At 37.4% G+C, this 1,153,433-nt stretch overlaps 2 protein-coding genes across 17 annotated transcripts; both read right to left on the bottom strand.

Annotated features, from left to right (window-relative positions):
* Nucleotides 1-20,910: 20,910 nt before the first annotated feature.
* LOC120526008 (peroxidasin) lies at nt 20,911-242,304 on the bottom strand. 2 transcript variants are annotated; one of them, XM_039748809.1, is made up of 23 exons: nt 241,994-242,304; nt 168,816-168,887; nt 137,492-137,563; nt 122,197-122,268; nt 95,058-95,129; nt 93,674-93,745; nt 91,763-91,932; nt 84,944-85,061; nt 80,011-80,180; nt 77,275-77,547; nt 76,183-76,299; nt 73,789-73,947; nt 68,328-68,440; nt 65,341-65,497; nt 64,222-64,330; nt 59,985-60,142; nt 53,381-54,887; nt 49,733-49,867; nt 45,122-45,330; nt 38,402-38,513; nt 34,793-34,934; nt 33,607-33,720; nt 20,911-23,087 (listed from the first exon to the last, which is right to left on the bottom strand). In XM_039748809.1, exons 1-23 carry the CDS (start codon nt 242,188-242,190, stop codon nt 22,962-22,964), a joined length of 4,446 nt encoding a protein of 1,481 aa, XP_039604743.1. In that variant the 5' UTR covers nt 242,191-242,304; the 3' UTR covers nt 20,911-22,961. The 2 variants fall into 2 exon arrangements, with proteins under 2 accessions (XP_039604743.1, XP_039604744.1); XM_039748810.1 differs by lacking the exon at nt 122,197-122,268.
* Nucleotides 242,305-280,289: 37,985 nt separating this feature from the next.
* LOC120526013 (myelin transcription factor 1-like protein) lies at nt 280,290-894,914 on the bottom strand. 15 transcript variants are annotated; one of them, XM_039748823.1, is made up of 26 exons: nt 894,769-894,914; nt 795,732-795,847; nt 714,369-714,448; nt 616,397-616,451; nt 616,110-616,143; nt 614,254-614,316; nt 527,700-528,094; nt 515,471-516,463; nt 454,844-454,978; nt 432,653-432,743; nt 375,545-375,652; nt 372,597-372,808; nt 360,335-360,591; nt 356,417-356,647; nt 343,239-343,360; nt 342,740-342,802; nt 342,137-342,205; nt 329,774-329,836; nt 313,786-313,869; nt 311,916-312,137; nt 303,357-303,448; nt 301,241-301,344; nt 295,742-295,819; nt 289,898-290,041; nt 284,002-284,064; nt 280,290-282,781 (listed from the first exon to the last, which is right to left on the bottom strand). In XM_039748823.1, exons 4-26 carry the CDS (start codon nt 616,449-616,451, stop codon nt 282,641-282,643), a joined length of 3,819 nt encoding a protein of 1,272 aa, XP_039604757.1. In that variant the 5' UTR covers nt 714,369-714,448; nt 795,732-795,847; nt 894,769-894,914; the 3' UTR covers nt 280,290-282,640. The 15 variants fall into 15 exon arrangements, with proteins under 15 accessions (XP_039604757.1, XP_039604753.1, XP_039604762.1 ...); XM_039748819.1 differs by lacking the exon at nt 894,769-894,914 and adding an exon at nt 894,352-894,464; XM_039748828.1 differs by lacking the exon at nt 894,769-894,914 and adding an exon at nt 893,937-894,074 and having other exon boundaries at nt 289,994-290,041.
* Between the last annotated feature and the right edge of the window lie 258,519 nt (nt 894,915-1,153,433).

Genomic DNA, 1,153,433 nt, shown 5'->3' on the forward strand with positions numbered 1-1,153,433 from the left:
TTATCTCTTGTGCTGGACAGGGATAGACTGACATTCTGACCATGATGGTTGCTACTCCCTTGCTTGGTCCAGTCCACTGGATGCCAGTATCTCTCTGACATACTATACCATAGTATCATTTAGACACACGCAGGGCCATTTGGGTGCCGTAATTCCACAGCGTGGCCTTGGTGGGATACTTGGGAGTCACTATGGGGTACTGTTGGGAAGAGACTGCCCTGTTGGTTGGAAGTTCCACCTGACTTAGAAATGTTTCTGGGGTGCAATGTTGTAGCACCATATGTTCTCCCAGGTCTGGTATAAAGGAGCTGATCCATCTCACCTGAGCAAGACAGAGCCAAAATAACCTGGCAGAAGAGGAGGAAGAAAAAGAAAGAAGAGTTGTTTATTGTGAAGAGACCTGTATGTAGGTATTTTGTTTAATAAAAACAGTTTTCTGAACCTGGGACTGAATCAGTGCAGTTGTATCTGATGTTTAGGGCTCTGAGATGGCCCCTACAAGTCACATTGACTCAATGAAAACAAGATACTGAAAACTTTTCTTGACCAACACTACACACAACATGGAGTAAAGTAGCAAATTTATAAACAATCACTTTTATGAGTAATCCTTTAACATGCTTCAGACTTAGTCCAGAGTTTTGCAATCTAGCTGTCATGCTCCTAGCTGACATCCCGACCAGAGGAAGGGATGGTTCGTTACCCAGACCGAAGGTTCTGAACAGGGAGATGGGCATCCCAACCATGAGGGAGGAAGGAGCCAGACTCGGAAGTGATGGCCAGAAAAGATGGAGGGCAGCTGTAATAGAAGGATTTTTCTAAAGAATCAGGAGAGCAGATGGGCGTTGGTCGCTCTGCACGAAACCCAGCTGCATTACTAATGTTTTGGGAGAAACAGCCGGGAATGTTCTAAAGATACAGCCAAGGTTATGCTGACTTGTTTTTCACTTCGAGGGGCTTCACTATTTTTGTGTGCCTTTTGGTACCAGACGCCGTCTCCATCAGGATAAAGGGGCATGCTGACTTGTTTTTCACTTTGAGGGGCTTCACTACGCAATTCTTATTTTTGTGTGCCGTTTGGTACCAGGTGTCGTCATCATCAGGACCAAGTGCAAAACAACACCGCGTCCCGTGGAAAGGTGTGTGTGCTGAAACTAATCACTTCAGTATACACTGCTTGCACGTAAGCCGCTTTGGGCAAGGACGCTCAATTAGTATATAAGGGAAGGTTTCGCCCTCAGTTTCTTTGGAGGCTCAACCGTGGGGACAGCGCGCACTGCCCGGTATTTGAAAGGCAAAATGAGTTGGTCCTCTGACAAGACTGACAAGCGGGCCCCCTCAGTCTACTGGTCTGGGATGATAGCTCTGTGTCTTTTTATATGTCTGTAAGTATTGTTTTGTTTTGTATGTCTGCATTATATGTGTTTGATTATTATAGTTGATTAAGTAAATAAAATAGAAGTATTGGACCTCTTCTCTCTGATTCTTTGCCTACTTATGTTCTAATCCCTTGAACCATTTTCCCAAATCAAAACAGCAGCCTACCAGAAGAAGAAGCTGTTGGGGACTATTTATCAAACCAAGGACACTAGATGGCAGAGGAACTGGATATCGGTGACCAGTATGGAACCAGTAGGGCATGCTGGGAAGTGTAGTCCAGCAACACAGCCCTGTTGGGGTCCCTGGGTGCTGCAGGGAGATGCGCTCCCTACAATAGGACTTCTCTATGACCCAGAAGTACTTCCATCGGGCAGTCACCCTGGCACCAGAAGTACTCTTGGGTCCTCAATCAAAGGGACCGCACTCCCTTGTCCAGGTGAGTTTGAGCTGGGAGGAATGAAGGCATCACGTAATTGGAGGAGGGCAGTGCAATGGTAAGAGTATTGTGGAGAGACGAATTGTGGATTGTAGAGAGAGCTAGATCATGTGTGCTTTTGCTACTTGTGGAGGATTGGGTGATTAAATCATCCTTTATTTGAACCCAGGACTCTGTGTGTGTTCGTGTTGGGGGTTTGGGGCCACTGCCGCCCCTGGTTTCCATCATAATTGGCATATTTGGCAGGACTTTCTGGCTGACTGCTTGGCAGAAAATCTGTTTTTATAAATTTTATTTTGATTGGGACACCCCTACATTTTTCTTGTATTTTTTTCCGTGGCTGTTTTACCTCTTGGGATGTGGAAAAAATCTGGCAAAAAGAATGGGAGAATACTATGGGGCCTGCCACTGGATGACACAGCTCATCTATGGACTTACCTGGTAGGAACCAAGGAGGACAGAATGGTGATACAACACACAGATCCCCAACAGTATCGAAGAAAGGATTGTCAACAGGAGAGAGACACAACGGACAACCTCTGCAATGAATATGAGGAAAGATTGGGGCTAGAGGTACATGCCACTACTGTGTTGAGGTCGGCAGATAAATGTTTTAATTATTTTTCAGATTCCTGCCTCTTCCAGCACTGAGAGAGCATCTTTTAACTCACTGCCTTACAGTCCACCTGGACAAGTTGGCGACAACGAGCAGTTCAGCCAATCCCTTCTCAATAATCTTGGGACTCTATTCGACGGGAACAGTCACGTGGATCCTACTGGGGCAAGCTGGGAAAACCAAGATGGCAACTATGGAAACAACAAGCTGCCGGAGTTGGACGAAAGCCCAGCCAAACCCCAAAGAAGGAAAAGATGGGTGAGTTGCTCGCTGAATTTTAATAGGGTCAATCAGATGGAGTAGGACAAATATACCGGTCCAGGCAACAAATGTATATTGCTGGGATGGATCAGTCCTGTCTGCGATCGTCTGGGCCTACTCTCCTCACCAATTTTACCAGAAGCATGTGCGGAGCCTCAACCGGATGTTGCCGTCACATCTGACTCCCGGGTAGTAGATGGAGATACCTGAAGTTCTTGCCGACAATTGTCAAAAAAAACAGAAAAGCCTATCGACCTGGACAGGCTTGAGAAATTGGTAGAGCCACTGTTGATGCTGTAAATTGTCCTCAGCAACATAGAAATGGCAATCATGGAGGTTGAAAAGCTCGCAGAAAACCTATTTAAGGCCGCTCAACAGTACCTTTGGCAGATTGGCTTAAAAGTAATAAATAAAATTGATTCGGCCATACAGGTGAGTGAATTCTGTGTAGTAAATCATAAGGGAGTGCAGGGAGTACCCTGATCCAAGTGAAGGGAGTCAAGTAACACTCACTCTGACAACTATGTCATGTGCCTCTGATGAGTTTACCCAACTTGAACCACGGGTCTCAGAGACTGCTACTCAGACTGTCAAGGTCAGGATGGGAAAAAATAAGGGACGCAGTGCAAAATGGACTCTGATAATACTGAGGAGATCCACTAAAGACTCATTCCTACAGCAGTAGGCGAAACTGTAGAGGTGTTTCCCAAGCTGGAGCCTATAATCAAGGAGACATTTCCCCTGATTAATGTGGAATGGGAAAAGTAAAAAAGACTCCATCCAAAGGGACCACAGATAACCTGATAGGGTGTTGAGTAGGATGGGCTCCCACTAAACACCAAGAAAAATGTATTTTTAAGGCCACACAGTAATGGGCCTCCCATTAATCAGTAGAGGGTCCCAGGCTGTTTGAAGGCTGTATAAAAAAATTGGCGGTTGTTCAGCAGGAAATGACATGCCTGATAAACTGGTGACAGCTGCCAATCAAAGCTGCCAGTCCATACCATACGCGAGTTTGTGTCCCTGTCTAGGTCACGTATATTGACGAATGAGCCGTCCAATCAAGGGGACTCACGGGGGTATAATGGACAGGAGAGGATGGGGCCTATCCAGTTTTCCACCTGTTTTGTAAGTCATTGAGGATGGTGTTTTTTGTGTTACAAGATGGGGCACCGATGAAGATTGTCCAACACAACACTGTCGTGTGTGAACCACTTCAGGGACAATTAAGACCGTCAAGTGCTCCCACAGATTCTTTTTGTTTATTTTCCAGAGGTTGAACAGTGGACATGGACTCTGGACGTGTGCCTCTGCACTGTATTTACCCCCTCATGGGACTGGACGCTGCGCCATGTAGGTCTCAGTTGAAGGGGGGATATGTAAATGCCACAGGGGTTGAACAGGCATCCCAACCAGAGAAGAGAATGGTTCCTTACCCAGGCAGGAGGTTCCAAACAGGTAGATGGTCATCCCAACCACGAGAGAGGAAGGAGCCAGACCCAGAAGTGATGGCCGGAGAAGATAAACAGGCACCATACCAGAAGCAGACATCGTTGGGGACTCTTCATTCTCCTAGGATGCTAGATTGCAGCAGCCCCAGATTTCGGTGCCCAGTATGGAACCAGTAGTGCATGCTGGGAAGTGTAGTCTGGCAACACAGCCCTGCTAGTGTCCCTGGGTGCCACAATGGGGAGCTGCGCTCTCTACAATAGGACTTCTGTATTGTTATGTGCACGCAGCCCTGCTGCGCAACACATCCTGCTTCAATGGCGACAGTGCATCTTCTCAGCCATATAAAGTTCATCACCACCGACTTCGCCAAACCCCGTTGCGCAGCGCATCTCTTAGCCATAGACAGATCTTCACTGCGACAACGCAGCCCCGCCACGCAATGCGTCTGCTGGCCAGGGGCTGATCGCTGACCCTTGGGGTACTTTAATTTGGCCAATGGCCTAGCCCACTTTCTCTTTGTCTCATTTTCTCCAGGATGATCCGATCCCAGTCACGGATCTGCAGCTGCAGGACCAACCTGCCGAGGAAGGTTATCAGTACCTGAACTGAAGGAGGGAGCCGAGGCAGAATGATTAATGAAGTCATTGCTTGTTTGCTGTGTTTGTGTGTCAAGGAGTGGTAGCTCCTGCTTCAATAAATATGCTTGCTGTTTGAAGTTAATTAATAAAGGTGGTCATTCTGAAGCCTAAGACTGAGCTTCATTTTTAGGGTGCAGGACACCCACGAATCACATTATGACTTGGTAGTACTTCCATCTGGTACTTCTGGGTCCTCAATAAAAGGAGTCGGAGTGATTCGGAGCTGGGAAGGAAGGCAACACTTAACTGGAAAAGGGCAGTGCCATGGTAAGAGTATTGTGGAGAGAGGAAGTGTGGATTGTAGAGAGAGATATCACTTGTGCTTTTGCTACTTGTGGGGGATTGGGCGAATAAACCATCCTTTACTTGAATCCGGGTGCCCTTGGTTTCCATCACACCAACAATTATTAAATTTCAATATATTCAAATGTAGCTTAAATATTCTGGAATATTTTACATCTTCATGAAGATTTGTAATGAAGATATTCAGGGAACTAGTGAAGACAATGAAAATCTGCAGTGAAGGTTACAGTTAAGACATGAAGTGAAGGTGCTCAATGAACTAATGACAACACTTAATATACTAAAGGTGTACAGTAAAAACATGCTTGTAAAGGAATACTTCACCCAAAAATGACAGTGTATTTTATTATATGCTACTTACACCATGTAGTTTGTAGTGATGGTTGAGAGAAAATTGTTATGTCATGTTTTCATGCAGAATGGAAGTAAAAAAAAAATTCTGATAGAAAAGAAGTCAATAGTTACTAACATTGGACAACATCAAACATGAAAAAAATCTGACATTAATCATGTTGCAAAATCCACTTGCAAAGTCATCTTGTTGTATGCTCACAATAACGTAAATACATTGTTTTATTAAAATATTAAGTAAACCATTTCTGGAAAAAACTCTTGCAAACTAAAATGGAATGCGCTCAGATGCATTTGAATTTGAAGTCAGTCAGTCAGTCATTACCCAACCTGCTATATCCTAACTACAGGCTCACAGGGGTCTGCTGGAGCCAATCCCACCCAACACAGGGCGCAAGGCAGGAACAAACCCAGGTAGAGCGCCAGCCCACTGCAGTGAATTTGAAGTCTTTCAACATTATTAACACTTTAACCAATGAATGTGGAGCTGCTGTATGGCAGTAGTACTCAACACTGCCCATTCATCCTTCTTTACAAAACCATCCATTATTCCATTTTCTGAACCTGATAATAAATTACAGGGTCATGAAAAGAGTATCTCTACATTAGAAACCTAAAAGCATGAAATAAACTTAAACAGGATATTAATCCATCAAATTGCACACTTGCTACTTACACATAACAGACCAATTTAGGTGTTCCTATAAACCTAAGAGCATGTCTTTGAAAAGTGGGAGGAAAATGAAATGCAAATTAACTATTCACTTTTTTTAAACATGCTCTTCACTTCCTTATACTTTCATTAATGATAGCAAAATGTAGTGTAACATATGTAATAGTTTTAAATATGTGTTTTTCATAAAATTTCTTCTATAACCTGGTAGTGAAATGACCTTCAAAATGAGTTCACTGGCTAGCCAGGAAGTCCTGTGAAATCCTAAAATCAATTGAAACGCCAGATTCTGAAAAGCATCTATTTCCAAGTCTAAATTCCTTATAATATATCATGTTATTTACAATTAATATTTTTGAACTTTAATGTTCATTATATGTAAAGTGCCAATTTTTTTGAATAATGAATATATACTGAGCATTACTTAACTGATTTGTCAAGATTTTACTTATGGGAATCTTAGCTAAGCTAACAGGGAATTGTAAGTCATTCAAGCAAAATGTGCATTTTACAAGCTCATGAATTCCTATGGGGAACACTACAAGCCTGTGGTTAACCCAATGACATTTCATGATATCAAAATTAAAGACATTAACCATATGCAAAAGTAATTTACTGTGGCCAGCTTTACATTTGGAACAGCATTTGTTTCCTTCCTCATGCAGAGTTTACAATGTTTATGAAATTAACTGGCCAAAATTCCTCTGTGTAGCACATGGGATTATATATTTTATCATAATAGCATCATTTTACACTGAAGACACTTAAACGTTTATCAAGAAAGATGCTGTAATAAAGCAGCTATTACAGTAAAATAGTAGTCAGTAGTTAATTATGTATGGTTAAAGGACTGGACAAAGGCAGACCTAGACATAGACATTTTTTTCACTGGTTAAAAAGTAGGAAATAGCATCTGAAAATATTATTCATCTAAACCAGTGATGAGATGGAATATCTTTGGAGTCAATCTTTTGGGATAGAAGAATTAACCTGAGGGTTATATCTTCATTCATCTTTTTATAAGTTAATCTCTCACCTAAATCATGTCGTAGTTTATACTACAATCACCTAAATAATAACACTTATATTTATCTGTAAATGTATTAGGGTGTGTGGCATATGATGTCATTTGGAATATTGGCTAAAGGTTGGCTCAAAGGTTCCATGAGCATCCGATATTAGTGATGCTCCGATTGATTGGCTGCCGATCTAAATTGGGCCAATTTTAACTACAAAAGACTTGACTGATCATAAAAAATGATCTTTTCAGACATTGCTTTTCTATGCTTTATGCTAATTTAGTATGAGGTTGGGTTTTTTTTTTTTTGCAGCCAGGTGGAGGAGACTCTGGAAAGGTGAAGATATGATCTAGAGAGGAGAGGAATGAATGTCAGTATGAACAAGAAAGAATACATGTGTGTAAAAGAGAGGGAGGTCAGTGGAATGGTGAGGATGCAAAAAGTACAGTTGGTGAAGGTGGATGAGTTTAAATTCTTGGGATCAACAGTACAGAGTAACAGTGATTGTGGAAGAGAGGTGAAGAAGAGAGTGCAGGCATGGTGGAATGGGTGGAGAAGAGTGTCAGGAGTGATTTGTAACAGACGGTTATCAGCAAGAGTGAAATGGAAGGTCAACAGGACCTCTCTATGTTAGCAGAGTTAAAGATGCTAAGATGCTAAGATTGCTAAAGATGCTAAGATTTGCACTGGATGTAACAAGAATGGATAGGATTAGGAACAAGTACATTAGAGGGTCAGGTCAAGTTGGACAGTTGGGAGACAAAGTCAGAGAGGTGAGATTGCGTTGGTTTGGACATGTGCAGAGGAGAGATGCTGAGTATATTGGGAGAAGGATGTTAGGGATAGAGCTGCCAGGAAAGAGGAAAAGAGGAAGACCTAAGAGGTTTATGGCTGTGATGAAAGAGGGCATGCAGGTGCTGGGTGTCACAGAGCAAGATGTAGAGGGCAGGAAGATATGGAAAAAGATGATCTGCTGTGGCAACAACTAACGGGAGCAGCCGAAAGAAGAATACATATATATATATTCTCTATATATATTTACTGTATGTGTATAAGGTTTTCAATAAAAGGGACCGTACTGCCTCATAAAAGCGAGTGAAAGCTGGGAGAAAGACGAGCAACACTCGACTTGAGGAGGGCAGTGTGGTGGGGAGAGGAGAAATGTTGGGAGGAGAAGTAAATTGTACTTAGTACTTTTTTGAGGTATTTATTTAATAAACACCCATTTATTTTAATATGGGACTGTCTGGTGTGTTTGTGTTGAAGTTTGGAGCTTTCCGACATCCCCTTGCCTTCACAATATAAAAGTATTTACACTATATAAACATACTAGGAGTGATGAAAAGTTTTGCTCCAGGCTTTAAGAGAAACAATTAAAACCAAATTTTAATTTTTCAATATACTGCTTGTGAATCCAGTGTTTTGCAGAATATTCGTTGAAGCCAATCTAGGGTCACAGGGGCCAGAGCCTATCCTGTTGATAATACTTTTAACCTTATTTGGACAAAAGTGTCTCACATCATAACTTAATGCTTCCTGTGTTTAGCCCAATTTTGCAACCACTTTCACACATTTGCCTTTTATTTCCACTTAAAACGTACAGCATACTTAAGTGCATACAGTATGGCATATCAGTGACAACATCTGTCCCTAAAGGAATGTAAACTGGGACATGGACGTTAACTAATGCAACAGAGGATCAGTGGAACAGAAGATAGAGGCAAACTCAAGAAGTGCAGCTATAAACCTACCAGATTTGGAGAGTAAGTAAATACATTCATAGTTAAAATAGTTCAAGGACATATTGTACTTAATAATTAGTGAAAAAATTGTCCATTAAAATTACAACAAAAAGAAAAATTAACACAATAAATCTCACAACTCATATCTTCCTGTTACCATCAATTTCTAAACAGTTTGCAAACTCCTGTGCAGTAGTAACAAGTATACCCACATTAGGAAATTAGGAAAAAATTATGAAGGCAAAACTAAGTGAATACCTGCTCTTGCTTGCCACAAGGAATGGCACCTCACCCTGCACCTTCTAGGCAAACCAACCATCCATGCTATGAAGCTGCATTGTCCAATGCACAATGGCACAGTCATGCACTCCTGCTGCTGCTTGAGGAAAAGCTGACAATAAGAACCCAAGCTCACAACACAAACTACAGGCCTTTGGCCTATGAGCTGGTGTGCTCCTCCTTTCCCAATAACACACAATGACACTACTGAGTGCCAGCCCCTGATATCTACAAAAAAGACATTAAAACTGAAAAAACAATGAGTTTGAAATAGGTCTTTTAACTCACTAAATTCCACACCTTGTTTAGGGAAAGTAAAAACAACCAAGTATTCCTTCATAATGTGTGTGAAAATATCACACAGTGTTACTTTGTGTCTTTTTGCATGTGTTTTAATAATTGTAACTTATTAATAATACTTGAAAGTGGAATAAGCTGAGTTGAATTGAATATGTTTTGTTTTTGTTCAGCAAGCTATTTGGTGGTTGCATTACTTATTTCCTTTATTTTCGTTTCCAGCTGGCTCTCTCTTGTTATGTTTTTCAGGGGTTCTGTCTGTCTGAAGCCCAGGTAAAAATGTTTTCCTGTTTCTGCTTGTCCTTGCACCTGCTAAACACAATTAGCTAGCTGTTTCCGTCTTCTGTTTGTTTGTGTGGCTGGCCAACCCTCGTCATCAGTGACTGCAGTATTTGTTCTTCTTCCTTTCTGTAACTGTATTGCTCACAACAATATTGCATCTTGTTTGTCTGTGCCACTGGATTTTCCTTGTAAATGTTAGCCACCTTCTAAGTCCAATATCTGCCCGTTCCTACTTGTGAGTGATGATTATTAGTCTAATCCTGTGGTTCCCAAACTCAGTCCTTGAGACCCACTGTGGCTACAGGTTTCTGTTCCAACCAGATTCACAATCAGCGATAGCAATTGATCTCATATATCTCATATAATTAGCTGGTCTTCTCTTCTTTTTTATTCTCTTCTTTTATGCTGCATTCAGAAAAGCACAGTATTTTTCAATTTGTTCATCTATAAGACATTTAGAAATATTTATATTTTTGCTATAGCTTTAAAAGGTTATCTCTTTTATGTTGTTTTCTTATTATTTTGCCATATTCTGTGTAGTTTGCTCCCTTCAGTGTATCCTAATAATGAAAATTAAAACCAATCAGAGCAGACACCCAGGCAAACAATACTGAATGATGAAAACCTACAACTACTTCAACATCAAACTTAGTAATCTACATCTACAAAACTGTGGTGAGAGATGACATGCAGGTGCTCTCATGTTTATCATTTTTGTGTTTACTGCTTTATTGGAATTCTTTTGTATTTGTAGTATTAATCATTTTTGTCATTTAGTATTATCAATATGCACACAACTTTATTATAACACAGTAAGTTTTATAAAAACTACACACTGTCATGTGGACACCACACATCGTGGGAGCCAGCCTCACACACCTGATTTTATCATGCAGTTATCATACTATCTCATGTTTCTTGTACTTTTATGTACCTTATGTAGTGCAGTAAACTTAGAATTTACAGTAATTATGGGCCCAAAATATTTTCATTTTCATTTTGCGTTTGCAACAGGCCTACACCCGTTTGATGCAGCTCAAAGTGCTTTACAAGATGAAGAAAGAAAAAAGAAAAATAGGCAATACTAAGTAACAAAGAATAAAGTAAGGTCTGATGGCCAGGATGACAGAAAAACAAACAAAAAAAAAAAACACAAGAACAGCCAGCCAGACCCCACTGGGCATTCTACCTAATATAAATAATCTAAATCAGTCCTCATGTTTTTCAGGTTTCACGTGGAAGAATTACATGATGATGGTCATGTGGACATCTATCCTTCAATCCATCAATGTAGGGACTGCATGGTGCCTTGATCAGGTGGTGGTGGCGCAGAAAAAGAGAAAAAGAACAGCAGAGAAAGTAGTATGGATTGCAGAGTCATGATAAAAATGATAATTAAATGCATATACATAATATCAGGGTTACACATATTAAAATACTGTAATGGGTTTTTAGCAGTAAAATTCTCCATTAGGGAGGGGATTTATATAGTCAATACCCCTGCTAGACACAAAGGGGCCTTGTAGAGTCCAAATAAAAGATTTACTTTTGACAAAAATGATCTGTAGCACAAGAAGCTTTGTGGAGCACAAAAATAAATTAAAAGGCAATCCAAGGCAAAAACAGTCACAATACAAAATCCAAAATGATCTCAAAAACACATTACAGGTTAAAAAATCAAGTAATCACAAAAGACACAGCAAAACACACTCTAGCACATTTGAAACTGCCAGGAACTATGGAGACCTTCCAAATTTATAGTACAGAGGACAGTTTCTGTCAGTAATCAGTGGGTAACCCTGCCTTTTAGGGGACCAACCACAAAATGCATTAGTCATAAACAAGGCATTGATAAATAGACCCTGGCTGAAACATGATGGCCTACCTATTGAGTCTCGAACCAGGCTAAATTTCTTTCTAGGCTTCATCTGGAACCTCAAGGCCTAGTTTGGAAGTAAAGTCTCATTTTGAGATTGGCGAGCCAGCAGAGTCATAACACTTAATTAATCTTTTTGATTATATGGGTAACATGCTCTGGCCTTCTGTGTCTTTGTGGTTTGGACTCTGGCATGTCCCATGATTTACAGTTTTGATTTCACCCAGCCTTTGTAAATCACTCCTTATTTAACTTCACTGAGCCAGGTGTATAATATATTTACACCCGGAAACAAACCATGAGTGAACTTTACCTAAATGTAGGAGGGAACAATTAATTAATTCCGTCTTGCATTTCTAAACCAATCCAAATACTATCAAATGTGGAGCTCAAAGTAGGGGCAGTGGTTTTAAACAACAAAGAGCAATGGGGGTCTTGTTAACATTGTCCGACTGACGTTAGGCATGTGGTTACAATGGAAAAATCTCCTATGGCTGAAAAGTCTCTGAATGTATAATGTTTGTCATGTGTGCAAAAGGCACATTATATGTGTTAAAAATAAATATAACCTGCTACAAGAGAAATATCTTTCAGTAAAAGAAGATAATAACTTGAGCATAAAAAGACATCATTACACTAGTGCTAAAGGTGAAGTTTGCATTGCCACCGACTATGTGTGGCCTTTTTTTACAATGATATAGTTGGAATCAATGTGAAGTTTCAAAAATTTGTCAGTCTTTGTGAAAAGATGAATTGTAAAATATGAATCTTCTCGTTTGATTTCTTAGGAGACTGTGTTTATTTAATTGGGTAGTGACATCCTTTACATGTTCTATAATTATAGCCAGTGTGATTTTCTATGCTGTGGTGTGCTGGGTTGATAACATCAGTTCAATAGAGCCCCATCGAATCAACAAGCTAATTAAAAGGGCAGGATTGATTATTGGACACACTCTGGAACTCCTGGAGGTAATAGCAAAGGAGAGACTAAAAACAAAACTCAGTGACATTATAAACAATGCTGCGCATCTTCCCTCTAACCTAATAACATTAAGGACTTTCAGCCAATGAATTATTAAGCAGAAGTGTGTCAGGAAACACTGCTTGGGTGCCTTTATACGAACAGCAATATGCCAGTATTTTATTTTATTTTTAGTCATGTGCAATTAGTGTGTGAATGTATTTGTTTAAAGAGTTCTATCTATCTATCTATCTATCTATCTATCTATCTATCTATCTATCTATCTATCTATCTATCTATCTCTTCATATAAAGTATCTATCTATCTATCTATCTAGTGTGATTTATTGTCATGTCATTTTTTTATATTTTTACCATGATGTCTGGGAAGCTTTTTTTGGTGTCATAGTTCCTGTATACCACATGCCAATGGAAAAACAATGTATGATGTTGTTGGGCTTCCACTATAAAATGGTGGAGCCCAGAACCTCAGATATCCCTTGATGGATCAAAGAAATACTAATAAAAGTCTTTTAAGAATACTGTAGTTAAGAGAAAAAAGAAACTCCAGGAATGCTGTCTTTTGCTTATTGAATCCTTTTTTGTTATTCCTAGCTATGCATTTGTTTTTTCTATTTTGGTTTTAATTCTAGTTATCACTTATGCTTCACCTCACAATAATTCAGGACACATCTATGCTGTCAACAACATACCAAGGGATGATGAGGGACCATGAGATGAAAGGGTGTTTTCACAGATAAATCCCCTAGCAAAAGACCAGAAGACAATAAGTCAGTGACTTTAGTGCAACACATCATTATAGAAATCACCATATACAGCAGTGTATTGAAGCTTTAAGTAATGCATCAGTATTTGTCCTGTCTGCTGCAGCTTCCCATGAACCCCAAAGACCCTATCCACAGAGGTTCTTGGAAGATTCTAATAAATTCTAAGGATTATCAATCAGTGCAAGTAAATTTTTTATCAAAAGCCACAGACTTACTTGACTGATTGTGCCAAGGTAGCTTTTTTATTATATTGCTTATTGATAAATCACTAGACTTGTCTCAGCATTATCCACTAGTAAACATCCTTGTATATTTAATCTTGAGGTGTTTGTTAAAAAGTTTGAATCGAAGGAAACTAGAAACCCTACTCAAGTGTGTAAATAGGGAAGCCAAGTCTGTAAGCCAATTCAAGTCGATAACATCTAAAACATAAAAGTGACCTGATACTTTTACTGTCTTACTGTTTTAGTTTCCAGGTACTGTTATCATAAATGCAACATACTGTAGATACTATTATAGTGATTTCAGATGTGCTTTGACAAAATAATGCTCAATGAGCAAGTAGAAACAGAAGAAGAAGAAGAAGAAACAAATCCCCGGGCTGAAATGCCCAACAGGCCTAGAATTTGCAGGTAAGGAAGTATTAGCCCCGCCATTGCCAACAGATCTATCCATAGTGAATAAGCAATCCTCTGAGGTAAGCATAATATAATTCCAAACACTTACAACCTTACACTGTTTGGAAAATCAATCAATTTTTCTATGCACAGGTGTTAAAAGTATAAGTGGTTTTAATACAACGCAGCTATAGAAACTATTTTATTCAAAACATGCAGCTGTGCAACTGACGAGCAAACCACATTTATGAACATGAACTATAGAACTGTCTTGATTAGAATGAGAGTACCTCTGTTGTCAACAGTAATCTTCTTTTATCCTTGACTAATTATTGGATTAGATTAATAGATTAGATAAATGCTATTAATCTCAAGGGGAAACGCAGATGCATACAGTAGCAGAAACATGAAAAACAAGGATACATAATTACAAGACAAATAACACAGCCAATCAATCAATAAGTAAATAAACAAATAATACATAAATGTATATTGTGAAGAAATTTCAAAATCAAATTTAAAAGCATTTTGTATGTTGGGAAGAAGCACTGAATTTCCTTATAGCAGGAAAAGAAAACACCCCCAGAGGCACTTCTTAGCACACCAAGCTGGAATGAGCCCTTGGCTAAAATCATTATTATAGACTCTGTAGTACTAGGGTGTTGTACCGTGTCAGCCATTATGAATATAGAGAAAAGCCAAGCAAAATGACACCTTTTATTGACTAACTAAAAAGATTACAATATGCAAGCTTTCGAGGCAACTCAGGCCCCTTGTTACCTTGCAAGTTTGCATATTGTAATCCATTTAGTTAGCCAATAAAAGGTGTCATTTTGCTTGGCTTTTCTTTATAGACTCTATTAAATTGTAAGCCTCTGTGTTTACATAACCTCAGTTTATGTTCTAAGTGGATTGTTGAAAAAAGTTGAATTATAGTTTCAACAATACATTATTTTTTTCTCCATTTAATATTTGTATACTTGGTTTTCATGATGATACCTCAGAACAGGGGTCCTCAAACTTTTTAAACAGGGGGCCAGTTCACAGTGCCTCAGACTGTTTGGGGGCCAGACTATAGTTTGAAAAAAAAAAAACATGAACGAACTCCCATGCACACTGCACATATCTTATTTGTAGTGCAAAAAACATCAAAGAACAATACAATATTTAAAATGAAGAAAAATTTTATCCAACATAAACTTAAAAGTATTTCAATGAGAATTGTGGGCCTGCTTTTGGCTGATGAGATAGTCAATGTCCGGTTCCACGTTTGTCACTGCCAGTTGTAACAAGTGATGCAAGTGTGCATCAGTTGGTCTGGATCTGGTTGGAGATTTCAGATGTTTCATTCGGGAAAAAGTCTGTTGACAGACATAGGTGCTGCCAAAGATGGTTGCTCTTTTAGGTGCATGGTTCCTGAGATTAAGATATTTCTCAGAGGGGAGAGATGCATAGAAATTAGTAAGGCTGCTTGACTTGAATGCGTCTTTCAAACAGTCACAATTCTGTAGTTTGGCCAATTCCATTTGGTAAATCGGATCAACAATTTCAATGTCCAAATAATTATATTCATTAACCTGATCAGAAACGCAGCCAAAATTGATAATTTTCTTTTGTTTTATAAACACATTTAGTCCTTTATGGGCTGCGAAATAAAAGTATCCATTTTTTTCCATCCCCAAAGTAAGACACTGAAGATTTTTGGTATTACCACTGGCAGCTGCACCACCTAATTACATGGTTTCAACATATCTAGAGCAAATGCCTGGATGAAAACTAAACTGACACTTTATTTACAGGCTTCTTTTACTGCATTGCACATAACACACTCTTTACTTCTTGGCTGTGTAATGGAGTCCTGCAAAGGACTGGCATCCCCCATGTTTACTTCTTGCCTTACATCCAGTGTTTGCTGCTATAGTCATTGGCTCCATATAAACCTAAAACTGGGCAAATTAAATTTACTCCTCAGCACATGCAGGTTTAAAACTATACTGTAAGTTGTGTTCAGTTGTTTTCACTCATTTGCACATTACTCACACACCCAACCTCATTCTTATTATCTGCCACCAGATGGCTAGCACACACATGCACATTGTAATCGAATAATCCTAATACTTCTGTGAAATAATGTAGTTAATTTTTTGCTTTTGGAGTGTTGGGAATGTGGATCAGTTTTAACACATGTCTACTTTTTTTTTTTTTTTTAAATAAAACTGATATTTTGGTACTCAGTACCATTGAATGAAGTAACAAGTAGGATTGACAAAAGAGTTTGGGTCTACAATGCAAATATTTTTTTGTCACTTTGGCAGTGATTAGATTCTCCCAGAGCCAATTTATGATTAAATAATTTTTATAATCCATATTAGAGTGCACACGTGTATGTTCTACCCATACTAACACTGCTGATGACACTTTTAGTTTTTTTTCCCCCTTTTTACTTTTAGAGATTGTTTTTCACATTGGAAACTAGTTTGTTCCTTTTTATTAGGTGAGCAAAGATTTATTCATTTTTTATTTTTCCACTTGGCCAATGACAGGAAGCACAAAAAGAGTTTCTCATATTAGACTTGGATCAGTTTTGTAGCCAATCACCAAAGGGGGACAAAACAATGTACACCACCTGCTTGGATAAATGAAGCATTGGCAGCAGGCTTTGAGGCTTTCCTTCTGCCTTACACCCACCTAGCCACTCATGCACTCCCACCCCTCATAATTTAAAGTCTGCAGTATTGTATGAAGCAGTCGGGAGTGGCACAGAAGTACGTAAGAGTTGTACAGGATATGTACGAGGGAAGTGTGACAGTGGTGAGGTCTGCGGTAGGAGTGACGGATGCATTCAAGTTGGAGGTGGGATTACATCAGGGATTGACTCTGAGCCCTTTCTTATTTGCAATGGTGATTGACAGGTCGATAGACAAGATTAGACAGGAGTCCCCATCGACTATGATGTCTGCTGATGACATTGTGATCTGTAGCGATAGTAGGGAGAATGTTGAGGAAACCCTAGAGAGGTGGAGATATGCTCTAAAGAGGAGAGGAATGAAGATCAGTAGGAACAAGACAGAATACATGTGTGTGAATGAGAGGGAGGTCATTGGAATGGTGAGGATGCAGGGAGTAGAGCTGGCGAAGGCAGATGAGTTTAATTACTTGAAGTCAACAGTACAGAGTAATGGGGACTGTGGAAGAGAGGTGAAAAAGAGAGTGCTGGCAGGGTGGAATGGGCGAAGAAGAGTGTCAGGATTGATTTGTGACAGACGGTTATCAGCCAGAATGAAAGGGAAGGTCTACAGGACGGTAGTGAAATCAGCTATGTTATATGGGTTGGAGACGGTGGCACTGACCAGAAAGCAGGAGACAGAGCTGGAGGTGGCAGAGTTAAAGATGTTAGGATTTGCCTAAAATGGTAACAAAACCACAATATTATGACTTGTGCTATTTAGACCAGGCTGCACATCTGATGCATTTCTCTTTGTATTTTTGTTGTTACTGTTATTCCATTTTATTGTTATTTTTGTTGTGGACCACTGATCATGTTGCATTGCAGCGTCCATTATACAGAATGTGCCGATTTTTAACATTGTTATGAATGCTGCTGTGCAAAATGTGTGTGCTGCTCAGCTTACATCATGCAACTTACTGTATCTACTTGTGACCACTTTTTGTGGTATGGCTATCCCAATATGTTTATCTATTGCTAACAGAAGGCTGTAGTTTTAAGGATGTTCAAAGCTAGCCAATTTGAAATCAAAAACTTCACTTATGATGTCCCTCATAAATAATATGCATTAATGATTGTTGTGCAGTGGGTGAATAGTTTACTGCCCACCAGGTTGCTACCTGGGCCCACTATCTTTACCACATCTGGCCTCACCCATGGTATGACCCATATCATAGTTTATTTTGATCAATGCCCCAATTCAGGATTAGAGTATAATCAATCTTTGCAATAGTTTTTATAACACAGACAGGTGTAGCATTTTAAAAGTATAATTAAAAGTACCTTCATCCATTCATATTCAGACTTGCAGGTATATATAATGTTTCAAAGGCAGCCAAGTAAAACACAAACACATACATATACACAAACTATAAATTCCTTTTGTTTCTTGAAAAAAGAGACATTTGTAGAAATGCATTCACTTATCCATTTTCATTAAACATTTTGATGATGCTAAAACCTCCATACATACACTTTAGAAGTGTGCCAGCTTCACTCAGTGGACATCTAGACAATAATTTATTTACACCACCTCTTATTTTATAACTGAATCTCTGAGATTTAAAACAGTTGCTTTACTTTTCAACTCAATAAGCTCATGCAACTTTTTTCTAACCTTATAAAACTATACAAGACTTTGTACAAAACTTGGCAACTGTCTAACCGACCATTCATGAAAACTAAACCAAAAACCACAGCATTCTTTCAACTGCAACAGGAATTCTAAAAGTCAGCCTATGAAAAATAACATTTTCCACTATGTTCAACATTGCCACCTGCTGAAATATAACAAGCATAAAACCAAACACAGACACCTGCATTCATATTTACAATGAAAGGATCTGTGCTGAGATGTGCCTTTTACAGAATTGCCTGGTAGGATCATTTACAGGGCTTTCTGGTTTAAGCAAATTTCTACATTCTTCTTCTGGTTTTTTGAGTTCTTTCAAAAAGTTCTGCAGCTGTTTTAATATAATCTTGAACAACAAGGGAGTGCACTGGTAAACAAAATAAACCAAAGTCCAGCTGTGAGGTAGCAAGCATACATTTAAGATTGAAGGAACTATAGAAAGACACAGCTGAGTACATTTCATTTACAATAAAATGTACTGCGTTTTAAAATAAAATTGTTTTAGGGACATTACTAAAGTTATTTTCTTGCTTACTCAGTTCAGAGTCATTTGGACATTTGTAGCACACTGCAAATGGCATTCCTGAAGAGGGAATAAACAGGTTTGGAAATTAATGAATGGATTATTAAAATACAGATACATTAAATATTACTTTATATCAGAATTATTGCTTAAGATAGATTGTCTAAAGAAGAACTTTTATACATTTAAATTCATGACTCGCTTGCTCTGTTATATGTTCACAAGGAACCAAAGCCCACCATGGTAGCAGTAGATGTAGACTCTGAGTAGCAATTTTACTATTACTGTACCAATTAAATATAATGACAATAATAATAATAATGATATTTATAATAACAATAATAACTTTATTTATATAGCACTATTCATACATGCATCTCAAAATTCTTTCCCCTGGATTGCAAAAATGAATATAGCAATAAAAAAGACAGTAAAAATTATAAAATCAAACATTATATAAAAGTGACATATACTAAAATATAATGAATAAAACAAAATCAACATCAAGTCAAAAAAATCATTAACCAAACTTGTGTATCTATAAATAGAGGATAACGCCAATATCCTCTAGAAAAACCTCACATAAACACAAGGAGAGCATGCAAATCTCATACACATGATGACCAGTCAAAGAATTTGAATGGTGAGGGAGAAACACTAAACACTAATATCACACTTCCCACTGGAAATTAAGTATTATGCAGTTAGTCTGCTTGTCTAATCTGTACAAAAACACACATCTTCTCAGCTGCATACTCATAACACTTTGTATTATTTGGAAGATACTGTAAAACATATCTATGATCTGCTTCTCACAACTGAGAAGCTGACTGGCCGACTAATCACCTAAATAATGTAATTGCGATTCAGACTCAAGAATGTAAAAGTCCGATCAAATAAGCAAACCAGCCACTGTGAACATCAGAGGCTTTGCCTCAGGCACTGACGTCCAAAGTTTGATCCCCGTAAGGGGATGCAAAAGTGCCTACTCCTGACTAGCCCCAATATATGTGAAACATGTGTCATGTACTCTTTGTATTATTTGGCAGATACTGTATAACATACAGTATACTGTATATATAAAAATGAGTATTCTATTTACTTTAACTGCTAAAGAAAGCTGCAGAGATTACTACATTCTTTATGACTGTAACTCCTACACTTTCTGAATCCACTTTAAGTGATCTAATTTAGCAAGACTTGCAGGAGGTTGTACTAAAAAGTAAGCTGTCATTCAAAGTAATTTTGAAGTGGACATCCTATAAATTTCATCCAACAGATGTGATATTATTAGTAATGAAGTTTGGATCTGTTATGAAGAGTAATATATTATGAGCATATACTTTCTGTTCACTTCTTTGCATCATGATGCCTTTTATTTATATTCCTGAAGACAGATAACCAGGGGTTCTATAGCAATGGCAAACAGCAATGAGGGCAAAGGGCAGGCCTGTCTGGTACTGCACTCTAACACAAACGTTTTACTTGTTCACATGAAGAAAATGCTCTAGGCTGGAATACAGTAATCTGATCCAAGCAAATATATAGGGTCTAATCCCAGTTTTGTGCTGTAAACAGATATCCCTGTCCCATTTTGTCAGAAGCGTTTTGCATCCAGGGTTAATAGTATCTTTATGCACTGACATGCTAATGATACGGCACCTGAGTGGTACTGTAGTGGACTGGACTGGCTCTCTGTCCAGCACTGCTTCATAAATTGTGCGTGATGCTGCCAGGACTGTCTCTATCAGCCATCCACTGTGACCCTGAACTGAATTAGGTGTGTTTGAAAATGTCCCTTATGTAAATAATGGGCAGATCAAAAAGGTATCCAAAGATTAGAGAGGGAGACAATACAATATTTTTTAAGGCAATGTGACAAAACTCAGATTGAAGACCTTGTGCAAAGCGACAGCTTTCATTGTTGGTAGTTTGTTAAGGCTATAGTTTATCCACATTTCATCCTCAATAGACACAAAAATGAATTCATGATAGAAAAATGCATATTATTTACTTTGACTACAAACACACAATTAGATATCAGACAAAATACACACACTTTCCTTTAAAAGTGGCCTTTTATTTTTGAGAGGCACTACAGTGCAAACATCTTTGGCAAATTGTTTTATAATACAATATCAAAAGTAATTCTTTTTTAGTCTTTTAACACAGTGTAGCTAACACATGTTCAGTTTGGCACAACAGTGCGTTCTTTAGTGACTGGGCAGAGAACAGGTCATTGGTATAAAAGCCCTGAATAAACAGCCTACGCATAACATATTGAGTCTTTTCAGATCACCTGGTACTGTACTGAAAAAAGCATGTGGCAGTGTACAATTAACAAAATGAAAGTGAATATTACCCAATTTTCTGATTAGGTTTTAAAATGCAAACATTTGCTACAACAAATATAAGCCGATACCCGACTTAACATGACAAGGAACTATACTGTAGAGGTAGATGATGATTACTCTGAGAGAGAGAGACTGGAATAGAAGAAAAACAAAATACTTCCAGTCCTGCAAATTGGGGAAAAAACACGCCCACAGGAACAACAGTTGAGCAGTTATCATTTGAAATTATTCATACAAACATTTGTAAATAAATGGGAAATAATATAGTAAAAGGTAAAACATGATGTTACAGTATAAAAACTCATTCATTATTGCTAAATGAACCTACAGGTAAAATACGACAGTTTCTCACTAGGCAAACTTCCACAGGCACTTACTATAGGTTTAATATTTACATATTTTTGTTCTAACCCTGGCATTCCTAACATTTGTAATTGAAGGGGAACCCTTTACTTCATATTACTTAAACAAAACCATATTCACTGCAAGACAGTACACATTTAAGATTACAGGTGTAACAATTGCATCTGTATCCCTTTCCACACATCTAGTTTGCACTAACTCCCTTACACCCCCCTTCACTTCCTGCTGTGTTTAAAAAAAAAAAGCAAATATGAGTGAGATTGTTATGGCTACTGCTAGAATGATGACGCAGAATAATGAATAAAGAGAATATAATGTGCATGATCAGGACCTGGGTGGTCACGTGAACATTTCATTCCAGAGCTTTTTGAGAGCCACAGAGTAGCCTGTTCTGAGGTATCGATACTTTTCTTCAAATAAACTGAAACTCTTTTAGCAAACATCACTCACAGCACTTACATTTATCTCTCAATACTGTTTTGGTATTTCAGTTATTTTGCAATTTGGCAAATGTGCACAATGTTGTAACTCTCTAGCTTTGAAATGGCACATAGTGACACCTTTCCATTTCTTTTTTTAATCATTATTTCTGTAATAGAGTTAAGCATGGTTAATTAAATATGGCCACAGTTAAAATGCTCCATAACCAAATCATATTGAAAAATAATTGAACAAAATCAGTTATTATCAATTAAAAATATTAACTGATCGTTTGAAGATAAAATGTACACTAAGGAGAAAAAAAATCAGTAGACTTTTTTTTGCATACAATATGTTTGTTTTTTCACATTTTCATCATACTTAAGCAGATAATACAAAGAATAATGTCAAAGAAGCTCCAAGTGATTGAAGGTCCTGCTTCCATAATATGTGTTCAGATTAATTCAAATATTTTTTCAAATGCAATTTTTAGATTAAAGGCACATGATGAATATATTTGTAAGGATGAACTTAGCTACACTGTTAATTATGTAAAATGTAAAAAAGAAAAAAAAAAACAACAACACATAGCACCAATATTTGGTAGTTCTAACCTGAGAAAGCTTTTAACAATATAAAATATTGCAGACAAAATTTAAAATCACCCTGTCAATGTAAGTATTCACTTCCCTTTAATACCATTTACAGTGTGATTCTCTCTTTTATGACCATGTGTGTAGGTAAAGCGAAGACAGACACCTTGGAATTGTAGGAGTCCCATGACACTGAATCTTGAGGGCTTAAGGCAGAGTCAGATGCATTTCTGTTGGTTACAGGTACATCATTTCTACTTTTGTCCACTCAAAAAAACTGGCAATTGTTCTGGAACACTTGTATTTTGTGGGCTGGTTAATTTATTTTATTACTGAATAAAAAGAGCTATTTTGTTTAGGGCTTGTTGCCATTTCTGGCTTTACACATTTGTGGCATGGTGTGCTGATGAGTTCTGGCAGACTGGACAACAAGCTCCTTTATGCTTCACTGGCTTTTCACATTCCACCTTTGGACAAGACTCTACAAAACAAGTGACTTGACTTTCCTGTAAAACACAATTTGAAAAGTAAATGAACAAAATGAGGATGGCATGGTGTAATGAGCAAGAAGCCATTTGATATTATTAATTCCAGAGAAATGAAGAAGAAAGCATAGTCGATAATTTAAACTTAACATCTGAGAAAAAAATACAAATATTAACAAACCAAAAAAAAAAAAAAGAAATTAATGACTTTTACTATAAACATAATATAAAAAAATGATAAAATCTGTATGAAAGAACAAATCCAGGTGTAATTTGTGTATTGTTTGCTCGTTGATTATTTACAATTCTGAATTTACAGTTCAGCTATTTTGCAGAGCTTGAATTTCATATGTGACAGAGGGGGAAACACCTACCCCTATTCAACAGGAAATGGGGGGGGGGGTTCTACTGACTTAGGGGCTCATAAAGAATGAATGTGATCACCATGGACTCCCTTATTTAACATGTGCAGGCACTAAATTTATTCAATGATATATTCTCTCCAGTTAACTAAAAAATAAATCCTCCCTAAAATCAATACCATCCATTTTCTAACCCGCTGAATCCAAATAGGGTCAAGGGGGTCTGCTGGAGCCAATCCCAGGGCACAAGGCAGGAATCAATCCTGGGCAGGGTGCCAACCCACCGCAGGACACACACAAACACACCCACACACCAAGCACACACTAGGGCCAATTTAGAATCGCCAATCCACCTAACCTGCATGTCTTTGGATTGTGGGAGGAAACCCGGAGCGCCCGGAGGAAACCCACGCGAGACACGGGAGAACATGCAAACTCCACGCAGGGAGGACCTGGGAAGCGAACCCGGGCCTCCTAACTGCGAGGCAGCAGCGCTACCATTGCGCCACCGTGCCGCCCTAAAATCAATACCAAAAATCAAATTTCAAATATTACTATCTCATTGTCATATTATTTACCGAATAAGAAGACAATTGAGTATATTTTCATTTACACAAACTCTTTTCTAAGAATACACATTTCATACCTGGTTTGGTAGAAAAATCACTTTGCCAGGTTTGTGATATTTGCAGTTGTAAGATTTATGTTATCATTTGTAAATGGAGGATGGTTAGAGGACCATAATGTGCAATTGTTTCAAAAACCTGATGTTTTAAATCTTTCCATTGTTTTTTGAATTCCTTTGTGAAGCCATTTTGTCCATTTTAATTTTATTGTTATTCCACAAAAAACACCCTTTGTTCTCTTGTTTACAAGCCAACTCAAATGAATGATTAGACTTTACTGCTGCTTATATCTGTGTATTAATGCAGGGAAAGTTCAGAAAATTAGTCGTGATTGGAGACAGCATCACAATCACTCTGGTGTCATTCAAATAAGAGTCATATATGCTTCAGTCAAATTTTATTTTTTATACTAATAAACTAATGAACATTACTTTGGTTTCAAAAAGCCCAGTGAAAACTATTAATTTAGTGTTTCTTGATTTGCTTTCAGGAATTAAGCATGCAATTTTATTTGCCACACTAATTGTAAGTCTCTACGATTAAGCGCTTCCGTTAAATGATAAGTTCAACATTTTTCAAGTAATTTCCCCACAAACACAGTATATATGCATTTGCCATACGTAACTGTTTTCTAAAGGTATGCACTTTCTATAAATTAAAAAAAATATATTTTGTCTGAACTGGTGATTTACAGTGGTGGGTATTGGGCACACAGGAAAAGCTTAAAAACTTACCAGATACTTCCATTTCAAGCCAAGACAGTTGTTGAGTATTGGCTGCCTCTTCTGTGTTTCTGACATGTTTCTGACAAAAACTGATCTGGAAATAATGATTTTGTTGCATGTTTCTGCTGCTGTATTTCTTGTGGTAAGGATACATTTCTATTCCTTTGTCTGCATTTCCACATAAATATAGAAGTAAATCAAAATAAAACTAACCACATGGCACGAAACATTTACTGTGATTTGGTCTTTCAAGAGGTCTTTCCCAGAGGGAAGGTTGTTACACAGGGATATTAAGTGATGAGCTATAGCGTGCAACTGGTTTTCTTTTAAGATGGCTGAATCTCATAATATTGTTTTTTTTATTCTAAAAAGACTTGTATTTTATAATGTGTGTATAATTGTAAAATGTAGATCAATACTCAGCAAACATCTTGGCTTGAAAAAAATGACTTATTTAGTTCATATTTAGGCTTTTCCTCTATTCCTCATGTTAAACATCAGTGTGTACAAGGTAGTTTTATTTAGCCTATAGAATGCGCTTAACTTTGGGACACAACTTCACATGGCAAATGCACTTATGCTGTGTTTGTAAAGAAATACGTTTGACATGAAAAATACTTATCCTTTAACGCATCATATATAGTGTATGACTGAAAAAATTTGCCTTGTCCTTCAAAACATTAATAAATATCTAGCCAAAGCAGAAGTTTCAAAGCACTAACTATACTTTAGAAAGATGTGTAGTCAGATGTGTGTGAGGTTGGTGTCCCCATCCAAGGTTGGATCTTGGGTTGAGCTTCGTGGAACAGGAATAAGCACTGACTTCCAGTGACTGAAAAACTAAAAATCCTAGTCTGAAAATGCACGTTTGAATGTACAATTGTAGCCATATTCACAAAATCCAAGGATAAACATGAAGGTTCTGTGTCTTTATAGTGGCTATGTATGACACTGTATTAAAAAGCGAATAATCTCACCACTTGCTCACTCGTCTGTCAGTTGACTGGTCAGAACATCACACTCTCCAAGCATGCATACATCATGTATTTTTATTTTACAACACTCTCGTTAATGGTATGATAGTGACAAAGATTATCTTTTTTTTGCTTTGAAAGTGCTGTGGGATTTTTCTGCTTTATTAAGTTAAACCACACTGAATTTTTAACAAATAGGTGGGATACTCTGACTGCGGTGGGCTGGCATCATGCCCAGGGTTTGTTCCTGCCTTGTGCCCTGTGTTGGCTGGGATTGGCTCCAGAAGGCCCCTGTGACCATGTGTTAAGATATAGTGGGTTGGATGGGATACTCAGAATCGCTTGCTGAAAAATTCAAACCCTATAGTGATTTGTCACAATTGCCTTTTCGGCAACTTTTATCAGTTTTACAAACCTCACATTTTTTATCTGAGTTACCATATCTTATTGTTTCTCAAAAGGTACAATGTACTGTCATAGTTTTAGTCACACAGGAAAATGCTCATTTTAATTAATTTTTCATTCTCTTTTTTACACCATTACTTTTTTATTGTTAGAAGTTTCTTGCAATTTAACGATGAATAAAACACCCAGTTTTCATTGACGAAGACATAAATATTAGTATAAAACATATAAATACAGCATTACAATTTAAAAACCTATATTTAGTATGCAACTCATTTTCACTTCATTTTTTAACTGGATTTTCTTATGAGCCCTGTTGTAGCAACATGGTGAGCAGGACAGAGCAGGCATTTCTGTGTTTAGCAACTTTAGCCAGCTTTTCCTGGGTAATTCATAGATGTGCCAAGGCCAGCTAAGAAATATAAAAATAGTGCTAAACTGCTAAACCTTCTTTTCCCAATGACTCATTAGGACTGGTGCAAAACCCTCTTATACGATTTTAAATGCATCCATTTTTTTCTAAACTTTGTGTAAGTAGACAGTTCCCTTCAAAGTTATGCCAGTATACTTTATAGTCAAAAAATGTCTTGACAATTTCTATGCTGGACCCGTATTTCAGCTAATGCTTTTTTTTTTTTGATTAGTCTTCAAAAGAGATATTACGTTAATGTCCTAGAAAATTAAGGTCTAGAATGTAAAAGAATATCAAAAAGTAGTTACTGCTACATTTGTCAAATAAAGAGTGAAAGGTTTCAGGAAATGTATATCAGTAGGAACAGGAACATCTATTGTTTGTGTTCTTTCTTTGATTGAAATCCTCTCTCCTGGTGGTGCCTCCATGCTCTTCTTGTTATGTCTGAAAGACATGTACTTTATTTGGCTTTATATAAACTGACATGAGGGTTGTATGACGAGGCAGTGGATTGGGTTGTTGCCTCATTACTGAAGCTACCCTTTGTGTTAAATAAAATCTCCTCTACAGGTTTGATGTTTTGATGTTTGCTTGCAGTTGAAAGACATGTTGTCTAACGAAGTGAAAACTCTAACAACCTCAGCTTGAATACTTGTGAGATAATGTTTGTGTGTGCCTTGCGATGAACTGGTTTGTCTGGCTAGGCTGCAGATCTCCACAATATGGTTTGAGTGGTTTAAAGAAAGATGAAAGCGTATACACTTCTATCATTTGGACTTAAGAAACTTTCCATATATAGCAAGTGACAGTGCTATAAAATACATGAATGTTACCAAATCTATATAAATAACATCTTAAGCTGTTTGATTGCCCGTTTGTATGTCTGTTTGTTTGCCACCTCTGAGATGGTATCAAATCTCAGTTCAGATTTCATGTGGAGTTCCTGGCTGGTAAAATGAGCTGTCCATTTCCATTTGAAACTATGACCCTCTCAGTGTGTTCAAGAAGTATTTATTGTTTAGTGAATTTCTGTCTAACTGATACTGGCTCTTAGTTTTTGTAAATTTGTTACTTGTAACTTGCGTGCTCCTAACCTCTCTCTCTCTTTCGTAACTTGTATTTTGTTCTGGGCCCTTCACTTGTGATGATCAATTCTGTAACCTTGTCCTGTTACACTTGTTCCCGAACAGTCCCCAGAGAGATGTTACTTGATTATGTTGACCTCTTTTGTGAGTTGATACCAACCAGTCTGGCTTGAAGTGGAACCACTTAAACGAGATGGGTCTACTGACTGTGGTCGGCCAGCTACACCGTGCTAGAGCTACCAACTTGTCATCAATGGCGATTCTCCTAGATCTCTCTTCTGCCTTTGACATGGTCAACTATAACATACGTTTTGCCACCCTCTCTGGCCTTGGCATCACTGAGACTGCTCTGAGATGGTTTGAGTCCTGCATCTTGGGCAAATCCTATGTTTTGGTAAGTAGAGTTGTCATGCACTGGTGTACCCTCAGGATCGGTGCTGGGTCCTCTACTCTTCTCTCTGTACACCACTTCACTGTGCTCCATCATCCAACCGCATAGGTTCTCTTATCAGTGCTATCCCGATGATAAGCAGCTGTACCTGTCGTCCCGTCCCCCCCCCCAGAGTACAATACGATATCGGCTAGAGTCTCTGCATGTCCTACTGATATTTCAACCTGGATGAAGGACCACCACCTTCAGCTCAACCTGGCAAAAACCAAGCTTCTTGTGATTCTGGCCAGCCACACTGTTTAACTCCTCATCTCTGTACAGCTTGGCTCACTGGCGCTAACACCCGCAAGGTCAGTTTGCAACCTTGGGGTGGTGATTCTTGGGCACCTATATATTTTCTGACCACATTCCTACTGTTTCTCGTTCTTGCAGGTTTGTGCTGTACAACATCTGCAAGATCAGACCCATTCTGACAGAGTATGCAGCACAACTTCTCCATGCTTTGGTCTCGTCATGTCTGGACTACTGCAACACGCTTCTGGCACGAGTACCCACATGTGTTAACAAGCCACTGCAGATGATCCAGAATGCAGCAGCCAGTCTTGTATTTATCCAGCTGAGATGGGCACATGTTATTCCTCTCTCCAGGTTGCTACATTGGCTTTCTGTAGCAGCATGCATTAAGTTCAAATCCCTGATGTTAGCCTACAGAGTAGTCAATGGATCAGCACCTGAGTATATGGTGTCACTGGTGAAGTACTATATTCCTTCTCACCCACACAGGTCTGCCACAGAAGAGCATCTTGTGATGCCACCTCTACGTGGCATCAAGTCTCAATCCAGATAATTTTCCTGAGTGGTTTGGAATTGGTGGAATGGGCTGCCTACCTCCAAATACTACCGACTCCCTTAATGTATTTAAGAGGCGATTGAAGACCCATCTGTTCTGTGATTACCTCTCTAATTGAAAAGAAAAAAAAAACTTTGCACTGCAATACTTTATATTCTTGGTTACTTGGTTAATTTTAATTGCTTTATTGATTGTAATCTATGATTGTAAATGCATGAGATATTACATCTCACTTGTGGCAACCTTGTTATCTATCCTATTACACTTGCTGAACAAACAGGCCCTAGCCTAATGTTACTTGATTGTTTACCTCTTTTGTAAGTCACTTTGGATAAAAGCATCTGAACTGATTTTCACAAAATTTTGCATGTGTATTATGATTGGTACAACTTATAATATAAGGTATACGGCGTATCGGGAAGAGCAGTTGTATTGTGGGGGGGCAACATAAAAACGAGAGTTGACATGGGGACTACAGCAGGAGTGTGCTGGGGCTCGTGGGAGGACAATGCTATCTTTGTATACAAAATTTTCTGTTGGCCAAAGCAGATCTGATCAAAGACTGCAGATATTCCATCCATCCATCCATCTTTTTATCTGAGGTCGGGTCGCAGGGGCAGCAGCTTAAGCAGAGATGCCAAGACTTCCCTCTCCCTGGCCACTTCTTCTAGCTCTTCCGGGAGAATCCCAAGGTGTTCCCAGGCCAACCGGGAGACAGTCCCTCCAGCGTGTCCTGGGTCTTCCCCCAGGCCTCCTCCCGGTTGGACGTGCCCGGAACACATAACCAGGGAGGTGTCCAGGAGGCATCCTGATCAGATGCCTGCCACCTCATCTGACTCCTCTCGATGCGAAGGAGCAGTGGCTCTACTCTGAGCCCCTCCCAGATGACTGAGCTTCTCACCCTATATTTAAGGGAAAGCACAGACACCCTGCGGATGCCGCACCGATCCGCCTGTCGATCTCACGCTCCATTCTTCCCTCACTCATGAACAAGACCCCGAGATACTTGAACTCCTACACTTGGGGCAGGATCTCGCCTCCAACCCTGAGAGGGAACTCCACCCTTTTCCGGCTGAGGACCATGGTCTCGGATTTGGAGGTGCTGATTCCAATCCCAGCCGCTTCACACTCAGCTGAGAACCGATTCAGAGAAAGCTGAAGATCCCGGCCTGATGAAACAAACAGGACAACATCATCTGCAAAAAGCAGTGACCCAATCCTGAGTCCACCAAACTGGACCCCCTCAACACCCTGGCTACGCCTAGAAATGCTGTCCATAAAAGTTGTGAACAGAATCAGTGACAAAGGGCAGCCCTGGCAGAGTCCAACTCTCACTGGAAACGGGTTCGACTTACTGCCAGCAATGCAGACCAAGCTCTGACACCGGTTGTACAGGGACCGAACAGCCCTTATCAAGGGGTCCGGTACCCCATACTCCCGAGCACCCCACAGGATTCCCGAGGACACGGTCAAACGCCTTTTCCAAGTTCACAAAACACATGTAGACTGGTTGGGCAAACTCCCATGCACCCTCCAGGACTCTGCTAAGGGTGTAGAGCTGGTCCACTGTTCTGCGAGCAGAACGAAAATCACACTGTTCCTCCTGAATCCGAGGTTCGACTATCCGATGGACCCTCCTCTCCAGAACCTCCGAATAGACTTTTTTCCAGGGAGGCTGAGGAGTGCGATCCCTCTATAGTTGGAACACACCTTCCGGTCCCCCTTTAAAGAGGGGACCACCACCCGTCTGCCAATCCAGAGGCACTGTCCCGATGTCCATGCGATGTTGCAGAGGCATGTCAAACAAGACAGTCCAACAACATCCAGAGCCTTGAGGAACTCCAGGCGTATCTCATCCACCCGGGGCCCTGCCACCAAGGAGTTTTTTGACCACCTTGGTGACCTCAGTCCCAGAGATGGGAAGCCCACCTCAGAGTCCCCAGGCTCTGCTTCCTCATTGGAAAGCATGTTGGTGGGATTGAGGAGGTCTTCGAAGTACTCCCCCCACCGACCCCAGCGTCCAGTGAGGTCAGCAGCGCACCATCCCCACCATATACGTTGTTGACACTGCACTGCTTCCCCCTCCTGAGACACCGGACGGTGGACCAGAATCTCCTCGAAGCCGTCCGAAAGTCGTTCTCCATGGCCTCCCCAAACTCATCCCATGCCGAGTTTTTGCCTCAGCAACCACTGAAGCCGCATTCTGCTTGGCCTGTTGGTACCTATTAGCTGCCTCCAGAGTCCCACAGGACAAAAGGGTCCAGTAGGACTCCTTCTTCAGCTTGACGGCATTCCTCAACGCCGGTGTCCACCAACGGGTTCGGGGATTGCCGCCACGACAGGCACCGGCCACAGCTCTGGTCAGCCGCCTCAACAATAGAGGCACGGAACATGGCCCATTCGGACTCAATGTCCCCACCTCCCTCAGGGCGTGGTGAAGTTCTGCGGAGGTGGGAGTTGAAGCTACTACTGACAGGGGACTCTGCCAGACGTTCCCAGCAGACCCGCACAACTTGTTTGGGCCTACCAGGCCTGAGCGGCATCCTCCCCCACCATCGAAGCCAACTCACCACCAGGTGTTGAACAGTTGACAACTCTGTCCCTCTCTTCACCTGAGTGTCCAAGACATGTGGCCGCAAGTCCGACAACACAACCACTAAGTTGATCATCAAACTGAGTCCTAGGGTGTCCTGGTGCCAAGTGTACATATGAACACCCCTATGCTTGAACATGGTGTTCGTTATGGAAATCTGTGACAAGCACAAATGTCCAATAACAAAACACCGCTTGGGTTCAGATCGGGGCAGCCATTCCTCCCAATCACTCCCTTCCAGGTCTCACTGTCATTGCCCACGTGAGCATTGAAGTCTTGCAGCAGTATGAGGGAGTCCCCAAAAGGTATGCCCTCTAGCACCCCCTCTAGGGACTCCAAAAAGGGTGGGTACTCCAGACTGCTGTTCGATGCATACGCACAAACAACAGTTAGGACCCATCCCCCCACCTGAAGGCGGAGGGAGGCTACCCTCTCGTCCACCGGGGTAAACCCCAATGTACAGTCTCCAAGTCAGGGCGCAATAAGTATGCCCACACCCGCTCGGCGCCTCTTACCGGGAGCAACTCCAGAATGGTAGACAGTCCAGCCCCCCTCAAGGAGATTAGTTCCAGAGTCCAAGCTGTGCGTCGAGGTTAGCCCGACTATATCTAGCCGGAACCTCTCTATCTCGCACACTAGCTCAGGCTCCTTCCCATTCAGAGAGGTGACATTCCATGTCCCAACAGCCAGCTTTTGTAGCCGAGGATCGGACCGCCAACTCACACTGCACCCGACCTCCTTGGCCCATCCCATAGGTTGGTGAGCCCATGGGAAGGGGGACTGCAGAGATTGCTCTTTTTTAATTATACAGATAAGAATTTAATTTTCTTGCTATACTACATTTTTGTCTAAAAGGTCATTTTTTGTCTCATTGTGGGTTGTGATTAGCTATGTGGAATTTTCAAAAGACAATTTTTCACTGTTTATTTTCATTCAAACCCTTTTCTGAAATATACAGTGGTGGAAAGAGGTATACAATATTGCCAAAACCTTTAGGAGGAAATTTTCCTGTCATTCAACCCTGACAAAAGTTTTTTTTTTAACTAAAACACCGTTTTTAATAAGTTTCATGTCTGCAAAATTGCATATGAACCGAAGTTTGGCATTAATTTTGTGAAAGGAAACTCAACTGTTTCTGTCATTACTCCTATTATTTTGTGATGTTATTTTAAACATAACCAATTTAAGGTCGATCTGCCAGAAAAAAAACGTGGTGGCCTGCTTTGTGTTGGTCAAATGTGAAGACAGAGATTTCACTGCACTGTGTACAGGTGACAATAACACTGAAATAAACTAATGACACTACATTGAAAAAGTCAATAATATTGTGCAAATTCATAACATCACTACATGCAATAGAAAGAAGTCATAATAAAACAGAATTTAATGCAATATGCATGCCAAGTCACTGTTCAGCATATGGTTGAAAGAGAACAACTAAAATTGCATTATTAACTTTTACTTTTTCTTGATGGTAAATTATTTCTTCCAGTTCATTTTATGATGGGGCAATTGTAATTGTAGGCTTTGATGCCAATATAGCATCTTGATTTGTAGCAATCTTAAATCATATCATTGAACAAATCAACTTTGAATCATCTTTATAACATTACTGAATAAGGCCACTGGTAATGGCTTCAGTGATGTCTATGGACTCCAATCCTCCCTGCCCTCATACTGTAGATGCTTTCCACTATCCATGGATTAAATTATTCTTCAAGCCATCCAGAGTACTGATGTAGGATTAAATAAAAGTAGCTTTAATTGTTCCAACCTAACAAGGAGTTATAGCAACTATGAAATCCAGTCACACACAAAAAAAAAATTCTCAACTTATGAAAGCAAAGAAATTGATGGTTATCAGAAGTGCAAGTGTAGATGAAGGGGACACCTGCATTTCAACTAGCAACGACAAAGGGTCAACATTTACAAAACACATAAACATTTGTTTTCTTACCTTAACCCATTGTACAAATACAGGTATACATGGGCAACACCAGGTACGTCCACTAGTTATTACTAAATTTATTAAGTAAAATTACATAGAGAATTTTATTCTATGTAATTATTCTATCAAGTATTTCAGATGTTTATGCTGGGTCAGATTTTTTACTCACTCTGCATTCACATGTGGTACAAGAGTCCTTTTTCCATTTTTCTGTGTTAGTACGCTCTCTCCCACTCTCATCAGTGCAGTCAGTTTTACTCAAACGAGTTTCAAGTTTCTTAATCTGGTCAAAATGTATGAGAAACAAAAGAATTAGAAAAGTGAACAACACACTAACTTTTTCCATATTAAAGGTGTGAGAATTAACTACCCTCTGCTACTAAGATTTCATCCTGCATTAGGATATATGGTAAAAACAAGTAATATTTATGGTTTCTGTGAAGCTATAATATAAAAACTTTCTTTCAAATAGACTAGAAACCCATTGTGCAAGTAAGATCTTCTTGCAAATGTCACTCTAGGCATGCACCTCAAATTTTATTTTCTTTGCGAAATGCTTGAATATAGTACATAATAGAAGAATACTAGAATAAGACCACCCAGAATTAATATTATACTTGTCTTCTTTATAAATAAAAATGAGAGCATCTGAATATTTGAAAAACAAATAAAATTACTTTTTGTTTCTACTGCCAGTATGATATCTGCTTTTTAGTTTCTTTCCAATAATGTCATAATTGCTTTTCTTTAATGGCAAAAACCAGCCAAAAAGATTAAGAGCCTCCAAATGAATTCCAAAGAATTACTTTAGGAATGTGAAATTAGTTCTACTTTGTTATAAGTTGTAGTCTGTATTAGGCACTGGTATAACAAATAAAAGAGATTCATTCCAATTTAAAGTTTCAGCTTTTGACATTTTTATAGCAGCTTTCTCCTGATACATATAAAAATATAAGGATGACAATCATCTTGTTGGAATGATTGTGAATTTAATTTCAGTTGATACTGTATTCACTACATTGGACAAAACAAACTTCTTCCAAGCAGACATAATACAGTAAATACAAGTCATTATTGACCAATGTACGACAGGAAGCCATGAAACAGATGTAATAACAACCAAGACAAAAGAAGAAAGTTCAGAAATTGTTTTATCTTAGTGATCATTCTTCATAAAGAATAAAAAGGATATAATTTGTGAAATACATTATTTTACAATAATATATTTTTTAGGAATAAAGAACAAGCTTCTCATGAATAAACTGCTAAATATGTCTGGAAAACCAAAAGTGGGTGTTTTTTTAATATAATAATAATAATAATAATAATAATAATAATAATAATGTAAAACTCACTTGCTTTCGAAGACTGGTTATAGTCTTCTGCATTTCTAGTACAAATTCTTGAAAATCATTAAAGTCATTTCCAGTCTTGGTTTTTATTGGATTTTCAGACAGTGATTCATTCCTGATTGTGTTTATGTCACTTGTGTTTGAACTGTAGAAATAAAAATTACATTTTTAATTTATATATTAAAGAACAGCAATATAAATGCTATACCCTAGTTACCACTAGTCCACGCCATAAACAATATAAAAAGTGTACCTAATGGGGGCTTAAAACCACCTGTAACAAATTTCCATTCCAAAATATTTCATAAAAACTTTCTGACAAAACATAAAAGCAAGAATTATCTTTATCATGTTAAACAAATCACATTAAATATTGTTTGTTTATGAAAGTTATCTTTTCCCTGCAAAATAGTAGTACTGTATGAAGAGTATCTACCCACCAGTTAAACACAGTTCAGGATAGCAGAGGATTCCACTAATTTGGTGAATACTGGCCATCAGTAATTGAAGATTAACTTCAACCAGTCCTTGAAATTTTCCTCTGTGTAGCCCCCTCAGTTGCCCCCTCAGTTGATCATCACTTACAGACACATCACATTGATGGTCAGAGATGGCGATATCAGTTAAAATGGTAGGAATAAAACACGTACGGAAAGCTGGTGACGTAGTAGAGACGCTTTCATCTAAATCTATAGGTGTCCTGCTTGATTCACATTTAAATGTGATTACACTATGCTAAACACATTTTCTCCTCCTTGTATACTTTATGAATAAAATTTTACATAATGTTTTGTGATGGGAGTCAGCATTTGCAATACAATAATAATTCATCAATTAATTAGATAATCAGAATACTTAATAAAATTTTTATATACCAAAAAACTAGCATGGCAAAATAAAATTAACCTTTAAACTTTAAAATGTTCCAGTTGGGTATAGCTATATTTAAAATATGTGCAATAATGTAAGTTTTTTTCAAAATACCCTTTCATTTATATAAACGACATTAAAAACATGCACCTGGAAAATCTGAATAATGACAGTGTGTTAAGGAATGGAACATGGAGTTTGGCAGAAATGAAGAACTGTGAATAGACAATGGTTCTATTAATACTACAGGAAGCTGGCTGGACTTATTTTCAGAAAGGTAAGAGACATTTTTAGTGGACCACAAACACCGGTAGTGTATCGCTATTTGATGGTGGATGTGCCACATAAAATCTAACTCATTACTAGCAGTGAACTTGAAAAACAGGTGTCGCTATTCTGAAAATAGTTTAATGATATGGCCATACTTTACACCTTTTTTTCAGTTATTACTATCAAAAGAAAAATTGGACAGCAGTAAAAGATCTGTACTATTACTGATCTGGGAATTATTTTTTTAAATTAAAGTGTACTGTATATAATCTGCTTCTGGTTAATAAACTGTTTTTAATGTCAGTTTTTGAAAAAACTGTTTAATGACTGAGTCCAACACATGTACAATAGTAATGGTTAGTCTGTGCAGTGTTTCTTTTCAATCAGGGTGGTGTTCAAGTGAAGGTCTTGCACAAACATTTTTAAGCAGATATAGGATACTGGGCATTATTCTGCATTGTAAGTCATCAGGTCAGACTGACAATTCTTAAGCCATTTTTTTTCCTCTTCTTGTATTAGGATATGAACATGATTATCAGTCTAGTGCTGGACCAAGGTGACACAGGCTATAGGTCTCTTTCTTTTTGCTTTCTTGTATAGGTCTGTATAAATCTTTCATGCTTTTTGTTTACATGCATAAACTAAACAGCAGTATACTATACATGTTTTAACTGATAGACAGATAGACAGACAGACAGAATTTTATTTGTCCCCAGGAGGAAATTTGGCTTTTTACAGAAGCTCTTTAAATAAATAAATAAATAAATAGATAGATAGATAGATAGATAGATAGATAAGTAAATAAAAAATATATACAGACACACATCAGAATGACTACAAAGCAAGAAGATTAAAAATAAAAAATGTTGATATCTGTAAAAGCCTTTGCGCTATATCCACTCTCAATGTAAAGTTATTCAGTGTTGAAATCCATCTCGCATCACGCTTCTTTGTGTGCCTGCAAAAAGCCCTTGTGTCATGTATAAGCCCAACGTTTTCTCATAAATTATTTCAGTAGTTCAAAGTTAAGGCTGTGAAGAAATATCAGTTATAGGAATTGACATATCCTGTTGTACTGTAATTTTGTGAAAATTAAAAACATTAACAGAAGTGGATATGAGACACTTACTCTGCCAAGAAGGAGGTCTTTTTTATGCCACTGACATATAAAAGCAGTCATTGAAAATGTAGTGCTGATCTTCAATATATTGTTAAAATAATGATAACCAGTGGGGTCATTTGTGAATTTCTCTTCACCAGACCTTTGTCAAAAAGGTACAAAGTATTAAAAACCAAAATGGTCAAAAAAAGGTTGGTGAAAAAGGTGAAGCTTCTCTTTGACTAAAGCTGGTTTCAATTTGTAATACAAGTATGTATCCCTTTTCTCTTCAATGCAATGTAATACCTTATTAGTGAAATCCATATTTCACAAAAAAAGATACTAGTGTTAAGACAATTCAAATATAAGATTATTCAGTTTGACACAAAACAAAACAATGATTTCCATACTGTACTTATAATCATATTAAATCATACAACTACAAATAAAATATTAATGTATAACACACAATCAAAGTGTTCCTAAAATGAATAAATACAAAATTAGAAAAGTGAAATATGTATATTTTGTTAAAATACTACCCTAAGCATACAGTAGGTAATAAAGGAACCTTTTCAATTACTTTGCTTTCCTAGTGATAAAACATTTTTTTATTTCTAATGCAAATAAATTACAATAAATATGAAACATCATACAAAATATTAAACATTTTTCTTCATATAACAAAAAATTCCAATCCCATTACTGTAAATAATAATAATAATTTTGCTAAGTTTTGTTTAAGAAATGTATGAAACTATGGGTTAATGAAATATTAAATTTCAAGTTAGGCTTTACAAATACTGCTAAGTAGAACATAACTTAAGATGCACAGTAGAGTGATTTGGCATCTCTTTGAGGACAGAAAGTACTCTATAATTATACCTAATTTACTACATTTCCTATAATCTATGACACAGAAATGTACATTTCATACCAAATGACAAGGCTTAACTAAAGGAAAAACAATAATTGCAACTGATTTTGACTAGCTGAATTTTGTACCGTAGGTGAGTTTACTCTTGCAGAGCCAAGATAATAAGAGCTGTCACACCATTTAAATAAACTGAAAACATGTGACAGCCACTACTAGCCAAGACAGATGTAAAACACTAGCTCCTTCCACAGAGACATGTGTAACAAGGAGGTCAGAATGGAATTAGCGTTTTCAGTATTATGGAATTATTACCACAGTATCTTCAGTTTCTTATGTTGATTTAATAATTGTTTTCAAATACATTTTTTTAATAATAATATTTTTCATATGTGCCTTCCCAATCATATACAGTACATGAATAAACACATATTGTAAAATGACCCCATTACATTTTAGGTATCCCATCTAATACGCCTAAAGCACACAAACCACTTACCTAGAAAACATATTCACTTTAACTGGAGCCTCTTCAAGAAGACTGTGTTCTACAGAACGTCTCCCACGGAAATGATAAGAGAGGGCATTAAACTGTCCTTTAGTTCTGCAATCTAAAATCAGAATACAGCTATCAGCATATCTGAAAAAAAAACTGTAAGGTAAACTAATATACAAAATATGCATTTAAATCTATGAACATAAACATATTTACAGATCCTGGAAAGCAATAACTTATAAAGATAAAAGTAGCATTGTTCTGTTTATAGCTTTTCATTATTTACAGTGTGCTGAGAATTCAAATTGGATGATTTAAACTTTCCAATAAATGTCTGCCAAACAATGCATGTCTTAGTTTGCTGACATGCTAAGAGGTTAAAGTAGATGGAAGGCTGATTGAAACCCATTATTAAAAGAATGCCTAAAGTAAAAAAGAAATATGAGAAATTAAATGGCGCAGCATTCCTGAAGTAAATCCCCTCCAGCATTTTGAAGTTACATCCTTTCATTACGTTAGATTATAAAAAGCCATAAAATTTTATACATAATTATCTTTTCTTTCATCATTACATTTTTAAAACTTTTCCATAGGCCAGGTTAGTAGAAACTTGTTTTTATTCTCTTTTTTGTTTTTGTAGTTAAACAAAGCAGTTAAAACAAGGCACTTCTTTTTTTATTTTGATGTACATTTTCCTTTAAGTATGTAATAACAAAAGGATTTTTGACATGTTTGAGTAACAAAACACGGATATTCCTTCATTTTAAAGGTAATCTGCAAATGCTAGACATAATAATCTTAAAATGTTCAGACTTACTCAGTATGTTTATTACCCTGATGAATGGGAATATCACATAAACCAGATTGCATTTTATCTTTCAGGATAAAGAAAAAAGTGCTCAGAGAAACAAAAACAATATTAAATATTCTCTCAGAATGCACATCACAGCTTACTGCTCTGTGGAAATATTGAAGACACAGCTTGACATTCAGTAACATGGTATAATTCTTAGATTTCGTTTTTTCTAAAACAAATGGCTACTCAGATTAAATGAGCACAGTAGTCAGCAGGGAACTTCAGCCTAAACATTTCTCTATCATCTAATCTGCTCATCGCAATACAGGGTCACTGGATGCTGGCACCTATCCCTGTGCATTAGGATCAGGACAGGAATCATCCCTGAACAGGTCAACAGTTCATCTCAGAGCACATTCACACAAACACCCAAATCACTCCCTCCAGGCCAAGAATAGTAGTTGTTGATCTGTGGATGCAAACCAGTGTATCAGGAGGAAAAGCAATCGCAAGTCCATTTCTTAAACCCTTTATCTATAATTTCTGAGTCCAAATCCATTTAGTTTTCATGTGGAATGCTCAATAAAAACATGAGAGATCAGCAGATGCAACATCATTCTTCTAGTATAGCAAAGAGACACAAATTAATTTATTTGATGTAGTAGTTCATTTCTGTTGTCTTGTGCCATTTGAATCTACTTTATTTAGGACAAGATTTTTTTCTCTAAACAATAACTCATTAAGCCATTTCCATTGTTGGACAACAATGTTTAGCTTTGGCACTGGATCATTATTTATTAATATAACTCATGTTAAAAAAGAGTGGTTGGTAATGCAGGTACCACTGCATAGATGTTACATTATAATTACTAAACTGTAAGCAAAGGCAGTAAAACTAACACATTTTGTCAGACTTGAATATTACTTTCTCATGCTACTGCTTTAAATGTCTACTGTTTGAAAAATAAAATATTTTGGCTGACTGTACCCCTTGACTTGACATGGACATGACAATTCATGTGGTTTCCATTACTGAAGGCATTTTATTTAATTAAACACTACAAGGAAGGATAACGTGCTGGGGGTAAACAAAAAAGACATACTGAATAAAACATTAACACCTGTCTGCTGTATCTGGGCCGAACTCCAGCAGATGCAAGGGTGCTTGCAAATAACCTGGTTTTCACTCAAGGATTTTCTTACCTCTTAGATGTCCTACTCTTTCTTTCTATTTGTTCCTTTTTCTCCTTCCTCTTTCTGGAGATTAGAAAGAGGTGACCCTTATACGTTTCCTAAAAGGTTCACTTCCAGGATTCTTTAGGGAATCACTTTTAGGGTTGGGGAGAACCATAAAAGTAAAGAGAACTATAGGTGACAGCACCCTCTTGGTGTCACAGATACTCATCTATCCTTTATCCTCGTTATTTTCGGAACCCAGGCTGGGCTGCTGGACCAGTTGAGAAGAGGCCTTTAGTACCATATTCGGCAAACTTTGGCCTCAAGTTACTTGCATGTGGAAAACAGCTTGACTTTACTGGAGCTCCCACTACTTCTACATATTGTCTAGTGAACCCAGAAATGAACAAAACTTAAATAAAAACAGAAGCTTTTGTAGTTTTTGAAAAAAAAGATCCTGTAATTTCATGTGTTTCTGCATCAGTTACAGGTGTGATAAACCAGCCCGGATACCAACAGACAGACAATGGCAGTTCCAAACTACACCCGGTTTATTTACAGAATTGTGCTGCACACAACACATTGCCTCCTGCACCAAACACCTATCCAAAGTCCGGGCCTCTCAATGGTCCTTCCTTCACCACCTCTGCTCCTCTCTCCCGAGCTTTGTCCTCTTCCTCCCAACTCTGATTCCCAACTGGAGGAAGGCGGCATCTTTTATATCCACCCGGATGTGCTCCAGGTGTGCTCTGACGATCTTTCTGCGGCACTTTCTGGTGAGCCAGAAGTGCCACATGAGCACCCAGAAGCACCTCAGATGTTCCTGCTATTCCTTCTGGCAGTACTTCTGGGTGTTGGTGGAAGTGCTGACATCCAGGGCTCCTCAATGATCCGGGTGCCCCCTTGTGGTGGTCACAGGCCCCAGTAAGGTTGAGCATCCATGCTTGGTTCCCGTGGCCCCCATACAGACTAGGGCAGCTGCCCTCTCGTGGCCCAGTGGAGGTATAATCCTTCTGCCGGCCCATCCAGGCATCCTCACTGGGCATAAGCCCCCAGCCGACCGCCACACAGGGTAAAGTGCATATCTGGGATTTGTTTTGAGTCTGTATTCTTTAGTAAGTTGAATGAGCTCCCTGATTACTATGGTGGTGGATATACCACATATAGGCTGTTTGTCTTGCATTAACACCCATAAATGTCTTTAACAACTCTGTAACTAAGAAATGTGAATGTTGGGGAAAGTCAAGCGTATTATATTTTACTAACCAAGCAACCTGATATAGAATAATTTAAAAATATTTGCTATCTCTTGCCTTACATTAACCTTTCCTCTTTTTTCACGTGTGTGCATGGTCCTGTAAAGTCCTCCTATCAGATTCTGTTGTTATTTTCAAAATGCCTTTCTCACCTGCTGTTTGGTTTTACACTTCTCGTTTTTGAAGATAACTGTCTCATTGTGTCTCCTAAGCTGTTTCTGCTATTTGTAAGTCTAACACTTGCACTTCAAAAGTCAAACTGACCAATCACACCAAAGCCATAATGAAAAATTGTGCAACTAAAAGGGACTGGAATCACATCCAGACCTTAGTGTTTTATTATATAGTAGATCTGAACAAAGGTTATTAATAAAATTACAAAATATCAATTACCTACAGTAAATAAAGAATCTAAGTGATTTTATAAAAACTAATTTTAGCATGAATAATTTGTTGTTACTTGATTCTTTATTGGGACTGAACATGAAAGTAAAGTTTGACTTTCAACAGAAATAACCTTTTGCCTAATTTTAGACATCCATTCCACCTTCCATACTTTGCTGTTGTAGGAGTCAAATGCAAAAGCAGCAAAATGTGACAGACTTGGAGGTAACATTATGCTTCAATCGGCCACCAATTTAAATAAGCTGATTTCTACTAAAAATGATTAAATCGGTGATAAGTAAATTGTCAGATCATAAAATCCAATCTTTTCAGCCCTTGAATTTGTAAGATTTACAGAAATTTAGTTGCAGTGCTCCTTTACGTAAGGTACAGGTAGTCCCCAGGTCACGGACATCCGACCTACAACTTACGAATGGGGCGGCAGCTGCGACGCATGCGCCTCAGTAACTGCTGCTTCATCATATTCGGCCTGGGGACGCTATAAGTGGTGGCTGGACGGAGGCTCAAGGGGGGCAATTTTGTTGCTCGGGCAGCTTCCAGCGGCAAGCAGTGACCCGTGTTCCATAGTCACTAGGGCCACAGCTATCGCTCGTGTGCAGGACAGAGGCTTGATGGAGCGGAGGGGGACGTTTCACATGTTCATTTTCGGTGGGCGGACGCTGCAGGCAGCATACTGAGGTGACTGTGTGGTGGGCGAATGGTGAACCACCCCTCACGCCCCCATTCATTCTTAATAGCAAGCCTGCTTGTACTATTACACACATAGCAGGAAGTTGTCTCTCATTCAGTACATCAGACGTGCTGAGAACGGGTGCCTTCCTGCTGTGACAGCGTGTACAGTGCTGTGCAGAAGAGCTCATCTTAACCTTTTGTCTTCACCCTTCAAGAATGTCTCTGAAACACAAATCTGATGCAAGTGCTGGTGATACAGTAAAGAAGAGAAAAAACATCATCATTAAAAATAAAGTTGAAAAAATAAAAAGGTCAGAGTGAGGTGAAACTCCATCATTCACTGGTAGAGCACTTGGTTACAGTCGGTCAGCAACAGCAATTATTAAAATAATGTACCTGTTCCGACTTACACACAAATTCAACTTAAGTTCAAACCTACAGTCCTTATCTTGTACGCAACCCGGGGACTGCCTATATTCTTTTTTTTTTTTGCAGCAAACACCCTGCTGTGTAAACAAGGAGCAATCAAGGCATGTTTTATCAGATAGTTTAGCCTTTATGTTAAAAAAGTGGAATAATATACTGAAAAAGTGGAATTGGAGAAGTCGTCCTAGGATTTTGGACAAAGAAATAGAAAAACTACTTTAAATAATTCAGACCTTTTTATTTTCTCCTTTAAATTAAAGAGGACACTGTTTCAGTTTGTACAATGAGATTGTTTTAAGTGCAGCAGCTTACATTTTTAATTGGAAAAAGAATAGATAAAGAAGAATTTGAAACTGCTGCTAAGTAAATGATAGGCATATTAGCTTAACAGCAAAATTTGTCTTTTACTTATGAACTTGTTAAGCACGTTAGTCTTGTGTCTTCTTGGTAAACATCTTATGTCCATTTGATACATTTGTGGCTATTTTTAAACATTCATACTGTGTTTACTATTTATTTCTGTGTGTCATACAGTACATGTTTTAGTAAGAAACAATTACTACAAAATTAAAATGGTAATACATATTTTATAATTACACCTCAGGAATTATGAATATCTAGCAGATACACTGATGAACAAAAACACACACCTTTTTAAATACAGTAAATGTATACTTTAACAGTAAAAAAAGCTGCAGTGCAATTAATGATTGAAAATAATGAAAGCCTATAAGTACTGGGCAGCAAAACATTCAGTCGTGTGAAGGATTTGAGCACACACGGATCCAGGGTCTCAATGCATATAAAGAACAATACATTATAAATGAAACGTCGATGACTAAGCAAAGAATAAAGCAGCGTGGAGAAAAGAGACTCAAAAGCGTTGGAGAGAAAAGTAAAAATAATCTAGGTGCAAATTCAGAAAATAAGGAACGTAATTATCAGCCCGTAAAAAGTGGAATTGAAACAAAGCACGTCCAATCGGGCTCAGAATTAAAAGACAGAGTAAAAGACAAAGTAGAACTTCATAAAGAAGTTCACAAACGTTGGCGCTATACACATGCAGAGCAGGTTAGAGATTAAGAAAGCAGTGGAATTCGAAAGGCTCAAAAAAAAAGATGGAGAAAGTTAAAGAATATGAAAGTAGGAAAATTAGAAAGTATAAAAAAAAGTAAAGATCGCAGTAGCGCAAACAAATGGAAATTATTACTCGAAAAATGGAAAATAATCACCACAGACCAGGTGTCATTGAAAAAAGAGCAGGACAAAGTAAGGTCAGAAATAAAAGATAAAAGATAAATAAAATAAAAGTAGAAAACAAAGTAAACATCATAAAGTGTTTATAAAACAAGGGGGCCAAACACATGCAGAGTAGGTTAGAGATAATGAAAACTGGAATTCAAAAGACTCAAAAAAAACGTAGGCGCCAAACACATGCAGAGCAAGACACAGAATATGAAAGCAAAAAAAACAACAGTGTCAAAACAAAGAAAGTAAACATCGCATTTGCGCAAACAAAGAGAAATTATTACTCTAAGAAATAATGAAAAGGCGAATAGAGATCGAATATATTGACATGTCAGAAGTATAAATATTGTAAGGCTTTGATGTTTAAGTCAGAGAATTTCAAAAACGTGGTTTACCTCACATGCATTTATTGGTTACTTTGCAAAAAAAATTCTTAACTGCTGATGATGCAGATCGCTTTGTCTGTGCTGAAATTCCAAACAGAGAAACCTATCCTGAATTATGGTGCAAAGTCATTAAACACATGTCTCACTGACCTCATTTAAAAGATTCAGCATATTGGGACACGAAAGATTCCAAATATTGTTTTTACAGAAGTTTTGAAATAAAAGTGAAACTAAAGAAATAGCAACAATTCCAAGAAAACAAAAATCTTAAAAGTGTGTATCTGGAAAACCAAACACAGGGGTTGGCAAGCGAAGCGAGCAGGGGGCAAAGCCTCCTAGTGACTATAAAAAGACTTACCTTCACAGCAATCTTGCCACATTCTCAAGTCCATTTTGGGAATTTCGTCACAACTGATGTATTCATGAGGGAACTCAGCCACCTTGAAGACATCAGGTTGCACCCTGGTAATGTTGTCGCTATTCTCACAGATGACTCGTGTAAGGGAAGTCTGCTTGATTTGTGTCAGTTGGCTTGGAGTGAAAACACCAGGATTTTCATACCAGAACCTGTTACCTCAGAGAAACAGAAGTGAAGGATCAGCCATTACACTTAAGATTAATATAGAAAAAAAATAAAAGTTGAAGGAATTATTTAATACATACTGCAAATTGGTGTGTACTTCTAACTTGTGGTACATGATACAATGGTAGATACAACACACTGGTAAAAATTTGTCAACTGGGAAAATTTTTTACAACACATCAGGAAGCCACCATTGTAACTTGATACAAAAATGATAGATGTGTTACAGGAGCTTGGTCAGAAGTGGGCATTTCACTACCTTTTCACACAATATGGCATATGGCAGTACAACTGTAAAGATGGAGAAAGAATGCAAAAGCAAAACAACTGAGGCTGCCTCACATTGACATAACAAACAGAATGAAAAGCTGATTAGGCAAAAAGGTGTATGCTCTGTCCACACAGGCTTTAACTTGCTATGCCCAGAGTTGGCTGAAACTTTTTTGCTGCCCCAGGCAAAGTTGTAAATGGCACTCCAACACCTTCTTTGCTTTGAATAGAATCATCGCCACCAGACCTGTACATTAAAACCTGGACACAGAACTGGGGACAGCCAGGTATGGAGGGACTGGATATAAAACAGTGAAGCTACAAATTGAGAATGTTGAAGGAGGTGGCTGATTAGTTATAGCAACATCTGCTTACAAGACTGTCACAGGAAAATATGCTCTTGAAGAGTGTTATTACATTTAATGTTTATCTAAAAGAAAAAGAAACTTTTGGCACAAATGGGATCATATAAACTACAGTTATGCATCCTATAAGTCTCGGTTTAAACCTTCAGTCAAACATGCACCTTACTGTGATGGTAATATTCTAGTTTAAATCTAACCAAGGCAGTTCTGTAACAAATACATGCTATTTAAATCAATAAAATAAATCAACAAACTTAATAAGTATAATGACTATCTTAAACATTTGCCCACTATTCCTATTTACTGTCTCCTCATGGATGCAAATGATGCAGTCTAACTATCCAGTCTATGAATGACCTCACAGAGTTTTAATCTCTATAGAAAGTATTAGAATAAACTGAAACTAAACTAAAAAATTGAATGATATACTCCTTCCTTTGCCTACTGATCCCTTTATTAGGAGACGTAGTGAATGGCTAATTCAGAATGATAATGGCTGTCTAGAACACTTCGGCTTCCATTTTCTTGTTGCAGAATCTCAAGCCAGCACTTGCTTACATATACTACATCTGTAAGCTTCTTAACATGATAAACATGTGTGACCGACCGGAACATCCCTATAATGTAAGTTCCAGGAAAGAGAGCATATCCAGACCATTACCTCCCATGGAGCCCTAGAGGGCAGCCCCCCGGCATGCAGCAGTGCCACGGGTTGGAAGCATAGAAACTCAGCCATGCAGGGGCCTGTGGCCAATGCCAGAGGGCATCTGGAGAACTGCTGAGCCATTGTTTACAGCACGTCTGCCACACCCAGAAGTGCTGCCAGAAGTAGGTCAACGAGCACCTCCGGGTGCCTTATAAAAGGAGGCAGTGGCTACTATTCCAAGAGCCAGAGTTGGGAGGAAGTGGACGAAGCTTGAAGGAGGAGTGAAATTGGAAGAAAGCAAGCAGAAGGAGAGAGAGAGAGAGAGAGAGAAGGACTGTGAATCGTGCACTTTGGTGCTCTGTACAGCGCTGTGCTCTGGGGAGTGAAGAAAAGCGCTTCCCGAGTCTTGAATAAATGTGTGATGTGCAACACTTGTGTCTCCGCCTGTCTGTGTCGGGGTTGGGGTTGCTGGAGCGCCTTGAATTCCACACAAGATAAGCTCATATCTAAGCAAATTGGTTAAAAGATACGCTTATATCAATGTTCTGTCTTCAATTCATGTAGTATATGAATATATGCTATCAGTGTAGGCTGAAACAGATTTAATCTTGCACATGTTAGTACTTGTCTCATAAACTTGCTTACTGTAACAGGAGGTTTGGACTGAAACTCCGATCTAGGAACAAACAGAACCTTCAGCTTTGCCCTTTAAAATTTGAACAAAAATAATCTGATTATACACTTTATGTTTACAAGGAAAACATCATGAAAACAGATCTAAAATGTATGTCTGAGTATGATGGTATCTACTACTAAAATGCCCACAATACTAAAGGCCTTATGGCTTCAAAACCTATTATGACCTGTCTTGTTAACTTCTGTGTTCATCCTGTTACGTCACAGTCAGTCATGGTCTTCATTAACTTTGGTTTAAATGAAACAGAAATGGTTATCCATTATATCTTGTGATGGGTTAATATTTCTATGTTGCACTGCTTTTGCGTAGCTTTACATTGTACTCTTGTTTTCTTTTTTTTTGTAATATTACTTTTACAGGTGATCTATGTATGTGAAAGACATTGTATAAAAGATATTGATTAAAACACTAAATCGAGGACACTAGGATTGAAAAATGGTAAGAAGCAAACCTTTTTAATATTGTATCATTACAAGTAATGCTGCTGTTGGAAGTATCGTGCCCAAAATTTTATGATTTACCTGAATGTACTTCAGGTACTTTAGCTTAATAAAACCAAACAAAATAAGTATACAGTTTTAGAAACAGTAAAGCCAGGGCTGTCTCAAGTGGTAAGCTATGCCCAGGTGTGGGAATGGTGTTGTGAGGGGTGGGGTGGTGGGCTTCATATGTAAAAAAGTGGTTGTACTAAGTAGCATTGAGGTGAGGAAATTGGTTGTTGTTAATACTATATAATACTTTCAAGTATCTTCAGTGGACTCACTAGTATCCTTTTCATCGAGGTCATGTCATGCTGAGCTTGCCCACAGCAGGCGCTTCCTCCTTGGATCTGGGTCACTGATAGTCATGATCTGAGATGGACTAAGGTGATTCACATAACAACAAAGGTGGTGTAAAATGTGTATTGTGCATTTACTCAAAGCAGTGTCCAAGAATAAATAAAATTGCAGGGCTTCCCTCATCAAATACATACATAATCCCATAAAAATAGTGCCCGTGTAAATTAAAATCAGATTAAATAAGTAATCCAAATTGGATAAAATCAAGCATTAAAACACAGTCAGGATCAGTCCTTTAAAAAAAAATCATGAGCCTCGGTGCATTCTTCCAATTCTACCGTCTCCTCTATTCACCCTTAAGGTATCTTCAGCAGCAGGAGATGTCAGGTGACAGGCACTGTCAACCCTTTACTGGCTCGTGTCTACACCCCATCCCTTGGCAACAGTGGGAACCCCACGAGCACTGCTCCCTTCTCTTTCCACCATTTCTTGGCATCCACAGGACCTGTCAGAGCAGATGGCTGCTGCTGTTCCACTTCATTACTCAGCATGAGCAACCTTTTCCCAGGAGCGCCACTGCTAAGCACATGGCTTCTTCCTTGACTGCCATGCCTCCTCAGAGCTGCACTAGCTCTGCCACGATCCTGACTTCTTCCTTCACTCTCTGTCTTCTTTGATTGTACCATGTTTCTCCCCTTGTAGGCTCCTTTAAACCCTTGTAGGTGCAGGTTCTCTGCCTGAAGACCTGCTGAATTTTAATGGAACGCAACTAAGTTGATCGCACCTGAACATAGCCAGCAATCAGCTCACCTCTCCATTGAACACCCCACGACAGCATTGCTTCACAGCAGAAGCTCTCCTGCACAAGCCTGACCTGCTGTATTGTCTTTATAACTAAAAACACACATTGTCAAAGACTCCTTCATGACCTTTACCACAGATTACTTTGAGATTTACAATGGACATTTTAAGGTAACCTTTAAGTGACAAACTTCCATTTCTTTGTGCTACCTTTTTCTATTATTGCACTCATGTAGTCATTTTTCCCTATCTCTGCTTGTGCTTACCATTTTGTTTACTAGCTAATTTCTTTTCCAAGATAACTTAGTAATACTGCACGTTTAGCTAAGTTAGCATGGTGCAAATGTGTCTCTAGTTTTAAATAACACAAGTGCTCTACCACAAATTTGAATGTAAACAAAACGGAAGAGATTAGCTGCCATTAATAATAATTAAACATCTACTGTATGTATTTATATTTTTATGTGTGTTTAAAGAGGGATCGTGTATTTGGTAGTATGGTAGGTTACCAAGCACAGGGCCCTTCAAAACCTGGCCCTGGGCAGCTATCTGCTTTGAATTTAAACCATCCCTAATCAAGACAGTTCTAACTGTAAAATATATTAACAGGATTTAATATTGTAGATCTATTAATTCTTCACACCTTATGTTACAAAATAGTTTGTCATCATTTTTGAACTTTATTTAACCAAGCATGTTTCATCACAACTGGCATTCTGTCTGTGGTTAGTTCCTGCCTTGTGTAGAGTGCAGACTGCATAGACTGGATAGATTTTTACAACATCACTCTGATCAGAATAAATCTGTATAACATAAACATCACTTTACCTGTCTCCATCTCTTAGTCTTTTAAACTGCACAGCAAGCAGACATGTTAGAGTTGGGCCAAGTCTACTACCTGGAACCAAATCTTCCACCATTAAAGCTGGAAATAAATCAATATTCAGAGGGCTGCCGTAAAGCCTGTGGAGAAAAACACAAAAAAGAAGAATTAGGGGTTAAGTACAATGTGTCACATAAGATTGTTCTGTACATAAGTGTACATTAATAAGTTATTAATAAGTCTTAAAAAAATGTCTGGTTTGTATGGGATAAAAAGTATTCTGTGAAGTTCATTAGAAATACTTAGTTTTCTGGAAAAGTTTATTTTTTTCATAAAAATCTACAAATGTATCCTTTAAAAGAGTATAGAAAATTAATTACTACATTCACTTTCCTAAGAAACACCAGGCTTTTATTTAAAGTTTATCAATCTTTTTATTTTTTCCAGCATTCTTGTGGTTTATCTATCCATCAAGTTAAAATTTTGTGCAATTTTGATGTATGCATATTTACTTCTACAGATGCTGTTTCTAGTGATTTTTGGGTGTCACAAAAAGGATTGTTATATAGTACATATGTCACAAACTGTTCTTCTCTATGGCTCTTTAAATGTCTTAATTCAGTTCCTTTGCAGTACTTGTTTCTTTTAATGCTTTGTAAAATTTTTTCTAAACACTGTTACTGAATTAAACTTTGCTTGCTAAAAGACACAAGTTCATTCCATGCAAGTAAAGTTCTTTCTTTCCAAAAATTAAAGAAACAAAATGTAAAGAAACATTATATGTTTACCTATAAAACTAGAATAAATATCATATACATTTTTAGTTAAAATATCAACAAATCATTACATGAAATTATAAAAATGTGCATTAAAGTATACAGGACCAAGCAATGTTTTTTACAAATGCATTTGTGAGAGCAATTTTAGGGACCTGTGTTAACCATTGATAAATATACACAATATTTTAAAATTATATCTTATAATAGATTTGATAACAAATGTTTTTTATTGGTCTGGGGAAAAAGTAAAATACCATTACATAATGTAATAAATAACCTGTTCTAAAATATTGCCTGTCTGACAGACTTCAGGGAGATTTATGCCCAAATGCACTTAAAATTAGAATTAGAGTGTATGGCAATAAAAAGCTGTCTGAAAAAATATAAAGTAACTAAAGGAATATCCTCTATAAGCATGTCTTGCATGCAGTGAATTTTCAAATTACACTAATTTATTTCAATATATTTTCAAAGGAAGCTACAGTACTTCTACATATTTTAAATTAAAAGAAAAGGCTTTAGTTAAATATTTTCTCTTTCCAGCCTCTTACCCATTTTTAAACTTGTAGGACTGCTGATAGTCAGAATCTATCTACTCTCGCGGTGATTCTCAAATGAGAATACATATCTGGTGACAACCCATTAAAAAGTGTGATGTGACTAGTGGCGAAATACTGCTCTGCAAAGGCTACACCCACAGGGCTTTTCCTAAAACACCCACCCCCAATTCCTCCAGTCCATGCATTTTAAACCACTGCCTGGGTTTCAGAGAGAAAGCAAAAGATACTGAACAAAAGACTTGATGCTGAAAGAAAATAAAAAGCAAAAAATGCTGTTATCCATTCAGGAGCTCCTGTGCAAATAGAGTATTTAAAAATTATTGTGGTCTATGGATATACAACGTGTTAAAACACTGCAACCATTTTGTCATGGCATGTTTGCATATTCCACTAGACAGTAATGTTACATTTCTTAAGCTATTTATTTAGACATGCACTCAGAAGGTGGATGTTGTGCAGCCTTCTCTGTGCATCTACTGCTGTTGTTAGGCAGATTTGTTGATTCTGGTGTTTTCCCGTGGTTCCTTGGTATCAGCTCTCTTAACAGCAGTCCTTTTGACAGCTTTGTGACACATTGTTTACTTTGAATGCATATTTTGCAGCATATATTTTTATGACTATAGATGCCAGTTTTTTCAAGGTAACATTAACTCTTACACTTTTGTCGTAGTGCTGAACAACAGAAAGCACACACAGTACCTGCAGCAATGTATAATCTGATTCTAAATGAAAACTTGTCCCTTGCATCAGGTTATATGTATTTCCAAAATATGCAATGTGCTTTATACACGCACACAACACACATTTATATATCTAAAAGGGCTTTTTTAGGAGACTTTTCGACTGTAAACAGGTCATCATAAACAGAAGCTTATTCTCTATCAGACTTGGTTAATAAGATCACCTCTAATCTTTGCAGTTCAAAATCACTGTCCCTACTTAGAGCGTCACCTTATGAGGCATTGGATTGGTTTAGAAATGTGATACTCAGTAAACCGTCTAATTGTTTCCACCCAGTTTTATGCAAATTTCACTTATGGTTGTCTCCAGATGTATATACGCCTGGCTTCAGCGAGACAAAGAATCTTATCAGGACAAGAACATGCACGCTGGGCAGATTTTAAGTTGTTGATTATCCTGACACTGTAACTTTAAATCTGAGGTATATGTAGACTCCCCAGGGTCAAATACAGTGAACATGGGCAAGCATTACAAACTCAAGTTGAAAAGCACCCAGCTTGCAGAACAAGCGAGTCAGCTAGAAGGGGAGTAAAAAGAAAAGCTTGAGAGAGTGAGAGAGAGAGGGCTGCTTATCTTGATAAACAGAAGCGCGAGTTGGCTTGAAGGGGAGTAAAAAGAAAGAACGGACGAGAGAGAGAGAGAGAGCGAGCGAGAGCGCGCATGGATAAAGTGGCTGAAGCAGGCAGAGCGAAGGTCAGCTGCAAGTAGGGCGACTCCCCAGTTGGGAAGCAGGCATCGGGCTTCTTGTTTTTTTTTAAAGAATGCTTCCTGTTCCTGCTGTATTTTAACTTCGTTGTTTTTAAGAAGACATTTTTCTATTGTTTTTAACCTCCACATTTCACTTCTGATTTTATGGATTATTTATTGCAACTTTGGAGACTGCACTTTAATTTGAACACCTTGTTTTGTTAATTGTTTTAATAAAAGCACTTTGCACTTTTTCACAATCCCCTTGCTTTGTTGTTACCGATGAGGTTAGCAGTGAGGCACATTACCGACGGTGTAGGATTCAAGGGTTCCCCGGCAACAAATGGGAGCATACAGCAAACCTGCATCGTCACAACGTGATTTTGTTTTTTTTCATGTAAATTTGAATTGATTGTTGAAAAGTATGAAGGTGGCATGCGTATCGGGGACATAGCTGTTGCATACCATTTGTCGAGAACGACGGTATCTACGATTGTGAAAAACAAAGATGTTATTAAAAAGTAAAGTGAGGTAAAATTTTCATTTATTTCATCTAATTGCTTTTGTATTTTAGTATTAAGCAGTGTTTAAATTATTTTATACAACCCCATCAATGTATAATATACCAATAGCAATAGGATTTTTTTTTTTAATGGGAACGGATTAATCATTTTCCCATTATTTCTTATAGGAAACATTTGTTTGGTATACGTCCTGTTTGGTAAGTCAAAGGGTCTGGAACAGATTAAGGACGTATACCAAGGTTCCAATGTATATCTTTTTTCTATTATGGCCCTTTAATGTTTAACTTTTTTCATTTACACCAATATAAAACCCAAACAAAGACTGCCTCTAATACAGTGAGACATTACACATTTTTACGTACCTTTCAAGTTTTTGCCTTATTGTGGAATTTTTTATTTCGTTCTTTAGATCATCAAATGTATGTGCCGATGACAAATTGCAGAACACCCTGTAATCATTATATGGAGGAATTCCATGGTCTCTGCCTCTCTGGATATTCATAGCTGCAAGGTCTAGTGCAACTGCATGAGCCATTGAGAAAAGTCTTTCTGTAAGTTCCTTGTTCAGAAGTTGAGAAGGGACCCTCATTTTTGCTGGAACTGCAAAAAGACCTCGCAAAAGTGGGTCAATTCCCCCTTCATTAACAATCCTAAATGGGGAAAAAAATGCTTTGTGAAGTGGAATATGACCATGAGGAATAGCTTCAAAATGTTCATCAAGTCGGTAAAGTGTAGGATTAATCATTGTGTGACCAAAACGAAAGGCGGCTGTTGCAAAGGCATTGAAAATTCCTGCATTAATATTAGGATCATAGCCTTTGTACTCTCCCATCATTTTCATCCCAACTTCTCCAAAGATTTTAGGAAGCCAATGGCTGTAAGTAATGTGTTGCATTTGGGCACCAACAATTTTTCGTGTCTCGTGATAGATGGTGTCACCATCCCAATGGGGGTTGAGCCTGAGCAGCTCAGTAGCTATACGATTATGCTCTCTAAACCACAGAGTATGCATGGCTGTCAAGCAAAGCTGTTCATTAGCTCGAAAATCCCCAGCTAAGAAACATGGAATAGGACTCTCGTTCTCATCCCGCATGCACTCAGTTGGAGGACCAGTAGCAAATGGTAAAAGAGGCTTTCCTGAGCGTTGGACAATGCCTTGCCGAAGTAGTCCGCGTTGACTGGCTAAATCACGAATTTCTTCTGATTCATGGTCAGAACTTCCATATACATTTGATGCATCAATATAGGAGGTAAGCTGGTTAATCTGTTCTCTGGGATAAACGGAGTTCATTAAAAGGGAAGTCATACCACTGCCACACACAGGGCTAGAGCGGACAAAGAACATGCAACGGGCTCCATTTCTAAGTGTCCTTGGATCATTAGGAGGAAACATAATTGGGAAACAAGGAGGATCATTAGTGCATACTGAACTGCAATGTTGTCCATCAGAAAACCTTGACTGACTTAGGGCGGCCACTGTGGAGTCAAGATCATGGTCAAGAAATTGCCCCCACTGCATAAGCATGTGAGTATATTTTTCTTCAGGAGTTATAGTTTCTGTCCCAATCATAGAGGTAGAAACGAAGCGTGGAAGTGGCAAAGGATGGCTGTTATTCTGTCTCTCACTGTAGACTCCTCGGGGTAAGTTAAATCCATTGTCATAGACAGGTTTGAGGAGCCTTTCAAAGGCTGTAAGTGAAGCTCCCCACATTGGGTGTTGAAGGTTGTTGCAGGTGCCATCGTGACTTCGATATTTCTGATGAAAACAGATATCGGAGCAGTTATTTATCCGCCTGTGTGCCGTACAGCCAGACAAGTTGGCAATCATATTCAAGAATCTTGGCGACACTAGGTCATTGTAGCGAAAAGCTGAAAAATACAAAAAAAAAAAACAAACTAAACTTTACATAAAAGCTAAATGAAAATTTTCTTGAGAGTAACAGCACAAATGTATATTGGCTACAGTCTGGATAATTCAGCAAAGTTCATGAAAAGTTGCTTTATTGAGAGTTTGCTACACATGATTACATTCCACATGGGGAGTAAAACAAAAGTGGTACGTTTGACTCACTATGCAAATACAAAAACAATGAGATTGTGAATTAGATAAGTAAAAATGCATGGAGGAAAATAGTTTTGACATTTTCCGCAACTGTAAATACCAAAGCATGTATTTTGTTGGTTAGGTGAAATTATGCATGCATTCTGAGCAAAAGGAAAAGCATAAAAAATGCTTAAAATTTACAGGAAAATGTTATTTATTTCAGATAAATATTTACTATATGAATTAAACTGACCATATATTGAATGTCAATAACTGCACAAGTACTATGACAGATGCAGAAAAATCCAGAATGCTAGAAAATAACGTAAAGTAGCAATTTTGACAGATGAAATATTCTTTGTTCTATTAAATATGATCATAAAAATAATGTCCTTTTTGTCAGAAAATGATTTATTGATCTTCACCGTTTGAAGGATATTGGCATATAATTAAACACAATGTAGACAGCAAAAAACAACACCACAGTCACTTAATTTAAAATATTGTAAGGTTTCTAAACTCTTTTGGGACTCCCCCCAATGGGACGAAATGCCAAAGATCATCCCGAAGCATGATCGTCGTTTCTGTGAAAGAGCCTAACAGTTGCTGGGACCCCTATAAGTGCCTGTCGTCGATGGGTGATACAAGGAACATTATAAATGCAGGAAAGGAGAGTGGCATATCCCGCTACAATAAATAACCCTGCTGTTCCTGTTTCAAGCTGAATAAAGCTGGTTTTGTTAAAGTACTGAGACTCAGCCTTGTGTTTTGGGGTGCAAGACAGGGACTTGCAAGTCACAACACTCATACCTAAACCCACTTTAATAGAAGTAAAAGGGTATAAAATGTCTATGTTTAACAAGTGGCTGTTTTAAATTTGGTCAATGTATGCTTTATCTCTCTAAATTGTGGAGTATCAAGTGTGCCACATATACGTGTTTGATGTTTGCCCATTTTACTCTGATTTCCTTCCACAGATTTTGTGTGCACTACAAACATGGTATTTTGTGCATTTCACCTTATTTAAATGTCTGCTATTGTACTTTAACAAATAGCAATAATTAATAATCTATACTAATAAAAGGCAAAGCCCTCACTGACTCACTCACTCACTCACTCACTCTATTGAACTTTCCAACGTCACTAATTCTCCAACTTCCCGTGTAGGTAGAAGACTGAAATTTGGCATGCTCATTCCTTACAGCTTACTTACAAAAATTAAGCAGGTTTCATTTCGAAATTCTATGTGTAACGGTCATAACGGTCAACAACGTCCACCATGTTGAACTTTCTTATTTATGGCCCCATCTTCACGAAATTTGGTAGGCGGCTTCCCTGCGCTAACCGAAACCAATGTAAATACTTATTTCGGTGGTATGACGCCACTGTCAGCCACAATATTGAACTTTCCAACGTCACTAATTCTCCAACTTCCCGTGTAGGTAGAAGGCTGAAATTTGGCAGGCTTATTCCTTACAGCTTACTTACAAAAGTTAATCAGGTTTCATTTCGAAATTCTACGCGTAACGGTCATAATGGTTGACAACGTTCGCCATGTTGAACTTTCTTATTTATGGCCCCATCTTCACGAAATTTGGTAGGTGGCTTCCCTGCGCTAACCAAAACCAATGTACATACTTATTTCGGTGGTATGATGCCACTGTCGGCTGCCATATTGAACTTTCCAACGGTTTTTGTTACTTATGGGCCCATCTTCAAGAAATTTGCTACGCGGGTTCCCAACGCTAACTGAATCCTACTTACGTACATATATACATCCATAGCCTGCAGCTCGGTCACCGTGTGAGGTGGCGTTGGGCCCCCCATCCCAACGTCTCCCACGTTGTTGGCTGCCTGCCTATATGAGGCCGTCCGTCGCTCCGGTCTCTACATTCCCTTCCTTGCTTCGCCACGGGATTCACGTCTCCCTGCTGATAACTACAGCCTTTTTATTTAATCCACGGCTTCTCCGCTGTTTTATTGTTCGTTTGTTACGATTATAGTTATTGTGTAGTTATTTTAGACTTACTTTACATTGTTGAGGTACCCATTTCCTTTATCATTCCAACCGTACCCCATTAACATGTCTATCGAGGTGATCACCATCAATCAAAGAACTTCACTTACCGAGTGGTTTCCATGCCTGGAGATGTCACCTACCTTTTCCATTCTCTTTGTTACATATTGCACGGCCATATCAGGCTCACTCTTGATATCCGGAGGAACATTGTGTCTTATGTATTGAATGACTGGGACAAGTTCAAGGTGTGGACTGATGACAGTACAGGAGATAATTATACTACACAGGAGCACTATAAGAGTGAAATGCTTAAGCCCTTCACCAATGGTTTTGCATGTGAGTTGATGGCGGTCGCTGAATTGTTCATTTGTCGCTTTCAAGTGTACCGAAATGGCCAAATATTTTACACCTTTCGACAACTGCCAGTGCCTCTTAAACATCTTAGATTTACAGGTGACGATTTCAGTAGTGGACATTTTGATGTTTATGAATGTTTAAACTCTCAAAAGCTGGATGTGAAGTTATCGGTGAAACCAGTTGTATGCTTACAACGCTTGACAGATGCCGAAAGTCACTTCAACACAAGTCCTGCAAATACTGTCGTAATTGAAACAACCCATGAAACTCAAACCGATTATGACAGCAGCAATCCAAGCTGTGAGATTTGAAACAAGATTACTGCTCACATGGCCAACTGTACGTTGCATGGTCAAGAGTAAGCTTAGCGCACAGCTTGGTCATTTTACAACCGGAGGGCCGGACTCACAATGTGGTATACAAAGAGATCCTTAACAAATAATTATTGGTATATTTTCCCTCAGTTTAAAAAGGTTTAATTTTCTTCTTAATAAAATTTTAAGGCAGTACTTTGCCGCTGCGAAGCGCGGGTATTTTGCTATCTAATATATAAAGCAGAGTCGATGTATGTACAGTATGTGTGTATGTATGTTTGTTTGTCCGCCATACAAATCTCCACCGAGCGTCCGATCGGCACCAAACTGGGGATGGGGCTCCTTTGTGACCAGGAGGAGTTCATGTGGTATGTTTGGTTGGGAAAAATGTTCGTGGTGAAGCGCAGGGCACCTTTTCACCTACACAACGTTCGGGGCACACGTCCCTATACTTATCATCGACAAGATGACCGCACTTTGCAACAGACGTTCATCGGGATGCCATGTAGCGGCAGCTTTGGTCTCTGTGCATCACTCTTTACCCATGTTTCTTTAAATTGCCAAGAGATGGTGGAAGTGTCTATGTATGAGAAGGCCAACTACTTTGATCAGGTGAAGGGGAACTGCCATATGGATGTAAAACGTGAACGACCCAGTGCCCGTGACCAGCTGACACACCCGTGTTTCATCACGGGTCACATTCCCACACGCACTGGTAGTGCTGTATTTCATTTGCCAACGTCCGTTATATACAATCACATTTGAACAGAGACATGCCTTAAAAACACAGCATCCTTCCCCCACCATTTTCCCCAGACGCAGCAGCAGTTGTATGTCACTTCTCTCTGTAGTTGCCATCACCAACGTCCGTTAGATGGCACCACGGTTCAACACAGACGCTCCTTACAAACAGACTGATTCATCTCACGGTGGTGCTTATTCCATATGTAATACCATGTAACACATTATAATTGTTCTGCTTTTTGTTAATATACCCATGCCACCGAAAAAAAAGACGTAGAATTGAAAGGTCCACTTCAGATGCCAGAAGAAAGTCTATTTCAAAGTCGTCTGAAACGCCACAGCAGGCAGAACTTACAATAAACTGTCAATCAGAAAACTGTTTGTTCTATGTCTATGTTCTGTTTCTTTCATTTGTCAAATTCACCGGTTATACATTTCCGGGCAACGCCGGTACTCCTGATAGTTAAAAATAAAATGTACTTTTCAATCAGAAAAAAAATTGGGAAAGCACATTCATTATATTTTTCCAACAATGTAGACATAAAATAAAGCAATTTAATGAAGCACAATAAATGCCATACCTGGTTTGAGTAGTTTTCATTGCTATACTATACTCATCATAAGATGAATTTCAAAGAAGATGTATTTTGATTGGATCAATACATAAAATAACATACATTTCTTACAGTAGAGTTTTTACTAATAATGTCACATGACAAATGTACTGTATATTTTGATGTGATTTACACACAAGCTTGTTTTGTGTTAGTAAAGGGAAAATGTTAAGCATACATAGGAAGCAATAATACCGTAAGTAATGTACAAATTGAGGAAGTGTATGCTCACTGAACGACGAGTGTTTGGTGTTGGCATAAATAACAAGCACACAGAAACGTGTATGCCCTGAGGGAAACTTACATAGTTTCACAAACTCTGGCCACCCTCTCATTCTCTTAACCTGCACAATCTAAAACAGGATCAGCTGAGTGGAAGTCTGTGCTAGCAGCACTGGTTATGAGGCAAGAATCAGGAAGAAAGGGCTGCGACTCAGTCAGAAGGAGCATATACTTTGTCAACTCATGACAATTTAGTTACCAGAAAGAAAATGACAACAAGGACAAAGCATGCATACTGCACTCTAACAATGACTGAACTGGGAACTGAACTTTCACTTGTATGTGTACCACCAGCACTGCTAAATCTCCTAAAAAGATAGTGACTAAAATTTTAAGAGGTTAGTAATCTAGTATGGAATAACCCAAGCATTGTATTTTATATGCAAGTTGGTGCTAACTCTGCTTTCAATGTTCTGAAACGCATTATAAGGAAATGAGATAAACAATGGCAACATACTGCATTTTTCTGCATATGAATAAAACTATATTTGTTGTGCAAGTACAAAAAGCAAAACAGAACTCTAATAAAAAAAATATGAAAAAATGGTTATTGAAGCATGTAAGATTTATGGTATCTACTGTTTTACTTACCCGTTCCATTCATGTCAACCATTAAACCTTTATTAACATGCTCCTGAATTAACTGCAAAGTCCGCTCAAATATTTCTCCAGCTCTTGCCTGCTCAACTGTATAAGGATCTCTTGGGTAGCGGAACAAGGCCAGAAGATCACTAGGTGTTCGTGGATTGCTTTAGTGCATAAATGGACAAATAATAAATAAGATTAACATTTTTACAGGGTAAAAGAATGACAATATTTTATCTTACAAAATAAAATAATACTGCTAAAACTGAACTCTTTCTATTCTACTTCTTAACTGAAATATAATTATCTTAAGCTTGAACACCAATTGCATCCAAATGCATTTTTCTTTAGAGCTTCAGCTGTGCTAAATAAACAAAGCAGACTAATTCTTTGTATGAAACAATAGAAAAACAATCCACATCTTCTATGTGGTACAGCTATAAACCAATAACGTAAATGCAAGACAAATGCATTTATAGACTGCATTGTTAACAGTTACTTTATTGAATAATCTTTTTCCAGTTATGTGCAAAAATAAAATGTTCTTATATTTAAAAAAGAAAACATGATACTCATAATCATCCCCTTGGAGGTTTTTACATTTTACTTTTATACCAAAATTGAATCACAGAGAATTTAATTATGCTCTTTTGACTTTGACTAACACAAAAAAGTGGTCTTGATTATATAATGGTTTTCAAAATATATGAAACTATAAAGCAAAGTTTTTGTGATTAAGTTACACTTGAAAACCTTAAGATACATTAAAGATTCTAAATCCATATCAAGCTCTATTCATGGTTGGAAAGCGGTGGGTGTTATTTAGTTCACAACACAAGAAGGACTAATTGTAATTTGGTAAATCAAAAAGGATTACTGACACATTTCCAGAAATCAGTGTGAGAAACAGATCAACCTTTGCAGTTAATCACACATATTGATATCAATTAATCTGCAAATTCATAGTGAGAGCGTGAAAACTCCATGCAGGCCCTGACCAACCTACCAGTCAAACCTGCATTGCACACTGTGCTCTGACCATGTGAAAACATGTGTACTAGTCTTGTTAAACCATAACCTGATTAAAGCTAAATATACTGTATACCTAAAATATCTGTTCAGTTATTTTCCCTTGATTGCATACTACATACTGGGGTGTTCCACAAATTAATGCCAAGAGTTGATATTTGTAGAATAATTTCTTTTCAAGCATTATTGTTTTTTATTATGCATAGCTTGCTTCCCTGTGAAATTCTGGCCTGATTGTGAAACATTTAGAGCTCGTTCCATTCTGAACATTTCATTTGTATTGGTACTACGTATGTACTCTTGTGCAGGGGTCATAACTGGCTGAATGATTGATAAACAGTTAAAAAAAGAGAGAGAGAATAACAGTAAGTGGAATTTTCAAGAACATTCTAGTAGTAAATAGAAATTTCTATTTCAGCCCTTTTTCATGATAGTTTCAGTAGAAACAAAGTAAAAGATGGTGCAAAGCCTGCGGTGGCCACCATTATTCCTCAGTGAATCTGAACACTGAATCTGAAAAGCTGAAGTTGGAGAATCTGGTAACAGAAAGAACACCATCCTTCTTTCTGTCCTTATGGAAAACGGTAAGGAAGGGTCCCAGTCATTTCTCGAGAAACCACTAGAACAGTGGACAGATGATCCAATCTGCAACTAATCTTGTGAACTGTTGGCATGCATGTTGATAGTCATCGGCACAGCTGAAAGAGGAATAAGTCTCATCGAAAAGTACAATGATATACTGACAAAGAACAGAAAAGGTTTTTTTTTGACTGGTCTTCATCAAAAGTAGTGTTAATGTTTCCACTTACAAGTGTGGAACAGTTGTCTGCATTTCAGTTCAGGTGACATACAAACTGCCACATGGAGTGACCTCTAAATGTTCTTTATTTTCATTAATGTTTTGTGTTTGTTATAAATATAAAGAATAAAACAAACCTTGTTAAGAATCTTTTTTTTTAGATGGCCATATTATGCTTCTACTGAATCTCTCTTAATAGCTGCTACTAAACATCCACACATGCAATTAGGATTTTTCTGCTTATATGTACATGCTATTTAATGGAAAGTGAAAGGTCTCAGTTCACTAAAACACTGACCACTTTCTTGATATTTTATTTCACAATAAAAACTGAATTTAAATGTGCAGGGCAAAGAATAATAGAGACAGAAGTCAAGTTGGCATCTCTAAAAGGTGCTGCATGTTTGAAAATTATGGCATCATTCATTTTTAGACTGAATCTTGTATTGTCTATCAAAGATGCACTGGAATACCCTTATTACTGCTAAAGGAACTCGCTGAGGTTTTTTAGGGTTTCGAATTTTCTTTAAGGATTGGCTAAATTCCTCTCCATAATAAAGTGGTTTATTAAGAATGCAAAGGTACATCCTAGTCTAATCAGGGTTGAGATCACTCTGTTGATCAAACACAGTAAAGGTCCTAAAGCTACATACTTTCACTAGAATTAAGACTGAACTCTTATATAGGAAACTGATTCACCAGGACCAAACTGGCATTATCCAAAAATATCAGGTGTTGGATAACATATTCAGAATTTTGTAATTTGCTGATGCAGCCTATAATCTAAATTCTCTACAAGCCCTTCTCTCCCTTCATTTTGAGATGGAGTTTGATCAGTTTGCTTTACTTTTAGACATTCCTGCAAAAAAGGCTTTGGCGACAGTTTTATTAACAAGTTCAAAACTTCTGCCAAACAGGAGGAATATAAGGAAATGTCAGCATCTCCTGCTTTTTTCAATGCAGAGGGACTCCTGTTAAGGTTATTCCTTACTGCACCTTTTCATTACCTCCTACCTCAAGTCATTTACCACAGCAATCCATACTTTCACATCATATTTCTCCTCCTCTTCTAAACTTATGCTGTCTTTGTTTAAGAAGATGACATTCTTTTATATAATGATATTTGATACATTCACCACTATCTCTAGATGATTAGTCCGAATCATTGTTACTTCTTCTTAACATCCTCAGCCAGTCAGAAAACCTCAATTCTGACATCCCCAGTGCCTGTCATTTAGGTTATCTTGCTATTAATATTCATCCCACATTGAATTCAAGTGTATCCCACAATTAACAACATATTTTTTAATAATCTGATAACTTTCTGAGTTTCTAGATCAAACTGAACTTTTGCCTACCAGAATGTGTTTACCTGTGAGAATGAATAAAGGTTGCTTTTCTAGATTTCATTAGCTCAATGAAGTCTTCTCTAGAAAAAAAAAAATCAGATGTCTAAATTCCAAACTTATCTGTAATGATGTTAGGCTCCAGATGAAATTTGTTGCACAAACCGATTCCAGGGTTAATTGATGTTCTTCCTTTCTATATTTTCAGTTATATTATATTTCTGCACCCATTAATTTATGGCATAATCTATGCACTTATACCAGTTAACGTTTCATTGAATCTTCTCTAATGGTTTCTCACTCCCTGCCAAATTTTGCAAATCTTATCATGCAACAATATAAACACTCAGTTATATTTACTTCCACTACAGGTCTAAGCACATTTCAAGATCTCTGTCCCCAGTTATGTATTCTGGCTTCTTTCTCTTACTTATTCCTCCAAATAGACTTAAAATTTGAAAGTCATTGATGCTCATCTCTTACTAAAATCTCCTTATCACCCACTGTTATCTTCTTTTTTCTCCTCTTTCTACTACTTTAAATATCCTATCTCTACACTATACCCTCACATGGTCAAATTCCCTATCATTTCCATCAGAATACATGTGAATGTTATATTTTAGACAAACATTTAAATAGAGATTTTATTTTTAAGAGTATATTCCAGTGCTCCCAAAGATAGGATTTGTTTGACTCTTAAAAAGTATATACTTTGTAAGCCTTTTTATCTACCTTCTTTATTTATTATATGATGGTTTTGTTTTTTTCTGATCATAACCTTGGGTTTGTGGGGGGAGGTACTTATTATTGATTTTGTTTTATTTAATAAATTAATTTAAAAACAAAGAAATGATAGTATCTAGTGTAGCAATAAAAGAAAGAAAATCCTATTTTGAATTCACATTGATACGATGCATTGATACAATAAAATATGAATAGTCTCAAAAGGTTGAAAGGGGTAGTAATCTTGAGTTAAAGTCCATCTTTCAAATGTCACCTTGTGTTGCTCACAAAAAGGACAGAAATACATTTTTATTCAGTACATTTCAGCTATAAAATGAAACCATACCCGTCAAAGAGATTCCTACGTGTGGAGTCAATTGCACTGTCAATAGAATCTATTGCAGCTCTAATCGAAGTTGCCACAAAAGGATCTCCATTTCGACTTATTTCTGGAACTGTAAAAGGAGAAAAAAATACAGAATTAAACACACTTTCAAATACATCTTTCATAAAAGAATTTTTAAAAACTCACTATAGTCATTCTCAATAAATGTAATCATAAAAATGTTATGTATAGAACATCTACCTCAGACAGACATACAGCATCTACTAAAAGTTACTGCAAATAACAGAATTGGCAATATAAAACTCTGTTCTGACAAAAAGCTTTATAAAAAGCTTATCACTCAAAACTCAAATGATGAGAAAGAAAGAAAAATTTAGAACACATCAGCCATAGTAATGAGAGCCCTCTCAAACTGCTTTGTAAAATGCCATCATAGTTATGGCTAGTTCTTCACACAGGCCTAAGGGCAGCAAAACCCCCCCTTGAGACCCCGGTTTCTGGAATGTAGGCCAACTCCCTCTCCCCTCCTCATCAATTTCATATGCACAAGGGGGCTGATCTTCAAGGGGAGCAGCTCATTTGTCAACTTCAGTTATGGATCCAACTGTGCAGATCTAAAAGGGACAACCTTTTGGACGTCTCTGTGTGGGCACTTTCAACCAGCACTGCCAAGGGATGCAATGTACCCTTGATCCAGCCCTGATCATAAGGATGCATATTACACCAAGTGTAAGATCAGTTTTAATTTGGGGAAACAGTTAACAATACTGTTATTCAAAATGTAAAATCATTTGGTTTATCACAAATTTCAAACTAATACTGGACCAAAACAATTAATGTACTTTGAAATGAATGCACTCCTCTATGGCATATGATTCATACGCCATCAATGATTACTTCGGTGTCTGTAGCAGTGAATTTCTGAAATACAATTTAGTCATACAATTTATTAAATACTTGCATGTAGTAATTTTAGCAATTAAATAAAAGAAAACATCAAAATAGTAAAATAATTTTGTTTCCTTTATTCAGAAGCAAAACTAATTAATCAACAATCAGGCACTATAAATATTTTCATGTTCAGTAAACATAGTATATAAAGATATATTTATATCCTACCCAAAACAGTTAGAACCATACTAGCTGAGGAATATCCAATAGTATTTCTGGCAATACATTCATAGCGACCTTGATCTGCAGGGCCAGCATCTTGAATTACAAGAAAACCATCAGGGCTAATATGAAATTTCCCACTTTGTGTTACTTGTACGCCATCCTGTAAATATTAAAAGCAAAAAGATTTATATAGTACATATGATTAGAAAAAAGAAGGTAACATTTTCAAACCAAATTAATTTAATGCAAAGTCATGGGGGTTGTTTCTGTTAGTGCTGGGTGTAGAGGTAACAACACTCATCAGGGTACCAGTCCATAACATGGTCCACTCATGCACACATCAACACTCACACAGGGCCCAGTGCAGAACTCAGAGTTAATGTAACCTTCATGATGTCTGGTGTGATGGATGGCCGGGTCCCTGTCCCGGCTGGGAGGCAGTCATAAAGGAAGGACTGGGAGAACTGATGTACACTGGGCACTGCCTCCCCCAGAGTGTTAGATGGCAGTCTCCATGGGTTGCAGCGGCACCTTAGATCCCTGCAGGAATCCATGGGAGTTGGACTTGGTTCTGTGGGAGTTGTTGGGGGAACTGCAGAGTCCTATTTTTGGTTTTCTGTCACACCTGGGAGTACTTCCAGACAATACTGAATTACCACCTGAAGTGCTTCCAGGTGCAGCATAAAAATGACTGCCTCACTTTACTTGAGGAACCAGAGTCGGGAGGAAGAGGATGAAGCTTGTCAAAGGAGTAGTGGAGGCAGAAGACAAATGACAGAGAGAGAGAGAAGATGAGAAGCGTTTATATCCTTGTGTGTTGTACTGTGTGCTGGGACTGTGCAGGGGGAAACAATTTGGGAAGCATTTTCCCACACTTAAATAAACATGTGTTGTGCTGGACTTGTGCCAAGTGTATGTGTTGGGTTTGGCGAGCAGGTGTGCCCCCTAGTGGCCACAATGGAGAAAAACCTACATGAAACTCCACAATGAAAACGATGGGGTAGCCTAACAGGGCCAAAACACTGGATCCATAAGCCCACAGTAATAATCACTGTGTCACTGAAACTAAAAAGGTGGCTTCCTCAGTTTTTCCAAACATATACAGTATAAGCTGCTATTAGAGTATCACAATAATTATTTTCTTTGGCTACTTAAGGTAAAACTTTCAAGTGACCCAATCAGTCAGTCCTGAGGTTTACTGCACTCCATCTTTCATCATTCTTATATTCCATGTTTTACACAAATATTTGACTCTGTTATCTTTGTTTATCGTGTACTTCTACCCATTTTAAGCATATGCAGTTTCATCTTATTTTAAGACTCCGTGTGACAAAACGAACACTCTACCAATATGTCTAGTGGCGGTTTTAAAACACACATGTTTAAAAATGAATTGTGAATTGGGGAGACAAGGCCTTCAGCTATATAGTGCCCAGACTTTGGAATGACTTCCCTAAATTAATTAGATCAGCTGACTCCATTTGTTCTTTTAAAAAACAACTTAAAACCCATCTGTTCAGGAAGGCTTTTAACTTAACCTGCCTCCTCTTTCAGTCTTCCTGTCTCTCTAGATGCTTGGTATAATTTGTGGGTATGTTTTACCACACATTATGTCATTTGCTAGGCTTTCTTTTAGTATTGAATTTAGTATTTTACTCTGAGTTAATGACTTTTATTCTGTTTAATGGCTTTGTATATTCTGTATCTATCTGTTTTAATGTTCTATTCAGGAAACATCTGTATCCAATGTTACATATATCTGTTGTTTCTTTATGAGACTCTGTGAAGCACCTTGAGAATGGGAAAAGCACTATATAAATAAAATGTATTATTATTATTATTATTATAATTACAAGTTGCCAATAAAAGTGTCATCCTAATAAGGAATGATTTTTCTTCTGTGCATTTAACAATAAGCAGTGGGTAGCGCTGCTGCCTCGCAGTTTGGAGATCCGGGTTCGCGCCCTGCCCGGGGTTTGTTTCCTGCCTTGTGCCCTGTGGTGGCTGGGATTGGCTACAGCAGACCCCCCGTGACCCTGTAGTTAGGATATAGCGGGTTGGATAATGGATGGATGGATAGAACAATAACTAAGTACTATTATAGTCCTCTACATGTGGAATTATCTAAAGCATAAAGAGGTGAATGTCTATTCTTAATTTATCAGTTACCATTAATAAACACACTTTTATATATGTGTCACCTATGATTTACAAAAACCAAATTTTATAAACTCAATTTTCAAAATATGGTTGTGCTTTATTACAATATCAGCTCAAACCCTTCAAAATAATCTGTATACTCTTAAGTGCTGAAGTAAACAAATGACAGCATTTAAAAGTAAATAATAAACAGAACACATGGCACTTCATTAGTAAGCTTGGCACTTTTTTTTACTGCCTTTTATAACTTTTTATAAATAACTGTTCTTTAGTTTATTTTTGCTCTTCTTTTGTCTTTCATTATTATTATTGTAAATCACTTTTAAGCTACACTGATGTATGAAAATACATCATAAAGCATAAAGAAGAGGGATGCCTCACGCCTGGACAAACTGGTGAGAAAGGCAGGCTCTATTGTAAGCACAGAAATGGACAGTTTGACATTCGTGGCAGAGTGACGGGCACCGAGCAGGCGCCTGTCAATAATGGAAAATCCACTGCATCCACTGAACAGTGTCATCTCCAGACAGAGGAGCAGCTTCAGCGACAGACTGCTGTCACTGTCCTGCTCCACTGACAGACTGAGGAGATCGGTCCTCCCCCAACACTACTATGTGACTCTTCAATTCCACACGGGGGGTAAACGTTAATATTACACAAAATTATGGTCTGTCTGTTATACTTTCATTGTTATCAATCTTTTGTTTAATATTGTTTTTATCAGTATGCTGCTGCTGCTGGAGTATGTAAATTTCCCCTTGGGATTAATAAAGTATCTATCTATAAATAAATAAATGTTTTTTGAATGTTTACTGGTAACATCTACTTACTTTGTTCCATGTAATTACTGGTTCTGGTTCTCCATGAGCAGTGCATGGAATCTGCGCATTACTCCCTGACTCCACCGTCATATCCCTTGGTGTACTGGCAAAAACAGGCGTTACTAAAGATTCAAAAATGGGCATTAATAATAAGATCAATCAATTGGCAAAGAGAGTAAGTTGAGTATAGAGAAAATGTTATGTTTTTACTTCTTTATGCTAATAAACATCAAACAACTTTCTTATTGCAGTAAGTAAAGTGTTTAAAGTAATCAATGCCACCAATTTAAAAAAGAAACAGCCAAATATCAGTGAGTATAAAGCAAAACAATACAAAACCTCGTTCAGAGCTAACCAAGAAAAAATATATATGGTGCTGATGATTTTTTTAAATTCTTTTTTAGATGTTAGAGCCATTATAAATAATACACACTTCAGTGATTTGCATGAAAAATAAGTTAATAGAGCAACATTTTAATGTGGTGCACAAAGAGAGTAGTACTTGATTGATGGTTGATAAGGGTGAGTAGAGCTTTGAATTTACAAAACAAAAGAATGAAAAGGCTAAGAAGTCACATGCTGCTTTTTAAAAATGTCTGTTTTCAAAAGGTAACTGAATTTCATTAAAATTTAAGTACAAACCGGATTCCAAAAAAGTTGGGACACTATACAAATCGTGAATAAAAACTGAATGCAATGATGTGGAGGTGCCAACTTCTAATATTTTATTCAGAATAGAACATAAATCACGGAACAAAAGTTTAAACTGAGAAAATGTATCATTTTAAGGGAAAAATATGTTGATTCAGAATTTCATGGTGTCAACTAATCCCAAAAAAGTTGGGACAAGGCCATTTTCACCACTGTGTGGCATCTCCCCTTCTTCTTACAACACTCAACAGACGTCTGGGGACCGAGGAGACCAGTTTCTCAAGTTTAGAAATAGGAATGCTCTCCCATTCTTGTCTAATACAGGCCTCTAACTGTTCAATCGTCTTGGGCCTTCTTTGTCGCACCTTCCTCTTTATGATGCGCCAAATGTTCTCTATAGGTGAAAGATCTGGACTGCAGACTGGCCATTTCATCTCCTACGCAGTCATGATGTTGTGATTGATGCAGAATGTGGTCTGGCATTATCTTGTTGAAAAATGCAGGGTCTTCCCTGAAAGAGATGACGTCTGGATGGGAGCATATGTTGTTCTAGAACCTTAATATATTTTTCTGCATTGATGGTGCCTTTCCAGACATGCAAGCTGCCCATGCCACACGCACTCATGCAACCCCATACCCATCAGAGATGCAGGCTTCTGAACTGAGCGTTGATAACAACTTGGGTTGTCCTTGTCCTCTTTGGTCCAGATGACATGGCTTCGAATCGTGACTCGTCTGACCACAGAACAGTCTTCCATTTTGCCACACTCCATTTTAAATGATCCCTGGCCCAGTGACAACGCCTGAGCTTGTGGATCTTGCTTAGAAATGGCTTCTTCTTTGCACTGTAGAGTTTCAGCTGGCAACGGCAGATGGCACGGTGGATTGTGTTCACTGACAATGGTTTCTGGAAGTATTCCTGAGCCCATTCTGTGATGTCCTTTACAGTAGCATTCCTGTTTGTGGTGCAGTGTCGTTTAAGGGCCCGGAGATCACTGGCATCCAGTATGGTTTTACGGCCTTGACCCTTACGCACAGAGATTGTTCCGGATTCTCTGAATCTTCGGATGATGTTATGCACAGTTGATGATGATAGATGCAAAGTCTTTGCAATTTTTCGCTGGGTAACACCTTTCTGATATTGCTCCACTATCTTTCTGCACAACATTGTGGGAATTAGTGATCCTCTACCCATCTTGGCTTCTGAGAGACACTGCCACTCTGAGAAGCTCTTTTTATACCCAATCATGTTGCCAATTGACCTAATTAGTGTTTATTGGTCTTCCAGCTCTTCGTTATGCTCAAATTTACTTTTTCCAGCCTCTTATTGCTACTTGTCCCAACTTTTTTGGGATTTGTTGACACCGTGAAATTTTGAATCACCATTTTTTTCCTTTAAAATAATACATTTACTTGGATTAAACGTTTGATCTGTCGTCCACGTTCCATTACAAATAAAATATTGACATTTGCCATCTCCACATCATTGCATTCAGTTTTTATTCACAATTTGTTTAGTGTCCCAACTTTTTTGGAATCCGGTTTGTAGTTTGGGTGGTCATGAGAAGCTCAAACTGCAAACTGGGAAAGTACACTTTTACCACACCTGGCGAGAGCAGACCCATTTTCAATAGCAGTATGAATTATAGCTCATGATTGCTACTCAATACAAAATGCCACACTCAAAATGAAAGGCAGTTTTATCAGTATGATACTTTTTATCCTTTATAGTATATACTGTAGTTTTATTTAAGTTTAATAGAAAGAATGAAAATCTATTAAGACAGCATCAAGTGTACCCCTTGTATGATGTTTTATCTAACCAGACTGATATACAGTTTAACCTACAACCTGTGACCCTGTAGTTAGGATATAGTGGGTTGGATAATAGATGGATGGATTCTACTGTATACTGTTCATCTTTATATACACATATTTTTGGGATGTGCCATTTTAATTTTAAATGGATAATCAAATTAGCCACAGTATAGCTTCTTTAAGACTTTGTCTTTCTCCATTCTGCTCTTCGTTTCTAGGCTTGTATATCTAATAAATGCAAAATCTACATATCTAGGTATCTGCTGGCAACTACTCATCTGACCATTCATTTTTAAAGTCAGCTTTCAAGAGTTTTATTAATTATCACTGTTGGTCTCCTTAGCTGCGCATTTGTTGTTTAACACTTGCTGAAAACCATTTTAAAGCCTCTCACTTCAGAACAGAACTGCACAAAGAAAGGAGAGAATTCACCTCATACCTGTGTACCCTAGCTGAAATGGACAAAAAAAACTACATGAAGGGGGACAAGCAACAGATAAATAACATTTCTATTTAGTAACAGAGTAATAACGACAGATCATTACATCAACTGAACATGTCTTTATAATCCTATTAAGAAACTTTATCAGCCAACCAAAAGATTTTCCAAATCCAGAATTGAATTGAAATTATGAAAAACACATGCAAGAAAACCACAACAGGAGTGAAAATACTGCTGTCTTCCCCATAAATTTTGGAAATGCTTGGAAAAAGTGTAAAAACACACAAAATAGAAAATAAGAAGTATAAATATATATGTGTTCAATACAGACCGAGTATTCATAATCCAAAGTATGTGAGACCAGAAGTATTTCAAATTTCAAATATTTCTGGGTTTTGGAATATTTGCATATATGTAATGAAATATCATGGAAATGTATGATGGATCATAGTGTCCGTGGGTCAGACATGATTCCCAAACGAGAATACATGTCTGGAGAGAACCTGTTGAAAAGTGTGTAGTGAATAGCGGCAAAATCCTATGCTGCAAAGGTGGGCTTCTTCTTAAAACACCCCCAGTCTGTGCATTTTAAACTGCCGCCAGAGTTTAGGGAGAAAGCAAAAAGATACTGATCAAATGACTTGATACTGATAGAAAATAAGAAGTTAAGATTGCTGTTTTTCCAGGAGCTTAGTAGGAAAAAGTAACTGAAACTTAATTAATTTGCACGTTGTTGTGAGTGCTGTGACAGTGGGGACAAACTGACACACACACAGACCACCACAGCTAATGCGCTCTACACTTTTGACAAGTGCCTTTGTCTGCTATGATATCTTTCTATTATTTTATCTATTGCAGCATTATATGACATAACGAGAGCAAACAGAGTTTAGATAAGCATTGTGGTCTATGGATATACGACGTGTTAATACTTCACAGTTACTTTTTCATGGCATGTTTACATCTCCAGTTAGAGAGTAATGTAAAATTTCATTAGTTATTCTTTCAGACGTGCAGTCAGAAGGTGGGTGCATCTACCAGGGTTGTTTGGCAGATTTGTTGATTCGGGTGTTTTGAGTACTGAAAACGACATCTCCTGTGGTTCTTGGTATTCAAGTTTTTTTAACGGCAGTCCTTTTGACAGAGTGCGATACACTATTTACTTCGAATGAAAATTTAGCAGTTCAGATTTTGGTCAGAAAAGCTGCAAAATCATTCAAGTTTACATCGACTCCTACGCTATCATTATAACGCTGATTAACAGGGAGCACCTACAGCTCCTGCGATGACATATTGTGCACATTTACCATTTGTCCATTGATGCTGTTGAATGCTAATGTACAACCTGATGTTGCAAAAAGGTTTTTCCTTGCCTCAGGTTAAGTTTATTTTTAAAACATGCAAAGTGCTCTCTGTCCACACAACACACATTTTACTGTCTGGGGTCATTTAGGTGACTTTTCAACTGTATGTGGTTCCTCGTAAACAGAAGCTCGCTGTCTATTGGACCAGGTTAGCGAGAGCACAGCTGCTCTTTGCTATTTGAAATCACTGCTCCTACTCCGAGTGCCTCCTTCATGAGGCCTTGGATTGGTTTAGAAATGTGACATTCAATGAACTGTCTACTTGTTCCCATTTAACTTTAAAAAAATGAACTTGTGGTTGTCTGGCCTCAATGAGACCAGGGGCACAGTGAAAATAATTCTCAATTTTACTCGATCAGCAACTGCTAGAGAAGATACAAGCATGGAAAAAAAAGAAAAAGAAAATAGTCTCCCAAACTACCATCATTAAATCAGATAAAATTTGGTATTTTAACAGTTTGAAAGCATTTTAAGTTCAATTTTATAGGTCTGAATAATAATTTATATATATGTACAGACACAGGAGAATTCCCATTCCCATATATGCACTTTTAAGTCTTATATTAAAACTGGTGATTTTGCTGTTTAGAGCAAACCCAGGGCCTTAACATACTTCAGCACAGAATACATATATTTATTATACACTAGCAGCCATGTGTTTATCAAGGACTGAGAGAAACATTTAAAACTATATGCACAGGAAAAATGTTTTGAGTCTGTTTTCAAATATTGTACTATTAAACGATACCATAATTAAATCTTCATGAAAATGAAAAAAGAAAAAAATCCTTCCCTTCTATCTTCTGAACTCATACATCTACCCTTTTTCTTATCTTGTTTAGTCCAATACAGGCTCTTCAAAATTTATGGGGAATGACAACAATCATGTGCTCCCCTATTAGACTGCCTAGTAAGGAGGTAATTTTGTGCAACTGTGGCCAACAGACATACTGTACCTGGAACTATCACTGCCAGTTTTGAAGAATTTGTGAGAGAGTAAGAAAATGTCCAAAGACACCATTGCTAAAGCATCTATTCTTCAAGGAAAATTTAAATATCAAGGTTAGCATTTCATATAAACTGAAATAATAAGGATTGGGCTGACACAAAATTGATTCAAAATATTCAACTATTGTTGGATTAATTTGAACATTTTTAGTACATTGTTGGTTTAAAAAAAAAGTAAAATCAATACCTTTGTGTTGCACAGAGAGCTGCACTGCAGTCCTAACAGAACCAACAATATTAACAGCTTGACATTCATACTGTCCTTGGTCATGTGGAGCAACCCCAGAAATTCGCAGTGATCCACTAGAAAGAACTATATGTCTCCTGTCATTTGGCAATGGGCTGCCTAAAGGAAAGATACAAATTATGTTTGCACACCCATTCTCTTTTAATTTATTTATATTATTTAGAGCAAAACATATTAATAAAATCCGATCAAATCCAGAAAATTATAACAATATGTTCTGCTCTTAACATAAATCATGAAACACAGCACTCGACTCAACAACAGCATGAGTGCTCCACCTACAATGGTTTTTCCTTTAGAATGAAACTGTAGATTAGATGAAAGGTTTAGCAGAAGTCTGGTGTGCATATTTGCTTACAGTTACATTATAAGAAGAATTTTATTTTTGGCAATTTGAAATTATACAAAACATTGCCTTCTCATCAAGTTACAGAAAGTGGATTAAGATTCTTCTAGCTGTGTAAAATCATTCTTTGTTTAACCAGTGTGCTATAGGATGTCCAAACCCATTTTTCATAGCACAAAATTATCCCATCTGGTAGATATTGCTGTTAAAGGATTAGGAGTGATTGTAGATTGAAGACTGAGAGAGATATGAAAACTTTTGCCTAAAATAGCTTGAGTGTAGAACATTCCAGAAATGTGACCCCGTGATGCAGACGTTTGATGGCATTGCTTACAGGTTGTATTTAGCCCTGGAAACATTTTAGACAATTTTATATATGTGTGAACAATGAATAATTTTTAGTTTGATTTTTTGGCGCATATTGAATTAGAATGCATTTTCTGAATAGCTGAATTCCATTCCTTTTCTCAAAATCAAACTTTAGCTGAAAGATCCCTTTATTATCATTTACTGAGATCATCAGAATATAAATATTTTTTTGATATACTCTGAATAGCATCTTGAGAGACTAGTCAGTATCTCCTTATCCATGAGTGAGTAGAACACAGCAGTGTCAGAAATATTTCAGTGTTCTTGTAGTTAATTTAAAACAATTCAGGGATGTCACTTTGGTCTCATCCAGCCAAGAACAAAACAGCACAAGCAGGCTACGCTGTGAATCAATACCTGGCTATTTTCTGTAGTCATTCCATCACTTCAGTGATTTTAGAAGGCATAGAAATGTAAAAATGCAGACAGAGGATTTTATTATGTGTGTGCTGCTCAAACTTGAAAATGAAAGTAAAAACTGTAATGAAGTTTGAAAATCCTATGTAAACTATACACAGACTTGACTGCTTTCATCCACACGTACCATATGAAAGAAAAATTAAAACACTGCTAATGACTTCTTCTCTTGTATAGTTGTCCCAACTGATACCATGCAATTAAAAACAATGTGCAAGTCAGGTAATTAATTAATGTAAACTATATCAAAACATATTTGATGTTAAAAACATTAATAACCAGGCACAAATTAAGATTTAGAACAATATACCAAAACCAAACGAATAACTTATTTTAAAATGAGCCACAAGTTATGCTGCTAATATTTGAACATTTCCTCAGAAAGGCTAAGAAATCACGTTACACACCACACAAAGCTGAAAATTTAACAATAAGAATAAGATACCTAAAGTAACAGGTTTTGTGAAATACTGAACCAGGAGAGTAACTTTTTTGTGGACATGTTTCAGTCTTTTCTTCCCCATATTTTTCAAACACTAATAAACAAGTTACAGTTAACCAGGGCACCAAACTTGTGTGTGTTTCTTTTAGGAGCTCTAGCCTTCCCATATGGATGAATGGTATGGTTTACAAAAAATACAAAAGCTTAGAAAAAGAAAAAGAAAATCGAACATTAAATTTAAATGCAAAGTGCTGGTTTTTTCTAATTTATTCCATTTGGAAAGTGTAGGGGCAAAATACAGTATAATATTTCCAAAGGTTTTCAGAAACTGGGCACTCTACAACTTCCTTGTCTTATTTTAACAAGTAAAGACAGATGAATCAGGGCTGAAATACATACAAATGTGAAAAATATTTATCGATAGAGGTACACTATGTTTATTAATTACTTGATTTAATTAATGTATTAGACTGTAATATGAGAAATACTATAATATATGAATACAACAAAGTGATTATTTATCTATTGCTGTAAATAAGGAGAAAGAGATGGAACACTATAACTTTAGTTAAACACCAATATTTCTATTTTTAAAACTCATGATGAAAGAATACATTTGAAATTAGCAGCAGGATTACAGATCCAAGGTTAATACTACAATAACAGTAAAATGGCATTTACCCAATATCTGTAATGTAATGCAAAACGACAAAGGCAGGAAAGTGCTAGAATCTAACTAAAAAGTTATACTCTTCCTTACCACCCCTTGTCCAGGCTATCACTGGGCGAGGATATCCTTGTGCTTCACAGGCAAAGTCAACAGTTACTCCCTCCAGTGCTGTTTGGTCTTGGGGAAAAACTGTGAATTGAGGTGTTGCTGCAAACAACCACAGAAGTCAACACATTTAAAAATAAATGTTACACCATGCCATGTTTTCCACAAAAAATATTGCATTCTAACATGATTGAAATCTAGAAATACCATATCTATGTGACAATACACTGTAGAAAAAAGTATTTCTGTATTTTCTTAAAAAAATGAAAACAAGGTAACAAAGAATGTTCTATTAGTAGCAGCAACTGGTCGTTCATTAAGAAAGTGATCAAAACAAAAACTTTGAGCTAGTGCAGAACTCCATGATCTGAGTTTTACACCCTGCCCGATATTAAATACCATTTATACACACCCTGTTCCTTTGAGAGACTATACTAATCATTGTAAAATGAGAACTGTTACAACTGTAGATCATTTTCAGCAAGAAAGAAGTAATAATTTCTCTCTTTTTCACTGGAGGACGTAAAAATGCAACAAGTAGAGACTTTTATTATGGGTGTATTAATTGACATATTACATTGCACGTAAGCATTAAAGAAACACAGTAAGAACTGTACTTTGTTCTGCTTCAAATTACACTTACTCTTGCAAAAAGTTTTAGCTTTTACTTTTATATAACATCTGACATTAAAAAAGAAAAAACTTTTTTTTTTAGAAATGCACTGCCAAAATATAATACGCGGAATCACTGAGACTTTTAGTATATTTTAAATCAGTTTAAAAATGAGTTTTTTGAAAAAAAAAAAAAGTTTAACATTCATGAAACAAATATAACAAAGTCTGAGTAGATTAGGTACTGTATATGTATTTTTATTATTATAGACACATTTTATAATAAATGCATATATTAAATATGGTGGACTTCCCATTTATGTTATATACTGAATGGGTATATACAGGATATACAAAAAAACTAGTTTCTTTTTCATGTGCTTTACATGTAAATAATGTATATTCAATAAGATGATGTAATTAAACTGGACTTGGATCACATTTGAAACATTTGATTACATTTACCTTGTACAATAATGTAGGCTGTAGCTTGGATAGTATCAGCATTATTGCTTGCAAAACAAATATATTGTCCTCCGTCTGCCTGGTTGACATTCTGGATGTAGAGACCCCCAGAGTTTGTGATGGTTATGCGGTCATCATTAGACAAGGGAGTTCGGTCTCCTTTGGTCCAAGAAATCCGGGGATGAGGTTGGCCTGTTGCACTACATTCTAGCGTCACACTCTCTCCCACTAACACTTCTGTGTTCTGAGGCTGAATTACAAAACTTGGTCTTGCTGTAAAAAAAAAGAAATAAAAACAACTGACAGAGAATAATCTGCATATATAAAAAGTAACTAGTTAAGCTAACAAAATTTACTTTGCCAAAGGCTATGCTCTCTGTTTTGAAATAAAAATTGCATTTATAAATTTAACTTTTTTCATTTTGCAATTCTTCTGCTTACTTTATTCTGGAAAAGTGTAATGATCTGAGAAATTATTTTATTTCATGGCTGGCTTAATACAAAGTCTGCCACTGGTGGTTACGGCTCTCAAAAGCACGTCAATGGATAGATGACACATATGAGGCATACTTTACACCAGCTGATGTTTTCAGTCGCATCTCTTTTATCTTTTAATTTGTTTCTCTTTTTACACCTCTCTCAGACCATGCTCTGCAATATTGAGAAGCGCCATGGTAACCAATGAACCAGTTATTACTAGGTAGAACTCCTGACCAATTAATGAGGAGGGAGGTGTGTCTTCAATTTAAAGGCTCACATCTCACTTATGCATGGTAGGATTTTTTAACAGTACTTTAACAAATATGCACATTGTTACCATGAATACATATGATTTAAAAATGTTCTTCAACCATCTCTGCAAACAACATGGGGTAAGTAACAGATGCAAAAATGATAATTTTTGGGTGGAGAATTCCTTTAAGGCAAAAAGTTTATCTAAATAAGAGTCAAACAAGAAATTATGATAAAGAAGGGACTGGTCGTCATCCATAATTTTGCCCTCAAACACTGTCATCGATTCCCTACTGACACTATAAACATATAATGATACATACAAAAATTCTGATGCCATTTTATTGTATGAGGAAAATGGTGGCAGATAGTTTATAAAAGCAGTGCAATTTTTTTTATTTCAAAATATTTTTTAAATATATAATGATTCATAAAAAATTGACAAATATTAGGGCCAGGGTGTAATACCATAACAAGGCACACATGTGAAAATAAAACACACAATTTATTATTTTACTTACTTATATTAAATGTATGTTTACATTTGTTTTAATTTTGTTATATGCGTATGATTTCATTCTGGTGAAATTAATGGCACTGCCAGCGCATATGGGCATGTGTGTGCACTAAATTCCAAACTGGCTTATTAGGAAACATTGATATATATAAACTTATGGCTTCCAAATAGTTGTCCTTGATCTTTGCCATTCTACTGGCAAAAATTGGGTTTGTATAGCCTTCAATCCTGTTGAAGAATTTAGGTTTAGAAAAACAAGCTCTTGCCTGTGCAGCCTAAAAAAATAGAATAATTAATTTAAAAACATTACTGAACAACTCTAAAAAATGTCAGTGAAAACTAAAGTGCTGTAATTGTGTATGTTTCAAAAGTGTCATAGTCATTTTTCACAGCCAATTAAAACATGCTTTTTGTGTTGTTTAGTCATGACTGTTTTGCAGACTTGCTTTATTCTGCCATTGTTTATGTTTCTTTACATATAATATTTTGTTCTTAATATCTGAGGAGGCTTAAAGGAGTGTTCTATTGTTTTATTTTGAGTTTTTTTTTTAAAGCAACAGTGTTTTTTAATGAAATCAAGGAACTGTCAATGCTTTTGTCTAGTGTACATTCAGAAAATTTTTTTTGAAATGTATAATGTTCGTCTTTTTCTAGCGTATATGTCATCCAATTATGAAACTTGCATCCTTCTAAGTGGTTAAAATGTTTGTTTTTTTGCCACAAGTACTATATTTTTAATTCTAATAACTAATACTACAAGCTGTACTAACACTTTGAAAAGCACCTGCTCACAGTGTCATTGTTCATGATGGAAGCTACTGCTTTAAATAATGATTAGCCCGGTATTGTCTGAAATCTACAGTATGGTCTGATGTGTTCACACAATTTGTTTCACTTTGGTTCTGGTGAACAACAATGTTATAACGTTTTTATTACCGATGCAATGATAAAAGTGCATTTTCTGTCTTTATTTTTACTATGCTTAGAAAGATTACATTATAGGTACAGCAAGTATCATTTCAAATACATCACTTTAAAGAAAATTACATAATTTATTCTGATGTAAAAAATATTCTTGCTTCATTATGGTAGACAATAGTTGCCTACTGCCTATCTTTAGTTTAGTTCTTTGACAATGGAGTCTTCTGCTCCAGACATGATTATTCTTTTGTGTGCTGAAAGTGTCTGATTCCAATAACAACTCTCTGCCCAAAGGCTGCCAGAAAAGAAGAATGAGCTGAGTATTACAAGGATTATGCAATAAGGCAATTAGTATATTACTGAACAAAACGTCTTCAAAAATGAAAAGCAGTATTCTCCTAAATTTCAAATTTCTGTCTCAACTTTGTACTCTCTTTTGCCTTTCGTTAAAAGAATCTGGCTCCTAAGTCATAGCATAAAGATTTTTTTCTACTCTTTTCTGTTTCTTTCACTACAGCAGTTTTAAAATTCCTTTTTTTAATCAAGATTACGTTCACTCTACTCACATGGTGCACCAAAGTAACGAAGGGTAACTTCAGGGGTTTTCACTTTCCCTGCAACATTTTTTGCCATGCATTGATAAACTCCTTGATCAGTCTCCTGGGTGTTCTGAATCATTAATGTCCCATCCTCAAGCAAATTTAAACGTTCATCATGCTTCATGTCCAGCTCATTACTAGAAAATACACAAAAAATATATAATCCAATAATCAGAACATACAGATTGCTTTATATTAGTGGTTAAACTACACAAAACAAGCACACACTAGATAAAACCTCTCTGAGAAATTCTTAGTACATATCTTATAAAATGTACAAATAAAACAACACAAAAGGAACAAAAATTATGTGTGCCAGGTAGAGGTGTATGGTATACCAGTAAAAATGAGACACCAGTAGAAATCTGTCAACCGGTACAAATTTTCATATAGCATTTTTATCATGGCTGAAGACATCAGGAAGCTTCCTTTGTTACTTGTCACAAAAGAGACAGTACATGGTGGAGAGGGGGCATTCTGTTATCTTCTGAAAGAGCCAGCACTTTTCAGAACCACAAGCAAGAGGACTCCCATCCCTCCTCCTGATCACCCGTCTCCCCACCCATGAAATTATTATTCCCCAGTTCCATGAAAACAGATTCCCTCTCTGAGGAACAATGTTTCACTTCAAACATTGATGATAATAATAATAAAGTAGCCTTGAATTAACCATTGTGCAAAATAAGCACATGTTAAAATCAGCAAAGGAAAAGGACCAGTACTCACTCTTTAAAAAGTTAGGAGAAAATTATAAGTAGGTAACAATAAGAATTATTTTACATCTTCTGATTCATACATATTGAAATGCTGTATATTTTCAAAGTTAGAAAGCAATGAAATGGGAGATTTTTTTTTCATACAAATAATGATGCACTCTTTCTAAAAAACTGTCCACCAACAACAATTTCTGTTGAAAGAGGATTTTGAAGCTCAGTCATGTGACAAGTAAGAATTCTTTCTTCACTACACTGGATTTTACAGTTTGGATTGCTAGGCTCTGATGTGGCAATATTCAGTCAATGGAGATCTAAATTTTCTTTGGTTTGCCTTTTAAATATGACTTGAAAGGAAATGTTAAAGTCTAACTGGGATTGGTTGTTTTTGTTCAATGGAAAACCAAAAGATTTGGAAAGAATAGCTTTTTGAATATATATTTTTTATTGTCGATCTTGGTTCTTTTTTTACTCTATAGTCTATACAGTACACATTTTCAAAGATTCTGTGCCTTTTTATCAGTAAGTGGAACAGTGGTGGTTTGTAACATGGGATATATCTCCCCCTCCATATACTTTACAAAATCTACTTATATTAAGTCGCTAAAGTAAAATAATCATGAAATAAATTTGTTTATTTGCACAATGCGCCGGGTGTCAACACATGTCAACATTCATTAAAAATTGATTACACTTATTTAATTTATGTGTGAATATCTATTTCCTAAGTGAAGGGTGCTGGCCAAATGAGAGTGTGTGTAAGTCCTTGATCATTTGGTAAGTACGTGACCTGAGGATTCCCTTTAATTGTTTGCTTTCAGATTTTGCCTGGCACGCAGTACTCTGTGCCCCGACATGTATTGGCAGCGAATTAGTACTGATTTAGGTTTTTTTAATGTAATGTGATTAGACAATTGTCAACGCCCTATTTCAAGTTTATGTCAATGCCTCTCTGTTCCCACCTGCCATTAATGTAACTACTGATTAGCAAGCATGACTTTACAGAGGTGGCAACTTCAAGTGAAACTTCAGAAATCAAAGAAAATTTGGTTATTTCTTTAAACACCCCTTCATAAATCATTCACTTGAAGAAGAAAAAAAGAAGATAAAGGAGCTTGGACTGGAATGACCTGACTTAAGAATTCAGCAGTAGGCGAGTGATCAAGTATGAGCCTACACATAGATGTTTTCCGCTCCTGTTATGACCAACAGAGTTGGTTAACTGAATGTGATGTAAGTAATACTTTTGTGTATTCCCTGTTTTCTTCTTCAAAGTGTCAAAGTGTTAAAGTGTTGTGAACAATGATGGGCTTATGAGACCTAAAACATCTTTCTAAAAAAATGCAGATGGCATGAAAGTAGCTGTAGTTATCTAGAGCAGTGTTTTTCAATCCGTGTTGCAGTACAGTGGTACACCATGAGAATTACTCAGGTGTGCTGTGGAAATAATAGTGTAGCACACTAGGGTCTGGAACTGAGAGGGACAATCTCCGCAGGTGGTCGAGACATGTCTTAGAAGGTCAGGACTACCTGAAGAAGCTGACATAAAAGCAGCTCCATGATCACTATGCTGCAGACACAGCACTTCAAGCAGTTCAGATGCATCTCCAGGCCACTATCTGCCCTGGGTATGTGGTCGCCAGCAAGCCTCACGGCGTTGGTGGATAGTGGGCATATGAGTTGCCTCTGAGAGGGGCGAGCAAAAGCACAAAGCAGCTTGGAGATGCCACCAAAGTAGTCACTAAGTGCTGTGTCTGCAAACGCTGATCTCAGAGATGCTTTTTTACCGTCTTCTCCAGTAGTCCTGTCCCTTTGGACAATTAGGCACATGTATCAGATAGAATGTGTTTGTGGTTAGTAAGACAGTAGTGTGCTTTGGGATGATTTTGTTTACAAAAAGTGTGCCATTAATGAAAAAAAGGTTTGGAAACACGGATATAGACAATAGTATAAGGCTTTGTGAAATGACTCAATTTAATCAGAAATGTTCAGGTCCAAAGGAAAGCAAAATCTATGTTCAAGGAAATATAGGTATCCTAATTGTAAAGGCAGAATAAGATTTAGGTTGGACTTGTCCTGTAGGTGTTGTACAAGACAAGTTGGGGGTGGTGACGTAGGTTTTAAGATGTGGGGTCTATGGATGTTACAATGTGAATTGGTGAGGTAAGCCTGGCAAACCTGCAAGTGTTAAAATTAGGGTGGAAATTACTCTATGGTTGTACTAAATGATAAACTGGGATGCAAGAATTCACAGAAATCAGAGGAATAGTGATTGTATGATGTGGCTTTACGGAATACAGTGGAAATGACCAAGGACTGGGGAATCTATTAGCAAAGGCAGAATAAGATTTGGATTGAACGTACATTATGGATATGTTATATGACAGATGGAAGTACACATTATTGGAAGATTACGGAGGTGGGTGTGCGAATAAAAAAGTGCGGGTTTTAGCAGAATGGGGAACTGGGCAAGTTGACAGAGGACTGGGCAGTTTGGAGACAGGTCTAGTATAAAACTTGGCTAGCAGGTGCACCTGTTCCTTTCCACATCTATAGGGTAAATTATGGGAAGAATAAGAAGACTATGGATGTCATGGACTGTGGTTTTGGAGCACAGTAGAAATGGGAAAGCTGGCATCAGATTGGGCAGCAGGGTGGAATGAGTATAATACATTTTAGCCTGGATTTGTTCTATGGGTCTGGTATTGGACAGGCACTCTGACGAGGACCACAAGAGGGCTGCTTCCAAAAACTGCACCCCTAACCAAATTATGATTCACTAGCCACCACTGATGTGCAATATATGTTTATTTAGTTCTTGTTCAGTTATTATTTTTTATTTTAACCAGTAAATGTATTTTGAATATAAATCAGCTGACATGTCATTCTGTTAAAAAAACACAACTTAAAACTCATTTGTTCAGGAAGGCATTTAATTTGACCAGGCATTCTGATACTTCCAGTTGCTCAGGATGACTTGTGTTTGTATCACAAAATCTGTTGTTTGTTCAGGGATTTATAGTAGGATTTGTATTTTCTGTTCTTTATTGTCTGTTATTCTTATTCAAAGCTTTGTGTTTCACGTGTTTATCTTTATTTACTGTTTTATGCTGATACGAGAGGGCATTCAAGTGGTATCTGCACCTTTTTTTAACTCTTATTTATTAAACATTTCAAAAACAAATTACATCACTTTTCTACATAGTCACCTTCATTTGCAAAGCAATTTTTTCAGCGTCATACCAACTTTTTAATGCTTAATTACTACTCCTCCTTCCTTCACCGTTTCCAATGAAAATATAAAAGTGCAGAAACTTTTTGAAGATCCCTCATATTATTTTGGATCCAATATTGTATATTTGATCTTTTTTTCTGCTATTTCCCAGTTGTCAATTCTGAAATTCTATGAAGCACTTTTAGCATGGGAAAGGCACTATGTAATTATAATGTGTTATTACTTTTACATTATTACTGTAGTTGATTAAAATGGTCCTTATAAAAAGAAACATCAAGGTAAAACTACATACTGTTAACCTAAAATTATGTCAACAGAAGCACCTAAACTAGACACTGGCTGAAACTTATATGCACAAAGATTATACTGTGATATATACCGTAAGTGTGATCCTTTTTTTATTATATAGTGATATACATTTTTGAGCAATCAGAATACTTGGCTTACCCATAATCCATACATACAGTATTTTAAACCACTGAATGCATAAACAAGAGAGGCAAATTACTGGAGTGAAGAAATCTTTACCATTAACCTACCTGGCAAATAATTAAAATGATGATTATTTCAGAAATAACTTGAGACTATAGTATGGTAGGAACATAATAAAACAATGTGTTTGAGGGAGAAGATATTTAGGGGAGCAATTATTGTCTGAAGCATTATGTTGAATTGGTCGACCAAACAGCACATTTTTTTGTACTTAGATCAGATTAGTAACAGAAAAGACCATCAAAAATACAGATCCATCAGGAAAATTGAATGAAGAGGCTTTGAAATGATTGGTAGTATCAACATGGGCAGGAGGCTCAGCTCATGAGGACAGGCTCAGTTACTCTGCCCTAACTACATTTCTTTGAATGCGCACCTGTGTTTTACTGGTCTGCAAAGTGCTTTGGAATGTTGTTGACTATTACAAAAAAACAGTAAAATGTATTGAAAATTGACTTACTTATTACGTAGCCAGATAATTTCAGGTTTTGGGTTGCCTTCTGCTCTGCAGGTGAAGTAGACTGTGTTTCCTGAGATAACATCCACATCTTGGGGCTCTGAAGTGATTCTTGGAACTTCTACAAAAACAGGATGCTGAAAATGAGGGACAACCTTGTCACAAATTCCCTCCCATTGATCAGTTAGACAGGCATTGTAGAAATGTACAATATACTGTTGTACTTTTTTAACAAACAGATAAAATGCATAAATTATACAGTATGTTTATAAACAAAATTGTTTTAAGTTCTAGTAGATTACTTTAACTGCATATTTTAAAAAAGTATGTGCTTAGGCTGGTAAGCCAATCTTAACTCTTTAGAATTATTATGACATTCTTCAATATTGTGAAAAACTACTCTTGATCGCAGTCCTGATATCAGACTAACATAAGGCAGACTACTTTACACAACATTATACTCAAAATGAATAAAACATACATAAGGTACTGTAACTATAGAATGGATGGTTTTTTTTTTTTTTTACTTTGAAAGTCTAAAAGGTATATCTGTTGAGAAAGGGGAGGCCTATATCAGTAAAGCTAGCATCATAAATGAGATTAGTCAATTGAACTGTAGGAAAGATTGACAGTTTTGTGTGTGCCCTGACCTTGGATTTCGGATAACAACTTCTTGTGTTCAGAGATTTGCAAAAATTGTGACCAGTTTCTTGCACTATTTAAGTAAAAAATGTGGTGGTTTCTTCTTACATGATACACCAAAGGATTGTAAAACAAGACTTAACTAAGTTGTTTTCACATACTAAGATGACAGGATTTCAGTACATGACCTATGTTTATTTTTTTAATACTTGACTATATATCTTCCTATCTATACTAATAAAAGGCAAAGCCCTCACTCACTCACTCACTCACTGAATCACTCACTCACTTACTCATCACTAATTCTCCAACTTCCCGTGTAGGTAGAAGGCTGAAATTTGGCAGGCGTATTCCTTACAGCTTACTTACAAAAGTTGGGCAGGTTTCATTTCGAAATTCTACGCATAAGGGTCATAACTGGAAGCTATTTTTCCCCATATAATGTAATGGAGTCTTGAGTTGGAGATGGCCGTGGGGGGCGGAGTTTCGTGTGACATCATCACGCCTCCACGTAAGTGCGTAGATAACAAGGAAGAACTCCAAACAGCGATCAGCACAAAACGCCATTTCACAATTGAGAATGCAGAAAAACATTATGAAGCAAATGATGCATATGCGGAAACAAAGCACGGCGTGAACCGTAAGTTTATATTAAATTAAGTTCATAGACAGGCTGCCACTAGCGTTTGTAATTTAGTGCCTGCCCATATAAGGCCGTCCATCAGCGGCAATCCAATACAAACACTGCCGCTAAATATTCACGTGTGAAGGACTGTGCTTATGCAGAGGAAGATGAGATGGTCAGGGTGGTGTTTGGCACAAACTCATTGAAACTGCGAGAGAAACTTTTAAGTGCCGGGTCTTAGCTGACATTACACGAGATGGCACCAGTACAGCTGGGAACCTTCGATGCAAGAACACCAAGCGGCTCACGTGAACTGACGCAGTGCACAGACAAAAGCAACAGTTCCAAAGAGTGCTGAACAAAACCGAATTACACAATTGAGAAGGCAGCAAAAAAATATGAAGCGTCTTATACATACAATCATATTCATAAGTGCAGCTACTGCGGAAACAAAGCACACGGTGGAAAAAGTGAATGTCCGCTAAAGGAAGACAGCGTAAAAAAAACCCGTGCATGCAGTTTGTCACATCACAGATAAAAGGAAGACGAGCTGTTTATTGATGCAGTAAGGAACTAATCGATGAATGAAACCTCTTATCTTTACAACGATTGACAAACACGGAATGTAACTTGAACACATCCTACAAATACGAGCCTGATTGAAAGAAATAATGATAATCAAATCCTTGATGACAGCAACATTCAATAACACTCACAAAACAATTACTGTATATTGACAATCATGTTACGTTATTTTTAAAATGTTCCCTTTTCATAACTTCTACTTCTCCACTGCGATACACGGGTATATATATATAAATGTATATATATACCCGATCTACAATACATACTTTAGCATAGAAAGCCACACGCTGTGGCTAATTGTAGAGTCTTCGCCTCTAACGCCGACATTCGAGGTTCGATTCCGAGAGGGGTGTACTGAGTATGTACGCGCTACCGATTCATTTTACCTTCGATCTCCTTGGTTTGGGACGTATGAAAAATATTAGGTTAACGCAGAATCATGTTACGTTATTTTTAAAATTTTCCCTTTCTTAGCACAAGCACAGCTGAGAAGCTTCGATGCATGTACTCCATAACGCGTTAAAAATAACGATTTAATCACACTTTCAATTCCAAGCAAACGGAACTTTTGTCAATGCATGATTTCCTGGTACATCCATTACACTGATGCACACATCACAGCTACAAAAATGTTAGAGTCGGAATAAAGCGCGTTCCTACGACTGATCATTTCGACTACCCGAAGCCTTGATAAAAGCATGGTTTTGTGCACACTGAAAAGCAAGCAAAATTAGATGCATTACAGAAAGCGGACTTTGTGGCTCTTACTGGGGATCATTGGACTTCCGTGACCGTTAGTAATTCTAAATACATCTAATTACAAAATGTTCAATGATCACACTGTTTTAGCCTAATGTACAAAATAATTTTGGCTAATGTTACTCAGAGTTTAAAGAGTAAGCTGGTCAAATTACCTTTTATGTTTCTGACTTATTTTTTAAGAAGAAAAACTGCACTTTATGGTGAAATTTTGGTTATTATTATTTAAAGACAATACTATTCTGAAAATGTACTTAAAGTACTTAAACTACCACTTTATTTTTAAGTCTGCCCAATTTTAACCAGGGATGATATTTTTGTTTCTGTTTTGAATTCAAATGCAGTTTAAAAGCTTTTTTCAGAAATTTAAAACAGCTTCAGTTTACAATATTCATGTCCATGTCTATTATTTGATTCTGTCGCCCACTAAAACCGTTTTAAATTAAAAAAAAAACATTTGCGATTTGGGGCAAATTTCGTGTCGATTACATACGATTAATCAAGATTAATTCTTACACAGCCTCTAATTAATTGGATTAATTTTTTAATCGAGTCCCACCCTAATATATATATGTAGATATATATATGTAGATTTGTATATATATGTGTATATACAGTATATATGTAGATATGTATATGTTGTATATACAGTATGTATACATATGTATGTGTGTGTATGTGTATATATATATATATATATATATATATATATATATATGCCAGCAACACTCATGACAATGACAAAACAATTACATTGTCAATCATGTTACGTTATTATTAAAATGTTTCCTTTTCTTTTTACTTCTCCGCTGCCAATCGCAGGTATTTTGCTATATATATATATAAATAGATAGATATGACAACAACACTCGTATCAATGACAAAACAATTACATTAACAATCATCTTACATTATATTTAAAATGTTTGCTTTTCTTTTTCATAACTTCTTTAACACACTACTTCTCCGCTGCGAAGCGCGGGTATTCTGCTAGTTATAGTTATATATGTTTATAAGAAAAGTTTTATCTATACATTTGTTATTTGCACCAAACTATGTAAGGGTATAATACTTCAATATTAGCAGATTTCTAAATCAGTTATATACCACACCCAGAATAAATCAGATAATTGCATTATTTAACTCAACTTATGTTTTGCACTTTTTGTTTTATTAGGCACCGTTTTAACATACACAGTGGATTTATATTATCTGGGATCCACAGATCCATTTATCAAAATTCTGTACTTTCAGGTTATGTCTAAGGCCATACATGCATAACAAGATCCAGGGATTTGGAAGATTAAAGCCTCCCAAAAAAGTGAAGCCTGCTTTAATTCAAAATGCCCCTTTCACAAACCACTGATCTTCCAATAACAATTATTTGTAATGGGCGGGAATGGTAATACTGTACAGGCCAATATATTCAATTCAGAGCTTTGGAGCAAAGTCTAAATAGCCAAGAAACAGGTCTAGACAGGGCACCAGTCCATCTAGGGGTGTCAGAAGAACCAATACTTTGTTATAAAGTTGAAACACTGTTCCAAAAATGTAACAGCAATAGCTTATCTTATAGCATCAATAGTACTGAATTAAAATCAGTACCGTACTTGTGCATGACTGCACCTAGACAAAGGAATAATAATACATGAGAAAAATGTGAGTATGAGCTACATATGAAAATGGACTCACAGTGGGAATGCCATAGCACCACATTAGCACATGTTGCAGGAGAACTTCAGCACATGATTACAAGAATTGTGCGTATTATTTAAAAAAAAATCCAAAACACACACACACACACATGCATTCGTTATTGCCACTTTTATCGCATTATGGAGTTAGTCCAGAAATAGATTCATGCATGCCTTGAAAGCACAATAAAGTGTGAATAAAGTGGGGTGCATTTCCTGAAAGCTTTGTAGCACTAATTACTTTATCTCATAGTAAATATTGTTTGTTAATTAGCAAGTGTTTCTCGAAACCCTTTATAACTAAAGTAATACTTAATCTCATTCATACATTAAGGACTGACCCATCCCACTTGTTATTTTTAACGTTCTTTATATTGACTTTTGCCTGTGTTTCTGTTTCTGAAAGACAGAGGTCACATTAAGTAGATTACAAAAAACACACTGATGCTCTTACAATCAATTGCAACTTCAACAACAACAATAATAATAAATTATCATTATTTATTGTTATTATTATTATTATTATAGGTTAATGTTGCAATATAGCCATCAAATTATATGTAGATTATAAATTAGCGCAAAATAGGAGCTTTCTAACTTTGATGAATTAACTAATGGAAACGCTGCTCTGTAATCCGTCACATCCTTTAAAGTGAGAAAATGAATTGCCCTTTAGAACGATCAATGATATGAAACTTGTGCTGGTCAACTGGAGGCACCGTTTCAGACTATACTGCCCGAGGAAGTCAAAGCGCAGGTCTATATACTCTGCATGCTCTTTTTCTCTCATTCTCCCAGTCTCTTGAATCCCATCTACACGTATCAAAAAGGATTTTCAGGGCTCATGTCAAGGTGATATGCATCCAATCATCAGGGGCTTTTTGCAGACATTGTGGCAAAGCAGCCTGGGATTGCCCATGATGCTTATATCTGGTCTAGCTCTGGAGTGTGTCAAATGACAAGAGATGGTGCATTTTCTAATGGGAGGGTCCTAGGAGAAAATTCCATGTCCTCTTCGTGAATACCTGCTAATTAAAATGCTGAATCTCAAAATCATGGATGGTGTGACACCAAAGCACACACACTGTTGTACAGCGCAGTCTGGGCATATGGAAGATACCATTCTGGTGCTGCAAAGAGCGATCCTTGTGGGCTTCAACAAGTCTTGGAAAACATTTATTTCCTCCATAAGTTGTTTTAACTCCTGTTTTGCAAAGTGTTGCTTTCTTTTCCTATTGCTGCTAACCACTGTTCTTTATAGTGAGGAAGTCGCATCACATTTTAAGCCTGTTTATAGATTTTCATTTTACAAAGAGATATTCCTTCAGCAGAGGAGAATAGATAGGCTGAGGTCTGTAGTGGCAAACTGGGATGCTTTCTGAGCAAGGTTTTACCTGTTGCCCCAATATATAGTTAAAAATAAAACTGGAAGATGGACTGATGGTTTCATTAGGGGAGAACCAGCTCCAAGATAAAGATGCATAAAGATAAATGTCTCAGAATTTTTATAATATATCCGTGCCTCCTTTTAATGATATTCTGCACAAGTAATATATAGAAACAATTCTTATCTAAGTCAAAAAGCAAAATTCTAGTTGCAAAGGGCAATTTAGTGAAACCTGCCTTTCACAAGGGGACATCCATAGCCTTACACTCAAACTCTCTCCTGAGAAATTTGGTCTAAACTTCTTTCAACTGTAGTTGGTTGAAGAAAATGTTCACTAATATTAGTAGTCATATTAATACAACCCAGCAAAAAAGTGCACAAAGGATCTAATAACTAGGAAACAGCATTGCAGCTACAATGACCCCTAATTTAATGGTGTCATTTTCTATTTGCCCAATGGCAAAGCTAATTGTAAATTAAGTAAAATAATCTTTTCCAAGGTATCTCTATTGTAGATGAAAGGTATATGTGGCTAGGAAGTAATTACATTGTTTAAGCACAACTACAAGATTACTTGTTGTTAAAAAAGCTTCTGATCAAATGAGGAGCTGAGAAAAAAGAAATAAATTTGCACTATTAAAAAGTATTTGCAGTTTTAAAACAGCAAAGATAATTAAATATAGCACACATGGCCTTCATTTGATGTGTAATTCTCCTGTATTTCCCAAAAACATTCTCACATCTGAAAAAACAGACAATCCTCTCAAAATATTCCATGAGCTAGTTTCCCAAGCTCTTCCTGCTTCTGAGTGAGGCCTCTTGAATTCAGTAACTGATATACGGATGACTGTAATAATTACGCTGTAGCGTCAGATGGATAAAATAAGAATCACTAGTCCATCGAATAATCTAGCAATGGGTATTCCTTGTTTTTTCTCCGTTGTACAAATCAAGATAATCCCTTTTTTGTTTCTAGTATTCATATTTTAATCACTTTCTCTCTATACTTTCTCTCACAGTTTCTGTGACTGTTCTGTCACTACTGACATCTGCATGAAATAACAGATATCATTGTAAATCTGCTACAAGCCCAGATTGGAGATGGTCGTGCTGGTGATAAAAGGCCTTACCACAGTTCAGCTCCTCAGCTGTCAAAGTGGCAACTGATCTCCCTTGCAGTCTCCTGGGGTATTCACAGGTAGCTGCAGCCTGTGCATTTCCAGACTCCGCATATTGCTTCAGTAGGTCAGCGAGCCAGAGAAGGTCACAGTCACAGTTCAAAGCATTAGAGTCCAATCGGCTAAAAGTAAGACAGACAACAAATGAAGTGCATGAACCAAAATAATTAATAACTGCCAGCGTGCTCTTAGTATGTTAACAATTAAGTAAATAGAGTGATTGGATTATGTGATTAGTTTTATTACTACCTTAGCTTTTTTTTGTTTTCTATTTTATTAAAGGAATTCAGGCTGGATACTTAATTAATATATTGTACAGATATGGCAACTAATTTAACAAACATCGTTTATGTAACCTTTTTAGTGCTGTAGTATTAACAAGATGAATGTTTTATTTCACATTCAAGTCACAGTAGTTACAGTATAGATGTAGTATCATAAGGAAAGAAAAATGCTAATAATTTCAATTGTTTGTATTAATTTATTTTGTGTGATGTTTGCCAACATATTCCAATTTAAAAAGAGGCAATATTGAGAAAGAAAATCATCTGGAAATTTGGTGATAAAATTTGAATTTAAAAGCCAAAATGTCCTTAGAAAGAGAGATTGTTCATTAATGTGGAGAACCTATTGTCATAAGAAAAAATGTCTACAAAAGAACATGCATGAGGTCATAAGTCTCAAATTCAGTAATTCTTGTTTTAATTTTTATTATTGATTTAATATATAGAAATTAAAATTTGAATCCAATTTTAATGTAATTCAATCATTTATTTTTAATGTGTTTTATACAGATTATCATTTGTTATTCATTTACTCATATCAACAAATGCAAAATGGAATTCCCACTTCTTCTACATCTTCCCTCTATTGATATACTGTATTAACACATCATGATTTTTTCTGAAGATTATATAATAACTGTTTTATATCACACAAACAAGCCAATTATAAATTTTCTATGTATTTATCCTATAATAAGGTAATATGATAGAGTAGTGACTAGTGATTAGTGTTCATACAGTATTTGAGTCCCACACTCTCGCTGTCTGTGAAGAGTTTCTCCAAAGGTGTGGCTGGGAAATCTCTGGGTACTTTTCCACCATACACCTCAGACATGCATTTAGCTTGATGGGTGACTCTAAATTGACCTGTATTGGATTGTGGGAGTTTTCATGAGTGTGCCCTACACCTCGGTACCTTAGTTATAAAGCTGCCAAATTAGGTAACAGCTCCTGGTGTCCATGTATTAAATTGTGTCAATTCATAAATTGGATGGAAGGATGGGGGATGGGTTCCCATATTATAAACTGAAACAAAGCTACATGAATCTGTTTCATAAATTATTGTGTAGTTGTAGTACTGCAGCAGTTTTCTAATGCAATACTATACTGCCTCGTAAAATAAGAAGGAAATTTATTTGTAAACAGACAATAATATGTACTAGGACTGTAGAATATAATGTATGATTCAATGTTCCAGGGTATCATGGATTACTGTTATTCAGAAGAAATGACTTTTAGCATAGATAACATGGTAGTGTTAGTACACAGGATTGCACTGCTACTTCACAGATCCAGAACCCTGGGTTCACATCTTGCACTCTGTGGTTTTCTGGGTTGAGTATTTATGTTCTCATGTAACTGTTTTTCCCTCCAATTAGGTAAACAGCAGTTTGGTGTGGCTCTGGGTGTATTACCCGCGGCTGCTTTCTGTTTTGCAATCAATGCTGCCAGGATAGGCATCTTCTTTCCCTCAAATAAATTAAGCAGGATTTGAAAATATGATGTTAATGTTGTGTTCTCCACTATCATAAGAAGGTACAAAACCATAACAGTTTACAAAATAACCCAGATTACTTACAGTCTTTTCATTGACTGTAACTGTGAAAAAGTCCCCAACTCAACATGAGTAATCCGGTTGTTGTGCAAAAACCTGTTGAACAAAGAAAAAGTACTCTTATTAATACTGGTACAAAGCACAGTTACTACAGTATAATCAGTGTAGAAGTCACATGTTTTCATATACAAGTTGACATTCAAAAATCCAGTCATCGATAATCCGGTTCCTTCAGATTTCCGGCATGGATTTTGGAGCGAAATTTCAAATTTACAACGTTGGCGTGCCACTATTTTCTGTATGTTTTGATGGCACTGTAGTCGATAATCAGTTGTTGGGTTTTGTTTGCACCCGCTAACAGGCATTCCTGCTCATTCCTTCTCATCTTATCATATATTTGCTGCTGTATTGCCCCATTATAGATTCAGCAAAGAAAAGAGGCAGTGTAAAACGTAAACATCTTGCACTGTCGATCGCAGAGAAAGTGAAAGTGCTAAATAAACTTGGTAACGCCATGTCTGTACAAACTATTTGCTTTTCATTTAGTATTTTCTTTCTTTAAAGGACTGTACAGGTAGTCATTGTCTGTTAAATATATACAGCATATATAACCATCCAAAATCCGGCACTCCTCAGGTCCAGAAGTTGCCGGATTTTTGAATGTCAACCTGTAGTATATACACTTTGTGGTAATTTAACAGTGAGAAGTCAAGAAAATTTAACAGTGAAAGTTTTGATATACTGGAGTACTGATTTATAGATAGTAACTATTTGGTTCAGCTATAAAATATAGCATATAACATGATGAATTATACTATCAATCTTTTTACTTGCTTTGCCAAAAAGAGTTAACAAAAGCAGATCATTCAGTCAATTAGTTTGCCAATCCCTGTTCACTAAACTGTTCCAAATTATGGCTGATATTTGTACATGAATCTAAGACTTGTAAATGGGGATTTCTTGCTTGAAGACACAGGTCTACTGTATTTCTTTTAGATGTACCAAGGCTTTTTACACATTCTGTGTTAGAAAATGTAGGCACTCAATTAAGTAATCACATTTATAATAATGAAATACAGTTTCACTGAAATGGCTTATCATTCACAGTTAATATATTATGTTGTACATTTTAGCCAGAATTGTTTCCATTTCCTCCATGACTCCAAACTCTGTAAGCATAAAGCATTATTACTATGAAACCATAATACAATATCAAAATAACTGATGGGCCTATGTTCTGAAGTGAATTTTTAAAATGTGTTCAGATAGTGTAATCTTTTGAATTAGTACCATGTATATAAATTCAACACATGATAAAATATCTCTAACAAATTAGCAAATCTTGTATAATCTTTTGAAATTCCCAGTAATGAAACACTGAAATATTTTATAACAAGAAAAAACTTACAGTCTTTCAAGCTTTGGCAAGTATGAAAAGGATTCAGGCTCTAAACTTTCAATCTGATTGAAATGAAGATACCTGCAAAAGAATGTAAAGTTTACATTTCAGATTTGTGTCAAAGGAAGCTGAGCTATAAAAAGAATGTTCTCTGAAAATTCAAAATGACAGCATTTTTTATTCCTTGAAAAATAGATGAATTCCAAGAACCGTGTCTTTTGGTGACATTATTTGGGTTTTCAGTGTTTTACAAATTAACCTTACCACCTGTATGATGGAAATAACCATAAGCCCAGGCAAAATTGTGCATACTCATTCTGAGTATGTACCAACATCTGTTTTACATCATTCTCCTTATAGTATAAAGCAGTTAACACTAGCATTACCAAAGCCTATGAAAAAACTCGTAATCCCGGCCCACCTTAAATTTATTCACACCTCTCCATCAGCGTCTTTTGTTTTGTAAATGTGTTTATACGCAAAAGCAGCCTGCTATTCCATCCCCCCACCGCTGCAGGAAGGGCAAAAAGCTCTCCCAGCTCAAGCCTTGTTTATCTCAGAGTGAGGTACCTGGAGCTGTATAGGGTAAATAATATATCGTTATTTGGAACACATGCATTTCATGTATGTTCCATTACTAAAAAGATATATGTTAAGTATAGGATGACAGGAAATGCAAGAAATGTTGAACACAAACCTAAATGACAAACTTTTTTCATGTTTTAGTACTAACAACAAAATTTTGACATGATGTGTATAATGTGTGAAGACTGAAATCCAAATATCAAATAAGCACTTTCATAATAGGTACAAGTATAACAAAATAAGTGTGCTTTTATTCAAGACTATAACCGGTAAGAACTGCTGACTCATAATTAAGAGGTCATAGGTTCAAGCCTTGCTGTGTCCCAAAAATAAACATTTTGAGTAGTGAGCTGCTCTTATTGTTACTATTATACAATAAAAACATACATTTAATTTGTATCTGTAACAGCCGGTATAAATGTATGGTACTGGTAAAGGTTAGAGTTTCTTTTTTTTTTTTTTATTCAGTTTTATTCCCTCAGTCGCATTCACACTTCCCCTGATCTGATACTGCTGTTTTCAAATAAAGACGTGCGATAACAAAGGTGAACTCAGATGAGGATGAGGGTTCTACATCAGAGAAAGAGAACAGAAGCCCTCCCCGCAAGGAACGTCCACTCACATATAAGAACAACGCAGCTGCACCAGGCATAAAGGTGAAAGATGGCACCGTTTGTATGTAGCAAGAGGTCGGGCGTCATCCTGCCAGTCAGTCTGCCCCACACCTGTCCTTCAATGAAACTTCACGGCTTACAGAGCTTGTCAAGGTATCGTGCAAAGTCCAGTTTGTGATTATGTTTTGTGATGGTCTTTATATAATAATACTAGCAGAATACCCGCGCTTCGCAGCGGAGAAGTAGTGTGTTAAAGAAGTTATGAAAAAGAAAAGCAAACATTTTAAAAATAACGTAAGAGGATTGTTAATGTAATTGTTTTGTCATTGATATGAGTGTTGTTGTCATATCTATCTATTTATATTATATATATATATATAGCAAAATACCTGCGATTGGCAGCGGAGAAGTAAAAAGAAAAGGAAACATTTTAATAATAACGTAACATGATTGACAATGTAATTGTTTTGTCATTGTCATGAGTGTTGCTGGAATATATATATATATAGCAGAATACCCGCGCTTCGCAGCGGAGAAGTAGTGTGTTAAAGAAGGTACGAAAAAGAAAAGGAAAAATTTGAAAAACAACGTAACTTGATTGTTAATGTAATTGTTTTGTCATTGATATGAGTGTTGTTCTCATATCTATCTATCTATCTATATATATATATATATGTTGTTCTCATATCTATCTATATATATATATATATATATATGTTGTTCTCATATCTATCTATATATATATATATATGTTGTTTTCATATCTATCTATCTATCTATCTATCTATCTATCTATCTATCTATCTATCTATCTATATATATATATATATATATATATATATATATATATATATATATATATATATATATATATATATATATATATATATATATATACCCGCAGCAGCGAGAAGTAGTGTGTTAAAGAAGGAAAGAGAAAGAAAAGGAAACATTTTGAAAATAACGTAACATGATTGTGAATGTAATTGTTTTGTCACTGTTATGAGTGTCGCTGTGATATATATATATATATAGCAAAATACCGCTTCATGCGATGTCATGTGTTAAAGAAGTTATGAAAAGAAAAGGAAACATTTTAAAAATAATGTAACATGATTGTCAAAGTAATTGTTTTGTGTATTTGGCAGCGTCACAAAGTTTTTTTTGTCTAGCTGCATCAGAAAATGTACCACGACGTCTGACACGCCTCCTTTTTAGTGTTTTCTCACAGCTTGGATTGCTGCTGTCATATATATACACACACACACACACACACAAACACACACACACACATACATACATATATATACACATACATATCTTCATATCTACATATCTATATACATATCTACATATACACATATATATATATATATATATATATATATATATATATATATATATATATATATATATATATATATATATATATATATATATATATACTATACATATATATACATACATACATACATACACACACAAATTATATATATGTGTGTATGTATGTATGTATGTATGTGTGTATATATATATACACATAGATATACTTGTGTGTATGTTTGTATGTGTCTATATGTGTGTGTATAGCTTTGGTCACTGAGTGCAAGGGAAAAATAATAAAATATAGTCTATAAGTTATTAAACAGTAAAACATTAACGTTTTAAGAAGTACAGGTACATTGAGCACTACTGGAGTGGTTTGGGTAAACTACATTTTAAAGACGGTGTAACACAACAGGTAAGTAACTAACAGCAGCTAAAATGTGTATGGATCATCTCTCGGTAGTAGATCCCTTTTGAAAGGCGCTACACGACGGCTGTGGTATAGAAATTACATTTTCTATGTGAACGCTCAAATTTGTGCCTCTGGTAATGTGCCTTACCGGCAATTAAAGAAAATTAGTTTTGTGTCCTCTGCAGTGTTAAGAGAGAAAGGCTTTGGTTTGGGATAAAAGGAAAAAAGGTGTAAAGAAAGGAAAATTGCCTTTTTCTTTTATATAGTATAGAGAGATGTGTTCGCTGACGGTATGATCGGCTTTTGGGGACAGTCGTGGTGGGTCTTGTGTAGACTGGTGAGACGTCCCCGCCATTAATCGGCTGTGATGGCACTGTCAGTCCTGCACTCGTGTGCGTGAATTCATAATCCGAGCTGACGACCTCATAATCGTATACGTGCAAAAGAAAGTGTGAATCGCCTTAATATTATTTTGCCGTGGTGTATAAAAGGGGTCCCGTGTTTGCACTTGTCTGGGCTATAGCGCAGGGGGAGGATGAAAAAAATTAAAAGTGCTCACTTTGACTTAAGGCAGAAGCGCAGTCAGCCTCAAAGGCCGGCACAGCTATGCACGCGCTGGCTGCTCGACTTTTGCTGGGCAGGAGACCACAGTTTTGCAGACACGTTCATGATATCAAAAGTCTCAGCGCTCTTTGGAGGTCATTCATATATTATATATATAGCAAAATCCCCGCGTCTCGCAGCGGAGAAGTAGTGTGTTAAAGAAGTAATGAAAAAGAAAAGGAAACATTTTAATAATAACGTAACATGATTGACATTGTCATGAGTGTTGCTGTCATATATATGCCTGCCTAAATAAGTCACCCTCGCTTTGCTCTTACTTTATTTACCGCTCATTTAATCATGGCTATTGGCGGAAAAATTATAAAATGGAAGGAGGATGGCTTTACCAAAACAATTATTGATGGCTTAATCGATTATTCATAAAGCTTGAATTGGTGATCTGTTTTTCTGTGTTAACCTCATTTTTTTTCAGACTTCTTCTCAAACTAAGGTGGTGCGAGGGTAAAATGAATCGGGATGCGCTGATCAATGTAATCGTGTACAGTACCAGGAAATCATGCATTGACAAAAGCTCCCTTTGCTTGTAATGCAAAGTGTGATTAAATGCATTATTTTTAACGCGTTATGGAGCACATGCATCGAAGCTTCTCAGCTGTGCTTGTGCTAAGAAAAGGAAAGATTTTAAAAATAACGTAACACGATTGTCAATGTGACCTTTTGTAAGTAGTGCCTGGAGGATTCAGTGTGGAGAAACTCTATAGAGACAGCGTGTGTATTAACTTGTGGATTTTTCTGTGAGTATTTGGTGGCAGTCTGACAAAGTTGCTTCGGAAGACGGCATTAGCCGCGGAGCTCAGCTCAGACCGAAATTAGATGAATGGGAGGGGAGATGATGACGTGACTCCCCCACCCGCCTTAACTGTCAATCCCCCACAAACACAGTCTCGAATTTGCATAAGCACACCCCTTCACCTACAATTTTAACTTAGTTACAAAGTGATCAAAACTCTCGTTTATATCCTGCGTCCTCTCATTAAACTTGTATCCCGCATTACCTGTGGGCATGTGAAACGCCAGCGGCAGCCTGTCTATGAACTTAATTTAAAGTTTAGGTTTACACCTTGCTTTCTTTCCGAGGCAGCAACACTCATGAATATGGTAGTATATGTCACTCGCTCGCTTCTTATTGTTTTTCGCTGCCTTCTCAATTATATAATGCATGTTTTCTTAAGCGCTTTTTGGAGGTCTTCCTGGTTTTCTACGCACTGCGTTGACAATCAGTTCACGTGATTACGTGGGAGGCGTGATGATGTCACACGAAACTCCGCCCTTCCAGCTCAACTCCATTACAGTTAATGGAGAAAAATACCTTCCAGTTATGACCATTAGGCGTAGAATTTCGAAATGAAACCTGCCCAACTTTTGTAAGTAAGCTGTAAGGAATGAGCCTGCCAAATTTCAGCCTTCTACCTACACGGGAAGTTGGAGAATTAGTGATGAGTGAGTGAGTGAGTGAGTGAGTGAGTGAGTGAGGGCTTTGCCTTTTATTAGTATAGATTTATTACTATATTATTATTTGTTACTTATATAAAAGCCAGATTGAATGTTATTTACCTTGATTTATTTATGTATCTTCCTACAGTGTAAAGTCACAAGTAAACTACAAAGCTTCCTTTGTTTGATCAACATGAGCATGCTCACAAAGTATATGTGTACTGAAGTGACTTTAGCTGCAGGTGGAAGCTCCACGCAACTGTTGTTATGTTTCTGCCTTTGTCCAGAAACAGTTTCATAAGCTTTATGACAGTCACGGAAAGTCTTTCTCTCGTGGGGCGACTGGGATCTTTTCCTGAATAAGATCAAACAAAGTTACATAAGGTGTGACAGGAGCGTGAACACGACCAAGAGAATAAAACTGAATAATAAAAAAAATAACCTTTACAAGTCCCATACATTTACACCAGCTGTTACAGAGTCAAATTAAATGTATGTTTTTATTGCATAATAGTAACAATAAGAGCAGCTCACTACTCAAAACGTTTATTTTGGGACACAGCAAGGCATGTTGATCGACACATTTACAACACAAAAGACGCTGACAGAGAGGTGCAAATGAATTTAAGGTGGCCTGAGATTACAAGTTTTTTCATAGGCTTTGGTAATGCTAGTGTTAAATAGATCTCCAGTCAAGGCAATTTTGAAGCTGTTTTATACATTAGCACCATTTTATCCCCATGGAACAACTGTCTATACTATAAGAGGCATGATTTTTCCCTGGCAGGCAAATTCAGTGTTGGACTGACTACTCTCTGATGAGGCAGGCAAAGGAAGGGGCCACAAAAAGAGCCCCTACTCTTTCCAGATCTGTAGCTTAAGAAGTGGTCTCAGCCAACTCTTGTTTTGTTAGCAGGCCAATGATGGTGAATTCAAAATGAAAAATATTATAGAATCATGAAAACATATTTAATTTCATTTGAATTTCACCCTATAACAATATTTAAACAAAGAGAGATTTGAATGTTGCATGGAAACAATACCAGCATGGAATCCATCTAATGGTTCAACTAAACTTTGTTCTGCAATCAAGGACCCCATTACCACTCCGCAGCATAGGCACCCTTTAAAACAGGGCACAATTCCCAAACAAATGTCCTAATTTCTGTCCAGTCTCCTAAGTTAACTCGTAAACTGCAGTCTAAATTACTGGCCAGAGGTTTACCATCTGTTATTCACAAGTTCATCCAGCTGGGAAAAAAGTGGTTTTATTAGAGTCCTCCAAGCAGCAGTCAATGGTTGAGTTATAAACTGAAGTTGAAAGTGGATGTCCCCTCCCATGGCCCCTATCACGGGTGCTGCTTCAGTTAAACAGTGTACTGTCTCTATTTTGCTGCTGCTAAACTCAGTTTGCAGCCTCCAAACATTTGGCCCTTAATCACAAATGTGTTAGGTATACCACAAATGGGTTCCTGTCCAGTGTGACAAATGTCTATGCCCATTTTTTAAAACCAAGCCTTTTTCATTGGAAGTAGCCATATTACTTTCTAGCCTTGAGTCTGGGATCCACTGGTGATGTTTTTCATAAAACTGGCCGCCAATAATTCTAGTCACTATTAACTAACTTTTTTATCTCATTTTCTATGTTTTCTTTTATTTACAGCTTAAATTGTTCTTAAAATGTTTCAGTTTCATCAGCTATTCCATCTCAGCCTTTACATAATCTCTAATACTTTCCTTTCCACACCCAGTAAGCAGTGTCAGCTTTATAAACTGCATTATGTAAAGCCAAAATGTTCACATAAATCAGCGTATTGCTTTAAAAAAGTTGATGTTTGTTGGAGTACTTTTAGAAATAGCTGTCTTATAGAAACTGCCAAATGATTCCAGCAAACATGCGTGAACTCTGCTATGGAACTTATTCAGACCTTTCCATCTCAGATATAGAGTTTGTGGTTTGAAGTCGTGTTCACAGCATATGTGCCAGTAAAGTGGAGACATGCTGCCTGTTGATTTGCAAACACAAGTAAAAATGCCACTGTACTCTGTGGATAATAATAACCGTATAAACCTATATAACTTACCCCTTAATTAGGAAAAAGGAATAAACTTCAAATTTTTTTTTTTCATTTATAAAGTGCTATTATGTTAATCTTTACCCTAAATAACTGTTCATGGTTTCAGACTAGTAATTGACTGGGCTTTGAATTATGCTGCATGGAAGTTTTGTCCTCCAGTTAGTCTGCTGCTCTAGACCTTTGACTTCTATTGTAGAAATCCTAGCAATGAAAAACTAAATGACCAGACTGGAAAGTGTAGTTTCCTATTGTACTGTATACAGGCATTTCCCTAGGTTAAGGAAATGATCGTTATATTTTATACTTAATTCTCTATACTGTATAAAGTATCTGTTCTCAGTGGCAAGTTTTCCTGGGAATGGTAATGATAGCTTTACTATCAATAGTGAGGATCCCATATATTTTATCATCATGTCAAACGAAAGCTGCTTTGTTCTGTGTTATATAAGAACAGTACTGCAGCCTCTTAAAAGAGTACACTCTGAATTAAAGGTCTGAAAGTAGAACGTAGACAATTGTCTATTTGAACATCAGAGCACAATGATGAGACATAATAGAAGTACAGCTTGGTATTAATATGGATTGCAGTGCAGTGGTGAGTGCAAGTTCAAATCACAGCCCAGTTAGTGTTTGTATGGTGTTTGTATTTTTTCTTTCAGTCTGTGCGAGGTTTTCTCTGGGTACTGCAGTTGTCCTTCCTGCATCCCTTTGATAACTGTGTTAGCTTAACTTGTAACTGTAAATGGGCTTTGTGTCAGTGTATACAGTAATGGATGGGTGCCTTATTGAAGTCTATTCCATTTCTTCTGCCAGATACTGAGAGGATATGCTCCTCACTACACAAAGCTAAAATTGGTTTGTTATTCCAATATATGGACGATTGAATTAAAAAGCAGTAGAACAAATAAAGACAACTGAAAACCATTTCCATATTAAATGAAATAATTAATTCCTGGTGTTAGAGGTGTGCACATTACTTTAGAACTGTGGTGGTCGGCTGGGGGCTATGCCCAGTCACGACACCTGGACGGACCAGGAGAGGGCAGCCGCCCTAGTTGGTGTGGAAGTCACAGGAATGGAGCATGAAAGCTCAACCCTATAGGGGCCCGTGGTCACCGCCAGAGGGCACCCGAACAAGTAAGGAGCCCTGGACGTCAGCATTTCCGCCACACCCAGAGGTGCTGGCGGAGGAGAGGAGTGGAGGCGGTGAAGGCAGGACTTTTGGAAGGCCCGGACTTGAGGGTGTTTGGTGATTGAGACACTGGGTTGTGTGTAGGACTTTATTTATTGTAAATACTGTAAATAAACATGTGTGGTTTTGAACCATCAGTGTTTGCCTGTCTGTGCCGGGACTGATTCTCCACAAACATTAAAACATTACAGCAGCTATGACAAGAACAGGCCATTTGGCCCAGCAAACATGCTATTCCTATTCACCTAGACTGTCCAAAATAACATCAAATTGAAATATGAATGTCCCTAAAGTACCACCTCTACCACGCTGCATGGTAATTTATTCAATGTGTCTATTTCTATTTGTGTGAAGAAAAACTTTGTAACATTTGTGAGAAATCAGTCCTTAACAAGTTTGCATCCATTCCCCTTAATCTTGTTGAATAATTTATTTTAAAGTAACAGCTGGGATCTACTGTACTAACTTCTTTCATAATTTTAAAAACTTAGTTAATGTTGCCTCTTAATACCCATTTACCTAAACTGAAAAGGTGAAACTCATTTAATCTCTTCCCAAGTCCAAAACCGTACACTGTACTCCAGAAGAAGTTTCACCAGTGAGTTACTGTATACAAGTTGAGCATAACTTCACTTGACTTGTGCTCTGCAAATCATGATATATAACCTTACATCCTGCTGGCCATCTTAATCACTTGTATGCCATCTTGTTGTAGATAGTGATGAGTCCACAATGACTCCTAGGTCCTTCTCATAAGGTTCAACTTTCAAGTTTCAGACCTCCCATTTGTATTCGTATCTTATACAGAGTGAGCCAAAATGAGCTACCACATTTCTCAAGTTCATTGAGCGAGGTAGAGGCAGCTGAGTGGGTTGGGGTGGGGTTCATTTGTTAGTCGATCCCTTGTAGTTTTCAGTCGGCAACATGCCTTGGTCTGGTGCACTGCATGCTTTTTCTGTCGAAGCGTTCTTCAAAAACAACAAATCCATTATCACTAAGAAACACGCCTTCGAATCGCACTTCCTCCTAATGGTGACATCCCAAATCGGGAAACAATTCTTCAGTGGGTAGCTAAATTTAGACAGACTGGTACAACATTGAACAGAAAATCTCCAAGTCATCATTAGACTGTACGAACGGCTGAAATCATCCAAGCTGTAACGGCATCAATTTTGCAGTCTCCTAGACATTCAGCGTGCAAACATGCTTCTGCCTTGGGCATTTCTAACACATCTTTAAGTAGGATTTTGCATGAAGACCTTAATTTCCATTCTTATAAAATAATGGTATCGCAGGAAGTCACTGAGGGAGACTGGGAAAGCCGCAGAGAGTTGTTCATGAACATTCTGATGATGCGTATTTCCATTTGAAAGGTTGTGTAATTAAACAAACCTTTCGCTATTGGGCTGAAACCAACCCTCACAAACTTCATCAGAGACCCCTGCACAGTGAGCATGTTACAGTTTGGTGCGCCTTTACAGAATTTGGTATTGTAGGCCCTTACTTTTTTGAAGAGGGTGGAGCAATGATCACCATCACTTCAGAATGTTACATTGAAATGCTGGAGAACTTTTTGCAGCCCCAAGAAGAAATGGATGTGGTGGATGCCTGAGTTTTAACAGGATGGAGCAACAGCTTATACTGTGCGGATGTCCATGCAAGTTTTGTGGACATGTTTACAGAGAAGCTGATCTACCTGCTCAGCAATGTCAGGTGTCCTTCCACGTTTGTCTGATCTTGCTCCATGCGATTTCTTCTTGTGGGGCTAATTCAAGTCGAACGTATACACACACTGACCTAAAAACCCTCAAGGACATTATTTGCCATGAATTCACTACTATTCCCCTTGAAATGGCTGAATGAGTCATGCAAGCGTTCAGAAATCGTCTCGAAGAGTGTATCACTAATGATGGCCACCACCTTGAAGACATCATTTTTAAAATACAGTAAAAAAAATCTGCTTTGTATAACCTTTCTTGTGTCATAATGAAATTTATTTTATCTTGTAGCGTTTTGCTAGAATAAACATTTGAAATGTGGTACTTCCTTTTGGATCACCCTATATATTCAAATCACACATGTACAGGGTGGTCCAGATCTAATTATGCAGATCCAGATCGTTTGGATGACTTTGATTTATGCGGGGACGATTCCAGTTCGGCACAAAGACGATTCTTCATGTCGTCAGTTCACACAATTCTCAATGATCCAGGATTTTTCAGGTGATTTTCTTTGTAATAAACTTAATAAGTTATAGTGTAATGAAAATTGCATAATTAGATCTGGACCACCCTATACTACTTTACATTTAATTACACTGAATTTCAACTGCTGTAAATCTGCTCAAATCTGTAAGCTGTCCAGGTGCCTTTGTAACATCTGCCCTGCCCATGGTTTCTTCTGCCTACTTAACCAGCTTATTGATTATATTCTTGTCCAAACCATTTATGTACTGTATATTAAAAACAGTAGTGCCCCCAGCACTGATCCATGAGAGACATCACTTTTAACACCATCTAATTCTGAGAAAGTTCTCCTCACCATAACCATTTGCTTTCTGTGTGCGCGCTAATTTTTTACCATCCTACACAATGCACCTTAAATTCCCAGTTGTTGCAGTTTCATCACTAACTTTTCATGTGGTACCTTATCAAAAGCCTTCTGAAAATTAAGATAAATTTTAATGTGCCCCACTTTTTGTCATATACTTTTGCTGCTTCCTCACAGAATCCAGCATACTGTATTAGTGAAACAGGACCTTCCCTGTCTGAACCCATACTGACTATTTGTAATACACTTGTTCTTTACAGGTGCTTCTTGATCTTGTCCTAAAGATTTGTGTCCATTAATTGACCTATAATGCACGTTTATGCTTACTGACTTATAGTCACTTGGAAAAGTCCAATCATCTGTTTATATAATGTGATAACATCTGGTAGCTTACAATCTTTAGGAATTTGAAAACATTGTGCAGAGATTTTCGATAAATCTAGGTTAACTGTTTATATATGTAATTACTAACTTCCTTAAGCTCACTGGGATAAATGTTATGTTTTTCTGGCAGCTTGTCAGATTTTGACCTATTTAATCTAATCACTACTTCTCACTCTTCAATCTCCAAATCCTAAATCCATAGTAGTCGCTGTTACTTTTGGAAGGTAATTGATGTTGTCACACATATACTTTTCAATAAAAGGCAACTTTAAAGCATTTGCTAGATCATATTTACCATTCCTAATACTTTTCACCTTTTCTTGGCCATTCTTTTACCGGTAAATTATTGAAAAAATCTGTTACGGCCACCTTTTGCCTTTTCTGCAATTTTTCTCTCCAACTGCCTATTAGGTTTCCTAATATCCCTTTTAAATATTGCTCTCACAATCTCATTCATATTCAGTACAGTTAGTGCTTATTAGTGTTATACCACACACAGCATACTGTTTTTTCCTTTATAACTACAGTACTTTATTAGCTCTATATTTATCCACCAGAGACTTCTATGTCATTTCTTACATCTAAATTTTGGTATACATTTGTCCTGCATTATACATGAAACACTATTAAACCTGACCCACAGCTCATCGACAGTCCCAATATTTAAAAGCTTATCCCAGTTTATCCAATTTAACCCTTGCCCTATGTGCTTAAAATTTGTCCTGCTAAAATGTTTGAATATGCACACTGCCAAAACACTATGAAGTCTACTACACTGTGGTCAGTAGACCGTAATGGTTCAATCATATCTATCCCCACATTTATTACCTGAATCCTATCCTGGTTATTACAGAATACTACATCAAGACAAGTTTCCCTACTTGTTTGTGCTTTAACATATTATTTTAACAATCATTGACTTCCTCCAAAAACTTCTGTTCTTCTTGCATGCTTTCTTATTTGTAAGTCTAGACCAGTTAATATACAATTACTGATAAGTTATAAAGTCTCTGCAACTTGTTTACTGTTGTGAACATGTTAGCAGATTAAATATGGCCACAATCAGTAAGCTACCAGACATCTGCTTGTAACTGCAATCCTACTTCTGTTCTATTAGTAAGATAAGCCTCACCATAAAAACAGTGTTTTCTGGAGAAACAGAGAGCTACACTGTGCTTGAAGGGGCAAAAACAGCCGATAGAAAAATAAAGGTAGATCCATCTTTGTAATTCTTATTGCCACAAAAAGTACAGGTTTACATAACAACTAGCAAAAGTATGTAGCTAGAAATCAAAAAGTTAAAAAGGCAAGTAATGTCACAAGGCCCAATCGTATACATGCAACACCAATTCAAAGTAGGTTTGATGCCTATCTCTACCTTACATGTAATACTATCACTGAGCCTTGAATTTGTTTGGTCTTTACTGTCCCATGGTTAGATATAAGAATCCTCCATTGTGTCCCTTAACTCTCTAGGAGGGATTCTCTTTGCATCACTGAAGTCTAAGTCCTATAGGAACAACTCTATTAGGTCAGTACTCCCCCTAATATTCAATATACAATTAATCACAAAAAAGTCAATAAAGATTGTGGTCACAAAGCAGCCATGAAGCCAATTACTGACATTAGAACATTAAAGCAGGCCAGATGAGAACAGGCCATTCAGCCCAACAAAGCTCACCAGTCCTATCGACTCAATTCTTCCAAAAAAACATCAAGTCTACTTTTGAAGGTCCCTAAAGTCTACCACACTAATTGGTAACATATGCCATGTGTCTATGGTTCTCTGTGTGAATTTCAATTTTCAGACCTCCCATTGTTTCTTCAAACCTAACAATTTTACTTCCTTACAAACAAGGATTATTAATATGAAGCAGCCATTGTCAACCAAAAAAACATATTACTTCATGTATTCATTTTCAACCCTGTTAAATCTAACTCAGGATCGCCCAAGAAAAAGACCATTTCAACATAACTGAACACATGACAAGAACCGGCCAGGACACACTTGGCCACACCAACCAAATTTAAATTCACAAATAAATTAAATTCCATGTTCTGCTGATGTGGTTGGTACACCATAACACTCGTAGAAACCAATGTAGAACCACGGAGCATACCAGGATTTCAACTCAGTCGCCTGGAGTTGAAAGGCAGCAGCATTAACTACTATGGTACAACGCAAAACATCATATGGATGGAAACAACAGACCCGTCACACTAAAACTTAAGTTAGTAAATAAAGTAAAATAACTAAAAACAAAATACATTACACAGAGATGAAACTTCATCCTGGAAAGACGTCAAAAGCTCAAGCAATAAGGACTCAGGCAATGTGTCCTGAATGAACTCAATATGCTGCCTAAACATACAAGCCCTCTGTAACATATGACTGCCCAGAATAACTCTTGCCAGGGCACCACAAAGTGTTTGGTAGAGGCATTTCAGGGCATACAAATGGAAGTGTGTAGGGAGGAGACATAACCCTTTAGCACATTAATTAATCAGTCAGTCTTTACTTAATGTAACATTCTTTACAGAACACACCATTATAGAGTACTGTAGCATAAAAGATGAAGCACAGTATGTTTTATTTAGTATATAATGATTTACAAAATAATGACCCTAAAAACAACACAAACTGACAGTGGAGATTGACTTGTCAGTTAATTTACAAATGAGCCAATAAGAAAATTATCAGTGACAGATACAGACAATTAAAATGTGGTCATGATTTAAATAGTAACATTGATGAAGTTTTACACAGAGACCTAATAGGAGTATTGAATAGAGAAAGGACGATAAATCTAAATAAGCATTCCCCAAGAGTTGCATAATAAGGCTTTGAAAAAATCAGAAGGCAGGTGTCTGAGGATCTCAGGTCTTTTATAGACCATTATAAAACAGTCAACAATCACAGGATGTGCTGATGTAAGTAGATTAGTATTAGTAAATTTCATTGTGAAAGAAAAAGTAAACAGAACTACACCAACTAAGGAATGATGAAGGCACAACATAGCATTTGTGCACCATTCCTAAAAAGACAAGCAATCTACTACTGTTAAGAATGACTCCTAGGCTGGAGGGAAAGTAAGTGAGTGAAGTTTGTAAGACCTATGATCCGGTAAAAAGGAGTTAAGCTAGTGGTCTTAAAATTCAGCTTTGTCAGTTAATTTCATTTACAGGAACTTACCAGACATCCTTACATTGATATCAGTGAGACATGCAGTGAGTTTGTCTACATTTTATGCATTTGGGAGTGACTTATATATACAATATGAAGGTAGAACATAAGAAGTGGCTGAAAATCAAGTAAACCCAATGGCAACATACAAACATTGAACAGAAGTGAACCTTAAGCCATATAACACAGACAACATCTTGAAGCAACATGTTCCAAAAACTCCAGCATATTGTAATTCTTTTGTCACTTGAACAGTATATCAGAGACAGCAGTGTGATGATTAAACAGCAATGTAGAGGGTATTCTAGCATCAACAATGCATGACATAATACAGTTTTTTTCAATGCTGTGGTGAAGATACAATTAATGCAAGAAAGATCAAAAAGGGGACTTATATACTAAGATAAACAATATATTCTACACCAATGGTGCAATGGAATAATGGAAGAAGTAAGAACTAAACTGAAAACGGTAGGCGTTCTTAATAGACTAGGAGATCATACACAGACAGAAGCAGGCAAAACTCCAGTCTTATTAGAACATTAGAACAATCTAGAAGAGAACAAACCAGTCAGCCCAACAAAGCTTGATAGTCATATCCACTTAATTCTTCCAAAATAATTTCAAGTATAGTTTTGAAGTTCCCTAAATTTCTACTGGCTACCACACTACTTGGTAACTAATTCCATCTGTCTATGGTTCTATAAGTTATTAAAAATCTAAGCTATGTGCAAAATTTACCCTTAACAAGTTTCCAACTGTGTCCCCGTGTTCTTGATGAACTTATTTCTAACAGTCTTGATCAACTATACTAATTCTTTTCACAATTTTATTCATTTATTCATTCATGTCTCCTCTTAATCTTCTTTTGCTTAAACTGAAAAGGCTCAGCTCTTTTTTAATTTTTCCATAGAATTCATCCCTTTACAATCCTGGAATCAGCCTAGTTGCTCCTCTAAAACTGCACACATTACTCCAGATGAGGTGTTACCAGTGCGTTAAAAAGCCGAAGCATAACCTGCCAAAAAAAATATATATATATATATATATTGTGAGCTCGGGTGCTCATCGCACCCCTAGAGGATACAGATGCTCCTTGGAAAACCCCTCCTAAAAACAAGTGCATCTTGGTGATGACATCTTTACCAACTGAACCATCATTAAGGCAAATTGCATTAATATGGACCTTGCTTCAAGCTAAGCTATATACATAAATAATAAAACTGAAACTTGCATTTATAATATTATTTGTGGTATAGCCCTACGGAATCGTATTAGGACAATGGTGAAGAAAAAAAAATACGGACACAGTGAAAAAAAAAAAACTGTATGTCGAGAATAAAGTCAAAATGTCGACATTATTCTTGTCATAAGCATCAAGATTAAAGTGGAAATGTCAAGAATAAATTCATTTCATCACACTATTGCACAGTACCCAGGTACATTGCAAAGTATTGAAAAAAAATATGAAACAAGTACAACTTGGCTTGCAGTATTATCCAGTAGTATAGAAACAGTATTCACACATGTGAACATAATGGTCCACATCCGACCTTTTAAAAACAAAGAAAGAGACGTTCTCCACGAGGGGAGAATAAAGAAAATTTTAGCCCTGTGTGCTTTGAACTTGTGCCCTACATCTGTCTGTGTCAGGGCTGCCCTTTACAATATACAGTACATACATATATACTGTATACATATATATACAGTACAGGTAAACTTCCATTACAACAAACTGCCAGGGACCTAAAAAGTATTTCGTTGTAATGAAAATTTCAGATTCTGTATTTGTCACTATAGTGCTTACTTTAACTTGCATCCAGGATTTTGCAATCATTTCAACAGCTTCTTTCGCATTACTTTTAATCTTCTCCTGTCTACAAGTCATGCCAATGGCTGAAGCACTGCTGTGCAATTGGGTGCGAGGAATTCAACGCGAACATTATCTAAATGCGGAAGCATGTTTTGGGCAGCACAGTTATCAATCAGTAGCCGAATCATCCTTTTCTTCTTCCTCATATTGTGAGGTTTCTCAACTGAACGAGCATCACTAAACCACATAAAAACAGCTTTTTTAATGTCTTCAAATGCAGCAGGTCGCATATGTTTGCAACCCGAAATTTTCCTTCTTTTTTTGCTCAGTCTTTTTTAAGAAAGTTGACAGTATCAAGGGCGAAATTTTGAATTCACTCGCAACGTCTTTTTTCTTTTTGTCAGAATCGAGAGCTGCAAAAATGTAAAGTTTTTTTCCCTAATATGAATTGTTAATCGTTTATTCGTGTCTGGCATTCCTATAGGAGGGTGACAATGAGTTAAATTCCAATAGATGTTTTTCAAATGTTGATGAGCAAGAGGCAAAAGGTGTCACTGAAAACCACCAAAAACAAAAACAGCAAAAAAAAAAAGTACAAGGAAAGTACGAAGAAAGAACATTTTTTTACAATGTTTCTGTTTAGGGATTGTTGTGCACAACTGAGCTGCGACCACAGAACTAACTACTCTGTGGATGATTCATTCAAGCATTTGGAAGTCTTTTGGGCATTTCGTTGTAATGAAAATATCTGCTGAATGGATTTCGTAGTAACGAGATTTCTATAAACTCATGTCATATGGGGAAACTGTCAGGACCATAAAAATACTTTGTTGTAATGAAAATTTCGTTGTAATGGAATTTTACCTGTGTGTGTATATATATATATATATATATATATATACTAGCAAAATGCCTGCGCTTCACAGCGGAGAAGTAGTGTGTTAAAGAAGTAATGAAAAAGAAAAGGAAACATTTTAATAACGTAACATGATTGTTAATGTAATTGTTTTGTCTTTGACATGAGTGTTGTTGTCATATCTATATATCTATATAAATAAATCTATACTAATAAAAGGCAAAGCCCTCACTGACTGACTCACTGACTCACTCACTGACTCATCACTAATTCTCCAACTTCCCGTATAGGTAGAAGGCTCAAATTTGGCAGGCTCATTCCTTACAGCTTACTTACAAAAGTTGGGCAGGTTTCATTTGGAAATTCTACGCGTAATGGTCATAACTGGAAGCTATTTTTCTCCATATACTGTAATGGAGTTGAGCTGGATGGCCGTGGGGGGGCGGAGTTTCGTGTGACATCATCACGCCTTCCAATGTAATCATGTGAACTGACTATCAACGCAGTACGTAGAAAACCAGGAAGAGCTCCAAAAAGCGCTGAAGAAAACATGCATTATATAATTGAGAAGGCAGCGAAACAATAAGAAGCGAGCGACTGACATTTACAACCATATTCATGAGTGCTGCTACTTCGGAAACAAAGCACTGTGTAAACCTAAAGTTTAAATTGAGTTCATAGACAGGCTGCCGCTCCCAGTTTTGACTTTATATATTCTGACGCCAACTTTATATATTCACAAAATCAATTTATTTGCCTGTTTGGCACCCCATAGTATATGTGTGTGTGTATATATGTACACATGTATGTATGTATATATTTATATATATATATATACTTTGTATATGCCAGCAACACTCATGACAATGACAAAACAATTACATTGTCAATCATGTTACGTTATTATTACAAGTTACAAAGTGATCAAAACTCTCGTTTATATCCTGCGTCTTCTCATTAAATTTGTATCCCGCATTAGCTGTGGGCATGACAAACGCCAGTGGCAGCCTGTCTATGAACTTAATTTAAACTTTAGGTTTACACCGTGCTTTGTTTTCGAAGTAGTTGCACTCATGAATATGCTTGTATGTGTTTGACCGATGTTGACTTACTAATTTTGGTCCTGAAGCCAGTCATTTCATCAGGTTTGGGCTGTCGACACCTTTTGTTGGTACTCAAACTGCTATTGCTAGTGCTAACAGCAAACACAGTTTTGCTGTAACATGTTTTGTATTTAGATGGTACCATAAGATTGAAATGCTAATGCATGTTTTCTTCAGCGCTTTTTGGAGCTCTTCCTTGTTTTCTACGTACTGCGTTGACAGTCAGTTCACGTGATTACATAGGAGGCGTGATGATGTCACACGAAACTCCGCCCCCCGCGGCCATCCAGCTCAACTCCATTACAGTATATGGAGATAAATAGCTTCCAGTTATGACCATTACGCGTAGAATTTCGAAATGAAACCTGCCCAACTTTTGTAAGGAAGCTGTAAGGAATGAGCCTGCCAAATTTCAGCCTTCTACCTATACGGGAAGTTGGAGAATTAGTGATGAGTCAGTGAGTCAGTCAGTCAGTCAGTGAGGGCTTTGCCTTTTATTAGTATATATATATATATATATTGTGGCACATGGCTGGGGGTGGTACTCAGCCAGGACGCCCAAGAGGACCGGAGGAGGGCTTACGCCTCCTCCAGACCACGAGGGGGCGACCACCCTGGTTGTGTTGGGGACCACGGGTGCAACCCTGTAGGGGCCCGTGGTCACCGCCAGGGGGCGCGCCAATGCCTGGAGAACCCTGGACCGCAGCACTTCCGCCACACCCTGAAGTGTGCTGGGGGGAAGAGTATCAGGGGCACCCACAGGGGAGTGCCAGCGGAAGATTACTGGAGGGCACCTGGAGCACATCCGGGTAGATATAAAAGGGGCCGCCTCCCTCCACTTGAGGCTGGAGTCAGGTGGAAGTGGACAGAGCTTGTGAAGAGAGGCAGGAGGCAGCCTGAAGAAAGGACAGGGCATTAAGGAAGAGGCCTGGACTTTTGGGGTGATTGGTGCTGAGGCACTGGGTTGTGCACTTTATTGTAAATATATTGTAAATAAACATGTGTGTGGTGATCTCAAACGATGTCCGTCTGTCTGTGTCCAGGTCAGGTTCCACAATATATATGTTACCGGCAAAGTTTGAAAGCCAGTATTCTATAGAATGCCTAGGCATTGTATATAATGCCCAAAACTAGCCGGCAATGTATGAAACGATTAATATTTCACACATTTCCTAGGCATTCTATAGAATGCCAAATGAGAAACCGGCAAAGTATGAAATACATCTCTGATTCGTTTTGAATATCAAGTGGCAAGGCACGTGACTTTTAACGTGCGCCTCAGGCTTAGAATTTGTCAGTTGCACTTTGCGTTTTGTTCGGGAGTGTCAAAATATGCAATTTTACTTAAATTAGTTAAAAAAAAATTTGTTTTTTTACTGTGCTCCATGAAGGTGATTCACGCAATATATTGGCAGTTGTAATGAGTGTGACAGAGGATGGTTTCTACTGACTTGGAACTTCTGAAGGAATTTTAAAACAAGTATATGCGAAATCACAATTCACTTTATGCCCTAAGAACTTGCTTAGAATTGAAGATATTCCTGACCATGAATTCCTCTCCGGTCAGTTGCAATTGCTCAGTCCAGTGGAAGCGGCCAAGGAATCGTCAAATGTGTGTGTAAAACAAAGTGCCAAAATATGGAATGTCATTGCTTAAAAAATGTAATGAAATGTAATTCAAAATGTCATTCAAGCCTACCATATTGCAACAAGTAGGTTAATTTTAATTTCTTATTTTTTATATGAAAATTTTGTTTCCCTTAATAAAAAAGGCATAAATTTTGTTTTGTACAACTTTCATTTTTCTTTACGTATTTTGAATATTTTTTTTTTAATTGCACTCTCATTATTTTTTTCAGAGTAACATTTGTATTTTTGAGGAATGCACGTCAATTATATAATAGCCTTATCAGGACCTTTTTTCATACTTTGCCTAAATAGCATTTGTCATTCTATAGAATGCCTAGGTATTATATACAATGCCTAGGGAAAGTGTGTAATAATTCTCATATTTCATACATTGCCTAAAAATTCCAGCCATTATATACAATGCCTAGGTATTCTATAGAATGCCAGCTTTTCATACTTTGCCAGTAACATATATATTATTAAAGGAACACTTTTTAATCAGAGTATAGTATCATGTCAATAAAACCTCTAGGATATTGATCCGGTAAGTTAAGTAGCAGAGGGGGTTGTTCATCAGTTTCAGCTGCTTTGGTGTTAATGAAATTAACCACAGGTGCACTAGAGGGGCAACAATGAGACGACCCCCAAAACAGGAATGGTTTAACAGGTGGAGGCCACTGACATTTTTCCTTCCTCATCTTTTCTGACTGTTTTTTCACTAGTTTTGCATTTGGCTACTGTCAGTGTCACTACTGGTAGTATGAGGTGATACCTGGACCCTACAGAGGTTGCACAGAAAGTGTGACTTCTCCAGGATGGCACATCAATACGTGCCATTGCCAGAAGGTTTGCTGTGTCTCCCAGCACAGTCTCAAAAGCATTGAGGAGATTCCAGGAGACAGGAAGTTAACTCTAGGAGAGCTGGACAGGGCCGTAGAAGGTCCTTAACCCATCAGCAGGACCGGTATCTGCTCCTTTGGGCAAGCAGGAACAGGATAAGCACTGTCAGAGCCCTACAAAATGGCCTCCAGCAGGCCACTGGTGTGAATGTCTCTGACAAAACAATCAGAAACAGACTTCATGAGGGTGGCCTGAGGGCCCAATGTCCTCTAATCAGCCATGTGATCACTGCCCGGTGCGCTGGACCTCGACTGGCATTTGCCATAGAATACCAGAATTGGCAGGTCCACCACTGGCACCCTGTGCTTTTCACAGATGAGAACAGGTTCACCCTAAGCACATGTTACAAATGTGAAAGGCTCCTGAGAAGACATGGAGATTGTTATGCTGCCTGTACATGATTCAGCATGACAGGTTTGGTGGTGGGTCAGTGATGTCTGGGGAGGAAATATCTATGTTTTGGTCTATTCAATGCTGCTAGGTTGCACCTCAGACTGTTCAGGAGTTCAGTGCCCTGGTCCAGATCTGGGAGGAGATCTATATTTTTATTTTTGGCCTCTGATCTTCATTATTGAATTACATTTAGGCTCACTTAGGCTAGGCATTTTGATTAAACCTCTTACAGAGGCTTGTATAAAGTTACCAAAAAGATATGATGGAGAAAAAAAAAAAAGAAGAAAAATCGGATAATATGTTTTTCAATAACAAACAATATATACATGCCACATGAATATTTTATTAGCCTATACAAAAAAATTACATTTTTTATGTTATGTCTATTTATTTACAGTATGTAAAACTTGTAAATAGAAAAATTAAGAAATTTAAGCTAAATCATATATCTGTGATCAGGCATTAAAGTCCAATAATCATGAAATTCAATTATATTATGCAGAATAAATGTCTATTTTTAAAGGTGTTTTTCCTGGCCCAGTTCTGCACTACATACAGTATAATTACTCTGCCAAAGTCAGCTAAAGAAATAATGAAATGGACAGAATACAATCTGGTATGGCTGAATAAAACAAAGTAGGAATCATGGAAAAGTCGTATAATTGCCCATGTGTGTGCCATACAGACATTTACTAACACCAAGTTCCCTTAAATTAATGTAGGCATACAACTTACGTTATGTTAGTCATGTAACAAAAAACAGATGTGAAGTGATGTCATTCTTTAAGGAAAACAAGATACTGAAAATATAGCGTTTAGGAGTGCATGTCAGTTAAGTATTTAAAAAAATAAAAAAATATATTTTTATTATTAATGTGATTTAATCACTAAGATACAACCTGCATCTCATCTATCATAGTGCTGATTGTGGCTGTGTATTCAACTGCAAATGCCTTTGCAGTTTTGCTGACCTCATAAAGGCAAGCAGGACTCACCCAACTTAGTGCAGCTGTTACTAGGTTGATATCTTTAATGTAAAAAAATGACAGGCCATGGCAACAGTTTATCCAGTGCCTTTAATTATCTGGCAGGATGAATAATGATGTACTTCACAGGTGTTATTTACAAAAATGATACAAGTGATATGCCATTTCAATTTTCAGGAGTAAAATGGGACACAGTATATTTGTTATGAATTCTTAAGAGACAGAAAAGAAGTGTGTTTGGGAAGCATTCTTAACTAAATGTATTGTTTAATAATAGCCTCTTACTTAAAACACTATTGAGCTGGTAAAAGATGTATACTTTTAGGTTTTAGTGATATTTTAATTTGGGCATGAGGCAGCAATGCACTGTTTATAAGAAGCAAAATAAAATTCTTCTTCTTCTTCCTCTTCATCTTTTCCCACTTATGTGAGGTTGATATCCTGGATCAACCTTCTTCATTTAGCTCGGTCCTGTACCTCCTTGCCAATCAAGGCCTTTTACATTAGATATTCTTTTACTTTATCCATCCACCTCCACTTTGGCCTCCCTCACTTTCTTTTCCCCTGTATTTCCATTCCCAACAATCTTTTGCCTTTTGCTGACATATTCATTGTCTCTTCTCGTCAAATCCATACCACTTCAATCTGGTTTCCTGTACTTTCTTAAATATTTCTCCCACTTTACAGTAGTTCAAATTCTATGAGCTGTCTCAATGCAAGGACTGCATCACTTGTAACTTTCCCTGGTATAAAACTAAATTGCTCCTCCCTATGGTGGTCTCTTCCCTTAACCTTTTCTCTATAACCCTTTCCCAAATTTTCATTTTATGTGACATCAGCTTTATCCCTTTATAGTTTCTACAGTTCTGGAGATTGTTCTTCTCCTTATAAACGGTTACAATCACACTGTTCCTCCACTCCTTTGGCATTCTCTCTTGTTTATAGACCTTCTACATTAGGCCTCAAAATAAATTAAAATATACACACATATTGCCTGTGATTTCACTAAATGACCTATCACACTAATCAAATCTTGTAAATAAGCTCACAAGTTCTCAGTAACGCAACCATGTTGATCAAGTGATCTGTTCAAACTTTTAAGCATCTTTCTTTTCTGTACTGCATTTCCTGCCTTATAATTCAGATGGAACTGGAACCTCCTCATAACTGTACACATTTCTATATATATCTACTCTCTCTCTATATAAAATCCTAAGCCTAAAAGTACAAGATTTTGTGCAACAATATTATGTGATGTTTTTTGTCACACTTTAAATAGGGCTTATTTTAAAACCTACATATAAATGTTTTGTATCATTCTTTTCAGAATTTTTTCAGAACTTTAATGTGATGTTGTTAGATTTTCAGATTCTTATTCCGTTTTTAAATTATAAGCTAGAAAATATCAGGAACTCACATCTCACGAGATGAGCCTTAACCAAGAGTGCCAAAAGATTTAACCATGCCCGGGGATGGAAATAAAAGACAAAGAGTAGGACAGCTGCTGTACAGGCTTTTAAATGTTCAAAGCGCCGCACAAGATGCAGATCATGCGGTACAGCAGCAGCAGCAATCCAGCAGCTGTCTGAGCAAAGAGGAGGTAAAAAAATACTGTATTTGTTTGCCATTGTATCACCATTTAAGAGGGGGTTTCAGAGGAGCGACCGCGTCTCCTTGGGGTGCGTTCAGCCCCCCTCTTCACAGCGTGAGTGGCAGACTGGCTGCATCTGGGGGTTGGGCACCAAAGGTGCCAGGGGGGCTTGCCCCTCTAGTATATATACAGTATATGTGTGTGCGTGTGTGTTTAAACTTTTATCCGGGTATTTCACTGTTTTTGAAAAACAATATAAATGAATGGGTAGTTTGCAACAATTTTATCTTTTCTCTATTCACAGGTACTTTTAGCTTGCAAATAACAGGAAAAAATACAGTATTAGTTATACCTTTCATTATTTACATGTTGGCACCATTGTTGGTTCTGACCTGTTCACTATGAAAAGCAATGTTGCATTGTATTGCAGAAACCCCATATTTACAACTTGTCTAGATACATGAAATAAAACTGTGCGTCAACTCTACTACATATCCAAACACATAAGACAGACTGAACTGCATGACCTGATTTTCTCAACAATGTGGTGGTCTTAAAGGTTGCACCAATCATAACTATAACTTAAAAAAAATGAAATGTACGACTAGGAACAGTGACAATAAACATTTCTACTTAATAATTCTGAGTCTAGTTGTAACAGTATGTCAACAAGTACATGCCTTTCCTAACGAAAATGTGATTATGTCACATCACCGCATGCTATGCTGGGACATACTATTGAACATACAAGAAAACACTCATTTTGGCTTAGCCAGATTGTACTTCACTGTTGTTATCAGCTAATGCATGCTGAATATCTGCTTCTAAACGATTTTCTTTTATGATACCATAGTTACAAAACAAATTGAAACATAAAATTGCACATTATAGTATTATAATATATCTTTTTTCACAGACTCAATCCCCTAAATAGAGTAGGTGCATTATGATGGGATAATTGTAAAAAACTGCATGCTGCTTCTTCTTATTAGCAGCTGGCTGCCAAACTGGAAATACCTCCTGCCAAGCTGACTGTCACAGTGATCTAATGAGCAGACTGCGGGATTCAGGCCCTTGCACTTCTTTCCATTTAGAAGTTATTGACATGATTTACAGTAAACAGGCAGTGTGAAGAGAGGTCAAGACTAAAAGCAGTGAGACATCACCCCACAATCACAAAAATCTGAATCATTATCTGACTCAGCCTAACAATCTGTGCCTGTAGTCACTCTAAGCTAATGATTTTATATTCTAAAAATAAGTAACATAAAACATAACCCAAACAGTTCTAAACAAAAGAAAGAATTTCCACTATACAATAAAAAAGAAAGCAAAAGGAAATTCTAACACTTTGAAGGGTATAAACAATTAAACTATAAAGCGAAATACTTATTTCAGGAAATTGACAGTATATTGCAAAAGTATACTTTGAATTACACAGATGATAAAACATTTGTTTTTTACATTTTAACACATTTGTCAATGTCCTAAGTTCATAAACACCACATTTGTCACCGAATATACACTTGTAAGGGTTACTGAAGTATTGTAAGAGTTCATTTAAAACTGCCAGTTTTTCAGTGTATACAACTCTTTTTACAGTTGTTAATTTTCATTCATATCAAAATTTCTCTTTAATTTTTTGGTTTATATATATTAGGGGTAAAGCCCAAAAATTGGATAAACCAAGCATTACTCAGGTAAAGCTTGCATTTTCCAGAAGACCTGGGTAAAGCTGGAATAACATATGAATTTCTAACTATACCTGGGTAATATCTTTGAGTACTGCCAGGTTTATCCAATTTCTGGCTTTACCTGTAACATATACGCTCAAAAGCTAATGTTTTATGTATTCTTTTTTAGTTTCTGAAATAGAAAAGTGCTTTTTGTACATGAGGAATGCACATGCTTTAAGAAATAGAATAAACAACTTATTACAAAGTATGATTAGATGATGCTTCTGCGTCACAGCCCCAGGTTGGAATAGAGCAATGGGCACCCTCTGTGTATTGTTTTCTTAATATCTGTCCATCTAAAGACGAACAGGTTATGTTCTATAAATTAACTCGCTATGTATGAATATAGGCGTTTAGGTGTGCTCTGGAATACACTGGCACTGTGGCTACAGTCAGTGTAAGCCTTGAATGGAACAACACTGGAGCAAGCTAGCCTCCCAGCATCCAAGATTAGCTCAAGCAGGTCAGAAAATAAGTAAATTAACTGAACTGAATACAAACATTACAAACATTTGTATTTGGAGAGTGCAGTGGTAATAGTTTGTGGAACTTGGCAAAGCAGTATAAAGATTTTAATTATGAACTGTATACTTATTGATGCTGGTGACAAAGGCATTTTTCAGACAAAAATAAATAATTAAGTACTGTATGCAAAGAAATAAAACATATTGTGAAGGGCTTATTTCATGTGGCGTGCAGTGTCAATGAATAAAACAATTGAAGAAACAATTAAATAAAGAAATGCACAACAAAATGCACATATTTAGTGACATTTAATTATTTACACTCTCATATCATTTTGTTGCTCTTCCTCTATTGTCACATTTCACAATAAATTTATTCATTTGTATTTTTACTTAATTAATTTTGTCCACAATATTAATCCATAGTTTAAACCTAAGCAAGTGACAAATATAGTGGCTAGGGTAACTAAGTTGTACAAGATCTACGTTCCAAATTTGAAATGATAATTTCTTTAAAAGCTTTGTTATCTGCGTATTGTAATGATCAAAACTGAATACAATTTTGATCCATTTTTAGGCTATAAATTTATGACAAATGTTTCTGTACTTTGGGATGATTGGATTCCACAGGCAAATACAAGGATTTACTTATAACTAGAAACACACCAGAGCCTTACGTGTTGTCAGACAACGACTGCACATCAGTCTTGATCATATTTTTTGTTTGGGGGCTGATGTTACACTGGGATGTCTCCTCTGTCCTATTCTTTTTAGACTCTTCTGCTTATAGTCTGAGGATGTGTTTGTTACCTTACTGCATGCAGCAGGGCTAAGAATGAGTCATAAGCAAGAGAAGGAATAAAAGTTAGATAATAAAAAGCACTGTAAACCATGTTACTTATTGCTTCTGAAAGCATAAATGAACACGGAAATTGGAATACCCTGCTAATATGAAAATAAATTATATTTAATAGTTATCAGTTATTTTTTTTTTCCTTACATTGGTCTCATATTTTAATTGATACATTCAATTCATTCCTCAGAACCTTGTAAAAAACAACCAAATAATTTCTATCATTAAATTGGAACAAACAAACTAAAAGCATTCGCAAGCCAGTGTAGCACTTGAGGAGAAATCATAGAATTACTGTGAAATATGCTCCCTAAAATGTCACATATGGAGTACTTGCAAGAAAAGCACATCTTATCTTAACAGGCAGACATGCAGACATAAACAACACAATCTATGGTGCAAAGGGTAGGCATTAGGACACAGAAGGCAAAAAGCACTTACAGTTGCTCTAGAGAGACAAGTCCCTTAAATGCTTGCCTGTCAATTGATTGGATTTCATTCTTGTACAAATAGCTGAAACAAGAAATAATCAGTAATGTTAGTAACAAAAAAGGGGCTGAAATAGGGGAGGGAAAACAGATTTAAAGTGGGCAAAAGGATGTTAAGTTTATTAATTATAAACATGTTACTGTTAGATCGCAGGAAGGACAATCAAACTGCTCCTGAAAGGCTTTGCACTGTGCCACTCAGAAGTCCAGTTTTATGTTTTGCTCTCTTTATATAAAATTATAAACATTTCTATTTTTTTATTTTTTTGTTTCTATGAGAAAATGTTTATTTTCAAACTTACAACACACAATGTTCACTTTAAATGATTTTATTAGTTATCTGTGGAGAATCAAACTTTAGAAAATTACTTCATGAGGTGTATAAATAAAGAGAAGGACAAAGAAGCAGATGACCAATGTGGGAGAAACCTGAGTCACCAATTAACCTAACCTAAAAGTGAGAGGGAACTGATATTAACATACAAAAATTTACAAAATGCACACAGCTACAGAACAGGCTGGGACTTAAACCCTGGACTCAGAAACACCAGGCAAAAAATTATGAAGTAAAAATGAAATAAAATGCTGCCATATTTTTGCAAAAATGGTTATTATGAAATAAGATTTCATTCTAATGTATTATGTATAATGTAATAATTTTTTCATACACCTTATTATTTTTTGTTTGTGCATCATATTCACCATGTGAATCTAAGAACCAATTTATAATGCTTTCATGCTATGACGGTAACATTCAGCATTCACCATTTTGAGATTCCATGTTGCAGTTCGTATTTATATTTGTAAATATTTGTCCATTTTATTTACCTGTTGTTAGGCTGGTTGCTGTCATATAATATTTGTTGATGTGACTTATGATGTCATCACTGATCAACTTTTTAGGAGAGCAATTTGGAATGTTTGATATCCTAGTCTTGGGATGATATCAAAAGAATCAAACATTTTGTGAGGGCACATTTCTTGTTAGTTTGGCTTCTGAACCTAAGCCTGAATCATTAGACATTGATTCTCAAAACTTCAGGCAGTTGTGAAAAGACAATATTGTTTTCTTTGGTTTAAATGTAAACAGATCTAGTGATTATGGAGAAGATAAAGTAAAAACAAAGGCTTTTAACACAGAAACATAACAGTGAAAACATGCTGTACGTACAAGAAACCGAGGATAACGTTCATGTTTACATACACTAGGAGAGACAGTGATTCATTTAGAATAAAGCCCAAAACCACAGGCAGACGAAGAGAGACTCAAAAATACTGTCTTCCCAGTAAATACATTAATTTATTATTATAATGTACATACAAATATGGTAATAGGTTTATATGGTTATTATTTTCTTTGTCTACAGAATACAGTGAAATTCCTACTTGCATACTCTAACGTGTGACACATCATTCTCCTATGTAAAGTTAGTATACTTTAAATAATGACTAGTTTCAGCTTCTCCGAGGGATGTTCAAAAAGTTTCCACACTTTAACTCTATTTAATAAGAATTTCAAAAACAAATTGCATCACTTTTCTACATAGTCACCTTCTTTTGTGACACCAACTTTGTAATGCCCAATTACTATTCCTCCCGCCATCACTGTTTCCAACGAAAATATACTGTAAAAGTGAGGAAACATTTTGAATGTCCCTCGTATATACATAAAGAGACGATGAACTATCTATTTGGTTGATTACAATTACAATTACTGAACTGTGACAGCTACCAAAGATTTGTAAAACTCCATAACTGCATGTAAGTAGACACCAATAACCAGTATAAACACCTGTGTAGGTCAGGGTGTCTAAAGTGTCTTAGTGCCAGTTAAATTTAATCATAGATATTCAGAATTGGCGTAGCGTTGTTTATACTCTCCCAGATGTCTTCCTGACAAGAGGAGTATAGCTTTGTTATGAGGATTGACTTTCTAAACCACCCAGTAGTGAACTATAGGCAGCACAACTGCAACAGTGACACCGAGCCCCAGGGAACTGCATGGATGATGTTTCACAAGACTTTATTATTAAAATGCTTGCCTAATAGGCATTGAAAATGAAAAGGTTAATGTTTATTATTTCCATAAAGCTTAATTTTGACAAAAGGAATTTTCTGTAGCTAATAGGGTTGATCTCATTAAGAATGCGCATTTTTATTGGATTTAATTTAATTTGCAAGGTTCTACTTCTTTATTTACTTTTTTATTTTATTTATTTTTTTTTTTGCATTAGCACCACTTGGTTTTGCCACTGAACAAACTGTTTCTTAAGTTACGGTTACAGTGCTGTAGGTCAGAAGGGAAATGTCAAAAAACAGAAAACAAGGCTTGTCAGTTTAGTTAACATTTATATATTAAACTGCTGTTCAGGCAGACTGCTGATTCAGCATTCATAAAGTGGCAGTACCTAACAGTAATATAGATGAACCACTGATAAATCTAGTCGGTTATGAATGACTGTATGGATTGAAACAAGGGATATGAAAAAAATAAAAAAATAAATACTTAGTCAATTTGAGGTTGAAAACTACTTAAGAAATAAAAAAATAGTTAGCATCTAAGCCCCATTACCTTCTACCCCACTCCACTTCCAATATATGCTGAACACAGAAATTAAGATTTCGACAGCCTCCTTCTCAAATTTCAGGTTGACTCTATAAATCGAATTTGTGCAGCTGAATCAGATTGTAACAAAGCAACACCGATAGACCCAGATAAAAAGGGTTTTGGAAGCCTTCCTCACCAACCCTTCTGTTTTTGTGTACTCCAAAGATATGTAAGATGAAAACTTATACAGTATGCGTTCCTGCACTGTTACACATTTTATAATACAGGTAAAGAAGACAGAGTGAGGTTATAGTGAAGCGGCAAGCAAACAATTTTGAGAAAAAAGGCATGTTAGTGAGATTGAGATACTGGAGTGTATAGTATGGGCACAGCATACTACAAAGTGAGAGAGAGACGGAGAGTATAAGAATGGGAAAAAGGGAAAGGCTTCATAACGTGAAACAGGAGAACGTACATTTCAAACCACATCTCCCAACATTTAAGCAGCAACCAGTACCAATAAGTATAAAACGTAATTAGAGTTTTTGTGTTGAGAAAGTCTAGAGGCATAGTGCAGTCCATGTGTCCTTCCAGTGCTCAGCAAAATGCACCAAAAATAAACAGAATATTAAAATCTGCCAATTTAAAGTTGCTGTAATATGAGATTAACTTCAGCTTTTTGTGTAAACATTTAAATGTTTATGATTCTTTATACAAAAAATTTACCAAATTTCTTGAATTTTAGCATCCCTACTTGAAATGGCTTTTTTCTTTGGCTTTGTTCCTCACTTCTGTCTCCTTGATATAACATGTGAGAGACCACAGGTCTGATTGGGGCTTTTATAAGCCTAGTTTGGAGGAGGGCATAGGCAGCAGTTAATGGAGAGTTTCTGTTTTTTATTTCTAATTATTCTCTTGCTTTTTTCTTCTATATTTCTTGCTCTGGACACACATAGCTGCTCTATATTTATTTTTTAAGACTGGAATTTACAAACTACAGAACCAACAATAGTCAACAACGTATAGTGAATAAGGCCTTAGAGTTTTGGACAAAAGTTATTTACACAAACAAACTGGGCAATCCATTTCTGTACTGTACCTAATGTTTTAAATACAGGTCAGGTCAGGTTGTGGGGGTCAGTGCATTGCCGCACCCACCACATGACCAAACAGTTCAGGATCCTGGTTGGAAACCTCCCAGGCAGACTCGCAATCCAGTCCTACCATCTGGAAATGACCCTCTATCTGCCACAGCCAAGTGTTACGTGGGTGTCCCCTTGGCCTGGTCCAGCAACTCAGGTCTTCAACAATGATGACCCTGCAAGCTGGATCACCCTCTGGGAATTGCATCACATGGCCGTAGTTCATTCAGGTATGGTATAGCAGGTCCGTGGCTCTAAATGAATGGCCAGTTTTTAAAATAAATAATCACCGCACTCGCGGCTTAAGGAGGGGGCGTGGTAGTGTGGCTGGAGCAGTTCCCGGGCTTGATACGGGTGTAGACATTTCCGCACTGAACTGCACAGGTGCGGGGTCACCTGTGTCAGTAATTGATGCCAGGAGCTGCTAATGGCCACACATGTGCCATGTCCCCATTATAAAAATGAGAAACATGAGTGCAGAGGGGAAAAAAAAGGAAACAAAGAGATCGAAAAAAGAGTGGAAGTTAGAGGAAGAAGAAGGTGGCAGGAGTGCCAGTGTAGGAATGACAAAGCGAGCAAGCGACAGACAGAGAAGAGAGAGAACATACTCGCTGGTTAATGCAGACAGCTGGGAGTAGAGCCCCGGAAGGAGTGTTTGGTCAACACTTGTGGGCAGTAAGAAGAAGTTGCTCCAGCTGAGCAATTGTAAGGAGCTGCAGTGACCAAGAAGGTGGTTGGCATTCCGCGTTAGGCCGCAGGAGTCAGGCAGGCTTGGGAGAGTGAACCCCAGTGTGAGCACCCTGGTTGCTGGAGAACGAGTCTCGGTCCAGTGGATAAGCTGTATGGAGCCAGGGGATGGAAAGCATGCGGACAAAAGTAAAGTCAGCTGCCCCTGCAGATAGAATTACTCTCTAATTGCAGGGCCTGTACGGAAGAAGCAGGGGAGATTAAATGGAGAATGGACTAGGTTTTTAAAAAAGGGACAGCTTCTAGCCTCTTGATTTTAACTTTGTTTTAAGGGATTTATTTATTTTGGATTTTTAACTTCCCCCTTTATTTAATTGTTTTTATGGTTTATTTATTTATTAACTTTGAATCACTGCACTTTCTTCTTGGACACTGTTTGTTTGAGTATCTATACTAATAAAAGGCAAAGCCCTCACTGACTGACTGACTCATCACTAATTCTCCAACTTCCCATGTAGGTAGAAGGCTGAAATTTGGCAGGCTCATTCCTTACAGCTTACTTACAAAAGTTAGGCAGGTTTCATTTCGAAATTGTACACGTAATGGTCATAACTGGAACCTACTTACGTACATATATACGACCATAGCCTACAGCTCGGTCGCCGTGTGAGGCGGAGTTGCGTCCCTCATCATCACACCTCCCACGTAATTGAATGCCTGCCCATATAAGTCCATCCGTCAGCAGCTATCCAATAGACACGCTGCTGCGAAATATTCGCAGGTGAAGGACTGTGCTTATGCAAACGAAGATGAGATGGTCAGGGATAGACTAGTGTTTTGTCTTAGCTAACATTAAATAAAGCCATGGACATGGCAAGATCGTACGACATAGCACAAGCACAGCTGAGAACCTTCAATGCATGTACTCCGAGCGGCTCACGTGAACTGACTTTGCAGGACTGGGAAAAGGTAAGCCCGTGCATGCAGTGTGTGATGTCTCAGATAAAGAGGAAGACTAGCTGTTTATTGATGCAGTAGGAAAGGAACAACCCTCTGACACTGAACAAGCCTTTGTAGACATATCAATAGGAAAGCAAGGTGTAAAGCTTAAGTTTAAATTACGTTCATAGACATGCTGCCGCTAAATATTTGCAGGCAAATCCACAACTTAATACCGGGAATGTCTGTTAAACATCTTAGATTCACGAGTACCGATTTGGGTAGTGAACACTTCGATGAATGAAACTTGTTCAAAAAACGCATTACACAATTGAGAAGGCAGCAAAAGAATATGAAGCGAGTGACACATACAAGCATATTCATAAGTGCAGCTACTGCGGAAACAAAGCACGGTGTAAACCTTAAGTTTAAATTAAGTTCATAGACAGGCTGCCGCTGGCGTTTGTCATGCCTACGACGAATACAATATTCGCGAGATACAAGTTTAATGAGAAAATGCAGGGTATAAACAAGACTTTTGATCACTTTGTAACAGAGTTAAAATTGCTGTAACGGAGTTAAAATTGCTGGTGAAGGACTGTGCTTATGCAAACGAATAGGAAAGCAGGGTGTAAAGCTTAACTTTAAATTAGGTTCATGGACACGCTGCCGCTGGCGTTTGTCTTGCCTAAGACGAATACAATATTCGCAAGATACAAGTTTAATGAGAGCACACAGGGTATAAAGGAGACTTTTCATCACTTTGTAACGGAGTTAAAATTGCTGGTGAAGGACTGTGCTTATGCAAACGAAGATGAAATGGTCAGGGATAGAATAGTGTTTGGCACAAACTCAGCCAAAGTGAGAGAGAAACTTTTAAGTGCCAGGTCTGAGCTAACATTAAATAAAGCCGTGGACATCGCAAGATCGCACGAGATAGCACAAGCACAGCTGAGAACCTTCGATGCATGTACTCCGAGTGGCTCACGTGAACTGACTTTGCAGGACTGGGAAAGGTAAACCTGTGCATGCAGTGTGTGATGTCTCAGATAAAGAGGAAGATGAGCTGATATTCGCAGGCAAATCCACAACTTAATAGCGGGAATGCGTTAAACATCTTAGATTCACGAGTACCGATTTGGGTAGTGAACACTTTGATGAATGAAACCTGTTATCTTTGCAACGGTTGACAAACACGGAATATAACTTGAACATAACACATCCTCCACATACGAACCAGGAGGATCCCCTTGCTACCAGTGTTATTTGTCCTTATTGCACAGTTCTTCCAGTTACATTACAAGCAGTTTTGGGTTCGAGAGCTTCCAAATTTGGAAGAGGGAGCGTGAAGCAGGACCCACACTGTCACATCGGGACTCCATAAGTAACTGCTCAATCGACATAGTGTCAAACCAGAGCTACCCAAGAATTCACAGAAGAGACACAGTACCAAAGGAGTCCAGTCTTCATCTCAGGTCACTGGATAGCGTCCATGTCTCTGAACCATATAGCAAGACAGGAAGCATCTGTAATCTAAAGACTTGGACCTTCGTCCTTTTACATAAATATCAGGAGTGCTACACACCCCTTTCCAGCGAACTCATGACCCCCCCATGCTCTCCCAACCCATTTACAGACTTAATTGGAAAAGTCACCAGAGATATGAATGTCACTACCAAGGTAAGTAAACCTCTCCATAAGGTCAACACTCTCTCCATTCTAATTAAAGGCCTAGATTTTGGTTTTTATCCAGGACACTTGCAAGCCCAGAGACTCAGACTCCTCGCTCAGTCTATCAAGAGCCCCAATCAGAGTCTCTGTTGACTCCGCAAACATCACAGCATCGTCAGCAAAGTCAAGATCAGTGAATCTTTCTTCACCAACAGATGCCCCGCAGCAAGCAAGGACCTTACCCGGCACCAAGAGCAGTGTTATCCCCCTATACAGTAGTTGCCACAACCCAGGCGATCACTGTTCCCTTTCCAGATAGGGACAACGGACAAGTCTCATTTTCCAGTTAGTTGGGATGATGCCAGTCTCCCAAATGGAGGCAAAGATTGCTTGCAATGCCAAAAGAACAACCTTACCACCAGCCTGGAGAAATTCACCCCGGATATCACAGATCCCTGCAGACTTCCTTGCCCTCAACTGGTTCAGCATCTGTGTAATCTTAATTTTAAATACAAATGAATAAATAAAAATCTATTGTACACTCAGCAACCAAACAAAAAAAAATGAATATATTACAGAACACAACACAAACTATTGGTTTTTTAAAGGCTGCAAGTCACTGCAAGATGAACAGAACTCTCACGTCTTTCTCAAAGCTTTTATGGTGGCTCACTGCTCACTGCTTACTCATGCAGTAACATACACGGAGGAGCTTCCACTCCCTTTCCATCTTTCTCTCTGTCTCACCAGGGGCTGAGAATAAGTCCAAACAAAAAAAGGCTGCTTGTGCAGGTGGAATAAAACCACTTTGATTACTTTCTATACCTCAGTATATAAACACTACAATGTGTTCAGAATTATTATTAATTTCAGTAAAGCAAAAATGTATTTTAAGATGGTACTGGTGCATATTCTTAAATTTTCCACATTTTATTTGGATTATATCTTTTTTTAGTTTAATGCAAAATTTTAAGGACAGTTTATGAGTTATATTTCATGTGTATCAAAGTATCAAATCTGAAAACATCTGTTCAAAAATGACTACTTTTTTATTTTTGCTATAACTAAAACTCAACTGAAAATCTACAGGGCATACAACCAAAAATGAAAGCATGATAAATCTTTCAAAACTAATTTTAAACAAAATGATGCTAATGCCAAAAATAAGCCTCATTCATGTTTTATTTTAACAAAATTTGACAAGGACCAAATAAGCTTTTTTGGAATGTAAGACAAAATAAAATCTTGAGGGGTTCCTTTCTTGAACATAAGTTGTAGCTTCTGAAGTGTGGAGATAAGTTCAGAGTTGGCCACTTTTTCCAGTCAGTTGGGATGTCAGTCAGTCAGGCCATCATAGTGCTAGTGAGTGCATTTTCTGTTATATCGTAACAAAGAGTTCAGTTGTTGACTGGATCCCTATAGTGTCGGGGTTCCCAGCCCTTTATTTTTACTTGGCAAGTGACAACAGTATATGATAGGACTGTATACACAAAAGCAAAAATGCTTTCTGAAGAATAACAACATTTTTGGCAAAGTTTAGAGTATATTTTGCACTCTCCTACACCTAAAACATCTGCAAAGCAGCTGAGCAAAGAATCTCACAAGAGAAATTAAAACTACAAAACTGTTCTACATTAAATACAAGTACATCTTTGGAGCAAATGCTACAATAATGAACATATAAGTATATATATATATATATATATATATATATATATATATATATAAGTTTGCGTGTTCTCTTTTACTGTGTATACGTATTTCTTTGGATACAACAGTTTTCCTCTACATCTGAATGTAGAGGCACAGGATAGCCTGACTAGGTGCTCTGGATTGGCATAGCAGTGAGTAAGTGTAACTTGTCAGAAAATGATGTCCACTTCAAGTCTAGTTCCAGCTACAGGAAAGGCATGATCATACTGTGCCCCAAAAGTGTAACATACAAGTTGAAAAATGACTAATACATTACAAGTAATATTACTGGTAGGCATTAAACCTGCTTTTCTAGTACATGGTCATGGGAGAAGGACATCTTGCTGCAGCAGCACTGGATGGAAGTAGCTTTAGATAGGCTGCTAGTCCAGTACAGACTACAATCACTTACACACCTATACTTATATACACCAGAAAAATTCAGACCGACCATGTAACCTTCCAATGCAAATAAGAGAAAATCAGAGTACCTGAAAAAAAAATCAAAGGGAAAACATGCAAAAACCATAAAAACTGTGAGCCAGCAATAAATGAAAACAGGCCCTTGGAACTGTAAGGCCTGAGCTTTAAAAACCTGCACCACTTCATTCCCAACATTCATGTTGGTCCATAATCCAAACTAATTCGGGTATTTCAAAAAATTCGCAGCAAATGCTGACACAAGTATCTGTATACTGCACTATGCATCTGTGCTGTCTTTAATGTTCAGGTTTGTAAATTACTGTTTTTACTAGCAGGTACAAACTACACCTTAAACTACCATTCAGATTTGTTTAGATGATCTCTGCACTTAACAATGTCAATATGACTAAGTCACTAATAAATAGCTACATAAATAAAAACATTAATTTTCAATATGTTACAAATAAATTAGATCAGCTACTCTTTACTAAAACGTTGTGAGTATTAGCTGCAGTTTGGTTAACTAATAGTGATTCTGAGACTGGTGACATTAATGACACTTAATATAAAATACTAATGGTGAATCTAGAGCACATCTGCTATGTCTTCACCTCTCCTTTAACCATGCAGCACTACCCAAAGAGACTGTAGATCAGAGAATCAATTTGTGTGATGATGCTGGTCCCCTACAGACTCCCTCATCCCACATGGGAGTCTGCTGAACCGACACCGTCGATGAGCTGACAGTGACAATTCACTGATGAGACCACATGATGGTGGAAAAAGTGCTCAAGTGCCTTTATTAAAAACCAGTCAAAACAAAGGTAAAACCAACAAAAGTGTCAATTGTACAGCTAACACTCCTTCAAGGGACCCCAGCTCGTGCTGTCTCCTCCTTCCAGGTGGCCAGATCGTCGTTCCTCAGCCTGCCTTTCACGTACTTTAACCTCCTTCACTTTCGATCCTTTTTCCCCTCTTTGATTTCTTTCTTCTTTGATTTCCTTCCATCTTTTTTGATTTTCTACCACTTTCCTTGTGCCAACCCGTATATATATACACTCACATCTCTGAGGGTGCAGCGCCTTAATCACACGCTGCAGGAAGCCAATGAAGCAACTGACAACGATTGTACCCGCACGTGCAGGTGCGACTCACTCCAACTACCTCATTAACTCCCCGCGGTTGTGCAGTCACGCACACGGAGAACAACATGGCTCTATGGAATTAAAACTGGCCCTTTTTTTTTTGAAGCCGCGGACCCGCTATACCACAGTTTGTACCACTAATTGCATGTACCAACACTAAGTACCTTAGAAAAAGGTTACTACACTGCATCAAATATACAAACTGATTAAAATCCAGTCTTGCTAATATAAGCAAAACTAAACCAGGCATCATACCAGAGAAACAAATTTTAAGAACAAGAGCAAATGGCAGACACTTAATAAATCAAGCACACCTACAATATAAAACAACAAGGTAGGATGGAACACAGTAATTGTTCAAGTGACAAAGAACACATAACACATTGATAAATTTAAGGTAGGCCTTGCAAAACTAGCATGGCAAGTTACTATATAGTCAGTAGTATTCCAGTGAAGAGGGGAGCTGCTAAAATTTTAAAATCTAGAGCAAATAGGAGTAGATACAGCCACACAAACAGAAATAGCAAGAGAATCCAAAAGAGTGTGGGAGCCATAAAGTTGAATAAGTGTTGAGTAACCAAGGTTTAAATGGCACAATGTGTATATATACTGTTTACTAGGTATATATAGTGTGATCAATGCAGACATGTATTCTGGAGTTTTGGAACAAATATTCAGTAGCAAAGTTTTGAAGATGCTTTGGCATCCAATATGAAGCTGGTGTAGACAAGCTAGCCAATGGGTCTTGTCTTCAACAAATCAAAGTCTTTTATTATTCAGAAACTTAGACTTCAGTCACCATAACATATCAACAAAATAATACAATGGAGATGTCAACATAAATACATTGTAACTGTATATATTTAACAACCACATCACTTCCTGTATTAATGATTTTCTTAGAGCCACACAGTAAGTCAGACCTGGAGAATAAACCAACAACTTTGTGATTTAGCATCCAATCAACACATGAATAACACACTGGAAAGAGACCACCAATAGTAAAAGCATCAAACAGAATATAAAACAGTAAACAAATGTTTACTTGTGTGAAGACTAATGTAAAAACTGATAAAGAGCAAAGCAAAGCAAAGCCAGCATCAACATCAGTAGCATTTCTGCTTTTAAAGGGGGGGCAACCCCACCAAATGTTCTGTAAAGTGAGAGCAATCAGTAAGTAATTTAACATATCGGTATTACTAAGATACTTACAACAGCTTTGTCGTCTTAAACATTTTTTCCAATTTTCTGTCACACGCTGTATGTAATTTCTTACCTAGTAAAATATTTCTTTTTGTGGTTTGTGAACGTGTCTTTATGCTATGTGCTGCAACACTGTTTTTGTCTCAAGGGCTGGACCGATTGGCCCTGTAGTGTTCTGTATACCACTGGTTGCGTGTGTGCATTTGCTGTCTGAATTTTTCAGTTCAAGCAAGTACCTGGACTTGAAGGTCATCACCCATATCAAAAATAGACTATCAATTTTTTTTTTTTTTATTTGTAAGTTTCCACTTTGAGGTTTTCCCAGATGAAGGCTCTGCAGCACATAACAGCAAAGAGGTACAAAAAGTTCTGCATTATTTATTTCTTTAAAGGTAGCCACAGTAGTTTGAAAAGAAAAAGCAGATCAATATCAGGAATGCATTTTTTACTAGATGTTCTACCGTCCTCTCCGACTTTCACCCACCGCGTGTTTTGAATGTGTGCAGACTGCATATGTGACATTTAAGAAATTCTTAGCCAATGCATTTTTCTGAGTAGCAAGTGGTTGCATGTCTCAAACTTTTTTAAAACATTTAAGTCTATACAGCATGGCTGTATTTTTTCAGTTAATACTGATGGTCAGAGGATATCACAGTGATCTGATGCCAGTTGAAATTGATCATGCACCAGCATCATAATGATTGATTTCTTGTTACATGAAATGTGCTTGCATGTTTTACTAATAATTAGCAAATGAAGAGCAGATACTACGGTATAAGGAAAGGTAAGTTAATGTTTATGTTAGAGAAGTCCGTACACATACAGAACACTCAGGTATGGCCCCACAACAATTGTAATGACAAAAATGCCACCATTGAACAAAATACTGTAAATTCAAAGCAATACGTTTTCAGTTAATAAGATTTGTGCTGCGTGTTATGTTTAATTCTTCCAACCACAAGCGTTAGCCTAATCAATTTCTTGCTTCTCTAGATTCACTTGAGGAAATGCAAGCTACTTGTGAACTTGTCCATAAGGCTACCTCTTTTGGTTCTTATAGTATGTTAGTGAAAGGGCAGTTTCAGTTTCTTGCTTCATCATTTTTTGGGAGTACTTGGTGCCATTGTTTATTTCTAGCGCAGAGGAGTTAGTTTTAGCCATAATCCTTGCTGTGTTTTGAATAAAATACACATTAACAATCAAATAATTTGAACAGCCAAAAAAGAAAGCGTTGCAGTCGTCAATTTTACTTGACATAAATTAACTAGCTGTGTAAGACTCTGCATATTAAGAAATTGCCTTAATTTTGCAAAATTTGTAAAGCAGAGGAAGCAATTTTTAGTACAGGTGAAAGTGGGATAACAAATATGGAGGTCTGTGCCAGAGGTACATAACACTTGAACTGGGTATTCAATCCACTCTGATTAAGAGTCATTTGTAGAATTAACAAAAGAACAAACAAGCGATAACATTTAAAGTGCTATGGTGCTTTTTTCACACTGCTTCCCATTTAAGAAAAAAACATTTTGCATTAGAGAGAATCTGCACATTCGCCAACAAGTGCTGTTTTAATTAGTATGTGGTAATACTTGATCATATTGTTGGTGTAATGAATCTGTGAGTTATCATTTGGAGACCTGTACTATTGGCCACATCAGTAACATTCCATGAATGAAAAAATAAAATAAATAAATGAATAAAGAAACCTGAAAAACCTTCATAAATGAGTAACAGTAATTCCACTTTAAAATATTTCCTTTCTTGAGAAATTTAAGGGTTGCAGATAAAGTGGATGGTTGCAAATAATGTTCATTTGCAAAGTGCAAAGGAAGAAACTGTGTCTCTTTAATTTTCTAAGGCACAGGAAGTGTGACTAATGGCTAGGACATTATACTGTAAACTACCAGGCTGCTGGTTCAACTTTCATCTCTGACTGACCCCGCAGCTCTCAGCAACACCGCTAACTCACCTGTGCTCCTACTGCAGAAAATTATGGAACATTTATAATACATCTTGATCTGTAAGATACTTTGCTAAAGGTGTTTGCTAACCAACTAATAAAAAAGCTGATGGGTTCTTTTTTTTTGTTAACAAAATTGATGAAGAATCCTCATCTTTGGTGCAAGGGACATTCTGTCAAATGTATACTGAACTTTTTATGCTAAACCTGGTTCACAAATACCTCATTTGATTGAACGATTAAAAGATCGAAAGATAGATTTTCAAATGACATTTGGCCAGAAAATACATGCTAAGCATAAAACTTTGTGTTGGCTCAGCAAATCTAAAAGTGAATTACACTACGGTGTGATTATGGTGTATCCAAGATCAGACCAGCATTGATTTTTTCCTTCTTTGATCTCAAAAAAATGGTCAAGATCCGCTCTGCTCCTGGAGAACAGAAGGCCTTATAATTAAGGAATGTGAATCACTAAGTGCCCACTGCATCACAATTACAGCACAATAGAGGCTTTTACACATCGCTTCACAGACTTAAATTTCTCACAGACTAAGACAGGATGTCTGATTCACCTCATGACACTAGTCACAAGTCAGGAACAAGATCAACAAAAATCACAGAAGTGAGCTGAGACAAGGCATGAGAACAACTATATTTAACCAAAGCATGCACTGAAAAGCTTGATTTATTGCAAATTAACAGTCTAGACAAGTTGCTTAATCAGTCGTTTATAAAGAGGCAGTCCAGACTAAACATTTAACTCTGTACATTACATTATAAGTAATTAAAAATATTCTATTTACTGCATTTCTATTGTCTGCTTTTTCAGTCTTCTGTTATGAAATATCAAAAATATCATGGAAAGAAAGAATTCTCCAACATGAAAGAAATCCAGTTTCTAATTCCCAAAAGCTTGATTAAGACATAATAATGACAGCCCAGTGTTGTGAATGAAATGTTTCTAAGGCAACAGAAACATGGGACAGCTGAAAGTCATTTTTAGTGCATTTACCAACACCATGTTCTACATGCCAGAGGATGTGGGGTATCAAGTCACAGTTATTGTGTAATGGTTTGAGGATTACTGAGCAAATTCACATTGCAAAAAAGGATAGCTACTACAGAATTAGTGCCTGGGAATGGGGGCAGCATCCTACCTAAAAAACATGAATGAGCTTAGTCTCTTTAGATTTTCACTGGCTCCTCATCCAGGTGCCCAATGAAAGCAACAAAGTGAAAATCAGATTTTATCAAGGAAAATAATCACACAAAAACACCAGAGCGCTTATTATAAACATGGCTGTATAAACTGCCCTGTAGTGGAAACCAAATATCCTGCTTGCGTTTAGGAGCAAGTGCATGATGTTACTGCACTAAATATTATCAGTCACCTAAATATGCAAAACTGAGTAAATGGTTCATTTTTATTATTAAATTGTTACATTTGCCCATTTTTTCTAAGCTGATTGTCCTATTTCGAAAGTCAGCTTTGGAATATGAAATTACTGGGGTATGGCACAAACTTTACACATGGAATAAACCTCCAGGTGTTATTGAAAGAAACTGATTGCATCACTGCCACCATCACCTAACAGTGAACTGCTCAGCTCAGATTCAAGACCTGTTCACACTCAAGATTCAGTAAGCACCACTGAGCTTTCCATACCCCATGTATTGCACAACAAAATGGGCAAACATAACAACGAGCCACTAAGAAGAAACAGAAAGCTAAGGGATAAAGGGTAATATATATGTACTGCATTTACATGAGTACACTACATACACATGTACATACTTGCATACATATATATATATGATAGTTTTAGTGTTCCACTCACAGATATTTAAGGTTTTCCAAATCTTCAAATGCACTTCTTGGGATTCTTCGAATTAGATTATTGTTCAGAAGCCTGCAAATAAAGGATAGAGAAAAAATTACAAAAATGTATATCCACTGGAGGATTGTTTTCTAATTCAATTCATTTTCTAAGGAAAAATGAGAAAATAAACAAATTTTTTATCAGCATTTTTACATTCATATATCAGTTATATCAGGAGAGCTACAGTACAGTACATCTCAAATTCAATGTGAATTCCAGTTTACACAATTTGCAGAGTGGCACACATGATTAAAGAGACCACACTAGCACAAAGTATGCTAATCACTACCTGATAAGTCTTAACTTTGTTAATTATCAAATATACGTCAAACGCTTAATTAAACTGACCAGCTGAATACAGTCAAAAGTGCTATTATTACACTGAAATTTATTGTGGATCTGAAGCTATACCAGCACCTACATGCCTTTGGACCAAAGAGAGAGGAGACGATGGGAGCATGCACTGATACAGTGCATTTGCACACTGTGGTGTTATGGGTCCACAGCTCGCTGAGCAAAGGCCATTTTTTAAAATAAATAATCACCGCTTTTGCAGCGGGTTAGCGAGGGGGCGTTGGGCCATAGCAAGCCACGGGTCAATCTGCGGTGTGGGCGTTTCTCACCAAGTGCCCACATCCGTGATTGTTCCCGTGGCTAATGTGCAGCAGCTGCTATGGCCCCTCACTATATAAAAGAAGCACGAGGGAGAAAAGGAAAGATCGGTAAAAGAACAGAAGTAAACGGAGGTTGGAGCAGGAAGCAGTGAGGAGGGAGAGAGCAAGTCGGTGCAGCAGGAAGCAGGCGAGCAAACGCTCGCAGGCAGCTGAGGCAGCCTAGGTGTTTGGCCAACACCTGGGAGAAGTTGTGGTCGCTCCCGTAGAGTAAGATATGAAGGGCGGGAGTGATCGGAAGGTGAAGGACTCTCTGCATGAGGTAGTGAGAGTCGGGACTTGGGACGTGGTGTTCCCTGCGTGAGAGCCTTGGTCATGGGGAATTCCCAAGTCGCTGTCTGGAGGAGCCGACCGGAGCCAAGGATTGGTAAGGCAACTGACAGCAGATGCAGGTATAAAGAAGGTCAGCTGCAAAGTGAGCGTCTCACTTGTTGCACGGCTTAGACGGGTGAAGCAGGAGAGACGCTGGAGTGAAAGACACCGGGCTTGCTAATGATTTTAAAGACTGTTTCCTCTTGAATGTTTTAACCTCGTTGTTTTAAGAAGATTTTCTTTTTATTGATTTTTAAACCTCCACGTTTTTCTTTTTATGGATTATTTATTTAATGATTGAACTTTGGAACTGCACAGCACTTTATTTATTGAACACTTTGTTTTTGATTGTTTTTTAATAAAAGCACTATGCACCTTTTTGAACCATCCCCTTGCTCAAATGTTGTCTCACTGTCTAGCTCATCTCGGTGACATTATCAACGGCGTTGGGTTGAAGGGCTCCTGAACAGCGATGGGAGCGTGGAGCCGAACCCACATCGTCACACACACCCACCACACGACAAAACACCTCAGGATACCAAGTTAGGAACTGAGCACAGCCATGCAAAGGGTGACACCTCAGTGTCACTGTGTGAGGCTGAGGTGTCACCCTTTGCATGGCAAATGGAATGGAACAGTGTGAGTTTTTTTACAGTGGCTGAAGTGCCATGTAAATACCAAGAGATATCTAATGATCATGATTGATGAAGAATCACAATACCTGTATTTCTATAACAAAAGACCCCTTCATTTCTAAGGACAAACTATCTGGTTTTGTTTATATAATGAAATTCAAGTGCTAATGGTACCTCATTTCCTTTTCAATACTAATATAATATAATATCTAATCTAAGTAAAAATGTTAGCGCTGCACAATTCCTGAATGCCTAAGTATGTGGATACAACTTAAAACACTTGCTTGATTTCCTTTGAATTATATGTTGGTTTATGGTTACAAAATGTTTTTCTGGATTTTAAGTATCTCTTTTGGTTAGCATCTTGGCTCTTTTCACAAAGAAGGTTTTGGACTCTATTTCAACATCCTTAGCTACAGTTTTGGTTTCCCATTCTGAACTTGTTTCCTCGATTCTTGATCTACCTGTTTTGACATTGGCTGGTTTATTTTGCCCACTCCTATCTCCTGATTCCATTCTTATTTCAGACTGTTGCCATTTAGTGCAGTCAGTACAGTCATGTATCCCAGATAAAATAATCAAAATTTTACAAAAACATTTAAATCGTCACATTGTGTAGCTAATGTCTCTATCTTACTCTTCATTTTTAGGAAAAATACATAGCATATCTAAATATAAAATAATGAATACTTAATAATTATTAATTAATAACTTCATTGTGTTTGATAAATGTCATAAAAACACAATCTATCTCATTATGGTAATAATGAAGATAATTTATAATAAAAAGCCAAAAAATAATAACAGCTCCAAAAACAGAATACAGCACAGTTTATTTATTTATTTATTTGTTTGTTTGTTTCTCTGTTTGTTTATTGTGTAAATACTGACATTCTTTAATACAAATCTATACTAATAAAAGGCAAAGCCCTCACTCACTCACTCACTCACTCACTCACTGACTCATCACTAATTCTCCAACTTCCCGTGTGGGTGGAAGGCTGAAATTTGGCAGGTTCATTCCTTACAGCTTCCTTACAAAAGTTGGGCAGGTTTTATATCGAAATTCTACGCGTAATGGTCATAACTGGAAGCAGTTTTTCTCCATTTACTGTAATGGAGATGAGCTTCAACGCCGTGGGGGCGGAGTTTCGTGTGACATCATCACGCCTCCCACGTAATCACGCAGTACATAGAAAACCAGGAAGACCTAAAAAAAGGGCTGAAGAAAACATGCATTATATAATTGAGAAGGCAGCGAAACAATAAGAAGCGAGCGAGTGACATATACAACCATATTCATGAGTTCTGCTACTTCGGAAACAAAGCACGATGTAAACCTACACTTTAAATTAAGTTCATAGACAGGCTGCGCTGGCGTTTGTAATTTAGTGCCTGCCCATATAAGGCCGTCCGTCCGCGGCAATCCAATAGCAAACTCCCACTAAATATTCACGGGTGAAGGACTGTGCTTATGGAGAGGAAGATGAGATGGTCAGGGTGGTGTTTGACACAAACTCAGCGAAACTGCGAGAGAAAGTTTTAAGTGCCAGGACTAAGGTAACATTAAATACAGCCATGGACATAGCACGAGATGGCACCAGCACAGCTGGGAAACTTCGATGCATGTACACCGAGCGGCTCACGTGAACTGGCGAGTGCACAGATAAAAGCAACAGTTCCAAAGAGCTGAACAAAACCGAATTACACAATTGAAAAGGCAGCAAAAATATGAAGCGTCTGATACATACAAGCATATTCATAAATCCAAAACAAAGCACACGTTGGAAAAAGTCAATGTCCCGCTAAAGGAAGACAGTGTAAAAAACCGTGCATGCAGTGTGTCAGGTCTCAGATAAAGAAGAAGACGAGCTGTTTATTGATGCAGTAAGAAACGAATCGATGAATGAAACCTGTCATCTTTACAACGATTGACAAACACGGAATGTAACTTGAACACAACACATCCTACAAATACGAACCTGATTGAAAGAAATAATGATAATCAAATCCTTGATGACAGCAACACTCAGTAACACTCACAAAACAAATACTGTATATTGACAGTCATGTTACGTTATTTTTAAAATGTTCCCTTTTCTTTTCTAGCTTTTTAACACACTACTTCTCGCTGCGATACGCGGGTATATATATATATATATATATATATATATATATATATATCCCGATCTACATACTCGAATAATGGATACTTTATTCGCCATCAATGATTGTTTTGGTAAAGCCATACTCAGTGTATTCATTAGATGAGCGGTAAAAAGTAAGAGCGAGGAAGGATGACTTATTGAGGCATGCAGGCTGTAGTCTTGCGTCAACTCTATCTGAATTCGCGATCACATTTGAAAAAATATATCTTTTCAAGTTCTATTTAGTCCATATGTGTCAAACTCAAGGGCGGGCCACATCCGCCCGGTGTAATTATATCCGCCCCGAGATCATTTTATATACTGTATTATTGTTATTAAAGCCGGGTATATGAAGCGCTGGTAACACAATAAACTACAGATCCCATAATGCAGCGCTTCAGCTGCCTTGCCAACACTTACCGAGTTAATCAAGTTATTGCGAAGCTAGCTCACACGATGCTGAAGAGAAAAGTTGATTCTGAAAATAGAGCCTTTAAAACCGATGGGAGGCTGAGTATATGTTTACTGAACCCGTGTGTCTCATTTGTGGAGCTAATGTGGCTGTAATTACAGAATTTAATCTAAGGCGGCACTATGAGACAAAACATCAGGTTAACCTGAATGCAATGCAGAAGATACAGAAAGCAGCATAATTAAATAAGAATCTGACACTTCAGCGGACGTTTTAACCCGTGCACAATCACAAAGTGATTTCAAGTGAAGCTGCTTTTATGGGAGACACAAATGCACCAGTGCACCTTGCCTCACTTTCCCTGTTGCCAAGTAATGTTAAACCAAGTCGTCACTACGGTGTTCCCAAATCGCACTTTGCTGATAAACTGGCGCACTGAGTTTGCACGGCGCTTTGGTGACTTTGAAGAACAAAAAGTCCGTCTACATGCGGCTCGAACCTTGTGCATGTTTGGTAGCACATATCTGTGTGAGAAGCTCTTCTCAGTGATAAAGACTAACAAAACAGCACACAGGAGTCGCCTCACTGATGAGCACCTGCAATCCATCCTGAGAATCTCCACAACACAGAACCTCACACCAAACAGAAACGAACCTGTTGCCAAAAAAAGATGCCAGGCGTCCAGCTCTAAAATGACATATGAGCAAAGACAACTGAATGATTTGATTTGTTATTGCTGAAAATAACACATTTCATTTATATTTCTAGGTTTTGTTATGCAGCATGTTCATATTTGAATTTGTATCATTTTGACAGGATATATTTTTATGGAGAGCAAAATCTTTTGGGATATTTAAAATCTAAGTTTATTTTTATATAAAATTACATAAGAGTAAAGAAATGTGAATGTTTGTTCTTTTAACGTTTACTTTATTTCTAACTTGTATAATTTAGACAGGATAAATTTTTATGGAGAGCAAAATATTATAAGTTGTTTAAGGTTTGAGTTGATTTATTCACGAATAATATTCCTGTCTGTTTTTACCATTCCTACCAAAGATATTTCTGTCGACTAAATAAAAATTCCTTCTATTTAAAATTTAAATAGAACTTGAACTTGATAGTTCATAATATCCACGCAGACTTGCACGTAAGAGCGGGTGTCATCCGTTTTAACAAACAGCGTATTGCACTGATACTGAAATAGCTGTGTGTGTATATATGTAGATATGTATGTATATGTATATATATGTTTATATATGTGTGTGTATGTATGTATATATATATGTATTTGTGTGTGTATGTATGTATGTGTGTATGTATTTATGTGTGTGTGTATATGTATGTGTATATATGTAGATATATATATGTATATATATATGTGTGTATATGTATAGATATGTATATATATATATATGTTTATGTATGTGTGTGTAAATATATATATATATATGACAACAACACTCATCACTCACAACAGTGACAAAACAATTACATTGACAATCATGTTACGTTATTTTCAAAATGTTTCCTTTTCTTTTTCATTGCTTCTTTAACACACTACTTCTCCACTGCGAAGCGCGGGTATTTTGCTAGTACTACATAAAAATCAATGTGAGAGATATGTGTTGGGAGTGAAGTTCGCTTTTTTCTGAAATAAAGGGGGCACACGATTAATGTTAAATTGAATTCCTCTCCATTAACAAGCATAAAAAAGGAAAGCTAAGTCTAGCACAGACTGCCTATAGACTTTGATGGCACTGTTTAACTTTCTCAACTTAATGCAAGAACAACCATTTTTAAAGAATCCTTCCTCACCTAATTCTTTTTCTGCAGTGACTTTTTATTATCTTTAGGGCATTTTTGGATATATTATTCTATTTATTTTTGTTTCTTTTGTTGTCATTTTTTGGTGTCTTCACCACTTTAAGGTTTGCTTGATGGGGCCCCTCCATTTTGTGAATGAGTTGCACAGGCACTACCATATATTTTTCCTTTTTTTTAGCAATGACCCAAGCTGCTAGTTACATGTCTTGTGACCTTACAATAATATCACACTTTGTCTATAAAAGACAACACCCTGTAGTAACAAGTAACCAATCCTGTGAATGAATTTCAACACTGATGCAGATGCTGGATAGCTTTAAGTAAAGATATGGCTGTTGGCAGGTTTAAAACTTCTGACTTGTTTATTTCGACTCTGATTTGTTTTGTTTCATTGTTAGAATTTTTAAAATCTGTTAATTTTGGTACTGATCTTTACCTGAGTTCTGGTAATTCTTTTATATCTTCCTTTAACAACAATTTGGTAAGCTCATCTCTTTGACCTCTTAGGTTTGCAAACTTGGCATTTTCACCATTCGCAAAATAAAAACATATTGACAGAACCCAGTGGCAAATTAGTTTAAACCCACTGAAAAGAGCTGTAAATTTTTTATTTGATGGTATTTAATTAGATTGCAGTAGGAAATAACAAAAATGATTTTACTTCTATGAATAACAGATTGATAAAAACAAAATACAATTTATTTTTCAACAGTTGTCAACTCCAGTCCAAAATAAAGTTAAATAAATTTATTTTTATATAGTGTGGCACACGGCTGGGGGTGGTACCCAACTGGGACGCCCATTAGGACCAGAGGTGGGCTTAAGCCCCCTCCAGACAACAAGGGGGCGACCGCCCTGGTTGTGTTGGGGACCACAGCTGCAGAGCTCTGAAGCTCAACCCTGTAGGGGCCCGTGGTCACCGCCAGGGGGTGCCCCAATGCCTGGAGAGCCCTGGACCGGGTGTGGCGGAAGTGCTGGGGAGGGAAGAGTATCGGGGACACCCGGAGTGCTTCCGGGTACACAGCTGGTACTTCCGCCACACAGGGGAGTGCCGGCAGAAGATTACTGGAGGACACCTGGAGCACATCCAGGTGGATATAAAAGGGGCCGCCTCCCTCCACTCGAGGCTGGAGTCGGGTGGAAGTAAACAGAGTTCAGGAGGAGAGGCAGGAGGAGGCCTGAAGAAAGGACAAGGTATTTGGAAGAGGCCTGGACTTTGGGGTGATTGGTGCTGAGGCACTGGGTTGTGCACTTATTATTGTAAATATTGTAAATAAACGTGTGTTGGATGACTTTAAATGATGTCCGTCTGTCTGTGTCCGGGCCAGGTTCCACAATAGATTATAATGCTATAATTCCAAAATTCTTCTCATTCCAAAATTGAAACATTTTAGAGGTGAACACCATCCCAAAGATCTTAATACACAAAGTATAACTGTTCACAAATTTCACAGAACCACTTTAGTAAAGTTCATATTAGGAGAATATGTGAGGTAATAGTACAATGCAATGTGAACACTGTAGTCAGAAAACTAACCATTTATTTAATTACAGCCTAGCATATAGGTAACTGATTCATTACTAAATAGTCCTTCTTGCTGTCAAAGGTCATGAACTGTATTGCTGAAATTGAATATTTGCAATGTTTTCAAGTGTGAAAGCATGGGTGTCCCATGCGATGGATTAGTGTCCCAGTCAGAGATGATTGTAGAGCGAGAGGGAAGTATACAACTTGTTTATTTCAAAAAGGCATTCAAATATTACAGATTCTGACAACACAAGTGTATTTCATGTTCTTGTTCAGTAGTGTTACATCAAAGTCACGAAACCATCTCAAACTGATCCTTAATGAGTATGTTAGATTACCCTTACATAAAGGACATAATTTGAATATGCAATGAAGACTTAATAAATCATTCTTATTTACCAAAATAATTCTCAAGACATTTTTATATGTATACCACCATTTATGAAAAATATATTTTTAGCAAACATACACTTGGATATATGGGGCCTCATGTATAAACGGTGCGTACGCACAGAAATGTTGCGTAAGAACTTTTCCACGTTCAAATCGCGATGTATAAAACCTACACTTGGCGTAAAGCCACGCACTTTTCCACGGTACCTCATGCCTTGTCGTGCGCAAGTTCTCCGCTCGGTTTTGCAAACTGGCGGCACCCAGCGTCAAAGCAATGGTACTGTTCTTGTGTGATTACTCATTATTTTCATGGCGGCTTTATAAATACACAGAAACTAACCGCATATTGTTTATTAGTGTAATGCATCTGATTGTAATTAACTTCGTAACAATATAATGGTCCAGGGAACAGCCATAGTATTCCAAATACCATAACTGCTTTAGCGTTGTTACTCTCACTTCTTCTTCTTCTTCTTCTTCTTCTTTCAGCTCCTCCCGTTAGGAGTTGCCACAGCGGATCATCTTTTTCCATATTACTCTCACTGCGACTCGAGTATTTATATCACTGTATCTGAGTGTGAATCACAGCAGCAGCTGATCGGAAGAAATTATCGGTATACAGCTTTAAGGACACGCTGTCTCAGCCACTGCAAAACGTTTTAAAGCCTTTCCTGTACGGACCTCGCGGTTCAGAAACAGTTTAATCCCAAGAACTTTAAATGCACTCAATCAATTGCTCCTTGTAGAACGGTTTGTACTTATAAGTACAATCACCCCACTGTAAACTTGCACTACAGTTATAATATCTCACAACCTGGGCCACTTTATAAAGCGTATTTACATATGATGCGATATCATTTTAAGGTGAAATGCAGCAAAATATGTTTGTTAAATTATACACATAAAACTTTAACTTCATTTAAATAATCTATATTCTTCACTGGGAGTGTCGTGAAGGATAGAATAATTAAACATGTACTACGAAGATATTTCAATGTTCTTTAAGCGTTTTGAAGAATCGGGCTAAGCTTACAGATGGCTTAACGTCTATTACAGAGCTGATTGTGTGGCGATCGGTTACTTGGGAAAGAAAAGCAAGGACTCTTGGGCGCTACGCCAATATATATTGAATATAAAACAGAAAGAAAATAACAACACAGCTAAAAGCAGCGACAAATTTCGACAAAAGATAAATGCTTGTCATGAGCACGAGGCTCATGAAACACATGTTTAATAATGTGCTTTAGCTCCTATCATCATGAAAATGACATCACGTATACATCTCAGTATTTTAGTTATTCAGAGAGCTGTAATATCACAAATGTAATGGACTCTGTGTCCAGTTGGAGGAAGAGAGCCAGTTTAAGAAGCAAGTAGTGATTCACACACATAGATCACATACAGTAGAAGATCAAATACAAAACAAAGCATTTAGCGTGCTACTTTAATTACGATGTAATTTGAGAAACTGGTTAATTAAACGATTTTAAGATGAAGTTTATAATGTTCTACTAAATGACAAAATAAACTACGTGATTAAAGTGGAAAATTCGAGATTAAAGTTGACATTTAGTGCTTTTCCCCACCGTGTGCCTTTTTCTCTGTACCTAATAAACTTTCATATGACACTCAGACAGTGGGCTTACAACTCTTCTTTTCACGGCAACTTTGATATGTGACTTCTTTTTTATTTCCGGCACTGTGCGATTTTGTGAATGTGAGCTTTCAAGTTTCTCCAACACGCTATGTCACTCGATCAACTTCATTTTGTTGATTATACCACGGTTTATTTGAACAAATAGTATGTTTTCCTTTGCCTCCACTTGGTATTAGCTGAAATTCTTATATTTTCCCGTGCTTTTCCCATTGTCTTTTCACAGAAGGCTGCGCTTAAGGCGATTTATATTGATTTGCATATTCAAATAGGCGTAATTCTGGGAGGATTTGGGGCGTTACAAAATCTTGGCGTGCGGCGTTAGTTTTCACGCTGATCGGGATTTATGTAGCGGAAGAGCGTGGAAGTTAGATGCGCACAGATTCCTGCATCTGGATTTTTCTGTGCGTAAGCACATTTCGACTTTTGTGCTTACGCCATGTTATAGTCGAGTTCTACGCGGCGTTATACATAAGATGGCACAGTGGTTGACTCCTACTTACAAATACTATGCCCTGGGTTCAAGTTCCACAACTGGACACTTTCTGTGCAGAGTTTTTTTATGCCATAGCTCCCAATTTCCAAAGATGTCAAAAATTGGTTTAAATCACCTTTCTAAATGGCTCTTTCTAAATGTGGGTGTGTGACAAGTACATATTGTGTAGGGCTAGGAATTGATTAAGTGAGTTTGGGAATGTTATGATACACTGAGTCATATCCATTTTTGCTTTGCAAAGCACCTTGTGATGGCTTGCTCTGTAAAGGGTGCCATACAAAATGAACAGTGACTGAGGATTTTATCTACTATCTGTATCTATCTCAGTGTGCCTTCCCTTTCCAGGATTTATGAAAGGACATGGCAGTGCTACAGGGATTTATTTGAGCATGTGGCACACAGTAAGAATTTTTCAAACCTACTTAAGTGTCTTCAATTAGTAAAAATGAAAAAAACATAACTAAATATCACTGAATCATTCTTATAATGGCATATTAACAAAGCCCAACTTTGTGGACATCAAATGTAATGCTATGCTTCCAAAAAACAAATGAACCTTAATGAAATTTCACTTGTCTCCTACCACCTCCATGCCTGGGAAGTGACAAACACACCAAACAGTAGGAGATGGTGTCATCTGCTATTAATTAAAATACAGAGAATAATGCAATCAAACCTATTAATCCTGACAGTAAAAAAAAAACAACTTTCAGTTCAGGAGGGTATGTGGCATTATCTTTGCACAACCAATATGACAATGCCAAAGAAATTCTGTGTTAAATTTGTTTGTAATAATTTACCTTCAGGGAAAAAAATGTGTTTGGCAGAGTAGTGGCGTCAGGATGTTATATTACTATCAATCGCAATTTCCTTTCTGGCTAATAAAAGACCAAACTGTTACTTGTTTTCCACCCAGGCTCTAAATCTTCACAGACCTGAGGAAGTAGCTGTTTAGATGAGCCTTCAAAATTATCTTAGGTTATACACAAACAAAATATGAAAACTGCCAGAATTTTATTTAGTATGTCCTGCCACAAAAACTAATACAAAAATTCAAGAACCATTGAAAAGGAAATTTCTTTTCCTATATAAAAGCTTGCTTGAGCCTATAGATAAGTAACAAACTAAAGAAATACTGTTTTGATTTACATTCAACTTGGTAAATTATGTTAATAAAAATTATACTGATACCAATTGTCTTATTTATTTATTCTGAAGAGAAGATTTACTGTGCTATATACTGTACAAAGTTTTACTACACAAATTTATTTCTGTTGGCCTTGGTGTAACTGTGTGAAACTGTGGATACTGGACGCATAAGCAGCAATGCACATGCATGTTAAACTTTAAAAGTACTATAATATTTGTAGTTTAAAATTCAACTTTTATATATGACTTTGAAAAAAGTTCCATGTTATTATTCCTTTTAAATCAAATCGGTGCCAAAATAAGCTACCCTGATTTAATTCTAATAGATGCTCTTTATAGATGCAAGCCACTTATTAAATGGTTCTCTGGGAGTTTGGAAGAGGTGCAGCTATACTTAGATCCCTACTAGGCAGACAAATAAACTCAGTGTCTAGTGCTGTAAGACTACTTCCATGTACTGTATGAGCCAAGGATGAATCACCAAAAGAACGAGCTGGCATTACATCTATAGCAGGATGCCTATAAAAAGGGCAACTCCGCACAGTTACAGGTGCTTTTTACAGCTAACATGGCAAAACCCAAGCAGTCCTTTTAAGGATAGTAAGTTGCCTCAAAGAGCCACGTAAAGAGCAGAGAATCTATCTGTTGTGGAACTCATGGTTGCGAGTGTCCTGCATAAAAACCAAGATCCAGGCCTTTAATGACCTCTTAGGCACAGCCATCAGTAGTGTGTCTGTTTGTGGAGAGAGTGTCAACCTTGTTGAGAGGTTTACTTACCTCAGAAGTGACATTCATGAAGTCAGTAGACGGATTGGGAGAGCATGGGAGGTCATGCGGTCACTGGAAAGGGGTGTGTGGCGCTCCCAGTACCTATGCAAAAGGATGAAGGTCCAAGACTTTAGAGCCCTGGTGCTTCCTATCTTGCTGTATGTTTGTGAGACATGGACACTATCCAGTGACCTGAGACGAAGACTGGACTTCTTTGGTATTGTGTCTCTTCTGTGAATACTTGGGTACTGCTGGTTTGACTTTGTGTTGAATGAACAGTTGCTCATGGAGTCCCAAATGAGGCACATTAGCATTGTGAGGGAGCGTCAGTTACGGCACTACAGCCATGTGGCGTGATTTCCTGAAGGTGATCTGGCTCACAGGATCCTTATTGTTGAGGGCCCAAGTGGCTGGACCAAGCCAAGGGGATGCCCACATAACACCTGGCTGCGGCAGATAGATGGTCATTTCCGGAGGGTTGGTCTGGACTGCGTGTCTGGCTGTGGGTTGCCAACCAGGATCCTGAGCTGTTTCATCGCGTGGTGAGTGCATTAACACACTATACCAGTGTATGGTTCCCAGCCTAACCTGACCTTCCAAGTACCCATAACTCAAAAAAAGGGAGTGAGAGTACCCTGAAAGTGCAAAACTATTAGAGACACTCCTAGTGCTGTGCCTAAGACAGACAGACAGTATTAAATTCACATTAAGATGAATTTGCCCAAGTTGATGTTATGCTGTATATTCAGTGATTTAAATCCTTTATCTCCATGTTAGTAGATACAAGGGCTGTTGCCTTTTAACTCCAGGGAAGTGTGTCTGTGTACAGTGTGCATGGCCTCCTCTTCTTCATTTCTGAAAGTGACTGTTAAGATAAAATGTACAGTTTGTTATGTGCATGATCAGATATCCTGCAAGTCTGTGGTTTAAAAAGCAGGTTAAGAAAATTGATGGATTGATAACAATCGCTTCAGTGACACACTGGTGGAGTGATTAGCACTGCTGGCTCTGCAGCTTTAACCAGTCTCCTTCTGTTTTTATAAGATTTATACAGCTAAGCTTAACAGTATTTCCACATTCAAAACACACAGTTTTCGGATTAGTTGGTCAATCTAAAGAGTGAGTGGTCTGCTAACAGTGAACGTCACTGTGTTAGTTCTTGCCTTCTAGATAATGCTGTTGGAGTAGGCTTCAGTTTCCTGCAATCCTGAATTGAAAATAACAATTTCAGAAAGGAGAGAAATGAAAAAAAATCAATGAACGATAGAACCCACTTAATCATAATCAGTCTATAACACTAAAGGGGCACTTTAGCTAAGTTATTTTCTAATATGGATGTGTGTCAATTGTAAATGCTAACTGTACTGGATTTTTGTCTCCAATGTTTCAAGTAAAAGGAGTGTAGAGACAGGGATTGGGTAAGCTATTTTGTATTTTCCATTGAAAATGAACTGATGCATTTTAACAAATTCTTCTTTATTATGATGCATGAGAATGACGATATGTTGTATATTGGTCAGAAATACAAGTAGGAATTGTACTATATACTGTGACAATATGTACTGTGACTATACAAGTAGTACAACAACTACCTCTACTTCTACATGTTTGGTGAATATACATGTTATTCACTGACAACAAATTTATTTTCCATAATAATGCAATGATTTCAAATTTTGAAACTAGAAAATAAAATGGTAAATCAAATGTTGAGTTGTATTTGAAAACCAGTCAATGAATATGACTTCCAGGCTTCATAACATACTAGTGTGACCCACTTCTCACAGTACTGCGTGCAATTTCTGTCACCTCAAACAGAAAATGTAAAAATCAAATGGTAGCACTGATAGTTTATAAAAGTTGTATTTTACCATGCAGTTTTCATTTTTAAAATGAAACTTAATTTTAAAAAGTAGTATTAGGTGTCACTCTAAATAACTTAATTCTATTAACATGCAACATGTGATTTACTATTTTCCTGTACACTTAATTATATTTTATGAGCACTGCTAACCCAACGACTGCCATCATAATTTCTACCATCTGTTGGCATGCTTTCCAAGTCACCTTGATAAACACAGGAGTCTTTGTTAAGCATTCAAAACCACTGTTGGCTTCTCAATCACACCCCTGGTTGTCAGTCCAGCATTTCCGTAATTAATATCACCATTCATCTAGATAAAGCCAGCACAGAGAATAGGAAATTGGCAGCATGAAAAACACATGGCTTAAATTATTATTTAATTCTTTATTTAGTTAATGTCCTAATCCAAGGCACTTATGAAAATAAGCTAGTACATACAGTATACAGTTCGTGTCATCCATCCATTTAATGACCTTATTTTGTACTCAAGTAACCTGTCTACAATAAAGGCCAATAGAGGACACAATTCCATGTGGGACACATTCAACTCTGATATAAGAGCAATCGTAAGTAGTCAGTCTAAAGACTTCCAGTTGTGGGAAGAACTATGCAATGTACAGTTTTGAGTTCTGTTAGACCACATCTTACACAAACTGGAAAAGAGTCTTTTTTAAGTCTTTTTTCAAAGACTGACTTACTTAGGCAAAAAAAAAAAAATAAAATAAGTGAAAGGTCATATTCCTCATATTGTCTGTCATTATCTGGAGGTATATTCATTTGAAAACACTGGTATGGTTTCAAAATGCTACATATGTCTTTATCTTAGCTAAAAAAAAAAAACACAATAATTTGTGAAGCAGATATTGAAGAAAGGTTACTAAAGGTGGTAACGTTTCTTTATCAAAGTCTCTAAACTACATGTAGTACAAAAAATCTTTTGATAAAAGATTATATTTTGTTTGTAGGTATTGAAAAAATGCAAATATGTTGTCACTATACAAATCTATGAAGTGATGTGTACTTTAGGGATGGTGGACACAGTAACTGTCCAATAAGAATTCCATTCATTCAATTGTCACATCTCATTCTTACAGTGTCTCCTCCACAGGTAGTATATTCCAAGTGAGTGCTGAAATACCAGGGGCCTCATGTATAATGTCATGGGTAGAATTCACACTAAAACATGGTGTACGGACAAAAACAGTAATGTGTGTATGCACAAAAAAATCCAGATACATAAATCTGTGCGTACGCCAACTTCAACGTTCTTCTGCTACATTAATCTCTGTCAGTGTGAAATGTAACGCATGTGCACACGCCTGCTGCCCCACTGCGACTCCTCCCAGAATTACGGGAACAGAGAAAAAAAAATAGGGACACTGTAGAAAAAAAAGGTTGAAATGTCAACTTTAATCTAAAAGTTTCTGCTTAATCACGTAGTTTATTTTGTCATTAAAGTAGAATGTCTTAAACTAAACCTTAAAACTGTTTAATTTACTAGTTTCTCAAATAGCATCGTAACTAAAGTAGCACCTTAAATGCTTCTTCGTATTCTTTGTGTTCTTCTATACTCAGCAAAAAAAGAAACGTCCCTTTTTCAGGACTGTGTATTTCAACAATAATGTTTTAAAAATCCAAATAACTTTACAGATCTTCATTGTAAAGGGTTTAAACAATGTTTTCCATGCATGTTCAATTAACCATAATCAATTAATTAACATGCACCTGTGGAATGGTCGTTAAGACCTTAACAGCTTACAGAAAGTAGGCATTTAAGGTCACAGTTCTAAAAACGCAGGACACTAAAGAGACTTGTCTATCGACTGTGAAAAACACCCAAAGAAAGATGCCCAGGGTCCCTGCTCATCTGCGTGAACGTGCATTAGGCATGCTGCAGGGAGGCATGAGGGACTGCTGATGTGGCTAGGGCAATAAATTGCCATGTCCGCACTGTGAGACGCCTAAGACAGCGCTACAGGGAGACAGGAAGGACAGGTGATCATCCTCGCAGTGGAAGACCACGTGTAACAACACCTGCACAGGATCGGTACATCCGAATATCACACCTGCGTGACAGGTACAGGATTCCAATGGCCACAACAACTGCCTGAGTCACACCAGGAACACACATTCCCTCCATCAGTGCTCAGACTGTCCGCAATAGGCTGAGAGAGGCTGGACTGAGGGCTTGTAGGCCTGTTGTAAGGCAGGTCCTTACCAGACATCACCAGCAACAACGCCGCCTATGGGCACAAACCCACCTTCGCTGGACCAGACAGGAGTGGCAAAAAGTGCTCTTCACTGATGAGTCACGGTTTTGTCTCACCAGGGGTGAATGACGGATTTGTGTTTATCGTTGAAGGAATTGAGCACGTCTGAGACCTGTTGGATCGCAGGGTGAGGGCTAGGGCCATTCCCCCCAGAAATGTCCAGGAACTTGCAGGTGCCTTGGTGGAAGAGTGGGGTAACATCTCACAGCAAGAACTGACAAATCTGGTCCAGTCCATGAGGAGGAGATGCACTGCAGTACTTCAAGCAGCTGGTGGCCACACCAGATACTGACTGGTACTTTTGATTTTGAGCCTCCCTTCATTCAGGGACACATTGTGAAACATTTTTAGTTTATGTCTTATGGTGTTGACTCTTTTAGTGTTCATACAAATATTTACACATTAAGTTTACTGAAAGTAAAAACAGTTGAAAGTCAGAGGACGTTTCTTTTTTGCTGAGTATATGTGCTCTATGTGTGTGAATCACTGCATGCTTCTTAAACAGGCTCTCTCTTTTGCCAACAGGACACAGAATACATTACATTCATTATATTACAGCTCTCTGAACAATTTAAATACTAAGATGTATACTTGATATCATTTTCATGATGGTAGGAATTGAAGCATGTATTAAACATGGGGGCACGGTGGCAATGTGGTAACGACAAACTGGTGCCCCGTCCAGAGATTGTTCAAGCCTCCCACAAGATGCTTGCTGAGCCGTGCGTGACTCTCAGTGGAATAATTTATTGCAGCAGTACTGTCTCTTTCAAACATACTAAACCCTAATTCCCGCCCTTCCTTTTTTTCTCCACTTAACCAATCGCCACACAAGCTCTATAATAAATGTCAAGCCATCAATTAGCTTAGAACTACCATTCTTTCAAATTTTTAAGGAACATTGAAATCTCTTCATAATACATGTTTAACTATTCCATCCATCTGTCCATCCAGAGTCACGCCATTCCCAGCAAGCATATAGCGCGAGGCAGGAACAGTCCCTGAATGGGGCACCAGCTCATCATTACTGCTGCACCTCCATGCCCACACGTTTAATTATCAACAGTATACTGGCAGTCTCCTGGTTACATACGAGATAGGGACTGTAGGTTTGTTCTGTACTGTAAGTCGGAACAGGTACATTATTTTAATAAATGCTATTGTTGACCGACTGTAACCAAGTGCTCTGCCAATGAATGATGGAGTTTCACCTCTCTCTGACCTTTTTGTTATTTCTAATTTATTTTCCATGGTGATGGTTTTTCTCTTCTTTACTGTATCACCAGCACTTGCATCATATTTGTGTTTCAGAGACATTCTTGAAGGGTGAAGAAAAAAGGTTAAGTTGAACTCTTCTGCACAACACAGTTCATGCTATCACAGCAGCACGTCTGGTGTACTGAATGAGAGACAACTTCCTGCTATGTACAACAGTACAAGCAGGCTTGCTATTGAGAATGAATGGGAGCGGCGAGGGGGCGATTCACCATTCTCCTACCACACAGTCACCTCCACTTGCATACAGGATGCTGCAGCATCTGCTCACCGAGAACGAACAGGGTGCGGCCAAAGGCAGGTAGTGAATCACCCACCACCGCCCCCCCATTCAACAAGCAACCGCCTGAGGCACACTATACAATGCTGCCCCCTGCCACCCCATTCACCCTCAATGGCCTCTGTTCAGCCACAACTGGGTCACTGCTTGTAGCATCACAAGCCGTCCACCAAGAACTAACGGGGCAGTCAGGAGCAGTAGCAGCAGCGATGTGGTGGACGGGCAGCGAACCGCCCCATCAAGTCTCCGTCTTGAACACGAGTGGCAGCAGGGGCCTCAGCGACTATGGACCCCGGGTCACCACTTAACGCACACCCAGCCGCCCACTGAGAATGAATAGGGTACGGCTCCCACCACCCCATTTGTCAACCAGAGCCGCCCGAAGGACATTACACTGCATGAGCAGCAAAATCACCCCCTCTAGCCTCCGCTTGCAGCGTCCCCAGGTCGAAGATGATGGAGCGGCAGTTACTGAGGAGACTGCATCGCATACCCCAGACAATTGAAGAAGCAGCTGCGGCCCTGTTTGTAAGTCGAATGTCGTATATCCGTAACTTGGGGACTACCTATATATTATTTAAAAATTATCTGTATAATGTAATATATATACATTACTGCATTTCACCTTAAAATGATATCAAGAGCTCCAAAAAGATAGCACTTGGAAATCTAAATCGATTTAGGAGCCAGTCATCATCATATGTAAATATGCGCTTTCTTCTATTGAATTGAATTGAATTCCTTTACTGTTATTGTATGGTACAATGAGATTCAATATACAAATTCTCCATAAACTTATTTTCCTATAAAATGATGAAATAACAGTTATAACAATAATAATACTAATAATCTATATATATAATTCTCTAAGGGCACACAAGCGCAAGCAAGACAGAGAGCGCATGCAAGACAGACAGCCACACCCGCCCGCCAACTCTAATTAAGGGCAAGCAAGACAGAGAGCCATGCCCGCCAACTCACAGAGCCCTGCCCGCCATCTCTAATCCTACATCCGCGTCCACTGTCGCTCTCAATCAAACAGCAATAATTAGCAAACAAACAAAGATAACTGGCAGTAACAGTGCAAAATTCATAATTGGTATGCTAGTTTGAAAAGATAAGTTTTGAGGGTAGTTTTAAAATGTGTTATTGAATATATATGTATATGAGAGAGAAGAGAATTCCCGAGTTGAAGAGCACTATGAGAGATAGCTCCCATAGCACAGAGTTTGATGTGTGGTACAGAAAGTAAAGCTGCAGATGAGAATCTGAGTCAACGAGACAAGTGTCACTCTGTAGGAGATCAGTGAGGTTGTGGAGAGCTTTAAATGTTAAGAGTTGTATTTAGTATTGTATTCTGTAGTTAACAGGGAGCCAGTGAAGTTGAGAGACAATAGGTGTAGTATGTTCAGTGGATTTAGAACAGCAGGTTATTATACTGGCAGCAGAGTTTTGAATAAATTGTAAGTGATGGATACGCTTTTGTGGGATGACAAATAAAATACCATTACAGTAATCTATACGTCAGGTGACTCTCTCATTAACGAATACTTTAGTACTGTGCTGCGTAAGAACAGGACGAAGTCTTGAAATGTTTCAGAGATGGAAGAAAGCAGTCTGAGAAATGTTACTTATACGGGAGGAACTATTTAATAATTGCCATTATTAGTGTATAAATGGATATAAATAATTGCATGTAAACGATTCGCCAAAAATCTGTTGTATGTAAACGATACTGTTTAAAACGTTATTGTTTTTTCATCAGAAAACCCGGTTTCCACGTCTACCTGTATTAGTTTAAATGGCACTTTTACCACTCGCAATACAGAGGACGCGCTGACTTATCGTATCAACTGGGCAACACAGTGAATGCGGCATCTATCTATATATGTCTATGTTTTCTGTAGCCTGCTACAGGAAGGTACTCTCTCGACCATTGGCAATGGTTTCACTCCTTGCTATTTTCGTTATACTGCGACGGTGGTTTCCTAAGCCTTTGTTATACTGAATTCCTTTCTCACCGTTTTCCATTCCTATTCTTACACTGCTGTATGCTACGGTGGGCTTTGGCTAGTAAGATAAAAAAACAATTAAAAATATACAATATGAAGCATAAGTACAATATACATGTACATATAGTGCAGATAGTGAAATGGTTCAAAAAGTGGTTCAGGTTGTGCAATATGACAATTGTAGTGCAAGTTTACAGTAAGGTAATTGTACTTATAAGTACAAACAGTTCTACCATGAGCACTTGATGGACTGATTGAGTGTGTTTAGAGCTCTTGGGATGAAACTGTTTCTGAACCATGAGGTCCCTACAGGAAAGGCTCTGAAACGTTTGTTGTATGTGAATCTAAAAAAGAAGAGGAAACCACACAGTAGCACTGCTTTGACGTGGGGTGCTGCCAGTTTGCAAAACCGAGCTGAAAACTTGCGTACGCAATGGATTGAGCTGGCATGAGAATGTGCGTACGTAACATTTTTGTGCATACGCACCGTTTATACATGAGACCCCTGGTCTTTGCTTAGTTTGTAAAAATAATTGCAAACAAGGAGGAATTAGAGAAGGATTTCCTCTCCATGATAAGGCAAGTATGCAAAAATCTATTTCTGTCTTACTACTTTATTAGTTTTATATTACATATATTTGCAACCAATTTAATTATAGTTAAATTAGTCTTACAGTACAAAATAAAAATTGGTGTTAAAGGTTAAAGCACCAATGTGGAGTGAAGCCTGTCTGGTGTCACGCACGCGCGAGTAGGAGGCCGCGGACGGATTCGAGCGCACCTGGGAACGTATTCGCCGGCAGGGAATGGCGGGGTACTAACTTTCTCCCTCTGCTTCCTCATAGGAAAAAAGACCTTCCTCCACCATAGCCGACTGTTGACCGCAGTGCGGCACTTCCGCCCTTCCTCCGCCATCTTGCCCTGACGTCATCCATCCCGTCCTCCCTCACGGTCCTTCCCAGCATTCCTCCACTTCCGGCTCCTCCCCTATAAAATGGCCACGGACGCCATGGTTCGGCGTCACGCTTATGGACTTTATGTTTATTAAACTGACCTGTTTTTGTTCTTTTGTCTGTAGTGGATTCCAGACAATATACGGGGCCGGAGAACCCCAAACCTTTGTGCTGTCTCCTGCTCCATTTGTTACACTGGATTTATTATTTTGTAATAATCAGGATAAAATTGAGGTTGTAGAGGTGGTTGAACCACTATGGTCAAGTGACCATAATGTAATACAATTGTCTGTGTTTTGTAAGAGTGCGGATGCAAAGATTAAAATTCTTAAGTTAAACTTTGGTGTGGCAAATTTTGAACAGATGTGACAAAGTCGAAGGAGGACAGACTGGGATAAGCTTTTAAAGGTGGAGACAGTTGAGGAAGAGTAAAACAGGCTCAAAGTATTTTACATGTAATGCAGGACAGGTACATACCTAAATTTAGAATTAATAGGACATTTTAAAAACCCCACAGTGGGTTAATAAAGAGTTAAAAAAGAAGCTGCAAAGGAAAAAACAGCTGTACAAGGCGACTACTAAGGAATTTCTGAGTGATTTAGCAATTGTAGAGGGAGAAATACTGCTCAGATTAAATAGGCTGACAAACAAATCACTAGGACCAAATAATATTTACCCTTGAGTTCTTAAGAAGGCTAGTGAGTACAAATGAGGACAATGCAAGGGCCACTTTGATTTTTAATATATATAAATGATTTAGATAGGAATATAAGTAACAAGCTGGTTAATTTTCCAGATGATACCAAGATAGGTAGATTGGAAGATAGTATGAAATCTGTTACATCATTACAGAAGGATTAGGACAGCATACAGGCTTGGGCAGATTTGTGGCAGATGAAATCTAATGTCAGTAAATGTAAAGTATTACACATAGGAAGTAAAAATGTTAGGGTTAGAATGCACAATGTTAAGTCTGAAAATTGAGAGTACACCTTATGAGAGGGATTTATGAGTCATAATGGACTTTATGCTATCAATTTAGAGACAGTGTTCAAAAGCCATTAAGAAGGAAAACAGAATATTAGGTTATATAGCACGATGTATGGAGTACAAGTCTAAGGAGGTTATGCTCAAGGTTTATAATGCACTGGTGAGGCCTCATCTGGAGTACTGTGTGCAGTTTTGGTCTTCAGGCAACAAAAAGGACATAGCAGCGCTAGAAAATGTCCTGAGAGGAGCAACTATACTGATTGCAGAGCTACAGGGGATGGATTAGGAAGAAAGATTAAAAGAGCTGAGCCTTTTTAGTTTAAGCAAAGGAAGATTAAGAGATGACATGACTGAAGGGTTTAAAATTATGAACAGAGAAATACAATGGATTGAGACAGTTTTTTTTAAAATGAGTTCATCAAGGACACAGACATACAGTTGAAAATGTGTTAAGGGTAAATTTCACACACACATTAGGAAGTTTTTCTTTACACAGAGAACCATGGACACCTGGAATAAGCTATGAAGTAGTGTGGTAGTCAGTAAGATTAAAGGGACTTTCAAAACTAGGCTTGATGTTTTTTAGAAGAATTAAAGTGGATAGGACTGACGAGCTTTGCTGGGCTGAATGGCCTCTTCTCGTCTAGATTGTTTTAATGTTCTAAAGTTTATAATGCAGTTTCATATTGGGGCAGTGGTTAGCGCTGTTTCCTCACAGATCCAGTGTCACAGCTCACAGTCAGCAATAGCTCCTACCAGCTTACATATACATATAAAAGATTTCCATGATACATTTACTGGAAACCCTAAATTGGCATGGCATAGATATAGATGTGTACAAAATTGTGTGAAAGTAAAGGCATCCTGCACTAGGTTATCACCATCTTTGGATTATCTGTAGCAATTATAGACAACTACTCAGTGCGACATGAATAACAATAACATTAAGCTGCTATTTGGTAATTTTTATGTCATTAGTTTAATTAAATTCAATAGCAATCTCTTGTGTAAAAGGCTAAACTAGAATAATTAAAACAAGGCAGTTTCAAGAGAAGCCTAGAGCACCCCTAATGTAGTAATATTTTAAAGTATAGTTGTCAGATTTTGCTTTGTAAATACTTAAAATACTCTCATTCAGACATTAATATAGAAATCTCTTTAAATAAAGTGTTAATTTGATTAATCTCAAGAAAAGCAGAACAAATATACATCTCTTAATTTTTCAACTGCCTCTTCAATACTGAATATGGCTTTACAGTATACTGAACCTGTTTCATTCTCTGCTGTCAAACTACTTTTTCTCTGTACTCAACAGCAACACTGACTGATTTGCCACTTCACACTGAAGCATACTGCCTATCAGTGGGGTTAAAAATAATACATGTAAGTAAAATTTTTATTATTTTAAGAGTCATAAAAATACATTAGCATTATACTGTTGTTGACATTTTTAAGCATTGTACTTAATTCACTTGCTGACAAAATTACGAAATATTAAGGCTGCCTTTGAAAGAAATCAGTATTGCCCCTTTCTGCCATCTTGGATCTGAACTCGGAGGCAGGCAACCACAAAAAACCATCAAGTTTTGAGAAATTATACTGCATATAAAAGAGCACAGAGGCTGGAATCTTGAGAGAAACAACTGTGCTGTGCTTAACAGAATACAGCTTTCTTAAATTCACTTCCATCTGACCTAAAAGACCATATGTGAATTTGAGCCAAAATACTATTCACTATACCAAGGCACTGCATGCTAAAAAGGGTATGGTGTAAGGAAATTAAAAGCTTACCTGCAGCACTACAGTCAGTCAGTCATTATCCAACCTGCTATATCCTAACACAGGGTCACGGGGGTCTGCTGGAGCCAATCCCAGCCAACACAGGGCGCAAGGCAGGAAACAAACCCCGGGCAGGGCGGCAGCCCCCCACAGGCAGCATTACAGCAAAATATAAAATTATTTATTCTTGTAAAAGTCTGGTGCTTTTCACAAAGCACCATCTCATCACGAATTTCATATAATTTTTTTTTTAATTTGTAAAACTGCACAAAGCTTTTTTCTGTGACCAGTTTACATGCTTATGGTGCCTATTCCTGGACTCATGCAGACTGTATTTTAACTATTACAGTACACTATACAGTTTATTTTACCTTGCCTTTCACACACTACAGAAGGTAAATTATGTGAGTACTGTTTATCAAACTGTACAGTGTTTGTAGCCGGCCTTTTCCACATGTAAACACATAACTCCTCATTCCAATCATTCTAATACTGCCCCACTGAGCACATGTGCTTTTGGTTTTGATTCAAATGAAGAATGCCATTCCAAACCAGTTAATTTATATCAGGTCTATTTTTAAATAAATAACTTTATTATAATTTCGACAAGCTGTTTACTTTCAAACTCCAATTCCAAGTATGGTGGCAGGAACTTGGCACTGTCTGCCTCCGGTGTATCGTTCAACCTTGTTACTTTGAGGCTCCCGCACATCAGTGAATTCTGACTAGCAGTGCACACCCTCTGCTTCCTTTCTGATCTTTCCTGGCACTGATATTTTAATTCTCACCAAGGCTGCTCTTATAATGTATTAGCATTATTGTGTTTACATTCTGCTCTATTTTCATTATCCCGATAAAACTGGCATTCCAACTGTTGCATATATTTAATGAACAGCCTACTTATTATACAAATGGTGGAGAAAATGCATCTTAAATTCTCTAGCATTTCTTACTTTCTTGCATAATAAACTATTTAACAAATGATTACAGTGGAACCTCGGTTCGCAACCATAATTCGTTCCAAAACTCTAGTCGTAAACCGATTTGGTCGTGAACCTAAGTAATTTCCCACATAGGATTTATGTAAAAACAATTAATCCATTCCAGACCATACGAACTATATGTAAATTTATCTATCTAAATATTTCTTTTTTAAAGATATTTAAGCACAAATATAGTTAATTATACCATAGAATGCACAGTGTAATAGTAAACTAAAAAAATATTGAATAACACTGAGAAAACCTTGAACAACAGAGAAAACTAACACTACAAGAGTTTGGGCTGTACCGCTATGAAAGCTAAAAACATTTTTTTAATGAGTTTTAAGTACAGGGAAAAAAATGAACATTTGAAAAATCCTTAATTTAATAAACCACCAAGAAAAGTAACATTGCAACAATGTGTGACGATGCGGGTTCAACTCCATGCTCCTATTGCTGTTCAGGAGCCCTAGAACCCAACACCGTCGATAATGTCACCGAGATGAGCTGACACATAGGGACAAATCTCTCAAGGCCAGGGGATATTCCATAAAGTGCTTTTATTCAAAAACAACCAAATCAAAAAAAGTGCAAAGTGCAGTGTCAAAGTTCAATAAATAAATCCATAAAAATCAAGTGCCAGTGGGGTTAAAACCATCAACAATAAATAAATCCTTTAAAATCTGAGGCTTAAAATGTAGGAGTTAAAAACGCAGTCTCACACCCTTCTTGTCCTCTGGCCCACCTCCATCACTCTCTCCCCAGCTCACCATTACTCGCAGCCGCGGAGACCAACAGTCACAAGCTCCTTCTGTCAACCTCCGTCTTGGCCTCCAAACGGACGTCACTGCCAGACCGAGGAGGTTGGCTCTCCTCCCATGATCTTTTGCGCACCCATAGTCGCTCCTCAGATCCAGCTGGATGACACCTCTCCTGCTCACCCCAATCGCTAGTTGTCAGTGGGGCGAACTAGCCCCCTAGAGCACCTCCATCTAACGCTCCTTCGCGGGGCCCCTGCTCGTTCTGTCTCTCTCTTTTAAGGTGACCAGATCATCCAGCCTAGACTGCCATTGCCGTACTTTAACCTCCTTCCATTTCTCTCTTTTTCCTCCCGATTAATCTCTTTTTTTTTCCACGATTCCCGATTTATCCCCCCCTCTGGTGTACCTTCGCTTATATATACACACCTCTCTCTGCCTCAGTGGGCACAGCGTCTTAATTACACACCGCAGGAAGCCAATGAGGCAAACAAGAGCGACCGCAACCTCACGTGCAGTTGCGACTCGCTCCAATCACTCCATTAACTCCCCGCGGTTGTGCAATAGCGCCCACGCAGAACGACACGGCCATACGGATTTAAAAAACCTGACTTTGTTCGGAAGCCGCGGACCCGCTATACCACACAATGCACACTACGAACCGATCGCTGTAAACAGAAGTGAAGGTTAAAATCCAACAGAAAAAAGTCTTCATTAAATACAATGAGGTTAAAACAATGCTCGGATCTGTCTCTTTAAAAACAAGCCTTATGCGTCCAGCCGTCTCTCTCTCACGTGTGTCTCTCTCTCTCACGCACGCATTTGTGTGTGTCTCTCTCTCTCTCTCGCTGCACAGAGAATGCACAGGGAGAGACTGAACACGTGCGGAAATCATTGGCGCGCACAAACCGAAAGGGAAACTGGCTTGTTCGTATACCGAGTCTGTGGTCGTAAACAGATGCAAAAATTTGCCAAACTTTTTGGTCTTAAACCGATTTGTACGTGAGGTTCCACTGTATATGAAAAAGTTGATCAAATTGAAAAATCATTTTATGTTCTGTCCATCCTGAATGGTTAACTTAATGAATCCCAAAAAATGTGCTACATTACAGGCATTTAGAACAAGAGTCACATGAAAATGGTGAAAGGTTACCAGGGTATTTGTTAATGTTTATGTCTCCATGTAGGATTCTCCTGTTCATTTTGTTCCTGTTTATGACCATTTGTCATTCTACTCTTAGTTTGTCAACTATACCTCTGATTTTTCTGTCTGTCCCTCTCCCTTATTGAATTAATGTTTCAAATAAAAATTATAAACTCTATTCACTTAATGCCTGAGTGACTCGTTTGAATTTAGTAAATATATGGACAGCCCTGGGTAAGTGCAAGTAGTCAATAGAAGGTGAGGACCCAATAGTTTCCTACTCAGTAGTTAATATTTCACTGGTTCTGTTGTACATTCACTGCATACAACATCCCATATAGTTGTTTCAGATTCTTGAAATAGGGATTACATGGTGCACTGATCTCTTTTATTTTAGTTATATTATATCTGCACAAGCAATCTAAGCATTTACTCATTGAAAGAAGGAGATGTTGGGATGCACTGATATGGTGCATTGTTGCACCCACCACACAATGAACCACCTCAGGATCCCAAATTAAGACCCGAGCACAGCTGTGCAATAGGTGACACCTCAGCACTACACTAGTTTGAATGGAATGGAAAGGTGTGAGGTTTTTTACGATGGCTGGAGTGCCAATCCTGGCACCAACCCCCAAGTTTTCCCTGCAAGTTGGAGGACCTGCTTGCTTCATACCCAGGATGAAGCAATTGCAGGTTAAGGGCTTTCCTCAAGGGCCCAACAGAGTGAAATCACTTCTGGCATTTACAGGATTCAAATCAGCAACTCTCTCTACCTCAGAGCCACCACTTCAGACTCATTGAAAACATCTCTATAAACATAAACTTACTTGAACTTGCTTGAATAAAAAAAAAACTATTAAAACAAGATTATCTAAGAAAATCAAGCAAGGCTTTTAATGTATTCCAATTAAATTAAGTCCATCTTCTTCTTCTTCTTCTTGTTCTTTTGGCTGCTCCCGTTAGGGTTTGCCACAGTGGATCGTCTTCTTCCATATCACCCTGTCTTCCGCATCCTTCTCTGTTATACCCACCACATGCATGTCCTCTCTCACCACATCCATAAACCTTTTCTTAAGGCTTCCTCTTTTCTGGCAGCTCTATCGTTAACATTCTTATCCCAATATACCCAGCATCTCTCCTCTGCACATGTCCAACCAACGCAATCTAACCTCTCTGACTTTGTCTTCCCACCCTTCCAGCCTGAGCCAACCCTCTAACATACTCATTTCTAATCCTGTCCTTCCTCATCACACTCAATGCAAATCTTAACATCTTTAACTCTGCCACCTCCAGCTCTGTCTCCTGCTTATGGTCAGTGCCACAGTCTCCAACCCATATACTGGAACATAGCTGGTCTCACTACCATCCTGTAGACCTTCCCTTTCACTCTTGCTGATATCCGTCTGTCACAAATCACTCCTGACACTGTTCTCCACCCATTCCACCCTGCCTGCATTCTCTTTTTCGACTCACTTCCACAATCCCAATCCCCGAATTGTTAATCCCAGGTATTTAAACTCGTCCACCTTCAAAAGTTCTACTCCCTGCATCCTCACTATTCCTCTGACCTCCCTCTCATTCACATAAATGTATTCTGTCTTGTTCTTACTGACCTTCATTCCTCTCCTCTCTAGAACAAACCTTCAACTCTCCAGGGTCTCCTCGACCTGCTCCCGACTCTCGCTACAGATCACAATGCCATCAGCAAACATCATAGTCCATGGAGACTCCTGTCTAATCTCATCTGTCAACCTGTCCATTACCATTGCAAATAAAAAAGGGCTCAGAGCCGATCCCTGATATAATCCCATCTCCACTTTGAATACATCCGTCTATACTACTGCAGTTCTCACCACTGTCATACTTCCCTGTACAACTCTTACATACTTCTCTGCCACTCCCGACTTCCTCATACAATACCACAACTCCTCTTGAGGCACCCTGCCATATGCTTTCTCCAAGTCCACAAAGACACAATGCAACTCCTTCTGGGCTTCGCTATACTTCTCCATCAACACCCTCAGAGCAAACATTGCATCTGTGGTGCTCTTTCCTGGCATGAAACCATACTGCTGCTCACTAATTATCACCTCCTTTCTTAACCTAGCTTCCACTTCTCTTTCCCATAACTTCCTGCTATGGCTCATCAATTTTTCCCCCTGTAGTTAATACAGCTTTGCACATCCCCCTTGTTGGTACCAAGTTGGTACCAGTACACTTCTTCCCCACTCCTCAGGCATCCACTCACTTTCTAAGATTCCATTAAATAATCTGGTTAAAAGCTCCACTGTCATCTCTCCTAAACACCTCCATGCTTCCACAGGTATATCATCTGGACCAAAGGTCTTCCAATTCTTCATCCTCTTCATAGCTGTCCTTACTTCCTCCTTGCTAATCCGTTGCACTTCCTGATTCACTGTCTCCACATCATCCAGCTTTCTCTCTCTCTCATACTCTTCATTCATCAGCCTCTCAAAGTACTCTCTCCATCTGCTCAACACACCCTCCTCACTTGTGAGTACATTTCCATCCGTATCCTTTACCACCCTATCCTGCTGCACATCTTTCCCAGCTTGGTCCCTCTGTGTAGCCAATCAGTACAGGTCCTTTTCTCCCTCCTTAGTGTCCAGCCTCTCATACAACTCATCATATGCCTTTTCTTTAGCCTTCCCCACCTCTCTCTTCACCTTGCACCTTATCTCCTTGTACTCCTGTCTAAATCTCTCTGACTATCCCACTACTTCATTGCCATCCTCTTCCTCTGTATACTCTCCTGTACTTCCCCATTCCACCACCATGTTTCCTTTTCCTCCTCCTTCTGTCCAGATGTCACGCCAAGCACCCTTCTTGCTGTCACTCTTACTACTTCTACTGTAGTTGCCCAGTTGTCTGGCAACTCTTCACTGCCACCCACTGCCTGTCTTATTTCCTCCCAAAACTCAACATTGCAGTCTTCCTTTTTCAGTTTCCACCATCTGATCCTTTGCTCTGCCCTCCCTCTCTTCCGCTTCCACTTGATTTCCAACATCATCCTACAGATCACCATCCTATGCTACCTAACTACATTTTCCCTCGTCACCAATTTGCAGTCTTTAATCTCCTTCGAGATTGACTCCTGCATAGGATATAATCTACCTGTGTGCATCTTCCTCCACTCTTGTACATCACCCTATGTTCCTCCCTCTTCTTAAAATACAAATTCACCACAGCCATGCCCATCCTTTTTGCAAAATCCACTATCCTCCAACCTTTTTCATTCCTCTCTTTGACACCATACCTACCCATCACCTCCTCATCTCTTCTGTTCCCTTCACCAACATGTCCATTGAAATCCACTCCAATCACCACTTTATGTCCCTTGAAACACTTCATCCAACTCACTCCAGAAATCTTCTTTCTCATCCATTGAACACCCAACTTGCAGGGCATATGCACTAACAACATTCACCTTTAGTTTCCAGCTTCATAATCACTACTCTGTCTGACACTCTTCTCACCTCCAAAACACTCTTGACATACTGCTCCTTTAGAATAATCCCTACCCCATTTCTCTTCCCATCCATGCCATGTCAGAACAATTTAAATCCATCTCCTAAATTCCAGTCCATTGTTTATATGTTGCTGAGACTTTGAATGGGATTGCACTAAAATTGAATGCACTCATTTTCTGTACCTTGCTTGCTCATTTGTAATCAGTTCACTCATATATGCAAATCTAACATAAAAAAAACTATTTCATGTTTATTTCTAAATTGCTTACATAAGGATATATCTTATTATGTCGACTATTAATTGTCTCTTCTGGATTAGGAACAAAATTTCACAATGAGTTGGCACCACCTCAAAACAGTTGATTAAATATGTTAATAAAAATTTCTTTCAAGCAAAATTATGATTTAAACTCAAGCTTCCTTATTAAATCATACTTTAGTGTTCCTTTTGGGAAGCATAAACAGTCTGACAGGCATTCTACTGTATTTCAACCAAAAATTTAATTCTCAGACAGCTTCCTGAACTTTTAACATTTTTATCACTTAACCAAAACAATGCCCCCAAAAATAAAATTTCTGCTTTAAAGTTAAAAATGTGTTATGCAGCAGTTGCCCCTGTATTCTGCCATGTAAAAATCAGATCAGTTATAATTTATGTTGTTTGCTGGTAGTTCTAACTACAATAAAACAAGACAACTGAAGCTAAAGGAACATTCTCCCTTAACTTGTGTGTGCATTCAGTGCATGGCTTTACTTGTATTGAAGTCACAGGATATGTAAGATAAAAATGGAAAAAGATATGTAAATGGGAAAATACAGGAATAAGCTTTTGTGACTGATATGTAAATAACTTAATACCTCTTTAAAAACTGTCAGATTAAAAAAAATAATAATATATGTCTATTCCCAAATAAACGTAACATGCCATGTTTTCATACTTTACATATATATATTTTTTCTTTTACACTAAGATGGAAAAGAACAGACACTTTAGGGGTGTAACTAGTAAAATCACTCTACAGATACCTCATGAGAAAAACATTTTGATCTGGATCCTGAGTATCTACACAATCTGAATTGCATTTGGCAGTGTAATCACTCTGAGCACCTCATGATCATCTCAGCCTTATCACGGCAGCCATGGGCACGCATCATGAAGTGTGCTCTGCTCTTCGCCTGTCAGATATGCAGGTGTTCAAACCAGGGAAACAGTAAAATAGTTAAAAGTTGGCAGTTATTTGAAATGATTAACATAAAACATTTTTTGCTGATTTTTTACAGAGCCCTAGGTAATTTCACACTATATTCAATTTATAGTCATTATTATAATAAGACATGGATGTCACTGTGTCTAATTGAAAAATGGAACACAGGTTTAGATTTAAACATGTAATTTAAGATAGGCATGTTGTTTATTACTAAACATTCATTTTTAATTTATGTAACTAAATCCTAATTAAATCCAGTTTTAAGACTTCCAGTACTTACAGCGTATTGAGATTTTTGAGCCTCCTAAACGAACCAGGTTGAATGTCTTTTATTCTGTTAAATCTTAAGTCCCTTAAAAAAGAAACAAGGAGAAAAATATCAGTTTTACTATTATTTTATAAATTGTATAATCCTTAAGCATAGTAAAGTGACATTGCATACATTTAATAAGTAACTCATATTTTATTGCACACTTTTCACAATTTTAAAATTAAATTCAGTTAGAAGAAATGCAAACCTTTCATTATGCTTTCTTTTGCTTCATTATTTTAGAAAAATGACCAATATCTGCATTAAAAACTTTAAAAAGAAATTGTACTCAAAATAGTTTAGAATATCTAATAAAATTATGCTCTTTGTTTGCTGCAACACTCAGGCCTACATTTGAAAAAACGCTTTTTTTCAGCTTTTGACACACATTTATTTTTTTTTTTACTTTCACAGATACATAATAAAACTGTCTCTTTGGCAATGCCTTACAGCTTGTCATACACAATCTTGTTTAAAACAGGCTGATTTGAGATGGTATTTTATCTGTATGGCATATAACCATGAAAGACATTTAAAATCAGTACCTACTAAGCACAATGTTTAAATGCGTTTTCCCCTGGCTTAAGCAATTTCCGTATTAGCCAAAGCAATGTGTATTATAATGTTCCACTTGGTTATTTATAAAGATCTGCTTGCTTGACACCAACCAAAAAGAGAATATAATGACAATATGACCCTAGGGGTTACAGGTGTGAAAACTAGTTAACCACAAGGTGTTGCCTCTGGCAACTCACCTTGAACTGCTGACTTTGCTGTATTTTTGTTATTGTCTTAAATCATCTACACTAAAAAAATAATAAGAAAAAGAAAACAAAAGTAAACAAAACAACATTCATACAGTAAGTATATCTTAAAAACTATAATATCTTCTTCTAAGCCTTCAACCATCCACTTATCCTGGCACATATCCCAGTGACACAAAGCACAGATGCCACTATACCCACGAACAGAGTTGTAACTGTACCCACAGGAACAGTCCCAAGGCTCTCCAGAGGAACTTTGAGATGTTTCCAGGCTAATGGGACCAGCCAGATTCACCTCTGTGTTAGGCACCACATCCAGACCACTTGAGGCTGAGCCCTGCACAGGTGCCTCATTTTGCCCTTTTGTAATCACAATTCAATTCTTTTAGACTCTTTAACAGAGAGTTTGTTATGTACAGGTGAAGAGGGTGATGTAAACTGACCAGTAAAAACAAAAGGTTAATTTATGAATTTACTGTACTCGACTTACCACCAAATCCTAGTAAAACTTTTGCAAATGCTCTTCTGCCACACCTTTAGCCAATTTCACAATAGTCTCCTCTGTCACACGTCACAAAGACCTTGAGGTATTTGAACTCTTCCTTTCAATGCAGTTGCCCCCCACAAAATTCAAAGAAATGAGTTGTCATTTTCACATTTGTAGTTTGAATATATCTGAATGTACATTACATTTCAGAAATCCTCCACTCAGCGTTATTTTACACCAGCCATTTTCTAAATCTCTAATTACTATAAATTTCATGCTACTGTAGTTTTCTGAAAGTAGAAAAAAAAAGAAAAAAGAAAAATAACGAGGCAATTGATCAGTGAGATCAATTAGAGTGAGAATGGTGCAGTGATTAAGACACTGGTTTGTACAAAAAATGAAGCCATTGGAAGCCCGCAGCAGTGTACAGTAAACACAACTGTTCAGATGAGCATTGTAGTAGTAGTAGCAGTAGTACTGTCATGTGTACAAGTATGGTGAAATTCCTGGATTTACATCAGAACCAAAATGCAACATGTCACCACTGTATATCACTTTCAAGTTTTGGTTAGATATAGTAGTTATTATTGCCTTCAATGAATCAGACAACTTTCATCCATGCCGGTGCTCTTTCATGTTTACTCTCATACTTATATGTCTTGTGATGCACTGGCATCCCAAATCACTTTTAACACTTCAATTAAAAAGAGCATCACCAACTGAGACTCAGATTACAAGATCACATATTACTCACAAACACTTGTAATTTTGAATAAAATGTTCTGAGAAATCAGAATTATATGCTTTTCATTACGTTTGGCATTTTTTTAAATCAAAACAAAGCCACCCTAAATGTTAGAAAATTCAGATGTCTTTTTTATTGTTAGAGAAAAAAAAAATTTTCAACGGAAAAAAAGATAACGCAGTTTCAGTTGCGCACTGTTATGTGTTACACAGTTAGGTCTTCTTCTGCTGTATATGTATACTACTTACCTGATACAGTATTTATTTTTATTTAATTCACACTTGTACAATGCAAGCCCCACCCGATGATACAATCAGTGTTAACAAAACCCTTATGTCTGTGGAATTTACAGCCACGTAGTAAAATAATCTTTAATCAATTCCTTTGCTGCTTCTTTGGCTTTGATGAACACTTTCGGCAAAGCAAATTAAAAAAATGATTTTTTACATGCTTCACACTTTCACATGAAGTCTGCAGCAGAGCTGTTTATGTTCCACAAAAATTCAATAACTGACATTGCATTACAATTTCCTGATTCATAAACGTTTAGATCATGTACTGCACTCCGCACACATTATAGTGCAGTAAACTTGTCACAAAGTCACATTTTGATATAATATTATACAGCAACTTTCTGTACATACTGCTATTCTCATTTTATACAAAATGAAAAGGACTTATTCCTCCTTGGGATAGTCTGACTGCTCAAGTGATGTGCTCAAGGTCATGGAGTGATATCTAAACCAGAAACCTTGTGGTTTTCAATTACCCGAGTGCACTGTAACACACTTTCTCATATTTATAGACTGCCTCACTGTAGAGAATTTAATATTCTGTATAAAGTTTAACTAAGAGCAACACAGTTTTGGCAATGTGAAGAATTAACAGGAATATTAAGCAAAGAGGTGTTTATAATGTGTTTGATCTAGTTCATGTTTTTAAGTAAAATAACAAAATGAAAAAGGATAGAAATATAGAACATAAATCATTTTGATCCTTTTCCACTTAAACTGGCACACTAATTGGATTTCATGTCCAGTGTAGTGCACTTTAAAAGCAATGCAATATATGAGTTGTGTTTTATTTTCTAGCCAGCAAAAAGAGCTCAAATACTGCAGTATATTGAAGCTGAGAGTTCCGTTGGCTCTTTTTCACACTGGATAATTAATGGAAAACTTTTGTGACACTGAGAACTTGTTATTTGCCAGAACAAGAGCATGGCGGTATGAGATTAAATACAGACTGCGCACACAGATTTTTTTGTTCTGTCTCACAGAACATTTTCTTTATATAGTTGCAGACAAGGCATCTGCAATTATGCCTTACTGACAGCAAACTGTATAATATGTTCAAGAGAAACAAACTAGCAAACCTTTATTTTACATGGCTCCTTCCCAAAGTGAGCACCAATCCGAGGTGATTTACAATCACGGCCTTATAGTACAATTATTTTACCATTTTTTCACAGTTAGAGCAACCACTGGTTAAGCAATTTGCTCCTGCTCCTACAGCGTGACCTGGGCATGGATTAAGCCACCACACATAATTTAAAACTCAGTGGATCTGCCAATAGACCATACTGATAGTGAGAGAGAGAGAGTCAATGAAGCTGTTTCATCCATACTACAGTATAGTTACGTTTGCATATTGTCACAACACAGTTGAACACAAAGGCGTTGGCACACCAATCACCGTCATATATATGTCATATTCTAACTTTCTCCCCATCCTTCTCATTAGTGTTGCACAAGGCATAGTGCCAGTGGAAAAGATAAGTACTGTAAATAAATAAGAGTGAGCCATCTGCACCACTACATCTGTCAGCTTGAGGTGGATGGGCCCTTTCATACAAGGTCAGCATTTAATACCATAACCACACGCTCCAGGTGAGGTGAATTTCAAGATAAAATAACCGTTTTTATGGAGGAATGTTTTAAAAACTTCTACAGAAAAAAAGAAAATCAAAAATAGCACAAAGCGACAGGGTGCTAAGGCAATGAATCCATGTTTCCATGCAAATGTCTAAACCTGTAATGAATTCTGAAGTAATAATATATGCAAACGCTCACTCACTGTCCCCTTAATTACTAGTTCAATCGTGAGATGTTCTTTGATAAGAGTTGGTATCTCCTGCTTTGCCCCTGTTAATACTGAAGCCCTGAGATAGCTTGTCACACTGGGGACCTACGGGCACACACAGAGGGCATCAACAAGTAAAAAGCGCCTCAACAGACCACCTAAGTTACTTTTTCTAGAAGGCAACTGTCGACTACTTTAATCTTTCTCTGTTGCTATGTGAACATTCAACATGATGATTTTCAATCAACGTTTTCGTGCGTTTTAAAAGAATTGCAGTTCCACTGTATGATCCAGGGGCCAAGACATAGAACTTCCTGTCTGCATGTTTAATGCATTATAAAGTACAAGACTGATAATATTACCAGATACTCAAGCAAAAAAAGAAAAAATAACATCTTGCATTTCTATAGTTGTATCCAATGATTTGTCTAAGTGAGATCGTTATTTCCTCAATTGTTATTGTGCTCCAAAGAGAAAACAACAGGAGAAGTTTACAAAGGCGTATGCAGCAACATAAAACCTATTTTTATCTGATTGCTGGAATTTGTTTCTCATAAAATTAATGCTGCCCACCTCTGTGTCATATGATTCAGAACACTACATGGACAGAGTTTGTTCTGAGGCACAATCCTTTTGTGTGTGTTTTGTTTTTCCTCCTGCAGTCTCTGGGATGACTGCCAAATTTAATCCCTCACTGCCATTTCATACATGCCCAAAAAAAGCAACTGGTCACTTCATTGACATGCTGGCACCTCCCGCTGTAATCACTTTTAATATCCAGGACAATGGCTACCCTCAGTAGTGAGTCTATATCAGGTGTGAAAATAAAAGCATGTCAGAAATTTAACATCCAGCACAAAAAGTGGATATATTCTGCATGACATTCCTTTGATTGTTTGTGGGAGATTCCTTGCCTTGGTACCCAGAGGGCACTGGCACCATGGTCTCTGCCTTAATGCCCAGACTGCTGGATAGAGGCACAGACCCTTTGTCTCTGCTGCTGGTGCCAAGCTGTCCTCCTTCTGGTAAAGAAATGCAGCATCTCACTCCAGAGCTCTGCCTTTTGCCATTTTCCAGCTCTTATACCAAAAGCTTGAGTTAGAAGATTTGCTCATGAAGCTCTGGCACTCTGCCTTAGTGGAAACTTTAATCCCCATCCTCATCACCCTGTCCACGTTTATTCATAAGGATGGCCATAGCATCACAAAGTACCCACAAGATTTGTCCTTTCAGCACAAAGGCTAGGTAGACCGTCATTATTTCACACAACCAACCTTTAAACTATTTGTCCACCCCAAATTTACTTAAGTCTTTCACTGCAAAGTACTATCAGATCTCTAAATTTGCTATCCACTTGGATTGCTGGCACCTTCATGCCTGTCAGAATCCATGTCACTACTTCTGAAACCAATGTTATCAAACCTGAAGAATGAACTTTAGAACAGTGGCTAAGAACTGTTAAACGTGTGTTTCTTGCTGAAATTGTTTTGCCAAGTCACCTTCACTGTGTCTACCATCCAGCTACACCAATCCAAGAACCAAGTATCTGTTTTTTGTATATGGTGCACCCTTTCAAAACAAATAATACAGAGAAAGGACAGTTTAAAGGGAAAGGAATTCAAGAAGTTAAAAAGAATGTACACTGGTAATCGATAATAGAATTCACTGAACATGCCAAGGTAGCACCCACACTACAACCAACAAACAATCCTGAACAAATGTACACTACAATAGAAGTTGCACCCGGAGGTATTAAATCACACTATATCAGTCTATCCAATTTCTAATCCATTTGTTCATTTGGGGATGTCTGTAACCAGAAACTTATACTGGGAGCTAAGAGGACAACATGGGTCATTGTAAGGCACACTCACAAAAATATGGATGTCACAACAAACAATACTTCAGTAACAAGTCGATATCAGAATTCCACAAACTTATTGGTACTAGTTTTTTTTTTTTACAGTATAGAGTAGAGTAGTACACAGTGATAGTCACTGCAAGTAGAAAGCACAACAATATGTGAGAGAAAAAGTGTTTATGAAAATGGCTCAAAACGGTCACATCAGAGAATTCTTTGTGTTTGGGGCAGGAAAATTTAAGCATGTGATTAAAAGAATTGTGCCTATTATTTGAAAATAAAGAAGTCAACACACACACACGCATATTCACTTTTGTTATGGACGCTTTTATCTCATTTTTGAATTTGCTCAAAAATAGATCGGATGTGGTCAATCAGATGTGAGCTGTGATTATTTAATTTGTAGTGTCATGAAATTGTAAGAGGAGCTGAAATGTGGGTGAGATTAATCACTTTTTAATACAGTGTCCTGTACAGTCCCAGTAAAAGAATGGAGGCTTTGCATTCATTCTTAAATTGTAGCGATCACCTCTACAGACGTATGTACAAGCAATTATTCATTTTCTAACTGGAGCATAAAGTTCAGGGTCACAGGGGAAACCTCACATGCACCCACAAATACGCAATAGCACCGTGGGACAGGGGAGGTAACTTCACACTAATAATGCTAACAACAGTTGTAGCAAGTGAAAATCAAGCTATATTTCAAGTGAAGTTGTGGTTTGGCTTGTCTACACCAATGACATTTGTTAATACCAAAATAATATTCACCTGTTCTTTCAATGCTTCACAGCTCAAAGAACCTCTCACTATTAATAAGACATGGACTGTGTTACCAGAAATGCATAACTGCTGAAACAGCGGAGTTAGCTGGACTGGCAAAACAGCATACTTCATGGCTGAATACAAATACACAAATGCTAATTTAGTGGCCATTGTTAGGTTGAAGGCAAACTAATGTTCACAAGTATAAGCCCCAAAATGTTCTGAACATAGTAAATGAACATACATAATGTTATATATATATGAATGGTTAAGATTAACTGACTACAGGTAACATCAGTCCAGTTAATGTTTTAATTGTGGATTTGTGAACAGGATAAGCAATAAAGTTTAGGCACCCAAATACGATACTTTGAAAACAGCACAACAGAGGGTGTTTTACAAGAGTTCTGAAAATACGGATTAATATAAAACTGACACGCTTGGTTTCACATACAAAGCCTTCAGGTTTAGACAAAGGTAAATAAAGGAAGGACAAATTTGAACAATTAAAGCACCAGGAGTCTGTGACATTTGAAATTTCAATTAGTTTGACTCATATGTTAAATATTACACTTTATTTAATCTTACAATAGGAAGCGTTACAAATCTAACAGACAACCCAGATTTGAAAAGAATGTTACAAAATCAGTTTTAAAGAGTTTATCTAAATGAAAATACCCTGAATTCACTAATTTAACAGTAAAAACATAATAACATTTGAATTTTCATTTTTAGTATTGAAACAGCATTTTTTAGTTGCTGGAGAGAAAATGTCGAAATAAATTTAGAATGTGCTCATGGTACATGTGTAACCTGGCAGGATCTAATCAATAATATTTTAGAATAAGCTCTTAAAGCACTGAGGAAGTAGATTCTCTCCCCATTTCTTTTTCTTCTCCATGTATCTGTATCACCTAATAAACTCATCAATTTATTCATTTTTACTATTTTTAAGTTTTAGTCCGTTGCCAGGCTCTGTTTCTCAGGGTTGGGGGTGGATTTGTTTTCAATCCTATTTTTTTTTTTTTGTAAAAATTGATCTATTTGTATGGAATGATTACAATAAACTCAATAAAACTAAAAAAAAAAAAAAAGAATGTGCACATGGTAAAATAAATCAGATGTTCCCGATGATATAATTTTTTATAAACTCAATGCTGAAATCCTCTGAAGATTATAATATAGCCACTAGGGATTCCCCCGTCTACCACACATTACAATTCATGACCTAGATTGTATTTTGATATTTATGAATGCCAATGCTGGTTTGCATAAATGATAGTTGGTTACCAGTATTTCAAAGCTGTTGTTACTATTAGTGGATATGTACTGAATATTTGACACTCTATTATGGAAAAGGGCAAAATATGGTTCACTTGATAATGGAGGTACCTTTAATAAAAAGCCACTGAATGGGATTACTGTTTTTGCGTTGTTATTGAACAGGTATCGTAAAATTTCCTTTGTATTGGTATTGAACACAAACACTCTGCTATCATGACATCCCTACTCGCACTTATTTATTCTCACTCATACTGGGACAGTTTCGAGTCATCAACATGCTCTTTTCTCACTTATTCAGACAGCAGGTCTGACCCAACTTCAATAACCATAAAAACAAAGAGAAGTTGCTTCTCATATGCAAAACAGTTGACATTTCATCATCATGTGTTTCATATGTACAGTAATTCTGTGTCAGATAATGGATATTAATTAAATAATTAGGTGATTTGATTTTACCTTTGGGAATCAACAGATAGAAGGATTTATTTAAAAAATAGAGTTTGTTCCTTAAGATGAAAGAAAAAATGTTAATGAAAACAGTGTTTCCTAACATTCTGAAAGACCATTTCTCATACTGAGGGTTTTCAGAAGCACCTGGAAAATTGTTGGGTGTTACCGCACAAGCAAATAATGCCAAATAAAAGCTTTTATCCTACATGTGTAGTGCCTATGCCTTCAACATAAAGCCTAAACAAGGATAGTCCTTGTGTTAAGAAAGAATATTAGAAACTGTTTTGACAACAGGCCAAGCAATACATGCCCATTCATATACAGAACACTGAGCTACTCAAAAAACAAAAGCTAAGATGCAAAATATTTTCCATTAAAAAGCTAGATAACTTTTTTTTCTTTATACTTGTATCCTAATTATTATTATACTACATTTAACAGACATTACTCTGAAGAAGTTATACAATGGCAATTATTGTTAGTATTTAACACAGATTTCAGGGAACTAAAACATCCATCAAAAACAAACCAGCTATGGGTATACACTGTATATGAATCGATTCACAGCAGGAAGACAAAAAAAAAGAAAAAATATGGACAAATGAAAATATGAAACATGCAAAACACTAACCTATGTGGCCAATATATATTTTATATGAATTAAATGTGAAACTTGCTCTAGGCTGTTGACTACATGTACTGTCCAAAGCTGTGTCTTTATCGATGTTTTTAAGCTATATGAAAAAAGAATAAGGCATCCAGCAATGGTGCAGCAGTACTTCTGTTATGCATAGGATATGTCAAACATAGGCAGGAGCAGGATATTCTAAAATAGCAGCTCTCTAGGCACGAGTCTAGTGTTTAAGGTGTTGGACTGTAACTATCTTGTTGCTGGTGGCACAATGTGTGACCCTAAAGAAGTCACTACATCTACCCAGGCCTCAGTTCTGAAACATAAACCGTATACTGTCAAGCACACTGCAGTTCTGTATTAATAAAACATTCTGGGATGAAAGTCACCATAGATGACATAAATTTGAAGTGTTCAGCCACTCTTTAAGTGCTGAGACTGACATGTCATCCTGGACATTTGTTGGCAGATCCCATTTCACATTTCACCCATATTCCGATTACTCAGTGCTTTCATAGAATGGGTAGTTTTACATCCACCAAAGACCCTTTCAAAGATGACCCACAGAAGAGCAGTTTAACATCTAATTTCTCTCTAGTAGGTAGAATTACATTTGTCATTGGTATGGCAAAATGCCACTAGTAACAGAGACACAAAAGGCTGACTCCATTATTATTTTCAAATAAGTACAGTATGTTACTTCAACTTTAATATTTATTTGAGAACAAATCCATTTCCTCCCCAAAATGGACAAGAGATCTTCTAGTAACCTTTACAGAATATATTGTTGGATTTAGTAGAGCCTGAATAGAAATACTGCAACAAATGAAAGTCTCTATCATTACATTCACATGGATTTCAATGTAGAAGGATCATGTCATTTTAAAAACAACTTTGGTATTCAATTGCTACAATTAAAGGATATTTGACTATTACAATTCTTAGCTGATTATGATTTATATTATCCACTTCTGGAAACAACAAATCTCTATCAGCTCATTGGTGTTCATAAAGCAGATGATGATTTTCCATCAAGCAGTAAGTATGGTGGTCTGATAGTACTTACAGATAAAAACCTACAACTTCTTTACAGATATTTTCTAGATGTATTTTTATAATTCAACTTCAAGATTACTAGCATGTGCACTTTCACACTCACAAGTATACAGTAATATACAAGTACTAGTGCATAGCAGAATAAAACTTTTACTTGCATGTGTCCACAGTATAGTGGAAGTTAAAAACTACCAACAAAAAGACACACCTGTACACAAAAAAATTAAAGAATTACAATTCAATTACAATACAATATACTGCTCAAAAAGAGTACAGCATCAAGACAGTGAAACCTCTAGGATATTGATCTGATCAGTTAAGTAGCAGTAACAATTTCAGCTGCTTTGGTGTTAATGAAATTAACAACAGATGCACTAGAGGGGCAACAATGAGATGCCCCCCAAAACAGGAATGGTTTAACAGGTGGAGGCCACTGACATTTTTCCCTTCTCATCTTTTCTGACTGCTTTTTTCACTAGTTTTGCATTTGGCTACGGTCAGTGTCACTACTGGTAGCATGAGGTGATACCCTACAAAATGATCTCCAGTAGGCATTGGTGTGAATGTCTCTGATGAATCAGAAACAGACATTATGAGGGTGGCCTGAGGGCTCGACATCCTCTAGTGGGCCCTGTGCTCACTGCCCGGCACCATGGAACTCGATTGACATTTGCCATAGAATACCAGAATTGGCAGGTCCACCACTGGCACCCTGTGCTTTTCATAGATGAGAGCAGGTTCACCCTGAGCACATGTGACAGATGTGAAAGAGTCTGGAGAAGCCATGGAGAATGTTATGCTGCCTGTAACATCGTTCAGCATGACTGGTTTGGTGGTGGGTCAGTGATGGTCTGGGGAGACATGTCCATGGAGGGACGCACAGTCCTCTACAGGCTAGACAACGGCACCTTGACTGCCATTAGGTAGCAAGATGACCCATTGTCAGACCCTATGCTGGTGCAGTGGGTCCTGGATTCCTCCTGGTGCACGACAATGCCTGGTCTCATGTGGCAAGAATATGCAGGCAATTCCTGGAGGATGAAGGAATTCATAACATTGACTGGCCCCCAATAGAACACCTCTGGGACATTATGTTTTGGTCCATCTGACAAGGCCAGGTTGCACGTCAGACTATCCAGGAGCTCAGTGATGCCCTGGTCCAGGTCTGGGAGGAGATCCCCCAGGACACCATCCGTCATCTCATTAGGAGCACACCCATGCATACAAGCACATGGGCACCATAGAAACTACTGAGTACGATTTTGAGTTGCTGCACTGAAATTTTGGCAAATTGGACTAGCCTGCTGCATCATTTTTTTCACTTTGATTTTCGGGTGTCTTTGAATTCAGCCCTCTGTAGCTTGATAATTTTCATTTTGATGTGGCATCCTTTCATTCCTAACACATTACATGTCAGTAAAGATATGTGTTTTCAAAGTGTTCCTTTAATTTTTTTGAGCAGTTACTGTATATACAGTATATATACTGTATATATATTTATATATAAAAAGACTGGCGAAATCAAGTAATGTTTACATGTGATATTTTCATGCAACACTCATTTTTCTTCAAAAACGCATAAAAAAATGCATAAACATTCAACTGACAACAAAATCATGACTGGTGATCATGCAGGAGAAATCATATTCCTTCCTAAGTTAGATACAGTGGAACCTCGGTTCACAACCATAATTCGTTCCAAAACTCTGGTCGTAACCCAATTTGGTCATGAACCGAAATAATTTTCCCCGTAGGATTGTATGTAAATACAATTAATTCATTCCAGACTGTACAAACTGTATGTAAATATATTTTTTTAAAGATTTTTAAGCATAAATATAGTTAATTACACCATAGAATGCACAGTGTAATAGTAAACTAAATGTAAAAACATTGCATAACACTAAGAAAACCTTGAACAACAGAGAAAAATAATTTAAAGTAATTTAATAAACAACCAAGAAAAGTAACATTGCAACAATGCACACTACGAACCGATCGCTGTAAACAGAAGTGAAGTGGAGGTTAAAATCCAATAGAAAAAAAGTATTGCTTAAATACAATGAGGTTAAAACAATGCTCAGATCGGTCTCTTTAAAAACAAGCCTGGTGCATTCTTTAACTGCCTTCTCGGCCTTATGCGTACAGCCGTCTCTCTCTTTCTCTCTCTCTTGTGTGTGTGTCTGTGTGTGTGTGTCTCTCTCGCGCTCGCTGCACAGAGAATGCACAGGGAGAGACTGAACACGTGCGTAAATCATTGGCACGCACAAACCGAAAGGGAAACTGGCTTGTTCGTGTACCGAGTCTGTGATCGTGAACAGATGCAAAATTTTGGCGAACTTTTTGATCGTAAACCGATTTGTACGTGTTCCGAGACGTTCGTAAATCGAGGTTCCACTGTACTTGCGATACTTTAGCAAGTAGATTATCATTCATCTTGCATAGACACCAATTTTCAATAGTTTTAGTATTTGCTAGAACTATAAATCCCAGGGCCAGAGTTTTGACCATGTTGTTCATCCTAAATGTGTTTGATGGGGTTGAGATCAGGTCTCTAAACTCATCTAACCATCTCTTTATGGATCTTGCTTTGTGCACTGGGACACAGTCATCCTCGAATAGAAAAAGACTTTCCACAAATTGTTTCCACAAATTTGGAAGCATAGTGTGGTCCAAAATGTCATAGTATACTAAAGCATTAAGATTGCCCTTCATTGGAAGTAAGGGGCATAGCTCAAACCCTGAAAAAACCAAAACTTTACAGTTGGCACATTGCAGTCAGGTAGGTAACAATCTCCCAACATCTGACAAACCCAGACTCGCCCATCTGACTGCCAAACAAAGAAGTGTGATTTGTTACTCTATAGAACACATTTCCACCATTCCATCCAATGCTTGGCATTGGACTTGTTGATGTGAGGCTTGCATGCAGCAGCTCAGCCATAAAAACCCATTCCATGATGCTCCCGCCTCACTTTTTTTGGGCTACAATTAATGCCAATGGATGTTTGGAACTCTTAAGCTAGGGAATCAGCAGAGCATTGGGAATTTTTACGCACTATGCACCTTAGCAGTTACTGACCCCACTCTGCGACTTTACGTGGTCTTCTGCTTCGTGGGTAAGTTACTGTTGTTCCTAAATGCTTCCATTTTACAAAAATACCACTTTTTGTTGACCATGAAATATCTAGCAGGGATGAAATTTCATGAATCATCTTATTGCAAAGATGCCATCCTATCACACGCTTGAAGTCACTGTGTTCTTCAGAACAACTATTTTATTTCACAAATGTTTGTAAATGAAGACTGCATGGGTAGGTGCTTGATTTTCTACACCTGTGGCAATGGGTCTGATTGAAACACCTAAATTTAATACTTAAGAGGTGTGTCCCAATACTTTTGACCATATAATGTATAGTGTTGGGATGTACATCAGTTCACAAGTTATCTAGTTTAAGTCGATATCCTGAAAACTTTTAAAATTCTAGAATGACTTAACTATCGTACAACCGAAGCAGCTTGATGGACTGAGTGGACTCTTCTTAAGTAATCTCCTACTTACATCTTTATTGCCCTATCAGCATTAATTAATATATTTAATTGAAACTACACATTACTTATCAAATAAACTCCTTTTAGGCCTACAACAGAACACCACAACTTTTGTTGGTTCATTGTGCAAACAAATTCTGCACACAAATATTTCAATACAATACACCATTTATACAGAAAGTCTCTAACCACTGTAATGGAAAACAGACTATCTGGGTAAACTACAGGAAAGGACACATCTCAGATGGAATGTCATTACCCAGCCAGAATGCTCAGCTAAATGGTCCTCAGCTGGGGACATATTACAAAAGTGTAGGAATTCCCAGAGATGGTAGTGGGCAGCAGAAACATTTAGCTACAGTGCCTAACCTCCTGCAGAGACTCCTGGAAAGTGTGTTTTTTGGAGGAGGCCCTGTGACATGGGGAGTGAACCCAGAAGTGTTTCCTGAAATGACACCAGAAGTACTCCTTGATGTAATGTAGCCATATAAGAACCTTAATCTCTGTAGTCAAATGAGTTTGGAGTCTGCATAGGGCAAAGACTCCCCTGGTGTGAAACAGAAAGAGGAGGAAGAAGAGAAATGTGAGAAGGAGGCCAAGTGAGTTGTGGAAAATGAAGGCTGGGAAGTTGGAAAAATCTCATTCTTTTTATTAGTTGGCTAGTCAACCATTTTCCTTGAGTTCACTTGAGTTCCTTCCATTTCACTCTGGATGGTATATTTTATGAGGTACAATAAATTTACATTTCCTGAACTGGTATCTTACTGGGACTACTTCACATTACTACAATCCTGTCACACCATCAATTAAGCATTTATCATAACTATTGTATCTCTTAAACTGAAACAAAATATTTTCCTCTACTGTTTGAATTGCTAAGCATTCACTTCCATTTATACAAACAGTCGAGAAGAACCAAACAAACTGTAGAATGGATGGTCACAGGAGCAGGTGTAAGTGCACCTGGAGCTAATGAAATAAGGGGGCTCTGGCTTCATCATTACTTCAACTGGCTCCCACCAATTGTTTCTGCAAGCTGAGTAACCTTTGTGCAGTATACAGAATGATTTCCTTCTGAAATTAATTATTTTATACATTTAGTTTTGTTCTATTTGGAATTACTTTTTTGTGATGCCAACTTAAAGTAGCCCACATCGTGGATAATGCTATTTTTTTATATTCTTGCATACTGTACAATTGATAACATCTACTGTATTTATAAAAGGTGCATATTTCAAATATAAATAGAAGGTTTAAAATAGATTAGTCATATTTATTGAAGAAACTGATCTCAAGAATAGTGCTGTAACTTAGGATAGCACAGAGTGTGCTGTTAGTAGTTGTCTCACTTTTTTTGCAAATTCCTTGAAGAAAGTGAGAACATTACTAACCAAGCAGGCTTGGCATCTCATTTTAGGTTAAAACTCCTCATCTGCACTCCATACAATGTCAACTTGATTTGATGGACTACAGCTACAAGACACCAAAGACAAGGAAAAGTACTGTAGATGACCAAATGATTTCATTTAAGGCACAGTGCTAAAATCTGCACCACTATAAATACCTGCCTGGTTCAAAAAAGACAAAAACATCAATGAATTGATTATAAACTGATACATTTTTCTTTATAGAAAACCTGCAAATACAATAATCACACCATCAACTCAAGGATGCAAGAAGTATAAAGATAGACTGCATCATTAAACTAGATGCTGGAGTTTATCTAAAAATCAGTAAAAAGCAATGCAGTTTTTCATTTTGCAAGTTTAATCAAAACACAACAAAAAAGTAACACAGATGATGTATGGAAACACACAAAAATTATTATAATCGTCATAATAAGCATCATAAATTCATGAAGAATTAGGGCTTCATGAATTTATGAAACTTAATACTTTGGCCACTTGATACAATGATGAAATAAATATTAAACAACCAAGATGGGCATTAAGCCATTTTAAGCCTTTCATAGAAAGAAAAGCGCACCCAGCAATGCTAATGTCAACTGACAGGTCTACTTTGCAATACATTTATAATGAAGAAAACTAAGTCCTAAAGGTGTAAAAAGAAACCATTTACTCACACTGATATCATATTTTATTAATGCTAACAAATGTTTTTTTTTCTTCTGAAGCTTATAAATTCCTTTTGACTTTATCCAAAAAGAAAATAACACCAGTGAATCACTTCGAAACTCATCCCAGCTGAATCAAAATCTGATTGGCGACAGTAAAAAGGGAGACAAATTCCTTAGGTTTTTAGTTTGTCTCAGGCATTATACACCAAAGCCAACAGCATGAAAACTGACTACAAAATGACTACAATTCTTATCTGAAATGAAATTGTAAACTGACTAAAATGTATCCATATTCAGAAATATTTAATACCCACAGAATCCCTTGAATCATTTCAAGAAGTGTAAGTTGGCCCTTGAGATGCACAGTCAGTCGCTCAAGTGATATACATGCTTCCACTGGCTTTCAGCCCTAGGTGATTCCTTGCACTAAATGTGCCGGACTTAAATATAGGAGGTCAAAGGTTCACTCGCTGTGTCACCCTGAGCAAGTTATGTAAAGCACCTGTGTTCCTTTTACAATAACACTAGGCACTATATCACTGAATTTATAAACATGTTTTTGACATGTGTTTCACAGTGAAAGATAACATAAAAATCAAATGCACCCTACTCCACAATACACGCGTATGCTACTGGCATAAAGCAGATGACAATGGCATCACCTGTGATACGTACAGCATCAGAGCAGCAAATATTTCCATCATAATTAAATAAAACAAATTGGACTATATTATACTAAAGACCACTGAGAGGTGAGGCAAAGTCGCCTGCTGGCCCAAATCAACAGAGTCTGACATGCCTTTCCTTAAGGAGAATGGACTGCAGAGGTTTATGTTCCTCTGGTGTCTACACCCAGAATTCAATTTTCCTTGCTCATCTCTGTTGCCTTAGGTTAGCTTGGTTTATCTTAATATATTGTATATTACATTACAGCTTACTAAAATTATCTTTAGCCATAAACTTCACGAATCCAAAATAATTCAAATAACTCCTCTGCCTAAATATTTTAAGGAATATGTCCTTATGTGTATTTGTAAGTAAAGATTACATGTGGTATTGTAAGTTTCTGTTGGTATAGTGGTGAAGTGGTTACCACTGCGGTTTCATGCATCTAGTGCTGTCAGCTAAAATCTCACATACTGGTCATTGTCTGGAGGACTTTCACATTCCACAGTGTTTTTTGTTATTTCAAACCACATTTCATGTTGGCTGTGGTGTCACTGAAATAAATAAATGAAGAAATAATCAAATACACAATGAAATAAGCAGCATATACAGTATATTTTATGACACATTTAATTATGTATGCTCACATATAATTTTGTTATTTACTGTCAAATTTCACAGAACATTTATTTATTTTTGTTCAACATATTCCTCCACTCCAGGGATGTGTATGTTAACTAAACATAAGCAGGATACGGAGATGAGCAGATTGATGAATTCTAAATTGGCTCCTGTGAGTGAGTGTGTCTGTCTGCTTCAGAAATCCCTGAAATGGACTGGCATCCTGTACTGCAGAGGACTGTTACCTGCGCTGTTTGAGAGACCCAAAATTGGGTTAAAAGGTTTCAAGAATGTTGTTACATGGAAAGTTATTTTCCATTTTATTTCAGATCTCTTAAAGATCAGTAACCTTCAAGTACAATTATTTACTCATCATATGCTTATGTTTTTCTGAATAAAAAAAACTGCCCACAAAAAAAGAAAAAAAAAAAACAAGCGGACATTTAGTAATTGTGTTATCCATCTGAATGAGCACTCGCCAATAGCAGATGTACTACTGGGTACATAATTGAGCATTTGTTCAAATAACTATGCTGTACCTAATATTTTGCCGTCTGAAAATGTGTTTGAACAAGGTGTGTAAAACAAAACTCAACTGACCTGACAGTTTTTATATTTTTGAAGGAAAAGTACATCACCACATAGAAGGAAAAGCAAATGAGCTATTAGGTGAAGATACCGACTGTGAAAATAATTATGTACAAGATTTCTGAATACATATAAAAATATCTGAATGACGGTTACTATAAAAATGTTAAATTGTAAAGATTTCCAGATTATTCTGAGTGCCGTCAGGAAAAAAAATATAATTATCTGGAAGTGTTTCGATACAACCTCACTTCATGAGACTTTATTACTTTCTCTTGCCATCTCCAGACAGGCTTAAATTAAAGAGAATAAAAAACAATCACAAGGCAGGAGGTGTTTTTTCACATTTTGCTCATTGCAACATGCAGATGGTATGGGCCAACAGCTTGTGTCCTCGAAGTAAATTACGTGAAATAGGAGCTTCTCAATGGGCAAAATATTTTCTTTTTTTTCACTTACTTTTGGGTAGAACTAGTATTTTACCATGCACATCTGCCATCACTACAATGTGATGCCTAGCATTTAAAAACCTCAACATGAGTAACCAGTTGATTTGTTATCTCAAAAAAAATTACTAGGTTGAATTATTCCGGGGTCCACCACAAAGAACACCCCAGCCACTTACCACATTTTGAAATCATAAATTCTGGCTGCTGCTCAGTGATTCAACTTTGCCCTCCATACGCACAGCTTTTTCGCACTGCTTCCAGCATCAACCATCAAAAGTGAATGTGGCTCCTTCACCAGCACACTTAACAGTACAAAGCAACATTCTGTCTACTGAGTATGTGCCTAATTTTAAGATCACAACATGTTACATTATGCACACTTTTATAATAACCTTTCATTTCAGTTTTCCAACACTTTATGAAAATCTTCAGTACAGATAAGGGATATTCTGTGAGGTTTCTTGATCTTCTAAAATTATATATTATTTAGTAATACTGATAAAAAACAATGTAATTTTTCATTGTTTTGAGGTATAGCAGAAGTGATAGAAAAATTTATCACAAAGAGCGTGGCGACCTAATATTTAATGAAAAAAAACTAGCTCTACCATTACATCACTCGTGAGAGTCTGAGGATGGGTGAGGCTAATTGAGCTCTTCATCAGATGATAATACTTTTGCCTGTAACTGTCCAAATTTGTTTTCTCCTTTTATGGTTTCCCTTTGAATTTTTAAGGCATTTTTTCTGGTTTTAATTTATAAGACACTGATGCCCAAAAGGCAATGGCAACTAAATTTTACATTTAAGTTGACTATTTCAGCTGATGTATAGACAATCTGGCTAGCAATATAATGAAAGTATAAATCCGTAAAGTGAACTCCAGCTATGCTTCATTGCACTTAATGTAGTAAGACTGTTATTTAAGGAATATGTTATTTCCACTAGTTTGTGTCAACTAATAAAATACAATACAGTATATATTTTAACAATACAGGCAGTAAACATATTATTGCAGTGATGTCTCTACTACTGCGGTGGGTTGGCACCCTGCCCAGGATTGGTTCCTGCCTTGTGCCCTGTGTTGGCTGGGATTGGCTCCAGCAGACCCCCGTGACCCTGTATTCGGATTCAGCGGGTTAGAAAATGGATGGATGGATGGATGTCTCTACTATGCCAAGGCCATTAAAACTTAACATTTACTTTTAGTTCTTGTTACAAAATAAACAACTAGTGATTGCTAGTAAAATCTTTCAGTTCATTCTATGATGACATATTGAGATGACACTGCATTTTCTACAGGATGGCATAATAACTTAGTGGTTACTTACACCACCTTTCCTTCTGTGGGCTATGTTATGTTTTCTATATGGAGTTTCACCATCCTTCTTGCAATTGTGTAGATTTCCGCTCAGGATTCTCTTTTCTCCACTTCCAGCTGGTCTTGCGGTGCAAGTGATGCTGCTTTTATCTGCTATGGGAAGTTTTGGAGACAACTCAAGTGATATCTCATCATCACACTTGATTGCATTCATTTGAATATACAGTACAGTCAATGTTTGAGGTAAATTTGAGGTTCCTGCTGATTTCTCCACACAAAAAGCAACTAATGATAAACTCTTCAGGAGAAGACAAAATGGAATGATGTATTTTATATTCTAGTAAAGGCCAATATGTATTTGTTGGATAAATGCAATATTGTTAGGATGCTGTTATTTATATTTCTTTGCAACAATTGCTGCTTTCTTTTTGTTAAAGTAAATATTTTTATATACAACTCTATATATATAAATCCAAAGTCTATCTGTATGTCGGTCTGCGCCAGCCTCCATTTGAGTCGCTGTACCTCTCGCCACGTGTTGAAGCGTAACCACCCCCCACTAGCTAGTGGGGGACAGCCAGTTGTTAATATAAAAATGATTTCCTTTTTTGTACTCCACAAGCTGGAAAGCCAGCAGGTATACCTGGCACAATACAAATAAAAGAGATGAATGCAATCAACATGTAGGCATCATACTTTGCCGCATAGCACAAAAAGAGAAGGCAATTGTCAGAAATAAATTAAATCTGCATTCATTGTTTTTCAGAAATGCAGTTTTAACTGACTAACATCTTCATTTAGAAAATTTCTTGTCAGCACTTGTACCTGTTGCTTGGTATTGTAAAAATTGCCCATTCAACCATTGATGACCTTTAACAATTGACTGAGCATTATTATATGGTACATTTAATCTATTCTCAAGAATGTGTTTATGTATTTGATCTTTCACAAGAGGTTTTATACTGCTGAATACACAAATATAGAGTATCTAAATGTACTATTGCAAAGATTAAGATTAACTATAACATACTGCAACAATATCAAACTCACATACTACAATCCAGGGTTGTGGGGGAACAGAGCCTTACCAAGTAGTGTTCAAGCATATGGCCGGAGCAAACCCTGGCTGATCCATCAAAGAATCTATGTGTGCTCAATCACACTCCACTCACACTGGACTAACTTGGAAGGGACAATTAAGCTATCAAAAACATCTCTGGGTTGTGACTGTTTAAACAGTTTTTCTAAATGAAGTAAATGTGTTCAACAGATGCAACTTTTTTTGGACAAAATTCACCCATTGGCACCTTTGAGCCCAATTCCTAACAGGAGAATTTTTATATGACATCTGTAAATCGCAGAGACACATTAAAAATTGCAAGGCATTGGGCATTCATGATAGCAGTGTGTAATCTAGTATACTTTTATTATGTTTATAGAATGTAAAACTTCAAAGAACAGGATATGCGACTGATTAAAACTGCAGATAAATTAAGTATTTTTGTAACTGTAAGCATCATTCACAGGCCCTGAAATTTGCTGCATTACTGTAAATCATAATAAATGCAAAGTACAACCATAAACAATCTTCTAACAAAAAAATACTTTAATAAAATTGTGTACTGTAAGACAGTTCAGAGATTGCGGCCTCAGTCTTTGCGGAGTTTTACTTAGAACCTAACTAATAATTGTTTGCGGAAATCGCAAATATTCTCCGCAATATTTTTATGGCTTTTTTCGTGGAAATACTCTACTGTAGAGAGAACACAAAGCAACTGTAGAGGAAAAAGCGCCTTGGGATGTGAAATACCCCTCTTCTCTGAGGCAGGAGGTTTGAAAGTAGCCAATCCAAGAGCGTTATTCATTTCTCCTTCCTGCTGATTGGCTACTGCCCTATGACACATCTCTGGCAGATGCAGCCCAGCATTCCCGCATCATAACAGTTTACCACATGTAGCTATCGCGAGTGTTTCGCTGAGTGTTCTCGTGTTTTTCACTTTGTTCTTCTTAAAGCACTAGGATGCCCAAGCGCCTGAAGAAATGATGCCACCCGAGGAGTTGTAAATTTCTCTGCTTTGCTGTGCAGTCATTATCTTCATTACATACCTTCATCTTACTGCACAGCTAATTCATCATCATTACCTTCAATCAATATCATTCATTACTAGTGAGTACCCATACATATTACTGCATTTTTATTAAATTAAATTATTACTGTATTTACCCTACTTATACCAAAGAAAAGAAAACGCACTTGCATGAATTACAGTACATATAGCGGTAACAACGGTATTTTACATTCTAGCACTGAGGGAGACATAGCAGTACAGTACTGTGCAGTATACGGGTTTACTGTTACATTCTTTTTTTTAGGGTAATGTATCAAGCTGAGTTTGAAATTAAATTAAAGCGTTAAAGGGCATATTTAGGGTCTAAACTATAAAAATAGACATTTATAGGCATTTTTGGACCACATCCAAAATTCATGGTTTTTCACAATTCGTGGGTGCTCTAGGAACATAACCCCCATGAATTTCGGGGGTTGACTGTGTATATATATATATATATATATATATATATATATATATATATATATATATATATATATATATATATATATATATGTATATATCACTCATGACTCAAGGAAACCATGTCCCACTTCAGGTGACCCTGAACTCAGTTCAGAAATTTGTATATTTACTGTTAATAATCAGTCAGAGATTTGTATTTGTACTCAAGATGTAGACATTAGCATTTCACTAATAGAAATGAATTTTCAGTGCCAAAGTCTCCCTCATGCATATGAAAATTACTAAACTGACTCTTGACGACATCTTGCCTGAAGAAGGGGCCTGAGTTGCCTCAAAAGCTTGCATATTGTAATCTTTTTATTTAGCCAATACAAAGTGTCATTTTACTTGACTTCTCACTACATTCATAATGACTAACATGGTACAACACCATAGTACTATAAACTAACTCTTAAACTTTTAAAAATTATACTATATGCCACATTCTATATATTGTATTTTAACCAATTCAATCTTTAAGAGTGCATTTCAAATACTACTCAAAATTACCTTGAGGCCAATGACAAAATCCTAAATGATTATAATAACAGAAAGAAACAAGGAACTGCAGGTACAAACCGGACTTAACATTTTAACTGTAATCAAATCCTAGAGCTCTCCCTGAAAGTAAAAAAATAAAAACATGGCAAATCCAAGGCTCCATTCATGCTCATCCATTGTGAACACTCACCTCTTCCTGTTCAAGTTCATTTTCAATTTAAAACAGAGCAGTGCGATAGTGTATGTATGCTGTAAAATGTGAGGCTGGAGCTAGAGATGTAGAATGCAACCCTAGACATCATAGAGGTCCATCACAGGGTTCACTTAAGAATCCATTCGCACCTATTCATAGAGTCAATTCACACTTGCCACTTAGCCTAACCCCCATGCCTTAAGATGTTCGACAAAAGACAATACCCATGCAATACGTGTTAAAATATTAAACTCCAATTTTAATTAATTGTAGTTATCTCTAAAAATAAAACTTATTTTCTAAAAATATGCTTGTTCAAGACCTTAAATTACACTAAATTTTCTCAGGAAAATACAACTGCTTACAACTTTTTATGGCATTATGCCCCATATTCTCTTCCTCAACAAAACATATTGGTTAGAGCATTTTGGCAAATGTAAAAAACACTTCCAATTTGTTTACTCCTTTGTAAAGTTTACAACAGTAAAGATGTTACTGGAAACCTGGCCATTTAATTACTCAGTTCTTCACAAATAAAAGCAAGTCACCCTTCAAGTTGTGGTTTCAGTGTCCTGGATGGCTTACTGAACTTAATGTTAAGTGATGCAGAGCTACTGGCTTTTCACAGCACAAACCTCCTCTGATCAAAGGACAAATCTGTAATTAAATTACCATAACTCTGTACAGTTATCATTAAATAGTTTATTTCTAAGGTATGGTGGCACAGAACAGTGGTAGTGGGCACTTGTGCCACATTGGTCCATAAAGTAATAAAAATGTATAAATACAAAACTTGCTTGATAGATCAATAATGTGTGTAATCCACCCTGTTTTCTTTTACAGAAAATCCTAAAATCAAGTTTAATGGTTACATTGTGCCAGAGGCTATCTTCCTAGTAACTGGCACCAGGGCCAATTCCAAAACAGCACACACTCAAGCACATATCACGCTTGACCACACCAGGCCAATTTACATTAAATAGAAGGATCAAATAACTAGAAGGAAAAATAGCCAGAAGTAAAACTATTGGAGAGCTCACAAGTAAAAACACTTATGAGTGACAGTTTTGGATTCCATTCACTATAATGAATACAGTCAGGGAAATATCAATATTGAATTGCATAGCAATAATTTTCCTTGTAATATGTCACAAATATACAGTACAAAAAAAAGTACAGAAATGTCTTTTACACCATCTTTGAGAATGTGGCCACAATGCATTTCATTATTTCATACATCACAAAATAAATAGCTTCCACATTCTGTAGTGATAACATTAGCACTGCAGTAGAAAAATCCTCAGCAGAAACCACTCGTCACATTTGGCTATTGTGTCCATACGCGCACAGAGAGCAGTTTGCTAACCTCACCATGATTAGCCAGTTCTTATGTCCCTGAATATCTAAGCCTGAGCTACAACAAACTCTTTAACCAAAAAAGGAAAGGTTCCTAAAACAAAAATGAAGCAGAAGACTGATCATTTCAGAATGTTTTCCCCATAGCCAATTAACACTTCATTTTTTATTTTTTGAAACCTAAACATCTTCCAATAGGTTTTGCTGTGTGTGAAAGTTTAATAAATAATTTTTAATAAAAAACAGCATAGTTGTATGTAGCCTACAGAATTTCAAATGCATTTTCATATACACTCTCCAGCCACTTTAATAGGCACACTTTGCTAATAGCAGGTTGGACCAAGGTTAATATAGTTTTGCCTTTTTATATGAGTTTTTATTTCTATACTTTTTCTGACCTTACCTGGAAATTCAGTTTAGTTTTAGTTTTCCATCATCATGTATTTTTAGTTTTATTTAGTTTTTATTTCACAAAGACATTTCTATGTTATTTTTATATCTATTAGTTTCAGTTTTAGTAATTACTAGCTGTCCCCCACAGTTCCACCCACGTAGTAGTGAAACAGGACCAACTTTAAAATCAATAAAAACAATTTTAAAAATGTAATTTGTTTTGAAGAATTTATATTGATACCTTTCATATCCAAGGGCCTCTTCATATACAATATTTTTTGTTTTGCTATCACGGTTCAAGAATGTAGCTGTGATCTCTTTGCCAAAAATGTAAAAACGTTGGCAAGGGATCTCTGGCCAAGCAGAAGGTAAGGTACTCTCCAACGTCAAACATTGCCACTGTATTTGATCGTTTTCAGCTCTAATGGGAGAGTGTCCCCCGTGTGGGGAGAAGAGCATTTGGCCGTGATATCTCTTGCTATCAGCAGCTACCCTCTAAAACACACGTAGCTGTGATCTTTCTCTCAAAAGCATCAAAGGTTACTCCTTAACAATCACTAGATGATAATGTCTGCTGAACAAACAGATATCACTAGCTAAGCGGAGGCCAGGTACACTCCAACACGTGGTGAGTGGCAGACCGATTTGAACGGTGGCTGGCACATGAGTGAGGAGGGCCCCGCCTAACTCCCTACTGCTGAGGTCCCGCTTCCCCCTCCCCTCGGCCCACAGCCTTTCTCTTGGATTTGCGCAAATAAATCACTGCAGCTCACAAAATCAGTCGGAATGTTCCAGCAAATTACAGAAAAAAACCTGATCTAAATCCATTTAGCAGTTGTCTTGTGAAAAGTGGATGGACATAAAGACAGACAAACGTTGGATTTTATATAGAGAGAGTTGGTATGGTTAAAAAAGCTATTATGGATTTTAGTTTTGTGTCACAATCAGACAGAACTGTAGAATTCAAAGATTTGGATATGTTAGTGGAAGCTTACTAAACTACATGGTTTACTATCTGGTTTTGTTTTTGTCTGATAAAAACAAGCATAATCAAAACCACATATTGAATATGAACAATTTTATCATTTTTAAAATATTTTCTATGTCATTTATGCTGAACAAATGTGCACTGCTTGTTGGCACTTTTTATCATTTCCTTTTATTGCCCTGTATGTGACTGCTGAGATACCTGAAATCCTTTTCCACATTTTGGGACAGATTTTTTATTAGGTATTATATTTACATTTTTGAATTTTGAATATTATGTCTGCACGGTCTTTATTCAGATAAAAAGGGAATAAAATTCAATTGTATTGCAGTACATAAACAAACACAATCGCATTGTATTGTGGCTCAAAATTCATAATAAAATAATAATTCTGGTGTCCCTCGTGGTCCTCACCACTAATAATGAATTGAATAAACTACACAAGTGAATGTCAACTTCCCCGTGTTTTGATATGGATTTACTGTACATTAAGCAACCATCCAATATACAATATAGCTATATGGTTGCGAGACATAGACGCTATCCAGTGACCTGAGACGAAGACTGAACTCTTTTGGTACTTTCTTTTTTCGGAGAATCCTTGGGTACTTTGTGACAAATCAACGGTTGCTCATGAAATTCTAAATGAGGCACATTACCTGCATTAGGAGAAAGCGTCAGTTACAGCACTATGGCCATGTAGTATGATTTCCAGAGGGTGATCCGGCTCGCAGGTTCCTTATTGTCGAGGACCCTAGTGGCTTCACTAGGTCAAGAGGACACCCACGTAACACCTGGCTGTGGCAGATAGAGGGTCATTTCCGGAGGGTGGGACTGGACCACATGTCTGCCTGGAGGGTTGCTAACCAGGATCCCGAGCTGTTTTGTCATGTGGTGGGTGCGGCAACACGCTGTACCAGTGCATGCTCCCCAACCTAACCTGACCTGACCTTACCTTAAGCAGCAATAATAAATAAAATATGTAGACAAAGATTTTGTTTGTGTTGTTCTACTTATATCTAAAACAAAAAGAAAAAGGCATCAATGTGTATAAGGTGCACTGAGTAGCTACTTTATTAGGTGCACTTGCCTTTCAAATATAACTGTATGTTTACTTAGTGATAACATTCAATATGTAAAGTTATTTAAAATACATAAGGAGGTATCAATTGACTGAGTGTATTTGTGTGTGTATGTGAGTGTGTCTGCACATTTCAGAAAGGCAAATACCAAGACTAAAGTTTTAAAGGAGAGGCACCCCCGCTGTTTTTTTAACATAGACCAGCACTATAAAAGCTCCTGGATCACCACCCAAAATCATCTAATAGGTCCTTAATGAAAGGACTAGTTCAGAGAAGCAGATAGACTTCAGTTACCATAGAGCTGAGGACAAGAGTGGTGGCACATGCAAACGTATGCAGCCAACAAACCAATCTAGGTCAAATGCCAATAGTGACAAATAAGAAGGCACAAGCAGGTTAAGTAACACAAACAGTGGAGGCTGGAGGATAAAAAAAAAACTGCAGGGAGCAATACATCCTCTCTCCTATGGCACCTAGGTTATAGTCTGTGTGGAGTTTGCCAAGTCTTTTCCAAGTATCGTTCTTCAGTGCACTCAAATTTTCTCAGGCATGCATAAACCCATATACAGAACAGGTTGTGCCTTGTGTATTATAAAGTGGTATTTCATCCAGAGCTGGTACTCGCTTTGCATGAAGAGCTACAAGTACAACATAAGTTGTGGCACTCTGTGACCATTTAAAAACTTGAAAAAATAAAAATTAGCAGTAATCTCACAAAAAATAACACTGTAAAGGAAAATGAATGCAAAATGGTATCGGTTTCAGCTTTACATTGATGAATATCTTATTTTAAGAGACTACACACAATTTTCCTTATCTGCAGAGTGCATGCTGAAAACTGTACATCTTATAATAATAAACAATGCAATTAGGACAACATTCCAAGTCTGGAATACAGCAAATGCATTTTTCTTGTGCTGTCAAAATCCAGCATTCCTTGAAACAAACACACCATTTAGGAAATGACAAATTGTGTGTGTGTGTGAGCCTGTACCTTCTCTTTAAATGATACCAATTAAGCAGATATTTAAAAACTGACTTAGTACTTATACAGTAGTACATAAAACCTGTTAAGTTAGTTTTAACTATAGCATAAGTGAGGATCTGTATATACAAGCACACACATCATATATATGTTATTATGTGAAAGACAATAAAATCCATAGACAGAGGTAAGCCTGTCCCTTTAGAAATACATAAACCAAAATAACTAATTTACCAGTATTTTTAAGAAATTCTTGGCACAAATCTGTTTCTTACATTCTTTATGAGGATGGCAAGGTGTTCCAATGGATAGTGTTAATTCCTCAGTTTGAAACAAACATGCAATGGATATTTGCATTGAATTTTCATATTCTCCCCATGTTTGTGTAGTCTTTTCTTCGATATTCTCAAAATTGGTGAGGATGTTAGGTTAAATGTCAATTCTAAATTGGCTTGTGTGTGGTTACGTGTACACCCAGTAATGATGTGGTGCCCCATCCTGGGCCAGTTTTGCATTAGCCCAAAACACTATGATCCTGAACTGATTAAGTGGGTTGAAAAATGGATGTCTGGACTATGGATATTTGTTACAATACAGTCAGCAGACCCATAACTAATTTGTACAGGGTCTACCTTCTCATGCAACATCACTCTTTGATTCCCCTTTACAATTTGCTCCTCACAGGTGAAATGTTCTTATATAGTAAATGGCAAAACACTAGCCAGACCTTGTCATATTTCAGAAGTATCCTGCCATGATGGAGCTCTACAGACCTGCTACTATCTAGGGCACATGAAGACATCTGATTCTGGTACATACAGACAAAATGACAATGAGTGTATTAAAAATATAACAGCACAAACTTGATTTTTGTCTTTTGTCATCCATGTTGACTTCATTCTTAACAAGGAATATACACTACAAACCACGAATGCTGGACATTTTAGTCATGCACATTTTAGTGCAAAGGAGGTTTTAGCTAGTTAAAAATAAATACTGTATAGTGTTAGTATAGTGTATTAATATTCTTTAATATTAAGCAAATCAAAACAATTTTCAATTGCTGTACGTTTAATGCCATTAAGCCAAAACCCATATAAAAAGCTTGTAGTTCCAGACCAACCTTTACAGCTTAGTTTTTAAATAATAAAGCAGACTAGACGCTAAATTCAGATACCTGTAATGCAGGTTCTTAGATTGTACCATTTTTATTACTAACTTACTAATCCAGAGAAATTCAGAATTGAAAACAACATAAAAAGATACAAACTTAAAATATCATTAAAGTGCACAAATAAAGCAAGCCAGGAATAAGAAAGATAGTATGTAAATGACTAAATATATATATATATATATATATATATATATATATATATATATATATATACATACACATACTGTATATATACTGTATATATATATATATATATATATATATATATATATATATATATATATATAGGGATCGGTTTTAACAGTGGTGCAGCTGTTTAATTCATGGTAAGTGATATTGATTTATCCCTCACAGTTTATCTAACCCTGAATCTTCCTGCACAAAGCTTTGGGGATTTCAGGCTTTGCATTCCACACTTCCACAATGAATCAAAGCTTGACAGCAGCAAATTCCACACAATACTTCTGCACAACTAAAGAGTGTGTTTGAAGAGTTTTCACTTTACACTACCAAATTTTTTGATGCTATTTATAAAGAGGGGTTGCTGAACACTGTTGATATCCAACATTGAGAGACTGGACTAGAGGGCCTGTATGGATTTTGCTTGTTTTACATAAATTTTTGTAAGTTTTCGATTACCCAGGTGACTTATGAGAATGAATTATAAATTTGCGAGGATGTGTTTTTCTCTTACTTTTGAAAGATTGGACACATTGCAAACGGTATGACTTTGCTTAAAAAAACAGCACTGTGCTGAGTCACACCTTATTCCAACAAGGCAAACAAGATTCTACTTGAAGCTTGCACTCTGGATCATTTGTAATGTTACATTTTTTGCCATAACTATATGTTATATTTAATTTAATTTATTTTATTTTATACTTTATTTCCTATTATTATATTGGTATTTCTTTCATTAATTATATACACAATTTGGCTACATCTTGGCTAATTGGTTACCAAAAAGTAAACAGCTATTGACAGTATGTTTAAGTTATTATATTGAAATTTCTTCCATTAATTATAAGCACACTTTAGCTTCCACAAAGCAACCAGCTATTGACTTTTTGTTAAATTTTAATTGTGTAACCTGCTTATTACAGTGTATTTATAATTTTTTTTCTCTTTTTTTTAACAACATACCTTTGGTTTATTATATTTGAACTGTTTAAGATCATATCCTTAGTTTACTGAATTTGGACTGTACCGTCAGAAGATACCTCCGTTTTTAATCTACTCTAGACCACTGCTGGGGGGACTGTTTCACACTAGATATGCTCTGTCTCTTGGTAAGTCAGAGGAATGGGACTTTGCGAAGTGTGTTTTGTCTCACCCATTGAGGCACAATTGGGGTGGCAGTTGGGGAGAAAGAGAGCAACGCCATTTCTCTTTTTCCCCCCCTTTCTCCCCAATAACCGCTCTTTCACTTGGGAAGATATGAGGTCTACGTCAAAACTATTATGGTTAACAATATATACTACCTTAACCTAACACTACAAAATGTCAACAAAAGTTCAGAAGCAAAATTTCTATGACCAAATAGTGAACATTGTTAGCTGCAATGTCAAGGGTCTCAATCATGAATTAAAGAGAAAGAAAGTACTTTCGTACTTAACAAGTCTAAATACCAAGATAATATTTTTACAGGAGACCCACCTACTAAGTAAAGACCAGTTTCGGTTGCAAAGAGAGTGGTCTGGCCAAATTTTTCACTCCTACTATACAAAGAAAAATGTAAAAGGTATGGTAATCTTAATACACAGAACTGGTAATCTTAATACACAGAACTGGTAATCTTAATCTACAGAACTATTCCATTTATAGTGTCAGATGCAATATCAGACTCTGAAGTCATGGTGACAGGCAATCTATCCAATACTAAAATGATTTTGATTAATATACTGTATATGCACCTAACATAGATAATAGAGCTTTCTTCCAAAATGTATTTGCATCTCTCACTAATGTGAACTCTCATAAAATTATAATGGCCAGACACTTAAATTGCGTTTTAAATCCAGATCTGAATAGGCTCACAAGTCACCAACAGGTGGCATGTGAATGTTTAAATGAAACATTATTAAACTGGAACAAAATGAACCCCAATTGTCATGCTTTAATTATTCAAAAAATCAAGTTTACCACTGGGTTCAACCTGCCATGTCACAGTCATAATTTGGAAAGTGAGAAATACTTCTGTTATTTTGCTGCTAGTTTCCAAATTTTCAGCAACATTTTGTCATTGACCTCTCACCTCACATATGTTATTATACAAGGCTGCCGTACGTGTTAAGTCTGTTTAGCAACTGGTCTTTGACTGTGAACAGTTTAAAAAAATTCCTAGGCAATATACAAAAATTAAAATCATGCTTACTGATATTATTTCAAGTTGATGAAAAATAAGCATGCTATCTATATTGCCAAATTTTTGCTATGGTATTACAACAATACACTGATGATATTCAGTGAGACGATACTGTATGATTGAATGGTATTGGAGCTGTTTTTAATTATTAAGAGTAAAACATAATTATTCAAAAGGTTTTAAAAACCACCTCTACCCACACTAGTTATTCAATTTCTGCAAAGATGATTTTTTGTCTCTTCTGCTTCACTTTGATTTTCCACTCATGGTCACTAAACAGTAGCAAAAGAAGCTGCCATTTTAGATCTTCAAAATTTAGGAATCTTGAGTTACACTTAAAAGTGTGTTGCTTTATAGCAGTGTTTCTCAAATAGTGGGGCGCGCCTCCTGTGGCTCCGTCAAGGGGGGTACGTTTGACCTCGGGGAACATGCTTTTTTATTTTTCTTTTAAATTTTTTTTGAATTTAGAATGCACTTTAAATCTTTTCTGTTACATTTAATAAAGCTATTCTTTGTTGTAAATTGGTCCATACTTCTTTCTTTTTTTATTCTCTTATACGTTAATAAGGATACAGTGTTATGCAGAGGTGTACTTATAACAATTTTATAGACAAATGATACTATTTATAGTCGCGCGGGGGGCGCGAGATGTTTTCTTCTTCTTCCTGGGGGGGCATGACAGAAAATAATTGAGAAGCACTGCTTTATAGTAACTGCAAAGCAATCAAGTGTTGTTTCTGATTAATATCTGCACATGATCCAATTTCATTTATACAGGTTGAGAATCCCTAAATCGAAACGTCAAAATCTGACAGCTTTCACACACCGACATGATGCCACCTTTGTTACTGCTGATCAGATTTGAATAACAGATTCCAAAAAGAGTAGTGTTGTCCACCATGAAGGTAGGGGACACAGTCAATGACTGTTGGTTTGGGTTTTGAAGTTCTGCAAAGCTGAATAAATTCTGTGTGGCAGTTTCAATATGCTGAGTGGTTGTTTTGAGAGTGAAACGCTAACACCCATGCTATGTGTTAATGGAATATCATTGCTTACAGTTAACAAAAGCAGCTTCATTCTCACTAGGTGCCCTTATTGTAATATGAGTGCAGTAAAATGCTCCAATTACATTAGGAGAACGAGGCACTGCTGCAAATTGACTTTATATATTGACAAAAATATGCTATGTTTTACGCATGTTTCACACCCACACCACACAAAAACTGGATGTAACTCCTCCTCATTCAGCTAATGGTTTCCAGCACAGTAAGCATGACGGAGTGAAGCTTGGCTGAGATATTACTGACCTGTCAGCCAGCTCCCTGAAAAGTGACAACAGGTAGCTGATACAAAATGGCTAAAAACTAAAAAAAAAATTGTTCTGTGCAAATACACAAAGTTGGTCTTCTTAAAAGGGAGTTAAAATACAGTTTATGTATAATATTCATTGCTTTTCACATTTAACATGTTTGTCACATCAATGTATATTATAATAGCAGCTCGGTGATATGAATTATTATACACGTGAGTCATCATTTAGCTGGTTTGACTGCACTTCCCTAGTGAATCACGTGTGTCTCCAAGATATCTCATTATGCATATGCACATTTTCCAAAATCTAAAAAAAATCCAAAATTCCTCTAGTCCTAGGCATTTTGGATTGGAGTTACTCAGCCTCAAATTTAACTTTAAGGGAATTTATATGAGTATTCATTGGTACATGATTTTGTAAGAAGAATTTTTATGTTTTTGGGCACAGGCCAAGGAGTATGTCAGGGTGTTCCAAGTTATTTTTATCCTTGGAATGACTATGTAAGAACTAAACAAGATCCTAGAAAAATGAGTTTTATCTAATCTGGACAGTAGCAAAGACTGCATCCATACTAACACTACAATGTTAATAATCCTGATTAAATTGAACAAAACAAATTATCATAACATCCTAAGAAATTTTACATTTAAACTGAAAATTAGTAAATTAATAAAACAAGTACATATTTGCAGTAGAAATTACATGGAAATGTAAAGAAATTAAAAATGGCTGTTTGTGTAGAACAAATAATAGAAATCATTTCTATTAAACAAATCATAAACAAAAGATATGTCCATGCAAGAAATCAAAATACATAAATAAAATATGCATAAGGCAATGGAAAATAATAACGGTGGCAAATAAAAGTCTTGTGGTTGGCAAGAAATACATTGACACAAAGAAATAACAAATTGCAATTGCAATAGCTCTGTGAAAGCAGCCTAAGATTATAATACAAATGAACAGAAAACATGATGGATGTTGCTTAACAAAAGTTGGATTAATTGATCGAATTAAAATCTTCAATCTGCCACCATCTAGACAATGAGATTATGTTTGCAGAACAAAGATGGTAACTGGCCATAAATGAACTATGTATTCATAGATGTGTTCATGTTTTACTGTAAACAGAGAAACAGCATGAAAAAATAATTCACCAAGATTCAAGTGTTACAAAATGTGTGCACTACATAATGAACGATTACAACTTTATGGATAAACATTAACCTAGTCCTAACTTTAGCTAATTGAGAAAAGACACACCATATTTGTGGAGCGGCAGCAATGTGGTGCAATGGTCAGAGCTACTGCCTCATGAAGCTAGCATTCTGTGTTCTGAGTTTATGCTTTTTACCCTGGACTACATGGGGGGTTCTTTTTGGACAATTTAATCTTAGCATCCAAAATACAAGCAAGTTAAGTTAACCTGTAACCTCAATTTTGCTCCCTGTATGTTGTGTGTGCATGACTAGCAACACATCCACAGTTTCTACCTTGTGTTACCCAAGACTCAGATTTGGCTCAAGCTAGTGTGAGAATACTATGTCTGTAGTAGTGATAAGCAAACTTTGCTGAATTTGCTTCACCTTGAGATTGGCAAAATCACTGAAAGGTTCAGGAATTTCTGTGAACTTGGTGAAATGTATTTTGTTGGTGGGGAAGGAGAAACTGAACTAGTTTTGAGTGGATTACAATGGCGCAAGTTGACAGTTGGTTAACCATCAGAGACACTTGAAGTCTTTAAAGCGTCCCTGAGGCCTAGCCAGCTTCCATCTATACTGGACTGATTATTGTGGCCAACAATGTCACCTGAGTTGTGAGGCAGCATTGCTGTAGGGCCTTCTGTGATAAAATTATGTCACAGTGTTACTTTCTAAAGCCAGTTCAGTTACAGAGAAAACACTTTCACACATACAGAAGTCAAAGAGATGCTGGATTTGTGAAATTCTTGACCCAAAAAATAACAATTCATAGAATTAAAATGTCAAAACAGTAAAATTTCTTGTAGACAGTGGCAACAGGAGCAGGAAGCATGAAATCACTGAGGCTTTGTCCTCACAGATACACCAGAGATAACATTGATAGAATTTAAGAACAGAACAGTAAAATTAATGCAAACAACAGGAGCAGGAAGCATGAATTCACTGAGGCTTGGCCCTCAAAACCCCACTGCACATAACCCAGAAGGAGAGATATTGGGAGGGACAGATGAGGAACCCATGGAATGGAGGCCATGGAATTAGCAATATGGGACTGGAAATTTCATTTTATCTCTGACAGTTGGGGATGATAAAATTCGACAAGGGAGTAGCTGAAAAAACACCAAGTTTGCCAGGCGCCCTTTTAGACACTGGATTTGGGAATGGCTGGGCAGAAGGGTCTTCTTACACTCCAACATCTGGGAGACGGAGGACTGGTCCTGTACAATGAGGGGTATTGGAGAATGTGGAGGAGCAGGAGCTGTACACTGATCATCTGTGGTTGTAAGCCTCTTCTCTATGTACTGTGGCTGAGGAGTGGCTTCCACTGGCAGACTCTGAGCCTGTGATACAAGGGATCAGTTTTACATACTTGTATCCCATCCAACACTGGGATAAGCACTGCCATTTCATTTTACTCCCTTTCTTCTCATTTCTAAATGCTTTTCCTTTTAAAAAATAAATAATCCTTCTATATAAAAGCAGTCGGGATTGTCCTTTCGTCCCGTGAGTGCTACGCAAGCGCGAAGTTTCACACACGCCCTGTCCATTTTGCAATGCACGATGGGATTTGTAGTTTTGTTTTTCCTGGTAAAAGATGATTTTCTACTCCAGACTGTGCGATATCTTCTTCTTCTTTCTTACTATATAAAAGCGGTCGGGATTGTCCATCCGTCCCGTGAGTGGAAAGCGTAGCGGTATTCCGCTTATCACAGACTTACTACTTGCAGCTTTCGGTACGAAGCGACATGATGTGAGCAGAGTTCTGGTGCTCCCATTGTTCCCTTGCTTTTGTGCGCAATGCGCTGGAAAAATAGACAAAATTATGTCTCTGGAAATAATTAATGTTGATGGAGTACAAATGCCTCACCGCGTAGTAAATATCAGGGGGGTTTAAAAGGGTGACCGCAATATAGAAAAAAAGTTAAAATTTCATCACAAAAATAATAGAAACTACGAGTATTAAAGTAATACCGCTCAAATGCAATATAACCAAATTAATGAGTTTGTATAAAATATCAGATTGATCTACATATTGAATTGCCTTAAGAAGTGGTCAACTTAAAAGTCAGTCGCCTTAAAAGCGGGTCAGCCTAGTAACACAATAAATGTTTACCAGTATATGCACATATCTTATATCTTGCATCTACTGCAGTTTGCATCAGACACAATTCAAAGGCCCCCTTTCTTGTTAAATAAGTATAACATACTCAGAACAATTCAATGCTCAGAATCCAATTCAAGGTTACAGAAAACTGGAGAACGCAATGGTGCAGGGCATTAAACTGCCTGTTCATCACAGCATTTTTTGATATACGCTGTATAAATATCACTGGCTAATATTTTGCTTGAGCTGTGCATTTACAGACCTGATGAATACAGATATTTTTTCTTTATGTTTTGTTGCTTTTGTAGCAATATAATTCAAACATTTTATAGAAAGTAAAATTCAGTAACATGAACACCTTTGGCTTGATATGTCCTTTTCTCTTTTCTGCCTAATAAACAAATCTGTGGCTTGAAAAATCCCATCAACCTCCACCACCCTCCTTACATTCATGCATTGAGACATCTGACCATAGTGTTTTCACTGACATCATTGTGCCGTCAGGGATACTGGTGAAAGCTGTTGTAAATGTCTGCACTTGACAGCTCTGTGCTGTGTCTACCCTTAGATTTTAAGCATTGTAATTTGTTTAATTTTCAAAAAATATGTTTTATTTAAGCTATTTGCTTCAAAATAATCAGACAAACAAAAAACTGACAACTATAAAAGTGAGTGCTGCAATCTGTGAGGTCCATGGAAAAGAAATATGGGGAGTAGGGTTATCAAAATATCGATAAATACTAATTTTAACATTTTAAAACCACTTCTATACTCATTTTTCATAGTATCAATTCTGGGATGAAAGAACACAAGATAACACACACACCTATATGCAAGGTTTTCTATTGCACAATACTAAATACAGAGGATAACACAATCAGTTTTGTGAAACACTCAAAGGCAGTTACAGTCAAAGCCCACACAGAACTCTAGACGGAGTGGTATCTCTCTGGGTCTGGGGCGCATGCCCCTCAACTTACCTAAACAGCACCCTACCGATGACACCGCCTAGGTCGCCTAATGGGTTGCCTGGCTTTGCTTAAAGGACCATCATGCAAGTCAATACAAAGAATTTTAAGAGGCACCTTATTTCTAAATTATGGAAACATTAATAAGTATAAACCTGTAAACTGTTGTGTTTGAAGTAGGGATGTGATGTTAATGTATTTCTAAAGGTTAAAACGTTTTATTTTTGTACTCAGTTAAACGTTTACCAAATTAAGACCAGAATCTCCACCTGTGGGCCTGTTTTATTCTCTGCTGTTCATTCAGGGGCAACAGTCTTTAGAGCTGGGGATCCTTCACTCCCTTTGTTTTCAAACTGCTGTTGCTAAACGTGCTGCTGTAGCGCATTACTTTTTAAACTTGTACTTTGTATTTACCATATAATGTAACATAAGGCGCTATACTGTATGTTTTCAGTGCACAACTGCATAAACTTCAGTGCCACTCCTCTGGGTGTTCATATACTTACAGGTGGGCTTCAGAGCATGTATTTAGTATGTCGAGGCCCAACAAACGCATACCATAGCCTCATCTAGTGCATGCGGACAGGCTAGTCTTTCTAGCAAAAAATGAGTAGTTTATTTACACAAAGATGCAATATGCACCGTTTGCATTTGTGCATTTAAATGTGTTAAAGGTCTGTGTATGACTTCTCTAAACAATTGTTTAAAAAAGACCACATTAATATTATTTTGATTTGAATGTTTATTTAATGTTTGTTTTAATATTTTTAACTATATTGTTTACAAAATATTGCAATACATATTCAATCAACATATAATGACAATAATTGGTAACAATTCATTGTATTACATCGGTAACAGTATTTGTTTTCACCAATGTAAAAAACTGTTGACTAGATTTACACTTCATTATTGGCTTGCAAAGCTTTACTCTTACTGTACCTTGAAGTACTGCATGTGCATTTAATGACTACAATTTTTATTTTCGCTTTCATCAATGTAGCTATTTCAATGCATACAGAATCACAGTTTATTTAAATAAGTGTTATTATTGAGTTTCATAATATACTGTATTGTATCAAGCTTCAATACTTTTCTTAGTATCATACTGAAGTTCAAACTTTTGTATCGTAACAAGTAATCTCTTTGTAAAATTACACCAAGAGTACTTACTGTATGTTCTTAGCTGGAAGACCGCGTGGCCTCTGGTTGCAGATGGAGGCCTGCATTTGGTAGATGTACTGTCTATTACTTCTCCTCTCTCCCAATTCAAAATTTCCACAATCATTCACAAAATATTGAGAACTTGCCCCTCATTCAGAAGATGTCATCTACTTTCCTTAAATCACACTATGAACCTTCCAGACCAGTGAAAATGGTTCTCTGAACTGAAGTTGTGAAAATCATTACAGCAATGACGGACACCCTTTTGGAAAATATAAAGTCCTTTGTGTCTGAACTGTTTACCACCACACGACTTTTTCAAATAGGGCTTAAGCTCTAAAGAGGAGGTTGGCTCTCTGTAAGCACACCTGGCTGCAGTGAGCACTGAGCATTCAGCTCTTTCTCATAATGTCGGTAAATTAATGAACAACCTGGGCAAACATGATAAACAGATCTGGTCCCTGAGGAAGGCAGTGTAGTGTCTTTAAGTGCTAATTTGTCTCAGCTAAAAGACAGGCATAGTCTCTGCAGTGTGTGTGTTTTATTGGGTTCTAGGAGAATACTAAAGGCAGAGAAAACCGTGGAAGATAATGTGCCCTTCTCTGCATATTTCATATTTTTTCATATTTCACATGAGTTTATTTTTCATGCCAAAATCTACTTTTTTATGAATTACAACCACTGCAAGCGGCTCTTTCAAGAAGCTATGAAAAACTTTCAATCATTCATACGAAGGCCATCATATCCATTTTTTTACTGTCTACTCTTCTGAAACTGCAACAGAAGGAAGGCTATGCAACCAGCAATAAAAAGTGCAAGTGTTGCAGGGCTACGTTCTTTTTCTTCTTTACCCTGATGAGCTTTTGCTGCTCCATACTGCACTGAGCATTACCTTTGACTAAATGAAACAGTTATTTAGACCACAGAGACCTTTCAACTGAGTGGACCATCCCTTTCATAACCAGTGTCATCATACCAGGAGCTTTATGTTTGCCAGCAAACTGCATCCCAGTTTCACTATTCTGGAATGTTGTCATTTATATTTCTGTTTTGAGTAAAGGTACATTTCTTATTCAGGGTAAATTTCCCAATAATTCATCAGGTACTTCATCATGAGTCACTGGATGGTTTAAACAGGGTGCTGCCTCACTCCATATTTGACTTAGCACACACTAGCCAAGTACGTGGAGGTGAGGGATCAGCTGCTTTTGTTTTCATGAAAATTTACTTCTTTGCTCAATGTTTGTCAGTGTTACTTCTATATTATATGTTGATAAGATTGTGCTGGCAGTTAAAGCAATTTGTGATTTCATGATTGTGTACTCCACAAATCTGTAGCGGACACAAAGACAAACCATAAATGGTCTGAAAGTACAGGGAGATTCACTCAAAAGAGGCCCTGAATATTCTGTTGTAGCTCCCGTTAGGATGAAGCAATCTGAACCAAAAAAAATACTCTATACACCTTGACATATGTGTAATCGATTGCATTACATGTGTGGCTGGAACTGGTTTCTATTTTCTGCCAGACACATTTCGACGCGGTGCTCCATGTTACTGAGCATATTGGCAAGTGTCTTTGGGGGAATAGCAGCAATTTCACACTGGATGTTTTCCTTCAAATCTTCCACAATTGAGAGACTCAATTTCTACCATGCTCCTTGCCAATGTATGACACGTTGCGCCATCTTGCCAGAAGTAAGCTTCCATTAACTCACGATCAGTTGATTCAGACATCGCTTAAACGAATTGGTGACCCAGTAGTTTTGCACCATGAAGATGCACTGCTCAATGCTATATACCACCATCCTGATGAGAAGTCGAGTGACTCAGTGAAGGGGTACAGAAAGTATGGCTGTCACAACAGCTGTCCGGCGCCAACCTCATCACTCCAATGCAGGGGCATTCCGGCTTCTTCGAAACTCCATATACCGAGAAGCAAATTACACACTGTTTTGAGTGAATCTCGTTGTACATCTCAGGCATATAGAGGAACAACAATATACTAAAGTGGACGAGCTTTAGGTTACTTATATCAGATCTTCATTAAATGCTCTTTTTCAGAAAGCAGAATACAGCTTACATACGTGTAGAACACATGCAAAATATTCTTCAGGTGCAAAGCCCTCAGACTTGGCAGATGTAAGGAATTTACTGCTACAGCAGCTGTTAAAAATAAATCTGAAACTGTTGTTACCAAGCCCCTATAAATAAACAACTGCATTGTGGAATTGTTTTCCTACCTACTACAAGCCAATATGGAATGCTTCTTGTGAATAATGAGCCTGCCATTTCCCTTATTATCTGCTGAAGATATTGTTATGCTTGATGCTTTGCTGATTGTCAATGAGCTGAAGGAGATACAGACGTATGTGAAAACGGGTCTTTTAAGATTTTGGGATCAGCAGTTGCTGATCTCAATATCTTAATCTATGCTACTCTAAATCTCTACCAGTAAACTAAACCCCACTGTAAGAGCCAATCTTAGAAAGTTAAAGTTTTGAGTTAAACTCACATTGATGTTTGCTTAATTTGAATAGAATATTAATGTCTTTCATAGTCATAGCTTATGGTATAGTCTTTTCCCCCTATAAGTTAGCAAGAGATAGAACCTTCTTACTATAACTGAATAACAGTGTGATAATAAGCTCAGTTTGTTTGGAACAAGTCCCAGTAAAGAAGGACTTGAAAGACCCATTTAAGCTTAGAAATGGGATAAGCATACAGTTTTCTGACCGTTTTGAAATGGTTCAGAAATGTTAAGTGAGAAGTAACGATTTGTGATGTAACAAGATTAAGCTTAGAATTGAACTTTTCTTAACATTAATCTTTTCTTTTTGTGTGAACTGTTTTACTTTAAAACTTAACTAAACTTACAAAAAACCAAGATATTTTGTCTGTGGAATCATTTCTACGCGTCAGGCTTTTGTTGAATCCCACTTTTTTTGAGTTGAAGCTACAGAACTGGTAATTTTGGGAAAACGCAGCTACAAATTCGTCAGAAAACTTGCTATCTAAGGCCTGAACTGGAATCTACCAATCGAGAACAGAAGACACTTCTGCTACAGAACTCGTCAACGAAGGAAAAGAACTGAATCATTCAGAAGGTACTGTGATATTATCTACTATCTTCGCATGATCATTAATGAAAGCAAGGTCGCCGTACCTTAAGAAGATTTGAGAGACTGTGATATTATTAAATGACGTCTTGGAAAAAGACATTTTGGATGATTGGATGTGCCTTTGCTTGAGTCATTGGAACCTTGTTTCAAGAAAGTAATCTGCCTTGTTGGAACGTCCCTATTGTGACGAAACTGCTGTCAGGAAACGTCCTGTCATTTTATTGAACAGTTGTCATGGCGATGTCTAAACAGAGCTCAAGTGAGATCGGCAGTGATCTGAGTTCAGACTCGAAGTCAGAAAATATAATTAGAGATCTTAAAGATCACATAAGTCAGAGAGAAGATAAGCTTCATGTGTTCATAGCTGAGATCGAAAGTCTTAAAACATTCCAGAAAACCGCTGATGGTGGCAAAAGATTTGAAGATTTTCGTCGACACACAGAGAGCTAGAAGAACTACATGAAAAGCTACTTTGTATATTAAATAAGGAGGGAGCGATTCAGAAACAGAAAACGACATTCGCCGAACGCTTTAAGAAATGGAATGAATTCACTGTCGCTACTACTGCTTGGTTAGAAGACGCAAATAGACTGTTAGCACATAAAGTTGATGAACAGCTAGTAAATCAGTTCAAGAGATGCAATTTCAAGAACGGGTTCGTTTAAAGCCAAAAAAACGAAAGACGTCACCTCAATTAAAACATACTCTTGATGTTAGACTTGACTCTTTAGCTCAGAAAGCCACATCATCACCTTCTACGTCAGTGCTGATTGAACAATCGACACTTGATAGAATCCTACAAAGGTTAGATGAACTAGAGTCTGAAAGGCAAATACGGTCACTAACTACCTCGGCACAGCCTCAATTGTACGGACACGGTCTTATGGATTTCTTAGCGCAGAAACAAGCTGAATGTAGTAAGGCAATTACCGAAATGGCCAAATCGTTAACTGATCAAAAGACAACGCCTGCTCCAGCACCCCCAGCTCCGCGTGGTGAAGTACCTCACAGGCAGGTCCCTTTATTTTCAGGAGACCCATTAGCTTATGCAGATTTTATCAGAGCCTTTGATAATGCTATTGGGGATGTGCTACAAAATCCTCAAGATAAATTAGATTATTTAATCCAATTACAAGAGGTCCTGCTCAGGATTTAGTTAAAGGCTGTGTGCGACTGCCATCGAGTCTGGGTTATGAAAAGGCCAGAAAGCAACTTGAAATTTATTTTGGTGATGAAGTATTCATAGCTGATGCATACATGGAAAAGGCATTGAAATGGCCTCAAATAAAGCAAAATGATAGCGCAGCTCTGAGAGAATATGCATCCTTTCTTGATAGTTGCAAAGACGCAATGACAAGTGCAGGAAGTCAGATACATTCAGTAACAACCCAAATATTCGTATAATAATCTCTAAGCTCCCATACACTTTACGAGACAAGTGGAGAAGCTGGGCTTTTGAATTTAAAGAAAAGGAAAGTAGAAGGGCAGGCATTGATGAATTGATTATCTTTCTACATCGCCAGGTGAGGATGATGATGGATCCCTTTTATGGAGATGTTACACAAGGTAACATGGAGAAAAAGGAAAAAACTGACAAAAGTAGGTCTCCTCAGAAGTACGGACAGAGATCAGGAAGTATTTTCACCACCAATATTTCTGATGTAGCCGAAAAGGAGACTCAAGAAAGCTTTGTCAAAAATATTGTTAATGATACATGTGCATTTTGCAGTAACCAGCATATTCTCGAATGTAAAAAATCAAAGAATTGCCACATAAAGAAAGAATAGACTTTTAAAATCTAAAGGTTTATGTTTTCGCTGTCTCAAACAGGGTCATCTAAGTAAGAATTGTAAAGAGAGAATGAAATGTCAGACATGTTCTTTACAGCACCCAGATATCCTGCACATTCAAAGGAACAGTGGAGCAGTATTTAAAGCTAGCCAGTGTGGCAACATCTACTGAAACGGAAACCGAGACTGGAACTTGTATCTTTATAGGGGCTGGAGAAGAATGCACTACAAGTAGTTCCTGTTAAGGTAAAATCCAAAAAAGTGAAAGGTATGTAGAAACATACGCCTTTATAGACCTCGCAGTACAGTAACAATTTGTACTGAAAGGCTCCAGAGACAACTGAGCCTTCAAGGAAAAGGACGCAAGTATTCCTCAAAACTATGAGTAATTATGATGATGATTCAAAAATGCTAACCCAATGTTCTGTTTTATCAGATTTACAAGTCTGTGGTCTCAATGATGTTGAATATATTGATTTGCCAAAGGTCTTCACACAGGTCTCCATTCCAGTGAACAGAGAAAGCATTCCACTACAAGAAGATCTCGATAAGTGGGCATATCTTAAAGAGGTACGTCTATCTCGTATTGACTCTGAAGTTGATCTTTTAATAGGAATCAACTATCCAGAAATCTTCAAGCAGTCACGAATCATACCTAGCCAAGGAGGTGGACCTCATGCTATGAAGACTGCACTTGGATGGGTAGTTGGTGGACCATACAAAGAGAAAGACGACCTCGCAAAACAAAGTGGTAAGATGCCTAAACATTCAATCAATCGTGTCTCAATAACAGAGATTGAAGATATGTTGCTGCAACAGTATAACACAGATTTTCCAGAGCGCAATTGTGAAGAAAAGGAGGAAATGTCACAAGAAGACATCAAGTTCATGCGCATAGCTTCAGAATCTGCAAGACTGGTAGGTGGCCACTATTGTTTAAATTTGCCTTTGAAGGATGAATCACTTAAAATGCCGAACAACCGCTGCATTGCTGAACAGCGTGCTATTGGACTCAAAAGAAAATTGAGCAAAATTCAGGTTTCCACAAAGACTATAAAGCCTTCATGAAAGATATTATAGACAATGGCTATGCTGTTAAAGTACCCAAAAAAAGCCTGAATTGCAATGAAGGCAGAGTGTGGTACATTCCACATCACGGTGTGTATCATCCAAAGAAAAATAAGATTCGAGTAGTCTTTGACTGCACTGCCACCTACCAGGGGATTTCACTTAACGAACAATTACTAAAAGGCCCTGACCTAACTAACACACTCATTGGCGTCCTTACAAGATTCAGAAAGGAGCCAGTAGCCTTAATGGCAGACATTAAGTCAATGTTCTACCAAGTTAAGATACCAGTCAAAGACACAGATCTTTTACGTTTTCTATGGTGGCCTGAAGGTAATCTAAGTAAAGACCTAGAAGAATTCAAAATGACAGTACATCTTTTGGCGCTACTTCTTCACCCAGTTGTGCCTCTTATGCTTTGAGAAGAACAGCCTGAAGATGCCAGAGAGACATTTCCTGAAGAAGCTGTTAACACCATTCTCAACAACTTCTACGTGGATGACTGTTTAAGGTCAGTGACTACAGAAGAACAAGCAATAAAGCTGGCTAAGGACCTCCAAGCTCTATGCCTCAAAGGGGGATTCCATTTGACTAAGTGGGTGAGTAACAACAGAGCAGTTTTATTGTCCATACCTGAAGAAGACAGAGCTCATGAACAAAAGGACTTAGATTTGAGCCACAGTCTCCTTCCCACAGAGCGTGCCCTGGGCATCCAGTGGTGCACAGAAACTGACAGTTTCAAATTTCAGATTAAGTTGCAAAACAAGCCCGCTACAAGGCGTGGTATCCTGTCTGTTGTTAGCTCAGTTTATGATCCACTTGGCTTTCTAGCACCTGCGTTACTGCCAGCAAAGCTTATTCTAAGAGACTTATGTAAAGAGAAACGTGGGTGGGATGAAGAAGTAGAAGTCAAACACATTCAGAAATGGAAAAAATGGATGGAAGATTTGAAGTTACTTACAGACTATAAAGTGAACAGATGCTTCAAACCTACTGGGTTTGGAACCATAAAGACAGCACAAATGCACCATTTTGCAGATGCTAGTGAAGATGGATATGGCACTGTCACCTACCTTGTTTTAACAAATGAAGAGGGCAAAGGGCATTGTTCATTCCTGATGGGCAAGTCAAGAGTCGCACCATTGAAACAGGTCACAATTCCAAGAATGGAGCTGACAGCAGCAGTTGTGGCAGTTAAAATGGACAAAATGCTTAAAGGTGAGCTTCAAATGCCCTTACGAGAATCTACATTTTGGACTGACAGCACCACGGTGCTAAAATACATCTCAAACGAAAGCACTAGATTCAAGACCTTTGTTGCAAACAGAATCTCCGTGATCAGAGATCATTCACAACCTTCACAGTGGAGGTATGTCACATCTGTCCTTAATCCGGCTGATCAAGCCTCTAGAGGGCTGAGCATAGAAAACTTTCTCAAGAACACCACATGGTCACATGGTCCAAGTTTCTTATTGAAGTCAGAATGTGAGTGGCCAAAAAGACCAGACCAACTGAATGAGTCATTGTTTGAAGATGATCCAGAAACTAAAATTTGTGTAGTTAACATGACGAGAGTAGAGGAGGTGACCGAACCCATCAACAAACTAATCACTTACTTTTCAGATTGGCATCGCTTGAAGAAAGCGGTAGCTTGGTTTCTCAAGTTTAAAGACTTATTGCTGCACTTAAGAAATGAAAGAAAAACATTTCAACTAGAAGCCAGTAAGATTAAAGGTAATCCAAAAGAACAAGAATCACTAATCACAAAACACATGAAAAATATAAACAGACTTTAAAACCAAGTACAATTTCTTTAGATGACTTAGTTAAAGCTGAAACCGAGCTTATCCGTCTAAGTCAACAGCAAGAATTTCCAGAAGAATTAAAAGCTCTAAAGAAAAAGACTTGTGTTAAAAAGAACAGTAAAATCTATAAACTCGACCCGATCATACAAGATGGAATATTAAGAGTTGGAGGAAGACTCTGTAAAGCTGCAATGCCCGAAGAAGCTAAACATCCTGCAATTTACACAAGCATTCACATGTTGCTTCTCTCATATTGCAGCATATTCATAAACGATCGGACATTGTGGCGAACTACGTGCTCGCACAATTACGCCAGAAATACTGGATACCTCAAGCAAATTCAGCTATCAGAAAAATAATTTCAAAGTGCACAACATGCAGAAGATACAATGCGAAAGCAGGTGAGCAAAAAATGGCAGATTTGCCAGAAGATCGCCTAGCATCAAACCAACCACCGTTCACTAATGTTGGAGTTGATTATTTTGGTCCCTTCCAAGTCAAAAGAGGAAGAAGTCTTGTCAAGAGGTACGGAGTAATCTTCACATGTCTAACAACCAGAGCCGCACATAGAGATTGCACATAGCTTAGACACTGATTCTTGTATCCAAGCCATACTCCGATTTACAGATAGAAGAGGACAAGTTAAAATCATGCGCTCAGACAATGGAACAAATTTCGTTGGAGCAGAAAGAGAACTACGAGAAGCTATTAAAAAACTGGAACACAAAAAAATCAGTGACGCTATGATGCAAGAACAAATCAAATGGATTTTTAATCCACCATCAGCCTCTCACCAAGGTGGAGTGTGGGAAAGACAAATCAGAAGCATAAGAAAGATTTTAAATTCAACACTAAATCAACAAACACTTGATGATGAAAACCTCCCTACAATGATGTGTAGAGTGGAATCAATACTCAATAACAGACCCCTTACGAAGACATCAGATGACCCAAATGATTTAGAACCACTCACACCCAATCACTTGTTATTATTGAAGACAAAACCTGAAATACCACCTAAACTCATTTCAGAAAATGAACCATACCCAAGAAGACGCTGGAAACAAATTCAATACATGGCCGATTTGTTTTGGAAAAGATGGACAAAAGAGTATTTGCCAATACTTCAAAACGTCAAAAGTGGCTTGCACCAAGAAGAAATTTTGAACCAGGGGACGTTGTTCTAATTGTAGATAAAGCTACACCTCGCAATTCCTGGGTAATGGGTCGAGTCATCAAGACAATGCCAGATGCTAAAGGTGCAGTCAGAAGAGTTTGTGTGCAGACCAAAACCAGCACACTGGACAGACCGTGAATAAACTGTGCCTACTTCAAGAAACAGCCAATGTTTAAAATATGAAATTTAAAAAAAAAAAAAAATGTTTGTTTGCAGTGTTATTGCTAATGATTTGAGACGAATAGTTAATATAAAAGTAATTGGCTCATATTGAAGTAAAGTAAAGTAATTGTCTCAGCTCCTGCATAGCCAATTAGGGGCCGGAAATGTAAGAGCCAATCTTAGAAAGTTAAAGTTTTGAGTTAAACTCACATTGATGTTTGCTTAATTTGAATAGAATATTAATGTCTTTCATAGTCATAGCTTATGGTATAGTCTTTTCCCCCTATAAGTTAGCAAGAGATAGAACCTTCTTACTATAACTGAATAACAGTGTGATAATAAGCTCAGTTTGTTTGGAACAAGTCCCAGTAAAGAAGGACTTGAAAGACCCATTTAAGCTTAGAAATGGGATAAGCATACAGTTTTCTGACCGTTTTGAAATGGTTCAGAAATGTTAAGTGAGAAGTAACGATTTGTGATGTAACAAGATTAAGCTTAGAATTGAACTTTTCTTAACATTAATCTTTTCTTTTTGTGTGAACTGTTTTACTTCAAAACTTAACTAAACTTACAAAAAACCAAGATATTTTGTCTGTGGAATCATTTCTACGCGTCAGGCTTTTGTTGAATCCCACTTTTTTTGAGTTGAAGCTACAGAACTGGTAATTTTGGGAAAACGCAGCTACACCCACAATTACCTCAGCCCTAATTATTTAACTATTAAAACAGGGCAAAGATTTAAATGACTGCTCCAACTACCACCCAATTTCTTTGATGAATTTTGATATCAAGCTGCTAGCAAAGCTACTTGCAAGATGGGTACAGTGAGTTATTCATAAATTGATTCATTTATATCAGTCAGGGCTCATCCATCATGGTGCAGATAATGTTAGGAGGCTATTGCATTTCTTAGATATCTAACAGCCCCAACGTTGTCTCATCTGATCTTTTGTCTCACTGTAAACACTGAAAAAGCATTCAACTTTATGATCTGTATAGCCAGTGTTGATTCACATGGGTTTTGGAACTCGCTTCATAAATATAGTTAAAACACTGCACTCCTCACATATGGCATTTATCCTTCTTAACAAAAATATTGCCGTTAATTTTTCTACTTTAACATTTAATTGAATTTATTTAACATCTTAAAACATTCCATTAAAGCAAGTCAAGTTTTACAAAACTAGCTTTGAAAAAAATCAACCCCCACCCATCAGAAAGAGTGCTAGGCCAAAAGAGTAAAACTTTAATAGTAGGATAAATAAATTATTTAATAAAAATAGGAAAAAAGGGAATAGAATCGCTTCCTCAATTTAAATGCTTATTTTAAAATGTTATTGATTAGATCCTACCAGGTTTTGAAAAAGTTCTGTACAGATCCTCTAAGTGAGAATTAGATTTTTTCCAGTTTCAAATAATATATAACATCAGTTACCCAATGACTGAAAAGAAGTGAGTTAGGATTCTTCTAGTTGAGCAAGATAAGTCTACATGCCAAAAGTGTAGTAAAGGCAATTACAGTTTATTTGTCCTTCTCCACTTTAGGCTCATCTGGAAGTACAAGCACAGCTGTTAATGTCCTAGAAGGGATTGTGACATCAAGGCTGTCTGAAAGGCATTTAAAGATTTTGGTCCAAAGTGATGATAATTTGGTGCAGGCCTAAAACATGTGGCCCAGTGAGGCTGGAACTTGTTTGCACCATTCACAGGTTGTATCTTGCCCAATTTTAAACGAGACAGATGCAGATGAATAATTGTATGCTTTACGCATATGAAGCTCGAGTGAATTCTGTGCATTGCTACCTTCCACTCCTTTTCTGAAATATTAAGTGAGATCATTTTCCCCACTGTACTCTGGGATCTTTGAAAGGGAGGAAATTTAAAATGTGTTTATATATTACAGAAATGCTGCCTGACTTCTCAAGACTGTTCAATATTTTTTCTGGAATAAAGGTAGGTGGTAGGTGAAGAAAATTGGGCAGGTTTTGTTTAGTAAAGTTTCCAATTTGGAGGTAGTGAAAGAAATGTGTTGCTGGAAAGTTAAATTTGGAGTGTAATTATTTGTAGGATGTGAAGACGTTGTCTATGTACAGATCTCTAAGTGATTTAATCCTGAATGATTTCCAGACATTAAAAACTGCGTACGTTTGAGAGGGTGGAAAAAAGTGGTTATCATGCAGAGGTTCCATACATAAAAGCTGTCTTGAAGTACTTCCTGCATTGTTTCCATATTCTAAGTCAATGAAGCACAATTGGGTTATTAGTATACTGGCAATGACTTGTATTTATTGGGGTACAAAGCAAGGAATATAATAACGTACTACAAGATTTTATTTCTATTGCGGACCAAGCCTGTGTACTGTATGTTCATGTATTTATGTCAATGTCCAGGTTTTTATAGCTTGTATATTTGCCACCCAGTAATAAAATTGAAAGTTAAGTAGAGCATGGGTGCCCAATGCATCGATCGTGATCGACCGGTAGATCGCAAAGGTAGTGCAGGTAGATTGCGTTGCATTCAAAAAAATTTGTTTTAAACGTTTGTCTATCATATATCCTCCCTATGGCATTTGCCACTTGATTAACATACAGGGCAGCCAGTCTGAGATCTCCTTTCTTCTAACACGCTGATCATCCCGCACGCACGGTCAAACACGCAAGCTACTGCAAAACTCCGGCTATGATGTAGTTAGCCTTCCAATTTATATCAACTAAAGAAGGGATTTAAAAAAAAATGTTTGGGGCGGGTATGGGCTTTATGTGGAATTAGAAGATGATTTTTTTCTCTCACAATGTCACAATCGAAGAGCGTTTGTCTGATCTGTCAATGTATCAACAAAACTGACTTCCTTCAGAAAACCGATCTGAGAAAAAGAAAGGAAAGGGAACTAAAATCGCAGTAAATCGGACAGCCGTCATTTTTCACTCGGCTGAATTCAAAAGCTCCTTGACTGCATTATTCTACTTATTTATGCAAGTCAGTCTTTTCCCACATGACAATTATTTAATCCAAATACTGTAGTGTCTATAAATGTATTGAATTGTTATTGTGTCATAAAGGTTATTCAGTTATGCAAGGTACGACAACATATATTTTATGTATAAAGTGTACTCAGTATGTGTATATATATATAATTTTTAATGTAGGTAGATCATTTCGACCTGGTCATTTTAAAAGTAGCTCGCAAGCCGAAAAAGTGTGGGCACCCCTGATGTAGAGCCATGCCACCTTCTGCCTTAGGTCTTTGTAGGGTCGCCCTTTGGATACATAGATGTTTTGAATTCCAAATAAATGACGTTATGATAGAATCTAACTTCTTAAATAATGATTTTTTTCATGTGTTTTGGAGTGTTTTGGAATGTTTTGAAATGGAAAACGAAGCTTAGGAAGGATATTCATCTTAACAATGTTAATTCTTCCAGCTAAAGTGAGATGAAGGGTGGACCATCTGTGCAAATCTTGCTTAATTTTTTCTATGCAGACAGCAAACTTTTGTTGATAAAGAGCTTTATGTTTACTTGTGCTGTTTACCCCGAGGTATTTAAACTGATCTGCTATGATAAAAGGGAAGGTGTTCAATCTAATATTGTGTTCATGAGAGTTCACTGGAAAGAGAATTGATTCTGAGACCAGAAATCTTTTGAAATTCTGTTAGTGGTGTTAGGACTGCAGGCACAGTATTTTGTAGATCTGATATATACAGTACCATAGCATCTGCATATAGAGAAATTTTCTGTTCCAGTCCTTCTTTGATAATTCCCTTTATCTCATAAACATTTCGATAGTGAATTGCCAGTGGCTCAATGGCGATTGCAAAAGGCAGTGGTGACAAGGGGCATCCTTGACTAGTACCATGTTCTAGTTTGAAGTAGTCTGAAATAATGTTGTTAATACCTACTTAATTTGTCTATTTTTAAAGGTGCCAGGCAGTGCTGTGTGCTACCCACTTTGCTATTTAATCTTATATTAGAGGTCCTTATCATGGGTCTAAATGTCAATGACTTAATTACTTTATAAGGCGTATAAGACTAATACTTACAGCACTAACCATAAGGCATATGAGAGCAATGGATAAAAGGGGTATTAGGAAAGCTAAAAGAGAATTGGGAAAAATATTGCAGCCACAGGGATGCACACACCAGTGTGTTTCTTCGTGCCAGTCCCAAGCCCGGATAAATGGGGAGGGTTACGTCAGGAAGGGCATCTGGTGTAAAATTTTGCCAAATCAATATGCGGACAACAATACAAATTTCCATACTAGCCCCGGGTTAACAACGACCGCCACCAGTACTGTTAGCCAACAGGGTGTTGGTAGAAATTGGGCTACTGTTGGCCGAAGAAGAAGAAGGAGAAGAAGGGGGGTTACGTGTCCGGAGGCAGGAGGAGAGGAGGAAAGTAAAGAGAGTGGGACTGAGGGTAGGAACTTTGAATGTTGGCAGTATGACTGGTAAGGGGAGAGAGTTAGCAGATATGATGGAGAGAAGGAAGGTTGATATATTGTGTGTGCAAGAGACTAAATGGAAGGGGAGTAAGGCCAGGTGGATTGGAGGTGAATTCAAATAGTTTTATCATGGTGTGGATGGGAGGAGAAATGGGGTAAGAGTTATTCTGAAGAAACAGTATGTCAAGAGTGTTTTGGAGGTGAAAAGAGTGTCAGGCAGAGTAATGATTATGAAGCTGGAAATTGGAGGTGTGATGATGAATGTTGCTTGTGCATATACACCGCAAGTTGGGTGTGCAACGGGTGAGAAAGAAGATTTTTAGAGTGAGTTGGATGAAGTGATGAACAGTGTAATCAAGGGACAGAAAGTAGTGATTGGAGCGGATTTGAATGGGCATGTTGGTGAAGGGAACAGTGGAGACGAGGAAGTGATAGAGAGGCGAGATTGCGTTGGTTTGGACATGTGCAAAGGAGAGATGCTGGGTATATTGGGGGAAGGATGCTAAGGATAGAGCTACCAGGGAAGAGGAAAAGAGGAAGGCCTAAGCGAAGGTTTATGGATGTGGTGAGAGAGGACATGCAGGTGATGGGTGCAGAGGACAGAAAGATATGGAAGAAGATGATCTGCTGTGGCAACAACTAACGGGAGCAGCCGAAAGATGAAGAAGATTGCAGAAAAGACCCAAATACAGTAGTTCCTTTCAATATTCTAGTATTCAGTATAAAAATAATCAAGGAGAAGTGGATTAGTAACAGTAAAGGCTAGCTACAATGTATAGAAAGTGAAACAGCAAATGCTTGAATTTGCATTTTTCATAAGTTTAAATATGCAAAGAAGTTGATAGCCACCTCAAATTAACAGAACCTACTAAGTAGGTACTTAAGAGTTTTGAATATTGTTTAGGGAGATGTACTGCTTAGATTAATAAGGTTGAAATGTAACAAATCACAAGAACCACACATTTATCCTCTGCTTGAGAAAGTTAATGAGTAAATATATAAACCTTAGATGCATAAATTTCAAAAATCTCTGCACAATGCAGAAATTCCTAAAGACTTGAAGCTAGCAAATATTACCCTGTTGTATAAAAATGATGACTGGGTTGATCCAAGCAACTATTGGCCAGTAAGCTTAAAGAGCGTGACATTAAAATTAACAGAAGAAATTGTTAAGGAAACGATCGAGCAGCACATCTCTAGAACAAGTGCTTTTACAAATAGTCAGCATGGGTTTAGACTAATATACTGGAATTCTGTAGTTAATGAACATAGCATATAGTAAGAGAGAAAAATGATATTATTTAACTTGGTTTTCAAATGGAGGTGAAAAGATATCACATGAAATATTAGTAATCAAACGAAAAGAAGTAGGAATTCAGGGAGCAGTTTGCAGGTGGGTGCACAAGTTGGCTTAAACACAAGAAGTACAGTGAGGGGAATTTTTTAGAATTAAGGGATGTTAAAAGAGGTGTACCTCAGGGATGAGTGCTAGGGCAGCTGCTGTTTTTATATACATACATGGTTTAGACAATAATATTTGGTAAATGATGCCATACTAAGAGGAAGGGATAAAAATGTAGAGTCAACTAAATCATTTCAGAGGGACATGGACAGCATACAGGCTTGAGAAAATTTGTGGCTGATGACATTTCATGAAAAATAAATGGAAGGTATCCTTCTTTATGTAACGTATTTGTATACACTGTTCTGTTTACACTTTGTCTGCATTTGGTTGTTTTGCCCTTTAATAAACAAATGATCACAAAAAAGAGTATGTTCAAAGTAGATTCATGAAATGATGCTGTTTGCCTCGCTGTAAATTCATTCAGCTCATATTCAATCAGTGTTACACAGGAATGTGCAAGAAATACAGGACCAGAAACTGAACCTGGACTCTGCCCATTTGGATGTCCCCTCGCCATTTTAAAATGTGCTATAAAAGTAATTAACACCTCTAAGTTGCCTCATTGCCTTCTACAGAAGAGAATTTGAATTCTACCAGTCACTTTGCTGTACTTGGGTAAGCAGTAAAACAAAAGTAAACTTTTTAGTGCAACTTTTGAGTGAATAGAAAAATCTCAATATTATCATTCTGACATTTTGACTTTAATTTCAAACAAGTATGATCTTCCTCTGTACAAAGCAGTGATGAAAAAGACAAATCAGAAGCAAAATTGCAGCAAATCATCTGAGTAATCAGCACATCTTACCCTAAAAGTTATGCAAGGCAGCAAACAAAGGCTGGTTGGGGCTTTAAAATGTTCCCCACTGTAAGTATCTACATTCCAGATAAAATGCAAGCTATTTTCTACAAATTCTACATTGTTTTGTTTTTGACAACCTTGAATGAAATTCCAGGATCCAAGATGGCCATATCATTACATGCATATGGAGTTGTTTTTTTTCCAAAAACAACAGACCCCTGTAGCAGTCTGAAAACAAGGTCAAAAGTCAGCCATACACGGAGGCTGTGAAGATTTATTCTATCTCCAGGTCCTGGGTAGTTAAGCAAGGTCTGTATAACTAATTTACTCCTAGTCAGCCATAATACATCAAAAGCAGAAAAAAAGACGAAACAAAAAAGAAAAAAAACAATACATGAAAAATTTACAAAATATCCCTAATGCTAAAAAGTAGGACTCTCAATGCACAACAGAAGCAAAAAACAACAGCAGCAGTAAAAGCTGGCATACAGGTTTGTAATACATATCAGAGGAGTTCATAATCTTTACTTTGTTGTGGCCTTTTTTTACATTAAGGGAGAATTGGCAGCTGAACCCACTTGATCACAACCCCATAACCTCATGATGTAGCAGCCATCTTGCTCAAAACAGGGCAGGTCAACAAACATAATAAAAATACAAGATAAAGGATATAAATGGTAACCAACATAAAATGTGCCCAACTTGCTTACTCCCCTGACAATACAAAAGATCATTGACTTCTGATTTCTTTATTTCTTTATTTTTAAGAAAAGCTCTATAGGGACATCATAGCTTCATCCCATCTCTTTTTCAGTTAACCACTTCCCTAAAATCTGCCATTACATTAATATGGATCATTCTTATCCGGGAAAGTGAAAGAAGGAGGTTGACATGCAATTACATAATTAAAAAAGAAAATGAGAAATGAAATAACTGGAATGAATGTAATAGATGTAAGTGGCTAATTTACCATATTTCACTTGTTAACATGTTTTCATACATACCAATAACTGGCTAAATCAACAGCATAATTAAATGTATGTATGATGTTGTGGGATTCTGCTCATTCATACTCTTCAACATGCCTCCCGCTTATAGATGTCCAACAACAACATTTACTCTTCTGCCACCAAAAGCCCATTTTAAGCTTGATTATTTTATTTTTTAAGCAGTGTCCTGTTTCTAGCCCAGCACTCTTTTACTGGTTTACTTTGTTATTTTCATTGTCTTCGGTTAGACCATTTTCTCCCCTTTTTTGGTTTTAAACTTCACTCTTTGGGTGGTTCCACTATAACATTCGTCTTGTTTCTTATGAGACAGGTCACCAATTTATTTTTTTATTTTTTTGCATGCTCCTCTTTTTACCTGCTGCTGTGTTCCTGTTTTTGCTTGAAGGAGATGATAACCTTTGCATGTCTGATCATAAAACCCACCTCAAAACTTTGAATCAATTGTAAATCAGACAGTTCATTCACTGAGAAGTAGCTCATTGAGGAAAGCAGCAGAAAATCCTCAGGGCTATGTCCACACTACTATACTTCCATTTACAAATGGTTCATTTAAACAAAAACAATCTCTGTCCACACTAGCATTTATACATAGTATACAAAAGTAACTCCATCCATGCTAAAATGACCAAAAACACATATGACATAGTTGTCTGCATACACTGGGCATGCATGCAACACAAAACTGGCGATCTTTAAAGGGATAGTAACACCACCAGCTTTGTAATTTATTGCAGAACTGTAGTGGTCAGTAAATTATTTACCTTTGACACATGTATGCACCATTCAAACTGTACAAAACACAATTAGATGCACGCATAAGAAGGAGAAGAAGAGGGGAGAGACGTGTCTGGAGGCAGAAGGACAGGAGGAAGGTAAAGAGAGTGATACTGAGGGTTGGAACTTTGAATATGTGCTGAGAGAGGACATGCAAGTGGTGGGTGTAACAGAGCAAGATGCAGAAGACGGGACAATATGGAAGAAGATGATCCACTGTGGCAACCCCTAACAGGAACAGCCGAAAGAAGAATCACCACAAGTGCCATGGTAAACAAGTCCTCAATGTCGCTTTGTTGGAATACAGTTTTCTTCCGTAAAGAGTGACCAATCAGAGAATGTAAAGAGCAGAATCCAAGCAGGGAAGGGACTCGTAATGAGCATGAATAAATCAGAGTGAGATTAGAGTCTGTGTTTTCAAAAACATTTTCTATTCTCATCAGAACACTGAGGCTCCATTTTCATAATTCTCCATTTTTGAAGGTTTCAAATGCCAGGGTGGTGAAAACGAAAATTAAAAATGGAGGCTGATGTCTACATTTTTAAACAAAAACCAAGTAGTTTGGACAGTGCCTCAGCATCAGCCATGGCACCTAATACCAGAGGCAATAGAGTCTTATGAAAGTCAACAAACCTATTCACCCGACTCCATTTTAATTTAAGTAAATTTAGGAGTTTTCTGAAAAGCTTAAAAAAAGCTAAAAGACACAAGACCTGGTTACTTACAGTTTTGCTAATACATCAGCATCACTCAGCATATGACCTGTTCTCTGCAGTGTGAAAATATGAGTGAACGGGTAGACAAATTAATCTTGTGAAAAGAAACTGATCTACCTCATTAGGACTGACATGAGACGCAAGGAGGCTATAGGGTGGACACTCATGAAACTTATGACAATAACTCAATTAACTTTCGGTCATTATTCTAGACGTGCAATTTTGTTCATGAAACTGGGCTTATCGGTGCCAGTTTGGATTCCTCCAAATATGATTAGGGCAAATCACACTTGGTAACTGAGTCGCAAACTAAATGTCTTATCTTCTCCTGGTCCATACTAGGGCTGCACATTGTCACATGGTCATTTGGGCACATCGACAGTGTACCATGCCATTGGCCTTGGACATTGGAGAGACACAGTGATGCTTGTGGATTATGAATAATTAGCTGCTGCACTCATGTACCACGAAAAGTATCTACACTGGCACTGTGGAGGTGGCGCTAAGGGAATGGTGCGCGGATATTTTAGATCTGGATGCTATCATTTTTTTTTGGCAGCAACACAACACACATAGTGGTATTTGGTAATGTTGTTATGATGATTCAAAGGGGATTCATTTCAAGCTTAGTTAAAGTTGCTGTAAGTCACAATAACATATTGGCACGTAAATCAAAAATTAGATCTGTCTCATGATAAAATGGATTTGAATAAACGTCTACAAACTGGACATTGTTCTCCACATGTCACCGTGGGTTTCCTCCGGTTGCTCCGGTTTCTTCCCAAAGTCCAAAGACATGCAGGTTAGGTGCATTGGCAATCCTAAATTGTCCCCTAGTGTGTGCTTGGTGTGTGGGTGTGTGTGCCCTGCCCGCGATTTGTTCCTGCCTTGCGCCCTGTGCTGGCTGGGATTGGCTCCAGCAGACCCCCATGACCCTGTGTTATGATACAGCAGGTTGGATAATGGATGGATAGATGGATGGAAACTAGAAATTTAAAAAAAAAAAAAAAAAGCAAGAAGTTACTAATTATTTCTACTCAATCAAAAATGACATCCTCAGTTGTTCTCTTTCAACCATCTTCTGACCAAGAAAAGTGACTCGAGATGCATTATACAAAAAATAATCATGCGTGCAAACAGCACTCCACAAAAAGCACATCAACCTGACCTTTGATTAGTACTGTAATGCCTTGCAGTAGGATAACACCTCTGTCTTTTTAAAAAATATAAGGTGCTGTGATGTTTATTGTAATCAGTTTATTTTGGTTTATTATCTTGTGTACACAGTACAATTAAATAATTCCCATTGTAGCAACCTGCCATGTGGATAGAGGAGAAAGGAAGACAACATTATTGTGGAAGCAGAAAAAAATGTGAAAGGTATATTCTTCTTTAAGGTTACAGTAAAGATGACAACAGGAACAGTCCCTTTAAGTGATGTTGCAGTAAGAAAAGGCAGAAGCTATAACTATTTCCATCCATGTCTGACACTTTCCATTGTCATTGCAAAGGAGACTATCCTGACTACTGCTCTGATGTTTCATTCGTCCCCAAAGCATAGTGTCTTGCTATTGTTACTTGTGCACTTTTGCTCCTTTTAGTCCCGTTCATTACTTGTTGACACTTCCAACTTGTGTAGCCATTTTTAACACACGTTTGTCTTTGCATTGAGAGCCACATGGGGCCCTCTCCTTTGGCTGCAGTGAGCTTGGTGAGTTCTGCCCTCAGATAGACAGACAGACAGACAGACAGACAGACAGACAGACAGACAGACAGACAGACAGATAGATAGATAGATAGATAGATAGATAGATAGATAGATAGATAGATAGATGTGAAAGGTGCTATATGATAGATAGATAGATAGATAGATAGATAGATAGATAGATAGATAGATAGATAGATAGATAGATAGATAGATAGATAGATACTTTATTAATCCCAAGGGGAAATTCACATAATCCAGCAGCAGTATACTGATACAAAAAAACAATATTAAATTAAATAGTAATAAAAATGAAAAGAATTAAAATTAAATTAATGTTCGCATTTACTGGAATTGAAGAGTTGCATAGTGTGGGGGAGGAATGATCTCCTCAGTCTGTCAGTGGAGCAGGACAGTGACAAAAGTCTGTCACTGAAGCTACTCCTCTGTCTGGAGATGACACTGTTCAGTGGATGCAGTGGATTATTCATGATTGATAGGAGTTTGCTTAATGCCCGTCGCTCTGCCACAGATGTTAAACTGTCCAACTTTAATCCTACAATAGAGCCTGCCTTCTTAACAAGTTTGTCCAGGCGTGAGGCGTCTTTCATCTTTATGCTGCCACCCCAGCACACCACCGCGTAGAAGAGGGCACTCGCCACAACCGTCTGGTAGAACACCTGCAGTTTCTTTCAGTGGTTTTAATTTGCATAGGGTGAGGTTTGCTGACCTTTGTAAAGGCTGGTGCCAAAAACAAATGGTGAGTCAGCCACTTAAGCTTATTGATGTGCCACTTCACAGCCAAGAGACACTAAACTATTTGCCTACAATCAGTGCTTTATGTGTAACCAAATTACTTTCAGTACTCTGTTTAGTTAACATCTTTTCCTTATCCTAATCTGTTATTACTTTTACATGATGGGAAGGGGGCTTCCCCTTTGAGGTCAGAGTATGTGTATATTAGTATATGATATCAAAGGCATGGGAGGTCCCCTCCAAGCTAACATCACAGTGGCACAATACTACAAATATACCTTCACTCCCCACATTCATGTTCGTGACGCACTGATCAGGCTGCCTTCAATCAGGTACAGCACACTTGTGTTAAACTAGTTAAGCAAAGGAATCTCACTTGCCTCCTGCCGAGAATATGAATGCCTGACATTCTTGTGAGGCATGCAAGATTAAAAAAAAAGTGACAGCTACAGTTTGGCACTTTGAGGAAATGTCTGAAGCCAGACAACAATGTTTATTTCCATCAATGATGCGTCCAGCCTACTGGCAATAGACAATATTATCGACCTTCAGCTCAGCACTAGTCCATTCCAGATTAAAGATGAAGCTTATAGTAATGTAAAGTACAAGATAAAATCATGCTTTAAGACCTTGGTGTGCTCCTTTCATCACATACTAGCAAGAACTTATAAACCACCTGTCAAAATGATGAGTAGAAAAAAAAGCCTCTTATAATTTTTAGGTGCTATCTCAAACTGCTACTTGGATAGCCCCCCTGGGTTGCAATGGCACCTCAGATTGCCACGGGGCTGTATGGGAATTACTATTTGTTGGCACAGCCCTATTGGGCTCCATGGATGCCACCAAGTGAAGCTGTGAGTGCTGCAGAGCCCTCCTTGGGCTTTCACCACAAATGGGAGTAATTCTAGACCCCTCTATCGAGCCACTTGGAATGCTCCTGGGTGCAGCTTAAAATCGAGCCAGTTGCCTCGTAGAGACAAGCCAGAGTTGGGAAGAAAAGGGATGATGAAGCTTGTCAGTGGAGAAGTCGTGTTGTGTCATGTCATGTTGAGTCGATTCGGAAAGAAAGAAAGAAAGAAAGAAAGAAAGAAAGAAAGAAAGAAAGAAAGAAAGAAAGTGTGCTGCATTCTTGGGCTGTACTGTAACTGGTGCTAGTGGGAAATGGGTGGAAAATGTTTCCTACTGAATAAAAGCCTTTCATTTTATGGCACTTGTCTCTGTGTCTGTTGTGTTAGGTGTTTGGGTGGCTGGTGCGCCCCCTGGTGATTCACAGTCCATTGTACAATAGTAATGAGTAACATATACTACAGTTTTTCTTACAACAAAAATATCATTCTCACAATCGTTCACCAAATCCTCACAGCAACAATGCATGTTGTCATGGCACACTCACATTTTTTATTTATTCGTTTATTTTTTTTAAACAAACAGCAAATGCTTAGGCACATATTGGCCAACTCTAAACACATTCTTCATTGCATAGTGCATTTCTCATTCAAATCTAAGAAACTTATCATAATGGTTTAAACATACATCAGTCAACTCAAAAACCTCAAAAAGCTGTCAATGACAGCATATAAAACAATTCAGACATGCAGCTTTTAATATGTATTCCCACAGAACAAAGCTGATGAGAAGAAGCGTAGAGTAAATGTTTCTACTGGCGTTTCTTCTGTGTCAGACAACTGAAAGCACATGCCATCAGGTCAGCCTCTCTCACAGATGCATGTCCTTGGATTCATTTATTCCCTTTGTGAGTTACTGCAGTGTGTGGTGCTACATGCTGTCACACAGGGACAAGGCATGTTGAGTGGAAGGGATCCGAGAACACACAGGGTGAAGGGGACAGAGAAGAGAGAGAGGGAAGAGTGGATGATGGAACACCAGAGTAGGTCCATAAATAAGAGCCACAATTGTTGATCGTGTAGTCAAGCATGGTCTACACAAGGCTGAGGCAGGGTGATGGGCACAAGTTCAGGTGAGGCGGTCAACTACAGTATACCATCTATACTGCGGATACTTGAGAATAAGAAGAGGTACTGAAAATGCTGTACATTTATGTTCAATGCTACACCAATATTGTACCAATTCACTACTACATTTGCACATACTGTAATTGCCATAGAGTATTGAAAAGTATGTCATAGTGAGTAGAATGATCTATTGTCTATCATCGCAGATATTACTGAATAATCTATGGCTTTTGTCCTTTATATGTAACTGGTTGGCTACATCCCTTATTGCCCGAGTTGAACAACTGCCCCATGCTGTCGGAAGAACCTCTGTATTTACTGCTGACCAAAAATTGGAAGTAATAAATGTGGCGAGGGCAAATAATGCCATTACTCTCTGGGACAGTAAAAGTAAAAGCTTGGTTTGATGCCCATCTAAGGATGTTCAACTTGTTTCTGCCCCCACATTTACCATTTCTTAACCGAAATAAAGAGTTTTTTTTTTTTCTGTATGGAGGCAGAAGAGCACAAGCACCAGTCCCATAACCAAATGTCAGTGCCACAGGAAATGAGGGCTAGGTGTGAAGACATAACACCTAAAGCATATCGTGGATGGGTGTGACATGCAAAAAGATTTTTCCCCCTGTGCCTTGAAAGACAAACTATAAGGTGTGATGTGGATCCAGTTCTGTGGCCTGAAGCCAAAGAAAGAAGGGATAGCGCATAAGCGGGTCTGTTGATACTGTTTCATTTTCAGGATATTTTTCCATGTAGTATTTTCCTCAGTTCAAACAGATTTGTTTTTACAGAACATTTCCATTTCCTGTATCATTTTACTACAATTATTTTTACTTGATGGACAAATGTATGTGTACAGTATATACTGTAAATTCAGTAAATGTCTTCTACAGTTACATCGTTGTACAGTATTTTATTGGTTTCACCTTTGTTGTGACAGCAGTATTCCAAATGTTAAGTTTTGATGAACAGATAAAGAATATTGTGGTATAAGTCTCTGTAAATGACAAGCATTGTGTAACTATTTGGTCATAGTGTTGTAGAAATCATCTACTTTGTGCATGTTTTGTTTTGGGAAATGCTTCCACAGTTGTGAGAAAGGCTTTTTTGGTGTGAGAAACGTTTCAAACTGATTAAGAAAACAGTGAACAGATTCAACTGCACACTTAAATAATTATTATTTTCATAATAGTCTATATTTTTTTACTAGTAAGATACTAAAAATACAAAATGTTTTATAATTAAGGATATGGCAGCAAAATAGAAACGCTCATTATAAAAATTGTCAAGTCTGGTCTGTTACTGGTGACAAAGATTTTCATACAGATGTTTGTGGTTACATTCAGGGCATAAAGTGGTAAGTGAATATTTGTTAAATAACCAATATAACCAGCATCTCTCCTCTGCACATGTCCAAACCAATCTCGCCTCCCTGACTTTGTCTCCTAACCGTCCAACTTGAGCTGACCCTCTAATGTACTCATTTCTAATCCTATTCATCCTCGTCACACCCAGTGTAAATCTTAGCATCTTTAACTCTGCTACCTCCAGCTCAGTCTCCTGCTTTATGGTCAGTGCCACCGTCTCCAACCCATATAACATAGCTGGTCTCACTACCGTGCTGTAGACCTTCCCTTTCACTCTTGCTGATACCCGTCTGTAACAAATCACTCCTGACACTCTTCTGCACCCATTCCAACCTGCCTGCACTCTCTTTTTCACCTCACTTCCACAATCCCCATTACTCTGTACTGTTGATCCCAAGTATTTAAACTCATCCACCTTCGCCAACTCTACTCCTTGCATCCTCACCATTCCACTGACCTCCCTCTCATTTACACACATGTATTCTGTCTTGTTCCTACTGATCTTCATTCCTCTCCTCTCTAGAGCATATCTCCACCTCTCCATGGTCTCCTCAACCTGCTCCCTACTATCGCTACAGATCTCAATGTCATCAGCAAACATCATAGTCCACGGGGACTCCTGTCTAATCTCTTCTGTCAACCTGCCCATCACCATTGCAAATAAGAAAGGGCTCAGACCCGATCCCTCATGTAATCCCACCTCCACATTGAATGCATCTGTCACTTCTACCGCAGACCTCACCATGGTCACACTTCCCTCGTACATATCCTGTACAACTCTTACGTACTTCTCTGCCACTCCCGACTTCCTCATACAATACCACAACTGCTGTCGAGGCACCCTGTCATATGCTTTCTCCAGGTTCACAAAGACGCAATGCAACTCATTCTGACCTTCCCTATACTTCTCCATCAACATCCTCAGAGCAAACATCACATCTGTGGTGCTCTTTCTTGGCATGAAACCATACTGCTGCTCACTAATCATCACCTCACTTCTTAACCTAGCTTCCCCTACTCTTTCCCATAACTTCATGCTGTGGCTCATCAAATTTTTCATTAGAGACTGAATATATTAAATGCAAATCATTCATAGCACCAATGCACAGGTCAGTACTTTTAAATGACACTGACCATTTGTACTGAGAAAACACACATCTGAAGAGAGCAGACTCCTTCAGCAGGAGTGACATTGGAACATCACACTAGTGGCTGAATCTAGACCTTTTATGTGTTTGCTTTTACCTAATGTACTGTTCCAGTAATTCTGAAGTAAGTACAAGATGTTCTTATATATAATATTCAATTGTTGCCTAATGTGCTTCATATTACTGTTGAATACTCACCTGTTTAAAGAGTTGAGTATGATGTCTACCATCAAACTAGGCAATGCAAAAAAAACTTTAAACAAAAGCAGAATGATTCCATTACTATTTAATTATGCAATATACAACTTCAGAACTGTAGTGTACTTCAACATTGGTCTACCATGGATTGCAACATCTCGATTCCTTCATTGTATTTTGTGTTATTAAAGATCAACTATTATTTCTTGATCAAATTCTAAAAAGACCACCACTGCCTCTGTTACATGTCTTTCTCCTTTATGACAATTAAAACTCTAAACATTTCCAAGCTGTTCCATAATACATCATTCATCTCCTCAGTTTCATGCTTAAAGTAAGAAGTAACTAATCTGCAGGTACTGCATTCTCCTCTGTGTTTTCCAAGCTATGATTGGTGTTATCGATGATTGGTTGTTAGGGCTGCTTAAATTTCACAAGTGCGTTCATAATCGTGGATTGCCAAAACCCATCTTAAGTTAATAAGAGACACTTTGCATTTCTGGAACTGACTGAGCCTTGATAGGAAAACAAGGCTTATTCAAGTGAGGTTTACAGAGCTAAGTTTCGATTTCATAAGCGTGTTTCTTGGAATACACCCTGGTATGTGTATACAAGTTATCACATTGAGTAAAATACAAAATTTCATCAGACATTTAAAACTGAGTTTTCTTGTGTTTCTAATATTCTGGTTGCAAACCTACATGTTTGACTTAATCCAACTACTTGCTGCTTAAAGGTATAAACTGCCGAAATTAAAATCCTCTTGTCAAAACTTGTAGACAGACGCTTATATTTAGCAATAAAAGAGTCAATCATCTTTTTGAATGCTTCCTTATTATTTCCTGCAGTATTCTTAGCATAACAAAATTACAATTAAAAGATAAGCCTGAAGGCCTTCAGCATCAGGAAGAGAGGTCATAAATGGCCAAATATACAGATGTACTACTCCATAGTATGCCAAATCTGATTAAAAGAGTTAAAAATATGAAGAAAAATCTAGTAGTCGTGTATAGCACAATAAAGACAAATAATCTGTTCAGCTGACACCTCAAAGATAGACAGACAGACAGATAGACAGATAGATAGATAGATAGATAGATAGATAGATAGATAGATAGATAGATAGATAGATAGATAGATAGATAGATAGATAGATAGATAGATAGATAGATAGATAGATACTTTATTAATCTTCTCAGGGAAATTCAGGGACGCAGAACCTTCAATATGCTGTGTACCAGGATGGCTCACGCCTTAGGTATTAAACTTTGACCACAAACGGCTGCAGTGTAGCTTGTTTCTTAATAAGACACTAATCTGTAAGTAAGACTGAGCTCATGTTTTGGTCTCAAGTTTTAAATTCACAGCAATAATTATGAAAAAGTTAACAGCTTAACCTTTCTGTGCTATTTAAGAAAAATTGAGTTCCTGTCAGGAATTTTAGTTTACCAAATCATACTTGAGGCTTTTTTTAATATTTTGCTCAGTATCATAAAGTGTGTGAATTGTATTAGGCAGCCTGTTGTACAGTACATTGGCCGGTAATACTAAACTGGCTTGGCGTAAGAGATTGTGGGAATGTGGGCAACTGTACTCTCCAATGAACTGACATCATGTTTGCGGCTCCTGCCTATTTCTTGATGCTTCTGGGATAAAATGCAGCTTTCTGGAACACTGAGTTGTACTAAAATTCCTTGCATGCATATTTTTCACAGAGTGAGAACATTTTCAAAAATTGTAAATGAAGCATAATTCCTTTCAAAGGAACAATGTCCATCTCGAATCAGCCCACTTGGACTTGTGAAATTTTTGAATAAGGAGTGTGTTTTGTGCTTTATTAAACAGTCGAATAATTGTGTCACTGCATTATGTTATGTTTAAAATCTCCTTGTAATGCTTCAGTAATACTAAAAAGGACAGTTACATTAAAATGGATTCAATGAAAATGTTTCTATTCAGGAGGGTAAGAAGAAACAAATGGAAAGCTGCATGTTATTTACGTACAAAGTACTGCTTGTCAGGGGAGATGCAACGATTCTCAACAATATCTGCAAGATCATTTATCATGACTTTGGTATGTGCCTATAGGGAGATGTTTTCCATTAAGTTCTGGTCAAACATTCTGCAAACAATTTTCTTTTAAGGAGTCCCAGGTGTAAAGTATTTCCTCACTCCACATAAAATAATGCGGCAGAGTAAAACTAAATATTGTATATTCCAAAAGCATTAAATTCTACTTCTTAGGAAAATGAACACCATACATGCATTCATTTTGGGACCTGCTGAATCTCGGGAGATGATTGCAGCTGGAGGTAGTAAAGCAGACAATACTCCCCTAATAAAGGAATGTTACGCTGTCTATGTGAGTGTACCGTATGCATGGCTTCGCCCCATGTGTGCTTATTGACACACCGACAGCACGCACAGCAGATAGTGCTGCTGCCTCCTGCCTTCACAGACCTGACTGTGACTTGGTCCTCATCAAATCACTGACCAAGTGCAGGTTGTATTTTCTTCCCTTGTCCACATGGACATCCTCCTATCACCCAGTTTCACAAATTAGCACATGTAAAATTCAATTCTGTCTCAGAACTATCCCTGTGTTAATGAATATGAGTGTGCTTCTGAATACGTTCGAAAGACTGCTGTTCCATCCCTCGTTAGTTGTTACATTGCACCAGAAGGTGCAGATCCTCATGATCCTGTCATGAAAATTACGTTTATCTATACTGTATATATATATATATACTCAAATATCTCAAGTATACAAAACACTTGTGTAACTTGATCTACTTTAATTCATTCTGAATTTTGAGGTACATAATACGTAAAATACACAAGTGCATTTCCTCCAGGTACTTCTCTTGCCTTCCAAAGCCCAAAGATATATGCATTTTAGTTAACCGATGGCTCTAAGTTGTCCTGTGTAATCAGCATGGGTATCTTAATTCTGGCATCCTGCAGTGGATTAGTAATCCATGTGGGGATGTCTCTGGCTCCTCATGGGCTCAAAGAATGAGTGGATCAATTTAACTATTCTATATAGTGAATATAAGAATTAGGAAAAGATATGAATGGAAACAACTATCAGAATATGGAGCGCACCAAGGACATGGGTATGTCGATAGAAGAAAGAGACCATTTAAAAAAATGTTTGCAGCTCTACAGAAACTAAATACTTCTGGAATTTAAAAAAACAACAACAACAACAACGGGTTCAAAGCTTTCATGTCTCCAATCAAGAACACAAAGCAATCCCGTGGCTCAATGAGCTGTGGACTCTGCCAGATCTATTTTTCCAGATGGGATGAATTGAAAGCCATGGAAACCTGCCGCCTCCACCAATGACTACAAAATTCTACTAAGCTTCTAGGATGACTTTGTGTAATCACAGCCTTCACTTTGTTCCCATGAAAGAGAGACTCATGTAAACCACGTGTTTCTAAACCTCTATAAATTACACTCTAAAGTACTCCAGTAAGCTAACCTCCAATTTCAGCATTACAGTTGAAAAAGATCATTTCATCATCTCTAGTGCCTGTCAAAGGGTGTAAGAACTTATTTTAATCTAAACGTAGGCAGAATTAACTCTGCTAATGGTGACAAACAGCCCTTTTTCATAAAGGACAACTTCATAAAGTCTGCAAAATGCTAACAAATTCTGCCTCACTACTCCATCCTCTGTTGTCTCACATCAAAACACTTTACTACAAAAGAGATCAAATTCATACTATGTACAGTACTAAATGGCCCATGCCAAAGACCATTATAGATCTGATCTTTTTTAGGAGAGTCCAGAAGCACATCAAGATACCACTCAGTTTATAAACTGAACTCATATCAACAAAACATAACATTCTCAGATATGTTCAATCTAATTTAAAGTCTTATATGATGAGACTTCTACTCGTGGGGTCTGTCAGAAGTGCTGGCTGCAGTTTGCTGACCTTCCAGCACAATCAAGCTTGCCTTTTTCTCTGACAGCCAATTGTGAGTTGCCTGATTAGCGTTAACAGGTAAGACCCCTTTTTCTACTCTGTCATGACATGTAAAACACCAGACATCAGACAGGTCAGCTTCCCTTCTGTCTGTGAGGTCCAAAGCGCTTGTGTTCCTTATTCCTGCATTATATACATTGTACTTCTGGATGGCCCTTCATTGGTCTGTCAGCTCTCATACACAGAGAGCTCACCCCTGCGACTAAGAACAAATCAAACCGGCTGGAATTTGTTGAAACAAGTTATGGACGAGATAGAGTAAGTCACAGGGTATGTCACTTTACAAAACCAGCTTCACAGGAGTGTACCACTAACTGCCCCCAATTCTCTAAGATTATGTATATGAAGGCTATGACTGAAAATCATGGAAAAGTTACGTAATGTGAAATGGCCTTTAGGGGCCTAGAGTCTATCCCAGCAGCACCAACTGGAAGGCAGGAGTCAGCCCTAACACTGACATCTTTAGGATATCAAAGAAAAATCCACACAGTGTCCACAAAAACATCAACCAGATGTTGAATCCATGATGCAGCAGCACCACCCATGGCACCAATGTGCTGCCCTCTAATTCAAATCAGTTATAACTGAGACTCTTCTAGAGCCGCAGGCCGAGTCTCTGTAGAAATCCTGACACAGCACTGGAGCCAGAATACCTGAGGCGCACGACTAAAGTTTCAAAACTGCCACTGGGTCATCAGTCATTAACAATAGAAGCCCGTTCTCAGGCCCTCTTTTTTTGTCTGCTCCTGGGGGAAACACAAAGGACAAATAGCTTAATAACTCTGATCTCAGATAGGCCATGTTCTACTGTATACGTATTATAGCAATACATGTGAGGAAGAACTTCGATGAGGCTGTGTTAAATTAGCTACAATTGGCACCAGATGTGTCTTTAAAATCTGCACAATGTCCTCTTCAGCACACCTCACTCATAAAGTAAATATATGTTTATGATATTTAACAATGAAAAAAACAAAGATATCACTGTAAAAAAAATGGCTGAATAAAAGTCATTTTTGAAGAAAACATGTGAAGTGTCAATTGCCTGAAAACGTTCCTTTATGGGCCAAGTGCGGCTAAATGCATGTTTTCCCCAAAAGAACAAAGCCGATGCATTCAGACCTACCACTGTGGTTGCATGCGGCGGCGGTCATACTAAAGGGGTATTATATCTGGAATAGTTAAAAGTACCATTTAGAGCAGATACACATAAACAATATCTCTTAAAAGAGACCTGCAGACAGATTTGGCATTAATTCAACAGATAAGAATTGTAACAAAAGTTAAAATGTATCCACAGCAATTATCTTGAGTGTCAAGAAAATAAAAAAATATAAAAAAAATGACTGCTTGTGTCTAATAAAAACATTTCATTACCGGATACAAATGGAATGTTTGACTACCAGGCTTCATGGAAAGAATGTTAAATTCAGCAGAGATTTAAAAGCTTCCTTCTAGCCTGCTCCTCTCGATCCTGCTATACACCCAGTAAAACATGTATGCCCTGAACAGCCATGCAGGTTTGCAGTTTCAGACACTCTGCCAACTTTGATTTCCCAAACATATCAATCAAAACACCTTTTGGCATTTTTCATATTAAAACACAGTATGGCTGCTTTTGTATCAGGCCGAGTACTTTAGATAACAAATGACAGTGGCCAAAGTCCACAGGAAATCGAGTCAGATAGGGACTGATGGCGTAGATGAATCAGTCTATGATAAGCAACATGGCGAATGGCAGTAAACACAACACAAACACTACAAACAGCAGGACTGGCAGTATTAAGTAAGACAAGCTGTGATCTTGGCAGTAAATTGTAGTGAACATTTGAGACTTTCTTCTCTTTTATTTAGTATTGTTTCACACTCTGCTTGCGTTTTCATTTACCTTTCTTCAGGTATCTTCCAAAAACTGTTTTTTTTACAATGAAAATATGTCTCATAATTTTAAAAAAATGTACAAGGGACGTTCAATAAGTTTCCACACTTGGATATTTTTCGTTGGAAACGGTGAAGACGGGAGGAGTACTAATTAGGCATTAAAAAGTTGGTACAATGCTGGGAAAATCGCAAAAGAAGGTGACTATGTAGAAAAGTGATGTCATTTGCTTTTGAAATTCTTAATTAATAAATAGAGTTTAAAAAAGTGCGGAAACATTTCGAACATCCCTCGTATATGTAAGGCACTAGATATGAACGTAATTATCAAAGTTCATACTTAACGCTCCTTTGTTTGCAGAATCAAGCAAACGCAGTATTAGGTTAAGCTGTTATCTTGGCAGTAAAACCTCCTGTCATTAAATATGGGTGGGCATGCCATGAGTGAACATTTGAGACTTTTTTGTCTTTTATTTAGTATTGGTTCACACTCTGCTTACGTTTTCATTTACCTTTCTTCAGGTATCTTCCAAAAAAACATTATTACCTGCCGGTCATTATAAGTCTATCTATTATATTTTCCAAAATGTCTGTGCAGAGGTGATGTCAGGCCTGTTGAAGACAAATCTCTGCATGCCCTCCCAGCTAGAGCAATGCCAGGACTTTCCACCTAAATGTTTAAACTGCAAGACTTACCTAGAGGAATACCTCTTCCAGATTATGGCAGTCTGAGTTTCAAAACAGTCGATGTGCTAAACTGAAGCTGAGACTTCTGAACACATAACTGCTGTGCAAGTGTCTCAAGGGTCTTTGTGAAGAAACACAATCGCAACACCATGAGGGTGTAGCCCACCCCTAATCAACTAACAGACACAAATCACAGTTCAACTCAAGTGAGGCCATCTTCCTTGGTGGACACATCTTCAGCCAATGGTGTGCCCTTCTACTTTCCTAATCCCAGTAAAAGGTCATGAGGAGTAAAAGACGCCACAGCATCAGACACTATTTAGCAGCCAACAGTAAACAGGAGGACATTTTAATGCACACAGATGAGCACACACCCATTCACCCCACACCATCAGCGTGTTATCTTTGTATGGATGGTATCAGTCCAGTAGGAACAGGCTGGTAAGCGATTAGTTTAGGGTGTTCCTTATCAGTGACTGAACGACTGATAAGAATGCCCATACAAATTGAGAGGGAGTACACATGTAGGGAATTATAAGAGGCAGCAACTGACAACTACTCTCACAATTAGAACTTGTAATCTTAACCCAGACATTCATTTAAACACTTTACAACATTCATTATATTTGAGAAAACTCTCTTTACGTGAAGATGGAAACCTGTACCCTTTCTTTGTGTGTCAGCCTAATGACTTGAAACCACAAGCTTCCAGGTTCCATCCCTGTTTCTGATTCATTGTGTGAGCCTGAGCGAGGGGCCTGACCTGACTGTACTGCAAGCACTAAATCCTCACAAACACATCAAGTAACCACTGCAAAAGCTGTACAAGTATATTAATAATTGTAACGAATAAATTGCAACGCTCTCATTTTATTACTGCTGTTACAGCATGATGCATGAATAAAATGATTACTTAATTATTCAGCTCTCACCGTAACCATGGTTGAAAATACAACACATTTTAAAAAAAAAAGGAAAATGTTGTGGATATTAATCAGCCTTTCTTAAAATTGCCATTCACTTACACCTGCGCATGCAAGAAAAGGCCCTTCAGCATGTGTGTATGGCGGCTATCAAAGAGCTTGATATTAACATGAATGAGCACTGCTGTCACCAACTGAATCACTCATAGCAAACCTCCTCAACCTTCAAGCAGGAGCCATAGATGGCAAAGGGCCTGAACACTGATAACACCCATTCAAAGGAGGGAGGAAAGTGATCTAATTGTCTGCACTAAAATGGCCAGCATTAAACTGAAAATAAGGTCCCAATGCAACAAACTCTGACTCTGACAACAAAGCAAGATGATCCGAATACTCTTTTCATTGTAGTTCTCTTTAGTCCAATTTAAAATACTCTCTAATCAGCCTTTAAACACAACGCACAACAGACCATATCGCTAACTAAAACTATTGATATATTGCAATTAGGCAATGTAAGGCTAGAATTGTAGAGAAAAGACATTTACAAAAGTCTAACTTTCTAACTTTAATACAATGAACAGCTGAGAAACAGCTGCAGCTTATTCCTTAATCTTCACTTTAACCAATAAGAAATCATTTATCCACTGGGCTTTTCTCTTGCTTCCTTACAGTTTTGCTCATTATGCTGCTGTTAAAACTTCCATTATAAGAAACTGAACCCAAACATAACACACATACTGTATTCGGCTAGTGGTTACTCATCTCTAAAACTTGTAAATACAATGGAATAAAATCACTGCAAGGCTCATACTAAAGGAAGGCAGGAAAAGACGGTTCACTCAAATGAATAAGAGCAGTAGTTTTTAAAATAGTTATGCATGTTCAAAAGCAGAGAAAGACAGACAAACTGAGATAGATAGATAGATAGATAGATAGATAGATAGATAGATAGATAGATAGATAGATAGATAGATAGATAGATAGATAGATAGATAGATAGATAGATAGAAATTGTTAAGGCCATTGCTTCATTATGTATACCAGAAGTAATTGTGCAATGACTTTTATATTTTTCTTATTTTTATTTTAATTTAGATTCTCAGTAGATTTTTTTTATTTTAAAAACCTTAATCTTGTGTCAGAAGGCATGCTATTCTGTAGATAAAAAAAAAAAAAAAAATGTATTGAAGTGAATGAACAATTAATAAAATGATTTCGGTTGTCTAGCTTTGAAAATAAAAACCGTATAGTGACCAATGACTGTAACCTTAACACAAAGAAATAAATACAGTAATTAAAAGTACGACTGTAGTGACTGCCGGTACCACTAGCTGCCCTTTTATTGCTAAGACACTCTTGATAAATCGCTACTATAGCGCTGTTTTTGTTTCCCTGTCATTTTTAGGGTTTGAATTAAACAAAAGGATCTGCCTCTCTAATTACCACCCTGTTCATTTCAAAAAGACCACCGCTGCCAACGGCCTGACACGGACCTCTCTGCCCCCATCAGTCGCCTCGTGTCACCACATAACATCAGTCGATGGCTTCGTGTTTTGCATAAACGGGCCACAGCCACGCGTGGCGACCTTTGTCGTGACTTCTTTACAACACAAGGGACAAAGCTGCGTGTTTGCTGAATAATACGGCGATGTCTCTAATAATTGGAAGTCCGGTTTCCGAAGCGAACACTTATAACATTACCGCGTAACATTTATTTGACAGCTAATTTTGTTCGTTATTATGATTTTTATTTGTAACGGTTGATATGCACAGCATTCACGACTTTAACTCTTGTACTACTTGGCTCTTTTAGCGAAGCACAGCAGTTCATAGCTGGACATGCGCTTCTTTTTGTCATTGTGTATAAAACAACAAATTCCACGCATGAGGGGTGACAGATTTCATTTACTCAATCCGACTTCAAGCCCTCTGGTTGACGCGGGGAACGCGATCGAAATCCGCCATAAAGTTTGCTGGAATTTCTTGCGCGACTTCGTTCAATACAGAATGTGCAACTTGTGTTACTAGCGGATTAGCGAGTTAGAAGTCACGGTGCAGTCTGCCGCTTTTCTAGCCCACGGGATGGAATTTCGGAAGGTCCGAAAACAAAGCTCATCAACTAGCCGAACAACACCTCCTCTGAAGCGGAACTGGTGCCACCCGGCAAAAGGAAAATGAAAAATAGACATCGTTTCCATAAGGTAGGAGTGGATACCTCATGAGCAAAAGAAATCAAATATTAAATTTGTTCCCTAAATGAATCAAGTCTGGAGTTGCTGTCACTTACGGATGTCTTTCAACGTCTCCTAAAAACTCACATTAATCTCTCACATTAATGTCACTTTTATATGCACGTTAGTCATTTCCAAGTTATCACAGATCGCTCATTTCTTACCATTTTCAACAGTTACTGCCACTCTGCCAAAACTTTTTCCTGCTCTTCCTATGAACACTGACGCCCCCTTCCCCCAATAACCAAGAAAAAAGACTTACAAGATCGTAGTCTGAGGAGATACTGCAGGTACATTTTCCAGCATTAAATGCATACATCTGACGGTGGTCCGAAAACAAAGGCATCGACTCGGACACGGAGCAACAGGCTGAGGCAGAAAGGCGCAAAAGAGAATTCCTAGTGCGGGCACGAGAAGGGAAAAAGAAGAGTACGATGCGGCGGCATTCCGGAGCGCCATTGTGAGGGGGTCCGCGGCGCCGAACAGCACTCAAGCAGCCCTCCGCTCGCTCGCTCACTCGTTGCCTCACTGACAAGCTCCGGTCGAGATTTGGGGAAAGCCCACCCGAGCAAGTCAGTCCTCTAGCCCTCCTCGCCCCCCGTCTTCCTCTCCTCCTCCTCCTCCTCCTCCTCCTTCGCGTTTTGCTGCGCAGCACAAGTAGGGCAGTGTTACAGACTGTTACAGTCAATCAACAACAAAACAGTCCGTGGAGTGGAGCACAGGACGTGTTCGTGCCCACACATTAAACGTCTCAGCTATGACGAAGACGATTCTGCTCAGAATGCCTTATTTAAAAATAAAAGGTCTTGCTTTTGTGAGTACAAAAAATAATTGAATACACCACGTAAATCAATCGGTGTTCATATTATATAGCGCCCGTTGTAGCTCATTCATCAACTTGTCCTTCATGTAAACGATAAAAAAAATAAGCCAATGAGCGAGAGCCTGAAAAGGAGTAAATCCCAGAATCTGAAATTCTCCCAGTCCCCGTGGTGGCCGTGGCAACGGGAGTGGAAAAATCCTCCATATTCACATATGGAAAGAATAGCAAATGGATAATAAATTATTAAAGCAGGGTCTGGATTTGCAGTTCCTCGAGTAACTGAGCAGTGCCGCTCTCGCTTTGTTGCTTTCAGTTGTCGCGTACCTAAATATGAACACACTGCAGAATTTCTGTATGCCCCCGATAAGACGGATCAAGCAGGAACACTACCAGCCCTTTTTAAAGAAGGGGCCAGTCATTTTATTGTACACTTCGTTCCTGAAGGGGGCTTTGTTCCCACTGTGTCAGACCATCACGAAGCTCTGAAGTTAGAAGGCTTTGGGGAGACTGCGTGAAACCCCTGGCATTGCTCATTAGGACTGATAGTTGTTTTTGTTTTCTATTTGATGTGAAAGCAATACATCCATTCTTCTGACACTGAATAATTACGTTGTTTCCTTGTTTTATCGTGTGACATTTTAGGTAGCTTGGGAAGCTTATTTCCTCTTTGAACAATGTGCATTGTCTAATTGGCAGACATTTATGTGTTTATTTACCTGGTAACAGCAGAACATTAGGGTGTATCTGTAATCCTTAAAAAACAGAAACATAAGTAGATCTAAACATTTATGGTGGAGTATCCCTTCATACTATTTACAGTATATTCATAAGTATGCACATAGATTATTTTTAGAAGTGAGTACAAAACAGTGTTAGACCCGATGGGTGACGCTCCTAGCTTCCAGCCCCAACAAGCTGAGTCAGGCTCCTAGCCCGAGCATTGTCATTGTGGACTTTCTTTGTTCTTCCTGTCCATTCATGGGTCTTTTTTCTTCAGAGTACTTTAGTTCTCACACCCCAGCAACATGCAGCTGGTGTTGACTGGTGAATCTGGCCTCGTATGTTTGAGTGTGCGTGAATGTCCCCTCCCATGCACCAGACATTAGAACATTCTAGATGAGAACAGGCCATTCAGCCCAACAAAGCTTGCCAGTCCTATCCGCTTATTTCTTCCAAAACAACATCAAGTCGAGTTGTGAAAGTCCCTAACATCTTACTGTCTACCACACTATATGGTAGTTTATTCCAAGTGTCTATGGTCCTTTGTGTAAAGAAAAACTTCCTAATGTTTGTGCGAAATGTACCCTTAATAAGTTTCCAACTGTTTCCACCATTAGCTTGTTCCTACTGTCCTGTCAGGGTGAGGCCAGCCTGTTAATATTGCCACTTGTAGCAATAACCCCCCTTTAATATTAAGGTCTGGAGCCTGGGCTGTACCCCTATATATAACCCAACTAGGCTTCAGATAATACACATAATCCACATAGAATACGTGCTATGATTTAGGCTTCACGTTACAATCATCCCCAATGTGGCACATCCTCAGGAAAAGAGATAAAAATGCATAAATAATATCATTCTAAGAAAACTAGAGGGCTCTGCCCAATGCTCGCTTGCTCACCAACCCGGCGGGTGCTACACACAAGCCACTTCGCAGCCCTGCCACTCGCATATGGGAAACAGATTTAAACAGATTATTAGTTTCATGAGAATTGTTACATATGCATAATAGAATTAACTATTTTACATTACAGCGAGTAATTAACTATAGTAGAAAATAGTAAAATGTAATAAATTGAAAGAAAATTATTTCATGTTGCGTTTGAGGTATTTGTTGCGTTATATGTTTTCTTTCTTTTTGGCTTTGAAATTAACACAGAAACTTCAGTAAAATCAATATTTGGAATTAACCTTTCGTCAGTATCACTTTGAATTTTGAGTCTGTGTTTGGATTTACATCGTGACAACACTGCCCGTGAGTGAATATTCTCTCTAATAAATAACCCGACTTTTTCAAATGTTTCTCCCTGTGATTTGTTAATTGTCAATGGCAAAAGCTATTCTAACGGGAAACTCTAAACGTTTTAATACTAATGGCATATCAAGATCTCTTTTGGTGTCTAATATGTACTACATTACCTTTCTTGTCGCCTGTTAAAATTTTACATGTCAGAATTGTTCGACCAATTTTGAATACAACTAATCTTGTTCGATTGCATAGCCCATCACTCATACTGTACATAAATTATGCAATAACATTATGATACATCCTTCTTTCAATAGTAATTCGGTGGTTGGATGACCGGACAATGTTAACGCTTGTAGATATTCCACGGGATATTGTAATTTGACGTTTTCATCTTCCGCACAATCACCACCAACTGTTTCAGCATAATCTATTGATACGCATTTAACCAATTTACAGTGTAACCGATTGACAATTTTGACGCTAATTTGTTTGACTTCATTGTTTCTCGGTGCTAGGATTGTCCGTATACTCATTTCTTCTGCTGATAGCCCTTCAGGATGAAATTCTTCAATAAGATCTGGACATAATAAGTCTTCTTTTATTGGGAACTTAAAGCGAGGAAAATGTAAACATTTATAAGAGCTGAGAGCACAGGAACTGTGTCTGACAAAGGCATTCTCACAAATGAGAGGTGAGAGGACTGTGGGCGTGGTTGAAAATGGTTGAGAGGAGGGCGGGGCTTGAAAAAATCTTTTGGCAAAAGTCTCGTCTCAAGATTAGCTTTATAAAATTAAAACATTCAAAGCAGGCATAAGAACAATAAAAGTGTGTACATTCTTTACCACTTGTTTGAATCTCCCCCACAAATGAATGTGTTTTCTGATTGTTCGCTCATCTTCCATGCTTCTCTAAATACCCTGGCAGTTTCAAAACTCTCTGCTGTAAGCTAAAAGACACCTGCCCTTTTTAAGTAAACTCACCTGCGCAAACAGAACAGACATTAAACAGAAATTGTACATGTACCAGAATTCCTAAATGATTCAGAAATTGGCAAAAGTTTACTAAATTACATAATCAGCATGTGCACAATAGAATATGTGAAAATCGAGACAATAAATGCCCATATCATGCACTGGTATTCTGCAGCATCACAATGTACATGTGCTGTTTTCTGCTTTGGTGCAAACTGCATTAAATGAAACTGGGAACTTTTACAATGAAAATATGTCTCATAATTTAAAAAAATTTGTACGAGGAACGTTCAAAAAGTTTCCACACTTTTGTATTTTCACTGGAAGTAGTGAAGATGGGAGTAGTAAATAAGCATTGAAAAGTTGGTACGACACTGGGAAAATTGCATCAAAAAAGAAGGTGACTATGTAGAAATGTAATTTAATTTATTTTTGAAATTCTTAATAAATAGAGTTTAAAAAAGTGCAGAAACTTTTTGAACATCCCTTGTATATTTAAGGCACTAGATATGTACAGTATGTAATTATCAAAGTTCACACTTAGCTCTCCTTTCTTTGTATTTTGTTGTATATATTGTTGCATGAAAACGCCACCCTTACCAGTGTGCCACCTGAGGTGACTGTCTCATTGCTTCACGGATCAGGAGGATGAAAAAGCACAACACGTGCCAGGAGCAGATATCTTGAAATTTTACAATACAAAGCATGATGACAAGGTAATTCAGTTGACTCATCAGATAATTTAAATAACTGAAAAACAAAAATGAAAGAGATGAAATAACAGCAAATTATTTTTATTCTAAACAAGAAAATGTAAGGAAAGATCAAAGCATATGAAATGAACAACATTTACATTAAAACTTGTGCTGGGCTGTGAAATGGACTGCCACCCATCCAGGTCATTTTCCTGCTTTGTGCCCAGTGCTGCCATGATAGGCTTTAATCCTAAATGGATTAAGCAGGTTTAAGAACAAGATGGGATAAACTTCTACTTGATAAGGAAGGAGTAGCACTGTCCATTTCAAAGCCAGCTCAGTTCTCTACAGCATGAAAAGATAACTGGAATTGAATTCAATGTATTTCAGTTCAGTTTATCTTTGTATAGTGCTCTTCATGGAGTGCAGGCACAGAGCAATGAGACACATTCACGGGCAGATAACAAATACAACTTGACAAATTACATAATAAGTACACCTGTGATGGACTGACTGGTGCCCTACCCTGGCTATTGATTCTGCCTTGTGCCCTATGCTTGCTTGAATAGGCGCCACCCGCTGCAACCCTGCTCAGGAATTGGTGAGCTTAGAAGATTGTATGGTGTGGTATGGTATGGTTCAAGACTTCTTTTTCTTCTTTTTCCTCTTCATCTTTTCTTAATTCTATGTGGGGGTTGATGTGCTTGATCAATGTTCTCCAAACATCTTGGTCCTGTACCTCATCCCCAGACAGACCCTTTTCCGTCAGATCTTCTTTTACTTTATCTTTCCAATTTCATTTTGACCTACCACACTCTCTCTTCCCCTGTACTTCCATTCCCATCACTCTTTTATCCACATATTTATTGTCTCTCCTCATCACATGCCCATACCACTTCAACCAAATCTAGCTACCAGGGTGGCAAACCTGCCCAACTTGGTGCCAGTCCCAAACCCAAGTAAATAGAGAGGGTTAGCCAAAACCTTAATGTTGAAATCATTTCAACCAGCTTCAGAAAATTGGTTCAAAACTGATTAACGTAAATGGAGCCCAGCACCATCGGCCCATTAACTAACCATTGAACTATGGCCAATTGACAACAGAGGAGAGAAAAAAAAAATAGTCAGCAGTATCCCTCGAGAAAATAGACTACGGTTAGTTATACCAGAGACAGTACAAAGACAAAGGCAGACACAGTCATAATCCAGCAGGCCTGACCAAGTCTTAGGCAATTGAAGATATTCATTTTCTGGTGCATTTGCATATAATGCGAATCACCATGCCTCTGTCTGTCTGTCTGTCTGTCCACATGAAACAACTTGGGTCCCAGCAGACCATTACTTACTCTTCAATGAAATATGCTAGAGAAAGTGTAGGTTTTGTTGTGCTATCTTGAATACAGCACCCTGTACACATTTTTAAAATGTCTACATTTCCCATTGCAAAGCTTTCACAACTTTGCAGACTCCTGTGTGTCAAAACAGAGTAACATTCTGTGTGATTTCAATTACAGATTTGCTTACTGCTTTAAATGTACCCAGAGAGGGGTCACTTAAGCTTGTGTATTTTCCTCCTTTGCTTTTCTTCCAGCTACCCCGTGAGAGCAAACAGATCTCCAGTGCAGATTAGTGAAGCACGGGGAAGGCACATATACACCAGCCGCTTGTTCATCTGGCTCCTGTTACTTGAGGTAAAATAAATACAAAATAATAGAAGGTGTCATCTATCTTAAAATGAATGCATGAGGAAAGGAATTATGCAAGCATTACTGTGTAAGCACAAAGTAGGCAAATTTGTACTCAGTATTTACAGTACGCAACAATAAAAGCAGCTGCATTACCTACAATTTAGATCATAAGGGTTCAGCATTTGTCTGACACTGTAATTTATCGGTGTGGAACAGAGTGACTTACAGAGACCCAAAAAGAGTTGAAGTGCCAGCCCAGCCACCCTGTTTAATTGAGAGGTAACAGAAAAATCAATCACGTTCAACGAAATAAATGGGTGCTACAACACAAAGCTGCGTTTCCACAATAAGTGATCTGACTGGGAGCTCCATTCTGTTGAAGGCACGGGATGGTTGGTTTTATATGCTCCAGAGCAGAGGGGCAAGACTTTTGGAGGTGATAAGGTATGGTGAGCTGGCCTTCTTGGGGATCTCATTTGAAATTGTGGGGGGAAGAGACAGAACAGTTAGCGACAGCGCCCCCTCTCCCCTTGGGGTGGTAACGTATATCTGATCAGAGCGTAAGACGTGCATACGTATACAGTATGACAAAAGAAAGCTCCAGGCCTGCTCTCCATTATGCTCTGAAATAGGCAACAATTTAAACTTGAGAGTTCAACAGATTTTAAATCTTTGGGCACATCTTTCAAAACTGTTGTGTTTAAAAAATCTGAAGAACAATTAGTCATTGACCTTCCACAACCAACAACATTAATCAATGCTTTCTTTAGTTGGACTCTGCAGTGTATGAAAGCTGTTGAGCCACCACACGCCTATTTAGGCTACACTTTTAAGAACATGAAGTTCTGTTAAAATGCATGTAGTTAATGCAGTCTCCTATCATATGTAATTACATTGTATCATCACTGAAAATATTTAATCAACAAAAAGTGGTAACCAACTCTTTGATGTAACAAAAAACTTTCAAATCAGTTAACTTAGTTCCAGAATATACCTGAATGTTATATGTGTTGCATGCATATATTTTCTAACTTAATTTATTCTGTTGCATCAGCCTTTCTATATTTTACCTTGTGAACTGGACACTATATAGCACCCGACCCGACCCGGCTTACACAGAGGCATATGTAAAAACTCAAAGACTTTATTTCTTTCTTCAGCTGCAGGACACGTCTTCCCCGTGAACCCCCCAGCCACAACACAGTCCTAGGTACTAAGCACAACACAAATCACAACCCTTCTTCTGGCACCACCACTCCTCCCAGGCAACCTCATCCTCTTCCTCCCGATTCTGACCTTGAGTGGTGGTGGCGGTCCTTTATAGCCCACACAGAAGTGCTGCGGGTGCTTGATCACCTGTTCCTGATTGCACTTCTGGGCGGGACTGTAGAGTTGTCCAGGCTGGTTCCGGGATCCATGCAGCACCCCCTGGTGGCCACCCCAGTTTCCCACAGGGTTGTGGAGAACTCCATCGAATCCCATGGAACCATGCGGGAAACTGAGGCACCATCGTCAGCCAGGAGGCTGCCACTAAGCGTCCCGGGAGAGGTACTGAGGAGCCCATGGCCGCTCCCCCGGAACATAAGTAGAAGGGGCGTCCCAGGCGGGCATGGGGCCTGGTCACCCGCGACAACCTTTATATCAGTAAGTATTTGCTCAAAAGAGTTCTTCTTTACAATGATCATGTACATAATGTTTGGTATTTTAATGTACTGGGATTGAGGCATTGGTGTGGTGCTGGGCTTGTGCGCTTCAATGATTATCAGAGCAGTGTCCTCTGGCAGGATTACCCGTGACAAACAGGTCTAAGGAGAGAGACAGACGAAGGACAATCCATTAATGGTCACCCTTGTATTGTAGATTCATTTAAAGATTCAGTAAAGGAAAACTAGAATATTACTGTACTCTCTGCATGTGACAATAATGACCATATACCCCCTCCTCCTAGAGAGCCAAATTGGTGTGCATTGGAGAATGCCTGGTGTCTGAGTGACCCATCAGTTGGACTTTGTCTGAAAAAGTCAAGCAGGGTCACCATGTGGGCTCATCACCTGCAGCACAATAGTGGGACAGAGCAGAAAATGGTACACCTTGGCAATTGAAACTAGCACTTGGGACACTGCTATGCCCTCAGTGACCACAGCATTGGCATTACCTGTTTCCTGATACATCTTTATAGTCATACACCATGGATAGATCAGGGCATTGAGGACGCAAACAACAAGACTGTTGTAAAAAGTGCTTAGTGGAGTTTATTCAAACAAACCAGTGGCCAAAAGTGCAGTGCAAATTCTGTAATAAATAAATAAATACAATGTCAAAACAAGTACTCCCAAGGATGATAAAACCAATAAATAAACAGATCCAAAAATTGGTTAAAATCAAGTCTAAAACACAGCATTAAAATTGGGTTCCCTTTCTTCTCTATATTGTCTGTCACTCTGTCTGAGTCTCAATGCGCCTCTCACCCACTTAGGTCTACAACGCCAGCAAGAGTGGTCCTCTGTCATCGTGTTTTGCCCCAGGCGCTTTTTTAGTAGCCCACTATGATACCTATTGTCCCACCACCATCCATCATTCTCCATGAGACGACCCTCAAAGCCTTTGACTGTTCTTGCTCTTTCCATTGCTCAGCAGGAGCAACCCACCCCTGGACTGTCATTCCCTTCACTCACTGCAGGGCCACCCGACCACCTTGCTTTGTTTACAGAGGATTACATATCTCTCAGTCTTCCTTGATTGTCTCCACTTTTCTTTTTCTTCTTTTATCTTTCTTGTCTCAGATTCCTTATACAGTTTGAGGCATTGTAGGTTTCTTCTGAAATATTCATTTTCTCCCTGTGACCTCCTGTGGACAAAGCAGGTTAAGAAAATTAAAGAATTTTGAACATGCCGTGAACCCGAAGCCAGAACTCTGTCATCATACGAGGCAACATTGCTGTGTTACTGTCACATAGATGACTGCACACAACCAATGACTGTCTGGATAGGAGACCCATTTCTTTTGACAATTTCAGAGTCCATGTACTGATACTGAACACAAAGGCTGGGGTGAATTTAAGGTGCAATTTGTGTTAAAATGTTTGTGGATTAGGATATTTAATTCCTTTGGAATATTGAAGACTGCGGTGGGCTGGCGCAGGTTTGTTCCTGCCTTGCACCCTGTGTTGGCTCGGATTGGCTCCAGCAGACCCCGTGACCCTGTGTTAGGATAATGGATGGATGGAATATGGAAGACTAAAGATATTATTTTTAAAAGTGTAACACAGACCACATACTGTAGAAGTTATACTCCAGAATATCCAAACCTCAAAGAAAAAGATGAGATGTGGATTGTGCAGAACTTCACCAAGACTGCTCTTTCTGTGTCTTGGGTATGTATATTTAGCCACGTTCTCTACCTTATTTTGATACATCTCCACCACAGAAAGTTGCTTGCCAAACGTAGAATAAAACCATTGCTTACTGTATGTAGCATTCATATAAGAAATAATAACTACTGTATATACTCGCGTTTAAGTTCTCCCGCGGATAAGTCGGGGCTTGATTTTACCATATAATTTCTGGTATTACTTAATGTTGGTCGTATAAGTCAAATGCAGGAAACTCACACTATTGGTCCAAGAGATTAGGATTTGTTAACGCCCACCTGAGAGAGTAAGAGCACACTGCCTTTGTTTTTCTATGTATTGTCCTACATGACCACACGGTAAAACCCAAACTATTCCAAAGCGACGTTTGCACTGATTTGTGTTTTTTGTATCTCACACACTCATACACCTTTATCGAAAGAGCATCCCGTATCTACAATGGAGCGTTCGATCAGAAGAAAATATGAAGCAGGTTTTAAATTAAAAGTCGCTGAAGTGGTGAAAGAAATTGGTAACTGCGCTGCTGCAACAAAATTCGATGTGTCTGAGAAACTGGTGTGAGACTGGAGGAAGTAAGAAGATGTAAAAAAAAATGAAGTGTCATATTTTTGAACGGCCGTTTAAGTCGGGGTCTGATTTTATAATCAATTTTTCTGGTTTCAAGACCCAGCTTATGCACAAGTATATATGGTACATTTTAAAATATTAGTGGTTTAGTCAACTTGGAAATATAAACAGCATTTTTGCTTTGTATTGGTATGCATATCAGAATAAAGCATTGAAAGAAAAATATAAATATTTAAAATTTCCAATATTCTCAAAAAAACAAATAGTATATTCACTAATTTTAATAGACACTGGCACAGGAAGGCAGGCCCAACTCATGTTGTTCCATCACAATTTATGAATAAATGCACATTGAGATTTGAGGAATGAATACTTTCACTAGTAGTGAAGCTGTGAATTCTGAAGCTCTCTCTGAAATGACCTGCCTGTCGTGAAGTAGACTGACCCAAACAATGGAGGTAATTCATTTGAATCTTTTAAGCAATATTTCTTCTGGGTGATTCACCTGCCTGATGGATTTGCTGATAGCATCAATGGTGTGATTAAACTCATTTTATTGTTTCTTCATTGCTCCCCAAACAGTTTGTAATATCACTGAATGAGTACTGTTTCAAGCCATCATTTATAGTACAGGATAGCATTCTCAGACCCTCCTAATCCTTTTCAGAGTTGCAGTAGAATTACAAAGCCTTCATACGACTTTTCTCCCCCACACTATGCGACTCTTCAGTTCCACCCGGGGGTTAGGTGGGGTAAACGTTAATATTATACAAAATAATTTTCTGTCTGTTATACTTTCATTGTTATCACTCTTTAATTTAAATATTGTTCTTTATCAGTATACTGCTGCTGGATTATGTGAATTTCCCTTGGGATTAATATCTAATCTATCTATCTATCTATCTATCTATCTATCTATCTATCTATCTATCTATCTATCTATCTATCTATCTATCTATCTTTGTCTGTCTGTCTGACTGTCAATCTGCCTGATATATTGCCTTTCCCATTTATCTCTCAGTTTATTTTTATCGCGTTACTTTTCATACTCATCTTTCTCTAACTTCCTTCCTGTTCACTCTCTGCACACTTTACTGTGTTGTAGATGTAATTTCAAATGGATAAATCTGCGCTCAATAACCCATAATGACAAAGTGAAAACACGTTTTGAGAAAGGTTTGCAAATTTATTAAATATCAAAAACTGAAATCTTTCATTTAAATACAGTAAATATTTAGAGCCTTTGCTGTGGATCTGTAAATTGTGGTCAAGTTCATCCTATTTGCTTTAATTATCCTTGAGTTGTATCTCCAAATTGATTGGAGTCCACCTGCAGCAAACTAAATTGCAAGGAGTTTAGAGGGGAACACCCCCGTGTATATAAGGTCCCACTACTCAAACTACATGTCAGGTCAAAAACCAAGCTAAGAGGTCCAAGAAACTCTCTGAAGATCTCCACAACCATACTGAGGTGAGGCAAGGATTAGAGCGAGGGTATAAAACAACTTCTAAAGCTTTGAGTGTTCCCAGGAGCATCATGGCCTTACTAAATGTGAAAGTAAAGAAGTTTGGAACTACCAGGACTCTTCTTAGAGTTGGCCATCTGGCCAAATGGAATGCTGGACAAGAAAGGCCTTAGTCAGGGTGGTGACCAAGAACCCAGTGGTCACTCTTACAGAGCTTCAGAAATCCTCTGCTGCAGTGGGAGAACCTGTTGACAGCAGCACTCCATCAGTCAGGCATTTATGATAAATAGAAGACACTCTTCAGTATAAGGCAGTTTGGAGTTTTCTAATCCAAGGACTCTGGTCTGATGAGACAAAAACTGAACTCTTTGGGTAAAACTCCAAGTACTACGTCTGGCAGAAACCAGGCACCGCTTATTACCTGTCTAATACTATACCTATGGGGAGCATGATGGCGTCAGCCATGTTATCAGGGTGCCTCACAGTGGCAGGGACAGGAGGATTTGTCAGAATCGAGGGAAGGTTGTGCTTGAGAGTGCAACCTCATACTGGGTTAACAGTTGACCGTTCAGCACAGCAATGACTGGAGAATACAGGCAAGACAACGTTGGAGTGGAATTGGGACAAGACTTTCCTTGAGTGGCCCAGCCAAAACCCAAACTTAAACTCCACAGAGCGTCTGTGATGAGATCTGAAGATGGCAGTTTATGGACTCTACCAGCCAATCCAATGCAGGGTAAACTTTCCAAAACCAGATGTGTAAGACCTGTAGAGACTCTCCTATGAAGACTCAAATTGCTGCCAAAGAGGCTTCTGCAAAGTCCTGAATGAAGGGTCTGACTATTTATATGAATAAGAGATTTCCATTTTTTTGTTTTTGAAATTTGTAAATTTCTCTAAAAACATGTTATCATATTGTCATTATGGATTACTGAGTGTAGATTGATGAGCAAAAACAGAAAACAAATCAATTTAAAATAAACACATAATAAAGTTTGCACAATGTGAAAGGGTCTGAATTCCTTCTGAATCTACTATATAGGGTCAAATGCCATTATATGGAAAAAAGCAGGTAGAGGAAAGAAGGAGGTTTGTGTTTGTAGCTCATGGTATCAGCTAATCAAGAGATCATTTCCATTGTTTGTACAGATTACCAAAAGGACTCACTATTGTCACATGTCATACAATGAAATCCGTACTTGCTTATACTAATCAACGTGCGCCACATCACCGCCCTTCAGCACCATAAGTGAGCAGAACTGCTGCTTTAAAGCTTCTGTCTGCCTTACCTGAAAAAACGGAGACCACATTTGTCATGATTGTCATGAAAATTTTACTTTTGAGTTTGCGCTTCTATAAAAATGACAAGAGTGGGATGTTGGCGAGGAAAGGTGTGCCTGATGCCAAATATTATTGCTTATTGAAGGTATTTGTCAAACATAACAAATCCCCAGTTTCTGTTCTTCAACATCTGTCTTGCCAGTCATTTAAGTGCCATTCCCGTTTAATTTTAGGTGCTGGTTATCCAACAAACTCCTTCAAGCTCATTTTGCCCCATAAGCCTGCACCCTGGAGCAGCGCCTTTAATATTATTATACAGTGGTGCAAGACACTCAGATGGCGCACAATAACTGCCAGCTTGGCTCCAGTATTGCAAAAGCAAACTCATGAAAGCCTAGTCTGGTAGATGTGGGGCTTTAGTCCAGTTTAACATTTCTTGTTGGACAGTACAGTAATGGTTCACCAATTACTGTTTTGCTGCTTATGAATGTTCCAGCAGGACATGTGCTTCTGTCATGGCCACCCATGATGCTTCAAGGAGCTTGATGTAGTAGAAGATTAACCCCAGCTTCCAAACATGTGCTTGCAGTAGATATCATGAACCTGTATTGTATGCAGAAATTGGATGGCCTGACTCTTAGTCAATAAACATCCACAAAACAGCAACTTGCTGTGAAGTGTTTTTGAAAAGAACGAAACTGCCATTTACAGATTAATGATTAATTATGTGCAAATAAATGAGTTCTGAAAACTTACTTTTGCTCGTCTGCACTAAGTTAGCGTTAGTGATTTTGCTGCAGGCAGCTTATGAGATTTCGTGGTGGCACAAAGAACCCTCCACACTTCCCACCAGGTCTCTCAAGTCGTACCCTGCTGAGGGCTTGGATGACTTCTGTTGACAGCATGGAAACGTATGGAGTAGACGAGGCCCCCTCAAAAGCAGGAGCAGCCAACCAAATATGGCTCACTACTTGTCATACAAAAGGGTATAAAGTAGTATGAGAATAATGGGATTATTCATCCATCCATTTTCTGAACGCCCTTTTCCCTTTCAGGGTCACAGAACAATAGTTTTGTTATAAAGAAATGAGAGGAGAAGAATGGGCATCCAACAGTAGAAGAAAGCCAAAGCTGGTGGGGCCCAAGATCTTGTCTTCTGGTGCACAATGTGTTGTACTGGGCGGAGGGTGACACATGTATGTCTGGTCGAGGTAATATTCTTTTTTTTAGTTTAAAAACTGGTTTTGCTCACCTCTGATGAAAGGCACCAGTGATGGAGCAAGAAATGCTACTGTGTGTTGCATAAACATGAGCAGTATATACCTGATGACAGGTTTTTATTAATTTCCTTTGTCAGTAAAGTTATTATTTTTAAATATACCAACCATGGACAAATAAATGTTTAAAGATATAATAGCACATTTTGTCAAGACGGGGGCTACATTCTCTGTATTGCTGTTGCTCCAAGGTGCTTTGCCTCCTAACACGAGATTTCTTCTTGTATGGGTTGACATCCACCATGTACTTTGTCACGGATGTCATGGATTTGTTGATAATTCCATAACTGGCCAGGAGGCCTTTAGAATGAAAGGACAGTGGAAGATGTCCACCCTGAGATGGGTGGTACCCTAAGTGACAGCACCCCCTGTTGAAGCTCCCATTTGTGGACCTGCAGGGCAGCTTGGAAACTATAGTCCCAATTGGAAGCCCTGTTGGAGTACTCGGGTGCCGCCAGGGGGAGCTGTTGAAGGGACACTCCTCTGTCCTGGGGAGACTATGTCTGAATCAGAAGTCCTACCTGGTGGCAGCCGCTGTTGTAATGGAAGTACTCCTGGGTCAGGGTGGAAAAGGAGCTGCTGTGCCCTCCTCAGGGGAGTCTCAGAGTGGGAGCAGAGTCAGGCAAAGCTCCTGTGGGAGTGGAGGAGAAGCAAAAGAAAACAAAAGAATTGTTTATCCTTTATTCTGGAGAGAGAAGAGACCTACTGAATATAAGGTATTTGTGAGAAATAAAAAATACTTTATTTTGACCCCGGGACTTGTGTATCTGGGTGTTCGGGGCTCTGCTTACGCCCCTGCCTATTTTTAAGACTGCACAATGCTCAATGCTGCCTTCTGGTCGCTACTTCTGTGTAGGTTTTTTTTTTTTTCTCTCCATGTCCATGTGTCCTTTTTTCTGGGGTTTGCTCCCACATCTTAAAGATGTGCATGATAAGTTAGGTTACATTAGAAATTCCTTCCATATACAGTATGGGCCCTGTAATGGATTAGCGACCAGTTGACAGCTCCTGCTTTGGACTTGATCCTGCCAGGATTAGCTCCTTCCCACATAATCAATAATTGGATTTAGCAATGGAGTGATAGATGGATGGATATTATTATGGTATCATGGACTGGGGTGGTGGCGGGGCCTAACAGAAATTGAACTCTACTAAATGACCAACCTTTATTTCGTGTAACACCAGTCTCTAGTGAAATGATACACATGTATGTTTTACAATTGGCACAGCGGCAGGGGGTATGAATTGAATACTGCCTGGGGTCTTACCACACTTTGGTCCTTCCACAACATCCATACATTAGCCTGCTAGAGAAAAGTTTCCCTATTCTAGTGATGTTTGCTGAACAAATGAATCCATAAAATGAAAAATGTAAAGGTTGATAAGGCAAACATATGAGACTACATCAGGAGTACTGTGTGCAGTTCTGGGCAAAACATGTTCATGTTAGTGTCCATCTGGGGTTGTGGTTCACCTCCACAGTCCAGGCACAAGCCAATGGCTTGATTGGCGACTCTGAAATGACCCAGCATATGGGAGGGCAATAACCAAAACACTATGGCCCCCTGTTCATGGGTGGCAGGTCTATTCCACTTTTCCGTTTGTGGGCAGGTGGGCTCAGGAGTGAACTTCTAGTCTAGAATATGGATGGAGGCTTATTTCATTTTTATTTCTTTTATACTGTAGCTGGGATTGTTTCTTCGAGGCCTCAATATGGACCCTAGCCATGGGCCTTCTCGTCTGCTTTAAAGAACAGTTTAAATGTAATGGCACACGAGAAAGAATCTGTTATTATTATTTGATATGTCAACATGTTTACTTTTAACAAATATATCACATGACGTTCATGACTGAATAGAGAAAGTATGACATAAAGAGCTCACTGAGAATATTAAAAAAAAACAAAACATAACCCTGTAAAGTACGTGACATGGCCCCCCGTGATCTGGACTGCTTAGTAGACTGAAATGGTTGGCACTTAAAAGTGACAGAAGCAGCGACTGACTACGCAGTAATTAGTCACCTTTATGTCAGCTTAGAGTACATGCTGACTCATTGTGCTTTTTGGAACAAATTAACAAAACATCTGGATAATACATCAGGACCACTATGAGCTAAGGAACTGCTTTAGTTCTTTGAGCTGCTTCTTTACTCAACATCTGGAGCCACTGGTCCAGGCCTTTGGTCCTCTTTGAAGTTACTTCTGGGCTGCAAATTGTCAACATTTAGACCACTGAGTCCTTGAGTCTGCACATAGTCCGGACAAACTCTTTCATGGGGGCTTCAAAGAATTTTGCAAATAGGGTCTCCCATTCTGTTCCTTTAGTCTTTTAAAGCTTGGGGCTACAAGCTTGTATTTGGGACTACATTCTTGGCCTGTGTTCCTGCCTTGCAGACATAGCACCAAGAACCAAATCTGTGGCTCTGTGCTTTACAGACATCCAGCAAATGTGTTTCTTTATTGAATTTTGGATTCAGTTGTATTATGAATCCATCTATTATTACAAATATAATCTGAAAAAAAAACACAACAAATGCAAAGTATAATGTCGAAACAGCATCACACAATACATATAGCACTATACAAATATAAACATGATGGTTTTAAGTCCAAATTTCAAGTATCTTATGTCAGCTGCATTCTGTAAAGGATCATTTGTTAGGTAAATAACTGCAGTTCCATTTGTTTTTTAAGTAATCCTAGCCTCCATGTTTAGAAAGAGAACAAAACATTTAGTGATGATTGTGCTTAATGGTGGGTGGCATGCTGGCCTCGCGCCCCCAGGGCCCTGGGCTTTCCTTCACAGTCGGGTGACTCACTGTCTGCGTGGAGGTCGACATTCTCACCATACAATCCTCCTCACACATCTCCCCATGTGCACTTCGGTTAGCACTGCCTAGTGTGTCCAGCGACGGGCTGGAGAGGCTCCCAGCAATGCTGTAATGGGAAAAACAGACGCAGGAAATCGTTAGCTGTTATTAATGACAATTATTAGAACCGACTGAAAGGGCTTCAAACTACTTGTTGGTTTTTCTTCTTATTTCAAGTAGTGCTAGGTTTTTCATTGCTTTGTTCATTTCATTTACAGAGACAGCTGAAAACGAAAAGGTTCTATCTATCTATCTATCTATCTATCTATCTATCTATCTATCTATCTATCTATCTATCTATCTATCTTTGTCTGTCTGTCTGACTGTCAATCTGCCTGATATATTGCCTTTCCCATTTATCTCTGAGTTTATTTTTATCACGTTACTTTTCATACTTATCTTTCTCTAACTTCCTTCCTGTTTCTATGTCTGTCTTTCTACTTTTTTATTTCTATTACTTTATCTCCCCCTTCCCTGCATTATGAATATTGTTCCAGATGTTTTATGTTCAGTTTCAAAACACCTTAACGGAAGGAACCAAGGATTCTGTTTGATCATCTCTGCTCTTACAGCTCAGCCATACGGGTGTTTTCTGACTTTGTGCCCACAGACATAACATAACGGAGATAGTTTTGCAAGTCTGAGCGTTGATTGTGCTTACAGGATCCCAGCTGTGGATTCCTTCAAGTTCTTCCTTTCAGTAGCACCGTACAGCGTCATTCATCTGTTGTTTTTTCTTTTTTTGATTGAGGGAGTTAGTTTCCAGATATGCTGTGACGGGGTGATGAATCCGACGTTACTCTGTTAAGAAGGAGATTTGAGCTGCATTTTTCTCAGACAGTGACTTTAATATGTGAACGTGTAACAGATCATATAGTACCAGACAGGAAACAATTTGTAAAATGGCTATTCTCTTAGTGCACCCCATTTAAACTTCCAAGCTCTTCTCAACATACAGTACGCTTGCTTTCATTGGGTCAACTTGGGATTATTTATAGAATACTGATGTGAAAAGGAATGAGAATTCTTAGGAAGTATACAGCTGACTTCAACTCCAAGAACATCTGGAAGAGAGCAGGGAGTCCTGTCTCCACAAAGTTGTGGGGGAAATTCTTATAAATGTTCCTGGATCTACTAATTCATGATAGTTAATACATGCCGACCAATCAAGGAGTCAAGTACTGAGCAAGATTATTGCATAACTTACAAAAGTGCATTAACTTCAATGTCATGTTTAGCTATGGCAAGAGTTTTCATCAGATTAATTCTTAAATGAAGTTGATTAGTGTCTTACAAACAAATTAAATAAACAAATAGATGAAAAAATCAAACAACCCTGCCGTGAAAAACTGGGATAAGAAACTGGATTGTGTGCTGATAAATAAAGTAAAACGACACAAGATACTAAAAGTATAACTGAAAATTCCAATATACTGATTCAATATTTAATTATATAAAAATTCAGCCCGTATTCCTGAAGATGGGAAAAATCTTCCAGTTTGTTTGTTTTATTCTGCAGAAAACCAAACCTCATCTTAGCAAAACAACTTTGTCTCCATCTTGTGGCAAAACATCTGAACTACAAATTCATTTTCATCCTGTTGCATTAAGTTTGTTATTAAGTAAAGTTAAAACCTTTGCAAGACTGTCAAGATAATCCCTCACTCAAATGTTAACTTAAGAGAAGATGTGATTATATAAGTCGTTAAATCAGACCGGCCCAACAAACACATTGCTGTATTTCAAAATATTAGCCGACCGGTGCTCATCTCTGTTTGGTCTCAACCCAAGTGTGAGTTTTTTAAGTTATGCCGAGTGGGTTGAGGCGGGGGTTGGGTGGGGGGGGAGTGGGTTGAGGCGGGGGTTTTTGCTTTTTTTGGGGCGGGGGGGGGGTATCTTGAAAGGCTCTGACTCTGACAAGCCAACTTTTGATTCCCATAGATAAGGAGTATGAAAGTGGGCTGAGCACAGTGAGTGGGCCTGATTTGTGATTATCTCGCCACTTATATCCTCATCTCCCAATCGTGATAAACAAATTCAAAAATCAACGCTACTCTTTTGTACAGCTTGTTTATATTTCAGTCATTTCAAGTGTTTTTTAGACTGATTCATTATTTGCACCTTGATTTATGATAAGCACAAACTCACATTGTATTTTACCAGTTTAGGACTAAAGGCAGGCCCGTGGCAACAGTGCTTTGTACTTTCACCCTGGATTTTGAAAGTTCTTCTGGCTGTTAGGTCCAAGGATGAGATGAATCAAAGCAGCTTTCTTAAGTACAGTATTTATCAAATATTGATTCAGTCCAATTGATTATTTGTGTGCAGCGCTCTTCACTCAGTGCACATTCAGAGTTCTGTAACGAGTTCTTACAGTATCTCAAATACAATTAGCACTAGTGATGAAAGTTTAGTTATGATACCAAGGTTTTAATTTATGAAATATGCCCTATAAGGCCTAAAAGTTACATACCTTTTGAAGAGTTGAAAAGTCACCTACTTGTCCATTTCTGCAGCCCACTGCCTTTAATGTGTACCAGGAACCATCTTTGGATGACCACACTCTTGTCACTTGTCATCCACATATTTGAACGCAGAGGAAATCCATGCAAATGTGAAGACGACATGGTGCCATGGCACACACTATAAGATGGCGATAGAAAGAAACTGCGGGGACAACCAAGATGTTTTGCGGTGCTCACCAGACTTATTTTATTTATGATGTACCCAGTATACAGTGCAGAAGGCACCAACGCCTCTCCTCTGGTGATGTGCGTCTCTGTTGAAGTGCACATTCAGTAGAACCAGCAGAGCAGGTCGTTTCTTCTTCCTCTTCCTAGATAGCTGAAAAGCTTCATGGTTGCGTGCTCGAGGTCTGGTGAGCTGAATAGTTTAAAATCATGCTTATGTATAAAATGTTACATACATAAGGAAAACGTTTAATCTTATGTAATTCATCTGTGAACTGTATGTGTAATACAGTAAATCAACATTTATTTCAGTGACTGTGTTACATGGAGCAGACACTTGTTGATTTGTCATCTGCTTGGTTCAGAATACTAAAAAATATGGACTTAAGGCATCATGCAAACAGGTCAGTCGATAAGTTAAGAAAGTCCAGACAAGTTGAGTGGCAGGCTCAGGGGATTTCTCACTGTTTCTCCACAGTCACTTGCACATTTAGTTTTTCTTTATCTATACTAATAAAATGCAAAGCCCTCACTCACTCACTCACTCACTCACTCACTCACTGACTCATCACTAATTCTCCAACTTCCCGTGTAGGTAGAAGGCTGAAATTTGGCAGGCTTATTCCTTACAGCTTACTTACAAAAGTTGGGCAGGTTTCATTTCGAAATTCTACGCGTAAGGGTCATAACTGGAACCTATTTTTCTCCATATAATGTAATGGAGTTGAGTTGGAGATGGCCGTGGGGGCGGAGTTTCGTGTGACATCATCACGCCTCCTACGTAAGTACGTAGAGAACAAGGAAGAACTCCAAACAGCGATGAGCACAAAACGCCATTTCACAATTGAGAAGGCAGAAAAACATTATGAAGCAAATGATGCATACAAGCATATTCATAAGTACAGCTACTGCGGAAACAAAGCACGGCGTGAACCGTAAGTTTATATTAAATTAAGTTCATAGACAGGCTGCCACTAGCGTTTGTAATTTAGTGCCTGCCCATATAAGGCCGTCCATCAGCGGCAATCCAATACAAACACTGCCGGTAAATATTCACGGTGAAGGACTGTGCTTATGCAGAGGAAGATGAGATGGTCAGGGTGGTGTTTGGCACAAACTCATTGAAACTGCGAGAGAAACTTTTAAGTGCCGGGTCTTAGCTGACATTACACGAGATGGCACCAGCACAGCTGGGAACCTTCGATGCAAGAACACCAAGCGGCTCACGTGAACTGACGCAGTGCACAGACAAAAAGCAACAGTTCCAAAGAGTGCTGAACAAAACCGAATTACACAATTGAGAAGGCAGCAAAAAATATGAAGCGTCTGATACATACAATCATATTCATAAGTGCAGCTACTGCGGAAACAAAGCACACGGTGGAAAAAGTGAATGTCCTGCTAAAGGAAGACAGTGTAAAAAAACCTGTGCATGCAGTTTGTCACATCTCAGATAAAGAGGAAGACGAGCTGTTTATTGATGCAGTAAGAAACTAATCGATGAATGAAACCTCTTATCTTTACAACGATTGACAAACACGGAATGTAACTTGAACACAATACATCGTACAAATACGACCCTGATTGAAACAAATAATGATAATCAAATCCTTGATGACAGCAACATTCAATAACACTCACAAAACAATTACTGTATATTGACAATCATGTTACGTTATTTTTAAAATGTTCCCTTTTCTTTTTCATAACTTCTACTTCTCCACTGCGATACGCGGTATATATATAAATGTATATATATACCCCGATCTACATACATACTCTCGCATAGACAAGCCACACGCTGTGGCGCAATTGTAGAGTCTTCGCCTCTAACGCCGACATTCGAGGTTCGATTCCTGAGAGGGGATGCACTGACTATGTACGTGCGCTACCCGATTCATTTTACCTTCGCATTTCCTTGGTTTGGGACGTATGAAAAATATTAGGTTAACGCAGAATCATGTTACGTTATTTTTAAAATTTTTCCCTTTCTTAGCACAAGCACAGCTGAGAAGCTTCGATGCATGTACTCCATAACGCGTTAAAAAATAACGCATTTAATCACACTTTCAATTCCAAGCAAACGGGAACTTTTGTCAATGCATGATTTCCTGGTACATCCATTACACTGATGCACACATCACAGCTACAAAAATGTTAGAGTCGGAATAAAGCGCGTTCCTACGACTGATCATTTCGACTACCCGAGCGAAGCCTTGATAAAAGCATGGTTTTGTGCACACTGAAAAGCAAGCAAAATTAGATGCATTACAGAAAGCAGTCATTGGACTTCTGTGACCGTTAGTAATTCTAAATACATCTAATTACAAAATGTTCAATGATCACACTGTTTTAGCCTAATGTACAAAATAATTTTGGCTAAGGTTACTCAGAGTTTAAAGATTAAGTTGGTCAAATTACCTTTTATGTTTCTGACTTATTTTTTTAAGAAGAAAACTGCACTTTATGTTGAAATTTTGGTTATTATTATTTAAAGACAATACTATTCTGAAAATGTACTTAAAGTACTTAAACTACCACTTTATTTTTAAGTCTGCCCAATTTTAACCAGGGATGATATTTTTGTTTCTGTTTTGAATTCAAATGCAGTTTAAAAGCTTTTTTTTTTTCAGAAATTAAAACAGCTTCAGTTTACAATATTCATGTCCATGTCTATTATTTGATTCTGTCGCCCACTAAAACCCTTTTAAATTAAAAAAAACATTTGCGATTTGGGGCAAATTTACGTGTGCGATTACATACGATTAATCAAGATTAATTCTTACACAGCCTCTAATTAATTGGATTAATTTTTTTGATCGAGTCCCCACCCCTAATATATATATGTAGATTTGTATATATATGTGTATATACAGTATGTATATATGTGTGTGTGTGTATATATATATGTATATGTATATATATGTATGTGTGTATATGTATATATATATGTTTATATATGTGTCTCTGTGTGTATATATATATGCCAGCAACACTCATGACAATGACAAATGGCGGTGTATGTAATGAGATAAACTCCATAGAGAGCCAAAGGTTTGCGGCGTATTTTGATGGATTCCTATAAGATAAAGCTGCTAAGTCAAATAATAGCTTACTATGCCTATAAGAATAAAATAATAATGAAACAACACCCGAAGACTGCCAGGCTCTGACAGGGTGATCCGTTAACAGTGACATAACATTCTCAGTTCCAATAGGGTGAAGCCTACTCTGGTAGCATCACATGTACGGCAGGAACCAACTCTGGATTGACCAGTTGTCCACTTTTAATGTCCACTCATACAAATGCAGGACCAGTTTGTAATCCTCAGTAAGTTTAAAGGAATACTCCACTCACAAATGATATATTTTTTAAATGCTACTTAACCCATGTAGTTTGTAGTGGCCAAGAAAAAAGTTTAATCTCATGTTTTCATGGAGAAATTAATTATTGAATATTTAAACTCAACAGGGTTGATAGGTGACGAGTGCTATACACTGCCAAACACTTTGAAAAAAGTCCATGGAAAAAAAATATAATTCTCACGTAATTCATGTTGTATAATCCAAATCTTTGGTATCCAATTGTATGTGCAAAATGTGTAATTTTTTGCTAAAATATTGTTTATTGCTTGTAAACCTAATAAAGACAGGCTCTTGTCATTACGGACATTCATAAATACAGTACATTACATTTAAATAACATTTGTTCTCATGAATAGCTCAACACAATCTGTGAAATGACAGAGTCTAATGATAACTTCACTGTTAAACGTCTAGCTATTTTTCTCCTTATTAGGAACTCTTTTGTGTATTTTATTTACTCTTTAAGACAGAGAAAGATACACAAAACCTGAGGCATTATAAAATCTTAGTTAATTCTTTTTAAAAGTGGTCACATAACTCATGGGCTTTTATATTCCAATTATAGTTCAAAAACAAGATCATATATTAAAGAACCCAGAGATTTGACCTATATAACATTTTTCTCATATTATGTTATTGTCTTGTCGATTTTATTAATTACTGGTTTAAAATCACTGAATAACAATGAATGTTCTATTAAACTAGGAGAAATAAGTCACTGTCTTGCCTGGTTAATAACAAAATATATCTGACCTATTTCTCTATTAAATATTGTTAGGAACAGTCTGAAAGATGTTAGACTTCAATTATATGACCAGAAAGTGTTTATCAAGAGCAGGCACTTGTTACTCTCTGTTTCCCATTTTCACTGAGCATCCAAAGGAACAAGCTCAAAAAGATTCCAAACATTCTTTTTATAAATTTGTAAAGAACTTCTTACTTTCTGCTTTACTGGATGATTTCAGCTCCAAAATCTTAATGTTACAGTTTTCTCCTCCTTTCATGTGATGTCTGAGTCAGAAACACAGGGAAAGCTGAGGAACTCCTGCTAACTAAAAGCATCCTCTTTTCTCTTTTCAGAGGAGAGCAAAGTCATCAACAAAGAAGACCATAAAGAAGTCAGATGTACCCGAGAGCAGAGAGAGAGAGCCTTGTGTGGACAGGAGCCATAGCTGCTGTCGTCATGTGAGCAAGAAGAGCGGGATGAACAACTGCTCATTCACATCCAGATGTTAAAGAAGGAGCAGCAGTTAGCTAAGCACTTATGTTTTTATATTTAAGTAAGACATGGCTATCCTCTCTCTTCTTTTGTTTTCCATCGCTTTTGAGTCCTTTACATCTGTGTATGAATTCATATTAAGGTCATAGAAATGAAAAATACAATGCAGTACAAATATTTTACATTTATTCAGATGATATGTAACTCCATCCTGTGTTACAGATAATAGATTCTAATGGCCTACCACGATTGTATGACCGTCATAAGGTTTGTGTAACTTCAAACTCCTATGGTTAATAAATAAACTTGATAAAGAGGAGAGGATTTTAAGGCCAAGATTAACCTAATAGTTTAGAGAAATCCACCTGACCACCCATTCAACTAAATTGATTGCAACAGAAAAATGTTTGAATTTTGATTATATTGTCACAACCCCCAAAATATATACAATATAGTCAGTCAGTCATTGTCCAACCCGCTATATCCTAACACAGGGCCACAGGGCATAAGGCAGGAACAAACCCCGGGCAAGGTGCCAGCCCACCATAGGGCATATACAATAAACAAACACAAAAAATAACAACTGCAGTGAGGTGGCGCCCTGCCTGGGGTTTGTTTCCTGCCTTGCACCCTGTGTTGGCTGGGATTGGCTCCAGCAGACCCACGTTACTAGGGAATCCATTCCCAGATGGGTTTATCCATTCCCGGGAATTCAGGAATCCCGCATGTCATTCCCGGTAATCGCGGGCTTCCGGGGATGACACAGTGCACGGGCATCTCACATGTGAACGGTTTTAGAATGACCGACATTTATTTTTAATAAAACTACTGCAATATGTTGACACCAATAAAAGGCTAACCTTATCTACAAGCAGTTCATGCTGTCATATAAATACATGTATCTAGTTCAGGGGTGCCCACACTTTTTCGACTTGCGAGCTACTTTTAAAATGACCAGGTCGAAATGATCTACCTGCATTAAAAATGATATATACAGTGGTGTGAAAATCATTTTAAATCATCATTTAAAAACTGCATTTTGTGTTTTCTTGTGTTATATTTGACTAATGGTTAAATGTGTTTGATGATCAGAAACATTTTGTGTGACAAACATGCAAAAGAATAAGAAATCAGGAAGGGGGCAAATAGTTTTTCACACCACTGTGTATATATATATATATATATATATATATATATAGCATAGTTTTACTGTCAAATAATGCAAAGAGTACACGACACGTGTTTCACCCTTTACGCTGTGCCATGGCATATGGTTTGTTTATTTGACAGCATGTCATGGCATTTGTAGTCTGAATCACAAAGTGATAGTATGGGTGCGTGTGGGATGACCAGTGTGTTAGAAGGAAAGAGATCTCAGACTGGCCGCCCTGTATGTCAATCAAGTGGCAAATGCCATAGGGAGGATATATGATAGACTAACGTTTAAAAAAATTCTTTTTGGATACAACGTGATCTACCTGATCAGATACTGATACACTTGTTCTAAACAACGCCCGCGCTTGCCGTTGCTCTGAAACACCGCCATTTCAGCTTTTACTGATGCATCCAGTTTCTTGTCATCTTTCTGTGATGGCAAGTTTCTTGGCACAGATAATGCGAATGCAACAGACTGACGCATTGCAATTTCAATTTGCTGTTCAAAGCTGTTGTCTGACAGACGTCAATGAAGTCTGCCCTGTCCCGGCATTCGTGAGCTGCCGAGTGCTGACTCCTCCCAGTCCACTATACTCAGTCTTAGTCGGAGCCGGGTGACTGACGACTGCTGGTCTGTTGTGACTGAATTAATCGGCAACACACTACACCGTGGGCCAAAAAACCGTGCCACTTAATTATTTTCAACTATAACTCTGTTATTTCTTGATCGATTTTTACACTTTTACATGCTACATAGTGAATGTGAGCTTGGCCACTCCTGGTTTCCCGGGAATTACAGCAATTTCATTCCCGGGAATGGATTCCCTACCGGTGACCCTGTAGTTAGGATATATCCGGTTAAATAATGGATGGATGGATGGAAAAATAAACAAACGTGAACACTAAAGTCCCAAAGTCCATTCTCGTAAAAGGTTAAAGGATAAGTTTGGTATTTTTTCAAGTCAAAGTTGTTTCTTCACAAACATGGCGTATGTTATGGCGTAATATGCATTTGCCACACAAAATTATGTTCTTTAATATCAGTCAAGATGTAAACAAGTGCTTAATAAGGAGGAGACTCCAGTTCCTCTAGCAAAGCAGCTTCACAGAACAGAAGTAAGCATCTGTCTTACCTGCAGGCTCCAAAGTTCAGTTCTACTTCTGAGTGTTCCTCTTCCACAAGACGGGCAATCATGGGCACGTAAGGCAATAAGGAATTTACAGTTCCTCATTGATTGGAGCAGGACTGGTTCTGGGGCACTGATGTATTGTTTTGACCTTCCCTTTTTTGAGTTAGAATGTGAATAAAGCCCCAAAGCCCAGCAGCCATCACCATTGCTTTACTGTACATAGTAGAACAGCAAATGATCTGCACTTTCTTTCGTTCTTGAATGTTTGCGCTTTTCCCTGGCGTTTGATGTTGATCTTGTTGATAGATCAGTTCATTTCTTATGTTGGTCCGTTAACATAAAAACTAACAGTTTCTTGATCTGAGTCATTAGAAATTAGAGCTCATAAATTTAAATTTGAAAGGTTTCCTTAAACTGTCTCATTAATTTATGTATTTGGGCTCACCATCAACAAACCTTTAAAGTTTTGTTTAAATAAAATTTGAATTCTCTTTTGGAACATGTTTAGCAGGGTTTTTATTTTACTTTAAGAAAATAACATTGCATTCAATCAAGTCAAACTAATACACAAAAAGACGTCATATTCAAACTAGGGAGATAAAAACATCAGAAAGTTAAAAAAAAGAAAGGATTAAAAAGAGATGAGACCTAACAAAACAGAACTCAAGGCAGATTTTTCTGACTGGCTATTCACCTGCAGTAGGAAGGGGCGGATTAATGCAGTTCATGTTTCTTCCCACATTCCCACATGTCATGAGATTGGATCGAAGCATCCATTTTGTCGAGCATGTGGTGTGAATGGCACGGATCAGCTAATGTGAAATTTTAAGGGGAAACGCTCAAGAGTGGTCAGCGATGGAATCCAAAAGGTCAGTGCGCAAAACTTGAGGTTACAGTAAATGGGCAACGTGCAAAAAAAGACAAACGGACTAAACAGAGAAGCAACCATGCTAACACACATTAAAAATAAAAAATAACAGCACAGAGAAAGCCTCGTAACTGTTGTCAGCTCATTAACGAGAGATTCCAGACAAACTCCTTTCAACGTATTCCAGCGTATATACAAGTAAATATGCATCTTAAATGTGGTCATATGCTCAGTTTTTGGAAATGAGAAATTCCCCATTTTGAAAACAAATCTCTCCTCTAAGATCTCAAACTGAGAGAGGTTTGGTGCCACAAACTGTCAAGCGTCCCGATTTTTTACCTTTACTATCACTTTCACTTTTTAAAAACTGCGCTTCCAATGTGACTTTTATTAAACACTAGCTAACATGGCTGAAATACTCGGTGTTGCCCGGGAGGAATATACATTTAAATAATTTACAAACAATGAAGACTCACTAATGTGCTTGTCTTGCGGTTTTGTATGTATGTTATCATCTAGTTGACGCTCAGAACCGGCCAACTCTATTTAATTTGAAAAGCCACAGGGGCGTGCAGTAGTGGCACTCAAACATAAAGAATGCTGGCAGTCGCCTCCAGTTCACCCTCTGGTGGTTGTTCCGAGTGTCAACTTGATGATAACATGCATACAAGATCGCAAGACCACCCTCCAGTTCACCGACAAAAGTGCGATAGACATATGAGCCCCGAAAAAACCGTACCGGACAAATGAGCACCAACAAACTCGCTAACTGGTTTTGACAAATGTGCGCCGACAAAATCGCCACAACAAAATTGCGAGAGAGGCCAAGAGAGTGGGACGCGTACGCGCATTATGTACACATAATGTGCTAGGTTATAACTGTTATAACTGCTGATGGCATGCCACGAACAAATAACTCAGTCGAGGGTTGGCATAACACGTCGTATACAAAGCGGAGTTACCAGCAGTCAGGCAGCCAGCAAGTCTAAATACGCTCAACTATCAAGACGTCTTGCTGCAATTCTTCCTACATATGCAGGGCATGATCTTAAGGACTATCTACGTACCGTGCTGATGGCATGCCACGTCTCATAATATTGACTTCTAAAATAAACATTATTATATATGTTTTAAGCTAGTAATTCATATTTAATGAAACTTTTGCGATTTTGTTGGTGTGATTTTGACGTCGCATTTTAATCTGCGCTATTTTGTCGGCACTCATATGTCTATCACGCAAATGTCGGGAAGAGAAAAAATGTATATATTAGCATAAATAGCCATAAAAGCAATTAAAAGCTTCTGAAACATTAGATTAAGCATAAATTAGAATGTCAAGCAAATGGTTAACTACAAAATCAGTCATATTGCATTATTTTTTGAAGCTTGAGGCAGAATTGTTAGTGTGGGAAAGAAGGACAGGACAGGACAGGAATGACGCATAGAAACCGCCCAGGACAGGGGAAGGAGGTGTGTGTGTGTGTGTGTGTGTGTGCGCACCTGTGGTCGACAAGATAAGAAGCTAAGGAAAGGGTGGCCTTGGTAGACATGTGAGAAACCAGCTGGAATGGTGAATCAGCAGAAAGACAGCAAAAGGCTTTGCTATAAACAAGGTCAAAATGATGTAATGCATGAAAGTAAAATTAGTATATTCAGGCACTAGCATAAATAAATATAGAAGAATATATTAGAAATTAACTTTAGCGCAGAAATTAAGGCAAGTATGCCGAGCACATGATTCAATTCTTTGATTTTTTTTTTTAAATGTACATCAAACTTCCAATATGACTCTGAGTCCTGCCACGTGCAAAAGTTCGCTGATGACACTGCTATTGTGGGCTGCATCAGGAGTGGGCAGGAGGAGGAGTACAGAAAGTTAATCAAAGACTTTGTTAAATGGTGCGACTCAAACCACTTACACCTTAACACCAGCAAGACCAAGGAGCTGGTGGTGGATTTTAGGAGGCCCAGGCCCCTCATGGACCCTGTGATCATCAGAGGTGACTGTGTGCAGAGGGTGCAGACCTATAAATATCTGGGAGTGCAGCTGGATGACAAATTGGACTGGACTGCCAATACTGATGCTCTATGTAAGAAAGGTCAAAGCAGACTATACTTTCTGAGAAGGTTGGCATCCTTCAACATCTGCAGTAAGATGCTGCAGATGTTCTACCAGACGGTTGTGGCGAGTGCCCTCTTCTACGCGGTGGTGTGCTGGGGTGGCAGCATAAAGATGAAAGACGCCTCACGCCTGGACAATCTTGTTAAGAAGGCAGGCTCTATTATAGGAGTAAAGTTGGACAGTTTAACATCTGTGGCAGAGCGACGGGCACTAAGCAAACTCCTGTCAATCATGAAGAATCCACTGCATCCACTTAACAGTGTCATCTCCAGGCAGAGGAGTAGCTCCACTGACAGACTGCTATCACTGTCCTGCTCCACTGACAGACTGAGGAGATCATTCCTCCCCCACACTATGCGACTCTTCAATTCCACCTGGGGGAGTAAATGCTAACATTACTCAAAGTTATTGTCTGCTTTTACATGCATTTTTATTACTATTTAATTTAATATTGTTTTTTGTATCAGTATACTGCTGCTGGATTATGTGAATTTCCTCTTGGGATTAATAAAGTATCTATCTATCTATCTATCTATCTATCTATCTATCTATCTATCTATCTATCTATCTATCTATCTATCTATCTATCTATCTATCTGCATATGCCATATTTCTTTTTAATTAAAGCTTAGCTTTGGGCATCAGACAAACCAGCTTAAAAGTCCGAGAATGCAGAAATGACGAGAGGAAAGCCTACAAATGGAAGACAGAGAATGTCTGTCCTGGCCTTGGCCAGTGAAAGAAATAAGCAAAAACCGAAACTAGAGATGAACAATGGACAGTGAGGACAGGTGCAGAATGAGCTAAATGAACGAGGTCGGAGTGATAAGAAATTACTATATAAGTTTTGAGTTTTGAACTGTTCGGGGCTCAATCTGATTTGGCCGAGTTGGGTTGAGTCCGTGTTGTTGTTTTATTGCAATAAAGCTTTAAAACTCTGTTTGCCTATCCTGAGTCCTAATAGCCATTATTTTCAGGTAAAAAGCCTTCTGGTGACTATTTTTCGGCACGACAATTTCACCCAACAGTATTTTTAGTTGACCAATGAGAAACATGTGTACCAAGTTTCATGAAAATCACTCCAGCCGTTCAGAAGTGATGCTGGAACAAACATACATACACACATACATTGACTTTTATATACAGTATATAGATTAGGTGCCACTTAAAAAAATCTAAAGTGCATTAAAGCAGTTTATAATTTACAGGGCAATCATCTGAAATGGGAAATTTCATTTCATGCAGCAGCAGTTCCACTCCAACTCCTCTGATTCCATTTGGATCTTCTGTACTTTTGCATACGTTTCGACAATGTCAACTAACTCAGCTCAGCTCAGCGACAGGACATTAACTGAGCCACACACATTTGTTTGGACTATTTTAGTTTCTATATCTCATTATTAATCATCAATTATTATTATTATTATTATTTTTGTTATGAAATATGAAGTTGGTAGTTAATATACCCCCGTGACCCTGTGTTTCGATTCAGCGGGTTAGACAATGGATGGATGGATGGATAGTTAATATACCAGCTGTCATTTTGTTAATTTCAGCCATTTTGTGGTTTGTTTTGGAATCAGTGGCCATTTTATGGTTAGCAGCGTCCTCCTGTTGCTGTGATGTGACTCCAGGGTCTTCTACACATGCAAGATATTAGGGACGTTGCGGCGCTTTTTCTGGTGTCCAAGATTTCGGATTCTCCCAAAACAAAACTTTCAAAATGATAGGCAGGTGCAAAAGAACTTTTGGTGCAACCAATTTTTTTGCATATTATTTTGATGTTGACTAACATTTTATTTTATTCTAATGTCTTTGTGTCCTTGAAACCTATTCTGAGTTAGATTGTGTTTTCTTGTATTAACTGTTTTTTTCTTAAAATGATTTTCCCTGTCTTTATCCTTTATAGCAGAACAACTTCCCCTTATAATTACACTTGTGTAGTGTAACATTCAGATGATAACATAGATTTTAAGTAAGAAATACTGGGATGGTAAAAGCTTGCCGTTCATCTTACTTGCACTGTAATAAAATGATAATTGTCTGTGTATCTGTGTGCCTGTCTGGTGGACGTGTCTCTGACATTCCAACAGATGGTGCTTCACACACATTTGTAGTAATGCTTCGCCTTTTCCCAGACAATGCCACTATAAGTCACCATAGTTTCGGTGATCCCAATAGCAGGTCACCACTAAACCATCCTCAGACCCCTTCCTGCGATACTAATAGAATAAATAATATAATTAAAATAATATCAACAAAACGACAAGGAGTAACACTCAAAGGGGAGAACAAATGTATTAAATCAATTATATAAAAACACACAATCATAACTGGCAGTAGCTGAATCTGTAAAACGCCACCCCCAGACCAACATATCCAGTACGCAAATAACGTGAAAGGAAAAATCTCCTCCGTCTGCCCAATTCACCTGCCTTGTCCTTCCACTTGACTTGAGGTGCTTAGGTGCTGACAGGATCTACACTGAGAATGAGACACACCAGAAAAGACTTTAGGTGGCAGTGCTACAATAAAATAGATAGATAGATAGATAGATAGATAGATAGATAGATAGATAGATAGATAGATAGATAGATACTTTATTAATCCCAAGGGGAAATTCACATAATCCAGCAGCAGTATACTGATACAAAGAAACAATATTAAATTAAATAGAAAAAAAAAAAAAAAATGACATTAAGTTTACTCCTACAATAGAGCCTGCCTTCTTAACAAGTTTGAAGAGGGCACTCGCCACAACCGTCTGGTAGAACATCTGCAGCATCTTACTGCAGATGTTGAAGGATGCCAACCTTCTCAGAAAGTATAGTCTGCTCTGACCTTTCTTACATATGCATTGCATTAGTCATTTCAACAGATGGCACATCACAAACATTAACGCTGCTTTTATGAATCCCATACCAAATGGCATATAACAGAGATATATGTATTGCATTTGTCATTCTAACAGATTTTATTGCTGCAAATGTTATTCTGTTAGAATGCAATGAATGTATTTTATTACTTCATACATTCCAATAGATGTTGATTACTTACATTTAGATGGGTGGCACAGCTAGTAGACACCTGATTGGTGAAGTGTTACCGTTATCAGAAAACGCCCTGCATGCCCTACGCCTGATACTGGTGGGTTAGTTTGCAGTTTTCTGAGTCCTTACAATGGACTACGGAAGTGAATTCCTGGATGACTGGCCACTTGTCAGCCTTAACCAATGTTTGGTACTAATGTGCAGGATGAAGCTGTGCCAGGACTGAAATAAAAAAGCAGACTGCAGCCCAGCCGGTCATAACGTATGTGTGATTGCCCAAATGGCATGTCGAAACTCCCATGAGCCCACTCGAGCAGGATTTGTTTAGGTGAACTTGTATGCGCTGGCGTGCCACACTGTTTGCTATGCGTTTCCTTTCCTATAATCAGATTGTTTTATTCAGTGATGATGATGAAAAGCGGCCATGCCACTGCGGTGATGTATTTGATTTAGAACATGAAATAAACTCAAGCGGCGGAGTCACTGAACAATGTGATTAGAAGATGTGCTTTCATAACAGTGTCTGGAAAGAGAAGAAAGGCTAGTATGTCCTTATAGCAATAATAACTTTACTGCACAAATTAATCAAGTGTCATTAATTGTCCCATTACAGATGTGAATCAAAGCCATGTCACTTAGCTATGTGCTGGACAATCAAGTGGGGCTGACATTTTCGCACTGTGACTCTGCGCTTCTGGTGCTGCTTTTGAACGTTTGCCATGCAGTGTTAACATCTCGCTCCAGAAAGACAAAATTCCGAAAGGCATATAAAAATATGTTTACAAAAACTGTTTGAAATTTGTATTGCTAACAAATTAGAATTTTGTTTCTTTTAAAGTCAGGGGAGCCCACGCTGGGAGTTGTGTTCTGGATCCATTCAAGGACAGCCTTCAGGACCAGCAGGTCACAGGAGTGCTCACACAATCTCTGACACTTGAATGTTAATTTATAATCTAGTTACAAAAATGTGATCGATTTAATTTTTGTTTTGTCTGCTCTGATAAATCTTCATAATCAGAGAAGGAACTCTATTAGAGGACACATGGTGCATTTCAGGACCTTTGCTGCCCTCAAACTTTGGTGAAAGGCAGAGAAGGTCAGTGGTGATCCAGCAAGCCCTGCTTCTCTGTGCGTCATGGAGCCTCAGGTGTGCCCCCGGAGACGGCTGGTGCTTTGTGTCTTTTCTGTGCAGCTCATTCCATCTGCACCATCACTCTGATGGCCTTGGCATTGTGGCAGACACCATTATCCTCCTATGAAGACCCTGCCCTTCCCTGACTGACCTCAGCTGTATCATTCCAGTGTGGCACAAATGTCAGCAAGTTCTCACAGGGTGGTCTTCTTATTAGGGTCCTCTCATCCAGGTGAGGATTGTGTGACGTTTTCCTCCAAGTCAGGGAGGAGTGACACTGCAGTGGATGGAAGAATTCATTGGTAGGGTTCTCGGTGTGAAGGGGACTACTTTCATTTCACAGAGGTATTTATTCCACAATACTTTAGGCAAAGACAACACACATTTCTTCCCACTGTGCACATATGATTGGATGACTTCATTTGTGGATTGTGTGGCACGAGTTTGACATTGTGTGCTGTTTGTCCACACTCTGTCAGAAACATCGTTACATTCATTCTCAATGAAACATGAGGTTAAATATCCAATTCCTCGAATGCCAATCAAACCTCAAAATCAGTGACGTTTCACGATCAGGGCCTGCACAGAAATCAATACTAGAAATCGCCCTTCTCTGCGGATCACGACAAGGTCCAAATTCTACTCTCTTGAATAAAAAAGTTAAAAAAAAAAACAAAAAAAGTCTTTCCGAATGCCCCTCCTGCAGCATTAGGGAGCCCCCAAGAGTGCATTCGCAGGTCATAATGGTGCTTGCAACGCTCGATCCTTTTAATGTGCCTTTACAGCTTGTCACACACACGCGATTTGCAGTCATATTAATGCCTATCTCTCTTCCTTACCAAAAAACCTGAAGATCTGAGGTCTGAAAATGTGTAAAAGGATGTTCTGAAGATGAGCCAACGCACTTCGGCATCGCTTACTGCCCTCCTGTGATGACTTCATCCCAGGTCCCTTACTGATGTCCTCACTTCCGGCTCCTGTGATGACGTCGCCTCCGTCCCACTCCGTTTATGTCCCCTTCGCTTCCTTCCTCCCTCTGTCAACTACGCCTTGTCTTTTGTGCAGTTTGTTTGCCAACAACCAGCGGCTCAGCGTTGTTTTCACTGCCTGAGTTGCTTACAGGTAGACCGCGACGGTTGCCCAACCCTTAATCTGTTTCTGTCCGTATTTTGCCCTTCACAACATAAAATAAATACCATTTCCAGTGTTTTCTAACACATTTTTTGTCCCTGTGGCTTTGTTCTCCAGTGTACAGCATGCAGAGATGATCGCTAGTGGAGGGGAGCAGGACGATTCACCTGTGATAAGGAATAAGAAATAAATCAGTTCAATCGTGTTATGTGTCTCATAATATAAAAGCAATGCACATTCACATGAACTCAAACTGGGCAGGTCATCACATTTGGTCGCCCCCCATAACTCAATGTACTCTAAGCCATGACGTACAATAAAAGGAGCAAAGCTTAACTTTAACAGAAACTAAAGGGGAGACCAAAACTAATGGGTGGGTCGTCACGTGTGGTCCCGTCTATTATTAATGTTGGTTTAGAAACCAAAAGGTTTTGACAGATTTAAAATCTTGTGTCAAGCACCCTGGAAAAGGTCTTTTAATTTTATTTTAGTTGCCTTCCAGTAGAATTTCTCTGTTGAATTTTGAGCGATTATAACGTATTTAAATTTGTACTTCAGGTGTTGTTTTTTAAGTCCTAGGGTGTTGTACCGTGTTAGCCATTATGAATGTAGTGAGAAGTCAAGCAAAATGACACCTTTTATTGACGAACTAAAAAGATTACAATATGGAAATATGCAAGAAGGAGAACAGGCATCACGGCCAAGAAGGAGGATAATTTCATACCCAGAGCAGAAGGACAGATGGGTTGGTCAGCTGGGCGAAGAAACAACTTTGTGCCCAACTGTAGAAACGTAACGCACTGACCAGCACAAGTCGAAGGCTGGGAGCAGTCATCCCCCATAAGGTAAGTGCCAGTGGTCCTCTGGTGGCATCCCAGTTTGGACATGCACAGGGCTGCTTGGACATTGGAGTCCGGAAGTGCAACCCTGTTTGGGTCCCTGGGTGCCACCTGGGGTTGGCTAATTGCTGTCCATGTCACCTGGAAGTGAAGACATGCTGTGGCACCAGAAACATTCCCAAGACCAGCTTTAAAAGGACTCCACCACCTCATATCAGAGAGTCAGAGCCAGGAGGCAGTGGGCGACGCTCAAAGGAGGAGCAGAAGGAGAGAATAGAGAGACACTTGTGCCAATTACAATTGTGGTCGGTCCATGCTGTACATTTGCCCAGTTGTGGTCACATTAGAAAACTGGTAATTCCATCATCCTTCTCTCTTATTCTTGGATTATCACTTTAGTAGGGCAGGTCTTGAGAAGGATCCCAAAAACATTCAGATCCTAATAGTATTACTAAAACTGTTTCTTGGCTTTGATAACTAGTCTCATCAATTTATGAGGAATTTGAGTTCCTTCATTGCTCCTGCCTTTGCATAACTAAGAAATCCTTCGAAACATTTGTTGGACTGAGATGCACAAAAGGCTTTGGATGTTTTAAAAAGAAGCGTTTACCTCAGCTACCATACTTAGACGTTCAGCTGTCAGGTAGGGGCCTAGTATGGGGTGGGGGCAGTTTTGTCACAACCTTTTCTGGATAATAAGTTTCAATTGTGTGCTTATTTTTCCAGGAAATTATTAGCTTATGAACATAATTATGATGTAAGTGACAGAGATATGCTGGCCAGAAGACTGGCATTAGAACTGTAGTGGCATTGGTTGGAGGGGGCAGCTCACCCTTTTATGATTTTTACAGATAACAAAAAGATCATTTATTTGAAGATGGCTAAATGATTTAATACTCAATCGACTAGATGTGTTACCACAGTTGGTATTCAGGTTAAAACCACTTTGGATTATCAATGGAGTGTAATGGTCAAACTGAAAGGGTTCATCAGCCTGGAGATGTTTGATATGCTCCCTCTAACAGAATTTGTCAGGAACACCTTGCATAACACCACCATTAAAATGTCCCTGTTTCAATCCCAGTGTGGTTTTCTTCCTTTGGTTCTGTGGTTGCATTAACTAGCTTCTTCAATTCCATGTCTTCCCAAACTTATAAATAATTTACAGGACACTTAGCTTTTACTGTTCAGAGGCATCTGCTGATGGCAGGAAGAAAACTGCCTCGCTTTAAGACTGGGTAGAAGTTGTGTCTTGGAACTTGCGACTTTAGAACATTTGAACCATCTAGATGAGAACAGGCCATTCAGCCCAACAAAGCTTGTTGTTCCTATCAACCTAATTCTTCTAAAATAACATCAAGTGTAGTTTTGAAAGTCCCTAATGTCTTACTGTCTACCACACTACTTGGTACCTTATTTCATGGGTCTATGGTTCTCTGTGTAAAGAAAATCTTCCTAATGTTTGTGTGAAATTTACCCTTAAGAAGTTTCCAACCATGTCCATGTGTTCTTGTTGAACTCATTTTAAAATCACAGTCTTGATCCACTGTACTAATTTCCTTCATAATTTGAATCACTTCAGTCAGGTCTCCTCTTAATCTTCTTTTGCTTACACTGTAAAGGCTCAGCTCCCTCTGTCTCACCTCATAAATCATACGCTGTGGTCCTAGACTCGGCCTAGTAGCTCTTCTCCGGACATTTTCTAAAGCTTCTATGTTTTTTAGAGCCCAAAGACCAAAGCTTCTAGTAGTCCTCCAGTTGAGGCTTCACCCGTTTGTCCTGAAGATCAAATGTAAAAACCTCCCTCGTCTTACTCTCTGCACTATCTGTTACTCTCTAAGTAACTTAAAGCCTAACATCCTTGTTCATTTTTTTTGCACTTTGTGTAGATGTTTATGACTCACAGGTACTTCTGAAGTTTCATGACCTCCTATTTTCTGTTCAGACCTAATATTTTTACTTCCTACGTTTATTACTTCACATTTACTGACATTAAATTTCATCTGCCACAAATCTGCCCAAGCCTGTATGCTGTCCAAGTCCCTCTGTGATGATTCAACAGATTCCTGATTATCTGCCAGTCCACCTATCTTGGGATCATCCACAAACATAAGCAGCTTGTTACTTATATTCTTCTTCAGATCATTTATATATTGTATATTAATAGAAGCGAGGACACCTGAGGGAGAAACAACAGTTAACATCACACAATTTTGCACCCAGCAAGTCCTGAATGCCCACTTCTTTAACTGTGATACCCAGCCTCTCGTGTGGGACTTCCATCTGAAACTGTCATCCTGTAAATTGGCTAAAGGCCGGATTACTTATCATTTCCTGTAAGCATTGTGAGACTCAAATGTGAGATAAAGCTGTCAAAATAGGTACAGTTCCTTGAATAGCTTAGCAGACCCTTTCTAAAACCTGTATAATCCAGTTCCAGGTCACCTAGAGTCTTACGGCGGGCACAGGGTAGGACACCAGGCCACAACAAGGCCTACTAACACAGGATCGCCAGTAATCGAGCATGATGAGCACGTCTGTGGAATTGAGGGCCTCAGACGGGGTCAGGACGTGCCAAGTGACTCGAGCTCAGGACGCCGGAGCACTGCAGGAGGTCGCTGCATTTAAAGATAAGATGTGGACAAACATCTCTAATGTGAAGGACAGTTAACATGTGGCAGTTCTGACGGTCACATCTGTAGCGCGTATCGAATCCCCCCTTTTCTTATATAGTGCCCTTTAATAGGCCCAGAGCGCTTTGACGCTTTTAAAATAAAGCGTAACATAAAATGTAAAATAATCTTTTGTCAAAGCTTAAAGAAGCCGCCTTGACTGTCAACGCTCCCACGCTGCACAGAGATCTACCATGCGACAAAGTGTGGCAACACAATTTTTTTTTCTTTATTCAGAGTAAGATGTGTCAACATCCAGCATGACAAAATTGTACAAAGTTCACAATTTAAAAATGAATTATCACAGCAACTTGTGATTTCACACATTTATAGCAAAATTAAAATGTCAACAAATTCATGCCGTGTAGTACAAAAATAAATTAAACTTCAGTTCCACAGAGAGCACAATAGTTTATACAAAATCCTGTATTAATAAATGATTACTTAAATTAACTAAGAAATGAATAAGTTATAATAAATAAAACTCTTGATGAATTCACAATAATTCTTATGAAAATTCAGCATTCTAATATGTGACACCATTGTGTTCCCTATGTAAATAGTCACAGATAACTTCTGATTTGATATTATGTACCAACAGTAGATGAGCAGCAGATTTGTGCTTAAAATCCCTTTCCATTGTACTGATAACAATAATAAATTCAAAAACCGATACTAGCTATTACTCTACTGAAAGCATTACTATATTGGCAAAAAGCTGCAGACACGATGCAGTGGGGAAAGGCAGATGCAGTCATGTAGAATGGAGCCCTGAAGCAGGACGGAAAGTACAATATATGAGAGAAGATGAACAACAAGCACCTCGCGTTAGCTCTTGAAAAGGCAATTCTGAACATGATCGCTACAACTAATAGCACAACAGAAAGTGGGGCCACACAGACATGGCGCCGCAGAGACCCACACTAATTACAGAATTTTTCCCAGCTAGTTATTAAGTCCATTGGGAAAACTGGCAAATTTTTGTACAGTGATTAAATATAAAGTGCTGCTGGGATATTGTCTTCATATATAATATACCAAAATGAAATAAGAGATCATCGTATTGTCATTTATTTATTTTTTTTTTAATCCCTGTAGATTCCATCGGTGATATTGTTAAACTCGCCATAGTGGCTCCAAGCAATTATTATTTCTTCTGATTTTGTGTCACGTGACTAATGACACTGGAAAAATTGCACACCTCCGTATATTACGCGACATATAGGATAAGTGCAAATAGTCTACTGGCACATTTGTGGGGACAGTGACCCTGTAAGTCCCGCTCTGATATATATATAATTTTTTTTTTTTTTCTTTACAAAACCCATCTCTTCATATTTAGGCTTTCAAGTACAGCTCTAGTTTATGTAAAAACATCAAAACATGGAAACGAAGGTGTTCCTGTGCAAACTTGTAGATAAATAAAGTAAACTCATATAAGAATCTTTAGCTTCTAAACTGAAGGTTGATGTCATTTTTTAATGCTTTTGTATTAAAAGATTCATATAAAAATTAATATTTTACATATAGTAAAAAGATTTCTTTTCCACTATGTTATAAATAAGAAATTGCATATACCCAAACTGTTACTGTAGATTGCATCCCATTTCTATTCAAATACGTGATTTACCCTTTATTATATATTGCTAAAACATTAACGGACTCAAACTAGGAAGGTTTTGACACTGAAAGGAAACGAATGCAAAGAGATGTAGCCTAATTACTCTATTGCCATTGCACATCGCGGCGTGTCTGGTTGGTCTAAGCACAGAGAATGGAGAGTTGTTTAATTCAGAGTCGTGCTTTCGAAATGTTGGGACTTCCACCATCAAGTTTCCGTGTCCTGATGTTTACAATTAAACTGAAACATTCATTTACTCACTCGTCTTGTCTTTTCCTTTTCACTCTCAGTTCAATCCTCTTCTTCTTTAAATGCCCCCACCCACCACCTAACCAACAAAAGCCATTTGAAAACAAAAGTGAAAAATTTTCAAGCATTGTTCAAAAATAAAGCATTTTACAACCAATTCTTACTATTAAACAATCTGAGCACAAAACATTTTTTAAAATTCCATAAAATCCTCCAATGAGGAAAAAAGAGAACAATTAAAAAGTGGTTGCTTGATGCAATTTTTACTCTAACCTCTGATTTTTTTTTTCTTCTTCTTCTTTTTTTATCGTCCAGTCCAGTACTTAATACTAAAATGTTTCTTCACTAAAGCATTAAAAAGAACTTAATGTCCTATTTTTGTTCAGCTTACTGTTCAGAAATATACAGTCAAAAATGTGCATACATTAGCAGCTATAAACATTACATGGCATATCACACTATGTTAGCTCATATGAAAACGTACAAAATGTGAATGTCTCCAAAAACTATTCTGCCGTTAACTATTAATAAAGCAAGACAAAAAAATCATTATGAAGTCTTGTAAGCATAACACTTTTGTAACAGAAATAAATATTTAACATTGTTTGATAAGTTACAGCAGCAAAACACGAGGCATCCCTTTATATTTTTGTTTTTGTCAAGCAAGTCTTCCACTTGCCATGTTGCTAGACTTGAATCCCTTGGACTGCTTGCTTAATGTTTTCCAGCAGGGCCTTGTTCTCCGGACTCTGGTACCGGTCCTGGTTGGTGTACATGTCTGTCAGTGTGGTCACGTACGCGTCAAAGTTCTGTTCGTTAATCGGCTCCTGCAAGAGAAACATGGACACATGGCGGGCATCAATAAAAGGCAATAAAGAGCTCTGGGCAGTTTAAGAGGAGCCCTGAAATGCTAGGTTGACTCTGCCATTGCTAAGCTATGCACATGTTAAGCAGAACTGTTACAATTAACTTCTAGCCAAACAGAAGAGTAACACATCCATCCCATTAAGCTATTTGACATTCTTCCTATGTCATCTAATATTTTAAAAACAGAAAACAAACGTATACATTTTGTAGCACATGAAACTGGATGTAGCTATTGATTTAATTTTCTGAAAGGGAGGGGGAAATAAACAGAATAGTTTTAATCACAAAATAACCAACACATTTAGATGTCATGCAATGGAACTCAAAAGCAGGAATTACTCAACCTATTTTGGAGATTTCACACAATCTGGGTCACACGTATCATGCTTAAGCAACAGAAAAAATAAAAACCAACAATAACTGAAAACAGAAATACAAACTGGGCCAAATAAGGGGAATGTGAACACGGACAGTACTATTAAGTCAGGTATTCTGGTGAGTGCAGTACCACCTACTCTTATCCATTATCACCATTGTTAATCAATGAAGCCCAATTTATAATTGTTCATGTGTTCTATTAATATTTGTAGCATATACAGAAGCATTAGAAGAGTCAAAAGCTTAACATTGGGGATCACCTTTGTGGATGAGAGCTCAAGTCATTGACCAATTTAGAATTTGAACTACTGTATATATTACAGCCCTCCTTTAAAATTGTGCAAACTGTTTTGTAAATGCCAGCCGAGTTGACATTCAGATTTTTAAAAGCCACTTTCATAAAGTACTTGAGCATTTTGTGGCACTGTAATTCTCAACCGAACCAGTCAAAGGCGGACTGCTTCAATAGAACTCAGTCCAAATGTTGCTAAGCAGACCCGTAGCAAATGGCAACAATGAACTTTGGATGTTGGTAGGCCCCAGAATTGCACAGGTGAGGTGTACAAATACAACATTACCAAATCATATACTGGGTATCTCTGGCAGGAGGGGCAGTGCTAAAAATGGCAAGAGCCTTTAACAACAACTGGGAATGGAGCTTTAAAGCACATTGAAGAATGAGGGAACATCTATGAAAAAAAACAAAATTAAATATGGAAACAAACAAAAATAGAAGAAAGAGATTAAAGAGAAATAAAGACGGGAAAAAAGGATAATCAGACTATGAAAATTATTCTCTTACTCTCTGATGCAACGGTAAACAGCTGTAATTTCTAAGGGGAGCCTCTTTTTGTTGCGGTGGTTTCTAAGGGGAAAGGTGTAAACAACATTCTATTAGCCTTATAAATCACTTTGGTGCCCATTTCAAAGGCATTCCAGGGTTTATTAAAAAAAAAGTAAACAAAATAAGTGTTGTATGCATTTAAGAAAACAATAAACAAACAAAAGACAACATCCAAAAAAGTAATCAAACCAATAAAAAGACATACATGAATAATAACAAATAATAAGATAAATAAGATAAAGAAAGCCACTCCCGGGCGTGCGCATCGGACTCAATATCTGGGCTGTTGCCAATTGGCTCCTGGCACTGAATCCAGCTCACCACACACCAACACGTTTAAGGTGGCCAGTAGGCTTAGCTTCCAAAAAGGCCAGACCAAGAGTTATTCTGGAATTGTTGACCTTCTTTCTTTTACAATGTTGGGCATTGGTTTAGTTGCACCCAAAACAAAACAAGAATCTTATTTAGTTCATTTTTAACCCAACATATAGCAAAGCAAAAAAGCAAAAAAAAAAAAAAAAGCAAAAAAAAAAAAAAAAAGAAAAGAAAAACAAAAAAAGAAAAGAAAATCACGTTGCTTTTTAAAATCCTCACTAGCTATAAAGTAAATTTCCCTTCATGAATTTCTGCAGTATTTCAACCTCTATTGATTGATGTTACAGAAAATATTTAGTTTGGTGTTTGGGTGGGGACGGGTTGTGATTCTGAGTAGGGAATAAAACTTTTTTTTATTATTTCGGTAAAGCTTCTGTCTATGAATATATGGTGAAAAACAAATTGAGGAAAAAGTTTGTAACAACTTCTGTACAGCACTTCCTTTAAAGTGATCTTCACGATGTACAGTTCAGCCACAAGAATCCAGTCACTACAGTATAATAACAGAATTGTGTGCACATTTAAAAGATACGTTCAGAAGGTTTCAAGCCAAACCTGTTTCTTCACAAACATGGTATATATGCATTTGTCATTTAAACGTAAATAGTTTCTGTAATGTTAAAAAACATCTTGCCTACACTGGCACTTAATAATGTAGGGAACTGGGCTTGGAGCACCACCAGAAACTAAAAGCCTAAAACCTAAAAGTGGCAAAAGTTTTCATATGAGAAAGCAGGAATGCCATATTTCCAACACATGTTTCTGACTGCAAAAGGGAACTGGAAATAATAATTTTCTCGCATAATCAGCATTTTTTCACTTAAGAAACATAGCAAAAGTTAGACCTCTTATATCACTGAAAGATGCTGAGAAATTAATTCACGCTTTTGTTTTCAGTCGACTAGATTACTGTAACGCACTCCTCTCAGGACTACCCAAAAAAGACATACATCTATTGCAACGGGTGCAGAATGCAGCTGCTAGAATCCTAACTAGGAAAAGAAAATCCGAACACATTTCTCCAGTTTTGATGTCACTACACTGGTTACCTGTGTCATTCAGGATTGACTTTAAAATTCTGCTTATGGTTTATAAAGCCTTAAATAATCTCGCCCCATCTTATATATCGGAATGTCTGACACCTTATATTCCAAATCATAACCTTAGATCTTCAAATGAGTGTCTCCTTAGAATTCCAAAAGCAAAACTTAGAAGAAGTGGTGAGGTGGCCTTCTGCTGTTATGCACCTAAAATCTGGAATAGCCTGCCAATAAGAATTCGCCAGGCTAATACAGCGGAGCACTTTAAAAAACTGCTGAAAACACATTACTTTAACATGGCCTTCACTGTAATTTAATCCTGAAACTCTGTGTATTCAATTCATCATAATAACTATTCATGGTGGCTTTAAAATCTGTACTAACCCCAACTCTCTCCTCTGTTTCTTTTTCTGGTGTCCTTTTGGTGGTGGCAATCTGCACCACCACCATCTACTCAAAGCACCGTGATGTTCCTACATTGATGGATTAAAAGCCAGAAGTCTGCATGACCATCAACATCAAGTCCTTCCGTGAGAACCCTAAATCCAAAGAGGACTGTTTCATTGATGTAGGGTAGAATGCCCAGAGGGGACTGGGAGGTCTCGTGGCCTGGAACCCCTGCAGATTTTATTTTTTTCTCCAGCTTTCTGGAGTTTTTTTTGTTTTTTCTGTCCTCCCTGGCCATCGGACCTTACTCTTTTTCTATGTTAACTAATGTTGTCTTATTTTAATTTCTTATTTTGTCTTTTATTTTTCTTCATTATGTAAAGCACTTTGAGCTACTTTTTGTATGAAAATGTGCTATATAAATAAATGTTGTTGTTGTTCTTGGTATTTCTCAAGGCAATAATGCATTCCCTATTTGCATGTGTATTAAGAGGAGGAAATCTCACATAAATATGGAAGTAAATCAAAATGATACCAAACACGTGGCAGGGTAGGAGTACAGTAATTTGCTCTTTCGAGAGGAAACACGGGGTGTTTAAAGATTATTGCAAAAGGAAGACAAGCACTGAGGGAATGCACACAGCTAGGCATCGTTAAAAAAAGATGGAATCTCATAATACTGTTTTTTTTGGTTAAAAATGATATGTAAAAACTAATTTACAATGTGTTTGTAATCTCAACATGCTAATCAATACTTGATAACTTTCCTGTCTTGAAACATTGTCATATTTGGAAAGTTTAAAGCTTTTACCTTCTGGTGGTGCCTTGTGCCCCATTGACTCCATTATAAAGCTCCAGTGTGAGCAAGATGTTTTTTAATATTTATAGAAAACACTTAACTGAACTTAACAGAATTTCATGTGGCTAATGTATATATACCATATTTGTAAATAAATAACTTTGACTTGAAAATTACTGAACTTTTTCCTTTAAGGCTTTTCCTGAGGATATGCATTTTAAAAAAATGACTCCAGCATAAAATTTAGGAAAAAAAGCAAAATGGCAACTTCCAGTATTTCATATTTCTGGACCTTAATTATGGCGGACCTTAATTTAGAATTCATATAGTCATTGCACAGATCTGACACATACAATGTTAAAAATCTTCAAGGTATGTGCCAAAGGGGGAGATACCATAAAACAGTGGTTCCCATTATAATTACAAATCGATACTGGATTTGAAAGTAGAGTGTGGAATGCCTTTACCTGTATTATCAATAGAATTCCAATGCATATGACAACTGTAACCGTCAACCCTTTGAAAGTTTGGAATTACTGAGAGGAATCAGCATTAAGCATTCACACAGGTGACTGTACAGCACACATTATGTACTGCAGCAAAGGTTTTGATAATTCTGAAAAACAATTGTAGATTAGGAACTGCAAATTTCCATTGTAACTACTGTATTGTACTTTCATTCATAAATGTCTTAATTACAAAATGAATTCTCACAATAGTAGTTTTGTTTCCAAGTACTGAACTTTGCAGACTAAGGGAGATTATTTAGAATTATTTATACAATGTATACATGATTTTCAGGTAAATGAACATGGACACATTTGTTGGTACCCTGCCACAAAAAATTAAAACCCACAAATATTTAACTTGAGACTGACAAAAGTAATTAACACCCATCATTGTTCATTCTGTATTTCACAGAAATCACATTGCTTTAGAGTTTTGATTCAACAGAATATTTTAAATAATAACACAAATGAAAATGGCATTTGCCAATATTTTGTTGAACAACCTTTAGCGACAATCGCTGCAAACAAGCGGCTCCTGAAGTTTTCAATGAAACGTTTGCACCTACAACTTGTAGTTTGGCCTGCTGTTCCTGAGCAAACTAAGCCAACTATGATAGGCTTGAAGGGGGCCTTCTCCAAACTTCATGTTTCCGTTATTTCAATTGATGCTTAAAAGGATTCAAATAAGGGCTCATAGAAGGTCACTTCAGAGTAGTCCAATGTTTAGGTCCGAGTCATTCTTGGGTGCTGCTGTGTGTTTTGGGTCATTATAATACTGTTGGAGGATCCATAACCGGGGCCAGAGATAGAGCTTTGTGACACTGGGCAGTATGTTTTGCTCCAGAATGTCTTTATAGTCTTGAGATTTCACTGTCCAATGCACAGACTCAAGGCACCCCATGCCAGATGCAGTACAGCAGCCCCAAAACATAACTGAGCCTCCTCCATGTTTCACAGTAGATATGGTGTTCTTTTTTTTTTGAAAGCTTTATTTTTTCATCTGTGGATATAGAGCTATTGTGACTTGCCAAAAACTCCAGTTTTTTCGCACCTGTCCAAAGGATATTTTCCAAGAAGCTTTGTGACTTGTCAATATGCCTTATGGTAAATTATAGTCTGTCTTTTTTATGTGTTTCTTTAAACAGACCTCCTAGGGCTGATGGACCTTGACCTTGGAGTTCATCTTGTATCTCTTTGGAAGTTGTCCTTGGCTTTTTCTCTACCATTCTTACTATCTTTGTGCTGAATCTGGGGTCAATTCTCCTCTTGCACTTGTGTGTAGGGACTAGCCACAGTCCCTTGGACCTTAAACTTCTTAATAAATTTTGCAACTGTTGTCACAGTAACATCAAGCTGCTAGGAGATGGTCTTATAGCCTTTGACTTTAACATGCCTGTTTATAATTTTCTTTTTCATCTTCTCAAGCAACTTTCTCCATTGCTTTCTCTGGAGCTTGTTCATTGTGGGACACTCAATACTTCCAAACAGCAGAATGACTATTTGCCTCCATTTAAATACGCTTAATGCATGATAAAAGACATTTGTGGTATTAAATAAAGAAAACAGCTAGTTTGAAAAATTCAGGGGTACTAACAAATGTATCCAGGCCATTTCAGAATGTCTTTGTAGAAAAAGCAACACTTTATCTCTTTTCACTCTTGCTTTGGTTTACTCGTTGACATATCAACGGCATGCAGATATGCAGTACATGGGACGATTGCTTTTCATTTAATCACTTTTCAGGAGGCATACAGCACTTTTTCAATGAGCTCTATGGTTACCAACATATTTGGCCATGTACAGGCCAAATGTATTAGATCTGGACAGTGGTCCAGATCTAATTACGCAGACCCAGATAATCTAGATGACTTTGATTTATGCTGGGATGATTCCAGTTTGGTGCAAAGGCAATTCTTCATGTCGTCAGTTCGCACACTTCTCGATGGTCTGGGATTTTTCAGGTAATTTTCTATGTAATAAACTTAACATGTTATAGCATAATGAAAATTGCATAATTAGATCTGGACCACCCTATAATGTACATATCAGAGGTCAGCAGCATAACAAAGAAATCATTAATAACATTAATAACAATTTAATCCATCTATTTTTTCATTAGGGACAAAACAGCCATATATTCATAGAAAGTTAGTCATTTAAATCTTTTTAATTAGTTGCAAATAATAGCTTATAGATTTATAAGGACTGAGTATCTGATTTTGGACAGTCTCACTGAGAGGTTAGCTATGAGTGTTACATTAATCATACCTAAGCTAGAGAACAGAATCAGTTCACAGGTTTAGGCCCATATTGTAGCATGTGAAGTACTGTATAGTGAATTCAATGTGAACAGGATATTGTGTCATAAAGTGCCTGGATTCTTCTGGCATCACAGGGTTAAGTCTGCATAATATTTGAAAACACATAAATTATTTTAATTCTCCTGGTATAAATGACTGCCTCTAAATTATTTTATAAGATAAATAAAAATAATTTCAGTAATGACATGTGTATCATAATTTTGCTTCTAGATATTAAAAATAGATCTCCCCTGCTCATTTTTATAAAATCCTCAAACTAAAAAAATAATATTGGGAAAACAAAAATTTATTTTTATTTGATAACAGCAGCTTTACTTTGCCATATAGCATGCATTAGCACAAAGACTATTTTTAATAACAGCTTTGGCATAGGTTCTTTTGCATTACAGAGCGTTTTGCATTCCCATTCTCTGTGGCCCTTACCATATGTGGGAGCTGGATATTAGCTAAACTGTTTATCAGTGACTGGCTGAGGTTGGCCAGCTCATGCAGGAGAGACTCATTTTGCTGTTCAATCACCTTGTTTTCTTCCTCTATAGACTTCAGATTAGTCTCCATTGTGGTAATCTAAAGAGGTGTAAACATAAGTACATTATCCACTGGAGCACAAAATATTAAATAATGCCCAAGATTTACAACTTGCCTTTCATCTCCTCATTATAGCTGTTCAAATGTCATATGTTTTAGTTTATTTCAGAAAGAACTAAGCATATAAACTTATTCAAAGTAACAGCACCACATCATATACACAGTCTCACAAAAGGAATACTCCCCTCCCTTATCTGGCGTGAAAAAGGCAAGATGCTCTTTACCAGTCTAACAAGCTATGCACTTCTTTTTACTTGCAACTGATTCATAAAATTTTAAGTGAATCTGCAGAAAAATTTGCATTTATCAATTATTATTTAACTTGAACCACATTTGTACAGCAGAAGTAGCTATAGTAAATAATATTCATTTTAATGCATGCCTTCAGACATTTTCTGCAGATACCATATACTCTGTTTTAATGTAAATTTATACAGTATTGTCTTGTTAAAACACATGCTCACATAATAACTTGTCTGAAATCTTTATCAATTGGGATTCCAAGAATCCTATTATAATTTCAAAGGTATTTTTAGACATTTTTATTCTACTTAGGAAACACTTTGCTAAAATGTAACAAATTTGGCAAATGTGTAGAATATTGTGAGATCACAGTAAACCAAGGTATACATTAGAAAAGTTTGAGGCAGCAATTAAAAGGACCATGCAGCTAAAGAATATAATGAAAATTTGGCATGATTTCAGCACAGCTCACATGATAACATTTGGCAAAATGAAAAAAAAAAAATACAGTGGATTTAGAAAATATCCACAACCTTTTACTTTCTGCACACTTTCTGTATTATACTGTAGATTCCATTTTTTAATGGATAAATATGGCATTTTTATACTAAATAACCCATAATGACAAAATAAAATCATGTTTTAGGAAAGGTTTGCAAATTTATAAAAATCAAAATTTAAAATCTCTCATTCATGTAAGTATTCAGACCCTTAATTCAATACTTTGCTGATGTCCTTTTGGCAGCATTTATAGCTTTGAGTCTTCTTGGGTAAGTACACCAGGATTGGGGCAGTTTATCCCATTCTTGCTGGTAGATCCTAAGAAAATATTATTAGATTAGACTGGAAGTGTCTGTAAACTGCCATCTTCAAGTCTCAAAAAATGTTCTATGTGGTTTAAGTCTGGGCTTTAGCTGGGCCACTCAAGGAGAATCAGTGGCTTGTCCTGAAGCCACTCTTACGTTGTCTTGGCTGTATGCTTTGGGTTATTGTTGTGGTGAAAGGTGAATCATCGGAGGTTGTGTGCGCTCTAGTGCAGGTTTTCTTCAAGGACCTCTCTGTTGCATTTATCCTTTCTGAGAAGCACCCATAGAGCATGATGCTGCCACCATCATGCTTCATTTTGGAATGGTATTAGACTGGTGATGAATGGTTCCTGGACTTTGGCAGACATAGGGCTTGGAGTTCTGCTCAAATAGTTACAATTTTGTCTTATCAGACTGGAGTCCTTTAAATGCTAGTGGGCTGTCATATGTCTTTTACTCAAAAGTGGCTTCCATCTACTGTAGTCACTCTACCATAAGCGCCTGATTGATGGAGTGTTGCTAAGATGGTTGTCTTTCTGACAGGGTCATCTATCTCAGCAAAGGAATGATGAAGCTCTGTTATAGTGATCCGTAAGTTCTTAGTTACCACCCTGACCAAGGTCCTTACTACTTCCACACTTCTTCTGTTTCAAACTTAATGAGGCAAATGTGCTCTTGGGAACACTCAAAGTTTTAGAAATGGTTTTATACCCTTGCCATAATCTATGCCTCACCACAGTTTGGTCACAGAGGTCTGCTGAGAGTTCCTTGGACTTCATTGCTTGGTATTTCACATGACATGTAGTTTGAATTGTTGGACCTTATGTACACAGCTATGTGATTTTCTAAACAATGTCCAATTAGTTCAGTTTGCCACAGGTGGACTCCAATCAGGTTTTAGACACATCACAAGAATAAAAAAGCAGACAGTAGGCACCTCACCACAATTTGGAGTGCCATGGTAAAGAGTTTGCATATTTATGTAAATGAGAGATTTTAGTTTTTGGTTTTTAATAAATTTACAGACCTTTTTGAGTCCGTTCTTGTTTTTATTTGTCTTTATGGGTTATTAAGTGTAGATTGATGACAAATGTATCAATTTAAAGTTAAATCTACAATACAACAAAGTGTGCAGAAAGTGAAAGGGTCTGAATATTTTCTGAATGCACTGTGTCTCTGAGTCAATGTGTACATTTACCATTCATTAATGGTTTTTTTCCTGTACAGCAACCCATAATGTGTGTGTGCATATATGGTATACATAAATGTGCCTTTATATAATGAGCCTAAATATATTATTAAAGGATACACTAGATACAGAGGCAATTCCAGGGAGAAGAGCATCACCAAGGTGGCACAATGTATAGATAAGATATCGTTATATAAAGAATCTTGCTAAGATCATGCCACACTACATTGTTTTGTTTCTGTCCTTTTCATTATTTAACAATATGTTTCCGGCCAAAGTATTTCATTACTATTTTGTATGTGCTAGAAACTGTTTTTGTTCTGAAAGCAAAACATATTGTGCCAGCAGAAACAAGTAAGTGCTACTGTATAATGCTAGATGCAACTGATTGTATGACAGCTCGAAGGGAATATGTATAAATTAAAGCACCCAGTTTACTGTATTTCCAAATACTATCAGCATGTCTAATATGTATAAATGTTTGTGTCACACTGGATCCACTGACCAGTGTCAAATTTTCTGCTTCACCTACAGGAAAGCTGAAAGACTGAATTGGTTTCAGCCTTTACTAGAGTATAATAGCAGGTTTTATTTGATTAGTATACTGATTTACTAAACAATTTAATGTTTCTACTTGCATCATTCATTAATGTTCAGCTTCTTACAGATGATATTACAAGAGTAAAACCTGGGTAATATGCACACGATAGATTGTAAACTGCATAAATTCATTGGTCTATTGTAGCCTTTTTAATCTGTACAGTCTGTTGATGAAAGTCTAATGGTGTGGAAAATATTGCCTTGGTACACATTAAATATCTTAATACTAACTGAGTGTCATTTCAGTTTCACAGAATAGCTAAGCTTTGTTGTTGACCATGTGCATCACATTATGTTTTCAGTTAACTCTTTTTTCCAACAGGATAATGCAACATGTCTCAAAGCATCCAACATCCCATGCTAGTTCAATGAATGTGACAGTGATTTGAGTTTTCTCCATTGTTCTGCAGTGTCACCAAAACTCAATCCAATAAAGGAGCTTTGGGTTGATGACAATGTGGTCAAAAACTGTGGGAAATGCTAGAAGCTATTCACAAGAATCCCTAAGAAATGTTTTCATCACAATGTTAAATCCATGACTCACAGAATTCAGGATCATCGTAGGCAAAGGGGAGTCCTTCCTAGTACCTAATAAAGTGGCCAGTGAGGGTTAAGAAAATGTGCTCTTTTATTCACTCCAGGAAATGAAAAATCTTTTTTGTATGTAATGTGATGTTTTCCTCATTCTATGTATTAAATATACTAATGCTAAAGCTAGTTCTAAATGTTGCTTCTTGGCAATAGCCTCAAAAATACCAAAATCATGCTTTACTGGCCTTATAATAAATTGTTACATTATTATAAGACCAAAAAAAATGTTTTTGGGTGGACAAAACCATGGATTTTCATTTTCTTGACTTTTTCATATCAAACACACACGACTCACTACTGTCAACTGACTAATGATTCTCCATGGTATTTTTATTAAGTATTTCATCTTTAGAATTTGGTACTATATATCAAGTGTAAAGTACAAGCCCTTTTTTAGAAATTTTTTCATATGTGAAAATATCATTTAAACATAAATAATACAACAAAATCATTTATTTTGTTCAAGAACACAAGCTTTGACCAAACCATTTTATTAGTACAGTATGTTGTGTAAGAAAAAAAATTTAAATTATTACCCCTGGTATCAATCTAAGATTCTTTTGAATCAACTGACTTGCACCATATACTAGCCATATAATTTGATAGAAAAGCAAGTTGTTGAAAATGAGTGGCAAACAATCTAAATATGAATTTTAAAACAATATGTTTTTAGTAAAGTAAGACAAGTGCATGACCCAGAAAACAAATAGCCTACTTGAAGTGACTATGACTACTTGATGATAGCATTATTTATGTCAAGAAGGACATTTTCTGCTTCAGTGATCAGTATATTTGTCAGGACAGTCAAGGAAGCCTATGTTATGAAGGAGAGGTCAAATTACTAGTTGCAATGAACTTTATGACAGTTATATCATTTAGAAAATAACACACTAGAACTTATTAATCTATAGCTATTTTTACTGGTACCATATTTCTGAAATAAATATTATTATTAGTCTTTCGGAAAATAACACCTTGTTAGTGGTTACTTTCACTGGATATTTGTATTCAGATTTGAACACAGATCATATACTGCAGAAATAAATTAACTCTAATTTTACATAAAAATAATTGTAAAATGATCTTCAGCAATATGTAAAACTATTGATATTAGGTACTGGCTCAAGAGGGCTTTAAACCCCAATTCCCTTAAGCTGCTGAATCATGCCTAAGATCTCTTGCTAAAGGGACAAAAGGCTAGAATGCTCCCTACCAGATCCTATTGTCCTCGTAGCCCTGAACCCTATGCAGCCTTTAAAGAGCCAATTTTTTCCCAGCGAGCTCTCAGGCAGTCTTCCATTAGGAAACAGTGCACTGTCACTTAATAGGCTGGAAGTTAATTATTACCCTCCTGCAAATCCTTTCTGACCTCACACTTACTGTACATAAGGGCAGCAGTGCCACAGTTCTCTTGACATGGGACCATGTGCAGTCATCAATCAGTCATAAGGTGTTTTAACTTCTAACTACACCTCTGCTTACTCTCTCTCTCTCCCTCTCTCTTTCTCCAGTGTACTTAGGAAGAGCAATTGCTGTTTGGTGCCACCATTTCCCCCTTGGCAACTTAGAAAGTAAATTAAAAAAAAAAAAACAGAAGCAGAAGTACATGAAAGAGAGGCATGATTTCAATCAGAAAGAGAAAGTGCAAGGATGTACCATAATAAAATATTTGGCAGACACCATTGCCTAAGGCAGCTTATAAGATTACAAAAAAATATACTGTGTTTCTATTGTTTAAATCAACTAGAGCACAATCAGATTAAGTGACTTGCTCAAGGTCAAACCACATGTCATACCTGTGGACTGAACAATGTCATTTAAAGGCCCATGCCTTAGCCTCTTCAACACATCGCATCTGCAGTACACTTATACTTATTCATTACTGCATTCCCCCGGTAACTTCTTTTCATATGTAGACAGTAAAAATTCACACACTCACAAAACCAAATATGACTCACATAGAACTGCCTTTTATTTTATTTTATTGATTTATTTATCTTAATTTTGTAAATCTTAATATGGGCCTTTAATCCGAAAATAAGTCTGTGGTACCCCTACTATGCAGGATACAGTTAAATACAATTCAGCACAGTATGGGCTTGTCTCATCTTATGTATTCTTTTGTTTTACAGATTTGATCCCAAACAGGCAAAGAGATAGAGGTCCAAAAATGCTGAACAATTAACTTTGAACCTTTGGTGCTGACCCTTCACCAGCAAAAAAACAGAACATCTTTGTAGCCTTTACTACCTTAAGACTGCAGCTGGGTGGATAAACCTCATTGGTAGGGCAGGAAGGAGCTCCCAAGAGAAGGTGAATGGTTTTCCTCTGTATTTAAAAAGGAAAAAAAGTATCTTAGTGGCTCTCTAGTGACATTACTTAGTGCATGTCCCTGTTTTATTTTTTAATATTTTTTCCTGCATGGTAGGTGGTACTGTAGAATATCAGTTATTCTTGGCCCTTTTGATTGGTGCGTCTAAGCAAAGTAGATGAATCAATAAAAAATAATGCTAAACATTTACCATATTAGATTACTTACATGTTCCCACACATACAGTGGCTATAAAAAGTATTGAATCTGTTGGAAGCTTTTGAGTTTTATTGTTATACAACATTGCATATTAGTAGATTTAATGAGATTTCTTGACACTAATCAGGAGAAATAGACTACTTAATGTTAAAATGAAAACATATCTCTAAAAAAAATCATATAAATTAATTAAAAATATAAAAAACAAAATAATTGATCACATAAATATTCACCCTGTTGAATACGACACACCTAAATAATTAAAGGTGTAGCCAGTTGGTTTTACATATCACATAATTAGTTCAATAAAGATAATCTGTCTGTAGTCAAGGAGTTTCAATTGATTGTAGTGTAAATGCACCTTATCTGGTCAGTCCAACTTGTGGGTGTCAGTATTGTGGCCTAACCTACACAATAAAGATAAAAGAACACAAGCAACTCTAGGAAAATGTGATTGAAAAGCAAAAGCAAGCGGATGACATAAGAAAAATCCAAGTCACTGTATATCACCTGGAGCACAATTAAATCAGACATTAAGAAGTGGAAATAGTATGGCACAGTTGTAAATGTAAAAGCTGTAGAGTAGGACAGCCGTAAAAACTAAGTACTCATACAAGAAGAAGTCTAGTGAGGGAGGCTGCCAAGACACACATGATAACTCTGATGAAGTTACAAGCTACAATACTTAAGATTGGAGAGACTGTGGCTACAAAAACTGTTACTGGGTACTTTGTTAGCCTAGGCTTTTTGAGAGAGTGGCAAAGTGAAAGCCACTGCTAAAAAAGGATGATTCAAGAGGAAAACTTGATGCAGAAATCTTCACTTTGAGAAATGTTTTTTTTCAGCAAACCCCAAGCATAATGCCAAAGCTATAGGTGAATGGCTTAAAAAAAGGTCAGAGCTCAGATTGTAATCCAATTTAGAATTTGTGGCTGGACTTGAAAAAGGCTGTTTACTCCCAATCCCCATTCAGCCTGACAGAGCTTGACTAGTTTTACAAAGAACATTTGAGAAAACATACAATGTCCAGATGTCCACACAGACACAAGGCTTTCATGGCTGCCAAAGGTGCATCTACTAAATATTGACTTGAAAGTGTGAATACTTATGTGATCAATTATTTTGAGATTAAAGTTTGTAATTAATTTGGCTACTTTGCAGAGGACTGTTTTCATTTTGTGTTGATGACTGTCAAAGAGCCAGATTAAATACATAATGATTCAATGTTATATAATGATAAAATATGGAATCTTCCAATGGAAGAATACTTTTTATAGGCACAGTACATATAGTATCTACATATAATTTAGTAAATACAATCATATCCATATGAAAATTCAAGAAAACCAATGTAATAAAACATAATGACAATTATTCTGTTTCTATATACTATTAAAATAAAATTTCACAACATATGAAATTTTAAAAATGAAAGGATTGTGTTTGATCCAGTTGGCTAATAACTGAGTTGACCTAAGACTTTGTCAAGCCACTTTTTAAAAACTGTAAGAATTTGTCCATTAACTATATTACTATGTTGCTTGTTCTAGTTTGTTCAAGGCTAAATAGGTTTAATTACTTTTGCCTGTCAGAATAAGCCCTTGGTTACTCTTCCCTGCACAGCTTCTTGTGCTGTTATGTCCTTTTTACAGTGTGGTGATAATGTGATATTGCCAATGCTCTACTTTTATAACTAAAAAATATACATTAACAGCTGTTACCTTCATACTTTATTGAACTAAACAAATATTACAGCCCAGCTAAGTGTGTTTAATTCTGGTCACCATGTTGCTATATATGTTTCTTTTTCTTTTATAGCCATTTATTAAGCATTTTTATATTATTTACTTTAGAATACTTTTGTACAATGATAATCCCCTAAGCAACAGAAGTATTTCAACATTCATTTGTCTATTACCACAGCTACTCATCTGTCAGCAAAAGCTCATTCACCTTTTCTGGCCCTATTAATCAAGTCTTAGCTGCATGAAGCTTCTTCAAATGCAGGTCAAAAATACACAATACCACTACATTTCATTTAAAATAATGTATTTATTTTTTCAGATATTTGTGGTTGGGCCCTTTGTGTTTCTCACCACAGCAATTGTGCAGCTCACCACAGCACAAACATTTACAAAAGTTTAAATTATGATGTATTACATAAAGTCTGAATATCTACAAAGTGAATCATTGTGATTGTTGTCACAAAATTACAGGAGTGATATAGGGTTGCTAGGGGCTTGAAGGTCACAAAGGTGTCAGAGGACAGGGATCACATAAAATATGGGGAATCCACAATAGAATTTTTAAATCTTTTATAGAAATTAGTTCATCACATTTACTCTTCTCGTAGCATATTAAAATAGTACTGAAAAATGGAGTACACAACCCAGTCTGGTCTATCAGCAGCAGCAACAACTACAAGGCTATAGTAATTCCATGGACAACTTTATAATTTGGACAAAAGGAATCCTATTTAATCAGGGTGCTTTAGTGGCAAGCAGCCTGGTGTAGTGGCTAAGGCACTAGAGGTTAAACACCAAGGTGTCACTGCGGTTGACCCTGAACGTGTCTTTGACCCACTCATGCTTCAGCTATAAAAAATAACAGTAAACAGTTGGAACATACAGTATCCCAGTCTTGTAAGTTGCCTTGGATAAAGGTGTCAATCAGATATGTATGAATTAATAATACTTTTCTTGTAAACTAATGGCATTTTATTTAGTTTCCTCATCCACCCTTATGAAGAGAAGTCATAGTAAAAAAACTACAGTAACTTTATAAGTATTTGAAATATCACAATTGAATAAAAAATAAATGCATAGATACTAATGTTGTTGCATAGGAAAGAGTTAAAACTCTTTGGGGAGAAATAACATCTGTAGAGTGTTCAAGTGCTTCTGAGGTATGAAATACTTAGAGCAAGTGAGTACAGCACGATCGTTATCAGGACCTGAGTTAAACACTTTCCTATTCTGTGTTGTGCTTGGTCCGAAGTCATGAAAAAATATAAATTCAGGAATCTGGCAAGTTTATTTCACCTTATAAGCTGTCTCTTGGGAGAGTTAACAATGGGTTATTCTGCCCACCAGGGTGTACGGAACATAATTACTGCCCAGCTTTGAGCAAGCAAGTAGTCTAGTTTTTTGTAAAAAGCTGTTATTATGGACTTATCGCAGCAGGTGTCATTATCATTTGCACTGAAGAGATCCTGTATGTGCATATTGTACTATTTATTTTACTAGAAGGATGACATGAAACATACAAACAAAAATTAAAGCCAAATTGAAATTCTGGAAAAAATTCAAACATTCACGTATAAGAAGTAAGACAAATAAATTTAGCAGAATTTTCTAGCCATCTTATCAAAGACTTCATGTGGTGTTCCAAATTATCTTTCTCTAAGGAAAAGTTTTTTAAAACAATATAAACTTGTTTAGCAGAACTCATATTTATTTTATTCATGTAATTAAAGTGTGTTTGACCTGATGCACAGTATGATTTAATTAGGCTTATATCTTAACCTTTTTTATTTGTTTCATCAAATATATTGATATGGTTCTAACTATGCAATATAAAATAAAAATGAATTCACATTTAAAAATGCACACATTTATTAGTTATAAATGTATCCTTCTGCTGGAAGACTGTCGACATATTATAATAATCCTATATATGAACATGCTATAGTAAGGAGAGCTAGAGATTCTTCTTTTACATATTTAAACAGTATGCAATAAGAACAATGTAATAGAAGTTTAAAGATATTTGTTGTACAAAGTATCTATTTAAGTAGGCAAAATGCAAAAAATACATTTTCAATATAATATTGGGACTAGGATTGGCACTGCTGCCTATTATCAGACCATCCAAAGGTAATTCTAATTCAGAATTTTATAACATACCTAGAAGCAAACTGCATCTGTGGGGTGTTTACATTCTGTTGACACACAGTTATATGTATACTTGAGGTAAATTAATTTTGGAATAATATCTTATGTATCTAATTGAACTTAATTGATCTCAGTCAATTAGATTTGAAAAGGTAATTACCCTAAATATTAATGAATTTAAATAAACATGAGGGCATTTTCAGATGCTACATGCCCAAGGATGTTCTTTTAAAGTCATAATATTTTATGGTTTCCAGTGTCATGGTGAGCATCTCGATTGAGAATAAACTAATACTTGTTGATCTCCTAAAATTGTTAAAAAATGTTCATTTTTAAAATATGTTCAAATGCCATTTGAGAGTTGGCCCTGATGCAATAAAAGACATTTCCGAAATACCTAGGCTTAATGGACATCATAACATATCTGGACATTTTTTAACTTGTTTTTATTGTTTACATGATGATTTTTAAATGTTCCAAAAACTCTTCAATATATAAAATAAAAATACTGTGTGCTTCAGTTATATTTTATAGTGGCTATTAGTAATTGTCTGTTCAACTAAGTACTGTACATGACATATATTTTATGTTAAATTTATCTGCTGATATTGGCGCCCCCTAGTGTGTGCTTGGTGTGTGGGTGTGTTTGTGTGTGTCCTGCGGTGGGTTGGCACCTTGCTCGGGATTGGTTCCTGCCTTGTGCCCTGTGTTGGCTGGGATTGGCTCCAGCAGACCCCCGTGACCCTGTGTTCGGATTCAGCGGGTTGGAAAATGGATAGATGGATTGATATTGGAGCCCTCTCCAAGGAGTGTCCCTGCTTTGTGCCTATTGCTTTCCGGGGTACTAGCTCAAAGTTTTCAGGTCCCTCCTCAGGATAAGTCAGTTTAAATACAGATGGTTTTATTAATCTGTTGACTAATATTCAAACAGGCATTTTAATGATAAACAGTAGTTCATGAATACAAATAAAATGTATCAGCATTCTATGAATACAATTATTCAAAGAAACTTTTCAAAGTTATTGATTGAAGTCCTAAATTCAGGAAATGATACCACATTTGAAGTTCATTGCCATGTGTACAGAGCACAGTGAAACTGAAAGTATATCCAGAGTATGTGTACAGTATATGCCAATTTTATCATAATTCTGACTGTGCAGTGTAAAGCAAATTTAACACCACACTTACTACTGTATATTAAACACCACCCATTGTATATTGCATTGTTTTACTTATGTCTTAACAAGTTAACAACTGTTTAATACACACATTTTCACATTTACACTTTAATAATTACACAGAAACTTTATAATGAATGTAACTTACCTGAGTTCTAAGTCTAATCATGTCTGCTTCCACTTGAGAATTGGAGTCATTTAGTTCTTTGATTTCTTCATCCAGCTGTTTAATTTCTTCATCATTCTCAATGCCTGAAAAATATTAAATAAATTCAATTGATAAACTGACTTTCACTAATATTCATGCCCAGAAATAAAACAAAAATAGGTTTAACATAGCACAGTTCCAAATTAACATAATATAATAGGTGTTTATGACAGTTAAAGTAAGCATTATAGCAATATTTCAAAGGCAATGCCTTGTGCTGGCTCTAAAACGTCTGAATCCATGCTTTAATGGTACAGTTTATACTTGGAGAGGACCCAAATAAACTAAAACTTGCTTATAATTGTCCAGTTTTGAGAAACCAATTAACTTGAGAAGAAAATGAAATGCATATGTAACAGAGAATCTGCAAACTTCACATAAAGTGACCAACCAGGAGATCAAATCCTGGTCCATTGACTGGTTAGGCAACAGCTTTTAGTAGCGCTCCAATGTGTTCTCCAATGTATGTATAATGTTTGTTAGAAATAAAATTCTCTTCCAGAATTAAAGGACATTCTAGGGTTAGTTTGTTGCAGCTGTGATGCCAGTTTATATTACATTTCACTTTCAGACAATTCCTCTGACTTCTGTTCTGTGTACTACAGATTTATGTTCTTTGGTCATGAGTTTAAATTGTTTTTGGAAATTTTTCATGCTAATATTTTTGTTGTTGGGGCCTGACTCCTTCTACAATAAAAATAATTGTTCTATTTTATTTTTTAACACTTTAATATAGACCAATGGACTGGAGTCCCTATCAGTGTATGTTAAGGAACTTAGGTTTGCTATCGCTGGGATAGTCTACGTGATTCCTCTTTTTGCTTCATTTTTTATTTTGTTGCTACATATTAAATAATGCATTTAAAAGGGTAAAGTGATGATCTGAAATTGTAAACAAGATGACATTTACACAGCTCTATGTCACCATTCAAAAACTAAAATGTGACTCACAATCCCTCCTAACCCATTAACAGCTGTGTTTGGGGTTCTTCCAGAGGGTCTTAAGGTGGAGAAAGACAAACAAATTGTGATTGCATTCACTACACTTTTGGCACGCAGACTTATTCTGATAAACTGGAAGAACCCAAACTCTCCTCTTTTAAGTCAGTGGGAAACTGATGTGTTATATTATTTAAAATTGGAAAAAATCAAATACTCAGTTAGAGGATCTGTACAGACTTTTTTCAAAACATGGCAGGATCTAATCAGTAATATTTTAAAATAAGTTTATAAAGCACAGAGAATTTATTAATTTAGGTATTTTTACAAGCCTAAAATTTTACACCGTTTGGCTTGCTCTCTCTCTCAAGGGTGGGGATCGATCTGTTCTTAACATAATTCTTTTTTTTGTAAAAACTTGATTGCTATATATTGATTGTAATAAAATTAATAAATAAAAATTAAAAAAAAAACAAAAAAAAAACTAAAATGTGTTAAAGTCACAACTTTTGTCATGAAATAAATCAATTTGTACTTTTTATTTAATAGTCTGTTCTTCATGTTTTCTTAATTTGCGTTGACTTTACTCCAAATTGTTTAACAAGTGTCCTTAGTTTAAATACTGAGTCTGTATATTGTCTATTTGGAGCCTGCATGTTCCCTTTTGTTTCTCAATGGGTTTTCTACCACATTTCGTGAGATGTGCTGGGTAGGTTAATTTGGGATTTCAAATTAGTCTTGTGTTTATGATATAGTGGACTAGCACCTTTTTCTTGCTTTGTGCTAAGTTTGGCCTGGGTTAGCCGCGACCCCCAGACCATGAATTGAATCTATGAAAAATAGCTAGAAAACTGTTTGACTGGGGAAAAGAGTAATTAGCAAACATTTGATCAATATAATATAATATGCAAATGATTTAAGTTGCTCAAGTGTACAATACCAAAAACAAGAACCAACTAACTGGTTATAAAGAAATTATTACTTTGAGAGTCATTTCCATCTTCCAAACTAACAATTATACTCTGAAATACAAAAAAATATATGGCAAGCAATGGGAAATAAAGGTTTTAGTATTGTCTATTTAAAAAACATTACTTGTAAAGAGCATATTAATTACCATTGCTGGCTCGCTGTTTAATCGTTAGCATTTCCTCCCCAGACAATCTAGCTTTCTTCATGGCTGATGTAGCTCTGGGACACCCTGACAGACTAAAACATAAAGCAAAAGCAAAAATATCCCAGTAGGTTAGAACAACATTTAAGTTTTAAGAACATTTAAAAGTCTGCTTAGTATATAATAACAACTGAATACAGTGCCTATAAAAGGTATTTATCAATTGCAAGTTTTTGCATTTTATTGCAATACAACACTGAATCACATTCACTTAAATTTGACTCTTTTGTCACCGATCAACAGAAAAAGACTCATTAATGTCATACTGTAAATGAACACTGCATAGTTATCTCAATTGATTATAAATATAAAAATACAAAATAACTGCACAAATATTCACCGCCCAAACATGACTCATCACTAGTGTAGCCAATTGGTTTATGAAATAACATAATTAGTTAAACGGAGATCATCTATTATATGTAGATTATCTTGAGGCACAACGTGAGCTACCAAAGCTATGCTGATGACACACAACTGTATTTATCAATAGCACCCAATGACCCAGATGCTGTTAATTCACTAACAATCTCTTACTTTTGTCTCTAATTGGATGAATAGTAATTTTCTCAAGCTAAACAAAGTGAAAACAGAAATCTTAGTGATTTGCAATAATGGAGACCATGAGATTATTAGAAATAAACTTGATGCATTAGGATTAAAAGTCAAGACGGAGGTAAAGAACTTAGGGGTAACTGCTGACTGTAACCTAAATTTTAAATCGCATATTAATCAGATCACTAGGACAACATTTTTTCACTTAAGAAACATAGCAAAAGTTAGACCTCTTATATCATTGAAAAATGCTGAGAAATTAGTTCACACTTTTGTTTTCAGTCGTCTAGATTACTGTAACGCACTCCTCTCAGGACTACCCAAAAAAGACATAAATCTTTTGCAACTAGTGCAGAATGCAGCTGCTAGAATCCTAACTAGGAAAAGAAAATCTGAGCACATTTTTCCAGTTTTGATGTCACTACACTGGTTACCTGTGTCATTCAGAATTGACTTTAAAATGCTGCTTATGGTTTACAAAGCCTTAAATAATCTTGCTCCATCTTATATACAGTGGGATGCAAAAGTTTGGGCAACCTTGTTAATAGTCATTATTTTTCTGTATAAATCGTTGGTTGTTACGATAAAAAATGTCAGTTAAATATATCATATAGGAGACACACACAGTGATATTTGAGAAGTAAAATGAAGTTTATTGGATTTACAGAAAGTGTGCAATAATTGTTCAAACAAAATCAGGCAGGTGCATAAATTTGGGCACCACAAAAAAGAAATGAAATCAATATTTAGTAGATCCGCCTTTTGCAGAAATTACAGCCTCTAAACACTTCCTGTAGGTTCCAATGAGAGTCTGGATTGTGGTTGAAGGTATTTTGGACCATTCCTCTTTACAAAACATCTCTAGTTCATTCAGGTTTGATGGCTTCCGAGCATGGACAGCTCTCTTTAACTCACACCACAGATTTTCAATTATATTCAGGTCTGGGGACTGAGATGGCCATTCCAGAACGTTGTACTTGTTCCTCTGCATGAATGCCTTAGTGGATTTTGAGCAGTGTTTCAGGTCGTTGTCTTGTTGAAAGATCCAGCCCGGCGCAGCTTCAGCTTTGTCACTGATTCCTGGACATTGGTCTCCAGAATCTGCTGATACTGAGTGGAATCCATGCGTCCCTCAACTTTGACAAGATTCCCAGTCCCTGCACTGGCCACACAGCCCCACAGCATGATGGAACCACCACCATATTTTACTGTAGGTAGCAGGTGTTTTTCTTGGAATGCTGTGTTCTTTTTCCTCCATGCATAACGCCCCTTGTTATGCCCAAATAACTCAATTTTAGTTTCATCAGTTCACAGCACCTTATTCCAAAATGAAGCTGGCTTGTCCAAATGTGCTTGAGTATACCTCAAGCGCCTCTGTTTGTGCTGTGGGCAGAGAAAAGGCTCTCGCATACAGCATCTCCTTGTGTAAAGTGCGCCGAATGGTTGAACGATGCACAGTGACTCCATCTGCTGCAAGATGATGTTGTAGGTCTTTGGTGCTGGTCTGTGGGTTGACTCTGACTGTTCTCACCATTTGTCACTTCTGTCTATCCGAAATCTTTCTTGGTCTGCCACTTCGAGCCTTAACTTGAACTGAGCCTGTGGTCTTCCATTTCCTCAATATGTTCCTAACTGTGGAAACAGACAGCTTAAATCTCTGGGACAGCTTTCTGTATCCTTCCCCTAAACCATGATGGTGAACAATCTTTGTCTTCAGGTCATTTGAGAGTTGTTTTGTGACCCCCATGTTGCTACTCTTCAGAGAAAATTAAAGGAGGAGGGAAACTTACAATTGACCCCCTTAAATACTCTTTCTCATTATAGGATTCACCTGTGTATGTAGGTCAGGGGTCACTGAGCTTACCAAGCCAATTTGAGTTCCAATAATTAGTTCTAAAAGTTTTGGAATCAATAAAATGATAACGGTGCCCAAATTTATGTACCTGCCTGATTTTGTTTGAACAATTATTGCACACTTTCTGTAAATCCAATAAACTTCATTTCACTTCTCAAATATCACTGTGTGTGTCTCCTATATGATATTAACTGACATTTTTATCGTAACAACCAATGACTTATACAGGAAAATAATAACTATTAACAAGGTTGCCCAAACTTTTGCATCCCACTGTATCGGAGTGTCTGACACCTTATATTCCAAATCCTCAGATCCTCAAATGAGTGTCTGCTTAGAATTCCAAGAGCAAAACTTAAAAGAAGTGGTGAGGTGGCCTTCTGCTGTTATGTACCTAAAATCTGGAATAGCCTGCCAATAGGAACTCACCAGGCTGATACAGTTGGAACACTTTAAAAAAACTGCTGAAAACACATTACTTTAACATGGGTTTCTGATAACTTGACCTTCATTTAATACTGATACTCTGTATATTCAATTCATCATAATAACTATTTATGGTGGCTTTAAAATCCGTACTGACTCCAACTTTCTCATCTGTTTCTTTTCCATGTTTTCTGTGGTGGCGATCTGCGCCATCACCACCTAATCAAAGCACCGTGATGTCCTATATTGATGAATTAAAAGCCAGAAGTCTACATGACCACCATCATCAAGTCCTTCCAAGAGAATCCTAAATACAAAGAGGACTGTTTCATTTATGTTAGGTAGAATGCCCAGAGGGGACTGGGCGGTCCCGTGGCCTGGAACCCCTGCAGATTTTTTTTTTTTTTCTCCGGCCGTCTGGAGTTTTTTTTGTTTTTTCTGGCCTCCTTGGCCATCAGACCTTACTCTTATTCTGTGTTAATGAGTGTTGTCTTATTCTAATTCTTACTTTGTCTTTTATTTCTCTTTTCTTCATCATGTAAAGCACTTTGAGCTACGTTATTTGTATGAAAATGTGCTATATAAATAAATGTTGTTGTTGTAGTCATGGGGTTAAATCGACTAAAGTATAAATGGACCTTATCTGGAAGATCCAACTTGGGGTTAGTCAATACTGGGGCCTTACATACACAATGAAGACAAAAAAAAGATACTGTTAAAAAGTGGTTAAAAAGCGCAAGTCAGTGTATGGATACAAGAAAATATCAAAGTCACTGAATATCCCTTACAATATAGTACACAAAAACTGAGTGACAGAAAGAAGTGAGATATGTCACCAGGAGACCTATGATAACTGAAAATGTTACAAGCTACTGTAGATTGACTATATGTACAGCAACTGCTGCCTGTGTGTTTTACCAGTCACAGCTTTAGGGCTGAATGTTAAGGAGAAACCTACTGGTAATAAAAGCAAGACATTCTGGCAAGAGTTTGCCAGAAGGCACACAAGAGACTCTGAAGTCAGCTGGAAGAAGGTCCTATGGTCTGATGAGATGGCTTTTTGGCCATCAGACTGAACACTATGTTTGAACTTTGTGCATTATCAAAAACACACCATTGTCAATTGTAAAGCATGGTGTTATCACCATCATGCTGTGAGGAGTACTTCTCTGCAGTAGGCCCTGTAAGACTTGTGAGGGTATAGGATAAAATGAATGCAAGTCAGATTCCTGGTCTCAATCCAACTGGGTTTTGGGTTTTGACTTAAAAAGGCTACTTACTCATGATTCCCCATGCAAACTAATAGAGGTTGAGCAGTTTTGTGGAGAAGAATGGGAAAATCTACAATGTTCAGATATGCAAAGCTGACAGACCTCTCCACATAGACTCAAGGCTGCCATGGCTCCCAAAGGTGCATCTACTAAATACTGACTTGAATGGAATACTTACATCATCAAATATTTTTGGTTTTATATTTGTCATTAATTTAACCCTGCATCTTCTAGACATCTATTTTCATTTTGATATTATAGAGTATTTTTCTGCTTATCAGGTTCAAAAATTGCTATTGAAATACATTGCAATTTACTGTTGTATAATAATAAAATATAATACTTTTCTTAAGCACTGCAAAAATATATTATAATATTAGTGAGCCTATTTTGTACAGAGAAAAATACAGTACATAGTAATAAATGTAACTGCTAAAATATGTAATTTCTATTCTTCTAAATGTATTTTCACTATAATTAAATATTTAACACCAGCTGATAAAAAGAAATGCAAGAAGCCAACCATTTACTCTAAATATTAAAATGTTGCAAAATTGAAAACAAATATTACAAAAGATGTCTAAAAGATACATAAATACAGCTATTTTTGTCCCGGGGTAAATTTCAATTTTTTTAAAAATATTTTTTAATGTTTGTTTAAATCAAATAACACTCCATACACATACAATTTTGATTTTTAAAGAAGTTCTTTAAATATATAAGTAAATTGATAAATAAATATTTATTGATGGAGCAAGTTGAGAGGCACTATATAAATTAAAATGTAGTATTATTATTATTAACACTGATTTGATGCAACAACTACAATATACAGGTACTATATATAGCTTAACAGTTACTGTTTATCTCGTCACTAGGTGGCAGTGTATTATTGCAGTTTGCTGGAAAATTGTGGAATGTTCCTACTTTTCTTTTTGTTGTATATCCTGCTAATAAATAATAAAAAGAGGCATGGTAGTCTGCAGCAATGGTTAGCTAAATGATTATGACTGTATCACTTTATGTTCTGTTTAAAGATTTTCCAATATGTATATGAAGAAGAAAGAAGCACAAGGCTACAGCAGTGTTTCCCAGGCTTGGTCCTGGGGAACCCCAGGATTTTGTCCAACCAGCTTCTGTTTTTAATTGAACTCCTGGGCTAATTAAGTGAACTGATGTTTCCCAAGTTCTGTGTTTAGGGAACGATATAGAAATTAGAAAGCTAAGTTTGCTTAAAAAAAAATATTAAAATGTACCAAGCAGTTATATAGGAATAATGTATTTTTTACATTTTAACAGTATTTTCATCTTGATTTTCATTCTACTTTTCAAGATGTTCTAATTGTTTAATTAATCCATTATTTACTAATTAGTGGGTCTGACTCTAAAGTATTTGCAGCTTTTGATTATTCTGTGTTGTTTGCCTGGGTGTCTGATTTGCTTGTTTTAAATTGTCACTAATAAGATGCAACGAAGGGGGAAAAAACTTCAAAGAGAAAGTGCAAAGGGTTGGGTTTGGGGGGTTGAGCACATCCGTAAAACGAAACCTACAACTCTGCATTTCAATTTTTTTTCTGACGATTTCAATAGTTTTTAGAAGCCTGGCCCGTTTTACAGCACGGGCTTACACAGCTAATATATATATATATATATACAGTATATACAGTATATATATATATATATACTATATATATATATATATATATATATATATATATATATATATACACATACATACATACATACAGGGGTGTGCAAAAGTAGGTTTACAGTTGACCATATGGAAAAAGACATTCAGGTTATGATTATTACAATAGGTTTATTAACTGAAAAGAATGCCACAATGGCACACTGCACTTAAGATACAGGTTGTTTGTAACAAATAAATAAAAATTAATACAGCAATAAACTCTGTATTTTACATACTCACAACTATAAACCTACTTTTGCCCATATATATATATATATATATATAGTGGAAAGCATACCCCCAGACACAGACAGACAGACAGCAGAGTGTCCAAAACACACTTCTTTATTTTTCCTTTACACCACAATGCCTTCCTCTACTCTTTTTTTCTCTTCTTCTGTCCTCCACTCCCCTCCTCACAAGCTCTGTCTCCTTCCTCCCAACTCTGGCTCGTCTACTGGAGGGAAGGGGGGCCCCTTATATAATGACCCGGATGAAATCCAGGTGCTCCATCTGACGACACTTCCTGGTGTGGCAGAAGTGTCAGGAGAGCCCCTGGAAGCACTCTGGGTGCCCCTGGGATTTCTTCCGGCAGCACTTCCTGGTGTGATGAGCATCCCAGCTCCGTTCCTGTGGCCCAAAAGCAGACCCGGGCAGTTGCCCTCTCGTGGTCCAAGGGAGGTATCGTCCCAGTCATCTGGAACTATATATATATATATATATATATATATACACACACACACACCAGAGCGCACACCTGAGCGCACACCATAAAATTAAAATGAGAGAAAACGTTTGACTTGGCAGTCACAGTCTCGGTGAAGCATTATGCAGGCGTATTGCTGTTGTTATAAAAGAGCTCCACTAGTGTTTCTTGATGCACTTTTACTGAATGTACCCAGTGTTAGTGTGTCAGTGTTGTTTTAATTCTCTCCTTTACTATTGCCTCCAGGGAGTCCAGAGTGCATCCCATAACTGAGCCTGCCCATTTAATTAGCTTGTTGATTCGGTGGGCCTCTTTTGACGTGACCAGCCCATCATACTACAACATAGAAAATTACACTGGCCATCACAGAGTTGCAGAAGATGTAAATGATGTCATTACCAACATTAATGGAACATAATCTTCTAAGAAAAAAGAGCCTGGTGTGCCTTTTCTTATATATTTCCTCTATGTTATGAGACCAGTCCAACCTGTCATTGATGTAGACCCCCAAGTACTTATAGGAGTGCATCACCTCTACGTATCTATTCCCTAAATATTGACTGGACACAGAGGCACCTTGATGGGGTGATGGTCAATAATCAGTTCCTTGATTTTACTTACGTTAAGCTGCAGACAAATCTATCTGCACCAATGCACAAAGTTGTCCACCTGACTCCTATACTCTGAAGAGAAAAGTAGACAGGGATGTTCATTGTGGTGTTCCAGTGTTGTATCAGTATCAGAGACACAGTCCATGAGTCTTACAAACCACAGTCTGCCCAACAGATAGTCCATTATCCAGGACACCATATGCTAATCCACCTGCATATTTCTGACCTTACACTGATGGCTGGATGGCATTGAAGGCACTGGAGAAATCAAAAAAATAAACCTCACAGTGCTATCAGCTTTTTCTAGATGAGAATCTGCCTTGTGCAGCAGATAGACAGTTACATCCTCCAGTCCAAACTGTAGAAGGTCCAGGTGGTCTTCCACAAGAGTACTCATATAGTCCAGGACAAGCCTGTCAAAGGTTTTCATGATGTTTGACATATGTGCCACCTGTCCACAGTCATTAAGTGAAGAAGATCCTGCCTTGTTTGAAACAGAAACAATGCAGAATGTTTTCCAAGCAGCTGACTTTCTGGAGTTTAGGGGCAGCATGAAAAAGTAACAGATGGCACCACAAAGCTGGACAACATAGGCCTTAAGAAATCAAGGACTGACTACATCTGGTTTCGTGGCTTTTCCTGTGTTTAGGTTCCTCAGTTGTCTCCTTACTTGATCTTCAGTTATGGACAGTCTGTACTGATGGTCATTGATGGACTCGACACTGGCCATCCCAAGTGATGTGGTAAGAGTTGTTGACGTAATATAGATGGTAGGGAGGGGACTGGTCATTGGAAGAAGGTGGTAGTGGGAGTGTTAAACAATGGCATTAGCTAATCTTTGCAAACCTAATTTATTATTTAACTGAAAATCATATTACATAAGACATGTAGGTTAGGTGAATTGGCAATTCTAAATTGTCCCTAGTGTGTGCTTGGTGTGTGTGTTTGTGTGTGTGCGCGCCCTGCCCGGGGTTTGTTTCCTGCCTTGTGCCCTGTGTTGGTTGGGATTGGATCCAGCAGACCCCCGTGACCCTGTAGTTAGGATATAGTGGGTTGGATAATGGAAAGATATTATAGTAACTTGAATGCTGGGATATATTTTTTCTTAATTCAAGCAGTAGTATGTGGTAGCCTGTAATACGTTAATATGTTTACATTAAATTACATTTCTCTTCTTTGCAATAAATTTGAACATGGACTAACATGTCTGTATGGAAAGAAAAATACTGCAGTATTTGTGCTAATGTGACTCTGCTGTTTATTTTAAAACAGCACAGTATCTCTCCTTCTGAACATTACTACTACATATAGACATACTCTCTTCAAGATGATAGTAGCACTTTAAAATATTACTTTATCTTTGAAGTCACAAATATATAATGACCTACCTCCGATGTGTTAAAAAGCTTCCACTGACATGGCCTGAACCATCACAACCAGGTGTTGGACATGACATGCCATCTGTTTTCCCTGATTTCCAAGAAAACTGAGAGCCATTCAAATAACCATCCTTTTGCCGTTTTGCAGCTAGAGGACAACCTGATGCACTACGATGAGAGGCATACTTGCCGGTCACGTGACCCTGTCCATCACAACCAGGAACTGGACATCTTCATATAACAAGAAAATTAAAAAAACAGAATAAATTATGAACATTAGACATTGTTTCTTACAAATTGATAGTGCAGACAAGATTATGTGGTGATAGCACTGTATGAGTACACACTAAATTGTATTATTCACCAAAGTTTATTCCATTCTTCCTTACATAGGTTTGATAATGCATTTTACTTTTTTAATATACTGCAATACAATAACTGTGAGGAGTCTCCTGACAAATGTTATCATAACACTTACTTGATGACAGAATGTCTTAACAACACCATGTGATTGATTTTAATTAGTTTTATAATTATAATTATATAATCAGCATCTTGCATGAAGTTAACAAAAAATGTGGAAGTTATCCAAATTTCTGTAAAGGCATTTATAATATTCACTGTTACAAATGGGCATACATGATGGAATAACCAAATACATGTTAAGACAGAATAAATTAGTTGTTTCTTTAAGATTAAAATTAAGAGGTGACATGATTTTTAAAATTATGAAAGGAATTAGTACAGTGGATCCATGCCATTCCTTTAACATACTCTTGAACATATTGAATCATATATCATGAATGCAAAAACAAGAAAAATAGTTGGCTTTCTTTTCATATCTATGACTCTGCCATAAAAACCTGTCTATCTGTGTGTGTATGTAATTCAGTACATGCACCAACATTTCAATATACAGCTGTACTCAAATCATTCTTTTTTTCCTAAAAGGCAACTCGGAACTTTTAAGTGGTAACCTTCTTTCCCCTGATGGAACAGGAAACAACTTGACGAAAAAAGTTATCAGTCTATGACAGTTTTTCCAGTTTTTTTATTTGATTTATAATACAAAGGCCATTACCTCAAACTCTAATGAATCTTTGCACTGTGCTCATTTCTTTCACCACACTACGGTGTTTCATTACATTATATACTAAAATATCACACTGTTCATGCTGATTACCCATTTCAGTTCAAAAGAATACACTTTCCTGTAATATTTTGTTTTGTAATTACCATCAGCAAAAGCCAAGTTACTAGGAAAAGCAGAAAAAATCAGGAATTGAGCTAATTCAGGAATGTTTTCCTTAGTGACCTTTATATATTACTATTACTACATCTTTTTTTGATTGATGCATTTATCCAAGAAAATTTACCACATATGAGATACAATTGGTAATTTTTCTTTTGTTTTTGTAATTGGAGAACAGGCAGGTGAAATGATATGCCCATGAACACACAGTGTCAGTAGATTTGAATCCACAAACTCAGGGTTTGATGTTCTAGGTCCAAAACCTTAAACACTACAACATAGTGCCTGCTAATAATATTAGCACTTAGTAAAAAATACATATATTACAGTATATACAGAAATGTATTTGGTTGGTAACATAGTACTTCTGATACACCTGATTAACCAACAGCACTGTAACTGACATTGTCTTACAAAATTTCCCAGGGAAAGCCAGGTAACACAGCTAGTACTCTAATATTATTAATTTATTTTCAAAATTTTCTTATCTCAACTGTAAAATTGAAGGGAACTAGAACAATATACAGGTGGTGTGACAATAGATATTAAATTACACAATTTTTATAATGTTTTATATTACCCAAAAAAACAGCATTAACAAAGAAACAACTACATTCAATTTAGTACCTTATTGGTTCCTGGTCTTCTTTATCCTCTTTACTATGTGCAATCTTGATACCACTTTTCTTTGCTCTTGGGCAACCGGACAAGCTGGATAAGTAAGTAAAACATATCATAGTTTAACAAGAGACAGCAAAGGACTATTAAAGAATTTATATTAATAATTCACTACACCATCTTCATGCCTCCTTTTTCAAGCTTTACTAACATAAATACAGTATCATAGGTTTCTGTCAGATGTATGTGACTTCATGACAAAATGTAAAACAGAAAATATTAACTAGAAATTTGTAAGTAATACTAATGACTTTGCAGTTTAAGTTAACGTGACTCATTATCACGGATACTGTAAAAACCTGTGATGTACAAAAATTTTAAATGAAAACAAAAATACATTTAAAATATAGAAATACATAATAACAAATACAAAATAAGCAGAGTAAAATCAGTTCCTGTACATTAAGTACTATAATATCTCCTTAGCAAGACACATTTTTTTCTTTTTTTACATTAACTTATGTGATGATATTGTTAGGTCTTTTTTTGTAGCAGATACACATTTTAATTAACATTGTATTACTTCCAGTTTGTTTCTTATAATCCATAATGAATATATGCAAGTAGTTTATAAATATTGCAAGTAACATACAGTATGATTTGGCCATAACCCATAGCTTATGGAAATAAGTGATGATGTAGTTTGATCAATTAACTGAAAAATTTGTTAAAAATCTAGATCCCCATCACCACCTCCATCCAGTTCAATGCTAGTAGTACTGTGCTGATCTACTAATCTACCTCACAATCACTTGTAGCCTCAATCACAGTCACTAACAAAACTTCAGGCCAAGTGAACTCCATTACCTAGAGCAGTTGTCCTCCTCTGCAAAATACATACCACTCTTGCCCAGTAAAGAACAATGATGTTTCTTTAAGAGATGATGATTCTCATTTAAACCATGAGAACATCTGACTGTGATCTACTCCAGTGCATAGTTCACAGTCAGAAATTTAAAGAAATTCAGAGTAATACCAGCCATTTCTGCCAAAAGGATACTCTTTGAGCTTTGGTTGCACTATTATATTCTATCCATTAAAATGAGACACAAGAGTTAGAGTCAAGGCACACCATTGGTGGAGTCTGTTGTAATGCCCAAGGCATTATTTGCATTGTTTCTTTTGAATCCAAGTTGTTACTTTTAAAGTTTCTAGTATCCTATCATAGACTTTCCCAATGAAGCTGAGGAGTCTAATCCCTCATTAACAGGAATATTTTTCAAAAAATGTTTACAACACGGGTTGCACCAGGTCATCCATACAAGCTTAGCTGATGTCGATTTAAGTCACTTTCTTTCTTTTTCAAGTAGTCTTCTAACAACATGAAAGTAGGTAGACTGGCTATTTCAAATTGGGTAATTTGTAATTGGGTGTAGATGAGTGTGGTTGTGAAGGCAGCATACCCTTAAATAGACTGGCATATTACCAAAAATTTGTTCATGATTTAAATCTGATGCAAAAAAAGACAGCCATCATTAAAATAAGATAAACTGAATTTCTATGACATAGAAATAAGATAAGGAAAGGAGCAGACCAATAAATATATAATAATATGCCACCATTATTTCTTAGTATCCCATTACCGGTTTGTTGTACCAAAATATTTATGTTTGAAAAGTATTTTTTTTGCAGTCTATGTTTTAAATATGTATATGTGTATACAGCATTGACCTACAATTGAAAGCTGCTCCATTACTGAGAAATGGACTATATTATCCTTGAAAAAAGGGCAGTCCTGAAACTTGTTGAACAGCAAGACTGCCTGAGGCAGTGACTCTTTTTTTGGTCTCCTTTTTAGTTAGATTTATGAGCAGAGAGGATTTAGGCATCCAATCCTTAATCTGCAGCACAATATTGTTTATTTGGAGAATTTGTGGGATCGGTACCTTGGTGCAAATATTTCATTATATATTATCCTTCCACAAACACTCTGGATTAATTTGGTACCACTACCCTTAGTATTTTTTATATTACTGTTGCCAAGAGTGTATTGAATCATTCTTAACTTTGAAGCTAGCTGACTCGCTGTTGTGTACTGACATGTATTATTATTAGTGTATTAAGTGGGCAGATCTGTTAGTGAATTGTGTATGGTTACATTTTTGGGTAAATCCTACATCTAATGGTACAATATACTGGGACTGGACACACAATGAATTATGCATCTATTGTCAAAAAAGATTTTCAAGTTTGTAGGTGTTTGGTAGAGGCCTTATTCCTATTATCATTAATTTAATTATACTGTATATTAATTACACATTTTCTCTATTCATTGAAACAAATGACTTTTGTATAACTTGCTAGATTTATCTTTAGTATTATATACTCTGTATTAAGGTTGGTTATAGTTGGTATGTTTTGATCTCACATGTTGTTAGTTTTAAATTATAGAATATATATTGAATATACAGTATATTGGGTATAAATAAAGATTTTCATAATGCAATGAATAAGTATTAAAAAGGAAGTAAAACTATGTAACAATATTTAAAATATAGTAAGCAGATAGTAAAGTAGTATGTCAATATATAATATTGACCATTGTTTCCTCACAAACATAATTCTTTCTGCCACAAAAATGTCTATAGCTTATCTTTATATATCTGGTTACACTTCAGGACGATCTTCTATGTTTTTCTTAGCTCCCTCAGGTGTACAGTACATGTACTGTATGATTGATTTCCAATTGTCACATACAGTCAGCTGGTTACATAAAACAAAAACATTTTTCTTAATTATGTAATTGTTTTTTAATGCTATTATTACATGGTTATAGTTGGTATGTTTTGATCTCACATGTTGTTAGTTTTAAATTATACCTAGATTGGTTTAATAGTCCATATGATAGTTTAATCCATGAATATATATTGGGTGTAAATCAAAATGTTCATAATGCAATGAATAAGTAACTCCAGTCAGCTCCATCAAAGCCTTTTCCCGCATCCAGAAATGTCAAGACATCAGGAAGCTCTATTTCTACTAGGATATATATTATGTTGAATATATGTCAAAATCTGAAAGTATCTGTCCACCTTTAGCAAATCTAACTTGATCTTATGAAACAAGTGACACTTTATTTTCTACACTTCATACTTTTTAGTAACTGTTGTTATTTAAAGTGGTAGGTTTTGAGTTTCAACGGAAAACAGCACTTTCTCCTACTTGTATTTAACTGTTGAATAGTTTCACATGGTACACCCTACCATCAGTGATATCTTGAAATAATGAACTCTGTTGATAAAAAGAAGGAAGCCGAGAATAGCTTCCCTACTTCATTTCATATCTTGCTTTCCAAAACAATTTTTTTTTGAAGATTTCAGTGCTGAAATTAGTGAAAAATACATATCTGGTTTCTTTCAGAGTAAAGCACATATGAGTTATACAGAAATCAGTTTCCTCAGTAGCCTTTTCAAGAATTTGGGTGACGACTGCCATTTTCTTGACTTCCGGAATCGCAGTGATTATTATATTCATTCCAAATACCCCACTTAGTAATTTCTAATGCTGTATCTTTGTAACTAGACTCAACTGAAGTTTCCTCCATTTTTTCAATATGGGATATTAACATTATTTTTATTTATTCCTTGTGTGCACTAATTGTGTACAATCACTCTTGTTCTGAAGTTACACTCTTCTACTAAGTCCAAATATCAGGTCTATCAGTTCCATATTATACTCCACCCTGTATTCTGCATTACCATTGTGACAGATAGGGGGCGCTGTCGTCGCCTTGAACCCTCAGCTGAAACGCCACACACCAGGTAAAAGTCCAATAATTATTTTTATTTAGACTATACAGTGCACAAAGCACCCTCCACTCCACTATACTCATATAAATCAAACAATACACAGTGAACCCTCGTTTATCACGGTTAATCCGTTTCAGACTCTACCGTGATAAATGAATTTTCGCGAAGTAGGATTCTTTATTTATAAATCGAATATTTTCGCAGTTAGAGTATAGAAAACCTGTTTACGACCTTCTAAATACGTTTTTTAACATTATTAGAGCCCTCTAGACATGAAATAACACCCTTTAGTCACCATTACACTCGTATTACCCAATATATTAGACAAAATAAGAGAAAATAAGACGTATTAGACGTTACAAATATCATATTACTAGGCGCACTCGCCTTTTAAGGCGACTGACTTTTATCCTCAATTTTTGTGCGCTCCATGTGTACATCAGGCATGTAAGTGTAGGGAATGAAAACATCAAAGTGCCCATTCATAACATCTCCCGAAAACCTACGTTTTTTTTTTAACCCCTCAAGTGCCTGTCCAAAGTCGTACAATGTCAGCCCGAATCTGTACCGCTAAAGACGGAGTTTCATGCACTAAATAAGCTATAGATGAGAATAAGCAAGCACCATCTCCCCTGATATTTACTACGCGGTGAGGCATTCGTACTCCATCAACATTAATTATTTCCAGAGACATAATTTTGTCTATTTTTCCAGCACATCGCGCACAAAAGCAAGGGAACGATGAGAGCACCAGAACTCTGCTCACATCGCGTCGCTTCGTACCTCAAGCCGCAAGTAGTAAGTCTGTAATAAGCGGAATACCGCTACGCTTTGCACTCACGGGACGGAAGGACAATCCCGAACGCTTTTATATAGTAGATTATTGCACTGTACATTTAATTGCACACAACCACTAACCTATGAAGGCACGACCTCAGTAGGAGAGTCTTCAGAGGTGGTGCAGTATCTTCAGCAGGTGCGTTGTTGTCTTCAGTGAAGAAGTACTAGGAGTAGGCAGTGGGTGTCTGGGTGCGCAGCTGAAGAACATCTTGAAAGGCAGTTGCTGGCGCTGTCTTTTCATATGCGTGAGGAGGCTTTTGTAGGGTACTGCCATCTTTAATCATATCCAAGAGTTTCGCCTTCTCCTGGATAGTAAGCATATTCCTCCGGCGCTTAGTTTTATTGTCAGAAGCTTAGAAAAAGCAGCACGTTTAGGAGCCATCGTAGAGCTTAGATAAAAGTTCTCAGAAAGCGCATGCGTAGTGACGTAAGCGTGTATGAGAAAAAAATCGCAATAGAGTGAAGCCGCGAAAGTCGAAGCGTGATATAGCGAGGGATCACTGTACAATCAATAATCAATTCTCCTCTCCCAGACGCGCTGTCCCTCTGCCACCCGACGCAGCTCATCCGTCTGGGATTTCCCATAGTCCTTTATAGTCCATAACCCGGAAGTGCTTCAGAACCCTCGGTCCAGGTGACTTCCTAGCACTTTCAGTCAGATCAAAAGCTCTTCTTTTTCATCCTGGAAGTACGTCATTTCCTCTGTCCCTGTGACCAGGACGTACTTCCGGGTTATAGGGCAAATAAAAGTCTCTTAGCCTCCCTGCAGCGCCCCCTTGCGGCCCCCATGGTATCCAGCAGGGCTGTGAAGGTAAACTCCAATGTCCATGATGCCCTACTGGAATTTGGGCACCTCCATGCTGCCGGAAGGGCTCCATCTAGCGGCGTGGGGGTATTGGCTGGAATGAACGGCCAGCCATATCTCACACCATTTATATTATATTCGTCAAGGATGAGTATGATAAATTAATCATTGATGCTGGGTACAGTGATGAGGACAGGCTGTAAAGTAAGTTTACAGTTCTACTAGAGCTAAGTTTGATGTGTGTTGCACAGGGCTTGTCTTTTGGTTATCCATCAGGCTCAATAAGGCCTGGTGTAATGCCTACATCCATTCCATTATGCTCCATCCCTGAAAGTCTGGATTGTGATTTGCCTCTTTAATTAAGGCTGGTCTTTCAGCACTTACGTTTGAGGAATTACAAGAATCTAGAAGTATTTCCATGTGGAACATTCAAATGAAATTTGGCAAGCAGTACACTATGTTGGCGTAAAGATATCCGATTACATACAGTGCATCTGGAAAGTATTCACAGCGCATCACTTTTTCAACATTTTGTTATGTTACAGCCTTATTCCAAAATGGATTAAATTCATTTTTTTCCTCAGAATTCTACACACAGCACCCCATAATGACAACGTGAAAAAAGTTTACTTGAGATCGTTGCAAATTTATTAAAAATAAAAAAATTGAGAAAGCACATGTACATAAATATTCACAGCCTTTGCCATGAAGCTCAAAATTGAGCTCAGGTGCATCCCGTTTCCATTAATCATCCTTGAGATGTTTCTGCAGCTTAATTGGAGTCCACCTGTGGTAAATTCAGTTGATTGGACATGATTTGGAAAGGCACAAACCTGTCTATATAAGGTCCCACAGTTGACAGTTCATGTCATAGCACAAACCAAGCATGAAGTCAAAGGAATTGTCCATAGACCTCCGAGACAGGATTGTCTCGAGGCACAAATCTGGGAAAGGTTACAGAAAAATTTCTGCTGCTTTGAAGGTCCCAATGAGCACAGTGGCCTCCATCATCCGTAAGTGGAAGAAGTTTGAAACCACCAGGACTCTTCCTAGATCTGGCCGGCCATCTAAACTGAGCGATCAGGAGAGAAGGGCCTTAGTCAGGGAGGTGACCAAGAACCCGTTGGTCACTCTGTCACAGCTCCAGAGGTCCTCTGTGGAGAGAGGAGAACCTTCCAGAAGGACAACCATCTCTGCAACAATCCACCAGTCAGGCCTTTATGGTAGAATAGCTAGATGGAAGCCACTCCTTAGTAAAAGGCACATGGCAGCCCTCCCTTAGTTTGCCAAAATGCACCTGAAGGACTCTCAGACCATGAGAAACAAAATTCTCTGGTCTGATGAGACAAAGATTAAACTCTTTGGTGTGAATGCCAGGCGTCACGTTTGGAGGAAACCAGGCACCACTCATCACCAGGCCAATACCATCCCTACAGTGAAGCATGGTGTTGGCAGCATCATGCTGTGGGGATGTTTTTCAATGGCAGGAACTGGGAAACTAGTCAGGATGAAAGGAAAGATGACTGCAACAATGTACAGAGACATCCTGGATGAAAACCTGCTCCAGAGTGCTCTTGACCTCAGACTGGGGCGATGGTTCATCTTTTAGCTGGACAACAACGCTAAGCACACAGCCAAGATATCAAAGGAGTGGCTTCAAGACAACTCTGTGTATGTCCTTGAGTGGCCCAGCCAGAGCCCAGACTTGAATCCGATTGAACATCTCTGGAGAGATCTTAAAATGGATGTGCACCGACGCTTCCCATCCAACCTGATGGAGTTTGAGAGGTGCTGCAAAGAGGAATGGGCGAAACTGGCCAAGGATAGGTGCGCCAAGCTTGTGGCATCATATTCAAAAAGACTCGAGGCTGTAATTGCTGCCAAAGGTACATCGACAGAGTATTGAGCAAAGGCTGTGAATACTTATGTACATGTGATTTCTCAGTTTTTTTTTTTTTAATAAATTTGCAAAAACCTCAAGAGAACTTTTTTCACGTTGTCATTCTGGGGTGTTGTTTGTAGAATTCTGAGGAAAAAAATGAATTTAATCCATTATGGAATAAGGCTGTAACATAAAATGTGGAAAAAGTGATGCGCTGTGAATACTTTCCGGATGGACTGTATCTTGGAAATGCAGGAAATGTTGATTCCTTTCTGCTTTTTAGCACAATTTGTGAGCTTGACACATTTTTGACAGCCAATCACCATGATATCCATCATGGCCTACAGAAAGGCATAATCATATATAAACAAGCTACAGACAAGTCTTATTAACAAAAAGGAGACAATTACATGAAACAGGAATTTTGCAAAAGCAACAATAAAAGTTAAGCACAAACCACTAATCAAATGAATTAAGTAGCAATTACAACCAGTAGACAAAAATACAACAATCAACATTTAACAACCATAGCCAAACCTAATAGGGTAGCTACTTAACAGAAGTAGAACATGAAATAGACTGGGAAGAAGTAAATGCAAATTAGGCCTGTATTACTGATAGGGTGAGTGACTGTATGAATGTCTTCTAGGTATCATGAGTTCAGCTGCACTCTTGGCCTGTCTTTTTTCTTTTCTCTTTCTGTTGTGGTATAACAGACACAAGACATTGAGCAAACAACCCTCTATTTTATTTGATATGACCAAAATAAAAGTTTTTCTTCTTTCCTTGTGATCACATCATGTGTATTGTATTTCCAACTGAGGTCTCATTGGTTGTCAATTCTCACAAACAAAGGGACACACCTCTAAATTGCTGGGGATGTCACACTACACAACTGTAGATTTACAATTGAAAAATCACAGGAAATGTTGTGTAGTGTGATGGAGGATTAAGACAAAAAAGTAATACTATAATGGGAGACAATAGAGGTAAAACCAACTTCAAAAGAAGTGCTTTTGTGAAAGAAATTAGAAATTAATTATGTGAAATTAGATATCTCACATAATTAATTCAAACTCTGGAGTTTACTGCTGCCTGATATAACAATGACAGTTTATCAAGTGAATAGAAAGAAATGGACACAACATACAGTTTTTTTTGAGCATATCCAATATTTTATTAGTATTTGTATTTTTAAAATCATTGTTAATTTGTCACTTAATTGATTTCAAAGAATATTTATCTGAATTACCTTAGACTCCCTTTAATTATGAAATAATATCATAATCTATATAAGATGTATAAGTACAGTGTTTATAGGTTACTTTGTTTTTACAGTATAGGTGGGCATGGGAAATTTTAATCTAAGTATGTGTTAAAATATAATTTTAAATCTATGTTAAAACTACTGCAAAATGATTGAGAAACTGAAACCTTTCATACTTAAATTTCAGCAAATGATATTCAGCATATGCTACATTTTTCACTTTCTTGAGGTGTTATGCAAGTTACTAAAGGTGCATGTTTGTCTAACAATACTTGACCGTGAAAACACCAGAATGTCGCATCTTGTTGTATGTTGGTCTGACATGCATTTCAGAATTTCACTGTACCAGTGCATATGAATCTAAATTTTAGTTTAAAATAAGATAGCGAAGGTTGGTTGAGGAAAACTATACACATATACCCACAATGCCCTCAGGTGAAAATTGATTAAATTCTACAAAAGGTAAAAAAAAAAATATCTGAAGAGAGACAGAGAAGATTCCTTTTCTTTTTGTGGTGAATTTGGGACGGGGTCTGGTTTGCATGAATGAATTGATAGTTAGTAATCCTTCCCTTGGACTTTGAGGTATGGTTTGGAAAAATCCTCTCATGGGCATTAAAGGATTTTTCTTTTTACTTACGGTAAACATATTGTATTATTGCTGTGCAGTGCATTAGTCACGGATTTGTTACTTGTTTTGTATTGTAATTTGTGTACTGAAGGGTACGCTTCAGTGTGAGTTTTTGTAAGCAGTTGAAATTTTGTAGTTTGTAATTTCTGTATTTACAATGATAACTTTCTTAAGATTCTTTCAATTACTTCTTTTTGGCGTACTCTGTATATTTAATGTGGGTAGTAGCAAACTAGTGGAGGTCAGTTACATTTCTGGGTCATTTATTTATTCATTAATTTATTGCTGCCACTCTTAATGAAAGATCAATATATATATATGGATTTTTTTTTGGTTTTGTCTCTGATTAAAGATGCATGTTAAGTTACTTAGCAAAACTGAATAATATGAACACATGTAACTGTGCCCAGCAGTGAATTGGTTGGCTTCACATGACCAAGTTTTATAAAAAACAGGAGCAAAAAACAAATTAAGTATTATTTTCTATATTTCTGCATAAATATGACCTCAAACATCATCAGATTTTCACTCAAGTCCTAAATGTAGATAAAGAGAAACCAGTTAAACAAATGAGACAAAAATATTATACTTGGTCCTTTATTTATTGAACGATAATTATCAAATATTACTTATTTTTGTGTGGCAAAAGTATGTGAACCTCTAGGATTAGCAGTTATTTTAAGGTGAAATTAGAGTCAGGTGTCCACGGTGGGCTGAGTGCTAAGGCTAAAGCTAATCCATGCAGAACGCCATTACCATTGATCTTGGTGGCAAATATCCGCTCACTGGAGAATAAATTAGACTACATTCGGATGGATTTAACATCGAAGTGGGAGATTAAGAATTGCTGTGCTTTTGTCTTTACGGAGTCCTGGCTCACCGACTCCATAACCGACATTGCTATCAGCCTAGCGGGGCTAACTATCCACCGGGCAGATAGGTGCAGCAGTCTCAGCGGCAAAACACGGGGCGGAGGTATCATCGTCTACATAAACAACAGATGGTGTGTTGACTCAAAAAAAATCCACACATGTTGCTCTCTGGACATTGAGTTTTTGGTAGTTAAATGCAGGCCTTTTTATCTGCCATGGGAATTTTTCGTTGTACTTATAGTAGCTATGTATATTCCCCCCGACGCTGACACCAAGGCAGCCATTGACACACTCTGCTACTACATCAACGATCTGCAATCCACACATCCAGAGGGAGTAGTCATTGTTGCTGGGGATTTTAACCAGGAAAACATGAAGAGAGGTTTACCCCATTTTTATCAACATGTGGATTTTGCAACTCGGGGAACCAATATATTGGATCATGTCTACACCAACATCAAAGGAGCATTCAAAGCATCCCCACGCCCCCATCTTGGCTCATCAGACCACATCTCTATTATGCTAATCCCAGCATATAGATCTGTGCTCATCAGATCAAAACCATCACTCAAACAGGTGAGAGTTTGGCCAGAAGAAGCCATGAACGCACTACAGGATTGTTTTGAGTGCACCGACTGGTCTGTGTTCATGTAAAATGTAGAAGGTAAAAACGCATTCTCTCACACCCTTCTTGTTCTCTGGCCCACCTCCATCACTCTCTTCCCGGCTCACCATTACTCGCAGCCGCGGAGACCAACAGTCACGAGCTCCTTCTGTCAACCTCCGTCTTGGCCTCCAAACGGACGTCACTGCCAGACCGACGAGGTTGGCTCTCCTCCTGTGATCTTTCGCGCACCCGTAGTCGCTCCTCAGATCCAGCGGGATGACACCTCTCCTGCTCACCCCACTAGCTAGTTGTCAGTGGGGCGAACTAGCCCCCTAGAGCGCCTCCATCTAACGCTCCTTCGCTCGTTCTGTCTCTCTCTTAAGGAGGCCAGATCATCCAGCCTAGACTGCCATTGCCGCACTTTAACCTCCTTCTCACATCGTTCTACCTCCTTCCATTTCTTTCCCCGATTTATCTCTTTTTTTCCTGATTTATCCCCCCCTCTGGTGTACCTTCGCTTATATATACACCTCTCTGCCTCCGTGGGCACAGCGTCTTAATTACACACCGCAGGAAGCCAATGAGGCAAACAAGAGCGACCCCAACCTCACGTGCAGTTGCGACTCACTCCAATCACCCCATTAACTCCCCGCGGTTGTGCAATCGCGCCCACAGAGAACGACACGGCCATACGGATTTAAAAAACCTGACTTTGTTCGGAAGCCGCGGACCCGCTATACCACACAGTGAATTAGAGGTGGACACTAAAATGGAAGACTTCTGGTTAAAAAGTCCAGTGCCTTAGCCAATACACCACACATGTCATATAATAGATGATGAATGGTGTAGGCTCAAGAGCGGCCTACATGCTGAGATAAATAAATAGTGAACATTAACAGAAAAACGTCTCTACTGTTCTCCCCATTCCTTCTTCCAGACTGTACGGAAAAAGAGCCAAAACTTTTTTTTAATTGCTGAGCAGAACAAAAGTATTTCAGCAACCTGTACCATCTTCCAAAACTTGACTGGTTAATCTGATGACAGCTATGTTAACTAAATTAAGATCACATCTTTGCCATACCAAGACATTCATTTGCAACCTGATTGTTTGCCTACACTAATGAGCATGTTCAGATATCTATCAGCTTCAGTAAGGTAAAATTTGACTGGTATGTAGAAGTGAAGTTAGATGAAATCAACAAAAGCTGCACCTTCCGTAAAACATGGGTTGATATCTTTCTGCTCTTTTCTGAGCTCTACCTTTGCTGTACATTCTAATGTCTGTGTGTCGAAAGTGTTATGATCCAAAAACCTCTTAAGTCTGTTCAAGCGGCACAACCCAAATGACTGTCTGTAGAGCCTTACAGTACTTCACAAAGAAAATCTTAGTGGCTACACTGTGCAAAGTAGGAGACAACTGTATCACACATTAGCTTGTTTCCACATAAACAATTTCACTTCCTTCGCGAAATTACGTAAGATTGTACAATCTAAAATAAGGTGAGATAAATAGACCATGGACAGAAAAAATGAAAAATTTAGCAAAGATAAATAAGGACACCTCATTGCTATTAAAATTCTTCGTTAGAACCTGGATTAAAGATAATGTCTAAAACTTTAGGTAATATTAAACTGCTTTAAACAGCTGGTAAAATGCCTACGCATTCAAAAAACAGAACCCCTCTGTATCTGAACAAAACAGAAAATCAGAAAATCTCTAAACATTCTAAGAACAGCCTTTTCTATGTTAAACTTGATTTGTCTTATCTATTTTGTGTTCTCCCTTTCCTGCCTAAATAGAATTATTCTCTCTATAATTTTTATGTTTATCAATAACTCAGAATATCATTTTTTAAGTTTTTTATGTATTATTTTAATGTATTAGTTTTTTATAAATTATTTTGTGCAGACAATTTTACAATAAAATAGAAGTAGAAGTAGAAAGCCAGTGGCTTGTGTTAGAGCGGCCAAGACAGAGAGATGATGCACAGGGCAAAGCTGTGTAACAGTGACCACATCTGTGGTTTTCCTAGAGGAAGTTTCCCTTTAATATAGAGGAAGAACTGGCAAAATTGTAATCCCAACACTGAGAGTTGCATCTTAACTGTTCTGAGAACAGGAAGCTCAAGATACAGAGGGAGTGGGAAAGGCAACCCTTGGCGATTCCTTACCCAGTGATACATTCATACATTCCTTACTAAGAACGAAAGAAATATAAAATTTAGATGATTCCCAGTTCATTAGATGGGAATGCTGTGTCCCTAATCTTAACAAAACAGACTGGTGACTGGGCAAGCCAAAGAGTTGTGAGCAATGAGGGACAGATGGATATCTGAAAAATATTGCATAGAATATAAATAGAGCTGTTTGGAGGAACAAAGAATATAGAATCGTGTAATCTGTGCCAAAGGACAGTAGTGCAGCTTAAATTTGAGAAGGATAAAGAAAATGAGAAGGAACTTGGAGAATACTGTAAGGAAAACAGCAACTACTTCACCAGACCAGGGGCCTCATGTATAATGCCGTGCGTAGAACTCGCACTATAACATGGCGTAAGCACAAAAGCCGAAATGTGCTTACGCACAGAAAAATCCAGATGCAGGAATCTGTGCGCACTCCAACTTCCACGTTCTTCCGCTACATAAATCCCGATCAGCGTGAAAACTAACGCCGGCACGCGCGCATTTTGTAACGCCCCAAATCCTCCCAGAATTATGCCTATTTGAATATGCAAATCAATATAAATCGCCCTTAAGCGCAGCCTTCTGTGAAAAGACATTGGGAAAAGCACAGGGAAAATATAAGAATTTCAGCGAATACCAAGTGGAGGCAAAGGAAAAACATACTATTTGTTCAAATAAACCGTGGTATAATCAACAAAATGAAGTTGATCGAGTGACATAGCGTGTTGGAGAAACTTGAAAGCTCACATTCACAAAATCGCACAGTGCCGGAAATAAAAAAGAAGTCACATATCAAAGTTGCCGTGAAAAGAAGAGTTGTAAGCCCACTGTCTGAGTGTCATATGAAAGCTTATTAGGGTACAGAGAAAAAAGGCACACGGTGGGGAAAAAGCACGAAATGTCAACTTTAATCTCGATTTTCCACTTTAATCACGTAGTTTATTTTGTCATTTAGTAGAACATTATAAACTTCATCTTAAAATCGTTTAATTAACCAGTTTCTCAAAATTACATCGTAATTAAAGTAGCACGTTAAATGCTTTGTTTTGTATTTGATCTTCTACTGTATGTGATCTATGTGTGTGAATCACTACTTGCTTCTTAAACTGGCTCTCTTCCTCCAACTGGACACAGAGTCCATTACATTTGTGATATTACAGCTCTCTGAATAACTAAAATACTGAGATGTATACGTGATGTCATTTTCATGATGATAGGAGCTAAAGCACATTATTAAACATGTGTTTCATGAGCCTCGTGCTCATGACAAGCATTTATCTTTTGTCGAAATTTGTCGCATGCTTTTAGCTGTGTTGTTATTTTCTCTTTCTGTTTTATATTCAATTGGCGTGGCTGCCCCAAGAGTCCTTGCTTTTCTTTCCCCAAGTAACCGATCGCCACACAATCAGCTCTGTAATAGAAGTTAAGCCATCTGTAAGCTTAGCGCCAATTCTTCAAAACGCTTAAAGAACATTGAAATATCTTCGTAGTACATGTTTAATTATTCTATCCTTCACAACACTCCCAGTGAAGAATATAGATTATTTAAATGAAGTTAAAGTTTTATGTGTATAATTTAACAAACATATTTTGCTGCATTTCACCTTAAAAATGATATCGCATCATATGTAAATACGCGCTTTATAAAGTGGCCCAGGTTGTGAGATATTATAACTGTAGTGCAAGTTTACAGTGGGGTGATTGTACTTATAAGTACAAACCGTTCTACAAGGAGCAATTGATTGAGTGCATTTAAAGTTCTTGGGATTAAACTGTTTCTGAACCGCAAGGTCTGTACAGGAAAGGCTTTAAAACATTTTGCAGTGGCTGAGACAGCGTGTCCTTAAAGCTGTATACCGATAATTCTCTTTCCGATCAGCTGCTGCTGTGATTCACACTCAGATACAGTGATATAAATACTCCGAGTCGTGCAGTGAGAGTAATATGGAAAAAGATGATCTGCTGTGGCAACTCCTAACGGGAGGAGTTGAAAGAAGAAGAAGAAGAAGAAGAAGAAGAAGAAGAAGAAGAAGAAGTGAGAGTAACAACGCTAAAGCAGTTATGGTATTTGGAATACTATGGCTGTTCCCTGGACCATTATATTGTTATGAGTTAATTACAATCAGATGCATTACACTAATAAACAATATGCGGTTAGTTTCTGTGTATTTATAAAGCCGCGTCATGAAAATAATGAGTAATCACACAAGAACAGTACCATTGCTTTGACGCTGGGTGCCACCAGTTTGCAAAACCGAGTGGAGAACTTGCATACGACAAGGCATGAGGTACCGTGGAAAAGTGCGTGGCTTTACGCCAAGTGTAGGTTTTATACATCGCGATTTGAACATGGAAAAGTTCTTACGCAACATTTCTGTGCGTACGCACCGTTTATACATGAGGCCCCAAGACCTTCATCTAAGACAGTCTCACAGCTCTTAGTTTTACACAAAACAAGCACTGCTCAAAATGGTTATAAAAAATAAAACATTTATATGGTGGCATTCTTGTTTGAGAAGTTTGATTAGTTTACTTCCCACATTTCAAGAACTATCAGATTGATTTTTGAGTGTAAATTATTCTGCTCTGAGTGAATGTGGAATACTGCATGACTTTATTTTCAAGACTCATGCCTAGTGCTGTCATGAGATTTAAAATAATTAGTAATATTCCTGTGAATAAACTCACATATTATATCATCTTTAAAATGAATTATATCATAAAAGTCATTTGTCATTTTCAGAAAAAATTAGCATGCTTCACAGAAAATAAAGATTTGAAAATTCAGATTTTGTTTAATTATGTTGCTTTAAACAGACTGGGCTTCAGAGACATCAACATTGAAGTACTGGCCATGGTTACATAGCAACATTTTTCCTCATTTTGCTTGACAATTGCTAAGCAAGCACCAGATTTTTATGTTCTGCCCATTAGTACTGTAGACCATATAATTAACCAGTATAGTATGCTCATCAAATTATTATAGTGCAAATGTAAAGCTATAAGTACATTAAACTAATATAACGCTTTCAGAGACACAGCTTTTTAAATGACAAATTTGATTTGCTACAACATTGTGATATGACGTGGCTACTACATACCTTCTGTGTGAGGCATAGTTTCCTGTTATATGTCCTGAACCGTCACAGCCTGGTGTTGGACACCTGAAAAACAGTTTCATTAAAATATTAAATGTGTTGAAATAAACAAGCAGGAACATTGTTATATTATTTATTCATCAGGGTAAATATTGAACAAGAAAATATAATGTAGGTTAAATGGTTATAATGAATGTATGTATGTTGTGATGAGGATGGACTTTTGAACTCTGAGTTAAACTTATTAACCATTGTTTGATGTATCAGTTTTCATATTGTAATAGACAACTTACTAAAATTTGTTTCGGTGATAAACTATATTAAAAGAATAATTAGGCTTTAAAGAAAACTGTAACTTGTCATTTATTATATATATTATTTTATAGTATTGCTCTTCTCATCGTGTAACAGGTCAGAACCAGTTAAAAGAGGAATATGGGGTTGTCTAAGTTGACATATTTAACCAGAGTTTTAGAGGCTGCAAGAAACTTTTCATTGGCCCACAGACATACTGTAGGTAGAACACTGTTGGAAGAAGGTTCAAGAACATAGGTTGTGTCTAGCCAGAATTGGTTCAGAGGTGTACGGCCATGGCACACCAATGTAGCTGGGCCCTAAACAATGACACCCCATTGGTCCAAAGATTACAGTAAGGTAGAGCAAGACCAGTTTAAATATGGGGCATCCCAGCAGTCGCTTGTTTCTGCACTTCCATCAACATCCAGAGACCACTTCAGATCAAAGACTCAACAGCTCTGAAATGTAAGTATAAAAGAGCCACCTGATGTATAGGCAATTGGATGCCTTGACATTCTAGCAAGAACAGTTGTAATTCATCCAGGTTGTATTGTAACATCCACTTGATGTGATTCTGCACATTTAAGAACTATAATTTAGAGAATTTTATTTTAGACTGAGTGAATAAACTTTTGAACTTGCTTCTCTGCTGCACCTTGAATTCTTTCTAATAAACCATCCTGGGCATAGAGATAAGAGAAGGGAGAAAAAAATTTAACCATAGACGTAGTCAATAGTAGATTCTGATGGTGATCACAAGTGGAGTTGCAGACAACAGCTGCATCTGCTTCAGGGCAGGTTGGTTAATAGCTTAATAGAGCAACAGTCAAAGATTTTGGATACTCATGTCTACATAAAATGTCCTAAGGCAATGACAAAACATATGTGTAAGGAATACCTGTAACAAGCAAAAGGAAAAGTTATAATGTACCATATTATTATTCAAATAATGGAAAATACACAATTAATGTGTCTCTGAAATTCATTGTATTTTATTTTGTCAGTGAGCTAAACTAGTATTCCAGATGCATTTCAAATATCTACTTAATCAGTTCAATGAGTGTTCTGAAATAACCTAACCAGAATGTTTAAACAAGTAAGCATAGCCAGCAAGGGAAAATGCTTGAGTTGTTCTGGATGATACTTAATTTCAGACACTCATCATCTGGTTTTGCTAAATGGTAGTTCAAGCATTTGGTTGCTCAATGTGTTCTCAATAAATGTTTAAAATACAGTTAGGCTGGAAACTGTAATTGATTTTAAATGGAGACAGAGAGAGAGATAAATGGCATTTCTTTGGGCATAATACTGTGATAAAATTGACTAGGTAGTCAATGCAGCCCATGATGCTGGATCCATGAAGAAGCTACGTTAACCATTGTGCTACCATGTTGCCCTGCAGTAATAATTTTAGAAAATGCAAAAAGCTAAACCTCAAATATTGTTTCTGTTTGGATTCGGTTGACTACATAGACCAGCTTGTCCAATTTATAATTTTGTAGCATTAAATATCTAAATATGTAACCTGTCCACCAAATATCATTATTTAATATATTATGTAATATTTTATAAGTACAAAGTTCTGCGCTACTCAATAACAGACAATTAAATCAACAGAAAAAGTTAGTTTGCAATCAGTAGATATACAGATTTTATGAATGGTTCAAGCATAGCATTCATTGGTTCCAAGAACCCTTACTTGAAAAGTGAAGCAATTCATTTTTAATTCTTTTACTAAATGGCTACTGAAGGTTTCTGAGATTTTTAGGTTTCCATTTAGTGTAACTGGATAATGGAACCTAACCCCTCATCAGCACGTAAAAAGCAAAAGATGCATCAAAATGTAACACCAATTAACAAAAAAGTTCAAACAGATACAGACACGGACACAAACACACACACACACATACAGGATACATTTAGAAAAGCCAGTTTACCTCTGCACCTTAGTAATATCAAAATATATTTAATCTCATTAAGATTCTTGAACAAAACAATATGCTACCTCTCTAACTACAAAGTGTCAAAATACTGTATATACAGGTTATTATAACTTAAAATGCATGGAAAAAGTAATTACACTATGTATTGCAAGTTTGGTCAATGTAAATGCAAATGTAACTCTCCACATCTTTAGATCTTAGGTTAATACCCAAAGTCTTATTGTTTTAATTATGAAATGTCTCATCCACAACAGTTTTACTTTTACTTATTCATTTTGGATGGGAGAAAGTAAATTGTACAAGTTGTTTAAAAACCTTCATTTTTTCTGAGGTGCCCCTTTTGCAGGACCCAATCAATTTAGGAGCAGTACTGGGATTCAAATTAATTAAAAAAGGGCTGGCTTATTTTCTAAGGTGTGTCCTCTGGAATTTTATTTCTATTTTCAATCTTTATTTCTTGGGAAAATATTTAGTAGAACTTGAGAGCATAGCTTTTATCAGTGCATTACTGTACAACAGTCAATTATTTTAGAGACTAGTTTTCATATTTGCATGTTGTGCAAAATTAACTAATTATCAAACCTCTTCAAATTCCTTTTGCCATATAAAGTGTTATAAAAAACATAAACGTGCAGTGGTAGCGCTGCTGCCTCACAGTTAGGAGACCCAGGTTCACTTCCTGGGTCCTCCCTGCATGGAGTTTGCATGTTCTCCCCGTGTCTGTGTGGGTTTTCTCCGGGTACTCCGGTTTCCTCCCACAGTCCAAAGACATGCAGGTTAGGTGGATTGGCGATTCTAAATTGTCCCTAGTGTGTGCTTGATGTGTGAGTGTGGGTGTGTGTGTCCTGCAGTGGGTTGGCGCCCCGCCTGGGATTAGTTCTTGCCTTGCGCCCTGTGTTGGCTGGGATTGGCTCCAGCAGACCCCCATGACACTGTGTTTGGATTCAACAGGTTGGAAAATGGATGGATGGATAAACTATCAGAATTCTGTATATTAGGAAGGCCTCTTTGCAGCAAGTTGCTATTAACTCATTATTTACATTTGCCTCATTTCTAATTATTGACAAAAAATTGATGAACAGAAATCTAATATAATATGAAAATACATTTAGAAATAATGAACATGTAACAAACAATGACATCATAAATGAAAAGTATAACAGTAAACAAAGAAATGAAAATGCAAGTAAAAATAATGGTAACACAAAGTAAAATGAATATTAAAACAAAATATTAAGATGGAAATGTTTAAGTACAATGTTATTCAATAAATAAATGCTTTACATTGAGATGTTAAATTATCCAAATAAATCAGTCTTTTTAAAGTGGTCCAATTATAAGGCCAAACATAATTTGCAATTCATATTCACAGACGATAATATTTTCCAATAGTGTTGATGGTTGAATATTTTATCAAGGGTTCATTATGTGAGTTTCTGTTACTTTGATATCTTGAGTGTGACATTAAAAATTTGACTGAAAGCACATACAGGAGACAAGCATAAAGACCTGCAAATATGGCAAAGAGGGTGTTTTAGCTTATGGATTATGAAGGGTGGGAGGCCAAAACAAATAAAAGTTTACTCATTTAGTGCTTTAGTACTACAGTAGTTGCTTTTTAAAACACTTCACATTGTTCATCTATTAATTAATTTATGATTTATTCATTTTAGAGATACATGGGGCTGGAGTGTTCTGGTAGCATCAGGTGCAAGGAAAAAACAAATCTGTAATTGACAGCAGACCATATTAAAGCCTGGTATTGCACAAATCTGTAATCACTCACTTTAGGCCAATTTAAAGTGTCCCGCTAATTGATTGGTTTGTGGGAGGGAAAGAAGAGTATCTTCTTTACAATATTTAAAAAATATTTATTTGTTGTTAATGTAGTCATTTTTTTGGGCTGTTAATTCTGTTCAACATCGTTGGCTGCTTTACCGGAATACCACTCAATATTTTTTGCATGTAAGATTTTATGACGCAGAATTTTAAAAAATAATTTTGTAATCTAAAAGTGCATTTGTAACAGGCAATCACCATATATTTATTGTACAACAGGACATAACAATTATCCTTGCTAGACTACGAATATGAAGGGTCTCCCTTTTAAGGAGCACCTAGTTTAAGCGTCCTTTAACATATCAAGTAGAAATTAAAACATTACTTGAATTGAAGTCTTAAACATATGAACAACACATTATTGATAATTTTACAAAAATTAAAAATGTATATTGTAACTTATATGCAGCATATAAGAAATGGGTACCAATGTTGTGAACTGTGGTTGTCAAACTCAGTCTGAGTGGTCATCATAACAAAGTTGTGTGGAGTTGCCATGTCGATTCAATAAATCCAAGATGAGGGGTAACAATTCCAGTGTGATGCCAATCAAAACACTGTTATGGGTTGGGAAAGATATAGACATACTATATCTTGGTAAATGACATTGGGTCTTGAGATCTGTGTGACGGTGTGGGTTGGCTCCTTGCTCCCTCTTCATTTTTTGGAGCCTCTTGCACTTGATAGTCTTGACCAGGATGAGCTGAGCAGATGAGGACAAACACACTAAGCAAGGACATGGTGAAAAGTGCTACTGCTTTTATTAACAACAATTCACGAAAAACACGGTGTCCAAAAAGGTGCAGTGCTCCAAAATGTCAATAAATAAATAATCCATAAAGTAAAGGTGCCCAATGGAGGTTAAAATCCAATAAATAAATCCAAACAAATGATGAGGTTAAAATCCAGACACAGTTTATAAAAACAGTGAGCCCCAATGCTACTCTCCATTTATCATGTTTAGACCTTGCAATGTAAGGAGACACCCGCTGGCAAGTGCAGTCAGTTTTCTTAACGGGGCTTAGTTCCCTGCTGCCCTTCCTTTAGCCTCTGCAAGACAACCCGACGAGCCCCACATGTCTATCCTGCCACTCACCATTGGCCCTTGCGGTTAGACACAGTCACTCAAGTCACTCCTACTCCCCAAGAAAGTGCTCAGTAGGAGCGTCCCAATCATCACCTCCGGTTTCCATGGCCCTGAGGCTCACTCCCGACCACCTGCTTCACTTGTGCTCTCTCCATCTCTGTCTCTCTTCCATTTCACTTTCAACCTCATGGTCACTGGCCAGTCAGTTTTCCTCTGATCTGGTTGATTGTTCTGTTTGTTTTTATAGATTTTCTCTTCGTCCTACACTCGCGCCTACCTTTTTAAAGTGGGGATGTGGCACAGCTGCAGCAATCAGCAGCTCCTGCCGCCAATTGGGGTCGCAGGAGATGCTAGATCTGTGCAATAAGTGCAGGGCCATCCGCTCCCGCATTGGGAACCATTCTCGCCATGCTACCATGTCCCCCCATACAAAGACGCGAGTGCGGCGGTTATTTATTTAGAAACTGCGGACCTCGCTTTACCACAATGTGAAGCATTACTTAAGCATCTTTAATTGTCTATGTCTCAAATTAAATCTTAAAACAATCAATTTCTTCTATTATGTGCAAAACAGAAATTGTGTTACAAGATACTAAGTTTTACTAATCATTGCTCAATATTGTTTGTAGAAATTATACAACCTTAAATAAACCGTAAATAAGATGTATGCAGTATTTATACAATCAGTGACTCTCTTTCAATAAATACCCTCTGGCAGTGTTAGGGAACATTACTTTTAAAAGTAACTTAAATTACTCATAACTCACAAAAAGTAATTAAATATGTTATTTAATTATTATTAAATGACATATGTTCCAAACAGTCCATTACTTTGCTGTTACTTTTTCTTCTTTCGTATGAAAAACTGCACATTTCACTAGCCAGTATTTATTTTTGAATCTTATGCACATATATGAACCTTCATGAAACTGACCATAAACACAGCTAAATTTAGTAACTTTCAAGAATTTTATAAATACATTTAGTCCTTCATCTACTGTGAAGTAAACAACATCCATGCTCTTTTTGTATCCTCACCCTGAACCCTTGAAGATTCTGAGTATTAACATTGGCTGCTGTGTCACCTGATCATACTGTTTCAAAATATCCATAGGAAATAGTTGGGTTAAAACTATCCTGACATTTTATTTATAGGTATATGTTACTGGATTGCATGCAGTACAAGCAAAGGAATGTTGTACCATCCACCATGTTTGCTTCTTGACACAGTGGCACTGTGGTAATCATAGGCTCGCTATGGTCCTAAACTGGGCCAATTAAATTTACCGCTCAGCACAGACAATATTAAAGGTCCACTTATAAATTCTGTTTAATTATTTTTGCTTGATTGTGTGCTATGCACGTGCTTAATCTTTCTCTCAAATGTCACTAGATGCCCAGAGTGCACGCATGCAATGTTATACCAAAAACAGCAGAAAAAAGTCTTTGCAAATAAAGCCAATAATTCTGTAAAATAATTTATTTTTAGAGTGGCGTGAATAAGATTCCATAGTAATGCAGTAACAACTATCTGCTTTTTTTTAAAGTAATGCACGTTACTTTTATCTTGTTACCCCTAACTCTGTCCTCAGGTAACCTTTTAGATGCTTCGGCATATTTAAGTGATAACTATATATTGGACCATTTGATTTCATAGTTCTCCAAAAGGGCTGGGGATGATGTTAAAATTGAACTTGATATAAAACATGGTAATTCTGAATGTGCTCAATTATTATACATTCAATTTTATATACTGTAGCTAATGAAAGGGAAAAAATATTAAATAAGTTTGGCCTATAGGGTTAGTTCTGGAACCAAGGTACTTAGCTGAGGATGGAAGTGCCTTGGGCAGGTCTAGGGATACTTACAAGTCACCAGCTGGGGATTGTACATTTGACTATAGAGTATGCCACAATGTGATTTTCAGTTGAAAACTTGTTTGTTTTTGTGCATTTATCTAAAATTTATTTACACTGTTCTTTTTAGAAACTCTGGATTAATTGTTTGAAAAAAATCCCACTTATTGCTTATAGTTGTACTGAAGGGCTTCAGTGCTTAAAAGGGGAATGACAAAGTTGGATGGAGAGATGTAACTGGAAGGAATGACATATCTGATCTGATTCTGCAGTGTAATTTATTTGTTTTCTGTGCTATTCATAGATTGTCCATAATAAACATTATGTTCAAAAACTAGGTTGTTCCTAAGCATACCTAGTACAGCGGTACCCAGGGTGAAAGGTCAATCATCAGCTTTGTAGTTGTGTTGTCTGATCTAACTTTGTATGTAAAGTATAAAAAGAGGCTCTGAAATGGCTCATATGACCAGAGAGTCTGTTTGGTAAACAGGATGTACTGGAAATGGCAAAGAGAGGCCTCTGTTTGGGATCATTTTAACTATCAGTTTCAGTTTTACCTTGAGAGCGGTTACAAAAATTTGTGCATTTTGCATGTTTTCTCTTTTACTTGTCTGACTGCTGTTTGTATCCCTAATACAATGCCAGGAAAGAGATACACATGCGCAAGCAGCTCATACAGTAGTACCCTTCTGTTGCTGCTATAGGTAAGTTAACCACAAAAGTACTAAAAAATGTCACATGTCTGAAAATGAATGGGAGAGAAAAGCAATTATGTAAGTTTCAATAAGACTATCTTCAGATCATTATTGAAAAGAATGGAATTTATCAACATGCCTCTTAACAATGAACTAATTAATTAAACAGGAAAGATGCAGCTCTCTAAGTGATATAAATATAGGAAGTGTTTAGAAAGGGAGCTGCAGTTGATCTATAGGCTAAAGGTCGAAGCTGCTGGGCATGCAGCAAAGACTGTGCTGTGCTATACAGTTTGTACAATGCACAAAAAGTTTGATTTTACAGCAAATAGCAAGAACAGGGCAGGATTAAAGCTTGCATGTGCTGAAAGAGTTACTTAGTGGTATACGTTACAGCACACTGAGCAGGGGATATGGCTTATCAATGTTTAAAGAGTTGCTTTTGCTTCTGAGTATCATTGGTCTGGAACTAAAATCTTTAAGATAAATGTCATCTTTGATGTTGCTAATATACAAGAAATCAATTACTTTCCAAATTCCTAGTCTCTCTATTATAAAAGAAAATCTTGAGACGAGATTAGACTATTGCCAAGAGATTTTTTCAAGTTAGTAGAGGGGGTCCCGCCTCTTATAAATTTTTACCTTTTTCTCACTTTAAGTTCCCAATGATTACACAGACAATCCTAGCACTGAGAAACGATGAAGTCAAACGAATTAACGTGAAAATTGTTGATCAGTTACACGGCAAATTGGTTAAATGCGTATCAATAGATTATGCTGAAACAGTTGGTGGTCACAACTTACAAGTTACAATATCCTGTAGAATATCTACAACCATTAAAACCACCCGATCTTCCACTGGCCGAATTACTGTTGAAAGAAGGATGTATCATAATGTTATTTTGTAATTTATGTATGAGTGATGGGCTATGCAATAGGACAAGATTAGTTGTATTCAAATTGGTTGAACAATTCTGACATGTAAAATTTTAACAGGCGACAAGAAAGGTAATGTAGTACATCTTCCACATATAATATTAGGCACCAAAGGAGATCTTGATATGCCATTCGAAATTAAAACGTTTAGAGTTTCCTGTTAGAATAGCTTTTGCTATGACAATTAACAAATCACAGGGAGAAACATTCAAAAAAGTCAGTTTATTTATTAAAGAGAAAGAAATGATATTCACTTATGGGCAGTTATACGTTGCGTTGTCACGATGTAAGTACAAACACAGAATCAAAATTCAATGCGATATTGACCAAAAGTTAATTCCAAATATGTTTTTACTGAAATTTTACAGTAAAAGTGTAAGTTTAAAAAGTATTTGCCTGTTAATTTCAAAGCCAAACATAATGAAAACATATAACACAACAAATACCTCTAACGCAACATGAAACATAATTTTCTTTCAATTTATTACATTTTACTATTTTTTACTATGGTTAACTGCTCGCTGTAATGTAAAATAGTTAGGTTTATTATGCATATCTAACAATTCCTATGAAAATAACAATCTGTTTAAATCGTGCATCTGCTTCCCCATACGCAGACGGCAGAGCCGCGAAGTGGCTAGCGTGTAGCGCCCGCCTGGGGGTTGGCGAGCATAGCGAGCCCCCTAGTTATTTAAAAAATAATGGTTTTAAGTAATTTTAAGTAAGTATGTAGTTTAATTAATTAATTGGTTCTTATAATATTAATACTGTAGCTAAATGGGAAACTTATTTCAGTTGCTTTTCTGTTTTTATAGGGTAATACTGATAGTGATTTTGTACTGTTCATTATTATAGTTATTTTTTGGTATTTTCACAATATTGTCTATATGAGTTGCCATTTAGTGGGTAATTTACTGGTGTGAAATTGTTACTACGGTGGAGAAAGGTAGGACTGCACTATATGCCTATTGGATGGTTATTGGAATTTTTACCTTTTTTGAATCCAAAAAATTGCAAAAATCTTATATTAAATTAACAGTGAAAATTCTATGGCACTACAATTTATCAGTAAAGCTCCAGTTCTATTCTCTGGAAATTTTACTTTTAACTTCAACTGAGATCTTAACTCTTTATTGGGTACTTTCAAAAAAGGTCATGTTTAAGAAAACTGAACAACAGTTAGTCACAGATGCTTCACCAGTAATGCACATCAACCAGTGCCATTTTTACATCACTTGAATTGGAATCAGCTATCTATGACAGCTATTCAGCTACAACAAGAATAGTTAGGTTACATTTTTAACTATATGACATTGTAAAGTACTTTTAAAAAGCATGAATTTAATGTAGGCTTCCTACACATGCAATAACATTCTGTTATCACTTTTATTTTTTAAAATGACTCATTGCCATAAAAATATATAAAAAAAACTGACTCAAACTAAAAAAATCGCAAAATATACTCATAAGTTAATTTTGCTTGATTTGTGGAATTTGAGAGAATGATATTCAAAACCTTTAAAATGTAAAACTGTCAGATCATCAAACTTATTTTTCTTACTAAAAATAAAGAACTTTTGGTCTTTTATTAAAACTGATGAATCTTTCTGAAGTTCTCCTGTAAGTGAATGCAGATGAATAACATCATGTGTAAAATTCAAATGTCTCATTTAATTTAAATAGTTTTTTCATATAGAAAATGAGAAATTCTAATAAAGGATAATTATTAAAATACATATATAATAGTATTATGTTATATTACTAGCAAAATACCCACGCTTCGCAGTGGAGAAGTAGTGTGTTAAAGAAGTTATAAAAAATAAAAGGAAACATTTTAAAAATAACGTAACATGATTGTCAATATAATTGTTTTGTCACTGTTATGAGTGTTGCTGTCATCAAGGATTTGATTATCATTATTTCTTTCAATCAGGTTCGTATTTGGAGGATGTTTTGTGTTCAAGTTATATTCCGTGTTTGTCAACCGTTGTAAAGATAACAGGTTTCATTCATCGAAGTGTTCACTACCCAAATCGGTACTCGTGAATCTAAGATGTTTAACAGGTATTCCCGGTATTAAGTTGTGGATTTGCCTGCGAATATTTAGCGGCAGCGTGTCTATGAACTTAATTTAAACTTAAGCTTTACACCTTGCTTTCCTATTGATATGTCTACAAAGGCTTGTTCAGATTCAGAGGGTTGTTCCTTTCTTACTGCATCAATAAATAGCTCGTTTTCCTCTTTATCAGAGACATCAAAAACTCATGCACTGGTTTACCTTTCCCAGTCCTGCAAAGTCAGTTCACGTGAGCCGCACGGAGTACATGCATCGAAGGTTCTCAGCTGTGCTTGTGCTATCTCATGCGATGTTGCGATGTCCACGGCTTTATTTAATGTTAGCTCAGAACCGGCACCTAAAAGTTTCTCTCTCACTTTTGCTGAGTTTGTGCCAAACACTATTCTATCCCTGACCATCTCATCTTCGTTTGCATAAGCACAGTCCTAAACCAGCAATTTTAACTCCGTTACAAAGTGATCAAAAGTCTCGTTTATACCCTGCATCTTCTCATTAAACTTGTATCTCGCGAATATCGTATTCGTCGTAGGCATGACAAATGCCAGCAGCAGCCTGTCTATGAACTTAATTTAAAGTTAAGGTTTATACCGAGCTTTGTTTCCGCCGTAGCTGCACTTATGAATATGCTTGTATGCGTCAATCGCTTCATATTCTTTTGATGCCTTCTCAATTGTGTAATGCTTTTTTTGTACAGTGCTCTTTGGAGCTCTTCCTTGTTCTCTGCGTACTGCGTTCACAGTCAGTTCACGTGAGCCGCTCGGAGTACATGTATCGAAGGTTCTCAGCTATGCTTGTGCTATCTTGTGCGATCTTGCCATGTCCATGGCTTTATTTAATGTTAGCTAAGACCCGGCACTGAAAAGTTTCTCTCGTGCTTTCGCTGAGTTTGTGCCAAACACTAGTCTATCCCTGACTATCTCATCTTCATTTGCATAAACACAGTCCTTCACCCGCGGATATTTAGCGGCAGCATGTCTATTGAATTGCTGCCGACTGACGGCCTTATATGGGCAGGCACTCAATTACATGGGAGGCGTGTCGATGAGGGACGCAACTCTGCCTCACACGGCGACCAAGCTGCAGGCTGAGGCCGTATATATGTACATAAGTAGGTTCCAGTTATGACCGTTACGCATAGAATTTCGAAATGATACCTGCCTAACTTTTGTAAGTAAGCTGTAAGGAATGAGCCTGCCAAATTTCAGCCTTCTACCTACACGGGAAGTTGGAGAATTAGTGATGAGTCAGTGGGGGCTTTGCATTTTATTAGTATAGGTTAAATATAATAGTCCAGTCAATTGTATAATTACTTTTAGTGATAATTTTCATTTCTTTTTATATAGGTGCACAGATATGTCTATAAAATTTGGTAAGTAGTAACAAGGCTGGAGCCATGAAAACATATGTATTTTCATTGCCCAACTGTTGACTTACACCTGTATATTAAAAATGAAAGCATTTTATTTACATGAATACCGAGATTCAGGTACCAACTTTACTAAATAAAAAAGAAGATCATCTATCAGGCTTAATCTTTATCATATAACTAATCATAATGCATAAATATGTACTGTAAACTATGTTATATACTAAACAATAAGCATGTGTATATATAAATAAGGAGTTTAAATCTTACTTGAGCTCTTGTGAGTTGGTTGCCATCATGCTTCGTATACTTTTGTCAGCTAAGGGACAGCCAGACAGACTGGAAAATATGTCAGGACACTGATATTAGCTACATGAAATCCATTTCCACCTTATACAAAATTAGGACAAAATAGACAATAAAATAATAGTAATATTTAAGAACATAACAGAACAAAACAAAAAGAAGCATGTGCAAGAAAGCGATGGTGCAAGTGCTGAATACTGGGTTGTTTAAATCATAGTTAACCCTCTGAATAGTATAAAGATTATTTAAAATAAAACATGTTTTACTTATATTTTAATGTACACTTTGATTTTAAATTCTATTAAATATTATATACAATTTTCAGTGCCAGGGTTAACCATTTCAAAAGTTTAAACAACAGGTAGAAAAATGATGCACTCCAAAACAGACTCGCAATCAAACACATTTACTATACATAACTGATTTAGCATGCTTCCAATTTTACAACATCTATTACTCAAAGGGTTAACAGTGAGAATTAACACTATTGTTTGACAGCATTATTGAGGTAAGCTGAAAACAATAAATCGAAAAGACAGAATCCACCATGAAAAAATGAAGTCACACCTTCTATGTGAGGCGTAATTACCAGTCACATGACCACTCCCATCACACCCTGGTGTTGGACATCTGCCACCAACAAAAAAAAAAAAAAAAAAACAAACAAAAAGAAAAAAAAAACACAACAACCAAAAGAGTAAGTATGTTTAAAAAGAGTTTTCCATAGTTTCATTGTTTCCAGTTTAGCTTCACTGTCTGCAATGGGTTCATAAGCAAATTTACAGAAAGCTGCAATATGAATTACATGAAAGTGATGTTTTATTACAATAAAGCATCTGAAATAATAAAAAGCCAATACACATTAGCTAACAAGTTAGGTAAATGGGAGACTGCAACAGTAAAATGCTGCATATGTAAGCATGCTATTTGTGCAAAAGAGAGATAATATTGTCATTTTAAAGCAAAACAACAAGAGGGCAAATAAATATATATACATATGTAAATTTATATGTTGTATACAAGCACATCATTATATTTATAACAGTGCACCTCCCAAAATGCTTACGTTATCAAATCCTTTTTGCTTTCTTTGCATTGTGCATATTTTGGCTTGGGACTGGGGATTGTAACTTCTCCAGGGTATCTCCGTTCTTCTAAAGTGTCTTGGAAAGGATCTAAATCTTCAGGCTAGAGGCAAATGATAACATGGCTTTTAATTGCATAATTAAAATAATTCAGTAGAAGCTTTTCTGCAAGTTTACATATTAATGTCCTGTTTTTAAATCTAACATCACCTTTTCTTAGTTTTGAAGGGATACCATCATTGCCAACTTGAAAACCTCTGTTGTGCAAATTTTTGCCAAGATACTCAAAAATCGTAATGTTATAAGTAGTTAAGACAATTAATATTTGCAAACACAATATAACACAATGTTATATATTCTTATTATTTTTAAAAATGGCAGAAAGATGTAAGGACTGACTCCCCATGATTCTAAAGAGCTATACCTTTAGTATTTTTTGATTCTTTCATCAGTTCTTTTGTAATTTTGACTCAGATTAAATGAGGTGCTTTGGTGTGCACCCAGATGCTTTTAGTTATACAGCCTGCTTATCTATAATATAAACGTATATTCATACAACTTTTCATTTATTGTCTAAACTTACTCTATTGAATACTGGGTAAACAAGAACTGGAAAATATCAGGGCAGCTTCCAGCAACCAAACCTTGGCAGAACCTCTAAAAAGAGGAGAAGGATGGGGTAAGGCACCTACTGTGGGACACTGCCTCCCCCAGAATACTAGATGGTGATTTCCCTACAGCGTATCGGTGCCCCGGATTCCCACAGGACACCATGGGATCTGGAGTTCGGCAGGGGAACCTGGGGACTCATAGTTTTTACATAGCCTGGAAGTACTATCAAGTCACAGGGAAAGAAATTCTGAAGTACTTCTGGGCTGACAGAAAACTCAACTTCTCCATCTTATCTGGAAGTGCAGGAAAATCACATGGACAGAAGAACCGAAGCACTTCTGGGTCAGACACTGTTTGAGACCCAGCAAATGAGCCATAGTCAGGAGGAGTAGGACAGACCATGCTGGGAGGTATGGAGAAGAGATTTGTGTTGGTTTATTGTATTTAGTATTATTGTATTGCCAGTTTATGGTGGCGGAGGTGCTTCAGGGCACGACAACCAGTAAAAAAATTATTAAAAAACCTTCTTGGTGATTTTACTCTGTGTTCAGTTTTTGTGTCTGTTGGGTTGAAAGGGGCAACAGCAACCCCTAGTGTCTTACAATGTATATCAAAAAGCAGTCTCCATGAGGGAAGTGTGCAGAGACACATTTGGCTGTCACTGAATTTACATGTATACAGTGTTTTTTTTATTTTTAATCATTTTATTGAATTTATTAAAATCAAACAACATTTCAAACTAGCAACTCAAATTATACAAAAGTAGGTTCAAATAAAGACAACCCCCACCCATGAGAGAGCTAGATCAACAGAGTGAAACTTTAATAGTAGAAAAGATCAGTAAGTAAATAAATAGAATAAAAAGGGGAAGAGCACTCACTTCCTCAATTTAAATGCTTATTCTAAATTATTATTAGTTAGATCTTGGCAGGTTTTAAAAAAGTTTTGCACAGATCCTCTAAGTGAGTATTTAATTTTTTCCAATTTCAAGTAGTATATAACATTGGTTACCCAATGACTGAAAAGAGGTGAGTTAGGATTCTTCCAGTTGAGCAAGATAAGTCTATGTGCCAGTAGTGAAGTAAAGGCAATTACAGTTTGTTTGTCCTTCTCCACTTTAAGCCCATCTACAGGTACACCAAACACAGATGTTAATGGATTAGGAGGGATTGTGACACCAAAGCATTTAAAGATTTTGGTCTAAAATTGTTAAATTGGCACATGCCCAAAACATATGACTCAATGAGTCTGGAACTTGATTGCAACATTTGCAGGTTGTATCTTGCCCTGGAAACATTTTGGACAATTTTAAACGAGACAGATGTGCTTGATAGATGATTTTAAGTTGAATAATTGTATGTACCATAGAAAATGGTTTTGAAGATAAAAAGAATAATTGTGTTTGCATGTCGAATAGTTGGAGAATGAGGTCTTATAGTCTGCCATTTACATTTTATAACAATTATGAATATGCCATCCAAATTGGCCCAGAATGAGTGAAAGTGTGTGAGTATGCCCTACAATTGTAGGTAGCTTGTGAAACATTTACTCCCTCTTTATGCCCAAAGCTACTCTGTCCCTTTTTAAACCTGCACTGGAATAAGCAGATACAGAAAAAAAATTAACAGAAATGTAATACATTTCTTGCTCTATAAAGTCAAATTACAGAATAACCTGAGGCTATGGATGATGCTGTTTGCCTGCAACTTCCATTGGACAGCAAAGACATTTTTCACAAGAAGTGTAAGCCACTAAATTCATTATTCTATTTAAAATATCAGAGCATAATAAAATGTAGTAAAAAGTAATACAAAAAAAAGCACAATCTAAAATGCGATGTTCTTGAATAGATAATTTGCTATTCTGCCTTGCCATTATAACTAACTGCGTTGAAGGGTGAGTTAGCACTGAGAGTGTCACAGGGTGATACAGAGAGAGGATGTGTGCAGTAGGATTAATGATCGGATGAGCGGTAGGAGGGGTCAAGGCTGAATATCACACAACCGAAAACTTTTCTAATATAATAGAGGCATTTACTAGTTGTATCGAGCAGTCAGTGGGTAAGTGGGCCTACGGTACATATACCAATCAGCCACAACATTAAAACCACCTGCCTAATATTGTATCGGTTCCCCTTGTGCCACCAAAACAGCTCTAACCCATTGAGTTATTGACTCCATAAGAAATCTGAATGTGCCCTGTGGCGAAAGGCATTAAAACATAAGCAGCAGATATTTTAAGTCTTGTAAGTTGAGATGGGACATCCATGGATCGGACTTGTTTTGCCAGAACATCCCACAGATGGTCAATCAAATACTATAAACATCTGGGGAATCTGGAGGCCAAGTCAACACCTTGATCTAGTCGCCATGTTCCTCAAACTATTCCTAAGAAATTTCTGCAGTGAATACTGTTGCCATGAAGGGGTGTATCTGGTCTGTAAAAATCTTTGGGTAGTTTATATGTGTCAATGTAACATTCAGTGAATGCCAGGACCCAAGGTTTCTTATTAGAACATTGGTCAGGGGATCACAGTGCCTCAACCGGCTTGCCTTTTTCCCATAGTGCATTCTGCAGTCATCTCTTCCCCAGGAAATTATGCACACATACCCGGCTGTCCACATGACCTAAAAGAAAACATAATTCATCAAACTAGTCTACTTTCTTCCATTACTCCAGGGTGCAGTTTTAACACTCATGTGCCCATTGTAGGCACTTTTGGTGGTGGACTGGGGCCAGCATAGGCACTCTGATAGATCTGCAGCTACACAGTCCCATACACAGTAAGCTGTGATGCACAGTGTGTTCTAACACGATGGTCAACATTACACGTTTCAGCTATCTGTGCTACAGTAGCTCTTCTGTGGGACTGGGCCGGATAGACTAGCTTTTGCTCACCATGCACATCAATGAGCCTTGTACACCCATGACTCGGTCACTGGTTCACTGATTTTCCTTGCTTGGACCACTGCATATCATGGAACACTCCACAAGATCTGCTGTTTTGGAGATGCTCTGACCCAGTGGTCTAACTATCACATTTTGGCCTCTGTCAGAGTGGCTTAGATGCTTATACTTGCCCAGTTTTCCTACTTCCAGAACATCACCTTCAAGAACAGACTGTCCAACCCTTGACAGGTGCCATTGTAACAAGATATTGTTATTAATTTCAGTTGTTAATAGTTTTCACGTTATGGGATCAGTTGTAACAATTTATCCTGTAACATTATGGTACTGATAAGTCTGAACAAAATTTGTTCATGGGAATTTCTGATTTACTAGCATTTCTTTTTTATTAAAAAGGAATTGGACACTTACTAAAGTGGAACTTCAATTTCAGTTTTGAAAAAAAAAAAGTTGGGAATAAAAATAGATTTTTTTTTCTTTTAGGTTTGAAATTCCTAATCAATTTTTGAGCAATAAAAGAAGCCATCAAATCATTAGAGACAAGGACTGGCATATCCTATCCATCATCAGCTTCTTACACTTAATGGATGTTTAATATCATATATACTTATGTAAAGTTAGCCCTAGTGTTGGTTTAAATATTCATAAATTTTGACCATGAAGTATAGATTTGCAGGAAACAATCAATACATTGAGAAACTTTAATGATTGCCTGGGCAACATTTTTTGTAAGTAGTGTTGTGTGTTGCGCAATATATATTTTTAAAACAATTTGCTTTAGACATACTTCTGTTATATACCATATATTAATTTAGATATTTTAAGTTGATCAGTGATTTTAAGTTAGAGAAGAAGTCCCAACAGCATTTCTAAGAAGTTTTGCAGTACATATTAAGCAATAACAATAAAGATTTTTAAACATCAAATAATAAACAAAATTAACTAGGAATGAAAGTTTTATCACAATTCTAGTCAACTCCTTTAAATGATAAATTATTAATTAAAAAGATTAATAACACCAACAATTAAATAAGGATATATTTCTCTAAAAAGGTTTTACTTTTGCATTATGCATGTAAGAATTTATTTGTTACGTGAGTATGTATAACCAACTGTTCCTTTTAGCTTACTGTACAGTGTTTCATGAAATTTTTTATTGAGGCACAGAATTATATCGACACACTCAATAGTCATTTGTGTATACAGCCTGTTAACTGTGCCTTGTGTATACACAACCTGTCAAAATGGTTAGAAAGACGCCCTGTGTTTGGCAGAGAAATACTGCCCTATGCAATGTCATTCACTAACCTCAATAATCTGGTGTTTCAAGCACTCCCACCTACAATCCTACCACTCTGATTAGTTGCATCTTTCTCCTGAATGTCACAGTTAAATTAATTAGTTTGATTTCTATTCATTTTCTTATGTATAAAATCTCACATGCATAGGAAGTTAAACAGTTATATTAAATTGTAATAATGATTCATATAATTAGTAGACCTAAAGGTATATTTAAAAGCACTCCAGTGTACACACATCTTGAGGCATATTATTATTATGTGGTATTCAAAGGTGTTATCACTTAAAGTAAAAAATATTCTAAGTTTATATGGATGTCTTTTCACATGCACAGTTTACCAAAAGACATGAGATAAAATGTGCACTGGGGCTGATTATTTTGTCTAAATTCTTAGACAGCATTCTGTACAATGCCCCAGACTGAAGTAAGATTTGTCTGGGTCTGGTGTGACCTGCCACCTGCTGTAATGCCTTGCAAGAAGAATCTGAACAGTGCATATACTGTATGTAGACTTTCTATAATATAGCTGTGGCAAATGGTAAGTGCTTGTATGGAACAGCAAATGGTCCTGTTTACCCCACAGTAGTTGATAAAATGGAAGCCAAAGCTGAACACACCATTCTGGGTGAACTCCTGCTCTAGAAGTTCCAAAGTGAAATAGCTGCAACTGCTCACTTGCTCACAATTCAAATGTCCAGCATTGTTGCCATGAAAAAATATGTGTCTAATAGTTAAAACATGTCAAAGACATAGATTTAAAATAGCTGCTGTTTAACACCCCACTGCCTGAGGCAGGTATAACAAGCCAGAGACAGAAGATACTCCATTCTTGTTTCATTTATAACCCTAGGAGAAGCAAGTACACACAAGATTAAATGAGAAGCCATTAAATAAGATGAGAGTCAACCTCCCAACAAATTCTAATCACTAGTGGTCTGTGGATATAGCTGAGAGGCTAAAAGGTACCAGCTAGTAAAGAAGAATATGGCATACATCAAGTCAAAAGCTTATGTATTGGAGGATATGCAAAATGACAAATAGAATGGCCTTGAATATGTTTAGTAAACAATTCTTTAAACTAAAAGTAGCAAATGATAAGGGGCATTTAAAGATATTAAAAGTTGATGTGTGGCAAATCATGAATATATCTGACTATTTCTGCATTTTATTTGATGTAGAAATGTTGGTAACGACAACTAAAAAGTTAAATATGCTAAAAAGCATATTGTTAAAATTATATTTTAATTCTCCTGCAGCCTCAAAGTTTCCTAATATTCTAAACATTCAGTCTGATTGTAATACTTGGCTTAATATGGTTTGTGATGTAAAAAGTAAGGTGACGGGTGCAGCTGACTGACATAGTAGCCTTTAAAAAAATTAAGAAGACCTCCAGCACTAAAATACCTTGAAAGACTCAAAGATCTAAAGACAAAATACTGGAGATTGTCTAAGCACTGCAGATGTTAAACCCCTGCTCAAGAAAAGTTATCTTAAGACACCTCTGTCTCTGACAACTTTAGGCTTATTTCTAACCTGTCTTTCTTAAGTAAAATTATTGAAAAAAGCAGTTTGTAAGCAATTAAATGATTACCTTAACAAATATTCTATTCTTGATAAGTTTCAGGCAGTTTTAGAATAAACAATAATACAGAAACTGCACTGGTTAAAGTAGTAAATGATTTAAGGGTCAATGTGTACAGAGGCCACATACAGTATCTGTTCTTGTTCTTTTAGACTTCAGTGCAGCATTTCACACCACAGACCTCAGTAGTTTTATCTGATTGCCTTAGACAATGGGTGAGTCACTCTGGTAGTCGCTTAAATTGGTTTCATTCTTATTTAACAGGTAGAAAATTCTGGTGACTGTAATTTTGAGGTCCGTGATATTGTATATGGTGTACAACAAGTATATATTTTGGGCCTGCTGCTTTTTTCAAATGGCATGTTTCCATTAGGCCAAAATATTTTTAAACCCAAGGTGAACTACCACAGCTATGCAGGTGATACACAACTTTATTTATCTACTGTATAATACCTGATGTCCCTGACTCTCTGGGCTCTCTAATCCAACATCTTGCTTGCATTTCTTATTGGATGAGTAGTAACATTCTCAAATTAAATTAGGAAAAAACAGAAATGTTAGTGGTTAGCAAAAATTGAAATAATGAGGGTATCAGAAATAAACTTGATTCCTTAGCATGGAAAGTCAAGGCAGAGGTAAAACATTTCAGTGTAATCATGGACTCTGACCTAAACTTTAAATCCCACATTAACCAGATTATCAGGACTGCAGTTTTTCACTTAAGGAACATTGCAAAAGTTAGACCTTTTACAACATTTCAAGATGCTGGGAGAGTAGTTCAGACTTTTGTTTTAAGCACATCTCCTCTGTTTTAGCATGGTTACACTGGTTACCCATGTCCTTTAGAATAGAATTTTAAATACTGCTAATGATAGCTTTAAATGAACTTGCTTCTTCCTATATCTTGGAATGCTTGTCCCCCTAAAATTCAAGTCGTAACATTAGATCTTTAAATAATTGCCTTCTTATTATCCCAAAGAATAAAAGAAGTGGTGAGGAAGTCATTTGCACCAAACATCTGGATAAATTTGCCAACAGAGGCTGGGCAGGCTAACACAGTGGAACATTTTTTAAATCTCCTAAAACCCCACTTATTTAAATTGTCTTTATCATGGCTAACTTTTAGTTGTACTCTTAATTGACTATATATGTTGTGGCCACCAAGGGGTGCTCCAGCTCCTCAAACACCCAATACAAAGGTTCAGGACAAAAGTTGTCAATAAACAAGAAGATTTGTGGGAAACTCCTACCCCACAGTCACAATTACATTTTAAAACAGCATACTCCGAAGGTTCCTGGTCATCCCTTACAATGCAAAGAATTACCATATTCTTTATGGATTTGCAATCTTTACTAATCTCTACTTTCCTTTGCCTTTTGTTCCGGTTTGCACCACTACCACCTGATCGAAGTATTATGCAGCCACCTGTGAAGGTTGAATGAAGGTGGGTGTCCCATCCATACATCTGTCTATTTTCTGAAACTACTTTTTCTATCACTAGGCAATAGATTCTAATCAATCAGTATCAGACATAATGTAGGCCCCACAGTTATGTATTTTGTGGAAGGAAAATAGTGTACACGTGGACAACCCCATACAGATACTCACTGGATCGAGAAGTGAACACCAGCACTTGAAGATGTGAGATGGAAATGCTACTGACTTTGAAAATGACAGGAAAAGAAATGTATGTTAAGTACAAAACATGGGGGAATGGTGTTTATTCTTAATTATTGGACATTATCTAAAACAACTGTCAAGTAAATGAGGCATAACTGAGTTGCAGAAAACAGTGAAACCATATATAATTAAATAGTTTATTGGTGGTAAACGAGAAGCCTTTAACTTGTTAATATTCTTCACTGGGTTTATGTGGGTTCTGCTTGGTATGTTAGTCAATCAGTTAGTGAGTGAGGAATCATTCAGTGAGTAAATTTACTGTTTCTATGACTTTTAAAGAAACCAATACTTGATTTTTGATAATATTAATACCATACAAAAGGCAAGAGCTACCACCTTTATTATCACCAACGTTATTTAATGTACAATGACCTCCAATACAAATCACAAAGCTCCAGCAAACAGTAGTGTTGTATTTAATTGGATATCTCATGTTTACTGTATAATGAACTGAGAGTTAATGTTGAGAATAGGAGTCTAAATTCAGATTAATTGTCAAAGTGTTATTAGAATTACTGTATATGAACATAACAATAAAGTCCGTAGAGTGTTGCTTCTGACTACAAATGGTACCATTATAAAACTGAAAGATACGATAAGATAAGATTTTTGTGGTTTGTTTTTTTATAATTTTTACTTTGCTTTTTAAAATTACACACTGGATATTGATTTTTTTCCTGTTATTACGAAGATCTAAATTGTGTTAACGGTATTCTTATAGGTCTGACAAAAAAAACTGATTAAGAGGAAATATATATAACCACTGTACAGTAGTTAATAGATGGTGATGAAGCCAAAATTTGTTTCTTCGTTGATATAGCCATCTGCTCAAAGCATCATTCCATACCACATTGGTCACAACACAACTTAATCAAACAGCATAAGGAAGGCATACTTCATATTGAACCACAAGTTATGTTTACCATTTTATAGCCTTAAACTAAAAGTTCAGTTTTTGTAAAAGCACATCTGAAATTCTAGTAGCAAATAATAAATTTGAAGACATTTTATTAGAAAAGAAAACTATAAAGAAAATATTAGATTGTCATGATTAATGTGCTTTTTAAATGCTACCTCTAAGGGACATCTTTAAAAAGGTATAATGAAAGATGCGTGAATTAGAGGTAGAGGTGTTTGGTTCAGGCCTTAAAGATCGAAAAACGGGGAACATAAACCAGTGGACCATAAGCCCTAGTCCATTAATGGGCTTCACCCATCCCTTGCACACTTATTATTCTACAAGATAAACCAGGCTTTATCAGGAACTTGCAAGGAGAGTTCACTCAGTAGTTCAGTCATTCATTTCTTTCATCTGTTTGTTGCACCACTCAGTTTTTAGACTGGATTAATACAGATTCCATTTTTTAAAACAGTAGAGTAGATTTTACCATTGTACAAACATTTTATGGGTAACAGAAACAATCTTATCTACATTTATTTTATGCATATGGAGAAGGTTAATACCATATCATTTCACTTGGAATGCAAGAATGTGGCAGGACTGTTGGACATCACTTGGACTCTGTATCTGTAGGTGGAAAGCTTCTTGACATTACATCAACTTCATTCAAGATGGTTATTGTCATGTGCCTTTAGCCTCCACTCATGAGTAATATTTGGTAATTAAACATCACGGATGAGTCAAGGCTTGAAAAGTATATACAGTGAACCCACGTTTATCGCGGTTAATCCGTTCCAGACTCTACCGCGATAAATAAATTTCTGCGAAATAGGATTCTTGATTTATAAATCGAATATTTTCGCAGTTAGAGCATAGAAAACCTGTTTACAACCTTCTAAATACGTTTTTTAACATTATTAGAGCCCTCTAGACATGAAATAACACCCTTTAGTCAAAAGTTTAAACTGTGTCCCATGACAAGACAGAGATGACAGTTCAGTCTCACAATTAAAAGAATGCAAACATATCTTCCTCTTCAAAGGAGTGCGCGTCAGGAGCAGACAATGTCAGAGAGAGTGAGAGAGAGAGAGAGAGAAGCAAAAAATCAAAAATCAATAGGGCTGTTTGGGCTTTTAAGTATGTAAAGCACTGCCGGACAAAGCAGCTGCAAGAAAGGGAGCAATGTGAAGGTAGTATTTCAGCATTTTTTAGAGGAGCGTCCGTATCCTCTAGGCCAGTGTGCGAACAGCCCCTCTATTCACACCCCCTCCGTCAAGAGCAGAGAATGTCAGAGAGAGTGAGAGAGACAGAGAAAAGCAAACAATCAAAAATCAATACGTGCTGTTCGGGCTTTCAAATATGAGAAGCACCACGCTGAAAGTATATCGTATATCATTGAGGAGTTTTATTTAATACGTAATACGTGCTCTGATTTGGGTAGCTTCTCAGCCATCCGCCAATAGTGTCCCTTGTATGAAATCAACTGGGCAAACCAACTGAGGAAGCATGTACCATAAATTAAAAGACCCACTGTCCGCAGAAATTCACGAACCAACGAAAAATCCGTGATATATATTTAGATATGCTTATAGTACATTTAAAATCCGCGAAAGTCGAAGTGCTATATAGCGAGGGATCACTGTAGTCCTTAGGCCCAATAGTAGTATATGTATATACATAAAGGTTATCTTCTCAACCTCATCTGAATGTGATTACCAAGGTATGACTGAACCATTGAAAGTATGATATGATGATATCAGGATGAACTCAAAACTTCAAATCTAAAGTTTTTCTCTCATGGTAAGAGCGTAACACCAGCTAAACTGTTTTATCAAAAGGATATGTTTGAAGCTATAAGTAGGTTGTCTAGCTTGGTAAAAATTTAGGAATGCTGTCACTGTAAATCTAATGGGGTAAATGAAGCAGCATAGACATCTGGTGAGTATACCTTTGGTTACTACAGCAGCTGTCATCTTCATAAGCTGTGTACAAAATGGACAAATAGATGAATGGAAATGGTCTATTTTTTCCAAGTTTGGGAAGGACAATGTGTTTTCTGTTAAAGGCAATAGTTCACAATTTAGGTTTCTTCTTTTCAAATGTCTGTTACAGATTGGGTATTTATGTATGAGAAAACATATATAAAATAATTTTTTACATATTTTTTTAAAATAATTATTTCTTATAAAGTGATTATGTTGCATTTTGACTACTCATTTTAGTACAGAAGCATAGTTTTAATTTACAACCATATACAGTAACAGACATTACTTTAAATATCCCAGTGCCAGTCTCCCCTCATTAAAGTCCTTTTTTGTTTAGAGTAGTGAGAAGTCAAGCAAAATGACATCTTTTATTGGCTAAATAAAAAAAGATTACAATATGCAAGGTTTCAAGGCCCTTCTTCAGGCAAGATGTCATTATGTTTAAAGTCAAATATTTAGTAAATGAGAAGAAAGATAAGTAAGTTTGTTGACCACACTGATATGCTTCTCTTTGTTTGATTACACTAATTTTTATCAGATGACAGGGTGCACATTATATGTCATGCATTAGTCGTTTTGGCAAATGTTCCTGATTTGTCATGAATTTAATTTGGTTTTAAAGAAAGATATTTTTACTTTTATGCTTAAATATCTACATTATACTACTCTTCTGTAATAAATGCAATAAAACAAATTCTGAAATTTGTTACAATAGTTTCTAAAGGCTTAGATTGAGGTACAATGCTTAGGTATTCTGATCCACACATTTAGATTCCAATTCTTCCCATGTCCCAATATTCTTCCCATATTCTAGATTCATGTAGGTTAGGTTGACTATTAGTGTGTACATGAGTGTGACCTGGGGTGAAACAGCATTATTGATCATTTCCTGTCTTACATCAAATGCTATTGCTTCACAGCCATCTTTAAAAAAAAAACAGATTTACAAAATAAACCAATTAATTCTTTGTTAACATTGTCATTTAACCATTGTAGACTATTATGAAAAATCTTCTGTCTGTTTGATACAGTGGAATGGCTAACAACGCTTCAGAGTGTAATTTGATTTCCAGCTGGAGTGCCTTCCTTTTGTTTTGCAGATTCTCTGTATGTGTATGTTTGTGTGCAGGTTTTCTCTGTGGACTCTGGCTTCCAAATACAATTCTTAGGTTAATTAAAAAATGTAAACTAACTCTGCATAAGTGAATGTGGGTGGGTGGATGTACTTTAAGATGGACAGGTATGCAATCCATAGGTAGTTCTTGTATTGCATGATTCATTACTGAGTTAATCAAGATGGATGAATTAGTATTCTCTCTGTCTTACATTGCCTTATTGTACTGTTAAACATACTGACAGGTAACATTTAAGTGAACTTATGTGTGTGAGTGTGGCCTGCAATGGACTGGTGCTGCATTTCAAGGTTAGTTCATGCATTGCACCCAGTGTTGCACCACCCTGAAATGAATTAAATCAGTACAGGAATTGATCAACTGTATTCATTTTTATTTTTGATCTTTCTTATTTGGATTTGGGTAGTTATGAAAATACAGCATAATATTAAACAGACAGTTACTGAAGGTATTTTACCTACACTTGATTTTTAAAAAATATTTCAAATATGCAAAGCATTCATTCTAGCTCTTTATTATTCAGCTCCTTACAAAAATTCTTTAAGAAAACTGCACTCTTAAATATTTTACCAGATAAATAATAAGCATTAAAAGGCTGCAGCCAATCCGTTCTTACTAATAATTTCCACTAGGTGGCAAACTGGTATAGAGAAAATAAGCATTTTCTTCTGTAAAACATTGATGATTAGATTTAGAGAATTTTTGCAAATTTCTGGGAATGGTATTGCTGAAAAAAAAACAACTCATATTCTCTTTAAATATATGGATAAAGAACAATTTGTTTAAACATTAGATTTGTAATGCAGATCTGATAGGCTATTTGCTACTTCATTTGTTTTTTTCTTTAAAAAAATGGAACAGATATCACATATTATGCATTATAACTAGAAAATGACTGCAGTATAAATACATACTTTCTATATTAACACCAAGGCTTTCTGCTTATTTATTAAAGGTTAACTTAACTTTAAAATGTAACACGGTTTCACACACTAGTTTTATTTGTTGCTGTAAACTGAATGACATTTTTCAATGTGCAATTATATTTCTTTATATACCTCTTTGGAATCATCCTCATCGATCCTTGTAGGTTTTAATTTGGTGTAATCAACAGGTAGATCCCAGCAGTCTGTCTCGTTCATTTGGTAGCACCTACTGTTCATCATGGCTTGTCTCTGTGGAGACATTGGCTCCAGAGGAGTCAGTATGGCACAGCTACCATCTCGCCCTTTCTGCTTGTTCATACTTAGGTCAAGGGTTCCATTTTCATCCACTTCAATGTCTGGATTCTGCCAAGAAGGGAACAAACTATAAAACATTACGTTTTTTTTAAGCCTGTGTTCTACTGGACACGACTAGTAGCTAGCAGAAGTAACCATGTTTATTTAAATTAATGCTGTTTTAGCCAAAGAATACAATGAAATGCACTGTATTTAAAATTATTTGAAATAAAAAAGAAAAATGTGAATATATGCAAGAAGAGAAAATTTAAACAGCTTGTCTAAAATTACCGAAATATAATTCGCTATGATCACTTCATCTTCTGAAGACTTTGTCAAAATATTACTTTTAAATATTGCCACATCACTGCTTAATCAAATAAAATTGCAATTTGTGTAAATTAAGTAAAACTGGAATGTAAGAAGATATTTGTATAATGTCAACTTTATATAAACCCACCATATTACAGCTTAAAATAACTATTTCAACTTGAAGCTGCAGACAATCATTCAGATATTGAAAAATGTGTAAAAATACTTGTCAAGCAAAAATTTTACTACTGCTTACTATCCTTAAGTCATAAGATTTTGCCTTTTGTCATTATTGCACTAAAGAATTTTCTTAATTAGGCAGATAATGTTTTTCAAAGGGTCAGAAATAGAAAGGATTTCTCAATTAAGAGCACTGCTGGCTGAATACTAACTTAATACAATAAATAAGATAACACATAACATTCTCTGACCTGCTTAATTTAATTCAGGGACATGGGGCCAAAAACTCTATCCCATCAGCAGGTTATTCAAATGAAATAGATCTTGAATTTGGAATAAAATGGTTTAATTGGGTTTTAGTTGCATTTGGATAATATTAGATTGTAAAGGAAATATTCTATTTTTAACCCATATACCCAATTCAACTGTAAATCAACTTTTAAAAGACAAGCATATTAACTGTACATGTTATGCCTGGAGGTTGTTGTTTGACAGTGGCGCAATGGTCTAAGCTAAATTATCTTTAGGATTTTATGATTTTTAATGCCACTAATTAAATAGCCGGTTGAAAGGTACTATGTCCAACTGCACTGAGTTAATATTTATAGACTGAAAACTAAAAGAAGAAATTAAAATCACTATAGCAACAAAAACAAAAAATGCTACTGAAAGAATGAAATATTCACAAGCACATTAGTCAGTCATCTTTGTGTTTTTTACAATGGGTTAATTAAAAAAAAAATATTTGTTAAATGTGAGTGTTACTTGCAATGACTGACAATAGAATTTATGACAGGATCCTGCCTTTAACATGATGCTGGTAAGCTAAGGTAAACTCAAGGAAACAGGGAGTCTGTGTTTGGAAAGAAAATGGAAACATTATATTAGACTATATTATAAATTCAAATTATTTCAGTATATTACAAGAATAATGTCTTTGATGTGTTATGAATGTAATTGTGAATGCTTTATAAGAAATATATTTTCTAGTATTTAACAGTGCATATTCAACCAAATATCATAATTACTATCTAGTAATTGGGGAAAAAACAAAGTTTGATTAGTTAAGCTTTATACTGATGAACACATTTTTTTAACCACACACTAAATATACCTGTTAAGTTTCTAATTTTCTTGCTGTATAATGCACTTCTTCTTTATATTAAGCCTAAATGCAGTGTAGATTTTAATCTGAATTCCCTAGTGTATGATAAAGAGAATCCATAGAAGTAAAACTGTTATGCCTTTTTACATGAGGTCATAATGAATTATGTAGTCTTCACTTTTGATTGAACACAACACAACTGCTCCCAACTGTGTCCTTTAATTACATATTAGAGGACAGAAAATATACAGTATACATCTAGCATAAATTACAGATCATTTTAAATGTAAATTGGTAATACCTGAAAAAAATGCACTAACCAAGAGAGCTGTTTTTTTTTTACTTAATAATTAATTATACTTCCTCTGAATTACACCTAATTGAAATACCCTATATTTCAATGCATCTTTTCTGAACAAGTGTAAATTAAATTAGCCTATAACAGCCAGCCCATCATTTGCTTGTAATAAACCATTGAGAGAGACTGCTAGAGTGAACAGATATTCAGTAACTTCAGCTGTCTGCAGGAAAACACGCTAGACAGGTGTCAGTAGAAATTCCTTGGAGGGAATATTTTTATTAGCTCTAATTAACAGTAAGCAGGGCAGCCAATGGCTTGAGCTCTAAAATACATTGTTAGTCCAGGATCACGCTTACCCTTGGATTTCTCTATTTTTTGTCTCTCTCCTTTAGTTTATTATTCTATTTTTTCTATTCTATATACTAGTGATATGAGGCTCTCTACTCAGTCCTTCATTCACATCACATTAATCTAACACCCTGTGCTCCAACTACAGCCAATCCCAGCAAATAAGAAATAACTCAATAAAATGAACACCGACCCAAGGTCACATTTTAATCAGGGAATGTCCTCCGTTTACTGATAATGAGTCATTTCACCTACTGCAGAATTACTGTGCTCATATTTGTCTTTAACAATAAGATCAGCTGTCATATATGACTGCTTATAATATCTCCAAAGGTACCAGTCTTAGAAGTGGTAAAATGTACTGAAAAACAGTAATTCTGTTTACACATAATATATAAAATCATATTGGCATGATCTATCTATCAATCTATCAATCTATCTATTTACAAGATCACAAGTTGTTACCTTCTGGGAAGAATCCTACCCTTGTGTTTAATTAAAAGAATTCAAAGTCCAAAACATTAGATAAGCATTTTAATAAAGCAACGATTAATTTAAGTTTTTATCTAGGATAAAATTATTAAGGAAAATTGTTAATATATAGATGTTAGTACAATTAACTAAAATAAACTAATGAAAAACATTAATGCATAGTCTCTTTTCTGTAAAGAAATTCAAATATGTATAATATAGTAACTTTTTTCTCAAAAAAATAATAAGGTGGTACCATCAACTACCTTTTTGGCAGGGCTTTCCTTCTTTAGAGGCCAGTGACTGAATATTAAGACAGACCAAAAAAACAAGTCAAGGAAATTCCTTGCTTGAAGAGGCCTTTCACTTTGCAATTATAGGATTACATTTTCTGAAATCAACATTAACTGTTGCTGGACAGTACTCTCATCATCAGCACAAAAAAGTGAAATAAAGCAATGTATGGCTATTTTGCTGAATAACTCTGTGTGATCCTTCAATGAGCTATCCTTGTTGCATCCTACTTTTATAATCTATTTTTAGATGTTGCACTTCATATGTAAATATTAAATGAAGAATGCCACCAGAAGAAAAAAATGTGAAGTACTACTCACAGGACTTCCTATTTCCTAGGTAATAATTATCTCTCAGTTTCTGTTATGTTGTTTAATTCTGCTAACAATGAAACCATATAAAAATGCCAATACTTATCCTAGTTCCTTTTAAAGAAATTGTAAAGACATATAAGCTGCATTTCTTTGCTATCAAAAATGATTATTTTCTTGGACATCAAAATTGTGGCAAAATTTATTTAATTCCAAACATTATAAAGTAAAATATATTACACATCCTTCCACTATACTGTATGACAGAACACGCAGAACTCAAATTGTCTGCCTTTCTCTTTTCTCTGTTTCTCTTGCCCTGCTGCATGTCAGACATAACTGAAGTATTTCTTCCTAACTGAAGTCAATCTCTCCCTCCACAGAAAGAAAAGGGTAGCTCCCTTAGGTGCAGTAAATGGGTTAACAAAGTTTACCCTTGAGCAGAGATCCTGGGGCTTGGTAGACAGGTTCTGAGGCATCTCACGGCATCTTGTAGACAGGTTGAGGATGGCAGTGGCAGCCATGTGGGCTGCCTCCATATCATGGGTGTAGTCAAAGCTGCTCTTGCTGCAGGTGCTGCTGGCACTACTGCCTCCTCCACAACTCATGCTGCTGCTACTGCTGCTGCTGCTGGGAGCATAACTGCTCGTTGTGCTGCTTGCTGAACTCGAATTTTTACAGTACCGCTTGGCTGGAAGAAAAGAAAAGGCAACACACATACTGCATTCAGATAGACAGCATCTATCCATCTATCTGCTGGCCTACCTACACAAGCTAAAAAAAGAAATATACTAGATGATTAAAAAGTGGTATTGAGCAAAAACATTCAGAGAGATAGATAGATAGATAGATAGATAGATAGATAGATAGATAGATAGATAGATAGATAGATAGATAGATAGATAACACAGGTCTCTATCCGTTTATCTAAAATTATAATCTTCAGTGTAGAGTAACAGACAAAAATATAAAAAGCTGGCATTAAAATTTTACCAGAAGTGTTTCCCTATTAAACAAGTAAGTTCCTCTTCTATAGTTAATATCAGAGATTTTTTTTAAAGTAGATTCTAATTAGCCTTTTTTTTACTTGTTATCTTCACAGCATGCATGCTTTTTGTTCACACCACATACAGTAAAAATCTGTCTACAACATGCAATAACACAATTAACACCATAAAAAGCAAAGAAAAAAACGTGAGTGCTTGGGTAGCATTATGCACACTTTGTAGCTGAAATTCTTAAAGAAAACGTCAACAATAAAATGTAACTGTATACTTTGCTATTGTTTGAATAAATATTAAACAATCTTTAAAACAAATGTATATTATACAGTAATATTCCATTCTATGAAAACAAGTAAAATTATATATTTTATATTTATTCAGAAAGCATTTTGTAAACTTATCTCAAATTAATTGTTATATATGAAAGAAGCAAAAAAATCCCTTAGCCCCGACTTCAGTGCTGAGGTTGCTAGGATACATAAGACAACTGCATGTGGGTTTCCAGGCAATAGTCGACAAAGATACATTATAGTGCAATATCTGAACAAACCTTAACAAACGCATTTCTGAAGAAAAGAATTCTACTAAATTTTTATAGTTCTTATCGCATTGATATATACTGCGGTATCCTTACAGAATAGGGCAGCATGAAGCTTGAATACCTAAGAGTACTTGGACTCTGTCCGTCCTTTAGAATGATTTTTTTTTGCTTTGTGTTCAGCGGTGTTTTCTTAAAATATTTCTAAGAAAGGCTGTTTAGTAACCTAGGAGCTCTAAATTAACTTATTGTAGATAAGAGCTGTTAATATCTGAATTGTGAATATGTTTGTGTGTGCCCTAAACAAACTGTATTCTTTGTCAGACTCAGTTCCTGCAATATTTTGGAATCACAAAAACAGATCAATTTTAAAATACAGGTCTCTTTGTGTGATAGGGATTCATTTTACATCTGTTGCTTTTTCAAAAAAATGGCTGTGCATTGTACTTTAATTGTCACGATGAACCACTTCTTATTAAAAACGTTGTTTTGGTTAAAAGCAATGAAAACAGAACCTATTTCAGATCAATTTGTTTAAGTAATTTACTCTATATGTTGACTGTTGGAAGATGAAATTTCCTGAAAGTTTTGTGATGTTTTAACTAGATGTTATTATAAAATAATGCCCGCAATATTTATCTAAATTTTCAGTAGGTTTTTTATTATGCCTCACATGAGGGACTTGTGATAAAACTAAAAGAACTGGGTTTTTCAAGTTTCAAGGATTAATGCTAGGACTTCTGCTCTTTCAACAATATTATACCATAATATGTTTTATTCTAATATATTATACTGCATGATACTACACTAGGTGGAATAGCAGATTATCTTCAATCAGCCAAATTATTACAGGCAGACCTACTCAGAATTCAGACTTGGGTAAATCTGTGGCAGATTAAATTTAATGTGAGTAAATTTAAATCATTACACATAGGAGTACAAATATCAGATTTAATTACACAATGGGAGGTTTGAAACTTGAGGAGAAGAACCTAGGATCTGTAGTGGACTCTTCGCTTTCAGACAGTGTATAGAAACCATTAAAGAGCCTAATGTATTTTAAGTTATATAGCCCAGTGTGTGGAATACAAATTAAGGAAATTTATATAGCTACAGTATATAATGAACTTGTGTGGTGTTACTGGAATATGGTATAAAGTTTTGCCCTCCATAATAAAAAATGACATAGTAACACTACACAAAGTGCAGAGAAGTATGTGGGATATGAGTTACAGTATGAGGACAGGTTGAAAGAGCTGAACATTTTCAGTTTAAGCAAGCCGATGTTAAGAGATGAAATGATTAAAGTGTGCAAAATTATAAAGGAAATTAGTACATTGGATCCCAAATGTTATTTTTAACTTTACTTCTCCAAAATGAACATGGAAACAAAGACAGTAACAGTTAAAAAAAAGTTAATCCAGTGAACCATATTAATATGGTTTACTGTACATTATCAATATTATCAATATAATATTGTAGACTGTAGTACTTTGGGGACCTTCAAAACCTAACTAAATGTTATTTTGGAAAAATTAGGAGAAGAGGATTGCCAAACTTTGTTGGGATGAACAGTCTGTTCTCATCTTATTTTCGTTCTAAAACAATGTGCTGATGTACACATTGCGGTATTCAATAGTCTGGGGGTGTGATTTTCTACTATCTGCTCCTCTTGACTGGCACCTGTTTTTTTAAGAACATTACTCAAAAGCTCAAATTGCCTACACATCCAGTTCAAATTTGTACATTGGTTGTATCTCACTCCAGTTCTACTGTGGGCCTTAATAAGGATTCCCTTTGTTTTTAATGTTCATCTAAATCCCTAGCCAAGTTTTTTACATATGTATTGGGAGTCTCACTCAGTCTTAGCCTTTCTTCTGTCTTTTCCTACAATATCCCTTTTATTTCTCAAGCCTTCACTCCCCTGGACTTTTCTGCTACTTCTCTGTCCTTCTTACAGTGGGGACAGTTGCTACAAAGTTAGCCCTAGATTCTGACTATCCATCCTTCAATTTTTGGAAAGCCTGTTTCTACAAACTTACTGTTTGCTACTTGAATTATCTGCCGCATGAATTAATAGTGTAGCCAGCTGTAGTGTTTCAGAAGTGTCTCGGGGTGGGTGGTGTTTGGGTGTCTTAGGGTAGATATTCTTACCTAGTAATGTTTTTTGGTTTTCTTATTGTTTTGCAATAATCTGTATTTAAGGAGCATATAAAGAGTACAAAAGCCATAACAATCAGGAACATTAAAACAAGGCAAGCCCGTGATTGCAAGCTAAAGAGAAGAAATCAGTCAACAATTAAGCAGAACAAGAACAAGAGAGCTAGCCAGAATCAATTTAAAAAATATATAAGGAGAGAAGTCGGCAGTATAAACAGCCACGGGAGTTAAAAAAGCAAACAAACAAGTGTGAGTGTAGGTGATTGAGTGTCAGGTTAGAACACTTGCCTGTCTAGCAGTAGAAGAGTTAGACAAAAAGAAACATGGCTATATATGGGACCATTAGCAAACTTAAACATTGACCTCTCCTCAAAGAGTGACCTCCTTCGCACTAAGTAAGAAGATGTGGTTGGAGATGTGAAAAAGAACAGTTTGTCCACAATAATGGATGGGATCTGTAGGACAATAAAGCCTAAAAACTGTTGTCATGCTGACAACATAAAGGTGTAGATTATAGGGAAGGTTTCCTAACAACCCATCAGTGGATCTTTGCAACCCATCATCAAATTAGCAATGTCCTAAAATTTCAAAATGGCTAAATAAAATAACTTCTTTAATGAAACATTGCTGGAGAAAAAAACAAATATAAAAAAAATTCATAATATTTCAAAAATTCCCATAAAAATGTAACCACAGGAAAAAAAATTAGCAAAATAAAGCACAACAAACCATTTCATAACAATTATATGTCTTTATCTGAGCTATCCACTCTGTCTTCAAATAAAACCTGATACAAATTTCACTGTTATTCTCAAAAAGGTTTTGACACAGAAATTTAGAAACAACTACATTCAAAGTAGAGTCATTGATAATAAATACAGTGGAAGGCATTATATTTTCTGCCACTTAACGATAAGCAAGATTGAATGTTGCATTAATATGTACTGCCAATAAAATGATATAGGCCATCTTAGTGGCAGAAGAATTAGGAGCATAATGTAAACACAGAAAACATTGTGAACACATTTCTCTGAGCAACATAAAATACATTTTATTTAACCAAAAGAGAAAGTTCTTTGAGTGCAGAAATTTCCAGTTAACATTTTACCTAAAAGGCTTAATGATAACTTGCAACAGGCATGAGAAACTGCTGTTTTTGACATGATTTGATCTAATGCTATTAATCAGTTTCCCTAAATGTTCCCCCCGCCACATATCATAATATTCACCTATGAGAAGACTCATGAATTATTATCAACTGCTCAAGCTCAAGGAGTACATGGATGTCACAATATATATTACATGTGGTCAATGACAGCAGTTTAATGTGGATACAGTAACAGGAAAAATGCAACTTTAATATCAAGTAACCCTAAGTAGCCAAAACTTATTTTAAAAGTTTCCTAGGTGACTGAAGTTAAGTGAATGAACAGTGTATATTAATTGTTTGTGATATACTACATATCATATCACATGTATGTAATATAGTAGGGAGTATAAAATCTCAAAAAAATATTTATATTTTGTCATACTGAAAGGCAGCAAAAAATGCAATGGTTATTAAATAACCTTCAGTTGTTTTAGCCTCCACTACTTCCAAAAGCTTCATTTACCTGTACAGTTATTATTCTAATATGGTCTTCATAGGTGTTTGTAGGTGTGCTATGTGTGACAAACACCATTTTAATAGTGCGGGATTACCTTACGAGTCAAAGTCATTTGCATCTATACATGTAACCCAGATGATACCAAAGCTTCATTATGAAAGAAAAATGAAAAACTTATTTCAACTGCATGCATACATGATGACTGTAACAAAAAAAAATGTATGTTTATGCGTTATGTCACCAGCTTTTTTAAGTAAGACAGTTTATACAGAAGGATAAACCTCTAAATTGCATTTCTGAATGTCATATAAAAATATTCTGGTTATCTAGCTGATTCAGCATTTCAGTCTTTTAATTGTCTGAAACTTGAGGATTCCTGCAGCTATCCAAAAATTCTGATGTATAAAAACACACAGTCTTGATTTTGACTTCAGTGTCCCTTATATGTACTTTTTCTTTTTGTCTTGTTGATTGTTGAAGAAATCTTATTTTATGTTGCTTGATCACTAGTTGTTTTATGTCTCTGATGCAATTTGCTTCTAGTTTATACACTCCTTCATTCTGTTGACTTTCTGCATTCATCTTCAATTTTCACGCCCCCTAAATGTCTGGATATGTTTTTACTCTCATCTGGCTATTATTTGTCTCACTGCAAAATTTGCACTTCTGTTCTAAACACTAGATATCTCTCTAACACAACATTTCATTTGCTTCCTTTACCAGTTTCTTATATTTCTCTATCATCCTAAAATTCTTTTCTCCACTTCATTTCCATATCCATTTGCCAAATGTAAAACACGCTAATTTCTAACAGCATGGTTTCCTGATTTCTTAGAGTTCCCCGTCACTTATGGAAATACTGGCACCTGGAAGTGCTTTGATGTTACTTTTGTCATATGTGAACAAAAATGAAACTGTCCAACAGCTTCCTCTCATACCATTTGTTTGGATCCTTATGAGATGGATATTGTAGTGCTTGAGTTTTTTAGGACTGCTACCTGTTTCTTTTAGTGGTGTAGCTCTGCACAACAATTTAGGCGTGTGCAGGTAGCTCAATAAACCTAGCAGTTTCTTTAGCCTTTAAAAGATTTAACTTTAATGTTTTCCAGCATTGGAAAGGGATCCTTCTCTTGACATAGGCAAAATTACATGATCCATTCCTTCCAAAGAATATATAATACTCTTACACTCTTATACATTTAGGTTTTGGCTTTGCTCTGTTGTTAGCAGACATTACTAACCAAACCTTTGTGCCAGCTCAGGCCAAATATACAAAACAGTTTCATTTGGGTCTGAGTGACACATTATCTTACAGAATTTTTGAAAGTCCAAAACAATGGCAAATTTTGGGTGACACTATAACTGATAAAATATCTCCAGAATGTGAAGAACAACACAGGAATCAGAACTGTAACGTCTTAACAGACCCTTAGATTTTACACTGAATAACAATTACTGTACATTCAAGGCTTGCCAGACAGTTTAAAACGTTTTATAAAAAAAAAAAAAGGCTGGTATAATACTAGATCAAGTAAGTTGAAAAGCAGATGCACTATAATAAAAAAAATGTTGCAGATGGGTTTTATACTGCAGTGACATTCATTAGAAAAATATACCAAAGGTATGTTTTTACTTATTTTCATCAGTTTAAATTTGTATCTATAGATACAGAGACAAGACCAGGGTAGGGATGGGGAACACTGTGTATTGTGATAATTTACGCAAAGTGAAGTTCCAGTTTCAGGCTCGATAGGGAAGAAATCAGGGGCCAGGTATTCTCACACTTTACAGAAACTTAAGAGGCACTGATCATTGAGAGGGAGATGTGTTGTGGGCCTCTAAAGAGGCAATAGTATATTCCTAAGCTTGTGTGTGGCAGCAGCTATTACCAGGTAGAAATTGTCAGGTGTCTGACGTTCTCTTGCAGACTAAGGCCAGATACACCTCAGGATGTTATATATTGTAATAGACTTTAAGCTTAGGATCATCAATTGGCAGGTCCTTGCCTCTAAGTCATTCTTTGCCTCCTCCAGTACCTTTATTGGGTGCTAAATTCACATTAATCAGGCATACAAGAGGCAGGAGAAGTTTATTAGCAAAGTTAAATAATTTACTCCACCTTTTAACACTTCAATTTTAGTCCACGCCTTACAATTGCAAAACAAGATAATTGAGTAAATACTTCATGTTTTGCTGTTTTTAATATAAATTCAGTGCCTATAGATGGGGCAAGCAGGAAGGCTCCCCTTCAAAGAGATATATCGACCTGCAGAGTCACAGTACCACACTTCACTGCGTGTCTTGACCTCCAATTTCATAACAAACATTTATAGGTTACCGGAAATCAAATTGATTGACATGCTCTCCACAATAAAACTAACCCCTAACATTAACCCCTTATACTACATGCTAACCATATTAACCCCAACCTCAACTTCTTCCTTATACAGTAACTGCTGGTCTAGAACTGCCGGCATAGACCTGCGGTGATGTGTGCTGCTCTGGCTCTGAAGTTGGATATTATTGCCTTCAAAAGCAAGGAGCATAAAGATACCCTCAAACTCATAACCACATATGTGTGCTGTTCCTCGCAGAATTATGCCTATTCAAAATAGCAGACATTAACACACAATTGTGGCAAGTCTGTTTTGTATATTGATTCAGCAATGGTTTGGGAATATATGATCAACCTGATTGACATCATCTAGTGTATTACCTGAATTTTAATGTATTCTCTGCCAAGACATTAACACAACATACAGTAGTGCACTGACAGAAGAATTAGCTTAAAATTATCCATTGACTTATCACTAGTAATTATAAAGACATACTTCTTGTCCATTTAGTTATTGTAAGGACGTGTACTGACTAGCAGCTAATCAATATTAATTTTTATAAAAGGACTGGGAGATACTGCGGTGGGCTGGCGCCCTGCCCAGGGTTTGTTTCCTGCCTTGCGCCCTGTGTTGGCTGGGATTGGCTCCAGCAGACCCCCGTGACCCTATAGTTGGGATATAGCAGGTTGGATAATGGATGGATGGATGGATGGATTGATGCACTGGGAGATAACCATAGTTAGGAAAAGAAAGCGGTGTTGATACTGGATGATCAAAGAAAATCTTTTGTCATAACCAAAACAAAAACCAAAGGAACAGCAGTCAAACAAGAATTACAGGGTGCAATAACAAAGTCATAAAGAAAGTTACACAAGTTGCTAAGTTTTTATCCAGTCCCTACTGGTGGTTGTCCTTTATACTGTGCAACATGATGTCATCGATTATGCACTCACCAAAGAACTGTGGGGAAATTGCCATGGCAACAGAGCTAAACTCTGAAAAATGGCAATGTTCTTTAAGGAATCAGCACATTGTCAGAAATGACCCTAAAAAATGATTAACTTTTAAATAATGCAGTAAATTAATAGCAATAGAATTAAATTTCTAAAGCTAAAAAACATAAATCAAAAATAAAGATCATAAATCATAACATGATGATTCTAGACAATGGTTTTCCTCTTAAGACATTTTGACTGAAACATTTTTGCTGGCCAACTTGTTTTTATAGCTAACTTGCAACATGAATTTTGAATGTTATTTTCAGGCTGATCAATAAAGGTTATGTGATTAGGTCAAATCAGTGAGGATTTTCTTGAGAAATACTAGGGGGCTTGCCCCCTGCTTGCTTCACTCGCCGACCCCCTGTCCTGTGCTACGCACCAGCCACTTTGCGTTTCTGCTGCTCACATATGTGGATTTCACTTTTACCAAACAACAAATCTTTTAATTCTCACGGATACGCCTCTTCATTGGGAAGAAACACTACTTTTCCCTGATGGCAGCACAAATAAGACGATATACAAGTGTCCGACTTAAAGTTTAAATCCGAACAATATATTCCATCTTTCGCTGTTCCATTATTTCACTGAGTAATATTTTCAGTTTGTTTGTGTTAATGTGATCTTTACTATCATTTTTTTGAGACTTTCAAATTTTAGTACTTTCATTATCTCCAACCTGCTCTGCATGTGTATCGTGCCAATGTTTTTGAACCTCTTTATGACATTCTACTTTGTCACCTACTCTTTGTTATTTATTTCCGGCCCCGGTGTGGTTAAATCTCTTGGCACAAAGTCTCGTCTCACAGGACTTGAAAGTATCTCTCTGAAAAAGTTTAGTCTCATCTTAAGATTTTTTTATATAATATAGAGAAATTAAGTGACATGTACCTATATAATTGTAGATTCCTTATCTTACATAGATATAAATTTGTCAGGTTTGAACTGACTTTGTATGGGTGTAATTTGAATTAGTGGGTGTCTGCATTAGAGTATCTGTGGCTAAATTGGGAAGTGTCTCTCTTAAAGCACTGTTTCTTAACCACTTTTGGGTTATGGGTTGCAGTGGGTGGCAGTCATGACCTCCAACATTCTGGCAAAATGATCAACAGTGTCGTACTATATTTTTCCCTGTTTCTAATTGCACTCATTTAATCAAGGATAAAGCTTTACTAATCATGCTTGTTTCACCAAGGAGGACTCTACTCTTAAACAGTTGTCTGTGGGTCTCCAAATGAAATTAAAAAGGCAGAACTGGGTCCTGAGGCAATATAGGTTGAGAAACACCGTTTTAAAGTGTTTAATGTGGGGGACAGGGGCTGTTTAGGTAAGGCTAGTTATGGTGGTGCCTACTTACAAAGTACAGTCATATGAAAAAGTTTGGGACCCCTCTGAGCCTGCATAATAATTTACTCTACTTTCAACAAAAAAGATGACAGTGGTATGTCTTTCATTTCCTAGGAGCATCTGAGTACTGCAGTGATCTTTAGTGAAACAGTATTTAGTTGTATGAAATGAAATCAAATGTGAAAAACGTTCTGTGCAAGAATTTGGGTACCCTTGTAATTTTGCTGATTTAAATGCATGTAACTGCTCAATACTGATTACTTGCAACACCAAATTGGTTGGATTAGCTTGTTAAGCCTTGAACTTCATAGACAGATGTGTCCAATCATGATAAAAAGGTATTTAAGGTGGTCAGTTGCAAGTTGTGCTTCCCTTTGACTCTCCTCTGAAGAGTGACAGCATGGGATCCTCAAAGAAACTTTAAAAAGATCTGAAAATAAAGATTGTTCAGTATCATGGTTTAAGGGAAGGCTACAAAAAGCTACCTCAGAGGTTTAAACAGTCAGTTTCAACTGTAAGCATCATGATGCACCAACATTGATGGACTGAAAGCCAGAAGTTACCATCATCATCAGGTCCTTCCACGAAAACCCTAAATACAAAGAGGACTGTTTGATTTATGTTAGGTAGATTGCCCAGAGGGGACTGGGCGGTCTCGTGGTCTGGAACCCCTACAGATTTTATTTTTTTTCTCCAGCCTTTGGAGTTTTTTTTTTGTTTTTCTGTCCACCCTGGCCATCGGACCTTACTTATTCTATGTTAATTAATGTTGACTTATGTTTATTTTTTATTGTGTCTTCTATTTTTCTATTCATTTTGTAAAGCACTTTGAGCTACATTTTTTTGTATGAAAATGTGCTATACAAATAAATGTTGATTGATTGATTGTAAGGAATGTAATCAGAAAATGGGAGGCCACAGGCACAGTTGCTGTTAAACTTAGATCTGGCAGGCCAAGAAAAATACAGGAGCAGCATTGCGCAGGATTGTGAGAATGGTTATAGACAACCCACAGATCACCTCCAAATGCCTGCAAGAACATCTTGCTGCAGATGGTGTATCTGTACATCGTTCTACAATTCAGTGCAATTTGCACAAAGAACATCTGTATGGCAGGGTGATGAGAAAGAAGCCCTTTCTGCACTCACGCCACAAACAGAGTCGCTTGTTGTATGCAAATGCTCATTTAGACAAGCCAGATTCATTTTGGTACAAAGTGCTTTTGACTGATGAGACAAAAATTGAGTTATTTGGTCATAACAAAAAGCGCTTTGCATGGCGGAAGAAGAACACTGCAGTCCAAGAAAAACACCTGCTACCTACTGTCAAATTTGGTGGAGGTTCCATCATGCTGTGGGGCTGTGTGGCTAGTTCAGGGACTGGGGCCCTTGTTAAAGTCAAGGGTCGAATGAATTCAATCAAATATCAACAAATTATTCAGGATAATGTTCAAGCATCAGTCACAAAGTTGAAGTTATGCAGGGTTGGATATTCCAACAAGGCAATGACCCAAAACACAGTTCGAAATCTACAAAGGCATTCATGCAGAGGGCGAAGTACAATGTTCTGGAATGGCCGTCACGATCCCTTGACTTGAATATCATCAAAATTTATGGGATGGTTTGAAGCAGGCTGTCCATGCTCGACAGCAATCAAATTTAACTGGAGAGATTTTGTATGGAAGAATGGTCAAAAATACCTCCATCCAGAATCCAGACACTCATCAAAGGCTGTGGGAGGCGTCTAGAGGCTGGTATATTTGCAAAAGGAGGCTCAACTAAATATTGATATAATGTCTCTGTTGGGGTACCCAAATTTATGCCCCTGTCTAATTTTGTTATGAAGCATGTTGCATATTTTCTGTTAATCCAAAAAACTTAATGTCACTGCTGAAACACTACTGTTTCCATAAGGCATGTCATATATTAAAAGGAAGTTGCTACTTTGAAAGCTCAGCCAATGATGAACAAAAATCCAAAGAATTAACAGGGGTTCCCAAACTTTTTCATATGACTGTATTTGCTTTTTGTGATGAATTTTGCTATTAGCTTTTAGCTATACAGGGAAACCAGAGAATAGTGAAGAAATAATGGTGCCATAAAGACTAAAAAAAGAAAGCTAGATATGAGTAGGTGTTTTGGAGACAGATAAATGGGTATGCATTTCACTTTCATATGTAGGGCAATTATTTTACTGACAACTTCACAGATGATTTGAAGTGCTTGCTTTTTATTTGGTCCTATATAGTTATTCTCTTTTTTCACCGCTCCTATGACCTAATTTAAAAAAAATTTCGGTCCTTACTCCTGGTTGCAGCACCTGGTGATAAAAAAGTATGATCACAAAGATACAGTATTACTGTACATAGGCAGCAGCCACGTAATGGGTATACTTAACACAGAGATGCAGATCTTCACACTAGGACCATTTAAAATCACCAAGGCCACCAGACACTTCTGAGGAATCACATGTGAACACATGGTGTTTCAAAAATAGAGGCCACACAACCTGGAAACTGAACTCAACTGAGCTAGTCCTTTCTCCATCATAAAACTGCTATATGTATAGGTAGCTAAATGAACACAATTCCAGGTGTTAATAAATCAATAAATGAAGAGTTTTTAAAATAAAGAATCTACAACAGTAACTGGATAAATAGCTTACTTTTGTTAAAAATAACAATAATAATAAAGTTACTTTTCATACCATCATAAGCTTTGGGCGATGAATCCCTGCCTTGGACCTTTGGTGCAATGGCTCGTTTTCCATAGACGTGGTTGTCATAATTGTTATAGTCAAATGTTGTCTTGGAATACTTCTCTAGTTCCTTTGCCAGGTTGGAACGAGGTGTTGTGGTTGAGACGTTGTTTTTAAAACCATATTGTGGAATTTCCAACTGCTTTACAAAGCACATAGGCCTGTAATTAAATCATATGATGAATTATAAAATTAATTGTTATAGTCATGAACATAACATAACATAACAAAAATGTAAACAGATATATCCATCATAGCTTGATAATTAATTTAGTTACTTCTTTAAACGGGGGATTATGTTATGTACATTTATGCTTTTAAAACTAGTTTTTAATGCTTCTTTAAATGTGACTAGAGGACAATTTGCCTGACAGTTTTACACTGATAACATTTTTAGGAAACTAAAGGTAGCCCCATCAGCTTGAAAGATTTCATGCACAAAGAACACAGGCATATCAAAGAACAAGGATGAACTAAAATCCAACCCCATGCTGAGTAACTGCAGGCTTAATGAACTTTTTTGGCAAGAGTCTGTTTCTGAAATGTGACTGGTTTTACTTAATCTAGAGCGCTTTCTGTCTTAAAAATGTGCATCACTGGCTTTTTGCCTCTCTTTCTATGGTCTTTTTAAGTTGCACTCAGTTTTCAAAAGAAAATATATCATGCATACAAGACATCCCTCTTTTCTGTATACGTAGCATAACAATACTACTTCTACTACTACTGCTGAAAATCCATCTCTAATTTGCAGACATAAGGAAGTTTGACGCCACTTATGCCAGTCTTTTTTCTGGCAAAAAATCTTTTTTCCATAACCCTCTAAGGAGAAGCTTTATTCATGGTGTCATCCATGATAAGGTATGGTATTTCACATCAATGTAATTCTAAACTCATACTTACACAGGAGTAAAATGACACACTCCCAAAAGCTGCCTGTATGGCAACTCCTTTGCATTTTTATCAAAAGGTGTCTTGCTTAGCATCATCACATACTTCAACAGAAAGGGGATGAAATGAGTACAAAGTCTTGCATTTGCCAAATTTTACATTTTCATTCCTGCTTTATTTTTAAGGGTTGCAGAGCACCATCTCTTAATGAACCCTACTCAATCCCAATAAGAGTTTCAGAGGACAGAGCCAATCATAGCCACATAAGGCTGCAAAGCAGGAATCAGCCTTAGAGGAGGATGCCAGTCAATTAAGTAGCATACTCATGCACTCACCCACACATACACGCATATGGGGCCATTTTAGAATCACCAATTAACTTAATGTGGTGGTCTTTGGATGTGGGATGAAAACAGGAGTACTTGGAGAAAAACTCAGACATGAGAATAATATGCAAACTCCACACAGACAGCATTGTTTTGACTAACATCACATACTATAACATGCCAATCACAAACCGGCAGTTTTTGGGTGCCCCAGAACTGATGTCAGCAGCACTGGGCACAAGAAAAGAATCAGCTCTGGTGAGGAAATAAGTTTACTACAGGCCTCACCCACACTAACACTGTGGACAATTTTCAGTCATTACTTCACCTAACACCTAACCTGCATTCTTTTTAAGAATGTGAGAGGAACTCCAAAGTACCTGGAGAAATTTTTGAACCTCTCCTATTTTAATTCTTTCCAACTGATATGAAAAGTTACTGATTTTTTAGTAGGAGCAGTAGAAGTATTTTAAAAAATAGAAATCAAACCTGCTCAAAAGAAAATACATTTTTTAATTAAGGTATACTGTAAACCATCATTCTCATTATATTGCTAGTACTGAATATACAATTCATTGCATTCTCTCTATTTTTAAGCAAAAACAACAATGTTGCAAGCGGTTAGAGCAAAAATTACTAAAGCCTCACATTCTCTTTATTTATCTTTATAAAAGTAGTAATAAAAAAGCATATAAGGTTGAACTGTTCATGGAAATAATGCAGGTTCAGTATAGAAATGTTACTTGGGCTATGTATTCTATTAAAAATATTCAGATCTATGTTGGACATAATCAATTCAATCATATGAATTATATCTTGCATATGTTCTTTACTGTTATGTCTATTTAAGAAATATTTATAAATTTGAACCTGTTTTAAGAAATTCCTCTGTGATATTCTGGGAAAAGGAAGCCTACAAAGACTTTATTTAAATGTTTAATTCTTCTGCCATTACATATATTTTCAATACTGACTTTACATTGCCATTTTAGGATTGTGAAGAAAGCAAGAGTAGAGTTTGAGTTTAGCAATGACTCCTATAAAATTAAACTGCTTGTCCTTAAATTGATCTTGTGCACATAATCTTAATGTCTCTTAATTACTGATCTCATTTATTCAGAGTCATTTTGCTGCCAGATTTTGGGTACCAGACAGTGTGAAAAGCAAGCACAAGGGACATCACTTGTGCTTACCAAATGTGCTCAATTTGATATTTTACACAAACCAAAAGCAGCTTTGTAAATTTTGTTTAGATTTTATTAATTGTCAGCCATATTACTCTGTAATATCTCAAAATATTCCTGTCCCCACTGTTGCTTAAGAAGTGAGAATTAAACATGTACCCTGCAATTACATAAATTGGCATATGGTAGTTCCCATGTAACCAGCTTATATCTTAAATTATGTATATATTCAAAGATTTACCACCCTGTCATAAAAGTAAAAAGATACATATTTTGATTGCATCTTATTGTTGTTGTGGTCTCCACCATAACTTTCTAATTAAATGTAATATTCATTATTATAGTTATACTATATAGGCTATAAAAAGAAGTAAAAATAGATTTAACAGGCTACAAATAGATTTATGAAGCTGAATATTCCCTTTAAATAATACAAATAACTGAACATTTTGTCTTCAAAGATGGTGAACTATAGAACTATATAGAAAACATTCAGTACCTTAAAACACGGTCAGATGCTTGGTTTGTTTTTGTTCCGTCGCAGGTCTGATGCTTTTCTTGAGCCTTAGCCAGCTTCTCTGCCGCAGCAATAGGACACCCAGAGAGGCTGCATAAGCATTAAAGCAATTGAAGATTGTTGGCAAAGGGACAAGTGTGCAAATCATTTTTCAGTTACTATACATTTTTACATTTCTAATAATTTAATTTTATTAAAGCTAAACATCAGTGATTTTTACATATAGGTATATCTTAAGATGAATCAAAATTGTATACCAATTACTTATAAAACAATTACAACATCAAATTTACTGGCATTTTTATATACTATATATATATATATATATATATATATATATATATATATATATATATATATATACAGTATATATAAACAATTTAGTTATTATTGTTTCAGGTCAGTACACAGTAGATTGTGTTTTTGCTAGTTGCAGTATTAGCTAGTACTTTTAGGAAATATCACATTCCATCTTCCTCTTTTAAACATAAAACAAACGTTTGTCAGATTTCAGTGAACTGGATTATTGCCATCACTTGCAAGCTTCTATAGTTTCTGCCAAGAGAAAATTCCAGTCATTTCAAAGAGGTGATGCCTATCTGAGTCAATGGAAAAAAAGAATGTAAGATCTGTTCATCCCATGGAGTTTACGCAGATCCCTGTGGAATTTCTTTTCTTCCATGCTTTTATGTTTTATACAGTTTTGTGGGCTTTACTGTAAAGCAGTTTACACAAATTTTTTATATGTCCAGAATTTAAGAGAAAAAGGCTATATTAAACTGAGTTCATTCAAAGCTAAGGTAAATTCCTTTAGGTCTTCTAACCAAATCATTAGAAAATTGTATGTGATAGCAAACTTTAATCTGTAAAGAAGAATAATGGTACTGCAGATTTTAATGATGAAGCATTATGGAAAATAAATATAGCAAGCCCAAAGAATACTCTTGCACCTGGGTACACTATCTTTAATAAGAATGAGAGGGAAATAGTTTAAATTAACAACAATTAATTACAAATATAAAAGAAGAGAGGATAATGGTTGTATGAGTTAAATGGCTTGCGCAGAACTCATTTTCTTTCAAATGCAAACATTTTAATGTACAGTAATGCATTTCTTTTTCAAATACCTCAATGAAAACAGTCATCTTTTTTCTATCACTATTTTTCCTTTTTTGAATTAATAAGAAATGTTATATAGTTCATAACATCTGAGCACAAAAAAAACATCTTTTTTACTGCATCAGTGATAGACCACATGTTGGGTTAATTCTTATATGATAACATTCTCATACTTGTATGGTTAACTTAATACAGGGCTGTGAAAAGGGCAGAGCTATCTCAGCAGTGTTGCCAACAAGGCCAAAACATCCTTAGACAGGGTACTGGTCTATCGCAGGGCCCAAACCCACACTGGATGACACATTTCCAATGGCCTACCATAGAATTACCAAGCAACATAACATGCATGTATTTGGGCATGTGGGATGAAAATGAAAGTACCTGGAGTAAAACTCCATACTGTGAACAACTGTGTGCTGGATTTTTATGTAGGATGCTAGAGCTATGAGACAGCAGTGTCAAGTAGTGTGCCACCACGCAGCCTTGAAATGAATGAACACCAACACAGCCATTCTTTAAATTCTTTAATTTAATAAATTAGATTTATCCTTAAAATTTTCAGTTTGAACATTCCATTCTTATATTGTTAAACAAAAACAATCATCTTTCCCCCTTGTTATTTAACATTATTTTATGAAAACTGGCCTATTGTGAAATGTGTGTTTACGTAAATTATTATTGTTTTAACAAATTCTAATTAATGTATGTTTAAAAACTCAACTTTACTTAAAACAGCAAATGCAAAGCCTTCAACAAAATGCTAAACCAACTACAATAAATTAGTGTTCTTTGTAGTTCCATAAAAAGACTCTTATTTCCCACTGTCAAGAAACCATCAGGAAACTATTTTTTCTAACATATCTGCAGGTATTTATTTTCTTCTTTTTGGACGGACCAAATGAAAATACATAATTATAGAATTTGACAGTAAATACACGAGCAACAGAAAACACTGCACTAAAATGAAAACATAACAATTACTTTAAATGTCCAGTCAGACTAACATTTCTATTAACAACTTTCCGTTGACAGTGTAAGTGACTCATAATTAATATCTAGAGTTGGTCTCCCTAAAGAAATGGATAAATGTTGAAAAATTGATATTTGTTGCTTTATGCTCTGTACTAATCCTGTACAGCATGTTAAGAGGTACCCTTTATAGATGAAAGATGTCATCTAGTACATTTTTATTCTAGGGACTGGAAACCACCTTTGATGATTTTGAAGTTTCAAGTTTTATTCCCCAGAGGCAAACTAGAAACAGAATTAGGCAACCAAGCACAACAGCAATGACCTACATACAAATTTCAGAGCTAACAGCAAATCCTTCCTTAATCTCCTGTATTTCCAGTTCACCTGATGTTGTTATGTAGCAAAGATGTATTGTCAAAGATCATTTAAATCATTTCTGATTTTAGTCTAGCAAGCACCAAAAAAAAGACATGGGAATATTTAAATATCATTTACCAGCTACAGTATCATACATGGTACTTTCTTTTCTATCAAAATTAGTTTTCATATTTCCTATACCTCTACCAGTAGTGCACTTGCCATGTGCATCCTTGGCTGAATTAGTAAGTGCCCATGTCTTCAATGTTTTTTTAGCTTCCACTATTACTAAGAAGAACATGAAAAAGACAGTCTTTTGAAAGTAATTTCATCCAAAACATTAAGACCGTTTAGTGAGTTGTTTTATATTTATTATTGCAATAATGTTTTCTATTTTTCTCCTTCTTTACTATCCATCCATTTTCCTCATCCACTTATCCAGAGCAGGCTCATAGGACAGCTGAAGCCTATCCCATCAGTCACAAGATGCAAGGCAAGAAGAACAGCCCAGAGTGCCAGCCATTTGCAGGGTGAACATTAACCTACAAATACATTCACTAGGCCCAGTTTAGCCTTGCCAATTCACCTAACCTAACATCCTCTACAGAGTTAACTACATAGCACTGTACATTCTGGATTTTTAAGTTTAGTCATTGTTAATAGGGCCAATAGCTGATTAAACTAGAAAAGATACACTAACACCTGCTTCTTATAATTCATAGTCTGAGATATCTATAGTGACAATCATAAATTCATAACCTTACTGTATGTCTTCATTTTGGTCTGTTGAAAAATGTATATTAAAGCAAATGTTATGTTTGTTGTTCAATTTTATTCATTTTTTATTTAGAATTCACTAATATCCATTTTGATGATATATCTAGAAAGAACATCAGAAGCAATGTATGTAAGGCAAAACTTGATTCTAAATGTAATGTCAGCCCATGACACAGTGCATATACAAAAACCTGCCCTCACTCATACTAGAACAAATCACCGTCATTAATAAGAAGTAGTAGTAGAAAACCCAAGTGCCTTTGAATATCCTTGCTGACACAGCAATGGATAGGCATCATACTTATAAAAATAATACACATACAACCTTTTGAGAAACTATAAAAATCTGAAATAGTACTGTTATGCATGTATAAGATAGCCCATTTACCAGAAGGTATGAAGAAACATTAATTTGCTCAGTAACAAATATACCAGTTGATAAATGTAATTGTAATTATACTGTGTAATTTATACCTATTAAAGTAATACAAAAAAAGTAACAGAGTGCAAATAAAGTATAAAGATACCATAGCTACAAAAAGAGACTTTATTATATAACATTTTTTTTTTATTTTTGTAATTTATTAGTGGGATACACGGTGCTGCTTGGAGTAGAATAAAGTGCAGGTGTGATCACTAAATAAATTCCCTTAAGGAAAGATTTTGGCCTCAAACAAAAATTTCACTGACTAAACCTACACTGGAGAGCAACTTTGAATAGATGTGCCTAAAAACAGGTCCTAGCGGCACTTCAGTGCTAAATTGCAGATACTTTTCTTTGTGGTGCTAGATCCTAGCTTTTATTTCATGGGGTGGCATCATATTGGGTATTTTTATGAGTGCTGCTCATTTTTGTTTCTAGTGTTTTCTTGTTATAATTCTACAGTAGGTGGTTTAAAGGCCTCATGATCCATGACATTATTATAGACATGGTAAGCCTCTAATGTTAGAAAAGAATCAGTTTCTGCCTTTGATATAATTATTTCCTGAAAAACTTAATTATTGATCTATGAAAAACTTTCATTCATCCTATATTCCTTTGCTTTGCACTTCAAAGAAAAAACAAAAATGCAGACCTCTGCCACTTACCTTAACTGTTATTCAAAAGACTACTATTTAGTTCTTGCAATTTTGACATTTATCATAATTTATTAAGAAAAAAAATGTATATATATATATAAATATACACACACTGTATATATACATATGCTCAATGCATAACGGCGTGCATAGAATTCACACTAAAACATGGTGTAAGGACAAAAGCGGAAAAGTGTGTACGCACAAAACATCCAGGTGCATAAATCTGTGTGTTCACCAACTTCCACGTTCTTCTGCTCCAAAAATCCTGGTAAGTGTAAATCCTGAAGTGTTTGCCGTATGAAAGCAGTTCAATAGACAGCATGGCTGAGGAAGCGTGTGCTTGATGCTGTATACTGATAATTCTGTTTCCGATCAGCTGCTGTGCAGCTATGATTCCCCACTCAGATGCAGTGATATAAATACTCTGAGTGGTGCAGTGAGAGTAATATGGAATAAGATGATCCACTGTGGCAACCCCTAACGGGAACAGCTGAAAGAAGAAGAACAAGGTGCAGTGAGAGTAACAACGCTAAAGCAGCTATGGTATTTATAATAGTTTGACCATTTTGTGGACCATTATATTGTTACAGGTTAATTACAATCAGATGCATTAAACTAATAACAATATGCGGTTAATTTCAGTGTGTTTATAAAGCCGCATCAGGGATCTAAAAAAGAAAGGGAAACCACAATGGAACAGTAGCACTGCTGTTCCGAGCAGAAAACTTGTGTACGCCAAGCATTTAGCTACCGTAAAAATGTGGGTGGCTTTATGCCAAGTTTAGTTTAATACATCACGATGAGCGTGGAAACGGGCTTATGCAACATTTTTGTGTGCACGCACCGTTTATACATGAGGCCCCAGGGCTGCAATACAATTATTATTTTTTTTAATTTTATTGCAGTCATTCCATACAAATCAATCAATTTTTACAAAAAGTAGGATTGAGAACAAGTCGACCTCCACCCCTGAGAGAGAGAGCAAGGCCAACGGAGTAAAACTTAAGGCTTGTAAACATACCTAAATTGATAAGTTTGATAAGCCAATATAGATGAATGGAGAAGAAAAAGAAATAAAGAAATAATTGCTTCCTCTGTGCTTTAAGAGCTTATTCTACAATATTACTAATTAGATTCTGCCATGTTTTGAAAAATATCTGTACACATCCTCTAACTGAGTATTTTATTTTTTTCAATTTCAAATAGTATAAAACATCGGTTTCCCACTGACTTAAAAGAGGAGAGTTAGGATTCTTCCAGTTTAGCAAAATAAGTCTGCGTGCCAAAAGTGTAGTGAATGCAATCACAGTTTGTTTGTCCATCTCCACTTGAAACCATCTGGAAGAACCCCAAACACAGCTGTTAATGGGTTAGGAGGGATTGTGAGACCAAGGCTGTCTGAAAGGTAATTAAAAATTTTGGTCCAGAACTATGTTAATTTGGTGTAGGCCCAAAACATGTGACCCAGTGAGGCTGGGACGATTGCAGCATTCGCAGGTTGGATCTTGCCCTGGAAGCATTTTGTAGAGTTTTAGGTGAGACAGATGTGCGCGATATATAATTTTGAGTTGAATAATTGTATGCTTTGCGCATATGAAACTCGAATGAAATCTCTGCATTACTATTTTCCACTCCTTTTCTGATATATTAATTGAAAGATCTTTTTCCCAGTGTTCTCTTGGATCTTTGAAATGGAGGGACTGTAAAATACTTTTATATATTGCAGAGATGGTGTCTGAGTCCTTGAAATTGAGCAATATTTTTTCTAGCATGGATGAGGGTGCAAGATGAGGAAAATCGGGAAGGTTCTGTTTACCAAAGTTCCTAATTTGAAGATAGTGAAAGAAATGTGTAGCTAGAATATTAAATTTGGAATGTAACTGTTCATAGGATGCAAAAACGTTGTCTATATAAAGATCTCTAAGCAAGTTAATCCCACATTTTTTCCAGATATTAAAAACTGCATATGTTTGCGAAGGTTGATACAGGTGGTTCTCTTGCAGAGGTGCCACAGATAAAAGATTCTCCCTCTTAAAATGCTTTCTACATTGGTTCCATATTCTGAGTGAGTGAAGCACAATTGGGTTGTTAGTATATTGCCGATAACTTGCATTTATTGGGGCACAGAGCAGGGAATATAAAGAAGTACTGCAGGATTTTACTTCTATTGCGGACCAAGCCTGTGTATGTTCATCTATTTGTGTTCAGGTTTTTATAACTTGTATGTTTGCTGCCCAGTAATAAAACTGGAAGTTAGGCAGAGCCATGCCAACTTCTACTTTTTGTCTTTGTAGGGTCGCTCTTTGGATATGTGGATGTTTTGAGTTCCAAATATATTTTGGGTTATTGTTGAATCTAATTGCTTTAAAAATGATTTATTGATGTATATTGGAATGTTACGAAATAAAAAAGGAGCTTAAGAAGAATATTCATCTTAACAGTGTTAATTCTTCCAGCTAGAGTGAGATGAAGGGTTGACCATCTATGCAAGTCTTGCTTAATTTTTTCCATGCAGACGGCAAAATTTTGTTGATAAAGAGCGTTATGTTACTTGTGATGTTTACCCCTTGGTATTTAAACTGTTATGCAATGATAAAAGGTAGGGTGTCTAATCTAATATTATATGCTTGAGAGTTCACTGGAAAGAGTACACTTTTATTCAGATTAATTCTGAGACCAGAGATCTTTTTAAATTCTGTGAGTGCTGTTAAGACTGCAGGCACAGAATTTTGTGGGTCTGATATATACAGTACCATATCATCTGCATATAGAGAAATTTTCTGTTCCACTCCTTCTCTGATAATCCCCTTTATCTGATCAGTATTTCGACAGTGTATTGCCAGTGGTTCAATGGCGATTGCAAACAGTAGTGGTGACAGGGGGCATCCTTGTCTGGTACCACGTTCTAGTTTAAAGTAGTCTGAACAAATGTTGTTCATACAAATTGAAGCTTCACATTGAAGCAGTACAATTATTTATCGGAAAAAAGATAGAAAGAAAATTACAGAGAGTCTGCTGAACTGAAGTCCAAGTGACAGGTAAATGTTAAAAAATTAAGGCTGATTGAAAGGGAAATGCTGATCTTCAATAGAAGTATAGCATCATGGTCAAGGCAGGCGTCATGTAACCAAAATCTTTGCCAATAGATACCAAAGCCTGATATAAATTAATAAATAATAGATACAGTAAATAAACAAACAGACCCTTTTATGAGGAGCTTTTTCACAGTAACACAAGCACAGTTGATAGGAAATACTGCCATATGTGTCACAGAGAGAAAATGGGGATTTGTGGTTTAGAACCATTGAAATAAACAGAAACAGTGGAGAATGAGACATCCATCCATCCATCCATTGTCTAACCCGCTGAATCCGAATAGGGTCACGGGGGTCTGCTGGAGCCAATCCCAGCCAACACAGGGCACGAACCAATCCTGGGCAGGGTGCCAACCCACCGCAGGACACACACAAACACACCCACACACCAAGCCAATTTAGAAACACCAATCCACCTAACCTGCATGTCTTTGGATTGTGGGAGGAAACCGGAGCGCCCGGAGGAAACCCACGCAGACACGGGAGAACATGCAAACTCCACGCAGGGAGGACCCGGGAAGCAAACCCGGGTCTCCTAACTGCGAGGCAGCAACGCTACCACTGCGCCACCGTGCCGCCAGAATGAGACATATATATAAAAAAAACATGAGCTATAAATCTGGTTTTATTTTGCTGAACAAGTAAATTATTACTATTAATTATTTAATATTGTGAATAGCACAATTTATATAAAATTAAAAATGCTGCTGTGTTTGACTTGCTCACACATTTAATATGTTGATTTTAGTTAAAGAATACTAAAATACAAACTTTTAATTGCCATTTGTCTTGTAAATATTTAAGGTGAACTGCATATAAAAATAATCTGTTACATCCACCACTAAAAAAACAACAAAAAGACTGGAGAGAGTTGTGTAGTTATTATGATGTACAGTATTAACTTATACGTTTTACTGAATACTGTGAACATATTTTAAAAAGTTCTTAGTTTTTATGCCTTGATTACTAGACACCAAGAGCCTCATGCATAACGTCGTGTGTAAAACTCACACTAAAACTTGGTGTATGGACAAAAGTGGAAATGTGCGTATGCAAAAAAAAATTCAGATGCACAAAACCGCGCAAGCCAATTTCCAACCACTTCAGCTCCATAAATCTTGGTCAGCATGAACAATCATGCATGTTCACGCACCTGCAGTCCCACCCTGACTATTTTAATATGCAAATTAGTATAAATATCACCTTCCCCATTCAGTGTTTTGTTAAAAGACAATGGCAAAAGCGCATGAAAAAACAGAATTTCAACAAATGCGAATTGGAGGCAAGGAAAAATGTACTATTTGTTGGCTTAAGTAATGGTATAAACAACAAAAGGAAGTTGATCGAGAGATACATAGTGGCGGAGACACTCGACAGGTCAAGTTCAAAAAGTTGCATAATGCTCGAAATAAAAAAAGAAGTGGTCAGATATCAAAGTCACTATGAAAAGGCGACTCATAGCCCACTGTCTTAGTGTCATATGGAAGCATATTATGGTACAGAAAAATAGGGACACAGTGCAGAAAAAAAGGAATTGTCGACTTTAATTTTGAAATTTCTACTTTAATCTATTATTTTGTCATTAAAGTAGAACGCTGTAAACGTCATCTTAAAATCAATATTTAATTTACTAGAGTTTATCAGATCCTATCGTAACTAAAGTAGCATGTTAAATACTTCATATTATGTGTTTAATGTGTGTGAATCACTACATGCTTCTTAAATGAGCTTTCTCTTATGGCACTGATCTCCACTTATAGTACATTACATTCATGATGTTACAGTTCTCTGAACATTTTAGAATTCTAAGATGTATACTTATCATGATGAAATGCACTGCAGCATATATTAATAATGGGGGCACGGTAGCGCAGTGGTAGCGATGAGCTGGAATCCTGTCCATGGATTATTCTTGGCCCACCTCAAGATGCTTGCTGGGATGTGTGCAACCCTTGATGAAATAATTTATTGCAGCAGTACTGTGTCTGTCAAAATTCCTGTCCTTCCTTTTCTTTCTCCACATAACCAATTGCCACAATAAGCTCTGAAATGTCAAACCAGCTGTAAGTTAGTTTCAGTGTATTTTGCTGTTGAGCTGTGATTCCACGCTCAGATACAATGGGTTAAAATACTTTGAGTGGTGCACTGAGAGTAACAATGCTAAAACAGCTGTGGTATTTGGAATAGTTTGGCCATTTCGTGAACCATAATATTGTTACAGGTTGATTACAATCAGATGCCTTAAATTTATAAATGATATGCAGTTAATTTCAATGTATTTGATAAGGCCGCATCAGGGATGTGACTCTAAAAACGAATGAGAGACCACACAGGAACAGTAGCACCGTTTTGACATTTGCAAAAACTGACTGGAAACTTGAGTATGTACTGGGTAAGGCTGGTGTGAGAATGTGTGTAGCTTTAAGAGAAGTTTAGTTTTTATACGTCACGCTCCAGGTTCTCACAGTGGAAATTACACATTTACGTTTTGTCTTAATCTGCATGTAATTGTACAAAGTATACAAATACAAATATAAATAATACAAACATCTGTACTATACAGACAGTACTGCTCCTAGACAAACTAAGAAGAATCTTCTTCTTGGACACCCACAACCTCAAACTTCTTACTCCAACCCTTCCTGAATCCACAGCCTTAGTATTTCTTATAACAGCTTTAATTTGAACAAAACATATATAAATAAGTAATAAATAAACAAAGAAGCACATATCACAAGCTTAACTCTTAACTTTTAAGCATCAAATAAAAATATATTTTTTTAATATAATTGAAACTTGAAAATGGATGTTTATGGGTTTTTATAATAATAATAATAATAAAAATACCACTACTACTAATAATAATTTATATAAAATACTACTTCTACTCCTAAAAAAATAATATAAAAATCAACAACTACTATTATTACTAATATATAAATACTACTACTACTAATAGTAATAAAAATAATTAAATCTAAACTACTAATACTAATACTAATCAAACTTATTTAGTGCAGTAAATAAACAGTCAAAATTAAATTACATATTTTAAAAAATGAATATGTGAATATATATCAGCTTCACTTATGAATTTATCTAAAATTCATTTTGTCTTTCCGATGACAGCAGAAAGCAATAAGGCATTATCTAAATTAATAATGTTAGATACCAATAAAATTAGCCAACAACTGAAGTTAACTTGAGCTAATTGCTCTTTTTGTAGATCAAAGTTGCTTGTGTGGTGCTATTCCACAATTCAGGCAGTAACAAACTAGTAAACAAGAGAGCCTGTATGTTAGTGAAGGTCGACTAATGTTAGCAGCCTTTAACAAGGTTCATAGACCTATACAGTGATAATTATTAATCCATTATAATGTGTCAGTTAGGTACTGTAATACCAGATAATTTTTGTTAAAAACTACTATACATTTTGCTATTGTTATTCCATTTTATTTCAGTAAATAATTAGCTTATACAAAATTATATACAAAATGTACATGTAGGTGTAACCACTGTCAAGATAAAATTGAAATAGTTAAATAATTTGAGGTTGCACAGAATGTTTCTCTGTTTTAAGACTGATTAGTTTCCTGATTTGCCAATGCTTTACAATAGGCTTTTTTTAATATACAAACTTTGCACAGTGCAATCTGTTTGAAATATGTCAACAAAAACTGAATGGTCTCGATAAATTTCTTTCAAGAATAAGTGGCCAAGTTTCAACAAAATGAGTCCATGGTGGGCCAAGTTGTTTCATGCAAACAATGAGACAGACAGATGGACAGATATGGATATCACAGAAGGTATTTCTGGCATTATATGAAAATATTTCAAAAAAAGGCATTGGGCCAGTGTGCCTATTTGCGTTGTGGATTAAGGAGTACTTTCATCTTATATTTTAACACATTTTATTTATTGATTTTATTGTTTTACATGAAATTTCCTTACTTAAACAAAACTATAAAATTTTAAATATACAGTAAATTAATACAATGTGTGAAGTGATCATTTTATCTTAAAAATCACAGCATCATTTTTCCAATAAAAAGTAGTGGTTACAATATAGAACAATGCATATGAAATTGATAATGCTATTGTGTTTCTGCTATTATTTACAAGTAAATCTAGTATACGTCTGGCTTTCACAAAGTAAATATGATACTTATATTCTAGAAAAAATAAATGAAGAAACTCATGTAGCTTACTTTTCTCTCTTTTAGACATTATGTAAGACTGTTATTACTGTTATTATTTAAAATATCAAAATGTGTTGTAAATTATCAATATGTGTCCAGTACTATGCCGAAAATGAGCAACATACTTAGCCAACAGAGCCACAGCATGAGAAAAATGTTAGACCAGAGATGAGTTATACCCCATGTAACTGGTATGAAAAAAGAAGACTGCCTTAAAGGTACATTAAAGACAGACATTTTTCTAAGAATTTTAAATTAGTGGTATTCATAACATAACATTCTGAAACCCACTAAATCCAATTCAGGGTTACAGAGATTCAAAGCCTGTTGCAGTATTACTTGACAGAACAGAAGAAACCACCTTGGACAGGAGAAAGTCCTGCAGAGAGCCATTTTAGAGGTACTGTACTTGTTACACTAAAATTTATTTTACTTTCATGGACATTTTAGTCATAAATGTTGTCATATAATAAAAATAAGTAATACAATATGTATTCTTGTTGACAACTTTGTCACAATTTAGTCATAATTTAAATAATTTATGTCTCCTTATTTCACACTAATATGATACTTTTTCACGTTATTTAATAAGAAACCATAAGTTAATATTGACTAGTTTGAAGTGCAGTCGTTATGGATAGCACCGACAAAAAATTGCCTTTTACAGTTACTTTGCCAATATGAAAAGCGTGTAGTTCTACTAAAAATGTCAGCTATACTGTATGAAATAAAGTCACATCAAGTATTCTCCCCTTGTGAGTGTGGGTATGCATGTAAGTGAACCCTGCAATGGACCAGTGCTGTCCAGGGTTGTTTTCTCTCATGTGTTCAGTCCCACCAAGTTAGGTTCCAACTACTTGAGACCCAGAAGTAGCTAGGCAGGTTAAACAATTTGCATTTTAATAGTATTTCGCCATATTTAACAATAGATGCTGTATCAAAAAAACTATAAATATTGCTATGGTTTTCCATGCAAAATCAAATTTAAAATGTTCCTATCTACACATTTTCTAAGGTGTTTCATTTTTAAATCCCTCATCTCAATCATCTAAGTATCAGTCAATATGAGAGTTTTATTAGTCAGGTAAGTAAGCATGTATTTCCGGTACCTCTGTGTCAAACAGATACTACATACAGTATGGTCTAAGTGCTAGCTTACTACTGCTTAGTGTGTGTTATCCATGTTGCATCATGCCTTAACATATACTGTATGTTCATGTAGTGTGAGCACTGTACGAACAAATGCATTAAACTTGTCTATGCACAGAAGTAGATGTCTTTGTGGAAAATTCATTTGCATTAAGTTAACTTGGTTGCCGCTGGAAATGAGCACAGCTCCGAAAAATCAGTAGTTATCACACTACAACCATACATCTTGAAAACAGCAACAGTTTTTCCAAAATAGCATCTCCAGTATTAGCCTAAAATAAGCATTTTATTGTGAATGATGGATAAAAAGTTTGGAATTCCATTTCATGTTTCTACTTTGTTATTCAATGTGATGCATAAAGTATGGTGCATTCAGTTGTTTGCTTTGCCCACCAGTCATTTATTATTTTAACAATCGTTTTAGCAATTTTATTTATTGTAGTTAGGCAGTACTACTTGGCATGATTGTTTTTGTTGGTTGGTTTCATTCAGTCAAACACTGTTCCAAGAGAAATTAATAGAAAAGTCTGACAATATTTTTACTTAGAACATAGTTAACTGGGAAATATTTGGTTAATCCTGAAATTAAAAGGCAACAGTGGCTTAAATAAATGTACCGCCAGCACTTTCAAAATAGAATGACAATGGGAAAGCACAGTGAGCAACATCCATAACCCCCTGCCTTAAGTAATTCTTTGCAGTTCGATGACACCTCACATTATGTGTGGTGTGGGCTTAACTACTTATAGGTGCCTGTGATGCAAAAGGCAAGTATCCATTGGGTCAATTTGACCTACGATATAGTATATGGGATACAATATCCCTAAGAGGTAGTTATCAGGAAACAACAGGAAATGCTGACAAATGAACATGGAAAGGGCCGTAAACAAAAAGACAATAACAAACTACAGTAATCTGCCATTCCAAAATCAGCCACTACTGATTAGAATTTTGACAAGAAATGTGTTATAAATTAAAAACTGAAGTTTCAGAAGATAATAAAATCTAGCCTTAGACAATTCATTATTGGGCTTTAACAATGACATCAAATACTGAACAACATTTTCTTGAATAAAAAAATCAAACATTAAAATGAATTTAGGGGAACATACGAAATATTTTCTGAATAAAAGAAGTAGTTGTTAGACTTAAAAATATAAGTTTGTGAATGGATAGTCAAGATTGAGAAACATGGGTTTTCTCATCACTGCACAAGTATAAAAAGGAAAACAACTTTCTGCTTTTTACTAGTCATGTAACATTAAATCATTAGTTTGGCTGGAAAAATCACTGACTAAGTAAATAAGTGTTATGAATTCATATTGCAGCAAGAAGACAATGCCATATGTTTCATACAAAAAACACAAGCAAAAGATCTTACACACAGGATAATATAATATAAAAAAACTAACTACAATCATTTTAAGCAAAACTGGAGCACAACTTTTATCCCCAGGTAAATGAACTTGCAGTGTATTAAGACTTGACTAGACCAGCACTGTTGTCATTGGTGTAGAAGAGCATTTAAATTCTTCTTTCCTTGGCCATGCTCCTAACCTATTCAAAATATATACTAATGATTATGGTGAAGATTCCTCTGAATCCTTAAACTAGTATCAGGAATTTATTAACCATTTTACCAGTTTACAAGCTTCTCTTTGGTTTATTGTCAATAGTATCTACCCTAACCTACCATTTCTTTACATCAGTCTCTCTACCAACTTTCTAGGACTTAATGTCTTTGTTTATTCAATGTCAACTGACTCAGCAATTACCTTCTCTACAACATCTTCCATCCCATGAACACTTTTTTCCTTTTTTTCTCACGTTTGTTAGAATCCTCACCCCCGCAGCAATGAAGCAGAAGCATACAGAATGTCTCTTCATCGACAAACGATTCATGTTTCATATTGGGTGCAGTACTTTCAACCAAGCCAGACTTCATAACATCCAACAAAACAGGAACACTTGAAATTAAAACTGACATTATCTTTGTCCATAATATCCAACAGCTTGCAGATTGTCTAAGAGAGCATGTCCAAGGTTTTACGGTGCAACAAAGACTATTGTACAACAAATCTGTTAATCTTATCCACACTCAGCTCACTGCTTTTATTTTTTCATAGATTTCAAAGACACCTTTCAAATAAAACTAGAAGAACCAAAGCTCATTTTCAGTCCTGGTTCACACATTTCTCTAGGACTAAATGACTGACTCATTTTCAATCTCTTTCTTAATCCTTTATAATGGCTGTTATTCACACCCTTCCATCATGTACATATAACATGTTTTTTTTCTAGTCACAAGCGTGATGAAGGCTATACAGCTGGTATGGTGTATTAGACTTCTTTTCTAATTTTGTTTCAACTTGGTAGTAACCTTTACCTTTTTTAAATAGTGATTTTACCAAGTCAATAATATATATACTGTTAATGTAAAATTGTTTATATTTTTCCTTTTAATCTAAGAATAGATTAACACTGTGAGATGATTATCTGGAATTTGGACAAAGAATGACTTCTTACAGCATCATAGTAGAAAAGGTTGTGAGAAACAAATCAAATAGAAAAAGAAAGCAATGTTTAAAGTAGCAATTATTGATTTTTAATACTTTTGAAATCAAGAATGTTTACAGCATAATATGTGGGCTGAGTAAAATGTTCAAAGTTGTGTTATGAACAATAAAGGTACAATTGTTCATAGTAACTCAGATGCTTTTCTGTTTCAGGATAATTTTCAATGACATGATACACATATAAATTCCACAAAGAAGCATAAGTAATCAATGCTTTATAACTTGTATAATTAAGGTGTATGGTGATCTGCACAGTTCTGGCTTTCAATCCAGGTGGTACAATAATATACAGTACATCCAGTATATTCTCCGGTCAGACTCCTCAACTTTCTTAAATGATAAATGTATTTGCATTTTTAGAATAAATTACTGTTACATTCACATTGGATCAAACATTGCTAAGACTGTTGATGATATCATTAAATTGATTGGCACTTTATCTAACCAACAGTTCTGTGAAAATCTTTAAAACAGACCATTAAATGGTGTCACTGCAATGTGCCTTCTGAGTTACTGCAGTATCAACTAAAATATCATTTGTAAGCAATAAAGTGACATGTGTGCAATATACTGTATACAAGACACCCCAATGCAAACAGTACCCATTAAACATCATTAAGCATTGGGCACAAGATGGAAAATTACTGCATTCACACAAATCTAATTTAAAGACAAGGGTAACAATGAAACACACAGACAAAACCCAAAAGAACACAGAGGAGCACACACATTTTATACACACAGTGACTGAACAGGGAAGCTCTGAACTTAATGATTTCAATGGAAGAGGAAGAAGAGCTGCATGTCAAGATTAACCCCACACGAAACTTTGAATAATATGCTTCATCTAGAAAACTAAAGCAAAGATAAATTTATTTCATTAAACAGAGATAGCACCACTAGTATATGGATTTCCCAAATTGCAAATTTCCAGTAGTAACCACTGATGAATTTATGATACAACAGTTGTACTACCGGGACATGACATACTGTACACTTTTATTTACCTACAAATTAGATAAAAGACTGGATGTTTCTAAATACAGAATACATGATTGAAAACACAACTTAAGTCACAATAGTCTTTGGAGTTTGCATGTTCTCCCCGTGTCTGTGTGGGTTTCCTCCGGGTCCTCCGGTTTCCTCCCACAGTCCAAAGACATGCAGGTTAGGTGGATTGGTGATTCTAAATTGGCTCTAGTGTGTACTTGATGTGTGGGTGTGTTTGTGTGTGTCCTGCGGTGTGTTGGCACCCTGCCCGGGATTGATTCCTGCCTTGTGCCCTGTGTTGGCTGGGATTGGCTCCAGCAGACCCCCGTGACCCTGTGTTTAGATTCAGCGGGTTGGAATATGGATGGATGGATTTATAGGACTAGTAAAGAGTATCTACAGTATTTATTAAAAGTATATAGAACATAAACAAGGTTTTTGTTACATACCAGTAAGTGAGTTATAGATGCCTTCTAGGTTTTTCCACATTTTAAAGTTTTGTCGCTGGTTGTTTTTAAGTCATATTAAGAGCAAATAAAGCATTTGTTAAAGTCTTATTAAACAGCAGTAGCCTTATCAATGCACTTACTGAAGGTAGTTCCTATTTAAAATTTTCCCATAATTGGATTATAATGTATAATGAAATTATCACTGTATTTTTGTTATTTGTTTATATCTGAGGTTCTAATCACAATACTTTCTTTACTCAATGCAGTAACTGACATACTCCTCATCATTATTTAAAGTTGGCAGTAATAATACAATTAGTTAAATAATCTTTCAGGAGCCTAAAAACACTTCTGGTTTTCATGAAGAAAGTCATCAGGAAGAATGCAGTAACTGTCATCTAGTCATTTCTGGACTCATTACAGACTATAATACAGTGTAACATTAGTGTGATATGTATACAATATGACATCTGTCCTGCATAGGTAACATCATCATTTTAAGGTTCTGAGAATGGGAAACGTGCTATATAAATAAAATGTTTATTATTATTATTATGAGAGTTTTGGAACTATAAACATGGCATTAAAAACAAGCTGTAATCTGCCACAGTTACAAGCTTTTGTTCAAATAGAGTGTGGAAAACTATAAAGGACATCTGCGAGACTCTTTAATACAAATTAATGTTCTTTCTTTCTTTCTTATTTTTCTACATGTATAATCTTGCTTTAAAATGCCAGGCAAATTACAAAACAGAATTTTTTAATGACTTTTATTGAATTTATTAAAAGCATGTAACATTCCATACAATCAAGTAAAACTTTAAAAAAACTAAATTCAATTCAACCTCCACCCATGAGAAAGAGAGGAAAACATTGAGAGTAGTAAAGAGGGAATGAAGATCTTATCAATATAAATGCTTACTCTAAAATGTTATTGATTAGATCCTGCCAGGTTTAAAAAAGTTTTGAACAGATACTTTAAGTGAGAATTTGATTTTTTCCAATTTCAAATAGTATATAACATCAGTTACCCACTGACTTAAAAGAGATGGACTAGAATTCTTCCAGCTGAGCAACATAAGTCTACGTGGTAATAGTGAAGTAATGGTAATTACAGTTTGTTTGTCCTTCTCCACTTTCAAGCCCACCTGGGAGTACACCAAACACAGCTGCTGTCTGATAGGCATTTACGATTTTTTGTCCAGGAAGATATTATTTTGCTACACACCCAGAACATGTGGCCTATTGATACATTCACAGGTTGGATTTTATCCAAAGCACGAGATAGATGTGCTCGATAAAAGATTTTAAGTTCAATAATTTAATGCTTTGCACATAGGGAGCTAGAGTGAATTCTGCGCATGGCTGCACCTTCCACTCCTTTTCTGAAATGTTGTGTGAAAGATCATTTTCCCAATGTACTCTGGAATCTTTAAAAGAAATAGACTTTAAAATGGTTTTATATATTATAGAAATGAAGTCTGAGTCTTCAAGACTCATCAATATTTCTTCTGGAATAGAAATAAGTGGGAGGTGAGGAAAACTGGGCAGATTTCGTTAGCAAAGTTTCTAATTTGGAGATAGTGGAAAAATTGAGTTGATGGAAAGCTAAACTTGGAGCGTAATTGTCTGTAGGATACAAATACATTATTTATATACAAACCTCTAAATGATTTAATCCCATAAGTTTTCCAAACATTAAAAACTGTGTAAGTTTGAGAGGGTGGAAAAAGGTTGTTATCATGTAGAGGTGCCACAGATAAAATATTCTCTAACTTGAAGTGCTTCCTACATTTATTCCATATTCTGAGTGAATGAATGACAATTGGGTTGTTGGGAGGATATTCATCTTGATAGTATTAATTCTCCATGCTAAATTCTTTTTCAAGTTTTCCAAAGCAGACAACAAAATTTTGTTGAAAAAGAGCTATATTATTACTTACGATGTTTACCCCTAGGGATCTGTAATGATAAAAGAGAAGGTTTCCATTCTAATGTTGTTTGTTGGAGAATTCGCTGCAAAAAGCACACTTTTGTGCAAATTAACTTTGAGTCCAGATATCTTTTCAAATTCTGCTAGTACAGTAAGAGCTGCAGGCAGAAAATTTTGTGGGTACCATATCATCTGCATATAGTGATATTTTCTGTTCAAGTCCTTCTCTGAAAATCCCCTTTATCTCTGATGAATTTTGAAAGTGAATAGACAGTGGCTTAATGGCGATTGCAAATAACAGTGGGCATCCTTGTCTAGTACTGTGTTCTAATCTGAAGTAGTCTGAAATAATGTTGTTAATATAAATTGAAGCTTTTGGACTGGTATACAATAGTTTGATCTATGCACATATGTCCAGGCCAAACACAAATTTATGCAATGTGGTGAATAGGTAGTCCAGTGAAACCATATCAAATGATTTTTCTGCATCCAAAGATAATTAGATCTCCACAGTCTTAGACTTTGTGGGTGAATATATTACATTAAATAGGTGTTGAAGAGTGGAAGCTAAGTGAATAACCTTTAATAAATCCGGTTTGTTCATAGTAATGATGTCATGATTTAGAAATGAGTTGTTCCATTTCTTTTGTTGTCAAGAGGTTGAGTTCTGATCGCAAAGCCTGTGTTTTCCTAAAAAATGCCTCATTTGGAGACCTGGCGTGTTCTTGATATGTTCCGGTAATTTCACTGATTAACTCTGAGGACTTCTTAGTTTCTGATTTATTTTTGTGGGAGAGATATGAGATAATCTGTCCTCTTAAAAATGCCTTCAGAGTTTCCCCGAGTATTCCTGCGGGAACCTCTGAGGATGCATTTGTCCCTAAAAAAAGAATCAATATGCTTGAATATAAATTCTGTACAGTTCTTGTCAGCTAATAGCAGGGAGATAAGAGGCCAGCTGCCAGCAAGAATATGTGGAACATAGTGATATGAGCTCTATGATCAAAGGGGCATGGTCAGAGATAGCAATAGCGTCGTACTTGCAAGATTTGATTGTGGGCAAGAAATTGTTATCTATAAAAAAATAATCAGTTCTTGAGTAGCAATGATGTACTAATTAGAAATAGGAATATGCTCTTAAGTATGGATTTAGGAATCTCCATGGGTCTGATAAGTTACAATCAGTTGAGAACTGCGTGATTATTTTTGCAATTTTAGATGTTATTGCCCCTGTACTTGTAGACCTATCCAGGTCTGAATTTAAAACACAGTTAAAGTCCCTGGCCCTTATAATGAGTGTTCAAGTTAGGAATGGATGCAAATATGTTTCAGATTAAGTCTCTATCATCCACATTGGGTACATAAGATATTTATGAAAATCACTTTACAATTAAATAAATTACCCATCACAATCACATATTACCCTTCAGGATCAGATACTACATCTGATATTGCAACTGAAATTGTTCTTTGAATTAAGATACCTCTAGTTTCCTTTGTATAGCTGGAGTGGAATATTTGGCCCGTCTAGTCTCTTTGCAACCAAAAATGATCCTTGCTGATTAAGTGAGTCTTCTGTAAAAATACTATCTTGGTGTTTCGACCTGTTAGGTGAGAGAATACTTTCTTCCTCTTTAATTTGTGATTGAGACCTTTGACATTCCAGCTCACAAAGTTCACTGTTTGGTCATAGAGAGATTGCTTCTGAATTTTTGTTGTCATTTTATAGTCTTAAATTAAGATATAGGTATATTATTACATATGATAGCTTTAACCTTAATTTCCAATATTGCTAGAAGTTATGGCCTATTGTTGTGTTGGTACTTACAATTGCAGAGATAAAAAGGACAGATCAGAAACAGCTTGCTCTCTTTCTCTCCTCCCCAGATAAAATATAAATATATATATATATATGTATAATTATAATCATAATTAAAACTTTAAAGTAGCAAGGAAGGAAATAGAATGTATAATCACGGCAAAAGTGTCATTGCAGATAGGCTAAATTGCAGGTGAAATCTTCTTTGCCTTGCCAGGACTCGATGCAACTTACGATCATATTTCAAAAAGTGTCGGGATAATTTTTGTATTTTTTTTCTGCTTTATCAGGAGAAATAAAAATGTAGAACTTGCCTTGATTATCCACTCTCAATTTAGCAGGACACAAGAAGCTGTATCTGATTTCAGCTTTCCGTAACAGCTGTTTAGTGTAGTAAAATGCAGCATGTTTAGCAGCTGTTGAAGTTGAAAAATCAGGGAAAATGCAAATGCAGTTGTTTTCAAATATAATATCGCTGAGAAGTGACATCAGATTTAGTTTATATTGTAATTCAATGAAACGCTCAATGAGGCTTCAAGATTTTGAGGCATTCGATCCAAGTATGCGGTAAGCTGCTGATATCCTGGTGTCTGATTTGATGTCCTCTCCAGTTATTTGAGAGAATAGTTCAGCAATGAATTTCACTGGATTTGGGCTTTCATGGTTTTCAGGGAGACATTCAATTCTGATATTATTTCTTCTATGTCCATTTTCCAGCGCAGCTAGTCTGTCTCCAAGCACTTTGCAAACAAATTTTGTAGATGTTGCTTTTTCATCAGCAGTAGAAGCCAATTGTTCAACTATTTCAATACGAGTCATGAACATTTGCTTAACGTCTTCAAGCTAAGCACCAAGTGCTCTAAATTTATTTTCAAACTTGCTCATATTTTCCTGTATTTTTTCTAAATTTTTCTAGCATACCTTATAAGTTTGCCTCAAAATCGATTACTGAAATGTTTCTCCAAGTCTTTAATATCCTGAAGTTGCTTCTCATTTGTAATGTTTATGCCATTTATATTTTTTCTTATATTCTTCGTAATCTTCTTTATATTACTCTTTATCTCATTTATGTCTCCCTTGAGTGCAGTAGTTTTTGTGGTGGTAATAGCAGTGATCGTTACCTTCAGCTTCAAGCCCAGTTGACAGCGTGGAAAGTAAGGCCATTTTCAGTTTCGATGAAACTTCTGGAATCAACAAATTATCCTGGCACAACTCATTTGCACTTTCGCTCCTACTTTTGCTCTTGGCTGGAGGCAATTCTGCAGCGTCAGGTCCCAGGAGATCTGTGCTTTCTCCTATCTGTTCCATGTCAGTCTCTGAAAGGCCATACCTTGAACCTGAACCTGAGGCCTGTGTACATTTGTTTAAGCTTGGATAAAGCTTTAGCTGTCTTTTCTATTTATGAGTCTTTTTTCTGCTACTCATGCTTAAAATACTTGCATATACTGTAATTGAAGCCCCTCAGGTTGAGTAAATGCAGGATACCTCAGGATGATAAACAAATAAAAGGAAAAATATTGCTGCTAATGGAGTTTCTTCTCAGACTTCCATCTCTGGAAATGGATGTGAACAAATACCACAAAAACAGAAATGAACCACTGCAATGCTGATGAAAACTGAAAAGACAAGCAATTTAGTTCTGGTCAGGGAAGCACCATGGACTTATGTATGCCTAAAACAGGACTGACAGGTCAAAGGGTATGACATCTGAATCAGGGAAGTGCCCTGCACTATGATGTCCCATTGGTCGGGAGATCAATCAAGAAGCTAAAAGACCACCATAAATTAAAGCGAATAAATACATTTGAGATCTCCCCTCATTTCATCACTGACAGACTGGGCTGGACAGAGACATCAGAGACCATGCATCAGCTTCACTGCAAGATTTAACCATACAACCCAGAATGACACCCTTTTTGACAATGTTGCTATGTGTGTAAGCTTTTTGGCTTTATAGCAAGGGTTCATTTTGTTTAGGATTATATACACAGCCACCTCCACAATTATAGGCACTGCTGGGGAAGATGTGTAAAAGAGTTAAAAATTCACCTTTTGGTGAATTAAATTAGTCTTAAACAAAAAAATAAATAAAGAAAACCAACATCTAACTGAAGTATATTTATCCTGAGAAAAAAATAATTCATCATCAAGAAAGAATTCTCTTTAATAAAGCCACATGGAACTCAATTAATTTCACCTCCACAGTTAATACATTGTACAATTCCTGTTTGACAATGAAACAACAATGAGTCCTCTCCTCTAAGGTTAGAGAATACAGAGCAGGTAGTCTGAGACCATTCCTCTTTATAGAATTCCTCCAGATTATTTAGGTTATGTCTTGTGCAATCTCCTCTTGACCTCACCTCACAGGTGTTCAATGGGGTTTAGGCCAGGGATTGCTAGATTCTTTTTCTATGTCCCTTTCATTAGTTTATGATAATGCAAATTCAACACCATTCCTAACATACTGTATAGGAAGGGCTATGGAATGGAATGAAAAAGACAACACATAGGGGTTGCCACTTAAAGAAACTGAAGTATGTAAATGGTTTCCAGAGATACAGCATGCTTATTTAAGGATGCCCACATTTAGGCACCTAATATTGTTATGATGCATATTCCATATTTTCTGTTAATCCAATAAACTTAATGCCACTGCTGAAATACTACTGTTTCCATAAGGCATGTCATATATTAAAAGGAAGTTGCTACTTTGAAAGCTCAACCAATGATAAACAAACCTCCAAAGAATTAAAAGGGGTTCATATGACTGTAGTTAAGAATTCTGTAGTTATATTATTTAACTATTAATTAAGTTTTATTTAATACAAGATGTCCTTTGCCCACGTTGTTATAAAAGGTGGACTAAAATTATTTACAACCGAGTAAAATTAGGCAATGAGTGAGTCATTACCCCGTGACCCTGTGTTAGGATATAGCGGATTGGACAATGGATAGATAAATGGTGAGTCATTAAGTGTAAAATGTTACAACACACATTACACAATACAATTCCATCATTTCTGGTTCCAATACTGTCTAATACGTAAAGATTTTTGCAAATATATCCTGAGCATGGAACAGTCAAAAACATGGTCAAATGTGGCAGGGACCTGAAAACATTGTTCACAATTACAGACCTGCCCTGGGTACATTGTACAGAGCCTAAATGAAAAAATGGTGTGCAGTTAGCTGAATTACATCAAACTTTGGACAAATTGAGGAGGATCATATTTTGTCAATGGTTGATTTCAGTTCTTTTTCTGAAATATTCAATAAAATATCTATTTCCCAATACTGCATCAAGTCATAATATTGATTATATTATCATTATTGAAACATATACTGTATATAGTTTCTGTTACTTACAGGAGGAATACACAAATTTGGTAGGTGTTGTTTAGCAAACTTTATGACTTTCATAAAACAGAAGAAATGCTGATTAAATTTAAGACACAGATGTTCTAAAGGTCCAAAATTATTATCAAAATATGAATTTGTGAGGCTTTCAATGTCAAGAATATTCCATGTACTGAAACGTTCCAATTTAAAGATAATTGAAAAGCATGATAATATTGAATATGTGTAATTGATATTAATAATTACTTAATATGATTGTTACTTGATATTGCTGGGAATAACAATACGGTTTTATTTGTTAATCTGAAAACTGGAAACTCTATTAAATTTATCTAATGAACTTAATATATTTGGTAATGATGAATTAGAATGACTTCTAGATTGAATTATTGCTCTTTATGTGCATTTATATTTTTCAGTTATAAGTGAAATACTGTGGGTGGCCCTTTTCCCATTGTATTATGTTAAGTGGGTTAATTGTCTTTCAGCTAAGAAAGATAACATGATATGCTAGCAGTGTACTACAAGTCATCAGAATAAATTGTTCTTTCAGTTATACTGTCCATATGGTATTAACCCAATCAGTGCTGTGAGTGAATCTGCCATTATTATAAACCCAAAGCTGACAAATAATATAATATTTATCGAAGACATTAACAGATCATATAATCAGAGTCAGGCAACTCTGTTCACATTCTTGATATTAATTCATCTTAGATGGTTACAGCCAAAAAAAGACGTTTGCAATGTTCAATAATATGCTGGACTATACAATATTTTGCTTAAACTGACAGTTTATTTTAATGATGACTGACTTCCATTCATTGAAAATCTTATTTTCAAGTTATTTTCCGAAAACATGCTCAGATTACCCATTGGGTTATTCTTTTTAACACATCGGTTCAGCTTAAAGGTAATACTTTTATTTTTAGTAGAGCTAAAAAGTAAAATTTCTGCAGTGGATATTGATGAAAGGTTAGAATATTTCTTAATTTACACATATCAAAAGCAATGTTTAGGTGACAGATCCATCTGTGCAGAAGAGTCCCTGGACAGGAAAGTAAGTATCAATTAATACAAGAATTTTATTAGGTAGGTAAGTATGTATCAATCAATGCAAGGGTTTTACTAAGTAGGTAATTAAGTATGTATGGTCTAAGTGCTAGCTTGCTACTGATCATTTTGAGGCATTTAGGTGTATGTACAGTATATATATACAGTGGAACCTTGGTTCACGAACGTCTCAGTACATGTACAACTCGGTTTACAACCAAAAAGTTCGCCAAACTTTTGCCTCGGTTTATGACCACACACTCGGTATACGAACAAGCCAGTTTCCCTTTTGGTTTGTGCGTGCCGGTGATTTCCGCACGTGTTGCATTGTTCTTGGTCAGATGTGCCTGCCTGCCTGCGCGTACGTGTGTGCCTGCCTGCCTGCCCATGCGTGCCTGCCTGCAAAAGAAACCCAAGAAATCACAACAGAGAAAACACCCCTCCATCACAGAGCTGGACTCTTCCCTCAAAACTGTAACCTCCTCTCCACCCAGTTCCTCCTCACTTCATGCCAGAACTCGACTCATGCAAGGTTAGTTTTCTTGGTGGTTTATAGTTTTTGTATTATGGATTTTTCAAAAGTTAATTTTTCACTTTGTAGCGTGAATTGTTGCAATGTTACTTTTTTCTTTTTTCAAATGTTACGTTTTTTATTTCCTGTGCTTAAAACTCATTTTAAAAAAAGTGTTTACTGTACAGTACAGCAATCGGGCTGTAAGGCTATTAGCCTGAACTCCTGTTTTTAAATTAAAGTTCGGATTTGTTCAAATGTTCCTCTCTGTTCTGAGAGAGAGAGAGAGAGCAAGCCTGCTCGTGCAGCTGAGCAGGGAGCCTGGGTGCTGCTGAGAGAGAGGGGGAGGGTGCATGCTGTTGAGAGAGAGGGGGAGGGTGCGTGCTGCTGAGAGAGAGAGAGAGAGAGAGAGAGAGAGAGAGCGAGCAAGCGAGCCTGCTCGTGCAGCTGAGCAGGGAGCCTGAGTGTTTTGTGTCAGTGTTATTCAATGTTTTTACATTAGTTTACTATTACACTGTGCATTCTATGGTGTAATTTATTATATTTGTGCTTAATCTTTAAAAAATATATTTACATACAGTTAAATACGGTCTGGAATGGATTAATTGTATTTACATACAATCCTATGGGGGAAATTGCTTCAGTTCACAACCAACTCGGTTTACGACCAGAGTTTTGGAACGAATTATGGCCGTGAACCGAGGTTCCACTGTGTGTGTGTATATATACGCGCGAGTAGGAGACCGCGGACGGACCTTAACACGCTTCGGAAGACATTCGCCGGCATAAAGTGGCGGGGTACTAACCTTTCTCCTTTGCTTTCTTGCAGAAAAAAAGACGCTCCGCCACCATAAGCCTCATTTTCCTGCAGCACGTTACTTCCGCCCTTCCTCCGCCATTGTTCCTGACGTCATCAATCCCATCTTCCCTCACGGTTCCTTCCCAGCATTCCTCCACTTCCGGCTCCTCCTCCATAAAATGGCCGCCGAAGCCATCTTCAGCTTTGCGCATATGAACAATTTGTGTTTATATATTTTGACCTTGTTTTGTTTCTTTAATTGTGGATATTTCTACAGTATACAGGGCCGGAAACACCAAACCTTTATGCTGTCTGCTTTTGAATCTTTTACAGTGGCGTAGTCGGCAGGATACTGCTCCGAGAGAGATGACTGAAGGGGAGGACCTCAACACAGTGCTGCAGGGGATGAATGCCCAGATCCTGTCCCTGCAGCAAGCGCAAGCCGCTACCACCTGGGAGTTGGAGGCAACGAAGGCCAGGTTGGCAGAAGCCCAGAGGGTAAGACCAGACCCACCTCGACCAATGCCTCCGCCTCTAGTGCCGATGGCGGAAGCGGACGACATCGAGTCGTACTTGGGCATATTTGAAAGGACGGCCACCCGGAACGAGTGGCAGTGGTCCGAGTGGGTGTCCATTCTGGCACCCTACCTGAAGGGACCAGCGCAGCAGGCTTAATACGATCTCCCGAGGAGATCCTGGCATGCTACGGCATTATGCCGGGCCAGCAGGCGAGTGAATGGCGGAGCTGGCAGTTTGACCCCGAGAAGCCGGCCCGAGCACAGGCCTTCGACTTCTGGGGAAAAATGGGGCGTTGGCTACGGCTCGAGGGTCCCCAAGCCCGGAAGGTCGTGAAGCAGGTGGCCTGTGAGGGCCTGGTTAATGCCATGCCTAGCTCCCTCGCCCAGCAGGTCCGGCGCCACCCTTATAAGGACATGCCAGGACTCCTGGAAGTCCTGGAACGTCAGCTCGCGGTCTTCCGAGCTGGGGGGTCAGAAAGGCAAGCTCGTGGTAACCGACAGGGACGGGCGGCCACCCCCGAGCCCTCTCGACACGCTGCGGAAGCGCCGCAGAGACCCAAAGAAAAGCCGGCCTCTCCGCGCTGTTACAAGTGCGGTGAGACCGGCCACCTACTGTCGACCTGTCCGTTGAACACAGCCACGGAGCCAATGGACTGCACCTGGGCCACCGCAGAGGGGTACTGTACCCCGTCGCATCCCTTGGTGAGTCCGAACACGGGAGTGGTGTTATTGAATGGGCATTTGGTGGTGGCTCTGTTTGACTCCGGCAGCAACATAACCATTGTCGCTCGCCGTTATGTATTACCGCGACAGTGGCTTAAGCAACATTTGCAAGTCACTTGCGTGCATGGGGAGACCAAGTCATATCGTTCCGCACAGTGCTACATCACCTGGAAGGGGGAATTGTCTAAGTTGTCGCGGTGTTGCCCGAACCCCCCTATCCAGTGATTTTGGGACAAGACTGGTCACACAAAAAATGCGGTAAGACACACACTGCTCCCGGAGCCTCACTGGGTCTGGCTATGAGGGGGCGAGGCACCCTTCCCACGGTCTCCACGCCGTGCTCTGGGGTAGGCCCTAATGGCGCAGGCACATCAGGGGACGCTTTCCCGGTGACGGACCCTGACCCGGAAGTATCCGCCGGAGAAGGGACGAGCCAGGAAACACTTCCGCTGACCAGCTCAAAAGACCCCCTGAGTAACTTGGACCATCAATTCCGGTCCACGCCTGCCTCATTTAAGAGGGAGCAGTGGAATGATGATTCCCTGCGGTTTGCCCGGAATGCGGTTGTTCTTCCAGGCAGCTCACAAGCTGACGGATCCATACATCCATAAAATGATCTGCTGTATCGGGTGGCGACCCACGAGGGTGAGGTGCGGAAGCTGCTGCTAGTTCCGCGTACCTTCTGGCGGTAAGTATGTGAACTAGCTCACGCTCACCTCCTAGGCGCCCACCTCGGGGCCGAAAAAACCTTAGAAAGGATAAGACTCCGCTTTCACTGGCCCGGGATCAACGGGGAGGTCCGGCGTTTCTGTCAATCCTGTCCGGAATATCAGATTCGCCAGATTCCTAGGAGGGACCGCGCTCCTCTCGTCCCTATACCCCTGATAGATATTCCCTTTGACAGAATAGGGGTGGACTTAGTAGGACCCCTGGAACCCTCAAACCGTGGCCATAAGTACATATTGGTCATGGTGGATTACGCTACCCGATACCCAGAGGCGGTTCCCCTGCGCTCCGCTAACACAAAAAACATTGCACGGGAATTAGTCACCTTATTTTCTAGAGTGGGCATACCCAAAGAAGTCCTCACGGACCAGGGTACACCCTTCACCTCGGATACGTTCAGGGAGGTCGCCAAATTACTCCGGATAAAGCACCTGAAGACGTCTGTCTATCACCCGCAAACAGACGGGCTGGTAGAGCGGTTTAATCAGACGCTTAAACAGATGCTCCGCAAAGTAGTCAATGCCGATGGCTCCTACCACTCGTGCTTTTTGCCTACTGGGAAGTGCCCCTGGCCTCTACGGGTTCTCCCCTTTTGAGTTGTTGTATGGGCGACAACTCCGAGGAATTTTGGACATACTAAAAGAGGGCTGGGAGGCTGAGGCGCTTCCCTCCTCCAATATACTGGAGTATGTGGCGCAACTGCGCGACAGGCTCACGAAAATCAGGCCGCTTCTAAAAGACCACGTGACTCGTGCGCAGGCAGCTCAGGCCCGGTGTTACAATCGCAACTCCGTCCTCTGGGAGTTCCACCCGGGGGATCGAGTGATGGTGCTCGTTCCTACCTCCCATTCCAAGTTACTAGCTCACTGGCAAGGGCCATGCGAGGTTAAGGAAAGAAAGGGGCTCGTTGACTATTTGGTTAAACAGCCTAATCGTCAGCCGAGTGAGAGGATCTACCACGTTAATTTATTAAAACACTGGAAGGACAGGGAGGAGAATCCCGATACACGTAGATCCCTCTCCCTATTCACAAGCACGTCTGCCCTTAACCTCGGTGACGAGCTGACACCCCTACAGCGGCAGGAGATAACCCAGGCAATCCGGGCCGCACCCGAAGTAGTGAGCGAGTCACCAGGCCGGACCTCGCTGATTGCGCACGACATAGTCATAGACCCCGGAGTAATTGTCCGGGAGAGACCCTGTAGACTCCCGGAGGCAAAAACGTGCTGAAGTGGAACTGGAGGTGCAACGGATGTTGGATATGGACATTATTGAGGAAAGCCATAGTCCCTGGTCTAGTACTATCGTCCTCGTTTCCAAGCCGTACGGCTCCTGGAGGTTCTGTAATGACTTCAGATGTCTGAATCAGGTCTCCAAATTCGATGCCTACCCGATGCCCCGCATTGATGACCTACTTGAACGGCTGGGTACGACTCGATACTTGACTACTCTTGATATGACGAAAGGGTATTGGCAAATTCCCTTAACGGCATCTGCAAAAGAGAAAACGGCCTTTAGCAACCCTAGCGGACATTGGCAATACAAGGTCCTCCCATTTGGGCTGCACGGGGGCCCCCGCGACCTTTCAAAGTCTGGTGGATAGAGTGCTGAAGCCCCACCAGTCCTATAGTGCCGCCTACCTGGATGACGTAGTCATCTATACCGGCACCTGGAAGGAGCATCTATTGCAGGTCTCTGCTGTCCTCGCGACACTAGCTAAAGCCGGCCTCTGCATAAACCCCCGTAAGTGTTTTTTTGGCTTGAAGGAGGCCAAATATTTAGGCTACCTTGTGGGACGAGGACAGGTGAGACCACAATGTTAAAAATTAAAGACATTTTGGAATGGCCCCGTCTGAATACGAAGAGACAGGTGCAGGCTTTCTTGGGGTTGGTGGGGTACTACCGCCGGTTCGTACCCCGCTTCTCCGAAAGGGCAGCACCCTTGACTAATTTAACAAAGAAGGGCGCTCCCTTATACGTGGTATGGAACGATAAGGCGGAACACGCATTCAGTGACCTAAAAAAGGCCCTAACGTCGGCACCTGTATTAAGGACACCCGATTTTGGGCACCCTTTTATTCTCCAGACCGACGCTTCGGACACAGGCCTAGGCGCTGTGTTGAGCCAAACACCCCGTGATGTACTTAAGCCGGAAACTGCTGGACCGAGAGACCAGGTATGCGGCAGTGGAGAGGGAAGCCTTGGCCATTAAGTGGGCAGTAACTCATCTCCGTTACTACCTGTTGGGTTGCGAATTCACTCTGGTGACTGATCACGCTGCGCTTCAGTGGATGTCCCTACACAAGGAGTCGAATCCGCGGGTCACCAGGTGGTTTCTGGACTTGCAACCCTATAAGTTCACTGTCACTTATCGTCACGGCAACCTTCAGGCCAATGCCGATGCCCTCTCTCGTATCCATGACCTCTTGGTTAGGTCCGCCCGACCTGACGGTCTTGGGCTGAGGAGGGGGTCGTGTCACACACGCAAGAGTAGGAGACCGTGGACGGGCCTTAACACGCTTCGGAAGACGTTCGCCGGCAGGGAGTCCTTTCTCCTTTGCTTTCTTGCAGAAAAAAAGACGCTCCGCCACCATAAGCCTCATTTTCTCGCAGCACGTTACTTCTGCCCTTCCTCCGCCATTGTTCCTGACATCATCAATCCCATCTTCCCTCACGGTTCCTTCACAGCATTCCTCCACTTCCAGCTCCTCCTTCATAAAATGGCCGCCGACGCCATCTTCCGCATCGCGCATATGAACAATTTGTGTTTATATATTTTGACCTTGTTTTGTTTGTTTAATTGTGGATATTTCTACAGTATACGGGGCCGGAAACCCCAAACCTTTATGCTGTCTGCTTTTGAATCTTTTACAATATATATACAGTGGTGTGAAAAACTATTTGCTCCCTTCCTGATTTCTTATTCTTTTGCATGTTTGTCACACAAAATGTTTCTGATCATCAAACACATTTAACCATTAGTCAAATATAACACAAGTAAACACAAAATGCAGTTTTTAAATGATGGTTTTTATTATTTAGGGGGAAAAAATCCAAATCTACATGGCCCTGTGTGAAAATGTAATTGCCCCCTTGTTAAAAAATAACCTAACTGTGGTGTATCACACCTGAGTTCAATTTCCGTAGCCACCCCAGGCCTGATTACTGCCACACCTGTTTCAATCAAGAAATCACTTAAATAGGAGCTGCCTGACACAGAGAAGTAGACCAAAAGCACCTCAAAAGCTAGACATCATGCCAAGATCCAAAGAAATTCAGGAACAAATGAGAACAGAAGTAATTGAGATCTATCAGTCTGGTAAAGGTTATAAAGACATTTCTAAAGCTTTGGGACTCCAGCGAACCACAGTGAGAGCCATTATCCACAAATGGCAAAAACATTGAACAGTGGTGAACCCTCCCAGCAGTGGCCGGCCGACCAAAATTACCCCAAGAGCGCAGAGACGACTCATCCAAGAGGTCACAAAAGACCCCAGGACAACGTCTAAAGAACTGCAGGCCTCACTTGCCTCAATTAAGGTCAGTGTTCACGACTCCACCATAAGAAAGAGACTGGGCAAAAACGGACTGCATGGCAGATTTCCAAGACACAAACCACTGTTAAGCAAAAGAACATTAGGGCTCGTCTCAATTTTGCTAAGAAACATCTCAATGATTGCCAAGACTTTTGGGAAAATACCTTGTGGACTGATGAGACAAAAGTTGAACTTTTGGAAGGCAAACGTCCCGTTATATCTGGCGTAAAAGGAACACAGCATTTCAGAAAAAGAACATCATACCAACAGTAAAATATGGTGGTGGTAGTGTGATGGTCTGGGGTTGTTTTGCTGCTTCAGGACTTGGAAGGCTTGCTGTGATAGATGGAACCATGAATTCTAGTGTCTACCAAAAAATCCTGAAGGAGAATGTCCGGCCATCTGTTCATCAACTCAAGCTGAAGCGATCTTGGGTGCTGCAACAGGACAATGACCCAAACACACCAGCAAATCCACCTCTGAATGGCTGAAGAAAAACAAAATGAAGACTTTGGAGTGGCCTAGTCAAAGTCCTGACCTGAATCCAATTGAGATGCTATGGCATGACCTTAAAAAGGCGGTTCAGGCTAGAAAAACCTAAAATAAAGCTGAATTACAACAATTCTGCAAAGATGAGTGGGCCAAAATTCCTCCAGAGCACTGTAAAAGACTCATTGCAAGTTATCGCAAATGCTTGATTGCAGTTATTGCTGCTAAGGGTGGCCCAACCAGTTATTAGGTTCAGGGGGCAATTACTTTTTCACACAGGGCCATGTAGGTTTGGATTTTTTCTCCCTAAATAATAAAACCATCATTTAAAAACTGCATTTTGTGTTTACTTGTGTTATATTTGACTAATGGTTAAATGAGTATGATGATCAGAAACATTTTGTGTGACAAACATGCAAAAGAATAAGAAATCAGGAAGGGGGCAAATAGTTTTTCACACCACTGTGTATATATATATATATATATATATATATATATATATATATATATATATATATACAGTGGAACCTCGGTTTACGAGTGTTTTGCAAGACTAGCAAAAATTTTTAATAAATTTTGACTTGATAAATGAGCGATGTCTTGCAATACGAGTAGTATGGATACACTTTGTCTGCTGAGCGTTATGTGATCACAACTGAGCTGATGGTTCTTCTCTCTCTTTCCTTATCTCGCTCGCTCGCCCAGCACGTCTCTCTCTCTCTCCTTATCTTGCTCACACAGCGCGTCTTTCTCTCTTTTTCCTCATCTCGATCGCCCAGCACATCTCTCTCTCTCCTTATCTCACTTGCTTGCTTGCCCAGCGTGTCTCTCTCTCTCTCCTTATCTATCTTGCTCGCCCGCAGCGCGTCTCTCTCTCTCTCTCTCTGGCAATCGTCTCCTATTCTCCGTCTGAGTCTGTGTGCCTCACTCATATAGTCACATCTGTTTACTACAGCATTGTGACTGTGTGTGTGCGCGCTGTGAAGTGCAAGTCCCCATCTTGCTCCCCAAAACACGAAGCTGAGTCTTAGTACTTTAACACCAGCTTTATTCAGCTTGAAACAGCAACAGCGCTGTTATTTATTGTACTGGGATCTTTATAATGTTCCTTGTATGACCCGTTGACGACAGGCGCTTATAGCATGTCTGCGATCTTTTTGGATGCGCTTTTACGGTGAACTGCTACAGCGCTGGGAGACTGCGATTGCTTTGGGACGCTCTTCCGGGTGTTGACCCGTTGGGTGGAATCCCACATGAGTTTAGAAACTCACACCAGCCATGATTCTTTATAAAGGTAAAGTGCAGGTTAATTTGTATTATGTATTTTACTTTATATTTTGTATTAATCATTTTTATATGAATAGTTTTGGGTTGTGAAATGAATCATGAGTTTCCATTATTTCTTATGGGGAAATTCGCTTTGTTATACGAGTGCTTTGGATTGCAAGCATGTTTCCGGAACGAATTATGCTCGCAAACCAAGGTTCCACTGTATATATATATATATATATATATATATATATACACACACACACACACACTCGCTTCGGTCGCCAACCCACCTTTTCTGTGCTACACGCCTGCCACTTCGCGTCTCTGCCACTGGTGTTATGAAGAGGGGGGGCTGAATGCACCCCAAGGAGACACAGTCACTCCTCCAAAACCACCCTCTTAAATGGTGATACAATGGGAAACAAATAGTTTTTTTTTTACCTCCTTCTTGCTCGATCAGTAGCTGGTTTGCTGCTGCTGCCATGTTGTGTGATCTGCCTCTCGCACAGTGCTTCGAACATTTAAAAGGCTGTACAGCAGCTGTCCTACTCTTTGTCTTTTATTTCCGGCCCCAGGCATGGTTAAATCTTTTGGCACTTTTGGTTAAGTCTTGTCTCATAGGATGTGAGTTCTTGATATTTTTTAGTTTATAATTTAAAAACGGAATAAGAATCTGAAAATCTAACAACATATAGTTCGATAAATTCTTCTGAAAAGAATGATAGCAAACATATATATGTTGGTTTTAAAGTAAGCACGATTTAAAACATCACATAAAATCATTGCACATTTAGGCTTAGGATCATATATATATATATATATATATATATATATATATATATATATATATATATATATATATATATATATACTGCTCAAAAATTAAAGGAACACTTTTTAATCAGAGTATAGCATCAAGTCAATGAAACTTCTGGGATATTGATTTGGTCAGTTAAGTAGCACAGGAGGTTGTTAATCAGTTTCAGCTGCTTTGCTGTTAATGAAATTAACAACAGGTGCACTAGAGGGGCAACAATGAGATGACCCCAAAACAGGAATGGTTTAACAGGTGGAAGCCACTGACATTTTCCCTTCTCATCTTTTCTGACTGTTTTTTTCACTAGTTTTGCATTTCGCTATGGTCAGTGTAACTACTGGTAGCATGAGGAAACCTGGACCCTACAGAGGTTGCACAGGAAATCCAACTTCTCCAGGATGGCACATCAATGTGTGTCATTGCCAGAAGGTTTGCTGTGTCTCCCAGCACTGTCTCAAGGGCATGGAGGAGATTCAGGAGACAGGCAGTTAGTCTAGGAGAGCTGGACAGGACCATAGAAGGTCCTTAACCCATCAGCAGGACTGGTATCTGCTCCTTTGGACAAGGACAAACAGGATGAGCATTTCCAGAGCTCTACAAAATGACCTCCAGCAGGCCACTGGTGTGAATGTCTCTGACCAAACAATCAGAAACAGACTTCTTGAGGGTGGTCCGAGGGCCCAACGTCCTCTAGTGGGCCCTGTGCTCACAACCCAGCGCAGTGGAGCTCGATCGGCATTTACCATAGAATACCAGAATTGTCAGGTCCACCAATGGCACCCTGTGTTTTCACAGATGAGAGCAGGTTCACCCTGAGCACATGTGACAGACGTTGAAGGGTCTGCAGAAGCCATGGAGAATGTTATGCTGTCTGTAACATCATTCGGCATGACCAGTTTGGTGGTGGGTCAGTGATGGTCTGGGGAGGCATATCCATGGAGGGACGCACAGACTTCTACAAGCTAGACAAAGACACCTTGACTGCCATTAGGTATCAGGATGAAATCCTTGGACCCATTGTCAGACCCTACGCTGGTGCAGTAGGTCCTGGTTTCCTCCTAATGCACGACAATGCCTGGCCTCATGTGGCAAGAGTATGCAGGCAGTACCTGGAGGATGAAGGAATTGAAACAATTGAATGGCCTTCACGATCCCCTGACTTAAACCCAATAGAACATCTGTGGGACATTATGTTTCGTCCATTAGGCGCCGCCAGGTTGCTCCTCAGACTGTACAACAGCTCAGGGATGCCCTCATACAGATCTGGGAGGAAATGCCACAAGACACCATCCATCGTCTCATTAGGAGCATGCCCGACGTTGTCAAGCATGCATACAAGCTTGTGGGGGCCACACAAGATACTGAAAAGCATTTTGAGTAGCAGAAATTAAGTTTTTGAAAAATGGACTAGCCTGCCACATCTTCATTTCACTCTGATTTTAGGGTGTCTACACAATTGAGCCCTCTGTAGGCAGAAAACTTTTATTTCCATTAAAAGACTTGGCATCCTTTTGTTCCTAAGACATTGCCCTGTCATTATTTGTATAGATATCCAACTTCATATTGAGATCTGATGTATCTAATGTGTTTCTTTAAAGTGTTCCTTTAATTTTTGTGAGCAGTGTATATACAGTATATATATATATACAGTATTTATATATACATATACAGTAATCCCTCGCTATATCGCGCTTCGACTTTCGCGGCTTCACTCTATCGCGGATTTTAAATGTAAGCATATTTAAATACATATCACGGATTTTACGCTGGTTCGCGGATTTCTGCGGACAATGGGTCTTTTAATTTATGGTACACGCTTCCTCAGTTTGTTTGCCCAGTTGATTTCATACAAGGGACGCTATTGGCAGATGGCTGAGAAGCTACCCAATCAGAGCACGTATTACATATTAAATAAAACTCCTCGATGATATACGTTCGCACATTTCAAACCTCTAACAGCCCGTATTGATTTTCGATTGTTTGCTTTTCTCTGCGCCTGATGGAGGGGGTGTAAGCAGAGGGGCTGTTTGCACAGAGGCTGTTTGCTTAGAAGATACGGACGCTCCTCTAAAAAATGCTGAAAAGACTACCTTCACATTGATCCCTTCACTGCAGTGGCTTTATCACGGTGATTCGTTTACTTAAAAGCACAACGGCCCTATTGATTTTTGTTTACTTTTCTCTCTCTCTGATATTCTCTGTTCCTGATGGCGCTCCTTTGAAGAGAAGATATCTTTGCATTCTTTTAATTGTGAGAAAGAACTGTCATCTCTGTCTTGTCATGGAGCACAGTTTAAACTTTTGACTAAAGAGTGTTATTTCATGTCTAGAGGGCTCTAATAATGTTTAAATCGTATTTAGAAAGTTGTGAACTGGTTTTCTATGCTCTAACTGCAAAAATATTTATAAATAAAGATTTATAAATAAAGAATCCTACTTCGTGGAAATTCATTTATCTGTCAGGAGCGGATTAACCGCGATAAACAAGGGTTTACTGTATAACTTGTACAGAGAATATTTATAAACAGTGTGGGAGAGTTTCTAAGGGCTTAAAATATATAAAAATAACCATACAAACATATGGTTTCTACTTCGCGGATTTTCACCTATCGCTTAGGGTTTGGGGGGGATGGAGGGCCAGGGGTCTGGAACGCAGTTGGAGAGTTGGATGTTAGTGTGGAAAAAATAATTAGCATTAAATAAATTTGGCTGATGGGGGTAAAGAATACAGCTCACAACAGTCATGTGTCAGGAGTAATGACACTACAACAACAAATTCTTTAGGAAACAATAGTTTTCTTAAATAGCACCACTATTTCTCAAACTGAAAATAGCCCTTCAATGTTAATAATCAATTAGTCACTTGCAATTCCATTTGATTTTCTACTTTAATTTTTTAATATAATGTGATGCATGTATGATGAATTTAGTTGCTTGCTTTGTACAACAGTCATTTTCATATTAGTATTATTGATTTCACAATTTAACTTACTGTATTTAGGTGGTAGTCCATAGCGTGATTGTTTTGTTGGTGGTTCTGCATAAAAAGGTTATATGGCTTTCATTCAGAAAGACACCATCATAAGAAATTAGTACAACAGTTTGGTAGTATTTTGCTTAAAATGTAGTTTATTGGGAAAGTGTTTAGTTAGTCTTGAAACTAATAGCCAGAGTGGCTTAAATAAATGTACCACCGGTACCTACAATGTAGGAGGGCTGAGTATGGACCACATCCTTTGCCCTGACTTTACTTTGCAAATAGCTGACACCTCTATAATTCATTACTCAAAATCATCATGCATTATTCGTGGTATGGACTCAACTAGTCATAAGTAAGGCACAACTGTTCAAAGAATTGTCAATATATAGATCTCTTAAGGTTCCAGTAACACTCGCATTCCATATATTAAATGTTGTTTATGGAATGGTGGAAATATGATTGCAACATCTGAGTGTTAATATGCCCTTTGAATTGGTACCATATTCTAAATAAATGCAGAATCACCACATTTCTACTTAGCTGACAGGAAATTCTGTAACAATACAATGCATATAAGGAGAAATGAGGATAGGAGTTACAGTACATCATATGGCTAAGCATGTCAGTAAACATTTCTTTTTGATAGTTTTCATAATCTCTAATATGTATATTCAAAAGTCTGGAGTACAATTGGACATTTGGAACCACATTGTTCCCCTTTGTTCCTAATCTGAAAGAATGCTCAGTTTACTTAAATTAGCAAAGTTACATCCAGTTTTGTAAACTATCATTTGTATACTGAAATGCACACAGAAAAACATAGCAAAATTTTGGACGGATATCCATTTTATCAATTTTAATTCTCACAGTGAATGTAAGATGATATCCAAATAATATACTCTTGGTCAAATTAATCTTCAACTACAACTTTCTAAAGAACTCTTCCTTTTTATTTAGTACATATGGAAGTGGTAAGTGTAGGTCAGCAATATAAACATGTCTTCTGAATATAGAGGCATTTATTATTTAAATTCTCTTACAGATCTCTGAACCTACGACTGCTTACATAAGTAGATGGCTTCTAATGGTTATTGCAATTGTAACTGCTAGCAAAGAACACCTGTGTCTGATTACACCTTCTAGGGTATTATTTACACAAAATGTTGCTTCTCAGGAGGATTATAATACTGTACTTTAATCCATATATATATATATATATATATATATATATATACTGTATATGTTGTGTAACAAACCTTGTTTATATAATATGAAGAATAAGTAATCCCATTTAACTCTGTCAAATGGTATACATCTAGAGAAAACAAGACCTCTGAAAAACTAATTTCGTGCAGTGGTATGCCATATATTACATTTAACATATAAGAATGTTTTTAAAATAACTAAAAATAATCTAGTTATATCTTGCAAAATAACAGTCTTAACATTGTTGCTCATTTCAGGAATTTGTCAGTTGGAAGTCCATTTTAAATTTATTTTTATGTTTTTTGAAGGACATATAAACTGATGCCTTGCACAGTGTTTTTAAGTTTTACCTACTTTCCATAAATTCAGCTAACAGTAAGATATTTTTGTTGTTGTTTTTATTTTTTAAATTCTGCTGCATAGCCATCTGTTCTGGAGGTTTTGTAGACATTTAATGGCATTGAGGATCTTGGATATTGATAAAGATCTATGCTGTTTATCTATACATGATGCCTAGAGCAATGGTATTTTTGTTTAATTACAAATTTTAATATTTTAATGTAATATTTTTGTTTATTACAAATGGTTTATAAAATAGTATTTATGAGTGAAACATTTACATTACGTATGCGTTATTTTTTCTCTTTTCATTGACTTTGATTCCACCTACCTAGTTAATTTCTTTCATAGCATTTCGAGTTTCTTTGTTATACATAAGACCAAAGTGTTTCCTGACTTTTGCAAACACTGTTTGATGCCACACTTTTTCATTATGCACATTCATTATTTATTCAGTTTTCAAATTGTTATTCAAGATCTTATCACCTTCATCAGGTTTGTTAAACATACATGTTTGATCTCCAATCATCACTTTCAGTCAGCTGGATACATATTCCATTGGGTATTCCTGCCTTGTGTAGTCATTGTTAAAATGAGGGAAAATACTGATTTGCTTGTCTTCATACACCACTGTATTTTTCTTCCTAAAGCATCAGAGTACTTTTTCTTTATTGTGAATTTTCAGGAATTTAACAATGAAAGTTCTTGGGAAATGTTTACCTGGTAAGTGATCTATTGTTTTATTTTTTAGGCTTTCCTCAATCTTTTTAAAATATTTTTTGCAAAAAACCCTGACATGAATTTAAATGGAATTTCCATCTTCAATCACCTTGCAAACCTTAATTATTCTCAGTTTCTTCTTGTGAGCCTTGTTTTGAAAATCTCTTTATATTTCCCTGTAAAGTGTTGTTACTGATTTCTAAAGCAGTGACCTTGTTGCTTGTCTCAATTGCTGTCTGTTCCAGTTCTTCTATGTGTAACTTTAACATTTCTTTTTATGTCTTTCAGCGAGGCAATAATCTTGTTAATTTTTAACCCAAATTATTTTATTTTACACTCTGTGTGAGCTATGTGATAATGCTCAGCTGCTTAATTCTCTCTCTCAGTCTGATTATTGAAAGATCCACATTTTAGTCTGTATTACTTTTCATATAATGTTCTGCTGGCATATTATTTCCAGTCGATTTTAAAAATGAGAATAAGAGATGAATCACTGTTTTTTGTTTAATATGGTGATATATCCTGGCTGTTCAATGTGCTTGCTGCTAATCAAGTGTGGGCTTGTTGTTTGGTCCTTTTCTGCTACGGTGACACCTGCATTCTGCCACATTGTCCTTGGGATCTGCTTGTAATTGGCCTGACTGATCCACTGTCCTCTTTGGTTTGTTCTTCTTTAGTAAAACTATGTAAGTAGTGTTGTCAGGTAAATATCACCACAAGCTTCCATGTCTGACATCTAGATAAAACTAACTCATATTATTTTTATGTTAGTTTTTCAAACAGATTTTTCAATAAGCATGACTATGATTTTGTGTTTATTAAACAACTTAAATACTTTTTATCTTATGACAATTTAATATTATGCAACACTTGCCATGAGGAAGTTGCTTAACAAGAAGGGTAGTTTTTACTTTTTAATATACATTGTATAATTCAGTGTATTAATTTATACTTACAAAAATGTGTGTGACTGAATATCTTACAACATGTGTAAAACTCCACTCTGACTGGCTGTATATAAAATTTTGAATCCTTGTAAATCTGCTGGTATCCACCCAAGTATAGATACGTTTGAGCTGTATTTCTGGCATTTCAGTGGAGCCCTATGGACAGTACACAACTATTTACTTTCCTAGCAATGGATTTTAGAAGAGGACAGAAAAAACATCCAAATGAAGTACAATAGCATTTAAATTATGGGTGCAGAGAAATTACTGTTGTTCAGTTAATGTCAGTGTGGATTATTACAGATAGTGTAGAATAAAGGCTAAAGTAATGTCTCAGGCTCACTCTCTGACACTGAACAAGTCACTTAACTTTCCTCTCCACAAATTGTAAAAATACATATATACAATTCTAATGTATTATGACCTTGTAAACTGCCTTGCATAAATGTCTTCGTCCAATTTATAATGATAATAGTAATGGAAGATGAAGAAAGATAAAAATACGTTTCATCAGTGTTCACAGTTACTCCTTTAGCTTTAAATAATATATGTCAAAGTTTACAAGCATTTTATTTAGTTCATCTACTTTATGCAGACATGGAAGTGGTGAAAAATCCTCTGCACAATTTGCTGCTGCATGTACGAAATAACAAATAGGGTTGTAGATGTGCTAAAGAGTATTTCAGGTTGAAATGGAACCTGATTAAGGAATGTACTGTTCCCTACAAATCAACAATCGTTTATATCTGCTAATGTGATTTTTCTCACCATCATAAAAGAAAGTTTGAGCAACACTAAAACATGGATTGTGATGACTGATAAGTTAAGAGAATTTAATTCTACCCACCACAATTTTCTTAGTGTATTCTTTTCTCATCACCATTTCTTAGTCTATTGTGAAAAAGCATGGCATGTAAGACATGAATGATAAAATTTTACAATTAAAACTATACAGCATGCAGTATGTTAATATTTTAAATAATTAATACTCAATGGACAAAATTACAAAACTATTGTTGTCCTGTTATGCCACCCTTGTTATATGGCATTAAATGACTTTTTAACATACAGGTAATGGCAGTGCATTAGCCTTTGAAATCTAAGGAAAATTTCTTTCTTCTCAGAAAGCTAAATATATTTTAAAAGCTATTTTATTACAAGACTTTACTCATACAAACTATTGGTAAGGTAAATATATTTTCACACAACATATTGCAATTTATATTTTTGATTTTTCACCATAAATTGTCTTATTTTTTTAATATTCTTAGGAGACAGAAAAGTTACACATACAGTTACAATTCATACAGGTTTGCTACATGTCATTCTATTACTTGACTACCTTCATCCTACGCAATCTAGAAACAGATACTGTTTTATTATCCAAAAATACTGCAAATATTCAGGTTCAGGGAATCTTTCCTTCAGGGACACTCAATTTAAGCAATTTTAGCCTTTCAATTTTTTTCTAGAGGTTCCAGTGGGTATATTCATATTTGATATAATCACCATTTCATGTGACAAGTCTTTAAAAATAAGCCTCAATAATACTTTACTTTAAGAACGCACATTAGAAGTTTAAGAGAAAAGATGGTTTTAATATTAAACATTACATTGATGAATATCCTTCTAAATGTAGCATAATCTATTATATCATCACATATATTTTAAAAGATTCGATTTAGGTTGTTGGAAATTGAGACCACTTTTTAAAAATATATATCTGATACAAAGAAAATTCAGGACAGTAAAGAGTGTTAGACTGTTAGAGTATACAGTTAATACTAATAATTTAGAACGCAAAGGGGCCACAAATGCTTAACAAAGAAAACACTGAATAAGCAATAAAATGTGAATAGTCTTACCATTTATGTTGACTGGAGATCATCAGAGAATTGCTTTTATGCCAACAGGAACACACTTACTGCAATTCAACACAGCATTTGAGACAGAATCGCAGTTGCTACCATTTAACAATATTTGTCTAAGAAACAATATAGCGGGGTCACCCCTTTAACTTTAGGCTTAACATTCAGTTTTTCTTTCCTGTTTTAATTCAATCAATTGCAATTCAGAAAGAATGTCTACAGGGAGATGTTCCACTTATCGCTGCCTACAGCTACATCTATTAGTATATGAGCTTTTAGGATATAGCCTAGCCAACCATTGCCAATCACTGCCAAGTCCTAAATCAGCAGCAGACACTTGGGACTTTTCAGACCTGCCTCTAACTCCTCCTTTGGTACTCTATGTAGAAATGCTAATAACTCTCAATGTGCTTAGACCCTCTGCACCTCTCTAAACAAAAACAATTTGTCTTACAGTACATGCAAAAAGTAGAGTCTTTTTCAGCTCTTGCTGCTAGAGTCTGAATTAACTACTTAACTACTTAAGAAGTGAAAACTTGAGAGCTGGAATGAATAGCTCAGCATTTTCTTATGTTTAAAGAAACTATTTATACAAAAACATCCTACTATTAAAGTTTTACTCTCTTTCTCAAGGGTGGGGATTGATTTGACTTCAACTTATTTCTGTAAAATGTGACTTATTTGTATGGAATGTTATTTGCTTTAAATAAAATCAATAAAATGTAAAAAAAAATAGAAATATACTGAAATACTGATTTCTGCTGTTTGTTTAATCCTCAAAATTGTTTCATCCCAATGAAAACACCAAATATAATACACATAAAATAATCAGAACAATGGCTATTGAGACAAAAAATAAAGTTTCTTTCAAATATTTCTCCACTGAGAAATGCTTTGATTGCAAACAATTACTAAAGAAATTAAATACCACAGTCAATTCCTCATGTCCATTTTATATAGTATAATTTATACTAAACAATATTTTAAAGCTCAGTTGGGATGCATATAATTAAGTTTTACCATATGTAGGTAAAATAAACTAGAATTTAAATCATGTAGTCTTTAGGTGCTGTAATAAATAAACAATAAAACACATATTTTGTATAAATCTCAGTAAGTACAAGACAGACAACATAAACAATGTTCTAGAGAGATATAGTGTATTTGCATATAATGTGCTGTAAATATGGACAACAGAAGCAAGATGGGACAGGCTAGATAGAAAGAATGTATTCTTTTTTTAATCTGTGAGGCATCATTCATATATCGATTTTCTAATCCTGCTTAATTCTGAACAGAGTTGCATGGAAGCTGAAGCCTATCACAGCAAGCATAGGGTGAAAGGCAGAAACAACCTCAGGGCCATGGTGCCAGTTAACACACATACACACAGACATATCAGCAGCCAATTTAGCATCAAACAATCCACCTAACCTGCATGTCATTATAATGTGGGTGGAAACATAGCACCTGGAGGGAACCCACACAGACATGGGGGAACATGCAAGCTCCTTACAGGAAAGACTGGGAAAAGTAACTCTGGCATCCTTGTTTACAAGAGAGAAGCACTACCACTATGCCACCTGACACTCAGGTATCATACAGATAGATATAACTGCTAAGACAGGATACTATTTGTTCATGGAAGTATTTCTCTATAAATATTTACTAGATATAGATATTTACTGCATACAGTTTGTAAAGGAATTTGATGATGAAAACATATACAAATATGTTAAAACTTTCACATTCAAAATCTAATTTACTTTCATTTTTCATATTCTAATAAATGTACATGTGTATTTTCAGTATTTCAATGTGACCAGAGTACTATATATTCGATGGTTATGACATTTTGCATATACTGTAGCATTATTTATTACTAAAATAATGGAACTGTAAAGAGTGTAACAGGCCCATCATCTCACTCATTAAGCTAATACTATCATTTAAATCTCACACGTGCCTTGATTCTTTTTTACAGTTAGGTGGGTTTGGAAAAATTTGTAACAATGAAGATGAGTAGACTGTAAATTGTCACACAATAGTATACATTTATACATTACTGCATTGCAGCATTATGTATACAGTAAATATATCGTATTGCATTAAACTAAAAATAATTAATGAAGCAGAGACGTACAGATGTTACATAGCCCTATGGGCGGCTATGGCCGTTACCTGACCGGGAGACAAGGCATCTGCAAGGCCCTACCTCCCCCGGGACATTAGAGGGTAGCCCTTCTGGGCAGCTGTGGCACCATGGATTTCTGCACGGCACAATGGGAGTTAGAGTTTGGCACAACCCTGTTGGGTTCCGTGGGGGCTGCCAGGGGTACCTGCACAGCCCTACTGTGGGCTTTCAACACACCTGGGAGTGATTCCAGGTCTGATCAATGAGCCACCTGGAACACTCTCAGGACCAGCTTTAAAGGAGCAGCCTCACTCTAATTGGGGAGCTTGAGTTAGGTGGAAGATGACAACATCTTGCTCAAGGAGGAGTAGAGGCGAGAGAAAAAAAGGAAAGAAAAGTGTCGACTATGCTTTAAACTGTGCTGTACTTTGGGGAGTGAGGAAAACAGTGTCTGCTCTCTGTAAATAAAAGTGTGTTGGCCTCTGTGTCTGTCTATATTAGGTTAGGGCGGCTGTAAGTGCCCCGGTGTTCCATGATGGATGGAAAGAACTTTATTTGTGCCCAGGGTGAAATATTGCTATTTACAGAAGCTCTTTAAATAAATACAAACACTAGAATGAATATACAGCAAGAAAATTAAAAATAAAGGAAAGTTCTGACTTGTATGTCACAATCACAGTGAAGCATTATGCAATTACTGGTAAAAAGGAGACCCAGTAGTGTTTCTTGACAAACTTCTGCTGAATAATTCATTGGATGAAAGTCCTCCGTATTAGTGTGTTAGAGAGAGGATGTGCAACGATGTTCATGATGGCACTCAATTTTGTTTTAATTCTCTCCTTTGTTAGTACCAATGGGGGGTCCAGAGTGTGTCCCATAACTGATCCTGCCCTTTTAATTAGCTTGTTGGTGGGCCTCTCTTGAAGTGATGTTACCAGTCCAGCACACCACAGCACAAAAAATCAAGAGCCATTACAAAGTTCTAGAAGATGTGAAGGATTTCATTTCCCACATTAAAGGAATGCAGTCTCCCAAGTAAAAGGAGCCTGCTCTACCCATTCTTATATAGCTCCTTTGTGTTCTGAGACCAGTCCAACTTGTCATTAATGTGCATCCTCAAGTACTTGTAGGAGTGGACCTCCTCTACATCCACTCCTTGAATAGTGACTGGACATAGTGGCTGTTATTTCCAGCGAAAGTCAATAACCAGTTCCATGGTTTTGCTGATGTTAAGGTGTAGATAGTTCTCTTTGCACCAGGAAAAAAGTTCATCTAACTCCTATACTTAGTGTCATTCCTTTTATCAATACACCTACCCCCTAAGTGCAGAATAATCAGAGAATTCCTGCAAGTGACATGACCTGGCATTATATTTATAGTGGGAGGGGGTAAATGTGAAAACTTCACCCACAGCTGCTGCTACGAGCAGACAAGCATACAGGAATTGTATCCTTACCTCAAGGAAAAGTACCAAGAATCTTAAATACAGTATGCTTTTGTTGTCACAAGAACTGTTATGCCTCAGAAATGTGAAAGGCAGTTTTCTTGAACTGAAACATTTGCTGCTTTAAAATGGATTTATTCTTTAAGTTTTACATTTTTTGTTTTCACATTTGGTCCCTGGCTCCTTCATCTTCATTTTAGTATGTATGATGATATTGAAGAGATAACTTTGACTTCAAAAATACCAAGCCTATCCTTTAACAATGAGTGTGTAGTTGTGAGGTCACTGCGACAAAGAGTCATTTGTCAGGGAAGTAGTGCAGCCAGATTTTTGGACAGAAAAAGTGAGATTTTGGGAGCTTTGATGCACAGTAATTGAAATTGGGAAAGTCACCTCACTATGCAGAAATGGACATCGTATAGCCACATCCAGTAGGACAGTTCAAATTTGTTTTCTGTTCTGCCTTGTTTTACCATTAGTACTTAACTTTGGTCAACCGTTTCCTGTGTCTGTGTTTTTAAGTCCTTCTGAATCCTTTAGCTCATCATTCTCCAGGCTGGGTGATAACATTTACATGCTTCCATTAAAAAAGACATCAAAACGAAGATACTGTTTAGAGTAATAGTATTACTTTTAGGAAGGTGAAGCATTATTTAACTAGTGATAGATGCCAGTTTTTGGCTTTGTCAGAACTAGGCTGACAAGCGGAATTTCAGTAATGTTCTTGATTGTGTAACTATTGTGTAGGCATAGCACAGTATATTCAATAATCATCTGATAATCAATTGAGGCTAAAGATCAGTCATCCAAAAATGTGCTTATGCAAAGGGAAGAAACAGGATTCAGCAGAATTCCTTAATATTCTTGAAAAACTGAATCAAGCAAAGTTAATACAGAATAAATATATTTTCAGATCAAACTATGACTAACCATTTTGACAGAGCTCATGTGTATATATCTGAAGAAGATAATCTATTTAATGTGTTGATCTATTCAGTCAAATAACTACATTTAATTTAATACATAATTAATTCAAATTGGCTGAATAACATTTTTCCCAAAAACTACTATTCAGCATTCCAAATTTGAAATCATACTAATAGAAATAAACCCATTTGTCTTATTTTTTCAGACCTTGCAGTACTAACTCTCTTTATGTGAGCTTATCTATATAGTATGATTGTTAGAAGGTTATTTCCTAATGTTAAAATCTATTTTTTTCAAGTACCAAGTTCACTAGCACAAATATTACAATAAATTGAGCACAGTGTGTACTAATACACAAAAAAGAGATAATAGAATTTATTGTGAAATTAGTGCATAGCCAGTTACATGGGTCTTTTCATATAAAAATTTTTAAGAGACTATTTTTAGAATGAGAAATAAGTGGAGTGCATTTCTCTATGAAAATATTTTTTCTCCCTCAAACTGAATTACATATTTATATTATTAATTCAATCCAATATTTTATTAATTTTTTATTGAATTTATTAAAATGATGTAACAATCCATAAAAAATGGGTCAAACTTAAAAAAAAACTAAATTCAGTTAAACCCCTACCCAAGAGAAAGAGAGGAAGGCCAATAGCCAGAGTAAAACTTTAACAGAAGAAAAGAGGGAAATAAATTATCATCCCTAATATAAATGCTTATTCTAAAATGTTATTGATTAGATCCTACCAGGTTTTAAAGAAGTTTTGAACAGATCCTTTAAATTAGATTTTTTCAATTTTCAAATAGTATATAACATCATTTACCCACTGACTTAAAAGAGGAGAGCTAGGATTCTTCCAATTATTCCAAAAATGTTAATAATAAAGGCAATTATAATTTGTTTGTCTTCTCCACTTTAATCCTGTCTGGGAGTACACCAAACACAGCTATTAATGGATTAAGAGTGATTGTGATACCAAGGCTCTCTGATAGCCATTTAAAGATTTGGGTCCAAAATGATGTTAATTTGGTACACACCCAAAACATGTGGCCCAGTGAGGCTGGAGCTCAAATGCAACGTTTACAGGTTGAATCTTGCCCTGGAAACATTTTGGACAATTCTAAACAACACAGATGTGCTCCATAAAAGATTAATAATTGTATGCTTTGCACATATGGAGCTAGAGTGAATTCTGTGCATGGCTGTCTTGCACTCCTTTTCTGAAATGTTCAGCAAGAGATCCTTTTCCCACTGAAAGGAAGTGACTTTAAAATGTTTTTATATATTATAAGACTGATCAATATTTCTTATGGAATAGGTGGGGGTGAAATAAATTGGGCAGATTTTGTTTAGCAAAGTTTCTAATCCAAAATTTGAAGCATGAACAAATGTCATTACTACCCAAGATGCCTTTCACTTTCTCAGATACTGCACTAAAATCTTTGCATTTCAAACACCATCAATTTCCAAGAGAGCAAAACCCAGTCACATAAGTAGGCATTCACTAAAAATTATTCTGTATATTAAAAGTGTTAAAAAAAGAATGTAGCACTTGTTCCTGAATCCTAAAAAGTGAGGCTTACAAAGCACTGGAGATCTATTCACAAAACACCAGGCACTATAACAAAAGCCCAGTCACCAGGGCAAAACTTCTATCAGTTGAAAGGAATATAGTATATACACCCTGTACATTATAATTATGAGAGCTGGAACTACAAAAAATTGAACACTGAAAGAGAAATCCTTGGAATTCTGTGCAGTTTCACTTTATTTATTCAACGATTGGAATTTCTGGCATTTTAATTTCACAACTAGGTAACCGGAAGAAGGCCAAAACTGACTATGCACCAGAAGTACAGCATCCAATGAAATAGCCCCTTTGTTTTTCATAAAGATGTCTGAATTCAAGGAACAATTACAAATAGTTGGTACATGGCCTCAGTTTATAGTATAACCAGTTTTCTGAAAGAGCCTAAAACCATGATATGTAGAAAAACTATATATGCTTTTAGCCACCTTATGACATATTATGAATTCCAGCTCAGAACTCCAACTTTATTTAGTGCTAGGAGTTTGACTTAATGCACATGAATTTAAGCCCATAACTCATAAATAACTTTTGGGATGCTCAAGGGGTGGCTACTAAAGACAGTGTCACAACATATTGAAGGACATGACTGTTGTTAATGTTCCCAGCTGTTATAGGTGTTTTGCTCTTTTGTAGTTATACTCTTTAGTTTGCCTGTTTGTTGTCTATTGTAAGTTTGCCAGTGAAGGTTGAAATTTCAGTAAAACAACAAGTGTGTTTGTTTTGTCTATCAGTACATATACTGATACTGGAAATGGTAATTCATCCCATGCTATGTGTGTATGTCTTCACCCTTCAGTGGATTGGTGCCCCGTCCAGGGACTGTTCCTGCCTGAACCCATTGCTTTTTGGGAAATGTTCCAACTGCCCTCTGCACTGAATAAGCAGGTTTTGAAGATGGATGGATCAACAAATATTATAATCTGTTCTTCCCAAAGCAACTCTCTCTTGAACATCCCACATGCTTAAAACAGATAGAAAAATACTCTGTACAATTCCAATTACAGATTTGTTTACTGTTTCTGATTTATCTTGAGAGAGGTTACTTCAACTTGTATATTTTGTTTTCAGTATTTATCTCTTTTAAATTAAAAAAAAAACAACATTTTACATAATTTAAGTATTGTTAATAGCATTTGGATACTTTTTCGAAATTATGATGTTTTATATGAGTGAATGTTAGACATACATTTATGCTACAAACAATTTACCACATTTATCAAGGGATGTGATGTACAGTAAATATCTACCAGTGCAGCTGTGACTCTAAAAAATTTAATTATTCATATGGTTAATCTGCCCTACAGCCTAAATGTCAAACTCTGTGGAGATAATTAAGAGTACATTGCACATAGCATTTTAACAAAAAATTAAAAAACAAGTAACTTGAAAATTCGAAAATGAATAATGTACAATTTACATATAAATCCATCCATTCATTAATTATCTAAATATTGGTGTTCTGAGACGTAAATACTAAGCCTAAGATTTCACTGACTTAAACATCAATATATGTCTTGACTTGCAGACTTGCTAAGAAAATTATGTTTTTTTCTTTCTATCATAAGCCGGTTTAGGATTATACTAACTGCAAGTCAAAATTATAAGACAGAATTAAATCTTATATATTTACATGGCCAAAAAGGCAGAATAAGCTTACTGCAAAAGGTTGCCAACAGAATTTGAGAAACTTTTATTTCCTCTTTTCTAGGTGAATAGTAAGCACTGTTGAGAAAAAAAATCGTTAAGACATACTGTACTAAATAACAAAATATTTTATTATAGTTGTTATTGTTTGTGGCCCAACGGAAATCATGTTGTGACAATCATGAAATGTCAGAATTATTAACAATAAGTATGTCAATGGACTATTGGGGGAAATTAGATATAATTAGAAAAGGCTTCACCTCTGTTTATAATGCCTTGGCAAAAAATATATTAGCAATAATATGTAATTTGTCTGTTGCTGACATATGCATGACTCTGCATTATATAATTATTGTACTGGTTTTTTTTTCATTCTATTCTTGTATGTATGAAAAAGTCACTTACACATATTCCTGTCAATTTTTACAATTTTATGAATTAGTGTTTTATAATTTTAAGAACATTGGGATGGTTTGCACCGTTAAAGTTGTAAAACTGTGATTAACTTCGTACTTTAAAATGCTGATTAATTTTACTGTTCTTGGGAAGTATTTATGGCTCCTACTCTTTGGAACTCGCTCCCAACAAGTACATTTTTTGTGAAGTTTCATCTTGATACTTAAGTTTAGACCAAACAGACTTTTCAAATGCTATCCCTTCATCTTTTAATTTTCATGGCTCCTAGGACTTAATGACATTACACTGTCACTAATCTACTGTATAATGCTAACATGATCTGCTAGCCATGAAAGCTTACCAGTTTTTTTATCAAGTCTTCCACTTGTACTGTATTATTTTAGTTTTTCGTTATCAGTACTGTATATCCCAAATTCTTATTGTTAGTATATCTGAATATCTCCTTTTGCGACTGTTACTTTAACTATTGCTGTAACAATTACAATGCACTCTTCTATGTCTTAATGCAGTAGTTGTAAATGTATACAGATCATTTCACACTTTTCATAAAACCTGTATTGATAGTTTCTTATTAGTTCTGATTTTCTTCCACAGTCAAATGACATATAATATTATAGTTTAAATTAAAGGAAAAATTTGTAGTACAAGGTAGAGACAGCACAGAAGGACAGTGAATACTGCTACTGCTTCACTGCTCCAGAGGTCTTAGTTCAAATATTTACCTGGTCAGTACCTGTGTGGCGTCTGCACACTTGGACAGAGGCAGTGGTGCTGTAAGAATTATGTTTTTGGACTTCTCTAGCGCCTTCAACACCATCCAACCTCTGCTCCATAGAGACAAGCTTACCGAGATGGGAGTAGCCTCACACCTGGTGGCATGGATTGTGGACTATCTTATAGACAGACCTCAATATGTGCGTCTTGGGAACTGCAGGTGTGACATTGTGTTCAGCAATACAGGGGCGCCGCAGGGGACTGTACTTTCTCCGGTCCTGTTCAATCTATATACATCAGACTTCCAATATGACTCGGAGTCCTGCCACGTGCAAAAGTTCGCTGATGACACTGCTATTGTGGGCTGTATCAGGAGTGGGCAGGAGGAGGAGTACAGGAAGCTAATCAAAGACTTTGTTAAATGGTGCGACTCAAACCACTTACATCTTAACACCAGCAAAACCAAGGAGCTGGTGGTGGATTTTAGGAGGCCCAGGCCCCTCATGGACCCTGTGATCATCAGAGGTGACTGTGTGCAGAGGGTGCAGACCTATAAATATCTGGGAGTGCAGCTGGATGACAAATTGGACTGGACTGCCAATACTGATGCTCTATGTAAGAAAGGTCAGAGCAGACTATACTTTCTGAGAAGGTTGGCCTCCTTCAACATCTGCAGTAAGATGCTGCAGATGTTCTACCAGACGGTTGTGGCGAGTGCCCTCTTCTACGCGGTGGTGTGCTGGGGTGGCAGCATAAAGATGAAAGACGCCTCACGCCTGGACAAACTTGTTAAGAAGGCAGGCTCTATTGTAGGAGTAAAGTTGGACAGTTTAACATCTGTGGCAGAGCGATGGGCATTAAGCAAACTCCTGTCAATCATGAAGAATCCACTGCATCCACTGAACAGTGTCATCTCCAGGCAGAGGAGTAGCTTCAGTGACAGACTTTTGTCACTGTCCTGCTCCACTGACAGACTTAGGAGATCGTTCCTCCCCCACACTATGCGACTCTTCAATTCCACCCGGGGGAGTAAATGCTAACATTACTCAGTTATTGTCTGCTTTTTTTATTTAAATTTTTTTCATTTTTATTACTATTTAATTTAATATTGTTTCTTTGTATCAGTATACTGCTGCTGTGATTTTCCCCTTGGGATTAATAAAGTATCTATCTATCTATCTATCTATCTATCTATCTATCTATCTATCTATCTATCTATCTATCTATCTAGGTTTCTCTAGTTACTCTGCTTCTCTCCCGTATTATTTAATTATAAATGCTAGGCTGATTAACTATATTTTGGCCTGGCGAGAGTGAATGTGTTTTGTAATTGAATGATTCCTAAAAACCCAATCCATGTTTCTGTCCTGTATTACACCAAGAAAGGCTACTTGTGAATTTTGATTTGAAAGTATAACTGGAAAATGAATATAAGAAAAGTTTTGTACATATTTAATGAATGTATTACAGTTAACTGGTGTACCATGCATAGCTTTGTTTTACTTAGGAACTACTGTACAAATGCAGTTTTAACATACTATAAAAGACACATGCTCACTAAAAGAGATGATAACCTATTGGAAGTATCAGTGAAACCTTTGAATAAAAATGCAAACAATACTGAGATATAGCAGATAGCATGGTTGCCTTTCAAAGTTTGGATCCTACATTGATTTGTGGCTGTGATATTCACATACCTAATTTTGTTTGCCTGAATTTCACCTGTGCTCCCCCATATAACCCAAAGACATTAAGTTACAAAGATTGGTGTATAAAAACCGTCCCAGAGTAAGACTGTTAGTGAGTCTGTGAGAGTAACAATCTTCTATTGACAATGTTTGTTAAGACAGTGGATGGTAGAAAGGATTTTTAATATTTTGTTGTAAAAATATAATTCAAATATACTCAATTTAACTTTTTGTCTTTTTCATTTAGCTTTTCTTTTATTTATTTATTTTTGCATATTTCTTTATTATTTGTTTTTCTTTCATTAAGAGCTACAGTAATTCCAGCATATTACTTTTTTCTTACAATTTAGTGCTCATTATTACCACAATATGTAGGAATATTTCGGACAAAATAAAATAAATAAATAAACAACTGCACAAATAAATAAAAGACTACAATTAAACTATTTTGAAAACCTCAAAGAACTGGTGTAACAGACTAGGATACAGGCCAGTTCAGGTGCCAAAGTTACCTGCCCTGGACGCCTATCCTTTACTACTGATTAGAGATGTAAAGTTATTTGAAAAAGTAACTGTGACTATGCACCTGACTTTAGATTAAAAAAAGGTCAGATATTCAGTTCAATATATTAGTTGGCGCCGCTTTGGGTTTTCTGTGTCAAAGTGTCTAAACCGATAAAGGTGCAGCTCACCATATCCCACACTGTCTCATATGCCTTGTGATCATCATCTCTGATACATCATACTGTATAGATCTGCAATCTGTCATACTTTTAAACTGTATAAAAGAAAGTGTTCTATTGACTCAGCTGGAATGTGAAAGGATGGGCGCCCAAGGCAGGTAAGTTTGACATCTGAACTGACGTGTCGCCTTGTCTATTGCACCAGTTCTTCAATGTTTTCAAAAATAGTTTAATTGATATTGTATTCTAAAAGGGCCTCCAACATTGTAATTTCTACTGATAAATCTTCAATTTTATCTTTGAAATAATGTGATAACTTTGGCAGAATCCATTTCATTGGCAGTAGTAAGCATTTTTCAAATTAATTCTTGTGCTCTCTCATTTACTACCATCTCACGTACTGGCATATTTAACTAGACATGAGCAATCTGCAGAAGACGATTCACCAATCAAAACACAGTATGTGCTAGAGCCCACACTCTCAACCTTGACGAGTGAAAGTGATAGTTTTATTTCAAGCCATATTTCATGATGCATTTGGAGGAATATTACGGACAAAATTAAGTAAATAAATAAGCAACAAAACACATATTTCATGACACATTTCCTTATTTATGCTCACATTTCATAACACATTTACTTTTGCTCATATTTCACAGAACTTTTATTTATTTAATTTTATTAAAAATATTCCTCCATACCATAACACGTGTAACTATTTTACTAATAGTGGAAATGGTGCATCTTGTCTTTTCTCTTTTTCAAGGTTTTCATAGACTGGATATCAATGCACAGCTGAGGTTTGGACTGTATACAGTATATTTTGGGAACCTAAACCTAAGTGTGGCCTCTCTGTTGTTTTAAAGATGATGTTACCCTCTAATCATATCCCCAGAACAATGGTTTGTTTTCTTTAGTTAAGTGTTGTACAGCTATTCCAACTGGAAAAGTTTAAGTACCTGGAGAACTTGCTCCTAAGAGGTGTAGAAGTTGTTACTAATGAGTCAGTGCAGTGGCAGCAGTTTTGCTGACTTGTACCGGATCATGGAAATGCTTGAGAGAAGCGTTTGATTCACTTGTCATTTTATATTTCCAGCCTCAGCCATGGTCAAAAAACTTGACCCTTAAAGGTCATGTGTATTCAAGACAATAAAAGACCCTGGGTTTCGTTGTGGGGTATACACAGGTCTGAGGGAGATAATAAGCATTAACAAGTATAAGAAGAATAACACACACAAAATGTATTACTTAGGGAAATTTTTCTGTCATTGTCATACTTAACTAAAACAAAATATACACTAATACAAAATTTGAATCTAAGGGAATCTGTCCATTCATTTTCTTAAGCACTACACTTTTTCCTTCCTTACACTTCTGTAATTTAGAGAGTATATCCATCAGCACTAGATATCTATTTTACACATATAAAATTAAATTACTGTCTACCCATTAGATTGTTACATAAAAACCATTGCACCTATTTCTACAAAACTTTTAAGTTTTTTCCCAGTATAGTCTAACTTAAAATATAAGCCAATAAAACTTAGATTTTCTACATATAAATAAAAAAACTGACAAACTTCAACAAACGTTGCAGTTATGAGCTGAAATAATACTAAATTAATTGCACTACATATGCTAAAAATGACATGTATGTCTGCTGTTATGATGAAGTCAAAAATATCAAATATTCTTTTTATCTATTTTGCACGGTAGCGCAGTGGTAGTGCTGCTGCCTCGCAGTTAGGAGTCCCGGGTTCGCTTCCTGGATCCTCCCTGCGTGGAGTTTGCATGTTCTCACCGTGTCTGCGTGGGTTTCCTCCAGGTGCTCCGGTTTCCTCCCACAGTCCAAAGACATGCAGGTTAGGTGGATTGGCGATTCTAAATTGGCCCTAGTGTGTGCTTGGTGTATGGGTGGGTTGGCACCCTGCCCGGGATTGGTTCCTGCCTTGTGCCCTGTGTTGGCTGAGATTGGCTCCAGCAGACCCCCATGACCTTGTGTTCGGATTCAGCAGGTTGGAAAATGGATGGATGGATCTATTTTGCGCATGTAATGTAGATTTTATGACTCTTGTGGGCAAACCCAGTTAGGACAGCTAGTATAAATAATGGGTATCTGTAAATTAATAGGTAAGCAAAATGCATTAATATGTAGGTAAATATTTAAATAAATAATCAGGTATATGTACCACATATAAGTAAAAATACTAAATCATAAGATGAATACACAATAAGTTAATACAAAAAAGATGACATTTCTTTTAAAAAAAACTGTCATTGAATATATTATAATAATAAAATAAACATATAGTCGCAAGGAAACATAGAAGAATATACAGTACGTGAAGCATATAAACGGTCATTCACACTCTCAGTCAAAAAGGTCAATTTGCTTTTGTCTTTTCCATTACGAGAGGATTTTAACTTAACATTTTAATTTTCATGTAATTTTCAATATTTAGAGCATTAGCACAGTCTCACTGCATCTATTTTGTTACAGTTCATGTTTTATTTTCAGCTACTTAACATAAATATATGCAGGGCTGGCATTTTGTTCAAGAAGGCATTTTAGAAGAATATAAAATTTTGGTGTATGGGAGGTCAGAAGCTGTTTTAATTACCAAAAGGCCAAGTAATTACAGGAAAAAGGATAAAAAGAATTGATGATGACTATAAAAGTATTATTAACTTTTTTGATTATATAATTTTGAATCCTTTTTATGTACAGTACTGGGGTTGAGGGAAGCTAACAAAGAGAAATCTGTCACCAGTAGTGGAACTGGAAAAACGATTTTCTGGTGCATATGTCAGCTTCCAGAGATGTGCTTGGTTTTAACACAACAGACTAACAGCTTATTTAAAACTAGTATGTCTGACTGAGGCTGTTATAATGTAGTAGACCTTCAGACACATTTTGGTTACACATACTATAGATAGTATAATATTACTAAATGTTTGACTAATAATAGAAATGTTTAATACTCTACTTTGATTCGCATGGTATGATATCACTGAGCAAATTAATTTTAAAAGTTTTTGTATCATGCTCCAAACCAATCCATTATCTAGTACACTGCTTCATTCAAAAGTTGGAGCATGTGTTAAGACAATTTGCATGTTGGCACAGCAAAAAAAAAAAAAAAAGTATATGTAGAAAGCTCCTGTAATTTCAGTTTGTGTTCCCTTAAACAATCATCTTTAAAAATAATACTACAAGCTAAAGACTAATTACAGGATGACATCGGGAATAACTCAGGAAATGTGGACCCAGATTGTTCTATGCTGCAACATTTTTGGTAGAGTAAAATGAATTAAACACATGACGGAAATGCATATAGCCATATCTGTTAAATTTACACAGCCAAAAAAGCATGCAATATCCTTTCCAATCTGATTACTTAATGTGTGCTCCTTTATAAACTGTGTCAGATAATGATGCTAATACTGTCTATCACTCACCTTCGGTGGGAGTTCCTGTTGCTATTTACATGGCCTCGTCCTGTGCAGCCTGGTGTAGGACACTTAAGAACATTTTCATGCATGGCAAGAACTTGACAAGAAAGAGTGAAAGATAAAAAGTACAGAATAATGGAAGGTCAGGAGTCCCAGAGCATAATAATTTAAACATATTAGTAAAACTATTGCTTTTATTGCATAAGGGAAAGGGTCATGCAGGACTGAAACCTAAATTTAGTTATTCCTAAATGGTTAAAATAAATTATGATTAAAGTTATCTATCAACAACTGTCAACAATCTGAGTGATCATACTGTATACAGCCACTCTGATATTGTATATTCAAGACATCAACATGACACTATTAAAATATGAAGATGGTCTGGTTTTGAACAATAACAAAGGCATTAGGCACAATTAGACATTTGGCAATAATAATTATAACATGTGAAAAATGTGCATTGTAGCAAAACTAAAATTAACAATTATGAATTAATTTAAACAACACATTTATGACAACATGCAGAAAATGTGCTTTATAGAACCACTAAATTTAAAAAAAAATGAACTAATTTAAAATACATTTAAAACTGCAAGAAGAAGGGCATTTTTTTAATTGTAAAGATCAATTTAATTCTGAGGTATGTCAGTTGGAAAGACAGCTCATTTCACTTCAATTGAATCATGCTGTGCTATATACTTATGCCCACTGAATTAGGAATGTCGTGCCATTTTTCAAATTAGTGAAAGTTCATTACCCTTTCAGCTGATATGCTGAAAAACTTAAAATACACCAGGACACTCTGTTGATCTTTTGGAATTTGCCTATTTCCTTACTGAATCCTGTTGCTGTACTTTGGATTTCTTTCAAATTCTTAACTGTTTTAATATGAAGACATTTAGTCTTGCTTCTACATATTTTAATATTGCCATGCTCTTTATTTAATACTGCATCTATTATTCCTTCAGGTGAACAAGATATGCCAAACTGCTGAAAGTGGCTATGCCATAATTTCATTATGAATAGCAAATCTATATTGTTATGAGTAACAGCAAAGACATACTTAATACTCTACCGCATCTGAAGTCTGCCAGTGACTTAAATAATTTACTGTAGATGACTATGTTTAGTATTGGAGCTTCAAAAATGTATACAGTAAATATTTTGGTAGACTACTGTATGTGATGACATGCTGTATGTTACAAATGCAAATAATTAATCTAAATGCATAAATACACTGAAAGAAAATGTACACTGTTTCTGTGACTGAAAACTAAAAGTTTCTAAATACATATAATTACAATAAGCAGGATCTATAAAATAATTATTCATTTAAAATACAAGATACATAATAAAAATAAGGGAAGTGAAAAAATGAAAAATTCTCTAAAACAAAAATGCTTATTCCAATTAGATATTTTCTTTATATAAAGCTGGAAAATTTTCATTCATTTTATATTTTATACAGAGTTTGTAAGATAGGCAATTACCTTGAATTCACTGTTAAATTACACACACACACACACATATATATATATATATATACACACACACACACACATATATATATATATATATATATATATATACACACACACACACACACATATATTTGTATACCGTATATGTATGAGCATTAATTAATATGGCAATATTTCTCAGCATTTACAACAAAGGATATTTTACCATAATTAAATTTATCCAGAGTTACTGTACTACAAGTGAACTATATTAAAAGAAATTTGAAAAAAAAAAAAACAGAAAGAAAGGTGAAGCATCTTTATACTTCCTGAAAAGAGTCCCAAACTATAACTGCACCATGCATAAAAAATCTTACAGAAGGTGGACTCACAAATCGAGAATATGTTAACATAAACAAAAGGTTTTCTTTTCTACTGTATATACCTTCTATTAAAATACTTCCCTTATCAAAATAAAAACAAAGAAAAAAGAAGCATCTTAGTATGTTGCAAACAAAAAACAAATACCCACCTTACCTACAGCTTTAATAATCATAAAATTGTCTAATTAGCAATTACTGATAATCTTCCTGTATTGTAATTTTTCCAGATTTGCTGGTTTTGTTTAGCCTCTTAAAAAATGTCTTCTACAAATCTGAATGTTTTACTGCCAACAAAATGTAAAATATACACATTGGTTATATGAATAATATAAAACAAACAATATTCAAATTATTACAGGCGCACCCAATTGATCTAAAACTGCATTTTTTATATGAATCTATATCTATCTATACCTACTATGATATACACCTTAAATGCTGTTAAAATTTAGAAAAACACAAATTTAAAATTTCTGAATTGATATTGCGCTTTATACACATTAGCTGTTTCCATACAAGATTGTTTCTTTACAACTGTCAGGCAATAGGTAAAATTTTCCTAAAGATCAGAGTGTGTTAGAAAAGGAGCAGTGCTGCAAATTGGATAATTTATTAATTTAGTCTAGATTTTTTTTTCTGATAAAACTAGTGAGACAATGAATGTATATTGTTATGACAATAAAACAATATTCAGCATACAGTGATCCCTCGCTATATCGCGCTTCAACTTTCGCGGCTTCACACTATCGCGGATTTTAAATGTAAGCATATCTAAATATATATCACGGATTTTCCGCTGGTTTGCGGATTTCTACGGACAATGGGTCTTTTAAATTATGGTACATGCTTCCTCAGTTTGTTTGCCCATTTGATTTCATACAAGGGGCGCTATTGGCGGATGGCTTAGAAGCTACCCAATCAGAGCATGTATTACGTATTAACTAAAACTCCTCAATGATATATGATATGCTTCCCACACGGTGCTTGATTGTTTGCTTTTCTCTGTCTCTCTCACTCTCTCTGACATTCTCTGTGCCTGATGGAGGGGGCGTGAGCAGAGGGGCTGTTTTCACAGAGACTGTTTGCCTAGAGGATACGGACGCTCCTCTAAAAAATGCCGCTTTATTGCGGTGCTTTGGCATACTTAAAAGCCCAAAAGCACGTATTGATTTTTTGATTGTTTGCTTTTCTCTCGCTCTCACTCTCTCTGACATTCTCTGCTCCTGACACGCATTCCTTTGAAGAGAACATATATTTGCATTCTTTTAATTGTGAGAAAGAACTGTCATCTCTGTCTTGTCATGGAGCACAGTTTAAACTTTTAAAGGGTGTTATTTCATGTCTAGAGGGCTCTAATGTTAACAGTGTGGGAGAGTTTATAAGGATTTAAAATATATAAAAATAACCATACAAGCATATGGTTTCTACTTCGCGGATTTTAATCTATCATGGGGGGTTCTGGAACGCAACCCCCGCGATCGAGGAGGGATTACTGTAATAGTATTTCTTACAGTGGTTAGACATGTATTTACCATTTTTCTCACCAGTTGGTCACTAAAACTCTAACCACTGTGGTTCTCAAGAGTTATCCATTGGGTGGCCATTGCTCTGTTAAAGTATATATAAGGTTTATTGTTTTGTCATTTTTTGTTTCAGTAGTATTATTTACTATAGTATGAGTTTGCCATTATAAATTCTCATGGAGGTAACACAATAAATTTTCCAATGGTTGAAAAATTAAGTATATAGATCTTCTCAAATTTATAATAGCTATTTATAATGTAACACTAGCATAAGATGATGATCATTATGTGATTAAAGGGTAGATTTTAGGCTTTAAGTGGTTTACCAAAAATTATCGTATGAGCTGCTTAGGAATGACAGACATTTTTCTGCATAGCCCCACCCCCCATTTCCAAATGCTCTAAAGTATTTGGATATTTGACTGACAAGCTGTTCCATAGACAGGTGGTGGCAGGTCCCTTGTTATTTCATTAAATATTAAGCAAGTAAAAGGTCTGGAATTGATTCCAAGTGTGGAATCTGCATTTGAAAGCTGTCACTGTGAACTCTCAATATGAGGTCCAAACAGCTGTCTGTGGAAGTAAAAACAGTCAATCATTAGGCTGAGGAAACAAAACAAACCCTTTAGAAAGATAGCAGAAACACAAGGAGTGGTCAAATCAACCATTTGGTACATTCTTAACAAGAAAGAAAACACTGGTGAACTCAGCAAAACCTGAAGGTCTAGAAAACCACAGAAGACAACTCTGCTGGATGATTGCAGAATTCTGTTCTTGGTGAAGAATAACACCTTCATAACATTTAAGTATACCAAGAACACTATTCAGGAGGTAGACCTTTCATTCCTAAAGTCTAAATCAAGAGAGGACTTCATGAAAGTAAAGACAGAGAGTTTATCACAAGGTACAAACCACTGGTAAACCTCAAGTGTGGGAAGGATAAATTAGACTTTGCCAGAAAGTAATTTTTAAAAGACTATCCAGTTTTGAAACAATTTTTTGAAGAAAGGAACCTAAGATCAATATATACCAGAATGCTAGAAAAAGAACAGTAGAAGAGAAGAAATGGCTCATGATATGATGAATACCACATCATCTATAAAACAGGGTGGAGTTTTATGGCACGATCATGCATAGCTGTAAATGAAAGTCATTCACTATTGTTTATTAATGATATGACTGCTTACAGAAGTAGCAGGATGAATTCTGAAGTGTACAGGGCTATACTATCTGCTCAGATTCAGCCAAATGCTGTAAAACATATAGAATGTTGCTTTACAGTACAGATGGAGAATGAGCCGAAACATCCTGTGAAAGCAAACCAAGTGCTGTTCAATGCAATGTAGTGGAGTATTCTTCAAAGGCCAAGTCAATCAACTGACCTCAACCCAATTGGACGTGCATTTCACTTGCTGACAATACTGATGGCAGAAAATACAATGGACAAGCAGCAACTGAGGACAGCTGCAGTAAAGGTTTGGCAAAGTATCACTAGGGTGGAAAGTTCCAGACGTCAGGCAGTCATTGACACTAAAGGATTTTCAACCAAATACTGTACTGAAAATAATCATTTTATTTATGATTGTTAGTTATACTTTTGAACCCCTGTAAAAAGGCAGACCATGTATAAAAATGTTGGTATTTTCAAAACAGCTCATACAATATTTTATTAAATACCTTGAATTAAAACTGAAAGTCTTCTATACTTCAATCACATCTTAACTGCTTTGATTCAAATCCATTGTGGTGGTGTACAGGGCCAAAATTATGAAAATTATGTTACGGTTTGAATACTGATGCATATATTGTCATCAAAATGGAATCTGGCCAAAAGGTTGGACTTCTAACTCCCATAATTTTGATTATTGTAAAGTTCTATTAAGCTCAACTGATATTTAGATTAGATTGGCTGAAATGCATTGTTAATTATGTCATTGTTCTCATGTACTGTTGTTTACTCCTTATTTACTGTGAATCTCAAAATATTTTTTTATAATACTAGGGTTCTAAGTGTCAATCATCTACACGAGAATATGGTAAACCTTTTCAATATCACAGATTCACATTTAGCTATAATCCAGGAATCACACATACTGACCTTTGATGTCACCATTGTGAGAACAAATAATATAGGATCACATCTTCTTTCTCTAAGAAATGTGATGTTCTTATTGTCATCTGGATCAGTCTTCAGGTCATTGTGATTAATGTAGGCAAATATGAAGTCAGCCATTTGGTTACCTTTAAGTGGATTTGATGGTGTTACACAAGCCATACAAGGCTGTTTTTATCCTCTTCCCAATAAGCCCATACTAAGCTCTAGAAGCACTGTAGAATTAGAATCCAAATCCAATTTTTTGGAAAGAATATGCAGCCTTCTAGCTAACAAGAAGCATGAGCCCAATATTAAAATTGAGCTTAATACCCTAATGAGTCAAAGGACAGAAATTCAGATTTACTGCACAAGTTACCATTGTTATATATCTGGTTCAAAGCCAAGAAAAATGTTGGTATTAAGACTAAGAAAAATAATGTATTTGCTTCAATCTGTGGCATTAAAATTAAATTTGGTACGATTTCCAATGATCTCCGAATAGTTAATAAAGAATTGTAAGACTGTTATATCAAATTGTACTGTAATTTCTTCAATGCTCCTCTCACTGAGTTTAAGATATTTTTGAAGTCCTGGACCCTCACACTCACACAAGAAGGAGAAGCTCTGGTCTTGGATGCCCTCATTGCTAAAATTCTGTTAAAAGAGTCTTTGGGCTCCATGAAAATAGACATTCCAGGGCTAGATTGCTTTTCTCCTGAACCAATTTTTTTCAATTGGAAGTAATTATTTCTTCTTCTGTTTGAAATGATTATGCAGGTGTCTTCTTTTAGAAATCTAAATTAAGGAGTCAATAGTATGATTATTATGTTGCTTTTAAAGCAAGAAAGGACCTAAATTATATGTAAGCTTTCCTTTATTAGGAACAATAATGCAAATTTCCAACTAAAGTCTGTGTTGCTTACGGAACATTATTCATAAGTTAAACCATCCATTAAAACCATATTTATTTGTTCTGAGCTAACTAATGACAAGTTTAGGATGCTGATTCACGTCACTGACTTAAACTCTGCTTACCCTACCTACCAGTGTTGCTGCCACATGATGCCAAGGAAGCATTTGCTGATAGGACATAACCCAAATGAAATGAAGTAGAGGTGAATAAACTCACAAATCTCTACTTATTTCCTATGCCGTTGTCCAGACCAATTCTTCAATCTCTTATCCCTTTTTATCACGAAATGATCCATGTAGGCATGTCAACATTCTCCCGTCCATTCTAATCCATCTCTTGAAATGTTATTGAAGTAATTTACAATTGTTGAATTTAGTTTTGAAAATATATTAAGGTCTATCAGAAAAAAAATATTCTGTATACAGAAAATGTTACCCTTTATTTAGGTTATGGGGTAATGGACACCTTTCATATTCTAGATCTGATTACGACATATGAAATACCCTTTCTGGTTGTAAAATCAACTCCATCAAATTTTCTTAATAAGTTGCATCTCAAGGCCCATTTTATTGCTTTCAACCTCATCAATAAAGCTTTAGATACAGTATCTTGGAGTAGACATTTTTGCTTCAGTCTGTGTCATTTCTTCTTCCTCCATACATGATTCTAACTTTAATGAAGTCTGTGCTTCTGCCATTTACAGGTCCAAGGTTGTTCTTTTCTTCCATTCATGCCTGGCCATTATTAAAGTGAATATTGCTCTTCATCTTTAACATAGTAACTTCCTTTGGATGGCTTATTAAGAACAGGGAGCTGGTTGTGTGGGATTCGGGACTTACGAATGTGGGATACTTAGCTTGTTCAGCCATTATTTTGTTGATGTTTTAATAAATGTTCAGCAGAGAACTGGAGAAAATTGTTGAGATGAGACAGTGTGCCTTTCTATGTGGGAGGAGACTCCAATTCAGAGAGGAACAGACAGGTGGATCAGTATTAAATTAAGTGCAGAGTAAAAGCTGCACACTGTCAAGGAACATAAAACCTAGAAGTGTCCAACCATTTTGAGCATAATAATAATAGTCTAAAAAGTGAAAATAAAGAGGACATATAATAATGACAGTCTAAAACCTCTTATAAGTGCTATGAAATAAATAAAGTTGTATGTAACTGCAAATAAACATATAGTGTTTAAAGAAAACTGTCAAATTCCTTGAGCATTGTATACTTAATTGATTCACATTATTTATAAAGGACTGGAAGATGTAACAGAGAATATGTGGGTACAGTACATGCATAAAGACAGAATAAAAAAAATAAAATGAAAGGCAGGTTACATCTTAGAATATATAGGTTACATTAGAAAGCAGTAAGAGTAGAGAGATATGGCAATGGAAATGCATTATAGACTTGTTAAAAAGAGTAATATTAGTTATCTTTATAACAATATCAATAAAACAACACTGGAGGAGGTTACATACACTATATAAATATAATGTATTATTATTATTACTACTACTAGTAATGAGCAACTTTAATTACTCACGTATATTACTTTGTAATATGTACATATCACAATACTACTACTGCTACTACTAAACTAGGAAACTCAAAAAATATTTTATTAGAGATAAGGAATTTGTACATTCAATTAAATATTTTGCAACTCACTCTTTCAAAGAACCAAGAAGAGAAAATGCCTATCTATACTTACAATTTTGGAATAATTAAAATGGAATCTAAAATACACTAATTAAACTGTTAGGGCCCGATGATCTTAATATTTTTGTGACAAATATATTAATTAAAATCAAACAAGAAAAGGAACAGTAATAATAAGTACTGTATTTGTCAAAATAACAATAAAAAGTAATGAAAAAAGATCAAACTCCTTTGGTGCCCTCCCACCCTTCTTCACTCTACCTCACCCTCCTCTTATCCTTAAACTTGAGGATCTAGAATTATTAAAGCCTGTATAGACAGAAGACAGATAATAATAATACTAATAATAGTAATAATAATAATAATAATAGTTATTATTTTATTATTATTATTTTCTATGTCAGAAATGGCAGGCCCCAGTAAAAAAGAGAAAGCAGAAGAATAAGAAACAAAAAACACACAAAAAGGGACACATCAGAGATTAACAGTACATTCACAATGATGAGCCAACCAGTTAGGCTCTGCTGGATAAAAGCAGGACAAAGAGGTAATGTCTTTGAGGGGGAATATATAAGGTAAGAAACAAATATTAATAGAAAAGAAGGAAGCCATGTCAGAGAAAACAGGCCAGAAATCAGAAACTGGGATACCATCTCAGATCTTCTGAAGAAATTTGCCAGTGAAAGAGATGACAACTAGCATCTGTAACCAGATGCAAGCATAAAGGCTACGTAAGGTAAACTATAGATAGTGTACAAATTTAAAATGAATATACTGGTCGTTTGGGTTGTTAGAGAATAAAGATATGTTATTACAGGTCATTTTCTTTGGAAGGAGAAGAAGGGAGGTCATACTATAATATGTAAAGTATTAGTAAGAGTTTAGGAGAAGTCTATCACAGAGCTGAGTGAAAGCTGGGATTGATTTTAAATTTGGAAATAGCAAACATAATTACAGAGAGGGTGGAATGAAAGTGGAAAGGATAATTAGACCTCTTTCACTTTAAGGAGTGATCTGAGTTGTTCATAGAAAAAGAAGGAAGAACATCTCTACCTCAGTAAATGTACCTGTGGAACCCTAGGCTTTGAACCCATGGCACAACCTTAATAGTAAGACTCCTAGCAGTTCGTAACCAAACTGAAACCAGAGGTACATGAGAAAAAAGGCACCTAGATTCTTAAAAAATACAAAAAAAATGTCCTTTACAACAAATAAAATTACTGTACCAGTGAAAAACCATAAAAGTTGAAGGTCGTGAACAAAAACAAACTTGTATCCACACCCAATCTGCTGAGAAATCCAAAATTGCAATAAATACTCGAGGTGGAAAATTGAGATGCTATTTACAATATATACAAGTTCTGTACTATGAAATCTGAAGATTGAAACAAAACCAAAAAAATTTTAAATAAAAGGGTTAGGGTTAGGGTTTCCTTAATCCCAATATAAGAAAATCTTTCACATGTGAAATCAAACGGCAAAAAAAAAAAAAAAATCACAAAGTTCCTGCCTTCCCACTCTTTCTTTCTTCACCAGCAACCTCCACATCGTATATAATCGAAGGGTTCTTTCTGCGTGCCTTCTCGCTATCTGTATTGCCATCAACTAACACCACAATGCAGATTCAGCCCCAAGACAGACGTCCTCTAGCTTCCATTCCACCTCTTTATATGGCCGTAGGTTCCTTAGCGGTCAATCATATGTGACGCTCCAGAATATCATCCTATCCCAGTTTACGTAGCGTATCTAGCTATATCCACGTGTCTTGGGCCTTCCCAGAAACTCGTATAAAGTTAGTTATTTTCACATGCGCTCCCACGATATCTACAGCACTATCTCCACGCTCATAGCACAGCGGCTTTTTCTTCCAGAGGGGCCTTCCTCTTTCCAGCCGGCTTCTCATTTACTTGCTTGTCAGCTTCATGGCTGCTGCTTTGCCAAGGCAACTGTATCTGGCACTCTGTGTTAAGTTTGGTCTCATGGTAATGCTTCTTTCAAGAACTGTAGTCGGCAAAGCTTTTACCGCCGCCCTTAGATGCTGGTGATGCTTTCAGCACATCTTGTGCACTCACACACATGCTACAACGAGAAAAAAAGGTATGTGCACCGTTTCAACTATTTGTATGAGAACATGCTGGATATAAATAGATGTACTTTTTTTGTTGACTGCTTTTACTTTGGCATAGCGCTAAGGCTCTACACTACAAGATCTTTCCAAGCCTGGAGTTGTTATTAGTGATGTGCAGTGAACAAACACACTAGTTCTTTTGTACTTGTCTTGGGTCTCTAATCGAACGTACTGGTTCACCGACATTAAAGAATACATTTTTTTGAGGTATGTGCAGTGTGTGCTACGTTTTATATAGCATTCCACGACAGTCTGCAGTTATCATCTTAATATCACTTAAATGACTTCTGTCTTTGGCAAATAGCCTGCTATTTTGGCAAATGGCAAACTATTTCAGCAATATGGATATGACAACAGCTAGTCAGTGACCGACTTGGTAGAAGACACCAAGCACCTCCCATTGATCACTTCACTCTGAATGAGTGACTATGACTGTCTCAGTACGTACACTGACTGATTGAATGAAGCAGTATGTCCCCTACTGATCTGAAGAACCATTGCAAGCTTAACGCGAACTGCAGACAAGAGACTTGCAGTACAGTACACTGAACTAGTTCACCGAAAGAATCAGTTTGTGGACTGCAGTCAAGACACTCGCACTATATTGAATCACAGTTCAAATCACTGATGATATATGTATGGCAGATTGCATCAGAATGGATGGGATATAAAAGAAGGAAATCGCAGGAGATTAATCCAAAACTGAAAATAATTTTATTTTGTCATTTTTCAATGTTCTCAAAGTATTATCATGATGTCTGCACTATTCTAAGGTTCTATTTTTACAATTGTTTTTTATTTTATTTCTTGTGGAAATTTTATTTATTGTCAAAATTCAATAAAGAGAATTATTATTATTATTATTATTATTATTATTATTATTATTATTATTATGTGTGAAGTACTTACTTTGTTGGTTGCTTTTTATATTTTTTGTATTGTTTGGTGGTTAAAGTTGTTACACAGTTACACAGATACTATTCTAAATTTTAAACTAGAATATAACTTGTGTTTTTGAAGTGAATGAATCAATGATTCAGAGATTCAAATCATTTGGTAAACTGAATGAAATTAAATCAACCACTAAAAAGAATAATTTTGAACTTGACTAGTTGTTATAAGCAGCACTCTACATGTCCAGGATGGAAAAGAGACAGGGCTGTCAATAATGAAATAATTCACATTATGGAAATTGGTTGTATGTTTATGCCAAACTGGGCAAACACCAAGATATTCATCAACCTTGCACCAAGTTACGAGGGCATATGACATTTAGAGATCTAAACCTGGAGAATGAGATTTTAAATTCAAGGAAATAAAGGAAGAAACAGAAAGTAATCTGGGAGAGACCATATTATTATACAGTGGATCAACAGGGGTCCTGCCAACTCCAAATCAGGAAAAGTTTAAGCATACAATGATACAGTTCTAAGCCCAGCAGAGACACCCTTTCTAACCCAGATGGATTAATGAAGGGTCTTTCACTGTCCACCAAAAAAATAAAATAAACAAAATCCAGAAAATTTATTAGGAAAACAAGCAGTCCACATGATTAGGTTCATTTGGTAATTTCTAATTAACAGAGAAATGAAGGGAGAAAAGGACACAAGGAAAGGGACTCTTTAATTCTCTTGAATACACTGGTATTTGCATATTAGTGTGAACTTCAAAAAGTAGAGAGCTCAATAACCAGATATTTTATCAAACTTGTTAGATGGATGTAAAGAGAAATAAAACAGATTAATAACAAAGGTAATAGATGAAAAGCAGATTTAGAATAGCTGATTCTGGAGACTGGCAGTCTCAAAACACCAAACAAATTAAAGATGTCACAGAAACTGCTGGGAGCAACAAAAATAAACACAGTATCTGCATCTAAAGAAATTTTACAGTCGGAGTGATAAGAAATAATTAGAATGAATGGGTCTAGGTTGAGATGAGTGATGGTACCTTTATGAATCTGAACGGGTATTGAGATATTTCCACCATTGGGCAGGAGCACATTTTAAACAATATTATAACCTTCATTTAGGCATAGTGACCACAAGATCTGCCAGAAAAAACGTCTAATCCATGGGGTCAAAAGCATTCTCCATGAAAGAAGGGCTGCAAGGTGAAACAAAGTGGAAGGTACATCTATAATACATAGAAGACAATATGTTGTCAATTACAAGAATTCATGAAACTACTCTAGTCAGGATGCTGCTCCATCACTTCATCTTGTTCCAGGACTAAAGGAGCAAACCACCATTGAAGGCGGTTCCCGGCTTATAACCCTGCTGCCAGCACAATGGCACCATTGGAAGTGCATTAGCCAAAAATACCCACCAGGTGGAGTCACGTGTCATTATATAATTGTGAATGACCAGCTGCAATGACTTTGACAAGTTTCGCATCATTATTGATCAAAGAAACTGAGAAATAGATTGAGCAATCTAATGGTTCTTCGCTTTGTTTTTAAATGAGGGAGATCACTGTTGAATTAACTAAAGTGCATGTCGTGGAGGAGAAAATAGCAGAATTAACATTTGTATAAGATGGAACAAGCTGTTTCCAAAAAATCAGAAAGGAATTTAGGTAGTAGGTACTCAGGCCTCTGCAATTTTCCATGCTCAAACACAGTTGAGCCTCCTTAAGCAGAATTTAGAGGGATGCAAGCTTTCTAAGGAAGAATTATTTTTTTACTGGAAAGATTGTTTGGAGAAAGGAAGAGTTAAGCCTCCAATGAGAAGCACATGAAAAGTACAACAGAAAATGATACTATTACAATGCACATTTATTGCCCTACAAAGGACATTTCAAGAAAATCAAGAGGAGAAGTGAGCAACTGAGAGATAAAAGTTTATTACTGGTGAGAAAATAATGAAAACACTTCATCAGAAGGATTCAAGAACTGAAAGAACTGAAAAGATTTAAATCATAAATAAATTACTCTGTGTGGTAGTCAGTTAGAGAACATGCTAGGAAAGGGCTAGCTAACCTTTTATCTAGCATTGCATTTTTAAAACACAAAATACCCAAAATAATGCTACAGGCTTTCAAAATTCAGATTTGATTATATTAATATGGAATAAAATCAGACTGATGGGGTGTTGGTGTATAAATACAACATAGCACTACCTTCCATCTCAATCAGCACATAACAGAACCTACCGGAGTCATCCAAATTTAAGCAAAATGTTTTAATCTGCAATTTTTGCTCCAGGAAAATACTCCTAAAAGTTTCCTAAAGTTAGCTAATGCAGAGGCGTAAATGGAGTAGGACTTGTTACAAAAGTTTGGTATGACTTTAGACATAGGGAACAGTCTGGATTCCTGTAGAAATGCAACAATAACTATTTTATGCCACAGGCAAATAATTAACAATTACTTGTCTGACACTCTAATTAAGGTCCTGAACATACTACTACCCAACTGAGAGATAAGCCATAAGCAGAGTAAAGAAGAGAATCGAAGGAGTGAAAAGAGAATATACAAAAAGAACGATTATCCAGGATATATCTGTGTTCCTGTGAGGTACAAGTATGCAAAGGATATTACATGCCTTCCCACCAAAAACCTAACCCAAACATTTCTGAGTTTTCAGCAACCAATAGCTCTTCCTCCATCCTCCCTTCCCTACCTACATATAAACAACCATGCTGGGCTAAAACAATTATTTGATACTGCTGATAATAAACATTTATTAACAAAGGTTTCTACTTCTATAGAGGCATAACTATAGAATAGGATCAAGATAAAAAATAACAACAATTGCAGAAATTTAAAAAAGAAACAAAGTGAGGGAAAATTTCATTAAAAGAAAAGATGAAACCACAACATAAGGATTTATCCAAGGCAGATCTAACATTACATGGTAGTAAAACATGCATACTTCAGCATCTGAAAAGAAAAAAAAAATCCTTGTGTGGAATAAACCCCTGTAGTAGGCTAAGTAGAATAAGTTTTCCCATCTGTACCAAGTTTTTAAATGTAGAACTGGAGTAACTACATAACAGAAATACAAAAGTCTGGCTAGCAATTAAGGTTACTACTAACAAATTCAAAACAAAATTTTCATTACTAAATAAGAAGTTTTGGAAATGCCTTTAATTTATTTTACAATTTAAAAGTAACACAAACTCCCACTCCTTTGTCTATTAGTATAAGGTTTACCAGAGTTCAGTTAACCTGAAAGCATATTTGTGGTTTGCTTAATCCTAACCCTGCGGATAGCAGTTTTTTCAAAAACAGGAAAAACAAAATGTCAGTCTACCAAAATTAAAAATACGCCACTTTGAAAAATTGTTCCTTTAAAGGAGGTTCTGTATTTTTCAAAGTTATTTCTTCACAATTAATGTATATATTAATTAGTATATTTTTATATTAATTTGCCACATAACATTGTGCTCTAAAGTGAAACATTTCTTTTATACATTATAAAAATACTTTATTGTTGCAGCTTACCATGGGCTAATGGGGACACGGGTCCATAGCTGAATCAAACAGACCTAAAACTTATCAAGTATGTTCACGATGAAACAGCAAAGGTTTTGATCAAAGAAAAAATGCCTTCCACATTTACAGTATGAGGCATCCTTCTGATAATGATAATTTGTTCTGTCTTCTTGAGGTAAAAATGTATTTCCTGTTCACTCATTTCCTCACAGTCACCATCAGGAGTGGAGTTATGACAGCTCCACCGCCCCATACCCAAGATAAATTAATAACCTCCTTTTCCTTCTGCATTTCTGTTTCTTCCGTGGTTTTGTTCTGCCATGGCTTGAAACGGCAGACAGATGTGTGCTTAAATCATATGATTGTATTTTCCTAAGCGGCACAGACATTTCACTCATTACATTCTGGGTTGTTATCTCACATAGCCTACAGGGCAAGAAATTATACTAAAAAGTGGCATAGTGAAAAAAACATATATGAGTTTCATAGTACTCTGTACACATGACAGTAAATTTGAATTGAACTAATTACACTGCATTGTATTTTTAATAAAAGCCTTAGATATTTGAGAGAGCCAAACCACACTTTATAAGGAGCTATGACTAAGTAGCTAACTTTGACCTCATCAATGTGTTGCTCTTGCTGACATGATAATAAAAGAATTGAGGAGAACGTATTTAAATAAGTAAACTCAACTGAGACTCCCTCATACAAATCAATATGTAAAACACAAAGAGAACATGGAAAACTTATGCAGATCATAGGGCTGTGAGGCAGGAATGACAGCTCTGCGCTATCATTGTGCCCATGTTAAAATATAAGTACCGAACTACCTTAACTTCACCCTGGTTAAACTTAGGTAAATTGCTGTTGCTAATTGACCCAAGCCTGTGTGGGTTCACCCTGCAATGACCTGACGCTGTGCCCAGATATCATTCCTGTCTTGCTACTTTCTTGTGATCCTGTACTCATGGATGGATGTAAGCCTATAATGGAAATTTGATGTGGACTTATTAATTCTTACAGGCATCTGATCTAAAAGGAGAATCCTGAAGACTATTCAGCTTCATATACTTATAACTATGTACTCCAATCTCCTTTGGGGGATTAAATGTTATCTAAAATTAATATTACACTGTGAAAATGACCAAGACGCCAACAACACAGAGTATTGCCAGTAATTTGGTTCCACTTCAGACTTTGCATATAACGTCAATGCAGTTCTTATTGCATGTTATGGACCTGCTCAATATTTTCTATCCATTGTAGCATATGTGTACATAATTAATCCAGCAGCTGTATATATTTGCAAAATAATGAAAGTGGATGGATGGATAGATGAAATAAGCTTCTGTATAGTGAAAGAATAAAAGCAATTTCAACATGTGACTTTTTAGGTTATTATTGTCTATCTGTCCAGAGAACAGAGACTGTATTTCATGTCTGAATAATGTCAACGGTACTTTACTTCCAGGGTGAATCCACGCCCCTTGGACTGAAAGGTTGCTGTGGAGGAGGATGAAGTAAAGAAAATTTAATTGCACCGCTAGCCTCCTTTAAAAATGGCCAAATTTGTAGACAATATTTTTCATTTTTCCTGTTTTAAAACCACATGGATGCACAGTTTTGAGATGTATTTGATAAGTTTTCAAGGTTTATCTATCTATGGGCCCATGTTCCCATTAGCGCTATTGTACGCTACATGAACAAACAAGGTTTTTTTTTAATTTATAAAAAACAGTTTATTGTAGAACACAATTTCATATCAAATACACAATATTAAATTAATATATATACCATGATTTTGAAGAAATAACTTTGACCTGAAAAATACCAAACCTATCATTTAACAATTAGCAGCTCACCCTCTTGTAACAGAACACAGATTTGGTTGCTTATACTAAAAACAAATATATCTTCTTGTATATGTATTCATGTAAACTACCCAAATGTAAAGCTAATTTTATGAAATGAAAATATGATCAGAATCGAGCATAGGGTTTGAAAGAGATAAGTGATACTATTGCAGAAAGAGATATAATCTATTGTACATTTTTTATTTATTATTGTTCATTACTGCAGCTTTCAACAGCAACAAAAATAAAACAAACAAAAAAACAAACAAGAATGTTTCTCTGCACCTATACAGAAGACCTCTGCTCATGAAGGAAGCCTCAAATATGACATGGCACACTAACCTATTTAAGTTCAATATGGGATTTTCTGAGACCTCAGCTGCCATGTTTGATCCGAAAATATTGATTTCCTGCTGAGTTCACATTTGGCGTTCAAAGTACTTATTTGAATCTTGTTTTATTTAATGTATTTTTTATACTTTATTGTAATCTTTATATTGAATTTTATGTATGAAAAAAGAATAACCCTCTTTCTTAAATTTAAAAGTTAAATAGAAAGTAGTAAAAAGTAAGATGTTGTTGTAAGCTTTGTATTTCTAATTATTTAATAAAGATGTATAAGTATCAAATAATGCCAAACAATAATTGTCACAGCCATTTAAATTAAGAAACAATAATTGCTAGTTAAGCTGATTAATTACTTTATTATTTTAATCAAGTCAATTATCAAAATATACATTTGCTGCAGCTATACAACCATGTAAACAAAGCAAAAGAACCTACACTTTACAGATTACAGCTCAGCCACTGCCCAACCCAGTCCATGCGAAGCGAAATCATTGATCAAGGCAGCAATGCTGGGGTCTCCCACAACCCTCTAAAACCACAGAGATAAGAATAACATGCCATAAAACATCTCCCAACTTTTAACATTATTTCTGGTCATTAGATATTATCTATAGCGCAGAAAGTATTAAGAGCATTCATGGCTTGCTTTGAGTTCAAAGTCCACATATCTTAAGGCATGTAATATAGTAAGGAAAATGCAGTGTGGTGTAGTGATTAAGGCTTTGGACTTCAAATCATCAGGATGTGGGGTCAAATCCCACTACTGACACTGTGTGATGATGAGCAACTCACTTGACCTGCCTCTGCTGTAATAGGAAAACGAAAGGAAATATAACCAATTGTATCACAAATGTTGTAAGTCGCTTTAGATAAACAGTGTTATTCAAGTACGTAAATGTAAAATCGAATGTCAGAGAAATGGTTCAGTGAAGCAGCTGAGTTCTTGGCTTCATCAACTGACAACCTGAAATCAGGAAAGTAAAGAATTTGATAAATATTTAAATTAAGAGCTTTTCATCGCTGAGCAAGTACAGTTTGACAATTGCTACAGCTTAAAAATAGTAAATTTTAAAGGTATCAGTTGAAATGAATTACATTGAGGTGTAGGTGGCACATGGGATGGATGGTTATCCCGACAAGGAGTTAGGAAGTTACCTTACCCCGATGGGAAGCTCCGAGTGGACAGAAAGCCATCCTGGCTGAGAGAGGGAAGGATGTCGTATCTGGACCAAGCTCCCCAAATGGATGGACAGACATCCCAACTAACAGAGAAGATGGTTCCTTACACATAAACCCCACATAAATGGACAGGCACCCCAACCGGAAATATGTGTAGAACCATCCCTGACCAGGGTAGTAGAGCAGGTTAGGAAAGGACTGTCTCTATTTATTTCCACAGTCACTGGATGGCAGTGGCTGTTGATATTAGCACTGATTCAAGAAACAACAGGGAATGCTGCGAATTGTAGTCTTGTAATGCAGCCTTGCTGGGGTCTGGGGGTACCGCAAGAGGGTACTGCGGGGAGATACACTCCCTACTGTTTGAGACTGCCATGTGACCTGGAAATACTTCCAATGGACAACAGCCCTGTCACCAGAAGTACTCCTGTGTCTTCAAACAAAGGGACTGCACTGCCTTGTCCAGGTGAGTTACAGCTGGTAGGAAGGAAGGCAACACTTGAATGGAGGAGGGAAGTGCGCTGGTGAGAGAGAGAGGAAGGAGTGATGACTTATGGTTTTTTTGCTTGGTGTGTTCCGGTTTGGGGCTCTCTGGCGCACACTAGCCTTCACAGTGTATTGAGTTTCAGCACCTCTAGACTACAGGAAAGTAGTCATGGGAGAAAGAAAATATGACAGGAATATAACTTGTAATAGTTTTGCAGGAAATCTGGATGAGAATGTTATTTCTATAGTTTCTGTCCTTCATCTCTGTAAGTAATCTGTTTAACTTAATGTTCTGCCAGTGTGTTCAGGTATGGCCTCTTTCCTTATGGAAAGAATGCTTTTCAGAGCTGGAGACTTCAGAATAGGGCCTTCTCATCTCAAATGGCACCTCAGTTCATAAAAGAGCAATTCAGATTTAGGCATAATGCAGTTGAGGGCTGATATGATTAGAAAAAGGATGTAAAAGTAAATGTTTCTGAAGAGCCAACTGCACATATTTGCATCCACCACCAAAGATCAGAAGGCCTCCCCAGTGTCCACCACATTGCAAGTTTCACAGTGTTTTGTCAATGTATCACACTCTTTTTTTATTTCAATTCAGAAAGGCAACCTTCAAGATGAAAAAGAAGTTGCTGAAGAAAAGACAACTACATAATGTATACAAGATAAACAGCAAGAATATGTAAAAAGTATATAATTCACTTCTTAGCACAGCTAAAACTGTTAATAGTTAAAGATTTGAAAAAGGTCTTCTGACACTATGCATTTACTACCTTTTTAAAAAGATTTTATTGATTTTATTGTTTGCTGTTTTTGCTATGTTTGCTGAGCTATGTTGTGGGATGATTGTAGACTTCACGATCAGGAGAGATGTTGTTTGTTAAAATGGGGTGAAAAGATCACTGGCTACTAACTTAGGCCTACTTCAGACTCAAAATAAAATCATATTTCCAGTTTACAGAGTAACCATGACATCTGGCCACATGGACCTACAGGCCAGTATAGCAATGCATATGTAATAGCTAAGTCTCTATGTTTAGTCTACACCAGGCAGCTAATGACACCATTTCTATGGGATGCCTTTTAACTGATGATTTTATCTTTGAGTTTTGAAAGTACTGTTCCTCAGATTTTACACTACTTTCATATCCACATACCTGTATTCTGAATTTCCCTTAACTGACTGCTGTGGCTATTTGTTTAATTGGCTTTAGCCTATTTTGTCTCACAATGTCTTTATTCTTTGTGCTGCTCACATTTTACTTTACCTACATTACATTTTTACTTATGTTTTCCAAAACGTTAAAAACTGTGTAAAATGTAAATGAAAAAAATCAGTGATTTGCAAAAGCAAAACATTTAATCCCTATATTTAACTGAAAATAGTACAAAGACATCTTTTTCAGGGAGGCCCTTTCTGATTTCAGCAAGACAATGCCAAACCACATTCTGCTTGTATCACAACAGCATATAAAAGTAAAAGAATTTCGGTGCTAAACTGACCTGACTGTAGTCCAAACCTGCAACCCAGAAATCTGGCACAATATGAAATGAAAAATATGACAAATCAGACCTTGAACTGTTAAGCAGCTAGAATCCTATAGCAAGCAAGAATGGGACAACTTTTTACTTTCGAAACTACAGCAATTGGTCACCTCAGATCTCAAGCGTTTTACAAGAGGAAATGTGACATAGTGGTATACATGGCCTGTTCCAACTTTCTTCAAACACTTTGCTGGTATCAAATTAAAAGTGAACACATATTGTTCACAAAACAAGACATTTTCTCAGTTTCAGCATTTGATATGTTGTTTTCGTACTATTTTCAGTTAAATATAGAGTTTAAAATAATTTGCAAATCATCACATTCAGTTTTTATTTACATTTTACCAAAATGTTTTTGGAAATTGGGTTGCACCTTTACCACTAATAATCATGGCGTAACTTGTCACATCCTAGATATTAGTGCCTGTACTTTATGTTTCTGCATGTTAATATTCCTACATGTGTGTATATTCCCGTATATTGCTGTATGTAAGTATACCTACTTACAGTTCTGTAAAGTTGTACTGGAAAGAACAAAATCTAATAAATATATTTATGAAATGTGATATAAAAGATTTAAATTCAGGCTGTGGGTCAAATAATAAATAAATAAAAAAATAGAAATTATAAGGTATACTTGAAATCTAGTGTGTGCGGCTACACAATACAATATAATATGCTCAGATCTCCTTAATCCAATGCAGGGTTGCATAGGGCTGGAGCCAAGTGGCATCAAGTGCAAAAGCAGAAACCAGCTCTGAAGAGGGTGTCTGTCCATCACAGGGTCCATTCAAGTCACACAGTGGTAATTTAGAATCACCATTTAAACTAACCTACATATGTCTAGGGAAGCTGGATAAAAATTGGACTACCCAGACAAAAATGAATGCAGGCAATAAGTGACCCATGATTCAGAAACTGATGACTGTACCACTCTAATCCTGAATAATATCTACTAAATATATTCAGAATGCTGACTAGTGTATTAGCATTAATAATCTAAACATAATAAAATACTCAAAAAAAAGAAAACAAAAAAGTTACTCTTCTTAAACATGCTCAGAATAAAAGATACTTAAAATGTTTTCTGTCTACAGATGGTATTTTTGTGAAGCAGAACGTGTTTTTTTTTTTTTGCTTTAATTTACATTTTTGTAAAAAATACAAATACCATATTTAAGATTGTTACTCAATAAAAAATAAATATATCATTTAATGGCATATCTATATTTTAGTTGAAGAGGTGATTTAATCTGCTATGACTTTGGATTTGAGCTTTCAGCCTAGTGTGAAACAAAGCTTAAGGGCATAAGTAACATCATACTGCTTAGCCTCATAACACCTGACTCTTATACCTAATATGCTTAATGTGAAGGAAGCCAAATGGATCCTAACATAGCTGACTTAGAAAATGTATCTGTCCAAGTCTTTATAGGTCTTCATGCATACATTTTGCCATTAGTTGAATAAGGAACATTTTTGGATGCAATATAAAGATTATGCCTACTTTACTTAAAAGCACAAAAATAGCTCAAAATGTTTTATTTTTCATCTAAAGTGACACAGACATGGATATCTATATAATTATATATATATTGTAAATTGTCACATTTTTATACTTTTTTAAGATGTTATTCATTACTTTTTGCTAAAGCTTAAACTGTATCTGAAATACATAACAAAATAACAACTACATAAATACTTTGGAATGCATCTAAATTCATGGTGCTTTTTGCGACACCTTATGGTCTTTCACTAATATTTTAACATCAAAACTGTATTATTTTGAAAAGAATGTTTTTGTGCTCGTTCTTCTTGCATAACACTTAATCAGAAAATTGATGTGAAAATTATAGGATGTTCCAAAGTCTGAAATTACATTTCTATACAGGAAAATGGCAAAAAAAAAAAAAATGAAATTCACAAACTATATGCAAATAAAGGTACAAAATTAACAAAGACATAAAATCTTTAATGATAAACTTGAAATGAAAACACTTTTCATAATGTGGTAAACACACAGCTTTTAAAAATTTAAATAATATCTAATTTTGAATAAAGTCAAGAAAAAATACAATATTACCAATATCGTAAACTAGACCAATAATAAAAAATGAATTATGATACAAATCTATTTTAAAAAATGTATTTTAATTTGAAAGACTACACACTGGCTGCTTACTTTCTGGAGGTACCCTGTCTTTATGCGGACATCCTGATAAGCTTCGATGGTGAGGATATAGTCCAGTCACATGACCTGTTCCATCACACCCAGGGGTCGGACATTTGCTTTCTTTCTTTTCCGCTCGTGATGAATCTATAAAATAAGACAGAGTGAACAACCATCAGCACATTCAATAAGCATACATAACCATGCATTAATATGTATAATGAGGGTTGGTCAGTTTTCTAACTCATTTTTTATTGATTGTAATTTAGTATAAAATTGTTTAAATGTACAGACAGGACAACTAGATAAGTACTTTGCAGCCAAAAGAATGTGGACACCTCTCCAAATTATTGAGATCAGATATTTCAGCTGCCCCCATTGTTGCATAAAATCAAGCTCACAGATATTTAATGTCCACTGACAAACACTGGAACTAGAATGGGCCATACTTTAGAGTTCAGAGACTTTTAATGTGGAATTATCATAGGTTGCCATCTTTGGTACAAGGATATGAAATTTCTGCTCTGCTAGATTTGCCCCAGTGAACTTTGTTATTGTTGTGAAGTGGAATGGAATAGAACTAACAACAACTCAGCCATCAAGTGGAAGACCATTCAAACTCATTCAGCAGGGCTACCAAATGCTGAAGTCAAAAAATTAAAAATTGAATATTCTCTGTTGCTTTACTCAAAACAGAGTTCCACACTACATCTTGAAGCAACATCAGTACAAGAACTGTACGCCGGAAGCTTCATTAAATGGGTCTTAATGACCAAAAAGCTGCACACAATCTTAAGATCGCTATACACAATGACAAGCGTAGAATGGAGTGGTGTAAAGCATACTGCCATTTCTTTTTTTTTGTGATGAACTTTTTATTGAACAAAAACAACTTGACAGGAATAAAAGGACATAACATACAAAGTAACCCATAACCAACCCACTCCCACCCAAACCTGAGCCAAGGGATTATTAAAAAAAGGAGGACTGCCAGTTGTTGACAATGACACATTCAAGTGCCTTCTAGTGGAAGGCAATAATTAGTTTGGCTGAAGGGTACCCAAAAAGAAATATGTGTGTTCAGAGAATTTGAGCGAAAGCCTAGAAAGGTCCAAAAGAAGAAAGATTTGAAGTAACAGAGGGATACTGCAGGAAAGAAAGGACAGGAGGAGACATACATGTGTCCAAAAAGAAAAGACAGGGGGACAATGCCGGAACATGTGGAGAAAAGTGCAATAAAGGAACATAAATGACAGAGAGGATCAGCAGTGAGGCCCATGAGGATCCACTTGCAGGGGGAAGAATAGAGTCTGTGTAGAAGTTTGAACTGAGTGTGCTGGTAGTTTGGGTTTCTAGAACAAAGCCTTACATTGGAGCGAACTGTGTCCCTTGAAAGGGGTGAAGGAAGAGGATAAGGGACTCTGGACAAGAGAGAAATGAAGGGCAGAGATTCATAGGATGCTTTACAAAGTAAAGAGTAGAGGGTAGAGACAGTTTTTTTTTCTTTAGAAAGAAAGAACAATACCAAGAGTATAATGAGTGATTTGGTGGGGGTAGTTAGGGAAATTCCACATATCCTGAGCACTGATCAGAACTGAAGACAGAAAAAGAAACTGGAACCAGGAAGATTAAAATGTGCTTGTAAAGACTGGAATGTCATAAGCCCTGAACTATTAAATAGATCTCCCAGCACAATAATTCCAGCATGCTGCCAAGGAGGAAATACACAGGGCTATTACCTACTGAAAAAGTTATGAAATATAGGAGTGAGGGAGTGCCATTTTCCAGAGGGTGCAAGTAACTTTTCCACACAATGCCAGATGTTGATGGCGTATGGCAAAATAGGTCCCAAGGCAACTTTGGTGGCTTTAGACTTCAAGGAGGTAAACAGGTCAAGTTGAAGTGAAAGTGGGAAAGCAAGGGATGATGCTATAGGGAGCCATGTAGGGGAATGAGGTGGATGACACAGTCATAACAAAATAGTGCGGAGGGTGAAAGCCCAATGGTATAGTTCTATTTCAGTTATTGCTATACCTGCACTCAGTCTGTCTCTAACCAGGGTTGAATGTCTAAGGTTTGGTCGCTTGCCATTCCAGAGGAACTTTAAGATCGGTGACCTAACTTCGGACCAATATTTAGTAGGAGGTGGAATTGGCAGCTGAAGTGGGGTACGATATTCATTTTGAATACAACGAGACTGAAAAGAGAGGGCAAATTTGACCAGGTGTTTATAGAGGCTTTCGCATCAGCAAAGATACAGCGATAGTTATTAGAGCAGGGGTGCCCACACATATTTGGCTTGAGAGCTACTTTTAAAATGACCAGGTCAAAATGACATTAAAAATGATAATTTTATATATGATCCGTGTGTTAAAAGAGAAGAGATCTCAGACTGGCCGCCCTGAATGTCAATCAATTGGCAAATGCCATAGGGAGGATAGACGATAAACTAACATCTAAAAATTTTTTTTTGAATGCAACATGATCTACCTGCACTACCTTTCTGATCTACTGGTCGATCGCAATCGACCAATTGGTCACCCTTTAATTAGATGATATGTCTGACATTGAGGCAGTAATATTAACTCCCAAATATCTTGTACTACTAGATACAGGGATGATCGAAGGTAGGAGGCAATGACAGCACATATCATTAAGAGACAAGAGAGATGATTTAGACCAATTAATTTTGTAATCGGACATTTCTTCGAAACACCTAAACAGTTCTAGCACGCAAGGGATGTCAATAAGGGCATTACCTAGGTAGAGGAGGATGTCGTTTGCATATAAGGATATTATATTACTGGAATTTCCAGTAGGCAGGACAAGGCAGGAACCAATCCTGGGCAGGGTGCCAACCCACCGCAGGACACACACAAACACACCCACACACCAAGCACACACTAGGGCCAATTTAGAATCGCCAATCCACCTAACCTGCATGTCTTTGGATTGTGGGAGGAAACCGGAGCGCCCGGAGGAAACCCACACAGACACGGGGAGAACATGCAAACTCCACGCAGGGAGGACCTGGGAAGCGAACCCGGGTCTCCTAACTGCGAGGCAGCAGCGCTACCACTGCGCCACCGTGCCGCCCATTACTGGAATTTGAAATTGTAATAGGATTTAGGAGCTGGGAATTACGGATTGCAATTGCAAGCGGTTCAAGAGATAAGTTAAAGAGTAAAGGAGACAAAGGACAGCCTTGCTCCCCAATTAATAGAGAAGGGATGTGAGATATTTGAATTAGACAGGAGAACTGCACAGGGAGAGGAGTGAAGAGTTTTCACCAGATTTCTCAAACTTGGAACAAAACCCATTCTGTCCATGACTTGCCATAAACATTGCCAAGTCATGCGATTAAAAGCCTTTTCGGCATCCAGGGTAAGGAGTGCAGCAGGGCTGGGAAGGGAAGGAGATGAATAAATGGCATGCAGAAGTCTTCTCATGTTATCCAAGGCCAACTGTGAATGTATGAAACCAGAGTGGTCAAGGTGGATTAATTTGCTAATGTCTTTCTGTAAGCAGCAGACCAGAACTTTAGCTAGCAGTTTTGTATCCATATTAATGAGTGAGAGGGGTCTGTAACTATGCCACAAAGTAGGGTCTTTACCTTGCTTCAAAAGTAACGTAATAACTGCAACATTATTACTAGGATTTAGATGGCCAGAGGAAGATGCTGCACTGATTATCTCAAAAAGGGGAAAGGATAAGTGTTTCAAGAATACAGAAATTACCTCAGGCGGAAGCCCATCCATCCCTGGGGCCTTTCCTGCACTCATTGTGTCTAGTGCCTCTTTAAGTTCAGGCAAAGAGATGGGAGCATATAGAAGAGAATCCTCTGCCTTAGTGAGACAAAGGAATGGAAGGGTACTAAGGAATGATTTGATATCTGAGGGGATAGTATAAGTAAATAGTTTAGCATAGTAATCTACAAATTTATTATTTATTATCAGGAGATCATTAGAAATCGAGACAGATGTGGTATGGATAGAACGAAAAAAAATTTCTTAATCCTAGCCGCAGGAAGTCTGCTTGGACTGTCCCCAGATATATAACATACTGCCATTTCTTTGGAGCACTAGAAATGTGTTCTCTAGGGTGATGATTAACACTGTGTTATCTGGCAGTTTGATGGACAAATCTAGGTTTCACTGATGTCAGGAGAACATTACCTTCCAGACTACACAGTGCTTACTGTAAAGTTTGGTGGATGTGGTATAATGGTCTTGGGCTGTTTTTCAGGGTTTGGGCTAGGCACCTTGGTTCCAGTAAAGGGTACTGTTAATGCCACAGCATAGAAAGACATACTGCATTTCCAACTTTGAGGCGACAATTTGGGGAAGGTCCCTTTTCTCTTCTAGCATGACTGTATTATAATGCACAAAGCCAGGTCCATAAAGACATGGTTTCATGAGTTTGTTGTGGAGGAATTTAATTGACCTGCACAAAGCCCTGGGGCTTCATGTATAACGCCGTGCATAGAATTCGCACTATAACATGGCGTAAGCACAAAAGCAGAAATGTGCTTACGCACAGAAAAATCCAGATGCAGGAATCTGTGCGTACTCCAACTTATATGCTCTTATGCTACATAAATCCCGGTCAGCGTGAAAACTAACGCTCGTGCACGTGCCTTATGTGCCGCCCCAACTCCTCCCAGAATTACGCCTCCATGAATATGCAAACTAATATAAATAGCCCTTAAGCCCAGCCATCTGTGAAAGACAATGGGAAAAGTACGGGGGAAAATATAAGAATTTCAGTGAATACCAAGTGAAGGCAAAGGAAAAACATACTATTTGTTTAATCAAACCATGGAATAATCAACAAAAGGAAGTTGATCAAGTGACATAGCGTGTTGGAGAAACTTGAAAGCTCAGATATCAGTCGCCATGAAAAGGCGAGTCGTAGCCCACCATCTGAGTGTCATATGAAAGCTTATTAGAATACAGAGAAAAAAAAGGCACACAGTGGGGAAAAAAGCACGAAATGTCAACTTTAATCTCGGAATTTCCACTTTAATCATGTAGTTTATTTTGTCATTAAAGTAGAACATCATAAACATCATCTTAAAATTGTTTAAGTAACCAGTTTCTCAAATCACATCGTAATTAAAGTAGCACGTTAAATGCTTTGTTTTGTATGTGATCTTCTATGTGCTCTATGTGTGTGAATCACTACTTGCTTCTTAACTGGCTCTCTTCCTCCGACTGGACACAGAAGCCATTTCATTTGTGATATTACAGCTCTCTGAATAACTAAAATACTGAGATTAATACGTGATATAATTTTCATGATGATAGGAGTTAAAGCACGCTATCAAACATGGGTTTCATGGCGCAGTGATTGTGCACGACCTTCGATGAAATTATTTATTGCAGCAGTACTCATGGGCAACTCTAGGCTTGTGGCAGCCCTGGGCAGAGAAAGAATCGGTTGCTCCTTTGCCCGCCAATGTCAATATAGTATCTTATGCACGATGGATGGCCACGTATGTTGCAGACATGCATAGCCGCCTCGTTCTTAAGCATTTAACTTTTGTTGAAATTTGTCGCTGCGTTTTATTTTCTCTTTCTGTTTTATATTCAGTATATATTCGCGTGGCCGCCCCTGCAGTCCTTGCTTTTCTTTCTCCAAGTAACACATCGCCACACAATCAGCTCCGTAATAGATGTTAAGCCAATTGTAAGCTTAGAGCGCCGTTTCTTCAAAACGTTTAAGGAACATTGAACTATCTTCGTAGTACATGTTTAATTATTCTATCCTTCACGCCAGTCCTAGTGAAGAATATATATTATTTAAATGAAGTTTAAGTTTTACCTGTATAATATAATAAGCATATTTTGCTGCATTTCATCTTAAAAATGATATTGTCATCATATGTAAATACGCGCTATATAAAGTGGCTCAGGTTGTCCAATATTATAACTGTAGTGCAAGTTTACAGTGAGGTAATTCTACTTATAAGTACAGATAGTTCTACAAGGAGCAATTGATTGAGAGCGTTTAAAGTTCTTGGGATGAAACTGTTTCTAAACCGCGAGGTCCATACAGGAAAGGCTGTGGTAGCATGTGCTTGATGCTATAATACCGATAATTCTCTTTCAGATCTGTTGCTGCTGTGATTCACACTTAGATACAGTCATATAAATACTCCGAGTGGTGCAGTGAGAGTAATATGAAAAAAGATGATCCGCTGTGGCAACTCCTAATGGGAGCAGCTGAAAGAAGAAGAAGAAGAAGGTGCAGTGAGAGTAACAACGCTAAAGCAGTTATGGTATTTGCAATACTATGGCTATTCCCTGGACCATTATATTGTTACCAGTTAATTACAATCAGATGCATTACACTAATAAACAATATGCAGTTAGTTTCCATGTATTTATAAAGCTGCACCAGGAAAATAAAAGAGTAACCACACAGGAACAGAACCACTGCTTTGACGCTGGGTGCCGCCAGTCTGCAAAACCGAGCAGAGAACTTGCGTACGACAAGGTACCGTGGAAAAGTGCGTGGCTTTACGCCAAGTGTAGATTTTATACATCGCGATTTGAACGTGGAAAAGTTCTTACGCAACATTTCTGTGCGTACGCACCGTTTATACATGAGGCCCCTGATCTCAATATTTTTGACACCTTGGGATTAATTTGAAAACAATGCAGCTGTTTATATACTGTATCAATATAAATGCAGCCATTTTCATACAAAACATCGAGTCATGGGATAAAAGACCAATCCCCATGGTGCATGCTTTTTGCATGCATGCACTTCACTCTGTGTTGTGTAGAACCAGAAAAGAGAAAGTGGGGAGGAAGTTGAAAGAATACAGAAGAGCTTTGGAAAATAGAGAGTTGAAGTTAAATAGGAAGAAGGCAACAGAGTATATGAGGTTCAATTATGGTCAGGATTCAGACATTAGCCTGTAGGGAGAGCTATTGAAAAGAGTGGATAAATTTAAATATCTAGGATCAGTGGCAGCCCAAGATGGAAAACTAGATGCAAAGATAACCCACAGAGTGCAGTGAAGAAGGAACAACTGGAAAAAAGTATCAGAAGTATTTTGTAATTGAAGAATTAAGGGTAATGTTAAAGGTAAGGTGTAAAGACAGTGATTAAACCAGCAACAATTTATTGAAAGAATCGAGCCCCTCTCAAGGAAGTTTGTTCCAAAGTCCAAGCTGTGCGTCGAGGGCAGCCCGACTATTTCTAGCCGGAACCTCTCAACCTTGCGCACTAGCTCAGGCTCCTTCCCCTTCAGAGAGGTGACATTCCATGTCCCAAGTGCCAGTTTCTGTAGCCAAAGATCAGACCGCCAAGGTCCCCGCCTTCGGCCACCACCCAACTCACACTGCACCCAACCTCCTTGGCCCCTCCTATAGGTGGTGAGCCCATGGGAAGGGGGACCCACGTTGTCTCTTCGGCGGTGCCCGGCCGAGCCCCATGGGTGCAGGTACGGCCACCAGGCACTCACCATCGAGTCCCACCTCTAGGCCTGGCTCCAGAGGGGGGCCCCGGTGATCCGCGCCCGGGCGAGGGAAAACATCATCCAAGGTTTTTGCTCTTCACAGGAGCTTTGGTTGAACCGCTCTTTGTCTCATCCCTCGCCTAGGACCAGTTTGCCTTGGGTGACCCTACCAGGGGCATAAAGCCCCAGACAACAGAGCTCCTAGGATCATTGGGACACGCAAACCCCTCCACCATGATAAGGTGGTGGTTCAAGGAGAAGAACTACAGAGGGATCACACTCCTCAGCCTCCCTGGAAAAGTCTATTCGGGGGTTCTGGAGAGGAGGGTCTGTTGGATAGTCGAACCTCGGATTCAGGAGGAACAGTGTGGTGTTCATCCTGGTCGCGTAACAGTGGACCAGCTCTACACCCTTAGCAGGGTCCTGGAGGGTGCACAGGAGTTTGCCCAACCAGTCTACATGTGTTTTGTGGATTTGGAAAAGGCATTTGACCGTGTCCCTCAGGGAATCCTGTGGGGGGTGCTCTGGGAGTATGGGGTACCTGACCCCCTGATAAGGGCTGTTTGGCCTCTGTACAACTGGTGTCAGAGCTTGGTCTGCATTGGCGGCAGTAAGTCCAACCCATTTCCAGTGAGAGCTGGACTCTGCCAGGGCTGCCCTTTGTCACAGATTCTGTTAATAACTTTTATAGACAGAATTTCTAGGTGCAGCCAGGGTGTTGAGGGGGTCCGGTTTGGTGGACTCAGTATTGCGTCACTGCTTTTTGCAGATGATGTTGTCCTGTTTGCATCATCAGGCCGTGATCTTTAGCTCTCTCTGCATTGGTTCGCAGCTGAGTGTGAAGCAGCTGGGATGGGAATCAGCACCTCCAAATCCGAGACCATGATCCTCAGCCGGAAAAGGGTGGAGTGCCCTCTCAGGGTTGGGAGCGAGATCCTGCCCCAAGTGGAGGAGTTCAATTATCTTGGGGTCTTATTCACGAGTGAGGGAAGAATGGAGCGCGAGATCGACAGGCGGATCGGTGCGGCATCTACAGTGATGCGGCTCTGCATTGGTCTGTCGTGGTGAAAAAGGAGCTGAGCCGCAAGGCAAAGCTCTTAATTTACCAGTCGATCTACGTTCCTACCCTCACCTATGGTCATGAGCTATGGGTAGTGACCGAAAGAACAAGATTGTGAATACAAGAGGCTGAAATGAGTTTCCTCTGCAGGGTGCCTGGGCTTTCCCTTAAAGATAGGGTGAGAAGCTCAATCATCCGGGAGAGGCTCTGAGTAGAGCAGCTGCTCCTCTGCATCGAGAGGAGTCAGATGAGGTGGCTCGGGCATCTGATCAGGATGCCTCCTGGACGCCTCCCTGGCGAAGTGTTCCGGTCATGTCCAACCAAGAGGAGGCCCCGGGGAAGACCCAGGACACTCTGGAGGGACTATGTCTCCCAGCTGGCCTGGGAATGCCTCAGGATTCTCCGGGAAGAGCTAGAAGAAGTGGCCAGGGAGAAGGAAGTCTGGACATCTCTGCTCAAGCTGCTGCCCCCGCGACCCGACCTCGGATAAGCGAAAGAGGATGGATAGATGATTTATTGAGCTGAGACATGGACAGTAAAGGGAACACAGGGGAAGTTACATGTGCCAGAAATGAGAATATTGGGATGGATATGTGGAGTTACAAAAAAGGACTGAATTAGAAATGAGACAATCAGAGGCACAACAAAAGTGGGAAAGATATCTAAGAAAGTACAGGAAATTAGGTTGAAGTGGTATGGACATTTGATGAGGAGAGACAGCGAGTAGTGGGCAAATGAGTGATGGGAATGGAAGTACAGGAAAAGAGAAAGCGAGGGAGGCCAGAGCAGAGGGGATGTATAAAGTAAAAGAAGATATGAAAGAAAAGGCTTGACTGGTGAGGAAGTACATTACTGAGAAGTGAGAAAAGATGAGGAGGAAGTAGATAAAGATTATTTTGTGGATTAATCTCTGTCAGCGAAAGGTTTTTACAAATTCCTTTCCCTTGCCAGGCATTTTTATATTTTGAGACAAAGAATATTTTTGAGGATTAAATTCCCTTTGAGTCTGCAAGTCCCAAAGCAGGCCAGTATATTTTGGACATTTAAGGACCTTCCTGGCCTGTTTTGGTTTGTGAAGGCTCTTGGAGGTCTCACATCCTATTTGCTTCAACACCAAAACATGACAAATCTGCCCAAGTGCTTATGATGGTATCCAGCAGGACTGAGCTGTTGGTCAATGAAATTGTCCATGGATGATAGGCTGGACTGTTTTTCACCTGTCCCAACATTTTTGGAACTGGGCATGTGTGTATGCGTATATATATATATAAAGAGGGATTATTCTGACAATAAGTGAAAATGAATCTGAAAAAAATGCAATTATTAATAAGTGAAGAGTGCTATACAGAAAAAAACAAACTGAGTAAGATAATATTATACATTTTACTGAAATGTAAATTGCTTCCTTAACCTAAACAAAAAGTGCTGAGTCTTTTTCATATACTGAAATTCGTTTAGATTAACATTCACAGGATCTAGAAAATCAGCATGGTTTGTAGTCATTAGTACTAATTCTCTGTACCTCCTGAGATTGAATCCAAACCTTGGCAATTTATTTGCGGTATTTTTGTGTTTCCCCTGTGTCTCTGCTGATTTTTCTAACCCATATTACAATGATATGCATGTTAGTATAATTCACACTTCTAAATTGTTTTAGGGTGGGGGCTTCCATGAATGTATCTTGCAATGGACTGTTGCTCAACTTGTGTTTGTTCCTGATCATGGGAAATGGTTTTCAAGATGGTGCAGTTATATAATAATCTAAGAGAAATTTAATGTGAAATTTATTAGACCTTAAAATGAGATAATTATAGATTCTATCTTCTGTAGCAAATTTTACAGAAGGTATCCAGAGGTGGATTGTCAGTAATAGGTAATGGGCAGCACATCAATATTAGCATTAGTATGGTTGTTACACAGATTCAGTTTTAAATATGTTAAATAAAGAGAATAATTAAGTAAAGTTTAGGATTTGTTTTTTCCATTACAATAAATCATTTTTTAGTAAAAATAAAAGTAAATGAATAAATGATGTGACTGAAATAATGAAAATTGACAGGTACATCTGTGCGATATTTTACTTTTCCTGTTGACAATTTGCCTTTAAAAAAGAAAATTGTGATTACTGATGTATCAGCAGGACCTCCAACTTACAGGGAAAATTTGGGGGTTGGTGGCAGGATTCCCACTCCAGCCACTGTAAAAACCTCACACTGTGAGGTTGCAGTGTGGTGCTGAGGTGTCTTCTGCTGCACTTGGGTCCTAATCCAGGTGTTTCAGTGTATGGTGGGTACGGCAACTCGCTATCAGGTCTTACTCCCAACCTCTCTTGGACACACTACTTGTGCTTGTGTCTCCTCCAGACCGCGAGGGGGCGTCCGTCCTGGTTATGTTGGGGGCCTCGGGTACAGGGCTTGGAAGCCCAGCCCTGTAGGGACCCGTGGCCACCGCCAGGCGGCGCCCCGATGCCTGAGTATCCCGTGTGGGACCCGGTCGGGGCTGGAGCCCGGCCGGGACGCCCAGGAGGACCAGAGGAGGGCTTGTGCCTCCTCCAAACCGCAAGGGGGCGATCGCCCTGGTTGTATTGGGGGCCACGGGTAGGGGGCTTAGAAGCCCAACCCTGTAGGGGCCCGTGGCCACCACCAGGCGGCACCCTGGTGCCTGAGGAACTCTGGAGCCCAGCACTTCCGCCACACCAGGAAGTGCTGGGGAAGACGACAGGGGACACCCGGATGGCTTCCGGGTGCGCAGCGGCACTTCCGCCACACTGGGGTGTGGCCAGGACTGATTGCCGGAAGCAGCTGGAGCCCATCCAGGTTCCCATTTAAGGGGCCGCCTCCCTCCAGTCAGCAGTGGATGTCGGGTGGAAGAGGACAGAGCTGGAGAGAGGACGGGAGGCGGCCAAGAGAAAGGCACTGAAAGAGTGAGGCCTGGACATTGGGGGAATTGGTGCTGGAGGCACTGGGGTGTGTGAGTGCACAAATTTATATATAATAGTTGTAAAATAAACAGTGTGTGGTGGAACTATGTTGTCCATCTGCCTGTGTCCGGGTCCCAGTCCACATAGGGATGCCATGAAATGCAGAATGGAAAAAGAAGCCATACTACCATGTGCTTAGCAAACTATTTAGTAAGTATCAAATGATAAATGTAAAGGCATCCTTCACATCCAAAGGTTGAGCACTGAGTTCTAGTGGATGGAGCTGTACCTGATCCAACTCCAAACCCTGGACTTTTGGTTCTGCAAATGACCTTCTTGCTTTTGTAGGTAAGTTTAACAAGACCTTTGCGTTGATTGCAGAAATAAGTTCATTTTCTTCAGTTGGTTCAGCCCAGTCTTTCTTTAGTCTATTTCTGTGTTATATAATTCTGACAGGTAACTTGTAAGATTGTGGGATTTGCATAATTCGTGTATGCATTAAGAAAGTGATTATGTGATCATCTCTGTATCTGTGATACTGCTAGTGATTCAATACGCAATGTGGAAACGAAAGCAAATAATCACTGATAGACAGTTAGTGGGGCTGTTAAAAAAACACACTTTGAGACTATCAAAAAATCAGCAAATGCTAAATTTGCATTGGTGGTTGGGGTTTTAAAGCCAAATAAAATTAGATTAGAGTAGATAAACTTTATTAATCCAGGGGGCAAATTCAAACAAATTCATAACTAATGTTAATTCCATATCCTTAACTTAATTCATTTTACAAAGTAACATTTTTAGAGTTGGTATCTGCTTGTAAACGTGTGCTGTGTTCGATTCTGAACTATTGTTCCAAGCATTAAAGAAACCTGTTTGCAAACTGGAATATTTCCATTTTATGAACATTTTGCACATTCAGTTTATTTGCAATATCCTTCTGCCAATGCTTAAATTGACACTTTTATTTGATCACATCCAAACTACAGTAATTCCCTTTATAGTAACATTCTTAACAGTTTGTTACACAACCTTCAGATAGTTTGAAATTATATACACACACTGTTGTGAGAAATTGTTATTCCAATATTGTTTCAATTATACTGGCCCTCCATTGATCAATGGGTACAATTTTAAATCTTAATGTTGACTTTACTTGGTTCACCTGTTTACTGAATTTATCAGTCATTATGTGTAAAAATGAATTCTCCGCTCTACATTATGTGGAAATAAACCCTGATCACGGCTCTGTGCAAAAAGAAGCCTCATTACCTAATATTGCTCTGTTTAACTCGAGATCTCTTAATGGCAAAGCATCGGTACTGTCAGAACTCATCACTGACACTAAACTTGATATACTGTGTTTAACGGAGACTTGGCAAAAACCGAACAAATTTACGTCTCTCACGGAGGCAACTCCACCTGGTTTCACTTTCCACACAGAACCTCGCAGCTCTAGACAAGGCGGTGGGCTAGCAGTAATTATCAGAGCAGGCTTAAATATCAAACGAATCCCAATTGACTGTCCATTGTCTTTTGAGTAACTGGCTCTTAAACTAATAACGGAATCAGGTCCTGTCTCACTCATTGTTCTTTATCATCCCCCAAAATACAATGCATCCTTCTTATCTGATCTGATTGAACTTTTAACCCACCTAAGCTCTTATTCTCAGAGAATTATCCTTCTCGGTGATTTCAAATTCCATTTTGAGATTACTACAAAGTACATCTAAACTGAGAAATGAATTCCTTTCCTTACTGGACTTTTGACTTGACACAACATGTTGATTTACCCACCCACACTGGTGGTCATATATTGGATCTGATCTGCACTTTCTCTTGCCAACATCTAAAGCACTGATTTGGGACTCTCTGACCATAAAGCAGTATTTTTCACTGTCTCACTGCCTTTCCCTCCTCTTACCTGTAAATGACAAATTTCTTACAGAAACCTTTAAATATCTGTCCCTCTATCCTTTCTGGATCCATTTCTGATCTTTTACTGTCTGCACCTATTCCGTCAACACTAGATAGTCTTGTTGACCACTATAACTCAGCCCTTCATTCAGCATTAGATAAAACAGCTCCTTTAAAACATAAGGAGGTTTCCTTTAAACGTTCAGCTCCTTGGTATAATTCAGAATTGCGATCTATGAAAGCAGCTGGCTGACGCCTTGAGAGAATGTCACGTAAGACTGGCCTCACCGTGCGCATCCAGGCTTTCTCTGACCACCAAAGAGCCTTACAGAGAAGCAATAACTGCTGCTAAGAACACCCACTATGGCAGAATAATAGAAAGTGGCCACAATAACCCAAGGGTTTTGTTTTCTGTCGTTAATAAACTACTCCAACCTACATCTGGCCCAACTACCTATTCTACTGAAGTATGTGAGGAATTCCTCCACTTTTCCGTAACAAAATTAAAGATCTAAATAATTCAACTAACATAAATACATCATCTGTTTATATCTCTCCCTGTTTTCCCACTCCATCCAGCTCCTTCTCTAAGTTCTCACCAGTCACATCTGCGTTTGTTAATAACCTGCTTTGTAAGATGAGGCCGACTACTTGTGTACTGGACCCCATCCCCAGCACACTACTTAAATCCTGCCTTCATGCCATAATCCCGACTGTTACAACAATAATAAACTCATCCCTTGACACTGGCTCTGTGCTGCTCACTGTTAAAAAAATGCTTCTGTAACCCCAATGTTAAAAAAGTCTGGTCTTGATGCTGACAATCTTAACAATTTCCGGCCTATTTCCCACTTACCTTTCCTGTCAAAAGCTCTTGAGCGTGTTGTAGCCTCCCAGCTCACCAATTACTTAACCACTAATAATTTGATGGAACCCTTTCAGTCTGGTTTCAGGGTGCAGCACAGCTGTGAAACTGCTCTGCTACAGGTAACCAATGATTTGCTTATGGCAGCAGACTCTGGACAAACCAGCATATTAATTCTATTAGACCTCAGTGCAGCATTTGACACTGTCAGACATGACATTCTACTGTCCAGAATGGAGAACATGCTGGGTATCTCTGGCACTGCCCTCCAGTGGTTCAAGTCCTATCTGACTGATAGGCAAGAGTTTGTTAGTCTTGGCAACAGCAGATCCAGCTCAGTGCCTGAGATCCTCAGGGCTCTGTCCTCGGCCCTCTTCTCTTCTGTATTTATATGCTTCCCTTGGCCATATTATTCAGCTATGGACTGGGCTATCATTTTATGCAGATGATACTCAACTCTACTTCAATGTTAAAAGTGGAACTTCATCAGAGCTTTCTCAGCTCACAACCTGCCTTAGTGAAATTAAAACCTGGATGGAGCAGAACTCTTTAAAATTAAATTGCAACAAAACTGAACTCCTGCAAATTGGGACTAAAATGCAGCTTAATAAAATGAGCTCCTTCCCAGTCCATCTTGGTGGTGATCTCATCAGACCTGCCTCTACTGCAAAGAATCTTGGTGTCATTTTTGATTCCTCCCTTTCTTATTCTGCCCACATTAATCACTTTCTTACTTTCACCTCCGTAACATATCCCATGTTCGCTCTTTTCTCTCCTTTTCTAATGCTGAGAAACTTGTCCATGCTTTTATCACATCCGCATAGATTATTGTAACTCGCTGTTGGCAGGTGCCCTTCTAATCTTATATCACAGCTCCAGCTTATTCAAAACTCAGCTGCAAGAGTCCTTACTCGAACCAGCAGCAGTGAGCACATCACACCCATCCTGCTCCGTCTTCACTGGCTCCCTGTGTCTTACAGAATCGAATATAAAATCCTACTAATAACCTACAAAGCCTTAAATAACCTCGCGCCAAACTACATCAGTGACCTTCTCCATCACTATGTGCCTGCCCGCCCACTAAGGTCCTCTGATTCTGGCAATCTTGTTGTGCCCCACACTAATCTTCACTCCATGGGTGACAGGGCCTTCAGCTGTATAGCCCAGACTCTGGAATGACATACGAAATTAATCAGATCAGCTGACTGATCATGAATTCTTTTAAAAAACAACTTAAAACTCATCTGTCTTTTAGCTCTACTTGACCTTATTACCCTTTTCTCTGTCAAGATGCTCATATAACCTGTATGTGTGTGTGCTAGACCATCAATTGTGTTGTCTGTTAGGCTTTTCTCAGAATTTACTGTCTTAATCTTCTTTATTTATTTATTTGGTTTGTACAATGCTATATACTGTATACCCTGCCGTTCTCTCTTAAACTCTGTGAAGTGCCTTGAGCATGGGAAAGGCGCTATATAAATAAAATGTATTATTATTTTTTATTATTGCTGATGCCCATCTTTTTCCACTCAAACTTATATGAGCCTGACTTAACAAGCGATTGAGGTGCTTAGATTAGAAGTGAGTCTGGCATAGGATTTAAAGTGATTTCAGGGAAGAGACTCAGTGAGTTTGAAGTCTGAAGAGGAGACTGGATTGGAATCTCAATGGAGTAAGGAACAAGTAAGGGTTGAGAGAAATCGTATTTTGCTTTTCTGTTTCATTTTCTCTTTACCTTTAATCTGGGAATGGAGAAATGTAAGGAATTTGCTCTCCTTTAACTCAGCATTCCCCTTTGCTTTTTTGCTTCTATATAAGTTTTCTATTTTATTATATTCTTTATTAACTGCTCTTTCTTTTTGTCATCTGTACTACATCAAAGCAAGTCAAGACATCCTTGGCACTACCTCTTGTACCTTCCTGGACACCAGTTCTATCATTATTATTATCCTTAAAGAAACCTTAACCTCAATGGTTTAACATTCCTGTCGCTACTTTGATCGATCTTAATACTTCTGTGTGCATTGACTCCAACCATCCATTAATTCATCCATCCATCCTTCCATTTCCTATGCCTCTGAGGTAGTATAGACTTAACTAACTTAAATTTAAATGTACTTTTGTAAAATGTATATTCTTTATTTGATGTTTTACTTATATTTGCCTCACAACAAGGTTCACATTTTCTGAAGCAAATAATCAAATCACATCATATTACATTAATTTTAACCTCATCCATAATATTTCTTTTCTAACATTTTCTCAACCATCTGTACTGCCTGCTAATGTATGAACACTCAGGACATTGCACAATTAAACTAAGCAATCTTTGCTTAGTATAAAACAACAAACAAAATTTTTTCCCAATCCTCCTTTCTTTCCCAAATAAAGTTACATTGGGATAACATCCTTCAACTAAAAGACATTTAGTAACTCTTCAGAATTTATCAGACCACCCCATGTAAAGTTCTTATTTAGCAGCTTCATATTCTACAAACCATTTCCAAAATCGTCATTTGAGAACTGAACAGTCAATTCAGTTTCAGTTTTCCAAAAACCAACATAATAATTTTATCCAGTCACAAACTCTTGTTTACAAACAAACATTTTCTACTACAATTCTACTGTTCTCTTTACGCCATCATATTCAGATACCACTAGCCATTTACATTGAATCACTGAACCTTACTCTTAATTGTATTAAAACTTAATCCTCACAGTTCATACTGTATCTAATATGTGCTTGTTTATCTGCGAGTTGGATTATAAGATACACTTTTACAGAAGTTTTTAATAAAAATATTCAAACGATAGATGGGTTTCATTAAAAATTTCATTCACATATTATTTATGATGGAAAGATGGTTTATAATGCATTTACTGTATGTATAGGCTGTTGATGCTTTTCATCACATATACAATAAAGGTAACAGAAAAGCAAAATGATCAATCCTTCTGAATCACGTTTCCAGAAAGTAGTAATTGGTTCAATACTTGGCCTAGTCAACTCTTGAGTGGAATTTGCCCATCCTCTAAATGGGTAATGCTATAGAAACCATGTATAAATGGTGCATACGCACAAAAATATTGTGTAAGAACGTTTCCATGTTCAAATCGCGATGTATAAAACCTAAACTTGGCATAAAGCCACGCACATTTCAATGGTACCTCATACCATGTCGTACGCAAGTTCTCCGCACGGTTTTGCCTACTCGCGGCACCCAGCGTCAAAGCAGTGCTACTGTTCCTGCGTGGTTACCCTTTCTTTTTTTAGATGCACATTCCTGATGTGGCTTTATAAATACACTGAAAGTAACTGCATATTGTTTATTAGTGTAATGCATCTTATTGTAATTAACCTGTAACAATATAATGGTCCAGGGAATAGCCATAGTATTCCAAATACCATAAATGCTTTAGCGTTGTTACTCTCACTGCACCTTCTTCTTCTGCTTTCAGCTGCTCCCGTTAGGGGTTGCCACAGCAGATCATCTTTTTCCATATTACTCTCACTCCACCACTCGGAATATTTATTTTCACTGCATCTGAGTGGTGAATCACAGCAGCAGCTGATCAGAAAGAGAATTATCAGGATACAGCATCAAGCACACACTGCCTCAGCCATGGCAAAACGCTTCAGAGTCTTTCCTGTATGGACCATGTGGTTCAGAAAAAGTTTCATCTCAAGAACTTTAAACACAGTCAATCAGTCCATCAAGTACTCCTTGTAGAACTGTTTGTACTTATAAGTACAATTAGCTCACTGTAAACTTGCACTTCAGTTATAATATTGCACAAACTGCGCCACTTTATAAAGCGTATATTTACATATGATGACGATATCATTTTTAAGATGAAATGCAGCAAGATATGTTGATTATATTATACAGATAAAACTAACTTCATTTAAATAATCTGTATTGTTAATACAGATTCACAGATTGACCCTGATTGATTGCTGTATGCTGGAAGGATAGATGGATCGAATAATTAAACACGTACTACGAAGATATTTCAAAGGTCCTTAAAAGTTTTGAGGAAAGTTTTGAAGATGGTTTAACGTCTATTACAGAGCTGATTGTGTGGCGATTGGGTATTTGGAGAAAGAAAAGTAAGGACAGGAGTTGGGGGTTAGTACGTTTGAAAGAGACAGTACCGCCACCGTGTTCCCATGTTTAATAACATGCTTTCATTCCTATCATCATGAAAAAGATATCACGTATACATCTCAGTATTTTAATTATTCAGACAGCTATAATATCATGAATGTAATGGATTCTGTATCCTGTCAGAGGAAGAGAAAGCCGGTTTAAGAACCATGTAGTGATTCACACACAGAGCACAAAGAAGATCAAATGCAAAACAAAGCATTTAATGTGTTACTTTAGTTACGATGCAATTTGAGAAACAAGTAAATTAATCGATTTTAAGATGAAGTTTATGATGTTCTACTTTAATGACAAAATAAACTATGTGATAAAAGTGGAACTTTCGAGATTAAAGTTGACATTTCCTGCTTTTTCCCCACTGTGTGCCTTTTTTTTTTCTCTGTACCCTAATAAGCTTTCATATGACACTCAGATGTTGGGCTAAGACTCGCCTTTTCAAGGCAACTTGGATATGTGACAACTTCTTTTTTATTTTGGGTACTGTGAGACTTTGTGGACTTGAGCTTTCGAGTTTCTCTGTCACTCGATCAAGTTCTTTTTGTTGATTATACCACTGTTTAAACCAACAAATAGTAAGTTTTTCCTTGCCTCCACTTGGTATTCGCTGAAATTCTTATATTTTCCCCCGTGCTTTTCCCATTGTCTTTTCACAGAAGGCTGAGCTTAAGGGCTATTTATATTGATTTGCATATTCATAGAGGCGTAATTCTGGGAGAAGTTAGGGAGGGACAGAAGGCGCGTGCACGAGTGTTACTTTTCACACTGACTGGGATTTAAGTAGCGGAAGAACGTGGAAGTTGAAGTAAGCACAGATTCCTCCATCTAGATTTTTCTGTGTGTAAGCACATTTCAGCTTTTGTGCTTACATCATGTTATAGTACGAATTCTACGCATGGCATTATGCATGAGGCCCCAGGTGTATGCAGTCAATATGTGTAGTTATGTCTGTGATGGACTGACAAAAACACCTTAAGAGTATTTTAAACCTTTCATTTATTGTTACTGGCGTCTCTACCTTCTTTCTGCTCTGAATTGCAACCGGCTGAAAAAGTGGATGGATTAATGGATAGCCACATTATATTATTAGAAATGGAGACTAACAAAATAAATTATAAGCTTGCTTATTTTTATTTTAACACTGATATTTAAAAAAGTGTAGAAAACAATATTCTTGTTTATTATAGCTTTTCTTTACTTGCAGAAAAACCTAATAATACACACTAAGGTAACTATAAAATGACAAGGAAATTATACTAGCTTAAACACTAACAACCAATGTGGACTTAATCCAAAGTGTCTTCAATCAACTTTAGTCCAATCTTAGCCTAGACCATTCAACATCAAAACGCAAAACTATATTGGTGGTGTGGAAGACGAATGTTCTCTTCGTTCCCTTGTACTAATTCATGTCTGAGAAGTAAGCTTTACGAAACCATGTAAAAGCATGCTTTGTTTTAGCAAACAGAAAAATATTTGGGCAAAGGACTCAAGGTCTGAGCATTCCACACATGAGTCTGCCTTATCACGTTTTCCCTTAGCTTACATCTGAACGCCATAACAAAAGGAGCCAAGAAATCAAGTTTTACAAGGGACGTTAAAGGGGCTCAAGGTTTGTGTATAATAAATGTGTTGACTGTTACATTTTATAATGATATTAAATCACGCATTCTAGGGGTATAAAACTGGACCCCACCCAACAGACGAGGTTCAGATGAGCCCTGACGCTGTCATGTATATTTGATTGTCTGCTTTTCTGAAACTCTTCTCACTGTGACTCTGCAAAAATAAAGCTGCTTTATAATTCCACCTGCTGTCTGGTCTGAAGCCTTCAGCCACAGTGGACACAAAACACAGTATAGTGTTGGACATAGCACACCAAACACAACATTTTTATAGACATTAGGGTTGGGTGATGTCTAAAATTCTCAGGTCAATCAATCGTCCCCTTAAACACCACCAACTGAATATGCCATCAAATTGGAGCAGTGGCAGTGTACAACATTTTTGCAAATCATGTAATTTTCAATTTGGTCACAGGGTAGCAAGGTGCACTGTAACAAGGTATCCTTGTTAAGTAAAGTAAAACACAGATGGGCAATGGGTGCCTAAGAAGAAGTCAACCTCACCTTTTCGTTAACAGTTTGGATTCAAAGCACTTGAGCATGGTGAGCCAAACAATTTAACCAAAGTTATTTGTTGCTTAAGAAGGAAGGCTGTTGTTGTGAAATATTCACAATTAAGTTCTATAGTCATTTGCACATACCTGTACAGCACCCAGCAGACTACACAAGTTTAGTCGAAGCTATTAGCAAAAAGCCATTAATTACTGGTGTTTCTGGATTTAGAAAAAGCACAACATATAAGCAAAGCAGTGCAAGGTAGATAAAGCTGTACATGTTTTCTTTGCATGTTCTTCTCCAATGTGTCTCTTTAAAAGCATAAAAAGTATTTTTCTTGCTAAGCCACATTTATCAGCCTTCAAATCTTCTAAAGTGGCACCCCGTATACAAAATGGTCAGTTTTAGCCTGGAGTTTAATTTAGTCTATTTTTTTTTATAATAGTTGTCGCTCATTAGTGTTTCTTATTTAAAAATGCTTGGAAGTCTACTAGCGAAGTTCACCTTTTATTAAATTACAGTTATAATGTTATACATTAGATTATATACACAGACACTGAGCAACTTCTGCCAGTTACTAGCAAAATAACTGATGACCTTTGTAGGACAAAGTAGGCTCTGTACATTCTGCTAGGCTTTAAGTGGAGCAACAGGCCTGCTAAGACAGCAGATTTACCAGGAATGCAGAAATGAGTCTTCCCCTTTCCTTAATTTGCATTCCAAAGTAAGTGAATAAACTCCATTTTATACCAATTTCAGACTGTACTTCATTTGATAATAAAGATATGTATCAGAGTTGACCTGGCATCTTTGCAGAGAGCCCTTTAAAATCTAAAAGGTGCCAAATGGATACTAGAACTCAGGCAAAGAGCAATACTGCAACCAATGACAACTATGATGGAGAAAATAACATGCCAATGAGAAGGCACTGATTTTGTAATGGGAAGTGACTTTAATCCAATCGTGAGAGGTCACAGATTCCATTAAAAACTAGCTGCATTTCGGCATGGCGGAACCCTCTGGGCACACAAGCTAGGCCAGTAGAGAAGACTAATAAAGAGCTGTTACTGCAAGAAGGGAACAGCATCTAAACTTTTGTGCCAAAAATAGTAATACTTTTCCTATAAAGATGCAGAATGTCACAGTAAAAACCTTAAATTGAAGAAAACACAGCATGCCACACACAAAGGACTACGAAGAAAAGAGAATGAGTGCACTCCGACGCAAGAAGGATTCTCCACTTGAATCTAGAGCAACAACAGCAACAACTCCACACAACACTGGATACCATCCTAAAAGACTTGATATCATAAAACTGTTTGTGCAAAGATAGGTTAGAACTCTAAATAGCCAGTAAACAACCAGCCTCTTCTGTGTTACGTGTTTGTCTGTCTTGTCTTATTGCATCCTGCCTTATATGTCAATATATACAAGCAGTTATCAATATTTTTGTAATCCTTGTTTTTATCGATGTTTGTTAAAACTGCTTCAGTTACCTTGATATAAGTCTAACAGCCGGAGACTGCCTTCTACAATTAGACAACGGCAACTATCAGTAATGTGAGCCATAAATATAACAAAAAATAAATTACTGAATACATGCTCAGTACAACTATATAGACTGACATCACCTTAGAAACTAGGGATTGTTTCATGGTTATGGATAATTAAACATAGGTTTCTCAAACCCCTTTCATCCAGTTTAGGGTTACAGTAGCCTTGAGCCCATCTCAGTAGAACTGGGTGTAAGGTAGGAACAACTGGGTGTAAGGTAGGAACCAATGTGGTAACAGTCCTTTAAAGGGCTACCTCAAATATAGATAACTAGCAAAATACCCGCGCTTCGCAGCGGAGAAGTAGTGTGTTAAAGAAGCAATGAAAAGAAAAGGAAACACTTTGAAAATAACGTAACCTGATTGTCAATGTAATTGTTTTGTCACTGTTGTGAGTGATGAGTGTTGTTGTCATATATATATATATATATATATATATATATATATATACACACACATACATATATACACACACATATATACACACAAATACATATATATATATACATACATACACACACATATATAAACATATATATACATATACATACATATCTACATATATACACACACAGCTATTTCAGATCAGTGCAATACGCTGTTTGTTAAAACGGTTGACTCCGCTCTTACGTGCAATAACAAATCAAATCATTCAGTTGTCTTTGCTCATATGTCATTTTAGAGCTGGACGCCTGGCATCTTTTTGGCCACAAGTTCGTTTCTGTTTGGTGTGAGGTTCTGTGTTGTGGAGATTCTCAGGATGGATTGCAGGTGCTCATCAGTGAGGCGACTCCTGTGTGCTGTTTTGTTAGTCTTTATCACTGAGAAGAGCTTCTCACACAGATATGTGCTACCAAACATGCACAAGGTTCGAGCCGCATGTAGACGGACTTTTTTTGTTCTTCAAAGTCACCAAAGCGCCGTGCAAACTCAGTGCCAATAACTCTAGCTTCGCAATAACTTGCAGCATCATAAGGTAGACTTGATTAACACGGTAAGTGTTCGGCAAGGCAGCTGAAGCGCTGCATTATGGGATCTGTAGTTTATTGTGTTACCAGCGCTCATATACCCGGCCATTAATAACAATAATACAGTATATAAAATGATCTCGTGCCAGATATAATTACACGGGCGGATGTGGCCCGCGCCCTTGAGTTTGACACATATGGACTAAATAGAACTTGAAAAGATATGTTTTTTCAAATGTGATCGCAATTCAGATAGAGTTGACGCAAGACTACAGCCTGCATGCCTCAATGAGTCATCCTCCCTCGCTCTTACTTTTTACCGCTCATCTAATGAATACACTGAGTATGGCTTTACCAAAACAATCATTGATGGCGAATAAATTATCCATTATTCGAGTATGTAGAGCGGGATATATATATATATATATATATACCCGCGTATCGCAGCAGAGAAGTAGTGTGTTAAAAAGGTAGAAAAGAAAAGGGAACATTTTAAAAATAACGTAACATGACTGTCAATATACAGTATTTGTTTTACAAGTGTTACTGAGTGTTGCTGTCATCAAGGATTTGATTATCATTATTTCTTTCAATCAGGTTCGTATTTGTAGGATGTGTTGTGTTCAAGTTACATTCCGTGTTTGTCAATCGTTGTAAAGATGACAGGTTTCATTCATCGATTCGTTTCTTACTGCATCAATAAACAGCTCGTCTTCTTCTATATCCGAGACCTGACACACTGCATGCACGGGTTTTTTACACTGTCTTCCTTTAGCGGACATTGACTTTTTCCACCGGTGCTTTGTTTCCACAGTAGCTGCATTTATGAATATGCTTATCAGACGCTTCATATTTTTGCTGCCTTTTCAATTGTGTAATTCGGTTTTGTTCAGCTCTTTGGAACTGTTGCTTTTATCTGTGCACTGCGTCAGTTCACATGAGCCACTCGGTGTACTTGCATCGAAGGTTCCCAGCTGTGCTGGTGCCATCTCGTGCTATGTCCATAGCTTTATTTAATGTTACCTTAGTCCTGGCACTTAAAACTTTCTCTCGCAGTTTCGCTGAGTTTGTGTCAAACACCACCCTGACCATCTCATCTTCCTCTCCATAAGCACAGTCCTTCACCCGTGAATATTTACCCGTGGCAGTTTGCTATTGGATTGCCGCTGACGGACGGCCTTATATGGGCAGGCACTAAATTACAAACGCCAGCGGCAGCCTGTCTATGAACTTAATTTAAAGTGTAGGTTTACATCGTGCTTTGTTTCCAAGTAGCAGAACTCATGAATATGGTTGTATATGTCACTCGCACGCTTCTTATTGTTTCGCTGCCTTCTCAATTATATAATGCATGTTTTCTTGAGCGCTTTTTTTTTTTTTATTTATTTATTAATTTTATTACAATCAATACATAGCAATCAAGTTTTTACAAAAAAAAAAGAATTATGCTAAGAACAGATCGATCCCCACCCTTGAGAGAGAGAGCAAGCCAAACGTGTAAAATTTAAGGCTTTTAAAAATACCTAAATCAACAAATTCTCTGTGCTTTATAAAATCATTTCAAAATATTACCGATTAGATCCTGCCATGTTTTGAAAAAATCTGCACAGATCCTCTAACTGAGTATTTGATTTTTTCCAATTTTAAATAATATAACACATCAGTTTCCCACTGACTTAAAAGAGGAGAGTTTGGGTTCTTCCAGTTTATCAGAATAAGTCTGCGTGCCAACAGTGTAGTGAATGCAATCACAATTTGTTTGTCTTTCTCCACTTTAAGACCCTCTGGAAGAACCCCAAACACAGCTGTTAATGGGTTAGGAGGGATTGTGAGTCCAAGACTGTCTGAGAGGTAATTAAAAATTTTTGTCCAGAATAATGTTAATTTGGAGCAGGCCCAGAACATGTGACCTAGTGAGGCTGGGGCTTGGTTGCAACGTTCGCAGGTTGGATCATGTCCTGGAAACATTTTGGAGAGTTTTAGTCGAAACAGATGTGCTCGATATATAATTTTGAGTTGTATAATTGTATGCTTTGCGCATATGGAGCTTGAGTGAATTCTCTGCATTGCTACTTTCCACTCCTTTTCTGATATATTAATTGAGAGGTCATTTTCCCAGTGTCCTCTTGGATCTTTGAAAGGAAGGGATTGTAAAAGGATTTTATATATTGTAGAGATGGAGTCTAACTCCTTGAAATTGAGCATTAATTTTTCCAGCGTGGATGAGGGTGCAAGATGAGGAAAATCTGGAAGGTTCTGTTTAACAAAGTTCCTGATTTGAAGATAGTGAAAGAAATTTGTAGCTGGAATGTAAAATTTCTTGAGCGCTTTTTTGAGGTCTTCCTGGTTTTCTATGTACTGCGTGATTACGTGGGAGGCGTGATGATGTCACACAAAACTCTGCCCCCACGCCGTTGAAGCTCATCTCCATTACAGTAAATGGAGAAAAACTGCTTCCAGTTATGACCATTACGCGTAGAATTTCGAAATGAAACTTGCCCAACTTTTGTAAGGAAGCTGTAAGGAATGAACCTGCCAAATTTCAGCCTTCTACCCACACGGGAAGTTGGAGAATTAGTGATGAGTCAGTGAGTGAGTGAGTCAGTGAGTGAGTGAGTGAGTGAGTGAGGGCTTTGCCTTTTATTAGTATAGTCATTGGAAAATAACAGTGTACCCAAACAAAAGGCAATGCAGGAACAGAAATGACATACCAGATTCACAGAGATAGCAACTGGGCATTGGACTCAAATCCATCAATTTACCCAATCAGACCCTGATTAATTTTATGAAAGTTTAAAGCAGGTGAAGAACTATACTTTAATTTTTACATATAGTATTTCTCCCCTAAACTGAGTTTAGTTTTAAAAAATAAACCAGATGGCAATGATAAAAAAAATGGCAAAGAGTTCTCTAGGAGCAGGACTCAGATCCAGTAATTCAGGCTCAGGCTGAGGTCAGGCTCCATTTTGATTTATGTTATATAACATTACATAATTAAAATAAAAGTTATGTCTTATGCATAACCAATGATAAAAGAAGGTTATATATTCTGTTTCTTAGATTTCATATATAAATATACATTTTTTAATAGTAGGATAGATCTAAATTATTTCAGCCATTAATGAGTCAGTTCCTGAGAAACTGGGTCATCAAGATTCTGAAACCATGTACCTATGGGTAGCTAACGGTATTACAAGAGAAAAACAAAAAAAAACTAAAAACAAAAGTGTGAAATGCATATATGGTAAAACTTTTATTTATCTTCATTTTGATCATTTGTTATAAATAACCTCGTACAGAAGATTGAAAATTGAATCTCATTAACATTTAAATGAAAAAAATATTATCCATTAACCTGCTATACTAAATAGCACATAGTCTTCTAGGACCAGAGATCAAAACATAGTGATTTCGACATTTTGGCTCATTTCTGCTTTGTGTCATACAATACCACCTATCCACATCACCATGCCACATTTATGACAATTGGCTATTTGATGAGCACTCTGTTTTGTTGTAATTTTTTAGTTACAAATTTATTTACATTGTGTAAAATATAAAGTGACTTTGGAACAGAATGAGTAAGAGCATCATCATTATTTGGAGGGTATCTGCAGGTCATTACCAGCAAATCTGATTATTCAGGTTTTCATATTAGGCTGTGAAGTAGTTGGCAATGCAATGTACTGTGAACCAAAATGATAGGAAGTTTAATATTACAAATTTGTTTTAACAATTTTATATCGAGATTCCAGTCTACTCACAAATGTTATTCTGTTTTATCTAGTGACTCTAAAAAGGCCCCATATAAGCAATCATGGTTGTGTGAGTTAGTGAGTGTTGGTGTGGTCTGGCTTAGCTTCCTTCCCTTGGTTCAATTTTGCCTAGTACTCTCATGAGCAACATTTTGGCATGGTTCCCTGAAACCAACAAATAGAAAAAACAGGCATGAAAAATGATTGAATAAATCTTATAGTATCTCATACCTAAAAAAATGTTCTTTTGGATGAAAAAATAAGTCTATGGTGAAATTCTCTTCAAATTCAATAATATATAAAGGAAAATATCTGTTACTGTTGGTGTCAGAGCATTCCAGCAAAAGGAATGATAATTGATTTAAAGTGACACTAACACATTTTCTGTAAAGCATCTTCAGATTTATACTAATTAAAATATACTGTGTGTTTATGATTGGTTGTTGGACATAAGAAACATAGAATAAAGGCACAAAGTGGATCTTGATATAATGAACTTTATAGGATTGACTCCAAACACAAATGGCAGACTTTTTAAAGGTCCAGCTGTTTTCTGAACCCATACTTTTTGTTATAGATGCTAAAAAAGTTATACTCGTCCTACTTATATTAATTGATTCAATATACTTTCTAGAAAGAAAATATCAGAGATATTGATAAAAATACCTTCCAAAGTCCAAAATAAATTTGCTATTCAGTGCAATAAACATTTAGAAACAGCTGTGAAAGATAAAGCAAGGTGTTTTAAAGGCAACATTTATTAACTGCCTAGTTACAATTTTGACACATTGTCCACAGCAGATGTGCAACATTTTTAAGAAGTGACTGAATTGCTTTATGTAATACGTTAACCTGCTAATTGGCCAGCCAGAGAATGTTGGGTGGAATTCATGGCCTCTTTTTGTCTGAAAACTTGTTCCAATGTGAAGGGAATAGAACTAAATTGAAATCTGTGGATGGAAGTTACCCTCATTCATCCAATCAGCATGTGTCATTTGTGATGATGGTATTTACAGAGAGGGAATGGAGACATTTAATAGGCACTCAAAAACACATATTTCTTCTTGAGTGTCCGATGCAATATACTTTTTTCCATATGTATCATCAAGTTTACACCTTCAAATAAATCTATAGGTAAATAATGCCTCACGTTTTGGGAGTGTATCACCTTTTAGGAAGATAGGCAGACCAGGTTCAGAGAGTAAGAAACAAAGAAACATAAACATGTAAGCATACATTTATCAATAGTGAAATTCAGATATTAGAAATTTTGAAATTCAAAAGCAACTCATGAAACAGGCTAAAATGATCATTAGAGGGATAATTAACTACATCCTTGATTACATGCAACTCAAATGCTACCAAAATATCTTTGAAATTGATTTTTTTTTTTTAAACTTAACATAATGTTTAAAAATGGAAGTGTTGTAACAAGAAGAATTAGTATCACTAAGTTTTGATATAAAAAAAAAATTGCATAAAAAAATTGCTTAAAAGCGACCAGTACAATCTTCTTATTATTATCATATTATTTTGGAATTGCACTGTTATGCCTAGCATAATGTAAAGTAAATCACTCACAACAATTCTCTTCATATCACAGATTTTGTTTTACAACTTTGTGCTTCTGTTTACGGCTCTCAGACAGCAACAATATTGAATTTCTCAACTACAAGGAATGAGAAACACCTACAAAATATGGTTCAGCACTTAAGATGTTCAAAAATGAAAGGGTTCCTTAGCAATTGCTTTCAAAAGTAAACACCAAAACCCACATGTTAAATGAAATGTTCCAGCTTTAACAGTGGACTAGCTTCTTTTTGCATTTTCAAAATATTTTGATAATTCAACAACTTGTTTCTAGGTAACACAACTTACTGTCTTTTGCAAGTGAATAAACCTCCTTAACTATGTTTTTTCACTCTGAAATCACAGATTTGTAATGGTTTTGAACACACTTGTCATAATGGAATGCAATGCATACAAATTGTAGATGGTATGAATACAAACAACTTAGATGAATGACAAACAGATGCATTTAACTTTGTACTACATTGTATAACCAGCATTTATATTCAATGTCTTAAAAAAGTAGATATATTCTTAAAAATTCAATATTCTCAGAACAGTACTGAAAGATGGGGCATTGCATTTTTATATAAAATTATATTTGATGCCATGTTTATCTGTGAACGTTTATGAAACAATTACTGCATACATTATGAATCTCCTGCGGTGGGCTGGCGCCCAGCCCAGGGTTTGTTCCTGCCTTGTGCCCTGTGTTGGCTGGGATTGGCTCCAGCAGACCCCTGTGACCCTGTAGTTAGGATGTAGAGGGCTGGATAATGGATTGAAGGATTATGAATCTCAAAGACATACTTTTGACTCTAAAATATGTCAGTTATGGAGAGCTGAGGTGGAGAGCTGAGGTGTATGTGTGCAGAGAGCAGTAACTGAGGCACATGAACACCTCCTTCTTCCATGCATCACACCTCTCTGTGATCCGCATGACTGCATCCCAATGGCCCTCCATTAGAAGACTCCTCAAGTTGTGTGTGATCAAAGGCACCAAATGAAAAAATGATCCAGGACCACCACTGTGTGTGTGTGTGTGTGCACAGTGCTGTTAGGATATGGAGTTTTTTCCCAACGACCCTGAACTGGATAAATGAAAAAACAAAAATGAATGAAGGTGTGTGGAGACAGAGAAAGTGACTGCCTTTTATTGGACTTTTGTGAAAAGCTCAACTCATTTGCAAAAATTAACACTATCAAAAAGATTTTCTCAAGATGAAGCAGGCACTTTCATAGAGTTTTATAGATAGACAGATAGATAGATAGATAGATAGATAGATAGATAGATAGATAGATAGATAGATAGATATCTGAGTGTCATACGGAAGCATATTAGGGCCACACAAAAAAAAGAAATAGAAAAAAAGGTCTGTGTCGAGATTAAAGTCAAAATGTTCAATTTAATCTTGAAATTTCCACTTTAATCTCACAGTTTGTTTTGTCATTAAAGTAGAAAGTTGTAAACATCATCTTAAAATCAATGTTTAATTGAATAGAACTTCTCAAATTCCATTGTAACTAAAATATCACGTTAAATGCTTTTTATTCCCCGACCCAGTCATTTACTGCTACATGCTTCTTAAATGGGCTTTCTCTTACACCAGCAGTAATCGTCACACAGAATACATTATATTCATGATATTACAGATCTTTGAACATTTTACAATACTAATATATACACTTGATATAATATTCATGATGAAATGCATTAAAGCATGTATTAAACATGTGGGGCCTTTGTGGTACAGCAGTAACGATGAAGGATAATGGAATAATTTATTGCAGCAGTACTGTTTCTGTCAAACATACCAACTTTCAATTCCTGTCCTTCCATGTTCTTTCTTCATGTAAAAAATTGCCACAGAATAAGCATCTGTCGGATTTTCAACAAATTATTAGGGTTGTGTGAAGTTGCCTTATGCTTCAAACTTTCCACTATCACACCAGTCTCCAAAAAATCCAGTATAACAGGACTGAATGACTACAGACCTGTTGCTCTGATATCTGTGGTCATGAAGACCTTTCAAAGACTGGTGTTAGCTCACTTGAAGGACATTACAGCTCCCTTGTTGGACCCCCTTCAGTTTGATTGCTGAGAGAACCATCATTGGATGATGCAGTCAACATAGGTTTGCACTGCATCCTGCAACATTTTGACAATCCAGGGATTTATGCAAGGATTCTGTTTGTGGACTTCAGCTCTGCTTTCAACACAATAATCCTAGAGCCCCTCCCCTCGAAACTCACCCTGCTTTCCATCCTTGCCTCCACTTGTCAATGGATCACCAGTTTCCTGACCAATAGAAAATAGCAAGTGAAACTGTGGAAACTCTAGCTATTGTACCACCAACACAGGTGCCCCAGAGGGATGTGTGCTCTCACCAGTGCTCTTCTTCCCCTACACTAATGGCTGCACCTCTAAGTGCCCATCTGTCAAACTTATCAAATATGCAGACAACACAACCATTATTGGGCAATGGAATGGAATATCAGGAATGGTGAAGAGTCTGCATATAGATGGTAGGTTGAGCAGCTGGCCCTTTGATGTAATCATAACAATCTGGAGCTAAACACTCTCAAAACTGTGGAGATGACAGTGGATTTTAGGAGAGGTCCCATAATATTATCCCCTCTCTTCATACTTAATACTGCTGTGAAAGATGGGGAAACCTTCACGTTTCTGGAATGTATAATCCCCCGGAACCTGAAATGGGAGACCAATGTAGGATCCATCATAAAAAGGACACAATAGTGAATGTACTTCCTGTGACAGTTGAGCAAGTTCAACCTGCCACAGGAGCTGCTGACTCAGTTTTATACAGCAGTCACTAAGTCTGTTCTCAGCTCATCCATAACAGTGTGTTTGGGATCATTGACTAAATATGACCAAAACAGTCTACATCAAATAATCATATCTGATGAAAAAATCATTAGTGCTAATCTGTCCAACTCACAGGACCTGTGTTATTCCAGATTCATGAAACATACTAGGGAAATCATTACTGACCCCTCACACCCAGGCCACAACCTTTTTAAAGCTTCTTCTATCAGCCAGGTGGTATAGATTAACATACGTCAAAACAAACAAATGTTAATAACAGTTTTTACCCCACAGGCCAACAAGCTCACAAATGGTTAGTTTCAACCTCCAGGCCTTACCGGGTCTTGCAATACTGTTCACATATTGTTAGTACTTGTTTTTTTTCTTCAGTGTTTATTTCAGCATTTTTACACTGAGTTTCACTCTGTACTTTGTATGCATGTATATTGTGATACAACACAGACATCATAAAGATTTGGGGCAGCCACCCGTATATTGTTTTCCCGGCTGCAAAAGCACGATGTGCATAGAACAGAGTCCACAACAGAACTGATCACAATAGACAAAGACGGAGGTTTTAAAGGCCCGTAGAGGAAGTGACGTCATCAAAAGGGCCAGAACCAGAAGTGATGTTGTCTGGACCAGAAGTGACGTCAGCAATGGGACCGGTGCAGAAAGTAACGCCAGCAAAGGGACCGGCTTCGGCAGTGACATCAGCAAAGGGGCCAGCTCTGGAAGTGATGTCTTCTGAGGCGCTGGAACCGTGCAGAATTTCCCGGGAAAGGTCTGTAGGGAACTGAGAAAGACAGTCAGCGCACTCCACCCCTGGTGGGATGTTTTATTACAATTACTCAGACCCTTTAGCTGCCTCCTGCTCGCACATGTATGACAAGGCCCCCCCCACCTCAGCCCAGACCCATTGGGTCAGGCGTCCTGCATCGAGAGGTCATGGGCACAAGAGAGAGCATCAGTGTTGGCATGGAGAGAGCCCTAACGATGAATTAGCGAAAACTTGTAAGGTTGGAAGTGAAGAAACCACCTAGTGACCTTTGGATTCAACTCTTTGTGAAGGGCCATCCACTGTAAGGGAGCATGATTCGTCACCAGAGTGAACTCCTGGCCCAAGAGGCAACTGCGCAATCGGCCATTTAATCGCAAGGGCCTCCCTTTCCACCGCTGCATACCTGGTCTCCCGATTCAACAGTTTCCGGCTCAGGTACATGACGGGGTGTTCAACACCATTGACGCTTTGACGTGTCCGAAGCGTCTGTCTGGAGGATAAAAGGGAGAGAAAAATTAGGAGCTTTTAATATTGGTGCTGAAGTAAGAGCCTGTTTTAAGTCACAGAATGCAGCGTTTGTCTTGTCAGTCCATACCACAAGATTAGGAACCCTCTTTTTTGTTAGCAAAGTCTAGGGTGCCCTTCTCTCTGAAAACCTAGGTATGAACCGGCGTAATACCCGGCCAATCCGAGAAATGCTTGGACTTACCATTTGGTACGCAGATGGGACCTTTTAAAAACGGCATCTATTTTTGAACACTGTGGTTTCACTGTATCCTGATCCACCAGGTAGCCCAAATATTTAGCCTCTTTCAGTCCAAAGAAACATTTCTTTGGATTGATACGAAGCCCAGCTTCTCCTAGTGCCTGCAATACAGCAGTGATCTGCTGTATGCGTTCCTTCCATGTGCTGGAATAGATGACGACGTCATCCAGATAGGCAGCGCTATACGCATTATGGGGTTGGAGCACTTTGTCCACCAGATGCTGGAAAGTCGCAGGAGCCCGTGTAACCGGAATGGAATTACACGATACTGCCAGTGTCTGCTAGGGGTGCTAAATGCCGTCTTGATCTTTGCAGAGTACATTAAAGGAATCTGCCAATACCCCTTTGTCATGTCAAGTGTGGTCAAACATTCTGCTTGGGCAAGCCTCTCGAGGAGGTCATCCATGTGAGGCATGGGATAAGCATCAAATATGGAGATCTGGTTAAGCTGACGGAAGTCATTACAAAACCACCAGCTGCCATCAGGCTTACTAAGCAAGACGATTGGGCTGGACCAGAAACTATAACTTTCCTCTATCACTCCTGGTTCCAGCATTCGCTTGATTCCCTGCTTTACTTCTGCTTTCTTTGCCTCAGGAAGTCTATAAGGGTGCTCTCAGACTATAACCCCCGGTTCAGTCACTATGTCGTCCGCAATCAGAAAAGTCCTCCCGGGTTTTTTACTCACCACCTCAGAGACGGACAGGATAGCTGATTCCAGCTTCCATCTTTGTGTATAAGTTAATTCCTTGCCGAATTTAAGGGTTTCAATGTGAGCAAAGAATAAGCAGGGCTGAGCGGAGGAGGGATCTGACTCCCTCTCCTTCCACAGCTTCAGCAAGTTCATATGATAAACCCACTCGCTTGGTCTACAATTGGGTTGTTTCACCAAATAGTCGGCCAATCGTTTTCTCTCCTTAATTTCGTAAGGGCCTTGCCAATGGGCGAGTAATTTAGAATGGGAGGTGGGAACTAATACCATGACATGATCCCCCGGATGGAATTCTCGGAGTGTCGTGCCACAGTCATAATAACGGGCCTGTGCTGCTTGTGCCTCTTCCACATGACTTTTAAGAGTAGGTCAGATGTTTCCGAAATCTATCGCATGATTGGCGATATATTCCAAAATATTTGTAGAGGGAACAGCCTCTCCTTCCCAACCTTCTTTCAAAATATTCAATATACCTCAGGGTTGTCATCCGTATACTAATTCAAAAGGTGAGAACCCCATGGAGGTTTGTGGGACTTCCCGATAGCCAAAGAGAATGAGAGGGAGGAGTTGATCTCAATTCCTCCCATTCCCACTGACCACCTTGCGAAGCATCTGCTTGAGAGTCTGATCAAACCTCTCCATTAGACCGTCGGTTTGAGGATGATATACCGCGGTCTTTAAGTGTTTTATTTTCAGTAACTTGGCTGTTTCGCTGAACGTCTCTAAGGTAAAAGACGTCTCTTGGTCCGTTAGGACTTCTTTAGGAATGACAACACGTGCAAAGACCCCTACTAGTTCCTGTGCGATTGCTTTAGATGTAGCTGAGCGTAAGGAAACAGCTTCCGGATATCGGTTTGCATAATCCATGAGGACTAATATATATTTATGTCCTTGGGCTGAGGGCTCTAAGGGTACTACAATATCGACCCCGATTCTTTCAAAGGGGACATCAACTAAGGAAAGGGGAACGAGAGGAGCACGGTTCCTCCTAGGAATTTGCCCCAAAACTGACATTCCAGAACAAGGAATACAAAAATGGTGAACCTCCTCGTTAATTACCAGACAATAAAATCTGAGCTTGATCCTCTTTAAAGTTTTTTCGGAGCCTAAATGGACTCCAAGGAGGTGGGCGTGTGCTAATTCACAAACCTGCCACCGGTAGGTTTGTGGGATTAACAATATTTTCCGGACCTCCGCCCCATGTTCCTCAACCCGATATAATAGATAATTTTCTATTACAAAGTCAGGTCCTTGTGGCATGGACTGGTGTGTGCGTTGGCCGTTGATAAGGACTACTACAATTTTTGCAAATTTTAGGGAGTCATCATTTCACTGCTCCCTTTTAAAAGAAACCGGTGTTTTTCTACACTGAAAGTGTATATTGGAAAGAGGATACGGTCTGACCTCAAGGGGCACGGATTCCTCCTGACTTGTCGAGGCGCGGGTGGATGACGTATTTGCCTGCAACGGTCCAGGAATCTCCCCGTCTTCCTCGTGGGCTTCCGTATCTCTCTCCGCCAGATGTGTACATGGCGTGGAGACAGCTTGAGACGAGTTATCCCCATCTATAACGAGGCCTAAGTTTGTATCGGGAGTATCATTTACTGCATTTATTATCCACCCCAGAATCGCTGGAAAAGGTGGATTAGGGTGGACCGCCATAGGGAATTTTTTTAGCAATCCTTCCTGACTCACAAAACATAGGGTGGTATTGTACATTGTCTCTGTGAATACATTGAATACTCGTCTTTTCTTGAATTCATTGTCACGGTAAGACATATCGGCAATCAACAATGGAAATGCTGCTGATGGAATCAAGCAAGGCATTGAGTTTGTAACCATTAATGACTGCGGGTCCCGTATTCGATAACGTCAGTGGATTGGCAAGAGCGCACAAACCATATCCTCCCCTCCACCTACATCCCCCCTTGTTCCTGGGTAGGTCGCACACCCGGCAGCCCAGGAACTCAGAAACAGGCTCTGACTTATGTGGAAGAGACTAATTTTGTAAGACGTAATTTTTAGGAAATCAACTAAAGGACTGTTTTGCTCTCCCAGATTTCAAGACCGGCATGGGTGTTTTTATGAGCTGTATAAGCTTTTCCATAGAATGGAAATCTCCCCAGTCCGGCTGGGCAAAGTTTTTTGGGAGGCTCTTTAGAAAAATAAAGCAGGCTACCTGCTGCAATATTTGGCAGGTGGTCAGATCAAATGGCCTTAGCCATAAGGCAAACTGATCCCAGAGGGTCATAGCCTGCCCCTGGATTGATCTCTCTGGATCAAATTCCCAATTTTTTATTATTCTTGCCTGCTGGACTGGGAATAGCCCATATTTAACTGGGACCTCAGCCCCAGTGGGCGGCTCAGCTCTCTCCTCCGAGAGAGCATAATAAGCCTTTTTGTTTCATACCCAGAAACCAGCCTATGTCTGTGTGTTCCTTTCACACTCTCCACTTGGTAAGTTATAAGCCTGGGGTTGTATTTGGGGAGCGGAGCCTGTACTGAGTCCTTCCTGACCCCTAAACCCACTCCCCCCAAGAAACTCGGCCCCGGTACTTTCCTACCTGGTTTGTTTCATGTTCGTGCCGCGGTTTCTTTTGGTACTTCATCCTGCTGACTAAGCCACTGTGATAATAATACAACACAGATATCATAAAGATTTGGGGCAGCCACCCGTATATTGTTTTCCCGGCTGTGAAAGTTAAGATTTTTAAGCATGAAGTGCATAGAACAGAGTCCAAAACAGAAATGATCACAATAGACAAAGATGGAGGCTTTAAAGGCCCATAGAAGTGACGTAATCAAAAGGGCTGGAAACAGAAGTGATGTCATCTGGACCGGAAGTGACATCAGCAAAGGGACCAACTTCGATAGTGATGTCAGCAAAGGGGCCAGCTCCGGAAGTGATGTCTTCTGAGGCACAGCAACCCTGGAGGAATTCCTGGGAAAGGTCTGTAGGGAACTGAAAAAGAGAATCAACGTACTCTGCCACGCCTTGGATGTTTTATTACAATTACTCAGACCCTTTAGCTTCCTTTTACTCGCACGTGTATGACAAGATATATATATATATATATATATATATATATATATATATATATATATATATATATATAAAAATCGCAGAAGGAGACGAAACATGGTTGTCTCAAAGACACTTTCACATCCTGCGAGACGAGTCTACGTGCCAAGCGATGTAACCACGTCTGGGGATGGAATTGCCGCGAGACAAGCGCTTATGCAAAGAGATTTGGAAAAGTCCTGCGTGGTTATGTCAGACACATTTCTTGTAGAGAGAAACAAACGATATTCACTCACGAGCAGTTATATGTTGCATTGTCATGATGTAATTCCAAACACGGAATCAAAATTCAATGTTATATTGATTAAAATGTAAAAGCGACAAGAAATGTAATATATGGACATAGGTGACATAAGAGAATTGTGCCGCGCGAAATAAAGATTACCCAGCACAACAGCAGCAGCAGCAGATCGAGCAAAGAGGAGGCAAAAAAAAATGTATGTGTTTCCCATTGTATCACAATTTAAGAGGGGGTGTCAGAGGAGTGATCGCGTCTCCTTGGGGTGTGTTCAGCCCCCCTCTTCACAACGCAAGTGGCAGAGATACAACGTGTTTGGCGCATAGCACAGGCGAGGGAGAAGCCCCCGAGTGTGTGTATATATATATATATATATATATATATATATATATATATATATATATATATATATATATATATATATATATATATATACTGTATTTCACATTCTCTGTCTTGTTTTTTTTTTTAATCTCAGGTGTTTCTTAACTGTTGTTTGTATGTCAATTATGTAATTTATAATTGGTGAGTCACATTGAGTCAGATTCTTTTGGCCAATAATTCTGATTCTGATTCTAAAACCACCTATAGGTTTAGAACGCCGAATCTTCAAAATGTTAAAGGAACATGGAAAAATCTTTTTAATGCATGTTTAATCATTCCATCCATCCATTTGCACTACTTCAAGCAAGCATAGGGGGTGAGGCAAGAACAATCCCTGGACAGGTAGCCAGCTCATTGCAACCGCTGCACTGTAAAATGTAATATACATACTTTAATGCATTTCATCATAAAAATGATATCAAGTATACATCCTTGTATTCTAACAGCAAACAGCTCCAATGTAAATTGACTTAGAAGCCAGTTATAATTATCTGTAAATACTCGCTCTCATCTATTGAATTGAATTAAATCCCTTTATTGTCATTGTATGGTACATTGAGATAAAATATGCAGCTCCTCCATATACTTATTTGCCTATGAAATGATACAAATAGTAATAATAATGTGATAAAAAACAATGGAAATATACAATATGAAAGCATAAGTACAATATACATGTACATATAAATATAGTGGAGACAGTGCAAATGCTTCATAAATTTGCTTAGGTTGTGCAGTATTACAATTGTAATGGAAGTTTACAGTGAGGTAATTGCAAATAAAAGTACAAACAGTTCTACCAGGTGCACATGATGGACTGATTGAGTGCATTTATAGTTGTTAGGATGAAACTGTTTCTGTGCCTCAAGGTCCATGTAAAAAAGGCTCTGAAGCATTTGCTGGCTTTGGTGAGTGGAATCCTTGCGGATGCTGGTGGCTTTCCTGAGCCAGCGTGTGCTATAAATGTCCTCCAGGGATAGAAGCTATATTCTGATAATCTTCTGCGCTCTTGACACAACCAGATGTAGAGCTTTCTGATCAGCTGCTGTGCAGTTGTGATACCAGTACCACACACAAATACAGTGGGTTAAAATACTCTGAGTGGTGAACTGTGAGTAACAACACTAAAGCAGCTATAGTATTTGGAATAGTTTGGCCATTCCGTTGACCATTATATTGTTACAGAATTACTACAATCAAGTGCCTTAAACATGTAAATGATATGCAATTAAATTTAACTGACTGACTGACTGACTGATAAAGTCCATGTCATTGATGTGAATCTAAAAAAGAAAGGGAGACAACACAAAAACAGTAGCACTGCTTTACACTGGGTACTGTGAGTTTGTAAAACCAAGAAGAAAAACGTGTGTACGTATGGTGTGAGGCGGCCATAAAAGAAGGTGTATGCAACACTTTTGTGTGTACGCACTGTTTATACATGAGGGTCCAGATTTGAATACCCTCTTTTTCAAATTTGGATGCTTTTAGCTCCTTAGTATTGCAGTCTTTGAGAGTACCACAGTGGCCACACAAAAGTTAATATAGTCTATGAAGCATTGATTTAGTCCCTCAAAATCATCCCCATGTGACCTGCAAATCATTTCCCAGTCTGTCATATGGAAGCTTCTGAAAGAGAGACATTTCAGCCTCCAGACTCCACTTCTTCACTATTCTGGTGGTAACAGGTTCTTATCTAATAACTGGCTTGTAGCAGGGAACAAGATGAATCAGATTGTGGTCAGATCTGCCTAAAGGAGTCAGTAGTTTACAATTAAAGGCGTCTTCAATATTTGAAGAGAGCAGGTCCAGCTTGTCATTTCCTCAAGTGGAACAAGACAAAACTTTATATAAATCTGTCATAGTTCCTATCAAAGCGACCATATATTATAACTACAGACTGGATACTTGGAAAGGAGCTACGTCTCTGACAAGAAATCTTTTTCTTTTTATATTTTTGCTAAGAAGCTAAGTAACTGGACCACCTGGAACATCTTGCTGATATAGCCTTAACCCAGGTTGTATAATTCTTTGTAGTCCTTATACTTACTGTTATTTGCTTTTATGTAGATAAATCTAACTTTAAAGTCAAAGCTTAAATCAACGTATCTATCAGAATGCTATTAGCGAGCTGAGAAACTAGATTGATCATTTCTTATCTAGTAGTGGTCCTTTAAGGGCTCAACATGACATTCTTGTGAAGCTGTCTATTTGTAGAAAAACTGGGTTACAGTAAAATATTGAAAGTAAAAAGTGCCTCCAAAGACACCTCTTTATAGAAATCCTTAAGGTTGAATATGTGGGGTATAGAGGACACAGATAACAGCTGTGCAACTGATTTTGAGATTTCCTCCTATCCCACATTATGAAAATAACCTAAAATGTTAGTTAGTACTTTTTGTGTTAGGTTCATCTGATAATATGATTAAACATTTCCAGTTACTAGTATATTACAGTATATCACTACTATACCAGCAGCAACAGATAATACTCAATGCATATTATAATACAGAATATTAAACTATATAGTTAAAAAATGATGCACAAACATTAAACAAGAAAATAAATACATTGCCTGGGGCCAACAACATTTATTCTGGCGCTTTAAAAGAAGTTAATGATTGTATGCAGAAACACATAACTATCAGTTTAGGGTATTAAAACCAAGAAAAGATACTAAGCATTTGAAGCCAACCACTTAAGTCAAAAAGCACCTGCCACAAATGGCTGATCCAAAAAGTTGGGTCTTCTAACGCTGCCTCTTATTTATATATTTGGCAGAAGCAGTGACCAGTACATAAAGTCATCTGCTACTCCCAAGTACTCTGACAGCCCTTACCTTGCCTGTTGAGCAGGTTTTTGTTTTGCAGAAAAAAGGTGTTTCATCATTTCTTTTTCTACTCAAATAGCTGCCTACTCCTCACAGAGTTAATAAATGAGTTCAGCAACTGGTGATGGTTTACAGTCATCACATGCTAACAAAGGCAGTGACATTCATCTACTCTATATACTGTATAAAATTCTAAGCCTAAAAGTGCAACGATTTTATGTCACTTTTTTGTCATGCTTTAAATCGGGCTTATTTTAAAACCTACTGTACATATATGTTTCGTATCATTGTTTTCAGAATTTATCGAACTTTATTGTGATGTTGTTAGATTTTCAGATTATTATTCTGTTTTTAAATTATAAACCAAAAAATATCAAGAACTCACATCCTGCGAGACAAGACTTAACCAAGAGTGCCAAGAGATTTAACCACGTCCGGGGCAGTAAATAAAAGACAAAGAGTAGGACAGCTGCTGTACAATTAAATGTTCAAAGAGCCGCCTAAGATGCAGATCATGCAACATGGCAGCAGCAGGAAGCCAGCAAGCCAGTAGCAGATTGAGCAAAGAGTAGGTAAAAAAAAAAACTGTATTTGTTTCCCATTGTATTACCATTTAAGAGAGGATTTTGGAGGAGCAACAGCATTTCTTTGGGGTGTGTTCAGCCCTCCTCTTCACAGTGCAAGCGGCAGACTGGCCACAACTGGGGGTTGGGCGCCCTAGTATTTCAATAGGCCACAACAAGAGTTGATCTTTTTCATGAATAGTCTACTTCCTTCAATATAGCCATGTGCTCAAACATAAATCTGCATGATGTTTCTAAGGATGAAAAGGGCTGAAAATATTTCTAAAAGCTGTTATTTACAATAAAATAAAGTGGTAACATTTCATAATGACTTTCATTAATAAAGTATTAACAAGTATAATGTAATGTTTAACAGATCATGAGTTCATGTTCATTCAAACGGTTATAAATGTCATTAAATTATAATTCATACATGAGGTAATGTGCTTTTAAACATTTAAGGTATGTAAGATATTTCTTTACCATTTGTTAGCACATTACTCAAATTGATAGAGCATTTACTAATGTCCAGCTGATTGGTGGCAAATATCTTTACATGTTAGTTACACATGTTTTATTTATCATATGTAAGTGTGTTGTTCATGAGTTGTACAGTCTGTAAAACTGGTTATATCATGTTCTGTGCTGCTTGTAACACTAAAAGATTTTTTTTTTGCTTTCACACTTGTTTTCAAATTATTTATTTATTAGTTGTAAATGTTATTGCAGTATGCAATCTCAAGTTGAAACTCTTTGTGCATTATACAGGTTTGAACATGTTTATAAACCATTTTATTCATTAGTTGTTGAGGTTTTTGCTGTGGCTAATCTAAACTTGTAACTCTTCATTCATTATAAAGGTATTTAAATGGGTAATTAATAACATTAATGGGCACTGGACAACAACATGACCAGGTCTGAGCCCTGGTGAAGAAAGCAATGTGATTTAAGGAATAGTTTATTGAACAGTTTAGTTGTATCCTTGTAATAGAAATTAATGGCAGGAACAACACAGTTTGAATCAAAACATCATGTTTATTGCCTTAATAACAGATTTATGATAAACATTACACTACTGTGGTATCAACAAGTAATTATTTTCTAGCAATGGTATTTTACAACTTTTCCTCAATCTTGAATATTTTATTCAATTTATCAAAATCACAAGGAACAGCAAATACAATTTAAAAAAAATTTTCAATGTTTTATTTTTCCTAAAAATATTTAACATTTATACTAACACACAAACACATGCATATACAAATAAAAAAGGCAAAATCATTATTATTATTAATTATTTATAAGTAGTGTTTTACTAGTCTATGAAATACTATTACTTTGGTGAAAATGGGCAAAAAAATATATCAAAAAGTGTATAGAATATATTGGTTTAAGGATCAACAAGCTATTCCCCAGACAACTACAGCAAAAAAATTGATGCATTTAATCCTTACTAGTATTGTCTTGAAATGCCATGAAATAGTCTGTCAAGTGTTCTTTTACAATACATAATATATTACCTAATGTACTGTATGAATTATGGCATTTATAACTATTTCAGAGAACATGATCATTAACTTTTAAACATTACATAATGCTAGTTAATGCTTTATTAATGAAAGTTATTATAAAGTGTTACCAATAAAGTTATTATGATTAATTTATTTAGGTAAACCTCACCATGTCGCAGATGTTGTTAAAGGTCTCACCTTGCTTATAAATACGTATTTCACTTAGAGAATAACAAGAAGAAGCAATACTTTTCTAGATATTTCATAATGCATCCGGTATATAAAATGGTAGTTTTAGGTGGTTACTGTATGACATCTTATATTCTCAGTTTGCCAGTTCAGCTCATAACTGTCCTCGATTGTGTATGCCACCATGCCTCATATTTCAAAAATATAACTTAGAAAATTTAAAATAGATAGTAGTGATTTGCAAATCCCACAGAGTTCACTTCGCTGTATGTTTGACAAAAATCTCGAAAATGTTCAAGAACTCCACAAAATGCATTGAAGTCAATGAAAAAGGAAAAACTGAACTAGTCTTGAGTGGATTATAATGGTGCAGTGATCTTTTGGCTAAAAATGTGCAGATGCATCATATTTTTTCTTTCCATCAAGTAGAAAATAACACATTGTGAACAGTAAGACATCTTTTTACTATTATTTCACAGGGTCTCCTTTGTTTTTTGAGAAGGGCAGGGCTCATGGCTAATTATGCATGTGGTGCTGAAATGCCAGTGCACATTATGGTCAGCTAATGTAGTCCTCAAATGCAAAAAGTTGTTTTTTTATTATTTCTCAGCAAACACAGCATATTCTCTGTCAAAAACACTTTGCCAAATTTTGACAAAAGATACACAAGAAACAAAAAAGACTGGCCAGCCGCACCCAGAGCCACTACTTTAAATAAGCCAGACCCATGCATAGTTGGCAGATGCTCCCTAGTCTTCAGGGACACTTAAGAGACCATTGCACCACTATAATCCACTCAGAACTAGTTCAGTTCCTCATTCACCACTGACTTCAATTCATTTTGCGGAGTCCAATGAAGTCTATGAATTTTTCCATGATCTTTCAACACTGAGGCAAACTCTATGGAGTTTGCTTTATCAGTGGTGTTTACCTTTTCTATGCCAATTTTACAGTCAAAATTAAATACGATAAACCTCCCCAACTTATAGCTCTTTATGATCTTTCTAATTATTCAATTAACACATTCTTGTAACACTTTAGATAAAGTGAACATAAAAATCATTGCACATGAGCACTTCTACTGTCAAATACTTTCCTGTTTATCAGTTTTGGAAAACTGAAGTATTAATTTTTAATTTGCCTACCAAAATTACATATTTGTTTAAGAGTAAAATATGATTTCTCTTACTGTATCACCTTATAGGTTAAAACAATTTCAGTAGTGAGCACTATTATGAAGTTTTTCAACATAAAAGTTGAAGATTTTTATGTTTAGTTTGATGTATGACTAGTAAGAATTATTTTGAATGCAGTAAGTGAAAAGTTATTGTAAAACTATGCTCATATATATTTTGCCTTGGTTTTGAATTTCCTTTTGCTTGTTCCTCTTTAAAATATGTTTACTATTTTTAACGATTTTACCCAATAAAATTTGCTTCGTAATATTTAAATTTTATCTTTATATCTCAAAATATTTATTATCAGCCTTGCACAAGTTCATACTTTTCATTTTAAACACAGCTTTTTCCACAAGAAGTACTTTTCTTATTGCATTTCAGATTTCTCTATGTAGCAACTAGGCAGAATGACTCTGCAAAATCATACAAAACCAGTGAGGTGGAAAACATATTACAAATGAATAAACACTGAAATCCAGATAAGGCCTTGACTTGCATAGCAAATGTTTTTTTTCCATTACCTTACCATGTTAGGATAATTAATGTGCAGTCAGATTCATTGTCATTCATTATCAGTCATTTTAAAACTCTTCAATTTGTATCTAGCATTTTTATTTTAGGCATGACGTACATCAATAACTGCCATACCATGATAATTTTATAAATCATGAAGCCATTCATCCCAATCAATGTGTATGCACTAACAGTAAACAATGACTGTAGGCATGGCTCTTGAAAAATGAATGTCAATTTATTCCCTGTTTATACAGTAGTTAAGCCCAGAGCCACCTCTTCCTATATGCACATGATGCAATCTTCATGTGGCTTGTGATCAAAGGTCTGATGTGAGGTGGCCCATTAAGGTTTTGCAGACATCCATAATTAAGGAGCTCCTCTGGACAGCCAATTGGACTTTTTTCACTACACTTTCTTGACTGGTAGTCATAGTGTTAGTGGAACTCTGGAGGTTTGCAGCTTAACTCTTCTGGGGTTATTGCTGTTTCATGAATCTTCAAATTATTGCTGATGACAGTCACCTGTTGTGATAATTTTACATTAATGAGCAAACAGATGGCTTCAAGTCCTCACCAGTCAGGAGCGCAGAAAAGAAAAAAAAATGAAAGCATGAAGAAGCAGAGAAGCAGCTTGTGCTGCATTTGCAGTTGTGTTTAGACATCTAAGTATGTCCAACTTCCACACATTGCATTAACTGCCACTGCACTAAAGCTAGTGGTTTACTAAAGTAACAATGGAGTAGCATTATGTATACAGTAATCCCCCGCTCTATCGCGGTTCAGCTATTGCGCCCCCGCTACTTCGTTGATTTATTAATACTATTATTATCATTAGGGGGCTCCGTCCCCTGCTTGCTTCGCTCGTCCACCCCCTCGTTTGGTTTACCGGATAAACAATTTAAAGAGATTGTTATTTTCATGGGAATTGTTACATATGCATTATTTTCATTTTTACTTTAAAACGTTTGTAAAAACAATATTTGTCCTTTATTTCCTGCACCGGTCGTGGTTAAATCTCTTTCTCGCAGCACTTATAATGCTCTCCGTGTTCTGAAGAGTGGGGTCTGAGCATATGCTAAACAGAAGTGGACAGATCAGCTACTGGCTTTGTGCTGCTTCTGCCAAGATTGCTGTTCTTTTTGCTCTGTGCGTTCTGAAGGAGGAGGAGGAGGAGGAGATGTGTGACGGCTGAACGCACACTAAGTAGAAGTGCTGGTGTCTGGTCACGATCGCTTCGATTCAAACCGCCTCCCCTGCCGGAGGCGTGCTACGGTAGCTGAAAGCAGGCTAAGGAGAAGTGGACTTTGTGTTGGCTCTGTGCTGCGTCTGCCAAGATGCTTTTTCAGCTTGTCGCTCTGCGTGTCAATCATTTAAAAGCCTGTACAGCAGCTCTTATCCTGTCTCACTGCTTTGTCTCACTATGTGAAGTTAAAATGTTTTTAAAAAATCTAAATATCAGTATCATTTTGACCCTGTATTTTCTACATTAAATAATTTTATTAAGCACATACAGTAGTAGTAATAGTAGTAGATAAAGCTTTATTTGTCCCCAGGGAGAGTTTTGGCTTTTCACAGAAGCTCTTTAAAAAAATAAATAATAAATAGGTAGATAAATCTATATATATATAAAAGTCAATGTGTGTATGGATGTATGTTCCAACATCACTTCCGAACGGCTAGAGTGATTTCCATGAAACTTGGTACACATGTTTCTCAATGGTCACCTAAAAATACTGTAGGGTGAAATCAACCCTAACCCACCCCCTACTGGGTAGGGTGGGGGTGATCTTGCGCTCATGTATGCATGTTATCATCCATTTGACAATCAGAACGACCACCAGAGGGCATAATGGAGGTGACTGCCAGCATTCGTTACGTTTGAGCACCACCACTGCACGCCCCTGTTGCTTTTGAAATTAAATAGAGTTCTACACGTGCAAGTGTGTGTACCTGTCCAGCTCAGAAGTGAGACGTAGAGTCGGAGTGAGGGCTCCAGCTCCAAGGATATGCAAGCGAGGCTAGCACACCGGCAAAAGGAAACCTCCTAAGAAAGAAAGTCGCTTAGCTGCTAAAGCACAAACGATGTGAGCATGTCAGCAACACAAATCCTCAAAGCAGAGAGATGCCCAGAGTAGTTCTGACGATTTCAATACTTTCTAGGATCCTGTGCTGTTACACAGTATATAGCAGGTGATTGCCAGCATCCTTTGTTTGAGCACCACTGCACCCCTGTTGCTTTTCAAATTAAATAGAGTTGTCCGGTTCTGAGCATCAACTGGATGATAACATACATACAAGACTGCAAAACAAGCACATTAGTGAGTCTTTATTGTTTGTCAATTTATTTTTATTTTTAAAGTTGTGTTTTTTTTATTTTGCTTTTCTCAAATATTTAAAAAAAACACTTTATTTTCCTCCCGGGCAACGCTGGGTATTTCAGCTAGTAGTAAATAAATAAGTACACAAACACATTGGTCTGAACACACACCTGAATGACTATAAAGCAATACAATTAAAAAGGATAAAAGATCTGACTTGGCTGTCACAGTCACAGTGAGGCATTATACATATGTATCGTTAGTGGTATAAAGAAGCCCCAGTAGTGTTATATTTTACACACTTCTGCTGAATAATTTGTTGGCTGAAAGAGCAGCATAGAGAGGATGTGTAGATTTTTTCATAATGGCACTCAGTTTATTTTAATTCTCTTCTCCTCTACTATTTCTAGAGGGTCCAGAGCGCATCCTATATCTGACCTTGCCCTATTAATTAGATTGTTGATTTGGTGGACTTCTCTTGAAGTGATGCTACCAGCCAAGCACACCACAGCATTGAAAATCACAATAGCTATCACAGAGTTATAGTAGATATAAAGGATGTCACTTCCCACATTGAAGGACTGCAGTTTCCTAGGGAGAGTGAGCATCCTCTTCCCTTCCTTATATAGTTCATCTGTGTTCCAAGACCAGTCCTATCTGTCATTAATATGGACTCCCAAGTACTTACGAGTGGACCACCTCTACATCCACTCCTCGAATAGTGACTAGACAAAGAGGCTCTTTGTTGTGACGAAAGTCAATAACGTTTTCCTCGGTTTTGCTGATGTTAAGAAACAAAGTTCTTCACCTGACTTCTATACTCAGTCTCATCCCCTTTATCAATAACCCATAAGTGCAGAATCTGAGAATTTCTGCAGGTGACATAACCTGGTGTTATATATGCAGTCAGAGGTATATTGAGTAAAGAGAAAAGGACAAGACTGTTCCTTTTGGTGATCCAGTGTTGCTCACATTCATATCAGAAACACAGTCCTTGTGTCTCACAAACTGCACGTGCCCTATGCATGCATAATTAGCTAAGTCGTGATAAAAACAAACCTTGAAGGAACCTGACGCCCCCCACCAAACACAGGAAACTCTATGAAATAATAATAATAATGAAAGATTTATTACTATTTACAAGATGTTTCTATCTTTTGGATAGAAGAAAAAGTACAAAGCAATCACACAGAACGAGTCAGCCTCTTCACTCATGACACCCCACTTTGAATTTTCTGCCTTTAAAAGACCTATGTATTTTTTCTGACTATTGACTAAAATTTTGGCATTTCTGCTTTGTTTTGATGGAATATATGATTACATATATCTGACTTTTTCTTCTTTGATCTCGCAGAGACACAGTAGTGCACTTTATGGCATTGCTGCTGCACAGCTCAGTTCACCTTTTTGGCCTAAATAATTCAGTCCAGTATAGTTGGCAGATGTTTCCCTAGCCCTCAGAGACACTTTAAAGAAGATTGCACCATTATAATCCAGTGAAATCTAGCTCAGTTGGTCCTTCCCCTATGACTTAAATGCAGTTTGCAGAGTTTGGCGATATTTGCAAACATGTCATTTTTCCAAAATTGAGGCAAAGCAAACACAGTTGAGTTCACAGTGATACATTTGGCTATATTAAGTAACAAAGAGTAACAGCACACTGATACCCTGGACCATTATTATTACTAATTAGGCTTTCATTTATAAAAGAAACAAATCAATTGGTATGGTCATTGTCAAATCTATGGGCTTCCCTATGGATTGCAGCAACCCTCCCAGCTACTAGTTTTCAAAATTATCAAGACATACTCGAGGTCATCCATGGCACTACAACATATAAGCAGCTTGGGCATCATCAGCATCAGCTTAGACATTGTGTAGAAGTTGTTGTGTGATGACTTAATAGATGACTTTGCCTTAAGAAAATGCAGACATGTACTGTGGAGATAAGCAACAAAGAGACTGAAAAAAAACCCTAATCATTCACTTTAAATTTTTGATTATTTAAAAAAAAGTACTTGCATTTGATGTTAAATTTTATAATTAAGTTTGTTTGTTTATTTATTTTTTTATATTTTTATTGTTCAAATTAAACCTGTTATAAGAAATTCTAATGTAGTGGATTCAGGGAGGAGCGCAGTGCGATGCCCCACAAAAAGTCTGCTTAAGGCCCCAGTTTGGCTATGGGCAGCACTGATTCCGCCTGTTCTGCTTTGTATAAGGTTAACTTTTCTTCTTTTATACCAACATTTTTACACATCTGATGAAAACACTTTGTTTCCTTTTGTACATATTTGGTTTGGATCAGTACGGAATTAGACTAAAATAGAATCCATACTAACCATACTTAAATAGAGGACAAGGCTCCAATCTATATATTAAGTAAAATTATTTTATGTTAATAAGACATCACTGTATTTCTGCTAAAATATTTTATGATGTTGTTGCATGGCACAAGGAAACTGGCATTAAGTATGTGTAGTGTTTGCCATATTCATATTGGGTCTTTATTAGTTGTATCAGTATACTGCTGCTGGATTATGTGAATTTCCCCTTGGGATTAATAAAGTATCTATCTATCTATCTATCTATCTATCTATCTATCTATCTATCTATCTATCTATCTATCTATCTATCTATCTATCTATCTATCTATCCTAACAAGTAAGAACCAATTTTAACTGAAAAGAGACGGCAACAGCCAAATCTTTGATTATAATAAGAAAACTAGAGGTGTGGGAATTTTACTCCATAAAGCAATGCCACTTATAGCAACAAATGTTGTATGCAATCCTGAACAACAACAACAACATTTATTTATATAGCACATTTTCATACAAATGATGTAGCTCAAAGTGCTTTACGTGATAAAGAATTAGAAAAAAGAAAATAAATAAGAAAATAAAATTAGGGAACACTAATTAACATAGAATAAAAGTAAAGGTCTGATGACCAGGGAGGCCAGAAAAAACAAAAAAAAAAAAAAACAAAAATCCAGACGGCTGGAGAAAAAAAAAATCAAAATCTGCCAGAGTTCCAAGGCCATAAGACCAACCAGCCCCTCTAGGTATTCTATCTAACATTAATGACCTAAGTCAGTCCTTATTGTATTCAGAGTTCACATGGAAGAATTTGATGATGACAGTCATGTGGACTTCTGGCCTTTAATCCATTAATGTAGGGACATCATGGTGCTTTGATCGGGTGGTGGTGGCACAGATCGCCAAAGGGCACTTTGCCATGGTGGTCTGGAATTATTTCAAATCCAAAGTAATTTGGGTAAACATATATGTACCTAATTTTTGACAATAGTGACTTTATGCAAAATGTATTTTCATTGGTTCCAAACATTAGCATAAAATTATAATGCCTAGTGATTAAATTGCATTTTGAATTCAAACTTGGATAGGTGCCCAGCTACAGCAACTATAACTTCTAAAACTGCAAAGATAGTTACACACTTTATTACAGATCACTATCTAACAGACAAAGATAGATTTTTATATTCATATTCACAAAAGTATCTTTTCTTCTTAGTATAACATCACAGTTATTCAACAAATCAATTATTTCTTCATTGATAAAATTCTGTTCTTTCTCAAATGTTATAAGTACGATGCTACTGTCACCTCTGACCACAATGCACTTACTTTGGAGTTTACATCATCATGCCCTTGATATTCATCTTGCAACTGGCGCCTTAACCTTCTGTCACTGAAAACTTTAAATAATACTATAAATCTTAACAGTGCTCTCAGTGTAAAGAAGATGATACACAAACTAAGCAGGTTTTTGATAATATACAAATTCCTCAACTGGATATTTTTAGTGCTGAAGAATTTCCCAAATCTCACTCTTTCAGAATTATTGGATCATAAACCAAGATGATACAGTGTGGAATTTTATAAAATATTTTCTATTAAGGTAGCTCCATTATTATAAACAATGTTCATAAAAAGCTAGAGAAAATGAAAATGTACACCCAAAGAATCTAAAAGTATTAGTTACATTTTTTTCAAAGGAAAATAAAGACTTGCTACAACTGGCATCTTACAGACCAGTTTCACTCTTGAATAATAAAGATAAGATACTACCAAATGTCTTAGCTGGAAGGATTGAGAAAGTGCTTTCCTTAGTAATATCAATATCACTGGGCCAAACAAGATTTACAAAAGGCAGGCACAGCCTCAAACCTTCAACATCTGTTTAATGTAGAAAACTAACTCACAAAATCTGACTTACCAGAAGTCTTGATATCTTTGAATTCACAAAAAAGCATTTGTAAGAGTTGAATGGAAGTAAATCTGTTTACTACATTGCACAAATTCGAGTTTATGCCTCAAAATATCCTCATAGATTAAACTACTTTATATCAGTCCAGAAGCCATGATGGATGAGGAGGTGAGGCCAAGGGAAAGACATAGTTAAAGTGATGTTAGAAGATATGGAAAGAATGGATCTCTCCCTAAAAGATGCTCAGGAGAACAGATACTGGAGAAAAAAGATTAATTTAGCTAGCCACTGATCCAAGTAAACTCAACAAACATTAGTTACAAACCACATTACTGGTGGTAATACTATAAAAGATAAATAATGAAAATTTTGAAGACCAGTTGATTCTATTTTTAGAAAACCTTAGTGATATTAGAGAAACCTTTTATCAAGATATCGTCACCATGACACTAATGCAGTCCAGGTGTGTTGGTGAACTGCTACACATCGGAAAAGGATGTTATACTGACAATATATATTAAAAAAATCATCAGTTACATCTTAGGTACAGTAATTGTTAGTTATTATATTTCATTAAACTAAATATTTTTACAACATAAATCTATGATTCACTTAAACTTGGCACAATCTGGAAGCATTTTTTTTAAATCTCAATTTAAATACTTCATATAATTTTAGGCATGTGACAGAAAGAATATTATTTTATTTTCTATTATTATTTTTGAAACATAACTCTTATATTAACATATACCAATCTCAAAGTAAATATATTCTTTGCCTACCAGAGGCAATTTTTGTTATGTATACACATGATTACGATTCAGGGAAAAACACTGTAATAATTAAATGAATGCTCAAGTAAAATTTATAACCTAAGGACCTTTAGATTGGATGGTTTAAAAATAATCTAAATATTATGCCAACAAAATATTTGTTGCTTATATTCTGGAAATGTTTTCTATATATAGCAACTTATGGGCCAAATGTCTATTTATTTTAATCAGTATGTAGGCCCAAGTACTTTATACAGTACTACAGAGAAAACAGTTCTGCATTTTCATTTTTACATTTAAATGTGTGTTTAATGCTTACTGAAAATTAAAATATATTCAGTTTTAACACTTTTTAACAATACTCATAATATTAAATTAGCTTTTATCTTCTTGATTCTAACCTTATATAAACATTTTCAAATATTGATCCATTGCATGAGAAAACTAGCTTTCACAAAATATGAATTTTACTGACTGCAATTTAATTTACTAGTTTAAGAAATATTCTAATTAGATATTTGAACAGTGGCAAATAAATGTGCTCTCTGAAGAAACATGTAAAATAAACTAGTGACAAATTACCTTTCACCACAGTAGTGCATAACTTGCACTAGCTCTTTAAAATTATAACATTTATTATACTTTTATAATAGGAGATGTAGTGATGAAAAGGTTTGCACTGAGATTTTACATGTCTTCCATGTTTCTGAGTTGTTTTTCTCTCTGGTATCCACCAATACATATGAAAGATGTGTACAATCTATGAATCACTGACATTAAACTGGCCCACGATTAGTGATTTGGATGTACAAGTGAGTATTAACTTAATGGAAAGGCTTTCATTTAAAAATTGGTTCCTGCCTAATTTTGCTGGAAAATTGTCTAGATCTCTGAAACACTGCAGTGGAAAAAGTGGGACTGGAATCCTTGTTTTAATAATGATGTTAAGAAATTTTGGATTTTAATATGTAACAAAAAACAATCCTTTCTTCACTATCAAAGCAGTTTCATTTGCAGTAGGAACTGGTACATTTAGAAGAAAATGACTTCACAATTGTTGTAAACATCATCATCTACAATTCTCTCTAATTTAGAATAATGATTCTGTCTCTATTATCTTTCCCATTACTAAAAACAGTTCATCTTTAATGGAATGAATGATATCTGTACATTGTTTTGTAACAACCAAATTTATTAATCCAGCTGGCTAGCAGTTCACACACCAGTCAGTTACAACATTAAAACTACCTGCCTAATATTGTGTAGGTCCCTCTTGTGCTGCCAAAACAGCTATAACCCATCAAGACATTGACTCCACAAGACCTCTGAATTTATCCTATGGTACCTGGAACAAAGATTTTAGAAAAAAATCTTTTAAGTCCTGTAAGTTGCAAGGTAGGGCATCTATGTATCAGACTTGTATTTCCAGCACATCCCACAGATTTTCAATCAAATTGAGATCTGGAGAACACACCTTGAACTCCTTGCCATTTAACTCAAACCATTCCTGAACAATTTTTCAATGTGGCAAGGTGCATTATCTAGCTGAAAGAGGCCATAGCTTTTAGGGAATTTATGGTCTATAACAATCTTTAGGTGGGTGGTATGTGTCAAAGTAGCATCCACATGAATGGCATGACCCAAGTTTTCCCTAGCAGAACATTGCCCAGAACATCACTCTGCCTCTGCCAACTTGCCTTCTTCCCACAGTGCATCCTGCTGCCATTTCTTCCCTAGAAAAATGATGCATATACACACAGTCATCCACATGATCTAAAGGAAAATGTAATTTATCAAACCACACCACCTTTTTCCATTGCTCAGTGGCCACTGTAGATGCTTTCAACCGTGGACTGGGGTCAGCATGGGCACTCTGACCTGTCTGCAGCTACACAGCAAGCTGTAATTCACTATGTGTTCTGACACCTTCTGATGTCTTCCTCTCATGGCCAGTATTACATTCTTTAGCAATTTATGCTACAGTAGATCTTCAGTAGGATTGAACAAGACGGACTAGTCTTTGCTCCCCATACACTTCAACATGTGCTTTAGGCACCCATGACCCTGTCACCAGTTCACTGGTTGTCTTTTGTTGAACCACTTTTGGTAGACACTAAGCACTGCATACTGGGAACATCCCACAAGACCTGCCGTTTTGGACATACTTTGACCCAGTTGTCTAGCAATCACAATTTGGCCCATGTTAGAGCTACTCATATCCTTACGTTTGTCCAGTTTTCCTATTTCCATATAACCTTCAAGAACTGACTTCCCTTGCTATGTAATATAACCCAACTTTGACAAGTGTCATTGCAATGAGATCATCAATATTATTCACTTTACCGGCCAGTGGTTTTAATGTTGTAGCGTATTGGTGTATGTCTAGCCTACAAAAGCTCAGGATGATTATGGATGCAGGCCAACAATCATTTTTAGAGAGCAGCAGCTATGCTTTGTTAGATACAGAATGTGAATAGAACAATATAACATTTTTTTCAAATATATCAGTGCTGGGCTGAAATAATTGTAGCTTACTATAACTCTAAGCACACCTCACACTTACTTTAACCTTCTTCATACCTGATTACTTATCATTACATTTTTAACTTTTATAATCTGCAAATATGAAAAATAACAAGACACCAAAACCCCTTCAGAAATATAAACTGATTGAGAAATCATGAGCTGTAACCATTCTCTTCAATAGTTTTGTACTAATATCATTGATAAGGAAAAAAAATGCTGTGCTTAAGAGCTCATCAGTACTGTAAATTCTGAAGTATGCCATCCTACTCAGGGTTTATATTAACAAGAGTAATGTGCCAAATTTGCACTGTATTGAAATACATTTCGGCAATGAACCATTCTGCAGTGAGCTTTCTTTATCTAACACTGCCATGCTTAACAGCTCATCAATAGTAAAGCATTATCTGATTAATTGTAGACTGCAATCTGGATATGTCATGCAAAAATACAAAGAAAATAAAAACCTGAGACGTTTGCATTTCACATGTAACTGAAAAACAGTACAGTACTTAAAATCAATACTAAAATAAAAATTGAAACAATATTATATGTATACTGTTGAATTACTGAATTATGAAATAATTTAGGATATTCAATGTAAACATACTCTTTAAAGCTGTTTTATAAAAACATGGTTTTCAAATATGTTCTGTCAGATGATTTCTCTTTTAGGTTTCAAACAATTGCTATTGTGATATTTATATTTGCATCAGTAGCTGGTAAAAAAATGACTAAACAATAATGTTTATTGTTTAATGTTACAAACACCTGCTACTTTAATTTTCCTAATCTGGCCCTTTTTTAATTTGCCCCAACTTCAAGGCTTCCTATGCAAAATCATACCTGTCAGTTTTACAATAATCCTTTATTCAGGAACTCCTGTAAAAAACAGAGTTTGTTGTGCTGTTTTCAAAGCATCATATATGAGCTGTCAGACTTTAGTATTGCATACCCTGTGTAAAAATCAAGAATAAGCTAACTAATTAGACTGGTATTACCTATACTCAATTAATTGAGAGACTGCATTGCATTCCTCAATGTATCATTCGACACCATGATATGCTCCATTGTTTTTATTTTATTCATCATATTAGGCATTATACTCATGATCATTAGCTTGCCTTCAAAAAGCAAAAGACTGATATAAATTTAGCATTTGTAGATTCAAAGTTTGCTTGCTATAACTCTATGTCTCCGTGATGCTTTTCTGTTAACACAGCACATGTATTTAAAGCATCAAAACACTAAATACATTTTACTTTGGTGTTAACAAATGGAGTAGCTCATTTCATTGCTGGTGTAAATAAGCAAAATAGCTGCTTAATGTGAAACTTGGGTTGATTTTTATTTGCTACAGCTATTGTTAGCACTGCAGCCGTGCAGTTTTCTCCTACATTCTACAGTCCTATCTGCATGATTCTGGAGGCAGGTGAAGTTTTCCCGTTTAAAAATACAGTAGATGGATGCTCAGGCAGATATCTGTAATGAATTTAAAGCCTCTGTTTCTTTATCAGGACACTGTAGGATGTGGTATTAAAAAGCAGTTAATATCACCATCTACAAGTTAAACAATAACAACTCATATCTAATCTGTGACAACTTGCACTCTCAAAGCAGGCACAAATCCATTTTTAAGCTAATTCCATAACGGGTATTTTGCCCTGTTTTTTGAAAAACACATTTGTTTTTCTTTTTGAAAAATGTTCATGTGGTGCCAAAGCACTGTGAGGCATTTTCATATGTAGTTTTACTCACACTTTTATCAGATATTATTGTGCCTTCCAAAATAATATATCTGCTTGCAGTCACTCATCTGTGCAGTACCGGCTTTCACTTGACACAATTAAACTGTATAAGAGCTAGTACTTTCTCAGCATTTTGTTATCGACTTGGTATGGAAGTATTGGTTCTAGAGACATCTATAGTCCAGAAACAAAGCAAAAAGTTGAACCATTTTTTTTTAATACCCATCACTATCAATACAAAACATTTGAAGTACAGAATCTCAAAACTAAGATACTCTGTGCTGCACCCTAGGATCTTACTCAGTGTATGCACCATTGTAACTATGCACAAGAGGGCTACACACATAACAGAAAAACCTCACAAAATGGTGGCATGCTAATATAACCATTGTATCATTAAAAGTAATTCACAGGCATAAAGACATAAAAAACTACACACAACAAAATAGGAAAATAAATCCTTTGTGCCAAAAAACTCAGATTCATAATGGGTATATTAAGATATTATAGCTGTAGGGGAAGTACAGTTAGTATAATAACAGTTCAGTCAGAAACTTAAAGTAATGGTGGTAGTTCAACTTTGACAAGTTTAAATTTATGAGATTAATGTAAGAAGGGAACATTCATTGCAAGGTGTCACAAAACAAATTATCATAAAAAGTATATGTCATTCTACTGAAACTTCTAAAGTTCAACTATAGTCATAAGGCAGGCATATTTTAAAGTTTAAAGATTATAGTTTAAAGATGCTAAAAATTAACCATTGATCAATTAACTTTGTCAATAGTTTAAACTGATTAATCTTATCAATTATAAAATGAATTTAAATTTGTGCTGTGAAGTTTACTTTCCTTGCTGTATGGTTAAGCCTTAAACCAGTGTAATCCTTTTCTTAATCGGTGACCAGTTTTTGCTGTTAATTAACTCCTTTTCCTTTCATTTTAATTGACTTGTTTTTTTAGGATTTGTTTCCCTGAATTTCCTCTTTGTTCCACTGAAATGCTTAAAAAAACAGAAATGAAAGTAAGTGAGCCAACAGAAGACCAACTAAGTCAAGGCCTTAAACTCCAACCAATTTCACTCCAACCAGTTAATTAGGCACTGATTCTTGTTGTTAATTAAACCTGTTCTTTAATTCCATGCCTTGTTGCTGCTCTCAGCATGCGATAGCATACATTTCTGAAATTGCTGATTTTCTCTTTTCTAAGAGTACTGCTAAAATGTTTTGGGGACCTGAACAATCCAGAGACCTTCATCTTTCTTAATTTTCCGATACTGCATGATGGACACAGTTTTCTGGTCATGGTTTGGCTCATTTTGTATCTCATTTTTGTTTGGCTGCTAATTAAGGAAAAATAAACAATTAAGGGGTCCGAGTCTTCAAAAACAAGTCAATTAAAATTAATTCAAAAGAAGTTAATTTGTGCAAAAACAGGCCACTAATTAAAAAAGGATTATAATGAAAACTTGCAGCCACTGCGGTCCTCCAGGACCAGATTTAAGTACCCCTGCCTTAAACAGACATCCCGCTCCTTTAACAGACACATTAGGGCAGTATTTAAGTTAGGCGTTAATTTTTTAGATCTGGAAGTACAATAAATGCCTTTAGCCAAAATGATGGGTGCTACCGGTAAATATAAATTGGGAGGATTTTGAACAAAATGGTAATGAACTGTTCTGCAAAATGTGCAACACTGCAATGAAATACAAAAACAGCACATCTTAAAAGACACATTACAAAAATAGTCATATTACTCATGAGTTTGGATTGCAGTTTCCTACCATAGAAGCACTACAATGAAAAACTGTGCTGTCCAGTGGTCCAAAGAAATTATTGAAAAAAGACTAAACAAATACCACTTCTTGCTGACTTGCATTATCATTTTTTTGTATTCGAAAGGTGTTCAAATGAACTATCAACCAAGATGATCATATTTCTAATCTCCCCCATAGCAGATGAACCCACCATAAGCTAAAGCTCACAACTGACTTTTGGACTGCATTATAAGTCAAGACTTATAACACCACATTTCACCACTACAAAGATCAAAAATGATATATAATATCAGTGAGTGCACAACGCCATAATTTCCAAGCCAGGCAAAAAACTGACAACCTTGCTGAGAAGTTACTTTACAGAACCCTGTGAACAGCTCAATATTTTGTTTATACACCATAACTTTTAATCAATAACATATTTAAACTGTGTCTCAACTCAACTAGCAAAGGGTTTCTCATACTTACTCACAAAATTGGACTTAAGATAGTTAACAGACTGTGCAAGTGATTGATTCCTGGGCACAAAGGTATGCTTCTACTACTGTTCAAAAATGCATAATACAATTTTCTGGGATAGTAAGAGGCAAAATAAGTTCTTCCAAGCATAATGCATTAATAGATTTTTTTACAGAAAATGTTTTCTAGCATTTTTTTTGTATTATAAAGCTAGGTGTCAATATTTAACAATTAATAGTCATTAATTCATCAAAGGATGTCTACTGACAGTTTTAAAATGTAATCCAGATTTACATCTCTAATATAGATAAAATGTACAGTAAATGTGACAAACATTATGGCTAATAGCAGGGGTTCCCACACTTTTTCGGCTTGCGAGCTACTTTTAAAGTGACTAGGTAAAATGATCTACCTACATTAAAAATGCTATATATATATATATATATATATACATATATTTATACAGAGTATCAGAGGTGGGTAGTAACGAGTTACATTTACTTTAGTAACTTTTTAAAAAAATTGTACTTCTAAGAGTAGTTTTACTGCACCATACTTTTTACTTTAACTTGAGTAAATTTGAGAAGAAGAAACGCTACTCTTTCTCTGCTACATTGGGCAACACTCGAATCGTTACTTTTTTTCCATTATATAAAGTCTGACAGACAATTTTCAATCTGCTCTGTAGCGTATACTGTCAAGTTGCGCACATGCCTTCCATTACGTCTCAACTGCAATTTTAGTTCCCTCTCCTTTCTCTTTCTCAGATTGCTTTTTGGAAGGAAGTCAGTTTCGTACTTTTTATGAACAGTTCGAAAGTGCCTTTCCACATTTTCCTTCTTTGGAATAGCAATGATAGATTTTCAGATCAGACAAACACACTTCGATTGTGACATTGTGAGAAAAAAAAATCCTCTTCCAATTCCACATCCAGCCCATAAATAACAAATTTTTTTTTAAATACTTTCTTTAGTCGATATAAATTGGAAGGCTAACTAGATCACATAGATAGCCAGAGTTTTAAAGTAGCTTGCACGTTTGACCGAGAGATCTCAGACTGGCCACCCTGTATGTCAATCAAGTGGCAAATGCCATAGGGAAGATATATGATAGACTAACATTTAAAAAAAATTTTTTTTCAATGCAACACGATCTACCTGCACTCCCTTTGCAATCTACCGGTCGATCGCGATCGACGCATTGGGCACCCCTGGCTAATAGGCTAAAGAAGTCACTGTCTCTATCCCTACACTCTTGACTTATACTGAGTAGATTACTCAAATATACATCTTTTTATCCAAAGTATTGTGTTATTATTGATGTATTTCCATATTTAGCATTTGCATAATTAGTTTATTTTAGTTTAATCAGAACAATGGATGCTGTAGGTATTGGATGCAGATGATATATGAGTCCTACAATGAAGAACTACAGTATGCACTGTTCGCTTTACAATCCAAAGATCTGGCCATTTTTGTCACTGCGTGAAAAGCACTGCCATTGAACAACGGTTTTTGCCACCAAAATGTTTGGGAGTCTAAAAGCTAACTGAAGTCCCTATAGAATATACCTTCAGCATTCATTATAAGTTGTGTATGTGTATCTCTCTTCTATTTCAACTAACATAAAGTTTTTTTGTGCAAACTAAAGAGTGGCAGTTAATATCACATAGAGAATCTAATTACTACTTAGTAAGTTCACTTTTCACGATGTACATTCAAGTTCAGAACATAGACTGCCTAAATAAAATATTTACATAGACATACATTCATACACAACATTTCAGACTATTGTTAAATATTTTTTTAAATATTGATAAATAGTAATTTTGCATTTTGATTATGAACAGTTTTACAGTTAACTACAAGGACAGAATTATTGTTCATTGTCTAAAAATATCAACTAAACGCAATTAGAAAATTATCTAATAGCACAGTCAGCTTTGCCATAAACCTGATATTGGAAGTCAAAAAGAGGTCAGAGAATAAGACAATGCTCACTTTGTCATTTTGGGAGATAAAGCCAGTATAAATCAAATGATCTTTGAAAGACAGTCCAAACTGCATTAGAAAGGAACGTAATTTTGAAAAATTCACCAACAAATAAGAGTGCTTCAATGAAAGGTATACTTCATTGCAAAGCCAGAAGAAAGATACTGTAAAAGAAGAGTGGTTAAGACATAATAGTACCAAAAAGCTTAGGTTTGAATCTTGTAGTTTAGTAGTAGGACAGAATTACTTCCACAGGTTCAAGGCTGCCTGGAATAGGTGGAGCCCTGTTGTAACCTTCCATGTCTGTTACTTGTGAAGGGTATAACCTTCCATGTCTGTTACTTGTGAAGTGTAGTTCAGGTTCAAGGGTGCTGAGACACCATGAACTGTTGGGTTGCACTATATCCTGGGGCTCCAGCAACCCCAGTCCATGACAATGTCAGCAATTTCAGTTAATCTGGTAATATTGAGATATATTTTGAAAACATATTTGTAAATATTACAGAGTTATTAATTTAGATTTTGTTGTCGTAAATGGAAAATACAAATAAGAAAAGGTCATTTTTGGTTGAAAACCAAGCCAAATTAAACTGTCTAAGCAAAGGTATAGGATATTTTGAATGCAACACAACTTCTTAGATAAGTGTACTTTAAGAAACTTACAACAAGAAAAGGGTTATGATTACTTTAACTTATGTCATCCAAATTAAGTATAAGAACGCACACAGAACACCTTATTAGCAAAAAGTATTACTGATATGTTTAATAGCCACAATGACATATGTACTTAGGTATTTTCTATAATAGTACTTATCTGAATATAAATCTAACGTATTTAATTTTTTGGCTTCATATACCACTTTGATCAGTTTAGCAGTTACCTTTTGGATTGTATGGCTTCTTCATGTGGCTGTCATGAAGTCTAGGTTTCCGCTCATCCCCATAGTGCTGCCTTGGAATATTTTCATCATGTGTTTGAATATTGTCTCTTAATGAATCCTCGATAGCCATTTTGTCCCTCATGGCTTTGGCCCTCTCTGATTCAAGAGCAATTGCCTTTTCCAGCAAAGTCAGATTGCCCTTGGTCATATCAAAAACCTCCTCAGAGCGGTCAGAAGTAACAGAGGTTGTATCTTCATCTCTGTCTTGGCATATCTCTTCCCGTGCACAACTAGAAAAGGTCTTGGTTCTGGGGCTCAGTTGTTCTTCCAATTTCATTAAGTTTACCATATCCGAGTAGTTTCGGTCCAGCGTCCTCCCCATTCCCTCATCCTCAATGCTCATCTGCTGACAGTCTGCATACACAGGCTGCTGTTGCAATTGATGATTTCTGTCTGGTATCTGTGTCTCACTTAGCTTCCTTGCCAAGTCAAAACACTGGTTTCGCAAGCATTCCAAGCTACTAAGGCATACTTCCTCATCACTCTCTTCCACCTGTCCATTACTTGTGGGCTTGCCCTGCATGCCCATTTCTGCGTTCCTGCCACAGCTGTTATTGTTATTGCTCTCTGGAATTGTCCCATCCAGAAAGCCTCTACCATTTAAATTGTCTGCTAAGACTACTCCATGTCCTTGTGCCAGAAGCTTCAATGAGTCCACTGTTTCTCGCACTACATCACTATCCACATCTAAGCTAAGTTCATTTCTCCTCAAATTCTTATCATTTTCATCTTCTTCTTCCTCCATGCTATTGGAAGAGTTGCTGTTCATCTCTGATTCAGTCATTGCTCTATAAGCAGCATCCTCTGCAATTTTACCTAGGTTAAGCAAAGATTTAGCAACCAGTTCATCGTAGTTATCATACTCATCATTGTTGTTGTCATCCTTTTCAGATAATTGGTTGGATTTGGAATAGATGCAATCCATCTGACGATCTGTAGTTGAAAGATAAACAAAGTTATTTTTTTCAGAAGCAAACACAATTTTGGGGATTTCCTAACCATGTATATGCAGTCGTGTAAATACAATTGTAAGATAAAAAGGTAATTTTTTCAGAAGCAAAAAAGTTTGGACATTTCTTAGCCATACAACGGCCTATTATTTACTTATAAGAACCGTGTGAATAACCTTGATGATTATTATGCGCAAAAATTATACATTAAAGGAAAAATACATATTAATGATCTCTATTCCAATATATAGTACACTGCAAATACAAAATAATCTTCAAGCTTTGTGTTTACTTTTTCTTTTTATTGTTAACAATACATGACTTGCATGACTGTTTAATATTTACCAGTGTTCATTACATGCAAAAGGATTATACTATGTCAATGACTTATGATTTATTTACAATTAAACCTATGATAGCCATTAAAAAGTATGATAATGCTATATGCATTATGGTTTACAATTTCTATACTATATTTCAGAACTGTTTCTTAACATATATGATGTAACAAATAACCGTGTTGTGTATTATACAGATTTCCTTCTTCTGTTATGTTTTAACATAACATAACTTATTAAATGAAATGATAGCTGGTTTAATAATTTCTTTAAAATCAGTTGTTATCATTATATTTTATGTAATTTCTTAAGACATTCAGGGGTTTGGCATCAGTTCAACCTTACCTCTATAGAGTCTGCATATTATGTTTGTGCCCACTTGAATTTTAAAGAGAAAAGTCAATTTCCTTTCACATCCTAATAATATTCAAGTATAAATGACAAGATGAATGTGGCTTATAGTGGACTGATATCCAGCATTTACACCTATTTTTTTCGGGCAGGCTTAGGGCAGGCTCCTAAGTTAAAAATTTGATGGAATTAGATTTCCTAATATATTTTTTTTTGTTTAAATCTATGAGTTTTAGTGTGATAGCAACTTGTCTTTAATACAACTAGTGTAGCAAAAAAGAATCATGTATATTTTATATATGCATAAAGCTAAAAGGTGACTTAGGTTACAATTTTAGAGTATAAGCCCAAGAAAATTATGGTTACATAAATTTTACATTTAAAAATAAAATCTAAAGTCTGGAAGGCTGTGATACAAATTTCTATAATATTATTGATTATTATTCATAATAATAATAATGTTGATTGCAAGTGAACAAAAATTAAATTACTAATATTTAATTTTACATCAAATCATGACTCAAAAGGCTGTTAAGTTAAATGGAAAATGATTTTAATTCATAAACTTTAGTACTGAACCCTATACTGGGTTATTAAAAGATTTCAGGGTTATTTAAAAAAAGGCAATATATGTACCTCCTTATTAAAAAAGTACCTTAAAAATAAATAAGCATATCTACCATACAGACTTTTTAGATTACCTGAAACATCTGATAATCTCTATAATTTTCAGCAATACATTTTCGAAATGCGGAAGTAGGGGTGCTTAAAATGTCCAAAAAACAGTACAGGTCATTAATTCCAGGACACTAAGGTGAACTACAAAAGGTTCCTCAGTTTACCTGAAACTCATAGCTATATTTATTCAAACAGCCTGTCTTCCATGAATGATTTTTACTAGAATATGTTTTGCAGTTGGTAACAGTAATAAAGTAATTTGTTCTATGTATTCATTGCTTCATATACAGACACCTGAATTCTCCACTAATAGGGAAAAACTTTCTTCATAATCCCTCAAAATGAGATGCCCATAGCATTTACCATATATACTCACGTATAAGTCGGGTCTTGAAACGAGAAAAATGCTCCATCATAGATAAGGGATACTCTTACAATAAAGCTGTATGAGGGAGTGAGATAAAAAAAAACACTAAACAGTGCAAACGTCGCTTCGGAATAGTTCGGGTATTGCCGTGTGGTCAAGTAGGAACAATGCATACAAAAAAAAGGCAGTGTACACCATGGTTACTCTCTCAGGAGGGCGTTAGCATATCATAATCTCTCGGACCAATAGTGTGAGTTTTCCGCATTTGACTTATACGACCGACATTATAAAATACGAGAAATTAGCCCGACTTATCCGTGGAGGAACTTAAATACAAGAATATACGGTATGTAAGTACAAAGTATTATTCAACTTTAAAGGAAATGGTAACAATGGAAAACTGCCCGGTAACTACAGTTCATTACACAGGAGATTGTTTCTCAAACATAATAAAAAAAATCTCAATTAAAATATAATAATGTTGTGATTAAAAGCTAGAGCATGATGCCATCATTTTACAGTGTGCTATATGTAGTCTTCTTTAATATTTTCAGGTCCTAACAACAAAATATGGATCTGCTATCCAAGGAAATACCATTTGAGAAACTACCAATTACTTCTTTTCCTTTCCTGATCTATATTTCTGAACTTAAGCTAGGATCCTTCCCTTCTATTTATTGGAATCCCACTTCCATTAACTTTGTGATATGAAAATGCAAAAATACCATCTGCTTTTCTATATATTGTATGACTCGATTTTGACATAGTCATGAATCTCATAGGTGACATTAATAAGACTATGTATGTTTTAGAGGAGTCTGAAATGCTGGACCACTACACTAATTTAAGTACAGTATGCAGTTCTCTTGAATTTAGCAACTGAAAGCTGAATATACAATAATAATAATATAATAATACATTTTATTTGTATTGCATTTCATATTTTAGGAATCTCAAAGTGCTACAGAGTAAAAACAAAGTAATAAACAAATCTATAAAATACTTTAACATAATGTCTTTGTAAAAAGATGAGTTTTTAAGTTTCGTTTAAAAGCATCAGTTGACTGTGGGGCTCTCAGGTAGTAAGGGAGGGCGTTCCACAGCCTCGGCACCACAGATGAAAAAACCCTATCACCCATGCTGCTGAGCTTGGTTCTAGGGACTTGGAGAGTGTAAGCGTGTACAGAGCGGAGGGAGCGCGAGGAGGTATGAGTGGTGAGGAGTTCCTGTAAGTAAAGGGGGGCATGTCCATGAATGCACTGTTGGGTGAGGAGACAGACCTTGTACTCTATTCTGAGAGGGAGAGGGAGCCAGTGAAGAGTTTTCAGGATGGGATGATGTGGTCATGCTTTCGCACCCTCATCAGGATCCTGGCAGCGCTGTGCTGTTCAACAAAATACTTTTTATGAAACGTCCAATTACCGTTCATAGTTAATGAAAATAAATCCATGTTCACAGTTCCTTAAATTTAAATAATACAATCACATAAATGTGCTAAATACTGTAATTATGATATTTTGCTGGGCTCTATGTTTTCATGGTGTTTACAGCTTAAAGTGTGCTTGCTGAAATAATGCAGTTTAATATATCAAATACAAAATTAAATTAAAAACTGCTAAACGTTTCTCAACTTGAACAATTAATTTTAATTAAAAATTAGTAAACAATACTTATCATTGGACATGCATGGAACATAGTAGTTGAGGTTTTACATTATATTTCTTTTAGTAACATCAGAGGGCACTGTTTCTTCATTCAGTCATCATTAAAGCTGTCATAAATTAATGAAGTGTAAATACATCAGATACCAAATCTGTGGCTTTATGTTCCTCATAAACATTTTCATAAGGGCAATAAAATACAAACATATTAAACTCATGTAATAATAGAAAACAGGGTGGGTGGTAAGTATAAATGGAATTGGCTGATGGGTAAAAAAATTAACTCAAATGGCTATCAAACGAGAGAAAAAAAGAAACTATATTAAAAAAAAACAAATAAGTTGTCTATGATGACAAACATCTTTTCAATAAAATATACATAAAACCTACCTCTTCAGAAGACATGCAGGGGAAAATACTGTATGCACCTTACATAATTTGCTATAAATTAAGGACTGATTGTTATTAAATAAATGTAAAGACAATTGATAATTAACATTACAATGAACAAAGAATAATGTAGGCATCATTTGAAAATTTCAAATTTCTGCACAATATAAATTTTGTTCTTTATTTATTTACTTATTGATTTATTGCCTGTATTATCTGTTCTGTGTGTCTGTATGCTGCTGTATGCATCTTAATTTCCCCTCAGGATTAATAAAGTGTATCTTATTTGGATGTTCTTGCAGCGCCTATTCTAAACATTATCAATAGTTCATTATTGCATGGCACAGTACCTGATGCACTAAAAGTGTCAGTCATTAAACCATTACTTAAAAAGTCAGACCTAGACCCACACATACTAAATAATTATAGGCCTTTTTCAAATTTACCCTTTCTCTCTAAAATACTAGAAAAAATAGTCTCCAATCAGCTTCAGTCACACCTTACACATTACAATTTATTTGAGAAATTCCAGTCTGGTTTCCACACTGGTCATAGTACAGAAACGGCACTAACGCGTGTTGTAAATGACATTCTGATATCCTCTGATGAAGGAAACTCCACTCTAATTATGTTGTTAGACTTAAGTGCAGCATTTCACACCACTGACCATTCTATTTTACTGCACAGGCTAGAAAATGATGTTGGGCTTACAGGCACTGTGCTCACTTGGTTTAGTTCTTATTTATCAAATCGATTCCAATATGTACAGAAATGTGCTGACAGTACTCATTATACACAAAAGTGAGATATGGTGTCCCGCAGGCCTCAGTACTGGGACCTTTATTGTTTTCACTTTACATGCTTCCACTGGGATCTATCATTAGGAAACATAATGTTAATTTTCACTCGTATGCAGATGACACCCAGTTATACCTTTCATTTAGATCAAATGAAGTTTCTCCTATGTTGTCTTTAATTAGTTGTGTCAGTGAATTAAAGGAGTGGATGGATGAGAACTACTAGTCTTTAAATACAGATAAAACAGAGATGTTAATTGTTGGAGGGAATGACGCTCATCACAACAATATTTTGTCATCATTTAACTCAGTTGGAATCACCATTAATTTTACTGAATCAGCCCGCAATCTAGGAGTTATCTTTGACTCTAGCATGTCATTTAAAGCGCATATTACAAAGTTGTCCAAATCATTTTTCTTCCATCTTAAAAATGTTGGGAAATAAAGGCGCTTTCTAAATAAACAGGATTCTGAGAAATGAATTCATGCATTTATTTCTAGTAGGACTGACTACTGCAATGCGGTGTTCAGTGGATGTTCAAACTGTTCTTTATACAGCCTCCACTTAATCCAAAATGCTGCTGCAAGAATTATTACAAGAACAAGAAAATATGAACACATAACTCCAATTCTTAAATCCAAGCATACACGTCTTGGCAATAGGACACCAAGCAATTAAGCATTACAGGTGTTATTTCGACCCATTCTTCCTGCAAACATGTCTTAACATGTGCAACAGTAGGGGGTCGTCATTGTTGTATTTTTTGGTTCATAATTTTCCACACATTCTGTGCTGCAGAATGATGGGCTTTTTATTTACATAAGCAAATTCATTCTGTGATGATACTTTTATAGCGTAGCGATGGCACCGAATGCCACAATGGACCGATTCTCTGCTCTTTACTTTGAGGTGACTCACTATCCTTAAAAAGACAGCTTGCGTTTTGTCGCATTAGTTGTAAAAAGCACCTGTGACTGTGCGGAGCTGCCGTTTTTTTAGGCTCTCCAGTTATCTATGATGTAATTTCAGCTCATTCATTTGGTGATTCATCCCTGGCTGAAGAAACATGTCCGACGTCGCTGTAATAGCAATATGCATGAACCATAAACACTTGGAATAAGCTATCAAGTAGTGTGGTAGACAGTAAGCTTTAAGGGACTTTCAAAACTAGACTTGATATTTTTGTAGAAGAATGAAGTAGATAGCAGTCGCATGATGAGGGGGAGATAGTAAATCAGGAAGTGCAACTGATTAGCAATGAGGAAGTAAGGACAGCTATGAAGAGGATAAAAAATGGAAAGGCTGTTGGTCCAGATGACATACCTGTGGAAGCTGGAAGGTGTTTAGGAGAGATGACAGTGGAGTTTTTAACCAGTTTTTAAGCCTGAGGATTGGAAATGAAGAATAAAAGAATAAGGGGGATGTGCAGAGCTGTAGTAACTGCAGTGGGATAAAATTGATGTGCCACAGCATGAAGGTATGGGAAAGAGAAGTGGAAGCTAGGTTACGAAGGGAGGTGATGATTAGTGAGCAGCACTATGTTTTCATGCCAAGAAAGAGCACTACAGGTGCAATGTTTGCTCTGAGGGTGTTGATGAAGAAGTATTGAGAAGGTCAGAAGGAGTTGCATTGCGTCTTTGTGGACCTGGAGAAAGCATATGACAGGGTGCCTCGAGAGGAGTTGTGGTATTGTATGAGGAAGTCGGGAGTGACAGAGAAGTATGTAAGAGTTGTACAGGATATGTATGAGGGAAGTGTGACAGTGGTGAGGTCTGCAATAGGAGTGACAGATGCATTCAATGTGGAGGTGGGATTACATGAGGGATCGGGTCTGAGCCCTTTCTTATTTGTAATGTTGATGGACAGGATGAAAGACAAGATTAGACAGGAGTCCCTGATGACTGATGACATTGTGATCTGTAGTGAGAGTAGGGGGCAGGTCGAGGAAACACTGGAGAGGTGGAGATATGCTCTAGAGAGGAAAGGATCAAAGGTCAGTAGGAATAAGACAGAATACATGTGTGTGAATGAAAGGGAGGTCAGTGGAATGGTGAGGATGCAGGGAGTAGAGTTGGTAAAGATGGATGAGTTTAAATACTTGGGATCAACAGTACAGAGCAACAGGGATTGTGGAAGAGAAGTGAAAAAGAGAGTGCAAGCAGGGTGGAATGGGTGGAGAAGAGTTTCAGGAGTAATTTGTGACAGCAAGTGTTAAAGGCAAGGACTACAGGACGGTAGTGAGACAAGCTATGTTATATAAGCTGGAGACGGTGACACTGACCAGAAAGCAAGAGACAGAGCTGGAGGTCGCAGAGTTAAAGATGCTAAGATTTGCATTGGGTGTGAGGGTGTGACGAGGATGGACAGGAGTAGAAATGAGAACATTAGAGGATCAACTCAGGTTGGACTGTTGGGAGATAAAGTCAGAGAGGCGAGATTGCGTTGATTTGGACAAGTGCAGAGGAGAGATCCTAGGTATATTGGGAAAAGGATGCTAAGGACAGAGCTGCCAGGCAGCAGGAAAACAGGAAGGCCTAAGTGAAGGTTTATGGATGTGGTGACAGAGGACATGCAGGTGATGGGTATAATAGAGCAAGATGCATACAGTACTAAGTAGTTTGAAAACTATATTACTTGAAACCATGCAAAAAGTATCTGAATCTGAATTGCATTAATATTGAGTTTAAAGAGGGAGGTGCCACAACTGCCTTGATGTTGCATTTGCAAAATAGCCTAAAAACTCACCCTACCAAATCTATATTTTTATCCCTACTAAACGGTTTTAAAATTAGCCCAATTTCCTGGAAGAACCACATATCTAGTAACCCAGATTTTGACATCTAGCCTTCACCTACATGGGCCTACAAAAATTACAATACGTAAATAATTCAATCTTAACAGTAAGTTGGGGGACTGGATTTTCATTGGGTGGTGCATGATTACAATACAAATGAAGCTTACATTATTTTCAGTTCCTAACAGAATACAGCAAACAGAACTTCATTATGGATAATGCCAACACTGCAGGATTGCACTGTAACAAGCCAAACACAGGCTGGATCATTCACACAAATGAAAGTTGGTACTGGTAGTTTTTGCTTTTCCAATATTTGTTCAAAGTTCATTTATAATTGTATTGCCTCTATTGGATGAGTTCCTGACTAGTGCATTCGTTACCAAAGACTTGTACAAAGCATTTTGAGATGCCTTCTTTGGGTGTATTTTTAACACTGTTTGGCGAAACTCAACATCAGTTGTTGTGATACTGAAGATACTGCTGCACAAGAAATACTCTTTGGGTTCACACTATTTTTTGTATTAATGTAGTTAATCTTACACATTTTCTAACCACTTCAAAGACTAATGAAAGTATTTAAAAAAATAAATATACTAATGTAAGCTAAATTTCAATTATATTTTTGAATCAATTAAATAAATTAACTATGTTAATTTGAGCATGCCTATGTCTATATTTATTTTAAAAATGATAATAGTAAGAAGTTATCTTAAAGTTTTTTTATTTGTGTATTTGAACAAAGCTCATTAAGATTATATATATGGGCATGAAAATTTCCCAAATGTATTATATATGGTAGTTATATAACATTAGCATGGTGAGACCTTATGTTACCATTTACAGTAAGTATTTGAGGTAACTGTGGCTTATAGGTCACGTCACACTGTGTGTAACAGAGTTCAGTCAACATTTCTTTTCTAGTTTTGGATAATTTTCTAGTATTGGACATTCACCCAGTGAATCAAGTTCACTTCATTTGCTTCTTGCAGAAGTTACGATTAGAACAAAGGAGATATTTTCAAGCTTCCGTGATGATTGTCCCACTTAACTACTTGTATAGGAGGGAAGTCTTCCTTCTCTTCACTTTAGCCACTCATTGTATACCTGATACAAAAAACAGAAGTCAAAGTCCAACCATAATTACCCTCCACACCACACCCCAATTAATTTTAATTAACACGTAAGATAAAATGGGAATAGTGACTCCCATTCAAGCACTTGCCTCTTGGCAAATACACATTAATACTATTTTAATATAAAACAACCCCAGCCAAAACATTTAATGTTTGACCCTAGGGATCTGCACTTGTAATCAGAAGGTTGCCGGTTCAAATCCTGTAAATGTGCCCGTTCAAAAATGCGACGTTTAATTTTTGTTTTTTTAATATCTTCCTGCCTCTTCCAAACTCGTCCCAGTTTCTCAGGCACATCAAAGTTTGTTGCAGCAGCACAGTTACCAATTTCTTTCACTACTTAAATGACGTTTAATTTAAAACCAGCTTCATATTTTCTTCTGATCGAACGCTCCATGTTACGATAATGGTGTATGAGGGTGTGAGATACAAAAAACACAAATCAGTGCAAACGTTGCTTCAGAATAGTTTGGGTATTACTGTGTGGTCATGTAGGTACAATACATAGAAAAAAAGCAGTGTGCTCCGTAGATACTCTTTCAGGTGGGTGTTAGCATATCATAATCTCTTGGACCAATAGCGTGAGTTTTCCACATTCGACTTATACGACCGACATTATAAAATACCAGAAATTATACGTTAAAATCAACTTATCCGTGGGAGAACATATCCGCGAGTATATATGGTATATTAAAGTAAAAAGAATGATTTGCGAATTTATGTTAATGCAACAAAGATGTATCCACTCTCAGATACCATGACATGATGCCTTCCTTAACAACTGAGCAGTGTGTCCTAGCAATTCACCACCAAATTGCTGAGCTCTAAAATGGCAGTGACGCACTTAATAAAAAATGAATGTTTCTTAGACTACAGAATTAAAACAAAAACACACATATGCTCACGTTCTTTAAAAAATAAGCTTTAAAAATTTTTTACAACAAATGAACTGAAAAAAATGTATCTAAAACAAAAAAAAGTTCAGTGAGATGTTTGACGCTTACCAATTTTTACCACAATGGAGCAATAACGTTTTGTATGTTTTGTTATTTTGATTATTTTTCCATTAAAATTTAGTCAATTTCTCCATAAACTGAGTTATATAAGCAAGCATACAAGTTACATGATAGTACAGCAAATATTAGCAACACTTATTTGCAGAACACCATAAGTTGATTACTGTAATACAATGGCTTCTGATTTTTTGTCTAGCATTTGCAGATATAAGTAGATATGATGTTTGCACTAATTGTCCAACTCATGGCAAATACTAATAGTAAACCACAGCCACTATAATATATATATTATTTAAGTTTGAACAGTTTTCCCTTCAATTCCTGAATTGCCACGATCAGTTTCATCTAGCATATGATCATATGAGAACTATTGGTATTGGGTACTAGGTACCCAGTGAGGCACCAGTTTAACTATGTCTATGAACAGAAGTGACACACATATGTTTAATTAAATAGCATTACGTAATTCTATAATGTGTACTAATTATAAACAAAAATTAGATTATATGCTTGTGACAGTTTTTAAGTATTTGTAATATCAACTGGTTTAGAAAACCAAATAAAGAGTAAAGGATGATTTTGACAAAATTTACAAATAAAACAGTAAATAGCTGTATATTTGTTTTTAATGTTAGAAATCAATTTATATATATGTATATATATATGTGTGTGTGTGTGTGTGGGTATAAAATATATAATATTATATCTATATATAAAAAAGAAAGATCTTTTAACTATGGCAAAAATCATAAAAATTAAAGGCATTGCTAAAATGTTAATTTTCTACTCTCAATCAGGAAAAACTTTGGCAGCAGCCTGTCTTGTATTTAATCAGAGGAGACAGGCATATGCCAATCCCCTGTTCAGTTGCTACATTGGCTCCCTGTTGCAGCACAGATTCAAATCCCTGATGCTTGCCTACAGAGTAGTCAGCGGGTCAGCACCTGTGTATATGGAGACACTGGTGAGGTGCTATGCTCCTTCTCACCCACTCAGGTCAGCCAGTGAACAGCGTGTGGTGATGCTACCTCTGTGTGGTATCAAGTCTCAGTCCAGACTCTTTCCCTGTGTGGTTCCCAGTTCGTGGAACAGGCTTCCCACCTCCATCTGCACTGCTGACTCCCTAAATATATTTAAGAAGCAATCCATCTATTGTGCGAATATCTGTCTAATTGATTAAAGGAAAAAATATGCCTTGTGATCAATTATTGTTAGTTATTTGTTAATTTTAATTTCCTTATCGATTATAATCTATTATTGTAAATGATTAGTTATTACATCTGTTCACTTATGGCAATCAACTTTTGTTACCTATCCTATTATACTTGCTGAATAAACAGGCCCTAGCCTAATGTTACTTGATTATGTTTACCTCTGTTGTAAGTCACTTTGGACAAAATCATCTGCTGAGGAAATACTGTACATAGAAATGTAATGTAAATGTTTATTGTTAATCAATGTAAATATTAGAAGTATACAATTACAAAAGCTCCTTTTACAAACTGCACACTATAAAATGAAGTAGTGTAGAAAAACAGACACATATTATAATGTATTTTTATGTCATTTCATATTTCTTAATTAGCTATTAAATGTGTGAAAATTATTCCATAAAAACATTGCAATGCATGTATAGAACACCCTTTCCAATATGTCTCGCTACAAATTAAGAAAATTATAATTAAATCACCTTGTTCATGACACTGATCTTCATCCTCATCCTCTTCCTCATCATCTTCATCCTCATCTTCCTCCTCATCCTCCTCACATTCCTCACCATCTTCCTCTTCATCTACCACTTCCTCATCCTCTTCTTCATCCTCTTCCTCTTCATCAACTCTGTCTACTTCTTCCTCCTCAACCTGCTCCTCATTGTCTTCTGAATATTCTTCATCCTCCTCCTCTTCATCATCATCATCTTCATCCTCCTCTTTGTCATCTAAATCCTCTGTTCCATCAGTTTCATAGCAGCCATCCACCGACGAGTTGTCTGTTCTTGCCAACGGCATCTTCCTCTTGGCAGCAGGCTCCTGTGATTGCCTGTCCTGTGTTTTTCTCTTTTTTGCCAGAGGACAGCCATAGACGCTGCATTACAAAAATATTCATTAAAATTTAAGAAGTAAATACATTTTAAACATAATGGATAACAGGCTGTACAAGACATAATATCATAAAATAAATCCACTGAATCACAATATGACAGTAAAAACAATCTCTGTGTGACCTTCTTGCATAACAGCATTTAAATGGAAGAAACAAAATATAAGAAAATGTAAAATTACATTTGACACATTGTCTGAATATAGAATTGTTTGGTTTTGCAGTGATTAAAAAAAAAGCTAAAAGCACAATGTGATTTTAATTGATTCAAACCATGGAAAAATTAATATATCCAATAACCTGTATATATAGCACCCATTCTAAATCCACGAAAAAAAAAAAACATGGAAAAAAGACAATACCAGATGTGCTTTGTAAGTAAATCAGGTTCATTTTCACAGTCTGTGTCAGTGACACCATGATATGTTTCACACGGTTAGTTTGAAGTTATTCAGCTGTGAAATGTTTTAGACTCTGATCCTTACAGGGTAACAATGTTTATTCTTTTTCACTCAAAGAAAGAGAGGACCTAATTTGTACAAATAAATGGAATTAGGTCTTATGACTGGATCTGCAAAATGGAAGCAATTCTTTTTCTTCACACTGCATGAAATGTCTACGTATTTTAAGGAACATAAGTATATTTCTAATGGTTGTACTTCACAGCTGTTGCTTAAAACACATTCAGAAATTGTTTGGGACAGATACAATTATGAGGCCTATTTTCAGTTAAAATATACTGTTTTAACTTTGCTTTGACAGCATATGTACTTAGTCACTTCAACTTTTCCTACATTTTAAATTTATCAAGCATAACCATATAAACACATCAACAGTTAGGATGAATATGAGAAGTAGGAAAAAATGTGTTAGCAGTCCAATTCAACCAACAGAAACCTTAGAAAAATCATATTGAGACCGAGCTAAAGGCAGTCTGATAAAAATAAAAAGTGACTTCTTTAGATCATTACCGTCTCATGTAGCCTTCTAACTTATTGTTCATGTTGTACATGTTGACCACAAAATAATAATTCTGTAGATTATGTCTACAGCTCTGGTTTTCCCCCATTTTACACATTACAATAACTACATTGCTGTAAACTGAAGTAAATGCACCAGCTGGAAGTGTTAACTTAGCTGGTTCATAAAAATGAACTCTCTAACAGGTTTTGCACAAGGGCCCTGGAGCATTTGAAGTATGTATGTACATATATATATATTAGCCATCCCCGTGGCTCTGCCCACGTAGTAGTGAAACAGGACAGACTTTAAAAATCAATAAACAAACAGTATTGCTAGCTAAGCTGAGGCAAGTTCCACTCCAAAACATGGCCAGAGGTATAGCGATTTGAATGGAGGTTGGTGCGTGAGTTAGGAGGGCACTGCCCAGCTCCCCACTCATGATGTCCCCTCGGCCCGCAGCCTCTATCTCGGATTAGCGAGAATAAATCATTCCTGTAAGCGAACTATGATAAAAAGCGGGCTGAGAGAAGTTGCAAAATCAACCAGAATGTTCAAGCAAATTATAGAAAAAAATCCGAACTAAATCCGTTAAGTAGTTCTCTCATGTAAAGCGGAGAGACAGGCAGATGTACTTTGGATTATATATATACTAGCAGAATACCCGCGCTTCGCAGCGGAGAAGTAGTGTGTTAAAGAAGTTATGAAAAAGAAAAGCAAACATTTTAAAAATAACGTAAGATGACTGTTAATGTAATTGTTTTGTCATTGATATGAGTGTTGTTGTCATATCTATCTATTTATATTATATATATATATATATATATATATAGCAAAATACCTGCGATTGGCAGCGGAGAAGTAAAAAGAAAAACATTTTAATAATAACGTAACATGATTGACAATGTAATTGTTTTGTCATTGTCATGAGTGTTGCTATATATATATATATATATATATATATATACACATCTATACACATATATATATACAGTTATATATATACATATACACACATACATATATACATATACATATACACACACACATATATACATACTGTATATACAACATATACAAATCTACATATATATATATATCTACATATATATATATTAGGGGTGGGACTCGATTAAAAAAATTAATCCAATTAATTAGAGGCTGTGTAAGAATTAATCTTGATTAATCGTATGTAATCGCACACGTAAATTTGCCCCAAATCGCAAATGTTTTTTTTTAATTTAAAACGGTTTTAGTAGGCTGACAGAATCAAATAATAGACATGGACATGAATATTGTAAACTGAAGCTGTTTTAATTTCTGAAAAAAGCTTTTAAACTGCATTTGAATTCAAAACAGAAACAAAAATATCATCCCTGGTTAAAATTGGGCAGACTTAAAAATAAAGTGGTAGTTTAAGTACTTTAAGTACATTTTCAGAATAGTATTGTCTTTAAATAATAATAACCAAAATTTCAACATAAAGTGCAGTTTTTCTTCTTAAAAAAATAAGTCAGAAACATAAAAGGTAATTTGACCAACTTAATCTTTAAACTCTGAGTAACATTAGCCAAAATTATTTTGTACATTAGGCTAAAACAGTGTGATCATTGAACATTTTGTAATTAGATGTAATCAGAATTACTAGCGGTCACGGAAGTCCAATGATCCCCAGTAAGAGCCACAAAGTCCGCTTTCTGTAATGCATGTAATTTTGCTTGCTTTTCAGTGTGCACAAAACCATGCTTTTATCAAGGCTTCGCTCGGGTAGTCGAAATGATCAGTCGTAGGAACGCGCTTTATTCCGACTCTAACATTTTGTAGCTGTGATGTGTGCATCAGTATAATGGATGTACCAGGAAATCATGCATTGACAAAAGTTCCCGTTTGCTTGGAATTGAAAGTGTGATTAAATGCGTTATTTTTAACGCTATGGAGTACATGCATCGAAGCTTCTCAGCTGTGCTTGTGCTAAGAAAGGAAAATTTTTTAAAATAACGTAACATGATTCTGCGTTAACCTAATATTTTTCATACATCCCAAACCAAGGAGATGCGAAGGTAAAATGAATCGGTAGCGCGTACATAGTCAGTACACCCTCTCGAATCGAACCTCGAATGTCGGCGTTAGAGGCAAAGACTCTACAATTAGCCACAGCGTGTGGCTTGTCTATGCTAAAGTATGTATTGTAGATCGGGGTATATATATACATTTATATATATACCCGTGTACCGCAGTGGAGAAGTAGAAGTTATGAAAAAGAAAAGGGAACATTTTAAAAATAACGTAACATGATTGTCAATATACAGTAATTGTTTTGTGAGTGTTATTGAATGTTGCTGTCATCAAGGATTTGATTATCATTATTTCTTTCAATCAGGCTCGTATTTGTAGGATGTGTTCAAGTTACATTCCCTGTTTGTCAATCGTTGTAAAGATAAGAGGTTTCATTCATCGATTAGTTCCTTACTGCATCAATAAACAGCTCGTCTTCCTTTTATCTGTGATGTGACAAACTGCATGCACGGGTTTTTTTTACACTGTCTTTCTTTAGCAGGACATTCACTTTTCCACCGTGTGCTTTGTTTCCGCAGTAGCTGCACTTATGAATATGATTGTATGTATAAGACGCCTCATATTTTTTGCTGCCTTCTCAATTGTGTAATTCGGTTTTTGTTCAGCACTCTTTGGAACTGTTGCTTTTTGTCTGCGCATTGCGTCAGTTCACGTGAGCCGCTTGGTGTTCTTGCATCGAAGGTTCCCAGCTGTACTGGTGCCATCTCGTAATGTCAGCTAAGACCCGCACTTAAAAGTTTCTCTCGCAGTTTCAATGAGTTTGTGCCAAACACCACCCTGACCATCTCATCTTCCTCTGCATAAGCACAGTCCTTCACCGTGAACATTTACCGGCAGTGTTTGTATTGGATTGCCGCTGATGGACGGCCTTATATGGGCAGGCACTAAATTACAAACGCTAGTGGCAGCCTGTCTATGAACTTAATTTAATATAAACTTACGGTTCACGCGTGCTTTGTTTCCGCAGTAGCTGTACTTATGAATATGCTTGTATGCATCATTTGCTTCATAATGTTTTTCTGCCTTCTCAATTGTGAAATGGCGCTTTGTGCTGATCGCTGTTTGGAGTTCTTCCTTGTTATCTACGCACTTACGTAGGAGGCGTGATGATGTCACACGAAACTCCGCCCCCCGAGGCCATCTCCAACTCAAGACTCCATTACATTATATGGAGAAAAATAGCTTCCAGTTATGACCCTTATGCGTAGAATTTCGAAATGAAACCTGCCCAACTTTTGTAAGTAAGCTGTAAGGAATAAGCCTGCCAAATTTCAGCCTTCTACCTACACGGGAAGTTGGAGAATTAGTGATGAGTCAGTCAGTGAGTGAGTGAGGGCTTTGCCTTTTATTAGTATATATATATATATATATATATATATATATATATATATATATATATATATATATATATATATATATAGTGGCAAAGGCTTTTTAACCATTTTAACGGCGACCATTGAAGGTGGCTGAGAATTGCAGCTGGAAGAAATGCTGCCGTACATTTTTCACTGCTAAATGTTCTATGGCACTCTGACTGTTCTTTAGGATAGTCAACCTTATTAGATACCCTATTAGACTGACATTAAAAAGCAAATAAGATCACTTTGAGCCTGGCTATCTAAATATTACAGGTTAAGAGTTCGTAGCAACAAAAGGGTATCAATAAAAAACAAAACAGAATGCATTCATCCAGTGACACAAAAAGATGTACTCTGCATCAACAGCTTTCCTTAAAGAGGCATAGGTGTGTGCTCATTTCTTTTATGTCAAGTAACACATTATTATTACTGCCATGGAAAAAAAGTTACACTTTGCTTTTACTTTTTGATTGCATTTTAGATTCCAGTTACTTTTGTTAGCTGTAGTGGTGTAATCAATAAATTAACTGTCTGAAATACCTGTATTTCCTTTGTTGGCTAAAGATCTAATCAGATTGAATTTGTTTAGATTTTAGAAGACTGTATGTCACAAAGTTAAGTCTGCTTGTTTTGCTAAGAACTAATAGTGTTTGTGATCAAACATCTGAGGATCATATTAAAAATATTAAAAAGGCAATAATTATATTGATTTTCTTTAAATAAATAAGATGGTGCTGTGCTCTGGTCTTTTACATGTTATATAAACTAACATTTCTTTCACAGTGTTACTGCTAAGGCATACATTTCCTTTTTAAATTAGAAGTTACTATTTTCTGACTGTAAATTTGCTTTAAAAAAACACTAGAATACTATATATACAGAGATCAGAACCTTTAAATATCAGCTGTACAGCAATAATGATATCTCTTTTGATAACTTATGTTTTAGCTTCTATTGATACAAAACAAAGATAAAAAGTAGTAATTTAAAAAAATACACTGTACTGCGCGTGCACCTGTTTGACAAAACCAAGCTAGTTGACAAAACTACAGGTATATGTTATCAGTGACATCTTGTACACTAGCAGCCTGCAAATGACCATTCACTGCCTGGATTTTGCACACAGTTACATGATATTGTGAATTTTATTTTCAAAGGACCTGTATTTGACACAGGATGCAGGTAAATTATTTTCGTTAAAACTTAATTAACTAACAGACTGTTCTGATTGTTTCTACTGGGATTTACAACCCTTCCTGCATACCTCTTTATTTTGAGTTAGAATTTCATTTTTGACACAACAGTGCTGAAAAATTACTATTAGCATGTATACAACAAAGAAATGCTAGCCTCTGTCAATCATCAAAATAAGAAAACCTATGAGGTAACATCTAGCATATTTTTACTAACTCACACTAACTTAAACTAATACAAATGATTTTCATTTCATGAGCTATAGTCCTCACTTAAACCTGCATGCCCCATGATCCTGTGTGGGGATCCTGCTGTTTCAGAAATGGTGTCTTGGACATGGATGCATATTACCTTGTGTCAAATGCTGCTCCTGTTTTGTTTTTGTGTACTACATTGACTATGATGTAACAATTACAAATAGTTCCAGCAATATTTGAACAAGTATTTTTTTTACCCACCCATCCATTTTCTGGAACCATTTTCATCCAATCCAAGGTGTCACATAGCAGAACCTTACTTCAGCAGCATCAAGCAGCACAGCAAGCTCCATTCTATTGCTGGGTGCACATAACCCTATACCCTATCACCCTAAATTCACCCCCATGCCTCAACCTTCTATGATACTACAATGTAAGTCATGAGCTGAAGTTAAATATTTCGGCAAGCATTTACATCAACATTGAGAGTTATAAGCAAGCCAATGTCCATTTAAAGGAGTACATATTGGTGTCTGTGTGACAATGGAAGGAAAACCCACAGAGAACAAGCAAACACCACACAGAGAACAACCAGAACCGAAATTCAACTGGAGAAGGGACAACCACTGTTCTTTTTATTTTCTAAAATATCTGCAGTGTAACTGATTTGCAGCCATGCAAAACAAAAAGAAAACAAAAAGATAATACTTTAATCAGTTTTTCAACCATCTGCATGCATTGTGTTATATTAGTCTATTACCCATAACTACTATTAGGAATGTCAAAATGCTTCCAAAACAATCACTTGAGATATATTTTAACTGCTTGGCAACAAAATTTCATATTAATATTACTATCAAAAAGTATTGAATTATTGAATCAGTTTTTCAGCAAGTGGTGTTCTTACTACTGTACAGTACTTATTAGAAAAGTGTAAAACATACAGTAACATTTTATTAAGTTCACAATATAAACTTTACGATGTTATATCAAGCACATTAAAACCATTACCCAGATTATTGTAAATTACTAGTTTAAAGACTTTGATAGATGAAATATTTATGAAGATGATGACATTCAGTGGTGTAAATTTTCACAGAGCATGTGGGTAATGTTTTACTACTGTCTAGTTATATATTTTATGATTTTACCTTTTAATGTGCCTTTGAATGTCTTAAGAAAGCACAATTCAATAATCTAGTGTCAATTTTAACTCCAGCAAAATAAAAAAGAGTGTTACATTGAAATATATTACAAAACTGAATTGAATTACTTATATTCTCCAAAACATGTAAAAAATGTATTAGCAGTCTTAGAGTTTTCACCCCAGTATTGATTATGACACTATTTATTTAAACTGTATAACAACAGAGTTGGGGTAGTTTCTCAAAGAAAACAATCAATTAGAAATTATTAATTACTTGGCACAAATTGTAATGAGATTACTTTATTAATTACTTCCTGAAAAAAGTAAACACATTATTAATTGCACTATTTTTATGTTACTCTCTATGTCCATGCAAATACAGTATGTGTCATTTTAAAAATACTAGAATAACATCCAGTATCCTTTCAGTACTTCAATAAAAAGAAAAAAACAATAACAATGAACGTGATTTCATTATTTAAATAACTAAATGACTTAGACATGTGTTATTTCATTTATATAAAGTTGACAGTATATGCCTCCAATTCTTCAAGAAATCTTGATAATTAAAAATAAATGTGACTTATCTATCAAAATTTTTGCAAGTGTGCAATCGGTAAACAGTAAAATCATTGCTAGTGTAGCTGCCAGCATTCACTAAAAATTAAGGTAAAGATTTAGTTACCTTACTTAGTTCGACAGATTGCTCTATTTTCTCTGAAACTTTGAAGAGAATTAATGAAGAAATTAAACTCCATGTTGGGATGTGCCAGTACATTTTATGAAACATGATGCATACAGCTTTTTCATTTAATTAGATGTTCAAGACATTTTTGCCTAGCAAAAAGTTCACATTTGGAATTTGGCTGAATGACTAAAATAAATGAATTCTTTGATCTTATATGTGACACTGTTTTTGTTATTCTCTTGGTTATATTGCAGCGAAACAGGTGCATGGGTGATATGTTACTGTGCATTGTGGGGCATGGATGCCATCTTTAGAGGATTGAATTAGTTTACTTATAACAACGAACGCTAGTTGTAGTGAGGAACTGCACTACTCTTGTAATGAATAACTTAATTCATGTATATATTGCCATTATGCACTACGGTATATCATTGCTAGTTTAAAAGTTAAAAATCATTGGACACACACAAACCGTTAATTACTGGCGGAGTGCAAGATCGCCACCTACATTATTATACTAGGTAGTTTAAACTAGGGAAAATGTACAATGGTTAATGGACTCATTGAACATAATGTTGAATCAACTTTTGGTATTTGCAAAACTAGATTTTGACACTGTTTTCATTCATTTATTCATGTATATATTTTCAGTTCAGTTTATTTATATGCCCTCTTTAAAAACATTGATTTCAGTAATAAAAGGATTTTTCATTCAATTTCAATTTCAATAAAAAAAAAAAAAATTGAAACAGATTTAATTTGGACCTTATGCAATGCTACAAAAATAGGCAAAAATAAACACAAAAAGGTACTTGATATTTAGATTTTGGCCTGGTGTTTTCGGAAATTCAGTTTTAGTTTCAGCCCTAGAATTTCAATTTTGGTGTATCAGTAGTTTAAACAGTAGTTGTGCTTATTTAAGTAGCAGATTTTTTTAACTTATGACTGAAAATATTACTAGGGATTAAAATATTTTACAGGTTTGTTAAAAATTATAATTTCCTGATCAAAATTCTTTGGACATGTTTTTGATATTTTGTGTTATTCGATGCATAGATTAATTCTTATTCAGGGGATGCTACATATTGTATTATTTTATAGTCAAAAATTGCTTGACAATCTAAATCAGCAAAATAAGTTGATTAAGAAATTGCACTAAAAATTATATGTGTAACGTGCAAAGGCAATAGTGAAGAGTATTTGGAACTGAGTCTCTAACTTGATGAGAGTTGAATGATGAGCATGGAAAGGTTATTCTGAAAATCTCTGTGGAAATCATAAAGTACAATCCAAAGATGTTACTGACAATGATCCTAATCACCGATTTAAGTTTCCTAAGTGGCTTCAGAACAAGGCAGCTGAGGATGCCTACTTCATCAACCTGATTATTAGGTCTGATTGAGCAACCTATATGCTCAGTGGTACTCAGGCCCTGAGTACCCTCATCTCCAGAGAATCCAAATATTCATGTAGAAAAACTAATACATTAGCCAGGAGTTGCAATTTTCTATTTTTTGTGCTCACTTGGTATTACAGGACCATTTTATTTAAAAAAAAAGACTACTGTTGCAGGTTTTCTCATCTTGTGGTAGGTACTCATTTAATATTTGTCCATTAGACATAGAAAGATGAAATTCTTCATTGCCAGTAAAACAGGGTGCATTCTAATTTCAAAACAGATGATGGAGCCTTTTTGATGATGGCTTTTAAACTGGTGCAAAGGACAAAAACTTTGTCTTGAGAAATGCACAAATTCATTGTGTCAAACTTTTACTAAGGAGGTTAGATACACAGTAATAGTTTTTGTTAGACTATTGTTTCACACGCAAAATTCCGGTTATCTGGAATTGTGTGTAAAAGGGGCCATTAAGTGGACTTTTAAAAACAAGTTAGGCTTAATTACGTATTTCATAATTTGTTTCTATTACCTAATTACCTTTTCTTTTCTTGTAACTTTCTCTTTGCCATCTTGTAAATCACTTTGAGCTATAGTACATTGTTGTACATTATGTAAATGTGCTATATAAATAAATGTTGTTGTTCACCTAAGGCATCATAACCCACAAATGTAATCTATTCTGGGTAAACACCAAGACCTTGGAGATACCAGTTCGCAATCCAGTAGCATTACTGTTTCAATGCAGGGTAGAAATGATTAGCAGATAAAGCCAAAAGGACAATATCTCCTGGAAACAGGAATAATGTAAACCTCAGGTACCACTGCTGGTTTTTTTGAGCTTTGACTACACCTTCATATCCCATTTCCAATAATTAAAAAGAACAGAGGGGATGCACATCTTGAGTATTAAAGGCAATCTCCCTAAATGCCAACTATGGAATCACAGCTCTAACTGTACAAATACACAGCTTTAATTAAATGTATTTTTTTTTCCTCTAATCAAATCATTTCTTCAGTGAGGTTATTCACAACTAAACATAAAGCAAACACCTCCCTCTTGGGAATGACTTTGACAAATATAACTATAATCTACATGTGGTTATTCATTCAGTTTTGAACCTTAAAACTGAACATATTACACCTATTCTCTCTCAGCTTCACTAGCTCCTTGTTAACTACAGAATACCATACAAAATACTGCTCTTAAACATTTAAATCCACAACCTTGCTCCCCCGTACCTCACTGATCTCCTCCAGACTGACACTCCTATCGCTTACTCAGATCCTCATCTGCAGCTCTGCTTTCTGTACCACACATCAAACTCTGTTCTATGGGAGCTCGAGCATCTCTCCTAGTGCTCCTCAACTCTGGATTTCTCTTTCCTCTCATATTCGTCAGCTTGATTCAATAGCACAGTTTAAAACTGCCTTCAAAAATTATCTTTTCAAGCTGGCATATCAATTGTGAATTCTACACTGTTACTGCCTGTCATATTTGTTTGTTTGCTAATTATTGATTTATGATTTATTATTCTCTTGTTTTTATTTTACTAGTTGTTGTTTAAGTTTATTGTAAGGTGACCTTGAGTGATAAGAAAGGTGCCTATTAAATAAAATGTATTATTATTATTATTATTAAAACAATTCCACAGATATTGGTATGACATTCGTTTGATAACATGTTATCCCTTTTATGATAATTAACTAATCAGCCCATAATTTTGCTCAATAAAAGGACTTATTTAATTGATACAATTAAGTTGAATAGTTCTAACTAAAATGCAATAACCTTAGCCATTTTTGTAAAAAATAAAATGGAAGGGAAATTATTTAAGTTTGAGCTCTTAATTGTTTCTTTAAGCAGATATATAATGACCTGCTTTCTCTGCTTTTTATGAGCTAGTTGCTTTTTTGAAAACCATTTTAGTAAAATCTATTTATTCAGATCTAATCTAATAGTGAATATCAGTTGACCCTTTGTAAAAGTATCCTTTCAAGAAGGTACCTTAGCTCAGACACATGTTGTAGTATTTTTTAAATTAGTAGTCTTTATGCAAAATAAGTTCATGTGAAAGGTAACCATGAAAAAATACTTGGTTAATTAGAACATCTATAGAATGAGATGTAAACCTACCATGTCCAGAATTTCATTAACACCTTAGCTTAGTGCATACAAAACCAGATGCTCCCCTCTACCCAATAATAAAAAAACAACTAATTTTAGTTCATTAATTCCTTAAAGCCTACATTTACAAACAGAAAGCCAGAAAGACAAAGGGCAAGTTTTCTAAAAGCATCATAGCACTGTAAACATTATATTGATGTTCAGTTATGGGGACCCCTATGGCTAGAGGATTTTTATTCCAATCAATGTATCAGTGCATCATTTTTATTTTTAATTGGTCTCATTATTTAGCAAGCTTTCCTTTTTCATTTTCTTACTGCAAGAAATTTCTGAAATGTTTTGTTGCTAAAACATTAAATAGTTAGGTTTCCTTTTTCATTTATATTTGCCCTTTTCTATAGAGTTGTTTCCCTTGTATCCAAATATTTACATCACAGAATGCTAACTTGTAGCAATGACTTCAGAGAAACATTACTTGGTCATTTGAAATGAGCAGACACATGCAGGGAAGTAACAGTTTCCCTTTAGCATTCAACATTTGATGCTATTTGCACCTTTGCCTGCAGTGCTGTTTGCTCGTCATCAGATTTTAGATACAGTTAAGAAATGGGTAAATAAAAGAGAAAATGAGAAAAAGCATTCAAAGATATGTCACAGAATACCTATATGTATACATTTCTTATAAATTAAAAATAAAGCACATTTTACAGTACAAAGGGCATAAAGTACTGTTATCATATACTGTATATATATAAATACAGAGAGAGAGAGTAACTAATTTGTAAATAATGAATATTCACAATATTTACAATCTAAAAACATTCTCATTGATAATAAGTCTTCACATTGAATTAAAATGGGCCCTTATCCATCTGGGACATCTCTGAAATGAAAGTACTGGGGGAGATTGCGAAGCCTTACTTTGTTGGGCTTTTGCCTCACCTGGAAGTGCTTCTACACCACGCTAATGGGCCACCAGAGGTACTACTGGGTACAGCATAAAAGAAGAAAGAAAGAAAGAAAGAAAGAAAGAAAGAAAGAAAGAAAGAAAGAAAGAAAAAGACAAAAAGGTGTTTAACTGTATATTGTGCTTCGTGGTTCTTTGTGCTGTGCTGTGCTGGTGGGAAACCTGGGAAATGTTTTCCAGACCTAAATATAAGACAATTTGTTGCAGAGACTTGAGTCCGTGTCTGTCTGTGTCGGGAATGGGGAGCTGGTGCTCACCTGGTAGCCACAACATGTAATACTTTCAATATTATAATTTTGAATCACTGCTTATCAAATTGTTATTTGCAATATAAATATCCGCATTAGATGAATTGGTGTGATAAGTGGTTATAGGTTGACATGATGATTGCACATTTCTTTAAAAAAAAATTAATTATGGTTGCTTGTGGTGCTTACTTTTATCTCTATTAGAATTTTTGACAGTGATGTGGTTAGTGTCCCGAGTTTACTCTGTAATCCTGATTTGGATAAGTGGGTTCAATAAAGGATGAATGGATTTCTCTGTGTCAAATGAGCATCAATAAATCTCCAAATTAATGAAACTGAAACAAACTAACTGAAATCAAACACAAAAAACAGCACAACCATCAAAAATTACTACAAAAATGAAATAATACAAAACAAGTCATCCTATCTCCTCCCCTAAATTTGTGCCACATGTATAACACTTTCAGTTTGCATTCTGCACCATTAATTCAGAGAGTAATGAAAATATATAATCATGAGTTACATATTAAAAATTGAATTAAGTGAGGTACTGTAATTGGTACTTCATTATACAGTACAGGGAGGAAAAAAGATTGAACTACTCAAAACTGAAATCTAAGCAGAAGCTGGATGACACTTTCTTTTTGATCAGCACACCTGCATGCCTTTTTCAGCAATGATTTCATTCCATAGATATTTTTCTTTTACTTGTCATTTGTAGACATTAGCTCCTATATGTCAGTCTACAGAAAAATGTGTTTCATTTCATTGGACTTTATTAAAAAAAATATGAAATTAAGCGAATTTCTGAATAGTCAAAATCTCAGACTGAGAAAAAAAATGTCATTGCACAAACACTGACAAAAATTAAGAAATCTTTGAAAATTCTAGGCAAAATACATACAAAACATGAGAAAGTAATTCTACATATGAAACAATAACTGAAGTTCTTCAAACAGAATTCTTATCAATTAAAAAACATGGAAATGTTTGGTCTGGAGTTGAAAAGAACACTCATATTGCAAAAATGCAATAACATACCATTTACACTGTAGTGTTAATGTCAGTAATGACCACAAAAGCAATGTAGAACACAAAACATGGAAAGTCTAAATATTTTAAAAAGCATATACTATAATTTCTAATGAGCAGTCAAAATGTGCCTGCTTCGTGTGCTTAGTATATAAAAAAGGGCACATCCACTTTGTAAATAGTTTAGCTATTTTCTTTCAATCTGAGGTAATTAGACAAATACTAAATTGAATGATTTCTATAATATATTTACAGCTTATTTATTAATAATTCTTACATTTGCCACTTTTGAATTAATATTTGAGTAAAGTCATTCAGTTTTCATGGACAAGATATAAAGGCAGAGTTTGCTGGCCTTAGAATTGTGTCACTGTTTTTTGCAGATAACATGGTCCTGTTAGCATCATCAGGCTGTGAACTCCAGCATGCATTGGGATTATTTGTGTCCGAATGTGAAGCAGCAGGGATAAGGATCAGCACCTCCAAATTTCAGGCAATTGTCCTCCTTAAAAAAAGGTGAACTCTATTCTCCGAGTGATATTTGATATTCTGACTCAAGTGGAGCATAATTATCTTGGGGTCTTATTCATGAGTGAGTGGAAAAGGGATGGTAAGATCAACAGACAGATTGTAGCAGTAAGTGCAGTTATGCGGTTGCTATACAGCTCCGCAGTAGTGAAGAAGGATCTGAGCCAAGTCTGGTATCTCTGCAGCCTTAAGCCTCCACCCTGGAGCTCTAAGTAGGTGGACCTGACTTAATGGACACTGTTGCATTTTTCAAGTCAGACAACCCTCCCAGAACTCTAATCTTAATCGTACTGTAACTATGTGGAGCTCTGGAGGTCTGAAGCTAGACTCTATTGGCGCACACTGAAGCAAGCTCCATATAGTTGGAACTCCAGCATGGAGGCAGTAGGGGTATATCCTTGGCTCATCCAGAAGGCAAAGCTCTCAGTTTACCAGTCAATCTACACCCCTACCATTACCTATGGTCATGATCTTTAGGTAACAACTGAAAGGACGAAATAGTGGGTAAAAAGTTTGCTGAAACAAATTTTCTGTGCAGGGTGGCTGAGTTCTCCCTTTGAGGTGAAAAGTTCAGACAATCTGGAGAGGCTAGGACTAGAACCACTAACCCTCTGCATCAAGAAGAGCTAATTGAGGTGGTTTTGGGCTTCTGATATGAATTACTACGTAACACTTCTCTGTGGAGGGCATCTTTTATGGGCATGACCAGCTGTAAGGAGACCCCAGGGAAACCCCAGGACTCTCTGCCAGGATTACATCTCCCAGGTGGATTGGGAATGACTTGGGATTCCACAGCAAGAGGTGGTTGGGAAAAGGGATGAATGGGCCTCAATGCTAAGACTGTTGGCCCTTCGAACTGATCCCAGATAAGCTGAAAGACACTAACAGAAACTGTAAAATCCATGATCATGCAGCTCATCTCTTGATAACCTGATTGCAAATGTTAATCTCTTCCCCATTTGCAGTAATATCAAAAGGTATAAATCAAATACATTTTTATATTTATAGCACACTTTCATTTGCAAGGCAAGAAATTAAGCTGCAGACTTAAGCAAAATAAATGTAGAATATGCCATTCTGTACTTCACTGATAAAAGTAAAATAATATACAGTGCAGTGTAAAAGTGTTTGCCCACTTTCTGAATTTGTCTATTTTTGGTTATTCATAACACTTAGTTGTTTCTGATTTCCAAAAAAATTAATATAATACAAAAGACAACCTGAGTAAACACAACACACAGTTTTCAAATGATTTGATTTATTGTAGGAAAAAAGTTCACTAACATCTATACTACCCATGCGACAAAGTAATTGTTGTGCCACCTTTATCAGCAAAAACTGTAATTAAATGCTTTTGGGAACATGAGATCAGTCTTTAGCATTGCTGTGGAGAAGTCTGCTCTACAGAATTATTTTAATTTAGCCACATTGGAGGGTTTAGACTATGAACCGCTGCCAACATCTCAGTCGGGTCAAGTCAGAACTTTGACCATTTTTGCAACCTTAGTCACAACAGTATAAAGTTATTGACAAAAAGTGTAATTTAAAATGACAATTCTATACAGTGCGTGAACCAAAAATCAGAATCAAATAAGCATATTAACATTTCTATTAAATCAAGAACCAGAATATCAAAGCAAGGTCTCTTTTAGAAATATATCCACAATCTTGAATTGTGATAGAACATCAGAGCTGACACATAGATGACATCACATTCTGTGCTCTTCCAGGTCATTTACAGTACATGAAAACAGGGCTTCCAAATTGCATGGACAAAGTCGGAAAAAGTATAAAAAAGCTCTTTATAGCCCACTCACACTACTATTCTAGATTAATAAATAACAACAGTTAATAATACATGTTTACTCTTCAAATGATAATTCTTATAACTACAATGCTAAATACTTACAGACATTAGCAGTGCAGACTTTATGGAGTTCTACTATAATGATAAAACTGACATTATGAAATCCCAGATTTCAGCATCAGCTTGCAAGCCTTATACTAGACTGGCAAACCCTATCATACCCTACACACCACTTTAGTAATTTTAATTTGGTAACAGAACAGGAAGTCATAACTTTAAAGTGTAACCTACTACATGGGCCTTAGACTCAATCTTAACAAAATTACTAAAAAATTGGATGGATAAAACATGGATGTTCTGCCAGCATTATCAACAGTTCATTACTAAATTGCATAGTTCTAAATGCACTAAAAATGTCAGTTATCAGACCACTATTAAAAAGCCAAAGCTAAAGCCCTACATGCTTTATAATTATAGACCCATTTCAAATTTACCCTTTTTAAAATAAATGAAAAAGTAGTTGCCACTCAGTTCACTCTAACCCTACATAGCAAAGTTTTTTTTGAGAAATTCTAGTGTGGCTCCCACACTATTCTGAGTACCAAAACAGCACTGAGTCATGTTATAAATTACATTCTAATGTCCCCTGATGAAGGAAATTGCACAGTAATTACGCTGTTAGATTTAAGCACAATGTTTGATATATCAAATCAATTCCAGAACGTACAGCAATATCGTGACAGTAGTTCATTATTATACTCAGAAGTTAAACATGTTGTCCCACAGGTCTCAGTACTGGGATTTCACATGCTTCCATTGGGAACTATGTTTAAAAAACAAAACATTATTTTCACTCGTATTCAGATGACACACAGTTATACCTTACTTTTAGACCAAATGTTGTTTTTCTGATGCTGTCCTTAATTAGTTGCGTCAGTGAGTTAAAGGAGTGGATGGATGAGAACTACTTGTCTCTGAATAAAGAAAAAACAGAAATGTTATTTATTGGGGGAATGATGCTGACTGCAGCAACATTCAGTCACTTTGTTTTTACTCAGTAGGAATTACTATTAGTTTTACTGAATCAACTTGTAATTTAGACATCTTTGACACTAATATGTGCTTTAAAACACACATTACAAAACTATACAAAAACATGTTTTTTCCATGTTAAAAATGTTGGAAAATTAAGGAATTTTATAAATATGCAAGATTCTGGTAAATTAATTCATGCATTTATTTCTAGTAGGATTGACTAGTACTATGTGTTGTTCACTAGCTGTACTAATCGTTCTTTGTGCAACTTTCAGTGAATTCAAAATGCTGTTGCAAAAATTGTTACAAGAACAAGAAAGTACAAAGACATAACTAGAGTTCTGAAGTCCTTGTACTAGCTCCCAGTTAAGCTCTGGGCTGATTTCAAAATCCTCTTTTTAAAAAGTAAAGCCTTAAATAGCTCAGGCTCTGCTTACTTAACTGAACTTATCATTACTTACAAACCAAAGCTCACATTAAGATCTTAAGATGCCAACCTACTTAAGATTCCAACAATTAATAATATAGTCAAATATTGAGCTTTCAGTTATAAACTTAGCTGTGGAATGATCTGCCTGTTAATATAAGAGATGCCCCTTCAGTCTCAGCTTTTAAATCCATGCTGAACACTCTATACTGTAGTCTAGCATACCCTGACGAGAGATGTTGATTAACTCTGCATACTGCATCACTGTCTGTTAGCCATTTGCACAAAAATACAAGTAATACAAAATTTACCATCCATTACTAACCTTCCTTTACTCTACTCGTGCTCTACTGCTGTTCTCCTACCCATGAAAAAAATCATCTGAGATAAAGGAGAATTACAATCATCAAATTAAAATTTTCTTTTACCAGATTGGACAGCCCAGCACAGACTCTACTACAGAGTTAGAACAGGAAGGTTTGAGAGGCTAGTTGGCCGAGGTCTCCTGGACAGTGATGGTCAACGACTTAATCTGTGATTTTCTGTATTACAATTTTCATTCCTTCTGTCGTTAACACCTATTGCTAAACAGTTAATAGACACAACAGTTAACAGACAGAAACTGTTGGCTTCCACTTATGTTAATCAGTTTCTACTTTGCCTTCTGTTTGTTCTGACAAATCTGTATCTTTATATGTACTAATTCTGTATTTAGTAATTATCATAATCTATACTTGAATTTACCTGAAAATTTGTCACTGTGCTCAGCTCCTGCACTCAGTAAAGGGCACTATACAAAATACATTTCACTGTATTATAAACTGAGCTGAGCAATATCTGTCCATTAATTAATTATTGAACTATGACCAGCAATTAATAAATGAGCTGATATATTGCGCTAATATGATAAAAATAGGGCATTCCTTTGTGCCTTTGGGTTATACATATGGTATGAATTAATTTACACTTTGCAAAATTTATATGGAATAAAGAGTAACTCACAACTGTTTTTCTGCTGGTGAACCTAAAGCTGCAAAAGATGGCATTTAGAATGCATGATCGAATAGCATTTGTCGCATTAAAACCATCAAAACATAGGATCAGAATGATCAAAAATTATCAAAACCCACGCAGACACAATGAGAACAGGCAAACCTCACACACTGACCAAGGTGTAGATTTGAACATTGACACCTACTGTATAGCATTAAGTAAGTGAGTAAGTATTACCTGCTAAGCTGATACTACATATACATATATGCTGGTTTGATTGTGTGTGTGGGGGGCCAAACAGCAAGGTATGACTCTATCATGTTACTGTGTGTAAAAGATTTTTTTTTTCATTATTTTGATTGATTTCTCTTTTAATGTCATTTACAAACATCCAGACTATATTTATATGTGAATTAATCTTGCACAGTTGTGCCTTGCGATGTACTTGTATTTTGGAAGCTGCTTCCTGCTTGGTGCTGTGCAAACTAGAAAAATCTTTTAATTTCATTGAGTTTGTGAAGTGCTTACTGAGGCCAGTTCTTGTACATAAGTTTTTTAAGCAGTTTATTTTTATGTTAGTGCACAGTACTAAATGAAAGTAAGATTATAAAACAGATTACAAGGTGCAATTCTGTTTAGAGAACATCAATAAAATGAAAAATGTATCCCTTAAAAGTTTTACAAAATAAACCTTGTACTTTAAAGTTCTGTTCATGTAAGGAATGGAAGTGCACAGAGCTACAAATCAAAACCAGTCAGGAAAAACTCATTCAGTATAACTCTTCAGCAAACAATCAACTTACAGTAGGTCCAGATTCTTGTTTTGATTCACTTTTATTTTTTCAACTTTAGCAACAACTCTTTGGTGATCAATCTAATGTTGTGTGTATCAGCCTCTGCACATGACTTTGACAATTCTATTCCTGACCTCTAAAAGAAAGATTTTACTTGATCTCTGTCACTCCAATTATACATATACTATAATGACATGCATTTTAGTTTTAGCACACTGCTTATCCATTCAGCTTCTACATTTCTAATATGGATATCCATTTCCTTTCCTTGTGAAACAAGCATGGTCCAATAAATACTCAAAGACACCCGTAGTTGTTGTTGACATATATGCAAAATTTTCTCAATGCTGCAAAAGTTGATTGCTGCCAGGATCGAATTAGACCATGTCCTGATTAATGTTATTAATTTTTTTGCAACTTTCCTGCAGCTGTGCACCACTTCGAGGTGTAGCACAGCTTGTAACATACCTTGTTAAATGGCTAGTTGGAAGGATTACCTACTGTAGCTTCTAGTATAACTAGTAACATACTTTATACAAGGGAGTACCTTCTTTCATTACGAAAGACAGCACATGGCGTCAAATATAGTCCTCTGGAGTTGAAGTAGCCATACTTTTCCCACCATTGCAGAGGCAGTTTTGCTCCTCAGCATTGCAGCATCATTGACAACATTGCTGCGATATCTGCTACACTGGGTCCCATTCCCCCACTCTTAAAAGCAGATGAGGTGAGGATGCAGCTGAGGAGACTACGCTCTGGAAAGGCAGCTAGTCCAAATGGCATGTGCACAAAACTGCTGAACGAGTATGCAGATCAACTCTTCAAAGTCTTCAAAGTGGGAGGGTCCCAGCTCTGTGGAAAACATCATGTCTTTTGCTGGTTCCCAAAACTGAGCGACGACCTGAAATAAATGACTACAGACCAGTGGTCCTCACATCACACATCATGAAGACACTGGAGTGGCTGCTTCTGCATCGCCTCAGACAATATGCACTGGTCCCCCTACAGTTTGCATGCCAGGAGCACATTGTTGTTGAGGGTGCAGTCTTCTATGTTACACCAGACCAAATCCTTTTTGGGTGGTTATATGAAGTTTTCTAGTGCATTCAACAGAATCCAACCCTCCATTGTTAAAAATAATAACTGGAGCAAAAGAGCTAACTGATTCTGAGCACAACAAAGACCAAGGAGATGATTGTAAATATATGCAAGTCTAAGCCCCCTCTTCGGCCAGTTATCATCAGAGTGAAGGACATTGAGGTGGTAGAGACTTATAAATACTAGGTGTCCACTTTAATGACAAACTGGACAGGTTTGTGAACACAGATGTCCTCTACATGAAGGTGTAGAGCAGGCTGTTTTTCTTCAGAAGACTCAAATCATTCAGCATGTGTAGTGAAATTTTGTCTTTGTTCTATCAGACAGTTGTTGCCGGTGTCCTCATCTTTGCTGCCGTGGGTTGGGGAGACAGTATGACAGATAAGAACCTGAAGAGGCTGGACAAGCTGGTGAAGAAGGCTTGCTCAGTGCTAGATAGAACTGTGGACTGGTGGTGGAAAGTAGTACTGTAGTAGTAATCTATCGTATCTGTTTTGTTCTTTATTTAACAGTTCCAAATTTTGGAAGGTTGTGATTCATTTAAAATAATTTTTGTTGTTATTTTTTTTAAGCATTCATCATTATGTTTCTTGGGAGCCATGATAATGTTGACGGCAAGCATGCTTATTTCCAGCCAACAGAGCAGACAGTGGTGCAAGGCTTGATATCAGTGTTCCGCCACTGTAAAAATGAGTGGGTCACACATGCACCTGTTTGCACTTTGTTTGCATTTTGAATCACAAAAGAAAATGGCCAAAATGTAGTTTTGGTAAAGTAATATTAAGAGAAAACCAAATAATTGAAAGGTTTAATGTGATTTTGACTATGACTCACTCTGACCATGATTTCTGCCTGTGTTATTAAACAGGAGGTTTATTTTATTAATTCATGGTTACTAATGAATAAAAGAGGGTGATCTATCGATTCCAAAATGTGAAAAAATGTGCAATCCTAGAGATGTTTAAGCCTAACACAGTAAGAAGATAATTCCAAAGTTGGCTGTTGTAAAGTGTCTGTTATTAAATATGCACAGTTGTGTCTGGAACCGCACATATAGCATTATTCTTGCGTGACAGTATTTCCATTTCCAGTTATTACTGTAAAACTTTGCATTTTTGCTCAGATAGCATTTCTAAAAAAACTTTAGACATGCTTTTAATTTTACCTTCACTTCTGTACAATTTGAACAGAAAATAACACATGCTTTCCCTCTAAAACTTAACTCTTTACTTGTGTTCCAATTCAGATGAAGCAAAAGCTTATGTAGCAGTGTACTTTGTCACAAGAAGTCATAAAGAGTCTATAATATTAAGAATTCCCTGAATACCTAACAACATAATTTGCTTGTGTATTCCTGGAATGGAACCCATTTTTTGCATTGCTATCAACCCAAATAGGTCATAAATGTTATCACTGAGTGTCCTTTTAAATTTATTTTTAACATAATCTTTATAAAATTATATAAAATAAATTTATAATTAAGGTGACATTTACACTATCTTTAATTTTTTCCACGTTATCACAAACCCTGGCATGATAGATCCTCCTAGGCATAGGAACTAGTGGAGAAACACACCAAATCAGTCTTTTGAATTACACTCAGATCTTCTACTTGCTTAAGTTTCCTTCTTTTTTCATACACTAATTCACACACTTTGGACTGTTTAGACAATAAGCATGGTACTCAACAACTTACTCATTACTAAATTAATCAAATATCATATCCGCTTAATTTATTTAAGGACCACCGAGGCTAGTGGCTGGATGGATTACATTATATTCTGTTAGTAAGACATATTCACACACATATTGAGCCATTCATATTGTGCAATTATAAAGTCACCAATTAAGCTAGCAAGCACATTTTTTCAAAAAGAGGGTAGGGTGGGGACCTGAATACTTGGAGATTAACTCCAAGATGGAAGGAGATAATTGGGAGCCTTGGTGTCACAATCCCTCCTAACCCATTAACAGCTGTGTTTGGTGTACTCCCAGATGGGCTTAAAGAGGAGAAGGACAAACAAACTGTGATTGCCTTAACTATACTATTGGCACGCAGACTTATCTTGCTAAACTGGAAGAATCCTAACTCTTCTCTTTTAAGTCAGTGGGTAACTGATGTTATATATTATTTAAAATTGGAAAAAATAAAATTCTCACTTAGAGGATCTGTGCAGAAATTTTTCAAAACCTGGCAGGATCTAATCAATAACATTCTAGAATAAGCTTTTAAAGCACTGAGGAAGCAGATTCTCTCCCCATTTTCTTTTTCTTCTCCATTTATCTATATTCACTTATTAATGTATCTATTTACTTATTTTTACAAGGTTTAAGTTTTATTCTGCTGCTCATGCTCTCTTTCTCAGGGGCTGGGGTGGGGACTGATTTGTTTTCAATTCTATTCTTGTAAAATTGATTACTTTGTACAGAATGTTGTATGATTTCAATAAAATCAATTAAATTTAAAAAAGGAAGTAGACAATTTGTAAACTTCACAGAAAAGAATGAGGTATTAGCAGTAACCACTATATTATAATGCCGCTCTTTCAAACATGAAAATAGAACCTTAGCTTAAAGCCATTTAATATACCCATTTCTTTTAAAATCTTCTGTTTAGATTTCGTCACTCCTGTAAATGCTTCTGTAGCATCTACTTGAATGAAGGCATAGTTGTAAAGCTATAACAGCATTCTAACCCAAAACAGATATCTGTATGTTTTTTAAAACTAAAAACTCAGAATCCACTCTTACTGAGATCCATAAACTAAGCCTTTTTATAGACTCATTACCAAGAGATAGTACTTTCTATGCTTCATACAGTGTATAGTAAATACGTGTCACGTGCTATACTGGTGATAGCAAAGTAATTTTCCTCAGCCAAACACCAGCAAACTACCCTAATCTTCCACAAGTTGCACTAATAACTTGCAAGTATGCAAGCTTGTCCAGAAAATTAAAAACAGTTACACTGAAAACAAAACATGGATGAATGTAAGTTACATCCATAAGTATTTGGGCATTGATAAAGTTATTGTTATTTTGGTTTTTAACCAAGTAATATTTATGTTGAAGTATATAATGAATGTGAGAAAAAGGTGCAGAATGCCAGCTTTAATTTGAGGGTATTTAAATACAAATTGCATAAAGGGTTCAGGAATTACAGCAATTTGTATATGTCATCCCCTCCTTATCAATGTGCATCATACAGACCAATTTCACTTCTATATAATGATGTTAAGATACTCTCCGAAGCTATAGGAAAAAGGATTGAGAAAATGGTTCCTTCTGTAATATCATATGTCCAAACCAGATTCAATAAAGGCAGACAACTTTAAACCTTCGGTGTATGTTTAATGTAGCATACTCACCAATGAAATCTAACACACCAGAAATGTTATTATTTTTGAATGCAGAACACAACCCAAGTGCTTTTCAAGGCAAAGAAGTGGTATATTCTACAATGGCAGAGTCTATCGCCTCACCTCAAACTAGCTGAAAAAGCATTTCACTTGCTGAAAACAATAGTGAAGACAGAAATACCAATAAACAAGTAGCAAAAGAAGACAGGTGTAGTAAAGGCCTGGCAAAACATCAGTAGGTAGTGCACCCAGCCTTTGGTAATTCTCATGTGATCTAGACATTTAAGTAATCATCGACTGCAAAGGATTTTCAAGAGTATTGAAAATGACGATTATAGGCAGATTTTGTTAGATCTGTCCAATTGCTTTTGAGCCTCTGAAAATGTGAAGGTATGTGTATGAAAATGTAAGTCTTTCCTAAATGGCTAACACAATATTTGTGTTAAATCATTTTTATTTAAGCTGAAAGTCTACATTTCAATCATATCTTGATTACTTCATTACAAAGCCACTGCATTGCATAAACCAATGTCACTTTCCAAATCTTTATAGACCTAAATATACATCGTATAAAACCCTCTTTTGGAAATTAGAAAGTTGATAATTAGGGTCAAAGTGTCAAATTACTTTACCATCTTGTTATTCTGGTGGTATAAGAAAGGACAGCTCATGATCTGAAACATATTATCTGATGTACTATGTATCCCTTTAGCAACTTGGCTTCCAGAAGTGGTATGGTCTCTGGAGGCAGAAAAAGCTTATCATAGAGTAGAATGGGGATAGTTCTTTACTAAATTGTGGATATTTGGGTTTTGTTGAATTATTTGAGCCTGGCTCAAGTTACTTTACTGAAGCCTAGGAACCTCTGCACAAGTAAACTAGATAAATTCAGCTTATTTCATACTACAGTATGTCTGAGGTTCCATTATAGAATAATTGTGATTCCAAGCCCCATTCAGTTATACAGTATTTATTTCATGTAAGTTATTAGGTATTTCAGACTTTAGAGATCTTTATATTTATAATTTGTTTGCCCCTTTTAATCAGCTCTCTCTCTCAACAAGCACATATTTTTTTTTCTATTTGCAAAACATGAACTTAATTTTTCTGACTTTCCGAATCCTCCATCAATGGTCTTGCTTAATAATATTTAACTGATAAGAATATTGGTAGTATTTCCAGACTTTATCAATGTCACGGTGCTCACTGCTAGACGATGTAAGGCAACATTGGGAAAGAGACTGATCTACCTATCTCAGGTAAGGAGTGGAATTCAATTATTTATAATATTAACTCTTCACCAGTTTGTGCAAAGCATGTTGTAACTCACATTAAAATGTACAATAGACACACTTCTCCAGATTAAAATGGTCTAAATGATATTTGGTATTGGACCCTTATTGTGAATGATGTTGTACAGCTTTAAAACAATTTAATATAAAATTGAAAACAATTTTGGGCCCATATATTTGTTCATCTAGCAGGCAGAACTGAATTTGCTGTATCGAGTTATACTGAATGCAACTACACCATCTAATGTTAAACTCACATGATTTCTTATACTACTGTACATTGTTAATATGTCAAATAATATGCCAACTTGCTCAACTGGAAGAATTCTAATGTACCCCAAATGCAAACGTCAACAGGTAAATGTGATCTTATATTATCTAAAACTAGAAAAAATGTTATTTGTGCGGGACTGTGTAGATCTTCTCTAGAGTATGGCAAAAATTTATTCAAAAGTCTGATCAGCTCCAGACAATGTTTCTGCTTAATCCCTGTTGTATTAATCAATCTAAAGCACTATAACATCATTGGCATTTGTTACTAAAAACCTCCTCTACGTATTGGGTCAGACTGGGGTTTTAGTGCAAAATAAGATTAACAAGTCATATACTTATTCTGTGATTGTATTTTTGATTTGACTAATTGTTGTGATGAGAGATTTTACATATAAGTTGATAAATATTTTGTATGTCTTTATTTGTAACTTAGGCAAAGCAATGTAATATTAGTGTTATATTAGTGAGAAGCATTCATATTTACAACACCACCACCTCTGTCAGAAATGGGTCTATTTGAAATTTACAACAGATTTTGGGGGACGTGTCTTAAACAAGTTTGGCTAATATTTCTCTGAAGTCTCTCTCAACCCCCCTCAGGAAAGCCAGACTGCCTAACTGCCAGGTTTTACCTTAACATATGGTTTTGGGGTATGGCAGGTGTTAAGATGTTTTCTGTTCACCCATTGGTCTGAAGTATGGCTGTTTGGAACTGGCTTCTATCAGAAGCCTTTAAGTACCATGACGAGCTATTGGCTCTAGGGGTTGGACAGGACATCTATAAATTTGTTCACTCCCTCACTCTCTCTCTCTTACCAAACTGATGAATGACCATGTCACACACCATGAACTGAAAAGGGCAACACAATGAAGAGCACAGCTTGGCAGCCATATTGAGAGAGGCATGCGGCCTGTTCTGAAGAAAGCTGACCAGAAATGATGCCTTAACTAGAGATATTTGTAAGTAACAAGTCAACAAGTCTGTGTGCCGCCTGAACTACATATCACCATTTATCAGGTTGTATGTTTGCCAATATTCAAATGTACTTCACATATTGTTATTATTTATGAATATTACCAATAATACATTGTTTAAATTGTAACTTAACTCCTGATTGTCTTTAACTACACCTAATTGCCTGAGGTTATAGATGTAGAAGGGAAGGTGGGGAGAAGTTATATACTATAATCTATGCTAATAAAAGGCAAAGCCCTCACTGACTGACTCACTCACTCACTCATCACTAATTCTCCAACTTCCCGTGTAGGTGGAAGGTTGAAATTTGGCAGGATCATTCCTTACAGCTTACTTACAAAAGTTGGGCAGGTTTCATTTCAAAATTCTACACGTAACGGTCATAACTGTAACCTAATTTCGTCCATATACTGTAACAGCCTGCAGCTCGGTCGCCATGTGAGGAGGAGTTGCGTCTCGCATCATCACGCCTCCCACATAATTGAGTGCCTGCCCATATAAGGTCAATATTTGCGGGTAAAGGACTGTGCTTAGCATATTCATAAAAGCAGCTACTGCGGAAACCCTCCCTCAGCAAAAATGCGACAGAAACTTTTAAGTGCCGGGTCTGAGCTAAAATTAAATAAAGCCGTGGACATCGCAAGATCGCACAAGATATTCACGAAATACAAGTTTAATCCAATGGTTGTGCTGCTTCCAGACATGTATTTTTGTATTAAAGCATTTAACCAATCACATTTCAGCCATCATTTGTTGCCAGGCAGAGAGGCCTTGACAATCCATTCTGCAGGCCCTCTAACAAAGAATAAATGTTGATTAAACTGTTGCTTCAACCAATCAGATTTTGAATTGGTGTCAGTAGGGCCCTCTAGCAGGCGTACGGCAACGTCACCGTATTCAGACCCATTGATTGGATAGAAGCCGATATGAGGAACTCTACAAGCCCACTGAACGCACCGCAGGTGCTCTGAGCGCAAGATCCTCGCGCGCACTATGGCCAACTCCATGGCAGGATTCTGGACAATATTATTTGGCAGACATAGACCAGAAAAACGAAAAACTGATGTTCGTCCTCAACCCCCAGAGGTTTTGGGAATACAAGAAAAATTTTCCGCATGCAGTCTTCTCCAGTTTAACACAAGAGCCACACAGCAGTTTTTGATCTGTCTTGGCTAAAAACAGAACTGACTGTAATGTATGCCATGAATGATTTTGCAGGAAAATCTCCCACTGATCTCCTTGACTTCTTTCATCAGAAAATTATGAATGAGAGCATGGGGCAGCGGTACACATTGTTACATTTGTCGGTGACTATTCCCGTGTACACTGCTTCTGTCGAGTGGACATTTTCAGCCATAAAGCGAATTAAAACTTATGCCAGAAATACGACAGGGCAGGTTCGACTTTCAGCATTAGCTTCGATGGCAATAGAAAGGGACTTTTTGATGGAACTGATGGAACATTTATTGTGGCTACAGGAGTTATCTATCTGCGATGCAGCAGCTCTTTATACTGTATTTCTGCATATTACAATAGTTTTTATAACCATAAATTAGTTTAGGGGCGGGTTGATTCAGATGGAGCACTACTAAAAGCCTAGTTGTGAAATGCACGGTCCGCCAGTGGACCAGATGATACATAAATTTGATGAACATTACAACCCGAAAATAAACGAAACTTGGCTGGAATGCCAAATGGGATGCCAAATACACAAAACAATTACTTTGACAATCATGTTACATTATTTTTAAAATGTTTCCTTTTCTTTTTCATAACTTCTTTAACACATGACATCGCTGCGAAGCGCGGGTATTTTGCTATATATATATCACAGCGACACTCATAACAGTGACAAAACAATTACATTGACAATCATGTTACGTTATTTTTAAAATGTTTCCTTTTCTTTTTCATTAATTCTTTAACACACTACTTCTCCGCTACGAAGTGCGGGTATTTTGCTAGTACCTTATAAACAGTGGTAAGTCTGTAAGGCATTCTGACAAAGGGTACAAATTAATAATACAAAAGGGGAAAGTAGAACAATATATTACTCTACAAAGACAAAACACTAATATATATATATATATTTAACATTTTATTGATTTTATTGCAATTGCACAACATTACATACAGATAGATCCATTTTTAAAAAGATAGGATTGAAAACAAATCAACCCCCACCCCTGAGAAAGAGAGCATGGCCAACAGAGTCAAACTTAAAGCTAGTAAAAATACGTAAATCGATGAATTAATAAGCGGATAAAGATAAATGGAGAAGAAAAAGAAATGGAGAGAGAATCTTCTTTCTTAGTACTTTAAGAGCTTAATTTAAAATGTTATTAATTAGATCCTGCATTTAAAAATTTTGTTTCAGAATAATGTTAATTTGGCGCACGCCCAAAACATGTGGCCCAATGAGGCTGGAACTTAATTGCAGGATTCGCAGGTTGGATCTTGCCCTGGAAACATTTTGAACAATTTTAAACGAGACAGATGTGCTCGATATATAATTTTGAGTTGAATAATTGTATGTTTTGCACATATGGATTTGACTAATATTTTATGTTTTGTTCATTACAGTGAATATTTATATGTTTAATTACAGCCCCCGATTCCAAAATATTTGGGAGAGTATTGAAATACTAATAGAAAAAGACAGGATTGATCTTAAATTTTATTCACCCTGTACTATACTGAAAACAGTATCACAACACATGATTTAACATTTTACCTATAGAATTGTGTTCTTTATTTAAAAATACAAACTTATATCATATCTGATGATTGTAATACACACAAAAATGTTAGGATAGTTGGATGTTTACCACTGTGTAGCCTCACAATTTCTTTTAATAACATTTATTAAGTGTTTGGGCACTGGAAACACAAGTTGGTTGAGTTTAATAATTCTATTCTTCCCCCATTCATCCATTAATCAGATTATCAAACTGCACATTTGTATGAGGGGCCCACTTCACTCCTGATACATTGGCAAAGAGTCCTGTCTTCAATACAAAAATTATTTAGAAACAAATTACAAATTCTTACTAACACATGCTAAAATAAATTTAACAAAACTTTCACAAAAACACTATGAATGTATAAATGTTGTATCTAGCATGTTGCATTCATCAAATCTCATCTTTATAATTGTCTTTTAGAGATTTTTTTTTAACAGTATTACCCATAATTTAACAAAGGAGCACAGGCAGGCATTAGTCAGTCAATGATGGGAGATGGGAGAGCGGATTGAGAAAGCTGAGAAATGTATTGAACCAATTTTCTATCCTAACTCAGTCAACTTCTGAAATTGTGAACTAGTAAACATCCATCCATCCATTATCCAACCCGCTATATCCTAACTACAGGGTCACGGGGGTCTGCTGAAACCAATTCCAGCCAACACAGGGCGCAAAACAGGAAACAAACCCCGGGCAGGGCGCCAGCCCACTGCAGACTAATAAACATGCAAAAAATATTTTAAATAAGTATTAAAAGAGCAGAGTAACCTGACTTAATACTTTCAAACCCATTTATCCAATTCAGGTCATGGAGTGAACCCTATCCTGACATCACATGGAACAAGGCAGCAACCCTGGCAAATTTAATGTCACACACCTTGTAAAAAAACTCTTGTGAGGAAAACAACTAAGGAATGCTTTAATCTACTGCAGGTACTGCAGTTAGTTAAATATTGTCTCCAAATTAAGTGTATGCATGGGCCTTTTGTCAGAATATTGTCATTCTCTGGTTTAAATTCTAAATTATACCAAATACCCCTCCAAACTATGAATGGATAAAGCTTGTTCACTAACCTGACAGATATAAAGCACACTGCAGAAGAGGCAACACAGAACTCTGGGCTACTTGTGTTATATCAGGATGTATGTTGAAGCCTGTATTCTTTTTTCTGGTTTGACTGTATTAAAAGCCTTGAAATACATGCTTCATGTTTAAAATAAAGAACTAATCTGTACTTCTTTCTCTGCAGAATGAATAGCAAAACTTCAGCAAAATTCTTATCTCCTGAAATTCCAACAGGAAATTCATATCTACGAAATGATGAGGGCAGGTGAGATATCACATGTGGCACCTCAGAAAATTCTCATAGCATGAGAACACAGTAAGTAGCAAGTGGATTTATTAAAGCAAAAACTTGAAGACAGACTGCAATTGAGTTTTGAGGCAGAAAGACATTTTGCTCTTAATAAATGGGTTGGCTGCCTTCTACCCAGAACAATGCCAAATTTGCCAAAATATTGTAGAATACATCATTTATTAAATAAATAAAATACTGTACAAAGAAAGGAGATGAACACAGGAAGAGCACAAGGTTACAAATAAACATAGTATAAGAAACAATACAATTGAGAGTTTCTCATATCTTGACTATACTGGTGTAAAACTGTCTGTTTGGCAGGGTACTTTGTCCATGTGCTTACCTATAGTTAACTCTGATTACTTCTCTTTCTCTCTCTCTCTCCCCCATCCGTGACTGTAGACTTACACCAGTAGAACACCCTATGTACCTCCTGAGTGTAGACTTAATGAGCCTGAGTTTAAGCAAAGTTACATGATGTCCCAGGTTTTTTAGGGAACCTTACAATGTCAAGGGAGATCCTTCATTTGCAACAAGGAACCTAATTTAGAACTTCTAGTAGCTGCCCTGGGATAGCAACATCTCCTGTGCTGCTCTTTTGCAGCTGCTCACTAAAAGGGCAAGCACGTGATTATCTGTATCAAACAGGAGGTCTTTTAACCATCCCAAAGACTGCCAGAGCCTCAATCCCTCATTACAAGGATGCTCGGGCAATGCATATAAAGTTGAACTAATTTCTTATGAAATCTTTTTCATACAGGTTGCCTAGACCAAGGCATTGCCTCCCTCTTCATGCAAGGGCCTTGCTGGGCAATCTCTTTTCAGTGCCATACTTTACTGGCTGCATCCCCACTTTTCATTGAGCCCCCCATATTAAAATATATTTTAAATTTATATTACTTATGAAATTATAATTTCTCAAAGTGCCACTCACAGGAGAAAATTTAATCATTATAAAAGCAAGTATATCTTAATGTTTTTCCTTTACTTAACTATATTTTTATTTAATACAATTTTGTATTTTGAATTTTGATAAGATATTCCTTAACATTGTAACTACACAGGTTTAAAGCAATTAAATCAATCCGGTATTACTATATATCCACAGCTTATGTAAAAAGACCTGCATTGTCATGTGACATGTGATTTTGTTACTGCTGATCAACACTATAACAGGTCAGATAGAAGGGTGAGGTAACAGTAATTAGTATGTGTGCAGTCACTCAGTCACGTTTTCAAGGAACAGACGGTATAGTTGAAGAGGTTTAGTCAGATGCTAGGACACTAAAGAGAGAAACAAATGTTTAAATCTATGAAATGTCCCATCCAAATACAAGTACAAAACAGGTGTTTTGCTGCTGAATTTAGATATCAAATAGGTCTGCTGTATCCTTACAAAGGACAGACATACAGCAGGACAGACAGATAGCTAGATAGTACCTTATTTGTCCCAATAGGGAAATATAGAGTTTACAGGTGAAATGTAGAAATATAGAAACATACAGTGCCTATAAAAAGTAACCCATTGGAAGTTTCCTCATTTCACTGTTATACAACAATGAATCACAGTGGATTTAATGTGGATCATTTGACCCTGACCTACAGAAAAAGACAATTTAATGTAACTGCAAAGTCATCTACTGACACTGACCTACAGATAAATACTCTGTAATGTTAAAGATCACTGAAAACTCATTTAATGTAATTATAAATATAAAACACAAAATAATTGTACACAAAAGTATTCATCCCCTTTAATATGACATAATTAAATCATCACTAATGCAGCCAATTGGTGTTGGTTCAATAGAGATCACCTGTCTGTAGTCATGGGGTTTAAATTAAAGTAGTATAAATGCACTTGTACTTGCAAGGTCCAGTTTGTGGAGAGTCAGTATTAGGACCTAACCTAACAGAGAATACAAAAGGATACAGCAAGCAACTCCAAGAAAGGGTGATTGAAAAAAACAAATCAGGGATTAAAGAAAAGTCGACAAATATCCCTTGGAATACAGTTAAATCATTCATTAATAAATGGAAAGAGTATGGAATAGTTGTAAATATGCCTAGAGGTTATCATCTATAAAAACTCAGTTATTTTGGAAGAAGAAGACTATTTACGGAGGACACAAAGATACCTTTGATTACTCTGAAAAAGTTACAATCTGCACTGGTTTAGATTGGAGAGACTGTGCATACAACTGTTGCCATGTGCTTTAACCACTGATGCATAATGTGAAAGAGGTAAAGAGAAAATCTGTATAACAAAATGCTCATGACACCATGGCTAGGATTTGCGGGAAAGCATGTGGGAGATTCTAAACTCAGCCAGAAGGTCCTTTGGGTTGAGCAGACTAAAATTGAGTTTGTTGGACATCAGAGTAAATTTCATATTTGCCATAATCAAACACTATACAGTACTTTATAAAATACACCACCTCCATCGTGAAGCATGGTGGTGGCAGCATCATATTTGGATATGCTTTTCTGCAGCAGGCCATTGCAGGTATGTACGTTTAGAGGTAAAATGAATGCTGCAAAATAAAGGGAAATCCTGGAGAAAAGCTTGATGCAGTCTGCAAAAAATCTGGCACATTGGAAGAATTGTTTTTTTCAGGCAGACAATGACCCCAAGTACATAGCAAAGCTAAACAGAAATGGCTTAAAACAGCAAATTTATTTGTCCTGGAGTGCCCAAGTCTGAGTCCATACCTCAGTCCAATTTAGAATTTTTTTGCTGGGCTTGAAAAATGACGTTCATTCATAATCCTCATACAGTCCAACAATGCTGGAAAAGTTTGAAAAAAGAAAAATGGTAGCATCTAGATATGCAAAGCTGATAGAGACCTGGCCACACAAACTCAAGACAGTAAATGCTGCCAAAGATGCATCCATTGTATTCTAACTTGCACGGGTATGGACATTTATGCTCTCAATTATTTTGTGATTTATATTTATAATTAATGTAGATCACTTGGCAGAAATTTGTTTTCACTCCTTTCACAAAAGGAATGCCGCAATGGGCTTTAACAAGCCCTATTTTTTGACAGCACATCCAGCCTTGACTCCCTAAGAAGACAAGAGCTTCTTCCCCAAAAAAGACCCTTGCAGGGAAAAAAAAGAAAGAAATCTTAGGAAAGGCAATTCAGAGAGAGATTCCTTTTCAGGTAGGGTGAGCATACAATGGATGTCAAAAATGGGGTAAATACAATACACAAAACAAAACACAACCAATCCCCTTTACATTGCTAGATAGCCAACCTATCATTGCTCATTTTAAATTAACTGAAAGCTTTATAAAGAACAGTTTGAACAACCTGTAAACACCGTATTGCAGTAGTCAATCCTACTAGACTATGTGCCTAGAATGTGGGCCTATTCAGTAAAACTAATGGTGGTGACTCTAAATGAGTTCAATAATGAGAAAATAGTGTTCATCATTATTCCCTCCAATAATTAACACTTCTGTTTTACCTGTTTTCAAAGACAAGTAGTTCTCATCCTTTTATTTACTAACACATCTAATTACGGACAACACTGGGAAAACATCATTTGGTCTAAAAGAAATATATAACTGGGTGTTATCTGCATACAAATGAAAATTAACATGTTTTCTAATGATAGATACCAACAGAAGCATGTAAAGTGAAAACAGTAAAGGTCCCAGTACTAAGACCTATGTGACACAATATCTCACTTCTGTGTATAATGATGGAAGTACTCTCAACACATTCCTGTACATGCCGGAATCAATTTGATAAATAAGAACTAAACCAGGCAAGGACATTGCCTGTAAGCCCAATGTCAGTTTTCAGGTCAATGGCATCAAATGCAGTGCTTAAATCTAACAAGATAATTACAGTGGAATTTCCTTCATCTGAGAATTTTAGAATGTCATTTACAATAAATGTCAGTGCCGTTTCTGTACTATGACCAGTTTGGAAACCAGCCTGGAGTTTCTCAAATAAATTGTGATGTGTAAGGTGATTGAATGATTGGTGACTACTTTTTTAAGTATTTTAGAGAGAGGGTAAATTTCAAATGTGTCTCTAATTATTAAGTATGTATGGGACTAGGTCTGACTTTTTAAGTAATGGTTTGATAACTGACATTTTTAGTGCATCAGGTACTGCACAATACAATAATAAGCTATTAATAATAGGCATTGCAAGAACACCCATTGCACTTTTTACTAGTTTGGCACTGGATCTAGGGAACAAGTAGTAAGTTTCATTGTAGAAATTAAAGTTAAGACCTCCTGTTCTGTTACAAGATAAAAATTTCTAAAGTGCTGAATGCATGGAAAGACAGGGTTTGCAAGGCCATTAAATAATTTTTTACTTTTGATTGGTGTTATGCCTCATTGACAAGTCTGCCAGATAGTGGAAATATAAGACAAGCAGAGAACTGAAACAAGAAAAGCAGTCCTTTCTTTCAACTGTGCTAAATCATAAAACAAGAATCATAAAGAGGAAAATCAAAGAAAAAGTCAAGAACCAGGAAATGTGAACAGCAAAACAAAAGTACACATAATGGTTGCTTGTTTTTCAGACAACCTTTTATCATGTCAAGTCCATGACGTCAGGCTTTGCAACCTCTGAAGCCATGCCCCCAGAAACTGGGAATGTATCCTAAACATGGGAGTCAGAAAATGATGATGTGCCTGAAAATCAAGACAACTTTGGAAAAGATGACAAAAGATGCATAACTATTATAAAATAAAATTACAGAAACAAAACCAATGTGAGAACTGAATTTTGGGCCCCCTAAAAAACTGTAATTACTAATAGACAGAAAAAATAGGCTCAGAAGAACTTATGAAAAAATAATAAAATAAAACTATCACTGTCAAAAGAGCCAAATTAAATCCACTGTGATGCATTGTGGCATAAGGAGGTGAATACTTTTAATAGGCACTGTGTGTGTGCGCTTGTGTATAGATAAATATCCTACAACACATTCCAGCTAAAACAAATATTACAGATCTTACCCTTTCTGGTTAGGCTTCCAGTTGTACACAATTACTTTGTTGATAAAACAATAGACTTCAGAAAGATGCAGGTGGAAGTCTTTTTCAGTCAGAAAGCAGTGCTCCACAACCCCAATCTGAATTTCATGTGGACAAAAGGCTGAAAATTATTTGAGGTAAATTAACACCTACACCATCAGCACAGAACTGGAGACCAGTCTTCAGTTAGTTTTAGGTGACATTTTTGAATATCAAGTAGCACCTGGAAGGACATGCATTATAATTTTTATAAGAGAGGAAATTTTGGCAATTTGTGTGATGTTTGCAAATAAAGTCAAGATTTGAGGCTGAACCAGGAGTTAAACGTAATTTGGAAAAAATGAGTCAAAGTTGGGAGATCAATAATAATAATGAGCATTGTGAAATATGGCCGGCCATTCATCCCGGCCAATACCCCTAGGCTGCAAGATGGAGCTCTCCTTGCAGCATGGAGGGGCCCCGAAGACCAGCAGGGAATTCTGAACAATCCACAGTCCTGCTGGATACCAGGGGGGCCATTAGGAGACGCTGCAGGGAGGAACAATGTTTATTTGCCATACGCCCCGGAAGTACGTCCGAGTCACATGGACAAGGGGAATGACGTGCTTCCGGGGTAAAGAAAAGGACTTTTGATCTGACCCCGAAGTGATAGGAGATCACATGGACTGGGGATTGGAACACTTCCGGGTCAGGGAATATAAAAGGACTGTGGGAGCTCCCAGACGGTGAGCTGAGCTGGGTGGAAGGGTGGCACATGTCTGGGAGAGGTGGAGAGTTTATTATTGTGATTATTGGTTTGTTGAATTAGTATTGTGGAGAGGAGGGTGCTTTGTGCACTACTGTTAATGAATAAAGTCTACCTTTGGACTTTTATCTGGTGTCTGGCGTCTTGGACAAGGGTTCAAGGGAGCAATAGCGCCTCCTATCTGTCACAGCGTGTTCCCAGCTTGGGGTACCCACACTCCCATGGGATACGATATTTCAGGGCTTGTGACAAATAGGAAGACAGTTTCACAATTTGCCAAAACTGAGTGAGGTGCGTGATGCAAATTTATCATTGTGCAAAATGTGCTTTGCAGTGTCCTATCATTTATAAGTCATTTATTAGTTTATGCTCCTGTTCTATGATGTGAAAAGAATCAAGCATTAGGCGTGCAATTGTCACCTGTAAATGAGACACAGGAATGCGTATTCTTGTGGATTCTCTGCTGTGGGTGAAGCATTCAAAAAAGGCAAAAACCTTTTTTTTAAGAGTGGAATTCATACCTTGTAATGATCTGTAGTGAAAGGCAAGGTCTAGTATTGTCAATCGAGTGTCTAAGCTTCATGGGGGACACATTTACATGATTATTGAGTGTTATAAAGGTAAATTGTTCAAATTATATTTCAGTTTTATGCACTGAGTTAAAAGAATATTTTTTGAGTTCAGTTTGTTCAGCCACACTACTATATGAGGTTCAATTTGAGGATCAGAAATATGAAATTTAACTACTTCATTTTCAAATGTAATATTAATTTTGTAGGTGGTGCAAACATAAATCAAACACTTTTTGGTGCAGGGCATAGGAAGGTTGGTAGCCACTGGTCTAAGCCAAAAGGTGAGAAAATTTGCAGTCAATAAATAGAAATCAAACACAGAAAAGTTATCAAAAGCAGTGGTTTGGGTAATGAATCCATAGCTTGGATAAGGAAGATTTTTCATGGGTGACCTTTTGTCCCAAAATGGTGGATGAAGTGGTTCAAAATATATTTCGTAATTAAAATGAAACTTTTTTCCTCTGGTTAGGTGCATTGGTGATCCTAAAATTGTCCCTAGTGTGTGCTTGGTGTGTAGGTGTGTGTTCCTTGTGGTGGGCTGGCGCCCTGCCTAGGATTTGTTCCTGCCTTGTGCCCTTTGTTGGCTGTGATTCACTCCAGCAGACCCCCGTGACCCTGTGTTAGGATATAGCGGGTTGGACGATGACTGACTGGATACTAGAATAAAGTTCAGAGACCCCAAAAAAACACCAAAGTGAGTGTAAAATTACCTGAATTAATACAGGATCTCCTATAAAGTTAGAAAAATGGAACAAACTCCTAACAATCTGAAGGTCAAAGAAACATTGGGTATTAGAAATAAACTCTGTTAGAATCAACAAGATTGGCTTTCTCTTAAAATGGTGTAAAGGTGTGAGGCTTCTCAAATGCTGCACAAGCAAGCCCACACTTTCATAGATCTCCCCATAAATAACCATACCCCATTCTGCCAGTCCCCAATTACTAACTGCTTTGGCCTGCAAAGACCAAAAATGGGAAGCTATCTTTTAAAGTTCAAAAAGATTTAAAATGTTCAAAAATATACCAAATATTTGTAAGATAATTAGAAATAAACCTTTCAATAGAAAGGGTAACCATAAGCCTCTGGCATGTTGAGACAGCAAAAAAGCATCTTTATAAATTAAGAATTTATTTACAGAAAGCAAAAAGATTAGTGGGTCCACAGCTCAGATCAAAGGCCACTTTTTAAATAAATAATCAGCATCCTCGCGGCTTAGAGAGGGGGCATGGTAGTGTGGCCGGAGCGGTTCCCGGGTGATTCGTGATGCGGACAGTCCTCGCTTAAGTGCACAGGTGAGGAGTCATCCGCATCCGTAATTGTTGCCGGGAGCTGATCCACGTCCCCGTAATAAATAATAGAAGCGTGAGGCAGATAGGAAAGGGAGAGAAGGAAAAAAAGAACGTGAAGGGAGGTTAAGGTTGAAGAAGACGGCAGGAAGCAGGATGGAGAAAGCCGGTGAGGGAGAATGAACGAGCGAGCAAAGCGAGCACAGGCTCATGCTGATTGTAGGCAGCTGGGAGAGGCGAGCCCGAGTGGGGTGTTTGGCCGGCACCCGAGGGCCGATGGTAGTGGTCGCTCCTGCTGAGCACTTATGTAGAGCAGGAGTGACCGGGAGAAGGTTAGCTCGCCGCAGCGAAGGCAGTGGGAGTTGGGGACTTGGGAAGTGGAAGCCCCAGCATGAATGTCCTGGTCACTGGGGAGCCCAAATCTCGGTCTGGGTGAGCAGAACCGGAGCCAGGGATCGGAAAGGCCACCAGACCAGTACAATGAAGAAGGTCAGCTGTATGTAGGGTGACTCCCCTGGTGCATAGCCTGGATGGGAGAAGTAGGGTAGTCACCAGTAAAAAGAAGGCAATGGGCTATGTTTTAAAAGACTGCTTCCAGCCATTACTTTAACCTCGGTTTTAAAAGGATTTTGCTATTGTGTTTTTAACCTCCACCAGTTCACTCATTTTTATTGGATTATTTATTTATTGACCTTTGAGAGATACTGCACTATTATTTGAACACTGTTTTGATTTTGTTACTGTTTTAATAAAAGGACTTTGCACTTTTTGCACCATCCCCTTGCTTCATTTTCGTGCCTCACTGTCCAGCTCATCAGTGACATTACCGACGGTGTCGGGTTCGAGAGTTCCCAGAAGCTGGATGGGAGCATGGAGCAGAACCCGCATCGTCACACAAGGCTAACAAGTACTAATACAAAATTCACAAGAACAATCCAACAACAGAAACACAAATGAAAAATCCATAACTAGAAAATATCAAAGAAAACAATACTCACACACAATCAATCAATCCCAAATGATGAACTGCTGGAACCCTCTCTCTGACCTCAGTATGAAGACAAAGAGAGGACTCTGCAGCAGTAAAGTCAGAGTGACCCTGCCTCCTGAGGTTTTACCCAGAAAACAATACATAAATACGAATAAGAAGAAAACCTAGCAGAAATTGCACAGAAACACGAAAAATTATAATTTAAAAATAACAGAAACAACAATAAAACAGAAAATAAACATAAACCAGGGAATAAACTCAACATCTAGGTACTATGGAAGAGCCAGTGTTCCATCGCTGGGTTCAAGCACATTTTCATTCTAGGTTTTTCTTGTTTTGCCATTTAAAAACTTTTTCCATAATTTTGCTTGTGTTTTCTATGTATTTTATTATTTCTTTGTGAATTTTGTGGGTAAACTTTTTTAATTCCATTTTTTAAATTATTTTTGCATTGCTTTTTGTCTCTAAAAACCTTGGGAAATAAACCTTTTTAAGAAATACTGTTTTTTGTTTTTCGTGGTACAAGGTTTTTTTACATTTTCCCCTCCCATTTTCAGCCTTGGTTTCATTTTGGTCTGTACAGGTTGTGAAGCCTGCTGTTCGAGGTTTGGGCCAAGCTGATTTTGGTTCTAGACCTCACACTAAATCCTACAGCCGGATTTTTGTGTTGGAGCCTTTTATGGGTTTTGTAGAGCCCAACAGTCAGATAGATAGATAGATAGATAGATAGATAGATAGATAGATAGATAGATAGATAGATACGTCCAAACTGTGCCTTTATGCCGCTGATGCAATTCAAGATGCACTATATTACATATGAGCTTGGTGCCAGAATTACACCTCTTTCTATTAAGTGACTGAAGACAAAGTGATCAGAGAAATACCACACTAAGCACACCAACAAATAAACTGCATGATAAAGACAAGTAAGTGCACCATTTTCAAACTGCTTTATCTGTACCACAGTAAACTAGGACTCGAAATAATAGGTAGCCAACCCAAATATTCCTGTCTCATGTTTAACTGTTAGTGTGTAACATGGTATTAAATGTAGTAGGTTATTTACAAACTTTGGTCTAAATAACAAGAAAGACAGCTCTGTGTTACAGCCTATCATCAAGTCCTTCTCCTTCACCTACGGCAGTACATTAGCATGAACACAAAAATAAACCATAGAAAAAAAAAACTTGATACAACAAAATACTGTCTGATTTTTTTTTGGTTATGTTATATACCTCTAAAGATATTTTTTTTCAGTTTATTGGTTGGTCTCCATCTCCTCCTCACCTCTGATCATGAGGTATGAATAAGACAAATTATAAAGGAAAAGTGGCTAAGAGGAGTTTTCTGGACAGGGTTGCTGTATTTAATCTCCATAACAAGGTTATGAATTCAACAGTACTGTAGGAGCACTGTTTCTTAGGTTCTTATTTGGGGTCATTCTCCTTGACAACACACTGATGGGATATAGCACTGATGTTTTTACTGTATTTTTAATTCTCCATGAGCAGATTTCAGTATCACGAGACTCCCAGTTAGTTTCAAGATTACATTGTCTGGATCATTGCAAACAGAACAGAAAAAGAGGCTCAGTTATTAAAAAGAAAATATCCTCCTTATGCAAAGTGCCCACTGCTAAATTAACTCGTTTATTACAATATTCCACAAGCCCTGTGTCAACAGGCAACCTTTTTCAGTGGGTGGAAGTCTAATAGTCTCCAGCTCCATCTTACTAATAAATATACTGAAGAAAATAAAACATTTACATTATTGTGCCTTAGAAGATGAACCATTTATAGGGATCTCAACATATACTTTTTTAAAAAGTCAAGCAAGAGTACATCAAAAGCAAAACGTCTAGTGCAAATTTTCAAAGGAAACTGGATGACTTCTATTGAATAACCAACAGCTAGGTTGGCTAGCTTATAGGACTGCTTGAAAAAGTAAAATCAAGGAACTTATAATCCAGGTAGTTTTTGCTGCCATCAATTTTAAATTGAATACGTAATCCCCTATATCATAATTTCCTTCCCTTACCTTGAGTTAGTACATATAGACTTTATGTCAGAGGCATTAAACATTAAGTGAATTTCACCTAAACATTGTCAGTCTTAGGCAAAAACACAGCAAGGGCAGGCCCAGTCATTTCTACATATCACTGCTTGTCCATTACAAACATCTGCATTGTCTTTTGCAGGGCTTCAACTTACACTTTTAAATGAGCCCTGTCAAGCCCTTTTCCCTAGTTGGGAGAAGAACAGAGGTACTAAAAGAAAACAGTAGTACTAGATACTATGCTGCAATGTCTTCCTGCAAAAACAGGAAAACGTACTCCACAGTCTATAGATGAGCTAGCAAGAGCTTACACCAAACTAGCACTGTGCAAGTAGGACTTAAGATCCTGGCTATTATATCTGTCTTTTAAAAGCAAAACTAAAAGAAAAATTCATGGACAGAACAGATGAACACTAAAATCCCTAAAATCCAAACATAAGAAGAAAATCTAAGCCACAAGGGCACATAAAACCAATCGTCATAATGGTAAAACAGTCATAAGTAACAATATGATTGTTTTTTTGGGTACTGTATTAGACTTGACAACTTAACTTGTGACAAGATCGTATTTATGAAAATGTTGCTGGCAATCCAACAAATTGCCACCTGTTACTGTTTCAGTCTATTTTTCTAATAAAAGTTTCATTACTTGAAGAAGCAACAGGGATATGATCACCAGCTGCAATCCTACAAATCTATAAATTCAATTACATGATCATGGCCTGTAGTAATAGATTTGAACTGTACCACTGTAATCTGTGAAGTTTATTTCAGACCCATTATTTTATAGCTAAAAGCACGCAAATAAGTGGACACAGACAATGTGACAGAAAGGTGGACAAAAACAGGTGGAAGATGACTCAGGCTAGTTGCTCTAGCTGGTTATATAGCCAGGGGTCTCCGTCTTTTATTTATAGTTCTCCCTTTTAACAATCCCAGGGATAGTTGTTTTCAGGCAGAGGCCATAAGTAAAGGTGCACTGTGTGCTAGCTGGGTCTCAGAAGAACACAGTCCATATATAACATAACCAAACCTGAGTTTCCTCAAAACAGCTCAATGAATATGCAAATATGTAAGTATTTATACTGGCAAGGATCCATCAAGAAAGTAGAAGCTGTCCAAATGCTGCCACCACTCTGCTGGAAAAGGTACATGTAGTTGTCAGCAATCCCCACTGAAGAACTGGATGACAACTGCACATTCCATTGGCTTCTCTCTGGTATGTATAAATGATTATGCTGCAATGTAATTTAGTGGTGGAAGGTACATTTTAAACCAAGTTAAATGGATCCAGTATATCTTTCTGTACCATATTTCTCTGATTTGATTGTTTCCACTATATAGGTATAGGTAAAGGCTCATGTTTGTCTTTACTCAAGAAAGAATATGATCAAAGGAAGCAAGCACCCCTTGCTGGAAACATGGCCCCCACAAAATTTACAAGAAAAACTAATACTAAGAGAAACTAAGAGAAAAATGTAGGATGACTGCTGAAATGCATATTACACAATTTATTAATAAAATGTTAAATCATACTACCTATAAAAGATAAAATGGGATATAGGTATGCACATTTGTTAAAGAGTTTTATCATGCTGCCTTTAGCATATCCCTAGAAGCATTAAACTGGCAAGTCCTTCAAAGTTAGATACTGTAAATAAAATGTCTTTTTTGACTGTAAACAAGGCCAGATACTTAAAGACTACCAGAATCAACTAAAAAAGGTCTGTGCTTTATTGTGAAAGTTAATTTGTTATGCACTGAGCCTAGATACTGATTTTATGGAAAGAAATAATATCATGATATACATAAGATCGCTGTAATACCTGTCTTCACTATGCAAAGTCTTAGTGAATCCCTCAGTAGCTGAGTTCAGGTGCCTCTTGGCTTCCAGTTTTTGTCCTAAATCATTTCATCTCTTAATTGGAATCCTACTTTAATTAAGAAAGACCTTATTTTCCAGTTTCTATGTTTTTTACAACTATCCAGGAATTACAAACTGGCTATGCTAGGTTTTTATTGCATGAAGCAGGAATGTATATGTTTTAGATGGGTACAAATTAATTTCTACTTGGTGCCTGCTCAGCTCAACATTAATTTTCTGTATTCAGATATGATTAAGACAGTAAACCTCACAGAAAAATTGAATTTAAAAAAAGTGCATTTAAAGATTGAGAAAAATAAAAATATGTCTTAATTTATATATATAAAAGGCAATGTATGTGTGTATGTACAGTATGTATGTTCCAGCATCACTTCCAAATGGCTGGAGCGATTTTCATGAAACTTGGTACACATGTTTCTCATTGCAATTTTAAGGCTGCTTTGTTAATAAAATGTTTAATAATTACTAAATTATAAATGACTAAATTACTAAATTGAAGTTGTTAATTTTGCATTAATACTTCCAAATTCCTTCAAAACAGCCTTTGTTTTGATGTTTTTAAACTTCCTCACATACCTGATTAGACTTTGCTGTTACTAATTCTTAATCAGAATTTGACACTGAACTGGAGAGGAATAATTACTTGTAACTGGGGACAGTGTCAAATTCACTCCTGTACTATGCCAGGTGCTTTTACCACAATTGACACATTTCAGTTGTTATAGTTTTAAGCATTATTTTGATTTCAAGAACACAACAAATGAAATATATTCAGTGTTTTATGTGTTCAGTATTCTGTTTTTGCAGTCCACCTAACTTTGTGTCTTCCAAGTTATGCTCAACCTTTAACAGATTACATATCAATAGAGATTAGTCATGTGCTTCAAGGCTTTATGGGCTGAGCCACACAAATATCTACATGTTTTGAAACACTAACTAAATACATTTTATTTTGGAATGAACATAGGGAGTTGATTTTGTTACTGTTATAGATGGACATGTGCGAGGGAAATACCCCATCCAATAGAAGAATTTCCCCTTGGGATTAATAAAGTATCTATCTATCTATCTAGATCAAAGATGTTTTTTGTTTATTTAACCTTGGTGCTGTTTTTCAAATATCATCTTCCATGTTATGTTGTCAGTTCTGTTTTTGGCATTTATATTTATGTAATATTGTGTTTATTAATTGCTTTGTACTGTATTTATGTATCATACTTATGTACTGTATGGGGTCCAGTTCCAGCAGCATTTATGCTAAAGCTGTTGATGAACTGGCAGCTTTGGCACTGCATTTGTGTTCTTTGATTCACGTTTCTGATTTGTGCTTTTTGTGCCCATTAGGATTCCCTGACTTTCATCCCCTGCATTTTTTTGAAGGTATTGTTTTTTTTCTGTTTACTGGATGTTAGCCCTTTTTGCCAACCTTAAAGTGGGCAGGTCTAGCAGCCTTTTCTGTGTAATTTGTGCTTTGTGAATCAATCAGAACCTCCATTCATTTATCAGGGCTATGAATACATTAAGATTTGGTGAAATATAAAAATGTATTTCTCTTCATTGTACTTGAAGATTTTGAACTCCAAGAAAGAGATTTTCCAGGTCACCACTTCATAGTCTTATTGTCAAAAAGTAGCCACTGGTTGTTAGGAGCATGGAAATTATGTAACAATCCTTTACATCAGTGATGCTGTAAATACTGGTGTTGCACATCCTTGATTGTTGGTTAACACACACACAAAAAAACTTTCATTCTCTTTGACAAAGCATCTTAAAATGCTGTTTTTCCTTTTCAGCTTGACATCTATGATATGATACTACATTAAATAATAAAATCCAATTAATCTGGCCCTCACTGCAACTACTATATTGAACTGCACAACTGTGCAAGTTGTAATGACAACAAATGAGAGCAGACTGGTCACATCATCGTATTTTGTCAATTCTATACACACAAAAAAGTGTTAAAAGTGGAAGTATTTTTTTTTTTGCTTTGAAAAGGCAGCAGGATTTTTTGCTTCTTGAGAACCACTGCCTTAGAGTATAATATTTTAGCATTTTATTTGTACATCATTACAGTATACTCATTATCATGATCATTTTCTTTTTGCTGTTTCTTCTGTGTGTCATGTCAGAAACATAATGAGCTGGTTTAAATAGACATCCTCGTTCACTGCAATGTTCGCCATACTCAGGAGAATGGAGTTCTATACAATAAGGTCTGCAAAAGTGATCCACGGCTAAGCAAGCCTGTAGGGCAGATACTGAGATAGATGTTTTCTCTCAATGGGCAACATATACTGTATATTTCTGTTATAGAGAATCCTCTAGATATTATTGTAAAGAAAGGAACTACAGGTATATCAACTTCAGTTTTGATTGTGTGAGTGATTATTCATTGCGATCTTTAAATATGTCAAAACTTCTATATATACTCTTATCGCATTAGCAGTATTACCAGCCATATAGTAGTTGAAGATTTCAATTTAATTTGTTAGGAAGAACAAGCCGCCATAAATCCATCCATTAACTATTATGCTCCATTTCTGCACTTACATGTAAAGCAAGCAATTGCTTATTAATGTGCATAATTTTGAATTATTTCACAAACTTTAATTGAAAAATTAAACTTCACTAATATTGTTTAAATGCATATTTATTGTAAATATTTCTGAAAAAAATGTATATATACCGATAACGTGCAGTGAGTATATTTGACTTGAGCATTCATAGTTTTCATACTCTTTCTCTATACATTTAGCATTAGTATGCTCAGAGGTTAATGCACTTGCTGCTTCGTGAGCAGCTCTTCTTTTCTCTACCCTAGTGGGCCGCTTCTTCTCTTCTTTCGCTGGCATCTTTTCATGTTAAAACTGATCAAGTTAATGTTTGTGTTGCAATTACTTAGTACGTTTTCCTTAATTTTTCACTTAAGCTGGCACTTAAGTCTTCAATCTTCCTCAAGAATGATTTAAGATATGAAGAGGTAGGGGAATTGATGGCAAAAGTGATAGGGATGAGAACAGTGCTGGTACGCAAGCATCGCACAGCCGCCCTGCTGGCCACTGCCGAGAGTTGATTGTACAATAAAATAAAATAAAAATAAGAAGACGAATAACCTTGGAGGTCAATCATCACCCCGAAAGCGGATAGTAGACGTCATGTAGTATATGTGTACCAAATTTCAGGTGAATAGTTCAAATGGTTTGCGAGCTACAGGTGATTTAAAATCCTGGACAGACAAACGCACATCCATGGTAGTGTATTATATAAGAAGATTCTTTTTAGCGATGCAGCACTTTATGTACATTATTTCCAACTGAATCTGTTAGTGCAAGCCATCAGTAATAAAATCACAGTTCACTAATTTTATCGTTTTATTTTAATTAATTTAAAAATAATAGGGACTATAGCCTACATGGACAGATGTAACTTGTGGCAGGAAAGGTACTGATTATAAATAGTTATATCGTGCTCTAAGCCTTTTAAAAGTATCCTCAATTATTTGGGGAAAAAAAAATTCTTTTGTAAAGTAACCATGGGTATAAAAAAACAGGACCATGTGTACAGTTATCGTCCTGCCTTCTTAATGTTCAGTGGCTCTGTGTAGAAAGCTTATTGGTTGTGTCTCAGTGAACTACATTTTACATAATTGTGCATATTGTGTCTCTGAAAATGCTCAAATTTAAATAATACCGGTTTATGTGAACAAGCTGCTTTGATTAAAATTAAAGTAAACATATAGCCATGCTTACTTGGTGGTAGGTATTTTCACGTTTGATTCCTAACTTTTAAAAACTGTCCTCAATAGTTGAATTTGTACATTATTTGCTGAATAGAACAAGATCAACAAAAATGGTATCAAACTGCCTGACACAGCAGAGTTAAAAAAGAGAAGCACAGTGTAAAATATAGAAATTTGCAACATATACAACATATAATGAAGAATAACAAAACTCAGCAATCAGCAAAAAGTATACTGCCCAGAGAAAAATAAGTACATGTGTAGATTATAATTGTATATGCATTGATTTTATCCTAGAAGAAAACCAAAAAATCTACCATTAGTTTGTCGCTATAAACTAAGAAAAAAAGACCTTTACATATTTAAATTGTTATCTTAATGAACGAAAAAGTGAAAATTGTCATTTTTGAGGTAAAGCAGCATCACTGACCAAAACATACTAAATTCAATAAACGTTATTTTCATGTTTCTCCACATTCCGTTGTGACACAGTCATACTGAAAATTATATTCATGTTCAGCTTGAATAACCACAAATTTCTCAGGAAGCAAAATAGTCATAGGTAGAATCTCAGCATGTTTCACTGATATCACAACACAGATGTAAGAAAACCGTTTCCAGCTCAAACTTTTAAAAACAGAGCTCCTTATTGACCCATCACGTACTTTAACACCCTGTCTCTGTACAGCTTAGCTTATTATCACTAACATCTACCAAGTCTGTACATAATTTCTGGGGTGGTGATCTATGACCAGCTACGCTTCACTTACTACAAATGCAGTGGTCTCTAATTCATGCAGATTCATTCTGCATAACATCTGCAAGATAAGGGCATATCTGATGGAATATGCAGCACAACTTCTGGTTTTGCATTAGCATTGGTCTTGACAAGTCTTGACTGCTGAAATTCCTTATTGGTAGGAGTACCAACATGCATTGCCAAGCCACTGCATATTATTGAAAATGCAGTGGCATGTCTTGTTTTCAACCAGCTATGACAGGCCATTGTCACTCCTCTTTTCGGGTAACTCATCTGACTTAAGTTGCAGCATAAATCAATTTCACATCCTTGATGGTTGCCTCTTTATATACTGTACGGAAGCACTAATGAAGTTCCTTGCTCCTTATCACCCACTCAGGTCTGCTACTGAATGAGGTCAGGTGATTCCACCTCTGATGTGGCATCAAATTGCATTTCAGTCCCAAGTCTTTTCATGTGTAGATCCTAGTTGGTGGAATTAGCTGCCTACATCAATCTAAGCACTAACTCCCTCACTGTGCTTAAGAAGTTCTCGAAGACTAAAATATTTCTAATTGGCCCTTTGTTTTGATGCTAGGTAGTTTGTAGCTAAGAAAAGAGTAATTTGTCTTGTATTTTTCTGTTTGTTTTAGTGCTTTTCAATTTTTTTGGTCAATTTTGTAACCTTTTTCTGCAACACTCGTTAAAAAACTGACCTTTGGCTTATGTTTACTTGACTATTGTGACCCCTTTTGTAAGTCACTTTGGATAAAAGTGTCTGCTAAATGAATAAATGTAAATATAACTACAATATAATTATTTAATCACCAATTAAGGATATGCATATAAATAAGAACAAAATCAGTGAATTATTGTTTCTAAAATGGACATAAAAATATGATGGACCTACAGCATAATGGAAATCCACATTTTTATTAAATAAGAGTTTTTTTTGATAACAAGAGTATTGTTCTTTGCAAGGGAATGTTGCAGCTTTTTCAGCAGTGAGAAGTAATAAAAATGGGATGAGGCTGCAAATAGAAAAAGCACTTGTACATCATAACCTAGTTTTATTCTCCTTTCAAACACACAGACACAACCTGGAAAACTTGTAGGTACTGCAATATGTAAAGTTAGTATATATATTTAATTTATATAATCCGTTATTTTTTACTCAGTTTTTAAATGAAAAATTAGTAAATTAAATTATGTACATAATTCCTCAACTTTTATGGTCTTGTGACCCAGTTAATCCTTCTTAAGTTTCTTTCAACCCACAAGCAGGGGTGCGGAATTCCCCCCTTTGTGAAATGTCCACTAATGTCAGAGGGGAACTATGGATCCACCCTAGGTGAAACTAGGGCAAATGTCAGAGTTTGCCCTTGGTGAAACAAGTTTGTCAAAGCTTTGCCCCCCATCATGAAGCAAAGCAGATACAAACAGGGATAAATACTTGTATAACCAAAAACAGTTACCGACAACCCACTGGAGGCACTCTGGTGGTTCAGAAACACTGCCCTACAGTAAATATGTGATGAAACTGCTATAGCCTTCTTTTGTAATACCAGGTGTTTTATCAGGTAAAGGTGTTTACAAGAGATACATTAACCTTTAAAGTTCTGTTTATATTGATGGACAAGTGAATTCTGAAAAGGTTTAAATTATCAGCCTTGATTTATGTATACACCCCACAATAACTACCTCTTTAACATTTAATCATCACTCATTCTCATCACAGGCAGCAATGGCAATGAATGGCTACCTAAGCTTCAAAATCTCAGCAAAAGCTGAGAAAAGCTACCTTAGTTTTAATACCTAAATGAGGCTATGATTGAATCTAATTTCTTAAAGTACGATTTGTTAATATATATGGGGATGCTCTGAAATAGAAATAGCAGCTTAGGAAGGATGTTCATCTTGACAGCATTGATTCTCCCTGCTAATGTGAGGTAAAGGGTAGACTATCTGTTCATGTCTCGTTTAATTTTTTCATGCAGACAGCAAAATTTTGTTGAAAAAGACCTTTATATTTACTTGTGATGATTATCTCTAGGTATCTGAACTGACCTGCTAAAATAAATGGTAAGGTGTCCGGTCTAATATTGTGTGTTAGAGAGTTCATTGGAAAAAGCACACTTTTATTTAAGTCAATTTTGAGTCCTGATATATTTTGAAACTCTGCTAATTCATTGAGGACTGCTGGTACGGAAGTTTGTGGGTCTGTACTATATCATCTGCATATAGTGATATTTTCTGTTCAAGTCCTTCTGTGGTAATCCCCTTTATCTCTGATGCATTTCAAAAGTGTATATATTTTTCAATATTGACTCAATGGCAATTGCAAAGACAAATGGTGATAGGGGGCATCCTTGTCGAATACCACATTCTAGCTTGAAGTACAGTAAAACCTCAATTATCCGTTACTTGATTAACCATCAGTCTTCATTAACTGTCAGGTCAAAAAAAAAAAATTGTGCCCACCAGCACCTACCTATTACTACTGCTGCATGGTATGCTGCAAGCTATGTACATTGGAACAATTGAATCTTATGCTAGTACATAGCACTGTTCCCCAGCACAATGTGTCATGCTACATTTTGAAATCACAGTGTAAGTTACGTACCTTCCGTTTTAATAGTGTTTCATAGTTTTTCTCTTTTGTTATAATTAAACTACTATGCATTGTTTTGTCTAATAAACAAAGGCGGGAAGTGTTAGAATTGTCACAAAAAAATTACTAAATGTTTAAAAAACAGTAAAGTGCTTCAAGTATTGCTTCAATTTACAGAGTAAGAAGAACAGGATTGAACAATATAAAGCGTGATGCCAACAAAATTGAAAAACATGTCAAAAATTGCAACCACTGATGGTAATGTTATTCTGTATTAATGTTAATGTTCTGAATTGTAATTTTCTTCTTAAACTCTGTTGTATTATGTTTTGTTAATATATGTTAACGTGCAGGCAGCTTGTGATGTGCTGTGCGGGAGCAGAAAGGGTGGAATGAATGCTGTAAGTGTTGGGATTGGGTGAAGAGCTTCTGTTCTGTAAGGACCGGACACATCTCTTAGGAGATGAGTGACAGGAAAAGTTAGGAGAAAAAAGAAGGTGCAGCGGAAGGAAGTTTTGAGTAGGTAGTGTTTGAGTTATAGAGAAGGACATAGCTTGAGTGGCAGGAGATAAACTGATTGGTAGGAAATCTTTCTTTTATCGTTTTTGAGATGTGCTCCATAACACAAATAATGGAGTATAATACAGGGACCCATTTGTTACAGAACGAAGACTCCAAGTAAAATGTAGAAAATTCCAGTACTTCTGAGTTGTATTTCCTAATTATGCTGGTCATTGCAATATTATATGAATGAATTAATTTTGTTAATATAGCTTTATTTTGCAAACAAATCAGACTATTTGCTAAACTAATCTACTGTATATCACTTTTAAAGTAGCTCTTCTGTTATCCATCTTTTCTTTTAGACATCTCAGCCTCAGCTTTGACCCCTGTTGCATAATAAAGGTTTTACTGTACTTTTAAATAATATTGTTAATACAAACAGAGGCTTCTGGACTGGTTTGGTGTAGTTTGATTCATGCACATTCTGTATATTCTGGCCAAACTCCCATTCCCAGTCCCATTCAACTCTGTCATAAGGCTTTTTTTGCATCCAAATTTCATAATCTCTGGTGTGTTAGATTTTATGGGCAAGTATATTATATTAAACAAATGTTGAAGATGAGAAGCTAAGTATCCGCCTTTAATAAATCCGGTTTGGTCTTGTGATATTACAAAGGGAAGCACTTACTCTCCAATGTTCTATCTAGAATAATTGAGAATCTGAACATTATTATTAAGAAGTGAAACTGGTTTGCCTGCTGAATATTGTAATAATCCTTATTTTTCTATACAAAGATGGTAATTAATGCTTTGCAAAAAGTTTGAAGTAGAATTTTGTTGTCTCTAGCCTCTATATACGCTGCTAATAGTAGTAGAGATAACTTATTTGAAAACTTTTTATAAAATTCCACTGGGTAACTATCAGAGCCTGCTATATTCCCATATTGGATTGAGTTTATAGTGTCTAGTAATTCTGAGAGTGTCAGAGGTTTATCCTGTTCCTCTGTACTAAGAGTATGTAGCTGTGGTATTTTTAATGTGTCAAAAAAAAACAAACCAATAGCATGTGTCTTATTATCTTTAAGCTGGGTGGAATAAAAGGACTTATAATACTCTCTAAATATGTGAGTTATATTTTAATGATAATTGATTTTATCTCCATCTGTGTTGGTAATTTCTCGTATTGCGTTGCAAACTTCCTGCATGTGGATATTTGAGATAGGATCTTATTAGCCTTCTCTCTGTGTTCATAGTATTGATGTCACAATTTAAAGATGAGCTGTTCCATTTCGTTTGTTGTGAAGAAGTTAAATTCTGATGGCAAAACCTGTCTTTTCCTAAAAAGTGCCTCATTTGGAGACCAGGCATATTTTTGATCTATTCTGGTAATTTCATTGTTTAGCTGTGACTCCTTCTTGGTTTACAATTTATTTTTGTGGGAAAGATATGAAATAATCTGTCCTCTTAAGAAAGCTTTAGGAGCGTCCCAGATTACTCTTGCAGAGACCTCTGAGGATGAAAAACAATGAGGATGGGGGTGTGCATGTGTGGAAGCTGGAACGTGAGTGAGAGAATAAAACTGAAAAAAAAAACTTTGACAAGTACTATAAATTTACAGATGCAAATCAAATGTATGTTTTTATTGTATTATATAAACAATAAGAGCAGCTCACTACTCAAAATGGTAAATTTGGAAAGCAGTTGATATCGAAACTGCGACCTCTTGATTGAAAGGCATCAGTTTTTAGTATTGCACCAAGCAAGCTGTCGTATCAGCCACCTACTGTAACCTGCTTTCTTTTTTCTTCAGTTAAATTCTTGAATAAAAGTGCACTTGTTTTTTTATACTTGTACCTTTTGTAAAAGTGCTTATTTCATATTTGTATTTCAGGCTTCACACATTATACATTTCATGTCTATATTTTGTCAATTATTACTATACATGAAAATCGTTTCTATGTTAACAATGTTTTCACAGAGATTGTTGATGACAATGAACACACATGAAATGTATGTATTCCAAATGACGATGTACTTTTTTACCCTATAAAGCTCCAGCACTTCACTCGAAGATAAACACTGAGCACTGAGAAACTTCTTTGCAAACTGAACTGCGGCGGTGGGTGGGGGGATGGAATAGTAGGCTGTGTGCTGCTTATCAGCACATTTACAGGACAAAAGACGCTGAGGGAGAGGTGCGAACGGATCTACAAGTTTTTTCGTAGGCTCTGGTAATTCTAGTGTTAAGCCATAGAATCTGTAGGAAATTCATGTTGACATGAGGAGAACAAAGATAATCATATGGCTAACAACTGAAACCAAGTCCTTGGAGCTATGACCCAGTAACATTACCCACTACATTAACATACCATTATTTTCCTAGCGGTGTATACAGAATAAAATATATAATATATAAAGGGCAGGTTCACTGGTTCTGCTGTTGCCTCATAAATCCAGAACCATGTATTCAAATTCTCATTATTTCTGTGAGGCATTTGCATGTTTTTCCCCCATGATGGCATGGGTTATCTTTTCGCATTTCAAGATCTGTTCACACTGGCCCTATGCTAGTGTGTCTCCAAGAATGATTGGTACTATTCCTCGGGTGGGTTTCCACCCTATGCCTGGTGCTCCCTTGCAACCTAAATTGGATTAAGTAGCTTTGAGAAAATTATGTTACATGAAGTTTTTTTTATTTGTTTTTTACAGTTTATGTTTAGAAATCTGTTTTATACCATACATGGTATTAATTGATGTGATCTTAAGCTGTATGACCTGAAACCAAACTTGTTTTACGATTTACTTGTTACTGCTGCCAGTATATTCTCTTATGCAAAAACTGTATTACATTGTACCAATATTATTGGAGTTACCTCGACATGTCAGGCTGTGGCTATCGAGTATAGTCAGTTGCTAAAGTCATAACCTATTTGCTATTTCCTTGATTACTATCAATTTAAACGTTTAGAGGTGAATGTTTAACTTTAAACTCTGTTTCAATAACGCATTTTTGATGAATAAATGTTTGATCTTTCCTTGTTGCATAACTTTGATTTTTGTTGAGCCCTAAAAAATAACTTACTTACCAGTTAGTGTACTGTCAACATTTCTGTCTTCTGCTGAGTAATCCATGTCCAATTCAATCCAAGAAAATCCAATGCTGCAGAGAGAAGTAGTTCGGCACCGCATGAAAATAAGACCGGAGTTAATCTAGCACTGAAGGCCCAAACAGATGTGTGGATTATCCTCTTAAGTAGAATATTCAAATACGTCAGGTGAAATTTCTCTTTATGCCTTGCATATGTATGTGGAAACACCCAATTTTAATATCTAAAAACAAGGTTGCTAGATTCACTACACAAGTAAGAACAAATACTATATGATAAATGACATTTTTATGCGAAATACAAAAAATATGTTTTTGAAGAAGGTTGATATAAAAACCATTTGAAATAATCATGCACTGACAAGTTCTTTCCTGTACTTTAATGTAGCCTTTAGAAATGCTCTGAAACATTAACACTCTTTAAAAACTGTTCTAAAAAACACCTTTTGTCAGAATTTTCACTTAAACAAAAAAGAGCTATTCTACAATGTGAAGCTAAACAGATAATTCTTTGGCCATGCTTGTTTTGCACAGTAGAAGGTTAATCATTAATAGTGGCATGTTAAGTTTCACTGGAACTACAATAATGTATCAGGTAGTGTCACTGCCTCACAGCATGAATTCTGTGTATGTTTCCCAGTTAGGGTATCTTCAATGCTGTATACATGTTCTCACACAGTTTCCAGTAGTTTCTTACTAAGTCCAAACAGACAGTGTTACGTTAATTAGAATCCATGCATGCAGTGAATGAACATAATCGATTCTATTGGACTACTTACTACTTTCTCTCCTTTTGTGCTATAGTATGACCTTTAAATTCCCCCACTATTTTGAATAAGAAACACAACATATAAAGAGTACCGAAAAATTATTATTAGAGTAACTTGTTGGCTATTATTGTATGCTCAATGCTGAATGTGAAAGTAGTACAGGCTATACTACAGGACTGCTTCAATTTGTAAAATAGGGCATTTTTAGAGAATAATGATATACAGATGAATATGCAAACATCATAACAGGGTTTAGCAAAAAAAAATGTGTGGATGACTGTGTGCCTATGAAAACATATTTCCTAATAAGATACTGTGGATCAATTCTGACATCAGGAATTTACTGAAGACACACAGTAATAAATTTCAAAACAATGATATGGAAATATACAAGTAATGCAAAAACAAACTCAGAAAAGCATTCAAATCAGCTAAACATCAGTATGAGAGTAAATTTGGGATGGAATGCTGCAGCAGCAACAATATGTGTAATCTTTGGCAGGGATTAAGGTTGTTTAACCTAATTCAATCTCATCTGCATTTTCCCTTCCTGATCAATGAAACACTTTCTATACTTGTTTTCATTGTGACAACAAGCAGACTGTCATTTGACTACCTGTAGCACAACATGAGTCACCCTTCTTTGTTTCTGTACAACACGTAAGAGCATTTTTTAAAATAAGTTAACGTCCACAGGAATGGGATTTCAGGGCCAGTTTTAAAAACCCACCACAACCAACTAGCTGACATCTTCAGTGATGTCTAATATTTTGCTATGAGAATCTGCATACCCACCTGCCTGAAATGGACAACTATTATCCCTCTACCCAACAACACAAAAGTGTAACAATTACCTCCAGTTTACCTGTCATCAAAACCGGTCCATAGAAGATGCCTTATCCCATGCACTTTATTCCAACGTGACAAATTTTCATGATAAAAACTGTTATGGCAGAGACTGCTGTACCAGAAAGATTAACCCTCCGATCACCTCAGTTTAGGACTTAGAACCCTCTGCAACTAGATTTTGGACTTCATAACCAAAAGACCTCAGCATATGTGGATTGACAGCATCACACCCTCTATGCTAATTCTCAACAAAGGCACCCAAGTGTAGTTTACTGAGTCTTGTTCTATTCTCCTTTTTTCAACTTTTTCTGGTTGTAGGACCAGACACTGTTTTAAATTCATCATTAAATTTGATGATGGCACCTCCACGAAAATTGTGTAACTTCTGTCTGTCACATTGCACCCTATCTATTTGCCCAGAAACTTTCCGTGATTTTCCTTTATAATCATGTACTGTATATTCTCCAAATTTTATTTTGGGCACGTTTAACCAGTGTTCTCTGAACAAAATTTTTTACCAGTATGTCATTTGCTTAATCTTGTCACAACAAAGTGCTTGACTAGTGGTATGGGAACATCAAATGTGGTAATGAATCTATAATAAAGCTGGTGCTGGTTTCATCAGATCATAACTGTGTCCATCTTTATAAAATCTATACATCTGTATTTAAAAGAGATAAGCAGGAAATTAAACAAATAAAAACTTGGAATGAGGATTCTTCAGAGTGTTTGCATGGCTGTTTTGAATGCACTAACTGGTCAGTTCTTAAAGAATCCTGTGCTGCCATTGATGAACTTACAGTCATTGTAAGCAGTTATATAAAATTTTATGAGGACATCAAAAGTCCCAAGAAATCAGTCAAAATATTCCCTAACAACAAGTCAAAGATTAACAGAGAAGTGATAACCAGAAAAACAACAGGCATGTCAATATAGAACATTAACTGAATAGAAAGAAAAGCAGAAGGAGGTGAAGCATAATATCAAACTGGCAAAGCTGAAGTGTAAGGGAAGAGTAGAGAACAAACTGCAGACTAATAACTTGGGTTTGTTGTGGACAATCGGGTTGAGCTGGCTGAGATTAAAACTGAATAACAGTTGGCTAAAAAGTTTAAGTTTTATTCAAGATATGAGACAAAGTTTTTTGCTTTGGGAATTTAATCAGCAAAAGAACAAGCTGAGGACTGGAATCAGGAGACAGACTTTCTTTGACTGGAATGATGTCAGAAAAGTCCTTAAACAAACTAAAATAAAAAAAATCTTGGGTCTGGACAAAAAAATAAATATCTGCTTCACTCCTGTGCAGAGAAGCTGTCTCCAATAGTCTACTCCTTATTTAAGATGTCTTTGGACCCAACTTACGAAAACAGGTATATCATTAAATCCTTTGTGAATTTAATTAAGAGTCAACTATTGAACAAAATCAATTTGAACAAAGAGTAAAGAGAGGTATGGAGGATGCCACAATAACACTTCTGAATTTATTGTATTAGCATTTAGAAGGATAAAAAACACACACTCTGTAATGCCATGTATAGATTTTCTCATCAGCTTTTAAAGTAATCTAGCCTCATATTTTAATTAACAAACTGACTGATCAGCTTTGTTAGAACCCTAACTTGGTGGTGGATTTTGAACTTTTTGACAAACACAACACAGAAAAAGTGTTAATGGCTGTTTTTCTGATATAAATATCTGTTGGTACCCCCATGGGTTGCTGTTTATCACTTCTTTTGTTTATCTTATATACAAATGACTGCAGGAGTTCATACAAGGACAGGCATCATGAAATTTGCAGATGACTCTGTCATTGTGAGTCTTTTACAAGATAAGGAAGACAGCCATGGGCCTGTTGTAGATGAGTTTGTGTGATCATTCCTTTTTACAGCTAAAGCTAAATATTTCAAATCAACTTTAATTAAAGGAGAGACAGTGGAGATGGTAGAGCACTACAAATACCTGGGGACAATCATTGATAACAGACTAAACTTAACAGATCTTAACACAGAACAGATTTGAAGGAAACTCAACTGTTTTAAAAAGGACAAAACCAAAATGACACTGTTTTACAAGTCAATTATTTAATTTATTGTTATAATTTCTTTTATATGGTGTTTAGCAACTTCAGCATTAAGAATATAAACTGTCATAACAACATTGTAAATATCGCTGTAAAATCATTGGTTTGCAGCAGACCTCTTACATAGAGCTATATTACAAACAGGTTAGAAAGAAGGCTGACTCAGTTCTTTTCCTGAATTTCAGTTGGTGCTATTAGGCTATAGATTTAGGTTTGTGAGGGTAAACAGCAGCAGCTTTAAGACCATTTTTATTATATTAGCATTCTGAATTCTTTTACTTGTAGGGATGCTGCTAAATGTTACATTATGAAGTCTTGCTTTGTGTACAGCTGAATGTAATTATTCTCTTTTGTACCAACCTTGAGTGTGTGTAGATACAGTAACACTGGTTGTGAGAAGTTGAACCTTTGTTTATTTTAACTGATCTGTGTAGCAAAGACTTATATTTTTGTACTTTCCTGCTGCACACAAATTTCCTTCAGGGGTAATAAAGTCTACCTAACCTAACCATACAGGTAAACCTGATCAATATCAATGACAAGACAGTTTACAGGAAAGAGAAGTCAGTGGTGCCACAGAAATAATAATACCCTTATTGATAGCAAAACCAAGGAGCTGGTCATAGACTCACAAAGCAGAACATACTTCTGTGTACATTGGGTGGGGGATGATGTTAAAGGGATAACTACCACTGATGGGCTGAAATGGACAAAATACATTTTGGCTCTTGTCAAAAAGGCACAACAGCACCTCTACTTCCTCAGATATCTGAGGACACCTCACATTTCTCTATCTGTTCTCATGAGCTTTAAGAGGTGCGCAGCATCCATCCTCACTGGCTGCATTACATCCTGGTATGGTACCTGCTCGGCTCAAGAACATAAAGCACTTCAGAGGGTGGTAAAGATAGTACAGAATATAACCAGCATGCAACAACCTTTAAGACATGCACAACCCTCACTGTCTTATAAGACAAACAGTATAATTAAAGACCTCAGCCATCTTGCATAGCTGTTTTTCTCACTCCTTTCTGCTGGCACAGGGCACAGTGCCAGTGGCACTTGCACCTGTAGATTTAGAGACAGTTTCTACCCACCAGCTGTGAGGCTGTTGGTCAATCATAAAAACAAATATTGTCATAAGACATGTTAAACTGCAAACCAGATGGGCCCAGAAAAAGCATAAGGTTTTGTGTCAGGTTCAGGCCAATATTTAGTAATAAACATTGGGCTTGGGCTGGGTTCTGATGTTTCATACAAGCTTTTTTTTTTTAACAGCCCCCTTTTTCATTTTCTCTGTGTAACTTTGCATACCACAACTGCCAACCTGCATCTTATTCACTCTCATGGATGTGTTTAACCTGAGTGATAACTACATCTTAGTAATGGATGAAATATAGCATAAATTTGCAAATGGAGAACTACTCAAAATGCCAAATGAGTTGGGAATGACATCATTAAGGAACAATTATGACCTTGTTGTAATAAATGAAATAACTCTGTTATGTACAGTGTAAAAGTGCTTCATTTCGACAGCATGTACAAGCATTTAGAGACAAATGTCCATGTCACAGTATTTATTTGCACCTATCAGAGCAGAGTCAGAAACAGTTCCTGTCAAAGCAAATATTTCTGTTAAGTGAGCATACTTTTGCTCTTGGGATATTAGACCTTTTGTCATGGTAGCAGGAAAGGTTTTATTCATCTAGCACAGGAATGTGATAAACTTGGGAGCTAGCCATGGTCAAGTTTCAGCTGAAAATGTGTTACTGGATCCTACTACCATCTCTCGTACTTGTAACGATTGCAACAATGAAAACACAGGATGTTGTCAGAGAAATATCAAAAGGTCAGTTACAAGACAATTACCTGCCACTATATCACACCAGTATACAGTACAAGCTTAAAAGCAGAGTGCTTACTACTACAGTATTCCCCCTCGAAGAATCAAAAACAGGTGAGAAAATACTGACAGATTTAAATCAACAACTTGTACATGAGCTTGGATTTGATGCTGTTGTTATGAAGAATGTCATCTAGGGAACTGATCAAGGACCAAACCTCATTTCTACGCTTGCACCCTACTGTCATCTGGACTGTCAGGATCATGTATAAAACACTGTTCTTAACCATGCACTAAATGTTAACGAACTTTCAGATATTGTCCCAGAAATTGCAGAAACATTTTTCAATTTTATCGAGTGGTGGTGGACAGTTTAATAGTGTAGGGAATGTTTCCTTGCCACACATTAGGCCTCTTAAAATCAACTGAACCCAAATGTCAGTGTGCTTATATATTGTTCCATTAGCACGTGTATCCCTTTTTCAATACAGTTTCTCCTTGTTAAACCTACTGAATAACACTCCATGTCATGAAGCAAACATTATCTCAAGGTGGTTCCATGAAATTTCAATTTACCTGGCACATCTCCCAAGATCTGAGAGAGCACCTTTGGGATGAGGTTTAACATGGAGTTTGAAGCATGAAAATGTAGTTACAAAAATCAGAAAAAACTGCTGGAACTGCAGGATATTTTCAAGTCAGTGTCTCCCAAAATCCCAAAGGAATGTTGTCGGCGTATTGTTACAGGGTGCTCATGAGGTAAAATAGGGTCTTACTCGGTGCTAGATAGGTGTAATTAATAAAAAGGCCACAGAGTTTAATTAGAATTTATGATCCATTTCGTTTGATGAAATTAATATGATTATTGTTTGCTTTCTGTCATTGCAGTAAAAGATACTTAGGATTGTACCAAAGTGAGCTTTCATCTTCTTATTCTAAAAACCTTCTTAAGTAATCAAAAATATATGTCTGCTGAATATGTGACCCCAAATTCAGAATGGCACCTCTTACTTTATACAATCAAGCACTCTTTAAGTTTAAGACTAGTACAGACCTTGCAATGTAGGGAACTGTGGGAGCTAAGAAAAGGCTCTACGATCTAGCTGTGTTATTCATTAGTTTTAAATCCATTTCTTCATGCTTTCATCAGCTACACACGTCTAAATAAAAATGCTTAAATACAAAGCTATTTTATGGAAATGCTTTCATTTTTCTTCAATGAAATCCTGTTAAAGTCAGGGTTACTGATGCTCCTCACTTACTGTAAATTAGAGACAGCGGCAAAAAGGCAAAACTTAGTTTGCAGGTCAAAACACTTCATGTTTAATCAAGCAAACACTTCTGCAAAACCATTTTAGTGTGTAAATGTCTTAGCAAAAACTAAAAAGAAATACATTGGCAAGAACTGTATTGTCATTTTGAGAAAGAGGACGCAGCTAAAATTAGGCAACATATCATTTAGTCACACTACCTTTAAGGATGAAATTTAAACACAAGTCTTCTTTTAGCTAAGTTTTAAATTGTTAGGCTTAAAGTTGCAACCTTGAGTGCAGATAACGTATGGACTTCTATTTTCATTTCATAGAGTGAAGATAATAACTTCAAAGGTAATTTGAATAATAAAACACCTTTTGACCAAATCAACATTGTGGAATGGAAAGTAAACATCTACAGGCTACCTGAAATGTTTAGCGACTAGGCTGCTTAATGGCAGAGTATAGCTCAGAAATAATTGAAAGGTATATATTGTTTATGAAGTGAATATTTTTCCTTCCTTCCATATCTTCCAGTATATTTTCTATTAATTATTTTTATGAAATTATAATGCATACAACCAGTTGAACATTCCATTCACAGATAAAAAAAGTTCACCTTAAAATTAACCACAGCTTTTACATTTGTTGGAAGAGGACAGAATTTTTAACTTAATTGATTAACTATCGGTTTTGCCTTTGACAATGCTGGTAATTAATTAAATAACTTGATAACATTCCTGTGTTATTTACCTTACCTGCCTCTGTTGTAGGAGGGAGTCTCCCGCTATTAGAGTTATATCAAGGTAACTGAAACACAATACACAATAAAAAACAGAATAATACAATTTATTGAGAAACACAAGGATTGCAGAAATGTGATAACTGCATAGATATTGACATAGAAGACATTACTCTTTCTGGCAATAATAAGTAATAGCTGCTTCTCAGTCTTCTAAGACTGGGGTCAGTCACTGGCACAGAGCTGGGCTTGACATAGTGGGCCTAAACTTTCAGGTCCACAAAGAAAAGAGATTGTCAGTGTTCAGCTTCCCAAAAGACAGAGCAGCTAAGTGGCTTTATTGTTCCAGAGAGAGAGATCCTCAGCATTCAAAAATAGTCCAAGCAAGAAAAGAGATTAATGCAGCTAGTTTTAAAGGAAGGTGTAAGTTCTGGTTATGGAATCAAGGTCACATCCAGTTCCTGAATCAGTGCCTGCTCACGGATGCGTTATTTTGTCCATCATAGTTGCTATTCACTTTGTTCTTTATTCAAACTCAGGTGCCCATGTGGGAATCTTTAGGTCTGAAGGATGTTGGTTTAACTCTGATTTACACCTTTGCTATCAGATGAAGTACAAGGCTGACCAAGAATTTTACAAGCTACAGTTAAGGCATTTTTTCAGAAATGCAGGTTGAGGGTAAAGCTGGATTTCTGTATCCCTGTTAAATCTACTGTCTTAACAGGCCTTGTGTGCTACTAAAAACCTAACAAAACTGGCAAAGCCCACTTTGTCCTACAAAGAGGTGCACATGATGCAGTGTAATAATAGAACATTTTCTCTGTGATGCCACACACCTCATCTAATTCTGATGACACTCGACTTTCCTTTTGAATACAAATTGACATTGACATTTGCATCAGTATTCATATATACTCATACAGCACATTATGTAGACCAAGATGTGTGGCTTAGAAGTCAATATCCTACATTTTAAATGTTAAAGAGCAAAGTATAGAGGTTAGTATAATAATATGCTGTTTTTTTAATTTTTTTTTTCTTGGATAGTGGGGTTCATGGAAGATGATATGCACTGTAAATTTCATGTATCCATTTTCAATTCTATTATTCAATTTTAGGATAATGGGTAGCTGTATTATAAAATAATATAATATTATAATATATATAATTATATAATTATAATTATCTGCAGTGGGCTGGCGCCCTGCCCAGGGTTTGTTTCCTGCCTTGCGTCCTGTGCTGGCTGGTACTGGCTCCAGCAGACCCCTGTGACCCTGTAGTTAGGATATAGCAGGTTGGATAATGGATGGATGGATTATAATTATATAATATCATAGTATTACATAATGTGCTGTCAGACATACTGCACATCAAGAATACATTTCCTGAAGTCAAGAATTCACCAAATATTACTTCCTTCATCCTATCTTACCTCAAAGCTGTGGATAGTTGATAATGCTGTAGTCAAATAGACAACTATAAATTAAAAATGTTAATGGAGAACTGCATATTAATGTAAAACAAAGTCCTGAAGTACCTTACCATTAAAACACAAATGTGAACTTTAATATCCCTGTCAAAAGCTAATTTACAGCATATACAGTATGTATATATATATATATATATATATATATATATATATATATATATATATATATATATATATATATATATATATATTGTCAGAGATGGCCGGGGTGGCGATGCGGTTGGGACGCCCAGGAGGGCTGGAGGAGGGCTTACGCCTTCCCCAGACCATGTGGGGGTGACCGCCTGGCCAGAAGAGAAAGGTATTGTGAGAAGGCCTGGACATGAGGGGTGATTGGTGCTGTGGCACTGGGTTTGTGCTCACTTATTGTACATAAATATTGTAAATAAACGTGTGTGGTGCTAAAAACATCATGTCTACCTGCCTGTGTCCAGGCTGTACCCCACTATATATTGTGTACTCTATGTCTATAAAGATATCAGATAAATATCAGTATATACTTTATATGCACATCTGCAGTCTGTATGTAATACTGCAAAAGATATATTCAGTATTACCCTGTTATTCAGAGGAATATTTAAGCTTAAATAAATACAGCACAGCTGAACGTGAAGCAAGGAATGTGTAATGAGTACCCCTACAGTGCAGCATTCCTCATAGCAGCCCTCTCTTAATTGGATAGTTTGGCAGATCCTGCAACGTGATGCCCTCGTCCATGCACTGTTTCTTTCTTCCTGTGTTATTTCTAGTACCTTGCTCTTACATATGTACAAAGTAATCAATATGAAAATAAAAATAAATGCAATTAAAAATGGTAATAAACTTTTAAAGGGAAATGTGCTTAATGATTTTGTTGGATTTTATTTGGATTTCTCATGAAAACCTGATTTTGAAAAGAATTTGTGAGCACCTTGTCTTTGAGGTGCAGTACTCCACTATCTCCATACCACTACCTGGCTTAGTTCCAATGCTTTTAGTGAGTGCTATCTGTCAAGGCATGAATAATACAGCCCCTAGGCTGTCGGCAGAATCCAAATGAGGCATACATCAGGAAGAAAGCACTCGACTTTAGCTCCAGAACACGCGCCTGTGAAGACAGGCAATTATTCACCCACAGCTGCAGCCATGGCAATCAAAACTGCAGGGTGAGGATGTATATATAAAAGAAAGGAAAAATTTGAATACAAATGGTAAAAAATAAGAAAGTGAGAAATTGAGAGCTTTCAGACATTTATGTTTGAACAAAAAAGAGGAACTTCATTTAATTGTGATAATTTTAACGAATAATTCCCCAACCCCCAAAATTCCATTTCGTAAGGAATATTTATATCTACAATGTGTAGTTCAAAATCACCACTAACTCCACAGCTTACTAATTTATGTTAATGTGCCATATGATTTGCATGTCAGGGCTTTAGTCATTGAATAAGTGACCTTAGAAATTAATTCTGAAGCAGTGCACACTGGAGTTAAAATATGAGACACTGGGTTATAGCACATCTGTAGTAGGACACTGCTATCATAACGACATTAGACAACAGTATTTTAACACAAAGCAAAACATTTTCTCAGCGTAAAAAGTGTATAGTGTAAAACTGTACATAAAGATATTTACAAGAGCTATGCAATAAGTTAGACTAAGAAAGGGTACATAACTTATTTATTCCTTTCACATAATGCTGACAAACTGCATACATTGTTTTTTGAAAAAATTTGCAGCAACATAAGGGTGCATTTACACTGCACTACACAACTCACACTACATTAAAAACATATTTTTTGACCGTGTTTAAGATTATCAGGAATGCCCAGATAGGATTGGGTCAATCACTTTCACACACAGGAGATTCCAAATCAAGTAATGTAAACATGACCTCAATTAATATTCTACTGTTAGTTGTTGGTTGTGGAGGACCAATGACTAACTGTAGTTCAACTTTCTTAAACATGAAATTTTTGAAATATGTACCAAAACTATTTAAGTCTCAAGGTAATATTGTTGGTTGCTTCAGACCATGACGGAAAAAAGATCTGGAGCTTTGCCAATAAATTAAAGTGTCAGTGAAATACTGCATTATCATAATGTGCAGATAATGCAGCCATGACATTGGTTGTAGTGTTACATACTGTAAATACTGAGTGCACTTTTGTTTACTCTGTGCTTACAGTGCAAAACATAATTCCTTTTCTCTTACATTCATTTCAAGAGATGTAACGTTTGATTTTTTTTTTTTTAACATCCAACTTACCACAAGCAGCAAGAGGAGTGAGCTGGCGTACCTGTGGCTTGCACCTCTCCTGCCATTTGACTACCTTGTATTGGGGATCTGTCTTGCATTCAGGAGTAACTGTGAGTTGTTTAATGCTGACAGAGAGACTTAGTGATAGCAATATACAAACACACCTAAAACTTAGCTAGATTATTTCAAAATTTGCAGCTCAAATAGTTCAGTCCTTGTAAAACAACACAACATGCAAATAAATATTGATTTGATTGATAATGCTGTAGTCAAAGAGACAACTATAAATTAAAAATGTTAATGGAGAACTGAATATTAATGTAAAACAAAGTCCTGAAGTACCTTACCATTAAAACACAAATGCGAACTTTAATATCCCTGTCAAAAGCTAATTTACAGCATATACAGTATGTATATATATATATTGTCGGAGATGGCTGGGGTGGCGATGCGGCTGGGACGCCCAGGAGGGCCAGAGGAGGGCCTCTTGCATTCAGGAGTAACTGTGAGTTGTTTAATGCAGACAGAGAGACTTAGCGATAGCAATATACAAACACACCTAAAACTTAATAGAAACTAGATAATTTCTAAATTTGCAGCTCAAATAGTTCAGTCCTTATAAAACAACACAACATGCAAATAAATATTGATTTGCCTATGCATTAAATCTGAGCTTTTGAATGTGAAACTTTGAATTTGAATGGTAACTGTAATTGAGTAACCAAGTACTTGGTGAGAATGATCCCTAATGTAAATTTGATCAGTGTATTAGTTGCCATTAGTAGTCATTTCCACATTGCTAATTTATTTTTGAGATATATAGAGTAAATTTTAACTTTATAGACTATTCTGTTTCCCTATGCGAAGTGTGAAAAATATAAATGAATTAAATACTAAGGAAAGAAAAGTTGCATCATCCAGAAGCAATATACTAACATTTGTGTACTGGTGAGAGTAGTGACAATCAATTCTGAAAAGAGTGTTAATAATATGGCATGTGTAGAGTTCGTAACAGTTCAGAAAATATTCACTTTTTTCACTTGGTATGCTGGCAACCTGGTCTACCTACAAGTTGAATATATATAACTACGTGACCATCATCATCAGGTCCTTCCATGAAAACCTTAAATACAAAGAGGACTGTTTGACTTATGTTAGGTAGATTGCCCAGAGGGGACTGGGCGGTCTCTTGGTCTGGAACCCCTACAGATTTTATTTTTTTCTCCAGCCTTGGAGTTTTTTTTGTTTTTTCTGTCCACCCTGGCCATCGGACCTTACTCTTATTCTATGTTAATTAATGTTGACTTATGTTTATCTTTTATTGTGTCTTCTATTTCTCTATTCATTTTGTAAAGCACTTTGAGCTACATTTTTTTGTATGAATATGTGCTATATAAATAAATGTTGATTGATTGATTGAACTAACTGCACTGAAATTTCACTACTCTTCAATTTCCTGTCTTACAATCTTTAACGTTATAAAAAAGACCCTGGTTTTAGAAAGGGAAAAAATGCAATTTATGGCAGTGTCCAAAGTGGATTTGGGCTTTAGGTAAGTTTGGACTTGCCAGACAGATTGAATTAGAAATGGCATCAAAGACATTTTGGTTCACATTTGATGAGGCGGCAAGTGCACTTTATATCCTCAGAAATATTGGGGATGCTTTAACGTTGACTGAGGACATTGTCAAGAGGTGGATCTAGAAAACATCTGTGAAAGGATCTGGGCACAATCCTGAATTCATTACAAATTAGTCTTTCTTTTTGCGGCATGTCAGAATATTTGACTGATAAAATTTTGCGGACTACATATTTCACATTAAAATATTTCTTGCTGTAACATTATGAAAATAAATCTGCTTCATAGATTGGTACACTTACAAATGGTACAAAAAAAGAAAAAATAGTGTCAAAAAATCTGATACATGCATTTTGTGTATTGATAATAATATCAAGATATAAAAACTTCAATACTCAATATGTCCACCACCTCTAATGTGCACCACACCACATCAGTTTTACACTGTGATTAAACCAAATTGTTTAACATAATTTAAACCTAATCTATCATCTATGAACACAAATCCAGAACTGCTCCTAGCAGACACTTCAGTCAATTTCAAGGCTTAAAAACTGCATGCACACCCGCCTCACATATCAAGTTAAATGCACATTCAACAACTAAAGTATGATAATGTCTTTAAAAGTGCAAAACAAACAGACTAAGAGTTCTAGAATGAAACTCGGGGAAATATGCCAGTTCCAGAGACGCCACATCCTACAGTAGAATGCAGCTAGAACCAGGTACTGTAAAGTGTTACTGTCTCAGACTTCTCCTCTGCTCCATTCAAGACTGACTAAAAGATAAGGTCATTGCCCCTTGATTTTTTATAAGTCTATGTGGATATAGATAGTAAAATAAACTCTAAGCAAGAACAAGCGAGACACAACGGAAGAGTAGTGGTGGTGTTTCATCACAGATCCAGTGAACTGGGTATAAATAACAACCTTAACATTGTTGTCCTCCAGTTTTTCCCAACACATCCCCAATATACCTATGTTAGGGATAACAGGTATCTGTAAAATGGTGCAGTATGAGTGATTGAGTGTGGGTATGAGCAATTAACATCCTAAAATGGAAAATGGAGCTTAAATAACAAATTGAAAAAGAAAGAAAATGAAGTAATTAAATTACTGAAATGTTGATGCCTAAGGAATTGTCTCCAAAGCATGGGAAAAAGCATCAGTATGATTTAAAACACAAATTTGGTGTTAATAAGGATAAGAAAAGTATTGTATTACTTATTATATAATATTTAGTGTGGTACAGTGTTGCAGTAATTAGCAAAGCTGCCTCAGAGATGGAATATCCTGGGTTAAATCCTGCTTCTATTGTTCATTGTGTAGAATTTGCATAAAATTCCTATATCTGCAGTGTTTTTTTTATAGCTACTGTGGTTTTCCGTCATTATCCTACGATATTCTGGGCAGATTGTTTAATGATTCCAGCTTTACCCTGTGTAAGGATTTAAGTGAGGGAATTCTGCAATGGACTGGTGCCCCATCCAGGGCTTTTTCCTGCCTAGTGTTCAGTGCTGCCCTAATAGTGTTTGCCCAACCATGAGCTTAAGTCAGGGTGGGAAATGTATTTCTGTATGTACATATTACTTTCTTCTGCTACATATACATGGGCAGTTTAGAAATTTAAATAAACTATAAAGCACAGTGAGGAATATTATGCACAATGAAAACCTATAACTGTACTGCACTGGTTTTCAGAGAGTAGAGGCTTATACCATGAAATTTTCAAATCTAAATGACACTAAAGGACAACTGACAAATGTTTAATCATCATGAGATTGATTTTTCCAAAGGTTATATACTGGCTTACTTAGTTAGTGGAGGCATATATTGTAATGCAATAAAATTAAACTATCAGGAGATAAAGACACTGTGGTTTTTGGGAGGAGGCTTTCATTTGTTGTTTTATGTTTTTTCTTGTCTTTTTAAAACCTTTTTGGGGTTTTGAAATGTGCTGATTTCAGTTTTGCTTTTGTCTTTAAACTGTATTTAAAGTAGGTTAAACATTTTTGTGTCCTGCTCTATCTTGTTTTTATAGCTGTTTCCACTTAGTCATGGTATCTGTATTCTTGCTATGCTCAAGTATTAGACCAAAAGAAAGAGACAGACTGTTGTATAATTTCCAGTGTTGGGCAGTCTGGCCGAGGCTCAGTGAGAGTGGAGGCACGACATCACACAGTGCTCCACCAAGCATCCACATGGGAACTTAGGTCATGTAAGGATACTGTACTGCTTCTTAAAGTTTTCTTTGCAATGACCAAAAGAGATGAGAAACCGCGTCAGTTTATACAGAAAATAAAAACAATTCTCATCTAACGTTTCATTTTCATTTTGTATTCATACCTATATTTCTATAAAAAAAGGTACATCTAATGTTTCATTTTCAAATAAAATATTTATTTGCAGTTTAAGAAGCGCTATTTTTTTTATACAGGTATTGTCAAGCTTGGGCTACAGAGTTACATGAGAGACAGGAAGATGAGTCCAGGTCAAAGCCTGCTGTTAAATGTTTTAAACACTGTGCCACAAGCACTTTATGTGGTAAACCTGATCCTGCAGAGGACAACCAATTACTTTACTCTTGGTTTACTGTTAACCAGACGCAGCAGAGAAGCTACGGAGCTGTCCTTGCGCCACTGCCATTAGAGATGGCGAATTCCTGAACAGATGAGTTTTAAGTTGTTTTTTAAAAGAATGAAAGGAGTCAGCTGCTCTAATTAATTTAGGGAGATCATTCTAAAATCTGGTTACTATACAGCTAAAGGCCCTGCCACCCACAGAGTGCAAGTTAGTGTGGGGCACAAGTTTACCAGAATCAGAGGAGCTTAGTGGGTGAACAGGACCTTAGTGATGGAGAAGGTCACTGATGTAGTCTGGTGCAAGGCTATTTAAAGCTTTGGCAATTATTAACAGAACTTTATATTCAATCATGTAAGACACATGGAGTCAGTGGAGGCAAAGGTGTTATGTGCTTGCTATTGCTGGTCTGTGTTAGGACTCTTGCAGCAGAGTTTTGAATCAATTGGAGCTGTGACATAAGATTAGAAGCATCGCCTGCTAGTAGGGAGTTACAATAATTGATGTGGGATGTGAGTGAACATGATGAGAAATGAGCATACATTGGATCTATTATGGAGGTGAAAGTAGGAAAGTTTCTTAATGTGGTTTATGTGGGTGGATAAAGAAAGGGAGGAATCAAAAATGACACCAAGATTCCTTGCACCAGAAGAAGGTCTGATAAGATCACCACCAAGAGAAGCCTGACTGATAAGGGCTCATTTTCTTAAGTTGCACTTTTATGCTAATTTCCAGGAGTTCAGTTTTGTTGCAAATTAATTTTAAAGAGTTCTGCTCCATCCAGTTTTTAATTTCACTGAGGCAAATAGTTAGCTGAGAAAGCCCTGATGAAGTTTCACTTTTAACATTGAAATACAGGCCATAGTTATGAATGATATGGCCAAGAGGAAACATTTAGACAAAGAAGAACAAAGGGCCAATGACAGAACCCTGAGGAGCCCCTTGTGACTGGCAAAGAACTGGATGTACTGTTGCTAAGACTAACAAACTCTTGCCTGTCATTCAGATAGAACTTAAACCACTGGATGGCAGTGCCAGAGAAGCCCAGGACATTCTCAATTCTGGACAGAAGAATGTCATATCTAACAGAATTAATATGCTGGTTTGTCCAGAGTCTGCTGCCATAAGCAAATCCTTTGTTACCCCAAAGCAGAGCGGTTTCAGAGCTGTGCTGTGCCCTGAAACCAGTCTGAAAGGGTTCCGTGAAATTATTAGAAGTTAAGTGACTGGTGTGTTGGGAGGCTACAACACACTCAAGAACTTTTGGCAGAAAAAGTATGTGAGAAATAGGCCGAAAACTGTTAAGACTGTCAACAATAAGACCAGATGTTTTTAACATTGGGGTTACTGAAGTGATTTTAAAAATGGCTGGCACAAAGGCAGCATCAAAGGATGCATTTATTATTGTTGTAACAGTCAGGATTATGGCATTAAGGCAGGATTTAAGAAATGTGGTCAGGATGGGGTCCAGTACACAGATAGTGGGCCTCATCCTACAAAGCAGGTCATTAACAAATGCAGATGAAATTTTGCAGGTGAAAATTTAGAGCTGGATGGAGTGGGAAGACAGGGAGAGATATAAATGGATGATGGATTTCTGTTAGTTGAATTATTCAGATCTTTATTCATTTATTGCAGAAAAAGTGGGGGAATTTTTCACATACTTCAGTAGAGGAGGTAATTGGGCCAGATGCAGGTAGAAGTAGTTTATTAACAAAACAGAACCCTTGGGTTATCATGGCCACTCTCTATTGCTCTACCATAATGTGTGGTCTTAGCTGCAGTTAGTGCATCCCTGGATGTGTATGGTGAGGCCAGTCTTACGTGACATTCTCTCAAGGCGTTGGCCAGTTGCTTTCACAGACCGAAACTTTGAATTGTACCATGGGGCTGAGAGCTTTTAGGAAACCTCCTTATGCTTTGAAGGAGCTCTTTTATCTAGTGCTGAAAGAAGGGCTGTATTATAGAGATCAATAAGATTATTTTGTGTTGATGGAATAGGTGAAGACAGATAAAGATCAGAAATGGAACAAGCAAGGATAGAAGGACAGATATTTTGAAGGTTTCTAAAAGAAATTTGACGTTTACAAGTAAGAGGAGAGAGAGGTAACAAGACAATGAAAAGTACTGCTTTATGAGAGTCCCAAATCACTGCTATAAGTGTTACTGATAGATTAACCACATGTGCAGATCAAATCCAATATATGACCATCAGAGTGAGTAGGAAAATCAACATGTTGCACCAAGTTAAAACAGTTAAGTAAGGATAGGAATTCATTTCTCAGCTTACATGTAGCAATGCAAATATGGATGTTGAAATTGCCAAGAAGAATGCCTCTCTGCGAAAAGGAACTTGGGTTAATAATTCAGTCAGATCACATAAAAAATATGCATTGCAATTTGGAGGATGATTGAGAATAATGAGTAAGACAGGACCTGATTTCGTTATTAGCTTAAGAGCCAGACACTCAAAAGACAATGGACAGTCAATTGGGATTCTTTTGAGGTTTACTTCCGTTCTAACATTTCCTTTGACTTGTCTTCAGCTGCAAGACTCTGCAAAGTAAATGTATCCGGATGGTGTCGCCTCCATGACAGACGTAAAATCATTTGCTTTTTGTCAGGTTTCTGTTAGGCATAGCATGTCAATTTTGGAGTCTGCAATGAATTCTGATAGCAACAGCATTTTACCATTAAGAGAACTTCAGTTAAACAAAGAATAATTTGCTGACATGTTCACTGTGGACAGATCCGTGATCACAGTTTATTTTAACAAATCTGGCACTGACCCTCCCATTTCCAAAGCCATGAACAGGATGGTGTATTCCTGAGCAAATGCTGCTGTTGAAGTTTTGAATCACAGCCCGGCAGTGGCAGAGACCATCTGATGTAAATATTTCAGGCAACGCATAATACCAGTGTCTTTTAGGACATTCCAGTCTGACAATTTGCTTTAGACATATTGTTTAATATGAAGGATTTTGTCACAAGAGTATTTTAGCATAGTACAGAGCAACACTTATCTGATAGAAGCAGAGGAGAAGCAGCACAGCACAACAGAGAGGGTGAGACAGGTGGGGAGGGGTGGCATGGATGAGCGGCAATAGTAAGTAGCAGGACAAGCATAGTAGGAGATATTATAAGATGCACATAAAGATACCAGAATTTGGAGGCTCCAATATACAGCCACATATATATAATGCTGGGTATTACATGCGTGATTGCCTCAGAGCCACAAGCCAGGCAGGTGTAAAATCAGATAATTTCTCAGTCATTAAGTACATATAGAAGGAATTGATAGCAATCCAATATATCCATTATAATCAACAAGACAGACCATCCCCGGTTCCTAGATTACCATGGTGCAAAGAAATGTTCATAGGACTTGTCCTGTGAACTTTAGAGATTCAGTTGTCCCCAAGGCAAAATCCATGAAGTCTATAAAAATAAATCCAAATCAGTACAGTACGTGTCACTTGCATCCATGAACTATATATACAATAAAAAAAGGCAAATGACGTGTAAGAAGTGCAAATTTAATGCAAATTTTAATGAATAGTGTTGTTAACAGGGAGGAGAGGCTGCAACATGCGTGCGCCAGTGTCCCTTCCCTGTAAAAGTAGATCATAGATCAATACCATGGCATCAGGATTCCGCCTGTGTTCAAGCCCTCAACATAACTATTAACTATGAATACTCACAAGATTTTACTTTCATCTAAGATTACTCAACTTTCAAAGAATGACATTTTCTTAAAATTAAATTATTGTGTCTCTTTTGGTTTGTCTGAATGTAAATTACAAAATTATTTAGGAAAATAACGACGTCCCCTATTTAATAATTACACACGGGGTGGGGGCTGGGACAGCACAGTGGTGGTGCTGTAGCGCTGCTGCCACGCAGGGAGTCACGTCCCTGGTGTTCCCTGCCTGTAGTTTGCATGTTTTCCAGGTGGGTTTCCACAGTGTGCTCCAGTTTCCTTCCAAAGACATGCAGGTCTGGAGATTTGTTGATGCTAAAATGATGCTAGTGTGTGTGTGCTTGTATTCACCTTGTGATGAGCTGATACCCCATCCAGGGATTGTTTTTGCCTTGTGTCCGATGCTTGCTGGAAAAAGATGCATCCAGGGATTGATAGATGTAATCATTAAGCATCCGTCCTTTTCAGACATATTGTGGCAAGGTATCTGCAGAATTTAATGGGTGTTTCAGGCAATTCACAGCACAGCAAAGCAGAACGTTTTCTCACCGTGATGATATCTTGCACTGCCACCTGGTGGAATCTTCTACCTTTATGTAAAGTCCATGCACCAGTATAAACAGTGATTATATGAGATTATATCTCCCAGATGACCAGGGAACCCCTTGGGATTCCACAGAATGAGTGGGCAAGTTGGAGAAAAGGAGGTGTGAGCCTCAATGCTAAGACTGTTGCCCCTGTGACCCAGATAAGCAGTGGAAAACGTGTATTGTGAAAAATAACTATATGCAAATTAAATAAATAAAACCTATTTTTTGCGCACAACTGCTGTATCAAGCACGAGATCTACTGATTTAAGTCTTAGGTTGTTTTGTTGGCTTACTCAGGCAGGCCTTTTCTGCAACCATTTTCAGGTACTGTCTTCTTTTGTGTGTGAAATGCTTTCTTAATCGGATTTAAATCAGGAGACAGGATTGGTCATCCAGAGATTTTAAATGCTTCCCCTGCATCAGGTTTCTATAAGTATTGTACTTTAGTTCAGTGTCTTCTTGCATGGTGACCTTCAGCCAATGCGTCTGACATTATTTCTTGTTCAGAGACAGACAATATGTTTTTGTTCCTTTTGAAGTAATGTATGGCTACAAAAATCATTCATGTCATCAATAATAACGAGGGAACCAGGGTTAAAGGAAGTGAAGCTTACACAAACAGTTAATATTATCCAGATCAGAAGGTATGCTTTTGATCATCTGTTTATTTGTATCGCCAAAATTGTACCTTTTTGGTTTGGTAGAATTACCCTTCTCTCATATGTCCTTGTTTCAGAACTCTTCTTTTCACTTTTACACTTTTTGTAGTAAGTTCTAGTCAGGCATTTCATTTTTTGGTTCTCATGATAAGTTACAAACTTTCAACATGTATTGTCTTTATAATTCTGCTGTCATATTTACAGTAATATAAGCTGCCTTCTTCCCTAAAGTGGAGTTAATGGGTAGTTTTAGCATCAGTAGATTAAGGGTTCTTCTATGTTGACACTTCTTCTTTAGTGTCGTTTCTTGTGACTGAAGACAGAGAGATATAACTAAAGAAGATTTTTTTTGATGATTTTAGTACCACTTGCAGTTGTTGTTTGGTCACACTTTCTGTATTTCAATTATTAAGAATTTATGATAAAGAATCCCTCTGGCGGAACAGAGATGGAGATTAAGAGTGACAATGTATGAGGTGAGACACAAAAAAAAAAACGGACTGGAATTGAGGCTTTCCTGGAAAACCGTCTGGAGGTTGGCCAGATGTGAATCATAGAACTATATCTCCTTCTACACAGCCTCTCAAACCGCCAACCTCCTAGGTACAGTGGGATGCAAAAGTTTGGGCAACCTTGTAAATAATCATTATTTTCCTGTATAAACCCCTGACCTACATACACAGGTGAATCCTATAATGAGAAAGAGTATTTAAGGGGTCAATTGTAAGTTTCCCTCCTCCTTTAATTTTCTCTGAAGAGTAGCATCATGGGGGTCACAAAACAACTCTCAAATGACCTGAAGACAAAGATTGTTCACCATCATGGTTTAGGGGAAGGATACAGAAAGCTGTCCCAGAGATTTAAGCTGTCTGTTTCCACAGTTAGGAACATATTGAGGAAATGGAAGACCACAGGCTCAGTTCAAGTTAAGGCTCGAAGTGGCAGACCAAGAAAGATTTCGGATAGACAGAAGCGACGAATGATGAGAACAGTCAGAGTCAACCCACAGACCAGCACCATAGACCTACAACATCATCTTGCAGCAGATGGAGTCACTGTGCATCGTTCAACCATTCGGCGCACTTTACACAAGGAGATGCTGTATGCGCAAACACAAACAGAGCCGCTTGAGGTATGCTCAAGCACATTTGGACAAGCCAGCTTAATTTTGGAATAAGGTGCTGTGGACTGATGAAACTAAAATTGAGTTATTTGGGCATAACAAGGGGCATTATGCATGGAGGAAAAAGAACACAGCATTCCAAGAAAAACACCTGCTACCTACAGTAAAATATGGTGTGGGGCTGTGTGGCCAGTGCAGGGACTGGGAATCTTGTCAAAGTTGAGGGAAGCATGGATTCCACTCAGTATCAATAGATTCTGGAGACCAATGTCCAGGAATCAGTGACAAAGCTGAAGCTGCTCTGGGGTTGGATCTTTCAACAAGACAACAACCCGAAACACTGCTCAAAATTCACTAAGGCATTCATGCAGAGGAACAAGTACAACGTTCTGGAATGGCCATCTCAGTCCCCAGACCTGAATATAACTGAAAATCTGTGGTGTGAGTTAAAGAGAGCTGTCTCGGAAGCCATCAAAACTGAATGAACTAGAGATGTTTTGTAAAGAGGAATGGTCCAAAATACCTTCAACCACAATCCAGACTCTCATTGGAACCTACAGGAAGCGTTTAGAGGCTGTAATTTCTGCAAAAGGTGGATCTACTAAATATTGATTTAATTTCTTTTTTGTGGTGCCCAAATTTATGCACCTGCCTGATTTTGTTTGAACAATTATTGCACACTTTCTGTAAATCCAATAAACTTCATTTCACTTCTCAAATATCACTGTGTGTGTCTTCTATATGATATATTTAATTGACATTTTTTATCGTAACAACCAACGATGCATAAAGGAAAATAATGACTATTAACAAGGTTGCCCAAACTTTTGCATCCCACTGTATATCCTGTGAATAGACAGTCAGTATTTGCACAACAATCGCTGCACGTGTTGCTGCAATAATGTTGAGTGAAAAAAATCGAACAGTGAATCAACATCACATTTCTTGCTAACTCTCTCTTTTTCCGTAAAGCAGTTTTTGACTGACAAAAACATTCCTGTCTTTGATCATCTTCCCTATTCGCCCGATTTAGCTCCCTGTGATTTTTACTTGTTCCCGAAAATCAAAAGTGACCTGAAGGGAACACATTTTTCTTCAATGGATGAAGTGAAGACAAAAACGGAAAGCCTGTTGAAGAGCCTCAAGTAAGAAGCATTCCAGCACTGTTTCAATCAATGGAAGATACGTATGGAGTAGTGTAGACATCAGGAGGGGGGATATATAGAAGGTGACAATGTTTAGAATGCTGTGATTCATCAATAAATATTTTTTTTTTTTACCAATCTGGTTATTTTTGTGTCTCACCTCATACGGCAATCAGAGAAGTGAAGCTATCCAGGAAGCAGTGTTTCACTGTTTATGCATGATAAGAAGAGTGTTCTACCAGATGACGATATTCAAATTTCGAGAAAAATGGCAAAAAAATCAATTAGAACTGGGAGTGTGCACAGAACTAAACTGAGATATATACATTTGACAGACATGTAGTAATTTCTTATTCTATGTTTTGAATTTTGAATAAAAACATAAAGGTACAGCTTGGTTAGTGTTTTTAACATGGTACATAACCACTAAATATAAATGCTAGATTAGACAAATTTCCTTCTAAACCAAACCATGTAAACAAAAGGAAGCCACACTCATAAGCTAAAGCACACAAAGATCAAGGTCCAATTACCAAAATAAACACCAAAGTTTTTTTTATTTCAAATCCTAAATGTCCCTTTTGCACCAGACATTATAGTTGTTCAGACCTTCTATTTAATCCTTTCCTTGCATATTTTTGAACTGTAAATGTCCCCTTACTCACATCACATTTTACTTACAAAAGGGTATATGTGATGCAACACACCTAATTATGGAACATGCAGATTTACAACTGCAGTGCTCATGGCATTTCCAAGTTATTTCATTGGTCTGTGTAAAGAAAACTACAAAACACTAAAAACATCAAAATCATACACCTAGGTATTGACAAGAGCAATAACTACTAAAAATGCTTTCACAATTAAAGCATTTATATTAAAATTATATATCAAAAAATTCTTTAGTTTTACTTCATCCTGTTAAGGAAGGCTTCTGTAAAAGACTTACGCTACAGAAAAGTCCATCCACTCATCAATCCATCCACTATCCAATTTGCAGACTCTGATTTAGAGTTAGTCGGGATGGAATACATTATAATAGCATTTGGGGAAAGGCAGAAATTAATTCAGGATATGGAAGTACTTTATTGAAATGCTCAATTACTGTATGAACACACTCATTCTATTAATATGGGAACAATTTCAACAAATTAAATAACATACGTACAAAACATAAGTTTTTGGTCTGAGGGAAAATACTGAAAAATTCATAGAAAAACAATGACGAATGATCTCAATTGAGATTCTGTAAATAAAACATTCATTCCATAACAATTTTGATAAATACAATGTGTAATTTGAAATTACAATAATAGGAAATTTGATTTTAAAGAGAAAAATACACACTTTTTTTACTCTTCTTAGACCATATAAAACAATACATTCTGCCACCTTCAGTTGTGTCTCACTAAATTTTGTTAACAGCTCTATTGTAGAGCAACTCCTTTCCATTCTTTACTACCTTAGCACTGAAAAAATTAAGCAAACATTAAAAATGCTGTGGAGCCGACCCGGACACAGACAGGCGGACATGTTGTTACTCACCACCACACGTTTATTATTTACAATATTTACAACAATTGTAATGGTCACACAGACCCAGTTCAGTTCAAATAGTGCACAAACCCCAAACACACACAGTCCTGGCCACAAATGACTTCTTCTCAGGCCGCCTCCACTCTCCTTTCTTGCCTTGTCCTTCTTCCACCCGACTCTAGCGCTAAATGAATGGAGACGGCCCCTTTTAAACCCCGGGTGAGCCCCAGGTGTTCCCGGCATTCCTCCTCTGGCCATGCCCCAGCGTGGCGGAAGTGCCAGCTGTCCTCCCGGCAGCTCTCCGGGTGCCGTCCTAAATCTTCCCCCCAGAACTTCCTGGTGTGGCGGAAGTGCTGGGGTAACAGGTCCCCAAGGCATTGGGGCGCCTCCTGGCTCTGACCACGGGCCCCTACAGGGTGGAGCTTCCATGCCCTGTACCCGTGGCCCCCAGAGCAACCAGGAAGGCGGCCCCCACATGATCCAGGGTGGGCTCTGACTCTCTTCCGGTCCCTCACGGCGTCCCGGCCGGGTCGTTGCCTCTGGCATCCCTGACAATGCATTAAATTAAAGTTGTACACTTGCTTATAATAAAATACTCATGTTTAACAGATGACTGTTTCCTGAAATAAGCTTATCATATATCAAGTCGAGTTTATGTTTCAACATTGCTTTTGTTATTTTCGAATCATTATTTTCATATTTTTAGTTTTTTTTAGATTATGTTTGTAACTATGTTCTGTTTTTTTAAATGTGCCCCCATTCCATGTGCTTTGTGGGTGGTTTCCCAAGAGGCATTTCCACCATAATGCCTAGCAAATGAAATTAATTTCGTCTCTCCTGTACTCTTCAGGGTTGCAGTTATAACAGTACATCCTATTAAATGTAAGGTGCTTTGGTATATTGATCGGCACTGAACTGTGCTTAGTGAAGAAGGAGTGGGACCCTGTGACATGTGTCTTACAGTACTTTATTTTTTTACTAATAAACTAACTTTTAATAGTTTTCCCAGACAAATTTTGGGAGATTTAAATACATTGGCAAAAGCAATAAAAAACAAATCCCCTCTTTTATGAACATGCCTGCCTGTTGTCCTCTAGCAACAATTCTCCTCATCTAACTAAAATTACCCTCTCTCATCCTCCTACAGAAAACATCAGAACACACTATTTGAATAGTGAGTTTAATGCCATGTTGGAGCCCTTCTCTTAAAACACTGTCAATCACAATGAATGTTTTAATACCCAGCAGATCCTTGTCTCATGCTGTGCCATCTGCATGAACTTTTTGCATCTGGCAAGCATTTTCCAGCCAGGCAGTCCATTACAGTAGCCAAAAGTAGATTTTTAATCACCTGCAGAATTCTTTGGAAGATCTTTGCTCTCCTGATTACATACAGTAAGTCATGGTCTACGCTCTTCTCATATTCAAGCCTTTTATTCTCATCGGTTAGTTGCTTACAGGAACATACTGCAAACAAGGGTAGCTGTATCCCAACTGTTAAAACTCTAGTTATCTACAAACTTTAAAGAAAAATTTACCAAGCTAGAATTTACTTTTTGGATTAAGGTTACGTAAAACGAAACAAATTAAATAAGCATTTCTGCTGCATCCTAGCATTAGAATTGTTTGGCACACATCCGAAACATTAAACAATTGATTTACCTTTTTTCTAATCTTGAACTCTATCCTTTACTTGACTTCAGAACATGGAGTGCTCGATCATTAACTGAGACACGTGTAGCTTTCACTATATTAATCACATAGTAAGGTTAATACAGTATTTCCCAAACGTTATATTTACAATCTTGACCCTTGTGGCTTCTTTTTGAAATGCACTAGTCCCAAACTATACATACTTTTTTTTTTGTTTTATGTGAAAAGTGAGATGCAAAGTAATATGAAATGAGGCTCCTATTTGAATCTAGCTTGACAATTCACAATTCAGATGTTTGTATGACATATGCCAAACTCACTAAAGCAAAACTGGACTGATATAAACTGAACTGTAGGGCAGACTTCAATTTGCAAGTTCTCTGGCCAAATAACACACTTCTTATCTACATATTGAACAACTCATTGATGTGCTGTTCACCCACTACTACAATGTTTATTTTGAATTTCTTTTCATGTTCCAATTTCTCAGAAAGAGCTTGCGGATACCTCTAAACATATTCTAAAATGTCTCAGATATTTAGGTTTTTTGATTTTGCAAATTTTTATATTGACTTCCCTTACCCTTTCTGTGAAAAAGCTCTTTCAGTGCCTATGACATTCTATGCCTTAACTCTCATACAGCCTGGTTCCAGGAAGTGTGAGGAAACAACATTAGCTACTATACCAATATTTTTCCATGTACACACAAGCTCTGTCACACGCACATAAGAGGTGTATCTAATTACATGTATATGTAAAGTAGGTTTTCAAGATGTATCAAATTACATACTGTATATAGGGGTACCCTTAAGGTGATATAAAATTAAAATACTGACAAGGAGGCCAAAATGCCAAAAACATTTATTATGGAAGCATTAAGAAAGAGGTTTGAAGATGAGGTATAAATTAAAATGAACATAAATAGCAGAAATCCTTTTTCCCTTGCAGACCTGTCCAAAAGGTCCTGAATCTTCTAGCTTGCTGCTTATCCTATTTAGTGTTATAAAAGCACTCCCCATATCTCCTCTGCATCTTGTTCTCAAAATCGAGGACTTTCTTCCTCCCAATACATGAGGTCTTATGTTACTCACCTCCTAACTCCAACACCATTTGTGTAATGACTGAAAGTGATTGTTACATCCTAGGAAAGGATCATGTCCAGCTAAACCACTTCCAACTTTAGTAATGCCACCTGGAACCTTAAGGCCAACCATTTAAATCTACCCTCTGAACATATACAGTATGTACTATATATGTATAGATGGGAGCTATATAAACAGTCATATGAAAAAGTTTGGTAACCCCTCTCAGCCTGCATAATAATTTACTTTACTTTCAACAAAACAGATAACAGTGGTATGTCTTTAATTTCCTAGGAACATCTGAGTACTGGGGTGCTTTCTGAACAAAGATTTTTAGTAAAGCAGTAATTAGTTGTATGAAATTAAATCAAATTTGAAAAAAATTTGTTTTTGGCAATGTATTTGTAGGCTTGTGCACTATTTTGATGCATGATCTGTACCTTCTGATAATCCGTGATGATAACAAAGTGTTTGTCAGGTGGGACTGGGTTGTGGTTGAGGTTGGAATTGATTGTTTGCTGTGGTCTCTGGCTTCTCTTATGTGGGTATTGTCTGATGAATGTATTTGGGTTGATGTGAACAGTTGGAAAAGATAGTGCTTTTCATTCTTTTTGACTTTCTTGGTATTGTAATGGGTGTGAATTCTTCTGAACACAATGCTGTTTATACGATGATGGGTGATTGCTAGCAAAGTGTAATATTTTGTATGCATATCACTCCTGATGATAAACACCTGTAATCAGGGTGGCATTATTACCTCTTTCAATTAATAGGTCCAGGAAATTGATGCTTCGGTTTATTTCTTTTTCATACTAGACTGGATTGCTGGGAATATTGTGTTGATGTGGTTGTGGAAATCATTCAGCCAGTCACTTTTTAATATGATGAATGTGTCGTCAACATAGCATATCCAAAGTGTAGTTGTGTGCTGAGTTAGATCCACATGCTATCTTTTTGTCTGTAGTATTTCCCATTAAAATGAAAGTGAGTTTTCTGGCAAAGTGAAATTAGATGCATTATATCTTTTGGTGCCAGCTTCATTCAGGTCATGTCAATACGGTGGAGTCGTTGTTTAGCTTTGTAATGTCAGGAAGCATGACATTCATCCTTCATTATTATTTATGCTTTTTGAAAGCGTTAATCATGAAAATACAAAATTTTAAAGTGTGAATCACCTGTATGTCACACCTCACAGCCATCAGGTTATGGGACTGGCTATTGATCCTTACTGACATCTTTTGTTCCTTAAATTCCCATGGAACTTTTCCTGCTTTGGGATTGCCACCTCCATACCACCTCCTCTTTCCTGTTTCTTGCTCTGTGGTTTGTGATTCTATATCAGTTATTTCCTCAACTGATGTTATCCTGTCACCTCATATCTTTCTTCTCCTGGACCCACAGCTTTGCCTTCAATTCTATTCAGTAAAGGCTATTTTCCCTGGATATGAATGATGCTAAATGAGCTCTGGTGTCTTACTAGTGATCTCCCATTTCTCTTTCTCTTAACTTCTGTAAATCCTCTTTCTTTAACTTAGTCCTACATATGCTTTCTGTGATACAGATGAATGGGTCATTTGGATTCAATATAGGAAGTGTCAATCTGCTGTGCATTTAGTTGGGAGCCAGATGACTGGGAGTCAGTAATGTGTTGGTCTCTTAATTCTTAAAACTTTCAGTTTTTCACACATTTTTATTTTTCTCTTTTTCTGTCAGGCTTATTCTCTGAGCCTCTCCCTTCTATGGGTGTATAGGCATGTCTAATTTTAAATCTTTTTTTCTGACCTCTTTTTTTTACATTTATCTTTTAGACTATATATCAGTTGTTATTGTTCCTTTCCTCTCTCTGCTTTGATAAAAAAAATATCAAAATGATACATTTTGATAAATTGAAAACCATTTTTAGGTTTTTCCAAATGCTTTTAGATTTAACAATATTAGATCCTTCTTTTCCTGAGGTACTGTTTTTCAGAATAAATATCAAAAAGGCTACTGAAGCTATTTTAAAGTAGATATGAAGTTATTTTACAACATTTATCTTGAGATGTCTGAAATAAATTTTAAGATATCTCTAAGTGGTTTTCTGGCTATGAATTTTGAGGAAGGAATTTTTATGGGAAGGGATTGTGAACTATCTTAAAATACATGAAATATCATTTTGAAGATATGTTGGATATATTTGAGATATTTCAAAATGAGTTGCACATATCTGAAAACAGACAAATATTAAGATGTTAAAAAATTAATTTTATAAACTAAAAAATTTTTTAAAATGTCATCAAATATTTAATTGGCTCATCATAGTATAGGAGTAACAGCACAAAAAAACATATAAAGACATATCCTCCTGAAAAGCTAAATGTACTTTTGATATAATAGGTTGTGATGTTCAAATCTAGGCTTGGGTACTTTCTTTTTGCACATTCATCGAGTGTCAGATTGCATTTCCCTGTGAACCCTGCTTTCTCCTCACATCTCAAAAACAGAGGTTGTAGGTTAGGCTGATTAGTGGCTCCAAAATTTTGGTGTGGTAATTTGCAATAAACTAGTGAATGGTCTTGAGTTTTTTCCTACCTTGCATCAGATGCACTACTCTAAATTGGAATAAGAGGTACAACTTTCTAGTAGTAATATTGCCACATGTACAGACTACAATGGTATTCTTACTTGCATGTCTAATAGACATACAACATGTTCTGAAAATGAACAAATGAAATAAATAATAAGATGAGATTTGCTGGGCAGTGTTTGCACATTTTGCAAAAAATAGTACTCCTGTGTCTTCCTAAGTGTGCACTCAAGAGTATATTTAGTACATAACAGCACAACAATTTCAGAAATCATGTAATCTCAAACACACTAAAGAACAGCATGCAGGAAGAACAAAGCACAAAAACTCATCAAACTCATCAAAAATGTTTCTAATCAGATTTCATCAGAATGTATCCTGCCTCATTAGAGAAGACAGTTATTTTGGACCATGTTAACGCCAACATCATTGAGGCTTACAAAGCCATCCCCCTCTCCAACTTAGGACAGTCTGATCATCTCTCTTTGTTCCTGCTCCCAATGTACTTATCATTTATTAAGTGTGTAAAACCAACAACAAGGACAATTAAAGTGCGGCCTTAGGGTGCTGTCTCCACACTGCTGGATCGTTTGCAACTTACAGACTGGAATACATTTCCCACTCAAGCCACCCTGGATCCCCATATAGACCTACATGTTTCTTCACTGCTGGACTACATTAACTCTTGTATTGATGGTGTCATGACTCTGAAACAGATAAGAACCTGTTCTAATCAGAAGCCATGAGTAAAAGGAACACAATGCCTAATTTAAGCCTTTAGATCTGACAGTGTGAAAGCCTATAGCTCATTTAGAGTTAACCTAAAGAGTGGAATCTTTAGTTACTTTAAAAAAAAACAAGTCAGGCCCTTGTCACATGTGTCAGGGTTTCCAAACTATGGTGGACTATAAATCTAATATCACAACCCTCTTTACCAGCTACACATTCCTCCCAGATGAGGTTAGCAACTTCTGTGTTTCTTTTGACAACCACAATATGGAAATACCCATTAAACTGATCTAATCCCCAGATGAGCAGCCTCTTACACTCTCCACCACAAAAATATGTGCTGCACTGAGCAGGATGAATATGCATAAGGTTGCCGGCACTAAGTATGTCCCTGGCCAAGTGCTCTGGGGTTGTGCAGAGCATTTGGAATGTGTTTTCACTGGCATTTTCAATCTGACTCTAGTCAACGCTGTTGTTCCAGTTTGCCTCAAGATGATAATACTTTGAGTCTGCACAATGGATGTCCATCAGTTTGCATATTGTCCAAACAGATCATATGGAGTAATTACAGAGTACGTACTGTTGTCACGTATGAGCACATAGGGAGCGGCTTGAGGACCCAACGAGCACCGCAAAATCTCGTGTCAAGGGACAATGGCAGGGTACTAACCTTTCTCACTTTGTTCCCTTAGGGAAAAACGAAGCAACTCCGCGGTGAATTCACCCGGACTCAATAAAATTCAAGACACTTCCAGGTTCCCTCCTTCCCTCTGGTCCCCATCTGATGACGTCACTATCACCCATCTACCACCGCGGCTCCTTCCCAGCATTCTGTGTCCACTTCTGTTCCCACCCCATAAATTGTCCACCTGTCATTTGTTTCTCTGTCTATATTTAATGACCCAATCTAAAAGAGTTTTCTACAGTATACGGGGACAGAAACCCCAAACTTTTATACTCTTTGTATTTTCTTTACACTGTATACACTGTGCATATTGTATTTAAACTCTCAATAATCATTTTGTATATGCTATTGACTAACTCTTGGTTGTACAATCCCTCAATGCTGTATCTATTTATGTTTATCAGATTACTTTCAATTAACTTCTATTTCCACTTCTGGTTAGACGCAAAACTGCATTTTGTATTCATAGTACTTGTACTGTGCTCAATGACAATAAAGTTGAACCTAATGTATCTGTAAAACAAAATATATCCAGTTCTGTTAAAATTTTAAATGCAACACATTAGTAACATTGTCGTTAGAAATGATTAATCTCTTTCTAAATTTGCTTTTTCTTATGGAATTATATATCAGGGAGGGCAGCTCTGACTCTTAACAGTAATGAAAATGCTTGTCACCATCAGATGGCACAAACATAAGTTTGCACATAAATGTGTCAGAGCAAATAAATATTTTGCAGCAGTTTTTTACTGGCCTCAGTGTATATTAACTCCACACAATGCAAAAACATTAACACACAAAGGGCAAACTCTTTGAAACAGAAATGGACATACCTACAAAAAAATCTGTTCTAAATACAAAGCAAAAATCCATCCATTTCCTGAAGAACTACAGCCCAGAAACTTTGTTCCAATGTCCAAATTTGAAACTTAACTTTTTTCCACTTTTACTCAACAAGTTGATCTTGTCAATTATCAGGATGTACTTTAGAAACCTTATACAGTAAAAAGGTACCTAAGTCTCAATTACACAGTCCTTGCCAGTACTATTAAAATAGCATATTGTATCAGGGCCATGCCACACCCACAGCACATCAGTCAAGTCACATATCACAAAACCAAAAGTGCTATCTTGCTGAACAAAAGGATGACTGGATAGCAAAGACAGCTAAAGGTAACTTCTTAACTTTCTTGAACATTAACTCAATAATTTCATGCTGACCAGCCCAGCAGAAAACAAATAGTTTGAACAAGATCATTCTGCAGTTATGCTGATGTGTTGTTAAGTCATATGTTCAGATCCAGAGGGGATCAGACATTTAGCAGGGGTGACAATAACCTGGTTTACTGTATTTTATTTCCATTTTCAGAATTTACCATTTTATAGTTAAATGTGAAGTATGGCTTGTTATGGTGTACATTCATCTTTGTTTTCACATGAAAACACCAGCCAGATAATATTCCATTATTGCTAACTCATCTTCTAATTTAGGCATATACAAGATCCTTTGTCCTTTCTGCAGAATACTTAGAAAAATCCACAAGTGTATAGACTAAACTAATTTTGTTGGAATTTACTTTACTAAATGTTTAGTTTTCTCAGTTTAACTGTTCAAACTTGTCTACTCTTGCTAAATCATTAATATTTACAATAGAATATGATTTAATCATTAATTTCTCAATCTGAAAAAACAATGACAAACTTAAATTAATATGAAATTAATACATGAAATGCAAAAATAATCACTAATACTGTCCTTTTGATTCAAAGTTAAATTAAGGTTGCTGGTTAAAAAAATCTGAGAAATATTCATATATTATTGGGCTATTTTAAAATGGTTTTATTGTGAGCAAAATATATATTTTTTATATTAAACTGATTCTTTAACACAGACAAATGGCCGAAGCAACAGTTAAGCGATTAAGTAATTACCTTCTGTGCCTTGCATATTTGCCACTGACATGCCCGCTGCCATCACAGCCTGGAGTGGGACAACTAAAGAAAACAGAGCATAACAGTGCTGTGATTTTATACAACCCTTTACTAGATACAATTTGAGATTTATTACTGTAAATCTCAATAAGACAACTTGCTTTAAAAGAGTTAAATACATAAAGTAAAACAATTTAGTAAAAAAACTCATTTGTGATGATTTTAGATTAATTTGGTTATGTAAAGTTTACAAAATAAGAAATGAATATCTGAAATGTGCAGGGCATGTTATATGCTGTACAGGATGTTTGCTAATGTTGTGCAGAGTGCATTAGTGTTCTCAGTGTTCTACAAAGGGCAAAATATAAAAAAAATGCATTTTTTGTGCAATTAGTAACTAATCTCCAGCACAAGGTTTTGAAAGAATTATGCTATGAAAATAAAATAATGTGTCAAATCCATGCAATAAACATTTGCCTCATAATGATATTACAGTGCTATATTCACAGGTTTCTACCTAATTCCAAATACTTACAACCTTGTAGGTTCAAAATTATTATACAGTACCTAAGGAATAAATGTGTAAGTCATGTACAACATATAATAAAAGGAAACCACTTTCCCTCCCATTTTTCCTCTTACTCTTTCAGAAATGCTATTGAATAATAAAATGACATACATACTTATTAGTAACTTTCTTATTATGAGTACTGCTGTGCATAAGGGAGAAACAACTGCATCTTAACTTTTACAGATATTCACTCAAGTCACTAACAGCTTTATATTTGTCAGTTGTTCAACTTAAAGCAAGATATTACATTAAAATATATATAACAAATTAACTTTACTTACACCCTTTTCTGAATGGAATACTCCATAAAATCCTGTAACTTAACAGTTGTTGGTTCTAGTTTTTGGATACTAAATGTCATCTTTTTCTGTTAAACCAAACTGTGCTTATGACCTTAAGCCCTTTTAAATATACATATAGACTTGTTGAGTTTTACACACAAATACTAAATTAATGGATTTTACTGTGATATGTGGCACTACTGTTCATGATTTATGCAAGCACTCCTCTTTTAAATCTGAGACATAATAGGAACATGGCAAATTAATACCATGAATATAAATAATAATAATATAAATAATATAAGCTCATGATTTAAATAGCTTCGTAGCGCATTTTCTGTATACTCTACATTTCGATATTTCGATATTACATATTGATATTTACACTTTTACAAGAGAACATTGTAGTTGAAAAAAAGAATCTCAGATCATGAATTTGGAATGAATGGCAGAAGTCATTACAATTTACTGTACTCATGTTAGTTAAATGTTTGTGGCATTTACCAGTGCTTGAGCATTAAAGTAAAACCTCCATTTATCCTTTAATGATTTGCCTATTTTATAAAGAGCATTCAGAAACTTTAGATATTTATACATTAGTGCCTCATCAAGGAATGACTGTCAGACATTTCATCTGCATGAATTACACAACTTTTTTCTGCCAGAATTTTTAGGATACAAGAAATACCTAATAGCTTTAAAGATAGTCTGAATAAACACCATGTAGATTCCCAGATGAAAACACAATACACAAAAAAAGAGAGACAAAGGGAAAGTATAGGTGTCTGTGAAAAAGAGCAATGTTCACACACAGCCACTGACAATAGCAGAAGAAAAGATGTCAAGCATATTTTTTATAAAAGTCTCCAGAGAGCTAATTTCATCAGAACATCAGGGTACAGATAAAGCACAGTAATGAAACAGAAAGTGCATTATACCCATTAGCATGCTTGAAATTTCCCTAGCTCTAATGGTGATGCATTTTAAACTCTAAATATACTAACCTGAACAGCTCTTGTATTACGGGTTCCACGGGCACTGTGAAGACAGAGAATACAAAAAAAAAAAAAAAAAAAAAAGATAAACAGAATTAAAAAAAGTCAAGTTTAATTAGGTACTTTTCATGAACTTGAAAAATTAATATATAAAAACAAAGGAAACATAAAATGAAATACACAGTAATTTTGTTCAGAATGTGCGAGGGGTCAGTATGCAATGTACACAGAGACAGTAGAGGATGAAGGTCACCCTGAATGGTGCACTGAGTGATTTAGTAAAGCAGGAGACGTACCTCGGATACCTTTGGAGCGTGTGCGATGGCGTTTCTCGTCTGCATCCACCTCCATCTGGGAATAGATTAGCAGGCAGTCAGTGCCCTTATCCTACATGACCAGACTACCAATGTCCAACATGATAGCATGCCTTTTTCATTACACTCCTTTCCAGACTCTGTTCCTTTACAGAAACCTGCTTAAAAAGTATCAAAGCATATGCATACCCAATTAAGATAATTATTTCTCAAGGCACAATTTAACAGTTAACATTAGTTTCTAAAGTTAAAGCAGGATATCTGATAACTTTCTCATTTAAAAGATAAATTTTTCAAAATTTACAAAAACTACAAAACTATTTGTAGTTTTACAGAATGTCCTAAAAACCTCTTATTGTTGCATCTGATTACATCTGTGGCATATTAAATTACAATTTTTCAACCATACTGCACAATACATAACTGTTAACTCTAACAAAATATTTTTTGTCTTTTTAATTATTGCCTTTTTATTACTTTAGTAAAACACTGGACCACAGGAGACATATACATATTTGTGTAAAGTTCAGCTCATCTGCTAAATGATAAGGCTGTGTCTTTAATTAAAATAATGCCAGTAGTGAAAACAAATTACATTTACTTTCATTACATTATTTCAGCAGATTATGTTGGGAATTGTACTTTTTAAAGAATTTTCAAATGCAAATATTTCTACTCTTTAACAAGTATAATATTTAATAATGTAATATTATTTAACAATATTTTTTGGAAATGATGCAATGACCATGTAGTGGTCTCTTGTTGTGTACCAATATATTAAGGTATAACAGCCCAGAGTGTTTGCTAAGAAAAGAAGCAGCCTAATTATGTGATTTGTACTCCACTTCCCAAAAGCAGTGGAGATATTGGCAAAAATTAACATTTCCTCAAACGTATGAAAACATATGAAAGTATGCTGATTTTTATACTACCAGAGTGTTTAAAATAATGCATCCTAAATCATGAAAAACATGGTTGATGATATTGAAAGATTAATACTAACACTACAATTCTGATATCCATATATTGTTTATTGTTGTGACCGAAGCAGTGCCCTGCTATCCAAAAGGATAAGCTACAATAATAGGAAGCATCATTTTAAAGAAGATGTTCCCCTTCAGTGCATAATAAATTGGGTAAAGTACATTTAGCAGATATATCATTTCCTAATTGTATGTACATTTTATTAATGTTCATTGGTAAGCGTAGCATATCTACTAATTTTCTGTATAAGATTATAAGCACTTGCATAGTTTTTTCGCCAAAACCTTTAAGCACATGTGTATAACAGACTCCTGCAAAAAAGTTCCCCAGTGAGTATTATGATGCCGAAGACATGTTCACGTGGCTCCTAAGAACTGGTAGCATGGAGGGCTGTTGGCAACAACTGCATTCTTTTACAAGAAACATATTTATACCACAGACTACCAGCAGCAGACACAGGGTCATGCTAATCTAAGGACATATTTCAAGAAACAGTTGACAAAATACAGAAAATGTGTACACGGTCAATACTACAGATCAACAATGATCAACAGCCATTGTCTGCCCTACCTCTGTACTTACTGTGTATACATTTTTTATACAGTTTCACATACCAAAGAATTTGAGTTTTTAAATTTGCTTCCTGATTGTACTTAAATAATTTCAACATGATTAAAAGCCTTTCAGCTTTTGGATATTATCACCATTTTATGGATCTCCCACTGCACTTTCTTTGCAAAACTGTAAGCTTTCTTTTTTTCTCCACTGAAGTCTTTGCAATCTCAAATAAGATATTATAACTGATAACTCCAGACTACAGTATTCAGTGATAATTTTGAATTATTCTGATTTCTTGCTGGCCATATATTTGCTAGGAGGGTACAATAATAATTACAGTTTGAAATTGAATTGCCATATAAAGTACACATTTTCTATTTGTAAGTATGTGCCTGTGTTTATCCTGTGTGTCATTAATATGTGTTGTGATAAACAAAATCTGTTGTATTTCTATGGACTGACAATCTGTCCAGATATTCTACCTGCCATACGCCCTAAGCTTGCTGAATGGGCTTCAGGTTCCCCACAACCCTGCCCTGAATAAGCGGGTTTATGAAAATGGGTGGAAGGATAGATGAAATTCTATGTATATTCTGCTTATGCCCTCCAAAGCACAGCATGGACATCTAGTTTTTTTTTTTCGAAATTAACTTAATTGTACTTTAAGCCTACATTTTCACTTTTAAGTGAATAGTTTCAACATGATATACTTTACTTACCCTCAGTTAATAATGGACTAAGTTATAATGTTTCTACTTAGGTAGAATTTAAGTTCTCTTCGCAGTGCTCTGAATAATTTCTTATTTTTGGCAATAGCTGTTTTTTATTCATGGTTGTCCTTGAAATTAAATTTTGGGATTTCATTTTTGGAGATTTGCTTTAAACACTAAGACAAAACTGTTACAACAGATCCCTCATAAAACTCAAACAATATTAATGCCATCAGTTGTTGTAAGATTTTATCTAAACCACAACCTGATGTAAAGACCAGTTTGTGGTATAGTGGGTCTGCGACTTAAAAAGCAGTGGCCCAATTTAAATAAATAATTGTGCCCAGAGAATATGCAGGCTCCAATCAGGTGCAGGTGTGTGTGAGTGTGTTTCGCTCTGCAGTTAATTGGTGAACTGGCTGACTGCGCTGCATACACGTGCGGAGGCATGCAGCTCAGTCAGACACCTCAATGATGCTGCAGCAGAGAGGTTTCAGTTTTAAAAGGAAGGTCCCAGGGCTCATAATTGTAAAGGACAGTTTCCTATCTGTGTTTTTAACCTTGTTTTTAATGGATTCTTATTTATTGGGTTGTTTTTTAACCTCCACTTTACACCGTTTTTATGGATCATTTATTCATTGACTGAAGGTGGACTGCACTGTGTTGGGCACAATGTTTGGATTGATTTTAATAAAGCACTAATCACTTTCCATCTACCCCTTGTTATGTTTGTGTGTTTTGTCATCATCTACTGGCTCTTCCTCAGGTACAGTGCATCCGGAAAGTATTCACAGCGCATCACTTTTTCCACATTTTGTTATGTTACAGCCTTATTCCAAAATGGATTAAATTCATTTTTTTCCTCAGAATTCTACACACAACACACCATAATGACAATGTGAAAAAGGTTTACTTGAGATTTTTGCAAATGTATTAAAAATAAAAAAATTGAGAACGCACATGTACATAAGTATTCACTGCCTTTGCCATGAAGCTCAAAATTGAGCTCAGGTGCATCCTGTTTCCCCTGATAATCCTTGAGATGTTTCTGCAGCTTAATTGGAGTCCACTTGTGGTAAATTCAGTTGATTGGACAGGATTTGGAAAGACACACACCTGTCTATATAAGGACCCACAGTTGGCAGTTCATGTCAGAGCACAAACCAAGCATGACGTCAAAGGAATTGTCTGTAAACCTCCAAGACAGGATTGTCTCAAGGCACAAATCTGGGGAAGGTTACAGAAAAATTTCTGCTGCTTTGAAGGTCCCAATGAGCACAGTGGCCTCCATCATCCGTAAGTGGACTGTTTTTCCAGTATCACTTCTGTGCATGTCGGTTTTCACCGCAAAATGCATGGGAATCATGGAAGAATAAGAAGAGTTCTTTTTGTTTTCATTTGTTTTCTAAATCTATGAATTCTCACTATAGCAGGAAAAGAGCATGTAGCTGAAGATAAACAAACCCAATTAGTGTGTTTTGTCTGGCATTTCAGTTAACTGAATCATGACAGAAATCATATAGCCTGATACAGTGCTGCGTAGATTATGCACCTTTTTATCTACAGTATATGCAAATATATATTTGTGGTTTGTCATGGTGTGCTAATGTATGCCACTTACACTGTATTATATTTAAAATTATATCTAAATATTAAAATATTTAAAAAGTCCTACTTAAGCACACACATTTAGCAGTTCTTGTACTAAAAGCACTAGTCTCCTTTTTTCTTCTGCTGTTGACAAAAAGTGTGTAACACTGCATATTATTTTTGCATTTTTCAATGTTTCCTCTTCAATTAATACCCAGGGATGTAATCAATTTTCAGCACACTTGAAATTATCTGTTTTATCATGCTAACTATGCTGCATTATGAAAACAGGTGAATTACATGAACTTACGATGCTATGATAAGGCAAAGTGTTATTAAGATTTTAAGATGTCTTTTTGTATTATCACATATTTTTAAATCATTAGTGATACCTGAAAATGATTTGAAAATACATTAAAAACATTGCAAATGATATCTTTAAATAAGAAGAAAGAAATTTTAAAATATCTGTAATTCATTTAAAAAGTTTTAGAACTCATTTAAAGTTGTCTTACTTTAAACTACACATATTTGTAAATGATTTGAAACACTTGCTTTTTATATATACCGAAATGAAATTCAGATATTTTAGAATGACTTTTTGTTAAAAAATATCTTCAAAAGAATTACACATATCTTTAATGAATTTCCTCTTTATTGGAAGATAACCTTAAATGAGTCTGATAACTTTAAATTACTTCCACCATAGTATTTAAAGATATCTATAAAAATAATTACAAATATTTTTTAAGGACTTCTTTTATTAAACATACAATGAGCAGGAGCGTCTCCTGAACTATTCAGTCAGAATTAGATCGAGCGGTTTTGAGAATATTGTTTGTTATGATATTCAAAAGTTCACAAACACAAACCCCAAAATATCCCAAAAAATGCTCACATATTACCATCAAAACCCTGCTAGTAATAATTGCAAGAACATAATCTTCACAAAATATATGATTTATGAACAACAACATTTATTTATATAGCACATTTTCATACAAATAATGTAGCTCAAAGTGCTTTACATGATGAAAAACAACAATACTCTGTAATAAAACAAAGCTTGGTGTAGCACAAACAAGCAAAAAGCAGTTGCCATCAAAGGCAATCCAAGGCAAACAAAGTCCCAATATGAAATCCAAACAGTGGTCAGCAATAGAGTAAAAAGGGAAAAATCCAATAAATCACAAAAGCATAGCAAAATCTAAAAGAAAGGCAAGTGCCAAGCTCATTTTAATGTACCTCACAGAGCTGTGGGTTGACCCTACAATTATATGACTGAGGGCAATCCCTTGCTGTGATGGGCAGGTGGCCCCACCACTTGACAAATCACCCACAAAACACAAGAAATGTAAATGAGACATACAGTGCACATACAGACACAATCAAAAACAAAGAATAATGAAAACAGTTAACAAATGCAGCATTAACAAAAATGAATAACTCAAAATTGAACAAACAGGAATTAGAAACGCAGTCAAAAGAAAAACACTTAGCTGTAATATAACAATGTTAATGTATGTTAAGCATTTCAAGTAATAAAAACTATATTTGGAACCCTAGTATACTATTTTGTTAAGTATGTCCAAGTTTACAAACTGAAATAATATAAAGAAATCTTGTTATTCTGCAGCAAGAGCCCTTACAAGGAAAAAGTAGAGCTCATATTATGCTCTTTTAAGGCTATTGTTTAGGCGAAATGGGATTAAAGAAAAAAGTGTGTTTACTGTTGTACACCACAGGGTAGAACCATGGGCAGGCACATTTCTTGTTTATTTTTAAATAAAAAGGAAGTGACTTAAAGATATCTGTAATTGATTAAATAACTCTAACATACCTGTAATTCATTTAACAATATATGCTACTCACTTAATGAGATATTTAAATCATTTCAAAATATCTTTAAATATGTTCATCTTTTAACAATACTTGTAATTTTTTTTTAATGTTCTCTGTAATTTAGTTGATATCTTAAATTGCAGCTCACCTTTTAAAAATATCCACATATTATTGAAATAAATGCTCAACTGGCTAAAGACAGGAATACACCATTCAATATCAAACTGAAATAAAAATGTGCCAAGAGAAATTATCTTTTAGAGATATCTTTAAATGATCTGCAGATACCTTTAAATGACTTAAACATATTTGTCAATGATGTTATAATTTTTCATATTAGCAATGTATTAAGTCTTAAATCTGCAATAGACAAAAAAATCACAGATTGCTGAAGTCATCCATTTAAACTTTAATATAGTATTTCACTGTAACTTACATTCATGCAGCAAAGGAAACAATACAGTACTATAACTCTGTACAGACATTACAGTAGCTGAATTATTTGAAAAAGCTCACTTTATGGTGTCGTAATCGGCACTCTGGGCATCGTATATACTGTAGCTACAAAAAAGATGCTATTACAGTAATCCCTCGCTATATCGCGCTTCGACTTTCGCGGCTTCACTCTATCGCAGATTTTAAATGTAAGCACATCTAAATATATATCACGGATTTTTCGCTGGTTCGCGGATTTCTGCGGACAATGGGTCTTTTAATTTATGCTACACGTTTCCTCAGTTTGTTTGCCCAGTTGATTTCATACAAGGGAAGCTATTGGTGGATGGCTTAGAAGCTACCCAATCAGAGCATGTATTACATATTAACTAAAACTCCTCAATGACATACGATGTGCTTCCCGCGCGGTGCTTGAGATTGTTTGCTTCTCTCTATCTTTCTCACTCTCTCTGCCTGACGGAGGGGGTGTGAGCAGAGGGACTGTTTGCACAGAGGACACGGACGCTCCTCTACAAAATGCTGCTTTATCGCGGTGCTTCTGTATACTTAAAAGCACGTATTGATTTTTGATTGTTTGCTTTTCTTAGCGAGCGCTCTCTCTGACATTCTCTGCTCCTGATGGCGCTCCTTTGAAGATAAGATATGTTTGCATTCTTTTAATTGTGAGAAAAAACTGTCATCTTGTAATGGAGTACAGTTTAAACGTTTGACTAAAGGGTGTTATTTCATGTCTAGAGGGCTCTAATAATGTTAACAGGGTGGGAGAGTTTATAAGGGCTTAAAATATATAAAAATAACCATACAAACATATGGTTTCTACTTCGCAGATTTTCACCTATAGCGGGGGGGTCTGGAACGCAACCCCCGCGATCGAGGAAGGATTACTGTATACCAAACTGCTACTGTTCTGCATGGGATATAAAAGGCACACAAGAGATTTTAAAGTGGACCAGGAGATAGCTGTGACCAAAAATAAAAGTCAAAATTCAAGTGGGGGTCTATACCAAAGTCATTTTTTATCAAGGAGTTTTAAGCCAAACATACGAATCAAAGGGCTAGCAGACAGCCATACTAGGGTTCCTGAAACACCAATAAAAACACTGATAATTGTTTAAGAAAGTTTTCAACATATCTAGAGTCTTGGACAATAGGAAGTGTGCAGTACTGACCGTTATACCACTGCACCACTTCCAATTGTTCCAGACTAGCAACCAGCTACCAATGATAGATAACATGAACAAAATGGCAGCACTGAAAGAAAACTAAGAAGAATCACCATTCAAAACTCATGCAGGGAAAAAAACAAGAAAACCCATTGAGAAATGAAAATTAAAAATGTACCAAAATTACAACAGCTGGAAATGTTGAAGAGGAAACGAGAGACTAAGAATGAGTGCAGGCACCAGTTCTTTTTTATATACAGTGCTCTTGGGAATTTTAACTCAGAAACATAATAATTCAAGACATTTCATAAAATTAAATTACTACTCTACAGTAATTCAAATAATTGTGGCAAGGATTATAACTAGAACTCGTAAGCACAATAATATGAATATATCAATAGTTCTTAAATTTGGCTTACTGTTTACTGCATGAAATTTACTCATTTTATAATAGACACTGTATTCTAAACAATCTAAGCACAATACTACTGTAGATATTTTTAGCTACAGGCCCCTGAATCTCTGGAATGAATAACCTGCCATGCAGTGCAGCATAAAAGTCAAGCCTAAAGGCACATTAACCAAATGCAATACCTTATCTTAGAGATATTTATTAGGGGGTTCAAATTGAGTCTTAATAATTAAAACAATCTTCGTGATTGGCTGTTACTAATTTTTCCCCATTGTACTTCTCTTCCCGGTATCCTCTAACAGTACCTAAAGTCACTGCCACTTTGATCAAGACAGCCCTCTTACGAAGAACATTTTGAAACAAGTAACCGGTTCCACTAGCTAAAACAAACTTAACAACATCTGAAATCTATTCCAAAATATATTGATAAAAGATAGGAACTAACTGAAAGACCTGAATACACGTCATTTTTAGACATCTGAAATACAGTACAGTGGAACCTCGGTTTACGAGTGTTTTGCAAGATGAGCAAAATTTTTTTATAAATTTTGACTTGATAAACGAGAGATGTCTTGCAATACGAGTAGTATGGATACACTTTGTCTGCTGAGCGTCATGTGATCACAACTGAGCTGATGGTTCTTCTCTCTCTCTATCTCTCTCTTTCTCTCCCTCTCCTTATCTCTCTCGCTCGCTCGCTCGCATCATGTCTCTCTCTCTCTCTCTCCTTATCTCTCTTGCTCGCCCGCGTCTCTCTCTCTCCTTATCTCGCTCACTGGCGCGCACATCTCTATCTCTCTCTTTCTCTTCTCTTGAGGGCAATCGTCTCCTATTCTCCGTCTGTGTCTGTGTGCCTCACTCATATAGTCAACATCCGTATGAGCGTATGCTGTTTACTACAGCATTGTGACTGCGTGTGTGTGCACGCTCGCACGCACATGTATGCTGTGAAGTGCGAGTCCCCATCTTGTGCCCCAAAACACGAAGCTGAGTCTCAGTACTTTAACAACACCAGCTTTATTCAGCTTGAAACAGCAACAGCACTGTTATTTATTGTAGCGGGATCTTTATAATGTTCCTTGTATCACCCATCGACGGCAGGTGCTTATAGCATGTCTGCGATCTTTTTGGATGCACTTATACGGCGAACTGCTGCAGCGCTGGGAGACTGCGATTGCTTTGGGACACTCTTCCGCGTGTCGTCCCGTTGGGTGGAATCCCACATGAGTCTAGAAACTCACTCACACCAGCCATGATTCTTTTTAAAGGTAAAGTGCAGGTTAATTTGTTTTATGTATGTTTACTTTATATTTTGTATTAATCATTTTTATCTATATATATAATTCACTAAGGCAAGACAACCATGAAAAGCACGCCGGAAGGGGCGTGGATTCACTAAGCCGCCGACAAGTGAGACACCTATGGCGCACGAAGGAAGGAGCCACGCCCACCAACTCCATTGGATACGGCGACAACTCGCAGGGCCACGCCCACCAAGTCGGACGCGAGGACACAGAAAAAGTGGCGTCATTTATATTCGTCTGTCGAGGAGGCCACATGCGGTGCAGGGCAGGTTAATGTCATGCACCTCCGAGCTACGTTGACTGTTCATAGAGGCGAGTTTCTCGCGGAGGTGAATCGCCATATGCAGCAGGTGAGGGGTATCTCATGGGATCTTTAAAACAATCCTTTACAACTGAGGTTAAAACACAATGAAGTAAGCAGTCTTTAAAAAACAATTTTTCGGTTACAACGCATGACCGCTTGCACCATAGCAAACTGTTTTACACACTACATACAGATTCGCATCCGCGACAAACATGCGTCTTCTTAGATGCTCCTGCAGGAACACGGAAGACGTTTTCCTACCCACCAACACTCCTTTTCACCGGCCCGTGTCCCCTCGCTCTCTAGGCATTCACACTGCCTGCCCATGTGCCCGGACGCAAAAACTCACCAACCACCCACTTAGCCTCTTTTGTCTTTGCTAGGAGTCCACATGCACGTCTAAGCCACGTTGACTTTTCATTATTCTTTTTGGTTTCGACACCATGAAAAACCATGCGAAAGGAACAACGAAGCCCCGCCCAGAAATTCTACCCCTCCTCCCACGTGCTCAGGAACGCACATCAGACCACTGCCCGCCAAATCAAACAGCTCATCAAACACATACTCACTCGCTTTGGTCTGTGCTCAGGTCCAAACTCAGCTGTGAGCCACGTTGACTATTCTTTTGCCCTCCATGGCTGCCGCTTCAAATGTATTTCATGGAAACAACAATTCTTTCAATGTTATGGAAATTCCTGCTTCAGGTAAATGTTTGTTTCTGTCAGTCGGGTTTTTTTTTGAAGAAATGTCATTGACGAAACTGTTGCTCTCAAACTTCGTGACATGGCTCTTAGCTTTGTTTGCCAACATTGGGATAACTTTGGTGACGTGGTGTCCGTTGTTCTTAGTCACAGAGGCATTATTATACAGTCTGCTCAACAATACGCTGATTACATGAATACGTCCGGACTCTATGGTGCAGCGTGTCAAACGGTTTGCGAGGGGTATCCCATGGGATCCTTAAAACAATCCTTTACAACTGAGGTTAAAACACAATGAAGTGAGCAGTCTTTAAAAACTAAGTTTTCGGTTACGACGCTCCACCACGTGCTCCATGGCAAACTGTTTTACACGCTACATACAGCAATTCGCATCCGCGACAAACATGCGTCTTCTTAGATGCTCCTGCACTTTGTTCACACCCCTCCCACCTCGCTACTACCGTGGTCAGGTGTCTTGGTGGATTATATATAGAAAGGCAGCCGAAACCGCACAGAGCAATGAAAAGTCTACAGTTCCATCTTTTCATTCACTTTCTGTTGTATCCTCAAACCCTCCCTTTTTAGACAACGGTGTCTTTCCAGAAGTGTTTAGCATTCAATAAATAATTATGCATGACATTGACCGTGTGTCTACCCGGCGTGGGTAAGCCGTTGAGCCCCATTCGGCTGCAAACCGTGGAATTCCCACTAAGTGCAACTCATACGCTCCCCAGGGCCGATCCTGGCGACGGGCAAAAGCGTGCCCGCACGTGGCGGCCAAACTCAAAGGCGGCCGTTGAGGAGGCGATGCAGCAGCCGGCGACGCTGCGACCGGCGGCTGTCCGCCTTTGAATTTTAAAGTCTGAGCGCGCCGGCGACTATAGCAGCGGCGTTTGCAGTGAGCAAAGTTTGACAAAGTGGCGTGTATTGTAGTCGATGCGTTGATGCCTATTAGGGACTCCACATACATAGCGATTTGCTCGCGCGAGCGGGGCAAAAGCCTTTGATGGTCGCCGGCTCATCGCACGCTCTGTCTGAACGGTTCCATTGCTTACCATGTGTTTACGCACGCTCTCTAAATGTGTGTAGTCCCTTAGTCAACGTTCAACTTGCATATTTCATAGTTGCGTCGCGGCGATAGATTTCATGTGAGACGCGACGTTCCTCAACGGGATTGCGAGTCAAGAGAAGCGGCAAAAGACAGCGGAGCTGCGGCGATCTCTGAATTGACTGTCACTGTGTGCAGCTGCCTGTCGCTTAGAACGATTAAATAAACCGGCTTTCTAATCTAGGCTGGTTTGATTTGAAATTAATCGTTTGAAATTAAATTTTATTTATACATCCCGACTCTAACCCTAACACCGTCATAATCCTGTTTGAAGTAGTACATCTAATAGTAATATCCGTCATATCATAATAGAAAATAGGTACGTAGGGCGGCGAAACCACATTCGCACAAAGGCGCCGTCTACCCGGATCGGTCCTGACGCTCCCACTGGTTGCGTCCACGACAAACGCGCGTCTTCTTAGATGCTCCTGCACTTTCTACGCACCCCCTCCCACCTCGCTACTACCGTGGTCAGGTGTCTTGGTGGATTATATATAGAAAAGCGGCCAAAACCGCACAGAGCAATGAAAAGTCCACGTCAGTCACATGTGCATCTGGACTGTGTAAAGACGACGACACAAGTGACAAGTTGGAGGTGGGCACGTGACCGGGCAGTACATACTGAACGAGAAATCAGCAGACTAGCATGACGGACGGAGCTGAATGGACGTCCTTCTCTCCTCCCGTTCCACTCTCCGTGCCGTGAACCCCCATCCCTCTGTCTGGCAGCAGAAGGCGCGAGGACGATCCGCCGGTTTTCAGTCACGGACGATTGTGTGTTGGTTCGTTCCGTACATTGTTACAATGTTGCTTTTCTTGCTGATTTATTACATTACCGGTGTTTCAAATGTTAATTTTCTCCCTGTGCTTAAAATTCAATAAAAAACCGGCCTGATTATGCGGCGTATGGTACGCCGCGGGTTGGCTAGTATGAATAGTTTTGGGTTGTGGAACGAATCATCTTAGTTTCCATTATTTGTTATGGGGAAATTCACTTTGATATACGAGTGCTTTGAATTGCGAGCACGTTTCCGGAACGAATTATGCTCGCAAACCGAGGTTCCACTGTATATCCAATTATCTTAAAATAGCTTCTAAAATTATTCTCTACATTTTTATTTTTATGTTTTGCTCAATCCCAACAAGATGAATTCAGATGTAGGACACTTGTATAGGCATTATAATAAAACATTCATATCCTCTTCCCTTACATTTCACTTTTATAACAGTTGTTCACAGCATAGTGCTAAAATGGTTTTACAGTCTGGGAAAGGAAGAGTGAACTGATACTTTAGGATATTGATTACTTTATGGATGGACATCTGAGACAACAATTTGGTTTACAGTCTGGGAAAAGATAGATCAAAGAGTTTGAGCAAAATTCATCCATCATATTGACAGCCATGTGTTGTGAAACCACAGCATGAAACTTTATTATAAATATGCCTCATTTGAAAGCAACGTCAGAAGAACAGAAACAGCGACAACGGAAGAGCGATGTCAGAGAAAAAAAAAAAAAAACATGTAAGCAGCTTTCATCCGATCGTCCGCTAACCGCATTTTCATGAACATTGATTGCTAAATCATATGCCGCCCTGGAACATTCATCCTTGTCACCTGTAACTTTTTCGTAAGCTTTATTCTAAAGACTATATATATATCCAGACTTTTCTATCAGTCTTACTTTCTATTATTTTTTGTTCCAGTGGTATTATTATTATCCCTGAAATAAATACCATGATACTTTAAAGTTTCTATGCTTTGTCTTAATGTCTATAGAGTGATTGAAGTATTTATTTGCCATTACCTCTGCGCTGCAAGGTTTATTTAGGCTGCAAGTGAGAGCTCCACTCAATAGTAGGGAACAGTATGCAAAGTAAGGCATTCTTGGCTGATAAATGGCCTATAGTGAAGAGTGCTGAGCCTTTGTATGTTTAAATGTATTCTTGTAGACCAAAAGTAATATTTAGGTCTGAGATATCATTAAAACATTGTATGCAGTTCGTGCCGATAATAAGTAACTCTCTTGAAGTGCTGAGTGACAGGTTGTGTTATTCCTAAAGCACTTGTGTGGTTTAAAGTGCTAAAGGTTAATCAGTGTGTGTGTGTCATTCATGGGGCACTGTTCTGGTTAGGGTCTGTGTGTATGCATATAGCTTTATATGTGCGTGTTCATCTTAAAGTGCAACAGTAGACCAACCCGACAACGAACTTGATGAGTACACTTACCCTTGAGAAAACAGGTAAAGGATAAGTAAAGGGAAATACTATGATAATACACTGACCATACCAGGAGAGCCATTTGTACCCTGGCAATGATGGATTGAGTTGTTCAAATTATATTTGGTGGCCCTTGATGATAAAGAAATGGCAGATGCTAATTTGGCAGTTCTACTATTACACTGCTTGGGATCAGAGGGCCAGCATTTCTTCTCCATGCTTCAACTGGACAAACATACACATGCAGCAGCATAGTCAGTGTTAGTGGGAAATTTTGGCATGGGTCAAGCATCCTCATGCACCAGTATCATTTTAATCAAAGAGCCCAGTGGCAACATGATTCTATCACTCATTATGTTTCTATGTTTCTACTCTACACAGTCTAGTCCAGTATTACCAATTTAGTTCTTTACAAAATGTAATGCTCTACAACAAAATCATGGAAAAGTCTGCTTCTTGAGTCCAATAACCTCACTTTAGAAAAAACTGCATCAGTCATTCGTAAAGCAAACAGGAAATGCTGTGGCAGATGCACAGATGTTATAGGGGTTCTGATACCTTAAATCCAATCCTACTGCACAAGGTCACAGTTGTGGTTATATTGCCACACTGCTCAAACTGTGGGTCAAATCAGCTCAATACAAAGGCGTCCATATATTCTGCACAGTTAGTGATGCTGCCAATATAGCAAATTAAATCATTTTGCAGACTAGAGACTGTCATCTCCTGTTCCTGCACACAAGCAGATGTTCCTGCACATGAATATGGACATGATCATTCACCACAGGCTATGAACATTGTGCATTTGGACACACAATTCTTGATACACTGTATTTTTCAAGATGGATAGTGTGAAAATTCCATTCTTTCTTTGTTTACTTACCTTTGAGAGATTGCTTTTCTCACCTGTCTTTAAAATCTGTAACTGTTCAAGTCACAGAATATGACCACACTCCTATAAAAGGCCTCAGTACATCTTTACTGTGAGTTATAAAAGGGTTTATTACTTCAGCAGTGTCTTCCCACATCACAACAGGGGAAGCCAACATCATTGGACTGGACCTTTACCATGCATTGTATTTTACAGTCTCAGATTTTAGGCCTCCAAATTTCTGTAAATGGCTAACTCATGGCTACAGAGACTTATAGACTTATTTAGAAACCTTAGCCACATTTCTGACTATATCTACAAGCCAACAGTTAATCCAGATATTGCTCAAGTGATCCAACTGTTGCACAAAATTCAACTGTAACTGCAGCTCCCTCCATCAAGCCAATTGATTCTTCATCACGTGTTATCAAACCATATTATTAAACAAAATAACAAAAAATTTGTCTCTCTGTGGATTTGAGAAAAGTTAATAAAGTCATCATTCCTGACAAATGTCCATTGTCATTAGAGAAGATGACAACACATTTCAGCAAACTGGACCTTAGTAGGGATGGGTATTGATGTGTTGGCTTCTTTTTAAGAGATTATTTAACTATACATCAGGAAAATTAATGTGACAAATTTCAGTTACACTTTAGTTGAAGGATGTCTTCATAGTGCTTTCATAACATATGCATAAGCATGGAAAGACACTTAATAAAAAATACTTGATTAGTAATAAACAGTACAGATCAGTATTTAGAAGGAACAAAATATTATTGCTCCTTTTTTTAATACAATGCAATGGCAACTACTTTATAAAACATCTATATCACCTTGTGAATACTATTATTATAAAATGATCAAATATTGCTTCTTAAATAATAAATGTTATTCAATAACATATTCATGTGCTATGAATCTCCATGTAGACACAATTCAACTAAACTGTTAGCCAAATTTAGTACCATATTCAACATTTAAAAAAATCTTGAATTAGTCGAGATTAAAGATATAGTGGGAAAACACGTCTTTTTATATAATTCTACAAGTTACACATATCTTCAGTTGCTCACGTGTAGCAGTCACGTTAAGTAGTCTTGAAAATGTGCCCTCACAGTTCCTTCTCAAAAAAAGGAAGTGTTTTAAATTGAGGATCTAGTGCTGATCTAGTGCTCTCCAGTGTAGATTGTTTAGGCTCTACTCATTTGGATGTTGACATTTATGGGTGATATCCTTCACATTCTCCAACACCATCCACCAGCCATAAAAGACAGAGTGGTGGAGGTGATGTTGATACCTCACAAGTCTTGGCATCTTCTGACAGCAGTTTTTTTTATTAAGCCGTTAGCACAAAAAGACACAGAATTCTAGGGAAGCAAGAAAAAATGTATTGTATGTTACTAATTTTATTTTGTGTACTGCATTTTATGGATAATTTCATGGTTTTCGTAATATGAATATATATTATCAGAAGTAATGTTTATACAGATCTATACAGAAAAGTATGTTTTGAGTATTCTCTAGTGAAAGATTACAAATTTTGATGGCCGGGGAACTAACCCCCTATTTCCCATAGGCTCAATATATTAACATCTTAGCATCTCTGATTATCGCACCTCTTTCTAGCAACACTACCCCTGCGAAAGTATAGTCTTGACTGTTTATCGGCTCATATAAGATATATATCTATATGACTATTAGAGAAAAAATTTGAAATTAAGTCCGCTGCCTCACAGTTTCTCGGTTCTTTGTGTCCTGGGCACTATCTGTGTAGACTTTACATATTCTCGTATCTACTTGGATTTCCTCTCATTAATCTAATTTTCATCCACTGTCATGTTTGTTGGGATGGGTAAAGTGCTTAATTATTGACCATTTCCATTTTACAGACTGTTGTTGTGTTCAGATATACTGTACATGCTTTGTGATGTTTGTCCTTCCTAAGCTGCCTTACAGGGGGGCGTCCCGATGTAGGTAATGTATCTGCCACAAACACATATAGCGAAATTCATCCTGCCTGTTTAATCCTTTGGTAGCATAGCTGGTAAGTTCATATTTGCAAAATGTTACTTCTCTGTACAGCTACTTATGGTTTAAAGCTGTTATCAAACTATTTGTTATTTGCATGCTGAATATTATATTTCTTTACTTGTAGTTTCACATCTGCTCTTTATTAATAAACTGGAAATTTGTACACCTCATGTCAAGTCAGTCTCCGAGATGTCATATTGATAAAGGGAGGAGTTTAGCTGACTGAATATCTATTACAACGTAATAGTGAGATCAGAACATCTATATCCAAAGAAATTTACATTACATTGACTTACAAGCCTAAATCAGGTTTCGTTTAGTAAGTGTAGAAGTGTAAGTGTACCCTTTCCAGGTTTGGTTCCTTTTCTGGGACAAGCAAATCAAAAAATGCTTAAATGAATGAATGAATGTATATTAGAAATTGGTAATAGAGCAACAATCATTATAATAACCTTGAAATGCATATATAATGATCCAGTAAAGCAGCTGAGCTTTACTTTGTTGGTTATCTCCACTTATTATTAGTCCTTTGTGATTATTCACAAAAGAACACTTTTCCTACGAAGCATCTTCAAAATACATATGGGCAAAAAGAATACTATCATATACATTTTTTTCCTAAAAATAATATTAAGACATTTTTAGACCAACTAAATTCTATAAAACTATATTTACAGGACTTACAGGCATTCAATTCTGTCTTTAAAATTAATGCACATTATTTTCTATCTTAGTAAAAAGAAAGTAAAATTAAAGCCTGCTGTTTTTCGGTTGTGTTCATTTCAGTACTTCATTATGACTTTTTATAATCATTTGTACAGAAATGCGAGCTGAAGGGAATTCCTGCAAATTACATTGGTACCACCTCGGTTTTCCCATTAAGTCCTGTTTTCTATAAACAGCTATTTCTGCATGTTGATCTGGCTGCAATACATTTCTTCTTATTGTATCTCAGTTAGACTTCTACCTTCCTAATTTAAACAGCTCCTAAAATACAATTTACAATTTAATTTAAAATAAGTCCTCAATAAGTAATATGTCTACAAATCTGATTGCATTTAAATGAGTTACATTTATCCTTCATGCAGAGTCTTCCTTGAAAAAACACCTTAGGATCATTAGGTTAAAATTTAAAAACAAATCTCAAAATAAAAAAACTGGAAAACACAGTTCTTCAAAATATTCAACAGGTTCAAAAAATAAAAGTCCAGTTTGAGGCTCCTCAAGGTTGTAAACATACACAGAAAAATTCCTGTTCCTACAGATGTACAACCTAGTCTATTTTAATATTAACCAGTTATTTAAAAGTAACTAAACTGTTCATTTTTGAACATGTTTATTAAACTTCAGAATGACTAGACTGGCAGACCTTTGTGCAAAGCAGTAATAAACTTGGATGGTGCAACAGTTACAGTTCAAACACAAACACACACACTCAGAACTCGCCAATTTTATATAATCAGCAAGTCTGAAATATGTATCTTCAGAATTGATAAGCAAAACTATCTGTGCATACCACGAAAACATTCAGACTTTACACAGTGACTGAACAAGATATCACACCCTGTCTCCTGGAGCTGTTAAATACTTATGCTGCCTACTAGACAATAAAGCATTAAGAGTTGCACAATAAAGCAGAATCTTCCATGTTCACTCCTGGATGGCTGAAGTGGCAGCAGATTTTTATTCCACCTCAACTGCTTAATTGCAGATAATTGAATTTATCTCATTTTATGTCTGGTTAGTGTTTTCATCCTCCCACATCACCTCATACTTCTTTTGCATGGTAAGGTTTTCCTTTCCCAGGATATCATCCAAATGCTTTATAGCCTTATGCAGATTAGTATTTCTCAATCCTTAACCTCTCTCTCTCTTCCATTTTTTCCATATGTTTCATTAAAATGAAAACATCATGATATACAAAGACCTGTGTAAATAGGACCAAGCTAGATGCTGAAATGTTGATCCATTTGTCATTTGCAACTCATTCAAAAATAGCAAATGAGTAATGTTTTCAGACTAAAAGAAGACATTAAAGGTTAGGAATCTTAACAAACAAGTTAAATAAAATAAAGAACAAAAATGAAGTCATAACAGTGTCAGCAGCACGAATAGCTTCTAATTAACAGATTGCACTTTAAAAAACACCCACTGCCTCTATAGCCCTCCAGGACTGAACTTGGGAATACCTACAACAAAGAATTAACAGGTTAAAAATGAAGTTGTCTCAAAAGATCTTTCTGCCACAATTTCAGTTAGCAAACTGGGCTGTGTCAGGTCCTAGATTCAAAGCCATTCTATAAAGTTAGGGTTACACCATGCTGCCATTATAAAATATGGTGTATTCAAAAATAATTTAAAAGAAAACATTTAAGAATATATTAAGTAGCAATAATACAACTATGCAGTAGATGAATAACAGCCAACTGAAATTGCTTGCACTTAGTATCTTAGTATAAATATATCTACAAGACAAAACATTTCCTTCTTTTATTGTTATGTCATTAATTGCCTCCTGTTTTACTTATATAGGGTTTAATGTGTTGGGCAAAATATGCAGCAGAAACCAACCTACAGTATGGGAAGAAAATCAAGTAAGGAACATTAGATTTATACTACCCACACTATCCTGTAGTTAGCAAACTTTAAACAAATTAGAAAATATACACTTGGCATAATATTCAAGTACACTGAGGGACTTATTTAATCAATAAAATCAGGAGTATTTTACATGTTTTAGCTAATTCTTCAAAGAGTCCTTTATCACGTTTTTGGTTATTAATACTTTTGTAGCAGTGAGTCATGTTTAAAAAGAACATAAATAACAGAATGCAATTATATGCATTAGTAGACTACATTACATGCATTCTTTTTAACAATACTTTACGTTATGTACAGTAGTTAAAAACATAACATAAATAACATTTCATGAACAGCAATGTAAACATGGCATAACTGATGTCCTGTTGTTAGTTGTTGGTTGTGAGGGTCTGTGATTAACTGTAATTCAACTATCTTAAATATAACATTTTTGAAAGATGTACCTTATGGAAAGTTAAAATCTCTGCTGAAGTCTCACAAAATTGTTGGCAGCTTCAGACCATGATGGAGAGCACATCTGAAGTTTAGCTGATAAATTTCATGTCAGGGTAATACTGAATTATTATAATGTACAGATAATGCAGGCATGAAGTTGTTTATGGCAATGCAAATACTGAGTACATATTTCTTCACTCTGTGCTTACAGAATGTCATTTATATTATTCTTTCCCTCTTATATAAATTTTTTGATTTTTTTGCTATTTTACTTTTATGGTAAATTACCTCAAGCAGCAGGAGAAGTGAGCTTGTGTACTTGCGACTTGCACATCTGTGTCTCCATGGTGCTTCAATAACTTGTTTTGTGGATCTGTTTTACAATCAGTAGCAGGTGTCAAACAAGAAAAATACACAAAACACAGGATAAATTGACCTCTGTCAAGGTAAACTTGAAACATTTTCAAAAGGAGAGTTTAAAATTTCTTAAATTTGAAGTGCACACTCTATTTGAGATATGGCAATGAAAATAAAGCTTTCCCAATAAATTTCCATGAAGAGTACATGTAACAAATTTCAACAAAATATTTCCACTGAGACAGACAGACATGGCAACAGCAGTAGGTGCTTTCCACATAATAAATGGTGTTGTAGCTGTAACATACTGTACATCTAATAGACTAGTTTTAATCCATAGATCCAATTACTGGCATTGTGAGAATTTCCTTTGGATACTCTGGTATTCCTCTCACATCCCTGTGTTAAAAGGAGCCTGAGTTATTGTGGGTATGTGCATGAGTGTGCCAGGTAATGGACTGATATCTAATCCTTATGTTTGATCTTGCTGATATATGCTTTTTCTTCTCGTAATTCACTTTTTTTCTCAACATGATTTCAAAGCACAAAAGCAAATAAAACATAAGATTTTCTATTAGAACAGGCAAAGTATTACTTCCATTACATTGACCTACTTGCCTGGAAAGCAAGCTAAGAAATCTCCCCTTCAAGCCTAGCACTTAAGTTTGAAGTTCTTTAATAAGCAAGACTTGAACTCTAGCTTGATATCCATCTGGTTATTAGTGACAAACATGTTAACAAAAACACACCAATATGCTAATTGCAAATTTAATTTGATTTGAACCTTGCAGTGGATATCATATGATTTATGCTACACAGCACTAGCTAGACATGGAAAAGAAGTTATGAAGAAAGAAAGATGCCAGTGCATGTTCCTGGGTATATTTATGCTATACGAACATTACAGTTGTGAGCTGGACTGTTTTTTAACCTTTTTCTCACAGAAACAATGGCTGCACCCATCCACTGCACAATAAATTAAAGCCCATTAACAGAGAGTAAACAATTTTAAAATTAAAATTTTAAATGTAGACCTGCATTTTTTCAACATTAGAACACCCAATTTTACACAGGCCCAACCTAAAATCTATTCGTGGCTAAACCTCTGTTGTAATGCCCATATTGCCTACTGCTGACATACTTCTTCTTCAACTCGGGACATAAATAGTTGTAAACCTGAGGATGGAGGGGGCAATGAGGACACAATATAACATGTAAGTTCATATGTGCAAGTATGCTTTTGATTTTAGCAATCAAAAAAAGGCAATGTGTAAATAAATACAGTAATCCAATAAAAACAATACCCAGTGATCAGGTTAAATCCCAATAAATACTGATTGTAAATAATCCATTAAAATCAAGGATAAAATCAAGTGGGATTGGCTGTTATCCTCATACTGGTGCTGAACAATCTCCCTTTCTCTTGTCAAGCCCCACTCATTCATCTCTCAGGCATAATGAATGGGGCAAAGTCTCTGGAAACTGACTTACTGACAGCCTATCTCAGTCATCTTCCTTCAGCATCCACTAAGATGTGCAGAGCCCAACTCCATCTTCCTGATGCGTATGCTAAAGTCCGTGGGAATCCTCGGAGCAACTGAATGCTCCCGCTTTTAACTACACAGTAGGAGCAATCTGGGCTTCCCTTGGTGCATCTCTCACCATTCCATTGTGAGGCTCCCCATGACTGCTTTGCTGCCTTCTGCAAAACGCTGCCTCTCCTCTCCTTAATCAAACTTTTTTCAAGTTTTTTCTTAACCCTAACCCAAACCCCAAGAGACTCATTTTATTTCCTTGCAACTTTTCTCTAATACACCTACATTCACGGGGTCTGCGCTGCCCCACAGTTTTTTTTTTTTCAAAAAATGCATACTGCTACACACCTCTTTATCATTTCACCACCGGCCATCACTAAAAAAATAGATGCAGTAGCTAACATTTAAAAAAATATATACTTTTTGGATGGGGTTTTCCTTTAAAAAACAGCAATGTGGTCTTATCCATGATTAAAACTGTACAGAATAATTTTAACTAAACTTTCATTTTTTGATAAGTATGCATAAAACCAGTTGAATAAAAGTACTGAAAGGAAACACAACAGTGGAATTTATGTACAATACTGTCAGCTGGCTATAGCTTGCCAATATACTGCTTATCTACTTTACTAGTTCAATTAAATTATAAAAATAAATACATTTTTTTTATTTTAGATATGGTACTTTTTTATTCACATAAAATGCCAGATACACTAAAATTACTTTTTGGATAGTTTAGGATTGTTTGATAACACAAATGTTATGGAATGTGATGCCCTTCGAAAAAAAGGGAATGCATCTTTGTCTGCATTTGAATTGCAAATATACTTTAACATCATTTGCACCACACAGATTGCATATCAAAACTATTGCTTCTTCTCCATTGAGAAAATTAGTTACAGAACTCAAAAGTCTTCATTACAAGAAAATTTGTAGCCTTCTAATAAAACTATTGTCAAGATAGATAGATATATAGATAGATAGATAGATACTTTATTAATCCCAAGGGGAAATTCACATAATCCAGCAGCAGTATACTGATACAAAGAAACAATATTAAATTAAATAGTAATAAAATGAAAAAATTAAAATAAAATTAATGTTAGCATTTACTCCCCCGGGTGGAATTGAAGAGTCGCATAGTGTGGGGGAGGAACGATCTCCTCAGTCTGTCAGTGGAGCAGGACAGTGACAAAAGTCTGTCACTGAAGCTACTCCTCTGTCTGGAGATGACACTGTTAAGTGGATGCAGTGGATTATTCATGATTGACAGGAGTTTGCTTAGTGCCCGTCGCTCTGCCACAGATGTTAAACTGTCCAACTTTAATCCTACAATAGAGCCTGCCTTCTTAACAAGTTTGTCCAGGCGTGAGGCGTCTTTCATCTTTATGCTGCCACCCCAGCACACCACCGCGTAGAAGAGGGCACTCGCCACAACCGTCTGGTAGAACACCTGCAGCATCTTACTGCAGATGTTGAAGGATGCCAACCTTCTCAGAAAGTATAGTCTGCTCTGACCTTTCTTACATAGAGCATAAGTATTGGCAGTCCAGTCCAATTTGTCATCCAGTTACACTCCCAGATATTTAAAGGTCTGCACCCTCTGCACACAGTCACCTCTGATGATCACAGGATCCATGAGGGGCCTAGGCCTCCAAAAATCCACCACCAGCTCCTTGGTCTTGCTGGTGTTAAGGTGTAAGTGGTTTGATATATATAAATATAGAAATACAGAGTAAATTTCTTTGTAAGCTAATTACTAGTAATTCCAATCCTTATGCCACTTAATATAGTTTCATCATTGTTTTCCAACAGTGTCTTTTGTTCCATACATCTATAGAAAAAAACTATTTCAGATCCAGGCACAAATTTAGTCAATGCTCTTTATAGCTACAACACAACTATAGCATTAAACCATGATTATATTTTATACAATTTCATCTTTCAGGAGGGCATCAGCAAATGCTGAAATGAAATGTGAAGAATCAAATTGTTCCATAGAAAACAAAAGCAAAGTTAAAACCATTCTTCATTTGTAACTAACTGTATACTATATGCCTTGTATCAATGTGCAATCTTTAAAACATATTTGCCCTATATCACTCATTTATCTAGGTTTCAGTATCTCATGAGGGCAAAAAATTGATAAATATATAACCACTTCAAAATCATAACTACCAATTTATACTCAGTAGAAATCAAGTTTTTTCTCTTTTCTGTCTTAAATGAATTTCCCTTTTTATTCTGTTTCTGTGCTGAAATCTATCTATCCATCCAATTTTAGAAAACACATCTTACATAACAAAGTTATCATATCCTTGGGCAATCCTGGCAGAAAAAGGTGCAAGCTAGAAATAACCTCTCAACAATCAATCACAGGTCAAAAATGTTTTTGCTTAATACTGACCAAATTCACATGTACTAGTTATCCTAAAATACACACTTCTAAAACTGGTGAAAAATCTAGTGAAAATCTAATAGACATTAAGAGAACATTCAAATGCCCCCTCACAAACAATGACCTGGGGCCTCATGTATAACGCCATGCGTAGAACTCACACTATAACATGGCGTTAGCACAAAAGCGGGAATGTGTGTAGGTATATAAAAATCCAGATGCAGGAATCTGTACGTACACAAAATTCCACGTTCTTCCACTACATAAATCACGATCAGCATGAAAAGTAACGCACATGCACGCGCCTGCTGTCCTGCCCCAACTCCTCCCAGAGTTATGCCTCTTTGAATATGTAAATCAATATAAATATCCCTTAAGCTCAGAATTCTGTGAAAAGACAATGGCAAAACCACGAGGAAAAAGAGAACAATTTCAGTGAATACCAAGTGGAGTCAAGGAAAAATGTACTATTTGTTAGTTTAAACAGTGGTATAAACAAGAAAAGGAAGCTGATCGAGTGACATAGCGTATCGGAGAAACTCAAAAGCTCAACCTCACAAAGTCGCATAGTGCCCGAAATAAAAAAGAAGTCGCATATCAAAGACGCCATGAAAAGGCAAGTCGTAGCCTATCGTCTGAGTGTCATATGAAAGCTTATTAGGGTACAGAGAAAAAAAAAGGCACACAGTGGGGAAAAAGCATGAAATGTCAACTTTAATCTCGAAATTTCCACTTTAATCACGTAGTTTATTTTGTCATTAAAGTAGATCATAAACTTAATCTTAAAATTGTTCAAATTACTAGTTTCTCAAATCCCATCATAACTAAAGTAGTATGTTAAATGCTTTGTTTTGTATTTGATCATGTGCTCTATGTGTGTGAATCACTACGTGCTTCTTAAACCGGCTTTCTCTACTCCCAACAGGACACAGAATCCATTACTGAGATGTATACGTGATATCATTTTTATGATGATAGGAGTTAAAGAATGTTATTAAACATGGGAACATGGTGGCGCAGTGATTGTGCGCGACCTTTCATAAAATAATTTATTGCAGTAGTACTGTCTCTTTCAAACATACTAACCTCCAATTCCTGTCCTTCCTTTTCTTTCTCCACATACCCAATTGCCACACAATCAGCTCTGTAATAGACGTTAAGCCATCTGTAAGCTTAGAACGAAGATTCTTCAAAACTTTTAAGGAACATTGAAATATCTTCGTAGTACATGTTATTCTATCCTTCAAGCCAGTCCCAGTGAAGCATACAGTGCGAGGCAGGAACAATCTGTGAACGGAGCACCAGATCCTTGCTAGTGTAGCAATACCATGTCATTTAATTATTAACAATATAGATTATTTAAATAAAGTTAAAGTTTTATCTGTATAATAAAATAAACATATTTTGCTGCATTTCATCTTAAAAATGATATCGTCATCATATGTAAATATGCGCTTTATAAAGTGGCTCAGGTTGTGCAATATTATAACTGCATCGCAAGTTTACAGTGAGGTAATTGTACTTATAAGTACAAACACTTCTACAAGGAGCAGTTGATTGATTGCGTTTAGAGCTCTTGGGATGAAACTGTTTCTGAACCGCGAGGTCCATACAGTAAAGGTTTTGAAGAGTTGGCCATGTGAGAAGCAGTTCAAATTGGAAGCATGGCTAAGGCAGCGTATGCTCGATGCTGTACCGATAATTCTCTTTCCGATCTGCTGCTCCGAGTGGTGCAGTGAGAATAAAATGGAAAAAGATGATCCACTGTGGCAAACCTTAATGGGAGCAGCTGAAAGAAGAAGAAGAAGGTGCAGTGAGAGTAACAACACTAAAGCAGCTATGGTATTTAGAATAGTTTGACCATTCTGTTGACCATTAATTTGTTACAGGTTAAATTACAATCAGATCCATTAAACTAAATAATAAACAATATGCGGTTAATTTCAGTGTATTTATAAAGCCATGTCAGGGATGTGGATCTGAAAAAGAAAGATAAACCATACAGGCACAGAAGCACTGCTTTGATGCAGGGTGCCGCCAGTCTGCAAAACCGAACAGAGAACTTGCGTATGACAGGGTATGAGGTACCGTGGAAATGTACATAGCTTTACACCAAGTTTAGGTTTTACACATCGCGATTTGAATGTGGAAACGTTCGTACGCAACATTTCTGTGCGTAAGCACCATTTATACATTAGGCCCCAGGACAGGAATAGAACCAAGATCCTGGAGCTATAAAGCTGCTACCACTATCCACTGCACCACTATACGTTCACTTAAGATAGATATATTACAATGTGGTTTAAATTAATGAGGTTTTACACTGAGCCTGTCCTTGTAAAACTGATGTAGTATATGATGCCCTGTAATAAAGTAGAGTATAATTTGACCTATGCTTTCCTTTAATGGAAATCCTAAAAGAATACTAATCAGAAGTGAATTTCCTGACTCACTAATCACTAAGTGCTTCTTAATGTGGCTAAATCTTGTAGCAACCTTACCAAAAGTGACCCTCATACAGAACACATTAAATTCTTATTGTGATAAATCTTCAAACTCTTCTTAGTAATAATGCTATATGTTATTTATATAGCACAATTTCAAAGAGCAAAGCTGTTCACATATTCAGAAAAATACAATAGGAACAGAAGCACTGTAAAAGGTCAACTAAATAACACTGGATATACACAATCTAATATCACACAATACACACCAAATAAAAGATAAATACATGAATTGCAAAGTTCCAAATTGCAATAAGAAACAAACAATTCTCTTAAAATTAAGTAAACTTAGATTTATAAGGTCATCAAAGCAATGTTGACAGTTAAAAATAAAATATGGATATGTTGATAATATTCCCATCTTTTTTAAAAGTTTTGAAGTATCTGTGATCTAAAGTTGCACATAGCTTTACTTTGATAGATACAACTTCCCTATTGAAACTAGGTATGGAGAGAAGATAGAAGAAAGTAAACAGAAGGATTAGAATTGGATGTTGATATGTATAGGGAGAAATAGAATGACTACAATAAAGGAAACCTACCAGAAGAATATCAATTGAATTTCATGTCTACATCTCAGACTAGCATTTCACAAACCCAAGACTTACATATGAATTAAGTTAAATCACTGGGCTATAGTAGATATCCATTTATATAACCAGCCTCATGGAGCCTAGTCATCAATATTGGAAATTTTCCCTGCATTGAACATGGTAGTGATTTGCAATCAATAAAGATTTGTACAAATTTTGTGGCAAAGTGGCTTTATAACACCCAAAATGTCCATAACTAGACCAATTCAGCAGTGTGTCAGATGAAAAGAAGACGTGAAAAGTTTTGTGGAGGATTGCTACTGGGTGACAATAGATATCCCCTTTGTGCAAACCTGTTGATATCTGTAAATGATCCCCAGATAAACCTACAGAGTGTTGGAATGTAATATACAGTAAAACTTAGGAGTGTGCGATATGTACCATCTACGATATCTTAATTGTTGTTTTAACGAAGTATGAGCTGAAATTATCAAGTATGTCATTCACTTTGCAAAAAACAATCAAAAACACGCCTTGAGATTCCACACATTTGCTGTCTCATGTAACCTAATAGGATAGACTACTGTTTGTGCACAAAGCAAGCGCATAAGCGTACACATTCAGTGCACCACAACTTAAGCTAGCAAAGCTGCCTAAAATGAGTGAGCAAAAAGTGCCGGGGGATAAAACAGTCTTGCAATCAACATTGTTAGATTTAATTGCAAGATATGGATCATCCTCACTGGTGTGGAGGTGGTTTGGCTTTAAAAAGACTGCAAACTATGTCAGATATTGATTGCTATGAAGGGCAGATCGACAACTAATTTGTTTCACCATATGCAAAGTAACCACTGCAAAGAATATGAAGAATATGAAAAGCTTCAGGAGTCAGTTGTCCACAACAGTTCTAAATTAACCAAAGTACAAGCACAAAAACACATTCAGCAAAGTTTAGTGGAATCATTCTGCAAAAAATGCCATACGACAAGAAAAGCAACAGACGGCATGACATAACCATCACCAATTATATCGCAAAAGATATGGTGACAGTTCAAGTGGTTGAGAGGGATGGTTTCAAACAATTAGGCCTAAGACACACACTGCCTAAATTGTATGACTCGTGTTGCCAAACTCTGACTCATAAACTGCAGAAGATTTCACATTTTGCCACAACAAAGGATTTATAGTCAAGCCGAACATCCAAGCCATAGCTCTCCTTGACAGTGCACTTCATCGACAAAACCTGGCAACTGCAAAGCTACTGTTTGCAAACATTTTACTTCCCAGAAGACCACACAGGTGACATCGTTGATCAAGGTCTGAGAGATGTGCTGCCAACATGGTCACTGTGAGATTGATATTCTTTAAGGATTTGTATGACAACACAGCGTGGCTAATGTTGTGAGAACAAACATACCACAGATCAGTGAAAACAACAAAGAAGGAATGGAGTTTGGAAATGTCAACATTCCTTGATATTACAGCAAATGTTGTGAATCATGCTGGTATGGAGGCTAGGCAGACTTTCATCACTACCATTTTAACATTTTTAATACACGTGACATGACCTGGTGTTATAGTCATAGCCTGAGGTGTGCAGGATGAAGAAGAAATAAGACAAGACTGTTCCTTGTGGTGCTCCAATTTTGGTCACATTCACATCAGACACACAGTCAGTCAGCCATTATCCAGGAGATCATAGGCTCATTCAACTGCATATCTCTGAGCTTAATAGTGGTACTGAAGGCACTTGAGATATCAAAAAACCCTCACAGTGCTGCCATTTTTTTCCAGAAGGAAATAAACCTTGTGAAGTTGATAGATAATTTCATCTTCCACACACATCTTTTTTGGATCACGAAACTGTACTGGATCTGAATGGTCTTTCATAAGAGGCCTTATAAAGTGCAGGACCAGCCTCTCAAAAGTCTTCATGATGTAGGATATAAAGGCCACCGATTTGTATTCATAAGGTGAAGACGTATTTCTTTAGATATAGAGAAATATAGGATTTTTTCCAAAGCAACTATACTTTCTGGAGCCTTAGTGAACAGGTACCAAAAGATACCACAATGCAGGTCAGCACACCCTTTAAGTATTCAAGGACTGACTTAATCTGGTCTTGTGGCTTTTTCTGAGTTTCCTCAGTTGTCACTTGGCTATTAGTTATGGACTGCCCATAATGATAATCCCTGAAGGACTCATCACTGTCCATACCATTTGAAGTGGTAGGGGTTTTGAAGCATTAAAGATGGTGCAAAGGCACTGGTCATTGGAGTAATATGGTGTTGGAAGTGAAGCTAAATCTATTTAAAAATTGGTACAGTGAATTAGCTTTGTCAACATTCCCATCTAGTATGTGAGGCCTGAATTGCATGCGTTCAGTAATTAGGCCCAGTCCATTCATAACTTCTTTTATGTTACTCTCAGTGAGTTTGTTTTCTATTTTAGCTCTATAAGCTTCTTTTCCTTCACTCAGCTTTTTCCTCAGCACTCGTTGTATACAATTTAGAGCCTAAATGCTACAAGATTCTAATGCTCTATTATTCTGATTCAGTACACTTTTTAGTTCCTTAGTAATCCACGGTTTAATGTTTGGAAAGATACATAATGTTTTGACCATACAGGTTGGAGGTTATTGCCATCTAATAAGAGACTTGGAGGTGGAAGTAAAATGGATCAAATTGTGATTAGATCTACTAAAAGATGACACTAATTTATATTTAAAGGAATCACTACTATTTAAATACAGCAGGACCAGGTTGTTACATACTGATAGACCTTTGTCACTTTTCATTGCAAAATCACAAGGTTGAAATCACCACAAATAATATAATTTAATCAGGTACGTGCGGTCAGGGGAGGCATCATGAAAAGTAAAAAAAAAAAATAATAGTGATAACATGAAATAAATGCATCTACTGGTCTGTGTAATAAATTTGTTTTCTGTATAATTCCAATCATTTTGATAATTTTTATAGTCAAAATCGCTGAATTTGTGCATTTCCTGTTCAAATACAGGGCAGAACCGCAAGGTGCGGCAGCAACGAGCTGAGCCTCACCTCAGACTGCGCTATCCTACACACTCTGAGTTAATGCATGCAATTGATGCGTGCCTGTATGTTGCCGATATGTCTGCAGACATGTTTTTTATACACCCAGACTTTCCACCGTCTGGCTAATATCTTTAATGAATGTGTGTGACATATTTAGTCTTGCTGATCGGACACAAAACCGCAGACAGTACTGTGCCACTCCAAAGGGGGCAGATGTGAGCCCAACAGGTGCTTGTTGCTGCTGTTCTTCTACGCAGAGACTGTAGGTACCACTAAGTTAGCCATATCAGAGAGTCAAGTACACTGCAGCGATCCACTTATTTTTATTTTTTGTTCTGACTGACTGCCAAAATGGAAGATTAAGATTTTTAAAACTGAAGAAGGAGGACTTTTATAAGAAAGTGAAGGATAGGTGCATGGACTTCATTTACAAATAAAGGTAAGAACATAACAGTTTTCAATGTTATAAAAAAATAGACTAAGAAAAAAACAATCCAATATTTGAAAACTAAATTTTGACCTTAACTAAATTATTCTGTTGTGTTCCTTGTGATCCTTTTATTGAACAGTCTGTATTAAAATTGATTAAAACATCAGAATTAAAAGCTTTTAAAAACAACTAAATATTTTAATTTATGTCAAAATTTAAATCTGTTTTTTGTACACCACTCAATACTTTCATTTCCATTGAATAAGTATGAATTGTGGAATTGGAACAGCAAATTTAGAACACATGGGAGAGTGAAGAGCAAATGTGCTCTCTCTGCTCTTTCTCACCAATACAAATGTAACGTTCTTTCTTAGCCAAATGTGTACCTTACCTATGTGTGTGTGTAAAGAGTGTCAATGAGATATGAAACATAACCAGTAGTTAATGTGAATGCTGGCTGACAACTGAATAGTGAATAAGCTACTCTTTTGGGTTCATATATTTGTAAATCTGACTCTGAAGTAGTCAGTGCCGCACCAGCCATGAACCACACCTCAGGGAAAGACTGTTTTATTATTATAAAGTTGGTAACAGAGTGATTCTTTTTGTTGCTTAGTCAAAATTTGCAAAGGGAGGAACATGAACATCAATAAAGATGAAGCAACTTATCTCCCTAGGCAAATAACGTGGACAAATTCTGGCAACCAGTATTTCGATGTCTGGATTACAAATATTAGTTTGATTGTAATATGCTCCCTTTTATACCATTTCCCATTCACATAGATGACAGGACCCCCTGCAGCTTTTTTCAACACCACACTGGGTCTCTGTCTGCGGGAATATGATGGAATTCATCCAAAATTAAAGCAACGTCAGACATACAGTATCAGGCTTAAGTCAGCTCTCCGTAATACACAAAATGCCACAGTAAATATAAGTGCCTGAATCCACAATGAGAACAGACAAGACAATTCATCCATCTTATTTGAGAATGATCAAAAATTCCCAGTTACAATAGCTTGTAGCATAGTTCAGAATCATTTCCGCTTTGCTCGTATTCTAGCTCTAGGTCTTCAACTTTTACGGAGTTTATAGCTTCTCTGCAAGGAAGTTGAGATGAGCTGGCACTCGGGTTTGCAAGGGCAGCAACAGGTCATTAGTAAATTGAAAACCTCTTTATACAATTTCTACTGGCTACATGCAGTGACAAGCCAGAAGCTGGGTCAAATCTAATCTTAAAATGAATCAGAACTAGTAACTACCATAAATAAGTTTAAAAACAAAAGAATAAGAGAACACATAACTTCTATAAAAGGCTGCTGTCTGCCCAGAAAAATAAATTATTAAATAATGATGTCATATTTACTTCACAACATGACCACACAGTGTAAATATTACTGCCTCTGTATTTAACCTGAAAGCTGAAAATGTTACAAATAATAGCACAGTTTTACAAATAAAATCAGTTAAAAAGGGTATAAGAGATGCATTGGTGTAATGCCATCTCTATATATACTCTTCATTAGGATCTTGATCTTTGTTTGTCCGCGAATGAATTAGAAGAAGAAGCACTAGATGGCAGTAGAGAGACAGCTAAAACATAGGCATTGCATTAAGACTCTCCTCCAGGCTTATACTACTGAAGACTGTAATACTCCAGTCACACCTCAAAACACAGACATTCAAACTAAACAAATTGTTGTGCTTTAAATTAACTAAAGAGATCTTCATTTAGATCTTGATCTTTGTTTGTCTGCAAATTCCACGCATGCGTAGACCACCTCCCAGTTTAGTACGTTGTTGTTACTCACAGATGACAACAATGTGCCGGAATAACGAAAGGGGTGATGGACAGTGTTACGCTATTTAGCTCCTGAGGCCTGGTTAGAGAATGAGATTGCCGAAGATAAAAGGTATGTGCCTACGTAACATATGAATGAAAGAAAGACAGTGGGTAAAATGAATGACAACGTAACAGCACGTTCCAGAAATTATTATTGTTACGTTGTAGCCGGCGAGTGCTGCGCATCTCACAGTTGTACCGTGGCTTGCTCACATGTCAGTGAAGTGATCCCTATTTATGCTTTAAAGAGCCTGGATACCTATGTGTCCCCCTTTTATAACCATTGCTTTGTGTATATTGCCTTACTCTTTGGATTGCCACAAAGCAACCTGCGAGATTGGAGAAAGGTTGAGAAGACATCCTGAGAGGAAACGATAGCGTCGTGAAAATGAGACGGACTGTGAATAGACAGAAGCAGAAATGCTCCTACACCACATAATTACTGTTCGGACAGTGATTCCGAGTAGGCCGTTCCTATCGAATCAATGTCCAAGGGTTTTCTTTTGTAATTTTGTTTCCCTTATAAAAAATCATAATGCTGTGCGACGAAGGGCCCAGTTCACGACTGGCAGCCGCGTTTAAACAGGGAGCCCTTCACAGACAACTTTAACACGTGCAACGTAGTTGGGCGCACATGGCTAGTTCATAATAATGGTTTAAGCAAGATGACATCTCTTAGTTTACACTATAAGGTGAATAAATAAGTTGCTTGTCTGCAGTTATCATTAACTTTAATAAATTATATTACAGACCCCATCACTGGTCAACAGCATACTGAATGACTTTCTTTGTCACCATCCAGCTTGGTTAACAAAAATAAAAAATAAATATAATACTTCTTTCATGCCTACTGGCTATTATTTGGCATTGCAGAAGTTAAACATTTGAACACTTGTCAGAAACAAGGCAAGGTTTGGTAACTAGTAAATCTTTTTTAAGAAATGAGGCGTTCAAAAGATGTAATAAAAACTGTCAGTCAGACAAAAGCCAGGCTCAAAATCATAAGTACACAAAAGGTCAGGACATTTTAAACTATGAAGAAATCAGAATATGAATCAAAGTAAGTGTCAGGATCAGATATAGAATGCAATATATTGATAGCCACCGTCTTTTGAATAAATGAAGGATATCATGGCAGCAAAACAGCCATTGCCTAGTTTAAATTGGCTGGCTGAACTAACAAATAAAATCATGGCAGAAATAAGACAGCTACTGGTTATGTCCAGAATTGTCCAGCTGAAGAGGCAAGCAGAATATAGAGCAGGTGCAGGCATGGTTACAAGTTTCTTAGCTGCACAGATAAGACATTAACAGAGTAGTTGACCATTATGTGGTACAACCAACTGCACAGACAAAGAATATAAGGCACTTGGGTTTCAGAATGGATGGTTTCTCTTTATCTCCTGTTTGTATAAGCTCTCTTACCTGTGTCAGTTGTTATGCTATTCTAAGTATGAAGGATGCAGATGGTGGAAAGGACATGAGAAATAAAAAAGGGAACCTCGATGATGTAATTGCTGTAGCACTGAGCACTGTGTCATCACTGGAAAATTACTACACAGTGAAAAAGGAAAGTTATGTCAGTGTATATTTTCAAGTAAAATAAACTAAGATTCTGTGGTGGGCTGGCACCCTGACCGGGGTTTGTTTCCTGCCTTGCGCCCTGTGTTGGCTTTGATTGGCTCAAGAGCGGACCCCCGTGACCCTGTAATTAGGAGATAGCGGGTTAGATAATGGATGGATGGATGGATAAACTAAGATTTCTAAATTGGTACACTTAATAATTTTGAGTTTTTTAGACTTAATATTTAAATACTTGCCTTAAAAATGATTTGTTTAGTTAGCGAATACACATTTTTGATCGACTACGAAGTGCTATGGGATTTTCTAAAACAGAAAGAAGATTTGTTTCATGTTTCCAGCAGGATTTTTTTCCCTGACAGCAATTCTGCTTTAATGTAAGAAACTAAGGTGAAATTCTACAAAAGTTTTAATTTGCCATTTGTTTTATGTGTGGGATTAACATTTTCAAAGTTATTCATAAAAATGAGCAGTGATTTTGATTGCACTGACACATTCATGATTTGAATATGCTTGTATAATAAATGAAACATGAATGGAATGATACTATATGCTGATGTGTTAGCTGACAATACTAAATAGCCTACTTGATTTGATAATAATAGTTACCATACAGTATGTATATTTTTTAATCTGCTAGTATTTGGTTAATCATATCTTGTCACATATAGCATTAGTTTATATATGGCATTTAAATCACGCATTGTATACTTCTTAAAGGTTTGTCAACATTTTGGCCTAATGCAATGTAAAAATTGAAAATTTTCACATTCTAATCCGGAGATCCGGCTAAAACATTACAGACTTTGTCACAGTCAAGGTCATCAGGAAAAAAATGTATGCAGATTTTGTTTGTACCTTCAAGACATCAGCTGTTTTAAAATCACATATTACATGCTGTCACACACTCTAATGCAACTTTTTAATGTGAGCTGTGTGAGTACAAAACTGTTTGCAGGGAAAACAGTTTTTTTAATCATCTTGGAGGACATTTAAGAAGATACAGTAAGATGTCATTTTACAAGCGGTGAATATACTGTAAAGCTAACAAGCCTGCAAACGCAACTCTCCATAAAAGTCAGAAACATAAAACACACACAGAGTTAAGAACATTACTAATTACTGAGACTATCAACATTGAGAGATTTGATAATCAGGTTGATACAGATGCAGGGCAATCCTCACACACTGTCCAAGCAATGAAAGTACTAGACTGTGAAGTTCAGAGAGTGGATATTTCAACTCAAGTAAGCTTTGGTCAAACAAAAATTTGATGCAGATGTCAGTGTAACTGAAGGAATTTCCTGTGTCATTTTTGCAACCAAGTCCCTTCTCCTGGCCACATCTGAAAAGGGAAGTTTGTCAACTGATCACAGGAGGAACTTGTATTTGTGAGAACGTTTTTCGTTGTAAAACCAACAGAATACCTCTTTGACAGGACTCAGAAAAATCTCTTTTGTTTATGTGTCCTTATGTCAAGTGCTTCAACAATTATTGATTAATCCTCATTTTTTCAAATCTGCTAGTTTTCAGTCATCAATATCCCCCTGGATATTTTGAGTCATTTCAAAATGACCATTACTTTAAAGAGAATAGACTTTTAGGTGACCTAGCAATTGCTCTAGTTTTATATATTGATGAATTTGAAGTTTGAAATCCTTTGAGCACATCTAGGAAAATACATAAGTCAGTCACTGTATGTTGAGTAATTCTGAATTTGCTGTCAAAATTGTGGTCTAGCCTTCATTCCATTCAGCTTGCTCTCCTTGCAAAGTGAGAGGATGTGTGATTTTTCTGGATAAAAGAAGTTTCTTGACCCAATTGTCAAACATCTGAAGTCTTTGGAATAAACAGGTGTTTTTTTCCCCTGCACTAAGTATGCACTTGAATGGAACAGTCTTTTGCATCTCTCCTAATAATCTTGGTGTCCACAGTCTGGTTTGATGTTAGGAAAGCTTTAATATTGACCATTTGTACAGACTTTATTTAATTAGGAGGAGTGACCTTAAGTCTGCTGAGATAAGTGATTTCAAGTTAAGAAGACCAAACCAAAGTAATTCTTTTGTGGATAAATTGTAGCCTAGTGACAGATTATCTGTGATGTAAATCGGGAATGTGTGCTGAGCAAGCACTTATTATAATGCCATCTAATAACTGACTTCCCTCCAGATATTATATATGATTTTTGTGGGTATTGCTGCAATTGAACTGTCTGTTTGTCTAAAGAATTCGATTTCCAAAAAATAATTTTGCTTGATGAGCTTAACCGCTGTATGAAGCTTCTTAAGCAAAGATTGAGGCAAGGTTAACAAACCAAAGTTAATCGCTATGTGTAGTTTTTCCAAGGGTACATTCAGTGGGAATGCACAAAAGAACTGGGCATTATTGAGAATTCTTCCTCTCAATTTTGGCAAAATGATCACAGAAGATGAGAGAGATTATTTTGGATTTGAAGATAATAGTTAAACTGGTTGTTTCAACAAACTTTTCGGAGGAAACAGTTTATTAATTGGAGAGCAATATTACAAACTACCATAATTTACTAAAAACTAATTTTTGCCAACTTAACTCTTCAGCCAAAGCATCACTTTGTTGATCATTCATTGTCTTAAGTCTGGTTTCCCTGTGGATTATGAACTCTGAACAAAGTACAGTTACTAAAAAAAAATTGTGCATGATACTTATAACTTTAAGAATATACTCCTTACCCTTGCAACAAAGCATCAAGAAATGGTGGCATACTGTATGCATGAGTTTTTCACACGGTCACCACATAAACATAGTGCAAAACTGTTCCCCATCAGCTCTTTGGAAGCTAAAGTCAGTGATCGAAAACAAGTACATATCCAAACGCAAGCTCGTTTTTCTCTGATGTTCACTTGCATGGAGTTGGATACATGACTGGAATGATCATCTCTGCAGGACAATGCAGTGGCTTGCCAGAGTTTTACAAGATTTTAAACTGTTTTGTGTTCTCCAATAAAGTGTCATTCATTCACACTAAACTCTCAGCTTGGTATCTTGAGCATTTTAGGTCTTTCAAGATTCAAAATATCAAACTTTGTGACATTCATCTGCTTGATCCTGATATGTGTAAGGATTTCCATCCACTGTCAACTTACTAAATTGGTTCAAAAGTGCTTGTAACTCCAAAGGTTTTTTAGTTTATTAAATGTATCATCTTTGTAAATCATCTTCAAATCCAATGATGAGTTGATATCTGGCAAGACTCTTTGCAGTGTCTTGCATATAGCAGCTGTTTACTAGTTTGTGGCACATTTAATCAATTTTTTGATGAAGATTTGTTAAGTATATTCTCCTGGGTATGATGCTAATCTGCAACCTGCCCTGCATGTAGGCCCTCCAACCTGCAGGGAAAAAACCTGGGGGTTGGTGGCAGAATTGGCACTCCAGCTGCCATAAAAAACCTCACACTGTTCCATTCCATCTGAACTTGTGTGGTGCTGAGGTGTCACCCATTGCATCGCTGCACTCAAGTCCTAATCTGGGATCCTGAGTTGGTTTGTCATGTGGTGGGTGCGGCAATGCGCTATATCAGTGTCTGCTCCTAACCTCTCTCTTGTGTGGTGCTTGGATACCTAATGAGTTTAACAAAAGCATAAAAATGAACTTTATTTGTTTTTATGTTGTCATTTACATCAGAAAATGGATTCAGATTCCACCTTTGAAAATCAGAAACCTTCAGCTTTCCAGCAATCCAGAATCTGTGGACCACTTAAAGTCTTTCCTTGAAGAAAAGCTACAACTGAAAGCAGGATTCTTGTTGCTGTCTGATGTCCATTATTTTGGGAATGAACTTGACATGCATGACATTAATAAGATGGCAGCTGAAAAGGCAGTATTAAATGTTCTGTGGGAGGAAGGGCCATCATTACTGGAGTCATTTGATACAGACTTGATGTCTTCCTTTGATACTGCAAGTTTGTCAAGCTCTTCAAGTCCATACCAAAGCCTTTTAAATGATTTATCAGCAAACCTTCAAAATGTTTCAGAGTGCCCTTTCTCTTTGTAAATACCAACTTTTTCACTTGATCTGGAAGTCCCACTGCAAAGACAATGAGGTTTATAATCAGCCTTAAAAGCCCCTGAATGTTTCACAAGTCATTGATTCTGATCAAAATTGCCTGTTGTGAGAGATGGACGTCTGAAGCGAAACTCCATTAGTGGCAGCATTCATTTTTCTCTTATTTTTATTATCCCGCAGTATCCTGTATTCACACAACTCGAGGAGGTTCTATTACAGTATATGCAAGCATATATAAGCATAAGAGATAAGAAAGAGGCTCAGAAAGAAACGGAAAAGAAAACCAAAGTTACACCCAAGCCTAGACAGGCATCAAGTCCAAGTTCAACCTCAAGGTATGGCCTTACAGAGACTGACCTGGAGCAGACAGGAGAAAGCGCAGCATCTCCCGGGACCCCGGGCCACTTCATCGTATCCAGTTGAGAGTGAAAGTGGGAATGAATGTGGAAGTGATGCAGGTCACGATAACTCATCAATTCCAGAAGATCCATTGAAAGCGCCTTCCATCCGTGTTTTCATCTATTCCTCGCGAGCCGGGTGCATCGGCTGTAATAGGGCTTGTCACTTCACCTGCGGAGCATGAAGGCCGAAACGATCTGTCCGAACTGAAGGTAATGATCAGTGCAACGGTCACGGCCATGTCCACCATGGCCACCACTCAAGACATAAAGGAGCTCAAGAAAGATATCAAGAAATGATACTGTTGTGCTAGGACATGATAAGTGTTTAATAGAATCTTCCGTTAAAGTGCACAACATTAATACTGTAATAAGCAATCTCAATGCACGTAGAAAATCTAGGAAACACGGCATAAACTTCAATAATCTAATTAAAATTACTATTTTAGAGGAACAATATATTAAAACTATAAAAACAGATCACAGATTAAACAAAAATACACACAGAGCGGCTAATAAAATAATTTAGTTCCTATTCCAAATATCAATAACGCACATAGTATTCATCTCTGCACCTCCGAAACATTAAATATGGCATTATTAAATGTTAGAGCTTTACGTAACAAAACGTCTTTTATCAATGATCTTATTAGTGATAAAAAAATAGATTTTATTGCACTAAGTGAAACGTGGCATAACTCAGACGACGCGGCTGTTTTAATTGAATCTGCACCTCCGGATTACAGTTTTACTCGTGCAGACCGCCAGGGAAAACGGGGAGGCAGTTTGGCGAACATTTACTCGAGCCGATTAAAATGTAAAGATGTCAGTTTTGGTAAGTTCAAGTCCTTTGAGTATCTACGTTGTTATCATGGAGATTCTCAAGTTCTAGTATTATCCGTGTATAGACCTCCAAATATAAGCGTCTTTTTGAGGAATTCTCTGACTTAATGTCAATTTTAATTACTAACTATGACACTCTCTTAATAGTTGGCGACTTTAATTTTCATATAGATAATCAGTGTGATCTAAAAGTAAAAGAATTTATGAACCTCCTGGATTCTTTTGATTTGAGACAGCTCATAAATCAGCCTACACATAAAGCAGGTCATACGTTAGACTTAGTGATTACTAAAGGACTGAAAGTTGATATAAAACAGATCATTGATATTGGTCTATCAGACCATTTTCTTCTACTTTTAATATAGAAATAATGATAAAAACACTCATGAGAAGCATATTGTTAAAAAACGCTTCTTTGACTCAGCAGCAGCTTTAAAACTTACAAACATTCTAAGCAATCAGTCCGTTTATAGTGCCAGCTATAATAGCGAGGATAATGTAAATAGTAAGGTGGAAAGATTTAATACTAAAGTGAGAGCTGCTGTTGACATAGTTGCACCTGAAAAGACAGTGAAAAAATCTTCTAGCATTGTTATACCATGGAAGACCCAAAGAGTGTCTGATTTAAAGAGAACATGCCAGAGCTGGCGTCAATGGAGGAAGACTAAACTTACTATCCACTATGAAATATTAAAAGTCAAAATAACAGAATACAATAACACTGTCCGTCTTGAGAGCGCTGCTATTTCTCAAGATTATAAATAACAATGCTAGTAATCCCAGAGTCTTATTTTCACAATTGATCGCCTACTAAACCCAGGTAACTCAAAGGAATGCCTCCTAAGTACTTCCAGTGAAACCTGTGAGGCTATCGCTGTATTTTTCAATCAAAAAATTAATGATATTAGAAATAACATAGTATATCCCTCCAACACTAAGGATCCTCCTAAACCCCAGCATCCTGTTATAAACAAATTAAACTCTTTCACTAGGATAGATTTACCTGATTTACAAAAATAATATCTCAATTAAAACCTCCACCTCGTCCTTGACCCAATACCAACAAGGTTTTTCAAAGAAGTATCAGGCGTGCTAATTGATAATGTTCTGACATAGTAAATTCGTCATTAGATACGGGGTCTTCCCAGACTGTCTTAAGACTGCTGTAGTTAAACCCCTACTTAAGAAACATAATCTCGACCCCTCGCTCTTGAAAATTTTAGACCCATCTCTAACCTGCCTTTCTTAAGTAAAGTTCTGGAGAAGGCAGTCATTATGCAGTTAAATGACCACCTAAATAAACATGCTATTCTTGATAAATTTCAGTCGGGTTTTAGAACAAATCACAGCACAGAAACTGCACTTGTTAAAGTAGTAAATGACTTGCGGGTAAATGCAGACAGAGGCCATTTATCTGTTCTCATCCTCTTAGATCTGAGTGCTGCATTTGACACCATTGATCACAATATTCTTAGAAATCGCCTTAGTCAATGGGTGGGCCTCTCTGGCAGTGTCTTAAATTGGTTTGAATCCTACCTGACAGGGAGAAAATATTTTGTTAGTTGTGGTAATTACAACTCGAAGACACATGATATCCGATATGGTGTTCCACAAGGCTCTATCCTGGGTCCGCTGTTATCTCAATCTACATGCTTCCGTTAGGTCAGATTATCTCAGGGCACAACGTGAGCTACCACAGCTATGCTGATGACACACAGCTGTACTTATCAATAGCACCTGATGACCCGATTCTATTGATTCACTAACACAATGTCTGACTTGTATCTCAGAATGGATGAATAGTAACTTTCTCAAGTTAAATAAAGAAAACTGAAATCTTAGTGATTAGCAATAATGGATACAATGAGGCTATTAGAAATAAACTGGATACATTAGGATTAAAAGTCAAGACGGAGGTAAAAAGCTTAGGGGTAATTGTTGACTGTAATCTGAATTTTAAATCACATATTAATCAGATCACTAGGACAGCATTTTTCACTTAAGAAACATAAGTAAAGTTAGACCTCTTATATCACTGAAAGATGCTGAGAAATTAGTTCACGCGTTTGTTTTCAGTCGACTAGATTACTGTAACGCACTCCTCTCAGGACTACCCAAGAAAGACATAAATCGTTTGCAACTAGTGCAGAATGCAGCTGCTAGAATCCTAACTAAGAAAAGAAAATCCGAGCACATTTCTCCAGTTTTAATGTCACTACACTGGTTACCTGTGTCATTCAGGATTGACTTTAAAATTCTGCTTATGGTTTATAAAGCCTTAAATAATCTCGCCCCATCTTATATATCGGAATGTCTGACACCTTATATTCCAAATCGTAACCTCAGATCCTCAAATGAGTGTCTCCTTAGAATTCCAAGAACAAAACTTAAAAGAAGTGGTGAGGCGGCCTTCTGCTGCTATGCACCTAAAATCTGGAATAGCCTGCCAATAGGAATTCGCCAGGCTGATACAGTAGAGCACTTTAAAACACTGCTGAAAACACATTACTTTAACATGGCCTTTTTATAACTTCAATAATAATGATATTATTATCATTGGATGTAGAAAATGTATTTGACATGGTTGAATGGAACTACCTTTTCACTACATTGGAGGAATTTGGGTTTGGCCTGAACATTTGTGCATGGATCAAATTACTGTATACCAATCCAGAAGCTTCAGTTTGTATTATCAACATCAATTCAGACTACTTTAAACTACAACGTTGTACCAGACAAGGATGCCCCTTGTCACCCCTGCTTTTTGCAATCGCCATTGAGCCACTCGCAAATCACTGTTGAAATGCTATTGAGATAAAGGGGATTATCAGAGAAGGACTGGAACAGAAAGTTTCTCTATATGCAGATGATATTGTACTGTATATATCAGACCTAAAAAGTACTGTGCCTGCAGTCCTAACAGCACTAACAGAATTTCAAAAGATTTCTGATCTCAGAAATTATTTAAATAAAAGTGTGCTCTTCCCAGTGAATTCTCAAGCATGCAATATTAGACTGGACATCTTTCCTGTTATCATCACAGATTAGTTTAAATACCTAGGGATAAACATCACAAGTAAATATAAAGCTCTTTGTCAACAAAATTTTGCAGTCTGTATGGAAAAAATTAAACAAGACTTGCATAGATGGTCAACCATTCATCTCACTTTAGCTGGAAGAATTAATATTGTTAAGATGAATATTCTTCCTAAGCTTCTCTTTTTATTTCAAATAGATATTATCAATTATCAATAGAAAAAAAAATAGAAAAATAGAAAAAGAAATTAGACTCAACAATAACATCATTTATTTATAATTCAAAACATCCACGTATCCAAAGGGCAACCCCTACAAAGACCTAAGGCGGAAGTCGGTATGACTCTACCTAACTTTCAATTTCATTACTTTCCTCCGGGCGCTCCGGTTTCCTCCCACAATCCAAAAGACATTCAGGTTAGGTGGATTGGCGATTCTAAATTGGCCCTAGTGTGTGCTTGGTGTGTGGGTGTGTTTGTGTGTGTCCTGCGGTGGGTTGGCACCCTGCCCGGGATTGGTTCCTGCCTTGTGCCCTGTGTTGGCTGGGATTGGCTCTAGCAGACCCCCGTGACCCTGTATTCGGATTCAGCGGGTTAGAAAATGGATGGATGGATGGATGGACATTGGAAAGTTTAATATGGCGAACGACAGTGGCGTCATACCATCGAAATAAGTAAGTACATCAGTTTCGGTTAGCGCATTATGAAGATGGGGCCATGAATAAGAAAGTTCAACATTACCATTACGTGTAGAATTTCGAAATGAAACCTGCTTAACTTTTGTAAGTAAGCTGTAAGGAATAAGCCTGCCAAATTTCAGCTTTCTACCTACATGGGAAGTTGGAGAATTAGTGATGAGTCAGTGAGTCAGTCAGTCAGTCAGTGAGTCAATCAGTGAGGGCTTTGCCTTTTATTATTATAGTTTCAAATTAGTAAAACAAGGTAGTTAAATGCCTGGCAGATGTTAAAAACAATTTAACATTGTCATTAAGGTTACTGACATAGTAGTACAAAGGCAGAGAACAGCTCTTGAGGAAATGCACTTTTTTGCAGGAAGAGCCATCAGGCTTACATAGGACATGTCTAGAAAATTACATTCTCCTTATACATCACATATCTTAAAGTATTTTGATGCCATATTAACACACATTTGCTTTTTGAACACTTAGCTTATAGACTTCCATGTGTTAGCAATTACCCTACTGGAGAAGGCTATGAAAGTGTTCCTTTGTGAATTGGGCATTAGCTGCAGGAAAACAAATGGTTAGTAAAATAAGCAACACAGTGATCATCCTGGAAGAGGGTGTTGTTCATCAGGATATCGCTAACCTTCCAAAAGCATTTGTATGCTTGGCCTCTTGCACACATTTAACATGGAATATCCCAAAGAACTCAAATATACCTTTGAGGTAGTACAAAAAATTTTTATGGGTCTTGGAGATATCTGTTCCGCAGGGGTCAGGCATTAAAGAACAAGCATGCTGCTCTAAGCCCTTCTTAGGGTAGCACTTCATGCTTTGTTCTAATGTCACAGAAATGTTCCTTTGGACCATAATTTTTTCTTTTTTATGGATACACCTGTTGGTTGCCATGCTTTCACAGACTTTGGATTTTATGATTAAATAACAAGGACTAAACTTTGATAAATATATTTATAAATATTTTTGTTTCAAATGGTTCATGTAGCACTATACAAAAGTTCACCTGTTTTTTGCCATGCTTTCATCAGACATTCATTTTGATTATGGACCCTTTTTCAGATTTTTGAAATTCAGCTTAAACATCCATTTTTGTTTGTGTGTGTGTTTTTAATTAACTGTGCTTGACCTTTTTGAAATTTTTTGAATAACTTTTATTTGTAAATTTTGCCTGCCATGATCATCTGATTGTGTACTCTGGAATTCTTTTAAGGATCATGGAGTTCTGCTTTTTTGCTATTTGTCATGAGTCTCACCCTCTTTCAGGTCACCTGAATGCTAGCAACTACCGTATTCCCAGTTGACAGGGAGCCCAACCTGCTCACTGTTCTCAAAACATAGCATTTTCATCTAGGGAGTTGCATCTTGTGAGACACAAATTTAAGAAGGCAACTATCTTTGAAAGCATGGCTGCATGGAAAGATCTTGACAAATGTGGAAAAATAAAAATCAGTTATTGATTTAATCTGGTGTGCGTGACAAGGGCCACGAGAAGTCTGTCTTGCGACAAGTGCAGCTTCTGTTTTCTGTAACGAACAAGAAGTTACAAGTGCCCAACTGATGACCTTTAAAATTGTGTAACTGCTGATCCAAACAAAACTATTGTAAAGATGTAATGTCTTGAAATTCTTGTGCAACTAAAGTCATAAGGTCAAATTTTGCTTAGCATTATAAAAGATTTAGGACACCGACACCTGGGCGCAGATGAAGGGCAGGTGTCCTAGGACTGTGCTTCTCTGTCATTCTTACCTTTGCCTGGTGTGTATTAATAAAATATTTTTTACTAATTTTAATTATATCTCTCTGTCTTCAGTCACGAGAAACGACAATAGAGAAAAAGCGTCCACAGATTTCTGGCGCCCAACGTGGGGCAGGAGACGGCCGGCTGACTCCTCGAGCGGGAAGATCTCAGCAATCTGTCTTCTTGAAGCAGACTGCCGCAACTGTGTGCACCGGCAGCAGAGTAAGCAGCTCCGATAAAGTTAGGACTGCCCTGTCCTGAGGCGACTCCTGCGTGAGAGTCCCCGGTCTCCTTCTGGTACAACCACGGTGACTGAGAAGGATTTTCCTGACAGAGCTGACTAACACCCAGGCTGGGGTAAGTAACCCGGAGGTTTCCGTAAAAAGATAAGCTGGGGGCGGGCTTGCTGTAGAGTATAAAAAGTGACCGGGAATAGTAAATGGAAAAGAAATACCTTGTTTTAGGTCACTCCTGTTGGGAAAGATAGTATAGAACACTATCCTCTGGGAATTAAAAAAGGGGGATTTAGGACGGGATCCGGTGCGTGGCACACCCATAAACCCGGACAAATCTATTGGACAGAGGATAGAGCATAGAATAGAAGAATAACAGGTTAAAAAACAAGGGGAGTAATAAAAAGTACATTACTAGAAATAAATATTTGCTTTCACCGTGCACTGTGACAGTAACGTAGGAAATAGTGTAGTATACTTCCCCTGGGAATATTAAAGAGAACGTTGGGGCGGGTGAGTGGCACACTCAGCATTCCAATAGTTCATCGGACAGGGGACGAGTAGGACAAGGATAGAAAGATAAATCTGGCACAGGGCTGGGGAAAAGCAAAGGAAAAAATGGGAATACATAACAGCAAGCCTGCCAACCGGCGCCGGGGTTCAAGTCTTTATGCTGGAAGGATTGTTTTCGGAGGATCAGCAGGCGCCGCACAAAAAGGGTCACCTAGAAAGTTAATAGAGAAAACACAGGATTGGATTTTAAAAGGGCATGTAAAAAATGGAATAAGCAGAGCGGTGGGCGTTGGCCATTAGAAGGGACAGGAGATGCAAGTGAGATACAGGAAATAAGAAAGATTTTATGTAGAAATACACAAGGTTGTTGTAATGGAGGACCGTATCGAATGGATATGTTTGATCGGTGGGAGTTAGTTATTAAAGACAGGAATTTGGAAGCAGTACAGAAACAGAATGAATTGCTAAAAACAAATGAGGGTAAATCTAAGAAAGAAAGAGAGGAACTGCTAATTGCGCTACAGAAAGTGCAGACAGATCCGGGACCACAGATAACCAAAAGTAAGAAAAGAATAATACTAGTGAAGATTCCTTATACCCTGTCATCTGCTCCTCTCCACCTCACCCACAACCTCCACCCCCTTACCCTTCACCTTCACCCCAAGTAAGTGTGGAGCCAGGTCTCTCCGATGACGATATGGAAGCGGAACATTCAGTTTTCAATTCTCAGTCCCCCGTGTCTCACCATACGAGGAGTCAGTCCTATGGGAAGGACCGACAAATGGCACCTGTTTTAGCCCTCCTTTCCCAAAACTTAGAAACACCCCCATGGTTACCTTTTCGTGCCCTTTAATTGAGGTTCCCAATCCCCATTATGATCACACCCAGGCTATAGGAGCCCAAAATTCCCCTACTGTAATGATCCACCGTAACTGGGACATTCAAGAATTAAATGAAGTAGTCGCTGCTTTGCCCGATCCTAAAATTGTTGGAGGGAAAAAGTTTGTTGCTGAACTGACTATGTATGACGGCATGTATAAACCAAATGCCGCAGAATGGACTCAGGTACTGAGACGGAAACTTGGTACTACCTGGGCAACCGTTAATCACGGGACTATTAACGGGCAACAGTGGACTTGGGATGAGATGTGTCACGAAGAGATGGTCCCGTGGAAGCGCAGTTTTGATCAACAGTGGCAGGCACTGAAAAATGCCATAGAAGAGAAATATAAAAAGGCACTGACTGGTCCCTCATTTCGCTGCGAAGCAAAAGAAAGACGAAACAGTTGATGAATGGGCACACAGAATTCAGGATTTAATGGCTAACCACTCTGGGCTAGAGAATGCCGAAGATCGCACCCGTGCTGCAGTTCCCCCTTTTGTCTCAGGACTGAGATCTGACATACAGACCAAAGTGCGGACTTCCTGCATCGGGTGGGAGTCAGCCACACTTGAGGAAGTCCTGCGCCACGCCGAACATGCGGAAAAACAGACCAAGCAAAAAGACTCTGATATTCAAACTAAGCTACTAGCTGCCCAGATGAACTATTATACAGGAGCAGCTTTAGCAAGAGGACGAAGAGCTGGCTTCGCGGACGAGGGAGAGGAAGGGGCGAGGACGAGGTGTCGGAGACTTCACTGCTGGACAACCCACAAACCACTTTACATACTTTCCTTCTTATTCTAATGCCTGTTATAACTGTGGCGAGACTGGACATTTCCGGGGACTGTCCCCAGAAGCCGCAACAATTCTTGCCACCCCTCCTCAGCCTGTTTTTTCTGATGTATCGACCAACAGCATTGGGCATAGGAATACGCAGGGACCCCCAGCCACTCACTTCAGTTACCCCTAATTACTCATAGCCCAGAGACTGATCCTTTATTGACTTTACTTGTTAATGGCACTGAAATTGCCTTTCTTGTTGACACTGGGGCCACTCGGTCCACCCTCTCGCTGGCAAAGGTCCCTACCTCGAAAGAAATTGTTACTGTGCTCACTGCCTCAGGACAGCCCCATCAACTCCAAGTCTCTAAACCTCTTGTAGTCCAGTCTCACCCAGGTGGACCTGCCTTGCAGCACCGGTTTCTTCTGAACCAACTTTGCCCTGTAAACCTCCTGGGACGGGATTTGATGACAAAGCTCTCCTTTTCCATCTCTATGACTGATCAAGGATTTTTCTGTTCCTCCCCCAAGATACTATGCCAAGCCGCCCTCCACCCCAAACCCTCTTTTGCAGCCTGGACTTTAAATGTTTCCCCACATACCATCCTCCTCAAAGCCCTACACTCTTTTCCCTCATGTCTTTTTCCCCACTTACAGGTCCCTGACACTTTACACTGTACTGCCCAATATTTCCCTGCAGAAGTAGACACCCCTTGGCTAGAATCTTTTCTTTCTTCAGGAACCTGCCCTGAAACCCTTCACATCCCCTGCATTTTCATTTCCTCCACAAAAGCGGCCGCACTTGTACATCTTACATGTGCACAGAGTATCTTTTATCTCGGGGGATCAGTGTCTCATATTTCTTTAGCTAAATCAAGCACTGTCCATTGGGTGGAAATCGGACCATGGGTAGAACAATGTCTTAATAGAACAGACTGGGTACATGTTGCTTCAGGTGTTTTGATACCTCAGACCATTTAATAACTAAAGTTGTGCTTCAAACTGATTTTTAGTACATCGTACATTATGCTGCACTTCCCTTTCTGCGTTGTCATTGCAAACTACTTCCCCTTCTTGGCTCTCAGCGCTTCCTGACTCTTTGTGGTCTCAGGGTAAAAATGATTATGGAAGGATAGCCCATTGTGAGCCTCTGGTGATCTACCCTAAATCTTCTTTCCGTCCGCACCGTGCCCAGTATCCTCTGTCTCCTGAAGCAGAGGCTGGCATCTCCGCCGTACATTCCGATCTTGTGAACGCGTGCGATTATTCCAATTAAATATTCTCCAGTTAATTCTCCCATTTTACCTATAAAAAAGGCTGACGGTTCATGGCGTTTTGTACAAGACTTACGACAAGTGAATGCTGCAATCTTTCCTAGAGCTCCTATTGTACCTAATCCTTCCACTATTCTTTCTGCAATCCCTCCCTCTGCTCGTTATTTTTCAGTAATTGATTTAGCCAATGCTTTTTTCTCTATCCCTGTACACCCTGACTCGCAATTCTGGTTTGCTTTTACTTTCCAAAGCCGCCGTTGGACATGGACTGTTATGCCTCAGGGATATACTGAAGCCCCTTGTGTGTATGGACAAGCGCTTGCTCAAAATTTAGAAGGGTTCTGGCCAGACCGGGGTAGTACATTAATACAGTATGTAGATGATATTATGTTATGCAGTACTACTGAAGAAGATTGTGCGCAAGATACTAAAAAACTACTGCAGTTTCTGGGGGACAATGGACATAAAGTTTCAAAGGCTAAATTGCAATTAATTCAAACAACTGTAAAATATTTAGGTCATGACATCACAAATGGAACAAGAGCTCTCTCTAGCGATCGCATTAACACCATTCAAAATCTTCCCAGACCTGTCACAAAACAACAGGTTATGTCTGTATTGGGCATTCTGGGTTACTGCCGGCAATGGATTTTGAATTTCACTGAAAGAGCACAGCCGTTACAAGATTTAGCAAACACCCCTGGCCTTCCTCTTTCTGGTCAGGTGCAATGGACCGAGCAGGCTGAGAAGGCTCTCTGTGACTTAAAAAATGCACTTTCGGTGGCACCAGCCTTGGGCCTTCCGGACTTTTCTCGTCCCTTTACTCTGTTCGTGGACGAAAAGGGGGGATATATGACTGCAGTTTTAACACAATTACATGGGGATAAACAAAGGCCAATAGCTTATTTTTCGAAAAAATTGGATCCTGTGGCCGCAGCACTTCCGCCTTGCCTTAGGGCTGTGGCTGCCACAACAGAAGCTGTGTTAGCCAGTACAGATATAGTGCTCATGAGCCCCCTAACAGTAAAGGTGCCTCACGCTGTACATTCCATTTTAGTACAGGCTAAGACCTCCCATCTCACTACTGCTAGGGCAATACACTATCAGAATGTACTCTGTACTTTGTCAAACGTCACAATTGAAAGATGCTCCACTTTAAATCCAGCCACCCTGTTGCCAACAAATAACGACGGCGAACGCATAATTGCCATACAGAAATAGCAAAGGTTGTAAAGCCTCGAGTAGATCTACAGGAAACACCTTTAGAAATTGGAGAAAATATTTTTGTAGACGGATGTTCTTTGCGATTGGAAAACGGAGCACCCTCAACTAGTTACGCAGTGGTCCAAGGGGACCGCCTGCTGGAAGCAAATCGAATTTCATCAAGTTTAAGTGCACAAGCAGCTGAATTAATAGCGCTCACCCGAGCATGTCAGCTGTCCAAAGGAAAAATCATAACAATTTATACAGATTCCAGATATGCCTTTGGAGTCTGCCATGATCATGGGGCATTATGGAAATTAAGGGGATTTAAGACCAGTACTGGCAAGCCCATCCAACATCAAAAGTTAATCGAATCCCTCTTGGAAGCCATAACTAAACCATCAAAGCTAGCGATTGTTAAATGTCAAGCTCACACAGGAAAACAGGACCTTGTCAGTAAAGGAAATGAATTGGCAGATTACTTTGCTAAAAAGGCTGCATACAGTAACACACCAATCTCTTTATTCCAACAGAGAAATGACAAGGACCCTGATAATCAAATTATTTCTTTACAGAGTGCAGCCACGGACATTGAAAAGAAAAAGTGGTCCAAAGAAGGATCCCTCTCTGATGGAGTCTGGACTCATCAGCAAACTAACAAACCTTTTCTCCCAAAAGCTTCTTTTCCAGGTATGGCAAAAATAGCCCATGGCCTCGACCATGCTGGGAAAGATGACATGGTTCAAGATGTTGAAAAACATTGGGAAGCTGTAGGCTTCTCTACATATGCAGAGCAATTCTGTAGACGCTGTGCATTATGTCAAAGGTTTAATGTAGGAAAAGGCACTCAGTCTTACAGGCCTCCGAGCGTCCCTGAAGGAAGTCCACGAGCAGGTTAATCAGGCTTGGAGAACCAGCCCTCCATCTAAGGACTCGCCGATTCCCTTGGGCACCTGGATCCTGGTTCGAGACACCCGGAGGAAACATTGGCATCAGCCTAGGTGGAGAGGACCGTTCCAAGTTCTTTTGTCCACACCACACGCTGTAAAGGTTGAAGGATTGCCCGCCTGGATTCACGCTTCGCAATGCAAAAGATGGCACCCATAATATACATACTCTTGTTGTTTTTTCTTCCATTATCCACTTCACGGGTGACACTGACTTTCCAGGTTGAGGAAACTGCCTCATTCCAGGTTGACTTTTGTGCAATTGTTCCCTGTACTGGCAGACAGGAGCAATGGGAATGGCCTGACAAATATGTCTGTGTGAGCTACCCGGTTTATGACTCTGACTCAAGTTTTGCTTCATCTGACTCTGAATGTGGCTTCTGGAGTGATGTGTTTGCAAACACAGGACCAAATGACTGGGGTTATGAACCCTGGCAGGCTACTCAGTATGGCCTAAAGACTCGATTCTCTATTTTAAAGGGACATGCCTCTCATGAGTGTGCTAAGAATCAGTGTAACCCATTAATCATTACTCTAAAGAATCCTTCTTTGCATGATTCAGGAACTTATGTCTTAGCTGCATATGCAAGTGGTCATGATCCCGAGGACTTTTCAAATTAAGGTCAAGGCACCTGCTCCCTCTCCTCTGTCCCCCTTTCCTACTCAGTTTTTCACTACTGCATCCGCGAGTGAGGAAAAACCCCTAGTTCAGGCATTGGATCTAACCACCTTAACAAGCACGTTCTCAGTAGAAACTGGTTATGGGGACCAGAATAGATGGTTGCAGTGGGTAATCTATTCAGCAAAACAGGTTAACCGTTCACATTGCTACGCTTGCAGCTGCTGCGTTCTTCTCTAGCAACAGTCCCTTTCCCACTATCTAACATTTCTGACCCTACTGGTCTGCCTTGTCTTCTCTACTTATTTACTACGTCCAAAACTTCTATTGATTCCAATTGCGTCGCTTTATCTGTTCTTTTTCCCCCCATTCGTCATATGACTACCCCCATGTTTCAGTCCCATGAAGGAAATTTCACATGTTTTAAATCAAATGGAACTGCTTGGGTAGGAGAATTACCTTCTTCCTTCTGCGCCCAAACCTTCCATGTCAATTCCACCTCATTTAATTCCACTCTTTCAAAATTTTTGCTTTCCCAAACTACCCCTAGATCTGATATTTGGTGGATGTGCCGCAGGTCAAAACTGTTTGATATCTTGCCTTTCGATTGGTCTGGCACTTGTGCCCTGTACAGCTAGTTATGCCCTTTCGATTATTATCCCTACCCTCTTCACACTCTCTGTATCACCCCCCTAATTCCCAGCTCTCCACTTCCTTCCGCCGAACCCGTTCCCTCCCAGACTCTTCCTCCAGCTTCTCCCTGCACGGCCCAGGAGTATATATTGATTCTATAGGAGTTCCCAGAGGAGTCCCAGATAAGTTTAAAGCAAGGGATCAGGTAGCAGCTGGATTTGAATCTATCATACCTCAGATTGCCATTAATAAAAACGTTGACTGGATTAATTACTTATATTATAACCAGCAGCGTTTCCTTAATTTTACTAGAAATGCTATAGAAGGTATTCATGAACAATTAGATCGTACCTCCCTAATGACTTGGCAAAATCGTTTGGCCCTAGATATGTTACTTGCCGAGAAAGGTGGAGTATGTGCTATGTTTGGTGATGCTTGTTGTACATATATCCCTAATAATACTGCACCTGATGGGTCCATTACTCGAGCACTAGCCAGCCTAACATCTCTTTCCAATGAACTTGCCACTAACTCAGGCATTTCTGACCCTTGGGATCAATGGTTCATATCCACCTTTGGGTCATGGGGCCAAAGGCTAAAATCAGTATTTATTTCTTTGGCAGTAGTATTCATTGTCCTTTTACTTATCGGATGTTGCATTGTTCCTCTTATTCGCTATATAATATCCAAATATTTCACTGCTTCTATAGCCAAGGCCTATATGCTACGAGGAACATATGCTCCAAATTGCCTCTTCAGTTTCCTCATCCCTTTCCCCCTCTCCTCCTCCTTCCCCATCCCTTACCTCCGCCTTCTGAATTTTCTTCACTATTTTATCATGCCCAGATTGATAAAAGGGGGGAATGTGGAAAATAAAAATCAGTTATTGATTTAATCTGGTGTGCGTGACAAGGGCCACGAGAAGTCTGTCTTGCGACAAGTGCAGCTTCTGTTTTCTGTAACGAACAAGAAGTTACAAGTGCCCAACTGATGACCTTTAAAATTGTGTAACTGCTGATCCAAACAAAACTATTGTAAAGATGTAATGTCTTGAAATTCTTGTGCAACTAAGGTCATAAGGTAAAATTTTGCGCTTAGCATTATAAAAGATTTAGGACACCGACACCTGGGCGCAGATGAAGGGCAGGTGTCCTAGGACTGTGCTTCTCTGTCATTCTTACCATTGCCTGGTGTGTATTAATAAAATATTTTTTACTAATTTTAATTATATCTCTCTGTCTTCAGTCACGAGAAACGACAATAGAGAAAAAGCGTCCACACAAACTACACAGTTAGAAAAGACAAAGGCACAGCTTTCTATAAGCACTGGTTGAAGAGACAAACAAAACAGCAATATCACTTTGCTGGATAAAAAGTCAGAGAAAGTAAAAAAAAATTCACTGCATTGAGTTGACTTTCTGAAATTTATTATAGCTGACTTAACAGGAACATCACATCGCCACTTCTCTGTACAAGATAAATGTGCTTCATGAAGTTGTAGCAAGCATCGAACAACATAACACAGTAAATTACAGCTCACACTCTAAAAGTGAAATGGTGAGCTTAACAGAGCTGGTTATCCATTGCTGGGTCAGACATGGATAAGCAGGAGGGGAATGGAATCAAAGCTAAACAAAATGCCCTTAAACACACTTCATTCAGAGTGTTGGTTCCTTAATATTAGCAAAAAAGAACAAAACAGAAGATTTTCTCTTACATTAAACAAAAAAAAACTGCTTTTCATCTTGCTCTCTCCACTCTAAGCACCAACCCCAGTTCTGCACTTATCACATGGATTTATAGCCATGGCACCAATGACATCAAGACGGATGTAAGATCCAATTGAATTCACCACACCTTCAAAATACAACACAATTAACACCAAACACAATAAAGCCAGACAGCAGAAAAGGGCACAACCGTCTGCCCCCAAACAAATCTTTAAACACCAAAAAAAAAAAAAACTTTAAAAACAGATATGACAAGCTATAAGGTACATACATTGATTAAACATATGAGAAGTATTTTACATAAAGTCTTAGAACAGATTTCTTGTGTTCTCATTTTTATTTACATAGTTACTTGATCAGGTGTAATAGGGGCCACAAGTATTATATAGCAGTTTGACATTTTTTAGTATGATTGCTGATCTGTATGCCATGCCTCACAAATGGCAGAAAAAATAAAATGTGTAGCTAGTAAGTCAAGAGCTATGAGTGAATGTTGTAAGGAAGCTTCCTTGTATATTTATATAGAAAGCATGTGACCATAAATCACTGAAGTTGAGAATAAGAAACATGTATTAAGAAATAAATCATGTAGATTTTGAAGGTGGACAAATAAGAGAAAACTTATTAGCTAGGTCAAAATTTTGTGTATGTTGCTCTGACAAGTTTTGGGACTTTTGTGTTTTCCGAGGAATGTGTAATAAGCACAGTGAGCTACATAATGCTTACTTCCTACATAATATGAAAAATATAGTAGTAGAATTTAGATTGGCCTTTTGATAAATGTCTTTACTGGAGGGTTAAGACTACTACATCTTGTTGCTTTCAGTTGGACTATCTGTTTGTAAGTAGTAGGCACCATTATTTAATCACTACTTGGTTTGGAAATACAGCATAATTAGAGTAAAAGGCTAGATAAAAAAAGAAAAATTGGGAACAGATATTATAACTGGAGTTCTTCAGCCCTACAAAAAGGATTCTTTATACTTGAGCTCTATGGAAGCTAATAAGAGGGAAGATTCTATATCAAGAGAATTAACTCAGTTCATTCATTGAATCACAATTCAAAGTATGGTTTGCCTTTTCTCACTTATAAAGGTTGTAGAAATTAAGATATCAAAAGGGAGCAAGTAGTTAACATTTTCCTAGAGTTCTGTTCGGAGAGCAGGGATTCAGAGGCTTTTCAACAAACAAATCACATTTTACAACAAAGAGTAAAAACAAATTTCAGCAGTGAACAGAATTTAAAAATGTCTCATAATAAACCTCAAATAATACTATGGAGAGTGGGTGGAATGTTATGGCCATTTATTTCCGTCAATTTGTTTTTGCTCAATAAAAAGTTGATCATAAAACAAAAAAATTCTATGCACTGTAATTGTAACATCACAATGTATTTTTTCTAAAAAGTAGTCTAAAGCTAATGTTTTCTTTTAAAGTTTCTTAACCTCGTGAACCTTGAGATGGCATAAGGGTGGTCACGGATAGAATGTTGGAAACGTGTGTTACTGCAATTAAACAGAAATCCGCTTAAATGTAAAATCCCTGTATGCTGCCTTATTACATCTTGTGCTGTAAATTGGGGTTTGCCTTTAAACAATGCATTCTGCTAAAAAGAAAAAAAAAATGATCTAACTACTATTTTGCAGGAATTCATCACAAAAGAAAATGAGTATAAAAATCTGCCCAATATTAGCATATTTATAATAATACATTAGAAAATTAGAGATGAGTACATTAGAGGGTCAGCTCAGGTTAGACAGTTGGGAGACAAAGTCAGAGAGGCGAGATTGCATTGGGTTGGACATATGCAGAGGAGAGATGCTGAGTAAATTTGGAGCTGCCAGTTAAGAGTAAAAGAGGGAAGCCTAAGAGTAGGTTTATGGATGTGGTGAGAGAGTACATGCAGATGATGGGTGTAACAGAACAAGATGGAGAGTACAGAAAGATATTGAAAAAATATGATCCGCTATGGCAACCCCTAACCAGAGCAGCCAAAAGAAGAAGAAGAAGATTCTTCACTGAATTAAAATCCATTTTCAGTATTCAATATTTTGTCTATATTGTAAATCAATCAATTGATCAATCATTATTTTATACTCTCTCATTTACAGTATAAACCAACACAAAGTGCTTTGCTATGAAAATGATACAAGGAGTTCTGCAGCTATGAAATAAGAGACTACAACCCATAACAGAACATTCTCAAACCTCCATTCTTATTTTTGAATTCTATTGTATTTTGCTTTATAAAATGTAACTAAATTAGATGTAATTACTTGTACTATGTATTAAAGTGTACAGTAAACCTTCAATATGTACAATTTCATCAAAATTCATAAATATTCAATTTCAAAAAAATCATTGCAAGCATGACTTTCATTTTTTATTTCTAATTCATGGGCAATACAAAGTTGGACTATTTAGATTTTGTGAAAATGATCACATACATGCTTCCACTATCTTTTCCTTTAATAAAACACACTCATTTTTTAAACAAAAACGTCAACAAGAAGTAAAACACAAAATGTACACTATGTGAATGATGCATAGTATAAGAAATTTAAACACAGGCTAAAATCACTATTAGTTTATGGAATCACTACTTTTCATTGCATCTTGGACATGACAGTTGATCTTGCAAATGTAGTAACTGTTTTCCAACTGCTCAGACAGCTGCTGCTGTAGTTTTCCATATTGGGCACAGTACGGCATAATAGTAACTTGAAATGATTTAATTTCAAGTTCTTTTTATTGTCTTTCTGGGAAAAAAGTAACTTGCATAGGAAGTTATTACAGTATATAAAATACAAATGTAGACTATGTCCTGATATATCACATTAAATAATGTTATGTTTTCTTTAGAAAAAACATTTCAGCATTCACATTAACCATATTAATAATTAATAATCAAATAATTAATGTTCTAACACAACGGAAAGGTATGCAGATTAGTGTCTCTAATTTGGCAGGAATAAGTGTTAATTTATTGTGTAATAAATCATAATTTGATCCATGGCTGGCCTCACATTTGCATCCAGCATTGTCAGTATGGGCTCAAGCTTCCCATGTTTCTGACATGAATTGAACACATTTGAGAAAAGGATTGATTTTCATTGCTATTTTGATTACAGGGTTGTAAAGCACTATATAGTACACTTCCTGAAGAAAGTGCTGGTTTCTGTACAACTTTTAGGAAATCAAATTAATACAAAAACATATGACAAACTTTCACTCCATAGCTTTCTAATTACAGCTTCTAATTGATTTCAACTACAAGACTATTCATATTGTATGCAAAACTTAACTAGATGTTTACTTAATGTGTTTAGTTTATACTAAGAACTACAGAAGTGCAGCTATAACACAGATTAATCAGTTTTTCTAAACACACTAGCATTTGGTTTTGAGGCTTTCTATTGGTTTACATTAATAAGATAAATATTTTATTTTCTGAGTTCACACATATGAAATCAAAAAATATTAAATTAGTATCATATACAGACAAATAATTCAGATTAATTCAGATATTAATTTAATTGTAGTGTTTGATTACCAAGATTACCAATATTTTGTCTGTACAGTGGATTCAGTAAGTATTCATACCCCTTTACTTTCTGTACATTTTATTTTGTTTAGATTTCATTTTAAATGAATACATTTGCCATTTTTAACATTTCTGGAAATAGTTTAGAAAGGCACACACCTGTTTATATAAGGTCCCATAATTCAAACTGCATGTAAGGACAAAAGCCATTAAGTACATGGAACTCTCCTTAGACCTCAGCAATTAAATTGTGGTAAGGCATAGATCAGGGAAAAGGTATAAAAACATTTTAAAACTTTTGAGTGTTTCCATGCGCACAATGGCCTCAATAATTGTGAAATGGAAGATGTTTGGAAACACCAGGATTCTTCCTACAGTTAGCCATCCAACTAAACTGAGTAACCGCACAAGAAGGGTTTTGGTCAAGAACGTGACATAGAACTTAACTGTCACTCTAAAAGATCCACAGAAGACATGTACTGAGAAGGAAGGATGAGTATCTCAGTAACACTCCATCAATCATGTGTATATATTAAAGCGGCTAGACAGAAGGCACTCTAGAGTAAAAGGCACATGATAACCTGCTTGAAGTTTGCCAGATAACATTTAAAGAACTCAGAGAGTATTAGGAAAAATGATTCTCTGGTCTGATGAGAAAACACCATGTATTATGTCTAGTGAAAACCAGGCACTGCCAATCACCTGCCTAGTACAGTCACTACAATGAAGCATGGTGGTGGCTGCTTCATGTTATGAGGGTGCTTCTCAGTAGTAGGGACAGCAGGAGACTGATCATAATTGAGAGATGGATGAATGTGTACAAATAAAGTGAGGTCCTTGAAGAAAACCTCTTCCAGAGCGCAGGCAACCTCAGATTGGGGTGATAGTTTACCTTTCAGCCTACCATACAGTCAAAATAACGTTGAAGTGAATTTGGAACAAGTTTCTGATTGTACTTGACTGGCCCAGCCAAAGACCAGATTTAAATCCCAAAGAACAACTGTGGACAGAACGGAAGATGGTATTTTAGAGAGCATGAGAGGATTTGTTAGGAATAATGGGATAAACTGCCCAAAACCTGGTGTGTAAAGGTTGTAGACAATTTCCCAAGAAGACTCAAAGCTGTAATTGCTGCCAAATGAACTTCTACAAAGTATTGAATTAAGGGTTTATATACTTATTGTACATGAATAAGAGTTTTAGTTTTAATTTTTTTAATATATTTTCAAACCTTTCTGAAAATATTTTTATCACATGATCATTATGGGTTATTGTTAGATTGATGGGCAAAAATTGCAAGTTTATCTATTTAAAATCAAATCTTCAATACAAGAAAGTGTGCAGAAAGTTGAAGGGGTCTGAATATTTTCTGAATCCCCTGCATATGCATAAAGAACATTAGAACAATTTAAATGAGAACAGGCCATTCAGCCCAACAAAGCTTGCTAGTCCTATCCACTTAATTCTTCTAAAATAACATCAAGCCTAGTTTTGAAAGTCTCTTGACTGTCCACCACACTACTTCGTAGCTTCTTCCATGTGTCTGTGTTTCACTGTGTAAAGAAAAAAATCCTGTTTATGTGAAATTTACCCTTAACAAGATTTCAACTGTCTCTCTGTCCTTGATTAATTCATTTTAAAATAACAGTCTCAATCCACTGTACAAATTCCCTTCATAATTTTAAACACATCAATCATGTCATCTTCTTTTGCCTAAACTTAAAAGGCTCAGCTCTTTTAATCTTCCCTCATAATTCAACCCCTGTAGCCCTGGATCAGCCTAGTCGCTCTTCTCTGGACTTTTTCTAGAGCTGCTATTTCCTTTCTATAGCATGGAGAACAAAACTGCACACAGTACTCAAGATGAGGCCTCAGCAGTGTGTTATAATGGTTGAGCATAACCTTCAGGGCCGTGTACTACACACAAAGTGTTATACAGTATAACCTAACGTTCTGTTAGCCTTCTTAGTTGCTTCTGAACACTGTCTGACAGTTGATAGTGTCGAGTTCACTACGACTCCTAAATACTTCTCATAAATATTTATAAGTTGTGCTTTCAAATTTCAGACCTCTTTTATGAGAAAGGGATAAACAAATCTTTTTGAATTACTGTCTGTTTTTCCCTAGGTTCATCATGTAGTATACTGGTTTGTGCTGTTCCGGGCTTGAAGGTACTGAGTTTGAACTCTTATCAGTTTGAAGTCTACAAGTTGTCAACATTTCCATGTAATTTTTCTCCAGCTTCATCACACTTTCCAAAGACATGCATAATAAGTTAACTGGAAACACTACATGTGCCTGGTGAGAAAAAGTTTAGGTGTGTGAATATGTTCTGTGAAGGACTGTTGTCACATTAAGTCATTGATTCCTCCTTAGTGCCTATTCGCTACGATTTTCCTTTGACACGTGTGGACTGTTAGAATGTTATGTCAAGTGAATAGTTTCATTTACAATCGATTCCTAAATGAGAACCCATTTTTTCCCTATTTCATTTTAATTGATTATAGCTGCAACTGTAGTTTTTAATTTGAGCTTTCAGTTTCAACTGTATAGATCCTGAATTTATAGAACTTCTGTCTCACAAAGTTACTTCACACCACTATATTATTAATGCATGCTTATTAACATAAACTTGTGTACATTTGTTTCTTTGTAATATGAAGTAATGATCAATCTTGTGTTTTATCCTCTTAGTGTGAATTGTATCCTTGTTTGCTAAATGCCCTTTTATACTGTGCTCTGTGAATGTAATTTTTGCCTGAGGCACTGTATATTGAGCAAAATAATTTAGTATTAGTTATCTTAAGTATTATAATCATACATTTAGTACAATTTTAATTTAATTTAGGAAGTATGCATCACCAATGTAGTTTATTTATATAAAATATCAATTGACATATTATGAACTATAAATAATAAAGAAAAATCAAAGCAATAAAAATGAAAAAGAAAAAACTGTAGCAATAGTACTTATAGTTAGGCAATTATTTATGATTTACAGTATTTATGATACTTATCATTTTTAATTAAAATAGAAAAAAACAACAAAATATCATTTGTGTTAGTCAGTGTGAAAAAACAATAAAGCATTCAGGCAAGGCCTTGCATATTTATACCTTAGCAGTAATGGTTTCCATGGCAATGAGTGGAAATCCTACCTCAGGAAAAACTAACAACTTATCAATCTCACACCATGGAGGCATGCCTCCTGATGGTTGATACAGACAGCGACATTTGGTGTAACACTGAAAACAGGAACATATAATAAAATAAATCCTATTATACAGATGACAGCATCAAAACCCAACATCCATTTCTCATTTGCACTGCAGATACTAATTATGTTTCTCTCAAAACCAAAAAATATAAACATTTCTTTTAGGGAGATGAAAAACATTTAGGAATGAATTTCAAAATATTTCACCCACTAAAATATTAAAAAGCAAAATACATTTTCATGGTCATACTTACCTAGATACTCATCCTTGAATAACTTGTTATGTAATATGTTTAAATGTAAATTTTATATTGATAATTTCTTCAAAATATCAAATGTATTGTCTGACATTCTGTAGAAAACATACAGAATTAGTCTACAGTTAAACTGTTACTACTGCAGTATTATAGTCTCATTGATTTTGGAAATACTTCCATTTAGTTTAAGTAAAAAATATATTGTTAAAAGGACCATATCAATAAATGCATGAAGCCTTTTTCATAAAAGAGTGGAATAAAAATATTTTAAAAGCAAAATTTACTATAAATAGTTCACAGAAACCTAAGAAGAATGCCATGAAATAATAATTCCAAAATTGCTCCATCATTAAGGAAAAAATATTGCTATGACTTCAAAGGCCATTAAAAATTTCATTTTCAAAATGTGGTCTAAATTTGTAGTCTAATCAGTAGTGCACAAATTTCCACCAGTTCTTCATAATGCAGCAAAGATAAAACTTTTCTTACTGTATCTTAGACTAAACACAACGAGAAAACAAAATTGAGAAAATATTCAAAAGTTACTGCATAATAAAAAGGTAAATAGGCTGCATTTTGATTACAAGTCAGGAAACAAAGGAAGTTACACAGCCATCTTTAGCTAACTAATGCATATTCATGAGTAGACTGTGCATATCCCTTTCAGTGGCAACACAGAAAACAACTTGGTGGAGTATTCTCTCTGGGTCACCTTGTAAAGGCTTAACTCAACAGTAGGCGGTACATCACACAGACGGTTTGAATCCTGATGTTAGTTGTTATGCACCCACTGAGAGATGAGAAATAAAACCGTCATAAAGCTGGATTTCACCACCTTCTCTAACCAGACAACAAAAACACCTTAGAAGCCTTTCTCCCGATACTTGCCACTACATCTCCAGCAGACATGAAAGTCCCTCTGCTGATGGCCTTTGGAGCCATATTACATCTTCTAACATCATGATTCTGTACTTAGCTCAGATGCTCTCTCAACAGTATGACTCAAATATACATTCTTCCTAAAACCTAACATATTTTTTTTATTGTTCTTGGGCTTGTCCTAGCCACTATTTAATTAAACTGGTGATTGAAAATTTCAGTTTAAACAGTACTTAAAAGAAAATCACTTATTATTTCAATCATGTAATTTAATTGAAATAATTTAATTCCATCAACTGCTGTGAGATTCAAGGTATACAACTGTCAAGAAAAAGAACAGCAAGGATATAAAAGCAATTGTGCAAACTAGAGGACAGAATACTGAATTTAGACTAAGTAAGTAAACTGTAGTTCATAAAGGAAACCTACAAATACATGGGAAATCATTTAAACTTCCCATCTTTAGAATAAAGGCAAGCAGAAACTGCAACTGTTAAATCATGAATGAGTATTTATGTGTGATTTTAAATGTGCCTACAATGTTTATCAAATTCACCTTTAAGTGTAGTATCTTTCCCTTACAAACACTGTTTTTAACAGAACTGAAGCTTTTTAAAATGCGGTGGTAGAGATATGTCAAAAAAGGTATACCAAATAGAAAAGAGATCCTGTCTTATACTGTAGATAGGTACATAAGCAGTGTCTTGTGCACAGAACTATTTTCATTATAGTTTACTGTTTATAATTTCATTATTGTGGTGATTCACCAAATGTTTAAATCAGTTGCTAAATTGTTATAATTAATATTATTTTGTATAGTGCTAATCAGGGTAATTTAAAAAAAAAATCTATTTCATTTTACCAATTTTTAACATTAACAATAAACTACAATAAAACAAGCAAATAAGTTAACAAATAATACATAACAATAAATAAGCACAAAAAGGAATTTACAACAGAAAAAATAGTTTCTCTGAATAAATAAATATCACAGTTTAGCTGAGACGGCATCATAAAACTGAATAATGGACCTAAGTACAGCTGCGCATTCAAAAGAAATCATTCCTTGCAGGCGAGATTAAAATTGTAGCCCTGTCCATGTTTGTGGGTAACTCCCCCATTCCCTCCGTATTTAGGTAGGTTTTAACAAGTGCCCCCTACATACAAACACACTTTCAATCAGTGCGCACTATACACTGTTAATTTGATGTAGAGTCAATTTGGATATGGATCAGAATAGGATTTTTTGAGGAGCAATTTTTTTCCTTACTGACAGAAATAAAGAGCATTTCATAAATACATAGGAGCACTTTTTATTTAAAAAAAAACAAAAACAAAATTAGTGTAGGGATTCTCCAATTGATCGGCTGCCAACTGAAATCAGACGATTTTCACTAAGAAAAGACTCGATTGGTCATTGGTAAAAAGGTTGATCACAAAAAATTATATTTTCAGTCCCTGCTTTTCTAAGCTTTACAGTAATTTAGTTGCAGTGTACACAGCCCCTGAGGGGACAAGGTGTAAATTTTTTTTCGGGAAACTATCTCAAGCTCACCACTTAGTATCTCATGATCACTGCTTACTACAAAACCTTGGTAAATTCGATTTATTTTTTGTTGTGCCTTTTAAATATCACAGTTTGTTCTGCACAGTGCAACGGATGATCCAGGTGTGCCATATCTCTTGTCAGAAAACGGTGACAATTAAAGAGGCATAATTAGATTTTACTCTTTAAGTGCATGTTAAATACCAAAGTTCATTGGTATAGATAAGAGAGTGTGCTGTGGTTACCAGAGAATTAAATTAGTTTACCTGCAATGGGCTGCACAAACTTCACATGCAATCTGTATGTGGAATATGAATTGCTTTCATTACTTGTGGGAGTAAGAAGCCAGCTGTGAGCTAGTAAGTAGCTGTGAGTAGATAGCTAGTGAATGTCATTTCCTTTACACAGTAGTGCAGTGCTTAGCGGTGCTGCTTTGTGGATCCAATGTCCTGAGCTTGAATCTATGGCCTACTTTTATAAACTTGCCAATATCCATTTCTGTGAAGTGTAACTGTGTACGCAACAGCAAATTGTTAACCGATATGTCTAGTTCACAGAAAATGATGTACAGTCATATGTAGTGGTATTTGGAGCTCATTTAATTGTATGCTACGCACATGCAATAATAGCTGGTGCGACCTTAAAGGACCCGGTGCACAGGCTATAGTAAGTGGTGATCATGAGATAGTTTCTCCAAAAAAAATTGTATACCATGTCCCCTCAGGGGCTCCGTAGCAGTGCTCCTTTGCTCAAGGTATTACAGTAGTTGAGCCTGTTTTATTTTTTGCAGCAAACTTCCTGCAGTGTAAATAAAGAGCACTGAGTGAAAGCTTGTTTTATCAGTGAACAAGCAGTGATTAGTATATTATTCTTTACATTAAAGAAAGTGGAGTAATAAAGTGAAAAAAAGGTAATTGGAGAAGTTGTCCTATGCAACTAGACAAACTACAAGAAAAGCTACTTTAATGAATTCAGACCTCTTTATTTTGTCCTTAAAATTAAAACTGACACCACTTGAGTTCAAGAGCGAGCTTGTTTAAAATGCAACAGTATACTCTTAATTGGAAAAAGAAAAGATAAAGACAAATTTGAAATTTTTTTTTAGTAAACAATAGGCTTTTTTAAAAGTTGTGTACAGTGTTTATTATTTGTTGCTATGTGTCATCCTTATTTTATAATTACACCTTAAAGAATTACGAATGTCTACTAAAAAACACACCTCTATAAATATAGTAATTGTATATTTTAACAGCAAAAAGCTGTACTGCAATTAATGATTTAAAATTGAAATGCCATTACAACATGTGAGGTAATACACAGATAAACACATTTCCTCACCTTTCTACATGCGGTAATGTTAAAGCAAGCTGCATTAATGCAAATCAGTAGTTTTCCTGGTGTTGTTGGAATGGTTGATGGCACTCATGAACAGATTGTTTACTCAGATGTGATGAGCATGCATATATGAATCGCAAGTAATATCATATTATCAACACACAGGTGGTCATGGGTGCAAACTGTATTGTAGAAGAGTGAAAGTGACTTCAGAAACCACACTGCAGCTAGTTTCAGTGTAACCATTACTGTACAAGGCATTTCCCTGGCAAGGGTCAGGGAGAAGCTATAGCCTATCCCAGGATGCAAAGGGCACAAGGCAGGAACAATCCCTGGAGCATTCATAATTAAACCTACTAATAGCATGTTTATTTAACAATTATTCAATGTGTGTGTATTGGTCTTTCTATCTCACTGTGCTTTTTAATGTATTATTCTTGATGCTGTATCAAACTGGCAACAATTATGTGCAGGTTAATGCAGACTTATAACTTATTATGTTTTGCTACTATAATTACCATTGTGATGCAGTCTTGACATTTGCATCAGAAAATCACAAAACTTCATCATGAGTTCCAGTTTGGGAATTGGGGTGTCATGAAGTCATGATGTAATTCATTCTAAAACCTGAGCTCTTGCTCCTGGCAGGAAGTGCATCTAAGATTACTCAGAGGTACGACAAATTCTTATCCTAGTATGAATCTAAGTGCAATGTATAGAAATAATTCTGAGATGCTTGATAAATATGAGCCCTGCTCTTTTGTTGCTATTCTGTTATTCTGCATTCAGGAAATTACAGCAGTACAAGATTTACATTTTTTGAATTTTAAATTTTTTTGTTATTTTGCTATAGTTTCAAATGCATTATTCTTCTTCTTTGTCATTTTCCTACTAATTAACCATTTTTTTTACCACTTTGACAAGAGGTAGGGGTCCAGAGCGAAGCATAAAGAATTGTTGGCTTACCAAACCCATAGCCTCATTTAATTATAGCAAAAGGAAAAAAAGGGTGTACAAGTGCACAACAGAAAAGACGCTGACCAGAAAATCAGCCTACACACTGTTCTCTGCCTTTTTCTTTCGATCTTGTATCTCGCACGGGAGCACCTAATGTTATCGAGTGCTGGTTGTGAGTGACACACCAAATTCTGGGGCTATCCTTTTTTATGCCATCCTCACCGGAAAGGGGCAAGGCCTGCTCTGGGCATCACTGTTGGGGTTGGGCGCCCTCACTGAGTGTCTTCTCGATGCTGTGGGAGACAGAGAAGATACCATTAGTGACAGTGTCCCCTCTCAGCCCGGAATGGTATCGCTTACCTCAGTCGAGCCCAGAAGACAATCCCCAGTTGAACAGGGGGCATGCATACTGTTTTTGAAGCTCTTCAAGCATTAGAAAGATTAAATAAAATGTATTATTATTATTATTCCTTTAGTTCATTTACACTTCTTCTAGTTTTTTAATTTATTGGGTCATTGTGAATTTTCTCCACTGGCAAGAAAGTCAGAATCTGCTCCATGATTGTAGTTTTAGACCAGTTTTCACTTCCTCATGGACCTGTTAAGTGCACTTTGTAGCTCAGATGTCGGAGAGCCTCCTGGATTTTTTACATAAATACTATATAATGAATTGATGTACATAAGTAATTTAAAACTCATTTTGTATTGCAGTCCACTTGTTTCAAGCTTGACCACATTTGAAAACAGCTGTTACAAGTTTCTAACCTGCTTAGCTTACGCAATGTTGTAGGTAACAATAGTCAACCCAAATAAATTAACGTATTCATAAACTATCATGAGAAAAATTAAACATTGCTCACCATATGCAGATATGATATGCTTGGTTTCAAGGTGTATATGAGTGAGAGACAGTTCAGCCAGTGTCACCAAGAAGCAGTCTACTTTGCACTGCTTACAGACAAATAATTAATGAAAGTGGAGTTTTCCTTTAGTTAACTTTATAATGAAGCTGATTCGGAGGGTCCTTGCAATCCAGTCATCACATATTCATGGCTGACCACAGGCAGTGCAAAATGTGCAACCAGCGATGGATCATGATGTAATTTCATGACACTACAGATGGAATCACACCATGATTCCATCTGTAAACCATGATTCGACAGATGGAGTGTCAAAGTCGAATTTTAGTGATAGTAATAGTCATATGTGCTAAATAATTACAAATATTGCGTGCATTTGTGCCCTTTGCCCCCAAGTATTTCAGACATTATTGTTGATGTGCTCTGGGCCCTGCTTGTGCTCAATACTGGTACAGTACCCTCTTCGCAAAAATGTTATTAAGGAAAATGGGTTCATAAAATGAATTCATGAACTTTTAATACATTCTGACTTTACTAATAAGAGGTTTAATTCAGAATCCTTAAGATACAGTAAACATTTGAAATGCATCACATGTTGTATACTTATTGGAATATGTCTCTCCTAGGGTACGAAGAGGAAGCGGAAGCAGAAGCAGACAATGGCCGACAGTGAAAAGAACTCCAGGCACTCGACAAACAGATTCAGAAACTCCTGTCCAGATGAAGGTACCTTAGGGATTTGAAGGCTTGGCTGCAGGATAAACCATCCTCGACATCTTAAGTCAACATAACATCAACCCCGCGTCGTGCCGCTCACTTCCAAGGACAAGTAAGCTTCACCACCATGCCTCATAGGAACGACGACGACACCGATGCCGATAAAGACCTTGGCGTGTTTCAGCTATGCAGGCGGGGGTTCAAGGCTAGAATACCTCCATCAGCACAGGCGAGCATCTCGACCCAGAAGAGGTTCGATCCTCTCCACATCCCCACTTTGCCTTCAACCCCGAGTGATGTAATCATGGTAGGCGATTCGATTGTACGAAACCTCAATATCATATGCCCTAATCAAAAATGTTTTGTTTCTTGTTTTCCCGGTGCTCGAGTCCAAGGTGTGATGAGACGTGCGCCGACCATCTACGAGAAGCACAAGAGGGCAGTTGGATCCATTGTATTACATGCCGGCGTAAACGACATAAGGCACAGACAGTCGGAGATTCTCAAGGCTGACTTCGCAGCACTAATTAAAGACACGAAGGAGAGGAGCCCATCGGCAAAGATCTTCATCACGGGTCCACTACCTCCTATCAGATGTACCAAATGAATACTACAGTGATCTGCTGGGATTAAACAACTGGCTGAAAGGCTTCTGCGAGAATCAAGACATCGAGTTCATCGACAACTGGGTCCTATTTTGGGAAAGGCCACGTTTCTTCAAGCGGGACGGCTTGCATCCGAATAGATTCGGCGCCCAGGTCCTCTCCAAAAACATCGCTAAGGTAATTCGTCTATCTTGACTGTCTATTTCTACTTTAAACTCCTTCCATAATGCTACTGCATTACTAGGACATGATAATGGCTTAACAAAGTCTTCCGTAAAAGTGCACAACATTAATACTCTAATAACCAATCTTAATTCACATAAAAAATCTAGGCAGTGTGGCATTAACATCAATAATTTAATTGCAATTACTACTTTAGATGAACAATGTATTAAAACTATAAAACAGATTATAGATTACATAAAAATACACACAGAGCGGCTAACAAAAATAACCTAGTTTCTGTTCAAATATCAATAGCATATAGAATTCAGCCCTGCCCCTCGAAACATTAAATATGGCACTATTAAATGTTAGAGCTTTAACTAACAAGACGTTTTTTATCAATGATCTTATTAGTGATAGAAAATTTGATTTTATTGCACTAAGTGAAACGTGGCTTAGCTCAGACAGCTCAGCTATTTTAATCGAAGCTGCGCCTCCGGATTACAGTTTTACTCGTGCGGACCACCAGGAAAAAGGCGGCTTGGCAAACATTTACTCGAGCCGGTTAAAATGTAAAGATGTCAGTTTTGGTAAATTCAAGTCCTTTGAGTATCTCGCCATTGTTATTCATGGAGATTCTCACGTTCTAGTTTTATCCGTGTTAGACCTCCTAAATTTAACGCCACTTTCTTTGAGGAATTCTCAGACTTAATGTCAATTTTAATTACGAACTATGACACACTCTTAATAGTTGGTGACTTTAACTTTCATAGCGATAATCAGTGTGACCTAAAAGTAAAGGAATTCATGAACCTCCTGGACTCTTTTGATTTGAGACAGTTCGCCAGTCAGCCTACACATAAAGCAGGTCATACGTTAGAGTTAGTAATTACCAAAGGACTAAAAGTTAATGTGATCTATCAGACCATTTTCTTTTACTATTTAATATAGAAATAATGATAGAAAACATTCATGAGAAGCATATTGTTAAAAACACTTCTTTGACTCATCAGCAGCTTTAAAACTTACAGACATTCTAAGCAGTCAGTCAGTTTATAGTGCCAACTATAATAGCGAGGATAATGTAAATAGTAAGGTGGAAAAATTTAATACTAAAGTGAGAGCTGCTGTTGACATAGTTGCACCTGAAAAGACAGTTAAAAAATCTTCTAGCATTGTTATTCCGTGGAAGATCCAAAGAGTGTCTGATTTAAAAGAACATGTCGTAGAGTTGAGCGTAAATGGAGAAAAACTAAACTAACTATCCATTATGAGATATTGAAGGTTAAAATAACAGAATACAATAACACAGTCCGTCTTGAGAGGTGCTGCTATTTCTCTAAGATTATAAATAACAATGCTAGTAATCCCAGAGTCTTATTTTCTACGATTGATCGTCTGCTAAACCCAGGTAACACAAAGGAATACTTCCAGTGAAACCTGTGAGGCTATTGCTGTATTTTTCAATCAAAAAATTAATGATATTAGAAATAACATAGTATATCTCCCCAACACTACAGATCCTCCTAAGCCCCTGTACTCCATTATAAACAAATTAAATTCTTTCACCAGGATAGATTTACCTGATTTACATAGAATAATCTCTCAACTGAAACCCTCCACCTGTCCTTGACCCAATACCAACAAGGTTTTTCAAAGAAGTATCAGGGTGCTAATTGATAATATTCTTGACATAGTAAATTCGTCATTAGATACGGGGGTCTTCCCAGACTGTCTTAAGACTGCTGTAGTTAAACCCCTACTCAAGAAAAATAATCTTGACCCCTCTGCTTTTGAAAATTTTAGACCCATCTTTAACCTGCCTTTCTTAAGTAAAATTCTAGAGAAGGCAGTCATTATGCAGTTAAATGACCACCTCAAAAACATGCTATTCTTGATAAATTTCAGTCAGGTTTTAGAACAAATCACAGCACAGAAACTGCACTCGTTAAAGTAGTAAATGACTTGCGGGTAAATGCAGACAGAGGCCATTTATCTGTTCTCATCCTCTTAGATCTGAGTGCTGCATTTGACACCATTGATCACAATATTCTTAGAAATCGCCTTAGTCAATGGGTGGGCCTCTCTGGCAGTGTCTAAAATTGGTTTGAATCCTACCTGGCAGGGAGAAAATTCTTTGTTAGTTGTGGTAATCACAACTCAAAGACACATGATATCCTATATGGTGTTCCACAAGGCTCTATCCTCGGGCCGCTGCTCTTCTCAATCTATATGCTTCCGTTAGGTCAGATTATCTCAGGGCACAACGTGAGCTACCACAGCTATGCTGATGACACACAGCTGTACTTATCAATAGCACCTGATGACACCGACTCTCTCGATTCACTAACACAATGTCTTACTTGTATTTCTGAATGGATGAATAGTAATTTTCTCTAAATAGAGAACTGAAATTTTAGTAATTGGCAATAATGGATTCAATGAGGTTATCAGAAATAAACTTGATGAATTAGGATTAAAAGTCAAGAGAGTAAAAACTTAGGGGTAACTGTTGACTGTAATCTGAATTTTAAATGCATATTCATCAGACCACTAGGACAGCATTTTTCACTTAAGAAACATAGCAAAAGTTAGACCTCTTATATCATTGAAAGATGCTGAGAAATTAATTCACGCTTTTGTTTTCAGTCGACTAGATTACTGTAACACACTCCTCTCAGGACTACCTAAAAAAGACATAAATCATTTGCAACAAGTGCAGAATGCAGCTGCTAGAATCCTAACTAGGAAAAGAAAATCCGAACACATTTCTCCAGTTTTGATGTCACTACACTGGTTACCTGTGTCATTCAGAATTGACTTTAAAATTCTGCTTATGGTTTATAAAGCCTTAAATAATCTCGCTCCATCTTATATATCGGAATGTCTGACACCCTATATTCCAAATCGTAACCTTAGATCCTCAAATGAGTGTCTCCTTAGAATTCCAAAAGCAAAACTTAAAAGAAGTGGTGAGGCGGCCTTCTGCTGTTATGCACCTAAAATCTGGAATAGCCTGCCAATAGGAATTCGCCAGGCTAATACAGTGGAGCACTTTAAAAAACTGCTGAAAACACATTACTTTAACATGGCCTTCTCATAACTTCACTTTAATTTAATCCTGATACTCTGTATGTTCAATTCATTATAATAACTATTCATGGTGGCTCTAAAATCCGTACTGACCGCTACTCTCTCTTCTGTTTCTTTTCCGGTTTCTTTGTGGTGGCGGCCTGTGCCACCACCACCTACTCAAAGCATCATGATGCTCCAACATTGATGGACTAAAAGCCAGAAGTCTGCATGACCATCATCATCAAGTCCTTCCGTGAGAACCCTAAATACAAAGAGGACTGTTTCATTTATGTTAGGTAGAATGCCCAGAGGGGACTGGGCGGTCTCATGGTCTGGAATCCCTGCAGATTTTATTTTTTCTCCAGCTGTCTGGAGTTTTTTTTTTTTTCTGTCCTCCCTGGCCATCGGACCTTACTCTTATTCTATGCTAATTAATGTTGACTTATTTTTCTTACTGTGTCTTTTATTTTTCTATTCTTCATTATGTAAAGCACTTTGAGCTACATTTTTTGTATGAAAATGTGCTATATAAATAAATGTTATTGTTGTTGGATGGATGCAATTTATATTGATTATATTGATAATCTGAGAGTGATTAATGGTAACATTTCCGGTATTCATTCTAATAACTGCTAATCTTCAAGAGTTGCAGACTCCCAGTCATACCAATCAATTCATGTAGGTAACAGGAAAACATGCCGAGTTCATACAGACTCTGACCAGGCTGACAGCCAAGCCTGAGCATCTGACACTCAACTCTGCATCAATGTTCTGGCCATGTTAAAATTAATTGTACTAAATGATATGATTAAAACAAAATCTTTATAATATTGGTTTGTTTCTTTAACCTGATTGCAGGCTTGATGACTTTAGCTTTTACTTGAGAAATACTTTTTAAAGTACCAGTACTTTAATTTGTGTACCGGTTTGGCCAATTCTACCCACCTTTGAAAATGAATTTTACATCCTTCATCCAATGTGGAGTTGGATTGACTTATTAACTATTAAGCCATCATCCTGGCTCCATACTGAATATTATTTGGCCCCAACTGTCCCAATACACAAAAGTAACTGTGGAATTCATATATCTTATATCTTGAGGTGGAATAGTGTTGAGAAACACCTAGACTACTGCCAAGGCTAGCACTCACAAACTCCAATCTTTTATAACAAGACATCAAGTTGGTGGTTACCTTAGTTCCTTTCCACACATAAATCACTGGGGGATCAACATACTTGGAGTTATTATTAGATTATTCCAGTCTCTAAGATCCAAGTTCTATATCCCTTATTTCCACCTTCTTCCTCCAGCTATGGACAATCCTTAAGATATGTTGAGTGTCTTTGTGTGTTATGAAGTTGTACCTATGTCCAGGATTACGTTTTGTTTATTATTCATTTATTTAGGAGGATTTTGAAATATTGGTACTGTTTAGAAAATGTTTTTATTACTTATCCTGCCACAATTTTGTTTTTGTGGGTGAAGCAATTTTTGCACTGTTTTAGAATGGACATGTTTTCTAGCAATGATTCCTGCTGCTGATCTTGAGGGGATGATGAATGCAATATGGGCAGGAATTATAACATCATCACATATCTGCTATTTTAGTTTATGGCACACAACATATTGCATCCAAGTCCTAAACTTTTTACTAAAATAAAGAATTTTTCATTAGCACAGGTGGAAGCTAATACTGTATGTATTTCTGACCTTTGTTTGGAACTTGACTTTCTACCTTTTTTTTCGCTGATAATCTTTCATGATTAGTATAGTTTGTCTTTTATAAGTATTCTTATTTTTTGCCTGTTTCTAGCAAGTCTCTGCCTTATCCTTCTGGTTATCTTTTGTCCGTGTCTTTTATTTTTAGATTGTGTCCTGGTATATACCACCCATATTTAATCCTTAATATTATGTTTTAAACTCCCATTCCTCCATCTTTTTGATTTCTCTTGTTTGCTGTTTCCCATACAAAGACAGTCTCTGCTCTGAATGTGGCTATAGATAAAGCTGCCTATATGTCTTTACAGATATACTCAATTTGGAAGTGTAACCTACCATTCTCTCCACTGCTGCCCTGGAATACTATTTTAAAAAATATTTTGCCTTGCTCTATCAGTTATAAAAAACACAAAACAAGTGAAAATCAAAATATATTGAGAGTAGGTTAAAAATTCTGTACATATTTGTTTCATTACTATTAATATTTTGCATTGAAGTCCTTAATACTGTTAGGCGGCGTGGTGGCTCTGAGGCTAGGGATCTGCACTGGCAATCGGAAGGTTGCCAGTTCAAATCCTGTAAATACCAATAGGGATTCTGCTCTGTTGGGCCCTTGAGCAAGGCCCTTAACCTGCAATTGCTGAGCGCTTTGAGTAGTGAGAAAAGCACTATATAAATGCAAAGAATCATCATTAATACTCATGCACTGATGCAGTCTTCAAAAGAAAGTTATACTTAAAAACACAGTTCTTTACAAAAGTGTTTTTTTTTTGTATATAGAATATGACATGATTGAAAGAAAAAAGCTGATCTGGGATACCTCACATGCCTGTAATGTATATATAAAACTCAGACAAAATCATTTAAATACGTTAAATGCAATCATTTTTTCATTTCGTTTCTGCAAGGTATGATGTTGACATAAATGTGTAAATAAAGGTATTTGGTTATATATGAAATTGTTACCTTCTTATTACCAGTATTGTGCACAGGAATCATATAAAAACATGTTATTGGAGTGTTAACCATCTTATCCAGATTCAGTTTTTCACAGAAGGAAATTTAAAAAGTGTGGTAATGAATATATAGTGCATATAACAAACTCATATACTGTATATAAAATGGTCCAATATTTGAATGTGTAATAAATAAATTACATTTTTCAAAAGCTTTTGTACTCAACCAGAAAGCAATCTTCACACAAAGAGTCATGGAAATATAAAACAAACTAACAAGAACTGTAGGCAAAGCAAAGATCCTGACATCTAGCAAACATACCCTGAAATACTACAACAATTTAACTATTAGCTGACCAAAAATGTATTTGATAGGCTACTTAGACTTCTCTTAAATGTAAATTTTTTGTTTTATTATTGGAATTACTTGTTGAACCAATCTGAAAAATTGTCACAATCAGTTATGTAAATTACTTTGTTTTTATTTTTTTTATATGTTATTTTTGTCTAAACAGTGGAGGCATATCCTGGTTATCAAAATGAATATGCTGAGGAAATTGTTATCTTTCATTTAAATTTTTCGACAAATCTGTTTGATGCCTGTTTCAAGCAGGACAATGTTTAAGCATACAAGAGTACCATGTGTCAGAAAGTATGTCACCCATACCTCCCTGCCCCCCAATGCATTCCTTGGCCAGATATCCACTGCAGTCAACTCCACAGGTTTTATGCTCTACCACCTGAAAAAAACTGCTGCCTTATTCTTACCAGGATATGCAACAGGACTTAATAACCTTATGTTACAATATATAATGTGTGATAAATATGGGGCATCTCACAGTTTTACTCCAGGAAAGACTATTTTTATTAGGGCACACTATCTTTCATAGTCTCAAGTTAAAGCACTCCTAATAATCATTTTAATAGGCAAAACGGCAACTACCTATAGTTTTCTTTTTCCTCCTCCTTTCCAGGGAAATGTTGTCCTCCTCCACTACCCGCTATGATTCTGGCTCACACAGCTGTGCTGGAAGGACTTCTTTTCAAGCCTGACTCAGGAGTACATCTGCTACAGTAGTTCTTCTACCAGAAAGCAGTTCCAGGTCAGGCTGAACCTGGAATGAAACAAAGGAGCATCCTACCACCAGTTTCTTCTAGCAGCACTTAAAGACCCCAGCATAGCTGCCTATTGGAACCACAACTATCATGCATCCCTGCATGTATGCAAATGAGATCTCCACTGCTGCCATCCAGAATATTGGGGGAACACATGCTCCCAGTCTCTCACTCTACTTCTGTTTTTTTGGCCTCCTGACTAGGAAAGGTAATAGCAACCATACAAGATGGGACCATCTACCTATCCATCACAAACGACTTATATAACTAAAGACGTAGGTTTACCCAGTACTAACAAAACTCATATATAATCTGATTCCAGACTACTAGTTCATTGATTTTCTCTGATTTTAGAATATTTTGTATTCACACATCTAAAATTCTATGTCCTGGTTTTCACTCAAAAATTCCCAGTGTTTATACAAGTAGTTTTTGTCATTATTGAAGAAACAATACATAATTCTCTGTTAAAGCCATATATTCTCTGATGCCAAAGGTATAAAAAATGAATAGATGTGAAATAAACAAAGATTTAAACTTCTTTCATAAAGGTTTGATTAAGATTTTAGGTGAATCATAGGAAAAAAGTGGCTTTTAGGTGGTGTTATGACCTGTTCCAACTGATTTATTCTGAATACTCTGATACTGAGTAGGTGGCTAATTGTATCATTTCTACATAACTAAGCTTTCATTTTATTGTCTTTGGCCAACTTAAATAAAGAAAATCTTTAAATTATTTAGAAAGACAATTATACTAATGGGGCAGCACGGTGGAGCAGCGCTGCTACTTCGCAGGTAGGAGACCCGGAGTTTGCATGTTCTCCCCATGTCTGCGTGGGTTTCCTCCGGGTGCTCCGGTTTCCTCCCACAGTCCAAAGACATGCAGGTTAGGTGCATTGGCGATCCTAAATTGTCCCTAGTGTGTGCTGTGGGTGTGTGTGTGTGTGTGTGTCCTGAGGTGGGCTGGCGCCCTGCTTGGGGTTTGATTACTGCCTTGCGTCCTGTGTTGGCTGGGATTGGCTCCAACAGACCCCCGTGACCCTGTAGTTAGGATATAGTGGGTTGGATAATGGATGGATGGATTATACTAATGAAGGCAGAACCCTAGATTGAATTAATTTTACTTGCTATCGCAAATTATTTGATACATAAGTGTCAGACACTGCAACTTGAAAGAGAAAGTAAGAATTAAATTTTCAGCAGGTCATGTTTGATGAATTTGCCGTTTGGAATGTATGAACATGCATATATTAAAAAGAAATATTAAAACAACCCTCTTTCCGGGTAGTTTGGAAAAAGGTACCCACGGAACAGGTTGAGTTAGGAATATATGGTAAAGAAATGAAAAGGTACCTGGAGTATAGATGTTTCTAGTTTCTGTACTAGTACAGTGTTTCTGATGCTAGGAAGGAATGTAGTAAATGTGAAGTTTTTCACTTTTTCATTTTTTTCTTTCTGGTTCAGAACTGCTTCTAAATATGATAAAGATGCATGCTGTGTTGATATGAATGAATACTGACCAGCTATTTCTGGTTTAATAGTATTGTTAATCCAAAGTTTATGAACTAGTGTTGAGGTCTTACATGATGAATTTAAAAAAGCAAACCACAAAACAGTTATTGCCTGTTTAAAGAAATTTGTAGAATTATGTGTGTTTTTTATGAAATTAGCAAATTTATAAAGTTTATATTTGCATTTTATGTGAGAACTTGAAATAAGAAATAAGAAGAAATTAATTGACATTAATCAAATAAGAAATTTGTAGAATTACAGTTATTTATAAAATTAAGTGAAATGGTTAATCAAGGACAAGGTACTATAAATTAATTGTGCACCAAATCCATATTTTATTGTGTTTACAAGTAATAATATAACCAGACAGCACACATATCAATGAAAAATGCTGAGATTATGCATATGATTTCATAAAAATGTCTGTTGCTCAGTGTTTCATTGTTTAAGTTGAGTGGAATCACCAGAAAAAGTTGATTAAGAATTATTATTAGTATAAGCAAGCCTTTAGAAAGACATGATTTTAATTAATGCAAGAACATCCATGGTCCATTATTCACATTACATTAGAAAAAGCTTTAACTAACTGAATTTGTTAACCATTCACAGTGTAACATGTAAACTGCAAGATGGAAAATACAGCTTAAAGAAACATCATAATAGTTGTACGGTATCATCTGCAAAAATTCTATTCAGTATAATGTTTTACGTCAGATGCCAGGAATCAGCCATTTGACTATTGGTAATATAGGAGCTAGCAATCATGCACAGCTGTAAAAAGGTACCGGGGTTATAGGGCAAGATCATATATGGTTTTATTTCAATGAAAGTATATTAGTAGTTACATTTGTGAATTGCATTTTATAAGTGAAATTCCATTTTTAATCATCACTGTATTAATATCTCTATTAATTCCTATTTATTTGTTTGTTTGTTGTAATTGTGTGACAAGAGTAAGTACGTTCCTCTACCATAGTGTCCCTGAAGAAACAGACTGCAAAAAATTAAGTAGTTATAGCAAACTAAACAAATTTGCAGGAATATAAGGGTTTAACATTGAAGAGTAATATTACTCGTACTCTCGAACATTTTGGAAATGACTTGCTCACTTCAACACTGTTATACATAAATAATGTTTTTGGTTAAAGGCTAATGTTCAAATGCAAGCTTTGATGTATGACCTAATAAAATGTTTTCAAATAAATAGAAATTTCTTTTTTATAATTCTTAATGGGGCAACACGGTGGCGCAGTGGGTAGCGCTGCTGCCTCGTAGTTAGGAGACCCAGGTTCACATGTTCTCCCAGTGTCTGCGTGGGTTTCCTCCAGGTGCTCCACTTTCCTCCCAAAGTCCAAACACATGCAGGTTAGGTGCATTGGCAATTCTAAATTGTCCCTAGTGTGTGCTTGGTGTGGGTGTGTGTATGTGTGTATACGCCCTGCGGTGGGCTGGCATCCTGCCCAAGGTTTGTTTCCTGCCTTGCGCCCTGTGTTGGCTGGGATTGGCTCCAGCACACTCCCGTGACCCTGTAGTTAGGATATAGCGGGTTGGATAATGGATGGATGGATGGATAATTCTTCATAGTAAATACAGTTATTTATCTAGAGGTGAATTCAGACAGTGTGTTGCCTCCAGCAGATTGCATTAGACATTACATTTCAGAAACTTACAGTAATGTGAATTCTTTAATATGTACAACCACCAGGTGGAACAGTGAAAGTTTTAAAATACTTGTGAAACATTTAATATCCAACCAGAAAAGAACTGAGCTTAAATACTGGTCAAGGATGTGCATAAATCGTTTTACAATTACAGAATTTAAAAACTGTACACTATTCAGACTTTTACTGATTATAAATCGCTATCATACAGTAACTTGTGAATGTCATGTACATTTTTCAGTCTTATATCCACACTGAGAAAATTCTGAGTAAATTTTAGCTGTAAATAATAAAAATGGCAGTAAAACATTTTACTAAATTGTGTCTTTCCAAACAATGAATAACATATTACAAGATGAAAACATACACATACATAACACTATAGCTAGATAATCTATGAAAATGTTTAAAAAAGTGTTCCCTCCTCTTCAAAAATATTTTATGCATAAAAGGCTTTAACATTGTGGGTTAGCGTAAAGACTAATGTGCTTGAGCTGATATTATAAAGTTTTAGGAAATGTGTATGGTGTGAGAAGAACTGATTGATTGATTCTGTTCAATCAGTGATTTATCAGTCAAATTAATTAAAAAAAAAATTAGTACAACACTCACCCAGGGACACCATATTAATGTAGAAAATGTGAGGATATTACCTTCTGCCATTCCAAGGTTCACTGTATCACCTTCCAGCCATGACATCAGAAACATGAAGAGATATATACAATTTTTGAACAATGTTCATAAATTGACAAAAATCTATATATAAATAGCTTTTGCTTTCTCTTTTTTGATCCAAAAGTAGTAGTTCAGGTCAGATTGGGGAGCATGCACTGGTACAGCACGTTGCTGCACCCACCACATGACGAAACAGGTTAAAATCCCAGTTGTCAATCCCCAAGGCAGATACGTGATCCAGCCCCACCCTCTGGAAGTGATCATCTCTCTTCCGCAGCCAGCTGTTGCATAGATGTCCACTTGGCCTGGTCCAGCCACTCGGGTCATCATCAATGAGGATCCTGTGAGCCGGATCATCCTTGGGGAATCGCGAAACATCGCCATTGAGCCGTAACTGACGCTTTCTCACAATGCAGGTAATGTGCCTCATCCGGGACTCTGTGAGTAACTGCTCACTCAACACAAAGTTAAACCAGCGGTACCCAATGATTCTCCAAAGAAACATAGTACCAAAGAAGTCCAGTCTTCATCTCAAGTCACTGGATAGCGTTCATGTCTTGCAACCATATAGCAAAACAGGAAGTAGTGATAGATTGTTTTCAATAAATAATCCAAACACTCTTGAAGCAATAAACCAAATAATACACTTTATTTACAACATAACTGAATATAAATGTGTGCAAGTATATATACATGTAATATATACAATACAGTAGAACATTAAAACCACCTGCTTAATATTATGTAATTTCCCCTCGTGCCAACAAAACAGCTCTGATTCATTGAAGCATGGACAACAAAACCTCTGAAGGTGCCCTGTAGTATTTGGCACCAAGACATAAGCAGCATATCCTTAGCACAGTAATCCCTCCTCGATCGCAGGGGTTGCGTTCCAGAGGTGAAAATCCGCGAAGTAGAAACCATATTTTTGTATGGTTATCTATACTAATAAAAGGCAAAGCACTCACTGACTCACTCACTCACTCACTCACTCACTCAGTCATCATTAATTCTCCAACTTCCCATGTAGGTAGAAGGCTGAAATTTGGCAGGCTTATTCCTTACAGCTTACTTAGAAAAGTTTAGCAGATTAATTTTAAGGTTTATTTCAATCCATACAAAGCAATCAAGTTTTTACAAAAAGAAAAACCGAGTTAAGAACAGATCGATCCCCACCCTGAGAGAGAGAGCAAGCCAAACGGCGTTAAATTTAAGGCTTGTAAACATACCTAAATTAATAAATTCTCTGTGCTTTATGAACTTATTTTAAAATATTACTGATTAGATCCTGACATGTTTTCAAAAAAGTCTGTACAGATCCTCTAACTGAGTATTTGATTTTTCCAACTTCAAATAATATAACACATCGGTTTCCCACTGACTTAAAAGAGGAGAGTTTGGGTTCTTCCAGTTTATCAGAATAAGTCTGTGTGCCAAAGTGTAGTGAATGCAATCACAATTTGTTTGTCTTTCTCCACTTTAAGCCCTCTGGAAGAACCCCAAACACAGCTGTTAATGGGTTAGGAGGGATTGTGAGTCCAAGGCTGTCTGAAGGTAATTAAAATTTTGTCCAGAATAATGTTAATTTGGTGCAGGCCCAGAACATGTGACCCAGTGAGGCTGGGACTTGGTTGCAACGTTCGCAGGTTGGATCATGCCCTGGAAACATTTTGGAGAGTTTTAGTGAGACAGATGTGCTCGATATATAATTTTAAGTTGTATAATTGTATGCTTTGCGCATATGGAGCTCGAGTGAATTCTCTGCATTGCTACTTTCCACTCCTTTTCTGATATATTAATTGAGAGATCTTTTTCCCAGTGTCCTCTTGGATCTTTGAAAGGGAGGGATTGTAAAATGATTTTATATATTGTAGAGATGGAGTCTAAGTCCTTGAGATTGAGCAATATTTTTTCCAGCATGGATGAGGGTGCAAGATGAGGAAAATCTGGAAGGTTCTGTTTAACAAAGTTCCTGATTTGAAGATAGTGAAAGAAATGTGTAGCTGGAATGTTAAATTTGGAATGTAATTGTTCATAGGATGCAAAGACGTCTGTCTATCTCTAAGCAAGTTAATTCCAAATTTTTCCAGATATTAAAAACTGCATATGTTTGTGAAGGTTGAAAGAGGTGGTTCTCTTGCAGAGGTGCCACAGATAGAAGCTTCTCCGTCTTAAAATGCTTTCTACATTGGTTCCAGATTCTAAGTGAGTGGAGCACAATTGGGTTATTTGTATATTGCCGATAGCGTGTGTTTATTGGAGCACAGAGCAAGGAATACAAAGAAGTACTGCAGGATTTTACTTCTATTGCGGTCCAAGCCTGTGTATGTTCTTCTATTTGTGTCCAGGTTCTTATCGCCTGTATATTTGCTGCCCAGTAATAAAACTGGAAGTTAGGTAGAGCCATGCCGCCTTCTGCCTTTTGTCTTTGTAGGGTCGCTCTTTTGATGCGTGGATGTTTTGAATTCCAAATAAATGAGGTTATTGTTGAATCTAATTGCCTAAAGAATGATTTATTAATGTATATTGGGATGTTTTGAAATAAAAAAGGAGCTTAGGAAGAATATTCATCTTAACAGTGTTAATTCTTCCAGCTAGTGTGAGATGAAGGGTTGACCATCTATGCAAGTCTTGTTTAATTTTTTCCATGCAGACGAAATTTTGTTGATATAGAGCTTTATGTTTACTTGTGATGTTTACCCTAGGTATTTAAACTGTTCTGCAATGATAAAAGGTAGGGTATCTAATCTAATATTATATGCTTGAGAATTCACTGGAAAGAGTACACTTTTATTCAGATTAATTCTGAGACCAGAGATCTTTTGAAATTCTGTGAGTGCTGCTAAGACTGCAGGCACAGAATTTTCTGGGTCTGATATATACAGTACCATGTCATCTGCATATAATGAGATTTTCTGTTCCAGTCCTTCTCTGCTAATCCCCTTTATCTGATCAGTATTTCGACAATGTATTGCCAGTGGTTCAATGGCAATGCAAAAGCAGCGGTGACAAGGGCATCCTTGTCTAGTGCCACGTTCTAGTTTAAAGTAGTCTGAGCAAATGTTGATGCAAACTGAAGCTTCTGGGTTAGTATACAGTAATTTAATCCATGCACAAATGTTGGGCCAAACCCAAACTTCTCCAATGTAGTAAAAGGTATTTCCATTCAATCATGTCGAATGCTTTTCTGCATCCAATGATAATAATATTTCTGGGGTGTTTGATTTAGTTGGTGAGTATATTACATTAAACAGGCGTCAAAGATTTAAAGATAAGTGCGCCCCTAATAAATCCAGTTTGGTCTTGTGATATTACCGAGGGGAGCACTTTCTCCATCCTTCTGGCTATGATTTTAGAGAGTATTTTAACGTCGTTATTCAGAAGTGAAATTGGTCTGTATGATGCACATTGTAATAAGTCCTTATTTTGTTTTGGAAAGACAGTGATTAGTGCTTGGCAAAGGTTTGTGGAAGAGATTGGTTATCTCTAGCTTCTGTAAATGTTGCTAATAGGAGGGAGCTAGCTGAGCGGAGAATTTCTTGTAAAATTCTGCAGGGTAGCCATCAGGGCCTGCTGCTTTCCCCTTGGAGTGACTTTATAGCATCTAGTAATTCTGATAATGCAGAGGTTTATCAAGTTCCTCCACAATAGAAGCGTCTATTTGTGGTATCTGTAATGTATCCAGAAATGCATTAGATTGTGTATTGTCTTCTTTAAACTCAGTAGTATATAGGGATTTATAGTAGTCTCTGAAAGTGTGCATTATATTTTTGTGTTCGATGATTTTATCTCCGTTCGTGTTAGTGATTACCGAGATTACGTTGCGCACTTCCTGCTTGTGAATTTGTTGAGCAAAAAGCTTATTAGCTTTCTCCCCATGTTCATATTAATGATGTCTGGATTTGTATATTAGTTGTTCAGTTTCTTTAGTTGTGAAGAGGTTTAATTCCGAATGTAGAGCCTGCCTTCTCCTTTGTAGAGTCTCGCTTGGTAGTCTGGCGTGTTCTTCATCTATTTTAATAATTTCGCTTTTTATCTCTGCTACTTTCTTGGCCTCGGATTTATTTCTGTGGGAAAGATATGAGATAATCTGTCCTCTTAAGAAGGCCTTAAGAGTTTCCCAGAGTATTCCTGCAGAGATCTCGGGGATGTATTTGTCTCTAGAAAGAATTTGATTTGTTTGGATATAAATTCAGTACAATTCTCGTCAGCTAATAGAAGCGGGTTGAGGCCATCTGGGGTGAGTGTATGGGGCTTAGTAATTTTAGCTCCAAGATCATAGGTGCATGGTCATTAATAACAATAGCATTGTATTTGCAAGATTTAATCTTAGGCAAAAAGTTATTGTCTATAAAGAAGTAATCGATCAAAACCAATGTATATACTTATTTCGGTGGTATGACGCCACTGTCAGCCGCCATATTGAACTTTCCAACAACACTAATTCTCCAACTTCCCTGTGACGATGTGGGTTCAGGCTCCACACTCCCTTTGATGTTTGGGAACCCTTGAACCCAACACCGTCGATAATGTAACCGAGTGAGCTAGTCAATGGAGGCAAATTACTGAGCAAGGGGAAGGTAGAAAGTGCAAAAGTGCTTTTATTAAAAACCAACAAAACAAGTGTTCATAAATAGTGCAGATCTTCATATTCATTAAATAAATAATCCATAAAACGAACGTGGAGTAAAACCAATAAATAGAAACACAACAATCCTTTAAAAACGAAGGTTAAAATCTTCTCCTGGAAGCAGTCTTTAAAACAAAAACAAATCCGTGTTTTTCTGTATGCGTCTCACCTGCTTATCCCGTGCACGGGCTTAGCAGCAGGCAAGACGCTCTCTGCAGCTGCCCTCCTACTTCACACGCCGAGACTGAGACCTCCCGATCCCTGGCTCGGTATGGCACTCATCTCAGTCCCCGAGACTTGATTACCCCAATAGCCAGGTCGCTCATATTGGGGACTCCACCACCAAGCCTCCCGACTTCCGCTGCCTTTCCGCGGCCTTCTGCGGCTCGTCGCTTTCACCTTGTCACTCCCGCTACCAGATCGCTCAGCGGGAGCGACATCTACACAAACACCTGGGTGTCGGCCTAACACCCAGCTTCCTCGCAGCTGCCCACGGCTTCGATCGCGCTCACCACACGCTCCGCGTGTCCGTCTCTCTCCTGCACCGCTTGCTTCCATGCTCCCTGTAACCTCCGTCCTCTCCTTTCCTTTCTCTCCGATCGATTCTCTCTCTTCCCGAACGTTTCTTTTCTTCTCCCGATCGATTCTCTCTCCGAACGTTTCTTTCTTTCTAATCGATTCTCCCTCTTCCCGAACGTTTCTTTTCTCTTCTTCCCCTAAAACCGACTCGCGCTTCTTTTTAAAATGACGAGGGCCACAGCAGCTGCAGCATTAGCCGCGGGACAATCATGAATGTGGGCAGTTCCTCACCTGTGCACTAGGTGAGAAACGCCCACACCCTACGGATCGTCCCACGGCCCACTATGGCCCAACGTCCCCTCACTAAGCCGCGAGCACATTGATTATTTATTTAAAAATGGCCTTTACTCAACGAGCTGTGGACCCATAACACCACATTCCCATTTAGGTAGAAGGCTGAAATTTGGCACGCTTTTCCAGGAGTCATAATGCAGGAATTTCAGGGAATTCCATTCAACCTAGAAGTGCTTCAACGGACAATGTCCTAGCATTGTAAGTACTCCCAGGTCAGCCAGGCGAGTTAGAGTCATTAGAGAAGTTAGACAACACTTGCCTGGGAGGAGTCGATGAAAAAGGAGAATAAAACATTTCATTTGCTGTGCTGTATTGTGCTGTATTAAAAGGAAGAAACCTGTTGAAGTTATATTTCAGCCTCTTTCGTTTTTTTGTTTAGGAGGTCTTCCTCTTCTCCCCTTCCATGGATCATAACCTCTGGTTGTAGGCAGTACTGCAGTTTTTTTATCAAGGTTTGTACATATAGTGTCCTTGGTTGCTAGCAAAGTTACACCTGCAGGGGCAGCTGGTGATCAGTCAGCTCCCATCTTTAGCAAGATGAACTTATTGTTTTTATATACATTTTTTCTCTGCTCTTGCAATTTCTATTCCTCAGCAAGGTTTGGACTAGATGCACTCTCATTCGACTCCAAAAAATAAAAAATAAAACAAGTCTTCCACCCTTCCAGTCTAGAACTTTTGCACTTTGGAGTAAAAGGGATTGCATCAGCTTATATTATGGCAACACCCTATGGGCAATCAGGTCCTGTAAAAGTTATAGCCAGGTTAAATGCTGTGAGCTTGATGAAGACAGCACAGATTTAGGGTGTGCAAGGGTTTTTAAAAGACAGAACAGACATATAGCTATTGATTTTTTGGATGCACATAAGCCCATTCTTTTTAGATGACTAATGGGGCAAAGTTTCCTCTATCAAGGTTTCCAATCATAGAGTTATGGTTCTTTGTTTGAGTTGAATGTTTAACTGGTTCCACGAGGAGAAAGTTTTAGGATGTCACTTGGAGACTAAGCATTTTATCAGATAAGGTGCAGAGGCTGCATTCCAGACAGGCTCAGATAAGAAGAAGCCACAGGCTTGTGTTCCATACATAGGAAAGATGAATAATGCCAGTCTTTTCTAGAAAGCATATATTCTGCATTTCAAAAACAGCTATTGCATGGTAGTTTATCCTTTTCTAAGGATATATACTGTACAATAATATGACACTAGCAATACTACTTACTGTTATTGTAGAAAAGGTACTGATTTAATGCATTATATTACTAATACTATCATTATTATTAATTATGCACCTAAATTAACACATCTGGCTGTTATGAAGACATTTTGACATTCTGTTTCTTTTTTTCTTTCAAGAGCTTACAGGTGCCGGTCATAAAATTAGAAAATCATGACAAAGTTGATTTATTTCAGTAATTCCATTCAAAAAGTGAAACTTGTATATTAGATTCATTCATTACACACAGACTGATGTATTTCAAATGTTTATTTCTTTTAATTTTGATGATTATAACTGACAACTAATGAAAGTCCCAAGTTCAGTATCGCGGAAAATTAGAATATCAATTAAGACCAATGAAAAAAAGGATTTTTAGAAATGTTAGTCAACTGAAAGGTATGAACATAAAAAGTATGAGCATGTACAGCACTCAATATTTAGTTGGGGCTCCTTTGGCCTGGATTACTGCAGCAAGACAGCGTGGCATGGAGTCGATCAGTCTGTGGCACTGCCCAGGTGTTATGAGAGCCCATGTTGCTCTGATAGTGGCCTTCAGCTCTTCTGAATTGTTGGGTCTGGCATATTGCGTCTTCCTCTTCACAATACCCAATAGATCTTCTATGGGGTTAAGGTCAGGCGAGTTTGCTGGCCAATCAAGAACAGGGATACCATGGTCCTTAAACCAGGTACTGGTAGTTTTGGCACTTTGTGCAGGTGCCAGGTCCTGTTGGAAAATAAAATCTGCATCTCCATAAAGTTTGTCAGCAGCAGGAAGCATGAAGTGCTCTAAAACTTCCTGGTAGATGGCTGCGTTGACCTTGGACCTCAGAAAACACAATGGACCAACACCAGCAGATGACATGGCACCCCAAACCATCACTGACTGTGGAAACTTTACCCTGGACCTCAAGCAACGTGGATTCTGTGCCTATCCTCTCTTCCTCCAGACTCTGGGACCTTGATTTCCAAAGGAAATTCAAAATTTACTTTCATCAGAGAACATAACTTTGGACTACTCAGCAGCAGTTTTGTCTTTAGCCCAGGCGAGACGCTTCTGACGCTGTCTCTTGTTCAAGAGTGGCTTGACATAATGAATGCGACAGCTGAAACCCATGTCTTGCATACGTCTGTGCGTGGTGGTTCTTGAAGCACCTACTCTAGCTGCAGTCCACTCTTTGTGAATCTCCCCCACAGTTTTAAATAGGTTTTGTTTCACAATCCTCTCCAGGGTGCGGTTATCCCTATTGTTTGTACACTTTTTTCTACGACATCTTGTCCTTCCTTCGCCTCTCTATTAATGTGCTTGGACACAGAGCTCTGTGAACAGCCAGCCTCTTTAGCAATGACCTTTTGTGTCTTGCCCTCCTTGTTCAAGGTGTCAATGGTCGTCTTTTGGACAACTGTCAAGTCAGCAGTCTTCCCCATGATTGTGTAGCCTACAGAACTAGACTGAGAGACCATTTAAAGGCTTTTGCAGGTGTTATGAGTTAATTAGCTGATTAGAGTGTGGCACCAGGTGTCTTCAATATTGAACCTTTTCACAATATTCTAATTTTCCAAGATACAGAATTTGGGACTTTCATTAGTTGTCAGTTATAATCATTAAAATTAAAAGAAATAAACATTTGAAACACATCAGTCTTTGTGTAATGAATGAATCTAATATACAAGTTTCACTTTTTGAATGGAATTACTGAAATAAATCAACTTTGTCATGATATTCTAATTTTATGACCGGCACCTGTATATTGTCATTATAGTGGTAATGGATAATAGACTAATAAACTGCACTCAGGTGGTCCGAAGCCAATTCAGATTAGTAGAATAAGAGTGAAAGTCTATTTTTTAATTATTATTGTGTTAATATCTCTGTTATTTCCTTTTATTTATGTTGTTGTGCAACAGCATTACTATCTTTTTGTTTCTTAAACAGCTGTAAATTACTGTACTTTAATAGCAAACATCTTGAAAATTGAAGTGAGCGATGATTTGAACTGCTTTGTTTAATTCCCAAGCACTGTCATTTTAAGGAATTGACAAGTTCTCTGAACTTCTATGTGCATTTTCGTCGCACTTGCATAAAGACACACTTTAGTGCTTCATTAAACGGATTCTGATTCCACCTGGGCTTATAAGCCTTATTTTGGTCTCAGAGAAAGTGGAAACATGTCTGTAAATAATAGTGTTATAGTGCAGAGATAAGTATTCCCAGCAACATAATCTAGCTTGCCAGCACTTCCTGAATAGTTTTTTAGCCCTGTGTAACCTTGTGCCCTGCTTCAATGGATTCAAAAAATGGGTGAATGGAATATAATAGTTAATAAAATAATGAAAAAACACTCGTTGAACTCATTCATAATTGCTACTTTAGTATACAATTAATATACAAAAACAGAAAGTGAAAGCCTCAATGGACACAAGATAAGAAACTTCACCTGACAGAGCGCCAGTGACACAAAGACTCTCTTTAGAGTGCCTTAAAAGGGGACTGCAGTGCATGTGACAGTAACTTTGAAAGTTAATTTAATTTAAGTTAGTGTGTGTTTGCAAAAATGTTTTTAAATTGTTACTTTATTTATCTTTTCTTTAATTTTTGATGAAGATAGCATTGCCTTGTTCTGTAGTTTCTAACTGTAATTATTTAGCATCACATTTATATTTTGTTTATTAGCTTTCAAATAAAGAGAAAAAAGAAAACAAAAATAACATAATACAATGGCAAAGTCAGAGTCATCACAGTAATTTGCCTTATATTAAACAGTCATACACAACTACAATGCTACTGAACGTTTATCATCAGCCCCACAAGGAAGACTGTCTACTCAACATCGAATGACCCACACAGCAGGTTATGCTTAACAGTCTTGCAGCTTAGAGCTCAGTTGCAGAAAACAGCAAAAAAACAGTTTCAAAGTGTTATTTTTTAAATTGTAATTTACATTATAAAGAAGAACTGAAAATGTTCTTTTTTGATTATATTGAGTCATAGTTATTCACCATTTGTACAGTTGTGAGACTTGCACATTGATGCACATAGTATGTATTTTTTTATTATTTTGAATAAATTCAATTAGCAATTCTAGATGGCGCAGTGTATTACGGTGGGCAGTGGTAGCGCTGCTGCCTCGCAGTTAGGAGACTCAGGTTCGCCTCCCGGGTCCTCCCTGCGTGGAGTTTGCATGTTCTCCCCGTGTCTGTGTGGGTTTCCTCCGGGCGCTCCGGTTTCCTCCCACAATCCAAAGACTTGCAGGTTAGGTGGCTTGGCGATTCTAAATTGGCCCTAGTGTGTGCTTGGTGTATTTGTGTGTGTCCTGTGGTGGGTTGACACCCTGCCCAGGATTGGTTCCTGCCACAATTGAGAAGGCAGCAAAAGAATATGAAGCGAGTGACGCATACAAGCATATTCATGAGTGCAGCTACTTCGGAAACAAAGCACGGTGTGAACCTAAAGTTTAAATTAAGTTCATAGACAGGCTACCGCTGGCGTTTGTCATTTCCACGACGAATACGATATTCGCGAGATAGAAGTTTAATGAGAAAACGCAGTGTTTAAACGACACTTTTGATCACTTTGTAACAGAGTTAAAATTGCTGTAACGGAGTTTAAATTGCTTCTATGCCAGGTCTGAGCTAACATTAAATAAAGCCGAGAACATCGCGAGATCACACAAGACAGCACAAGCACAGCTGAGAAGCTTTGATACATGTACTCTAAGCAGCTCACGTGAACTGACTTTGCAGGACTGGGAAAGGTTAAATTAAGTTCATAGACACGCTACCGCTAAATATTCGCAGGCAAATTCACAATTTAATACTGGGAATGCCTGTTAAACATCTTAGATTCACGAGTACCGATTTGGGTAGTGAACACTTCGATGAATGAAACCTGTTATCTTTACAACAGTTGACAAACACGGAATATAACTTGAACGCAACACATCCTCCAAATACGAACCTGATTGAAAGAAATAATGATAATCAAATCTTTGATGACAGCAACACTAATAACAGTGACAAAACTATTACATTGGTATATATATATTTATATGTAGATATGAGGACTGCCTGCGTGGGTTTCCTCCGGCCGCTCCGGTTTCCTCCCACAGTCCAAAGACATGCAGGTTAGGTGGACTGGCGATTCTAAATTGGCCCTGGTGTGTGGTTGTGTTTGTGCATGTCCTGCAGTGGTTTGGCACTCTGCCCAGGATTGGTTCCTGCCTTGTGCCCTGTGTTGGCTGGGATTGGCTCCAGCAGACCCCCGTGACCCTGTGTTCGGATTCAGCGGATTGGAAAATAAATGGATGGATGGATGTACGTATATGTGTATATATATATATATATATATATATATATATATATATATATATATACTGTATATGTAAGTATGTGTGTGTATATATATATGTGTGTGTGTGTATGTACAGTGCATCCAGAAAGTATTCACAGCCATTCTTTTTCCACATTTTGTTATGTTACAGCCTTATTCCAAAATGGATTAAATTCATTTTTTCCTCAGAATTCTACACACAACACCCCATAATGACAACGTGAAAAAAGTTTACTTGAGATTTTTGCAAATTTATTAAAGATAAAAAAATTGAGAAAGCACATGTACATAAGTATTCACAGCCTTTGCCATGAAGCTCAAAATTGAGCTCAGGTGCACCCTGTTTCCCCTGATCATCCTTGAGATCTTTCTGCAGCTTAATTGGAGTCCACCTGTGGTAAATTCAGTTGATTGGGCATGATTTGGAAAGGCACACACCTGTCTATATAAGGTCCCACAGTTGACAGTTCATGTCAGAGCACAAACCAAGCATGAAGTCAAAGGAATTGTTTGTAGACCTCCAAGACAGGATTGTCTCGAGGCACAAATCTGGGGAAGGTTACAGAAAAATTTCTGCTGCTTTGAAGGTCCCAATGAGCACAGTGGCCTCCTTCATACGTAAGTGTAAGAAATTCGAAACCACTAGGACTCTTCCTAGAGTTGGCCGGCCATCTAAACTGAGCTCCAGAGGTCCTCTGTGGAGAGAGGAGAACCTTCCAGAAGGACAACCATCTCTGCAGCAATCCACCAATCAGGCCTGTAGGTAGAGTGGCCAGACGGAAGCCACTCCTTAGTAAAAGGCACATGGCAGCCCCGCTGGAGTTTGCCAAAAGGCACCTGAAGGACTCTCAGACCATGAGAAACAAAATTCTCTGGTCTGATGAGACAAAGATTGAAGTTTTTGGTGTGAATGCCAGGCGTCACGTTTGGAGGAAACCAGGCACCGTTCATCACCAGGCCAATACCATCCCTACAGTGAAGCATGGTGGTGGCAGCATCATGCTGTGGGGATGTTTTTCAGCGGCAGGAACTGGGAGGCTAGCCAGGATAAATGGAAAGATGACTGCAGCAATGTACAGAGACATACTGGATGAAAACCTGCTCCAGAGCACTCTTGACCTCAGACTGCGGCGACGGTTCATCTTTCAGCAGGACAATGACCCTAAGCACACAGCCAAGATATTAAAGGAGTGGCTTCAGGGCAACTCTGTGAATGTTAAGTGGCCCAGCCAGAGCCCAGACTTGAATCCAATTGGACATCTCTGGAGAGATCTTAAAATGGCTGTGCATCGACGCTTCCCATCCAACCTGATGGAGCTTGAGAGGTGCTACAAAGAGGAATGGGCGAAACTGGCCAAGGATAGGTGTGCCAAGCCTGTGGCATCATATTCAAAAAGACTTGAGCCTGTAATTGCTGCCAAAGGTGCATCGATAAAGTATTGAGCAAAGGCTGTGAATACTTATGTACATGTGATTTCTCAGTTTTTTTATTTTTAATAAATTTGCAAAAACCTCAAGTAAACTTTTTTCATGTTGTCATTATGGGGTGTTGTGTGTAGAATTCTGAGAAAAAAAATGTATTTAATTCATTTTGGAATAAGGCTGTAACATAACAAAATGTGGAAAAAGTGATGCGCTGTGAATACTTTCTGGATGCACTGTATATATATGTATGTGAGTGTATGCCTTCCTGGTTGCTTTGGGGGCCACGGGTTAAGGTCATGGAAGCCCCACCCTGCAGGGGCCCGTGGTCACCGCCAGGAGGCGCCCCAATGCCTTGGGGACCTGTTCCCTCAGCACTTCCGCCACACCAGGAAATGCTGGGGGGAAGATTAGGAAGGACAACCGGAGAGCTGCCGAGAGAACAGCCAGCAGTTCCGCCATGCTGGGGCATGGCCAACGAGGGAATGCCGGGAGCCACATGGAGCTCATCCGGGAGAGAATAAGAGGGGCCGTCTCCCTTCATTCGAGGCTAGAGTCGGGTGGAAGAAGGACAAGGCAAGAAAGGAGAGGGGAGGCGGCCCGAGAAGAAGGCATTTGTGGCCAGGACTGTGTTTGGGGTTTGTGCACTGGACTTTATATTTGTAAATATTGTAAATAAAATACGTGTGGTGGTGACAAACAACATGTCCACCTGTCTGTGTCCGGGTGGGCAACCTTGTTAATAGTCATTATTTTCCTGTATAAATCATTGGTTGTTATGATAAAAAATGTCAGTTAAATATATCATATAGGAGACACACACAGTGATATTTGAGAAGTGAAATAAAGTTTATTGGATTTACAGAAAGTGTGCAATAATTGTTCAAACAAAATCAGGCAGGTGCATAAATTTGGGCACCACAAAAAAGAAATGAAATTAATATTTAGTAGATCCGTCTTTTGCAGAAATGACAGCCTCTAAACGCTTCCTGTAGGTTCCAATGAGAGTCTGGATTGTGGTTGAAGGTATTTTGGACCATTCATCTTTACAAAACATCTCTAGTTCATTCAGGTTTGATGGCTTCTGAGCATGGACAGCTCTCTTTAACTTAACACCACAGATTTTCAATTATATTCAGGTCTGGGGACTGAGATGGCCATTCCAGAACGTTGTACTTGTTCCTCTGCATGAATGCCTTAGTGGATTTTGAGCAGTGTTTCGGGTCGTTGTCTTGTTGAAAGATCCAGCCCTGGCGCAGCTTCAGATTTGTCACTGATTCCTGGACATTGGTCTCCAGAATCTGCTAATACTGAGTGGAATCCATGCGTCCCTTAACTTTGACAAGATTCCCAGTCCCTGCACTGGCCACACAGCCCCACAGCATGATGGAACCACCACCATATTTTACTGTAGGTAGCAGGTGTTTTTCTTGGAATGCTGTGTTCTTTTTCCTCCATGCATAACGCCCCTTGTTATGCCCAAATAACTCAATTTTAGTTTCATCAGTCCACAGCACCTTATTCCAACATGAAGCTGGCTTGTCCAAATGTGCTTGAGCATACCTCAAACGGCTCTGTTTGTGCTGTGGGCGGAGAAAAGGCTTCCTCTGCATCACTCTCGCATACAGCATCTCCTTGTGTAAAGTGCGCTGAATGGTTGAACGATGCACAGTGACTCCATCTGCTGCAAGATGATGTTGTAGGTCTTTGGTGCTGGTCTGTGGGTTGATTCTGACTGTTCTCACCATTCGCCACTTCTGTCTATCCGAAATCTTTCTTGGTCTGCCACTTCGAGCCTTAACTTGAACTGAGCCTGTGGTCTTCCATTTCCTCAATATGTTCCTAACTGTGGAAACAGACAGCTCTGGGACAGCTTTCTGTATCCTTCCCCTAAACCATGATGGTGAACAATCTTTGTCTTCAGGTCATTTGAGAGTTGTTTTGTGACCCCCATGATGCTACTCTTTCGAGAAAATTAAAGGAGGAGGGAAACTTACAATTGACCCTCTTAAATACTCTTTCTCATTATAGGATTCACCTGTGTATGTAGGTCAGGGGTCACTGAGCTTACCAAGCCAATTTGAGTTCCAATAATTAGTTCTAAAAGTTTTGGAATCAATAAAATGACAACGGTGCCCAAATTTATGCACCTGCCTGATTTTGTTTGAACAATTATTGCACACTTTCTGTAAATCCAATAAACTTCATTTCACTTCTCAAACATCACTGTGTGTGTCTCCTATATATTTAATTGACATTTTTTATCGTAACAACCACGATTTATACAGGAAAATAATGACTATTAACAAGGTTGCCCAAACTTTTGCATCCCACTGTATGTATGTGTATATGTATATATGTAGATATGTATGTATATGTGTATATGTATATATATATATGTTTATGTGTGTGTGTGTGTATATATATATATATATACAGTGGTGTGAAAAACTATTTGCCCCCTTCCTGATTTCTTATTCTTTTGCATGTTTGTCACACAAAATGTTTCTGATCATCAAACACATTTAACCATTAGTCAAATATAACACAAGTAAACACAAAATGCAGTTTTTAAATGATGGTTTTTATTGTTTAGGAAGAAAAAAAATCCAAACCTACATGGCCCTGTGTGAAAAAGTAATTGCCCCTGAACCTAATAACTGGTTGGGCCACCCTTAGCAGCAATAACTGCAATCAAGCGTTTGCGATAACTTGCAATGAGTCTTTTACAGCGCTCTGGAGGAATTTTGGCCCACTCATCTTTGCAGAATTGTTGTAATTCAGCTTTATTTGAGGGTTTTCTAGCATGAACCACCTTTTTAAGGTCATGCCATAGCATCTCAATTGGATTCAGGTCAGGACTTTGACTAGGCCACTCCAAAGTCTTCATTTTGTTTTTCTTCAGCCATTCAGAGGTGGATTTGCTGGTGTGTTTTGGGTCATTGTCCTGTTGCAGCACCCAAGATCGCTTCAGCTTGAGTTGACGAACAGATGGCCGGACATTCTCCTTCAGGATTTTTTGGTAGACAGTAGAATTCATGGTTCCATCTATCACAGCAAGCCTTCCAGGTCCTGAAGCAGCAAAACAACCCCAGACCATCACACTACCACCACCATATTTTTCTGTTGGTATGATGTTCTTTTTCTGAAATGCTGTGTTCCTTTTACGCCAGATGTACGGGACATTTGCCTTCCAAAAGTTCAACTTTTGTCTCATCAGTCAACAAGGTATTTTCCCAAAAGTCTTGGCAATCATTGAGATGTTTCTTAGCAAAATTGAGACGAGCCCTAATGTTCTTTTTGCTTAACAGTGGTTTGCGTCTTGGAAATCTGCCATGCGGGCGTTTTGCCCAGTCTCTTTCTTATGGTAGAGTCGTGAACACTGACCTTAATTGAGGCAAGTGAGGCCTGCAGTTCTTTAGACGTTGTCCTGGGGTCTTTTTGACCTCTCGGATGAGTCGTCTCTGCGCTCTTGGGGTAATTTTGGTCGGCCGGCCACTCCTGGGAAGGTTCACCACTGTTCCATGTTTTTGCCATTTGTGGATAATGGCTCTCACTGTGGTTCGCTGGAGTCCCAAAGCTTTAGAAATGGCTTTATAACCTTTACCAGACTGATAGATCTCAATTACTTCTTTTCTCATTTGTTCCTGAATTTCTTTGGATCTTGGCATGATGTCTAGCTTTTGAGGTGCTTTTGGTCTACTTCTCTGTGTCAGGCAGCTCCTATTTAAGTGATTTCTTGATTGAAACAGGTGTGGCAGTAATCAGGCCTGGGGTGGCTACGGAAATTGAACTCGGTGTGATACACCACAGTTAGGTGATTTTTAACAAGGGGCAATTACTTTTTCACACAGGGCCATGTAGGTTTGGATTTTTTCTCCTAAATAATAAAAGCATCATTTAAAACTGCATTTTGTGTTTACTTGTGTTATATTTAACTAATGGTTAAATGTGTTTGATGATCAGAAACGTTTTGTGTGACAAACATGCAAAAGAATAAGAAATCAGGAAGGGGGCAAATAGTTTTTCACACCACTGTATATATATATATATATATATATATATGACAGCAACACTCATAACAGTGACAAAACAATTACATTGTCAAACATGTTACGTTATTTTTTAAATGTTTCCTTTTCTTTTTCATTACTTCTTTAACACACTACTTCTCCGCTGCGAAGTGCAAGTATTTTCCTAGTAAACATAATAAAATTCATAATAACTATAAAACATCAAATTTAAAAAACATGTATAAATGCATTTTACAATATGTAAAAACCTTAAATCATGATGAAAAACAGTATATTTACAAATATAGTGGGGAAAGTGAAGGGGGGAGTTTTTGGAGGTGAGTGGAAGAGTTTTCAGTGCTGGTGAAATTATGTTTGGGTGGTGCCCAAGTGGTTGAGCCACTCGATTTAACAGTTACAGACTAGATCCTGCCTGCCAATGCCTATGAGGCAATGTGGCAGCTAGAGTTTGTTGTCTTTTATGTGTTCATCTTTGATCATCCCGTCCTTGTCTCTGTTTTGTTAAAAAAAATCAATTATGTATGATTAAGATTGGAATTGTGTTACTTTTTGTTCATATTAAGGTGGCACACAGAAGTGTCCTTATCACTGTATATATACTGGAACTGTTGTCATTGATTGAAGTTTAACGAAACACTAACCAGTATAAACAACAAAAGAAAATGTTTCCATATCGTAAATGAATTCCTTATGTCAATGCTTTAGTAAAAGTCATAACAAACTATTACAGAAAAAATTGATTTTAAAGTGAGACATGTCTCCTTAGAAATCTAATAACCTTGTTCATGTCTCTGGAGGAGGCAAATGTTCGTTGCATCATAAAATGATTAAAACATATGCACAATGATTAAATTCATGCACTAATTACTAGAGATTAATTCAAAATTGTCCATAAAAAAAAAACTTGCTGCTGATTGACCATATACTTCAATCAGAAGAAGTTAGAACGTATGGGAAAGAACAATAATAAATAAATAGAAATAAAGCACAAAATAAAATAAATTAAGTACAGTCAAGTCACAAACGCATGTTAGAGAATTTTTTCACAAAGGAGGCATAACATTGCAATTGAAAGGCTAGTGGCATAAGGTAAATGACATTGGGTGCTCTAAAACAAGTAATTTGATAAGATGAACCCAATTTAACTGAAGTGTTTTAATTTAGGAAGTGTTTATCTTAATGCTTAATGCTTTTGCACTAGCCTTTGGTCAATGGATCATTTATCATCAGAATGAATTATCTAAGTTTATAAAAGCATTTATTCATGAAAACCCACTCTCTGTTCTTACTTGTTTTGTTTTAAAGAACATTTAAATTTACTGATATTAAAGTTATACATATGTTTCCCAAGCTGATCATAAAATCATAATTATAAAAATGTATTAATAAGATTACAAAAGTAGTTGATGAAAAGTGAACATTTGTAAAAAAAAAAGATTTTTTTTTATCAAAACAAATTTTCTGCTGTTAAATTCATGTGTTTTTCTTTTTAAAATGGGCAATAATAAAATGGTAATTAAAATATAGGTTTAGACCCCCTTTTTAACTAAAATACTTCATTGTTTCAATTTCATTTTCTTATTTGTTTTTTTCTTAACTGTTTTAAGAAAAATTGTACTTGAATGATTATTAAACATTGTCAGCATTTAATACAGTATATATCATGATAATATATTGTGGAGGACTGCCGGCTTCTCATGCTGGTCCTCACCCCCAGGCCGCCAGGAGGAGCCCTCCCAACAGCAGGATTGTGCCCCGAGGTCCAGCAGGGCCTCATGGACTTTGTAGTATTTATACACAGCCCTGCTGGATACCTTGGGGCCACCAGGAGTCGCTGTGAGGGGGCTTATGGGCTCTTTTGTGCCTTATGACCCAGGGGTACGTCACGGTCATGTGACGGGAAGGAACTAGCGTGCTCCCGGGTTGAAGAAAAAGACTGATTGCCCTGACCCGGAAGGAAAAAGGAACTGTGGACTGTTGGGACAGAAACACCTCCGGGTCAGGGGCTATAAAGGGCAGTGCCTCGCTCCAGACAATGAGCTGAGCTGGGAGGTAGAGGAGCAAGTGTCTGGGCGAGGAGGAGAGAGAAAGAGAGATTATAGTGTTGTGTGGAAAAGAGTGTATTGTATATGAGTAGTGTGGAGGGTGCTTTGTGCACATTGTGTGAAGAAATAAAAAAGTATTGGACTTTTACCTGGTGTCGGGAATTCTACCTTAGGGTTCAAGGGAGCACTAGCGCCCCCTACTGCCACATATATATATATATATATATATATATATATATATATATATATATATATATATATATATATATACAGTGGATCCAGAAGGTATTAAGACTCTTTCACTTTCTGCACACTTTGTTGTGTTGTAGATTTAATCATAAATGGATACAGTTGCCATTTTTACCTATCTGTCTATACTCAATAATGCATAATGAGAAACTGAAAACATGTTTTCAGAAAGATTTGCAAATTCATTCAAAATTAAAAACTGGTACATAATTTTGTATATAATGCCCCAAAATTCATTCTGTATGTCAAGACAAAAACTAAGCCATTAAAACCAAGAAATTCTCCCTAGATCCCTGCAAGAGAACTATGGTTAGGAATATATCAGGACAAGGGTATAAAATCATTTTTCTAAGGTTTTAAGTATTACCAGGAGCACAATGGCCATAACAATTGTAAAACTGAAAAAATTTGGAACTAACCAGGCAAGAAGGGCCTTAGTCAAAGAGATGACCAAGAACCCAATGGCCACTTTAACAGAGCTACAAAAGTCCTCTGCTGAAATGGGAGAACTTACTGGAAGGATGACAATCTCAGTAGAACTCCTCAATCGGGCATACAGTATATGGCAGAGTGGCTAACTTCCACTTGGAGTTTCCAACCGCATTTGAAGAAGCTACCCAAACAAACCCAAAGCAGTAATTTCTTCCAAAGTGGCTTCTATTAATGGAAATTTTATCAATTTAAAATTAAATCAAAGCACGACACAGTGTGCAGAAAGTGAAAGGGCCTAAATACAATAGGAATCCAATGTAGGGACAAATTAACATATAGAATCATATAGAACTCCCAACTAATATATGTGTTCTAAGCCATATTTTATATGCTGTAGATGTTTTCAAATCTTAACTTACATTGGTAATGACAAATGTGTTCTGATACCTTTTAGGTTAGGAAGATAAAAGTATTGAGGTAAGGTGATTATTTTCACTAATCATGGAGTTACTGGAGCTGTATTTTTGGCAATTTTTATTTTTAAATTTTGATATACTCTGTAAGTATGGTATGCTAATACAGATACCTTCTCTGAGTAAGCTTTTTCGCTCTTACCTTAATGCCACAGCATGCTTTTTTATATTTATACTAATAGCTGCCCTGTTTTCATGTTGTATTTTTACATTCAGCAAAGTAACAGTGTGCTCATTAAGGCCTTTTTAACCAGTAATGTATCCCAAAATACTAAATAGGTGATTATATCTGATTATATTCTGCAATACAAAAACTCTATTGAAAAACTGTAATTTTTTTCTTTAATACCTGGCAATTACAGATTACATCCAGGGTTGGTTTCTGCCTGCACCAGTTGCTGCCCGGATACACTCCGGCTGCCCGTGACCCTGTGAATGAAAAAGCCAGTTCAGAAAAGAAATGGAGGAATACTTAGTTGAAATCATTAAAACTAAAAAAATCCTTAAGAGCAAAATAAATGAAAAGGAAAAACACATAAAGAACTAAAAACTTGCAGGGACAACAGAAATTAAAATATAATGAATCATTAATCAAAATATAAAACTTACACAAAAAGTTACATTAAAAATAATAATACAAAAAATCTGAATTTATTTCTTATTCTTAACTTCTCTTCACTTTTCCTGGGTTGTGGTGGTAATACACAGAGTCGATTCAACGTTACTTCCCAACCCTAGCATAAGCTCCTCCTCATAAATCCCTTAGCACTCCCAGGCCAAAAAGATGCAAGATCCTCTCCCTCGTGTGTACTGGGTCTGCCCTTAGGTCTCCTCCAAGTTTGCCATGCTACTGAATCTAGGGGAGAACATCCCATTTTCCCTAAAGTATTCTTACATTGTCAAACATTTCACATTATTATGGAATGTAAGCCTAGCAGGAACATTATTTCAGTGTGTTGTTTGGACTCAGTTTTTTATTTTTATTTTAATCACTACTCAAAGTTTGTGTTATTTGGTGTGGATGGGGACTTAAGTTAACTGGAATATTTGCCTGAGGATTTAGCTTCCATTTCACACCATCACCATCTAAAAAACAAATTGTTACTGCAACCATGTCATTCACCAAGCTACAATCTAATCAGGTGCACACTTGACATCACCATCCAATACAACCATGAGGGCATCGTTCCAAAATAGTAAACCTATAGCACTCAGATGCACTAAGTTCATAATCTCAGATTTGTCTGTACCTTAATACAGTGGAACCTCGGGTCACGGCCAAAATTTGTTCCAAAACTCTGGTCGTAACCCGATTTTCCCCCATAGGATTGTATGTAAATACAATTAATCCGTTCCAGACTGTACAAACTGTATGTAAATTTATTTTCTTTAAAGATTTTTAAGCAAAAATAGTTAATTATACCATTGAATGCACAGTGTAATAGTAAACTAAACGTAAAAACATTGAATAACACTGAGACAAACACCCAGGCTCCCTGCTCAGCAGCTCGTTCGCTCACAGAGGCACGCGAGCCTGTGCTCACTTGCTCTCTCTCTCGTGCACTCGCTCTATCTCTCTCACACTCTATCTCTCTCACGCTCTCTCTCTCTCGCGCTCGCTCTCTCTCATGCGCTCTCTCGCGTTCTAGCTCTCTCTCCTGCACCAGCTTTCTCCTCCTGCTTCCTATCTTCTCCTGCAACCTCCTGTTCTTTCCTGTTCTCTTCTTTTTTCTTTTAGCCGACTCACACTTCTATTTATGAAGAGGCCTGGTAGTCATGGCAATCAGCAAGTCCTTGGGAACAATTACGGATGCGGACCGCTTCTCACCTGTGCACTTAAGTGAGAAACGCCCACATCACAAACTCCTCAGGAACCGCTTCGGCCACACACCACCACGCCCTCTTGCTAAGCTGCGAGTGCAGTGATTATTTATTAAGACTGTCCTTTTTGACGGAAGCTGTGGACCCGCTATACCACAGGAGGAAGCTGGGTTGAGAGGAGGTTACAGTTTTGAGGGAGAGTCCCACTGCTGTGTAAAAATATCAAGTCACTAATTAATTCAGATATATGTTTTGATAATATAGTCCTGTTTATATTATGTTATATATCCTTTTATATTATGTTATATATCCTTTAAATCCTGCATCTTAACTCCATGAAATTCAGAGCTAAAATATTTTTGAAAAATGACAAATCTCAAATAATTTGAGTACAGTAGTCAGTGTCCAAATTTAGATTCAAAGCCACTGCAGTTTCAGAAAGTATGCTACGAAATTGAGCACCATGTGCTCAAAAATAACAAAATCGGGCACAACTTTCATCTGCAAGGGCATGTAATGTATCCTTGTAAACTTAATGAGAATTCAAATTTTCAAAAACATTGTGAAATGCTACAACTATGCTATGTCCTACTAATGTGTAATTATTTGAATGAACTAGTAGTCCAAAGGTTTTATGCAGTAATAGAGTTATTTAAGATGTCAGAGGAGTGCCATAGAGTACAGTCAAGATTGAGAAAAACATGCTCAAATGAAAACTCATGTTCAAATGGCATATTGTTTTCAAATAGTGAAGTTTTCATGTATGAATGTGTATGTGTGTGCGAGAAAGGCAGAGACAGATTCAATCTCGATTGAGTGATTACTGGAATATAAAATAAACACTTTCACAAAGGTATAACAAAACAAGTGTGCATTAATTCAAGAATGAAAATAACAAAAAATTCAAGTGACAACAAGATACCAAGAAGATATGATTCACCAGTGTTTGTAACTCTGCTTACACACCTTCAACGATATCTTTTACAGGTAGCAAAACTTTACACCGGCTGTTACAGAGTCAAATCAAATGCTTTTCTTTTTGGGTGCATACACCATCATTTATGACACTGCTAGATCTAAACATTAGCGTGACAAATTGCTTGTGTACTAAAGTGACTTTAGATGTAGGTGGAAGTCCCATTTTACTTTATTGTGCCAAGCAGAGTTGTGATGCGATGCAGCAGTCTATTAGTCAGCAAAAGCGCTGGGAAGAAGTTGTCTGTTGTTACGGTCCTGCCTTTGTCCAGTCTGATAGTTGTCACAGGACATCACATCTTTGATTGCCAGTAAAACAAATAGTTCTGAGCAGGTATCAGCCACAGCACCCACTGTGGTCATCGTTGCTCTTGTGTAAAGAATGGAGATAAATGGCAACAACTCATAGAGGGAGAGGCAAGTTCGTTGTACTATGTGAGCATCACTGAGAGAATAAAACTGAATAATAAAAAAACAAGCGCTAACTTTTACAAGTACCCAAAATTTACAATTTGTTTTACAGACTCAAATTAAATGTATGTTTTTATTATATTATAGTAATAATAACAGCAGTTCACTACTCAAAACACAGAGTACCCATCTCGAACCTGGGACCATTTGGTTATAAGGCAGTGGTTCTCTACTCTACACCATTCAAGAACACGTGTAAAGGCCCTGTTGATTGACATTTGAGCTTGGATTATGATCTCATTGCCAGCAACATGTAAATCAAATTCTTTTTTTTTCTTTGGTTTTATTCTTTAGTAAAAGTGCACGTGTTTATTTGATATTAGGACTAAAGTCTTCACACATTATACACTTCATGTCATTATTCGTATAACATGGAAAAAGTTTCTGCTTTAAGTACGTAAATCAAATGCATTTTTATCTTTGGTTATCTTCTTAAATAAAAGTGCACTTGTTTATTTGATATATAGACTAAATTCTTCACACATTATATCATTATGTTACGTATTATATCACGTCATTATTAGTATAATATGGGAAAAGGTTCTACTTTATGTATGTGTTCAGCATTTCTTGCCTTACATTTCCTTTCATTCTACACTTACCCAGATCTTTGTAGACACGGAACACGCATCTCCGTCTTTCAGCTGCTCCCATTAGGAGTTGCCACAGCAGATCATCTTCTTCCATATCTTTCTGTCCTTTGCATATTGTTCTGTTACACCCATCACCTGCATGTCCTCTGTCACCACATACATAAACCTTCCCTTAGGCCTTCCTCTTTTCCTCTTCCCTGGCAGCTCTATTCTTAGCATCCTTCTCCCAATATACCTAGCATCTCTCCTCTGCACATGTCCAAACCAACCCATTCTCGCCTCTCTGACTTTGTCTCCCAACCGTCCAACTTGAGCTGCCCCTCTAATGTACTCATTTCTAATCCTATTCATCCTCATCACACCCAAAGCAAATCTTAGCATCTTTAACTCTGCCACCTCCAGCTCTGTCTCCTGCTTTCTGGTCAGTGCCACCGTCTCCAACCCATATAACATAGCTGGTCTAACTACCATCGTGTAGACCTTCCCTTTCACTCTTGCTGATACCCATCTGTCACAAATTACTCCTGACACTCTTCTCCACCAACTCCAACCTGCCTGCACTCTCTTTTTCACCTCTCTTCCACAATCCCCATTACTCTGTACTTTAAATACTCTGATCCTAAGTATTTAAACTCATTCACCTTCACCAACTCTACTCCTTGCATCCTCACCATTCCACTGACCTCCCTCCTATTTACACATATGTATTCTGTCTTGTTCCTACTGACCTTCATTCCTCTCCTCTCTAGAGCATATCTCCATATCATCAACAAACATCATAGTCCATAGGGACTCCTGTCTAATCTCTTCTGTCAACCTGTCCATCACCATTGCAAATAAGAAAGGGCTCAGAGCCAATCCCTGATGTAATCCCACCTCCATCTTGAATGCATCCGTCACTCCTACCGCAGACCTCACCACTGTCACACTTCCATCGTACATATCCTGTACAACTCTTACGTACTTCTGTGCCACTCCCGACTTCCTCATAAATACCACAGCTCCTCTTGAGGCACCCTGTCATATGCTTTCTCCAGGTCCACAAAGACGCAATGCAACTCCTTCTGGCCTTCTCTAAAGTTCTCCATCAACATCCTCTGAGCAAACATTGCATCTGTGGTCTTCTTTCTTGGCATGAAACCATACTGCTGCTCACTCATTATCACCTCAATTCTTAACCTAGCTCCCACTACTCTTTCCCATAACTTCATGCTGTGGCTCATCAATTTTATTCCCTTGTAGTTACTGCAGTCCTGCACATCCCCCTTATTCTTAAATATCGGCACCAGTACACTTCTTCTCCACTCCTCAGGCATCCTTTTACTTTCCAAGATTTCACTAAACAATCTGGTTAAAAACTCCACTGCTATCTCTCCTAAACACCTCCATGCTTCCATAGGTATGTCATCTGGACCAATGGCCTTTCCATTTTTCATCCTCTTCAAAGCTGTCCTTACTTCCTCCTTGCTAATCCATTGCACTTCCTGATTCAGTATCTTCACATCATCCAACCTCTTCTCTCTCTCGTTCTCTTCATTCTTCAGCCTCTCAAAGTACTCTCTCCATCTGCTCAACACACTCTCCTTAATTGTGAATATGTTTCCATCATTATCCTTTATCACCCTAACCTGCTGCACATCTTTCCCAGCCTCGGTCCCTCTGTCTAGCCAATTGGTACAGGTCCTTTTCTCCCTCCAACCTCTCATACAACTCATCATACGCCTTTTCTTTAGCCATCGCCACCTCTCTCTTCACCTTGTGCCTTATCTCCTTGTACTCTTGTCTACTTTCTGCATCTCTCTGACTATCCCACTTCTTCTTTGCCATCCTCTTCCTCTGTATACTCTCCTGTATTTCCTCATTCCACCACCAGGTTTCCTTTTCCTCCTTCCTCTTTCCAGATGTCACACCAAGCACCCTTCTTGCTGTCACCCTTACTACATCTGCTGTAGTCTCCCAGCTGTCTGGTAACTCTTCACTGCCACCCAGTGCCTGTCTCACCTCCTCCCTAAACTCAACCTTGTAGTCTTCCTTTTTCAACTTCCACCATTTGATCCTTGGCTCCACCCTCACTCTCTTCCTCTTCTTGATCTCCAATGTCATCCTACAGACCACCATCCTATGCTGCTTAACTACACTTTCCCCTGCCACCACTTTGTAGCCTTCAATCTCCTTCAGATTAACTCTTCTGCATAGGATGTAATCTACCTATATGCATCTTCCTCCACTCTTATACGTAACCCTATGTTCCTCCCTCTTCTTAAAATACGTATTCACCACAGCCATGTCCATCCTTTTGGCAAAATCACTATCCTTTGACCTTCTTCATTCCTCTCCTTGACACCATTCCTACCCATCACCTCCTCGTCTCCACTGTTCCCTTCACTAACATGCCCATTGAAATCCGCTCCAATCACCACTTTCTGCCCCTTGGGTAAACTGTTCATCACTTCATCCAACTCACTCCAAAAATCTTCTTTCTCACCCATTGCACACCCAACTTGTGGTGCAAATGCACCAACAACATTTATCATCACACCTCCAATTTCCAGCTTCATAATCATTACTCTGCCTGACACTCTTTTCACCTCCAAAACACTCTTGACATACTGTTCCTTCAGAATAACTCCTGCCCCATTTCTCTTCCCATTCACACCATGATAGAAAAATTTTAATCCACCTCCAATCCACCTGGCCTTACTCCCCTTCCATTTAGTCTCTTGTACACACAATATATCAGCCTTCCTTTACTCCATCATATCTGATAACTCTCTCCCTTACCAGTCATACTGCCAACATTCAAAGTTCTTACCCTCAGTTACACTCTCTTTACTTTCCTCCTCTCCTCCTGCCTCCGGACACGTCTCCCCCCTCTTCTTCTCCTTCTTCTTCTTCGGCCAACAGTAGCCCAATTTCCGCCAGCACCCTGTTGGCTAATAGTACTGGTGGTGGTCGTTGTTAACTCGGGTCTCGACCGATCCGGTATGGAAATTTGTAATGCTGTCCACATATTGATTTGGCAAAATTGTACACTGGATGCCCTTGCTGACGTAACCCTCCCCATTTGTCCGGGATTGGGACCGGCACAAAGAAACACACTGGTTTCATGCAATGCATGTATTCCAAATAACAAAATACTGTATTATTTACCCTATACAACTCCAGGAACCTCACATGGAGATAAGGTGCCTTGGCTTGAGTTGGGAGAACTTAATGCCCGAGTTGATCTCCGTCAAGGCAAGGGATGGGACAGCAGCCTGCCTGCTGCTTGTGCTAATCGACACATTTACAAAACAAAAGACGCTGATGGAGAGGTGCAAAGGGATTCAAGGTGGGCCGAGATTACACGTTTTTTCATAAGCTTCTAGTGTTAATTGAAATAAATGTAAGTTTATACAAGCATGAATAACAGAAAAATGGGCTCAGAAAGAAATAGAAAAGACAGCTAAAACTTCATGTAAGTCTAAATAAGCCTCATGTTCAAATTCAAGATACAACCTCCCAGGAACTGAGCTGGAACTGATAGGCAAAAGAATCTCTCAGGACCTGCCGCTCCAGCATTGCCTCCAGCCTAGAGCAAAAGTGGAAGCGAAAGTGCAATGAGTTGGGCCAGGTGAACTCGTTGATTCTAGGAGGCTCACTGAAACTGAAAATGGCATTACTATCCACACTGTCAACTATCCCCTGTAAGTCAGCGGCTCTGACTCCAACTGGGCTTGCTACTCCACCCGCAAAGCACAGAGTAGAAGAAAACAAAACGTCCGAACTGAAAATAATGATCACTGCAATGATTACTGCAAAAACTATCACACACTTGGGCATAAACGAGATAAAGTATAATATAAAGAAGGCTACAAATGATATAAGGAAAGATAGAAAAGAAATAAACATGACAAATTAGAAGCTGCTTCAGGATATTAAAGACTTGGAGAAACATTTAAGTAATCACATTGAGACAACCTTTAAAGGTATACTAGAAAAGAACTGAGGAAAAAATACAAGAAGATTCAAGTAAGTTTGAGAATAAGTTTAAAGCACTTGGTGCTCAGCTTGAAGACATTAATCAAACATTCACGACTCGTATTTAAATAGTTGAACAACTGGCATCTACCACTAACGGGAAAGCAACAGCTGCAAATTCCGAATGCAAAGTGCTTAGAGACAGACTAGCTGCACTGGAAGAGGAAGACAGAAGAAATAATATCAGAATCGAAGGTCTCTGTGAAAACAGTGAAAGTTCAAATCCTTTGAAATTCATAGCTGAACTATTCTCTAAAATAATTGGAGAGGACTTCAAATCATACACGAAGATATCAGCAGCTTACCGCACATGTGGATTGACAGCCTCAAAACCTAGTAGCCTCATTGTATGTTTCAACAAATTACAATCTAAATTAAATGTGATGTCACTTCTCAGACTGAAACAAGAGATCATATTTGAAAATAATCACATTCGTATTTTCGCCGTGTTTATCACCTTCAACAGCTGCTAAACGTGCTGCATTTTACAGCATTGAACAGCGCTGATTGAAAATCAGATACAGCCTGTTGAAAGTTGATATTCAAGGCAAGTTCTACATTTTTAGTTCCCCGGATGAAGCAGAAAAAGAACTAAGAAAATTGATCCAGACACTTTTTGAAATATGATTATAAGTTGTGGAGAATTGACGGCTTCTTACTCTGGCCCTCACCCCCAGGCCGCCAGGAGGAGCTCTCCTGACAGCATGATCGTGCCCCAAGATCCAGCAGGGCCTCATGGACTATATAGTGTTTATACACAGCCCTGCTGGATACCTTGGGGACCACCGGGAGTCGCTGTAGGGGGGCTCGTGGGCCCTTATGTGCCCTATAACCCGGGAGTACGTCATGGTCATGTGACAGGAAAGAACGACGTGCTCCCGGGTTGAAGAAAAGGACTGTTTACCCTGACCCGGAAGGAATAAGGAACTGTAGACTGATTGGGAAGGAACACCTCTGGGTCAAGGTGTATAAAAGGACTGTGGGAAAGCCGGGAGGAAGGGTGGCTAAGTGTCTGGGTGTTGGAGGATTGTGTGTTTATTGAGAAGAGAGGAGTGGCGGTGCTTGGTGCACATTATTAGTATAATAAATAATAATTGTGGACTTTTTACCTGGTGTTTGGAGTGGTACCTGAGGGTTCGAGAGGTGGATTAGAACCTCTAAGCCGACACAGTCAAATCATGTCCTGACAAAGCAAATAAGATTTTACCTGGCAATCAAGTTTTTACAAAAAAAAAAAAGAATTATGCTAAGAACAGATCGATCCCCACCCTTGAGAGAGAGAGCAAGCCAAACGGTGTAAAATTTAAGGCTTGTAAAAATACCTAAATCAACAAATTCTCTGTGCTTTATAAACTCATTTCAAAATATTACTAATTAGATCCTGCCATGTTTTGTAAAAAGTCTGCACAGATCCTCTAACTGAGTATTTGATTTTTCCAATTTTAAATAATATAACACATCAGTTTCCCACTGACTTAAAAGAGAAGAGTTTGGGTTCTTCCAGTTTATCAGAATAAGTCTGCGTGCCAACAGTGTAGTGAATGCAATCACAATTTGTTTGTCTTTCTCCACTTTAAGACCCTCTGGAAGAACCCCAAACACAGCTGTTAATGGGTTAGGAGGGATTGTGAGTCCAAGGCTGTCTGAGAGGTAATTAAAATTTTTGTCCAGAATAATGTTAATTTGGTGCAGGCCCAGAACATGTGACCTAGTGAGGCTGGGGCTTGGTTGCAACGTCGCAGGTTGGATCATGCCCTGGAAACATTTTGGAGAGTTTTAGTCGAGACAGATGTGCTCGATATATAATTTTGAGTTGTATAATTGTATGCTTTGCGCATATGAAGCTCGAGTGAATTCTCTGCATTGCTACTTTCCACTCCTTTTCTGATATATTAATTGAGAGGTCATTTTCCCAGTGTCCTCTTGGATCTTTGAAAGGAAGGGATTGTAAAAGGATTTTATATATTGTAGAGATGGAGTCTAACTCCTTGAAATTGAGCAATAATTTTTCCAGCGTGGATGAGGGTGCAAGATGAGGAAAATCTGGAAGGTTCTGTTTAACAAAGTTCCTGATTTGAAGATAGTGAAAGAAATTTGTAGCTGGAATGTTAAATTTGGAATTAATTGTTCATAGGATGCAAAGACCTTGTCTATATAAAGATCTCTAAGCAAGTTAATTCCAAATTTTTTCCAGATATTAAAAACTGCATATGTTTGTGAGGGTTGAAAGAGGTGGTTCTTTTGCAGGGGTGCCACAGAAAGAAGCTTCTCCGTCTTAAAATGCTTTCTACATTGGTTCCAGATTCTAAGTGAGTGGAGCACAATTGGGTTATTAGTGTATTGCCGATAACGTGTGTTTATTGGAGCGCAGAGCAGGGAATACAAAGACGTACTGCAGGATTTTACTTCTATTGCGGTCCATGCCTGTATATGTTCTTCTATTTGTGTCCAGGTTCTTATCGACTGTATATTTGCCCCAGTAATAAAACTGGAAGTTAGGTAGAGCCATGCCGCCTTCTGCCTTTTGTCTTTGTAGGGTCGCTCTTTTGATGCGTGGATGTTTAGAATTCCAAATAAATGAGGTTATTGTTGAATTTAATTGCTTAAAGAACGATTTATTAATGTATATTGGTATGTTTTGAAATAAAAAAAGGAGCTTAGGAAGAATATTCATCTTAACAGTGTTAATTCTTCCAGCTAGTGTGAGATGAAGGGTTGACCATCTATGCAAGTATTGTTACATTTTAATTACAATTATACATTTCTTTTCTCTGAAGAGGGGACTGTTTAACATCATACCATTGGTTTATTGTATTAGGAATATACTATCACACGTTATCTGTTACATTATCTCCTTATCCATGGCTACTGTTTAACATCATTCCCTGGGTTTACTCTTTCAGGACTGTTTAAGATTATATTCTAGGTTTATAGTATTTGGACCGTACTGTCAACAGATATCTCTACTTTAATATTCTACACTGCAGCTGGGGGGATTGTTTTGTTTTGGACAGGCTCTATCTCTAGGTATGTCAAAGGACTGGGACTTCCTGAAGTGTTGTCTAGCCTCATGTGGGGAGGGAAAATGGGGGGGGGTAGAGTGGGGGCAGGGGCCTGGGGGTGTTAAGAAAGAGAGCAAGCTATTTCTGGTCTATCCTTTAAACCCTTACAACTGTAAGTGCCAACATAACAATAGGCTTCACACCAATAACTCTGGGCAAAACTGGAAATTAAGCTTAAAGCTATCTTATGTAATAATGTACTAGCTTCATTTAAGACAACAAAATGTCAATAAAAGTTCAGAAGCAATGTCTCTATGACCAAAAAGTGAACTTTGTGAGCTGGAATGTTAATGGTCTCAATCATAAATTAAAGAGAAAGAAAGTATTCACTCAACTAACACGTCTAAATGCCAAGATAGTATTTTTAAAGAAGCCCATTTATTAAGCATTGATCAGTTTTGGTTGCAAAAAAATTGGACTTGAGTAACCACTCCAACTATAAAAAGAAAACTGCAGGTGAGGGAATTTTAATACATAGAACAATATTATTTGTAGTATCAGATGTAGTATCTGATTCTGAAAAGCAATAGATAGATAGACAATATGTGACTGTCATGTGTAATTTATTTAATTGTAAAGTGATTTTAATAAATATCTACGCATCCAATGTCGATGATAGAGACTTCATCCAAAACTTATTTGAATCCATTTCCAATGTGAACACTCATAAAATTATAATGGCCAGAGAATTTAATTTTGTTTTAAAACCATACATGGATAGGTCTTCTGCCACAGGGACGATAACATTTAACACTGCAAAAACAATTACACAGTTTGTAATTGATCACAACTTGTCAGACCTTTGGAGATTTCTAAATCCAAACTCAAGATCATATTACTTCTTCTCACCAGTACATCACTGTTACTCAAGAATTGATTATTTCTTTATAGATAACAATTTTTTGCCCACGATCAAATCTTGCAAGAACAACACTACTGTTATCTTCAACCACGCCCCTCTGACCATGAAGCTCAAATCATTATGCCCTTCATACTCATCTTGCAGCTGGCGTTTTAACCCACTTTTACTAGCTGATGAGAACTGTACAAAGTTTATATCTAAGCAAACTGATTTTTTTTCCTCTGCAAGAATACGCTAGGAAACTCTACATTCAGAACTCAACCTCTTGAAAACAAAAGAAATGGAACTACTTATTTTTAAATTGCGACCATCATTACTATGAACAAGGAGAGAAGGATAATAAGATCTTAGCTGAACAAATCCACAAGCAGGAGGTTCGCAATGCAATACCTGTAATTACCAACACAGATGGAGAAAAATCATTGACCATAAAAAATATGCACACATTTAGAGACTACTATAAGTCCTTATATTCTACTCAGTTTAAAGAAGACACAACTGAATGTGGTTTTCAATGCATTACTAAGATACCAGACCCTGATACTTTCAGTCTAGAGGAACTGGATATACTGTACTTCTGACACTCTAAGAATTTCTAGATGCTGTAAACTTACTTCAGAGTGGGAAAGCAGCAAGCCATGATGGATACCCTGCTTAAGTTTATAAAACAAATTTAATTAAGATAGCTCCCCTTTTATTAGCAACATTTATAGAAGTCATTGGCAATACAATTCTACCTCAAACTTTTTACAAAGCATTAATTACCATCTTTCCTAAAAAAATAAGGACGTATTAAAATGTGCATCATACAGACCAGTCTCACTTCTGAATACTGATGTTAAGATACTCTTCAATGTTCTATCTTATAAGGATTGAGAAAGTGCTTCCTTCAGTAATATCACAAAACCAAAGCGGATTTATTAAAGGCCGACACTCAGCCTCCAATCTTCAACGTCTGTTTGATGTAATACTTTTACCCACAAAGTCTAACACCCCAGAGATCTTATTATCATTGGATGCAGAAAAAGCACTTGATATGATTGAATGGGACTACCTATTCACTACATTGTACAAATTTGGTTTAGCCTGAACATATGTGCATGGATCAAACTACCAGTCCAGAAGCTTCAGCTTGTGCAGTATTAGCAACACTGCTTCAGACTACTTCAAACTAGAATGTGATACTAGACAAGGACGCCCCCTGTCACGACTGCTATTTGCATTTGCCATTGAGCCATTGGCAGTTCAATTTTGGACAGAAAATATCACTATATGCAGATGATATGGTACTATATATATCAGGTGCACAAAATACTGTGCCTACAGTCCTAACAGCAGTAGCAGAATTTCAAAGATATCTGCTCTTTCCAGTGAACTCTCTACCACTTAATATTAGATTGGACACCTCCCTTTAATCATCGCAGATCAGTTCCGATACCTAGGGGTAAACATCACAAGTAAACATAAAGCTCTTTTTCAACAAATTTTTGCAGTCTGTATAGAAATACTTAAGCTATACTTGCACAGATAAGATACCTAAGCTTCCTTTCCTATTTCAAAGCATCCACAAACACATTAACAAATAATTTTTTAAGAAATTAGATTCAATCATAAACCTCAATTATTTGAAAATCAAAACAACTACGCATCCAAAGTGTGACCCTACAAAGACCTAAGGCAGAAGGTGGCATGGCTTTACGTATATTCATTTTTATTATTGGCAGCAAATATACAAGCTATAAAATACTGGACATTGGCACAAACAGATGAACACACATATGCTTGGTCCACAACAGACATAAAATCCTGTAGTACTTCTTTATATTCCTTGCTTTGTACCCCAGTAAATACAAGTTATCAAAATACTAACAACCCAATTGTGCTTCATTCACTCAGTATATGGAACCAATGTAGGAAATACTTCAAGACTAAGAAGCTTTTATCTGTGGCACCTGTACACGATAACCACCCTCTCAAACTTATACAGTTTTTAATGGAATGGAATGATGGAAAAGATAAGGGATTAAATCCCTTAGAGATCTGTACATAGATAACGTCTTTGCATCCGACAAACAATTAACTCCAAATGTACCTTTCCATCAACACAATTTTTCCACTATTTCCAAGTTAGAAACTTTGCTAAACAAAATCTGTCAAATTTTCCTCACCTCCCACCTACTTCTATTCCATAAGAAATATTGATTATTCTTGAGGATTCAGACAGCATTTCTATAATATATAAAAACATTTTAAAATCCCTTCCTTTCAAAGATCTCAGAGTACAGTGGGAAATGGGTCTCTTACTCAACTCTTAAGAAAAGGAGTGGAAGGCAGTTATGCACAGAATTCATTCTAGCTCCATTTGCGCAAAGCATACTATTATTCACCTTTTATCAAGCACACCTATCTAGTTTAAAATTGTCAAAAATGTTACCAAGACAAGATCCAACCTGTGAACATTGCAATCGAGCTCCAGCATCACTGGGCCATATGTTTTGGGCATGTACTGTATCAAATTGACCAAAATCTTTAAATGCCTATCAGACAGCCTTAGTGTCACAATCACTCCTAATCCATTAACAGCTGTGTTTGGGGTACTCCCAGATGGGCTTAAAGTGGAGAAGGACAAACAAACGGCGATTGCCTTTACTTCACTATTATCATGTAGATTTATGTTGCTCAACTGGAAGAATCCCACCCCACCTCTTTTAAGTCAGTGGGTAACTGATGTTATATACTATTTGAAATTAGAAAAAATCTAATTCTCACTTAGAGAATCTGTTGAAAATGTTTTTTAAAACCTGGGAGGATCTAATCAATAATATTTTAGAATAAGCTTTTTTTACTGGGGAAAAGGATTCTCTTCCCTTGTTTCTATTCTTAAAGTTTTATTCTGGCTGTTGACCTTCCTCTTTTTCTCATGGGTGGGGATTGTATTGAATTTAGTCTTTTTAAGTTTGACTTATTTGTATGGAATACTACTGGCTTTAATAAATTCAATAAAATTAAAAAAAAAAATGACAAAGACTCAGCCATTGATATAATGCAGAAAATATTGTCAATGCAGTGAAGCTTTTTGGAGTTATGAAGAATCGTATTCTTTGTTTTGTAACCAAACCCTCAACCTAGCCCACGGGCTGCTTTGAATATGACAGCTATTTAATGACAGTTATATTAAATAAGTTTCTTTCACCATAGTAACGTAGTCAATCAATGAACTTAAAGCAAAGTTACTAGATCTACTGACACACAAGTTCCCAAATGATGTTGTCACCAGAAGTAACAGTAAATTGCAGATGTTGGAATTGCTCATTCAACTAAGTACTAAGTACTAAGTAAAGGGCGTGGATACTTATTTCAATGTAATATTTCAGTTTTTTGTCTTTAATAAATTTCCAAAAATGTTTAAAATCCTGGGGTATTCAGTGCTAAGGAAAAATTAGTTTAAATGACATTAGCATAAGGCTGTAACATAACAAAAAATGAAGTGGTCTGAATACTTTAAAGGCACTGTATAAGTAGAATTAGGGGTGAGAAAGATTATACAAATTTACAATCAAGCTTAAGATGTATGAGGGCGGCACGGTGGCGCAGTGGTAGCACTGCTACCTCGCAGTTAGGAGACCCGGTTCGCTTCCCGGGTCCTCCCTGCGTGGAGTTTGCATGTTCTCCCGTGTCTGCGTGGGTTTCCTCCGGGCGCTCGGTTTCCTCCCACAATCCAAAGACATGCAGGTTAGGTGGATTGGCGATTCTAAATTGGCCCTAGTGTGTGCTTGGTGTGTTTGTGTGTGTCCTGCGGTGGGTTGGCACCCTGCCCAGGATTGGTTCCTGCCTTGTGCCCTGTGTTGGCTGGGATTGGCTCCAGCAGACCCCTGTGTTCGGATTCAGCGGGTTAGAAAATGGATGGATGGATGGATGTATGAGAATAAAAAAAATATATAAATTTTTTTTTCTTTTGAAAAACTGACATTTCTTTTTTCAGCATTAAGAATGTGGTTGTGCAGGATGCACTATTCTCAGGCAGAAGAAAGATGACCACTATGTTAGACCTGATCAAATGAATGATGTTCTTGCTCCACTCTGGTGGGCAAAAGATTCATGTGTACTTGCTGATCTTTTTGAATCAACAAATATCAGTAACAAAATAAACTGAGGGACCAAGAAGAAAATGTGACAACATACATAGGAGAGACAACCTGTGCCATTCTCAGCAAATAAAATTAAGTGGTGGAAGGTGCAGTGCGCAGAATTTAACCTTTAACTGAAAAGGGTTTTCTTAACAAGTAGAGAAATTGCCACTATGCAAAGAGTTGCCTACATCTTGAAAATGAAGATTTGATTCTCCTCTTGAACAAAAACCATGCAGTCTTCATGAAGCATTATTATAGCTGAGATTGAGATAGCTAGAATTCCAAAATCAACAGGATCTACTTATTTTACATTATATTTTAAAGATAAAAGCTGACAATAAATACAGTAAGCTTGTTGCTCACATTTGTGTTTAACTGTTACTGATTTTTGCATGTTTAGACTTAAAATTAAAAATTTGAAAAAAGTGGTGTTCATTTAAGTTTCTACACACTTAAGGCACTTATTTTTTTTAAGGCAGTATTCTACAGCAACAGTGTTTTTTATTTATATTTGTTAAATAAAAAAGTCATGTTGAGCTATACTTTGAGTCTCATTTTCATTGTATTATTTGAGCTTTTTGACAACATATTTTATTGCAACACTAGTGAGTAGCCGACTGAAGAGATCACAGCAACAATTCTCCTACATAGGTATATCAAAATTCAAATGTCACTTGGGTAATTTTTTAATAACCTTAAAAATTATTTGTAAACCTCCATGCATTGTATGCTGTATCCCCTAGGTTATCTTTCATGAAGCCTGGAGATAGAATTAAAACCTTCATCACACACTAATTCTAACTACTATATATACTGTAAATTCTTACAGGAAGTAATGCACAAGAGCCTTTTTGGTTCACATTGTGGACAGAATTCTTAGCTATTAATTGCTTTTCTTCCTTAAATACAACTGATTTAAAACCAAACATTTTTACATATGATTTTTTGTGTCTTCTTCACAAAAACACATACAATATTTTGAAACACATGGACAAAAGTGAATAACTGACAGATTCAGGTTGTTTCAAAACATTTTGTTAATTTCTTTTCAGGTGATTAAAATTAAATACTTCTATGAATTTCTGATCATACAGAACGAGAACAGGACCCACTTACACAGGGTCTATGTGGAATTGCCAAATAAGATAACATGTATATTTTGGGGGATGTGAGAACAAATTTGAAGTATGCTAAGGAAAACCCAAGTCCACAAAGGAAGAACTTACAAGCACCACACAGACAACACCTGGGTTGATATTTTAAACCAGGATGTTGTATCCATAAAGTATCAGCATTACGCAATGTGCCATCCATTTGCCCCTTGAATTAATGTGATAAATAAAAAGGATAAGCTCAAATTTATATAAAATGACAAACAGATCTCAATGCCAAATAAATTAAAATGAAAAGTCATTCTAGCAAAACTGCTATTGTAAAGTAAACCTATTGTTAATTTTCATCTTTTCACAGGAAAACATTGAAAGCAGGCCTATTTCTTCCTTTATTATAGGGGGATGTATGTAATCATCACTGTTTTTCTCATCAAAGAAAACTAAAACTAAAATAACACAAAAAATCAAAAATAAAACCAAAATTCTCTATAATGTGCATGAATAGATATTAATATTGTTTTCTTATTATTGTTTATTTAGCAGATAATTTTATCCAAGTCAGCGCACAAGGATACAATATACACAATAATGATTAGAAGGTGCAAGCATCAAAATCAACAGATAACAAGATAAAAACCAAGTAACAGAGAGTAGTACTAGTACTATATAATTATACTTGCAACTAGACTATGACATAAATTTTGCATCCTAAGCTGTTTGCCAGTACAACAGCAGCTATCCTGCACAAGAGAAACTAAGCAGATCCAAAATATATAATGAAAAGGTACATTTTCAAAAGAATATCTTCAAAAGAAGCCTAAACATGAGTAAACTGGCTACAGTTTGAATAGACAAAGGGACATCATTCCACAGTTTTGGAACAACAACAAAGAAGCTTTATCTATTTCTGAAATCTGCCTAAAAAAGTACTTTTAAAAAACCCATAAGATATTCTGTGACAAAGAAACTGGAACTTGGACTGACATTTGTTTTTCAAATTATCTAAAGAAAATTATTTCACTAGTAGCAGCGTGCCTAGCTTTAAAAATATGACCTATCATGAAGATTTTAAATATGTGTTTAGGACGCAGAAATCATTGGAAATTGTGTCCTCTGAAAAGTATGACTGCTCTTTTGAACTTGTATCTAATGCACCATCACCTAAAAGGAAAATTTACATTTAGGAGAATTTAGATAATAGTTATATTAAATCATCCAACAGACTAGTGGTCAAAGGATTCTTTATTGTTGAGAAAAAAAGATGGAGCTTAATGCCCATGCATTAATTATTGGAATTTATAATTATACCTTCCCTCTGATTTTTACCTTGTTAAAAAAGTGAAATGTTCCACTATATTCAATAAATTAGATCTCCAAAGTACTTATATGATATGAATTTAAAAAGTGGTTGAGTTGAAAACCCCATTAAAACATCCACATGTCATTATCAACATTCCATATTATTTGGCAAATGCTTCAGTTATAGTTAAGCCCTTTATCAACAATATTTTTCAGGATGTTCTGGGTTTATTCATTTTAGTATATGTTGGTGACATTCTTGTTTTTACTAAAAGTGTGGGCATTCATAATAAAAACATCTCACTGAGGTTCTTACATTGATTTGAAGAAATAATCCAGTTGTAAAAATAGTGAAATATTAATTTGGTAAGTCTTCAGTTTTGTTCTTGGGATATGAAATCCCTTGCTCTAGTTTAAGTATGGACAAATCAAAAGCAGTCTCAATCCTAAACTGGTGATATCTTGAAAGCCTCAAACAAGACAACATTTCAATGGTTTTGCTTTTTATTGTAGATTTATTAAAGATCTCAATTCATTAATTTTGTCACCACAGACTAAAAAAAGTATATTCAAAAATTAATTTGGACATCTTGGGTACAAGCTTCTTAGAATTATTAAAACCGCTGTGTGGCACATCCCCAATTTTTTGCACATCGTGAAACATCTCTTCAATTTGAAGTTGAAGTATATGCCTCAACAAATATACTGTCAATTTCCATATATAAGGGACATCCACCTATGTGCTTACTTTTAAGATTTAGACCTACAGTGAACAAAATTATGATGTTAGTATTAGGGTTTGTTAGCTATAAAATTAGTGTTAGAAGAGGGGGGTCATTAGCTTAATGCAGCCCAATTTCCATTTATTATTTATAGTGACCACATGAGTTTAATGTTTCTAAAATCTGCCAAAAGAGTAAATGCAAAAAACGACAGATGGACCTTATTTTTTAGTTGGCTTGCCTTTGTTATTTCTAAGGCAGATACATTCTTTTTAAACCAGACTAGATGCCTTGAAAATCCTTCTAGCCACTATAATGTATTACCTAAGTGACTTATAAAGTTTCACAGTTACATCAAAATATACAGACAAATGTTCCTGCAGGTAAACTATGTGTCTTCTGATCTAGGAAGGGAGTTTCTGGTTGAGGCTCACTCCTGTAAAATTTTTGGTCACCTAGGAATTACTCAACTCTTCAGCTAATAAAATTAATAAGGTGCTGGCTGGCTTAAATTTTATTCTGTGGCAGAGTTTGCAGTTATGTTAGGCATGACAACACAGTGCAATCAATTACATGTACACAAACTTGTGACACATTGTCTTTTCCAGCTTAATCTTAATTTACCGTAATTTAGAAATGAGACTGAGATCAGAAAAAAAAGAAATAAAGCCGTTTTTTTGAATTTGTAAGTCGATTATGAACCGTAAGTGATAAGAACCAACATTCTTATGTGAACAGATTTTTCTTACAGGCCTTAACCACATGTTGAGACCATCTTCTTTAATCAATCCTTGTAATAAGTATGTAAAATCAAACTTCCTTTCCAAAATCCATACCATTGGGTTGCCAAGAAATATTATCAGCAATACAAAACAAATGACAGAGAAGATAAAAAAAAACTTTAAACAAGAAAAAAAAAACAAGTTTCTGAAATTAATTCAAAACACCTGAGGCAGATAACAATAAAATCCATAAGTTAAACAGCCAACACTGCTCTTTAAGTCCTTTCTCACTCTTCCCTTCCTTTTTAGCCCAAGCTTCTGTCCTGAACAGCATATATACACACACCTGTGGCATTATTCCCAATCATTAGGTGACAATTATACCAAAACTAAACAAAGGAGACCAATGGAATTCTTATACAACTAAAATCCTCAGAAATGTATAGCCTGCCATCCTTAAGTTAACAGGGCAAATATATAACAATATCGTGGCATACTAGTAACACTCAATAGCCACTGATAATTTCACCTTTTGAATTTCATCTCTCACTCCTGTCTGACAAATCAGGACTACCATTCAACAACTAAAATTTACACCATGCTTGCGCATAAACGCATAAGCACTGCCAACTGATAAAACAAAGCACCACAAGATAATGTTCTGCTTTCACTGCTGCAAAAATTGCTCTGTATTGTAAAGATTTTTCTTCTTTATAAATCGACTTCACTAAGATTAAAAAAGAATCACTTGGCAAAAGTTTAGCAAATATAATAGTCTACTCCATATGGGGACAATAATCACATTCCTTAAAAAATACTGGTAATCTTGATACTGCCAGTATTATACAAAATGCAACAATGACCTCTACCTGATTAAGTACAGGTTGACTAGGCAAGACCTCTTGCCAGGATCATAACTCTAACAGGGCCACATGCAACACACACCGCTACCTGGGGTCTTCTACCATTTTGCCAGGATCTACATCATATTATGTTCTCATACCTGAAAGACCATGTAAGTTGTATAATCTAAAGGTAATGTAAATGAAACATGCCAATTACAAATTAAAAAACAGCAGAATCAGTAAAAGGTATGCATAAACCATTTCCAAAGTCAATTTTCTGTCAGAGCCAGACAAAATTCTTCAATAGCCAAACAAAACAAAACCTATATTTCGCACAGAGTATCACACCAAAATGGAAAATGTATAGACAAGAGTATAATATTGTTGTCTAATGTGGAATGAAGATGATAATATGTAAATTCATGAATACAGTTTAAAGAAAGTAAACTTCTCAATTGTTTAAACTTGCCATATCTTTAGGCAGTAAAAACACTGGGGTACATTAACAGATGCCTTTAGTTTTTCATAAACGGAATGATGCAGTAGCACTTTAATAGATGTATTTTTGCAGTTCCTAAACTACTTATTTAGCCTTACTCTATGTAATAAGACCTGAACAAATGCTTCTTTTGGTGTTTATAACATTTACATATCAGCAGTAGATAGGTTATTCATCTTTGTGCAGTGTGGCATATTGACATTATGGTTAATTTATAGTAATTTTACAGTAAACTAAAATGTTACCAAAAGTGCTAATTCAAACAGATTAATATAAAAATTGTTAAACTGTTAAATTCTGGTAGAAACTACAGAATTGTGTTAAACAAAACCGCACAAAAATAAATGGACTACATAGCATTAGGTAACTCTCTACTGAAAGCTCCAGCCTTTATACTTATGTATGACTGCAAGCAGACAAATTACACCTGAGGGGACAGTAATACATGAGTAAAAACTACATATGAAAATGGCTCACAGTGGTGATGATACAGCACCGCAGCAAAACAAAAAAGAAAGGTAGCAGAAGTAATTTCTGGAAATGCTTTGTATCTTAGGCAGGAGCTATCAGTGCATGATTATTGGAATTGTGCTTGATATTATAAAAAAATGTCAAAACATACTAACATAGGCTTCTTTATTGCCCTTTTGATCCCAATATGGAGTTATTTAAGAAACAGATCTGTGTGTGCTTTGAGAGCACAAAGATGTGACTGATCAGATATAACTTATGGTGTCATTTTTTGTAAGAGTAGATGGAATGATTGTAAAATTAATCACATTTTAATACATTGTCCTAAACAATTTCAGATGCTTCAGTTTCACTCTCTGATTACAAAGAGCTTATCTACAGATGTCTGTTTAAGCATCCATTTTCTAACTGGTTTATACAGTACAGGTTCACAGGTGAAACCTCACATGTGCCCACTCTTGTGTAAATAGGACTGTGGAATGTGAGAGTAAACGACACACTTGCTGTACTAACAACAGCTATAGCATGTACAAATCAAGGAAAGCTTCAGACAAAGTAGGTATCTGGCTTGTCTACAACAACAATGAAATAAGTTGCTCCATTTGTTAATACCAAAAATAAAATGTATGTATTGTCCAAAGCACTGTGTTTATTTTAGCAGGATGGGAAAAACAGTATACTTCATTGCTAAATACAAATATGCAAATACTAAATTTGTCTCATTCACTGGGTTTTTGAAGGCACACTTTTCTCCATTAGTATAACCCCTATAACGTGACAAATGTGAATACATACATATCATATATATGAAACGTACGTTGAAGAATGTAATGCAGTCTATCAGTTACACTACAGGTAATGCCAGTCAATGTAATATTAATTACTGGATTGTACACAGGGTAAGCAGTAACAAAGTGTTATCAGTCATGTAAGATACTTTGAAAACAGAACAACGAAATGTGTTTACTGGAGTACTGAAACAATGGATTAATGTAAAACTGATCAGTTCGATTTCACATTGGAAACCTTAAAGTTTGAACAAATATAATAAAATACAAGAATTGACAGATTTGCAAAAATTAAAGCAAGAGGAGTTTGTGAGATTGACCTGTTACACTTCAGTATGCTTTTAACCAGCTAATGATACAAACATAATCCTTATAAAAGCAAATGTTACAAACCTAACAGAGTGATTCCATGACAAGCCGATTTTAAAATCATGCTGTTACAAGAACAACATTAAAGAGTTTAAGTTAAAATATTCTGAATTATCTTGAAATTCACTATTTCAACAATACTTATTTAATCTAATTTTTTATTTTTTGCATTGATTTTAAGCAGTATTTTTAGATTACTGCAGAGAAAATGTCAAAGAATAAATTTGGAATGTGGACATGGTGAGATAAATCAGGTAGCTCATGATGATATCATCCTTTATAAACCTAATGTTGAATCCCCCACGCACCACCACCACAATTTTATAAAATATGCCCCATTTGTTGCTACACTTCTGAGAATTCCCATATCTACACACCTTAAAATTCAAGGCCTGCGCTGTACTTTGATATTTATAATTGCCAATATTAGATTATTTAAATGATATTTGGGTAAACGCTTGATACATATAACACCACCTAAAAGTTGTTGTTACTATTAGTATTTATATATTTTATATTCTGTAACAGAAAAAGACATGACGTTGTTCACTTGAATAAATGAGGTGCTTTAATAAAAAGCCATTAAATGGTATGGATTTGTGTTTTTGCCATGGTTTCCAATAGATATTGAGTATCATGAAATTTAACTAGTTTTGTTATCAAATATACAAGTTGTCGTTATAATGACATCTCTAGTCTGGCATACTAAAGGTGTAGTTAGTGGCAGGCTGTTTTTGGACAAGCTTTTTTGTGCAATTCAAAACAGTGTTGTTACCAAACTATAATTACATTATTTCAGAAAACTATTATATTATCTAAGCAAAAGTGTTGTTTGAATGCATGCAGCTGGTAGCATAACGTGTGTGATATATGTACAAATTTAGTATTAATTAATATAAAATAAGGCAACACAGTTGCACCATGGCTATTGCCTCAAAATTCCAGAGGCTTAACTTTAAATTCAGTCTGGTCACATTGTATGGGTGGTTTACATATTCATTCTGTATAATGTAGGTTGATTGGTTTGTGAGTATAACTGAGCCAAATGCTGGGCTAGTGTAATACAGTGCTTGATTTTACTTTGCACCCCATATGAAAATTAAATCACCTGGAAACTCTAAATTTGGCCTATGCAAATAAGTGTTTTTATGTGGATAACGGTGCTCTGTGACGCAACTGCAGCCAGTCTAATGCTGGTTCTTTTTTTGTTCCAATGCTGTCAGTGATCAAAACATCAACCAAGCATGCACAGTAATAACCAAACAGGCAACTGCACTTACCAACTAGTCTTCATACACTAGTCTTGATACATTAAGTAAAGGAATGGGAACAAAATGTCAAACAACTTTAGTGTGGTTTCTTCCAGTTACCTGTGGTAAAACATCTGTCAACTTGGAAATTTGCTGTAACAATCCTGAATCTTGGCTTACTTAATGTATCAAGACTAGTGTGAAGTGAGCATGAAACCCAAATCAGTCCTCCATTGAAAACACATTTTTGACTCAAGCAAATAAAAAAGGTGCTTTTCTATCTCCATGTGGTTAGCAGGACCTGAACATTATGCTTATTTATAGCTTTCCTAAAATAAGTTCAATCTAAACAGTGCAGTTTTTGTGTTGCTTGAGTGGTAGAGATTATCTTAAAAGAATTAGACAGAGATGAGTCAACATGTAAGCAGGTTCGTTACACTAAGAGAGATTTAAGTGTCAAAATCAAGAAAGAAAAACATATTTGAATAAACAGGCACATATTGAAACCAAAATCCGAATTGTAATTAATTGCTCAAGAACATTAAGGTTCTTTTGCTAAGCCTTCTTTCATAAAAAAAACAAAGTTCAGATAATGACAGAGCACATGGCTAGGTCTTAAATAGTACTGCTGCTATAACGGCACAAGCAATTAACAGCTATGCGTGGTGGAAGTATGACAAATAAAATACAAAAATAAATTTAAAAACATTACTTTCTTTTTAAAATTTTTACACAGATAAAAAAGAAATCAATAGAAGAATGACAAAAAAGTTACAAAGACTACTGGTCCTGACTCTCTAAAGAAAGTCTACCTACCTATCTACCATGGTCTGTTGATTTTTTTTTTTTATTTTATTTTCTGAGATTTGTATTTCAGGAAACAGCTGTTTACCATTTATGAGTATAATGTTTGAAAAATGTATATTGGCTAATATAGATTAGAGCTGTTAGACCAACTGTTCACAACATTTTCAAAGATGGTAGTGCAAGATTTTATTCAGAGAACAACAAGAGGCATGTCACAAAGATTACTAATCAAAGCTTGTGACTATGCAGGCTGGCTCCACTCTGCTTGTTCCTTCTGGGAGCTCATGTTACCAAGATTTTTTAAATGTAAAAGGAGTAACACATTAAAAATAGCTTGCTTTAATGCTAGAAGTATCAAAAATAAGGTAAGTGAGTTGGAGTTGTATGTAGCAGAGCATAATTATGATATTATAGCAATAACGGAAACCTGGTTAAATAACAAAGATGGGGATGAGGGTAACATTGAGGGATACACATTTTTTAGAAAGGATAGACAGAACAGAAAAGGAGATGGGGTTGCTGTTTATGCCAAACAGAATTTAAATGCATGTCCTCTTCAGTTGGATGATGAGTCCCATCGTAGTGAGGGAATGTGGCTTCGCCTGGAAAATATTAGGTCAAGAGGTCTTATTTACTGTAAGGAGTGTGTTATTGACCACCCAATTCAGACAGTAATTTCAACACACATCTTTTTAGTAATATCAAAAAGGAAAGTTTACAGGGAGATATTATAGTCATCTGCGGTGGGTTGGCACCCTGCCCAGGATTGGTTCCTGCCTTGTCCCTTTGTTGGCTGGGATTGGCTCCAGCAGACCCCCGTCACCCTGTGTTTGGATTCAGCGGGTTGGATGGATGGATGGATGGATGGATATTATAGTCATGGGGGACTTTAATTATCCAAATATTAACTCAGATAACCTTGCAGATGGTTTTTAGAAGTAATCAGCGACTGTTTTTTAACACAGCATGTTAAAGCACCAACACAAAGTGAAGCCAGTCTGGATATAGTATTTTGTAACAAGAGGTGATTGAACCACTAGGGTCAAGTGACCATCATATAATACAATTCTCAGTATTTTGTAAGGGGGCAGATGCAAAGACTAAAATTGTTAAGTTGAACTTTGGTAGGGCAATTTTTGATCAGATGTGACAAACTCTGAGTAGGATACACTGGGATAAGCTTTTAAGTGTGGAGGCAGTCGAGGAGCAGTGGAATAAGTTTAAAAATTTTTTACATATAATGCAGGACAGATACATACCTAAATTTGGAATTAATAGGACATTAAAAAACTCCACAGTGGATTAATAAAGATTTAAAAAAGAAGTTGCAAAGGAAAAACTGCTTCATAAGGCATATAAGACTAATGACTGCAAAGTGAATCATAGAGCGTATGAGAACATGAAGGCAACCATTAAGAAGGATATCGGGGAGGCTAAAAGACATTTGGAGAGGAAAATAGCAGATAAGGCGAAAGAAGACCTTAAGAGATTCTTTCAGTATTTTAATAGTAAAAGAACAGTCAAGGAGGAGGTCAAGTGCATTCGAAATAGTAAAGGGGAATTAAAAGATGCAGACAATGAAATAGCTGATGCCCTAAACTTACATTTTTCTGAGGTGTTTACAAGTGAGCAAGTGGATAACCTCCAGCGGTAAACGCAACTACTAAGGAGGTACTGAGGGATTGGGAAATTGTAGATGGAAGAGTGCTGCTCAAATTAAATAAGCTGAAATCAAACAAATCACCAGGGGCCTCATGTATATACGGTGCGTATGCGCAGAAATGTTGCGTAAGGACGTTTCCACATTCAAATCGCGATGTATAAAACCTAAACTTAGCGTAAAGCCACACACATTTCCATGGTACCTCATACCCTGTCGTACGCAAGTTCTGCGCTCGGTTTTGCAGACTGGTGGCACCCAGCATCAAAGCAGTGCTACTGTTCCTGTGTGGTTACCCTTCATTTCTTAGATCCACATTCCTGACGCAGCTTTATAAATACGCTGAAACTAACCGCATATTGTTTATTAGTCTAATGCATCTGATTGTAATTAACCTGTAACAATATAATGGTCCGGGGAATAGCCATAGTAGTCCAAATACCATAACTGCTTTAGATTTCTTCTTTCAGCTGCTTCCTTTAAGGGTTGCCACAGCGGATCATCTTTTTCCATATTACTCTCACTGCACTACTCGGAGTATTTATATCTGTATATGTATCTGAGTGGGGATTCACAGCAGTAGCTGATCGGAAAGAGAATTATCAGTATACAGCATCAAGCACACGCTGCCTCAGCCACAGCAAAACGTTTCAAAGCCTTTCCTGTACGGACCGTGCAGTTCAGAAACAGTTTCATCCCAAGAACTATAAACACACTCAATCAATTGCTCCTTTTAGAACTGTTTGCATTTATTAGTACAATTACCCCACTGTAAACTTGCACTACAGTTATAATATTGCACAACCTGCGCCACTTTATAAAGCGCGTATTTACATACTGTATGATGAAGATATCATTTTTAAGATGAAATGCAGCAAAATATGTTGATTATATTATACAGATAAAACTTTAACTTCATTTAAATAATCTGTATTGTTAATGTTTAAACATGTGGGGACACGGTGCCGCAGCTCTAGCAAGTTCTAGTATTGTTCCTGCCTTGCGCTGTATATTTACTGAGTCTGGCACGACACTGGAAGGATAGACGGATAGAACAATTAAACACGTACTATGAAAATATTTCAATGTTCCATAAAGGTTTTGAAGAATCGTCGTTGTAAGCTTACAGATGGCTTATTCTATTCTATTAGTCTATTACAGAGCTGATTATGTGGCAACTGGGTATTTGAGGAAGGAAAAGTAAGGACAGGAATTGGAGGTTAATACATTTGAAAGAGACAGTACTGCTACAATAAATTATTTCATCGAAGGTCGCGCATGGCACAGCAGCATCTTCTGTGAGACATGAACAATCACTGCGGCATCATGTTCCCATGTTTAATAACATGCTTTCATTCCAATCATCATGAAAATGATATCACATATACATCTCAGTATTTTATTTATTCAGAGAGCTGTAATATCACGAATGTAATGAATTCTGTGTCCTGTCGGAGAAAGAGAAAGAACGGAAGCACGTAGTGATTCACACACATAGAGCACATTGAAGATCAAATACAAAACAAAGCATTTAACATGCTAATTTAGTTACGATGGAATTTGAGAAACTAGTAAATTAAATGATTTTAAGATGAAGTTTATGATGTTCTACTTTAATGACAAAATAAACTATGTAATTAAAGTGGAAATTTCGAGATTAAAGTTACAAGCGCAATCGTTGTGTTAGATTTGTACCTTCTGTGAAAATATTTCTTTGATATTTGGACTTCAGGCTTAATACATTATATAGCTTATGTCTACATTTTGTCATCTACTACTAGAATATAAAAAACGTTTCTGTTTTAACAATGTGTTTACACAGATTACAGTAGAAACGGAACAGACATGAAATGCGTGTGTTCCAAACAACAATCTATTATTTCCACTCTAAAACTCCACTTCACTCCCAGAAAATCAATCAAGGCATGAGCTGGGAGAAGTCTGTGCACGTTCTAAGTCAGTGGAGGGGATGGAATAGCCGGCTACTTGCAGCTTTTCTTTTATCAGCACATTTAGATTAACAAAAGACGCTGGCGGAGAGGTGAGAACGGTTTTAAGAAGCGATTTAAGGTGGGACGGATTTACGAGTTTTTTCGTAGGCTCTGGTAATTCTAGTGTTAAGGGCTATTTATATTGATTTGCATATTCAAAGAGTCGTAATTCTGGGAGGAATTGGGGCAGGACAGTAGGCGTGTGCACATGAGTTACTTTTCACGGTGACAGGGATTTATGTAGCGGAAGAACGTGGAAGTTGGAGTATGCACAAATTCCTGCATCTGGACTTTTCTGTGCGTAAGCACATTTCAAGTTTTGTGCTTACGTCATGTTATAGTGCAAATTCTACGTACGGCGTTATGCATGAGGCCCCAGGATCAGATAATGTTTACCCTTGAGTTCTTAAGGAGGATAGTGAGTACATATATAAACCCTAGACAAATACTTTTAGGAAGTCACTGTGCACTGGAGAGATTTCGAAGGACTGGAAAATGGCAAATATCATCCCATCATATAAAAAGGGTGACAGGGCAGATCCAAGCCACTATAGGCCAATAAGCTTTAACATGCATCACAGGAAAATTAATGGAAGGAATTATTAAGGATAAGATTGAGTCACACCTGGAAAGAACAGAGTTATTCTGAACAGTCAGCATGGGATCAGAAGAGCGAGGTCGTGTTTTACTAACATGCTGGAATTCTATGAGGAGGCAACAAAAGTATACCATCAAAGTGGAGCATTTGATATTATTTATCTTGACTTTCAGAAAGCATTTGATAAGGTGCCACATGAGAGGTTGGGTATCAAATTAAAAGAAGTGGGAGTTCAGGGTGATGTTTTTAGATGAGTGTAGAATTGGCTCAGACACAGGAAGTGGAGGGTGATGCTGCGAGGAACCTCATCAGAATTGGCCGATGATAAGAGTGGTGTTGTACAGGGATCAGTGCTAGGGCTGCTGCTATTTTTAATATATATAAATGATTTAGATAGGAATATAAGTAACAAGTTGGTTAAGTTTGCAGATGATACCAAGATAGGTGGATTATCAGATAAGTTGGAATCCATTATATCATTACAGATAGACTTGGATAGCATACAGGCTTGGGCAGCTTTGTGGCAGATGAAATTTAATGTCAGTAAATGTAAAGTATTCCACATAGGAACTAACAATGTTAGCTTTGAATACACAATGGGTGATCGGAAAATCAAGAGAACACCTTATGAGAAGGATTTAGGAGTCATAGTGGACTCTAAGCTAGCGACTTCCCGACAGTGGTCAGAAGCCTTTAAGAAGGCTAACAGAATGTTAGGTTATATAGCATGGTGTGTGGAGTACAAGTCCAAGGAGGTTATGTTCAACCTTTATAATGCACTGGTGAGGCCTCATCTGAAGTACTGTGTGCAGTTTTGGTCTCCAGGATACAAAAAGGACAGAGCAGCACTAAAAAAGGTCCAGAGAAGACCAACTAGGCTGATTTCAGGGATACAGTGGTTGAATTATGAGGAAAGATTAAAAGAGCTGAGCCTATACAGTTACATTTAGCAAAAGAAGATTAAGAGGTAACATGATTGAAGTGTTTAAAATTATGAAGGGAATTAGTACAGTGGATCGAGACTACTATTTTAAAATGAGTTCATCAAGAACAAGGGGATACAGTTGGAAACTTGTTAAGGGTAAATTTTGCACAAACATTAGGAAGTTTTTCTTTACATAAAGAGCGATAGACACTTGGAATAAGCTACCAAGTAGTGTGGTAGACAGTAAGACTTTATGTTTTTTGGAAGAAATAAGTGGATAGGAGTGGCGAGCTTTGTTGGGCTGAATGACCTGTTCTCATCTAGAGTGTTCTAATATTCTAATGAGCCGGGCAAATACACATAGCAAGAGGTAGGTGCAAAAAGGTGAACAGTGCTTTAATTAAAAGCCATCAAAACTAAAGTCTTCTATAAATTAATAAATAATCAAATAAAAATTAAGTGCTCAGTGGACGTAAAAATATCGATTTAAATAAATATCAATAAACATGATGTTAAAAACACAGATAGGAATCATTTAAAACTCAGTCCTCAGTGCATCCCTCTAAAAACTAACGTATCCATTGCTAACCATAAACGAGATCTTGCAACAGAGGAGACCCCTATCTGACAACAGCCAACTAACTTCACTATGTTCAGGTCCCTATTGTTCCATGGCTTCCGGTAGGGGCCTGCATTGAACCTCATCTCTCCAAGGCCTGGGTCCCTGTAGCCGTCTGTGGCCCCGGCTGCACACCACATCTAGCCTCTTTGATCCAGTTGCCTCCCCCAAACTTGTATGGGAGCAAGCACCACATCACTCCAGCTTCCACAGTCACTCAGCTGGAGCAATCCACAACAGCAGCCCTGAGCATCGGCCTTACACTCCCCAAGGGATTTTTCTCCCAGCTGTCTGCCTTCTCTCTCTCTCTCTCATTCACTCACTCGCACTGGCTCTCTCCCATTCCTGCCTTTCTATTCTCTCTACTTTAACCTCTATTTTTTCTTTCCTTGTCTCCACAGGCACAGTGCCTCAATCACAAACCACAAAAAACCAATGGAACAATCAAAACAGACCACACCCTCCCATGTGGGGTGCTCTGTTTCAACTACGCCACCAACTTCTTCAAGTCACACGAACACACACACCAACATAGATTGAGCTGGCTATTTAATTATTCATTTATCTGCTAAGCTGTGAACCCTCCATACCACAAAGCTTTACTTGTACTCCCATTTTGTGCACCTAGGCTATGCGGTGCTACTAAATGGTACAAGACAGACAACCACACTTAGGAAATTGTGCCCAATACTATACTACAGTAGAGTATAGTATACTATATTTGAATACCAAATGCCATTTTTTAATATTTTACTCAAAATGAAGTGAGCCAACTTCAAGGCATGCGTCCTAATGTAAGCCATTGAGAAATCACTACCTTTCACAATTTTATATTGTTGAAATGTTCAAATGTACTTATCACATACAACAAATAAAACTGAAAATCTACTTATTTATGGTAAGGGTAATTAAGCACAATGTATTTAGCTAGCTAAACAGCTTTAATTTTAAGAAAAGCTTTCAAAAATAATCAATGTTATTCAATTAAATTCAACACACATTCCAACTTATAAATTGAGCTCTCTGTGCTCAGTTACAAATATACATTACATTGTTAACCTAGCTTAATGGGATTCGTTGGATCCTGTGTTTAGTTAAAATAAAACACTAAATCACATGCAATAAATACAAAATGCATGTTATATTCAAAAATTATGTTAATTTTCTTTACATATAAATAAATGTAAAATCAACATGAATAGTACATAATTTAAATATATATTAACCGATTTTTAATACAATTTAAGCTCATAAAGCATTTAAACATTAACAAGTAAAAGAAAAAAAAAATAATTCTCCAAGATTCCAACTAAGATAGGTCATCTAGCTGCTTAGTGTTTTCTAAAGGAGTTTTGACAATTCTGTCAGAAGGCAACCAAAACCTGAGACTGAGTTCACAAGGTACAATAGCACATTCACTCCAGGGCCCTGTTTTAAAATAAAGATAAGATAGTTACCTTTTAAGCTGAAGCAGAACAAAAATGCCAAAACTCGGCATTTAACAATTATTCTAAAATTATTCCAACAACTATTCTAAAGCACAAACACAACTTACTTCCTACTTTTCTCCCAGCAAACAGACTAAAAACAATTGGATAGTAGCTTATAAATGGATGGACTGCAGCTTACTATTTAACAGCATGTCCACTCTATTCAAGAGATATTTGTAAATATTTTTCCAGCAACAGAACTGCTAGTGATCTCCAGCATACCTAGTAGTATACCATTCTGTAAGTATGGTAATTAATTAAAGCATTCATTGAATTTTGGATTTATGTGCACAATACAAACAGAAAAAAACTTTGCTATTTTCTTTGTTCAGATCAGGTCAGTTCTGACTTGCAGCATGCTCTGTTAGTCACTGTGGAATTACCTGGAATTTCTCTAATCTATATTCTCCTCACCCAATCCTGACACTAATTCTTGTGGGTGTTTTCACATTCATAGTCAATTTACTTTATGTCAAGTCAGGAAATTATTAGTTATTTTGTTTAAACATCCAGTTAGTTTGATTGGATTTCACACAACAAACATAGCAATAAACACCCCATGGCTGACTTCTTTCACTGGACAGAAACAATTCTTTCCCAATAAAAACTATAACGAAGGATTGAGAAGAACTGCATATGTGCACTGACAAATTTGCATTAACTATGTGTTTTGCTTACCAAACACAAATCTGTGAGCAGAATGCCTTAATAACTAGAATAACGAGGGTAATAACTAGAGTACATGAAAATTACGGGTACTCTGCATGCTAAAGAAGGACACATTTTATCCAGATGACCCTATAGAAGATGGTAAGCTCTTCTAAGGGCAATTTTATTTAAACAGTAGCTAGATCATGAGAGTGTATTTTTGTTGTATAATGGTGCACATTTACTATCTAGTACAATACTATATGAATATAACCTCTATTTAGTTTATCTTAAATTATATGTCTTCTATCTTTAGGCTTGTAAATATTGTTAATAATGTTTATTTTGGAATGTTTTATTAACACTTACTACATAGTGTGAAAGCTAAAGTGCATCCAGTGTTCACATCACTCCTGAAGAGCAAATGAGATTACGGGGTATATTACTCCATTAAATGAAGTTATTTCCGATCACTACTTAATTACATTTGATTTAGTTCAGCCCTTGTCAACGCACTCACAGATTAAAACAAAGACAGTGCGACATCTAGATTGTAATTCTGCTTCAAAATCTGTAGATACTTTGAGTAAGTCGAGAGTAATTGTGGAAAACCATCTAGATCAGTTAACATCAAATGTAAGTATGGAAAACAATTTAGATCAGCTAACATCAGATTATAATGTGACCTTGAGAGATGCTCTGGACACATTGGCTCCCCTTAAAACAAAAGTGATCAAAGCACATAGAAACTGTCCCTGGTTTAATGAAAACACTCGAGCTCTTAAATTAGAGTGTCGAAAACTGGAGCACAGATGGAGAACAACAAAGCTACATGTCTTTCAAATTGCATGGACAGAGAGTGTTAATAAATATAAAAAACTCTCTTTAAAGCTCGCTCAGAATACTATTCTACAATAATAGATAGCAATAATAAAAATCCTCGGGTACTGTTTAGAACAGTGGCTAAATTAACAAATGGGAATTCAGATCTACAGTGCAAAATACCAACAGATATTAGCAGTACAGACTTTATGAACTTCTTCAATGAGAAAATTAAAAATATAAGATCCCAGATCTCAGCATCACAGTACAAACCAAATACTAGCTTAGCAGACCCTGTCTCACATTGCATTCAGCACTTTAGTAATTTTAATCCTGTAACTGAGCAGGAAGTCTTAACTTTAATTTCTAAAATGAAGCCCACTACTTGTTCCCTAGATCCAGTGCCAACAAAACTAGTAAAAAGTGCCATGGATGTTCTTGCAATGGCTATTCTAAATATTATCAATAGTTCATTATTACATGGCACAGTACCTGATGCACTAAAAGTGTCAGTCATTAAACCATTACTTAAAAAGTCAGACCTAGACCCACACATACTAAATAATTATAGGCCTATTTCAAATTTACCCTTTCTCTCTAAAATACTAGAAAAATAGTAAGCCAATCAGCTTCAGTCACACATTACGCATTACAATTTATTTGAGAAATTCCAGTCTGGTTCCCGCACTGGTCATAGTACAGAAACGGCACTAAACGGGTTGTAAATGACATTCTGATATCCTCTGATGAAGGAAACTCCACTGTAATTATGTTGTTAGACTTAAGTGCAGCATTTGACACCATTGACCATTCTATTTTACTGCACAGGCTAGAAAATGATGTTGGGCTTACAGGCCCCGTGCTCGCTTGGTTTAGTTCTTATTTATCAAATCGATTCCAATATGTACAGAAATGTGCTGACAGTACTCCATCATTATACACAGAAGTTCAATATGGTGTCCCAGGGCTCAGTACTGGGACCTTTACTGTTTTCACTTTACATGCTTCCACTGGGATCTATCATTAGGAAACATAATGTTAATTTTCACTCGTATGCAGATGACACCCAGTTATACCTTTCATTTAAATCAAATGAAGTTTCTCCAATGTTGTCTTTAATTAGTTGTGTTAGTGAATTAAAGAAGTGGATGGATGAGAACTACTTGTCTTTAAATACAGATAAAACAGAGATGTTAATTGTTGGAGGGAATGACGCTGATCACAGCAATATTTTGTCATCATTTAACTCAGTTGGAATCCCCATTAATTTCACTGAATCAGCCCAAAAACTCTGAGTTATCTTTGACTCTAGCATGTCATTTAAAGCACATATTACAAAGTTGTCCAAATCATGTTTCTTCCATCTAATGTTGGCAAATTAAGGAGCTTTCTAAATGAACAGGAAATGATTTCATGGATTTTATTTCTAGTAGGACTGACTACTGCAATGCGGTGTTCACTGGATGTTCAAACTGTTCTTTTTACAGCCTCCAGTTAATCCAAAATGCTGCTGAAAGATATTTTTACAAGAACAAGAAATTATGAACACATAACCCCAATTCTTAAATCCTTACACTGGCTCCCAGTTAAGTTTAGGGCAGATTTCAAAATCCTCCTTTTAACATATAAAGCATTAAATGGCCAAGGTCCGGCTTACTTGTCTGAACTTATCATGACTTACAAACCAGAGCACATTAAGATCTCAAGATGCCGGTCTATTCATGATTCCAATGATTAATAAAATAACAGTGGGAGTTCGATCTTTTAGTTACAGGGCCCCTAAACTGTGGAATGGTCTGCCTGCTACTATAAGAGATGCCCCTTCGGTCTCAGCTTTTAAATCCTGGCTGAAGACTCACTACTTCAGTTTAGCATATCCTGACTAGAGCTGCTGATTAACTGTACAGACTGCATCTCTGTTGTTAGTCATTAGCACTAAAACATAAGTAACATGATAGTTATAATTGGATACTAACCCTCACCTATTCTGTTTCTCTTCTCGGTACTCAAATGTGGCACTTGGTGCCACGGCCCATCTGCTAAGTTGTTTTGCCTGCCTAAGGTAAAGTCATCTTTGATGGAGGATCGCAGGAATCGTGGGAAAGAGAGGTCCTTTCATCAGATTGGCTGGCCCAGCACTGTTTCAGCTGTGGAATGGCCAAAAGGGGGAGGCAGCTAGATGGATGAGGTCACTAGGACTCAAAACAAATCCAAATCCTATTATGTGATATCATCTACTGTTAAATTCTGCTACGTACTTCTAAAATTTGTATTTGTATACTGTATTGAGGATTTGTTCTGTTCTGTGTATTGTATTGTATTGATCCCCTTCTTTTTGACACCCACTGCACGCCCAACCTACCTGGAAAGGGTCTCTCTTTGAACTGCCTTTCCCGAGGTTTCTTTCATTTTTTCCCTACTGGGGTTTTTTTGGGAGTTTTTCCTTGTCTTCTTAGAGAGTCAAGGCTGGGGGGCTGTCAAGAGGCAGGGCCTGTTAAAGCCCATTGCGGCACTCCTTGTGTGATTTTGGGCTATACAGAAATAAATTGTATTGTATTGTATCATCATTTGCACAGGATACTGCTACTCCTTTCCCACCACCTCTGTATGTGCTGATTAAGTGGTATTTGTGCAAGCTTTTAGATGCGAACTGTGGTACATTTTCATGTATGTGTATATTTATTTTAATGCTGAGACTGCCCAGTTACTGACAGAAATGGCAAAGTGGGACTACCACAGCACACACAAATTTTAGCCATAATACACAGATACTCAAGGAAAACTCTACAAGGTTTGCTTAGTGTTTATTTCTAAAGATTCTCAGTCCAGCTATTTTGGTCCGTAATAGTGTCTGACTGGCATGTTCACATCTACCTAAACAAACCATAGTATGGGGTACATTGTTCCAGTGTTCAAATGTTCCAAAAAAACTAGGTGTGAAAAAAGTTTAAAAGATATGCAAAACCATGCTATTAAGTCTCCAGTAGACTGCTTTCTCAGCACACTACCTATAATTAGTTAAGGACAGCAGAAAGAAAAATGAGAGTAAAATGAACATATAAGAGGTGTTGTTAAACAGACTATTTCTGCAGGAGTACCACAGGTCACAGATATACTATTAAATGGTGCATATATGACCAAATCTTGTTGAAACATAATTAAACAAAAAAAAATCAAACATGCAACACTCTGAATCTGAGAATTAGACATACCAGAATGATGAAAATCTTTAACCAATCAGAGTACTGTAAACACTTCTATGCACATTACAGAACAGCAAAAAAAAATGCACAGAATCAGCTCCTGATTCTGGTGACTAATAGGAAACATTGTCTTTTTATTTTAAGGCCACCCTGAGTGGTCTGAAGTATGCATTATAAATTCATTGTTGGCATCTAGGGTATCTTATAGGCATTGAAGCTCAAAATATTTAATGGCACAATTTTTAAAGTTACACTTCGCATAATGTGACAGGTTTTTTTTTTCTAGCCAGCTGTTGTGGGAAATATAAAGGATGTACTCAACCTAAAGTCACAAATCAGTTAATTAAAGCTAATCTGCCCCATGGTAAATATACCTCAGTTAATATCACAACGGTACTGCACTCTTTATGCAGCCTGCCAAAAACTGAGCTATCTGAGGTGTGGTGTTAGGATAGAACATGGAATCACAAAGTTCAATTTGCTGTTTACATAATAGCCGCCAGCACAGTATTCACTAAATTTGAAGTTAAGTTTAAAGGTTTCAGTAACAAGTACAGAAACACTAAAATAAAAGTTACTAAAGATTAACAGTGTAACAGCAAAAAGACATTTTGCATTGACTGAGTCAAAACTTAGTAGCAGGCACAATAAAATAAAGAAGCATTTTCTTTTGTCGCCATCAAGCTGCAACCTGCAGGTGCGTACAAGTAAGTCTGTACACATCGCCGTCTTAACAGAATTATAGGCTCCCGGACAAAGCAGTGCACTGGGGCCCCTGCCTACATAACCACTCATCAAGTCACAACATACATAAATTAGCATGGGGCCCCTATGCTCATGGGGCCCCCGGGCAATTGCCCAGCATGCCCATAAGTTAAGATGGCCCTGTCTGTACATAGATATCAAAGAGCTTGATCAGACAGACCTGTACTTCACAACACTCAATAGTAGGCCAATTTTCCCAGAGGTTTCTGAAAAGCTGAATAAAGAGATGTATCTGCCTGAATGAGGCTTGATGCTACAGAGAGGCAAAAGGGGGGTCTCGCCCACTCAACAGAACTGTGCAGCCCAGTCAGTTTTGGACAAAAGGATTTTTGAACAATCCTCCTACTGAATCCTCCTACTGTCCTCAAAATATATTTATTTTATTCGGTGGTCAGATAACTACAGTGAACAGTAATTCATGCCAAAAGCAAAATGCTGGCACAATGTAAGCCATTATCCATCTAGTTCACACCAATTTCTTAACCTACAAGTAGGCCTAAAAACAGCAGCCTCCGCAGTTTCCAAAGAGTCTTTTGCAGTAATTTTTCAATGTTCATATGTCACTTAGGGTAAAGTGCATTAATATCAAGTTTATTTTCATTCGGCATCTGTTTTGTTTGTTTAGGAAATAAATTAAGCTTCTGAATTAAAATAGTTGTGGATATTCTATGTAAAACACATTCATATTGCACTATAATTTATAAATACATTGTCCTGACAATAATAAGGCAGTTGTGTGTTTCAAGGAAATACATTTTTTTTTCAGTTGTCAGCTTATTAAGTGAATAATTAAATATCAAAAATCTGGATGATTTTATTACATGTATTTGTTGTTACGTCCCTGTTTATTTGGACTAAAAGTGAAAGTAAAGTTCCACTTAGGTAGTTACTAAGACATTTCAACCAATTGAGGAGCAATTATCACGTAATCGACAATTGGCCCATAGACATGTAACTCTACTTACACGTTCATTTTCATTTATCAACATAATTAAGTAAATATCAGTCTCAGGGGCTGTTTAGGAGTAAGTGTTACAGGACACATTATAAATTGACAATGACAAAACAAAGATTTTAGAACATACAAAATAGGTTTTTGTAACCAAGGAACTGTAACTAACAGCTAACATCATTTAGGCAGTAATGCATAGAACATAAGTGTCTTCAAACTCTTCTTAAACACATTGAGGGAATCAGAAGATTGGATGGAGGTGGGTGGCTTATTCCACCAGCTAGGAGCTACACATGAAAAGTGTCTGGATTAAGATTTGATGCCACACACGAGTGGCATAACCAGATGTCATTCATCAGCCACACTTGAATGGCTAAGAAGGAGCACAGGACCTCATATTTGTCTCCATTTGGATAGATTCTGGCCTAGTGGCTACTCTGTAGGCAAAGCATCAAGGATTTTAACTTAAAAGGTGCCACTACAGTGAGTCTAGATGTGACAAAACGAAAGTCTGTACCAGGAATTGAGCTTTACACTCTGCCAGATACACCTGGTGTTGTGGATGCTGTATATACTGTATGTTGTGGGCTGTTGATGAACTTGATTGACTTTATCTAGCACACTATACCCATAACAGTGTCAGCTATACAAAATGTGTCACTACTGCTACTGTTATGAATTGTGTGCTATGCAACTGTGAAAAACATGTGAGCTATTCCCCATATATACTGAAACTGTAAGTTAGTGTAGAAAGTTATTTAACTGTCCACGAAAGACAATCTTGTTTCACACTGCATTCGATGTGTATGTTAGTGCCTGTGTAGTTATTTAGGATGTTAGAAACTACCTTTTTGGACAGAAACTTTATGTTCGGTGCTTGCTTTTATAATACATTACAAGCTATGATAGAATAAACAAAGTCCTTTTATGGTAACTGTATAGTGACTATTTTTTTATTTCACAATTATGACATACCCATTCCAGTCCATAATACCATAATACTGTATAAAGCACTTATCCAGAATTTATATGAAAACCTGTCAGTTTTCACAGTATCTTTTACCTCACTGATGGCTGCCGCACAATACGCAAAACAGACTTTATAAATGCTCCTTGTTTTCCAGAAGCTGACCATTATTTTTAGGGCTGTATTTTTCATTTCACATTTTTTACAAGTTGCACATATGCCAAAAAAAATTCCTTAAGTGTGAACCTTGCCCTCATAGGCTATATGCCTGGTGCTTTACGTTTGTGCAAGCCATAAGATGTGGTGGGCAAGTGTGTTTCCATAATTTCATTATAAGAATAAGTTGTGGAGTTAATTTGGGGGTAATATACTAAACTATCGAGGAAATATCTTATTACCATATATAAATAAACCTGGTGTTTCACTGCAATTCAAGCTCACTGTGTCAGTTCACGGCATCGTTGTATTTTAATATTACACTCAGTTCATACTGTACATTACATATTAAACATTTTTGCCAAGTAAAACGTTGCCTGCCAGTATTTGCTCTCATATTATTTAAATTTACCTGGCATTCCTGTGTTACGTCTGCTATCAAATTAACCAGCATGTTCAATATCTTCCTTTAAGACTTCGCGCTCATGCTTGCGGCGTTTCCAAGTTTGCTAATGAGACTTCGCAAACCGCGCCTTCCCTTACATTACTAGTACGCATGCTCAGTGCTGCCGCAGCGAATTGGTTGCCCTTGGCAGCAAACGTAACATCGCCACTACACTTGTGGACAAACTCTCTGTCTCCGTCGTGGTTCACTTAACATCGTAAATGGCACATCAAAATATACATGTAATCACTCTTTCCAGATGTATTTATACCAACAGTAACGTGAACTTGTTTTTGAAAGAGGGTAGAAAAATCATAGCTAATGCAGCGCATAGAATATGCGGGAAGGGTTAGTATTTTGTTCCGCAATGAGAGAATCTCGAGGGCATGACCCCTCACTCCAACAGATAGGGGTGAACAAGTGTAATTCTGCAAGAGTGATCTCGTACAATGACGTTTATAATGTGAAAAAAAATCACCTTAAGCCAATTATTTTCTGCTCAAGAAAACGAATAGTAAGTGCATTTAAAAAAAAATTAACGCCTCCAAATCAAGTTTATCAGGCTTTGAAGTCAGTCTAAACATACGTGGAGCCAGTTAACTGGCATGTAGTGTTTGTATTTTCATTACTCAGCTGATGTTATTTTTGTTCTTTAAAACAATAAAGCATAACATTTTATGGTAGAGTACTTAAGATATATTTAACTTTATTATCTTATAAACAATATAGACAGTATGTTTAATATTTACTATTTGGGTCTTTCCATGACAAATCAACCAATGGCCCACGCACTTTGGACTCAAAAAATTCTGGAAAAATTACCAAGTCTACCCATTTTAGTCAGGAGACGCCCTGTAATTTTTTTTTTTATGTAAGATCAATACCTTTCAAGATACAGGCAGTTAACAGCGAGTTGGGCGGTTGGGGAGGGGTGGTGTCGATTTTACCCAGCCTTATTTTCCCATCAAAATTGACAAGTACTAAGCTACAGAGCATTCTCCGACTTTGCACACGGGTATATTAATTGGTATAGTATTTGACAACATTAAAACATTTGGTCCAGATGACCCTGCATCGTCAAAGAAGCCCCTTGAAACTGACCAAAATTTTATCTTGAGTTTTTAGCTTAGCTGTGTTTAGGCCTCAGAAACACATATTTGTAACTATATAGGCATTATGAAAAAGCAATAAACAGAAAGGTAACTATCAGAGTTTAAATAGCAGATCTCACAAATCGAAAACATCATTTTGGATTTAATTTTCAGAGCACCCTAATGGCATGTGGGAATGTGCAGATACATCTTTAAATATTTTTAATTTATTCTACACTGTCTCTTCTTTCTCAAAACGCAAACCTTACTTTTCTTATGCAAATCCTTCATGTTTATTTTCCATCCTAAACATAGGCTGAATGTGCCATACGTCAGTAAAGGTAATCACTGAATTTTCAATCAGTAAGTTATCAAAAATGTCAAACTTTTTTTCATATCAAATGACACTGAACAGAGAATGTGATTCTCCATGGCCAAAAGATTACCTGGTTCTTGAGAATACCACTGTTACATCCCTACAAAAGATTGCAAACTCAAAGTCAGCTGGGTGTCTGGTGAAGATAGTCAATTGACTATTGTCTAAGCAGCAGGAGAGATCCTGCCTTCTCACAATCACACTCCTGGTGGATCAGATGTGTTACTCACATTACACCATTGTCCTTTTAGAGGCTATCTTGGGTACACGTATGATGAAAAATGTGGGATCAGTGTGATTTGTGAAAAGAATGAAATGGAATCAGACATCCTGGTATATTTCATGCAACCAAACTATCCTGCACAATCTTTCCATTGGCCACCTAGAAACAATATTTGTTGGGTGCCATAACAGTGTGCTTACTGCACCTACAACGGTCAGTGGGAGGCAGTACCATCTTCATCTCAAAGACAAAGATGTCCTACACTCTGTACTTCGATTGAAACAGAAATTAAATTAATCACATTCCAGCTGCTGCAATACGAAGATTTTAACATTTAATTGTAACTAGTGTTGTACTTAATGATAAATCAAGCAGCTGTTTTTCATATGTTGTACTTAATGTGCCTTTGTTGATATTTTTTTTTTCCAATAATCCTATACTCAAGTTACTTAGGAAAAACTTGATGATTATCATTAAAGACAAATGGTGAGTTTAACCCATGTTTAGAATTGCAAATAAAAATGAAAGACCCACATAAGAAAAGTAAGACTTGGTTTTTGAGAAAGAAGGGACCATGTAGGATACAGGAAAAATATTTTCAAAAATGTTTAGATATTCCCACAGTGCATTAAGCTGGTCTGAAAATTAGACCCAAAATGATTTTTTTCACATGTGAGAGGTGTGCTGGTCAAATCCTAATGTAGTTTCTTGTTTGTTTTTAACCTTTTAAAGAGCCCCATGTAGGTATCTAAATATGGAAAAAAATTAGCAGGCTATATAACTTAGAAGTGTGCTTTCTGAAAGCCTAAACATGGGAAAGCCAAAGACAAAAAAAACTTTTTTTTTTCATTTCTGAAGTTCTGCTCTTACCAAGTGGTGTCATCTGGACCAAACATTTTGATTTCATTGCGTACTATACCTATAAATGTACCAATATGCAAAAATTTAGCCTGCTAGGTGGTTTATTTATTGAAATATGGTCTTGTGATATTGATCAAAAAATAAAACCTTGTCAAATTTGACACCCCTCTTTGCTCACAGAATTGGATATATCTTAGATAGTATTTATCTTGTATCACAATAATTTTACAGGGTGTATCCTCATTAACATGGGTACACCTGGTATTTATTCAGAACTTTTTGAGACTGAAGTACATAGGACTTTACATGTATCAATGAAAGTGCTTTTTCTTATGATAATATACATTTTTATGTAGAAATCAATAATAATAAACACATAGGTGGAATATGCCATATTAACCTTGAACAGATGGAATGGACAAAGTTTACATACAGTGTTATATTGAAATAATATAATAAGCCCAGCCCATAAAGGACAAATTCATAGAATCTACACCAGAAGAAGAACAGAGTTTGAGAGTGTGTGCACTGAAAATGTATTTTAAACACTTTATGCATGCATACTGTGCGTCCATAAACATCAGAGCATTTCCTCTTTCTGTTACTAGCAGCAACCTCAAAAGATGAAAACAAATGTTTGATCTAAAAATCCACTAACACATCCCTATGTGGGGCAGCCTGGTGGTAGCGCTGCTGCCTCGCAGTTAGGAGACCCGGGTTCGCTTCCTGGGTCCTCCCTGCGTGGAGTTTGCATGTTCTCCCCGTGTCTGCGTGGGTTTGCTCCGGTTTCCTCCCACAATCCAAAGACATGCAGGTTAGGTGGATTGGCGATTCTACATTGGCCCTAGTGTGTGTTTGTGTGTGTCCTGCGGTGGGTTGGCACCCTGCCCAAGATTGGTTCCTGCCTTGTGCCCTGTGTTGGCTGGGATTGGCTCCGGCAGACCCCTGTGACCCTGTATTCGGATTCAGCGGGTTAGAAAATAGATGGATGGACATCCCTATGTGTCTCCTCACACAAATATAGACTTATATTGTGACAAACAGACACATTCAATTTATCAACAAACAGGTAGTTTCAAGTAACACAAAAAATACAAAAAAAATAACTAAAAAAGGCAATATTCAAAATAAGCCTCCACCCATTAGTCCCAATACCAGGACACATTCACACCAGGCAGCATTGATTAGTGGTGGTAGGTAAACACAACCCCCAACCATTTAACTTCAACAGGACACTCCCATTGCCAAAAGCTAATAACTAAAACTAAACACAATTGTTTGAAACCCAACATGAAAGATATCTTAATTAACAGTCTAATTTTAGGTGCAGCACTGCAGAGCCCCCTGGGACGTCAGCACTGTCCAGCACTGAAAATCTGTTAAAACAGGCAGGAATTGGTTGTCCATTGCTGGTTCAACTTCAAGTTTACAGGCTCACCACGTAACGTGTCTGTCACCGGATGGTTGATGCAAGGAACATATTAAAACTGGCTGCTGGCTGTGTGCTCACTTTCTGTTGTCTCTCCTCCAGAATGAACCTGCTTGATGAAGGAGGCTATCTGTTCCTTTAATCTGAAGATGGGAGCTAATGCAGGATGGCTGCATACTTGCTGTGTGTTCAAGTGCTGATGTGTCTGCTTAAGTTTGGTTAAATGCTTAAGATTGTTCCTGCCTTCACAACAATAAAGGTGATTTTCTCTGAAACCTGGACTCGCCTCCTTCTCACTTATCCAAGTCTGTGACCCACACATCACAATATTTATGTATATATAAATAACTTCAGGTTCTGGAGTTAGTAGTCCTGTAGCAGCGGTATTCTGTTCACAATGGCTGCAGAGGCAGGCATCAAAAAATCATAAGTGACAATTACTTGCCCAGCTATTGAAGGAAGAGTTCTCTTCTCTGAAACCTTTCTGTACTCCAGTTTGGGTTCAGTGCCATACAGATAACAAATGCATTATAAGGGAAGAAAAGTGTGATATTGAAAAATATTACAAATGGCCACTGTAAGGTTCTTCTTTTGTAGCTGTAGACACTCGTCAACTTATCCAAGTTATGTACTCCTACTTTTGTAGCATGTTAATCCATAATGATTTCCAGTTTATGGATGGATGAATGCGTGGATGGATGATATTTTATTTGTCCCCAAGGGAATACTAAAAACTTTGCAGAAACTCAAAATATTAATATTCTAATAAAACAAAACAACAGCTTTCCCTCCCAGATACAAATAAGAACTTCTGGCTTGTATAATAGAGAAATGTCGCTGTCAATATCAGGATTGTAGGTGGGAGTACAATGTCGTCAGTCCTGCTCAGAATGTACTGTAGACTTATATTTTGAGGCATTGACATTTGATTAGAGCAGGTCCAACTTGTTCTTTCTTTAGAAAGGAACATGCTGATAGAAGTTTCCTTGTTTGAAGTTACCAGCATTCAGAATGATTCATCACCAGCTTTGTGTCGGCTGTGAATTGAAACTTACTTGAATTGACAGGCTTATTCATTTTACTGGGGTAGGAGCTCTGGCTTGTTTTTTCTTATTGTTTCTGCCATGGTCAGCTTTCCATTTAGGAGTTCCTGTTGCAACATATGCAATGTAAAAAAATTGTCATATGTGATATTGTAACCATGGAGTTCCTGTGTCATGTCCAGAACAACATCTCTTAATTTTTCTCAGGGGCTACACCGTCAGGCTCCTCAGCATACTCCTCAGGCAGCTTCAAAGTTCTTGACTCATTATTTTTTATGTTTAGTTTAGACAGTATGTATTGCCTGAAGGAGTAGCTGACCCTAAGTGTCATAATTTGCTAATCAAGAGTATTGTTGGGGCCAGCATTATAGCACAGGGGAAGGTATTCCACGCACTAGTTCCACACTGATCCAATTGCAGCTGGCTTGTCTCTCTGTCATAAAGAAGGCCTGGCTTCTGTGGATTTTCCATTGGATCTGAAAATACCAGCAAGTATAAAAACCCCAAAGTACGCATGTAAATTGTTTGGGTTAACTTCTAACCACCTCTATCTAAAAACCCACCTCCTCTTCAAATCAGTGCATTTCAGAATGATTTACTGGATGGTGTTTGGAATAAAAAGTTTAAAACAAAACCTGATGTCTTGCACTTGAGTAATTGCCATCTGCATTGGCCCCGGTTTTATCTTTACATTGACAGCAAAGCAGGGTGACTCCTTTCTTGGCCAAGAATACCCTTCACTTTCAGCATTTTTTGACATCCATATTTCTTCTCCTGTCCGAGAGTCAATCCTATCCTATCTATCCGCTTCTTTAAATTCACTGTTAGACTCCAAATTGGCAGAAAAGTGACCCTCATTTTCTGAAATTTCATGATCTTCCAAAATGAGTGCTCCTTCCATTCTGGCTTCTCTCTTTTCTAAAATGATTTCTAATGCCATCTGAGCAGAGATTTTCTTTGCCATAATAGTTAGTATTTGGAAAGGAGTCACACACAGAGAATTATTTATTTATTGTGTCCCTCCATTTCATTTTCAAAAAAAAAAAAAGGAATGATTGGTCTGATTTGACTAAATAATGTGAGTGAAAGGGAAATGAATTGTTGGTTAATGCTAATGTAAATGACTGTTCTGATGTGCCCCACAAGTGATGTTATTGTTTACAGACTTGCATTGCTTCCTGGCCTAGCTGACCCAAACACTACTGATGTAATGAAAATGTGTTTGGGTGGGTTGGTTTTAACAGTGTGTAACTGATAGAAATTTGTCCCTTAGCATATTCTTCAAAGAAAATGTGCCAAGGAAATTGAATTTCAGGTTGAAAAAATTATTTATTAATAAAATTATTATTAAAGAAAAGGAGAGAAAAGTTATTTTTTAAGAAAGTTTTGTTTAAGGGTTACTTATATTTTGTTTCATGTTTCTCTAAGTTTGGTCATACAGTTGTACTTTCAAATGTTCATATCAAAACAGTCACCAATCTCCTATTTGCAAACGTATTGAATAGTTCATGTTTGTCAAATCTGACAATTTCCTAACTAGCTTAATTAACACTCTGTTTTACAGATATAGCAACGATCGTTCTAATTCACATAAACTTATAGGGGGTAAAAGATTATAACCCAGTTTCCAGTGCCTGTGAGGTATTTGTACTAACTAGTCTACCACTCCTGCCACTTCAGGTCTTAGGCAGTTGATGGCTGACAGGAGGGGGGAGCTGGGTGGGAGTTGCCTAGAGCCTATCCAGTTGTGAAGGGTCAAAGGAACGAAGTAGCTCTGGACAAATCACCAGTCCATTGTAAGTTCCACTCACGTGTACAACTACATTCACTCTCTCACTGGGGCTTAATATAGAGTTTCCAATTAATCTAACACACACATATATATAAGAACAGTCTGTGTAACTTGAGGAAAACCTCTGCAGACATGGGGAAAATATGCAAACACCACAGACAAAGACCATGCACGAGATATGAACCTCAGACAATGAATCCATGATGTGTCTGAACTAAATGCTGCACCATTTACAAACATGATTTGCTCAAATGTGATTCCTTTTCATGCAGTTTTAATATAAACACGTAAAACCCATTTAGTTAGCGATTTCCTGAAAACGAATAAGGAAAAACAAAATACAATAAAACATACACTTCTTCTGTATTTTATTTTACAGAGTTGTGTTTGGCGAGTAGCTCGTTTAGCCTGGCGTTCAACAACCTGTTTAGGTGTCAGATTGGAGCACCATAGCTGTCAGACCGGACTTTCACGATCCTGTCAATTGTAAGCCTTTTGGACTTTCCCAGGTAACCTGTAGCTTTTGGTACCCATTAAAGTCACTTTGAAAAATATTTAGAAAATTGGTTCTGTAAAATTGAAAGAAAAAATAATCTCTTTTGTTTTCTACTTTCAGTAATCAGCAGGTTCAATAAGGTATTCATTTGATACAGGGCAATAAGATATTGCTTCTCAACTGATCGTCTTAGCTGTCTTTTTGAAATTTTTTTCATGTTTGCCATGAAATCAGAAAAATGGGTGATGTTCATAAATAATGGTACAGTCATAACAAAGAAAAATTATATATATATTAATTTAGAGACTGCAGACAAAGAACTAAGGCACTTCAGTTCATTAAACAAAATGTTCCTTATTGGAAGAGTTGGCTTCTGATTAAAAAATGGATGGAACTAAAGCCCTCTGCCAATGCCATTATTCAGAAACTAAGTTTGAGATCCTTATTCTTGGCAAATTTTGTTTTCAAATCATTTGATACTTTACATTTCATTGACTGACACAATGCTAATAAATTATATTATTTATTTTTAATTACATTTGCTTCTTGTTTTATCTTTGTGTTTAAAATGTTTTGTAAATATTATAAACATTCATAATACAAACACATTTTTCTGCTTTGTGAAGGTCATTTTTTAAATATATTTTTCAGAATTTCCCTTTCATTACACTGTTCGAAAATTTGTCTTTCTTTTCTAAAATCATTTTCCAGGCTACTGTCATATGGTCTCTAAAACCCAAAAGCATTTATAATATTGTCTTCTGCATGAAAATAATAAAACAGGAGTACAGACTAACATAAACTATATTTAAAAGAAGTATATACGTTTTGTTATGCTGTAATTACTTTGTAGAGCACATTCATTAAGCATTGAATATTTTTACGCTGTGGGCTCCCCCAACATTTTAGTAATACTGCAGTATTTTAATGAAATTATATTAAAGTTAATTTTAACTTTGAATACAAATATTGTATTCTCAATTTTATTTTAATATTTTTCAAAATAACTTTCAAGTTAATTTAGAATTGAATCTAAAAGCCTTGCTCTGATTTTTTTTGTGTTACAACATTTTCAAAATAAATTACAAAGTAAGTTCCTAAGTACAGACAGTTATTGGTGTAAAAAGTGTTGCAAACATAACACCCCAAAATATAGGTATCACAGAAATAGCAAATAAGCAAAGAATTATTTTTTTTCTCCTTTGTAGAGTATGTTTCTGTTCCAACCACAAATAATCCTTTCAAAGAACAGCTAGAGAGACTTTTGTCCAAATAACATTCCATATACAGTAAATTCATGCTACCAGTTATCTCACTGTTTTTTTATCCAGATGTGTTCAACACTAGAATCCCTGAAGCCTATGAAAAAACTAGTAATCCACCTTAAATCCTTCGCTCCTCTCCATTAGTGTCTTTTGTTTTGTAAACATGTCGATCAGCACAAGCAGCCCCAGCTCAAGTCTGTTTATCTCAGTGTGAGGTGCATGGAGTTGTATAGAGTAAATAATATATTGTTATTTGGAACACATGCATTACTTGTGTGTTCCGTGTCTACAACAACCTATGTAAATGTAGGATGACAGGAACTGCAAGAAATGTTGAATACATACCTAATACAAACTTTTTTCATATTATAGTACTAACTAGACATTAAGCCCGTTACAATAATGGGCGCTAGAACAGTATTGCATAAACATTAGTAGGAGTAGTCTATATTAAATGGCAAGGGACCTTGACCTCATTCTGTTTGTTGTCTTCATTTTTTTTTTTGTTAAAAATATTTTTGCAAGAAGCCTAAAGTAAAATAATATTAAAATAAAATAGAAATGTATATGACAATACAGTAAGTATAATTAATATTGCCTTAGTGTAAAACTTTGTAACAATCTGTAATACACAATATCTGAAGAAGATATTTAGGAAAAAGTTTTTATTTTTTTACCTTTTCTATAAAATTTCATTATCATCATTTTTTGTAAATACTCTGTCTGAGTTTAGCAACAATTTGCCTTGTTCAGGACCATCTACAACGCTGACAACAACATCTGTAAAACTTCTAACTCTTGATAATGCAATATATAACTGACCGTGGCTGAATACTGGTTCTGGCAAGTAAATGCCAACTTTTTGTAAGGTTTGCCCTTGAGCTTTATTAATTGTTATGGCAAAGGCTAATGCAACTGGAAATTGTCACCTTCTTAAGGTAATGGGTAAATTAGTAGAGGATGGAGCCAAACCAATACGGGGAATATTCTGACGCTCATTTTCTTTTTCTTCAGTCAATCTATTTGCTCGTATTGTTCTTTGTCTTTCAGCTTTTCTTTTGTTGATGGTTACTTGCTGAGCTGACCGTTCTTCCAGGAGATGTTGCTTATATACGATTTGAGTGTCTATGTCTTTTGTCCTACTTGACGTGTCCTTTTTTTTTTTGGGTGGCATGTTGTTAGTAGATAGTTAGTTAGTAAACATGCGTGGGGCAGTATGTATGGCGTCTCCCCAACAACGGATTTTATGTGCGCGGCCGTGACTACCCAATCAGCACTCTCCCCATCAATGATGTCCTTTATTTTCTTATCATGCGCGGCCGCAGCTACGCCATTCACTGTGTGCCCAGCTTCCAGTGTGTGTGTGCACCCACGGTGCCGGTTCACCAGAAGACACACACACACGGACACCTGGATGCACACAGGGGTTTTATTAAAGAGGATGACTAAATTTTGATATGAAGTGAATAATATGTGAAGACTGAAGTACAAATATCAAATAAACACTTTTACAAAAGGTACACATATAACAAAACAAGTGCGCTTTTATTCAAGAATATTACTGAAGAAAAAAAATTGGGTTAGGGTACAGTGCTGACATGACCGCTTGGGTAGTGCAGCGGTAAGAACTGCTGACTCATAAACAAGAGGTCACGGGTTTGATTACTACCGCTTTTCAGAATTACCATTTTGAGTAGTGAGCTACTTTAATCATTACTATTATATAATAAAAAGCATACATTTGATTTGAGTCTGTAAAAACCTGTGTAAATTTATGGTACTTGTAAAGGTTAGCTTTTTTTTTTTTTATTCAGTTTTATTCTCTCAGTCACATTCATGCTCCACCTGATCTGACACTGCTGTTTTCACATAAAGACATACTATAACAGAGGTAAACTCAAATGAGGATGAGAGTTCTACGTTGGAGAAAGAGAATGCATGTCACTCTGTTTGTGATTACGTTTTGTTATGGTCTTTATATGAAAAACATTTACTGTATATGTCACTTATACCGTATAAAAGCCAAATCGGATGTTATTTACCTATTTACCTTAATTTATTTACTTATCTTCCTACAACATAAAGTCACAAGTAGACTGCAGAGCTTCCTGTGTTTGATCGACATAGGCCTGCTGACAAAGTACATGTGCAATGCTACTTCAGTATGTGAATGATTTTAGCTGCAGGTGAAGCTCCTGTTGCACTTTACACAACTGTTGTTATGATTCTTCCTTTGTCCAGAAATGGCTCAATAAGCTTTATGACCTTAGTCTCGGAAAGTCTTTCTCCAGTGGGACAACTGGAATCTTTTCCTGAATAAGGTGCAGCATTGCTTAGGGGTTCTAGTGTTGCTTCAGAGATTCTAGTGTTAATGGACTAATGAGTATTAAGCTGCTTAAATACAATGCTTAATTTATATTGGCAGTTTTTCCCTCAAATGATTGAAGTCAGTAATGGTACAAAGCTAGTTACCCTTTCAGTTTTTATAGCCTTTTTAAAACTTGCTTAGTTTCTACTTATTTGCCTCTGCGTGTGTTTCTTTCTACTATTAATTCTATCCATCCATTTTCTAACATGCTTATTCAGCTCACGGTTGAATGATGTGACACAAGCTCATTTATAAGAACAAAAAGTATCTAATAAAACTGAACCCTTCTTACTTTTATTTATTGGAATGAAAACCCTGTATTCTAGCAACTGTTTCTTTGATTATATTGTACTGTATTGCAGCTACTATCATACTCCATGTTAATGTAATCTTATTGACAAGTTACAAAAGCAATCAAACCTTAATTTGCCTTAGGTTTATTTTATGGCAGTCATCTATAGATTTTAGCAAGAAACACACAGACACAAGTACAGTATACTGAATATTGTTGTAGTGCATGGTTTTCGTCTGACCCCTAAAGAGGACATTGTCACAGATACACTAGACAATACAAGAATTAAAATAAAAATACAGAATGGAGGCTGTAACATGGCATGCATCACAATAGAAGAATACCAAAAAAAATATGTAACTTTCCTATATCTTGCTACACTTTATAAGTACCGGTAACCTTCCCATTTTAGGAGGTCATTTGGTCTGTCTACTTAATTCCTCAGTTTCATTATTCTCTTTTCAGTAATACTGTATATCTATCTCTGTTGCCTATACAATTTGGGAAGTACCCCAACTTTTTCCTGTTGTCAATATCTTCCCAGCTCCAAAATGTTCTGACTCTCACAGGTGTTGGCCATTTAAATTCACCTAATGGTTATAAGATGTTTCTGGGATAAGAATGACATTGTCATTTATGGTGGCCATACTGCTTCCTATTGGTTTGTGGTGCTCTTTCCTGAAAAATCTGTCTATACATTAAAAAGCACAAAAAAGGTTTTTGGTTGCACTTTGTATTTAGTGCCTATTGTAACATGTATGCTACTAACTACCTAAAACAAAGAACATAACAGTAAAATGTAGAAGCAATGTATATTGCTGGCTGCAAATTCAAAAGAATTGTTTCTGGCTAAAATAAACTGACCATCTCTATAGACACCCTTCACATCTCCAACATTAGTGCCACTCTGAATGGCAGAATTGGAAACCCAGATTGGTCACTCAATTTGGTCGTGACCCAAAGTAATTTCCCCTATAGGATTGTATGTAAATACAATTAATCTATTCATGACTGTACAAACTGTATGTAAATATATTTTTTTAAAGATTTTAAAGCACAAAAATGGTTAATTATATCATAGAATGCACAGTGTAATAGTAAGCTAAATGTAGAAACATTGAATAACACTGAGAAAACCTTGAACAGAGAAAACTAACATTGCAAGAGTTCACACTATAGCCTTATGAACCGTTCACAATAAACACTTTTTATTAATGAGTTTTAAGCACAGGGAAAAAAACGAACATTTGAAAAATCCTTCATTTATACAAAAACTAACCATAAACAACCAAGAAAACTAACCTTGCATGAGTCAATTTCTGGCATAAAGGAAGTGAGGAGGAACTGGGTGGAGAGGAGATTACAGTTTTGAGGTAAAGTCTGTGACGATGCGGGTTTGCTGCATGCTCCCATCTCGCTTCCGGGAGCCCTTAAACCCTTCACCGTTGGTAATGTTACCGATGAGCACAACAGTAAGGCACTACAGTGGAGAAAGGGGATGGTGCAAAAAGTGCCATGTGCTTTTATTAAAATCAACAAAACAATAATCAGAAACAAAGTACAAATTAAATAAAGTGCAGTGCTTTCAGAATCCTTCAATAAATAAATAATCCCATAAAAACAGAAGTGGAGGTTAAAATCCAATAGAAAAAAGTCTTCATTAAATACGAAGAGGTTAAAACAATGCTGGAAGCGGTCTCTTTAAAAACAAGACGTTTGAGACGTTTGTGGCCCAAGGTTCCACTGTGCAGTGGCAGTTTTTGATATGGGCGACATGGGCCATTGCCCAGTGCGGCATCATGGGCATTGGCAAAAAAAAAAAAGCATTTATTTATTTTATTTTTTTTCACATGCCCATGCTTGCCCAAAATCATGCCAGTGCATATTTGGGATTGTATGGGCACTGATCGGTTTTCTATTGCCCATTTGCAGGGAGTAAGGGCGCCTTCCATTTGCGGGGTGCACCTGCTGCTTGCTGCTTGCCGCACAGGGAAGAGAGGGACGGGGCGGCGGGGGATTCTCTGGCTGGCTGGAGCGGCATCTAATAACCAGCTTGCAAAATAAAACAAAATAAAAACAAACAAGCAAACACAAAAGCACCAGACATTATGATATAGACTTATAATTTGTACCGATGTGTTTTCTAAATTCTATCACGCCCATATGTGCGGGAAGTGAGCGCGAGGGCCCTCTGTGCGCCTGCTTGCTGCTGCTGCTGTGCTGAAGTCTCACACACAACCTGTCGAAAGGGGAGGGGGGCAGGGTGCTTCCAAATAAAGCACATTTCATTTAATAATATTGTCAATCCAAGCCCATTATGTCACAATTAATTTTTCCTGGGTTGTGCGAAATCGCAGAGAAAAAACCCTATAAAAAAACGAATCTGCGCACTAAGGTGTAGGTCTATTAGTTTACATTGTGGTGATTCTCGGGTTGGGGGATGGGTGTTGATACTGGAGTGCAAAATTAACACCGATGGAAGATGGACAAGAAAAGGTCAAAGCCATCAGGTGCTCAGTTTAGAAAAAGAGAAAAGGAGAGGAGGAGAAACAAGCAAAAGATAAAGGTAAGCAGATGTGTCATTGGATAATGGCAGGTATTATGCATGACATGTATAGACTATGATAGTAAACAGTAGACAGACAGTAGACACTGATGTGGCTTATTGAATCTTTTGGACCGTGTTCAGCATAATATTAATTAGCCATTAATTGGAAGAGGTGTATTATTGATTTGTCTCCTATTCTCAATGTATGACGAATTATAATGGCTGTTTGTTAAACGTTTGCATACTATGCTACGCTAAAACCGGGCGATAGTATTCTGTTGTAGTCTAGCTGACTCAGCAAAAAAAATTCCTTACACTATTAGGCTACATTATTTAGGAAAGTTATCTTACTGTAATTACAGAGTAATGCATTACTTCCAACCACTAATGTTGTGATAGCCTATTTAATAAAATGCTTGTTATACATATAATTCTGAATATTTGATAAATTGGGCAAAATTATATGTTTGTTTTAATTATGAAAATGATGCATGCATGTATTTTATATTGGGTTTCTATTCAGGGGCACTTTTGAAATATTTTGGAGCACCCTCTGCCTTTGCCACTGCCCAAGATGAGGAGCTGTCCACCTCTTCAGCCACATGTGTCTCCACAAATGTCTGATCCGGAGGATGAAGACCCAACTGTGGCCACATCAGGTGTGATTGTGTGTAGCCTGAGTGTGTGTGTGTGTGTGTGTGTGTTGCATAATATCTTGCAAAGACTGTTCTGCCACTATGAATGCTGTGTATTCAAATAACTTGTGTATACTAATGCAAATGTATGCTCATAGAAATGCCTGGAGCTGAACCCTCTGAGGATGAGCCCCTGCCTACAGACCCTGCAAACTGGCCTTCAGATATCACTGACAGCATTCGAATACAGCTGGTTTGCAAAGGATCAAATAAGGCAGCACCTGACTTTGTTTTCCCTAGAAATGAGGGTGATGGAAGAAGTTGCCACCACCAGTATTTTAAGAAAACACTAGTTAGCGGTGAAAAGTGCCTAGAAGCTGGCTAGTATATTCTGAGAAAAACAACAGCCTTTTTGCTTCTGCTGCAAGCTGTTTTCTAAAAGACACATCAATTTAACAAGTTCTGGACTGACAGATTGGAAGCATGCCAACTCTCTTCTCACCTCACATAACAATTGTCCTGAACACCATAACTCCATGAAAGCATGCAAAGAACTGGTAGTGAGGATTAAAAAAGGTGAAACAATTGACAAACAAGAGATGGCACTTTTGCAGGCTGAGAAAATAAGATGAAGAGCGGTGCTGACTCATCTTACTGCTATCATTCAGTCTCTCGCAATCAGAAATTTAGCACTAAGGGGACACACAGAAACATTGTTTTCTCCATCAAATGGCAATTTTCTAAAAGAAGTTGAACTCATGGTAAAGTTTGATCCCATAATGCAAGAGCACATTAACTGTGTCCAGAAAGGCAATTGAAGTCACACCTGCTATCTTGGTCACCATGTACAAAACAAGCTCATTGATTTGTTGAGTAGCAAGATCACTTCAACAATGGTTGATGATATCAGCTGGCAAAGTTTTTCTCCATAATTCTAGATTGCACTCCAGATATTAGCCACACTGAACAGCTGTCAGTTGTGATTCGGATTGTGTCATTACAAGAGAAGCCCTATATTAAGGAGTATTTTATGGGTTTTTTGGAAGCTGATGAATCCACAGGGAAACATTTCACATCCATGATTTTAAACAGGCTGGAAGAGCTAAAAATTCCCTTTGAGGACTGCAGAGGTCAGTCATATGACAATGGGGCCAACATGAGGGGAAAAAGCAAGGGCATTCAAGCCAGGCTCCAGGAACTGAATCCTAGAGCTCTCTTTGCTCCCTGTGGAGCTCATGCACTGAATTTGGTTGTGGCTGATGCTGCAAAGGGATCTATTTATGCCACAAGTTACTTTGGGATTTTGCAAAAACTTTACAATTTGTTTTCAGCCTCCACTCAGAGATGTGCCATCCTGAAAAAACATGCTAACATTACACTGAAGATGTGGTCTGAAACAAGGTGGGAAAGTAAGATCAACAGCGTTGAGCCCCTGAGGTACCAAGCATCTGCAGTGAGAAAGGCTGAGATTGAGGTGAGAGACCACGCCAAAGACTCAGTCATAAAGATTGAGGCCCAGTCTTTGTCTGAGGAGGTGGGATCATACAGATTCAGCATTTGTACAGTGGTGTGGTATGACATCTTGAACCAAACCCACCATGTGAGCAAGCTCATGCAGTCTTCTAACATGCATGTGGATGTAGCAGTCAATCTCCTCAAAAAGACAAAGAGGTCTCCGCAACTACAGGGCAACAGGCTTTGCATCTGCACAAATGTCAGCCAAGGATATGTGTGAGGACAAGAACGTAGAGGCTGTTCTGCAACAGAAAAGACTGAGATCTACAAAGTGGCACTTCTCTTATGAATCATTTGATGAGCAATTGAGTGATGCCCTAAAGAAGCTGGAGGTGACCTTTTAATGTTGATGTTGATGCTGCAGTGTCTTCCATCCAAGAGAGATTCACCACATTGGAAAATGTGGGAGAGAAATTTGGAGTACTGACACAATTTCCAAATCTCTCAAATGATGACCTCTCTGAACAGTGTAAGGCCCTCAGTACTACTTTGCTTTTTCAGGACCAATCAGACTTGGATGCCAGAGAGCTTGCACAGGAGATTAAGAATTTGACTTATCATCAAAATCTATGACCTCTTTTGAGCTTCTGAACTTTGTGCATGTCAGTGAACTCTCAGAAATATACCCAAATTTGTGGACTGCTCTGAAAATTGCAGTTACTCTACCTGTAACTGTGGCTTCAGCAGAGAGGAGCTTTTCAAAGCTAAAACTTGTGAAGACGTATCTGAGGTCCACTATGTCTCAGGAAGGCCTCACTGGCCTTGCCATCATCAGCATCAATCATGCAATTGCTGACCAGATTTCATATGATGACATTATTGATGACTTTGCATCAAGGAAGGCAAGAAAGGTCCTGATTTAGATGACAATTATTTCATATCAGTATGTGTTGTGCGAAGTGCAATCATGTTAGTTGTACAATTTAAGAATGCCTTATTTTAATTGTATCTGCCTTTTATACTTATTTAATATAATAATTGTTATAATATTTTGACTTCTGTGTGTGCTTGTTTTATATTTAAAGTTCTATTTCTTCCAATTTATATGTAAGTTATTACACCAGAGGGTGTGTTCACCCAGGGCATCAAACAGGCTAGGACCGCCCCGCCACTGTATATATATATATATATATATATATATATATATATATATATATATATATATATATATATATATATATATATATATATATATACACTTACTTACTAGGGGTTTCCCCATTGCTCGCTTCATTTGCCAACCCCCCTGCCTGCGGTATGCACCAGCCACTTTGCGTCTCTGCTGCAGGTGTTGAGAAGAGGGGGGTTGAACACACCCCATGGAGACGCGGCCGTTCTTCCGAAACCCCCTCTTAAACGGTGATACAATGAGAAACAAATAGTTTTTTTTTTACCTCCACTTTGCTCGATCAGCTGCTGACTTTCTGCTGCTGCTGCCGTGCCTCATGATCTGCATCCCTCATGGTGCTTCGGACATTTAAAAACCTATACAGCAGCTGTCCTACTCTTTGTCTTTTATTTCCAGCTCCAGGCATGGTTAAATCTTTTGGCACAAAGTCTTGTCTCGTGGGACGTGAGTTCTTGATATTTTTTAGTTTTTTAGTTATATTTTAGTTTAGTGTTTTAGTTAGTGATATTCTTATTAAGAATAAGAATCTGAAAATCTAACATCACATTAAAGTTCAACAAATTCTTTAAAGAATGATACCAAACATATATATGTAGGCTTTACAATAAGCCCGATTTAAAGCCTGGTAAAAAATGTGACATAAAAATAACACATAAAATCGTTGCACTTTTAGGCTTAGGATTTTATATATATATATACTCTCACCTAAAGGATTATTAGGAACACCTGTTCAATTTCTCATTAATGCCATTATCTAATCAACCAATCACATGGCAGTTGCTTCAATGCATTTAGGGTTGTGGTCCTGGTCAAGACAATCTCCTGAACTACAAACTGAATATCAGAATGGGTAAGAAAGGTGATTTAAGCAATTTTGAGCGTGTCATGGTTGTTGGTGCCAGACGGGCCGGTCTGAGTATTTTACAATCTGCTCAGTTACTGGGATTTTCATGCACAACCATTTCTAGGGTTTACAAAGAATGGTGTGAAAAGGGAAAAACATTCAGTATGCGGCAGTCCTGTGGGCGAAAATGCCTTGTTGATGCTAGAGGTCAGAGGAGAATAGGCCGACTGATTCAAGCTGATAGAAGAGCAACTTTGACTGAAATAACCACTCGTTACAACCAAGGTATGCAGCAAAGCATTTGTGAAGCCACAACACGCACAACCTTGAGCCGTGCTGGATGGCTACTTCCAGCAGGATAATGCACCATGTCACAAAGCTCGAATCATTTCAAATTGGTTTCTTGAACATGACAATGAGTTCACTGTACTAAAATGGCCCCCACAGTCACCAGATCTCAACCCAATAGAGCATCTTTGGGATGTGGTGGAACGGGAGCTTCGTGCCCTGGATGTGCATCCTACAAATCTCCATCAACTGCAAGATGCTATCCTGTCAATATGGGCCAACATTTCTAAAGAATGCTTTCAGCACCTTGTTGAATCAATGCCAAGTAGAATTAAGGCAGTTCTGAAGGCAAAAGGGGGTCAAACACCGTATTAGTATGGTGTTCCTAATACTCGAGGTTTGCCGACTATTTGAAGCCACGAGTGAGAGGATCTATCATGTCAACCTGTTAAAGCCCAAGCTTCCCAGCCCCGTAGGTCACTCTCCCTTTCACAAGCACAACTGCCCTTAACCTCGGAGCTGACCCCAAGCAGCGGCAGGAGGCTCCGAGCCATCCCGAGGTAGTGAGCGAGTCACCCCGGAGCTGATTGAGGATAAGTGCCATCGTCCAGGCCCTACCGTCGGAGGCAAAAGCGCAGAGGTCGAACTGGAGGTCGTATGTTTGGACATAATTGAAGAGAGCCATAGTCCCTGGTCCAGCCCTATTGTCCTCGCTCCAAGCCAGACGGCTCCTGGAGGTTCTGTAATGACTTTAGACGCCTGAATCAGATCTGTTCGATGCCTACCCCAAACCTCCTTGAGCGGCTGGGTACGGCTGATATCTGACTACCCTTGACATGACAAAAGGGTATTGGCAAATTCCTTTAACGGCATCCGCAAAGGAGAAAACGGCCTTTCTAGCGGGCACTGGCAGTACAAGGTCCTCCCATTTGGGCTAGACCTTCCAACGCTGGTAGATAGAGTGCTGAGCCCACCAGTCCTATGCTACCTGGATGTCATCTATTGGCACCTGGGAGGAGCATCTACTGCAGGTCGCAGCTGTCCTCCTAACACTGGCTAAAGCCGCCTCCGCATAAACCCCGGAAGTGTTTTTGGATTAAAGGAGGCCAAATATTTAGGACCTCGTGGGACAAGGACAGGTGCCACAGAGCTCCTAAAGACATCTTAGAATGGCCCCGTCCTACCAAGAAACAGGTGCAGGCTTTCTTGGGGCTTGCGGGTTACTACCGCCGGTTTGTTCCCGCTTCTCCAAAGAGCAGCACCCTTGACTGACCTATCAGTGATATAACGCCGGCACCTGTGTTACGGACGCCCGATTTTGGGCTCGCTTATTCTCCAGACCGACGCCGGACACAGGCCTGGGTGCCGTGCTGAGCCAAAGCGCGATGGTGTCGAGCACCCTGTGATGTACCTTGGAACTGATGGAATGCAGTGGAGAGGGATGGCCATTAAGTATTACTACCTGCTGGGGCAGTTCGCTCTGGTGACTGATCACGCTGCACTTCAGTGGATGTCCCTGCACAAAGAGTCGAAAGGGGTGACCCTTCAGGTGTATAGACCTTCCTATATATATATATATATATATATATATTGTGGTCCGAGGGCTTGTGCCTCCTCCAATATATATATATATATATATATATATATATATATATATATATATATATATAGACCGTGAGGGGCATCCGTCCTGGTTATGTTGGGGGCCTCGGGTACAGGGCTTGGAAGCCCAGCTCTGTAGGGACCCGTGGCCACCGCCAGGCGGCGCCCCGATGCTGGAGTTTCCCGTGTGGGACCCGGTCGGGGCTGGAGCCCGGCCAGTACACCCAGGAGGACCAGAGGAGGGCTTGTGCCTCCTCCAGACCGCAAGGGGGCGATCGCCCTGGTTGTGTAGGGGGCTTGGAAGCCCAACCCTGTAGGGGCCTGTGACCACCGCCAGGCGGCGCCCTGGTGCCTGAGGAACCCTGGAGGAACCCGCCACACCAGGAAGTGCTGGGGGGAAGACGACAGGGGACACCCGGATGGCTTCCGGGTGCGCAGCCGGCACTTCCGCCACAATGGGGTGTGGCCAGGACTGATTGCCGGGAAGCAGCTGGAGCCCATCTGGGTTCCCATTTAAGGGGCCACCTCCCTCCAGTCAGCAGTGGATGTCGGGTGGAAGAGGACAGAGCTCGGGAGAGGACGGGAGGCGGTCGAAAGAGAGGCACAGTGACTGGAAGTGTGTAGCCTGGACATTGGGGGAATCGGTGCTGGAGGCACTTGGGTTGTGAGTGCACGTAATTTGTGTAAATAGTAGTGTAAATAAACAGTGTGTGGTGGAACTATGTTGTCCATCTGCCTGTGTCCGGGTCCCAATCTACAATATATATATATTAGATATATACATATCCAGGTTGTTCTTTAGAGATTCAACAATAAAATCATTTATTCTGTTTCTTCTTGCAATAAAATGCCAGGGGTGTTCAGGAATGTTGTCAGATGGTTTAGGTTTAAAAGTCATCAGTACTGTGACTTTATCTAATTTTGACTTTAACCTTGTCCATTATAACTGAATATGGACACTCAAAAGTTTATTTTCTTCAGCAGTGTTGCTGAGAGGAGTTTCTCGATTCCTCCACCCCATTGTCAACTGGCCATATGTCTGTTTTAATCTTAAATGATTTTATATTATAATGATTTGTTTATGTTACTTGTTCTGTTTTACTTTGTTTTTAATATAAATTTTGTGTTGAAGTATGCTGAGCCTCTACACAGTATAGAGCATTATACTAGGCCAAGCATAAACATTATGACCAGTCTATGGTATGCAGGACAGACAAAACAAACTTGCCTTGAAAACAAATTCAATTCAGTTTAGAATAGGTCTTTGAACAATGGAAAAACATCAAGAGTAGACAGAGGAAAAATCATATGAACTTTGAAAAGAAAAAATCAACACATGTTGAGCTCTAGCTAGGAATCAAATCAAATACTATGATTATTCTACCAGTCAGGCCACGTTAAAAGACAGAAGCATAATTTACCTTATTCTTTATAAAAAGGCTGATTTTGAAGAGACAAGAATAACACCTGCTGCTGTAACATGTGTTGGTGTAGTGCATGCTGACCTTACCTGGCATGTATCAGAGCTAGGCAAATAATGTTACTGAAGTGTGAAATGATTTAAATAGCTGCAGTATATCAGATAGGTATTATGATTATTTTACCAATATTAGATTGATCCATTTGCTAACTTCTACCAGTATAGTGTCTGAATTTGTGTCACCCACTATTGGAATGAGATAATTTGGAAAACTGTTGAATGACAGGTTTAATAGTAAAGTCTTTTAAAAAATGTTTATTACCCACTAAAGAAACATCAGCTATAGAATAACAAGAAAAGTCATGCATGCATGTCAAACGTACACCAAAGTTATGTGGTAGTTTGTAGTAGTGTGCTTAATGAGAATTGCTGTGCAAGTTTTAAAGCTTATATACTTACATACCAAGTGTAGTTCTTTTGGTCTGGTCAGTTGTAGAAACAATGACTTCATTGCTATAATATGTATGTAATATTTTATCAAGATATTCTCTTATTCGGTTGGAATTTTTGGGAAGAATAGTTATGATTATTAGGTTAATTGGTGACTGTGAACGTGATCTGTGATCTATGCTGTAGACTGGCACTTTTCCCATGGTTCTTTGCTGGTTCCCATGGTTGCACAACAATCAACCAAATTAATCAGGCATGAGAACTGATTGTTATTATTATTGGTTTTACTATTATTGAGCCATCATTTGGCTTTTTAATTTTCGGCTGACATTTAAATTAATATTGCTCATTAAAAACATTTAATTTATTTGATGTCTATATGTACATTTTTTTTATTTTTACAAATTCATCCAAAAGGTGGGGGAAGATACAAGAAATATGGGCCAAGCTGTTCAATGTAATCATGTCCAGGTGTGTCATCACCATCTCAAGAATGTACATCTAATGGGGCTCCTCTTGAAGTTAGCAACTGTGTAAATTGCAGGCAGCATACTGTTTATTGCTACTTGTATTGTGAACAATATCTATATGTTCATGCCATTTTTACATTGTTTTCTTGTATTTTGCAGAATAGCCCCATTTAGAGAATGACAAGAAAACAAAAATGTGACTGATTTTCTTTACTGGCTTTAGAGGCATTAAGCAATATCACACTTTTATCTATTTAAGAAATTACATACTGGATTAATATTGCCAAAGTATTGTTGGGCTTGCTAAAAGATATAAATCAATACTGAGAAAGTTATGGATGTAATGGGTATAAACTATACATTCTAATGTTAAGGAGATGATGGCTTCTGTTGACTATGCAGGTAAATATAATCAGGAACATGAACAGGAAAGAACCCTTAGCTAGTGAAGAACAGTTGCTGAGAAAACGGCTGGGAATCAGACCATTGAACTACAATGGCCATTTTGAACTTGCAGCAGACAGTTTCTATTGGTCCAGTTTTCTGACACAGTATACTGCAAAAGAACAGGCTATCCTATGAAGGTCTGTGAAGAAATCAGCTAAAAGCATATTGGTGACATTAACAGTAAAATGTAACTTAATAACAATGAGTAAACTTGTTGACCTTTTCATTCCATTGGAATTAAGGGAAACCTTCTTTAATTACTGAAATATATTACATGATGCTTCATGGCTCAGAAATTATGTCTTTGTGTTCTACATACAGGACATCTGAAACTAAAATGTTATAGTCAAGTCACTGGAAAGATTTTTTCAGTTTCAAAGAAATGACTAAATTCTTTACCAAGGTAAATCTTCTCCTAACTAAACGAATCAAAATTAATTGTGTAGTTACCTCTCATTTTTAAAGTATCTTATATTCTTATAATCCCATAATAAAAACCCAACCTATATTATAAAATATAATTATTTACTGTTATGGACATTTAAATATAATCTTTTAAGGTTTAGTATATTATTTAATGTATGCATTATAATGTGACATAATAGCCTTCTTGGTTCCATTATTCATAAACAACATAAATTGTTTTTCTTTTTATTTCCATTTTATTTTTCTTAATCTTTTTACAAGTAGTATGACTAAGAAGTGACCCCTAAAAATGCAGTTCAAATCTTATTAATGGCACCCTAGATAATTCAGTCATTTTGTATTCTTTTGCTATAAATATAAAAACTATAGAATGTGTTCACCATGAAAGATGTTATGAAAAACACTGAAGAACTGTATATTATGATTATAATTATTCTAGCACTATATATTACAGTATAGGCATCATGACCTTGCTTCCATTTGATGTATAGATCAGATCAAGTATGAATTATATATGAATAGCAGAAGGCATCACATTGCCTTTTTCTTTGCATTTTCTTTTATAGTTTACTTGTGCATTATTTAAAAAATGACTGACCATTTCTTGTCTTTTTCTTGACTGATTCAGGATCTCTCTCTTTTTTTTTTTGCTTACTGTTCAGTATTCCAAAATCAACTGTTGGAATACATTTTCCCTTTCTCTTGATATCCAATCCAGTACTCCACAACGCTGCTCTGTGATAAAATCAGGCCAGTGAGAATTGAACTTGATGGGCAGGTTGCTCCTACTACTAAGGAACACAGGTTTGGGATGTATATAAATAAAAGTGCTTCCATATAGTGCTTATAGGCAGCACCTTGAAAATGACTCAAAAACAGGGTGTTCTACAGTTGTAAATTCAAAAGCTTTTCTCTCTGCTTATTTTTGACTGCATAAGATCATCTATTTCCAAATCTATATAAATATAAATAAATAAATATACAGTGTGGACAAACCAGGCTGGCACTGCCACCTGAACCCTACACAGACAAGCGTGGGACACAAGTTCAAGGCACACACTTATTTTTTCTTTTTACCTTATGGGTAATGCCTTTCCTGTTCCCACAAGCTCAACAGAGTCCAGCACAAGCACAGCACACCAACAATTCTCTTTCTCTCTTTTCTCCTCTACTCCTTTGGTCAAGCTTAATCTTCCTCCTGTCGACACTGGCTTCCCGAGTAGTGGCTGCTGGCTCCTTTTATAAGGCACCCGGAAGTGCTCCAGGTGCTTGATTACTCATTTCCGGCAGCACATCTGGTTGTGGTGGAAGAACTGCCCATGAGGGCTCAGCTGCTCCAACTCCCATGAAGCCTTGCGGGAGTCCGAGGCACAGCTGCAACACAGGGGGGTTGCCATCTAGCGTCCCAGGGAGGTAACACTCTGGCCACGCCTGCTCCCCCAGACCTCCCAGCGTGGAGGTGTCCCGGCCGGGTAAGGGCTCCGGCTTTAAGCTACAACAGTTTTACATTTTCTTTTCGCTCTTCACACCTTTAATGAAAAAGTAGGATGGTATGGTATATTACAATATGTTTGTTCTTTAACAAAGTCAGTATCCTGGGCATTGGGTGACATTCAACAGGACCTAGGACCTTTGAAAGTTAAATGTTGTATGGGTTTTATTCATTCATTTTTATGGAATATTTTATTAATCAGTAGATTTTTGGGAGGAATTAACACTCTGCTTGTCACTTTTATTTTATCTAAATTGTAACTTTGCTGCTGTGGGGATCTGTAAGGAAAGTGTCAAATAAGAAATTATTTGAAGTGCTAATCTTAAATTCAATGGGAAAGATGTAAATTAAAATCCAGTTTGAAGACTGTACCTTTACTGCAGTGGATCAGACAATTACAATTTTATATTGCTGCCATTCAAAGTTAAGAGACATGTTCAGGGTCATATGGTGAGTCATTGGTGGAACTGAAATGTCAGTCTTCTCGGTTGCAATCTCATGTGTTAGCCACTAGGCCACACTGCCTAGTTAATTTGATTTATCTCCTTTTGTTCAGGGTTATAGTGAAATGAATTCTGTACAATGCAGTAAGCAAAAGGCAAGTGGGACATCAAGAAACCAAATCTGAAAAAAAAATGTACAGGAAAGATGTGTACAGCTGTAAGACTATCTTGGAATTAGACAATGACTCTTGTATCAAAAGTTAAACTGGACACAATTATACTCTGCGGTCAGTGTTGTTAAGGCCTGGAAACCTATGAAAGTTACTGTATGGTTATCTGTAGATTGGTAGTAAATGCTTTGTACAACACTTTTTTAGTCTAAATCTTCACTTAGCTGAAAAGCCAGACTATGCTGTAAACATCCCTTATTCATTTCAAAGAGTATAATAGAATGTTTAATGTGCTTAGAATCATCAAAAAAACAGACATACCCTGCAGCACAGGTTTCCTTTCACTGTACAGAAATTGTTCATTCAGAGTAAATACTGGTCCATAGTGGCCTACTATCAGATCTTCAGGAGCAGCCATTTCTTTCCATGGATAAATGCCCCCAAGGCCTGGCCATACTCTGATTGAGAAGATCAGGCTACAAATGGAATTGGGCTTTCACAAATGTCGTTAGCATACATTTTATTTTTCTAAAACAATATACATTTTTTGAAACATTTTAATTTCTTTACAGTACTTCAGTATTGCAGTCCCTATTCTTTCTTTAGATTTTAATGTCAATGTCAATTTTTTTACATAGCACATTTAAAACAGCATAGGAATGTTGTGGCCAAAGTGCTTTACAATAATAGAATAAAAGAAAACATACAAATAATATAAATAGAAATAAAATATATGAACATAAATAAAATAAATAATAAATAGAAGTAGTGTTACATAATCACAATGAGGAAACCATCAGTATTACTGAAGGTCACGGAATGCAAGTGAATAGAAATGAGTCTTTAATCTTGTTTTGAACAGTTCAATTGTAGACGATTCCTTTATATGATGAGGTAGAGTTCCACAGGTGAAGAGCAGCAGCTGCAAAAAGCCCTGTCCCCCTTAGGTTTACACTTAGTGTGAGGGACAACAAGAGACAACTGACCAGAAGATCTAAGCAATCTAGGCTGGTGTAAAACACACATTTCAAATGTAAAGAAGCTAAAATTGGAGAAACAGAGTCATACTTTCTTGCCCTAACCAGGAAGCAAGCGACAGCATTCTGGACCAACTGTAACCTATGTATCAGGGATTTGCTAATCCAAGAATACAGCGAGTTGCAGTAATCAAGGCGAGAAAAAATAAAAGCATGAGTAGCATTCTCAAGAATTCCTAGAAGATAAAAAAGGCTTGATCTTACCTAATAGACGAAGCTGGAAAAAGCAACTCTTGACTACAGAATTTACTTGTTTCTCAAAAGACAGGTTACTTTCAAAGATAACACCTAGATTGCGGACTTGAGGTTTGCAAAAGACAGAGAAAGAGCCGAGAAGTTCAAGACCAATTTGGGCTTTAGCTGATGGACCCACTATGGCATCAGCAATAGCCATATACTCCATATGGCTTTTGTATTATATTCTTTATTGCATTTCTGAAATATAGAAGGCACAACTGTGGTCATTTGCTGCCTGTAAACACAATGGGTAACTTGGAAAAGTTACACATAAATCAATATACAAGCAAATGCTCACTAGAGTTGATCCAGTTGGAATTTTAAAAAGGCACTAATACATAACAGAACAGCCAACTGAATATGAAAATAAAAATACCATCTCTGTCACACAATGTACTGTATTATCATTTAGAAACTCATGGTAGTTTTAAAAGGGTAAATTTCCATCTCTGTTATTTCCCGTTTTACCATGATACACATTGGCTACTGAAAGAAATAGAAAACTTAATAACATTTCTGACGATTGAGTAGAACCCAAAATGCATGAAGAACATTTCTGGCTAATCTATATCTAAATGATATGCAGTATTTATCCAATCTGGTTTCTGAAGCTGCTTGGTTTCACATTGCAAAGAGTTAGGAACTAAATCTGGAGAAGGTGTCAGTCTATTGCAAGGCCACAATATATTTAACACTGCTTTATACACCTAGTTTTAGACTACAAACTTGAGTTTTAAAGACTCAGAAGCAATCCTATGACACTTAGACAGGAACAAGACTAGATTATATTATATTTATGCTTAAACAAAATGATAATCTGTGCCTGTATTTATTAGGAAAACAGTCCTAACAGGCTCACAAATCTCAGAGTGTTGCAAATTCAGCCCTACTCTTAGGAGTAGGAGTAAAAGCATTCTATCAGTTTGCTTAATTTAGGAAACCACTCTTAACTTCACAAGAATTTAGGACAGCTCAGACGCTGTCCTAAATCTCTAGGCATTCTCTTAGAGATCAACACAGAGATACTGGGAAAGGTGGAATGTTCTGGAAATGCTGGACAACAATGAACTCATAAAAAGATATTAACTTTACAAAGATAGAATAATATTCATAAACAATCTTGTACATTACATGATAGCTCCTCCTACGCAGAGAAGCATATCTTGCACTAAACTTTGAATGCCATTACAAAGTAATATGCATATTTGTACATTTACCCAGCACTCCACGTGAGATAATGTTAAAGTGAACTGCATTTATGCAAATCACCAAGCACACAAATATCATTGCATCAGTGTAAATGAGCACATGTATGTGTATCTCAAGGGATAATACGGTATCAATACACAGGTGGTCAAAGATACAAACTGTATTGTAATAGCCAGCCTAGTACCCTGAAAATAAGCGGGGCAGGATGGGTAATTGAGAGCAAAATGTCATATACATATACTGAGTTCTGCATTCCACAAACCACTGAGTTGTTTTTGTTACACTTTATAAGTGCTGGAAGGTTAAGTATGGCAAGTTCAGACTTCTGGTCCATTGAATAACTAGAGTTTCATAGTAGATAATGGGGGATCAGAAGTGACATACACATTGGAGGAGTGAATGTAACTTATAGCGGTGATTAGTTTCAGTATAACTACTACTCAAGGAGGCTCTTCCCTTGGCCATAACAATGGGATGGTGATTTCTCCTGAAAGGATGGCTGTTGATCATTCATTGTTAAATAAACATGCCTGTGTCTCAGGCTTTCCATCTTCTTGCTCATTACAGTATTATTTATGATACTGTTGGAAAGTGGAAACATTTATGTGCAGCTTACCACAATACCTACCCTATTATGCTTTCTTTCTTCTATTTTTAATTATCATTATTATTATTATTATATTATTATTTGTGGTGAAGCCATAGAAAACTATGAAACATCATCATGATTTCCAAAGAAGCTACAAAATGTCATCATTAGTACCGCCTTGCAGTTCAGGCTGCCATAAAATCGTGATATCATCCATTTTCAAAGGCATACTCTTACTCTTCTCTGAGAGCAAGAGTAGGATTCCTCATAAATAGTTCTCATGTCCTGCTCTGAGGTTGGGAAAATTCTTAACCTAGTTCAACTTTAAGTGCAATTCGCAGACACTTCATAAGTACAGGTTCTAAATGTACTTCATTAATGTGAATGTGCAGATATGGCTGGTGGAGTTGTCAATGTTTCTAAATGTAAAATAACAAAAAGGACTTCTGTTTTTTTAATGCTTGTTTTACATTTATAGGAAATTTATTGAGTTTCAAAAGCTTCCTCTTTGGTATTGTTTTTAGTCTTAGTCTGTCTTCCTAATTATTTTTCAGCTAAGGAATTTCAATTTACTAACTGTAGAATGTGGGAATACTGCAGTATCAGTCGGTTGAGTGCCTTATAGTCCCAGAAACCTTTATTTGATTTACTTCCCAACTGAACCTTTTCCCCCTGTGGTCTCATACCCCATGTTTGTATTCTTATTGTCACTCAAATGCCTTTAAATATGCATCTATCATTCAATTTATTTTACAAACTCTCATTTTCCACTACATGCTTATAGGAAGCCTGATCTCATCCTGCCAATACTTAAAATAATCTATTAATAAATCATTAAGGAAATCCACAAACTTAAATACTGTATTCATTGTTAATGTAAAAATCTGAGGCAGCAGGCAGAGCTGATCAGCAGCACCTAAAACCACAGAATTACGTGTTATGAGTGTAAGTGTGCCACGGTATTTGTTTAGGGTTAGCTCCTACTATGAACTTAATCCTGCAGGGTAGTGTTGATTGTTGAAATTTGCAAAAGTAATTTTTGCAACGAATTTGCTGGTTTTTGCCAGTGATTGATTTTTTTCCAAAATATTTTGTTGGAAATTCACTGTGCAACTGGCTTAGAAAAACGTTCTTTTTCCCAGTGTACCAGGATGCATTTTGATGTCAGTGTAACATCATAGAGCTGTACCAGTCCTCCTGAGTATATTATGCTGATCCTAATAGTGGGTGGTATACTGGATCAATTGCAATACCAGGTGAAATTCTTCTGGATGGATTTAATAAGAACTGTGTTACTGGTATGTGGGTAAGTGCATGCAGAAGGAAACTGTAAATTTATTTGTGTCTTAAAGGTAATGTCTTTTTATAAGGATTACCCAGAATGCTGTTCAATTGATGCATACAGGAAGGAGTGAAGAAACCATGCTCTTTGATGTTGTGCTTATTTAGTAGCAGCAGCAGTGAGCGATCAAGCATTTCAGGGAAAAAACCAAACTGTATATACAGTTTGAGTGAGGTGAGTACCTGTGAGGGACAGGCCTTAATGAACTTAGGCTTTATTTTCCTGTTGCTACAGTCTGCAAGAGATTTTACTGTTCTCATATTTAATTCTATTAATTTTATAACTAGAAGGCAATGTGGCACAGCTGCCTCACATTGCAGTTTACTATTTGGTCACAATAATCAGTCCAACATAGACGTCAAATGCTGAGGAACACTTAAAATACCATTGCACAATTATAATTCACTCAAAAATAGTTCCGTTTCTCCTTCCCGACTGACTTCAATGCATTTTGCCAAGTTGGGTGTAGTTCCCAAACTATTCCATGATTTCACTTTACTTGAGGTGAAGCAAATTCAGACTCACTACTGCAGAGATATTCTTTGACTCCCTGTAGCTCAGTACTGTAATAAGCAACCTCAGAAGCTCTAGGATGGAAAGATGGAGAGGTGCTTAAGAGAGCAAATGCAGAGGGTTTATTGCACTGCAGTTCAAGAGTTTGTTGTTATTGCAGTGCGTTAGGAAGGAAAAGCCTGCCAACCGTCCACTGTTCTATATTTAATTGTAGAACTTTATGTGAGGAGGTTTATGAATTCTGCCAGATGTCTATTTTTGTTGTTTTTTATGGTGAAGCATGAGGCAGTTATTATGCTATTTATTCTTAGCATTTGAAAAATGAGTCTGCAGTACTCTTCTATTTTGAAGAACTTTTTGCTATATTGACTGTTGGCATTGCTGCATTTTTTTATAATGCATAGTACAGATTTATTTTTCAGTCATTATATAACAATGTCTTCTAGAAGGATCCTTCTTAAGCAGGTAGTTGGCCACTGACTTTAGATTTTTAGAACATAGGCTTTATAAGAGTGATTGCTTGCTTAGTAGCAATTGGGAACTTCAAGTATTTTGGAGTGACATCAAAGTAAAAAGATCGACAGTGTATTGGGTCACATTAACTTTTACAGAAGAATAAGTGGGCATCTTTTATGGAAAGAAAGAAGGTGAGAGGTGACTACAAAACATTTTTGGGGAAAATTGAGTCATCCAGTTATTTATTGAACAGAGACAACATACTCTGAACATTAAAGGAAAGGTAAAGTCACAGACAATAATTCATTTCCATAAAAATTGCTGTCCTAAAATTCAAAAAAAGAAATGTATTGTATAACAAGACAAACAAAAAAAATGTATAGCAGTATACTGTTTGTAGCTGTACAACAAGTGGAGAAGAAAGACAAAACCTATTCAAATTTAGTACTGCATCATATTGTAGAATTCACCTCATAGTTTTTTTACAATATGGTGGCATTCAATAAAAATAAAAATAAAAGCTGTCTTATGTCAAAATGCCATCAAGAACACATTAAAACACAAGTCTTATTTTCCAGAAAGACCTCTGAATATAACAAATAAAAAGCCCACTCTGTCACATCTCGAAGTTTAGGTGTGCCCACTTTTAAAAAAAATACTGTAATGTCATGCATATTTGTAATCTGTCTTTCAGTCATTTTTTTCAGATTCTGTTTCTGGTGACAGAAAGGGCAGTATCATTGGTAGGCTAACATTTATATTTTGATCATTAAAATGAAAATAAATGAGAACATCTACACTTACTCATTCCTTCAATGAATTCAATAATACTTACTATGACTGCTATGAAAAACAGTCAACTGTCATGCAATACACCGATTTGTCTATCATCTGTATATCTGCTGTTAACAGTTAAAATATTATTGAGTTAGCTAAAGTCAAATCTTCTGCTTAGCTTAAAGGTCCGGTTTCTTTTTTGTCCTCACAGTCACAGTTGCTTACTTCTAACTTGTCATGTAATGATACATTCATGACCACACTCTCCAAACTCAAAACAAATTTCAAAATATTAATTAACCTGATATCTAAATCTGGAAGGGGCATCAGGAGTCTTATGAGAACACACATGTTAAGAAAGGCAGCTTAAGGGAATTTCACATAAAGTTTCAAGAACTGGCAGCTCTTTTTACCAATGTACATCATTTGTTAAAGGACAAATATTCAGTGAAAACATGCAACATACTCTGTTTGAAACTAACAGTTTGCACAACCACCTGAAACACAAAGCGTATTTGTTAGTGACTTTAATATAATTTTTCAGCTACAGGCTTACAGGTTGCTTTGATGGACCTACCAGTGACTAAGTTCTGCAAGCGTAAAATAGGGACACAAATGCATCCACAATATGTAACAAAAATTCTTAGAGAATTACATCTTTAACAAAACATAGCCAACTCTAATTCTTCATCACACTTCTTCCACAAAAAGAAACACTTGTCAAAAGTAAACTAAAGTACTTGCCTATTACATCAACCACCTCAGGCACAGACTACAAACATTCAGAATATGTATTTATGACTGAAGGTTCACGTTGATACAGAACACTTGAAATGTACATTAGATTCACTGTACTGGCCTCACTCCTAAAATGCAATAGCATTAACACAAGCTGTCATCAAGGAATCGTAATAAATTGCAAGGCAAACCTTGAAAATTCATATGTAAATGAAAATAAGAAACATGCAACTTTTTCTTAATACCAGACGAAACAGACACAGTTGTACAGTGCAGTATATTTTTCTGTGACACATTGAACATCAGGTATCTAAAACCATACCCGAGTTAATTGAATTGTTCTGTTAATCTGAAACACTCACCATAAAAGAGAACAAGTTAAAGTATTCACTTTGACACTGGCTACAAAATGGATGCAACACTTTGAATTAATGACAAATATGACCTGTAAATGACATTTCAGAGGCAACCCTACCCACATTAATAAATAATAAACTCCCAGTCTAAGAAATCGTTTGATATTCCAAGAAACTGCTGTGACATCAAGCTAAAAACAGAAAAAATCATTACCTCTCAAGCTTCCATTTTCAGACCAGAGCTTTTCTCTTTCTTCCAATCCACGTATTCCATCACCATAAGCATTATGCCATGGAACTGGAATATTAAGATGTATAGGATGGGCCATAAATTGGAGAGCAGATGACTCAAGTTGTTGGGTAAAGGCACGCTCAACCCAGTCTACTCCAGATCTTCACCTCTAGTGAAGCATTTGGGTATATCCCCTTCATTAATGTGAGGCTATTTTGAGAACTGAAAACTTTGTTGAACATGAAAGTAGTTCAGTAGCTAGTAGCAATATTAAAATGTGGATTCATAGATGAGAGTGTCTGGCACCCTGAGATTATATGTTCAAAGCAAGGAAAATTTTAGTAAGTTAAATGTTTAATATAAAATTCAAAGCTGTAGGTGTGGACATACTCAAAAATAGTTGAATGCAGCACATGCAAAACCAGGGGCTATGTCTCAGCAGATAAAAAATAAGCAGAAGCGAAAATCTCATAAATCTGTTTTAAACAAAGCAAAAATGAAGGAATCAAAGAGAACACACTGAATAAGGCCAAAGTAAGTTAAAAATTAATATTAATATTTTCCTGTCAACAGGCAACAATAGATATAAGGCACAAATGAAAACCAGTTGGAGTTCCTAAAGTCAAAGCATAACACAGAGATAGGTAAGCCAGATCGAAAGTATGAATTATTGCACAGCCTACAAGTAACCAATGAATGAACAAAAGGAACGAGCAAATTATATAAGTGAAATATAAGGTCTGCCTCACAGCAGCCCCCGTGACCCTGTAGTTAGTATATAGCGGGTTGGATAATGGATGGATGAAATATAAGGTCAAAACCCTAGAATACAAATATTCGTGAAACGGAAAACAATAAGACACAAGATACTAAATACAAAATTATGATACATCTAGCGATCATTTACAGTTATTCAAGTACCTGACTAGTTAATTTATTAAAAACACTTTTCTCTTAGCAACAAGATGATATAAACAATAGCAAATGAAAGCAAGCAGTGAGAAAAAGTTCACAGTGCCCTGTTTTCAAGACAAAACTTCCAGACTCGTCCAGACCAGAATAGCTATTGTCAAAGCAAAACTCAGGTCTAAAACAAAATCTAAGGGAATCCAGTAATGGTGTCTCTGGCTTATTCAGCAAAATATTTTGAAAGTGTGCTTAGTTGGCTCTCATCTCTAGTGTTGAATTTTAAACCACATAGTAACCCTGAGTTACTCATATCCCTCCTATAAAAATGTGTAAAATATTACAATGCATCCAGGTCTTGGTAAAATAATTGGTTATATCTTTCTTTAGTATTATAGTCAGTATCTTAGTTGACACTACAGCTTTTCTCTCTGGTGATTTTCACACAAAATGGAACTTTTATTGAAAGAAAGTGATATTCCCATAATACACATTTCCAGGAATCCAAACAGCACTTGTCCTTGAACACTGGCATAACACAAAATTGATGCTACCCCAGTTATAATGGAGGTGGGATTCCCACCCTCAAAAATAATTTATAGTACAACTCTGATTTGACATTCCCATTTTTAATATTTTTGGATGTTGTTGTTTTAAAAAGCAGTCTTTGTCTGAAGAAGTCTTTTAAGGCTATATTCATCCTGCAGCCAAAAGTTGCCCTATCTTTATTTTTGCCTCATATGTGATATTTTTGACTACTTCAATTAGATATACATCTGATCCAAATCTGATATGAGTACAGTCTATTCTGAATGTGCCCCATATGTGCAAAATGAATTTAACAATTTTGTGAAACAGAAGCATACTAATAGATGCTGGTTGCTGCATTACTTCACATTGCTCTAGTGCAGAATGTCTACAAATTTTAAGCTTGTAATGGTAAGGATGAGAATTAGAAATGAAAATATCACTATATGCAGATGACATAGTACTGTATATATCAGACCCACAAAATTCAGTGCCTGCAGCTCTAACTGTACTAGCAAAAATAATTAATTTGAACAAAAGTATGCTTTTTCCAGTGAATTCTGTAGCAAACAGCATTAGATTGGACACCTTCCCTTTTATCATTGCAGATTAGTTTAAATATCTAAACATCACAAGTAAATATAAAGCTCTTTTTAAGCAAAATTTTGCTGTTTGTATGGACAAAATTAAACAAGACCTGCATAAATGGTCTACTCTTCATCTTACTTTAGTAGGGAGAATTAACACTATCAAGATGAATATCTTCCCTAAGCTTCTGTTTCTATTTCAACACATCCCCATATACATTAACAAATATTTTTTTAAGAAATTGGATTCAATCATAATCTCATTTATTTGGGATTCAAAATATCCATGCAATCCAAAGGGCAACCTTACAACTACCTAAATCAGAAGGAGGAATGGCTTTACCTAAAGTTCAATTTTATTACTGGGCGGCAAACATACAAGCTATACAAACCTGGACGCTGACAAAAAAAGATGAACACACACAGGTCTGCAATCAAAATGAAATCTTGCAGTACTTCTTTATATTCCTTGCTTTGTATACCAGTAAATACAAAGCATCGTCAATATACTATATGCAAATGTTAAAGATGCATACAGCGCCACCCCACTGCCTGTGGTTGGGAAAGCAGATCATAACCTGGTTCTTCTTCAGCCTCACTACAAACCAAGAGTGAGGGAGCTACCTACAACCACACACTCATTCAGGAAGTGGTCCCCTGAGGCAGAGCAGGGGAGAGATTGCTTTGGAACTACCGGCTGGGATATCCTGCAGGGGTCACATAGTGAGAACATTGAGGAGGTTGTTGACTGCACTACTGACTACATCAACTTCTGTATGGACATTGTAGTTCCAGTAAGAACAGTACGCTGCTATGCTAACAACAAGCCATGAATTACAAGTGACATCAAGGGCCTTTTGAACCAGAAGAAAAGGGCTTTTAAAGACGGTGATCAGCATGAACTCAAGCGCATGCTGAAGGAACTCCTAGTCCAGCCCAGGGAGGCGAAGGAGCAGTACAGGAGAAAGCTGGAGCAGAAGTTGCAGAATAACAGCATGAAGGAAGTGTGGGATGAGATGCAGATCATCAATGGCTGCAGCTCGAAGCGGGGTGTCACCATCGAAAGAGACATGGAGAGAGCAAACCTGATGAACAACTTCTTTAACAGGTTTGACCACTCTAACACTCTCTCACCTCAGAGTACTGCATCCTCCACCCATCCTTCTGCTGATACCAGCATAGGAGAGAGTAACCCCCCACACTTACAGCAGCCCAGGTAAGCAGAGAGCTGAGGAGACTTAGTGCCATCAAAGCAATGGGTCCAGAAGGAGTATCACCATGACAGCTGAAGGCCTGTGCGTTGGAGCTGGGGAGTCCTCTATAGCGCATCTTCAACCTGAGCTTGGAACAGGGGAGAGTCCCGAGGCTTTGGAAAACATCTTGCATCACCCAAGTCCCAAAGTTATCACGTCCTGGTGAGCTGAATGATTTCCGGCCTGTCGCTTTGAAGTCACATGTGATGAAGACCATGGAGTGGCTGCTGCTTCACCACATGAGGCCACAGGTCCGCTCTGCAGTTTTCATACCAGGAGAAGGTGGGAGCAGAGGACGCCATCATCTATATGCTACACCGATCCCTCTCCCACTTGGACAGAGGCAGTGTTTCTGGACTTCTCTAGCGCCTTCAACACCATCCAACCTCTGCTCCTTAGGGACAAGCCGACAGACATGGGAATAGATTCATACCTCGTGGCATGGATTATGGACTATCTTATAGATAGACCTCAGTATGTGCGTCTCGGGAACTGCAGGTCTGGCATTGTGGTCAGCAGCACAGGATCGCTGCAGGGGACTGTGCTTTCTCCAGTCCTGTTCAGCATATATACATCGGACTTCCAATACAATTCGGAGTCCTGCCACATGCAAAAGTTCACTGATGACACTGCTATCGTGGGCTGCATCAGGAGTGGGCAGGAGGAGGAGTATAGGAACCTAATCAAGGACTTTGTTAAATGGTGCGACTCAAACCACCTACACCTGAACACCAGCAAAACCAAGGAGCTGGTGGTGGATTTTAGGAGGCCCAGGCCCCTCCCGGACCCTGTGATTATCAGAGGTGACTATGTGCAGAGAGTGCAGACCTATAAATACCTGGGAGTGCAGCTGGATGATAAATTGGATTGGACTGCCAATACTGATGCTCTGTGCAAGATAGGACAGAGCCGACTATACTTCCATAGAAGGCTGGCATCCTTCAACATCTGCAATAAGATGCTGCAGATGTTCTATCAGATGGTTGAGGCGAGCGTTCTCTTCTACGCAGTGGTGTGCTGGGGAGTCAGCATAAAGAACAGGGATACCTCAATGGGCGCTAGGCAGGCTCCAGTCAATCATGAAGAATCCAATGCATCCACTGATCATTCCTCTCCCATTGCGACTCTATCTATCTATCTATCTATCTATCTATCTATCTATCATATCTATCTATCTATCTATCTATCTATCTATCTATCTATCTATCAACAACCCAATTCTCCTTCATTCACTCAGAATATGGAATCAATATAGGAACCACTTCAAGTTAGAAAATATTTTATTTTACTATGATAACCACCTTTTTCCACCCTCTCAAACTTACACAGTTTTTAATGAGTGGAAAACTTATTGGATTAAATCATTTAGAGATTTGTATATAAATAATGTCTTTGCATCCCATCTACATTTACACTGTAAATTTAGTTTCCCATCAACACAAATTTTCCATCATCTCCAAGTTAGAAACTTTGCTAAACAAAATCAGCCCAATTTTCCTCACATCCCACCTATTTCTGTTCCAGAAGTGATATTGATCAGTCCCAAAGACTCAGACAGCATTTTTATAATATATAAAACCATTTTAACGTCCCTTCCTTTTAAAGCTCCCAAAGTACAGTGGGAAAAGGATCTCTCACTCAACATTTCAGAAAAGGAGTGGAAGGCAGCCATGTACAGAATTCACTCTAGTTCCATATGCGCAAAGCATTCACTTATTCAACTTTACTTTTTTTTATCAAGCAATTTTATCTTGTTTAAAATTGTCCAAAATGTTTCCTGGGCAAGATCCAAACTGCAAACATTGCAATCAAGCTACAGCTTCACCAAGCCACATGTTTTGGGTGTGTACCAAATTAACATTCTACACAAAAAATTTGAATTGCCTTTCAGACAGCCTTGATGTCACAATCCCTCCCAATCCACTAACAGCTATGTTTCGGGTACCTCCAGATGGACTTAAAGTGGAGAAGGACAAACAAACTAATTGCCTTTACTACACTACTGGCATGTAGACTTATTTTGTTCAACTGGCAGAATCCTAACCCACCTCTTTTAAGTCATTGGGTAACTGATGTTATATACTATTTGAAACTGGAAAAATCTAATTATCTTTTAGAGGATCTCTTCAAAACTTTTTTAAACCCTGGCAGCATCTAATCAATAATATTTTAAATTAAGCACTTATATTGGGGAGAAAGACTCCTTTCTCTCTTTACTACTCTAAAATGTTTTACTCTGGCTGTTGGCCTTTTTCTCTTTCTCATGAGTGGGGGTTGAATTGAATTTAGTTTTGTTAAGTTTGACTTGATTGTATGGGATGTTACAAGCTTTAAATACATTCAATTAAAGTTTAAAAAAAGAAAAGGAAACAAAATCCATAGCTGTTGGTTTCAGCATATATTGTATATCACTGCTGGTGTTCTGTATATAGAAACATCTGGCCCACAGCACAAGCGATAGGACTGGAGAGAGTACAGTGGGATGAGTTTGGATTGGTAAAGTAAATCTTATCAGATCAGTGTCAAACAGAACTGAAAAAATGAGAATCAAGCTGCAGTGTGAATGCAGCATTTTTTGGTTTCAGAAATTAAACTCAAGATTGTATGTCGGGCACTGCAAAAATGCATTCATGAGAAAGAATAACAATCTGAAACAATAGTTGCTTTTAAATGAACTAAATACACTAAATCAGGACACCGTTAATCATAAAAATAACTGTACTGAAAATATATTAAAAAAACTTTTAAGCATAGCGAAACCCAGTACTGTACTAATGGCATCCTGATAAATCATTAAAAATTTCCTGCATTTAACATTTTTTCTTTGTTTCAGTAGGCCCCTAGGAAAATGTTGCACAGATTTTCCACTGGCCTGTCCCTCCATTAAAAATTATTCAAAGAAACATTTTGGAGAGCAAATTAAATCTGTGCCGTGCATAGATAATTTGTTGCAATCCATAGAAAAATTGCTGTTCTATTAACATATTGATAATGAAATATTTTGATCTCAATGTAAATATTTACTTACTTCTTTTCAAATAATGCATGATATTATTTCTACCTGGGTCTTTATTAATAAACTTGTGGTCTTCTACAATGGAAGAGGTGGGGAAGGAGGACAAGGAGAAAAAGCCTTCTATCGATTTCTTTGCAATGCTCACTTCACCTGACATATACTAATCTACTCCATTAAAGACCCTGGTACCATTTTCCCAATTATTCCTTTCACTGATGATGTATAGTAAGCACATATGTTATCTTTGGTACAGTTTGGCAATGGGTTGTTGTGCCAATTGCTTGCTTTAAAAAGTGAAATATCTTATGTAGGCTAACTTATGTAGATTTCCATTATTACCGTATTCACCCATCTGTTGCCTGTATTTTCATGCGACTCTAGTTTCACACACCTTTGTTAAGCTTAAAAATTCAGAAAGCTTTTCTATTTTTGAAAAATAAATATATAATTTTGTGGCTAGCTCCATAAAGGTCAGATAAGAGGGCTGTTTAGGTCCATGGGTGTTCATTATGCCAGCTCCCATGAGTATACCTGACCAATTTTATAAACATAATAAGGTGGGGAATTTTTACACTTTTTGGTCAAAATGGAGGGCAGGTTTAACTCAACAAAAAATGTCTAAGGTGACCGTTGCAAAGAGGCTAATCTTTTCTCTAAAATTAAAATTCAGAGACTCATAAATAAAACTATAAACAGAAGGTAACACAACAAACACAAATCTGGTTCTTCTTAACATTTCTTGAAGCATATTAAAGATATGACTTGTTATAGTAGAGTTTTTGCCAGTTCAGTAAATATCCTCATTGAATACAGATGCCACCTACAACAGACAAATATGGCTGAGAACATCATGGAATCCTGAAAAATCATTCATCAAGTCTCAATCATGTTGTCATGGTGCCAGAACCTTACATCCTCTGTAACAGACCTTCACCACTTCTTTAATGTCCATGTTCATCTGTAAGGTGTTGCAAGTGTTTCATAAACGCGGAGGTCTCTTGAAGTCCAGGGGTTAAGAGAAGCCATAGTATGCATTGTTTATGGATAACTAGAAACCAAGAAGCAGGCATTTCCAATAAAGATGAAGGCATTTTATTAGGTAAAGCAAGAGTTGGTGCATGCATAAGCAGAGACTAGGTAGGCAAAGTTTAGCTATGAAAGCAATGACAGCAAAGGTCCAAAACATGAGTAATCACACACACGGACAATTCCAGGACACTAAAAAACAAAGCCCTCAATGACAGATCGATTAGTAATCATGCAAGTCTTGCTGAAGTACCTGACTGATTAATTATCAACGCCCAGCAGCAAAAGATGCTGTCAGCAGAGGAGGGGGCGTAACAAAAAGAACCTGAAAGCAGACAGCAGGCATGTCATCACTAAGAAAGACAGGTTTAATCATCTGTAAAGAAGCTTCTTCCAGCTTGGATGAATCTTTCATCATGCTTCCCCTACTTCTACAATAGTCATTTTTTTGGAAATCATATTCAGTTCTGTTGTCTGGATTATAGTACTCATATTAACTAGCATCAATCATAAAAAATAATCAATAATGTAATAGATTAGAAGAGAAAAGGGTGTACAACTATATTATGATATCATTATCAGTATAAGTAAATACACAACAGCCACCCATTCCCATATATTCTTGGCCTGATTTTGATTCCATCACTTATTCCCATTAATTACAGGACAATATTGCTCCCAAAATTGCACTGCGTACCATTAGAAGACAAAAATATGCACGGAAAAGAGCAAAACCTTGCCCTAACTTGTGGGCCACCCTCAACAGACAAAACGAAGCACACCATGTTGCCCATTTGGTTGGACGTCCTGTACAATTATTTGTGACTGTATTCACTTATTAACACATACTCCTCTCCTCATACATTCTGTTACCATAAAATATCTGTTGTTTATTTAAGACAATTAGAATCACATTCATTAGAAAAAGCCATTTGTTTTTGATGTTTAAATAACAAAAATAATATATTGCTTTAATTTATAATGGGTGAATTAGCATCCATAAAAACAAAGAGAAAGTACAAGATGCAATGGAAGCAAAATCAACATGTTTCTGTTTAATATTTCACAATATGAAATAAAACTTCAAAATCCAGAAGTGTCATTTGGCACATTCAGCCAGTATGTAGTGCGCAGTGTATTCTTGAATTTGTCATGATATAGCTTTCAAGTATCTTCATCTTATGCATCTCAACAGCCAACTACAGTCTGCCCTAAATTCACATATGTATGCACAGTATATGTAGTATAGCAACAATATTACTCAATTAAAATTCAAAATCAACATACCTTTGTGTAAAAATTGTTGAGTTGTTGATTTAGTTTGTACACTAGCGGACATTTTATTATCTCTGTTCAAGGATTCTGTTCCAGTAAATACTTGAACAAGGCCACCCTGATTTTCTGAGAGAATAAAACAAGTATGGCTTTCTGTATAGTCACCTTACCTTGGTCTCAAGGATTAAGTGACTAGAAGCTACTTTTGTATTATAAAAAAGATCACACCTAAAATTGCAAAAGCATTAAATATTTTTGCTTTCAAAATGCTATTCAACCCCTTGCATCACCCAGAAAAAGTGAACATAAATAAACTCCTCTTAAGCATATTCAAATAAGTATGAAGAGCTAGGCTGATAAGAACATAGCGGCAGATGGGGACAGAAAAAAGGGAAAGGCACTGAAGAAAATGAAGTGCTGTCAACAGTCTCAGGAGAGAGCTATATTTAGGTGAGATGTACCTGGAGTCGTTTGGGGGTGTAATTGCTCTTTGGTCCAGACCTTATTCTGCTCAGGCTGCAATGGCAATTGTTGCTCTGCTGTAAAAGCTTCACCAATTTTCCTCCAAATTCATTTTCTACAAAGCAAAAAAAAAAAAAATACAATAAATGTGCATTAATGTAACCAGAAAAGAGTCATGAATGCAATGAGAAAAACAAACAAAATATGTAGATGGCAGATCAGTGCTCAGCTACACCAACGATGATCATTTGTCATAGCATTAGCATTATTCTTAAATCATTATGTCAGGAATTAAATTGTGAACCATTCTTTATGCAATGGCAGCTAAAACAGCCAAACATGACAATAAAAAATCATAGTGAGTAAGGACAATTGCTGCTTAAAAAGAAAAAGTATCAACTTTGAGAGTGACAGCTCTTGAAGCAACTAGAATTATATTATTAGCACAAAGAGCAAGGGTAAGATTACGGCATTGATTATCACATGAAGACCCAATGCTAGATCGTGGGATGACTTTAAATGTCATCCTTTAAAAACCATCAGGTACATTTCCTTGCTCTTCAAAACAGTTCATTACATGCCAAAAGGATATTCAATAATATAGATAAAATAATACTTTGCAGTTGCTACAATTCATGACAATTAACTGTTTTTCTTAAAAAATACAGGCACAACCTGACAGCACCATTCAATCTGGATTTCTAATGGTTAAAAATTGCATTAATGAATGAGTGCGGCAAAGCAGAAACGTAAGCATGGCTTATCTCAGGCTGCAGGGTGGCAAGGAAATTGTTGCTATAAATGAAAATAAAAAGAGTTTAAAAGGAAAGGCAGCTTAAAAAGATGCATTTGGGCTTTTTGAACCATTGCATTTTTTTCTATGTTCAGCTCCAAATTCAATGATACTAATTAAAACAAGTGTACGGAGATAACAGACGAAGTGTTAATAGGGCAGCAGTGGAGTGTGTCGGAAAAATGAAGGTACCCTTAGGGGCTTGCCACGCTGCTTATAATCAGCTAAACTAAGCAGCTACAGCAGCTCGGCACTACCATAAATCCTCTAATAGCACATGGCTGCTACCTCAGAATTAGAAATATAGCAAAGCCGTTAGAGTATTTTTCAGATTGTTATCAATAGTGTATATTATAAGCAATGGATTAAAAAGGGCAAATGTATTCGTTACATTTCTGAATTCTCAAATGTTTTTGATATTTTATATTGTTCAGTCTTAAATTATTCAAACAAACTAACATATCCTGTTGTGTATTAGTTAACATTACCTATAAAAAAGCATTAATAAGCATTAAAACAATAAATACATTTACTTGTGTTTCATTTTTTTGTATATGTTTGTATAATAATTATAAATGAGTGTATTTCACTATGATTAAAATGTTTTTTGTTTTATACAGTACATTTCATACAGTACAGTGGGTGTTTCTTTGTTGGAGTAGGTGGATGATATCTACTGCTGGAGATTCTCTTGCTGTATTATAGATTTCCTCATTTTTATGGTGCATTCAAATAATAACAAAATTAAAAGTCATAAAAGGTATAGTTTTTTACAATTTGTATCCATAAGTATATAATTTGAAAATGCATCGGCTCCATGGCTAAAAAAAACACAGCTTCGATGTATAACTATATGTGAAAAAAAAAAAATGTAAATGTAATCCTTTGGGCAGTAAGCAAGCAGCAGAAAGTCACAAGGTAGCTCTAAAAAGCTACAAGAAATATACAGTATATATATATATATATATATATATATATATATATATATATATATATATATATATATATCGGGGCTACAATCCAAATTATTGATTTCATATACTGTATATAAAAAAGTTACACATGCACACAGGTGGGTACCAATACAGCAAACTGGTTGCACTCCTTGTGACTTTCAGAAACCACTTTGAATTTAACATCACAGGAATGCTGTGAGTGCGAATGTCGATATCTGTGTAAGCAGACCACACGGTGGGCTGGTATCTCATCTAGTCTAGGCTTGGCTTTGCACCTGATACTGTCAGTAAAAGGTTTTGTCAACATAAATTCCAGAACGGGAGGTAAAGGGTCTGAAAGCGTCTGTGAAGATTACAATTCACATTGGTGTTCTAGTCTAAAATGTTTATGTTATATACTTGCAGCTATGTTCAGAATTGTATAATATGTGGTTAATCTTAATCACAGAATGGGTTATTAGTGCAAACCAAAAGGGTGTGGATGCACATTCAGGAATTGATGCAGTTCAAGTTTCAGATTATTGTCTTGTATAGAAAATTTAATGAGATCCCAGCTTGCATGTTACAAGTGTATAATACATATTATTTACTGTATGTGCATATCATCATTTTACCTAGTTTCTTAATTAAAGGCAGCTTAATAATTGCATACTGTATGTGTTCATTAAGAATTGTTCAGTGTCAAAGATCAGAGTTGCCAGTATTTCTGCCCCACAGTTACTGGGTCACAGGTTCTATCTCTAATCTGGTCACTGTCTATATAGAGCTTGCATATTCTACTTATTTTAATCTTTCTTTCTTCATGCAGCATATTCCCATTTTCTCCCACATCCCAGAGACACATTTAGTAGGTTAATGGGCCACTCCAAACTGGCCGTATAAGACCAAGTGTGGTTGTGTGCCCTGAAATGGACTTGAATCTAGTTTAGGGATGATTACTGTCCTAAGCCTGAAGCTTCCGTGGCAGGCACTGGACACGTATGACTCCATAATGGGTATTTATTTCGGGGCTACACTCTGAATTATTGATTTCATTTTAATGGTATAATGTGTATTTTAATTCTGAAAACATCAACAATCTATTAAAATGCATACTGAAGACACAATATTTTAGTCCTTTTGTTACAAATATAAAGCATCAAGTTAGAGACACATAGCTGAGTCTGTTGTGAGTTTATGCATTTGTTTTTGATGAAGTGCTACATCATCAGATTGAACTGAATGTCTTTGCAGTGGATCTTCCACTTCAGTTCCACAGCTAGTGACAATAACCAGCGACTTGTAACAGCAACCCTGGTATCATGCATTATTCATAAGCACACTATCTGAGCAGAAATCAGACAAACACTTATTTCCATAAAATTAGAATACACTGCCAAAAAAGCACTTGCTAAATCTGTGCTCTTGTTTTGGAACAGAGTTGTATTTTTTGGCATAAATGTATGTATACTGTAAGGATAAAGATTCTCTTTTTTAACAGATACGGCTCCAGGTTGAACATGTGCATAGTTATAAACACTTGCTTAGAGTGGGGATGGTTACATCAAAGTAATTAATGACAACTCTTGTAAAGTAACAACACATTTTAAGTCAAAACTATATTCATATTACATTTACTTGTTTGGATGACACTTTTATCCAAGGTGACTTAAAACATTTATGATAACATTGGTTACATTTCTTTTGGTTTTCTAACTGGAGCACAGGCAGGTCAAGTGAGTTACTCATAGTTACCCAGTGTCAGTAGCAGGATTTGAACAAACAAGCTCAGTGTTTGAAGTCCAAAGCCTTAACCACTGCACCACAGTGCCTGCCAATTTAAAATTTAGCAAAAATGAAATCGTATTTTGAAATACAGTACGATATCATACAAGAGACATCTGATTGATAAACCATAAAAATATCTGAACAAAAGGGAATAAACAAAATCAGCAAACTTATATTTTATATACTGAACATTACATTGGGATCTGGTTTTAGGTTTACTGCATTTTTAAAAAATGGACTTTGTTTTTCTTTATGTAGACAATAAAAGGCAGTATATATGATGCATAACTAACACCAAAGCCAAGGTAATTATTAAAGTGCTGTGATGAGAAATCAATGAACTAATGATTCATCTTTGTGTAATCTCTGTTCCATCATGCCAATGGTCTATCTACAACGGCACAAAGTTAAAAGACGCTGGCAAATCCCCTAGACCGCCCGCTTTATTGCATATGCAAAAGAAACTCTGATCCAGCTTCAGCAAACCTGATGCTGGCACTTGTATTTTGATCTGATTGTACTGAGGTGCATCACACAGATAAGGCAGAATGATTAAAGGACAGTCGCAGTTTTACTACACATGCTGCCCAAATAAAGCAGATTAACATCAAGTCTGATTTTATAATAATTGGCTCATCCTGCAGATTTACTGTGTATTTTCCTCAATGAACAAACAAGGATGCTCTGCTTTCAAAAAATGCGAGGACAACAATATTGAAATTTTAAAATGTAAACTGCAGTAGCAGCAAAGGCAGTTCCTTGTTAAAGAGCCACTTTATGTAACACAGCAGCACACAATATGGACCATGCACTTTACATTCGGCTTATTTTTGTTTACTTATGTAGTAAACAAATGTAGGAGCAAAGCAGCTAATTATTTGAAATGATGCACATTCTTTGGCACACAGAAAACAACCTGGGACTATTTTTGTTTCATTATAAAGGAGGCAGTTATTAGCATTTCTCTTACAATTTAATGAGCATTAATTTTATGGTAAAGATTGTTTTTTTGTTCATCTCAAAAAGTAAATGTCAAAAGAAAAACCAAGGCTATTTGGTTGCGCTCTTCCATTTTATACGCAGGCATTTCCTAAATCCGCATTTGATGAGCTTCCCAGTCATAAATTGTACAAATTCCCTCTGGAGCAGCACGGAGTATGCTTCATGAAAATGTCATCTGCCAGTACTGCAATTACTCACACTCCAGCAATCATGTGCACAATGCAGAATGGGTCGAAAACTCAGGTGAAAACGTGAACCGGCAATCAGCCACTGGAATTGAGAACAAGGCCATTTTCTTTCATTTGCCATCAACCATCAAGGCCTTAATTACAAGGCAAGTGTCGGGCCCGGTTGCTGAAAGGCTTATTATTATACAGCTCAGCCTCAAATCAGTTGTGTATTGATGAACTGTAGAAAATGAGGAAGCCTGGCACAGCCCACACAAAACAAGAAGAGTGATTACAAAGACAGTCTCTGACAGAGCAAAGTAATAAATATGATTTTTTTTAAAGCAATTACACTGCTTTTCTTATAGAAATTTTGCATTACAGAGTGCAGACAGCATGTCGTTTTTATCCCTTAGCCTATTAGTCTGCCAAGCCAGGGTTATGTCTAAAAAGTCACCTATATCATAGGGTTATTTCAGCTTATATAATTCTTAATTTTAACAGTTGATCAAAATACAAGTTAAATATTCTGTAAAAGTAACATTTTGCTAGGAATGTGTTTCAAACTGTGATACTTTCTATCTATAACATTAAATGTGCTCAAAAAAAGCTACAAATGGACTCAACCTATTAGACATATCTTTCCGCAGCACAAACTGATCAAGCACAGCTTGAACTGTTAAGATAATTATGTTCCATCTTCTCCCATGGATACAATTCTAACAATTATTTTATTTAATTTAGTTACACATAAGTTCTTTGCATACACCTAATTTCTAAACCCAGAGTTCATAATCCTATAGGTGCACGTTAGAATTGTGTACCATGTTATGCCTTTTCCGTTTTCCTGTCACCAGGATTGTGACAAAACATGACAATCACATTTCAACAGGCTCATTGAGAACATTGGAAAACAGAAAGGTAATTCATATAATCTCATAGGCCATCTTGAATTAGGGGATTAGTGAGCAAAGTGGAAGTAGGCAAGTCCCTTAATATATGAGTAAATGACAAGAGGCGCCAGCCTGCCCTAGGGGTTAAAGAAAAGGGCTCTGAAGCAAGAGGATCCCAGCTCATTCTTCAGAGCAGTCTTTGAACTTCCAGTGTAACCTTCAAAAAGTCATTTATTCAATTGTTTGGCCTAAATCTACAAAAGGGTACCATAGTAAACAGATACTGTGTGTGTATGGCTCAGTCTGTTTATTCTCTGCAAGGTGATTGGGGTCCTCCATTCAGAGACAAAATATAATCTGTCAAACCAAAATATAATTTCTCTATTATTGTATATTTGCACACTGACTCCCAAGTTGTTACATATGGGCGCCTGTCAGGCTAGGCATGGCTTCTTGATTTAATGATAAGAAATGCATCCTCATCGATTGCTGCTGCTATTTTTCTATCTTACTGCACTAGACTATCAGAAATAAATAAATAAATAAAGGAAAGTCTAGGCGACGACTGGCTGACAGCTAGGAGTAGCAATGCAAGTAACAGGGCTGGCAGGCTCACAGCGCAATCTAATTGAAGGGTCGGCCCCCTCAAGGCAGATGGAGATGCAGCCCAAGGAAATAATGGAAAAGCGGTACAGGAAATAAATGATTTGATAAGTCACTAAACAACAGCACCATTCCTAACTATAGTATTTAAAATATTTGTACTTCTTTTCACAAGAAGGCTTATGCACAGTATTTAGAAGTCTCTGTTCAAGACTTTTTAAATTCTTTCGGTCTAGCTTATGATTTTCTGCTCTAGAAGGTTTAAATGTAGGTTGAGGTTCTAAGTAATTAAAATTGTCATGAATCCATCAGTACATTTAAATGCTTTCTTTATCTATAACTTGGCTGTCAACAATTTCCATCCATTATATATAGCTGTTTTTCTTATACAGGATCACAAGGATTTGAGTCCAACCACCCACAGAGTAGGATTCAACCAAGAAGATGTTGCTTGTCACATCCATGCACACTTCCAGACAGAGCCATTTCGAAGCCACCAATTAACCTATCATCCATATTTAGAATGTGTGAGGAAATCTGCAGTACTTGCGGAAAAATTATTGCAAGCACAAAGAGAGCATGCAATCTCCATACTGAAAGTAATCAGGTCAGGGATTGAAACTGAATTTCCTGTAGCTGTGCTAGCATGCTGCCCTTCAATTGAGTATTATTCTCATAATTCTGCCATTGAATATATACTAATGTTTTCATCTAAAAAGACTGAACAACCTTGTGATACACCTACATCTCATGTAAAAAGTCCACATTGTTTATTGTACTCTCAACCGTCAAAGCAATCTTTCCTTCATTGTACTCCACAAATCAAACTGATGTTTCTTTCCAAACATTGCTTGTTATTGTCTTATTTTCCACATTTATTTCTTCTGTTAGTTCATGGTCAATTCATCCTGCAAGCTAATTTGCATCTTGTCAGCGACCCCTGCACTTGTGGAAGGGCCACAAGCTGTACACAAATTAGCTTGATATGAAGTTAAATAATGTTCTCCAGTAGGGCATCTTCATTTCTATAGCCAATAGGAAAAGCACCCTGTGGTCATGAAAATAACATCTTTTCTGGCCAATTTTTAAACAAATCAATATTCTACCATTTTTCTTCAGGGAGAGAGAAAAAAGCATGTCTTTATATTTATATTCATTTGAGTGTCTACTGTATTTGCTTCCCAGCATCACAGTGTACTTAGAGGGGTAAATCAGGTTTTAGCTGTTTTTTATTGTTGCATACCATGAAAGTAAGGAGTACCCTTTAAAAATCTTCAGAGCTATATTGTGATAAAATGTGTTTTTTTGAGTTTCTTTTCCAAAACTCTGTTTCCATGAAAGCATTTAGATTGTAATATAAATCACTGCATCCAACAATACATCCACATTATCTGTTTTGAATTTTACACTTTTGAAGTCATTCTAAGTAGGTTCTTTAAGTCAATAAAACATGCTGTGAAAACAAATTCCTTAACGGAACATAACATTACATTTCCACATCCACTTTATCTCCAGGTAGCATTAGGCACATGGCAGCTACTGACACTGTAGGGCTTGCGCATTCACACATCTACATTCAGTGTGGGGCCAAGTTAAAATTACCAATTAAACTGACATGCACATCTATGGGATGTGGGAGAAGAGCCCATGCAAACCAGGGGAAGAACTTGCAAACTCCGAAAAAGAAGTAACTAGGCATGGCATTCAAACCCAGGAAGGTGGAAGTGTGAAAAACATTTAATTTTTACTTTAACATATATCAAGAGAAATGATTCACTTTTTAAGACATCTTATAACAAATATGCTACAGTACCTTTGATTACATGCTTATTGTAGGAAACAGGGGTTGGCTTAAGAACTGTCAGCAGCTTAAGGGTCTGATATCTGAGAAATAATCCGGAACTATAATACCTGTCTACTTACCACGTCGGGTCTGCACAAAGGCTTGTGCATTTTCAGTAGACTAATTATTTAGTAATGTCTATTTCATTATACCGAATTGATTAAAGCGAAATTCCACAGCTAAACAGTTCTGTAGATTCTACATTTCAAAATAATTCAAGCTCAATTGTCTGTTAAGTGTTTATGTTTGACACTCTGTAAATCTGTAGTCCCAGGAACATCAATTTGTGACCAGCAGGCCAGAAGTGGCCTGAGCACAAGTTTTCTCTGCCCCCAAGGCAGGCCTGGTACCACAGTGGGGCAGGAATGGGGGGATTGCAAAAGGGTATGTTGCCTCCATAGTTTGGACAAAAGGATTCTTGAATACTTTTGCTAACTTAATTAGCGCTACATAAACTCAGCACAGTGTAATCCATTCAATTCCATCAGCATTTAACATGTACAGAAAGAAATAAAAACGGCAAATGTCTTAGTATTGGAACAATCTAGGTTGCTAACTTCTTAATGTTTGTGTATCAGTGCTGGCCAATGATTTTCATTTTCACTTTAAGTCTGTATTGTTTGTTTAGTAAGTGAATTGAGCTGTTCGTTAATGTTGTGGATATTCCATGTATAGCGTGTTTATTTTGCATTAATATTTATATGTACTGTTGTGATAATGACCTGTGAGGAAAAATTTATGCAGATAGGAATTGGTATGGGTGTTGACATGGCATATTTGACTGGAAAATAATGAGAAAGCAGATAGATCAGTGAGGAGAGCTCCTGAAGATGGAAGTTCCTCTGAGGAGGTTTGAGTACTTTACTGGGAGTCCCCCAAGGCCAACAGTGCAAGTTAGTCTGGGTCCCTATCAATGATTCTTCCAAGGGCTACTAACCATTGCTTGTGTTTATGCATCGAGTTGTTGTAATATGTTAAATCTGTTAAGGAAGGTGAATATTGAAGATATCAAAAATACAGTCCTGTTACATTTTTTTGAACAGAGTTATTAATAGTTTAATGAAATATCAATTACCTAAATAATTAATTAGATTTTTAATACAAAATTTTAGTACAGAGTATTTCTCATTACTTAATTGTTTTTTTGGGACTGAAAGTGAAAGTAAAGTATATCTTAGGTCAGGGGTCGGCAGCTTATGGCACGCGTGCCAAGCGTGGCACACAGAATGATTTTCAATAGCACTCTGATTGAAATGAAATACTGTATAGTTAAAAAATATTTTAATTACAGCACATGCATTTGTACCCTCACCTTTGTGTTCCGTATGCCATTCACATTTAAATGGAAACCAAGTGTTCAGTACAGGCGGTGGTACGTTAAAACAAACTTCTTGTTATTATATTTTAATTACAGTGTATGTGTTCGCGTTCCACATCCCCCACTGACGTTTGGCGCATGTAACTCACAGTAAAGGGAAACCATGCGTTCAGTACAGGCCGTGGTACGTTAAAACAAACCTCTTGTTATTATTAAGTAATATACTGGCTTAAAATGTCTCCTAAAAGACCAAAACTTGATGTTCGCTCTTTTCAAGACTCCTAGATGAATGAATATGGATTTTTACAACGAAAGGATCATGCTGTGTGTGTGTTATGCTGTGAAAATATTGCGTGTCGTACGTGAAGTGTACAAAGAAGTTATTAAACTAAACATCAGTCTACGTTTAAAAACTCTGATGAGAAAAGTGAAGCTATAAAAATGGCTATTAATGGCTTTAAGAAACAAACTACTTATTTTAGTCAAATAATTGGAACCAAAATAAAGTCATCGAATGTAGTTATAGAAATATTTGACAAAACATTCTTTTCATATATGATTCTATGTACAGTGATCCCCCGCTATATCGCGCTTCGACTTTCGCGGCTTCACTCTAAAGCGGATTTTAAATGTACGCATATCTAAATATATATCACAGATTTTTTGCTGGTTCGCAGATTTCTGCGGACAATGGGTCTTTTAATTTATGGTACATGCTTCCTCAGTTGCTTTGCCCAGTTGATTTCATACAAGGGACGCTATTGCAAGATAGCTGGGAAGCTACCCAATCAGAGCATGTATAACATATTAAATAAAACTCCTCAATGATATATGATATGCTTCCCGTGCGGTGCTTCGCATACTTGAAAGCCCAAACAACACATATTGATTTTTGATTGTTTGCTTTTCTCTTTCTCTCTCTCTCTCTCTGTCTCTCTCTGACATTCTATGCTCCTGACGCACACTCCTTTGAAGAGGAAGATATGTTTGCATTTGTGAGACGGAACTGTCATCTCTGTCTTGTCATGGAGCACAGTTTAAGCATTTGACTAAAGGGTGTTATTTCATGTCTAGAGGGCTCTAATAACGTTTGAAAATGTATTTAGAAGGTTATAAACAGGTTTCCTATGCTCTAACTGTGAAAGTATTCCTACTTCGCGGAAATTCATTTATCGCGGCAGAGTCTGGGACGGATTAACCGCGATAAACAAGGGTTGACTGTATTTTAAGATATTGAATGACCAATAATATAAGATCCGGTTATAATGGACTTCAAAAGTATACACTCCTAACAAAATTGGTAGAATTTTATAATAAAACTAGTAGAATTATGGTGGCACATGAAATAACATTGTAACATAGGGGCGGCATGACACCGCTGAAAGGTTGCTGACCCCTATTTTAGGTATTTGCAACTTTTCTTATTTAAAACAAATTATCAACTGATCAAAGGCATCTTCCAACATATTTTTTGCAGCTTTATTAAAATTATGTGAAATCTATTAACAATGGGCATATATAAAATCAAGTTTGTGCAAAGAGTTTGAAAGGGACAGATGGTGAATTCATGTTAACAAGGCATACAAAGCAGGACAGAGAATTTGTAGTGAAATGAAATAATTCTCTCTGCTTTTGCTACTTTGCTTTTAGAGTCCATACCTTACAGTTCACAACAAGATAAATAATCACTACACATTTGCCAGTTTGATTATAAAGTCAGCACCTAGAAATTTAATGAGCAGAAAGGTTCCCCTTGAAAAGTAATGGGCCAAAGCAACTTGAAAGCAGCACTCATGCACCCTCAACCCCCTGCTCATGCCTACAGTTTCTTTCTGAATTCTGTTTGAAATATTGGACATAAACACGCAATTGTGACACAGATAGGCTCTCTGTTGATTCATCAATGGCTATAGACATATGATCAGCCTGACTAACATTAGCTTCCACCTGACTTTGGATATTCTGTGTAAAAAGATGAACATGACAAGTAACAGTTGCAGCTGACAGAGATACATTTTTCACTTATTTAGTAACCTTATTATCAATTTATCACTAGCATGCTCTGATAAAATGCTTATAAATGCAATCTTTTAATACTTCTGCATCAGGCTTTATTATGCGTAGCTAGTATTCATGTGGTCTGGATGGAAGCACCTTTTGCTTGTTTCAATTTGATTTGTGAATGCATATTTTCCTCCTGTGATCATCACTTGCATTCAAGGCCACAATTTTCCTGTCTTCAGACTGTGTTAGATACAATTCATTGAAAGCCCCATGCGTTTGAAGATAGTGATGCTTCACATTGGACTCCTTTATGCTTGTGACTGTTTCATCGCTGCAAATCAGCCACATCAGGCAAAAGCATTTTGGAATGATGGCATTATAAAGACATACTTTTGGTCCACTCGTCATTGAAATGACATTATGTCTTTTTTGCTACTTGACTTGCTTTAATACAGTAGGTAGATTACAATGTGAATGTTGAATGTTACCTCCCTTCTTAGCTAATCAGTTAAAGTTACATGATTGAGTGCAACCTCTGTGGATTTTTATGAGAAAAAATTAATTTAAATAATTACATTTGCTCGCTTGGAATATAACAACAGGATGAATTCAGTGCGACATATGCTTGACGATTACTGGATACATATTTGACAGGTCTGAATTAACTTTATGTTTCATGATGTGAATGAGTGGGTGATTAGAAGAGATTGTCCAGGAGTGAAAGTGAGAGTTCATTTCTTAAAGTGTGTCAAGTTTTTTTGGGAGGGAGGAAAGGTTTAGGTTAGTGTATCTAGCCCAGGCCAACCCAGGCCAAAAAGTATTTCCCCTGTGAGAATTTGGTTCCAGGTCAAATCTTTTTTGATGGCCTAAATTAGCTATTGCATTTTCCTGGCATATTATTGTACTCCTATTTACTATAATGGTAAATACATTTTTAAAGACAAATACATTATGTATGGTGTTCTTAGTTTTTCTTAAATTTTATTATGGAAGCCATCAAGATAATGCTCTCTGACCAGGGAATGGGTTAATATGAAAATAAAAACCAACAAATTGGCAAGGCATGTTTCTAAGCATAAATATTAAATAGCTTTATTATCTCATAAACACATCTAGACATTCAGAGGTTAAAGAACAATTATAGATTTCATGTATCACTGCAAAAGAAGGACTGGTCAGGGCTGGGATATCAGGCAATTACCACAAGGGGCCGCCAAATATTGCTGAATTAAATATTTCTGGACTGTTAAGTTAGACTGTAGATCTACAATGGTAGGGGCACCTGGATATGCTTTGGCATTATGGCATCAGCAGTTTCCTGGGCTAGGCATGTCCCCAGAAGTGATCACTCAGATGTACCCAGAGAAGCTACATGAACAGAGCGTAAAAGACACATCCAACCAGCTTGGTTTTGCATTTGGAGTGAGGAAGAGAATCAGACAAGAAAGGCTGGCATTAGAGGTGAGCAGCTTGTGTGTTTTAGTGTCACAGAGGTTGTTGAGATTGTCAGCCACCCATCTGGTAGGCAGGAAATCAAAAAACTGTTTGAAAGTGTAAAGAGAGCCAGTAGGTTTTGAGTTTTCCTTTGTTTTTGTTAGTTGGGAATCTTCCATAATCATAACTATCAGTGTTGGTCTGATTATTTTTGGTCACAAAACCTTTCAAATAACACCAGACTAAGGAATTCTGCACATGGATGATAACTGTTTACAAAATTCACAATCTGAGCAGAAGAAGGTTAAGTGACTTCTAAAGGATTGTGCATAAACTATTAAAATGTAAATTGTATCAAAGCACAGGAACATGTAATAGTAATAATGAGTATGGTATCAAAAACATATATTTTACAAGTTATTTTTATTTTGTTTATTTTCTTGCAGTTACTAATTGAGGTAAAAGTATTATTGAGTATGTCAAACTTCATCATGGGTTCAATGACATGATATCGGATGGAAGTTTTAATTTTCCATCTAAACTAAACTGATTTTCATTGCAATGGATTGGACAAAAATATGTATTAAAGCCTTTTGTTTACATCTTTGGTCCTTATCTTCTTATCTTGTAGATGCCACATGGGCTGGATGGGCATCCTGGGCAAAAGAAAACCCGGAAGGAAGGACTGGAAAGGGTGGATGGACAACCCATTAAAAAAAGAAGATATCACTGGGGGATTTTTATCCCCCCAGCACGCTAGATGGCATTAGCTCTGGTTATCAGTACCCTGTGGGAAGTCAGCAGGGCATGCCGGGAAATGTAGTCCAGCAGAAAACCTGTGCTGGAGTCACGGGGTATCGCCAGAGGGCGCTGCAGGGAAACAAGCTCAGTACTGTGATGATGGACTTCTGTGTGATCCGGAGGTACTTCAATTGGGCAATCGCCCTGGCACCGGAAGTACTCCCAGGTCTATAATATAAGGGACCGCATTCCCTTATCCAGGAGGTAGAGAGGCCACACTTGACTGGAGGAGGGCAGTGCAGTGTTGAGGAAATTATTGTAGAGAGAGACAAAGACCAGTGTGTTTGTGTTTCTTGTGACATATTTGAAGGGAATTTGGTAAATAAACCAACCTTCATTTGAACCCAGAACTGTGCTTGTGTGTTCGTGCCGGGGTTTTTGGCTGGCTCATGCCCAGGTTTCCATATCAATCTCTTAAAATTAATAGTTCATAATCTGTTTAGTAGCAAACTGAGACATATATTAATAAGGGAAAAGTCCAGCACACGTTTGGTGAAAACAGAACTTGTGCAGACCAAGCCTGGTCAACCTGTAAATAAGCATGCAATGCTCAAAGATATGTTAGAAATAGGATGCCCAATGCTTCTGGCCAAAATGTGATTTGCAAGGTGGACAAGATAACCAAGTGGGAGGAGGAGGTTGCCAATTGTAATAGTTCTGTCTGTTTCTCTTTTCAAGTGTCCTATCATATATAAAAATAGATAATTAAAGTTTCATCAAACCACAAAGGAGTAAATTGACATGTTGCCCAAATATCTTATGTGTCATTAAACCTGTTTTATTCAAAATAACACTCCAGCCAGATAACAAACCATTAGATCACTGAAAAGTATGACAAAACACTGGCACTCCAACCTACGTAATCATGAAAGTGTTATTCTTTTGCTGCTTTGCCACGTCTTGTGGCATACTGTACTTTGTGGAAAGTTACAGTTATTATATGATACCTTATCAAGGAACATATAGCATTTGCTGTTGGACATTTGTAAATAAATTCACCAATAGCAAAAGCTCCTCTATTTTCTGCAGTCATTTCTTCTCTTTTGCAGCAGCTCTTGATTTACTCTCCTGCATACAAGAATTTTTACAGTATATCGCGTGATTTGCATCACTGCGGTAGTTTTGAGAGATCCAACTTACTTCTTTGGGTCACTTAATGCAATTTTAATGCTAAGGGTCAGAATAAGAAGCCATAGAAAACAATACCAAAAGAATATACAAATAGTCTTCTAGACTTTCTTCCCCATTTTTCAATTGCTACATAAACATGAATCTTATTTGTACGCTACACCTCAGGGTTTTAGTGGGACGGGCTTCTGTCCTAAATAAGTGTAAAACTGTTGGTGGAGGCAGCTAAAAGAGAATCATCAATGTCGATGCCCAATGATGAAGAAAAATCAGATATACGGCAATTATCATGGATTAGAAAGGAAACCAGATGCTGTTATTTTGCTGTGACGGATGTTTACAAATTTAAGTACAGAACAGCAAAGTACAGAGTCAGGCACCACAGATCTGAGTCGCCACTTATAATGCACTTTCGTCAAAAGGACCAAACTACCTGACACTTAAAACAAACATGAAAGTGAGAAGAAGCCTAAAAATTAAACAAACAAAATATCTGGATTTTGTTTCTTGGGATATATGACCATATCATTCTGTTTCAAGCTAAAGGCTTCATTACATTTTTGTAGCACTTAATACTCACACATACTTTGATGGCTGTTGGGAGATCCTATTGAGTGCTTAGGCAGGATATGGTTTTTGTGCTGTAGATGAACTGAACTTGGCCTTGTGAGGAAGTAGAATGGAACTTTCAAAAGAGAGAGAGGGCTTAAAACAAAACAAAAAAAGAGTTCTGTGCATCCATTTACTTCTTCTGTATTCAGTACGATGGTCAGCAGACATTGATAAAGCAGACTAATCGCATTTGGAGAATAGTGATAACGAGAAAAACAAGACTAAAACAATTAACTTTAGAAACATCTTAGCCTTTATCCATTTACTGCATAGATGTTGAAGAGAAGACCTGAATTAGACAATGTATTTAGAAGTAGTCTGAATGGTTGAAAAGAATTAGATTTTAATGCTGTCTACAGGATCGAAGTTAGTTCTGCACGAGAGTGGGATGCAATCATTAGAAAGCAGGAGAAACATAAGTTAAAAATCAGGCACACATAGCATTTCCATCAGAGTATTGGGTGGAATAGAATAGTCCAAAATAAGACATGAGAGCACCAAGAACGGGTTGGTGATCTCTTCCCTTTACCGCATAGAGAGTTATTGTCACAGTGTGGGGGTAAGCACTGAGAACAGAAACACCAGATCTGGGGCTTTAAAACAAATATGTTTTCATTTTATATAGGGAGGGTGCGCTGTTTCTCAGTTATAAAAAAAGGCCATAAAAGCCACCATTACTGATCTGTAATTAATTAGAGCTGTATATTTCAGTAATAGAGGTCTTTTGCAAATTGCGTATATGGCTAAAGCAAGCCATCCAATTAGTACATGCATTAACAAAGGCATAGAATTTTCAGTCACAAGATGTGATTGGTAATTAAATGTAGTGCATCAAGATGTCTATAAAGTGCTCTGTTGTACAACAGTGCACCCAGTGCAATAACTGTACAAGTTGCTTTAGTGATAATTTAAACACAAATAAAATACAAGATTATTAAATATTTTAAAGAATAGTGCAGCACACCTAAATTAGGAGTGAAATATTGGACTGTCCCAGGAACACCTTATCACCATATAAATATAGAGCATTTACATTGTTTGACAGTTAAAGCAGGGGGTACTATATTATATGAGAAGATTGTTGTGTCAGCTTCCATCATTGTCAGATATATCAGCATTGTTACACTGCAGCTAAACAAGTTTTCAGTCCAATCATACAAGACCACCAACAATGGAGTAGCTACAGGGAGAAAAATGTAAAGTCTGTAAGCACTCATCAACACACATCTCATCATGTAAATGATTATCAGTTGTACTTAATTATAACCCAAGATAAGAATGCAGAATGAATGATTTGCTTTTACCTCTAACAAAGCAAACTTGAAATCTGGATTATGACATCTAATGAAAAATTACAGAAAATCATACAAAAATGAAGATACTGTGAAAGACCAGAACCTACTGCAATAATAATTAAGGTAATTTAACACTGCATTAGTCATGTAATCATCTGCTGGGGTCAGGCGTCCAATTCTACTTCATTTTGCCCAAGACCAACAACACCACTTACCAAAAATCGTTTGACAGAAATTTCCAATTTCCTGTGTATGCCTTCAGTAGGTTGGTTGAAAATTAGGCCACAATTAAAACAAGTTTTGATTAATTAAAAAACTTTGAAACCACTTCTGTTTGTTTTGTCTGGTACCTCCTGGCTTAAGAGTACAAGAAAAGCCCACATGATATACCATTCGACTCATCTTGATGTCTAGTTATGCAAAATATCAAGCATTTTTGGGTTCTACTCTATTTTTTTGGATCTTTATGCCTCAAAAACCTTTTTTGGATCATAGTTTGTCCAGGGAATTACACCCTTAAGATAAAGAGTAAGTCAATAGGTGTCTTCAGCAACTGACCCCAGGGATACAAGAGGTCAGATTTACTCCTTTTCACAAAACTTTTAAAAACTTTTAAAAAATGGGAACTGGTAATTTAGTGGAGTGTTGTTTTGTGCTATTTTGAACGGCTGATCACAAATATTTTTGACACTTAATTCTTTACTGGTACTTCTAGCCCTCTAAGAGCAACTGGGGAATTGCTTTAGGGTAATTGATTTTGAATATGATATTATTTTTGATTTATGAACCTTTATTACAGATCATCGCCTAAATGGTGAAAAATGACAAATTTCTATTACACTTGAGAATATTTAGACTTTACATTTAAATTGAAGAACACATTTTACTAGTTTAAATACTTGATACAACTATTTTTGTTTATTATGCACTTCCACCTCATGAAGTAAATCATCACATTTCTTATGAACACCCGAATTAAGACGGCTTATGCTAATTCTGACATTTTTAGTTGAATCAAACAATTAATCTTTATTACTTTCAGAAAGTCATTTACAAATATAATTATTATATTTTGATCCACCCATGTAGTAGTGAAACAGGACAAATTTTAAAAATCAATAAACAAACAGATATCGCTAGCTAAGCGGAGGCAAGGTACGCTCCAAAACGTGGTGACAGGTAGACCAACTCGAACAGAGGCTGACACGTGAATGAGGAAGGCCCTGCCTTACTCCCCACTCCTGACGTTCTCCCTCCCCTCAGCCTGTAGCCTCAGTCTCGGATTAGCGCAAATATATTGAACTGCAAGCGAACTATGATACATGAGAGAAGTCACAAAATTAACTGGAATATTCAAGCAAATTATAGACAAAAACCCAATCTAAATCCATTAAGTAGATCTCTCGTGAAAAGTGGACAAACATACAGGTAGGGAGAACAACCAATGTGGGATTTTAACCAATGAAAGCATTCTTAAAAATTTAAAAATGGCATAATATGTTAGTTATTTTTATCAATAACAATATTAGGTCACACATGTAGTTCTCATCACGTAAGGTTGTACAAAACCAAGTTCGGTTAACAAAAACAAACTCTTTCAAATAACTCTTGCAGCTAGCTTTGCGACTGGAAACACTCCTGCACTTTGAATTCATATTATCCCCAAAATATTAAATCTTTGACTGTTGGAAGATAACAAGCAACAATTTGTGTCAAAATATTTTGGCTAGCCCTCTTGGACTTGGATTTTCTCAGCAAGGCACTTGATTAACTACAATATATTCTTCAGAGGTCCACTAGACTAATTAAAGTTTACTTGAAGACATTTCTTCTTTCTCTTAATCATGTCAGCTGATTATCATAGCCTGAATATTAAAAAACACAGCAACACACCAAATGGAGAATCATGAGCAACAGCATCACCAGAAAATACAACTGTACCACCAGAGACACATTTATAATATTTAACAGCAATCACACAAAATTAACAATAATGTCCCTTTGCTTCTACACTAACAGATAATGGAAAGACATGTTAATGTGTTAAGTCATTACTTTGTACATCAGATATTCTTTCCATGTCTTCACTTCTTAAAAAGGTGCCTGTGGCACACATTCCTAGCACCCATTCTTTCTCCGGAGAGAGTTTATTGCTTCTGTGTTCCTCCTCTTCTCCTTCACTCAAAATATTTGAATTGTTGCTATCATTTAATATTTGTATTGCTACCAAAAGTTGACATTTCAGGTGTTAGTTTGATCCATACATATCATTCCTCTCTGTTGCATTATTGCTGCACTATGGCTTCTTCTATATTTTTTAATGTTTGCCACCAATACAGAAATGGCATTCTCTGATGTGCCTTGTTTTTGTTTCTGCCACCTTTACAGCTATGAGTCTATTCTATTATTATCAGTTTGTGTTTTTATTACACATTACACATATTATAATATAACATGATTATATGATTGTGTTTTACATATATTGTCATTTGTTCAGTTGTTTTTACCTAATTCCATATTTTATGGAGAACTATAACATATTACTGTATTCACATGTACATTTGTTTCTGTAAAATATACTTTGATTTTCCTAGTGATGTTGTATGGAAATTCATATCATTTATGTAGATTTATTTGACGTAAACACAATTTTGCTTACAAATTTTTGCCTCGCACCCAATTCTGTCGGCATAAGCTCTCTCCCATAAAACACTAAACTGGATTGTTGGATTGGGGCTTAGTGAGAAGTCAAGCAAAATGACACCTTTTATTGGCTAACTAAAATGATTACAATATGCAAGCTTTCAAGGCAACTTCTTCAGGCAAGATGTAATTAGGGCGTGAAATGTTACACTATCTTGTGCAATGCCCCATATTAGTTCTTGCATCTTATAAAATGATGACCCTGACTCTGTTGTTTCATTAACACAATGTCTTACTTGTGTTTCTAAATGGATGAATAGTAATTTTCTCAAGCTAAATAAAGAGAAAACAGAAATTTTAGTGATTGGCAAAAATGGAGACAATGAGATTATTAGAAATAAACTTGATGCATTAGGATTAAAAGTCAAGACGGAGGTAAAAGAATTTAGGGGTAACTGTTGACTGTAATCTGAATTTCAAATCGCATATTAATCAGATCACTAGGACAGCATTTTTCCACTGACCTCTTATATCATTGAAAGATGCTGAGAAATTAGTTCACACTTTTGTTTTCAGTAGACTAGATTACTGTAACGCAATCCTCTCAGGAATACCCAAAAAAGACACAAATCATTTGCAACAAGTGCAGAATGCAGCTGCTAGAATCCTAACTAGGTAAAGAAAATCCGAGCACATCATCCCAGTTTTGATGTCACTGCCCTGGTTACCTGTGTTTTTCAGAATTGACTTTAAAACACTGCTTATGGTTTACAAAGCCTTAAATAATCTCGCTCCAACTTATATATTAAAACGCCTGACACCTTATATTCCAAATCGTAACCTTAGATCTTCAAATGAGAGTCTGCTTAGAATTCCAAGAGCTAAACTTAAAATAAGTGGTGAGGCGGCCTTCTGCTGTTATGCACCTAAAATCTGGAATAGCCTGCTAATAGGAATTCTCCAGGCTAATACAGTGGAACACTTTAAAAAACTGCTAAAAATAGATTACTTTAACATGGCTTTCTCATAACTTCACTTTAATTTAATTCTAATATTCTGTATGTTCAATTCAATGTTCATCTTTTCCCGGTTTTCTGTGGTGGTGACCTGCGCCACCACCACCTAATCAAAGCACCGTGATGTTCCTACATTGATGGATGAAAGGTCAGAAGTCCACATGACCATCATCATTAAGTCCTTCCATGAGAACCCTAAATACAATGAGGACTAATTATTTATGTTAGATAGAATGTGTGGAGGGGGCTGGGCAGTCTCGTGGCCTCGATCTCATGCAGATTTTTTTTTCTCCAGCCGTATGGAGTTTTTTTGTTTTTTCTGTCCTCCCTGGCCATTGGACCTTACTTTTATTCTATGTTAATGAGTTTTGTCTTACTTTAATTCTTATTTATTTTGTCTTTTTTCTCTTTCTTCATCATGTAAAGCACTTTGAGCTACATTATTTGTATAAAAATGGTGCTATATAAATAAATGTTGTTGTTGTCATTTTTCAGTTCTTTAAAACTGGTATGGTTATTCATGACCTTTAAAGTGAAGGGTGCTTTTTCTCCCTCCGTGTCAACTACTCAGTTTTCATGCGCTTTTTCTGAAGAAGAGCATACAGAAAGACTCATGAGAAACTTCAGGGAAGAGCTTCCTTATCTTTCATGCTGTATGGCGTTACTACCATCTAATATACTGTATATGGAGAAAGTATTGAAAAAAACTGAGTTTTCAATATAAAAACATTTTGATATTTTTAACATTTTTGGAAAGCCATGTGTCCATGTGTCTTGGTGTCTTTAAATTTGTACGGCTGTCGTAAACATTTTGGAATATTGTAACTTGAGAGCAAATGGACCAATTCTTATGATATTTTTTGTGGACAACTTGTACTTTTCAGTTTTAAGAGCTGGCTTTGGTGAATTCCAACCATTAAGATTTGAGCTATTAAAGTTCAAAACTTTTAAAGCCTGATTATAAGATCACAGAATCTGGTGTTTACCTTTACTACCTTGTAAGAAAGACTCAATCCCAAAGCTTCAGATTTGATCTTTTAAAGTTTACCTTTTTAAATGCAGCAGTCACTGCAGCTAAACACTAAATGCAAAAAATATTGATAATATTGTATGCCTTTATTACTTACAAAGATTTCTGCTACTTCTTCTCTGATTCTTTCCATCTTAAATGAAGTAAACATGCGGTACAGAAATTAATACAAAATTCATAGAGTTGCATCAGATTTAGGCCAACAAAATTTAAGTACAACTATTTCATATTTTTAGTTACACAAAAATAACTTCTTTAAATTGGTCTAAAATATGAAAAATATAATAAATGTCAGTTACATATATTTTGTTAAATTAACATTGTGTATTGTACTGTTTTTGTAAATATAAAGAACGTCATGTGTTTTTATATGAAGGCCCATCCATACTCTTTTAAATAGAAAGCCATAAATTGCTATTGATTTTATTTTAAACAAAATGTAATTTGACATTTCTGGTATAAAAACAAAAGGTTTATTATTAGAAGACTAAGGGAGGGCTAACGTTAATGAAGAAGAAGCAATTAAAAGACATTAATATTATATCCTATGTAGGGTTTAGAAGTTAGCCCCAAGAAAATGACTCTGCTTTTACAGATCCAATGATTTTTCTTCCTAACACCTGTCTAGGTATAACTTTTGTGTAAGCTGGAATTTCTTCTAGAATCAGAGATCAAGTTAAAGCTACCTTAGCCATCAAGCAACATGTTTCATCCAGAACTCCCACCAGCTCGTGTACAAGTCTTCTTTTATGTTTGTTCATAGTTTTTTGTTGATTATTTAGTTTCTTTATGGTCAATGTGTATTATACTGTGCTTCTTGTGTTTTGTGGGTGGTTCCCCAAGAGGCGGGCCACCTGTCCATCACTGCAAGGTAGTGCATTCAGTCCTATAAAGGCAGAGGGCATCCCACAGTAACTTGAGGTTCATCCAAATGCGCTTGGGAGTCGGTGAGTGCTCTTTGTGATTTTTGTATGCTTAGCGATTTATTGGATTTTTCATCCTCATACTCTGTTTTTTGACTTTGCCATCATTATATTGCGTGTTGGGGGTTTGTTTGCCTTGAATTACCTTTTCTGGAAACTCTTTTTTTCCTTTCCTCTTTTAATTACACAATGTAATGTGTGTAAATTAGACCTTTTTATTTTACTAAGATCCTCTGTTTGCCCAAGTTACTAGCTGGGGTTTTGATATGCTTTTCTTAGCCTCATAAGCACTTTGCAGATATTTTGTTCCTACAAAGCCCACGCCATTTTGGTGCTTCTGAAGCATAATAAATATTGCTTCCTAGTTAGGTGATTGAGCCCGAGCCTGGCAGCTCCTCACAAAGGCCAAATATCGTGAAGTGACACCTTTTCCTTCCCTGTATATATTCTTCACTTTCAGTCTGTAACCCTTCTTGCCACTGAAAGATGCAATGTTTGTAAGAGGTACACTATGTGAGTAGAGCATGCTATGCTGTGATTTCATTTTTATTGTACAGTAACATAATGTATGATGTCTTAAAAACAGGAAGAGACCCTTCTATCCATCAAGCTGATGTGGTTATATAATAGGTGAGTTACCCCACTGTCTTGTTCAGATACAGTTGAAAAGTCTCCATGTTTTTTTTTCTCTTTATCTACTTGTGTCTGCAGTTTGTTCCCAATTCCTAGACCATTTTGTTGAGAAGGAGTGTTTGCTGGCTTCAGTCTTAAATACACGTCCTTTTAATTTCCACTAATGTCCTATTTTTTTTCACATGTAACTAAACAAATGCTAGTAGATCAACTTTAGTAATGCCATTGGAGAATTTTGCAGGCCTGAATTAACATTTCCCACACAATCGTGTCCATTCAGAATTGAACAGGTTTATTTCCCATAGCTGGTTAGTGTAGTCCAGGGATGCATTCATTCTGCTCTACATACTTGAAAATCTCAACTCTTTTTTGGAGCAGAATGACAAAACTGCTCACCACACTCAAACTACTAACTTAGAAGCATATCATAAGATCAGACATTTTTGAAAATAACCAGACACATTATACTTGCAATGGCATAAGAAGAAACACTGACTTAAAGGAGGCAGAAGGGTACTATCATCTAGCAAACAGCCTGGAGGTGCAAGATAGTCTGCCTTGATACACATTAAACTGCATAATGCTTGTTATCAAAAATAATGATGTACTCTTTGCCTTATCTGTCCTACAGAACATTCAAAATAGTGTGATTCGAGGTAAGAATACTGACTTATAGACAAATAATGGATAACAAAGATTATTGTTCAATTTTATTTTATTTACCATATTGAATAATTGATTCTTTATGGGAATTTTGAAAGGGGAATTAATATTAAGAAATAAAGCTTTTTAAATGTATTGCAGGTTTACATTGCCTGTTTAAAATACCTGACGTTCACACGTTTTTAAGATATTATTTTAAGTAAAATAAGAAGTATTTTTCCATCATGCACCAGCAAAAAAAAATGCAAACATGTTACTTTGATCCCTATGGAGACATGTGGCATCTAAGGACTTCTATTGATAAGTAATGCCTTGGTCAGGTTACCCGTTGCTTTTGAGAAGCCTGTATTTATCTTCTGCACAGCCTAATGATATAGAAGCATAACCAGTAAAAGGTCCATTAGACAATCAGGAGCCACATGGGGAGTTTCTTGATGAGGGAGCTAAATAATCTGGCCAATCAAATAAAAGATGCCCACCTTAATGAGAGATTGATCTGGATGAGGCAGCAGTCTTCAAGGCCACTACATGGCCAGCATTTTAAAGAGGTTTACAGCTCCTGCACTTTAGTGCAAGCTTTTCTGGCACCGAAGAAAAGCATTTCATTAACATAATTTCAAGATAATATTATTGCAGAATCAAGGTGCTATGAACTAAGTAATGAATTGTGACTCCGTTACCAGAATCGCACAGCAGTGTTTCCAAGGAATGGTACTGTCGTATCCTTTGCCTTCCTTTTTTTCCATACACAATAGAGCAGCACAGCTAAGGACACACACCACTGCTGATCTCATTAATTTGTAGAGTGTGATATACAAAAATAACTCTTAATTAATATTAGTAATTCACTCTCAAAGGTTAATATTTAAAGTAGTGCATGATTATATAAAACAGTTGTGTAAGTGGTTATTCATTTAGTTATATGGCAATTTGTTTGTGTTACTTTGCTGTTGTTGTGTGATTTAAATGGCAAACAAGTCCCAGAAACACAACAATAATTTCATTAAGCTCTGTGCTCCATCTGGCTCAGAATAGGTGGCTTGCTCATGAAAAGAAAGCACATTTTATTGCATATTTTATTTTGTTGGATTTTTTTCTACTTTTTACTAAGCACAAGACAAGAAATTTTGCAGGATGAAATGATTCAGGCTTACTGTTTGAATCTCATTAAGGCGCAGTGGACTCTCAGCAGCCTGTTATGCATTTATTTTTAAACTGGATAGAAATTTTTACAAATCTTTTACATGTTTATTCAAAAGATAAGGTGTCCATTTTTCTACAATTACCTTTTATTATACAAGTTTAAAGCTTCATTTTGGCAAGCAAATACAGCTCATTTTCATTATAAATGCATAAATTTAAATTAAATCGTTTTTTCCTAAATACGTTTCCATTCATGAGCACCAGCTAAGAAAAAATGCATAGGTTCTGCGAAGAATATAAATAAAATAAAATGCTTTCAGCTGCCCTTTTTGATTTTTGCCAGTCAGTGTACAATTTGATAGAATAGAGCATGCAGTATTTTTCCAGGTTATTTTCTCCTGCTGTGCTTTCTGTCTCATTGCTTCTCTCTCTCTGCAGCAGTTTGAACTGGTAAAGGCAAAGCTTGAGCAGCCACAAGGTCCCCTTGGTCCAGCGTCTGCCAAAGCCAGCTCCTGCTCAGCAGGCAACCCTTGTAGAGCTGGCAGCAAAGTCGCTGCAGCATCTCCATGGTTATTGATTCCCCAGAGGCCAAGCGCTCACCTCACTGGGAGGGGGCAGTTATCTGTCTTAACCATAATGAATTTTAAAGAGCTCTACCTCCTTCTCATTTTAATTAATTTTTTTGTCATTCTTCACTATTATGAGGCTTGAATAATAACAACAGCTACTGTATGTTGACTGTTGCTGCCAAACTGTGTCTCCCTTGCTGGATATTGTACTGTACTCTCTAGCTTAATGAAATCTGTTTCTTTTGGAGTGACCCACTTCTTAATGTTCACAAAAAAAAAAAGAAAAAGAACTGCAGAAAGAGAATGTGTGTTCTGTATTGCGTGGATGACATATGGTACAGAATAAATGGCCAAATGATTTTTGTTGCTGCTTTTTTAAATGCCATGGTTTTTTCCTCAATACAACAGAAACAGAATAACACAATGTAGCTTCAACATCTTTAAAATGATAAAACTAAAAGATATACACCAGCTGTTTTTACTGATTCCATTAATCCTTTCACCTCCACCTGAGTATTTTAATCACCTCAGATGTTCATGATCATTAAACGTGAACACCTTCAGCTACTCTTTATTTTTCAATAACTCCTCACTGTCACAGGTTTCTTTTCACAGAAATTCCCAAATACAGTACCCTCCATAATGTTTGGGACAAATACACACTTGATTTCTCCCTCTTCTCAACAGATTAAAATTGCAAATCAAACAATTCAGAGGTGATTAAAGTGCACATTGCAGATTTTCATTTAAGGAGATTTGCATACATTGCAGTCACAACCGTGTAGAAATAACATTTTTTCTATATACATGGTTCCCCCCATTTCAGTGCACCATAATTTTTAGGACAATTTGCCTCACAGGTATTTGTGATTACTCAGTTGTGTTTCATGGAGTCTTTAGTGCAGGTTTAAGATATCTCGGCTCACTTCTACCCTTTGGAGTCTGTAGTTGCTATTGTTCCACATCAGGACAAGAGCTGTGCCAAGAAAAGTCAAAGAAGGCATTATGAGTCTGAAAAGCAAGAATAAAACCATTAGAGACATCAGCAAAAGCTTAGGATTACCCAAATCAACTGTCTGGAATATCATTAAGAAGAAAGAACGCACTAGTTAGCTCAGTAATCACAGTGGGACTAGAAGGACAAGGCAGACATCCACTGCTGTTGACAGAAGTATCCTCACTATTGTAAATAAAAAGCCCCCAACAACTGTCTGGCAGACCAGAAACAATCTTCAGGAGGTAGATGCGTATGTGTCTGAGACGACTATCTGCGGAAGACTTCATGAGCGGAAATACAGAGGTCACGCTGCAAGATGCAACCTACCAGTTAGCCACAAAAGTAGGATGGGCAGATCATAGTTTGTAAAAAAACTCTTAAAAGAACCTGTAGAATTCTGGGAATTAGTCTTGTGAACAGATGAGACAAAGATGAATATGTATCAGAGTGAGAACAAAGTGTGGAGATGAACAGAAACTGCCCAAGGTCCAAAGCCTACCACCTCATCTTTTAAACATGGTGGTAGCAGTGTTATGCATTGGACATGTATGGCTGCCACAGGTAACTGGCACACTTATCTTCATTAATGCTTAAGCTGCTGACAGCAGTTGTCCAGTGAATTCTGAGGTGTACAGAAATATCTGCTCAAGTTCTAGTAAATGCCTCCAAACTCATCGAACAGCACTTAATCCTACAACAAGATGATGATGCAAAAATGACTGCTAAGTTGACACAGGAGTTTTTCAAAGATAAAAAATGTAAAATTCTTGAATGGCCAAGCCAGTCACTGAGCATGTCTTCCATATGCTGAAGAGAAAACTTAAGAGGACAAGCCCCCGAAACAAGCAAGAGCTGAAGATGGCTGCATTAGAGGCTTGGCAGAGCATCACCAGAGAAGACATTCAGCACCTGGTGATGTCTATGAATCACGGACTTCAAGCAGTCATTACATGCAAGGGATATAAAACAAAGCACTAAATATGACTGCTTTAATATACCTGCCATTGCCATGTCCCAAACAATGCCCTGAAATGGGGGCCATGAAGAAAAAGTGCTGTCATTTCTTCATGCTGTGACTAAAATTTATGCAAATACCCTGAAAAGAAAGTCTGCAATGTGCACTTTAATCACATCTGAATTGTTTGATTTGTAACTTTAAAGTGTCGAGCAGAGGGGAGAATCGTGGAAAAATGTGTATTTGTCCCAAACATTATGGAGAGGACTGTATGATCTTTAGCATTTGACTTTTGTGTTACAGCAATGACCCTTATCCATTGGATGCATGCTAGTTATTTCTTTTGAATAGTAAGTATATTAAACTGCATTTATACTTGTAGTAAATTCCTTTCTCTTACCACTCTTCACTTTAAATTTTCTCATTCCCTCTATCCTGAAACCCATGGCAGTGCTATATATACAGTAGGTAGCTTACAGACTCCTACTAGTAATCTGGGATTGGCAGTGTGACCTATCATTATCACGTTTCTTATCTTGGAATTCTGGTTGAAGAGCTATTTCTATGTCTTGCATAAATGCACATCACCAACCAGTTCACTTCAAATATGTACATTTTTTATATTGTACTTTCTGAATACTTCACACTATGGAGCGGACTGTGAACTCCTGCTGTCACGTATGCACACTGTTGACCTTTGAGACTTGTGTATGTTCTGGACGTGTCCAGCAGTTCTCACCTTCTGGTCTGCCATTTCTATTTTTCTGTCCTCCATACTGCTGACTAACCTTTCCCTTTTACCACAAATCTTTCTCATCCTAGACCAACTATTTGTTCTGTTTCTCTTTCTCATCTACAATGGAGTCTATTCTCATAGATTTTGATAGTACCACAGCGGAAATGTCTAGATTATCTTTCATTTAGTGTATGGAAATCCCTTCTCCTTGATATAGCCATTCTTTAGCTATCTGTGTTGAGGATTAACAGGACATTCAGCTCAAGCATTGCAAAATGGCTTCCCATGATGAATCTGGTTCAGGGATGGGAGGTAGTGACCCAACTTCCTAACTTCTGATGTTTCTTCTTCCTCCCGATACTGTGGGTGTTCCTCGTCTAGGCTCAGGCATCTTTTTATTACCACCCTTCAATTTCTGTTAGATGCTTTTGGGACGGAGTGTTTGCTGTGGTTTGGATGGCCTGATGATTCATTTATTTTAATTATGACAGATGAGTGAGAACACAGAGACACAGTTGTTATGGGTGAATGTCACATAAAAATTTCACACAGAGAACCATAGACACTTAGATTGAGCTACCAATTAGTGTGGTAGACAGTAGGACTTCAACACTAGAGCTGATGTTATTTTGAAAGAAATAAGTGGATAAGGCCGGTGAATTTTGTTGGGCTGAATGGCCTGTTCTCTTCCAACTTTTTTAAAAGTTCTAATGTGCTCTACAATAGACTTGCATCTCACAACTGTCAAGATAGACTTCTGAAACTATTAAAGATGTTCACAATATCACAGGTCACAATGACCCTTTTTTTCAAATGTATTACTGAAAGAGTTTTATCTTTACAGTTGTGTATGGTAACCTCTCTGCTAAGGACATAATGCATCTAGGGAGAAGTGTTCAGTGCCACTTTCAACATCACTGGTTGCCAGCTTCCCCTTTGTTCACCTGTCTAGGAAATGGCTTAGGTCAAAGAAGACCAGGAGTATCAGATTTCATAACAGAACTTATTAGTTAACTGTGAGTGAGGTGCATATATTTAACACCTTGACCTTTGAGGTCTTATTCACAAATTAGTGAATATATCTAAGTGCGTTAGGTTAAATGATATTTATGAGTTATTAGGGAATGAAGAGTGCTGTACTTTTGTCCTTAAGATGTTTGTCTATACCAGGGGTGCCCAATGCATCGATCGCGATTGACCGGTAGATCGGAAAGGTAGAGCAGGTAGATCGTGTTGCATTCAAAAAAATTTTTTTTAAATGTTAGTCTATCATATATCCTCCCTATGGCATTTGCCACTTGATTGACATACAGCGCAGCCAGTTTGAGATCTCATTTCATCTAACATACTGGTCATTCCGCATGCACAATCAAACGCGCAAGCTACTGCAAAACACCGGCTATCGAAGTGATCTAGTTAGCCTTCCAATTTATATCGACTAAAGATGGGATTAAAAAAAAATATTTTGTTTATGGACTGGATGTGGAATTGGAAGGGGATTTTTTTCTCTTACAATATCACAATCGAAGTGCGTTTGTCTGATAAGCACTTTGAGCTACATTTTTTTGTATGAAAATGTGCTATATAAATAAATGTTGTTGTTGTTGTTGATCTGACAATCTTTCATTGCTATTCCAAAGAAGGAAACTGTGGAAAGGCACTTTCAAACTGTTCATAAAAACTACAAAACTGACTTCCTTCTAAAAAGTGATTTTAGAAAGAGAAAGGAGAGGGAACTAAAATCTCAGTTAATTAGACAGCTGTCATTTTTCACTCGGCTGAATTTAAAAGCAAAGGCAGACACACCCAAAGCATCATTCCGGGTGAGTTACTCGATCATTAAGCATAAGAAGTCCTTCCAAGATGGAGAGATGATAAAAGATGCCTTTGTTGAGGTAGATGGCTAGGGAGAAATTCCTGCTGAGATTTCAAGACCCCTGGCCAGAGGAAAAGGAGTTTCTCCTTGTCTTTAAACATGCAGAATACAAGCAACTTAATAACGATCAATGGCCACTAGACTTGGCATTTTTTTTCCAATGTTGAATGAGCTTAATTTACAGCTGTAAGGAAAAGAGAAAACCATTGTCAATATGATGAGCTCAGTTAATGCTTTCAAATGAAAAATGCAACATCTGTCCTCAAAGCTGCAGCGCCTTGATTTGGGGAACATCCAAAACTTCGTGTCAGAGCTGGAGACGTAATGGAAGGCATGTGCGAAACTTGACAGCTTACACTACAGAGCAGATTGAAATTTGTCTGTTAGACTTTATCTAATGTAAAAAAATAATGATTCGTTGTGTTGCCCAATGTAGCGGAGTAAGAGTAGCGTTTCTTCTTCACAAATGTACTCAAGTAAAAGTAAAATGTATGGAGCAGTAAAACTACTCTTAGAAGTACAATTTGTTAAAAAAGTTACTCAAGTAAATGTTACGGACTAAGTGTAACTCATTACTACCCACCTCTGAAACTCTGATACTCAGTATATATATATATATATATATATATATATATATATATATATATATATATATATATATATATATAATTTTTAATGTAGGTAGATCATTTTGACCTGTTCATTTTAACAGTAGCTCGCAAGCCGAAAAAGTGTGGGCACCCCGGTCTATACAAATATTTTGCTTGTATGAGCTTCACCAAATGAAATTTTATTCAATTGACTTTGTTATGTAAATAAATTAATGTATAATAACAAACTGGATAAATGTATGGCTCAAGGTGCACAGTTTATTTCCATCAGTATATTTCTTAGAACATATAACTTTCACACTCAACATAAAGTCTTGTACGGATGCTGCAGAAGTTTGTTTATTTCAGCATGATTCTCACAAAGACATCTTCTTTTGAAATACTCAAGACAGTTCATGTTTTGAAAAGTTTGTAAATGTAAAGGATAGACAAACCATAAACAAAGGCACATAGATTCTAGAGAGGAGATTTCCACCCAGTAACAATACAGCCCAGCTAGGCAAGCAAAAACACTTTCATTGCCCAAATATATTCAGCCATGTAGTGATTTCCTAGTCCTAGTATTTATAAAGTACACAAAGTCTACAATGTTGTTTTTCCCGAGGACAGCTGATGCGAGGGCTGCATAATCAATACCACATAAGCATAAGTTATATTTTCTTCATCTGAGGTTTACTCTACAAGCATCAGGGATGCATATATTTAATAATCTATAATAGGTCTATATTAAAGTCATCAACAGAATCATACATCTTTCTGACTCCCCAAATGAGAGGGCTGGGACTATTTGGCAGACACCATTTTTGTGGATGTATGGATGCAATTTGAGATTTGGCATGCCATTAAGTTTATTCCTGTACTTTGGTGACCAACTGGTGGGACATTTGCCCCCAGGTTTAAAACCATTTTTTCAGAGTTTAGTTGGTTATTCTGCTGTAAGTATTAAAGTTTATCACACCACCTAATGAATGGATGTTCCCTTATAGATTTACTGAACTGCACTAATATGCTTGAATAGTACTGAATTAGAACAAATACTACTCAACGTGCCTGACATTACACATGGATAAACAAATGAGGAAAAACTGTCCTTTGGAAACTCAAAATGAAACAAAAAGAAGTACTTTTAGGGAAAAACCCGCAAAACAATGAAATTCTTGATGAGAAGAACCTGTGGTCTTAAATGAGATTTTGTTTTCCCTGGTACAAAAGTTTGTGTGCGAAGTCCCCCCATTAGTCCCAGTGCAGTCCTGCTGCCTGATGTCAGCTGTAGCTCCTATACAGGCACTGCTTTTTTGAGGTGTCCCATCCCATTAAAACCCCTTTCTGCAATACGCCATATTGCCTATAATTTAAGTTGGACCAACAGCATGCAAAATCTGGTGAAAATTGTTTCAGATGTTTTTTGGTTGATTTTCAAACAAACAAACACATACAAACAGCTTACGACTGTATTCATATAGGTTATGGAAGACAGTCTAATTAGTAAAGGGTTTCCAGGAAAAAGCACAATCATATGAGGCAAAGGGAGGACCTGGCAGCAAGTGTATAAAGGAGAAACTCACACCCTGTTACCCTCTAAAAGCAGGAGTGTGAAAATAGGCCTTTCAGGTGATTTTGAGCCCAGTAAATATACTGGGTATCCTGGAAAGAAAATCTATAGAGGCATCAAATAATGGCATATTCCATGTCAAAGTGTTAATCTCTCTTCTCCACAAATTACTCAAGAATGTCAAAGAACCTCCAGGGAATCATGTTGGGAGTTTACAGCTTATGGTGGAAAATGTACCATGTACCAGAAAATGTGATAAATGGAAGGACCAGCCACTTCACCATTAAGCAGAGCACCCCTAGAGATAAGAAGAGAGGATAAAATAAAAAGGTTGTTTGTATATTTGGAGCATGAAAACATTTTTGTAGTGCCCCTCATCCCCTTTACTGTTGACTTACTTTTTTGAGAATTTTGGATAATTTGTTTCCTTCATTTTTTATGCGTTAGTGATCGCTGCATGCCATATTCATGACATTGTGTATGTTACACCAGCACAGGTATAGCAACGGGTGGGCATACAGTGCACATACAAAAGGGTCATCTGGCCACCCAATGAACAAAAAACAAAAAAGGGAAGTTTTAGCTTATTTTGGCACGTTGGCATTTTCTCTACATAGCCAAATATAAACCCGAAGGAGACATCGTAAGTAATACCACTGTACACAAGCATGAGGTGTCATGCTGCTAGCTTAGTTTTCATGCATTCCCAAATTTGCATGTGTAAGACATCACTGGTACTCAAAATTAGAGAAAACTGAAAAACAAATTGTTATTGTTGGGAGAAAAGGAAAAATGATTTTGTGATAATTTAAAAAAAAAAAGTAAGTTCAGGACTTTTTGGTTTTTCATTTTTTTCTCCATGTTCTGTTGGATGGAATACGCATCACAATAGCTGTGTGGTTCTTGTATGCCTATCTCCTCTTGCACTTGGTTCTTGCAGGTCCCTGCCTCACTAGGTGATGACTTTCTTTCTCCTAACATAATGTCTCTGCTGCCATAAACTACAGCTGCTCAGCCCTTGAGCCAGCTGAAAAAGTTCCTTATGGCTGTTTTGTTTTTGTTCACCTGCTCACCCAACAAAAAAAGGGTCAATCTACTGTGTCTGCTAAGCCCCTAGAAGACTGTTGACTCTGTTTCTTCTGCGCAGCCTGCCTGTCTCCTTTGACTCTGCAGCTGTCCACTTCCAGCTGCCTTTCCTCTTGCTTGTCTGTGCTGCTCCCTGTACCACAGGCGATTCTCAGCTGCCTTGTCCCCATTTGCCTGAGCAGTTGGTCCATCCCCTGTGTGCAGAGGAACAATTCACCACCTAAGCTGCAGCTTCTGGTTATACTTTGTATTTCTCTCTCTGACCCTGTTACGTCTCATGATTGAAATTATATTTTCCACCCTATATTACAAAGCCCTAATTTTGAAGGGTTTGATCTCTGCTCGACACATTTCTGTCAACCACTCAGGAGCATCCCAGGTCAATCTATGTCACTCAGGTAACATCCGTAATCCAGCAGGCATAATGAAAATTATTATTCTCATTTGTATTTTTATTTACATGACATGAATTCAGATACAAAATATTAAGGCAGGCAATGGTGACAAACAGCCTTTAAAGACAGGAGGGAAACAGATTCCAGAATGGAAATTTTTAAGCAGGAAAAGGTCAGGAGCACACACAATAAAAATCACCACAAGGGATATTGAAATGATGAAGCAAAGATAAAAGAAGCTGGTGACTATTTATAAAAAATCTTCAGAATTCATCATGCGTTGAAGAAATTCCTGAAGCTGGTCAAACATCACCCTGTTGCATAAAAAAGATGATTGGGGCAACCCCAGTTATCATGGGACAGTTATCTTAACATGAATTGAAGGCAAATAAATGCGAGCAAGTATAAAAGACACCTCTCCAGTACATGTGTTTTAGTGAACAGTCAAAATGGCTTTAGATGGGGAATTTTATGAGGAAGCAATAAATGCATTTCATTACTGTGCAGCATACAGTTATATTAAGCTTGACTTTCAAACTTTTTTTGATGAAATGTATCATGAGCAAGCTACAAAAGGCAGGAATTCAATTAGCAGCATATAGATGAAAGCGGAATTAACAGTTGATATCAATGGATAAACATGTTATGGTGCAAAATTTTTTGAAATCAGTTGAGACCAAAAATGTGGTCTTGCTGGAACAGTACTGGGGATTCCTCTCTTTAATTAACATTAATAACTGCCTCTAATTGTGCCTCCCCTATCATCTGCTCATCCTCCCTGAAATGGCAGAAGCAGGACTTAAACTCATGGCTGTGCTAAAGATGAACTCCCCTGAGATGATGGCAGAGAAGTCTCCTTTGTAATCTGTAATCTTTGGTTGGAAATCTGCTACTGCCATTTTGGGGAGGACAGACACATGGTGTGCAGAGTGTTGTCCTAAGTGAATTTCTCAGCACAGACAATACCAAACCATACTATATTATATTCTGAATCTGCTTAATTCTGAGCAGAGTCATGGAGGACTGGAACATATCCCAAAAAGCATAGGACACAAAGCAGAAACAGTCCCTGGATAGGGCTCCAATCCATCATAGGGTAAACACACTGACACAATAGAGCCAAATTAGCATCACCACTCCACCTAACCTGCATGTCTCTGAAACTTGGCTGTCAGAAATTGGCTGCTTGAAAACATGACAAACAGTTCATTTTGTTTAATTCTGGAGCACTAGACATACAGTAACACGGGATGTGATGTATAAAAATGGGACTGTTCCAGCCAAGCCAGGATGCACAGCCTAAAACTGTGACGTGTGGTCACCCTAAATTATAGAGTTGTAATTAACAAGTTGTTCAAAGTGGAAACGCCAGATAAAGAACAATTCATAAATTACCATCATGATACTTCAGATAAAATATAGAAAACCTAGCCTGGCACACTGATACTGGAACCCAATCCTAAGAACAGACCAGGTTTGTTCTGAAAACTCCTTGTGGGGTCATCATGTCTGCTTATCACATACAAGGTCAAAGGTAAGAGTCAGGTCTAATGCCTGAACAGCAACAGACAAGAGTGGAATGGATTCAGACATACTGGACGTTGACAACAGAAGCCTTCTTTTAGCATTTGAAATGTAACGTTTCTGGTACAGAAGGACCAAAAGATCATGCAGGATGTTCATAAATACTGACTAGATATAATCAGGCTTTCTTCTACAAGCAGCATTGCCTCAAACCTGCTCCCTTGATCTAGATTAGTCCCTCTCTCTCCTACTCCATAATTTCACCATGTGAGACTGTGTGACAAACCCCTGAGTGTGTGTTGTATAGCCGGGGTTTATTTGGGTGGACAAAAACTTTCCCTCAATACGACTTCAAGTCACAGAGAGGAAAAATTTGACTGTTGTTTGTGTGAAAGTAATAAATTACTGCTCAAAATATTTGAACACTGGGTTCATTGTTTGAAAGAATATTATATTTAGTATTTGCATGGTTCAATGATCAAATTTACTGTTGCATTATCTGATTTGAGTCCATATGTGTTGCCTGAGCTGCAAATGATCACCACTCATAGGTGACTTGGCTCACACAAATGTAGTACCCAATGGCGCACCAGACATTGGAAAGAAGAAGAATGGAGGTTCATGGCTTTAAGGTGAAGGGCAGCTGAGTCATGTCACAAGATAATGATCTGAAACACACAAGCAAGTCTACTTCTACAAAGAAGAGAAGAGGAGAGAACAACAAACTTTATTTATAGAACATGATTCCATACAAGTGATGTAGCTCAAAGTGCTTTACAAGATGAAGAAAGAAAAAAGAAAAATGTAAAAATAAGATTAGGCAATACTAAGTAACAAAGAATAAAGTAAGGTCCAATGGACAGGTGGACACACACACACAACAAAAAAAAACTGTAGAGGGCTGGAGAAAAAAAAAAACAAAATCCGCAGGGGTTCCCACTGGCCAGTCTACCGAACATAAATGATCTAAATCAGTCCTCGTGGTTTTCATGCTCCAGAAGAGAAGAGAAGAGAGATTTGGAATGACCTAGTTACTGAAATCTAAATCTACTGAGTTGTCACAGAAGGACTTGAAATGAACAGTTTATCTTGATTAGCTGAAACAGATCCCAAGGAGTTGTTCGATATTTCTCTATTCTGCTTTCAGAGACAGACTAGTCAGTGACAAAAGGAAATGTTATTTTTGTTGCCAAAGTTGATGTGACCAATCCAAGGGTGTAATTACTTTTTCAAAAAGGTCATTTGATGTTTTATAACTTTTTTTTACTAAATAAATTAATTCAGAATCAAACTCTTTTATTATTTGTATACTCAAGATTTTTTAAGAAACAATAGGCTTTGTTTGAATATCTAATAGTATTCATTTTAAAAGTTTGCAATATTTCTGAAAATTAAACTGGGGTTTTCAAGTACTTTAGCATTTTGCTAGTTAGTTTTTGGGAAATTCATTTTTTTCATTAAATTGTTTATATTTTATTTTTTAAACCCACACTTTTGCTGTCGCCAGCAACTTAATGTGTCACAGTTGACACAAAGTTCAAATCTGCTGTTAGTGGGCCCAACAGTACATGTGTTGCCCCCTTACTTATATAAAGACTGAGGCTGTCTCCTCTAAGCTTTAAACTATCTAAAATGATTCTAGAATATTAAGCATCTGAACAAAGACTTTTGACAAAAGAATGTATTTTTTAAAACTAACTGACAAAATACACAAATAATGACATTTGAACATAGTCATTGTAACCTGACTGGGAAATATCCATTTTTGCAAAAAAAAACAAAAACATTTTGCTAAGTTATTTTTACTTTAGGAGTGTGGCTGGTTTATTTTTGGGTCCCAAAGAAGAATAATAAATATAAAGTTGCATTAACTTGATTTTAAAGGTACCGTTCCAACAAGATCAGTCTAAATTGTGCATTATATCATTGTTTTTTGTAAATACTGAAATCGATCAATAAAATGTATGTATCAAGTTGTCTTGTAATGTAAATCTATAAATGTTGCTGGCATGTAGTACTAATATTTAAGCTTGCTGAGGAAATCTTCCTAAGAAAGGGGTTTGTATTAATGTTTGCTTTGTGTAAAAATCCAAGAAAAAACAATTATCTTTTATCAATTACTAAATTTGAAATCAGCAATAAAATTCTTGTTCCAATGAAGTTTACAGACTGGAACAGTTTATAGCCTGTATCAAATATTAAACTGCTAATTTTCTTCAGTGACTTCTATTCACAAAATAAAACATTGCCATCCATTATGCTTAATTAAAAGGTTGTTTATGCCGTTTAAGGAAAGTTACATACATGACAAAATTACATGTTGTATTTTAGTTTTTAGTTTTGCTAGTTATGTATTGAGCTTATACAAGTTCAGACAATAATATTAATGTCTGTATTTATTCATCGTTATCTCATTCTTTTAACAGGAAAAAGAAACGTATTGTCTCTGTGTTTCGTCTATTTATGATACTTGTAAATCTGTCCTTCAGGATACTACTGACTAATCAAGTCAGTGACTGCAGCAATCCACATGAATTAACCCCAGCCTACTTTATACCATTTTGCATACAAAACTAGTGTTTGTTAGCATTATTTGGCCAGCGTCAGTCTGATATGTATCATTCCCTACACTACAACATTTACTTCTATAGCACAATTTCACATAAAAGATGTAACTCAAAGTTTTCTACAAGATATCAAAGAAATAGTTTCATGCAAATTAAAATTTGATGAGAAAAATAATGCATAAATAGTTTTCAAGAAATAAAAAATGCACAGTTGCATAAGACAGATATATAATTAAGAGAAACATGGTTCCTAAATAAAGAATTTTTAAGTCACTAAATTTAAGTCCAATCATAAGGCTAATTGGCCAGGGTGAACAGAAAAAATGAGTAAAAACTCCAGTTAAGCTGGAGAAAAAAAAAACTAAATCCAGGCCAAATGACCACCCAGCCCACTGGACATTATGCCTAACATAAATGTTTTTAAGTAGTACTTTATTATTATTATTTTTTTTAAGGCTTTGTCTTAGAACATTTGATGCAGGGGGTCTCATGGCAGGTTGGGAGATTCCCTTTCATTTAAACATTCAGATATCACAGGGACTTTGATCAGGTGGTTGGTTGTGGTGCAGAACACCACCACAGAAGAAAAGAAAAAGAAAATATAGAAAAATAAAGATGAATAAAGATTGCAGATACATTAAAGGGTATGATAATTCTATGTATGTCTAATTTATTAAAGACAGAACTAAATTGTAGTTATGAAAAGACCAATTTAAAAAAGTGAGCTTTTATGATCTACAAGTATTCTAGATTTTGGTGCATAACAGCAAAAGGCTGCCTCACCGCTTCTTACTTGGAGTAATAAACAGACAGCTATCAGAAGATCTAGGGTTACGACTTGGGATGTAGAAAGGAGCAAGATTATTTAAAGCTTTATATACCATAAGTAGTATTTTAAAATTGATTCTAAAGGGCACAGATAACCAATGTAATGTTGCTAAAACAGGTGAGAACTATTCTCTTTGTAAAAATACTCTGTCACCTTTCACTAATGATGAGTAGAGGTTAATTTATGACTCTAAATAATGTGGAATGGATATGGGTGGGTGACGATGTCTGCGCGCTCAACAATTTATTAGTTTCTGGTCAGGACTACTTCTTGCCTTGCATCCAGTGCTCTTAGAATATCCTCTGTCTCCTTAAACTGCAACTGCTGGCCAAATTACTGAAACTGCTGTATATACATACGAGAGATGTTCAAAATGTTTCCACACTCTATTTATTAAGAATTTCAAAAACAAATTACATCACCTTTCAACATAGTTACCTTCATTTGCAATGCAATTTCCAAGCATCGTACCAACTTTTTAATGTTTTATTACTACTCCTCCCACATTCACCGTTTCCAATAAAAATATAAAAGTGCGGAAACTTTTTGAACGTGCCTCGTAAAATTAACATTAATGAAAGGAGTAAATCATTTTCTTTTTATTTGTTTATATATAAAAATTATTTATTTATTAATTTAATGTCTTGTAATTCCAAACTGCTAATAAATGCAATCAATATAAAAGTTGCCATTCGTTACTGCTCATTGACTGACTAAAATGTATAACTTCTTAATCTATCCAGTTTAATTATAACTATAATTAAAATAAAACATACATAAACAACAGAGAAGAAGAACAGAGGTAGTATTTGATAATATATTTTATTATATAACAGGTTTTTTTAGTCTTAGTTTCTCTAATACATGTAGTGACTATTCAAAGACTAAAATCAAACCTACTCTAATTTATTTGCAGGTTGAAGCCAAATGGCATTGATAAATAGGACCAAAGAAACATTATTTTCCACGCGGTATATAAAATTAAATGCAAAAGAAAATTGTAAAATCAAAAAACATACCTGTCTTAATTGAATAAATTATGTTTCACTTTAAACTATATAATACGCCAAGACTGAAAAACACTCTATTTCAATCTTTGACTGTCATTTAATGGTAGATTATAATGTATAGTTTGGGATCCAGTTAAATTAATTAAAAAGAAATCACAAGGTTACTACGTCAGACCTATCAATGATGAACAAGCCATGCAATTTACTTGTGCTCAAACTTTAGAAACTGACATTTTAAGAAATGTTTTGTTGTGATGAACATGTTCATTCATTTGAATCCACTCATCCAATTGACTGGTATGGACGATCAAAGCCTATACAGGGATCATCAAGAACAGGTAGGAATTATCTTTGTAAAGAGTGACACAGCAGCAAATGCATTGCATAAAATAAAAAATATAAATATAGATTTTGAAAAATACTTTTATGAATGTACTAACACAAGGTGTCCTTGTGCATGTGTAAATCACAAATGAAAAAAATAAAAGATGCATTTAAAAGAAATATATTCAAAACATTTTAAAACTTTTTGATGCTGAGTGAATGTGACATTAGTATTCAAAGACAGCGTAAACGCTAATAGCTGTGGATCATGGTTAAATGATTTTTTTGCTGGTAAATTAATTAAGAAATGCATACCTGAAAATATTTTCTGCCTGACATAGCATCCTATAACCTCATGTTTCATTCATGTACAGATGTTTTCATACCTTTATTTTTAAATCCCAGCTTGGTCGAATGAAAGAGCAGTTGATTTTCACAGTAGCATCCTAGTCACTAAGATAAAATGCTTTTTTTCGCAAAGGAAATTTTACACATTTAAATCTTGACAGCTAATCTGCTTTACTGATAGGAAATCACTAATGTACACATAGCATTGAAATCAGTGTAGGTAATGAAATGAGTAACATCTTCTATTCAGAACTGTGTGGAGAATCAAAGTCCCAAGGTAAGTTTATGTTTTAAATATTAAATCATCACACACCTATGTGACATAACACAACAGAAGGGGGTGGATGGGTGCAAAATCCAATTCTTAGTCTAAACTTAGTCTCTGGGCTTATTTGGATAATATATTTAGTTTAATTTCTTGGAGCTAAATATTGGCCATAATTAAATTTGTTCATCCCGTTTTTTCTTTGACTTTTCAAATGTCAGTGCCTTTTTGAGTAAGCCTTTATTTTCTTTTTACATGGCTCATATATTCTGTTTCAGATAAGCTATAGGTGACTCCATTATGTATTTGACTGGACCTGTCTTAGAAACCATTGAAGTGTCTGACTTGCAGCCCACAGTATATGTAGTAATCTTTTACAGTTTCATAGTTGAAAAGCAGACATTTTCTTTTAATCTACTTTTTTGATGGGCTAATTTAGATGGTCTGCTACTAGAAAGACTGTTGCTTTAGTCTACATTTTGTCATTAATTAACTCAGTTGGAATCACCATTAGTTTTACTGAATCAGCCCACAATCTAGGTGTTACCTTTGACAATAGCATGTTGTCTAAAACACATATTACAAAACTACCCAAAACAGGTTTTTTCCATCGTAAACATGTTGGATAATTTGGACGTTTTCTAAATTTCCAGGATACAAATAAATTAATTCATACATTTATTTTTAGCAGGATTGATTACTGCAATGTGCTGTTCACTGGCTGCTCAAACCATTCTTTATACAGCTTTCAGTTAATTCAAAATGCTGCTGCAAGAAGTTTTACAACGAGAAAGTATGAACACATAACTCCAGTTCGCATGTCTTTATACTGGCTCCCGGTTAAGTTTAGGGCAGATTTCAAAATCCTCTTTTTAACATATAAAGCCTTAAATGGCCCTGGTTACTCATCTGAACTTATCATTACTTACAAACCAGAGTGCACATTAGGATCGCAAGATGATGGTCTGCTTATGATTCTAAGGATCAATAAAATAACAGTGGAAGGTCGAGCTTTTAGTTACAGGGACCTGAAGCCATGGAATGGTCTGCCTGGTACTGTAAGAGATGCCCCTTCAGTCTCACCTTTTAAATTCAGACTGAAGATTCACTACTACAGTTTAGTATACCCTGACTAGAGCTGCTGATTAGCTGTACATACTGCTTCTCTGCGGTTAGTCATTAGTCTTAAAATATAAGTAATAAAATATTTATAAACTCTTACTAATGCTCACCTATTTTGTTTCTCTCACATGTGACACTTGGTGCTGCTGCTCTACTGCCAAGTTATTTGCCTGCCATGGAAAACTCATCTCAGATAAAGGATCACTGGAAGGGTCCATTCATCAGGCTCAGCTATAGAATCGGCAATAGTGGGGAACCGGTTTGTTGGCCAAGGTCTCCAGGAGCCTGACTGTGTCTGACTTATCTCTGTCTCCTTTTCTATAATCTATCTGTGGTTCTACAATTAACTGATGGACAGATATTGATGTTTTTATTTTAGTTAGTTTGTTCAAATAAATCAAAAACAAAGCTCAAACTAATCTGTATCATTCTATGTGATTGTTGTGTATTTAATGAGTGGTATAATCTATTCTTGCGTTTTGCCTCTGTGCCTGCAATTAGTGAGGAATGCTGTGCCCACATGTTGTCGTATTTCTAAGCCATTCGTGAGGTAGCTTACTCAGACTATGCAACCCTTAGTCTGGTGGTTCAGTACCCTGCTACTGTTGTTGACCATGCTGTCATTATGTAACTTGCTATCAAGTTATGATTAATACTTCACGTCTATCAATTTGTACCACAAAAAGGACATTTTTGTTATTTCTGTGACCAGAAGGACCTGAAATTCATGTGCTCTTCTGCACTTAATTTGAGCACAAAGCAAAAAGTACACCAGTAGACAGAAATACTTAAAAAGAGACCAGACAAGTATAACTGAAGCACAGAGTTTTTGGGAAAACTAAGACAATCATTCCCATTGAAAAGAGAAAACAAATGCAGAAATCAAGAGGCCACCAGTGTGCAGATTCAGCCATATTGAAAGATGCAGTGCATACCTGGCATCACAGACAATATAAAAAAAATACTTTTTCCTGAACATCCGAGTATTGTGAATCAGGCTGACTATTTTGAGAAGACTTTTGTATTTAATACGTTTTTTTCTCATACTGATTTTTGTTTCAGTCTTTGAAATCTATACTTATCTGAAGTGATTAATTTGGACCATAAAGTGATATTATTTATGCTGATATGTCTTTTACAGATTTAATGTGGTAGTGCTGTTATTACCGATCCTTCACAATTCCAGTGTTCTTTATTTTAATCCTGTAATTGGTCATTGTCCATGTCAGGTTTGCACATTTTCCCCCATTCCCAAAGATGTGTGCAAGGTTAATAAAATGTCAGTTCTAAAGTGGCCCAAGCATGCATGGCTGGGCGTGGGGGCTCGAGTGGCACTCCATCTTGGACTGTTTCCTGCTGTGTGTCCAGTGCTACAGGACAGGTTCCCCTAACATTGAATTAGATTAGGGCAGATGTTAGAATGTCATTTTATTTTATTCATATTCAGAAAGGATAAGTAGGCAAGTTCATTAAATGAAACTGAGAAATTCTAAATAGGAATATCTTTCATTTCTTAACATAATACAAAACGTAACAGCATCTTTAGTCAAACTGTACCCGTTATTCATACAAAATGTTACCACCTTTCTACAGAAGCAGTGATAAGTGAAAGGGAGCGTAATGTTCTTGAATTGTTTGCATTTTAACAGAGAACACATATTCAACCACTGTCTACAACGTCATGAGTAACTGCACACATTGTTGTGTATGTAGAAGACATATCTATCCATCAATGTCTAGTATCTTATATTGACCAAACAAGATGGGAGAAGGACCCTATATTTTCAGGAGCAGGTGTAAGGCAGAAGCGAGACCAAAAAAGGATAACAGCTTGTTGTGGATTACACATGAAAACATAAACCCATTCACTTTTAGACCCTTAAAACCTAAGAGCATATCTTTGAAACTTCAAATGAAAACGGAAGAGCCAGTGGAGGTCCAAGGAAACATTTCAGAAATATAAAAGCCTCATAGAAGCGATTCGTCTATCCACTGCGCTGCTGTGTTTGTTTTCTAACACTAATTTAGTAAGGAAAGGTTTTGCCTCTAATTAAATTCTTGAAATATTTTATTTTTATATTAATAATGAGATGACTGAAGTTGTATGGGCAACATAACATTTTATTATTGTTCATGTAAAATATATTAAACATAGTAAAGAAAACGGGGCAACACATTCGAAGGAATATGTTGTGTTTAGGATCTTTCCTAAATTCTTGTGAAAGGAATGCAAGAGCTGGAGTGGAATGAAATGAAGTGTAGTGAATCAACAGAAAGAGAACGAAATGAAGGGACCCCACTCATGTGTTTTGGTCCAAACCTGACAGTCAATGCAAAAATGTATTGATGACGTAAATGTGGGTACATATTTTAAGAGAAAAAGTATAAATATATGATGAAGCTGCAAAAAATAAGAGATATGGATTTCCTTTATTGTAAAATAAACATTTTTCAAATGCAAGCAAGAGCATATTATCCTTGCAAGTTTTGCATATAAACTGAAAACAAATATTCTAACAATAAGGCACCATTCATTTTCTGAAACTGACTTTCACATTGCAGGCTTGTCCAGGCTGCCCACCAGTAGCCAAGGATTTGATCGTGACAATGACAGTTCTTTTTCTGCAGTTCACTTCAACATTACATGTCAATGAACTGGCTTCTGTCCCAGTTTTAAATACCACCAGACTCTGCTTGCCTGCTCATTCACTTCCTCCTGTCCTTTGTTCGCACGCCCCATTCCAATCTTTTGCAATGGACACTCGACTATTTTTATGTTTTATATTGTGAAAAAACTCTGTACAACAGAGGAAATGTTTACCAATTTGAGGTTAAAATGAATAGGATTTTTTGTAAATTGGTCATTTCACACTGAAGAAGTACTATGTGTTATCATTTTAAAGCAAGATTTTTATGAACTTGTTATATGGAAGTATTTTGATTTAGTAACAGGCAGTCCATTGGACTATAAATTATCAAGACAAAGCCACAAAAGTCTTCATTTTTCCAAATTACCCTTCAAATCAACGATCATTCAGATCAGCCAGGAAGCACATACAGTATGTTAAGGAGGCCTTTTTAAATATGATGCATTGTATGCAACACAAATGACATCCTCCTTGCATAAAATGTATTTTGCTTTAAATCACTGCTTCAGGGGTTAACTCATTCACATGTGCCTGCTGCAAAAGTTACGATGCAGTTAATAATGTCACTGTAGGCTTTGAAGCCCCGCTGTTAAGCAGTCCAGTAATGACCAATTATGGCTCTGTACAGCCAGGATTTTCATTCTTCCCACGGCTGCTAATTTTCAGGTAGCTGCTGCAGAATTAAGAGAAATAGCACAGTGTGAGAATGTATGAAATGGCTGCATGCATTCCCACATATAAATATAAGAAAAACGTTTTTAGATAGCAGTAGTTTTGTCTGCCAAAAAAAATGGAAAAAAAAAAATCACAGAGACAGCTGCTGACATGAAAAGGGGTGCAATGCAGCAAAGCGCTGCTGGAGCTGTGGTCTAATTAAGTATTCAGTTCCTCACACACTCTCGTGTAGGAGCCCTCAATAAAGAACACTACAGTGCATTTTAATCTCCTTTCACCGCATTTACCTTTCACTTGAGGTTCCTAATGCTGGTGATAAAAAGGCATCTGGACGCTAGTGACTGAGAGCTTCATCCTGTGACATAAATACAAATAAATCATCTTCTGCAGGCCTTAGATTTCCTACTCAAATAGGGTAAAGAAGATCTGGCTTTGCTAGTACCTGTATATTGTTCTCTAGAAACCTCAGGAATGAGTGACACCCTGCTGTGAATATTAAATTCAACTTCTTACTCAAAAAACATTTCATTTATGATGTGAATAGCTCAGATTGGCATACACAGTATTTTGTGTATGCATATAAATATATATATATATATATATATATATATATAGTATATATATGTATGTGTATGTTTTCTATATACTATTGTGTATACTGTTTAGTATACTCAATATTATATATACAAAATATGCACTATGTATGTATATATATATATACAGTATATATATGCACAAACACATGCACACACACACAGTATATCTTGTGATATTGTTTATTATTTGCATGATTGTATTCACATCACTTGCTAGTCACTAGTCATAGAAATAGCATTTTTTCACCTTTGGTTTCCTTATTATTTCTTCATCTTTCAAATAAGCACACATTCAAACCAAATAACGCCTCCCCACGTTAAACACATACATCTTCCCTAGCAAACCTTGAATGAAGTCCAGTCTATGCTGGAATTCAGGAAAAATTATCCAAATCTAGACGTCCAACAGCTCCTTGGATTGTAGAACTTTAAAGTGTTGTCACATCAGTGACTTCTTCAAGCAAGTCTATTAATTTTGAGGTTTTCTATATATTATCTATAAAAAGACATTTTCACTTTGCTTCTATATTTAAATGGCAATTGCCTCATGAAATCCTGATAATCTTTTCCATGTTTTCATACTCTCTTTTCCTATGGTGCAGGGAGTAAGAGCATCTTTTGACAGCTTTAGGTGCACAGCAGTAAACAGCCCTAGACGATATGCCAGTCAATCAACCCTCACACGTACACCCACTCTCACTCATGCATGTCTAGGTCAGAGTTGTTTCTGAAACGCTGCTTTCTATAGTCATCTCTGAACTATCAAGAAAACATTCCCATCACTACCTGTCTCTGTTCTGCAAATACACCTGTGCTCCAGCTCATCCCATACTATAAGCACAGTATTCTGTTGTAGTGATGCAGCTTTAAAATTTTTCCTGGAACAACTAGACCCAGAAACACTACTGAGGTTAAGACCAGGTCTAGAAGATCACATCACTATGTCATGGTGATTTCTGCTGCCCACTATGAGATCATTGCATCCCTGTGTCTTTGTTAGTGCTGAAAGTTCCAGGCCTCAGAAGCAGTTCCTGGGCTACCCTGTTTTACAGGGCTACATTGTCACAGTCCTTGAAGCTTCTGGCCAGGGTTCCCAGTCGCCATCTTCAAAAATTGAATATGTCCTCACATTTGAGTTTAGGTCATGTACTAACCACGTCAGTGAGGACGTATATTGCCCTGATGCCAATCCTTAGTGGAGTATTTTTTTCCAAGGTCAGGCACCTGTGGCATTTGCATCCCTGGGAACAGAACATGTTTCCTCTTAGGTCTTACTCTTTCCCTTTTCCTTCAATGGTGCCCCTTCCTATAACTCTTCTTGGCCACATTACAGACCTTATGGCTTTCTCTAGCAGCACCCTTCTTCAAACACTGGCTTTCTGATTTTCATCTACGCTGCTACTGCAGGTTGTCTTTATTCAGATAGGGTCTTGCTAAGCCCCACTCCTGATCTGTGTCACCCTTTTCTTCCTGAGAGCCTCTTGACTCCAAGTCAACCCTTCAAAATAATTATTGTTAGAGAATTAATTGAACTATCTCTAATCACTCAGACATAGTAGAATGACAATCACTGTTTGAACCACACTGTTAATTTACTTCTTTCAAATTAAAATTGTTACTTTTTTTAGATCCTACCAATAAAATACTGAAAGAAGGAAATAAATTGTTGTAACTAGGCATTGAAATTTGATTAAGTAAGTGAAAAGGCTTTTTATTAACAGCCAAGCTGAAATAGCCTTTTTTTAACAAAGGCTGTAGAACCAAAAGAGATGCTACAACAGGTCTGTGCAGCTGTGATTGCGGAGTCCAAGACAATGGAGCACAAGGCAGTCATGAAGGGACTTAGAAACGCAATCTACTCCGCACTATGCAAGACACGGACTGCCCTCAAAGACCACAACTGGTTTCAAGTTATGAGCAACCATAGATATACACAGATCAGCGCCTGAAAATGAACACTGTATTAAATGTCTAAATAATAATAATAATAATAAAAAAATCCTTTTTCAGAGAGATACTTTCACATCCTATGAGACGAGACATTGTGGCAAGAGATTTAACCACGCCCGGGGCCGGAAATAAAACACAAAGAGTAGATGACAAAGTAGAACATCGTAAAGAATTCAAAAACGTTGGCGCGATACGCATGCCGAGCAGGTTAGAGATAATGGAAGTACTAAAATTCAAAAGTCTCAAAAAAATGATAGCAAAGATCGCATTAGCACTAAATAACGAAAATTAGTACTCAGTGAAATAATGGAACAGCAAAAAGAGATTGAATATATTGTTCGGATTTAAACTTTAAGTCAAATCCACATACGTGAGCAGCATAGACGCGAAGTGGCTGGTGCGTAGCCCCTAGTACTAAAGAGAAATAATATTTTGTCTTTTTTCTTTTCTTAACAGGAAGACTTGCAACAATCTTTTAGAAATTACGTGATAGACAATTGAGCAACACCTCACGGTCAAAGAAAATTTACAGCTGTGGGGCAAATAAGCAGCCATTTTGTCTTCTAGTTAAGTTCAAAGCATGCCACATTTTTATTTCAATGTGTTATTTCCATTCGGTATTATTTCCCATCATGATTTTGATTGGAGGAATGAATGCATTGATATTCACTTTTTCATTGTTTTCATTGTTTTGACGGGTTATTAATTTTTATATCTGTTGTTTAGAGTTTTTATCATTTGCTATGTGTTTCAATGGATGCCTCCATTTTGTGAGCACAGATACAGTCTATTGGGTGCGTACCTGTTTGGTATGTCATGTTGGCATGATTAAACATTAAAAGAAGGGAGTGCAGAGAGTGAAGAGTGTGAATGTCAACTCAAACAAACAAAAGATCTTAGTGGGAGACTTGAACTAGGAAAAAGAATTATTGGCTTTGATGGGTTTGGTTCTGGTGTAGTTCTTGCAGATACGATTAATGTATTCTGACTCAACACTCCAAATTATAATGCTGCTGACTCCTAACAGAATTAACTTAAAATTTCTCTGCCACTTCCTACAGCATTTGTTCTCTGGGACTTTTTTTTTTTGCTGCGCTCTACCAAACGAGTTAAAATAGAACTACAGTAGGGGGCAGCAATTAACTCAAGCCTGAAGATTCATTACTTTATCATTGCGCAATGCTTGTTAGAGCTGCTGCTGAGGCAAATACATATTTGCTTTTTAGTACTTTCTGCAAATGGCTTCCATTCTATTCCCTTTCTCCTCCATGATCTCTTATTGAGTTATTTCTCCTAATTGTGAAAAGGGACTTTAGAGTTTTAGACCAATTGTATTCTACAAGAGATATTGATGTTTGCAGGCATCATGGTCTACTGCAAGGCTTAAGCAAAAAGCCTGGCCTAAGGCAGTCGGAAATATAGTTTAGCATTTTCCATTCTAGGTTGCCTAATTTGTATTTAAAAAAAGATCAACACATTTGTGTAAATGGCACGGTAAATGATAACACAAGTTAAAAAATAAATGAATGGATGAAGGTTCATTTATTTAAAAGTCCATTATTTGGCAAATTATTCTCCAACAACAAACATATTGTCATGCTCATCAGTCTGTTCTGAATTAGAATTTCTACTCAAATACTTAAACAGAATTTCCATGCAGTTTATAGGGCAGGTGGAGTGTTTCGACATTCATAGCCACCATATGAACACAGACAACGCAGCAAACCAACTCGTGGCAGTGGAAAGCTAAATGTTCATCCATACACATTAGTTTTATTCTACAAAACAAATTAAAAACAGAACTACAGTAGTTAGCTAGAAAAAAAACAACTACAAGGAGGCAATAAGTCAGTTAATATCTAGGAGCATTTGCTTGGACAGTGAGAACAAACTAAAAATTACAAAGGATGCCCCTAATACACAAAGAGAAGGTGCAGATTTAACACAAAATGTTCCCCAACTAGGAATTGGACCAGCACACCCACCAAGCACTACGAGGAAGCAAGAAACTGGATTATCAGCAAAAAGTCTACATTTTACGTAGAAATAGAGAGTTGTTTAAAAATAAACACATTTACAATCCGTATTGAGCCAGCTCCAGTACGAGCACATATTAGTAAAGCAATTTTTTTTAATTATATCAAATATTATATATTATTTATTTATTGTACATTATTCCCTGACGTTCTTTACAAAAGAAGAGCATCAGATTTGATGACAAAGGTGTTCATTCCTTTGCACAGGCTAAAGGGTGGAGGTGTTGTGAGAGGCAGAATATGACCACAGAAACAGCTAATATCCTATTTTGACACCAGCACATGTATAACAGTCTCTTCTGGAGAAATGCAACCTTTACGGCTGAAGTTAAACTGTCTGCCTATTTAATACAAAAAAATGAGCGAAATTAACTTGACAAGGCTTTTATTAAGTTAACAAATGTAGCAAGACTGAGGGAATCGGAGAGAAATATTGCAGATGTCTAATGTTAATGGTTTTAAGAGAAGTTAATGGAACTGAAATGTAACCTATGCGTGTGAAAAAGAAATATGTCACATGAAATGCCCTGAATGCATAATGGCTTTTTTTTTATCTTTTTTCAAAAAAAAATGCAAATCAAATGGGGCAGGATGCTGAACATGCCTGACTTCCAGCATTCATGTCATGTTTATCTGTTTCCTTATTGTGTGGATTTTAGCTGTAAACAATGAGGTTAAATCTCTTTATCAAAGACTATGAATTAAAACTGAGTTTACATCATTTTCTATGTGTTATTTTTAATGAGGGTGATAAAGCCATGCGTTAGGAAACCCTATGGCTCTTTAAGCAAAATCCACCTTTTGTCTTGTACTGAACAGAACGGTTACAAGCACAAAGACCCGTGTACTCCAGTTTCAAATATTTTATCAGTAAACTGGTACATGAAATTTACTTTTCAATGCATAAATATTCATGCATTTTTCATTTTACATTAAGGGGTCTTTTTCTAAGTGTAATCACTCTCTCATCAAACCTCTTGATGCTTTATCATGCTGTCATCTTACATTACTTTAAAATGATAATAGCATTAATCAGATCCATAGACTCTTCTTTGATGCCGCCTCTCCACTTGCTTTTTAACCACAATATGCACTCTTTCCTTCATTACCTTTGGGTCGCCAAAATGTTTTCTCTCTGCATTTCTAAGAAAAGCTGTTATCTGAATTGGCATCTCTTCTGAGTGATTATATTGTACGTCTGCAAGGGCTTGTGGGGACCCTGCCATGGACTGATGTCCCTGCATTGTGTGTTCACCACAAAATAATCAAAGTTGCCAAATATTAATTGTAGTGCACTACAGAATATGAAAGCTTTTGTAGACAGATGTTTGCTGCATTTGCCTCTGTCTGCCAGGAGGCTTCAGCATCATAGTGATCATAGTCAATAAACAGTGACTACTAATTGAAAAGATAATTTAAACTAATACATGATAATGTACAGTATACAGCATATATACACACACAAACACATATATTAGTTTACAGTATTGCAAGCAGTAATTGTAATATATTGAATATAAGGTAGGCAACGGAGTACAAAAAAATGAAACTGATTAAAACTGTTATGATACCACACTAAAAGTAATAAGGTTTGTCACACATAGCTGCAAATTCTCAGTTCCCTGGTATAAATTCTATTTCTAAACACAGTCAACAAGAAGCTGGAAATGCTAATTTTATATGCAAACGAATGCAAGAAATGTGATGTTAACAAATACCTATAAACTTAAGTTTCAGCAAAAATTATTTCAACCTTCCAGAAACGGGGAAAACTCTGGAAGGTGTGCTGTGTTAGAACCCAGCGAAAAACTCAGTCTGGCTGTGGTTTGCAGAGATCCCTGGATGAAGAAGATTTAATTTAATGATTGATAGCTGTTTAAAGTTGGTGGGGGAACTTAAAAACATATCTATCTTAGCTTCATTTCTAAGTGCTTACATTTCTGAAATTGGTACAGTTTGAGCAAACAAACGTCGTTCATCAGGCCACGTTTGTGCCTCCTGTCTTTGAGGGAGGTGGAGAGCAATTTAGGTCCTGACATCAACCTACTCTGAATGCCAAAAAGATAGATAGATAGATAGATAGATAGATAGATAGATAGATAGATAGATAGATAGATAGATAGATAGATAGATTCCAAAATTAGTTGTTGATGAAAGGTATTTTTATGCTATTTTCTAAGACCTACCATCCATGGGTTTTCTGAAATACATTTTCGCACAGTATTATCCAGTCAATCTGAACATAATATCAAATAAGATTTTTAAATTATTGATTCCTTTTAATTAAAAATGCTAAATATTAATGGTGACCCTGGGTTTCTATCTGAATGAAAAGAATTTACATTCTGACTAATTAAAGGTAACCATTATAAAATGGTGTCTTTGGAGCTACATAACACTCTCTGAAGACTCTGATGAATTGTTCCTCTTAAAACAATTAAAAATATAAAACATAAGCACAGTTCACTTAACGATATACAGTATAACATATGTTACGGACATAATTCACAAACTATGCGCCGCATACATCCTCCCACATACTCATACTTGCACTGCCCTTCTGGCATCTCTCCACCCCTAAAATAATGGTATATTTATTTTCTAAATAATAAAGCATAAACGTGGGAGGAATAAACAAGGAAGGATGAAAACTTTAAAGAACAGACAAAAGGATAAAACTGCTGTCCTCCTGGGTCTTCCTCACCCTGGCTTGAACTCCAGTCTGCCTTGTGGAGTGGCCTGCCCATCAGCCCACACCAGAACACTCCCTTCTCACCTCTTGTCTCTCACTTTTTCACTTTCCTGTAATGGACCTCCTGCCAGTGAACACCCACTGAAACCTAACCTTCTAAGTTCATAACAATTTTGTGCTTGACTTCTGGTGGCTTTCAACTTCTTCTCAGGATCTCTTCAAGGGGCAGCCGAGGGGTGGCATCTTTCTCTCAATGGATCACCAAGGTAAAGCTTCCACTTGAGTGGGAATGGCTCTAGCTGTTTTTTTATTGCCATAGGCAAAGGTGAACGCGTCATACCCAAACCATATAGTCTGCCATACTGCCATACATATAAATATATAGCACAGTTCACTATAAATGGCCAATAGAACCATTTTAAAAACCACACTTACCTCGGCCAAAGGTTAAAAAATTAAGTATTTTAACAGACTAATAGGTAATAGATTACATCAAAATGCCTTATGTTTCAACCTCCATAGTAAACATTTTACAATCTAGCTGTCATTGTAGTTTTACTGTTTTAGACACCATTTAAAATTCAACAAAGGGTCTGAGATACAGACATTTGTCAGTCATTCCCGAAACAGTAAAAAATATTTTAAAAAGATGTTTAAGTAACAAGAGTAACTAGGAAGGGGAACCAGAATAAAACAGCAAACAAAATACTGGATGTCCCACATGGCAAAGCAAACAAGATTTGCATCCCTGCATGTCACCACATCAAAACAGTCCCATATAAATACTCATCTGTCGTATATTTTGTACAATTTCTAAACATTCATACCTTTAAATCCATTTCCTGCTTGACTACTGACTTTAAGCTCAACGGGTTTATGACCTGAGGGGCCTTTAAAGTTTTATTCAGGAATTATGTCATGACTTCCTGCTTCCATGGTCAAGAGAGGTCTTTGGAACTTCTGGACTGGTTCTTATAGAACTCCTCGTAGTGGACCCAGACATTCCTGCATTCCCAGCGCCTAATATGCCTGCCCACTATAATTCCTGGTAGGGAGCTATTTGTAAAAGCAAATGGCTTCCCTTCTTTCACCTGTTAGTCTATGACATAACTGCCACAGTACCCCACTGTTCTTCCTGTGTTCCAATGCCCTGGAATATTTAGGACCAGGGCTCAAATAACCATACAATGGCAGCATCCTCAATAAAGAATCAACTTCATTATTGTTCTTTGTGGAACATACTATATCAGTATGTGCCTTAACATGCCCTACGGTTGATATTTCATGTAAACTTCTTTTTCATGCCTGCAATGCTGATGTTTGACTTGCACCAGGAAAGGCTTTTGGAAGCACAGACCGGAGAGGAAATGTAAGACAAGCAGAGAGTCAGAATCAAAAATCAGTCCTATCTTTCATCTATACACAAATTTAAACCCAAGTGTCATGACTCGGGAGTCCCAAAAGTACAGAAGTCCCCAAATTATTTACAAAAATTGCCTGCTGGTGGGGAGATTACCACCCAAGCCACGACTAGATACTAATGGGCCCAGAAGAATCTTTATAAAATTGTTTATAAAATTATTTAAACAAAAAGGCTCTGTAGTACAAAAACCTCCTAAGAGCATAAAATGAATTACCTAAGCAAACAAAACTAACCACCGGAAACACAGTCCAAATGCAGAATCCCATGGCAAGTCAAAAAGCAGAGCATAGGTTCAAAAACCCAGGAAAACACAATCAGCAAAAAGGCACAGCAAAACACAAGGAAACACTCCACTTCCTAGTGCAGGGGTTGCCAAGTCCGGTCCTGGAGGACCTCCGTGGTTGCAGGTTTTCATTCTAACCCTTTTTATTTAATGAGTGCCCCAATTTGTGCTGCTAATGAACTTCTTGTGAATTCATTTTAATTGACTTGTTTTTTAAGATTTGTTCCCATGGATTTCTTTATCGTTCCTCTGAATTGCTTCATTACTTTTCTTAAATGGCACCCAAACAGAAATGAAATGAAAGTGAGTGAGCCAACAGAAGACCAACTAAGTCAGAGCCTCAAACTCCAACCAATTTCAGTCCAACCAGCTGCTTAATGAGGTGCTGATTCTTGTCATTAATTAGACCCTTTCTTTCATTTCGTGGCTTATTGCTGCTCTTGTGGTGCATTACCAGACATTTCTGAAATTGTTGATTTTCTCTTTTCTAAGAGCACTTTTAAAATGTTTTGGGGACCTGTGCAGATCAGCATTCCTGAGACCTTCATCTTTCTTTATTTTCAGATATTGTTTGATGGACACCAGTTGTTTTGGCTCATTTTGTATCCCATTATTGTTTGTCTGCTAATTAAGGAAAAAGAAACAATTAAGGGCTCTGAATCTTCAAGAACAAGTCAATTAAAATGAATTCAAAATAAGTTAATTAGCAACAAAAACAGGTCACTCATTAAGAAAAGGGTTGGAATGAAAACCTGTAACCACGGTGGTCCTCCAAGACTGGAGTTGGCGACCCCTGTCTTAGTGCATCTGAAATGAACAGTGAGAAACTATAGAAGTGGAGGGCAGTTCCTGGTAGTGATTGGCAGGTGGCCCCGCCTCTTGGGGGACCACCCACAAAACACATGGGCATTTTTCAGTTACAAACAAACACAAAGAATAAGACAGATAATAAATAAACATTACATTCATATAAAGAAATGTCACAAAATTGGACAAAACAGACAAGAAACACAACTTTGTACCCCAGCTAGTGAAGAAATACTGGCTCGAAACATGACCCCAATAATCTTGAAGAGGAAATCAAAAGCAAAAGTCAAGACTAAATTAGCAAACTAATGCAGTCTAAAGAGCCAACAAATATACACATGAAGGGAGATTTTCTTTGAATTTGTGAAAACTCAGATAGTGACACATTTGACACACTCATTCTTATAGTAGCACTGCTGATGACATCTATCAAATACTGTAACTTCTGGATCCACGTTCCATTACCACCATTGTTGCATTATGACAAGGGCAACACAAAATGGTGGCACACTACACAAAAAAAAAAAAAAAGCACAAAATAATTTCTAATATCCGAAAACAAACTCCATTATAAAAATAAATGGAAAATTCATATTCACAACATCAGAAACCACATAATGGGAAATAACCAGAAAGGAAAGCAGGTTAATAAGTGAACAAAAATTAAACAACATACAAAATCATAACAGCTGGTCTCTGCCTGGCATCCCCTCATAACACCCAAGAATAAAATGAAAATATTTGAATTCACTTGCCTTGACGAAACTGAGCAATACACAATAATTTAGTCACATTAATACAAATGGAAATTATTTTCCCTTTTCAGTTATAAAATGTGGATAAAGAACATAAGACAGTGTCATGCCAGCCTCTCGCACAAGACAGGAAACATTCCCGTGGCAGTGGCCCATCTGAAGGCACACTCATACACACACCCACACTCACTCCTAATGGTCACTAATTAATCTGACAGACACATTTTTAGTGAGAGGAAGGAATGTGCCTAGAAAAACCCATGCATTCCCAGAGAGAATGTGTAAAATCCACAGAGAGAAGGACCTGGCCAGAATTTGGACCACAGAGCAGTGAAAAAAGCATTGCAAAATGCTGAACCACTGCACATAAGGGTATATGGCATATGCTATTTCTCAATAAGTAAAGGACATTCAGGATCTAAAATGTATTATTACCATTTTTTTCAGTTTAATATCTGCCGAAAGCATAAAAGAGCTGTTCGTTTTTGCATGAGACAGTTCCCATCAAGCCTTCCACTTTTTAGCCTCTTCAGATGATGAGCTGGAGTCCATAGTAGATAAGATGCTAGTGAGACGCTGGGTCACATAATCACAGAGAGAGACTCACGGCGACATCAGGGCAATTTAGATGCACCGATCAGCCCAACTAACTTGCCTCATTATAAACACGGACTAATGAGCTTGTAAAGAGACTTGCCTTTATTGAGAGTCGACTGATGATAGAAAGTGCCCAGTCTTCCAAGAAGATGCACCTGACCAGAATTGAATCTGCGGCCCAAGTGCTATGAGGCAGCAACTCTATATAGGCAATTAGCTCTGTATTAGCAATCCCCAAATTGCTAATTTATTTTAAAACACAAAAATTAAACCTACGCGATTGGACTCTCATTCTGTACCGTGCAAGTGTGCAGAGAATAAAGTCAGTGCTTGCTTAGACAGACTGTAAAGGTTGAAAAGCCTGTTCTGACCATGCAATTAAGCACAACCAGGACCTGGGATAGACCCACTGCAACGACATCTTAATTTACAACAATAAAGGATACCCAGACAGAACTCGTGTACCGAATACATTTAGCACACCAGACGGAGTAACATCTTACAAGCCTAGTCAAATAGTTGCTGCTAGCCACTGACTCTTGTCTTCAGTAATTAGGCAGAATAAAATCCAAATACACCTCACAGCTCCTACAAGCTGAGGTTATAAAGGAGATGGTAATATTATGTGTCACTTTCAATCACGACTTGAGGTCAACCTGATCTAGACATATTGTCATTACCAATACCAGTATCAGTGTCATTATTTCAGTATCCTTACAAATTATGTCGGCTTCAATTTCATTTAGGTGGAGATATGCAGCATTCTCATTGCCTTAAACTAATCACTGAGGGGGAGAAATGGAAAAAAAAGATACAACTACGTATGTCTGCATGTCCACCTATATGTGGTTTTTTATATGTCTGGTCACTTCTTTAATAAGCTAAAGATATGATATATTTTCAAGCATTGCTGGGACTGCAGAATGTCATACCTGCTAAAATTATGAACAACACGCAATGTCAAGTTGATCATGCAGCTGTTAGACCAGCGGTTTGGATCCCTGCAGCACAAGTTGTTGATTTCAGCCAGGAACCCCGCAGGGAGTGCTGCTCTAGCACATCTCCGCAAGCTGTGCGGGAAAATAGGTTTTGCCTTGTCTGCTTCACTGCATCAGAGCCCACACTACCAATCAGACATCTGAGCGAGACAAAGCAAAATAAAATGCATGCACACTAAAATCATATCATTGCAGTTTGGTGCCACACTAGAATATAGTGATCAATTCCCAGAGAGACTAAATTCTAGTTCTTACTGGCAAGAGCAGAGGCTTATGCTAGAAGAGACCATGCAAAACAAAGAAGTCAAAAGCATTTTGTGAATCAACAAGAAATGTTTTTCATTTGTATGAGAAATAAACAGAGGCTGTAATAGTTGACTAGAAACAGTGGCAGTAAAGGCAATAATGGCAGAATTACAAATGCTGCCCTTCACCCTTTTCTGTGATGCATTGCCCTGGAGCACAATTAGCCACCAGCTCATACCATCACAGTGTGGCAAGAGGTGCTACGGGGCTCTTTTTTGCCTACAGCCGTCAGAATGCATAATGCGTCCCCTTAGCGTGCCCGCATTTACCCTAGCAGTTACAACACACACGGTTGTCATAAGAACAGTATTTCCTAAATGACACAATACATTAAATGTCCACTGGTATATTGTGGGTTTTGCACTTATATTTAATAGGTTGCACTCTGTTTTTTATTGTTTTGCACTTTGACTTTTCTATGCTGCTTCGGGAGAAAGTGAATTTACTATAGAAAGCACAATCTATCTATTATTAAGTGGCTTTCATATCTATTTATCATATTGTATAGAGTGCTTATCTATCTATCCATCGTGACAGATGGGGACATTACTGAGCTCCAAACCCTGGACACAACTGACACAGACACAGTCAAAGGGTTCAAATATAATGATTTCATTCTATCCAGTACACTTACATGCCCTTCTAAAATCCTCTGTACAGAAGCAGAAGATGATCATCTTGCCGGACAGACAAGATGTTCCATGCACCCACCCATATGGCCCGCCTCAAATTGGGACCTGAGTGCTGCTGTGCAGCAGAAGACACATCAGCACCACACCAGTTCCAATCCCCAACAGACCTGACCCTATTGGCTCTCCAACGGTGACAGCACAATGCAACAATAAAGACATTCCTCTTTCTACATCCTACTCTTCTTCCCTGAAGGAAAGTGTCATCCTCTGCCTCCTGAACAAGGTTGAGTGGCTTCTTTTATCTATGATCAAGCACCACTTCCAGTACTAGGGCATAGCACACTTGAAGCACTTCCGGGTCAAACGGAATTCCCTGAAAGTAGGAATTACTAATTTCAGTAGCTCCCCCTGGTGGCTTCCACAGGACCCTACAGGTCTGTCCCATGGGAATACAGATCCCAGCATGCCCTGCATGTGGGAATCCAAACCCAGGGATGCTGCATTGGGGGATAAAGGATCCAAACATCTCCCCTGGTCCTTCCATTATATCTGCCTCCTGGCTGGGTAAGAGTTCCTGATTCCTTCCAGCTGGGAAACCCATCCATCAGTTCCCCTTTATTATGACATTCCATTCTGACAAGGAATCATCCTCCATTCCTTTTGGGATGCCTGTCCATCCGCTGTGGTACTCGCATTATCTATCTATTTCTGGTGAAACTTTCAAAAATCCTATACATTATAGAGTGAAATTAACAAAATAATGATTTCAGTAAAGAGACTATTATTTGATTAATGTAATAATTAGTTACAATACACAGGGTAAAGAATGGATTGAAAATGAATTATATATGTTAAATTGCAGAAATAACAGGCTTTATTGAATGCAATTATGAGTAAAACTCCAATAGAAATACATGCCATTTTGTTCACTAGGAGATTTCTTTTTTTTTTTTCCAAAGATTGGGTAAAGCTTTCAAGTGGCTAGCAATACACTGGGAGCGAGTCACACCACAAATTCTGTTAGTCTCCTTCCATGGCATTGCTAATCAGCACAGTCCTACTGAAAACATCACTGGGAGCTGGTAGAAGTGATGGTAACAACCGATCTCCATCCCAAAGGGGTCAAGAAGTACAAAAATGTAATTATTTCAGCTGTAAATTGTCACATTAGGTTTTTTTTCTATTAAAGTTGTTGAACCTCTGACTACCAGCCAGTATAAGTGATGTTTCATTGGTCCCAGGTTTTAAATTAAAGAAGAAGACTCACCATTTTATGATTGTATTCTCCTTTTAGTGCTGCATTTTAGGTAATTTATATTGCTTAATAATTACAGAAGTAATTGTGATCATTAGTTTTTCCCATTTTCTCTCTTTTCAGGTCACATCAATGCTTTTTTGATCAAGTTATTCCTTCAGGTCTTGTATTGGGGCACCAGTGTGAATGAGTTACATTAGCAGTATTAGTGCCCAGTGTCATATTTTTGTCATAGTCCCTCTAAATCCTGGATGCTAGTCTGTTTCTTTGTACTTTGTACAATACGCAGGTCTCTGTCAGCTAAACCTTCTATTGCCTTTTATTAAGGACTGTAAGCGTCAGTAGTTTATTTTCTTTTCTCTGCATAGACTCATGTTCTATTTTTGTCTCCTCTGATGGTAACTGCTGTTTAATGTAATTCACATTACGAACCTCAGCGTTTGACTAAGCAAATGAAATGGGTGTGTAGATTACTATTCATTTACATTGAAATTAATACGAACGCTAAGAACATACAGTATTTAACACATACTCCTCCATCAATCTGAACCTGATTCTTCCAATTCAAGGTCTCAGAAAACTCTGGTCAGAGTGTCAGTCTGTCGCAGAGCCCAGGCACACAAACTCACCCACACAGAACCAACTTAGAGCCACTTGTTAACCTAATAAGACTTCTATTGTTATGTGAGCGACAAACCGCTAGACTTAGAGAGAAACCCACACGAATGTACGCAAACTGGGTGCGCTGGGTCCATGTGTTTGACTTTCATTGTGTTATTGAGGTACTCAGAATGAATACCTGTAGTCAGCTGTGCTGAAGTGACAAAGGTTATATGATGTTAATGATTATAGATATGCGCTAAAACTTGCATAGCCATGCTATACTTCTTCTTAGTATTTTGAGGAGGTTCAAATTTCCTGCTGTCTTTGTGGCTATGAGACATTTAATGATAACGCAAAATTTATCAATTGTATAGTTTATGATGTTCCACCCTCCCCCATGCTCTGCCATCATACATATAACTGTGGTCTTGTGGTTCATAGGCCTACAGTGCTGGTCATTTCTTTGAATCAAGTTCCATAAGTCTGATCATAATACACTTGTTCTTGCATTAATGGTATGTGTTCTCTTTTACCACAAACAATCCTTATATCAACAGATCTTCTTCTTACAATATACTCAGCAGCACCACCGCCAAGATGGAAGATGTGAAGATGTCACTGCCAGGGCCTCTCTTCCCTGCATCATCATATTGTTTTGAAAACAAGATCTAATTGACGTTTAATGGTGTCCAATGTGTTGCTCCTTCTACACTATTATTTAGTTAATGCCACATACAGTGTTCATCACTTTGTAAGTAAGCAGAAATGCTTACACTTGTTCATTTAAAGTGTCACCTTAAACCTCTTCTGGTGACTTACCTGCATCTTCTTTGAAGACCCAGATCTTTACAAACAGCCAGCAAGAACTTCATTTATTCATCTTTTCAATTCATAATTTTTTTAGAACCTATTTTTTTCAATAAAGGATAATGGTGGTTGGGCAACTTCTCCAAATCTTGTGGCTTGGGCAGGAACCAGTGTTAAGTGTGACACCAGAAAATAGCAGTGCATGTTCCTGAAGACAACCACACACACTATTTTGCTCAAGGCCAGTCAACAATTCATGTTATGTTCTGTTTGGTAGAGAAACCAGAATAGCAAGTGAATGCCAATGAAGATGCAAAAGGCAAAAGGAAAGGAACAGAATCTTTATATATAATACGCTACCGTGGCTATTTGTTTATCTGTCCAAGATTTTAAAAATACGTGACCTCTACTATACGCTTTCAGGGTAATGATTGACCTCCAAGGTTATTCCTCTTTTTATTTTTATTTTATTTTATTGTAGAATCAAATCTCGGCAGCGGCCAGCAGGGTGGCCATGTGGCACATGCATATGGACGCCATTCTTATCCCTACCACCTTCACCTATTCATATTTTAAATCTATCTTGTGGGAGATTGAAGACTTAAGTGCCAGCTTAAGTGAAAAATTTTAAGAAAAACGTACTAAGTAATTGCAACACAAAAACTGGCTTAATTAGTTTTAATGCGAAAAGATGCTGACAAAAGAAGAGAAGAAGCGGGCCGATAGGGTGGAGAAAAGAAGAGCTGCTCAGGAAGCCCAGAATATGCTCAAGTCAAGTGTATTCACTGCACTTTATCATGCAGTACGCCGTTAATAGAATGTAATAATAATAATACATTTTATAGACAAAGTGTCTGACCCAGATCCTTGATGCTATGACACCGACACCCATTCTTCAAGCAATAGCTTAACATTACAACAAGTTTCCAGTGCTAACATGAATTAAGCTTTACAGTCACCAGAGTGGGTTGTGAAGTACTGGGAACCATTTAGTGAGGTATCCATGCTGCACGTTTTATAGAAATACTGTATGTGGCGTATGAAAATAGATATATGGATGAAAGAAGCCATGGATGAGCATGAAAGAAAAAGTTTTTTGTTCACAAGTAAAACGGAAGAAATCACTTGGGAAATAAACTAACTAGCCATTGAGATATATTACGTAGAATTCATCAAAGTGACCAATTGTAAGGCCAGGACTATAACAGAGAAGCCTCTTTAATGGCAAGTGCATTAATCAAAGACCCCAGTGGGTTCCTTGTAGTGCAGTGATAAAATAAACCACATACTTTCAGACATCCATCCATTTCTATCTATCTATCTATCTATCTATCTATCTATCTATCTATCTATCTAGATAGATAGATAGATAGATAGATAGATAGATATTTTATTAATCACAAGTTATTAATCCCAAGTGGAAAATCACATCTATCTATCTATCTATCTATCTATCTATCTATCTATCTATCTATCTATCTATCTATCTATCTATCTATCTATCTATCTATCTAATATAGCCAATAATACAAGTTTAACTTGAATGAAAATTGAACCCTTATGCTTTCATTTTAGCGCAGATGTAGATGGGAGCAAGTAGAACTAAAAACAATAGAATAATTAAAATGTTGTCATTTATTCTACAATTTGGCATGGCTGTTTAAAATATATTTTATACACAGGACAAATAAATGAATCATTTCACCATTGCTAAAAATGAAGAAAACAAAACCAAACAATATTTCTTTTACGCACATAAATCATTCAGTGTCGATTCATGGCTCCAGCTTAACTCTACCCTAGAAGGCTGGAGGCCAGCGTTTCCTCTCTGATTGCAGTAAGCTACTTGCCACTCAACATACATCAGCAGTGGATGTTGCTATGGAGACCGAAGCAGTACATGGCTTAGTTGTAGAAAATCTCTGCCTGAATTCCCTTATAGATTTTAGACTAACCGCAAATGTATCTTGTGAGACCACACTTCCCTAGGCACTTTCCTCTCTCTCTGGCCTCAGGCCCCAGAAAGGTGAATATAGCACTGCCCCCATGAGTCCCTGGCAAAGACCTGAAAATTGTCATCACCAGGGCTTAAACCTGTTAGCCTGCAGTTGGATTACATGCTGTGCAGCCAATTCCCTCACAGAGAAGCGAATGGGCGCCACACACCTATAGCAAGTGTGAAAATGTAATGAATAGTACTCAACTAATTTCCCACCACCAATTAATTTTAAACAGAAAAGAAAATCAACAGCAAAAAAAAAAAATCTTAATAATAATAAAACATAATTTGCTCGCTGTGCTTTGAATACCCCAAATTATACTTTTGGAAATGTATCACTGGATATTTTTACAGTGCACGCTAACCCAAATGCCCTTGAAGCAGAGAACAGAGGCCTTAAAATCTTAAGTGTAAACAGGACATGGCAGATGACCAGTGGCATGGATTACATCAGGGTAGCTTGCTTAGCATGATGCCAGACTGTGGATTCAGGAAGCATTCAGACCCCTTCACTTTCTGCACACTTTATAGCACTGTACATTTAATTTTAAATGAAAAAAATGCCATTTTTGCTCATTAATCTATGCTCGATAATGCATTATGACAAAATTAGCATCAATTTAATCAAAATCTTAAATCTCTCATTTACATAAGTATTCAAAACCTCTGCTGCGGCTCTCCAGATTGTGGTTAGGTGCATCCTGTTTGCTTTAATTATGTTTGAGATGTGTCGAGAACTTGATTGGAGTCCACCGTTGGCAAATTGAATCGATTAGACATTGTTTAGAAAGGCATACACCTGTGCATAGCATAGAAAGGACCCACAATTCACACTGCATTTCAGGACAAAAACCAAGCCACCAAGTCCAAGGAGCTCTCCATAGAACTCCATGATAAAGCTGTAGTGAGGCATAGATCAGGGTAAGGGTATAAAAATATGAGTGTTCCCAAGATCATTGCCGCCTCAGTAAGTGTGAAATGGAAGAGGTTTGGAACCACCAGGACTCTTCCATGAGTCAGCTGTCTAGTCAAACTGAATAACCAGTCAAGAAGAGCCATGGCCAGGGAGGTAACCAAAAACCCAACGGTCGCTCTTACAGAGCTTCAGAAGTCTTCTGCTGAGATGGAAGAACTTGTTGGAAGGACGGCCATCTCAGCAGCAGTTCATCAATCAGGAGTTTATAGTAGAGTGGCTAGACAGAAACCACTGTGGGGTAAAAGACATGACAGTTTAAAGGACTGAGGAGGAAGAGGTAAAACATTGTCTGGTCTGATGAGACAACATTTGAACTCTTTGGGCAGAACTCCAATCACTATATCTGTTGGGGGCCAGGCACAGATCATCACATGCCTAGTACCATTCTTATGTGAAGCATGCTGTTGGATGTACCGTGTTATGAAGGTGCTTCTCAGCAGCAGGGAAACGAAGACTGGTCAGAATTGAGGGAAGGATGAATGCAGTCAAATACAGAGAGGTACATGAAGAAAACCTGCTCAAGAGTTCACATGACTTTAGACTGGGGTGACGTTTCACCTATCAACACAACAATGACCAGAAGCATATCGCCAAGACAAAGGTCTGACTTTGATCATGAGTGGCTAAGCAAAAGCCCAGACTTAAACTCCATAGAACATCTATGGAGAGCCCTGAAGATGGCAGTTTATGGATTCTTCCCATTCAATCTAAGAGACTGTGGGAGGATCTGCCAGGAAGAATGTGATTAATTGCTTAAATTCAGGTGTGCAAAGCTTGTAGCGACTTGCACAAGCAGACTCAAAGTTGAAACTGCCACCAGAGTTTTTTTTCTAGAAAGTACATAGTTAAGGGTGTGAATAATTACTGTATATGAATGAGAGATTTCAGTTTTTGAATTTTAATAAATTGACAAACCTCTCTGAAAACATGCTTTCACTTTGTGCTATTAAGCATAGACCAAGGAACAAAAATAAAAAAAATTATCCATTTTGATAAGTACTGTAAAAAAATGAAATAAATGTGCTCTCGGACTTACAAATAGGTGATTGAAATAATAATAAGTTGATTGCAAAGAAACATTAAAAGTGCAGCATTTGCTCACAGTGAACAATCAAAGGGCAAGGATACAGCCTGTTCAATCAGAACACTTCACCTCCTTCCATATGAATTAAGTATATTAAAAACAAAATTGGAAAATAAATCAGATCTATCAAACAATAATTACAGTACATAAAAGCAACAAAAAAATGTATTTGCTTATTAAATATAAACACAAACCACAAAATTAAGCAAACATTGCTGTTTTTCTGCTCTATTTATTACAACAGAAAGGGAGAGGAGGGCAGAATCCATACATATATTAGGAACATCTTTAATGTTTTAGCAAGCATTTTAACGACAGCCATTAGCCAGGAATCATATTGGTGAGCCATTCCAGTACCTCACAGAGGTGAACTGAGGAACTGCTTGTCCCTAACAGTTGTTCGAATTCTGAGTTAGTCCATATGCCGCCATGTATCCGAATGACTGCTAAGCCAATGATCTTCAGCTGCCAGTGGATTCCCATTATTGCACTACAAGCAAAGCCCCTTGAGGCTGTCTGCTTAGTCTCCATAGTTACCTGTTTGTTGCAAGGCTGGATGATTTTTTCTCTAGGCCTGTCCTTCCTCCTGACACATTTCAATGTACATTTTCTAAGCAACTCTAAATGCTTTCCATCTAACTGTGCTTGAATGTAAGATATATTTGAATAAAAACATGTATTATCTTTTTTTATTATGATCTGGTTGGCACAAACAATTTAAAAGGTTTCAGCTTTCTCCTCATTATGTGAGATGAAAGCTGATTTTTTTTTCAGAGGCTGTTAAAATATGTTGAATTAGATATGAACTGAATTTCTACACAAAATTAAAACAAACATAGTAAAGAAAGAATTTTAAGTCAATTCTGAATAACCCTACCTTTACTGTAGCTACTTATAAGTCATCCATCAGCAAGTTAAGGCTGGCGAACATTTAATCAAGAGTGTCAAAAAAGCTATTGATTATATACACTGGTCTTTACAGAGGAAATTCCTAAACATATTGCCATCGTAAAAAAAATTAGATTAAACTGACCATGGAAGAGATTTAACATGTACCCCAGACGACACCAGTAACAGTAACTTTAAAAGACAATACAGAAAACCAGCCTATTGTCTAGTAAAGCGGTGTTAGTAAACAGGCAGTCAGGTTAGGTCCAGACAGGTGTTACTGCCAGAGATTTATAACAAAGCAAGAAAACCACTTGATTACATCACATAGTACAGGATTATTTTTGTCTTCTTTTTTGCTTTTGATAAGGTACCTCTGGGCAGACTAGTCACTGAAACAACAAAAGGACGAGATTCAGCGTTCACTAAGCAGATATACTGTGTGTCACTTTAGCTTAAGCAGAGAAAACAACATTTTCTGAGAATCAGTAAAGTCAAACTTGGTGACCCACTGGTGTAAATGTTTGACCTGCTGCTCTTTTTATTTTATATAAATATGTATTTGAAAAGGTACAAACATTTGCACATGGCACTAAATTGAATGATTAGTAGATATCCTAAGAATAAGAAATATCAGTATAGATGGACCAAGATCACTTCAGTTTGGAAGGATAGTGGTGGATTAAGTGTTAATAAATATAAAATTTGGCATACAGGAGGTAAATGTATTAGATTCTCGCTACTAACTATGATTAAAACGGCTATTAGGATGTGAGGTTTCATAACATGGGGTACAGTGAACAAGTCAAGAAAGGCCGTGCTTAAGCTTTATCACACATGAGGCCATCTAGAATGTGATTCTCGATGTTGAGTTCTGATCTCAATATAATAAGAAGGTCACACACACGAGAAGGCCTTGAATAGGGCCACAAAATTAATTCTGAACCTGTGCTTTTCCAGGTATGAACAATGAAGTACATTATATTGAAGGGGATGAGTTTACAAGTGTTACAATTATGACAGCAGTAAATAGTGTAGGAGCAAGCTGTTACTTTAAAATAACGTATTTGCTATAATTTTAATGGACGTAGACTTTCTTTATATAGAGAATACAAGAAAAATGAGTTTAGGAGATGTGAGGACCTTTAAATGTCATCTTCATAGAATTTCAGAAACTTCAGGTACCGTATAAACTCACATTTAAGTCGGGTCTTGAAACTTGAAAAATTGACCGTAAAATCAGACCCGACTTATACGCCCGTTTCAAAAATGTGACACTTTTTCTTTTTTTTTTTTACATCTTCTTGTTTCCTCCAATCATGCACCAATTTCTTAGACACGTTGAATTTTGTTGCAGCAGCGCAGTTGCCAATTTCTTTCGCTACTTCAATGACATTTAATTTAAAACCAGCTTCTTATTTTCTTCTGATCGAATGGTCCATCGTAGATAATACGATATCGTATATATACGATAAAGGTGTATGAAGCTGTCAGATACAAAAAACACAAATCAGTGCAAACGCCACATTGGAATAGTTTGGGTATTACCGTGTGGCCACGTAGGCACAATACATAGAAAGAAAAGGCAGTTTGCTCCGTGGTTACTCTCTCAGGTGGGCATTAGCATTTCATAATCTCTTGGACCAATAGCGTGAGTTTTCCGCGTTCGACTTATGAGACCGATATTATAAAATACCAGAAATTATACTGTAAAATCAAGTCCTGACGTATCTGCGGGAGAACTTATCTGCTAGTATATATGGTAAGTAAGGAAAGTCAACTACTGTATATGAATTTAATTGTGTGCTCTTTTTTAAAAAAATGCATTGCTGGGGTAAAGATCAAATCATCTACATACAGTAAACAGAGGGAATGAGCCAAAGCAAATTAATCCTGTGCACTTGTGGAAGTTCAGATCACTAGACCACATACGTTTGGTTTTTGTGGATGGTCTGCATGGTTGAGTTTAGTCTGCTTAGTTAGTTTTCTTTTATTTATGATTGCCAAATTGTACAAGAAAAAGAAGCTCTGTGTTTTGTTGTGGACTATCGTGATTGAACAGGAATGTATAAATTTGTAAGTGGAACCTTGGTATCCATGCCTTTCATTAGCCACTGTGGTTTTGCCTGAATCATCTTTTGTCGATACTTCATGGAAAAGACTTGCAGCACTTTTTCTCACAAAGATGCAGCTAGTGGGTGAAGATGAATTACATATACTAAACCTTAAAGACTCTTATCTCAGCCTGGGTCATGTCTTCTAGAAATAATGGCAAACATGGCAAATATATAAGTTAGTTTCAGATCAATAACTGAGAATCACTACAAAACAGAATATGTATTGAAATATGTCATATAGTGTTGAGTATTGGAGCAGAGAGTCCCTGTAAAGAATTCTCAGCTGGTGCAAAGTGCAGAATAGGCAGGGTGCAATGCCATTGTTCAATATAATTTGATATACAACATTTTTGACATTTTTAAATACGCTTGTAAGTTTAATGCTTGGCCCTTTGTCTTTCCTGCTTTGTAGGTGTTAGGAACCCTGTGGTTATTTTTATTCCATTTATTTATTTATTGTATGCATTTTGAACATGGCTCAGTGTGAGTCTGATACAGGAGGCTTGATGACACACAAAATGATTCTTCTCACTCAAGCCAGGACACTCACTGTCTCTTAAGATGAGTCGATTTCATGGTTTTATTTTGTTCCACAGTGAGAAATGTAAACTTATAGGTGGCTTCGGACCTTTGAAGCTGTTTACACTTTTAAATGTGACATATGAGAAGACTAAATGGTTTTGGCGTTAACGTACAGAATTAAAAGTTATGCCAGCCTGAAATCACAGTTTGCAACCTTTATGGTCCTTTTAATGATAACAATCAGGTAAGGAAAAGTAAAGCGTCTTGACAAAATTTCTTGGTTACACAAAACCTTCCACTTTAATCAAAGAAAACTATGCTCTGCTGCCATCATCGGTCAAGCAGAAGGTTTTCCTTTCAGAATCTACACCTAAACGGATAAGAGAACTGTTAGCCTTTAAGTATTGTGAAAGGCGTGGGTCACGTGTGTCTCCTTCAGAGGTTGAATTAAAAGGTATGCAAGAAAGTAGTTTGTGGCTGCACAGTTTACTAACCATTTTAAGTGCTGATTCCGCCCTGAACTACTCCCCTTCCAGCACCTTCACATAAAACCCTTGAAGGCAAAATGCCAGTATTATCAACCAGACAACTCTGATCTTGTAATAATTCAAAGAAAGTTTGCTTTTGTATTCACACTGCAGGCTATTCAAACAGGATTTGGAGTATGTGGAAAAAGAAAGCAATATTAGATACCTAAATTATAAATTAATACAACGGTGATGCAGTGGTTGCACTACTGCCTTGAAACAAGGAGACTGGGGTCCATGTTTTTTGTGCTACCTGCATGGAGTTTGCATGTTCTCCCCATGTTTGTGTGGGTTTCCACCAGTTTGCCACTCACAGTACAAGGACATGCAGGTTAGCTGAACTGATGTTGTTAAATTGGCTTGTGTGTCTGTGTGTTCATCCTGTGATGGACTATGTGGACGAAGGCTTCAGACCAAACAGCAGGTGGAATTATAAAGCAGCTTTATTTTTAGAGTCACGGTGAGAAGAGTTTCAGAAAAGCAGACAGAAGAGCAGGGCTCTTCTGAACCTCGTCTGTTGGGTGGGGTCCAGTTTTATACCCCTAGAATGCGTGATTTAATATCATTATAAAATGTAACAGTCAACACATTTATTATACACAATCCTTGAGCCCCTTCAATGCCCCTTGTGCAACTTGATTTCTTGGCCCCTTTTGTTATGGCGTTCAGATGTAAGCTAAGGGACAACGTGATACGGCAGACTCATGTGTGGAATGCTCAGACCTTGAGTCCTTTGCACAAATATTTTTCTGTTTGCTAAAACAAAGCATGCTTTTACATGGTTTAGTAAAGCTTACTTCTCAGATATGAATTTGTACAAGGGAACGAAGAGAACATTCGTCTTCCACAACTAGCGCCTTGTTTAGGTGATGTTTCTGCCTTGTACATGATGTTTTCTGGGATAGGCTCCAGCTGCACCACAACCCCCCTCTGTAAAAGGGGAAATTAATAGCAATATAATAAAAAAAAAATTGTTTTCCCTTTGCTAGCACATTTATTCCCATTTAAAAACAAAAGACCACATTTGAAGCTATTTTAGAAATAGAAAATCTTTTCCTCTTTGTCAGATATTCACTATCATGTAATTCCACACTGAAGTCTTGAATATGCAGCATATGAATTTGATTCAAGAAGTTTTGTTAGATATTTGTAATACTCCTGTGATATTTTGCTGCTTGTATTATCAATTGGTAAATAGGAGACCATTTCTGTGCAACTTCTTCAGAACAAAACTCCATACATATCAGATATACAAAATCCCTAGAGACATCAAATGGGATGGCTGTAGATGAAATCTGCTTAATAAATAAATAAATAAATAAATAAGGTTCTCCCTCATTGACAGTCAAATTCTGAAGCACTGTTCACTGAGACATAATAATGAGGCATAAGAGGAGGTAATGGGCATTGCATTACTAGTACTACTACTACTAAAAATAATAATAATGAGAAGTTTTATTTTTAGATCTTAGGTTCAAATCTGAGACGTTTTGCAGGTTACCCAGCAGGTGAGGGGTTTTTAGGGGCAGAAATGGCCTAGGCCAGGCATATAATAGAAGAGGGTTTATGAAACTGAAAGCAATACAGGTAATGAGGAGTCCATCCAACTGCCAAAGTGAGTAAGCAGTTGCCAATGGCAGTAAACTCTGTTTATGTTTAAAAAAGCTTGGAAATAATTATGCCATGGGCACTAGAGTGAAGATGAAGTCATGAGGGACTGATGGAAATCCAAGACAATTAGCTCATGCTAACTGATGAAAGCCAGGAGGTTCTGTTTGGAACATATGGACTCCTGTTGAAAATGATAAAAAGCAAGGATCCTTGGTGTTCCATCCATCCATTATCCAACCAGCTATATCCCAGTCACAGGGTCACGAGGTCTGCTGGAGCCAATCCCAGACAACTCCGGACACAAGGCAGGAAACAAACCCTTGGCAGGGCGCCAGCCCACCACAGGGCACACACACACACACACACACACACACTAGGGACAATTTAGAATCGCCAATGCACCTAATCCTCTTTGGACTGTGGGAGGAAATCAGAGTACCTGGAGGAAACCTACGCAGACAAGGGGAGAACATGCAAACTCCACGTAGGGAGGACCTGGGGAGTGAACCCGGGTCTCCTAACTGCGAGACCCACTGTGCCACCGTGCCGCCCTACTATGAATGTTTGATTGTTTATTTACCATTTCAAGCTGATAGATGCAGAGATAGTTGGAGTAGCCTCTGGGGAACTTCCAGGACTTTCAAAAAGTGTCCTACTTCAGGAATTGAATATTGCTTTAGATATGCTGTGAATGAAGTTTAAAGGCTACTCCCTGCCATGGAACTGCCACCAATCACAGGCAGTGCACAAAATGCAACACAGAGAGAAAGAGAGAGAGACATAGGAACTAGAGGGAGGTGTGGTTGGATCCTGGAGTAGAGCAGCGAAGCCAGAAATCTGAAAATGGGGAGACTTTGAACCAATAGAGTGAACCACAATTCTAGTCCTGTTCTCAGATTTCAGCATGAATGTGTAAAAGTGAAACCACCACAGAGAAAAGGGGGTTTAGGTGTAGTGGATCAAGCCCTTTCAGTTTCTCAACAGTGGGGAAAAATTCAATAGCTCTACCCTTTATTCTACCCTAGTAAACATACTTGTATCTAATATGCACTGGAATTAATGCCTTTATTGACTTCTGTTATTCATAATCTATACGGGCAAAATAAGTGCCAGTGGTTTCATTAAGTTTATCGTCTGTAACAGTAATGAGGCAGGCAACCCTAGCAAATTATTCTACGTGACAGAACTCACTGAAGTTGCATTACAGTACGTGGCACCTCTGTAACCTGTACCCTTATCTGGGGATCATACTTGGAAATGAATTAGATCAGTTCTAAAACGATGCCTTTCCTCAAAGTATCATCATCACTCTCCATATGGTCACAAAGCGGTATGTCCTGTATGGAGCAAAAGTACCCAATGTCCAGAACTACTTTTACAGGTTGCCAGTTTCTCTAAATAAGTAATACATCCATCATGGCATCACAACACAACACTGTCCCATGGCCGTTTGCTTCGGCTCATTAGTTCTTGTACTTATCAAAGGTGCTGAAGTGCTGCTTATAAGCTTGGTGTCTCCCACAGGCCTGCCTCAGGCACACCCAGTGTCTTACAGGGCACTGCATCCTTGGGCATACTGTATTCTAGAAAATCTTCTTCTACCACTTGGCAGAAAAATATTGAGACTTGCCATTTTTTATGCTATGAAGAAGCTCACAGAATGTGGATGAAGTGATGATAAATCAGCAGAAGGGCCAGCACTTTTTCCACCAAAAGGAGTCGGCTATGCCAAGATGGGTATACTTCTGCAGGTAATTTTGATCACTGCTCTTTGTGTTTGTATTTTGATGAAGCCATGGAGGTGAATTTTATTTTTTAATCGTTAAAGAGCTTCTGAAGGCAATAATCGTGTCTGGATATACACATTATTATTATTATTATTATTATTATTATTATTATTTAGTACGTTAATGTGGTCTGGTGTGAGAGAAAAACAATGAAAGGAAGAAAGATTGACTCTAGTAGCTATAGCTGTGCAAGTAGCCTAAGCAATCATGCCCAAGTATTCCTAATTGAATTCACTTGGGTGGCTAAGGGTCTGCACTGGTGTCTGGAAGGTTGCGGCTCAAATCTCGTTATTGGAGATTTAAGGCCCTTACACTGAAAATTTCTCCATGGGCGCTGTGCAATGGCTGACCCTGTGCTCTGAGCTCCAAAGGTCATGTGAAAAAACAATTTCCTCTTAGGTTTAATACAATTTACCAAAAATACACATGGTTTATGCTTGATTTACATGCAACAACAATAATAATTAATTCTTTGCATTTATATAGCGCTTTCCTCACAACTCAAAGCGCTCAATTGTTGTTTTTTTCTTCTTGTCTATAAACTCCAAACATAAAATTCTCCCAGCTCTGATTGGTGGCCCAGTTGTCTGGGTCGGTAAACCTGTGCCACCCTGGCCCTTATATGGCATTGAACCAGCTGGAGTCTGATGCCTAAGGTGGCCAAGTGGGTGAGACAGTAAATCTGTGGGTGAGGGCTAAGAATTTCACAGCCAGGCCAATTGATGCAACTGTTTGTAGTTTGATTGTGTGGGTTCTCACTTGCATTTTGGGTACTAAACATAAATATTTTTGTACTTTGCTTTTGAAAAGTGTAGCACACCAAGTTTTTCCACATCACAGTTAAAAGGACTTTTCCATGTTTTATTTAACGAAAATAAATTAACAAATGATGTGAAAACAAAAAGTTAACACACAAAAGTAAAATCAGTTTTAGAATATGAAAAACATGACAAGGTTTTATTTAGCAAAGGTTTTAGCACTGCACATCTCTACTACTGTAATTTCTTTCTCTAACAACTTTATAATTTTATAGATGTGCTGTGATTACGCAGCCTTTTGTGCAGGATAATACACTCTTTTTTCTGTTTTCCTTTGCTTCTTTTCTTTTTTTATTTATTAAGTGCCTTCTTGACAAAACTCAGGCAACTTTTTATTTCTGCAATTCCTGTTTTTTCGTTTTAATTATTAAAAGATTGTTCCTCAGTGAAATGACCCCGATCACAGTGGAGACACATGCCCACGTATCAGTGTATTTATTGATTATTCTGCCAATGACTTATAATTTTTCTTTTTTGCTAGAATTCTTCTGAATGTTCCAGTTATAGAAATCCAAAAGATTCATAATGTACTTGACTCTTTTCTTTTAAAGTTAATTAAAATATGCTATATGACAAAACAAATAGTATCTATGGCACCCTGCTGCTGGCTGTGTGTTGCAATGGCTTACGTCTCCATCTAACTCTAGAAAATCTTTTCTCCAAGCTAAGTCAGCTTGACATAGTTGACGAGTCAGGAACTTAGCAATAAAAACAAGAGCCTAATTTTTGTTCTTCTTACCACTATTGGAAAAAAAGGAGTCTTGTCCTGATACGGTGCTGCCTTCCTTTGCCTTAAAAGCTGTTTACTTCAAGAAATTAAAGCACAGTTTAAGCCTAAGGGCTACTGTGTCTTCTTAAATGTCTGATTAGTTTGCCCTTCCATCATGTACAGTATTTTTAAGGTGTGTTTGTATGTGTAGGAGGATTATGCAGTTTACCAATAAAACAAGCATTTTTTTAGAGAGCAGGTACCCTGCACAAATTCCACCCCCATGTTTCAAGTGCAGTTGTTGCTGAGTGAATGTCGTATTGTCAAGTCTTTCTCACTGTTACACTATTTTTAGACTGTGAATGTTGCTTCAGGACATTAAGTGAACACTTCATGCAGTAGCGCCATGTGGTTCTAGGTGTCAGCTTTCTGGAAGAAGAAAAACATCTGCCTCATTACACTTTCTTCTGCTTATGTAGTGGGTGGATCACAGTCTTGAAATTGAACATAAAGAATTGTAATTTATAAGATACTAGCTATTCTACCTGGCTTCACCTTGAAAAAGAATAAAATGTACATTATATGTGCAAAATAAATAAAAAGCAGATCTGACACTTATGACCCCATCATCTGAGCAGAAAGACATCTATTTTTTTAGCATTATTTAGCACCTTGTGCTTCTAAGCTTATTAAGCCCTTGTGAAATTTTACTGTGAAGTTAAGTGCAAGGTAGAGAGAAACAGAAGTCATTTTGCAGAAAAGTACAACTTGTAATACAGTAATAACAATTATTAGTAATAATATTGAAATATTATAGAGCATGTAGAATGCACCACCATCGTAACATACAACTTGATAGCTGAGAGACATATGAGGATTGAGCAGCACACACTCTGTCCTCCTCCCTGCACAGCTCTCCAGGTGGATCCCTACAAAGTGTCAGCCATCCTGTCACTCCTGGGATCTCTAAAGACTTTTGCTACTCCATTTCAAGCACGGATCTCGTCATAAACGAGTCATTTACTCACTTACTGTTTCTCTAGACAAACGTTAAATAGGACCTTTGTGTTCATCATAAAATGAGCAATCAGAAAAGAGGGAATGGATTTTTGATATTGTCATCCATTAAGGACATATTCAAATTCAATCAATCAACATTTATTTATATAGCACATATTCATACAAAAAAATGTAGCTCAAAGTGCTTTACAAAATGAATAGAAAAATAGAAGACACAATAAAAAATAAACATAAGTCAACATTAATTAACATAGAATAAGTAAGGTCCGATGGCCAGGGTGGACAGAAAAAACAACAAAAAAACTCCAAAAGCTGGAGAAAAAAAATTAAATCTGTAGGGGTTCCAGACCACGAGACCGCCCAGTCCCCTCTGGGCAATCTACCTAACATAAGTCAAACAGTCCTCTTTGTATTTAGGGTTTTCATATTGAGCACCAAATGTAAAAATCTTGTTTGTTTTCAACAAGTTAAATATTTAAAAGCTCCCACTAATTATTGTGGTCAAATTTAACACCTGAAACAGGAGACGTTTTGTTACATAACCATTTTTAATTCTATTTAAGTTAAAATCATATGTATATCATGTTGCGTCAAGATAGTTGTACATAGCAAATAACTTATTTTTTATTAGCATATGTTAAAAGTTAGACTATACCAAAAATAACTGCAAGTTTTGTAGAAAAAGGTGTAGTGGTTTTAATTAATTCCAAGACAGACAAAAATTCAATTTTATACATGTATATTATATATATATACAGTATATATATATATATATATATATATATATATATATATATATATATATATATATACTGTATATATACACTTAGAGAGAGGCTCACAGCTAGGAATTTATATATGTATAGATTAGTGAGTTGATACAATTTCTAGTCACGTCTAATTTAATGACTGCAGTTGCTGAACATCACTGCTTCTGGGGTTGTCAAATTATATATCACAGTGGGTGTCTGATTGCAAACTTCTTCTGTAACATTTCATTACAGATCCAAATCTTCTTTTGCCCTGCAAACATACTAAAAGGTTGCCTAATCTTGCCAAATAACCAACATGCAGCCCCCTGGAATAAGAAGAGGAGCATAACTCGTATATTGACCGTAACTGTTCATCGCAGTTGTATGCGCTGTACTTCTGATTGAATGTTCATGGGCTACTCACTCTCACAGACATAATAACAACTGACCAAGTAGTGTGGGAGACAGTAGGACTTTAGGGGCTTTCAAAACTAGACTTATCAGTTTAGAAGAATTAAGTGGATAGGAATGTTGGGCTGAATGGCCTGTTCTTGTCTAGATTGTTCTAATGTTCTAAAACAACAATTTTCAACCCAAAACCTGATTTTGTCATACCAATGTGAAGAGAGTTGTAAAGACTGTTGTGAGAGAAGTCACCAGGAGAGTCAGGCTATACAGTTGAGTGGTCGAGAGCGCTCTGTGATGGTCTACAACTCAAAATGTTTTTCTTAAGATTATCTAAATGAAGGCTACAACTGACAGCTACACTGCAGGCATGCAAGAACCTGTACCAAAATACTATAATACAATGGGCAGAAGTTCTTCTATTTTACTTATAAATATTAAATTAACTTTATGAAGTTAATAATCTAAGAAAAATGACAAGAAATGCAAATGACATTTGTTTCGTTGTCAATTGAATGTAAAATGTTCTTAATGGTGAAAATACTTGGTTACTATTTGGCCCTCTATTTTAGAGCTAGAAGGTTGAGTTGAAGTTGTATCCACTTCAGCTCAACCCAGATACATTTCCTAGATTTTAGCAGATAAATTATGGCCAAGTTTTTGAGAATGGCCACTCCTTTGAGTGTGTATCATGCATGCTGAAATAAATAATGGCATGGTGATAGGTGAAAGTGGTTGCAGATTGCTATATTCTGTACATCAATAATTAATCTAACAGCAGAAAGACTAATTGATCTGCTCAGTACCAGCATTACTATGTTTCACTTTAACTATTTCATAAAAGAATGAATGATTAGCAATAATAGCAATATACAATATAGTTTAAACCAAATTCTGGGAAATTCTGACTATACATAAAATAAAATATTTCTACTTTGGAAGTCTACTAACTTCAAAAAGATTTTATAGTAATATAAGAGAAACAACCATTCAACTGCCCTTGATGAAAACAGTTAAAGCATCATTACAGATTTGAACTGAATATATGCAGTAGCACACTGAATCAAATGCATTTGTAAATTAAGGTATTTACACCCCAGTTTAAGGGAGCAACTAAAGCACATTGGTCTGAGCTAATGAAGTTCCTCATCTTGCTAGAAATGGCCTTTAATTACTGCAGTCCACAGGATTCTTTGTAGATGTACTTCATTTCTTTATCATTGTTAGTAGTACTAGGGTGTTGTACTATGTTAGCCATTATGAATGTAGAGAAAAGCCAAGCAAAATTACACCTTTTATTGGCTAACTAAAAAGATTACAATATGCAAGCTTTCGAGGCAACTCAGACCCCTTCTTGAGGCAAGATGTAATACAGAAACTGAAGTTTCCTGTGTTTATATCCACACTGTTAAAGAAGGAAGACAACAGGATGATCTCCACACCTCAGTATCTTCAATTACAGTGAGGAAAGTACTTTCCCTTTATCTTTAATGCTTCCCATTTTCTTTATCTTCTCTTTGTGTGTGCAACACTGAAGGTGGCAACAGGCACAATGTATTCATGGGCTTTCAGCATCTAGGCGATGGATAACAATGGGGATATTTAAACAGAAAAGTCAAATATGCAGATCTCAAAAAGAAATTTGTGAAATGCAGAAATCATATTAATGACAGAACATATTTAATACGAAATACTGCATAAGAATACAAAAGCATATGATTTAAGTCAAGTATCCTTATAGTTTATACTATCACGTATTACTTATTAATATTGTTATAAACAGAAAAGTATATTGTACACATTTTTGGGCTTTGCGGACATTACAGAAACCTGTTTCTTAAAAATGGGAGATTTCAGAAACCAATGAGATGTTCCCTTTTTGGGTTGCTAAGAGTTTATTTTGATAATCTTGTACAAAAGTTTTATTTTATTAAGTTTAACCTACTTAAATCCTTTCCAATACCCTCCTTATAGGCAAAGATTTAGCATAAAGTCTCTTTTCCCTTAAATAAAGACACCCGACTCCTTCATATGGTTGCAGTGTTCATTGCGAATCAAACACTGGCACCAGATTTCACTTGATTTACTTCTATAGGTCTAAATTCACTCATATTTTATGTTGTTTACAGTAATAACACATCAATGTGTGACATTAATATGGGTAGAAAATTAATCTGGTAGAAAAATGCAGAGCTGCACACTAATAATCTCTTTATTACACGTCTTGGAGGTCAGCCAGAATGGATTTGATTCCTCCCGCTGTATGAACAAAATGGTCTAAAATAATTAAAGGGTAAAAGCAGGGGTCTTTTTAAAATTTCACCTTTATAATAATTTTTGGAAATTCAATGTAAACCTGCAATAGAATGATGAGGTTTTTACTGCATTTTGGTATATCAGCTCAGACTTTGATAATCATTAAAATGAACTGGAATGCAAAAGGGGTGAAGTTCCACTTAAGAAACAAAAAATCTACATTTATGTTTATGATTCAGGATCAACGATGTATCCCAATTACAAGAGCTAAATAAGAAGAACAGCACATTCACATAAAGGAGAGAAGTCCAAATTGTAATGATGTGGCTAATTCTTCACATGTTGCCCTTGACCCTTCCTATTAGTGTTGTTGCCATGTAGCATTAATTAGGTAGTAGTCATGTGACTCACAGAGAGACTTGCAATGGCACTTTGCTCAAGCACTGTGTCTAAGCTCCGGTGTGAAAGCTTATAGTCAGAATTGTTGATTATGTGCTGTGCTTTTTAGGATACCATTGCCTGTTCCTGTTTAAATAGCTTTGTGTTAGATAGATAGATAGATAGATAGATAGATAGATAGATAGATAGATAGATAGATAGATAGATAGATAGATAGATAGATAGATAGATAGATAGATAGATAGGTCTATCTTTATTTGTCTCCACTTGCCTTCTTTGTATTTTGTCTTACTGAATTTTTGTATTTTCATTAGTCTTTTGGATTGCAGGCTGTTTAAAAATCTGTTTTTGTCCCCTTTTCATGACTTCTGTCTTATCTGCTTTCACTGGTCTGTACCACATTCTATACTCAAAACTTTGTGGGTACACCTGGTTAATATAAAGAGGTTAGGAGGTTTGAGTGGTGGTGGCTCTGAGGTAGGGATTTGCACTGGCAATCGGATGGTTCCCTGTTCAAATGCTGTAAACACCCGAAGTGACTCTATTCCGTTGGGCCCCTGAACAAAGCCCTTAACCTGCAATTGCTCTCTCCTGGGTGTGACATTAATCTGCATCCAGCCCTAGAAGTAGGCCATCTTCCAACCTGTAGGGGTTGTGGCAGAATTGGCACACCAGCCACCATAAAATAAAACCTCACACTGTTCCATTCCATCTGAACTAGTGTGGTGTTGAGGTGTTACCCATTGCATGGCTGCACTCAGGTCCTAATCTGGGATCCTGAGTTGATTTGTCATGTGGTGGGTGCTGCAATGCGCAGTTTCAGCATGTGCTCCTAACCTAATAATATAAAGCTGAACTAATAATATGAGTGTCATGAGCAGGACTGAATTTTGGGGTCTTATTGCCTTTTCTATAATGGAAGCTATTTTGCATACCGTTGTTAGCGTCGCGTCTTATGTTTCTAGGGGGTGTGGTTTCCTGGGTTGCGACTTTAAGTTCATCATCAGACAGAATGAAAGGTCAGAATTCTGCAGGTAAATCCTTCAAAATCTGTATTGTATTCTCTTTGTGATTTTTGACTGAATTTTGACTGTAATTTTTGCCTTTCGTCTGGGTTTCAGTTGATTCATTTTAATTTAATTTTTGTTTGTTTTGTGTTTTGCACATATCTCCCAGTTAAACTTTAGAAATGAGTTATCTGCTTTCCTGCCAAGTCAAGACAATGGGTTTCTTTGTTACTTCCATATAAATGAAAGTTTGGTGATGGGTCAAAAATTAATTCTCAAGTTCCGATTCTGATTCTGTGATGTTCAAAACATCGAGAAAACTTGAGTGTGCCATGGTTTCTGTGGAAACATATGTACAATGATACCATTTGAGAAAATTGACCTCTCTTTTTCAAACATAATTACATGTTTGTCTTATTACTGTCTCCAGTTCTATGGATAAGTTTGGTCATGTTCTTATCTCCAGATCCTTCAAAAACAGTCCAATGATAACTGCATAGAAATCGTTTAATTTAAGGGGGATTATTCGAGTCTGCTCTATTCAATCATGAGACCAGGTTTATTGATTTGCAAAATTTTTGCACAAGTAGTTTTTGAGATATATAATTATTTAAATAAACATTTATGCACACACGAATGCACATGCACACGCACACACATTCACACAATCAAAAAACTAATTATAAATGAAGATAGCTAACAGTTTCTTTGTCATTCAAGAGCATATGCTTGATGATGAAGAGAAAGAAATAAACACACAATTTCAATTGTTTACTTGATTCAATTTCCTGGTCATTTTACTCTATACTTATTTATGTATGTAATAAATCATATAAGTTAATGTACTTAATTTTATGCCATTGTACAGTACAATAGGTTGTATTGCATTGTAAAACCATCTGTTGATTGAATTCCCGTTGTACCGTCAAAGTAAAATTTACATGGAAGTACTGTATGGGCCATTTCATACAAATTTCCCTTTTGAGCAGTAAGAGCTACTGTCCTTTTGAGTCTCTAACACAAATTGTCCTTTGAAATCTCAAGACAAGGAATTAACAGGATTAAAACTATATCAGCAACTGTAGAGTCCATTGCAATGACTTGAAAGAGATCGATTTGATATGTACTACTAAGCCGGCATTTCTTCACGTACATTTCAAAGGCCCTGTGTTCTCTTGTCTATGTAACAAACTGCCATGTCTATATAAATTTAAAATAAAAAAACAGCATAGCCTGATTTCATAACTGTATGCCATTTACCACAGAACATGAAAAAACATATCCCATGTAAAAGAACAATATTTAAAAACCATGAAATTGATATTGTTTGGTGGTAATCCATGATACTTGGTATAAAGTTTTTTTGAAATTAACAGTGAAATATCTCAGTGTAGAATATATTATGAAAAGATGCATGGAAACACATGTGAATGACCAGCATAATATCACATCACAGCTGAAACAGCAGTCTGCCTAAAGTTTGATTACATGGTATAGTCCAATTTTGTTTAAATCCTGTGACACACAAACAGCTCAAAGCAAGTAATATCAAAACTGTTAACATTATTCACTTCTTCACACTATCTATAATTCTGTCCTATGTGACATTTATGCCATCTTCATGCAGTCAGCTTGCCTTTACCAGATGACAATAATTGTTCATCTATCAATTGTTTGAACTCAGTACAACACTGAATTGGATTAAGCAAATTTTATGTACAGAATTTCCACCTTAATAAAAAGGATAATTTTCTGTGTGTCTGTATATCTTTGAGCCTGTCTGGTTGCTATTGAAAGGTATTCTGTAATGTCATATGATAAGACAATTTCCCATCAGGGATTAACAAAGTATGCCAAATCAAAAAACGCATGTAGTGATAAAATGAATTGCATTTGACATTCCAACTGATGGCACATCTCAAACATTTTACTGGAACACATGATGCACCATCTGTTGGAGTGACAGATGCCGTACATTCTATTATCATGTGTATTACAGAATACATTCAAATAGATGGTGCAGGGCAAATGTTAACTTTGAGGTCTATTTTGACTACTATAATTTTAACCTGCCTTATATGAGAAGCACGGCTAGAAAATATATATAGTCAAATTGATGAACATGTGGGGGTGGAACAGGGGGAAAAATGAGAGTGATACACAGTGTGAAACTTCTTTTCTATTTCTGTCTTTAAAGTGAAGGAGGAGGCCCAAGAGGATGTGTGGCATCACTTTCACATCACAAGACTTGGTTCATTTGATACTAAATACACACCACTGCCAGAAATTAACTTTCATTTCTGTCCCAGCTTTCAAGAAGGATAGACCTTGTCTGAGGAAACTTACTTACTTGCCTGATTCATGGGCTTGATAAAATGGCATTTAGCCAAGTATTGATTTTTTTATTTTTGTATTTTTTTTCCTAACATTAAACAGAACATTCCATTAAGACCCAAAATCTTTATCTGCTTCTAGTCTTGCCTTCACTTGAATTTCCTGAAAACTGTAGAAATGATTATGGATTTTAGGAGACACTCCTCAACTGCTTCACCCCTTTGTTATGAACAATATGACTACCAACAGAAGGATGGAATCATTCAAATTTCTTGGCACAACTGTCACTCACAATCTAAACAGGAATTAAAACATAACTGCTGCTAAGCTCAGCAGCGGATCTTTGATCTCCATCACCCTAAAAGTTTTAACCTGCCACAGTCAGTGCTGGTACAGTTTCATAGAATGGTTATTAAAGGCATCTTCACTTTCTCTGTAACAGTCTGGCATGGCAATGGATCTACTCACTCCAAACATAAACTGAAGCGTGTCATTCGATCAGCAGGAAGGATTGTGGGCCTGAAACTGGACTCTACGGAGGTCCTGTGTACATTCCAGGTCAGAAACCGTAATCACAGACCCTGCTCACCATTTCTTTCATTTATTAACACTGAGAAAATGTTACCGGTCACTAAAGGCAAGAACTACTTGACAAATCTACAGTTTCTCTCCTACTGCAGTCACTTTTGTTAAACTCAATCTCTGACTCATCTCTGTCCTTTCCTGATTTCTAAACCTCTCCAACCAATTTATATCAAGTTTGTTTTCTGTTTATTTTGCATTTATACTGTAAAGACTTACTTGATATATTATTGGGCAGGCGTGCAATTAGAACATTAGAACACTCTAGACAAGGACAGGCCATTCAGCCCAACAAAGCTTGCCAGTCCTATCCACTTATTTCTTCCAAAAAACATCAAACAAGTCCAGTTTTGTAAGTCCCTAAAGTCTTACTGTCTACCACACTACCTGGTAGCTTATTCCAAATGTCTATCTTTATTTATATAAAGAAAAACGTCCTAATGTTTGTGTGAAATCTACCCTTAACAAGTTTCCAATTGTGTCCTTGTGTTCTTGATTAACTCATTTTAAAATAACAGTCTCAATCCACTGTACTAATTCCCTTCATAATTTTAAACACTTCAATCGTGTCACCTCTTCTTGTGCCTAAACTGAAAAGGCTCAGCTCTTTTAATCTTTCCTCATAATTCAACCTCTGTAGCTCTTCTCAGGACCTTTTCTAGTGCTGCTATGTCCTGTTCTTATCCCGGAGACACACACTGTACTCAGTACTCCAGATGAGGCCTCACCAGTGTGTTATAAAGCTTCAGCATATAATCTGATATAACCTAATATTCTGTTTACCTTCTTATAGGCTTTTGAACACTGTCTGGAAGTTGATAGCTTAGAGTCCACTATGACTCCTAAATCCTTCTCATAAGGTGTACTCTCGAATTTTCCGACTGCCCATTGTGTACTATGTATTCTACATAACCAGGTTGTTTTATATATTTGTGTTACACGCAATATATTTTTCACTACAACTGTATATAATGTGATGGTGTCATGTATTGTATACTGTGTAGTTTAATTGTATGTATCTTGTTATGTGTATGGATGTAACACCAAGAGAAACTCCTAGCAGTGGTGGTTGCTGACAATAAAAGTTCAAATTCATATGCGCTATACATACTGTATGTATAAATTCTTTGACCCCCGTCATTAAGTTTAAGAAATAGGAGAGCTGTCCACATAGATCTTTGAGAACTGGAGAACAAGCAAGTTCTCAGAGTCACACAGTGAGTCAGATGCTGGAGATGTAACAGGAACCTAGGAGTTTAACCCCCTTACCATTATGTTTACCCCCTAAAAAATGGTTAAAAAATATTGCATTTTTTTCAGCAAGAGGACATTATTATATGTAACAGAAACATGTAGACATCAAAATGTCAATGTAAATACAGTAGGAAAGGTATATCCAGTGCCTACTGTTGTACTGATGCAGATTTAGCACACATCCTTCATATGGAATGCTTTGAAACAGTCACCAACATACAGCCCCATGTTTCTCTGTGTACTTTTCTTATAATATTTTTTTCTGTTGCCTGTGCATGAAAGAGTAGAATGTCAGTCCCTGATCCTTCCAAATGATGCCACCCGTTGTGTTATTGCAGGCTACCACAGTACAAGGCTTAGCGACTTCCACATTTCCCCTGACAAGAATGACAGTTGCTGCACTGCGTAGTTCTCTAACGTCTTTCTTGCTCTTGCCCTTGATCAGAACTATTTGACTTTTTGCCAATGCGTCTGCTTGCCCCACTCTGAACATTCATGTGGCCGAATTCACCAGGCATATCACGGTAATTCTGTTACAGGTCCACTATCCACATTAATGTCTTCATCACTAATGGTTCGGTCATCTAGTTGTTCCATTTCAGTTTGTTCTAAAACTTGATTTACATCTTTTCGTTTACATGCCATTATGTTTTTTTGGTTGAAAGCTTTGCCCTACTCATGAATATTGATGATTAGCATAGAGTGACAGAACAAATATTAATATTTGTGACTTTTTCAGCTCTATATACTATTTTATGCACTAGATGGCAGCGGATTGCTGTCCTGAGAATTATTCGGATTGACACTGTACATCAGATCATAACACACAGTCACATTCGGGGTTAATCACTTTACATGGAATCCCATACCAAGGATTTTAATGGCCAGTCTTTGATCTTTTGTTTTTGCTTAGTTTTGTTATTCATGGTATTCACATGATCAGTGTTTTAACGTCCGCTAAGTCTTTTAACAATGTTTTTCCTACTTCCTGTTTTGGCTGATTTATTTTTTCATATTTTAGTGTGTATTTCTGTTGACCAACAATTTGACTACATTTGTTCCTCCTCAAAAAAGTTCTTCCCTTAAAGGCCTGACTAAAGGGTAAGGAAAGTCACTATATCCGAAGATCTAAAGATCCAACACAGGTTAATAAGTTAAAATTCTACACAAATAACAATGTTGCTTTTGCATTTGGCTAGCTGCTAGGGCATGTGTGTATGCACTGTAACATAAATTCCAAGAAAGTATACACATTCATCTATCTGCAACGATCACATGTGGAAAAATAAAAGACTAATTACATTTTAGAAATGGCCAGAGTGACACTGTTCAGACCAACCTGATCTTTAACAGAACTCTTCTTTAGTCTACGGCATCCTTAGAGCCTTCAGGGGTACAAAGTTATAGTACTCTTATTTCAATATATGTTCACATTCAGAGGTCAGGCAGGGCAAGCAACTTGCACAGAGTTAAGAAGGCCATCTTCTCTAAGCAACCTTCACAGGGTAACCAAATTGAAAATGAATGAGTGATACACCTCCAAAGCTACTGGGTAATCTGCATGATTTTGTAAAGATTTTTAAAAGTTTATCAAGAGCACCGTTTTTTGGCACTTTATTAAAAAGTAAATATCTATTGTTCATAAAACAGCAATGATGTGTTATTGGTAACAGCATATTTATTTTCATTTTATTTTACAAATCTAAAGAATCTTTATTATCATATCTATTATATATCAGAATTCTTTCCATTTCTAGAAGTGAGGTCACACCAATTCTGACATTTCTCCAAAACGTCTGCTTCAAGCATATCAATCGACATCCCGATAATTTTACTTGGGTAGATTTGAGAATGTTAAATTCTGTAAGATTTGACACCACTGGGATATTGGGAAACTAAGAAGAGGGATCGTTGACCAAATATTGCAAATTTCAAAATACCGAGTTCAAAAGTGCAAACAAGCCTAAGAAAGCAAGAAGCAATAAATACTTGAAAAGAGTAATTCTGGACATAACCATAAAGAAGTGGATTCAGTCAGTTATAACTCAAGAAAACATTGCACTTACCTTTTTCATGGGAACAGACAGTAAAGAATCAACTGTGAAGAATACCACATATTCGAAAATGTGAACTATAAACCTTAAATGATTTCCAGAATCGCGATATAAAAGATTTTTCCTACTGATGTAATTTTTAAAGCCTTTCCATTTCCATGCACTGAACAGCAAATGATATAAAAATGGGAAAAAAAATGTATACTCATTTTCAGTGTCAAGATGTTGTATAGTCTTGATTTGAGTTGCAACACAACAACAATAAGTAAACTTTTAATTAAAAAATTAACTGTGCATGCCAATTATTCTTGTAAGATGCAACACTTTAAAATAGAAGGAACTGTTTGGTAAAATTATTTTTCCTGTACAAAATCAAGCCCAGTTAAATCCAAGAAGAAACAGAGCTTACCCAATGAACACAGAGCAGAATTTACGTCTTACTAATTCAAGTGTTGTTGCTGTTCTCAGTGCACAAGTAGAGTAAAATGTTACTCCGTGAAATATCAATATACAAAAATGTGAGAAGTAAAGTCAGATCTAATATTAAAAATTCATAAAGAAAATTAGGCAGTTTAAACATTAACTTTTAAATTGTAACAAATTAGAAATAAAAAAACACTCAGTGGCAGTCACAGAAATGGTCATCTTAACATTAAAATAAATGCAAAACAAATTGATGCAGTATAATACATTTAGAAAAGTAAAATGAAAATAGCATATAGTAGCATTTCACTCTTGGTTTATTATTAATTATAATGCATAAGAATACAGTACTTAAAAACAAACCCATTTTTGAAAATCACTTTTCATGAATGTCATGTTACTAAAACACACATATAGCGTGGTAAGAAAAAATGTCACAAGAACAATGACACGTTCATTCATCTGTGTGTCGAAGAGTTGACCAACATGAAACAAATGAAAATGTCAACATACAGTAAGCCTGATAAAAGTTTGCAGAAGAGTAAGTGATGATGAACAATGAAAGCAGTCAGGGGTTTGACAAGTAAAGTATCAAACAATGACATGCACATTGATCAAATGCACAACAAAGTTCTCACCGACAATCATTACAGATATAATTTTATGCATATAAATTCAGGTTGATGCACAAGTCATGGAAAGATAGCAGTTAACCAATCAAATGCTTTCTCTCATTCACTCATATTGCAGAACTTCACTACATCACCTCAGCTTCCATTGCAATCCAGACCTCTCCTGATAGGTCTGCTAAAGACAACAGGACATCTTAGCCGGAGTGCCAGGTCACCAACAAGCACATGCGCCGGCACTGCCACACACATTAGCAATTCACAATTACAAATCAGCCAAGCAGTGTGTGTTTGGAATTGGGAGAAAGCTTGAGAAACTTGAAAATAATAAAAGCAAAAATACACAAAAAGAGCATAACCTGCATACTGCATACTAAAGTCAGCCCAGCAAAGGTAAAAGGCCAAACGCTGGCACTGTGATGCAACATTATTTAATGTGTTTAGGCCATTTTGAGACAGCAAAACAAGTAACTAAATAAAGAAGATGTTGTATACATCATATATTCTATGGCCCTCCATTAACTATATTTAACATATTTCAATCCAAAGTATATAAAGAAAAATGTGAAGGTAAGAACATGTAAAGATCACTACTACACATCACTGCTTCACTCTGCGCCATTATACAGCATTAAGTACAAATCATGTATCTACACATGCATACATACAAACAATACATTTTAAATACGATAAAGAAAAAAAAATGACATAAATCTGCTGATGAATATAAGTTGACCTGCTATTTTTTTTTTTTACAAAAGTGCAATGTCCGGCTATCTGTTTTTTGAATCCACCATTTCTGTTACAAAATGGTAAACACTATAGAAACCCTGCATGCCCAAGCAGGTAATGAAGTGCTTATAAAAAATATTCACCTCCTTGGAAGTTTCCATATTTTATTGTTATACAACACTGAATCATATTGCATTTAACTGGGCTTTGACGACACTGATCAACAGAAAAGTTGTCTTTAATGTCAAAGTGACAACTGGTCTCTGCAAAGTGGTCTAAATTAATTACAAATATAAAATACAAAATAACTGATCACATAAGAATTCACTACCCTTTAATATGACACACTAATGAATGACTTCACTGGTGCAGCCAATTGGCTTTAGAAGCTCCACAATTAGTTCAATGGAGAACACCTTCATCATCTGGAAGGTCCAACTTGTGGTGAGTCAGTATGACTAAATATGCCATGAAAATAAAAGAACACTCCAAGCAACTTGGTGAAAAGGTGATTAAAAGGGGATGGAGACAAGAAAATCTCCATGTCACTGAATATGTCCAGTTACATCAATCATTGAGAAATGGAAAGAGTATGGCACAGCTGTAAATCTGCCTAGAGCAGGCCGGCCACAAAAATGGAGTGATCAGTCGAGAAGAAGACTAGTGACCTATGATAATTCTGAAGGAGGTACACGCCACAGTGGCAGTGATTGGAGAGACGGTGTAGGCAACAACTGTTTCCCCCATACTTCACCAGTCACAGCTTTATGGAATAGTGGTAAAGAGAGAGCCGCTGTTAACAAAAAACACATAACACCTCGGCCAGAGTTTGACATGGGAAACTCTGGAAGAAGGTTCTATGATCTGTGAAGACCAAAATTGAGGTTTGTGGCCCCACACTAAACACCATGATTGGTGTAAGCCAAACATTGCATATTACCAAAAATACACTAGCCCCACCATAAAGCGTGTTGCTGACCACAGCATATTGTGGAGATACTCCTGTTCAGCAGATCCCGGAAGGCTGAGGGTGGAGGGATAAAATGAGAACAGCACAAAAAAAAAATAAAATCGGGAAATCCTGTAGGAAAACCTGATGCAGTCCAGAAGAAACCTGCACCTTGGGAGGAGATTTGTTTTCCAGCTACAATTTAAGCTCCACAAGAATGGCTTAAAACAGCAACGTTATTGTCCCGGAGTGGCCATGTCAGAGTCCAGATCTCAATCCAATTGAGAATTTGTGACTGTTCATTTATGATCTTCATGTAATCTGACAGAGCTTGAGCAATTCTGCAAAGAACAATGTGGGAAAATGGCAGTATCCAGATGTGCAAAGCTGCTAAAGTCCAGTCCAGACAAACTCAAAGGTGCATCTACTAAATATTAAAGACTGACTTGAATGGGGGTGAACCCTTACAGTGTGTGTTAGCGTTTGACATTTGTAACTAATTTAGACTATGTTGCAGAATTTCCTGTTGATCAATGACAACAAAGCCAAATTAAATCCAATATGATTCAATGTTGTATAACAATAAAATGTGAACACTTTCAAGGGGATGAATATATTCTTACAGGCACTGTGTATAATATGTTATAAAAACTTAACTAAGAGAGATGGATTTTTTCCCCATTCTTTTATATACAAATTTTGTTTATCCACAGTCAACTGTCTATCCATCAGATCATAATTACCAAATGCCTTAAGCAAAAAAATCAAAACAACTTCTTGCAAAATCATACAATGCAGGCAACTTTGCAAAATAACACATTTCACATCCCAAACTACACATTGTATCTGGGCAGATGCATGAGTGTGAAGAATTAAAGAAAGTATTTTCTTTAAAAGTGGTTGTTAGTTTATTGCCAAGCCTTGTTTCTTTGGTCCAAAGCTTTGTTCAGCAATTTGACAGTACATGGAAGGAGTCAGACAACGTTCTAGGCTAGTGCACTTAATATAATCCTGATTCAACAGAGTGAATGCAATTAGCTGAGACAAGAGAACTAATCCTGGCTGTGTTCTTGTAGAGAAAACCTCTGGGGAACCAGGCCTAATGGATTCTATAGTGTTCAATCTGGACATAAGGCAACTTCAAGTTGAATCTGCGGTAAATCAGCATCATATTCAGAGAGCAGTCTATATCAAGCTTTTTAAACGCTGATCTCTGCATTATAAACATAACATAAAAATATACTTTGGGGAAGAAAAACATAAAAGATACCATGTGAAAACTCAATAAAGTGGCATTTTGGCGGGTTTGGCCTGACATAAAATAGACTTAGTAAAGCGTGACTTGTCAGGAGCCAATATTTCATGTTATATCAAGTAGAGAAATATTATAATGGGAAATATGTAATGTCAGACAAGACTTAAATCAAAATACATACATTACTGGTGGCCAATGCAGTTGTGAATATATGCTGGTCAGTATCAGAAAAATGTTTTGATGAGAAATAGTTATATAGCCCACCTGTACTCCTCACTACCTAGACTCCTAACAAGTCCCAAATATCATCAAGGGGACATTTGAAGGTCCCCAAGCTGCTGCTCTCAACTACATTACTTAGTCATTTTTTCAATGTTTCTGAAGTCCTCTAAGTGAAGAACTACTTGCGGACATTTGTCTTAAATTTACTTTTAATTAGCTTCCATCTGGGCCCCAGTTTTCCTAACGGATTTTAAAATTAGACGTGGTTGTCTTATTAACTCTTTTCATACTCTTTTCAACATTGATCAAGATATCTCCTAATATCAGCTTTCTTAAGATGCATTAGAGGCAACTGCTTTGATATTTCCTTGTTAATCCGGGATGCATCTAGCGGTTCTTTTTCAGTGATGTTGGTTCCTTCTGGAAACGTGCAGCTTGGTGCCAAGTGTGCTATACAGCTGAAGTATAACTTTTCTCTTCATTATGGAGATGTCCACTGCACCATATAATTTGAGGTATAAAACACAGAGTCATTTTACCATTAAAATAAGAGTGATGTTAAATTCTCCGAGGAGTACCTGCTTTGTATCTCCTTAAAGCAGGTTTCACTTCCTCTGTATGCATGACGAAGCAGTGTCATTCATCCATGCTTTATCATATTTGAACAGGCTCTCATACACTTCACACAAATTTTTATTTTTGACATTATTTGATTGCCACAATAAAAGCACAGGTGTACATTTCTTCATGATTAATGCTCTTCAGGTCTTGTTATGCCATAAGGTAAGAGTGTACATTAATCACCTGGCTATACGCTCGCTGGATTTCTATTATAGTGCTGTTCAAAAGTTTAAATTGATTTTTAATTGGATACTTGTAAAGTCTGGGAATAGATAATACTTTCAGCTAGAACAGGATTCTACACTTTGATAGGAAAGCAAGCAACAAACATACGTTTTAGATAACAGGCACAACCTCCAAATCATGCTGTTTTCTGTTATTTGACTAATCAGTTAATCGATGGTACAGCAAACCGACCACATGGACTTGTAAATGTCAGCTGCCCAAGTAAATGAGGCAAGCAAACAACTGTGATTATAAGACGCATCGAATCCTTTAATTTCAGTAGTTATATTGGAAAACAGAAAGTGTGCTTCACTGTAGAACAAAAGGCTGTTGTATAAAGGTAGAAATAAGAAAACGCAGAAAGTAGACATCTAGGATGTCTGAAATGATCTTAAAATAGAAAGTCTGTTCATGCCCCGCAGACAAGAAGGTCTACAAACAAAGGTAAACATAAAGACAAGGTGCCATAAGCAGCTGGACACTTTACCCTCGAACATCTTTATTTTTTAATGTCCAGTATTTTTAGATATACTGTAGAAGATGCTCCTCACAGCCTCCATGCATAAAAAGAATTCATGAATGGAAACAAATCACCCTTTCTGTATCATTAATGTCAAATGACTGATAATTCCTAAGTATAAATGTCCTACAGAATGTGTTGCTCATAACATGCATGGTCCCAAAAGTATTGCCATTATTTCCTTTTATTGAATACTTCACTTAGATAGCAATTATCCACATCCCCAGCTTTCCAGAAAATATATGACAGCACTGTAGTAGATGCGACTCTGCTTGAATGTTAAAAGAAAACAACCAATAAGGGCAAAACAAAAGAAATACAGCAGGGGTAGGTGTCCATGTCAAATAACAAGAGACTGGAAGAATGGCTATTGCATCGAATACCTACACCAAAATGAACACATAATACAAGACGACTTCCACAAAATGCATAGATTAGCTCTTTTGTGTTCCATTGACATTCCTTTATTAGATGGGCAGTGTGGTCATGAATGACTTAGGACGAGTAGGGATTGTTCCTACAGTATTACATTCAAGGCTTCCAAGAGAGATGTGCTAATAAAGATGTTAGAAAATTGCAGTAAAATATCATTATTTGCTTCGATTTTCTTAAATATACACAGCATGGCCCCCTGTTTTTTGTAAACACTGATTCATGTCTGACCAGTTTCTCCAACTTTCCACAGAGACTTCTATTCCTGATGCTGGAGCATATTCTATGACAACCTTGAAGGTATGGATTGAAGTACTATTGGTATTGTTGTTTGTTCATAATATGTGCAGCTCAAAACTTACACAGATGAATAGACAAAAAAAAAGATACACAAGGCAAAGACACCAAGAGCATTAGTTCAGGTATCTTACCCATAGACTACCTCTTTTTATAGTGCTCAGTGTGCTTGCTCCACATCTAATCTGTCAAATTCTTTTTAACTCTTTTAAAATCAACCTCCGGGACTTCCTCATATTTGTGTGCTCTCAATCCTCCCACAAACTCCTAGCATTTAGTATAAAGGAGGCTGTGATTAACCAACATCAGACACTCTGGAAAATCTGCTGACAACAGCCTTTGGCAAAGAGCTTGGTGAAAACCTTGAGTAGCTTGCTGCTCCAAGCAGAATATAAGCCTTTAGCTTTTAGCAGACAATAGCAGCACCTAAGGTGGAAGCCCTGGGTAATTTCCTGTCAGAAATAATCAGAATATTGCAGGGAGGATCCTCAGGTCCTAAACATAGAGGATGTCACACTTGGACTATTGGGGAACAATTTGTATCTACTGACTACAGTAGCACATTCATAATGTAGGGTACATTTGGCTGCAGTTTGCAAAAGTGGACCCCCTGATTTTACAACTAAGAGATGGAGATTCACTGTCAATGCATTGTCATTTATTATTCATACTGAAACGCCATCTGGGTGCCATATACTTTTAAGATCAGAGTTTTTCCCAATGTGTCATCTGCCCTCTTTCTACTAGATCTCTTCTCTGCCTTTGATACAGTCAACCACCAGCTCCTCACTGCCACCCTCTCTAACCTTGGTATCACTGGGATCCTCAAGTGGTTTAAGTCCAAATTCTTGGAGAAATCCTACTGTGTGTCCTGGTGAAGAGAGATGTAAAGGGTCCACCTGGCAAAAACAGATGTGCGTCAAGGATGGATACTGAGCCCTCTCCTTTTCTCTCTATACACCTCCTCAATAGGATCTATCAGCCAGTCCCATGGTTTCTGCTATCGGCACTATACTGATGATAAACAACTGTACCTGTTGTTCCCTACAAAGGACCACTTGGTATCGGTTAGGCTCTCTAACTTTCTTTACAACATTGCAACCTGAATGAAGGAGCTCCTTCTCCAGTTCAGCCTAGCAAAGACAGAGTTTCTTATCCCAACCCATCCATCTATTCAGTATACACCTCTGTTTGGCTTGGTTCATTATCACTAATACCTGCCAATTCTGTTTGCAAACTTTGGGAGACTGATCGATAACCAGTTCTCTTTTACTGACCGTGCTGCATCAGTCTCTTGGTCTTACAGATTCACACTATACGATATCCACAAGATCCAACCTTATCAGACATAATTTACAGCACAGCTCCTAGTCTAGGCTTTGGTCTTGTCACATCTAGACTACTACATCTCACTGCTGGCAGGAGTACTAGCATGTGCCACCAAGCCTCTGCAGGTGATTCAAAATGAGGTGGCACATCTGATGTTCAACCAGTCGTAGCAGGCATATGTCACTACCCTTTTCAGATCGCTATATTGGCTTCCTATAGCAGCATGTATTAAGTTCAAATCCTTGATGCTTGCCTATAAATAGCCAATGGATCAGTATCTATATATATGGAGACACTTCTGAGGTCCTGTGCTCATTCTCGACCACTCAGGTCATCTACTGATGAATGACATTTGGTGTTGCCTCTTCTGCATGGAACCTCCATTTGAAACTCTCACTCCCTCAATGTGTTTAAGAAGCATTTGAAGACTCTCTTGTTTGGAAAATTCCTGTCCAATTTATATTACATCTATCTATCTATCTATCTATTAGCTGTTAGGTTTTGTAATCTAAGAATCGTAACTAGTTTGTATTGTTCTCTGAGCTCTTCACTTGTGGCTATCAACTCTGTGCCCTTGTCCTGCAACATTTATTCCCACACAGTCCCCAGACTTGATTATAATGGCCTGTTTTGTTGGTCATGTGGTATAAAAGAGTCTGCTAAGCAAATAAATATACATGTAAATGTGGAATTTTTAACTTAACCAAGGATTTCCTAATTCATAGTCTTCCAAAATCCTTTTGTATGTGAACATTGCGTCTATTAAGCTTGTATAGGAAGTCTTAGGACAAATTAATTTTGATTATTTAGCCGTCTCAAAGAGTAATTGTCAGCTTGATGATAAACAGAAATTGCAGACGTTTTAGACAATCTATGTCCATCTCCTCTTCTCATCTTATCATCAGGTTTCCAATCCTAATCAAGACACCTGGGTGGAAGATGAATACATTAATGAGGTGCCTTAAATAGAACTGGACGTTGTAATGGCAATGTAATGTGAAGATAATGATAGTACTATTATTATAATAACCACCGCACAGTGGTACAGTGGTTAGTGCTGCTGCCTCTCTGGTGATAATTATATTTTCGGCAGTGACTTTATGGTTTTTATCTGGGTGTTAGCATTAATTGGCATCTTTGCACTGGTCTCGTCTGATCAACTGATGGTGTGTACGTGACTACAGCCTGTAATGAAGTAGTTGCCCACCGTTCCTTGCATCCTATGCTACCAGGATCGGCTCCAGCTCATATGATGACATACTGAAAACTATGGCTTTGGAAAATTAAAGAATGGATGGAATTTCACTCTACAATACTTATTAAACTACTGCACCTAAAACAGAAATGACCACATCACATTCTAAGTACATGAAATATAAAATACCCAGGACCAATTGTCGCTACTTACAGCTGTAAGCTGATTCTCATTTGAATTCACATTAATAGTCATAACATACCTAGTGTAAATAATTACCAGTTTGTTATTTAATTTCAGATTTGAGAAGGGAGGCATGAATGAAGTAGTTGAAGTCGAACTTGTCACCTGGAACCACTTTATCAGTCAGCAAGTGGAATAATTCATTCATTTTTGCCTTTCTCAATTCATGACCTCAGAAGCAGAGTGTCTCAACATGTTAAATATGCCTTCTTGAATAATGCAATTGGGTTTTGATCAATGTGAATGAATTCATGTGAAAACTGGGCATGGAACTTGGTGACTAATGCTACCATTTAGGATGTGTGTTTTTTTCCCCAAAAAGTTAAATTTATCCAATTGCAGGTTCCAGGGTCTAGCCTAACAGCACTAGATTATGCAGGGTAAGATTTTTTAAGAGCACTACATATAAGTTTATGTTTAGCATAACATTATGTTCTCTTACTCATTTTTCTAGTTAGTTTTTAAACAAATTATAAGAATATATCTGACAATGCTTTTGATGAAGCGTTGGACTTAAATTATAGTAGCCTTGGTTTTCTACATTATTTAGGTGGATTGTCCGATTATTTTCTTGCTTCTTGTAGATTCTAAACTATATGATGGACTTTGGCCATGAAAAGCTACATCCTTCCAGGTCCCAGATATAACCAATTAGTTTCAAAGGAAGATCCACAAAACAGCTTCTTCACTGATCTTTTGCACAAGCTGAGCACCTTTGCATTTTTTCATTTTGAGACCAGCGTAAACCTCATCCCTCTGTATGTATGAAACATCCTATGTGTTGTCAAAAGTTATTTCCAGTCATCTACAAATACTCTTTCTTAGAAGTAGAAGTTATTAGCCACTTGCTGAGATCAGTTTCCTTTTGCAGTGGAAATACAACTGCTGCTACAGTTCTGGCATACCTACAGAGTTCCCAGACTGGCTCCATTGCACTGGCTCCCGGGCTACTTCAGGATAATCGATAAGACTTTGCCACTCATGAATGAAGTTCTCACAACACATTTAGCAAAATATTGTCTACATATCAATACACCTGATAGCTGCAATGCTTTGAATTATCTTTCATTTCAAAAGTGTTCATGCATTACTCTTTGAAAGGTTCATTCATCTGCCTGGAATGATCTCCTTTTCTCTGACTGTGAGGCTGTTCTGATTTCAGCTTTCAAGTTTAAGATTCTGCTTTTCTGTACAGCAATCAAAATCCCCTTGTTATTGTTTAAGTCCTCTTTCAACTCTTATAATTTGAGTTCTTTATTACCATAAGATGTTTTTAATAATTAGTTAGCTATAATTATTTACAGTTTTACCTTACTTTCTATCTCAGTTTATTGACCTTTTTCTTTGGACAGGTCATGGCATTGTATTATTACTTCATGTAGCAGGACAGTTTAGGTGTGAACTCCTAAAGGTGCTATAAAGATGAAAATTGACAATAATGAAGCAGACTGCTTTGCAGTTTTCCTAGCCTAAATGTACATGACTCCATCTGCTATGGATCTAAATATATAATCTTGTTTGCATGTAAAAGTTAATGTTAGATAAGGAAAGGCATGCAAAATGTGGCCTTTATGAATGTAGACTATAATTTCACGTCATAATGGTTCTGTGCATTTATCTAGATGCCACTTAAGACAATAGCAGCAGAGTTCACAATTACCCATACTTTTAATATATCACTTTTCCATCCATATTTAACTGTTGTCTGTTGTTTTGGATATAAATTATTTTAATTTTGTTCAGGCATCTCTCTTTATGAAACAAGAATTATTTCAGCAAAGAGATACTGAAGACATCTCACTTGTGTCTGCAGCACCGGTGAATAATGCATTTCCCTACAGTGCTGGGAACACAGCAGCCCACAGCTGTCACTGTGACATTCGGCATGGTACCAGAAATAAGAAAAACAGTATTAATCCTCCAAGACTCATCTTTCATTCATCCTACTAATTCTTTTCAATTCTGTTTAACCAAATTAAAATAGTACTGTCTTCTGTTTTTAAGTCCACAACAAAAATGAGCTTTGCTGTAGAGTTGCTATGTCAAAGAAGTAGACATACTGGCTGAAACTCATCAAACCCAGCCAGCCAGCCAGCCAGCATGGCTGAAAGATAATGCAAACTTCACACATTTCATTCCTTGTCTTAAAATAATTACACAGAGAAGAAAATAGTGTATTCCCAAAAAAGTATGAATGCATTGAATAAATGTACAAATTAAGGCACACATTAAGGAAACATTACAAAAAAGGCTTTATCAGATTACGCTTTTGTGAGATTCTGTCTAACCTATGCATAACTTGTAAAACAGGTAAGTAAAAATGAGATACAATCACTGATACTTGTCTTGAGAGAAATTCAATTTAAACATTTACTGTTGGTACTGCATACAGCAATGCATCCATAATAATGTACCACACTGTACAGAAAAAAAAAAAAGCACAAATGAAGTGATCATAAATGAAGCAAATGTAAATGTGATGAACAATTCAAAACTCAGTCCTCACCCTGGATAAACTCGCTACATATGCCACTTTGAACTATTTGAAGTAATGTTAAAAGCATCCTGTTATTGCTGATAATAAAGCTCAACAAGTAAATGGCATAGCTATACAAATGTGTAATTCTGTAAAAAAAAGTCCAAATGCATCACGCACAACTGGCTAAATAGCTGTGTTACCTGCAGGAATATCAATCATTCTGCTTAGTTTGTAATCACTCCAAAACTAATGACCATGAGGAGAGGAATGTTTGCCAAGTTTTATTGTTAATGGCTTTCCAATGCAGAATGTAATGCTAAACTGCAATAATAGCATTCTTTCTTTATTTTAAAGTGTTGTAATCATGAATTAGAGAAAGTATATCACTTTTTCATGTGGAAGACAGGTAATCAGTTCAGTGCTGAATTATGCATGCTGTAGTTTACATGCGTGGGAAGTGACATTAGGTGGTAACAGCAATCATGCAAACTAGTTACCGTTAGTTATCCTTTACTCGACTAATAAAACTGTTGGTATACTTTCTTTTCTTAAACAATGCCATTCACACACCCCGCTTCAGCCCCCTCCCAAGCTTTCATCATTAGACAATGAAGTTAATATGCGCCAAACAAAGGCTATTAAAAGCTGTGAAATTGCTTCAGTGCTGCTTTACAAACTCATGGACATACAGCATGCTAGAAGTTTCCCTGCAACTAAACTGGAAAGATTTGTCAAAAGAAGAAACTGCCTGTTACTCTAAGATATATAGCAACCAATACTAAAAGCCAGGAAATACTTTTATCAGTAGTGCTGCAATGAAAGAGAAGCTCATTTGCAAACTTACCTCTGTAAATAAGAGCAGTAACAATAACAGTTGTAGGAGTCAACAAAATAGTTCCCTACCAGATGGTGAACTTCTGTTCAATTAGTTGGCAAAAAACTTCATCTGAATAATTAGTTGGAAATTAGATTGCATTTGAATATGCTACTTATATCCCTGTTCTGAAAATGCAGTGTATGTTGCACAATGAAGTTAAAAAAGAAAATTATATTTACCTTGAGGATGTACCGTGCCAAGGATATAAAAGCAAAATATTATATTGCTGGAATCTATGCTAGCATCCTCCGTTCTACACCTTCAGTTATGCCAGGGTCTGCTAAGACTTAAGTCTGGTACCAATCTCTCTCTCTCTCTCTCTCTCTCTGTGAGTCTCTCTCTCTCTCTCTCTCTCTCTCTCCACTGTTCCTTTCTCTCTCTCGCTCCTCTCTCTCTCCCTCTGTCTGTCTCTCTCTCTCTCTCTCTTTCTCTTCTCTCTCATCGCTTTCTCTCTCTCGCTCACATTCCTCAGACTTCCATCTTAGAAGCATTTCCCCTAAAAGACCTACCAGAAGAATCCATTAAACAGAAAACAAATTAAAGGCTGAAGCCTCTTATAAAAACATAAATATAGACAAAAATGAACAAACCTACCAGCTTTAATTTCTGTCTTCAAATAAACTTTTCACCTGCGTCTTCTTTTCCTATCACTGCTCACAGTGAAGTTCACCTCTTGTCTGTATGCTAATTATTTTGCCACCCATGGTGGGGGTGAGGGGGTGTGTTGTGGTGGATATGCAGGAAAAAAAAAAAAAAAAAAACAAAAAAAAGTGATAATGGATCCAGACCAGCAACCAATCGGCCTGAAGTAGAAAGCAAAAATTAATAGGGTTGACACCAATAAAATCAGAGCACAGACGAATACAAAAGACTGTGCCGCTGCTACTGAAGTGCAAAGCAGTGGCAGACAGAGAGACGAGCGGTCTGTGTTCGGAATGCATGAAGCTTGATCTCCCTCCGAGACCTGAGCACTGCAGCAGAACAAAATCAACCAGCTTACTGCTGACTTACCCTTTCTAAGCTCACATCCTCAACTGGCACCATAAACATCCATGAAGCAAGTCGAATGTAAATGTTAAAATTCTGCAAAAATGTGCCCTGTATTGTCAGGACAAAGAGGATCTAAACATGCATTTCATTCCAAGACTTGCTTGTTATTAGAATTTTTTTTTTTTAATTCTTTGCATTTCTGGCATAACCCTGGATTCAATATTTTAAGGGCTGTACTGTAACAGTTAATATGCAGCAGTTTCCCACAGAGCTGTGAATCTCTAGAGCAATGCACAGACATCATGTGCAGTGCTGTATTTAATGTAATATCTGGGAATCTCAAAAACAAAGGCACACAGTGCAGACAGTTACTGGCCCTGGTGTATTCTCACAATCTGTTTTTAGCGATTCTGGAGCATGGCGTTCACTTTTTAAATGACACAGAGATCGAAGCACAGCTTAAGATGAAATGTGAGCTGTTTTTTAATTAACAGGAGTCTTTGCTTTGAGCTCCAAAGATGCCGTAAGGATCTGGTAGGTGACACCTAAAGGCACACAAATCAACTGGCCGACTAACAGGAGAAATCTTAAGAGTGCAGAACGGCCAGACACATTTTATGCATTGTATTAATGGGGGGTGATGCTGGTGCTCTTGGTGGGTGTGGCATACGTCTGCCAATCACATACAGTATAGGGACGCATCCAGCACCTCAACTGTACCAAAAAACACACTTGGAAATATGCAGCTGTACATTACTTGCTTGGCTATGTAGAGTATACATTTCAGTACTTGTTTAAAATGAAATACTATTTTAAAATTTAAAATAAAATGAAGTGAGTGAGATGTAATCGTTCAAAGTGCTAATTATGCCTTTATGCTTACCTTCTTAGACAGGTACTTCTAAAACAAAGTAAAAAATTCAGATGGCCATTTTTTTCTTCATTATTATTGAATATAACATTGTATTTATTAAGGTTGAGGACAATAGCAGTGAAAATATTTGTTAATGCAAGTGCCATTTATCCATTTCTTCTTTCAGAATGCTCACTAGTCGACTTGCCCTTACCTAACAGTTTGGAACCTGTCAATGATTTTTAGGTAATTTCTTCCATTTGATTTTTCCACATTTAAATAGAGACTTGTAAATGCAAAAATAATCTTGGAATAATTGTTCACTTGTTGCTTTTAATATAAGAGAGTGACCTAAAGCAAAGTACCAAAAAAAGTGAGATTGTATAGTGCACCTGTGTGGCTAGAGTTTAAATATATAATGTAGTTTTATTACTGCCAATCATTAAGATACAAACTGGCTATGAAATTTTCTCTCTTACCATTTAAAGCTGATGCACGTCAATTAAAGATATGTTTAATGTAATATTAGCAATTTAACATCTCCGAGTGCTAATTGACAGTAAATATATTTTCAGTGTGACAAATAAATTAATATGCAATTTGTCTGTTCAATATAAAAGAATGCTTAAGTCCCAACACAGCCTAATTGACATAAAAGATATGCTCCTTGAGCTATATTCCTGATGTGGAGCTTCATTAAGTGCTGAAAGTAAGTCATTTTCACATTGCCTGTATGCTATCAGGAAGCCAGCCAGTTCTCAGTGTAATTGCTAGCAACATGGACAGCTCCCGGTGCTGAAAGGAAAAGCACAGCGCACATAGAACAGAATGTATTGGCGCCGTTTGAAACAAGGTTAGGGAATATTCTCACCAAATGGGCAAACCCGAGAAGCACACTGTCTGAACGGCACAAAGACAGCTGCCTAAAAATCCGCCTATAATCACATTAATGAGATTAATCAGTGAATTAGCAGCAGTCAAATGTCAAAGTTGTGAGGAGAAATCAGAGCTCGGTAATTAATGTTGGGAAATTGGGCTGAATCTTTTTTTGGTGTAAGAATTTCTGCATTCATACAGTACAGACATAGAAGGCAGAAACATAAAATCACAAAATTCTATTTAGGCCAATTGTCTGTATTTTCACTTCAACTATTGTAAATGAAATAAAACTAGAAAATAGGCAATGTGTATATATCTTTCAGTATCTTCAGATTTTGGCTTAAGAGTGCTTATAAAATGAGACACAATAATTTTACATATTTAGGTGATACTCTTGCTTATTTTCTGATACAATGTGGACCCACTGTTACTGCTTACGATAGGTCAGACTTGTAGCTCCAATGCCTATCATTATTGGAGTACAATTTGTGTTAAAGGTTTACCACATAAAGCACCATTCTGCAAAGATGTATTTCCCTAGGGTAACCCACATTAAGTATATGAAACTGTTAATTAGTTTAAACAGAAAAATATTTTAATCGTTCACTTTTAATGCAATGTAACATCAGGAGAGGAGCAATAAGCATACAATTAATAAGCACATCTACCATGCAGACCATGTGGCAATATAATCAAAGAAACAAGAAGCAGCTTCATCCCATGAATAAGCATGACAGTTAGGAGCTTGCCAGTCTAAAAGAGTTTTCGGATCCAAACACACCTTAAACCACTCCTACAGAAAACTGGGGCCGTCGGTATGGAGGAGCAGCAGCTTTAAAAGAAAATAAAACAAATGAAAGCCAACAGAAAGCCTAAAAAGGGCTTTGATGACAGGAGCTGAAATGATCAATGGCCTCAGACATCATTTGGCAGTTTTGCATTCACATTGCATTTAAGCTGCAAAATGAAATGCCATCACCAGCGTATGTTTTCTTTAACAATATATCTCCCAAGTTGAAAACAGCAAATAGCAGCAGTCACATCATAATGTAAAAACATTTCAGAAGGCAGTCTAGGAAAACAGAATTTGGAAGCAAATATTTGCAAGCTGGCTTAAATAAATAAATAATAAATAAATAAAAAAAAAAAGGTGACACCCACCACAAATGAGATCAAATTTAAGGACTTCAAGCAGACTACATAGGAAGCACTTTTCCCTTCGTTATGCAGAGGATGAAGGGAAAATGTCTCCCTGGCAGGAATGACAAATGCAGCACGATAGACTAGCAGGCCTAAGGGATCTGTTTTACTTCCTCATACATCCTCTAACACACGCACTCCCACTCATCCTCTCGATGGAGCCTTTTTTCCTCCACATCTCTTTTTTTACCAGCTCCAAATCCCTGGCATATGACCTTCTGTTAAACAGATAAAAAAAAAATTGCTTATCAGTCATGCAAATGAGGCTGAATTCATTTTCCACAACAGATGGCCTCATAGATAATGATGATGGAAGAGAGAAAATTAAATGTCTCCAACACGGTGGTCATGGCAACCGCGAGCAGAATAATATCAATAATAAGTGCACTGCATAATAAGGTTGTCAGTCCTGCAAATCAAAGTCGCCAGCTAAATCAGGTAAAGCTGTCTGGCTAATTTTTCCAGGTATATAATTTTATGGAAAAAGAGTCCATACCTTAAAAAGGACTGGAGATTTTTAAAGGTACCGGTTTTCTTTATCATTGTGCTCTAAATGGGTCGTCTGGATTGCCAGGGAATTTTTTTTGGGGGGGGTGTGGGGGGGGAGAGTACATAGGATCCCTATTTCGAACTTATAATTTAGTAATCTCTGTCTCTCTCTCTCTCTTCTTCTACCTCCGTCACCCCCCTCTCCCTCTCTCTCTCCTTCTCTCTGTGTGATACTGAATACTGCATTGATGCAATCGCAGGCAGCCTCAGGCTTCCACTCTCCCTCCCAGGGGACCATCCTGCGAAATGAATCAGCAGCCGTCCTGATCAGCCTGATTAAAATGAAAATGGCAAGGCATACGTCTGGGCGGAACTACAGCACTGCTTTCTCTGTCTGCCGTGTAGCAGCGCTCAATATAGCCCTACTAATAATGGCTTGGTGGAGTGTCTGTGCGTGTGAGAAAGAGAGAGAGAGAGAGAGAGAGAGAGAGGAGAAGGGGAGAGAGAGAGAGAGAGAGAGAGAGAGAGGCTGCTAAGCTAACTGCTGTAATCTCCTGGCCAACAAGGAAAAAACCTGCTGTATGGTTAATAATAAAAATAAAATAGCCAGTTCAAAGGCTAGAATGTAACTAATGTCATTCAAAAGTCATTATCACTTTTATTATAATGTCTTATTTAAGTGTGGTTGTCTCCGTGTGTCAATTTTCCCATGCAGGATTAAAAATGACTTTATTAGTACATCATAGTAGGGATTAAATATGCATAAAAATATGAATAATGCAATTTCTTAAATATCAATACATTAACTGTAATCCAAACTTTCATTGTAATTAAATTGCATTCACCAAAAAGGAACAGCTTTTTATAAGAAAGCAAGGATTTTTGTCAGTTTAACAGCTCAACTATTAAATTAAATGTTGCTTTTCTAAACATATAGGATTCTGACAAGGCCTCACACACCAACATTTAGTAAATCTAGAACATTTTCACACACACACATATATAGATAGATAGATAGATAGATAGATAGATAGATAGATAGATAGATAGATAGATAGATAGATAGATATGAGTATTACAGTGTGTTTTTTGATTAACAATACCATACATTCTTACAGTAAGCAAAGAAAGACAATGCACTGATACTGAAACATGAGATTTCTTTGAATTGTAATTTTTCAGTTTCAACTGATATCAGATGTAGCACCCAGAAGGTCATTTGTGCACAGTCCTGTTTTTTAGTGCAATTTTAGAGTGACAGCAGTTTGCATTCATTGTGTCATATTACTTCCCTCTCTGACAGAACACTTTCAAAGTGAAAAAAATTGACGTTAAAGGAGCGAGAGAGAGGGAAGGAAAAAGAGAAAAGCAGCTTTAATTTTGTCTCCAGTTAATTGCTATTTCGTAGGCTTGCTTTTCTTTTCAGAGGCTTCAGCCCTGCTGGCGCAGTGTGAATCAGAAATCAATAGAGCCACTCTAATGGAGGTTCAGCTCGCTGAGCAGCTGCAGTCAGTCGTGCTCAAATAAACCCATACAGCTAATGACGTCTGTGCAGCTTTTCAGCTGATTGGACACTGCATCGGATGTTCAGCAGACCGAGGAATAGGAAAGTGTTTACAGCATGTAAAGGAGAAAAAAAATGGCAGCTTCTCTTTCTCATTCTTCAAGACAGGGAGTTGGAATCGCTGGAAACTGGACCTGTATCATTGCTACCACAATTCTCCAAGGATGATCCATAACTATCAATAAGTGAAAGCCTTCCCTGACATTTGGACATGATGACCTACTTTCTATGTACTGTGCACGTATAAGCTGTTATCTTTTTTTACACTACTCCTTCAAATCTTTCTTTGTGGCTATATATGTTTATATATACACTCTCTCTCTCTCTCTCTCTAAATATATATATATATATGAACACAGAAAAGCCCATTTTGGAATTACCTTTACCATCTTTTCTCCTTCTTTACATTAACATATCATGCATATGCAAGACTACATATATATATATTAAACGGGTTAATATAAGAATAGATAGATAGATAGATAGATAGATAGATAGATAGATAGATAGATAGATAGATAGATAGATAGATAGATAGATAGATAGATAGAATGGATTCAGTGAGTCTACTAAGAGTGGATTCAGAATGTATTCAGGACTCTTCACATTTTACACATTGTTATGTTGCAGCCTTTGGTTTAAATTATTTAAATGCAATTTTGCCCTCACATCGAGCAACTCTTGATACACCAGAATGACAAAGCGAAAACAGGATCGTTGAAATGTTTGCAAATTTATTGAAAAAATGGTACACTGACACAAATATTCAGACCATTTGCTATGACACTTGACATTTGTGCTCAGGTGCTTCCCATTCAATTGATTATCACTGAGATGCTTCTACACCTTCTATGGAGTTAACTTCTGGTCAATTCAATTGATTAGACATAATTAGGTAACGTCCACTACTATCTATAGTAGGTCTCACATTTGACGTGTATCAAAGCAAGCCAAGAAATGCCCGCAGAGCTTAGAAACAAGATTGTGTCAAGGTAGAAACTAGGCAACACTAATCGCATGTGCAACATCACTGCGTAGACATTGTGGTGGCAACACAATGCTGTGGAACGGTTTATCAGTAGCAGGGACCAGGAGACCAAACAGGGACCAAACAAGAGAGAAAAGTACATTGAAATTATTAATGAAAACCGTTCTAGCGAACTCTAAACCTCAGACTCTCTCCAAAGGTTCAACTTCCATTATTGCAAAGAATCTAAATACAAAGCAAAAGTAACACAGCAATGACTTAGGAACAACTCTTGAGAATGTCCTTGAGTTGTCCAGCCAGAGCCCAAACTTGAACTCAATTGAACACCTCTGGGCAGATCCAAAAATAACTGTCCACTGACAGCCTCCATCTAACCTGACATCATCTGAGATGATCTGCAGAGAAGAATTGCAGAACATTCAAAAATCCAGGGGCCTCATGTATAACGCCGTGCGTAGAACTCGCACTATAACATGGCGTAAGCACAAAAGCCAAAATGTGCTTACGCACAGAAAAATCCAGATGCTGGAATCTGTGCGTACTCCAACTTCCACGTTCTTCCGCTACATAAATACCAATCAGCGTGAAAAGTAACGCTCGTGCACACGCTTTATGTAACGCCCCAACTCCTCCCAGAATTACGCCTCTTTGAATATGCAAATTAATATAAATCGCCCTTAAGAGCAGCCTTCTGTGAAAAGACAATGGGAAAAGCACGGGGGAAAATATAAGAATTTCAGGGAATACCAAGTGGAGGCAAAGGAAAAACATACTATTTATTCAAATAAACCGTGGTATAATCAACAAAAGGAAGTTGATCGAGTGACATAGCGTGTTGGAGAAACTTGAAAGCTCACATTCACAAAATCGCACAGTGCTGGAAATAAAAAAGAATTTCACATATCAAAGGCACCGTGAAAAGGCGAGTTGTAGCCCACTGTCTGAGTGTCATATGAAAGCTTATTGGGGTACAGAGAAAAAAAAAGGCACACAGTGAGGAAAAAGCACGAAATGTCAACTTCAATCTCGACATTTCCACTTTAATCACGTAGTTTATTTTGTCATTAAAACAGAAGATAATAAACTTAATCTTAAAATCGTTTAACCAGTTTCTCAAATCACATCGTAATTAAAGTAGCACGTTAAATGCTTTGTTTTGTATTTGATCTTCTACTCGTATGTGCTCTATGTGTGTGAATCACTACCTGCTTTTTAAACCGGCTCTCTTCCTCTGACAGGACACAGAATCCATTACATTCATTATATTATAGCTCTCTGAATAACTAAAATACTGAGATGTATATGTGATATTATTTTCATGATGATAGTTAAAGCATGTTATTGATTGTGTGCGACCTTCGAAATTATTTATTGCAGCAGTACTCATGGGCGGCTCTGTCCAATAGAGAAAGTCCAATGTCAATATGGTATCTTATGCACGGTAAATGGGCACATCTGTTGCGGACACTGCATAGCCACCTCGTGTTCATGACACAAGCGTTTAACTTTTGTCGAAATGTGCCGCTGTATTTTTACTTGTGTCGTTATTTTCTTCTTCAAAACATACAGTTTGAAGATACAGTGATATAAATACTCTGAGTGCTGCAGTGAGAGTAATATGGAAAAAGATGATCCGCTGTGGCAACTCCTAACGGGGCAAACTGAAAGAAGAAGGTGCAGTTTGAGTAACAACGCTAAAGCAGTTATGGTATTTGGAATACTATGGCTATTCCTGGACCATTATATTGTTACAAGTTAATTACAATCAGATGCATTACACTAATAAACAATATGCGGTTAGTTTCAGTGTACGAGGTGTGGCAGAAAAGTAATGAGACTGGCAACACTGCAAGCGATCTGGCAACGCTGCGCTGTTGTCCTTGATAGAGCACGTGTATCAGTACCCTCCCATAGCTCAGTGTGAGTTTCAACTCCTTCCGTTAACTACGTGATTTTTGTGACTGCTATTAGCGAAGTTGTGTTTTTGGTTGTGTGTCACGCAAAATGGAACAGCAGAATTTAGAACAACGTTGTGCCATTAAACGGTAAGTGTGACGTTTGAAAAGTTAAAACAGGCCTATGGGGAACATTCTTTATCCCGAGCTCAAGTTTTTCGCTGGCACAAATCATTTTTGGAAGGCAGAAAACACGTTGAAGATGAACACTGTTCAGGGAGGACTTCAATTTCGAAAACCAATGAAAACATTGTACGTGTGAACACTCTTGTGAGATCAGACCGTCGTTTAACATTAAGAATGTTGAGTGAACAATTAAATTTGAACAGATTTACCATTCATCAAATTTTGACTGAACATTTGCACATGCGAAAGGTCTGTGCCAAAATGGTGCAGAAAAACTGCCCTCTCCATAACAGAATTTTTGACCTCAAAAGGCATTCCTGTGGTTCCCCAGCCCCTTATTCACCTGACCTCAGTCCGTGTGACTTTTTCCTTTTTCCTAAACTGAAAAATGTCCTCAAAGGACGTCATTTCGGGACTTTAGAAAACATCCAAAAGAGTGTAATGGACATGCTGAAGACCATACTGGTTGAAGACTTCCAGCGCTGCTACCAACAGTGGGAACAACGTCTCCATCAGTGTGTAGCTGCCCAAGGGAACTACTTTGAAGGGGATAACATTGATGTTTGAAAAAAATAAAAACTTTGGTAAATAAAAAATCAGTCTCATTACTCTCCCATCTCTGCGACTGAGGTCACTGAGGTGGTCAAAAAACTCCTTGGTGGCAGGGCCCCGGAGGTGGATGAGATACGCCCGGAGTTCCTCAAGGCTCTGGATGTTGTAGGACTGTCTTGGTTGACATGCCTCTGCAACATTGCATGGACATCGGGGACAATGCCTCTGGATTGGCAGACCAGGGTGGTGGTCCCCCTATTTAAGAAGGGGCACCGGAGGGTGTGTTCAGACTACAGAGGGATCACACTCCTCAGCCTCCCTGGAAGAGTCTATTCAGGGGTCCTGGAGAGGAGGGTCGTTGGATAGTCAAACCTCAGATTCAGGATGAACAGTGTGGTTTTCATCCTAGTCGTGGAACAGTGGACCAGCTCTACACCTTTGGCAGAGTCCTGGAGGGTGCATGGAAGTTAGCCCAACTAGTCTACATGTGTTTTACGGACTTGGAAAAGGCATTTGACCATGTCCCTTGGGGAATACTGTGGGGGGTCCTCCGGGAGTATGGGGTACCGGACCCCCTGATAAGGGCTGTTTGGTCCCTGTACAACCGGTATCGGAGCTTGGTCCGTATTGCCGGCAGTAAGTCAAACCCATTTCCGGTGAGAGTTGGACTCCACCTGGGCTGCCCTTTGTCACCGATTCTGTTCATAACTTTTATGGACAGAATTTCTGGGCACAGCCAGGGCATTGATGGGGTCCGGTTTGGTGGGCTCAGGATTGGGTCACTGCTTTTTGCAGATGATGTTGTCCTGTTTGCTTCATCAGGCAGTGACCTTCAGCTCTTTCTGAATCGTTTCGCAGCCGAGTGTGAAGCGGCTGGGATAGGAATCAGCACTTCCAAATCTGAGACCATGGTCCTCAGCCAGAAAAGGGTGGAGTGCCCTCTGAGGGTTGGGGGGAGACCCTGCCCCAAGTGTAGGAGTTCAAGTATCTTGGGGTCTTGCTCACGAGTGAGGGAAGAATAGAGCGGGAGATCGACAAGCAGATCGGTGCGGCGCCCGTAGTGATGCGGGCTCTGCATCGGTCTGTCGTGGTGATAAAGGAGCTGAGCCGAAAGGGAAAGCTCTCAATTTACCAGTTGATCTATGTTCCTACCCTCACCTATGGTCATGAGCTATGGGCAGAACAAGACCGCGAATACAAGCGGCTGAAATTAGTTTCCTCCACAGGGTGTCTGGGCTTTCCCTTAAAGATAGGGTGAGAAGCTCAGTCATCTGGGAGGATCTGAGAATAGAGCCACTGCTCCTTCACATTGTGAAGAGTCAGATGAGGTGGCTTTGGCATCTTATAAGGGTGCCTCCCTGGTGAGGTGTTCCAGGCACGTCTAGTCAGGGGGAGGCCCTGGGGAAGACCCAGGACACATTGGAAGGACTAGATCTCTCGGTGGGCCTGGGAATGCCTCGGAATTCCCCCGGAAAAGAGCTAGCAGAAGTGGCCAGGTAGAGGGAAGTCTGGGCATCTTGGATAGGTGGAAGAGAATGGATGGATGGATGGAGGAAGTAAAGGTTTCCATTTGTTGCGTAGATGGATGGTTAGTTTAGCAAATGGACAGGCACCCTATTCTCCCTGGATTGTGTAAATGTAGCAGAATCAGTTTAATAAGTTGATTGTGTGGATGTTCTTCATCTTCCTCTCTCTCTCTCTCTCATTCACATTTTCTCTCTGTGTGTCTCCTGGGTTGTATTTCTTCCTCTTAACCTCTCTCAATATTTGCAGTGCTAGTAGAAAATCCATTTTGAAAGTTGTATGTGATGCTTGGCTAGACTCAAGTGTGTGTGTGCGTGTGTCCTGCTGGGACAAGACAATAGGCACAGCAGTTCAACTTCAGGGTGGTAACCTGCTCTTTTAATGTTCCTCTAATGAATAGCCCTATGACATTTCATGGTAATTTTCATACTTAGTTTATTTTTGAATCAGTACCACTTCAGGTATCATGCCTCCCAAGCATGTCATTTTTTTGCTGTGCCGCCTCAGAGACAGTAATATGAAACACATCCATCCATTTATTCTGCCTGTTGTTTTTTTCAATTCTAGAGTCATGGAGAGATTTAGCCTGTCCTGGCAACTTACGCTTGAAGGTGAAGAAAATCCTACAACATTAATTGGTCCTTTGCAGGATACATTAATGCACAAATATACAGTCAGATAGATAGATAGATAGATAGATAGATAGATAGATAGATAGATAGATAGATAGATAGATAGAAACAAGTTTGGATGTGGGTTGTTTTTAAATAACTGAAATACCCAAAGAGACAGAAAACGTGGCGCACAGGGAGAGAGCTGACAAAACCACACAGCCAGCATCTGGGCTGGGATTTCAATCCAGTCAGTTGCAGCTCTGAGCCAGCAGTGCTAACTACTGTGCAGCCTTTCATGGTATTTACGCAAATCTATATTATATAGCATCACTACTCATCTGGGGCCTCATGTATAACGCAGTGTGTAGAATTCGCACTATAACATGGCGTAAGCACAAAAACCGAAATGTGCTTACGCACAGAAAAATCCAGATGCAGGAATCTGTGCGTACTCCAACTTCCACGTTCTTCCGCTACATAAATCCTGATCAGCGTGAAAAGTAACGCTCGTGCACGCGCTTTATGTAATGCCCAAACTCCTCTCAGAATTACGCCTCTTTGAATATGCAAATCAATATAAATCGCCCTTAAGCTCAGCCTTCTGTGAAAAGACAATGGGAAAAGCACGGGGGAAAATATAAGAAGTGTTGGAGAAACTTGAAAGCTCACGTTCACAAAGTCGCACAGTGCCGGAAATAAAAAAGAAGTCACATATCAAAGTCACCATGAAAAGGCGAGTAGTAGCCCACTGTCTGAGTGTCATATGAAAGCTTATTGGGGTACAGAGAAAAAAAAAGGCACACAGTGGGGAAAAAGCACGAAATGTCAACTTCAATCTCGACATTTCCACTTTAATCACGTAGTTTATTTTGTCATTAAAATAGAACATAATAAACTTCATCTTAAAATCATTTAATTAACGAGTTTCTCAAATCACATCGTAATTAAAGTAGCACGTTAAATGCTTTGTTTTGTATTTGATCTTCTATGTGCTCTATGTGTGTGAATCACTACTTGCTTCTTAAACTGGCTCTCTTCCTCCGACTGGACACAGAGTCCATTACATTCGTGATATTAGAGTTCTCTGAATAACTAAAATACTGAGATGTACAAGTGATATAATTTTTATGGTGATAGGAGTTAAAGCACGTTATTAAACATGGGTTTCACTGCGCAGTGATTGTGTGCGACCTTCGATTAAATAATTTATTGCAGCAGTACTCAGGGGCAGCTCTAGGCTCATGGCGGCCCTGGGCAGAGGAAGAATCGGTGGCTCCTTCGCCCAACAATGTCAATATGGTATCTTATGCATGGCGGATGGCCACGTCTGTTGCGGACACTGCATAGCCGCCTCGTGCTCATGACACAAGTGTTTAACTTTTGCCGAAATTTGTCGCTGCGTTTTTAGCTGTGTTGTTATTTTCTCTTTCTGTTTTATATTCAATATATATTGGCGTAGCCGCCACTGCAGTCCTTGCTTTTCTTTCTCCAAGTAACCGATCACCACACAATCAGCTCTATAATAGACGTTAAGCCATCTGTAACCTTAGAGCGCTGATTCTTCAAAACGTTTAAGGAACATTGAAATATCTTCAAAGTACATGTTTAATTATTTTATCCTTCACGCCAGTCCCAGTGAAGAATATAGATTATTTAAATAAAGTTAAAGTTATAAAGGTTGTGCAATATTATAACTGTAGTGCAAGTTTACAGTGGCGTGATTGTACAGTTCTACAAGGAGCAATTGATTGAGTGCGTTTAAAGTTCTTGGGATGAAACTGTTTCTGAACCGCGAGGTCCGTACAGGAAAGGTTTTGAAATGTTTTGCCGTGGCTGAGACAGCGTGTGCTTGAAGCTGTATACCGATAATTCTCTTTCTGATCAGCTGCTGCTGTGATTCACACTCAGATACAGTGATATAAATACTCCGAGTGGTGCAGTGAGAGTAATATGGAAAAACATGATCCGCTGTGGCAACTCCTAACGGGAGCAGCTGAAAGAAGAAGAAGATGAAGGTGCAGTGAGAGAAAAAACGCTAAAGCAGTTATGGTATTTGGAATACTATGGCTATTCCCTGGACCATTATATTGTTACAAGTTAATTACAATCAGATGTATTACACTAATAAACAATATGCGGTTAGTTTCAGTGTATTTATAAAGCCATGTCAGGAAAATAAGGTGTAACCACACAGGAACAGTAGCATTGCTTTGATGCTGGGTACCCCCAGTCTGCAAAACCGAGCGGAGAACTTGCGTACGACAAGGTATGAGATACCGTGGAAAAGTGCGTGGCTTTACGCATGGTTATGCATGGTTTTATACATCGCGATTTGAATGTGGAAAAGTTCTTATTTTCACATATATTCACATTTCTGTGCATACGCATCATTTCTACATGAGGCCCCTGGTGCTTTAGTTTTTGACCTTGAAATCTTAAAAACTTACATATCCTTCTCACACCTCCACAACTGGACTACACAAACCTAAGTTTATATTGCGAATTTATCTGGAGATTAAAAAAAAATATCCCAAAACAACCTGTAGCAAATGCGAAGGGAAACTTTACAGAGAAATGAAAGGCAAAAACAATCTGTATTCCATGGCTTGTCACCACTGCTAAGAGGATAACCTCTGAGTCAAAGCCAATGTGGATAAACTAGGTTAATAAAAAAGGCAGATGGAGCAATGAACTTATTTAAAATTTTATACAAGTAAACAAGCCATCTCCATGTTTGATACCATGCCATGCTAACACTTCAATACGCGAGCAATGGTACTGAGAATGCAGTTAGACTTCTTTTTTGGGCACATACACCATCAGCATGGCACTGCCAGATCTAAACACTAGCGTGGAGAGTCGCTTACATATTGAAGTGTCTATAGCTGCAGGTGTAAGATGAAGTCATGCTTTTTGAAAAATAAAGAAAAAAAAAATTTGCAGGGGTTTCAAGGCCAAAAGACTACACAGCCCCTATTGGGCATTCCACCTAACATAGATGGTCTAAATCAGGCCTTAATTGGTTTTCAGGCTTCACATGGATGAACTTGACGATGGTGGACATATAGATATCTGGGACACCCACCATTCAATACGTAAACGCAGGGTGCAGCATGGTACCTTGAACAGATGGTGGTGGCACAGATCGCCACCACTGATGAACCAGAAAAGACAACACAGAATAGTACAGATTAGAAGGGAATTGCAGAACCCACAGGAAAACGATAATTCAGTGCCCATATAGACTAAAAGGGATACAGTGGAACCTCGGTTCACCAACATCTCGGTTCACGTACAACTCGGTTCACGACCAAAAAGTTTGCCAAACTTTTGCCTCGGTTCATGACCACACACTCGGTATACGAACAAGCCAGTTTCCCTTTCGGTTTGTGCGGCTGATGATTTCCGCACGTGTTGCATTGTTCTCGGTCAGACGTGCCTGCCTGCTGCTGAGAGAGAGAGAGAGAGCGATAGCGAGCCTACACGTGCGTGCCTGCCTGGCTGGTTCATAGGCGCCGATTACTGTATTTAAGCAGAGACGCTCCCTGTTCATTGTTCTCAGTCAGGCGTGCGTGCTTTACCTGCGCTCTCTTTGTGCTCTACAGTATTTCGTGTGCTTTTGCTGTTAACTATGGCTTCTAAGCAGGTGAAGAGTAATGAGAAGAAAGTTTTGAAGGAAATTGAAATCGAAGTAAAGAAAAGTTATTGAAAAGTTTGACCGTGGTGGTCGTGTTACTGATCTTGCCACCAAGTACAAGAAGACAAAATCTATGATTTCGACTATTCTAAAGCAGAAAGAATCTATTAAAGCAGCTGATATTGCAAAAGGAGTTACAGTGTTAACCAGGAGGAGGCTTCAAGTGCTGAAAGAGGTGGAAAAACTGTTTACCAGTTTACTCATTTACCAGTTTGAGAACCCTCGTGCTTTCAGGCAGCACAATGTAAACAAAGCCAGACTAGCCAGTGATGTGGAGGGCAAACACAAAGGGTTGGGTCACAAGGACTTTGTTTTTGTAATGGCTGCATGAGGCTTTCGCTCCCACCAGCTAAACAGCTAAAAACACCGGAAACTCAAGAAATCACAAGAGAGAAAACACCTGAAGGAAAACATCCCTTCATTGCGGAGCCAGACTCTCCCTCCTCTCCACCCAGTTCCTACTCACTTTATGCCAGAATTCGACTCATGCAAGGTTAGTTTTCTTGGTAGTTTTTGTATTACGGATTTTTCAAAAGTTAATTTTTCAGTTCATAGCGTGAATTGTTGCAATGTTACTTTTCTCTTTTTTCAAATGTTCCTTTTTTCCCTGTGCTTAAAACTCATTTTTAAAAAGATTGTTTACTGTACAATACAGCGATCGGGCTGTAAGCCTAATAATGTGATCTCCTGCACTGTTACTTTTTTGGTTGCTTGTGGTTGGTTTTTAAATAAATTTCGGATTCGTTCAAATGTTCCTCTCTGTTCTGAGAGAGTAGAGAGAGAGAGAGAGAGAGAGAGAGCCTGCTTGTGTAGCTGAGCAGGGAGTCTGGGTGTTTTGTGTCAGTGTTATTCAATGTTTTTACATTAGTTTACTATTACACTGTGCATTTTATGGTGTAATTAACTATATTTGTGCTTAATCTTTACATATTTACATATTTACATATATATTTACATACAGTTCGTACGGTCTGGAACGGATTAATTGTATTTGCAAACAATCCTATGGGAGAAATTGCTTCGGTTCCACTGTACAACTAAAATGTAGCTATGAAAAAAACATTTTAAAATAATGGGTTTTCAGCAATTTTTTAAACTAGCCAACCCGCGGCGTACCATACGCCGCATAATTAGGCTGGTTTTTTAATGATTTTTAAGCACAGAGAGAAAATTAACATTTGAAAAATCGGTAATGTAATAAATCAGCAAGAAAAGCAACATTGTAACAATGCACAGAACAAACCAACATACAATCGTCCGTGTGGCGCTCAGGCGCGGAGGGTGGAACGGGAGGAGAGGATAAGAATGTCCATTCTGCTCCCTCTGTCATGCTAGTGTGCTGATTTCATGTTAAGTATGCACTGCCTGCTCATATGCCCACCTCCAACTCGTCACTCGAGTCGTCATCTTTGCACAGTCCAGATGCAGCTGTGACTCACGTAGACTTTTCATTGCTCTGTGCGGTTTTGGCTGCCTTTCTATATATAATCCACCAAGACACCCGACCATGGTAGTAGCGAGGTGAGAGGGGGTGTGAACAAAGTGCAGGAGCATCTAAGAAGACGCATGTTTGTCACGGATGCGAATTACTGTATGTAGCATGTAAAACAGTTTGCTATGGTGCAGGCGGTCGTGCGTCGTAACCGAAAACTCGTTTTTTAAAGACTGCTCACTTCATTGTGTTTTAACCTCAGTTGTAAAGGAATGTTTTAAGGATCCCATGGGATACCCCTCGCAAACCGTTTTACACGCTGCATATGGCGCGGAACGGGAGGAGAGGAGAAGGACGTCCATTCCGCTCCCTCCGTCATGCTAGTGTGCTGATTTCTCGTTCAGTATGCACTGCCCGTTCATGTGCCCACCTCCAACTCGTCACTGGAGTCGTTGTCGTCTTTGCAGAGTCCAGATGCACCTGTGACTCACGTAGACTTTTCATTTGTCTGTGCGGTTTTGGCTGCTTTTCTATATATAATCCACCAAGACACCCGACCACGGTAGTAGCGAGGTGGGAGGGGGGTCTGTCCAAAGGGTAGGGACGTAATGAGTGGGAGCGAATGAGTGGCACTTAGTGGGAATTCCATGGTTTGCAGCTCGAATGGGGTTCAACGGCTCACCCACGCCTCTCTGAGCTGGGTAGACACACGGTCAATCTCATGCATAATTATTTATTGAATGCTAAACACTTCTGGAAAGACACAATTGTCTAAAACGGGTTGGTGTGAGAATACAACAGTAAGTGAATGAAAAGCTGGAACTCTGGAGAGAGCAAAATACAACACAATAGTGAACCCGCGGCATAACATACGCCGCGTGGCTCAGACATGCATGTGGACTCTTAGCACAGATGAAAGGGACTAACTGGGTGGTCAGTGAGTTTTTGTGTCCGGGCAAATGGGCAAGCAGTGTGAATGCCTAGAGAGTGAGGGTAGATGTGAGCCGGTGAAAAAAGAGTGTTGTTGGGTAGGGAAACATCTTCCGTGTTCCTGCAGGAGCATCTAAGAAGACGCATGTTTGTCGCGGATGCGAATGGCTGTATGTAGCATGTAAAACAGTTTGCTATGGTGCATGCGCTCGTGCGTCATAACCGAAAACTCTGTTTTTAAAGACTGCTTACTTCACTGTGTTTTAACCTCACTTGTAAAGGATTGTTTTAAGGATCCCATGGGATACCCCTCGCAAACCATTTCACACGCTGCATATGGCGATTCACCTCCGTGAGAAACATGCCTCTATGAACAGTCAACATAGCTCGGAGGTGCATGACATGCACATGCCATTAACCTGACCTGCACTGCATGTGGCCTCTACAACAGACGAATATAAATGATGCCATTTTGTCTGTGTCGTCGCGTCCGAGTTGGTGGACGTGGCCCTGCGAGTTGTCGTCATATCCAATGGTCTTGGAGTTGGTGGGCATGGCTCCTTCCGGCATGCTTTCCATGGTTGTCTTGCCTTAGTGAATTATATATATATATATATATATAGATTGTTCTACAGTATTAGCCTGCCGAATTTTGATTGGTAAAGTATTCCACATTTTAGGTGCATAACAGCAACAGGCTGCTTCAACACTTCTGTTCAGGTTGGCTCTTGGAATTAGAACCAGACCTTATTTTGAAGATCTGAGGTTACGACTTTGAATGTAAAGGGACAAACAATTCTAAAACTGGTGAAATTTGCTCAGATATTCTTTTTCTAGTTAAGATTTGGGCTGTGGCATTCTGCACTAACTGCAACTGATCGATGACTTTCTTAGGTAGTCATGTAATGAATGCATTACAGGAATCTAGTCGACTCAAACCAAAAGAGTGAATAATTTTTCAGCATCTTGTAAAGTTATAAGAGGTCTAACTTTTGCAATATTCCTTAAGTGAAAAGATGCAGTCCTAGTAGTCTTAAAAAGATTAATAAGTGACCTAAAATTTAGGTCAGAGTCAACAGTTACCCCTAAATTCATTACCTCAGACTTGACTTTTAAGCCTAAGGGATCAGGTTTATTTCTAATACCCTCACTACGTTTATTTTTATTGTGCAATATCGATCAACGTAGCAATGCACCAGTTCCAGAAACACAGTGAATATCAAGTATGGCAAAATCTGATGTTTTTAGGTGCATTTGTAAACTATTTTGTTTTACATATTTTTTCATCATTGTTTTTATTATTTGGATTGGTATTTTTTTGTTTTATTTGAAATTTTGCTCATAGTGATATACATCAATAGAATTATTAACCACCACACACAGCATGTTACTATGTGCCAGGTGCTGGTTTAATGGGTAGTAATTTATATTATACATGTCCTGACTTTGAAATGAGTCCCAGAAATACTAAGTGGCACAGCCTAAGAAGCAGGGTCAGCCACCCCTTCCAGGTGCAATGCAAGAGGAAAATCATAATGGCAAAACTGGGTTGAAAAATCCATACTGGATACGTATAGGTCTTTAGTAGAGAGTAGCTTGTGTAGACTATCCTGTCAGACAAGCTGGGAGGTTAGGGGGACAATGAGAGCAATATCAGAACCTTACCAAAGCAACTACATAAACCATAAATGGAGTGTTTGTGATATAGAGGGTCTGTGGCTCTAAACAGATGGCCAGTTTTTAAATAAATAATCACCGCACTTGCGGCTTAAGAAGGGAGCATAGTAGTGTGGTTCGAGCGGTTCCCGGGTGTGATGCAGGTGTGGGCATTTCTGCACTGAAGTGCACAGGTGCGGGATCGCCCATGTCTGTAATTGATGCTGGGACTTCCTAATCACCACACCTGTGCCACGTCCTCATTATAAAAAGGAGAAGCATGAGTGTGGAGGGGGGACATAAAGAAAGGAAAGGAAGAAGAAGGCAGAAGGCATTAAGAGCCAGTGCGGGAGCAAGCGAGTGAGTGAACAGGCTCGCTGCAGAGAAGCAGGCAGCTGGGAGGTCAGCCCCGGAAGGAGTGTGTGTCCGACACTCGAGGAGGCAGTTCGAAGTGTTCGCTCCAGATGAGTGATTTCAAAGAGCTGGAGTGACCAAGAAGGTAGACAGCTCCAGCGTGAGTGTCCTGGCCATTGGAGAACCAGAGGGGATGGAAGACTACCGGACCAGTTTGGAAGGCAGCTGCACCTGCTGAAAGGGGAAACTCTCCTGTTGCAAGGCCTGTATGGAATGAGCAGGGGAGCCGCAAGTGAGAAGGAAGAAGGCATGGGGTGTTTGAAAATGGACAGCTTCCAAGCCCATTGACTTTTAACCTCGTTTTAAAGGATTTATTTATAATGGATTTTAACCTTCAGTTGTCACTTGTGGTTTTTATGGATCATTTATTTATGGAACTATGGAGAACTGCACTATTTATTTGGACACTGTTTTTGCTTTATTTTGTTAATAAAAGCACTTGCACACTTCACACCTTCCCCTTGCTCTAAGTGTGATTTGTCCTCATCTGCCGGCTCATCCGGTTACATTACTGAAGGTGTTGGGTTCAAGAGACTCTTTCTGTTGGGGTTTTGATATATGAGGATTCCATTTCTGACATTTTACAATTGGAACTGAAATGCCATAGTTGTATTACTGTGTTCTTTGTTTACGCAATGCCATCTGGAATTCATCACATGATTTTTATTTGCGCTGATCAGCAACAATATAAATTTGGCAGTGAAGGCACTGTACAGTATCTCTTGATGGATATAAACTATGTCAAGAATCTTTATTGTTGGCTGATTTTTCAAATACGCCCTAGCCCTGTTTTTTGGCTTTTTTTGCCTTCTCCTCCTGATCATCATTAGTTGTGGATGCCTTTCTATTTTTGATTTCTTGGTTTGGATCCTTTGCTTTACCTGATAACAGCTTTGTGATGTGATTCATCTCTCGGTCTTTCAACATTTACAATAATCCTTAGAGATATATCATGTTGTATAACAATAAACATACACAATTATTTACCATCTCTGAAACAAACTGACTTGCCCAATTTGATCATAAAAATCGATCAAATCAAAGTATAATACTCATCTTTAAATACTGCACAGAACACAGTATCACCAACCAAACAATGCACAATATCCAAATGTTTTTCAAATGAGACACCAACTATAGAAAACTTTCTTGTGATCCAAGAGAGAATGTGAAGAATGTTATCATCAATCACAGTAAACAACGAAGAACGACATTTGCCAAGTTTTGGCATAAGTTTTAATGTAAGGCAGTTTAGAAGATGCTTATGTTTTACTGTTTTGAATTGGATCAGTCATTAGCAATGCATTCAACACCTAGCATTAGCTCACGTTGTTATGTTAACCATTTAATTTTATTTTGCCACCTCTATGTCTCCCGTGGCACTGTGTTTGGGTTAGCATAATTTGATGTTGTTGTATTTATTGTTGTTTTATGGAAAATAAAACACTGCAAATAAAAGTTTCATGCTAAGAATGTACATCAATCTTGCTGTTATTCCAAATAACATTAATGTCCTCAACAAATCAAAAATTAAAAGCAACAAGCAGTCTATAATTTCTTTCAAATATCTAAAACGTCTACTGCATATTGATGACCAGCCTCCTCAAACAAACTTGAGTTTTCAAAAACATCACTATGGTCCTCTGCTGCTGAATCTTTCTTTACCAAATCAGGTAATAAAACTATTAAATAAAAAAACAAATTCACGAGGAGAGTAGTAAATACATGTAGTAGCTGCAGACGTTAATTAATTAAATAAATAAAACCCATACCTGTCTAGGCCTACCTTACAAAAGTAAGATCCCTAAGTTCAGACCTGGTATACCACTGTGACTACAGCCTTACATTCCGATCAATTTCACAAATCAGTGGGTCATTCTTATGTCTCATCAATCTAAGTGTTTAGCTGACTTTTTTCTTTTCTTATTCTGCATTTAGACAAGTGCTCTAATATGATATTTGCATTTAGAAGAAATGTATTAAACACTTATATTTTTTTCCAATTGACCTTACTTCTGTGGAGTTTACTCTCTGAATTGTTTCCAAATACTGACGATTAGTGATGAACAGTGCAGACATGGGTACAAATGACACTGAATGTTAAAGGAGAGATACTACTTCGATATTACATTCATTTGGGTGATAATTAGTAATTAAAGGCTTAACTAAATGTTCCTCAAGTTCAATCCTGCGGATCCCCTTAACTGCAGCTGAAAGTCCCAACCACCTTCTGGACTCCTGCAGTTATTAACCAGTTTCTGCCTTTTTTGCATTAATCCGGATATTACAAAAAGTGGTTTGCTAAGTTTTTTGGGAAATGTAGCGAGCATTTGTGCGTGAGACATACTTATACTCTTTTTCTTGATTTTTATGATTTGTGTTATGGTTAGTTAAGCCTTTTCTTATAATTATTATTATAACACCAGTGAGTTTTATACTGAAGTAGTTGAAGTGTGTCACTACTCATTGCTAATCCTCAGTACTTGGATACAACTAAGGAAGTAATCCCCACAGTAAAAGGAAAATTAAAAAGAGTATAGTAAAAGAAAGTTAACATTTGAAAACATGGGAAAAAATGCAAAGTTCTAAATTTTGGTAGCTTTTAAATACATTAGCACATACTTCTAAATGCAAAATAAGAGAAGTAAAAGACTAATTAAACAAATAGATCATTTCAAAGTAAGACAGAGTGGTTGGAATGAAAACCTGTAGCCAGTGGTACCCCTGGACTGAACTTGAGAACTCCAGATCTATTCTGTTACTTAGGCTGGAAAATTATGTTGGGCTCTCAGGCACTGTGCTAGTGTGTTTTAGTTTGTAAAATAGATTTTAGGATGTACAGAAATGTGCTGACAGTATCAGGTACTATACGCAGAATTAAATATGGTGGCCCGCAGAACTCAACACTCACTTTACATTCTTCCATTAGGAACTATCATTAGAAAACATAATCTTTTTTACGTGCAGTGGGCTGGTGCTCTGCCCAGGTTTGTTTCCTGCCTTGTGCCCTGTGTTGGCTGTGACCCTGTAGTTAGGATATAACGGGTTGGATAATGGATGGATGGATGTAGGGATGGATTTTTTTAACTCAAAGCAGATGACACCCATTTATACCTTCCTTTTAGACCATGAGTGTCCAACTCCAGTTCTGGAGGGCCACAGTTGTGAAAGTTTTCCTTCCTGCCACTTTCTCCATTAGGAACCAATTTCTGCTTTTCATTGACTTCTACTCTCATCTTTTTATTATCATGTTTTTAAAGACGCTGCCCCCTGAGTCTTCTTTTTCTCCTTAAATGGCAGCCAAACAAAAATGAGAGCCAACAATTGACCAGGTAACTTCATCCTATTTAACTCCAACCAGGGTTTTAATTAGAAGGCAATTCTTTTTGTAAATTAAACCCATTATTTAATTCTATCACTTGCTGGCGCCGCTCTCCTTCTGCCACAGCAGACATTTCCAAAACATTTGATTTTCTTTTTTCTAAGAGAACCATCAAAATGTTTCAGGGACGTCAGCAGATCTATATTACTGAGACCTTCAGCTTTCATTATTTTCAGATATTGTATTATGAACACAGGCTGTTGGCTCTTTCTGTGTCTCATCATTGCTTTACTGATAATTAAGGAAAAACAAACAATTAAGGGAGATTCATCTTAAATAGCAAGTCACTTACAAATAAGGCAAAAGAAGTTAATTATCAGCCGAAAGTGGGTACTAATTTAGAAAAGGAGGAGTTAGAAGGAAAGCCTGCAGCCATTGTGGCCCTCCAGGATCGCAGTTGGATACCCATGTTTTAGACCAAATGGCATTTCTCCTATGTTGATTTTGTTTTTGTTGGTGATATAAAAAAATGGATGGATAAGGGCTACTCATACAATACAGAAAAAACAGAAACTTTAGTTGCTGGGTGTAATGATGTAGACCACAACAATATTCTGTCACTTTTGACTCAGCTGGACTAAATATTCAATGTACTAAATAGGCACACAGTTCAGGCATTATCTTTGACAATATCATGTCTTACATAACTATACAAAACCTGTTTTTACCAACTTAAAAATATTGTAAAATTTAGACTGTTTCTAAATTAGATGGATAATGAGAATTCATGGATTTATTTCTAGTAGGATTGACTACTGTAATGCAATATTCACATGCTTTTTAAACCTTTCCTGGCAAAGCTTTCAGATCATTCAGAATACTGCTGCAAGAAAAATTACAAGAACTAGAAAGTATGAACACATACCTCCATTTCTCAAGTCTTTACACGGGCTTTCAGTTAAGCGGATTTCAAAATCATCTTTCTTACATATAAAAACTGAAATGGCCAAGGCCCTACTTACTTATCTAAACTTATTATTACTTAACACTAGAATTCCTGTACCTTGTCAAGATTGCCCGTGTTGATCAAACACAGGAAGCTCTGCAGTCTACTTGTGACTTTACACTGTAAGAAGATAAGTAAATAAATATAGGTAATTAACATTTTATGTGTCTTTTATATAAGTAAAAAAGGGCTTCTGTTCTCTTTCTCCAATGCAGAACCCACGTCCTCATCCGAGTTCACCTCTGTTATAGCATGTCTTTACTTGAACACTAACAGTGTCAGATCGGGGGGAGCGTCATTGTGACTGAGAGAATAAAACTGAATAAAAAAAAAAAACACTGACCTTTACAATTACCATAAATTTACACTGGCTGTTACAAACTCAAATCAAATGTATGTTTTTATTCTATAATAGTAACAATAAGAGCAGTTCACTACTCACAAGGGTAATTCTAGGAAGCGCCCAGAATTGAACCGGCAACCTCTTGATTATGAGTCAGCAGGTCTTACCACTGCACTATCCAAGCGGTTGTGTCAGCATTGTACCTAACCTGATTTGTTTTTCTTCGGTTATAAACTTGAATAAAAGTGGACTTGTTTTATTATACGTGTACCTTTTGTGAAAATGTTTATTTGATACTTGGACTTCAGTCTTGACACATTATACACTTCAAGTCAACATTTTGTCAGTATAACATGAAAAAAGTTTCTGTTTTAGGTATGTGTTCAACATTTCTTGCCTCGCATTTCCTGTCATCCTACATGTACACAGATCGTTGTAGATATGGAACACACGTGAAATGCATGTGTTCTAAAAAACAATATATTGTTTACCCTATACAACTCTAGGCACGACACATACAGATAAAGAGCCTTGACATGGGGTAACTTTTTGCCTGCAGCATTGGGGGAATGGGATAGTAGGCTGCTTGCTGCTTGTGCACATCAACACATTGTAATCAGAATATAAGTTTAATGTCACTGTGCTTTGTACAAAAATTATTTTATAAATCCACTCACATGTGCAGGCCAGGCCAAAGTTAGCATACAGGGGCTCACAGCATTTAGAATTGCTGGGCCAAACATAGGACAATGTGTTCTTGTTTGGAAATGGATTATTTGCCAACGTGGGGGCCTACACGTGGAGGAACCAGTATAAAAGGCTTGGACAGCAGCCAAATACTTTGAAGCCGATGGACGGATGGGTGATATCATCATCAGTCCTGAAAACCCTTCCAGTGCAGCGACGAAAAATGACAGACTGTATAGATCAAGATCCCACCTTGGTAATGTCTTGCTATGGCTTCCTGTCTGTAATGCCGTGTAAATCGGCATTAAAGAAAGCTAAGTTATTTTCTCTTATGTGATTTTTACCGCCGTATCACTATGGGAGAGGTATCGCCTTTTAATGTCATATCTATACAGTTTTCGGTTACTTAAAACGTTGCAAATACAAAAGAACTTATTCCAACTAGGGAGCTATCGCCCCCTAAAGGAACACACATTTACAAAACAAAAGACACTGACAGAGAGATACGAAGGAATTTAAGGTGGCCTGGGATTAAGAGTTTTTTCGTAAGCTTCAGGGACCGTTTGTCATTTGAAGAAATATAAGTAATAATATATTTATAAACCATTACTTTCCCTCTATTCTGTCATCAGGTAACAGACTCTACTGTAGAATGTCCGTGAGGGGGCAGCTAGTTGAATAAGGTCTTCAAGACTGTCACTGTGTCTGGGTTTTCTTTGATGTTGTCTGTTATAACAGAGCATGGACCCCCTAGAGGCTTATTTTCTCTAGGGATGCTGCTGACTGGAGTTTTTGTTTTCCTCTCCTCAAATGGATATAATTCAACAATTAATTAATGGACAGATATAGTTAGGATCCATTTTTGTTAATCAGTTTGGAACTGCTTTGTCTTTTTTGTGTATGTATTAAATAATTCAAAGTTTGTAAAAATTTGTGACTATATTTATCCGGGAACTTGACCAAGTGGTCTGACCTGCTATGCAATAATCAACTAAACTGAATATATGGGTGGTACCTAAAATAAACACCCACATGTGTTTACAGATACACACAAATATATAGAGTCATATTACTCCATGTCACATATATAGTGATACTAAAAGCATGCTATTTCATCCTGGCAGGCACTTTAGGCCCAAGTATCTTTTAATACTTCATACTTCAGTTTATTAATCCGTCACATGCAAATGGAGTTTACTATTCAACATGGTTGGGTTTTTCATGGAGTGTAAAGAAAAACCTCAGAAACGTGAAGAAAGCACTTTTTCACATGTCTGAAAGTGAGGAGAGGGACCCTCGCCTTTCCATCACTGCTCTTCCTATTATTTTCTTTTTTCCTACTTGCATGATCACATATATAGTGGTGTGAAAAACTATGTGCCCCCTTCCTGATTTCTTATTCTTTTGCATGTTTGTCACACAAAATGTTTCTGATCATCAAACACATTTAACCATTAGTCAAATATAACACAAGTAAACACAAAATGCAGTTTTTAAATGATGGTTTTTATTATTTAGGGAGAAAAAAAAATTTAACCTTAACATTAACCTTAACCTTAACATTAAACCATCACTGTACTTACACAACTCTAATACCATTTTTAGCACACTTTACCCATGAATTTTCAATTCTGCCAAATTCTTTTATTGTTCTCATGCATACAGATTCCACTTTTTAGCTTTTCACTTTTCACATTTTCACTTTCAAAATGAATTGTTTTTCAGTTTTTCTATTGGGTATTATAAAATAAAAACTGGTACTGCTTGCTTTTCTTAGTTCTTCTTGCTTGAAGCGGCAGTGTCAAAGGTTTTGGAAGGTACTTTATGCTGCATATTATGTGATGCTCCAGCTTTCACCTTGTGTTACGCTGCACATACATGGTTTTAAATGAAACCTTTGACTTAACAGGGCACAAAGTCTCTCAGACTAGTCACAGTGAATATCACCTGAATTTTAAAATGAATTTTTACTTCAGCTAGGCAAGAATCCCACATTGGTACATAATTACATTTTGAACCTTGACATTTGCATGAAAAGCTTTGTTCACAATTTACAAATACACTGCTTTTTTAAGTTATATAACAACCTTTTAGTAATTTAGCCATATTTAGAATATTTTAAAATTTTCCACACTGAAAAAATAATGATTAGACACACTGAAAAAAAGAAAAGGCATTTTACAGAAAGAAAGTTATGGCTGCACACCAGATAAAGAATATCACCACTAACAAATGCAAATGAATTTTTTTTCAGTATGGTAATAACCTTTTCTTATTCTTTCCTTATGCAGATGCAAACTGATGTAGCCAGCTCTATTTTAAACTGATCTTTAAAATATATTATGTTACAGCACCAAATGTTCTTGTGGCTTGTAAAGTCCGATTGATCACAATCAAATGTAATATGCTGTAAGCAATACAAAGAGGGTTGCCAATAATTAATGTAAATCAAATCGGACTTAAGGGTCATCTCTTTGCAAGAGACTATCAATGAAGATATTGCCGTTTTTATATTGAAGCTAGAATGCATGCAGATAAAGTGTGCGGCTCTGACTGAATGAAGTACAAAAGGAGGACATGTGTTTGTGAAAACCAAACTAATGGTAACTTAGTGTCATGGCTCCAATGGAGCTCATAGCACCAGAGAAATAGCCTCCTTTGGTTAGTTTAAACCTACACATTTTGTTTTTATTCGTGGATCACCAAGTCACCAATACATTTTCTTTATTCCTGATCTTGTAAATTGGGAAGATCTTTAAAAAACAAATCAATGACCATAGGCAACAAACTGTGATGCTAAAGACCCATAAAGTGACTGTATGTTCGCTGTTGAGAGAGGAGACTCTCTTTTGTCACCTATATAACAATGGATGCAGAAGTCTCACAGACAGAGTTTTACTTTCTTTCCCTGCCATAAGCCTTGTGCTCTTCCATGGTCTCCATTCTTAGTTCCTCCAGGAACAATGTGACCATAACGGTTAGTTCTGCTTTGTAGCTTCTCGATTTGTTCTGGTTCACTGGCACATCCAATGACTACCAGGTTTATCTGAGTTACATCAGGCCTCAAGAAAAAAACAAAAATTATAATGCAAAATATCAGGAGGCAAAATGACCCAAAGGGATGATCAAAAATTGTTGCGAACAAGCAGGGGTCAATAACCAAATTAAACATTGGAAATAAATCAATCATCAAACAAAAAAACAAAATTATAGTCAAAAGAAAACCCCTAAAGTCATCTTTTCTCCTTACCCCTAAACGAGGCATGACAGTCTAATTGAGAAATCCAAAGTTAGGATGTCAGATCTTAAAAGGTAGGACCTGATGACATAATTCATTGCAAACTATGTGGCTACATTCATGAAACATAAGCAATGCCTAAAAAAAAAACAATGGTCCTAAAATGGTGTTAAAATGATGTTAATTATCTTAATGACTAAATATTTTAACCAAACAAAAACCAAATTGCATAAACTCAAAATGGTCAAAAAATAAGATCTAGTTGTTCAAAAAGCTCTGATTTGATTTATAATCTATAATCTAAATCTATTTATCTATATATAAATATGTATATATATTGTGAGATGTGGCCGGCTTGTCATCCCGGCCAATACCCCAGGCCGCCAGATGGAGCCCTCCCTGCAGTATGGAGGTACCCCGAAGACCAGCAGGGACTCATGGGACATGCAGTTTTTATACAAGACCCTGCTGGATACCACAGGGGCTGCAAGAGGGAGCTGCAGGGAGGACCGAAGACCTATTTGTGCTCTTTAACCCGGAAGTCCATCAAAGGAAGAGCGACAGGCTTCTGGGGTGAAAAGAAAGGACTTGTACCTGACCCGGAAGGGATTGAGAGTCACGTGGACTGGGGATTGGAACACTTCCGGGTCAAGATATATAAAAGGACTATGGGAGCTCCCAGACGGCGAGCTGAGCTGAGCTGGGTGGAAGGGTGGCAACGCGTCTGGGAGTAGGAGGATTGTTTATTATTGTTATTTGTGATTATTTATGAGTATTGTGGAGTAGAGGGTGTTTTGGGCACTGTGGAAGATTAATAAAGTCAACGTTTGGACTTTTACCTGGTGTTTGGACAGAGGTTCAAGGGAGCGAGAGCGCCCCCAATCTGTCACTATATATAAACTCCATCATGTCTGTCTGTCTGCTTTTCATGAGAGAACTACTTAATGTTTTTTTTTTTTTAACTTGCTTGAACATTCCAATTGATTTTGCGATTTTTCTCATCGTGCTAAGTATCATAGTTCGCATACGGTACCAATTTATTTGAGTGAATCCGAGAGAGCGGCTGTGGGCCGTGGGAAGAGGGGCGGCGCTCTAGCTTTGCCACGTGTTGGAGTGTACATTGCCTCCGCTTAGCTAGTGATACCTGTTTGTTCAACAAACCTTTTCATCTACAGATTGTTAAGGAGTAATGTTTGATGTTTTTCAGAGAGCAATCAGAGCTACATGTGTTTTAGAGGGTAGCTGTTGATTGCCAGAGATATCTCAGCCATGTGCTTTGCTCCCCATGCAGGGGACGCTCTCCCGTCATGATCTGATACAATGGCAACGTTTCATGTTGGAGCATACCTACCTTCCGCTTGGCCAGAATACATTTTTTTTATTGATTTTTAAAGTTTGTCCTTTTTTACTACGATGTGGGTGGAGCCGCAGGGGACAGCTAGTCTAAAATAAATGTCTTTGATGTCAAACTGCAAATGCCAATAATTTCTGGATTTTTTCCTTTGCTGCTGTGATGGTGATGTTACCCATACTAGACTGGAAAAGGTATTAACAAAAATGACCAAGTCTGTCTAAATCAAATGGCTTACTCTGAGCTATTTATTTTTTTCCAATTGGGAACAAATATTTGAATGAGTACATTTCATTTGACTTTTTCTGGAATGTGGGTAGTGCACATACGATAACAATAAGAAGTAACACATTAGAAATAGATGTAAAATAAAGCCTGGCCATCGACATTATCAAAGTAGTCCACAAACAGGAAGCCACTTCACAGAGGTTTGTACTCTTAAATTAATGGCAGGACTCTTGACTAATGAAATATTGGCTGGTGTACAATTTAAAAGGATCACCCTGCATGTTTCTGATCTACTTTTATTTTCTGGAAGTATTAACAATATCTTACCAAAAATTGCGTATGCTTTGCAAGTGCCGAGCATATGACTGAATGACACGACATTTAAATTAGTTCACACAAGTAACAGGAGATTTTTTTTATTGACGTATTTGATATTGTTTGCAGTTTTTCAGCACTGGTCACCAAAAGCTCTTCTTCTATCCGAAACAATGTTATCTCCATTCACTGCAAAAAAATACATTTTTATTAGCCATTGATATGAACTACATAGGATTAATCTATGTTTTTTTTGTTTCAATTTTCATTTACAGGAATGGCCTTTTGACCTTTGTTGGGTATTTCCTTTATCTTTTTTGGAACCACAACACAAAAGATAATGCGAGCAGACATCTAAGCAACATATGTGACAAGATGATTGACTCACACTCCTGAATGCAACATCAGTTGTGGAAATGGCTGACTTCATGACTGTGCATCACCAACATCCAGCTGTGCTCAGTACTGCAGGCTGCAGCAAGGTGTGCTGGGAATAACTGTGAGGATGTTTGGGTGTAAGCGCTAGTAGCACATGTTTTTAAAACATGCAACTTCATTTTATTTCATAAGACCAAATTCATATCCACCAATTATAACACACTAGGAAAAAAATGGCCTGTTCTTTCCTAAATCCAGGGACATTTTCATTCTTAAGAGCAATCCAGAGCTTTTTTAAACTTTGGACAGAATTAATTAAGTGTTTCGGGCCTTAATTCATCCTCTAGATACTTCAGTATCTTTAAACAACAACTACAATGTAGGATGGATTATCCAATTTCATAGCTCTTGAGAAGGATTGGGGATGGTGATGAAGCTGAATTTGAATTTAATTTGGAACATTACCTATTGCATGCTCAATTGCTTGAAAAACATCATAATGTAAGAAGCCATGCAAATTTTAGTCCGTGTTCAAGTGCTATGACATGCTACTTCACCATGCCTTCATTTTTATAGATTTTTTTTTAACATATTACAGTGTTGTTCACAAAATAATACAAAACACAGACATCCTTAAATCCAGGGATGCTTCTAATGTATGTTTGGATGTGAAAGTTAAAATAAAGTGATCTTTTAAGTAAGACATAAGTTCTAGCAGAGAGTACAGCCATGCGATTTTTGTTTATTCACGCTTAATTATGAAGAAGCCCTGATGCAGCTTCAAACACTTTGTGATGTAATATCTGTGCTAACCCTGTCAAATACAGCACTGAGGATTTTTCGCAAACACTGTTTCTATATACACTTCTTTTTTGCTTTAATATTTTGGAGTCAAACATAGCAACTCCATTGTTCCTCTTTAATTATTCTGTTCTTCATCACAGTGTAATGAAGTAAATATAATTAATACAGGACATACAGTATATATGGTACAATACCTTGAGTCTTTTCATACATAACTATTCTTCATAGTTTGCAGTACATAAACAGTTAGGCATGTAAATAAAAATGAAAATTGATAGACGAATTTTCCAATAGTCCTAATAGGTTGGAAAATTGTTTTTATGTTACTTAACATTTTATTTTTAGTACATATAAAATATAATTTATTAAAGGTACAATGCTCATAGATGTACCCAGTTTTACTTTAAAGTTACACTATTTTTAAAACTGATCAATCACTATATATTTCTGTAGCAGGCCTTCAGTTATATGTTGTAGAGTGTGCAAAGACAAAATGTCCTTCAGGGTATGAACAACAAACCCTGTTATGTATACGTAGAGTTTTTTTAAGGTGCATCATATCTCAAGATACATGACAGATATGTCAGTCAAATGGTGCATGATTGATGAGCAAAGCCTACAAGATGCCGCTTAGCCGTTAACCAGTTCAGTCCACTTATCAAATCAGAGTTTACTTCATTTAATTTAAGAAACTTGAGATGAGTCAAAAACAATTAGAGAACCAAGGGAGCTCACAGGTCAAGCGTATGTAAACCTGTTTAACAGTTAATTACTGAAGTAATAAATTACTAATAATCACAGCATGATTATCACAAAATGAAAGACCACATCTAAACCTTTCTGCTACAATATGAACAATCCATTTTCTGAAAAAAATCTTTCATTAGATTAGATGTTAAACCATTTTACATTTTTAAAATGAAAACTTAGTTTTGTTATATTAAACTGTTTCATTCAGTTCAGGGTTGCATTGGGCCAGAGCCTGTAATGATAGCATTGGGCTTATGCTGGACTTGAGGTGGGCCAGTTTGGATTACCAGCACATCTCAAATATTTGGCTGTCGAGATTCTTACATGCATACCAGCAGTGTTTTCTAGCATACGGCTCTCATTATGGTTATCCATTCCAACCTGCAACCTCCAGCCTCTGGACATGGTGGTGGAAACTCTAAAGTGGAAAACCTTCGTTCCCCATTCGCCAGTCTTGGCTCTTAAATCACACCCTTATGTCTGTGTTAGACGTGGTGCTTGAATTTCTAATTGGGAAGCCACAGAAATTGCTGTTGGACATTCAAAGCTACTGCTCTGCACTCCTCCTTATTATTACATCAGTGTAGCATATCAAATTCTGGCACTTATGTATATATACTTCAAGCATTGGGCTTAGGCCAGGAGGCAGATATTTTAGTTTAGGGTTTCTTGATTATAATGTAGGTATGTTCTATATGTAAGTAAGATATCATGAATAAAATCGTGTCATTTGCTTAGTGTTTTGACACATTATTAAATTTTGTCATCATTGCTATTGTTTTTCACTGTTTACCCAAAGACATCATTATGCCTCCATTTTCTGTCCGTGGCTTTCTGTGAACTTTGCAATTTTACGTAGTTGCTTTCATGGGCCTTGCAAAGCTATGGACATATCATGTTGTTGGCCAAGTGATTGTGTGACAAATTTGCATTTTAAAAGATGAAGGCACACTTTTTGTGGTGCTCAAACTTTCATACAATTAAAGATGTAAGAAAATATTGTTGAAGCAAATATACTACTTTTGGGATTGATTCATTTTTTGAATTTTGTTATGACTTAGATATTGATTTATTCCTGTGAAAGATGTAACTTTCATGTTTCACTACTTGCTAATGATAATTAAAATCTCTTTAACCCACAAAGAGAGATCCCTTTTAATCTCTGACAAGTAATTTTATTTATGCATTTCAATTGTTAATGATGAAATAGTACTATATACATAGAATACCTTGTGTCACACACATGCATTTAGCAGACAACTTCAGGGCTTGTTGAATGGTCCTCTTCTACCTGCAGCTTTAAAGATCAATGGCACAATGAGATCTAGCATCATTTCGGGTTTCTGGGCACCGAAAACAGCTCATTCCGGCTCTTCTGCGTTATAACTGCGTTATAGCTCCACCACCATCTTTAGTCTGTCTCTGTTTGGACTTGTGCCGGGAAAGATGTTCCCTTAATAAACTGTGTAATAAAAGGCACTATATAGCGCCTGACCCGACACAGATTGGACAAGCGAGGCATGTATAAAATGAAAAGACTTTATTTTCTTCAGCTGGATGGCATGTCTTCCCCGTAATCCCTCTAGCCACAACACAGTCCCAAATAAAGCACAGTACACTACGCACTCTTTCTCTCCTGTCTTCCACCACCACTCCTCCTCCTCAGCAAGCTTTGTCCACCTCTACACAACTCTGGCCGCTGAGTGGTGGTTGTTGGTTCCCTTTTATCAGGCACCCGGAGGTGCCCCAGGTGGTTGATTATCGACATCCAGCTGCACTTCCGGGTAAGGTGAAACCAGTGCCCAAAAGGGGCCAGCCGCTCCTGTTGCAGCACCCCCTGGAGGCGCCTGTGGAACCCCACAGAGCTGCACAGAACTCCAACCCCCATGAGGCCCTGGAGGAGTCCGAGGCACCGCTGCAACCCAGGGATGCTGCCATCTAGTGTCCAGGGGGAGATACTGGGCTTCCCACCCTTGTCTCCCTGGCAGATGTTGTGAAGGTGCGTCCCGGCCAGACATGGGCCCCAGCCATCTGTCACAACTGGTAAACCATTTTTCTTTTGCATTTTTTCACCAATCGTTTGGGGATTTCCATCTGGTGCTCCAAACCTTTATTATGTTCTTGTGTTTTTACTTAAAACTGTGTAATTACAAGTTAATCTTTATAACGTACCGTGATGTGGTAAATATGTTGCCAAATATAAATAATGATGGCAAATGGAAACTTACTCCAATCTCCCTAGAAGTGTAGATAGATACTGTAGATAAAACTTTGTTTGTCCCAAGGAGGGAAATTTGGCTTTTTACAGAAGCTCATGAAATACACATACATATTATATATATATATATATATATATATATATATATATATATATATATAGTACACATGAAAAAGGCTTAGGGCAGCGACCAATATGCTGCTGATGACACATCATTGTTAATCAAGTCACATATTATTATGAGTCTGTGTACAGAAATTGGGTGACTGAACAACTCAAATGGTATTAAAGAATTAAAGAATTGATTGAGGACTTAGTGAGGTAAAAGATCACGCTCTTCTTGGTACATGAAAGACTAGCTTGTATAAGTTAGAATTTAAAATTCCTAAACACCAAGAGTTTCTCTGCTCAACAAAGACTTTAATTTTGAGACACTTAGACAAGTTTGGAGCTTCATAGGAAGAAATGATGATTTTCAAAATATCTATGATTGAAATCATTCTGCCCTTCCTCATTAATCCTTTTCTATGAAAACTGTGCTGAGGACAGGAAGCAGCTGAAGAGAGGGACGTATGCTGCTTTTCTAGAGTTACTGGTTGCCTTCTCCCACTGAGGATTCACATCTATTTATGAAGACTTTATACAACCCAAAGCGCTGTCCCCTTTCTCTGCTCGTGTTGTGATTAACATCAGTAATAAAACAACATTTTACATTTTACTGAGAGTAGTAAATATTTTCCATAATCATCATTACCTAGACGTTGGAAAGAATGTATTCTAAATTGGCTGTGTGGCTAGGGATCTGCACAGGCAATCAGAAGGTTGCCGGTTCGAATCCCGTAAATGCCAAAAGGGACTCTGCTCTATTGGGCCCTTGAGCAAGGCCCTTAACCTGCAATTGCTGAGCTCTTTAAGTAGTGAGAAAAGTGCTATATAAATGCAAATTATTACTATTAAATATCAGTATGCATATGGTGTGCAGTAAATAAAGACTAAAGGCTTAACAAGATGGAATAATCCTAGGCCTTTATGTGCAAGTAACTTAACTTTGGCGAAGCACATGGTATGACAGCACCAAACTCACACCTCACATGGCATGGCAGCAACAAACTCACACCTTTTAAATTTTAATTTACATCAAAGCTTCAGTATCAGCTTGTATGATGTAATGACATGATGGCCACCTGATAGCACTGCTGCCTCACAGCACCACCGATGGATGGATGGATGGTGTAATGAGTTCTCACTTAATACTCAGGATTAATATTAAGAAAATCCAATTATTTTAACTTACACACTGTTAGAATGGATTTGAATTGGAAATATAGGCAACATACATTACCAGATAAATAAATATATAAGTATTAAGTATGACACTAAATTGGCTTGCTATCCTTGCTTAACAGTTCCATAGGAGTGGGACAATAACAATCTACTGTGCCTACTAGAAGGTTTAGGAATTGTATTATCAGCAATTTAATGAGTGTTAAATAGTGTTCATGCTCATTAACAACAAGAGCTTCGATTGTCGCAATGTTCACACTCTCACAACAAATTAATAGAAGTGATAATAAAGTGCAAAATGTGGAAACATTTATCCAGAACAGGTGTGTTAGTGGACAGGAAGCGTGGATATATCCAAGGAAAAATTTGTTTCAAAAGCATGCCGGATTTCTTAAAAGGTGAAAAAAATATTTCCCTTTAGGGGAGAGTGTTATGTTAAATATCGTAACTTTGCAAAAGATTTTGGTAATGTCTACTATGAAAGGCCAACTGTCCAAAAAACACACATTTAGTGGCAGATCTGTGCAGAACTGGCTTAAGCACACAAAAAGAGTGCATTATGAAGGGCAGAATAATCTGAGGTCAAAAATGGGGGTACATAGGAGTTATTGTGATGGACACTGCTTTTTTAATTTATATACTGTAAATGATATAAACAAAAGGGAATACATGGCATTATGAGAGAGTATAAAAATAACAAGAAACGTATGTTAGTGGATTTGAGAATACCCTACAATCAGCAAGTACCTGGACATAACTAAGAAATACAACACTGAATTTTATACTTTTATTATAATTTCATTTTTGAAATAAACTAGCTGTACGTTAATTTCACTTCTCATCTAATTTTCCTGTTATGAGTAGCAGTAGTGTCTCAGAGAGTTGATCAGACCAGACCTTCTTAACCCTAGAATGAATCTCCAGCTCTTTCTAGTGAATTCCAGGATCTTTCAGGGCAGCTGAGACATGTAATGCCTCCATGTGTCTTGGGTTGCTCATAGTGAGCTATGCATGATACACTTAGGAGAGAGGTACCCGAGAGGCTTCCTCTATAGATGTCCTGTTCACTTCAGCTGGGTCCTCTAAGTTTGTCCTTATTCTACTATACTGCTTAAAAAATATCTGGGTGAGATATTGGAGCTAACCCAATAAACCTGATGGAGTGAATGGCCTCCTTCCTCTTTTTAATGTTTTTTATGTTGAACTGCTCTGCTTATAGTGGAAAGGGAGCTTAAAAACCCTGGATAGGAACCTGATTTCTGTCACTTGGAAGTGCTGCTCGATTCTTTGGTTGCTACCCAACACCTGCTAACGAAAGATAAATGAAACAAATGACCAAGTGGCATTGATTAAAGTAAGCATATTTAAAAATGAGGAAATGATAACTAATTGAGGGTTGGGTAGCCCGTTTTTATAAAAGCTGTTTCTAAGTTCTTGCAAAGTTCTACATATTCTATTCCTAAGTGCCAATGAAAAACACATTCATTCGCAAAAAGCATTAAAAATGACAAATCTACATTTTGAATCTTTACAATAATATGTTTTCATTAGGCTCCTGCACCACTGCGGGTTATAATTTTACCAACTCTCCAAAAAACAGTCAGTTTTTCAAAAATAATTGAAAAGCAGATGCTTTCTGTGGCTTACTTCAGGCTTCAATTTTTAAGCCATGAACTTTCTTAAATCTGTCGATTCCAGAATTTTCTATGGTGACTCAGGTAGGGCAATAGGAACAGCTTAAGATTTCACCTTCATGAGGAGGCCAGAAGAATCAATAGATGGCAAGATGACTGATCTTGGAGATTACAATTAAAGATGCAATTTGATGTCTCACTGGACTGCCCGAGGGTGTGAAAGGCCATGGATCTGTTGGATTCCTCACTTCCCAGGTACAGGTTTGTTTTCTATCACCTCATAATAATGTCGCATGGACGTGACGAAGGCATAGCACACATTCACCATAATGTTTGTTGATGAGGAATAATCAGAAAATACTCAACTAATCCACTGAGTTCAGTTGGCACATAAAGCCATGAGTTTAGACTCCAAGGCAAAGGAAACTGCAAGGTTTCATTGTGTAAGTGGCAAATCTTAAACAAAATGTTTGTGGCACGTTTCATTCCCTTTCAGTGCATATCATCAGATAAGCAAGACACTACAAGGGATTGCAGACACATGTCACACGCCATAATTTAAATAAAGCTTCAGCTGGAGGGTTAATTTTGTAATTGTTTTTAATATTGTAGTTATGTTTGTTGATATAGTAAATGATGTTTATGTTTAAATACTGTATATTACATGTTCTTGAAAAATATAATTTTTTTGTGTTCTGTATTAGTTGGGAGGTAATTTTTGCTATCAAGCTGTGGTTGCCTGTGTAATAAATGTTATGAATTTGAAAAAGAAAATATTTTCCTTTGTCGTTTGTCATGGGACAGATCAACTATACTATTTCAAAAGGCACTTGATAAGGTGCCACACGAGAAGTTGGGCATGAAACCAAATGAAGTGGGAGCTTAGGGTGTTGTATGTACTTCGAACCATAATTGGCACAGACACAGGAAGCAGAGGGTGATGGTGTGAGGAGCCCTATCAGAATTGGGTAATGTTAAGAGTGGTGTCCCTCAAGGGGCAGTGCTAGGCCACTGCTATTTTTAATATATATAAATGATCTGGATAGGAATATAAGTAACAAACTAGTAAAGTTTGTGGATGATACCAAACTAGGTGAATTGGCAGATAATTTAGAATCTGTTAAATCATTACAGAAGAACTTGGACAGCATACAGACTTAGGTGGATTTGGAGCAGAAGTAATTTAATGTCAGTAAATGTAAGGTATTACACACAGGAAGTAAAAATGGAGGGGGGGTCTCAAAATCGAGAGTATACCTTATGAGAAGGATTTAGGAGTCGTAGTCAACTCTATGTTATCAAGTTCCAGACAGTGTTAAGAAGCCATTAAGAAGGCAAACAGAATGTTAGGATATATAGCACGGTGTGTGGAGTACAAGTCCAAGGAAGTTCTGCTTAACCTTTATAATGCACTGGTGAGGCCTCATCTGGAGTACTGTGTGCAGTTTTGGTTTCCAAGCTACAAAAAGGACATAGCAACACTAGAAAAGGTCCAGAGAAGAGTGACTAGGCTCATTCCAGGGCCACAGGGGATGAATTATGAGGAAAGATTAAAAGAGCGGAGCCTTTTCAGTTTAAGCAAAAGAAGATTTAGAGGTGACATGATTGAAGTGTTTAAAATTACAAGGAGAACTAGTCCAGTGGATTGAGACTGTTATTTTAAAATGAGGTCATCAAGAACACAATTGGAAACTTGTTCAGGGTAAATTTCGCAAAAACATTGAGGTTTTTCTTTACACAAAGAACGATAGACACAAGAAATAAGCTACCAAGTAGTGTGGTAGACAGTAAGACTTGAGGGACCTCTAAAGCTCAACTTGATATTATTTCAGAAGAATTAAGTGGATAAGATTGGCAAGCTTTGTTGGGCTCAATAGTCTGTTCTTGTCATTATTTTTCAAAAGATCTAATGTTATAATACCTCTGTGCCTTTTATTTGATTATTTACTATGGAGAATGAAAGTGTGTTTTAGTTGGGGTTTATAATACAGTGGGGTGGTTTGCTCATGGAGCTTTTCTTACTTAAGTTGTATATCTGCTTTTGTTACACTCCTTTCCCTATCTTGTACTCTTCATACTGTATCTATGGCTAATTGAATTAGTAATATTTCCTACACCGTGCTAGTTGTGACATGATTCTTTTGTAGGAATCACACTTTAAAACACAGAATGTGCTAATGCTTATTAATAAATCCTATCATTATGTAGCATTAACAAGTTTCACAAATACATACAATACTGTGCCAAGTTGCCAATCAACATTAATGCCTCAGTGGGTGATGACAGTGGCCCTGGCACTTATCTTCTTGCTGCAATGAGCGTAAAGAAAACAGCACCTGCTTTACCACCTTTGATCCTTCATTCTGTGAAAACCTGATAAAGAACGGCTGCAGTCTCCCAATTACTCAATAATGTGAATGGCTCTCCTTGATCACTTGCTTTCCAATGATTTAAAATGTATTTCCTGGTCCTCTAAAACACTGAGATGGTTAATTCTGAATTGAATTGAATTGCATCTCATCGTCTACTGTTGTGCTATCGACCTATTTGCAAAACAACAGTCCTTTTTTTTAATCATTATACATCACAATCCAGAATGGGCTATGCTATCATTAACTAGTCTCTTACTGCAAATGTATCTCGTTCAAAATTATCTACAATGTCCATTTTGGATTACAAAAGCAATTTGAACAATTTATGTTTCTTCCTTGTTTGCCTGGAGATTCAGATTTGTGAAGAGTTCATAACAAACTTAGAAGAATGTACATCAGTAAAAATCCCATCTCCAACTCCTATAATGTATGGGATGCTATCAAGAAATGTACCAGAAACAATTGAGTCTGCTTTACCTGTCATAATAACTGACATAAAAAAAATCCCACTAAAAGTCGAGCTTCAGTCTCCAGAATGATTTGATACCTTGTGTATGACCTGAAAACTGGACAGTGGATTTCTGCAGCAAAAACTAAATGAAATTATATTTTGCAAACTGGAAATTATTTCACTTGTACAGAACTTGCATAAGAATATATAGTATTCTACATGTGCATCTCGAGGACGTTACTTGCCACTCCTCAATGCAAGAACAAATTTGTTTGCCACAATCTGTTTTATTACGATGTGCAAAAATATGATTTTTTTCCCCTTTTACAATAATTTTTATTAGCCTTCTCTTGAGCTAAAGAAGAAATAAATTTGTATTTAACATTGATTATCTCAAAAGACAAAACAAAAAGCAATTCTTCTTGATGCTTGCATTTCTCTGGGGAACTTTCAAATTTGATTCCCTGCTATCGATAAAAAGCGAAACCCCGGTCCTGATGGATTTCCTCCTTAAGTTTTTTTTGCTTTCCAAACCATTGCTTCAGATATTTTCAATCCTCCATTGTGAGCTCTTAAGTGAATGTCTGGTTAAATATAGCTGTGATTACCTTATATCTACAATATGTCAAAGATCTCACACTCTGTCAAAATTACGGGGCCTCTCTCACTCATTAATGCATGTAGTGATTGGCAAAAAGTTCAGCCCTTTCAGAAAGCATTATTCACAAATTACTCCACCAAGACCAGACCAGGTCTATTTTCCAGTTACTTACAGTGATTGCTCCAGGTAACTGAGGCAGCTCCCAGCTTAATTAATACAATTCTTTTACCTTTAGATCAGAGAAAGCCTTTGTCCATTTACACTGGGATTTCACATGGCAAATTCTTCACCACATGAGGTATGGAAATTGTTTTATTAATATGATTAAAGCTATTTAATCCCCCCACTCAGTGGTTACACTTACAAATGAACTTATCCTTTCCATATTGTAAGAGGTTCTCGTCATGGTTGTCCACTCCACCACAGATGAAGCACAACTCTGTTGTTTGTGCTAACGATACTGCCAGCCTCTCTCTCAATTACTTAGAAAGACTGACTTGTATACCCACCATTTTAGCAGTTTTTTCAATACTGGTATGTTTCTTTCTAGCATAATCATCCTGGTGCTAGTGACTGTCGCAAACTTTATTTTGTTGGCAGGGGGAAATGTGGCTTTTTACAGAAGCTCATTAAAAAAATAAATACACAAATAGATACATAAATAAATAAATATATACACACACTTTGGTCTGAACACACACTGGAATTACTATAAAGTAAGAAAAATCCAAAAGACAGAAAAGTTCTGAGTTGGCTGTCACAGACACATTGAGGCATTAGGCAGTCATATTGCTATTGGTATACAGATGCTCCAGTAGTGTTTCCCTAAGTCTCGTCTGCTGAATAAGTCATTGGCTGAAAGTCCTCAGTATTAGTGTGTCAGAGAGAGGATGTGCAGCATTGTTCATCATGGCACTCAGTTTTGTTATATTTCTGTCCTTTGCTAGTAACTATAGGATGTCAAGAGTGCATCTTAAAACTGAGTTTGCCTTTTTAATTAGCTTGTTGGTTCGGTGGGTCTCTTTTAAGTGATGCTACCAGCCCAGCACACCACAGCATAGCAAATCTCACTGCTCATAACAGAGTTATGGAAGATGTGAAGGATGTCACTTCCCACATCAAAGGAACACAGTCTCCTAAGGAAAAAGAATCTCCTCTAACCATTCTTGTATATTTTCCCTGTCCCAAGTACTCATACCAGTGGACCTCTACATCCATTTCTTAAATAGTGACCGGACATAGCAGCTCTTTGGTGTGGTGAAAGTCAATAACCAGTTCATTGGTTATGCTGATGCTCACAATTCCCTTTGCAATAAGAAACAAAGTTCTCCAACTGGCTCATATCTCTGTCTCATCCCCTTTATCTTTACACCCCCTAAGAGCAGAATCATCTGAGAATTTCTGCAAGTGAAATGACCTAGTACTGTATTTACAGCCTGAGGTGTACAGAGTAAAGAGAAAAGGAGACAGGAGGTATGGAGACAAGAATATCTTCAACTTACTGAATATCCCTTGGTGTTTAATTAAATCAATAATTAAGATATACAAAGAGTACTGCACAGCTGTAAATCAGCTTAGAGCAGCCCATCCACAGAAGCTGAGTGATCATACAAGAAGACGACTAGTGAGGCAGACCGTCAAGGGGCCTCTAATAATTCTGAAGGAGCTACTAGTTGCAGTGGTTTATTTTAGAGAGAGTGTGCAGACAACAGCTATTGCCCAGGTGTTTCACAAGTCACAGGATTAGGGGGAGAGTGGCAAAGTGAAAGCCACTGTTAAAAAAAAGACACATGACGTCTTGGCTGGAGTTTGTCAAAAGGCACTTGGGAGACTCTGAAATCAGTTCCTATGGTCTGCTGAGACCAAAATGGAGCTGTGTGGTCATCAGACTAACCACCTGGTCTAAACACTATACTTTATCAAATCCCCGTTGTGAAGCATGATGGTGCCAGCATCATCCTGTGGGGCTGCTTCTCCGCAACAGGCCCTAGAAACATTGTGAGGGTTGAGGGTAAAATGAATGCAGCAAAATACAGGAAAATCTTGGAGGAAAATCTGATGCAGTCTGCCAAAGACCTGCACTTTGGGAGAAAATTTGTTTTCCAGAAAGACAAGAACCCCAAACATAAAGCCAGAGCTACTCAGAAAGGGCTTAAAAATGTTAATGTCCTGGAATGGCCAAGTCAGAGTCCACATCCACTTGAGAACTTATTGCTGTACTTAAAACAGGCAGTTTACCCAGAATCCCCATGCAACTGGATAAAGATTGAGCAGAATTGGTAAGGTGAATGAGGAAAAAATTGGTACGAATGGAGATAAAATCATCGAACACAAAAATATAATGTGCACTTTTAGAGACTACTATAAATCCCTATATACTACTGAGTTTAAAGAAGACAATATACAATCTAATGCATTTCTGGATAAATTACAGATACCACAAATTGACGCTATTAGTGTGGAGGAGCTCGATAAACCTCTGTCATTATCAGAATTACTGGATGCTATAAAGTCACTCCAAGGTGGAAAAGCAGCAGGCCCTGATGGCTACCCTGCAGAGTTTTACAAGAAATTCTCCGCTCAGCTAGCTCCCCTCCTATTAGCAACATTTACAGAAGCCAGAGATAACCAATCTCTTCCACAAACCTTTCGCCAAGCACTAATCACTGTCTTTCCAAAACAAAATAAGGACTTATTACAATGTGCATCATACAGACCAATTTCACTTCTGAATAACGACGTTAAAATACTCTCTAAAATCATAGCTAGAAGGATGGAGAAAGTGCTCCCCTCAATAATATCACAAGACCAAACTGGATTTATTAGGGGCCGACACTTATCTTCAAATCTTCGACGCCTGTTTAATGTAATATACTCACCAACTAAATCAAACACCCCAGAAATATTATTATCATTGGATGCAGAAAAAGCATTCGACATGATTGAATGGAAATACCTTTTTACTATTTTGGAGAAGTTTGGGTTTGGCCCGAACATTTGTGCATGGATTAAATTACTGTATACTAACCCAGAAGCTTCAGTTTGCATCAATAACATTTGCTCAGACTACTTTAAACTAGAGCGTGGCACAAGACAAGGATGCCCTTTGTCACCACTGCTGTTTGCAATTGCCATTGAACCACTGGCAATACATTGTCGAAATACTGATCAGATAAAGGGGATTAGCAGAGAAGGACTGGAACAGAAAATCTCATTATATGCAGATGACATGGTACTGTATATATCGGACCCAGAAAATTCTGTGCCTGCAGTCTTAGCAGCACTCACAGAATTTCAAAAGCTCTCTGGTCTCAGAATTAATCTGAATAAAAGTGTACTCTTTCGGTGAATTCGCAAGCATATAATATTAGATTAGACACCCTTCCTTTTATCATTGCAGAACAGTTTAAATACCTCGGGGTAAACATCACAAGTAAACATAAAGCTCTTTATCAAAAAATTTCGTCGTCTGTATGGAAAAAATTAAACAAGACTTGCATAGATGGTCAACCCTTCATCTCACACTAGCTGGAAGAATTAACACTGTTAAGATGAATATTCTTCCTAAGCTCCTTTTTATTTCAAAACATACCAATATACATTAATAAATCGTTCTTTAAGCAATTAGATTCAACAATAACCTCATTTATTTGGAATTCCAAACATCCACGCATCAAAAGAGCGACCCTACAAAGACAAAAGGCAGAAGGCGGCATGGCTCTACCTAACTTCCAGTTTTATTACTGGCGGCAAATATACAGTCGATAAGAACCTGGACACAAATAGAAGAACATACACAGGCATGGACCACAATAGAAGTAAAATCCTGCAGTACTTCTTTGTATTCCTTGCTTTGTGCTCCAATAAACACACGTTATCGGCAATACACTAATAACCCAATTGTGCTCCACTCACTTAGAATCTGGAACCAATGTAGAAAGCATTTTAAGACGGAGAAGCTTCTTTCTGTGGCACCTGCAAAAGAACCACCTCTTTCAACCCTCACAAACATATGCAGTTTTAATATCTGGAAAAATTTGGAATTAACTTGCTTAGAGACCTTTATATAGACAACGTCTTTGCATCCTATGAACAATTACGTTCCAAATTTAACATTCCAGCTACAAATTTCTTTCACTATCTTCAAATCAGGAACTTTGTTAAACAGAACCTTCCAGATTTTCCTCATCTTGCACCCTCATCCACGCTGGAAAAATTATTGCTCAATTTCAAGGAGTTAGACTCCATCTCTACAATATATAAAATCCTTTTACAATCCCTTCCTTTCAAAGATCCAAGAGGACACTGGGAAAATGACCTCTCAATTAATATATCAGAAAAGGAGTGGAAAGTAGCAATGCAGAGAATTCACTCAAGCTCCATATGCGCAAAGCATACAATTATACAACTCAAAATTATATATCGAGCACATCTGTCTCGACTAAAACTCTCCAAAATGTTTCCAGGGCATGATCCAACCTGCGAACGTTGCAACCAAGCCCCAGCCTCACTAGGTCACATGTTCTGGGCCTGCTCCAAATTAACATTATTCTGGACAAAAATTTTTAATTACCTCTCAGACAGTCTTGGACTCACAATCCCTCCTAACCCATTAACAGCTGTGTTTGGGGTTCTTCCAGAGGGTCTTAAAGTGGAGAAAGACAAACAAACTGTGATTGCATTCACTACACTGTTGGCACGCAGACTTATTTTGATAAACTGGAAGAACCCAAACTCTCCTCTTTTAAGTCAGTGGGAAACTGATGTGTTATATTATTTAAAATTGGAAAAAATCAAATACTCAGTTAGAGGATCTGTGCAGACTTTTTTCAAAACATGGCAGGATCTAATCAGTAATATTTTGAAATGATTTTATAAAGCACAGAGAATTTGTTGATTTAGGTATTTTTAAAAGCCTTAAATTTTACACCGTTTGGCTTGCTCTCTCTCTCAAGGGTGGGGATCGATCTGTTCTTAGCATAATTCTTTTTTTTTGTAAAAACTTGAAAAAAAAAAAAAAAAATTGGTAGTGTTCAGATGTGCAAAGTCCTGTCCACACAAGCTCAAGGTCACCATGACTGCCAATGGTGAATCTACTCAATACTGACCTGAGGGGGATGAAAACTTATGTGACCAGTGATGTTGTGTTTGATATTTGTAATCAGTTTAGATCACTTTGCAGAGATCTGTTTTCACTCTGACATTGTGTTCATCAGTGTTAAAAAAGCCTTAACACCTTGAAGGTGTTAGAAGCAGGAAAAACAAGCAAAGATCTGAGCAACTTTGATAAGAGGCAAATTGTGACGGCTAGATGGCCAGGGTCAAAGCATCTCCAAAATGACAGGTGTTATAGGTTGTTCTCACTATGCAGTGGACAGTACTGATCAAAAGTGGTCCAAGAAAGGACAACCGATAAACTGGTGACAGGGTCATGGGTGCCCAAAACTCATTGATGTGCATGGGGAAAGACGGCAAGCCCATCTTGGCTGTTCCCACAGATATGCTGCTATAGCACAAATTGCTGATAAATGTAATGCTGCCATGACAGAAAAGTGTCAGAATACACAGTGCATTATAATTTGATGCATATGGGGCTGCGTACCCATAGATTGGTTAGAGTGCCCATGCAGACCCCTTTCTGAAATTGCCTATAATTGCTACAGAGTGACAGAACAGGACCATGGAGCAATGGAAGAAGGTAAGCTGGTTTGATAAATCATGTTTTCTTTAAGATCATGTGGATGGTTGGGTGCGCAAGGGTCATTTAACTGGGGAACAGATAGCAGCAGGAAGCACTATGGGAAGAAGACAAGCCGGCAGAGGCAGTGTGATGCTCTGGGCAATGTTCTGCTGGGAAACCCTGACATTTATGTGGATGTTACTTTGATATGTGCCACCTACCTAAACATTGCTTCAGACCACATACACCCCTTTATGGCAAAAATATTCCTTGATGACAGTGGCCTCTTTCAGCAGGATAATGTGCCCTGCCACAGCTACACTACAAAAATTGTTCAGGAATGCTTTGAGGAACGTGACAAGGAGTTAAAGGTATTGATTTGTATGTGCTGGAAAAACAAATCTGATTCATGAGGCCCCACCTACTGACAGGACTTAAAGGATGTGCTGCTAACGTCTTGGTGCAGATATCACAGGACACCTTCAGAGGTCTTCTGGAGTCTATGCCTTGACAGGTCAGTTATTTTGATTCCATGAGTGGGACCTACAGGTGATTTTAATGTTGTGGCTGATCGCAGTATATTGAAATGTTGAGTGGCCATTGATAGGGAGCTGATTCAGCCTGTATTAATTATAATGCTGTATTTCAACAGAAGCTACCATATACTGTAAGATCTATAAAATAAATCACTTTGAAGGATTGTTCCATAGAATGCATTTACAGAATGTACCTTTGAACTTGGTTTTGCATTCTACAACTGGAGAAAAAGAGAAAAAGGCCATCAATGTCTTTCTATGTAGAACTTAAGAGATGGACATTAATAACATGATTGGGGAAAGTGTCTCATGTGAAACTGGCCAAATGTGTATTTGAAGTAAGTTCAAGTGATGCCTACAGGATTACAAAATTGTTCAGATGAAGCAAGGAAAGAAAGCTGGGTCTACAGTTATGTTCAAATTTAGTTGACCTGCTCATGCCAGATTTTGTTTTTTCTTTCATAAGTGGCCTGGGAAATGTAGTCTTAGCCCTTCTGTTTATTATAAGCTTTGTCCGAATGGCAATCTTCATATTTCCCAGTTGTCATTAAAAATAAATAAATGTTGGCTCCCTTGGCTTTATTTTGTCACAAGGAGACAAAAAAAGTGTGTCAATCATATTTATTTTATGTACTTACAAGAGGGAAAAATGCCCTTAGTTTTCTCCTTGGGATGTGTAAAATTCCATCTTTTTTTCTTCTTCCATGCTGGGGTCATTAGGGATTTGACCCCTGAGAAACTGGTGCTTGCAAAGTGGCTTTTTAAGTCAGGGCTGTTACGCTTGCTATGTTAAACTCTGTGAAACAATATATAGCCATCTCTAGTAATGAGCAACAGAGGATGTGAAAATGGGAAGGAACAACTGTTAAGGTCCATTGAGTCTGAGCAAATATAAAATAGACATATATTATACAAATATCATTTAAAGAATGAGTCTTACCACCCAATACTGTATTTAGCTCTTTGAACTGATTATGTTGTAAGATGGCTATAAGAATAACTGAAGATAAAGAAATATTGAGAAAGAATAAACAATAAGTTCTAAAATACATATCAATTTTCTTTCTGAAAAGAATCCATTACAGGGTTATAGGATAAAGGAGTCTAATCAGCAGAGTTTGGCACAAGGTAGCAGTGGACCTTGAAAGAAACCAATAAGACCAACAACACACATACACAGAGTGGCCAGTTTAGAGGGGTCATTGTCACCGAGGGTGTTCTGATGTAAGATTTTGCATATAACTTGATAAATATTTTGTACGTCTTTATTTTTAATTTAGGCAAAGCAATATAATTTAGTGTTTACCTCTGTTCCCCCTTTTACGACTGAGTCTCTTGGCATTTTACGACAGAGTTGGGAGAGGATGTGTCTTAAACCGGTATTTCTCTGCTAAAATCTTTCAAATCCCCCCGCAGGGAAGCCAGGATATTTAATATATGGTTTGGGGGCAGGTGTTAAGATGTTCTATTTCTCCCATTGGTCTGAGGTATGGCTGTTTGGAATTGGCTTGTCTCAGAGGCCAATTAACTATCATGATGTCCTACTGGCTGTAGGGGTTGGACAGAAACCCCATAAATTTGCTTGCTTTATCTCACACTTTCTCTTGCTAACCTGTGATGATGTAGAAGTATCTGTCTCTTACTAACATCTGATGAAGACCATCACATCATGAACTGACAAGAACAGCACAATGAAGAACACAGCTTCAGCCATATTGATGAGGCTTAAGGCCTGTTCTGAAGAAAGCTGAGCACCAATGATGCCTTAACCAGAGACATTAAGTAACTACAAGTCTGTGTGCCACCTGAACTACAAATCACCATTTAATCAGGTTGTATGGTTGATATTCAAATGTACTTTGCATTTTGTTATTATTTATGAATATTATAAGTAATACATTATTTTATGTGTAACTTAACTCCTGCTTGTCTTTTTACTACATCTAATTGCCTGAGGTTATAGATATAGAAGGGAAGGTGGGGATAAGTTATATACAATAATACCTTATAAACAGTGGTAAGTCTGTGAGATTAGGCATTCTAAGGCTACATATTAATAATACAATAGGGGAAAGTAGAGCAATATATTACTCTACCAAGAAAAAACAGAGGGCATATGTGAAAATTGGGATAAGGTAAGTAAGCTGGTTAATGTACAAAAATGGTTTCTTAAAAAGTCCCATTTACATGTGCAAGTCCACTTTTGGAGATCTCCTTTGGGAAAATCTGAAATGTACTAAAAAAAACAAAGGACATTGTCAACAACTGCCATGAATCTGCAGACAAGCAGGGTGCGCAGTGTGGACAGCATTAATTTTAAAAGTAACTTACTTATGTTACTCATTACTTATAAAAAAGCAACTGAATATGGTACATAGCAACTTATTATATAAAGCAATGCATTATAAACAGTTTACATTTCTCAATCTTTTGGTGTCCTTTTGTGAATCTTTTTCAATATTTCTTTTCTCAGGCTCTTTGTTATAACTATTTTACTTCCTTTGAAGATTATCTCATCAACTATAGCTAATTCAGCTCTGTAGCTCCAATACTCTGTTAATACTTTGCTGAACAGTTGTGTTTCTCATATGGCCATCCATTCAGTATTATTTGTTTAGTGTTACATTTTTATCCGTCGTAGTTTGTATAATGTCCATCTTTGCATCTGAAACTGGTGATGATTCTGTTATTTACCTATATGTACTGTAACATCTACTTCTGTTTTAGGACTCACAGGTTCCTTTGGATCAACTGCCTAGGAAGGAGTGTCTGCTGTGTACATCATTTTCTGTGGTGTATATGTCACCTGCAAAATGTAACGTTGTCGCTTAATCACCATTCTTTATATTCTCAGAGGACAGTCTCGGAGTGGCTTTTGGAATAATGCAATTAAAGGTTTATGATATGTCTCTACAACATTTTCCTGTCCTGACAAAAAATAATGAAATCTGTCACAAGCATAGATATGCTGAGCAACTCTTTTTCAATTTGTGCATAGCGCGTTTCAGGGTCTGTCATCAATCTAGATGTATATGCCACTGGTTGCCAGTTATCGCCATGTTTTTGCAAAAGAACTGCCCCAAGTCCACTCAGTAATGTATCCGATGAGATCTTAATCAGTCTTGAGGGATCATAAAACCTTAAGTACTCGTTCTTCTGTTAGCTGCTTTTTAAGTTGATTCCATGCATTCTCGTGTTTGTGATTCCATTCCCATTCTGTGTTCTTTTCTATTAATCTTCAGAGTGTGGCTATCTTCTCAGACAGGTTAGGTGTGGACATACCCATGTAATCTGCCATACCATTAAACCTCTGAACATCTTTCTTACACTGTGGCCTTGGCTATTAAGTACAGTTGAAATCTTTTTTGGGTCAGGCTTCATGCCTTCACTACTAATGATGTCTCCAACAAATATCAGTTCACTTAATCCTATTTGGCATTTCTCTTTGTTTAATTTCAAATTTTCTTTTTTTTTGTTGATTCCAATACCTTTCTCAGTTTGCCATCATGTTCTTTGTTGGAGTTTCTCTATGTAATTATGTCATCCATGGATGTGTGTGCGTCATCCAGGTGCTCATATATCATGTGTATTGTTTTATGATACACTTCAAATGGTGAGGTGATGCCAAAGCGTGAGGAATCTGTATTGACCATTGGGGTGTTAAATGTTCACAGTTTTAAACTTGGTTCATCCAATTTCAACAGCCAGAATCCAGAGGGAGCATCCAGCTTGCTGAAATATTTAGCATTTGTAAACAGTGACATTATTTCTTCTCGTGTTGGTAACTTGAATGGCTCTCTTTTTACTGCATGATTCAAGTCTCTTGGGTCTAGGCATATCCTCAGGTTTCCAATCTTTTTGTCCAAAAGAACTAAACAATTCACCACCTCAGTTGGTTCATCTATCTTCTTTATTACATGCAGCTTTTCCTTTCTTTCAACTCTTCTTTCAGGTGATTCTGGGGAGCAAATGATACTTTTCTACATGGATGAACTAGTAGCATGCATTTATCAATCTGTACTGTGTGTTCTCCTGGCAAACAGCTTAGTCCTTGGAACAAGAACTATATTTTTGCATCAGCACTTTATAGTCTGATTCTTTCTGGTCTTCTATAGCAAAAACACACTTTACTCGGTTCAGTATTTCACATGATGACAAGCCTAAAATTGCCTTCAAATCTTTTTGTACCACCATACTGAATAGGGCATGTTCTCTGCTTTTGTATGCCACTTTAGCATTGCACTTTCTTTTCACTGGTATGCCTGCACCGCCATATGCTGTCACTTTCATTTTTGTTAGAAGCAGCTTTGGTCTGGGTTGCAAGCTTTTGAAATCTGACTCAGGCGTGATATTTATCTGTGCAAGTTTATCTACTTTAAATTTTATACATTTACCATTCACTTTTAATCGGAGCATCCATTCATTTTTCTGTTCTGATTTCCCTGATCATGCATCTACATAAAATTCTGCCTCTTCGTTTTCTTGGACTACATCTACTTTTCTGTGTGGATTGCTTTTGTTGCAAGACTTTCCATATGCTGGGCATTGTCTTGGCAGATGCTGCCTACTGCATTGTCTGCATGATTGCTTCTGATCACTTTCCGACTCATTTTTATTCTTAATTACCCCCTTGCCTTTTTGCACATATGTGTTCTTTTTCCTTGACTTGTGTGCGTCTTGCTTTTTTAACGCAGCCATGGAGCAGGTATCATCACTTTACAAGTTCTGTAGCTTGTGTATTAACCATCTCCACAGCCCTACACAACATTATCATCTCGTAACGGTCTCTCTTTAAGTGCATCATCTGGAATCCTACACACAATTCGATTTTTTATTGGCGAGTCGGTCAGCCCTTCCTGTTGTGTAATTCAACTACACACTGGTCTATCGCTTTGCCGATTTTCTGGAAGAATATAAAAAACGTGTGAGTCTCAAAAGTCACGTTGTGCTTTGGGTTGCAATACGATTCAAATTATTTTATTATTTTGTTGAATTTCATATTGCCTCCATGTTCTTCATACTGTACAGTACCTCTAGTGCTTCTTCGCAGATTTCATGTAGAAGCATAGACACTTTCATTTTATCCCTTTTCCTATCCGCTTGCAGCAAGATACAATTTGAATCTCTGTTTAAGTCTTTTCCAATGTTCAGCTACATTTCCTGTTAGCTGCAGTTTTGGTGGCTGATATATTCCATCCATATTTGTACTCTATGCTACTACTTGATGTTTTCTGAAAGCATTTTCAGGTTACTCAAGGACTCAAGACTGACAAACAAAAGCTGACTCTTTTCTTCACATTTCTCTTCCAGTCTGCCCCTTCAGACACCATGTAATGATATTATTGGGTTTGTTTAATTATTACACAGGATTGAAAGAGATAACTTTTTTAATAAACAGTGCTTGGAGGCATCATCTTTAATACAAGCTTTTAAGTCAAACACTACTGATCAGTGTCTGCACACCCACACACCTAGACATTACTAATCATATTGCTAGACCTTACTAATCAACTATCATTACCGCTGCAGCTACTAATCAGTCTTTACATGTAATATATAAAGAGTATTTAATTTGCCATCCCAAATATAGCTGAAAATTGTAGAGGGGATGAAGCATTAGGCACCATTCACACTAGTATGTCTTTGTTTAAAAATACAGACAGTAGTCTCTAGTTTTGCTTTCCATCCACACTATTCTGGCTTTTTCAATTCCTGCAAACAAAGACTTCTGAAAATTTTCCGAAGAGTTGTATTCTTCTGAAAACACAGCCTCAGTGTTGTAAAGTGGATATGTGAAAACACACATTACTGAAAAATGCAGTCACTGATCACAGTCTGGTTTGTGCTTATGATGGGGTCCTTCCCTGATTGGATGCTGCTCACCATGGACAGTATGGTGTAGTTGTTAAAATTTTGGACTTCAAACCCTGAAGCTAGGAGTTCAAATCCTGCTACTGACCCTGTGTCACCATAAGTAAGTCACATGACCTGCCTGTGCTCCAATTGGAAAACCAAAAGAAATGGAACCAAGTGTATCATAAATGGTGTAAGATGCCTTGGATAAAGTCGTCAGCCAAATAAGTAAATGTGTGAATGTCATCGCATTGTCTCAATCTCTGATTGGTCACCCTTCATGGAAGAAAACCAAATAAGCAGGCATAGAGGAGTTGTTTTCCATGGCATGTGTTGTATTTTTGTGTTGCTTCCCTGTATGTATCTAAATTGCATTTTATACAGTGTGAATACACGTGCAAAAGACTACAGTTTTGTGATAAATCCCTTGGACAACAATGTTACCATTCCTTTAAAGGTGTTTTTGGTCGTTTTAGTGTGGACAGAGATACTTTTGTAAATGATGTGAAAACGCTAGTTACAGGTTGAGATAGTTTTCATTTACAAATTCTGTTTTTACATAGTAGTGCAGACTAGCCTAAAACTAAGCAACATGCAATGTCGTCCTGGTGAAGTATCACAGAAACTTAGAATCGTGCCACACATAGCGTTATGATACGTTTTTCTGATAATAAAATACAAAGCTCTCCATTTTGTGGGAAATGCTGGAATACTGTACTTTGTCATCAGGGGTTTTTCATTATGGAGTTAGCATTTGTGGTTTATTCTATCGATGTTTTATTCAGATCATTTCTGATGGATGTTTATTTAAAATACACTCTGATACTCAAGTCCTTTTCTTGGCTGAACCTCTTTTTGTCCTATAAAGTTAAAAACTACACTAAAATAGGTAACATCTGTACAAACTGCAAAATATGATAACTTGGTACATCAGGAACTGATTCCTTGTTGTAAACATCCATTTCTGCTAGATTATCCATCCATCCATCCAACCCGCTATATCCTAACTACAGGGTCACGTGGGTCTGCTGGAGCCAATCCCAGCCAACACAGGGCACAAGGCAGGAAACAAACCCCGGGCAGGGTGCCAGCCCACCGCAGGGCACACACTAGGGACAATTTAGAATCGCCAATGCACCTATCCTGCATGTCTTTGTATTGTGGGAGGAAACCCTGCTAGATTACTAATTATAAAATTTGCAAGAGATATAGGAATTACTCATATACATATGCTTTATATTTCTTGTTAGCTGTTTCTTTTCTAAAGGTACAATCTGGAAATATTTATAACGACAAATGTTGATAAATTGTGCATCAAATAATGTAAGCTGCAAATTGTTCCAGTTTTAGAGCTTCTGTGAGAAAAGCTTATTATTGATAATGTCATGTACAGGTTTAGGCACATAAGATTAAAATGTTTTTTGTGCTCCACTAATGTAAAATTATTCATGGGTGCTTTCTAGATTTCTTTTTTATACAACAAAGCAAACAAAAATACAGAGGCATCCCGCTTTCTCATTTAGAATGCAGTTCTGCTATGTGGTTTGCCACCCCAGATAAAACAGAAATAAATTACAGAAATAAAAGAATGAACATACTTCATCAAAGCAGTTTATTACAATTGTTGACTTTGGCATCCGTATATGTACTGGCCTGCTTTCAGTCTTCAGACCACAGAAAGGAGGCTGGCTGGTTACACAATAAAATCATAATATAAATAAAAAATAACATTAAACAAAACCAAAAAACATATTACAAGAAAAACAGTCAAAATTAAATATAAAAGACAAGATGTGTGTATTTCCTACAATTGGCTTAATATGTGTGTGGCAATTACAAATTGCATATATACAATTAACATAAAATTTAAATGCCAAAAAAAATATCATTAAGGTTTTCCTCTTCAAGTGAAAACAGCTAATGGCAACAAATAACATCTTATTCTTATTGACTAGGATGAGACAAATAAATTGCAGCTGAAATCAGGGCGAGGACTCCATGACAATCCTGTCAAGGTTCACAGAGCAGTCCTTCTCTTTATTTTAGCCTGCTTCAGCCGTCAAGGTCAACTGTAACCATGAGCAATGGCAGCCAAAAGCGCTCCCTGTCTCACACGCACACACACGCACACACACTCACACACACACACACACACTGTGTCTATTCAGTTCTGAAGCAGGAGCCTCAGTGCAGCTACCGTTAAAAACACAAGTCTCCCTCAGCCACTCTCTGGTTGACATTCTGACTTCTCAGTTCCCTGTGTGGGGTGTTGCCATGAATTATAATTTTCAGACTAAGACAAGACACAAACATGGAAGGGTCTTTTTCTATAAGGCAAAGGTTGGGCACGCAAGAATCAATACATTAGAAATACTGTACAAAATGTGATAGATATCTGCACATGGGGGCTGCACAGTGGTGCACTTGTTAGCCTGGCTGCATCACAGTTCCAGGAGACACTGACCTTGAATCCAAGCCTTTCAAGCATGCAAACAGGGGTACACCAAATAATTGGAACACACATATGCCAAAAAAGACTTGTAAATATGCATACATAAATATGCCTCGAACTCTGCATGGCTGACACCCTGAAACAGCCATATATGGAGCATGCTAGTCAACCTCTTACACGTGCAGTCAATATGCTGTGGACCCTAATCAGCTCATTGATGCGTCAGTAGGGAGGCTGGTCAAAACTCCACCACCTGCATTCAAAAGTACCTGGCTGTGCTCTGGAACTGAGTGAGGAAGGCCATGCACAGAACTATAGTGCCTCCCCTCTGCATTTTGGAGGTCAGGGAAAGGCGCATTGTGCCAGAATCTTATTGGGTAGCCGCTATTACCTGGCACATGTAATGACATGATTGCTGTTACAATGAATAGTGCAAGCCATAGGAAAAACTACAAGTTCAGAAAGTTACCTTACTAGCAAGCCAGCCACCACAGCATCATCACGTCTTCCGAAGTTACACAGCGTTTGTCAGTCTTATCTTGGCATCACTTGTGCATTATTAGAATGTCACAGCTTACTATGAACAAAAGCAGCTTCATTCACGATTGGTGCCATTATTGCAATATGAGTACAGTAAAGTGCTTCATTTACGTTAGGAAAACAAGACACTGCTGCAAACCGCCTTTATGTTGGCAAAAACATGTTATCTATACTAATAAAAGGCAAAGCCCTCACTGACTCACTCACTCCTCACTAATTCTCCAACTTCCCATGTAGGTAGAAGGCTTAAAAATTGGCAGCCTTATTTCTTACATCTTACAAAAGTTAAGCAGGTTTCATTTCGAAATTCTACGCGTAACAGTCATAACGGTCGACGACGTTCGCCATGTTGAACTTTCTTATTTATAGCCCCATCTTCACAGAATTTGGTAGGTGGCTTCCCTGCGTTAACCGAAACCAATGTACGTACTTATTTCAGTGGTATGACGCCACTGTCGGCCGCCATATTGAACTTTCCAATGGTCTTTGTTACTTATGGGCCCATCTTCAAGAAATTTTGTACGTGGGTTCCCAACGCTAATTGAATCCTACTTATGTACATACAGTATATACGTCCATAGCCTGCAGCTCGATCACCGTGTGAGGCGGCGTTGGGTCTCCCATCCCAATGCCTCCCACGTTGTTGGCTGCCTGCCTATATAAGACCATCCATCGCTCCGGTCTCTACATTCCCTTCCCTGCTTCGCCATGAGATTCACATCTTCCTGCTGATAACTACAGCCTTTTTATTTAATCCACGGCATCTCCACTATTTTATTTTTCGTATATTACGATTATAGTTATTGTGTAGGTATTTTAGACTTACTTTACATTGTTCATGTACCCATTTCCTTTATCGTTCCAACCGTAACCCCATTAACATGTCTATCGAGGTGATCACAATCGATCAAAGAACTGTCACTTACTGAGTGGTTTCCATGCCCGGAGATGGCACCCGCCTTTTCCATTCTCTTTGTTACATATTGCACGGCCATATCAGGCTCACTCTTGATATCTGGAGGAACATTGTGTCTTATGTATTGAATGACTGAGACAGGTTCAATGTGTGGACTGATGACGGTACAGGAGATAATTATACTACACAGGAGCATTAGAAGAGTGAAATGCTTAAGCCCTTCACCAATGGTTCTGCATGTGAGTTGATGGCGGTCGCTGAATTGTTCATTTGTCGCTTTCAAGTGTACCGAAATGGCCAAATATTTTACACCTTTCGACAACCGCCAATGCCTCTTAAACATCTTAGATTCACAGGTGATGATTTCAGTAGTGGACACTTTGATGTTTATGAATGTTTAAACTCTCAAAAGCTGGATGTGATTTTATCGATAAAACCGGTTGTATGCTAACAACGCTTGACAGATGCCGAATGTCACTTCCAACACAAGTCCTGCAAATACTGTTGTAATTGAAATAAACCATGAATCTCAAACCGATTATGACAGCAGCAATCCAAGCTGTGAGATTTGAAACAAGATTACTGTTCACATGGCCAACTGTACGTTGCATGGTCAACAGTAAGCTCAGTGCACAGCTTGGTCATATTACAACCGGAGGGCCGAACTCACAATGTGGTATACAAAGAGATCCTTAACAAATAATTATTGGTATATTTTCCGTCAGTTTAAAAAGGTTTCAAGGTTACTTCTTAATAAAAATTTTAAGGCAGTACTTCGCCGCTGCGAAGCGTGGGTATTTTGCTAGTGTTTTGTATATGTGTACCCACTCCTTATGAAAACAGGATGTAGTGCTCGACAGTCAGTTAATAGCTTCTAGCACAGCATGAATGATGGAATAAAACTTGGCTGAGATATTCTTGACCTGTCGGTCAGTTCTTAAGTGAGTACAGGAAGCCAATATAAACTGACCAAAAAAAATGAAAAAGTTCTTCAGTGCAAATATGCAGCATTGGCCCCCTTCAAAGGGGTGTAAAATAGAATCTGTAGATTCTATAGAATCTGTAGATCTGAGGTGTGATATGTTTATTGCATCAATGCACATTCTAATAATGGTTTAGTGATACGATGTAGCTTGATTTCTTCACTTGATCAACTTACTTGCTTGCTTAATCTTCACTTCTGTACGAGCATATGGCAATGACAAGTTCCCTCAAGGCTGCTTGATGTCTAAGCAACGGTTTTGGCTCTTTCCCATGTTGTCCCCATCTTGACCAGCTCATTTTCACACATTTGTCCCCATGATGGCTTTGTCTTAAAGACAGGGTAACAAGCTCGGTCATCCAGGAGAAGCTCAGAGTAGAGCCACTGCTCCTCTGCATCAAGAGGAGTCAGATGAGGTGGCTTGGGCATCTGATCAGGATGCCCTGGGGAAGACCAAGGACACGCTGGAGGTACTATGTCTCTTGGCTGGCCTGAGAATACCTTGAGATTTCCCCCGGAAAAGCTAGCAGAAGTAGCCAGGGAGAGGGAAGTTTGGGCATCTCTGCTCAAGCTGCTGCCCCACATGACCCGATCTTGGATAAGCGGAAGAGGATGGATGGATGGATGGATGGATGTCTTCAGTTTTTCTCATTTTCACATACCTTGCAGATTATACTCAAGTGCTGTTCTTGTGAGATCATTGGCAGGTTACCAGAGCATATGCCTGATCCGTCTCCATTTTGATTATTGTGATGGATTCCTGCCCAGTTCTTCTTCTTAGGTCTTTGTTACTAATATGCTCCAGCCATAAAATGCCAAGTATATGACATAGGCGTTTGTTGATATAAACCAGGAGTTTGTCTTCTAGTGTCTTGGTCATCCTACAAGCCTTGCTTTCATACAACAGTACTGATTTGATGTTCCAGTTAAATAGCCTTAGCCTAATCCTGAGGGAGAAGTCCCTTGACTTTCAGATATGTTTCAGCATCACAAAAGATTGTGTCTTCCTGCTGTTGGCTATGTCGTCTTCATTGCTTCCATCAGTTGTTGATATGATACTTCCCAGGTAAATACATTTTTCATCTTTGAAACCTAGAAAATTAAAATTTCTGATGTTCAAGCCTACAGTATGTATTTTGTATTCTCTTCCAGGGTTGTTACCTTTTGTTCATATATGGCTGATAGTCTGGCTAATCAAACCAATGTCATCTGCAAACTTCAAATTGCATGATTTCTGGTGCAACCTCCGTAAGATATCTGCACTTCTCTCTCTGTATGCTCATTGACACCCTCAATGTAGTACCAACAAGAACTTGATCAAGGTTGTCATCGCTTCCTAGTTTCTCTGAAATGTTGCATGTGGATGTGTCTGAGATGCCACAGATATAAACATTCTACAATCACGTTTTCTTCGATAAACTTCAACTTTTGAATGGAAAGTAATATGCGCACAGATCAAGCTTCTTTTTTTGTTTACCTAAATGCTTGTTTTTGGTAGTCAGGTTTTTCTTTCACAGCCTAGGGGCTACATGAATGTGTTAGGTGAATTGATGCCTATTAATTGGCCCACTATGGGTGACTGTAGCTGTTTATACATGCAAATACCCGATGTGGAACAATCCATTGTTGATTCCTGCCAGGATAGGCTCTTGATGGCTCTGTATTTGGATTAAGCAAGTTTAGAAATAAATGTACAAATATGTGTGTGTCTTGGAAAAAAATTTGTAAAATAAAAACTTTTAGAAGGATTTTTATATTGTATTTAGCTGTACTTTTCTCAGTTATAAAGCTTCTAGTCTAAGCTTTGTAAAAATGCTTTGCCACGGTTTTCTACCTTTTGACTGAATTAGTGAAACATCTTCCACAATGATCTTCCCATGAAAGGTTTTAACCAACTCTGCTGCTCACAGAGCCTTGACACGTAGCTGACAGCAGGAGTACATAATCTCCCCGCTGGTCTGATCACATTGGCACCCTGTCAGTTTCACAGTCGACTTCAAGACTCTCCTACTGTGAAGTAAAGCCCTAAAATGGAATCCCAAGAGCACCTAACAAAAATACGTAGCCACAAAGGCACTACTCTCACTTTTGGCAAAAGCCTGTTTAGCGCTGTGGCACCTAATGGGTGAACACTTCTTTTGCCTTTAGTACTCAGCCTCCATCCTTTTTCTTTATGCTACTGAAACATTCAACAGAATGTATAGACATGGGATAAATAACAGCAAAGGACATATGTATGAATATATGTATAGATCATTTTTTCCCTCAGCTAGACATCTGGATGGAACATATGTTAATTACAGCAACACCTGCAACCCCATGGATGTTAGAACAATTTGTATTTACTAAGATAAACCATATGTATAATATTTTTAGATGGGAAAAAATGATAGTTTCAATGTAACATGGACTCTTTATCGTATTACAGTGCATGAACAATAATGACACATTTCTACATCAGACAACTGAAATGTGGGACAAAAGTGGAGTTTAAATATATTTTCACACTCCGAGGAATGCAACAAACACAGCTGGCTGTTTTTTTTAACTGTAGACGTTATATTTTTATTATTTCCTTAAACTTTTAAGTTTCCTGTTGTGGCCAAGGTCTTACCATAATACAGGAAAAAACAACACTTGCAGACTTCTCAGTTGCCTTTTATGTCAACTCACATAGACAATCCCATCAACAGGAGTACCCCTCACTTCTATATTTTTAACACAATCCATTTCATTAGAACATTAGAAATATTTTGACAAGAACAGGACATTCAGCCCAGCAAAGCTCCTATCCACTTAATTCCTCCATGATAACATCAAGTCGAGTTCTGATGTCCCCCCTAAAGTCCTACTCTTTACCACAGGTCAAGTCAGGTAAGGCTGGGGAGCATAAACTTGTACAGCGTGTTGCTGCACCCACCACATGACAAAATAACTTGGGATCCTGGTTGGTAAAAAGGAGCAGACACGTGATCCTGTCCCTTCACCCCCAGAAATGACCATAAACCATCTACCTGCTGCAGCCAGGTGATACGTGGTCTGGTCCAGCTGCTCAGGCCCTATTAGCTGGATCAACCTCTGGGAATCACGCCACATGCTCGTAGTGCCATAACTAACGTTCCCTTACAATGCAGGTAATATGCCTCATTTGGGACTCTGTTAGCAACCACTCATTCTTCACCATTCTTCTCTACTTTTCTCTAAAAACACACAGTACCAAAGGAGCTCAGTCTTCATCTCAGGACACTGGATAGCGTCCATGTCTTGCAACCATATAGCAAAACAGGAAGCACCAGGACTCTAAAGACTTGGACCTTCATCCTTTTCAAATATCTTGGATCTTTACCACACAACTAAGAAATTTCCTTCGCACATAGAACCACAGACAAATGAAAGAAATGACCAACATTTCTGCAAAATTTGCATTTAGGTTGCAAACTGTGTCCTTGTGTTCCTTTTGAACTCATTTTAAAGTAATGATCTGGATCCATTATACTAATTCCATTCAAAATCTTAAAACCTTCAATTATGCCACTTCTTAATCTTTGTTTACTTGAACTGACTTGGTTCAACTCCTTTCATCTTTCCTTACAATTCACCCACTGCAGTCCTGGAATCAGCTTGGTTGTTGTTCAGTGCTGCTTTGTCTTATTTGTAGCCTGGACACCAAAACTACACGCAGTACTCCAGATGAGGCCTCACCAATGCATTATAAAGTTTGAAAGTAACCTGCTTTGACTCATACTCTGCACATTGTGCTATATAACCTAATATTCTGTTGGTCTTCCTAAAGGCTTCTGAACACTGTCTGGTTACTGTAACAGGTCTACTATGACTCCAAAGTCCTTCACATAAGGGATGCTATCAAGTTTCAAACCTCCCATTGTGTAAATTTAACCTAACCTTTTTACTTCCAACAGGTAATACTTTACATTTACTTATACTAAATGTTATCCACCACAAATCCTAAGCCTGTATTCTGTCCAAGTCCCTCAATAATGATTTGACAGATTATCTGCCATCCCACTTAGTTTGGTATCATCTGCAAATTTAACTATCTTGTTGATTATATTCTTATCCAGATCATTTATACATATATTAAAAACAGAAATTGCCTAGGACTGTCCCTTGAGGGACAACATTTTTAAAATCACATAATTCTGATATGATTCCTTACACCAAAACCTTCCTGTATCTTAGCCAATTCTGCAGCCATCTAGACACAACACCCTGAACTCCCACTAGTTTTATTAATAACCTCTCATATGGGACCTTATCAAATAGTTCTGAAAATCAAGATAAATACTGCGGTGGGCAGGTGCCCTGCCCGGGGTTTGTTTCCTGCCTTGCGCCATGTGTTGGCTGGGTTTGGCTCCAGCAGACCCCCATGTCCTGTAGTTAGGATATAGGAGGCTGAATAATGGATGGATGGATCAAGATAAATAATATCATATGCACCTGTCTGTCAGTATCCTTTTTCATTAGTTATTTCATGCCACTGTATGCTGCCATACTGTAAATGGATGGTATGACAATAAAGCCACTTGGCACTTTGTTGCTTTCCTTCATGCAATCCAAGCATATTAGTAAAACATGACCTCCAATATCTGAACCCATGCTAACTGTTCAGTAAAACCCCTGTTTTTGTCATGTGTTGCTCAATCTTCTTCGATTAATTTACCTGTGATAAACATTAAGCTTACTAACCTGTAGCTATTTGGATCTACCTAATTACCTTTTTTAATATAACAGTATAATATTTGCAATTTTTCAGTCCTTATGAATTTCCTCAGTGTGCTTTTGAAAAGTATGTGCCACATGTTTACATCTGCACTCACTAACCTCCTTAAGAACTCGAGGATAAATATTATCTGGTCCTAGTAATTTCTTTGATTTCAGCCTATTTAATCTAAGCAGTACTTCTCCCTCTGCAATTTCTAAATCACTCTGTACCTCTTTAGTAGTCCTTGTTACCACTGGAAGGTTATCTACTTCTTTACATGTGAAAACTTCAGAATAATGCAAGTTTAGAGCATTTACTATTTCACTGTCTATATATTTTAGTGCCTCCTTACTATTCCTGATGCACTTCACCTCCTCCTTGACTGCTCTTATTGCTATAATGCTGAAAGAATCTCTTCAAGTCAACTTCTGCACTTCTTCAATATTTCTCTTCAGTTGCCTTTTACCTTCCCTAATATCCTTCTTAATGGTTGCCTTCATGCTTTCATATGCCCTATGGATAGCATTTGAGTTAGTTTTATACACCTTATACAAATATTTTTTCTTTAGCAGCTCCTTTTTTATCTCCTTACCAGGTATTTTGCCTATTGAAGACAGGTGATAGAATAGTTTAAAAATATTTGTTATCTCTTGCCCTATGTGTACCTTCAGTGCCTTTCCTCTATATTTGTACATGTGGATATCTCAACCGGCACTCGCTCTCTTAAGAGCATTCCCATACAACCTGCTTCTCAGACTCTACTATTATTTTCCATTCACCCTTTCTGTCCGCCTCTATACATTCCTTCTTTGAAGGAGATTCTTAAAACATGACTCCCATGCCATTTCTCCTTCTTGTGTGTCTAACCCTCATAATTCATCTTTCAATCATGTCACCAAAGCCATACTGACCAATGAAATTTCTCTAAAGGGTCAGGACACATACACAGACCTTAGAGTTTTATTACACAGTCGAGTCACCCAGTGTAGTTTTTTTTTTTTTTTATTTGTTATGTTTTCTAAATTTCAGGATGAAATGTATCTTACATCGTTTTTAAACCTGTTTCCCTGTTCTTCAATTGTCTCCACAACTAGTAACTTATCCCAGTTTATGCCTTTTACTTTTTGCCTCATCTACTCAAAATTTGCCATGTCCACACATGTGTGTGGATTTTTCCCTTTTTCCTTAAACATCTGTAATAATGTGCCGTTTAGGTTTTTTGGTGATTCCAAATTGGCCCAAGTGTATGTGTGTGCATGATTTGGCCTTGCGTTGGACTGGCACTGTGTCCACAGCTATTCCTCATTTGTGCCCAGTGCTGTCAGGACAGACGCAACCTAAAATGCTAGTGGAGCCACCAGGACCTGGGAGGGAGCGTCTGTGTGTACGTAAATGATGCAGAGAGGGACAATCAAGCCCTTAAAAAGCAGCACTTATGAGACCCACTTCTCTGAATAATTCTATTGATTTGTCTAGGATTAGCTGACAGAGTGGAAGACAGTGGGAGCAGATGGTATTGCATTCTGACCCCAAAGTAGCAGTGTGAGGTGATGCCAGCAATGTGAATGTGCAGGCAGTGGATGTTAATCAGATAAGATCATCGGAGCCACACAGAAAGGTTTGTGTCAGATGGGAGTAATGGCAGTGGCTATGGATGGTGGTTGTGGAAGACTTTGTGTGAAAGAAAAAATGAAAGAAACAGTGCTTCACAATGTATTAGACTACTAGTGCCAGCGATGATAAAGTGTCAACAGAATAACCAAAAACGATTCAAATTATAGCATTCACTTCGTCATGAGTTCAGCAAAATTACGGAAATGTTTGGGAACTTTGTCTAACTTCACAAATGCTTTGAAGTTAATGGGGAAGGAGGAACTAAACTCGTTTTGAGTGGCTTATAATGGTGGAATGCTGTTTTAATTGTCCCTGAGGAGTAGGGAAGCATCTGTCAATAATGCTGGACTGATTGCTGTGATCTGAACTGTAAAGTAGTAGTAGTAATTACTGAGCCACTCTGCCTCAAACACCACACAAAGCAGTGGAAACATATTTTTTATTTCCAATTTCTGTGCAGATGCTTTGAAATGTTTTCTTATATCAAGAAAAAAGAAATGCCTTGGAAATAATAACAAATACTTTGCTACTATTATTTCAAAGTGTTGCATGTGTTTTCTGTCTCAGGGGGTCTCTTTAATACTTGGTTTTTGGATCGTAGCTTCAGTATGTAGCTAACTATGTATGTGAATTAGCCATGTGGTGCTGCACTGCCAGCTCACAGAGATCAGTGTTATTTATCTGGGTGCAGTACTCATACAATTGTTATCATGGTCTGCTAATGTACTCCTTTATTTAAATGCATGCAGGGTGGAGGATGGAATACTGATTGGGTTGTGACATCAGGCAAGCCCAGAACAGTTTGGCAATGATCTAACAGTAAGCATGTGTTAAAGTTCTGCGCATAGCTGCTACTGATCTGTAATATCATGCTGGCCTTGTAAATCATCATGGGGCACTGGGAAAAATGTTTGTCTAAGCTGGCTGCATGGCAAATTTCCAGTAAAATATTCGTTACAATAGGTCAATAAACAATTTCAGGTGACTACCTGTTGAAGCTCATCGAGAGAATGCAAAGCAGTAATCAGAGCAAGGGTGGCTGTTTTGAAGAAACTAGAATATAAAACATGTTTTCAGTTATTTCACCTTTTTTTGTTAAGTACATAACTCCACATGTGTTCATTCATAGTTTTGATGCCTTCAGTGAGAATCTACCAATGTAAATGGTCATGAAAATAAAGAAAACACATTGAATGAGGAGGTGTGTCCAAACTTTTGGCCTGTACTGTATGTAACAGACAAGATTAAATGATGTGGCAATATCAATATCAAATACTCAACTCAAAACAAACACAAATGAATTTAAAAAAAAAAAATTCAAATTTTTTCAGCAACTGGAAAAGTGCTAAATTGTGCTATAAGTAAGTAGCCAATGTACAGTAGTTCATAATGATTGACTGACTAGTTCAAAATTGTGAGATATGTAGGATCACATAAGTTTTGAATTTGCATTACAAAATATCAAGCAGCAGGTCACTTCCAAGCTCTAAAACAGAAATGAAGAGTTCACGTGACACATGTGCACACTTCAGCAAAAACATACTGAGAACATTGCTGGGTCAAAGGGCACAATTCATGGAAAATATGGAAAAAAAATGGATTTTCATGACTTAGGTTGAGTTTCCTATAAATATTTGAACAATAATTTTAAACTATTGAGGAGAGTTCACTATTAATTTAGTTTTTACACAACAGCAGCATTTGCTGGAGTAGGGGAGGATAGCGTCCCACCTGCCTTTAATGTAGGGACACCACTGGTTAGATTCAAAGCTAGTTGGGATTGTTTTTTTATTTTATTTGTTGACTCAATGAAATAAAAAAAAATTCCTTCTCATCAAAAAATTAACATATTGCAAATTAAGCCAAGCACAGTGGATACTGTCATACTCTGGTGCAATATGTCTGGAAGCAAATGCAAATTCAATGTGAAGCAAAAAAAATTTTGTGAGACAAATATAATGGTGGGAAGATTTTAATGTGTTGCACTTTGGCAAAATATTTCAAAAACAAAAACAAAATTTGTCAAGGTGGAGGTGATTTCATGATTAGCCAACAGTGGGAGCTGGGATAGTGTAATAGATTAACTACATCTGATGCAAAATAATCACTTACGCCTAAACAAGTTTTACAAACAGTTTGAATACATAAAATGTTAACAATCACATATTTATTGAAGCACTGCACAATATACCTTGAATTTTAAGAATGTACTCTTCTGTTTTCCCTGTGTTTTAAAGTGTTATTTTTTTAAAGATGATCCTGTTTTGAGTTCATTTCTAGATAGATAGATAGATAGATACTTCATTAATCTCAAGGGGAAATGCACATACTCCAGCAATAGCATACTGATAAAGAACAATATTAAGTTAAAGAGTGATAACAATGAAGGTATAACAGACAGACAATTTTGTATAATATTAACGTTTACCCCCCTCGGGTGGAATTGAAGAGTCGCATAGTGAGGGGGAGGAACGATCTCCTCAGTCTGTCAGTCTAGCAGGACATTGACAGCAGTCTGTCGCTGAAGCTGCTCCTCTGTCTGGTGATGATCCTGTTCAGTGGATGCATTGGATTCTTCATGATTGACAGGAGCCTGCTCAGCGCCTGTCGCTCTGCCATGGATGTCAAACTGTCCAGCTCCATTCCTACAACAGACCCTGCCTTCCTCACCAGTTTGTCCAGGCGTCCGGCATCTCTCTTCTTTATGCTGTCTCCTCAGCACACCACCGCATAGAAGAGGGCGCTCGTCACAACTGTCTGATAGAACATCTGCAGCATCTTATTGCAGATGTTGAAGGATGCCAGCCTTCTAAGGAAGTATAGTCAGCTCTGTCCTTTCTTACACAGAGCATCAGTATTGGCAGTCCAGTCCAATGTATCATCCATCTCCACTCCCATATATTTATAGGTCTGCACCCTCTGCACACAGTCACCTCTGATAATCACGGGGTCCATGAGGGGCCTGCTCCTACTAAAATCCACCACCAACTCCTTGGTTTTGCTGGTGTTCAGGTGTAGGTGGTTTAAATCACACCATTTAACAAAGTCCTTGATTAGGTTCCTATACTCCTCCTCCTGCCCACTCCTGATGCAGCCCATGATAGCAGTGTCGTCAGCAAACATTTGCACGTGGCAGGACTCCGAGTTGTATTGGAAGTCCAATGTATATAGGCTGAACAGGACCGGAGAAAGTACAGTCCCCTGCGGCACTCCTGTTTTGCTGACCACAATGTCAGACCTGCAGTTCCTGAGACACACATACTGAGGTCTGTCTGTAAGATAGTCCATAATCCATGCTACCAGGTATGAATCTATTCCCATCTCTGTCAGCTTGTCCCTAAGGAGCAGAGGTCTATGTTACATAGGATCAGGCCTCAAGTTCCCATTTCCTATTGATTACAATACAGTTATGTACTTTAATACATTATTGTTTATTATGGCACCAGGGAATGTCAACATTTTGAAAATTGGTCATATGTACAAGTAAAAATTTCACATACACAGTCATTCTGCGCCATACAGACAACACCCATGAGACTGCAATACAATAACTTACTTTTGTAAAGTGATCTTCACTGAGTGCTGGCACAGAGTGCTGTGAACAAATAGATATAGATTATGAAAAATATTAAATAAAGTATTAGTACATATAAAAATATAGATTTGTTAAACACAGAGAAAACAAATTAAAAACTGGAAACCAACAATATCTGTCTGTCCATTAATTATGTATTTTCAGAATCCATTTATTTTTACTTGCAGAGTTCTGGCGAGCAGGAGGCTTTCTTGACAGAAGGAGGTTCTGCTCAAGCTTTATAATGCACTGCTGAGGCCTTGTCTGGAGTAATGTGTGCAATTTTGATTTCCAGGCTACAAAAAGGACATAGCAGCGCTAGAAAAGGTCCAGAGAAGAGCGACTAGGCTGATTCCAGGGCTACAGGGGTTGAATTATGAGGAAAGATTAAAAGAGCTGAGCCTTTACAGTTTAAGCAAAAGAAGATTAAGAGGTGACGTGATTGAAGGGTTTAAAATTATGAAGGGAATTAGTACAGTGGATTGAGACTGCTATTTTGAATTGAGTTCATCAAAAATGTGGGTGTTACAGTTTGAAAATTGTTAAATGTACGTTTCACACAATCTTTAGGAAATGTTTCTTCACATAGAGAAGCACAGACACATGAAATAAGTGACCAAGTAGTAGGGTAGACGTTAGGACTTCAATGACTTTCAAAACAATAAATTAAAAATAAAATAAATTAAAGGAACACTTTTTAATCAGGGTATAGCATCACATCAATGAAACTTCTTAGCTATTGATCTGATCAATTAAGTAGCAGAGTGGGTTGTTAATCAGTTTCAGCTGCTTTGGTGTTAATGAAATTAACCACAGATGCACTAGAAGGGCAACAATGAGATGACCCCCAAAACAGGAATGGTTTAACAGGTGGAGGACTCTGACATTTTTCCCTCCTCATCTTTTCTGACTGTTTCTTCACTAGTTTTGCATTTGGCTACAGTCAGTGTCACTACTGGTAGCATGAGGCGATACCTGGACCCTACAGAGGTTGCACAGGTAGTCTGACTTCTCCTGGATGGCACATCAATACGTGCCATTGCCAGAAGGTTTGCTGTGTCTCCCAGCACAGCCTCAAGGGCATGGAGGAGATTCCAGGAGACAGGCAGTTACTCTAGGAGAGCCGGACAGGGCCATAGAAGGTCCATAACCCATCAGCAGGACCGATATCTGCTCCTTTGGGCAAGAGGGAACAGGATAAGCACTGTCAGAGCCTTAGAAAATTACCTCCAGCAGGCCACTGCTGTGAATGTCTCTGACCATACAATAGAAACAGACTTCATGAGGGTGGCCTGAGGGCCTGACGTCCTCTAGTGGGCCCTGTGCTTACTGCCCGGCACTGTGAAACTCGATTGGCATTTGCCATAGAATACCAGAATTGGCAGGTCCACCACTGGCTCCCTGTGCTTTTCACAGATGAGTGCAGGTTCACCCTGAGCACATGTGACAGGGTCTGGAGAAGCCATGGAGAACGTTATGCTGCCTGTAACATCATTCAGCACGACCTATTGGGTGCTGGGTCAGTGATGGTCTGGGGAGTTAAGTTCATGGAGGGACGCACAGACCTCTACAGGCTAGACAACGGCACCTTGACTGCCATTAGGTATCGTGATGAAATCCTTGGACCCATTGTCAGACCCTATGCTGGTGCAGTGGGTCCTGGGTTCCTCCTGGTGCATGACAATGCCCGGCCTCATGTGGCGAGAGTATGCAGGCAGTTCCTGAAGGATGAAGGAATGGATACCATTGACTGGCCCCAATTCTTGCCTGACCTAAATCCAATAGAACACCTCTGGGACATTATGTTTCAGTCCATCTGACGCCGCCCGGTTGCACCTCAGACTGTCCAGAAGCTCAGTGATGCCCTGGTTGAGATCTGGGAGGAAATTCCCCTGGACACCATCCATCATCTCATTAGGGGCATGCCCACACAAACCCCCCCAACCCCCCCGATGTTGTCAGGCATGCATACAAGCACTAGTGGGCCATACGAATTACTGAGTATGATTTTGAGTTGCTGCGATAAAAATTTCAGCAAAATGGACTAGCCTGACATAATTTTTCACTTTGATTTTTGGGGTGTCTTTGAATTCAGCCCTCTGTAGGTTGATAATTTTCATTTCCATCAAACGATGTGGCATCCTTTCGTTCTTAACAGTATACATATCCAGCAGCAGGATTTTTTTCCCCATTTTTCCCTTTGAGATCTGATTCGTTTTCATAGTGTTCCTTTAATTGTTTAAGCAGTTATATATACATGTGTGAATTTAGATTCATAATCTTATGAACTTAACAAAAAACATTTAATAAGTAAGGAATAATACTTAAAAGTAGTAGCAATATGCTTATGACTGAAAAAGAAATCAAGTATGACTACATGAAGATAAAACGGATCAGTGCTGATCAGAAAGTGAATATTATAAGATATTCTATTTGTGTTTCTGACCTCAGCTTGAGTGTGCTGCTGTATGCATTCAGTTTCATCCCTGAATAGTTTGGCTGCCACTAAAAGATGATTTAAAGATTTCAGGATTCTACCAATAAATCCATCAAAATGTAACAATGGCATTATAAATATATCCACATTCAGGAAGGAACCAGAGCAGGAGTAGTCATCTTTTAATGTTATTTGACTAGCAATTCTCCTACACAAATAAAAGTAGCAAAAATGTTTTAGTTATACCACAATAAAACAAAAGAAAAATAAGAAATTAAGATGTATGGTTAATATAAAATGTGTATTACTGAATATTTTTCAAATGTTAGACTCTAGACGCTTCCCCTGCCTTTTTTTTTTCAAGCAAATCTGTCATAGCCAGATTTTGCACTGAGATGAAGAGCAACTCTGGCATGTTTTTCAAATGTGTTGTCTGTCTTCCTGACAATGTAGAGACAGTTAAGTCGCCTTGTGTTTTTTTTGGCAGACGAAAATGTGCTGCTTGTCAGTGCTGAGTTCTCTTTCTCAGCAATACATTACAAATTATTACTGAATACAAAATTTATAATTATATGCAGACTTTCAAACTAATAAATGAATATATTTTGTAGAAGCCAACAGGTCAGGCCAGGAGATACCAGTCTAAAAGGTGGGCTGTAGGACAACGGTGGTGCACAGAAACCACAGAAAGAGTAACAGCCCATGACAGCAAAAATTTTAGGAATACCAAATATTTACAGATAGTGTCCTGTGTCAGATAAGATATAGTCTCGATTTACTTCATATCAATTTTGCACACATTACTATTGTTATCTTTATTGTTTATTTTTATTTTGTAATTAAAAGTCATACCATACCGTTTTGTTGAATGTTTCATAACATGCCACACCATATTATTTATAGTTACGACATTCACTGATACCACAAGAAAAGACCATAAGGTGACAGTGATGTCACCACCCCTGACATATCAGTAGATTTTGTTAGTTAAATGGAATTATTCATGATTCAGTATTTATCTGACACTGTCAATTACCTGCACAGCTTCAGACCTAGGGGTTAGCCCATGAAGCACACTTCCGGTTTCAGTTCCACCAAATAGGACTGCGACAAGTCACGCTTGTTAATTGAGGCTAAAACAAAAGATAAACGGCAAAAAAATTTAATGTGCTCTAATACACATCTTTATTGGGATAAAGACAAAATATTATAAACCAAAAGAATCTTCCATCATCTCCAACAGGTGCTTCACACATCCATACTATTAAATACATAACCGTGTACCGTGTGTGACTAAAGTTGTAGGTTCTTCCTCTTGGTTTTCAAAATTTCTCAATGCAGGTACTTGGCACCACTAAATAAGAAGTCACAGTATATAGGATTTGAAGTGCCAGGGTAAATAAAATGAAATTCAACATGGCCTAAACACAAACCACTATAAGACAAAAAGATGTAACTTTAGAGGAAAGCTGAAATAATGTGAGATAATCAAACTGTTATCCATATCAGTTGAGAAGAAAACAGTAAGTGAACCTAAAGTCTTTGAGATCAAACTTGATGATTTCCTCCATTAGCCATGGCGCAACTCTGCAGCCTCATCAGAATTGTGGTCCCCATCTTGGCGCTGGTTTTTGGGTTGCCACTTCCTGTTATGACCATTCTCCCTGATAGAACATATAGTCTATATTTTAAGTCAGACCAATGCCATGCTACATCCAAAGAAACAGGCAAGCAACTGGACAGCTTATGAATTTATTTATATAGATCGACTTACATTTTTATCTTTAGTAATATTAGAATAGGGAAATAGATAATACAAGGGTAAGAAAGACAGAGGAAAAACTCAACATCCCTGAATTTCCCTTTCCCATTGAAACCATCAAATGAGTGAAAAGAAAGAGGAACTTCTCAGATTGCTTTTAGGAAGTCAGTTCCTTTACCTGTTGTGTTTTGTGCCATTTTCCATTTCTTAAAGTTTAACTTCCGTCCATCCATGATCCAACCCACTATATCCTAACGCAGGGTCACGGGGGTCTGATGGAGCCAATCCCAGCCAACACAGGGCACAAGGCAGGAAACAAACCCCAGGGCAGGGCGCCAGCCCACCACAGGGCACACACCCACATGGGACTCCTAACCTGCATGTCTTTGGACTGTGGGAGGAAACCGGAGCACCCGGAGGAAACCCACGCAGACACGGGGAGAACATGCAAACTCCACACAGGGTGGACCAATGAAGCGAACCCAGGTCTCCTAACTGTGAGGCACCGTGCCGCCCCAAGTTTACCTTCATAGTATTTAATTTTGTATTATTCAACAGGTGATTTTGCATTGTTTGGAAATTAAGACACCAACTGATTGTGGTCATTTGTGTTAGTGTGGGATGAATTCTTAACCATTTTCTCCAATTACAAGTATGCCTAGAACAACAGCAACCTTATCACCTATTCTTAGATCTGATGGACGTTCTCTTCTTGGCGCTGTTTTTGCTACTTGTTATCCCTTTTTAATGGTTTTCATCTGGGTATGTTGTACCTGCCACCTACAATGTGAGCACATTTATTTTCTGTGTTTTTATTATTTTTTAGCACTGTAGTGGCTTTTCTAAAAGGTTAATGTAAGTAATTAACTATATTTAGTGAATTATTACTTGTTTTTTAAATTTTTTACATGCCGCCAGCTCATGACATAGGAACTAAGTGTTTTTGGAGTTGTGTTTTCATCATTCCCAGAGAGTTTAAAAGATTTATTTGTATGCATTTGTAATTTCCAGTATTCTTTTTATATCCTGAGCGCTCATAGTGATGGATGTCCGTATTATCTTATTTATCACAGATATAGTAATGTATTGCCCAATGCATTAATAGAACATTAGAAACATTTTGACAAGAAAGGGACATTAAGGCCAATAATCCTACCAATCCTGTTAATTTTTTCTAAAATAACATCGGTTTGAGTTTTGAACGTCCCTCAAGTACAACTCTTGTCATACAGCACTTGATAAATTATTCCATCTGTGTGAAGAAAAACGTTCACGCGAAATTTTAGTAAGTTCTAATCTGTTCTAATCAGAGACTGAACAAGCAAGAAGAAAAGATGGCTATAACTAGAACTAGGAAATGAAACACAGCCAAGCTTAAAAGTGAGTTGTTAGTGAGAAGACAAATAAATCAAAAATCTCCACAACCTGAACCACAAAACAAACTTGTAGACAAGGGAGGAAGACAACATTTATGAGAACCAGAAAAGTTTATTAAAAAAATTAAAAAATTTAAAAAAAGCATGAAGAATTTTTTTAGAGTACTTCAAATCATGGATGATGACTAGATCACAATGCCAGTATTTAGTGTGTCACGCTAATAACACGAGACGTTGTGGCACCCGTGACCACGCACCCCAGCAACCACAATGCATTTCAGAAACAAACGTCATGAAATGTCAACATTGAAAGATGTTAAAATAATAAGAGTAACATTATTCCTAATAAAGGAAAAATGACCAGACCCAGCCAGAAGTGCTCTACAAAAGCCAAAACAAAGAATCCCACATAATATTTTTTTGTGGAAGCTGGGAATAGCAAGAAATCATTTTTGTAAGGAGAGAATTCACAGTTGAGCCTTCCTCTGGAACAAAAACGTGAATGAAAAGCACATAATAACATGGGTGCTTTGCAGATCAGAAATCAACACTTTAGACCGTTTGACGACGATGATCTTTCCAATTTACAAGATACTCGACCAAAGAGCCACAGTGCTAAGAATCGTGCATACCTCGTATGTCATGTTCTGCTTCTCCTTCCACTTGTATAAGAACAGGTGGAGTGCAAGGCCCACTATGGACTAAATGAAATAAGCTACAGCCTGTACACATGACAAACAGGATGAATCTTCAAATGTGTTAATCCTAATTGTCAAAAGACTGATCCAACTTTTCTTGTGGTTAGCGAGCTGCTGAGCAGAGGTTTCCACCTTCTTTGGGTTCTTAGAAAAAGACTACAAATTTTGAGAGATACTCAGTCAGACAATGTATGTTTGAAGATACTCTGGGGCAATCCATTAAAGTTGATTCGTACTCATGTAAGCACAAAAATGGGGACTTCTCTATTGCAGAATGAAACAATACATTTATGACAATTCAGATAGAGGCTGAGTGCAACTCCAGTCCTGAAGAGTACATCTTCGACACCTCAGAATATTTCCTAAATCTTTGTTGACCAAATTATCACAACCAACCAGAAATGTTCTTCATGAACTAAAACTAAGATTTCCATGTAGCGTTTCTTTATGGAATGTTTCAAAAGCTAGAAATGAACACTATATGTGTCCCTATTTCCTTGTTTAACAAAGATTTCAAAGTGAGAGCTGTGATCTACTGTATTAATTCCCTTCACAATTTTAAAAACTTCAAATATGTCACTTCAGTCTTTCCTCATAGTTCATGCCACACAATCCTCAAGTCAGCCTAGTTGCTTTTCTCTGGAGTTTTCAGCCACTGTTGTCTTTTTTGTAATACTAGCTGAAATACCGCTAGCATTGCCTGGGAGGAAAATGAAGTTTTTTTTTTTTTAATTGTTTGAGAAAAATATAATTTAAATAACCACAACTATAAAAATAAAAAATTAACAAGCAATGAAGACTCAGTAATGTGCTTGTCTTGCGGTCTTGTATGTATGTTATAATCCAGTTGACGCTCGGAACCGGTCAACTCTATTTAATTTAAAAAAAAACAGGGGAGCGGTGGCGCTCAAACATAAAGAATGCTGGCAGTCACCTCCAGTTCACCCTCTGGTGGTCATTCCGAGTGTCAACTGGATGATGACATGCTTAGATAGATAGATAGATAGATAGATAGATAGATAGATAGATAGATAGATAGATAGATAGATAGATAGATGAAACTCAAAACTGCAACCAGTATTTAAGGTGATACCTCACTAGTGCATTATTGTAAAGAGCTAAAGCATAACCTCCCTTGTCTTATGCTGCACACATTATCTTCTTATATAATACGCTACCGTGGCTGTCTGTCTGTCCACGACTTTAAATAACCTGTAGCTCACAAACCATTTGACCTATTGACCTGACATTTTGTACACATATATTACGTGACGTTTACTATCCACTTTCCAGATGATGATTGACCTCCAAGGTCAAATGTCAACCCAGGAAGGTCAAGGTCAAAAATCAAATAACCTGTACCCCGAAACTTGGTATACATATATTGCGCTGAAACTCTGCACTACAGCTTTACATTAAAAGTGAAGCATTTTGGAATTACTCCTTTTTTATTTTTATTTTATTGTAGAATCAACTCTCGGCAGCAGCCAGCAGGGCAACCATGCGGCGCATGTGTATGGGCGCCATTCACTTCCCTACCACCTTCGCCATCACTTCCCTATCTCTTCATATCTTAAATCATTCTTAAGAAAGATTGAAGACTTAAGTGCCAGCTTTTGTGAAAAATGAAGGAAAATGTGCTAAGCAATTGCAACACAAAAACTGACTTAATCAGTTTTAACGCAAAAAGATGCCGATGAAAGAAGAGAAGAAGTGGGCCGCTAGGGTGGAGAGAAGAAGAGTTGCTCAGGAAGAAGCAAGAGCATCAACCTCTGAGCAAATAAATGCTAAACGTATAAAGAAAGAGTAGGAAAACTAGGAATGCTCAAGTCAAGTGTATTCACTGCACGATGGTGCTGGTTCTATAAAACCAAACATCCCATTAGTCTTTCAAGGTTTTGACCTTGGCCTGTTTTTATTTTTTTTTTTGGACTATGACTGTTTCTCACATCTTCTGGTGCTTTTTTCATATGCTTTGTATGGTATCAGAGAAACATCTTAATCAAAAACATTCTACTGGAGCAAAGGAAACCTCAGTTTATTGCTAATGAGTATACCCATAAGATGCTGCAGATGTTCTATCAGACGGTTGTGGTGAGCGCCCTCTTCTATGTGGTGGTGTGCTAGGGAGGCAGCACAAAGAAGAGGGATGCCTCACGCCTGGACAAACTGGTGAGGAAGGCAGGCTCTATTGTAGACACGGAGCTTGACAGTTTGACATCAGTGGCAGAGCGATGGGCGCTGAGCAGGCTCCTGTCAATCATGGAAAATCCACTGCATCCACTGAACAGGATCATCACCAGATAGAGGAGCAGCTTCAGCGACAGACTGCTGTCACCGTCCTGCTGCACTGACAGACTGAGGAGATTGTTCCTTCCTCACACTATGTGACTCTTCAATTCCACCCGAGGGGGTAAACGTTAATATTATACAAAATTGTCTGTCTGTTATACCTTCATTGTTATCACTCTTTAACTTAATATTGTTTTTTATCAGTATGCTGCTGCTGGAGTATGTGAATTTCCCCTTGGGATTAATAAAGTATCTATCTATCTATCTATTTATCATTGTGTACATTTATATTTCTTTTCAAATTTCCCTTTTTTAAGTGCATTTGGATGTAAAATGTGAAAGTTACCTACTGCAATCACCATGTACATCTTTATTCTTCACAAAAGTTGCCAGATAAGATAAATTTTCATTGAGAAAACTATAAAAACACATGCACACAAATACACCATACAAAGCTATGAAATTTTAAAATCTCTCTCTAAAAATACTGGCCAATTTTTGAACTCGTCTGTCTTACAACAGGAAAACATTTCATGTGACTTCAATTACGACTTAGTTTACCCTTTGAAATTTACCTTGAGAGAAGTTCCTTCAACTTGTATATTTTGTATAGTTTCACAGCTCCTAATGGCAAAATGGATTGCCAGATCAAGTTAGTCAAGCAATTGGGAAGAAACCAGCTTACTTATCTTGCTTCTTGAAGTAACTTAAAAAGGAAAAATATAATTAAAAAAAGGAAATGGTACTTATCTAGAAATAAATGTAAAAGGAAAGAGATGGTATTACATGAAGAGCACTTGGTAACTGAGGCGACTAAGCATTATATCTTAGCTTGCCCTTTACCAGATAAAAATGAAGTATAGCATACTGTTATGGATTGAGAATTTATGAAACTCACGTTCGATGAGAAACAGAACATGGAAGAAAGGTTCCAAGAATTTTATTTTTTTGCAAATTGAATAAATACATTCTCTTTTAAATTAGCCTTATATGTTCACTACAAAATGACAAAACAAACCTATCTAATGATAACAGTAAGAAATAATAACATACAACACAATTATTTATTTCATAACCACTGTGTTTATTTATTTTGATATTCTCAAGATTCTTCGCATATCTGATGTTTCTGAATTTACACCATCATTTAAATTAATTTGGCATGTCCACTGCAAAATAGTAAAACATTAAGTTATGCTGTCCACTGAAAATGACAAGAATTATCATCGCATATAATTTTCAAGCCATTCGTTGCCATTGCTGTTTTTTGTCAACAAGAAGGAAAAAAGAAAAGACACAGCAACAAAAATAAGTTATGAAGGTGTGTTCTATTTAATAAAATTATTAATTATAAAAAGTAGCAATGTCAAAGTAAGTAAATGTCATGTAGTACATAAAGCTTTAAAACCACCACACAAATTAAAAATGCCTATTGTCATTTGATGCAAGTCATTATAATATTTGTAATTTACTGTATCTATATATATAATTCACTAAGTCGCCCGACCATGGGATATGCACGACAGAGCCACGCCCGCCAAGTCACAGGGCCCCGCCCACCAACTCTAAGACCATGGGATATGCACGACAGAGCCCCGCCCACCAACTCTAACCCTCCTCCCGCGTCATTAGATACGCACAACAGAGCCCTGCCCGCCAACTCTAATCCTTCTTTCTCGTCCACCCTCGCACTCGAGGCATGCGAGTGCCTGCTCATGTGCCCGCACACAACACCTTACCAAACACAGCCTCAGTCGCTTTCGTCTCTGCTACAGTCCATATGAACCTCTGAGCCATGTTGACTTTTCATTGTTCTTTTTGATTCTGGCTGCTTTTCTATATGTATAATCGACCAAGTCGCCCGACCATGGGGTACACACGACAGAGCCCCGCCCGCCATCTCTAATCCTCCTTCTGCGTCCACTGTCGCTCTCGAGGCATGCGCACTGCCTGCTCATGTGCCCACCCCTAACACCTCACCAAATGCATCCTCAGTTGCTTTGGTCTGTGCTACAGTCCAAATGCACTTCTGAGCCATGTTGACTGTTCATTTTCTTAACATGGCCAATGCTTCACATATGTTTCATGGAAACAACACTTCTTTCAATGTTATACAAATTCCTGCATCATGTAACTGTTTGTTTCTATCAGTCAGATATTTCTGGAAAAATGTCATCGATGAAACTGTTGCTCTTGAACTTCGCAACATGGCTGTATCTTTTGTTTGCCATTATTGGGATAACTTGTTGTTGTTCTTAGTCACGGAAGCATAGTTATACAGTCTGCTCAACACAACACTGACTTTCTGTTACCAGCATTCACCGCAATGTACTGGAGTGTAAAAGTATCGCGGCTGCTACCTAACAAACTGTCCTTATTCCCCGGATTTCACTGACCCGATCAGATTCAAATTTGCCTTTTACTTTTACATGCAGACAATTTCCTGTTAGATTGGCCTTTGCAATGACAATTAATAAGGCATAGGGTCAAACTTTCAAAAAGATATGCCTGTATCTGCCAAAACCAGTTTTCAGTCACGGATAATTGTATGTTGCTCTCTCCAGAGTTTCATCTTTTCATTCACTCACAGTCGTATCCTCAAACCCACCCCATTTGGACAACTGTGTCTTTCAGGAAGTCTTTACCCATCAATGAATAATTATGCGGTGTATGCTACGCCACAGGTTGGCTAGTATTGTATAATAATAAAGATTAACATGTTAAATATATTCAATTGAACACCTCAGTAATAAAATAATAATAAAAAATGAGACTAATAACTGAAGGGCGTAAAAGCAAAGGTTAAAAAGGATATTAGGAAGGCTAAAAGGCAGTTAAAGAGAAATGTTGCAGAAAAGGCAAAAGATGACCCAAACAGACTTTTTTCATTGTTTTAGTGGTTAAAGAAAAGTCAAAGAGGATGTGAGAAGTATTTGAAACGGTAAATATGGGCTAGGATATACAATGAAGTAGCAAATGACCTTAACTTGTATGTTATTGAAGTTTATCATGTAAAAAAGTCGATAGTCTCCCAAACGTAGCAGGAAATATTAAGGAAGTACTCACTGATTTGAAAATTGTAGTGGTAGAAGTACTGCTTAGATTAAATAGGCAGAAACATAACTCACGAGGACCAGATAACATTTAGTGAAAGTTAGTGAGTACATATATAAATGTTTGGACATCATCATTTTTTGAGCCCTGGAGAAATTCCTTAAGACTGGAATTGAGCAAATATTATCACGTTGTAAAAAAAGAATCATTGGGCTGATCCCAGTAACTATAGTCCAGTAACCTTAACTTGCACCACAGATAAATTAATTGAAATCATTATAGGCAAAAACTCCAGGCAGTACTTGTCTACAACAGGTGTGCTAGCAAATAGCCAGCAGGGGTTCAGATGGTGAAGGTCGTGTTTCATTAATATGTTTAAATTCTATGACGAAGCAACAAAAGCGTACACTAAAAGAGGAACATATGATATTACTTATCTTGAGTTTCAGAAAGCTGTTGATAAAGATTAGTTATCAAAATTAAACAAGTGGAAATTCAAAGTCTGTGTTTAAAAAATGTTTTTTGGATTTAAACAAGATTGAGTGAAAGTGCTTCATTGTATGTTATTCTTGTCATGGAAAATATTCACGTAAAAAATACACATTCTTATAAAATGATCACATAAGTTCATCTTTAGTAACAAATATGATATATACTGTACATTGATATATGAAACATTTGCCATGTTATGACATTTTACCACATCAGCCATTGGAAACCTTATTTACAGGTTGTTCTGTTCTTAATGCAGAATTTCAGTACTAATTTTCGTCTATCTAAGACAGATATCTTAATTGAATTTCTCAGAAAAAAGTAAGTTTTTTCAATTATTGACAATAATTGCCTTCTAATTTTTATTTAAAAGTAATAATATATGTAAGCTGAATTTTAAATCAATTTACTATGAAGAGAGTATTTCTAACAATATTTCTAAATCTCTCAGAATAAAGGGAAAATTAGTCAATGACCACAGAACCAAAACAGAAACACCAAATTAAAACGGTGTAACCAGAGGGCTGCCAAAGCACTTCATCCGTGCAGGAATGGCAGATGTCATGAAGATCACTCTTATCACATCCAGTAGTGTAATTGTTGTCTACAGTTGTTAGCATCTATTCAAAGGGATTGTTTACTATGGTCAAGATGTTTATATTAACATAAATATGGATGCCACTGGCATTGCTCATCTAAGTGCATGCTTCATTTTTCTGTGAAGAATAAGAATTCCCAGACATTTCATTTTTATTTCCTTGTTGGTGCAAAATTAACAGTATCAGGGACATGATTTGAGTAATTCTGACCGTGTAACTCATTTTAAAGAACCTAGATAGCCAGAAATGATGGCACCATGTGATTCTATGATTAAAAAATAAAGTTTTATAAATGATTTGATTGTGCAGGATTTGTCACTGAGTCATATTGATGTTAAAGCAACAAACAGACTAAAAAACACAATAGCACATGGGTTAAACCACTAACAGAACCAAAACTTTGTTCGTAAAATAAGAGCTGCAGTTGCAGTGTACACAAGGCTTGCTTAATTCACATGACATTAAAGTTATATGTAGAAATGAACAAAACTATTGGTGCAAAATAAATTGGTTTTTGCCACAAACAAAATGTATGCCATTGGCACAAATATTTTCATCTCATTTGCAACATTTTTCTCCAAAAGCATTGCATAATTTATTCTATTGTAGAATGTGGAATGGATGGTCCTTACCTTTAAGCACTTTTATATTTCTGAAATCCTTTGTCCTGGGTATGTAGTCACCAGTAAATCTCCAGAAGGCTTGGATCGCCTTAAGGAGTTGGAGAAAATGAGCATAGATGGTGTTACCTCTGACCCCAAATGAGAAGTACGAGTTAGAACCAGAGGTGTTGATGTGTAGGCAGGTATAGTACATTGAGAGCAAGTGTAGCCACTTAGAAGGAACTGGGAAAGGCTGTGGTATAGGTGATGAAGAAAAAAGACAGTAGTTTCAGCTGCAGAATTACCCTTAGGGAGCTTTCTACCTGAAAAAGACAAACAAAAAGAATTAAGTTTTAGTGAGTTTTGCATTTCATAACTGCAAAATTGCATGCAAAGTTAACTTATGATCGTAATTTTACAAAAATTTCAAAACTGTAAGCAAAACTAAACTGCCATTTTCTCATTTCTAGTTATATGTAACTGCCTGCCCTCCACCAACTAGCTCCTAAAGAGCATATAGTTGTATCACACTGCTTAGAGGAGAACGACAACGAGTACACAAACACAACACAAAAGTAAAATGCCATGCATTTAAATTGGATAAGAACCAAGAGCCCAGACTTGTTAAAAGATGTGTTCTTTTTTAACAAACACAAAAGAGAACAACAATTACAAGTAAAATTCAAATTATCAAAGAAAACTGATAGCCATAGTTTCTGTACAGTTTACTCACAGGCTTTGTGAATAGGTAGCTCTCCTACTGCCGACTCTCATGAAGAACACTCACAAATTAATTTGCCCACTAGTGCCCGGCACCATTTAAAGATCACTGCATAATATCTTTAAGGTCAACAAAGTAGAGCATCCTCTATCAGTTTCTGGTGTACTTATCTCTTTGATCATTGGGTAACCTTTAAAATAGTAGTTTTTTGATTCATATTCTAAGTTGCTAGCCTACTTAAGAGGACAGAATGGTCCTAGATAGGAACCATATACTGATATTTGTCAACTTGGATGAATTGAAAGGCTGTCTGGATGTCCTCCACTGTCTCAAAGTAACATTGGCACCCTTGAAAATGCCCTTTCTAGTGCACTACTCATAGAGAGAGTCCATAACAGCTTCAAGTAGACAGTGCATAACTGGCTTATATGTAAATGTCTCTATTGAAACCATCCCTTGCCCGTACTATCTCGGTGGAATTATGGATCAAGGAAATCCTTTACAACCCAAGTGACTCATTAAAGATTAATTATATGGTGTCACATACGTGTAAGTAGGAGTCAGCTAGTAGGCCTCAATAATGGCAATTCCATGTCTGACCAAGGGGTGGAGGGTGCACTAACTGTCTTTCTTGATCCCTTGCAGACCATTCTCGTCGAAATTCTACAGGGTTCCGGAAACTTTGACGACATCACTTCTGCTTCCAGCCCCGATGACATCACTTCCTACACTGGCCTTTAAAGCCGCCATCTTGATTCAATACTGCAGTTCTGTTCTCAGTCTTGTGAACAACTCATTATCTTTAAATACCTTTTTGCAGCCAAGGCACATTACACGGGTGGCTGCTCCAAACCTTTATGATGTCTATTTGTCGTTCTTGTGACAATGGGTAATAAAATTATTCTGACCTATATTGCAGTCACATATTAAGGTTTCATGCCATGCCACATAATTAATGACATTAGCCACTGACTACTCTAACAGTTGTAGTAACTCCAAATAATGATAGTTAACAGTTTTAGTATATGCTACAAGTTTTTCAAAACTCACAACCTTTTTGTACGAATTATAATGGTCCATTTCCTAAATGATAGAACAAATCTGACTATAAACGTACTAATGGAATACACATATGCTTAACAACTACTTAAAAAATGGTCTTGTCTCATCTAATCAACAACTGTCAAACCATATCACTAGGTAATAGACATAAAATGTAAACATTGTGCTTAACAATCCTTTGGACTTCAAATAGATTTGACAATTAAAGCTCAAGTGATATCTCATTCATATGATGACAACTGGTGATTTACTTTGACAAAGACAGTTCAACTCGTACTTCAGATCCATCTTAATATACGGCATTGTAATTACAGACACAGAACCTATTGCTTTAATAAACATCAGATTTTTTCATGATGATTCAACCTGTACCTCGCCTCTCTAGACAGCATTCAGTATCCCTCCATTTTGTTTGTGAAAGTGGGCTCAGACCTCTACATCTGGCTCATAGGCTCTTTATAGCAACCTGGCTGACATGAAACAGCCCAATGGATGCTTCCTAGATGTGATGTAAAAACATTTCTTTGTTGTTTTCAGAAAGCTGTTTGTCAAATCATAAAAACATTTCTGTAAATATGAACTGCTGTCTTGAAGAAAACACAGTTAAATATTATGCTTGTTATTTTTTTTTTCATTTTCAGTTGACCCATTTGATAAATAGATCAATCAGTTGTGGTTTCATCATCCAATTGCTCTCATAAGCAATTAAGCTGGTCCATCTCAGTTATACAGTTTAATATGAAAAATGGCAAGTTGATATAAGGTTGATGCTGAATGTTGTACCTTTCAAACACAAGTGGACAGAGGATTATTTCTTCCTGAAAGTGAGAAGCATGCCATTTTGCTTACTTTGCAGAGGTGCTCTTGGTGTTTTTAAAAAGAACAATAATGACAGGCATCACACCAGTCCAGGCTGGCGGTGGTGGTATAATGGTGTGGGGGATGTTTTCTGGATACACTTTGAATATCAAGGCCTATTTAAATATTGTTGCTTACCATTGGTCCACCCAGTATGACAATGCACCATGTCATGAAGCAAAAGTCACCTCAAACTGGTTTCATGAGCCTGCATGAATGTGCAGCTAACAAATCTGCAGAAACCGTGTGATGCAATCAAGTCAACATGTACCAGAACCTCAAAGGAATGTTTCCAACATCTTGTGGAGTCTGTGTCATGGAGAACAACTGGTGTTCTGAGAGCAAAAGGAGGCCCTACCCAGTATTAGTATACTCATTCATTCATTCATTCATTCATTCTCTAACCCGCTTATTCTGAACTCAGGGTCACGGGGGTCTGCTGGAGCCAATCCCAGCCAACACAGGGCACAAGGCAGGAACCAATCCTGGGCAGGGTGCCAACCCACCGCAGGACACACACCAAGCGTCAATTTAGAATCGCCAATCCACCTAACCTGCATGTCTTTGGATTGCGGGAGGAAACCGGAGTGCCCGGAGGAAACCCACGCAGACATGGGGAGAACATGTAAACTCCATGCAGAGAGGACCCGGGAAGCGAACCCGGGTCTCCTAACTGCGAGGCAGCAGCGCTACCACTGCGCCACCATGCCGCCCGTGTATTAGTATACTGTTCCTAACAAATTACTCAGTGAACGTAAATATGAATCTGCCCAAGACAGGAAAATGGTGTGACACCACTACTGTACATCATAATATTTTACAGTGTTTGGCTTTGAGGTAGTTAGTGTAAATGTATTACAAACACTGTTCTGTTGGTGCTATGTGATGGATACACTGTAAAACAAGGAGGCAGAATGAAATTAAAATGCCATGTACTGCCGGCTGGAGAGTTTCATGGACTACTCATACATCTTCAGTTCAATACCCAGTCACCACCCTGTTCTCATTGGGCTTTTCCATTTATACCCCCAAAGCATCAACGTACTGTAATTGGCAGGAATTAACATTGCTATTTAGCTGTGTTTAGTCAGATAATAAACATTCTGTATTTTTTTTTACCATGTCGAGGGATTCTTTTGGCATCATCTTCACATTTTACATATCCATTACGTATCCGTTCTCCATTTTGTGTATCCATTGTTCAGGCATGTGTGCATGATGCCAAGATGGCTAGCTTCATAAGGCTGCAATGTGCATAGTTAACTGTCTACACTTTACTTTTCTAACAGAAGAAGATTTGTCATCGTAAGAACATTATCTTCTTGAGCAGTTTCTTTTGTTATTATGTTTTTTAGGCTTTAAAGATCCTGCCCGTCTTTTGACTGCTGATTCTGCTTTGTCCTTTTTTCTATTGTTTTTACTTCAAGTAAGGGCTTTGGAACAATTCTGTCACAACACTTTTCAGACACAGGAATGTTGCATCAGTGTGCCTTTCATTGTAGGTAACTTTCATTTTTTAAATAAAATGATGGTACAGAAAATCAGAAACTGTTAGGACTCAAGTTCAAGCATTTGAAAAGTTAAGACCCTGGAATGAAGGAACAGAACTGCCATTCGTGATCTTCCCTGACCATGAACCTTCAGTCTGCCTCAGAGTATATAGATACCTGAATCCAGGACAAGCCAGATTGGGGTTTTTATTTTTCAAGCAGTTTAATTTTATGGTTTCTTATAGGATTGGGAAAAATTTCAAGAAGTTACACCTTTTAGGATTTTTCTGTTAATTTAACTTTGTTTCAAATTAATTTATCCTCACATCAAGTTATCTGGCTTATTAAAAACAAATTTATTTTAGTTAATAAATGTAATTTAATATTCTGCCTTTTCCCATTCACTACATAGTAATTTAAAATCTTATAACAAAGTACAAACAATTGCATAATAAAGACTCTTACTTTGGATGACACACTGGGACCAGCGGCCCAGCCAGAATTTGTTTGGAATCCTTATCTGACTAGGACGCTAATAACATGGAGGAACAGGGGCAAACATTATCTTCAGCCTATTGTCTCTCAGCATATGCTAGCTGGAAGCATCCCTGGATCTCAATACACCAGCAGGGAATGCTGGGAATTGTAGTCCGGTAGTGCAACCCTGCTGGTGTCCGTGGGTTCTGCCAGGAGTGCTGCGGGGAAAAAGACAAAGAGCAGAAAGTGTATGACCCGGGAATGCTTCAAACAGGCAAACACAGAGTTGTCACAAACTCGATAAAGAGCCATAGCAAGGTTTGGGGCAGCCACCCGTATATTATATCCTGGCTGCAAAATTGAATAAAGTGATAGTACTGATGTGGACAAATCAGAGTCCAAAACAGAACTGAGGGGATAAGGGAAAGGTGGTGACTTTTAAAGGCCAGTATAAGAAGTGACCTCAAAGGGGTTGGAACCAGAAGGGTCTTCATCCATAGGATTGGACCTAGAAAGTGACGTCTAAGGGGTCGGAACCAGAATTGACGTCATCAGGGCCACGCAGAATTTCCTGTGAATAGTCTGCAGAAAAGTGAGAACAAGAGTCAGTACCCTCATTCAAGCCCTTTAGCTGCCTCCTATGCGCACGTGTGTGACAGAGGTTACAGAAAGGCTACACTCACCTCAGAAGAGTATGTGTATGAAGTGAGAAAGAAGAAGACATGACCTGTCTGATTATTGTACAGAGTTATTTATGTAATACACTACCTCTTTATTTGAAGCCAAGACTCTTTTATTTGTTCGTGTTTGGGGCTCAGTGGCACCCCTAGCGTTCACAACATGAACACCCCTTTGAGTACTTAAAGTGCTCGTTTGACTTCAGTTGCCAAGATTAGTTTGGGTTGATACAGAAGTGAGGTCCAATGCAGTAATATTGTCTTCTTGGTGAACACATGTGCATCAAAGACTCATCACAATATCCCTTATATTGCAACATCTTCAGTTAATAAGCAAAAAAGAAAATGTGCCTGGCTATACTTTGGTGTGCATTGTTATTTATAAAAATTATTTATATGCTGATAGAATATCTGCTGTATTTCGCTGCCATCTCAACAAAGTATTGAACTCGCAGCAAAAAAGTCTTTATCATCTGGACTAATATTTTCACACCCATGTTCAACACAGTTCATTTTTTATTTTTGCTTAATGCTAGCCGGGAACTCATCTTGCTTCTCTTTTGAAGAACATTTTGGTTTGGCCAGGGGACATTAAGCATTGCTCAGATGGTCCAAGTCCTTTCTTTCTGATTCTAAAAATCATTGAAAGCCTGCTACAAATGTCTGACTTCCCTGTCTCTTTTACTACATGATAATGGTTGGTTTTTGATTGCCCTTTGCACATCTGCCTGTTCTGTTTTCTCAATGTTCCTCGATTATCTGGCACTCTGTAATAACATCATAAATATAAAGGGATTATGATTTGATATTTAATATGCAAAAAAGACCTTCATAATGTAATGGTTTTTGTTGATATTCAAAGTAATAACGTTTTTACAGGAGTTTTATTTCTCATTATAGGTAATTTGTCATTCCATATTTTTCAGTGCTGACTGCTATTTTATTATATCACGAGTGTGAAGTGGTCCTCTGCCCAAGACTTTTACACCACGTCCCTTGGTGCACACAGCTGATTCCACTGGCACCAATGTTCACCATATACTATATGACATAAGACTGTTTTCAGTAATAAACATCAGAAAGTTTTTTATGACTTCATAATCCTGCATAAGTAGTGAACATATAATATAAATTATCAGTTATGATATACAAGTCTCTCATTTATTGCTAGTTTAAAGCGAGTGAAAATATTGTTTTGTTTACTGGAAAATGGAAAGAAAAAGCAAAGCCATGTAAACAAAAGGTTAACTGCACTGCGCAATTTGTAAAGCCACATTATGTAGTGTCGCTCAGAAAAAAGTCTAAATCCGACACTCATACATATTTTGGAATTACATCATACAAGACACTTATTATATGTGTCCACTAAATTAAATACCACCAGCAGCATATTCATCAGCGCTCTTTTGTCCTGTGCACTTTTGCGAACTCTAGAGAACTACGTAAACACTTGGGAAGCCTGCTGTAAAGCCAGTTCAGTTAACAGTTCCACCCTATACCATTCTTATACCATATTCAGAAGGGCTATTTGAAAATATACTGTAGCAATGGATTTTTATTGATGATTTACAATTATTACAAGGTTATATTAATGTTTCAGGTACAAATAGAAAGATTCTTCCACAAGCTCATTTAATATTACCTAAAACACTACCATTAAGTCAGAAAAATCTTTTGGATATCTGTGATTTCCTAAAATAATGTTTTTGTTTATTTCATGTGTTTGTTTTATTTCTTTACTTTGATACTAATATACTAATCCTATATACTAAAATGCTTCACTAAATCTAGATTTAAAAAATCATTTGGCCAATTTTGATGCTTTTTAAACGAGTAGATAATGTATACACAAATGTCAAAAAAGCTGAAAGATGCTATTGTACTTGAAGTTTAATGAAAGATAATTTGTAATAAGCAGTTGAGATTGCAGTATCAGTTTTAAGGTCTCATCTCAGAAGGAGATTATGTTCGAAAATAGACAGATTTCCCAAATATTTCTCCTTCAATGGCTGCAAACTGAACTGCATTGCAGCATTACATAGTGCCTAAGCAGAGATGGAATCACATATAGCCTCTTGTTTACGGTTAAACTCAAAGTAACAGTTGATGGACAATCATGTTTCTTTACCTCTTCCAAAGAAGCAGAAAAAGAGCTAAAAAGCAGATTAAAATATCCTTAAAAAAATGAACATATCATATCATATGTTTGCGTGCAAAGAAGAATCTGCTTGCAACCTAATCCGTCTCTATACATATAAAATCCAACGTCTGTCTGTCCGGTTTTCACGCGAGAACTACTTAATGGATTTAGATCGGGTTTTTTTTTCTATAATTTGCTTATACACTCCCAGTTTATTTTCTGACCTCTCACATCACGCTAAGTATCATAGTTTGTTTGTGGTGCTGATTTATTTGCACAAATCCATGAGACACACAGCAGGGCTCTCCTCAAACACGAACCAGCCTCGGGGCGTATCTTACATCCGCTTAGCTAGTGAATGAGAGAACTACTTAACAGATTTAGATCGGGTTTTTTTCTATAATTTGCTTGAACATTCAGGTTCATTTTGCAACTTTTCTCATCTCGCTATTAATCATAGTTCACTTGCAGGAGTGATATAGCCGCGCTTATTCGAGACAGAGGGGAGGGGGAAGCGTGGCATCAGGATTGGGGAGTTTATGGAGCATTTTGGAGTGTAACTTGCCTCTGCTTAGCTAGCCTTATCTTTTTGTTTTTTGATTTTTAAAGTTTGTCCTGTTTCACCACTACGTGGGCGAAGCCAAAGAGGACAGCTAGTCTATACTAATAAAAAGCAAAGCCCTCACTGACTCACTCACTGACTCATCACTAATTCTCTAACTTCCGGTGTAGGTAGAAGACTTAAATTTGGCAGGCTCATTCCTTACAGGTTACTGACAAAAGTTAAGCAGGTTTCATTTCGAAGTTCTACGCTTAACGGTCATAATTGAATTCTACTTACGTACATATATACATCCATAGCCTGCAGCTCGGTTGCCGTGTGAGGTGGCGTTGCGTCCCCCATCACCACGCCTCCCACGTAGTTGGCTGCCTGCCTATATTGCGTCCCCCATCCCCACACCTCCCACGTAATTGACTGCCTGCCCATATAAGGCCGTCCTTCGCTCCAGTCTCTTCATTCCCTTCTTTGTTTCGCCACGGTATTCACGTCTCCCTGCTGATAACTGTGGCCTTTTTATTTAATCCACGGTTTCTCCGCTGTTTTATTGTTCATTTATTACGATTGTAGTTATAGTGTAGGTATTTTAGACTTAGTTTACTGTTCAGGTACCCATTTCCTTTATCGTTCCAATCGTACCCCCATTAACATGTCTATTGAGGTGATCACCATCGATCAAACAACTGTCACTTACTGAGTGGTTTCCATGCCCGGAGATGCCGCCTGCCTTTTACATTCTCTGTGTTATATATTGCACGACCATATCAGGCTCACTCTTGATATCCGGAGGAACATTGTGTCTTATGTATTGAATGACTGGGACAGGTTCAAGGTGTGGACTGATGACGGTACAGGAGATAATTATACTACACAGGGGCACGATAAGAGTGAAATGCTTAAGCCCTTCACCTATGCTTCAAGTGTACCGAAATGGCCAAATATTTTACACCTTTAGAGAACCACCAATGCCTCTTAAACATCTTAGATTCACAGGTGACGATTTGAGTAATGGACACTTTGATGTTTATGAATGTTTCAACTCTCAAAAGCTGGATGCAAATTTTTTGATGAAGCCGGTTGTATGCTTACAACACTTGACAGATGCCGAATGTCACTTCAACACAAGTCCTGCAAATACTAACGTAATTGAAACAAACCATGAAACTCAAACCGATTATGACAGCAGCAATCCAAGCTGTGAGAAAACAGTAAAAAGGAGGCGTGTCAGACGTCATGGTCCATTTTCTGATGCAGCTAGACAGAAACAACTTTGTGACGCTGCCGCCAAATACTCGCAGAAAAATCCACAAATAGACAAGCTGTCGCTAAATACTCACAGGCAAATCCACAAGTTCATAGAGACGCTGCCACTAAATACTCGCAGAAAAATCCACAAGTTAATGGACATGCTGTTGCTAAATACTCGCAGATATATCCACAGCTTATAAGAGACACTGCCGCTAAATACTCGCAGGAAAATCCACAAGTTAATACCGGGAATGCCTATTAAACATCTTAGATTCACGAGTAGCGTTTTGGGTAGTGAACACTTCAATGAATGAAACCTGTTATCTTTACAAAGGTTGACAAACGCGGAATATAACTTGAACACAACACGTCCTCCAAATATGAACCTGATTGAAAGAAATAATGATAATCAAATCCTTGATGACAGCAACACTCATAACATTGACAAAACAATTACATTGACAATCATGTTACGTTATTATTAAAATGTTTCCTTTTCTTTTTCATAACTTCTTTAACACACTACTTCTACTCTGCGAAACGCAGCTATTTTTCTAGTCATTAATATCACACACTGGTTGCATAACCAATAAGTAATTGAAAATGACACTAAATTTAACACAAGTGTATATGAGGGTTTGTATGTTTATATACACATGCATGTATTCACATGTGCACAATATATATATATATATAGTGAATTCAGCTAATTTAATTCCATTCATTTTGGTAACACTATAGAAAGGGAAAATTTGGAACAATTAGAATATAAAGTGTATAAATAAACTACAAAAAGTATATAATACGCATTAAATATGTCTCTTTTGGAATATCAGTTCCACTAGAACAAAACAGCTTTTTTTTCAGGAGACATCTTACCCTAGGTTTATTGTATCTAAATTGTCCTACTATACGATATCTCAACCTAATCCTTACTACACCACTGCCAGAGGGTCTCTTTTTGGTTTGGGTATGCCCTGTCTCTGTAATCAGTGTTAAAGCTACATTCTGAAAAAACACACTGCTTTTAATTAAGATTAAAAAATATTCTCAGTAGTTAATATGCGGTATTCTCTGACCAACAGTTGAACTTTGTAAGTTGGAATATCAAAGTCCTCAATCATGATCTAAAGAGAAAAAAAAAGTATTTTCCATCCTTACCTTAAGATAGTCTTTTTACAGGCGATACACTTAATAAGTAAGGACCACTTTTAACTTCAAAGACTGGATTGGCCAAACTTTTCGTTTTAGCTCTTTAAAAAAACAGTAGTGTGGAAATTTTAATAAATAAGGCAATCCCATTTGTGGCATTATCAGATCTTCTAAGTACGATGCTATTGTTATCTCTGATCACATTCCACTTATTTCAGAGCCTGAATCATTATGCCTACACACTAGTGTCTTAACCCTTGTCATATCAATATAAAAATAAATTACAGTCCAAAAAAGCATCACAGTTAATCAATGATATTTTCAGAACAGATCATGAAAACACCACATCTCTAAACGGGGCACTTTATAGTAAAATACAGGCTCTATAATTGAAATTTAATTTCTCGATAACAAAAGAAACTGAACAACTCATCTTTAAATTGTAACATCATTATTATGAACCTAGGCAGAAGGCTATGTGGAGTTTAGCTCAACAAATCCAGAAGCAGAAAGTTTGCAAGGCAATGTAAGAACTTACCAATGCAACTGGAGATAATCATAGACTGTAAAAATATAACTTACACATTCAAGGAGTACAGTAACTTATTATATTTCAATGAGTTTTAAGAAGGTGAGACACAAGCTAAGGAGTTTTTTGAAACAAACAAATACCACAGCTCCATACTCTTAGTGCAAAAGAACTTGACAAACCTTTGACACTCTCAGAACTACTGGATGCTATAAACTCACTTCAAATTGGGAAAGCAGAAGGCCCTGATTGCTACCCAGTGGAATTAAAAAAAAGTTAACCCCCTTATTATTAAGAACATTCATAGATGCTAGAGAGAATAAAAAATACCTTGAATTATTTACCAAGCATTAATTACCATTTTTTGGAAAACAATAGGGACTTAGTATAGTGTACATCATACAAACCAATTTTACTTCTGAAAAATGATGTTGAGATACTCTCCAAGGACAATTAGCCTAACCTTTAGATTTTCTTTAATGTAAATGTTCATCACGAAATCTAACACACAAAAGAAGCCTTTAATAGAAACGGACTATCTGTGTTTTGTTCTGAATTTCCCCTTGGGATTAATAAAGTATCTCTCTATCTATTTACCACAATACACAAATTTGGGTTTGGCCTAAATATATCCACAAGGATAGTTTAGAAGCCTCAGGTTGTATTAATAACACAAACTCGGGCTACTTCAAACTAGAATATACGTAGCACTTGACAAGGGGTGCCCTCTGTCACCATTGGTTTTCTCAATAGACATTGAGCCATTGGCGATTCATTTTTAAAATACGGAGATAAAGGAGTTTATTAGAGAAGGACTTGTAAAGACAATATCAGTATATGCAGATAATATAGGACTGTAGATATCATACCCACAAATATCTTTACCATTACTCATTAATGGATTAGGAGATTTCAAAACACATCTAAACTCAAATTTAATTTTAATAAAAGTGTTTTTTTCCAGTAAACCCTGTAGACCATCATACTAGACTGAACATTTATCCATTCATTCTATGAAGAGAGTATTTATTATCAAGGATAAACACCACAAATAAATAAAACAGATCTTTAACACAGTTCTGGTAACATTATGGAAAAAAAAAATCAAACAAAATTTTAACAGATCTACCCTCCAGTACACTTTAATAGGGACAGTCAATACTGTCAAGATGAACGTCCTTCCTAAGCTTCTCTTTCAGAACATCCCTATGTACATAAATAAATATTTTTTTCAGAAACTAGACCTTGAAAGACCTAAAACAGAAGATGACATGGCAGTATCTAACCTTCTGTTATTGTCGGCAAATATACACACTATAAAGACTTGGAAATCGGCATAAATTAATTCATTTACACCAGCCTGGTGTCAATAAGCCAAAAATTATTTTGTCCACCAATCACTCAGTATATGGAACCAAACCAGGATGCACTTCAAGGCAGAGAAGATTTTATCTGTTGCTCTACTTCACAAAAATCACCTTTCTCAGCCCTTTTAAACCTACACAGTATTTAATCTTTGAAAAAAGTCTTTAAGACACTTAGTGAATTGTACATAGATAATGTATTTGCATCTTATGAACAATTATGCTATAAGTGTAACTTCACATCAACACAATTTTTCCACTACTTTCAAATTAGAAATTTCAATTGCAGAGGCAACAATGGTTTGTCTTGAAGACTCAGGCACCATCTCAACAATATATATATATAAAAAAAAACCTCAAAGAATCTTCTCTTCAGTGATGTTAGTGTATCGTGAGAAAAGGATCTTTCAATTAACATCTCAGAAAAGGAGTAGAAGTCAGCCATACATAGAATACACTCCAGCACTACAGGTGCAAACCACTTAGTAATTCAACTTAAAATCTTTCATCAACCACACTTATCTCATTTAAAATTGTATCCATGGCAAGATCCAGCCTGCAAGTGTTGTCATCTAGAGCCAGGCTCACTGGGCCACATGTTTTGGGTGTGCACCAAATTAACATCATTCTGGATCAAAATGTTTAAATGCCTTTCAGACAGCCTTGGTGTCACAATCCCTCCTAACCCATTAACAGCTGTGTTTGGTGGACTCCCAGATGGGCTTAAAGTGGAGGAGGACAAATTGATTGTAATTGCCTTTACCACACTGTATTAGCACATAGACTTATCTTGGTCACTATTTATGAGTCAGTGGGTATCCATACTATTTGTAATTGGGGAAAAAAAATCTAAATTCTCAGTTAGTGGATCACAGACTAAAACAATATATAGTAGGCATTCGTACATTTCTCTTTTTCCCAGTCTTGTTTTTTCAGGTTTTGTTTTTTTCTCAGTTTACTTACTTTTTTTTTTATCTAGATCAATTTTGAAGTATTTTGTTGTATACATTCTGCAAATGTCATCTGCTTGATTGTAATACAATGTTACTATGAAATGAAATTAATAAAACAAAATTGTCACTAAAGTGACAGTTTACTTCAGTTTGTTCTTATAAATTTCTGGTTAGTTTAACCATAGCAAAGTGTCAGTTGTCTCAACCTTTACAATATTTTCCGGGCCCGTGTTGGAACTCCACTCTTCCATTGTTTTTATAGATTTATTCATTTTAATATAACAAGGAACGATCCCTCAGACTTAATACACAGAGTATAGGCAAGAGAATGTGGCTACAACTGCAGTCGCCCAGTGAGACATTACAAGAGGTGTCATAAAGCAAAGGAAGAGACCATGTAGGCCCATGCACTCAACTAAAATAGTTACATTTGAATCAAAAAGCAGTGACCAGAAACAAATTCCACTTACAAAAAATATGTTAATTACTAATTTCCATAATTACTTATTACTTAGTTTAATACACTAAGTCAACTCTCAGCTTCAATGCACAAAGTATGCATTTTTGCATTTTGTTCTTTACTTTGTTTGGCAGACAAATATTCATGCTTTTGATATTAAAAACTAACATTAAACATAAAATCACTTTTCCATTAAATAGTATTTATTAATTAAATAACACCAAAACCCAAGGGCATCTGTCCCAGAATTGTCTTAAGCATGGGAAAGGTGCTATATAAATACAATTATTATTATTATTATTAGGTGAAGTACACTTTCATGTCATAAAAACTGATTGTGATTTTTTGCACAGCGAGAGTGATGTCAGTGGCTTTGATTTGATATCAAGTATGCTATTACTACACATGCTCATGGCAAACAATGCACTTTTTGATAGAGCCTTGTATTTTGAGAATAAAAGGGGATTGTTATCCTCAAAACAATTACCTTGGATTAGGCATAAATTCAATGAAAATAAGGACCGTTTGATTGTAGTTTGGCTTTAGTTTTGGGATTTTCTTTGTTTTTCCGTTTCTATCAAGTTGGCTGAACTGTGAGACAGAGACTGTCAAACCAGCCAACCATCACAGCAGACAGCTTTGCTGTTTCTGCCTCTCCAGCCGACCTGCACTCTCTTCTTTTTGTCAAACCAATAGGCCAGTATTGGCTGATGCTGTCCAGACCATTCTAGTGAGCTGACATGCATAGCCAGCCATTATAGTGTTGTAAATAAGTAATTATCAGCTGTGACTCTCATTATCCCATGAATCTGAAATCTGCGAACAGCCCTAATTAATATTTCTTTTTTATTAATTTACTGCAGTTTCAGCTGGTGCCTGTGGAACTCAACCGGTGTCAGCAAGCAAAAAAATAAAAAGCACATTTTCCTTATTCATCCAGCTGAGTTTTGATAGTTAACTAGCTGTTCATAGCATCTCTTCATTTTTTAACAAGATATAACTGATGAAGACTTAACAATCACAACTTTATTTCTAACTTAATTTTCCATTATATATACTGTATATTTTACACTTTTTTTATTTAAACAGATGCATACTGATTTTAACTGTCTATATACTTTCACCAAAAAACATCATGTAGTGTTAGCTAATTTTTTAATCTTTTCATTAAAGAAAAGATCTCCTTAAAGTAATTAATTACTGTAATTAAGGTAAATTCCTTTAGATAATGAACCATTTTGTGAAGAAAGTTTATAATTATGAATAAAATGTGCCTGTGCTGAAAAATGGGCTTTATAAAACACAAAAAATTTAGCTTAAATTTACACCAAATTACAACCATCAGTGTTGTATACAGACGTGAATAAAAAACCTCATTTGTGCATTACAATGACATGTCAGTCATATTGCAAGGATCTTGAAATAACTGTATCACATTTTATTAGCATGTTTTCTCAGTACTGCTGTTTTCAGTGTTAATAATGTTAAAATTAATTCTCTTGGTGTGTAGCTATCTATTTTGTCTATAAAAAGGTTGTGCTGTGTGTTGTACAGCATAACTGACAATGTCAGCTTTAGCTCCTTTGGGGGTTATTGCCAATGGCAGGCTACACAAGGACAAAGTTTTCAGGGATGAGAGAGAACTATTTGATCAGACAGGATTCTCGCAGTCCTCCCTGAGGCCTGTCATGCCATCTGTATGGGATGGTAGAATCTGGATGCTACAATGATATTTACTCCCACTTTTAGGATTTTTCTTTTATTTGTGATTCCTGTAAAGAGACTGACAAAAAAAATGTTTTCGTGGCTCTCCATTTCCTTTCATACCTAAAGTTCACCTTTACTGAAGTTTTATTTTCTATGTCCCCCATTGGATTGTAGTGAAGACGAAACTCAGGAGTATGACCCAATTTATATGGTGATTAGTTCATGAATATTTAAAGAAGGTGCTTGTACCCCATATATGGTCACTATGATTGGACTTGAGATTTATAAAGGAAATGGGCATGGCATGTGGCATAATGTATTTGTATACATTTTATGTACATTTTTATGAATCTGATTTTATTTATTTATTTATTTTTATTAATTTTATTACAATCCATACAAAGCAATCAAGTTTTTACAAAAAGAAAAATTGAGTTAAGAACAGATCGATCCCCACCCCTGAGAGAGAAAGCAAGCCAAACAGCGTAAAATTTAAGACTTGTAAACATACCTAAATTAATAAATTCTCTGTGGTTTATGAACTTATTTTAAAATATTACTGATTAGATCCTGACATGTTTTGAAAAAAGTCTGTACGGATCCTCTAACTGAGTATTTGATTTTTTCCAACTTCAAATAATATAACACATCGGTTTCCCACTGACTTAAAAGAGGAGAGTTTGGGTTCTTCCATGTTATCAGGATAAGTCTGCGTGCCAACAGTGTAGTGAATGCAATCACAATTTGTTTGTCTTTCTCCACTTTAAGCCCCTCTGGAAGAACCCCAAACACAGCTGTTAATGGGTTAGGAAGATTGTGAGTCCAAGGCTATCTGAAAGGTAATTAATTTTTGTCCAGAATAATGTTAATTTGGTGCAGGCCCAGAACATGTGACCTAGTGAGGCTGGGACTTGGTTGCAACGTTCGCAGGTTGGATCATGCCCTGGAAACATTTTGGAGAGTTTTAGTCGAGACAGATGTGCTCGATATATAATTTTAAGTTGTATAATTATATGATTTGCGCATATGGAGCTCGAGTGAATTCTCTGCATTGCTACTTTCCACTCCTTTTCTGATATATTAATTGAGAGATCTTTTTTCCCAGTGTCCTCTTGGACCTTTGAAAGGGAGGGATTGTAAAATGATTTTATATATTGTAGAGATGGAGTCTAAGTCCTTGAGATTGCTTAAAGAATGATTTATTAATGTATATTCGGATGTTTTGAAATAAAAAAAGGAGCTTAGGAAGAATATTCATCTTAACAGTGTTAATTCTTCCAGCTAGTGTGAGATGAAGGGTTGACCATCTATGCAAGTCTTGCTTAATTTTTTCCATGCAGACGGCGAAATTTTGCTGATATAGAGCTTTATGTTTACTTGTGATGTTTACCCCTAGGTATTTAAACTGTTCTGCAATGATAAAAGGTAGGGTGTCTAATCTAATATTATATGCTTGAGAATTCACTGGAAAGAGTACACTTTTATTCAGATTAATTCTGAGGCCAGAGATATTTTGAAATTCTGTGAGTGCTGCTAAGACTGCAGGCACAGAATTTTCTGGGTCTGATATATACAGTACCATATCATTTGCATATAATGAGATTTTCTGTTCCAGTCCTTCTCTGCTAATCCCCTTTATCTGATCCGTATTTCGACAATGTATTGCCAGTGGTTCAATGGCAATCGCAAACAGCAGCGGTGACAAGGGCATCCTTGTCTAGTGCCACGTTCTAGTTTAAAGTAGTCTGAGCTAATGTTGTTGATGCAAACTGAAGCTTCTGGGTTAGTATACAGTAATTTAATCCATGCACAAATGTTCAGGCCAAACCCAAACTTCTCCAATGTAGTAAAAAGGTATTTCCATTCAATCATGTCAAATGCTTTTTCTGCATCCAATGATAGTAATATTTCTGGAGTGTTTGATTTAGTTGGTGAGTATATTACATTAAACAGGCGTTGAAGATAAATGCCGGCCCCTAATAAATCCAGTTTGGTCTTGTGATATTACCGAGGGGAGCACTTTCTCCATCCTTCTGGCTAAGATTTTAGAGAGTATTTTAACGTTGTTATTCAGAAGTGAAATTGGTCTGTATGATGCACATTGTAATAAGTCCTTATTTTGTTTTGGAAAGACAGTGATTAGTGCTTGGCAAAAGGTTTGAGGAAGAGATTGGTTATCTCTGGCTTCTGTAAATGTTGCTAATAGGAGGGGAGCTAGCTGAGCGGAGAATTTCTTGTAAAACTCTGCAGGGTAGCCATCAGGGCCTGCTGCATTCCCACCTTGGAGTGACTTTATAGCATCTAGTAATTCTGATAATGACAGAGGTTCCTCCACAATAGAAGCGTCTATTTGTGGTATTTGTAATGTATCCAGAAATGCATTAGATTGTGTATTGTCTTCCTTAAACTCGTAGTATATAGGGATTTATAGTAGTCTCTGAAAGTGTGCATTATATTTTTGTGTTCGATGATTTTATCTCCGTTCGTGTTAGTGATTACCGAGAGTGCATTACGCTCTTCTGATTGTTGAGCTCAAAGCTTATTAGCTTTCTCTCCATGTTCATAATAATGATGTCTGGATTTGTAAATTAGTTGTTCAGTTTCTTTAGTTGTCAAGAGGTTTAATTCTGAATGTAGAGCCTGCCTCCTCCTATGTAGAGTCTCGCTTGGTAGTCTGGCGTGTTCTTCATCTATTTTAATAATTTCGCTTTTATCTCTGCTACTTTCTTGGCCTCGGATTTATTTCTGTGGGAAAGATATGAGATAATCTGTCCTCTTAAGAAGGCCTTAAGAGTTTCCCAGAGTATTCCTGCAGAGATCTCGGGGGATGCATTTGTCTCTAGAAAGAATTTGATTTGTTTGGATATAAATTCAGTACAATTCTCGTCAGCTAATAGAAGCGGGTTGAGGCGCCATCTGCGGGGTGAGTGTATGGGGCTTAGTAATTTCATCTGAATCTGATTTTAATTATGTGTGCATCATTTTTCCATTTCAAGCATGTGTAAAATTTGAATATGTAATCTAAGCAAGGGTTTATACGCAAGGTCCCAGGACTTCACTAAATCCGCTTAACTTTGTAACTCTTAGTGTGACTTTAAGTAACTTAAACAGTACAGAAAGTTAGTTTTCAGAATGGCCACTTTAATTTAAAAACTTATCTAATTCACTGTATGTAATTATTAAAACCTGAAATATCTATAGTACAATGATTTTTGAAAAATAAAATTCTGTCCATTTAACAAGGATAACTGACCTGATGTAATCCCTGGCCAGACAAAGACCCTTAACACTTGTTTATGTAAGATGATTTTCATTTCCAAATGAATAAATTGGCAGACAAAAAATGAAAGGGCTGAAAAGTCAAGCAGCTGCTTCACTGATCCAGCTTGCTGAAATGGATTTTCATACCTGAACGTTGTCCTTGTGAAGTTTGTATGTTTCTCCTTGTGTCTGTGTAACGTTTCACCTGGGCAGTTCGGTTTCCTTCTTCATCCACAAATACGTGTAGTTTAGATTACTGGCAATGCTAAGTTGGCTGATGTGAGTGTGAGTGGGCTCGGGTTCCCCATGGTCCTGAACTGGAATAAGCAGGTTTAAAAATATCCGTTTTATTATGGCTATAATATTAAAGAAAGCTTTGTAAATTTTCTTATTTTCGTCACTAGATAATAACCTCTCAGATCTTTACATATTTGAAATTTCTCTTTTTTTTTCTTTAGAAACTGTTTATAGAAAAAATATCTGACTGATGCAATGATAGATAACATACCAGAGGAAAAAACTTTTCTAAATTTTGAAACATAGAAAAAATGCTTTAGAAACTGATATTCCTGAACTTTGACAGTCAAAATACAACACTGTTTTTCACATTCTGTAGTCCTTGCTCCTTTAGGAATAAACAAAGCAGTATCCTGCAGTGAGCACAACCTCATTGGGAATTTATGTATTATATATGTACTGTATATATATTTTAAGGTTATGATAGCAGCCTTTGTCCCTAGAATGCCAGCAAGGAGGTCATTGCATACAAAAACCTGAATGTTTCTAAAAAATAAACACTGGCTAGGGATACGTGCAGGAAAAGTACATAATAACACAATGTAAAGAAAAGAACACATTCTACAGCCTCTGATATCCTAACTAAACTACTCCTGGTACAATGACTTAGCTAATCCACTGAAATACCCCAAAAATATTTCTCCTTCCATCTTTCTCTCCCTCTCTGACTCCTTCCCTCTATAACTTAGTTTTTCTTTTCCTTTTCCCTGTCAAGTCTTTGCCCCGACTCATCTGTCATCTCCAAGCTCAGTGAGTCTGTGGGCTTAAGGTGGCTTAAAACTTCTGTCATGGGTCACTTTTAGCCAAGCATTGGAAATAAATTTTGGCATCATGCTAGCCCTACTTTTTAAAATGGGACAGGTTAAATACTGTTTTCCTAGTGTGCCTACACTGCAGAACTGCTAGCTATGTTCAGAGAACCATGGATTTAGGGAAGCTCTCATTCTGCCACACCACTCTAAAGGGTAACTCTTGTCACAATAAGAGATAGGAAACATCAAAGGTTTGGAGCAACCACCCGTATAATATCCCTGGCTGCAAAATGGGCATTTTTTCGTGTGTTGTGAATGGTACAGCATCCAAAACAGATCTGACTTTAGTTTGGAAAAAAGGTGGCTTTAAAGGCCATGACCGAAAGTGAGGTCATCTGGACCAGTACCGGCAGTGGCATCTTTGGGAGCAGAAGTGCCATCATCAATGGTGCCGACACCTAGTGGGATTTCCCTGAGGATAGTCTGCAGAGGACGGAGAGAGAAAGTTAGTGCAGCTCGCCACCTCCTGGTCTGGCGTGGTACTACTATTATTTAAGCCCTCTAACTGAATCCCATGCTCACGTGTGCGACACTCTGTTCCTGCTCTATGAGCCTCTGTTGACCAAGAGGTTTTCTACTCTTTTCTCGACCAACACCTTGCTCTGCTCTTATAAGGAGGGTCTGGTGTTTCTGGGAACTGTAGTTTGCCTGTTGTTTAGTGTCCTAGGATAACATAACATGCTTCTATATGTCACTCTCGAGCATCCGTGTGCCCCATACTTAGCCCTTCTGGGACCCCCAATCCCCCAATTCTAATTTAACTTGTTTTGTGATGACCATTGTGTCTATGTCCATTGCAAAGAACAAACATTCATTCACTGATGTGTGACAGAACATTTGCCATTTTTCCTACAAAGGAGACTGAAGAATACAGAGATTCTCATCTTTTCTGTTTGTGTTTACAGATATGGTCACCATTTTCTTTCTGCGTTTTCATTTCTTTAACGTTTTTTATGTTTTAATTTGCTTTTTGTTTTTTGAGAATATTATTGCTGTTAATAGGAACTTTCTGTCAAGGAAGGCATTCACATCTAAACACTAATAATAAAGTATCCACATTAGCTCCTTTTTAATGCAGTGTTAGGAACTGGATATCCACAAAATGAGTCCATGTTTAATGTTAGTAAATGTAAAGTAGGAAGTAACAATGTTAGATTTAAATACAAAATGGGAGGTCTGAAAATTTCAATTATTGCCTATGAGAAGGTTTTAGAAGAAGTCTTAGTGTAATCGATTCCAGACAGTGTTCAGAAGACATTAAGAAGGCAAACAGAATGTTGGGTTATATAGCATGATGTGTGGAGTACAAGTTCAAGGAAGTTATGCTCAAGCTTTATAATGCACTGGTGAGTACTGTGTGCAGTTTGGTTTTCCAGGCTACAAAAAAGATATAGCAGTGCTAGAGAAAGTCCAGAGAAAGGCGACTAGGCTGATTCTAGGACTGCAGGTGATGAGTTATGAGGAAAGATTAAAGGAGCTCAGCCTTTTCAGTTTGTGCAAAAGAAGACTGAGAGGCAAAGGCAAGTTTGTCCTCCTACTCCAGGGTAGCTTTCTGGCATCCCTGAGCTCACCTTAGGACATCTGCATTACAGTATGTCGGGTGTACCACCCCCATTAAACTCCCCACCTGCCATTGCACCTGGAACAAGTCACATTGTGGGCGAGGGAATTGACACCAAAATTATAATTTATTGGATTTTGTGAGCTTTCACTCGGCTTTTTCACCATTTTTTGGTTTTCATATTGGGACATGGTTCATTTTTGATCTCAGAACTTTTTTTGTTTAAGAGTTTTTGTTAAAATAAATCTTTTATTTACATAGATTCATTGTTTCCCTTTTTGATATTAAAAAGGGTTTGACGGGCTACCCCCCTCTAGTTGTCAATTTGAGTATTTCTTGGGAATTACATGCATGAGAACTCTCTACTTCATAATAACTATCGATCCAAACTCTACTGCTCACAATAATTCTTTGTTGGCTGAATGTGGTCCTACAGAGTTGACGTAAGGATAGGCCGGCCTGTTAGAGTTCCACCTACAGGACACAAGGGATATCAGGAAATACAAGTACAGTATACCTTACTGAACAAATAAACAAAATAATATTAACAAAAATCATAAAATATTTTGTTTTACTTAAAATCATATACAGTCTAAAAACAGAGTTACTATCCAGAGAAAAATAAAACACAAAAAACAACAAAATCCTTAAAAGAAAACATAAAGGCACAAACTGGCATATAACATTATTATTTGGAATCCTGGCTTTCAACTTCTGGCTTTTGTTAAAGGCACTGCATTTGTATTCTGTCTTGGTTTTCAGTTGTGGTAAATCTGTTACTTCTCTTTTTCGTGCCTGTGTTCTTTATATTTTTCTGAATTTCTGAGTAAATCTTGTTTTGGGGCCAGAGGTTTTACACTTTCTTTTCTTCCTTTACCTGTATTTTTCACTCCAATTTTGGTTGTTTAAGAGTTTATGAAATGGAAGAATAATGTGGTCATAAAACAGAAGCCAAAACTGAAAGTCAGGTATCAGTTATCAAATTCTGTAACATCCATCCATCCATCCATTATCCAACCTGCTATAGTCTAACTACAGGGCCACGGGGGTCTGCTGGAGCCAATCCCAGCCAACACAGGGCACAAGGCAGAAAACAAACCCCGGGCAGGGCGCCAGCCCACTGCAGATTCTGTAACACAAAACCAAAAATATATGTCTTATTTTAAGAGGGGATCTAATACCAAAATAACAAAGAAAGAATTGTATGTGATTGCCAGTAAGTTTGTCCAGTTTCAGAAACTTTGGGGCTTGCGTGAAGCAACTGTTATACCACCATGCTGAAAAATGTCATCGATGCATACTCCCAGTGCTGTCAAAGTAGCGGGCAATACAAAGCTCTTAAATATTGGCAGCACCAATTGCTAAAACAAGACGCAGTCAAAAATAATATTAACATTAACAACAAATGTTAAAAATGGATTCTCTGGGTATGAAAACCTGAGAACAGATATATATTAAGTTCAAAGAAAACTATATAAAAATTATTAAAAAATGCTACTCACAACACCAACACCATAGATGATTGAATATGGTAATCATCAACAATCCGTGTAAAATGACAATTATTAGAAGCCACCATTGCACTTTTTTAATACTGTTTAATTAATTAAAGACAATAATATTAACCATTAGCTTGCTATAAAAGCAGTTAGCAAGAGTCAACCTAAAAGAAAAAATATTCTTAAGAAGATCAAAGTATCATCTGCATAATTTTGATAATTCAGACAGCATGCATGTATAATGCTCCACCAAGGAATTCAATAAAGGTTAAAGTGTAAGAATCCCAGGACCGACCACCGTGGCACACCTTTGGTAACAGGGATCCACAGGTGAGTTACCACTTCAATACATGCTAAAAAAAAAAGAATTAAAATGAAACTAGAGTTTTAAGAATAATTTAATGATCCAGTGAGGTAATGCCAGTGAGCAGACTCAGGAATCTGTAGATTTAACCTGAAAAAACAAGGAAAATTTAAAACACAGTGAAGTACTGAAGAGAGAGCTACATGTATCATGGACTTTTACAGAAAACAAAATCCATGGGGTTTCCAATTGCAGATGTGATCATTTCACATATATTAGGATCTTGCAGAGAATAACACCTTTGTGTACCTTAGGGACAGTTTTTTTTTTTTCTGTGTCTGTGAGACTTTACCAAGGAAAAGAGTAAAAATTAATTTTGCTTAATGTATTGCATGCCAAAATATCAAAGTGGTCTGTTATAAATGGCACACACCAAAAGTTGTAAGTATAAAATAATCTAGAAGAAGACACCAAAGATCACATTACATCTACGGATTTGTTATTTCTTGTTGAAATGGTACAATTTGCAGCGATATAAAGGCTAGCGAAGGCAGACGTCAAATAAAATGGCCTTGTCATCTGAACTTCTAAATTAATGACCTGTATGCTCGTGACACTCTGATCTATACCACAGACAAAATCTAAAATATTCCCATGAATATGAGTGTGGAAATTAACCTGCTGTAAGAGGTCAAAACACTCTAATAAGGACAGGAAATCAACTCTAAAAATGCATTCATATGAATCAATGTGAACATTTTAAATCAGCCATCATTATAGCATGAAGCATTATAGAGAGCAGAGTCGTAAGCTGTTGTGAGAATTGAGACTAGGAAAATAAAACAAAAAACAATGTAACCTATAAATTTAAAATCAGGATATGTAAATCATATGAATGCATGAGCTGCAGATTCTTAATTGTTTATGAAAAGTTACAGTTAAACCTCCACATACACCCAACAGTCTATACAGGATTTACTAGTAGTTTGATTAAGTAAGGTAAATCCATTTGGCAGTGGTCCTGTCTGAATTACTAATGTTCATGCAAAATTAGAAATAAGAAAACAAAAAATATAAAATACCTTTACTCCTTTATGGAATTCAAACCAATGCAGTCTAAAAACAATTTTATATTTCATTTATATACTAAAATAATCACAATTTACAAGTTGTCTAATACAACCAAATGGCAAGGATTAAACAGGCTGATGCTCTTTAATATGACAACATTCTTAAACCCACTGAACCCAATTCAGGGTTGGAGGGAAAGAGCCCTGAGCGGGACGCTAGTCCATTGGAGGGCTGAATGATGCACATATCGATATTCAAACTCCCCAGAGAGCCATTTTGGATTTGCCAATTAACCCAACTTGTACATCTCTGGGGATGTGGATGGAGCAACACCCAAGAACATACGAGCACATTGTGCAAACTCCAATGGACAACAATCAGCCAGGGGTTTCCAACTCAGGGTAACAAGATTCATGAAGCAGCAATGTAAATCAGTGGCCCATTGTACCACCAGTCAGTACTCTACGTTATTACATCATAATGATAAAATAATAATTACATTTATATAGCACTTTTGTAACCTACTCGATGTGCTTTACATAGACAATAGGGAGCCACTTCAACCACTACCAGTGTGTAGTGTCCACCTGGGTGATGCGGCAGCAGCCATTCTCGTGCCAGTACCCTCACCACACAGTAGCTATTAGTTGCTCAGAGGATGAGAAAGATAGCTAGCCAATTAAGGAAAAGGGAATATTAGAGAGCGACAACAAATAAGCCATGATGGGTAATTTAGCAAGAACATTTGGAAACACACTAATCTTTTTAAAAACATGCTTAGGGATCTTTTGTAATCACGGAGGGTCAAGGACCTCGGTTTTACATCACATCTAAAAGAGAGTGCCAGCTTTTACAGAAGAGTGTCCACATCACTACACTGGGGCATTGGGATCCACACGTAGGCCAGAGAGCATGGTACCCTTGATGGCCTCACCAACATCTCTTCTAGCAGCAACCCAAGCTTTTCCTAAATTGTCTCCCATCCAAGTACTGACCATGTCCAAACATGCATAGCTTAAGGTAGATGACCTGTTCTGAAGTGCAGATGGTATGGCTGTTGGCCATGGTCTATAGCATTGTTTTGGTTTTTTTTTTGTCACAAGTTTACTACAGGCAAATATACTTGTCATACTCATGATTCACTTCTTCAGTTCTCAAAACACTATATATCCTGTACTCGATTTGCGATTTTTAACATGTAAGGTAGTAGGAAACTTAAAAAACAATAACTACCTGACCGTTTTAATGTTACTGCTACTTTAAAGTTATTGAAGGTAATGCACCATTCTATCTTGAAGTTTCATAAATCATTCAGTGGAGACAAGTGTTGTTGTAAAATATGCTTATTTGACTTCTAGGAAAAAAAACATGAAATTAATTCAGATGCAGTCATTTTAGCTATACATGATGCAGAAACATATCCCTCTTAATAGTCTTTACCCCTAACATCTTATTTTTGTCCTTCTTTTTCAAAAGCTAGTATGTCCAGGAACAAACCCTAAGGGCCCAGTGTCACAGCTGCACATGTTCAGTATGGCAGCCTTCTCCTCAAAATCTTTTTTTAACCACCATCCAAAAGTACATACTTGTTTTAAGAAACAATCTCTATATATAATCTTCATTTGGATCTTGATCTTTGTTTGTCCGCGAATGAATTAGAAGAAGCACTAGATGGCAGTAGAGAGACAGCTAAAACATAGGCATTGCATTAAGAATCTCCTCCAGGCTTATACTACTGAAGACTGTAATACTCCAGTCACACCTCAAAACACAGACATTCAAACTAAACAAATTGTTGTGCTTTAAATTAACTAAAGAGATCTTCATTTAGATCTTGATCTTTGTTTGTCCGCGAATTCCTCGCATGCGTAGACCACCTTCCAGTTTAGTATGTTGTTGTTACTCATGGATGACAACAATGTGCCGGAATAACGAAATGGGTGGTGGACAGTGTTACGCTGATTAGAGAATGAGGCCTGCTTAGAGAATGAGATTGCCGAAGATAAAAGGTACATGCCTACGTAACATATGAATGAAATAAAGACAGTGGGTAAAATGAATGACAACGTAACAGCATGTTCTGGAAATTCTTATTGTTACGTTGTAGCTGGCGAGTGCTGCGCGTCTCATAGTTGTACCGTGGCTTGCTCACATGTCAGTGAAGTGATCCCTATTTATGCTTTAAAGAGCCTGCATACCTATGTGTTCCCCTTTTATAACCATTGCTCCGTGTATATTGCCTTACTCTTTGGAATGCCACAAAGCAACCTGCGAGATTGGAGAAAGGTCAATCAATCAATCAACATTTATTTATATAGCACATATTCATACAAAAAAATGTAGCTCAAAGTGCATTACAAAATGAATAGAGAAATACACAAAGACACAATAAAAGATAAACATAAGTCAACATTAATTAACATAGAATAAGAGTAAGGTCCGATGGCCAGGGTGGACAGAAAAACAAAAAACTCCAAAAGCTGGAGAAAAAATAAAATCTGTAGGGTTCCAGACCAGAGACGCCCAGTCCCCTCTGGGCAATCTACCTAACATAAATCAAACAGTCCTCTTTGTATTTAGGGTTTTCATGGAAGGACCTGATGATGATGGTCACGTAGACTTCTGGCTTTCAGTCCATCAATGTTGGTGCATCATGATGCTTTGAGTAGGTGGTGGTGGCGCAGGCCACCACCACAAAGAAACCGGAAAAAGAAACAGAAGAGAGAGTAGGGGTCAGTATGGATTTTAGAGCCACCATGAATAGTTATTATGAAGAATTGAACATACAGAGTATCAGTATTAAGTTAAAGTGAAGTTATAAAAAGGCCATGTTAAAGTAATGTGTTTTCAGCAGTGTTTTAAAGTGCTCTACTGTATTTGCCTGGCGAATTCCTATTGGCAGGCTATTCCAGATTTTAGGTGCATAACAGCAGAAGGCCGCCTCACCACTTCTTTTAAGTTTAGCTTTTGGAATTATAAGGAGACACTCATTTGAAGATCTAAGGTTACGATTTGGAATATAAGTGTCAGGCATTCCGATATATAAGATGGAGCGAGATTATTTAAGGCTTTATAAACCATAAGCAGTATTTTAAAGTCAATCCTGAATGACACAGGCAACCAGTGTAGTGACATCAAAACTGGAGAAATGTGTTCGGATTTTCTTTTCCCAGTTAGGATTCTAGCAGCTGCATTCTGCACTCGTTGCAAATGATTTATGTCTTTTTTGGGTAGTCCTGAGAGGAGTGCGTTACAGTAATCTAGTCTACTGAAAACAAAAGCGTGAATTAATTTCTCAGCATCTTTCAATGATATAAGAGGTCTAACTTTAGCTATGTTTCTTAAGTGAAAAAATGCTGTCCTAGTGGTCTGATGAATATGCATTTAAAATTCAGATTACAGTCAACAGTTACCCCTAAATTTTTACTTCCGTCTTAACTTTTAATCCTAATGCATCAAGTTTATTTCTGATAACCTCATTGAATCCATTATTGCCAATTACTAAAATTTCAGTTTCTCTTTATTTAGTTTGAGAAAATTACTATTCATCCATTCAGAAATACCAGTAAGACATTGTGTTAGTGTATCGAGAGTCGGAGTCATCAGGTGCTATTGATAAGTACAGCTGTGTGTCATCAGCATAGCTGTGGTAGCTCACGTTGTAACCTGAGATAATCTGACCTAACGGAAGCATGTAGATTGAGAATAACAGCGGACCCAGGATAGAGCCTTGTGGAACACCATATCGGATATCATGTGTCTTTGAGATTTGATTACCACAACTCACAAAGAATTTTCTCCCTGCCAGGTAGGATTCAAACCAATTTAAGACACTGCCAGAGAGGCCCACCCATTGACTAAGGCGATTTCTAAGAATATTATGATCAATGGTGTCAAATGCAGCACTCAGATCTAAGAGGATGAGAACAGATAAATGGCCTCTGTCTGCATTTACCCAAGTCATTTACTACTTTAACAAGTGCAGTTTCTGTACTGTGATTTGTTCTGAAGCCTGACTGAAAGTATCAAGAATAGCATGTTTATTTAGGTGGTCATTTAACTGCATAATGACTGCCTTCTCTAGAATTTTACTTAAGAAGGGCAGGTTAGAGATGGGTCTAAAATTTTCAAAGGCAGAGGGGTCAAGATTATTTTCTTAAGAAGGGGTTTAACTACAGCAGTCTTAAGACAGTCTGGAAAGACCCCCGTATCTAATGACGAATTTACTATGTCCAGAATATTGTCAATTAGCACGCCTGATATTTCTTTGAAAAACCTGGTTGGTATTGGGTCAAGGACGCAGGTGGAGGGTTTCAGTTGAGAGATTATACTATGTAATTCAGGTAAATCTATCCTGGTGAAAGCATTTAATTTGTTTATAACGGAGTACCGGGCTTTGGAGGTTCTGCAGTGTTGGGGAGATATACTATGTTATCTCTAATATCATTAATTTTTTGAGTGAAAAATACAGCAATGTTCTCACAGGTTTCACTGGAAGTATTCTGGGGCATTCCTTTGTGTTACCTGAGTTTAACAGACGGTCAATTGTTGAAAATAAGACTCTGGGATTACTAGCATTGTTATTTATAATATTAGAGAAATAGCAGCCTCTCAAGACGGACAGTGTTATTGTATTCTGTTATTTTAACTTCAATATCTCATAATGGATAGTTAGTTTAGTTTTCCTCCATTTACGCTCAGCTCTACGACATGTTCTTTTAAATCAGACACTCTTTGGGTCTTCCATGGAATAACAGTACTAGAGGATTTTTTAACTGTCTTTTCAGGTGCAACTATGTCAACAGCAGTTCTTACTTTAGAATTAAAGTTTTCCACTTTACTATTTACATTATCCTCGGTATTATAGTTGGCATTATAAACGGACTGATTGCTTAGAATAGTTGTAAGCTTTAAAGCTGCTGATGAGTCAAAGAAGCGTTTTTTAACAAAATGCTTCTCATGAGCGTTTTCTATCTTTATTTCTATATTAAATAGTAGAAGGAAATGGTCTGATAGACCGATATCAATGACCTGCTTTATATCAACTTTAAGTCCTTTAGTAATCACTAAGTCTAACGTATGACCTGCTTTATGTGTAGGCTGATTAACGAGCTGTCTCAAATCAAAAGAGTCCAGGAGGTTCATGAATTCCTTTACCTTTTGGTCACACTGATTATCGACATGAAAGTTAAAGTCGCCGACTATTAAGAGTGCGTCATAGTTTGTAACTAAAATTGACATTAAGTCAGAGAATTCCTCAAGGAAAGACGCGTTATATTTAGGAGGTCTATACACGGATAATACGAGAACGTGAGAATCTCCATGAATAACAACGGCGAGATACTCAAAGGACTTAAATTTACCAAAACAAACATCTTTACATTTTAATCGGCTCGAGTAAATGTTTGCCAATCCGCCCTTTTCCCTGGCGGTCGCACGAGTAAAACTGTAATCCGGGCGCAGATTCGATTAAAACTGCCGCCCATTGAATTAAGCCATGTTTCATTTAGCAATAAAATCAATCTTTTTATCACTAATAAGATCGTTTATAAAAAATGTCTTGTTAGTTAAAGCTCTAACATTTAATAGTGCCATATTTAATGTTTCTGAAGGGCAGAGCTGAATTTTATGCGTGTTATTGGTAATCGGAACAAAAATTAAGTTATTTTTGTTAACGCCGCTCTGTGTGTACTTTTTATGTAATCTACAATCCGTTTTTATAGTCTTAATGCAGTGTTGATCTGAAGTAGTAATTTCAATTAAATTATTGGTGTTTATGCCGCACTGCCTAGATTTTTTACGTGCATTAAGATTTGTTATTAGATTATTAATGATGTGCACTGGAGAAGGCATCGTGAGAGGAAACGAGACAGACTGTGAACGGAAAGAAGCAGAAATGTTCCTACACCACCACATAATTACGATTCGGACAGTGATTCCAAGTAAGCCGTTCCTATCGAATCAATATCTAAGGGTTTACTTTGTAATTTTGTTTCCCTTATAAAAAATCATAATGCTGTTCGACGAAGGGCCCAGTTCACAACTGGCAGCCGTGTTTAAACAGGGAGCCCTTTACAGACAACTTTAACACGCGCAATGTAGTTGGGCGCACATGGCTAGTATTTAAATATTTAAACACTAAAGTCATAGTTATTGGAGTCTAAGTAAACAATTTTCACACATAGAACTCTAAAACAATTCACCTTAAATGTATATGTGTTTTAATGCTTTAATGATTACTTTACAAAGTACCAGATACACTTTAACAGACATTGCGTTCTCCTGTAGCACTCTGTCTGTCAGTCTGTCTCACTTGGTGTGCCACCTGTCACAGATGTTTTAAAGGTTTAAACATAGTCTTTCAGCACATCAGCTTATTCTCAAACATTTCATTTAATTACATCAGCGCATGCTTAATCATGCACAAATGTAATACTAGGCCAGGAAGATTTAAAAATGACTGGTAAAGTACGCTATTAGCATATTCCAATGTATTGCTTTACAGGAACTCATTCATTTTCTGAATCAATATTATGTCTTCACCTACCCTTTGGTCATTGGATGATGTGTGGAACCAACCCTACTTTGGACACTAGTTCATTACAGTCACTCAAAATGGGCTGATTTAGAGAATCCACAGAGCCTGGAGAAGATGTTTGCCTGCCAAGAAAGTGTAACTCCACTCATAGTACTTGGGTTAGGATTTGAATGCAAAACTGCTGTGATAGGAGGCTGCAGTGTCAACTGCACTAGCATCTGTCCATCCATCCCCTTCATGATCTCCTTATCCAGTTTAGTATCACTGCACACTAGAGCTTTCAAAGGGCACATTCAAAGCCATGCCCGCATCTACAAATGCAGGGCCAATTTACAGTTGTCAAATGACATAATCGGATTGGAAATGAAATTAAAAAAAAAAAACATACAAACCCCACATGGGCAGTACCCAGACCAGGATCTTAATCTCGGACTCTGGAGCTGTGTGGTACAGAAACATATCATCTAGAAATGTTGCGTGTTTCTGTTTACTTCCATTTACAAACTGAGAGTAGTGTATAATTCATGAAAGGAAGGTGACCTTAGGGTTACCCTCCATAGCCAGTTTTATACCAAACAGCAGAAGGTTGTAGCTTGCGTCTAGGGCCCTTGGCTGGTTGGGATGCCTCCACACTGGGAGGACTGGGGGAGCAAGCGTGACCAGAGCGTTACGTTACCTCCCCTGGGACACTAGATGGCAACCCCCTTGGGACTCTCGGAGGGCTTCATGGAAGTTAAAGTTTGGTGCAGCCCTGTTAAGATCTGCAGGCACCGCCAGGGGGTGCTGCAGCATGAGCTGCTCAGCCCTTATGGGCAGTTCTTCCACCACACCCGGAAGAGTACTTCCAGGTCCAAGTTGAGTGGAGGAAGACTAAGCTTGAGGAGTAGAGGAGAGAAAAAATGAGGAAGAACTGTGTTTGTGCTGTGCTTTGGACGGTGTTGTGCCTGTGGGAAACGGGGAAGGCGCTTCCCATGAGGAAAAAAAAAATAAAATAAAACATGTGTGGCTTGAAAGCCCTCCTCCTTGAACCGTCACCTTATCGTGGTGGAGGGGTTTGCGTGTCCCAATGATCCTAGGAGCTATGTTGTCCGGGGCTTTATGCCCCTGGTAGGGCCACCCAAGGCAAACTGGTCCTAGGTGAGGGATGAGACAAAGAGCGGTTCAACAAACCTCCGATGAAGAGCAAAAACTTTGGACGACGTTTTCCCTTGCCCGGACGCGGGTCACCGGGGCCCCCTCTGGAGCCAGGCCTGGAGGTGGGGCTCGATGGCGAGCGCCTGGTGGCCGGGCCTGCACCCATGGGGCTCGGCCGGGCACAGCCCGAAGAGGTAACGTGGGTCCTCCTCCCCATGGGCTCACCACCTATGGGAGGGGCCAAGGAGGTTGGGTGCAGTGTGAGTTGGGTGGTGGCCGAAGGCGGGACCTTGGCGGTCTGATCCTCGGCTACAGAAACTGGCTCTTGGGATGTGGAATGTCACCTCTCTGAAGGGGAAGGAGCCTGAGCTAGTGCGCGAGGTCGAGAGGTTCCGGCTAGATATAGTGGACTCACCTCGACGCACAGCTTGGACTCTGGAACCAATCTTCTTGAGAGGGGCTGGACTCTCTACCACTCTGGAGTTGCCCCGTGAGAGGCGCCGAGCAGGTGTGGGCATACTTATTGCCCCCACTGGAGCCTGTGCATTGGGGTTTACCCCGGTGGACGAGAGGGTGGCCTCCCTCCGCCTTCGGGTGGGGGGAAGGGTCCTGACTGTTGTTTGTGCGTATGCCAACAGCAGTTTGGAGTATCCACCCTTTTGGAGTCTCTGGAGGGGTTGCTAGAGGGCATACCTTCTGGGATTCCCTCGTTTTGCTGGGAGACTTCAATGCTCACGTGGGCAATGACAGTGAGACCTGGAAGGGCGTGATTGGGAGGAATGGCCCCGATCTGAACCCGGCGGTGTTTTGTTATTGGACTTCTGTGCTCGTCATGGATTGTCCATAACGAACACCATGTTCAAGCATAAGGGTGTTCATATGTGCACTTGGCACCAGGACACCCTAGGCCTCAGGTCGATGATCGACTTTGTGGTCGTGTCGCCGGACTTGCGCCATATGTCTTGGACACTCGGGTGAAGAGAGGGGCGGAGCTGTCAACTGATCACCACCTGGTGGTGAGTTGGCTTCGATGGTGGGGGAAGATGCCGGTCAGACCTGGTAGGCCCAAACGTGTTGTGAGGGTCTGCTGGGAACGGCTGGCAGAGGCCCCTGTCAGAAGTAGCTTCAACTCCCACCTCCGCAGAACTTCAACCACGCCCCGAGGGAGGTGGGGACATTGAGTCCGAATGGGCCATGTTCCGTGCCTCTATTGTTGAGGCGGCTGACCGGAGCTGTGGCCGCAAGGTGGTCGGTGCCTGTCGTGGCGGCAATCCCGAACCCGCTGGTGGACACCAGCGGTGAGGGATGCCGTCAAGCTGAAGAAGGAGTCCTATAGGACTTTTTTGTCCTGTGGGTCTCTGGAGGCAGCTGATAGGTACCGCAGGCCAAGCGAACGCTGCTTCGGTTGTTGCTGAGGCCAAAACTCGGGCATGGGAGGAGTTTGGAGAGGCCATGGAGAACGACTTTCGGACGGCTTCGAGGAGATTCTGGTCCACCGTCCGGCGTCTCAGGAGGGGGAAGCAGTGCAGTGTCAACACCGTATATGGTGGGGATGGTGCGCTGCTGACCTCACTTCGGGACGCTGGGTCGGTGGGAGGAGTACTTCAAGACCTCCTCAATCCCACTAACATGCCTTCCACGAGGAAGCAGAGCCTGGGGACTCTGAGGTGGGCTCTCCCATCTCTGGGACTGAAGTCACCGAGGTGGTCAAAAACTCCTTGGTGGCAGGGCCCCGGGTGGATGAGATCGCCGAGTTCCTTAAGGCTCTGGATGTTGTAGGACTGTCTTGGTTGACACGCCTCTGCAACATCGCATGGACATCGGGACAGTGCCTCTGGATTGGCAGACGGGGTGGTGGTCCCCTCTTTAAAAGGGGACCGGAGGGTGTGTTCCAACTATAGAGGGATCACACTCCTCAGCCTCCCTGGAAAAGTCTATTCGGGGTTCTGGAGAGGAGGGTCCGCCGGATAGTCGAACCTCGGATTCAGGAGGAACAGTGTGGTTTTGTCCTGGTCGCTGAACAGTGGACCAGCTCTTCACCCTTAGCAGAGTCCAGAGGGTGCATGGGAGTTTGCCCGACCGGTCTACATGTGTTTTGTGGACTTGGAAAAGGCATTCGACCTGTCGGGAATCCTGTGGGGGTGCTCGGGAGTATGGGGTACCGGACCCCTGATAAGAGCTGTTCGGTCTCTGTACAACCGGTGTCAGAGCTTGGTCCGCATTGCCGCAGTAAGTCGAGCCCGCTTCCAGTGAGAGTTGGACTCCGCCAGGGCTGCCCTTTGTCACCGATTTTGTTCATAACTTTATGGACAGAATTTCTAGGCGCAGCCAGGGTGTTGAAGGGGTCCGGTTTGGTGGACTCAGGATTGGGTCACTGCTTTTTGCAGATGATGTTGTCCTGTTTGCTTCATCAGGCCATGATCTTCAGCTCTCTGGATCGGTTCGCAGCTGAGTGTGAAGCGGCTGGGATGAGAATCAGCACCTCCAAATCCGAGAGCATGGTCCTCAGCCGGAAAAGGGTGGAGTACCCTCTCAGGGTTGGAGGAGAGATCCTGCCCCAAGTGGAGGAGTTCAAGTATCTCGGGGTCTTGTTCACGAGTGAGGGAAGAATGGAGCGTGAGATCGACAGGCGGATCGGTGCGGCATCCGCAGTGATGCGGGCTCTGCATCCGTCTGTCGTGGTGAAAAAGGAGCTGAGCCGTAAGGCAAAGCTCTCAATTTACCAGTCGATCTACGCTCCTACCCTCACCTATGGTCATGAGCTATGGGTAGTGACCGAAAGAACGAGATCGCGAATACAAGCGGCTGAAATGAGTTTCCTCCGCAGGGTGTCTGGGCTTTCCCTTAAAGATAGGGTGAGAAGCTCAGTCATCCGGGAGGGGCTCAGAGCCGCTGCTCCTCCGCATCGAGAGGAGTCTCATGAGATGGCTCGGGCATCTGATCAGGATGCCTCCTGGACGCCTCCCTGGTGAGGTGTTCGGCACGCCCAACCGGGAGGAGGCCCCGGGGAAGACCCAGGACACGCTGGAGGGACTATGTCTCCCGGCTGGCCTGGGAACGCCTTGGGATTCTCCCAGAAGAGCTGGAAGAAGTGGCCGGGGAGAGGGAAGTCTGGGCCTCTCTGCTTAAGCTGCTACCCCCGCAACCCGACCTTGGATAAGCGGAAGAGGATGGATGGATGGGCTTGAAAGCCTGGGTGGTCCACAAGGTAAATATAATCAGCATCTTTTATTATCAAAAATGACTACATGGAAGATTCAATATTGGGAGTAACAAAATAAAACAAAATCAGCAACAATGAAACCTGCTGTCCTTCATGATGTAACACACCGTCTGTCTGGTGAGGTGACTAACTCACCTGCTGTCCACATCAACAACAACAACAACATTTATTTATATAGCACATTTTCATACAAACAGTAGCTCAAAGTGCTTTACATAATAAAGAATAGAAAAATAAAAGACACAATAAGAAAACAAAATAAATCAACATTAATTAACATCGAATAAGAGTAAGGTTCAATGGCCAGGGGGGACAGAAAAAACAAAAAAACTCCAGACAGCTGGAGAAAAATAAAATCTGTAGGGATTCCAGACCATGAGACCACCCAGTCCCCTCTGGGCACATTGCCACAACAAACATTTCCTTTACTTCTCGTGCCTGTGAAAGGTCCTCTGGCTACAACATTAAACTCTATCCCAGTGAAGGGCTTTGAATCTGACAGTGCCAGTTTGGAACTTCTTCACAATATTTGCTAATATTAGAGTAAGATAAAAGCCAGGCTGTTATTTTAATTTTCATTACTTCATTTTGCTGTTACATATCTCTGCTTGTCTTTTGGAACATTGTGTTTTTGTTTTCCATTTTTGCTTATTTATTCTGTTTGTGTCAGCACTGTCATGGTTAATGCTCACTAGGAGCTAGTTGGTCAGGTCTGTTTTTTCTTCATTCTCTTTGTGACTGCTAAAATACAAGATAATTCTGCAGTACCCTTTTGTCCCTTCAGACATTTTTCTTAATTTGTTTGTTTCAAATTAAGTTGACGTCACTCCAAGTGGAGTTCTGGTCCAGGCTTGAGGCTAGGGCTTTTGTCTTGATGTTTGTCTAGCTGTTTTCCTTAACTCAAGTTTGATTTGACCTGTTTTTTGATTTGACTTAGATTTTCTTGATCAAATAGACTACTTAATCACTGTCAATCAATTATCATTTATCAAACAAGTGACCAACAAGGCTTTATATTTTACTTTTGGAACATTTAATTGTGACATAGAAGTTGAATGGCTGAACATGTTTTTAATAACTTGGGTATTCTAAGAAGGAGAATGTTTATGGATAATAAATGCCAATAAGGTAGATTTGTAGTGTATCTTGTTATGATAACAGACTGCAAGACTGTAAACTAAAGCAGCTATCTTAACTAAAACAGCATGAAAATCTTAATGTCTATGAAAATTAACATACGTTTGGATTCATTTCAAATATGCCAATAATACAATTTGATTAGACCTTTTTTCTGTACACTTTATTTTAATAAAATCCATAGATTTCTCCTGTGAAATGAAATATTTCAGTAAAGTTACTGAGGAAACATGGAATCCATCCCTTTGTAATTTAGCATACTGACTACTCTCTCTCATCCTTGAAATAATAACCTTATGTTCTTGAAGATTCTATGAAAACAACTGAGGCACTGTCAATGTAAACAACTACAAAACCTGCAGCATAAACTTACCATTAACAAGTGGTAGGAATATCGCAATGGCACTTTTTCTTGTATAGGACATGATGGGGTATGCAGAACTAACCGCTTCTGTGTTAAATTTTGTTGCCCATTCAACTTTCACTATGATACAAATTTAAATTCTTGAACTCCTTTAATCGAGTGCTACAAATATGAATTTATTATTGTACATGTTCAAGAGGTAAGCATGCAAAAAAAGCCCATATAGGAAATGATGTCATCAAAGGGGTGGGACCGGAAGTGACGTCTTCTTGACTGGAAGTGACATCATCTAAGGCCCCACAAGTGGAAGTGCCATCATCTGAGGCCCTGAAAAACTGGAACTGATATCGTCTGGACCAGAAGTGACATCATTGAAGGGCCTGAAACCGGAAGTGAGGTCTTCAGAGGTGCTGGAACCTGGCAGGATTTCTCGTGAAACGTCTGGTGGGACCTGAGAAAGACAGTCAGTGCACCCTGCCGCCCTCTGGTCGGATGTGGTATTGCCATTACTTAAGCCCTTTAGCTGCCTCCTACTTGCATGTGTGTGACAACATATACTGGGGGCTTTGCTCACCAACCCCCCAGCTGGCGCTACGCGCTACCCACTTCACATCTCTGCCACTTGCATATGTGGATTTCACGTTCACCAAACAACAAATCTTTTCATTTTCGCAGATACGCCTCCTTATTGGGAAGAAACACTACTTTTCCCTGATGGCAACACAAATTAAACGATCTACAAGTCTCCGACTTAATGTTTAAATCCATACAATATATTCAATCTATTTTCACTGTTCCGTTATTTCACTGAGTACTAATTTCTGTTTGTTTGTGCTAATGCGATCTTTACCATAATTTTTTTGAGACTCGCACCAACATCTTTTATTTCCAGCCCCGGGCGTAGTTAAATCTAATGGCACAAAGTCTTGTCTCGGAGGACATGAAAGTGTCTCTTTGAAAAAGTCACGTCTCGTCCCAGGCTAAAAAGTTTCGTCTTGTCCAAGGATTTTTTTATATAATAGAGAGATATTTAAGTTCAATTTCTTTTCAGACAGACCTTGTACATACCCTGTATTTAAATATCTGTCCATCAAATAAGGCCACTGGGCAACTAAAAATCAAGCATAAGTGATTGTGGCTCCGGACATTGAAACAATGGCCAGTGCTGAAGAAAACAGTGCAGTCCAGGGAAATATCATATCACTTCTTTAAAGGTAACGCTGCCACAGTAACAAAGGTAAACTTTTCCTTTTTACTTTGTGTTAAATCTTGTGATATGTTTCATTTTAAAATAATAAGACTCAATGCAAAAAAACATAAAATATGAGTAAATGAATCACAGTCACACTTCTTATTAAATACTATGCACAACATCATAAAAGCACATGCACTGACCACCACTTTCTTCTGCATCTTTAGTCAAAACCAAAATTATTATGTCTAGTTCTTACTGTAGATCTGAAAATGCCTCACAGAGTTTACCAAATAAACTACAGATTAACTACTTTGCCCAGTGCCCCTGGCAACAGGGTATTTGAGTTTTCTGACATTATACAAAGGTAGACTTTTTCTATTACTACACTTTAGCTTTGGTCTAGTGGTTTCCAAGGAATCCCATAATATTGTCTTACTCAGAGGCAATAATGAGTACAATTCAGTATTTCACACCATTTTGCTGCAATAAGTGTGGTTTTCACACTTTTAGTGGTATTTGTTGGAAACTAATGTCTGTGCCAATAAAAGCAACTTCATAAATTGTAAATTGTCTTTGATCCCCAAAGAATTAGGTGACACAGCTGGTGGAGACGGTTCACTGCTCTTCACCTTGAGCTGACTGCTCCTCAGGGAAGGGAGATAAATGTTCTCTCTGGCTTTGATAAAGGTCACAGGAGAAAGAAAGTTCTTTATGTCTCAACCTGGCCAACAGAGGACAGAATGTGCATTTATATGCTGAACATCTGGCTTCCATTTCTTAAGCATTTCTGTGGCTTCTAAAATGTGTCAAGTGACAAACAGTCACGGGCACTAGTGATGGCATAATCAGATTGTATGGCTTGTGAGGTCATTTCTTTATTAGCCTTATAAATTAAGAGCACAAAATGTTCATGATGTGCATTAAAATCTGTCTTAACAAACATCAAAAACTAAATATAGTACTGAATATCAAATGCCTTTATCAAAAATGTTTAGACGAGTAAAGTATATAAGAAATGTTTTAATATCAGAATTCAGCAACTAATAACTAGATGACCTCTAATTTCTGTAAAAGGCAGAGATGTCAATTACATTTCATTGTACCCGAAGTATAATGACAATAAAGCTCTTTCTGTCTCACTAAATATTTCTTATGTAAATATGTGCATACTCCACTTACTTTGAATAGTGTTTCTGGTACCATAGAAAAGCCATGTCACTGATGGAAATGCTCAAGTATGGGGAAAAACTGAATGAACCTTTATACTTGTCCATTATTCCGCTTTCTTTCTAATTTCTACCGACCCGTACTTTTTCCATTATATGCCATAGTTCAGAGTTTTAAGGAGAAGGAGTTATTGAAGCAGCATCAGGAAAGAGCAAATACTGAAAAGGATGCCTGTCCACCCCAGGGGAAGATAACAAACTTTTACAGTTTTTCTCAGTACCACCATCTTACTGTATATCAAACATGACTGAAATTGCTGGACACCTTGCATTCAGTAACTGTGTGCTGACATTCCAGCACAGTCTTGTCTGTTCCTTTTTCTGACAGCCAATTGCATGCTGCCTGACAGAGCTGTTGCTGTAAAAAGGGTGATTAGCTGTGGCGACTTTTTTTTTTCTTTCTTCATTCTGACATTTTACATTAAACACAAAACACTGGTCAAATGAGCTTCCAAAATGTTTATGAATTCCAAATCCCTGGGTTCCTTATTCTTAATAATGCATTGTGCTTCCAGTTGAGCATTCATTGGTTGCCAGTTCTCATACATGCAGAGCCCATCCCCTGCGATTAAAGGTAAAATCAAACTTGCATGATTTTGTCATGTACTAGTTGGCATGCCACAGCAGACAACTGGCATTCACGGCATGTTCTGCAACCACCTCGCTAAGATGTAAACTTGTGTACATAGATATCATCCCAAAAAGTAACAAATGGCTATTTACCAGTGTTAATGCTTTTACAGTGTGTGTATTTTGAGTTTTTCTTTTCTCAGACATAATGCAAACCACTACATAACCTAAAGTAATATTTGCAAAAGGTTACGTCAACTTGAAACTTGTGATTTTCACCTTAAGAATAAATTCTGAATACCAGTTTGCTGTCTAAAATATATGCATACTGTATATGCAAACATACATGAGCCTGAAGCGATATTCTGTCTTATTAGCTAAAAGCAAAGAGTAGAGTGGTGCATATTATTTTCACCCTCAAACTACTCCACTGGTGGCGATAATCTCTGTTACCCAGAGTCCCTTTCTTCCATACTTTCCATCACCATTCGCCCATCCGAATTCTCTCATGGAAGTTATTTGTTAAGCCTTGGTCACCCTTTTCTGCATCTGCTTATGCCATAATTATTGTTAAATCTCATCTCTTTAAGTGTCTCTCCACTCTATTGCTTTGTTCAACTTGAAAATTGATTGAGTTTTTTGATTAGGAATGGCACGCTGTATTCCATTCAAGTCATTATCAGGTGTAAGAACCATAAAAAGCCCTTTCTTGCTTGGACAACTAGTTTAGAACTATCTAGATATGTAAACCATGTTTGTTGCAATATATATTAAATACAATTACTAGAAACATGTAATTAACATATTTTATTATGTGGGAGCTAAACTTACAAAATGAGACAGTTACAAAATCATCAGCATAGAACACACCGTTGAATTTTAGACTCAAAACTTTATGATCACCCCTTTAGTGTGCGTGTACTAAAGCTTTATAAGCTAAAGTTGTTGACTGCAGTAGGCCATTGTTATGAATTATAACACCTTTGCCTGAGTTTCTACAGTTCATAATTTAATTATAGGTTAATTTAATTGTATTATCTTTTTTTCCAGGGACATCTACTCACCATTTTGTAATCTCAGCATTGTTACTATGGAAAGCCTCCCAGAAAAACCTAGACTCCACATTGCAAAGAGTCAGAGAGAAATGTTCAAAGGTTCATAAAACCAGCTCTTGTTTATTATAGTTGGCAATTTTTGCACGTAATCGGGTCATGTGACGCAATTTTGTCCTGCTGTGTGTGGTTTTGAATGACATATACAGTTAAATCTTGATCCATGGCAATGTGTTCCATTGACCAGTCACCATCCTGGCTAGATTTATAAATGATTTGGCTCAAAAAGCCCTAATGACAGTGGGCTTATATTTTTTGACAAGTCCTGTACTGTAATTAGAACTGATCACCATAAGATTAGAGCATGGACATGATGTGGAAGTTGGTGTGGTGCAATCTAAGAAATAATCATGAGCAGCACTGCATCAGGCCAGTTAGTATCAAGATGTTACTTTATGTCAATATAACACATCATATAAACCTTTCATAGTGAGCCTTCCACGTTCCATTTTATCGTAGGAGTGTACCCACTTGTCAGTTCTCAGGGAAGATTACATGGACAGTATGGGACAGGATTGTGGAGCATGCAGTAATGCTGAGTGTTTGAAAATACCATCTACAGTCTGCACCACAACCTACAAGAACTACAAATTCCACAAAGAAGATGCTGCAAAATGCTTAGTTGATGTTCTACAAGTCAGTATTCTGCCCCTTTATGATGGTATCTTTTGCCAAATGTCATATTTTAACCCAATTTTAAATGTGATGTTGTGTTTTGATCCATTGCTCTTATTTTAGAAACGTCACTTAATCATATATTCATCTTCTACATGTTAGATTTCATGCAAATAAAACTACAGCTGATGTGACCAGTTATTGTCACCAAATATATTAAAAGAGACAGACCATATTCATTGAGGCAGTCCTTTACTCTTCTACAGGAGGAAAAGTAACTCAATCAGGAATATTCTGGCTTTTAAATTTAAATTTATTGGCTGTACCAAACACAAAAAAACAAATACTGATGAAACAGTTAATAATACTTGAGCAGACAAATTAAACAACAATAATATGAGATCAAAAAATTATGAGAGAAATAAATGGCCACTCTCTATATGGTTAAGTTGTAAGTCTCTTCCTTCATAATTATCCCAAAAAATCTAACCCACAAATGAAAAAACTCACTGTGACCTCGACAAGTCCTATGACTGACAGAGCAGAGATTGAAGGAACTAAAACAAAGAATCACATCTCAACCAGAAAGTTTATTATAGAGAATAAAAAAAATGATTTGTCTTTTAAATTTCACAACATTGTCATTACATTGATAACACCAATGTTCAGATCTGCATATTACTTATTATGTTCTGAGGCATGTAAGGCATACAGTTTTTCAGTGTTTCTTTTTTTGGTGATTTGTTTAGTTTTAATTCATTTATAAGTATATAAACAATCAGATTTTTTCTGTTTTTAAAATATCCGCCATAACCCTTCTTATTGAATCAAATAAAAATATCCACCTTCATGACAAATATGAATTAGAATTGACATATTTTCATTTTTATACAGTGCAGATGTTTATGTGTAACTGAAGGCATCAGTTTCTTCTTATTAGGAACATAATGTTGACCTCTAACCTGGATTGTGTAAAAAATAGCTTTCCCAATATGCACAAATGCAGAACATAATATAACAATAAGTGACATTAAAGTACAAGATACTTCAAAGAATGCACAGTATACACAGTACATAAATAGAGATTTAGATAAACAGTATACTGCATATATTTAAACAAGTGCAACCAAAACTTTTTCTCCTATTTTAGGGAAACAATCCACCTTAAGTGCCAGTGTGTCTGTCTGGTCTTCCAAGGTTTCGGTTATTTCAAAACACGATGATGTAATAGTAATAATTAGTAATAAAAACACATTTCATTTGTCATTTCAACAGATGGTGCATCACAAACATTAATACTTCTTTTATGAATCTCATACCAAATGTCATATAACAGAGACAAAATTCCAACAGATGTCACACTGCAAACATTTGTAGTAATGAGTTTTATTACTACATGCATTATAAAATACATTCCAGTAGATCAGGGGTGCCCAATGCGTTGATCGCGATCGACCGGTAGATCGCAAAGGAAGTGCAGGTAGATCATGTTGCATTCAAAAAAAATTTTTTTTAAATGTTAGTCTATCATACACTCACCTAAAGGATTATTAGGAACACCTGTTCTATTTCTCATTAATGCAATTAACTAATCAACCAATCACATGGCAGTTGCTTCAATGCATTCAGGGGTCCTGGTCAAGACAATCTCCTGAACTCCAAACTGAATGTCAGAATGGGTAAGAAAGGTGATTTAAGCAATTTTGAGCGTGGCATGGTTGTTGGTGCCAGACGGGCCGGTCTGAGTATTTCACAATCTGCTCAGTTACTGGGATTTTCACGCACAACCATTTCTAGGGTTTACAAAGAATGGTATGAAAAGGGAAAAACATCCAGTATGCGACAGTACTGTGGGCAAAAATGCCTTGTTGATGCTAGAGGTCAGAGGAGAATGGGCCGACTGATTCAAGCTGATAGAAGAGCAACTTTGACTGAAATAACCACTCGTTACAACCGAGGTATGCAGTAAAGCATTTGTGAAGCCACAACACGCACAACCTTGAGGCGGATGGGCTACAACAGCAGAAGACCCCACCGGGTACCACTCATCTCCACTGCAAATAGGAAAAAGAGGCTACAATTTGCACAAGCTCACCAAAATTGGACAGTTGAAGACATGAAAAATGTTCCCTGGTCTGATGAGTCTCGATTTCTGTTGAGACATTCAAATGGTAGAGTCAGAATTTGGCGTAAACAGAATGAGAACATGGATCCATCATGCCTTGCTACCACTGTGCAGGCTGGTGGTGGTGGTGTAATGGTGTGGGGGATGTTTTCTTGGCACACTTTAGGCCCCTTAGTGCCAATTGGGCATCGTTTAAATGCCACGGGCTACCTGAGCATTGTTTCTGACCATGTCCATCCCTTCATGACCACCATGTACCCATCCTCTGATGGCTACTTCCAGCAGGATAATGCACCATGTCACAAAGCTCGAATCATTTAAAATTGGTTTCTTGAACATGACAATGAGTTCACTGTACTAAAATGGCCCCCACAGTCACCAGATCTCAACCCAATAGAGCATCTTTGGGATGTGGTGGAACGGGAGCTTCGTGCCCTGGATGTGCATCCCACAAATCTCCATCAACTGCAAGATGCTATCCTATCAATATGGGCCAACATTTCTAAAGAATGTTTTCAGCACCTTGTTGAATCAATGGCACGTAGAATTAAGGCAGTTCTGAAGGCGAAAAGGGGTCAAACACCGTATTAGTATGGTGTTCCTAATAATCCTTTAGGTGAGTGTATGTCCTCCCCATGGCATTTGCCACTTGATTGATATACAGGGCAGCCAGTCTAAAATCTCTTTTCTTCTAACACACTGGTCATCCCGCACGCATGATCAAACGCGCGAGCTACTGCAAAACTCCGGCTTTGATCTAGTTAACCTTCGAATTAATATCGACTAAAAAAGGGATTTAAAAAAAATGTTTGGGGAGGGTATGAGCTGGATGTGGAATTGGAAGAGGATTTTTTTTCTCACAATGTCACAATCGAAGTGCATTTTTTCTGATGTCCGAGGTTCGATCCCATATGAGGTGTGCAGTGGAGTGTGTACGCCTGATGAGCCCAAAATAGGGCGAAACACTTGTTGCGTACTCTTTGCATTATTTGACAGTTAACTATGTAACATTCTATGATCTGCTTCTCGCAACTAAGAGGGCACCCGTGGTGGATGTTTGCCGACTCGCAGACCAACCACACGCGTGGTCATTTTAAAAGTAGCTCGCAAGCCGAAAAAGTGTGGGCACCCCTGCAGTAGATGGTGTACTAATAACATTAACACTGAGGTATATGCTGCTTACTTAGACTTCAACCTGTTTTAGATGGGTAACACAGCTACTGTACATTATACAAGTTCTGTTCCTTTGATTTACTCATCTACTTCTATTTCAGTATTGTGTGGACTAAAACCTATCCTGAGGGAAATCAGGCACCTGCTATCAATCCACTGCACTGCATACTTTTTTAGGATTCTATTTTTATTGAAACAAAATGTATTTGCAAGAAACATGAAGACAAGCCAATTAAGAAGGGAAGCGTGTTACCCAAAGGCTCCCCACCTCCTCTCATACCATCCAATTCCATGAATGCCCAAATCAGATAGTATGAGCAAAAGCAAAAGACTTGTGTATAAAATCCTAGGGGAAAAAAGGGAAATAGAAAACTTACCATACCACCTGAGCAAGGTAGAAGAATGAAAAGAACAAAATTAATGGGACCCGGACAACCAGGTTGTAATAGACTGAGCCGAGGCACACCAATTAAACTGAAACAGGATTTATTCATCATGTGGACAGTTCGAGGTAGATTAGACTCAAAATGAAGAACGCCAGCTGTTAAAATTGAAAAGCTCTGCAGTTGTCTATTGAGAGGTAGTTTGGCTGCTAAAATGGCAAGACAGAACAGGTTACATTGGTGTGAGACGAGAGTGACAATAGAGAGGTCCAATAAAAGATGGGTCTAGAGCACTGGAGAAACAGGCACAGGAAGAATTGAAGAGAGAAAATGTCAGACTTGTATTCAAAGAGAAAAGATAACGGCAGTGCCAAGCAATATGTAAAAATGTGCTATACAAACCAAGTCAACAGAGGTGGCAAAGTGGATCAGACGAGGTTGACATTTAAAAATGTTTTTGAATGGTGGTGAAAAGTCTTTGAAGTATTTTAACTTATGTGTATTGATGATTGGGATTCCTGTAGCAAAATCGACAATTTCTAAATGGAACATGCCAGGAGAGAAGAGAAGCTTTTAGAGAGAGAGATCTTTGAAGCAGAATGAAAGTAGAGGACAATGTTTGTAATATGACCTGCAGAATACAGAGTAAATGGTCTGCTCTGCATACTTTCACATTCTCGTCACCCACTCCACATGCAAGCAGTTATAAGCCAGTTGCCAACCAGTGGAACTGAGAATACTGGCCAAACCCAGTTAGTAATCTCTACTTGTGGTCAGCATTTTGTTTTGCTTCTTATAGTTTATAACATTTCATTATGTCTGTAGTGCTTGGGATACAAAGGCAATCAATTAATTATTATAAAATATTGCCAGACTAAAGTCTGATTTCTCCAACATTGGCATGAGCTTCCTAAGAGTGAGAGGAGACCATTAAATCCATCAAGCGGTAGTGGTAGCGATGAGTGGACCCTGCAGAGTTAACCAATTATTCTGGCCAAAAATGTGATCCGAGCTATAAGGCACTAACCACAGTTCCACCACACCTCAAGCAATAAAAGATGCAGATCGAATGATAACCACAAAGTAGCAATAAGAAAAAATATATATCATTGCACTCACAAAGTTCCAGTCTTGGGGCACAAATTAGCTGAGGCATGGGACTGGCTTGTTCCATTGTCTGAAGTCACAATAACGGTAACAGTTGGAACTTTTTTATTTTGTTTGTGATCGCTGTGCTATGTTTTGCACTTTTTTCTTTGAAAAAAGATAGAAATACCTTCTAAAAAGTAACAAATCTTTCATTATAATTATTATTATCTCACAGGGTCACATGTGTTTTCTTTCCCAGGGAGTGGAAGGGAGAGATCTCCTTTAACTCCAGCAAATGACATTATGCATGCAAATTAGCCAAGTAGCACCATGCTGCCAGTGCACAGGGACCAGTGTTATATATCTGGGTGCAGTATTAATAATATTCTCATTATGATCAGCTAATGAAAATCTTCTTTTTCTTTCAGCTCTGTATCTTGTTCTGTTACACCCATCACCTGCATGTCCTCTGTCATCGCATCCATAAACCTTCTCTTAGGCCTTCCTCTTTTTCTCTTGCCTGGCAGCTCTATCCTTAGCATCCTTCTCCCAATATACTCAGAATCTCTCCTCTGCACATGTCCAAACCAACACAATCTTGCCTCTCTGACTTTGTCTCCTAACCGTCCAACTTGAGCTGACCCTCTAATGTACTCATTTCTAATCCTATCCATCCTCATCACACCCAATACAAATTTTAACATCTTTAACTCTGCTACCTCCAGCTCTGTCTCCTGCTTTCTGGTCAGTGCCACCGTCTCCAACCCATATATACTTATGCCGGTGTGGTTCCTTATTTACCTGACGAGGTAAGAAGACGATATCGGGGCAGCCAAGCCGGCGCAAAGATAAAAGATAAGATTAAATCGAGACAACTTGAGAGAAAATGGCGTTATAAACCGTCAGTGCCTTCTGTGATCCTGGGAAATGTGAACTCACTACCAAATAAGATCGACGAACTGGCTGTGCTGGTGAAAAATGTCAGAACCTACAGAGAATGCAGCTTGCTGTGTTTTAGTGAAACGTGGCTAACAACTACCATCCCAGATGCTAACGTGGAGCTACCGGGTTTAGCACAGTTAGAGCGGACAGAGACGCAAGTACCTGCGGAAAGAAGAAAGGAGGAGGACTCGCTCTCTATGTCAATACAAAGTGGTGCAACTCAGGACATGTAAACGTTAAAATCTCCACTTGCTGCAGGGACATCGAACTGTTGGCCGTAAGTCTGTGTCCCTATTACTTGCCCAGAGAGTTTGGACACGTGATTGTTGTTATTGTTTACATCCCCTCGCTTAACGCGGAGATGGCGAGTGACATCATCCATTCCGCAGTTGCTAAGTTACAAACGCAGCACCCTGAGGCACTTGTGCTAATCGCTGGAGACTTTAACCATGTAACGCTGGACAAAACATTACCTGCCTTCTCCCAGTATGTGGATTGTAACACTCGGGAAACAGGACTATCGACCTACTGTATGCAAACGTTAAAGACGCATACAGCGCCACCCCGCTACCTGCGCTTGGGAAAGCAGATCATAACCTGGTTCTGCTTCAGCCTCACTACAAACCAAGAGTGAGGGAACTACCTACAACCACACGCTCATTCAGGAAGTGGTCCCCTGAGGCAGAGCAGGCTCTGAGAGACTGCTTTGGAACTACAGACTGGGATATATTGCTTGGGTCACATAGTGAGAACATTGAAGAGGCTGTTGAATGCACAACTGATTACATCAACTTCTGTATGGACATTGTAGTTCCAGTAAGAACAGTATGCTGCTATGCTAACAACAAGCCATGGGTTACAAGTGACATCAAGGGCCTTTTGAACCAGAAGAAAAGGGCTTTTAAAGGTGGTGATCAGCATGAGCTCAAGCCGTGCAGAAGGAACTCCGAGTCCAGCTCAGGGCGAAAGAGCAGTACAGGAGAAAGCTGGAGCAGAAGTTGCAGAACAACAGCATGAAGGAAGTGTGGGATGGGATGAAGATTATCACTGGCTGCAGCTCAAAGCGGGGTGCCGCCATCGAGACAGACGTGGAGAGAGCAAACCAAATGAACAACTTCTTTAATAGGTTTGATCACTAACCCACTCTCACCTCGGAGTACTGCATCCTCCAACCATCCTTCTGCTGATACCAGCATAGGTGAGACATCCCCACCCACAATTACAGCAGCCCAGGTGAGCAGAGAGCTGAAAAGACTTTGTGCCAGCAAAGCAGCGGGTCCAGATGGTGTATTGCCACGACTGCTGAAGGCCTGTCCGTTGGAACTGGGGAGTCCTCTACAGGCATCTTCAACCTGAGCCTGGAACAGGGAGAGTCCCAAGGCTTTGGAAAACATCTTGTATCACCCCTGTCCCAAAGGTATCACGTCCTAGTGAGCTGAATGACTTCCGGCCTGTTGCTCTGACGTCACATCTGATGAAGACCATGGAGCGGCTGCTGCTTCACCACCTGAGGCCACAGGTCCGCCACGCCCTCGACCCTCTGCAGTTCGCATACCAGGAGAAGGTGGGAGCGGAGGATGCCATCATCTATATGCTACACGATCCCTCTCCCACCTGGACAGAGGCAGTGGTGCTGTAAGAATTATGTTTTGGACTTCTCTAGCGCCTTCAACACCATCCAACCTCTGCTCCTTAGAGACAAGCTGACTGAGATGGGAGTAGACTCACACCTGGTGGCATGGATTGTGGACTATCTTACAGACAGACCTCAATATGTGTCTTGGGAACTGCAGGTCTGACATTGTGTCAGCAGCACAGGAGCACCGAGGGGACTGTACTTTCTCCGGTCCTGTTCAATCTATATACATCAGACTTCCAATATGACCGAGTCCTGCCACGTGCAAAAGTTCACTGATGACACTGCTATTGTGGGCTGCATCAGGAGTGGGCAGGAGGAGGAGTACAGAAAGTTAATCAAAGACTTTGTTAAATGGTGCGACTCAAACCACTTACACCTTAACACCAGCAAGACCAAGGAGCTGGTGGTGGATTTTAGGAGGCCCAGGCCCCTCATGGACCCTGTGATCATCAGAGGTGACTGTGTGCAGAGGGTGCAGACCTATAAATATCTGGGAGTGCAGCTGGATGACAAATTGGACTGGACTGCCAATACTGATGCTCTATGTAAGAAAGGTCAGAGCAGACTATACTTTCTGAGAAGGTTGGCATCCTTCAACATCTGCAGTAAGATGCTGCAGATGTTCTACCAGACGGTTGTGGCGAGTGCCCTCTTCTACGCGGTGGTGTGCTGGGGTGGCAGCATAAAGATGAAAGACGCCTCACGCCTGGACAAACTTGTTAAGAAGGCAGGCTCTATTGTAGGAGTAAAGTTGGACAGTTTAACATCTGTGGCAGAGAGACGGGCATTAAGCAAACTCCTGTCAATCATGAAGAATCCACTGCATCCACTGAACAGTGTCATCTCCAGGCAGAGGAGTAGCTTCAGTGACAGACTTTTGTCACTGTCCTGCTCCACTGACAGACTGAGCAGATCGTTCCTCCCCCACACTATGCGACTCTTAAATTCCATCCGGGGGAGTAAATGCTAACATTAATGCTAAGTTATTGTCTGCTTTTTTTTTTTTTCATTTTTTTCACTATTTAATTTAATATTGTTTCTTTGTATCAGTATACTGCTGCTGGATTATGTGAATTTTCCCTTGGGATTAATAAAGTATCTATCTATCTATCTATAACATAGCTGGTCTCACTACCGTGCTGTAGACCTTCCCTTTTACTCTTGCTGATACCCGTCTGTCACAAATCACTCCTGACATTCTTCCCCACCCATTCCACCCTGCCTGCACTCTCTTCCACAATCCCCATTACTCTGTACTGTTGATCCCAAGTATTTAAACTCATCCACCTTCGCCAACTCTACTCCTTGCAAACTCACCTTTCCACTGACCTCCCTCTCATTTACACACAAGTATTCTGTCTATTCTGTCTTGTTCCTACTGACCTTCATTTCTCTCCGCTCTAGAGTATTTCTCCACCTCTCCAGGGTCTCCTCAACCTGCTCCCTACTATCGCTACAGATCACAGTGTCATCAGCAAACATCATAGTCCAACAGGACTCCTGTCTAATCACGTCTGTTAACCTGTCCATCACCATTGCAAATAAGAAAGGGCTCAGAGCCGATCCCTGGTGTAATCCCACCTCCACCTTGATTGCATCCGTCATTCTTACCATAGACCTCACCACGGTCACACTTCCCTCGTACATATCCTGTACAACTCTTACATACTTCTCTGCCACTCCCGACTTCCTCATACAATACCACAACTCATCTCGAGGCACCCTGTCATATGCCTTCTCCAGGTCCACAAAGACGCAATGCAACTGTTTCTGGCCTTCTCTATACTTCTCCATCAACACCCTCAGAACAAAAATCACATCTGTGGCATGAAACCAAGATGCTCACTAATCATCACCTCACTTCTTAACCTAGCTTCCACTACTCTTTCCCATAACCTCATGCTGTGGCTCATCAATTTTATCCCCCTGTAGTTACTATAGTCCTGCACATCCCCCTTATTCTTAAATATCAGTACACTTCTTCTCCACTCCTCAGGCATCCTCTTACTTTCCAAGACTCCATTAAACAATCTGGTTAAGAACTCCACGTCCATCTCTCCTAAACACCGCCATGCTTCCATAGGTATGTCATCTAGACCAACGGCTTTTCCATTCTTCATACTCTTCATAGCTGTCCTTACTTCCTCCTTGCTAATCTGTTGTACTTCCTGATTCACTATCTCCACATCATCCAACCTCTTCTCTCTCTCGTTCTCTTCATTCATCAGCCTCTCAAAGTACTCTTTCCATCTGCTCAACACACTCTCCTCACTTGTGAGTACGTTTCCATCTTTATCCTTTATTACCCTAACCTGCTGCACATCTTTCCCAGCTCGGTCCCTCTGTCTAGCCAATAAGTACAGGTCCTTCTGTCCCTCCTTAGTGTCCAGCCTCTCATACAACTCATCATAAGCCTTTTCTTTTGCCTTCACCACCTCTCTCTTCACCTTGCACCTTATCTACTTGTACTGTTGTCTACTTTCTTCATCTCTCTGACTATCCCACTTCTTCTTTGCCATCCACTTTCTCTTTATACTCTCCTGTACTTTCCCATTCCACTACCAGGTTTCCTTTTCCTCATTTCTCTGTCCAGATGTCATGCCAAGAACTCTTCTTTCTGTCATCCTTACTACATCTGCTGTAGTTTCCAAACTGTCTGGTAATTCTTCACTACCACCCAGTGCCTGTCTCACTTTCTGTCTCACTGTCTAAACTCAACCTTGCAGTCAGCTAATGGAAATACTGCAAGATTTTATTTTAAAATGCATGCAAGGTGGAACATGCCCTAAACAGTTCAACAATGATCTTGCAGAATGCATGTATGAATGTTCTGTACATGGCTGTTACAGTTCTTTGATATCATGTGGCTTCAAAAAGCATCATGGGGAGCTGGGAAAAAATGTTCATCTAAGCCTGCCTGAAGGTGAATTTATATGAAAATATTCTAGAAACAAGGTCAACAGCAAGTGCAACTTTGGTGAATATTCTTTGGCAAATTTCATTGTTTAGGTATATGGTATGTTGTCCCAATTCCTCATCCAGATGCAAATAAAACGCTAAAGCCTGTGTGTGTCTGATTGGCCAGTTCGGTTCTACTGTGGTTGCTCAGTTAAATTTGATTAAGACAGGAAATGCTGGGCAAGGGAGGTTTACACACACAACGACACAGAGGAACGGTGCAGAAATATTCACAAAAACATTAATGTAAGGCAAGGGATATCAATTAGCAAATTTTTAAAAATTATTCTATGACCTGTCATCGACAGATACCATAGCAAGTTTATAATAATTTGTCAGTGAAAAATGTGAGGAAATGTCAATGAAATAGCATGAAAGGTTCAATTGTGTACTATTGTTCATTATTCATTTCACTTTTTCTGTGTGTCAAGTGTAATGTGTTTATTTTTGATACAATTTTTAGAAGTAGTTTTAAAAAAAACTCTATTGTAACACTTGTTTTCAACAATGTCACATGAAAAGATTAAGTGCAGTTCGTGGAGCACAAAGCTATGAGGCTCACCTAGTTAGGCTGATGACCTGATTGAGCAGAGGCAAAGCCTCTATAATAAATACTGTATGTAATACACATTACCATATAAAGACTGTGCTTTTAGCATATTTAGTAAAGAATAGAATTTAGTAAAGAATGTAATGCTACTGTTTGCAATATACTGTAGAAGTCCAATGCACATTTTAAGAGGTCCTTAAGGGTGACTGAGAATTATGCAAAGCTGTTTTGAGCTCTGCACCACAAATCCATTTAAAATGGAAAGACACATCATTCAGCCATTAAGGTACAGTATCACTGACTACTCCATTTATGTGATTAAAAATGTGGCATCTCCTTAATGTTGTGAACAATATATGGAGTGTGATCACTTCAATTAAAAATTCAGTATCTTCAGAATATGAAACAAAGTAATCTAAAAGAGTGTTTTTTTTTTTTTTCAAAAAATGTTTATTTAGGCTATTTTTGCATGCCATATCTAAATTTCATAGACCATATGATCCAAATCTTTGTCACAAGCATTAAACCCACTCCTTCTAATGGGATGGTCCTACATGTTCCATCACTTGAGAAATTTTCTCACGAGTTATAGATAATACAATATTATGTTTATAAACTTCAAAAAAACAATTCTTAAGTCTCAAAATTCCTCCCACAGGTCATGTCTGATCAGCAAGAAAATATCTAACAAGTAATATAACTTATTGAAAGTATTGATCTATAAGTTGCAAGTTGACCTTATCTACATTCCTGGAGACAGACAGCAATTCCATCGGCACTCTTAAGTTTCAGAAAAATGACAAAACCTCCAGAAGACATTAAAATAAACTGCATTGAATTACTGTTAAAATCACGCACTTACTATTTATTAGCAGCCGGCAATGAGCACTGGTTGCTTTCAGGGAAGTTAAGAATCTTGTCTGGTATACAACAGTAATTAATGCATGCCACCTAACAGGTAATAAATAGGTGAGCTAGGCTTGTCTAGCATCCCTCCAGTGTTTTTTTTTTTTTAAGTACATTCTACCAATCATCTTTTAGTACATCATTTTGACTGGCAAATATGTTTACTTTCTGACTTCCTGTCGGTACAGCGTATGGGTTTTATTATACTTCCTATATCAGCCCTCATGCAGTCTGGCTTGGTTGACATTATGCCAAATCAGAAGATGAAACACAAGCACTCAGGCGGTCAGCACAAGACGCATCACTGCAAACTTCACCGTCTTATTAAACCCTTTTTGGAGCCAATATATTCAGTGCAAGACAGCAGAAAACCACAGCTGAGCCTGACAGCCATGGGCACAACAGGGTGCCTGCCCATCACAGGGCACAAATAAGTGCCTACTCACATGTCTTGCAAGGCCAATATAGAGTTCACTTCAAGTTCACTTCCATCTATTGTCATTATAGCTTACAGTACAATGAAAAATATGTATAGCTCACGCTTTGGCAAGCATACGCTACTTGTTTGAAGAACACAGCAGACTAATAAGAAGGTGAAAATAAAGAAGTATGAACTCATTTTATAAAACAATTACAAAAATAAATGTTAGACATATTACACTGACCAAATAAAACTGAATTGCTAGTGTAAAGTGACTGGTAGTGCTGGTGCTTACATAATGAAGTCTTGGTTAAAAGTGAAGCTGGTGACTGTATGAGTCAATGATGCAAGACAGGAGATGATGAAAAATCTGGTAGCATGGTATTGAATTCTACTGTATCTATTGTAAGATGGTGCACTATGCAGTGCTGGGGTTTTGTGAGTTCTCAATGAAAATGGCTACTTTAAGTCATTTTGTGCTATAAATATCCTGTATGAATAGGAGCATGGATCCAATGATAAATTGTCTCATTCTATCCACCCATTGTAGGGCTTTGTGGCCATTCTAGACTGAGCTACAGTTAACCAGTCCACACTCTGCTGAACATCTCTAGAAGTTAGTGAGGTTCTGGACAAGCAAGACTGACTTGCTGCAGTATCCCTAAAAGTGCTGCGGTGCTTTCTTATCAAGATTGGAGATCTTCAAAGACAACAAGAGTTGCAGTTAGCTTACCTACTACCTTGTTATTGAACCTTCTAATTAAGGTAAGTCAGCTTCAGCGAATTGTTGTTACATGACCATAAATAGTATTTGCTATCACAATGCAATTTAGATAATACAGTCTCGAAAAACAAACTGAAATAAAATTCAGCAGATAGAATTGCAATCAAAACATGCAACACTGACAGACACTAGGATAACTAAGTGTGTATTGCTGAGAGATACAACATCAAAAGATGTTTTAGGGATCAAACATAGTTGCACTAAAAATTTTAAAGGTTTAATAGAAATGGCATAGTGACAGGTATAAAGACAGGCATACAGTTATATATTTTTTCTAGAGGTTTCAAAGCTAGAAAAAGTACTATGACGTTACTCAAAAAGAATGGGGTGCAGGGGGTTTACATTGGAATGGAGTTTATAGAGTAGGAGTCTCAAAAGTGTATAAATGCTTTTATGGGATTTGTGTAGTGAGGTTTGGACCAGAAAGGAGACCTCAACTGTATTTATTGGTTTATATAATGTAAGAAGTTCAGATAAATACTCTTAGGTTGTTGGAACAAACAGTTTTAGAAGTCAAGAGCAGAGTTTAGATGAGCGTTTTTTTTTTTAAAGGACTCTTACAGTGAAATTCTGAACCTGTACATCAGTGGTTCCCAACAGAGGGTAAACTTGTTTAAAAAACTTGAAGTTGTGAAGATCTTGATTAGTTCCAAAAGATGACATGACACTTGCTCTTTCAACAACTGCTCCAAGAATATCCAAAATCCTAGGTGTAAACAAGAACAACTGATTGATGCGTTCACATCGGCTCAGTGTACAGTCGATTCTGGTTAATTGGACCACCGGTTAATTCAGACCGAATCCTAAAGAACCGAAACAGATCATATTACATAAGCCTAATATTGTTTGCTTATTTGGACCAAAATTCCATTTAATCGGACCAAAGAACATGACAGAGAAAAAGAAAAAGAAGCCACAAGTCGCCCGCAGAAAGCGGATGTAAGCGTAAAGCGGAAGACCAGGAAAGTGATGATGATGACCCTAATGAGTTAGTGCAAGTGACAACACAGGATGCCAGGAAATGCATTGAAACTTTGCGCCACTATTTCATGCAGGAGGGAAATGCAGGCAGTCCCATTGATGCGTTAGATGTTTGTGGTGATTTTGTTCAAGTGCAGTGTGTCAACAGAATGCGTCAGATTACACTAAACAAGTTCTTCAGACGTTGACTGGAATTTGGTAATGTAACCTTTTTTATTGTGCTTCGCATGCTGAGTGCCATGTAGATTGTTTCAAAGAATTTGTAGATTTCTTTTTCAATAAACAAAGTTGTAAGCAATCGTACATGTACATGTACGTAGTTCTTGTTTGTATGTTTGCCATACACGTGTGCAGCACAATAAAAGTCATAATGACATTTAATATGTTACTTGGTTGCACATGTATAGGGAATGTTCGTGTAATCGGACCAGCCTGTTATTAGGACCAAAATGATCGCGTCTCAATGTGGTCCGATTAACAGGAATTGACTGTATTTCATTCGGATATACCAACATCTAGTCATCATTAGTCATTTTTTAGATAATTGAAATATCATTATTCTGTGCTATTACTGTTATTTGAACTTAATTTTATAAACAGTATCTTAATGTCCCCTTTGTTGATCGCTTTATTATGGTAGAAATATAAACTCAAATTACTGAGGGAAAAAAAAAACAGAGTGGGGTAAATTTACTTTGGAAAAGTTGCCACAGCGAAAAATGGGGTAAAAAAAGAACCCCTGCTGTAAATACTCAAGAACATCATCAGAATCAGAATAGCAGTTTTCCGGTAAAGTAGTAAATGAAATAACACTTCAGTAGCAGAACTTGAGATATTATAGAACTCTGGCCTAATTTTGTAAATGAAAAAGTGCTGGTTTTAGATACGAATTTAAAAAAACTGAACCAAAAAAACAAAAAATTATTCAGAAATATTCATGTTGAATTGAAAAGCCACTGAAGTCTGGAGAGGCAGTCCATCCATGACATGTTTGCGTACAATAATAATCTTCATCAGGGTGTCCTCCGAGTAGGTGAGGAACATAAAGTTATTTTGACAATTCAGAGATGCCTATGGCGAAATTAAGCTGTTAAAAATACATGCACCAAATATCAAACCTTTAAGACAACTCCTTTCCAATGGCTGCACAAAACTGAACTCTCCATTAAAGATAATTGACTGTTTGGAGTTGCAGAGAGAAAACATCCCTGAGTCACAGGTTCCCGTGAGACCAACATAATTCCTTAGATATTTCAGAATAGAACTGTGGTTTACCGTTCAAAAGCAGCAATGAGAAGAAGCAGCACTACAGGACAACAGTCACAAGCAGCCATCAGGATGTCGCCCTAATGACAAGAGCAGTCTCAATGCTACGATGGCTTCAGACTCCAGCCAAAAGAAGTTAGAAGCGGATGTTTGTAGACAGATACCCAAATAAGCTGTGAAGACACTGTGCATTTAACAAATTTAAACAAGATAGGTACATTTTGGATTAAATGGACGATGGACAGAATAGCAGGGTTTTGGGTTCAGTGTAGGTACAATTCTCACAAGCATAATGGCAACAAAACTTTAATTGCACTGATTTTTTCAAGTATTTTCACAAAGCAAGGTTTTTAACCTCAGTCCACACACAGTACTGTGGACATGAACCTTTTTTAGGCATTCAGATTAAAATGTCATAAACACTCAACAGTTCAAGCCGTATATTTTAAATAAAGACTTAATGTGGATTGTACACAGTAGTACTTAACATTTTCACGTCAAGTGTAAAAGGGTAAATATTTATATTGAATATTCTTATTCTATTTCGGGTCAGTGTTTTCTTCTTTAGTATAGTTTAAGATAATACTTTTGCTGATACACATCTGCATGCAAAACATAATAAACTAAATATTCATCAGCAGGCCACATTATTTGTAGTTTTTCTGCAAATTGCTACTGGAACAGAGTAAAGGAAGAATTAAATGGCAAAACTGAACAGACTATGAAAAATATAAAGCAATGTTTGAAGGAGAGCAAAAATAAGCAGACCTGTTAGCCAATTGGTGCAATTAAAGACAAGCATTTGTTTCCGATTAAAGTTTTGGTGTAAGTTTAAACCACCCACCTTCTAGTCTTAGGGGGACAGATGCGAGAATGGCACATCAGTGAGTGGTTGCTTTTGTGTATTCTAGGATTTACAGACTTCCTTCAGTTCTTACTTTGCTTGGCCATTACCAGGAACAATTGGTTATAACAGGACTATACCTTGACAGATAACCATATTTGATAAGTTCTCCTTGGAAATGGAAATTTATTTTCTCATGCATCCATCCAAATACAAAGCATATAGACATACAGTGTTGGTTTAAATGGAGCACTTTCATAAGGTAGGTGTACTGCATTTGTTTTATGTGCTTACCATGAAGTTTTCTACTATTTATAAGATAAAAATGCTGTCTGAACTATTTTAAACTATTTAATATTGGAGTGTTCCTTTATCTTCAATAACTTAATTCTGGCCCCAAAATACATATCAGATGGAAAAAAAGAAAAAAACAGAATGCACAAAATTGTTTAACAGCCCTAGGAAAGTGTTTTTTAGGGAACCTGCTGTGTTAGCTTTTCTTTTTTAGTTTTTGACAGAGATACTTGTTTTTGCCTCCTTTTTTCAAATATAAACAAGGCTAGTTTAAATTTTGCCTATTTCTAGCTGTACTCAAATGCAGATTATCAGTTGTTGGAGGTTTTTCAAAAACACAGAGTGGTGGGACAGTGATGTTCCTTTACATTATGTCCAACAGATAAAATGTATAATTGATTTTCATACAAATACATTTATAGATTACATGCTGTAGGTGTTGTAACTACAATGGCAAGTGGTTAAAAATGTCTTGCTGAGATATAAGAGCTCAACAGTTCCAAAACAAATCAGATAAGATGATCTTCCATGGCAAAAATGGCCACCATGACATTGCATATCAAGTTATGTTGTCATATAATCATGTTCCAGCACATTGTGGTCTTCTGGGTTCTTCAAGAATCAAAGAAATACTAAAAATCATCAAAAGGAGATTAAAAGTCTAAGCCAGATGCAGAACATGAGAGTGTTAGGATTGCCTTTCTGTTTTCTATCCTTTTTCATTTTTGTTGTTTTTTTATCCTCATTGCATTATCCATGTTTGGTTTAAAGTAGGTTTCTTTATCACCTGTCCCTTAACCATTCCTAGTCAATTTGTTCTCTCAGATGGCTCACTAACCAGTTATCTGAGAGCTCTATTTAAGGCACCTGCTGCCATAGCTAACTTGATGTGGCATTAGCTTGTTTGGGCAACTTTTGTATTTTTTTTTTGGCTCTTCTTCGTGTTCTGTCACAGACTGTAAAAAGAGTAAAGAGATTTGTAAAGGACCAAGGCCCTCATGTATAACACATTGTCTTGAAAAAAAAGTATACACACACCAAAAAATGCATTCATTTACATAAGCTGCATGCCATGCCAAGTTCTTTTATAAATCTCATATCAACTTAAAATAACGTGCACATGTACACGCTTTTAGCCACTCCCCATCACCTCCTGCCAGCAACCATGAATGGCTTAAAAAGGTCTTTAATGAATATTCATGGCTTAATCACCATAAAAATTTACCCATGTTCCTGAGTAATCTCTACACTATAAACAATGTAAGAAGAGTGAATGTAGACTTGAAGTATTACTGACCAAAGTGGAGAATCGTATAAACAATCTTTTTGCTGATGTCTCGGAGGGAAACTATAACAAACGAAAAAAATCAAAAATGACTGACAGCAGCAGTAAATGCTATAACATCAGACCTGGGTCCTGTTGAAGAAATTAAAAAAAGATGGTCTGATACAAAGGTCAAAGTGAAAAGGGAAATACAGAACACCGCAGAGTATGTATGCTACTGTATGGAACACCAGTACAACTTACAGTACCTCAATCTCTTTGATTTGCGAGTTGCAGCAGTCATACGAGAAACAACCATCAGTCAACTTCTGCCATAATGTGATGGAGATTCTGATGTAATGCATCAAGATAAAGTGAATGAGTACATTCATTTTAAAATGTTCACCATCACAGTTCTGTAGGCTATTACACTAATCTTGACCAAATGGAGAACAGCACAGTTGTGCAGGTTTCCATTTAACACACATGGCTGACATATGTATTGTGAGGGACAGCTGGTGTAGTTACCTAGTTGGGACACCCTTAGGATTGAAGTACAGGGGGAGGCAGCTTACGCAGGGCTTTGTCTTTTCCAGAATGCTAGATGGCAGCAAGCCCAGGCTCTGATCCCCTTATGGGGGCCTGCAGGGCAGGCCGAATATTGAAGTCCAGGGGAACAGTCCTGTTGGGTTGGGGGCCACCAAGTGGAGCTGCAGGATTAGGGAGTCCCTGTGTCAATGGTATTTCCACTTCACCCAGAAGCGCTTACAGACTACATGTGTGGAAGACTGGGAGCACTTTTGGGGTTGCTAAAATAAAAGTACCTGCCTACGTCGCATCATAGAGCCAGAGTCGGGTGGAAGGTGGATGAAGCTTGTGAGGAGTGGAGAAGACAGTGAGAGACTAAGAGAAGGAAGACAGAGTGTGTGTATTGTGCTATACAGTGCCTATTGCTTATACTTGTAAGTGGCTGTGGTTGTGGGAAATGCCTCTTGTTGAGAAGAGTTTTCCACAATAAAAGACTCTTTGGGTTTTTACCTTGTGTCTGTGCCCATTTGTGTTGTGTGTTTGGGTAGCTGGGGTGCCCTCTGGTGTCCTCAGTATGCCCTTATATATTTGTTTATTTTATAATTTAGTAGACTGCAGTAATGTATCACAATAGTTCCAAAACTAATATTCCTTCTTTTGTCATTTCCCTTGTTTTAGGTTTTGTAGCTTTTCATCTTTATTTTTATTATGTTATGACACTAGGACGTTATTTTTTTTTCTGATTGTTAGAAATTTTTCAGAAAGGTCTGATAACTTTTATCAAGGTTTTGAATTATGAAGAATTCACAATTTTTCTTTTAGCTCTGTTATGTTGTATCATTATGTTGTGAATTTACAGTGGCCCTATTTTGTCACCTGGGTATAGTCTTAGAAGTTGCACATTTTGACATCATTAGTGCAACACTGGAAAGGTCAGATTTATTGATTTAGAATTTTTGGTTAAAGTTTGGGTTTGACTTCATCATTTTGTTTTATTACAATATATGTTTGTACCTTCCATCTCCTGGTGATTTTTCATTAAAAACTCTTCCGCTCTCTTCTTCACAGAAGAACAGGTTTGGTTAGTTTTGATTTGGACTCAACCTATAGATTTTTTGTAAGGATATTTTGGATTTGCGAATTTGCCTGGTTGCTTTCTTGTTTGAATTTGAAGTAATTTTTTCTAGATTTGTTTCTTCATTATATACTAGTTTTGATTGTCTTTTCTTCTTTTGTATTTAGATGTCTGCATATTTTTAAAATTAGTATCTTAGGAGCCTTCTCTTTATTTAATTATTAATAGTTTTATTTTGGACAAGGTGTTTTTTGGGGGTTGACGCATTCCCCCTTTAGGATAATCAGAACAGTTTGTCAGGTTTATGTATGGTCTCCCATGGACGAGTTGCAAATTTCTGAGCTTGAGATATCCAAGCAGCTTTGTGGCACCTCTTGTATTTTTATGGCCACTAACCAGAGCGCTGATGATGATTTCACTTTTTGCATCTCATCCTGTTGTTTCTCGTGTTTAATTTACACATGAAAACAACTAAACAGCTATAGCCACAACTTGTTAATGTGGACAGCTGGTCAAACCCAGCCTTTGTGGCTAGAATACTCGAATCTTATGCCTTTGTTACTGTCCAGCTGGTCAGCTACCAGCCCCTCAGAAGATGTTCCAATTTGTGTTTGTCCACATAGTTAGGATAACCCATCAAGTGTTAACAGCTATTTGTTTGCACAGTCCTTTGACTCAGTCCAGGAGTACATAAATTTCTCCAACCATTGGCTGCTGTAAACATTTTAACATTTTATAATTCTGGCCTTGTTTGACACCCTGTTCTGGTTGCTCTCATAATAAAGATATTTTGATTCTTTTTTGTAGCAACCACTTTTTAAAATCATGATGTACTGTGCATTGGTATTTTTGACCTCTGCTACTTAGATATAAATTACTCATCAACAAACCTAAATACATTTTTAACTACAAGAAATGAATCAAACAGACATATATGATGGGAACATGAATATGATGGGAACATAAATACAATGTGACATACTAAAGAAGGAGTTAGGATCCATTATTCACCAACTGATCTTGAAACCCTTATCAAGTGTTTATAGCCATTTGATATGAAAAAGTCCATAATATTATAATCTATGATATTAATTTGAGCATCAGAAGAGATAACATTTTTAAATGCTTGCTAAATCCTGACATGTTCAATGCAAAGAAAATTAGTTTTTTCTAGTTTGGGATATTATAGTCTCATGTGGCTATGCGTATGTATTATACAAGTAGAATCAACCATGAATGAATTTTGCTTAGACGCAGGAGGGAGCAATTAGTTGTTTCACCAAGTGTGGAATTTCAAAGTTATTCCAACACCTCATGAAGTCAGGAAGCAACATAGGGACAGTGATTTAAATGCCAAAAATCAAAGGTGTACTTGTTATTATGGTCCAAATGATAGCAACTTTGGTTACTGTAAATAAATACTATACGATTAATTTTTATATAGCCCAAATCACACAAGAAGTGCCGCAATGGGCTTTAACAGGCCCTGCCTCTTGACAGCCCCCCAGCCTTGACTCTCTAAGAACACAAGGAAAAACTCCCAAAAAATCCTTGTAGGGAAAAAAAATGGAAGAAACCTTGGGAAAGGCAGTTCAGAGAGAGAAAACTTTCCAGGTAGGTTGGACATCAAAGAGAAGGGGGTCAATACAAAACAATACACAGAATAAAACACAAGTAATCTTCAATACAGTATAATAGTAAAATAAAAATATTACCAGTACAGAGAAGAATTTAACAGTAGATGATATGACATAAATGATTTATGGGTGAAAAATCTCCTGAAATACCCCTGCTTAACATAAATACGAGTCATATGTGCAGAGAGCATGTTAAATGTGTTACCAATAAACATAATCAATTGCAGGGTTATGTTAACATCTTCTGTTAGAACAGATTATAATATGGCATTCAAAGACATCACTGGACTGATGGTAAAGTGAATAGCGATGCATTACTGGTGGTCTTTGTCATTCACAGCTACAATGACACAGTCAGAGTAAATGTGAGGGTGAAATAATTGGCAGCTACATTTAAGAAAAATGAGTTAAACTGTGTGCAATCATGCCCAGTAAAAAGGGAGCTGAAAAGAACTCCTATTAAGCAAGATCTTTTTCCTGTTCATAACAAAGAACTACAGACGATGTACGTTTCTGTTGACATTACACCCAAAACCGGCACGGATAGGACTCTAGCAGAACCACACACCACATACACAGCATCCAACCTGTGAATGCATGTCTGAACGAAGAAATTTACTGTCTAATTGTGAAAGCCAAACATGCCGTATCCAATTATATTGGCACCTGATTATGGAATTTGAAACACAATATCATGAATCAAAGCCATCCATTTTGAAACATTATCATTAACGTTACGTTAATAAAATTCAATACATTTTGCTAGCAGGCACACAGACTGGAGGAAATTATGGGTAACTTTTTAAAAAAAAATCCTGGGGTTGTAGCATTTTCAGCAGCAGATTTCAGCCCTATGCACTACCAACATTTTTGTGAGTCATCTTCAAATGTTCATTCTTTCTGTCTTTATTCCATCATTACCTCAGATCATCTAGTGGTGCACCTTGTTTCATTAATTGATAAAGTCTAGAAATACTAATATTATTAATTTTCTGCATAGTGATGAAAGATCAGGAACCTGCCTAACTTTCCTATTTGCAAAATATGTAACTTACACTAGACAGAAAGAGAAGTTTGAAGGAGCTCCATATTAAAGAGAGCGGATTGTGGCTGCAAACTCAGTGACTATGTAAAGCTGAGACACTTAATGACTTCTATAATTAAATACTGTGCAAATTAACAAGGACTGAGATATGAAATTACCTTGTAATGGAGCTGCAGTCAACACTGTCTCTGCCTTAAAGCATTTCTTGCATTGAACAGATTTCGATCTGATTTCTAGTAAACTATCAAATATTACTGATGACTGAAACACAAAGCAAGGCAACAAGGAATAGTTTGCAGATTCTTTCCCTAAATCTTCTACATCTTCAAAATATTTTGCACACCATGCTTTACCACACACATGAAGATACGGTACATAAATAATTAGAGACTATTAAAAATGTATGTTTATTTCCCCTAAAAAGCAGCTGCATTTACACGTTTGACTGAACGTATATCACACACCAAACATGAGTGTACATTGGCCCTGGCTTTTCCAATGAAAACATTTTTCGTTAGGAAAGTATGGCTACAATCCAATGCATAGTGCCGTTTTATACGGTATACCAGCAACATGTCACATGTTGTGTCATTGACAGGTTAGGTGTGCAGCAAAGTACATCATGGCTGAAATGGCATTGCCCAGTAGAAACAAAAATCTGTCAATCAAATAATTAAAGAACAGAATTGTGATGACATTATGAGAATGACAACAAAACACAAGATACTGCACTCTGATACAATGTATTCTAAGAAAGCATTCTTGTGTGTAAACATATTTATTACGGAAATCCATGACTAGAATATTCATCCAATAACAACTGAGCACTCAGGGCCTTAGTGATGATGTGAATGAGACCACTGAGCAGGACTGATCTTGGTAGCGATCTGCGGATTATTTATGTTACACAGCTGCAGAAAACATACACCGATAAACACAATGGTGAGCTCAAGGCTTTAGGGGGCAATGTGCCTTTCTTCTACCAATACCCCAAAAAACCTTTTTTTTAGTAAGTTGTTCATTCAATGATTGTGAAAGGACAAGAAAACTAACTTAAATATAGGTTTCATGCAAAACAAACCTGGCTGTTTCACTCATTATCAACCACAAATGGCTTTTTGGGTTTTTCGTCTTTCAAGAGCTCAGAGATTTTAAGCTCAACTAGTGTTCTTTTCAGATAGCCTTAGTTATCAACACCTTAGCTAAGTCAGTTTGTGACAACACGTCTGTAGAAAACGTCATTCAAACTCTAAAAGGCAAAGTGAAATTTTACGTGTATATTGCTATATCAAACACAAGAAGTCAAATTCAGCAAAAATGTTAACAGAAAAATAATGTAAATACCCTTTAAAACAATTGGTTGTAATCAAAACTCTGTAATAACAGGTTTGTTTCAGCATTAGCCTAGTAAATATTGTTCAGAGAAAGTAAAGAGACACGGTACACTTTTAATATTTAGTCTTGCATGTTAATGGCCTGGAGGTTGTCAGTAATAAAGTCATGGAACACTTGATTTAATTAAATGCGAAATGAAACATTTACCAAGTCTAGAAGGCTTAGGAATGTCATTACAGAAAGGAAAGTAAGTTCTGTAGGAATTTAATACTTGGAAGACACCTTGTTGTTAAAAGGTACTTTTAGAACAGATTGAAAACAAGTAATATTTAAAAATGGTAAGTCACCTATTCATCTACTGTCAGGACCTACTTCTTCCTTCAGAGGTTTGTTAGAGTACATTACAACTGATTTCCTCTCTGGGCAAATCTGGAGTTTAGAAAAGCACAGAAGTGAAAACTACTAAGAAAATGGTTTGCTAACAGAATAATTCTTAACAGAATGAAAAAAGTCTTAAGATGAAACATTTCAGTGAAGATTGGATGGCTTTCTTTCAAGATTAATCATGTAGTGACCACATATGATCATCATTGAATCATCAATAGAATGGCTGTCCCATTTGTATACAATATTCATTGATTCTGAAAAATCTTTTGACACTGTGAACCAGGTAGTCATCTGGAAGCTGCTGCACCAACAAGTCAAACACAATGGCAAGCTCACAGATCCATTTAGGGCATAGACTTTTATATTTTACAGATTGGATAATAGGAGAAAGTCTACCCAGTCTACAGCACCCTTCCATCACAACAAGATGACCAAAACACCAATGTTATGCCCTTCCTCCCCTATGGTTCAAAAACATGGTGTACTGCAAAATGAAATATCCACAAATCAATGGCCCTCTTTAACCTCCTTGGGATTAAGCCTGCTATGTGGGACTCGGGTCGGAATTCTATGTAAATGCGTTTATTCCCCGAGTCAGACTCTGAGTGACGTGTAATGATCAGCTTTAGAGTGTTAAGCTTGATAACTATCAGGACAGCATTCTTCTGCCATTTAGTGGATGAAATAATGTCATGCTGCAAAAAACTCATGAATATTTCTATGCATTTTGCCATTCAACTCATGAATGGGGCAGAGCCTTCAACCAAAACACAATGATGTGTAAACAACATTTTACCCTCTCATTCTCAAGCAACAGAAAAATAAAAACAATAAAATTATAGAAAGAAACATGCTTCTACTGTCCTGAAACGCTTTGCGCAGATGACTGTCTCAAACCACATCACATGAAGGACGTGTACAAAATCTGCATCAGTACAGCAGTGAACACTAGACATATCTTTCCTACTATATTTATGTTGATGTTTTGGTAGTTACAGGTTTCTGTTACATGTAATAACATTTTGAATTTTTGAAGAAAAAAATAACATTTGTTTTTGATTAATTTTATTGGGAGTAAACATATGACTAAGGAGGCTACCAGATGTCATGTTACATTCTCAAAAATCAGATGGCATAACATTATATCAAGCACCCGCCCATGGGAGAGATCAAATCTGACACCTATTAGAAGAGAAATCATGAAATGTAAAGACAAATAAGTGCTGGAGTGGAACAAAAGGAAAAGGGAGAGTTAGGCAGACTGAAACAAACCTGGAGAAAACATATGGAGGAAGAGAAGATGGCAGTCGACTAGACATGGGCCAAGCTAAAGAGAAGGGCCTACAACTGACTCTGAATTAAGAGTTCCTGGGGAGGAATAACTTACACAATAACTATCATTAAAGACGTCACTTCCAGCCTCCGTCCACCTGAGCCTGTCTCTTCAGACTCCACCACCATCTTGGCTCTTATCTGCTTTTGGATATGTGTCTGAGAAGACACACTCACGTTTCTTGTGATCAGTTCTTTGTTTTGACAATCCTTTATTTACACAGGGGTTACCTAGGTACCCCAACCCTTTATGACCTTTTGTTGTCTCTTTACACAGGCAATAAGAGGTAACTCATAATGCTGGTTATGGAATAGCCAGGTTGGGATATAAAGTCAATATTTTGGGTCTGTGTCAACATGCCATCCCATCAAAAATCAGCAGCTGAAAAAAATATGTGCAAATACATATACACATTTCAAATGTTTCATAGTCAAACTGCACAACCATAGTACCAATGCTGTGCATAGAAATGCATTCCAAGTGCTTATAAAAATGATTAAGCCTGCATTAATTGTATTTTTATATATAGTCAAGTAGGCAGAACAGAAAAGGTACAATTATGCAAATGTCTGAATGATGATCCTCTACAAATATGTATCTATGTGGAAGTCTGACCAGTCAATCATTAAGGTAGTAGCATTGTCATCTTTACAGAGAAAATTGAAACTCTTCCATGTACATCCAACCAACATGAAACACACTGCCATCTCCCAAGGATGGATGGATGGATGGATGGATGGATGGATAGATAGATGGATAGATAGATACTGTATTAATCCCAAGGGGAAATTCACATACTCCAGCAGCAGCATACTGATAAAAAACAATAAAAAAACAATATTAATTAAAGAGTGATAAAAATGCAGGTAAAACAGACAATAACTTTATATAATGTTAACTTTTAATGCCCCCCTAACGGTTGGAACTGAAGAGTCACATAGTGTGGGGGAGGAACGATCTCCTCAGTCTGTCAGTGGAGCAGGACAGTGCTGTCGCTGATGCTGCTCCTCTGTCTGGAGATGATCCTGTTCAGTGGATGCAGTGGATTCTCCATGACTGATAGGAGCCTGCTCATGTGCCCGTCGCTCTGTTACGGATGTTAAACTGTCCAGCTCCGTGCCTACAATAAAGCCTGCCTTCCCCACCAGTTTGTCCAGGCGTGAGGCGTCCTTCTTCATGCTGCCTCCCCAGCACACCACCGCGTAGAAGAGGGCGCTCACTACAACTGTCTGATAGAACATCTGCAGCATCTTATTGCAGATGTTGAAGGACGCCAGTCTTCTAAGGAAGTATAGTCAGCTTTGTCCTTTCTTGCACAGAGCATCAGTATTGGCAGTCCAGTCCAATTTATCATCCAGCTGCACTCCCAGGTATTTATATGTCTGCACCCTCTGCACACAGTCGTCTCTGATAATCATGGGGTCCAGGAGGGGCCTAGGTCTCCTAAAATCCACCACCAGCTCTTTGGTTTTGCTGGTGTTCAGGTGTAAGTGGTTTGAGTTGCACCATTTAACAAAGTCCTTGATTAGGTTACTAGCAGTGTCGTCAGTGAACTTTTGGATGTGGCAGGACTCCAAGTTGTATTGGAAGTCCGAAGTATATTGGCTGAACAGGACCGGAGAAAGTACAGTCCCCTGCGGCGCTCCTGTGTTGCTGACCACAATTACTGCAGTTCCCAAGACGCACATACAGAGATCTGTCTATAAGATAGTCCACGATCCATGCCACCAGGTATGAATCTACTCCCATCTCTGTCAGCTTGTCCCTAAGGAGCAGAGGTTGGATAGTGTTGAAGGCGCTAGAGAAGTCCAGAAACATAATTCTTACAGCAACACTGCCTCTGTCCAAGTGGGAGAGGGATTGGTGTAGCATATAAATGATGGAATCCTCCGCTCCCACCTTTTCCTCATATGTGAACTGCAGAGGGTTGAGGGCGTGGCGGACCTGTGGCCTCAGGTGGTGAAGCAGCAGCAGCTCCATGGTCTTCATCACATGTGACGTCAGAGCGACAGACCTGAAGTCATTCAGCTCACTAGGACGTGATACCTTTGGGACAGGGGTGATGCAAGATGTTTTCCAAAGCCTCGGGACTCCCTCCTGTTCCAGGCTCAGGTTGAAGATGCGCTTTAGAGGACTCCCCAGCTCCAGCACACAGGCCTTCAGCAGTCGTGGCAATACTCTATCTGGACCCACTGCTTTGCTGGCACGAAGTCTCCTCAGCTCAGCCGCTGTAATTGTGGGTGGGGATGTCTCTCCTATGCTGGTATCAGCAGAAGGATGGGTGGAGGGTGCAGTACTCCGAGGTGAGAGTTAAGGTGGCCAAACCTGTTAAAGAAGTTGTTCATTTGGTTTGCTCTCTCCATGTCTTCCTCAATGGTGGCCCCCGCTTCGAGCTGCAGCCAGTGATGATCTTCATCCCATCCCACACTTCCTTCATGCTGTTATTATGCAATTTCTGCTCCAGCTTTCTCCTGTACTGCTCCTTCGCTGCCCTGAGCTGGACTCCGAGTTCCTTCTGCACACGCTTGAGCTCATGCTGATCACCACCTTTAACACTAGAATTACCAGAGCCTACGAAAAAACTTGTAATTCCGTCCCACCTTAAACTGCTTCTTAAATCCCTTCACACCTCTCCGCCAGCGCCCTTTGTCTTCTAAATGTGCTGATAAAGAGAAGCCGGCTATTCCATCCCCACCAATTTAGAACGTGCACGAATTTCTCTCAGCTCATGCCTTGATTGAGTATCTGGGAGTGAAGTGGAGTTTTAGAGTGAAATAATAGATCGTTGTTTGGAACACACGCATTTCATGTCTGTTCCGTTTCTACAGTAATCTGTGTCAACACATTGTTAAAACAGAAACTTTTTTTATATTCTAGTAGTAGATGACAAAATGTAGGCATAAACTATATAATGTATGAAGCCTGAAGTCCAAATAGCAAAGAAACATTTTCACAAGAATAACACAATTGCACTTTTATTCAAACATATAACTGCAGAAACAAAAAGCCGCCTTAACATGCGACATTGACACCAGTTTACTATAACTGACTCCGTGGTTCAATAGATTCAGCCCCCGCTTGGGAATCAAGGAATCACGGGTTCGATCCTGCGCCCTTCTGTTTTGAGAAGTAAACTGTTCTTAGTCTTACTGTTTTAGAATAAAAACATACATTTAATTTCAGTCTGTAACAGCCGGTGCAATTTATGATCTTTGTAAAGGTTAGCTTTTTTTTTTTTTTTTTTATTCACTTTTCACTCTCTCAGTCGCGTTCAGAATCAATCCATACAACCCCATCTGACACGGCTGTTTTCACTAAAGACGTGCTATAGCTCTGCAGTGTACCACGATGCATACTAACGCCCCCACCCCCGGTTCTGACACACAAACGCTGGCGAAGCTGCCTTCTTCGTATCTCACCGTCACATGCTTTTTCTTTTGCACCCCAGGACATGCAGAAGAAAGAATGGTAAAGACCAACTTCGGCGCTATATGCAATCATCAGACACTCCTCATCTGCCCGTGTCGTTCAAACACAGGAACATATATTGGTGTAAAGTATAACAAAAGTGCACTTTATTCAAGTGCACTTTTTCCATCGCTTTTCCTGTAAGAAGCAGTGTACACACTTCTCTCTATCCAGCATACAGCAACATGCGGGGACTGGCAGGAACACTCAATAAAACTGAATAAAAAGAAAAGCAAGTGACGGTGAGATACGAAGAAGGCAGCTTCGCCAGCGTTTGTGTGTCAGACCCGGGGCGTTAGTATGCATCGTGGTACACTGCAGAGCTTTAGCGCGTCTTTAGTGAAAACAGCCGTGTCAGATGGGGGAACGCGACTGAGAGAGTGAAAAGTGAATAAAAAAAAAAAAAAGCTAATCCTGAACGCGACTGAGAGAGTGAAAAGTGAATAAAAAAAAGCTAACCTTTACAAAGATCATAAATTGCACGGCTGTTACAGACTGAAATCAAATGTATGTTTTTATTCTAAAACAGTAAGACTAAGAGCAGTTTACTTCTCAAAACGGAAGGGCACAGGATCAAACCCGTGACTCCTTGATTCCCAAGCGGGGGCTGAATCTATTGAACCACGGAGTCAGTTATAGTAAACTGGTGTCAATGTCGCATGTTAAGGCGGCTTTTTGTTTCTGCAGTTATATGTTTGAATAAAAGTGCAATTGTGTTATTCTTGTGAAAATGTTTCTTTGCTATTTGGACTTCAGGCTTCATACATTATATAGTTTATGCCTACATTTTGTCATCTACTACTAGAATATAAAAAAGTTTCTGTTTTAACAATGTGTTGACACAGATTACTGTAGAAACGGAACAGACATGAAATGCGTGTGTTCCAAACAACGATCTATTATTTCACTCTAAAACTCCACTTCACTCCCAGATACTCAATCAAGGCATGAGCTGAGAGAAGTTCGTGCACGTTCTAAATTGGTGGGGGAATGGAATAGCCGGCTTCTCTTTATCAGCACATTTAGAAGACAAAGGGCGCTGGCGGAGAGGTGTGAAGGGATTTAAGAAGCAGTTTAAGGTGGGACGGAATTACGAGTTTTTTCGTAGGCTCTGGTAATTCTAGTGTTAAAAGCCCTTTTCTTCTGGTTCAAAAGGCCCTTGATGTCACTTGTAATCCATGGCTTGTTGTTAGCATAGCAGCATACTGTTCTTAGTGGAACTATAATGTCCATACAGAAGTTGATGTAGTCAGCAGTGCAGTCAACAGCCTCCTCAATGTTCTCACTATTTGATCCGTGCAGGATAGTCTCTCAGAGCCTGCTCTGCCTCAGGGGCCACTTCCTGAATGAGTGTGTGGTTGTAGGTAGCTCCCTCACTCTTGGTTTGTAGTAAGGGTGAAGCAGAATCAGCTTTTGATCTGCTTTCCCAAGCGAAGGCAGCAGGGTGGCGCTGCATGCGTATTTAACGTTTGCATACAGTAGGTCAATAGTCCTATTTCCCCGGGTGTTACAATCCACATACTGGGAGAAGGCAGGTAATGTTTTGTCCAGTGTCACATGTTAAAGTCTCCAGCGATTAGCACAAGTGCCTCAGGGTGCTGTGTTTGTAATTTAGCAACGGTGGAATGGATGATGTCACCTGCTATCTCCACGTCTGCCCGAGGGGGGGATGTAAACAATAACAACAATGACGTGTCCAAACTCTCTGGGAAAGTAATAGGGATGCAAACTTACAGCCAACAGTTTGATGTCCCTGCAGCAAGTGAGATTTTGACGTTTACATGTCCAGAGTTGCACCACCTTGTACTTACATAGAGAGCAAGTCCTCCACCTTTCCTCTTTCCTGCAGGTATTTGCGTTTCTGTCCGCTCTAACTGTGCTAAACCCGGGTAGCTCCACGTTAGCATCTGGGATGGTAGTTGTTAGCCACATTTCACAAAAACACAACAAACTGCATTCTCTGGAGGTCCTGACATTTTTCACCAGCGCGGACAGTTTGTCGATCTTATTTGGTATTGAGTTCACATTTCCCAGGATCACAGAAGGCACCGAAGGTTTGTAGCGCCACTTTCTTGCTAGACGCTTGGCTTTAAACTTAGTTCCGGCTCTGCTGCCACGATACTGCCTTCTTACCTCGTCAGGTAAATAGGGAACCACACTTGTTCTCAGCGCTTGAAGTTGACTACTTGAATAGATGAGCCTCTGCGTGTAAAAATCCATTTCCAAGTAGTAAAAAGTGTCCAGGGAATGAGTCCACATAAAAAATTGGTAGGAGTGATCAGTAAAATAGAGAAAAAGGTAGAAAAATAAAGTCGTACACGGAGCTGCTGGATAGGCTGCCACTCGTGTATTAAAATATTATATATTAAATAGTATTAAAATACTGAACTTTTATTTAATAGAAAATGGCTAATATCTACAGTGTCAAGAAAAAGTATGCAGACCCCTTGAAATTACCTGGTTAGTTGGTCATAAAACCTGATGGGATCATCATCTAAGTCACAAGTATAGACAAACAATATGGTTATGCTAATAAAATACAAATATTTCTAATCTTTCAAGTCTTTTTTCAACACACTCATCCAATATTCACAACGTGCAGTGGAAATGTTAAGTAAATCCTTGGATTTAACAACTGGTCAAACCTTCTTTGACAGCAGTAACCTCTAACAAGCACTCCTGGAGACATTTTAAACCATTCTTCTTTAAAGAACTGCTTCAGCTAGGCCATATTTTTGGGCTTTCTGGTGTGAATGGCTATCTTATCTTATATATAAACGTCTATGTGTGCGCATGTCTGTCTGTCTCTCTGCCCTGGAAGTGCAAGGCTACAACATGAAGCTGAAAGAAAGCGACTTAGTCACCAAAGTGAAACCACTGACGAATGACAAACCCACTACTACACAAGCGAGGCGAGCACATTGGCAAAACGAAACTGTTGACTCTGAATTTCAATTTTTTTCCTACGATTTCAATAGTTTCTAGGAGCCCAGGGTTTTTAAAGCAGGTAGAAACTTGCTTAGCCACTGATAGACAAAGGGTTGGAGATTGGGGGGAGCCACGAGCAAATACGCAAAACAAAACTGTTGACTCTGACTTTCAATTTTTTTTCCTACGATTTCAATTGTTTCTAGGAGCCCAGGGTTTTTAAAGCAGGGGCTTACACAGCTAGTTACATATAATCTTTGTTGGGTTAAGGTTAGGGCTTGTAACTGCTATTCTGCAGTATATTTACTTAGATGTTTGGGGTCATTGTCCTGTTGCATCATCCAACCTTTATTGAGCTCCACCTGGCACACAGCTACCCTGACATTATCCTGTAGAATACCTTGATAAACCTAGGAATTTATTTTTCCCTCAGTGATGGCAAGCTGTCCAGGCCACAAAGCAGCAGTGCAGCCCAAAATCATGACACTCCCTTTTTATGTACTACTGCATATTCTTGCCAAACAATTCAGTCTTGGTTTCAGCAGTATGCAAAATAATTTTCCTAATAGCTTTGTATTGTTTGAAGGTGGTCTTTGGCACACTTCAGGCATGTAGCGATGTTTTATATGGAGAGCAGTGGCTTCTACAGTTGCACCCTGACATGGACACCATGCTTTTTCAATGCCTGTTTGCATATGAGACTCATGAACTGAGAACCTCTTCCAATGATTCCTTCAAGCCTTTAGATGTTATTCTAGGGTTCTTTTTAACTTCATGGACCAATCGAGTGAACTTGTCTGGATGCTCACTACTAGAGAGCATGGTGCTAAATCATCACTATTTATATACAATTTGTCCAACTCTGGACTGGTAAATATTTAAACTCTTTGAAATGAGTTTGTAAACCTTACCAGCTTTAGGCATATCAACAATTCTTGATCGTAGATCTTCTGAGAAGTCTTTTTAGCAAGGCATGCTTCACATCAACAGAAGCTTCTTCTGAATACCAAACTCAAAGTGTCTGAGTGTTTTTTATTGGCCAGAGTAGCTCTAAACCACACCTCCAATCTCATTTAATTGATTGGGCTCCAGGTTTGGTAACTCCTGATTCTAGTTAGCTTGTTTTGAAGTTGTTAGCCTTCCAACCTACACTGTAAATGTTTTAATGGTGTATTCAATATGTATAAGAACAAAACAATAATTTGAGTGTTATTAGTTGGAACAGATTGTATTTGTTCATAATTGTAATTTAGATGATGATCAGCAGTGGCAAGGTGGTGCAGTGGTAGTGCTGCTGCCTCGCAGTTAGAAGACCAAGGTTCGCGTGGAGTTTGCACGTTCTCCCCGTGTCTGCGTGGGTTTCCTCCCACAGTCCAAAGACATGCAAGTTAGGTGCATTGGTGATTCTAAATTGTCCCTAGTGTGTGCTTGGTGTGTGTGTGTGCCCGGGGTTTATTTCCTGCCTTGTGCTCTGTGTTGGCTGGGATTGGCTCCAGCAGACCCCCGTGACCCTGTAGTTTGGATATAGCGGGTTGGATGATGGATGGACATTTATATAGAAAGGTGGTTATTTCTAATGGGTCTGATACATTTTTGCCATTGTAATTCTTACAAAATGTTATCTCATGTTGTTCCAAAACTGCTGTGTAGGGGTTAGTTGTGAATATTATATCTTTATAGAGACGAATGTGAAGATTTAACACAGATTTCAGGAGCAGCAAGCTCTTTTGCAGATTTCAAAATGGGTGTATGGAAGGAACAATCAAGCAATATTTATTAAATAATCTAATTTATCTTTATTACATTTTATATATTAGTAAAAGTAAGCATAGCACAACGTGAAGCAATAATATGCCCCTCATTTTTTAATTTTGGCATAATTGTTAATTGGTTTGGTAATGGCTTGAAAGTTACCAGCATCATTAATTATCACCTCCAGTATGTGTATAGATGGGGTGCAGGCTGCACTCGGTTTGTGTGAGTTGTTTCTTCTGAATGAAGCCTTGCTGCTTCCTATAAAGAAAACTGACAGAACACTGTAAACATAAAAGAATCACACTTCTCCATTTTACCTTAAATGACTGATGAGTTTCTTGCTTAAGAGCCCAAAGCAAAATTTTACACAGTTTTTACTTTATTGCGCTTGCTGAGGAAGACCAAAGCAATATAAACTGTAGATATCTGCTAATGTATTCCAGCCATTGCAAATCATTTTAGAGCTATAATTATTACATTCCATTTCCTATGGTGGAGCAGGGGTTTGGGGGGTTAATTTCAGCAGAGTAACTTGAAAATTCTACCAAAATCAAACAGATGAAAGCACTCCACACTTCTTGATGAATATACCAAGGTCAAGCGTGCCATCGTTTATGCAGCTGCCATATCAAAAGTAATAAATTTTTCCTGCTTAGGAGAGTCCAGCCACATACTATGTAGATATTTATATTGGTTGGAAGTGGGATTTGGGTTAATTTAAGAAATGCTAATCTTAAAAATATTGATCTTAATTAAATGGCTGTTTTTTTAAATTTTTATTTTCAAAATGACATCTTTTTTTCTTATTAATTAATGTGTAGAACAGGGGCACTCAATTGCTGCCCTAAAGGTCTGCAGAGGCTGCAGCTTTTTGCTTTAACCAGTTTTTTAATTATGTACAACTAAAACAATACATTTTGGGCTTTGTTTTTGGTAACTCCTTTGTTATGATTCAGAACCCTTAATTGCCTATTTTAGTTTTAAGTGGGTGCATTAGGTTATAATTGTTGCCTGTTTTCTTATCCAGCCATCAGTTAATAATGAGGTGCACATGACAGGAAACAGCAGCTCTCCAACTAGTGTGCTTCCATTTAAACCTGTGTGAATGCATCATGAAGTATCTGCATTAACAGAATGTTTTAAAATAAATGAGAGAAAAAGGAAGAATAAATCCATCCATTTTCCATCCCTCTGAATCCGAACACTGGGTCGTGGGGGTCTGCTGGAGCCAATCCCAGCCAACACAGGGCACAAGGCAGGCACCAATCCTGGGCAGGGTGCCAACCCACCGCAGGACACACACAAACACCAGGGCCAATTTAGAATCGCCAATCCACCTAACCAGCATGTCTTTGGATTGTGGGAGGAAACCGGAGCATCCGGAGGAAACCCACGCAGACACGGGGAGAACATGCAAACTCCACGCAGGGAGGACCCGGGAAGCGAACCTGAGTCTCCTAACTGCGAGGCAATTTTTGTTTTGGAGGAATAGAAAGTATTAACAAGTCATATAATTAAATACTAAATTAACTCTGCAAGGCCTGGCCTGTAATTACAAACCTGGTTTGAATAAAAAAACTTGCAACTACTGCTGACCTCCAGAACTGGAGTTGAGTACCTCTGTTAACTGTTGAGCTACATATACAGTGGTGTGAAAAACTATTTGCCCCCTTCCTGATTTCTTATTCTTTTGCATGTTTGTCACACAAAATGTTTCTGATCATCAAACACATTTAACCATTAGTCAAATATAACACAAGTAAACACAAAATGCAGTTTTTAAATGATGGTTTTATTATTTAGGGAGAAAAAAAATCCAAACCTACATGGCCCTGTGTGAAAAAGTAATTGCCCCTGAACCTAATAACTGGTTGGGCCACCCTTAGCAGCAATAACTGCAATCAAGCGTTTGCGATAACTTGCAATGAGTCTTTTACAGCGCTCTGGAGGAATTTTGGCCCACTCATCTTTGCAGAATTGTTGTAATTCAGCTTTATTTGAGGGTTTTCTAGCATGAACCGCCTTTTTAGGGTCATGCCATAGCATCTCAATTGGATTCAGGTCAGGACTTTGACTAGGCCACTCCAAAGTCTTCATTTTGTTTTTCTTCAGCCATTCAGAGGTGGATTTGCTGGTGTGTTTGGGTCATTGTCCTGTTGCAGCACCCAAGATCGCTTCAGCTTGAGTTGACGAACAGATGGCCGGACATTCTCCTTCAGGATTTTTTGGTAGACAGTAGAATTCATGGTTCCATCTATCACAGCAAGCCTTCCAGGTCCTGAAGCAGCAAAACAACCCCAGACCATCACACTACCACCACCATATTTTACTGTTGGTATGATGTTCTTTTTCTGAAATGCTGTGTTCCTTTTACGCCAGATGTAACGGGACATTTGCCTTCCAAAAAGTTCAACTTTTGTCTCATCAGTCCACAAGGTATTTTCCCAAAAGTCTTGGCAATCATTGAGATGTTTTTAGCAAAATTGAGACGAGCCCTAATGTTCTTTTGCTTAACAGTGGTTTGCGTCTTGGAAATCTGCCATGCAGGCCGTTTTTGCCCAGTCTCTTTCTTATGGTGGAGTCATGAACACTGACCTTAATTGAGGCAAGTGAGGCCTGCAGTTCTTTAGACGTTGTCCTGGGGTCTTTGGTGACCTCTCGGATGAGTCGTCTCTGCGCTCTTGGGGTAATTTTGGTCTGCCGGCCACTCCTGGGAAGGTTCACCACTGTTCCATGTTTTTGCCATTTGTGGATAATGGCTCTCACTGTGGCTTGCTGGAGTCCCAAAGCTTTAGAAATGGCTTTATAACCTTTACCAGACTGATAGATCTCAATGACTTCTGTTCTCATTTGTTCCTGAATTTCTTTGGATCTTGGCATGATGTCTAGCTTTTGAGGTGCTTTTGGTCTACTTCTCTGTGTCAGGCAGCTCCTATTGAAGTGATTTCTTGATTGAAACAGATGTGGCAGTAATCAGGAAATTGAACTCAGGTGTGATACACCACAGTTAGGTGATTTTTGAAAAGGGGGCAATTACTTTTTCACACAGGGCCATGTAGGTTTGGATTTTTTTTCTCCCTAAATAATAAAAACCATCATTTAAAAACTGCATTTTGTGTTTACTTGTGTTATATTTGACTAATGGTTAAATGTGTTTGATGATCAGAAACATTTTGTGTGACAAACATGCAAAAGAATAAGAAATCAGGAAGGGGGCAAATAGTTTGTCACACCACTGTACACTATATAATAAAAAATGTAGCACACAAATTTATTTTCCCATACACTTAATTAATGAGCACTCATTATGGGGGAAAAGTAATATTTAACATAATATTTTAAAGAGAAGGAAACAGATTTAGTTAAGTATAATGAACTTAATCTAATTTTGATAGTTTTAAGAAATTTTCTTTTCCTTATGTTGTAAGTAAAAGTTAGTTGTCTTGTCTTAATCTGATCAGATTATAAAACACAAAAAACAAAATAGCACTCACTCTTACATTTGTATCATCCATTCAGAATAAACGGTTGTAAATTAAATTGGCACAAGTTAGATAAGGAAGATGATGTGATTATATAAATGAAAGAGAACATTTCATAACAGGAATTTCAGTTTCTGTAAACTCTCCTCCCTTAAATCATAGAGGCAGCAGAACAACACCCAGATATTAATGATATGAATGAATCTGAAGAAAGTGACGCACTAAAGAGGGGCTCTAAAACATTTTAGAGAAAAAAATGGAAACATACCAAACAATACTTATCATTCAAAACTGGGAATAGATTTCTGAAGCATATTACTGCCATTGTAAAAGCTTAGTGTAAGCTAAGCTATTGGTCTCCAGGCTACAAAAAGGACATAGTAGCACTTGACAAGGTCCAGAGAAGAGCAACTTGGCTGATTCCAGGGCTACATGGGGTGAATTATAAAGAACAATTAAAAGAACTGAGCCTTTTCAGTTTAAGTAAAAGAAGATTAAGAGGTGACATGACTGAAGTGTTTCAAATTATGAATGGAATTAGCACAGTGGATCGAGACTGTCATTTTAAAATGAGTTCAACAAGAACAAGGGGGCACAGATGGAAACTTAAGGGTAAATTTCACACACACATTATCAAGTTTTGCTTTTCACAGAGAACTCATAGACACTTGGAATAAGCTACCAAATAGTGTGGTAGACAGTAAAACTTTAGGGACTTCTAAAACTACACTTGGACTTTTTTAGAAGAATTAACTGGATAGGACTGGTGAGCTTTGTTGGGCTGAAAGGCCTGTTTTCATCTAAGTTGTTCTAATGTTCTAAGGTTTAGTTAGACTGACATAAACGGATTTTTATTTGTAGCAGGTGCAGCACAAAGTTATGCAGGTTGTTGAGAGGACAGTATTAATCGTCACTTAAATTACTCGCTTGACTTCATGGCACTAGATAAGGATTAAACTAGTGAAAAGGTAATTACTCAAAATTTTTCATCTACATTGTCCTAAATAGCATTTTTATAATGTTTTTCAGATGAACTCCACCGTTAATACCTTCTTCTAAATGAGCTCACAAATCATTCAGTATATCCCAGTTTCATTTAATAATTCAATGAACTGAGTACAAAAGTTTGAGTTGCATAGCTACATTTTTTCCTAAAAAATGTATGTACTATTTGTATGTTATATATGATGAAAAATTTGACGAATGGTCCAGATTGAAATATTTAATACTGCTAACTGGATGCCAAAACCCACTCTACAGCCTGTCCCTCAGTTTTGATATGTCCTGATGTTCTTACAATTCTCAATGGTTCAGCAAACCCATCCTTCAGACTATCAGTACTAGTAAATGTGAAGGAATTCATCATCACTGAGGCTCATTAAACGTAATGTAAAGTCTTCTTTGTACCTCAGTTACAGATTTACTGTAGTTATGTATGACATAACAGCAAACATGCAACAAGCCACCAACCAGTTGAACATGACCACTGAATCTGTGTTTAGCATACAACACTGTCATGGCGCTACACATAACCCCACCATACTGTGCCTCCCCCAACAGAACCCTGAAAATCATCACATCTTTATGCATCAGCAGTTCTTTTTATTTTGACATTTTAAGCTAGTGCCCTTCACCTATAATCTCACAGGTTTTTCTGTGTCATTCCCTCTTCCCTACTCCTTTCTTATAAAGTATGTGTCTGTGCTTTAATTCATTTCAATTTGCTGTAATAAGAAATATTTATTATATTTTCATACTTACAGAAACAAAAGTTGCATTTGATGGTGTTGTTTTTAGGCTACATCTCAGATTGCATACTACCAGAATAGAGGCTGGTGTATCACTCATGACAGAATTGATGCGTTGTCTCAGCTAATTTTACTGCTACTAATAAGCAAGTCCCACAGAGTTTACTTTGGTGAAATCATGGAAATATTCAGGAACATCACCAAACTCCTCTAAATGCCAATGTTCTTTCAAGTGTCTTTAAAGACTAGAGAAGAGGCTGTCAACTATGCTGGACCAATTACTGTGACCACAAATGTGACCTGAGCTGTGCAGTGGCCGTACTAAATGCTGTGCCACTGTGTCTTAAGCAACAAAAGACATATGTGGAATGAAAACCACAAACAAAATACACACATATCACCACCAACTAGCAATAAGTAAACAAAATATAGATCATTGTGCTCACTGAGTTCCATTCTTGCAGTGCATATTGGCTTTGTCATGAGGTGGAGTCATAGGCCTGGCTTATTCCATTGTTTGAAGAAGCGACTCCAAACACAGCTGGAACATCTTTTTTGTTTCCCATGTATCTGTGCAGATGCTTCACACTTTTTTCTCTCATCAAGAATAAACATTTTGGAAACAGTAATGAATGTCTCATTATTATTATTATTTCACATGGTCTCCTATGTTTTCTGACAAAAGGAAGCCTCCGTTAAGGCTTGATTTGACTTGTACTTGCTGGCACATGGCTAATTATGCATGCAAATTAGGCATGAGGCTCTGTGTGAGAGTGCACATAGATCAGTATTACTATATATATATATATATATATATATATATATATATATATATATATATATATATATATATATATATTGTCACGCATGCGCAAGTAGGAGGCTGCGGATGGACCTTAAAACACATCGAAAGACGTTCGCCGGCAGGGAGTGGCTGGGGATAACCTTTTTCCTTTGTTTTTCCAGAACTAAAGGCGCTCCGCCATAGGACCTTTCCCGCAGTACGTCTACTTCCGCCCTTCCTCCGCCAACTTCCCTGACGTCAGCAGTCATCCCTCACGCCTCCTTCCCAGCATTCCTCCACTTCCGGCTCCTCCCCTATAAAATGGCCGCCGACGCCTAAAATGGTGTCACGCGTATGAACTGTTTGTTTATACTTTTGACCTGATTTTTTGAATTTTGAATTGTGGATTGTAGACAATATACGGGGCCGGAAAACCCCAAACCTTTTTGCTGCCTCATATTGAGTCTTTTACATTGGCGTAGCCGGCAAGATAATTGTCCGAAGGAAATGACTGAAGGACAGGACTTGAATGCAGTGCTTCAGGGGATGAGTGCACAGATCGTCGCCCTACAACAGGCTCAAGCCGCTACCAACAGGGAGTTGGAACAGACGAGGACCCAGTTGGCCGAGGCCCGGAAAGTAAGACCTGATCCACCTCGTCCTACACCCCCGCCTCTGGTACCTATGACCGAGGCCGACGATGTATCCTGTAGCAAAGCCCTAACTTTTTTCATGAAAGCCCCATTCAGTCAATAAGCCTTAAAAACAGGTGTAAAGATATTGACAACAAGCAACGCAAACCCACCAAGACATGGAATCGTTTAAATCAAGGCGCTGCGCTACCTTTTCCAGATCGGCCTTAAGGCGTTCGTATTTTTCCAAAGCAGTTCTGGTCTCCATCGGCATCTGTAGCCGATGAGTCAAAAAACACCATCCTATACCATTAGTTAACGATTAACACGTTTCTATATGTATTGTAAGTATACAATACAACTAATAATATGTTGCGCTTATTTATGTCTTGTACCAAAATTTTCGCGCATTTAACGGCTGAAATCCAACGTTGTTTGTGCCCTTCAGAATGAAAAATGTTTGTGTTTAACTTTTTAATAAAAGGTGAGCTTTTAAGCCTGAGAAATCACCCCATAAATGCACACGGTTTAATGCACACGTGTTAATATGTATGCTTACACAGTATTAAAAGTCACTCAACAACATCATTTACCTTCGTTCCCGTGTTTGAGTCATGCTGTAAATTCTTACTGTAAGTATAACTGACAAATAATTCGGCGAACGAACTTGTGAAGAAGGTGGAGCTGGAGTATTACGTCACTTCATTAACGTAAATGCCGTGACGGGGGGGCGGGTGTGTTGTGGGGGTTGACGGAGAGCTGAAGGCGGATGACGGAGATAGGAGGGTGGATGACGGAGAACGGACATCGGAGAACTGAGAGCGGACGGTGGTGGAAGGAGGGAGGAGGGGTGATGGGGGATTCCTCTCAGGGAGGAGGAATATTTTGTTGAAGGTAGTAGGAATGATGGAGTTTTCTCTGAGAAAGGAGGATGTCCTAAAATGGACACCGTACTGGAGAATGATCTGTTGTATCGGGTAGCAACCCACGAGGGTGAGGTGTGGAAATTGCTGCTAGTGCCGCGTACCTTCCGGCGGGAGGTGTGTGAACTAGCACACGATCACCTCCTAGGCGCCCATCTCGGGGAAGAGAAGACACTAGAGAGAATCAAACTCCGCTTTTACTGGCCCGGGATTAACGAGGAGGTCCGGCGCTTCTGTCAGTCCTGTCCGGAGTGTCAGACTCACCAGATTCCCAGGAGGAACCGTGCTCCTCTCGTCCCTATTCCCCTTATAGACATTCCATTTGACAGAATAGGAGTCGACCTGGTAGGACCCCTCGAACCCTCAAACCGTGGCTACAAGTACATATTGGTCATGGTTGATTATGCAACCCGATACCCAGAGGCGATTCCCCTGCGCTCCGCTAACACAAAAAATATCGCATGGGAATTAGTCAACGTATTTTCAAGAGTGGGTATCCCCAAAGAAGTCCTCATGGACCAGGGTACTCCCTTCACCTCGGATACGTTCAGGGAGGTTGCCAAATTACTCCGGATAAAGCACCTAAAGACATCTGTCTACCACCCTCAAACAGACGGGTTGGTAGAGCGTTTTAACCAGACGCTTAAACAGATGCTTCGCAAGGTAGTCAGCGCCGATGGCAGGAATTGGGACCAGCTCCTACCGCTCGTGCTTTTGTCTACCGGGAGGTGCCCCAGGCCTCTACGGGTTTCTCCCCCTTTGAATTATTGTATGGGCGACAACCCCGGGGACTTTTAGATATACTAAAAGAGGGCTGGGAGGCAGAGGCCCTTCCCTCCTCCAATATACTGGAGTACGTCGCGCAACTGCGCGACAGGCTTGGTAAAATCAGGCCTATCCTAAAAGACCATGTGACTCGTGCGCAGGCAGCGCAGGCCCAGTGCTACAACCGCAACTCCGTCCTCCGAGAGTCCCGCCCGGGGGATTGAGTGATGGTGCTCGTTCCCACCTCCCACTCTAAGCTGCTAGCTCATTGGCAGGGGCCATACGAGGTTAAGGAAAGAAAGGGGCTCGTCGACTATTTGGTTCTCCAGCCTAATCGTCGACCGAGCGAGAGGATCTACCACGTTAACTTGCTAAAACCGTGGAAGGACAGGGAAGAGTCTCCCGACACCCATAGGTCCCTCTCCCTATTCACCGGCGCATCTGCCCTTAACCTTGGGGACGAGCTGACACTCTTACAGCGACGTGAGATGACCCAGGCCATCCACGCCATCCCTGAAGTGGTGAACGAGTCACCAGGCCGGACCACCCTGATCGCGAATGATATAGTCACAGACCCCGGAGTTATCGTCCGGGAGAGGCCCTATAGACTCCAGGAGGCGAAACGCGCCGAAGTGGAACTGGAGGTGCAACGAATGTTGGATATGGACATCATTGAGGAAAGTCATAGCCCCTGGTCCAGTCCTATCGTCCTCGTTTCCAAGCCGGACAGCTCCTAGAGATTTTGCAATGACTTTAGACGTCTAAACCAGGTCTCCAAGTTCGATGCCTACCCGATGCCCCGCATTGACGACTTACTCGAGCGGTTGTGAGCGGCTTGATACTTGACTACCCTTGACATGACGAAAGGGTATTGGCAAATTCCTTTAACGGCATCCGCGAAAGAGAAAACGGCCTTTAGCACCCCTAGCGGACATTGGCACTACAAGGTCCTCCCATTTGGGCTGCACGGGGCCCCAGCGACCTTTCAACGTCTGGTGGATAGAGTGTTGAAGCCCCACTAGTCCTATAGTGCCGCCTACCTGGATGACGTCATCATCTATTCCGGCATCTGGGAGGAACATCTATTGCAGGTCTCGGCTGTCCTCGCGACACTGGCTAAGGCCGGCCTCCGTATCAACCCCCGTAAGTGTTTCTTTGGCTTAAAGGAGACCAAGTATTTAGGCTACCTTGTGGGATGAGGACAGGTGAGACCCCAATGTTCCAAAGTTAAAGACATCCTGGAATGGCCCGTCCGAGTACCAAGAGACAGGTGCAGGCTTTCTTGGGGCTGGCCGGGTACTACCGCCGGTTCGTACCCCGTTTCTCCGAGAGGGCAGCACCCTTGACTGACTTAACAAAGAAAGGCGCTTCCCCTTCATGTGGTATGGAACGACAAGGCGGAACACGCATTCAATGACTTAAAAAAGGCCCTAACGTCGGCACCTGTATTAAGGACCCCTGACTTTGGGTTACCATTTATTCTCCAGACCGATGCGTCGGACACAGGCCTGGGAGCCGTGTTGAGCCAAAGCATCGATGGTGTCGAACACCCCGTGATGTACCTGAGCCGGAAACTGCTGGACCGGGAGACCCGATACGCGGCGGTGGAGAAGGAAGCCCTGTCCATTAAGTGGGCCATGACTTATCTCCGGTACTACCTGTTGGGGTGCGAATTCACTCTAGTGACTGACCACGCTGCGCTGCAGTGGATGTCCCTTCATAAAGAGTCGAACCCGCGGGTCACCATGTGGTTTCTGGATTTACAGCCCTATAAGTTCACGGTCACTTATCGCCGCGGCGGCCTTCAGCCAAACGGCGATGCCCTCTCTCGTATTCACGACCTCTCGGTTCGGTCCGCCCGTCCTGACGGTCTCGGGCTAAGGGGGGGTGTCGTGTCATGCATGCGCGAGAAGGAGGCCGCGGATGGACCTTAAAACACATCGAAATTCGTTCGCCGGCAGGGAGTGGCGGGGTACTAACCTTTTTCCTTTGTTTTCCAGAACTAAAGACGCTCTGCCATAGGACCTTTCCCGCAGTACGTCTACTTCGCCCTTCCTCCGCCATCTTCCCTGACGTCAGCAGTCCCGTCATCCCTCATGCCTCCTTCCCAGCATTCCTCCACTTCCGGCTCCTCCCCTATAAAATGGCCGCCGACGCCTAAAATGGCGTCGCGCGTATGAACTGTTTGTTTATACTTTTGACCTGATTTTTTGAATTTTGAATTGTAGACAACATACGGGCCGGAAAACCCCAAACCTTTTACTGCCTCAAATTGAGTCTTTTACAATATATATATATATATATAATATATTTATATATATATATATATTTACTAGCAAAATACCCGCGCTTCGCAGCGGAGAAGTAGTGTGTTAAAGAAGCAATGAAAAGAAAAGGAAACATTTTGAAAATAATGTAACCTGATTGTCAATGTAATTGTTTTGTCACTGTTGTGAGTGATGAGTGTTGTTGTCATATATATATATATGTACACACACACACATAAACATATATATATATATATACATATCTATACATATACACACACAGCTATTTCGTATCAGTGCAATACGCTGTTTGTTAAAACGGTTGACTCCCGCTCTTACGTGCAATAACAAATCAAATCATTCAGTTGTCTTTGCTCATATGTCATTTTAGAGCTGGATGCCTGGCATCTTTTTTGGCCACAGGTTCGTTTCTGTTTGCTGTGAGGTTCTGTGTTGTGGAGATTCTCAGGATGGATTGCAGGTGCTCATCAGTGAGGCGACTCCTGTGTGCTGTTTTGTTAGTCTTTATCACTGAGAAGAGCTTCTCACACAGATATGTGCTACCAAACATGCACAAGGTTCGAGCCGCATGTAGACGGACTTTTTTTGTTCATCAAAGTCACCAAAGCGCCGTGCAAACTCAGTGCGCAGTGCGCTCAGTTTATCAGCAAAGTGCGTATTTGGGAACACCGTAGTGACGACTTGGTTTAACAGTACTTGGCAACAGGGAAAGTGGGTCAAGGTGAACTGGTGCATTTGTGTCTCCCATAAAAGCAGCTTCACTTGAAATCACTTTGTGAATGTGCACGGGTTAAAACGCCCGCTGAAGTGTCAGATTCTTATTTAATTATGCTGTTTTCTGTATCTTCTGAATTGCATTCAGGTTACCCTGATGCAAGGCAGCTGAAGCGCTGCATTATGGGATCTGTAGTTTATTGTGTTACCAGCGCTTCATATACCCGGGCTTTAATAACAATAATACAGTATATAAAATGATCTCGGGCGGATATAATTACACGCCGGGCGGATGTGGCCCGCCCTTGAGTTTGACACATATGGACTAAATAGAACTTGAAAAGATATGTTTTTCAAATGTGATCGCAATTCAGATAGAGTTGACGCAAGACTACAGCCTGCATGCCTCAATGAGTCATCCTCCTCGCTCTTACTTTTTACCGTTCATCTAATGAATACACTGAGTATGGCTTTACCAAAACAATCATTGATGGCGAATAAAGTATCCATTATTCGAGTATGTAGATCGGGATATATATATATATATATATATATATATACCCGCGTATCGCAGCGGAGAAGTAGTGTGTTAAAAAAGCTAGAAAAAGAAAAGGGAACATTTTAAAAATAACGTAACATGACTGTCAATATACAGTATTTGTTTTGTGAGTGTTACTGAGTGTTGCTGTCATCAAGGATTTGATTATCATTATTTCTTTCAATCAGGTTCGTATTTGTAGGATGTGTTGTGTTCAAGTTACATTCCGTGTTTGTCAATCGTTGTAAAGATGACAGGTTTCTTTCATCGATTCGTTTCTTACTGCATCAATAAACAGCTCGTCTTCTTCTTTATCTGAGACCTGACACACTGCATGCACGGGTTTTTTACACTGTCTTCCTTTAGCGGGACATTGACTTTTTCCACCGTGTGCTTTGTTTCCGCAGTAGCTGGATTTATGAATATGCTTATATGTATCAGACGCTTCATATTTTTTGCTGCCTTTTCAATTGTGTAATTCGGTTTTTGTTCAGCGCTCTTTGGAACTTTTGGCTGTGCACTGCGTCAGTTCACGTGAGCCGCTCGGTGTACATGCATCGAAGGTTCCCAGCTGTGCTGGTGCCATCTCGTGCTATGTCCGTGGCTGTATTTAATGTTACCTTAGTCCTGGCACTTAAAACTTTCTCTCGCAGTTTCGCTGAGTTTGTGTCAAACACCACCCTGACCATCTCATCTTCCTCTCCATAAGCACAGTCCTTCACCCGTGAATATTTACCCGTGGCAGTTTGCTATTGGATTGCCGCTGACGGACGGCCTTATATGGGCAGGCACTAAATTACAAAAGCCAGCGGCAGCCTGTCTATGAACTGAATTTAAAGTGTAGGTTTACATCGTGCTTTGTTTCAAGTAGCAGAACTCATGAATATGGTTGTATATGTCACTCTCTCGCTTCTTATTGTTTCGCTGCCTTCTCAATTATATAATGCATGTTTTCTTAAGCGCTTTTTTGAGCTCTTCCTGGTTTTCTATGTACTGCGTGATTACGTGGGAGGCGTGATGATGTCACACGAAACTCCGCCCCACGGCGTTGAAGCTCATCTCCATTACAGTAAATGGAGAAAAACTGCTTCCAGTTATGACCATTACGCGTAGAATTTCGATATAAAACCTGCCCAACTTTTGTAAGGAAGCTGTAAGGAATGAACCTGCCAAATTTCAGCCTTCCACCCACACGGGAAGTTGGAGAATTAGTGATGAGTCAGTGAGTGAGTGAGTGAGTGAGGGCTTTGCCTTTTATTAGTATATATATATATATATATATATATATATATATATATATATATATATATATATATATATATATATATATCCAGTGGCAGTACTCATAATATACTCATTATGATCAACTAATGCACCTCTCAAATTAAAATACTGTAAGTTTCTTGTTTGCTTTTATTTAAATTCATGCGGGGTTTGGAAATCCAGCAGGAGTGCTGAACAGGGCATAACATCACACATGCTTGAAGCAGATTGGCAAAAATCTTAGTGTAGGCATGCATAAAAGGTCTGTGAATGGCTGCTACTGTTCTGTGATGTCACACTGGCCTCACAAAAGCATCACGAGGTGCAGGGAAAAAATGTTAATCTAAGCTGGCCACTTGGTGCATTTCTAGGAAAATATTTGATGAACAAGGTCACTGTTGAACACAGCATGTTCACAAATTTCTCCAATCAACATTGTTTTCTACATAACTACATAATAATACATGTGGTGACCCATCACATACTTTAAAAAATGATGCATGAGAATAGGCTGACTAGATTCTCAGGGTTCCATTAAAACAGCGAGTGTGCTAGATGAAAATAAAATTGAAGACCAGGGATATGTTCCCTCATGGAGTATCATGTGTCTTGTAAAGATGCACATGAAACTGAAGTCTTCGGGTTCCCCATTGAATATCATGTACCTTGTAAATATACACGTAAAATTCATTTCAGGGTGAGTGAGGGGTGTGTCCCACTTTGGTGTTTGAACTACCTAAAGATGGGACAAAACAGGACATTTTGTTTAGTTTCGGCATAAAATGGGCCCAGATGCATAAAATCAGAACTGTCGTAGAAAAAACAGGACATGTAGTCAGTCAAACCTGGACTGTGCTTAAAATTGGAACCGTCTGATCACGCTAAATTAGAACCATAGCATGCTTTTTTACACAAAATGTACATGTCTGCATTAGAAAAGTATAATGCTGTCTGGTGTGATGAATCATACCTGGGAACTGTGATGGTAAGGGTTAACTACATACTACTGCCTACTGACACAGCTACCACCGATAATGTATCCAAGGGATGAGCCTAGCAAATGAGGACACAACACACAAACATAGCAAAGGATAGGTGCAAAGTGCTTTGGTTATTTTATTAAAACAATCAACTAGCAAAGTCTAGCTTTCTTGGATGCACTTTACAGAATTTGTTCATATATACATTTGACTGGACTCCTCAGCCAATAAACTGAAAAATATGTCAGCTGGAGCTAGAAAAGACATAGGTAGAATGAAAACCACAAACAAAATACAACAAATGGCCTCAAACTAGCAATAAGTAAATAACATATAGATCGTTGCACTTATACAGTTCCAATCTTAGGGCACACATTGGCTGTGCCACAAAGCAGTGTCTTAGAACTGACTCAAGAATTTGTTTGAAGTGGCAGCTCCAGGCAGAGCTGGAATGTCTTTTTAGTTTCCCATGTATCTGTGCAGATGACTGGCAGTTTTTAATGTCAATTTACAAATTGAATGTCTTATATTCAATTTAACCTTTGACTCTTTTTTTCTCTATCTTATTGTGTTTCTGCGTAAACAGCTGTCTCGTGTGGGATGGGGAAGATGGGTGCATGGGGGACAGTGGGGGTTTCGTTTTTGTTCTTACATAGCCCAAAAATCAGCTATTATTTTTGGTTTCCTTTTACTGTATTCCTTTTTATTTCATCAATAAAAGTGTTAATTAATAATATATATATATATATATATATATATATTACCATAAATATTAACATCTTCAAAAAAATGCATTTTTTTCATATATAAAACTGCCACAACTGCCAAAGTAGATCTCTTATCAAAAAATGTTTAAATGACTGTAATATTAAATTAGATTTTTGGAAACATTTAACATTGGAGTAGTACATTCAACTGTCTATAAGTTTACATTGTTATAAAATCAACAAAACATTTCAGTGAATTCATATGGATTAAGGTTTTGTTGTTTGCATATGGTAATGATATAAAATAACCATCCATCCATCCATTAACGTGCTATATCCTAACTACAGTGTCACAGTGGTCAGCTGGAGCCAATCCCACCCAACACAGTGTGCAAGGCAGGAAGCAAACCCTGGGCAGTGTGCCAGCCCACTGCAGGGCACACACACCAATCACACACTAGGGACAATTTAGGAACGCCAATGCACCTAACCTGCATGTCTTTAGATTGTGGGAGGAAGCCGGAGTACCCTGAGGAAACCCACGCAGACATGTGGAGAACATGCAAACTCCACGCAGGGAGGACCCGGGAAGCGAACCCATGTCTCCTAACTGCAAGGTAGCAGGGCTACCACTGCACCACCATGCTGCCCTGGTATAAAATAACCATATATAGAAAGAGTTTGCACATTTTCTATTTGATACAATGTCTAATCCATTTCCATCTATCCATCTTCCTAACTCACTTATCCAGGGCAGGGTCACGGGGCAGCTACAGCCAATCCCAGCAAGCATTGGACACAAAGCAGGAACAGTCTCTAGACAGGGTCTCAATACACACTTTTTCCTTTTTTGAAGATTTATAATATTTTTTAAGTAATCTTGTTAATGTTTGATTCTTTTGAATTCAATTTAAACCCTGTGAGAAGCACCAGAGAAACTGCATGTTTCCCAATAATAAAGCTGCTTCTGAGGTTTTGATATGCAAGAGTATACAGAAATAACATTTTTATTGAGGTTTAGGCTAAAAATCATCACATTTTAAGATAGCATAGGCAAAATGGAAGGTGCCTGTCTGAAATGTTAATAGCTCACCAGCTACATGAGATGTTTAGCAAGACTGAATGATACTTTTCTGAAAGTGATTTGGTGAACAACATTTTAATATTTTTGGTGACAGAAATAGCAGACTTTTTTTTATTTTTAGCTCTACCGTTCCCTATGGCCCATCTCTACTCATGCACCAATGTACCTCCAGAATGGAAGTGATAAAAACAGCTTGAGGGAGGCTTTTTTATTCCTTTATGGGCTGTACCTTTTTCATCTAGTCTTTGTACAGCGCAGACTGCTTCTTCCAGCTTCTTTGTACAGTCTGGTTAGGAGTGGAATGGAGGACTTGTCTCTCATGGGGAAAACAGACAAAAAAGTCCAACTGCCCCCTGAATAAAGGCCTGTGCTCCCTGAACATCTCTCTCTCTCTCTGTCTTACACTTTGCATGTTGGCCACAGTCCATTTATTTCATGACTTCCAGGGCAGATAAGAAGAAGAAGCATTGTTCTTGTGGGACAAAAGCATATGGAATCAACTTTTTAATACGCAAAAATCAGTTTGGCAGCCCTGAGCTCAACACCCTAGTGCAGGTGTTCAGCCTGCACCATCATAAAGCTGGTGCTCATCCCTGCAACAGTGATGTGATATATCTTACAGTATATATCCAGCACCTATAACACATGAAGTTAATTTAGCTCCTGTCATGATGTGCTAAACAGCAGGTGGGATATACAGAATACAAAGAACCTCTACCCCCAGTACACATGGACCGCTCATGAGTACTGATCAGAAACAAATCTGCTAATGTGAGATAATGGCTGTACTGTTGCCTGATTGTGGATCGGGTCCTTCTGATCTCTGAGTAAATGATGGTTCAGGTACACTCATTGCCATAATACACAATAACCTCTTATCAATTCACATCATTACCCCATTTCTGATAAGTTCCTGATTCTGCTTATTTTTACCAGCTGGTCATCCAATTGCTCTCTTAGGATATTTTTAGTTTCTTTCCAATCTGCAGTCCTGTAGGGACTCACACTATAGCCATCAGCTCCAAACAAAAAACGTCTCTCGGAGATGAGCTGCAAAATCTGTTAGCATTGTATCGTGGTGGTCCCAGGGGTGTCTTATTTTGTCAGGTGTTTTATTTTCTGTTGTCACAAAATGAGGCCAGGCAGAAAGTAAAATAATTTATAACACTTATGCATGGTAAGCAAGTGCTGCACACAATGGAAACAATGCAGTAAAATGGTAAATACACAAAGAATGCTGTACCCGACTGTCTTGGTCAGACAAAAACATACACTGGCAACCGAGGCTCATCCTTTAAGTAACAGAGACAGCTTTCAATTAAAGAATGTCTTTCACATAAATTATATTCTAAGGACTTGTTTGATTTCTTATGTTAAATGGCTTTATGTGTCTTGTTTTTTAAAACCTGACTGTATCTGTAAAATTCCTCAGAATCTTTCTTTTCAGTTCCCAGAGGATCACAAAGCACAAGATTACACTGAAGCAAAAGAATGAGTCTTAGTTGTACCTTTACAAAGACTGCAATGGGAACAGTGTTTCTGGTCTTTGCACAAAAAAAGCACAACATTTTTTTGGATTAGTTTTCAGATGCAGCTTTTGGTAAGTCACGGGACAGATCATATTGTTGTATTGTCAGTAACATGTACTTGTGTGGTGAGGTAAAGAAAGTGGAAAGTACTGAGCTAAAATGGAGCACTGGAGCAGCAAGTGGAGATCATTAAGCAGATTGAACTAAATTAACTAAATGTGCAGAATACAGTAAACTCCTTCCATGCAACACATCACCTGAAGTATTTTATAAAACAGTTGAGCATAGCATATGTAACATAATATTTCATACCAAAGTCAAATTGAGCAACACAATTTCGATCCCATGTGAAGAGCAAAGAAATCAGACAACACATCATGTAATTTTCACTTAATGACTTAATAAAGGCTCGGTATATCTAGTTAAGGACAACATTAATGGATTCTTTTCAAATCGTAAAGTAACTCTGGACTTTCCCTCCAAAGGAATCCATTTCTCACTTTGTTATAATACAGGAGGTTGTTAGCTTTTTCCTATTCAATATGATAAGGTAATATTCTCCTGTCAGAGCAACACTCGGATTTGAACTGTTGTTGGTTCCAGTGCTGACTGACTGGTAGACAGAATGGGGAGGACATGTGGCCAGGTGTGGCAGGTACCTGATATGTACCTGATGACATTATTAGGGCCTTGGCTACATTTTTGATAAACAGGGATGAGCGTATATAGTGTTAAAATTATAACTGAATTCCACCTTACTTTGTGCAAATTGATGATTATTATAACTGAAATTATAATATTATACTTGAGAGGTCCCTTTAGTCAATGTTGCCTCAAGTTATCAAAGAAGAAACTTTTCTTAAAGAGAGCGATACAGTGAACTAATACTTTTTATATCTGTTTTATTGCAAGTCAGCACAGTTTCTATCACCAATATGAAAGAAAGCCTGGCAAGTGTCTATCCGCAAAATTTCTGACTTGACTATACTGTAATAGAAAAAAATAGTTGCTGGAAGATTAAATGAGGGATGTATCCATCCATTTTCCAACCCGCTGAATCCAAACACAAGGTCATGGGGGTCTGCTGGAGCCAATCCCAGCCAACACAGGGCACAAGACAGGGTGCCAACCCACTGCAGGACACACGCAGACACACCAAGGCCAATTTAGAATCGCCAATCCACCTAACCTGCATGTCTTTGGACTGTGGGAGGAAACCCACGCATACATGGGGAGAACATGCAAACTCCACGCAGGGAGGACCCGGGAAGCAAACCCAGGTCTCCTAACTGTGAGGCAGCAGCGCTACCACTGCGCCACCATGCTGCCCATGAGGGATGTAGATGTATTAAAATCTTGTGTATGAGGGACATTCAAAAGGTTTCGGCACTTTTATATTTTCGTTGGAAATGGTAAAGATGGGAGTAGTGATTGGGCATTAAAAAGTTGGTACAATGCTGGGAAAATTGAGGGTGACTATGTAGAAAAGTAATGTAATTTGTTTTTGAAATCCTTAATAAACAGAGCAAAAAAAAAGTGTGGAAACTTTTTGAACGTCCCTTGTAAAATTTCCTGGAATCAGTCAATAGCAGGGGCGTAGGGTGAAGCACTAGAAGCCTTCATTCTTGTTAATCAGTCCACTGAGTTGCACCATGCTGAGTTGATCGAGATGCATGTTTCTGTCCTTTATTTTCCAGTCGTACACGTGACTTTCGTGATTGTTTTTCTTTAAACTGAAAAAATGCATGTCAAGACTTAATAGACATGAAGACAATGATGATCACATTTTTCTGAATTAATGGACTTCTTAAGAGTTTCCCTGTGATCAGGCTGTTAATTAGTGACATTACACTTACAGGAAAAGTTTAAGTAAAAAGTACCCCAAGCAGTGGTGCACACAAAGTGGTATTTTGCATTGTCACAATGCAGATGCAGACATCGCGTTGTCACTCAGAGTTTTTGACTGAAAAAAATGTGGTTGTTGCTTTGCACAACCTGAACTCACCAGATCTCACCTCCTGTGACTTCTTTTTGTCCCTGATATTAAAATTAATGTTTTTCTTTTAGGTAGAATGTTCTTCCAACACAGCAAGCATTAACTGACAAAATAGCATTTTATATAATTCTGCTGGGTATTCACCTGGGTTTGTGGCTCATCCACACTTCAAACAAGTAATCAAGAATCTCAAAAGGCTCAAAGGTTTATGCAGTTCCTCTGTGTGATTTTAAAGTTATCAAAAAGCAAAAAAAGAACTGTTAAGAGTCTCACTTTCAATACCGTAGAAGAGAGCAACTTTTTATAATATTGCTTAAATATATTACCTATTTCTCCATGTTCAGTGACTTTAAATCCCATGCCAATCATTGATTTCTGTGAGCCAGAATCTTTTTAGCCTTTACTTCGTGTATCAGAATCACTGAAGTATTAGATGTTCTGTTTGTCTTGTGGTCACGAACTTTAATTCTATTTGCAATTCTTATCCTTTTTAATAAAGCCTGGTGATGTGAGATTTTGTGTATTCATCATCAGTTTTAGTGGAATCTGCAGGTAATTGAGAATCCATTTAGCTTGTAAATCTGTCATCCACTGCAGTGGGCTGGCACCCTGCCTGGGGTTTGTTTCCTGCCTTGCGCACTTGTGTTGGATAGGATTGGCTCCAGCAGACCCCCATGACCCTATAATTAGGATATAGTGGGTTGGATAATGGATGGATGGATGGATCTTTCTTCCATAAACTGTAAGAGTTCCCATTGATCACCAACTATTACTAATCAAATGTGGATCTGTACGTTTAAACCTCTGGATTTTCCCAACAGTGAGAGTGATTTGTTTGAAAAGTAACCTGAAAACTTCAGATTCACAAGGTAATAATTATAATAACTACACTACTATAAATTAACCATAACTTTTAATGAGCTCAATGCAAAAAGGTGCAGAACACAGCTACACATGGGAATCATTCATTTTTGGTAATCTCTTCTTGGTAAATGATGCACTGAATGCAACTGAGTGTTTTTCCCCCAAGCATATTTTGGCACATCCAATCAAGCATTGTCCATCTTTGGAGGTAGTGGGCTGCAAAGACTGTGTTGATGACAAAGTCTTGTGAGTATGTTGTGAGCATTCCTGTGTTTAGTTTGGCAATTCCCTTGTAAAAGAAAAAGGTATTAGGTAAGCCTTTTACAAAAGGTCATAAAATGAGTGACAGCGTAACATAACAGACATATTATGAAGCAGAGATGAATGGCTGTTGAGAGAAAAATACACCCTTTCAAATGTGTGTCATTTAAGAATTTTACCCAGATGGCACCTTCATCCATATTATTACCATATGTGAATCTGGTGATTGTCAGTGGCTAAAGTGACAAGAATTTCATCATTTAGGATGGCACAACACCATTCCTGGGAATTCAAGCTTCTTAACACCCCCACTAAATCTAATTGTTCATTGTGAGCAGTCAATGATACACCTTGTAATGATTGCCATGAATGAAGTTCTGCCTTTGCGAGTTGTAATTCTGAGGCAATAATGGAGAATTCTGTCTCTTTAATGAGTGCATTTTTTCCTGACTTACACCTCTAGGAACACATACTGTAAGTAGATAGATAGATAGATAGATAGATAGATAGATAGATAGATAGATAGATAGATAGATAGATAGATACTTTATTGATCCTGAGGGAAGTTTATGTACCATTAGCCAAGGATTATGCCAAGTTAGATACAAACATTTAAGTACACACTATATAAATATTGTTAGCATTTTAGTCATAATAATATTACCAAAATGACAGGTGGAATATAATAATAAAGTGACATAATATTAAACTAAAAATAAAGTGACATGGCTTAGGCTGATAGGATAGCATGTTTAAACTGACACATTATGAAAAAAGGTTATACAGTTGTGACCAAGTAGAGAGATATTGGATGGAGTGCATAGCTAATATAGCTAATATAACTTACCAGTAACATACAGTGAATACACTTGAGTTGAGTTTTCATAGTTTTCATACTCTTTCTCTGCACATTTAGAATTTGTCTGCTCCGAGGTTGATGCGCTTGCTGCTTCCTGAGCAGCTTTTCTTTTCTCCAGCGGCCCGCTTCTTCTCTTCTTTCATTGGCATCTTTTCACGTTAAAACTTATTAAGTCAGTGTTTGTGCTGCAATTGCTTAGTACGTTTTCATTAATTTTTCTCTTAAGCTGGCACTTCAGGCAGATTGAAGACTTAAGAATGATTTAAGATATGACGGGGTAGGGGATGTGATGACGAAGGAGGTAGGGATGAGAACGGCGCCCACATGCATGCGCCACACAGCCGCTCTGCTGGCCACAGCCGAGAGTTGATTCTACAATAAAATAAAATAAAAATAAAAGGAGGAATAACCTTGGAGGTCAATCATCACCCCAAAAGCGGATAGTAGACATCACCTAGTATATGTGTACCAAATTTCAGGTCAATAGGTGAAACGGTTTGCGATCTACGGGTGATTTCAAGTCAAACGAACAGCCACAGTAGAGTATTATATGTAAAGATGAGCAGAGAAGGAGCATCAGGCCCAGAACTCAAACCACCCCATTTTGGAGGAATTAAAGAGTCTAATGGCTTTGGGGACAAAAGATTTTTTAAAGTTACTTCTTTACAAACATGGTGTGTATATGCATTTTTAATGTGAAATGGTGTACAAAACTTAAGTATAAATTTAAAATAATATATTGCCCATGCTGGAACTTTATAGTGTAAGGTATGGGGCATTGAGAAAAAGCTTAAACACTTACCAAATATGTCCACTACAGAACACAATTTTGTGTGGCAAATGCATATATAGCATATTTGTGAAGAAATAAATAAAATGGATGGTTCCTGCCTATTGCAGAATTTAAACATTCTCAAATGTAATTGTGCGGTGCTACCAAACTTCAGAGTACAGTACTGTGTTATCACTTAAAATACCAAAATTATCAATCTAATATTTGTAAGATAGAAGGGTTCAGTCTGAATTGTTCCTATGACAGTTATACATAATTCCTGACTTAAATATCAGACAGACTCTCAAAAAATGTTTTCAGAAATGGCTATTCAACTGCTAATCAGTGCAGTTCTATGATAAAGCCCCACACACTGTGCCATGTTTTACATTACTGATACTATTAACTCATTGACTACAGTATATACAATCTTAAAAAATATTCTGTACTTTGTTGTACACAAATCAAAACAGATTTTTTCCCTAAATTTTTAGGAAATACTTGATTTTATCCTAAACTCATGTTGGACCTGGGAACTTGTGTTTCAAATATTCTGTTCGTTTCCAAATGAACCATACCATAACACTTAACAGTCAATTATGTATTATATTTTTGTGTGATTTTAAAAAGATATATTCCAGATACTCACCTCTAACCAGTTAAATGAAGTAAACTAGATGCATTTATAATATCTTTTCTGTATTTGACGGTTGCCTTGTTGAAATTTCTCTCTAAAGTTATCTGGTGCCAGCTTTTTGAGTAATCAGACGTCTGCTTTATTTGCAGTAATCAGATTTATTACAGGAGTTAACCAACCATCAGTAAGTCCCACCAGACTCTCTGCTACTAATTGATTGCTTTTTGGAATAAACTCAGGCAACCGTGAAAAAAAAAAAAAAATCAGATTAGCTTAAACATTTTACAGTAAATTTAGCATTTTTATAATATTTAACAACTGGTCATTTCACTAACCAAATTCAAAAAGAATTTTTCAAAATATTAAAAATAAATAGTTTTTTATTCTAAAATCAATTCTGTGTTGTTTACTTTCATACATAGAATATTTTGCCTAGTTTTAGATATGAAATATTAGTGACTGCTATAATAATAGATACTACTGTAATATTAAATTGTCAAGACAGCTTTTCACATCTGAAAGAATGAAATTAAAAGAAATGTGCTGAACTGAAATAGGAAGTTCTGAATATTAAAATGGTCCAATGCAATGGTCCCTGCTCTTTTGATTTTGACGACAGTCGTCATTACTGTATCTGTTATTTTTACTACTGAGTAAGATAGAACAGCATTTGAACTATTGCAAATACATTTAATTCATTTAAAATTATTAGCTATTTCAGACCCAACATATGGGGTACTGCTTTATGTTTTTTTTATATGTTATTATTTAACAAGTGGAGGACAAAAGGGTTAATCAGCTTGCACACGGTCACACAGTAAGTTGAAGGAAGGATATAAGCCAGCAGTCTTGAGATTTAAATTTCAATGTCTTAGCCATTATAACATACTGCCTACATTTAAAATATAGCTGTCATAAAATCTGAAGACTGAAATGTGAATTTATTATAATGAAAAGTAATGTAATTTACAGTTAGAAAGTGATTCTGCATCCTTCAGTGCCCATAGAGTATTTTAGTATAACTGCAGTAATTGAGTTACAATCCTCCATTTCGATAGTTTGGGTTGAAGTTTTGAAACTCTGTGCCATCCCAGAACAGGCTCACATAAAATCATTTACTCGTATCACAATTATTTAGAGTCAACAACTGATATAATGTAAAAGCATGTTTTAAATGTAGAATGGAAACAAAAGACCCTAAAGGAAATTGACAGAAACAGAAGTAAACAGGCAGAAATTCACACAGATGGGCCTGTAGCTGGAAATGAAACCCAAAACTGAACCATTGAAGCTGTCTATTTGGACAGGCCCACTGTGGGTCTCGGTCGGATTTCGACATTGGCTAAAGTTTTAAAGACAGTTAGTTCATGTGAGTGCTATAATTACTTAGACCTTAGTGAGGATTACGGAAATAAAAACATGCATGGGTGTTTATTATTATGTATTAGAACCATTTTTATTTAGATTATTAGTGTATGGCATACTATGTGATTTTTGTGAGGCATATTGTGTTTCTGATGATTGAATCTTAAGTTCTATTTCTCATTTAATGCATCATATTCAATAGATCATTTGATAAGTAACAAAAACAATTAAGAAATGGTTACAAATAAAGGTTTTGTGTTCAGATATTTTTTTGAAATTGTCCAACTAAAGCATTCCAAAAGCTTTTTATTTTTTGCCTATATTTCTAAATTCTCTTTTTGCAAATTTCTGAGTGTTCTTAATGTTTCCATTAAAATGCAAGAATAATAAAAAGCATTCAACCCTTGCAGACTTTCCAAATCCATAGGCAGACTAAGAAGTTGACAAATCCCTTCAGATGGTTCATGGCTGAGAAAAACTGTAGCATTCTGACACCAACTGGCCTGTCACCCATGTGCCTAATCTCGTTACTATGGAAAGTGGCACTGATTATGCTGTGTGTTGAGCTGATTGGTTTGTAACTCAATAGGTCAAATGGTAAGGAAGATTCATTGTTTAAAACTGACCGTATAAAACTTCACAGCAGATACCTTGTGCTCATTTTTAAGCTTCATCTTAGAACCCTGATGCTCAATTCTATCTAAATGAATGAACGCTGTAATGATGAACTTCTTTGAAAGGATTTTTTAGGCAGAATGCATTTTTTAAATCTGTACAGCATTAAAACCTTCTCTGATACATTAATATATGAAAAACTTTTTTGTTTTCATATCATTGTTGAACTGCAGTATGCCTCATCAGATTAATAATTCCATCACAATCAATGGCAAGTCGATCATAAACAGGCTGCCTAATAAAGCACAGAGTACTACTACGTCTACAACTGCAACTTTGTAAATTCTCATTTGGGACTCTACACTACAGAGTCAGTGTTCAGACTTATAAACCAAGTGTTTTTGCTTTGTATGTGTGTGGGTGTATGTTTAACACCTAGGTAGTATTCTTTATGCTAGCAATCAGGGTTATTGAAAGACTTCCTTCTCAACAGTTTTAACAGCAGTTTCTTTGCTCAATTCTACACAACAGGAAAAAAAAACATTGTAATTATGCCACATGAGAAGACAGCGACAGTCTTTGGAAATTAATGACTTTATCAGATCTTCTACCAGTAAACAGAAGTGTGATATGGTAAGATGATTTATCCAAATTAATCTTTACTTAGAATTAAAGGATTTTGCTCAGAATATTTAAAGCAGTTGAAGAAATATTTGCTTTAATGCAACCAAATTCAGATAGAACTATTACAGTTTTAACAGTTAATTATGCAATATATTAATTTGATATAGAAAAGTGTGTTCTAAAGTACAGAAGCCGAGAGAGGACGTGCAACATCATTATTTTTTAAATTGTCTCCTTGAGATAACAGACTAATTTTATCAAGATCTCGAGAAAACGAACTTTGTGTTCTCGAAATATCGGAATAATTTTATCGAGATGTCGAGAAAATGAAAATTTGTTTTCTTGACATAACAGAATAATTTTATCGCAATCTCGAGAAAACGAAACCTAACCTTTGCTCCTGGCATCAGACTCGCTTAGATTGTGACACCTATACAGCTGAAGCCTTGTTAACCGTCTTCTTAAATGACGGACACTAACGTTATTATTTTCTAAACTAAGGCATAAAAATATTTCAACCTGCATCAGCCCTTGATTGAACAAAAATGTGACGTGCTGATCAATACAGTTCTGCTCTTCTGCCATTTCAAACAGGACGTGGCTTATTTCATCATTTTGAGAAAACAAGATATTTTATTTTATCGAGATCTCGATAAAATTATTCAGTTATCTTGCGTAAACAATTTTAAAAAATAATGATATTGCACGTCCTCTCTCGGCTTCCGTACTAATGTGAAGAGATTTTAATACATTTTAAAAATACATTGTCTGTTCTTGCAGTTTACAATGGGGCTGAAAGGTACCAAGATCCAAACATAAAAAAATGCCTAAACTTACTTAAGTACGTTTTTTCAATGCCAGAATGTTAATAGATATGGATTTGTAATGATAATAATAATTAATTACATTCATATCTTTTCTCACTATTTAAAGTGCTTTGATGGAGGAAAACAATATCAACCTTTACCAATTTGCAGCACCCACCCAGATGATGTGACACATGAGCTATTAGGGGGTGAAATTTTAAGAGAGAGAGAGTGATAGCCAATTAGAGACAGAGGATGATTAAGGGGCAAGAAGGACTAGACCGCAGTGCGCAATTTAGCCAGAACTTCGGGATACACCCTGCTCTTTACGAAGGATGCTCAGGGTTCTTTAATGACCACAGAGAGCCATTTTTATAACACAATGTCCTGTCAATCCACTGGAGCATTGGGATCTCCACACAGTCCACAGTGGCTCCTGCTGGTCTCACCAACGCTTCTTCCAGCAGCAAACCAAGCTTTTCCTAGATCATCTCCCTTCCAAGTACTGGCTGGGCCCGAATTTGCTTTCTTTTTCTTCAGGTGGATGACCTGTTCTGAAGCGCATGTGGCATGGCTGCTTCCTGTGTCTTGTGACTCCAAAAATATTGTAAAATAGTATATCCACATCACTTTAGAAAGGAGTTAAAAAAATAAGTAAACTATTTGTGAGATTCAGCCATTCTAATAGTAAATCTGCTCTACATCTCACCTTGCTGACAGTCTCTCAATCCACAACACTGCGTGAAATGCAAGAAACGGTCACCAGCCCATCACAGAAGTAACTGACACACATGGATCCATGCACGATCCCATTCTTGCTCACCAGGAATCACCATCACATGGCTTTGTGTTTGTGTTTACAGAGAACACCACGCTTAGTCTGGTTGAACATGAAAACATCACACAGACAACAACCAGGTACACAATTCAATCCAATGAGAACAGATTTGTGAAGCAGTAGCACGACTCTCCTACCTTTCTGCCCCATGTAAGAACTACTCATTCATACAAGTGTTCAGTTTTCTAGTAAAGAGTATTTCCATTGTTATTATTCTACATTTCTTCATTTCAGCCCACTTCACTTGCAGCAGCAGTCAAATGACTCCCCTTAAATGTGTTTGAAACTGTAGCTGGCTTCAATAATGTGCGATCGGAAACATATTTTCTTTTCCTCTTCGGCTGCTAATAGTCAATCACAGAGAAATGAGCACTACAGACTCACAGGTCAACATCAGGTCTTCGTTTCGAGTGTTCACATCCAACTTAAGCTCTAGAAGTCATAACTTTAAGGTATCATAATTACCACAAGGAAGTTGATGGAAACTGTAAACCTCTCGTTTTTAAGTTTATTTCCACATCTTGGATATGTGCATCTTTAACCATTTTCTTCAAAAACAAAGTTGCTGTAAACACATTCAGACGTGGGTTTGGTTCATAATATTTAATTATTAATTAACTAATTTCTAGTTTCCTTTCATTATCACAAGGATACCTAGTGAAAGGAAGGCATGTTTACTTACATTGAAAAATTGAGCTATATTGTAAAGCTCAAAAGGGCTTGTCTCTTTGTAGATCAGATTGAGGCACTGTCTGAATAAATTAGCTTCGGCTGAGCAGGCAAAACTTAAAAGGAAAAGAAAATGAACTTCAACAGAAACAAGAAAACAGGAGTGATGTGTTTCTAAATGGACATATTTAGTATGTTTTAAAGCTTTTTTATTTACCTATGGACCCAGGTACCCTTCAGCTCCATAGTAAACAGCAAAAACAGAAAAGGTATTTGGAAAAATTATAGAAAACACTTCACTTTGGAAAACACTTTTACAGTATATGGCAATTTAACATATACTGTACTGTGATTGTGAAGAAATACACAAGGTGTCACCCACACGCACGCATTGGGGGCTAGCATAGTAGCTCTGATGGTGGTAACTCCATGTTGATCCCTTAGGTGACATGGTATACTAACGCCTCTTCTCTTTCACTCTTTGCAGACCAGGGGCCTCATGCATAAACGGTGCGTACGCACAATAATGTTACTTAAGAATGTTTCCACATTCAAATTGCAATGTATAAAACCTAAACTCGGCACAAAGCCATGCACATTTCCACGGTAGCTCATACGCTGTCATACGCAAGTTCTCTGCTAGGTTTTGAAGACTGGCGGCACCCAGCGTCAAAGCAGTGCTATTGTTCCTGTGTGGTTATCCTTTCTTTTTAGATCCACATCCCTGACGCGGCTTTATAAATACACTGAAATTAACCGCATATTGTTTATTAGTTTAATGAATCTGATTGTAATTAACCTGTAACAATATAATGGTCCACAGAATGGTCAAACTGTTCCAAATACCATAACTGCTTTAGCGTTGTCACTCTCACTGCACCTTGGAACCCACATCGGATCATCTTTTTCCATATTAGTCTCAATGTACCATTCGGAGTATGTATCTGAGTGTGAATAACAGCTGTACAGCAGCTGATCAGAAAGAGAATTATCGATATAGCAAGCACACTCTGCCTCAGCCATGCTGTCTATTGAACTGCTCTCATATTACAAACGCTTTAGAGCCTTTCCTATACTGACCTCACAGTTCAGAAACAGTTTCATCCCAAGAACTCTAAATGCACTCAATCAGTCCATCAAGTGCTCCTTATAGAGCTGTTTGTACTTATTAGTACAATCACCTCATTGTAAAGTTGCGGTACAGTTGTAATATTGCACAACCTGATAAATATATATTAAAGTGTACCAAGCAATTATATAGGAATAATGTATTTTTTTTCCTTTTAAACAGTATTTTCATCTTGATTTTCATTCTACTTTTCAAGGTGTTCTAATTGTTTAATGAATCCATTATTTAGTAATTAGTGGGTCTGACGCTAAAGTAGTGGTCGTTTTAAGTTGTCATTATTAAGATACAATGAAGGGGGAAAAACTGCACAGAGAAAGGGCAAAGTATAATGAAATCAACAAAAAAAATCTCTAACAAAAGCAGAAATATTTATAAATGTCTTATAAATGTAAAAATCATGCTAATATGCTTTTGTGAATTTTGAATAAAAGAAAAAAATACCAGCTAATTAAATAAGCTCAGTGTTATGAGATGTTGTCAGTGATGAGGAATCTGGTTAGAACAAAAACCTGCAGCCACAGGGGGTTCCCAGGACGACGTTTGAGAAACACTGCGCTATGTCACTCGAATAACTTCCTTTTGTTGATTATACCTCTGTTTAAACCAACAAATAGTATGTTTTTCTTTGCCTCCACTTGGTATTCGCTGAAATTCTTCTATTTTCCCTCTTGCTTTTGCCATTGCCTTTTCACAGAAGGCTGAGCTTAAGGGGTATTTATATTGATTTGCATATTCAAAGAGGCGTAATTCCGGGAGGATTTGGGGCGGGACAGAAGGCGCGTGCATGTGCATTACTTTTCACGTTGACCGGGATTTATTAGGCAGAAGAATGTGGAAGTTGGCGTATGCACAGATTTATGCATCTGGATTTTTTTGTGCGTAAGCACATTTCCGCTTTTGTCCGTACGTCATGTTATAACGTGAATTCTACGAATGGCGTTATGCATGAGGCCCCAGATGATTGACAATCGTACCACCTCTGATGTCACTTCTGGTGCCATCCACCTGGACCCACTTCTTCCTGCCTGGCCTATATTAAACCAGAACTGTTGCCATCTTGGGCAGTCTATTCTCAGACTCATGTCTACAGAGACATTTTTTGATGAAAAACATTTATTATTTTTGTATTTACAATATATGGGGTCACGGTGTCATCACCACACCTTTATCTTGTCTTTGTCCTATTTTATAAATGTTATTTATTTAGAATATACCTTAGGAATATAAACATAGAATCGCTTTTTTTGAGATTTGAATTTTTTATTTAATTTGTGTTTTTTAAAATCTACATTATGCTGATAGTTCAGATCATGGTTAACTGTTTCCAGCTTACAAGAAACAGCCAGATGATGTGAAATAAAAATTAACTCCTTGCAAGTTACTAAGGGTTAAAAAACTGACAAAGCTGTTTTGCTATAATGGCAGGTTATTCATACAGGCATCTCTCATAAGACAGGGTGCAGTTAGCTGACCAAGGACAATTTCCTTTTAGGAACTCGTCCGTTAGACACAGAAAAGATTACTTTTTCTTCTTTAGGGCCCCATCTGCAATGTACACAAAATAGAAATGGTTAGCCGATTCGGGCAATGTAAGATGAAATGCTTAGATAAACATATTATGTTTATTGTAATGTAAGGGGAAGGAGGAGGGAGGAAAGTTGTTAAAAGCTGATTGAAAAAGGAGAACTTTGCTCTTCTGCCTTGCAACGTACAATCCATGTACTAATCTTTGACTGAATAAAGACTGATTGATTGAACTATTCCTGTTTTCCTCGGGGGTTACTTCTACAATGACAACAGAAATTTAAGGGATTGCGCCTTAAATGTTGAAAACTTTTCAGTATATCACATACTGTACTACTTAAGCAGTAGACTGACACAGACAGTTCTGAAGGCTATATACTTTTTTTTTAAAATAAGATTTGGTAATGGGAATTCAGCAGGCATATTTGGTCAATCCAGTTGCATTGTATTAATAGCTTGAACATATTCTTAAACTGTTTTTGTTTGAATTACCCTTTTTATTTTTTCCATTCTAAGACAATTGAAATATAGTGACTTACGTTTTATTAGCAACATAGAACTCTTAATGATACAACTGCACACTCTGTGGAATTTAATTTGGTGACTTTAATAATTAAGACTACCCATTAATTATAAAGTGAAAAATTTATTGGGATTGAGGATGAAGGCATTGTACTCTTTCTGAAACAATCAATTAACATTTATAACATCTGTCAGGTCCTTAATTTGTTTCTTTGACTGCTCACACAAGTGCTTACAAGGCATGTTAAAGTGAGAAATTGAAGTCCAACCTCAAATTTGTCATGCTCACTCTAGCAATGCATTGTAAAACCACCTCTGTTGGCTCTGGCGAATAAAACATAATAAAATGATAAACTGTTTTTTGCAATGCAGTGTTTTTTCATATTCTTTCTGGCAGAAAGTTTTAGTTTATGGAAGAGGAATAAGAACACTGCAACTTGGCAATTTACCTCTCTTGGCATCATGGTTGAAACACAATACCTAATGCATTGAAGGCAAAATTAGCTACTGGGATGTGTAAGTACATTGTCCACAGAAAAACACCACTTGTCACACAGTGGTAGCACTGCTGCCTCGCAGTTAGGAGACCCGGGTTTGCTTCCCGGGTCCTCCCTACGTGAAGTTTGCATGTTCTCCGTGGGTTACCTCTGGGTACTCTGGTTTCCTCCCACAGTCCAAAGACATGCAGGTTAGATGCATTGGCGATTCTAAATTGTCCCTAGTGGGTGTGTGTGTGTGTGTGTGTGCCCTGCGGTGGGCTGGCACGCTGCCCAGGGTTTGTTTCCTTCCTTGCACCCTGTGTTGGCTGAGATTGGCTCCAGCAGACCCCTGTGACAATGTACTTAGGATATAGTGGGTTAGATAATGGATCTTTGTAGAACATTTACTGCTCCGTTATGTCCCATGTTCTGAAAACTTAGAATCATTGCAGCCATCAAATGGAATGTAGAATTTCACACTTAAAACAATCCAGTATAATTATATATAAAGTTTAGTAGTTTATTACACATAGATGCAAAAAAAAAAAACTTAAAAGAAATACCCAAGAAAATGCTGACCAAACTGTTTGGAGGCAATGCTAAAGAAAGTAGTGCAAGAATAGTAAGAGGGCTACATCACTGATAAACATCTCCCTTGCACCTTGTTATAATAAGTACCTTGTAAGCCTCTCTCGACTTTACAACGTGTTGTTTCCACAGTTCTCACAACTTGGCATCACAGATTCATCCACCATCATATCGGCTTGAGTTATAACTGTCATTGTCAATTTCATCCTTGCGCTTTCCTCATCCATGTGCTTCAGAGAATTTTCTAAATCCTTGGAGCTGTCTACTCAGGTAAGCAAATTTTTTCCGAATTCTCAGTTGCACCTCTATGATCTGGCTCTATTGCTATTCTCCATTACCTTGATTTTTAGAGTTTCTCTCAAATACCTTGTTGTCATTTTTACTTGCATATTTTTTGGTATTTGCCATGCCAAACTAAGTTTTAATTAAGTTACTGTAAAATGTTTAAATGGTAATACAGTATTGAAGAGGTAAATTTATTCATGTATAATATATATGGAGTGTCTTGAAATTTACTGCTTATTTTGTTATAGAGTATATTTGGATAGTTCACGTAAGATTGTTAGATATGGCTGAAATAAAATACTGTATGGTTTAAAGGGTACTGTATACATTTTTCAAGTTGGTAATTCACTTCTATTTCCATCTTAATACAGAGCCAGATGGAGAAGAATTTCTAACTTCAGCGTGTCTGTTGGCTCAGTTGAAATTCCACTGTACTCTTGCTTAATAATGAATGTGTGCAGGTTTGGTTCAGGTCACAGTTCTTAAATCAATGGCTTGACTTGGATTAATAAATAATTACCATTTAATTGTGGACAGTGATTCAAGTGCAGTCTTATTGTCACTAGTGCTAGTATGAAGCTGCTCTTGAAAGTGACACCTGTATTGAACTCTGATGTGTACTCTAAGTAACACACAGTTTTTGGAACTTATCCCTTAAATTAGTATAAACTGCTTATTAATGACTCTGCCATCTACTTTGTCCTTTGCCTGCAAAGCTTTACTACCAGCTCTGCTTCACATGGCACACCAGGGATCAGTAGCAACTCAATCTGCAACACTTCTTCCCAGCTCCATCAGTTAAAAAGCTTAGCTAGCATCCATGTACCCAGACCAATGGACCTTAGTAGATGGAAACTTTGGAGGAGCTGCAGAGGTAGAAGTCTATCAGCCGTCTTCCTCCCACCTCAAACCAATTCAATGAAAAGCACTCCACATCCAAGATCTCGGCCTCAAGAATTTCCAACAACACCTTTCAGAAGAGCCAGGCAGGTCCATTGCAGTCAATGTAGCACTCCGCTCTTTGCTATGTTGAACTGTAGATCCTCTTTACATCCCACTTCTAACACCAATGTAATGCTGGCGCAGAGTGTCCATATGGATCCTTTGGCTCCTTACATGGCTCCTTTAGGTGGATGCCTATCCATAGAAGGACTGTTTCCTGTTGCCACACTAGATGGATGGAATTCTCTTTGCTACATTATTGGTGTACTGTTTTTATAGGTGTCCCTGTTGCGGGTGACAGAATGTCAGCTCATGCTATGGATGACACATTCCTGACTGATGGCACTCGTCAGCACTGTTACATTATTATTTCTGATAAAAATCTAATAGTTGTGTGTGCAAATTGAATATTAAAATTGTGACTCAACTTAGCATAACTTAAACATGAAAAATACTAGATAGGTCTAAATATTGTCAGAATCTCCACACCAATAATTGGTATCCTGGCTGAAAAATCGTGAATATATTACACGGCATTGATGTGCACAAAACCAAGTCCAAAAACAGAACTGAGGGAATAAGGAAAAGGTGGAGGCTTTTAAAGGGGAAGACAGGAAGTGAAGTCAGATGGGTGGGGCTCATAAGGGTCTTCAACTATAGGCTTAAGCCCGGATGTGACATCAAAGGGGCCGGAGCCGACAAGGTCTTCCTTCATAGGCTCGGACCCGGAAGTGACGTCAACAGGCCCAGGTGGAATCTCCCGTGGATGGTCTGCAGGAAAGCAAGAAAAAGAGTCAGTGCACTCTGCCACATCCCAGTCTGACTCAGAATTGCCCTTACTCAAGCCCTTTCACTGCCTCCCATGCACATGTGTGTGACAATATATAGAAATGTGTTTATTTGGCTTTTTACAAAAGATAGATAAATGAATAAATATACTGTTTATACACACACACTATGATCTGAATAAACACCTTAATGACTGAAAAGGAATGAAAATTTAAAAAGAATGAAAAGTCCTGCCTTGGCTGTCACAGTCACAGTGAGGCATTATGCAGGAGTATTGCTGTTGTTATAAAGAAGCCCCAGTTGCGTTTCTTGACACACTTCTGCTGAATGATTAGTTGGCTGATAGTCCGAAGTGTTAGTGTGTCAGAAGGAAGATGTGCAGCATTGTTCATAATAACGCACAGTTCTGTTTTCATTATCTCTTTTGCTAAAACCTTCCGGGCATCCAAAGAGTGTGACATAACTCAGCCTGCCCTTTTAGCTTGTTAATTCGGTGGGCCTCTCCTGAAGTGATGTTACCAGCCCAGCACACCACAGTGTAGAAAATCACACTGACCGTCACAGTTATAGAAGATGTGAAGGATGTCACTTCCCACATTAAAGGAATGTATTGTCCTAAGAAAAAAGACCCTCCTCTGACCTTTCTTATATAGTTCCTCTGTATTCCAAGACCAGTCCAACCCCAAGCACTTGTAGACGAGCCCACCTAACCATCCACTCCCTGAATAGTGAGCAGACATAGAGCCTCTTTGGTGCAGCAAAAGTCAATAACCACTTGGTTTTTTTGATGTTAAGATGCGCCAAAAAACAAAGTTCTCCACCTGACTTATATACTCACCCACCTTATCAAAACACCCCATAAGTGCAGAAGCATCTGAGAATTTCTGCAAGTGACATGTAATTAAAAGTGACATGAAATTCTAAAGACTCCAAAATGTAGTAAAATTGCTTTTTAAAATCAAAGGGTTTCCATAATCTGAAACCAGAAAGAAGTGTCAACATTACTGACCTATAAAAGCCTTCAAGTGTTACATAAGTTATAACAAAAATCCAGTAACACAGAAAAATCCAAAATAGAAGTCTGTATGAAAAAATAAATACAGTATTTCAGATATACCACATCTTATAATATCCCTAAGGACTAGAAAACAAATCCAAATTCAGAAATAGCACCATCGTTTATAGCTACCAGGATGAACACACAGGACACTCTTTTTAACCCAGTGACGTCTCACAGATACAGATTCACACATTGCCCAGTGAAAATGTTCCAAGACATGACTTGTTGGTTAAGGGCAGTGGAAACAACAGCAGAGCACTGGTGTCACTGTCAGGGAAAGGTAAAGCTTCAACCAGTGCCAGCTTGAATGCTTTCCAACAGTTTTTCTCAATTTTCTGTAACTTGTCATTTTTACACCAGACACATGCAGTAGATATTTAAATGTACATTATCTCCATTTTAGACATGCAGGAAGATCCGCATGTTTAACTGGTTTCCAATCAGAGTTGCTCATTTTATCAAGTGAAAAATCCTGTAAAAAAACAATAATCCAATAAACATTTAATAGTCAGATAGTAGGAAAGAGTCATTTGTTGTAAATTCATGCTGAAAGGTACAAGGTTTCTGTTTTACTGTAAATCCTATCTGATGCTGACTGTTTTCAGTGATATTATTATGCAGTCATACATCCATTCATCCATTTTTAATGTACTTGAATGTGCCAGGATCTGAATTCAGGACCCTGAAACTGTTAGTGAGCTGCACTAACCACCGACTGCCATCCCTCAATCAAAATCCCTCTTTATAAAGTGCATACGGCATTTAGTTACTTAGGCTACCAAAAGGGATGCTTTAGAGATACTGCAGCTGACTTGTACTCCACCTCTTTATTTTGCACATGCCTAGTGATTAAGCCCTTTACTAGATCCTTCAAATTATATATGATGATTTATTTCAGCTTTAAAATATATATATACAGTGGTGTGAAAAACTATTTGCCTCCTTCCTGATTTCTTATTCTTTTGCATGTTTGTCACACAAAATGTTTCTGATCATCAAACACATTTAACCATTAGTCAAATATAACACAAGTAAACACAAAATGCAGTTTTTAAATGGTGGTTTTATTATTTAGGGAGAAAAAATCCAAACCTACATGGCCCTGTGTGAAAAAGTAATTGCCCCTTGTTAAAAATAACCTAACTGTGGTGTATCACACCTGAGTTCAATTTCCGTAGCCACCCCCAGGCCTGATTACTGCCACACCTGTTTCAATCAAGAAATCACTTAAATAGGAGCTGCCTGACACAGAGAAGTAGACCAAAAGCACCTCAAAAGCTAGACATCATGCCAAGATCCAAAGAAATTCAGGAACAAATAAGAACAGAAGTAATTGAGATCTATCAGTCTGGTAAAGGTTATAAAGCCATTTCTAAAGCTTTGGGACTCCAGGGAACCACAGTGAGAGCCATTATCCACAAATGGCAAAAACATGGAACAGTGGTGAACGTTCCCAGGAGTGGCCGGCCGACCAAAATTACCCCAAGAGCGCAGAGACGACTCATCCAAGAGGTCACAAAAGACCCCAGAATAACGTCTAAAGAACTGCAGGCCTTACTTGCCTCAATTAAGTTCAGTGTTCACGACTCCACCATAAGAAAGAGACTGGGCAAAAACGGCCTGCATGGCAGATTTCCAAGATGCAAACCACTGTTAAGCAAAAAGAACATTAGGGCTTGTCTCAATTTTGCTAAGAAACATCTCAATGATTGCCAAGACTTTTGGGAAAATACCTTGTGGACTGATGAGACAAAAGTTGAACTTTTTGGAAGGCAAATGTCCCGTTACATCTGGCGTAAAAGGAACACAGCATTTCAGAAAAAGAACATCATACCAACAATAAAATATGGTGGTGGTAGTGTGATGGTCTGGGGTTGTTTTGCTGCTTCAGGACCTGGAAGGCTTGCTGTGATAGATGGAACCATGAATTCTACTGTCTACCAAAAAATCCTGAAGGAGAATGTCCGGCCATCTGTTTGTCAACTCAAACTGAAGCGATCTTGGGTGCTGCAACAGGACAATGACCCAAAACACACAAGCAAATCCACCTCTGAATGACTGAAGAAAAACAAAATGAAGACTTTGGAGTGGCCTAGTCACAGTCCTGACCTGAATCCAATTGAGATGCTATGGCATGACCTTAAAAAGGCGGTTCATGCTAGAAAACCCTCAAATAAAGCTGAATTACAACAATTCTGCAAAGATAAGTGGGCCAAAATTACTCCAGAGAGCTGTAAAAGACTCACTGCAAGTTATCGCAAACGCTTGATTGCAGTTATTGCTGCTAAGGGTGGCCCAACCAGTTATTAGGTTCAGGGGGCAATTACTTTTTCACACAGGGCCATGTAGGTTTGGATTTTTTCTCCCTAAATAATAAAAACCATCATTTAAAAACTACATTTTGTGTTTACTTGTGTTATATTTGACTAATGGTTAAATGTGTTTGATGATCAGAAACATTTTGTGTGACAAAAGAATAAAAAATCAGGAAGGGGGCAAATAGTTTTTCACACCACTGTATATATATATATATATACACATAGTCACACATGTGCGAGTTGGAGGCAGCTAAAGTGCTTGAGTAATGGTAATACCATATCAGACCAGGGGGTGGCAGTTGTGTGCTGGCTGTCTTTGTCAGTTCCTTGCAGACCATTCCCAGGAAATCCCACCAGTTCTGGTGCCTTTGATGACACCGCTTCCAGTTTTCCGGCAGCTTCAAAGGTGTCACTTCTGATTCCGATGGTGTCTCGTCACGTCTCGTCACGTCTCGTCACGTCCGGTCATGGCAATGTCACTTTCAGTTCCAGCCCCGATGACGTCACTTCCTCTCCGGGCCTTTAAAGCCTCCATCTTACCTCCAGTCTGGCAGTTCTGTTTTGGTCTTTGTACAATTATTTTCAAACTTTTGCAGCCAGGATATAATATATGGGTGGCTGCCCCAAACCTTTATAATGTCTGGCATGTATTCCTTGTCACTATATTTATATATATATATATGTACATACACACTATATATATACATATATATATATATATATATATATATATATATATATATATATATATATAAACACTAAATTCCATCCTGCTATCTTTATTGTAATAAAAAAAGTCATGCATTGCCTTAAAACATTATGTGGTATAATAGATTTAAATTTTATTTCACAGTATTCAGATTAACATGAAAAAAATAAAAGCATGTAATGTCCTGTATGAGCTAACGATGCTGACACTAGTGACTTATTCATACAGTGCTATTAAGATGTGCAAAAAATCCAGTGTTTTTAAAAGTTTATGTATGCCCATTACCTTTACCAAACACCACAGGCAACCTCAAGGTGGGCATAATAGTGCAATCAGAAAAATAAAATGTCCTATTTGTGCAGCACATGGCATGACGGACTTCCACAGGCTCATTGGGGTGTTTAAAGCGTTAAATTATATCAGAAAGCTTTTACTTATTGCATTGTTTAAATGGCAGTCAATTAAGTCATTATTTGTTGTTAACTTCTAAGTGCTAATCAACAAACACATAATGAGCTGAAAGAAATAAGCTAACTGAACACAGTAAAGGAGAAATAACATTTTTCAGTCAAAAACTGCATAATGCATTTTTCCGGCACAAAATAATCTTAGTCTGTAAATTAGTGTGGACATGTAGTGGAATCATGCCCTTTACCAGGGTTTCCCTACTGGTGCCATGATTATTGCTGTCACTTGTGTCATCCTGAATTTGATAAGTGGGTCAGAAATTGGATGGATGGACTGATGGATGGAGAAACAGTTTATTACAGAGATACTGCTTAACAGAGATGCAGTAAAATGGCTGTTGGAAGAAGATGACTTAGCCATATATACCAAATATATACTAGCGGTGCTACCCAACTAAGATGGGTTAAAATCTAAGTAATCAACTTAGACCTCAGCATTGATGTTCACAGTGCACCATACAATCCACATGTCTGTATTATATGACATTTGGTATGGGATTTGTAAAAGCAGTATTAATGATTGTTATGTGCCATCTGTAGGAATGACAGAGACACAGCAACTTAATGAACTCACACACAGACATACAGACCCCTATGCTTTTATTAAGGTGGATACATACATATACAGTATCTATCTATCTATCTATCTATCTATCTATCTATCTATCTATCTATCTATCTATCTATCTATCTAGTACATTCAACTGTCTATAAGTTTACATTGTTATAAAATCAACAAAACATTTCAGTGAATTCATATGGATTAAGGTTTTGTTGTTTGCTTATGGTGATGATATAAAATAACCATCCATCCATTATCCAACCCACTATATCCCAACTACAGGGTCACAGGAGTCTGCTGGAGCCAATCCCAGCCAACACAGGGTGCAAGGCACGAAACAAACCCCTAGCAGGGTGTCAGCCTACTGCAGGGCGCGCACACACACACACACACACACACACGCACACACACACACATAAAGCACACACTAGGGACAATTTAGAATCGCCAATGCACCTAACCAGCATGTCTTTGGACTGTGGGAGGAAACCGGAGTACCCGGAGGAAACCCACGCAGACACGGGGAGAACATGCAAACTCCACGCAGGGAGGACCAGGGAAGCAAACCCAGGTCTCCTTACTGTGCTACCACTGCACCACCACGCTGCCCTCTCTCTCTCTCTCTCTCTCTCTCTCTCTCTCTCTCTCTCTCTCTCTCTCTCTCTCTCTCTCTATATATATATATATATATATATATATATATATATTGTGGAGCATGGCCCAGACACAGACAGGCGGACACCGATAGTTCACCCATCACATGTTTATTATACTTTCTTATTTACACATATGACACACATCCCCAGTACTTCCACAAAGTCCAGGCCTTTCCAATGCCTCTCTTTCTCAGGTCTGCCTCCATTCCTCTCCTCCCGAGCTCTGTCTCTCTTCCTCCCGACTCCAGCCATCGAATGGAGGGAGGCGGTCCCTTTTATATCCACCCAGATGTGCTCCAAGTGCCTCCCAATGAGTGACTGCCGACATTCCCCAGTGTGGCGGAAGTGCCAGCTGTGCACCAAGAAGCACTCCCGGTGTCCCTGGTCGTCTTCCCCCCAGTACTTCCGGGTGTGGCGGAAGTGCTGATGACCAGGGCACTCCAGGCATCGGGGCGCCCCCTGGCAGAGACCATGGGCTCCTATAGGGTTGAGATTCTAAGCTCTGTTCCCGTGGTCCCCAAAGCTACCGGGACGGTAAGCCGCTTGCCACAATATTTATAATTACTCCAATCCTCTGCAGTTCATTTATAATATACATGAGCAATAGAGCCTAAGCCTTAATAAGAGTTGTATTTCCAATGTTTGTTTTTAGCTTTAATTTAGCATAATAGTGCTAATATGGCGTCAGTTTGGGCCATACTCTTACGAGTGGAGGTGAATGCAAATACAGGAGATGCACTCTCCATTCACAAATAAGGCTGTGTTTCCTGACATTTCATCTGAGAACTCAATTTGATCATTTTGAAATATTTCAGAATGCTTCACATGCAGGTTTCTTTTTAATGTTTTAATTAGCAGACAATAATGGAGTTCATTTTTGAGGGTCAGTCATTGTACAGCACCTCTAGAGCAATTTTCAGATTAGGTTTGCATTCATTTTCTCTGGAATCCAGTGCACACCTTGTGTCCTGGGACTTTTTTAAAGAGTTAGGATCAATTATGCTGCCTTTCAGACAGTTAGCTGACTGCAGTTTGCTGTACTTTTCAGAAGTGAGATAGTTCAACTGAGGTCAGTTTGCACAGCAATGGAAAGACAGAAGCTATTATTGTTTAATAGGTGTATTTATTTATTTATTTATTCATTCTATATTGGTTTGAGCATTTCCTGTAATTATGATCATAAATTTTGTAATAATCTTCAATGAATTCTTAGTATTTTAGTGTCAGCTGTAAAGGTTAGAGCCATCCATCATGAAAGCTTCCAGTCAAAACCTATTTACACTTATTACCAATCAGTGTTTTTTGTGTACATTCAACTAATACTCGTTTAATAATCTGACATATAACTGAATAAGTACATGCATGCCACGGGGTCCAAGTTATACTAATCAGCTTAGTTACTTTTCACTATGTGCCTTATAGGGGAGGTCTCAGATTCCCAAAACCAGACATACTGGACACATGTCCAAGGTTCAATATATATATTTTAAAATTTTGGGTTTCTTCTAGTGATCACTTAAATTCTTTCCCTCCTCCTCTCTTTGTCTTCCTTCTCTCCCGAGTCTGAGTCACCTCAGCATTACCCTCTACTGGCATCTATGGACTCAGCATGGATCCAGAGAATTCCATGCAGCCCTGTTGGTGTCCAAAAGGCAGTGAAGTCTCTGTCTTTGTCCTTCTACTATACCAACCTCCCAAATGGGAAAAGAAACAGCCATCATGCCCACTCATCCGCACTGTCCATTCTTTACTAGGACCTCCCGGCTGGGTAAAGGAACATCACCCATCCCAACTGCAATGCCAGCCAAACCATGTCCTTTACAAATGGTATCATCAGTATTTGTCTGTTTCCTTTTTAACATAAACTGATTTACGTTTCTAATCAATGGTGTGTTATTTCCAGATTAGTTGAAGCAGAGAACGGAGAACAGTTAAGAATAAACAGTTCTAGTAGTCCATCAGACTGCAACACTAATGAATAAATCAAAGCTGATATGTGAGGATAATGAAAATAGAATAATGCTAAAAATACCAAACGGGGAAAAACGTAGTAACTACTACTACTACAAGCCACTATTATAGTTTAATTAAGAAAATAATTGTTGAACCGACGCTGTACATTATATAGTCATACATACATACAAGACAGTGTCACAGTAGTAGTTCTGCTGCCTCACAACAAGGACACCAGGGTTCAAGTCCCAGGAGCTCCCTGCATGAAGTTTGCATGTTCTCCCAGTGTACATGTGGGGTTCTACTGGGCATTCTGGTATCCTTGCACAGTTTAAAGACATGCTGGTTTGGTGAATTGAAGGTGCTAAATTGGCCTTAAAGTATGTGTGTTTGTGTGTGTGTGTTCAACCTGTGATGTACTGCTGTCCTGTCCTGGTGATGTTCATGCCTTGCATTCAATGATTGGTGGAATATGCTCCAACACCCCCTTGACCTTGCTCATGTTAAGTAGATGGATGGACATAATGTACATATTACAGTACCTTCAGAAAGCATTCAGACCCCTTTACTTTTTATATATTTTCCTGTGTGGCAGCCTTATGCTAACATCATTTAAAAGTTATTTTTCCCTCATCAAACAACACTCAACACACCAGAATGACAAAGTAAAACTAGAATTTTTGAAATGTTTACAAATGTATTAAACACAAAAAAGTGAAATATGACATTATCACAAGTATTTAGACCCTTTGCATTACACTTGCAGTCTGACAAAGGTGCATCCCATTCTACTGATCATAACCAGTGATATTTCAGTTCTGATATTAACTGTAGTTTCAGTTTTTATTTTATTTTATTAAATTCATTTTCATTTAGTTCTATGTTTAAAATTTTATTTTTTTATTTTACTTAGTTCTGGCCTTTTTACATAATATTAGTACAATTTTAGTTTTTTTTTTTCTGTTGTAAGATCACAAATGTTGGCCTACACATATTTAAATGCCAATGATGTTTCAGTCAGCAAAATACACTCACAGTTCATAATGCCGTTAAACACAGCTTGACTATCAATGGTCAAACAGATTAAGTAGCCTAATGAGTATAGTCGGCAAGATCAAATGTTTAAACCCAAGAAACCAGTCAGTGCAAGCATGTTGCTGTTAAGATTTAAACAAGCACACATTTCGATAGATTTGTTTTTGTTGCAATGACGTCCGTTGCACAGATAGCCACACAGTCAAAATATCTGCTCGACGAGAACCTGTAATGCAGATTCACATACAAGGTCCTCAGCCACTGGCGCCAGCAGACTGCATGTTGATGATTTCTGCTGCCAGTAATGAAGCAGTGACATGCGGTGAGGTTCATGGCTAGTGAAATCAGAGTCAGATTTACAAATATATGAACCCAAAAGAGTAGCTTATTCACTATTCAGTTGGCAGCATGCACATTGACTACTGCTCATGTTTCATATCCCATCAGCACTCTTTACAAACACGCATAGGTAAGGTTCACATTTGGTTAAGAAAGAATGTTGAATTTATATCAGCGAGAATCAACGGAGAGAGCGCATTTGATCTGCACCCTTCATGTGTTCTAAATTTGCCATTGTAATTTCACAGTTCATACTAATTCAATACAAATGAAAGTGTACCAAAAAAAACCAGATTTCAATTTTGACCTTAATTGAAATATTTAGTTGTTTTTAAAAGCTTTTAATTCTGATGCTTTATTCAATTTTAATGCAGACTGTGCAACAAAATGATAAGAAAAACAAAAGAACATTTTATTTGAAGTCAAAATTTAGCTTCTAAATAATGGATTTTTTTTTTCTTAGTCTGATCCCATCTATATATATAAAGGAGAGTTGGGATCCAAGAGACTGTGTTTGTGTGTTTGTGGAGGGATGGAGAGTTAAGGCGGGTGTGGGAGTCACATGATCATCTCCCCTCCCATTCACCTCATTTCATTCACTTCATTTCGCTCAGAGCTGAGCTCCGCAGCTGATGCGGTCTTGCCGTTCTTTTTCGTTAGTATTTAGTCCTCTCTCCTTTACTGATTTATATAAAAGAGAGTTGGTATCCGAGAGACTGTGTTTGTAGAGGGATTGAGAGTTAAGGTGGGTGGGGTAGTCATGTGATCATCTCCCCTCCCATTCACCTCATTTCATTCACTTCATTTCGCTCCGAGCTGAGCTTCGCAGCTGACGCGGTCTTTTCCTTTACTAATGTACTGTTTAGTACACGTGGTACTTACCCAGTCACTCATAAAAGGGGAGATGACTCCGTGCATGAAATGGGTATTGAAACTACCTTGGAAGACATGCAATCAACGAGACCATTAAATGGATCTCAAGAGAGGTTTTCTAGGTTGGAAAAAAAGCGCTTGGCTGCCAAAACCAGGCGATTAAACAAATCTCAACAAGAAACGACTTCTACGTTAGAAAAACCACAATCCGCTGCCGAAACTAGCCAGTTAAACGTGCAGCGAAGCACGCCAGGTCTGCTAGTTTTTTATAAAATTGAAAACTGTTTGGTCATTGCGGCAATTCTTCTCCATGAAAATCTCCGACAATTTCTTGCAAAAGTCCTCCTTATTTTCCTTTTGTTTTGAAAATCTTAATCTTCCATTTTTGCAGTCAGTCAGAACAAAAAATAAAAATAAACAGACCGCTGCAGTGCACTTGACTTTCTGATATCGCTAACTTATTGGCGGCCCTGCGTAGAAGAACAGCAGCAACAAGCACCTGTTTAGCACACATCTGCCCTCTTCAGTGCAGAACTGTACTGTCTGCCTCACCTTGTGCCTTTTCAATGCGGTTTTATGTCCAATCAGCAAGACTAAATATGTCACACACATTCATCAAAGATATTAGCCAGACTGTGGAAAGGCAGGGTGTATAATAAATGTGTCTGCAAACATTATATTGGCGACATACAGAGAGACAACAGCAGGCATGCGCCAATTGCATGCATCAACCCAGTGTGTGAAGTGTGTGAGGAAGAGCACAATCCGAGGTTAGGCTCAACAGAAAATGCGCAAATTCAGCGATTTTAACTATAAAAATGATCACAATTATTGTAATCATACAGAAAACAAATTTATAGCACAGACCAGTGGACAAATTTATTTTATGTTAACAACATTAATTTTTTATTTTTTACTTTTCATGATGACACCTCCATTCCCTGTACTGAAATGCAGTAGTGGTGCCAAAGAAGTGATGGACTTACACTAAGTACTGATCCAGCTGGTCCTGTACTAAACCTCCAAGACTCTTTTCTTCTTTCAAATGCTACATTAGCTTTTATTATCATCTGTGCTGTAATTAAAGTATTTCCACGCGTTACCTTTTCGCTTTCTGCCCGCAAACATCTGTGCAAAGCTGGCCATCATCAACCACATATGCTTACTGCTTCAACCCGACAAACCAAATGTGCTCAACAAACAATGGTCCTTTACGGAAGTTGCACCACGTGATTATAGTAAGCCCAAGGTACAAAATCACCACATAGAGAACAGCACAACTTAACTGAATGCTCAGGGCAACCTACAAACAACCCCTCTGCAAGCCTGAACTGGATTGAATGAAAATGCTATTGCTGTTTTTTTATGTTTTTAATCAATTTTCATTTTCATTTTAGTTCGTTCACATATTACTAATTTTTATTTTGATTTAGGTTTAATTTCTCTGTTTGCCTTAATTTCGGTTCTCGTTCTTGTAAAACGAAAAACAATATTTTTAGTTCTAGTTCTCATTTTCGTTATGAAAATATCAATGATCATAACTGAGTCCACCCGTGGTCAGTTTATTTTACTAGACATAATTAGGCAAGGTACATACCTGTCTATAGAAGGTCCCAGAGTTGAGACAAAACCAAGCCATGAGATCAAATGAATTACGAGCAGAGAACAGAGACAAGATTGTGTTGCGGCTCAGGTCAGGGAAAGGCCACAAAAGTGGCCTCTATAAATCTTAAATGGAAGTAATTTGGTACAACCATGACTCCTTCTAGAGCTGGCTTCTGGCTAAAGTGAGTAGTTGCAGGAAGAAGGGCCTCGGTGAGAGACGTGACCAAAAACACCAGCACTACAGAATCTGTGTGAGGATGGGGGAAACTTACAGAAAAACAACCAGCACTGCAACACTCCATTAAGAAGGACTTAATGGCAGAATGGAAAGACATCACCAGAAAGGCCACTTAGAAATTATGAAAGGGTACCTACAGGACTCTCAAACTATTAGAAACAAAATTCTCTAGTCTCATGAAACCAAGAATGAACTGTCTGGCTTCATTTTGTCACACACGTGCACATGGGAGGCAGCAAAAGGGCTTGAGTAAAGGGCAATTCCGAATCAGACTGGGATGTGGCAGAGTGCACTGACTCTTTTTCTCCCTTGCCTGTAGACCATTCACGGGAAATCCCACCTGGCCCTCTTGACATCACTTCCAGGTCTGAGCCTATGGAAGAAGACCTTGCTGGGTGTGGCCCCTATGATGTCACGTCCGGGCTCGAACCTATGGTTGAAGACCCTTATGAGCCGAACCCCTCTGACCTCACTTCCTGTCTTCCCCTTTAAAAGCATCCACTTTTTCCCTATTCCCTCAGTTCTGTTTTGGTCTCAGTTTTGTGCATAACAGTACTGTTTATACTTTTCCAACTTCGCAGCCAGGATACCAAATATACGGGTGGCTGCCCCAAACCTTGTTATAACTCAGAGTGGAGTTTGTGACACTGGTATAGCCGGCAGGATGGTTTGATCCCGGAAGAGAAGGGGACAGGACCTGCAACAAACCCAGGTGGGAGCGTACCAGGGCTAAGTTTTCAGGCGAGGAGGGTATCCCGCGATTTGGGAGGACCCGGTGCGGGCTTCGCTCCCAACACACTTGACTAGACAACTCTGGCAGGCCAGGGGGTGTGCGGGAGGGGCTCACAGACTTGGGCTGCCCCAGAAGGAGAAGGTGAAGGGGGCTTATTGTGCTCTCCCAGGGGAGAGGGCCCATCTCCCTGTGAAGGCCGAATCCCAAGTTCCACTTAGGGGTGCCCCTGACTGGCAGGTGAAGAAAATAAGACAGTGGAGACTCAACCCAGAGAGGCCAACCCACAAGCAGACCTGGGGCCTCATGCATAACGCCGTGCGTAGAATTCGCACTATAACATGACGTAAGCACAAAAGCCGAAATGTGCTTATGCAGAGAAAAATCCAGATGCAGGAATCTGTTTGTACTCCATCTTCCACGTTGTTCCACTACATAAATCCCAGTCAGCGTGAAAGTAACGCACGTGCATGCGCCTGCTGTCCCGTCCCAATTTCTCCCAGAATTACGCCTCTTTGAATATGCAAATCAATATAAATAGCCCTTAAGCTCAGCTTTTTGTGAAAAGACAATGGGAAAAGCACGGGGGAAAATACGAATTTCAGCGAATACCAAGTGGAGGAAAAGGAAAACATACTATTTATTGATTTAAACCATAGTATAATCAACAAAAGAAAGTTGATCGAGTGACAGCGTGTTGGAGAAACTTGAAAGCTCAAGTTCACAAAGTCGCACAGTGCCCAAAATAAAAAAGAAGTTGTCAGATATCAAAGTCGCCGTGAAAAGGCGAGTTGTAGCCCACTGTCTGAGTGTCATATGAAAGCTTCTAGGGTACAGAGAAAAAAAAAGGCACACAGTGGGGAAAAAGCATGAAATGTCAACTTCAATCTGGAAATGTCCACTTTAATCACGTAGTTTATTTTGTCATTAAAGCAGAATATCATAAACTTCATCTTAATATTGTTTAGTTAACCAGTTTCTCAAATCATATCGTAATTAAAGTAGCACGTTAAATGCTTTGTTTTGTATGTGTTCTTCTATGTGCTCTATGTATGTGAATCACTACGTGCTTCTTAAATCGTCTCTCTTCCTCCGACAGGACACAGAATCCATTACATTTGTGATATTACAGCTCTCTGAATAACTAAAATACTGAGATGTATATATGATATCATTTTCATGATGATAGGAGTTAAAGCACGTTATTAAACATGAGTTTCACGGTTGCGCAGTGATTGTGCGTGACCTTCGATGAAATAATTTATTGCAGCAGTACTCAGGAGTGGCTCTAGGCTTGTGGCGGCCCTGGGTAGAATCGGTGGCCCCTTCGCCCGCCAATGTCAATATGGTATCTTATGCACGGTGGATGGCCACGTCCGTTGCAGACACTGCATAGCCGCCTCATGCTCATGACACAAGCGTTTAACTTTTAAATTTAAAGCTGCATTTTTAGCTGTGTCATTATTTTCTCTTTCCGTTTTATATTTAATATAAATTGGCTTGGTGGCCCTGTGCAGGTGCACAGTTTGCACATGCCTAAGGCCGCCCCTGCAGTACTGTCTCTTTCAAACGTACTAACCTGCAATTCCTGTCCTTCCTTTTCTTTCTCCAAGTAACCGATCACCACACAATCAGCTCTGTAATAGACATTAAGTCATCTGTAAGCTTGTAATGTTGATTCTTCAAAACTTTTAAGGAACATTGAAATATCATCGTAGTACAGTAATCCCTCGCTGTATCGCACTTTGACTTTCGCGGCTTCACTCTGTCGCGGATTTTATATGTAAGCATATCTAAATATATAATGCAGATTTTTCACTGCTTCGCGGGTTTCTGTGGACAATGGGTCTTTTACTTCTGGTCCATGATTCCTCAGTTGGTTTGCCCAATTGATTTCATACAAGGGACACTATTGGCGGATGGCTGAGAAGCTACCCAAGCAGAGCATGCAGTTAAGTTCATGTGTGCTGATTGGCTCAGCAACGGAGCGCCGAATTCGATTCCGCTGCGTTAACCAGGAAGTCTCGTCTCGCTCATTCAGCATCAACGTGTTTTGCTGTGTAAAGAGTTAACTTTTGTGCTCTTTTGTGTTTATCTTTGTGCATAGTCAAGCCCTTCGTTATGGCTCCAAAACAATCTGCTCCTGCTTCAGGGGCCGTGCCCAAGCGCCAATGGAAGATGCTAACGATTGCCGAAAAGGTAAAAGTTTTGGATATGTTGAAGAAAGGGTAAAGCTACACAGCTGCTGGATGCCATTACGGCATCAATGAGTCCACAATTCTTTTTATTTAAAAAGGAGAAAAAGAATATAAGATCTACAGCCGAAGTGTTCTTTAACCAAGGCGTAAAAACAAATTGTAAGTGGATGTAATAAAGCTGTAGTCTGGATGGAATCTGCTTTAAGGATTTGGATTGAAGACTGCCGGAAGAAGAACAACGGCGGTACTACACAGTCGCCTGAAGAGGCTCCTTTAGAAGAGCTGTAACGCTCTCCTTTGTTGTGCAGTAAAATTAAATTCATCGTTATTGGTCAAGTCGTCGTGTCATTGTTGGTGAGTAACCATAATTTATTTTCTACGTACAGTATTTATTACATATACATACGTTTAGTGTCACTGTACACACATTTTACTGTATACAATTTTTTCTTGCCTTGTACGTATTTATTGCTGGTGGCCTGTCTGTCGTAATGGCTGTAACATACGTGATATTGGAGATGCTCGATATCTTTAAAATAAAATTTAGGTTTTACTGTTGTCAGGGATGCCAGGGGCTATGACCCGGCCGGGACACCAGGAGGGACCGGAAGAGGGTCAGAGCCCTGCCTGGATCACGTGGGGTTTGCCTTCCGGGTTGCTTTGGGGGCCACGGGTCAAGGTCATGGAAGCCTTTCCCTGTAGGGGCCCATGGTCACCGCCAGGAGGCGCCCCGATGTCTTGGAGACTTGTTGCCCCAGCACTTCCGCCACACCAGGAAGTGCTGGGGGGAAGATTTATGACGGCGCCCGGAGAGCAGCCAGGAGGACAGCCGGCACTTCCGCCACGCTGGGGCGTGGCCAGAAGAAGATTGCCGGGAACACCTGGGGCTCATCCGGGTCCTCTATAAAAGGGGCCATCTCCATTCATTCGAGACTAGAGTCGGGTGGAAGAAGGACGAGGCAAGAGGAGTTGTGGAGGCGGCCCGAAGACAAGGCATTGTGGCCAGGACTGTGACTGTTTTGGGGTTTGTGCACGTGACTGAGGTCTGAGTGACCATTGGCTGGGGTCTTTGTGACCATATTATTGTAAATAATTGTGTTTAATAAACGTGTGGTGGTTTTAAGACAACATGTCCGCCTGTCTGTGTCTGGGCCAAGTTCACACTGTATATAAACAGTGTGTTTACATACATAATTTCAACTAATCTTACCTAATATCTAAGAGAATACAAAGGGTTTATGCTGTATAACTGTGCAGGAAATGTTTATAATAGTGTGGGAGAGTTTAAAAGGGCTTAAATTATATAAAAATAACCACATGATCATATGGTTTTTACTTCGCAAATTTTCACCTTTCGCGAGGGGTTCTGGAACACAACCCCCGCGATTGAAGAGGGATTACTGTATATGTTTAATTATTCTATCCTTCAGGCCAGTCCCAGTGAAGCATACAGTGCGAGACAGGAACAACCTTTAATTATTAACAATATAGATTATTTAAATGAAGTTAAAGTTTTATCTGTATAATATATTAAACATATTTTGCTGCATTTCATCTTAAAAATGATATCGTCATCATATGTAAATACGTGCTTTAGAAAGTGGCTCAGGTTGTGTAATATTATAACTGTAGTGCAAGTTTATAGTGAGGTAATTCTACTTATAAGTACAGATATTTCTACAAGGAACACTTGATTGAGTGCGTTTAGAGCTCTTGGGATGAAACTCATTCTGAACCGTGAGGTCCGTACAGGAAAGGTTTGAAGCGTTTGCCATGTGAGAAACAGTTCAAATAGGAAGCATGGCTGAGGCAGCATGTGCTTGATGCTGTATACCTATAATTCTCTTTCCGATCAGCTGCTCCGAGTGGTGCAGTGAGAGTAATATAGAAAAAGATGATCCGCTGTGACAACCCCTAACGGGAGCAGCTGAAAGAAGTAAAATAAGGTGCAGTGAGAGTAACAACGCTAAAGCAGCTATGGTATTCGGAATAGTTTGACCATTCCGTGGACCATTATATTTTTACTGGTTAAATACAATCAGATGCATTAAACTAATAAACAATATGTGGTTAATTTCAGTGTATTTATAAAGCCGCGTCAGGAAAAGAAAGGATAACCACACAGGAACAGTAGCACTGCTTTGACGCTGGGTGCTGCCAGTCTGCAAAACCAAGCGGAGAACTTGCGTACGACAGGGTATAAGGTACCGTGGAAATGTGAGTGGCTGTACATCAAGTTTAGGTTTTATACATCTTGATCTGAATGCAGAAACGTTCTTACACAACATTTCTGTGCGTACGCACCATTTATACATGAGGCCCCTGGTCTTTATGGGCTGCAGTAGAGCGTTGGTTATGGCCAGGGGAAACCACGCCCTACCAAGTAGTGGAGCAGGTGGCTTGTTACCTTCTCCTAGAGGCACTACCCCTCGACTTCGCCCAGTCTGTCTGGGGTAAAGACTTTATCAATTTGAAAAGTCTAATGAATCTCATTGAGGCACAGAGGACAGCCTCGCAGCCTGGGGGAGCAGAACGGTTCCTTAGTCGCACTCAGCTAGGGTATGTTCTGAAAAGGGGGGGAGGGGTTGGTGTGCTCTGACTAACCCCTTGATGATCCCACACACAGGCGTGGTGGTCATAAACGGGTTTAAAACCAGGGCCTTATTCGACTCCAGCAGCAACATTACCATTGTTGCTCGACGATTTGTGCTACCGCGACAGTGGTTAACAATTTAAGACCAGTATAACCTGTGTCCACGGAGACATCCGCTGCTACAGGGTCCGCTGTCTGTATCGTCAGTTGCTGGGGATCAGTGCGGAAATTAATCCGTGGTGGTCCACCCAAATCCACCACATCCAGTGATACTGGGGCGGGACTGGTCTAAAATTAAAAGCGGTGAGACACATATCACTCCCGGGTTGAACTTAGGCCTAGTTATAGACGGAGATGAGCTGTCTCAAGCTGCCTCCATGCCGTGTAACCAGCCTGCGGAGTGAGATGAATCGGCCTGTGTGAATTACGCTACCAAATACCCCAAAGCTGTTCCATTGCGCTCAGCTACTTCTAAAGCCATCGCACGGGAATTGGTAGGGGTCATTGCGCGTGCGGCATTCCTAAGGAAGTCCTGACGGACCAAGGGACGCCCTTTACCTCAGAGACGTTCAAGGAGACTTCCAAGTTACTTAAAATAAAGCATCTAAAGACTGCGGTATATCATCCTCAAACCAACGGTTTGGTAGAGAGGTTCAATCAGACTCTCAAACAAATGCTTTGTAAGGTGGTCAACGAGGATGGAAGGAACTAGGATCAGCTCCTCCACCTTATCCTTTTTGCCTACTGGGAAGTCCAACAAGCCTCCACAGGGTTCTCTCCTTTTGAATTATTGTATGGGTGATAACCCCGGGGCATATTAGATATCCTAAAAGAAGGATGGGAAGAAGAGGCTTTTCCCTCTACAAATATACTGGAGTATATCATGCAATTACGCGATAGATTTGGTAAGATTCAGCTTAAAAGTCACATATAAGAGGCACAAGCAGCACAGGTTCGATATTATGACCGTGGCTTGTCTCTCCGGGAGTTCCGCCCGGGAGATCAAGTCATGGTCCTAGTACCTACCTCCCACTCTAGGATGCTTGCCCATTGGCAAGGCCCCTACGAAGTTAAGGAGAGGAAAGGACTCGTGGACTATTTGGTGAGTCAACCCAATTGTCAGCCGAGGGAGCGGGTTTATCATGTAAATCTGCTGAAATTGTGGAAGGGCCGAGAACATCCGTATCGTCGTCTAGAGGCAAAAAGAGCTGAAATAGAGCTTGAGATCATGCACGTACTGCAACTAGGTGTAATCAAGGAAAGTCATAGTCCCTGGTCCAGTCCCATTGTATTGATTGCTAAGCCTGATGGGAGTTGGAGGTTTTGCAATGACTTCCGTCAACTTAATCAAGTCTCCCAATTTGATGCTAATCCAATGCCATGAGTGGACGACCTCCTCGAGAAGCTTGGACAGGCTCAATATTTGACCACACTGGACAAGACAAAGAGGTACTGGCAGGTTTTTTTAACAGACTCCGCGAAGGTTAAGACCACGTTTAGCACCCCTAGCGGACACTGACAGTATTGTGTCCTTCCATTTGGGTTACACGGGGCTCCAGCATTCTTTCAGTGTCTGGTGGACAAAGTGCTCAGGCCTCATAACTGATATAGTGCTGCCAACCTGGATGACGTGGTCATCTATTCCAGCACATGGAGTGAACACCTACAGCAGGTAAAAGCGGTATTGTGGACACTTGGTGAGGCTGGGCTTTGGATTAATCCCAAGAAATGTTTCTTTGGATTGAGCAAAGCCAAGTATTTAGGCTACCTGGTGGGTCAGGGTACAGTAAACCCACAGTGCTCCAAAGTAGATTGCATTTTGAAATGGCCCAATCTGCGAACCAAGCAGCAGGTCCCAGCCTTTCTCGGGTTAGCGGGGTACTACCACCAGTTTGTGCCCAGGTTCTCGGTGAGAGTGGTGCAATTGACTGATTTGACAAAGAAGAGGGCCCAAAAAATTGTTGTATTAACTGAAAAGACAAGGCACTGCGTTTAGTGACTTGAAGTAGGTCTTTATGTCTGCACCTGTTTTGAAAGCGCCTAACTTTTCTTTACCTTTCATCCTCCAGACAGACGCTTCGGACACAGGCCTGGGGGCCGTGCTGAGCCAAAGCGTCAGTGGTGTAGAACACCCCATCATGTTTCTGAGCCGGAAACTGTTGAACCGGGAGACCAGGTATGCGGCGGTGAAAGAGAGGCTTTGGCGATTAAATGGGCAGTTACTCAGCTGAGGTACTGCCTGCTGGGCCGGGAATTCACCCTTATCATGGACCATGCACCTTTACAGTGGATGGCTCTGCATAGGGAGTCGAATCCACGGGTCACCAGGTGGTTACTTGACCTCCAACCGTACAAGTTTTTGCTCGTTCATCGTCTGGGCTCACTTCATGTCAACGCTGATGCTCTTTCTTGGGTTCACGACTTCTCAGTTGGGATCGCCCGACCTGACGGGTCTGGGCTGAGGGGGGCTATGATGTCACGTCCAGGCTCGAGACTGGTTGAAGACCCTTATGAGCCAGACCCCTTTGACCTTACTTCCTGTCTTCCCCTTTAAAAGCCTCCACCTTTTCCCTATTCCCTCAGTTCTGTTTTGGACACGGTTTTGTGCACATCAGTGCTGTTTATACTTTTGCAACTTCGCAGCTAGGATACCAAATATACGGATGGCCGCCCCAAACCTTGTTATGACTCATAGTGGAGTTTGTGACAATTTCTGAGTATCATGTCTGGAGGAAGGCACCACTTATCACTTGCGCATTGCTGTTCCAATGGTGAAGCACGGTGGTGCCAGCATCATGATTTGGAATTGTTTTTCAGCAGCAAGAATTGAGAGACTAGTTGGGGTTGAGGGAAAGCTGAATGTAGGAAAATACAAAGATATCCTTAACAAAACTTGCACCAGAGCACTCTGGACCTCAGTGTGGGCCAAAGGTTTACCTTCCAAAAGGAGAATGACCCTAAGCACAAATCAAAGACAACATAAGTGTGGCTTAAGAACAACTCTGGGAATGTTCTTGAGTTACCCAGCCAAAGTCCAGACTTGAACCCAGTTAAACATCTCTGGAGAGACATGAAAATAGCTGTCCACCCACAGGCTCCATTCAACCTGACAGATCTTGAGAGGATCTGCAGAAAAGCATGGTGAAAAATCCCCAAATCCAGGAGTGTGAAGCTTCTCGATCAGACCCAAGCTGTAAACACTGCCAAAGGGGCTTTAACTGAATACTTAGTAATGGATCTGAATACTTATATCAATATGATAGTTCATCCATCCATCCATTTTCTAACCCGCTGAATCCGAATACAGGGTCACAGGGGTCTGCTGGTGCCAATCCCAGCCAACACAGGGCACAAGGCAGGAACCAATCCTGGGCAGGGTGCCAACCCACCACAGGCAATATGATAGTTCAGTTTTTTTATTTTTAATAAATTAGCAAAAATTGCTTTGTAGTTCTGGGGTATTGAGTGTTGTTAAATGTAGGAAAAAAATGAATTTAAATGGCTTTAGCGCAAGGTTGCAGCATGAAACAAATGTGAGAACAGTGAAGGTTTTTTTTTTTTAAATTTCCAATATTTTTTTTAAGAAAACCTGCCTGCTCTTTTCAATAAGCATCATGTGAGCAGCTAACTTACTTCAGGATTACTAAAACTCAGCATTTTATGAGCTAATTAAAACACCAAAACCTTTGTGCTGAAATAAAGTGTCAATCCAGTTATAAATTACATTTTCCATTTATTATTTGATCTACTGTATTTTTCTTACCTGCTTAGCCCAATTTAGAATGCCCGAGCTAATCTTGGCAGGATCTGCTGGAACACGAGGGCCATTCCAAACACCAGCGGCAGTTGGTGCCACATGCATCTAACACACGGGTGTTAAACTCCGGTCCTGGAGGGCCGCAGTGGCTGTAAGTTTTTATTCTAATCATCGTCTTCATTAGTGACCAGTTTTTGCTGCTAATCAATTTCTTTTGCCTTAGTTTTAATTAACTTGACTCAGGGCCCTTAGTGGTCTCTTTTTCCTTAATTAGCAGCCAAACAATAAGGAGACACAAAACGAGCTGCCACATGACCAGCTCACCTGTGCCCATCACACAATATCTGAAATTAAAGAAAGGTGATGGTCTCGGTAAGGTTGATCTCTCAGGTCACCAAAACATCTTGACGGTGTTTTTAGAAAAAACAGAAAAATCAACGGTTTTGGAAATGTCTGCTGTGGCAGAATGAGAGCAGCAATTAGTCATGTAATTAAATAATGGGATTGACTAACAGCAAGAATCAGCTTCTCATTAAAAGATTGGTTGCAGTTTGAAATCCCAATTTACAGTAGCTGGTCATCTGTTGGTTCGTTTCACATCTCATTTCTGTTTGGCTGTCATTTAATGGAGAAAGGAATAAATTCAGAAGACTGAATCCTTAAAAACAAGGCTATTAAAATGAAGGGAAAATAAATTAATTAGCAGTGAAAACTGGTCTCTGATTAGGAAAAGGGTTAGAATGAAAACCTGCAGCCACGGCGGCCCACCATACCTGGAGTTCGACACCCCTGATCTAACACGAGGCTGTTATGATCTTTCTTTAATTTGTCTCCACTCCCAGTTACAAATTTACTTTTTTTCTTTTTATACATAGAGCGGAAAGGTCCAGAGACGGCTAAATCCTGCAGTATGAAATAAATACGCTTTTCTGAAAAATCCCATTATGAAATAAAAAGTCTTTAAAAATAAGACCATTCTGAAATAAACCTGCAATAACTAAATTTAAGATAGCTACATTGTTGAACCATAATAAAAAGATGATGTTGTATTTCATAATAAACAGATGCTTTTTATTTAATTAAGTGTTTTATTCACAACTTAATGATGCATTTCTATACTGTATATCACTGTTTTATTTACTTAATGGCATTTTATATACACAAATCGTATTCCATAGTGTTTCAGGCCAGTCAACTAATTTATAATTAACAACATTATAGCAATAACAGAAACCCAGCTTATTTCAAGAAGTGGGAGTGAATATAAGATAAACAAAATTGAAACGATGAAGGATTGGCCATGACACAAAAGGAAAATTAAATCTTACACTCCCTCACATTGATGTCAGATACCTTCTATGTTTCAAAGGTCACTACAAACTGGGAAAAGTTCTACAAAATAGAAAGTATCTAGCATTGTACTGTAATATAAAAGGGGAACATAATAGAAACCCTATAATATTAAGGACCAATAGGCTTAACTAAATGTGATTATAAAAGATCAAGTTAGAAAAGTCATTTTCTTTTTCAGCTATGATATTGATACTTATCATTTGCTCAACCTGAGATTAGAATACTTAAATGCTGGTATTTTTATATGAAAACTGCAAGAAACAATATCAGCACAGAGCATATTATTTACGTACACTTGCAAAAATTTTCCCACTGAGAATTTTATAAGGACGACTTAGCGTGCTAGTGTTCTTGTTTGAAGAGCCAATGGCTCCATGAGATCATGACTGGATAAGTAACTAAAGCTCTCATGCTGCAGTACAACCAGTTCAATGTACATCCTAATTGTTCTTAAAAAAAGCTCAGTAATAAAAAGTATTGATACTACTATACAGTATCAATAATTGGTTGCTAACATATTTTAATTTTAATCAATTTTTGACAAATTAATTGATTAATCGTGTGAATTCCTTTGATCTACCCTATAAGGCTGTATGTGTTCATTTTGGTTTACTGCAACTGGGAACATTCCTACCGCAAAGCTGGGGACCAATTTCACTAAGTGAAATGAATAGGTGAATTAATAGTAGCTTCGTTCAGTTTTTCAGTGCTCATTTGCAAAGTTAATCATAAGGGTATCCCTTTGGCTTGTGTTTATGCAGCTGATCCTTTAAGTATGTGTTAACTAGCTTCTTATGAAATTAATTGTAATTTTTCAAATTTGTCAGTTGTCTCTTATGGGGCAATGTTTATCAGTGCATAAAATTATACACTCATTTTCTTTTTAAATGAAGCTGTATTCTCTCATAAGGCTTATATTTTTTAATCATGTTCTTGTTTATGCCAACTAATCAATAAGTAAAAGTAGAAGAAAGATCTGCCTCCAAAGGCTATCATAAGCTACACCCAAGACTTTAGAACATTTACCTGAGTAAGAGCAGCTTGTATTTCTGCATCCTGCTTATTTGCTGGAGATCTAGCTTATATGAAACTTGTGGTCCATTCAAACAGGGCATCTGCTCTTTCCCAGTACTACTCTGAAATGATCAGTGTTTCGAGAAGTTAAGAATTTTGCTTTTGTCTATGATGGAAGCAATCTTCAGTTTGTATAGACCTTGAATTTTGTCTTGATCGATGTATTCTCATCAGATTTTGTTGGTGAGGCTCCATTTTTTATGTTTTCCTTTTATATATCACAAAAGACAATAATATCAGGTAAGATGAAGAATTATCATTAATATAAAAATATCTTGTGATTTGTCCAGGCAAGGACTAATCAATGTGCATTGCGTATAATGTATGTTGTATTAGAGGTTAGCATTGAGAGATGGGAGCTTCAGATCTGTGTCTCACTATTGAGTTGGTTCCATAAGTTTTATTTTTCCCAACCTCTCATACTTTCTCTTTTCATGTTGCTGACCTTCTGATTTATTCCAAGTCTACACTCTGCACTCTCAACAACCTACAACAACATCATTTATTTATATAGCACATGTTCATACAAATGATGGAGCTCAAAGTGCTTTACAGGATGAAGAAAGAGAAAAAAGACATATATTAAAAAATAAAATTAGGTAATATCAATTAACATAGAATAAAAGTAAGGTCCGATGCCCAGGGAGGACAGAAAAAAAAAAAAAAGACGGCTGGAGAAAAATATAATCTGCAAGGGGTTCCGAGGCCACAAGACCGCCCAGCCCCCTTTAGGCAATCTACCTAACATTAATGACCTCAATCAGTCCTCATGGTATTCAGGGTTCACATGGAAGAACTTGATGATGACGGTCATGTGGACTTCTGGCCTTCAATCCATCAATGTAGGGACATCATGGTGCTTTGATTAGGTGGTGGCGGCGCAGATCGCCACCACAGAAAATCAGAAAAAGAACAGCGGAGAAAGTAGGGTTTAGTACGGATTTCAGAGCCACCATGAATGATAATGATAATTAAATGCATATATAAGTACAGAAAATTAGGATTAAACTAAAATGAAGCTATGAGAAAACCATGTTAAAATGTGATTTTAGTAGTTATTTAAAGTGCTCCACTGTACTAGCCTGATGAATTTCTGTCGGTAAGCTATTCCAGATTTTAGGTGCATAACTGAAGAAGGCCACCTCACCACTTTTTTTAAGTTCAGCTTTTGGAATTATAAGCAGACACTCATTTGAAGATCTAAGGTTACAGTTTGGAGTGTAAGGTGAAAGATATTCTGCAATATAGGATGGAGCGAGATTATTTAAGGCTTTGTAAACCATAAGCAGTATTTTAAAGTCAATTCTAAATGACACAGGTAACCAATGAAGTGACATCAAAACTAGAAAGATGTGCTCGGATTTCCTTTTCCTAGTTAAGATTCTAGCAGCTGCATTCTGCGCTAGTTGCAATTGATTAATGTCAGCACATACTCCTCAGGTTTTGCTGCATTTGTTTAGCTGCTTTAATTTCACACTGTCTCAGTCAGACCCTGCTGCTCTTATCCTTAAGTTTACAAGGTCTAATTCAGCAATGAGGAAGCCAGTGATTGACACAACTGTTCTGTCTAGCAATTTCTATATTTCAGGTTGAAATCTTTGATTTATCTAATCAGATCTAACATGATACTCATAATTATTTCCTTTAATTTGTCCACTTTGATTTTGAACCACATCCCTGACATGGCTCTGGATTTAAATGTAGATGGCTTTCTCCTCAAACTTGATGAGTGCTGTTCCTCTGTATTGTTCAGCAGGAGAACAGCAACAAGGACTGAACTTGCAGAGTACACGAGTGTCTCTGTTAGCAATACTCCTCTACAAAATCATTAATTACCTCTGGATATTTGGAGTTGCCTCTGAGCCAAACTAATGCATAACTACAAGAAATTAATAGTTCATTAGAAAAATAATAAGAGGCAAAAAAATCCATAAAATTAAATAATTAAGGGGAAAATAGTAATGCCAAGATGCAATTTGACAAGCCTTAAGCAAAGGTAAAGGAAACTTGCAAGAAAGAAAAACATCATCTGAAACAAGCAGGACTTGAAACCAAAAAGTCAATAAATCAAAAAAAAGCCCAATACACTAACCAGAAATCTTAGTGAAAATACTTACAAACATTAGAACACTCTAGATGAGAACAGGCCATTCAGCCCAACAAAGCTCGCCAGTCGTATCCACTTTTATTCTTCTAAAAAAACATCAAGTCGAGTTTTGAAAGTCCCTAAAGTCTTACTGTCTACCACACTACTTGGTAGCTTATTCCAAGTGTCTATAAGTTTTCTGTGTAAGAAAATCTTCCTAATGTTTGTGCGAAATTTACCCGTAACAAGTTTCCAACTGTGTCCATGTGTTCTTGATGAACTCATTTCAAAATAACAGTCTTGATCCACTGTATCCCTTCATAATTTTAAACACTTCACTCATGTTTCCTCTTAATCTTCTGTTGCTTAAACTGTAAAGGCTCAGCTCTTTTAATCTTTCCTCATAATTCAACTCCTGTAGCCCTGGAATCAGCCTAGTCGCTCTTCTCTGGACCTTTTCTAGTGCTGCTATGACCTTTTGTAGTGTGGAGACCAAAACTATATACAGTACTTCAGATGAGGCCTCACCAGTGCATTATAAAGGTTGAGCATAACCTCCTTGGACTTGTACTCCACACATCGTGCTGACACAGTGCATCCGGAAAGTATTCACAGCGCATCACTTTTTCCACATTTTGTTATGTTACAGCCTTATTCCAAAATGGATCAAATTCACTTGTTCCTCAGAATTCTACACACAACACTCCATAATGACAACGTGAAAAAAGATTACTTGAAGTTTTTGCAAATTTATTAAAAATAAAAAAACTGGATACTTTCCAGATGCACTGTATATATATATATATATATATATATATATATATATAAACTGCTCAAAAAAATTACAGGAACACTTTGAAAACACATCAGATCTCAATGGGAAAAAGAAATCCTCCTGGATATCTATACTGATATAGACTGGGTAATGTGTTAGGAACGAAAGGATGCCACATCGTTTGATGGAAATGAAAATGATCAACCTACAGAGCCCTGAATTCAAAGACTCCCCAAAAATCAGAGTGAAAAAATTATGTGGCAGGCTAGTCCATTTTGCCAAAATTTAATTGCAGCAACTCAAAATTGTACGCAGCACTTTGTATGGCCCCTGTGTTCTTGTATACATGCCTGGCAACATCGGTGCATGCTTCTAATGAGATGACAGATGGTGTTGTGGGGGATCTCCTCCCAGATCTGGACCAGGGCATCACTGAGCTCCTGGACAGTCTGAGGTGCAACCTGGTGGCAGTGGATGGACCAAAACATAATGTCCCAGAGGTGTTCTATTGGATTTAGGTCAGGAAAGTGTGGTGGCCAGTCAATGGTATCAATTCCTTCATCCTCCAGGAACTGCCTGCATACTCTCACCACATGAGGCCAGGAATTGTCATGCACCAGGAGCCACTGTACCAGCATAGGGTCTGACAGTGGGTCCAAGGATTTCATCCTGATACCTAATGGCAGCCAAGGTGCCTTTGTCAAGCCTGTAGCGGTCTGTGTGACCCTCCATGGATATGCCTCCCCAGACAATCATTAACCCACCACCAAACTGCTCATGCTGAATGATGTTACAGGCAGCATAATGTTCTCCATGGCTTCTCCAGACTCTTTCACTTCTGTCACGTGCTCAGGGTGAACCTGCTCTCATCTGTAAAAAGCACAGGGCACCAGTGGTGCATCTGCCAATTCTGGTATTCTATGGCGAATGCCAATCGAGCTGCATGCTGCTGGGCAGTGAGCTCAGGGCCCATTAGAGGACATGGGGCCCTTGGGTCACCCTCATGAAGTCTTTCTGGTTGTTTGGTCAGAGACATTCACACCAGTGGCCTGCTGGAGGTCATTTTTTAGGGCTCTGGCAGTGCTCATCCTGTTCCTCCTTGCCCAAAGGAGCAGATACTGGTCCTGCTGATGGGTTATGGACCTTCTATGGCCGTCTCCAGCTCTCCTAGAGTAACTGCTTGTCTCCTAGAATCTCCTCCATGCCCTTGAGACTGTGCAGGGAGACACAGCAAACCTTCTGGCAATGACACGTATTGATGTGCCATCCTGGAGAAGTTGGACTACCTGTGCAACCTCTGTAGGGTCCAGGTATGCCTCATGCTACCAGTAGTGACACTGACTGTAGCCAAATGCAAAACTAGTGAAGAAACAGTCAGAAAAGATGAGGAGGGAAAAATGTCAGTGGCCTCCACCTGTTAAACCATTCCTGTTTTGGGGGTCATCTCATTGTTGCCCCTCTAGTGCATCTGTTGTTAATTTCATTAACACCACAGCAGCTGAAACTGATTAACAACCCCTCTGCTACTTAACTGACCAGATTAATATCCCATAAGTTTCATTGACTTTATGCTATACTCTGATTAAAAGTGTTCCTTTAATTCTTTTGAGCAGTATATATATATATATATATATATATATATATATATATATATATATACATATATATATATCAATCAATCAATCAATCAATCAACATTTATTTATATAGCACATATTCATACAAAAAATGTAGCTCAAAGTGCTTTACAAAATGAATAGAAAAATAGAAGACACAATAAAAGATAAACATAAGTCAACATTAATTAACATAGAATAAGAGTAAGGTCCGATGGCCAGGGTGGACAGAAAAACAAAAAAAACTCCAAAGGCTGGAGAAAAAAATAAAATCTGTAGGGGTTCCAGACCAAGAGACCGCCCAGTCCCCTCTCTCTATATATATATATTGTGGAGGCTGGCCCGGACACAGACAGGCGGACACGTTCATTTCACCCACAAACATGTTTATTTACAATAATAAGTCACAAGGTGCACCACAAAGCCCCCAAAGTCCCCAAAGACCTGGCCACACAATGCCTTACTTTCTCTTCTTCAGGCCGCTTCCTTGCCTCCTCCAGCAAGCTCAGTCCACTCCACTCCCGACTCTCGCCTCAAATGAAGGGAGGTGGCCCCTTTTATTATCACCCGGATGTGCTCCAGGTGGGTTCCGGCAATCACCCGCCGCCGCGCCCCTGTGTGGCGGAAGTGCCAGCTGCATCCCCGGAAGCACTCCGGGTGTCCCTGCTCTTCTTCCCCCCAGCACTTCCTGGTGTGGCGGAAGTGCTGAGGTCCAGGGCTCCAAAGGCATTGGGCGTGCCCTGGCGGCAACCTTGGGCCCCTACAGGGTGGAGCTTCAAAGCTCTGTACCCGTGGCCCCCAAAGGAACCAGGGCGGTCGCCCCCAGATGGTCTGGGTAAGGCGCAAACCCTCCTCCGGTCCTCCTGGGTGTCCCAGCCGGGTCGCCAACCCAGCCACCTCTGACAATATATTTGGGGGTTTTGTGGTGCACCTTGTGACTTATTATTGTAAATAAACATGTTCGTTTATATATATATATATATATATATATATATATATATATATATATATATATATATATATATATATATATCAGCTCTCCTATTAGTGATTTGAAGAAAAAGTAAAAAGCAGTGTTGATTTTTACTCAGGAATCTAAAAAAACAGATGCCAGAATTAGTCTTAAATAGTGGCACTCCAATATTTAATGTGATAAGAACAGGGCACAGTCATCAACAACATAATGGCTACAGGTGCTCACTGTTTAAATCATGATATAAAAAGGCATCATGGAAATATTACACATATGATAATTAAAGTTAATTACATTTTTAAAATAAAAAAGCACATGTAAAACTGAGCTCAGCACTTTTCAGAACCTTTCATTCATAACAGTGCTATCATCCTAGCAGGTTGGCTGCCCTGTTATTCAATTATCATCACCCAGGGCTTCCTTACAACACTTTCAACTTTTCCTCTCCACCTCTGGCTTTTACTTCTCTTATTAACTAAGCCCTTACCTGGGTATACCTATTGATTCCAACTGGCCAGTGATGAAAACGTGGTGGCTTTTACTCCATGTTGGGTTAACTTCTGGGGCAATCATCTGGACTACTTCTACAGTTTGGAATTATTTGGAAATACTGTGGGCTGTCCTCTCAGAGCCCCAGATATCACTTAGAGGGTAAGTCAAACCCCTTGGACCCCTGTCTTTGACTATGTGTAACAGGGGTCCACATACATATAACTCATAGGATGCACCTACTGCCCTCTAGAGGTATGATAGACTTCTAGTACATCTCATGTTCTCCTCGTATACTTGCTCACCTGTAGTAACTACAACAATGGGAACTGTATGCATTGATATCTTAAATGTTTTAACATAGAAAAACACATACATTTACATTGTCAAACAATCATCTGTGTTTTCATCTTTCCATCTTCTGACCTCGCTTTCTTATGAATGGAGTGCTGGAGCCTGTCGCTAGCATGGGAAAAAACACTGACCTGGTCACCAGTTCATTGCAGGACACACTCATACACACCCACACTTGCTTATTTCAAGTCACTCTATTAGACGTGGGAGACAATTTCAACACTTCATGTGAAGATGAGGGAAATTAGTATCCTCTAAACAGATCAGAAGCAGAATCCCTGAAACATGAGTCATTGTGGTTTTCTTAATAAAAATAACAGATTTTTAATAATATACTGCATTGCTTCCAGTTTAAGGCACACTTTTTTCATATGTTTCCAAACTTGAAGTTGGGATACTTTTAAAATGGAGGCATTTCATTGTCACACTTCATAAGACCTGCAGCATAGCAAATACGGGAAGTAACGTCATGTGGGCTTGTAAAGGGGAAACAGATTCAGAGCACAAGAAAATAATTCCACAACAGGACAAAAACTTCTTGTATATCCCAGTCATTTATTTCTTTAAATCTGTTCTTGAAAGGGGGATGCTTTTTAAATTTCATTCATCCATCCATTATCCAACCCACTATATCCTAACTGCAGGGTTATGGGGGTCTGTTGGAGCAAATCCCAGCAAACACAGGGCACAAGGCAGGAAACAAACCCCAGGCAGGCACCAGCCCACCACAGCTTTTAAATTTCAGTAAGTTTTAAATTGGAAACAATAGAGTATATGGATGCTGCCACTGGAATATGTAAATCAAAACATGACCTTGTGTTTAGTTCATATGCTAATCCAAAGGAAAGAACCACCTAACAGTTACTTTAGTGAGATTAATCCTTATTTTTTTTACGTTTCCTATAATTCACATTAACAAAGTTAACTTAACTTCATTTTCTGTTAAAGATCTTAAATCATGGAACCCAACTTTTCAGCCCTTTTCTCAATGTCCTAAGGTTTAAACATCGCTGCACAGATGAAGGTAATATTTAGTTTTGCCACCTATGCAGTATTGTTTAAGTCTAACCATATCCTTAAATGGCAGATGTTAAAATGCTGTATCTTTTAAAATATCTTGTCTGACTCTTGTGATTCCTGCTGTTTCCTTGTTAGAGGACTACCGACATGAATTATTAACAAACTACAACGAGTTAAAAATGCTGTTGCTAGAGTTTTCCCTCAGACTATCAGGTTACCCCCTGCTGAGTATACCATACTGGTTTCTTGTCCATTTTATAATCTATTTAAGGTGCAGTACTTGCTATTAACATTTGAGGCTATACTCCTGAACTGTCCAAAATACCCATCTATCATGTTTATTGTGTAGTGCGCCATTTAAATTGCTAATGCAGCATGTACATGCAAGACATTGTTAGAAGGTCTTTTTTCTCTTTTTAATTGATCCCTCTATTAGGGAAAACACATCAAGTCATTTTGAGGTTGTTAGGCAAATACTCTTTTAAATAATAGTCGATGTTAAAGGACACCTGCAGAGGCAAATGCAATGCTAGTAGTCAGGACTGACTGGGACCGAAGGTGGAAATTCAATGAAAAGGAAGGCAGATGTACAAAAAGACAAGTTTTATTCCACAGTTCCTTTAAAAGAACACAGTTCAAGGGTGAAAATATAAACAGTGTGAAGCTTAATGCAGGAAGTAAATCAAAAGGAAACAATCATAACAATTGAAATCCTTAAAAGAAAAGAAAACCTTACTGCTTTTATCCCACTTTAAAAACACAGTCCTGAGGTTAAAAAGTAGCCTCCAAAACTAATAAAAATAAACGACTCTACCACAAGCACAAATGCACAAAAAGCAATGCTGTCAATGCACAATAATGCAGTATAAGTCAAATAAAATGTCCAAAATTTTTTTTACAAACAACTATATAATTAAACCAACCAAGAAATAAACACAAGAAGTGGGTTGTCCAACACCCACAAACATCTGGATCCTTAATCCCTCCTAATTGATAGCCCCTGCTGTGCCACCTTGTCCCCCTCCTTATTGGCATGTGCATCCTACATCACTTTCTCTCCTTCACTTTCTCACCAAGTCTTGATGACCATAATTCCTCCTACTACAGACATCCCTATCCTTATAAAGATTAGTCATCACCTTGTCAACCTACCCTCTCCAGGGACAACCAATTTCCCACCTGAGAAATGAATTGACTAATGCACCAAATCTCTGTCTAGTGCTAGGGACCCTCCGGGCAGAGATAACCCTAGTACCACACACAAAACGCTACTATAAATTAGATATAATCTCTAATCAAAAACTAATCAAAAAGAAAACAAGACACACCAAAACCGGAAGGAAACTTCCTCTGTGTCTGACTTTCAGAGAGCTCGTTGGCATGTGCTTGCACCACTTCAGAGTGCAGCATTAAAAAAAATACCAACTGCAGTGCTCACATGCATGAGAGACTCTCTGCCACAGGAGAACAAAACAAGACAATCTCTCATCAGGGGGAACTTAACAGTAAGCTTGCCTTTTTTTCCTAGCATGAAATAATGCCTTTATTATAAAAAGAAAATGATTATGGGGCCAGAAAAACAGAACCATACACATGAATCTTTGCACTAGTGCTAGCATTCTTAACATTTCCTCTGCTTTAACTTGCTCAGTGCATTTGGAGCCTGACTAGGTGAGGACTCTGTGTCACAGTTGAGATCACTATTATCAATGTCCACATGATGGATGTCCTATGTTACAACAAGCTTGTATTGGTCAGCTCTCCATGACAAGACTGAAGAATATAACAAAACAACAATCTTAAATAAGTTAGCGTCATTTTCATATCACAGTTAAGAAACACATTAGTTTGTGCCAATCAGCATACAGATAAATGGTATAACCTTTAACACATCTATATCTTTGTATATGTAAAGATCCCAACATAGGTTTAAAGGTTATAAAATCTTTGGTAAATATCTGATCATTAAGTAGGGCAACTTATATTTAGTTAAAAGGTTAAAAAGTTAAACTGGCTTAAATGTCTCCAGAGTGAATGTACTAGGAACAAATGGAACAGTCCACTAAAGTTGTTGTTTTCTAGTAAAGTTGTTGCAGTATTCTTCTTTCTCCAACATGAGCAGACAGGCATGCATGTGTGATCACAAAGATATATCTGTGGCTCTTCTCTGATGATGATAATAATAATAATAATAATAATAATAATAATAATAATAATAATATTTCTATACATTTATATAATGCTTTTCTCACAACCACAAAGATTGAGGACCTCGGTTTCACATTTCAAGGACAGCACCATTTTTACAGCCCAGTGTCCACATCACTGCACTTGGGCATTGGGATCCACACACAGACCACGGGGAGCATGCCCCTCTGCTGGCCTCACCACATCTCAGATGGAAGAATGTTTAGAAAAACTGGAGTACATTTGCATTGCTACTGCTGTCCTGAGGATGCTTACCATATTTACTTATTATAAAAAAAAACTACATATTTTACATGTTTTTATTTGTATGACCAAATAGAAAGCCTTTCATTCAAGGTATGAGCATGCTATTGGTGATATATTATATTTCATGGATGGCAGAGTTTAGCAGTATAACAATGAAATACTAAAACTGGGACAAATGAGAGTCAAATGATTGTAAGACAAAACTGGTAATGAAGGTTAATGAGGCGAATGTTTATTACATGAAGATAATATTTTTATGATACCTTTTTAATTTTGAGGGTTTTTGCTTAATTTTTTTGCATAAAAAATCCATGAGAGATTGGTGCAGTCCCTCACTTCTTAAATGAGAGGGAATAAACACATCACCAACTGATGCATGCACTTAGGCAGCAAGGCAACAGGGGAGCATTCGTAGACAATTTATAACATGGTAACATTAAGAAAGTGACAAAAAAGAAATCTTAAATATAAATTTCATTTCTAGATAACCAAACATGAACAAAATATTCATAATAAAGCAAAATATACCTAATTTACAAAGGATTTGGCTACTTAAGTTTAGCAATTTAAAAAAAAAATAATGCACTATTCACTATGTAAGATTATACTGTATTAATACACATATTGTCCTTTCACCCTCTTTATTACTTTGTTAACAGTGTTTTATTTTATAAATAATCATACTTTATAGATAAAGGAGCTGCTTGACAAAGATAATGTACATTAGGTATTTGTATTTAATTACAGTGCCAGTCAAAGCCCATTTGGAGCACTATGCTGGGGCGGGCACTGCCCTCCTTGGTGTACACTGCAGATCGTACAGTATTAAACTTTGACAAACTTAGCTTCATAAATGTCACTCCTTGTGGGTCAGGACACAATTAGTATTACTAGACTTTGATGTACTTCCCCTAGGTATCTGGAGCACGTGTCCTTTCAGTTACACAATTTCATAAACAGCACCCATGGTGTAGTCACCATTCCAAATATTTTTCTGTAGGTGCCCTATGCTGCTTCTGGCAAAATGCTGCCATGAGCAGCTACACATGTTGCCCATACCTAAACTACCCACTGGGTGATCATAATTGTAATGTAAAATCACATACTGTACCTGTGTAGTACAACATTTAGTAACATACTGTAGAAGTTAGCAGAAAGGTAACACTGCAGTGTTGTTTATGTGTTGCTCCTTTAAAATGCAATCGCTTTTTAGCACATGCCTTCCCGCACTATAACAAATACTATTATACTATTATACAAAGTTACTGTAGCTTTCTTTCCAATACTGAAAACTTTAAAAAATGTAACACTTAAAGTTTAAAGAAAAGCAATTTATTTCCAAACAATCTTCGTACAACAGCATACAATTAGAGTCTTAGCCTCTTAGCTCGGTCCTTATATTATTATACTAGCAAAATACCCACGCTTCGCAGCGGAGAAGTAGTGTGTTAAAGAAGTAATGAAAAAGAAAAGGAAACATTTTAATAATAACGTAACATGATTGACATTGTCATGAGTGTTGGTGTCATATATATATATATATATACATATATATACACACACACACACAAACATATATATACATATACACACATATATACAGTATATATACATATACATCCACATATATATACATTGTGGCAATAGGGGGCAGTAGTGCACCCTCGAACCCTCAGGTACGACTCCCGAGACCAGGTAACAGTCCAAGACTCTTTTATTTTCTTTCCACAGTGCACCAAGCACCTTCCACACTCTTCACAAATAAACACACTCCAATAAACACAATAACCTCTCCTCCTCGCCCAGACACTTTGCTCCTCTCCCACCCAGCACAGCTCAGTGTCTGGACTGAGGCAGCGTCCTTTTATAGCCCCTGACCCGGAGGTGTTCCTGTCCCAGCAGTCCACAGTTCCTTATTCCTTCCGGGTCAGGGCAATCAGTCCATTAGTTCAACCGGGAGCACGCCATACCTTCCTGTCACGTGACCGTGACGTACTCCCGGGTCATAAGGCACAACAGAGCCCATAAGTCCCCCCACAGCGACTCCTGGTGGCGCCCAAGGTATCCAGCAGGGCTGTGTATAAACACCACAGAGTCCATAAGGCCCTGCTGGACCTCGGAGCACGATCCCGCTGTCTGGAGAGCTCCTCCTGTCGGCCTGGGGGTGCGGACCGGCCTCGGAAGCCGGCAGTCTTCCACAACATATATATGCATACATATGTATATATATGTGTGTGTGTGTGTGTATATATTGTCAGGGATGCCAGGGGCAACAACCCAGCCGGGACGCCATGAGGGACCGGATGTGGGTCTGCGCCCACCCTGGATCACGTTGGGGCCGCCATCCTGGTTGCTTTGGGGGCCACGGGTTGAGGGTATGGAAGCTCCACCCTGTAGGGGCCCGTGGTCACCGCCAGGAGGCGCCCCAGTGCCTTGAGGACCTGTTATCGCCTGGTGTTACCACCTGGTGTGGCGGAAGTGCTGGGGAGAAGATTAAGGAGGACACCCGGTGAGCTGCCGGGAGAACAGCCGGCACTTCCGCCACGCTGGAAGTAGGACGAGGCAGGAGCAGAGATTGTGGAGGCGGCCCAAAGAAGAGGCATTTGTGTGGTCAGGACTGTGTGTTGGGGGGTTTGTGCACGTGACTAAGTCTGAGTGACTTAATATTTGTAAATATTGTACATAATAAATACATGTGGTGGTGCAAAACAACATGTCCTCCTGTCTGTGTCCGGATCGGCTCCACAATATATATATATATATATACAGTAATCCCTCGCTATATCGCGCTTCGACTTTCGCGGCTTCACTCTATCGCGGATTTTACATGAAAGTATAACTAAATATATAACGCGGATTTTTCGCTGCTTCACGGGTTCTGCAGACAATGTGTCTTTTTATTTCCTGTACATGCTTCCTCAGTTGTTTTGCCCAGTTGATTTCATACAAGGGACGCTATTGGCGGATGACTGAGATGCTAACCAATCAGAGCACGCAGTTAAGTTCTCCTGACTGAGAAGCTAACTAATCAGAGCACGCAGTTAAGTTCCTGTGTGCTGAATGCAGTGTTAACCAGGAAGTCTCGTCTCGCTCATTCAGCATCAACGTGTTTCTCTGTGTAAAGAGTTGTGCTCTTTTGTTTTTATCTTTATGCATAGTCAAGCCCTTCATTATGGCTCCAAAACGATCTGCTACTGCTTCAGGGGCCGTGCCCAAAGCAAAGCGGAAGATGTTAACGATTGCCGAAAAGGTAAACGTTTTGGATTTGTTGAAGGCTACGATTCTTTTTATTTAAAAAGTAGGAAAGGAATATAAAATCTACGGCTGCAGTGTCCTTTTAACCAGGGTGCAAAACGAGTTGTAAGTGGATGTAATAAGGCAGTAGTCTGGATGGAATCTGCTTTAGGGATTTGGATTGAAGACTGCCAGAAGAAGAACAACGGCAGTCCTTCACAATCGCCTGAAGTGGCTCCTTTAAGGGCTGTAATGCTCTCCTTTGTTGTGCAGTAAAATTAAACTCATTGTTATCAGACAAGTCATCGTGTCATTGTTGGTGAGTAACCATAATTAATTTTCTACTTACAGTACTTAGTACATGTACGTATGTTTAGAGTCACTGTACACACATTTACTGTATACTATTTTTCTTGCATTGTACGTATTTATTGCTGGTGGCCTGTCTATCGTAACGGCTGTAACATATGTGATATCGGAGACACTCAATATCTTTAAAATAATATTTAGGTTTTACTGTATATAAAGAGTGTGTTTATATACATAATTTCAATGAATCTTACCTAATATCTAAGAGAATACAAAGGGATTATGCTGTATAACTCTGAGGGGAATATTTATAAACAGTGTGAGAGAGTTTATAAGGGCTTAAAATATATAAAAATAACCATAGAAACATATGGTTTCTACTTCGCCGATTTTCACCTATCGCAGGGGGGTCTGGAACACAACCCCCGTGATCGAGGAGGGACTACTGTATATATAGATACATACACACATACACATATATATACATGTATATGCATATACATATGTACATATATACACATATATATATATTAGGGGTGGGGCTCGATTAAAAAAATTAATCTAATTAATTTGAGGCTTTGTAATTAATTAATCTTGATTCATCGCATGTAATCGCACACGTAAATTTGCCCCAAAGCGCAAATATTTTTTTTAATTTAAAAGGGTTTTAGTGGGCGACAGAATCAAATAATAGACATGGACATGAATATTGTAAACTCAAGCTCTTTTAATTTCTGAAAAAAAAACTGCATTTAAACTGCATTTCAATTCAAATCAGAATCATCATCCGTGGCTAAAATTGGGCACACTTAAAAATAAAGTGGTATTCTAAGTACTTTAAGTACATGTTTAGAATGGTATTGTCTTTAAATAATAATAAGAAAAATTTCAACATAAAGTGCAGTTTTTCATCTTAAAAAAATAAGGCAGAAACATAAAAGTTAATTTGACCAGCTTCACCTTTAAACTCTGAGTAACCTTAGCCAAAATTATTTTGTACATTAGGCTAAAACAGTGTGATCATTGAACATTTTGTAATTAGATGAAATTAAAATTACGAACGGTCACGGAAGTCCAATGATCCCCAATAAGAGCCACAAAGTCCGCTTTCTGTAATGCATCTAATTTTGCTTGCTTTTCAGTGTCATAAAGCTGTTGAATTTTACTTGAAATAGTCTCTCGGCATGGCAGTTGAAAAGTTGGATCACCTTACGCTAACTGTAGCACATTTTCTAACCCCCTATCTTCCACCACTGTTAGTGGTCTACAGTCCAAAGCAATCCATTTTGCGAGAGAATTTGTAAGTTTGACCGATGTTGACTTATCAATTTTGGTCCTGAAGCCAGTCATTTCATCAGTTTTGGGCTGCCGACACCTTTTGTTGGTACTCAAACTCGTACTGCTAGTGCTAACAGCATACACAGTTTCTGTGTTCGCTGTAACATGTTTTGCATTTAGATGGTACCATAAGGTTTTCAGTGCCTCGGTGGTATGCCCACTCTTTTTTGCAAAGTTTGCACAAAACCACGCTTTTATCAAGGCTTCCGTTGGGTAGTCTTTTGAAATGAAATTTTCCTCCAATCAGTTGTAGCAATGCGCTTTCTTCCGACTGTTACATTTTTGTAGCTCTGATGTGTGCATCAATGTAATCCGTGTACCAGGAAATCATGCATTGACGAAAGTTCTCCTTTGCTTGTAATGCAAAGTGTGATTAAATGCATTATTTTTTTAACGCGTTATGGAGCACATGCATCGAAGCTTCTCAGCTGTGCTTGTGCTAAGAAAAGGAAACATTTTAAAAATAATGTAACACGATTGTCAATGTAATCTTTTGTAAGTAGTGCCTGGAGGATTCAGTGTGGAGAAACTCTAGAGACAGCGTGTGTATTAACTTGTGGATTTTTCTGTGAGTATTTGGTGGCAGCGTGACAAAGTTGCTTCCGCAAAACCGTGTTAGCTGCGGAGCTCAGCTCAAAGCTCAAAGAGGGGAGATGATGACGTGACTCCCCCACCCGCCTTAACTGTCAATCCCCCACAAACACAGTCTCTCGGAATTTGCACAAGCACAGCCCTTCACCAGCAATTTTAACTTAGTTACAAAGTGATCAAAACTCTCGTTTATACCCTGCGTCCTCTAATTAAATTTGTATCCCGCATTACCCGTGGGCATGACAAACGCCAGCGGCAGCCTGTCTATGAACTTAATTTCAACTTTATGTTTACACCGTTCTTTGTTTCCGAAGTAGCTGCAGTCATGAATATGCTTGTATGAGTCACTGTGCATGACAAACGGCAGTGGGAGTCTTACAGTGTGAGATCTATTTCTTTTGTCCCGACACTTGGCATCTCTTGTTAGTAACCAGTTCGTCAATATAAGGCTTGAAATCTTGCGCAGCTGCAACTTTTATGAGGGATGAAAGGTGCTCGACAGTAAGTCTTGAGTGATGTGGGGTTTTGGTAGCTTTCATTAACGAAAACAATTGCTCACAAAGGTAAGTGCTTCCGAACATAGACAGTACTTCGATGCCAACTTACGGATCTGCACATACGAGGGTGGCAGGTAAGCATACAAGCCTGGCACACCAACTGTATTGTATTTTGCCATCAGAATAGAATCTGACTGCAGTTCAATCAGTTCCATTTGGATATTCTCAGGCGCATTCTCAACGTTGTAAGAGAACAGCACAAAGTTCTCTTCATGTGAACTGAAATCACGAAAACGGTCACTGAATTCATTGCTCAGTAATTCAAGTTGGAAAACAAATCCTCCAAAAATCTAATTTTACTAAGTTTACTTCAAAGTTTATATTGTAAAATAAACCGATTTGCAAAAAGCCACCTGACCTACACTAATTTTACAAACTCAAAATCACAAAAATTTATTAATAAACAACTCACCAACTTCTCGCGTCCACTTCAGATATTCAGCTGTAGACTGCACTAACTTCGTTACAATACTAGCACAAAATTACATAAAACTAGAGCAAAAACACGTGAAAATATGCGAGCTATTACTACTTATGATGGTCAGTTCTGCCCAGTTGCCAGTCTCAGCAGCCCAGCCAGTAGTGTAGGCTGCCAGGGGGGCAGCTCTAGGCTCGTGGCGGCCCTGGGCAGAGAAAGAATCGGTGGCCCCTTCGCCCGCCAATGTCAATATGGTATCTTATGCACGGCGGATGGCCAGGTCCGTTGCAGTAACTGCATAGCTGCCTCATGCTCATGACACGCCTCCACATGCACGTGTCCGTAACTTGAAAACTAAGTGGTGGCCCATGATATTCTCATTACGGCAGAACGTTATACTACTACATATAGCTTACTGCTCCGACTCTAGCAACGTTAGTAAACACAGCATACTAATTAACAAGAAACACAATGTTTTTCGGCCACATTGCCGTCAGCTGTGTCGTTATTTTCTCTTTCTGTTTTATATTCAATATATATTGGCATGGCGGCCCCTGGGATTTGGCAGCCCTGTGCAGGTGCACAGTTTTCACATGCCTAAGGCCGTCCCGGTGCCAAGCTGCTGCAGCCTAGCACTTCAGTTGCCACGTCGCAGTTTATTAACTTTGGTCAAGGTTCGTGGCAATACTAACAGATGACGTTTCCGGCATCATAATGCCATGGGAAAACGCACTTTTGTCAGAAGGCAGAAGTAAGAAAAGTCAATATGTAACGCCGAAGATACAGAATGATTCAATCACAAACAATGCCGCGTGTTTGACAAGCCTGCTATAACTGACATTTATGCCATTACAAAGGTGGTATCACATGCAGTGACCCTCCAGCTGTCAAGGCAAAATAATGTAGTCGCAAAAAACACCCAAAATGCCCAAAACAATATGAAATAATTTAAACTAAATAATTAATGTGGTGGGCTGGCGTCCTGCCCGGTGTTTGTTTCTTGCCTTGCGCCCTGTGTTGGCTGGGATTGGTTCCAGCAGATCCCCGTGACCCTGTAGTTAGGATATAGCGGGTTGGATAATGGATGGATAGATGGATGGAACTAAATAATTAAAATAACTGAAAAATAAACAAGAAGTGGGTTCTCCAACTTGCAAAACCCCAAACTAAATACAAAATATGCCAAAAAGGATGCTAGAAAATAAAGTAAAAATTTATTTAAAACAAACCTGATCATCACATTGGGAAATCTTTGTCTGATATTATGTTTTTTTTTTTGCATCTATGAAAATAAATAAATTCTAGTTATACCATTTACAGTGTGAAAGGCCATCAAGTGTTTCAAGAATCTTGTAAGCTCGACTGTGTCATGAAACCAAAAAAATATATACATTTTTGGGAGCCAGTTAAACTGCTAAATTGTGTGGCTATTATCAACAAAGGAGTGAGTATCTGGTCCTGAAAAATTCATAACAGGACTAACACTAACCTTAAAAAAAGTAACAAAAACTCAAGCCATTTTGGCCGAAGTTCTCAAGATTTGACTCACTCAAGAGGTTGGTGTGAGTGCCTGCCTTGACCATCTAAGCTTCATCAAGCACAAAAAGCAACACTGCTTAAAATAAAAACAGATCACAAAATAAGCACTGCTCAAAACATTAAGGCACAATGTCCAAATAATAGAGCAAAACTGAACATAGAATTGGCAGAGTTAGGCTTTTCCAACAAAAAATAAAAGAGCTGGCAATCTTAACCATGTTCCCTGGGCATCTTTTTATAGCAGAGCGAAATGCCTGTTTATTAAAACAGTCACAGTAGTACAATGGTAAATCTGTCTGCTTCGATCATGATGCATATTTAGGAAGCTCTGTTCACCTGCTGTGCCAGCCTTTACCTCGCTCTGTCTTTGTGTGTCTTGTTGCCTTTGCTCATCGGACATTGCCACCCTCTTTTAGACATTGGACAACATTATGTCTGGGCAATGGTCCCAGTTGTTTTGTCTTTTTATATATATAGATTGGAGAATTATCAAGCTTTTGAACTTACAATCTGCCTATTCCCCTTATTCAATGGTTAAGACTCCTGTCTTCAGTTCAAAACCATGTGAATGTATTTCCTCTGCGTGCACTGCTCTGATCTTCTGTAGGTATTTATTTTACAATATTTTAGCAAACATGTACTGTGAGCATGTGACTGGATGACTTGACAAGAGGATTGTGTGTCATGAGTAGCATGTGATTGTTTTTTCATGCCCACATTTATATTATTTGCTGTGGCCCAACATTGGTCTCCATAGGTGTGAGAAAGTTTCTTAACTTCATTCTCCAAGAAAACAAGTAATTACAATTTTTCCTTGGTCATTTCTACCATTATGATCAAGGCTGAACTTTAAACTCCTTTGCTTTTTCTGTATCAGATGCCATTTTGCATAACCACCGTTAGGATTGCGTCCCACATTTCTAAGGGCGTAGTCTGTGGGGTTGTGACACCAAGTTCATCACCTAACAGGATAAAAGGTCAGTGATTGCACAATTCTTTATCTTATCCGCAAATATATCATTTAAATGCAAAAAAGGCACCCCTTCTGCTATTGATCTTCATGTCTTGCCTGGTTTTGACTTCTTGCCTGATTCTTGCCACTTGTCTGTGTTTCAGTCTATTTGTTTATATATATATATATATATTTTGCTTTTTGCATGTATCACCTGGTTCAGCTGTTTTCTACTAAGCCAGTACAAATACAAAATACACGGGGTAAGTAACATATAAAAAATATATCATTTTGGGTGGAGTATTCCTCTAAGAGTAATCTTAAATATTGCTCAAACCGTTTATGACTAAATATTAAATATATCAAAACAAAGACATTGTAGGCAGGCATGTAATCATATTTATTTTGGAATGAAACAGGTGTAAGAATGTCATGGCATATTTTGTGTTTTTTTTTTTAGTTTATTTTATGTTATACTTAAGCATGGCTACAATGAATTTCAATTTTATCAGAGCCCAAACAATTTATGCTAGTGAAGTTCAAAGGGATTTCATGGAGCTGTTTCTTTGAATATAAAATTACAACTCCAGTCCTGTTGAGCTCCTGATCTTTGTTCAGCTTTGAAAATTTTTAGGTTAGAAACAAAAGCTAGGCAAGCAGGCGTAAAAACAGAATGCTGCATTATTTCTGTTGCATGGTTGCTCACTGTGTCTTTGACCTTAGACTAAATCTCCTCTGAGCTGACTAAGCTCGCCTGCAGCTAATCGGTACAATCAACCTCAGAGTGCCTGAACCTGGAAGACATCTGACTCAGATACCCCCACTGATGTGCGGGAAAACATTTAAAGGGACAAAACCCAACATCTATAATGATAATACCTTTACTTACATGATTATTTTGCAATTTTAAACGTAAACTTCTTGAATGGTTTTGTGTTTTAGGCAACTTCAAAATAACAAATCTGAAATGGGCTCAATAGTGGATGGACAAATGCATCAACGGAGATCAACAATACAAAGCTATTTTATTTTCTTTGCACTACATGATCCCATTCTAAATTATAAAGTATTGTTTTTGATTTATCTTGAAACCTTTTCTGTTTTTGTAACATTTTAACAGCGATTGACTCGTCATTCTGTTAGCCACCTGGTCCCACAAGTTCTTCTTTAGCTCATTTAGCTGGATTGCTTGGGTGCTTTGTCTGTAGTTGGTTTGTAAGCCTGAAGGACACAGTTCAGTCCAGGCTGGAGTATAAGTTATGATGCGTGCACCTCATTTTTGCAATATATAGCATTTTCTTAACACCTGGACATCTAATAATGAATACAGGAGATAGTCTATCACACTGAGTTAAAACACTGGACCATACATCATGTTCCACTCCCCTTGTGCAATGCAATTGTAAATGTGCTCCAAGTACTACCAGTGGCATTCAGTTTTGAGGGTTAATCAACGTGTCTTGAGAGATTATGGTTAAAAACATCTGTGTAATGGTCTGCAGTTTTGAAAAATTAGCACTGATCTGGTTCAAAAAGTCTCAGAAAATACAAATAATTATCCAGTGTCTTATTTTTTTTCTTCCAAAAGTTAAGCAAAGCTCAGAAATGATAAAGAATTTATCAACTGTGGCAGCTCAGACAAAAAGGATTAGGCAGGGGATTTGTGAGATCAGTTCCTCTTTGTACAAACAGGTATAGTATTGCAATGCATTATTGTACATTTTTTTATTTTGCAGTAAATCTTGAAAGGAAAAAAAATGAAAAATGGCATTTTTATTTGTAACTCCAACAACGCCACCTCTAGGAGGACTAAACTACCACCAGAGTGCCAGACTACCAAATCATGCAAACTAAAGGGCTATATGTCATACCGCATGGCAGCTAAGAAGAAATACAAATCATTAAAACAAATAACACTTGTCTGCTCTTCTGACTTTCCTGCCTGAATCTCTCTCTAGTTGGGGGAGCTGCTTGCTTGTTTTCCCAATCCGCACACAGTTACTGGCTATCTTTGCTTTCTCTCTCTTGATTGCCTTCTTCCCACTAGGGAACTCTCAATATCAGCTGCTTACTCAAAGTTCAATGAGCCCTAGCAGGAAGCAGCCATTTATTATCCATGCTGGAGTTCATGTGTAGGGTCACTTGCTGCCCTACAGTTCAATCAAACTACGATGAACTTGGTAACCCCAGGGCCATGTGAACTGTTTTCCCCAGATGTCCAATTAAAAGGCCAAGCACCCAGAACTTCTCTTCTTTGTTGAGAAAAGCAGGATCTAAATTATTTTGTCTTAGGAATTCGTAAAGCTATGCTTAGGTGTACAGAAAATAGCCTCCTACTCCACCTCCACTGTGCATTGTCCACTATACACATTGTTTTCTGGCAATAACATACATAAGGAAAGAGACAGCTCCGGACTACCCTTTTCTCACCTGAAGATTACCATTTGAGGAAGGCACCCTAGTGAACTGTCACAAGTTGTTATAGATCAACTGTCAATGCACTGCAGCGCTCCTTATTTTCTATGCAGCTTTTTTGTCACCCTGAGTAGTAACGTACTCCCTGGTTTGTTCACACATTTTAGTCAGACACTACATAAAATTATATAAATTGAAATCGTGAACAAATTTAATATGTGGCTGCTTCTGAGTAAGATAAAATCCAAAGCCACCAAGTAATGTGGCTGAGCAATTCAAAATGGAAAAAAGTCATATTGTCCTGGGCAATGTCTTCATAAAATACTCCAAAAAAGTCAACATTTTAGGCATATATAACTTTATTATTTGCAAATTCAATATACTGATAAGTTTAAACAGAGATTTCAAGCCCGTTGCTAAAAAAAAATGGAAATGTTTTTCTTTATTTACGGTATATACGCTGTTTGGTTATACTGGATATGAAGCTCGAGAGCTTTCTAGAAAGCATTTAAAAATATATACAGTTTAATATTATGCACTTTAAGTGAATCACTCATTCTTAGACTGCCATTCAGTGTTGGGATTCCAAGTAGGAACTTTGTCATTATAAAGACATCCAAATTGTAATTTCTTGCAGTTTAAGAATTGCAGTTTTTTCAACAGAAAACATGTTGCAGTCCTCAGGGGCTGTGCTGTAGTAAAATTGCCAAATCAAAGGTGAGGCTTTTATTGAGAGCAGCCATCTTTTGAAGAACAAAGCTCAATCAGTTGTTTAATCAACAGCTCACTAAGATTAAGACAGCAACACGTGATTTTTTTTCTGGACACAGCGTTATGGAAGTGTCCACCTTTTATTCAAAATAAACATTCTGTAAGCGGCCTCTATATTTTTTTCTGTTATTAGGAACCTAAGAAATTTTTGGTATTGTGTCATGGGGCACCGTTGTGTGGCCCCCTTACCTCCAACAGCATAGAAAAACAGTCTTTTATCAAAAGTACAGAAATATTACATAAAATAGGATGGATGGAAGCTTGTTCCCACCACCCAAAAATGATAATGCATTATTTTCAAAAAACATATTGCAACAATTATTGCATAATTTTGTAATAATTAGTGTTATTATGTAAGAATTACTACATCAGAAGGTGTGACAATTTAAAATGTGTGTGTATCTGTGCAGCTTCCATCGTTACCTTTGCTGCAAACATACCTGCAACTCTGTTTCTGGAATACCCTTGAGTACCTTTGTCATATTAGGCTGAATGTTAGAAAAATCTGAAAATCTTCATCCTTTAATAATAGTTTTTATTTTTGGGTTAGCCAGAAATCACAAGGGACTATTCACAAGTCAAGTGAATAGCGTAGATGGTAATCGATTTCTTATTCAGGGAAGATGTAAACACTGAGTGCATCATTACTTGAAGAATTTCCCCTTGAGAATAATCTAATCTAATCGCCATGGTGGACAATCCATTTTTGGCATCATTGTTCATATTTTCTTGCCCCTTCTTGTGCCTCTTATACCACTTAAAGACACTCAGCATTTTCATAGCATCCTTACCATACGCCACTTTGAACAGCTCCAATGGTTCAGTAGCATGGGCAACACTACACAGCCATTCCAGGAATCAAATTGTCACATCTGGTATTTTGATCTTGCGTGCTGCAGTTGGTAACTTTGTACACAAGAATTCTTTGGTCATCTGGAAAGAACAATTGAGCAAAAGAATGCAATCAAATGACAAGAACTAAATAAAAGTTAAAGTTTAGTAAGTTAGGTACCGCTGTTTTTAAAAAGACAGAGTGGTAGCACAGGGCTGTCATTCCTGGCTCACAGGGCCAGTTTCTACCTGGAGTTTCAAGTTGTTCTTGTACATTTTTGGATTGATTGGTATCAAGTGAATGTGCTTAAAATGTGTATGATTAGCTCAGCAATTTTTAACCTTTAAGAATTTGCGACCAAGTTTTCATAACAGTTTTAATCGTCCCCCCCCTAACATTTTTTTGAAATGTAGATGCATATTTTATTATACCTACTTAACTTTTATCAACATTTATCTAACTATATTTATTGTTCTAGTATCAGAATGTAGTTTAAGTTAATTTGTTTTGGTTTCAACAGATTTTTTGTCATATTTTTGATTCTTGTTTTCTTTTTTTCACATCTTCGTGCCCCCCTTTTTGTTACTTCGTGCCCCCCTAGGGGGACCTGCCCCACAGGTTGAGAACCACTGGATTATCTGATTTAACATTAAATGCTGAAAATGTATCTGTAATATTTCTCAGTTAACAAAAAAAATGAGTCCTTCATGTGCTGTGAAGTAAATACAATCCACCTCATTTTCCATCTATGGCTCTGACCAGAGCCACTGAAGATTTGAGGTATGAACAATAGCTGCAGCACCACCAGATCAAACTACAATGAAAAACTGGATTAATTTGATTCAATATACTTTACTAATCCCTAAGCGGCAACTGTCTTTTCGCATGACCTTTTGGGGTCACCCTTTGTACAGTGTTTAAAACTTAATTTATAGGTTTCTGTTACTGGACTGCACACAGCACACTCTTTCCTGCTTGGCTGTGTAATTGTGCCCTGCAAAGGACCAGCATACCACCCATGATGCTTACTGCAGTACTGCTGCAATAATCACTGGCTCCCACTGACCCTAAAGTGGGTGGATTAAATCAACTCCGCAGCACATAATGTACAGGATTAAATATATACCTATAACTTTTGTTATTTCTTGACATTTAATTGCACTCTATGCATGTCCCTAAACTGTCCCTCATTAGTCATCACAAGACGACCTGAACACATGTGTGAATGATGATACCAACCACAACAGGCAATATCTTTGCAAAATAACACAATAGTTTTGTAAAATAACTCAATATCTGTTGTGAAATAACAATAATTACTTCAAAATAGTACAATACTTTTGCAAAATAATGCAATTCTTTTGCAGAATAATGCAATGATATTTTTTTTAAGTGGCAGGAATAAGCTTCTGTATTAAACAGTAGGTTAACTTAGGGTTAGGTTAGGTTTGAACTAAGGATATTCCTTGGAACTCTGTCCTGGATATGCAGATTTGTCCCAACTCAAACCTGATCAGTGAATGCACACCCCAGCATGCAGTTACTTTCACCTCTTGGCTTCTCTCCAATAAAACAATTTTTTATTTAACTTGGGATGTTGGCCTGTATGGCAACAGTCAGACAGGAGTAGACGTCCTGAGGCTAACTAAACCCACAATAGGCTTTGACTCCTGTAATCCCATTGGGATGCTTTGTCCACTGACTCACTCTTTCTTAGTTACTTCCATGTGGTACTGCCACCTTTTGTATTATACCAGATTATTGCCTTCGCCAAATTCTGACTTCAAAGGCTTTGTGGTCAGGTACAGCTTGATACTCCTTCTGAAAGCTGTTTCGGGGTAATTTCCAGAATCATTTTTGTGGTCAGGAATGCCCCCAGAAAGTCCTTTTTGCTTTCCTTCCACAGCTGTTTCTGATTGATCCAAATCTCCCTGCATCCCTGAACTCAAATGCTTATTTAAGGGCCACACAAACTTTGGCTTTGTAATCCTTCCTCATTTTTAACACTAGAATCCTTGAAGCCTATGAAACAATTTGTAATCCTGGCCCACTTTAAATTCCTTCACACCTCTCCATCAGCATCTTTTGTTTTGTAAATGTGTTGATCAGCACAAGCAGCAAGGTACCTCCTCTCCCATCCCCTGCCTTGACGGAGCTCAAGTTGTCACAGCTCAAGCCAAGGTTCCTTATCTGAATGTGATGTGGCTGGAGTTGTATAGGGTAAATAATGCAGTATATCGTTATTTTGAATACATGCATTTCATGTGTGTTACAGGTCTACAAAGATCTGAGTAAGTGAAGAATGAAAGGAAATGCGAGAAATGTAAGAAATGCTGAGCACATACCTAAAGCAGAAACCTTTTCCATGTTACACTAATAATGAAATAAAGTGTATAATGTGTGACGACTTTAGGCCAAATATCAAATAAACACCTGCTCTTTTTTTCGAGCCGGGCAATCTTCTAACAAGTGACTAAAACGTGTATGACTACCTCTGGCAGATGTCCACCCATGTGTTGATTACTATGCACCCTTCTCTAATTCATATTAGGGATTGCTGTTTTGCCCCTTTGCCCTGGTGCTGTCACACTATTTTTATTCCTGTAATGGACAGCATAATGACACAATGCTGCAGGGCCCAACATTCAATACTTGGCCCAGTCATTCTCAGTGTTAAGTTTGGAAGTTTTTCCTGTGGTTAGAAATACAACATTCTCATACTCACATAATACAAATCAGGAGTGGGGAGGGAGCAGGATGAGTCTCAGCAGCACTGTGTGAAAGGCATAAACCAACTCTAGATTGAGCTTAGCCCAAAGCAATGCTGACATAAATTACAACTGTGAGTGCGTGGGCCAAGGTGCCCTGTGATGAACTGGTATCCAATACAAGTTTGTTGAGGTTTTGTATTTGAAGCTGCTGGGATAGGCTCCGATTTATTTTTCAGATGTGTAATGAAAGAAGAAGGGGATATATGGGTATTTATTCAATAGAGCACCATGGTGGTACACTAATTAGTGATACTCTCAACTATCTCTAAGAACCGGAGGTTTGATTCCCTGCCTGTTCACTAGCTCCAGTTTTCTGCTTGGTTTTCTCTTGGACTCAGACATAGGCATCAGGTTAGCACAGAATGCTAAACTTGTTCTTTATGGGTTAGTGAGCGTGTGTCCTGGATACTGGCAAGGCATTTTAGTAGAAAAAGTCAGTCTGGATGGGTAGATATTTCTATAATGCCATATGGCAGAACTCTGTAAGTCTTGTATCAGAATTTAAAGTCTTATAAATAATTATTTTAAATTAATAAAGGGCTGTAGTAAGGCAGCCAGGCTGAGATTAAAGTCAGCCTAAATACTGACACCATAAATTAGCCCAATGAAAAATAAAGCTTAAAAAGAAGTGATCTTCTCCATTGACTTCAGACACACGCCTACATTGTTGTTAATGATCTTTGGCTAATTTATACTTTAGCATGAGATATTTTATAGACATGGCTACTTGTGCTTTAGCCTAGACCAGCTTTATTACCATTTATTTTAAATTTGTACAACGTGCTCATGTTATTTCAGACTTTTTTTATATAAAGCTGTGAATGAAAAAAGAAATCTAGTGTTTATGTGAGAAATGCTGTTACTGCCAAAACCTAGGGCTATGTTTCTAGCCAGTCTAGATCTTTGAATTATTAGCCGTCTGGAGCTCACAGACAGCAAACAAAAGAAATCCATACTGTAGATTTACCATTGCATACAGCAATAGAAATGGACTTGGCACTGACCCAGGCTTTTAAACATCCATAAATAGAGAGACTAGAAAATTCTACCAAATTATGTAGAAGTGCAAGTAAATTGCATTCTATAAGAAATAAAACCTTCAATTGTTAATTGGCTACAATTTGTTCTCCAAGCTTATTTCATGTTGGAAAATTTTCTAACCTACAAATATGCACTACTTGTTTGTTAGAACATTTTGAGGCAGAACGAAAATGGGCAATGGTGCAACCTGTCGACGTACTGCTACTCACCATTTACAAAAACAGCAGTCAGACCCGCAGTGCATTCTGTTGCAGAGCATTGCCAGAATCAGACAATATCAAATATTCAGACTCCTATGGGTGTATCATGTCACAATGGAATTTATGAGCGTGTTACAGAAAATGAATAATTCAGATCAGAATGACCCTCAAACCATATTGCCACTAATGAAGCAGACTACTTTACTTATAGGGAACAGAAGCATTCATAATTCTGTCTTATCTAAATGAGATACCTATAATATATAGATACTAGCTCACTACAGCAGAGGCATTGGGATTCCTCTTTTAGGGGCTAAAACACTGCTAATTTACATTTCAGGATAATCGTTTTCATTGTAGGTTGTTAATAAGGTCAGAATTATGGGACTCTGTGGGCATCTCAATAGCTAACAAGTTAGGGATCAGCTCCAAGGACTATTGGTCACAAACAGAGTGATGGCTCCAAAGTCTCTTCAGGGAATAAGTGGTGTTAGTGTGCCCATGGCATCTGAGAAGATATATTCAGAGCTGAGGGAAATTTGGCTTTGCACACTGGGAAATATGGCAGCGTGTCAAGGTGAAACTGTGGGCAGCTCATCTTTCTCGCTCATTCACAAGGGAGGTGCATGAGAATTGCAGATAAAGGCTTATTTGTATTGTGCTTCTCTTCTCCTCCACCCCCCCCAACCCACTTCTCAGTCGGATTCTGCTTATTTGGAGGCAAGTAGGAAAAGCAAGGTCCGACTGGCAGATGAGCCAAATGGACACCGTGTGATGATTTGCTCCCTCTTTCTCAGCATTTGGCAAAGGAGGCTGAGCCCCTTGCCCAGTCTGAATAATGGTGGCTTTTTTATTGTGGTGCAGCAGTTGATAAGCAGCTTACTTCATTCCACAGACCCAGCAGACAGAACCAATGGAGAAATTAAAGTAATTTCACAGATTTAGCCCAGCATCAAAGTAGTTTACAGTGCATCTCATTAATAATTGTCATTTGCCTTGATGGTGAATGTGAACAACGAGATTAGAATGTTCATTCACCATCCCTTTCACTCTTGTGCTCAGTGAGGCGTGAGTGTGCACACACTATGTAAAATCTATTAACACTGGTAACTTACTTTTAAATCTATGCACTGCATGTATGTGTTCATTCTTAAATTTTCTAAAAATACTAAATTATAATATAAAGGGATTCTCAGTAAAAATATTCATAACTGCTTAAATAAGTCAGAGGATGGAGAGAAGAAACTTGAATCAAGGAACTAAACTGAACTACATATAACTGTATAACAGTGAAGTTAGTTGTCTAGTGAATAAATTTGTTCCAGATGTTTAACAATTCCTGTTGCTTGATTTTTTAATATTGTATCTACTCAAGAATTCACTCTGTGGTGTCACCGGCTAAGAGTGGCCCATGAATTGTGAAGCAGAGACCAAAGGTGCAAATGTGATGACGAAAATAAGAACCCCCAACACACACACACCCTAATTTGCAGATGGCACAGTTTCACACTTTCCTGTGCATGACATCAGGATGGCTCTTCTCCTGTCCCCTCAGTTCTTTTTGTGTCTGGACTGTTACGTTTGATCTCACTAAAAAGCAAATACAGGTCAAGGCACTATTTGTCTTTACTCAGGAATTCGCACTGTGGTGTCACCTGCTGAACACCAGTTGTCAGCCATGAATGGAGGTCTTTAGACTGCACAGATGCTGTCTCATCTTGGTGAATCATAAAGAAGAACCTGCCTGCTACCCTGCGGATATGGCAGCTTCTAAGGCAAGCTCTCCCCCCACACTCTAGTGCTGCATGTGTTTGGACCGTTACAAATACATTTATAGAAAGGAAAATTTGGAATATAGCATTATAATAATTTTTGCTCATGAATCATTATTAAATTAAAGTAAAAAAAAATACTGTCATTTCATAGTTAACTTACAAGAAATTTCAATTATTGTATGAAGTTATATATTATATGTGAAAATATATGCAATATAAATAAATAAAAATTTATTTAGTAATAGTAAGAGGTATGTATTTTAACACAAAAAATTTTGTAAGATCTTCTTTCTTTTCTAAAATGTATCTATATACACTTAATTTTATATGGTTTTTAGCTTTTATCAAGTAGCTGGGAGCCTCCAGGGTATTATTCTTCTCTGTCTGCACATACAAAGCGATTGTGGATTAATCAGTTGAACTATCAACTCTAAAATCATGTTGATAAATTCCTCTGCTTTAAATGGATCAAACATGTTGGATGCTCAATCTAGTTTTCACTAATTATCTTGCTGTCCTGCTGAAGTGAGAAGCAAGCCAAAAAAGAAAATCTGAAACTGACTATGGTCAGTTACATTTTCTACTTTTTAATTTCTTTTGCATGGCATTGTGAATTTGTGCTTTTTAAATATTAGTTTTTTCTGTAACTAAGATTACAAAAATTTCCTGTTTCTAATATGTTTAGTTCCATACATAGCCTTGGGAGCATGTTTTAGTTTCGGGGGCTGCACCACTTATTGGCGTTTTTCAGACATGTGTGCTTTGAACTGCATCTTTGTGATTTGGCAATTTCTCGAAGAAAATGAAATAAATGCATCTGCAGTGGATCCAGAAAGGATTAAGAAACCTTTACTTTTTCATATTTTGTTACATTACAGCTTAATGCTAAAATCATTTAAATTAATTTTTTTCCCATATCAGGCAATACCTTAGAATGACAAAGCGGAAACAGGATTTCTTTTTTTACAAAGTATTATTAAAACCAGATATGATAATGTACAACAAAAACTCACCTAAAATTTCCATTATAAGGAGATTTTTTCCCCTCAAAACTATAGAAGCTCATTCATGCTACACTTAGATTGCCTTTGTTTCACAAATGTATTGCTGCCTTACACCCGTTTGTATTGTCCATACATGTGCTTTTCTCTGCTAATGACAAGCAGTAAGAGGGAAAAGACAACCATTCACCAAGCACATCTACTATATGAGGGAGCCCTAAGCTTCATCCCTATATGACATCTCCCAAACATTTTTTTTTGTCTCGTCTGTTGTAGGAGATGGACATCTAGGGGTAACACCAATAGCAGTGGTGTTATTTTACGTTTTTTTAATTATCATTCCGAAGTATCCTGTATTTACTCATCCCGAGAGGATTTCATTATATTACATGCAAATACAAATAAGCATGTGCAGCAAAGGGCTCAGAAAGAAAAGGGAAAAGAAAAAGATAAGGCAGTAAAAGCTTCCTCAAAGTCTAAACCGGCATCAAGTTCACTATACAGCCTCCCAGAGACTGACCTGGAGCAGACAGGTGAAGGTATAGATCTTCCAGGACCTGATGCTGCAGCATTGGCAACAGTCGAGAGTGTTAGTGGAAATAAAACAAAAGTGAGGACAACTAGAGCCGAGCATGGCCTTTTCATCCCCGCTGTAAACAACAGATAATACCCCCAAGGGAGTCTGACACATCATCCCCTACTGGAGTCTCAACTCCACCTATGGAGTGCAGGGAAAATCGAAACACACTGTCCAAGCTGAAGGTAATGATTGCTGCACTTGGTGGGGGGACATAAATGATATAAAATAAGATAAAAATAAAGGACAATAGGGATATAAGGAATATAAAGAAAGCCTAAACTAGAAAAATGAGAAACACCTTCAGGATATAAAAGACCTGGGGCCTCATGTACAAACAGTTGTGTACGCCTGTTTCCATGTTGACTTCAAGATGTATAACAACTAAACTTGGCATAAAGCCACACACATTCTCACACCAGCCTTACCCTGTGCATATGCAACTTTCCACTCGGTTTTGCAAACTGGCGGCACCCAGAGTCAAAACAGCGGTACTGTTCCTATGTGATTTCTCATTCTTTTTTAGATTAACATGCCTGACACAGCTTTATGAAATACAGTGAAAATAACTGCATATTGTTTATAAATTTAAGGCAACTGATTGTTATCAACCTGTAACAATATAATAGTCCACGGAATGGCCAAACTATGCCAACTACCATAGCTGATTTAGTGTTGTTACTCTCAATGCACCACTCAGAGTATTTTAACCCACTTTATCTAAGTGTGGAATCACAGCTGTACAGCAGGTGATTGGAAAGCTCTATGGTGGGCTGTGCTGAGAGAGCAGAGGATTATTGGGATACAGTATCTAGCATACGCTGCCTCAGCCATGCTCACAGTGAACTTTTCCCATTCAGCAAACACTTCAGAACCTTTCCTGTATGAACCTCGAGGTTCAGAAACAGTTTCATCCCAAGAGCTATAAATGCACTCAGTAGGTCCATTAAGTCCTCCCGGTAGAACTGGTGTTACTTAAAATTACCTCACTGTAAACCTGCAGTGTAATATTGCACAACCTGAGCCACTTTATGAACCATTTGCAATATTTGCACTATATGTACATGTGTATTGTACGTATACCTTCATATTGTATTATGATTATTATTATAGGTTTATGGAGAATTTGCATATCGAATTTCATTGTACCATACATGTACAAGCAAGCATCTTGTGGGAGGCAGGAACAATCCCTGGACAGGGCGCCAGCTCATTGCTACCACTGTGCCACCATGCCCTCATGTTTAATACATGCTTTAATGCATTTCATCATGAAAATAATATCAAGTATATATCTTAGTATTCTAAAATGTTCAGAGAGTTGTAATATCATGTTGTAATGTACTGTATTATAAGCAGAGGTTTGTGCTGTAAGAGAAAGTTTGTTTAAGAAACACTTACTGATTCACACACATAGAACACATAAAATACAAAGCATTTAACATGCTACTTTAGTTACGACGGGATCTGTGAAACTTTAGTAAATTAAACATGATGAAGTTTACAACAAAAAAACCCTATGAGATTAAAGTGCAAATTTCAAAATTAAAGTCGACATCTTTCTTTTTTTCTTCAGTGTCCCTTTTCTTTTCTCTGTACCCTAATACATTTCCATATGACACTAAGACAGTGGGCTACGAGTTGCCTTTTCACAGTGACTTTGATATCTGACCACTTCTTTTTCATATGCTTTTGTCATTCTCTTTTAACCAAACACCGAACGGGTAAGGTAATATTTATATTGATTTGCATATTAAAATACACAAAATTCTGGGAGGAGTCAGGGTGCAACTGCAGGCGTGTACATGTGCATTACTTCTCATGCTGACCAGGATTTATGGAGCTTAAGTGCGTGGAAGTTGGCTTATGTCTTTGTGCATTTTAATTTGTTTTTGTGTATGCACATTTTCACTTTTGTTCATACACCAATATTTTAGTGTGAGTTCTATGCAGGGCATTATGCATGAGGTCCCTGCAGATATGTTTACTACATCCGTTATAGAAATGCTACAAAAAATTGATAAAGAAATACAGGAAAATATGAGAAAGTTATAGAGTAAACTTAAAGTACTTGCTGTACTTGAATATGTTAAGCAAGCATTTACAACTTGTATTGAAATAGTCGAACAATCAACTTCTGCTGCAGATGAAAAGCAATGGCTGCAAGAATTAGAATACAAAGTATTCACTGACAAACTGGCTGTGCTGGAAGATAGATATAGAAGGAACAACATCAGAATTGAAGGTCTTCCTGAAGTCCAATCCCAGTGAAATTCATAGCTGAACTATTCTCTAAAATAACTGGAGAGTTTAAGTCAGACATCGAGATCTCAGCAGCCTGCCATATACAGTATATGATCGAGCCTCCACCAAAAAGCCTGATTGTCTATTTCAACAAAGTACATGTCAAAGAAAACTTGATGTCTCCTTTCAAATTGCAAGAGGAAATTATATTTGAAAATGACTGTACTTGTATTTTCCCAGATTTCTCCCCCCAGTAAGACCTGCTAAATGTGCTGCATATTACAGAATTACACAGCACCTATGTAGAGCTGAAATCAGATATAGTCTCTTGTACCCTGCCAAACTGAAAGTGGTTATTGAAGATCAGTTTTAAATTTTTACTTCTCCGGATGAAGCAGATAAAGAGCTAAGAAGACTGATCCTAAAATTCTTTTGAAACACGATCATGAGTCACACTGTGTTCTAGCAAGGCAAAAAAGATTCTGTTTGAAACTTGAAACCTGGACCATTTGTAATGTGACATTTGACATAACTATATATTATATTTTATATCCTTTTCAGCCATCCTTTTTTTTTTTTAAGCTTTAATTATTATACTGATAATTCTTCCATTAATTATACGTACACTTTGGCAACCACAATGTCATCACCTATTGACTTTTTGTTAAACTTTAATTATTATATTGAAATTTCTTCCATCAATTATTTGTATACTTTAGCTATGACAAAGTAACCAACTATTTACAGGTTTTTTTTTTTAACATCATACCCTTGGTTTATTGTATTTGGAGTGTACCTTCACAAGGTGTCTTAGTTTTAACCTTCTCTACACTGCTGATGGGGGTTTTGTTTCGTTCTGGATGTGCTCTGTCTCTTTGCATGTCAGAGGGCTGGGAATTCAAAATGTATGGTTGGCGTCACTTGAAGAGGCAAAATGGGGATGGGGTGGGGAGAGCAATGCTACTTCTTATTTATCCTTTCTACCCCAATAACCATAAGTGCCAACATAACAATAGACTCCATAGCTATAGCATCTGGCAACACTATGAAATCAATCTCAAAGCTATCATATGAAACAATGTACTACCTTAATCTAAGAATACAAAATGACAACAGAAATTCAGAACCAATGTCTCTATGACCAAATAGTGAACTTTGTGAGACTGAATGCCAAAGGTCTCAATCATGAAATAAAGAGAAAGAAAGTACTGTCTCTCATTTAACAGATCTAAATGCTAAGATGATATATTTACATGAGACTCACTTTTTAAGCAGGAACCAGTTTCAGCTGCAAAGAGAGTGGACTGGCCAAATTTTTCACTTCAGTTTCACAAAGAAAACCAGGGGTGTGGGAATCCTAATACACAGAACTATTCCATTTGTAGTGTCAGATATTTGATTCTATGGAGCAATATGTCATGGTGACAGGAAATGTATCTAATACTAAAGTGATTTTGGTTAATATCTATGCACTTAATGAGAACACTCGCAAAATTATAATGGCTGGAGACTTTAATTGTGTTTTAAATCCAGACCTAGATAAATCCTCAGCTACAGTGGCAATATCATCTAATACTGCAAAGATAATTACACAGTTTGTAATGGATCATAACTTACCAGACCCATAGAGGTTTTTAAATCCTAACCTAAGAGCATATTCCTTCTTCTTACCTGTACATCATTGTTACTCAAGAATTGATTATTTCCTCATATATAATAAATTGTTGATGTTATCAAATCTTGTAAGTACACTGCTACTGTTATTTCTGACTATACCTCTCTGATCATGGAGCTTAAATTACTGGGGATTCGAACCGGCAACCTTCACAACTCCAGCACAGATCCTTAGCCACATAGCCACCACTTCATTCTGATCCATTACAGATACCACTGCTAAATTCTCTTAGTGCTGTGGAACTGATTGAACCTCTGACATTTTCAGAATTACTAGATGCTATAAACTCACTTTAAAGTGGGAAAGCAGCCAGCCCTGATGGCTATCTAATGGATTTTTATTAAAAAATGTCAACAAAATTAGCTCCATTATTATGAGCAACTTTTATAGAAGCTAAAGACAAAAAAATACTACCTCAAACTCTTGGCCAAGCATTAATTACCATCTATCCTAAGAGAAATAAGGATTTACTTACAATGTGCATCATGCAGACTAATCTCACTTCTGAATAAAGATGTTGAGAAATTCTCCAAAGTTTCCTTCTATAATATTAAAAGACCAAGCCAGATTTATTAAAGGCAGACACTTAACTGCTAACATTCGACGTTTGTTTAATATGAGGAACATTCAAAAAGTTTCTGTACTTTTTTAAAACTCTATTTATTAAGAATTTCAAAAACAAATTACATCACTTTTCTACATAGTCACCTTCATTGCAATTTTCCCAGTGTCGTACCAATATTTTAATGCCCAATTACTACACCTCCTGCCTTCTCCATTTCCAGTGAAAATATAGAAGTGTGGAAACTTTTTGAACGTCACTCATATAATATATTTACCCATTAAATTTAACACCTGTAGCAGTTGGGGGCGCTATCGCTCCCTTGAACCCTCAGATACCATGCCAAACACCAGGTAAAAGTGCCATAATAATTATTCTTTTTATTATAATAATTACGTGCACCAAGCACCCTCCACTCCACACTATTCATAAATAACAATTTACTTCTGGGGCATAGGGCAAAAAGAAGTCTTTGGTCCTCCCTGCAGCTCCCTCTTGTGGCCCCTGTGATATCCAGCAGGGCTGAGGATAAAAACTACAAAGTCCATGACTCCCTGCTGGTCTTCGGGGCACCTCCATACTGCAGGGAGGGCTCCATCTGGTGGCTTGGGGAACTTGGCCGGGATAAATTGCTGGGCACAGTCCACAATACTTCCACCCCAGCGAAAAATTATGATTTTGAGCGTCCAGCCCCGCGAGGGACGTCTTCCTCCAGGAGGATCCGTAAGTCGGGCCTTGGCAATGTTGTCTAACCTCCCTGGAGAACCTTGGGGGAACGTTATATCGGGCATCCCTCTGATCCCCTGTCCTCCAAGGACAGCATCGCCACACATGGCCCCTCTGACGACAGTTATAGCAGATCCGCTGTCCTCCTGGTCGCCCTCCTCCATGACACTGGAAGCACCTCAGTACTCCTGGCTCAAACCATCTCTCCGCTGGGACGGGAATTATCGTCCGCTCTTACATTTTCCTACCCCTTATCCAATTTGTCAGGAGACCCCTGTTTTATTTTAGAGATCTCCTTTATATTATTTTGGGCTTATCTACAGTTTGAGTCTCTCTATGGGAAAGAGAGACCCCTTTCACTGTTTTCACGCCCTTTAATTTATCTATAGCTGGAGGTGGCGTCTTTAGCACCGCATCGTCGCGAGAGACAGCACTTTTCAGCTGCTCCGTTCTGATCGGCGCTTCCTCCCCTACTTCAGTCATCACACAACATTGCCTTATTGGGAGTCATCACACAACATTCCCTTATTGGGTTTGCCATGACTTGGCACCCGCTACTTATTATCCGTGGGGCCAGTTTACACTGCGTCCCTTTATACTGTACGGTACCGGTCCCACTCACCTGTACCACCGCATCAATCATGACAGAAGCTTCCCGACCAAAACGCTGTAGATAATCTTGTATCCTTTTCAGCGGCGCTTCTGCCGTCGCTCCCAACTTTTCCACCTCTTTCTTGACATCCGTCAAGGTCTGTAAAAAAGCATATACGGACTCGAGCAGTTTCTCGAGATCCCGAAGTCCCACAATGTCATTTATTTCAGCCAAAGGCAGGCTACTATCATTATTCACCTTACCTTACGGCCGGGAGCCAATCAGCATGTCTGCTCCTGGCACGTGCTCGGCTGGGTCTTGCAAAGGCTCTTGGGAATTGGAGTTTCTTATTTTAGAGGGCCGGGGTGGTGCCACAGGCCGACTGCGATCCGCCTTTTCTCTTTTATCGGCGGACCGTTCAGTCACATCCTGTCCTTCTTTACCTTCCAGTATAGCTGGCGCTGCTTCGCCTGCCTCCCCTTCCCCTTCAGGGAGCTCGATTCCATCGGGGAAATGCTGACGTCACCTCTGGACCTTCTCCTTCCCATAATCCTTTTGGGGAAATCACATGCCCACTTTCGGCGAATGGAAGGTGACCCTCCTGGTCATTTGATCGACTATAGTCCTTTAGATGTTCCGAGCCTGTTCCGGGATAGGTCACATGACTCTTTTCATCGAATAGGATCCCCCGTTTTTGACTCCTAGATAAGCTAGCCTCTTCATCAGCGCAGCCATCTTGCCAAGGTGGGAAGTACTTCTCCGACTCGTCGACAGAAACGAAAAGACAGGCTTCTGAAAAATAGGAATAATAACTTTCTGGCACATCGGGCGTTTTTCTGGCACATACCTCCATATTTAAAGGACATTTTCCCAGTCCATTTAGGCAGTCCGGCGTGTCCGATGGCTGGCGGCCTTCTTGCTGCTGTAACGCACGGGCCCTTTCAGCTTCAATCATTGCCCGGTCTTCCTCACTTCCCGTCAGGTAGGTCCACGTATTCGCGGCATCATTTAAGGCCTGTTTCCTTGGGCTATCCTCATTCTTCCTCCCAGATTTTTTCCCCATGGTGTACCTATGTTGAAGGAGGTCTCTTGTTGCAGCGTTCGCTGTAGAGAGTAGCGTTTTTACCTTTGGACGTTCGAGCGGGACCTTCTTAGGGTCATCAGCGTACACAATACTTTTAAATTCAGGTCCTCTGCCAACAGACGGCCAGAGAATCCTGCTGACTATGCCAGTGTAGCAGTTGGGGGCGCTATTGCTCCCTTGAACCCTCAGGTACCACGCCAAACACCAAGTAAAAGTGCAATAATAATTATTCTTTTTATTATAATAATTACGTGCACCAAGCACCCTCCACTCCACACTGTTCATAAATAACAAGTTACTTCTGGGGCATAGGGCAAAAATAAGTCTTTGGTCCTCCCTGCAGATCCCTCTTGCAGCCCCTGTGGTATCCAGCAGGACTGAGGATAAAAAGTACAAAGTCAATCACTCCCTGCTGGTCTTCGGGGCACCTCCGTACTGCAGGGAGGGCTCCATCTGGTGGCTTGGGGGACTTGGCTGGGATAAACTGCTGGGCCCAGTCCACACACCTTAGAGAGCTTATTATCTAGATGCAGAAAAAGCATTTAATATGATATGATTGAATTGGACTACCTGTTCACTACATTGAACAAATTTTAGTTCTTCCCAAACATATGTGTATGGATCAAACTACTTTATACTAGCCCAGAAGCCTCAGTTTTTATTAATAACATTATTTCAGAATACTTATCACCTTATCATCTTTGCTCTTTGCAATTACCATTGAACCACTGGCTGTATATTTCTGAAATGTATCACAGATAAAGGAGATTTTCAGAGAAGGACTTGAATGCAGATGATATGGTACTGTATATACAGTATCTGACCCGCAAAATTCCATGCAAGCAGTTCTAAAAGCAGTAACAGAATTTCAAAAGATATCTGGACTCAAAATCAAATTAAATGAAAGTCCGCTTTTTCCAGTGAATTCTCTAGAATACAATATTATCTTAGCAGATCAGTTTAAATATCTACGGGTAAATATCACAAATAAATATAAAGCTCATTTTCAACAAAATGTTGCTGTCTGCATGGAAAAAATTAAACAAGACATGAATAAGTGGTCTACTTTCCATCTTACATTAGCAGGGAGAATCAACATTGTTAAGATGAACATCTTTCCCAAGCTTCTCCTGTTTCAAAGCATCCCCATATACATTAACAAATCACTTTTTTAATAAATTAGATTCAATTATAACCTCATTTATTTGGAATATGAAACATCCACACATCTAAAGGGTAAATTGACAACAACCTAAAGCAGAAGGGGGCATGGCATTACCCAACTTTCAATTTTTTTACTGGGTGGCAAATATACAAGCAGTAAACCTCGACACAAATCGATGAATATACACAAGCATGGTCTGCAATAGAAATAAAATATTGCAGTATTTCTTTATATTTCCTGCTCTGTGCCCCAGTAAATACAAATTGTCATCATTACACTAATAATCCATTTTTCCTTCATTCACTCAGAATATGAAATAAATGTAGGAAGCACTTTAAGGCAGAATTTTTTTGTCTGTTGCATTTCTATATTATAACCACGTTTTTCCAACCTTTTACACATATATAGTATTTAATGTTTGGAAAATCTACGGGTTTTAAATACTTGTAAAGACTTGTACATAGATAATGTCTTTGCATCCAATGAATAATTACACTTCAAATTTAACTTCTAATCAACCCAATTCTTCCACTACTTTTAAACTGGAAACTTTGCTGAACAGAACATTACATATTTTCCTCACCTCCCATCTAGTTGTATTCCAGAAGAAATATTGATCAGTCTTGAAGACTCATATAGCATCTCTACAATTTATAAAAACATTTTAAAGTCCCTTTCTTTCAAAGATCCCAGGTTACATTGAGGAAAGGATGTGTCACTTAATATTTCAGAAAAGTAGTGGAAGGCAGCCATGCACAGAATATACATTCAATCATTCAACATAAAATCTTTTATTGAGCGCTTTCATTACGTTCAAAATTGTCCAAAATGTTTCCAGGACAAGATTCAACCTGTGAACGTTGCGATCTAGCTCTGGCCTCACTGGGCCACATGCTCTGGCCGTGCACCAAATTAACAACATTTTGGACAAATATCTTTGAAAGTCTATTGGATTAACTTGGTGTCACAATCACTCCTAACCCATTAACAGCTGTGTTGTACCCCCAGACAAGCTTAAAATGGAGAACTACTAGCACATAGACTTATCTTGCTCAACCGGTAGAATCCCACCCCACCACTTTCAAGTCAATGGGTAACTGATGTTCTATATTTGAATTCTGAAAAATTCTAATTCTTACTTAGAGGATCTGTTCAAAACTTTTTAAAAATATGGAAGAATCTAATCAATAACATTTTAGAATGAGCTTCCATTTCGGGGGAAAGGGTGCTCTTTCTTTCTTGTTGCTTTTAAAGATTAGCTTTGGCTGTTGGCTCTCCTCTTCTTCTCTTAGGAGGGGGGCTTGAATTTGGCTTTGTTAAGTTTGACTTGATTGTATAGAATGCTACATATCTGCTTCTAAATAAAATCAAGAAAAAAAGAAAAGACGTCAAAGGGTTAGGGTTAGGGTTAGGATCATTTTTTAAAGGAACAATACATTATTTTTTGTTTGATCAGAATGAAGAAAACATTTCTATGTTAAGGTTGTGCAAGATTCCTCCAGAAAGCATATCCCAAAAATGCCACTTTTATTTCAAAAAGGACTTTTTATGTGAGAGGAGCAAAGCAAGCATGTATCAATCAATTAATAAATAGTAATCGTTGGAGAAAGGGGGCTAGAATAATGTATCCTGAGCAAGTTTGGAGTGAACATTAATTAGATTAAGACGGTGCCAGTGTTATCTCTCTTTCCACCACTGCTGTATCACTCTATATAGATAAGCAACAAAAGAGGTTTAACTGTACATACTGTGAATTCAGTGCAGAGTTTTCTTAGATAAATTGGTTGAGAACATGCGCTGAATGGGTGTTGCTGCACCCACCACACGACAAACCATCTGGATTGGGACCCGAGTGCAGCAGTGAACAGTGTGAGGTTTTTTACGGTGGCTGGAATGCCAATTGTGCCACCAACCCCCAAGTTTTCCCTGCAAGTCGAAGGACCTGCTTGCAGGGCTGGATGCAGATTGATTTCATACCCAGGACGCGGCTTCTATCTATACAGCCTTATGGTACATGAGTGTACCCTTCCAATAACAAGAGCTTTTGTGTCCCTTCATTTCTCAGTGTACAAGTGCATTTGTCATGTAATGCAGTAGCCAGATATCCTCCACTCATAAAGTATTTTGACAATCTTGTATGCACAAACACATACTGTTTCACTGTCTCCCCTTCTTCCGCATTACTTTTGTGAACACAAAACTGTTATGTTATAATGTTTTGGAGAAAAGCATTGCAATATTCCTGTAATATCTGCATAACGTTTTTCCCACTTAGCAGACATAAGTAAGCAGTGTACTAAGCCATTCATTTTATGTCGCAAACAACTGAGTAACATTGGCCATTCTTTAATCTTTAATATTTACCAATGCTTCATATTTTCTTCAAAGGAATCAAAGTCTAATCTGCCTTTTCTTATAATCTTACAGGGTGTATTTCTGACACCCTAGTCACGCTGGTAAGTCAATGCCTCCTCCCAAGGATCTAAAAAGATAATGATAACTCTGCATTAAGTACATTTATCTGTCCTTCATCTTTATTAGATTAGGTAAGATTAGATAACACTTTATTATTTTTACATTATTAATTTAACCGCAGTGTATAGATTACCAACACTTTATGTCACACATTTAAAAATAATATCTATATTCATCGTGCATTTCAAATAATTTCCTTACAAGCTCATGTCACCCCTGGATAAATCTTATCTAATAGTGCATAACTCCACAGTGAGACTGACAAACAGCTGCAAATTCTGTCTGGCATAGATGCCACCAGTTTGCAGATATACTCAACATCAATTTTCATCCATTCTTCCAGTCTCAAATCCTGCGGTTCGGCCAGATTGGTCAGGTGGCTCCGCCAGCATTTAACTTATCGCTCCAAATAGTCTCAAAGATTTTCCGAGGGATTTAAACCAGGGGCTTTTGCAAGATGCAAGTATGCTTCAAAATGTTCTTTGTGCTAATTATCGTCATCAGAGACTGGGGTAACCATTCTGTGCTCACTCAGTCATTCAGGAGCTCTTTTCGTTCAAGTGTGTCTTCACCTCAAATTAAGGACCTATTTCATCAAAAGTGAAACGCCATTACAGCCACCTCTCACTTGAGCAGTGCCCAGCACATGGTCATTATGGAAGGATTCATACGGTTTATGATGTACCCATCTCCTTGAATCTTTTGAGTACATGCAGAAATGTCAGTCATCAGACCAGATAACATGTTTCCAGACATCAACAGTTCAGTGTTTGTGCCTCCATGCCCACTGTAACCGTGCAGCATTGTGTTCTGGATACCCATGGCATGTAGTTCCCTTCTGAATGTTCATTCAGAAATGGCTTGTTATGGCCCTGCAGTAACAGTCTGTAGCAGTTCTTGTCTGGTGGCAAAGCATTTTGCTGTCATAACTCATGAGACACGGTGAAAGTCTTTATTTGTGATCACCACCTTTTGGCTATACCCCTGGTGACGATTAGTGGTTGACTATGATGTACACCACCGCTAGAAAACCTATGGGACACTTTGCTTTGACATGCCTGGAAAGTCAGCAAGTTCCTGTACACCATACCCTTTGGTACAGCCAAAGGCAATAACCCCTTTTTGCCAATCATTCACGGGTGTCGTGCAACCCATTTTTCTCATAGAGAACCAAAGACATGTGGCACACCACTGGTCCTTGTCATTCTTCAAACCCTGGAGCACACTACAACACTGTTTGTAGGACGGTATTCATACTGGGATACCCTGTGTTGGTGTCTGAAGTATGTATCACCTCCTACATGGGAGACGTACACTGTCCCATGAGTCAACTGTATAATACTCCACGCAGTGGCCCCCAATACAGAGTGACATAGAAGTGAAGACAAATCTGGCAACATCTGGTACAAGACTGAAAATAACCTTGGCTGCAAGTTAATTGTGGAGCATGCTCATCTACATGATCATAGTCATTCATGTTGGTCTAGTATGTGGCTTATGAACCAATAAAATGTTTGAGGAAACTGAAGTACCTGGACAATCTGACAAATCGACAAAAACATGGGGGAATGTGCAAATTCCACATGATGCCCTAGCCAGGAATCAAACCTGGGCTCAGGGCTTGTGCCAGTGGAAAAATCTGTGAAGGGGCATCTGAAATATTGAGGGTTAATGGTGATATTTTAGTTGGAGGCTCTGCAACTACCCAAAAGAAATTTTCACTTTCGGTAAGTGATGAAGTAACAACAAATTCATACTACTAAAATTGATAATATAAAGTTTATATTTTTGATAATTTGATATTTCATTATGCTACTAATAGCCTCTGCTCAAACAAAGCATAATATCATTATATAACAAATTCACAGATATTCAAAAAATATATTTATAAGTGCGAATGCAAGATAAAAGTGCATGGAACTACTTTAATTAGTAAGTTAAATTCTTTTAGAACATTCCAACATTATAACAATCTAGATGAGAACAGGCCATTTAGCCCTACAAAGCTCACCAGTCCTATCCAATTCCTTCTTCAGAAATAACACCAAGTCTTGTTTTGAATGTACCTAAACTCTTACCGTCTACCACACTACTTGATATCTTATTCCCTGTGTCTATGTTTCTCTGTGTAAAGAAAATCTTGCTAATGTTTGGTGAAAGATTTACCTTTAACAAGCTTCCAACTGTGTCCCTGTGTTCTTGCTGAAGTCATTTTAAAGCAACAGTGTTGGTCCATTGGATTAATTCTCTTCATAATTTCAAACACTTCAATCATGTCTCCTCTCGATCTTCTTTTTCTTGCACTGAAAACGTTCTGATTTTTTAATCTTTCCTCATAATTCTTTCACTGTGGCCCTCGAATCAGCCTAGTCATTTTTCCTTGGACTGTTTCTTGAACTGCTGTGTCCTTTTTGTAGCATGAAGGCGAGAACTGCACAAAGTAATCCAGATGAATCCTCACCAGTGCATTATAAAGCTTGAGCATAACCTCCTTGGACTTGTACTCCGCACACCATCCTATACAAGCTAACACTCTCTTAGCCTTCTTAATGGCTTCTGAACACTGTCAGGAAGTTGATAGCGTAGAGCCCACTATGACTCCTAAATCCTATACGTTCAATTTTCAGACTCCTATTGAGTATTCAAACCTAACATCTTTACTTCCTATATGTAATACTTTGCATTTACTGACATTAAATTTCATCTACCACAAATCTGCCCAATTCTGTATGCTATCCTCTGTGATGATTCAAGAGATTATAAAGCATTTGCCAGTCCACCTAGCTTGGCATCATCTGCAAACTTAACCAGCTTGTTACTTATATTCCTATCCAAATAATTTATATGTATTAAAAATAACAGCAGCCCTAGCACTGACCCCTGTAGAACACCACTCTTAAAATCAGCTAGTTTTGATAAGATTCCTCACACCATAACCCTCTGCTTCTTGAGTCTGAGCCAATTCTGCACCCATCTGAAAACATCACCCTGAACTCCTTTTAGTTTGATGCCCAACCTCTTATGTGGCACCTTATCAAATGCTTTCTAATCTTCTCTGTATCACTCCAATTTTAGTATATGTGCTGCCGAAGCAAGCACATCAAATGCTTTCTGAATGTCAAGATAAATAATATTATATGCTCCACTTTGATCAAATCCGTTTGCTGCTTCCTCATAGAATTCCAGGATGTTAGTAAAACACGACCTCCCTCTTCTGAACACATGCTGACTGTTCAATAGAAATTCTGTTCTTGCTATGTGGTGATCAATCTTTTTCTAAATAATTTCTTCCATTAAATTACTTGGGATGCACCTTAAGCTTACTGACCTATAGTTTCTTGGATATGCCTGATCACCCTTTTTACAGTATATAATGGGGTAATATTTGCCATTTTTCAGTCCTTCGGAAATTCCCAGTTGTGCAGTGACATCCTAAAAGTACATGTCAAGGGTTTATAGATGTACTTGCTAACCTCCTTAAAAACTCAAGGATAAATATTATCTGGTCCTGGTGATTTGTTTGATTTCAGCTTATTTAATCTGAATAGTACTTCTCCCTCTACAATTTCCAAATCACTCAGTACCTCCTTAGTACACAGTTATACTAATCAATCAATAGACTCAAAACAAAATAAAATGCAATATACCTTATAACTGACAAATACGGAGAATAAAACAGCAAAAGATTATGTTAAAACTACAAATGCTGCTGTTTTTATTCCTATTTGTAGCATTTCAATACAGAATGGAGTTGGACTAGGTGTGAACTGGACAGATAAGTGCATAAACTGCACAGACATGCTGCTTTTGGTGTGAACTAGAGGTTAGTGTGTAGTGTAGTTGTCAGTTTTTTTCAGGGCTAGTTAGGTGACTAAAAGTACTAAAAATCCTTTGACTGAGGAAATGTGATGTCAGGCCTAACTAGATCACTATGCTATCCATCTTGTTTTCCTGAAATACAAAGGTAACTGTGACAAGTAGAGAAAAAACATAAGTACAAATAGAAAATAATGGCAATTCTTTATGTATACTTTAAAAGTAACAGAATTGCAAGAAATAAACATCTATAGTAATAGAAAAGCAATGACTTGGAAAAAGTTTTCCATGAGCTCATTTGCTAGACTGGTACAATGAAATGTGTCACCTACTTAGGTGCTGTCTCCCAAAAACAGGTGTCCTTTTCCCTAACGGATTAGCTCCCAACCATAGGCCTAACAGCTCAAGCAATTAGTGATTATAGTTTATTTTTAGCTTTATGTGGGCTAGGCTTTATTTCTGTACCCTAAGGGGGTCTGGGAGCTGCAGTACTTTTTAGGAGAGCACATTTTTAATGCTTCTGTTTTTGGCCACAAAATACATGTAACTGTGGAGAATTCTTGGAGTATTACTTAACAGACAGCAACCTGGAATTTTTTGTGTGAAATGAATAAAAGTGACAGTTTCTGTGTTAAATGAACATAGTCTTAATATAGCATTCTTATTATATGACCATTTTCAGATTTATTAGCTTTTCAAAAGAATGTAGTTTGACTTTGAATTGAAAGAAGAATGTCACTTGACATTTTAATCATACTAAATAAAGATGTGTTTTGTTTGTGCTATTGAAACTTTGCTCAGTTGATGGCACTGCAGTTTAATGAACAAAATGTGTGTCCTACCACTTAAAACTGAATTTTCATGTAATTTCTTCCTAACAATTAAAATGCATATTTTTTATTAATTACTCATATGTGAAGAGCAAGTTGACATTGAAGCAACCTTTTTGAGCCTAATCATGTTATGCTGACGCCATTAGAGGTTGACTAAATAACAGGATTTCATTCCTTTAAATGCCTGTAATAATTAAATTATTTGCAGTCATTCATTACCTGTTTTAGTGATGCATGGAATATGCTTTTGTTAGTGACGTTGTCTCATAGCTCAGGTGCTATGGATCTAAAGCTGGCTTGGACACTGGCTTACGTGGAATTTGTATGTTTTCTCAGGGATATAAAAGTGGATGAGCCAATGGTGTCCAGAATAAATGGACTATCTGAAAGGCACACCACATTTTGTGAGACTCAAGGACTGTTTCTCTAATATGGATGTAAGCAATGCTGGAACACCACAAGGAGCAATCCTGTCACCTTTTGTAGTCACTCTGTACACCTCAGATTATAAATATCACACCAGGTCATGTCATTTCCAGAAATTTTCAGATTCTTCTTCCCTAAAGGGGTATACTGACAAGGGGGATCAGAGAATAGGAATTGGGAGGAGAACTTTGTTACCTGATGCAGAAAGAATTGTTTACAACGCAATATCAGCAAAACCAAAGAACTGGGTATTTACTTTCACTGTGCCAAAGGGCCTTGACACCCAGTAACGATTCAGGGAGTGGATGTGGAGGTGGTGCACTGCTATAAGTAGTTGTGGGTCCAAATCACTGACAAGATGAACTAGTCTCATAATACACAGGAACTTTATAAGAAAGGGCAGCGCAGGCACTTTAATCTTAGAAGACAATACTCCTTTAATGTTAGCAGGTGACATTATTAGCATGTTCTACAACTCTCTGATAGTTCATGTGTCTTTCGACACTTTGGTGTGCTGAGTGAGTAACAACACTTCAAGAGAAGCCCACAGAATCAACAAGCTGATTAACACAAGAATCCCTGAAGCCTACGAAAAAACTCCGAGCTCCACTCGGGCAAAAATTTCTCCCAGCTCAAGCCAAGAATATAACCAAAGAAAAAAAAAAGCATTATATTCTTGAATAAACGTGCATGTGTTTATTTTATTGTTGGACTAAAGTCTTTACACATTATATAGTTCACATCATTATTAAATGATGTGTTATTATGTAAAAAGTTTCTGCTTTAGGTATGTGTTCAGCATTTCTTGCATGTCTTGCATTTACTTTCATCCTACATTTACCTAGATCTTAGTTGACATGAAACACACATGAAATGCATGCATTCCAAATAACAATATAATGTATTATTTACCCCATACAACTCCAGGAACCTCACATACAGATAAGGAGACTTGGCTTGAGCAGGGAGAGTTGAACTCCGTCAAGGTTGGGGATGGGACAGCAGGTTTCTTGGTG

Source organism: Polypterus senegalus, chromosome 3 (genome assembly GCF_016835505.1).
Source record: "Polypterus senegalus isolate Bchr_013 chromosome 3, ASM1683550v1, whole genome shotgun sequence".
Taxonomy (NCBI): Eukaryota; Metazoa; Chordata; class Cladistia; order Polypteriformes; family Polypteridae; genus Polypterus; species Polypterus senegalus.

Excerpts from the sequence above, each read along its gene's own strand:
- LOC120526013 (XM_039748823.1), bottom strand. The coding sequence starts at position 616,451 with ATGGAGGTGGATGCAGACGAGAAACGCCATCGCACACGCTCCAAAGGT. Across the intron at positions 454,979-515,470 it reads GAAGCCATACAATCCAAAAG|ATTCATCACGAGCGGAAAAG; the intron begins GTAACTGCTAAA and ends CTTATTTTATAG. Across the intron at positions 313,870-329,773 it reads AACTATGCCTCACACAGAAG|CTTGTCCGGTTGCCCAAGAG; the intron begins GTATGTAGTAGC and ends TTACTTATCCAG.
- LOC120526008 (XM_039748809.1), bottom strand. The coding sequence starts at position 242,190 with ATGGCGCTCCGGAATGCCGCCGCATCGTACTCTTCTTTTTCCCTTCTC. Across the intron at positions 54,888-59,984 it reads GGTTGACATGAATGGAACGG|CTTTTCGCTACAATGACCTA; the intron begins GTAAGTAAAACA and ends TGTATTTTTCAG. Across the intron at positions 33,721-34,792 it reads TAACCAGTCTTCGAAAGCAA|ATTAAGAAACTTGAAACTCG; the intron begins GTGAGTTTTACA and ends CATTTTGACCAG.